Here is a 936,917-nt window from a genome sequence, read left to right on the forward strand (position 1 = left end):
TACTAGGTTGATGCAAGCTCCTAATCCATCTCCCTGATCCAAAAATCAATTTAATATATCATCCCTAGATAAGGAACATATCAGATATTAAACTGATAAGAACAGATACTACACTTGATCTTAGCCAAAAGGCTGAGAAGCAATACTGCAGTCTACTCAGTACCCAGCAGCCCTCTGTTCCTCTTCTCTTTCTAACTCAGGGAGAGTACTCAAGGCACTAGAGCCCAGTAACGACTCGAAACAAGGGCTTTAATCCTATCGCTTTCTTCCACAAAATGCCACAAGCTTTCTGGTCTATAAGCCTAGTAGTTTTTTGTTGTTGTTTTTTTCAAACAAGTCCTCTAAGAGAGCTGGCTTTAATCTATTTCCAGATCGATTTTTCTTGTTCCTGTTGTTTCTCCGAGAGTCAGGTGACTCATTGATATTTGCATTGGCCTGCCCACTTCTCTGACGTTTCCGCTTTGGCTGAGTTGCTCTCTTCTCTTCCACTGCACTGCAACAAGGGGGTCGGAACTGCTGAAATCTCCATCAAAACCTACTCCAGCCCATCTACACCCTCCCAGCCATTGAAGCCCTCTCCAGCCCATCCTCCCCCAAACAGCCATATACAGACCATGCAAGTCTGCCCAGTACTGGCCTTAGTTCAATATTTAATATTATTTTCTGATTCTAGATCCTCTGTGATCATCCCATGCTTCTTTGAACTCCGTCACCGTTTCTTCACCACCTCTCTTGGGAGCGCATTCCAGGCATCCATCACCTTCTCTGTAAAGTAGAATTTCCTAACATTGCGCTTGAATCTACCACCCCTCAACCTCAAATTATGTCCTCTGGTTTTACCATTTTCCTTTCTCTGGAAAATATTTTGTTCTACGTTAATACCCTTCAAGTATTTGAATGTGTGAATCATATCCCCCCTGTTCCTCCTTTCCTATAGGGTATACATATTCAGGGCTTCCAGTCTCTTCTCATACATCTTCTGGCGCAAGCTTCCTATCATTTTCGTCACTGTCCTCTGGACCACTTCAGGTCTTCTGACGTCCTTTGCCAGATACGGTCTCCAAAACGGAACACAATACTCCAAGTGGGGCCTCACCAATGACCTATACAGGTCTTTGTATGACTTTGTACCTGTACAACTTTGTACCTGTACGACTTCTTCCTTCTACTGGCTACGCCTCTCTTTATACAGCCCAGCATCCTTCTGGCAGCAGCCACCGCCTTGTCACACTGTTTTTTTTGCCTTTAGATCTTCGGACACTATCACCCAAGGTCCCTCTCCCCGCCTGTGCATATCAGCTTCTCACCTCCCAGCATATACAGTTCCTTCCAATTATTAATCCCCAAATGCATTACTCTGCATTGAATTTTACTTGAGAGGTATTAGACCATTCCTCTAACTTTTGCAGATCCTTTTTCATATTTTCCACTCCCTCTTCAGTGTCTACTCTGTTACAAATCTTTGTATCATCAGCAAAAAGGCACACTTTTCCTTCTAACCCTTCAGCAATGTCACTCACAAACACCTGGTACGCCAGAAGGAGTCGGACATGACTTGGAAGCTGAACTGAGACAGGAATGCAGGACTGGAAGTGTAACAGTGATGGGGGACTTCAACTACCCGGGGATAGACTGGAGTACGGGTCACTCCAACTGCACTAGGGAAACAGGATTTGTAGAAGCCGTGAGGGACTGCTTCATGGAGCAACTAGTCAGGGAACCGACGCGAGGGGGTGCAACTCTTGACCTCATCCTAAACGGATTAGGGGGGCCTGCAAGAGGGGTAGAAGTGGGAGGACCACTAGGCAACAGTGACCACAACGCGATCAGATTCAAATTAGAAAGGGAGACTCCCATAGTAAGGAGGACCGCAACAACTGCGCTCAACTTCAGGAAAGGAAACTATGTTGCTATGAGGGAAATGGTGGGGAGGAAGCTCAGAAACATCTTTAGGATGGAGACTGTAGGAAGCGCCTGGACCCTATTCAGGGACACCCTGCAGAAAGCACAAAGAATGTACGTCCCCAGTTTCAGGAAAGGCTGCAAGAACAAGCGGTCAAAGGACCCGGCTTGGATGTCAACTGAAGTAAAGAAGGCAATAAATGACAAAAAAGTATCCTTCCAGAGATGGAAAAAGGACCCAATGGAAGAAAATCACCAGGCGCACAGGAAATGCCAAAAGGAATGCCACCGAGAGGTTAGAAAAGCAAAAGGGAAATACGAAGAGGGGCTGGCCAGGGAGGCGAAAAACTTCAAGGCATTCTTCAGTTACGTAAAGGGGAAGCGACCAGCGAGAGAGGAGGTGGGGCCGTTGGACGATGGGGATAGGAAGGGAATGATTAAAGAGGATAAAGAGGTAGCTGAGAGGTTGAACACGTTCTTCTCGTCGGTTTTCACGAGAGAAGACACATCTAATATACCGGACTCAGAGGAGCTCATGAGTGGGGAACAGGCCGAAAAATTGGAGCACATAGAGGTAAGTAAGGAGGATGTCCTCAAACAGATAGACAGGTTAAAATGCGGCAAATCACCGGGCCCAGACGGGATCCACCCAAGGGTTCTAAAGGAACTAAGACAAGAAATAGCGGGCACAATCCAGCATGTTTGCAACCTATCCTTGAAAACTGGAGAGGTACCAGAGGACTGGAAATTGGCGAATGTCACATCTATCTTCAAGAAGGGATCGAGGGGTGACCCCGGGAACTACAGGCCGGTGAGCCTGACTTCAATTATAGGGAAGATGGTGGAAGCTATGATCAAAGACGGCATTTGCGAACACATTGAGAGAAATGGCCTACTGAGAACAAGCCAGCACGGATTCTGTAAGAGAAGGTCATGCTTAATGAACCTTCTGTACTTCTTTGAGGGAATAAGCAGTCGGGTGGACAATGGGGAACCCATAGACATCATTTACTTCGATTTTCAAAAGGCTTTCGACAAGGTGCCACATGAAAGGCTGCTTAGGAAGCTGTGGAACCACGGGGTGGGAGGGGATGTGCACAGATGGATCAAGCACTGGTTGTCGGGTAGACTGCAGAGGGTCGGAGTGAAGGGCCAATATTCTGACTGGCGGGGAGTCACGAGCGGTGTGCCACAGTGATTGGTGCTGGGGCCGTTACTCTTCAACATATTTATCAATGACCTGGAAAAGGAGGCAAAGTGCGAGGTTATAAAATTTGCAGACGATACCAAACTGTGCGGTAGAGTTAGGTCCAGGGAGGAGTGTGAGGACCTGCAAAGGGACCTGGACAAGCTAGAAGACTGGGCAAACAAATGGCAAATGCGCTTTAACGTGGAAAAATGCAAGGTCATGCATATAGGGAAAAAGAACCCGTTGTTCAACTACAAATTGGGGGGGCATTGTTGGGAGACAGCAGACTTGAGAGAGACTTGGGTGTGCTGGTGGATGCATCACTGAAGCCATCTGCACAGTGCGCAGCAGCCTCGAAAAAAGCCAACAGGATGCTGGGCATCATAAAGAAGGGCATAACAACCAGGACGCAGGAAGTCATCATGCCATTGTATCGAGCGATGGTGCGTCCACATCTGGAATGCTGCGTTCAGTATTGGTCGCCACACCTCAAGAAGGACATGGCGGTACTTGAGAGAGTCCAAAGGAGAGCAACGAAACTGGTAAAAGGGCTGGAACACTGCCCATACGCCGAGAGGTTGGATAGGCTGGGGCTCTTCTCTCTGGAAAAGAGGAGGCTCAGGGGAGATATGATAGAGACCTTCAAGATCATGAGGGGCATAGAGAGGGTGGATAGGGACAGATTCTTCAGACTGAAGGGGACAACAGGTACGAGGGGGCATTCGGAGAAACTGAAGGGAGATAGGTTCAAAACAAATGCAAGGAAGTTTTTTTTCACCCAAAGGGTCGTGGACACTTGGAATGCGCTACCGGAGGAAGTGATCAGGCAGAGTACAGTACAGGGATTCAAACAGGGATTGGACGGATTCCTGAGGGATAAAGGGATCGTGGGATACTGAGAGAGGTGCTGGGATATAATACAAGTATAGAAAACTAACCAGGTAATAAGTATGGAAACCCAACCAAGTCGTGAATGTGCAAGACCGGAGGATTAGGACTTCGATGGGAAGATAGGACTTCAATGGGAAACCAAGGTGGCAAGGGGGCCCCTTCTGGTTATTCAGACAGGTCGTGACCTGTTTGGGCCGCCACGAGAGCGGACTGCTGGGCAGGATGGACCTATGGTCTGACCCGGCGGAGGCACTGCTTATGTTCTTATTGAACAGGATCGGCCCCAGCACTGAACCCTGAGGGACTCCACTACTCACCTTTCCTTCCTCCGAGCGATTTCCATTAACCACCACCCTCTGGCATCTGTCCGACAACCAGTTTCTAACCCAGTTCATCACTTTGGGTCCTAACTTCAGCCCTTCAAGTTTGTTCAACAGCCTCCTGTGAGGAACCGTGTCAAAGGCTTTGCTGAAATCTAAGTAAATTACATCTAGCATATATCCTCGATTCAGCTCTCCAGTCACCCAATCAAAAAATTCAATCAGGTTCGTTTGGCACGATTTATCTTTTGTAAAGCCATGTAGCCTCGGATCCTGTAAACCATTAGATTCAAGGAAGTACACTGTCCTTTCTTTCAGCAACACTTCCATTATTTTTCCAACAACCGAAGTGAGGCTCACCGGCCTATAGTTTCCCACTTCATCTCTGTGACCACTTTTGTGAATAGGGACCACATCCGCTCTCCTCCAATCCCCATGAGTTACTCCTGTCTCCAGAGATTTGTTGAACAAGTCTTTAATAGGGCTCGCCAGAACCTCTCTGAGCTCTCTTAGTATCCTGGGATGGATCCCGTCTGGTCTCATCGCTTTGTCCACCTTTAGTTTTTCAAGTTGCTCATAAACACTCTCCTCTGTAAATGGCACAGAATCTACTCCATTTTCTCGTGTAACTTTGCCAGACAATCTCGGTCCTTCTCCAGGATTTTCTTCTGTGAACACAGAATAGAAGTATTTGTTTAGCACAGTGGTTCCCAAACCTGTCCTGGAGGACCCCCTAGGCCAGTCGGGTTTTCAAGATAGCCCTAATGAATATGCATGACAGAGATTTGCATATAATGGAGATGCCAGGAATGCAGATCTGCTCCATGCATATTCATTAGGGCTATCTTGAAAATCCGACTGGCCTGGGGGTCATCCAGGACAGGTTTGGGAACCACTGGTTTAGCACATTTGCTTTTTCCTCATCACTCGCCACATATCCAGGGTAGGATTAATTCTTTGAGGGCCCTTAGACACACAAGTATACTGGGCCCCCCTGCCCCACCCCACCCAACCATGCATCCAGGCGGAAACAGGAAGCTGTGTCAGAGGGAAGCTTTGCGCAAGCAGCTCCGCTTGCACAATTAAAATTCCCGTTGCCTTTCTTACCCGCGTTGTTTGCTTGTCTTACTTTCCATCGATGGGGGGGCCCGCGTTGCCGATTGGGGGGGCCTGCATTGCCGATCGATGCTGGAGGGGTCCATTGCCGTTTGGAAAAAACAATGTTGATGGAAACAATGTTGATGGAAACTCTAATCAAGGGCTAGGCAAATCATGGGTTGTATCCGTAGAAGTTTTGTCAGCCATAAGCCCCAAGTTATTATGCCATTGTACAGATCCATGGTGAGACCCCATCTGGAATACTGTGTGCAATTCTGGAGGCCGCATTATCAAAAAGATGTGCTGAGACTGGAGTCGGTCCAGCGAATGGCCACCCGGATGGTCTCAGGACTCAAGGACCTCCCATACGAGGAACGGCTGGATAAGTTGCGGCTATACTCACTCGAGGAACGCAGAGAGAGGGGAGACATGATCGAGACGTTCAAATATCTCACAGGCCACATCAAGGTGGAAGAAGATATCTTCTTTTTCAAAGGTCCCACGGCTACAAGAGGGCATCCGTGGAAAATCAGGGGAGGGAAGCTGCACGGTGACACCAGAAAATACTCTTTCACCGAGAGAGTGGTAGATCGCTGGAATGGTCTTTGATTGAGGCCAGCAGCGTGCCCGATTTTAAGACAAAATGGGATCGTTACGTGGGTTCTCTTCACAGAGAAAGGTAGGGGTGGGTCATTAAGGTGGGCAGACTAGATGGGCCGTGGCCCTTATCTGCCGTCTATTTCTATGTTTCTATGATGCCCTCCTTCATCGGGCCCCCCTGACCATTTCGGGCCCTAGGCACGTGCCTACTTGGCCTATTGGTTAATCCTGCCCTGCACATATCGGTTCCCAGAATCTTTTAATTTAGCAATTCCATTTTTCATCTAATTCCTTTCACTAATATATCTGAAATAATTTTTGTCTCCCTTTTTTACATTTTTAGCCATTTGTTCTTCCGCCTGTGGTTTTGCCAGATGTATCTATCTCTTGGCTTCTTACAGTTTCACCCTGTAGTCCAGGGGTGCCCACACTTTTTGGGCTTGCGAGCTACTTTTAAAATGACCAAGTCAAAATGATCTACCAACAATAAAATTTAAAAAACACAAAGCACACTGTACACTGAGAAAATGTTAATTATCATTCCTATTCCGGGGTTGTTTCAAAGAGGTCAAGGCAGATGACTATGCACTGTCACATCAGTAACAACTATACAAAAATAGACAAATATACCCCCTCCCTTTTTACTAAACCACAATAGCAGTTTTTAACGCAGGGAGCTGCGCTGAATGCCCAGCGCTGTTCTCGACGCTCATAGGCTCCCTGCGCTAAAAAACGCTATTGTGGTTTAGTAAAAGGGGGGGCCATAGTTCAAAATATAGACAGCAGATATAAATTCAGACACATTTTGATCACTAAATTGAAAATAAAATCATTTTTCCTACCTTTGTTGTCTGGTGATTTCATGAGAATCTGGTTGCACTTTCTTCTTCTGACTGTGCATTAGAGAATGACACGGTGGCGGTTTACCTGCGGCCACCGCATTTTAGCCGCGGGTCACCGCCGAAAACGGGGAAGAAAACTAGCAGTCGCTGCGGCGACGGGGACAAGGCCATTCACCGCCCGCGGGGCGGTGAATGGGTCTTGTCCCCGCAGTGAGGCATGAAGGATCGCGCGGTCCCCGCAGCTCACACCCGCCTGCCCAATCGATTCTAGTGTTTAGCCAGCTCTCTCCCTTCTCCTCACCTTAGTTTGTAGATTTTCTTTTTCGGCGACCCGCACGCTACCAAAGAGCCGCTGCTGCTCAGTTTCGATCTTCTGCTCTGACGCAACCGGAAACAGGAAGTTGCAGCAGAGCAGAAGATTGAACACTGAGCAGCCGCGCGTGTGCGGCTCTTTGGGAAAGCGTGCAGGTCGCTGAAAAAGAAAGCCTGCAAATTAAGGTGAGGAGAAGGGAGAGAGCTGGCTAAACACTAGGATCGATTGGGCAGGCGGGTGGTGGCTGCGAGGACCGTGCGATCACCCGTGTTTCCGGCTCAGACTGTAAGGAGGGAGTGAAAGGGAAAAGGATTCTGGGCCAAGGGGATGAAAACGGAAAGAAAAACCCACAGCAGGAAAGAAAGGGAAGGACAGGCAGGTGAGCCAGATGCTAGAAGCAGGGGGGGGGGAAGAAAGAGGGAAAAAAGCTAGATGGGGTTGAAAAGAAGAGACACACTGGTATGGAAGAGGAAGATAGGGGAAATCTGGACACAGGAAGGTAACAGAAAGAGGGGAAATTATGTGCATGGGGCATAGGGACAGAGACAAAAAGGGGACATGCCATGGGGATGGTATATGGACACAGGGGGGGGGGGCAATGGCAGATACATAGGGGAGATATTAGAAATGGGGAAAAGTATATAAAATCGTACCCGTTTGAGGCTTTTATGTATGCAGCGGTGACGGTGACGGGGCGGTGAATGGGGTTGCAGTGGCGGTGACGGGGCGGTGAATGGGGTGGCAGTGGCGGTGACGGGGCGGTGAAGGGAATGACGGTGACGGGGCGGTGCAGAGGATGGTGAGACGGGGACGGGGCGGTGACGGGGACCAATTTTTTCACCGTGTCATTCTCTACTGTGCATCCAATCTTTCTTCCCTTCTTTCAGCCTGTATGCTTCCTCTCCTCCAGATCTCATTCCCTCCCCAACTTTTTTTTCCTCTCTCCCTGCCCTTTCTTTCTCCCTGCCTCCCTTTCTTATTTTCTCTCTTCATGCCCCCTTTCTTTTTTTCTGTTTCCCTTCTTTCCTTTTGTCTCCCTGCCTGCCCCCTTTCTTTCTTTCTCCCTGCCCTCCACCAATCCACTGCTGCTACAATCGGGGAACAGGCCCGCAAGCCGCCACCGCCATCGGGTAACAGGCCCCAAAGCCGCCGACGCCCCAAGCTCTCCCTGCTTCCTTGCGTTGGGTCAACCAACATTCCTCTCCCCGACATCAATTCTGCCGTCGGAGAGGACGTTCTGGCCCAGCCAGGCAGCGATTGGCTGGCCCGAACTTTCTCTCCGACAGCAGAATTGACGTTGGGGAGAGGAAGGCTGATTGCCCCGGTAGATCGCCAAGGCAAAGTGAGTCTATCACAGAGCCCGGGATGGGCTCCGCGATCGACTCACTTTGCCTTGGCGATCTACCGGTCGATTGCGATCGACCTATTGGGCACACTTGCTGTATTCCTTTCTTCACTCCTCTTCGTGGGTTTTTTTTATATTTCACGAACGCCAACTCTTTTGCCTTTATTTTCTCTGCCACTAGTTTGGAGAACAATATCGGCTTCCTTTTTCTCTTGTTTTTATTTATTTTCTTCACATAAAGGTCTGTAGCTATTGTTATCGCTCCTTTCAGCTTAGACCACTGTCTTTCCACTTCTCTTATGTCCTCCCATCCTAACAGCTCTTTCTTCAGGTACTCTCCCATTTCATTAAAGTCCGTACGTTTGAAATCTAGGACTTTAAATATTGTGCGGCCGCTCTCCACTTTCTCTGCATGGCAGTTCCTCCAATCCCTTAACCATCTTAGTCACTCTTCTCTAGACCCTTTCGAGTAGTCCTTCTTCATGTACAGTGACCAGTGCTGGACGCAGTACTCCAGGTGAGGGCGCACCATGGCCCAGTACAGCAGCATGATCCGATCTGTTCGTGATCCCCCTTTTTATCATTCCTAGCATTCTGTTCACCCTTTTTGCCGCCGCCGCACATTGTGTGGACGGCATCATCGATTTGTCGATCAGAACTCCCAAGTCTCTTTCCTGGGAGGTCTCTCCAAGTACTGCCCCGGACATCCTGTATTCGTGCATGAGGTTTTTGTTACCAACATGCATCACTTTACACTTGTCCACGTTGAACCTCATCTGCCTTGTCAATGCCCATTCCTCGAGCCTGATTATGTCACGTTGCAGTTCTTCGCAGTCCCCCAGCGTCTTCACTACTCTGAATAAGTTCGTATTGTCGGCAAATTTAATCACCTCGCTCATCGTACCTATGTCCAGATTGTTTATAAAGATGTTGAAAAGCACGGGTCCAAGCACCGAACCCTGCGGCACCCCACTGGTGACGCTCTTCCAATCTGAGTATTGTCCATTTACCCCCACTCTCTGTTTCCTATGCTCCAGCCAGTTTCTAATCCATGTGAGTATTTCACCCTCGATTCCATGGCTCACAATTTTCCGAAGTAATGGTTCAAGTGGAACCTTGTCGAACGCCTTCTCAAAACAGTGCCTTTAGCGGTGTCCACCTAAAAAGGTAGCGCTGATTGCATGTCAGTCAGGCAATGGTGGCCATTTTGAAAATTGTGACCACGGCCAAAATAGGTGCCAGAAATGTAGGCCAGAATTTTAAAGGCCTATGTTTCCAGCGCCTATCTTTGATGTTAATCACACCATGGAGGGGCCTAAGGGTGGTTAAGGTCATTTCCAGCAGTAGCTAGGCCTTCTGTGACCTTTGGCATCCTTAGGCACTTCCTCAGTTTTGATAGAGGAGCCTCCATTTTTTAAAATGAGAAAATAATTGATTTAAAAAGACACGATCAGTTACCACGCCAATTAAAATAAATTAATCTAATTAATCTCCCCCCCCCTGTTATTAAGTCACAGTAGAGGTTTCCACTTCAGCCTGGAGCACTAAGTGCTCCAACACTGCTCCGACTTAGTTTATTAAGCGGAATAGAAATATTTTAAATAAATCCCACAGAGCAGAAAACACACTTTAGAGGACCACCGATTCAGCAGCCCAGTTTTGAATTCTTTCTAAAGCTTAACAGCAAAATATAAGTTGGGTAAAATTTTCATTTGGCACAATTTACTCACAGAATCATGGCTTTCAGTCTCAAGATAACTGTAACAGCAGTATAAGTCGCTCACTCCGCAGTCTGTGAAATTCACACTAACCTTTTCTTTTTTGACAGACTAATCATGTCAAATAAGCCCAGCATCAGCACAACTACTCATACTTTCTACAGACACTGCAATTCAACAGAGCATACTGAACTATAATTGCAAGTTTTTTGACAACTCCCAGCCTACACAATTTCTGCATTAGACAATGACTTGATGGCATTATGTGGCAACTGCAGCGGTGTCAGCATGGATATGAAGACATCCCCACCATCAGTTGGAACCTTTTAGCACAGCTTTGGCTTTTTTTTTCCTTTGTTCAACTATCCTCTATAATAAAACCCTAAGCACGCATGCGCACTTAGGAGGCCGTCATCCCTGCCACTGTGATGTGTGCCTCCGTGCCGAATTCCATTTGCGGCGCGTGGGGTGGCTTGCAGCACGTGTGCGGGCTTGGGGCGGCTTGCAGCACGTGCAGTGGATTGAGCGGCGGTTTGTCTCAGCAACGGCAAGAGTTTGTCGTGTGGGTGCTGCGAGGTGTCCCATGCTGGTAAGAAGTGGAGGGGGAGAGGGAAAGGGGGCTGCTTTGGGGGAGGGGTGTGCTGGAGGGCAGACAGCAATCATGCTTTGCTCTAAGAGGGGGGAAACAAAAGGGGGCCACAGAGAGACAGGCAAGCATGGCGCAACAGAGAAATACAGGGAGGGAGGTAAAACAAAGGGAGAAGGGCTGCTGCTGGACAGGGGGAGCAGTGAAGGGGTGCTGCTGGACGGGGGGAGGTAGAACGAAGGGAGAAGGGCTGATGCTGGACAGGGAGAGCAGTGAAGGGGTGCTGCTGGACAGGGGGAGGTAAAATGAAGTGCAGCAAGTTCGTCAAACAAGATGTGCCTTTGCTGAAACTGTGCTGGCTGGTCCTCATCAGACCGTATCTGTCAAGGTTATCAGTGATGCGGTCCTTTATCAGCGCCTCTTATATCTTTCCCGGTCTGTAGTTTCCCAGGTCTCCCCTCGAACCTTTTTTGAAGATCAGTGTAACATTTGCCACCTTCCAGTCCTCTGCAATCTTTCCCGTTTTATCGACAGATTGGCTATTAGTTGAAGCAGTTTAGCTATGGTCCCTTTCAGTTCCTTGATGACCCTTGGATGGATGCCATCCGGTCCCGGGGATTTATCGCTCTTAAGCCTATCAATCTGCTTGCATACCTCTTCTAAACTGACCGTTAACCCTGTCAGTTTCCCGTTTTCACTTCCAGCATATAGCCTGGTGGGTTCTGGTATGCTGTGTATATCCTCTTCGGTAAATACAGACACAAAAAAGTGTGTTCAGTCTGTCTGCGATTGCTTTGTCCTCCTTTAACGCTCCCTTTGTTCCTTGGTCGTCCAGTGGTCCCACTGCTTCCTTCGTGGGTCGTTTCCCTTTAATATATCTAAAGAATGGCTTGAAGTTTTTTGCCATTCCTCGTAGTTTTTTGCTATTCCTCGTAGTCTCTTTTGGCCCCTTTTACCGCCTTATGGCACCTGCGTTGATGTTTGTGCTTATTCCAGTTTTCGTCCGTTTTTGATCTTAAATGAGGTTTTGTCTCTGTTCGCTTCCTTAACCTCTACAGTGAGCCACGCCGGTTCTTTATTCTTATTCCTTTTTGATCCCTTGTTGATACGCGGTATATATAGATTTTGTGCCTCGGTGACCGTATCCTTAAAAAGAGACCAAGCTTGTTCTAGCGTTTTTACAGTGTTTATCCTCTGCTTAATCTTCTTCCCCATCATGAGTCTCATCACTTCGTAATTCCCTTTTTGGAAGTTCAGTGCCTTGGCTGTCGCTCTGGACCGATGTTTCGCCCCTGCATCCAGGTCGAAGCGGATCATGTTGTGATCACTGTTTCCCAGCGTCCCTTCTACTTCTACACCTTGTGCCATTCCTCGCAGTCCATTTAGAATTAAGTCCAGAAATGCATTTCCTCTTGTATTTTCCTTGACAAGTTGATCTAGGAAGCAATCGTCTACAGCAGTGGTCTCAAACTCACAGCCCAGGGGCCACATGCGGCCCACCAGGTACTATTTTGAGGCCCTCGGTATGTTTAGCATAATCACAAAAGTAAAATAAAACAGTTTCTTCATCATAGTTATAAATGACAATATTATTATTGACTTAGCCAAAAGGAAAGATTTATAAACTATAAAGAGTTTTACCTCATGCAAAATTGACATTTCTTTAATAAGACATTAACTATTTTTTCTGAGGCCCTCCAAGTACCTACAAATCCAAAATGTGGCCCTGCAAAGAGTTTGAGTTTGAGACCACTGGTCTACAGCATCCAGGAACTTGGTCTCCCTAGCGCAGCCGGAGGTGCCTAGGTTCCAGGCTATCCCTGGATAATTGAAGTCACCCATGATAATAATAATAATAATAACTTTATTCTTCTATACCGCCACAATCTTGCGACTTCTAGGCGGTTTACAGTAAGGAGAGCTGGATACACAGCGACAAACAGGAGAGCTGGATATACAGCGAAATACCATATGCAGATATTCAGAGGAAATACAGAGAGCAGAGACCTTAAGAGGCAATAGTACAGAAATGCAATTTGCTGAACAAAATATAAGATATATATTTTGGTAGGTAATTTCCGACAGGACCTGTTTGGAATAAATGGCAACGTAAAATTACGACAAGATGAAGATAACATATTATATTTATGACAGTGCAGTAAATTTAGGTGGATTATGGAGGGGGAGAGGGGGGAGATCGGGTCAATTGTTTAGGTATTTCTGGAACAGGTATGTTTTTAGGCTTTTTCTAAATTTTCCGTAAGTGGTGGGCGAGAGTAGTTGGTCTAGGTCTTTGCCCCATAGGTCTGCTTAGTGAGAGAGAAGGTGTTCATGGTGTTTTTTCATTTTGCAGCCTCTGACTGGAGGGGAAATGAGTTTTGAGTGTGTGTTTCTCTTGAGTTTGTTATTAGAAAATGAGAAAAGGTCCGTTATGTTCTTGGGGGTAAGGCCGTATAGTGCTTTGTAGCAGAGGCAGGCAAATTTAAACCTTACTCGGGCTTCCATTGGTAGCCAGTGCAGTTGCTGATAGTAGGGTGTCACTTGGTCGAATTTCTTCAGCCCGAAGATAAGTCTGACCGCAGCATTTTGCATTATTTGGAGACGTCTCATATTCTTTGTTGAGATTGCTAGGTAGGTGATGTTGCAATAGTCAAGTTGACTCAATATGAGGGATTGCACTAGGATTCTGAATGTTGACATATCGAAGTATGATTTAATGGTTCTGAGCTTCCAGAGAGTGAGAAAACCCTTTCTGAATAGGGAATTCACTTGTTCCTTCATTGTTAGGCATTGGTCTAGAGTAATGCCTAATATCTTCATGGTGGGCTGGATAGGGTAGTTGAGTTTAGTGATGCATAATGGGGAAGTATTGTCAAGCGGGTGAGGGGAGGCAGCGAAGAATTTTGTTTTTTCTGGGTTGAGTTTGAGCTTGAAATCTGTCATCCATTGTTCCATTTCATTTATGGCATCAGATGGTTTCTGATGGTTTCAGATGGGAATGGTTTCTGAGATAGAGTTGGCGAATGGGATGATGATCGTGAAGTCTGCGTTGCCTCACTTGCCGTTGCGTTTAATCTCATCCGTCATTTCTCCATCAATTTCTTCGGACTGCTATGGGGGTCGGTAGTAGATGCCGATCTTTGTTTCCAGTCCATTTGTTTCCAGAATTTTGACCCATAGAGACTTAACTTATTCGTCTGTTGTGGCATGGAATATAATTTAGTGCGTGCCGAAGATTCCTCGCGGGGACATGTGGGATTTCTGTCCCCGCGCAACTCTCTACTCCGGATGCCGGCTGATCGTGGCTCTGGAGCTGGCAGGAGAAGCAGCGAATTAGCTGAGCTGGCAACTGCCTTTTTCCCCTCTCTCTGCTCTCAGCTGATGACAGCTTTAGGGAGCCTCATCTGAGCATGTGCAGGTAGCCCTAATCCAGTGATTCCCCTAGCTTGAGTCTTATTGCAGTGTCACCCATAGGGGAGGAGGGAGGGTCAGTGTGGCTGACTTATCCTGCTGTCCATGGAGAACTCCCGTTACAGGTAAGTAACTTCGCTTTCTCCATGGACAAGCAGTATATAAGTCAGCCCCACTTTTAGTGACTCTCCAGCTGCGGGGTGCAGAGGGTGTAAGAGGAAGGGGTCCCCGTCGGGGATGGTCCCCTCTGCGTCCCCGCTACTTCGCTGCGGTAGGGTGAAGCTGCATAAATGTCAGGTGAGGGACAGAGACAAAGCCCCAGTTACTGAGACCAGTCAGAGGTTATGCGTTGTAAACAATAGGAACTTTACGTTGGTCCTTAGAACTGGACCAACACTCCCTTTCCTTTTTTTTTTTTAAATCTACCAGCATGGTAGAGTATGTATCTCAATAACAGATAGCGATTATAACAAATATATATCACCATTGTGGTGTTTGAGTAACAGCTTTTTTTTTTTTTTTGGATTGTGCAAATTGTGCCAACATGGCAGAATATAAGCTGTCTAACAATCTCTTCTGTCTGATTCAGACAGATCAGATAGTCCTGTTCAGCTAGTCCAGGTATTGGTGTCTTTTGCTGTGTCCGTTTTGGTCACCATTCGTAGTATGTTGAGACCAAAGTCATTGGAGGTCTGTTTTCGGGCGATCCAGGCAATAGTGTCTGGTGAAGGTGTTTGGGGTAGACCATGTGGCTGCTCTGCAAATGTCCTGAAGTGGCGTGTTGCTGAGGTTTGCCAATGTTGCGGCCATGGCTCTTAGTTGGTGTGCTGTGGTCTTTCCCTCGAGGGACACTCCCTCCTGCTCGTAGCAGGAGGCAGTGCAGTTTGAGATCCATTTGGATATAGTGCGTTTCCCCACTGGTGTTCCTGGCTTGTTGGGGTCAAAGGAGACAAATAGTTGTACTGCCTTTCGCCAGGGTTGCGTTCGTTGAATGTATAGGCGAAGTGCACGGGTGCAGTCCAAGGTGTATAGGAGTTGTTCCGTGCTGTTGATATGTGGTCCCGGGCAAAAGGAGAGGAGCACTATCGATTGGTTTACATGGAAAGGTGAGATTACCTTAGGTAGGAACTTTGGGTGAGTTCTCAGCACTGCGTGATCATGAAGGATCTGTGTCTGGTGGGTATGTCACCAGGGCTTGTAGCTCACTGATGCGCCTTGCTGATGTGATGGCAATGAGCAAGACTACTTTCCAGGTGATGAATTTGATTGGCACATCCTCCAATGGCTCGAAGGGGTGCACTGTTACCCTGCGGAGGATGATGCCCAAGTCCCATGCTGGTGGTGGGTGGGGGGGTGCAGGTTTATAAGCCATTTCATGAATTTGGACACTAGTGGATGTGTGGCTAGGGTCCTGTCCTCGATGCGGTTGTGGAACGCTAATATAGCGCTCAAGTGGACCCTTATGGGGGATGTTTTCAGGCCTGCTGTGGATAAGTATTGGAGTACTGTTGGGACCTGACATGTGAGTGGATATTCTCCTTTCGAGACACACCTTTTCCACTTGAGCCTGTATGATTTCCTAGTTGCCAGGCGTCTGGCTGCTAGCAGTACCTCAGTCACCCCGGTTAACATGTGGAAAAGGTCCAGGATTAGCTTTTTAACATCCATGCTGTCAGTGTTAGTGCTTTCAATCTGGGATGCAGAGTTTGTCCCTGGTCCTGGGTGATGAGATCCGGTCGCAGCAGTAGACTGATTGGCGGCTGTGCCGACATCTGGTATAGGCAGGGGAATCACACCTGTCTCAGCCAGTAGGGCGCAATGAAGATCACTGTGGCTGCCTCCTGCCTGATCTTCTGTAGCACTCTGTGGATGAGTGGTATGGGGGGAAAAGCGTAGAGCAGGCGTTCCCCCCAATGTATGGAGAAAGCATCCCTGGTTTGACTGTATTGTGTCGGTCTTTTGGAGCGGAATTGAGGGCACTTCTTGTCCTCTGCGGCGAGGAGGTCCCTTGTTGGGAGGCCCCATTTGTGGAAGAGATCCTGGGCTACCTCCGGATGGAGGGACCATTCATAGGGGTCCAGCTTTCTGCTGAGGCTGTCCGCCAGGGCGTTGTTCAGGTTCGAGAGGTAGGTGGCATGGATGAGAGTATTGGTTGATAAAGCAAATGTCCAGATTTTTTGGGGTTCCCTGCAGAGGGTGAGTGAGCCCATGCCTCCCTGTTTGTTGATATAGAACATTGCCACCTGATTGTCTGTCTGGATCAGTAAGGTCTTGTTGGAGATCCAGGGAGCAAAGGCTTGTAGGGCATTCCCAATTGCCCTGAGTTCTAGCAGGTTGATGTGTTGTTTGGCCTCGGAAGGTGACCAGAGGCCCTTGGTTCTCAGATGGAGGAGGTGGGCTCCCCACCCCTGTTTTGAGGCATCTGTGGTGAGTGTCAGTTGGTGTTGTGGCTGCTGGAAAAGCTTGTCCATGTACAAATTCTGTTGTTGTGTCCACCACTTGAGGTTGTTGCGGATTTTCTGATCCATTGGGACTCTGTGAGACAGAGGCTGTGTGTGTTGGTTCCAATTCTTTCTGAGGAACCACTGAAGGGGTCACATGTGGAGTTTGGCGTGTGGGACAACATGCATGCGTGTTGTTCTTGCTGTGACTGTGTGTGTCTCTGATATTTGCTGAACCAGTTTTTGTATTGCTTGTCCCCTTGAGTGGGGCAGAAAAGCTGCATTCAGGGGTGTGCAGATCCTTGCCCCAATGAATTCTATTGATTATGTTGGTTGTAGCCCGGATTTTTTGGTGTTTACGAGGAACCCCAGGGATTGCAGGAGTGACATTGTTGTATTGACTGCTGTTGTCATTTTCCAGGCTGATGGACCCACCAGCAGCCAGTCGTCCAGGTAAGGGAACACACATATGGCGCTCTTGTGGAGGTGTGCCGCTGCTACCGCGACACATTTTGTGAAGACTCTCGGTGCAGAGGAGAGTCCAAAGGGGCAGGACCCTGTATTGGAAGTACTGGGTTAGGGTCCTGAACCGCAGAAACATTCTTTGGGGGGCGGTGCATAAGGATGTGTGAATACGCATCTTGGAGGTCGAGTGAAGCCAGCCTGTCGTCCTTTTGAATTAGTGGTAGGATTGTTCCTAAGGAGTGCATACAAAATTTCTCCTTGGTTACATACTTGTTTAGGCCTCGTAGGTCTAGGATGGGTCTGAACCCTCCTGTCTTTTGGGGGATGAGAAAATAGTGGGAGTAGAACCCTTGGTTGTGCTGTGACTTGGATACTGGTTCTATTGCTCTTGCTTGAAGGAGAGCTTTGATTTCTCTGAGGATGAGTTCTTTGGTGGGTTGGCTGGCGGGTGTGTAGCACCCATTTTTCTGTTGTTATCTTCTCCCAGGCTTTGTTGAATGCGGAGAGGCGGCCCCCAACAGGGGTGGAGGGCCTTGTTGATGAGTCAAAAGCTAGGCCCGGCTTTTGCGGTGGTGGAAGTAGCTGGCTTCTGTTTTCCCTCCCTCTGGCGCTGCCTTTGCTAGTAAGGGGCGCTGCAGGGTTGTGCTTTCTGTCTGTGGGACGGCCCTCTTGTCTGGTTGTCGAAACGTCTTACGGTGTTATTTTGTCGGCAATAGTGGTTGGTGCTATGCCGCCTTGGTGCCAGGGTTTTTACGAAGCCATCTGAGGAGAGGGTTTGGAGAGTTGTGCAATTGGTTTTCTGTTTCCGTGACTTTGTCTCCGAATAAGTTCTCCCCTGAGCAGGGTGCATCTGCGATATGCTCATGGGTGTCCTTGCATAGGCCCGATGCCTGCAGCCATGCCAGGTGTCTGGATGCTATGGCCACTCCGGCCGTGCGGGCAGATGTTTCAAATGCGTCAAAAATCGCTTTTATCATGTGTTTTCCGCATTCCTCCATTTCCTGTAATATGGGGGCTATGCAGGCTTTTCCCTCGGGGTGTAGCATGTCTAGGGTTTCCTCTATTTTCCTCCAGAGGGCATCATTGTACAGGGTAAGGTGGAACAGGTGAGAGTCATTTTTGGAATTCAGTATGGAGCCATGGTGATCCTTTTTGGCGGTAGCGTCCAGGGTCCTGTGTTCTTTGCCCGGAGGGTCGTTGGCCTGCAGGTGGTTGCTCTTAGCTTTCTTAAGGGCACTTTTACTATGATGGACTGGTGAGGGAGCTGTGGTTTGTCAAAGCCCAGTGCCTCGCTGATCTAGTATTTTTTGGTCTAGCCTCCTGGACACAGCCGGGCCTGATCGTGGGGTTTTCCAGATCTGGTCCTGGCAATCTAGTAGCATTCTGTGAGCTGATAGTGCGGCTATGGCCTTTTGCAACATTAGGTATTTCAGCAGTCCCGGTGCTTCTTCTGTCGCCTCTAGCTCCTGTACTGGGGTGAGTGCCAGCTTGGAAACTACCTTCTGGAGGAACTTTGGATAAGTGAGGTCCTCCACCGGCATGTCGGACTGTGTTGTCCCAGCCGCGGGCTCTGTGTCTGGGGTGTCTTGGGTTGTTGATGTGTGTGGGCTGCCCCGTGTTGAAGCATAGCTTTGCTGGTAGTGCCCACTGCATTTGGAGGCATAGCCGTCTGTGGCTGGAGAGTGTGATGCGGCTGTCTCTGCTCCCTGCCTCCATGTTGCCGGTGGTTGCAGTGTCTGCTCTGCATTCGGTGCTGAGCTCTTGCTCTGCGCCCTTTGCCCGGAGAGTTGCTGTGCGATGAATCTGTTGAAAAGTCGAACAATTGTCCGTGAGTGGTAGGAGTGGTCAGTTGGCGTGGCTGGATGTTGGGATCTGCAGCCGATGCACATGGGTGGTCAGCCAGCTGATGGGGTCTGCCCCTGCATCTGGTCCCGCGATCTTTCGACCTTCTGCGCCTCCGCCGTCTTGGTGAGGCTGCTGCTGATGATGATGAAGAGGAGGGGGAGGGGGAGGAAGATGTTCTGTCTCCTTCATGTTCCCTCCTTGCAGGTTCTGGTGTGTTGGCTCCTGTGAGGCACATTGTCCTGTCCCTTTAGGTGTGCAGAGGTTTGTTTTTTTTTCCATGCTTGCAAAGGCACTGTCTGTATCCAGGCTTGCCTTTTGCTGTGTCTAAGCCTTTAAAGGGGTGGGGCCCAGTGCACTGATATCATCCTGGGATGAGATCGAGGCAGTTTGAATCTCGGAGCTGCAGGCAGCATGCCTTCGAATGCAGCATGGCTTCGATTTGAAATCGGAGCAGTCCCGAGTTGGTGCAGCTGGGATGGCCAGCGGAGGGGATAGGAGACCCTAGGCCGTTTTTGCCACTGTCTGCACTTCTATGCTATACCCTAGGCCATGGAGCAGCCATTGGGGAGCTATCCTGTAGTTGGAAAGTTTCAGGAGCAGTCTACTCTGTTTTTGCTGGGCTTCCTGAGGCAGCAGGTAAGCAGGGGCTGCTATTTGGCTGCATTTTTTTTTTTTTTCTCTTCTTCCTTCGCTGGTCTTCCCCCATGGTGTGCAGCTTTTGGAGCCGATTTCTTCTAGCCCTCAGAGACATTTTTTAGGCACTGAGGGCAGGCTGCCATGAGGTGTGCTTCTCCTAGGCAATGGACACACACCTCATGGGGGTCCAAGGAGCTCATTTTTCGTTTGCAGTCCGGGCACTTCTTGAAACCTGGTTTTCCTGCAGGCTTTTCGTTTTTTTTTTGTTTTTTGCCATTCTTCTTCTTTTCTTTCTTTCTGGGGGTTGTTTTTTTTGTATGGAGAGCTGTGATCCGTCAGCACATGCTCAGATGAGGCTCCCTAAAGCCTCATCTGAGCTCTGGGAGAGCAATTCCGAATTGGGAACATAGATGACATCACCAAAAGTGGGGCTGACTTATACTGCTTGTCCATGGAGAACAGAAGCCGCAGACTTCTTTTTTTCTTCTGTGGAGTGCAGCTGTTTTGTGTGGTGCGTGCTTGCACAACACACCCATAACAGCTTCCCTTTTACGCATCAAAAGGAGAGCTAATTAAAATACTAACACAGCTCTTTGTAATGCATTTGCATAGGGTTTTTTTTAGCTGCATTGAGGGTTGGTAACAGACCCCCCCCCCCTTGAGAATCCTTTTGAACTTAGGGAGACAAGCTTCCTTGCCAGTAAGACTGCTTTAACAAGTCTTACCTGCCAGCATGGAATGCTTTTGAGCATGGGGGCCAGAGAAATCTGTTTTTGGGAGCCCCTCAGCTCTGCAGACAGCCACAATTCTGGTACAAGCATTCAGGAAATCTTACTGCCTATGTTTATTTTTTCCCTACCTGCATGCAAGCATACTCACGAGGACATGCAGGCAGATCTGGCTCTGATGTTGATTTTATTCACTGCAAGAATTTTCATCATGATCACTTACAAGCAGAGAGGGGGAATAAACAGTGGCTGCAAGAGTTCCTACAAGTTATGCATGACCGTGAACACTTGCAACAGTCATACCATCACAAGAGAAGGCCTTCACTGCGGGCTTTCTGCACAGGTAAGAGAGACAGAGAAAACATTTTCTTGGGTTGGGGAGTGAGTGAAAGAGGAGGCGAGACATGCAGCGTATGGCTAGGAGCAGGGATTAGAGCGGATGAGGAGGAGCTGCGGGCGGGGAGGTGTGGGCGTAATTCTTTCTCCTCCCGGGTGTGCACTGTGCGGTTGAGGGCGAGGATAGGATTGAATTGGGGGGAACCGAGTGAAGAGCGGAAAATGGAAGCTACTTTTCGTGCTGCAGAGCAGAGCGGGGCTCAGCGTGGCCTCGGTTAGTCTCGTGGAGGATCTGTTGGCTCGAATCCGGGAACGGGAGGAAAAATTGAGCAGCGAGAAGACTACGGAGCGGTCGGGACAGCACCTCATTCAGAAAATGAGCGCTGAGATAATTTGATAATACCTAACTAGAAAGCGACAACATGTAATTGAGCATGCTCTATGCCTCTCTTTTGTAACTTTTTTTTTATACACGAGAATTCAAGGTGGAAATACAAGGCACGAGAATTACAAAAATAAATTTCTCAATCTATTTCCAAGAGACGAGCAATATAAACAGAATACAGTAATGCTTTTATTTATTTGGCTGCTTTTCCGGCTCTCAACAGCTTTGGATTGCCCAGTGAAATCACTTAATAAGCAGAGCTGCTTATATTTGCATACCCATAATGCCATTCAACATGGTGCTGTATTTTTTCTGAATGCTTCTGGTGATTATTTCCTAATCTCTTCGATTTTCATTTAATTAGATAGTCTTAATATGGATTGTTTTCTATATTGTATTAAACGATTAATATTTTCCATCTAAGCATATTTTACTCTCTTTAATACCTTTAGGAGCTGCTTTGTATGACATGCATAGTGTGAAGCAAATAAGGGTAATTTCTCTTTTTTTCTAGGGGCCTTGGCAAACACATAGGGAGTCACTCGATTAAATTTTTAATTTTTGGAAAGTCTTACTAATGGTAAGACTGATACTTGTTGAAAGAGTAGATAATATGTAAGAATTCTTGGTTATATGGTTGTGGAAAAAATGGTTTTTCAAAAAAATTATAGTTATGGAAACGCAATAAGTACATTCAGAAACTTTAACCAATCTATCAACATAGAAACATAGAAAAAGACGGCAGATAAGGGCTGCGGCCCATCTAGTCTACCCACCCTAATAACCCTCCCCTATTTAACTCTGCAGAGATCCCACGTGACAATCCCATTTCTTCTTAAAATCAGGCACGCTGCTTGCCTCGATCACCTGAAGTGGCAGTCTATTCCAGCAATCAACCACTCTTTCGGTGAAAAAGTATTTCCTGGTGTCGCCATGCAATTTCCCCCCCCTGATTTTCCATGGATGTCCTCTTGTTGCCGTCGGACCCCTGAAGAAGAAGATATCTTCTTCTACCTCGATACGGCCCGTGAGGTATTTGAACGTCTCGATCATGTCTCCCCTCTGCGTTCCTCGAGTGAGTATAGCCGTAATTTGTCCAGCCGTTCCTCGTACGGGAGATCCTTGAGTCCGGAGACCATCCGGGTGGCCATTCACTGGACCGACTCAAGCCTCAGTACATCCTTGCGATAATGAGGCCTCCAGAATTGCACACAATATTCCAGATATACAACGGCATAATGACTTCAGGCTTACGGCTGACGAAACTCCTACGTATACATCCTAAGATCTGCCTAGCCTTAGATGAAGCCCGTTCCACTTGATTGGCAGTCTTCATGTCTTCGCTGATGATCACCCCTAGGTCCCGTTCTGCAACCGTCCTTGCTAGGATCTCGCCATTTAGGGTGTAAGTCTCGCATGGATTTTGATTGCCAAGGTGCATGACTTTGCATTTCTTGGCATTAAAACTCAGTTGCCAGGTCTTTGACCATTGCTCCAATAGGAGTAGGTCATGTTTCATATTGACCGTTGTGCTCTTGCTTGTTATATTACACAGTTTGGCGTCATCGGCGAATAACGTTATTTTACCACGAAGCCCCTCAGCCAGGTCCCTTATAAAGATATTGAAAAGGATCGGGCCTAAGACCGAGCCCTGTGGCATCCCGCTGATCACTGCCGTCATTACGGGGGTGCGTCATTACGGGGGTGCCGTTCACCACCACCCTCTGAAGCCTACCACCAAGCCAGTCCCCAACCCATTTTGTCAAAGTGTTACCTAATCCCATAGAACTCATTTTGCACAACAACCTGCGGTGTGGGACACTATCAAATGCTTTGCTGAAATCCAAGTATACAATGTCCAAGGACTCTCCAATATCAAGCTTCCCCGTCACCCAGTCAAAGAAGCTGATCAAGTTGGATTGGCAGGATTTCCCCTTGGTAAATCCATGTTGACGGGGATCCCGTAGATTCTCCTCATCCAGGATCTTATCTAATTGGTGTTTGATTAGGGTTTCCATTAGTTTGCTCACTATAGATGTGAGACTCACTGGTCTGTAGTTCTCAGCCTCTGTTCTGCAACCTTTTTTGTGGAGTGGGATGACGTTAGTCGTTTTCCAATCCAACGGGACTCTACCATCAAGCACGCTTCAGGAGTCATCAAATAACAAAACAATTATTTCTAAAGTTCTACCTGATGTACACAGTGGAATGCTGTACCTTAAACATGCAAGAGATGGTCCCTGCTTGTAAGAGCTTCAATCTAAATTATGGCAGACACACAGGACACAGGTTGGCTCAATATATGATGCTCATGAAAGGACATACAATGGGATGAAGAGGTAGAGAAGGTAGGAGCTACAAGAGGGAATGAGAAACAGATATACCCCCTCTTCTATTAAACTGTGCTAGCAGTTTTTAGTGTGGTGAGCCACACTGAATGGCCCGTGCTGCTCCTGACGCTCATAGAGTTCCTATGAGCGTCAGGAGCAGCGCGGGCCATTCAGCGCGGCTCTCTGCATTAAAAACTGCTAGCGCAGTTTAATAGAAGAGGGGGATAGTGTATTACAAGTCTGAAGGTTAGAAGGACCTAAACACAGCTTCAAAAAAAGTGGGCTTTGAGACTGGATTTTAATACCGCCAGAGATGGAGCCTGGCATACTGATTCAGGCAGGTTGTTCCAGGCGTATGGTGCAGCAATACAGAAGGGACGGAGTCAGGAGTTGGCAGTAGAGGAGAGGGGTACAAACAAGAGACTTATTAGGGAGTGTGTAGCACCCTGAGGTTGTGGGTTCAAATCCTAAGCTGCTCCTTGTGACTCTGGGCAAGTCACTTAATCCCTCATTGCCCCAGGTACATTAGACAGAGTGTGAGCTACCAGGACAGATAGGGAAAAATGCTTAAGTACCTGAATGTAAACCATTTAGGCCATAATTAATAAATAAATAAATATATTGATCTCAAGGCACTTTCAAGGACTCGACTCCTTGAACAGAGAGGTCAGGCTGGTTTCCCTTATATTTATCAACTTAAGGTATAGGGAGGGGGGGAAGTTCATTATTATATGTTTTATATGATAATGGAATATATGGGAGGGAGGGATGGGGAAGGGATAAGAATTTATGAAATATATCAATGATTGTTTGTAAGTGATGTATTTATTGTTAATATGAATGAATATATTTAACACTTAATGTATTTTTGAAAATGAATAAAGAATTAATAAAAAAAAAGAGTGGTCAGGTTGGGCTCGAGGCACTGTCAAGGACTTGACTCCTTGTAATACTGCCGAGTACTCAGGCTGGACTGCAGAAAGCAGGGTCGAGTCAGGAGTCAATTTGGCAAGCATGTTACCAAACTCCTGATGCAGAATAGTTTCCAACATATTCTGCAAAGCTGGCACCAAGACCACTGGAGCTGGTACAATTGGTGTGGCTATGGACTCCGAGGTAGACGACCTCGAGGAAGAATGTTGCCTTGATTTTGAGACATGCTTCTTGGGTCTCAAAATGACTGGGCTCACTAAAGTCGCTGTTGAAATGGCCTGTGACTTCTGAAGGGTTGGCTTGGATAGCTTACCTGATGGAGACACTGAGGAGAGCTGCCCCTCTGGAGAGGATTTAGCTGACTTCTCTGAGGATGAGGACTTCCCCATCAAGAGAGGCTTGAGCTAGGTCGAGGTCAAGTTTGAAGGCTTAGGCCCCACAGAAGACTTCGACGGAGTTGAGGTCACAGTCGGGGTTGAGGCTTTAGTTGAAGAAAGATCCATGCCCCCGAAGATTTTTTCAATTTGAACTTGACGTTTAAGGGCTCGATTTTGAAATGTAGCACAGCGAGCGCACGACTCCGGACACTGGTCAGGTCTTAAACACTGAACACACCACTTATGTGGGTCAGTGAGAGAGATCGCGCGTTGACATCGGCTACACTTCTTGAACCCTGCAACCGGCTGGGACATGGAATGGAAAACGGCCGTGTCTAAATCGAAGCCCACAGGCTGAGGCCGCGGAACAGGCCCCGCTGTGACACGGCCGGGAAAAAATGGAAAACTGTCTTTTTTTTTTAACATGCACACCGCAGCGACTTGTGAAAAAAGAAAAACCAAACATGAGCTGCGGCGATGAAAAGGAATGAACTAATTGTCACGCAGAGCATCGAAACAGGGCTTCTCAGCTCCGTGGAAAATTTAGAACTGAGGAGGTGCTGAGGAGACGCGTGCCATATGTTAGGTGGGAAGGCACTCGTGCATGCATGGTGCAGCAGTCGTGAACTTTCCAAAAGTTCTTCAAGCAAGTCTGCTTATGAAGCTGTCCGCATTGGGGCTCTGTGGTTGACGTCACCCATATGTTGAGAATATGCTGCCTGCTTGTCCTGGGATAATGCAAGTATTCCTTCTCAATATTGAAAAAGATGAGGCCGTAAGAAGGACTTGATAGTGCAAACTGTGCTAGGTGACTGAAAAATGCAAGCACATAAGGGAAGCCAGAAGGAATGACAGAAAATAACAGGCTTCCTTGAAACCCAGAGAGCTGAGACTCGGGAAGAGTAAAAATACTGCACCTGAGTGCAAAAACAACAGTATAACCGAAAGGTGTGAAAACCAATTAAGTGGGAAGGAGAAAAAAAATCCAGATCCTTGGAACTCAAAGATGTTAATAGCTGGATGGTGGCGGAAAGATGAAACGTCCCAAGGCCAAAAGGCTAAGGGGCCCAAACTGAAAAGAGAGCAATGGAAGCAAAAAAATACAGAAATATCCCTCAAACTAGTAAAAAGAAGGAAAATGTTGCAGTCAAAAACAAGCAAAGAAAAAATATCCTAAAAAGAATTGAGCGGCCTTCTCCTCCCCTACAGCCACTCCCAAACCTCCAGCATGAAGTATAAAGGGATGTAGAAAACTATGGGATAGTCTAGATGCTCCCAAGCAGACACCCTCCAACATTAGTGGAACAGTGGAAGAGCATTGAGGAACAAAAACACCTGTTTGATTCTGTATCGCAGGAAAACAAGGGAATAGCTATAGTGATGGGAAGACTAATTGATAGGCTCTCCACCCTTGTTAGGTCCCGCCAGCCAGAAAAAGGTCAATATTCATTGATGCTTCTCGTAGTAGTAATATGGAAGTACTGAGAAGGCAGAGTCAAGCAGCAGAAGACGACACTGTGTACAAAATCAATTCGATGTACAGTAGGAATATCGGCTTTCCTTCCTTAGCAACATCGAAAAGAAAGTCTCAGTTTTGAGAATATGCTCTGAAGGAACACGTCAAGAAAGCTGAAAGACTGATGGCAAACAGCTTGAAGCAATGAGTTGAATGCTGCCTTCACCACCTAGAATGAGAAGGAGCAGGTGTATAGACACTAGTGCCTGAAGACTGCTTCAAGGTATATTGTCACTAGAGATTCATAAAGAAGTTGAGGCGTATCAAACACAGAAAAAGGTATCACTCTGTAGAAAACAAGCTTCTTAGGAGCTCCTGAAAAAGGGAAAAAACAGACTCAAATCCATATAGAAAGTCTCTCAAAAAGGGAAGAAGTAAAAAATTTTAATATTTCCCTAAAAAATTTGGTTAAGACTGAAGAAGCAGAAGACGATGCTGTGAGCAGCTGAAGCTAAAGCTGAAGAAATAGCATCATCATGCAGAAAGAAATAGTTCCTGTTCAGAGTCTCCAACCAAGTCAAGATTTTGGATAAAATGAGGCCAGTGGCGGAGAATTGGTGTCGAAGACTCAAGATTGTGTTCGGTGCCGTGACAGATTCAGACTAGACAGACACTGAGAGAGTTGGGATCGACACAGATATAGTGAAATCACACACCAAGTTCCTCCCATAGCAAGTTATCAATATTTAGCTTAAGGGAGAGCACCGGTACCTCTAGTTTATTCTTCCATACCATTGGTGTCACATTCCAGTCCCATAAGGATGAGGTTGGGACCGGGTGCTTATGAAACTTCATCAAAGTCAGTATGGTGAAGTTGAGTCCCAGTTGTTTGAAGTGAAGGAGAAACACTGGTACTGTTGGGTTGTTTATCAGTATCATTGGTACCGCCTACTGGTTCCATAAGGATGAGGTTGATGTCGAGCCACAGATTGGGACCAGGCACTTACGGGACTGCATAGAAGTTAGCATGATTTGAACTTTGAGTTGAACTCAAGCTTTTGGGACTGAAGGAAAAAACACCGGTATCATTTGCTTTTTCTCCGGTACCATCTGTGTCGAGCTCCGATGCCGTGATGACCAATGTCGAGGCACTTCACAAGATCGGGTGGGCATGTACGGGACATATATGAACACCAGTACTATTGGCGTTATCACCGGTACCAATGGTACTGTGCTCCAGTCCCATGAGAATGAGGCCTATATCAAGCCATTCCTCAAGATCGGGATTGGGTGCTTAGCTCAGCGAAAATGAAAAAAACTGAGGAGACGTGTGCCCTGTGCCAGGTGGGAAGGCACTCGAGCATGCACGGTGCGGGCTATTGTGAACTTTCTAAAGATTTAAGTGGCGATACATTTTTAAAGTGGTCCGTACCGGGGCTCCGTCGGTGACGTCACCCATGTGTGAGAATATGCTGCCTGCTTGTCCTGGGATAATCACTTGACCCCAGTGTGTCTTGATTTTTCTTAGAAGACAGCTTGTCATTGGCAACAGAGGGAAGACCCACCTGGGACCATGGCTGCACCAGGGCATCCAACCCCTCGCTTCCTAGTTTGTGACGGTGGCTGAAGAACCAAGCTGCCTTCATGTTGGATGCCAATGCCATTGGATCGAACAGGGGGTGTCCCTATCTCTCTACATTGGAACGCTCTCTTTCCTTTGGGTTTAGAGTTTGGTGGCTGAGATATTCTATCTGTACATTGTCTACTCCTATGATGTGAGCTGCGGGGAGCGCCAGAAGATGCTTCTCTGCCCAGCGAAAGAGCAGTTGAGCCTCCCGCTATAGGGGTGTGCTTCTGGTGTCCACTTGATGATATACATAGGCTACTGCCGTGGCATTCTGCAAGAAGACTTGAACTACCTTCCTCTGCAAAGTACTCTCGAAGTGTAGGAGAGCCAGCTAGATTGCATGAAGCTTCAAGGAATTGATTGACCACTTTTTCTCAGAAGGAGACCATCTTCCCTGGACCAAACTGTCTGTGTAAAGTGCACCCCGGCCGTAAAGACTAGCATCTGTCATCAAGATCACACAGGTTTAGATCTAGAGGGGAACTTCCTTGGAAAAAGAAAAAGGATTTAGCCACAGGCTAGACTGCTTCTAGCCTCCAATGTCCAGGGAAGTTTCATATGAAGTGGATCCCTTTGCAGAATCCAATGGGAGATATAAATACATGCTGGAGTGGGTGCAAGTGAGCACTCGCCAAGGGGACTACATCTATGGTGGTGACCATCGACCCTAGAACCTGCTGTTAGTTTCAGGCTGTCGGAGCAGGAGTTACCAGAAAGCCCCGTATCAACTGGCAAAGCTTCTGCTAGCGGAACTCCAGAAGAAACACTCTGTTTCTTCCTGTGGTGAAATGCACTGCACTGATGAGAACTGATTAGCATCCAATTTTAACTCCTGAAAGGAATCAGAAATCATCCCTATAAGCACAGAAGGTTTGAAAAGTCTCATAGTGGGATCCATCCCCAAGATCTGGGGCATCTCCCAGATCCAGGTCTGTAACATCTGCGACAGCAGCAAAACCCCCCACTATGGAAGAGCTTGTCTGAGAAAGTAAAGACATGAGAACATTATCTGGATCATCCAAATCATCTGCAGGCAGACTAACCCTGACTGCACATGACTCAGCTGTTGGGGACCAGCATTCTTGGGGGAGGGGACTCCTGGCACTAACAGGGATGCCATGTTAGGTGGATTTGGCAAATTTTTTATTGGCTAAATAAGCCTAAAAGAGCATATTAATAAAATCTAGGGGAAAACCTTGCCCTTGAGGGGCAGATGCCCCCTCTGAACACTGCTTAGAGCTCCTGGATCTTTTGCAGGCTTTTGGCACTGAATCATGGCTGTGTTTTGCCGGAGATACACTTGCGCTGCCTGTAGATTGAACTTTTTAGATGATCCACGGATGGACTGAGTATCAGAAACCCCTCAAGGGGCAGGGGGGACTAAAGCCAAGGCCACCTCCCACTGCACATGGAACATGGATGCTCGCCCTCTAGCTATCTGCCACAAACTGGACATGAATCTTAAGTATCCTGAACTATGGAGTCTGTTCTGTTTTGTTGCAGAAATAGAGTTATGTGTGCTCTTTTAATTCAGTATCTGAACACCAAGTTTCCAAACTGTATGAAAAGTTGAGAAAGTGTAAATGTTCATTGGATTCTTTTCCATCATATCTTTCTCTTAATATTCCTTCTCAGGCTATAACGTGGTTGACCATTTTACTAAATTACTCATTGGAAAATGGATACTTTTCGCAATCTATGGGGGCAAATAACACTCCTTCCTCTTCTGAAAAAAATCAGATTTAGATCCTACTATCCCCTCTCATTATCGACCAATTGCCAATATACCTTTGTTGACAAAGATGTTTGAATCAATTATAGCTGGTCAACTTACCAATTACCTGGAGAAATTTTCACTTCAATTTTTTCAATATGGATTTCGTTCTAATTTATTAAACATTATTGATTTCTCTTCTTTCTAAAATCCAACAATTACGACTACAAAATAAATGTTCAATTTTGCTTCAATTCGATTTGTCTGCGGCATTTGATGTAGTGTAGAGGTGTCAAAGTCCCTCCTCAAGGGCCACAATCCAGTCGGGTTTTCAGGATTTCCCCAATGAATATGCATGAGATCTATTTGCATGCACTGCTTTCATTGTATGTTAATAGATCTCATGCATGTTCATTGGGGAAATTCTGAAAACCTGACTGGATTGCGGCCCTCAAGGAGGGATTTTGACTCCCCTGATGTAGTGCATCATGAAATTCTGCTTCAATTACTTTCAGATATCGGACTTAATTAGGTTGTTCTTGACTGGTTTTCTAAATTTTTACTGTCTTGTTCTTATTCAGTCAATATTGAAGGAGATATTTCTAATTCCTGGCAGCCTCCTTGTGGGGTTCACCAGGGCTCTCCGCTTTCCCCAATCTTGTTCAATCTTTATATGACTACTTTGAACACTTATGAGTTGTCAGCTTGGGAAACAGTTTTTACCTATGCAGATGATATCTTTATACTGATTGAGATTGATTCAAATATTACCAATTTAGTTTTTAAAATAAACCACTGTATTTTCAAACTTGGGCTATGTCTGTCCAGATGAAGTTAAATGCAGCCAAAACTAAACTTTTGTGGTTAGGCCCAAAACTGGATTGTCTTCCTTCCACTGTACTTCTGGATTCTGGGGCCTCCCTGCAAATTGAGTTCTCCTCCAAGATTTTAGGAATACTTTTCGACTCTTCCCTTACCTTTAAAGATCAAATAAATTCCCTGGTTAAGAAATGCTTTTTCAGTTTCCGAATGCTGAGGAAGGTTAGATTTCTTTTCAATCAACGTCATTTTTCTGTCTTGGTCCAATCAATTATACTATCTTGGCTAGATTACCAAAGGTTGTACTTGATTCAAAATACCGCTGCGAAATTGATTTATTGAAAAAGCAAATTTGACCATGTAACTCCTTTGCTTTTGAGCCTCCATTGGCTCCCGGTTCATCTCAGAATTCAATTTAAATGTATAGGCATTCTTTTCAAAATTTTATATGGTATTTTATTCCTCTTGTTCCTCTGCTATGGAACGTTTACAGATTTTCCTATGCAAGAGGCACTCAACAATTTAAACTCTCATTTGCCAGTGCAGTTGTGTACCATTCCATCGGTACAGGCAGTCCCGCAGCTACCCGAGCCCCAGCCAGCTGAGAAGATCCTTGCCGGACTCTTTAAATTGCCAGACGGACACAGAGGAGATCTGCCGCCAGTGCAGTTGTGCACCATTTCATTGGGATAGGCAGTCCCACAGCTACCCGAGCCCCAGCCAGCTGAGAAGGTCCTTGCCAGGCTCTTTAAATCGCTGGACAGCCGCAAGCCTCGACGCGCCCCTTTTGAGCCCAGGAGGAGCAGGGAGCAGGTATATCAAATCCTACCAATATGGGCAAGAGGAAGGCCAAAGTAATTCCACCTACTGCGATGACGGGTCCGATGGATCGTCACCTTATGGCTCCTGTTGTGCCACATGTGGAAGAGCAGATAACTTTAGATAGTCAAGCTGCCTCATTATCCTCTGGAGAACCCTCACCACCTGCTCAACCATTATATTCTGCTGGGACAGTAGAGTAGAGAGCTGCACGGGAACGGGGATGACGGGAATCCCGCGGGGATCCCGCGGGTTCCCCCTTTGGGTCACGGGGATCCCGTGGGGACGCCCCCTAGGGTCGCGGGGATCCCGTGGGGACGCCCCCTAGGGTCGCGGGGATCCCGTGGGGACGCCTCCGAGGGTAGCGGGGTTCCTGCGGGGTTGGATCGCAGCGGGGTTGGTCGAGCCGCGAGGGTAGTCTCCTTCTCCTTACCTGCCCTGTCGCAGCACACATCCGAACGGAAATCTTCCCGATGTCAGCGCTGACGTCGGAGGGAGGGCTTAAGCAAAGCCCTCCCTTCCTCCGACGTCAGCGCTGACATCAGGAAGACTTCCGGTCGGCTGTGTGCGGCTGCGGCAGGGCAGGTAGGAAGAAGGCAATGGCGAACGAAAGAGGGGGGAGGGGGCGGTTCGCCCCGAAGAATGTGCACAGCCGGTCAGGTCCCCCGATCGACCGACAACAGGCCCGGCCGACAAACCTCCCTGCCCTGTAGCCGCGAATCTAAATTACCTCTTACAGCAGCTTCACTACTCCAGCTGCTGTAAGAAGGTAATTTAGATTCGCGGCTACAGGACAGGGAGATTTGTCCGACCGGGCCTGTTCTGTTGTCGGTCGGGTGCAAAAGCGCCACAAAGGTGGAGGCAGGGAGGGAGGAAAGGTGGAGTGGAGAAGAAAAGACGCTTAAGGGGGGAGAAGGCCGCTGAAAGTACTGGGGAAGACAAAGGGGTGGAAAAGAACGCTGAAAGGACATGGGGTAAACGGGAGAAAGGGGGGGGAAGGACCCTGAAAGCACTGGGGAAGACAAAGGGGTGGAGAATGCCACTGAAAGGACATGGGGAAGACAGAGGGGGGAGAAGGCCGCTGAAAGGACATGGGGAAGGCAGAGAGGGGAGAAGGATGCTGCCTGACAGGACATGGGAAAGATGGTGGGGGAGAAGGACACTGAAAGGAAATGGGGAAGAGGGAATGGGAAGAAGACGCTGGCAGGGAAGAAGACAGAGGTGCCAGACTATGGGGGGAGCGGAGGGAAAAAGATGGGTGCCAGACCAATTTGGGAGGGGGGAGAAAGGGAGAGGCACAGTAACAGAGCAAATGGAAGACGCAGAAGGAAGAGAGACAGTGGATGGAAGGAACTGAATGAGAACATGAGGAAAGCAGAAACCAGGTAATAAAGGTAGGAAAAAAATTTTTTATTTTTTTATTTTTTGCTTCAGGATAAAGTAGTATATTAGTTGTGTTGATAAAAATTTATAAACATTAGAGGCTCTGGTAGAAACCCGTTTACAAAGTATGTATTCTTCCCAATTAATATTTCCAAATTAATAAAGTCTTTTTGCTTATTTTTAAATGGGTTTCTACCAGAGCCTTTAATTCAGTAGCATAATTAAATGAAATAACTATTTCTGTAGTTTATAGTGACGGGCGGGGACGTAGGGGATTCCTCGCGGGGACATAGGGGATTCCTCGCGGGGACGGGCGGGGACGGAGGGGATTCCTCGCGGGGACGGGTGGGGACGGAGGGGATTCCTGGTGGGGACGGAGGGATTCCTCGTGGGGACGGGTGGGGACGGAGGGATTCCTCACGGGGACGGGTGGGGACGGGTGGGACTTTGGCGGGGACGGGTGGGATTTCTGTCCCCGCGCAACTCTCTACAGTAGAGTCTCCCTTGTTTGTTTCTGTGTTTCTGGAGAGGACAGTCTTCCTTTTGAAAATCTGTGCTGGAATAGAGTTTCATTGGCACTTGAGCACATACTAAATGAAAGGGAAGTTTTCAGCCAATGAAAAAAGCCTGACTGTTACATTACTCAGGCAAATTCCTTGAACACTGTCCTAATACTGCATTCATGCTGGCCATATCCTTTCAGAAGCATTAAAAAATAAACAGCTAATTTTATTTGCTTTTCCCATTTGAGAACTATTTTTCACTTGTAAACCTTTGTAACTTTATATAGTGTACATACTGTATTGCCCTTAAATTTCACTCTTTTGGAGGGGAAGTGACATTACCGACTTTCCCGGTGCTTCCGCCAAGTGTTTCGCTCCTGAAGTGCCGTCATTGGACCCTGCAAGCAGTGCTAACTGATTCAAAATACCACAATTAAACTCATCTATAAAGCCAAAAAATACAACCATGTCACCCTGCTTCTTCGAGAATCACATTGGTTGCCAGTCTCACATAGAACAACTTACAAAATACTCCTACTTGTTTTCAAAATTAAGTTCTCCCACTCACCTGCCTTCTTAGATAAATATCTTTTCTCACATGATTCTTCCAGGGCCCTCAGATCTTCCTTTCGGAACTTACTGATGGTTCCCTCAATCAAAGACCTCTATTATACCAGAAACACTATCTTTTCCACTAAAGCCCCTTCCCTCTGGAATGCAATGCCACCACATCTCCGCAGTGAAAACTCTCTAACCAAATTTAAAACTAACCTCAAAACATTTCTGTTCAAAGACGCATACCAAAACTGCAGTTAAGAATCCTTTTCAAGGAAAAAAAAGAGAACCACTTTTAAAAAGCAATTTCCCATTCCTCCTGTATTCTCCTCCCCTCTTTCCTTCCTCTTATTTTTATTTTTCGATGTAATCAAAATTTCCTTAGCAACGGCAGCAGATGAATTCACAGACTAGTGGGATAGCACACATCTACCAGCAGGTGGAGATAGAGAAACTGATTAACAGGTGGTCCTATTGGCTGGCACTCCTCCTGTATGCTCTGTCTCCCAGCAGGTGATGGTCTCTATTCAACTAGCTCCTGGATTCTGGCTGTGACTGGAGCTTTATTTTCTCCTGTTGAGGTTTTCTCTTCAGTGAGCTGATCATTCTGTTTCTCCTGTTGAGGTTTTCTCTTCAGTGAGACTGGGGTGTCTGGCTGAACAGTTCCAGCTTTAGGGGTTACACCTGGGCCCCCCCAGGTCCCTGCCTCACCCTCCCTCCATTGATAGAGGGTCTGAATGGGTCTCCAATTTTTTTCTTCTTTCCCTTCACTGTTTTAAGTTTCTACTTTTCGCCTAAGGGGGGTCTTCACTTTAAGAGCAGTTGGTATTTGGATGATGCTTATGTGTAGTTGGTTTATCTCCTCGCTGTCCCAGCCCTATTGTCGAAATTCCTGGCTGTATGGTCCAGGTTGGCCATTTTCTTCTTCTCCTCTTTCTTACACCACGAAACTGGAGTTTTCTCAGGATAGTTCTTTTCTTTCTTCCAGACCTTTCACTCTTATCCGGCTCGTTTCCTGACCTCCCGTGTGTCCTTCGCAAGGTATATGACGACTCCTTAGATTTTTAAAGGAGGAGGGGAGTACAGGGAATGTCTGTTCACCTTGGCATCCTCTTCTCCTTTTCCTGATTCTTCCTATGACTTGAGGTATATTGAGCTCACTGTATGTTGAGTGGCCAATGGTGATATGGGTGCAAGGTCCTCTTCAAGGCTTTGTGGATCTCGAGACAGTTGTTCCAGGTCCTCCTGAACAAGAAGCAACGGAAGTTTTACAGTTTTCTTCAGGTGTCCCTGAAGGGGGAATTGGTCAGTCAGGTGATGACTCTCATAGGGGTCTATTAGTTTCTCTGAGTTGGATTTTTCTGAATGCAATGGTGAGATACAGCGGGTCAACGGTGAGGGTTCTTTCCGGTGCTCGGTCTCACAGGCGTCTACTTACATATATCCCCCATATGTCCTTCACATCACTGGTGTATTCGCTGTGACATCCTTGGCAGGTGCTGTCGGTTTCAGCAGATGCCATTTGTACTGCCATGGCTCCAAGGGCATTTTCCAAAGTGGTGAATTTCCTTGTACCGCTTGCTCTAGAAGAAGATTGATTACAGATTGGCATATGGCCACTGCATCTGCGGTAGCTTCTCTATGCTGTCCTCGGGCAGCGCTGCCACTTTGGGCGGATACCATTTGACTTCAACATGTCTACATGTACTTTTTCAAAGGTGTTGATGGTAGTGGTGCCATTTCATCGCACAGAGGGGTTTCAGGTACATCCTTCCTTGGACGGCTGGTTGATTTGAGAGTTTTACGGGCAGTTTTACCTTGGCACTGATGGGTGTCGTCTTTTCACTCTTTGGGGTGGATCTTCATTCCAGGGCGACAGGAACCCAGATAAACAAAGACAAGTGCTATTCATTGTGGCTGAGCGGGTAGGGTTGGGTTCTAAGCAGGAACAGCAGGTTTCCCCCTCCAGAGGAACGGATTAAAATCCTTGGGATCACATTTCACGGGACCTCGGAGGAGTACATCCGTTCCAACTGGGAAGAGCAGTTGAGCAAGGGACGGGCTAAGGTGGCAATGTGGAAGAGATGGAAGTTGTCATTCAGAGAGAAGGTGCGACTGATCAAGGCGTTCCTAGTTTCTCTCTTTCTATTTGTGGGTTCAGTGGGCTTGTTGCCCCCATATTTGTATGCTTCTCTCTGCAGCGTCTTCTTCCAATGCCTCTGGGGTAATCACCTCTGGGGTGACTTATCTGTCCAGGGAGCAGGGGGGTCTGGGGATGATCAATCCCATTCTAGTTTTTTCATCACTTTATATGCAATTTCACTTGAAGGGAGTGGTTGGGAATCTGGGGTAGGAATGGGTAGAGAGCTTGAGGGATCGTGGTTGGCAGGTGGGACAATACTGAAGAGGGTGGTATGGGTCTCTCGGGGAGTTTCTCACTTTGTAGGGTTAGTAAGGCTGGTCAAAAGGTGGGGGATGACTCCAGGGGAGGTTAGGGAGGGCCATTCTACCTGGGTAACAAGGGTGTTGCAGCAATTGTTCATCGTGGCTTCAAGCTTAAGGGATTGTCCTGGCACCTTGTGGCAGCAGGCGCTCCGGTGTCTCTCCATGCTATGTCTTCCCCCCAAATTTTTCAACATCATCTGGTTGGCTTTTCAGGGTAGGCTGTATGTGCGCGCTAATTTGAAGTACAGATCGTTGTCAGATAGGAACTGCTTAGGGGGAGAATGCCAAGGAAAACTGGAAACCATGGATCATTTTCTATGTTCTTGTCCGTTCACTTTGGAAGTGGGGAGGAGGGTGGCTCGCAGGCTGGGGTTTGGGTACGGGTGCTTTGGATCTATGGAGAGAGGTCTTTTAGGGGGGTTCATGTGGACACCTTTTTCTTGAATTTGGCTGTCATGAAGTTTTATTTATGGATGGCACGTTGCCAAGTATCCATTTGACAGCAGTTCCTGATGCCTAAGACTGTTTGCAGTGACATTATTGAGGGTATTTACAAAGTTGCAGAGAATGAGCAAGCTAGGTGTGCTGATGCTCAGTGGCGGACTCTATAGAAGGGGGTGCACCTTCGGTCCCCATGAATAAGGTGCTAGATTGATGCTTGGACTAACCAGATTCAGGTTGTCAGTTTGTTCTCTCGAGATTAGTTACAGTTTGGTTTTCATTAGTTAGTTTTCCTTTGTATTAGATATACTGAGGTGGGATTGTTAGCAGTCAAAAAGTTGGGGATAGAATAGGTTATGGTTTTCTGTATATGTATTTCTGACTGATTTTATTTTTGTACTACTGTGATTTGTATTTTGTTATGAGTTTGTTTGGTTTTTTATAAATAAAAAAACAATCCAGTCTGTTCAACCTGATTCAATTTAATTTTTTTTTCTTCTTAGCTATTTCTGGGCAAAAATCCAAAGCTCCGCCCGGTACTGTGCTTAGGTTCCAACTACTGAAATCTTCGTCAAAGCTCACTCTAGCCCAGGGATTTCAAAGTCCCTTCTTGAGGGCCGCGATCCAGTCGAGTTTTCAGGATTTCCCCAATGAATATGCATTGAAAGCAGTGCATGCACATAGATCTCATGCATATTCATTGGGGAAATCCTGAAAATCCGACTGGATTACGGCCCTCAAGGAGGGACTTTGAGATTCCTGCTCTAGCCCATCTACACCCTCCCAGCCATTGAAGCCCTCCGCAGTCCATCATCAACCAAACGGCCATGTACCGACACAGACCGTGCAAGTCTGCCTGGTACTGGCCTAAGTGCTTCAATATTTACTATTATTTTCTGATTCTAGTTCAGGGGTGGGCAACTCCGGTCCTCGAGGGCTGGAATCCAATCGGGTTTGCAGGATTTCCCCAATGAATATGCATGAGATCTATTTGCATGCACTGCTTTCAAAGCATGTTCATTGAAATGAATCCTGAAAACTCGACCGGATTCCAGCCCTTGAGGACTGGAGTTACCCAGGGCCAGATTAAACAATAGGCTCAATATGCACGTGCCTAGGGCCCAAATTTGTGAAGGGGGACCCGCTGAAGGAGGATGACTCACCTTGCCATTTTTTTAAACAGCAATGGCCCTCTCTCGGCATCAATGGCAACGCCCTCCCCCCCCCACACAGCAGTGGCAATGGATGGCCCCCCCCACCGCAGCAATGGCAATGCGGCCGGATCTGTTACAGGAAGGTCCTGCGATGAATGCTGCCAGTCCATCCCCCTCTGACGTTACTTCTTCCAGAGCAAGTAAATGACGTCGGATGGGGATGGACCAGCAGAAGCAATCATCGCGGGACCTTCCTGTAACAGATTCGTCCGCGTTGCCATTGCTGCAGGGGGGGACCATTACCATTGCTGTGGGGGGGGCCCGTTGCTGTTGCTGCGGGAGGGGGGCACGTTGCTGTTGCTGCGGGGGGGGTAACCCATTGCCATCAGCTGTTCTAATGCTGCTTTCGGGCAAAGGAGCTCAGTGGGCAGAGCCGGCAGCTGCAATGTTTGGAGGGGGAGAGAGAAAGGGGGCAGGGTGGTATGAAGGGTTGTGAGAAGGATGGTATGGAAGGGTGGTGGAGGAAGAGAAAGGGAACAGGGTGGTATGGAAGGGTGGTGAAAGGGGAGAAAGGGGCTGATGGAATTGGTGTGCAAGGGAAGGGGAGAGATATAAGGGGAAGGATACTGGATGGAATTGGGTTGAAGGGAAAGAAAGGGGGCAGAGGCTGATGGAATTGGGGTGCAAGGAAAGGGGAGAGAGACACAAGGCAGAAGAATCCTGGATGGAATTGGGTTGGAGGGAGAGAAAGGGTGCAGATGCTGATGGAAGTGGGAGGAAGGGAGAGGAGAGAGTGAAATGCCCAACCATGGGAGTGTGGGAGAGGGAAGGGGAGGAGAGGAGACAAATGCCAGACCATTGGAGGAGGGAAGGGAAGATGATGGATGCCACACCAATGGGGGGGGAAAGAAGAGATGGAAGGGAGAGGCAGACAATTTCTGAAAGAGGCACAGAAGGACAGAAGATGAAAGGAAGAGAGTGACAAGAAGATGAGGAGAGCAGAAACCAGAGAAGGGAAAGGTAGAAAAAAAATTTCTATTTATTTATTTTTTTGCTTTAGGGGACATGCATCACTGTTTCTGTGGTGTTGCATTGTATGCAGAGTCCAGCTTCTTGGTGGTTTTATTTAACCTTTGTCTACGTATTTCTATTTTATCCCCCCTTTTACAAAACTGTAGAGCATTTTTTAGCGCTGGCCATGGCTAAAAACCTTACTACAGTTTTGTAAAAGGGGGAGAGGTTAGTTTGTGATTACATATTCCATACTAGGCGAAGGTGTTTCTTTGTTCTGTTTGTATGAAATACATGTTTTTTTGTTAGTGTTGACTAGCCTTGTTTGCGAAATGCATCAGGCATGGTTCTTGGGAGCACCTTGAATTAACCTGATTTGAATCTTCTTTTGTTTCTTGTTGAATTCTTTGGTGGACTGCTTGCCTTGTTGTTTCGTTGCAAGTTAACATAGGGGTGGGGCATGGGTGAGGTGGGGCGGGGAAGGGCCAGGGGGGCCCAGTATACTTGTGTGCTTAGGGGCCCTCGAATAATTAATCCTGCCCTGGAGTTACCCACCCCTGTTCTAGATCCTCTGTGTTCATCCCATGCCTTTTTGAACTCCGTCACCATTTTCCTCTCCACCACCTCTCTCGGGAGCACATTCCAATATCCTTTCCGAAAATGAGCAATCTGGCCATGTTTGAGATATGGTGGTATGCCTAGCTGCCCAAAATAAAATGAGAGCAATATACTGCAATCTAACAAACCTTTCAGAATTATCTCCTTGCTCAGCATCAGGGAGGGGATGGGGAAGAAGTAGGGGGAGGGGGGAAGTGGATTGGGGTAGAAAGTGGATATGGGGGGAGTTTGGTGCTTGTTTGACTGTTTGGGTGGGGCAGTGGCGTACCAAGGGGGGGGGCGTGGGGGGCGGTCCGCCCCGGGTGCCAAGCCCTGAGGGGGTGCTCCCGGTCCGGTCCAGTTCCCCCCCCCTGCGCCGGGTGTCGCGTCTGGAAACAGCCTGCAGCAAGATCGCGATGCCAGCGATCTTTGCCTGCTTCGGCTGTTTCCTCCGCCACGGTCCCGCCCCTCCTCTGATGTCAGAGGAGGGGCGGGACCGCGGCGGAGAAACAGCCGAAGCAGGCAAAGATCACTGGCATTGCGCGATCTTGCTGCAGGCTGTTTCCCCAGAGAAATGAAGTGGGGAGGCCGGGGGGAATGAGCAGTGCTTCGTGGTGATGGTGGTGGAGCCGAGTGGTCCTTCGAGGTAGTGGGGGGGGGGCAGCAGGCCTTCAGAGTGGGGCGGGCAGGCAGACCTTGTGGAGGGGGGGGGGACAGGCCTTAATGGAGAACAGGCAGGCAAGCCTTCAAAGGGGGGACAAGCCTTCGGGGGGGGTGCAGGCCTTCGGGAGGACGACAGGCCTTGAAGGGGGACAGGCAGGCCTTCGGGGGGGGGGGGGTGACAGGCCGTCGGGGGGGTGCAGGCCTTTGGGGGGGACAGGCCTTCAAGGGGGGGGCAGGCCTTCAAGGGGAACAGGCAGGCAGGCCTTCAAGGGGGGGGGACAGGCCTTCAAGGAGAGCAGGCAGGCAGGCCTTCAAGGGGGTACAGGCCTTCAGGGGTGGGATGCAGACCTTTAAGGGGGGGGACAAGCCTTCAGGGGAGGGGGGCCATGGTGTAGAAGTACACGGAGGGAAGGGGGAGGGGTTCAAAGAGACGTGCATATGCCGGACTTTGGGTGGGAAGAAATAATGGGTCTGAAAATAGAGGAGAGAGAGAGAGATGATGGACATGGGTTTTAGGGAGGGAAGGAACAGAAAGGGAGAGAAGTTGGACACAAGGGATGTGTGGAGGGGGGGATAGATATACTGGTTAGGAGGGTAGTTGGGAAAAGAAAGGGAGAGATGGTGGACCCTGGGGTGGTGGGGAAGGAGGGAGAGCTGCTGGATGAAAGGGTTGTTAAGAAAAGGTGGATCTGTGGAGGGAGACAAAAAAAAGGAAAGATGCCAGACATCCGGGGGAGGGAAGGGAAACGGAAAGGGAGGACAGAGATGGCAGATGGATGGTTAGCACGGAGAAAGAAGAAAGAAGGAGACCCTAGCAAGCAAGTTATCAGAAGACAACCAGAGCCTTGGACCAACAAGATTTGAAAAATAACCAGACAACAAAAGGTAGAAAATCTAATTTTATTTTCTGTTTTGTGATTACAATATGTCAGATTTGAAATGTGTATCCTGCCAGAGCTGGTGTTAGACTGCAAACGTGAGCTAGGATTTAACAGAGAGAGGAAAAGTCCTTTTTGTTTCTTTATTTTATTTACACCACAGCGCCAGTGTGGTTAGGAGAAGCCAAAGGGGGGTGAAAAAGCTATAAAATAAACCCACCATGATGTTTGAAAAAAACACCCAATTGGGCAGGAAAATCGAATCGATAAACCAATTCAATAGGCTGAATCGAATCGAAATTTTTTTCCCTGAATCTGGCAGCACTAGTTTGCGCTACTGTCTTAGACTTTAGGACCTGGGATTGGGGAGAGATGGCATCCTCAGTACTTTATAATGCAAGTGAAACGAGGATTTGGTCAGATTTTTGAAGGGTCTGCAGAAGAAAAATATTGTATAGGCCAGGGACATGAGACAGCAGGAAATGGGAACTTTTCTTCCTTCTATTTTTGTGTATGGAAAGGCTGAGGATGTCAGAGAATTCAGTTAAAATATGTGCTTTATAAGAAAATATAATAATGTGTTTTATAAAGTTTATAGCATTGCTGGGCTACCCGGTGAGGTGTTCCTAGTGGTGGTGGTGGTGGTGGCAGCACGTCAATGTGTTGAGAGGAAGAGGTGATCTGGGAAATTCTGCTGAGCAAACTCCGGGCCCATTTCCACCCCCCAGTTAGTCCACTCCACTCAACTGGTTCACACACTGAGTGGGTCTTTGGGTATTGCGCCTAGGTAATTGTTTTGGGATCTCTTCCAGTGGTTTGCCAGTATCTCCTTCTGGTCCAAGGAAGGAAACTTTGTTAACCTTAGCACTGACTTACAGAATATGTTTGTAACAGCGCTGCTTCTGTGGCATTAGTCTATGTAGTGATCGAAAGAAAAAAACAGACCTTTGCACATTTTTGCACTATATGGTGGGTGTATGAGGAGATTCACATTTCCTGCACAGCTAAGTCCATGTGAAGTTACCTTGTGCTGTATTTGACATCTAGCAAAGTCTCTGTTTGGAAGGAAAGATCTCAGCTTAAAAATGAAGTGGCCAGAAGTTATGGTAAAAGCAGATAGCGTAGCTGGTTTTAAGAAAGGTTTGGACAAATTCCTGGAGGAAAAGTCCATAGTCTGTTATTAAGACATGGGGGAAACATCTGCTTGCCCTGGATCGGTAGCATGGAATGTTGCTACTCTTTGGGTTTTGACCAGGTACTAGTGACCTGGATTGGCTTCCATGAGAATGGGTTACTGGGTATGATGGACCATTGGTCTGACCCAGTTAGGCTATTCTTATGTTATGTTCTCATCTGTAGGGGCCTTTGTTTTCACTTCTTATTTTAATGTATTTTTTTCCTGAGAACTTATCAGTGTTTTTTATAATGGGAACAATAATGGAAGAGAATTAATGTGTGTGGAATGGGGGGGTAACTAATTTCTTCAGCTAAATAATTCAATCCACCTCAACCAGACATAGGAGAACTCACGCACCATTCACACACCCTCCAACCAAAAACGTCAAAAGAAAAAAACAGTTTGACAACCTCCTAGTCATTCGAGCTGCAACACTCGACCCCCAACTCTACAACCTATTGACCTCGACCACAAACTACAAAACCTTCAAAAAAGAAATAAAAACCCATCTATTCAAAAAACATATAAAACCGAACTAATACAATCAGAACTGTCCCAAGCATCACCTGCAACTACTCCATATGTGCTTCTGATGTCATGACAATTCAGACATAATTTATGTTATATTATGGTATGTTTGGAATAATGGTTACATATATGAGGTTCAATAAAATAAAATTTTCACTGCCTGTTTCTATTATGACCATTTATTCAGTTTCATGGTTATTACAAAAAATATTTTTTTACATGGGGGGGGTGTCAAAAAATGATGGGCCACATACCCTAGGTACGCCACTGGGGTGGGGGCCTTATGATAGAATGTATGCAGTTCGGGCCAGGAGATCAGCTCGAAGGGAGGTATTGCAGTCTGGGACTAGTTGTCTGTGCTAGACCTAAATGCAATGTATGATGATCCTATTGCTTGTTAACTTATGGTTGTGTTTTGCTTTAAATTGCTACTCACTCTGTATGCTTCCTGGAAACCACATTTAAGATGGTATTTGGATTCTGTGTTTAAATTTCTTGGTCTCTATCTGCATTTGAAAATAGAGTAAAAAAACAAAATGGAATCATTTTGCAGAACTTCTGCTTCCAGGTTGTTGCCTGGATACAAGGATGTATAGTCCTGCGCCGGGATCCCCGCTGTCCCCGTTCCCGTGTAGCTCTCTAATTTACAGGATCTAGGTGAAACCAAGCCTCCAGTTCTCATCCCTCCTCAACCCCCAAGAAAGCACAATGATGCCAGCAGACTGTGAAGCTAGAGGATCTGGGTGGTCTAATTTTCACAATTCTAGAGGCTCAGGAGGAGCTTCATTTCAGATCATAAGATATTTACTGGACCTAGGTGAAGCCAAGCCTCCAGTTCTCATCCTTCATCAACCCCCAAGAAAGCACAATGATGCCAGGGCTCTTAGGGTGGTATGAGGGGGTCATCACCACAGGGGGAGGGGTTCATGTCTTTTAAATCCTCCAGTGGCCTTCTTGTCAGTTTGGGCACCTTTGTGGAACTTAGACGCAATTCAAACAAGTCTAACTTTCAGCATCTAAGTTCCTTCTAGGAAAGCTTTGATTATGGCTGGGGTTTGTCCAGGTTGAAGCCCACCGAATTCCCGTCCATAACACACCTCCCAACACGCCCCTTTGAGCTCTGGACGCACAGCAGCTTATAAGTACTGCTGCACATCCAGAAAATTGGTTTTGATTTGGATGTCCCTGCTATTAGGATGTCCAAGTGCTGACTTAATAATAATAATAACTTTATTCTTATATACCGCCATACCCAGCGAGTTCTAGGTGGTTTACATCAATTAGCAAATGACCTGCATTGACAAGCAGATTTACAACAAATTACAAGCAGATTTACAACAAATTATAAGCAGATTTACGATAAATTACAACAATTTACAGCAGTCAGCAATGAAATTACAGCGATTTACAACAGTCTGCAATGAGGGGAAGATTTACAACAATTTAACAGAAATTGCAGCTTTGATCGAACTAGACAAGGGAAGTAGAGAGTGGGAAAAAGGGAGGGTCTGGTGAAGGCGGAAGGGGGCAGGGGGCAGGGGTGGGGTAAGTGTTATGTGGGGTGAAGGGGATATTAAGGGTCGTGTTTGCTGAATAGGTAAGTTTTTAGTAGTTTTCTGAAGGCAAGGTAAGTGGGGGCCTCGAATATCATCTGGGCTAGCCATGGGTTCGACTTGGCTGCTTGGAAGGCGAAAGTTCTATCGAGGAATCTTTTGAGAGGACAGTGTTTTGGCGAAGGGAAGGCGAACAGTTGAATTCTGCGTGATGTCCTGTTGTTGCAATAAAGGTTAAAGTGGGTATTTATGTAACTTGGAGAAGAGCCATTAACCGATTTGTAGCAGAAGCATGCGAATTTAAAAAGAACTCTAGATTCAAATGGCAGCCAATGTAGTTGGTGGTAGAAAGGGGTGACATGTTCCCATTTCTTTAGGCCAAAGATGAGGCGCACTGCGGTATTTTGGATTATTTTTAGTCTCCTGGTAGTTTTCTTTGTGGCGTTAAGGAAGATGATGTTGCAGTAGTCGAGAATGCTGAGGATGGAGGATTGTACAAGTAGGCGGAATGCATTGTCATTGAAGTATTTTTTTATGGTGCGAAGTTTCCAAAGTACCGAGAAGCTTTTCCTAACGATGAGGTCGGTATGGTTTTCTAGGGATAGGTTTTTGTCCAGCGTGATTCCCAGAATTTTTATGGTCGGATCGAGGGGGAAGGTCATTCCTTTTAGTTGAATTGTGGTTTCCTTGATTTTATCTTTGGGGGAGGCTAGGAAAAATTTTGATTTGTCGGGGTTTAATTTCAGTCTGAATGAAAGCATCCAGAGTTCTATCTGGTTGAGAATGTTTGTGATGTGGTCGAGTAGTTCTTGTGAAAAGTTGGTTAGTGGGATGGCTATTGTGATATCGTCTGCATAAATAAAGAATTTGAGATTTAGGTTGTGTAAGAGTTTACCTAGGGAGGCTAGGTATATGTTGAATAGGATGGGGGATAGGGGGGAGCCCTGCGGGACCCCACAGGTGTTGTCCCAGCAGTAAGAGAAAGAGTTATTCTTGAATACCTCGTATGATCTATTTTGTAGGAACCCCTGAAACCAGTTGAGGACCTGGTCTGAGATGCCAATGTGAGCTAGACATTCAAGGAGAATGGTGTGGTTGACCAGGTCAAAAGCACTTCTCAGGTCGAGTTGTATGATCAGGGCACTTGAGCTGGTTTATGAATGTTTTGAAGTTTTGATTATGAGCCCCATAGTATTGTGCTGGAAATCACTGCACAACAAAGTTTTTGCTTCCTGAACACTGCTGGGTGTTTCTTATAGAATTTTGGGTGCTGATCATGAATATTACATCAAAAATTACCCATCACGTACCATTTCAGAGAAATCTTCAATTTTGTCGTGATTTTTTCTTATATTTGGATGCAAACAATTTTTTCTCCCATAAGTGTCTTATCAACAACGGTTTGTGCCGCCTGGGTATGTCCATGCATAAAATCTAGCCAGGTTGGAAGCTGTTTTATGGAAGATGACATCCTGGGCATGTCTGGGCAGGTCTGAACGAGCTTGCGCTGTCTCACCATGCTATAATGGTGGCTTCCATACACCGATCCTGCTCATTTGGTTAATATAGATAGTCCGTGTGTGTATATAGTATCAGTATAGTAAAGTATAGTAGTATAGTAGCTGTAGCAATATAACAGTAAGTAAGCTTGATGCTATAGACGTTTTGGTGTCGGGCAATATGTCTCGTCGGTGTCGTAACAGCCGCGACACATTCTGCTATATCTGTGGGGAATATACACTTACGCCTCAGAGACGTTCGATGTCTGCCCTTGTAAAGAAAGCCTATCATCTGTATTTTGGCTGCAAAATAGGTGATCAAGACAAGCAATGGGCGCCTCACATTTGCTGTGCGACATGTGCTGTTAGTCTGAGAGCCTGGCTCAGAGGTACTCGAAAGACGATGCCATTTGCTGTTCCGATGATATGGCGAGAACAGAAAGACCATGTGACGGACTGTTATTTCTGTTTGACTAATGTGTCTGGTTTCTCTGCCAAAAACAAGAAGTCAATTGAATATCCTAATCTGCCTTCAGCAATGAGACCCATGCAACATGATGACAGTCTTCCAGTTCCGAAACCACCAGAGGATTGGACCTTAGACGAACCAGATGAAGAAACTGCAGTGCAGGGTTCTAACAGTGACATTGACCCGGATTTTGAACCATCCTCATCAGGCGATCCACATCTGATAACACAGTCCGAATTGAACGATTTGGTCAGAGATTTGGGTCTGTCAAAAGCAAAAGCTGAGCTGCTAGGTTCGAGACTGCAGGAATGGTGTTTGCTATCACCAGGTACGAAAATTTCTGTGTTTCGAGACCGGCATCATGATATAACCAAATTTTTTGCACAAGTCGACAGTCTCTGTTTCTGTTGTGACATTGAAGGATTGTTCTCGGTCTTTGGTTGTGATCACAACCCGGAAGAGTGGCGTCTTTTCATTGATTCGTCAATGTTAAGCCTGAAAGCTGTTCTGTTGCACAATGGCAACGTTTATCCTTCAGTACCTGTTGGCTATGCAGCACATATGAAAGAAACATATGAGAATATGGAAATGTTACTAAAGTATGTCCAGTATACCAGGTATAACTGGAATATCTGTGGAGACCTCAAAGTCGTTGCTCTGTTACAAGGACTGCAGCTTGGCTATACAAAGTACTGCTGTTTCATCTGCGAATGGGACAGCCGAGACAGAGAGTCGCACTATTCTAGAAAGAACTGGCCACTCCGTAAAAAGTTAGTTCCAGGACAGAAAAATGTAGCACATGAATCGCTTGTTGACCCGACAAAGATATTTTTGCCTCCTCTTCACATTAAACTGGGACTCATGAAGAATTTTGTGAAAGCAATGAACAAGGAAGGGGAAGGTTTTCGTTATTTAAGACAGATGTTCCCAAGAATAACTGATGCCAAGATCAAAGAGGGTATTTTTGTTGGCCCCCAGATCAGACATGTTATGAGTGACAAGCGATTTGAAGATCTGTTAGTTGGGCCGGAAAAAATTGGCTGGAAAGCCTTGAAAGACGTTGTTGACAATTTTCTGGGCAATTACAGAGCCCCAAACTACATTCAGCTGGTAGACAAACTTCTCAAAGCATACAAGAGAATGAAGTGCAATATGTCACTCAAGATTCATTTCCTCCATTCACACTTGGACTTCTTCCCCGCAAATCTCGGTGCTGTGAGTGACGAGCACGGTGAAAGGTTTCATCAAGACATAGCTACGATGGAGAAACGATACCAGGGCAATTGGAATCCGTCAATGCTTGCCGACTATTGTTGGATGCTACAACGTGATGCACCAGACACTGAATATAAAAGAAACTCGGGAGCAAAACACTTTTAATTCTGTTTCATTTAGTCGCTTGTGCGAAACGTAAACTTGACTATATATTTTATTGTCAGTAAACATAAAAATGTCTATTTCTCATAGTTCTTACGTGATGCAGTAAAACCAAAACCATATTTGAGCATACCAAGTTGGTACCTGTCATAATCACCAAAAACTTTTCAGGAATCAAGACTTAACCAAAAAATTGTTGTGCAGTGAAATCAGTCTAAATGGCTCAATACAATTAGTATAATAAAGAGTAAGAAGAAGGGCAGAGCAAAAACAGGACACAAAAATGATCTAGGTAGTGACAATTTGTAGTCATCTTCTGCAGAAGGCTAGGTCTAGGGGAAGTGAGAAGCACAGCAGGCTAAAAATTTGTAGGAAATGGAGCAGACAAAGAGCAGTTAAAGTCCCAAGCTCTCCCTCAATTCCTGTTCTTCTATGTTCTGTTTAAGTGTTGAATCTTTGTAGTTTCTTTTAGAGAATGACATGGGGACTAAAAGCCGGATTCTCAACTCACTAGTAAAATCCAGCGAGTCAATGTAGTGCCTGTAGTGGGAGCGACTTTTATTTTACGGGCAATTCTCAGCATAATAATATGCAAATTAAATGCATGCTATTTGTGCAGAGAATTGCCGGTACAGAGCAGGAGGAACTTTGCCTGGCGCTTGCTCAGAAGAGCAATTGCTAAGTACTGTCCCTGCTTTCTGTCAACGCTAGATAGCCAAAGTACAAAAAAACAAGTGTGGATTACTTTTCTGTGTTCTTAATCCTTCCAAGGCATCTATTTCGTTCTTCCCTGCATCTATGAATTCTATCGAGTTGAAACAAGAATGGCCATGTCTGCCGTTCAATCAGAAATAAGTGTTTAGTTTCTATTTGGATTTTCCAAAATAAATTAAAGACTGCATAATGCAGGATTTGAGTAAATATGGAAGAAGTATTTCATTTTCTGTATAAAGTTAAGAGAGTCTAAAATCTTTTCATATTTTTGTTTGTAGACAGGTAAAATATTAAAATATGTGCTTTTTGGCAGCATTTTCAACTCTTGCTTTTATTGTAGCTTCATTCATGTCTATCTCATCTTCTCCGGTTCTGACCAAGGATTTCGTAACAATCGGAGTGAATGCCATCTTCCGTTATCGAATCATCAATCCACTTGCGGCTCTTAGGCTGAATGATCTAGCCCTGGCACTTCGGTTGCTCGCCAGATCTACACTCGGGAAGACACTGGGGGGCAAAAACCCTCTTAGAGGTTGTCACTGAACGGGAGCAAGTGGCAATCGACATAGAAGTATGACTTCTATTTTGTAATGTTTATTTCTATTTTGTTTTGTCTCTTTTTTCTGTTTTTCTTTCTAAGCCACCTTTCCAACACAAGAAGTTTACGTTTCTGTTGATTTTACTGGCAGGAGCTGGAAGGCAGCAGGCCAGTGGAAGTGGTAATGAGTAAGCAGGAAAGAGGGAAAGGTGGTTGTTGGGTTTCCAAACCTATTATACAGGGTGCTTATGACCTTAAGTGGTGGTCATGTCCATTGTTTTTTTTTCCCCTCTAGAATTATATTTCTGTTGCATAAACATAGGAGTCTGTACTCTAGGTGAATATCCTCTGGTTACAAACTGTTGCAGAAAGACGTCAATCACATCTTTCAGCTTCTCCTCGTTCACCAGTGGAGTATAGTGCCGGGTCTCTTCAGTTTTCCTTCTGAAAGCAAACTGAGAAGCTGTTTTCTGAACTGCTCTGTTCAGTTTTATTATTTTGGGATATATTTTTATCCATTTTGTGAGGCTTTTGTGCCTAGAAGTTCCCAATTTGGGGCTGCCTGGGAGAGGATGCAGATTCTTTGCAGGCAGTCTGCAGCTAATGGGGCAACCCCCAGGTGTACCTGCTAAGCCAGCCTGCTCTGTGTATTTTAGAGCTCGGGGCCCATTCCCCTGGAATCTAGCTCACCTTCACTGTGGGGCCCCTATCTTAGTCCCTTTGGGCTTCAGGCTGTGTTTCTCACTCCCCCTATTGCAGTGCGAGGATTAGTGGGGGTTAAGTTCACAGTCTGAACTGGTATGACTGGCAGCCCAAAGATCTCTAGTTTTGGATCACTTTTGACAGAAATTGAGGCAGAAAGTCTTTGCCATTCAGTCAGGCTGCATGAAAAGCTGACACAAACAGACAGTGAGTACAGCCCTTTATTCCCTAAGGGAAAAATGGGGGGAGGGGAGGGGGTTGGCAGCTGAAAATGTGATTTTTAAAGGTTTCTGGGGCCAGAGATAGGGGCCTCCATTTTCAAAACTTCTTTCCTTGACTTTATAATTTTATGGGAACCCCCACGGGCTGTTTTTGATGCGAATTTACTGGTGGCGACCATCTGGATTTTAAACAATCTTTTTTTCTAAATCCTCCATCTGCCTCAAAACCCCTCGATTTGACTCAAAATCGATTGGGGTGGACTCCTCATCCTGTTATACCCTCATATCATGCCGGTTTTGTGCTAGATGGCTGGCCAAGGAGTGTCCATGTGCCATGGGGCACTCGAGAGAGGGGCAGGAGCCTCGGGTTTAGCCTCCTCTGAGTTCTATAGTGCTGGGGAACCACAGGGGATCTGGATGACTGGAAAGAAATCCTTCCCTGAGACCCTGAACAGTGATTACGCAAAACACAAGTGTGTGGAAACAGCAGAGACAAAGAGAAATCAGTCAGGTACTGCAGGGGTCTATGGGGCCTCCTGTTCAGGGGTTTACCCTGGACTTTATGAATCTCCTGTGGAAAGTTTATTTGATGGATCCAGGATGTTCTGCACTGCCTGCAGATGCTCCAGCATTGGACTGGGGAGAGATTCCTCCCCAAGAGACCTCCCTGCCGCTTAGGAATCCAGCATCCAGCCTTTGTGATCATGCGGACCAGGACTGGGAGGACTGGATATCATACTCCTTGCCTTTACTTTCCCAGAGCACACTTCCTTGCCTGGAGGACTCCAGTTCTCTTTCAGGGACCGTAAGCCAGAGGCAGCAGCTTTTCAGGTCAGCTACAGTGCCTCATGTTATTACAGGGAATTGAAACTGGAACCTCAACAGCTGTTGACCTCCCAGTGCATGGTCATGAGCAGCACATATCTTCAGACTACATTTTTTCCTGCACACTTAGACATCACCTTGCTGGTCACTGAGCAATGGGAGTCTCTGGAAGGCTCCTTAAGGGTAGCCAAGACTATGTCCACGCTTTACCCTTTGGCTCCAAAATTTCAGCTGCTGTTTACTCAGCAGAAAGTGGATTCCACAGTGGTTCAAGTGTCAAAGCATACCTCCCTCCCTAGTGAGGGAGGTGTGATGTTAAAGAATGTGCAGTACCGTAAAGTAGACGTAGTGCTTAGAAAACAATTTGAAGCACTAGCTTTGGGGATCAAAGCATGAACAGCAGCAGCCTCGTTTGTGGTACGTGCCTGCCACACCAGATTGCAACAGAGTTCTGCAGCAGAGGAGGACATATGCCCCCAGCTGGTGCTGTAGAGGGTAGATTATGTTGTGGATGGTCTCTGACATCATCAGAGTCATGAGCAAGGTGTAGCATATGCCGATTCCACCCGCAGGATGCTCTGGATCAGGCAATGGGCGGGTGATTCAGCCTCCAAGACCACCTTAAGCAGACTGCCTTTTAAAGGGCATAAGAATATTCTTACTGAATCAGACTAATGGTCTATCTAGCTCAGTATCCTATCTTCATGGTGGCAAGTCCAGGTCACAAGTAAATGACCAAAACCCAGATGCTATTTGGTAAGGGCTTAAATGACCTCATGGCCATTGTGGTGGATAGCCATCCTGAGGCTCTGCCAGACAGCAGACGTCACTGATATGTTGGGGGAGGGAGGGGCAATTTTCATTCCTCAAGACATTCCCGCCAGTATTACACAGGTGCTTCTACTCAGATCTTATCAGGGATCCAGACAGAGATTTGGTAGCTCTATACATCAGTAAACCTCAGGGTCTCTCATCAGCTCTGCCTCCAAGAAGACACAATGACGCCAATGCGATAGCTACAGTCCTTCACATTGGTGGGATGCTGTTGACATTCTGGAGGACAAGGGAGCAAATTTTCTCAGACCACTGGGTTCTAGATATTATTCATGGGGTCATAAAATCGAGTTCTATTATTCTCCCCTAAGTCTGTTTATGGATTCTCCTGCTAGACGGATGGAAAATGAGGCCAGGGTCCGAGTGACGATGCAAAGGCTACTAGATATTCAAGCCATAGAACTAGTTCCCAATGATGAATCAGGCTCTGGCAAATACTCCATGTACTTCATAGTGTCTAAGAAAGGCTCAGAAGATCGGAGAACCATTCTGGCCTTAAATCTGTGAATGCAGACCTGAAAGTGCTGCATTTCCACATGGAGATGGTCTAGTCAATAATTGCAGCTGTGGCACCAGGCAAATTCCTAGCCTCCCTCCTTCATATTCACATCTTTCCGGCCCACAGGAGATAATTGAGGTTCCATGTTCTGTGAAGGCATTTCCAGTTTGCAGCTCTAATCTTCGGGTTAGCAACAACGTCACCAAGGTAATGGTGATGGCTGCAGCTTATCTCCGCAGGAGGGGAATTCAGGTGCACCCTTACTTGGATGATTGGCTGGTCAAAGCCCTGTCAAAGGTGGAGACTGAGCAAACGGTGCGGCAAATTGTAGATCTGGACGTGGATACTCACGATTAATGCTGATTCTCCTTCCATATGATTTTCGAACAGCAGTATAGGAATTGATCCTGACACAGTTAGATTACTGTAATGCACTCTACCTGGGATTGTTGAAGATCAAATGTAAAGCCTTGCAGCAATTGATGAACTCTGCGGCAAGGTTGATTTTGGGAATCCCACTATAAAGCATATTACTCCAGTGTTGAAGCAGTTGCACTGGCTCCCAGTGGCACAAAGGATCTGCTTCAAGGTTCTATCAGTGGTGCATCAGAGTTTGTATGGTTTTGTTCTTCTGAATTATCAAACTCTATGGGAGGTATACCAACTGAGGAGATGCTTAAGGTCTGAAGGCACAGCGAGATTAATTTTGAAGAAAGAGAATACTGTCCGATATGAAAAATCAAGAATAGCAGTGATGTCCGTGGCAGGAGTAAAACAATGGAATCTCCTCCCTGGCATCCTGAGGATCTGTTCAGATCGATTACAGTTTAAGTGTATGCTAAAAACTCAATTGTATGTAGATGCCTCCCTCTGATGCTATGTGGAAGGGAGATGTTTAAAGAGGAATATGAACTATGAATAATGCTCTTGATTCATTAACAATTAGTGATATATAATCCTACTATAGTTCTCTGCTATTTTTAGTGGGTTAAATGTGTGCACTGAAAGAATTGTCATATGTTGCTGTTTGAATCATTGTGAATGTTTTATGCTGTAAACTGCTTAATTATAGGCAGTTAAAAATTTTTAGAAATAAATACAAAATAAATAAATCTTCAGGATCTGGGCTGGAGAGTCAACTTCAAGAAGAGTCATCTAGAGTCAGCCCAATGCTTGGAGTACTTGGGAGTCTGCTTCGATACGACAAAGGGCCATCTCTTCCTTCCTAAGCCATGCACACAGAAGCTCAGAAAGCAGATTGCAGATCTAGTGATGCAAAGCCCCACTGCCTGGCATTACCTTCAGGTCCTGGGCTCAATGGCAGCCACCCTGGAAGTGGTTCCCTGGGCAAGAGCGCACATGTCCCCTAAAGTTAGTCCCTCTTCTCCAGGTGGTCCCCCTTAAAGTCATTCCTCTAGATGCAGCTTCCCTGATCTGTGAAAGTGAGGAACAGCTTGGACTGGTGGCTCTGAATATACTCCTTATCAAGAGGAATTCCACTCCGAATCACCTTATGGATGATTCTAACAACCGATGCCAACCTGTCAGGCTGGGGTATCGGGTGTCCAGTACAGGGCCAATGGTCTCTCCATTGGAGAAAATAATCCAAAAATCATATGGAACTGTGAGTCATTTGACTAGCCTTAAGGTCGTTGGAGAAAGATCGGGAAGGCAAGACATTCAGAGTGATCTCGGACAATGCCATTGCAGTAGCATATGTGAACAAATAAAGAGGCAACAAGTGTGTTTTGTTACATTTGGAGACTCAGATGTTGTTCAGGTGGGCAAAAGCTCAGCTTCAAGTGTTCTCCTCAACATTCAGGCCAACTTTCTCAGCAGATACAGACCCGGGACCTGGGAGAATGGTTGCTATCTCGAAGAGTGTTTGATCTCATTGTGCAATGATGGACTTGATAGCTTCAGTCAAAAATACGAAGGTGATTCACTTCTACAGCCGAAGAGACGAAGCACAGGGTTGCCTCGTCGGGCATGGTATGTGGATCTAGTATGGTTTCAACAAGATACATGCATCAAGCTACTGATTCATACGGGACTACACAGTCAGGGTCCAATCCACATGGAGAACCTAGATTGCTTTAGTCTTACAGCATGGCTATTGAGCACTTTGCCTTAATACGCAGAGGATATTCGGAGGTAGTCATTTCTACTCTCCAAGGTGAAAAGCCTTCGACTGTTGAAGCCTATGCTAAAGCCTGGAAGGCTTTTCAGCTCTGGTGCACCAAATATGATGTGGAGCCTTTCAAGGCTCCAGTTTTGATGATTCTTGACTTTCTGTAGGCTGGACTAGAGAAAGCCCTGGCAGTTGCATCTCTCAAGGTGAAGGTGGCAGGTCTCTCGTGCTTTCAAGCCTGAGTAGGAAAGGTTTCACTGGCATCTCATCCAGATGTGACCCGATTTTTGAAGGGGGCACTCATATTGTGGCCTCCGTTATGCCGTTTTCGAAGTGGAATCTTAACATCGTCCTGAAGGGACTTTGTAAGCCTCTATATGAGCCCACTCAAGAGGCTGGATCTCAAGTGAAGACAGTGTTTCTGGTGGTACTCAGCAAGAAGGGTCTTGGAATTGCAGGTTGTTTCGGCCTTTCACATCAACCAAGATGTCCGTCTACCTGTGTTTCAGTCTACAGGTTCGGCTAAAGAAACTAAAGTATTGCAGAGACTGGATGCACAGAGAGCTTTGCTCCACTATTTGGAATGGACAATTGGCATTTCATCTTTCTGACTGTCTTCTGTTCTAACCAGTAAGTCAAGATGAGGCAGATCAGCTTCCAAGGCATCTATTGCCAGATGGATTCGTATGACAATCTCATTGACATACGTTGCCTGTGGCAAACAGCCACCTATTTCTCTCAAAGCTCATTCAACTAGAAGTATGGCGGCTTCTTGGGTGTAAACCAGGACAGTGCCACCCGAAGAGATCTGTAGAGCAGCTACTAGTCTACTCTCCATATCTTTACCAGATTCTACAGACTGGACATGGTGGTTCGGGAGGACATGACTTTTGGGTCCTTGGTTTAGCGGGCAGGCTCATCTGTCCCACCCAAGGCATCTGCAACTACGTTGGTATATCATCTAAAGTACAGATTCCTATGTTTATGTAGCAAAATGGAAGATTAGGTTCTTACCTGGATAATCTTCTTTCTGTTAATAGATACAAGAGTCTGTACTACCTGTCCTGTCAGTTTTCAATGTGCCTGCTTTCTGCTTCGGAGAAATCTATAATCCAGAACTGGAGTTTTTCTTCTATTAGTTGGAAGTACAATAATCATATATGACTAATAAAGCAATATGTTTGTTGAGTTCTTGAGCTCCATATGTGTTTGTGTTTGTTGCACAGAACAGGGTGGTTCATTGGTATATCTATCTTATTAGTTCATGCTAACTATTGTTATTTTTCACGAGTTACAGAGCAGAACAGAAATATACTATTATTTTGGGGAAGTTCCCTGTGTCCCTCCTTCTTCATTCTTCTGTTACAGTGGATATCAATTGCTTTTGTAAAAAATGAAGAGGGCACTAAACTCCACTGGTAAAGGAGGAGGAGCCGAGAGATGTGATTAACATCATTCTGCAACAGTTCATGACCAGAGGTTATTTAACTAGGGTATAGACTTCTATGTGTATTAACAGAAAGAAGAGCCTAATCTTCAAGTATTATGTTAAACCACCTTGTTTGATATTTTGAAAGATGATTAATCAAATAGATAAAATGTGAAACATTTAAAGCATCCTGCAGGGTCTGATGCTTCTGGCTGGATTGGTTCAAAAAGTTGGTAAAAGGCAAGAAGGGGAAGCAAGGAAACCTTTAAGATGGAAAAGATGCAAGTAGTTTGATATGTAGTTTTATTTTACTACTTTAACAAATGGTCAAATGGAAGATGCCTCTGTTGGAAATGGACAACAAAAGAACAGGTTACAACACTTCCTTTATGCAAAAAGGTGAGGGGAATTGTCATTGAGATGTTACATAAAAATAGCCATACTGGGTCGGACCAGTGGTCCATCTAGCCCAGTATCCTGTTTCCACAATGGCCAATCCAGGTCACAGGTAGCTGGCAAAAACCCAAATAGTAGCAACATTCCATGTTACCAATCCCAGGGCAAGCAGTGGCTTCCCCTATGTCTATCTCAATAGCAGACTGTGGACTTTTCCTCTTAGAACTTGTACAAAACTTTTTTAAAACCAGCTATGTTAACCGCTCTTACCACATACTCTGGCAATGTGTTTTAGAGCTTAACTGTTCTCTGAGTGAAAAATTCTATTGGTTTTAAAAGTATTACCCTGGTTAAAGACAAACTCCTGGCGCTGTACCGCAGATCCAGATCCCTGGAACATGAGGGTGCCGATCTTGTGCTGTTTAATGATTACTCCAGCACCATTGCTGGGCATCACAAGGCATTGGCCCCATATTGCTCTGAGCTGCGTAACCGGGGTATCCGATTTGTGGTCCTGTTTCCAGCATGAGTACAGATCCATACTGAGGCTGGTACCCATTTGTGCGCTATGCTGGAATATCTGAAATCGTTTCTGGCCAAACAGTGGGGTGCACCAGCACCCTGAGATCATCGGCCTTTGGGATCTCCCGTGGAGTTCATTATGCCTGTAACAAGTTGGCATGATTTTATCTTGCACCAGGAACCTTTTGAGACCTTATCCGACTTTTCCTATGTTGATCGGCTTGCTGATTGCAGTGTGTTAAGTGCTCCTTTTACACAGCTGCGCTACTGTTTAGTAGTGTTCTGAATGTGAAGAAGAAACCAACAAAACTGCAGACTGTGTACAAGATGCAGGCAAATTTATTGTATCAAAATTAAAATGCAAAAAATAATATAAATAAAACCCTTTTACCAATCAAGGGACCCGACACGGTCCGTGTTTCGGACAAACCTTCGTCAGGGGTCCATGGTAAATAAGGTCTAAAACAACAAAATGCCTTTATGTTATGTTTGCCTAGAATTGCTGACACTTGAGATGCTTTACTTCTGTCAGCAATTCTCGGCAAACATAACATAAAGGCATTTTGTTGTTATCTTCAATTTTTCTGTGGTATGTTTTAGACTTTATTTACCATGGACCCCTGACGAAGGTTTGTCCGAAACACGGACCGTGTCGGGTCCCTTGATTGGTAAAAGGGTTTTATTTATATTATTTTTTTGCATTTTAATTTTGATACAATAAATTTGCCTGCATCTTGTACACAGTCTGCAGTTTTGTTGGTTTCTCCTGGTTGGTGTTTTTTCTGCAGACCAAGTTGGACTTTCTTCTTGTTTCTGTTGCTCTGAATGTGAAGAAGCCCATGGGAATAGAATGGGCTTCTTCACATTCAGCCTGCTTGTAATCCATAGCACCGCTTTGTAAAAGGAGCACTTAAAACACTGCAATCAGCATTTAAAACCCGCCATTGACCTCGGCATTTGAATATTGACACATCAGTGTCCAAAATTTAGATGTGCAGGGTCATGGGATAGGAGGCAAAGTTCAGTTGTGGATTAGGAATTGGTTATCGGATAGAAAACAAAGGGTAGGGTTAAATGGTCATTTTTCTCAATGGAGGAGAGTAAACAGTGTAGTGCCGCAGGGATCTGTACTGGGACTGGTGCTATTTAACTTATTTATAAATGATCTGGAAATTGGAACGACGAGTGAGGTGATTAAAATTGCAGTGTTCAAAGTTGTTAAAACGCATACGGATTGTGAAACATTGCAGGCAGAAATTAGGAAATTGGAAGACTGGGCATCCAAGTGGCAGATGAAATTTAATGTGGACAAATGCAAAGTGATACATATTGGGAAGAATAACCCAAATCACAGTTACTGGATGCTTGGGTCCACCTTGGGGGTTAGCGCCCAAGTAAGGGATCTGAGTGTCATTGTAGACTATACAATGAAAACTTCCGCCCAATGTTTGGCGGCAGCCAAAAAAGCAAACAAGATGCTAGAAATTATTAAAAAAGGGATGGTTAACAAGACTACAGATATTATAATGCCACTCCATGATGCGATCTCACCTGGAGTATTGCATTCAATTCTGGTCTCCTTATCGCAAGAAAGATATAGCGGCACTAGAAAAGGTTCAAAGAAGAGCGACCAAGATGATAAAGGGGATGGAACTCCTCTCATATGAGGAAAGACTAAAAAAATTAGGGCTATTCAGCTTGGAAAAGAGAAGGCTGAGGGGAGATATGATTGAAGTCTACAAAATCGTGAGTGGAGTACAACAGATACAAGTGGATCGAATTTTTACTCCATCAAAAATTACAAAGACTAGGGAACACTCAATGAAACTGCAGGGAAATACTTTTAGAACTGATAGGAGGAAATATTTTTTCACTCAGAGAATAGATAAGCTCTGGAACATGTTGCCAGAGGTTGTGGTAAAAGCAGATAGCATAGCTGGTTTTAACAAAGGTTTGGACAAATTCCTGTAGGAAAAGTCCATAGTCTGCTATTAAGACTTGGGGGAAGCCTCTGCTTGCCCTGGATCAGTAGCATGGAATGTTGTTACTCTTTGGGTTTTGGCCAGGTACTAGTGACCTAGATTGGCCATCATGAGAATGGGCTTCTGGGCTTGATGGACCATTGGTCTGACCCAGTAAGGCTATTCTTATGTTCTTATGAAAAAAATCCAGATCTCAGTATTTGCAGAAACATAATATTTTGTAGTAAGTTAACATGTTCCACCCTTTCTTCTGTATTTTGTTACGCATTTTGTGGGAACCAGAAACCTGCCAAGTAAAAGTTTGTTTGCATTCAGCTCTTTATCATGGAAATGATTTTTGCTCTTTCATTTTCCTCTGTTACCCTCAGCTTAATATGCGTGATACCACACAGTTAAAGTGGAAGCCGCATGGCAACTGAAATGAAGGCGGCAATGGAAGCCAAAGCTAAGGTAAAAACAGTCTGTTGATGGGAAACATCTGGACATATACAAGGGAAAACATTCTTAAGCCCTAAGTAAAAAAACACTTACCTGAGTTAAAGTACTCCAAGCTGGTCCATAGCAATAAATTTCTGTCCTATAAGCTTATATGGAGACAATAACACCAAAATAACAGTACATTTTTTTAAAACGTACTGTACTTTTTCAAGTGTGGCAAAAATGACCAGAAGCAGGTTGCACCTTATAAACCAGGGATAGATTATTCCAATCCTTGAGTGCCACAGTAGGTCAGCTTTTCAGAATATCCATAATGAATATGCATGAAATAAATTTGCATGCACAATCTCATGCATATTCATTGTGGTTATCCTGAAATGCTGACCTACCTGTGGCACTCGAGGAATAGAATTGCTTATCCATGTTATAGATTAACCAATTTATTGATGCATGAGCTCTTAAGGAGCAGTCACCTTGTCAACTGTTTGTTTAGTTGGTATTTTTTTTTTCTTGATTGCAAGCACAATTGTCTTATACAGTATTTCCACTTTTACAAGAACCTCTGATAATGATCACATGCTGAGGCAGCCACAACAGCTATTCTAGTACAAATAGGTATGTCATTCTGGACGAGCTGGTTATATCCCAGTGCTCATGAGCCTTGCAGAAGGAATCCATTCCAGATTTTCTCTGAACCCTCCTACTTCATAGAGGTACTTGCTATCCCCTACAGTTATTTCCTTCTTGGAGGCTTGGTGGTGGCTGGATGACAGTTGAGCTCCCTCCTCTGAACATCAACTATTAAGCTTTTAAGCAACAATTCTTCATCTATTTAATTATAAAATCCTCTAAAATGACATCAACCAAGCAAAAGATGCATTTGGTATATGCGTTATGAGAAAAGACCAGCTGTAAATTCTAAACATCAGCAGATACTATGAGCCGTTCGCCTGCTCCTGCCTTTTGCCTGCTAGCACCGTAACTGACATCTCCAGGGCTCCCAGGCCACCTCTCTTCCTCCGGGGCTCGGCGTGTGAGCGAGCTCCGCCCCCAGAAGCAGCCGGGAATCCTCCTGAACTGCGGCAGTTGAGCCGTTCGCCTGCTCCTGCCTTTTGCCTGCTCGCACCGCAACTGACACCTCCAGGGCTCCCAGGCCACCTCTCTTCCTCCAGGGCTCGGCGTGTGAGCAAGCTCCGCCCCCAGTAACAGCCGGGAGCACTCCTGAACTGCGGCAGTTGAGCCGTTCGCCTGCTCCTGCCTTTTGCCTGCTCGCACCGCAACTGACACCTCCAGGGCTCTCAGGCCACCTCTCTTCCTCCAGGGCTCGGCATGTGAGCAAGCTCCGCCCCCAGTAACAGCCGGGAGCACTCCTGAACTGCGGCAGTTGAGCCGTTTGCCTGCTCCTGCCTTTTGCCTGCTCGCACCGCAACTAACATCTCCAGGGCTCCCAGGCCACCTCTCTTTCTCCGGGGCTCGGCGTGTGAGCGAGCTCCGCCCCCCAGAAGCAGCCGGGAACCCTCCTGAACTGCGGCAGTTGAGCCGTTCGCCTGCTCCTGCCTTTTGCCTGCTCGCACCGCAACTGACATCTCCAGGGCTCCCAGGCCACATCTCTTCCTCCGGGGCTTGGCGTGTGAGCGAGCTCCGCCCCCCAGAAGCAGCCGGGAACCCTCCTGAACTGCGGCAGTTGAACCGTTCGCCTACTCCTGCCTTTTGCCTACTCCCACCGATACCGGCGAATCGCGCCACAACCGACTCATCTGGTACCAGCAGAGTAACTTTTAACTTTTACAGTTACTACCCCAGCCGATTCAAGCTGAACAAACCCTTCGGGCAACCTGATTAGTACTCGCATGGTTATTCATTGCATGGTTAATTCATTGCATGGTTACTCTTTACATGGTCATTCTATTACCTACTGTACCCAAGTCTAACCTTCCTACTCTCTGAAAATCTCCATCATTGCAGGATGGCTTCCCTTCACAATCACTTTATCCCATTTCTCATGTTCTACTGGACCTATAGCAAATGCTGGTTAACTGAGGCCCTTCATGTCTCACAGATTCCAATCCTCACAAGACCTCGCATCTTAAACCTAGACCCCTTTAGGCCAACCCAACGATTCTTTCTTAACTGCTCTGATCATGGCCCGTTCCAAATCCCAATCATCCCCCCCTCAAACAAAACAAAGAAACCTTGCAGCATAAAACACCGGTTGTTAAAGAAAATCTCCCTCCCTTCCCCTATTAACACCACGCCGCATAAAAAAGTACAAGGTTTCTACTTAAACATCCGATCTATCAGAAACAAAACCGAGCTAGTTAAAGATTGGCTAGCAGAGACTAAACCCGACTTTGTCCTCCTAACTGAAATGTGGTTGACCTCTGACACCGATATCTTAATTCGTGAGTGTCTCCCACCCGGATTTAAAATCACATCACTACCTAGATCCTGGGGAAGAGGAGGAGGATTAGCCATCATAGTATGAGATCCTTTCAAGACCACCATCCTAGCCTCGAAAACCTCCTCAGACCTCGAAATTCTCTCTTGCAAACTCCATTCTGATCAACTAGAAGATTGCCTAATTCTCACCCTATTCTACATTCCCCCCAAGAAATGGCCCACTGCTAAAGACAACTTCTCAGAATTCCTCCTCACCAACTCAATTACAGGTCCCTACAATCTTCTGATCAGGGATCTCAACATCCACCTAGATCAGATTGAACAGAATGACACAAAAGACCTACTATCCCTCATCTCCTCTCTAGACTTTTTCACTCCGACTCCGGTAAAAACCCACCACAAAGGTCACCATCTAGATCTAGTAATCTTTTCCTCCAAAGAACAATATCATTCCAAGATTCTTTGGGAGCAAGCTACCTGGACAGATTCACTATGGTCAGACCACAGACTATGCAACTTCCACCTCAACTGGCAAACAAGACGCCACCAACCCTATCCTAAGACAGCAAAAAGGCCTATAAAGGTAATATCCTCAAGAGGTTTTATCAACCCAGTGGAATTCTGGTCCCTCTATGACATCTCTTCCAACCCTGACCCTGACTCCTTTACTGTCGATGAATGGACAAACGATAGCACACAGATCCTAAATTCAATGGCCCCCTTGAAAACAAAGAAAATGAGAAACAAAACTCTGGACGGCTGGTTTGATGCCGAACTTGGAGCAGTAAAACGGGAACTTCGAAAATTGGAAAGACTTTGGCTTAAATCCAATGACAACAAAGACAGATCCAACTGGAGAACAAAACTAAAAGACTACAAACATCTGATAACCACCAAACGCACTAACTTCTACGCCCAAAAAATCGGATCCCCTAACCTCGATATCAAAAACCTATTCAAAATAGTCAACCACCTCTACGATACTCAATCCCTTACCCGACCTTCCTCAGACGCACCCCCACCGGCCAATGACCTGGCCGCATTCTTCAACAACAAAATCTCCAATCTCAGAACCACCCTACCTATTTCCTCCAACAACCATCTGAACTATCTGGACATTCAGTCCCATGATGACGAAACCAGGGCTGATTTTTACTGGAACAACTTCACCACCCCCACCTGACAACAATTCTGCAAATTCTACTCAAACTACACCAAATCCCACTGCAAACTAAATAGCTGTCCACCAAATGTAATGCAAGCTGCCCCGATCTCTTTCAAAATCAAATTATATACTTGGCTCTCCTCCCAACTACAATTAGGCTCATTCCCTGTGGACCTAGGCCAGATTCTGATTACACCTATCGTCAAAAAGCCCAAAGATCCCATCTCCCTCATATCCAATTACAGACCCATTGCGAACATACCCTTCTTTACAAAGTTGATGGAAGGTCTGGTCAACCAAGATTTAACAACTTACTTGGACAAATTCAACATCCTAAACGACAACCAGTCAGGTTTCCGCCCTGGACACAGCACTGAAACCGTCATCGCTTCTTTGGTAGATTACCTTCACAACCTGTTCAGCCAAGGCTCAAGTGCACTAGTCCTACAATTAGATCTTAGTAGCGCCTTTGACTTGGTTGATCATGCCATTCTTCTGGATTGTTTGGATTCTATCGGCCTCTCAGGAAATGTGTTAAAATGGTTCAATGGTTTCCTAGGTCAACGCTCCTACCAAGTCTACAGTGACAACTCCCATTCCGCCAGCTGGGCCAACACCTGCAGAGTCCCACAGGGCTACCCCCTGTCCCCCACGCTTTTCAATATCTACCTGGTCGCCCTAGGGAATCTACTGCTAAACTTAAAGATCAAATTCTACATCTATGCTGATGACATCACCTTAGTCTTCCCCATCTCTAACATAACCCCCGAGATAAACAACCTCCTAGCTTCAATCCTAAAGCAAATCGAACTATGGATGACCGACTTCAAACTGAGGCTCAACTCAGATAAAACCAAGTTCTTCCTGGCAAGCCCAAACGACAAAATCAAAGATACCTCAATCTCCCTGAATGGCCAAGTCTTTCCTTTAACAAACTCCTTAAAAATACTCGGAGTGACTCTCGACCGCAACCTTACCTTTGAAGCTCACACCGACCTTCTGGTCAAAAAAGGCTTCGCCACCTTATGGAAGCTACGATCCATCAGAAAATACTTTGACGCCCCCTCATTCCGCCTACTTGTGCAATCCTCCATCTTAAGTCTAGTCGACTACTGCAACATTATCTACCTGGAATCTTTCAAAAAAACCACACAAAGATTGCGAATTATTCAAAACACGGCAATCCGACTGATCTTCAGACTAAAAAAATGGGAACACATAACTCCCTATTACCACAAACTTCAATGGCTACCCCTAGAAGCAAGAGTGCTATTCAAGTTCACCTGTTTCTGCTATAAATCCATCCTTGGCTCAGCCCCCCTTTACTTAGTACCCCATTTTATCCTAGACCGCCCATCCAAACTCACACGTAGAACCCACCTGTTTAACTACCCTACCCTAAGGACCTGCCGTTACAAAAGATATCTAAATAGAACTCTTGCCTTCCAAGCAGGTCATCACAATAACTGGCTGGCCCACATCATCTCACACACTTCATCCTACTTAAACTTCAGGAAACTACTAAAAACTAATCTTTTCACCCGATTCATACCCTAAGACCCTATGCCCACCCTGGCCCCTTCTATCTCACTATGTCCATTACGCAGATTGTCTTGACCTTCTTCCCTGTACCATTTCATTGCCATAATTGTACCCATCTTTCTTTCTGTTTGTACCATTTTTTCTCTCTGTTGTACCATTTTTTCTCTGCCACCTATTTTTCTCTGATTGTAACATTGTACCATTTTAGCTGATTGTCCAGCCCTTCTTCGTTGTAAACCGCCTCGAACTACTATGGCTTTGGCGGTATATAAGAAATAAAATTATTTATTATTATTATTACATGAGTCTGAAGGAGTGTTTCTGATTGCTCTGGTAATTTTGTTCCACATAATTTGGTGCTGAGAGCTCCCTTAGTTGAGGGTCCAGCTCTGCCTGCATGGAAGAGAAGCAGACCTTATGGTACCTGTTAGCCAGCCTGCAGAAGCCTTTTTGGAGCTCGGGGCTGTCCCCTGATAGCATTGCTCACCTACTGCAGGGGTTTGAGCGCAGGCTATTAAGCATCCGTAGGGAGCTTAGTGGTATCTTGCAGGGTGCCAGCTGCATTTCACCTCTTTCCTCCCCTCCATTTTTGTGCATCCTTGGGGGTTGAAGACTGTCAGACACCGGTCAGACCCAAAGATTCAACACTGGAAGGATGGTTTTTTTGAGATAGTGATTTCTTTTCCCAGCTACCCTAAACTGAGGCAGGCTGCAGCACATTGCCAGCACAGTAAGGCTGTTATAGCCTATGAGGAGAATCGGGGGGGGGGGGTTGTCTGCAAATGGTGTTTTTGAAGTTTGCTGGATGTTCCCTCCTCCTCTAAAATCCTAAAATCACTAGTTGTTTAATTTTGTTTTTACGAGTTTGAGGTGTTTTTTTGGCACCAAAACCGCAGCAACCATCTTAGATTTCCCAAATTTTTTTAGAGTTGCCCAGAAGCTTCAGATCACCTTGTTTTGCCTCAAAACTGACAGAGATGGAATTCTCAGGCTCTTGACCCTAATTCATGTCAGTTTTGCACTAAATGAGCACCTTGCCATGCATCACATGAAGGGTGGTGGGAGTAGCTGGATTTTCTCCTCTTTACTCTCTAGGGCCAAATAATGAGTAGGAAGCCCATTGGTTGGGGCAATTTTCCTTTCTGGGCCCTGGAATGTCAGTTGACCTAAGCGCAGGGGCATGGAGGCCATGGAGTCCAAGAGACGCAAGCTGGAGTCCATTTTCTCTGGAATTTACCTGGCCCTTAATGGACTGTTTTGTGAGCTCCCCAGCAGGGCAACCAGAAAAAGCGGACAGGGTGGAGGCCACAGTGAGAAGGTTGTTGGAGATTCAGGCCATAGAACCTGTGCTTCCTAAGACTCGGGCTTGGGCAGATATTCCATATACTTCATTATGCCAAAGAAAGGCTGAGACAATTGGAGACCCATTCTGGATCTTACTGATGTCAATGCAGTGCTCAAGGTTCTGTGCTTTTGCATGGAGACAGTTTATTCTAGTGGCGGTGGCTCCGGGGGAATTCCTGGCCTCTCTGAATCTGACAGAGGCATATTTGCATATTCCCTTATTAACCATATTATCTGGTTCTCGGCCTTTCCCTTTGGAAGGTGATGGTGGTAATAGTGGCCCACCTGCAAAAGATGGGCTTTCAAGTTCATCCGGATGACTGGCTGATCAGGGCTTCATCATTTGACGAAGGACAGCTTGGGTTGGATAGTAAATTTCCAAAAGAGCCAGTTGACTCTGACTCAGTCTCTAGAATTTCTGGGTGTCATGTATGACATGGTGTACAACCGTGTCCATCTTGCAGAGGCATGTAGACATAAGCTTTGCTCTCAAATAATAAGCTTGCTAGCCAAACCAGCTCCATCAGCGTGACACTATTTCCAAGTGCTGGGTTCCATGGTGGCCACAATAGATGTGGTTCCCTGGATGAAAGATCACATGTGTCCTCTCCAAAGCACGTTGCTATCACATTGGTCTCCTCAGATGGGCTTTCTGCAGAGATCCTGGCCCTGGACACCGGAAGCCTGGGCCACTATGAACTGGTGTTTCCACCTCAGCCATTAACCAAGAGCGTACCCCTATACATAGCTTCCTGGGTAATTGTGACAACAGATGCCAGTCACTTCGGCTGTGGAACTTACTCAAACCAACAGCCAATTTAAGATCATTGGTTGACTACCCAGAGAAAGTGATTGATCAAAAGGCTAGAACTTTGAGCCATTTGTTTGGTTTTACATAAGCCCTATGTCAATCGTCAGGGAGACTCCAAGAGTGCCCAGCTGTGTATGGAAGCCCGCTTGCTATTCAGATGGGCAGAACTTCATCTTCAGGCATTCTCAGTGGCGCATGTAACGAGGAAGGTCAATGTTCAAGCCAGTTTCCTCAGCAGATACTGGATCCAGGCAAGTGGACGCTGTCTGTGTCAGCCTTCCAAACCATTGTTCACTGCTGGGGTCACCTGATGTTTGACCTCATGGCAATAGCACAAAACAGGTAGGCAGACAGATTCTTCAGTCGAAGATCCAAGCCCAAAAGCGCGAGTCTGGACGCTCTGGTCCAGCCATGGCTGCAGAGCGAGCTATTGTATGTGTTCCCTCTGTAGCCCATGATAGGAAGGATCCTCCACAGGATCGCAAGCCATCAGGGGAAGGTTATTCTCATGGTACCAGAATGACTGTGCAGACCATGGCATGCAGATCTGGTGCAGACTGAACTCTGGGGATTTTTAAGAGAGATCAGACTCCACAGGTGACCCTTAAGGTTAATTCCCATCCGCCCACCTCAAGGCAGAGCTTTTTTGTTCAGCCAACCAGGAATAGGGCATCGCTTTGGTAGGATTTTTCTATTTGTCTTTCTTTTTTCTTCCAGGTGTGAGTACTTCTACCTAAATGAAAGGTACATCAATGAAATGGTTCATGAGGTGTCAAAAGATTTCTAGCAGTGGGGAAGAAGAGGTTGTGCTGAGGGAATACAGCTGAACTCAGATTACGGAATCCTGCAAGATTGGTACTGTTACGCTACCTGCCCTTGAACTAAGGAGCCGGTATGCTGCCTTGGAAGTGGAGGAGATGAGAGCACCCCAGGGAGAGGAAGGACTAAAGCTTGAAATCCCTAAAATTGCTGGATCCATGACCACTAGGCAGTATAAAGTAGTGGTGGTTGGCAATTCCCTTCTGAGGGGTACAGAAACGTCTATCTGTAGACCAAACATGATGTCCCTGGAGGTATGCTGTCTAACTGGTGCTGAAATCCAAGATGTTACAGAGAGATTGCCAAGACTCATCTAGATTGGCACTAATGATACTGCCAGATACCCCTGCGAATATATCAAAAGTGACTTTGTGGCTCTGGGAGAGAATCCATCCTCCCTGTCAAGGATAATGGCCAGGGCAGAGAAACTCACATCCTGGAGATGAATACGTGGCAATATGGATGGTGTCGTTTAGAGCATTTTGGCATCCTGGACCTTGGGATGATTTTCCAAGGGCTGCTTAGCAGGGATGGTATACATCTATCAAAGAAGAGATGAAGTGTCTTCGGATGCAGACTGGCTAATCTACTGAAGAGAGCTTTAAACTAAAAGTGATGGGGTAAAGTGATCTAAGGCACTGGGTGAGTATAAGCCCTCAGGTAAGTAAATCACTGAATATCTCTACATGGATAGGAAAAGGGGACAATGTCTTCAAAACAGTATATACTAATGCTCAAAGTATAGGAAACAAAATTCTGGATCTGGAACAGGGGTCTCAAAGTCCCTCCTTGAGGGCCACAATCCAGTCGGGTTTTCAGGATTTCCCCAATGAATATGCATGAGATCTATGTGCATGCACTGCTTTCAATGCATATTCATTGGGGAAATCCTGAAAGCCCGACTGGATTGTGGCCCTCAAGGAGGGACTTTGACACCCCTGATCTAGAAGCAGTGATGGAAGAAGATGAGTTGAATATAATGGCGATCACAGACACATGGTTCATGGAGAACCATGACTAGGATGTAGTTATATTGGGCTATAATCTGTTCAGGAAAGACAGGGTAGGAAGAAAAGGAAGGGTAGTAGCGTTATATGTGAAAGAACATATTAAAGCTGCACAATTGCAGGATCTGCAGGGCAAGGGAGATCAATTTGGAAAGAGGGAATGGTAAATATATGTACATTGGTGTGATATACAGGCCTCCTTCACAGATGGAAGAAGTGGAGAGAAATTTAATAGTAGACATTCAGAATATATCTAAAAAAGGGGAAGTTTTATTAATAGGTGATTTTAACATGCCGGATGTTTATTGGGGTCTTCTAGAAGTAGGGAGATCCTGGATTCTCTACAAGGAGAACTGTTCCAGCAGTTGGTAATGGAACCCATGTGGGATGGGGTCATACTGGACTTAGTGCTTACAAATGGGGAAAATATTTCTGATGTTACAGTGGGTGATCATCTGGCATCCAATGATCACTGCATGGTACGGTTTAATATTAAGACGGGTATAGAGAGGGCTCATTCAAAGTAAAGGTTTTTACAGTAACGTTCCTTACAATCTAAGTAGTAGGATTGTCTTGTTTAGGGCTCGAGACCACAGATCTATGCTGGCATCTCTTCCAGACATAGCCAGATTTCTAAAAGGAGACTTGCATATCAGACCTCCGGTAAAACCTCCATTCCATTCTTGGGATCTTAATGTTGTTTTGCAGGTCTTCAGCCAGGCTCCATTTGAGCCTCTGAGGGAAGCATCCTTGATGAACCTGATGTTCAAAACGGTTTTTCTGGTGGCTATTACCTCAGCGAAACAGGTCTCGGCATTGCAGGCTGTTTTCTTACAGAGTGCCTTTCCTTAAATTCACTGAAGCTGGCGTCTCTTTGCGCCCCATTCCTTCCTTCCTACCGAAGGTGGTTTTGGCATTCAATGTCAATCAGGAAGTCAGATTGCCAGTGTTTCAATCCACAGGTTCCAAGAGAAAGGACCAGATTCTGAAGAAGTTGGATGTTATGAGGGTGCTTCTCCGATATCTCAAGATCATTGAGTTCAGGCTATCTGATCATCTTTTTGTGCTCACAAATCCAACTAGGTGCAGTGCACTGGCTTCCAAGGACACAATTTCCAGATTAATTCATAGGGCCATTTTGTCAGCATACATTGTTTATAGGAAATAGTCCCCTGTTTCCGTAAAGATGCATTCGACTAGAAGTGTGGGCACTTTCACCTGAGGAAATTTGTGAGACACTGACTTGGTTCACTCTACATATATCTGTCAAGTTTTACAGAATGGATGTGGCAGCAAGGGAGGACTCTGTCTTTGGGTCCTCAGTGTTACATGCTAACACAGTGGTCCCACCCTAGATTTCTGAGACTGCTTTTGCACATCCCGCTTGTCCAGAATGACACACCTATTGCACTAGAAAAAATGATTAGGTTCTTATTTTGCTAATATCTTTTCTAGTAGATAGGTGTGTCATTCTGGACCCCCACCCTGTCATTTATTTCCTGCGCCTGCCTACTGACTCACTCAGAATGCTCTTATTCAAACCCGCAAGTTGGATGCCAGTCAGACCATAAGTGTATGAAGAGTAGTCTATTGCTGAGATACTTTGGGGGTATTGTCTGAGCTCCATTAATGTTTCTATTTGGCATGATTGTTTCGCTGTTTTGATTGTTCAATGGTTAACATGTTTGTTAATATTTCAGAGCAGAACAGACTTGTCAGGGAGTTTCCCTGTACCCCTGCTTCACATCTGTTCTAGAAAAGATGCTTGCCTGCTTTGGAACTAACTGTAGGAGGCAGCAGAACAATCAGTGGACAAAATAGCTCTCTGGGCAAAAGTTGCTTGCCCATAGACTGGCTGAAAAAGGGTGCTGTGATGCACTTCCCTCTAACCGTGATTGGCACCTCAGCTATTTTTCCTACTTGCTCACTTCTTTCAATAGCCAAGAAAAGATTAGTTTATCAGCTCTTAACTAAAGGAAACTACTTAAGTTGGTTGACTTCCATACAGAGAAAAAAGAAGGTGGTTGAGGAGAATATTCTTGCCAATCCTTTTCTGGCATTAGCTCCAAACATTTCAAGCCATGTTAAAATTTACAATGAAGATAGTCTCCCCCAAATTCTATAAATGACGTTCAAAATTGCATGCACAAATTTTGGGTGCAAACCCAATTTGCACATGCAATTTAACTGAATATCAAGCCAGTTAGCGCCAATAATTCTATAATACTGAAAGCGTTTGAAGCAAATGCCCTTGACCCTTCCATGGTTTTGCCCCTTTTCAGATGTGCTATTAAATATTTATGCATGCATCTTTATAGAATACTGACTATTTTATATATCACATATAGCATTCTATTTATTTTATATACTACTTATACCATTTTTCCTATTTGTCCCGGCAGACTAACACTCTATTTAATGTACCTGAGGCAATGGGGTATTAAGTGACTTGCCCAGAGTCACAAGGAGCAGTGTGGGATTTGAACCCACAATCTTAGGGTGCTCTAACCACTGCACCACATACTCCCACTTGGCTAGAAAAATGTGCACGTAAATTCAAATTGCCTATTAGCACCAATAATATTTAGCAACCAATTATTGGCCTATCCTAACCACTTAAACTGCCTTGAATATTGAGTCCCATCCTGTTTGTGAGGAGGATTGTTTGTTCTATAAACAATAGCCCCTGATGTAGCCTGTTAATGAAACATGTCGGGTAGTGTGATCACTTCAAGAGAATAAAGATCCTTTACACACAGAGCTCACTTTGAGGTTTTTTCAAGTGTGCACTATTTTTTTGTATCTTATTCTTGTGGTGCACTTGCCTCTCTCTTGTCAGTAAAATAGCAGGCCTAACTTGTGCCTGGTCAGCAAAACTGTGACCACTCACAATACCACTTAAATGACCAGCGCCACTGAATATAAATCTAAAATTAAGTGTTGGTGCTTAATTTTGTGCAACCAGTATCAAAATACAATCTTGGATTCTAACTTGGCGACTTCTTGTACTACAAAAAGAGCTGGACTAACAAGACTGCGAATAACTCACCAAAAACTTAATAATTTATCCCTTTGTGTACATTACTTTTTATATTCCAGTCTCTAATTCTGAAAATCATAAATTTTAAATTGTGTGCAAACTGTTTTATTGCAAGAAATTTACCAGACAGAACCAACATAATTTGTTTTCACAATTCATTTTCAAAATAGCAACCCACCTCAATCAAACTCCTATGCTACACTTACAGGACGTCCCTTAAGTAACTCTATATAATCGTCATAAACAGCTTACACAACAATGGATCAGGATTCTGATAACCCTTTGGTTCTAAAATGTAACACTCTAGACAAAATACTGACTAAGGAGCTGCCCACAAAATATTTCCTATTCCCCTCCTCCACACTCCCTTCAAGGGACAAAGTAGATAAGACAAAGTGAAAGATCACTGATTTGAAACAAGGTTCTTGCCCTTGGAGGCAGAGATTGCACATAGGGACCCCAGCTTGAGAAAAAAAAACTTTCCCCATATGGGCACGGAGTGAGTCAGAGGAGCTTTCCAAAGCAGAAGGGTGTGCAATTTGTTCCTCTATTCCCAATAATGGGAAGGTTTTGCCAATACCCAATGTTGCAAAATACAGTTCCTCCCAACTAGAAAAGCCTTACTAACAAAGAGTTTCTCCCCCTGCACCTTAGAAACATAAAAGCAATATAGCAGATAAAGGCCAAATGGCCCATATAGTCTGCCCATCCACAGCATGCAATATCTCCTCCGCTTCGTAAGAGGCCTATCTGCTTGTCCCACTCTGTCTTGAATTCAGACACAGTCTTTGTCTCCACCAGGAGACTATTCCACACATCTCCCACCTTTCCTGTAAAAAGGAATTTCCTTGTATAGTATAAGCATCTATTATATTCAGGAGGAGATAGTGGATGGGCAGACTGGTTGGGCCAGTTGGCCTTTATCTGCCTTCATGTTTCTATGATTCTAAGTAAATAGGTCTTCTAGTGCAGTGGTCCCCAACTCTGTCCTGGAGGACCACCAGGCCAACCGGGTTTTCAGGCTAGCCCTAATGAATATGCATGGAGCAGATTTGTATGCCTCTCACTTCCATTATATGCAAATTTCTCTCATGCATATTCATTAGGGCTAGCCTGAAAACCCGATTGGCCTGATGGTCCTCCAGGACAGGGTTGGGAACCAATGTTCTAGTGCAATAGGTGTGTCATTCAGCACAAGTGAGTTATATCCCAGTGCCTGCAAGTCATGCAGAAATTATCCACTATGGTTTTTTGTATCCCTCCTACTTCACAGAGGGTTCTACTGCCCCCTACAGTTTTTACCTTCTGCATACAAGCAGGAAGGAGTGTTTCTGATCTGCTCTGCTTATTTCTTTATTTTTGTCAGGTTTTTTGGCTTGATTTCAGTGCTAAGAGGGGTCCAGCTCTGTCTGCAGAGGAGAATCAGACTGAGGTCTGCAGGTGACAGGCCAATCCCTTGTAGTACCTGTTGGCCAGTCCTCAAAAGCCTTTTTGGAGCTCGGGGTCCGTTCCCCTTGTACCATTGCTCGCCTACTGCAATACAGTGAAACATAGAAACATGACATTAGATAAAGGCCAAATGGCACATCTAGTCTGCCCATCTGCAGTAACCATTATCTCTTTCTCTCTCTGAAAGATCCCACGTGCCTATCTCAGACTTTCTTGAATTCAGACACAATCTCTGTTTCCATCACCTCTTCCAGGAGACTGTTCCACACATCTACCACCCTTTCCATTAAAAGTATTTCCTCAGATTACTCCGGAGCCTATCATCTCTTAACTTTATCATATGCCCTCTCATTGCAGAGTTTTCTTTCAAATGAAAGAGACTTGACTCATGCACATTTATATTACGTAGGTATTTAAACATCTCTATCGTATCTATCCTCTCCCACATTTCCTCCAAAATATACAGATTGAGATCTTTAAGTCTGTCCCCATAATCCTTATCGCGAAGACCACACACCATTTTAGAAGCCTTTCTCTGGACTGACTCCATCCTTTTTATATCTTATTGAAGGTGCAACCTCTAGTATTGTACACAATATTCTAAATGAGGTCTCACCAGAGTCTTATACAGAGGCATCAATACCTCCTTTTTCCTACTGGCCATACCTCTCCCTATGCAACCTAGCATCCTTAAGATCATCGCATACAATCACACCCAAGTCCTGATCTTCCATTGTGCACATAAGTTCTTCACCCCCTAAAACTATACCGTTCCCTCAGGTTTTTGCAGCCCAAATGCATTACCTTGCATTTCTTAACATTAAATTTTACCTGCCAAATTTCAGGTCTTTCTTCATGTTATTCACACCATCCGGCATGTCTCCTGTATTGAAGATTTTGGTATCATCCGCAAATAGGCAAATCTTACCCAACAACCCTTCAGCAATATCATTTATAAAAATGTTAAAAAGAACAGGTCCAAAAACACCTTGAGGCATACCACTGTTAACATCCCTTTTCTGCCAGTGCCATTTTCTACCTTAGATTTGGAGAGCAGAGTTGTCCATTAATCATTACGACCCCTGAAGAAGCCGAAAGTTCAGCGAAACGGGTCCCGTTGGGCTTGGACAGCGTTTTGAGATAAGTGCTGTCTGTTACATTTAGATATTTATTTAGATATTTATTTATACACTAAGAGCACCTTATAAAATGAAAGTGCAATAATAATAATTAAGCACCTTAAAAACAGCAGAACCCGATGAATGATACTCATTACCTGTATATGCTGCTATAAGAATCTTTGATGGTATAACAGCTCAGGTATCTGAGGGTAATGCTAATCAATATAAACCTTGCTATTTTTACAAGTCTTTCCTGTTGATAAAATCTAAATACATCAAATCTAGCATACATCCTGTATCCAATTCTCTGGTCACCCAGACAAAGAAATTGATCAGATTTGTCTGACATGACCTACCTCTAGTGAATCCATGTTGCCTCTGGTCCTGTAATCCACAGGATTCCAGAAACTTGACCATTCTCTGTTTTAAAAGTGTTTCCATTAATTTGCTTACCACAGAAGTCAGACTTTCCGGCCTGTAATTCCCTATTTCTTCCTTACTTCTACTTTTGTGGAGAGGGACCACATCCGTCCTTTTCCAGTCCTCTGGTACCACTCCCAACTCAAAAGACTCATTGAAAAGGGCAGTCAGCGGAGCTACCAGAACTTCCCTAAGTTCCTTCAGCACCTTCGGATGTACACCAACCAGCCCCATCGCTTTGTCTACCTTTATTTTAGCTAGCTCCTCATGAATACCCTCTGAAAATCAATCAGGGCCTATTACTCCTCCATCCTTATTCACGTGACTGTCCCGCTCCCAGTGCTTCAGCAGTGAACACAGAACAGAAATATTTGTTAAGCAATTTGGCCTTTTATTTATCAGCTTCTACATATTCTTCCCCTTCCCCTTTGAGTCTCACAATGCCACTTTTGCACGTCTTCCTAATATATTCAAAAAATGTTTTGTCTCCCCGTTTTACCGTGTCTACTTTCTTTTCTTCCATTTGCATCTTTGCTTTCCTGACTACACAACCAGCCTCTCTTAACTTTTCCAAATATTTATGCCTGTTTTCCTCTTTCTGCAATCACTTGTCTAGAATTACACACCTATCTACTAGAGAAGATATTAGTAAGGTAAGAACCTAGGCCCAGATGCACTAAAGCCAGCGATCATCACTAAACCTGTTTTAACAGCTTTAGTGACAATCACATTTGCCGACCTGATGTAGAAAATGGCTCACTGCCTGGTTTTCTGCATGATCACTCATTCTTCGATCTGACCATGCAAATAAGCTAATTAATATTAAAATGCCATGTAAACTAATAGAGCAATTAATGCTCTGACATGGCTTCCTAATGCAGTAAAAAAAAAAAAATGATCGATTTTAGTGATCCAAAAAAAGCAACTGGTCAAGACCATTCGCTTACCTCTCTAACCTTTTTTTTTTTTTTTAAATAGATACAGATGGTGTGCATACAAATGCTTGAATACGAACAGGAGAATCTGCCTTCAAAACTGTGAATAGCAAATAACAACGACATATAAAACCTGCATATGCAGCTGAACTGCTAGCCTGAAGAACCAACGTGTGCTTCCGTCCGTGCCACATCATAGCACCATCCCTCCCTAACCAATCACAGAGGTAGGGGAACCAATTAAAGGCAGAAATCAGCTCAAAAAATATGAAAAAATAACTTCTCAATAAAGATGTAATAGATGTTTGCAAACTTTCGTTCCATTTGAACAGTACTGCCAGATGACAATGAAGAATGATGTAGCTGAGCCTGGTTAACACTCCCCAAGTGCAAAAATCAGTGAAATATATGCTAAAACTCAAAAAGTCCAAAACCATAAATTTCCTCATCCTTAACACAATATGTGTTACACGCGTTGCTTCTTCAGGAGGAGAGATCTTCTCAAAGGAAAAACCACAGGTTCCACGGTTGACACGCCCCCAACTGACGATTTGGATCACAGCGTGATCCAATGTGATCCACAGCATGATCCACAGGCTGTTTCTCCTGTCCCCTGTCAGGGCTCTAGCAATCCGTGCAGTCGGTTGGGGGCGTGCTTCCGATCACCATCATTTGCATGCAGATGGTTGGGGAATCGGTCGGCCTGCCTCTAATCGCACACGGATCGGAGGGTTAATGAATCTAGCCTTATGTGGAGCACTGCCAGGGCACATCTATGCTATATTTATTTATGCTTGTGCCCTTATCACGTTACCTGCAGAGGCAGATAGCAAGGGCTCTTGTACTGTCTGGCACTTCATATAACACAGTTTAGTAAGGTGTCTATCCTGTGTGGTAAATGCAGGGCAGATGATGGATACGTCTCCTGCATTTACTGCATAGACTTTGTACTTACCATATGTTAGTTTTTGCAACTAATGCAGCATTTCAGTAAAATAACTCCTTAAGACATACAAGTGCAAAGTAATGCACATAGAGAAAAAAATTAGGTGTCATCACCCAAGAAAAAGGTATTTGAACCATTATGGGTACTACCTGTAGCATAAAATTTTCAGTCCAGATTGCCACAGTTGCCTCAAAAACAATATTAGAAATGATCAAAAATAAAAAAAACAAACTTAACAAACAAAAAAATAGGACAACCAAACTAAGAATATCTTCATGCTTCTATATACACTGTAGGTCAGTGTTGCAACCAGATCATGAGTATTACGTTCAGTTCTGGGCATTCCATTTCAAAAGGGATGCAGTTGCTCTAGAAAAAGTTCAGAGAAGGGTGACAAAATGATAAAGGAGATGGAATGTCTCTCTTATGAAGAGAGGCCAAACAGGTTAGGGCTTTTCAGCTTGGGAAACAGATGACCAGAAAGAGATATTTATTTCTTTACTAGGATTTATTTGCCCCAGAACAAATTGTGTCAGCCCCAAGCTTCCCTCTGCTCTGAAAATTTGCTAATTGTTTTCTCTTTCAGAAGTTCAAGCATACATTTAGACTCCAGACCCTTTGATTATGCCTTTTTTGATTATTGTGCCATGTGTTCTCAGGAAATTTACTTTGCTCATGTGTGCACACAAATATGCCTGGTTCTATGATGCTGTTTTTCGTCTTCCTTTTGTATAATTGTGTTTATTTGTAGATTTAAGTTCAGCCCTGACTCTGTGACGGATGAAAGCAAGTTTAAGGCCTACTGGAGCTCTATGTTTGTTTGTGCCATGTAATATCTGTGTTGTCTGTCTGTTTGGTTTGTGGGGTACCCCGGAAAACATACCATTGGCCATTTTTTTTGGAGTTTTTTATCCTCATTTTTTTGCATTTTTGTTTTTTTCCTATCTAAATTGCACAATATCTTTTTTAGTTTTTGTTTTCATGGCCTGAGCGCTGCTTAGTTAAGGGTTATATTATTAAGACAAAGGTTCTATACAGTGTTGATTCCATGGTGCCCATTGGATATGCTCAATTCACACTTTCTGACATGTTTTTTTTTTTCTTTTTTGTGTGCCCTACACTGAGTATATCCTTATGGTTTTTCTTGAATGCCTTACTAATTGTGCGCAACCCACACCAACTTATCACCCTGTCCTCTTATGAACATTGTGTATCTGTCTATTATCTCTCATTTCCGTACTTATACCAAGTCATTGTCCTCCTTTGACTCACCTCCCTGGACTTTAGCTGCTGGATGATACCTGAACTCCTTTCAAGCTGGTGGTGTGTCTCTCCCTGTCTGTGCAGACACCTTTCTCTCTGAGTATGGACCTTACCAGTTTAAAGAGACTGATACCCCTGCAACACCTTTTAACCTTTTAATTTCTTGGACTGGAACTGTTTACAAGTGTTTGAGTGTAACTGGCAGCTTGTGGTTTATCGCAACCCCCACCTGGTGCCTTTAGCAGGTGCTCAGGGCCCCCCTCATTACCCTCCTCGCCCAGTGCCTTTGTATTTTGATGCATGCATGTTATTTGATGTTGCTTACGGTCATGGTACTGCCCCTCATACTGCTCCTCGATTGGCAGCATTATTATCTCAAATGTGTTCTATAGCTTAATGCATTTTAAGCAATGCCCCTATGAGGACGCCTTCACTCATGGAGGAGCCTGTCCTTTATGGGAACGTGTCTCGTGTGCTATTTTCTGTTATGTTTCCCCCGTTTTTCTGCACATATGAAAGTAGATTTTGTTTTTCCTGTCACAACTAGGACAGTTTGCTGAATCTATAGACCAGACTCTTAATGTCAGCAATTGTTTTGTCTGTGGTGGGACCGGTATGGGAGAACAGTGGCCATGAACACAGCTGGATATGCTAGACCTGCCTTCACAGAACCTCTCTTTCACGTCAGCCCCACGACTTCCACTGTGGGCCTTGCATCTTCAATTTACCAGGACCTCCTCTTCAATACCTGCTCCATGGAACTTCCTACACCCGATGACCAGCTCCTGATGGTTGATATTGGCTCTGTGGCCTGTTTGCTTACCCTTGGCTGCCTGCTCACCGGACTGTTACATGTGTACTTGGATCCATCCCAGCTCCTTTCTGCTACTGCTGGCCGACAGCGAACACCTGGGAGCCCCTGTGTTCGACACTAGGGGTCGCCAAAAGTGGTTAGTACTCTCCACCCCATACAGATTGGAAAATGGGATGACAACTGGCCTACTGAACGGATCATTGCTGCTTATGGACCTGCTACGTGGGCCAAAGATGGCTCCTGGGGTTGTCGGACCCCAATCTACCTGCTCAACTACATACTTCACTTGCAGGCTGTTCTTGAACTTTTGCACTGCCATGTACTAGAATCGCCTGTCTCTAGATTACTTGCTGGCTTCGGAAGGTGGCGTCTGTGGCAAGTTTCACCTCTCTAACTACTGCCTTGACCTTGATGATGATGGTACCCCTTGACCTTGATGATGATGGTACCGTGCTCGAGGAACATGTGGACCGCATCACCACACTGGCTCATGTTCCTCTCCGAACCTGGTGTGACCTCCCTGCTGACTGACTCTTTCGCTCTTGGATGCCTGCCTTGCCTGGTTCCTGTGATTCCATGATATTGTCAACTCTGCTGTTCATCGCTCTAGTGTAGCCCTAGCTAGTACCTACCGGTCCCTACCACAGACCCCCGCCCTTCCTGGAAGCTTTGACCCCCATGTCTATATTGTTGTTCTTTGTGTCCCAAGAGGGGTTAAACACCTTCTTATTGAAATATATATCAGGACATATCTGGAATATCTCTCCCTCCAAGCTCATGCTGTGCACTTATGATGTCATTTTCATGACGTAAGAGGGGATTGAAGGGGCATATATTCTTTGTAAGTTTTTCTATTCTTGCTTATGTAAAAGGAACTGCTGAAATAGTTAACATTTTGCCAAGGAAAAAAACCACAAGGCCTTTTCTTTTTGTGTTCTGAGCTCTGTGTCTCCATTGTGTTCTGTAGTTCTTGTTTTGATAAGAAACATTTGTTACAAGAAACATTGCTAGACCTTAGACAGGACAGTATTATATGCCATAATGGAAACTTCCCACTATTTCCCCTTTCCCTTATGTTTGCTACCCTTTTCTCGTTGCTTTTATGTATCCTGTTACCATATATGGTCTTTCCTACAGTCATATGCTAAAAAAACTGACCCATGTGTATGCAGTACTCTGAATAAAGAAGAAGAAGAAGAGAGAGAGATATCTTTTTGCCTATTTGCATGTGTGTTTGTGTGTGTGTGTTTTTCTTTCTAAAGAGGTGTCCCCGGATGCATCTGTAGTCAGGACAGCAGAACGAGGCTAATACAAATTGGGACCTGGTCGTTTCAGAGATTTTAATATAACCTTCGCAGATGACGTATGGTCTGATATCTGGTTGTCCATAGCTAGGTCCCTCCATTCTTCTTCCATGATACAAACTTCTTACTTTGTTATGCATAGAGCCTATTGGATGCCCCATTGACATGCTAAGCTCAGTCCTAAACACCAGGACACAGGCTGGTCTTGTAACACTGCAGGGGCTATACTTAGACACATTTTTTTGATTGCCCTATGCTACAGGATTTTGGGGGTCAAATATGGAAGATGATGCAAGCTGTCCTAGATATTCCACAACCATTTGCTATTATTGTTTTGGGGGCAGCTGCACTTCCATGCACTGTTTCCACAACTCAGGCTCTGCTATTATGTGGATTGCTTATTTTGGCTCTCTAATTGGAAAACTCTAACATCTGTTACATACTCTGCTTGGTGGGCCAATAATACTATTGTTAACAAATATGAATGAATTCATGCAGAAAAATTTGGCTCTTTATCTAAATTTCATGAGATCTGGGATCTCATACTAGACTATTGCACTTGATATAAACCTGTTCTATTATGTCAATGTTCTTAGTTCCTTAACCTCTTCTATGTTGACATTATTCACTTGCTGAGACTCCCTCTTATTCTATTGGAGGGGTTTGAACATTATATTATTTCTGTAGGTCTGTTTATTATTTTTCTTGATTCTTGCTATTATACCAAGCTTCACTGATTCTATTTAATGTTATCGCATGTTAACTCTTGCTCAGACATTGGATACTAACGTGTATTCCTGCTGTTGAGATATTTTATGTTAGTTCTTTTTATCTGATATTTTGTTCTGTATTGCCAATAAAACTTTTGAACTTAAAAAAAAGAAGCTCATTGTACTACATTTGCATGGCAGAGTTGGAGACTTCTAGGAAACTCAGAAAAGACCTCAGTGAGCCATTCTGATAATCGGCCGGTAAAATACTGGCATGCTAAATCAGTTGGAACCAGTTTAGAGACCATTGTTAAGGGCATGGTAAATTTTAAGAATCCGGCCCTAAGCATTTATATTTTGAAAGAAATGTGAGATGAGGTGAGATAGAAATATTTATATACCTCCAAGGTATAAATGCACAAGAGGCACGCCTCTTTCAGATAAAAAGAAGCTCTGGAATAAAAGATCACAGAATGAAGGTGTAACGGGGTAGACTCAGCAGTAATCTAAAGATATGTGAAACAGCCTGCAGGTGGAGATGGTGGATTAAAAAAAGTATGACAACCACAGAGGATCTCTGAGACGTAATATTCATGTTATGATGATATTTTAATTATTGATTGTTTTTTAATTTTTCCATAGATTTTACAGCCTCTTTGTAAATTGCCTTGAACTTCTTTGGTATAGTGTGATTAATAAATTGTGAATTAGATTAGATTAGATTAGCGTAAGGAAGAGATTATAGAGTATAGTAGTTTATATGGATGGGCAGATTGAATAGGCTATATGGTTTTTATTTGCTGTTATTTTTCTATCTTTCTGTAGACCTGATCTCATTTGGGTGAATTAGAAGAAAGGATGGAGCGTGCAAGTGCCAGCTCATAAACATCCATCAATCACAGAGCCACAAACTAAGTTGTCCTCCACTCACCCCAGAAAGATTCAGAAGACAAGTAGTCTCTTCACATTTTGCCTTTGGATGCATCCCATAATCAAGGTACCTGAGGAGTCAACATTATAGACAAATGTTTAGAAAGCATGTCTTAATATTGCAGAAGAGTCAATTGACCTATAATTTGTCATCTCCATCTGCTCCCCTACAAATTAAGAAATACATTTTTCCCCTCGTCTCCTCCCCAGCTATAGCACTACCCTTGTAACTAAATGCACACATGTAAACATAGAATTGTAATCCATTACTTGCAACCTTATTTGTCTTACCTGCAATACTGGGATTTTGAATTATGAAATGGTAGAGTCTCAACTGTGGACTGGTACAACACTGAAGTGCTATGGCTTCTCTAATTTATTTTTGTGTGTTCAATATGGTTCTAACGAGGAATTCTGCATAAAAAAATTCAAAATTCTACGCACAAAATTAGCAGATTCTAAACCTTTTGTTTGCCGGTTAAATTTCATTCTTTTTCTCCTGAGGCAGCTTTTTTTTTAGCGGAACAAGGCTCTTGTTGAGAGAAAGATATATCAAGTGGCTCCCTAGCCAGAAGTTGGATTACAAATTATGCTTGGGACTGTGTGGTCTGGAAGCCCATTTGAATCCCAGCCTGTGAACGTGATTTCTCCTATCTGAGCTAAGTACTTGCGGAGCCTTTTTGCTTGATTGTCTTTACTACTTTCAGTTTTTTCAGCATGTGTCACCTGAAACTTTCTGAACTTTTGTTTGTTTGATTGACTGGCTGGTGTGGTTGAGACCCAGGTTTTTCTCAATAGGATTAGTTCCTTTGAGTTTTTTTATTGCGTCTCCACCCACACACACACAGATAAAGGAGCCTGTGATTTAACTCTTATGAAGCCCTGCTCTCATTACTGAGGCTCATTTATTTAACATTTGGATGTGTTCAGCTTCTAGGTGGCCACTCTGTTTAAACTTTTACTTGCCAAGTGTTATTTTTTTTTTTTTTTTTAATTCTTTATTTATATTTTGAATATATTATCAAGAATAAACTTCTTGTACAGAATATGATTAAGTCAACATAACATAAAACAAATGAAGTAACATTTATATAACGAAATTACTATTTACTCAATCAAAATTAAAGTCCCAAAATTTGAGATCCAAGATGTTCCTGAGTGAGAAACTATTTAAAAGAAAAAGAAAAATTTCAAATTACAAATTAGGCGGTCAGATGAGAATGGACCAAGAGTAAATTTATGCATTGAGATTTTCTTAATCCCCTTCAAGGCCCCTCCTGGAGAGAAATCCTGTCAGCTGCGAGGGTTCAAAGAAAATATAATTGCAAGATTTATACTTTACAATGCATTTACAAGGATATCGTAAAAGAAATGATGCCCCCATTGCAGCAACCCCAGGCTTAAGAAGCAAAAATTCCTTCCTTCGTTTCTGAGATTCCCTTGTCACATTTTTTTTATTTTTTTTATCATATTGGTTCCAGCTTCTCTTTTCTGCTTTCCTGTTGCCTGCTAATTGAAGCGGCTGCTATCCATTTGTCTTTTCTCCTCTCTCCTGTCGTTCCCTCATTGCACCTGCCTCTGACATATTGATCATTCCTTTATAGCTCTTTTCTGCCTCTTATCCTTCTCCTCTTTTTCACCTACCTGTTAAAATTTCCATCTTCTCTCCCATTCACCATCTCATTCCTTGCTCAGTCCTCTATTCCCTTTCATTTTTAACATACCCTCATTACCCTATTTCTACCGTCTATAATATATATCCTCTCCTCCCCCTCAGGGCTCTACTATTCTCAGCGTTTTCCTTCCTCCATCCTTATAGCTCCACATTTGCTCCCTCTTCCTTCCCTCCCCACCCTTATAGACAGACATCTTCCTTTTTCTTCTCTCTTCCCTCTTTTACTCTCCTCTGTGGTCCAACATTTCTCCCACTATCTTCCCTTAATCATATTGCCAGATATCTCTTCATCACTCTATTCTGCTCCTAGATCCAACATCTCCCTCCTTCCCCATTCCACCTCCTATGTATTTTTCCCTCTCATCTACTCCCATGTTCAATACCTCTCTCTCTCCCTCCCTTGCGTCCCTTCCCCGTGCAGCATTCTCTCATTTTCTCTGCAATATCCAACATTTATGTTTCTTTCCCGCTATCCACTATCTATATGTCTCCCCTACCTTGTGCCCTGGGACAAACCTCTCTATCCCCCTCCATGCACCATCTCTCCCTTTCTCCCCTCCATTATCATGTGCTCCACTCACCATGCATATCTCCCTCCCCTCCCCCTGTGCCAGCATCTTTCCTTCCTCTCACCCCTACCTCCCCGTACCAGCAACTTTCCTTCCTCTCACTCTTCCTCTCCCCAGGCCAGTATCATTCCTTCCTTTCATCGCTCCCCTCCCTGTGCCAGCATCTTTCTTTCCTCCCCTTCCCCTGTACTCTCTTCTCCCTAGTAAAGCTTGCTTCATCAAGGCAGCTTCTGTTTCTGAGCCTCGGGCAGGTAAACTCGGCCCACTGCCGTATCGAAAAGAACTTCAAGGTATTCCAGTGACTGTGTGGGCATCAAATGGCTCTTCTTGAAGATGACAATCCAGCCCAGGTCCTCCAGAATATGGAGCAGTGTCACCACCGTAGTGCAACCCTTTTCCAATGAAGGTGCTCTGATCAACCAGTTGTCCAGATAAGGATAAACCTGCAACTCCATCTTCCTCAGATGAACCACTACTACCACCATCACTTTGGTGAAAGTCCCGGGCGCTATCGCCAGCCCAAAGGGCAGGGGTGAAAACTGATTATGCTGATTCAGCACATGAAACAGCAGGAATTTGTGGTGATCTGGAAAAATGGAAATATGCAAATTCACCTCCGTAAGATCAAGGGAGGCCAGAAACTCCACTGGAACCATTGCTGCAATGACCGACTGCACGGTCTCCATCCGGAACTGATGAATCTTGAGAGCCACATGGATGTGCTGTAAACCCAGAAATGATCTCCAATCTTCCGATCCTTTCTTTGGTATGATAAAGTAAACAGAGTATCTGCCTGAGCCCGAAAAGTCACTTGGCACCGGCTCTATCGCTCGAATATCCAGCAAGCACTGAGCAGCAGCCTGGACTTTGTGTGCTTCATCCATTCTCCCGACAGGAGAAGATACGAACCAGTCTGACAGGGGCTGGGCAAATTCCAGCTTGTAGCCTGACATAATAATATCCAAGACCCGGGATGGGGGTGGGTGGGTGGGATCATGTGATGCAGCTTGCTTGAGAGGACACAGGAGAGAAGAGCTCCGCTCCCACCCCAGCTATATCAGCTATATTTCTCTGCTTACACATCTTTTTTGTACCCCTTCTTACCTCTGCTGCGGTGGTAGGTTGCCCGTGTCTTTTTGGAGGCGTCTGAGTGGTGCGGCAGTGCAGGGTATGCCCATCCGAGCAGCCAGGTCAGCCCAGGAAAAAATCCAGTCACCTACAGCCAAGATGGCGGCGGAGCCCGTGTCTTTCACAATCCCAGAGGGTGACTGGATTCAGGAGATTACTCGCTTTGTCTCGGCAGCACTGGCGGACCGCTTCAACAAGCTCCAGTTGGCAGTAGAGAAGGTCAATGAAAAATTTGACTCCCAAAAACGCCGGATTGTGGAAGTGGAGCAGTGAGTCTGTACCGCTGAGGACACACATGCCGTACTGGAAACGTAGGTTTTGGAGCTGAAACAGCGGAGCACCGAGATGCAGGACCAATTGGAGGAATTCAAGAACCAGAGCTGGCGGAATAATCTGTGCCTGGTTGGCCTCCCCGATGCTGATTTATATGACATTTTCAGTAAACAGCTGCCAGGGCCCTCATTTTGAGTGTGAGAGGACTCACTGCATCGGAACTAAGGCTCTGGATGGAAAAGGGGGGCACACTGCAATTGCCCAGTATAGCAATTGGAGGGATAAAGAACTGCTTCTTAAGGCCTTCAGACAATCTGGAGCCCTGGACTATGAAGGCTCTAAAGTGCTTCTTTTCAACGACTATTCGGTGCGAGTGGCAGCCCAGCGCAAGATGATGTCGCCATTCTGCACTAATCTCCACAACAGAGGAGTTCAATTCGCTTTGGTCTTTCCTGCATGTCTTCGCGTTTGGCAGAATGGAAAGTCTGTGACCCTAAACACCGTGGATGAGGCAAGAGCCTACATGGACAAGCTACCGGCCTGAGGCTTTTTTTCGTGCACCAAAACTGAGGAGCCTATGGACCGCGTCCTGGATTTGCTTCGGGGGGGGGGGGGCCCTTTGGGATCTGCAAGGAGCTCAGATCTGCCGCTATGGACTGATGCTCTCTATGCTGAATTTGGGTGCCCCCAGGCTGGTTTTCTCGATCACTAGTTGATTTCGGGCCTGATAGCCTAATGGAGGGCTTCATCTCCTGGTTCTGTGATGTTTTGCCTGGTTTTGGTGTGGTTCCCAGCGCACTTGGCAGCAGCATCGCCCTGGTTGAGTGGACTTGCCACACACTTTGTATACCTGCTGGGCCTGCAGGCATGGGATCTTGTTCCTGGGAGACCCCTTGTATGGGCTCTAGGCCTGCTGCATGGCTTTGTTCTTTGCCTGACTGCATTGGAGACGCTCCACTTTGGCAGACCTTCTCTTGCCATGCTCTTCCTGGGACTGCCTATCCCAGCTGATGCCTGCTACACTGGGGCATCTTTTCTTGCTTTAGTTCTGTTCAATGTGTTGGGGTTTTCTGCTTGTTAACAGTGCTTTTTCAGTTTGTGGGGTTCTGTGTTTGGGGTGTCAGATGGTTCTCTATACTGTTCTGATTTTTGGGGAGGTGGGATGGAGGGGTGGTGGGAGTGAGGGTGTTCTCTGGGCATACTGCGGGGAAGGAATCTGGGATGTGTGTGGGGTACACGAGGAAGGTTTGGGGAGAAGGGTGGGGAGAGGGGGGATGGGTATTTTGGGGGTATGCATGGGGGTTTGTTTGGAGGTATGAATGTGGGGGGGATGATGCTCGGAGTGCATGTGGGGGGGACTTCATGCTTACACAGTGGGGGTTGGATTCCTCTGAACAGCCACGGGGTTCAGCTGGGAGGCCCTGGAGAGTTTGGTGTTGGTACTTTTCTGCTTGATTTCTCTTTTTTCCAGGGTGAATATGGCTGAACTAAAGGTAACCACATTCAATGTGGATGGTATTAAATCCCCGGTAAAGAGATCCAGAGTTTTGTCCAGTCTTCGTAAAGTAGGCACTGACATTGCTTACCTACAAGAAACCCATCTCTCTCGGCTGAAACACACCAAACTTAAATGCAGCTGAGTGGGGGAGGTGTTCTCTTCAGCTTTTGGGGGCCGGCGGAGGGGGGTTGCCATCCTTCTACATAAGAGCCTTCCTTTCCATCTCCATAAAAAAATTCAAGATAAAGAGGGCCGTTTTGTGATTGTTCTGGGAGAGCTGTGGGGGTCTTAAGCTACTGCTGTGTAATTTGTACGCTCCCAATGTTTTTTGTCATAACTTTTTTTCATCTGTTCTGGCCCACATCTCTCAGCACACTGAATATCATTTGGTTTTGGGCGGGGACCTCAATATCACTGCGAACCCGGGGGTGGATTGTAAACCACCCAGGGCGCGAGCCAGGGATCATAACAATCAGGAGGTGGGCTTTCTTGCCCAGCATTCAGAATAGGTAGATGTCTGGCACACTTTGCACCCTTATGACACTGACTTCATCTTTTTCTCACATGCCCATAAGGTGTATGCCAGGTTGGATTATATTCTCCTGGATAAGTGTCTATTCTCTATAGCCACTCATTCTGAAATATATGAGAGCACAATTTCTGACCATGCACCGGTAGAACACTGGTTGAGTATAGCTCCTGTGTCTCGGACTTCCTCCTGGAAACTGCCCCCTCACTTGTATCATGACCCAGACTTCCGCACTGTTTTGCGAGCACGCTGGGTAGATTACCAATTTACGAATGCCACGCCTGAAGTGGGTCCTGTCACCTTCTGATATGCCTCTAAGGCGGTACTCCGTAGGCATATTATTGCTTACATTGCTGGTCAATGGAAAAATGGGAGGGGGAGCTCTTGCGTCTGTCTGGGAGGCTCCACGACCTTCGGAGGTCCCACATTAGTACGTTGTCAGAAGCAGATAGTGTAGAGCTTCGGGAGGTTCGGCATCAATTTGAGGAGCTCCTTAATAAATGCACGGAACGTTCTCTGTATTATCAGCAGTATCAGCTTTACAGATGGGGTAGCTATTGGCCAACTTGATTTGCCCGCACAAAAAAAAACAGATTATTAGTACTATCAAAGATGCCATGGATGTCTGTCACATGGGGGAGTGTAACATAGCTTTGCAATTTGTCCAGTACTATCAGTCTCTGTATGGGCGTCAGCCTCTGGATAGGGCTGCCTTGACCATCTTTTTTACAGATTTGGGACTGCCCCAGTTGTCTGATGAACAAGTGGCGGCCTTGAATGCGCCAATAACAGCGGACGAGATGTCTATTACAATAGGCTCCCTTATTTTGGCCAAGGCTACGGGCCCGGACGGTTTTGATCTGGAATATTATCGGATGTTACGGGACTTAGTGGCTAGTCCGCTTAATCAGATGTGTAACGTAGTAACGGGAGCTGCAGGTCACTTTCCTGAGAACTTAGCACATATCGTGCTGCTGCCGAAGCTGGGGAAGGACCCCGAAATGGTGGGCTCCTTCTGACCCATATCACTATTGGACCAGGATATCAAATTGCTAGCTATGACTTTGGTGCAGCATCTCAACTGTTTTTTGCCAGACTTGATCCACCTGGATCAAGTGGGCTTTGTGCCCGGCCGCTATGTGTCAATGAATTTGATGAAAGTATTGGGGGCCATTCACGAGCATAAGGGTAAAGAGGGGACAGTCGGCGGGATTAGGTATGGAGAAAGCATTTGATAGTGTTTCTTGGGAGTATTGATTTGGGGTTTTGGTTTTACAGGGCTTTTTTTGGATTGGATCAAGGCATTGTACACTCATCCCCGTGCTTGGTTGCTCATTAATGGGGTCTGACAGATGCATTTGGGCTGCAGCAAGGGACTAGGTGGGACTGTCCGCTCTCCCCTTTACTGTTTCTTTTGGCTATTGAGCCTTTGGCCCTCAAGATATGACATGTCCCAAGTGTTCGTGGAATTTGGCTGGGGGGGTGGGAATGCAAAATTAGTTTGTTTGCAGACGATATTTTACTATATTTGGACCAGGCTCCAACCCATTTGGACGAGGCGTTGGTGATCGTGTGGGACTTTGGGGCATTGTCGGGTCTGCAGGCTAATTGCAGTAAGTCCGAGCTATTGTTACTGGCTGTAGGCCCCGTGGAACCATGGCATGCCTTGTTCCCTATTCCGCCTTTGGCTACTCCTATACGCTATCTGGGTATATATTTGAGTACTAATCCTGCTACATTTTACTCCAAGAACATCCTCCGTCATCTTGATACCATTGGAAAATTGTGTCAAGTGTGGCAGGATCTTCCTTTGGGCCTGCTGAGATGCGTGGCCTTGGTAAAAATGGTCCTGCTTCCTAAATTACTCTATCCCCTCCAAACGGTGCTGATTTGGCTTCGCTGCCAGGATGAACTTCATTTTAAATCCCTAATCTCACAATTTCTTTGAAGGTCTAAGACTCCTTGTGTGGCCTTGGCTAAATTGACCTTGACTAAGGGGGCTGGCAGGCTGAATGTTCCAGATATACGGTTGTATAATGTTGCTGCCCTTTTGCGGTGGATTCACGAGGGCTACACGGGGCATGTTTGTTTCATTCCTCCGGGGTGAGTTGAAGATTAGAGCCAACCCTTTCAGTTCTTTAATTTACTTCATTCTCTGCCGGACCAAGCTGCTCGCTCCGGAGGCCACTCTAGGTTTCTGTTGCTCTTTAAGCAGGCCTGGCAGTTGAGGTGGTGTCGTCAAGGCTTACCGTCCATGGTTTCTCCTTATTTGCTGTTTGAGGGTAACTCGGGGTTCTTGCCTGGTTGGGGGCAGTCGGTATTTCGGGAGTGGACAAAACGAGGCTGCCATCGTATGGCACAGTTGCTGGAGCTTTCGGAGGCTCCTTTTCCCTCCTTTCAGCAGGGCCAGGCAGCATGGGCAATTTCCTATAAGTATCTGTTTTCCTTTCTTCAGCTTCGACATTACTGGACCTCTGTCTGCTAGTAATGCAGGGATGGGTGGGGTTGGGACTCTGGGTCTTTGGATCAGATCTTTGTGACTACCCTGCCTGTTCTCAACCAGTTGTCCCACTGGTATGGTGTTTTGCAGCTCTCTTCTCGGTTTCCTGGAATGTGCAAATTGCAGGAGAGATTGGAGGGGGATTTGGGTGAGAGCATTCCCGATTCCCAGTTATTGGATTGTTTCCGGACCCTCTATCTCTTCTGTAAGGCAGCAGATTATCAGGAAATGCAATATAAAATATTACACAGAGCCTATATCACCAGGCAGAGGGAGGCACAGCTTAGGTTGTGGAGCAGTGGATCTTTGTGTCAAGTGTAAATGTAAGCCTGGCACCTATCTCCACTCGTTTCTTGAGTGCACTGAGCTCTACCTTTGGCAGGAGCTCTTGGGCCTTCTTGATTCCATTCTTCATAGATCTATAGAGTGGGACTATGGCACCCTCCTTTTGGGCTTCCAGGGCTGTTTGCCATTCTAAATAAAAAATATATAAAAAAAAAAAAAAAAAATATCCAAGACCCACTGGTCAGTCACAATGCGCATCCAGGCAGGCTGAAACTCCGAGAGCTGACCCCTTATCCACAGAGGGGCCATCATCTCCCTGACATCATTGGGTCTTACAGGCAGGTCAGGTAGAATGGGCGTCGTCAGGCTGAGCGCACCTGTAGCCAGCATACCAACCCCTGGAACCCTGAGAAAATCTCTGCGATGAGGAAGGAGCATCTTTCTTGCCTGTAGTCATGAAAATTTTGTTGGGAGCCATGAAAAGCAGACGCCCATAACCCTTGGACCATGCTCTACTATCAGGCAAGTTCTTTGGGCGAAAGTCCATTACCCAATTCATGAGGTCATCCAGACCCTTGCCAAACAACTGCCCCTTAAAAGGCAGTCGTGCTAGAGTTGCCTTGTAGGTGGAATCACCAGCCCACTGCCGAACTCAGAGCATTTGGTGGGCCGAAATAGAATATGCTGACACCCTTGCCAGCACTTTCAAAAGATCATAAAACCATCCGTCATGTAGTCCATCCCAGCCAACAGAAGCTGAGGAGGAGGCTCCACCGCATCCGATTCCAGCGTTTCGTAGCTGAGCTAGATAGGCGCATGCCAGAAAGGACATAGCCTCAGCAATTTTAATGCTTAAATTAGCCAGTTCAAAACTTTCTGGAGAACCACATCCACCCGACTATCCTGCATAGCTTTCAATACAACTCCCCCAGCATTATGGAAAGAGGTGCGCCGGGTCACCTGAGCCACCAGAGAATTCACCAGGGGCTGCCCCAAAAGCTGCTGACACTCCTGCACCAGAGGATACAAGCGGGACATAGCCCTAGCAGTTCACATAGGACCCTCCGGAGAGTCAAACTGCTCCATGACCATGAAACTCATATCCGGATGCCAGGAAAGGTCGCAGATTGCGAACGAACGCTACAGAGCCAGGGAGAAGTTGAAGAAATGGAAGTAGCGGGCTGGGTATCCAAGCTCAGCTCCTGCAGAGATTCAGCAATCAGATCCGGCAGCACCTCAAACTTAAACAAGCGCCTGACAATCGGATCATCTCCAGGATCCGGAGCCCCAAAGAGATCCACGGATCCAGCACCCAAGTCCGCAGCAATGTCCAAGAAAGGATCAGGAAGGTCCGGATCAGCTGCTGGAACCCCTGAAACAATCTGGGAAGGAGGAACAGATGGCAAAGGTGGAGGCACAGAGAACCCAAGGATACCCCACCACTGAGATACATAACAGGGGGAACAGAAGAGCACCCAGCAGCCAGACCCCTGGATTAAAAGTCAGACTACAAAAATCTCCTGAACCTCTGAGAAGGTATCTGGATCTTGGGGCATAGCCATAGAGTCATCCTTAGGTGACTTAGACTTGCACTTCTTAGTTTGCGGATGGTCTGTCTCGCGTCTGACAGACGAAGCCTCAGAACCAAGCCCCGAAAGCAAAGATATCCACCCCGATGGGCTAGCTGAGCATGCAATCGCCTGCTTCTGTGAAGGGGAAGCTGAACTAGTAGTTCAGCCCCCCCCCCCAACTACGCCACGCAGCACGTGACACAAGGATGCTTGAAAAGCAGAAAATATGCACAAACTTTACATGAACCCACAAGAGGAGACCCTGAGGACTCCATCCCAGCAGTTTTTCTGGCAAAAATTGGAATTTTGAAGAATCAGGGAGAAGTTGAAAATACATATTGCTAAAAATCCAAGATGGCTGCCAGCACCAAATTTGTACCAAACATATGCTAAAAACACTCTTCCTGAAAATAAAAAATGGCGATTTTAGGATTTTTCAGGAGGGGGGAAGACAGAGGAACACTTGAAACCACAGAAAACCCCTCAAAATTAACTTTTGAAAATCATTGTTGGAGCCTGTCAGCTCCTCTGTACTCACTGATACCAAAGACACAGCTGCTCCACCTGTTTTTAGCTTTTTGAATGGCTAGTTCAGAATTCACTGCCACACTGCTGGAAATGCATTCTTCAAGCTGATCTTTGGGCTGCCAGTCAGACTCTACTGGCTGACTATGCTCCACCTCTGTGGACCACCATATGTGCACCTGGATGGGCGGAGACACAAAAACATAGCCAGCACGCTGCAAAACACCGCTGAGCTTCCTAAATGTGCTACACAGTTTGCGCTCGAACCCCTGCTCAACAGGGAGTGAGAGTAGGTCAAGGATGTCCCTGAGCTCCAAGGAAGACTAAGCAGACTGGCTAACAGGTACCCCAAAAGGATCGGCCTGTCAGCTACAGACCAAAGTCTAGGGATTCTCAAGCAGGCAGAGCTTCAAATCTACTTCAAACACAAAAATACCTGCAAAAGGGACGAAACTTTGTCGAATTAAAAATAATAAAATGGGGAGAGCAGAACCCACACAGCTACAGTCATGCGTGGAGAAGAAAAGACTGCTAGAGGGCGCTAAACTAGCCTGTGAAGTACACTGGAGGCAGAGTGAAAAAGCTGGAATGGATTTCTTCTGCAGCTCATGCGAGTAAGGGGAAATAACCCTATGGTCTAGAACAGTGTTTCTCAACTCGGTTCTGGAGTACCCCCCTTGCCACTCAGGTTTTCAATGAGTATGCATGAAAGAAATTTGCATATAACGGAAGAAGTGTATGCAAATCAAGTTTATGCAAATTCAATGTGGATATCCTGAAAACCTGGTCTAGAATGTCTCACCTATTACACTGGAAATGCTATTAAAATACTAATATCAGTTTAAAACTTTCAATAAGTTATAAAGTACTAATTAAAGTGCTAATGCATGAGTAACTGGATCCAGTGTATTTACACACTAATTTGTATCACTGTTCTCTATTTACCATAAATTTTCCTACTATAGCTCTTCAATGTCATACACAGATAAGTAATTTACAAAATAAATGTTTTCTAAATTTTTGGAACTATTTTTTAAAGATCAATCTATAACTAAAAGTTTTCTTTCTCTGTCCTTCAATGTCACCAATGACTGGAATTTCACTTCAGATAAGTGTTAGAGCCTTTCAGATTTTATTAAAGTGTCTTTCTTTTCTTTGGATGACCTTACTTATCTTTTTTCTTTTCTTCAGGTACCTCTGGTCTTCTTCAGTATCTTCTTCCTACACCTCTAAACCAAATGAAAATAAGAGGAAAGACCACCCTGCCTGAGTGTGTGTGAATCTTGTTTGCCTGTCAGCTCAGGATGCCTGAACACTGTTCAATTAGCTACAATCAAAAGAAATAAAAGTTTTACTCCTGTAACTAAAATCCTGTCCTGATTTACTTTTCTCCCTATTCTGGCTATTAGAGAGCTGGTTCCTCTTCAATTTTCTGTTCTTCATAGTAACATAGTAGATGACGGCAGATAAAGAACCGAATGGTCCATTCACCTGCCCAACCTTACTCACTCTTTAAAAAATTACTGATTTAATTTAATTTCCCTTCTCCTTAGCTATTTCTGGGCCAGAACCCAAAGCTGTGCCCAGTACTATGCTTAGGTTCCATCTACTGAGGTCTCCATCAAAGCTCACTCCAGCCCATCTAAACTATCCCAACCATTCTTCAGTTCTTCATGTGAAGATATATGCACATGCATCAATTTCACTCACATCACACTTCTATTAAACATTCCTACTTTATTCCCTGATAGACCCCCCTCCCCCTCTTTTTCTAAACTGCGATAGTGGTTCTTAGCACAGGGAGCCGTGCTGAATGCTCCACACTGGTCCTGACATTCATAGGAACTCTATGAGCCTTGGGAGCAGCGCAGGGCATTCAGCACGGCTCCCTGCGCTAAAAAAAACGCGGTTTAGTAAAAGAGGGAGAAACAATTAACCTTTACAGGGAATAATAACTGGTACAAATTACTATTTTAGAGCTTCAAATTTTCCTGCTCAGTCCTAACTGCAGCCTCACTGAAGATTTATTTTCCCCTGTCAAACAAATCAAAAAACACCTGTAAATTGGTGCTCAAACTTTATCAATACTCAATGTTTTATTAAAGGTTTTACTAAAATAATTCATTTTTTTCCCTCAGAAACTCTTTCTCACACACAAAGCATAACCAAAAACGTTTCTCTTCTTTCCTAATCTTCTACAACTCTCCCAACTGCCACAAGTCAGTAAAGGTTCTTACAGGATAGTGCAGCCAATCAGGGAGCCCTTTCATAAGTACAGGATCTTATGCATTCTAACTACAGTTCTGAATTTGCTTTAACCCTTAAAACTTTCATTTTTGAAATAAAATCACTGAATTCAACTCCCCAGGCCTGCCCAGTTCTACCCATCCCTGCCCCATCATGCCCCAGCCCCGCTCCCAATCCCGCCTCAGCCCCCCTCCCCCCTTCTGCCTGCCCTTGTTGGGCAGGACATCCTTGCATGTGCAGACGTCCTCCTGCCCGACGCGATGTGGAAGAAAGCTTTTCAAAACCCAAAGTGCAGGGTTTTGAAAAGCCGTCCAGACCCCTGGACATGTCCTCAAAAGGAGGACATGGCTGGGGAAATCCAGATGTCTAGTAACCCTACATTAAAGTAACATTCTGACAAAATATTTTGGTACTAAACTTGCAGGAATTATATTTAATTTTCTAAACAAGTGACAACAACATTTTAAGCAGTGCAGCCAACATTCAGCACTGTTCAAGAAAACTACTTAAAGTACCCCTGCTGGACACTTAAAACATATCCTTAAACTTTGATTTTGTGTTTTTGAGAATGGACATTTCCCTGCTGCCTACTTTGGGCGCCTGGGGCCTTAGGCCAAAAGGGGACTTAGATGTTTGGCTTGTTTTTTTCTAATTATGCCCCTCTATGTGTATGTATGCTATGTGTGTGGAAAATCACCAGTAAAGGGAGGAATGAATTATGCCTGGCGCTTGCTCAGAAGAGCAATCGCTAGGGCAAAAGAAGCCCCTGCTCTCCCTGCCTAAACCAGCAAGCAGGAAGAACAGAGGCTGCTTTTTTTAATGGGCACAACACACACACAAGAGCTGCACCTATATAAAAAAAGCAACCCCTGAATCTGGAACCACCACCTCCCCTGACACTGGAACTCTCACACACACACTCCTGACATCAGTGTACATTTTTGGTGATTGGCAGGAGGGATGCCCACTCCCTCTTGTCGCAGGGTCAGGAACCCACCCAACAGCCCCCCACCACACAAGCCTACCACTGACCATCTCTCGTACCTGTAGACTGGCAGGAGGGATATTTACTCCCTCCCGTTGGCAAGCTCGCCTCTTCAAAATGGCGGGCCTTCCTCTTCCTGGTACATCCTGGGAATGTTCTTTTATTTATAAAAAAAAAATCACAAGAAAATACAAATCAAAGGAGTACAAAAATAAAATCAATCAGAAATACATACACAGAAGAACATAACCTATCCCATCCCCAACCTTTTCACTACTAACAATCCCTCCCTGGCAAAGTTAATACAAAGGAAAACTAACCAATGAAAACCAAACTGCAACTAATCTCAAGATAACAAGCTGACTAATCTAAATCTGGTTAGTCCAAGCATCAATCTAGCACCTTATTCGTGGGGGCCGAAGGTGCACCCCTTTCCATAGAGTCCGCCACTGAGCATCAGCATACCTGGCTCACTTATTCTCTGCAACTTTGTAGATACCCTCAAGAATGTCACAGCAAACAGTCTCTGACATCAGGAACTGCTGTCGAATATATACTTGGCAACGTGCCATCCATAAATAAAACTTCATGACAGCCAAGATCAAGAAAAAAGTGTCCACATGAACCCCAGGGGCCTACAGAGCTCCCTCCATAAACCCAATCAGCATAAAACAGTTGCCCGAAGCACCCGTACCCGAACTCCAACCTGCAAGCCACCCTCCTCCCCATCTCCAAAGTGAATGAACAAAAACACAGAAAATGATCCATGGTTTCCAATTTCCCTTAACACTCTTCCCTTGGGCAGTTCCTATCTGATAGCGACCTGTACTTCAAGTTAGAATGCCCATACAGCCTACCCTGAAAGGCCAACCAAATGATGTCAAAATTTTTTGGGGAAGACAAAGCATGGAGAGAAGCCAAAGTGCCTGCTTGCCTCAAGGTCCCCGGACAAACCCTCAGACTTGAAGCCACGATGAAGAATTGCTCCAGCACCCTTGTTACCCAGGCAGAATGGCCCTCCCTAACCTCCCCTGGAGTCACCCCCACCTCTTGACCAACCTTACTAACCCTACAAAGTGAGAAACTCCCTGAGAGACTCCTACCACCCTCTTACGTATTGTCCCACCTGCCAACCATGCCTTCCACAAAGCTGGACCCCGATCCCTCAAGTTGTCTACCCATTCCTCCCCCTGATTCCCGATCACTCCCTTCAAGTGAAAATACAGCGATGAAGAAGCTAGAATGGGCTTGATCATCTCTAAACTCCACTGCTCCCTGGACAGGTAAGTCATCCCCCCCCCTCTTTACCGGATTGAGGTGATTACCCCAGAGACATTGGAAGAAGATGCTGCAGAGCATACTGACATGGGGGCAATAAGCACACTGAACCCACAAACAAAAGAGGGGAACTAGGAACGTCTTGATCAGGTGCACCTTCTCCCTGAATGACAACTTCCATCTCTTCCACACTGTCAGCTTAGCCCGTCCCATGCTCAACTGCTTTTCCCAGTTGGAACAGATGTACTCCTCCGAGGTCCTGTGAAATGTGATCCCAAGGATTTTAATTGGTTCCTCTGGAGGAGGAAACCCGCTGTCCCATGACAAATTACATTTATCCTTATTTATCTGGGCTCCTGTCACCCTGGAATAATGACTGAGCTGACGATGGGCCCACCGGACTTCCCCTGCCGAGGACATGGTCAAGGTCACATCGTTGGGCTGCCCCCCCCCCACGTACACATCTGTATCCCTCTCAATCTGCCCCCAAGCTGAAAATACTGCAATAAAGGATCGATGGCGAAGAAGTAGAGCAAGGGGCTAAGAGGGCACCCCTTCCTCACCTCGATCTTAATGGGAAACTCTGCCCCTCTCCAGCCATCCACCAAATGGTGGAGTAGTTTTAAAAGGTCTCTGAAGTCCATTTTCCCGTCTACATTATGCTTAAGTGGGGTGCAATTGTTTTTGATCAGCTTCACTTAGTTTGCACTCAAAGTTGCCTTCACGATTGGTGTATCTTTAAGTCTGTCCCCATACGCCTTATGATGAAGACCACATACCATTTTAGTAGCCTTCCTCTGGACCAACTCCATCCTTTTTATGTCTTTTTGAAGGTGTGGCCTCCAGAATTGTACACAATATTCTAAATGAGGTCTCACCAGAGTATTATACAGGGGCATCAATACTTCCTTTTTCCTACTGGCTAGGAACCTTTTCTCTGACGTCAAAATTGATGTCAGGGGGAAGGCTTGTGGGTTGGCCACTTGCAGTTGATGCATGCGCCTGGCCCATCTCTGTTGTTGTGGTGGCGGCGAGGGGAGGGGTGTGGGAATGGAGCATGTCAAGTGGCAGGGTCAGCTTCAGGGGTGGGGCAGGGAGGAATCAGTGGTGGCAGTGGCTTCAGCCGGGGGGGGAGGCTGGCAGAAAGAGATCCCAAGCGGTAGCCAGCCTGCCTATCCCCAACAGATGGTACACATGCCACAGGTTGAAAAACACTGGTGTAAATAACATGAAGAAAGACCTAGTGAAACTTGAAGAATGGTCTGAAATTTGGCAGCTAAAATATAATGCTAAGAAATGCAAGGTCATGCATTTGGGCTGCATAAACTTGATGGAACGGTACAGTTTAGGGGGTGAAGCACTTATGTGCACGACAGAAGAGTGGGACTTGGGTGTGTTCTATGTGATGATCTTAAGGTGGCCAAATAGGTTGAAAAGGTGACGGCGAAAGCTAGAAAGAATGCTAGGGTGCATAGAGAAAAGTATGGCCAGTAGGAAAAAGGAGGTATTGATGCCCCTGTATAAGACTTTGGTGAGACCTCATTTAAAATATTGTGTACAATTCTGGAGGCTGCACCTTCAAAAAGATATAAAAAGGATAGAGTCAATCTAGAGGAAGGCTACTAAAATGAGCATGGTCTTCATCATAAGGCGTATGGGGACAGACTTAAGGATCTCAATCTTTATACTTTGAAGAAAAGGCAGGAGAGGGGAGATATGATATGATGGGGTGGGGTAGGAATGGAGCATGTTGGGTGGCAGGGTCGGCTTTGGGGGTGGGACAGGGAGGAATCGGCAGTGGTGGCGGCTTCAGCAGGGGGGGAATACAGGGAGAGAGAGGAAGAAAATTTGGGGGGAGGGGAATGGAGTGTGTCAGGTGGTAGGGTTGGCTTTGGAGGTGGGGTGGTGAGAAATCGGCGGCGGTAGCTTCCATGGGGGGCAAGCAGGGAGAGAGGAAGAAAATTTAGACTTATGAAGGGACAGAGAGAGATGGTTGGGGAATGGAATGAGGTCTGGAGGAGAGGAAGCATGCAGGAGGCAGAAATAAATAAATAAATATTGGATGCACAGTCAGAAGAAAGTGCAACCAGAGACTCATGAAATCACCAGACAACAAAGGTAGGAAAATGATTTTATTTTCAATTTAGTGATCAAAATGTGTCAGTTTTGAGAATTTATATCTACTGTATATTTTGTACTATATTTGTCTATTTTTCTATAGTTGTTACTGAGGTGACATTGCATATTTTAAAGTCATCTGCCTTGACCTCTTTTGAAAAAACCCAAATATGTGCTTTGTGTTTTTATAATTTTGTGGTTACCATTATGTATTAATAAGATTATATTGTGTGTATATGAAAAATGGATGGAAGAAATTGCATTACAATTAGTACTATTACTATGGGGGTGGAGTCGAGGTGGAGTCAGGGGCAGAGTTTGGGCAGGTCTGGGGTGGAGCTTGGGTGGGAGTACTCGATTATTAGGCTTAGGGCAGTGGTCTCAAACTCATGGCCCACCAGGTACTATTTTGAGGCCCTCGGTATTATAAAGAATGATTCTTTATGGAAAACTTGTGCCTTAAGTGTCTGGCGGTCGTGTCCAGCGGTCGCGTTCTGGAACGTTGCCCGCCTCACTGCTGTAACCTCAAGCAAACGCTTTCCTGCGTCTGTACACGATTGTCCACTAAACTCCACCTCACAATCGCTTACAGATGCAGGAAAGCACTTGCGTGAAATTACAGTAACGAGGCAGGCAACGTTCCAGAATGTAAGATAATCATTGGAGGCAGTGCATCTTGTGCGTATGCCCGGTGCTGGAGGAGGTGAGAGCTGAAGGCTGTTGCGGACGCGACCACCGGACAATTAAGGCACAAGTTTTCCATAAAAAAATCATTCCTTATAATAACGAGGGCCTCAAAATAGTTGGTTCAAAATCTTGTCTCTTGCAGTTGATACTTTGATAGTTTTTCACTTTCTGCATGTTGCACTGCTTTCAGCTGTGTATACCTGAAATTATCAGAAGCAATTAAGGACAGATTTATAAACTAGTTTATAAATATTTTCTTAATTGCTTTTGATAATTTCAGATAATCCACATTTTGATTTGTAGGTACTTACCTCATACAAAGTTGTCATTTCTTTAATAAGAAATTAACTATTTTTTTTCTGCAGCCCTTCAAGTACCTTCAAATCCAAAATGTGGCCCTGCAAAGGGTTTGTTTGATACCACTGGCTTAGGGGGTACTTGGCTTGAAAAGGTTGAGAAACACTGATTTACACCATCCTGGGTGTCTACTCTATTTTTTTTTTTAATTCTTTATTTATAATTTCCAACAATTTTACAAGAAAATAAACATCTTGTCAAAGAAATACAGCACAAATTTTGCTACTTATACAAGCAAAATAAGAGTGGTATAATTGATTATCCCTCCTTAGACCACAACTACAGGGGGAGTTAAGCAGAAAAAAAACAAGAGGAAAATATGCCAAAGAAAGACTATAACGCAACACTTTACTTGCTATCTCTTTTAACACTGGGTAGACTTCAGGCCATCTTTTTCAGCTCCAGGAAGGATTTTAACTGATCAGGAAGAAAGAATACATATTTAAGTTGTGCATATTTTATAATGCACTTACAGGGGTATGCTAATAAGAAGGAGGCACCCAAAGCTATTGTTTCCTGCCTCAAAGACAAAAACTGTTTCCTTCTCTCCTGGGTGATCTTCGTGACATCCATATATGCCCATATTCTTTTCCCATAAAACAAAGATTTTGAGAACCTAAAATATAACTTCATAAATGAGTCCAAGTCCTGTTGAAAAACAAAGGAAATCAGTAGCGTAGTTCTCTCCGCCACATCTAAAATAGATTCTTCTAGAATTGCAGATATGTTGGGGGCGCGGCTTGGCTGCAGGACTAGATGGAAGCATAATCACTGAGCTCCTCTCCCAGATGCCTATATTCAGACTTAAATGAAGGTTTTTCCTAATCCAAAGTATTATACTAGCAGAAATATTGGATCTTTTCCAGATAAGCCCCGCCACTAGTGCGCCAAAAGTTAAGCCCCGCCACTTTTTGCCAGCGCACGCAACCTTAACCAGTGAAGTTCTCAGCGCAACGCCCCCACAACGCGGCGCGTTGTGTATAAAGTAAAGTGGGGGGGTCCCCCCTCGCCCCCCCCCCCCGTCAGAGCACCCAAAAAAGATTATAAAAAAGAGGATATGAAACTTAACATTATAAAAAATAGGATAAACTGTCGACCAATTTTTAAAGGGCTCTGACAGGGTGCGTGGGGGGAACCCCCCACTTTACTTTATACAGATCGCGCCTCTTTTTTATAATCTTTTTTGGGTGGCGGGGGTTAACTTTTTGGCTGGGCTTATCTGGAAAAGATCCGAAATGTTCAACTTAAATACTAAGGAATAGCCTGGCAAAAAGCAATCTGCTTATATTTTCCTAGTAAATTCAGTGCGGGAGTGGGGGGGGGGGGGGGGGGGAAGGGGAAGGGGTCAGTGCTGAACAGAGAGATCAGATTACCTCTGGTGCCTGTTACCGGCATAAAACTAAACTTTTTCTAATAAGTCTAATAAAGTTTCCAGGTGTCCTGTGCTGACTTTGAAGGATTTGATGATCTAAGTTGACTTAAAGGAAAAGAACAAGAAAGGAAAAAAGGGAAAATTTTGTCACTCTTCAGGCTTGCTGACAGTTGGAAACGGCTGTTATGACAGTTTGAAGAAGCAGGAGAGAAATCAGCTGGATTATCAGTGTGAAATAGTGTTGCAATTCTAAGTTAATGAGGTGGTAAATCTTGTCGGAGTCAAGATAAATGGTATCACTAAATGGTAGACAGATTGCTGGAGAGAAACATTAAGACAGGGGAATTTAAAGATAACAGAAGAAAGTTCGCTGACATTCCCTGAGGCATTTGCTGCAGTGAGCCCTTGTGAATACAAAAATGAAGAGGAATAAATGACACTGCTAGTTTAGGTGAAGGGTAGCAGCAGCTGTTGGGGAGTTTTAAGTAATAAAATACTGATTGCTAAGAATTACGTTTTCAGCCTGCCTTAATTATTCTGACAGTGGGAAAAGAATCGGGCAGAAGACAAAATAAGTTGTCAGTTTTACATAACAGCTGAGAACAAAGAGAAAGTTTTGTCTGATGTATACTGGGAAGCATACAGCAGTGACAGTGAAAAATCAGATAGACAGGCAGGAAAATCTTAATTGTTTCCATATTGAGAAGTAATTTAGCACATGTATACAGTTTTTGCTGAGCACTTCCTTTGCTGCCTTTTCAGTCCCTAAAACTCAGCCAGGGGGAAGTGATTTGTTTTCTAACAGAGAATGGATGGAAAGCTGTGAAGCAAATGTGGTCAGATGAAGCTGCTCTGCCTGCATATATATACAGGATTGCTTTGGAGGTACTGTGTTCACATTTTCACAATTACAGTAATTACAAAAAAGGTTGAAAGGCTTAACATCTCTCCTGAAAGATATTGACAGAAGAGGAAAAAGGAAGTAGCTAATAGTGGTAATCTTAGAAAACTTACAATAAGCGAGTGTGAGGAATTAAATAAATGATCTAGCCTGCCTAATGAGTGGATAAAAAAAAAAACGGAGGAGTGAAATAATGTAAGGCTAAATTAGAGCAGCATAGCTCCTTAGGGGGCGGAGATTGACTCGCTAAAAACTGAAATAATACAACTGCTTTCCCTGTCTATGCTTGTTTTCTTCATTATTTGATTTAAAATTAATATACTGAAAGTTCTTATTTGAAAAACATGTGGATTACTGCTTCTATCTGATAAAAATGTCTTCGGGGAAACAAAATCGTTCAGAAGCCTCAAGTTCATCAAAAAGAGTGAAACAGGATATTATTCCACCTTCTATAATTCCATTGCCTAGAGATCCGAATGAACTGACTGAACAAGTGTGTGAAGATTTTAACACAATTAAAGAGCTAATAAAAGGAGTAACAGACCAGATTAGTGGAGTAAAAGAGGAACTGGCAGAATTAAAACAAATGGTTGGCTTCAATGCACGAATGGATCAAATGGAAAACCGTTTATCAGAGGCTGAAGATACAATACTACAATATAAAATGGATCAAAGCAAAATAAATCAGCTAATGCAGACAATTGAGGATCCATAGAAATAATATTAGAATTCTTGGTTTATCAGAGGGATTGGAAGGGGGAAATATGATTGAATTTTTAACGAAGTTAATCCCGGAGGTTCTTTCACTAAAGTTTAAAAACTCTTTTGAAATTGAAAGAGCTCACCACCTTCCTTCCAAAGCTTCCTAGTCAAGTCCAAGACCAATAATTATAAAAGTGCTACGGTTTCAAAAGGTATTAGAAATTTTATCTACAGCAAAACAACATAAGCGGGTACAATGGAAAAACTCTTGTCTGACATTTCTTCCTGACTTTGCTAAACACACGGCCATTGTGAGAAAGCAGTTTTTACAATTGAGGCCAAAGCTAAGGGAATTAGGAGTAAGATATGGTTTCATGTACCCAGCTGTAATGAAAATTACTTATATGAACAAAATGCAACACCATCAAGATCCTGTTAAACTGGAGCAATTTATTGAAAAAGAATTGAATAAAATGACTTAATTCATGATTTGGAAAACAAGGAGTTAATTTCGAATATCAATGATTTTTATGTTAAGATGACTTTTTATATGCTTCAAAATAAACTTTCCTGGAAGGGCAGTTGGATATGACAAATATAACTAATTCAGATGACAGTTTATGAGAGGAAAATAGAAGGACTTTTTAAATGAGGACCCATAAAAATTTACAAAAATTTACATTACTAATGCTCGTAGAATGAAGTGGGGCACACTTGCGAGGTAACGTCTTGCATGAACGGATCGATCTATTATTGAATTGATGACATTTTTCTTTTACAGTATAAACTGATCTTTTGCAGTAGGGAAAATTCTTAAAATGTAATATTAAATTATAAATATTAAGCTAGGATTTGGATTCTATTTGGGGAAAAGAATTGAAATAAATTTTAGAATAATAGATTTTCACAATGGAGAGGAAAAATGTTTTATATGCATTAGGTTTATAGAGGGCATAGGGGGAGGGGATAGGTTGTGGGTCCATTGTCTCGTACCAAGTTCACCGTATCAAATTGTCTTTGTGAGGTGGGGGCAGTAGCGTACTAAGGGGAGGCGGTCCGCCCCAGGTACCAGCCCTGAGGGGGTGCTCCCGGCCTTGCCGTTCAGTCCCCCCACCCCCGAAGGACCGCTCACCCCACTGACCTTCCTGCACCACCTATGAAGCAGCCCGCAGCAGGATCGCAATGTCAGCGATCCCTGAGCTGCTTGGGCGCTGCTTCCTGCACCGCGGTCCCACCCCTCCTCTGACGTCAGAGGAGGGGCGGGGCCGCGGTGCAGGAAGCAGCGCCGAAGCAGCGCAGGGATCGCTGACATCGCAATCCTGCTGCGGGCTGCTTCATAGGTGGTGCGGGGAGGCCAGGGGGGCGAGCGCTCCTTCGGGGTGGGTCGGGGCATCAGGCCTTCAGGGTGGGGCGAGTGGGCAGGCAGGCAGGCTTTCAAGGGGGAGGGGGGTGACAAGCAGGCAGGCAGGCCTTCAAGGGGGGACAGGCCTTCAAGAGGGGGGGACAGGCCTTCAAGGGGGAACAGGCAGGCCTTCAAGGGGGTAGGTAGGCCTTCAAGGTGGGGACAGGCCTTCGGGGGGTGTGCAGACCTTCAAGGGGGTGCAGGCCTTCAAGGGGGAGGGACAAGCCTTCAAGGGGGGACAGGTCTACAAGGGGGTGGGACAGGCCTTCAAGGGGGGGGACAGGCCTTCGGGGGGTGCAGGCCTTCGGGGGGGGGTGCAGACCTTCAATGGGTGCAGGCCTTCAAGGGGGGGACAGGCCTTCAAGGGGGAGACAGGCAGGCAGGCCTTCAAGGGTGGACAGGCCTTCGGGGGGGGTGCAGACCTTCAAGGGGGTGCAGGCCTTCAAGGGGGACAGGCCTTCAAGGGGGGGACAGGCAGGCAGGCCTTCAAGGGGGAGACAGGCCTACAAGGTGGTGGGACAGGCCTTCAAGGGGGGTGCAGGCCTTCAAGGGGGAACAGGTAGACCTTTAAGGGGGGGACAGGCCTTTTGGGGGGACCTTGATTTAGAAGTACACGGAGGGAAGGGGGTGTTCAAAGAGACGTGCTGAAAATAGAGGAGAGGGAGAGAGATGATGGACCATGGGATTTAGGGAGGGAAGGAACAGAAAGGGAGAGAATTTGGACATAAGGGATGGTGTGGAGGAGGGTTAGAGATACTGGATAGGAGGGTAATTGGGAAAAGAAAGGGAGAGATGGTGGACTCTGGGGTGGTGGGGAAGGAGGGGGAGATACCGGATGAAAGGGTAGTTAAGAAAAGGTGGATCTGTGGAGGGAGATGAAAAAAAGGAAAGATACCAGACTTCCTGGGGAGGGAAGGGAAATGGAAAGGGAGGACAGAGTTGGCAGATGGATGGTTAGCATGCAGAAAGAAGAAAGAAGGAGACCCTGGCAAGCAAGTTATCAGAAGAAAACCAGAGCCTTGGACCAACAAGATTTGAAATATAACCAGACAACAAAAGGTAGAAAAATTAATTTTATTTTCTGTTTTGTGATTACAATATGTCAGATTTGAAATGTGTATCCTGCCAGAGCTGGTGTTGGACTGCAAACGTGAGCTAGCATTTAACAGAGAGAGGAAAAGTCCTTTTTGTTTCTTTATTTTATTTACACCACAGCGCCAGTGTGGTTAGGAGAAGCCAAAGGGGATGAAAAAGCTATAAAACCCACCAGGAGTTTAAAAAAAAATCACCCAACTGGGCAGGAAAATCGAATTGAAAAACCAATTCAATAGGCTGAATCGAATCAAAAAATTTTTTCCTGAATCTGGCAGCATTAGTTTGCGCTACTGTCTTAGACTTTAGGCCCTGGGATTGGGGAGAGATGGCATCCTCAGTACTTTATAATGCAAGTGAAACGAGGATTTGGTCAGACTTTTGAAGGGTCTGCAGAAAAAAAATATTGTATAGGCCGGGGACATGAGACAGCAGGAAATGGGAACTTTTCTTCCTTCTATTTTTGTGAATGGAAAGGCTGAGGATGTCAGAGAGTTCAGTTAAAATATGTGCTTTTTAAGAAAATATAATAATGTGTTTTATAAAGTTTATAGCATAGCTGGCCTACCCAGTGAGGTGTTCCTAGTGGTGGTGGTGGCAGCGTGTCAATGTGTTGAGAGGAAGAGGTGGTCTGGGAAATTCTGCTGAGCAAACTCCGGGCCCATTTCCACCCCCCAGTTAATCCACTCCACTCAACTGGTTCACACACTGAGTGGGTCTTTGGGTGTTGTTTGGGATCTCATCCAGTGGTTTATCAGTATCTCCTTCTGGTCCAAGGAAGGAAACTTTGTTATCCTTAGCATTGACCTACATAATATGTTTGTAACAGCGCTGCTTGTGTGGCATTAGGCTATGTAGTGATCGAAAGAAAAAAACAGACCTTTGCACATTTTTGCACTATATGGTGGGTGTATGAGGAGATTCACATTTTCTGCACAGCTAAGTCCATGTGAAGTTACCTTGTGCTGTATTTGACATCTAGCAAGGTCTCTGTTTGAAAGGAAAGATCTAAACTTAAAAATGAAGTGGCCAGAAGTTATGGTAAAAGCAGATAGTGTAGCTGGTTTTAAGAAAGATTTGGACAAATTCCTGGAGGAAAAGTCCATAATCTGTTATTAAGACATGGGGGAAGTGTCTGCTTGCCCTGGATCGGTAGCATGGAATGTTGCTACTTTTTGGGTTTTGACCAGGTATTAGTGTCCTGGATTGGCTACCATGAGAATGGGCTACTGGGCATGATGGACCATTGGTCTGACCCAGTTAGGCTATTCTTATGTTATGTTCTCATCTGTAGGGGCCTTTGTTTTCACTTCTTATTTTAATGTATTTTTTTTCTGGGAACTTATCAGTGTTTTTTTATAATGGGAACAAAAATGGAAGAGAATTAATGTGTGTAGGATGAGGGGGTAACTAATTTCTTCAGCTAAATAATTCAATCTACCTCAAACAGACATAGAACTCACATACCATTCACACACCCTCCAACCAAAAACGTCAAAAGAAAAAAACTGTTCGACAACCTCCTAGCCATTCGAGCTGCAACACTCGACCCCCAACTCTACAACCGACAACAACTCGACCACAGACTACAAAACCTTCAAAAATAAATAAAAACCCTTCTATTCAAAAAACACAAAAAATCGAACTAACTCAATCAGAATTGTCCCAAGCATCACCTGCAACTACTCCATATGTACTTCTGATGTCATGACAATTCAGACATAATTTATGTTATGTTATGTTTGGAATATAAGAAAATTTTCACTGCCTGTTTCTATTCTGACCATTTATTCCGTTTCATGGTCATTACAAAAAATATTTTTTACATGGGGGGGGTGTCAAAAAAATGATGGGCCCCGGGTGCCACATACCCTAGGTACGCCACTGGGTGGGGGATATGGGAGGGATAGGAATATGGGCTCGGGAGGGCAAGGGATGGGGAAGGGTTCTGAATGTGTATGGAAATTTATTTTTTGGAGACTTTGATAGGAAAGATTATGATTGGAATGTTTGGTATATTTATTTAGAATGTCTTTAAAAATATTCTCATTAAATGTTAATGGTCTCAATAATCCGATTATACGCCCCTAATTCGCATCAGGATTAATTTTTTAAGACTCTTCAACAGTTGATACTACCACTGGCAGCTTCTAATGTAGTTGTGGAAGGGGACTTTAATGCTGTGATGGATCCATTATTGGATAAAAAGCCTAGTAGAATAATAAAGTCATTAGGATTAGATAATCTGGTGCATTCATGTGCACTCAAGGACATTTGGAGTATTCTCCATTTTAATGATCGGGAATTTTCTTTTTGCACCCAGGTTCATAAATCCTTTTCACGAATTGATTATGTTTTTGTATCAGATATTTTAGTACAGCAGGTAATAAAGGCCGCCATAGATCCAATTATTTTGTCTGATCATGGTGGTGTTTGGATTGAATTTAAATTTGCAGATAAATATTCTAGTAGACCTGTATGGAGATTTAATAATACATTGCTTACAGATTCAAAATTTCTTGAAGAATTTCAATTAAAAATGAATGAATATTTACAAATTAATGCCTCAGAGGAAATCTCATTGGAGACCTTATAGGATGCCTTTAAAGCTACCATGAAGAGACAAATAATCTCTTATTCGGTTCATATTAGGAAACAACTTATAAAGGATTTTTCTGATCTTGAACAAAACATTAAAGAATTAGAATCACAACTGGCTTTAAAATGGGAACAATCAATTTTACAAGCTCTTTTAAAAGCTAAATATAAATACAATGGCTAGAAAAGAATTGTTTTCTCAGCAAGCTTTATATTATGGAAACTTGAATAAGGCGGGAAGAATTTTAGCTAATTATCTCAAAGCTAAAAAAGAAAAGTAAAAATTGTTGCAATTAAAGATGAAAAAGACTCACCCTCAAATTACAAGCATTTTAAAACAGATTTTGGAGTTATATATAGCTTTGTATTCTGAGTCTTTTTCAAATAATGAAAATGAAGGTTTAGAATTTTTGAATTTAATTAAGGGACCAAAAATTCCTGATCATATAAGAGAAAGTCTTGAGGCACCTATATCAATGAAAGAATTACAAACAACGTTGAAATCCCTTAGAGTTGGATCCACTCCAGGTGGTGATGGTTTCACTGTAAAGTTTTACAAGTCATTCCAAATTACCCTATTACCTTATCTTTTAAATTTATATCAGGCTCAACTAACTAAAGGTTGTATATCAGGTGCTATGGCAGAATCGTTAACTGTTTTACCAAAGCCAAATAAAGATCCCAAGTTGGTTTCAAATTGCAGGCCTATTTCTTTGATAAATGTGGATGGAAAACTTTTGGCTAAGTTATTGGCTTTACGCTTGGCTAAGGCTCTCCCTTACATCATTGGCTTTTCATATGTTGAATTTAACAAAAGCCATGGATGATCCGGCTTTCTCTGTTTCTTTGGATACATAGAAGGCCTTTAATCGTGTGGAATGGACCTTTATGTATCAAGCTATGGATTGGTTTGGTATTGGTTCTAGATTTATACAAATGATTCAAACCCCCTTTGCCAGATTTCGTCTGGAGAGGGGAGTTAGACAGGGATGCCCATTATCTCCTCTGCTGTTTGATATTGTTTTGGAACCCTTGTTATTGGCTATTCAACAGGCAGAAGAGATTCAGGGTATTCCTTATGCAGGTCGGGAATACAAAATCTCTGCTTATGCAGATGATATTTTGCTTCATTTGAGGAATCCTGAAACAACCATTCCACATTTACTTAATATGATTGATAGATTTGAGAAATTAGGATATAAGATAAACTGGAGTAAATCAGAGGTTCTTCCTTTAAATAATTATTGTTCCAAAGGATTATTTGATAAATTCACTTTCCTATGGAAGGAAGAGGGCATAAAATATTTAGGTATTTGGATTCAGAAAACATTGGAAGAAACGATAAAAGTAAATGAAAAATCCTTATTGTTGAAGGTCACTGAAATATGTGAGCAATGGAACCCATTACATTTGTCTTGGTGGGGGAGAGTTTAAACAGTAAAAATGATGATTTTGCCTGTGGTTTGCTTTCAAATGGGTATGATACCAGTTTATTTTCAGGGGTCCTTTTATAAGAAACTAAATAGTATTCTTACAAAATTTATTTAGCTGGAGAAAAATGCAAGAATTGCTTTAGTATCTTTGCAAAAACCAATTGTGGAGGGTGGGGTAAATTTTCCTAACTTTTATAAGTATCATCAGGCCTATATAATGCGCCAGGGAATGTATTGGATCCTCCCCGAGCTCATGGAACATCATCCAGATTGGCTATATCTAGAATGGAAAATTATGTCTCCCATGAGATTATCTCATGTATTAAGTATCAGTATACCTAGATATGCTAAAGACAACATAATAATATTGGACACATGGAAAACAATTTAATTTTTATTGATAAATTAACAGATATTCCTATAATAAAATCTACTTTTCATTCCTTATGGTTAAACTGCAAGATACAAGTGGGCAGTGCTGGGATCTCCTAGAAGAAATGGATGCAGGCAGGTATTTGAACATTGGATAATATTATTTCTAATGGAAAACTGCTTGATTTTATACAATTACATCAATTATTTGGCATTCTGAGGTCTCAACAATATAGGTGGTTGCAGTTGAAGCAGGCCATTCGGAGTGGGTTCCCTGTAAGGAAAATTTTTAAAAATTATTACAGCTTGTAGATCCTTTGCTACCAGACAGATTTAGTAGGATATCAGGCTGCCCAGTGGTATAAATTAATTTCTAAATTTTTTAATAAAAAGCCAAAAAATAGTCTTAGAGATATTTGGAGCATTGAGATAAAACAGTATATTTCTGTATCTCGTTGGCCACAAATTTGGTCTTGGAGGTTGAAGTGTACAAGGTCAGCATCTATGAGACAAACTTGGTTATTTTTATTGCATAGGATTTTTTGGACCCCAGTTCATTTACAAAAGTTAGATAATCCCAGGTCTAATAGATGTTGGCATTGTCATAATGATATAGGGACTTTGGATCATCTGTTATATTATTGTCCCTTGATACTTAATTTCTGGAAATCAATTTGGAGACAAATTAATCTTATTCTTGATTCAGCAATTCCCCTAACATATGAAGCCATAACCTGTGGTACTCTTTTACATGTCAAGCCTTCTTTGGATAAATATAAAAGTCAACTTTTTATGTTAATGACGGGAATAGCTATCCAATTGATTACACATAATTGGAAGAGGTATGACAGACTAAATTACACGTTTTGGTGGACAAATGTTTGTACCACGTATAAATATGAAAAAATGAATGCAGAGTGTTTGGGGTTTAGCAGTTCATTTAATAGAGTGTGGAGTCCATTGACTAAATTTGTAACATAATAATTGTAATGTTGGGGGGGGGTTGTTTGTTTTTTTGAGGTTGGTAGAATTCCTTACACATCCAAGGGAGGGAGGGGTGGGAAAGATATTTTGTTTATTAAAATACTTAATTATAATATTATAATTACATAATTTTTCTTATTGTAGTAATTTGGTAAGGGGGGAGAAAATTATTGTTCTAAGTATATATTGTATGTTTAATAATGTGTTATATGAAATATTTATGTTAAGATAATTGTATTGCATTGTCAAAGTTTAAAAATCAATAAAGATTTATTAAAAACAAAAAAATTGCAGATATGTTGTTTAAATCTGTCTGAGGAACCTATATCTCCTCTCCTTCCATAACCTCCTGGGCAGACTTTTTAGGCAATGGAAGATAATACATTTTATTCAATGGTGGAATATGTTCAGAAGAATAGGACAAAATTTCCACTGCATTTTTTAAAAAATAATTCTTTATTTATAACACTGCTCAAAACAAATAGAAAGCACAGCACATTGGTGCGCACACACAGGAGCACCTCACACCCCAGAGCTACAGCCTCACTCAAAACAGTGTGAAACATAGGTTACAAAAATCCCCCCAGTAACTCCCCTCCTAACCCTACCTCAAACCCCAACCCCCCCCCCCCCACACACACACACACACTCTGCCCTCTACCCCCTCCCGGACCCCCCACCCCCCAAGAGACAGCTGAGAATCCCCAAGCTCATGCACCCCACACCCTTAACCTGAGGAAAGTAAGAGATGCGCATGCCCCCTGCCACAGTCACCGATACACATGTCAGACACCCCCCCTCCCTGGTCCACCTAATCCGTACCCATCACCTCTACAAATCATCCACAAATATCCTCAAATTGTTGTCTGCGCCTTGTCAAGGATGGCGATAGCCTATACTTCTCACAAACCCAGCCCAATTTTTCCTTCATCATCAGCAAGGTGGGCACCACAGAGCTCTTCTAATAAAAGGCTACTACCAACCTAGCTGCCGTGAAATCCAGACGAGCCAATTTGTCCTGAGTATCCTCCACTACCACCCCTCCCCCCCGGTAGTACCCCCAATAAGACCGTTTCAGGGCATATAGCTACCGGGTATTGAAGAAGGCCACCAATAAAATAAAAAACTTGGGCCCAATAACCCGAAATGTTTGGGCACCCCCACCACATATGAAAAAATGTTAAAGAACATAAGATTTGCCGCTGCTGGGTCAAACCAGTGGTCCATCGTGCCCAGCAGTCCACTCACACGGCGGCCCTTAGGTCAAAGACCTAAGTGTCCTACTAGAGTCTAGCCTTACCTGCGTATGTTCTGGTCCAGCAGGAACTTATCTAACCCTTTCTTGAATCCCTGTAGGGTGCTTTCCCCAATAACAGCCTCTGGAAGAGCGTTCTAGATTTCTACCACTCTCTGGGTGAAGAAGAACTTCCATATGTTTGTAGAGAATCTATTCCCTTATAACTTTAGCAAGTACCTTCTTGCTCTCTTCACCTTGCTCACACCCTCTCCAACACTGGTTCGTATATGATGTATACATTTTGCTAAGTAATGCTGGTGTAACATACCATCGCACCAGGAGCTTAATAGCATTCTTCCCCAGCTGCGGTGCCACCGCCACATGGTGGGTTCTCCACTGCATATTTTTTAAACATTTCTTATGAAGAAATGCCCGGAATTTTAGGAAAGTTCAAAATCCTCACATTTAACCGTTGGTTGAAATTTTCTATGTTCTCTATTTTCCGGTGTAGCAAAACACTATCTTTTATTGCAGCAGTTTTGTAAGTTAGCAAGGATTGTACTTCATTTTGTATTTTAGTTAAAGTATTCTTAGTTTCAGTGTTAGTTTGTTCAGATATTTTTATAAAGTTATCTAGCTTCATCCCCAAAGCTTTACCTCTGAAGTCTTCCTGGTCGCAACATCCAGTCTCTGGAGTGTCTTCAGGATTGCTGCCAAAGTATCCTCTCTGTCGGGGAATAGCTCCCCAGAGCTAGTAAACATGGCAGAAGCTCATGCTTCTGCCATGCTTCCTCCGCAGAAACCTCAGGTGCATCTCCAGCCACAGTGTTTACCGCTTCCAGGGCAGCAGCAGCAGCCGGACAGGGAGGTGGGACATCCGGTGTGGGTGAGAGCGAGATCTCCGGCCCCAGTAGGATCGATCGCCCTCAGAGGGGCTAAGCTCACCCATTCTATGATCAAGTGTCGTTAGGCACTGCTCAATCATTCGCTGATTATGGGCAGCTGCAGGTGTTGAGGAGGTAGGCACCCTAATGCTGCCTTTTCTTTTAGTATGCGGCATAGCAAAGAAGAAAATAGATGTCTACTCTATTGCATATTCTGGTATCATCTGTAAAGAGGCAAATCTTACCCGATAGCCCTTCAGCAATATCGTTTATAAAAATGTTAAAAAGAATAGGCCCAAGAACAGAACCTTGAGGCACACCACTGGTAACATTCCTTTCCTCAGCGCGATCTCCATATTGTTTGTTCTCTTGAATCCTAATTTACTAATGACTTGAAATAGTTGGTTAGTACATTTATTTCCTTTGTCTTTTACTTAATGTCTATCTTAATGTATATGTTTGAATAATTACAATTAATATAAAATTTAATAACATTTCTTATTTGGCCTTAAGCTTAAAACTCTGCTTTTGGGTTTGGTATCCCAATAAAACCTAAAGACCCTTTCACAAAGCGACGGTACCAAGTCCCAGCATGGAAAATGCAATGCAGCCCATAGGAATTGAATGGACAGTGCCAGATTTGCTGGGAATCGCTACTGCGATTTTGTAAAAGGGGCCCTAAATTTGCACTCATTCACATCTACCACTGAGCTTTTGTTTGAGTCACATTATGTTTAGCCTGGGAAATAAACCCTGACTACTTACAGCTAGTGGCAGAGTGAGGGTGTGAAGTGCTGGCCCCCCCCCCCCCCCCCCCCCGCTGTATATGTGCTCCTGCCCCCTTCCTTTCCCTCATACTTCTTTTGACTTCCCTGGCATGAGCAGTGCACCATCACCAACATGCTGCCTGCGTCAGCGTTGGCTGTCTCTCTGACATCACAGGACCCAGAAGTGTTGTAAGGAAAGCCTGCATCGATGCAAGCAGCATGTTGGTGATGCTGCTTGCGCTGGGAAAGTCAGAAGAGTTATGGGGGAAGGAAAGAGGGCACTAGTGAAGAGCTAGAGGTATGGTGGAGGGAAGTGAAAGGTGTGCACATGGCAGGAGAGGAGTAGGAAAGAGCGGGGGTGGAGGCAGAGAGGAGGACAGGTGCCATCGCCCCCAAGACAGCACCTGGGACAAACCGTCCCCCTTACTATGCCACTGCTTACAGCACTACTTTTCCTTCATTTAATAGTAGCTCAGCTGAAATTTGAGCCAATTAAATGCTCTTTGAATTACCATGAACCACAGTGCTCTGTAAAAATCACAGTTAATACTAGAATATATTTTTATTTACTTCAATTTAACTAATATTGGTGGGTTTTTACAAAACTGGTCTACTCAGGAGTACAACTTTGTAAAAGGACTCCATCGTGTCTACTTTTCACCATTCATACCAGATACCATAACCTCCATTTGAGATTTAAACTTCAAACCACTAATAGCTTCCACACAAATTCGAAGAAATACTTTTGCCTCAGTCTGGTATCACTGAACACTACCACACTAAACTCAAATCTCTTATGTTTGTTCATAAAGAGAAGATCACAGGAGCTTTCTACTCAAAATTGATAGCCCAATCAGAAAAAAAAAAAAGCTCTGTGGTGTGCTGGTGATTAGGACAGTCAATCAGAATCTTCCATTTTTCTTTCACTTAAATTTCCTCTAAAATAAAACCCTTGTTTGTTTTCTTTCTTTTAATGCTACTTCATGTGGTTTATGCATGATCAATCACTTGTTTTAATTACTGCTGCCTAGGTATTTAATAATTCTCTCTAACTGTTAAGTTATCCAAGACCTAATCTCAATGGGCTAGATTCACAAAGCAAACCGATCGTGTACCGATCGGTTTGCGACCCCTTTACTATTAAATTTCCATCCTACCTGATTCACTTACCTCTCCTGCGATCCGTTTCGAATCCGTGCATGCAAATAAGGTGAAATGCATGCAAATTGGACATCCGACTGGGCTGGACACTCAACCCAAGAAGCGACTGCTGGAGACCAGTCGAAAACGTCTTTTCGACTCTCCAGGTCCACAGAAGCCCTGCTCTGCTCCGCGCCTCGATCTTCCAGCCCTGAGCTCCTACTCTGCCGCCTTCCCTGCAATGCGAGCCCATGGGTTTAAAGCGGTTCTGCATGCCGCAGGGAAGCCCCGCTTTAAACCCGCGGGCTCGCATTGCATGGAAAGCGGCAGAGAGCAGGAGAGTCTTGGCGGCAAGATTGCTTGGAAGGGGGGAGCAGGAGAGCCAGCCCACGCAAAGGAAAAATTTTTTTTTAAAAAAGTCACGGCTGCCTACCCCAACACCGCCCCCCCCCCCTCCGGTATATAAAAGTTGGGAGCAGAAGGGGTCCTCAGTCCCTCCTGCTCCTTAGGCCTCCCTCTTGCTGGCACAACCCACCCCAGACTGGGCCACCGCACCCGACCGGTCCACCCATGGTCGGGCTGGGCTGGCCAGACCCACCCCCCTCCCTCCCCATACCTTAAAAAATGTTGGGAGCAGGAGGGGTGTCCAGTCCCTCCTGCTCCATATGCTGATTTTCAGAGGCATAGGAGCAGGAGGAGGGTCCAGGCACCCCTCCTGCTCCCGAAGATGGGAGCCTGCCTCGAAGGAGCAGGAGGGACCGGGCACTCCTCCTGCTCCCAACAATTGTAAAGGTACCAGGGTGGGTCGGGCCCGACCGCCTGGGCCGACCAGGGGTGGGCCGGTGGGATGGGAGGCCTAGGAGCAGGAGGGACCGAGCACCCCTCCTGCTCCCAACTTTGATATTTTAACTGATGGCAGGAGGGAGTTGGCATCCCTCCTACTTTTTTCTCCGGGGGGGGGGGGGGGGGGGGGGGGCGGGGGGCACCAGAGCAGAGCAGGGCAGGCAGGAGAGATTGTGGCCTGGGGAGGTGACAGGCAGATCTCTCCTGCTTCTCTGCAGGAGAGTGAATAGTGCGTGTGTTAGTACTAACAATTGTCTCCATTTGCATGCAGATCTTCACTGAATCAGACAGCTGCATACAATAAAAAATGGATCATGCACAATGTGGAATCCTAATCAATGTTTTACTTTTGCTTATCCTTTCAATCTTTATTTATAAACAAAATATTAGTCCTACTAATAATAGTAGGACCTTCAAAAATTCAATGAAACTCATTAATGTTCCTCTCCACGGAAATCTTTAGTAAAAGGCGAAAGATTTATTCGATCTGAAGAGAAACCAGAGATTATAAATCGTAAAGGCCTTGTACTACACATGACACAAAAAGTAGTTCCTAAAAATATTAAAGAGAGCAAAATATGCTCAGATGGAAACTGTAATAATTTCATACAGGGTACAACCAAAACATATCAACACTGTCTAGTTAAAAAAGAATTTGAAGAGATTAGTCACCAGAAATATTCAGCAAAAAATGCAGCACCACTTTGCACAGCATTATGGGTATGCAAATATAAGCAGTCCTGCAGTTAAGTGACATCTGAGCTGTTTAGAACGAGAACGGAACTAGAAAAAAATAATGGCATTATTTTGTCTTTACTGCTCTCATACTTTGTATATCCCACCTTGAAATTTCATGTATAAAAAACTGCATATCAAACAGGAAAGATGTTTTCTCTCAGTGCTGCACAGAGCCCCCGGAGACCACAGACCAACAGGACAGTAGTAGGACTAATTTTGGTGAAATCTGCTTAGATTGCAGAATTCAAGTTGTGGATCTTTTCCTTTCTGATTGTCCATTGATATAGTATGATACACAATTGCAATTTCTGGTGCAACAGGTCTTGGAGTCCTGAACAATAGGGTTACTTCCTTGAAACTGCGAGTATGCTGCAGAAGGATTTCATCTACATCTTTCAACTCCGCCTAACTTCCTCAGTGAACTGACTCATGCCTCCCCAGTTTGTCTCGTGTGCAAGCAAGTTGAGAAGTTGTCTTTCTAATCTGATCTGCTCTGATGGTTTCTTCTTTTCAGGGTTTTAATCAAAATCCCGAGGGTTTCGGTGCCAACAAGGTCCCTGCTAATCTGGGGCAGCCACTACTACTATTTATTATTTCTATAGCGCTGAAAGGTGTATGCAGCGCTGTACATTCTAACACACAGTAGACAGTCCCTGCTCAGAAGAGCTTACAATCTAATTTAGACAGGCAAGAGGGGCTTGCTCGATGAGCGGAGATCACGGGGGCAGCATAGGGGGAGATATCGGGGGGGGGGGGTTCAGAGCAAATGCACTTGTAAGTCAACAAGAGGAGTTTAAACTGTATTCGGAAATGGACAGGGAGCCAATGAAGTGACTTGAGGAGAGGGGTAATGTGAGAATAGCGGCTCTCAGAATTTGAGTCGCACAGAAGCATTTTTAACGGATTGAAGAGACGAGAGACAGGCGCGCGGGAGGCCCAAGAGAAGTACATTGCAGTAGTCTAAGCGTGAGGTGACAAGAGTGTGGACAAGGGTTTTGGTCGTGTGTTCTGAGAGAAGAGGTTGGATTTTGGTAATATTATAGAGAAGGAAGCGACAGGATTTGGCAGTCTATTGGATTTGAGCAGAGGAGAGAGAAGAGTCAAAGATCATTCCAAGGTTGCGAGCCAACGAGACCAGGGAGGAGGATAGCGTTATCCACAGAAATAGAGAACAGTGAGAGGGAGGAGGCGGGTTTAGGCTGAAAGATAAGGAGTTCAATTTTAGCCATATTCAGTTTGAGATGGTGGCGAGACATCCAAGTGGCAATGTTGGACAGGCAGGCTGAAATTTGGGCCTGAACTCCTGCAAAGGTAGATATGGGAGTAATCAGCATAGATGTGATATTGAAAACTGAGAGGAGTTCAGCGTATCAAGAGAGCGGATATACAGTAGAACCTTGGTTTACAAGCATAATTCGTTCCAGAAGTATGCTCGTAAACCAAATTGCTCATATATCATACTAACATAGTAGATGACGGCAGATACAGACCCGAATGGTCCATCCAGTCTGCCCAACCTGATTCAATTTAAATTTTTTTTTTTTTTTCTTCTTAGCTATTTCTGTGCAAGAATCCAAAGCTTTACCCGGTACTGTGCTTGGGTTCCAACTGCCGAAATCTCCGTTAAGACTTACTCCAGCCCATCTACACCCTCCCAGCCATTGAAGCCCTCCCCTGCCCATCCTCCACCAAACGGCCATACACAGACACAGACCATGCAAGTCTGCCCAGTAACTGGCCTAGTTCAATATTTAATATTATTTTCTGATTCTAAATCTTCTGTGTTCATCCCACGCTTCTTTGAACTCAGTCACAGTTTTACTCTCCACCACCTCTCTCGGGAGCGCATTCCAGGCATCCACTACCCTCTCCGTTAAGTAGAATTTCCTAACATTGCCCCTGAATCTACCACCCCTCAACCTCAAATTATGTCCTCTGGTTTTACCATTTTCCTTTCTCTGGAAAAGATTTTGTTCTACGTTAATACCCTTCAAGTATTTGAACGTCTGAATCATATCTCCCCTGTCTCTCCTTTCCTCTAGGCTAGGGTATACATATTCAGGGCTTCCAGTCTCTCCTCATACATCTTCTGGCGCAAGCCTCCTATCATTTTCGTCACCCTCCTCTGGACCGCCTCAAGTCTTCTTACGTCTTTCGCCAGATACGGTCTCCAAAACTGAACACAATACTCCAAGTGGGGCCTCACCAATGACCTGTACAGGGGCATCAACACCTTCTTCCTTCTACTGACTACGCCTCTCTTTATACAGCCCAGCATCCTTCTGGCAGCAGCCACTGCCTTGTCATACTGTTTTTTTCGCCTTTAGATCTTCGGACACTATAACCCCAAGGTCCCTCTCCCCGTCCGTGCATATCAGTTTCTCTCCTCCCAGCATATACGGTTCCTTCCTATTATTAATCCCCAAATGCATTACTCTGCAATTCTTTGCATTGAATTTTAGTTGCCAGGCATTAGACCATTCCTCTAACTTTTGCAGATCCTTTTTCATATTTTCCACTCCCTCTTCGGTGTCTACTCTGTTACAAATCTTGGTATCATCTGCAAAAAAGCACACTTTTCCTTCTAACCCTTCAGCAATGTCACTCACAAACATATTAAACAGGATTGGCCCCAGCACCGAACCCTGAGGGACTCCACTAGTCACCTTTCCTTCCTTCGAGTGACTTCCATTAACCACCACCCTCTGGCGTCTGTCCGACAGCCAGTTTCTGACCCAGTTCACCACTTTGGGTCCTAACTTCAGCCCTTCAGGTTTGTTCAACAGCCTCCTATGAGGAACTGTATCAAAGGCTTTGCTGAAATCCAAGTAAATTATATATAGCATATGTCCTCGATTCAGCTCTCTGGTCACCCAAACAAAAAATTCAATCAGGTTCGTTTGGCATGATTTACCTTTTGTAAAGCCATGTTGCCTCAGATCCTGTAACCCATTAGATTCAAGGAAGTACACTATCCTTTCTTTCAGCAACACTTCCATTCTTTTTCCAACAACTGAAATGAGGCTCACCGGCCTGTAGTTTCCTGCTTCATCCCTGTGACCACTTTTATGAATAGAGACCACATCCGCTCTCCTCCAATCCCCAGGAATCACTCCCGTCTCCAGAGATTTGTTGAACAAGTCTTTAATAGGACTCGACAGAACCTCTCTGAGCTCCCTTAGTATCCTGGGATGGATCCCGTCTGGTCCCATCGCTTTGTCCACCTTCAGTTTTTCAAGTTGCTCATAAACACCCTCCTCCGTGAACGGCACAGAATCTACTCCATTTTCTCGTGTAACTTTGCCAGACAATCTCGGTCCTTCTCCAGGATTTTCTTCTGTGAACACAGAACAGAAGTATTTGTTTAGCACATTTGCTTTCTCCTCATCACTCTCCACATATTTGTTCCCAGCATCTTTTAGCCTAGCAATTCCATTTTTTATCTTCCTCCTTTCACTAATATATCTGAAAAAATTTTTATCTCCCTTTTTTACATTTTTAGCCATTTGTTCTTCCGCCTGTGCCTTCGCCAAACGTATCTCTCTCTTGGCTTCTTTCAGTTTCACCCTGTAGTCCTTTCTGCTCTCCTCTTCTTGGGTTTTTTTATATTTCATGAACGCCAACTCTTTCGCCTTTATTTTCTCAGCCACTAGGTTGGAGAACCATATCGGCTTCCTTTTTCTCTTGTTTTTATTGATTTTCTTCACATAAAGGTTCGTAGCCATTTTTATCGTTCCTTTCAGCTTAGACCACTGTCTTTCCACTTCTCTTATGTCCTCCCATCCTAACAGCTCTTTCTTCAGGTACTTTCCCATTGCATTAAAGTCCATACGTTTGAAATCTAGGACTTTAAGTATCGTGCGGCCGCTCTCCACTTTAGCCGTTATATCAAACCAAACTGTTTGATGATCGCTACTTTCCAGGTGAGCACCCACTCGAACATTAGAGATACTCTCTCCATTTGTGAGGACCAGATCCAATATCGCTTTTTCCCTTGTGGGTTCCGTCACCATTTGTCTGAGCAGAGCCTCTTGAAAGGCATCCACAATCTCCCTACTTCTTTCCGATTCCGCAGACGGAACATTCCAGTCCGCATCCAGCAGGTTGAAATCTCCTCTTTCCTTCAAAACTTTTGGATATCCACAATCAGATCCTTATCAATTTGCTGCGATTGAGTCGGAGGTCTGTATACACCCACGTAGATAGAAGTTCCATCTTCTCTTTTCAGAGCAATCCATATTGCTTCTTCCTCTCCCCAGGTCCCTTGCATTTCGGTCGCTTGGATATTGATCTTTATATAGAGAGCTACTCCTCCACCTTTATGACCATCTCTGTCCTTCCTAAAAAGATTATATCCCGGTATGTTTGCATCCCATCCATGTGATTCACTGAACCATGTCTCTGTGATAGCAACAATATCTAGATCTGCCTCTAACATCAGGGCTTGCAGATCATGAACTTTGTTGCTTAGACTGCGAGCATTTGTGATCATCGCTTTCCAGCTATTTTTCAGCGATAATCTCCTTTTTCGTATGGATTTTTGTGTCGTTTCACTTTCTGTTGCAATACTAAGAAATGAGTTGCTGATATTGCTTATGTTGCAGCCTTTACTACTATCACATCTTTTCTTTTGCCGGGGGTGGTCTCTATAATTGTCCTTCGTACATACACCACCCCCACCTTCTAGTTTAAATGCCTAGAAAAATATTGTCTAAATTTCTCTGCAAGGTTTCTTTTTCCTGCTGTAGTAATATGTAGCCCATCAGTGCAATATAGCTTCTTGTCCTTCCATGTATTTCCCCATCCTCCTATGTACCTGAAGCCTTCTTGATGACACCAGGCTCTGAGCCATCTATTAAAGTCCTCTGTGTTTTTCACTCTTTGCTCTCCCTTTCCAAATGCAGGCAGTATTTCAGAAAAAGCTACAGTCTTTACAAAAGGTTTCACGCCCTCACCAAGCTCCCGAAAAGCTTTTTGTGCTGCAAGTGTGGAGTTCTTGGCCAGGTCATTTGTTCCCAGATGGATAACAACATCAGTGTTAAAATCCTTAGTTTCTTCCTTAATTATAGTCAGTATTTGCCTGGAACTCCTGGTAGCTGAGGATCCTGGAATACATTTCACTATTTTGGTCTCCTCGCCCTGTGTTCCAAGGTTAATGCCTCTGATGATGGAATCCCCCAACAGTAATAGTTTTCTGTTTTTGGCTTTTTTATTTGTACTTAGGGTGCGCTTGTTCTCTTGAGTTACCTTCATTGGTTCCAGTCCCACCTCCCTTCTGTTTTCTTGAGTATCGCAGTGCACTAGTGGAGCGAAGGAATTCCCATAGGAATGAATGGAAACTCGCTTGATTCGTTACCCTCGCCCCGAGACCACCGGTGCTGCTCCATACCCCCCAAGAACCGGCATCGCAAACATCCCCGCCAGCGAACGCCCCCCTCCCGTCCCCCCCCCCCCCACGATCCAGCATCCCTTACCCTGATTTGGCACCAGCACGAGCACCAACGCACAGGACATGCTTGTGCCGGTGCCGGAAGATCCTCCCTCTTGGCTGGGCTGGGCTAGGCCTTGAGCATCTGCGCATGCTCAAGGCCTTCTGGTCTCGCTCTCTCCGAGATTCTCAGAGATCTCCGGGAATCTCGGAGAGAGCAAGACCAGAAGGCCTTGAGCATGCACAGATGCTCAAGGCCCAGCACAGCCCAGCCAAGAGGGAGGATCTTCCGGCACCAGCATGTCCTGTACGTTGGTGCTGGTGCTGGTGCCAAATCAGGGTAAGGGATGCTGTTTGGGTGCTCGGCGGAGGGGGGGGCGACACGAGCGGGGGGATGCCGGATCGTGGGGGGGCACTCTCAAATTGAGTCAACGCCCGGTTTGCGAGGCATGATTTGCGGGAATGTTTTGCTTGTCTTGCAAAACACTCGCAAACCAGTGCACTCGCAAACCAAGGTTTGACTGTATATGGAAAAGAGGAGAGGGCCCAGGACAGAGCCATGGGGTACGCCAATAGACAGCGGGATGGCGGCGGAGGAGGCTCCACCATAACATACGCTGAAGGTACGACGAGAAAGATAGGAAGAAAACCAAGAGAAAGCAGAACCCTGGAATCCCAGGGGACAACATGTCGAGAAGGAGGTGGTGATCAACAGTGTCGAAGGCAGCAGACAGATGGAGAAGAATGAGGATAGAGTAGTAGAGTCCATTGGATTTGGCCAAGAACAGGTGGTTAGAGACCTTAGTAAGGGCAGTTTCCGTAGAGTGGAGAGGGCGAAAGCCCAATTGAAGTGGGTCAAGAGTATTATGAGAAGAAAGGAAGTCCAAGCAACGGTGGTGAACAGCACGTTTGAGTAGTTTGGATAGGAAGGGGAGGAGGGAGATAGGACGGTAGTTGGAGGGGGGACATAGATTCTAGCAAGGACTTTTTAAGGAGGGGCATAACTACAGCATGTTTGAATACATCAGGAACCGTAGCAGTGGAGAGCGAAAGGTTGAGGATGTAACAGATGGGAGGCATTACAGCGGGAGAGATGGATCTGAGTAGGCAGGTAGGAATCGGATCAGAGGAACAGGTGGTGGGTTTGGAGGAGGAGAGAAGGTGCGCAGATTCCTCTTCCGTAATTTCAGAAAAGGAAGAAAGGGTCATAAGAGTTGTCGAAGGGAGGTTGACAGAGTTGACAGTCAGAAGAGGTGTAGGGGGAGGCAACATTGTTAATAATTCAAGGTGCCTCTTGTGAATCTTGTAACGGAAGAACTCTGCCATCATCTTGGGGGGAGAGCAAAGAAGAAATGGGAGGCGGCGGCACTTTGAGAAGAGAGTTGAATGTGGCAAAGAGACGGCAAGGGTTGGCATTAAGAGAGTTAGTTAAACTCTTCTAGTTGTCCTGTTTGGCAAGCGAGAGGGTAGATTGGAAGGAAGTCAGCATGAATTTGTAATGGATGAAGTCAGCAAGAGTGTGGGATTTAAGCCAAAGATATTCAGCAGCTTGGACACAGGAGTGTAGATAATGGATTTTGGGAGTCAACCAGGGCTGGGGTTTGACACGTCATACAGGATGGGAAACGGGAGAGGCAAGGGTATCGATAGAAGATAAGAGAATGGAGGTTTAGGAGAGGACATCTTCATCAGTAGACTTCTTTGACATAGTAATAGAAAGGAGAGGTGAGACAGTGGTAGAGAGCGTGTCAGGGTCAATAGCCTGAAGATTCCTAAACGTACGAATAGTGATCAGTCGGGGTTGGGGAGGAGGGTGATGAGTCGTGAAAGTTAACAGCTGATGGTCAGAGATGGTAAGATCTGAGGTGCAGAATTTGGTGATAGAGCAGTTGGAGGAGTGGACGAGGTCAAGGCAGTGGCCTTTCTGGTGAGTAGGAGCAGTGGAGCACAGCTGGAGGTCATACAAGGATGTTAGAGTGAGAAACCTGGACGTATAGGAGTCAGAAGGGTCATTGGCATAGATGCTGAAGTCGTCAAGGATGAGGAAGGGAGATGAGGGTTCAAGTACATTACAGAGTGTAAGCCTGCTGGGACAGATAGGGAAAAATGGTTGAGTATCTGATTGTAAACCACTTAGACTATAAGTGGTATATAAATGCTTAAATAAATAAATAAGAAAGAAGGAGAGCCAGGAGTCAAACTCAGTGAAGAAGGAGGAGAAGGATTTGTCAGGGGGTTGGTAAATAACTGCTACTCTGAAAGACGGGGGTGAAAAGACGGATGGAGTTAACTTCAAAGGAAGGAGAATAGTGAGATTGAGGCAGGAGAAGAGGTTGATATTTATAAGACGGTGAGAGTAAGAGTCCAACACCACCTCCATGACCATCCGGGTGAGGCATGTGTGAGAAAAGGTACCCTCCATGACACAGGGCGGCAGCTGAAGCAGAGTCTTCAGGGCAAATCCAGGTTTCAGTTAGTGCTAGCAGGTGGAGCTTTTAGAGAAAAAGAGGCCATGGATTAATGTAAGTTTGTTGGATATGGAGCGGGCATTCCACAGGGCACATGAGAAGGGCATGGAGGAACAAGGGAGGAGAGGAATAAAAATAAGATTTGTCTGAATGCGGTGTGATCCCCACGAGTAGGCTGAGGGATGATTGGGAGGACCAGGATTAGGGTCGATGAACCCAGCAGAAAGCAAGAGAAGGAGTAGGAGGATATGAGAGAGTGTGGGAGAGGCATGGGGTGGTGGAGATGTATATAAATAGAGTGGGGATCTGTGTATGACAGGGAGAGAGTGTAGTAGCTGAAAAGACGGGGAGAAGAGAGAGGGTGAGGTGGTAAAGCTCCCAGCTCTGCCTGGGAAAAGATGCAGACAATCTGAGCAGAGGGCAGGGCAACCCTTTGAGGGTGTCTGTCTAGCTGACCTGCATTAACAGTTGTGGAGCTTTATGGATCCATGACAGTCCGTTTGGGCTTTAGCTGGCTGCATTCTCTTGTTGCAGTGTGAGGATCTGTGGGGATCTGAAGTCTCAGTCTAGCTTCATCCCAACTGGCAGTCTGAAGATCGCAATGTATAGACCTATGCAATCCTGGTTTGACGCAGAAGTCTTCTCCACTGTTCCAGCTGCAGGGTACGCTGAAGCAGGCAGGCATCAGCATAGCACTATGAGTAAAGGCTATTACAACCTATGGGGAAAATCAGCAGGGGGAGGGGGAGGATCATAATTTTCAAAGGCTTCTGGGGCCAGAGACAGGGTCCCCCTCCTCCAAAAACCCCTTCCCACATGTTTTTTTTAAGTTTCAGGAAACTCCTCTGGGCTGTTTTTTGGTGCAAAATTGCTGCTGCGGCAGCCATATTAGAATTCCAATTTTATTTAAAAAGCCTCTATCTGCCTCATAACCCCTCAATTATGGTTAAAATCATTTGGGATAGACCCTTCAACTTATTCTATCTTTATATCATGCCAGATTTATGCTGGATTGCCAACTAAGGAACATCCATATACCATGTGCCATGGGGCACATGAGGGGTGCGGGAGCCATATGCTTAGTGCCCTTTAATACCTCTACTGCTGAGGAACTGCAGGAGGCTCATATTCCAGGGAATAAATCCCTTTCAGAGCCTGTGGATGACAATTGGATGAAACACAAATGTGTGGATGCTGCAGAGCCCAAGAGAAGACAAAGTGAGTCCCTTCAGGAATCCTCTGGGCCTCCAGGCTTTACCCATGACTTCATGAGTCTGATATGGAAGACATATATAAATTGTCAGGGTCCTCCTGCGCCATCTGCAGGCACGACAGTGACTGTGCAGAGGAGTATTCCCTCTCAGAGCACACTCCCCCAGAAAAGGGCCCTGATTAGGACTAAGACCAGTCAGAAAAGGAATGGGAGTTAATGCATTTACCAGGGTGAAGCTTCGCTCCTGGGAGATTTGGGTTCTCAGACAGAGGTGGTTGCCCTTGATTAGGGTGAGGACCCCACAGTACACCTTCTTTTTAAGTTGACATATCTACTGGAAATTATTACTGATTCACTGTGGGAATTAAATTTGGCTGTACAGTGCTCAGTTATAAGCAGCTCCAAGACTCAGACCATGTTTTTCCCTCATATCCAGACATCACAGTATTAATCATAGAGTTTTGGGAGGCCCTTAGGGCTCATTATAGGTGGCTAAGACTGGCAAAGCTTCACCCCATAGCACCTGAATTTCAACAAATGTTTGTTCAGCCTAAAGTGTATTCACTGGTCGCTCAGGTTACCAATCGTACTTCCCTTCCTAGTGAAGGAGATGTGATTTTAAAGGATGCATTGGATCACAGGGTAGATGTCCTCAAAAGGTAATTTGAGGCCTTGGCTCTGGGAATTAAGGCCGCTGTGGTTGCATCATTCATGGCACGCCCATGCCATACATAATTACGTGTGATTGCAGTGATGGATGATGATGTCTCCCCCAGTTGGTACTGGTAGGGTTTGATTATTCACAGATGCTCTTTTTGACATAATTAGAGTCATGAGTAAGGTTTCAGCTTATTCTGTCTCCGCCCATAGAAGCCTCTGAATCAAGCAATGGGTGGGCGATTTAACCTCTGAAGCTATATTAAGCAGGCTTCCCTTTAACCTTTTCCTATCGTAATAAATTTTACATTACGCTGGTTCCAATCATAATTAGTTTAGCAAAGTTTTGTATTATTCACCGTTATCATTTACGGCTATTGTAAACATAATGTAAATAAGTCATAAGTCTGTAAATTCAAATATTTTGTGTTCCTGGCTCTTTATTAGTCCAAATCACACAATATATATTACACACCACTTATTCTGAAAAGTGCAATTAGTGTCTTTCAGCCATTTTTTTCTTCCAAACATTTCTCTATAGGTCTCAGAATTGGAGCCTACGCACAGTTGTAATATCACAAACTGAACTAGTCGGTGTAGTATTCCTGCTCCTTGCTCCAGTCATCGGCCAAGAAAATGGGTGATATTTATCTGTTTACTTTTTTAACAGTTTTTAAATTTTTTATCTGAATTTTCTCTTAAATAATTTATAAATATTTCTCATTACTTCTTAGACAGCAGTGTTTTCTCACTCTGTATCCATATCAGTTCATCAATTTTCTAGCATGCACTTATCCATCATATTGAAAAAAATTGACAAAAAAAAAGAACTTATCTCAAGCAGTCTTCATTTTTTTTTTTTTAACTTGAAAATCTTTATTAAAAGTTTTATGATATAAAAGCAAAATGTGGATATCAAAGCTCAATCACCCCATAGTATGTAACAAAACAGAAAACATTAAAATCAGAAATCACAATAAAGCAAGAAGAAAACATCATTGACAAACAGATATCCCCTGCATTGAGTTGCAAATCCCCCCACCCCACCCAAATAAACTGAAATATTCAAAGTGGACAACTCCCTGTTGTTCCTTCAGGCAGTTATCCCCACAGCAACAATCCCCCCAATTCCCCCAGCCCCAGTAAACTTAAACCAAAGTATCAATCTTGTCCATAATAACAGTCCAAGTTCGAATAGATGAAAAATAGTGCCCAAGTCGTTTAGCAATGGAAAGTTCCATGGTACACAATTGATGAAATTTCAGAGACCATTCTAACATAACAGGTGCCTCAGATCTTTTCCAGTGATTAGCAATTAAACATTTAGCTGCAGCCAATCCCCACCGTCGGAGTTTAGTTTGCCAAGTGTGTTCACACACATTATGGAAGCCCAGTAAACATTCTACTGGCACTAACGGTAGCACAAGTTGTAACAATTGGGATAAACAGCCAACAACATGTTTCCAAAAAATTTGTAAAGGAAGACAATCCCACCATATATGCAAAAATGTGCTCACAGCCCCCCCACACTTCCAACACATTGCAGAGGATCCCGGAAACATTTTATGTAACCTAGCTGGGGTATAGTACCACCGTGTAAACACCTTGTAGGCATTCTCCTGTATAAGAACACAAGAGGATGCCTTTCCCACCTCAAGACAAAATTGGGTCCACTCCCTCTCCGAAAAAGAACACCCCAAGTCCCGTTCCCAAAGGCCTTTATATGTAGGGTGAAAAACAACCGAGCCCCTAAAATATTGATAGAGAACTGAAATGGGCTTGGGCAGACTACGAAGCGTAAGCCACAGATGTTCCAAGGGAGCCCTCATCTTGATCGATTCTCCAGTCCAGCCCTGTGCTTGAATAAAATGCCGGGTTTGGGAGTAAGCTAAAAAATCCCCCTTAGGCAAAGCTGTACTCTTCTGAAAAGCCTCAAAGGACACCAGGATCCCCTTATGAAGGACATCAGAAAACGTCCGGAGCCCTAGACGCTCCCAGCGCTGAAAGACCGAACTCTCTCTACCCACCGGGAAGAAAGGTTCATCACTCAACGCCCCCAAAAGCGAAGGCACCATCCCTGCTCCCCATTTCTTCCGCGTCTCACACCATATCCGCAAAAGGTGAGTCAAATTTTTGATCAGCTATATCCCAATCCAACAAAATTCGCAACTGCGCTGCCCTATAATACCAGAACAAATTGGGAAGCGCTCGCCCCCCAGATTCACGAGGCAACCACATACACTGACGAGATATCCGAGGCGGTTTTCCCTTCCAAATAAACCGAAAGAAGAGAGCATGAAGTTCTTTTAACACTGCAGACGGGAGCGGTATAGGTAATGTTTGAAAAAGAAATAATAAACGAGGCAAAATATTCATTTTAATAACCGCTATCCGTCCCCACCAAGACAACCACAGCCCAGACCACCGCTGCAAATCCGCCCTAATCTGCCTAATTATGGGGGTATAATTTAAAGTGTATAGTTGAGAAAGATCCCGAGAAATATAAATCCCCAAGTATTTCAGCGCCCCAGAAGCCCAACGAAACGGAAATCTCCCTGACAATCCCCTTTCATCATCAGCAGTCAAGGTGATTCCCAACAATTCCGACTTATCCAGATTGACAGTAAAACCGGACACCAGACCAAATTCAGCAAATATGTCTAACAAGATAGGAAGAGAAAATTCAGGGTCACGCACATATAACAAAATGTCGTCAGCAAATAACGCAAGCCGATGTTCCTGAGCCCCAATCCATACTCCTCTCAAATCTGGATGCTCACGTATGCGGATAGCTAAAGGCTCAATAGACAACGCAAACAAGAGCGGAGAGAGAGGGCACCTCTGACGTGTACCCCGTTCAATTGAAAAAAACTCTGTGTAGCCCCCATTCACCCTAATAGTCGCCCTCGGAGATCGGTAGAACGCCCACACCCAAGCCAGAAAGAAATCCCCACACCCCGTCCGCTCCATGACCTGCCATATAAAGTCCCAACCCACCTGATCAAAAGCTTTCTCCGCATCAACTGCTAAAAGAGCTACTTTATCCAAAGTTTTCTGCGCCTCCCAGATAAGATGCAACGTTCTTCGAATATTGTCACTAACTTGACGTCGTTGAATAAATCCCGATTGATCCATATGAATCAGGCTAGGCAAGCACCTCCCCAGCCGGAGGGCCAAAACTTTTGCCAAAATTTTTGCATCGGTGTTCAATAATGAAATGGGCCGGTACGCACCACAACTATCAGAATCTCTCCCCGGTTTAAGCAGTATCGAAATACCCGCATTTCCCATCGATGGCGGTAGGGAATTCCCTCCCCTCACCCCATTAATAACCCGTACCAATAGAGGAGCTAGAACGACCCGATACTGTTTGTAAAAACTATTAGTGTACCCATCTAAACCTGGGGACTTTCCCAATTTCAATCTAGCAATAACCCCCAGTACCTCCCCCAAGGAAACAGGACTATTAAGATATGCTCTATCAGAGTCTCCCAGGTGTGGCAACGTTACTTTATCTAAATACGCCGTGATAGAGTCCAAGTGTACCCCCCCCCCACTTTCCCATATAATTTGGTGTAAAAGGAAAGAAAAACCTTCTTAATAGCCCCATCAGTACACTGCAATTTCCCCTCCATATCCCTAATCCGGGTGATCAAGTTTCAAGTTTATTAGGATTTTATATACCGCCTATCAAGGTTATCTAAGCGGTTTTACAATCAGGTACTCAAGCATTTTCCCTCTCTGTCCCGGTGGGCTCACAATCTAGATAACGTACCTGGGGCTATGGAGGATTAAGTGACTTGCCCAGGATCACAAGGAGCAGCACGGGGTTTGAACCCACAACCCCAGGGTGCTGAGGCTGTAGATCCAACCACTGCGCCACACACTCCTCCTTGATAGCGGTTCGGGCCTGTTTCAATTTAATGTATCGAGCAAGTCGCGAGCCAGCTTTATTGCTATATTCATATATCGTCTGGCGCAATCTTAGTCTATAATAGTCAATCTCCTCCATCTGTAGAAGAGAAAGCTCATGTCGCGCTCTCAAAAGCTGTGCAAACACTGGTGTTGCCTCCCCAGAGAAATCAAAGTCTCCCGAAGGGATATAGCTCTGCGCTCCCGCTGTCGCTTAAGGCGTGCCCCCCATTTAATAAAGACCCCACGGATCACAGCCTTAAGAGCATCCCACAATATGGAGTCACCAACCATGCCATTATCATTTTCATGTAGATAATTAGTAATAGCCTCCCCCACCTCCCTGCCCACCTCCGTATGCTTTAACAGTGATTCATTAAGCCTCCAAAAGGCCCGATGATGCCCCACATCCCAATAGCCTTCACAAGCTATCCAGACAGGCGCATGATCAGAGATATGTATAGCTTCAATTTCAGCAGCTCTGATTCCCCCCCCCACTGATTACGATGAGTCCAAATACTATCAATCCTGGCATAAGAACAATGAACAGAAGAATAATGTGTATACGTCCTCCGAGAAGAGTGGTGCAAGTGCCAACCGTCAATCAAGCCCAAGGAGGACATCAGGGCAAGAAAAGCCTTGCGAGAAGCTCGGGAAGATGGTCGAAGTCCTCCCTGAGAGTGATCAAGCAGCACATCAGGAGTGACATTAAAATCCCCCCCCCCCAAATATACGGACCCCCCAACAAAGTTGACTAATTCTTCTTTAAGAGAGACATAAAAGGCCGCCTGACCCCCGTTAGGACCATAGATATTAATCACAGTGATAAGACGGCCCTGCAATGTACCCTGCAGTGCCAGACACCTTCCCCCAGAATCTCTATATACCTTCAGAAAAGTAAAACCCAAACCCTTGCAGATAAGAATTGCCAGTCCTCCCACCTTTTTAGCAGACTGAACACTTTGATGCGTCCATACATGCTCAAAGTGAGAGGACCGCAAGACTCCCACATGTCTGGGTCTCAAATGGGTTTCCTGAAGCATACAAATATCCCATTTTAATCTATTCAATTCACGATATACTATACTACGTTTACCCGGACTGTTCAAACCGTTTACATTCCATGATCCAATAGTTAGAAGTTTACTCTTACTCCCTCCCAAACCCCCCCACCCCACCCCCATACCCGAAGCTGACCCCCTCAGTGAAGGTCTAGCCAGCCCTTAGAAAGTGAAAAGTACCCCAGGTGACTAGCCCAAGCAGCTCCCCATGACAGCAACACAGAACCAAAAACTGCAGCAAAACAAGCCGCCAGTAAAGCTAAAGAGAAACATCAGAAAGTGCAGAGTCTCTGTCCAAGAGCCAGACCGGAGATAGCACACCACTCAGTACCTCTCCCAGTCCATGCCAATCAAGGTGGCCCTGGTAAAGAACAGTCGAAATAATAAGTCTTCTTCATCATCAGGTCCCCTGTTTAGCTGCTCACTTGCCAGAGCGCAGAACTGTAGACCAAACGCCAGGTACTCCCGAAGTGCTAGCTGTAGCAGGCACTGGCACCGTCTCTGGAACATTCACACAATCCAGCTCTTTCATAGCTAACCAGGCTTCCGTGACCGTAGCCACCTTTCGAGACCTCCCATTGACGGTAAGCCAGACCCCAAAGGGGAACAGCCAGCGGTACTTGTGGCCACCATCCCTCAGCACTTGCGTGACCTCCTTGAACGCCCTGCGCTTCTGTAGTGTAGACCAAGCCAGGTCTTGATAGACGCCCACTTCCAACTCATTCCAGCGAAAACGGGCCGTGCCAGCTGCAAAATCTTCTCTTAAAGGGAATAATCCGCAAAACAGGCGATGATATCTTTAAAGCCAGGACCTCTCACAGGACCCAAGCTCCGATGCGCTCTCTGCAGCTTAATCTCCTCAGGCATCTCAGCTCCATCCACACCTAGTAGGCTCCGACAGAACTCTCGCACCACACTCTTGCAATCACGATATGCCTCCCCCTCCGGGATTCCCTTAAAGCGCAGGTTACACCGGCGTGACCTATTCTCAAGATCTTCCACCTGCGCCTGTAACTCCTGCAGCTCAGATGATAAATGGGCTGTGGATTCCTTAACCCCGGTAACTGTGGCAGACAAGACCTCCACGTGCTCCTCAGAGGCTGACACTCGGGCTCCCAGCTCCCCGACATCCGCACGGAGCTCCGCCAGAGCAGCTTTCACATCCACTCTCACTCCTACCATTTCATCTTTCAGGTCCTGGAACCACGTTTGGAAGGATTTGTGCACCGTCTCACTGAGCTCCCCTGAGAGCGCCACAGTCCCAGCTTCAAGCAGCTCTGCCGGCGCCAACGGCCCCGCGGCCATTTTGAGCGAGTCTCCTGCACTCCCCTGTGCCTCACTCGCTGTTTTCTCCCCTCCGTCGCCGAAATATTTGAATTTGTCCAACTTTTTCCGCGTCGCCATAGCTTCACCCATGAAATGCGATCCTGTTAATAAGCGCGATTTAGCGCTAGAAGCTTGAAAAGCACTTTTTCGCAACGGCCCCTACGGAGCTCCCGATTCAGGCAGCCATGCGCTGGGATGACGTCACTTCCCCCCCGCAGTCTTCATTTTTATAAATGCTTTCAATCTTAAGTCATCTTTGTTCTTACACATGCCTTTGTTCTCAAAACAGCTAATGCCGATGCGGCCAGCGTTTCGCGGAATCAATTCTCGTCCGCTGTGTCAGGGCCAATATCAAGGCATCCACTTGCAAACAGCGCGTTTACTACCTCCCTGTTGCTGCCATTCCGCTCCCAGTTTGCTTGAGCAGCGCGGTGCGAGAAGTTCAGGCAGGTCTCGCGGTTTAGAATCAGGGGCTGATGTTTTTCACTCTCCTTCTATTTTGCATTAAAATATAGACTGCATTATTGATTTATATTAAGTACAAATCCCAACAAACCTAATTCATATCATCTGATTATAACATATATTTATTGATTATATTATTTCATGACTAAATAACTTACTATGAAAATACACATTCTTAATTGATCAGTTTAAAAATCATCATGTGTTATTATTTCATTGAAGTGAATATTAAATGTATACTACTATTACAAATCATTAAAAACTTATTAACTGACATAAATCTAAAAACTGTATTATATTGCCTGCCATATATGACTATTGTAATGGATTTTACAATTGCTGTGGCAATAGATTTTTTTAACAGAATAATTTCCCTACATTGATTAACATGAAATTTAAAATGTTTTAAAGTACATGAAAATCATAACCACAATGAATTGGCTTACTGATAAATATCTTTGAAACTCAATTCTTATATAGATAGAAGGGATGTTGTCGGCTGAATGCAGATTTGCTCATACCGAGGGAGAACTAGACATTTAAGAGAGATACAAGATCAAGTACTATCGCCCTCTACCGGACCTATTTGTGGATTGATCGGCTTGGCAGCCAGAAAAAGCAGACAATGTCTGAGCAATGGTGGAAAGGCTCTTAGATATCCAAGCCATAGAGTCTGTTCCTGGTGAAAAATCTGGTTTGGGCAGATACTCCTAATACTTCAGAGTGCCCAAGAAAGGCTCAGACGACTGGAGACCAATCCTGGATCTAAAGTTTGTAAATGCAGCACTAAAAGTGCCTTGATTCTGCATGGAGACCGTTTGTTCAATTATTGTAGCAGCGGTATCAGTGAATTCCTACCTTCGCATTCCCATATTTCTGACTGACAGGAAGTACAGTGGTACCTTGGATTACGAGCATAATCCGTTCCAGGAGCATGCTTGTAATCCAAAATGCTCGTTTATCAAAGCGAGTTTCCCCATAGGAAATAATGGAAACTCGCTTTGATACATTCCCCCCCCCATGAGAACCGGCATTGCTCCCCCCAAAGGCCCCCCCTGCGATGCGGCACCTTCCCCCGCGATGCAGCACACACCCCCCGTGATTCGGCACCCCATCGCCGCGATTGGGCATCCCCTTGCCGCGATCTGGCACCCCCCCGATGCGATCGGGCACCCCCCCGACCCTCTGAATGTGAACTCGCAGGCCTTGAGTATGCGCAGATGCTCAAGGCCCAGCAGAAGAGGAGGCCGATCTTCAGGCACCGGCACCAAGCACAGGACATGCCGGTGCCGGTGCCCAGATGACAGTATGAAGCAGCGGGGGGTGCCCGATCGCGGCGGGGGGTGCCCGATCGCGGCGGAGGGTGCCCGATCGCATCGGTGGGGGTGTCCGATAGCGTGGGGAGAATGCTGGATCGCGGGGGGGAGGGGTGCTCGAAAATCAAGCCACGCTCGGTTTCCGAGGCACCGATTATGCAAATGTTTTGCTCGTCTTGCAAAACATTCACAAACCGGTGCACTCGTAAACCAAGGTACCACTGTACTTCAGATTCCATGTCCTGGAGAGACATTTCCAGTTTTCAGCACTGCCCTTCAGTCTGTTAATGACGCCTCGCAGCTTCACCATGGCAGTGGTTGTGGTAGCAGCACATCTCTGTAAGGTGGAGATCCAAGTGCACCCATACTTTGATGGTTAGCTGATCAGAGCCCTGTCCAAATTGCATTGCAAAAAAGCAGTGGCACAAGTCCACCTTTTGCAGGATAAGGGTTAGATAGTCAACTTCATGAAAAGTCACTTGCAACTGACCCAGTGCCTGGAGTATCTAGGAGTCTGTTTCAACATGGCAGAGTCATGTCTTTCTTCCTGAGCCATGCAAACAGAAGCTGATGAAACAAATAATGGACCTCCTAATGAGGCCAGCTCCTATGTCTTAGCAGTAACTCTCGGTACTAGGGTCGATAGTGGCAACCATAGAGGTGGTTCCTGGGGGGAAGGTTCATAAGCACTCCTTCCAGAACTTTCTATTTTCTCGCTGGTCTGTACAGATGGATTTACTCCAGCTGCCGCTTCCCTGGATGGTGGAAAAGTTTGCATTGGTGGCTCCAAATAGACTCACAGAAAAGGGGCATGCCACTTCACATATGCTCTTTGGTGATCCTGACAACCAATGCCAGCATTTACGGATAGGACGGTCACTGTAGCAGTCATCCAGTTCAAGGCCATTGGTCCCTTTCTGAAAGGAACTTGTCCATAAACTGGTTGAAGTTGCAATTACAAAAGATCGCAGAAAGAGGAAATCAGGCAAAAATATCTGGAGAAGTTAAGAGAAGCTGGTCATGTAATCCGGAAAGCAAAGATGCAATTGAAGAAAAAATAGCTAACATGGTAAAAGTGGGAGACAAGACATTTTTTAGATATATTAGTAATAGGAAGAAGTGCAAAAGTGGTGTTGTGAGACTCAAAGGTGAAGGGGGGAATATGTAGAAGCTGATAAAGAAAGGGCCGAATTGCTTAACAAACATTTCTGTTCTGTGTTCATGGCTGAAGCACTGGGAGCAGGAGCGCAGAAGACAAATGTGAATAGGGTTGGAGGAATAATAGACCCTGATCAATTTTCAGAGGGTTGTGTTCATGAGAAGCTAGCTAAAATAAAGTTAGACAATGGCGATGGGGCTAGATGGTGTACATCCGAGGGTGCTGAAGGAAATTAGAGAAGTTCTGGTGGCTTTTATTCAATGAGTCTCTAGAGTCGGGAGTGATACCAGAGGACTGTAGAAGGGAGGATGTGGTTCCTCTTCACAAAAGTGGAAGGAATAAGTAGGGAATTACAGGCCGATAAGTCTGACTTCTGTGGTAAGCAAATTAATAGAAAAGCATTTAAAACAGAGAATGGTGAAGTTTTTGGAATCCTGTGGATTACAGGACCGGAGGCAACATGGATTCACTAGAAGTAGGTCTTGTCAGACAAATCGGATCAATTTCTTTCACTGGGTGACCAGAGAATTGGATAAAGGGTGTTCGCTAGATGTGGTGTATCTTGATTTTAGCAAAGCCTTCAACAGTGTTCCACACAGACGTCTAATATATAAACTGAGTGCCCGCGGGATGGATCCCAAAGTGACAGGCTGGATCAAGAACTGGTTGAGTGGAAGGTGATAGACGGTAGTGATCAATTGAGATCGCTCTGAGGAAAGGGATGTTACCAGTGGTGTGCCTCAAGCTTCTGTCTTGGGTCTGTTCTTTTTAACAGTTTTATAAACGATATTTCTGAAGGGTTGTTGGGTAAGATTTGCCTCTTTGCGGATGATACCAAAATCTGCACTAGAGTAGTCATGCTGGATGGTGTGAATAACATGAAGAAAGACCTGGCAAAGCTTGAAGAATGGTTTGAAATTTGGCAGCTATAATTTGATGCTAAGAAATGCAAGGTCATGCATTAAGGCTGCAAAAACCCAAGGGTGGGGTACAGTTTAGGGGGTGAAGAACTTAAGTGCATGACAGAAGAGCGGGACTTGAGTGTGATTGTATGTGATGATCTTAAGGTGGCCAAACAGGTTGAAAAGGTGACGGTGAAAGCTAGAAGGATGTTAGGTTGCCTCTGTATAAGACTTAGGTGAGACCTCATTTAACATATTGTGTACAATTCTGGAGGCCACACCTTCACAAAGATATATAAAGGATTTAGTCGGTCCAGAGGAAGGTCCCAAAATGGTGCATAGTTTTCATCATAAGGAGTATGGGGACAGACTTATAGATCTCAATCTGTATACTTTGGAGGAAAGGCAGGAGAGGGGAGATATGATAGAGACGTTTAAATACTTACATAATGTAAATGTGCATGAGTCGAGTCTCTTTCATTTGAAAGGAAGCTCTGGAATGAGAAGGCATAGGGTGAAGTTAAGAGGTGATAGGCTCCGGAATAATCTAAGGAAATACTTTTTTACAAAAAGGGTGGTAGATGTGTGGAACAGTCTCCCGGAAGAGGTAGTGGAGACAGAGACTGTGTCTGAATTCAAGAGGACCTGGGATCTCTCTGAGAAAGAAAGAGATAATGGTTACTGCGTGTAACCAGTTAAAAAATTTATTATTTTAAAAACTGAAAAAGTTTATTGAGGCTTGAATAGGTCATGGAACACTGAGAGAGTGCCTGTGAGAATTCCAGGAGATAATGTGCATGTGAGCATTCCGAGAAAGTGCCAGTTAGGCACGTGCACGCTAGTGTGCACATGCATGGAATCTGGTATAGGAGCAGGAGAGAGTTCTGAAGCTCATGGCAGGGAAAATGGAGTGTTTTGATTGGTTGTTTCCATCCATTACTTCTGGCATGAGACAGGAAAGCAAGCAGGTGGAAAGCTGTTTAATTACTTAAAATCAGGTTACTTGCAAAATGAAATACATTTTTGGTGTTTAAATAATTAAAATGTGGGTAAATGTGGGTAAATATGCATGTAGTTAGTGCAGAGTATGCATGTGTATGAGAGATGAATGGCTATTCCATGGAATATTACCTTAATAAGTTCTAAGTAAATGTTGGTTTTTGAAAAGAAGTCAGTTGTCAGAAGGCAGTTGCAGTAGCCAGTTGGAGATTGGAGCTAGTTGAAGCAGGTTATTGACTGGAGAAGTATGAGGGTGCCTGAAAAGGTTAGTCATTCCTCAGAGTGTGTTAGGAAATAGTTAAAAGAAGCAGTGGCGTACCTAGGGTATGTGGCACCCGGGGCCCATCATTTTTTGACACCCCCCCCATGTAAAAAAATATTTTTGTAATGACCATGAAACGGAATAAATGGTCAGAATAGAAACAGGCAGTGAAAATTTTCTTATATTCCAAACATAACATAACATAAATTATGTCTGAATTGTCATGACATCAGAAGTACATATGGAGTAGTTGCAGGTGATGCTTGGGACAGTTCTGATTATGTTAGTTCAGTTTTATGTGTTTTTTGAATAGAAGGGTTTTTATTTCTTTTTGAAGGTTTTGCAGTCTGTGGTCGATGTCAATTGGTTGTAGAGTTGGGGGTCGAGTGTTGCAGCTCGAATGGCTAGGAGGTTATCGAACAGTTTTTTTCTTTTGATGTTTTTGGTTGGAGGGTGTGTGAATGGTGCGTGAGTTCTCCTATGTCTGTTTGAGGTGGATTGAATTATTTAGCTGAAGAAATTAGTTACCCCCTCATCCCACACACATTAATTCTCTTCCATTTTTGTTCCCATTATAAAAAACACTGATAAGTTCCCAGAAAAAAAATACATTAAAATAAAAAGTGAAAACAAAGGCCCCTACAGATGAGAACATAACATAAGAATAGCCTAACTGGGTCAGACCAATGGTCCATCATGCCCAGTAGCCCATTCTCATGGAAGCCAATCCAGGTCACTAGTACCTGGTCAAAACCCAAAGAGTAGCAACATTCCAGGGCAAGCAGATGTTTCCCCCATGTCTTAATAACAGACTATGGACTTTTCCTCCAGGAATTTGTCCAAATCTTTCTTAAAACCAGCTACACTATCTGCTTTTACCATAACTTCTGGCCACTTCATTTTTAAGTTTAGATCTTTCCTTTCAAACAGAGACCTTGCTAGATGTCAAATACAGCACAAGGTAACTTCACATGGACTTAGCTGTGCAGGAAATGTGAATCTCCTCATACACCCACCATATAGTACAAAAATGTTTTTTTCTTTCGATCACTACATAGCCTAATGCCACACAAGCAGCGCTGTTACAAACATATTCTGTAGGTCAATGCTAAGGATAACAAAGTTTCCTTCCTTGGACCAGAAGGAGATACTGATAAACCACTGGACGAGATCCCAAACAACACCCAAAGACCCACTCAGTGTGTGAACCAGTTGAGTGGAGTGGACTAACTGGGGGGTGGAAATGGGCTCGGAGTTTGCTCAGCAGAATTTCCCAGACCACCTCTTCCTCTCAACACATTGACACGCTGCCACCACCACCACTAGGAACACCTCACTGGGTAGGCCAGCTATGCTATAAACTTTATAAAACACATTATTATATTTTCTTATAAAGCACATATTTTAACTGAACTCTCTGACATCCTCAGCCTTTCCATTCACAAAAATAGAAGGAAGAAAAGTTCCCATTTCCTGCTGTCTCATGTCCCCGGCCTATACAATATTTTTTTTCTGCAGACCCTTCAAAAGTCTGACCAAATCCTCATTTCACTTGCATTATAAAGTACTGAGGATGCCATCTCTCCCCAATCCCAGGTCCTAAAGTCTAAGACAGTAGCACAAAATAATGCTGCCAGATTCAGGAAAAAAAATTTTGATTCGATTCAGCCTATTGAATTGGTTTTTCAATTCGATTTTCCTGCCCAGTTGGGTGATTTTTTTCAAAACTCCTGGTGGGTTTTATAGCTTTTTCATCCCCTTTGGCTTCTCCTAACCACACTGGCGCTGTGGTGTAAATAAAATAAAGAAACAAAAAGGACTTTTCCTCTCTCTGTTAAATCCTAGCTCACGTTTGCAGTCCAACACCAGCTCTGGCAGGATACACATTTCAAATCTGACATATTGTAATCACAAAATAGAAAATAAAATTAATTTTTCTACCTTTTGTTGTCTGGTTATATTTCAAATCTTGTTGGTCCAAGGCTCTGGTTTTCTTCTGATAACTTGCTTGCCAGGGTCTCCTTCTTTCTTCTTTCTGCATGCTAACCATCCATCTGCCAACTCTGTCCTCCCTTTCCATTTCCCTTCCCTCCCCAGGAAGTCTGGTATCTTTCCTTTTTTTCATCTCCCTCCACAGATCCACCTTTTCTTAACTACCCTTTCATCCGGCATCTCTCCCTCCTTCCCCACCACCCCAGAGTCCACCATCTCTCCCTTTCTTTTCCCAATTACCTTCCTATCCAGTATCTCTATCCCTCCTCCACACCATCCCTTGTGTCCAATTTCTCTCCCTTTCTGTTCCTTCCCTCCCTCCCTAAACCCCATGGTCCATCATCTCTCTCCCTCTCCTCTATTTTCAGACCCATTATTTCTTTCCCCCCCCCCAAAGTTTGGCATATGCACGTCTCTTTGAACACCCCCTTCCCTCCGTATACTTCTAAACCAGGGTCCCCCCCCCAAAGGCCTGTCCCCCCTTAAAGGTCTGCCTGTCCCCCCTTGAAGGCCTGCACCCCCCTTGAAGGCCTGTCCCATCCCCTTGTATGCCTGTCCCCCCCTTGAAGGTCTGCACCCCCCCCCCCGAAGGCCTGCACCCACCCCGAAGGCCTATCCCCCCTTGAAGGCCTGTCCCACCCCCTTGTAGACCTGTCCCACCCTTGAAGGCCTGCCTGCCTGTCCCCCCCCTGAAGGCTTGTCCCCCCCTTGAAGGCCTGCACCCCCTTTAAGGCCTGCACCCCCCGAAGGCCTGTCCTCCCCTTGAAGGCCTGTCCCACCCCCTTGTAGGCCTGTCCCCCCCCTTGAAGGCCTGCCTGCCTGTACCCCCCTTGAAGGCCTGTCCCCCTTAAAGGTCTACACCCCCCCAAAGGCCTGCACTCCCCCGAAGGCCTGTCCCCCCTTGAAGGCCTGTCCCACCCCCTTGTAGGCCTGCCCCCCCCCTTGAAGGCCTGCACCCCCTTGAAGGTCTGCACCCCCCCAAAGGCCTGTCCCCCCCCTTGAAGGCCTGTCCCATCCCCTTGTAGGCCTGTCCCCCCCTTGAAGATCTGCACCCCCCCCGAAGGCCTGCACCCACCCCGAAGGCCTATCCCCCCTTGAAGGCCTGTCCCACCCCCTTGTAGACCTGTCTCACCCTTGAAGGCCTGCCTGCCTGTCCCCCCCCTGAAGGCTTGTCCCCCCCTTGAAGGCCTGCACCCCCTTTAAGGCCTGCACCCCCCGAAGGCCTGTCCTCCCCTTGAAGGCCTGTCCCACCCCCTTGTAGGCCTGTCCCCCCCCTTGAAGGCCTGCCTGCCTGTACCCCCCTTGAAGGCCTGTCCCCCTTAAAGGTCTACACCCCCCCAAAGGCCTGCACTCCCCCGAAGGCCTGTCCCCCCTTGAAGGCCTGTCCCACCCCCTTGTAGGCCTGTCCCCCCCCTTGAAGGCCTGCACCCCCTTGAAGGTCTGCACCCCCCCAAAGGCCTGTCCCCCCCCTTGAAGGCCTGTCTCCTCCCTTGAAGGCCTGTCCCACCCCCTTGTAGGCCTGTCCCCCCCCTTGTAGGCCTGTCCCCCCCTTGAAGGCCTGCCTGCCTGTCCCCCCCTTAAAGGCCTGCACCCCCCCGAAGGCCTGTCCCCCCCTTGAAGGCCTGTCCCACCCCCTTGTAGGCCTGTCCCACCCCCTTGTAGGCCTGTCCCCCCCTTGAAGGCCTGCCTGCCTCCCCCTTGAAGGCCTGTCCCTCCCCCTTGAAGGTCTGCAACCCCCCCCGAAGGCCTGTCCCCCCCTTGAAGGCCTGCCTGCCTGCCTGTCACCCCCCTCCCCCTTGAAAGCCAGCCTGCCTGCCTGCCTGCCCACCCGCCCCAACCTGAAGGCCTGATGCCCCGACCCACCCCGAAGGACCGCTCGCCCCCCTGGCCTCCCCGCACCACCTATGAAGCAGCCGCAGCAGGATCGTGACGTCAGCGATCCCTGCGCTGCTTAGGCGCTGCTTCCTGCGCCGCGGTCCCACCCCCTCCTCTGACGTCAGAGGAGGGGCGGGACCATGGCGCAGGAAGCAGCGCCCAAGCAGCTTAGGGATCGCTGACGTCGCGATCCTGCTGCGGGCTGCTTCATAGGTGGTGCAGGAAGGTCAGTGGGGCGAGCGGTCCTTCGGGGGTGGGGGGGACTGAACGGCAAGGCCTGGAGCACCCCCTCAGGGCTGGCACCCAGGGCGGACCGCCCCTCCCGCCCCCCCCCCCCCTTGGTATGCCACTGAAGAGAAGACAATTTGTTAATGTTTTGTCTGGAGAAGTATGAAGAGGTTTATGAAGCTTCAGAGTGTGTGAATGTCTGTTTTAAAAGTCAGATTGCTTGAGAAAAGGATAGAATCTGAATACCAAAGGATAGTTTAATGTGTGGTATTAAAAGTGATTTTATAAGTATCTGAGAAGATAAAAAGATAAAATGGAAATATAATTGAAATAACTTTGAGTTAAAGAAAAGTTATTTTAGCTGGTTTTTAAAAGGGAATTTGAGAAAATAATTACTTTTGAGTATATATGGGTAAGATTGGAAAGAATTTCCCTGATTTGAGTTTTTTAAAACGGAATTTCTAGAGTTACAGATAAAATCTTTTTAGGAAGGACAGAGATGGTCAAAAAGGTGGAGGAGTAGCTCTCTATGTAAAGATTGATATCCAAGCAACCGAAATGCAAGGGATCTGGGGAGAGGAAGAAGCGATATGGATCGCTCTGAAAAGAGAAGATGGAACTTCTATCTACGTGGGTGTAGTCTACAGACCTCCGACTCAATCGCAACAAATTAATAAGGATCTGATTGTGGATATCCAAAAGTTTGGAAGGAAAGAGGAGATGCTGCTGTTGGGAGATTTCAACCTGCCGCATGCGGACTGGAATATTCCGTCTGCGGAATCGGAAAGAATAATAATAATAATAATAACTTTATTTTTGTATACCGCCATACCCCGAAGAGTTCTAAGTAGGGAGCTTGTGGATGCCTTTCAAAAGGCTCTGCTCAGACAAATGGTGATGGAACCCATGAGGGAAAAAGCGATATTGGATCTGGTCCTCACAAATGGAGAGTATCTCTAATGTTCGAATGGGAGCTCACCTGGGAAGTAGTGATCATCAAACGGTTTGGTTTGATATAATGGCAAAAGTGGAGAGTGGCCGCACGATACTTAAAGTCCTAGATTTCAAATGTACGGACTTTAATAAAATGGGAGAGTACCTGAAGAAAGAGCTGTTAGGATGGGAGGACATAAGAGAAGTGGAAAAACAGTGGTCTAAGCTGAAAGGAGCGATAAAAATGGCTACAGACTTTTATGTGAAGAAAATAAATAAAAAAGAGAAAAAGGAAACTGACAAATTTTTTTCAGATATATTAGTGAAAGGAGGAAGATGAAAAATGGAATTGCTAAACTAAAAGATGCTGGAGAGTGATGAGGAAAAAGCAAATGTGCTAAAGAAATACTTCTGTTCTGTGTTCACGGAAGAAAATCCTGGAGAAGGGCCGAGATTGCCTGGCAAAGTAACACGAGAAAATGGAGTAGATTCTGTGCCGTTCACAGAGGAGAGTGCTTATGAGCAACTTGAAAAACTGAAGGTGGACAAAGCGATGGGACCGGACGGGATCCATCCCAGGATACTAAGGGAGCTCAGAGAGGTTCTGGCGGGTCCTATTAAAGACTTGTTCAACAAATCTCTGGAGACGGGAGTGGTTCCTGGGGATTGGAAGAGAGCGGATGTGGTCCCTATTCACAAAAGTGGTCACAGGGATGAAGCGGGAAACTACAGGCCGGTGAGCCTCACTTCGGTTGTTGGAAAAATAATGGAAGTGTTGCTGAAAGAAAGAATAGTGTACTTCCTTGAATCTAATGGGCTACAGCATCTGAGGCAACATGGCTTTACAAAAGGTAAATCGTGCCAAATGAACCTGATTGAATTTTTTGATTGGGTGACCCTGAGAGCTGGATCGAGGACATATGCTATATATAATTTACTTAGATTTCAGCAAAGCCTTTGACACGGTTCCTCATAGGAGGCTGTTGAACAAACTTGAAGGGCTGAAGTTAGGATTAGATAATGACACGGTGGTTGTTACCCGGCTAGCCGCGGGTAACAACCACCGTGTCATTCTCTAATTCAGACGTTCAAATACAAAATCTTTTCCAGAGAAAGGAAAATGGTAAAACCAGAGAACATAATTTGAGGTTGAGGGGTGGTAAATTCAAGAGCAATGTTAGAAAATTCTACTTTACGGAGAGGGTGGTGGATGCCTGGAATGCGCTCCCGAGAGAAGTGGTGGAGAGGAAAACGGTAATGGAGTTCAAAGAAGCGTGGGATGAACATAGAGGATATAGAATCAGAAAATAATATTAAATATTGAACTAAGGCCAGTACTGGGCAGACCTGCACGGTCTGTGTCTGTATATGGCCGTTTGAGGAGGATGGGCTAGGGAGGGCTTCAATGGCTGGGAGGATTTAGATGGGCTGGAGTAGGTTTTGACGGAGATTTTGGCAGTTGGAACCCAAGCACAGTACCAGGTAGAGCTTTGGATTCTTGCCCAGAAACAGCTAAGAAGAAAAAATGTAAATTGAATCAGGTTGGGCAGACTGGATGGACCATTTGTGTCTTTATCTGCTGTCATCTACTATGGTACTATACAATAGAATTCTGCAGTATTGTGGCAGAAGTAAAAACTGGTGAAGATTCTGAATGCAGCTGGTTCTTTTAAAATCTCTTAAACAGACAGTTTTTATTAATTTAAGACTGAATGCAAGTGGAAAAAGTGAGTGGCACACTTGTTACTGGAAAAGTTAAGGAATAATTTAAATTAAAGTTATTTTTCTAGAAATAGCTAGCAAACACCAAAAAGTCAAAGAATAACATAAAGATACATCACTGAGGAAGTTAAGTTTTTGCCTTATTGATTTATTTTGAGTCAGGCAGTAGGTATGACAAAGCAGTTCCAGTACTAGATTTTGTACAGTTGTTCCAGTACTAGATTTTGATCAGAAGTTCCAGGGATTCCAGAAGTTCCAGTTCGTGATTTTAGTCAGAAATTACAAAGAAGATGGGAGATCTCCTGCATCGGAGTGTTTCATCGGAGGGGATTGTGCCTCTCTCCCTGGCTTCCTGCAGCAGCGGTTCTGCTTCTAACTACTTGTTCCTGGCAGGCATCTTCAGAGACGGACCCCTGACGTCACCGGGTCCGTCTCCAACAATTTAAAACCAGAACGCCGCCGCGGGAGACTCGGGAGATCTCCTGCATCGGAGTGTTTCATCGGAGGGGATTGTGCCTCTCTCCCTGGCTTCCTGCAGCAGCGGTTCTGCTTCTAACTACTTGTTCCTGGCAGGCATCTTCAGAGACGGACCCCTGACGTCACCGGGTCCGTCTCCAACAATTTAAAACCAGAACGCCGCCGCGGGAGACTCGGGAGATCTCCTGCATCGGAGTGTTTCATCGGAGGGGATTGTGCCTCTCTCCCTGGCTTCCTGCAGCAGCGGTTCTGCTTCTAACTACTTGTTCCTGGCAGGCATCTTCAGAGACGGACCCCTGACGTCACCGGGTCCGTCTCCAACAATTTAAAACCAGAACGCCGCCGCGGTTGCGGCCGCAGCCGCGCGGCCGCAGGGCGTGGCCGAAGGGGCGTGCCCTAAGGGGCTCGCCAGGCCCCTTGGGAGCCCCTTGGAGCCACGAGGAGCCAGGGAGTTGGAGATTATTTATTTGCCTATTGGAATATAGGTACGAATACAGGAGATCTCCAGATCCAGGATATATGATTTGACTTGTATCAGTGCCTGGTGAGACGCTGAGGGTACGATTGGTTATATTTCAACAGCGATTAGACTATTTGTTAGTCGCGATGCCGAAGAGACGGGGTAAAAGCGCCGCTGCAGCCTCGCGACGTCTTGAACACCCCCCTCTCGCTTCAATTGAACATTTTCTTCAGCGACTTCAGAGGGAGTCAGTAGGTTCGGGGAATCGCCCGCTGGACTCTGCGACGTGGAGTGACGCCGGATCGGAAGTCCTTGGGCTGGATACCACGCTGAGCCCCGACCAGAGGAGTCCACCTCCACCACCGCTGAGTGCGAGCTCCCCATGTGAAAGGAGTGGGCCAGGAGTAGCAGCACTCTCTGATCATGAGGCTGTAACATCAGGGAGCCAGCAAGGTGAAGTCTCTATGGCTTTGTTAAGTCCAGAGACGGTTCCAGCGGATAGAGAGGAAGGAGGAAAAAAAAAAAAAATCCAGACCAACAGACAGAAGGCAGCCAAGGTGAGTCTTCCCCAACTTTACATGAGACTTTCTTTAAATATCAGAAACCAGCTGAAGTGACTCTTGATTCAATTTGGGACCTAGTTTCCAAACTGGGAGACTCACTAACTAAACAAATTAAAGAAGGTGAAAAGAATATAAAAATTCAAAAACAGACAATAGAGGAAAATAAACAGGAAATTTCCAATGTCAAAGAAAAATTGGGAGGTATCGAAAATGAAGTGAAAATGATTAAACAAGTTCAATCTACAATAATAAATGATAATCAAAGTATTAGAAAAAAATTGGAAATTATGGAAAACAACTATCGGACTAATAATCTACGACTGTTGAATTTTCCCAAAATCTTATCAGTAAACCCGAGAGAGATGATAAAAAGGTACTTCATGGAGATATTTAATATTCCTGAGGAATCATTGCCTCCTCTCACTCGAGTATATTATTTGCCTATGAACGCAAGGGGTCAACATTCGGAGGATAAGAGACAGGAAATACAAGACCTTCAACAAAATTTGACAGCAATTTTGGAAACATCAGATAAAGATTTGGTTAAACCAGCAACTCTTATACTATCTGTGGCATTGCTGCCGGATAAAGATTGGATTTTGAAAATGTTCTTTAGGAACAAGAGTAAGGAGTTTCTGGGTTTGAAAATTCAAATGTTTCCAGACGTTAGTAGAGAAACTCAGAATCGTAGACGTCAGTTTCTTTTGTTGAAAGCAGGAGTTACACAGCTGGGTGGCATTTTCTTTTTACGTTTCCCATGTAAATGTATAGTAAGATATCGAGATAATAAGTATGTGTTTTTTGAGCCATCTCAACTTACAGCTTTTCTGACACTGAAACGTCTGGAAAAAGAGGGTATAACAACAACTACCACAATAACAACTAAGTAATTGTTGGACTTGGTATAAAATAATTCCTCAAGTCAGACACATGATACTGTTCTTTATTATATAGAATTTACAATTGATTTCCTTAAAAGTTCACTCTTTTATATATATCTTGGATCACATAATTATTGAGGACTTGAGATTGTCCGATTTGAATTTTGTTCTTATTATGTTAATGATTTACTTATTATTTGTGTTCGATCTGACAATCTTTCAGTACAAAATGTTTTGATTTTGTTAAAATTTTTAAAATGATAAATAAAGGAAGAAAAAAAAAAAAAAAAAAAAGAAATTACAAAGATTGTCCAAGCATTTCCAGTGTCAATGGTGAGTTCCAATGCAAGAAAGCCGTGGTGGGCCTGAAGACAAAGGTTCTTTTTCCTTTATTAGTGTGCACACTACTAGTGTTATTTTTATTTAGGACACGATAAGAAAATGAATATTTGCCTGCTTTAACGTGAAATCCTGTAAAGATAGAGAAGTACCTGAGTAGTTGTTGGGAAAGAAAATAGAAAAACAGTTAATAAATATATTTTGAAAGTTTGTGTAATAAAATTGAATTTTTCTTACAAACACAGTTGTATGTTTGGGGGTCTCTTGTAAAACTCACTTCCTTTCTCCAGAACAATCATTCCTCCACATTCTAAAAGAATCCAGTTAAAAAAAAATAATTATTTGCAAACACAAGACCTGCTATGAGGATTAGGAGTACGCGGCACGGCCTCAGGGGAAATTCGACCTACCACTCGCACCATGAACACAGCAGTCCCTTTGGGCTGTTGCGACTGAAGTCCATGTGAGGCTGATCCTGAGTGTGCACAGTAGTGTTCTTGTGTGGCGTGGGAAATAATTATATAATAATAATTCTTGTGAGAGGTAGTAATAAGATCGTCATCGCCCTGCCCTTGAGCCCCCACTTGCATGCAGATTGGCAGACTAGATGGGCCATTTGGCCTTTATCTGCCATCATGTTTCTATGTCATTCATCTAGCGCTATAGACGATAGGAAAATCCCTGGAAAGCAAGGCAGTCAAAACTACAATAGTGGTGTACATCAACCGGCAAAGAGGCATCAGAAGTGCTCAGTTACATATTCTGAGAAGTCGCTGCTTAGCTCCTTTGTGAGTTCCCTCTATGAGAAATGACCAAACCAATGCTCAGAGTGTAGCCAAAACGAATCACTCAGTTTATTAGTAAAAAATCAGAAATGAAACAGTCAGCATTATATGTATAAAAAGGTAAATTAGTAAATCAGAGCAATAAGTGTAGCCACACCCAGGAGAGAAGGATACAGACAGAATGCTAGAAGGTTCTGTATGTATGTTAAAGTCTCGCTGATCACACCTTACACAAAAACTGGGTTATATACACAAGTTTCTTTATTCTGCAAGACCCTCCTATTGCTCTGTCCATGTACTCTCCTATAGGAGCAAATGTGCTGTCTATCAACCTTCCCCTAGTCCACACCTCCATTCTTCCCTGGGGGCCCTGGACAGGATTAGCTTCTGGAACTTCTCAAATCTTCTTTCCTTCATACGGGTACATTCAATACATCAGCTAGCCCCGAGCTGGCCCCAACCTGTGTGCCTAGCATGGCTTGGCCTTGTTGTTTGGTTCCTGGAGCCTGTATGCCCATATTTTGAGTGCACTGCCGTCTGGGCACAAGATGTAGCAACTTCTGTCTTCAACGCCTCTATTGTCCAGGGTGTCCTTGAGAAAGCAGGCTTTTCATCAGGAAAATGAAACCAACACACTCACATTTAGGCCACAAAGGAGCATCTGTACTTTACAAGTCTGTTCATGCCCGTGACTTCATCAACTTCAGCAAAATGCAGAAATTAGGCCTTTACAAGTCTGTTCATGCCCGTGACTTCATCAACTTCAGCAAAATGCAGAAATTAGGCCTTCCAACCCCAATAGTTTCCCATCAGCAAAATGCAGGAAACTAGGTCTTCCACTCCAAAAGTCTCCCATCTGTTCAATTCAGGTGGGCAGAATCCCACCTGAAGGTGCTGTCCGCAGCTCATGTAGTGAGAGTGGACAATATTCAAGCTGACTACCTCAGCTGGCAGATTTTGGACCCAGGAGAGTGGTCATTGTCCTGAAAGGTGTTCAACCACATTGTCTGCCATTAGGGGCAATCTACAATAGATCTGATGGCCTCAGCCATGAACAAAAAAGGTGTACCACAGCTGAAGATTCGAGCTCGGAAGTGTCGGATTAGATGCGTTGGTTCAACCGTGGCCGGAGAATGGGCTATTGTAAATGTTTCTTTTGTGACCCATGATAGGTCGAATCACCCGGGGTTGGTAGTCCTAGTGACCTTGGATTGGCCCCACAGGCTGTAGTATGTTGACCTGGTCCAGCTGTAGAGGGACAAGAATCTCAGATGTCGGGTCATCTGTATCTACTGTCTCATGTACTGATTCCCATGCAGAATCCAGAACACATTGGGCTTACAGCACGGCTCTTGAGTGAGTAGCATTAGTGAGAAAAGGATACTTGGAAGTGGTCATTATCACTCTCCTTTTAGCTAAGAGGCCCGTTGAAGAGACCGCTGCTAGCCCCTCCAATGTATTTAAATGACCTCAGCCGACAACCCAATTGCTGTATTAAATATATATTTAATAGTAATAAACAAAAGACAGCTTATATTGATGCATCCAAATAGGATATAGCAAACAGCATTTAGGCTAACGGAAGAATAACAGAGTACCGGTATGTCATGTGCCATCCAGTCCGTTCTACCTTGTAAGGAACTAAGCTGGTCCTTTTATAGCCAAGCTTAGTAGCCTGGGGTTAAGTGATACCTAGTTACTAAATACATACTTAATTTCTATTGGATTGTCACACTTGTCACATTTTTTAATGATTGGATGGTAGTGTATACATAATGGCAGTTGAATCATAATGAAGCATGGTGTCACTTGGTGTCAAATATGACTTCTCTATTTTCCCTGACAATGCATTCTTCATTTCATTTTTAATTTTTTTTTTTTAATTGAATTTTTAAAAAATCCATACAAACAATAAAAAGGGATAACAGGTCATGAGATAGATACATATTTGAATGTAATTGATAATTGTGACCAAAGAGAAACTGACATGTAGAGGCATGAGTCGAAACATAAGTCATTCCTTCTAACATGTGCAGAAAAACAGGGAACAGAGCACTAGGAAGGTAAAGTCTTGTATTTGTAGAACATATCTCTGCAGCCTCATTATGACTGATAACAAAATCATACCTGCTTATGTTAATAATACATGAAACCAAAAAAATAGCATTAATCATAGAAATAATTGACCAGAAATCATTCAGAAAATTCTTACATTGATTATAATTTGAATATATATATATATTTTATGGCTTCATCCTGTCATGAGTATACCACATCTAAAGGGATAAATTAACAAAACTCTTCACTGCAAGCTAGATTCTTTCCATGCCTTTCCAAAAGAGCTGAGATCAGTGCAGACTCGGTTGATTCCAGATATTATCAAGTCATGCTCGCAGGTCAAGGTGGAAGTCCGGGTAAACACATTAAATCCTCTTACGCTATCATATTCTGCATTGCACTTCTCAATTCAGAAGCCTCCACTCCTGGATCACAAAAAGTGGTTGGGTTAAAGTCATGAAGCCATATCACAGCAGTGGTAGTATCGTTATTCTTCCATCACTGCACTTCACTTCAGCCTAGCAGCAAGAAAGGGGTGGAAAGAATCTGTTGAATTGGGAAATAATTAGGGTGCAGTTACGGGAGTCAAAACAGGATCTCAATTCTAGCCAGTTCATTCTGTGGACTCATCCCTGTAAAGGGGCTACCTCGGTAGATACCTAGTATTGATGCAAAAGTAATGTACAGAAACTGCCTGTACCATGAAGAAATCCCCAATCTTGCCCACCCTTCTTGATTCCCCAAGAGAAACTTGGGATAATCCCAGGGAATGGATCTTTGTATAGTTTGTTGAAGAATAGATAAAGTCCGGCTCCACAATGTGATCTGTGGACATTCCAGGAAGGAATGAATGAAAGTGCTCAGGGCTGGATTAACCATTAGTCCAAGTAGGCACTTGCCTGGGGCCTGATGAAAAAGAGGACTCGGGGTTTTTTACCCCCCCTTGGCAACGCGGGCCCCCCGGGAGAGATCGGCATCGCTGCCCCCTCCCCAGGAAAGATCGGCAGTGTTGGGCCCCCCTGAAAGATCGGCAGCACTGGTCGTCCCCCCCGGGAGATCAACAACACTGCCCTCCCCCGGCATCGTCATCAACCAACCTGAATAAGTGACGTTGGAGGGGGTGGACTGGCAGATGCAAAGAGTTGCTGCAAGGTTCCGTGATGACTGCGTCTGCCGGTCCAACCCCTCCGACGTCACTTATTCAGGTTGGTTGATGGCGATGCCGGGGGAGGGTGGTATTATCGATCTCCTGGGGGAAGGATACTGGATGGAATTGGGTTGAAGGAAAAGAAAGAGGGCAGATGCTAATGGAATTGGGGTGCAGGGAAAGGGGGAAGGATACTGGATGGAATTGGGTTGGAGGGAAAGAAAGGGGGCTGATGCTGATGGAAGTGGGGGGAAGGGAGAGAAGAGAGTGAAATTCCAGACTGTAGGAGTGTGGGTGTGGGAGAGGGAAGGGAAGGGAAGAAGAGGAGAGGAGAGAGATGCCAAGGAGAGGGAATGGAAGAAGATGGATTCCAGATCAATGGGAGTGAAGGGAAAGATAGAAGGGGGAGGCATACAGTTTCTGGAAGTGGCACAGAAGGACAGAAGATGAAAGGAAGAGAGTGACAAGAAGATGAGGAGAGCTGAAACCAGACAAGACAAAGGTAGAAAAAAATGTTCTATTTATTTATTTTTTTGCTTTAGGGGACATGCATTGTTGTTTCTGTGGTGTTGCATTGTATGCAGAGTCCAGTGTCTTGGTGGGTTTTTTTTATCCTTTATCTACGTATTTCTATTTTATCCCCCCTTTTACAAAACTGTAGAGCATTTTTTTAGCGCTGGCTGTGGCTAAAAAACATACTACAGTTTTGTAAAAGGGGGGAGAGGCAGTGGCGTACCTAGCATATGTGACACCCGGGGCCCATCATTTTTTGACACCCCCTCCCCATCTATATGAAAAATATGATTTTTAGTAACAATCCACATATCGCACAACAAGAGTGTACCTAGGACAAGGCAGCATCTTAAACACTGCAGTGAGCACTAGAACACCAACACATACATTGTAAAACTAAACAAGCCAGATCCCACAGTCAATTGATCCTGCAGTCAATGCCAACTGAAAACTATGTTCTTTTCATACACACAGAACAGAGATACACCCTCGCCCAATATGGAATAATCACAAACTAAAAATAGAAATATGTAGACAAAAGTTAAACTGAACCGCCAAGAAACTAGACCCTGGATACAATGCAACACCACAAAAACAGTAACACATGTCCTCTAATACAGTGCAAAATATAAAGACAGTAGATGTAAATTTGAAAAAACTGATACATAACAATCACCACTTTACAAATTAACAAATAAAAATAAAACAAATAATGAGAAATAAAAAAATACCATTTTATTGGAGTAAGCCCGTAAGCCCATCTCCGCAAACCACCTGATTCCATCCACACAAGCCTTGAATTGTTTTATATTGAACTTATTTTATTAAAGTATAAAAAGAAACAATATTCTGTACAATTGTCAATTTATAAATCAGCGTCTTCTCCCCATTCTCTCTTCCCCATTTTCCTTCAGCATCCTCAGCCCACTCTCTCTCCACTTTCCTTCAGCGCACGCACATAAAAACAAGCAAGTCATTTTATATCATTTTCATTCTATTCATTCATAGAAATTAAAGTCTAAATAATGCCAGTCACATAACAAATCATGATTTTACAAAAATAATTCCCAGCACAGTCAAGCCTGCAAGGATTACTAGATGTCTTTCAGCAGCTCCCTTCCCTCTCCCTCCCTTACCTTTGATTGTCCAAGTCAAAATGATCTACCAACAATAAAATTTTAAAAACACAAAGCACACTGTACGCATAGAAAATATTAATTATCATTTATATTCCGTGGGTTTTCAAAGAGGTCAAGGCAAATGACTTTATGCAATGTCACCTCAGTAACAACTATACAAAAATAGACAAATATACCCCCTCCCTTTTTACTAAACCGCGATAGTGGTTTTTAACGCAGGGAACTGCACTGAATGCCCTGCTCTCGACGCTCATAGGCTCCCTGCACTAAAAACTGTTATTGTGGTTTAGTAAAAGGGGGCCATAATGCAAAATATAGACAGCATATATAAATTCTCAAAACGGACACATTTTGATCACTAAATTGAAAATAAAATAATTTTTCCTGCCTTTGGTAATTTCATCAGTCTCTGGTTGCACTTTATTCTTCTGACTGTGCATCCAATATTTCTTCCCTTCTTTCAGCCTTCTGTAGCTTTCTCTCCTCCAGACCTCATTTCCTCCCCAAACTTTTCTTTATTTCACCCTGCCCCCTTCTTTCTTTTTCTCTCTCTCCATACCCCCTTTCTTTCTGTATGTCTGTCTTTCTCTTTCTCTCCGTGCCCCATTTCTTTCTTTGTTTCACCCTGCCCCCTTCTTTCTTTCTCTCTCCATGCCCTCTTTCATTCTGTATGTTTGTCTTTCTCTCTCTCTCTCTCTCTCCGTGCCCCATTTTTCTTTGTTTCACCCTGCCCCATTTCTTTATTTCTGGCTCCCTGACCCCCCCTTTCTTTCTTTCTCCCTGCCCTCCCCTCCCCCATGTCACCACCATTGGGAAAATGCTGCCACAGCTGCTGGGAAATAGGCTGCCACTGCCGCCATCGGGAAAAGTCCGGCACCGAGTTCGCCCTACTTCTCTTTGCCGCGGGGTCAACCAACTCTCGCCGCCCGACGTCAATTCTAACGTCAGAGAGGACGTTCTGGGCCAGCCAGGCAGCGATTGGCTGGCCCAGAACGTCCTCTCTGACGTCAGAATTGATGCGGGCAGCGAGAGTTGGTTGGCCCCACAGGGAAAAGCAGGGAGAACTCGGCGCTGGCCTGTTCCAGATGGCGGCGGTGGCACTCAAGTGGCTAAAGAGCCGCAGTTTGCCGGCCTAAGGAGAACACTGGAGGGTGGCCAGCTGTGCACCCCCTTGGGGCGTAAACCCAGGGCGGACTGCCCCCACCCCACCCCCACCTTGGTATGCCACTGTCTGTACCTCACTCCCTCCCTATGACCAAAAATTCTCCTTTCTTCCATTCCCCGTGCACACAACCATCTCTTTCCCTCCCTTCCTCTCTCCCAAGTCCATGCCTTCTGTGTCCAAAAACACATTCCCTCCCCCACCTCAGCATCTCTTTCCCTCCCTCTCTCCCAAGTCCATGCCTTCTGTGTCCAAAAACCCACTCCTCTTTCCCTCCCTCCATCCTCTCTCCCAAGTTCATGCCTTGTGTCCAAAAATGCACTCCCTCCCCCCTTTTGTGTTCCGCGTTTGCCTCCTAGCCCTCATCTTAGCAACTTTCTCAGCCAAATACAACTCAAGCCGCAAGGCTCGTCTTCTGTTCCTACTTGTCCTGCTTAAGCAAAGCCTGCCCTCTGACGTCAGCGCTGACATTAGGGAAGACTTCCGGTCAGCTCTGTGTGCGCGGCAGGGCAGGTAGGAACAGAAGACGAGCCTCGTGGCTCGAGTTGTATTTAACCCCGCGGGTCCCCCGTCGTTCCCGTTCAGCTCTCTCCTGTGTACCCCCTTGGGGTGTGCACCCGGGGCGGACCAACCTCCCCCGCCCCCCCCTAGGTACGCCACTGGGGAGAGGTTAGTTTGTGATTACTTATTCCATACTAGGCAAAGGTGTTTTCTGTCTTCTGTTTGTATGAAATACATGGTTTTTTGGTAGTGTTGACTAGCCTTGTTTGGCAAAATGCATCAGGCATGGTTCTTGGGAGCACCTTGAATTAACCTGATTTCAATCTCCTTATTTTCTGCCAATCTTCTTTTGTTTCACGTCGGATTCTTTGGTGGACTGCTTACCTTGTTATTTCACTGCAAATTAACATACATGGAGTGGAACGTACTAGAGGAGTTACAGATTTGGTTGTTTATACATATGGGTTACAGTTGGTTGATGTAGACTAGAGTGAGGCAGTTGAGAGGTGTTGTAAACTTGGTTATTAATATAGACTTATATTTCGGATAGTATTACTGCTTTACAAATATTTGAACACTTTCATATATGCATGGAAAGTGTTCAAAGTTAAATTCCTGAGTAAGTAGGTGGGAAGGGAAAGAAGGGGGATTTGTTCAGAGATGTTTGGGAGCTGATAGAAGAAAAACTGTGCACTGGTATCTTTGTTTTGAATTTAAAAAAAAAATACAAGTGGAAATAAAGAAGTAAATAAGAAAACAGATAAATGGGGCGGGACATGGGAAGGGTAAGAGCAGGGCATGGGCGGGGTGGGGGCAGGGCCAGGGGGGCCCAGTGTACTTGTGTGCCTAGGGGCCCTCGAAGAATTAATCCTGCCCTGAAAGTGCTCACTGCTATCTTACATTTTGGGGAGTATCCTCTTCTCAAAGTCCCATCTGTGCACCCCGTTCTCTAGTTATATAGGCTCTGTGGAGAATTTGGAATTTGGTTTCTTTAAGATGCACAGAGCGACCCATAGTATGAAGATTCTAAAAGAGCTCCAAAAATTGTTAGGTTTCATTGTGAGTCCCCAAATCCCCATTTCAAACTTGGATGAGGTTAATAATGGAGTCCAGTGGGATATCTATTTTCAACAGTTTATACCACATGGAATTTTCACTATCTTAGTGTCTAAAGTTCCATAATCCAGTGCTTCTCCCCATCTGGTACATAAAGATTAGTAATAATGTTGAACCTGGAGATAAGCCCAAAACTGGGAACTGTGTATCTGCCATTTAGTCTGAATCTGGCTAAATGTTGGGAAGGGTTTCTCCCCCCCATCTAGTAACTGTCCCAGTGAATAGCAACCCTTCTGTGCCCAATCCTGAAACTGAGACTTCCCAACTCCCAGGGAAAAGTTCCCATCCCCCACCAAATAAAGGAACGGAGAGACTTCTGGGGATTTATGTTACCATCTCCTCCACCACCTCCAAGCAGTTCTGATTGGCATCAAGAAACGGAGTTTATGTGGAGCATCCCCCACGTCATATGTATCAAATTTATAAAGAAGTAGGGGCTCTCCATCCACCCAGCAAGCAAAAATTTAGCTTGACCAGATGGGAAGATTAGATTCTTACCTTGATAATCTTCTTTCGGGTAGATGGGTCTAGGAGTCCTGATGCCCTGCACTGTCAGAATTCACCTGCTTCCCTCCCTATTGTTTTCCCCTTATATGGTTCTCCTATGTACTTTAAAACACTGAAATGTAGTTCTGTTCACCCTTACCTTGTGTATTAGTCGGTCTGTAAGTCTATTTGTCTAACCCAGGGCTGCCCAAGTCCGGTCCTCGAGATTTTCTGGATATCCGCAATGAATATGTATGAGAGAGATTTGCCTGCACTGCCTTCTTGGTATGCAAATCTCTCTCATGCATGTTCATTTTGGATATCCAGAAAACCTGGCCTGCCAGTAGATCTTGAGGACTGGACTTGGGCAGCCTTGATCTAACCCATTATTTTAAATTTCAAATTGTATGTCTAATTATATGTTTATATTATTATCAATTTTGTACCTCGCTTAGTAAAATTAAATAAGCAATTCATCAACTTAAAGTAAAATAAAACTTGAAACTTGCTTACTACCTTGGACTGAGTGCATGTCCACATCTAGAGATCTCCTGCTAGTCAGTGAAGATCATTCCCTTGATAAAAGAATAACATTACTTGTAAGCAATCTTGCAAGCAGTGTCATTCCAGTGTAGTTCTGTTCACCCTTACCTTGTGTATTAGTCGGTCTGTAAGTCTATTTGTCTAACCCAGGGCTGCCCAAGTTCGGTCCTCGAGATTTTCTGGATATCCGCAATGAATATGTATGAGAGAGATTTGCCTGCACTGCCTTCTTGGTATGCAAATCTCTCTCATGCATGTTCATTTTGGATATCCAGAAAACCTGGCCTGCCAGTAGATCTTGAGGACTGGACTTGGGCAGCCTTGATCTAACCCATTATTTTAAATTTCAAATTGTATGTCTAATTATATGTTTATATTATTATCAATTTTGTACCTCGCTTAGTAAAATTAAATAAGCAATTCATCAACTTAAAATAAAATAAAACTTGAAACTTGCTTACTGCCTTGGACTGAGTGCATGTCCACATCTAGAGATCTCCTGCTAGTCAGTGAAGATCATTCCCTTGATAAATGAATAACATTACTTGTAAGCAATCTTGCAAGCAGTGTCATTCCAGAGCCTGGGAGCATTGAGTCTCAAACCCACGGCCCGATGCTTCCAAGGCACATCTTAAAAGGGGCCATAGGTGCTATCAGGCAACTGATGATCCCCTGAATGCCCTCTCCCCACTAAACAATCCAGGCTCCCCAACTCCCTCCCCCTGCTTAAGAGCCAGACCATCTCGATCCTCCCCTGAACCCCTCATTCACTCAACAATCAACACACCCCTCACCTGATCTAAAGCCCCCCTCTCAATCATCCAAAACCCCCAAATGACCTCCTTGGACATGCTTAGGCCTTCCGTTCAAAATCCATTGTGGTCTAGGGTGCTCCAGGGCAGGAACTAGGAAGTAAGCCTATTTCTGGTTCAGACAGAACCAGTGCTGGTATGCACATGCTGACGCTGACACAGCAGCCACTTTCAGACCTTGAGAAGCAGCAGGTCCAACACAAGAGTAGGAGATTAGGTATTCACATTAATTGCTGGACTCAGAGGGGCAAGGAGGTAGAGAGTTGCAACATTATTGGGCCATGCTGAGCTGTTGAGAACGGAGAAACCAACTAGCATTATTCTGTCTTTACTACTCCTCACATGGAAACAGAAGATCATCTGAAATTTTCTCCTGCAACTCTCATGCTTTGTATATCCAGTTTGAATTTGCTTGTATAAAAACTTGAGAAAGATGGGCATAGATCATGCTCGGTTAGATGTTGTTGCTTTACAGAAGTAGCCATTTATAAAGGCAACAGACATACAGTACTCAGTAGCTGCATATAGCAAACATAGGGTTACCATATGTCTGGATTTATCCTGATATGTCTTCTTGGGTGTCTGGACGGTTTACTAAAACCCAGCAGTTTGTCAGGGTTTTGGACAGCTTGATTATTTTTTTTTTTATGTCTTCAGGCTGACAATGGGGTCACCCATGGTGGGAGTTGCATCAATGATGGTCCCACCTTGGGTACCAGAGGTCCAGGAGTAGGAGCTCCTGTTGCGAGCCACTGTAGGCTCATTTGGTGCTGGCTGGAAGTGGCAGGAAAGGCCCCAACTCTGCCTGAGCTTGGGGCTGCATCTGGAGGGCCTATCACATATCCACACATATGCGGATGCCCTCCAGACGTGGCCCCGACCTGAGGCAGAGCCGGGGCCTTTGCTGCCACTTCCAGACTGAAGATTAGAAGGGGGAGTCTGGATTAGGGGTCTGCACGGGAATGGGGATTGTGGGAATCCCACTCAGGTCTACCACAGGGATCCCCTAGGTCCACAGGACTCCCATAGGAATGGACACAAGACCTACCTAAGTTCGATCCCTCAAGCAACCTGTTGCTGATTTTGTCATACATCCACCAATCAGGGAGACAGAGCTGGAGCCTGTTGGCCAATCAGGAGCACGTCCTTGTAGAAGTGCTCCTGATTGGCCATCAAGCTCCAGCTCTTTCTTTCAGATTGGTGGATGTATGGCAATCAGATTGGTGGAGAGCTCTCCCAGTAATGAGCCTTGGCGACATGTGAGACCTCACCTCAAGGATCATGACTCAAGGCAGCCCGCCACCACTCACTGCAGCTGTGCAGCAGAGGAGCGTGGGAGAGACTGGGTAGCGTACAGTGTGCTCCAGAGCAGGTACCATCTTAAAAAATAAAAATTCTGAAATACCAGTGGCGTACTACCAACAGGGTGGGGTGTTTGGGGGGGTGGCGGTCGGCATGGTACAGTAATGCTCCATGATGCAAATTTCTCGATGGCTGGCATCGGCATCAGCTGTGTTCACTTCACACTGCTGGGTCACAACTGCTGCCTAAATTCTATTTCTTTTTTTAATAATGTACTTCAGAGCTATTGACAACACAGAAGCATTTGTGTACAAAAATATATCAGATCAGATATAACCAAACCATCCACAAAGGCAAGAGAGAAATGAGAATAAACAACACATAGTCAAATCAACTGAAGAAACAGTGAGAACAAACATACTGTAAACCTTAGCATGTTTCCATCTTTTTATTTTATCCCCTGGATACAATCTTAAATGTCCAATACACCACTCTTACCAACATTCACTCTCCCAGCATACAACAATCTGCCATCAAACTCCCCTCAGATCCCCAGGTACAGGAGAATAAAAAATGACTGGTAAGAAAAGGACAGAAATAAGAAAGAAGGTAGTAGCAATGAAAATAGTGAGTTGCATCAGAGGTTGTTCCCTGAAGCAGTGAGAAAATTCAACAGCCTTAAATTCTATTTCTTTAAGCATACATATTATAATCATAAAAACCTTTCTATGAACAACCTTTTGATATATGTCTAAGAAGAAAGCATTATGTACACACCTCTGCAATTTTTATAAGGGGGGGGGATCAGTCAGGGATGGAGGAGATTCATCGCAGGGACGGGTGGGACATAGGGGATGGGCGGAATTCTGGTGGAGACGGGCAGGATTTCTGTCCCCGCGCAATTCTCTAGTCTGGATGCACAGAGGAAGGATACTGGATGTGAGGAGTGAATGGAAAAGAAAAAAAACAAGAGACACACTGGCCTGGATGCAAGAAAAGGAAATGGGAGAATAGGTTGTAGGTGAAAGAGTTTTAAACACAGCGTATTTTAATGTGTTTTGTGACCCATTACAATTGGAACAATTTCTAAACTTACCTGAAAAGAGAAAGATAACTGATTTAATAATAGAGTTGTATTTAATTAAGCACTGTTAATTACATGGACTTTTTAAATTAAATTTGGTTAAATTGTTTTATAAATATATATCATTTTATATAAACATTTGTACATTTGGAACACAAAAATAACCAAGAAAAAATATGAATAGATTATTTTAAACCACTTATATTCTGCTTTTAAAAACAAACATCAGTCCTACCATTAGTAAGACCTTCAAAAATTCTTCTACACGACTCGCTAGGATAATAACCCGTTGGTCCAGAATGACACACCCTGTATTAAAGAAAGAGAGAAATATGAATTGTTTCTTTTACAGTACACATGGCACAAAAAGCTACTCCTAAAAGTATTACAGAGAATAACATATGCTTAGATGTAAAATGTTACTCATTTAAAACAGAATGCAAGCAAAACCATATTGACACTATTTAGTTACATGAAAGTCAGAAGAAATTAGAAATAATCACCAGAAGCATTCAGCAAAAATGGAGCACCATTTTGCACAGCATTATGGGTATGCAAATATAAGCAGCTCTGCAACTAAGCGACCTCAGTGGGCAATCTAGAGCTGAGAAAGCAATTAGAGAAATAATAGTACTGTTCTCGTTTAATTGCTTCTCACTTGGAGCCGGATTATCTGAAATTTGTTATAACTCTTCTGTCTTGTAGTTTTCGTGTATTAAAGCTTGAAAAAGTGGGCATAGAGCATGCTCAGTTAGATGTTGTTGCTTTACAGTAGCCATTTTTAAAGGCAATACACATGTTCCGTAATTACTTATAGCAAACAGGAAGGAGAGGTTTTCTTAGCGCTGCACAGGGGTCCTGAAGAGACCATTGACCTGTATTATCAGCAGGAGAACAATAGGATTCAATTTATGGACCTCTTTTTTTCTGATTTGTGTTCAATGATTTAGTAAGAAACACAATTGTGATACTGTATCTGTTTTAATCTGCATACATTGTGATTCTGTATAGATGAACTTGTGACATGTTAGTGTTTAATTTGTAGGGGGGAAAAATGAAGCGGAACTGAGGGCCAGATTCTCAAAACTTGCCGGTAAAATCCTGCGAATCGATGTAGTGGGCCACAGTGGGAGCGATTTTTATTTCCACAAGTCTTCCACAAGGTTCGCCGTTGTCTCCATCATTATTTAACATCTACTTTATATGTCATCTTTGGGTTACAGATTAACGAATTTAGGAATGCATTTGCATATATATGCTGATGATATTACAATTCTATTATCACCTACTAACAAAGAACCATCTGATCAAGTTATGCTAATTATCCAGTTTATGACTAGAGTTGGAAACCGGACAAAGGAATTTAAATTGGTTCTTAATCCTAAGAAAACTAAGCTGTAATAGAGAGTTTATTACTGAATGGTGAATTGTATCGGATACTTCCTACCAGTGTATAGTGCCGTAGTTAGACCTACAGTACCAGCATCCTGGGGTTGTGGGTTAAAATCCCACACTGCTTCTTGTGACCATGGGCAAGTCACTTAATTCCCCAGTGCCCCATCTACATTAACTAGAGTGTGAGCCCACCAGGACAGATAGGGAAAACTGCTTGAGTACCTGAATAATTTGTAATCCACATAGAATTGTAGGATGCAGAATATATATAAAAACCATTAAAATTATTGGGTTGGTTTTAGACAGAAATTTATGGGAGATCAAGTAGAATCAGTGGTTTGAAAGAGCTTTTTTGTTCTTTGGGGAAGTTACATTACATTTCTCTATCTATGTTACATTACATTAGTGATTTCTATTCCGCCATTACCTTGCGGTTCAAGGCGGATTACAAAAGAATTGTCATGAAGTTACAAGATATATAGGCAGATTACATAAGAATTGTCGAGAAATTAAGGTAATACATGGGTATTTTGAACATTTTAGATTTGATAGGAATAGACACTGTGATAGGTGGAGCTTGGAAAGGAACTGGTCGTGTTAAATAGGTTTTATGTATTTTTTGAAGAGTAGAGTTTTTGTTTCTTTTTTGAAGGTTTTGTAGTCAGTGGTTGAAGACAGCAGATTGGTGATTTGTCTGTCTAGTTTTGCTGCTCTGGTGACCATTAGGTTGTCATATAGTTTTCTTTGTTTGACATTTTTGGTTGGCGGGTGTGTGAATAGTGAGTGGGTTCTTCTGTGTCTGGTTGAGGTGGCTTGAATTAGTCGGTTGTTCCAGTAGGTTGGGATGTCTCCGTTGATAGCTTTGAATAGTAAGCAATAGAATTTGAAGTGTACAATTGCTTGTATTGGGAGCCGGTGTGAGTCGTGGTATGCCTCTGTGATGTGGTCATATTTTTTCAATGAGTAGATGAGTCGTAGGGCTGTATTTTGTATTGTTTGTAGTTGCTTTATCATGGCCGCTGGGCAGGGGAGGTATAATATGTTGCCGTAGTCTATTAGTCCAAGGATAAGAGATTGTATCAAAAGTTGGAATTGTTTCCTGTCGAAGAATTTTTGAATTTGTCTTAGGTTTCTCATAGTTGCGAGTGATGCTTTTATTATTTTGTTGATTTGTGGTTGCATGGTACAGCCTCTGTCAATCCAAAAAGTTTTAGTGTGGGTTGAATGGGGTATGAGATCGAGTTTATTACTAGGTTTGTTAAGGTTGGAGTTTTGCTGTTTTCTAGGAGGATGAAGTTTGTTTTGTCAGAGTTAAGTTTTAGTTTGTGTTCTGTCATCCATGTTGCTACTGTTTCAAGTGTTCTGTGTATTGTGCCTGTCATGGTGGGCTCTGGATGGTCGAAGGGGAGGAGAATAGTGATGTCATCTGCATAGCTGTGTGAGGTTATGCTGTGTTTGTCTAGGCAGGAGCTGAGGGAAGCTATGTATAAGTTGAATAGTGTGGGAGCCAGAGGTGATCCCTGGGGAACTCCACAGGGGTTGGACCATGTTTCTGATTTTTCTTTCTTTGTTTTAACCCTGTAGGTTCTGGATTGTAGGAAGCCTTTAAACCATGTGAGTACCTTGCCTGAGATTCCTATGGCGAGATCCTAGCAAGGACTGTAGCAGAACGCGACTTGGGCGTGATCATTAGCGAAGATATGAAGACTGCCAATCAAGTGGAGAAAGCTTCCTCCAGGGCTAGGCAAATCATGGGTTGTATCCGTAGAAGTTTTGTCAGCCATAAGCCCCAAGTTATTATGCCTTTGTACAGATCCATGGTGAGACCCCATCTGGAATACTGTGTGCAATTCTGGAGGCCGCATTATCAAAAAGATGTGCGGAGAGTTGAGTCGGTTCAGCAAATGGCCACCAGAATGGTTTCAGGACTCAAGGATCTCCCGTATGAGGAATGGCTGGATAAGTTGCAGCTATACTCATTCGAAGAACGCAGAGAGAGGGGAGACATGATCGAGATGTTCAAATATGTCACGGGCCGTATCGAGGTGGAAGAAGATCTCTTTTTTCTTAAAGGACCCACGGCGACAAGAGGGCATCCGTGGAAAATCAGGGGTGGGAAATTTCATGGCGATACCAGAAAATATTTCTTCACCAAAAGGGTGGTTGATCGCTGGAATAATCTTCCACAACAGGTAATTGAGGCCAGTAGCGTGCCAGATTTTAAGAAAAGATGGGATTGTCATGTCAGATCTCTTCATGGAGGTAGATAGGGGGGTGGGTCTTTGGTGTGGGCAGACTGAACATAAGAACATAAAAATATAAGAAGTTGCCCCCGCTGAGTCAGACCAGAGGTCCATCTTGCTCAGCGGTCCGCTCCCGCGGCGGCCCATCAGGCCTAGTGCCTGAACAGTGGTCCCTGATTAATTTTGTAACTTACCTCTAATCCCATCCCTATAATCTACTTTTACTCTTATCTGTACCCCTCAATCCCTTTGTCTTCCAAGTACCTATCCAAAGCTTCTTGAACCCCTGGATGGGCCGTGGTCCTTTTCTGCCATCATTTTCTATGTTTCTTTGTTTCTAGTGTTTGTAGGAGGATGTCATGGTCTACCAGGTCGAAGGCTGAGGAGAGGTCTAGTTGTATGATCAGGATTTTCTTGCCTGTACTGAGATGTTGTCTAGCTGTGTCCATTAGTGTTCCTAGTAGGGTCTCAGTGTTGTAGTTGGTTCTGAAGCCAGACTGTGTGGGGTGGAGTAAGTTGTGGTTTTCTAGGTATGAGGTTAGGGTTTTAGCTACGAGGCCTTCCATCAGCTTGACGTACAGTGGGATTGAGGCTATGGATCTGTAGTTGGATGGTTGGTCCGTTGTTGCTTTGGGGTCTTTTAGTATCAGAGTTATGATGATTTCGCTGAGGTCTTTAGGGAAAAGTACATCTGTGAGTAAAGATTGTATCCAATGTAGGAGCAGGGAGCGGAATAGTGTGCACTTGAGGTTTTCAATAGGTATGGGGGGCAATGGTTAAGGTCACAGGCTTCGTGGCTGTATTTATTATAGTTTGTTGAAGTCTGACCATTGTATGGTTGAGAAGTTGGACCAGGTTCTGTCTGCTGCAACTGATTCTTTCTCTGTGGGGGGATTTGAGATCTCTTCTATGTGTGTGGGAATTCCAATGAACGTGGCTCTGATGTTTGCGATCTTGTTTTTGAAGTATGTGGCTAAGAGGGTGGTTGAGGGGGGTGGTTGTTGTTGACTAGGTAGGGAGTGGTGTCTGTGAGATCTTTTAGTAGCTAGAATAGCTTTTTGTGTCTTGGGGTCCTTCTCCTATTTGCTTTGTGTAGTATGTATTTCTTTTTTCTTTCAGTTTTTGTTTGTATTTTTGGTTCATTATTCTCCATGCTGTTTTTGTGGATTCCTGGCTGCTTTTTCTCCATTTTCTTTCTAGTTGTCTGCATTGCCTTTTGAGTAGGAGTAGTTCGTTGTCAAACCACTTGTCTGATTTTCTGTGGATTCTGGTTTTGGGTTGTTCTGGGGCTAGTACATCCAAGGTTGCTGTACTTAGATGGCTCCATTGTGAGATGAAGTCTTTGGGGGTGTAGTCTTGGATTATGGTATCTGCTTTTGTCCAGAATATGGTGGGATCAATATGTTTGCATGAGTAGTAAGTTAGTTTTTTGAGTAATTGGAGTGCTTTTGTTGTTGGTCCAGTTGATTTTGAAGGAGTAAGTGTAGTGATCTGACCAGAGGGAACGGTTCCATTTTCTGTTTGACGTTTGGATCTTTGGTTGTGTGGGTTGTTGGGACATGTCGGCTGCGATGTCGAGTTGGTGTCCTTTTTCATGTGTGGTTTGAGGGTCTAGTATTTTGTATGCTAAGGCCTTGAGGTATGATAGTAAGGTTTCTACTTGTTTGCAGGATTGGTTTTCAAGGTGGAGGTTGAGGTCTCCTAGGATTAGGCTGTAGGTTGTCGTTAGTGAGTTTCAATATATAAATTCTTCAAATATTGGTTTTGTTGTGTTCCAGTTACCTGGGGTTATGTAGCAGAGCATGCATGTTAGTGTTCCTCTGAGTGAAGTGCTTGAAAGTTGACAGGCTAGTAGATCCATGTATGGGTTGGTTGTTTTGTCTCGTATTTTTAGGTTTATGATGTTTCTGGCTATGATGGCAATTCCTCCTCCTCTTTTATTTTCTCTGCATACTATTGTTATCTTGTGGCTCATTGGGCAAACTTCAGTTGTTCTGGGGTCCGAGTCAGAAGTAAGCCAGGTCTCTGTGAGGAAAAGGCAGTCCAGGTAATCCTAAAACATATTTTGTAGAGCCGGCTTTTTGAATTCTGGTTCAGTCTTTGATTTTTCCATTGTTAAATTATTGTAATATTATATATCTAAATGGCCAGTGTAAAATTGTTAACAAAGATTAAGACTGATTCAAAATACGGCTATGTTCAAATATATTTTATTGAGCTCAACAGGAAAAACAAGCCAATACACAGGGTGAAACACAAACAAGCTCAAATTTTTTGTTTTTAACAGACCCCCCCCTTTATGCAACCACCCCTCCCCCCAAACAGTCCCCCCCTACCTCCTCCCCCCCCCCGGGTCCTCCTTCCAAGTTCAACACCTAAAATAGGCTATAGTATAGTATAAAAATAGGCAGGCATACAGAAATTAACAGAAGAATACCGAAGAACAAAGTCTCAACTGTTAAGTGAGCCAAGGGAGTCATGGTAGTCCAAAAAGGTTCCCAAGTGCGCTGAAAAGAGCACCCTGGGAGAGAGGAAAAGTCCTGCACATCCCATCTTTCCCACATCAGGAGGGTAATCATCCGGCATCGCCAGAGAGAGTAGTCCGGCGCTTCATCCTCAAGCCATTTAAGTAAGAAACATTTCAAGGTGAGAAGGACAATCCACTTGAGGAAAGCAGCAGCTCCCCTTTTACGAGGGAAATAGTGGGGAACAGCTCCAAATAAAAACAAGGGAGAGCGTTGAATAGTAATGTTCCAAATGTGCTCCACAAAAAGAAAGATGGCATTCCAAAAGGAGCGAATATTAGGGCAAGTCCAGAACATATGTCCCAAGCCTACTTCAGGGGCTTGACATCTAAGACATGCAGCTGATTCACAAAACCCCGAAAGATAAGCCCTCTTAGGAGAAATGTACAAATGGAGGACTAACTTATAATGTTGTTCCCCAAAAGTGGTATATTACCTGCGGACATCCTGTAAAATCACATCTTCAGGTAATTCTACAGCAAGGTCACGAGTCAAAATTCGGCTATAAGATTGATTTTTAATTTATGAAAGTTTGATCATGTAACTTCTTATTATGTTGAATGAACTTCATTGGCTAGGCTAGGATAATTTTTAAACTAGGATGTTTTTGTTATAAATTTCTTAATGGTCTTTTGGCTAGTTATTTGGCAGAACATGTTAGATTTTAATTCAGCAACCTGGAGTTTGAGAAGGACCACTTGTTTTTCTTTTGCCTCAGTAAAAAGTAGTACATATAATAAATTTTTGAGTTGTATGCTTTCAATGGGAGTCTGTGTTTCTCCCTCTGGTAAACAGTGTGTTTTATTTAAATTTTAGGTGCATGTTAAAAAAGTTTTATTTACTAAATTTCTGGGGAATCAGTGATTGTATATTGATGTAGTACTCAATGATGTCAGATCTATATTTTCACTGTTTTTTGAATGACTTGACTCTTTTGTAAACCACTGTGAACTGTAAGGCTCAGCAGGCTATAAATAAAGTTTTATGTTATGTTATATAATATTTGTGAAGAGAATCGCCGGTAAAGAGTGAGAGGAGCTGTGCTTGTATGACAGTTCAGACCCTGCTGGAAAATTTTGCTCGCAAATGTAGTTCAACAAGGTTTGAGAATTACCCAGGGATGATAGAGAATCGCCCGGAGTGGTTATTTAAATATTAATGAGCCAATTTTACTACCATTTTAATATTAATGACCTTTTTGTACTACATGGCAGAGTCAAGAGTCTGCTAGGAAGCTTGGAAAATACCTTGGTGAGCTGTTCTGATTATCAGCTGGTAAAATACTGGCACACTAAACTGGCTGGAACCGGTTTAGTGACCATCGTTAAAGGCGCAGTAAGGTTTGAGTAGCTTGGTGGGAGGGATGGAGGCAGACTGGATATAGATGCAACATGAAAAGAGGGTCTGGATTATAGAGTAGAGTGATTGCTTTGCCTGCCTTAGAGGGGATATGATAGAGACTTACAAGATCATGAAGAGCATAGAGAGAGTAGAGAGGGACAGATTCTTCAAACTTTCAAATAATAAAAGAACAAGAGGGCATTCAGAAAAGTTGAAAGGGGACAGATTCAAAACAAATGCTAGGAAGTTCTTCTTTACTCAACGTGTGATGGACACCTGGAATGCGCTTCCAGAGGGCGTAATAGGACAGAGTTAGGTACTGGGGTTCAAGAAAGGATTGGACAATTTCCTGCTGGAAAATGTGATAGAGGGGTATAGATAGAGGATTACTGCACAGGTCCTGGACCTGTTGGGCAGCCGCGTGTGCAGACTGCTGGGCGCGATGGACCTCAGGTCTGACCCAGCGAAGGCATTGCTTATGTTCTTATGCTCAGAAGAGCAAAGCGCTAGGTACAGCTCTTCCTCCTTCCTGCAGCCACCGTTCTCTGCCTCTACCCATTTGATGGCAGCTCTAGAACCGCAGAACGCTCCTTCAGCAGACCTAACGAATACCTACTGCAGACAAGCTCTGCAGTCTTTCTAATTAATCATTAATGTTCAGCTGGCCACCATGTAGTCTATATTTTGCTGAATCCACTCCTTCACAGGTCACTTTTTTTTTCCCTTCTATCCCATTCATCCTCTTAGGACATTTCAATTTTGGCGACAGAGCAGCAAGGTATCAGCTGTGAAAAAAAATAGGCAAAGCGGGGGTCACGTGATGTCATGCTGGTGAGCGGACGTCTGTGGTGTTTGCTCCCGCACTCTCCCCTCCTCTTGCATAGTTTTTCATGCTAAAATACCTCTTACTTACTACAAAACTTTCCTGTGAAGTGCCGGAGATTGCTTTTCAGCTACTTTGGGATGAAATACCTCATGTCCACAAAATCTACCCATAAAGGCGGCGACTGGGTGCGCGGCACAGAATCTAAGATGGCGGAGGGCAACCACTCTCCTGCAACAACGATCGGTCTGGAATGGCTAGCGGAGGTAGTGCAGGAAGTGAAACTGCTTCAGGAAGACTCCCTTACTACCAAATTGCAGCTGCTGGTAAATAAATTAGATGTGGTGAATACTCGCCTAGAGACTCTACAAACGGAGTTTTCTACTTACCAACAGCGTTTGTCTACCATTGAAGATGCTGTGCAGCGCAGAGAAGAGGATCAACGTCGGCTCCAAGAACAAGTCTCAGCTCTCGAAGCAAAGATTGACGATCTGGAGAACAGGTCTCATAGGGGGAATCTGCATCTCATTGGTTTGTCTGAGGCCATCAAAGATGGAGAGCTTCGCTCCTTTTTGGAAACTTGGCTCACGCAGTCCCTGCATCTTCAACTTCCTCATGGCCCCTTACAAATTGAGCGGGTTCATAGGGTGGGCCCATTGGTAGCGCCGGGCTCAAGGGCCCGTACAGTTATTTATAAGCTCCTTAATTCGGCCCATAAACAAGATATTTTGCGGGCTCTTCTGACTTCCGGCCCTCTAGTTTATGAAAACAATAAAATCCTATGTTTTCAGGACTATTCTAAAGCGGTTTTGGTGAAGCGGAAGGAGTTTTTGCAGGCTTGTTCCATGCTTTTCCACAAAAAGGTTCAATTTGCCTTATTATATCCCGCGAGGCTTTGGATAATCTATGAGGGTACCACATGCTTTTTGACTTCGGCTGCAGAAGCCTTGCTCTTTGCTCAGCGACTTCCTGAGGCAGCAGCGGCTGGCTGATCGCCATATGTGGTATTGGGTTTTTCTTTTCCCATCTACCTGTATTGCCTTCTTTGATGCCGGCTGCTGCATCTGCCGCTGTGGATGTTTTGGTCTTGGTTTCCTTCCCGTGCCACCATCTTGGGACTTATTGTCCGGGCTGCCGAGCTTGCTGGACCTACTCTTCAGCTATACCTCGGTGCTATGGGGGTCATCACGGGACTTAGTGACTCGGTCAGCCCGAGTGGAAGAGCAGCCCTAGTTGGACCCAATTATAGTTTGTTTTTTGTTTTTGTGTTGATCCAGGAGGGGTTTTTTAATTACTGTTGAAAATATTATTGGATTGCTGCCGCTATTGGGATCTTGGGGAGGCAGCCTGTTTGGGTGTTTGTGGGTATGGCTGGGGCGAGTGGGCATCTGGATGATTGTTGTGTGAATGGGGATGGTGAGATTAACATGTAATTGTGATTGTGTTCTTATACTGGTGGGTGATGCCCATTCTTGTTTGTTATTGTGCATTGCCCCTTACGGTGTGGGTAGGTGGTATGGTTTGCACTAACCTTGCTTTTTTATTTTTTTTTATTTTTCTCTTTCTGGATACCACTCAGATTTGACGTTCAGAATCGGTCATTTCTCTTTTCTGGTGTTTTTCTTATTATAAATATGGTGAGTGCAGGGGGGAGGGTGGGGGGAGCTCTCCGCAGGACCTCTGGACTTCATTGAGGGCCTCAAGGATGGTATACTGGAGGGCATTTTGGGGGACTGGGTGGGAAGGGGGAGGGAGGGAGAGGGGGTTTTGGTTAGGTTTTTGGTGGGGGTTTTTTTGCTTTTTCTTTTTCCTCTTTTCGTCTTCATTTGTTCTTTTAGATTTTTTTCTGTTTGATTATTTACTTTTGTTTCTCTATGCAGCAGATGCCCCTGTGACTGTCCGTTTTGCATTGTTAACACCTGGACCTGTCTCTTGGGTGGGTTGGGAGAGCGGACCGCTGACTGGGACGACTTCGCTCAACCTATATTTGCTCCTGTTTTTTTCTGAGACACTTTTGTATCCCAGCATGACATGGCCTTACGTTGTTTTTCTTGGAATATTAATGGAGTTACATCTCCTATTAAACACCAGAAGATATTAGCAATATTGAACCGCAATAAAGCAGATGTTGCATTTTTGCAGGAGACCCACCTGTCAGCTAGTGAGCATGCCAAATTTGGTAAGTGGTGGGTGGGACAGTTAATAGGAGTGCCTGCTGATCACCAACAGGCTGGAGTATTAATTTTGATACGCAAAAAGTATTTCCTGTGTGGTGCTTCAACAATGGACCGATCCGCAAGGTCGCTATGTTATAGCCAAAGTGTCCCTGGACCATCGGACGCTGCTCCTGTGTAATATATATGCTCTTAACCATTATGATAAAAAAAATTTTGCCCAACTTTTGTCCCTGTTGCTTAAACATCAGGATGTTCCTGTTATCCTGGGAGGTGACTTTAATTGTGTTTCTGATCCTTCTTTGGATAGATCGCATCAATCTTCCTTGCAGGCTTCCCAGGGGTCTAGGGGCATCCCATTGCTTGTTCAGCCTTGGACGTTATTGATGTTTGGCGTACCCTCCATCCTGGGGACCGCGATTACACGCATCTCTCCAGGGCACATGTGTCATTGTCCCGCATAGACTATTGGGCTCTGATTCTGTATAGGACGCCCGGGAGAGGTGTCCTATTCAGAATCGGGCCTACACTAAACCCCGATTCTGTAACCGGTGTCCATGTTACAGACGCTGGTTAGAGAATCGGGTTAGATTAGACACGGCCCGCTACACTTATCGCAGCAAGGGATCTCTCTGCCGCTATAAGTATAGCGGGCCGTGGCCGCCTGTCTGATTGCCGGCAGGAGGGTGCCCAAAGCCTCCTGCCAGAAGATGCCCCCCCCCCCCGACACTACCAATCGCTGGCAGGAGGGTGCCTAAACCCTCCTGCCAGAAGATGCCCCCCCCGACACTACCGATCGCTGGCAGGAGGGTGCCCAAACCCTCCTGCCAGAAGATGCCCCCCCGACACTACCGACCGCCCCCCCCCGACATTACCGATCACTTGCAGGAGGGTGCCCAAACCCTCCTACCAGAAGATGCCCCCCCCCGACACTACTGATCGCTGGCAGGAGGGTGCCCAACCCCTCCTGCCCGAAGACGCACCCCCTCCGTACCCTCCCCCCCGCGCTAACAGCCCCCAAACCTCCACCCCACCAAACTAACCTTTTCTTTTGGCCAGACGGGTCTTGCCCGTCCAGCCGGCAGGCCCGCCTCGTCGAAATGAGGCGGGCCCGCCCCTTTCTGGCCCATCTCACCGAAGCCTAAGGCCTGATTGGCCCAGGCTCTAGAAGCCTGGACCAATCAGGCCTTAGGCATATTGGGTCCGCCCATCCCCACTTAATCTAAGGCCTGATTGGCCCAGGCTCTAGGCGCCTGGGCCAATCAGGCCTTAGACTTAGTGGGGATGGGCGGACCGGCTATGCCTTAGGCCTGATTGGTCCAGGCTTCTAGAGCCTGGGCCAATCAGGCCTTAGGCTTCAGCGGGATGGGCCGGGAAGGGGCGGGCCCGCCTCATTTCGATGAGGCGGGCCTGCCAGCTGGACAGGCAAGACCCGTCTGGCCAAAAGAAAAGGTTAGTTTGGTGGGGTGGAGGTTTGGGGGCTGTTAGCGCGGGGGGGAGGGTGCGGAGGGGGTGCGTCTTCGGGCAGGAGGGATTGGGCACCCTCCTGCCAGCGATCAGTAGTGTCGGGGGGGGGGGGCATCTTCTGGTAGGAGGGTTTGGGCACCCTCCTGCAAGCGACCTTTCATCTTTATCACAGTCAGACGTTTCGGGCTTATCTGGGACAGAAATGGACTGAGTATCAACAGCATAATGCAGAACACCTTTCTGATCCTGTCTTGTTTTGGGAGGTTGCTAAGGCTGTTCTCCGAGGGGAGATCCTGGCATATACTAGTCACCAGAAGAAGGTTAGAGATCGGGAGATTCTGCATCTGGAGCGTCGGGTTTGTTCTCTTCGGAGACAATATGGGGCCCACCCTTCAGATCTGGAACTCCTATATACAGGTTTTGCCACCTTGTCCACGTAGTGAGATTTTGAATTCCTTCTGATTTTACGGAGACATTTGTTTTCCCCTTTTGGGGGCTCAAGGGTGTCGGCCTGCCTTTTTTCCCTTTCTTTCTCTTTTATTCTTTTGTTTTGTCTGTATACCCTTGGGGGGGGGGTTCGGAGGGGTGGGCAGGGTTTTCGTCCAGTGCTGCACGCTGCTAGTTGTGTGCAGTGGGTACTGTTTGTTTTCCTTTTTGGGGGAGGAGGAGGGTCTGTGTGCTGTGATTACCCATACTGCTTCCTCCTTCTTATTTCCTTACTATACTGTTTTGGGGGAAGTTCAGGGGGAGGGAGGGGGTTTCTTACATTCTTCGCTTTTCTCTGTTACTACACAGGAATATTTTGATGACTTGCAGTATATGCTTACTTTGCTGGATTATTTTTGTATTTTGGATATCTTGTATATTGGATTGTATATTGGATTGTTGTCATCAATAAAAAATTGTTTCAACATAAAAAAATAAGCAAAGCACAGCCAGACCATTTTCCTGCAGGCGGCATTGCTCTGCCAGTCCCAGTTCCTCTGACATCAACCACAATAGTCCACTGTAAAGGTTAATAAACAAAAATGGAAAGTTATGTGATACTTTTTTATTGGACCAACTTAATACATTTTTTGATGAGCTTTCAAAGGCCAAAGCCAGCTTCCTCGGGACAGGAATATCATAAAAGCATTATCCTAGGACAGGGGTAGGCAATTCCGGTCCTCGAGAGCCGGAGCCAGGTCAGGTTTTCAGGATATCCACAATAAATATGTATGAGATAGATTTGCATCTCAAGGAGGCAGTGCATGCAAATCCATCTCATACATATTCATTGTGGATATCCTGAAAACCTGACCTGGCTCTGGCTCTCTAGGACCAGAATTGCCTACCCCTGTCCTAGGACAAGCAGTCAGCATATTCTCACATTTGAGTGACATCATCCATGGAGCTCGGTACAGACAGTTTTAAAAGTGAACTGTCACTTTAAGTTTTAAGAAACTTTGCGACTGCCCGCACTGCGCATGCATGAGTATGTTCCTGCCCCATGTAGGCTCGCGGTACCTCAGTTCTTCGTTCTCTGTGGAGCGAAGTTGTGGGCTTCGTCTGGTTTGCGTTCCTTCAACCCGCTGTATTCTCGGCTTTCTGCCGTTCTTTGATTTATTTATTTTTATTTATCAAGTTTTAATGATCTTATCAAGCATAAATCTTGTACAGAAAAGATTGATACAGTTCAATATATTTCAGGAAAACAAAAATATATAAAGAAACATTATTGACTAATCATTCTCAAGTCCACAATTTATAGATCCAAGATTACATAGAGCAGAAATATAAATGTACTACTAGATTAAACTAGAAAAACAAAAAGGAAATTATATCATCTGACGTCTGACATCTTTTAAGAGCTCAAACTTCATATTCCCTCAAGGCGTTTCATGGATAGAAAAGCAGTTAGATGAGAAGGTTAAAAATATATATATTTTAAAGATTGATATCTCACTATGCATTTGCATGGGTACCTCAAAAAGAAAATCCCTCCTATAAGAGTAACTCCTGGTTTCAAAAGCAAAAACTGACGCCTTCGCTTTTGTATATCCCGAGAAACATCTGGGAATATCTGGATCTTAAAGCCCAGAAATTCTTTATGTCTGTTTTTGAAGAACATTTTCAAAATCCACATTTTATCTGGCAAAAGTGCCACCGAAGCCACTAATGTTGAAGATTTAGCTACATCTTTATCAGAGGTCTCTAAATAGTTGAAATATCTAACTGTTCTTCATTTTGATTTTAATTAGGCATTTGCTGATCTTGTGATCTTCTAATTGGTAGATAATAGATCTGGGAAAAAGGAGGATTTGATTCCTCTCGGGGAACTAACAGTATTTCCAAAAAAATATCTTTTCAATATCTCCCTTGGCATCACTGTGAACACCTGAGGAAAGTTCAGGGAATGTAATTTATTATTCCGAGAACTATTTTCCAATATTTCTATTTTTCTTCTCAAGTTCATATTCTCTTTAACTTATTATAACATCCTGAGTTTGACGTATCTCACTTAAATCCTTATCATATTTATCAAACCAAGATTCTGAAGAACCAATTTCAACTTTTAATAAACAATCAAGGAACCATTTACAACTTTGCAAAAAAGACAGGACCCCTAAGGAAGGCTTACATCGCAGAAACACAGCCTGTGTTGAGTCTAGGTTCCAGTGCCTATTTATTTTTACATATTTGAAACAAAGTATTTTGTATTTCAACTCCTGGTTCCAAGGACTGGCTCCACTTGGTGTGTTTTGTGGACTTTCCTGTTTCTTTTGAGGAAGCCTGGTCTTTTACTTCTGACTTTGGGATTATTCCCTTTATTACAACATTATGGGATTGATGGGGTCTATCTGCAGGTGATACAGACATTATATGCTAACCCTACGGCTTTAGTCTCGGTCAATGGCATCTCTTCCTCGCTATTTTCCTTGAGGGGGACCCTTGAGGGGTGCCCTCTTTTGCCTTTATTATATATTCTATTTCTGAAGCCTTTACTGGTACAAATTAAGCAACATTCCTTCATAACTGGAGTAGAAGTAGGTGGATCTTCTTTGAGATGTATGGCCTTTACAGACATCCAAAATATCAAAAAGCCTGAGAATGTCTATATATAAGGAGGGGTCAGTCTCATGTACAAATCAGTCCCAATGACATGCTCCTGGTCCTTTGTATTCTATCTTTGCACATGCAAGTCTACTCTTCACAAAGAGAAAATTGATATAAATTTAATTTAATGTGGTTTGCACAGGGTGACTAATCAGTTCATGAGAGCTTCCTAAAAAATGTTTTTTAATAAGGAATTCACCTGGGTATATCCTCAGCACATAAGCGCAGAAAGCGCACTACATGGTTTTACCCACAGACATCACCTTCTGTCACCCCAGGAACCTTTTAAGTGCAAAAGTGCCTTTTTTATATGTGAAGAAATAAATAATAAAGTGCCATGTGCAAGTTTAGAATCAAAGAAATCATCAGTGTGTCAATAAAAATGTTCAAATCAAACAGTTCTTGATGATAGCAGTTTCCTCCACTACATCAAATATGAAGGAAAACTTAACTTTCATGAGTCCGCAAGGAGTCCAAGCTCTTTCTTTTAGGGGGTGCCTCAGCTGAATTCCCTACAGAATCCCTTGTTTCATTCTCTTCCTCAGGGGCAATGTCAGAGGCACATCCCACTGCGTATGAAAATATCCTTGTCTTCTCTTCACGGCTGCTACAAGACTGAAGTCAAATGTGCATTTATAATCAAGAGGCAGCCATCCAAAGCTCCACCCCCCTCACTCCAACGAATGAGCACCTGAAGCGTGAAAACTGAGGGAGAAACAATGCTCTACCTTCTTATCTGCAATTGGCTGCTGTTAACCATTCAACAGCTTCATTCATACCATACAGTGTGCTGAGGCTGTAGCTTTAACCACTATGCCACACTCTTGCTACATACAAAAAACTAAGCCACACAGATTGGGAAAGCCTGTAACCAAAAGGACTATTTCTACATGGCTGGCGGCCTGTATTTATTTTTGCTATGCTCAGGCTGGGCTGCAGCTCTAGGGAAGTGTAAAAGCACACAAAGTCCGAGCTATGGCAGCATCAGTAGCTTTCTTATGTTCCACTCCCATTGATAAAATTTGCAAAGCAGCAACTTGGTCCTCAATCCATACTTTCACATCTCACTACTGCCTAGAATCCTATTTCAGATGAGATGGTCATTTTGGCCAAGCAGTATTACAGAATTTTTTTCTTCTTAATGGCCAACTCTCCCTCCATCCCATTATGTGCAGCTAAGAAGTTCCACATGTGAGAATATGCTGCCTGCTTGTCCTAGGAAAAAACACAGTACACTTACTGTAACAGGTGTTATCCAGAGACAGCAGGCAGATATTCTCACATCCCTCCCACCTCCCTGGGTTGGCTTCTTATCTTGCTTACCGAACTGAGGTACTGCAAACCTACGTCAGACGGGAAAGCACTCACGCATGCGCAGTGCGGGCAGTCGCAAAGTTTCTTAAAACTTAAAGTGACAGTTCACTTTTAAAACTGTCCATACCGGGCTCCATGGATGACATCACCCACATGTAAGAATATCTGTTTGCTGTTTCCGGATAATACTTGTTATGGTAAGTAACTGTGCTTTATATAATCTTGGCATGAGCAAAGATGCTATGTCTTTGAAAGCTAATGAAAAATGTATTAGGTTAGAGCAGTAACTGTGTTTTGGTTTTGGTTTTTTAAATTTCTAATGTAGTGATTGGAATATATCAGGTTTTCAAATTTGCAGCTGCTATCTTGGTTTTGCACAGTATGGAGATACACATTCATTGTTTCTTGTTGGTTTTGCAATGTATGCAGAGTTTGGCTTCTTGGGAGTTCAGATTATTTTTTGTGTGAAAAAGGCTATGTATTCTGTTAAATATTGAGGGGCTGATTCTGTAAGTGGCACCTGCTGCGTGTCTGTGTAGGATCAATCTAGAAACATAGAAACATGACGGCATATAAAGGCCAAATGGCCCATTCATTCTGCCCTTCCGCTGCATCCACTATCTCCTCTCTCTAAGAGATCCCATGTAATTGTCCCACGCTTTCTTGAATTCAGACACAGTCTTTGTCTCCACCACCTCTACTGGGAGACTTTTCCACGTATCTACCATCCTTTCTGTAAAAAAAGTATTTCCTGAGCCTATCACCTCTTAACCTCATTCTATGCCCTCTCACTCTGAAGTTTCCTTTCAGTTGAAAGAAACTCACCTCATTCCTTGTTTACCTTGTGCACAGTGGTGGGTGTTATGCCCGTGTTGGAAATTGCATTTCGAGCAGTGGAATTTTTTTGTCTGTGATAAGTAGTTGAACGGATAGAAATCCATTGGGATTGCCATCTTTCATTCAAATTGATTGAGGCTTTTTTCTCCACTTATTTGTTAAGTGTGGCTTTCTTGGGGCAGCAGCACCGCTAGCTAATAACATTTTTTCTATTTTGATTGAATTTAAATATCTCTATCATATCTCCCCTCTCCTACCCTTCCTCAAAGTATACATACATATTGAGATCTTTAGGTCTGTCCCCATATGCCTTATGACATAGACCATTAACCATTTTAGTAGCCTTCCTCTGGACCCTCCTGTTTGTATCTTTTTGAAAGTGGTATCTCCATAATTGTACACAATATTCTAAATGAGGTCTCAACAGAGTCTTATACAGGGACATCAATACCTCCTTTTTCCTACTGGCAATACCTCTTCCTATACACCTTAGCATCCTTCTAGCTTCTGTCGTCAACTTTTCAACCTGTTTGGCACATTTTCTCAAAAATCCAGCATAGTACCAAAAGAGTGAAGGGTGGCAAATGTTACACCAATTTTTAAAAAGGGCATTAGAGGTGATCCGACCCATGGTAAGAAGCTCTTTCGCAGTTTAGTAAAAAGAGTCCATAAAGCACTGGTATCACTGCCAAGGAGGCAGATTTTACCTGACAGCCCTTCAGCAATATCTTTTATAAAACTTAAAAAGAATAGGCCCATGAACAGAAACTTGTGGTATACCACTAGTAACATCCCTTTCCTCAGAGTGACCTCCATTGACCACTACCCTCTATCGTCTTCCACTAAACCAGTTCCTGACCCAGCCCATCACTTTGGGGCCCATCCAGAGGGCACTCAGTTTATTTGACATCTGTGTGGAACACTGTCAAATATTTTACTAAAATCTAAATACACCACATCTAGCGCACTCCCTCTATCCAATTCTCTGGTCACTCACTCAAAGAAATTGATCAGATTTATCTGACAAGACCTACCTCTAGTAAATCCATGTTGCCTCTGGTTCTGTAATCCACAGGATTCCAGTCACTTGACCATTCTCTGTTTTAAATGCTTTTCCATTAATTTGCTTACCACAGAAGTCAGACTTACTGGCTTGTAACTCCCTACTTCTTCCTTAATTCAACTTTTGTGTAGAGAGACCACATCTTCCCTTCTCCTGTTCTCCAGTACCACTCCTGACTCTAGAGAAGCATTGAAAAGGTCAGTCAGCAGAGCCACCAGAACTTCCCTAAATTCCTTCAGCACCCTCAGATGTACACCATCTGGCCCCATTGCATTGCCTACCTTTAATTTAGTAGCTCCTCACGAACACAATCCTCTGAAAATCGATCAGGGTCTACTACTAGTACATCCCTATTCGCATTTGTCTTCTGTGGGCCCGGAGCTTCAGCCATAACCACAGAACAGAAATATTTGTTAAGCAATTCAGCCTTTTCTTTATCAGCTTCTACATATTTCTCCCCTTCACTTTTGAGTCTCAAAATGCCACTTTTGTACTTCTTATCTAAAAAATGTCTTGTCTCCCCATTTTACCGTGTCAGCTATTTTTTCTTCCATTTGCATCTTTGCTTTCCTGACTACAAGACCAGCCTCTCTTAACTTTTCCAGATATTTTTGCCTGTCTTCCTCTTTCTGCAATTTTTTGTAGTTTATGAATGCTAACCTCTTATTCCTTACCTTCTCAGCTACTACTTTTGATAACCAAAGCAGCCTTCATTTCCTCTTACTTATTTGCCTCACAAAAATATTTGTCACCCTTACAATAACTCCTTTCAGTTTTGCTCACTCCATTTCTACTCCTTACACACGATCCCATCCAGCCAACAGTTCCTTAACATAATCCCCCATACAAACAAAAATTTTTTTTCTAAAGTCTAGAGCCTTTACTTTTGAATGAGCCCTCTCTATACCTGTCTTAATATTAAACGATACCGTGCAGTGATCACTGAATGCCAGATGATCACCCACTGTAACAACAGAAACACTTTCCCCATTTGTAAGTACTAAGTCCAATATGACCCCATCCTGTATGAGTTCCATTACCAACTGCTGGAGCAGTTATTGTAGAGCACCCCTGCTCTACAATAACTGCTCCAGCAGTTGGTAATGGAACCCATACAGGATGTGGTCATATTGGACTTAGTGCTTACAAATGGGGAAAGTGTTTCTGTCAAATTCAATTATATTAAGGGGCCGAAATCCAAAACAAAGGCTAAGTCACGGGTCAGACCCCCGCCCCATAATAATACTAATTATAACACCATTTTTTTCCATTCATTTTTTCCATTCATATAATCTTATTAACACATAATGGTAATGGTTAACCACAAAATTAAACCACACAAAACACACTGTATGCTTCTCAACATTCATTCCTACCAGAACACAGATAACCCCTATGCATACCCCGGGACCAAAACCTAAAAGTACTAATATATTAAAAAAAAAAAAAAAAAAAACACACCTTAAGATTCAAGATTATGCATGCAGTACAATCTCCAGAGAAAAAGAAACAAATGTATTTCTTCCTGAGCAGAGAAAAAGATAGACAGCAGATTAAAATGCTCAAAATTGACACAATTCAAACACTAACTTGAAAATAAAACCATTCCCTCTACCTTTGTTGTCTCCCTCCCTCCATGCTGTGCCTCCCTCTGGTGGGTGTCTAACCTTCTGACTGGCTCCAACCTAGCCGTTTTATGTGGCCCACAGTCCGATGCCCCCCCTGTGTCACATTGTGGCTGGTTCCCTCCTCCTCACAGCTGTAGTGTGCATGGAGCCGCGTGCAGCGGCTCCTCGTGCGTCCTGCACCTGAACCGTAAGCCTTTTCTCTGACATCACAATGTCAGAGGGAATGCTTCTGGATGAGATGTAGTATGCGCGAGGCTCCATGCACATTACAGCTGTGAGGAGGAGGGAGCCAGCCACAAGGTAAAACTGGGGGCATTGGACTGCGGGCCACATAAAACGACCAGGTGGGCCGGATTTGGCCTGCAGGCCTTCAGTTTGACACCTGTGTTGTAGAGAATCCAGGATCTCCCTACTTCTAGAAGACCCCACAATAGGGTTATCTATAGGGTCATCTATTAGTAAAACTTTCCCTTTTTTAGATATTCTGAATGTCTACTATTAAATCTCTGTCCACTTCTTCCATCTGTGAAGGAAGCCTGTATATCACACCAATGTAAATATATTTACCATTCCCTCTTTCCAAATTGATACAAAGTGCCTCTTCCTTGCCCTTCAGATCCTACACTTGTGTGGCTTTAATATGATCTTTTTTTTTTTTCAATCATGTAAGAATACATATGCAAGAACCACAAGGTAAAACAAAAGAAAAATTACCATATACAAGTAGAAGTAAAACAGTGTCACAAATCTAACAAATGCAGTAACTAGCCATCTCTACACCCAACCCCACCCCGGGAATGTAATGAAAGAACAGCAAAGAAAACAGATGGTACCGCATTTAGCTCATTCATGTAACCTGCGCAGCCAACATGTTTTCCTTATGTATGGGGGTAGGACGACGGATATAGGTCTTCTTGGCACACTGAAACTGGCCTTCCAAAGAAATTATTTTAGCAAAAATACGGTGATTCCGTGCCGCATAACAATAATAAGCAACATAAGCAATAATAAGCACATAAGCAATAATGTCCCCATGGATGACAGCCTTAGAGGCTTCCGTATAAAGAATCAGATCATCAGCATGCGCAGCATTAAAATGCACATAATATGCCCACGTTCCACTAGATATTGTTGAAAATGTGATTCGTCATACAGATATCCAAGTTTCCAAGTTTATTGTATAGTTTTATTAATCGCCTATTCAAAGTTCTAGGTGATGTACAAATTGTTAAAAATATCTAAAATATGGGTAACATATTACACAAACATACAATATATCATATTAAATAAAAAAAATAAAAAAAGGAACATTCTTATACAGAGATTAAATCATTTGAGTTAAATAATTTATACATACAATATCGAGACAAAAGGAAAATTATTTAGTGGTTACAATCAATATTAAATTCAATATATTAAGGTAAAAACATTGGGAGGGGAGACAAAAAATGATTAAAGAAGAAATATTAGAAAAAAAGAGTTAAGAGAATTATTACAAAGCTAAAAAATACGATCACGTTACCCCACTACTCATCAAATCTCACTGGCTTCCAATTTCTCACCGAATCACTTTTAAAACCTTATTTCTAGTTTTCAAAACATTAATCTCAAATGAACCCCTATTCATATCAAAAATGATAGTCCCATATAATCCTCCGCGATCCTTAAGATCATCTTTATCTAATCAGCTTTCAGTTCCTTCATTAAGAATAATCGGCACTAGACGCAAAGATATGTTTTCAGTGGTCGCTCCATCCTTATGGAACTCCCTACCAAATTTTATTAAAAATGAAAAAGATCTTATCTCTTTTAAAAAATTGTTAAAAACTTACCTATTTCAAGATGCATTTGATTTATGAAATGATTTATTTTATACTCTTATTTGTCTCTAATATTCTTTTCTTTTGCTTCATGCCAATCATACCTATTGTATTACCCACTCTATGTAAATTCTAACAAATAATGCAATTGTAACTTTCCCCTTCCTTCCTACCCAATCATGTGCGTCCACATTGTTTTGTCAATTGTCTAACTTAGTGAAATTATATGTATTACCACAATCTGCTGGTTTTTAAATTGTACATCGCTTAGATATTTTTTATAAGCGATACATCAAATGTAAATAAACTTGAAACTTGAACTTAAACTTGAAACTTTATTCACTAAAAGCATCTTTAAAGAGAAAACTGCAGGAAAGTGTCAACCACCTCTGTGGTGGCTCCCCACCTCCATATCCATTAGCATTATTGCATTATCAGAAATCACCTGGACCAAAAACTGAAGAAAGTACCTGTCAGCCTAGAGGCCTATGGGAAATTATATCAATCTGACCCTGGCATGGGAACGCAGATAGACCCTTAGTGCAGGGAAACTGTTTTAAGTAGCCCTGATTGATATATTTTAAGTTTCAAGTAGCCCTGATTGAATCATGGCTAGCTAAAAGGTGTTAATGTCTGATTAAGAGGGTGCTTAGGACAATGGTGCACAGATCAAGCCAGAGACTTAATCCCATCAGGTTTCTCACCCTCCTTTGTTAATTAAATTAACCATTGTCTCAAACAGTTTACAAATTCTAAACAGAAAGATACTGGGAGATACAATATTTTCTCTATTCAGAATAAGATTCCAAGGTATAAAAGCCTGCTCTCTGCTCTATGAAGGGAGCTCTCTCTTTTCCTATCAAGCTATCATGGGAGGGGTCTTGGCTCTCCCTCTCTCTGTCTATACTTCCCTTTATCTACGGAACACGAAGCTTCCTAGAACTGCAAGCTTCTATGTCCCTCTCTGCCTCTGACCTCTGTAAGGCAGTGAGACTGCTTGCTCTCTGCTTAAGTGTAATGCTCTCTGCTTAATTGTAATGCTTATGAATATTACTTTTCTGTAAGCCTATTTCTATAATATATTCTTTATGCAATCACCTCTGGTTGTGTCTATTATTCTACTTCCTGGTGAGTCATCTGTGAGGGAACTGAACCTGGGACCTGGCGTTTGTCAGTACGCCTTTCACTTAACCCCTACCACGTAATATTGTGGGGGCCACTTTCAAACTGACAGTACCTGCGAGAATAATGACTGAGATACAAGAACATAATCTATAAAGGACCAAGTAGAATGAGAGCGAGAAAGATGTGTATAATCTCTGTCTGTGGGGTGTAGCAAACGCCAAGGGTCAACTAAATCCAAAGTAGCACATAAATACGGGATACCCTTATGAGATTGGGAAGGCTGCTGACCTGGAGAAGCCCTGTCCAGGGAAGGATCGAGCACTTGATTAAATCCCCTGCGAAGATCAAAGGGAACTGCATTTGATCCCAAAGCATACACTACTAGGAGCATACACTACTAGAAGATTAAAACTAAAAGCACTCAAAGTCACCTGCAGAAGCACAAAATGACCATAGTTATCTTTAGCCAATACAGTGGTGCCTCACACAACGAACTTAATTCGTTCCAGGAGCAAGTTTGTTATGCGAAAAGTTCGTTATGTGAAACGCGTTTTCCCATAACAATACATGTTAAAAAAAATAATTCGTTCTGCAGCATAAAATATGCTAAGATGACATAAAAAAAGATAAATTTGTCAAAATGGTGAAAATGGTGGTCTTGCTGAGGCCAAACTCTTTGACGAGGTCACACTGTTTTACCCCACATTCACTCCTTCTAATTATTTCCCGTTTCATTTCAACAGAAATCACCTTCCTGCTTTTTTTAGAAGCCATGATATATAAAAAATATTGAGTTTATCTTAAAAGGACGACTGTATACAGTGAGAGAGGGCAGTTAAGCGCAGTGACTAACGACTGCCTGCAGTGCCTGCGCGGAAGGATGCAATACATCGGCAGCTCGGGCGACTTCGTTGTGTGAAACGAAGTTCGTTGTGTGAAACGCGTTGTGTGAAACGAAGTTCGTTGTGTGAAACGAAGTTCGTTGTGTGAAACGCGTTGTGTGAAACGAAGTTCGTTGTATGAATCAAGACATGAAGTTCGTTGTGTGCAGCGTTCGCTGTGCGAGGCGTTCGTTATGCGAGGCACCACTGTAGTTTAGTTTGGGACTCTAGTTTGCTAACCAATATGGCAATTCCACCTTTCTTACAGGTAGTAGAACAGTAGACCTTCCCTACCCAACCAGTTTTTAATTTCAAGTGTTCCATATCAGATAATTTGGTTTCTTGTAAACATGCAATATCCACCTCCTGGCGGTGCAAATAAGACAACAATTTTGCCTGTTTAATAGGAGAATTCACCCCAGACACATTTCAAGTCACAACCCGCAGCAATGAGAAAGATTTAACCCCAATCATCCCAGGTATAGAAGAAAAGAGAAAAAAATCAGAAAAGTGACAACTGGGTGCCCAGCCTTCACCATGGGCGTCTGCCTGCCTATATTTGCATACCGTTCCCCCTCATTTGCATGCACGGATCAGATTGGATGCGGATCAGATCTGGAGTAAGGTTAGTGAATTGGATCAGGGTTGCTAAGTGATCGCAAAGTGGTCGGGACATGATCGGTGTCCTTAGTGAATCTAGCCCTTAGACGTTTAAGACTTAGATATGTCTAAGTGCAAAAAAAGGTGCCAAACTGACCAGATGAACACTGGAGGGATTAACTACTGCCCCCCCCCCCATACACACATATAAACACACACACACACACACTCTCTCCCGGTGGTCACAGATCTCCTTCCATGGTAGCATCTCCTGTGGGAAAGCCTACTAGAGCATCACACAGGTGTCTTAAGTAGGCTAGTGAACCACAGAAAGGAGGACCCAGACCCATAAGCCACTCTACCCACATTTATGGTGGAAAGTTTTAGCCCACCAAAATCCTACTCTACTGCCATATAGGTACCACTTATAGCCATAAGGGCTATTGGGGTGGAAGCCAGGTGGGTATAGTGTATTTGGGGGAAGTTTGGGTGGGGGCTCACTACAACTTTTAAGGGGGTTTTGGTGAGATGTACATCTGGCACTCTTTATATGAAGTTCACAGCAGTACTCTCTAAGGTGCCTCACTGATCTGTTGGCATATCTGTGAGGCTAGTCTAACACAATGTTGACCCCTCCCACATCCAAATGCAGTTCATTTGGATATTTCCAACTTAGACAATATTTTGGTCAAAAATGGGGTATAATTTTGAACATTCTAGCAGTCTAGACGTCCCATTGACCTAGATGTCTAAGTAGATGATTTTAAAAAAATAGATATATTTGGACATCTAATGCTTCAGGCTTCAAAACTGATCTTTTATTGTGTTTCCGATGTGGACATTTTTCTTAAAACATCCAAATTGGATTTAGATGTTTGTTTTGAAAATGCCCTTCCATGAAGATCTTTGACTATGAATTGACTATGAGTTGTGTCAGAGGAGAAGCTTCTGCCCACAGATGCACGCGACTGAACGCAGGCTCTGATGGCTTTGAACAAGTTACTCAATCTTTAAAACACGCCGCAAAGGTAAGAGGGAGGGAGATAGATAGATTCGGGTAGGTAGGAAGGAGGGACGGGGCCGCACGTGATTGGTGACCGCGCGCATTCCCTCCCTTAACTGCGGGGACAAGATCATTCACCACTCCACAGGGTGGTGGATGGCCTTGTCCCCGTACCCATAGTGAGCACTTCCTCCCCCCCTACTGTTTCGGCAGGTTACCTGTGGCTAGCCGCGGGTAACACCCACCATGTCATTCTCTAGCTTGAAGTAGTTGAGAAACATTGCTATTGGCAATCAGCCAGCATCAGCATCTCTCCTCTACAGCCCTCTTCCCTGCTGGCACCCCTTACTGGCATGCGCAGATGTCGACATGATGATGTCATGCGCGTGATGTGATCTTGGCGACATCCATGCACTTCCGGGTGCCTCGAGCCGTGGCCACTACCTTTAATGTGCCCCGGCTTGAGAAAATTTGAGAGACTCTACACTACAGATATCCAGGGAATGTGTTGGGTGTATAATCCATGAGCAGCTGGGTATGCAATAGCGCTGCCCAATTTAGGGGAAAAAATTTTTGATTCGATTTGGCCTATTGAATCGATTTTTCGATTTGATTCTCCCACCCAATTTGGTGTTTTAGTTTTTTCAAACGTCCTGGCGAGTTTATTTTGTAGCCTCTCCCTTGCTTTTCCATCTCCAACCCCACACTGACGCTGTGGTGTAAACAAATAAGTTCTAGCTCACGCTCACAGGATGCACGTTTCAAATCTGACATATTGCAATTCCAGAATGAAAATAAAATTATTTTTTCTACCAACATTTGTTTCTTTCACACTGTCTACTATCTCTCTCTCCCTCCCTGCATTGTGCCCTGGGTCAAATCTCTCTATTCTCCTCCTCATGCAGCATCTCTCCCTTCCTCCCCTCCATTATCATGTGTAACATTTCTTTCTCCCTATGCACCATCTCTCCCTGCCCTCCACCCTATATCCAACATTTCTCCCTCCCTCCTCTCTACCTACCATATGCAGGATTTCTTCATCTCAGTCCTTTCTACCTCTTTGTTGCACCTCTCTCTTCCTCTCCTCCAGCCCATGTCCAACAATTCTTCCTCTCTCCCCCTTGTGCAGCAGCTTTCCATTCCTCCCTCCAATCCCCCTGTATAGCAGTTTTCCAAACATCCTTCCTATTCCCCTCTAGACCCAACAGCCCCCCCCTAAGATGTGACATTCCTTCGGGCTTCCAAGGGCAGCAGCAGTGGCTGATCGTTAGAAGCAGTGCCAAATGGGCTGTTTGCAGTCTGCTCCGCTAGGGCTTCTCTCTGTCGCATCATAACATCAGCAGTGACTCAGAGGGAAGGCCACAGCAACAATCTCCTGCTGGTGATAGGGCAGCCATTCAAAAGCTTCCATTTTCCTTTCACTATTCTTTGCAATTCAAACATATTTAATTATGCCCTAAAATAAAATTCTTGTGTTTTGCTTTTAATGCTACTTCATGTTAGTAGCAAAATCATTGTGATTTTCATGCATAATCAACCACTTTTTAAGCTAATTTTAATTAGTTTAACCACATTTTTCTCTTCAAAACTGCAGTTTTTAACAAGCCCTTTCTAATAAACAATTAATTTGGGACCAAATTGATTTCCAAAAGGCCATGATAAAGGGACAATCCTATATAATAAAAGGCTAACCGCACATGCGCACTCCTATTTGCGTGCTTTTGTGATCAGTAGGTCTGTGGTCACAGGAGTGCGCATGCGCGCTTATACGTCACCAGCCGCCCGATCGCCTCCACAAGCCGGGACCGCAGCCAGCAGCCGATCTCCGTTCCTCCAGTGGGGGGGGGGGGGTGTCTCGGAGGAGAGGGATCGCGGCCGCTCAGTGCCCCCACTGAGGAGCCCAGCAACTTTCCGCTGCCCGGGACCCTAATCATTTGCCGCCCCCTCTTCCATTCCCGCGGGCCTGACTACAAACCTGGCGATTTAAGCAGCATGTGCAGCAGTCTTCACACGCTGCTTTGGGCCCTTCTACTGCCCTGATTTGCTCTGCCGCGTCTCTGAGGATGTCATCAGGGACGTGCCAGAGTACATCAGGGCAGTAGAAGGACCCAAAGCAGCGTGTGAAGACTGCTGCACATGCTGCTTGAATCGCCAGGTTTGTAGTCGGGCCAGCGGGAAGGGAAGGGGGGGCGGCAAAGGACTCGGGACCGCGTTTGTAGTCGGGACCGCGGGAAGGGAAAAGGGGGTAGAGGAAACGCTAATGCTGCTGCACAGGGAACTGGTGTGGGGTGAGGGAAATGGAGGGGGCGGGAACGCTGCTTTGGACAGACAGACAGAGGGAGGAAGGGAGACAGAAAGAAAAGAAGAAATACACAGGGGCAGGTGCACAGGGAACTGGTGTGGGGTGAGGGAAATGGAGGGGGCGGGAATGCTGCTTCGAACAGATAGACAGAGGGAGGAAGGGAGACAGAAAGAAAAGAAGAAAGACACAGGGGCAGGGAGATACACAGAAAGACAGACAGACAAAGGGGGCCTGGGACAGAGCCAGACAGAAAGAAAGACAGCGGGAGTCGCGTCAGGAGGGGTGCGGGATGCGGCAGAGGGAACTTTTCCAATGGGTGCAACTGGGCGGCTGTCAGGAACCTCTCATCAGGGGCAGAGCAAGGTAAGTGTATCATAGGAATAAGAAGGGGGGGGAGAAAAAGGAAGGGACGCCTACTGCTGGACAGGGGGAGAAGGAAAGAGGTGCTGATGGACAGGGGGGTGAAGAAAAAGGAACGGAGGCCTAATGTTGGACAGGGGGAGAAGGAAAGAGGTGCTGCTGGACAGCGGGGAGGTAAAACAAAGGGAGAAGGGCTGCTGCTGCATAAGGAGAGCAGTGAAGGGGTGGTGGTGGACACAGGGGAGGTAAAAGGAAGGGACAATGGACAGGGGGGAGCAGGCAAGGGGTGGTGATGGACAGCCAAGGAAAAAGAAAGACAGAAAGAAAGAAAGCGGCTAAGGATAGAGAGAAAGAAATAAAGACAGACACACCCGTTAATGTAACACCCGTTAATGTAACGGGCTATAAGACTAGTAGTATAATAAATGATCTAGAGTCCCTGCTTCAAGTTTACAATGCCAGCATCTATTAGACTTAGAGCTGTCTAACTTTTGTAATCGAACTGGGGTCCAAAATGCTCTATGTAACAAAAAGAGCCAGTTTGTATCATAGATGCAGACAATGTACATCTCATCCTCCAAGACCAAATTCGTGGCCATTGAGACACAGAAATTTGATGCTTAATCTCAATGCTCCAAATGTCTCTGAGGCCAGTTTTTGTTTTTTTATTTATAAATCCTGTTATCAATTTATACCACTGTGCGGCTTGATGCCCCAAGAAGGCTGCCTGAAAGCATAAGAATTCCAGACTATATTGATTATTAAGATTCTTCCATTCAGGGAACCCCTCCTGAATAGCCTGCTTCAGTTGCAACCATTTAAAACTTTGTGTTTTATTAAGACCATATTTTTTCCTGCAACTGTGAAAAATCAAGCAGTTTACCATTTGAAATAACATAATCTAAAACCCATATACCTGCAATAATCCAATGCTTCCAGACGACTTTAAATCCTCCAATTTGAATCTTGGAGTTAAGCCATATAGATTGATTTGTTGACTTATGTATTGGGTTAGGTGTTATATTACCGACATAACGCAATGTTTTCCACGTATCCATTAATATTCTATTATCTTTATATTTTCTAGGCATCTTAATACTGAGAACATGACATAAATGTAAAGGAAACATTCCAAATATAACAAATCTGGGGTATTTTCCATGAGCTCTGGGAGGACCCAATACATACCCTGACGTAAAATATTGGATTGATGATACCTATAAAAATTCGGGAAATTTACCCCACCCTCCATAATTGATTTTTGAAGAGATACTAAAGCAATTTTAGGTCTTTTACCCAGCCAAACAAATTTTGTGAGAATACTATTTAATTTTTTATAAAAGGACCCTTGAAAAAAAAACTGGTATCATACTCATTTGGTAACAAACCACAGGCAATATCATCATTTTAATAGTTTGAACTCTCCCCCACCAAGAAAGATGTAAAGGATTCCATTGCTCACACATTTCTGTTACTTTCTTTAATAAAAGTTTTTCATTCTCTTTTATTGTGTCTTCAAGTGTATTTTTAATCCAAATACCTAAATACTTTAATCCATCTTCCTTCCATATAAAGGAAAATGAGTAAAATAGTCCTTTAAGTGGCAGAATTTCTGATTTACTCCAATTTATCTTATATCCTGAAAATTTTCCAAATTTCTCTATCAATTCAAGCAAGCATGGAATGGAAGTTTCTGGATTCCTCAAATAAAGCAGTATATCATCTGCATATGCAGAGACTTTATATTCCCAGTCTGTACGAAGAATACCCTGTATCCCCTTTGCTTGTTGAATAGCTAATAACAAGGGTTCTAATACAATATCAAAGAGCAAAGGAGATAATGGACAGCCTTGTCTAACCCCCCTCCGCAAGTTAAAATGCTCTGATAAATTATTATTAATATACAGTCTTGCAGTTGGGGAGCTATACAATGTTTGAATCATTTGTATAAATCTAGAACCTATACCAAACCATTCTAATGCTTAATACATAAAGGTCCATTCTACCCGATCAAAAGCTTTCTCTGTATCCAAAGACACAGAGAAAGCTGGTTCATTCATGGCTTTTGTTAAATTTAACAAATGAAAAGCCAACCTGGTATTATTAGATGAATGTCTCTTAGCAACAAATCCAGTTTGGTGCATATCAATAATAAAAGGGAGAGCCTTAGCCAAACGTAAAGCCAATGTTTTAGCTAAAAGTTTTCCATCAACATTAATTAATGAAATTTATCTGTAGTTTGAAACCAAAGTTGAATCTCTATTTGGCTTTGGCAAAACGATTGTTAATTATTCTGCCATAATACCTTTTGATGCAACCCTTAGTTAGTTGATACTGATATAAATGTAATAAATGGGGTAATAGGGTAATTTGAAATGATTTGTAAAATTCTACCGTGAAGCCATCACCACCTGGAGCGGATCCAAATCTAAGAGATTTCAATGCTGTTTCTATTTCTTTTAATGATATAGGCTCTTCTAAACTTTTTTTATATGCTCAGGAATTTTCGGCCCAATAACTAGATTCAAAAATTCTAAACCATCTTTTTTCCTATCTTCATAAGGCTCAGAAGAATATAGGTCTTTATAAAATTTTAGAAATTGATTTAAAATATTTCCAATTTTAGTATGTATATCTCCTTTCTCATCCTTTATAGCAATAATTTTTGTTTTTCTTTTCTTCGCTTTAAGATAATTTGCCAATAATTTTCCTGCCTTATTAGAGCTTCCATAATACAAAGTTTGATGAGAAAAACAAATCCTTCCTTGCCAATTTTGAAGATATCTCATTATATTTACCTTTTGCTTTTAATAAAGCCTGTAGGGTACTTTGTTCTAGAAAATTGTTTTTTAATTTGTTTTCTTATGTATGCCGAATATGAAATAATATTACTTCTCATGGTAGCCTTAAATGCATCCCATAATGTTTCTATGGTAATATCCTCCGATTTAATTTGAAAAAATTCAATCATTTTTAATTTAAATTCTTCCATGAAATTTGAATCCGCAATCAATGTATTATCGATTCTCCATACAGACCTGCTATAACCTTGCTCATCAAACTGAAATTCAATCCATACACCATACGATATGATTCTATTCGGTATGTCGATGTGAACAAGGAGTCCGATTTCATCAAACAACAATAAACTTTTATTGATTATGACAGGAGTCGCCATTCAACATATCACAAGTAATTGGAAAAACTGCAGTAGATTAAATTATACCTTCTGGTGGAATTCATTGTGTCACATTTATAAAATGGAAAGCATAATTGCTATTCAAAAAGGGAATTATAATAAATTTAAAAAGATTTGGGGGCCATTGACAACTTACTGTAATGAATAGATACCATTTTCTATTGAAAGTATATTTGCAAATGGGGGGAGGAGGGTTTAAAGTTTACTGTAGGTTTAATCAATAGAAAATAATATTTATATTTGTATATTTTTGATTAAATGCTAAAGGAAAGGGTGGGTGGGAAGGGAATAAATGTATATATTTGATGTTATACTAGAAATAAATTCAAGTGATGTATTTAATTTCTAAATGTTTTATTATTTGTACACTTGATGTAAGATTAAAAAATGAATAAAGAATTAAAAAAAACAAAAAACAAGCCCTTTCTATAATTTTTCTTTCACTATTCTTTGCAACTCAAACATATTTAATTATGCCCTAAAATAAAATCCTTGTTTCGCTTTTAATGCTACTTCATGTTAGTAACAAAATCATTTTTAAATTCATTTTAATTAGTTTAACCACGTTTTTCTCTACAAAGCCACAATTTTTAACAAGCCCTTTCTATTAACTAATAACAATGTTTAACATCCTATATAATAAAACCATAGCCGCGCATGCGCACTCAAATCTACGTGCTTCCATGATCTCTGATCTGTGAGATGTAGGTCCGTGGCTGCAGGAGTGCGCATGCGCGAGTCCCCAGCCTTACTGCTTCCCAGCACCTACCTACAAAGGACTTGCCGCCAGCGTTGGACTCTCTGCTCTCCAGATCGCGGTGTTGGCTCCTCTCATGAGCCGCACCAGCGTCGGAGAAGGCTTCCGATGCTGGCGGGGATCGAGAGGAGCCACTGCAACACTCAACCGGAGCAGGCCAGACCGGGGGCTGGGCAGGGAAGCGCTGACAAAAAGAGACTCCAGCCACGAGGTAATGTGCAGGGAGAAGCTGGGCCTGCCTGTGGGAAACGCAATAAGGGAAGGGGGGGCCCTTGGAGCTGGCTAGACCATGGGAGGGATGGGGGAGGGGCCAAAAGGAGCAGGCCACATCGTGGTAAGAGTAGGGCAGGGAGTGGGGGAAATGCTGCTACTGCTGCACAGGGAAGTGGAGGGGGAAGGAAATGCTGTTGCAGCTGCACAGGGAAATGCAGGGAAAGCATGACAGACAGACAGCAGGAGGCAAGGAGACAGAAAGGGGGCCAGAGAGAGACAGTGGGAGAAAGAAGCATGCGCTACTGTCAACGTAATAGGTTTAATAATTAGTCTTATTATAATTAATTAAAACAAAAATTTTATTGTATGCATTTTTCATCTTATATTTGTAAACAAAACATTAGTCCCACTAATAAATAGTAGGACCTTCAAAAATTCAATGAAACTCATTAATGTTCCTCTCCACGGAAATCTTTAGTAAAAGGCGAAAGATTTATTCGATCTGAAGAGAAACCAGAGATTATGAACTTAGTTGACTTACAATACACATGACACAAAAAGTAGCTCCTAAATTTATTAAAGAGAGTAATTTCCAGATGGAAAATGTAATAATCTAATAAAAGATACAACAACAACAAAAAAAAAACATATTAACACTGTCTAGTTAAATAAGAATTTGAAGAGATTATAATCACCAGAAACATTAGCAAAAACTCAGCACCATTTTGCACAGCATTATGGGTATGCAAATATAAGCGCCTTGCAATTAAGTGACACCACTGGGTCGTTCTGAGCAGTTGAGAACGAGAAAGTAATTACTAGAAAAATAATGGCATTATTTCGTCTTTACTGCTCCTCAATTGGAAGAAGATCATCTGAAATTTGCTCATGCAGCTATCGTGTTTTGTATATCCACTTTGAATTTTCATGTATAAAAACTTGAGATGGGCAAAGAGCATGCTCAGTTAGATGTTGTTACTTACATCAACCATTTCTAAAGGCAACACACATGCTCATTAGTTGGATATCAGTGCTGCATAGTAGTGGTGCCCAATTCAGGAAAAAAATTGATTAAATTAGGCCTATTGAATCAATTTTTCAATTTGATTCAATTTGCTTTTGACATCCTGGTGGGTTTATTTTGTAGCCTCTTCACTCACACCACCTCCTTTTGCTCTCTCCAACCCCATGCCAGTGCTGTGGTGTAAACAAAACAAACAAAAAAAAAAGTATTTTCCTCTCGCTTTTATGACTTAGCTCATGCTTGCTGTTTTAACACCAGCTCTGGCAGGATATACATTTTAAATGTGACATATTATAATCACAAATTAGGAAATAAAATTATGTTTTCTATCTTTTGTTGTCTGGTCATTTAATTATTCAGATCATGTTGGTCCCAGGTTCTAGTTTTTATTTGATTTCTGTTAACTCGCATGGTCTCCTGCCTGTGTCCTGTCAGCTATCCCTCTGATGTCACTTCCTAAGTGAGGGGCCCGGAAGTGACATCAGAGAAAGGCGACACCGACACGGGCAGTATGTTCATAATGCTACTCATGCAGAGAAAATTAAAGAGGTACGAGAGAAGGGAAGGGGCGCATGTGCCGGGAGGGGGAGATGTTGGAAAGGAGCGGGGGACAGAGAGGAGGATGGTTGCCTGCACCCCTATCAAGACCGCACCCTGGGCGGACTGCTCCTCCATACCCCACCTTATTACGTCACTGCTTCCCAGCTAACAGTGCTTTGCCTTACATGCTAACAGTACAAGCTGGCTGACTGGCCAATTCATCTCATCTCTATGGCAGCCTGCCATAGAGAGGAGACTCAAACTGTCCAGCCAACCAGCTGAAAGTGCTAGCATGTAAGGCAAAGCATTACCGGCTAGGAAGGTAGGAGTGTGGAAGGAAGGCCAAGGGGGAGGGAAAGAGGAGAAACCTAAGGACACAATTTTGGGAGAGCCATGGTTCCCGTGTCTCTCTGTTCCAACAACTATGCCTGCAGCTGCCAGCCCCCAGGTGCTGTAATTGTGAAGCACTGCCCAGCCCAGAGAGCCTTGCTTTGTAGTGCAGCCCATTGCCGCCCTCCTCAGATTGGTGGGGGATTAGCTGCAGGCCAAGGCTTAGTAAGGGGATAACGCTAAAAAAAAACACAGTAGTTTTTCTTGGGTTTTTTTTTTTAATTCTTTATTCATTTTTTAAATCTTACAACAAGTGTATAAATAATAAAACATTTAAACTTAAATACTTCACTTGAATTTCTTTCTAGTATAAAATATCAATGAATACAACGAGGGAAAAATACCTCAACATCCCCTTTGTCAAAAAACGGAGTTTTTGCAACGACAATCAAGTGGGGTTAGGGTTCTTATCATGGGTCAAAAACCTCGTTGTGACATCGGTGTGTGAAAAAAATATTGCATAGATTAAGACAAATGCTCTGACATTTTCCTTTTTCATCCAATAAAAAGCTTTATTATTGGAAATATAGTTTTGCTTTTGTACTTTCTTTTTTTATTCTTTAATTTGGATTTGTCGTCACAGGTCTGAGGAACCCTAATTAACAAGAGGGGTACTCGAACCTGGTAGATCTAAGCCCAGTCACTATGTTGAGGATTACGCAGCCCAGTTTCAAACAAAAAATAAAAACAATCCAACAAAGTCTGCAGTGAAACAGAAACAGCACAAAACAAAACAAAATGCAGACGAGTGTACATGATGCAGACTATGTTTATTAAAACAATTAGTTTTTGCGGTTATGTTACCACCTTTTTACAAACCAGGGGACCTGACACAGTCTGTGTTTTGGTTAACACGCCTTCATCAGGGGTCCTAACAGATAAAGATAAAAATGACTAAGAGTCAAATATAAATAAAATATAATATGTGAATTCAGGTAAATGGTGTTGATCAACCACAAGTGATTTGATGTATAAAATTGAAACAACAGGACTAAGGGTTCCTTTTACAAAGGTGCATTAGGGCCTTAACGCGTGGAATAATGCGCGCTAAAATGCACACGCTATCCGCTACCGCCTCCTTTTAAACAGGTGGTAATTTTTCGGCTAGCGTGCGCTAATCTTGTGCGTGCGCTAAAAACGCTAGCGCACCTTAGTAAAAGGAGCTCTAAGTGTGGTGCATGTGCATAAATTATGCAAATGTGAACATGAATGTGATGACCAATCGAAAATGGTAAAATGTGAATTTGAGGCCCATTGATATCCTTTGTAGAATCTCTATAGTTATGGTTTGTTATTAGATAATATGCACATCCAGGGAGGGGGGAGGGATGGGAGGTAAATAAGGTTGGAAAAATTGTTGGGAAAAGTATTGGTGGGGGGAGGGGAGGGTATTAATAAGCATGAATATTTGAAAAATTATAAGTGATGTCTATTGTGACAGGGATCTGGCTAGTCCTGCTGAATCCAAGGGGAAAGTCCCTGTAAGCCCCAGTAAAAACCCAGTGACCAGGTCTAGGAAATATCCTGAGCGAGGGGAAAATCCTGTGAATAGCTTTAGGAAAGTGCCTGCCCCTTTAAGAGCATCCAAAGCTCAGGCTGTTACTGAAAGGATAAGGTCCTTTAAGAATTTGGCTAACCCTGCTAGGAGGGGGCGTGGCTTGTTGCCGAGGCTCCCTTTTACAGAGCTTTCCTCGTCAGATAGAGAGGAGAGGCAGCTGGGACAGGAAGCTGAGCAAAAGCTGGGAAGGAAGCCAGTCCTTCCAATTGAATCATGGCCAGCACAAGAAAGTTTCCCTGAAGATTGGGAAATGGAGGAACCAGAAGTCCAGCCTGAGGAACAAGACATGGAATGCCAGGTGGACTATGACCTGCCTAACTGGGAGGAACACTTGATGGAGTGTGAGTAGGCTATTAAACCCAGAGGTTTTCCTTGTTTTTTTTTGAACTTTTGAATTTGTGTTTTGGAGCAGCTTGTGCGCTGCTCTGACTTGTGCTGGGAGCTGCAGAAGTTACACCAGAGCTTGTCTATTGGGAGGGTGGCAACACCTGTGGTGAACAGGCTTCTCTTCTCCCAACCTGTTGGGGATTTGGCTCCACCCAACAGGGACACAGTCAGAGCCAGAGCCAGAGAGAACATTGTACAAGAAAGTGGTGCTTGGACTGTTTTGTTAAGCCATGAGTATGGCCAGAAAACTAAATTAAGGATTTTTGTATTGATAGCCAGGACTAACTCTGAAAGTACGGTTTGTGCTGGAGCGGGACTTATTTGCTTCCTTAAGAAGAGTGAAGGAAATTTTTGAAAGTTTGTTTTTCCACTCGTGCCAAAATTCTGACATATTTTTGTTGTTTGAAACTTTTGGATATTTCATTAAAGTGGTTTTATTTGAACAACCTGGACCTTTTGTGTACAATTTCTGGGATACAATAAGAAACCTGTGTTCCACTATCCTTATTTTAAACTCAGAACTAGGATTCAGCGAAGCCATTTGGCCTAGCCAGGATCCTTGTCCCACACTATATTGTAAAATGATTAATTTAATCTGTATTTCACTTATTGTATATGTTTTAAAAATGAATAAAGAATTAAAAAAAAAGAAAAAAAGAAATGTGAACAGAAAAAAATGGTGAATGAATAAAAGAGACCATGCAAAGTTAAACCATAGACTTGAAATAATAAGAGAATAAAAAATGAACGAATTAGAAAACGAAAGAATGAATTATAAAAACCTTTGAGGACTTACCCTAAGGTATCAAATTAAACCTCAAATGGAAATAAACTGGAAACATAAAAGTAAGCAAAAAATGTCAACATATACAATAAAGCATCATCCATTAAACTGAAAGCTAATAATAACTATTTTATTAAAAGAATGAATCATAAAAACAGGAATAAAAGCAAATATAGGCAAATTGCCAAAACGATAGTGCTAGATTTGGACCATTAGGAGATGAGTGTTCTCCTATAGGCTATAAATATTTATATCTTAAACAATAAAAGACCACAGAATGTGTAAGTGAGACGTGCAAGAGAATTATTTTTTTAAAGCACACGCTAGCGAGAGCAAAATGAGAGACTGTGAATCAAAAATAGAGGGAGCCAACCAAAAAGAAAGGAACCGAGGGGTTAGAAATATAAAAAACAGTATTGGCGTGTCTTCAAATGCTGCTATGGGTATGAGAACAGGTCAACTCATAAAATAACATTGGAGATCTATATTGGTGGAACATCGCTAACAATCTAAAGCGAAACTTCTAAAGCAGGGATCTCAAAGTCCCTCCTTGAGGGCCACAATCCAGTCAGGTTTTCAGGATTTCCCCAATGAATATGCATGAGATCTATGTGCATGCACTGCTTTCAATGCATATTCATTGGGGAAATCCTGAAAACCCGACTGGATTGCGGCCCTCAAGGAGAGACTTTGAGATCCCTGTTTTAAAGGTAGAGCGAACAGTGGGGATAGGGAGGATAGAGGACCGGCCTATTACATGCAAGAATAGCAGTTTCTCAACATGGAGTAAAAAATGGAGAATTCACATATGAATGCTGGTAAATGTAAATTTCATACACAAAACCACTGAACAGTATGTCATGGCTACAAAGTGCCTTGCTCTTAATGAGTCTCACAGCGAGGACAGGCGGAGTGCCAACCTGAACCGATACAAGGCAGGGAAGTCAATCACCAAATATTGAGAGTGGAAAGCATGACTGAGCCAGAAATGGCATAATAAAAGCTGAAATGCACAGCGAGACATCAAAGGAGTACTGGCATAGATCAATATATAGTGAACAAATCAAGTGCTGATTGTAAAATCTCAGCACGCAGGGAAACTATCATAGATGTGATCAACAGCAACCTTGGATTAAAAATGGAGCACTAAACCTGTGTAATCCGAAAATAATCGCCAACCAAAGGTCTCTATGTGAACTTGCTAGAAAGCAATGGGGGGAACGCCGCAGAAAATTGAAACTCAAATACACAGTGTCATTGATGTTAGATGGTTGCGATTGGTGAATGGGCGTATCCTAAAATAAGATAGACTGAGAGACAGTAGGGGAAAAAATAGGCGAATACAAAGCTTTGATAGACATAAGGGACTCGAGAGAGATACAAAGGGGAAAATGGGCATCCACTGACCTCAGACAGTTGCAAAGTGTAAAAAATAAAAATCCTGTGGAGGGGCATAATCAAAAGATATATCTAAATCCAGTTTAGGCCTAAGTCACTAGACGCCCAAAGTTGGATATGGAAAAAGTCCATTTTCGAAAAATATGTCCAAAAATTTTTTTTTTAAAAAAATTGTCTAACTGTACATCTAGCTATTTAATCATCCAGATCGCTAAGTCGTCAATATTTATACCCCATTTTCGTCCAAAAATTAATCCAAGTAAAAAACACCTAGAAAAAGACATTTTGGACGTGGGAGGTGCCAGCAAACTGATATACTGGACACCCAGACATGGCAACAGAGTAGTGGGGCATGTTACAGGGTACTGCTGCAAACTTCACAAAAAGGGTGCCACGTAAACATCTCACCAGAACTCCCTTATAGATTATGGTGAGCCCCCAAAATCTACTATACCCACCTTTCTACAACCCCAATAGCCCTTATGGCTGCAGGTGGCACCTATATACCGTGTTTCCCCGTTGGTAAGACACTGTCTTATTTTTTTTGGAAGGCCAAAATATGCTCTAGGGCTTATTTTCGGGGGGATGCCTTATTTACCCTTTCATGTCCCCTCTGTATCTCTATCCTTATTCAGTAGGTCCTGCTTACCCTTTCTCTTCTTTGTGTCACTATCTCCATTTTCAGCTTTCCCCCCCTTTTCCTTTGTTACTGCACCCTGTAGCTAGAATCTTTCCACCCTCCCTCCACTCCGGCCCAGCCCAGTATGAAATATTTCCTTTTGTTTCCCTCCCCTCTCTCTTTCTCTCTCTCTTCTGCTCCCTCACCCACGAGTCCTGCATCTGGCCCTCTCCCTTCTACCTGCACCTGGCAACACCCCCCTGCTCCGCGGTTCTCTTCAGCAACTTGTCAGCAGCGGTGATCAAGACAAGCTACCGACATCGAGGCCTTCCCTCTACGAGTCCCGCCTTTGTGGAAAAAGGAAGTTGAAACAAGCGGGACTCGCAGAGGGTAGGCCCCGACGTCAGAAGCTTGTGTCGATCGCTGCTGCTGAGTTGCCGAAGAGAGCCGCGGAGCAGGGGATATGGCCGGAAGCAGGTAAAAGGGAGAGGGAGATAGAAAGGCTGTAGATCTCCGGAGCATGACACCGACCCCGGCCAGGATGATTTCTTTTTCAGGCGTGCATCTTACAAGTCCGGCGTCGCGGCGGGAAATAGCCATGCTGAGCAGTGAGCTCAGCACTACACAGATGAAAGCCTTGCTTGCTGATTGGTCCGGCGGCACGGCCGCCGGACCAATCAGCAAGCAAGGCTTTCATCTGTGTACGTGCTGAGCTCACTGCTCAGCATGGCTATTTCCCGCCGCAACGCCGGACTTGTAAGTTGCATGCCTGCGTGACACACTACCGGAGCCACGGCAAAGGTGGAAAAGAGCCGCATGCGGCTCTGGAGCCGCGGGTTGCCGACCCCCGCGGTAGACGGAGGGACCACACGGAGTCACCCACCGTACCACCCGATTCGGGTAAGCGCAGGTATCGGTGGGTGGCTTATTTGCGGGGGGGGGTGCCTTATTTTACAATTTTTTCTAAAAAGGGGGGGCTGTCTTATTTGATGGCCCTGCCTTATCATCGGGGAAACACGGTAGCAGTACAATAAGGTTTTGGGAAGTTTTCGGGGGTGCACATGTTTCACCATGAATGCAGTGGTTAGAATGGCTTATGGGCCTGGGTCCTCCTCTCTATAGTTCACTAGCCAATCCCCCAGACTATTTAAGCCACCTCTGTGCTGCTCTACTAGGTTTTCCTATGCAGGTGCTGATGTTCTGCAGGCAGGTATGTACATTTTTATTCCGATTTTTATGGCATTTTGAGGGGGTCGGTGATCACTGGGGCAGCATGTGGGGGGTCTGTACTTTGTCCCTGCAGTGCTTATCTGGTCACTTTAGATACCTTCTGGGCACTTAGACCTGTTTTTACATGGCCTAAGTCACAATGTTCCGTCTAAGCAGTCTCGTTAAACTTTTGGTTATACTTGCAGTACGACTAAGTTTAGATCAGCCCACATCCCGCTCAAATCCCGCCCTCACCACTCCTCGTAAAACGCCCCTTTCAGCTCTGGGCGTACAGCAGCACTGAAAAGGCCTAAGTTGTTTTTAGATACGTCTAAAACCCATTTCGATTATCGGCACTTGGATGACTTGTCTTTTAGGTTGTCCAAGTGCCGATTTAGGCAGGATTTTAGATGTATTTCTGTTTTGATTATGAGTCCCATAGAGTCTAAATTTCTATCTTCCCAAGGAGAGAATGACTAAGAGCAGAACAATATCTAAGGGTGCTGCAGGGACCGAACAATATAAAAGGCTAAAAACAGAATAAGAATGAGAGTGGACAGGGAACTAAGGGGTAAATTCTCTATTACTGCGTTTAACTTAGGCGTGCTTTGGACGTCCGATGCAAGTGAATAATTACGGAGTTAAGGGTCTTAATTAATGTTAATTGGGTAATTAACGACACATAGACGTCCTTATGAGGTACTTGACGAACTGACGTCCACAGAAAGCATAGTCCCGTCTCCAGCTCTGGACGTGGGCGTTCCGTGGGCGTTCTGTGGGCGTGCCAAATGGGGACGCTACCTGAGCGCTACCTGAGCGAGCAACTGCGTCTAAATATTGAGTATTATGTAGACGTAAGAAACCCTGGTCTAACTTGGATTTCAATGCCGTTTCAACTATCGTAATTGCGGCTCTTTGTTACACGCGAGGCAGACGTCTGCTTTGTTTTTTCATCAATAATTCCAATAGTGAGTTTGAATAGGTAATTTTCATCTTTTCTCTGTCCTAATAAATATAATGACACCATAACAATGGAACACATTATATTGCATGGATAACAAACCACATTTCTGCCCAAACAATAATATAATTTACACATGGCTTTTACAACCCCCTTTTTTTTCTCAACAAACAGCACTGCAATCGGCTCTCTTTTGAAAGCAAAGAAAAACCAGCACACATTATCAGCACTTAAAAAGAGAATAAACAGATACACACCTTAACATTCCAGCTTCCCTCATTTCAAAATGGAGGTCTTCAGTTGCACAAAACTGACCTCATTGTGACCTCATCAATCTGCACCTTCAAAGTAGTATGCCACAATTAAAAGATGTGCTGGGTGTAGAACCCACAACCTCTGGATGTTAGGAGCACAGGCTGGCTCCTAACCCATAGAGCTACAGCTGCTTGACTGAGCTGTCTATGCTTCATTAGGTATCATATCAGGATGAACTCAAATAAGTTTAAGCAAAGGAATGCCTAAAGATTTGGAAAGTTTTCAAGTAGAAAACAAATATCAAATATGTATTAAAGAATTGCAGCACAAATAACGCCTAAACGGAACAGATTACTTACAGTCATATATGCATTAGTACAGTGCTTAGAATGAAGATTAGCGTGTGAGAAAAACGGAGCTCCACCTCACATGCATTCAAGCACACTTGGGAATATGGGTTTGGGGCTCAGTGAAAGCAGCGCTTTTAACCATTGAGCTACCACTCTTTTGTCTCAGCCTACTATGACATTATAGCTAAACTCCTTTTCCCTTAGCACTTCACTAAGATATGATATGACAAGGGAGCCAGAGGCATTGGAGCTGTAGGTCAGTGAGGAAAGGCACTCTCTACCAATCTTCCGGCCTTTGAGGGTTCAAATCCCAGCCTGTATTTTACTTGTGGCATATCTACCTTCCAGGTGCACTTTGATGATGCTTTCCACTTCTTATAGGAGTTGAATATAACATTACTGTACAACTTTGCTGTGTAGCAGAAAAATAAACTTTTCCCCCTTCCATGCTAAGAATTTGAGTTCAACTCATCTTATATTTCTCCTTTTAAACATGGCATACTTTGTTAGTTTTTATTCTGATTTTACCATATCATGGTAAAGTATACATTTCTGAAATGGTGAAGAAACAATAATATACAACTGGAGTGTTTTGTCTCACCAAACTGCTATAAGCTCAAGAAAGCATTTGTAGCTCAACACGGTAATGCTCCTGTTCTGAGCTTTGACCTCTGAAACTCCCCAGTTCGACTCCCACCTTTGCTCATTTTAATAAGGTCCTAGTTTTTTCCTATTAGCTCTTATAACAGGGTCTACATGGTGGACTTTGCCATTTGTAAGGTGCACATTTCCCTTTGCAGGCAAACCTATTTTCAACTTACCATGGCTCGGACATCCTAAGCAGTGATGAGAGCACATTAACCAGGCGATCCACAAATGTCATCTTGCTGTCAGAGGAAAGGTTTCCTCTCATCACTGCTTCGTATCAAAGCTTAGAGATGTGAAGGAAATGACTACAAAGTCACTACAGCTGTATATTGCAAAATGACATCCAATGCACATCCAATTAGATTTGAATCCTAACAGTTCCTATGACGTCAGACGCTAATTAGGCGTGCTTTAGTATATAGAAAGCTTTGGCACAGCCATTTTTCCTATGTAAGACCCCCCTCATGTGAGTTGGTGTTTGTGGTGTTCCGTTTCCTCAATGATGAAACTTTGTGCTATGACTTGGCTGTTCTCCTTTATACTCCCTTCTGCCTTTGACACTCCTCCCCACCCCCATTATCTGTATTTCTTTAGTTTATGGATTTTTCTGGGTGTTGGTGTGAGGGAATGTTGAGGACTTAGGTTTTGTGTTAAGTGTGGAGGGGAATCAATTGTTAGGGAAAAGAAGGGGCCAGGTCAGGTTACACACAGATGCCCACACCCACCACTCTCCCTGCTTTCATAATGTCATGGTCTGCCCCACCTCCATTTTCCATATCTGCAACTCTCCATGCAAGAAATTCGATTTCCGTTTTGGAGCCATGCTGTAAGGTGAAGACATCTTTTTAGGCTACTTGTAGAACACGTTCAAACACCCCCCCATAGGACAGCCAATGAGGTGTGATGGGCGTGCCTAGGAAGCGGGCCAAGGAACCGCACCCGAACGGCGCCCAATAGGCATTGAGAAAGTTTTCCCGCCCTACTGACGTCAGACGCTACATAGGCGTGCATGGGTATAAGAAGGTCCAGGTGAGCAGTGTTTCCTTTCTATTCTGTCCTATTGCTTATGCAGATGTTTGAGACTTTACTCTGTCTTAGTCTTTTACATTTTTTTTCCTATCTCTGCCTCCCATTTCTCTCTATTCCACAGAGCCATTAACAAGCTACATGTCATTCTAATATGTTGTTTTATCTTTTCTAGAAGCAGCTCAGATAGTAAGTCCAGGTGAGAATGATATTTTGTAAGCTACTTAGGTGTCCTTATGATAGAACTAAAGAAACCAACCAGCAAAAACTGACTTCTCTTTATGGGCTTTCATTGTGTGCTATTGTTTATAATAGTTATTTTATTTCTGATATCTCTTACTCTCCATTCCACAGGGCTGACAAAAATGACTGAGAAGACTGATAAAGACCATGCTGGTAGATATTTTGCTGGTAGAAATATGGATATGTAAGTAAAATGGATGTGTTCATACATCTGAGAGGGTTTACTCATAGAGCTAAAGTTAATTCTTTGTAGAATCAAATTACAGGCAAGTTAAAATCAGGTGAGGAATGGTTCTGTGTACTAACTCATTGATAAGAAAAGGTTGGGTGTGTTGGGGGGGGGGGGAAACACTGACATTCAGTGAACATCCAATCAGTGTACATGGTTCAGGTGGAAAACTCCTAATGAGTGGCTAATGGCTGCCATTTTTAATAAGGAGTCTAAAGGTATGTTAGCAGCTCTGTTACTTCTAGGTGTGTGTTCTGCCACAACTTCAGTGTTAAATTTGGAGACATAGGTCTTTGTTAACAGTTTATCTCTATTCCTCATTTCAGGTTAACTCTGCTCATCACCTATGTGTTTGCCAGAGAGAGACCAGACGAGCAGCTCAGCACACCAGCTTGCACCTAGCCAAACAGTTGTAGGTGAGAATGATATATGGTAACCTTTATTTGCTTACTCTACTATTCTTCACTTGAGTCACTCTTCTGATGAGTGAAATAAATGTTCACAAAGCTAACATGTTTCACACTTCTATTGTTCTCTTCACACAGGTATCCTTGATGACTTTCAGGAACAATAGTAAATTGATAATGTTGGCCTCATAGAACACCATGGCACGCATTCCTGCTGTTATATGCACACAAACTTTTTGTTTTCAGTTAGTCTATTCCCTCACATGAGTTCTAAACAGTAGCAGTGGAGGATTACAGGTGATATTAACCCACACCATCAGCGAGTTAAGGCTATTGCTTTAACAACTCTACCACGGTGACATCTACATTACATTACATTACATTACGGATTTCTATTCCGCCTATACCTTGCAGTTCAAGGCGGATTACAAAAGATTTGACTGGACATTTTCCAGTGAAGATACAATTTTTTTTTTTTTTTTAAGCATCTAAGCAGCTCAACATAAATGAGGTTAACACATTGCTTCAGGGAAGGGAGGACAGATATGGACCTTGGGGGTTGAACCCCCTGTTTGTGAACCTTGTGTAAACCAGCTTCTCCTCTTTTCTGTTTTCAGGTGTCTTAGACAGGCAACTGCAGTATTGTCAGATGGAGTTTTGTATTACTGAGAGCAGTGCAGCTGTGAGCATCGTTGTGGTTTCCACACCTGCTTAACCAAAATAGTGCAGCTCAAGAACCAGGAGGATAGATTGAGGTATGTGGCCTTTACTTCCATCACCTTCCGTGAAAGGAAGAAAAACCCACATGTCTCATTTGGATTCTCCTGGTGTGGAGCCAACTCTTACTAGCAGTAACCCTATTCCTCAACAACAAATCTACCACAGTGACTTAGATTCTCTTTCTTATGTAGCCATTTACTTTGGAACAGGGACTGGCTTACTTTGCACATCATAGCTGAGATGTCGTCATCTACCTACAGTTGCATATACCCTTGCATTCACTTGCTTCTTTCCTAGATTCTGCAATGATTTGACATCAGAGTGGCTAGCAGGTAATAGAATGAATGACAGACCCCAATAAAGATTGTCAAACTTTCTATATGTCACGTTGTTATATTGAAAAGGGCCCATTCAGCAGTCCCTCCTGAACCCCTATCTACCTTGGACTCTGTCCAATAAACTGCTGATGCTACAAGGTTAAAACCACACAGGAAAGTTTAACTATAAAAAATTTTTTTATTCCAATAGAAAACTTTTTTTAAAATGTAAACTTTAGAAAAAAATAACTATTTACATAACACATAACGCAGGGAAAGAGGGTGGGTGCCCCCCAAGAGCAGCTTGAGCTACCTCAGGCGAGGGGGGCGGAAGAGGTGCAGTTATTGAGAGGGTGTATGGCTGCTGGCACCATGCCCTCTTTCGGCTACCAGCCGCAAGAGGGCATGTTCCATCCTCTCAACACACCCTCTCAATACTGCACCTCTTCCAAGAGGGCAAAGTAGGGCTCTATCTCCCTGACCACCCCCTCCTGAGGCTGGTCGGGCTGCTCCTGGGGGGGAACAGCAAGGAAAGGGGGTGGGATGGGAACAGGAAGGGCAGGAGAGTGAAGGGAAGGGCTATGGGTGGGGGAAGGGGAAGGCCCAACAGGGGATGGTGGTGGTGGTCCTGGAGGTAGTGGTGGGGCAGGCGGTGGGGGTCCAGGGGGCAGTGGTGGGGCAGGCAGTCCAGGGGGCAGTGGTGGGGCAGGCGGTGGAGGTCCAGGGAGCAGTGGTGGAGGTCCAGGGGGCAGTGGTGGGGCAGGCGGTGTGGGTGGTCCTGAGGGCTGCCAGGCCTCTTCCTCCTCCTCCTCCTCCTCCATCTCCTCCGCTGAGGACCAGGGTGGGGCTCCCTCCATTATTTGCGGGGCCTCCTGAGGGGATGCCTGCGCTGCTGCTTGACAAGAGAGAAATAGGATACAGTCAGATATGTCCACAACACTTTTGAACATGACATTCTTTACTACGTTATTTTCTTCAAATGCTAATAACAGGATGCAAAGCACCTACTCCACTGTAAACATCAAAATGTAGCGTAAGTAAATGAGGCAAGTAGAACACCATAACGCCATTGTGACATGATATCACAATAGCAGCTTTACTGCAGATTTTATGATTAAGAATGGTTTACAGCTACTCAAGCATTTTCATCTATTTATTCTGGTAGGCTGATCACAAAGAAACACACGCTGGACTCATTACTCACCGGCTTCAGCGCGCAATTCCTCCCTTACCCCCTCAAGGAAGGCCCGCTCCTGGCGCCTCAGCAGCCGCCCCCTTTTCCTGAGATCCTCAACCTGGATAATAGAGAGAGAGAGAAAGAACAGAGAGGGAGGGATATGATGAGTGCCATCTAGCACTGTGGCATAACATGTTTACTTAAGTATTGACCTCTATAAGCACATAAAAATGGAGTATGCTGCCCTCCAAAAGCCCCTATCCGCTTTGCTGCCTGCCTCCACCCCCTTCTGCCACATGTTTTACATGAATGTATTCACGTACTCCAGCATTTTCCCCTTTCTGTGCTGGAGGCATCGCTATCTCTCTACTGTACCTGGGACAGTGGGGGGGGGGTGTGAGGTGACATGGCCAGCATCACAAGGAGGAGTGTGGGATTGAACTCACAACCCCAGGGTGCTGAGGCTATAGCCTATCAGCACTGCCCCACATTACAGCATGTCCTGGTGAGCTTACAATCATGCAGCAGGGGCAATAAAATAGTTTGGTCAGAAGGAGCAGCGTGGCTTGAAACCCCTGACGTCAGGGTACTGACGCTGTCACTTTAAACGTCATGCCACTATCTCCCTAGACCAGCAGATTGATACAGGAAAGGTGAAGGTATTTGTTTTCCTTTGGCAAAGTTGATTTCAAGATGTTTCTATTATAAATGCGAAGCTTGTGACCCAAAAATTAGTTTTGTGCATGTTGTGAATGGAATAGATGCCTTCTAGGAGCTGAATTTGTCATTTGAAATCCTACTACTGCTCCTTTGGGATGTGCTTTAATTTCAGTATTCAATGTAAAAGATTTATTATGCACAATTGTAGTTTTTAAAAGGAATCAAGATTTACCCACAAAAACATGACAATTTGATTGAGACAGGTTTCCATCATCATTACATTTGACATGATTATTTGTGAGGGCCTGACTTGGAATACTTACTTCCCTGGCACATGAGGCTCTTCGATTGTACCGCCGGGTCAGGCGGGTCCAGGACTCTCTATACTGCAGGTATGACCTGCGGTGGCCAGGAATCACGAAGTAGTGATGCTCCCGGGGGAGAAACAGCCTGGCCAAGAGTCTGGTGTCAGCTGTAGAAAAGTTTGGCTGTCTCCTGGCAGCCATTTTAGGAGAAATAACTGCGTATGAAGAACGGGTGATTCTATGATGTCACAACGCAAAAAAACGCGATGACGTTTTTGTGCCGCTTGGGCGTGCTTGCAGCGGCCGATCCGCGCTACAGCAACACTGTTGATTACATCCTAAACCACGCCGATATCGCTGTTATACAAAAAAGTATAGCAGAACGCTTAGAAGCTTACCATGTAAACCTAATGAAACTTCACCTCCCCCAAACACAATGACAAGTTTAGCTTAGCTATGCATGTTTGGGTGGGTGGAAAAAAAAAATATTTTGTCTTTGGTAACCTTAGTCAGGACTTGAACCCCTGACCTTTGGAAGATACATGCAGTGCTTTTAAGCACTGAGCTCTGTTGGGGATTTGGGAATGGGAGTCTCCAGAAATGACTTTAGGTACAAGCTATGAAATTTCACCTCCCCCCATGTATTTAGGTTCACACTATCTACATTTGAACAAACACAATGACAAGTTATAAATTAAATAAATGAAGATTGGGAAGTGAGGTTCACATAGTTTAGCTTAGCTCTGCATGTTTGGGTGGGTGGAAAAAAAAATATTATGTCTTTAGTAACCTTAGTCAGGACTTGAACCCCTGACCTTTGGAAGATACATGCAGTGCTTTTAAGCACTGAGCTATGTTGGGGATTTGGGAATGGGAGTCTCCAGAAATGGCTTTACGTACAAGCTTTGACAAGGGGTAATCATTGCAAGTATCTACAGGTGATTTTGATCTGAGAACACCCAATGAACGTCCAAAACGATTTCAAAATTCTAACGGCGTGTATGACGTCAGACGCTACTTTATGGTTAGGGTTAGGGCTAGAGTTAAGTAGCTCAGTGAGTAAAACGTGCTGTACCAATCATCCATAGGTTGTGAGTTCAACTCCTGGCTTGTCTTTTACTTGATTATAACATGAGGGGTTTATGCTGCAGGAGTGTGTTGTTGGGGTGTTGCAGGGGTGTCTAGGATGACAGAGAACAGTCACTTGCGTTTTCAACAACGCATTTGAATTTCTTAAGACGAAACCTTAGTGAGCCGGGGGAGGGAGGTCACCGCAGCCTTGCGCCTCAGATGAAACGGTTCATTTTTTAGGGACCGTGTAAGCTGATCTGGGACAGTCTTCAGCGACTCGGAGCCCTCCTCCCGGCTGGGCAGAAGGAGGAGGCTTTGGCGGTGGTGGTTTTGGTGGTGAGTGAGGGCGGGAGGGGGGAGTCGCCTGGCTGCTGCATCTGCACTCCTGCAGGCCACAGACCTACTGATCACAGAGCAGAGATCACAGAAGCACGCAGGTATGTGCGCATGCGCGGCTAGGGTTTTATTATATAGGATATACACCTATCGCATCTCATTTTCATCACAAACACATTAGCGAGACTATACACAATACATTACAAAGTTGAGCTTGGGTTTGATAAAATAAACAGCATAATTTTGACTCTGTATTACATTTATTGAACCATACTTAAGAATATGGGTGTTGCATCCGTGACAACGGTGCTTTACACCATTGAGCTACCAGTCTTTTGCCTCAACTGACTGTGATATGATAGCTAAGTAGAGTATACTTTAGCACATCACTAAGGTATGCTATGACAGGGGAACCAGAGACACAGGTGTAGATCAGTGAGTAAAAGCACTATATCGATCATCTGTAGGTTGTGAGTTCAACTCCCGGCTTGTCTGTTACTTGTGGCATATCTACCTTCCAGGTGCACCTTGATGATGTCACAATGAGATCAGCATTGTGCTGCTTGCTACTTCCTCTTCCTGTGAACTGGAAGCCACATTCAGGTCTAATCTGTGTTTTGATTCTGTTTCTAAATTGGGCCAGTGTAAGTTATGGGATTTACCTTTGTTCTGAAGAATGAGCTGATTGTTGCAATGTTTTAAGACCAGGAGAGTGTTCTTTCGAGCAAGATATCACTTCTAAATATCTTCTCTGAAATAATGTCTCTGGGAAATCGAGAGAAAGCTTATTGGATGACTTAGGGTGCCTTTCCTGCCAGTCTTTGTGGAACTTAAACGAAGTTTATATGGTGTTCAAAGTCCTATCCTTTCCACTTCTAATAGGAGGTGAGTATGACATTTCTGTACAGCTTTCTGTGTAGCATACATCTACCGGTTCCCACCTTCCATACTGATAATGTAAGTTCAACACCCACTTGGTACGTTTCATCTTCTAGTTCTCCTTTGAAACATAACATATTTTTTTTCCTTGTATTAATGGTAAACTGTACAATTCTGATATCCTAGAGGAAAAAGATACAACACAGAAGTGTTCTCTGTCTGCCATTCCCTACCTCACTGATATTGCTAGATTAACTAATATTTAGTTTACAAAATGGTATACTGTGTTTGCTGAATGAGTGATAATAAAGAGTATAAATAAAGTATAATTTAAAAAAAAAACAAAAAAAACAACCCGTACCCACGTCTATCACGGGTCCATTGGAGACGTCTTAATGACGTTTCAGAAACCTGCGTCTATTTTGCGCGAAGAGGTTGTAGGGACGTCTACCGCACGCCTAAGTACCATTTAATTGGCACTTGCGTTTCCCGGACGTCTAAAGCACGCCTAAGTTAGACGTAGTAATAGAGAATTTACCCCTAAATGCCTATTGATTAATGTAAAAGCTAATGAGAGTGGACAAAGAACTAAATGCCTATTGATTAATGTAAAAGCTAACATAAAAATAGAAACATGATGGCACATAAAGGCCAAATGGCCCATTTAAACTGCCCATCTGCAGTAACCATTATCTCTTTCTCTCTCCGAGAGATCCCACGTGCCTATCCGAGGCACTTTTGAATTCAGACACAGTCTCTGTCTCCACCACCTCTTCTGGGAGATTGTTCTACGCATCTACCACCCTTTCTGTAAAAAAGTATTTCCTTAGGTTACTCCGGAGCCTATCACCTCTTAACTTCATCCTATGTCCTCTCATTGAAGAGTTTTCTTTCAAATTAAAGAGACTCAATTCATGCGCATTTACATTACGTAGGTGTTTAAATGTCTCTATCATATCTCCCCTCTTCCATCTTTTCTCCAAAGTATACAGATTGAGATCTTTAAGTCTGTCCCCATACGCTTTATGATGAAGACCACATACCATTTTAGTAGCCTTCCTCTGGACCAACTCCATCCTTTTTATATCTTTTTGAAGGTGCGGCCTTCAGAATTGCACACAATATTCTAAATGAGGTCTCACCAAAGTCTTATACAGGGGCATCAATACCTCTTTTTTCCTACTAGCCATACCTCTCCCTATGCAACCTAGCATCCTTCTAGCTTTTGCTGTCACCTTTTCAACCTGTTTGGCCACCTTAAGATAATCACATACAATCACACCCAAGTCCCGCTCTTCTGTCATGCACATAAGCTCTTCACTCCCTAATCTGTACTGTTCCCTCGGGTTTTTGCAGCCCAAATGCATGACCTTGCATTTCTTAGAATTAAATTTTAGCTGCCAAATTTCAGACCATTCTTCAAGCTTCGCCAGGTCTTTCTTCATATTATTCACACCATCCAGCATGTCTACTCTATTGCAGATTTTGGTATCATCTGCAAAGAGGCAAATCTTACCCGACAACCCTTCAGCGATATCGTTTATAAAAATGTTAAAAAGAACAGACCCAAGAACAGAACCTTGAGGCACACCACTGGTAACAACCCTTTCCTCAAAGTGATCTCCACTCAACCAGTTCTTGACCCACTCCTTTGCTTTGGGACCCATCCCAAGAGTACTCAGTTTATTTATTAGACATCTGTGTGGAACACTGTCAAAGGCTTTGCTAAAATCTAAATACACCACATCTAGTGCACATCTATCCAATTCTCTGGTCATCCAGTCAAAGAAATTGATCAGATTTGTCTGACAAGACCTACTTCTAGTGAATCCATGTTGCTTCCAGTCCTGTAATCCACAGGATTACAGAAACTTGACCATTCTCTGTTTTAAAAGTGTTTCCATTAATTTGCTTACCACAGAAGTCAGACTTACCGGCCTGTAATTACCTACACAAAAGGAAAAGAATGAAAAGTATAACGAACAGTAAAATGAATAAAAGTAAAAATAAATAAAAAGGATAAAGGAAAAGGGAGAAGACTTGTCCTGATACAAGATAAAAAATCCCAATCACAAAAATTACAATATGCAGAGAAATGTGACTAATCAATGTGAGAAAGGAAATATAAGTTAAAAGAATGTGACTTGACAATGTGAGATTTGCCTGAATGGGAATAGTGCAAGTATGAAAAAATATATGTATGAGCTAATGAAATCATGCAGATGGGCGGTGAATAAAACTACTGACCATAGGAACCATGGAAACACAAATATGGAAAACCACATGAAAAGACATTAATTGGATCAAAATGCATAATAAAATTGATGAGTTTAGACATATTAAAAAAATATCTTAAAGCATATATATAAATACAACATTGATAAGCAGAAATATGATGAAAATATATAGGCGTTTGTAAAAAAATACATTAAAGAACATAAAACTGCATTATGAATAAATACAATGCTAAAAACAAATTATGAAATATGAAGGACCGCATGAAATTACATTGAATGACATAAAAATACATTGAATAACATTACAAATATCTGATAAAACCTATCGATATGTGCATCTTAATGTGTCCCTGACCACATATGTAACAAAAAGCAACATTAATAGACCGAAGAGCAATGAAAGTGTACAATAGTCAGCAGAAAAGATACAAATAGATGTAATAACAATATATAGGAAGTCTTTAAGCCCGTTACATTAACGGGTGCTAGAATAGATGAGTCTCTCTGTCTTTCTTTGTCTCTCTCTCTCATTAGCCGCTGTCTTTCTTTTGTTTCCTGTCTCTCTCTCTCTCTCTCTCTTTGGCCGCTGTCTGTCTGTCTTTCTTTCTGTGTCTCTCCTTGACCACTGTCTGTGTGTCTTTCTGTCTCTCTCTCCTTGGCCGCTGTCTGCCTGTCTTTCTATCTCTCCCTCTCTCCTTGGCCGCTGTCTTTCTGTGTGTCTCCCTCTGTCGCTCTCTGTGTGTGTCTGTCTCTTTCTCTCTCTCTCCTTGGCTTCTGCCTGCCTGTCTTTCTATCTCTCCCTCTCTCCTTGGCCATTGTCTGTCTTTCTGTGTGTCTGTCTTTCTGTCTCTCTCTCTCCTTGGTCGCTGTCTGTGTGTCTGTCTTTCTGTCTCTTTCTCGTTAGCAGCTGTGTGTCTGTCTTGGCCGCTATCTGTCTCTCTATCTCCTTGGCCGCTGTCTGTGTGTCTGTCTGTGTTTCTATCCCATTCCCTCCTTGGCTGCTGTCTGTGTATGTTTCTGTCTTTTTCGCTCTCTCTTTCCTTGGCCGCTGTTTATGTGCCTTTCTGTCTCTTTCTCTCTCTCTTTCCTTGGCCGCTGCCTGTGTGTCTTTCTGTCTCTCTCTCTCTTTGGCCGCTGTTTCTATCTCTTTCTCTCTCCTTGACCACTGTCTTGTCTGTCTCTTTCCTTCCCTCTCTCCCATTCACTGCCTGCGCCCCGCTCCCCTTCCTTTGATCGCCCCCCCAGCCCATCCCACCCCCCCTGCGGCAGCGCCACCAGCCTCCAACAAATCCTCATCCTTGACCTGGAAATTCACCCAGAGGAGAGAGTGGAAGCAGAGGAGAAGGCTGTGTGACCACTGAGCGGCAGTAGTTGTGGCCTTCCCTCCCCTAGCTCCATAGCTCGGTCGCCGCCGCCACCTCCACCTCCTTCTCTCCCCGATGTCGGCTCCCAATGTGTGCACGCGCCGCACACGCGCCACACTCTGCAACATTTCTCTGCCAACCACAGAGCGACGGACGCACAGAGCCACAAAAATTGAAGTGCGCATGTGCGCTAAGGGTATTATTATCTTAGATAATCAATACATTATTAAACTGTAATCAATACTTGTGCTCTTGTAAAGGTGTTACAATACACAGCATTTTCTGAGTTGGTTCTCAATGCACCCCTCTTAAACCATAATCAATCCTTTTTATTTCCGCCTATCTAATATAATAAAACCCTAAGCCGCGCATGCGCACTCCTGCCTGTGTGCGTCCGTTTTCCGTGAGATGTAGGGCACCGCAGGTAGGAGTGCGCATGCGCGCGAAGCTCTCTGGCCGGCAGACAATCTGTACACGGGACTTCCTGCTCTTCAGCTCCTCCAGCCAGTGGCAGACCAAACAGGACCCGATCGCGGAACAGTTTTCATCGTCGGCGTCTTCGCTCCTCTTCCCGGCACACCCGAACCCCCGTTTAGCCTCCCATCCGACCCTACCTTCGGCTCCCTTAGTCCCTTGCCGCCACTCCTCTTCCCGCCCCATGGTCCTGACAAACGTCCTTACTCCAGCAAGGGCTGCAGCACTGTAAACACGCTGCTTCGCGGCCTGCTACTGCCCTGATTTGCTCTGCCCAACACGGCAGAGCAAATCAGCTTTGCTTGGGGGAGCGGGAAGACAGAAGGGGGCCAAGGAGAGACAGTCAGGGAGGAACTGGAGGGGGAGAGGGAAAGGGGGCTGCTTTGGGGGAGGGGTGTGCTGGGAGACAGACAGCTTTGCTTGGGGGGTAAGACAGAAGAGGTGCCATGGAGAGACAGTCAGGGAGGAACTGGAGGGAGAGAGGGAAAGGGGGCTGCTTTGGGGGAGGTGTGTGCTGGGAGGCAAACAGCTTTGCTTGGTGGGGAAAGACAGAACGGGGGACACGGAGAGACAGTCAGGGAGGAACTGGAGGCCGAGAGGGAAAGGAGGCTGCTTTGGGGGAAGGGGTGTGTTGGGAGGCAGACAGCTTTGCTTGGGGGAGGGGAGACAGAAGGGGCCCACAGAGAGACAGTCAGGGAGGAACTGGAGGGGGAGAGGGAAAGGGGGCTGCTTTCTAGCACCCGTTAATGTAACTGGCTTTAACACTAGTAATATATAATCAATCTACCTGCTTATACATACCTATATAAAATATATATCTTTTTTTTTTTTTAAATATTTTATTACTTAATGTATAAATTGTTAACTTTTATAGTATTTCATGTTATTTACTATTTTAGTAAATTTTAGTATAAATTGTTAATTTTATAATATTTCATGTTACTTACTACTTTAGTATCATGTTTATTCATACACTGTACTTCGCTTAGATATAATTTTAATTAAGCGATTAATCAAATATAAATAAAACTTGAAACTTGATATCATATATTTATTCATATTATACCTTCTTTTTACATGTTGGTGCTTAACATTGTTTAGTAAATCAGCTCCTTTATTCTGAACCGATCCTTATCAGTCCTTTCTTGGTCCTTGCTCTGTCTTTCTTTCTATTTCCTGTTCAGTTCTCCACTTTTCCCTCCCTCTAGCTGCTTGCGGTCTCTACCCCTTCTTCGAGTTCCTCTTTATCCCATCTCCCTCCTTTCAGGCTACCTCACCCCTTCCGCCTCTGCTATCCTGAGACACCGCTAAAAACCCTGCATGAGCCCTGGCAGAGTGCTGTGAACAACACTGTGTAAGAATACCGAAAGGGTGCAGTCGATCCTAATGGAGAGATCCAATCTGATCCCTGCACCTCATGGCCAGAGAAAGAGGGGTGATTCTCATGTCTACCTGGCTAAAATGAAATGCATTTGATTTCTATAAACTTGTCCAAACCTCTACCACAGCCGTCTTCTAAACTTTCTCTCTTACTGCCACCAGGGAAGGGGGAGGGAGAGGGGAGCAGGGTTGTTGAGGTGGCCCAGACACACTTTATTCTTCACCTCAGCTGCATTGGAGTGGAAGTGCTGGTTCAAGATACCCGTAACTCTCAGCTAAAGCCTTGGTCCTTCGTCTCCGGGTATGTTTGTCGGCTGTGCCTCTGCCCGGGTTGGGGGGGAGAGAAGGGGAGGAGGGGGACCTGAGGAACGGCGCTGTCTCCAGCCGGCAGCCGCCGACAGCTGTGGCGGCCGACATCCGCCTCGGGAAATTCGCGCGCATGCACACTCCTACTTGCGGTGCCGTACAGTGCACGGAAAACGGGCGCACACGTGGAAGTGCGCATTCGCGCGTAGGGCTTTATTATATTAGATATAAAAATCACATTAGGAAACATAAAATTGCATAATGTATGAATTAATACAGCTTAAAAAGCGAAATATGAAAAACCACATGAAATTACATCAAATGACAAAAAAATGCCTAATGGAACCAATCGGTATGGGTATCTAAATATGTCCCTGATAGCATATATAGCAGACATCAACAGACAAAGAAGCAATGTAAATATATGAAAGCAATCACAAAACAGATAAATATGAAGCATGTTAGAAATGTTAAACCTGTAAAAAACACAGTTCCTATATGCATCTGAGATGTGCTATGATCGTAATTGGACATGACATAAAAGGACAACAAAAATCATATATACAGCATAAAAGTGTGGGGCCACCCAATATCTCAATCATGGCCAATGGTGGTAAAAATTTAATAATAGTAAAAAAACCTAGAAAATTGGTAAGATAAAACAAATGGCTCTCAATAAATATGTAATATGATTTCAATATTGTAAATATGTCATCAATACAAATCTCCCAGATTTATTTGCGGTCTACAAAAATGGGCGATAATCAAAATCAAGGTTAAGTCCTGCTGGGGTAATGGTATTAATTTCAAATATTGCTCTCTGTTCAGCTTGCAACCGAATATTGTCTATATTACCTCCTCTCCATCTTAATTTAAAAGTCTTGAAAACGAAAAACCGAAGATCATTAATGGTATGGTCATATTCTTTCCAATGTGCTATTAAAGGCGCTGTTAACACTTCTCTGAGGATGCAGCTCCTGTGGTCAATTATCCTGGTTTTAATCTTCCTTTTGGTTTTGCTAATATAAAGGAGTTGACAAGGGCAAATAATGATGTACACAACTTGTTCTGTGTTGCAATTGCTGCTGAAATTGAGATAGTATTTCTTACCAGTCCTTGAGTGTGTGAAAGTAGTACTACTAACAGAATGTCGACAAACGGAACATGTACAAGGATGGTGTCCTGTATGATTGGCTTGAGTCGTTGTGGTTTGGGGAAGAGCAGAAAGTATTAATTTGTCCCTAAGGTTTGGATTCCATGTTAGCGCTATAGTTGGTCTTGTATTCCTAAAGCATTTATGTAATTCTAAAATATGCCAGTTATTCATAATGACACGTTTGACCTCACTAGAAAGATGTGAGTGTCTTAAAACACAGGTGAATTCTGGTGACTTCCGATTTATTTTCCCAGTATTGAGGAGGTCTTCTCTGTGTTGTAGTTTAGAACGGTTATATCAACTGTAGATGTCTTCCAAGGGATATCCTCTTTTGGCGAATCTATGGGCCGTTATAGTTGCCCATCTTTCGAATTCCTCTGGTGTTGAACATAGCTTTTTAAGTCGTAGAAACTGGCTGTAGGGTAGGTTCCTCTTGAGGGTTTTTGATGGAAGCTTGTGTAATGCAGATAATTATTCTGGTCTGTAGGCTTCTTGTAAATAGTGGTGCGGAAGATGTAATGGTCTTTGGAGATCATTATGTTCAGAAATACAATATGATGATCGTTAAATTCCATTTTGAATATAGGAGTCATGTCACATGAGTTCAACCAATGCAAGAATGAATGTAGCTTAGGAATACTGCCTTTCCACAGAATGAATATATCATCACTATAACGCTTGAATAGTCTTACTTCTTCTTGATATTCAAGTTTATTCAAAAACTTTTTCTCAAACTCTGCCACATAAGGTTTGGCAATGTCAGGGGCCATAGAGACTCCCATAGCTGTGCCCTTGATTTGTAAAAAGAACTGGTCTTCAAAACAAAAATAATTTTGTGTCAGAGCCACTGTGGCTATAGTGATAATAAATCTATTTGGTGTGCGATCATGTGTGTTCCTATTTTGCAATGTTTTCTCAATTACCTGTATTGCCTCCATTTGTGGAATATTAGTATACAGTGATTCGATATCTAAGGTTACTAATATCAAGTCCTCTAGATCCGCATCAAAATCATCCAAGATGGTTATGAGTTGAATCACATACGTAATATGGTATAAGTGGTATGTATTGACTTAGAATAAAGTCTGTGAAATGAGATAAGGGTTCTAGAACTGAGTCATTTGCTGAGATGATAGGTCTTCCTGGCGGATGTACAGCTGATTGGACACCTAGAGTACTGTGTCCAATTTTGGAGGCCACATTATCAAAAGAATGTGAAGAGAATGGAGTCGATACAGAGAATGGCCACTAGGATGGTCTCAGGATTTAAAGACATCCCATATGAAGAACGCCTGATCAGACTGCCTTATATTCTCTCGAGGAGCGCAGAGAAAGGGGGGACATGATAGAAACATTCAAATACATCACGGGTCACATCAAAATGGAGGAGGAAATCTCTTTTCTAATGGTCCCACGGCAACAAAAGGGAATCCACTAAAACTTAAGGGAGGAAGATTTAATGGTGACACCAGGAAATACTTCTTCACCGAATGGGTGATTGATCGATGGAATGATCTTCCATGCCAGGTGGTCGAGGCCAGTAACGTGCTCGACTTCAAGAGTCGATGGGACAAACAGGTGGGTGGGAGTACTACAGAGTTATGCTCAAATGATAGATACTCCAGGGAAGAAGGGTTCTTGAGTAGGCAGACTACTTGGGAGGGAGGGTTCTTGAGTGGGCAGACTTGTTGGGCCGTCGGCCCTTTTCTGCCGTCATACTCTATGTTTCTATATTGTGGGAATCACCAGGTTTTCATTAATGAGGAACTATTTCTCCTTTAAAGTAATATAGCCTACGCTAAACGCAGTATTGACCAATTCCTTAATCTCTTCTAAAAGATCAGGCGTAGGGTCCTTGTCTAAAGGCATATAGAAGGTTACATCATTAATTTGCCTAAAAATCTCTTGTATGTATTTGCCCCTATCCATAATGATGATTCCACGCCTTTGTCTGCAGGCTCGATTACAATATCATTGTTTGTTTTTAAGTCGTTGATTGCTCTAATTTCAAGCGGACTGAGATTCTGTTGGTATTTCATGTATTTTTTTTTCTCCATTTTCTTTATAACCCGGAGGACACACTCATAGAATGTTGTAATTGTGGAATCACATGTACCTAGTGGTACCCATTTTGACTTCCTCTTGAGTATTGACTAAACGGCATGATTGATTGTTGTATCATTATTTTAAAAATGATGGATATGTAACTTGCATTTAAATTTGTTTGAAAGGAATTGTATTTTTTGGTAGGGACAAAGGACAAACCTATCTGAAGCACATTCATCTGTATTTCTGATAATTCAGAGGAAGAGAGGTTAATGGCTGGAATGCCATTCAACAACTCTTCTGATTGTACATGGAGCGTCCCCTGCCTCTGTATGGTCCTCTGTAAGGGTTCATCCCCCTCTGAGTTGAGTGTGATTGTGTTGCTAATTTGGTAGAGTTGAAGAATAGGTCTAAAAAATTATGATCATTATGTGATGGTCTGTCATTTAATGGACTTGTAGTTGTGGGGCTTGTTGGAGGAGAAATATAATCTTCAGAACAATTACGAATTTGTTTACATCCACGATCTCCTGTATGTGTTCTTTGTGGGATGTTGGTCGTTAAGATTGTGCGGGTCGCTTTGGGCCAATTTCGTGGCTGATTTCTTAATGGCAATCGATGTTCAAACAGCTTCCCATGCAAATGAGTTTTGTGAAGGGCAGTCGCAATCTTATCTGATTGCTCGCTTAGAAAACTGCTCTCACACATGCACAAAGCTAGTATGGGAAAGTTTGAACAGCTGAGCAGCAAGATAAGCCCCAAAGCAGCTTCCTGCCACTCAACAGCCGCCGCAACCTCCCCCTCTAATGAGCCAAACCAACCCGCCTTGCCAGGACCCCCCCTCCATGTACTTTAATAAAAAATAGCAGCAGGGCTATCCACTCCCTCCTGCAGCTGCAAGACTCCCCCTTGTTGAACCAACTGACCCCTCCCTGCCAGAACCCCCTCTCCTCCCCTTCCTTGTACTTTACAAAAAATTGGCAGGAGGGATGCCCACTCCCTCCAGCCACCTGATGCTCTCCTGGCCCCCCAAACCACTATCATACCTCTAGTGATGAAGACAGCAGACCTTCCCAGTGCATCGTGCATCCTGGGATGCACGGGGAGGTGTCTAAGACCCTGATCCTCTCTCTGTATCCCAGGATGCACTGGGAAGGCGGGCCTAAGGCCTTGATTGGCTCAGATGCCCCCTGGGAGGGGCCTTAAGCGTCTGAGTCAAACTGGGCTTTAGGCCCCCTGCCTGGTGCATCCTGGGATACAGAGGGAGGGAAGGCATTCGTGCATGCGCAGTGCAGCACTCGGAAGCTCTTACAAAGATCTTCAAGCAAGTCTGCTTTCGAGGCTGTCCGCTGCAGGGCTCCGTTGGTGACGTCACCCACTGTTGAGAATATGCTGCCTGCTTGTCCTAGGATAATAGATGTGTGTGTCTGCCTTTCTTTCTCTCCTTGGCCGCTTTCTGTCTGTCTCTCTCTTTCCTCGGCTGTCCACCACCACCCCTTGCTTGCTCCCCCTGTCCATCAGTACCCCTTCCCTGCTCCCCTTGTCCAGCAGGACCCCTTCTGGCCCACCGGCACAAACCTCATGTCCATATCTCTCCCTCCCCCTTCTGTCCCCTCCTTGAATCTCTCTCCCTCTCCACATCTTGCCTCCTCCACATCCATTTCTCCCTTCCCCCCCTGCTTCCCTCACTCTGTAACGCACCCCTCCCGGCATCTACTCCTCCCCCCCTCCTCGCTCCTGCCTGCTCATCCGCCTGTCGTGTTTAACTTCAAAGAAAAGTGCTGCACCGCGCTGTTGCTGCACTGGGGGGGGGGGGGGGAAGAGAGAAAGAGAGAGGGACAGGCAAGTTTAAGTAGAGAGAAATGGATTCACCCTTCCTCGAGCTGCAGCCGCTGCCTGGACTGCCACTGGCTGCCTGCAGCTCGTGCCCAGCCCTGCTGGCTCGTTGCTCACCCGCCAGAATCTGGCACACCTTGCTGGCGCCTGCTCTCAGGCAGCCCTGGTAATACTCGTCCTTCTGGCTGCAGCGGATGAGCTGGGGCTGGTTGGCTGCCCGCACCGGCATGCTAGCGAAAGCCCGTTAAGGCCCGTCTCCCCTCTTCCTGCCCCAAGCACCAATTCGGCGCACGCGAACGCCACCAGCACCTGCCCGCTTCCCAACGACCGCCTCATGGTCCACTGTGGTCAGCCCTAGTAGAAACAGGAAGTTGTCAGAGGGTAGGCCACAGTGGAGAGAAGACAGCGAGGCCAGTGGCAGCAAGGCGCAGCGCTTTTCTTTGAAGTTAAACGCGGTGGGCAGGTAACGGGGAGAAGTAGATGCCGGCAGGGGCGCCTGTGCCCCCCCCCCGACAATTATGGAGGTTTCTCTGGCGGTGAGTGGGGCGGGAGGTGGGAGTCACTGGCATGTTTCCTGCCTCCGTATTTAAAAATGGAATTCCGCACGGAGGGACGCACTTAGAATTTTATTATAGAGAACTAAATATTGACCTCCCATGATAACAACTGGTTAAATAGTTTTGAATATACTTGCGTTTTTACATAGATACCTTAATAATACAATTATATTTAACACGAAAAAAGTTCTGTTATTAAAACCATATAAAACAAAAACTGTTCTATTCTTTTATGAACAAATACCAGTCCTACCCTCGGTAAGACTTACAAAAATTTCCTACAAAAGACTCGCGGTTAGGATTGACAACCCATGGTTCAGGAATAAGTGTCCTAGAAAAAAACAGAGAGATTACTATTGCTCGTCATACACTACACATGGCACAAAAAGCAGCTCCTAAAGGTATTACAGAGAGTAGTATTTACTTGGATGGAAATATTAATCGTTGTACACAGGATACAACAATAAAACATATTAACTTGTCTAGTTAAATGAAAATCGAAAAGATTAGAAATAATCAGCAGAAGAATTCAGCAAAAATGCAGCACATTTTGCACGGCATTATGGGTATGCAAACATAAGCAGTTCTGCAATTAAAGTGACCTCACTAGGCAATCCAGAGCTGTTGAGAGCCGAGAAAACGAGATAAATAAAAGTGTTATTCTATGTTTATTACTCCTCTTTTAGAGGCAGATCAGTTTTCGTGTCTAAAAACTTGAGAAAGATGGGGCTTAGTTGGATGCTGTTGCTTTTTTGTTAGGTGCCATCACCTCGAGTTCGAATCCTCGCGACTCGATGAACAGCCATTTTTAAAGGCAACACACATGCTCAGTAAACAGGAAGGAGGGGTTTTCTTAGTGCTGCACAAAGTCCTGAAGAGCCCACGGACCTTTATTACCAGCAGAAAAGCAGTAGAATTAAAACTGGTAACACGTGCTTAAATTGCAGTATTCAGTTTGTGGACCTTTTCATTTCTGATTAGTGTTCAATAATTTTGTAAGATGCACACTTGTGGTATCTTAATCTGCATATGTTGTGCTTAGGGTACCAGATTTTCCAGAAGGAAAATCCAGAACCATTGAGAGGCCCGCCCAGTTCCAACTGCATCAGGCCCCGTTACGCCCCCCAGCCCTGCCCCCCGATTGTATCCTTGCATGCGCGGATGTGATGTGATGATGTCACAGGCACGTGTGCATGTGACGTCACTGTGTTGTGTCCGTGCATGCGCGGGTGCCCGCTCCTGACCCGATTTTTACAGGAAGCTTTTCAAAACCCAGACAAAGTGGCGGGTTTTGAAAATCTGTCCAGACACCCAGACATGTCCTCGAAAAGAAGGACATGTTGGGAAATCCGGTCGTCTGGTAACCCTAGTTATGGTTCTATATACAGTGTTCCCTTGTGAATTTGCGATTCGCGAATCACAGACTCGCTCATTTGCAGTCTGCTCCAACCGCCTCTTCCTATAGTAAAGTTAGGCTACACCAATCAGGAGCTGCATGTCAAAACAGCTCCTGATTGGTGTAGCCCGACTTTACTAGAGGAAGAGACAGACGGAGCAGACTGCTAGTGATTTTCTTCACCTGCTGGCGCTCCAGCTGCCCTTTTCCTGCCTCTCCAGCTGCCCTCTCATGCCTCCCCTGCCTTTTGACAGGTGGAAAACTGCATTTGTGGTTTTTCAAAATTCGCAGGAGTTTCTGGAACGGAACCCCCGCGAATTTCCAGGGAGTACTGTATATGAACTTATGTAATTTATACAAGACATTTCAGTGCTTAATTTGTAGAAGAAAAAAAAGAAGTTGAACTGAGTAGCTTGGAGGGAGGGAGGGAGGCAGACCAGATGTAGTAGAGGTTGATGAAAAGTTATATACCCAACCAAGAATTGAATGACATGGAGCCATGAAACTTACAAGTTATTTCACTTATTCACCTTAAATTCAACACACATTGCACATGGTGTCTGAAGTTTCTATAATCCTTCCAAAAAATTACTCTGATGTCTGGTCACTGAAATACTACTCTGTTGCTGCAATTACTTCCAAATCACTCTAAAATTTATCACCCTTCCAAACTTTTTTTTTAAGTTTGGAAAAATAGAATAGTCAGAGCAAGATCTGGTAAGGTGGATGAGCTATGCACGGAAACCCCAACTGTGTCAAAACATTCATCGTTTTGCCAGCCTTGTGAGCAGGCATATTGTCTTGCAGAAAGAGAACTTCTTTCCATAGCTTTCCTCTCCTTTTTTCTTTCAATGCTTCCTTTAATCAGCACAGCAAGTTACAGTAGTATTCTGCATTAACTGTTTGGTCCCTTAGAAGATAGTCAGTCATTGCAACACCTTTCTAATCCCAAAACACTATGACCATGACCTTTCCTGCTGACTTTTGGGTCTTGAATTTCCTTGGCCTTGGAGAACCTGAGTAACACCATGGCATGGACTGTTGTTTTGTCTCAGGATCATAGTGGTATAACCATGTTTCATGAACAGTAAGTAGTCATTCCAAAACGTTGGCACCAGATCACTGAAAATGCTGCAAAATCAACTTGGAAGTGTTCACTCAACATCATTTATTTAATTTATTTATTCAATCAATTTTCTATACTGTTCTCCCAGGGGAGCTCAGAATGGTTTACATGCATTTGTTCAGGTATTCAAGCAGTTTTCCCTGTCTGTCCCGGTGGGCTCACAAACTATCTAATGTACCTGGGGCAATGGGGAGATTAAGTGATGCCCAGGGTCACAAGGAGCAGCATGGGTTTGAACCCACAATCTCAGGGTGCTGAGGCTATAGCTTTAACCACTGCGCCACATTTGGGCACTCACTTGGCTGACAGTTTCTGCCTACCCAGCTGCTTGTGAATAATACACTTAACACGTTCTCTGGATATCTACAGTGTCTCAACAATTGTTTTAGCTGATATTCACCTGTCTGCCAAAATCAGGTAATGGAAATGGTCAACAGTTTCATGAGTTGACACTGAGACCTTCCAGACCTTGCTGCATCTTCAGTCTTAAAATCTCCACACTGAAAATTTGTACACCACTTCTTCAGTATGGAGTTTGACGATCATTTGTTACTCAATATTTGCCTCATACATTCATGGATTTCCTTTGGAGTTTTCTTCGGCAGAAATAGGAAATCCATGACAGCCCGGTGTTCCATTCTTGGAAATTCCATACTTTTTGTTGACATGGTTCAATCAATGTTCTGAAACAATATCAAAACATAGTAATACAAATCTGCAAATTGGCACTTTGCAAAATAAAATAACACTCTTTTCAGCTTCAATGGCAAGATAATGCTCAGAATTTAGGAAGTTGGTTGGGCTGAGAACTTTTCAATACCCCTTGTAGATCTAGGAGGGGGTGCTGGAAAGTTCTCATCCCAGTTTTATTTATTTTAAAAATTTATATACCGTTTAAAACTAAGTGGTTTACAAAATTTACATACACAATATTTAAAATGAACACATAATAAAACCAGATGCATAGTTAAAAAACATATGATAAAATAAACATAAAAACAATCTTCAAGGATAAAAGGATCATGAATAGTTCATCAACTTTGTCAAGAGTACCTAAATTTGGAGTGTTATTTTGCCACTGTAGCTGAATCTCAGTGAGGGCGGGAGCCCGCAGGCGTTAAGTATGTGCAGTTGCTCAACACCCTGCACTGGCCTAAAGGAGGATCACTGGTAGTGTGTTTAAGGGTGTGTGATATCAATCTAGAGATGGGACCCAGTGTATGAGAACAGCACCAGGTGGGGGTGGGGAAGGTTCATTCCTGGTGTATGAGAGCAGTGCTGGTCATCCTGGGGAGAGGAATAGATGGGAGGACAGCAATGTGCTGATGGTCAGAGGGAAGAGAGCAGCATACCGGTCAATTGGGGGGGGGGGGGGGAGGGGGAATTCAAATATAAACCAAGACCCCCATTTTTGGCCCATAAATCTTGGTTTATTTTCAAGTCTATATGGTAGTTGTCCCACCAGTATTAGGAACTTCAGAAATCAAGTGAAACTTATTAATGTTCCTCTAAATGAAAATCTTTAGTAAAAAGCGAAAAATGTATTTGATCTGAAGAGAAGCCAGAAATTATAACTTTACTTTCCCTTATACTACATATGACACAAAAAGCAATTCCTAAATATATTACTTAGAGTAGCAAATGCTTAGGGGGAAGTTAATAAGCTGCAGTAAAAGGTGAATCTTGATTTACCATGGTAGTAACCAATTATTTTTTCTCAATACTACAGGTTGATAACTCAGCTGTTTATCTCTTCTGACTGGCTGCTTCCTCCCAGCCGCACTTTTCTTTGCAAAGCCGTGAGCAGCAGCTCCTGCATGCAGTGCCGGATTAATCACTAGGCCATGTAGGCACATGCCTAGGGCCCGAAACTGTGAGGGGGGCCCGCTGAAGGAGGGCGACTCACCTTGCTATTTTTAAACGGCAATGGGGAGAGACAGCGTGCCTAGGGGCCCTCCAAGAATGAATCCTGCCTTGCCTGCATGCATCTCGCAGCCGACCCAGGAGCCTTCCTTCTGACGTCAGAGGGAAGACTTCCGGGTCAGCTGTAGGCCGTGTGTAAGAACTGCGGCTATGGCTTTGTGAAGAGAAGTGTGGCTGGGAGGAGGGAGCCGCCCAGCAGAGGTAAACATACAGGCAGATCTGACTCTGATGTTGATTTTATTCACTGCAATAAGAATGTTCAGCATGCTCACTTGCAGGCAGACAGGAGGAACAAACAGTGGCTGCAAGAGTTCCTATAAGTTACAAATGGCCGTGAATAGGTGCAACAAACAGCCATACCATCACAAGAGAAGGGCATCACTGCGGGCTTTCTGCAGAAGTAAGGTGTACAGATAACTTTTTTTTCCCCTGCGTTGGGGAGTGAGTAAGCAAGAAAAGGAGGCGCACAGCTGTCTGCTCCCGGAACATGCACGATACGGACAGGAGCAGGGATTAGAGCAGACGAGGAGGAGCTGCGCGTGGGCACGCGTGGACGGATCTCTTCCTCCTCACGGCTAAGGGCGGGGCTAGGAAAGGATTGGGGGAGGCCGAGGGCCGAGCGGAAGACGGAAGTTGATTAGCTTAGCTGCTGCTGCTGCTTTTCGTGCTGCAGTGCAGACGTGGCCTTCGGGGCTCAGCATGGCCTCGGTCAGCCTGGTGGAGGATTTGTCGGCTCGCATCCGGGAGCTGGAGGAAGAATTGAGCCGCGAGAAGGCTAAGGAGCGGTCGGGGCGGCCCCTCATTCAGAAAATGAGCGCTGAGGTGCTGGATACTAACCCTTACAGGTGAGCCGGCCATAAATGCTCTTTGAAGAATTTAGTATGGACCTAACAGCTGCTTCTTGTTTTGCAAGATATTTGATGTTACTGCTGTTAATTATTTCTGTAGCGCTACCAGACGCACGCAACGTTGCATAGAGTCACAAAGAAGAAGAAAACAGTCCCTGCTTGGAAGAGCTTACAATCTAAACAGGCAAGACAGACAAACAAGATGTCATGGATATAGTTAAGGGGAATGGATAATCAGTGGGCTGGGTTGGAGGGCAGAGGAGTAGGATTAAGGATTGAAAGCTATATCAAAAAGGTGGGTTTTCAGTCTGCTTTTAAACAAGGGAAGGGGCTTGACGGACAAACTTGGGTAATTTATCCCAGGCATAGGGGGCAGCTAGATGAAGGGAAAAAAGTCTGGAATTGGCAGTGGAGGAGAAGGGTAACGCTAAGAGTGACTTATTTGAGGAATGGAGTTCTCTGGGAGGTGTATAAGGAGAGAGAAGTGAGGAGAGATATTGAGGGACAGCAGAATGAACACACCTGTAGGTCAGCAATAAGATCTTGAACTGTATGTGATGGCAGATAGGGAGCCAGTGAAGTGACTTAAAGAGAGGGGTGACATGAGCGTAGCGAGGTTGGTAGAAGATTGAGTCGTGCAGCAGAGTTTTGCACAGATTTCAAGGGGGAGAGGAGAGTTTAACTGGGTTTTACAGGCTTACATTTATGGCACCTAGGGTCCTTTCAGAATCATGGCTAGCATCGCCTAGTGATGCAGAAGTTCGGTGCCCACCCTAAATGTACCCATTGCTGGGCTTCGACGTGTTGGAGGAAAGGCCCTTCTGGGGCTGGCAGCAAGCAGTCTGTTTTTTGAGGCTGCCTCCCGCTGACCCGCTGTGCTTCGGATAAAAAAGGAAGGGAGGGAGGGAGCAAAGGGGTTCATGGCTCTGGACCGTCACCTGCTTCTCTAACTTCAGGGCTTGACGGAGAATGGTTTTACGGCTTAGGACCACTGCCGTGCTGTCACTTTGGGGAGGGAGAGGGTGGGGGATTGCAATCTGTGTTCTAACAGCACACTCAATCAACGGAGAAAACAGTTATCCAGCATCCACCAATACTTTAAAAACCAATAGGAGGAAATATTTTTTCACTCGGAGAATAGTTAAGCTCTGGAACGCGTTGCTAGAGGTTGTGTTAAAAGCGGATAGCATAGCTGGTTTTAAGAAAGGTTTGGACAAATTCCTAGAGGAAAAGTCTGTTATTAAGACATTGGGGAAGTTTCTGCTTGCCCTGGATTGGTAGCATGGAATGTTGCTACTCTTTGGGTTTTGGCCAGGTGCTAGTGATCTGGATTGGCCACCATGAGAACGAGCTACTGGACTAGATGGACCATTGGTCTGACCCAGTAAGGCTATTCTTACCTTCTTATTCTTACGTACTTATTCTACTGTATTTGGATGTTTTGGGCATATAATTCTCTGGAGTGCATTCATTATGCATAATACCATCAGTAATAGAGATACTAGGGGGAAATAAACCATTTAGATAATTCTTGATAGACAGTATATCAAAGATATAATAAATTTTGAAACTAAACTTGGAAACTTGCATATGCACCAAAGACACAGTGACAGGATCTTTCCCTGCTGTGTTCAAAAGCGCCCTTACTGCAGACATGTCCCTTTACTGCTGGCATGAGTGTTGCCCCCCACCCCACCTTACCTTAGCCTTTCCCAAACAGCAGAGGCACCTAATCGCATATACCTATGCAGATTTTAACCCTCTCCTCTTTCCTGGTCCTTCAGCCTTGCACTGGTGCCATTTTACAAAAGGCTGCTCCCTGATGTGAAAACCTGGCTATGTCTCCGAGTACACATCCTAAATAATTTCACCAGAAGAGATTTCCAGTTCTGCAGTCATGAGGCCAGAATCCAACCTCTGAACAGCTGAGAACTCAGGATCTCCTTATTAAACTCCATACTGCTACCATCTCCCTTACTATACCAGCATCCTCTGCTGGGATTTGGATCAAGGATTGGATGATCAGCAAGGTCATACTATACTGCCTAGCATCCTGGCTACAGCCACCGCCTTTTTGCACTGTTTAGATGCCTTTAGATCCTTGGACACAATCATCCCAAGGCCTCTCTCTCCGTCAGTGCTTATCAGCCTCTCACCTCCCAGCACATATGGTTCTCTTGGATTTCTACCCCCCAAATGCATCACTCTACACTTCGCATTGAATTTTAGTTGCTAGATGCTAGACCATTCTTCTAACTTTTGCAGATCCTTTTTCATGTTTTCCACTCCCTCCGGGGTGTCCACTCTTACAAATCTTGGTATCATCTGCAAAAAGGCTATCCTTACCTTCTAACCCTTCAGCAATGTTGGACAGAATTGGTCCCAGCACTGATCCTTGAGGCACTCCACTACTCACCTGACCCTCCTCTGAGCAAATTCCATTTACCACTACCCTCTGGCATCTGTCCGTCAATCAGTTTCTCATCCAGTTAACCACTTTGGGCCCTAACTTCAGCCCATGGAGTTTCTTTAAGAGCCTCCTATGAGGAACCGTGTCAAAGGCTTTGCTGAAATCTAAGTAAATTGCATCTAGCGCCTGTCCTTGATCCAGTTCTCTGGTCACCCAGTCAAAGAATTCAATCAGGTTTTTTTGGCACGATTTACCTTTAGTAAACCCATGTTGCCTCAGATCTTGTAATCCATTAGATCAGGGGTGTCAAACTCAATCACATTAAGGGGCTGAAATCCAAAACACAGGCTAAGTCGTGCGCCAGATCCCGCCCAATCTCCACCCAATCTCATACAAGTACCTACATAATGTAAAATACGTGTATAGTATAAAACATGATAACCCCCCCCCTAATAAAACATCCATAAAAAATGAATAAAAGCAAATGTAAAGGATATAAAAAGGAACATCATTAAGTGATACAAATGAAACATATAAACAAAACTTTTAAAAAGGCTAACCTGAAAACAATGAACAACTAAAAGTATATTCTGCAATCTATAAAAACATATGTATCAACAAATGGCAAACAAGTCAGTGTTTAATGATTGAAGCTGTAATTTGAAAAAGCAAATAATATGACAAAAACAGAATCACCCAAGTGAAAACAACTAAAAGCATGGGATGTATACAGGCAAGCTGGCAGATAACGAAACCAACAGTGAGCCAGCAGATTAATGAGGTTGAAAGGCAACGTGTGGCACATATAAAGAAGTCAACTTCAAAACTTCCAGTATATCAGGTTCTTAACATTTATTACAGATCTAAACCAGATCATCATTTTAAATAATTATGATCCTTAGAGGGTTAAACAACCCCACTGGTTCATGTGAAACAGATCACAGAACCCGATCTTCATTGGATCAAGAATAACTTATTTTTGTTTCTTTTTTTCATAAGTTTTTAAAAAAAATTTTATCGGGGGGGGGCATGGCCGTGCGGAGAGCAGGAGAGACGCACTTTCCCTGAGCTCTGCGGTTTCTCTCCTGTCCAACCTCCCTGCACGAAAATCTGCGTCTACATTTCCGCCCGATCTCACCCTCTGAGTCGCTGCCGGCGTATGGACAGGTTTGTCCAGAAAGGCAGCGCGGAGATGGCCTCTAAATCGGGGAAGAAGGAGCGAGGCACTCTAAAATCTGGGCCTGGTGGTGAGGGAAAGATGGCGGGTGCGGCTGAGGCGGCAGACTCTGTGAGCGAGGAGACGCTCGCGCGGCTGACTGAGGCGGTGGTGGCTGCTTTGGGCACCCGCTTGGACAAAGTGCACGACACCCTGGCAACGCTTACCACGACAGTTGCAGAATTTAATGGACGAGTGCAGGAAGTGGAACATCGAGTCAGCTCCGCGGAGGATACCCTGGTTTCGGTTCAGGCGGAGCTTCAACGTCTGCAGAGCAAAGTGACCCATTGTGAGGAAAAGCTGGATGACCTGGAGAATCGCTCCAGGCGGAACAACCTCCGTCTAGTGAGCATCCCAGAATCGGTGCTGGATGCGGACTTATTGGCTACCTTGGAAAAATGGCTGGCGGCGGAGCTGTTTGTGGCACATGGTCTGGGCCCCTTGCGTATTGAGCGTGCACACCGTCTAGGCAAGAAGCAGGATGGCTTGGCCAGGCCACGTGTGGTGATCATCCGGATTCTTAATTTTGCTCTGAAAGATCTGCTGCTGAAAAATTATAGACACAAACAGGATCTTCGGTTCCAAAATCAGCGTGTCTTGTTGTTCCAGGACTATTCTGCTCCAGTGGCTTCCCTTCGTAGGAGCTTTTCCTCAGTCTGCATGCTTCTATCGGAGAAAAAGATGCGATTCACGCTTCAGTTTCCAGCTAAGCTTCGGGTGCTGCATAATGGCCAACCATTCCTGTTCGATAACTGTGAGGCGGCACGGGCGCAAGTATACCTTTGGTTTCCTGATCTGGCGCCCAGCACTTGAAGAGTGATGACATTTCTTGGTGGTTTCCACTCTGCTTGTGAGAGGGTCTCTGCGGCGGGAGGACTACCTGCATGAAGAGACGCCTCGGATTGCTCTTTCTTATTTTCCTTATTGTGCTGGAGCAGGTCCCTGTTTGGGGGCCTCGTTAGCCTTGAGTGCATTCTGATATTTTGCTCTGTGCCATGTGTTAAGTATGCCCTCCTGTTGGAGGGTGCCGGATTTGCTGATTGTGGCTCTGTTATATGATAATATTTCTGTTGGGGGTTGTAGTTTTGCTGGCCCCGTTTCTGTTTATTCATAATATTCTTATCACTATTGCTCATATTACTATTAGTTTTTCACTTATTGATATTGTGGTCTTTCTTTCTTTCATTTTCTTTCTTATTATTATTCTACTAATGGGTGCGGGCTTGCTGTGTGGGAGGTTGGGGAGGGGGGGCTTGGGTCTTTTGGGTCCCTTCTCTGGAGAGGTGGTATTTGGAGTATGGGGGGTCAGGGCGGGGGGAGGTGGGGTTGGGGTGGTGAGGGTAGGGGCGGGGTGGAGGGGTGGGATCCGTGTGGTGGTGGAATGGATGTGGATGTTAGATGGTTGGTTGTTTGGTTGCTGGGGGGAGGGCTGGGACTCCTGGCAACGGTTTACTCCTTTTTTGCTCAGAGGGTCTACTTGGTCATTGTGTGGGATGCCACCTAAACGGGGAGTGCGCTGTGTGACATGGAATGTGTCAGGCATTAATTCCCCTATTAAGAGGACTAAGATTATACAACACCTAGCCCGACACCAGGCGGATATTGTGGGGTTGCAGGAGACCAAGCTTAATGAAAGGGAACATAGCAAACTGAGACGGTCCTGGGTGGGCCAATGTTACTCTGCCTCTTCTCCTAAGGCGAAGGCCGGGGTAGCCTTGTTGATTCATAAATCGGTGCCCTTTGTACAGTCGGGAGTCATTTCCGACCCAGAGGGTCATTACGTAATAGTTCAGGGTATGTTGTCTCAGCGTCCAGTTATTTTGATATCAGTGTATGCTCCTAATAGTGCTCAAAGGGCTTTTTATAAGAAGCTTTTGGGGGTTATAATGTCTTTATCACAGACGCCGGGGGTCCCCATGATCTTTCTGGGGGACTTTAATTCTATTTTGGATCCTGTCCTGGATTCTACTAGGGGGGCCCTACGTTCGTCTGGAAGGTCAGATAATGGGCTACATGCGTGGATGAATGCTTTAGATTTGGTGGATGTCTGGAGAACATTGCAACCTGGTGAAAAGGATTTCACGCATACATCTAGAGCGCATGATTCCTCATCTGGAATTGATTTTATTTTTCTTTCCCGTTCTTACTTTTATGCGGTCCATAAATCTGAGATAGGTGCGCTGGTCATTTCAGATCACACTCCGGTGTGGATGGATGTGAGTCTGGCGGGGGGCACCCAGGGTGGAGGGGGGCGATGGCGGTTTCCGGTGGCCTTGTATTCTGACCCGGATTTTAAAGTGGACCTCGAGCAGCAGTGGCAGGAGTACGTAGAGTTTAATGGTGGGCATGTGGATGAGGGGGGTCTTTTCTGGGAGGCCGCAAAGGCAGTGCTCCGTGGTGCTGTGTTGGCCTATTGCGCTCGCAGGAAGAAACTAATGGCAGCCAAGATCTTGACCCTTGAGCGTAGGGTTCGGGAGTGCAGGCTTTTGGCCCTTCATTCCCCCACGGGGTCTCATAAGCGGGATTTTCAGGTGGCACAGTCAGCGCTCCATGCCCTTTTACATGAACGTGCCCAAAAATCTCTTTTTTATTACAAGTATAGATTGCACCGTTTTGGCAACAGGCCGGGCAGAATGTTGGCTCAGTTGACTAGGGCGCGGAGGGGATCCTCCTCCATTACCTCTCTTAAGGACTCTGGGGGGCGGTTGGTTACAGCTCAATCTCATCTGGAACGGCTTTTTGTCTCCTTTTATAGTTCTCTTTATTCAGCGGAGGTGGTGGATAGGGATGTTCCGATTCAGGTTTATCTAGACTCTCTCCCCTTACCTCGACTCTCAGAGACGGACAGCGCGAGCCTGGCCTCCCCTATCACTCGGGAGGAGGTCTTAGGGGTTATTAAGAATCTCCCCCTTTGTAAATATCCGGGTCCGGACGGCTATAGTGGGGAGTTCTATCGTCTTTTGCAGGGTTATGTGGCTGATCCGTTGAGAAGATACTTTCAGCATTCTGTGGAAGGGGGACATTTTCCTGTTGGGTCCAATTGGGCGCTGATTACGGTCCTGCCTAAAACCAGGTAAGGACCCTCTTTTGGTGGAGTCCTATTTCACTCATTAACATTGACTTGAAAATATTGGCCCGGATTTTGGCTAATCGGTTGGCCCCGTTGGTTCCTTCGTTGGTAGGGGTGGACCAGGTGGGCTTTGTGCAGGGGCAGCAGGCGGGTCACAACGTTCGTAAGCTCTTGATTGCCTTGGCCCATTGTGATTCTAGGAAGCAGCCGGCCCTGGCTATTAGTTTTGATTCCGAAAAGGCCTTTGATCGGGTTGAGTGGGCCTTTCTTTTCCCGTTGTTACACCGATATGGGGTGGATGGGTTCTTTCTGGGGGCTCTCCTTGCCTTGTACTCTAGTCCTGAGGCTGCTGTGCTGGTCAATGGGAAGGCCTCTCCGGTCTTTTCTCTACAACGGGGCACTAGGCAGGGTTGCCCTTTGTCCCCTTTGCTTTATATTTTATTTTTGGAACCCCTATTACTGTGTATTCGTACTCATCCCCTGCTTGCGGGTGTGGAGGTCGGAGGTTCCTCCCTGCGATGCATGGCTTTCGCGGATGATATCATGGTTCTGCTTACGGATCCGGTCTCGCATCTCTCTCTCTTGTTGGAATTGTTTAGTAAATTTGGGGAGCTCTCGGGCCTTAAACTTAATGTGTCCAAATCTGAGGCACTGCCTCTCCACTTACATATTTCTCACCTCTGGTCTGACTTCCCCTTGAAAGAGGCCTCTCTACAGGTGAAATATCTGGGTGTCTTAATACCTTCCTCTTTATCGCGCCTTTATGAGATTAATGTCAGGCCCATGCTTAGGCGGTCTATTGAGAGCCTCCGCCTGTGGGGTGCTCTGCCGGTTTCTATGGCGGGCCGCATCTTTTTATATAATATGATGGTAGTACCCCGGTGGCTATATCTGTTGCAGACTTTACCAATCTGGCTGCGCCGTGCGTACTGGAGGAATTATATCGTGCCCTGAGGCTTTTTCTGTGGCGGGGGCGGAGACCTCGTCTGCCCTTCCGTGTCTTGATGTTACCGGAGGCGCAGGGGGGTTTCGGTCTGTTAGACCTTCGAGCATACAATTTGGCGTGTGGTATGAGATTAGTTCGAGATTGGTGTCTGGAGAGTTCCTCCTTTTTGACTTTTTCGGTGGAAAGGGATTTTTTGTCTCCGGTTTCGGGATTGTTTCTGTTGCATGCACCCTCGGCCCAGTTAGACCCTTCTCAGCGAGGGCATGTGGTCTGGGCTTATATGAGACTCATCTGGAAATTGCTTTGTAAACATCTGGGGGTTAATTATGGGGTCTCTCCTATGTTACCCTTTGTGGGGAATCTCCAGTTTAGCCCGGGCAGTGATAATCGAGTTTTTCGGCTTTGGCATGCACGGGGGAACCGCAGGGTGGGGGATGTTCTTGATGATCGCGGGGTTCCTCTCTCTACTACTGGATTGGCGTCATTATATGGGTTAGACCGAGTGGATGCCTTTAGCTATATGCAACTTCGCCATTATGTGCTTAGTCTTGGAGGAACCTTTCTGCGTGCTTCGGTGGCGAAGAGCCTGGGACAGAGTCTGGCATTGTGGGAGGATCCAGCTCCGCGCCTACGTTATTATGTCACTGCGCTGCAGCTGCCGTTGTCGACTGAGCGGGCTGATTTGCTGGCTGGGGCATGGAGCGCTGACTTAGGTTGCACTATCACGTCCCCATTACTTTCTCATTGTTTTGTTTTCTTGCGCACTCTTTCCTGTAATATGCTCCACAGGGAACAGGATTATAAATTCCTTCAGAGAATGTTTATCTCTCCTCAGAGGGCTTATCGTGCTGGCTTTGCGGAGCATGCGCGCTGTCCTAAATGCCCTGCGAGTCCAGCTACCCTGGGACATATGTTCTGGACTTGCCCTCTGATACAGGCTTTTTGGAGGCGAGTGTGGGCTTTCCTGTCCTTCCTATCTCTCTCATTGCCTGCGTGTACCCCGGATATTGCTCTTTTCTATGCTGGAGAGGCTCTTTCCAGCTGTTCTGGTGGGCAGAGATTATTGGTGTTCAAGGCTCTCCTCCTGGCTAAGAAGGCCATTCTGGTCTCCTGGCGGGTTCCACATGCACCCTCTTTTTCCCAGTGGCAATTGTCCCTTTATGATTTAGCGCTTGTGGAGCGTAGGATGGTGGGGACCCGTGATGAGGGCAGGTGGACTAAATTTCAGGATGTATGGGAGGGGTACTGGTTGTCCCTTTCGCATAGGGAGAGAAGTATGCTGCTGAATTGCTAATCTTTTGGGTTGTTCTGCTACTGTGTGGGGGATCGTATGCTGCTTCCCCTGGCGCAATGTATGATCTGACTTTTGCCATGGTATCTTTTCTTCTGTATCTTTCTTCTTTTCTTTGTCTTTTTCTTTTTTCTCCTTTGGAATGTTTGTACACCATACGGGTTTGGGTTGGGGAAGGGGGGGATGGGGGGAATGGGCTGGGTGGGGTCCTTGATGGGGGGTTGTTGGGGGTTATTGTAAAACACTGTATTGGGCTTGTGTGGACTTATGCTCACCTGCATTTGTGGGTATTCCAGATGTGTCTGTATTTTGGTATTACAGATATGTATATGTTTTGCGTTGTACCGTGTTTTGTTGTCTTTGCCCAATAAAGAAATATTATATTATTTAAAAAAAAAATTTTTATCTACTTATGTTAAATAAACTAAATAATGCTTAGCTTTAGTAATGAAGCCAGTATTAAGGGAGCGCCTCCACCAACATGCTCATATTTCAAATCACTTTCCTCAGGGTTGAGGCTCCCAACGTAAAATTATCATGTGTCTGAGATACCATTCCACTCCTATAAGGATTTCTATAGAAATCCTTATAGAGTAGAACCCAAAAACTTTAATACAAAATACTATACGTACTTGTATTTCAAGACCTCGCTCATTTAGAACAGTCACTACACTCCTGCAGCAGCAGAGAGAAGAACCATTGGCTCAGTTGTGATGATGTGACACGTATATACTGTATGTACTCGTATCGCAAGACTTTGCTTGTTTAGAACAGTCACTATACTCTTGCAGCGTCATAGAGAGAACCATTGACAGTTTTGAGGTGTGTATACTGTATGTACTTGTATTGCAAGACATTGCTTATATATCAAGTTAAAATTTAATAAAATGCTTTGCTTGTCTTGCAAAACACTTGCATACCAAGTTACTTGCAATCCAAGGTTTAACTGTATTTTGGTATCTGTTTTGATCAGCTACTTGAATGTTATAATGTTGATAGATATATTGGTTACAGAGCAGACCAAAATTGTAGCGTCTGGGATTTTTTTCCCCCCGTTTCCCTTGTTCCAGTTATGTCTGTCATTATAGTGCTGCTTGATTTCTTTTGTACAAACTGAGGGTGCAGGAGCAAGTTCCTAGGAAGGAGGTGGAGTTCAGAGATGATTGACAGCATTCTGGAAGCAACTTGCAGATTCAGATGCATAACCCTACAGTTCAGGACTACTAGACACATCTACAACAAATATGATTATTGAGATAAGAACCTAATCTTTCTATATTTTGACCAGTTTTTGACAGTAGTGTGCGTGATGCTGGAATTGATTGCTAGTGTACTATTGAAGGGCTTATTTCCAGTCCAAGGACTGGAATGCAAGTAATATGGACTTACTGGTAGTGGGTTTTGAAAATAAGCTCTTATCTGAATTTTATTATAGAAGCTAAGAGATATGTTTACATTTTTCAGAATTTTTTGTTTCACATAATTGAGACATGCAGAATAATACAGGGTGGGCCATGGAAAAGTAGCCCGCCTCTAATACTGGTGCCATAAAGATGGCGTTCTCCCTGGAACAGCAAATCGTGATTGTGGAAGGCTATGTGCAAAGGTGCATAGACGTGAACGGGAACCACTTTCATCATCTGTTGTAACTTGTGGGTAAATTAATAAAAACAATCCACTTGTTCGCTCATCTTGTCATTCTATCTCCAGAGATGGGCTACTTTTCCGTGGCACACCCTGTACTATAACTGGTATGTTGTTTCTGTATGTAACTTGAACGTGGGCTATTAAGAAAACACATTTTATAGCTAGAAAAGAAAATGTACAGCTACTCAGGCTTTATGCCAAGGTGCAAATTCTGGATTTGTGCCATCAGTTGAGGCTAGTTCCGTCTTAGTATTCGGCTCAGATTCATAACCTTCACCTATATTTTTAACAGTTGAAAAGATTGTTGCCAAATATGAGAGTTAATTTCCTTATGAAATCACTGGGGTAACACTAGTTTAGAGCTAGAGGAAGTCAGAAAATACTAGAATCCAAACAAAACAAACTGACCTCACATTTAAATAAGTGATCCGACCATAGAAGTTTAACCGACAAATTCAGAGTCACTCAGAGATATGAAACTCTTCAAGGGGGGGACCGCACCCCCCTAGTGGTGAACCAGAGTTTACTTTCCAGTCATTGCAACTGTTTCAATGCTGGTTATGCTCCAAGGTTGGTTACACTAAATAAATAAATAAATAAAGCTTGTTATAATTTTGCAAACATTTGTGTGGAGTTTCTTCTTTCTTTTTAAATTTTTCAAGCAAACATCGCTCTAAAATGAGCAAACTGTAGCACAGTAACTGAACTTTATGACAAGTTGGGGGTCTCTACGTGGCCCCGTTTCGGTTTCTTCTTCAGGAGACCCTATCATAAGCATTATAAAAGTCCTTTTAAATGTTGGTAAGATACTTTAAATTCGCGATGCAGCAACATCTGAAAAACAAAATGTGTACAAAAGCCGAGTTTGTAAGGAAAGATTTCACTGTCCTCACTACGGCAACTTTCTAAGTAAGTTTAAAAGCTATAACATGGGGAGAAGCACTGCAAAGTACATACCGTCAAAGAACACTGTCGATTCAGAGAAGTTTTCAACTGCCAAAGGAACCATGACGGCAGCTCTCCAGTTTAAATATACAGAGCAGGGGAGGAGCTACCTACACGTTAGAAATATACCTGACGTCATTTTTATGTATATATACGTGACATGATGTGTATCATCAAAATCTGATGCTGGAAAAGACAATGCCATACAAAAGAGTATACACGGGGTAGCAAGATCACAAAAAAGCTGAAAACCTTTCAAATACAACAAAGTATAAATCGGGGTGTCACCAACAGTCTTTTCACAAAAAGGCAATCCATTCCATTTCACTGTTGAGGCCATTGGGGTGCAACTTATTCAAAGTAAAAATCCACTTCTGTTCTTGTCTCCAAAGGACATGGGCCACATCTCCTCCTCTGATTAACTTGATAGTATTTAGTACTGAGAATTTAAGATCAGTAATCGCGTGCTGATGTTGCAGCCAATGTTGAACCAGAGGGGCTTCTTTCACTTCAGAACGGATCCTACTGATATGTTTTCCAATCCGGATTTTTATGCTACTTATGGTACAACACACATACAATAAGTGGCACGGGCATTGAATCACATACACCACTTGTCTAGACTCACAATCTGTGGCTGGGGATTGGATTTTATTTAGACAACTATTGTACGTGGACATGTGCTGTAAGGTAACACTATGTTTGCACATTTTACAATGTCCACATGGAACATGTTGCCCAACTGTTTTTTCTGAAGGATGTTTTATAAACTGTGACTGTACCAACTGTTGTCTCAAATTACGTGGTTTGGAGAATGCAAAACGAGGTATTTGTTGAAATGTCTTATGATATTGCATGACTCCCCAATGCTTCTTGATGATCCTTTTGATGTCAAAAGCTCGTACTGAATATGGGAGGACACATACTATAGTGTCTTCCTCTTCTTTTGGAATGGGATTCAATAATAGTGATCTGTTGGCATACAGCCCCCTCTTGTATGCTTTTTTGATAACTGATATTGGATACCCCCTTTGTGTGAATCGTGTTTTCATGTCATTGACCTTCTGGACATACTCTTGAATTGTAGTGCAAAGTCTCCTAAGATGTAGGAACTGCCCTGCAGGGATGTTATTTCTCAAGTGTCTAGGGTGAAAGCTACTATATTCCAATAAATTATTTCTATCCGTAGATTTCCGGAAGATGGTAGTAAAAAAACTACCTTAATGCAAACAAATCTGTATATCTAAAAATGGAAGCTGTTTTTCATCAGTACTCATGGTAAATTGTAAATTATTGTCACAAGAGTTTAACCACTCCAAAAATGTTTGAAACACTACAGGAGATCCTATCCATACCGCAAAAATATCATCGATGTACCATTTCCAAAGTAAGAAATCTTTCCAATATGTGGATGTATATAGAAAAGTCTTCTCAAATTTGGATACGTACAGACATGCCACAGATGGGGCCATTTTTGCCCCCATAGCTGTACCCTTAATTTGTTTATAATACAGTGTGTCAAACTGAAAATAATTCATACTTAAAGCAATGTGTGCTAGTTGAGTCACAAATCAACTCTATGATGGGGCAAATCTAGTGCCAATAGTTCTTCTTTAATAATTTCTATTGCATCCTTCTGTGGAACATTGGTGTACAAGGCTGATATATCTAAAGTAATGAGTGTGGCATGAGCTGGTACATTGTGATATTGGTCTAGAATGTTAATCATATTGGCAGAGTCGAGTACATAGGATGGAGCTAAAGGAACTCTATCCCTTAAATACATGTCAAGTATAGTGGATAGGGGTTCTAAAATGGAACCTATTCCAGAAACAATAGGTCTACCTGGAGGGTTGTGGAGTGATTTGTGGATTTTTGGAACAAAATAAATCACAGGGATCCGAGGATGTTTGCATAAAAGGAAATTGAATTCTTTATCTGTTATGATCCCTGCTTCAACAGCTTGTACTAAAAGTGTGGAAATAGCATCCTGTATGTGAGGAGTAGGATCTTCTTGCAAACGGATATAATAATTTTGATCTGATAATTGGCGTTCAGCTTCTGCCACATATTGATCAGAATCCAAAAGTACTATTCCCCCCCCTTTCTTTGACGGTATGTACTTTTCAGTGCTTCTCCCCATGTTATAGCTTTTAAACTTACTTAGAAAGTTGCCGTAGTGAGGACAGTGAAATCTTTCCTTACAAACTCGGCTTTTGTACACATTTTGTTTTTCAGATGTTGCTGCATCGCGAATTTAAAGTATCTTACCAACATTTAAAAGGACTTTTATAATGCTTATGATAGGGTCTCCTGAAGAAGAAACCGAAACGGGGCCACGTAGAGACCCCCAACTTGTCATAAAGTTCAGTTACTGTGCTACAGTTTGCTCATTTTAGAGCGATGTTTGCTTGAAAAATTTAAAAAGAAAGAAGAAACTCCACACAAATGTTTGCAAAATTATAACAAGCTTTATTTATTTATTTATTTAGTGTAACCAACCTTGGAGCATAACCAGCATTGAAACAGTTGCAATGACTGGAAAGTAAACTCTGGTTCACCACTAGGGGGGTGCGGTCCCCCCCTTGAAGAGTTTCATATCTCTGAGTGACTCTGAATTTGTCGGTTAAACTCCTATGGTCGGGTCACTTATTTAAATGTGAGGTCAGTTTGTTTTGTTTGAAATATGAGAGTTAAACAACAAAAAATTGACTGGCATGTGATATTTCCAGATATTTTACTTTCTTGCATTCCCTATTACGGGGCTTCCCAACCTGTGACCCCCACAGTCAGTTGGGTTTTCAGGCTATCCACCAGGAATCTGCAGGAGAGAAATGTACAAGTCATTTATACATACTGAGTCTCTGGTATATCATTCTCCTGCAGATTCCAAGTCCCCTGAAAACCTGACTGTTTGTGGGGTCACAAGAACCAGTACATGGGGCCTGTTAAGAATCTGCATCTGTTTCATACAAAATGGGAATGTCAAAATTTCTCATGCCATTATTTCATTTCATGTTTAATTTGAGACAACAGGGAAAACTGCAAATTTTTCTGTGTTGTCCATAGTGTGCACTGTTCTTATGCAATCCCACTTTATTCCTGGACCAGTGGGTTATTTCTCTCCTCCCTCCAGGAATCTATAGGAAGCCTCAAAACATCAGAGGCTTTTACCCCCCTCCCTCTGAACATGCTCATGTCCACTGCAGTCTTCTTTCCTACAAGCCAGGCTGTAGGATCTTGTCTTTTCTGCTCATGTTTATTTTTGTGATTTTTCAGTAATTTTCATCCTTTCTGGCGTTTTCATCCGTACTCGGGTTTTCCACAGGTCAACAGTCCTCTTCGTCCACCAGACCACACTTCAGCGGGCCCTGCCTTCAGTCTGCGGCAAATCGGTTGGCGGGTTCTGCTTAGAAACAGTTCTGACGCCAGGCCGCTGTCTCCTCTTCCGCACATCGGGGGGCAGTTGTCAGCCTTTCTGGCAGAATGGGAGGCCATCTCCTCTTGACTGCTGGGCTCTAGAGGGTCTCATAGATGACAGCAAATTGGAGTTTCTCTGTCCTCTGACCGAGTATGTTCTGGATTCCCCTGCAGGCCGCCCTGAGAATGTGGTTCGGGTGCAGGCCACAGTCGGCAGATTTTTGGATATTGCGGCTTTTGCCACATGCCAGAACGAGACTTCGGCTCTGGGAGATACTTGATATACTTCATCATTCCAAAGAAAGGATCTGACAGTTGGAGACCAAATCTGGACCTCAAGGTGGTCAATGCAGCCCTGAAGGTCCTCGATTCTGCATGGAGACGGTACGCTCAGTGATAGCATTGGTGGCGCCGGGGGAGTTTCTAGCCTCATTGAATCTGATGGAGGCATATTTCCTCATTCCCATTTTCCCGGACCAACGGAAGAGTCTGTGGTTCCATGTTCTTGGGCAACATTTCAATTTGCAGCACCCCAGTCCTTCACGAAAGTGGTGGTGGTGGCGGCCCATCTTCACACCCTGGGTGTCCTGGTTCGCCAGTCCTTGGCGAGTGGCTGTTCAGAGCTCCCTTGCTGTTCGAGGGGTGTCTGGCTGGTAGTGCAATTGTTACAACGTCTGGACTGGGTGATCAATTTCAGGAAGAGTCACTTCAAGCCTGCCTAGGACTTGGAGTACCTGGGAGTTTGATTTTTGCAAGGGTTAGAATGCAGTGTTTCTACCCATGCCCCATCAGGAGAAGCTACAACAGGTTGTCAGAGGCCTTCTGGCCACTCTGTTCCTGATGGCATTTCCTGGTTCTGGGGACCATGATAATAATGATCAATGTGGTCCTGTGGGTCAGATCCTTTCTGCGTCCGCTGCAGGAGGCTCTGATTTTGCTCTGGAATCCACAGTGAGATTCGTTACATACACTCCTGCCCTGGTTGGCGGTGACGTGTAAAGGTCTAGCGTGGTAGTTGTGTCCAGGGGCCTTCTGCTCTGGATCTCAGATTGGGTGATCTTGTCTTCGGATGTGAATCTAAAAGGCTGGGGAGCAGTGTATATGACTGTCCCAGTTCAGGGCTGGTGGGTGCCAACAGAGCACAAGTGGTCGATCATTCACCTGGAGCTGCGGACGATTCGGCTGGCCCTTCTCCACTTCGAAGGTCGTCTCCATCATTGAGCCGTCAGTGTGTTCTTGGACAATGCCACGGCAGTGGCTTATGTCAATTGTCAGGGAGGCTCGAAGAGTCCCTCTCTAAGCAGGGAGGCTCAGTTGCTCTTTTGGGGGGTGGAGAGACGTCTTATGGCTCTGTCTGCTGCACACGTGGCAGGAATGAACAACGTTCAAGCAGCTTTCTCTGTCGTGAGACTCTCGACTCCGGAGAGTGATCAATCTCTCAAAGAGCACTTGATGGCATAACAGATCAGTGGGGGTTTCCCATGTTCGATCTCTTAGTGACTGCGGCCAACGAAAAAGGTTGATCGGTTCTTCAGTAGCTGTCGAGAGGCAGGCAACGAAGGCCTGGATGCTCTGGTTCAGCCCTGGTGCCGGGAGGGTCTTCTTTATGTCTTCCCTCCCTCTATGGTTCATGATAGGGCGTCTTTTGAGGTGAATAATGGAACATGAGGATTAGGTGAATCTGATGGCACCCAATTGGCAGAGGCGGCTGTGGTATGCTGCCTTGGTTCGGCTCCAGCAGGATCGGGAGCTCCGGTTGCCTTGTCATTCTTGCCTCCTCACACAGGGTCCAATTGTGACACAGGATCCGGACCGCTTCAGTCTTATGGCAGGGTCTTGAGCGCACGGGTCTTGGCTGGCTGGGGCTATTCTTCAGTTATGCTTGCCAAGTTGCTTCACTGCAAATGGAAGCCCATAGTAGCGGACTATGCGAAGGCTTGGAGGTGGACCCTCCTCTTCCAGTGATTCCTCGGGTCCTGGAGTTTCTGTAGGATGTCCTGCAGAAGGGTCTAGCAGTAGCTTTGTTCCAAATTCAGCTTGCTGGGCTTTTGTGTGTGGGCTTTCCTTCCCTAAGGGGCTTCTCGGCAGTTCATCCGAATGTGGTTCGCCTTCCCTGTCCGACCTGGAACCTTGATGTGGTTCTTTGCTCTCTGGCTCATTCCCCCGTATGAGCTTCTGTTGCAGGCATCTCTGATGGACTTCACAATCAAGGCAGGTCTTCCTTGTAGCTATTACTTCAGCCCGGAGAGTCTCAGAGCTTCAGGCTCTTTCCTGCAGGGATCCCTTTTTGTGTTTCTCGAATTCCGCAGTGATGCTGCATACTGTTCTTATTTTCTTCCAAACGTGGTTTCCGCTTTCCATGTGAATCAAGAAGTCTGGCTTCCTGCTTTTGGCTTCCTCTGGTTTGAGGGAGTAGGACCAGGTGTTTGAGGTCCTTAGCCATGCACAATCTTCTGTTGTGGTATCTGGACGCTACCAACAAGTTTGGCCTCTCTGACCACCTCTTTGATCTGCCGTGTTCTGCCCGCACAGGTAGGCCAGCCTCTAAGGCTACCATTTCCAGGTGGCTTCACATGGCCATTTCTGAGATTTACGTAACAGCCGGGAAGAAGCTTTCCCCCTTCCCCCCCTCCCCCGGGTATGGGCTCATTCGACCAGAGGAGTTTCTCCTCTTGGGCAGAGTCATATGCTGTGTCTCTGGATGAGATTTGCATACTTTCACCAAGTTTTGCAGGATCGATGTGGCGGCCAAGCAGGATACTACTGTTGGTTCCTCTGGGTTGGCAGCAGGCTCAACAGCCCTACCCTGACTTTTCGGGACTGCTCTGTTATGTCTCACTGGTCCTGGAATAAAGTGGGATTATACAAGAACGAAAGATTAGGTTCTTACCTTTGCTAATCTTCTTTCTTGTAAATCCTCACTTTATTCTGGGTACCCGCCCTATGCTCGCTGATTCGCTGATTGTCTGCTTTACAAGTACAAGGTCTGCCCAGCCTTTCTAAGAGTGCCATCAGATTGGATTTAGCACTCCATCTGGGGAGGGGTTCCCTAGTTCAGGTGTCCCCCTCTGTCAATGCAGGATGTGTTTCCCTTTAGCATGGTTTTGACGTTCAGGTTTTTAATGTTTTATAATCTATTATTTCATTTTGCATTATTGTTGCATTTGTTTATATGAACAGAATTAGAGAATGACATGGGGAAAAAATCTGTCCCCGTCACTGCACCGTCCCCGGCCCACCATCCTCTGCACCGCCCCGTCACCGCCGTTCCCTTCACCGCCCCGTCACTGTCACCGCCATCCCTTTCACCGCCCTGTCACCACCACTGCCATCCCATTCACCGCCCCGTCACCGTCCCCGTTTAGCACCCATCTTCTTCCCTCTGCTCCCCCATAGTCTGGCATCTGTCTTCTTCCCTTCCAGCGTCTTCTCCCCACTCTGCCTTCCACATTTCCTTTCAGGGTCTGTTCCTCTCTACCCTCTTTCAATGTCTGTTCTATTCCTTTCCACCACCACCCTTCCCTCCCTCCTTTACCATCTGTTCCTTTCTACCACCCTTCTTTCATATCTGTCTATCAGTCCCCCCCACCATCACTAGCAGTCTCTCTTCTCCCTTACCATGAGCAAATAGAACTTCTGAAAATTGTATTGCTGAGGCATTATTTCTAGTATGCCTTTTTTTCCAGATGGATAATGACATCAATTTTATAATTCTTACTGTCTGCTCTGATTTCATTCACAATTTGGTTTGTGTTTTGTACCTGAGGATTCCATGAGGCATTTAACCTTTTCCTGTCTCTTCTGTGATTTCAAGTTGATTCCTTCAATAATGGAGTCTCAAGGCAGTAGCAGTTTTCTATTTTGGGCTCTTTTAACATTGTTTAAGGGATTTCTTGTACATTTGGTGCTGGTCTTCTTTGATGAGGTCACTTCAGAATCTATTTCCAAGGAAGAGAAACTTTTTCCCTTTCACCCCCTCCTTCCTTGTGTGAGCCGGAACACGCGGTCCCCGCAAGCAAGTAATTTTATATCATTTTCATTCTATTCATTCATAGAAATTAAAGTCTAGATCAGTGTTCTTCAACCTTTTTACACCCGTGGACTGGCAGAAAAAAAAGAATTATTTTGTGGACCGGCAAACTACTAGGACTAAAATTAAAAAACCCCATTTCCACCCCATCTCCGCGAGCTCGGTCCCCACAAATCATCTGATCCCATCCACACAAGCCTCAGTTATGATTTTATATTGAATGTATTTTATTAAAGTATAAAAAGAAACAATATTCTGTACAATTGTCATTTTATAAATACAAATAATTCAGAGCAGGATCAACAAAACCCCTGTCTCTCCTCCTCTTCACATATATCCCCTCTACTATCAAGAAAACTGAACAAGCCAAATTATTACAGAATGCTACACAGAAATATCATGCTAACAGAATACTGCAGTCACACATCACAGGAATAGTTTTAGGGGAGTGCAACTAGGGCAACTGCCCCCTGGTCAGAGAGCGCCCTAAGCCAGCTGGAAGCTAAAGAAGCACTGCCTGGGTTTTGCAGTCCCCAGTTATGTCTAACACCAGCTCTAGCAGGATATATATTTCAAATCTGATATATTCTAATCACAAAATAGAAATAAAATTATTTTTTTCTACCTTTTGTCGTCTCTGGTTTCTGCTTTCAATCTTCTTTTCACTCTCTTCCTTCCAGCGTCTGCCCTCTCTGTCTCTTCAATCCAGCATCTGCCCCTTCCATCCACTGTCTGTCCTCTCCCCCTTCCATATGGTATCTGACTTCTTTCTATGCCCCTCTCCCCTTTCCATCCAGCTTGTGCCCCCTCTCTCCTTTTTACATGATTCATTCCAGCTTCACTGCTCTTCATTTTTATCTCTCCTACACCAGATCTATCATCGTTGTCCCTCTCTGCTTATTTTTCTGCTGACCCCTTCCTATCATCAATCTCTCTACTTTCTCATGCCTGTGTCTCCCCTTCCCCTCCTCTAATCTCTCTGCCAGCTGTTTCCTTCCTTTTTTCATTCTCCCTTCCCTCCTCCTCCTGTCCAGCAGTAACTCTCTTCCCTTCCTCCCCTCCCAGCAGCATCTCTCCTTCTCCCTCTCCAGTAGCAGCTGTCCATTTTTTTCCCTTGCTCAGGAGCTTCCCAGATTCCTTTCCCTCCTCCCCTCCCAGAAGCATCTCTCCTTCTCCTTCTCCCTCTCCAGTAGCAGCTGTCCCTTTTTTTCCTTGCCCAGCAGCTTCCCAGATTCCTTTCCCTCCTCCCCTCCCAGAAGCATCTCTCCTTCTCCTTCTCCCTCTGCAGTAGCAGCTGTCCCTTTTTTTCCCTTGCCCAGCAGCTTCCCAGATCTCTTTCCCTCCTCCCTTCCCAGAAGCATCTCTCCTTCTCCCTCTCCAGTAGCAGCTGTCCCTTTTTTTCCTTGCCCAGCAGCTTCCTAGATTCCTTTCCCTCCTCCCCCCCAGAAGCATTTCTCCTTCTCCCTCTCCAGTAGCAGCTGTCCCTTTTTTTTCCCTGCCCAGCAGCTTCCCAGATTCCTTTCCCTCCTCCCCTCCCAGAAGCATCTCTCCTTCTCCCTCTCCAGTAGCAGCTGTCCCTTTTTTCCCCCCTGCCCAGCAGCTTCCCAGACTCTGATAGTGGTTTTCTCCCCTCCCAGCAGCTCTTCTTACTTCCCAGCGCAGCGATTCACGAAGGCAGCCTCGGGTCCTTTGTTGGGTCGCGCCGCCTCTGAGGAAAGAGGAAGTTGCATCATCAGAGGCAGCCGCGACTCAGCAAAAGCCCCGAGGCTGCCTTCGTGAATCGCTGCGCTGGGAAGTAAAGGAGAGCTGCAGAGAGGGGAGAAAGCCACTCTCGGAGGCTCCCCAAGATCTCTCCGTCTCAGCGCAGACTTCAAATGTTGATCTTGCCGGCCCTGCGCGGACCGGCAGGAAGTTGAAGTCAGTCAGTCTTGTCGGCCCTGTGCGGACCGGCAAAAATTTCCTGCGGACCGACACCAGTCCGCGGACCAGCAGTTGAAGAACTGTGGTCTAGATAATGCCAGTCACATAACAAAACATGATTTTACAAAAATAATTCACTGCACAGTCAAGCCTGCAAGGATTACTAGATGTCTTTCAGCAGCTCCCCTCCCTCCCTCCCCCTTACCTTTGTGGCCAAGTCAAAATGATCTACCAACAATAAAATTTTAAAAACACAAAGCACGCTGTACGCAGAGAAAATGTTAATTATCATTTATATTCCGCGGGTTTTCAAAGAGGTCAAGGCAGATGACTTTATGCAATGTCACCTCAGTAACAACTATACAAAAATAGACAAATATTCCCCCTCCCTTTTTTCATTTGAATTTTTTTATTCATTTTCTTATGTTACAACAAGTGAATTACATATTCTTTATATAAACTTATATATACACACTTGATAAGCTTACATATTGATAAATTGATAAAACTTTTTTTTTTTTTTTTTAAATAGATGCAATTAATATATCAGAATTTTAAAGTTATATATTTCTTATTAATTATAATAATAATATCCCATCCCTCCCCCTCCCTTTCAATCAAAATTCCATTAGTTTTTTTTTATATATTTAGATTTTTATTTATTTTATATTATTCAAAAACATGTTTCCCCCTTTCCCTTCTAATCAAATTCTATACCTGGGAAAATTATTGTTCTTTACAAAATTCTGTTAATGGTCTCCATATTTTTTGAAATTTATTAATATATCCTTTTTGTGTTGCTATGGTGAGTTCCATTTTGTATATATGGCAAACAGAATTCCACCAGAAAGTGTAATTTAATCTGTCATGCCTTTTCCAATTAAATGTGATTTGTTGTATTGCTATTCCAGTTAAAATAAATAGAAGTTTGTTATTACTTGATGAAATTTGACTTCTTGCTCTCATTGTTGTTCCAAATAATATAGTATCATATGTCAAGGCTACTGGATTTTCTAACATCCTATTAATTTGGGGCCAGATTGATTTCCAGAATGTTAAGATAAATGGACAAAAGAATAAAAGATGGTCTAATGTCCCAATTTCAACATGACAGTGCCAGCATCTATTAGATTTAGAGCTATCAATTCTATGCAAACGTGTAGGGGTCCATAAAGCTCTATGCAAAAGAAAAAACCAAGTTTGTCTCATAGATGCTGACACAGTACATTTTAACCTCCAAGACCAAAATCGTGGCCATTGAGATGCATTAATATGATGTTTTATCTCAATGCTCCAAATGTCTCTAAGTCCATTTTTTGGTTTTTTATTTATATATCCAGATATTAATTTATACCACTGTGCGGCTTCATGTCCTATTGAATTTATCTGGAAACACAAGAATTCCAAACTGTGATAATTAGTAAGATTTTTCCATTCAGGGAACCCTACCTGAACGGATTGCTTCAATTGCAACCATTTAAAATATTGTGTTTTATTAAGATCAAATTTATGTTGCAATTGTGAAAACTCCAGCATTTTACCATTTTTTATTATATCATCTAAAGTACGAATACCTGCTGTCATCCAGTCTTTCCAGATTATTTTGAAACCACCTATTTTGATCTTGGGGTTTAACCAAATCGTTTGAGTTGTTGATTTACTAATTGGAATAGGAGTTAGATTACTTATATATCTTAAAGTTTTCCATGTATCCATGAATATTTTATGTTCTTTGTATAGCCTTGGCATTTTGATACTAACTACCTGACTGAGACGTAAAGGAAACATGAGTCTCCATTCAAGCCAGAACCAATCTGGAATATTATCAGTGGGCTCTGGGAGGATCCAATACATACCTTGACGTAAAATATAGGCTTGATGATACCTATAGAAGTTGGGAAAATTTACCCCTCCCTCCGCAATTGGTCTTTGTAATGTCACTAAAGCAATTCTGGGATTTTTCCCAAGCCAAATAAATTTTGTCAATACCTTATTTAACTTTGTATAAAAAGAATCTTGAAAGAAAACTGGTATCATTCCCATTTGGTAACAGACTATAGGTAATATCATCATTTTAACAGTTTGTACTCTTCCCCACCAAGATAAGTGTAGAGGGTTCCATTGCTCACACATCTCTGTCACTTTTTGTAATAAACTTTTTTCATTAATTTTCATTGTATCTTCCAAATTTTTTGTAATCCAAATTCCAAGATATTTAATAGCATCTTCCTTCCAAACAAAAGAGAATGAATCAAATAAACCTTTTGTACAATGTATATTTAATGGAAGTATTTCTGATTTGTTCCAGTTTATTTTATATCCTGAAAATTTTCCGAATTTTTCAATCAGTTCAAGTAAATGTGGAATGGTAGATTCTGGATTCCTCAAATATAATAATAAATCATCAGCGTAAGCTGATATTTTGTATTCTTTATCTGAATGAGGTATACCTTGTATCTCCTTTATTTGTTGGATTGCTAATATTAAGGGTTCTAAAACTATATCAAACAGTAAAGGAGACAAAGGACAACCTTGTCTGACTCCTCTTTGTAGATTAAATTTTTCTGAAAACGTATTATTAATGTATAATCTAGCAGAAGGGGAACTATATAATGTTTGTATCATTTGTGTGAATCCAGGACCTATACCAAACCATTCCATTGTCTGATACATAAATGTCCATTCTATTCTATCAAAAGCCTTTTCTGCATCTAAAGAAACAGCAAAAGTAGGCTCATTCATTTTCTTTGTTAAGTATAACATATGGAATGCTAATCTAGTGTTATGAGATGAATGTCTTTGAGCAACAAATCCTGTTTGAGACATACTTATAATATGGGGAAGAGCTTTAGCCAATCTTAACGCAAGTATTTTTGCTAATAATTTTCCATCTACATTTATTAGAGAAATTGGTCTATAGTTCGATACCAAAGTGGGATCTTTATTTGGCTTTGGTAAAACTATTGTTAATGATTCTGCCATAGTGCCATTTGTACAACCTTTATCAAGTTGATATTGAAAAAGATTTAACAAATAGGGTAATAAAAAGTTTTGAAATGTTTTATAAAATTCCACTGTATAACCATCACCACCTGGAGCGGATCCAACTCTAAGGGATTTCAAAGCTGTTTCTAATTCTTTTAGTGATATTGGCTCTTCCATATTTCGTTTTATATGTTCAGGAATTTTTGGACCCTCTAATAGTTTCAAGAATTCTAAACCTTCCTTTTCTTTATTTAAATAAGTCTCGGAAGAATAAAGAGATTTATAGAATTTTAGGAATTGTTTTAAGATTGGTTCAATTTGTGTTAGTGATTCACCATTTTCATCTTTTATAACAATTATTTTTGTTTTCTTTTTTTTCACTTTTAGATAATTTGCCAGTATTCTTCCCGACTTATTTGAGTTTCCATAATACAACGCTTGCTGAGAAAATAAATCTTTCCTTATCATTTTTGATGATATTTCATTGTATTTACCTTTGAGTTTTAACAGTTCTTGTTGTATAGAATATTCCCATTTTCCTATTAGTTTTAATTCTAAATTTTTTATTTCTTTTTCTAAGTTAGAATATTGTTTTCTATTTTGTTTGTTAAGATAAGCCGAATAAGAAATAATTTGTCCTCTTATTGATGCTTTAAATGCATCCCATAATATTTCTCTAGAGATCTCATCTTTATCATTCATTTGAAAAAAATCTTTCATTTTTATTTGAAAATTTTCACAAAATATTGGATCAGCAAGCAATGCATTATCAAACTTCCATATTGGTCTATTTGTATTTTGATCTGTGATCTTAATTTCAATCCATACCCCACCATGATCAGATAAAATAATTGGATCAATGGCAGCTTTTGTTACTTGATGTGCTAGGTGTTTTGATATAAAAATATAATCTATTCTTGAAAAGGAATTGTGAACATGAGAACAGAATGAAAATTCCCGTCCATTAAAATGAAGTATTCGCCAAATATCTATTAAATCACAAGTTTGTATTAAATTATCTAATCCCATTGATTTCATATATCTACTTGGGTTTTTGTCCAATAGAGGATCCATAACAGCATTAAAATCCCCAGCTACTATTAGATTTGAAGTAGCCAATGGTAATATCAATTGTTGAAGAGTTTTAAAAAATTCATTTTGGTTCGAATTAGGGGTGTATATATTAAACAACGTCATGGTAGTATTTCCCATTTTCATTTCCACAATTATCCATCTTCCATTAATATCTGTTGCCTTTAATTTGAATGTAGCAGTACATTTTTTATTTACCAGAATAGCAACACCTGCTTTTTTCCTTGTAGCTGGTGAGAAAAAACAATGTTTGACCCAACCTCCTTGTAGTTTACTAGATTCAATATTTGAGAGGTGGGTCTCTTGTATAAAGCATAAATCCGCATTTTGCCTTTTTAAAAATAATAGTGCTTTTTTCCTTTTTATCATATGATTTAGACCATTAACGTTTAAGGATATTATTTTAAGATTCATTTATACATTTATAATATATTTTCCTTAAAATTATATAATGAATTGTTTTTCTTAATTGTTTTCCCCAGTATTTAAAATATTTTAAGATATCCCCATTTTCTTCTTTACCCCACCCTCCATTATATTTCCCCCTTCCCTTCCCTCCCTTCCCTCCCCATTTTAATATGAACACTTGGATACGCATATTGAGGTTAGGTGTACATAACTCCCACAAGCTGTTACAATATATAACTATATTTACTACCATTAATATTTATCTTTTAAACTATATTTCCCCCTTTAGAGATATTTTAATTTATTTTATTCGGTTATAAATTTCCAATGTATATCTTTATGAGTCTATTTTTATATTTTGGTTTGTATTGTATAATAAAGTAAATGCTTTCTAATAGTAAAATCTAAGTGATGTCAAGAAATGTTTAAAGATTATGAATGAATTACATTTTTCCCCTTGGTCTTTAAGGAAAATATCATATATGACAACAATGTAAACCACAAGTTCAATTAGATATAGAATAATTCAAAAAAATGAATAATTGTATTTAAAATCTTATAATTCAAATTTTTAAGGCTTAGGTATATGTCTGAAGGTATTCAAAGAGGATGAGCAGATATCTCCCCAGTCCAACCTTCAGGAGATTATCTTCAATCTTTTCCTTTCAAAATAGTTATTAGTTGCACTTTTAGAATATCAAATCAACAGAACAGTAAATTATCACATCCAGAAGAGCAACCCTCTCTCTATAAAACCGTAGCGTGGCTTCCAGCGCCAGACGCGGCAATAATATCTTTGATGTTCATGAGCGTCTGCCATTGTCACGGCCGGCGCCAAAAACCGCACCCCGGCCCTGCAAAAAGGGTTAATAAACAAACAACATTCCGGAGGTATCAGACAAGATAAACTTTTGCCATACTAAAAGGAAGGTGCAGGTAGAATTTTTTGTGAATTTAATAACAGTATTTAATTGAAATTCTATGTTTTTTTTTTTTTTTTTTTTTTTTTACTGACATAAGATGTGGAGGGGCCCAATCAAAAGAAACGCAGCAAAGCATTTCTCAGTTTTCACAAACCTCCTTGCCCATCTCGTGTCTCAAGCTGTTCATGTCTATTGCTACCTCAGACAGCATTCAACCTGCAGCCATCTCCTTCCTCTGTCATTGCCACAATCTTCCGCCTGTCCCAAGCTCGCTTAAATCTCGTCTCCTGGCAGTATGACTGGACAGCATGTTGTAATCTTCTGATATGGACTCTTGTCATGTGCGCTTTGAAACGCAAAGTAACCGGAAGTATATTCAATAAAAGGAAATCTCCCTTTTTATCCAATCTAGATTTGTTTTACTCTAGATCTTACATTTGTCAAAGCGATTGGTGTTTTTTTTTTTTAAATTTGACGCCCCTAGCTTTTCTTATTCAATCAGCAGCTCTCTTAATGTAAGGTCATGAGTAAATAAAAGCCCAATACTGCGCAATCTTACAGTCTTATTTTCGGAACTTTTCTTGGCTCAGAGTCTTACATGTAAGTTTTTTTATATATCTTTATATATGTGCTGAAGATTTTTGTTATTCTCTAGTCTCGCTGTTTAGAATGTTCTTGTAGTTCAAATCATAATTCCATGTTCTTCCAATTCTTTTCCGTTGGAGTTGAAAGTTCTATTTCTGTGTCGAAACTCTATATTTGTATTTTATATTCAATCTTTATGTTTTATTAAATTAAATATAAATATAAATATAAACACAAATATAATATTCGATAATAAGTTCTTGTTTAAGAGGTCATTGGTTGTTCATATTGGTCGAGGAAATCTTGAAGTTTTGTAGGATCTGAAAAGTTTTGAGTTTTGTTAGCAATAGTAATTTTCATTACTGCTGGATAAAGAAGGCCATATCTTGCCCCTAGAGCTCGTAGTTGGGGTCTCATGTCCAGGAATTGTTTTCTTCGTGATGCAGTTTCTTTTGCAAAGTCAGGGACAATATGGATTTTTGCATCCTGACATTTGAGGTTTTTGTTTTCTTTTGCAAGTTGGCAGATTTCTACTGCTTGTTGGTGTCTCAGAAGTTTAAATATTAAAGTTCTTGGTCTTGATTGAAGGTTTTTATTTTGTGTTGGTATTCTGTGTGCTCTTTCTATCTCTAATGCAGCTTTGAATTTTAAAGGTAATATTTTAGGTAGAAATTGTTCCAGGAATGTTATCGGGTCATTTTTTTCTACCCCTTCCGGGATCCCGATTATCCTTAAATTATTTCTTCTTTCTCGATTTCGGCTGTCTTCCAGGTCTCGTTTAATTTCTTCAACTTCTTTCCATATTTTTTTAGATTGTCTCATGTCCATGTTCAGTTGCTCTGTATTGTCTTCCAGATCATTTATTCTGTTTTCAACTACATCCACTCTTTTGGTAAGAAGTGCAGCATCTTCAATTGTTTTTTGTAGTTTCTTGTTGCTGTCTAATACTATTTCTTTAATTTGTCTCAATTCTTCCATGACATCGGGGCTTTCATCCGATGGCAACGGAACTTTTGAAGGTGTAGTATTTGGCTCTGGTTTCGATCTTTTATTGCTGCTGCCGATACCGGATCCACTAGCACCTGAATCGCATTTGTTTTGTTTATTAGATGTCATCTTCTGTTATTGTTTTGCTGATTTCTATTTTTTAAAAATTAATATTTTGTAGTAATTTCTGTAAAATAAGCTTGTTTGTACGGAGCTTCTCCTTCACCCAACCGTCAGCATTCGCGTCCAAGCCACGCCCCTTCCCCCTCCCTTTTTACTAAACTGCGATAGCGGTTTTTAGCGCAGGGAGCTGCGCTGAATGCCCCACGCTGCTCATAGGCTCCCTGCGCTAAAAACCGCTATTGCGTTTTAGTAAAAGGGGGCCATAGTGCAAAATATAGACAGCAGATATAAATTCTCAAAACGGACACATTTTGATCACTATTACAGAATCAATTTACTTGTTGGGGAATTCCCTGTTCCTCTCTCTCTCTCTCTCTCTTGTTCTTGTTTTCTACAGGTGTTCCTTGCTGCTTTAAGATTCACTTCAGTGGACAGGAGCATGATTAGTGATGAGGTATGAGAGGGAGGGGGTAAAACCCTCTGAAGCTTTGAGGCTTCTTACAGATCCCTGGTGGGAGGAGGGAAATAACCCACTGGTCCCAGAATAAAGTGAGGATTTACAAGAAAGAAGATTAGCAAAAGGTAAGAACCTAATCTTTCGTTGCTGAAAGAGTGTTTCCTATTTGAGTAGTAAGGTGCACTATTAGCACTATACACCAAAATTTTATTTGGGGGGGAAAGACAAAATTAAAAAGAAAACCTTACAAACAATGTAGGAAACTAAACAAAAATTAACATCTTTGGCTTGTAGACCATTTTAACCTGTTATTGATATCCATTTTAACGTCTTTGAACATATTTGTATATCATTTTTTTCAGCCGCCTGATGGCATTAAAACGAATGGGAATAGTAAAAGACTATGAGGTAAGTATTTTAAGGAGAACAGTTGTACTTGACACTGTAGGAGTGATTCCTAGCTGTAAAATCTGTATTGTGTTTGACCTTTGCAGCAAATCCGCACATTTACCGTTGCTGTTGTAGGTGTTGGTGGCGTTGGTAGTGTAACTGCTGAGATGTTGACAAGATGTGGCATTGGTAAGGTAATACACATTTTTCTTTGATTTAAAGCTAATTACAAATCAGTTTGGTAAAGATTGATTTTCCTGGAATACCCCCCTCATCTCAAAAAAAGGTTTTTTTTAATATATATAGATTTATCTACAAATATTATATAGATAATGTTAAGATTGTTATACTCATCAGTTTTATGGAATTGTTATAACATTTGATTAATAAAAATTAGAAATATTGTTCATGCTATGAAAAAATCAGTGAATATCCATTTTCTTTTGACATGCAGGATTTGTTAGCCACACAAGTGTATGATGTTATCAGATGGTGCTGGGACAGAATGGATCTCCCAGATCTCAGAATTGAGTGTAAATTTCTAAGCATGTATAGAGCTCTTCCTAAACATAACAATCGCTATAACTCCTCAGTTTTGTAAAGCTGAACAGATGTGAAACAAAACTCTTTAAAATCATCTTCTAAAGCAGGGGTGCCCAAAAAGTTGATCGCAATTGACCAGTAGATCGCAAAAGCAATGCGAGTCGAATGCAGAGCCCATCCTGGGCTCCGCGATAGACTCGTGTTGCCTTTGCGTTCTGTTCTCCCTGCTTCCCTGATGCCAGACCAGGCGCATAAAAGCGTTGGGCCCACAGTCTTCTCCATAACATCAAGTCTGACATCGTAGAGGAAGTTCCGGCTGGTCCGGAACTTCCTCTACGATGTCAGAATTGGGGGAGGGGGGTAAGGCTGTGGGCCCGGTGCTTGTAAGCGCCTGGCCTGGCGTTTGGAAAGCAGGGAAAAATCAGCGGTGCTGTCTTGAGGGGGTGGGGGGCAGGGAGAGAGAAAGAAAAAGTTGGCCTCATGGAGGGTCAGAGAGAGAGATGTTGGTTGGGGAATGGAATGAGGTCTGGAGGAGAGGAAGCATGCAGGAGGCAGAAAGAAAGAAATATTGGATTTACAGTCAGAAGAAGGAAGTGCAACCACCAGACAGCAAAGGTAGAAAAAATTATTTTATTTTAAATTTAGTGTTCAAAATGTGTTTATATTTTGCACTATGGCCCCCTTTTACTAAACCGCGATAGCAGTTTTTAGCGTAGGGAGCCTATGAGCATCGGGAGCAGCGCAGGGCATTCAGCGCAGCTCCCTGTGCTAAAAACCACTATCGTGGTTTAGTAAAAGGGAAAGTGGTATATTTGTCTAATTTTGTATAGTTGTTACTGAAGTGACATTGCATATTTTAAAGTCATCTGCCTTGACCTCTTTGAAAACTCCCCTGAATATAAATGATAATTAACATTTTCTCTGTGTACAGTGTGCTTTGTGTTTTTTAAAATTTAATTGTTGTAGATCATTTTGACTTGGGTCATTTTAAAAGTGGCTTGCAAGCCAAGAAAGTGTGGGCACCCCTGTTCTAAAGTATGTTTTCAGTATTTTTTTTGTCTGAATTGGTTTAGAAAGAAAAAGTGGCTATGTTGCTGAAGTCAGGGTTTTTTGAACATGCTCAAGCAGAAGAAACCAGAATTTTGACAGGTGTACCATAGAAACATGAAGGCAGATAAAGGCCAAATGGCCCATCTAGTCTGCCCATCCTCAGTAACCATTATCTTTCTTTCTCTGAGAAATTCCACGTGCCTATCCCAGGCCCTTTTGAATTCAGACACAGTTGCTGTTTACACCATCTCTTCCGGAAGACTGTTCCATGCATCTACCACCCTTTCGGTAAAAAAGTATTTCCTCAGATTACTCCTGAGCCTATCATCTCTTAACTTCATCCTATGCCCTCTCATTGCAGAGTTTCCTTTCAAATGAAAGAGACTCGACTGATGCACATTTATATTATGTAGTTATATAAACGTCTCTATCATATCTCCCCTTTCCTGCCTTTCCTCCAAAGTATACAGATTGAGATCTTCAAGTCTGTCCCCATACACCTTATCACGAAGACTACACACCAATTGGTGCCCATACAGCCTGTACTAGCACTTCTGATCAAGTTAAGGAGTAGCAAATAGTAGGGGAAACCTCTAAGCTCCACAGTTAAGCAGGCTGGCTGAGCAGGTCCCCGCAGAATCCACCTGTCGGCTTCAGACCAAAGCAGACTAGGCAGTCAATGGAGCTGAACAGGAACACAAAATCAATCCCATGAAAAACTGCAATACATGAAAAACAGAAAGAAAATTGAGCAGATCAAAGTTGCTCCTGCTGGATAGCTTGCAGAAGAAATAACTGACTGGAAGCAGCAGGGAGAAGGAGAAGGTACTGAAAACAGTGATCAGTATCTCCTGCAATGGACTCACGGGAACAGATGCAAGAACCTTGGTCCAGCATACCATCACTATTGGACTGGAATAAAGGATTAGAGGAATCCAAATACAGGCAAGTCCCCAGGTTAAGAACAAATTCTGTTTTTTTAACCGTTCTTAAGTTGAATTTGTATGTAACTCGGATCCTAGTACTCGTCCCACCTTCTCGAGACTGCTCTTGCATCCCTTTCCATCCATCCAACTGTTCCCTCTCCACCACCATATTCAACATTGCTCCCTCTCATCTCTCTCTTCCCCATGCATGACTATCTCGCTCCTCTCCTACCACCATGTCAATAATTCTCTCTCTCTCCTTATGCTCAACAATTCTTTTTCTCCATGTGCACATCTCTTTCCCTCTCACCCATACACCCAAATCTCCTTTTCTATTCTCTCCCCCACCTCAGCATCTCTTTCCCTCACTCCTTCCATTCTTCCATCCTATGGCTCATTCCCCCCTCTGTTCTGTGTCCCAAGTTCATGCCCCCTCCTTCCTTCCTTCCATCCTTGTCTGAAGTTTGTGCTCCCTCTCAAGTCCCAATGCGCCCCTCTCTCCCTCCATTCTATGCCCCAAGCACATGCCTCCCTCCATGCCTGAATCCCAACCAGGATAAGAAGGGCTGTAAACACAGTGCTTGAATATTATCGTAAGCATGAAATGATTGTACTAATCTCCTGTGGGAATGTTTTGAAGCTGAAAAGAAACTGTTAAAATTGCTTAAGAACTGCTCCTGCATTAAAGGCAGCTTCTCCTGTTAAGACCAGTCAAGAATCTTCCATTGAGAAGCCATAAAGGGTAATGACCTTAAGAGTCCAGTGTCCAAAAGGCGAGATCCCCTTAGTTATCCAGGCTCACAGCATAGCTACTTCTAGAGCACTTGGAAAAATCTGAGAAGAGACTGTTTGCATCAGCACCAAGCAAAACACAAGTAGTAAGCACTAAATTACTCCAGCTTGTGCAAATACTCTGAGATGCCTAGACTGATTTTTCTGTGCAATGGCAGCATCTCTTCTATGGAGACTTCTGATACTGTGAAAGACATGTTTGGTGCAAACCAACCTGCTTTGTAGACCTTTGTGTAAAGGCTTACACTTTCTATGCTGATTTTGAAGACTCATCTGCCACTGTAACCAAAATCTTTCCAACTCGGAAGTAGTTATTGCTACTCTCCTTCAAGCCAAAAAGCCAACAATGGTTTCAGTGTATGCTAAGGCATGGGAGATGTTTCAGTGCTGGTGCAGCAGAGAAAAGTTAGAATCGAGCAATGCCCTGGCGTTCCTCTAAGAGGACCTTGACAAGGGATTGGCGGTGGCATATCTTAGAGTTCAAGTAGCAGGGCTTTCATGCTTCCGGAGTTGAGAGAAGAGAGCTTCATTTGTGGCTTATCCAGACATAGTCAGGCTCTGAGACTACGGCTCCCAATTTGAGACCTGTTGCCGTCCTCGAATCCTAATATAGTTTTAAAGGGACTCAACATGGCTTCATATGAGCTCTTACAGGAAGTCTCCCTCATGGATCTCTCGGTCAAAGCAGTCTTCATGGTGGCTATTACTTTTCCCAGGAAAGTCTCAGAATTGTTGATCTTGTTGTGCAGAGAGCTGTCCCTCAGGATCATGGAAGCAGGAGTGACCTTGTGTACAGTTCTCTCCTTCCTACCGAAAGTCATTTCGATGTTTCATGTCAACCAAGAGGTTAGGTTGCCAGTATGTAATGCACACGCAATGGAAGGTGCTGGAAGCGTCTTTTCGTTTGGTGTGGTCCAAGGCTCGGCAGTATCCCATTTTCAACGGATGCCCTCTTGTTGCCGTGGATCCTTTAAGGAAAAATAGATCCTCTTCCACCTCGATACGGCCTGTGACCTATTTGAACGTCTCGATCATGTCTCCCCTCTCTCTGCGTTCCTCGAGTGAGTACAGCTGCAACTTACCCAGTCGTTCCTCATACGGGAGATCCTTGAGTCCTGAGACTATCCGGGTGGCCATTCACTGAACCGACTCAACTCTCCGCACATCTTTTTGATAATGCGGCCTCCAGAATTGTACACAGTATTCCAGATGGGGTCTCACCATGGATCTGTACAACGGCATTATGACCTCGGGCTTAAGGCTGACGAAACTTCTACGGCTACAGCCCATGATTTGTCTAGCCCTGGATGAAGCTTTCTCCACTTGATTGGCAGTCTTCATGTCTTTGCTAATGATCACCCCCAAGTCACGTTCTGCTACAGTCCTTGCTAGGATCTCACCATTTAGGGTGTAAGTTCTGCATGGATTTTTGCCGCCAAGGTGTATGACCAAGGTGCATTTTTTGGCATTGAAACTTAGTTGCCAAGTCTTTGACCAATGCACCAGCAGGAGTAGGTCCTGCGTCATACTGTCAGGCATTGAGCTTTTGTCGGGCACTGTGCTTTCATCTGTTGCCTACCATGTTGCATAGTTTGGCGTCATCAGCGAATAATGTAATTTTACCTCGAAGCCCCTCAGCCAAGTCTCTTACGAAGATGTTAAATAGGATCGGGCCCAAGACCGAGCCCTGCGGCACTCCACTGATATCCTCCGTTGTATCGGAGAGGGTACCGTTTACCACTACCCTCTGAAGTCTACCTCTAAGCCAGTCCGTAATCCATGCGGTTAATGTTTCACCCAGTCCCATCGAATCCATCTTGCTCAATAACCTGCGGTGTGGGACTCTATCAAACGCTTTGCTGAAGTCCAAGTACACGACGTCCAGGGACTCGCCTAAATCCAGCTTTCTTGTTACCCAGTCAAAGAAGCGGATCAGATTTGATTGGCAGGACCTTCCCTTCATATCTGATCAGCTTCTTTGACTGGGTAACATGAAAGCTGGATTTAGGGGAGTCCCTGGATGTCGTGTACTTGGACTCTTTTTTATTTATATATATATATATATATAAGAGTCAATACCATTAATACTTACAAAAAGAAAGCAATTACAAAGAAACATCAACTAATAATTGGCATGTTAAAAAGGGATAAATGAGACAGACAGACAGATGGGAGACAAAAGGAAATAGGGTTTGAAATACAATTTGGATAGGAACGAAAAACAAATAAGGAAAAAAACCAAAAGGAAAGGGCTCGTTGCTGCTTAATTCCTTAAGGGAGTTAAAAAGGATACTGTAAAATTTAAATCAAATGTTAAAAGCTTCTTTAAATAAATGACTCTTGAATAGGCTTTTCAAACGTTCGAAATTAGCTTCTTCTCTAACAAGAGCTGGTAGGGTATTCCAGAGTTGAGGGGCTATGACTGAGAAAATGTCATGCCTTTTGGTTCCTATTATATGAAGGGAGGGGACCGTCAGCAATTTCAAACTATTCTATCAAGAAGAATGGACAAAACCTGTATCATCCTATTGTGCAAAGATGGTAGATGCTTATCCCAAAAAATTCATGGTTATTGTGGCTGCAAACGCGCTTCCACAAACTATTGAGTTAATGGGTGCAAAGACTTATGCAATCAAAACTGTTTGGTTGCTTATTCTTAATTTTTGAAATAAATTCCTCATTCTTTGCAGATGTTGGTATCATCTACAATAGGGTAGACACACTGGATGATGTGGTTAAAATGAGAAAGGATATGGGTAAAGCTAGCAAAAATCCAAGGGATCAGTACAATATAGGGGGTGAAGGACTTCTGTACTTGAAAGAAAAGCGAGAATGATCTTATCTCATGATTGTAAGGTGGCCAGACGGAATAGGGAATGGCAAAAGCCAGAAGGATGCTTGGGTGCATAAGGACAGAAATGGCTAACTATAAAAAGGAGGTGATGCCTCTATATAAGCATCTGGTAAGACCTCATTTATATCTTTTTGAAGGTGTGATCTTCAGAATTGTATATAGTACTCTACATAGGATGGAGTCAATCCAGAGAGCAACATTAAAATGGTTGGTGGTCTTCATCATAAAGTAGACGAGGAATAGACTTAAAAATTTCAATATACAGTCAAACCTCGGTTTGCGAGTAACACGGATTGTGAGTGTTTTGCAAGACGAACAAAACATTTTCGCAAATCGTGACTCACAAACCGAGCATTGACTCGATTTGTGAGTCCCCCTGCCCGCGAACCGGCATAACCCCCCTCGTGAATGCCCGCCCCCGCGAACTGGCATTCCCCGCCCGCCCAAACTGAAGGCTTATCCCCATCTGGCACCGGCATGCAGCACCAACCCACAGGAGGTGCCGGTGCCCGAAGATCCTGCCTCTTGCCGGACTGGGCCTGGGGCATCTGCACATGCTCAAGGCCCTCTGGCTCCCGCCTCTCTCCAAGATTCTCGGAGAGAAAGAGAGCCAGAAGGCCTTGAGCATGCGCAGATGCTCAATGCCCAGTCTGTCAAGAAGCAAGATCTTCGGGCACCGGCATCTCCTGTGGGTTGGTGCTGCGTGCCAGTGCCAGATGGGGGTAAGCCTTCAGTTTGGGTGGGCGGGAGATGCCGGTTCGCGGGGGGGGGGGTGATGCCAGTTCACGGGGGGGGGGATGTGGAAGCGCACCAGTGGCCTTGGGGGTGGGGTGGTCTTTTGGGGATGTGGTGGATTGGGATGGGGTGGAGCAGCACCAGTGGCCGAAGGGGAGGGGGAAGTGGATCCAATCAAGTGAGTTTCCCTTACTTCCTGTGGGGAAACTCGCTTTGATATATGAGTAATTTGGTTTACCAGCATGCTTCTGGAACGAATTATGCTCGTAAACCAAGGTTCCACTGTATACACTTAAGAAGAAAGACACGAGAGGGAAAACAGGTTTTTAAATACTTCTGTGGCATAAATTTACAGATATTGACCCTTTTCAACTGAAAAGAAGCTCTGGAATGAGGGGGTCATAGGATGAATGTAAAAGAGAATAGACTCGGGTGTTTTTCTTTGGATTAGATTATTCTTTTACAGAAAAGGTGGTGGATGTGAGGCACGGTTTCCCAGTAGAGGTAGTGGAGATGAAGTCTATCTCCCTCTTAAAAAAAAAGCTTGAGACAAGGATAGAGGATCTCTAAGGGAGAGGAAAGTACAGTAAAGACTAGTAATTTGTATGGATGAGTAGACCAGTAAGCCATATGATCTTTATCTGCCATCATTTTCTCTGTTTCTGTGATAAATATTCAAAATGTATTATTTTTTAAACTGCAGCATATGAAAAATGTACATGTATATGAAAAGTTACAAGGCTACTTGCTATCTGTGACATAATTTTTGACACACCCCTCCACTAGTCAAAATTTAAGGAAAGAGGGTTGCCGGAGCTAGCACTCATGATTTTCCATGGAAGGAAAAAAGTTTAAAAAAAAAAAAAAAAGCCAAAAAAACTTTTTTTTCTATTGGAAAGAATGGAAGCTACTTGAGTATGAGGATGACTGGCTCCTGCTCTGAGCTGCTGTGAATATATTTGAGGTAGAGGCCTCAGGAATGCTGATGAAAGCTATATGTCTAGGTGGGCAAATAGCACTTCTGAGTAAGTTCTGATTGTTTCAGAATAGCATTATTAGGAAACCAAGGTAAAGTGAGCTCATAATTGATAGTAGAGTGTGAATTAGTTCTATGAGGTATCTTTGTGGGTAAGCAGTGACCCTGTTACAGAATTACCTGGCAGAATTTGACCCATGAGCTCATCTGTACTGTTGGTTCCAATCTTAATTTCAGCTGCTGCTGTTTGACTATGACAAGGTGGAACTTGCAAACATGAACAGGCTCTTCTTTCAGCCATACCAGGCTGGGCTCAGCAAAGTACAGGCCGCAGAGCACACCTTAAGGTATGTATTTATTTGGGAAAAAAATTATATAGATACAGGTATATGCTGCCAATCACACAGTTCATCGCAGGTTACCATAAGCACATAAATCTGTCCCTGCACAATTCTAGCATATGTTTTCACCATTAAGTTCAATCAAATATATAAAATAGGCTGATGTTAAACCATCTTCAGTTGAATATTCTAACTCTCAGGTTAAGAGGCACCAAACTTGCAAATATTTCATCCAGATAATAGTAAATGCAAATATGCCTTAATAAGAAAAAACACACACAGTCCATGCCAGGGGTTCTCAAACTTTTCAGATGGACCACACATGGCATTTCAAATTACTGAAACCTTGGGGGGGGGGGGTAGGGAGTAGTGGGAGGAGTCTGTATCAGATCTTGCTGAGCAGGCTTATGGTGTCCTGTCTGGTATACTTCTACCATCATCTTCTTTGGTTGGTGGAGCATGGGAACCCCATCAACATTGCTGCTGCTGTGCAAAAAAGTGCAATTTTCTCTGTGGGCCAGATTCAATTATAGGCAAGACAGCTATAGGAGCCTTGAAAAATGACCACCATTAGCCATAGTTTGGAGATCCTTATGTACAGCTATTTCTTAAGGTGATTCTTGCCTGCTTTTCCATAAATGTATAGATTATTCCAATTCTAATCCTTCAGTTGAAATCTCAGCTAAGGTGGCTTATGTGAAATGAGGTGGTGGCCTTTTGCAGAAGTATTCACATCACGACTCCTGTAAAATTCTCAAGGAGCTTGTCCGTCTTGTAACAAAGGTACAATGAGAATAAGAAAATGTTTTGTATTAAAATGAGCAGGGAATGCCAGACACAAATCAGAATATGAAACTGTTTAGGTTGGGGGCCTCCAACGTGCAGCCCCCAGCAGTCCTTCATTGCGGCCCTCACGTCGCTGCTGTGGACTGCTCAGGGCTCCTCCTCTTAATGTGTTAGTGCAGGGCTTCCCGTTGCAATTTGGCTCTATATGTAAGCTTGAGCCGCGTGATTTGGGAAGCTCGGGAGTCTTGCAGATGGTGTCAGGTCAAAACCGCGGAAGACAAAGGCGCGCGCCGACAACTGAGCGCAGTGTGGAGGCGCGCGTCGAAGAAAATAACTGTTTTTAGGGGCTCCGACGGGGTGGGTGGGTGGGGGAACCCCCCCACTTTACTTTATATAGATCGCGCCACGTTGTGGGGGCTTTGTGGGGGGTTTGGGGAGTTGTAACCCCCCACATTTTACTGAAAACTTCACTTTTTCCCTAAAAACAGGAAAAAAGTTAAGTTTACAGTATAATGAGGGGGGTTACAACTCCCCAAACCACCCACAATGCTGCTGCGATCTGTATTAAGGGGGGGGGCTCCTCAACAAAACCCCCCAAACAAAACTGTCATTTTCTTGGGCACGCGCCTCCGTCTTGTGCTCAGTTGTCAGTGCGCACCTTTGTCTTCCGCGGTTTTGTCTATGAACCCTTGCAGATTTGTGTCTTGCGGTACTTGAAACTGCAAGACCAGTCCAAACTTCCTGTACTGTGCAGTTCAAGATTACATAGAGAGGTAATCGTGGTGCTAGGAAGCATGCAAAGGCAGCTTGCAGGTGACAGATACAGGATATAACTAGTAGTAAGAGCATGGGTGAAGGCTGAAGGGGGGAGTTGAGAGAGAGTGGGTGAAGGTTGGGGAGTTTTTGAGAGAAGGAGCATAAAGGACTAAAGAAGTAGCAAGGAGAGAGCATGGAGGCTGGAAGGGCTAGAGAAGCAACATTTCTAAATTTGTGGAAGGTTTGGAGGACTGAGGCAGGTGGGTGGACAGAGGTGAGACTGTGAGAATGCCAGCTACGTGGGGGTGGGGTGTTTGTGGCCCTTGGAGCTTTCTTATCACTTTGCAGCCCTTAAGGTGAAATAGGTTGGCTATCCCTGATTTAGGTTATATGACTTTACATATGACAGAGTTGTAGCATTTTCTCTGATGGTTTCAGTGTCTTCCTGCCTTGCTAGATGTGATGAGGTTTGTCTTTTTGAGCATCTAGATGAATATAAATCAATTAAAACTAAAGCAGACATCTGAAGAGGGTTGGGAGGGAGGGGGGTATTGAGAGGTTGGGATTAGAGGAGTTTGAAGGACGAGAAATCAAAGTATGACTTTAGTAAATGTAATTTCCAGAGAGTATAATAGCATTTTTTGATTAAAATGTTAGTATGAACGTCAAAAATTGGTCTAGAGCAGGGGTGGGCAAACTTTTTAACCTGTGGGCCACAATGGGTTCTTAAATTTGATTGGGGGGGGGGCTGATGCAGCAGGAGGAAACAGCACTCCCGTGGCTGCCAGCTGCTGAATCCTCATAAATTTCCTTTTTGCGCATTGTACCTCCTTCCTATGCCCCCAGTGTCTCCTTCCAATATCCTTAGTGCCCCCTTCCCCCTGAAGCAGTGCCAAAGCCTGGCTGCCCCCCCAAGCCGACCTGCCACCGATTCTTCCTCCCCCCTCCCACTCCACCACCCGCCTGTCCGTCCCTCGTCTGCTTGGCCGCTACATTTACTTACAGCCCCGCTGGTGCCGCAACGAAGGGAAGAGCCAGGTGCCTACCCACAAGCATTCCCCGATGTTAATTCTGAACTTGGAGAGAAGGTTTGGGATTGGCTGGCCCAGACCTTCTCTCCGAGGTCAGAATTGAATCTCTGAGAATCTCGGAGAGGGTGCGAGCCAGAAGGCCTTGAGCATGCGCAGATGCTCAAGGCCCCACAGCAGCCCAGCGTAGAACATCAGCGGCAGGCACTTTCAGAACCAGCGCTTGTATGGTAAGCACAGTGCCAGTCAGCGGGGGGAGGAGGTGGACTGCAGCACTGATCATCTTGGTCGTGAAGGGAGGGCGCAGCGCCGGTGGCCTCGGGGAAGAGGGAATTTATAGGGGAAGCGAAGCCGGTTACCGGGGTGGGGTGGTGGCAGCTCGCTTATCGAGTCAACGCTTGTTTTGTGAGTTAGTTAGCTCAAGTGTTTTGCTCGTCTTGCAAAACACTTGCAAAACACATTACTCGCAAATTGAGGTCTGACTGTATATTTTTTCTGAGGGGGGCCCTCTTCACTTAGTCTTTATTGGGCTCATCACTCTTGGATATGGCCCTATCCTAAGATCTGAAAATCAGAAGTTAGACAAGTTCCTGCTGAACCAGAACGTACACAGGTAAGGCTAGTCTCAGTTAGGGCACTGGTCTTTGACCTAAGGGTCACCACCTGAGCGGACTGCTGAGCACGATGGACCATTGGTCTGACCCAGCAGCGGCAATTCTTATGTTTTTTTTTGAAAGAAGCAGGAAACTTTTCAATCGGAAATTCTTAATGATGATTTTGCATTAGGGCAGATTTTGGTTCAAGGGTCAATAATTGATGCCAATTCTTATACATTTCTGTATTGTGAATGTTACTGAGTGTTGATTTCTTGTGTATTCTGATTTAAGGGTTTCTGTTTTGATTTTGTGTGTATGTTTGTATTGCATTGTATAATAGATTAGATGTAATGCTATTGTGCTCTGCTTTGAACCAAAATGCTTCAGGTAAAAGCAGATTACAAAAGCCAATTTAAATTAATCAAGATGGTATACATGTGATTAACATTACCATTGCTCCTTTTTTGTTTTCTCTTCAAGGAATATAAATCCTGATGTTCAGTTTGAAGTACATAACTACAATATCACAACCCTGGACAATTTTCAACATTTCATGGACAGAATAAGGTAAATCAATATATTGTGAATGGGTGTTGTCGTATTTTTTTGAGACACTCAGTCGTCTTGCTGCTGCTGCTAAATGTTACCCTGAAAACCTTAAGCTGCTTGGGATAACTTGCTTGAATGACTGGCCATTTTTTGCTTTAGGATAAATACATTTAAGAGAAGCTTTAATTATACTAGATTAACGTCGCTGGAGTCTACAAGAATCTTGCAGACATTTTTTTATATCGGGAGCTACAAATAGAGGCCTTTTCCAGGACTGACTTCACCACCTTCAAAAGAAGGGCTTTTCTTTACTCAGAATGGTGACATTGTAGAGACTCATTATGATAACACTGTTGTTATTTGGTGCCATTGACTCGTGTTCGAGTCCTAGAGACGTGATAAATTGCAGATCTAAAAAGAAATCTGTTTTGTGCTAGTCTGGAAAGGTCCTCAAGCGTCATCCCCAAGGTTGTTTTCAATGTTTCCAGCCATCCGATTGCAGGTCGCCCTTTTCGCACGGTTCCTTTGATCTTCCCAAACATGACATCCTTCTCCAGTGATCTCTCTCCTCAAGACAGTTGTAACTTCATCATTTGGGCTTCGAGTGACATAGCCGATTTGATCTCTTCCAGAATCGATTTGTTAGTTCTTCTGGTGGTCCATGGCACACCTACAAGAATTTAAAAGGACAGGATATTGGTAAACAGGAGCTAAGCAAAGATTCAGGGCTGAATGTTCTATTTGAGTTGGGTTAGATTTTTTTCTTATTGCTAAAGAATTGGCCGCAGGTGTAGAATTGGTGTGTTGTTGTGCCCCCCCCCCAAATCCAGATTACCACATAAGAAAGAGATGTTAGAACATCAGAAGGTACTTGATGGACCTGTAATAGTCTCGTATTCCATCCAAATGATGCAGTTTTCTTAGCTCTTCAGCATTCTCAGCATGTTTAGTGTCACCCAGTGTTCTGATCTTCATCCTTTAATGATACTATAAATGTGCACTTCCCCAGAACAGCAGCATTTAGCTCCCCATTAGCTATCGGTGTTACATACATAAATTATATACTGCAGCTACCTTGCGATTCAGTGTGGTTAACAGCTAAGAGATACTAACCATATGTAGAATAATCATAATAATCAAAATATTTACCAAACAAGTGGAGTTTCAATGATTTTCTAAAGACGAGGTAAGAGGTTTTTTTTTAAAAAAGTTTAAATTTATTAGGTGTTTATATATCGCCTATCAAGGTTATCTAAGCGGTTTACAATCAGGTACTCAAGCATTTTCCCTATCTGTCCTGATGGGCTCACAATCTATCTAACGTACCTGGGGCTATGGAGGACTGAGTGACTTGCCCAGGGTCACAAGGAGCAGCGCAGGGTTTGAACCCACAACCCCAGGATGCTGAGGCTATAGATCCAACCACTGCACCACACACTCCTCCACTCAAGATTGATATATAAGTACTAACTTGTTTGTCCTACATAGCTGCCAAATATGCCAAAGTTTTTCTAAGAAATCGTTTGGAAAAACACATCTCTTTACAGATGGAAAATCAAAAAGTTGTAACACACGCAAGTGTTTTCTAGTAGCAAAATTGAAGCAATCTAAAATATAGCTGGGTAAAAGTCCATTCAAAGCCTTAAAACATACATAACCAAATTTGAAAACTATGTTAGTTTCTATTGTCAACCAATGCAGTTTATAATTATACTGTGACACGTGATCTGATCTTTTCAATCCAAAAATCAGTCGTACAGCAGTTTTTTGAATGATCTGCAGCCTTTTTACATTTTCACTATGGCATTATTGCTGTGTTCAACAATCAAACAAAACCTGAGAGAAATCAAAAAATGCAAAGGAGGTTCAAGATAAACTAATGTCAAAAAAATAAAGAACCTCTACATTATTGCTGTGTTCATCAGGTTTTCATGCTGACTATATTCTTCAAGGTGTATGTGTGTGGTGGTTTTTTTTGGTCTGTATTGGCTCCGCTTTTAAGGGAAAAGTGCTATTTAATATTGGAGGGGTATTTTATTCCTTCACTAATTGCTATAATAAGTGATATTCCTTATCCCTTTGTCGGAGTAGACTTGGTTTGATGTACTACTGAATAAGCCTGCACTAAATGTCTCAAAATGATCAGAGTACATTCCTCTTGAGTGGGTCACCTTTCTTGTAACACAAAATTTTGCCTGTCATTTTGCCTTTATTTGTTTGTGGTTCTTTCTTGTTAATAAAAAAACAGATTTAAACATAAATATCTCAAAATGTAGGGTGCATGGAAGAAGTATATTAGCAGTAAGTATAATCAAAAATTTGTTCTCCCCTTTCATAGTGTGTCATGGCCACACCCCTTATTCTTATGTCTTAACCCTTTCTTTGACATTTCAAAAATTATATATCCATGTCACATTGGTGACGCTGGCATGAAAAAGGATTAGCCAAAAGGGAGGAGGGGCAATAGAATGTGAGAGGTACTCTAAAATTTAAATTGTCTGTTCTTTAAGCTAGTTTCTTTGATTTTTTTATTTTTTTTTTATTTTAAAATGAAAGAAAATTCTTGAACATGCAGAAAATTTTTCTGCACAATTTCTCTGAATTTATTGCACTTGTTAAAATGTGGCATAACAAAGATTTTCTAATAACTGTCTGCACAAATTTTGTAGACTGTATCTTTGAGTATGTTGATTTCTGAGGGGCTACTTAGTCACAGTTTAATATTTTCAGTGGGCATTCACAATCTATGCTGTACAGTTTGTAGTTTAAGTTGGGATTGTATTATCTATTTGTATTGCATTTTAATATCCCAGAACAAAAATCACATTTTTTAATATCCTGAATGACAGGTGGTAAAGTTTTGTGTATCTTTTTAACCATTAACTCTTTTAATTCCATCTTTGTTTGTTAAAGCATAGAGACAGCAACATCCTACTTAGTTTTAATGGTTAAAAAGTGCAGAAGTTCAATGATAATATCTGTTGCCAATGTGTCTCTGCTTTTATGAGATGGCAGTGACACTTCTTGCCTGTTTGTCACTGGTCTTGGCACTGTGAAACAGACTGGCTTAAGCATTAATTTGCTGAGAGGAATTAAATATTTCATTTGTTCTTGTTAATGGTATCCTATTGGTATTTGTTATTAATACCTATCTCCTGTGTCACAGTAATGGAGCACTGGAAGAAGGGAAGCCTGTTGACCTTGTATTGAGCTGTGTTGATAACTTTGAAGCTCGTATGGCAATCAACACCGTAAGTGCTGGGGACATGCAGTTCATTCTGCTTCAGAGCTGGAAAAACAATAAGATTCTACTGTGGCTCATATTACTCCTAGGCCTAGATTCACTAAACTTACCGATCCTGTAACAATGATCGCTGGTTTTGCGATTGTTCATGTTCCCCGACCCGATTCACTAAACTGCTGTCTGATGAATCTCTTCTCCGATCTGATCCACCCATGCAAATTAGTAAAACCCCATGCAAAATAGCCAAGTGATTAATTCACTAACAATTGCTTGGCTATTTTGAATCAGATTTTACTATCCTAAAACCCGACTGCTGCAGACCTGAAGTCTGCTGTTTTTTTGGGTTTTTTTCATTTTTTTTAATGGCACAGATATTTTGCGTGTATTACACAAGCAAAATATTTGCCCATTAAAAAAAATGATCCCCCCCCCACTGCTGCCAACGGCCCCCTGAGACAAACGCAGGCTCCCCCCGAAGAAAAAGGCAGAAGGTATGCCAACTCCCTCCTTCCATTGGACTGGTTTCCCGAAACCCCCCCCAATAAAACCCCCAAAATGGCAGGAGGATGTCCACTCCTTCCTGCCGGCAAATACCTCCCCCGACTCCTGAAGAAACCCAGCAAGAGGGATGCCCACCCCCTCCTGCCATCAGCTTCCCCCTTCCATACCTGCTTTTTGCGCACTGCGGGCCTTAGGTCCCGCCCTGGTGCATCATGTGGCCATTATTTTGGCCAGTCAGTGACTTCCTTAGGCTCCTACTTAAGGAAGTCACTGATTGACTTATGCACCTCGGGCTCCTCCCAAGGTAGGACCCTGAGGTATCTGAGCCAATCAGGGCCTTAGGCCCCTCCCCATGCATTACACGATGCACTAGGGCCTGATGGAAGTGGGCATCCCTCCTACCTGGATTTTTTTCAGGGGTGGGGGGAGGTATTTGCTGGTAAGAGGGAGTGGGCATCCCTGCTGCCTTTTTCTTCGGGGGGGGGGGCATCGCGGGTCAAAATATTTGTGCCATCAAAAAAAAAAAAAAAGAAAAGAAAAAAACCTGGCAGAAGCCCTGATAGCAGTGTCAGGAGGCTGCTTCTCCTGTCACTACTGTCAGGGCTCTACCCTGACTTGATTGAGTCGGGGAATTTGCATGCAAAAATATAGTGAATTAATCGCTGTTTCAAAATTGGCCAGAGAATCGGCCAACAGCAATTGAATCACTATCTTTAGTGAATCTGGCCCTAATTCTGTTTCTGGAATAATTAGTTTAACACTTCATTGCAAATTAGATTTGTTCTACTCCCTTTCTAGTCACATTGCAAAACAATGCATTGCTATTGAGCTAGATTCACTAACCTGCCCGATCATGACCGATCCGTGTCCGATCCGGGCAGGTCTGATGGATTCACAAACCGGCAATATTCAAATGGGGGCGATAGCAGGCATGCCCCCATCTGCCGACACAGATCGCTAGTATACGATCCCGACGCATGCGCAGACCATCTGTAGATGGTCTGCGCATGCGTCTAAGACCCGTCTGAGCCGCAATTATTATTATTTTTTTCAAACTTTTACTTTACTTTTTGTAGTCCAGTGAGCCTGTGGTTTAAACCCGCTTTAAACCTGCGGGTAAAAACCACAGGCTTGCAGTTCATGGAAAGGCAGGAGAGATTCGGGACGGCAAGCAGGAGAGATTTGCGGAAGAGCAGGGTGGTGATTTGGGGCAGAGCAGGCAGGAGAGATTCAGGGTGGCAGACAGGACAGATTCGGGGCAGAGATTCGGGTTAGCAGAGAGCAGGGCAGCAATGGAGCTGGAGAGTCGGAAAGGCTGTTTGCGACTGGTCCCCAGCAGTCGCTTCTTGGGTTGATTGGCCAGCCTAGTCGGATTGCGAAATTTGTTTTGTGAATCGTGTCCCTGCCTACTTTGCATGCCGTTTCCCTCATTTGCATGCGCAGCTCGGCAGAGAGGTAAGTGAATCGGGCCGGAGTAAAATCAGGTCACAAAGGGGTCGCAAACCGATCGGTACACGATTGGTTTGTTTAGTGAATTTAGCTCTTTGTAAGTTAACTCAAATTCACTCCATATACTGAGAAATTTTCAGGAGTAGTTTCCTGTTGTGTTTAAGTTGAATTCAAAATGTTTTTCATGTGAAAGTATCCGTAGCTGGATTAAATGTAACCTGTCTAAGAACAAACCTGTCTTCCTGCATGGGATAAATTATTCCAAGAGTCCCATGGAACTCATGCTCTTAGTGTGAATAAGAGGAGCAGAGCATCTGGGGTGAATGCACGTTCACTGTGGTGGCAGTGGCTTAGTAAGGGGAGGGGGCGGTCTGCCACAGGCGCCATCTTAGTGGGAGCACCGGCACCCATTGTCCTCTCCGTCCCCCACTACCACGGGTGCGCCCCCTTCCCTTGTACTTCTTTAATGTTCCTGGACCCGCTGCAGGATCAGAAAGAAATCTCTTAGTTCTCTTAGGGATAAGCTCCTGTGCTTTGTAACCTCTAGAACAGTCGAATTTTCAGGATATCCTTAATAAATATGCTAATTTTTCTCATGCATATTCATTAGAGATATTCTGAAAACCTGACAGGCCTGTGCACCCATTTGAGTTGCCCTGCTCTAGAATGACATGCATTCATATTTTAAAATTTTCATTTTGTTGCTAGGCCTGTAATGAACTTGGACAGATCTGGATGGAATCTGGTGTGAGTGAAAATGCAGTGTCAGGACACATCCAGCTGATGAAACCTGGGGAGACAGCCTGCTTTGCGGTACATAGTTCCCCCTTCTTGCAAAACAAAGTTCTGAGTTCAGCCCACATAACAGAAAAATTATTTTCTCAGTCATAAATTATGACTGATAAAATTGTAATCATAAAACTGAGAGTGCCTCTCTTGGGAGAATCTCTAGTGTGCTTCAGTCAGAGTTTATTGTTTGCAATGAATTTACAGAACAGGATCCACAAAGATTTAGGCCTCTGTATGCTCTGTTTGTAGGTATTATTGAGATACCATATTTTTCGCTCCATAAGATGCACTTTTTCCCCCCCAAAAATGAGTGGAAAAGTGGGTGCATCTTATGGAGCGAATACAATTTTTAAAACACCTCCCCCCACCCCCAGGTACCTCCTTTCTTGATGCAGAGCGCGCTGCCAGCTGGTCCTGTGCCGCTCACTGAATGGCCACCTTTATGGCAGCCGTCGCACACTGCTTCCTCGCGCTCATTTGTACTTTTTAGCCCAGCCCCTTCCTCAGCAAGATCCACATAGCACCGCCCCTCCCATCTAGTTCCCTACCCCACCTCTTGTTTGTGCACGCTCCCCGCTCTTCCTGCTCCACCTAGTCTCTGGTCCAGGGCCCTGCCCCCCACCTGGGGATTGTTCTGTTGAGTCAGAGCAGCAGCGTCCAAGGGAGGTCCCTAGTACCTGGCAGCATCCGATAGCCCCTCTATAGCCAATTACTATGCGCTTTGGGGATGGTGCAGCTGGCCCCGCTGCCACTAGACGTTTATGTTCCTTATAATTCTACCCCTTCGGACTGCTCTCTACTCTAAGCCCCACCCCCTTGGATATTTAGCTTCCTGGTAGACCCACCCCCCTGCGGTGCATGCCTCCCCTGGCCTTGCTGCTGGAGCAGAGTTCCGCCCCCTGCCATGGGTTAAGATTGCTCCTAGAACCCGGCCCCTGCCTCTCTCCCTGCACGCTCCCGCTCTGTCGCCGACTCATCGCTCTTCCGCCGGCTCTATGGTGTACAGTCGGGACGGAGGGAAGAAGAAGGTCTGCTACTGCTACGACGGTGAGTGACGGGTACGCAGTAGCCTCCCTGGAGCACGGCTGGGACTCCAGGCTCCGCAGCAGCAAGGGGGATGGGCTGCTCCACTGGGCCCGGTGGGGGGGTGTCATGGTGCTCATAGCACATGAGAGGGCAGAGAGAAGTGGGGGAGGAGGTCTGAGGCTCTGAAGCACAGGGACCTTCTTTATAGAGGGAAGCCAGCAGCAAGTAACAAAGGCTGCAGAAAGCCTTTCACTCTCTCGGGATGCTCAGTTCCAGACCCACAAACTTCTGCACTTCCTGTGCTCAAATGCTGCCCTGATGCATGCCCATATGTCCCTAAAGCATCCTCTTACACAGCCCCCTGCATCTGGTATATAAGGAAGTGCATGTGCAGTGATGAAAATCCATATACTAGTTGAGCACAGCTGTAATTTTCTTGACAGAATTGTTCTGAATACAGAAGCAAAATGTAACTTTCCAGTGTCTTGGTGACACCTTTCTCTTTGTCTTGCTTTGTATATACTATACATTGCTGCCTGAGTACCTTCCTGAGTCTCTCATGCAGGGTCCATGCTATGAATTCTGCATTTCAGCTTATCGCCCACCATTTCCTCATTTCATCTACCACCACTATTTCATTTTGATTATATTATACTAAAGGAAAGTACAAATATTTGTTACAGAGATCTGATGATGTGGTGCTTGCTTTAAATAAATTTTTCTGTATGAATCTTCAGAATGTATTACACACAGTTTGCGTTCCCTTTGACAGTTGACCTTTACTGTGAACACAGTGTTGATAACACAAACCTGGTGTATTTTTTTATTTTCTTTATAGAATTTCTTGTCCTGTCCTTATATCTGTAAAAAAAGGTGTGTGGTTTTCTTACAGTGTGCTCCACCCCTGGTTGTTGCTGCAAATATTGATGAACGGACATTGAAGCGGGAAGGTGTGTGCGCTGCAAGCCTCCCCACCACCATGGGGGTTGTGGCAGGGATTTTGGTGCAGAACGTCCTGAAGTGAGTGGGAAAGGAGCCCTGGGGTTGGTGCTGCTGTCCTTCTGTGCCAGGATGACTGCCATGCTACAAACTTTCAAGGCTATGTGAGCAGGCCAGCATGGGGAACCATGGATAGTAGAAGTGTGTGACTGCTTCTGGCACTTTAAATTTAGCTCTATGCAAGAAATAGAATAGACTGAATCTGGTGTTCAGATCTATAACATAGCTGGAGAGGTCAACAGCAGGGTACTGCACAATTGTATTTTTCCTGACTCTTGTTGGGGCAGTCAGGGGCGAGAGAGAGTGAGATACCCGAGAAAGAAAAATCAAACATTTTTATTTAGACTTTGTGTTATAGTGCTATATGAAATAGAGGTATGTCCGATCAAGGATACAGTGAATGAATTGGTAGAAAACATGTAGGTACAGTAGGCGATGTTCTCACTAGGACCTTTTGAATGGGCATGCCACCTGGCTGTTTTTATTGATTACCCAGCTAATTTACAGAAATTAATTCTGTTCAGTAGTCCCAGGCCTCCATCTAACTACTCCTTCATGCCACGTGGCTAGTAAAAAATTCTGGGGTGAACCCGAAGTAGGCCATGAAGAATCCCATTATACAGCTTACAGGCTGAGTGAGAAGAAGTGGAGATCGACAGAAGACACAAGAATGAAATAAGTGCATGAATTGTTTTATGAACGTAATCTGTGCCTCAGGGTTTCTCATTCTACCTCTGGTTGACTTTGGATAAGGTATTGTACAGAATAACTGATAACCAGGGATGTTCCTGTTTGGATCTGCTAATACACAGCTCTTCAGGAGTTAACTCTTACCATGGGGGTCTTGCAACCTTTTAAGAAAAACCTTTTAGTTATGGAACAAGTCTGTAAGCCGCTGTCAAATCTGAGCATATCCTGGAAGTTTCCTTCTGTTTTTATATTGTTCTAACTTGGTCTCAGATTCTGCTAATGTGAACCTTCATTTGCAGCTACCTGGGGACTTCTTCCCCTATAATTACAAGTTATCTGTATATAATATGCAAACCACCTCGATTGTAACCACAGAAAAGTGGCATATCGGATCCCATCACCTTTCTCTTATTGCTCCTCTCCTAGGTTACTTAGTTTAGTCATTTCACAGCCCCCCTAAATGTGGCCACTAGATGTCAGCTTTGAGTGATAACCATAACTCTTCCTCCCTAGGAGCTGTGCATGCTGCAGCATCTCCTTCTGTGACTAACCTGGTGAGCAGAAGACCTTGTTCAGATCTGGGTTTTAATATTAATGCCACATTTTTCTAAAACTTGAGCAACATAGACAAGCCTTGAGTTGAGTAATGCTCTTATAGACAGTGATTGATCCAACAGAGCCAGCCTGAGGAGCATGTAGGAAAGTCTATAATTTTAGATACTTGTGTTACCTGACACTGGGAGTGCTGTGGAGGAGTCCTTAGCAGATGCTGGCTGCTTCTTTGGAGCTCAGGCCAAAAGTTCCTAATGGGATTTTTCAGGAGCATGGAATGAGGAAGATGGTGATGTATTTCAGTTAGGATGTCTTGGAGTTTGGTTTATAGCCTGTATGTACAGAGAAGATTCAGATTAGTAGAGAGTATTATATTTGGTACCTTGTGTGCCTTAAGAGCACACAAGGTTTATGAGGTTTATATGGACTGTAGAATATTCTAGATCAGTGGTCTCCAATTTTTTTCATGTAAAGGGCCACAATGTGAATATGAGAAAGTTGAGGGCCACCAAAATATTTTAAGCTTATACCAATTAAATACACCATTGAAAATTCTCATCATACACTCTTTTGCATTTTAGCAAAACTTTGGCATGGTTTGCACAATTCTGTGAACACATGGTTTCTCTAGCTTTGTCATGTCACTGCAGTACACATGCATCTAAATATGAATCCTGACCAGTAATCTGTCCTGTGGCCATATGCTCATATGGCATAGGTATAGTAAGTCCTATGCATGCCCTATGCTGACCTTCGTCCACACCTGGCCTATGGCATTTAAGACATTTAATGCACTATACAAGCGGTCTGGATTGAACTTAATGAATTTGCAGGATTTGAGGAATATTTCAGCTAAATGTTTGTGGGCCAAAGTGGAGGATTTCAGGGTGGCCTTTGGAGGACCCGGGTGCACTTTGGAGATCACTGTTCTAGATGGAAAAACTATAGAAAATTCATGCTGAATTATTGTGCCTATATGGCAATTTAGTATTGGCCCCCACCATTTGCATATATTGAATATGCATTTCTTCATTTTCCAGATATCTGTTAAACTTTGGCACTGTGAGTTTTTACCTGGGTTATAATGCAATGCAGGATTTCTTTCCTACAATGGCTATGAAACCAAACCCAAACTGTGATGATAAGAATTGCAGGAAACAACAGGAAGAATACAAGGTAGGAACCATTCAGTAAAAAATTACAGAGAGGAAAGTAATGTCTTCACAGCTAAGGTTGGCATTTGCTGATAGGCTGTCTTGTACAGATACTGGGATGCTCGCTATGTATTTGTAGTCAAAGCCCCATTCCTGGTTTTGGGTGGGGCACTGGCTAGGTTTATCATATCAAAAATAATATAGATTGCACAGATTGAGAAATTAGGTCCTCACCTGCTAATTTTCTTTTTTCTTTTTTTTTTAATTCTTTATTCATTTTTAAATCTTGCAACAAGTGTACAATATTCAATCAAATAATTAATACAAAATCACTTGACATTCTTAACAATTATTATTAAATGCATATAAAAGAGACCCCACCCACACCCAACCCATTCATCAGGAACAAACCCATTAAAATACAAGACATACCTCTCCCATCCCATACTAAAAATATTCCTATGTAATAAAAAAGGTGTCCAAGATGTCTAATCATTAGAATAATGTAATCAATGGCCCCCAAATCTTTTTAAAACTATTGTAATTACCTTGCTGTATAGCAAGCATTCTCTCCATTTTATAAATATGACAAACTGAATTCCACCAAAAGGTATAATTAAGTTTTTAGTATAATCCTTCCAATTTCCAGTAATACGTTGAATGGCAACCCCTGTCAGTATAAGCAAAAGCTTTTTGTTATTTGTTAAAATTTGACTCTTGAATCTCATAGATGTACCAAATAAAATAGTATCATATGAAAGGGCAACATGATTTTCTAACATTGAATTAATTTGGGGCCAAATTAACTTCCAAAAGGCATTGACAAAGGGACAGAAAAAAAGTAAATAATCTAGAGTCCCAGCATCTAAATTACAATGCCAGCATCTATTAGACCTAGAACTGTCCAACTTTTGTAAGCGAACTGGGGTCCAAAAAGCTCTATGTAACAAAAAGAACCAAGTTTGTCTCATCGATTCTGACCTTGTAATTTTTAATCTCCAAGACCAAAGTAGTTCTTGAACCTGCTAATTTTCTTTCTTTCAGTCCTTCCAGACCGGCACAGAAACAGATGGGTTTATGCCCTTCTGCCAGCAGGTGGAGACTGAAACACTGACTTTTGGCTTCAGTACAAGTGGGCTGTGCAGTCCCTATTACAATCAGTTTGACAAATAGCCAAGCAGAAATCAACTAGGCTAAACAATAACATACCAACTCTACGCTTACATGGAGAAGACAAAGGAATAGTCCGAATCAGACCAGGAAACACTGTTGGATACTGATTCAAACAAGATCCTTCAAAAACGCCCGACAGTTTGCCAGCTAAACCAGTTGAACCAAATACCGCTGCTCTTATTAAACTCCCCAACAACCAAGACAACCAAACTCCCACAGAAATAACCATATTCCTTTTGTGAAAAACACCAAATAAAATGACAGGGCGGGGTCTGTGCTGTTCTGGAGGGACTAAAAGAAAGAAAATTAGCAGGTAAGGACCTAATTTCTCCTTCTTTATCGTCCCTCCAGACCGACATAGAAATGGATAGGGTGTACCAAAGCAGTACCCATCATGGGTAGGACTCCCGAAAGGCCACCACAAGAATACGCTCACCGAGCACCGTGTCCTGATGTGCCTGAACGTCCACACGATAGTGGCAAACAAAGGAATGAAGAGAAGACCAAACCGCAGCTTTACAGATATCCACTGGAGGCACAATAGAAGACTCAGCCCAAAGAAGCTGCCTGACCCCGAGTGGAATAAGCCTTAAGAAATTCCGGAACAGTCTTCTTTTGAAGAAGATACGCCGAAGCGATAGCCTTCTTGATCCAGCGTGCAATGGTAGCCTTAGAAGTACCAGCCACCCTTACAAGAACCCGCTAACAGAATAAAAAGATGATGCGACTGCCAGAACTCCTGGATCCACTGGACATAACTGCAAAGGACCCTACAATTTGTGTGACTGTCCCTGCTCCAAAGAGCTCTCCTGACAACCTAAGACCGGGAAGACCACAGATTGGTTGTCATGAAAAGGCGAAACCATCTTCAGAAGAAAGACGGGAACCATCCGCAGCATGACCCGCTTCTTAGAGAACTTCAGGAATGGCGGCCTACAAGAGAAGGCCTGCAGTTCGGAAACACATCTCGCAGAAGTAATGGCCACCAGGAAGACCGCCTTAAAAGTAAGGTCCTTTAACGTGCAAGAACTTAGAGGCTCAAAAAGAGGATGAATGAGCATGAAGAAAACCAGATTCAGATACCAGGCAGGAATCGACGGCCGAACTGGTGGCCGGAGCAATTCCACAGCTCTCAAAAATTGAATTACATCCAGAGAAGAGGCCAAATGCCGACCATGCAAGAGACTACGAAAGGAAAACAAAGCTGCAATCTTGGAGGACCAGGCAAGGAACAGGCAAGGCTACGCTCTAGGCCATCCTGCAGAAACTCCAAGATGTGAGGCAAAGCAGCGCAAAGGGGAATCATGCCACATGTGGAACACCACTCCTCAAAGAGGCGCCAAATACGCATATAAGCCCTAGAGGTGGAAAGTCTTCAAGACAGTGGATATCATCTTATCCAAATATTCCTTCTTAAATGAGCCTTTTCAAGAGCCAAGCCATAAGACAAAAGGGACCCGGATCGAACATTGGAATGGGACTCTGAGTCAGAAGATCGGGTCAGAGGGGCAGTGGGATAGGATCTACCACGAGCAGATGAACCATATTTGCATACCGGAGTCATGAGAATCATGAAGCCTGCGTGCCGGGCAATCCAAAGAAGACCTCTGCCCACCAGAGACAATAGTTGAAAGACATATAGCAGGCCAGCCATCGCCCAAGCCTGCACCAGAGCATCCAGCCCCTTGGCTTGGCAATCCCTACGCCGACTGAAGAATCTCAGTGTTTTAGCGTTGAGACTCATGGCCATAAGGTCCATGATTGATGGACCCCAAGACTAAACAATCAACTCAAAGGTTTTCAGCCTGAGACACCGCTTGCTGGGATCCAGTGCATGATTGAGAAAATCCGCCTGGACATTGATCTTACTGGCAATGTGGGAAGCCAAGATATCCTGTAGATGAGGTCTCCAGCGCCACCAGATGACTCTTGGTGCCCCCCTGGCAATTGACATAGGCCAGATGACTCTTGGTGCCCCACTGTGGCATTGTCTGAGAGAATTCGAACTGACTTGCCCTCCAGCAAGGACTGGAATTCCACCAATCTAGCCGAATGGCTCTTGTCTCCAGAACACTGATCGACCAGGACACCTTCACCGGCGACCAGCTGCCCTCAGCTGAGCGACTGAGACATTGAGTCCCCCCCCAAACTCTGAGAAGCACATTCCACTGGGGCTGATCTAGACTCACTCCCTGAACCAGATTGGAAGTCTGGAGCCACCAGCGCAGGCTGCAACGAACTAATCCCTGAAGATGGACAGGAGAGTCCAGATTGTGAAACTGTGGCGAACACCGCTGAAGAAGTACATACTGAAGAGGATGCATGTGAGCCCGAGCCCTCCGGTCCACTTCCAAGGAGGCCACCATGGACCCCAAGACCTGCAGAAAGTCCAATGCCTGTGGACATCGGCCATCCATCAGGGAGTGAATCTGCACCTGCAATTTGCACACCCTGGCATCTGGAAGGGACACACTCCCTAAGCTGGCGTCAAACAGAATGCCGATATACTCCAAGCGCTGAGACCTGCTTTTGGACTGGTTGACCACCCAGCCCAGGAACTGTAGAAACTCCATAACCTGAACCATGATCCGGGAGCTCTTCTGAAACGACTTTGCTCGAATTAACCAGTTGTCCAGATAGTGGTATACTAGAATACCCTCCTTGAACAAGGCTGCTACCACCACCACCATAATCTTGGTGAAGGTCTGCTGCGCTGTTGCTAGACTAAAAGGAAGCGCACAAATCTGATGATGATCCGAAAATCACAAAACAAAGAAATTGTTGATGGGAGGCCCGAATCGGAACATGTATATAGGCCTCTGTCAGTTTGAGAGAAGTCAGAAATTCCCCAGGCTGGACCGCCAGAATTACAGATTTCAGGGTTTCCATACGAAAAGAGGGAGCCCGGAGAGCCCTGTTGACACCTTTGACCCTTCTTTGAACACCATGAAGTAAATGGAGTACCTGCCAGTGCGAATCTCCTGAGGATGCACTGGGACTACCGCTTTGAGGTCCAGCAACCCGAGCAGTGTTTGCCAAAAAGTCCTCATCTTCCAAGTCACCTGACAAGAAGAGAAAAGGAAATGACCTGGCAAAGGTCAGGAAAACTCCCGAGCATAACTGTCCCAAATCACTTCTAGGACCCACTGATCCTTTGTGATCTCGGCCCACCCTCGGTAAAACTCCCGCAACTGGGCTCTGACTGGAAGGACCCCCAATAAGTCATTGGGCCGGACGGGCAGAGGAGGAGCCTCTGGAGGAGTCATGACCTCCCACCCCTCGGCAGGCTCCCCAAAAGGACTGCATGTGCTGAAAGAAGCATGCTTTGGAAGAAAAAGAGGTCGCACCTGAGGAAGAATCAGGGGTAAGACCTTCATGAATATGTAGGTGAAGATTCCTATGAGACCCCAAAAGTTATATTTTTAAGAGAGACATTATGCTTATGAATTCAAGCTTCTGAACAATCAAATCTCTCGCTGTCAGCATAAACAACAAGCCTTTCTATGAGAAGTTCATCTTTGCCCCAGAAAGCTGGCAAGCATCTGCTGACTATTACAACATTGGTTATCTGCTGACGGTAGCAGCCTTGGACATTTTGAGACTTTTCAAGAAGACAAATCCAAACACGAAGATAAACAAGATAAACTCAAGCAACAGTACAAGACAAGATGTCCTACCAAAAATTATCAGAACTGCTGACAGAACAACAATCAAGCTCAGAAAGGAGGGGGGCCTACTCTCAGAAATTATTGAACTTAGTATTAAGAATTCAGTGTCAGGGAAAATAGAGAAAAGTCAGATTTGACACTAGGTGACATCATGCTTCAATATGGCTCCGAAATAAATATGCAGACTATACAATCAATAGATATGTTAGATGTGTCAACCCAATAGAAAGTGAGTATGTAATCTGTAATTAGGTTTTACTCTAGGCTACTAAAGTATATAAGTAGCATACCGTCTGCCTTAGACTTTAGGATGGATTCATGACAGGAGATGGCCACTCTGTGTATGTTATCCATTGGCTCAATGTGCTGTACTTTGTTTTCTTGAAAGCTGACTTTTGTCTATTGCTAATAAACCTATATTATATAAAGCAATTGGGTTGTTGCGAGATCAGTATTATGAAAAGGTCTGCAGCTGCCTTCTCACACCCCGGCCAGGGCAGTATCTACAAAATTCCCACAAATGCCCCTGGGGAGAACCACTTCGCAAAGCCTGGCAAGGTTGGTCCTCTAGTAACTGAGGCACCTTAGAGTCACTCAGGGCCTGAACCAACCTATCTAACTCCTCCCTAAAGAGAAAAGAGCACCAAAAAGGAAACTTACTGAGCTTAGCCTTATATGCATCTGTCGACCATCCCAGAAGCCACATGGTATGGTGGGTTGCTACTCCAAGAGCCATGGACTTGGCCAAGGGACGCAAAAGATCATACATGGTATCAGAAAGATAAGAAGCACCGAGCTCAATCTTAGCTACTTCCTGATCTACTAAGGACCAGTCAGTCGACTCACGGTCAAGAACCTGCTCAGATCACCGGAAATAAACCTGGGCCACAAGACCTCTACAAATCGCTGCCTGGACAGTCAAGGCAGCCACATCAAAACTTTGTTTAAGGAGAGCCTCCATTTTATGGTCCTGAGGGTCTCTCAGGGCCGAACCGCCTTCAACTGGCACAATATGTCTGTGCGCAATAGCTAAGACCTCCATATTGACCACAGAAGACTTAAAAAGTATCTCTATCCCCATCAGGAATGGGGTAGAGTCTGGCCATGGACTGCACCGACTATGCATTACATCCCGAATATCCTGATGCATAGGGAGAAAGCAGGATGCTGACCGGATCCCTTGCAAGAGAGGGTCCACAACATGAGGGGATCCTTAACTTACTCTTCAAAATGTAAAACTGAAGACACCGGAAGAATGAGCTTCTACAGCTCTTCCTGATGAAATATGCACACTACCAACGTATCCTCGCCAACCGGCGCCTCTAAAAAGTCTCCATACAAAACATTAGGCCCCTAAAAGATGTAGGAGATCCTCCCTAAGATCCATGCCTTCATCCGGAGAAAACTTATCAACCATAAAAAGATCCTTGTCCCTAGACATGCTTGGTTGATGGCTGAGAGGGCTGGACAGAGGCATCCATAGCAGGAGACTGAACGGGGGTAGTTGTGGAAGGTTAAAAAAAAACCCTAGATGACCCTGAGACCCCTGGAACTGGAGCAGGATCCCCAGCCACCTGTAAATAAGCCTTGTCCATGGCTAACACAAAATCAGGGCAAAAAAATTCCTTGTGGCAATACAGAATTAATAGAGGAGCAGAAGACACATTTAAGACTTGTTCCTGTCGTTCCAAGACAGGAGGAAGGTTGTTTGAGACTGGGCAAAATGGACACGCTTCCCGCTAAAACTGAGGGAAGGGCCATTGACAAACTGTCTCCTGAAAGACTAAGTGGCACCGAGACCTGACAACCCCACCACTGAAGAGAAAACGCCAGTTGCCACTGCTGCAGCGGAAAGGGAATCACCAGCAGTCCGCATCGTTGAATCTGCCAGACTGCCAGCAGATGATGACCCCCCCTGCCAACGAGCATGTGTGTGCGAAGGGGAGCCCTGCATGCAGACACCCAAAGCTGGGTCCCCTTCGAGGTGATCAGAACATTTTGTGCACACATTGGCCGCATCCACTGCTCGGCGCCCACAAAACCCCCCAACTTTTTCTGCTTTTTAGAAGTGCTCATAATGAACGCGCCAAAACCTACACACAACAATGCTATACAAAAACGGTGGCCTCAGGGCCTTTTTTATGCTTTTATTTCTTGTGCCTTTTTTTTTTTCCCCAAAAACTTCTCACAGCTCACCATATGTATCAAGAGAGCAGACCTCAATGGCACTCTAAACTATAGTCTGTGCCTAACAGGTGGCCAGGCGTACAGTTGAGGAATCTTCATCTGCGCAGAGTTCCGGCTAAGTATTGTTTTCAGTTTTTAATCCACGTGCTCTCATATCAGGACTTTTAGGGACCCCTGAGGAAGACAGCATTGTCAAAACGCGGTCTGTGTTGGGTCCACTGCTCTCAATGGTTTAGGTTCTAGATATACTTTATGTGGATTATCAAATTGTATATTTTTAAATAAAGCCTGCATCTTGAAGATCACCATCTCCACAGAGTGGTCGTTTCATCTAAATTCAGAAAATTTGGGGAGGTGAGGGAAATGGAGGGAGGGACTCGATCCTTCCGAGTGTGGCACACCCAAGGTTGGTAGGACCCTTGAGAGGGTCCCCCAAGCTCTGTCCGGACAGACAATAGGGACAAGAAAGATTCACCAATCAGATTCAACAAGCCCTAACAAACCTCAGCACAGACTGCACAAGCTTACCACTCCACCTGCTGGAGACTGAGGAAAAGACTGATTGTAATAGGGACTGCACAGCTCACTTGCTCATGTGGGTGGTTTGTGCCCTGTGTGAGTCCTCTGGTGTCTCTTTGGAGGTGAATGTTGAGTGAAGCTTTTATTACACTCATACTTGAGGCCACTACATACGCAGACTTTAGAAAATCCCTGAAAACTTGAGTGTTTAACAAATTCTAAATTCCCATACCCAACTCTTCCTCGCCATGACCCTTCCACCAAGGCCCGAAACTAATTATACTTTCCACCTTGAATCTCATGTACTGACATAATGTTTCTTTATTGTAACCCACCTGCAACCCATGTACTGACTAAATGTATCTTTATGGTAACCCACCTATATCCCATACACTGACAAAATGCACCTTGATAGTAAACCACTTGTATTGTAACCCACTTGCATCCCATGTACTGACAAAATATATCTTTACTGTAACCCACTTGTATCCCATGTACTGACAAAATATATCTTTACTGTAACCCACTTGTATCCCATGTACTGACAAAATATATCTTTACTGTAACCCACTTGTATCCCATGTACTGACAAAATGAATCGTTAATGTAAACCGTTTCTATCCCATGTACTGTCAAATGTATCTTTATTGTAAACCGCTTCGAACTTCAGGGTATAGCGGTATATAAGAAATAAATTATTATTATTATTATTAAAGCCAAAGGCCAGTGTCTCAGTTTCCATCTGCTGGCAGAGAAGCATAAACCCATCCATTTCTGTGACGGTCTGGAGGGACGATAAAGAATATGTATTTTCTGCGCTCCTCTTTTCATTCTAGCAAACAGAATTGCTTGGCCTTCTCTCAAGGGAAAATGTCTGCAAATTTCCTAACAGTGCATACAATGCAAGCACCTGGAAGTCAGCATAGCATTCTGGAAAAAAAATTCTCACAAAATACTCCATTTATCTGAGTTTCTGTCCCCAGGCATTCAGATGTAAGTTTTGGAACTTTTGGCTCTTTAGAGCAGATATGGTCACCATGGAACTTTAAAAAAGTAAATTATGATAACGTGAAGAATGGTAAAAAAAAAAAAAAAAAAGACTTTGAGAAGCAGCTGCAAAGGTAAATAATTTACATCATGCATGGATGTTATTCAAAAATACCACCCTGGAAGCCCAGACCAAATATATTTCTTATATTAAAAAAGGGGGAAGGAAGACTAAATAGCAGCCGGCATGGTTGACAAGTAAGATAACGGAAGCTATTAGAGCTAAAAGAAAATCCTTTAGAAAGTGGAAAAAGGATCTAACTGAAAATAATAGGAAACAGCAAAGAGAGACCTTGAAAAGAAGATTGTGTTATAGGCAAAAATCTATAATAAAAACATTTTTTTAGGTACAGTATATTAAAAGCAAGAAGCCAGAAAAAGAATCAGTTGGATTGCTAGACAGACACAGGGAAAAATGCTTGAGTACCTGAATAAATTCATGTAAACTGTTCTGAGTGCCCCTGGGAGAATGGTATAGAAAACTGAATATTTAAATAGATGACTGAGGGGTAATAGGGGTGCTCAGGGAAGACAAGGCCATATCGGAGAGATTACATTCTTTGCTTCGGTCTTCACAAGGAAGATGTGGGAGACATACTGTCCAGAGAATTGATAGAATAGAAAAATGAACTTGCATAAGGAAGTGACATCAACCCGGAGAATGGTTGCTTAGAGTGTGAGCTCCATTGGGGCTTGTGACATTTGTGGAGTTAAGCTTCCAGCGCGTTGTTTTTTTCGCTCTTCTTGAGCTCTTGTGCTTAGTGGAGAATGACGACATGGAAAAGACTTGAGAAATTCAAGTTTGCTGGAGATTCGGGTGAGAAACAATGATCAGAATTGAGCGGTGGGCCTGCTGAGAAAAAAAGATGGTGTCTTCTCAGTTGGAGTCGGAAGACGAGGAAACACAGGACCAATTACTAGATGATGGCGATGTTAAGAAACCCATGCAAATATGGTTTCACGAATTGAATGTGGAGATGGTGGGGGTCCGAGATGATGTCAAAGCGGCTCTTCGGAGCTACGATCAGAGGTCTGCGAGTTGAGTGCCAGAGTTTTTACCTCGGAGGACCATGTGGCGACTCTTACAGCCAATGTAAGGAAATTCTTCTTTACGGAGAGGATGGTGGATGCCTGGAATCCGCTCCTGAGAGAGATGATGGAGAGGAAAACTGTGATGGAGTTCAAAAAAGTGTGGGATAAACACACAGGATCTAGAATCAGAAAATAATAGTAAGCATTGAAGAACTAAGGCTAGTACTGGGCAGACTTGCATGGTCTGTGTCTGTATATGGCCGTTTGGGGGAGGATGGGCTGGGCAGGGTTTCAAGGGCTGGGAGGGTGGAGATCAGGGGTTTCAAAAGTCCCTCCTTGAGGGCCGCAATCCAGTTGGGTTTTCAGGATTTCCCCAATGAATATGCATGAGATCTATGTGCATGCACTGCTTTCAATGCATATTCATTGGGGAAATCCTGAAAACCCAACTGGATTGTGGCCCTCAAGGAGGGACTTTGAGATCCCTGATGTAGATGGACTGGAGTGAGCTTTGACAGAGACTTCAGTAGTTGGAACCTAAGAACAGTACCGGGCTGAGCTTTGGGTTCTTTTCCAGAAATAGGTAAGAAGAAGCAAAAAAAAAAAAACCCCTAACAAATTTTTAGATTGAATCAGGTTGGGCAGACTAGATGGACCATTCGGGTTTTTATCTGCCGTCATCTACTATGTATGTTACTATGGATCTTGGAACATTAATTGGTTGAATAATCCAGGTAAAAGGAGAATAGTATTTTGTGAAATAGCGAAGATGAAATGTGATATTAGTTTGTTTCAGGAGATTCACCTGCGCCCTAGGAATGTGGCTATATTGAGATCTTCTCAATTTGAACAGGTTTGATCATATCAGGGGGATAGAATACACAAGAGAATGGGAGGGCTTGCTATTCTTTCTTGTAAGGAAGGGTTTAGGCTTTGAGGTGACCCAGGTTTATAGGGACAGTGCTGGAAGGTGTTTGGTTCTTCGGGGCTCTTTATTAGGATATAGTATAACAGTCATTAACATCTATAGTCCAAATGTTGGCCAAGCAGTGTTTTTTTATTCTCTCTAAACTGATCTATTAGAGTTTTCTGTGGGTTCTGTTTATCTTGGAGGAATTTTAATGTTACACCTGATGTTAAACTTGATCATTCTAAAGGGGTGAGGGGGGAGGCAGAGCGAAACGTCTAAATCTCATAGGAAAGCCTTGTTGTCTTTGGCATTGCTGGGTTTGTTTGATTGTTGGAAGTTATTATATGGTACACAACAGAACTACACACGTTATTTGCATGCTCATCAATCTTATGCTAGAATCGATGGGCCCATCAGAACTTGTGGGTGGTATACAACAAGTATCGTCTGTGCGTGATATTGGGGAAATAGATGCTTACAATTTTGGAGGCTCAATGAGACTTTGTTAAAGGACCCAAAAGTTGTAACGGAAGTGAGCACAACAATTGCATTGTACCTCCAACATAATGATAATGACACAGTTAGTGATGTCCCTTGCTTACATTAAAAATCATGTTACTCTTTCAAAGGATGTTATATGGTACAGGTATTGTCGATGTATCCTTTTCTGTATCATGGTGTTGAGTACCTACGGCTATTGTTCTGTACTATGTGATGCTCATCTTAATAAAACTTTGAGTGTGTTAGACGGAGAAGCTTCCTGCTCAGGCTTAGTTGGTGACGTCATCTATGATGTGAGACTTACTTCACCGTTGGTCCTTGGAGATGGGCATTTCCTCATTTTGCATACATCAGCTAATGAGACACTTGTCAGTATTCTTATTTTAAAATTTCTCCGTAACACTGTCTGAAGTGACTTGATGAATTCAGATTTAGGCAGCATGTGGCATTACAACCAATATAGACCAATCAGGGATGTTTGAGTGTAACATACATTGACTCTTTCTTAATACAGCTGCTTCCAGCAGCTTATTGAGAAAAACTGCTGAAATAATAATAATAATAATAACTTTATTCTTTTATACCTCCATAACCAAAAGTTCTAGGTGGTTTACACTAAAAAGAGCTGGACAATCAGCAAAATACAATAATACAGTAAAAAATACAAATATTTATAAAATAGAATTTCAATAATAAAACTCACTAAGTAATAAACTTTCAAACAAAGTGGTCTTAATTAATTTCCGAAAACTGCAATAGGATAACATAGCTTGCTGAATACATTTACCTAACCAAGATTATTGCCTACCAGCTTGAAATGCTAGAGTCCTATCTAAGAGGGTCTTATATCTATACCCATTAATTTTTGAGTAAGTAGAAGTTTCTAGTTTCTCTTGATGGTCTATGCAACACAAAATGAAGAAAAAGGTAAGCTGGAGACAATCCCGATATCAGTTTAAAACAGATACAGGAAAATTTGAATAATACTCTTGCCTCCAAAGGCAGCCAATGAAGTAAACGATAATATGGACTAATATGGTCGTTCTTTTTTAAACCAAAAATCAATCGAACAGCTGTATTCTGAATTATCCTTAGAATTTTTTGGGATGCTCCTAAATAGATAATGTTACAATAGTCTAAAATAGATAAAACTAATGCCTGCACCAATAGTCTGAACGATAAAGGATCAAAATATTTTTTTATGGTTCTTAATTGTGGGTTGAGGTGAAATGCCTTTAGTATTGATTCCATAAGGGACTAACAGAAAGAAGATTACCAAAGGTAAGATCCTAATCTTCCATTCTGTTCAGTACAGATGTTTATCAAGGTTAAAATTTTATTTAGAGGAAACTGGAATAAAACAATTATGGTATGAAACCTTTTTAGGGTGAAGAAATTTTGTTTTAATCTATAAGAAACATGAACTAATGTGAATTTATTTCTGTGTTTCTTATTGCTTATGTAGAGAAAAGAAGCAGCACACCCGAAACAGGAGGTTATAGTGGAGGAGGAAGAAATAATACACGAAGACAACGAATGGGGTAAGTTAATAAATCACAAACCAGGAAGTCATTTTAGCATTTGAGCTTCTTTTCATGTTTTTTTGTTATAAATAACTACAGAAGCTTTCAGTAATAGCTTTTCTGTATCAGTTTGAACTTTTTGAACAGTTGCATTTGTTATTTCCTCTGTGAGGACTGGGAAGCAACAGAGTATTCTTACTGTTTCCAGTTAGAGATCTTGAGTTTTTGCAAGATCAAAGGTATTTTCCTTAGAGAATTTCTGGAGTAGACACTGAAACAGTCACTTAGCTGTTGCATAAAAATGTCATGCTCTGAATGTGCATTGTAATAAAGTAGCACTAGCTCTGTGACGGACTTAAAAACAATGGTTTCTTTTGCTGTGCCATGAGTTTAAAACTGAGGTTGCTAGCTATTAGCTTAAAACTAGGGCTGTACATTAATGCATTAATAACGCGATTAATGCATTAAATGTTTAACTGCGTTAAAAATTTTAATGCAATTGTCTCTCCTCCAGCTATCCAGCATTGCTCTCTCCCCTCTTGCCCACATTCTAAATTGTGCCATTTTGTCTCCCTGCCTCCTTCTCCTCCAGCTGGCTCACCCTTTTTCTGCTGGTCTGTTCCTTGTTTACACTGCAGCTGAATTGGCAGGTGCAGGAACATTTCCCTCTGTGCTGCCACTGGGTTTGCCGACACCAAATCAGGAAGTTACATCGGAGCAGTAACATTCTGCGTTTAGGCCCAACAGCCAGTGGCAGCACGCAAAGGGGGCAACAAGTTGTTTCCTTCTGGTGTGTGTGCATGAGAAAGATTTCCGTCTTTGCTGCTGGATGGTCCCCACCCTAAACACTCCAAAAGGAGGAGAGATTGGGCTGATGTGGAGTGAAGGACTGGAATCAGGCCTTAGCGCTCACCCTGCCATAAGACGATACCTCAATCAGAGCTGTTGTTGCCATTGCTTCCCCCCCAGAGAGCTGCTTTGCTGCCGACTGCTGCTTGCCTTCACCTCATCTGCTGCTGCCGCAATCCACTATATCCCCCTTCCTCCCTTTAACCTTTCATAGCCTGCTGACAGTGCTAGCGATTAAAACAGAGCGCTGCTGGCAAGCTAGCTGACTCCAGTCTCTTGATCTCTTCAGTCCCAACTACACCATGGACTGAAGAGATCATAGCCTGCTGACAGTGCTAGCGATTAAAACAGAGCGCTGCTGGCAAGCTAGCTGACTCCAGTCTCTCTTGATCTCTTCAGTCCCAACTACACCATGGACTGAAGAGATCATGAGAGACTGGAGTCAGCTAACTTGTTGGCAGTGCTCTGCTTTAATTGCTAGCACTGCTGGCAGGCTATGAAAGTTTAAGAGGGAAAGAAGTAGAGAGAGTGACCTGACCTTTGGGGGGGGAGGAAGGAAGGAGAGGTATGCCCAGATGGGGAGAGGGATGCCTGACAACGGGTTAGGGGGGGAGAGATACCGGACCGAAGAGGGTAGGAACTCTGAAAGATTTGCTGGGAAAAAGAGGTGCACGGGGGGGGGGGGATGGAGAGGGCAGGGTGATGTTTGAGAGGGCCAGATTCTGTAAATAGGGATGGAAAAAACAAGGGAGATGGTTACAGAGGAGGAAAGGAGAGAAATGGTGAGCATGAAGTGGTAGGTAGAGAGAGGGGAGGGATGAAGGAAGAGAAGGTACCCATGGAATGGAAAGGAAGGGGAGGGAGATGATGGTATCCATGAATGGCAGGGAAAAGAAGAGACAGAAGCTAGACAGATTTGAAAAGGATAATAAATTGAAGAAAAGTTGATAGTGAAAAATGGATATAGGGCAAGAAGTAGAAGAGAAAAAAAGAAAGCGTGAATAGAAAGGGCATAGGGAAGCAGAACCAGAGATGCGGAACAAGATGATTAGAATGATAAAATTGCCAGACAACAAAGATAAGAGAAATTATTTTATTTTTAGTTTAGTAAGGGGATAATGGGATTTAATATACTGCCTCCCTTTGGGACAATTGAATTGAAATGTGCCAGTTCTGAGCATTTACATCTGCTATGTATATATTGCACTATATAAGAAGAAATGTGAGGGGGCACTTTATGCGATTAATCACACAATTAAAAGTTTTAATCACGATTAATTGTACAATTAAAAATTTAAATTGATGTATAGCCCTGCTTATAGCATATATGCAGTTGTTACTTCTCTTGTACTTGGAAGATCATATAAATTTGCTGTGTTTGCTGTAGCTCTTACTGCATTTCTCATTAAAACTCTGACCCAGCTTCAAGAGAATTAGCTGGTGCTTTCAGAGCAGTTTGCTTCCCTGTCAGGCAGTGGAGGAGGTGCCGTTGGAGATTGTTGTGTTACAAAAAGCACAAGCAAGGGGAGTAGTAATCCCACTCAATAGGAATATTTCCCATTGATCTTATTCCTGGTTTACATGACCAAGGTACTGTGACTAGTATGACTTATTTCAAAGTGTGCATGAATGTTAAATGCTTTGGTTCCTCATAGACGAGGACTTTGATATGCTGTGCTGAACAGCCCCCTTTTTCTTCACCATAAAGGCATTGAACTGGTTTCGGAGGTGTCGGAAGAGGAGCTGAAGGCTGCATCTGGTCCCATCCCAGATTTGCCAGAGGGAATCACAGTGGCATACACCATCCCAAGCAAGGTACTTGAACAAAAGGGGTTCTTCAGTGCTTTCCAAGACTGGAAAAGCACCAATAAGTTAATTAAACCTGCCCGCCCAGATGTCTGATAATTTACTTGCCAGTGGATAAGCGTGCACAGGGGAAATATTTTTTTAAATTTCATTTTAATGTTACATTAAAGGAAGTGATAGGCACATACTCCTATCAGCTAACTGATGGGGCTTGAAATGGTGATAAAGGGGAACTATGGGTCTAGGATCTGTGCTATTAAAAATAACCATGATATAGGTAAGGGAGAAATCCCCCCAAAGTAGGTGCTATTAAAAAACCCAGAAAATCACTGAAACAGTAATTATTCTGGACTCATGGCTAGGGATATGACAGCACCTCTTTTGTCCCTGATTCTAGGAATTGTTACCTTATAAAAGAATACTGCCAAGTGGGATTATATAATAAAAGGTCTGAGCAGTCCCGTGTCATGCGTGCAGGAAGCTTGTGTTCCAACAGGCTGGTATGCCCGCCCTGGGAGATGCAAAGGGGCTGACCCAGGAGTCGCACTCGTAGGTTTTTGGGGTGGTGTTTGTTGGGGGTTTTTTTGCCTTCTGCCATTGGGAGGGTGCGAGGGTTGGGGGGCTATTGGACTCGTGAAGGGTGGGGCTGCTTCACCCACGAAGGGGAGAGTAAGAGGTTTGTTTTTTTTGCCATCCGCTATCGGGAGAGAGGGTGCGAGGTTTGGGGGCTGTTGGACTGGCGATAGGGAAGGAGTGGGGCTGCTGGACTCGCGAGGAGGGGCAACTGCTGCTGTATAAATGAAAGGGGAAGGGAGTTGCTTGGGCTGTTGGAAGTGGACCAGCTGGAGCTGAAGAGAAGGGAGACAATAGCTGGATCTATTCTGGGGATTGGGGAGAAAGGAAACAGGTGCCGGGCCCATGTGGTGGGTGGAGTGGAGCTGGAGGGAAGGGAAAAGTGCCAGATCCACACCTGGGTGCTGAAGGGAGGGGATAGAACTTGTGGACCCATGGGAAGGGGACTAGAGGGAAGGGGGAGAGGTGCAGGACCTGCAGGGAGGAAGAGAGAGAAGGAAAGGGAAAGAGAAAAGCAGAACCAAGGGGATGAAGGAAGAGTGAGTGAAATATTGAACATTGCAGAGGGAGGGAGGAAAGAGAGTGTGAGACACATTGGTGTAAGAGGAGAGAAGCTGGACACAGGGAGATATACAAAAAGAGGGAAGATGGTGGGCATGGATGGGAGCATAGGAACAGGGACAAAAAGGGCAATGCTGAATCTGCATGGGGTGGTATATGGACACAGAGGGGTAACGCTAGACATAGGAGGTATATGGACATAGAGAGAAGATGGGCTAGACATGGGCGAGAATAAGAACACAGGGAAGATGCTGGACAGGCAGGGCATAGGGCAGGCAGGGCAAAGGAGTGATACTGTACACAGGAGGAGAGGATCATAGGATGGCGAAATGATGAAGGCAGGGAGATGGGCACAGGGGAAATACTAGAAAGGGGCGTATAGGAGACAGAGAAGGGAGATGCTTGCTGAACTTGGGGGAAAAACATGCACAGAAATGGAAGAAGAATGGTGAGCTTGGAGAAAGAAGACATGTCAAATGGTCAGGAGACCCTGGCAAGTGAGTTAAGAGTAGACAGATAGAAACCAGAGCCTGAAACCAATGTGACGTGAAGAATAAAATGACTAGACAACAAAAGGTAGAAAAAAAATTATTTTCTATTTTGTGATTAGAATATATCAGATTTGAAATATGTATCCTGCTAGAGCTGGTGTTAGACATAACTGGGGACTGCAAAGCCCAGGCTGTGCTGCTTTAGCTTCCAGCTGCCTTAAGGCTCTCTGACCGGGGCTAGTTGCCTTAGTTGCACTCCTCTCACACTAGGTATCCACATTCCCTGTCTGCTAAAATTCCCTCTTCATAATTGTATCCTGATACTCGCTGGTGTCTGACTATTTTCAATGTAAAATAGTTAATTTCTTATAATTCAACCTATGTATAATTTTCCTTTCAACCACCTTGCATTCATCTACTGTAATTCGCTGATTGTACAGCTCTTCTTCTTTGTGAACCGCCTAGAAGTCGCAAGATTATGGCGGTATAGAAAAATAAAGTTATTATTATTACTATCCCTGTCATTTGTGACTGTGGTATTCTGTTAGCCTGATTTTTCTGTGTAGCATTCTGTAATAATTTGATTTACACAGTTTTCTTGATAGTGGAAGGGATATTTGTGAAGGGGAGACAAGGGTTTTGTTGATCCTTGCTCTGTATTATTTGTGTTTATAAAATGACAGTTGTACAGAATATTGTTTCTTTTTATATTTTAATAAAATAAGTTCAATATAAAATCATAACTATTAGAGGCTTGTGCGGATGGGATCAGACTGTTTGCGGGAACGGGGCGGAGACAGGAACAAATTTTTCCCCCATGTCATTCGTTTTCCTTGTAGCATGACACTCTTCTTTGATTTGTGGTCAGATTCATTCGAGTGTCAGTATACCTCGTATATCATCTTTAGTGACTTTTAAGACTCCCGAGGCAGGCCTGTTGGCTGAAACATGCGCATGTCGAGTCAATTTGATGTTTGAACAATAAAGATCATCATTTCACCAGAAGGATTGAAGGACACTTTTTTAGTGCTCTTTTGGACAATTCCACTCTGGTTGTTGCATTCTCTAGTAACAACCAGTGAATAATAAGCTGCAGAATTTTTCTTTGTGCTGGTCTTAGCACATAAAGTCTATAAGCTTTACAGGCTTTACAGACAACTTAGTTCTCTTCACAGAGATGTGCATGTACCAGGAAATATTCTCTTTTTCTTCTTTTCTTCGTTGCTTCTTCTATCCAACAAATCCAAGCGCTCCTGTCTGGTTCCAGTTCTTTTCCATCCTGCCCAGGTGACAACATGGACCAATCAGGACTCACTCAGATTAGGGCCAGGCACCCATAAGGAGGGTGAATAGGTGTATAGATGACTCTCATTATCAGGGTGCAGAATGTCTAGCCAAGATAAGAAAACAGGACAGATGTAATTGCAATGCTTGTTAAACTTGCTGGTGCAGTAGAGGTGACTAACCTTGGTTGTCAGCAAAACAGTTTGCATTCCAAGCAGCAGAGCAGGATCTATGATGTCTTTGTTCAGAGAAAAGATGGTTCACGGCCTAGCAAGCTCCAGGCCTCCAAATGTTAAGGCAGGGATACGCCTACAATGACCCAATTAGGTGGGAATTAGAAAGTGCTCCAAATCTATATAGAGGTTATCGTCACACTTTTTTTATTTTTATGATATAGATTAAATGTTTGGTCGTCAAAGGCTAATGCAAAGGTGTTTTAATGAAATTGGAAGAAAAGATTCTTACCTTGGTACCATATAACTCCATCTTGTACAGGTGCTCCTTTTCTATTTTAAGCAGAAATGACTGGCTGGTGGATACTTCTTTCCCTGTTTGGTCTGTCCCTTGCTGTCTTTTAATTTATCTTGCATAAGTTATTAGGGTGGTCGAAAAAAATCAAGTTTATGGGACATGACCTCCATAAATCTATCTTGTTCTGTGTCTGGCCACTGTTAATTGTGCCAAATTATAAGCCTTTTGGTGAACATTTAGAGGTTGCTCAACGATTTTTAATTTAATACTTAAAATTCAAGTAAAGAATTTCTATTAATTTTCAACCTAAACCTGAACTGTGAGCAAATATACGTGGAAAGCAGTTAAAATACATACTACCGTGTTTCCCCGAAAATAAGACGCTGTCATATATTAATTTTGGGCCCACTGTCATATATTAATTTTGAGTCCAGGGAAGCCAAAAGGTTGTACACCTCTGCTTTAGATGGTCTTCACCATCCACCGTGTATGGTGGAAGGCCCCAGTGCTCAAAATGATGGCTTTACTTTATCTGTATCTGGGCAGCCACAAAGAAAAATTAAACAGAGCTCAAGAAGCTTCATGTAGCATGATGTGTTCAAGACTGTTTTCCAGAAAGTTGCAATTTCTTTCCAAAGGACTGATGTCTGTATTAACACAACATATTATCTGCAGCAACCTCATACGAATCCTGGTCTATGTATGGCCAATTTTGCAGTCTTTTGACATCTGATCCTCCACTAACTCCAAACAGTTGGGTGAAGTTGTTTCCAAGCACCAGTTCTATCATATGATGTTGACAGGCAAGCCATGCTAACTTTTGTCCTACTAGTGTTTCAATGAAGGTGCAAGCACCATTCTTCAGGCTTGTATTACTCTCAGTGGTATCAAACAAACAGTCCCCACACTCATCTCTGAAGACTCCATTCGTCCAATTTTGTGAGACAGGCTTCAGCTTGTTATTTGCCAGTTCCATGGCCAGTTTTTGGAACTCCCCAAGTAACTCCTCTTCTCTGTTGCTGGTGACAAATACTGCAATTCTGTTTACAATTTCTTTACTTCCAGTAATGTCCAAGAGGAGATTTTCTTCCCAATGCAGCAGTAATGGAGTTTCTGTTGTTTCATCAAGGAATTCATCATTCAGAGTGGCTACCTCCTCACGATTCTTACACTGTGAACATCAGAGTGAGCTTCTTGACCATGTAATTTCATTTACATCTTGGCCAAATGCTTTGCAACAGCACCAGTGACAAATATGCATCTCTGTCTGGCAAAGTAACTCAATCTAATGCTCTGGCACCTTCAGGATGTGCAAGGATGTCTACCGTTCGCCATTTTGACCAGCAACTGAATTTGAACAACTGTTAGTCAACTTCAGCGATATTCTTGGAATAAGATAATCCACTAGTCAAGAGGGAAAATAGCAGTTGGCTCTGTAGAACTACTGATGATGACATTTTGTACTTCTACTTTGGCTGCAAACTTACTAAATCATTCTACTCGTGTTCTCTTTCTATCCTCCTCCTTTGCAATTACAATGTTAATACTGGCCTCTAATAGTCTGTCACTTTTGATTTTCATTGTGACTAATGCATCATTGGTAGCAACATCAAAAAGATGGAGATGTTCTTTGAAGGCTTCTTGATTCACCAGATCACATTCGTTGCATGTGTTCCAGTTCTTTCTTAGCTTTTCATATTCATCATAAAGCTTCATCAATATTCAAATCTGAGTTTATTCATTGATATAGTATTCTTGCATGCTGCCAAATTTCCAAGACCTTGAACATGGCCAGATGAGCCTCTTTCAAAGCAGCCATTTTGTCAGTTGAACAGCCCATTTGCTGGAAGATATGAACTGGACCATTCATCAGTGCCCTTTCCTAGCAGCCATAGTTAGCATTGCTTTTAGTCTTTGACATGTGATATAAACTCAGTTTTCAACCACCTACCAGTAACTTTCTGCTTTGCAGCAGTACTAATACTAAGGGCTCCTTTTACAAAGCTGCGTTAGCGGTTTAATGCACGTGATAGCGTGTGCTAAACTGCCAGCCACGCTAGACGCTAACGCCAGCATTGAGCTAGTGTTAGTTCTAGCCACGTAGCGCAGGTTTAGCACGCGCTAAAAAGCTGCGTGCGCTAAAACTGCTAACGCGGCTTTGTAAAAGGAGCCCTAAGTTGTTATTCAGACAACAATAAAACTGTTGTCAATAACAACTTTAAAGAATAGCTATTTAGTATCCAACCAATATTAAGTAACAGTTTCTAACCACATTGATATGAATAGCCTAGCCAGCTGCATTATGAGGCTATTGTAGGACCATGAGCAACCTCTAAATTTGTCCCAAGCTACTTCATATTTTAAGCATATCTTATCTACATGAGGTAGAACATATTCAAACTTGTGGAGGCATGTTCTGATAAGGTTGAATTTATACCATAGTCTTTTGGATCACCCTGAGTATAATGAGAGCAATTCAACTTGAAAATTCAAGCCAACCAATCTAAAATGCCCTGTGTCTTCTTTTTAAAAGATGTACTATTTGACAATGTAGTAATTGTACAAGAGGAAAATAAACTTTTTCTGAATTTTTATTGTGTTAGGATTCTTGCCAGGAGCATAGTAGACAACTTCTTTAACCTCCAGTTGATGAGCCTGCCAGAGAGCTTCTCAGAAATAAAAGTGGCTATAGCATGCATTCAACTTTAACTCTAAATTTATTTTCTGAAGCATTTTTCCTCTAGGGCAGGGGTTCTCAACCCAGTCCTTGAGCCACACCTAGCCAATCTCATTTTCAGCATACCCACAATAAATATGAGATTTGAGAGTGTATGCAAATTTATCTCATGGATTATTCATTGTGGGTATCCTGAAAATCTGACTGGCTGGGTGTGTGCTGAGGACTGGGTTAAGAACCGCTGCTCTAGTGATATATAGTGCTATATTTTAGTAATGCAGGGTTGGAAGTGTTTCATCTTAGGCAAGTCAGTCAAGTAAAAACATGGTCCCTCCCCATCATTGGTCAGAAGCATACATATTAGCAGCCTAAGATGTCAATCTCTCATGTTAGGATTTGTGCAGTGATGCTGTCTGTGGCAGGTGCTAAACTTTGGAATGCATTGCCTGGAATTTTGCAATACTGTGCTGGGAGGATGAATTTTAAGAAAATGCTGAAAACTCAATTGTTTCTTAGCACATTCCTATGTTAGGTTTTTTTTTCCTTTTCTATGAGTGCAGTTTTGCAATTGTGTTTATATGTGGTGTTTAGCAGTCTTTGTAAACTGTATAGTTAATATACAGTATATAAATTTTTAAATAAATAAATCTTATGTGGCATTTTGCACATGTGTACTGTCATATATGCAAAAAAATACTTTCATAAAGTTATCCCCATTGTCATACTTTTGAAAATCCAAATCTCCTATACCACTCATGAGAGCCTCATGGGATGAGAGCAAAGACAGATTAACGCTGTATCAAGCCCTAGGAAAACACACTTTTCATTGAAGATTTCAGCATATTGTCCACGATGACACCGAGATCTTTTTCTTTGCAGATAGCACTAAGGGCAGCAAACTCTGTAAACCCTTGGGATTTGTTAGCTTGTGTAGCATCTTTCTGCTTACTTTGCTGTATTGGTTATTTAAAGCAACCCTTTCATTATCATCATCTTTCCTATAGGAAAATGAATTGCCAGCAGCAGAAACAGTGGAGGACTTGGAGCAAAGTTTAGAGGAACTAATGGCCAAGATGAGGAACATATAAGGTTTATGTGAAGATGACACATACTGTGCCTTTCTAGGGGTTCCATCAGAAGAGAGGTGCTTGTGAAGAACTTTGGCCCGGAAACCTGAACATTCCCATAACACAAGAGCAAAACCTTATGATGGCACTGCTGATATCTTGTTTTTTTTAGATGTAATTTTAATTCAAGTTTTTTCCCTCAAAATTGACCATGCATTTGAGCAATGTTAAGCTTGGAACTTATAGAAAATACATTCTCCAAATCATCACTGGGACCTCTGTGTCTGAAAATATGAAAATCTGTGTTGTATTTCATATGAGACACAGTTCTATTATTTATTTTGTAGTTGGTATGGACAAATTAAAGTATAAAAGCCTGTGAGTTACCTTGCTAAAAAGCTGATAATTTGGAGAGAAGTACCCAAGCATATATTATTTTCCTATGGGTTCTTGATATTCTGCAGCCTTTGTATGAAAAGGCTTCAAGGAACAGAAAAGGAGCAGAGGGGGAGGACAAATGTGACATGAGAAGACAAAGGCTATAAAGAAACCATGTGTTGAACCTAAAGGTAGGTGTTGAGTAGAGATTTGAATTGGTGTAAGATGGTTCTGATCTGAGTGCTAGAGGAAGGGATTTCCAAAGTTGGGGGCCAGTATAACTGAGGGTTGTTTTAATGGGAGTCTCAGACTGTCACAGCTATTCTGTTTATTCAATATGCTGAAATAAATACCTCAACACTTTATTCCATTGTTAGAACTCTTACTTCACTGACAAAATTTTTTTCTAACATGGCTTCTATACACTCAGCACAAGCATTTGCAGTCTTTTTTGAAGATAACCAAGAAATATGTAACACATTCACTACTACAAATAACCTTCAAATTTCAGACTCCCCAATCAAATGTACACATTTGCCCATCAGTAACCTCTCTACTTTACTTTTCCCATACCTACCTTGCCCAACATTTTTCATACTATTCAATCCATGATTAACCAAGACCCCTCATGTCACAATTCCTTCTACAATTCTAAAACATCATCTCACTATATTTAGTCCATACATTCAAACTATGATTACTAACAGTTTATCTACAGGGACTGTACCACCGACCTGGAATTTGCTTCTAGCAATAGTATAGCAAATAATCAAGCAAAACTCCATCGACTCCCTCAGAGGGTACCAAACAGCTAATCATACTATCAATGGAGGTTCAACATTTTTGTAGTCGACCAAATAAACAACAGTGGAACATTGTCCATTCCTAACCCACTGCTGTTTTTTTTAGTAGAATTACAGACCTTCCTGCTATCCTCTCTGAGACAGTTCCATGCTTACCGGGGCATAGCCAACAAACCATACTAAACAGTCATGCCCTCATGTAACCACATGCAAGCCTTCCCACATCCAAATATTCTAACCCCACTTTGCTTTTCAAATTGTAAGAATTATAATATAGAAAATATCTCCTTCTGAAAAATCTTTATATAAATATAACATTCAAGAATTCTCATCTGCTTTTTAACTTATATCGGTTGAGGACTTCGTTTGACATGAGTCATGTTTTGCTTTCTGGTTGTTTCAAGGAAATCTCCCTTACAAGAAATCAGATATCCTGTTATTATTCTCTTTAAAAAAAAAACCAAAAACCTTCAAAAATAAGCCATATAACTTACATCCTACTTAGTAAATTGAACCTGTCACATGGTATCTTTTTCCCTGCAAAGATGGCAGTGGTTTGTCCCTCCTATTGTTTGGTTCAAATAGTCATGTAATTAATCACAACAAAGTCTCCCTGACTCATGTCAGAAGAGGTCCCCAACCGATATAAGTTAAAAAGCAGATGAGTTATCTTGAATGTTATATTACTATAAAGATTTTTCAGAAGGAGATATTTTCTATATTATAATTATTACAATTTGAACAGCTTTTTTGTGGCCCAATGACTATTATGGTGAATAGACTCCCTTAACTGGTTGACTCCGATGAAATCTTATGTTAAATTAATTCAATTTACGGGCCTGCTGATTTGATATTGGTTTGCTATTGAGATACTTCTCTGACCAGTTAAGTGTTTGAAGTTGGACAACACTGTTTTCCATTTATGCCTAACATTATCGGCGGCCTTTGAGCCAGAATCTGGCTGTCCACCCAGAGGCCACTACATCTGGCTTGGCCAACCTAAGGCCTGTGAGCCAGATACCAACCCACCAAGTGTTTGTTTGTTTTTTCTGGTCTTCAGAAGCATTGTACTTCTTGTGGAGCTTACAATAGAACTCTTTCCCCACCACAACTCAGCTCTCTGCAAGTTTGAGCCACACAGTGTCAGAAGTTCAGTTTTATCGTGCAGTTTCCATTTTGTGAGACTTGAAAACTGTGAAATTGACCTGAATTTCTAACACTGCATGGCTTAAAGCTTGCAGAGAGCCAAGTTGTGCTGGGGAAGTAGGAATCCTGCTGTTTGTTCTGCAGCTGAAGAACTGGATTGATGGTGGTAGTGGGGTTCCATGAGCAAGATCCACAATGTAAAGCAGTGTCTCTTAAACTTTGCTGAGCCGGGGCACACTAAAAATAGTGGCCATAGCTTGAGGCACCCAGAAGTGTGTGGACGTCGCTGTGATGACATCATGTGCATGCATGACATCATCACACTGACATCCATGCATGTGCAGAGGCCCTCAAGACAGGGCGTACCAGCAGGGAAGTCTAACAAATTCCAACTTAGTACCACCAATCACAGACCTCCCAAACTCCACCCTAGACCCACCCAAGCTCTTCCCCAGATCCCACCCCCTTTACTAATTGTAATGCAATTTTTTTCCATTCATTTTTCAAATACACACAATATACACAGCAGATATAAATTCTCAAAACTGACACATTTCAATCACTATATTGAAAATAAAATCATTTTCCCTACCTTTGTTGTCTGTTGACTTTATTTTTCTGTGCTTTTAACTATGTTTCCAGGGCCTTCTCTGTCTTCACTTTCTGCCTTGCATCCATCTTTGGCATTAACTTAACATTCAATATTTCCATTTTTCAGCTTTCTTCTCAAAATCTACTTTTCCATGTCTTCCCTTCTCTTCATATCTCTCTCCTCTCCTTCCCATAATCTGGAATCTCTCTCTACTACCACTACTATTATTATTTCTATAGCGCTACCAGACTCCCCTTCTTCCCTGGTCTGGTATCTCCCCCTTCCTTTAGTCATCTCTCCTCCCACCCCCCCAGTATAACATTTCTCTTTCCCTTACTCCTTTCTGCCCCTTGCAGTCCATCTCCCTTTCCTTCCTCCTTTCTGGCCCCCCTCCCAGTCCAACATTTCTCCCTCCTTTCCACCAGTCCAACATTTTTTTCTCTCTTCCTCCTGCATGCTTCACCTCTGGTCCTCGTTCCCTCCCCCAACCAACATCTCTCTCTCCCCCTGTCCCAGAGTGCAACATTTCTCCTTCCCTCCTTTCTGTCCTCCCCATTCATCTCGCCCTCTCCATGAGTCCAACACTTTCTGCCTCCTGCACGCTTTCTCTCTCTGTCCTTGCCTCTTCCCTCAAGTGGCATCCCTCCTTCCCACCCCAACATGCTCTCTCCCCATGCACCATCTCACCCTCAACTCCAGTGCGTAGCACTTTTCCTTTCCCTCCCTTTCTGCCAGGACCAGCAGCACCTCTTCTCCCTTCACCTTCCCCCATCCATCAGTACCCCTTCCTTCCTCCCCCTGTTCAGCATTACCTCTTCTCCCTTCCCTCCTCATCCCCCCATCCAGCATTACCCCTTCTCCCTTCCCTCTTCCTCCCCTGTTCAGCAGTACTACTCCCTTCCCTATCCAGCAATACCTCTCCTGTCTAGACTAGAAGCAGCTCACTTGTGTCCTTTTAACTTTGGCACACAGCTGCCGCTAGCAGTAGTTTACCCCCGGTTTCATCAGGCAGCCTCGGGGCCTTTGCTAGGCCAGCCCGCATCGCTTCATCGAAACGGGCCGGCCTAGCAAAGGCCTAGAGGCTGCCTGATGAAACCAGGGGTAAACTACTGCTAGCTGTAGCTGTGTGCCGAAGTTAAAAGCACACAGAGCTGCTGTTGCTGCTCCGAGGGCACGGAGACGAGGAAGGCAGGAGTCCCAGTAGATACAACTGACGTGACGGTAGGTGAAGTCAGCTGACACAGGCACGGGAGCCTCTTCCTGCCCAGTGAGCCACGGCACAATTAAAATCTCAAAAGGCACAGTAGTGTGCCGCGGTACACAGTTTGCGATACACTGATGTAAAGACTGGTGGGGGACTGTTACATAAGCGAGTACAAGAGTGGGTGAAAAAACTGGGAAGGGGGTGATGCTCCATTGTAACATGCAGCAAAATACGACAGTGCATGTTTTGGCCCTCTGAATGTTACAAAATATAAAATGCGAGACCTTGCATGAAAAATGTTAGACAAGCTTGCACTACGCTATCTGCTGGGGAAGAAAATAAGAAGATAGTTGGTCCACTAGATCCACCGTGTGGCAAAACAAGCAGACCAAACAAAATCCAAATTAAAGGACTTTATTCAAAATATTCCCAGGAAAACAAGAAAGTGGCTGATATGGCCATGTTTTGCCTAGTTGTCTGCGTCACAGGCAAACTAGCTGGTGAAATTCACATTGAAAACACCAGCTGGTGAAATGCACTTTGAAAACACTAAGCTGTAAGTACAAATGTGCAATCTTTAGGGAACCAGGCACATTTGTACTTACAGCTTTGGTGTTTTTAATGTGCATTCCACCAGCTAGTTTGCCCCTGATGCAGCTATATAGGTGAAACAGGGCCAACTTGGGCACTTTATTGTCTTCCTGGCAGTATTTTGAATAAAGTCCTTTCATTTGGATCATATTTGGTCTGCTTCTGTGTTTTGTGACACCATCTGCTTCCAATGCCCACCAGAAAGATTCCTAATCTACACTCTTCTCTATTTTACAAAATCGTTCTGCACCCCTGCAGCTTTCAAAGCCACCACAGCAGTAATGGAGTAAAAGTACTAATCACATTGTGTTGTTTTCCAAATGCACTTTTGGTTTGGGTGTATTGCTTCAAATTTCTTCCAGTCATATTTACTGTAACTCATGCACTCTATTTATCTATCTAGAGTCTAGACTGGGAGCACATTTCACAAAGAGATATAAAGTAATTACCCTAGTACTATTTATACTAAACAAGTGGCTATAAAATTTATATATATATATACACACACACATACAGTATACACTTATTTATTTTAGAGATATGTACATTTCTCAGAACTATTCTAAAAATATACATTAACATTTATGTTGAAATTTCTATTACCAAAGGTGTAACTTTATCATTTTAGTACTGTAACAAAACAGTTACCTTAAAATGCATGAATTTGTATCTACAGGTACAAAATATATAAATATTGGCATAATCAAGGAGACTTAAATATACATTTCCAAAGAGAATAAAATAGAATTAGGTTTTTTAATCCTACCCCTTCATCACTGTGTAAAAAATATTAATACTTGCTTGTTTTCATGATACATAATTTTCAATATTACAGATTTCAATGAAGAAAACGTACAATCATCATCAAAAAATGAACCTTTAATATGGGAGAATCTAAGATGGTGGCACAACTCCATCATAAGCTTGCAGCTTTATTCTTTGCTCTTAGTTATTTCTGGTTTTAGATGGGTTATAAATGGAAAGGCAAGCAGTAGGTCTGTTAATCAGTGGCAAAAGTGTCTTTAATAGGGCTAATGAATGCCTTCTGACATCAGCCTGTAGTGACTGGTACTTATCTGGTAAGCTTCTTTGAACTAATGGACACAGAAGGAGTCATTTATTAGTTGGTAATTCTGCTGTTCTGCAGCTTTGAAACTAAACTGTCCTGTTAAAGATCTCAAGAAACCGGATGCACAGAAAAGAAAACTCTTTGCCCATGAGGTGATTTATAAGAGCTGATATAATAATAATAATAATAGTTTATATACCGCAGGACCGTGAAGTTATCTTTCCTATTCTCTCTCTCCCCCTTCCCCTATCAGTACTGCAGCCATCTCCTTCCTTTCCCTACCCCATCATCAGAGTTCTCTCTTCCATCCTCTCCTGGGCTGGATATTACTAAGTTCATAGTAGCAAGCCCCTCCACTGAAACTGTTGGGTTTTACTACTAGGAGTTACAGAAGCTGTCTCTTTTGGGAGTATGAGGCTCAGATGTCATCTGCTTCCCCTCACAGTAATCTGATTGCTCTTCACATTATTTATGGTGCTGAGGGTTTTAGCAACAGTAGATGATTACCTCACTGCTAAATGAAAACCTCCTCATACATTATTTCCCAGATTGAAGCACTAGAGCCTGATAAACATTTTCTCAGCATGTTTTGTTTTGGTAGACTGGGGAAGGTGGAGCAGTCTGACATCCCTAATTCAGGATTTAGTCAAGAAAATTAAGGGCCCTTTGGAGGTGGTCTCAGGTCTACAACATCTGTATATTATTGTAAACCGACCAGATACTTGTGATGGTCAGTATATCAAAATATTAATAAACTTGAAACAAGAAGTATGGGGGAAGGGGAGGGCAAGTAACTACTTTCAGAAATAGAAGATAACAAAACCTTACAAAGTAGGGAGGAAACCTTTATGCAAAACTCTAGATTTTAGACAGGAAACTGGAAGCTCTTGAAATTGAAGGTGCCTCCAGTATCCGTTCCTCTGGACAAGAGCTTTCTCCTTACCTCATGCTAGGAAGACTGAAGGGGGGAGAAGCCTACTCAGGATGATTGTTAGCTTACCATCAACAATTTGGAACTTACTGATTTTTGAAAGCTGATTCTAGTCAGGTGACCTCTGCCACTTTATTGGTTACTTGTATTTCGGATTTTGATCAAAACTGGTTATTAGGGGTCCTTTTGCCAAGCTGTGGTAAGCACTCCTTTGTGTATACCGTAGCTTAAAATGACTTACCTTGGGGTGAACTCAGGCATCTGCACATACTACCCATATGCTAAAAAATAAACCCAGATATTTTTTTCATGCTGGGTTTGGATAGTAGGCATGTTCTGTGTTAACCGATTAACATGTGAGTCCTTACCACCTAAAAAATAAGTGGCAGTAGGGGCTCATACACTAATGGGGGAAAAAATGACCCTTGTACATAAGAATAGCCTTACTGGGTCAGACCAATGGTCCATCTAGCCCAGTAGCCCGTCCTCACGGTGGCCAATCCAGGTCACTAGTACCTGGCAAAAACCCATAGAGTAGTAATATTCCATGCTACTGATCCAGGGCAAGCACTACTTGTTAAGGCCACTTTTTTTTGCTATAATGACTCCCAAGCTATGGGCCACTGTGAATCTGTTCTCATGTTGCCTAAAATAACCAAAAGGAGGGTTGTTTTGGTATTTCTTAAAGATTTCCTTGTAAATGTTTAAACTTATTTGGGTTAGATATATATTTTTGGGAGTTCCAAAAACTGACCTCTCTTAATGCTAAATTTAGCTGAAGCCAAAGCACCACCTGCTGCAGTCAATCCCATGGTGGAAACTAGCTCTCCCTTATCATAGCAGTATGTTCACAAGACTAAATATCATAATTTTTGCTTTACGAATTGCTTTGGAGAATTTTCTTGTGTATGGACTTCTCCCTCCCTCTAACCTGAGCAATACAGAAAGATCTTAACTGGGTTTTAGTTATATTATTGTTTTCTTCTATGAATTTATTTCTGTAACAAGGTGTATGACTTGTGACGATATATTTAAAAAAAAAATTAGAAAAAAATTGAATACAGACCTTCAGAACTAACAGAAGCTGCAGGAAATTGGAAGAGCTAGATTATATTCTTGAGAAAAAATCAATAAGGAGGGTAGTACAAGCTGAACTTGCCCATATCAGGGTCATACAGGCAGCCCCCGGTTTAAGAACCCTCAACTAAAACTTGTATTTACGAACTGGGGTACTGCCTCTCCCTGTACCAACGCGACCCTTCTTGTCCAAATGCGACCCTCCCCTTCTGTGTCTCAATGCATCCCTCGTCACCCCTCTCCGTTCCGCATCCCAAATTCGTGCCTCCTGTGGGTATTTATCTCCTCCCAGCTGCACGTCTCTTAGCAAAGCTGTGAGCGGTGGCTCCTGTACGCGGTTCACTGACCCAGAAGCCTTCCCTCTGATGTGGGGCATTTTGGGGCATGGAAGGGAGGAGGAGGGTCGTATTGGGACAGGAAGGGAGGAAGAGGGACTACGTTGGCATAGGAAGGAAGAAAGAGGGTCGGGTTAGGACACAAGGAGGGGGGAGGGAAGGGAGCATGAACTTGGGACATAGAATGGAGGAAGTGAGGGAAAGCTAAGTTGCTTACCTGTAACGGGTGTTTGCTGTAGGCAGCAGGGGAATGCAGCCACACTTGTTTGTGAAGTCTCTGACTGAGCCTGTGTGTCGGTGTCCTCCCCTAGCTATAGTAAGCTTTAAGCTTACTGAGCATGTGCAGGATGCCTTAGTCCTCGAGCCCCCCTCCCTTTCTCCTGTCATTTATGTCTCTAGCAATAGAAGTGTAGATGAGGGGATGACGGGTGGGCAAGTGTGGCTGAATTTGGCTGACGGGTGGGCAAGTGTGGCTGAATCTGTTCACCTTCCCTTCCCTAAAACTATGCCACTCCAAAAGATTCCTTGACAAAACCTTCGCCTTCCAGGCTGCCAAGCTGACCCCATGGCTAGCCCAAATGGTCCTCGAGGCCTCCACCTACCTCGGGTTTAGAAAATTACTCAAAACTCACCTATTCCACGGACAGGATCCTTAATGCCCCTCCTCTATGAACTGATACCTCCTCCTACCCCCCTCTTACTGTACTACCCCAACCTACTCCCCCCATGACCTACTCTTTCGTACTCCTTCTAACCTCAACTACTGCGTTGCTTGCAACTTTGATCAATTGGTGTGAACCGCTTGTAACTTTGATTAATAGATGTGAACCGCCTAGAACTCCCTGGGTATGGCGGTATACAAAAATAAAGTTATTATTATTATTATTGAATTCCTCTGCTCTCTATGGAGAACACTTGTTATAAGTAAGCAATTTTACTTTCTCCAGAGACAAGTAGGGGGATATGCAGGCACGCTTGTTGTTGAGTCCCAAGCTGAAAAAGCATATGTGGGGTGCAAACAGTCTATAATGCAAAAAAGTTACATAAAACTGATTGACCAAAATGAACATCTTGAGCTAAACTTTGGTCTAGGCAGTAATGCTTGGTGAAAGTATGTAGAGAAGACCAGGTAGCTGCTTTACAAATACCCTAGATTGGGATAGACTTCAAGTTGGCTATTGAAGCTGCTGTAGCTTGCAGCTTATGTGCCCCAATTGAACTAGGGGGCTGAAGATGAGCTCTTGTGTAGCAAAAATGTATACAGCGTGTAATCCATGAAGAAATGGCTCTTCTTCGCTGGTTGGCCACAGGTAACTGGGTTGTAGGAAATGAATAATTGAGTAGATTTTCAGAGATGAGAAGTTGCCTTGATTTAAAAAAGAACTGCTCCTCTGCCTCAGAGGAGTTTGGAGGTAGAGGTAGAAAAATGATGGCAAGGTGATGATCTGGTTAAGGTGGAAGTCCAAAACTACCTTGGGAAGAAACTTAGGATGAGTCTGTAACAGCACTTTATTTGGAAAAAAAATTGTAAGTAAGGATAAGTGACTAAAGATTGACGCTCACTAACTCTTCTAGCTGACATGAGTGCAATAAGAAAAGCTGTTTTCCAGGAAAGGAAAGTGAGAGATGCAGAACCCAATGGCTCAAAGGGGTATTTCATCAATTGGTCTAAAACTACATTAAGATCCCAGGATGGAGAAGGATCTCGCAGTGGAGGTCTCAGATTGGTAAGGCTTCTCCTAAAACGAGAGATCAAAGGATGCTGGGAAACTGGTTTTGCCATTCACCAATGAGTGGTACGCTGAGATGGCTGACAAATAAAGTCTTACAGAGATTATCTTGAGTCTGACAAGTGTAAGAGACAGGTGAAGATATGGTCTAGTGGGCAATAAATAGGTTGATGACCTTGTGCATATGCCCATAAGGAAAAATGCTCCCATTTAGCTTGATAGGATTTTCTTGTGGAAGGATGTTGTGCGGCATGCAGAATTGTTTTAACTGATTGAGAGAGAGGACGGTTGGTTAGGATGGAACTAAGAGCATAAGAAGTTGCCTCCGCTGGGTCAGACCAGAGGTCCATCGCGCCCAGCAGTCCGCACCCGCGGCGGCCCCTTCAGGTCTATGACCTGTCAGGTTTTCTTGATTTAGCCCTATAGCCCCCTTATTTTTCTATCTATACTCTTTCTATACCCTATCTACCTCTCCCTGTACCCCTCAATCCCCCTATCCTTCAGGAATCTATCCAATCCCTCTTTGAATCCCTGTAGTGTACTCTGCCCGATCACCTCCGGGAGCGCGTTCCATGTGTCCACAACTCTCTGAGTGAAGAAAAACCTCCTGGCATTGGTTCTAAACCTGTCCCCTTCCAGTTTCTCCGAGTGCCCTCTCTATCCTTGTCTACCTTCTCTATGCTCTTCATGATCTTGAAAGTTTCTATCATGTCTCCTCTAAGTCTCCTCTTCTCCAGGGAGAAGAGCCCCAGCTTGTCCAGCCTGTCAGCGTATGAACAGTCTTCCATACCTTTTATCATTTTCGTCGCTCTTCTTTGGACCCTCTCAAGTATCGCCATGTCCTTCTTGAGGTACGGCGACCAATATTGGACACAGTATTCCAGATGCGGGCGCACCATCGCACGATACAGGGGCATGATGACTTCCTTCATCCTGGTTGTGATACCCTTCTTAATGATGCCCAGCATTCTGCTTGCTTTCTTTGAGGCTGCTGCACATTGTGCTGATGATTTCATTGTTGTATCCACCAGCACACCCCAAGTCTTTTTCAAGATTACTTTCCCCCAGCAATGCTCCCCCCATTTTGTAGCTGAACATTGGGTTCCTTTTCCCTATATGCATGACCTTGCATTTCTCTATGTTAAAGCGCATTTGCCATTTATTTGCCCATTCTCAATTTCCAGGCTGTAAGACTGAGACTGAAGATTGGGATGCAGAAGCTGGCCATTGTGCTGAGAGAGAAGAGAAGGATAGTCCCCAAGGGAAATTGGAGGAGCATCCAGAAGATCCAGGAGCAGAGGGTATCATATTTGTCTGGGCCACCTGGGTGCAATGAGTATGAGCTGCGCCCTGTCCATGAGAACTTTCTGAAGCACCTTGGAAATGAGAGGAAATGGAGGGCAGGCACAGAGAAAATTGCGGTCCCACGGAATGGAAAAAACATCCCCTGCCAGCGCTTGTGGCGCTGGGTGAAGTGAGCAAAACAGATGGCATTGTGCATTGACTGGATAAATGAAGAGATCCACCTGAGGAGTCCCCAAGTGCTGGAAAATGTCGCTTAAGACAGAAGGAATGAGGGTCGAGTTTCCTACTGAAGGAGTCTGCCAGGATATTGTGTTCCCTGGAATATACTGTAGACTGCATGAATGTCCACTTGAAGACAGAGCTTAATTCCACAGATGGTAAACTTATCTACAGAGTCTGAGAGATCCGGAACCCCCTGTTTGTTTATATAAAACAAGGTCACTTGATTGTCTGAATGAAAATGTTCTGTTGGGAAAACCATAGACGGAAGGCTTGGAGTGCATAAAAAACTGCTTGGAGCTCTGCATTTTGAGGCTGTCGAGATGCGCCCCCTACCCTTGATTGAAAGTATCGATGGTTATGGTTAGAGAAGGCGGCGGAAGCTGGAACGGACCCCCTCTGTGTAGGCAGGGGAAATGAATTCACCACAGCAGGGAATTCTTGATGTTTAAAGACAGAGAAATCAGCTGTGAAAGCAAATGGAGATGATTCCAGTGGAGCTTGAGGTGCCACTGTAATGGATGCAGGCAGAGTCAGGCATGTTGAACCAGCGAAAGCGAAGCTGTCATGTGGCCTCGTAAGCATAAGATTGTTTGAGTTGGTAGGGAAGCTGATTGTCTTGCTTGGTTTACTAGCATGATGATGGCTTGATGTCTTTCTTGAAGAAGATAGATCCTTGCAGAGGTGGTGTCTAAAAGTGCTCCAATGAATGTGAGGGATCGAACTGGAGTCAACTTGGATTTCTTGAAATTGATGATGAAATCCAATGTTTGCACTGTGGTTTGAATGGTGAGTAAACTGTCCTTACAGTGAGTCACTAGTAGCCAATCGTCAAGTTAAGGAAACACAATATGATGTCTTCACAAATGCACCACAATCACTGCTAGGCATTTCGTAAACACCCTAGGTGCTGACAATAGGCCAAAAGGCAGAACCTTGTACTGGGGAAATGCTTGTTAAGGAATTTGAAGTGTAGAAAACGCTAGTGGGATAGATGAATAGGAACATGAGTGTAGGCATTTTTGAGGTCTAGGGTGGCTAACCAATCGTACTGCTTGAGGAGGGGAAGAATTGCAGAAAGATATTCTGAATTTTTCTCTTTTTAGACAAGAATTGAGAGGTCTGAGGTGCTTTTTGTACTTTGTAGTTCAGCTCAAGACATTTAGAAGCCGTGGAGACTGACAAGGGCTTCTGCCAGTTATCCAGTTGGAGGTCCTTCAAGACCTGATGAACTGGTAAGGGAAATAATTTCTCTGAATGGAGACTTACAGTACTGAAGTATTGAATGAAAATCCTTACTAGCTGTTGGCATGGCATCAGGACTGAGACTTAATAGAGAAGACACCTTTTGCAAAATTTTGGATATGAATGCTCCTCTGGTATAGCTGGCTGTAAACGAGGCAGCCAAGTAAGTCGACATTGATGATATCATCCTGATCTGACCATTCCTTGGGAGTACTGGAGTACTGTGTCCAGTACTGGTCGCCGTACCTCAAGAAGGACATGGCAGTACTTGAGGGGGTCCAGAGAAGAGCGACTAAACTGATAAAGGGTATGGAAAACTTTTCATATGCTGACAGGTTGAAAATGCTGGGGCTGTTCTCCCTGGAGAAGTGGAGACTTAGAGGAGACATGATAGAAACCTTCAAAATCCTGAAGGGCATAGAGAAGGTAGACAGGGACAGATTCTTCAGACTGTGGGGAACCACAAGTACAAGGGGTCACTCGGAGAAATTGAGAGGGGACAAATGCTAGGAAGTTCTTTTTTACCCAGATGATGGTTGACAGATGGAACGCACTTCCGGAGGTTGTGATAGGCCAGAGCACATTACAGGGGTTCAAGGAAGGTTTAGATAGGTTCCTAAAGGATAAGGGGATTGAGGGGTACAGATAGAAGTAGAGGTAGGTTATAGAAATGGTCAGGAACCACTTCTCAGGTCATAGACCTGATGGGCCGCCGCGGGAGCAGACCGCTGGGCACGATGGACCTCTGGTCTGACCCAGTGGAGGCAACTTCTTATGTTCTTATGATGAAAGCCCTTGTGCTAGAAAGGAGCATGTGGGGGTACAATGACCCCCATGCCACATCCTGTGGAATATCCATCAAGTGATCTATGGGATATTGTTCTACACAGGCATGGCACTGCTGGGGTTCTAAAGCAGGTATAGGAGGAGTAAGGTCAGAAGGCTGAAGCAGGGCAGCGCTATCCTGCATAAATCTTTGCAAGAGGCAGAAAAAAATCAGATAAGGACTGGACAGACTGAGATACTTGAGAAGGCGGCTCAGAGATCAAGCGGGTGGGGGATGCGCTTAGAAAGTACCTTTTCCTAAGCTAGTGGTGGTGGTGAGGCAACCCATTTTTGAGCTGGTCTTTGTCTGCTTTGCTGCTCTACATGTCGAAGGAAAATCCTGCAGTGTTTGAAGGGCAGAGGACCGTGAGGCCAAAGCAGGGCCACAGGAACACTCTTAGAAGTTATCAGCACTAATGCTACAGTCCCTGCATCCTTCACCAAGGGACATGCTGTCGAAGCCGTCACTGGAGGAGAAGGGTGTCTGTCCTCTGCAAACTTGGGAGCTGCTGCTTCTTATGCATTGCCGCTGGTGCTGGAGTTTTATTTTCAGCCAGCTGAGGCAGAATGGCACTTCCTTCCCCTGATGGCATCGAAGCAAGGCCCTGAGGGGAGGAAGCCAAAGGTAAAGCATGATGTTTTGCTGATTTTTTTTTACTTGTTCCAGGGCGAAGCTGTGCAGGAGAAGCGCTGGAATCCATATCTGGAAAGAAGTTTTTGCGGTCCTAAAGACTGTCACGTGAGGAAGAAAAAATGAAGCTTTAAAAAAATGACTGGTAAGCCGCACCAAAAAATAAAGCGGCAATATGTGTGAAAAAATGTTCTAGTTAGTTTGCCTCTGTAATTAGGAGAGGTGTCTGACGAGAATTGACCCAGTTTATTTCTGGGTTGTTTTTTGGTTGTTTTTTTTAAAGAAAACAGGAGTTCTGAAGAAAAAGATGTCTTGGAAGTCATTATTATTATAATTGTTATAATATATTTTTTAAAGTCCTAAGGGCTAGAAAGCCATAGGCTTCCCTTTTTAGTTAAAGGTTTTTTCCCCCCTGTGAGAAAAGAGAATGAGAGGGCTACCACTGAACAGGAGTGGGCCAAGAAAAAACTGACAGGAGGAGGGGAGGGGGCTTGAGGACTAGGGCATCCTACATATGCTCAGTAAGCTTAAAGCTTATTATAGCTAGGGGAGGGCACTGACCCACAGGCTCAGTCAGAGACGTCACCAACAAGTGTACCTGCTTATCCTCTGCTTGTCTCCGGAGAAAGATGCTGAGGTGGGGGAGGGAATAGAAAGGGAGAATTGTTGGGCATGGGTGTCTGAGTGAGAGGGGAAAAAGATGGTGCACATGAAGAAATGAAAAAAGCAGGTAAATTGTTGGGCATAGGGAGGGAGAAAGAAATACTGGACCTGGAGGTGGCAGAGGCATACGGTACAGATGCTTGGGGAAGAGATGAGAGGGAGAAATGTTGGATGAGGTGGTGGAGAGGTAGGACTTCAAGGGGGGTGGACAGGCCTTCAGGGGTGAGATGCAGACGTTTAAGGGGGGGTACAGGCCTTTGGGGGGGGGACCCTGGTGTAGAAGTACACGGAGAGAAGGGGGTACTCAAAGAGACATGCATATGCCAGACTTTGGGGGGGAAGAAATAATGGGTCTGAAAATAGAGGAGAGGGAGAGAGATGATGGATCATGGGATTTAGGGAGGGAAGGAACAGAAAGGGAGAGAAATTGGAAACAAGGGATGGTGTGGAGGAGGGATAGAGATACTGGATAGGAGGGTAATTGGGAAAAGAAAGGGAGAGATGGTGGGCCCTGGGGTGGTGGAGAAGGAGGGAGATGGAAAAAAGGAAAGATACCAGACTTCCTGGGGAGGGAAGGGAAATGGAAAGGGAGGACAGAGATGGCAGATGGATGGTTAGCATGAAGAAAGATGGAGACCCTGGCAAGCAAGTTATCAGAAGAAAACCAGAGTCTGGGACCAACAAGATTTGAAAAATAACCAGACAACAAAAGGTAGAAAAATTAATTTTATTTTCTGTTTTGTGATTACAATATATCAGATTTGAAATGTGTATCCTGCCAGAGCTGGTGTTAGACTGCAAATGTGAGCTAGGATTTAACAGAGAGAGGAAAAGTCCTTTTTGTTTCTTTATTTTATTTACACCACAGCGCCAGTGTGGTTAGGAGAAGCCAAAGGGGGTGAAAAAGCTATAAAACCCACCAGGATTTTTTAAAAAATCACTCAACTGGGCAGGAAAATCGAATCGAAAAACCAATTAAATAGGCTGAATCAAAATTTTTCTTCCTGAATCGGGCAGTTTGCGCTACTGTCTCAGACTTTAGAACTTGGGATTGGGGAGAGATGGCATCCTCAGTACTTTATAATGCAAGTGAAATGAGGATTTGGTCAGACTTTTGAAGGGTCTGCAGAAGAAAAATATTGTATAGGCCGGGGACATGAGACAGCAGGAAATGGGAACTTTTCTTCCTTCTATTTTTGTGAATGGAAAGGCTGAGGATGTCAGAGAGTTCAGTTAAAATATGTGCTTTATAAAAAAATATAATAATGTGTTTTATAAAGTTTATAAGCATTGCTGGCCTACCCGGTGAGGTGTTCCTAGTGGTGGTGGTGGTGGTGGTGGCAGTGTGTCAATGTGTTGAGAGGAAGAGGTGGTCTGGGAAATTCTCCTGAGCAAACTTCGGGCCCATTTCCACCCCCCAGTTAGTCCACTCCACTCAACTAGTTCACACACTGAGTGGGTCTTTGGGTATTGTGCCTAGGTAATTGTTTTGGGATCTCTTCCAGTGGTTTGTCAGTATCTCCTTGTAGTCCAAGGAAGGAAACTTTCTTAACCTTAGCATTGACCTTCAGAATATGTTTATAACAGGGCTGCTTGTGTGGCATTAGGCTATGTAGTGATTGAAAGAAAAAAACCAGACCTTTGCACATTTTTGTACTATATGGTGGGTGTATGAGGAGATTCACATTTCCTGCACAGTTACCGGTAAGTCCTTGTGAAATTACCTTGTTCTTTCTGTATTTGACATCTAGCAAGGTCTCTGTTTGGAAGGAAAGATCTAAGCTTAAAAATGAAGTGGCCAGAAGTTATGGTAAAAGCAGATAGCTTAGCTGGTTTTAAGAAAGATTTGGACAAATCCTGGAGGAAAAGTCCATAGTCTGTTATTAAGACATGGGGGAAGTGTCTGCTTGCCCTGAATCGGTAGCATGGAATGTTGCTACTCTTTGGGTTTTGACCAGGTACTAGTGACCTGGATTGGCTACCATGAGAATGGGCTACTGGGCATGATGGACCATTGGTCTGACCCAGTTAGGCTATTCTTATGTTATGTTCTCATCTGTAGGGGCCTTTGTTTTCACTTCTTATTTTAATGTATTTTTTTTCTGGGAACTTATCAGTGTTTTTATTATAATGGGAACAAAAATGGAAGAGAATTAATGTGTGTGGAATGGGGGGGGGGTAACTAATTCCTTCAGCTAAATAATTCAATCCACCTCAACCAGACATAGGAGAACTCGCACACCATTCACACACCCTCCAACCAAAAACGTCAAAAGAAAAAACTGTTCAACAACCTCCTAGCCATTCGAGCTGCAACACTCGACCCCCAACTCTATAACCTATTGACCTCGACCAAAGACTACAAAACCTTCAAAAAAGAAATAAAAACCTTTCTATTCAAAAAACACATAAAACCGAACTAACACAATCAGAACTGTCCCAAGCATCACCTGCAACTACTCCATATGTACTTCTCATGTCATGACAATTCAGACATAATTTATGTTATGTTATATTATGTTATGTTTGGAATAATGGTTACATATATGAGGTTCAATAAAAGAATATTTTCACTCCCTGTTTCTATTCTGACCATTTATACCGTTTCATGGTTATTACAAAAAATATTTTTTACATGGGGGGTGTCAAAAAATGATGGGCCCCGGGTGCCACATACCCTAGGTACTCCACTGGGTGGCTGTTTCCCACAGCTGATGTATGCTGTCGAGATTGCCAATCTTATCTGGAAATAAAGCCTTAGACGCTGTCTTGCCATACTTAGCTTGACTAGGGCTCAAAAGTTATTGGTCGCCTCAAGATAACAGAGAAGAACTCTCCACACATCCAGTAACTTCAGCAATTGGCCTTTTTCTTCAACTTCATGGAATGAAATGCAGGTAACCAGACTTCTTGATTGATGTGGAAGGTTGAATTCATAGAAACATAGAAAATGGTGGCAGAAAAGGGCTATAGCCCACCAAGTCTGCCCATTCCAAGTATCCGCCCCCCCTGAATTCACTTCCTTAAAGATCCCACGTGAGCATCCCATTTACTCTTAAAATCCGTCACGCTGCTGGCCTCAATCACCTGCAGTGGGAGTTCCACTGATCCACCACTCTTTCGGTGAAGAAGTACTTTCTGGAGTCTCCATGAAACTTCCCTCCCCTGATTTTCAGCGGATGCCCTCTGGTGGTCGAGGGTCCCATGAGACAGAAGATATCATCTTTCGACTCGATGCGACCCGTGATGTACTTAAACGTTTCAATCATGTCTCCCCTCTCTCTTCGTTCCTCAAGTGAATACAGCTGCAACTTCTTTAGTCTTTCTTCATACGTGAGATCCTTGAGCCCCAAAGACCATACTGATGGCCATTCGCTGAACCGACTCGATCCTCAGCATGTCCTTACGGTAGTGTGGTCTCCAGAATTGAACACAGTACTCCAAGCGAGGCCTCACCATGGATCAGTACAACGGCATAATGACTTCAGGTCTCCTGCTGACAAAACCTCTACGGATACAACCCATCATTTGTCTTGCCCTGGAGGAAGCCTTCTCCACTTGATTGGCAGCCTTCATGTCCTCACTAATGATCACCCCTAGATCACCATTTAGTGCAAAAGTTCTGCGCGGGTTTCTCTTACCCAGGTGCATTACCTTGCATTTTTTAGCATTGAAGCCTAGCTGCCAAGTCGTTGACCATCGTTCCAGCAGCAGTAGGTCCTGTGTCATATTATCAGGTAACAAGCTTTTGCCTACTATGTTGCAAATTTTGGCGTCGTCGGCAAACAGTGATACCTTTCCCCTAAGTCCTTGCGTCATATCTCTTATGAATAAGTTGAATAGAATTGGGCCCAAGACTGAGCCCTGTGGCCCCTCACTGAGCACGTCCGACGCTTCTGACGGGGTACCGTTCACCACCACCCTCTGTAGTCTACCGCTCAGCCAGTCCCCAACCCATGTAATTAGAGTGTCTCCTAATCCTATCGATTTCAGCTTGTTCAATAACCTTCAGTGTGGGACGCTATCAAATGCTTTACTGAAGTTCAAATATATCACGTCCAGTGACTCTCCGGCATCCAGTTGTCTAGTAACCCAGTCAAAAAAGCTAATAAGATTGGATTGGCAGGATCTACCCTGGGTGAACCTGTGTTGGTGGGGATCACGTAGGTTTTCATCATCTAGGATTGTGTCAAGATTCCGTTTGATCAGTGTTTCCATGAGTTTACACACTATAGACTCTGCCACTCTAAAAGATTCCTCGACAAAACCCTCGCCTTCCAAGCCACTAAGCTAAACCCATGGTTATCCCAAATGGCCCTCAAGGCCCCCAACTACCTCGGCTTTAGAAAACTACTCAAAACCCGCCTCTTCCAAGACCAGGATCCCAACGCCCCTTCTATCTAACACCCACTCTCCCCTCTACATCCTTCCCTCACCCCCCCCTGGCAACTTTGATCAATTTGTTATTGAACCGCTCATAACCCCGCTCAACTGCTGTAAACCACTTGTAACCTTGTTTAATTGATGTGAACCGCCTAGAACTCTTCCGGGTATGGCGGGATACAAAAATAAAGTTATTATTATTATTATAGACGTGAGACTCACTGGTTTGTAGTTTGCTGTCTCTGTCCTGCAGTCCTTTTTGTGGAGTGGAATTACGTTGGTGGTTTTCCAGTCCAAGGGGACTCTTCCTGTGCGTAGGGAAAAATTGAAAAGCACAGATAATGGTTCCGCCAGGACTTCACTTAACTCCCTGAGCACCCTGGGGTGTGGGTTGTCCGGTCCCATGATTTTGTTTACTTTGAGTCTTGATAGTTCGTTGTAGACGCTACTGGGCGTAAATTCAAAATCTTGAAACGGGTCTTTCTGGTTATCTCCCGTCTGAAGCTGTGGACCATCTCCCGGTGCTTCACATGTGAAGACTGAGCAGAAATATTCGTTTAGTAGTTCTGCCTTGGCAGAATCTGATTCTGCAAAGTTACCGTCCGATTGCTTCAGGCGTTCAATCCCATCTTTGTTTCTTTTCCTGTCACTAATATAGCTAAAGAAAGATTTATCCCCTTTCTTAATGTTCCGTGCTAGATCTTCCTCCATTCGAATTTTGGCCTCTCTGACTACTTTTTTGACAGCTCTTAGGGTGCTGAAGAAACTTAGGGCATTTCTGGTGGCTCTGCTGATTGACCTTTTCAATTAGTCTCTAGAGTTGGGCGTGGTACTGGAGGACTGGAGAAGGACAGATATGGTCCTTCTCCACAAAAGTGGAAGTAAGGAAGAAGTGGGGAATTACAGGCCGGTAAGTCTGACTTCTGCTGTAAGCAAATTAATGGAAACACTTTTAAAACAGAGAATGGTGAAGTTTCTTAAATCCTGTGGATTACAGGACTGGAAGCAACATGGATTCACTAGAGGTAGGTATTGTCAGACAAATCTGATAAATTTCTTTGACTGGGTGACCAGAGAATTGGATAGAGGGAGTGCGCTAGATGTGGTGTATTTAGATTTTAGCAAAGCCTTTGACTGTTTCACACAGATGTCTAATAAATATACTTAGCTCCCTTGGGATGGGTCCCAAAGTGATGGGCAGGGTCAAGAACTGTTTGAGTGGAAGGTGACAGAGGTTAGTGATCAATGGAGATTGGTCTGAGGAAAGGCACGTTACCAGTGGTGTGCCTCAAGGTTCTGTTCTTGGATCTGTTCTTTTTAACATTTTTATAAAGTATATTGCTTAAGGGCTGTTAGGTAAGATTTTCCTCTTTGCAGATGATAGCAAAATATGCAACAGAGTAGATACCCAGGATGGTGTGAATATCATGCAGAAAGACCTGGCGAAGCTTGAAGAATGGTCTGAAATCTGGCAGCTAAAATTTAATGCTAAGAAATGCAAGGTTATGCATTTGGGCTGCAAAAACCTGAGGTAATTTAGGGGGTGAAGAACTTATGTGCACGATAGAAGAGTGGAACTTGGGTATGATTCTATGTGATGATCTTAAGGTGGCCAAACACGTTGAAAAGGTGACGGTGGAAGCTAGAAGGATGCTAGGGTGCATAGGGAGAGGTATGGCCAGTAGGAAAAAGGAGTTATTGATGCCCCTGTATAAGACTTTGGTGAGATCTCATTTAGAATATTGTGTACAATTCTGGAGGCCGCACCTTCAAAAAGATATAAAAAGGATGGAGTCAATCCAGAGGAAGGATTCTAAAATGGTCCGTGGTCTTCGTTCAAAGGTGTATGGGGACAGACTTAAAGATCTCAATCTGTATACTTTGGAGGAAAGGCGGGAAGGGAAGATATGATAGAGATGCTTAAATACATACGTGATGTAAATACGCATGAGTCGAGTCTTTCATTTGAAAGGAAGCTCTGGAATGAGAAGGCATAGGACAAAATTAAGAGGTGATAGGCTCAGGAGTAATCTAAGGAAATACTTTTTTTTACAGAATGGGTGGTAGATGTGTGGAACAATCTCCCGGAAGAGGTGGTGGAGACAGAGAATGTCTGAATTCAAGAAAGCCAGGGATAGGCATGAGGGATCTCTTAGAGCAGTGTATCTCAAACTGTGCGCCGAGGCACACTAGTGTGCTTCCTGAGATTCCAAATGTGCCACGGCACACTGAGGAAGAAAAGAGGCGCCTGCCAGCTGACTTCCCTATGTGGGTCAGCGCCAGCGCTGCCCGATTCGCTGAAGGCCTGCATGTTTCCCCCTTCTCTCTAGCATCCTCCGGTCTCACCTTTAAAGCTAATTACAGCAGCCTGCAAAGGATTGCCAGTAGATAAAATGATTTTATTTTCAATATAGTGATTGAAATGTGTCAGTTTTGAGAATTTATATCTGCTGTGTATATTGTGTGTATATGAAAAATGAATGGAAATGAATGGGATCTGGGGCAGGGCTTGGGTGGGCCTAGAGAGGTCTATGGTTTGGGTACTCTGTTGATATTTGTTAGACTTAAGGGGTACTTAGCTTGAAGAAGTTGAGAAACACTGCTATAGGCAATCAGCTGGCACTAGTGCCTCTCCTTCTCTCCGGCCCTCTTCCCTGCTGACACCCCCTACTAGCATCTCAGGTCCCATCGCGGACGTCGACGTGATGATGTCACGCATATGTGTGATGTCATCACAGCAACATCAGCGCACTTCTGGGTGCCTCAGGCCGTGGCCACTACCTTTAGTATGCCCCGGCATAAGAACGTTTGAGAGACACTGTCTTAAAGAGAGGAAGAGATAACGGTTACTGCGGATGGCCCATTTGGCCTTTATCTGCCATTATGCTTCTAATCTAATCTAATCCTTAGGTTTGTATACCGCATCTTCTCCATGTTCGTAGAGCTTGGCACGGTTTACAGGAGATGAGATAGGAAGGAACTACAATAAAAGGTTAGAGGACGAAGTATGAAGAATATTTAGAGGACTTGGGATGCCAGATATGAAGAGTAAAGGTAAAAAGGAAAGAAATATGCACAAGAAAATCCCTGTTTCCATAACTTTGAGGTATGGCTGTCTGCATGATAGCACCTGCAACTCAGACTCTCCTCGCTGAGGTGATTGCCATCAGGAATATTGTCTTGACTGTAAGGTCCAGTAGTGATGCTTGGCTGAGTCCCTGTAGAACAAAGTTAAGATTCTAGGATGGAAAAGGCAGCCTGATTGGAGGGCGCAACCTGAGAGCCCCCTTTAAAAATCTGGCCACATCTGGATGAGAAGCTAAGGAATCCTTTTTCACTTGAACTCGATAGCATGAGAGCCCTGCTATCTGCACTCTGAGGGATTCAACTGCCAGTTCCCTCTCAAGTCCTGTCTGCCAAAATGCCAAGACTACAGCAGTTGAGGCTCTTAAAGGCCCTACATTGTCCTTGGCACCCCAGTGTTGAAACATCTTTCAGGCCTTAGCATAAGCCGCAACTGTCGTAGGTTTCTTGGCTGTAAGGAGATAGGCAATGCCCACCTCAGAGTATCCTTTTCTTGCTAGAGCTGCCTGCACAAGAGCCATGCCGTAAACCCAAAGTGTTCTGGATTCTCCGTGGGAACAGATCCTAGAGATTACAAATCTAGATGGATTAGCAATCTGAGATTGTGGTCCCTCTAGAGATGGACTAAGTCCAAGTACCATGGCCTACGGGGTCAAATCCGAGGTCACTACCAACCCAGGATGAATCATTATTCTGCAAATGACATGGCCTATCTTGGGCCATGGAGAAAACATGTATAACAACTCTTTCTCTAGCCACAGTTGAACCAACGCATCCAATCCAGTGCTTCTGGGCTTGAATCTTCATTTATAGAGGAGATCTACATATTTTATGTTGCTTATCCTAGTAATAAGAAGTGGATTTCCCCAAGCCATCTCAATAATGGCCTATGGACTTATTTTTTAGGAAATTGTCCAAACCTTTCTTAAATCCCACTAAGCTAACTGATTTACCACATTCTCCAGAATGCATTCCAGAGTTTGATTACACATCTGAAGAAATATTTTCTCTGGTTTGTTCTAAATCTACTACTTAGTAGCTTCATTGCATGTCCCCTAGTCCTACTATTTTTTGAAAGAGTAAACAAATGATTCACATCTACCCTTTCCACTCCACTCAGTATTTTATAGATCTCTATCATATCATCCCTAAGCCATCTCTTCTCCAATCTGAAGAGCTCTAGCCACTTTAGCCTTTTCTCATAGGGAAGTCATCCCATCCATGTCTCGTATAATTTTTGTTGTCCTTCTCCGTACCTTTCTAATTCTGCTATATCTTTTTTGAGATACTGTGACCAGAATTACACACAGTTTTCAAGGACTATATTAAATGTGGGGATGGGGAGGTATGTTATGTGATTTAATGGGTTTATTCCTGATGAATGGGATGGGTGGGGGAGGGATTTTTTTATATGCATTTGACAATAATTGTTAGAATGTCAAGTGATTTGTACGAATTATCTGATTGAATATTGTACACTTGTTGCAAGAGTTAAAACTGAATAAAGAATTTAAAAAAAAAAGGTGTGGCTGTACTATAGAGCGATGCAAGGGTGAATCAAAAATTAAAGGCAATTGTTAAATTACATGATAACTGGAACAGAACTTGCAAAATGTAACATATGTACTCGTACACTGTCTGTTGGATAGTTTGTCCACGGACAGTGAAATGCTTAGCCTTTAGTCGTCCAACAGAAACATGACTGCTCCATTGCAAGATTGCACCATCAAAGAAAAATGCATAGTACACTTTGGGCAGAGGGAGTGAAGCCTGTGGAAATTCATTGTCTGATATTGACTTAGTATGGACATAGCACCATGAATCAACAAAAGGTTTATGAGTGGGTAAAAAGGTTTAAAGTGGGAAGAACAGGTGTAAAATGATCCATACAACACTTTGTAGCAAAAACAACAGAAAGATGGACTGAGCCTTGGAACCACTCTTAACTGAGCACTGTGCAACTGAAATCTGCGGGGATTCCAAATTTAATTCCTGCAGTGAATCCGTAATAATTTCCAGAAGAGCTGCCAACTTAAAAAGACGGCGTACAATAGGATCCTTCTCCTGGTCAAGGGCCACCATTGCCTCTGTCTGGGAACCCAAATCTCCCAGGAGTGAAGCCTCACTCTGGGACAGTAAAGGCATGGACTGTGAGTCCTTCTCTGACTGGTCTTCTTGGTCCTGATCAGGGCTTTTTTTTTTTTTGGGGGGGGGGATTGCACTCAAGGGAACACCCCCTCTGTGCAGGCGTCATTTTGCCTACAGATGGTGTGGGAGGACCCCAACAATTTACATAATATTTCCACATCGGACTTGCAAAGTCAGGGGTAAAGCCCTGCACAGAGCCCATGTGACCTCTGTAGGGACTCACTTTGTCATCTCTTGGGCTCTGAAAGAAATTTATTTCCTGGAAAATAAGCCTCTTGCAGATCTATAGCCCTAGAGGTATCAGAGGGGGCTAAGCACATGGTTCCTACCCCCTCATATGCCCTGCAGCAAGTGGCACAAGGACGCTTCTCAGTCAACTATCCAGCGCAAATCTGGCATGAGAAAGGGATAGAACAGCCTGAGGGATCCATCCCTAACAATTTTAACAAAAAGTAAGGGGATTTGAGGCAGATAGAGGTTTTCTAATCCAAATTGAAAAATCCAGCAACAGCAACAATTTTGTACCAAAAGATGGCCTGGGGGAAATTCACCAAATTTATGGGAAATCCCCAAAATTATGGGAAAGATTTTTTGGAGTTAGGGGACCTTATCTCTGGCCCCAGAAACCTTCAAAACATCAAATCTCAGACCCTCCCCCCCAATTTTCCCTATCCTCTATAATAAAACCCTAAGCGCGCATGCACACTTAGGGTTTTGTGATTGCTGCGCCATGCTGTGTCGTTCTGTGCCGAATTCCATTTTGGAACACGGAGGCAGGAAACACGCCAGTGACTCTTCCCTCCCGCCCTCACTCACCAACTGCTGCCGCCACTGCTGCTCCTCTTCAAAGCAGCCTGTTGAGGTTTGCCGGCCGGCTGTAGTGAACCTCGCAGGCCACTCTTCACCTCGGTAGCACGTTCCCTCTGACGCGATTGCATCAGAGGGAATGTGCTACCGAGGTGGAGAGCGGCCTGCAAGGTTCGCTACATCTGGCCGGCGAACCTCAGCAGGCTGCTTTGTTGAAGAGGAGCAGCAGCGGTGGCAGTGGTTCGTGCCGCTGGGCCAGAAGACACCAGGAACCATGGATGGAGGGAGGGTAAGAACGGGAGGGGGGAACAGGAGGGGAGGCACAGAAGGGGGCCACGGAGCAGGCAGGCATGGCACAACAGGGGACCAAGGGGAGAGGGAAAGGGGGCTACTTTGGGGGAGGGGTGTGATGGGGCAGACAGCAATCATGGGGGGGAACAGAAGAGGGTCACGGAGCAGGCAGGCATGGCACAACAGGGGGCCAGGGGGAGAGGGAAAGGGGGCTGCTTTGGGGGGGGGGGTGTGCTGGAGGGCAGATAGCAATCATGCTTTGCTATGGGAGGGGGGGAACAGAAAGGGGCCATGGAGCAGGCAAGCATGGCACAACAGGGGGCATGGGGAGAGGGAAAGGGGCTGCTCTGGGTAGAGAGGTGTGCTGGGGGTAGACAGCAATCATGCTTTGCTCTGGGAGGGGGGGAAACGGGGGCCATGGAGAGACAGGCAGGCATGGAGCAACAGAGAAATAGAGGTAGGCAGGAGGCCAGGGAGACAGACAGAAAGAAAGACAGACAGACAGACACACAGGGGGCCAGGGCGAGACACAGACAAAAAGAATGACAAACAGACAGACAGCCAGCATCCAAGGAGAGAGAGACAAAGAAAAAAACCCAGATAGACATCTACTCTAGCACCCGTTAATGTAGTGGGCTTAAACACTAGTAGGCTACAATAGCCTATGCTCACAATGCTGTGCTAGTGTCTGCCTGCTTCAGCTGGAAAAATTGGAGAAGACTTCTGCCTCACACCAAGATTATAAAGGTCCAAACGCTGCAATCTTTGGGCTGCCAGTCAGGCCAAATTTGGACTGAGACCTCAGACCCCACTGATTATCACACCACAATGGGGGGAGGGGAAAACAGATGACACCTGCCAAAACCCAACCCGACTGCCATGGGGGTCAAATATCCTGTGCTTAAGCTCCCTGATCCAATCAGGGGTGAGCTAGCTTCAAGAGGAGTGCATCCCAAGCTCCACAACTGTTAATGCGGGCCGGCTCAGCAGGTTCCCTCAAAGGGTTGCTCTGCTAGCTGCAGACTTCGTCTCAGAGTGTCTGTATCTTTTCCCCGGCAGGGTTGCCCCAGGTTAGTGGGTACCTCTGTGGTACCGAAAGCTTCGGGATTTGGATTAAAAAATAAAACCACAAAATAATAAACTGTCAGAGCAGATCAGAAAGACACTTTCTCAACTTGCTTGTAGTAAAAAAAAACTGAGGAGGCATGGGTCAACTCATGGGGAAAGAGGTGAGCTAAAAGATGTAGATGATATCCTTCTGCAAAAACTTGCAGTTTCAGGGAGATAGCCCTACCATTCAGGATTCCTAGACCGTTTGTACTAGAACACTGACCATTTTAGTAGCCACCCTTTACATTGTGATTTTGAAATATTTCTCAACATATTAATCATTTGACCTGCTTTTTTTACACTCACACACATCACCTATGGCCTGGGTCCAAAGAGGTATTTGGAGGAGAAGTGTTCTTTACACTGAATGCGTCTGCGCTTGATGAGTGGTGCGAAGGAGCTTTCCCCCCTAGCAGAGAAGGTTCGGCTTCTTTAATTTCCATGGCTCTCTTGTATAGTTCTGCTGCCTTTTCAAAATTTCCTTCTTCATAGCTACAGACAAAATAATTCAACAGCAGACTGAAAATTTATTTTTGGTAGAAGATTTTCAAACCATTATGTCCAATGAGAGAACAGCAACTTGAAAAGCAAGAATCAAATAAATATAACTACATTTTAAAGATTGAGTTCTTGTGGCTTCCTGGGGAGTCCATCTACAAAATACATTGGGTTGGATTCACCCTTGCTCTGAACAGAGAATGACACAGGGACTGGTACCCGTGAATAATCCCAGAATGGGGACAAATTGTGACCCTGGGTCATTCTCTAAGACTAGCCTTAAACAGGCTGTTCTAGCTAGATAGAACAGTATCTATAAAATGCTAGCATGAATATGTAAAAAACATATCTTCGACAATTGGCAATTGAATTCAATGATTTAAAAAACTGTAGAAGTTGCTTTTGGATTTAAATGAACTACTGTTAAATGACATCATTTGTATCTTGTTATGTTTTAAAACCTGAATAGGAATAAGCATGGGGGAGGCAGGATGGCTGTGGGGATTTGCTCCCCAACTTCTTTGAAGATGCTTTCAATTCCAAACTCCAACCCACCTGTTAAGCAGCAATATCTGTATTCACTATGTAATTCCCCCCACCAGATCACTGTGTACTGATGCTCCTTCTTGTCCATTTGTCTGTCTTGACTAGATTGTAGGTTTTTTTGAGCAGGGACTCTGTTCTATGTTTTGATGTACAGCACTGCATATGTCTAGCAGTGCTTTAAAAATGATTAGTAGTAGTAGGTCTGCCTCTGATATGGAAACAAGAGTCCACTGTTAAGACTCCTCCAACCTGCAAAGTCCTTCCATGATGTGCCCAGTTGCTCAAATATCTTATTGTTATTGCAATTTGTGAAAAACTATATGAGAAATTTCACTGCGCCATAAAAGATTTATTAATGATACTGTCTAATTTTTTTATAAGTTAGGAAACAAAAAGAAGGGGATCATAATAAATATAAAGTTGAGTTTAGGGGTAAGTACAATTTAACAGCTTCTATTTTTCCCCATCATGAAAGATATAAAGGAGCCCATTGTTCTAGAATAGATTTTGTTATAGAATGGAGAATATCAGTTTCAAGGTTTGGTCAATGGAATTGCTATACCAGCAGGACTGGATTAATGGGTAGGCCAAGTAGGCACGTGCCTAGGGCCCAAAATTGTCAGGAGGGGCCCGCTGAAGGAGGGTAGACAACTCACCTTACCAATTTTTTCTTTTTTCCAAACGGCAACAGCAACAGCTATGGGCCCCCCCAGGCATCAATGGCAACATGCCCCCCCCCCCGGCATCAACGGCAACGTGGCCGGCTCTGCTCCAAGAAGGTCCCACAATGACTGCGTCTTCCGGCACATTTACCTTCTGACGTTACTTCTGGAGAAGAGCCGGCAGATGCAGTCATCGCGGGACCTTCATGGAGCAGAGCCGGCTGTGTTGCCGTTGATGCTGCCAGCTGTTCTTTTTTTTTAAATTCTTTATTCATTTTCAATCTTACATCAAGTGTACAAACTTTACAACAATACAGTTAACACATCACTTGACATTCTTTCTATTTTATCTTATAATACATAAAATTACCACCCTCCCCTCCCATCATTCCCTCTATAATTTTCCCAACATGAATAATAAAATATGAAGCCTCCCCTTTCCTAACATTAAACAGTGTTCAATAGAAAATGGTATTTACTCATTACAATAAGAAGTTAATGGCTCCCAAATTTTATTAAATTTCTTATAGCTTCCTTGTTGTATAGCTATTGTTCTTCCCATTTTATATATGTGACATAATGAATTCCACCAGAAATTATAATTGAGTCTACTGTAGTTTTTCCAATTACTTGTGATATGCTGAATGGCGACTCCTGTCATCTAATATAATAAAATGGTAGGACGCGCATGCGCACTAAAAAAATCGTGTTCCCTGATCCCGTCGCGGAAACACGAGTGCGCATGCGCGCCTACTACGTCACCTCAGCCTGCTCTCCACCTCGCGCCGCTACAGGCCCCACACTCGCAACTCACACATCCGCTGCAGCCTAGCAACTCCGACCACAACCTTCCCCCCTCAACCGCCTAGGAGCTGCGGCGGGGGGCTTTCAGAACAGAATATGATTACCATGTTTCTTTAGGTAGCCCTGGTTGTTTACTTGGATTCAATGTCAGCATTAGGGTTCGCCGGCCGCCAGCCGTGAGTGCTGGGTGAGGAAGGCCGCCGCAGCCTCGCCGCTAGGTAGGGGGACAACAATCGCGCTTATGCTCAAGCCGCTGCCACAACTCCTCTCTCGAACCGCACCAGGATCGAGAGAGGAGCTGCGGCGGGGGCTTGAGCATAAGAGCCATTGTTGTCCCCCTACCTAGCCGTGAGGCTGCGGCGGCCTTACAAACCCGGCTCACATTGAATCCAAGTAAACAACCGGGGCTGCCTAAAGAAACCGGTGCTTGGCCCACCAAACAATTCCTGCCGTTGCCGAAATTTGCCCCACCGTTCCTTCCCTTCCTCCATCAGGTCAGTTCAGCTCCATCTATGTTAAAAGCAGCTGCTTTGAATTTGGAGCCCTGCCGCCACCGTAACACGTTCCCTCTGCCGCGGTCCCATATGTCAGAGAAGGGGCGGGACCAAGGCAGAGGGGAACGTGCTACGGCAGTGGCAGGCCTCCGATTTCGATGCGGATCCTTTTAACATTGGTGGATTCACTGCACCTGATGGAGGGAGGGAAGGAAAGGTGGTTGGGTGCTGTTGAGCCCCTCTTTGCCCTCAGACCCTTTCCTAACTGCTCCCTCCTGTCTCAGACCACTGGGGGGAGGTGCCTGTCTTCAGCTGCAGGGATGGAGGGAGGGAAGAAGAAAGAAGGGGCCCTGGCAAGTGAGTTATCAAAAGCCAACCATAACCTGGGACCCCTACATGATATGAATAATGACCAGACAACATAAGGTAAGAAAAATAATTTTATTTTCTGTTTTGTGATTACAATATGTCAGAATTTGAAATGTGTTTTGAGGGAGGCTGCCACTGCGGCTTTGGACAGAGGGGTACCATTTTCGTGGGAGCCGGCCTTCGGAGAGGCTTGGGACGCGGGGACGGATGCGGGAGGGGCTGCCACTGCGAAGGGCTTTGGTGGGGGAGCCAGCCAGACCGCGAGTGTGGGGACGTTGTAAGCATGGATTGGTCAATGAGCCGCCGCTTCCGAGGCTTTGAAATTGCTCTCCCACCGTCACTCCCTCCCGCCCCGGCTCTGCCTCTGCCTCTGCCCCTGCCCAGGTTCAAAAGCAGGAGAGGTGATCATCTAGCACCCATTAATCTAACGGGCTTAAACACTAGTTATCAATAAAAGATTATTGTTATTTGATGATATTTGGCTCTTTTTCCTCATAGACATACCAAATATTACTGTATCATCAGATAATGCCACATGCTTTTCCAATAAACAATTTACTTGATATCAAATTGAGTTCCAAAAGGCTAAGATAAAGGGACAATAAAACAAAAGATGATCTAAAGTAGAGAATGACACGGTGACGGTTTACCCGCGGCCACCGCATTTAAGCCGCGGGTCACCGCCGAAAACGGGGAAGAAAACTAGCAGTCGCTGCGGTGACGGGGACAAGGCCATTCACCGACCGCGGAAACGGTGAACAGGTTTGTCCCCGCGGGCCAATGTACCCCCTTCTAGGAACCGCTATTTACCTGTGTTTCACCGTGCTCCTCATTTGTCAGATCAACCCTTCCTGCCAATCGCAGCAGAAGGGTACCCAACCCCTCCTGCCGGTCCTCCCAATGGCCTCCCCTAAGATCGCCGGCAGGAGGGTACCCAACCCCTCCTGCTGGACCCCCCCCCCAACGAACCCTCCCACCCCGGAACCCCCTTAGTCTTACTTTCCAAGTTGGACCGGACAGCTCCTCGCTCGTCTGGCCAGCAGGCCTGCCTCCGTCCAAATGAGGCGGGCCCGCCCCTCCCCTCCCCTGCCTCCCAATGGCCTCCCCTAAGATCGCCGGCAGGAGGGTACCCAACCCCTCCTGCTGGACCCCCCCCCAACGAACCCTCCCACCCCGGAACCCCCTTAGTCTTACTTTCCAAGTTGGACCGGACAGCTCCTCGCTCGTCTGGCCAGCAGGCCTGCCTCCGTCCAAATGAGGCGGGCCCGCCCCTCCCCTCCCCTGCCTAACCCACAGGATCCTAGGGCCTGATTGGCCCAAGCACCTAAGGCCCCTCCTATAGCGGGAGTGGCTTTAGGTGCCTAGACCAATCAGGCCCTAGGATCCTGTGGGTTGGGCAGGGTAGGGGCGGGCCCGCCTCATTTGGACGGAGGCAAGCCTGCTGGCCATACGTGTGAGGAGCCGTCCGGTCCAACTTGGAAAGTAAGACTAAGGGGGTTCCGGGGTGGGAGGGTTCGTTGGGGGGGGGGGGTCCAGCAGGAGGGGTTGGGTACCCTCCTGCCGGCGATCTTAGGGGAGGCCATTGGGAGGACCGGCAGGAGGGGTTGGATACCCTTCTGCTGCGATTGTCGGGAGGGCCGTGGGGGGGGGGTCTACAGGAGGGGTTGGGTGCCCTCCTGCCATGATCGCTGGGGGGAGGGGAGACTTGCAGCCGTAGCCGCGGTCACTATGCTAATCACGGCAGGGAGATCTTTGCCGCGATTAGGTACATTTAAAGTACATGTCGTGTTTGTTTTTGCATTGCTAGCCCCAGGGGTGGTGGAAGATTAGTGATTGAAAAACTGTATGAAAAATAACTATTTTAAATTTAGTGATCAAAATGTGTCAGTTTTGAGAATTTATATTAATTAATTTTTTCTCTGCGTGTTTTGTTTTTGTATAGTTATTAACTAATATTTAACTAAGTTTTAAAGTTTTAAAGAATGTTTCCTTTATACGTAAATAAAGAAAAGTGAATGGGATTGCAGTGGCGGTGACGGGGCGGTGAATGGGTTGGCAGTGGCGGTGACGGGGCGGTGAAGAGGATGGTGAGACGGGGACGGGGCGGTGACGGGGATGGTGAGATGGGGACGGGGCGGTGACGGGGATGGTGAGACGGGGACGGGGCGGTGACGGGGACCAATTTTTTCACCGTGTCATTCTCTAATCTAAAGTCCCTACTTCAAGATTACATTGCCAGCATCTATTAGACTTTGAACTATTTAACTTTTGTAGTCTAACTGGGGTCCAAAATGCTCTATGCAGAAGAAAAAACCAAGTTTGTCCCATAAATCCAGACACTACATCTCATCCTCCAAGACCAAATTTGTGGCCATTGAGATGCTGAAATTTGATGCTTAATCTCAATGCTCCAAATATCTCTAAGACCATTTTTGGGTTTCTTTTTAACAGAATCACTTATAATTTTATACCACTGCGCGGCCTGGTGTCCCAGAAAGTCCGCCTGAAAGCCTAGAAATTCCAGACTATATTGCGTATTCAGATTTTTCCAGTCAGGGAACCCTACCTGAATGGCCTGCTTCAGTTGCAGCCACCTAAAACTTTGTGATTTATTAAGACCATATTTATGCTGCAACTGTGAAAAATCAAGCAGTTTACCATTTAAAATATCATTTAAAGCCCTTATTCCTGCAATCATCCAATGCTTCCAGATGATCTTAAATCTGCCAATTTGAATCTTGGGGTTTAGCCATATGGTTTGATTTGTTGATTTACTAATAGGAATATTTGTTAGATTGCTGACAAATCGTAAGGTTTTCCATGTGTCCAATAAAATTCTATTATCTTTATACAGTCTAGGCATCTTGATACTAAGGACATGACAAAGATGTAAAGGAAACATGAGTCGCCATTCCAAATATAACCAATCTGGGGTGTAATCAATGAGCTCAGGGAGGACCCAATACATACCTTGGCGTAAAATATAGGCTTGATGATACCTATAAAAATTTGGAAAATTTACCCCTCCCTCCTTAATTGGTTTTTGTAAAGATACTAAAGCGATTCTAGGAGTTTTACCCAGCCAAACAAATTTTGTAAGAATAGAATTCAATTTTTTATAAAAAGACCCCTGAAAAAAAACTGGTATCATTCCCATTGGATAACAAACCACAGGCAATATCATCATTTTAACAGTTTGAACTCTTCCCCCACCAAGACAAATGCAAAGGATTCCACTTCTCACACATTTCTATCACCTTTTTTTAATATAAATTTTTCATTTTCTTTCACCGTATCTTCTAGTGTGTTTTTAATCCAAATACCTAAATATTTTAGTCCATCTTCCTTCCATACAAATGAGAATGTATCAAACTCCTTTTACAATGTACATTAAGTGGAAGAATTTCAGATTTACTTAAATCCTGAGAATTTTCCAAATTTTTCTATCAATTCCAACAAACATGGAATGGTTATTCTTGGATTTCTCAAATGAAGTAATATATCATCTGCATATGCAGAGACTTTATATTCCCAATCTTTACGGGGAATACCCTGAATTCCCTTTGCTTGTTGAATAGCTAATAATAAGGGTTCTAAAACAATATCAAAGAGCAAAGGAGATAATGGACAACCCTGCCTAACTCCCCTATACAAATTAAAACGTTGCATCAGAGGAGAAGCGTCCATAGACGCACGTGACTTCAGGCTCCGGCTGCTTGAACAAATTAAATTAAAACGTGCCACGAAGGAAAGGGGAAGGGAGTGAGGGAGATAGATGCGATGGTGATTGGTAGCTAGACAGGAATGAGGGAAATAGATGCGGCTGCGATTGGTAGGTAGGAAGGATGGAGGGGGCTGCACGTGATCGGTGACCGTCCGCGTTCCCTCCCTTAACTGCGGAGACAAGGCCATTCACCGCTCCATGGGGTGGTGGATGGCCTTGTCCCCGTACCCGTGGTGAGCACTTTCTTTTTCCCCACCATTTTGGTGGGTTACCTGAGGCTAGCCACGGGTAACAGCCACCATGTCATTCTCTAGCTGGAGGTGACTAATCTTTTTTTCATAGGTCTGTGGTGGAGCTGTATGCATCACTGAAGAATCTACAGTGGTTTTGCCTCCTGCATGTCCCAAAGCTTTTTGACCAGGATGATACCTTTTGATCAATCAAAATACTTAAAGAGTACCTCACTTATAAAATGGTTATTAATCAGCAAAACATAACTAGTTAGAGAGATTTGTCCTCCAAAGCTAAAAACAAAAAACCTACAGAGGCTGACTCATGCCCATAGTTAGCCTTCAACTTTAAGTTAAGTATAAATACTACCTAGAAAGCCAAATATAAAAGTTATCCTTACCTCAGCAGTGCCGTATTTTTCAGTGTTTCACCCACTCGAGGATGCATGGGACCCAGGCTATCTTCATAAATCCTTAATGCACGCTCATACAAGGGAAAAGCTTCAATATGCCTTTTCTATTAAAAACCAAAACATGGAAGTAAGTTTACTGTGGGCCAAGGGATGAGGCAAGGATGTCCTTTGTCTCTGTTCCTTTTTGTATTGACCTTGGACCCATTGATTCGTGAAATTCTTGCTAATCCAGATATTATCAGAGTGGATATCAGGTCTTCTACTTTTAAAATTGCTGCTTTTGCAGATGATATTTTAGTGCATTTAACAAATCCTACGATATCATTACAGTCCTTAATGGAAAGTTTTGCTAAGTTTGGTGATTTTTCAGGATTTAAATTAAATATGGAAAAATCTGAAGCTATGGCTACAAATGATAGTTTACGCATACATTGGGGTCCTGATTCTTCACTAAGATAGATGGAAGATCAATTTAAATACTTGAGTATTCATATTCTGGTAGATTCTAAATTTTTAAATAAATCTAATATTCCAGATTTACTGAGTCATACAACACCAAGATTGTGAAATGGCAGTCTTTGCCTTTATCCCTAGATGGGCGTATAGCTCTTTTTAAAATGGTTCTTTTCCCCAAATGGTTATATACTTTTCAACTGCTTCCCCTGGAATTGACAAGTAGAGACTGGCGGAAATTAAGAACCGCAATTACTAAATTTTGTTGGGCCGGGAAAAAGCCAAAATTATCTTTTGATATTTTATTAGGATCAGGGAAGAGAGGTGGTATGGGACTTCGTATCTATCGGAGGGTTTGTTTATTAAGACATATTAGGGATTGGGTTCTGGATGATGTTTTATTTACTCCAGTAGTTTATGAAAAAGCCTTTTATCATCCTTTAATTTATTATTTCTTCTTCAGGTACATCAGTCTAAATTACCGGTTCATTTAAGATATAATTCTATTTTAACTCCGTGTTCGAATCCTAGCGACTTGATGCATTTACAGAGCTGAAAAGAAATCTGTTTTGTGCTAGTCTAGTAATGTCCTTCAATGTTATCCCCATGGTTGTTTTCAATGTGTCCAGCCATCTGATTGCACATAACAGTATTTCAAACAATGTAAACCACATTCAGATTGGGTTCAGTGCCAGGAAGAGAAAGTTGAACTTTCAGCTTAAACAGTTAGGAGCCACAGGCCTGATCAAAAAGCCATGTTTTTATGCTGACTTTAAATTTCTTAAAGTAAGTCATACTTTAAGTTTATTCCAAGTCACAGGAGCCAAGAAATAAAAGGCACTATGTTTGGTGATCTTAACATGCGCTTGTTTGTGGCCCAGAAGTGTCAAATGAATCATTCAGGGAACATAGAATGTGTGATGGAGTAAGTGTATGGAATAGTAAAACTAGCCAAATAATCTGGACAGCCTATTTTAAATGCCTTAAAGGTTGTGATTAAGATCTTATAAATAATTCTCTTTTTTTTGATCGGGAGCCAATGTTTACTTTTATATTTTATTATATTTTAAATAATGAAGTAACTTGATCTGATTTCTCAGCATGATGTGAGTAACTTAATTGCTATATTTTGAATTGATTACACATCTCCCTCGTTATTCGCGGGGGATAGGGGCAGAGCTGGACCGCGAATAGGGAAATACCACGAATATCCAGCTCTGACCCACCCCCGCCTCCCTCCCTACCTTGGCATCCCGGCCTTTCCTGGTGGTCTAGCAGGCTTTCGGGGCAGGAGTGATCTTCCTATGCTCCTGCCCCGTGCAGATCGCCAATAGGAAATGACTGCCATGAGTTCCCGTAGTCTCTCGAGACTACGGTGGGAGCTCATGGCAGCCATTTGCTATTGGCGATCTACACGGGGCAGGAGCGTAGGAAGATTGCCCCTGCCCCGAAAGCCCACTAGACCACCAGGTAAGGTTGGGATGACAGGGGGAAGGCAAAAATAGGGGGGGGGGGGAGTTTCCCCCTGCCTCCCCAAAAATCGCGATTATGTGAAATTGCGAGTGCGGAAACCGCGAATGGGGAGGGGGAAGTGTAAAGTTTTTTTAGAACTGAAATGTGGAAGACCTGTACATAACATAATCACACCAATCTACTTGTATCTAACTCAACTGTATTTCAAACTGCTGTACTGTAATTCTAATGATAGCTCAATGTTCCCCTGTATTGAATGATTACTCCATCTCCTGTCTCTGATAACTACCTCACAGTATGCTTACTTTATATTTCATTGCTGTAACTCCTAAACATAATGTAAACTTCTTGTCAAGGTATGTATTGGATCCTCCCAGAGCCCACTGACAATATTCCAGACTGGTTTTGGCTAGAATGGAGACTCATGTTTCCTTTACGTCTTAGTAATGTTATTAGTATCATAATGCCAAGGCTATACAAAGAACATAAAATTTTTATGGATACATGGAAGACTTTAAGATATATAAGTAACCTAACTCCTATTCCAATTAGCAAATCAACAACTCAAACAATTTGGCTTAACCCCAAGATCAAAATCGGCGGCTTCAAAATAATCTGGAAAGATTGGATGTTAGCAGGTATTCGTATTTTAGACGATATAATAAAAAATGATAAGTTGCTGGAGTTTTCACAATTGCAACATAAATTTGATCTTAATTAAACACAATATTTTAGATGGTTGCAATTGAAGCAATCCATTCAGGTAGGGTTCCCTGAATGGAAAAATCTTACTAATTATCATAGTTTGGAATTCTTATGTTTCCAGATAAATTCAACAGGTCATGAAGCTGCACAGTGGTATAAATTAATATCTGGATATATAAATAAAAAACCAAAAAATGGTCTTAGAGACATTTGGAGCATTGAGATAAAACATCAAATTAATGCATCTCAATGGCCACAACTTTGGTCTTGGAGGTTAAAATGTACGGTGTCAGCATCTATGAAACAAACTTGGTTTTTTCTTTTGCATAGAGCTTTATGGACCCCTACACGTTTACATAGAATTGATAGCTCTAAATCTAATAGATGCTGGCACTGTCATGTTGAAATTGGGACATTAGACCATCTTTTATTCTTTTGTCCATTCATCTTAACATTCTGGAAATCAATTTGGCCCCAAATAAATAGGATGTTAGAAAATCCGGTAGCCTTGACATATGATACTATATTATTTGGAACAACAATGAGAGCAAGAAGTCAAATTTCATCAAGTAATAACAAACTTCTATTTATTTTAACTGGAATAGCAATACAACAAATCACTTTCAATTGGAAAAGACATGATAGGTTGAATTACACCTTCTGGTGGAATTCTGTTTGCCATATATACAAAATGGAGCTCACTATAGCAACACAAAAAGGTTATATTAATAAATTTCAAAAAATCTGGAGACCATTAACAGAATTTTGTAAAGAATAATAATTTTCCCATGTTTAGAATTTGATTAAAAGGGAAAGGGGGGGGAACATATTTCTGAATAATATACAATATATTAATACTTGAATGTATAATATGAAATATGGAAAGAATTTGCATTTAAAAATTTATTCATGTATATTTGATTAGAAGGGGGGGAGGGGAGGGGATAATATTTTATTAACTAAGAAGTATATAAATTTAGATTTCTGAAATAATATGAATATTATATTAATTTTTCTAAATGAAATGTTAACTTAAATATTAATATATGAGCTTATCAAGTATGTATATTTAAAATTATTATTAAATTTATGTCATTCACTTGATGTAACATATGAAAATGAATAAAGATTTACAAAACAAAAAAATGTAAACTTCTTGATTTGTAAGTCATCTTGAATCTAGATAGGCAGTAGAAACCTCTACTGCGGCTTAGTAAAAGGGGAGGGGGGGGGGTGCAAACGAGAATGATTTAATTTGAGTGCTTCCTATTTAGCTACTTTGCTACCATTATAGATTAAAATGTAAAGTGCTGTTATATCGATTGTGGTCAAAAATCTGTACAAATATAACCATGCTACATGCAAAATATGACCACAGCATGAAAGAAAGCTAATGTAATCTCAGGAAAAGTTCTGTGTGGTGGTTAGAGGGGAATTTTATAACACTGAATATCTGAGGATCATGCCACCAGCAGCCAAAAACCACCAACTACCACTAATTGCATATTTACTCCAACATAGCAGCTGATGCTCAAAAGTACCACAAGCATTAGCATGCCTAATACATTCCAAGTGATACATTCAAGGGCCATCCCCCCTCAAAATAACTCCGTAATGAAGCCTAAGTAATAACCAACATTGATTGCTGGCAGGGCATCCCAGCCACCATCTTCCCAGCCCACTATGGACATACCTGTTTAGAGGTACAACTTTCAAACTCCTCCCCCCCAATCCACACACATGTACAAGTCATCCATACTAGTAAAACCCCTCCTCCTCCCAATCCCCCAAGCCCCAATCCTTCCTTACTCCCTCCCCCTACACACATGTGCTGTTTTAACCCCCTTGGGGTCACTCTGATCTCAGATTCAATACTCCCTCCCCAAGTTGATGTGAACAACAACCCCCCAAAACCACCACCACCAACAACAACTTCATTCAATCCACCATCCAAAGATCCTGGGAATATACACAGTCAGTGTAGCACTGCAACAAGTCTCTAGGTCTACATATATGTAACAGTAAAGCAAAGTATAGTCTCCCACAAAAAGGCACATGTATGATCCCAAGCTAAAATGGTGTAACCAACAGAGAATATGGAGTCAGTTATGTTTTATTCAGTCCATCCACAAATTGCATTGCCTCAGTAGCTGTTTCAAAGATAAGCGATTGACCATCTAACCAAGTTTTTAGACAGGCTGGATAAATCAGACTGAAACATATCTGCTTGGACACCAGGTGGGCAAATAACAGTGAGAAAACTTTTTGCGCCGCTGAGGCTCTTGTTTAGTAATCCTGAAAACAGAGGATCTGCCTGTTATTGTACTTCAATGACTTTCCCACCCAAAGTGCCTGAAGTATACTTGCTTTGTGGGCATAATTTAAGAGCTTCAAGATGATCACTCTAGGCCTCTCCATAGAACCTCTGTTGGGACCCATTCGATATGCCCTTTCGATCTGCAAAGGGCCCAATGTTAAGAAAAGCTCTAATGATTTCACTAGCCAAGTTTCCAGAAATGTGTGCAACATGGCATCAGTTAAGGATAACGGCAGGCTGATGAGCTGCAGATTATACCTCCTCGACTGATTCTCTAGTCTAGGTCATCCAGTTTATTTTCCAGTGCCATAATCTTCTCCAGAGTCCAAGGTTTCTCATCTGCCAAAGCTTGCACCTCATCTGCTACATTACCCACTCTGCGCTGTACCTCATGAAGATCCAACAGAAAGGCAATAAACTTGCTGCTCCATAGAGCCTAGTTTATCTAGAATCATCTGTAGTTGTCTGCCAATAGTGAGCTCTAGAACCATTTGCATCTTGGCGGTGATCTCTGCTGCTCATGCGGTACATGATGTCGGGGAAAGAGGAAACACCTTTGTCTGCCATTTTGGGCTCCTCCAGTCTGCTTTTTTCCTTCTCTTTTTTGAGGGACTTATGAGGCCATTTGCTGGCAGACATGATGGAAATGTAACCAGATGAAATTTGCTGCTATTTTTGCCACTTTATCTACCTAAAACAAGGTCCTAGTTTGCAGGTAAAATTCAGATTAGTACAGGAGCATCAGGAGATGAAGTTCCTGTGACTTCACTACTCTATACCTGTCATGCTACCTAACTGTGGGCACAGACCAAATCTCTAATAAACCAATCTGCCACTCACTCAAGGATGTGAGCTGAGTTTCCAATATACTTTAAGTAAATGGCCATACACAACCAGTAGTCCTCCCACAAAGGCCTATGCATAAGCAGTAGTCTTCCAAGATAGTCCATGCACAATCCTTACATTTCTCCTTGAACACCCAGGAGACATTGTATTCCTCATCGGAAGACCCCTTCTTGGTCAAGGTGAGCTCCAGGTTCTCACACCTCCCCTCAGGTTCTGGGAGAGAGAGGTCAACCAAGTTGACAGTCTTTCTTGTTTTAGGGCTCAAGTCTGAAGAACTACGCTAGCATCTCATCCAGACATTGCCCAATTTTTGAAGGGTGCACTATGCATCAGACCTCGGTCAAAGCCCTATTCCCTTTGTGGGTCTTAACATGGTTCTCCGTGGCCTCAGCCAAGCTCCTTTTGAGCCGCTGAAGGAAACATCGCTGATGGATTTGACAAGATAGTTTTTCTGGTGGCTGTGACATTGGCAAGACCAGGTGTCAGAATTCCAGGCTCTTTCTTGTAGGGAGCCTTTCCTTAAAATCTTTGACACTGGAGTCTCTTTACACACCATTCTTCCATGACTTGGAATTTGGCTTATGAGTTTCAACAGGACAGCTGTAATCAATCCTGGCTGTATTCGATCAGTTGAATTTAATTATCAATTAAATTGGGTTAGTTGTTTGACAGATAAAAATAGAGATAGGTTAGGAAGAGGGGTACAGATAAAAGTAGAGAAAGGTTAGGAAGAGTATAGATAGAAGAAAAAGGGGGATCATAGGGCTATGTCAAGGAACACCGGACAGGTCATAGACCTGCTGGGCCACCGCGGGTGCGGACTGCTGGGTGCGATGGACCTCTGGTCTGACCCAGCGGAGGCAACTTCTTATGTCTTATGTTCTTATGAGGCATAGAGGGATATAGGTGACTAAAAATTATGCCGTGTGCGGATTGCTGGACTAGATGGACCGAAGGTCTGATCCGGAGATGGCACTTCTTATGTTCTTATCCCCCATGCCCACCCTGCCCCTCAGGGCCTAGCAAATATGGTTCATTCCCTTCCTTTATCCAAGTTTTATTCCCTTGGCCAGGTCTATGTGAATGCTATGCTAATTTATCTATCCTACCTCGTTCAATCAATCTAGTTTTATAACCTCTATTCAAGGAAATTAAATAATAATCTCGAAGGTTTGGCTCTGTCTCCCTGCCACCTCCTGCGCAGCTTTTCCTGCTAAGCTGCAACTCCCATGCAGGGTCTTAGCCTCGCTCTGACCAAACCAATAGACCTAGGGTCTCACTCCCAACTCTTGCTGACACCTGTGCCAGGCAATCTCTGGGGTTTTCTTCCATCAAAGACCCTTACTCCCCATGATGGGACATATAACCCATCACATACCTTCTCTCTTATTTTTTTTTTCAGGACTCCTCCTTCTCAGAGGTCATCTTTCCTCCCTCCTGAGACAGGTAATCAGCATTTATATGATTCTTCACCCTCCCCCCACTAGATTTCACTGTGAAATCATAAGTCTGGAAGGATAGGTACTGCCTCATTTATCTGGCATTGCTTTCTCTCATTAACCCTGCCCACTTCAATGGGGCATGATCCATTACTAGGGTGAAGTGTCAGCCTAGTAGGTAGTAACATAAGGATTTTACTGCCCATTTGACTGCCAGACACATTTTCTCTGTGGTGGAATACTTCTGTTTCTGTTAATTTCTGGCTTAAATACATTAACTGGGTATTCCTCCTTACTAGTCCCCTGACTTTTTCCCTTCTCCTTTTTGAGGGACTTATGAGGCCATTTGTTGGGCAGTCACAAAGCGAATGTAACCAGATAAAGCTCGCTGCTATTTTTGCCACTTTATCTACCTAAAACGAGGTCCTTACAGTTCCCAGTCCTACTCTGGAGGTATTTGTCTGCAAGGTGAACTCCTGTCTGAAATAAATATTCTTAAGTACAGGGCAGGCTCTCAGCACATGGCCTCCTTAAGATTAACCTATTAGGGCGGAAATTTTATTAGTAACTTGGTAAGATCTGTCACTACCTCTGAAAATTGGGAAAATAAACTTGTGATAATATTCCACTAGCCCTAGAAATGCCCTCATTTCCTTCTTTGTCTTTGGGACAGGTGTTTTCTGAATGACTTCCACTTTTGAAATTATGGGTTTTACCCATCCATTTCCCACCCGGTGCCCAAGTACTTGACCTTTTGCTGGCCAAGTGAGTAATTCTTTGACTTAACTGTTAGTCCTGCTTTCCTCAGGGAGTCACATACAGTGGATAAGTGCCTGAGATGACTCTTCCATGAAGATGAGAATATCACTACATCATCCAGGTATGCACTGGCATACCCCTGGTGTGGTCTTAGTACCTGGTTTAAAACCCTTTAAAAGGTTGCAAGAGCCCTATACAATCCAAAAGAAAGGACAGTAAATTGATACCGACTTCCTGGGGTAAGGAGTGTGTCCTTAGGCGCCTCCTTTAACTCCCCATTGGCGCAGCTCAGTCAGCGAGGCCTAATACCTGTCTTTGTGATCTTGTGTCGGAGGATCGTGCCTCTTGAGCTGTCGGTTCCTGGTGGTGTGCTGCCAAGCAGTGCAGTGAGGAGCGGCTCCTTCATGACGACTCAGCTGGGAGGTGCATCTTGGAGAGCGCCACGTTGGGATGATGCTGGCTGATGGATCGATGCCAGCATCGGGGAGGATCTCTTGTGGGCCACCTTCCCTCCTCTCTTTTCGGCAGACTTGAACTTTCAGCTTTGGGAGGTGCCTGCCTTCGGATGCCATGGGTCCTAGAGATTGGCTTCTTCCCCTTGCCTATTGCTGAACCTTCCTCAATCGTCCCACCTCCTGCTACCTTCGACCTTGCCTTAATGACTGATTCCAATTTTCTCCCCTCCTTACATTTGTTTTGGTTATAATTTATTTATTTATATTTTATATTCAGTTATATTAAGACCTGCACTAAAATATGACTGATTTGACCAATTCTTGAGAAGATTTTATTAATATTTAACTTCTTTTAATTTTCCTATGTTTTGATTCTTTTTCTTCTCTCCTTATCTTCTCAGGTACTTTAGTTGGATTGTGAGCCTTTGGGAGAGATAGGGAAGTTCTAAGTACCTAATTTTAATTGTAGCAGCTTAGATCTGTGATTTGCTGGAGCGGGATATCAAATATTAATAAACATAAAGGCTGTCTTCTCTCGGGATGCTGCTTATATTGAGATTTGCCAATATCCTTTTGTCAAATCCAGGGTGGAAATATATTGGGCTCCCCCCAACTGTTCCACCAGGTCTTCTACTTTTGCCATTAGGTGGGCGTCAAAGTGGGAAACTGCATTGAAAAACAGGCTGAGCCATCCAGTTTTGGTATTAATACTATGGGGCTGGATCACTCACTTGTAGACTCCTCATTAACCCTGAGCCATAACATTTCTGCCACTTATCAGTTTCACTTTGAAATTATAGTCTATCTTTTGGTGCCTGAAAGCTGGGGGCTCTGGGGGCACCTGCACTCCATCTTTGGCAAACCCAGCACCGGTCTAGAGCCCTAGGTTACTGTCTGGGCTGGGCTAAACCTCAGGAATGCATACATGGCACAGGTGAATACTCTCCCGGCACTAAAGGGGGCTCTTTATGGCCGATCTCTACACCCAGCAGTGCCACTTCCTTATATTAGCCCCATTGTAATTAATGCCTGGTGGTTTATTAGACAAAACTTGGAGTAAGTGCTTGTCTCTGGCCCCTTCTGGATTGCTTGTAGTTGAGTGAAAAATCACTTCGGCTTGCTTCATACAGTTTCATAGAGAAGGAATTTGGCACTTTTCCTACCAAGCATACAAATGGTGGAATGTTCTTCCATCAAGTATCAGGAAGTTAAATAATTACAAGGCTTTTAGGAAACCATTGAACTCATATCTTTTTAAACTTTATTGTTAAACACTTTAATGTTAATATTCAGTATTTGTTTAAATTGTAATTCCTGGAATATTGTCCAGTCTCTTGACTTGCAACCATATTGAACTCTGCTAGGTATATTAGCACATATAACATAACATCCCAAAAACAGTATAACCTGGCACTTGGATGTCCTAATTGCTGGGAAATGTATATCATATGGAATTAGGAATTTTTTTGATAAAAAAGCATTTTAAAAAGGAAACATGTAGGTGCCTAATATTATCTTAAAACACGGCAAATGCATCGCACCTATGGAGGCGCTTTACGACACCTAACACCACTGTAGGCGTGGCTAACGCTGAAAGTGGCATTAGGCATCTTAAAGCGCTTCCGTAGGCATGATTCACATAAAAGGTAGGCAACAGAAATGTAGGCCTTGAAAACCCTGGCCTACATTTTTGGCACTTACCTTTTCTGAAGCTGCGATTCTATAAATGGCAGCCCTTTTTAAGGCAGCCACTGACAACGGCGCCATTTATAAAATCCGGGCCTGAGTTCTAGGCTGCAGTATAGGCAGCAAGCATTGGCTATTTATTTATTGGTCTCATGCAAACCACCAGAGAGAGGAAAAGTCAGATAACTTAACTCAAAAAGTATAAACATACCATCTGACAGTAAAGCACTGCCAAGTTTACTAAAGCAGTAGCTACACTAGGATGCTTAGGGCCAAACGATTTTTGTCGAATCTCAACAGCCAGCTCATACAAAGGTGCAGCCTTATCCAACTTTCCCTATAAAATAAAATAAAAGAAAGCCTCAATTAGGATGACAGTTAAATCCAACATTCAATTGACTTCTGAGATGTTCACAGGGCTGACACCTACTGAGAAGACTCGGTAAATGTTTTTCTTTCATTCCCATTCCTAGCATGCATACAACTCACATAGTGTTACCATATTTAACGATGGACAAACTCGGATACATAGCCCTGCCCTGTTCCGCCCTCAGCTTCGCCTCATTCCGCCCCCAGCCTCGCCCCAAAAATCCTCATCTCTTTTTACCGACCTTCGGACCACATCTGGAGGGTCTCCAGCATACGCAGGGATGGGTGTGACATCATCCGCGCATGCTTGATGCAGTCAGAGCTCAGGGCTTTCCAAAATCCAAACTGCCATGTTTTGGAAAGTCCATTCCCGAAAAGAGGACATGTCTGGGTTTTCCTGGTTGTCTGGTAACCCTAAACTCATATATACCCACACCACTCATTACTGCACACCTCTCAACTTGTGTTCATTCAGTCATCCTAAATATACACAAATATTTTTTCCAATCACAAATGCTGTTTTGGGACTGTGCAAGGAAACAGCAATAAAAAAACAACAACAACAGGGAGGGGGAGGAAGCCCACACTCACTCCTTATTACTACTGCTTAGGGTGCACTTTTGTAGAAACCTGTGCCATAGCTGCTTATAACACAACCATTTGAGTTTATGATTTATAAGTCTGCAGCTCAAACAATGTCTTGCTATGCATTCTTAGCAGCCATCCTTGGAGAGGTAGCTCTTCTTCCACAACCCAAAACTGCAGAATTACTTTCTTCACCAGTATCAATGCAATTTGGCTCATTTTCAAAGAAGATAGACATCCAAAAGATGACAAAAATTGGTACTTGGACATCTTACTTATGGGCATTTTCGAAACTGACATTTTAGATGTCTTTCAGGTTGTTTTGTCTCCAATGCACCATCTTAAGGGGTGTGTTTTGGGTGGGATTAGGGTGGGCTTAGCACTTGGACATTTTACAGTGATAAACATTTTACAAAACGTCCAGGGTACAGTTTGGACATTTTACAAAACGTCCAGGGTACAGTTTGGACATTTTGGGCTAGACCTGTTTTTAAAATGAGTAAGGACCAAAAGGTACCCAAACTGACCAGGTGACCATTGGAGGGATGAAAATATGGTTTCCATATACTTTCCGAGTGGTCACTGATCTCCTCCCACCCCCAAATATCTGCATGAAACAGTACATTGCAGGTTTCTGGAGTAGCCTGGAAGGTAATGCAGTGGATTGCAGAGAAGGCCCATATGTCACCCTAATACAACTTGGGGTGGAAAAGTGTGAGCCCACCAAAACCTAATGTACTGCCCTATAGATAACACCTCAGGCATAAGGGTTAGTGGAGTGGTAGACAGGTGAGTACAGTAAGTTTTGGGGGAGTTTTGGAGGGCTCACTATATAATGGTGGGATATGTACCTGGCATCCTTAATGTGAAGTTCACAGCAGTGCCCACTAGGGCGCACCATTGCTCTGCTGGTATGTCTGTGTGACCAGTCTATTAAAACTGCTGGCTCTTGTTTTGTTTTGGATGTTTTTAATTTGAGCTTTTTTTTTTTTTTTATAATGACAATATTAGACATCTAGGTGGGTCATTTTCAAAAGAAAAAAAAAAAAAAGATAGACATCTTGGTTTGAAAATGGACATTTTCTCCACCTGAATTTTGGATGCTTTTCTCAAAACATCCAAATCCTATTGAAAATGGCCCCCAATATGTATAAATTTTTGTTTTAGGCACTTTCTGATCCTTGAGTGATTCATTATTTCCCAGAAGCAATATACCTGTACTCTGATTTGCAAAGTCTCTTTCTTCAATAATAGCTACACATTTATTTCAGTGTGAGATTGGGGCATTCAATAAACAAATGTAGCAGTGTCCCTATTTGTGTTTTTTATTTAAAGCACTTGTCCATTTTCCAGGATGGAGTGCAGGTGCCTCCAGGGCCCCCAGCTTCCAGGCACCAAAGATGGACTATAATTTCAAAGCGAATCTGATGAGTGAATGGGAGAAGGTGGAATACCTGTTTGAATAGGAGGGCTCCAAAGTTGGAAAAGGCACTGATGAGCATGTGTACATAGCTAAGAGGAAAAATGGGTGAGAGGCTGAGTTTATAATATTGAATTTAAAAAAATTGTGTTAAACTTTTAATACATTAAGGCCCTGATTCTATAAAGTCCGCCTAAAGTGAGGCTCTAATATCGCCGCCTAATTTAATTAAGCAATAGGCTTAATCAGTGCCAATATTGGCACTCAACACCTCACAATCGGCTTTAATAGGACTTAACTGAAAGTTAGGTGTCTAAATCGAAAACCTTGATTCTATAAAAAGTAGGCGCCTAGCCCAAAGTGCCTACACTAAACGTAGGCATGGGTAGTGGTGGTTTGTGGGCTTGTTTTCAAGTTAGAAGCTTCTTTGTGAATCAGGTACCATTAGGCTCTGATAGCAGCGCCTAACTTTAGGCTTAGAAAATCCTGGTATAAATTGGGGATGCCTAAATGTTAGGATGCTGAGCACCACTTAAATATGCATAGGCGACACTAAGCATGATTCTATAATAGAAACATGATGGCAGATAAAGGCCAAATGGCTCCATCTAGTCTGCCCATCCGTAGTAACTATTATCTCTTTCTCTGTCCGAGAGATACCATGTGCTTATCCCAGGCCCTCTTGAATTCAGACACAGTCTCTGTCTCTATCACCTCTTCCGGGAGACTGTTCCATGCATCTACCACCCTTTCTTTAAAAAAGTAATTCCTTGGATTACTCCGGAGCCTATCACCTCTTAACTTCATCCTATGCCCTCTCATTCCAGAGCTTCTTTTCAAATGAAAGGAACTCAACTCATGTGCATTCATTTTATGCAAGTATTTAAACATCTCTATCATATCTCCCCTCTCCCACCTTTCCTCCAAAGTATCCAGATTGATATCTTTAAGTCTATCCCCATACTCCTTATGATGAAGACCATGCACTATTGTAACAGCCTTCCTCTGGACCGACTCCATCCTTTTTATATCTTTTTGAAAGTGCAGCCTCCAGAATTGTACACAATATTCTAAATGAGGTATCAACAAAGTCTTATACAGGGACATCAATACCTTCTTTTTCTTACTGGCCATACCTCTCTCTATACACCCTAGCATCCTTCTAGCTTTCACGATCACCTTTTCAACCTGTTTGGCCACCTTAAGGTCATCACATATAATCACACCCAAGTCCCACTCTTCTGTTGTGCACATACGTTCGTCACCCCTAAACTGTACCCTTCCCTTGGATTTTTGCAGCCCATTTGCATTTCTTAGCATTAAATTTTAGATGCCAAATTACAGACCATTCTTCAGGCTTTGCCAGGTTTTCATGTTATTCACACCATCTGGTGTATCTACTCTATTGCAGATTTTGGTATCATCCGCAAAGAGCCAAATCTTAAACTAAACTAAACTAAACTAAATCTTAAGTTTGTATACCGCATTATCTCCATAAAGTTAGAGCTCGACACGGTATACAGGTAATTCAATAAATGAGGGAAGGACATAATAAGAAATTAGAAGTTAAGAAGAGGATAGCTAGCTTTACATTTTAAATAGATAGCTTTACATTTTGGAGAAAAGCCAGGTTTTAAGATGCTTTCGGAATAATTGGAATGAGCCTAGGTTCCACAGGGGGACAGGGAGGTTATTTCAAAGCTCAGTGAATTTGAAGAAAAGGGATTTCCCTAATTTACCTGCATACATGACACCTTTTAACGAGGGGAAAGATGGTTTGAGTATGTGGGCAGATCTGGTAGTGTCAGGTCTCGAAGAATTCCAGGATAGTGGGATTAGGGGAGAAAGAATGCCATGTAGGATCTTGAAAATTAGGCAGGTACATTTAAAGTGAATCCTAGAAATCACCGGAAGCCAGTGAAGTTTTACCAGACAACCCTTCAGCAATATCATTTATAAAAATGTTAAAAAGAAGAGGCCTAAGAACAGAACCTTGAGCCACACCACTGGTAACATCACTTTCCTCAGAGCGATCTCCATTGATCACTACCCTCTGTCGCCTTCTACTCAACCAGTTATTGATCCAGCCCGTCACTTTGGGACCCATCCCAAGGGCACTCAGATGTCTGTGTGGAACACTGTCAAACGCTTTGCTAAAATCTAAATACACCACATCTAGCGAACACCCTCTATCCAATTCTCTGGTTACCAAGTCAAAGAAATTGATCCGATTTGTCTGACAAGACCTACCTCTAGTGAATCCATGTTGCCTCCAGTCCTGTAATCCACAGGATTCCAAAAACTTCACCATTCTCTGGTGGTTTTTTTTTTTTTTTTTTGCAATTCTTTATTCTTTTTTAAAACGTACAGTAAATGTAACAGTAAATACAACATTTTATACTCTATATCACACTTAATATTCTAATAATGCCCATATCAGAATTAAACCCCTGTAGGTAGATTTATGGATGACTAATCAGTTACATAAACAAGTTACGTACATATCTTAGTCAGGTGCTAGGGAAAACCATAATACCTCATCCAGTTTCAGCAAGCTTTGCCTACTTACACGACACAGAGACCCAGGCTATGTGAAATACTTAATTGTAGAAATATTTTAAAAAATATATAATTCATAAGCCAGCTGTACATAATCCCTAGGCAAAACAAGGGGTTTAGAGGCAAAGTACTTTGAAAAAAAAATTCCTAAAAATCTAAGATGACTGCAGCCAGAAAATTCACGCCTAAAAAGGTATGAGGGAGCTCCACAAAAAATGTTGTAAAAGGGGTTTTGGAGGAGGGGGAACCTGACTAACTCCAGAAACCCTTGAATTTGATTTTATCAGACCCTCTGATTTTCCCCATAGGGAATAATGGGAGTACTCCCTATGACTTCTGTTGCCTGTCAGCTTGCAGCAGCCTGCCAGGAAAGGATTTCTGCCTCAGAAAATGCTAGTAACAAGCTGGCCATGGTAGATATTCTGGCTGCTGGTAAGGTGGACCCCAATCACAGACTCCCACCTCCACAAATCCACATGATGTGTCGGGGGTGGCGGGATAAACTCTACAGCTGGTTCCCTGATATTCAGAGGGTTGTTATACAGGGGCCCCACAGCCTGCACTCAAGCCTCTGATAAATCAACAGGCAAGCCAGCTCCCAGGGGAACAGACCCCAGCTCCTGATGGGACACAAAGCAAGCTAGCTCCACAGGTACTTCAAGAGATTGGCCTGGGAGCAGCAGTCTGCCCATACAGGACTACATCCTTTCCCCGGTGGAATAAGCTCGAGAAAGGGACCTCTGAGCACTGAGGCCATGCAGGAAAATTGAGAACTGACAACAAAAATATCCAAAAATAAGAAAAGAAAGCAGAGCAGAACACATCTTCTGCATTCACTTTCAGAAGGAAAAACTGAAGAGGGAGCTGTTCTCTCAGGGTTTCCACAGCTGCCATTGTGCTTGTTGCAGATTTCCGGGTCTCACTGCATCTTTGTCAGGTAGAAACTGACATTTCAGCCATCATAGAAACATAGAACATGACGGCAGAAAAGGGCCACGGCCCATATAGTCTGCCACGGCCCATCTGGTCTGTGGCTTTCTTCAGGATATGCTCTGCAGTCTGCAGTGTGACTTTGGACATAGTGGGTTCACTGACCTGATTGGGAACAGGGCAATCCATCAATCTGAATTTTGGCGGGAAAGTCAGTTGGTCAGAAATTTGAATTTTGTTGTGAAAGTCCATAGAATAGAAAAGTCTCTGGTAGGTTTAAAGATGTTCTCCCTGTAGAGCTGAATTTTTGAGTAACACCCTTCTGAAAATTCACGACTAATGGGAAGTAACAGCTTTGGTACAGAATCCTATGTCTTCGCTACAGAACTAGTGGTTAATAAAAAAAATCTAATTCCCTCCTTCATATTCCTATATTCTTAAAACCATTGAAAAGATGACTAGTGTCAACTTGTACTTACTCTACGTTTGTAGAGGACAGTGAGGTGTTTCACAGTGTAAGCCAGAGATGGGTGATCAGGGGCCAGCACTCTCCTCCTGATATCAAGAGCCTTTTCATACAGTTCCTCAGCTTTATCATAGTGCTTTTCATCATTGTACAGTGCTGCAAGGTTGTTCAAGGACTGGGCACAATCAGTGTGATCTGGTCCTAGAACTCGCTCCCTCATTTCCAGGGATCGCTTCAGGAACATTTCTGCAGTCCTACAGTAAAGACATTGAAACAGTTGAATGGTAAATGCTTCAGATTTGGCTATCTATTTAGTGCCTTGTGAAAGAAAAGTTTTCTAACCAACTGAATGCAGCAGAAAAAGTTAAATGAGGTTTTGGATTTTGAAAAGTCTTCATTGCATTCTTTCTAGAATAAGTCATGCAACCTTTTATGATCCATGATGTACTAAGGCAAAAGGTATTTACAGAAGGGGCACTGTCAGGGTGCTATAGAACAAAAAACAAACAAACAGTGATCTTGCTGTTTCATGGGTTTGACTCTCCTTTTCCTTTATGGAGCAGTAAGTAAAGCTGCATAGATAAAAGGATAAACCACATAAGTGGGTGATGTTATATGACAGCACCAGCACAGTCATCTCTTTCATATCTCAGAAAAAACCTATACTTTTCTAAGCATGCACAGGACTTTTTATGCAATTGCTACCTTCTGAGTCCTCTCGGTTTAATGTAGAACTTAGATGTCAACTCTCAGGGAAGGTGGACAGATATCTTTGCCTGATTTATGCTGTCTATGGGTGAATTAACCATGCAATGGAGAATCCCAAGCTGAAGGTAGCCTTTTTTGTGCTTAAATTCTGGTTTTGTAGGGCAGACCAGTAAAAAGATATACTATGGGGAAAGTTAAGGCCTTGGAAAACTGCTTGTTTTGATGAAGTATCTCTTTGAGACATACTCAAAGGGGCATAATCAAAACAAACATCTAAGTCTGATTCAGATCTATGGTGTTAGACGCCCAAAGTTGGCAGTAGGAAAATGCCCATTTTCAAAAAAATACATCTAGAATTTTTTTTAAAATTATCTATCTGGATGTCCAGGCTATTGCACATCCAGACTGCCAGAACGTCCATCTTTATATCATATTTTCGACCAAAATTTTGTCCAAGTCCCAAACGCCCAGAACAAGACCATTTAGACGTGGAAGAGGCCAATCTTGGAATGGACTGGCCACCCAGACATGGCAACAGAGCAGTGGGGCATCTTAGAAGACATTGCTGTGAACTTCACAAAAAGGGCACTACATAAACATAACTCCCTTATAGGTTATGGTGAGCCCCTCAAAACTCACTATACCCACCTGTTTACAACCCCAATAGCCCTTATGGCTGCAGGTGGCACCTATATGGCAGTAGAGTAGGGCTTTGGGGGATTCTGATGGGCACATATGTTCTACCATAAATGTAGTGGGCTTATGGGCCTGGGTCCTCCTCTCTATAGTTCACTAGCTTACTTCCCAGGCTATTTAAGACACTTGTGTGCAGCTCTACTAGGTTTTCCTATATCAGGTGCTGATATTCTGGAGACAGTTATGTACTTTTTTATTCTGATTTTTGTGGGTGTGTGAGGAGGTCAGTGAACACTGGGGGTGTGTGTAGGGGTCTTTATTTGTCTCTGCAGTGGTTATCTGGTCACTTTGGATAACTTTTTGGTACTTATTATATATTTGGTACTATTTATATATTGTTTAACTCACAACGTTTAAGTTTCGTTCAGGATGTCTAGTAAAACATTCAATTATCCCTGCAGGACGACAAAGTCTAGGTCGACCCCCATCCTGCCCACATTCTGCCCTAACCACTCCTCCATATACACCCCTTTTAGCTCTGGGCACACAGCGGGATTCAGAGGCCTAAAAAGTCCTGTGACACATCCAGAAAATCAGTTTGATTATCGGCACTTGAACGACCTGTCTTTAAGGTCGTCCAAGTACTGACTTGGGCGGGTTTTTAGAAGTGTTTAAGTTTTATGAGCCCCTCACTGTTCAGACAGTAGTGACTTGTAAAGATATGATGAGAATACCAAGTTACAGTCTTTACAATACATTTTTTTTCTACAAAAAGTGGGTACAGAAAGGCAAATGATACTGTCATGCCATGGCATTGTATCATTTAAGAGGGAAGTTATCAACATGGACTACTGTTAAGATGGATTATTTTATTTTTAACGCGTTATTAATAACTAAATCTCACTGCATAAAATGAGACCTGTGCTAAAATTGCACAAGTTAATGGTAACATAATATGTCCTAGACACATTGCCTTATCCCCTCTTCTTTTTTTTTTTTATTTATAATTTTTATTCGTTTTCAAATTTTACATAAAGTGTACAAAATATTAAAATACAATTGATGAATACACAATATCACTTTTATATCTAATACATCATATTTTAAATATATTTTTATCCCCTCTCCCTCCCCCCACCCTTCTAGTACTTTCCAATCATACATTACATATTGTATATCATATTATATCATATTATGTAAATATTATTTTCACTACCCTCCCCTTCATGTGTGTCACAAAGAAGATATTGAAAAGAAGAAAAGAAGAAGAGAAATTCTACTATTTATTCATTGCAATATTTTGTCAATGGCCCCCATATTTTTATAAATTTAGTATATGTCCCTCTTTGTATTGCTATTACTCTTTCCATTTTGAATATATGACATATTGTATTCCACCAAAATGTATAATTTAGGTTATTATAATTCTTCCAATTGTTGGTTATATGCTGAATGGCAACCCCTGTCATGATTAATAAAAGCTTGTTATTTTCTGGTGAAATTTGACTTTTTTTTCTCATCATCATTCCAAATAATACTGTATCATATGATATTTCTATATGATTTTCCATCAATTTATTAATTTGTGGCCAAATTGCATTCCAAAAACTTTTAATGTAGGGACAATGATACAGTAAGTGATCTAACGTCCCTGGTTCTAGATTACAGTGCCAGCATTTATTGGACTTAGAGCTATCTAATTTTTGTAAACGTGTAGGGGTCCAAAAAGCTCTATGTAATAAAAAGAACCAAGTTTGTCTCATAGATGCTGACACTGTACATCTCATTCTCCAAGACCAAATTAGTGGCCATTGAGATGCATTAATTTGATGCTTAATCTCAATGCTCCAAATATCTCTTAGACCATTTTTTGGTTTTTTATTCAAATATCCAGATATTAATTTATACCACAATGCAGCTTGATGTCCTAGGAAGTCTGCTTGAAAACATAAGAACTTTAAACTATATTGATTATTCAATGTTTTCCATTCAGGGAACCCAACCTGAATGGCCTGCTTCAATTGCAACCATTTAAAACTTTGTGTTTTACTAAGACCAAATCTATGTTGCAATTGTGAAAACTCCAGCAGTTTACCTTCTGAAATAACATCATCTAGAGATCTAATGCCTGCAATAATCCAGTTCTTCCAAAGGATTTGAGCTCCGCCAATTTTGATCTTGGAGTTTATCCATAGAGATTGATTAGTTGATTTGTTTATTGGGATAGGTGTTAATTTACTTATAAACCTCAACGTTTTCCAAGTATCCATTAATATTTTATTTTCTCTGTATCTTCTAGGTATGTTAATACTTGGAAGATGAACTAAATTTAGGGGAAACATAAGGCGCCATTCCAAATACAACCAATCTGGTGCATTATCTATAAGTTCCTTATCCCCTCTTCTGAAAAACCCCGATCTTGACCCTTCCTCACCATCGAACTATCGCCCCATAGCAAACATCCCTCTTTTAACAAAACTTCTAGAGACCATAGTCGCCACTCAGCTCTCCTCTTACCTAGAGAGATTCTCCATTCTCCAACACTACCAATACGGATTTAGGCCCAATTTCAGCACCGAGTCCCTCCTAGTTTCCCTAATCTCAAAGGTGCAACAACTACACGCCAGAAAAAAAAATTTGCTGTTCTCCTACAGTTTGATCTCTCCGCGGCTTTCGACGTCGTGCATCACGACATACTAATCTACCAACTTTCCGAGATTGGGATAGACTCTTCTGTCCTAAAGTGGTTCTCAAACTTCCTTCGCGATCATTCCTACATTGTCAACACAAACGGCTCCAAATCCGCTTCATGGACACCATCCTGTGGTGTTCCACAGGTCTCTCCCCTATCCCCTATTCTCTTCAACATGTATATGACCTCCCTGAAGCTCCTTAAACTATCCCCCCTTGAAACAATTTACACATATGCAGACGATATCCTCATCCTCCTCGAAACAGATCCAAACCTTACTAACCTCCAAGAGAACATCACATCATGCATAATGAGACTTCACGCCTGGTCCCTCTAAGTACAGATGAAATTAAATGAATCAAAAACAAAATTACTCTGGCTCGGCCCAAAATTAGCTCACCTGCCCGCCCTCTTCACCCTACCCACAGGCCCTGCTCTACACCTTGAGTTCTCAAGCAAGGTCCTTGGCATCACTATCGACTCCTCCCTTTCCCTCAATGATCACCTGAATTCCCTAGCAAAATCTTGTTTTTTCAGCCTCCACATGCTGAGGAAAGTTAGATCCTATTGTCACCAAAAGCATTTTACCGTCCTTGTACAATCCATCATCCTATCCAAACTCGATTATTGTAACGCCATCTACTTAGGCCTAACGAAAAAAAGTCTTCGCAGACTCCAGCTTATCCAGAACACTGCGGCTAAGCTGATTTTTGCTAAACGCAAATATGACCACGTCTCCCCTCTACTTACCAATCTTCACTGGCTCCCAGTACTTTCCAGAATTCATTTCAAATTCTCCTGCCTGGCTTTCAAGATCATTCACGGCATCCTTCCGCCCCTAATCCCTCTATCCTTCCTCGCCCCGACACCAACTACCACCAGATCTGCCCACAGACATAAACTATCCTTCCCCTCTCTACACGGCATCCTCCACGCAGGTAAACTGGGTAGATCCCTCCTCTCCAAAATCACCAGCCTCTGGAACGACCTCACTGTCCCGCTGTGGAACCTAGGCTCCCTCCAACTATTCCGGAAACAACTGAAAACCTGGCTTTTCTCTAGCATATAATAATCTCTTCTCCTGATTACATCCCCTTTTTTTATGCTTTGTAAACTCTTTCTCTTCTCTCTTCCCATATTTTTTAAACTTTGTAAACCATGTCAAGCTCCACTTCAGTGGAGAAAATGCGGTATATAAACCTAAGGCTTAGTTTAGTTTAGTAGTAGCCCACATTGATAACTATGCCCCTTAACTATAATTCTGCTAGATCGTAGTGTTATTTTGCAGTTCTTAATTTGATAACATCAAAGGATACAGGAGGTTGCATGGACTGGGGATGTGTCCCTTTCTTTCACATAATAAACCAGTGCTATCTTACTATCCAGTTTGTGCAAGGCCTATTCAATTTTGTGTGCCTTAGGCTATGGGAAGAATGTGATAAACATCAAGGATTGACCAATGTGAAAAGCTGACATCACCTTCAGCAGAAATATAAGGTGAATTTCAAGGGCTACCCTACTGTGGAAAAATTGCAAATACAGTAAATGAGGGATGAGTATTTAGAGCTTCATTATTCTTCGCACCACAGTTAATGCTACTGAGAAAGCTCTCCTGTCGTCATGGGCCCAAAGGGTTTTTTCATAGGTTAAGCCAGTTACATTAAGGCCCCATGGAACAAGTGGTCTCTTCACCCCCCAATAAACTTGGACACTAATGGACGTAGCAATACAAGGCTACTGCACTTAGATGAACCTTTATTGAGGAGATAGGATGATGAAAAATTGGGAGCATGTTAGTAGGTCAAGCAGTCACTGCACTTAGATGAACCTTTATTGAGGAGATAGGATGATGAAAAGTTGGGAGCATGTTAGTAGGTCAAGCTTCCTTGAACACAACATGTGAAGAACCTCTTCCACTTGATGTATGATTTTCTTGTAGAGCTTAGTAGTTCGTAAGGATGGGCATATTTGAAAGACCAGATACCCAACAAGGTTTTTAAAGGCAGACATTAAAGCAATTATAATGGTGCACTATAGTCACTGAATAGCAGAAGGAGGAGAAAAAAATACTTCTTGATGCTACAATTGAGATAAGTGATTTACTAAATCTGAACTATTGAATGTAAATTATTTAAGATATTTTTTGATGGGATTTTATTAAAAAATATATAAAAAAGGAAAACATTAAAAATGAAAGATGAACAATTTTGAAAGTATTAATAAAGTTTGCAAAAGATAGCACCATTAAATTACACTGAAGGTTTTTTGATCAATGAATGAACACCCCCATCTACATTTAAGCCTATAAGAGATTGCATGATCTTTTGGCGTGGATTTCTGAGATCTTTTTCTTCAAAGAAGTACTTTATCAATTTTTGAAAAACATTGTTGGGTATCTGGTAGTTGCTGGTGGTTTTTCGCTATATTTTGGGTTTTGAGATTTCATACTTGAAAGGCCACATGGTCTTTAATACCATTGTTTCTATTTCTATGCATCCTAGAAGCTATTATGATACCTTCCAGTTCTTGAGAAAGCTGGAGAGATGCTATTACTAAGTGATCAACATTCATGTGATAAATGCTAGACAAAGACATTTGCATGAAGAATTTTTCCTAGATCTTCAGTAATGACAAAAGATTCTACTGGATGAATTGGTGTCTATACTGAAAGCTGATACAGACAAGGAAATCTGATTTGTCAAGGCCAGTATGAGGCTATGTGATTATAGAGATCTTGTGCTGTTCATGAAGTTCTAGTTCTGCTCTTGCTCTAGGGGACTTTAATTTGAACTTATGTCACTGATTTGTGGTTAACACCAGTTGTTGGGGCTGATGGAACAGAAAACCTTGAAATTGGAGAATCCAGTCATTCATTTTTATTAGGCAAATAATGATTGGGACTCACTAGAACTTTAAGAGTCCACTGAAGTCAATCTATGTAGAGGCATACATGAAATGTAGCTGCTGCATGGCCAAACAATACCCTGAAGGAACAAACTAAGGGCCATGTTCTGCTCATGAGATTTTTGGTGACAACTTTCAGAATCTGCTTTCTGATATGAAGGGAAAGATTTTCTCATCTAGGTATCTATCAAGAATCAATATATGAAGTTGTTACAATGGTTGCACGCTTAAATTCAAATAGCTTACAACGAAACCCAGTATTTCTAGGAGACTGAACTTTGAGGACTTTCTTAGACCCTTTCTTAGACAGGTGACCCTTAAGGGGAAGAATGTTGGTCTAATGCCTAGCCCTCAGTAAGCCTGGTTCTAAGAAAGAGGTTGTAGAGGCTCTGCATTAAAGATCATTTTCACAGCACAGTTATCTGCATATATAATTGGCATATATTTACTTGAGAAGAGAGCTGTTGTTGACTAAAAGATTTCTTTGGATCTATTTAGGACCATTTTGAGACTTTGGGGAGTAGTAAGTGAGAGAGAGGCCTGGAAAACTGTTAAGTTAGATCAAGCGCGCTATACTTCATGGCAGTGTAAATCCTCTCACCCTAACTGAAAAGCGCTCCTTGAGGAGAGACCTCTGGCTGATTTCAAACTTGGGAAAGGTAAATTTGGGTTTCAGTAGGTTATTTCATTGTAGTTCTCTTTTTTAGCTCAGCAAAATCAGTTAGGCAATAGTGTAGGCTTTAAAGCCTCTCTTAGGGTTTCATACAAAAAAGTGTTTTAATCTAGATCAGTATTTTAGGTTGCATTACAGGGCATAAGATCAGATTAGGGTACAAATAGCTGCTGAGGAAAGTCTCTGGTGTTAATTCCCTCCCGCTCACCCCAAGCGGAGCTTTTTGATTTATAGGCTCTTCAGCCAACCAGGAACAGGGCATTGGTTTGCTAGGATTTTCTGCTCTTTCTTTTCTCTTCCAGGTGTAAGTACTTCTGCAACCACAGTATGGCTGGGACATATTTGTGCAGACAGAAAATGTTACCCAAGCAGGGAGAGTGATTCCATGTACAAATTGTCTTCAGCTTGAATCCCTCATGAAGGAAGTAAAGGAACTGAAAGAAGATGTGGCAAGACTGAGAAGCATCCGTGAGAATAAGAGGTACATCAATTAAATGGTTCATGAGGTGTCAAAGATTTCAAGCAGTGGGGAAGAAGATGCTATGCTGAGGGAAGAAAGCCGGATTCAGATTACAGAACCCTGCAAGATTGCAGCCCTGGAAGTAGAGGAGATGAGAGCATGCCAGGGAGAAGAAGGACCAAAGCTTGAAATCCCAAAAATTATTGAATCCATGAGCACTAGGAGGCGTAAGGGGTACAGAAGCAACCATCTGCAGACCAGACATGATGTCCTGATTGGTATGCTGTCTGCCTGGTGCCAAAATCCAAGATGTTACGGAGAGCTTGCCGAGACTTATCAAGTCTGATGACTATTATCCAATGCTGCTCATCCACGGCACTAATGATACTGCCAGGTACCCCTGCAAGCGTATCAAAAGTGACTTTGTGGTCTGGTAGAGAAGGTGAAGAAGTCAGGTATGCAGGTGGTATTTTCATCCATCCTCCCTGTTGAAGATAATGGCCAGGACAGAGCTGTGGCTACTTGGATGGTGTCGTCGAGAGCATTTTGGCTTCCAGGGCTATGGGATGATTTTCCAAAGGCTGCTGAATAGGGATGGTATGCATCTATCAAAGTAGGGAAGAAGTGTCTTTGGCAGGAGGCTGGTTAATCTACTGAACAGGGCTTTAAATTTGAAGCTAATGGGCAGGATGATCAAAGCCCCCAGGTCAGTTTAAGCCCTCAGGTAAGTAAATCACTAAATACCTTTACATGGATGGAAAAGGGGACAATGTCTGGAAAACAGTATATACTAATGCTATGGGAAACAAGATTATGGATCTAGAAGCTGTGATGGAAGAAGATGAGTTGGATATAGTAGATATAGTTGGAGATCACGGAGACATGGTTCACAGAGACCCATGACTGGGATGTAGTTATACTTGGCTATAATCTGCTTAAGAAAGACAGGGTTAGAAGAAAAGGAGGGGAAGTAGCATTATATGTTAAAGATCATATTAAAGCCACATAATTGCCAGTTCTGCTGGGCAAGGAAGAGGCACTGTGGATCAATTTGGAAAAAGGGAATGGTAAATATATTTACATTGGGGTGATATACAGGCCTTCTTCACAGATGGAATAAGTGGACAGATTTAATAGTAGACCTTCAAAATATAAAAAAGGGAAGTTTTACTAATAGGTGATTTTAATCTGATGGATGTTGCTTAGGGTATCCCTATTGCGGGGTCTTCTAGAAGTAGGGTGTTCCTGGACTCTCTACAAGGAGAACTGGTCCAGCAGTTGGTAATGGAACCCATGAGGGATGGAGTCATACTGGTCTTAGTGCTTACAAATGGGGAAAATGTTTCTGATGTTACAGTGGATGATCATCTGGCATCCAATGATCACTGCATGGTACGGTTTAGTATTAAGATGGGTATGAAGAGGGCTCATTCAAAAGTAAAGGTTCTATTATTCATGTTGTATATTTCAATAGAATAACTGGTGTTTAATCATCACAAAAAGATGTCAATGGCCCTCATATTTTAGTAAAGGTCTTATAATTTCCATTTTATACAGCTAATGATCTTTCCATTTTGAACATGTGACATAATGAGTTCCACCAAAAGTTGAAATTAAGTCTACTGCAATCCTTCCAATTGTTGGTGATATGTTGAATAGCGACTCCAGTCATGATTAATAAAAATTTATTGTTAAATGATGATATCTGACTCTTTTTTCTCATAGCTATTCCAAATAATACCGTATCATAAAATAGTACTACATGAAGTAAACAATTTACTTGATCCCAGATGGAATTCCAAAAGGCTAAGATATAGGGACAATAAAACAAAAGATGATCTAAAGTCCCTATTTCAAGATTACAATGCCAGCATAATAGAGAGGGGGAAGGGTTCTTATTATATTGTGTATATTAATAATAATAATGGGGAGGGGGGTGGGTTATGGGTTTATATATATACAATCGTTGTTTTTCTTGATAGATTTACAAGTGATGTTTTCAAGACTATGTATAGTTTTAATTTGTACACTTGTTGAAAGATTAAAAAAAAAAAAAAAAAAAGTAAAGGTTCTAGACTTTAAAAAAACCAACTTTATTCAGATGGGAGATTACATCAAGGAATTGTTATCTGGATGGGAGCGTCTGGAAGGAGTAGAAATGCAGTGGGCAAAACTAAAAGGAGTTACTGTAAGGGCGACAGACCTTTTTGTAAAGAAAGTAAGTAAAAGTAAGAGGAAAAGGTTACTTTGGTAGCTGAGAACGTAAGGAATAAGAGGTTAGCTTTCATAAGCTACAAAAGATCGCAGAAAAAGGAAGATAGGCAAAAATATCTGGAAAAGTTAAGAGAGGCTGGTCTGCTCACTCTAATTACCCACCCCCTCGACTTTATCTCTAGAGGGGTAAAGTCGAGGGGATGGGTAATTAGAGTGGGCAGACTTGATGGGCTATGGTCCTTTTCTGCCGTCAATTTTCTATGTTTATATGAGTAGCCAGGAAAGTAATGACGCAAAAGGAAGAAAAAAAGCTGACACGGTAAAACGGGGAGACAAGACATTTTTAGATACTCGCATATCAGTGGAAGGAAAAAGTGCAAAAGTGGCATTGTGAGACTCAAAGGTGAAGGGGAGAAATATGAAGAAGCTGACAAAGGCTGAATTGCTTAACAAATATTTCTGCTCTATGCTCACAGCTGAAGCTCCAGAAGTGGGACTGCAAAAGCCAAATGTGAATAAGGATGGAGGAGGGGTAGACCGTGACCGATTTTCAGAGGGTCGTGTTCATGAGGAGCTAACTAAATTAAAGCTAGGCAAAGCGAAGGAGCCAGATGGAGTACATCTGAGGGTGCTGAAGGAACGTAGGGAAGTTCTGGTGGTTCTGCTGATTGACCTTTTCAATGCTTCTCTAGAGTCGGGAGTTGTATCGGAGGACTGGAGAAGGGCACATGTACGAAGCTTGAAGAATGGTCTGAAATTTAGCAGCTAAACTTTAATGCTAAGAAATGCAAGGTCATGCACTTGGGCTGCAAAAACCTGAGGGAATGGTACAGTTTAGGGGGTGAAGAACTTATGTGCAAGACAGAGGAGCAGGACTTGGGTGTGATTGTATGTGATGATCTTAAGGTGGCCAAACAGATTGAAAAGGTGACAGCGAAAGCTAGAAGGATGCTAGTCTGATTTTTTAAAGAATCAAGAAATATCTGGAGTAGTTCTTGTTAATCTCTACTTCTGGTGCAGACTCCACACCATATGCCTGAAACATAGGCTCCTCCCCCACCCCCCATCTTGCATTGATCATCTAGGTCATTCCCATTGTGATATTCTTCTACATGAGGTGATTTGGAGGTAAATTTGATGAGAATGGAGCCTGCAGTTCTGGCTCACAACTTTGACTTACCCATTTCTTTTATTATCGAATGCAGAGCCTGTTGAAAAACTGAAACCTGCCTGCTATAGGAAGTGAAAGTGAAAAAACTGAATGGCTGGTTATGCTTTTTCTTCAAAAACTGGTCAATAGAATGGGATTTATTGAAGGGCATTGTTTTTAAATTATTTGTTAGTACTGGCAGTCGCGTACCTAGCATATGTGACACCCGGGGCCCATTATTTTTTGACACCCTCCCCCCCTGCCATCTGAATGAAAAACATGATTTTTAGTAACAATCCACATGTCACACAAGAGTGTACCTAGGAAAAGGCAGCATCTTACATACTGCAGTGAGCAGTACCAGCAGTCCTCCTTTCTCTCCCTTCATGCAGCAAAGTCCTGCGATGAGTGCAGCTTCCGGCTCTACTCCGAAAGAAGTAAGTTACGTCAGAGGGGGTGGACCCAGCAGCTGCAGTCATTGCGGGACCTTGTCGCAACTCCCTGAATCTGCCGGTCCACCCCCTCTGACATAACTTACTTCTTCCGGAGCAGAACCGGCAGACGCAGTCATCGCGGGACCTTCCTGCACCTCTGCGCGGATGTCGACTCTACTCCAGAGCAAGTACGTCGGAGGGGGTAGACCGGCAACCGCACTGAGGTGCGGGTCATGTAGGGCATGCATGCGGGATGGTCCAACCCTCCTGTCCCCCCTTAGTACGGCACTGAGTACTGGACAATAATATGATTGATAGTACAATATATTGGTATGAAAATTAATATATAAAATATATGTTGCTTAGCATGTTGTATGTCTCTGATGAGACTTTTGGGGCTCCTGCTACTGTTCTGCCTGGGTGAGGATACTGCCAATAACTATATCATTAGTAGTGATATTGCCTTCTATAGGAAAACTCTGTTACTGTTTTGCTGAAGCTGGATGTTTGGCCAGGCCTTCCTTTCTGTCACAGTGGGGTCTTTATAGATGCAGAACATCTCTTCTATAAGGGATACATACTCAAGATTGTTCTGTAGGTAATAGAGGACTCCCAGCTCATTTAGGGTCCGAGCACTGTCAGGTGTGTCTTTTCCCAGGGTGAGTTCTTCCAGCTGTTGGGCACGTTGTTTCAGCAGAGCAAACCCATACTAAAATAACAAAACAGAACAGCTCATCAGCATCCAATCTTCAGCCTCTCTCTATCTGCAATAAATACCTCTCTTCAGCCTCTCTCTACCTACAATAAATGCAAGCTGACATCCTGTCCCAAATCCAAATAAAACAGCTTGAACACACATGAGTTGTGTAAAGTCACTCGGTGCAATAGTGCTTGCTTTCAGAAAACATGAGGTGAAACTGGAGCAGTGATAAATAAATCTGAGGAGGAAGACTGCTTTTCTTCCAGTTCCCTGTCTCTCTAATAAATACAAGAATTAATAGGCACTAGAGCAACTAATCAGCTCCATTCTTTTGGCAACCAGAAAATGTGGAAATAAAAGTTGACAAACAAGGTGTAGGTGAAACCTTTATATTGGACTAAATAGATGCAATATAGCCCCAGAAAAACCTATCACCTTCAGCTTGTTTGTAGACTCTTATCTTCCACACTGCCATGTCAGTCCACTTAGGAATCACAACTCTATATTGCTGTAGGGCCACTACTTCCCTCAGTTCTAATAACAAATCTTTGACAGCACAGGCTCACTATAAGCTAAGTGATGGTCTGTTATTGAAAAAATGATAGGTTTTATATATATATATATATATATAAAAATACATCACTAAAAAAATGGCACTTAGATAAATAGGAGAGTGATTCATTGAATTAATAAAGGTTGGACCGACGAAGCATTAAGCAACTGGTTATATACCCGATTGCTGCCTGAAGGTCCATACATATGATAGATGCACCCCCAAGGGTAGATGCATTCAATACTTGCTTGTCCTTTAAATTAGTTGTATTAGACAAACCAGTATATGACTTGTCAGACTGAACAACAGTGACAAGTTCTGTGAGCAGACATCAAGTAGGAAGACACTGGCATGTGCAAGGTACAGGTACTGCCTTATAAAATTTAAAGTGACAGTGCACTTGGTAGTGTCCCTAGTGGGTTTCATGGATGACATCACCCACATATGCAAATATAATGCCTGCTTGAATATTTGTGATTAGCTACTAGCTGCTAACTGGCTATATTGTGTGACATAGCTGGCTAGGTGTGGATATTCAGCAGCTAACCAGCTGTATTTAGTGACTAAAATAGGCCACATAAATAGCAGGTTTATCTTTAGCCACAAAGAACTTAACCGGTTATACTAATATTAAGTGCTAACTGGTTAACTTGCTGTGGCTAAAAATAAAATAGGATATTTAATGCTTGTCACTGGAAACAGCCCAGCACTGAATATCTGAGTTGAGCACTAGCATCAGAAGGATAGTGTGCTGGCCAGCGCTGGTTGAAAATTGGCCCCATTGTTATTTGACCATCACTATTCAGTTTTTCTGTTTATTCATACAAAGATTACATACATTTTTTATCTTCACTAATATGGCCTATTTTTTAAATTGTAAATGTATCTTATGATGATGTATAATTTTGTAAAATTATTTGTACTACTGTTTTTTTTTATTAATTTTAGATCTTGTACCCCTGATGCAGGTTATTGCTGAAATGTAGCTGCATTGGATTTTTCCTTGCCAGCAAATTATTTCTGCCACACTGGTTGTTCTTTGTTTTACCTTTATGTCTCCTAGCCAGACTGGATTTCCTCTCTGGTTGTTCTCCCATTCTATTTGGTCAACCTCCTCCACCCCAAAACCCTAAAAAAACTTAATAGACTTTCCACGAGCTTCAGACTTCTCCAGCTAGAAGGCCAAGGTTGTCTTGCAATCCCAAGTGTGCAGCGTGCTTTTACCTTTGTGGGCATGAGGATTAGGAAAAAGGTTGAAAGACTATTGACTGGTTAAGATGGAATTCCAACACAACTTTAGGAAGGAACTTTGAATGGGTGTACAGAATGAGTGATTCTGCACACCCATTCAAAGTTCCTTCCTAAAGTTGTCTTGGAATTCCATCTTAATCAGTCAATAATTTTTCAACCTTTTTCCTAATCCTCATGCCCACAAAGATAAAAGCACGCTGCACACTTGGGATTGCAAGACAACCTTGGCCTTCTAGCTGGAGAAGTCTAAAGCTCGTGGAAAGTCTATCAAGTTTTTTTAGGGTTTTGGGGTGGAGGAGGTTGACCAAATAGAATGGGAGAACAACCAGAGAGGAAATCCAGTCTGGCTAGGAGACATAGAGGTAAAACAAAGAACAACCAGTGTGGCAGAAATAATTTGCTGGCAAGGAAAAATCCAATGCGGCTACATTTCAGCAATAATATTATTAGATATTTGGGACCTAGCTTGGCCACTGTTGGAAACAGGATACTGGGCTTGATGGACCTTCAGTCTGTCCCAGTAAGATAATTCTTATCTTCTTATGTAATAGTGTAAGGTGGACCAGTCACTAGGGCCTGGAGCTCATCAATTTTGCAAGCTGAAGTAAGTGCCACCAAAAATAAGACCTTCCAGGTCAAGTACTTCAATTGGTAGTTATCCAGCAGATCAAAAGTTGCTTCCATCAGCTTGATGGCTTGATAGAAGGCTTCAAAAAACAGAAAGCTCCGCATAAAGTGAACAATTAAAGGCTGTATAGAGATGGATTTACCTTCTACCTTCAATTAGCGTGCACTAAATACTATTAAGGCCCTTTTTATATCTATGGGCTTCTTAGCATGCGCTAAGCTTTATCAAAAAGGCCCTCAAGTGCCTAGTGTTCTTTGCCCTTAGCTGAAATTTTATCGGAACAGGCCAGAACAGGGCACTCATAGTGTATGCAGAAAGATGACTTCCACAGATGCAAGTGCCCATCTTTTCTTTGCCAGTTACTCAGACAGATGATCAAACATTTGTTTTAATGGAAAAAGTAATGAATCAATAGAACGGGAAAAAAAGGCAACCCAAAGTTAAGAAAATAGGGATCTCTATTACTACATTAAGAAAGAAAAACAGGCAGGTGAGATTGGTCTTATGGCCATTGGCTGCCATCTTGTTCTCTTTCTAGCTAAATCTCTATTTGAATAAGTGAGCAGAGATATGCTTTGAATAAAGACTTCAAATTTTGCTAAGAGCACTCATAATAGGAGCAATATAAAAGAATGAGATTGTATAATCTTTTGCCATAGATCTGCCTTTCCTACCATGCTCCCTTTCCGACGGGCAACTCGCTGACGAATTTTCAAGGATCTCTTCCTCAGCTGTTCAGCTTGCTCATATCTTAAGAAAAAAGAAAACAGAAATATGGGAATACACAATAGAATACACAATACACAATAGAATAAGCTAGCCAGAAGAGTAAAAGAACAGTGATGTTTGTCTTATTATCTTCCAAGATGTTTGGCTTTAGCCTTAAATGTATTAAAAATGGCTAAGTTTTATTTCCTCAGCATCCTTACCAGACTATTTCAGAACATGTGTGTTTTATCTGTTGACAAGCAAGCATATGGAGACAGTGAAATAAAGTACCATAGTTCTGTGTGATTTGCCCTTCAAGTGTACCATGCAGCATCAGAATGCTCAGTATTTCTCTATGATGATCAACATGGGGCAGCTCCTGGTCTGGCCTTTAAGATGGCTCATGTGCCACTTGGTACTGGTCATGGTAGAGCTAGACTCTTATCAGAAAATAGAGACTAAAAGAAAGCAGGAAATTAGCGAATACTTGCAGGAGTTCAGGTCCCTTCCCTCTTACTCTCCCTTCTCCCTGTGAGAAACTTATGAAGTTGAGGTGCTCTTAAATGACACCAACAGAATTTCTCTCAGTATTGCTGAAACTGAAGCTGAGATATGGAGATAGGGTGAGGGTGAACCCATGGAGATGTAAAGTAAGATGCTGGATTTTTACAGCTCTACTCTAAACAACTGCTGAGCCTTAGATCAGACATGTAGGTGGTAAGTCATGCTCTAAGGTTTGGTTATACTGAACATGATAAACCAACCTCAGAGTTAATAGGCATGGAGGTGTCCAGCCAATCTCTAAATTTTGTAGCACAACACAAAACAGAATCTGAGCCTCAGAGGTAAGGGCTCCTTTAATCAAGCCGCGCTAGCGGGGTTAATGCAAGTGACTTTTCATCACATGTTAACCCTGCGCCGGCCTAAAAACTACCGCCTGCTCAAGAGGAGGCGGTAGCGGCTAGTGGTTTAGCGTGCGTTAAACCGCTAGCGCGGCTTGATAAAAGGAGCCCTAAGTTTTATACTATGTAATTACCAGATTTTAGGGTTTTTAGCCATTGGTTCTTGCTCTCTAATTTCCTTCTGCTTTTATTGTATTTCAAATGTATTTTAAATTGTGTAAACCGCATAGAACTTCATGGATTTGCGGTATATAAATAAACTGTTATTATTACTATTAAGCTTCAAGTTTTATTAAATTTTTGATTCAATCGCAATATCTTAATTCAAAGCGATGTACAATTAAAAAGGGGAGACCCAACATAATTAAGTATTCCTAAAAACAAAGACACAGACGAACTTACATACGAGGAAAGTGGGAAGAACTACAATGCACATAGAAAAGAAACACAAAGAAGGTCAAAACAAAAGGAGAGGTAAAAGGATTCATTATTTATTTTCTTATGAAGAGTTAGACTAGTAAAGTCTGAAGAATCTTTTTGAAAAACTGCTGGGACAAAGAGATAATATGCACAAAAGTGCTAAGATGTACTCTAAGTTTTGCAGCATTGGATAGAATGGAAAGTGAGGCACCAAACTTATAGGATGAAGGAGTCGAGTCTGAATCTGAATTTTAGAAACATAGAAGATGACGGCAGAAAAGGGCTATAGCCCATCAAGTCTGCCCATTCTAATGACCCACCCCCCTTGATTTTACCCCCTAGAGATCCCACATGTGCATCCCATTTCCTTTTAAAATCTGGCACGCTGCTGGCCTCAATCACCTGAAGTGGAAGTTCATTCCAATGATCAACAACCCTTTCGGTGAAGAAGAACTTCCTGGTGTCGCCATGAAATTTCCCACCCCTGATTTTCAGGGGTGGGACATTTGCAGCAAAACAAGAATTTTTAAGGTACAAGGCAAGGAAATGCCAAGTCAGTCTTTGAATTTGGCAACATTACATAGCTCTGGAGCTAAGGTAACGAGTACAAAAAATCTAAAATTATTTACAAAGTAAGTACTGCTAACCTTTTATTTCCTCAGTTTGGAGCCTTTAGGCCTGATGGGCCACTGATAATATTCTCCATTTCTGGCTTATATTAGTGTCACAGTACTAGTGAGTTCAGCACTTCCTGCTGTAATGGCCTTAGTTGTTTGGGGAGACCGTGATAACCATTTTGTTAAGCCAAAGTATTCAAGTTGGACTGCTGTGTTCTTTAATGTGCTTGTATTACATTCACTTGGTGCTCTTAGTAACAGCAGGAACATATTCATCCAAGGACATTTGGTCTTTTTTGTCTCTGACTTTTCTTGGTATTTCCTTATACTGTTCCTCTATAGGACAGGAAAGTGCATGTTATGTCCTATTTCTAAGGATGTACGAGAACCCACTTTCATCCAGTTGGGTAGTGGTCCTCTTTAGGAGATAATACAACTTATAGTCTTACTGTTCTTTCACATATTCCTTTTAAGGGGATCTGGTGAAACATAACCAGGAGTAATTTGAAGAATTCTATACAGCTTCACATTTGCCCCAGGGATGCGTCTAAGGGAATGTGTTATTTTGGTCAGCCCTTGTGTAGCCAAAATCACAAAATGAGCTGAATAATTCTCAGACCTCTAATACAAGTTGGGTGATCCCTAATATTAGTGGGCATTGGCTTTATTAGGCCTTTTCATAGCTCCCTTCTTACTTGATGATCTCCACAGTTTTATGGTGGTAGCCCTGGCTGGAACAATGAGAACTCCAATTTTATGACAGTGACATCTTATGACAATCAGATTTGTTACTCGGATAAGCTGCCATAATGAGCATAGTTAGAGCCTAGCCTTCCGAGTCTATTAGCTCTCTAAATGAGGCAATCTGGATTTCTTCACTTTTCTTTAGCAGTTCTGAACTTATGGGTAAAAGTGTCCTGTAGATCAAAAGTAGCAATCCTGCATGTCACGTGGTACTGTTCACCTTGCTTAGAAGCAGGTGAAGAAACCAGATTCCAGAGGGGTAAGTTTATACCACTTTCCCTCCTTCTGCTGCCAGTATGGGATACAGGAAAAAAGAAACTACACTGCAAAGAAGTTGGAGAGGCAGCTTATCAACTGAGATAATGAGCTTAGCTTCTGAGCAGGCAACCTAGTAGCAGCCTCTCCCATATTATAAATGTACTTTCAATGGAAAATGGCATCTAATCATTGCAATAAGTTGTCAATGGCCCCCAGATCTTTTTAAAATGATTATAATTTCCTTTTTGTATAGCAATTGTTCTTTCCATTTTGTAAATATGGCACGAGTTCAGGGCAGGCAAGTGAAGTCAAGCAGAGGAGGGAGAGAGGAGAAAATCCACCGAAGAAAGCACGAGGGAGCAGAGAGAAGGCAGAGGGTGAGGGGCTGAGGGAGAGGTAGCTCCGCCCACTCCCTGACATCACCCGAAGCAGACTCGAAGCTCCCCCTTAAAAGGGGAGGAGCCAACCCTGCCCAACTTCTGAAGATCCAGCTTGCTAGCTTGCCTGAGTTCAGGGCAGGCAGGTGAAGTCAAGCAGAGGAGGGAGAGAGGAGAAAATCCACTGAAGAAGGCACGAGGGAGCAGAGAGAAGGCAGAGGGTGAGGGGCTGAGGTGAGAGGTAGCTCCGCCACTCCCTGACATCACCCGAAGCAGACTCAAAGCTCCCCCTTTAAAGGGGAGGAGCCAATGGCGCACAGCCATTCAGCGTGCGGTGAAGGCGAGTGCCTTAGCGAGAGCGCCTTTGTGAAGGGCCTCAAGAAGGGCCAAGTCACTACACCCAAGGACACCAGGGAAGGACAGCAAGCAGGCAGAGAGGGATAGAGAGAGGACACCAGCAGCAGGCCAAGAGAGAGAGAGAGAGAGAGAGAGAGAGAGAGAGAGACGACACCAGCAGCAGGCAGAGAGAGAGAGGACACCAGCAGCAGCAGCAGCAGGCAGAGAGAGAGAGAGAAGACACCAGCAGCAGGCAGAGAGAGAGAGAGGGGACACCAGCAGCAGGCAGAGAGAGAGAGATAGAGAGGACACCAGCAGCAGGCAGAGAGAGAGAGAACATAAGAACATAAGAACATAAGAAATGCCATCTCCGGATCAGACCTTCGGTCCATCAAGTCCGGCGATCCGCACACGCGGAGGCCCTGGCAGGTGTACACCTGTCGTAATTTATAGTCCACCATATCCTTACATGCCTCTCTTAAGGAGATATGCATCTAGTTTGCTCTTGAAGCCTAGGACGGTCGATTCCGCAATAATCTCATCTGGGAGGGCATTCCAGGTGTCAACCACTCTCTGAGTGAAGCAGAACTTCCTGACATTAGTCCTGAACCTGTCCCCCCTTAGCTTCATTTCATGTCCTCTAGTCCGTGTCAAATTGGACAATGTAAATAATCTTCTCTGCTCTATTTTGTCGATTCCTTTCAGTATTTTGAAGGTCTCGATCATATCCCCACGCAGTCTCCTTTTCTCAAGGGAGAACAATCCTAGTGTTATAAGTCTGTCCTCGTATTCCAGTTTCTCCATACCCTTCACCAGTTTTGTTGCTCGTCTCTGCACCCTCTCCAGCAGTTTTATATCCTTCTTTAGGTAGGGAGACCAATGTTGGACGCAGTATTCCAAGTGTGGTCTGACCATTGCCCTATAAAGCGGCATTATAACTTTCTCCGATCTACTCGAGATTCCTTTCTTTATCATGCCCAACATTCTATTTGCCTTCTTTGCCGCTGCCGCGCATTGTGCCGCCGGCTTCAGGGTCCTATCTATCATTACACCCAGGTCCTTTTCTTGTTCACTCTTCCCCAGAGTTGCACCTGACATTGTATACTCGTATTCCTTATTCTTATTGCCTAAATGCATTACCTTGCATTTCTCCACATTGAACTTCATCTGCCATTTCTCCGCCCATGTTTCTAACCGACACAAGTCGCTCTGGAGTTTCTCTCTATCCTCCTGCGATCTGATCGCCCGGCATAGTTTTGTATCGTCTGCAAACTTGATGATCTCACTGGATGTTCCTTCCTCCAGGTCATTGATATAAATATTAAAAAGGATCGGCCCAAGTACCGAGCCCTGGGGTACACCACTAGTCACTTTCTCCCAGTCGGAGAACTTCCCATTTATGCCCACTCTCTGCTTTCGGTTTTCCAGCCATTTGCCTATCCATCTTTGTATATCCCCCTCTATGCCATGGCTTTGTAGTTTCCTGAGAAGTCTTTCGTGTGGAACTTTGTCGAACGCTTTCTGGAAGTCCAAGTATATTATGTCCACCGGCTTCCCACTATCAATTTGCTCGTTCACGGTCTCAAAAAATTGGAGTAAATTCGTCAAACATGATTTCCCTTTCCTGAATCCATGTTGACTGGGTTTCATCAAGTCGTGTGCGTCCAAGTGCCGGACCATGCTATCCTTGATCAGTGCTTCAACCATCTTGCCGGGGACAGACGTAAGACTCACAGGTCTATAGTTGCCCGGTTCCCCTCTCGATCCTTTTTTGAAAATTGGGGTGACGTTCGCTATCCTCCAGTCGTCCGGTATCTGTCCAGTTCTGATTGTCAGGTTTGCAAGTTTTTGCAATAACTCTCCGATTTCAACCTTCAATTCCTTTAAGACTCTCGGGTGAATTCCATCCGGTCCAGGGGATTTGTCACTTTTAAGTTTGTCGATCTGATAGTATATCTGGTCTAAGTCCACTTCAACTGTGGTGAGGCTGTCTTCTATTTCTCCTGCAAACACTTTCTCCGCTTCAGGTATTGTTGAGGTGTCCTCCTTCGTAAAGACGGACGCAAAGAAAGAATTTAGTTTGTCTGCGATTTGTTTATCTTCCTTGATGTACCCTTTTCTTCCCTGGTCGTCCAAGGGTCCGACTGCCTCTTTTGCAGGTTTTTTCCCTTTCACGTATCTAAAGAAGGGCTTGAAGTTTTTGGCCTCCTGGGCTATTTTTTCCTCATATTCCTGTTTTGCATCCCTCACCGCCTTGTGACATTTCTTCTGATCATCTTTATGTTTGTTCCAGGCTTCGGTTGTCTTTATGTATTTCCATTTTTTGAAAGAGTCCTTCTTTTCTTTTATGGCTTCCTTCACCTGTTTGGTAAGCCATGCCGGTTCTCTTTTGCTCTTTGATCTCCGATCTTTGGAAATCCTCGGAATGTAGAGATCTTGTGCTTCTGTGATAGTATTTTTCAGTAGGGACCATGCCTGATCTACCGTTTCAAGTTTGTCCACCTTCTTTTCGAGTCGTTTTTCTACCATGGCTCTCATGTGATCGTATTTACCCTTTTTAAAGTTCAAGGTGGTGGTTAAGGTTTTGGCATGTTTCCCTTTCCCGATGTCAAGTTTAAAGTTAATTACATTGTGATCACTCGTTCCCAGTGGAACCATGACTTCCACTTCTGTTATCGGTCCCGTGAGGCCATTTAGGACCAAGTCCAAGGTGGCGTTGCCTCTTGTCGGCTCTTTTACCATTTGTTCCAGGAAGCAATCCCCTAGCACCTCCAGGAACTTGGCCTCCTTGCCGCAGTTGGAGGTTGCTAGTTTCCAGTCTATCCCTGGGAAATTGAAGTCTCCCAATATAATTATATTGCCTGTCTTGCATTCTTGTTTGATTTCCTCCATCATTTCTGAGTCAGTTTCCTCCGCCTGTCCTGGGGGACGATAGTAAAGGCCAATTTTCGTATCTGCGCCATATTGACCAGGAATCTTGATCCAGAGTGACTCAAGCTTCTCTTTCATTTCTGTTGTAACCATTTCTACAGACTCTATTCCCTCCTTAACATATAGAGCAATACCTCCACCTTTCTGCCCTACTCGATCTCTTCTATACAGCTTGTATCCCTGTAGTACTGTGTCCCATTTGTTTTCTTCATTCCACCATGTTTCTGTTATGCCGATGATATCCAATATGTCATGTCTTGCTATTGTCTCTAGTTCCCCCATTTTGTTACCTAGACTTCTAGCATTCGTATACATACATCTAAGTTCCCTTCGCGTTACCTTTTTGGACCTTCTACTCTTGGCCGTCCCTGTAGTTTCAATTACGGTATCCTTTACTGCTCCTGTGTTATCACCCTTGTTTGCTGTGTGGTCGTCCCCTCCTGTGTCTGAATTGTCCCTTCCTGCTTTTTCTCCCTTATTTGCCATGAGGTCGTCTTCTCTTGTGTAGGAGTAGTTTTCCTTGGCTTCTTCGTCGGGGCATCCTTCTATCCGTGCCATCGACCGGTGGTCGACTGTCGGCTTTCCCCTATCTTTCAGTTTAAAGCCTTCTCGATTGCCTTCTTCATGTTGCCTGCCAAAACTCTTGCTCCTTCTTTGTTGAGGTGTAGTCCGTCCCTTCTGTAGTACTTGCTTTTTCCCCAGAACGCCGTCCAGTTGCGCACGAAGTCGAAGCCTTCTTCTTCGCACCATCGTCTCATCCAGGCGTTGATTACTTGCAATTCCCCTTGTCTCTTTCCATCCGCTCTTGGTACTGGGAGGATCTCAGAGAAGGCCACCTTCACCTCCCTGATCTTCAGTTTTCTTCCGAGTGAGCGGAGCTGGCCCTTCAGCTCTTCCCTGTCATACTTCCGCCCGCTCACATCATTTGTTCCCACGTGGATAAGCACAGCGGTGTCCTCTCCCCGTGCGCCATCTATGATCCTGGAGATCCTGTTGGTCACATCCTTCACTCTTGCTCCAGGCAGACAGGTGACGACTCTGTCCTCTCTTCCTCCTGCGGTGTGGCTGTCCACATGTCGTATAATGGAGAGGAGAGGACACCAGCAGCAGGCATAGAGAGAGAGAGAGAACGACAATGGAAGCAGAGGGAAACCAGAAGATGAGCTTTCCAGTGTTCTGCACAGACTGTCATATGTATGACTACCTCCCCTTGGGAAGACAGTCATACGTATGCGGTTGGTGCCAGGAGCTGAAAAGCTTGAAGAAGGAAGTAAAGCGACTAGAGGACAAGATATAGGAGCTAGAAGGACTTCACACTACAGAGGACCCAATCAGGACAGCTATAGACTTCATGAATTAGAGACACATTGAGGAGGAGGTCAGGGAACTCGAGAAATTCATTGAGGAAGCCTACAGGTGGAGAGTGGAAGAAAGCAAACTTCAAATGAACGATGAAGTTACACCAACACCAACATGGAAGGGAGAACAAGAAGCAGATGACCTCATAGAAGACACCCACAGAGGAACATTGCATGGGAGATTTCGTCCAGCAAACGCTACAGGATCAGGAGGAAACTGATAATGTGGAAGCTATGTGGTCAATTCTGAAACTGACCCTACATGAGGCAACTGTCCGTTACATAAAATCGGTAAATAAACAACAAAGAAACAAGAAACCTCAATGGTTCACGGATGAAATCTCGTATCTCATCAAGGAGAAAAAAAGAGCATTTCTTTCATACAAACGTACGGGGAAAGGAGAAGCTAACAGTGAATACAGGGCCAGGTCTGCAGAGGTCAAAACAGCAGTTAGGGAGGCCAAACTACGAGTGGAAGAAAATCTAGCAAAGAACATTAAAAAAGGGGACAAATTCTTCTTCAGGTATATTAATGATAGGAAAAAGAACACCAGCGGAATAGTACGCCTTAGAACCCCGGATGGGAATTACGCAGAAGCAGACTCTGACAAAGCCAAACTACTGAATGAATACTTCTGCTCAGTCTTTACCTGCGAGGCACCTGGACACGGACCTCAGCTGGTATCAAATTCAAGCGTGGAAGACCCATTTCAGAACTTTGAGTTCACACCGGCTGACGTTTACAGCGAACTGGCAAGGCTCAAGGTGAACAAAGCCATGGGACCAGACAAAGTGCACCCAAGAGTGCTCAGAGAGCTGTGTGGAGTCCTGGCAGAGCCATTAGCCATGCTCTTCAATCTTTCCCTAAGGACGGGGAGAGTCCCACTAGACTGGAAAACAGCTAATGTCGTTCCTCTGCACAAAAAGGGTTGCAGAGCAGAGGCTGCAAATTACAGACCGGTGAGTCTCACATCAATAGTGTGTAAACTCATGGAAACACTACTTAAACGCAAGTTAGACATGATCTTGGAGGATGGGAATCTGAGGGATCCCAATCAACATGGATTCACTAGGGGTAGGTCATGTCAATCTAATCTCATCGGCTTCTTTGATTGGGTAACAACGAAGCTGGACTCCGGGGAGTCTCTGGACATAGTATACTTGGATTTTAGTAAAGCTTTTGACAGTGTCCCACACCGCAGGCTTTTAAGCAAGATGAAATCAATGGGGATAGGTGAGACGCTAACTACTTGGGTCAAAGATTGGCTGAGTGGTAGACTTCAAAGAGTGGTGGTCAATGGCACCTTCTCTGAAACATCGGAAGTGACCAGCGGAGTCCCGCAGGGCTCAGTCCTGGGTCCACTCCTTTTTAACATATTCATAGGGGACTTGACACGAGGGCTTCAGGGTAAAGTAACATTATTCGCCGATGACGCCAAAATATGCAATATAGTAAGGGAAAATGATTTGCAGGATTGTATGACGCAGGACCTGCTTACATTGGAGAACTGGTCCTCAACATGGCAGCTGGGCTTCAACGCCAAGAAATGTAAGGTCATGCACCTCGGTAGCAGGAATCCATGCAAAACCTACACCTTAAATGGAGAAACGTTGACCAGGACGATAGTTGAGCGAGACTTGGGAGTGATCATCAGTGCAGACATGAAGGTTGCAAATCAGGTGGAAAAAGCATCATCCAAGGCAAGACAAATGATGGGATGTATCAATAGAAGTTTCGTAAGCAGGAAACCTGAGGTCATATTGCCACTGTACAGAACCATGGTAAGACCTCACCTGGAGTACTGTGTGCAGTTCTGGAGGCCACATTACCGCAAAGATGTGCTTAGAGTCGAGTCGGTTCAGCGGATGGCCACTAGGAATATTTCGGGGCTCAAGGGTCTCTCGTATGAGGAGAGACTGAACAAACTGCAGCTCTACACTCTGGAGGAACGCAGGGAGAGGGGAGACATGATTGAAACGTTTAAATACATCACTGGTCGAGTCGAGGTAGAAGATGACATCTTTCTACTCAGGGGACCCTCGGCCACAAGAGGGCATCCGCTCAAACTCAGAGGAGGGAAATTTAGGGGTGACATTAGGAAGTATTTCTTCACGGAAAGAGTGATAGGGCACTGGAATAAGCTTCCGGAGCAGGTGGCCAAGGCCAACAGCGTGCTTGACTTTAAGAATAAATGGGACATCTACGTGGGATCCCTACAGAGGCCTAGCAAGACACTCAGACTTGATAGGGCGGGTCAGTAGAGTGGGCAGACTTGGTGGGCTATAGCCCTTTTCTGCCGTCACCTTTCTATGTTTCTATGTTTCTATGTTTCTATGAGGGGGAGAAAATGGCTAGTCGATGCCCAGGAGAGGAAGCAGCGAAGCACATCGAGGACACTGACCTGAGACCGAAGCGAAACCTAAAGAAGGGAAAGTCAGCGATCCTAGTGGGAGACTCGATCCTGAGGCATATGGACAGCCACATAGCAGGAGGGAGAGAGGATCGACTGATGACCTGCCTCCCAGGAGCGAGAATCAAGGACATCATGGACAAAATTGGTAAGATCCTGGAAGGAGCGGAGACAGAAGAGAGAACAGTAATGATCCACATCGGGACGAATGATGTCAGCAGGAGAGACTATAGAAGAAGCACGCTGATAGAACAGTTCAAGATTCTGGGAAGGAAGCTGAAGATGAGGACCCAGAAGAAAGCATTCTCAGAGATCCTACCAGTACCAAGGGCAGATGTGAAAAGGCAGGAGGAACTACAATCAATAAGTGTGTGGATGAGGAGATGGTGTGAGGAAGAAGGATTCCACTTCATGAGGAACTGGACAACGTTCTGGGGCAAGAGCAAGCTCTATAGGAGAGATGGACTGCATCTGAGCTCAGCGGAAACAAGATTTCTAGCAAACAACGTCAGGAGAGGAATAGAACAGGCTTTAAACTAAGAAGGGGAAAGCCGACAGTTGACCAAGCATCGACGATTCGGAAGAAGGTATCCCATGAAGATACCGAGGGGAAAAAAGGCTGGGAAGAAACAATGGACAAATTACAGGAGTCGACTAACCCAGAAGAGGAGGTTAGAAGGAATGTAACAAAAGAGAAGAAACTAAAGACCGAAGCACTGGGAAAGGAAATGAAGACAAGAAAATACCAGGATCTAAATTGCATATATACTAATGCAAGGAGCCTAAGAAACAAAATGGGGGAATTAGAAGCCATGGCCAATGCAGAGGACATAGACATCATTGGAGTCTCTGAAACGTGGTGGAATGAAGAAAACAAATGGGATACAGCACTGCTGGGCTACAAGCTCTATCGCCAGGACAGGTTGGGACAGAAAGGAGGTGGAATAGCCCTATACATAATAGAAAGCATACAATCGACAAAAATGGACACAGCAGAGACGATCAACAAGCTGGAATCACTATGGGTTAAAATAACGGGATGGAAAGGGCCTGAAATAAAGATGGGCCGATACTATCGTCCACCTGGGCAAACCGGAGATATCGAAGAAGAAATGGAAGCAGAGATGAAGCGAGAATGCAAAAGCGGTAACACGGTTATTATGGGAGACTTCAACTACCCCGGGATAGACTGGAGTCTTGGAAGCTCAAGATGCGCTAGGGAGACAGAATTCCTGGAGGCTATACAAGATTGTTTCATGGAGCAGCTTGTTAGAGAACCAACGAGAGGAAATGCCACTCTGGATCTAATCCTAAATGGGTTAAGGGGACCTGCAAAGGAAGTAGAGGTAGTGGGACCGTTGGGAAACAGCGATCATAACATGATCAAGTTCAAGGTTGAGGTAGGAATACCAAAAAGAAAGAGAACCATAGCGACAACTTTCAACTTCAGGAAAGTTAAACTACGAAGCAATGAGGGGAAATGGTAAGGAAGAAACTTAGGAACACTTCCAAAAAATGGCAAACGGTAGAACATGCCTGGTCTTTTCTCAAGAACACGGTGAGCGAGGTGCAAAATCTGTATATCCCCAGATTCAGAAAGGGGTGCAAAAAGAGTTGAACAAAAGACCCGGTGTGGATAACTAAAATAGTGAAAGAAGTGATAGGCAATAAAAAAAATTCATTCAGGAAATGGAAAACTGAGGGGAATTGAGGGGAACTGGAAAGAGCACAGTGCACAGCGGCTGCTAAGAAGGCAAACAGAATGCTAGGCATAATCAAGAAGGGTATTACAACCAGAACGAAAGAAGTTATCCTGCCACTGTATCGGGCGATGGTGCGTCCGCATCTGGAGTACTGCGTCCAATATTGGTCGCCGTACCTTAAGAAGGACATGGCGTTACTCGAGAGGGTTTAGAGGAGAGCGACGCATCTGATAAAGGGGATGGAAAACCTTTCATACACTGAGAGATTGGAGAAATTGGGTCTCTTTTCCCTGGAGAAGAGGAGACTTAGAGAGGATATGATAGAGACTTGGGCATAGAGAGAGTAGAGAGGGACAGATTCTTCAAACTTTTGAATAATAAAAGAACAAGAGGGCATTCAGAAAAGTTGAAAGGGGACATATTCAAAACGAATGCTAGGAAGTTCTTCTTTACCCAACGTGTGGTGGACACCTGGAATGCGCTTCCAGAGAGTGTAATAGGGCAGAGTACGGTACTGGGGTTCAATAAAGGATTGGACAATTTCCTGCTGGAAAAGGGGATAGAGGAGTATAGATAGAGGATTACTGCACAGGTCCTGGACCTGTTGGGCCGCCACGTGAACGGACTGCTGGGCACGATGGACCTCAGGTCTGACCCAGCAGAGGCATTGCTTATGTTCTTATGTATAGTTAAGTCTACTATAATTTTTTCAGGAATGGCCATTTTTCTTAATGGATGAAGGTAAATAGTGGAGTGCCACAGGGATCTGTACTGGGACCAGTGTTATTTCACATATTTATAAATTATATGGAAATTAGAACAAGTGAGGTGATGAAATTTGCAGATGATACAAAACTATTCAGTTGTCCAAACACATGATGATCATGAAAAAATTGCAGGAAGACTGGGCATCCAAATGGCAGATAAAATTTAATGTGGCCAACAACTCCACACTTGCAGCACAGAAAGCTTTTCGGGAGCTTGGTGAGGGCGTGAAACCTTTTGTAAAGACTTCAGCTTTTTCTGAAATACTGCCTGCATATGGAAAAGGAGAGCAAAGAGTGAAAAACACAGAGGACTTTAATAGATGGCTCAGAGCCTGGTGTCATCAAGAAGGCTTCAGGTACATAGGAGGATGGGGAAATACATGGAAGGACAAGAAGCTATATTGCACTGATGGGCTACATATTACTACAGCAGGAAAAAGAAACCTTGCAGAGAAATTTAGACAATATTTTTCTAGGCATTTAAACTAGAAGGTGGGGGTGGTGTATGTACGAAGGACAATTATAGAGACCACCCCCGGCAAAAGAAAAGATGTGATAGTAGTAAAGGCTGCAACATAAGCAATATCAGCAACTCATTTCTTAGTATTGCAACGGAAAGTGAAACGACACAAAAATCCATACGAAAAAGGAGATTATCGCTGAAAAATAGCTGGAAAGCGATGACCACAAATGCTCGCAGTCTAAGCAACAAAGTTCATGACCTGCAAGCCCTGATATTAGAGGCAGATCTAGATATTGTTGCTATCACAGAGACATGGTTCAGTGAATCACATGGATGAGATGCAAACATACCGGGATATAATCTTTTTAGGAAGGACAGAGATGGTCATAAAGGTGGAGGAGTAGCTCGCTATGTAAAGATCAATATCCAAGCGACTGAAATGCAAGGGACCTGGGGAGAGGAAGAAGCGATATGGATTGCTCTGAAAAGAGAAGATGGAACTTCTATCTACGTGGGTGTAGTCTACAGACCTCCGACTCAATCGCAGCAAATTGATAAGGATCTGATTGTGGATATCCAAAAGTTTGGAAGGAAAGAGGAGGTTCTGCTGTTGGGAGATTTCAACCTGCCGGATGTGGACTGGAATGTTCCGTCTGCGGAATCGGAAAGAAGTAGGGAGATTGTGGATGCCTTTCAAGAGGCTCTGCTCAGACAAATGGTGACGGAACCCACAAGGGAAAAAGCGATATTGGATCTGGTCCTCACAAATGGAGAGAGTATCTCTAATGTTCGAGTGGGTGCTCACCTGGGTAGTAGCGATCATCAAACGGTTTGGTTTGATATAACGGCTATAGTGGAGAGCGGCCGCACGATACTTAAAGTCCTAGATTTCAAACGTACGGACTTTAATGCAATGGGAAAGTACCTGAAGAAAGAGCTGTTAGGATGGGAGGACATAAGAGAAGTGGAAAGACAGTGGTCTAAGCTGAAAGGAGCGATAAAAATGGCTACGGACCTTTATGTGAAGAAAATCAATAAAAACAAGAGAAAAAGGAAGCCGATATGGTTCTCCAACCTAGTGGCTGAGAAAATAAAGGCGAAAGAGTTGGCGTTCATGAAATATAAAAAAACTCAAGAAGAGGAGAGCAGAAAGGACTACAGGGTGAAACTGAAAGAAGCCAAGAGAGAGATACGTTTGGCGAAGGCACAGGCGGAAGAACAAATGGCTAAAAATGTAAAAAAGGGAGATAAAAATTTTTTCAGATATATTAGTGAAAGGAGGAAGATAAAAAATGGAATTGCTAGGCTAAAAGATGCTGGGAACAAATATGTAGAGAGTGATGAGGAGAAAGCAAATGTGCTAAACAAATACTTCTGTTCTGTGTTCACAGAAGAAAATCCTGGAGAAGGACCGAGATTGTCTGGCAAAGTTACACGAGAAAATGGAGTAGATTCTGCGCCGTTCACGGAGGAGGGTGTTTATGAGCAACTTGAAAAACTGAAGGTGGACAAAGCGATGGGACCAGACGGGATCCATCCCAGGATACTAAGGGAACTCAGAGAGGTTCTGGCGAGTCCTATTAAAGACTTGTTCAACAAATCTCTGGAGATGGGAGTGATTCCTGGGGATTGGAGGAGAGCGGATGTGGTCCCTATTCATAAAAGTGGTCACAGGGATGAAGCAGGAAACTACAGGCCGGTGAGCCTCACTTCAGTTGTTGGAAAAATAATGGAAGTGTTGCTGAAAGAAAGGATAGTGTATTTCCTTGAATCTAATGGGTTACAGGATCCGAGGCAACATGGCTTTACAAAAGGTAAATCGTGCCAAACGAACCTGATTGAATTTTTTGATTGGGTGACCAGAGAGCTGGATCGAGGACATATGCTAGATGTAATTTACTTGGATTTCAGCAAAGCCTTTGATACAGTTCCTCATAGGAGGCTGTTGAACAAACTTGAAGGGCTGAAGTTAGGACCCAAAGTGGTGAACTGGGTCAGAAACTGGCTGTCGGACAGACGCCAGAGGGTGGTGGTTAATGGAAGTCGCTCGAAGGAAGGAAAGGTGACTAGTGGAGTCCCTCAGGGTTCGGTGCTGGGGCCAATCCTGTTCAATATGTATGTAAGTGACATTGCTGAAGGGTTAGAAGGAAAAGTGTGCCTTTTTGCAGATGATACCAAGATTTGTAACAGAGTAGACACCGAAGAGGGAGTGGAGAATATGAAAAAGGATCTGCAAAAGTTAGAGGAATGGTCTAATGCCTGGCAACTAAAATTCAATGCAAAGAAATGCAGAGTAATGCATTTGGGGATTAATAATAGGAAGGAACCGTATATGCTGGGAGGAGAGAAGCTGATATGCACGGACGGGGAGAGGGACCTTGGGGTGATAGTGTCCGAAGATCTAAAGGCGAAAAAACAGTGTGACAAGGCAGTGGCTGCTGCCAGAAGGATTCTGGGCTGTATAAAGAGAGGCGTAGTCAGTAGAAGGAAGAAGGTGTTGATGCCCCTGTACAGGTCATTGGTGAGGCCCCACTTGGAGTATTGTGTTCAGTTTTGGAGACCGTATCTGGCGAAAGACGTAAGAAGACTTGAGGCGGTCCAGAGGAGGGCGACGAAAATGATAGGAGGCTTGCGCCAGAAGACGTATGAGGAGAGACTGGAAGCCCTGAATATGTATACCCTAGAGGAAAGGAGAGACAGGGGAGATATGATTCAGACGTTCAAATACTTAAAGGGTATTAACGTAGAACAAAATCTTTTCCAGAGAAAGGAAAATGGTAAAACCAGAGGACATAATTTGAGGTTGAGGGGTGGTAGATTCAGGGGCAATGTTAGGAAATTCTACTTTACGGAGAGGGTGGTGGATGCCTGGAATGCGCTCCCGAGAGAGGTGGTGGAGAGTAAAACTGTGACTGAGTTCAAAGAAGCGTGGGATGAACACAGAAGATTTAGAATCAGAAAATAATATTAAAGATTGAACTAGGCCAGTTACTGGGCAGACTTGTACGGTTTGCGTCTGTATATGGCCGTTTGGAGGAGGATGGGCAGGGGAGGGCTTCAATGGCTGGGAGGTTGTAGATGGGCTGGAGTAAGTCTTAACAGAGATTTCGGCAGTTGGAACCCAAGCACAGTACCGGGTAAAGCTTTGGATTCTCGCCCAGAAATAGCTAAAAAGAAAAAAATAAAAATAAAAAATTTAAATTGAATCAGGTTGGGCAGACTGGATGGACCATTCGGGTCTTTATCTGCCGTCATCTACTATGTTACTATGTAAATGTAAAGTGATGCACATTGGGAAGAATAATCCAAAACACTTTGACTGGGTGAAGTTCTTGTCACTGGTCAGCAGAGGGAGTCTGAGCAGTAGAAAGAAGGAACTAATTTGCATAACATTCTGCTAACGCACAGGGGAGCTGTCCACTCACCCTGAGTGAAGTATGGTGCTGAAAAGGGCAAGTCCAGAGCAAAAAAGCAGGGAGAGGTAGGAGCTCCTTTGGGAGCCAGGCAACTATTGAGGGGAGGCATGCTTAAGCCTGATAGACTGGCCTACCCAGTAGAGCTTGGGTTGACCAGGAGGGTACAACCACTCAATGCTCAAAGAGATGGAAATGAAACCCCTGAAAAATATCTGAACAAGCTATGAAAAATCAATGAAAGAAAGCTATCGGACCTAAGTTTATCTTTGGTTTGAATTCCAAGTGGGTGTCTGAGATTCTTTTCTTCCCAGTATGATGAGACTTTTACCCATATGCTGTATTAATGAAGAACCCTTTGTAGCATGACCAGGAGGGTACCCCAGGCTTGACAACCAGCAAGGGGCTGAGTGGAGTTGTGTGTATGACCAGGGGTGTGAGCAACTGGGAAAGTCTTCACGACGAGAGTTGTGGGACAGGAAGTAAGTCTGTAGGAAAAGTCCTCAGAGAAACTGGCTGAGAAGGGCCTGGAAGAAGGAGTAGCCAGAGTGCCTGTTACAGCCTGGAGTCCAGGGAGGGGCTCAAGCTTGACAACTGGCGGAGGGCCTGGTGAAGAGGTATCCAGGATCCATGGGGACCCAAGAGGCTGGGGAGCATTGGGACTGGTAGTGGCCCCACAAGGAGAGCCAGAAGAGTCAAGATCCAAAGCTGAGGGGGTCTGGTGAGTGACTGGTGGTGAGACCGGTGGCGATCGGCAGAGAGACCGGTAATGGCATCAGTAGCTGCCAGAAGACTCCAGGAGGAAGCAGCCTAACATACCCGGGAGACCATTGGCCAACGGTCTAGTGAGAGACTGGTAAATGGCACCAGAAGTTTCCAGAGGGCCAATGAAGGGTCAGGAGAGGACCTGGAAGAACTACGAGTCCAGGGAGGACCCAGAGAGGACCAAGAGGAGCTGGAGAGATCTGGTTACATGTAATATGTTAGCAGAGTGTGTTTGAATAACAATGTTTGTTGTGTTTAAGCAGAACCTAGAGAATTCCAGAAGTACCTGGGGATGGTATGTGATGGGTGTTGACTGCTCAGTCCGATCACATAACCACATTACCTTATGCTAAGGCCTACTTTAGGAGTCAGCACCCAAGAAAATGATCTGGTGTCATTGTAGACACAATGCTGAAATCTTCTGCCCAGTGTGCAGCTTATGGCAACAGGATGCTAAGAATTATTAGGAAAGCGACAGTAAATAAGACCGAGAATATTATAATACCTCTGAATCCCTCCATGATACATTTTTACCTTAAGTATTGCAAACAGTTCTGGTCAAAGAAGAGCGACCAAAATGATAAAAGGGATGGAACTCATCTCATATGAGGAAAGACTAAAGAGATTAGGGCTCTTCAGCTTGTATTACATAGGAATTTTGAGAAACATGGTGGTATCTTTAATTGACAAAGTTTCTGATACACTGTGATAATTGTCAGGAAGGACCGAGACAAGCCCCCAAAATGTAAGGATGGACGGGATTTGTGAGGTGGCCTTACAATCCACCAGGTCCTGAGTTCAATTCCTTCACAGAAGTTTCATTTGGAAGTAAACTCAAATAACAAGCACAGCCTGAAGTGATTAGCATAAAGAATATAATATAGAAATAAACTTAACATTATAGAAAAGCAAGGTTCATAAAGATTAAACATTACAATTAAGCATTACCATTAAGGAATAAGTTTTATAATTACAGAGACTGCTTCTGTGCTCTTGTGAATGAGAGAGAATAGGTGCTGTGAGGACAGAGAGGTAGAGAGAGAAGTAGAGAGAGAAAGTGGGGTGTGTGGGGGGGTGGGGGGGGGTGGTGATGTTCCAAGCTTCAGGTTCCAGAGATAGAGAGCAAAAGAGGGGGTTGTTGCAGAGAGGAGGCTTTTATAGCTTGGAATCTTATTCTGAATATAGAAACTATTGTATTTCCCAGTATCTTTCTGTTTATAATTTGTAAACTGTTTGAAACAATAGTTAGTTTAATTGATAAGGAAGGTATGACACTTGCAGGCATGGTAGATGGGATTAGTCTCTGGCTTCTTTGTCCCATTCAAGCAGCCTATCTTCTTGATACACAATCCAATCTGGCTGGATGCTTAATGTATGTGAATTCTGTGCAGGAGCATTTAGGGTCTAACTGCATCAACATTCCAGAGTCAGATTGATATAATGTCCCATAGGCCTTTGCTGATATTGGTTAGGGCAACCAAAATGCTGATTGCTAGCAATGCTAGGCTGACAATAATGATTTTTGCTGTGGCTAAAAGTGTTTGTACTCAGTATCAGGTACATCTCGTTGCAGTGTCCAACAATAGTCATCCAGCACGGGTGAAACCTTTCGCCATGTTCATCACTGAATGCACCAAGATTTGCAGGGAAGAAGTCCAAGTGTGAATGCAGAAAGTGCATCTTCAGTGACATGTTGCACTTCATCCTTTTGTATGCGCTAAGAAGTTGAATATATTTTGGTGCTCTATATCTGTCAAGAAAATCCTCAATGACATCCTTGAATGCTTGCTAGGCGATTTTCTCTGGCCCAACTAACAGATCTTCAAATCTCTCATCATTGGGTGTCGATGTCTTTGACTGCAGATGCCTTTGATGTTCCAAAAAGTTTTTCAAAATGAAGTTGTCTGGCTTTAAACAACCTCTTTTGCAGTTTAGAGCTGCGTGGGCAAGAATCAGGGCAGTGCTCAGGACCTAGGCACTGGACACACCAATTAGGTGAGTCATAGCCAATATGGTTCTCTTACACCAGGTGCACCGCTTAAAGCAGCTTGGAGCCTTGGACATCAAGGGGAACACTGCCGATACAAGATCAAAGGACTCAATGATCTGGGGCGGTCGAGTAGATGGTAAGCCAAAAAAGACTTGATGTACCCAGCCTGAAATGAGTCCGAAGACCCAAAACAAAAAAATTGATCAAAAATAAAAAATTTGGAACCAAATAAAAGAAAAATCAATAAAATGAAAAATTATGAAGAAAAGAATATGAAAAATGAATGGGAAAGCACTGAAAAACATGAAATGTTTTACGTGTTTGGAGATACTCCAAAACACAGCTTTTCAGCTCCATGGAAAACTTAGAACTGATGTCCTGCGAGCTGACCTCAGGCGGGAAGGCACTGGCGCATGTGCAGTATGGGTGGTCTTGAGACTTTTCAGTCTTTTAAAGTGACAGTACACTTTTGCAATGTCTATACTGGGCTCTGTGAATGATGTCACCTACATGTGAGAATATGCTGCCTGCTTGTCCTAGGATAACTACTTTGTTTCTCTGTCTTCAGCCAGTGGACATAACCCACATGTTTTGGACTGATCTGGTAGAACTAAAGGAAAGAAAATTATTAGGTAAGACATAATTTCTCCATAACTATTCCCAAAGCAAGATCACTTGCCGTGATCACCTTGGTGGCCGCATCTATTTGAAATGTAGTCCACTTTTGAGATGGGCGAGCTTAAATATCCCAGGCGTGTTGCCCTGTACCCGCAACAGACGCCTACAGTGTAGGTGGCCTGTCTTGGTCTGTTTTTTTTTTTAAAAAGAAAACGTGCATCTCGATAAGCTGGTTAGACAGCTGCCTACAATCGGGAAGCCATTTATAGAATTTGCCCTATAGAGTGTATACATCCATTTATCACTTCTTTGGAACATGTGTAAATTTGTGTACTATCGGGCATCATTGTATAAGTCTATTTTATAAAGGCACATACGTTGCTTTTATTTAATATGGTATGAACATTTTCAAATTTACGATCAATGTGCCGGTAACATAAGTAGGATGATTGATTAAGCCATAATTATGCCAGTCTTAATAACTCTGTATTGTAACACTGCTACAGAAGCCCCTGTAACTCTGTATAGGGCCCATGTATTGTAACACCTCGCAGAAGCTCTTTGTAACTCTGTATTGTAACACCTCCATAGAAGCTCAAATATTGTAACACCTTTTATAGAAGCTCATGAAAACTGCTCTGAATTGACTCCCCAGTCATTAGTAGCGGTATAGAAGCTCACAATAAACAATAATCAAACAGAATAGGAAGCAATACTGTCCCACATATGTAATGTCCAATAACTAGTCAGTGAAACTGAATGTAAACAAAGTTGTTGATACATTTGATCACTAAGCAGGAGCAATTGTCATTACTTCTAAAGGGGAATTTCAGTGATTAATATCAAAACATATACTCTCATGGGTAGTAAAGTTCAGATTGCAGTCACAGCAGTTAATCATTAACTCCTTCCCCTAAATTCTTTTTTGAAAACGACTAGAGTCTCATTTTATTTATTTATTCAATTTTCTATACCATTCTCCCAGGAGAGCTCAGAACGGTTTACATGAGTTTATTTAGGTACTCAAGCATTTTCCCTGTCCTGGTGGACTCACAATCTTATGAACCACTTTTACTGAAAACTGCTAAGTGCATCTAACAAATTATTTTTTATCCTGATAGTTGAGGTTCCTATCCCTTTATAATTACAATAGCACACTCAAAAGTCATTCATTAAAGGGTTTCACTGCATATCCCATAAATAAAGACAGAAAGCTTCCTTGGAGTCTGTGACTGCAACCTTAGGATATTCATCTAGAGATGTCATTTCCAAATTTTAAGCCTACTCTTACTATTTTAACTCAGCATTTCATTCATTGTAAATTTTAGAATAGAGCTTGTCACTTCAAACCCCTAACCACCTTGTTCAAATATATTATCTTATTTGATAAATCTTTTGTACTATGTGGCCTTGTGGGCTTAAATGTGTACATTTAAGTTTGTAACATAGGCTTCCTACTGTAACTGTCTATATTTTTTTATTTGATCCCTTTTTAATGGTTTGCAAACTGCTTAGATTTTTTTCTTTGATTGGTGGTATATCAAATAAAGATCCAAATCAAAAAGAATCAAATTGAGGGGAAAATGCAAATTAAAGAACAGGAATTGATATTCATTAGGAATGATAAGAAAAAAAAGTACAGTACTACAAATAAAAGAGATAGAGTTTTGATAACCGACAGGATCACACTTAAAAAAACCATGATTAAATTACTCGTACTTGTTTTGTTTTTGATATAACATAGCGAGTGCATCCAGTTCACGAGCAACTCTTGGATGTTCAGCACCGTAAGCATTTTCATTGATTTCCAGAGCTTGCTTATATAGCTGCTCGGCATTGCCAAACTTCTTAGATTGCACATAAACTCCTGCTAGCTGGTGAAGAGATTGTGCCACACTGGGGTGATCTGGGTCAAGTGCTGTTTCTCGAATTTCTAGAGATCGTTGCAATGGAACCACAGCCTGAAAAAGTCAAATGTCAGGGTCATCATATCAAAAGGCAAGCATATTTTGCCAGTTACCTTAAGCCTTCTTCTGCTACTGCATCCCACAATCCTCTTCCTGCTCTTTTCCTTTGCTAATTTGCTATCCCATCTCATGCTCCTAGCCATGGACCTCACCCTATATTCTTCTCTCCTCTGTTATCCCATCCTATGCATCCTCCTCCTGAGCTTCTCTCCTATTACCTCATCCCACACACCTCTCCCTGCGCCTTTCTCCTACTACATTTCATGTTCTTCTCCCTGCACCTCACCCATGCTTCTCTCTCTAAGCCTTTCCCTTTCTATCCCATCCCACACTCTTCTCCTTGCGCTTCTCTATTGATCTTCCATTCCAAGTTCTTCAACTTGTTTCTCTCTTACTACCAAATTTCATATTCCTCTTCCTGTGTCTCTTTCCTCTACTAATGCATCGCACATATCTCTCCCTATGCCTCTCTCCTGCTGCTGCATTTTACACTTTTCTCTCTTTGCCTCCCCTCTATTATTGTATTGTATGCTCCTTTCCTGCACCTATTCCAATGGTCACTCCCCCCCACCTCTCTACTGCTATTGTATTTCCATACTCCTCTCCTTGATACTCATTCCATGCTCCTCTCTGTGTGCCTCTTTGCTATCCCATCTCAAGCTTCTCTCCCTCTGTCTCTCTGCTAGTATCGACAATGAAAGAAGTGCTTATAATGTGAGGGCTTTAGGATGGAAGGTTTGGGGATGTCTGCTCTGAGCTGGGTTTTGTTTTCATGACCCATTTATAAGTGGAGTGTGAAATTTAATTTTATGATTATATTTGTATTTTGTGCCAGTGGTTTTTTGTAGGGCAGTAGGAATAAAGTTTACAAAACAAGGGCTCATTTTACTAAATGGCGGTAGATGTTTCTATCATGGGTCAGCGAGGTAAATGCTCCAATGCTCATAGAATTCCTATGTGCGTGGGAGCATTTACCTCACCGGCCCGCACTAAAACCCTCTAGTGCCGTTTGTAAATAAATCTGCATCTCATGCTCCTCCCCACTGCATCTTATGCTCCCCTCCCTATTCTCTTCACTAATTCTGTTTTGTACCCAGGCGTAATAAGGAGGCATATCTAAAGAGGTCACACAGCAGGTATTTGAATTTGCCTAAATTGCTCTTTCCACTAAGCCACACACCTCTTTCAGTGTGGCTACCTTTCAGAATTTATTGAGTTCACAAAGATTTTTTTTGAAATACCTGACTGAGAAGACCAAGATCCTTGAGAAATCGCCCTAGTGTCTCATACAGATCAGCTATAGAGGTCATGCTCTCCTTTCCTTCACAGCTCTTTTCATATTGCTTTAGAGAGTCAAAGTATTCTGCTGCCATGGAGGTTTTATCCTTTCCAACAAACTGCCAGTAGCTCAGTAATTCAGCAAAATGCCCCCTAATTTTAAGAAAGAGAACAGGAAATAAGTGAATCCAAGCATAAGAAAATATTTTTGAAACAAAATCAGCACAAACCTTTCCTATGGCTTTTAAACAAGCCCACTCATATACTATTTGTTTTCAGTTTTAAAGTGGTTCAAACAAATAATGCCTGCAAAACACTAACCCCAGAATGCCTTCAGAAATTTTCTAATTTATATTGCCTAGTTTTAGTTGCAGCCTGTATAAAATGACAGGATATCTTGGTCATGATGTGAAACACCACTAACTCCCCAGGCAAATCTGCTTCTCATTATTTGACTATGTCTCAGCCTTAATAAGAAGGCTCACTGCTCTGTGACAGAGGAGAGCCATGTTAGGGAGTAAGATGTGCCTACCTCAGTCTGCCAGAGACAGGGCCTGCTGTGACCCAGACTCAAGTAACCTCCAGAGAGCTGGTAAAGAATTTATCCCCTGGAGTGCTCCTTTTATTTATTGATTGATTGATTCATATCCCATCCTCCCCAAGGAGCCCAGAGCGAGTTACATGGTAACATACATAACAGTTGGCAAACAAGACACATAACAATTAACAACAAGGAACAGAAGACTAAGGGCTCCTTTTACGAAGGTGCACTAGCATTTTTAGTGCACACTAGCTGAAAAACTACCGCCTGCTTAAAAGGAGGGGGTAGTGGCTAGCGCACGCTAAGTGCGTGCTAAAACCTGCACCTTTGTAAAAGGAGCCCTAAGGCAATAAGGTACAGTGAGATGTGTCCAGTTCAGTTGTTCCGGATTAGCAGACACTTGTTTGGAATCTGAAGCATGCACATATACCACCTCCATGCAGCATCACCCCTTAGTGTCCCCGTCCATATGCTCCCCCCTCCATGCCCATCATCTCTCCTCTGTTTTTGTATACCAGCCTATGTTCAGCTTCTCCCCTCCACCAAATGTGTCTCTCCCTCTCTCTTTCCTCCCTCTATTGTGTGTTCAGTATTTCACTCCCTCTTCCATAAGAACATAATAATTGCCATACTGGGAAAGACCGAAGCTTCATCAAGCCCAGTATCCTGTTTCCAACAGTGGCCAACCAAGGTCCCAAGCACCTAGTTAGATCCCAAGTAGCAAAACAGATTTTATGCCGCTTATCCTAGGAATAAGCAGTGGATTTCCTTAAACCATTTCAATAATGGCCTATGGACTTCTCTTTTAGGAAATTATCCAAACCATTTTTAAACCCCGCTAAGCTACCCAATTTTTCACCACATTCTCCGGCAACGAATTCCAGAGTTTAATTACATGTTTTGTGAAGAAATATTTTCTCCGGTTTGTTTTAAATCTACTACTTAGTAACTTCATCGCATATCGTGAACAAGTGATTCACATCTACCCTTTCCACTAAATTCATTATTTTATAGACCTCTATCGTATCAACCCTGCACCGTCTCTTCTCCAAGCTGAAGAGCCCTAGCCACTTTAGCCTCTCCTCATAGGGAAGATGTCCATCCCTTTTTATCATTTTTGTTACCCTTCTCTGTACCTTTTCTAATTCCGCTATATCTTTTGGGAGGGATGGTTAACAAGACTAAGAATGTCATAATGCCCCTGTATCGTTCCATGGTGCGACCTCATTTGGAGTATTGCGTTCAATTCTGGTAAAGGGGATGGAACTCCTTTCATATGAGGAAAGACTAAAACAGTTAAGGCTCTTCTGCTTGGAAAAGAGACAGCTGAGGGGAGATATGATTGAAGTCTACAAAATCCTGAGTGGAGTAGAAGGAGTACAAGTGGATCGATTTTTTGCTCCATCAAAAATTACAAAGACTAGGGGACACTCGAAGTTACACGGAAATACTTTTAAAACCAATAGGAGGAAATTTTTTTTTCACTCAGAAAATAGTTAAGCTCTGGAACGTGTTGCCAGAGGATGTGGCAAGAGTGGATAGCATAGTTGGTTTTAAGAAAGATTTGGACAAATTCCTGGATAAAAAGTCCAGAGTCTGTTATTGAGATAGACAAGGGGGAAGCCACTGCTTGCCCTGTATTTGTAGCATGGAATATTGCTACACCTTGGGTTTTGGCCAGGTACTAGTGACCTGGATTGGCCACCATGGAACGGACCATTGGTCTGACCCAGTAAGGCTATTCTTATGTTCTTATATAGTGATCAGAACTGCACACAGTATTCGAGATGCAGCCGTACCATAGAGCAATACAAGGGCATTATAACATTTTCATTTTTCTTTTCCATTCCTTTCCTGATAATTCCTAACATTCTGTTTGCTTTCTTAGTAGCCCTGCACATTGAGCTGAGAGTTTCAACATATCCTCAACAATGACACCTAGATCCTTTTCCTGGGCAATGACTCCTAATACAGGTTCCTTGTTCCCACATGCATTACTTTGCACTTGCTCACATTAAACGTCATCTGCCATTTTGATGCCCAGTCTTTCAGTTTCACAAGGTCCTCTTGCAATTTTTCACAATCCTCTTGCGATTTAACAAATTTGTGTCATCAGCAAATTTAATTATCTCACTATTTATCCCATCATCTCCTTGGTTTGGCATCTCTCTTTCCCTTCCCTTCTCTCTCCTGCTTCCTTCAGGTCTAGCACCTCTCTCCCTTCCCTGGGGTGTCAGCCATCCCCTCTGCAGGTCCAGCATATTCTCTCTCTCTTTCCTTCTAGCTCCAGCCTCTAACCTCCAGCTCCATGTTCAGTGTCTTTTTCACTTTCATCCACCCCTTCCATGGGTCCAGTGCCTCACTACCTTCCCTCCAGCTCCAACCAGCCTATGGTTCCAGTACCTCTTTCCCTTCCCTCCAGTTCCAGCCTACCCCCACCCCCATGGATCCAGCGCTTCTCTTCCTTCCTTCCAGCTGTGTGACAGTTAGGTGTTTACGTGTACATTTGTCTGTGAAAATGTCATTTGGGCAAGTGGTATTTTACAAATAGGCACTCAAATGGCATACTTATTATTTATTCCAGATCTCTAGCAGGTATAAAATGGAGGCAACTAAAAGTACACTACTATTTGTACAGGGCATCCAAATATATACCAGCATTCAAGTGTCCAAATCAATTAGGCTTTCATCCCACATTACCAGTGGTACCTAAATTGAGGTGCCATGTTCTACAGTTGCCCCAACCATAAATGATAAGTGAAAGACCAACTGATCATTCCAGTCTGCCAAGTTATATACCTACTGGATTTTCTGACTGAGGGTATGCCTCAGCTACTCTCTTACCTTTTGTAAAGATTCTGGGATACAAAGAGGTTCAGCAGGCATTCATGCAACTTCTGCTTTTCTCCGAGCTGCTGAAAGAGCCAGGGGAGTTCATCTGCACTCCTCCAGGTTACACGTTCTTGGCTAGCGAAGAAAGGAATAAAAAAAGATGCATTTAAGAAAATTCTTATACGCAACCTCTTTAAAAATAGAAATGTGAACTAAAGTGAGTGTTTTGCTCTCTTCACAAATTAGTGATTTATATGATTCAGCATAATTCACAAATTCATATGAATGCCACCTCTTACTAGGAATAGCTGGGACTGAATGATCAGGAATGGATTTCCCCATGCAAATCTGCTGGGTACTTCTTTCAAGCAACTTGGAATTTCCATTGTCAGGCAGTACGATGGGCTCCATGGACCACTGATCTAATCCTGTATGGCATTTCTTTGTTCTTTCAAGTAGTTCTTAAAGAACCGTGCAATGTATAGTCAATAACTTATTTTAAATTTTAAGGATGCAAACATAATAATTGCCATACAGTCTCATGCAGCACAGATTCAGCTTACCAAGGTTAAAGGGTCAGTCCATTTTTGCTAACCCAAAATGTTGTTTTTTTTTGTTTTTTTTTAATTATTGCCACATCCCTGACTTGAGTAACACTGGATGATCTGTGTCCACATATTACACACAAACCTGCAGGGTTAACACTATGGCTCAGAAGTGACAGTGTTCAATGGGAGACCAAGATTCATATTCTGATTAAGGATCTCTATCCTGGGATGGCTAGGGTTTGGAGTGCTGTGGAGGCAAGTTCGCTGTGTATGAAGGAGGAATAACTCCATAGCACTCATATAGCATCTGCTAACTAGCAATGCAGAACAAGAAACCTAGCTCAGACTTTTCAGAAACAGTATGTTGCTGTTTGACTACAGGGAGAGAGGAAAGTCAGGTGGTCACAAATAATGGTGTCATGGAGCTACTATCTCAGACTTTCATATCAGAAGATAGCTTCTGCAGAATGATAGATTCTACAACCACACAGTGTAGGAAGTCTAGGGGTGGTAGTGTACATACCTCAGGCTGGATAGTAACAATCAATGAAGGCATAGGAAAGGAAATTATGTTGTTAGGTAAAGAGCATGCATGCATCAGAAAACATATAAAGATGCTTTCTGTGACAATTATGATATTGTTTGACCTACTTCAGCTGCTTAGTGAAATACTGTATTAACGATTTTCTATATCCATAAATAATTGTTTCTCCTTCTTGCATGTATTCCAGGCTCACGGCTTCCCAAGCCTGCAAACAAAACTCAGCATTATGTTTGCCATTTGCTGCTGTCATAGTTAAACACTGATGCCAAAGCCACAAGGCAAATCTTTTCAGTTTTCTCATTTACTTTTAAATCACATTCAACACATAAAGGACCCCAAAGTGACCAATACACGGGTGATGTTTATGTTTAATAAAATTTGAGATATCTACTTTCAAATAAAAATCAAAGCGGTTCACAATTAACAACAAGGTAATAAGAAAGGAACTATAATACAGTAGCTGACAGGAAAGGGTTAGGGAATGTAAAAGCTCTATGATTGTATTTTGTGAGCCGCTTAGGTTTAAGTGGGTAAGAAATTTTTAAAATAAATCAGTTTCCAGAAAAGGAAGAAAACACTCACAAATCTTATCCTGTCTGTCCAGTCAAGCCTGAACCTCTTCATAGACTACTTGAGTATAGAGGTAGGTATTTACTAAAGATCTAAATTAATTTGCAGAGCTACTGTTAGTAATTTTTCACTAAAATCCAGCATAGTACCGGAAGACTGGAGGATGGCCAATGTGATACTGATTTTTGAAAAGGGTTCCATCCAGAGGTGATCTGGGAAATTACAGACTGGTGAGTTTGGCATTAGTGCTGGGCAGAATGGTAGAGACTATTATAAAGAACAAAATGGCAGAACATATAATAATAATAATAATAATTTTATTCTTATATACCGCCATACCCAACTAGTTCTAGGCGGTTCACATTAATTAGGTTAGGATCCGCATTGACATGCAGATTTACAACAATTTATCAGATTTACAACAAATTTAGCCGAACTTGGCAGATGAAGAAAGAAGAGGGGAGAAGAGAGGGGAGAAAAAAGCGATCGTGAAGGAGGAGATGAGCCGAGCGAAGGGCCAGGCGATTGCCGGAAGGGGACGGTTAAGCATAGATTAATGAGAGAAAGCCAACATGGATTTAGTCAAGGGAAATCTTGCCTCACCAATCTATGCATTTCTTTTTTATGTTCAAATCATTTTTATTATTTCAATAAGAATACCAATGCAACACATCACCAAAACAGCATACAAGAACAATCACAAAAAGTCCCCCCCTCCCATCCTACCCACCCTTCCATCCAGGGAACAGTCACCCTACCAAGTCCAAACATGGAGTGATGTGTATCAATTCAGAAGTCTACTTCTGGCACGCGGATTCATTGTAGCAGCAAACGGTAACCAACACTGGAGAAACAAAGTGCCCCATTTAGAGTTTAAATTGGGAAGAGCTTGACGTTCAAATCCAGCTATCTGTATCATCAGCATCCGCCAATGCATCAGGGTAGGAGTCTGGGGCGATAGCCAACATTGTAATATAGACTTAATGCCCATAAGTATCAATTTTTGTACAAATGTCATGCTTCCCCTTCTCACCGGGAACAAGGGCAGTTTCAAAGTAAAGAGAAAGGCCTTTATACCAGGACAGGACCAAAACATGTGTCCCAAAGTAGCTTGGGGCGCCCCATATCAAGGACAACAGTTTGAAGAACAGAGGCGTGCCCGATACGCTTGGGCCGGGGCAAAGAAGGTCCGCAACACAAACTTGTACCTCTCCGATTCTGCTGCAGATTGTAGTACTCAAGGGCCCAGTTTCAGACTATGCTTTACAACCTCCGCTGATATCGGGACCTGCATATCCGTGGTCCACTGAGCTGCCACCACTGTAATCAGCAATGGAAATTATTCCAACCCATGGAAAAACCCGTCGGGCGTGCCTCAAGGCTCCCCCCTATCGCCCACACTATTCAATATCTATATCGCATCCTTAGGTCACCTCCTACAAAAACTAAACTTAAAGCATTACATATACGCAGACGACATATCCATTTTAATCCCCTTAAACGACATCATAAATGAAATTATAGACAACCTCTCAAACATAATGACAGAAATCGATAAATGGACCACCAATTTCAAACTGAAACTAAATGCAGAGAAAACAAAAGTCTTTCTGGCTAGCCCTAATGACAAAATTACGAGAACATCGATAAAAATAAACAATCACGAATACCCAATATCCAAAAACATAAAAATACTCGGTATCACTCTAGATACACACCTAACCATGACTGCCCACACAAACTCACTAGTGAAAAAATGTTTCTTCACGCTATGGAAACTAAGGACCATTAAAAAATACTTCGACCCAACATCCTTCAGGTTGCTGGTGCAGGCGCTGATCCTATCCATTCTTGACTACTGCAACATCATCTACCTGGGTATCCCACAAAAAACATTTAAAAAACTGAGATTAGTACAAAACACCGCCGTTTTTGGACTAAGAAAAAATGACCACATTAGCCCATACTATAAAAAACTGCATTGGCTACCAATAGCAGCGCGAATACTATTCAAATTTGCTTGCACCTGTTTCAAACAAGTCTGGGGACTAGCACCTTCATATCTGCAAACTCACTTCATCCTACACAACCCCACACGAACAACCAGGAGCAAAAACATCTTTGCATACCCAAAGATCACAGGCTGTAGATACAAATCATTCCTGGATAGAACCTTTAAGTTCCAAGCGAACAGACAGCAAGTCTGGCTGAAAAACTACATAAATGAACCCAATCTGACTTACAGTGCATTCCGAAAATCAATTAAAACCGCCCTATACACCAAATTCATTGACTAAAACTGTCCTCTCCCTCACTAGGATTTCCCCCTCTGTAAACGCCTTTTCTTTCTCTCAAGAAGCTCCTTTCATGTATTCATGTATTCTTTACCCATAGAACTCCAATTAGTATGTAAGTTTTCCATTTAGACTTATTGTATTGTATTAAGACTCTTTGTTATTCGCTGAATGTCCAGCCTTCTTTCAATGTGAACCGCCTAGAAGTCGCCTGACTACGGCGGTATAGAAAAATAAAGTTATTATTATTATTATTATAGTCCAGGTCTCCTGCCAATTCTTGCAGAAACCGATGATGAAACTGGAGTGGAATAGTAACCTGGGCAGTCAAACAGAGAGATTCCGAAAATTTCTCCTGTATCTTTTCCAACAATGCAGTACGAGGCAGTGAAAGGACATAGTGTTGTAATTGTCTATAAGAATACCAATCTTAGAGTCCAAAATGAAAGGACTCCCGCAGTTGTTGAAACTCCTGAAGCTTGCAATCGGTCTGTAACACCTGAGACAAATACAGTATTCCTATATGAGTCCAGTTCGAAAAGGACCCCAGACCCATCCCTGGAAGAAAATCACCATTACCCCATAAAGGCAGACACGGAGTCACATACGGGCTATGCTGTAACAATTTACAAAGACATTTCCAAGTTTTTCTTGCTGGGAACAAAAATAAATCTCCAAAAGAAGGAGAACGCTCCGGCAATTTTTTAACATGAAGTAAATAGCTAAAATGATAGGGAAAGAACGCTATACATTCCACAGTCGTTGCAGAGAAATAAGTAGTCATACAAAACCAGTCATTCAGATGTCTAAATTGGCAAGCCAAATTGAACCGGCTCAAATGTAATAGCCCCATAACCCCCTGTTCTCTAGGCAAAAACAATGTGGCCAAGGGAATACGAGAACGTTTACCCCCCCCCCCCCCACAAATAAGTAGTTAAAGACCTCTGCAATAAGAACAGATGACCCTGGCACAACAGCAAGGGTAACATTTGAAGTATATAAATCCATTGGGGAATCACCAGCATATTATAAAGCGTTATTTTACCCAAAAGTGTAAGGGGGTATGCTTGCCATGTCCTCAATCTAGCCCTTGTACGAATCAACAATGGTAGCACATTGATAGAATAAAGTTGTGTCAAATCTTGTGGTATAAAAATACCCAAGTATCTCAGAATGTCAGATGCCCATTCCAGGGGAAAAGGTCCCGTCCAGCCCTCCCGGACAGACCCTTGCAATGGAAGCACTAAAGATTTTTGATGATTCAAAGTCAGGCCAGAATATACATTAAATTCGTCAAACAACGTCAGAGCTCTTGACAACGAACTCTGAGGTTGTGCCAAGGTTAACAGTAAGTCATCAGTGAATGCCAAGACTCGAAGTTTGGAGGAGCCCTCAGGTAGCCCTACCAACTTATCATCCTTCTTAATAGTACGAAGAAGCGGTTTCAAATAAAACAATAAAGGGGACAGTGGGCATCCCTGATGTGTCCCTCTGCCTATCCCAAAGGCTTCTGTTAGACTGCCATTGATCAAAAGTTTAGCTATGGGAGCAGAGTATAAAGCCCTTAAAGCCTTCAAAAACCACCCCCCCCAATTCCAATGTATTCCACTGTTTGAAACAAATAATACCATTGCACTTGATCAAAGGCTTTAGCTGCGTCTAAGCTCATTAATAGGCCCGGTATGTTCATAGATTGGGCTCTAGACATTGCCAGTAAAGCTCTTCATACATTCAATACTGAATGTCAACCCTGTACAAACTCCACCTGTTCTTCAGAAATAAGGATTGGCAACAAAGGGGTCAAACGACTGGCCAGCAAACGGGCTAAAATTTTTAGGTCCACATTTATTAAAGAAATGGGGCAATATGACTCTACCTCTTCCCTCGGTTTATTGCAGTGGTCTCAAACCCGCGGCCCGCCAGGTACTATTTTGAGGCCCTCGGCATGTTTATCATAATCACAAAAGTAAAATAAAATAGTTTCTTGATCATATGTCTTCAGCTATAAATTACAATATTATTATTAAGACTTAGCCAAAAGGAAAGATTTATAAACTATAAAGAGTTTTACTTCATGCAAAATTGTCATTTCTTTAATAAGACATTAACTATTTTCTTCTGAGGCCCTCCAAGTACCAACAAATCCAAAATGTGGCCCTGTAAAGGGTTTGAGTTTGAGACCACTGGTTTATTGGGTTTCAGAATCATTGTAATAGTGGCCTCATTCACATAGGGAGGAAAAATAACATCTTCCAAAGCCCTGATATAATAGCGAAAAAGTGATTCACATAGATGCGGGGATAACATTTTATAAAATTCAGGGGAAAACCCATCAGGGCCCGGAGCAGTACAAGTACATAATTGCTGTATCGCTTTCTGAATCTCTAGGCCCTGGATGGGCTTATTTAAAGCTTCACATTGTTGATCCGTAAACTGAGGCATACCTGCATCTTCTAAATAGTCCAGAATATCTGGACCCTGATAAGGACCCGGGTTAGCGTAAAACTGTGAAAAATGTTGGTGAAAAGCGTCCGCAATGTCATGGGGCCTGGTCGAATAAGAAGTTACCTCCCTCCTAATCTTAGCTATATACCTGTCATCTTGCCAGTTTTTGGTTAAAGCGGTCAGCATTTTCCCAGTCCTATTCCCATAGTGGTAAAATTTATATTTACGGTAAAAAAGGGATCTCTTGGTACGCTCGTGTAACAGGGCATTAAGCGCAACCTGAACCGAGTGAAGCTCCTCCTGCAACAGCGGCGAGGGCTGTCTAAGGTATCTAGCTTTCAAAGTTAAATAGCTTTTCAAGCCTAACAATACCGTTCGCTATTCGTTTGCGAAGCACCGAAATAAAAGCAATAATGTCCCCCCTAAGCATAACTTTAGCTGTTTCCCAAAATAATAAGGGCTCCTCTCTGTATTGATCATTGTTCAACACAGTCTTCCCACCATTGTGAATATTTCAAAAAGTCAGGGTCCTCTTGCAAATAGGACAGAAATCTCCACCGTAAGGGTCCCACGGGGTGAACCCCCAGGGCTACATCAATCCAGATGGGACAATGGTCCAACACCTCAAGGGGGACAATTTTCACGTCCACCACCTGGGAAAAAAAGTTTCAGACACTAACAGGTAGTCTATGCGAGAGAAAGACCCATGTGCACGAGACTGGTGTGTATAGTCCCGCTCAAAAGGATGAAGCATTCGCCAGGGGTCCATTAACCCTAGGGATTTACAAAGAAAAGGTATGCCCTTAGCCACATTGTTAACAAGTGCAGGGGCCACATGAGTTCTATCTAAGGTAACATCAAACACCTGATTAAGGTCACCTGCCACCATAAACCTGTTTAGCTAACTCAGCAGATCAAAGTGGCTTCCAATTCTAAAAGCAGGAAGGAAAAGAAGTACAAAATTTAAACAGGAATTCAAAACCAGTCAAATAAGTGTCTAGTATGACAATAGTAGCGAGAGAGAGAAGGAAGGAGACGGCAAGGAAAACTAGAGATCACAGTATATAGAAAAAACCAACCTAAGCAGAAGCAAAGACTGTCTGAAAACGGCAGGGTTTCAGCTCTGAACTTTCTTCCTCTCTCTCCATCTGGTGGCAGGGGGACATAACCTACTTGTCTTTTATGGACGATAAGGAATAGCATAGTTTATAGTTGTGAATTCCACCCAAGCTCTGCCCAAACTCTTCTCCCTGTACTTGTCTACTGGCAAAGTACTTTTAAAAAAATAGGCTGATGCTAAACCCAAAAGCCCATACACTAGATTCAAATTAAATTGAAATAATGACTTAGGATCTCAAGCGCTCGCGGTTATAAGCTAATAGAACTAGTCTTGGCTCATAACTGTTTTGTGAGCTATCATCGGTCCTTACGTCTTTTTATTATTCAATTTAATATATATACAAATTTTCCATTTCATTTACTTTATGTGCTATTTACGTATTATATCGTTTCTTATGTCATTCTTATATGATTCAACTTCTTAAATTCATATTTATCCTTATTTCAACTTTATAATGTAACCATGATAATACTTAGCTCAGGTATATGTTTTTTGTACCCGGCCCTCTGGACAAAACAGAACTCCGTTTCGCTCTCATTTACAATAAGAGAGCTTCATCAGGACCAGAGTGGTTAATACTTGTTATCACTGTCCAGATTACAAACACCCATACAGGGTTTCAATTTTTCAAAAGATTCCTATAAGATCTTTCCCCGAAGCTTCTTTCTGGGCGTCCTACGTCATTTCCGGAATTAACCGGAAATGTCAGTCAATTCTAAGGATCGCAAAAAGTACTTTTAAACCAGTTTGTATTTTATAAGAGGTCATTTACTCACATAAATGGACCCCATCTAGAGTTTTATAGTCTTTGGATGATTACTATTCATTTTCCATTGGTCCATCATGCCAAACATAACTCTACTAGAAACAGGTGTTGGGTTGTTTTTTTTTAATTGTACTGCCCCTTTGCTCTGGAATGCCCTCCTCTCTGATCTTCACCTTGAATTAGCCTTTCATAGGATCAAGATGGTCTTAAAAAAACTCTGTTCTGTAAAGTCTTTGGTGATGGAGTTGGGAGCAGTTTGTCCTTTTACCCATTTAAGGTTATTTAAGATTTGATACACAGCTCCTGCATTTTACTGACAGTTAGGATGCACCTAACTGATGGGAATACTATAATCTCTGATAGGATTGCTCTACATCTTCTCTCTTTCACTTTCCTGTTCAGAATGGCATTCTTTTCTGCTTTTCATTTGATTTGTAAACCACCTTGTTCTGTATTGGAAAGACAGTATATTAAGCCATATACCACATACATATGAAAATTACTTTACAAAATGACCTTCTAGAAGTATTTACATATATGAAATTATTGACTTTACTAAGTTGCCTTAACATAAGAATGTGTTAATATACATTAATGTGTGTTAGGCACATAGAGAGCACCTATTTTTAGATGCAAATAATGCAGCTATAATATGTGCGAGCACTTATGCCAGTCATAGAGCTGGTCTATATGCTTGTGCATAGACTTGGGAAGTACACACATAAATCATAGTTTCTAACATTTACACACATTAAGTAAGTGTCCTGACCACACTCTACTCAAACTGCCCTTGTGAATGCTTACCTGCAAAATACGTGACATCCAAGATTAGCAGTTACTTACAGAATAGTGTGTAAATGACAATCTGGTTACATATGTATGTTTTTACACATGCCAATGCAAACCCCCCCCACATAAAACCAACCCACTCTCCACTTAAATAAAGTAAGACATTATAGACTAGGGTGATAACTTGGCTGTAATTTCTTACCTTACTTAAGTGGAGAGTGGTTTTTTACATTGTTATAGTTGTTAGTTCTTCTACTCTTTATTTTTGTAATTTTGTTTTTATATATGTACATAAATGACTAGAACACTGGCATTTATATGTATACTTGCCACCTAAATCTATGTGGATCCTTATAAAATTACTTCCATAGCTAGTAAATAAGTCTCACTGAAAATGAAAGGGTTATGTGTTAATACCACTCAGTAAATAGAGCCCTATGTTTGTTACTTAATAAATAATAGAATATTCACTGAGAAGACCAAAAATGCCATGTTTACCTGAAGATGCTGAAACTTAAGCAGCCCACAACCATATGACAACACGCTCATCTTGTGCAGGCTGTGAACCAAGGAGGCTAATATGGGACAGGACAGTTCAGGAACAAGTTCCAGGAGCTCCGATTCACTCACTCCGTTATGGCTGATGCTAATCAGGCAAAGTATCTATGTAACAAACAGCACTCACTCAGTTATATTCCCAGAGACTGTAGTAACTCAGTTATTCAAAGTCAGAGCTGAACTATGTGATAGATTCCAAGACAACCAGATAAATAATCAAACAGGAAAATAAACATTAGCAGAGAAAGATTTGAAATAAAATTCTCAATGAAAAATATGAAACAATATTAAAACCAAAATTACAGAAGAAAATGTTTATTTAACAAAGTAATGTGGTAATATAATAGTTATAATACAAACCCAAGAAGATACACTCAAAAGATAATTTAACTACTTCAGTACATTTCAACTGCATTCAGACCAGTATCTTGCTTCTAACAGTGGCTAATCCAGGTCACAAGTTCTTGGCAAAAACCCAAATAGTAGCAATATTATATGCTACCAATCCCAGGGCAAGTAGTGGCTTCCCCCATGCCTATCTCAATAGCAGACTATGGACTATTCATCTAGGAACTTGCTCAAACCGTTTTTGAACCCAGATATACTAATCGCTGTTACCACATCCTTAGCCAATGAGTTCCAGAGTTTAACTTTTCTTTGAGTGAAAAAAAATTTCCTCCTATTTGTTTAAAAGTATTTCCATGTTTGTTTGTTTTTTTTAATTCTTTATTCATTTTCAAATCAAAACAACAAGTGCACAAAAATACATCATACAAGTACTTCCAATATAGCACTATAATATCTAACACATAAAATCTAATAGCGTAATAACCCCACCCACCCATCCACCCTTCATCACATTTTCAACTAAAATAGAGTATACACATGTTATATACCATATTATAACATATCTTGTAAAATTACCCCCCCAACTCCACCCTCCTCCTTGAGTATGCTAAATACAGCTAAGAAAGAAAAGAAAAGAATTGATGAGACTATTCATTGCAATACTTTGCCAATGGCCCCCATATCTTTACAAAGTTATTATATGTTCCTTTTTGTATCGCTATTGCCCTTTCCATCTTATAAATATGGCATAATGAATACCACCAGAATGTGTGATTAAGATTCTTGTAATTTTTCCAATTATTGGTAATATGTTGAATGGCAACCCCTGTCATGACTAATAAAAGTTTGTTATTTTATTTTATTTTTTTTATATTTTTATTTATTCATTTTTGAATTCTTACAAGTGAATTAAACATATTATAATCAATTATCATATGGCACTTGTATTTACAAACAAATCCTCTTATAATATAGAATAAATCCCCCCCTTTTATCAATATTCCTATTTCCATATGATATACATTCCCCATCCCACCCCTATATATCTACTACCCATGTGCTAAGAAATCTGATCATTAGAATAATTAGTCAATGGTTCCCAAATTTTTTTAAAATTATGAAGATTTCCTTGTTGTAACGCTAACACCTTTTCCATTTTATATATATGACAAACTGAGTTCCACCAAAATGTATAATTTAATTTAGTATAATCCTTTCAATTTTGAGTAATTTGTTGCATGGCGACCCCTGTCAATATTAATAATAACTTTTATTATTTGCAGAAATCGGACTCTGAGTTCTCATTGCTGTACCAAATAATATCGTGTCATATGAGAGTCCTACATGGTTTTCTAATAATTTATTAATTTGGGGCCAAATTAGTTTCCAAAAAGCATTTACACAGGGACAAAAAAAAATTAAATGATCTAACGTCCCAACTTCTATTCTACAATGCCAGCATCTATTGGATCTAGTGCTATCTATCTTTTGTAAACGCGTAGGGGTCCATAAAACTCGATGTAACAAAAACATCCACGTTTGACTCATAGATGCTGACCTTGTAGACCTTAATCTCCAGGACCAAAATCGTGGCCATTGAGACGCAGAAATTGTCTGTCCAATCTCAATACTCCAAATATCCCTAAGTCCAGTTTTCTTTTTTTAATTTAAAAATCCATATAACAATTTATACCATTTTGCGGCTTGGTGTCCCAAAAAAATCCGCCTGGAAACAGAACCTGCAAGCTATATTGAGTATTAAGATCCTTCCATTCAGGGAACCCTGCCTGAATAGCCTGCTTCAATTGCATCCATTTAAAATACTGTGTTTTATTTAAGCCAAATTTATGTTGCAATTGTGAAAAACTAAGCAGTGATCCTTCTGAAATGACATCATTCAATGTCCGTATACCTGCAATTATCCATTGTTTCCAGACAATCTTAAATCCGCCAATCTTGATCCTGGAGTTTACCCAAATAGATTGACTTAGTGATTTAGCAATTGGATCCGGTGATAGATTACTAATATATCTTAAGGTCTTCCAAGTATCCAGTAAAATTCTATTATCCTTGTATTTCCTAGGCAATTTTATACTAACTACATGTTCTAAATGTAATGGGAACAGGAGCCACCATTCTAAATATAACCAATCTGGTACATTCTCCATGAGATCTGGGAGGATCCAATACATACCCTGTCTTAGAATATAGGCTTGATGGTACCTATAAAAATTTGGAAAATTTACCCCTCCCTCCAAAATTGGTCTTTGTAATGATGCTAAAGCAATTCTGAATCTTTTCCCAAACCAAACAAATTTTGTAAGAACGTTGTTTAACTTTTTATAAAATGACCCCAGAAAAAATATTGGTATCATACTCATTTGATAACAAACCACAGGCAATATCATCATTTTAATTGTTTGAACTCTTCCCCACCAAGAGAGATGTAAAGGATTCCATTGCTCACACATTTCTGTTATCTTTCTTAATAAAAGTTTTTCATTCTCTTTCACTGTGTCTTCAATTGTATTTTTGATAGTAATACCTAAGTATTTTAAACCTTCATCTTTCCACATAAATGAATATGAATCAAATAATCCTTTGGTACAATGAACATTAATTAGAAGAACTTCAGATTTACTCCAATTAATTTTATATCCAGAAAATTTTCCAAACTTCTCTAGAAGATTAAGTAAACATGGAACAGTATTCCCCAGTTCTCTTAAATATAGTAAAATATCATCTGCATATGCAGAAAGCACAGTTACTTACCGTAACAGGTGTTATCCAGGGACAGCAGGCAGATATTCTTGACTGATGGGTGACGGCACCGACGGAGCCCCGGTACGGACACTTTTAGAGTGATTGCACTCTAAGAACTTGGAAAGTTCTAGAGACCGCACCGCGCATGCGCGAGTGCCTTCCCGCCCGACCCCGTCGCGCGGTCCCTCAGTTAAGATAAGCCAGCTAAGAAGCCAACCCGGGGAGGTGGGTGGGATGCAAGAATATCTGCCTGCTGTCCCTGGATAACACCTGTTACGGTAAGTAACTGTGCTTTATCCCAGGACAAGCAGGCAGCATATTCTTGACTGATGGGTGACCTCCAAGCTAACAAAAAGAGGGATGGTGGGAAGGTTGGCCATTAGGAAAACAAATTTTGCAAAACAGATTGGCCGAAGTGACCATCCCGTCTGGAGAATGCGTCCAGACAATAGTGAGATGTAAAAGTATGAACTGAGGACCAAGTGGCAGCCTTGCAGATTTCCTCAATAGGAGTGGAACGGAGGAAAGCTACAGATGCTGCCATAGCTCGAACTCTATGGGCCGTGACAGAACCTTCCAGTGTCAGTCCGGACTGAGAATAGCAGAAAGAAATGCATGCCGCAAGCCAATTAGATAGCGTACGCTTAGAAACAGGACGTCCCAATTTATTCGGATCAAAGGACAGAAAAAGTTGGGGCGATGATCTGTGGGGCTTAGTACGGTTCAAATAGTAAGCTAACGCCCGCTTACAGTCCAAAGTATGAAGAGCCTGTTCTCCGGGATGGGAGTGAGGTTTGGGAAAAAAAACAGGCAGTACAATAGATTGGTTGAGATGGAACTCAGAGACAACCTTAGGGAGAAACTTTGGATGTGTACGTAGAACCACCTTGTCATGATGAAAGATTGTGAAAGGTGGGTCAGAAACTAATGCATGGAGCTCACTGACCCTCCTGGCAGAGGTGAGAGCTATAAGGAAAAGTACCTTCCAAGTGAGAAACTTGAAGGTGGTAGTAGCTAAAGGTTCAAATGGAGGCTTCATCAAAGTGGAGAGAACCACATTGAGATCCCAGACAACAGGAGGAGCTTTGAGAGGTGGCTTCACATTGAAAAGACCCCGCATGAATCTGGAGACCAGGGGATGAGCTGAGAGGAGTTTCCCATGGACTGGCTCATGAAAGGCCGTGATGGCACTGAGATGGACTCTGATGGAGGTAGACTTGAGGCCAGAGTTAGATAGAGAAAGCAGATAATCCAATAGGGTCTCCACTGCAAGAGATTTGGGGTCATGATGATGCAGGAGACACCAGGCGGAAAACCTCGTCCACTTTTGATGGTAACATTGTAGAGTGGCCGGTTTCCTGGATGCGTCCAGAATGGAGCGAACAGGCTGAGAAAGGAGAAGATCAGTTGAAGTCAGCCCGAGAGATACCAAGCTGTCAGGTGTAGAGACTGTAGGTTGGGATGCAGGAGGGTTTCCTGATCCTGTGTAAGCAGAGATGGAAACAGTGGAAGCAGAAATGGATCCCTGGAACTGAGTTGAAGTAGAAGGGAGAACCAATGCTGCCTGGGCCACCGTGGGGCAATCAGTATCATGGTGGCTCGTTCCCTCTTTAGTTAGAACAAGGTCCGAAGCATGAGCGGTAGAGGAGGGAAAGCATAGAGGAACAGGTTGGACCAATCCAGAAGAAAAGCATCCGCTGCCAGACGGTGAGGAGAGTAGAGTCTGGAGCAGAATAGGGGCAACTGATGATTGTGGGGAGCTGCAAAGAGGTCCACCTGAGGAGTGCCCCATTGGGCAAAGATGGACTGTAGAGTCGATGGATCGAGAGTCCATTCGTGGGGTTGGAGAACTCTGCTGAGCTTGTCCGCTAAGTAATTCTGTTCTCCCTGAATATAAATCGCCTTCAGGAATAAGTGACGAGTGGTGGCCCAAGACCAGATTCTCTGAGCTTCCTGACATAAGAGGCGAGAGCCTGTCCCACCCTGTTTGTTGATGTAGTACATGGCAACTTGATTGTCTGTGCAGAGCAGAAGGACTTGAGGAAACAGAAGGTGTTGGAAGGCCTTGAGGGCATAGAACATTGCCCTGAGTTCCAGGAAATTGATGTGATGCTTCTTTTCCTGAGGAGTCCAAAGGCCTTGAGTTTGGAACTCGTTCAAATGGGCTCCCCATGCATAAGGGGAGGCGTCGGTGGTGATGACCAGTTGATGAGGAGGCAGATGGAACAGAAGGCCCCTGGAGAGATTTGAGGATATCAACCACCATTGCAGAGACTGACGAAGAGATGATGTCACAGATATGTGTCGTGAGCAAGAGTCTGTCGCTTGAGACCACTGGGAAGCCAGGGTCCATTGAGGAGTACGCAGGTGAAGACGTGCCAGGGGTGTGACATGAACTGTGGAGGCCATGTGACCCAAGAGAATCATCATCTGCTTTGCAGAAATGGATTGCTGAGGCATCACCTGCTGACAGAGCGATTGGAGGTTGTGAAGACGGTTGTCCGGTAAGAAGGCTCTCATCTGGACAGTGTCCAGCACCGCTCCAATGAATTGAAGTCTCTGCGTAGGAAGAAGGTGAGACTTGGGTATATTGATTTCGAACCCTAGGAGTTGTAGAAAAAAGATGGTCTGGTTGGTGGCCAGAAGAACAGTTTGAGATGAAATGGCCTTGATTAACCAGTCGTCCAGGTAGGGAAAAACCTGAAGGTGGTGGGAGCGTAGAAATGCTGCCACCACCACCAGACATTTTGTGAACACCCTTGGAGAGGAGGCAAGACCGAAGGGGAGCACTCTGTATTGGTAATGACAGTGATTGATCATAAAGCGAAGGTACTGTCTGGAGGCCGGGTTGATTGGAATGTGAGTGTAGGCCTCTTTGAGATCGAGAGAGCATAGCCAGTCGTTGTGATCGAGGAGAGGATAAAGTGTAGCTAGAGATAGCATCTTGAATTTTTCTTTGACCAAGCATTTGTTGAGGTCTCGCAGATCTAGAATTGGTCTGAGGTCCCCTGTTTTTTTGGGAACTAGAAAATAACGGGAGTAGAATCCCTGCCCCTTCTGTTCTAGAGGAACTTCCTCTATGGCGTTCAGAAGTAGGAGGGATTGAACCTCCTGAAGAAGGAGGGCAGATTGAGGAGTGTGCAAAGCAGACTCTTTTGGTAGACTTTGGCCCGGAAGGGTGTGAAAGTTGAGAGAGTAGCCGTGGCGGATGATGTTGAGGACCCATTGGTCCGAAGTGATAACTTCCCACCGGCTGAGAAAGAAAGAGAGTCGTCCTCCTATCGGTTGAGGGAGGAGTGGAGATGTTTGAACGCTGGCTATGCCCTCGAGAATTAAGTCAAAAGGGCTGAGTAGATTTTTGCTGCGGAGGCTGCTTGGCTGGTTGTTGCTGCTGGGGTCTAGGCGTTTGCCGCTGCTGTTGGCGCTGCCTCCTAGGCTGTTGAGTGGAAGACTGCAAGGGACGAGCCACAAAACGCCGTTGATAGGCCGATTGCTGTCTGAATGGCCGTGGAGGTGGAGGTTTCTTTTTGGTCTTAAGAAGTGTATCCCAGCGGGTTTCGTGAGCTGAGAGCTTCTGAGTTGTTGAGTCCATCGATTCTCCAAACAGCTCATCCCCTACACATGGGGCATTAGCCAACCGGTCTTGATGATTAACATCAAGCTCGGAGACTCTGAGCCAGGCCAACCGGCGCATGGCTACAGACATGGCTGTTGCCCTGGAGGTAAGCTCAAAGGTGTCGTATATAGACCTTACCATGAATTTCCTGAGCTGGAAAAGAGATGAAGAGCATTGATGGAAAGCCTCACGTTTCCCCACAGGAAGGTACTGCTCAAAGGAAGCCATGGTGGTAAGGAGATGCTTTAAATAAAAAGAAAAGTGAAAAGCATAGTTACCAGATCGATTAGCAAGCATCGCATTCTGGTAAAGTCGCTTACCAAACTTGTCCATGGCTTTACCCTCTCTGCCAGGAGGAACAGAGGCATAGACACTAGCTCCTGTGGACTTCTTGAGGGTGGATTCTACAAGGAGAGACTCATGTGGGAGCTGTGGTTTGTCGAACCCAGGGATAGGGATAACCTTATACAGGGAATCCAATTTGCGGGGGGCTCCCGGTACAGTAAGAGGAGTCTCCAAATTTTTGTAAAAGGTTTCCCTCAGGATATCATGTAAAGGGAGTTTCAAGAATTCCTTTGGAGGCTGGTCAAAATCAAGAGCGTCCAAAAAGGCTTTAGACTTTTTAGACTCAGCCTCCAAAGGAATAGAAAAAGAGTCACACATATCTCTCAAAAAAGAGGAGAAAGATGTGGACTCAGGTTTTGATGAAGTGTCCTGAGGAACAGGCTCGTCTTTCTCTGATGAACACTCCCCTTCTGAGAGAAAAGGCTCTTCAGAATCTCCCCACAGATCAGGGTCCCGAATATGGGCACCACGGTCCCGACTCTCAGGAGTGGATGGTTCTAGGTGCCGGGACTTGCGTATCGATTTACCCGACCTCATCGATGCGGTACCGGGTGATGTTATCGGTTGTATTGGAGCCGAAATCTGCACCGGAGCTGAAGTCTGCACCGATTGGTGATGAGATCTGGACTCCGGCGCGAGGACAGGCATCGATACCGATGAGGCCGAGTGTACCGGTACCGAAAGAGTGGATGCCGACAATATAGGTTGTTCCACAATCGGTACCGGTGGCCCAGTGGGGACCGACACCGGAGGGCTCGGTGCCAGCAGAGCTGGAAGGAGCTTTTGGAGCTGATCCTTAAGCTGTGTTTGTAAGATGGCCGCAATGCGATCATCGAGGGAGGGCACCGGTACCGCCTTTTTCTTCTGCGGTACCTGCGGTGCCGCTCTACGCCCCGGAGATGAGGAGCCCGATGTCGAGGGACTCACCTCAATAGGGGCGGAGCGCTTCCGCTGGCGCCTCACGGTCGGCAGGACTGGACTCTCTGCAATGGAGACCGGAGGACGCTCCAGCGGGGAAGGCTTCTTAGCCGGCTTACCTGTATGCTGCGACGCCGGCACGGTATCGCGCGGCGTCGATGAGGTGGGTGCCGACGAAACAGGTACCGGAACCGGTGTCGAGGACGCGGGGTCGGACATGTCGGTGCCGAAGAGCAGTCTCTGTTGTATTTCACGATTTTTCAGAGTCCGCTTTTTCAAAGTGGCACAGCGGGTGCAGGAGGAGGCCTGATGTTCCGGACCCAGACACTGTAGGCACCAGTTGTGTGGGTCTGAAAGGGAAATAGGCCGTGCACACCGCTGGCACTTCTTGAACCCGGGCTGGGGGGGCATGAACGGAAAAACGGCTTCTGCCAAATCGAAGGCCGAGGCCTCGATGATGGCAGTAGGCCCCGCCGGGGCAAATCAAGAAAAACTCGAAAAAAGAAATATATATATATTTTTTTTTTTACAAATGAAAGAAAACAAAAGGAAGGGCAGAAAAAACCCAAGAAGTTTACGCGAGCGGAAAGGCGAAGGAAAAAATTTTCAACAGCCGTTGAAACATGCGACTTCTTAGCTCCGCGGAAACTAAGAAACTGAGGGACCGCGCGACGGGGTCGGGCGGGAAGGCACTCGCGCATGCGCGGTGCGGTCTCTAGAACTTTCCAAGTTCTTAGAGTGCAATCACTCTAAAAGTGTCCGTACCGGGGCTCCGTCGGTGCCGTCACCCATCAGTCAAGAATATGCTGCCTGCTTGTCCTGGGATAAAGTTCAAATTCCCAGTTAGAGTATGGGATTCCCTTTATCCCCTTAGTTTGATTAATTGCAATTAATAAGGGTTCAAGAACAACATCAAAAAGTAAGGGGGACAAAGGACATCCTTGTCTAACTCCCCTTCGCAAGTTAAATCTATCTGATAAATTATTATTAATATATAATCTTGCACCAGGAGAGCTATACAATGTCTGAATCATTTTATTAAAACCGGGGCCTATACCAAACCATTCTAAAGCTTGATACATAAAACTCCATTCCACTCTATCAAATGCTTTTTCTGCATCTAAAGACACTATAAAAGCTGGATCATTAATATTTTTTGCTAAATTTAAAGAGTGAAATGCTAATCTAGTATTATTTGAAGAATACCTTTTAGCAATAAATCCTGTTTGGTGGACATCAATAATAAAAGGAAGAGCTTTTGAAAATCTTGATGCTAATACTTTAGCAAGCAATTTACCATCTACATTTAATAAAGAGATAGGCCTGTAATTTGAAACCAAAGTAGGATCCCTGTTTGGTTTTGGCAAGACAATAATTACAGAATCAGCCATAGTACCTGATATATTCCCATTGTTCATTTGGTACTGATATAAATTTAATAGATATGGTAAAATAATATTTTGAAATGATTTATAAAATTCAACAGTATATCCATCGCCACCTGGAGCGGATCCAACTCTAAGAGACTTCAATGCTGATTCTACTTCTTTTAAAGATATAGGATCTTCTAAACTTCTTTTTATATGATCCGGAACATTTGGTCCAATGAATGAATTTAAAAAATTTAATCCATCTTGTTCTTTATTTTCATAAGATTCAGAAGAATATAAATCTTTATAAAAAGTTTGTTATTATACGATATTTGACTTTTCTTTCTCATAGCCATTCCGAATAAAACAGTATCATAGGAAAGTGCAACATGGTTTTCCAACAAAGAGTTTACTTGAGACCAGATTGAATTCCAAAATAACTTGATATAGGGACAATAATAAAGTAGATGATCTAATGTCCCTGGTTCCAGATTACAGTGCCAGCATTTATTGGACTTAGAACTATCTAATTTTTGTAAACGAACAGGGGTCCAAAATGCTCTATGTAACAAAAAGAACCAAGTTTGCCTCATAGATGCTGACACTTTACATCTCATCCTCCAAGACCAAATCCGTGGCCATTGAGATGCAGACATCTGCTGCTTAATCTCAATGCTCCAAATGTCTCTAAGACCACATTTTGTTTTTTTATTCAAGAATCCAGATAATAATTTATACCACAATGCGGCTTGATGTCCTAGGAAGTCTGCTTGGAAGCATAGGAACTCCAGACTATATTGTTTATTAAGATTCTTCCATTCAGGGATTCTTCCATTCCCATCTGAATAGCCTGCTTCAACTGCAACCACTTAAAACTTTGTGTTTTATTAAGACCAAATCTATGTTGCAATTGTGAAAATTAAAGCAGTTTACCATCTGAAATAACATCATTCAGAGTTCGAATGCCTGCAATAATCCAGTTCTTTCAAAGAACTTGGGCTCCGCCGATTTTAATCTTGGAGATTATCCATAAGGATTGATTAGTTGATTTATTAATTGGAATAGGTGTTAAGTTACTAATATATCTCAATGTTTTCCATGTATCCATTAAAATTTTATTCTCTTTATATCTCCTGGGCATATTAATACTTGGCACGTGAACTAAATTTAAAGGGAACAAGAGGCGCCATTCTAAATACAACCAATCCGGGGCATTGTCTATGAGTTCTGGGAGGATCCAATACATACCCTGACGTAAAATATAGGCTTCATGGTACCTATAAAAATTTGGAAAATTTACCCTGCCCTCCTCAGTTGGCTTTTGCAAGGATACTAAAGCAATTCTAGGCATTTTACCCAGCCAAAGAAATTTCGTAAGAATACCATTAAGCTTTTAATAAAAGGACCTTTGAAAAAAAATTGGTATCATACTCATTTGATAACAAACCACAGGCAAAATCATCATTTCAATAGTTTGAACTCTCCCCCACCAAGAAAGATGTAAAGGATTCCATTGCTCACATAATTCCGTAACTCTTTATAGTACAAATTTTTCATTTTCTTTTACTGTATCATCAATTGTATTTTTTTTTTTTTTAGATTTAAAAGTATTTCCATGTACTTTCATTGAGTGTCCCCTGGCCTCTGTACTTTTTGAAAGAATGAAAAATCGATTCCCTTTTACCCATTCTACACCACTCAGGATTTTGTAAACTGTAATCATATCATCTCTCAGCCATCTCTTTTTCCAAGCGATACAGAGGCTTTATAATATTCTTTGTCTTATTTACTATTCCTTTTCTAAAAATTCCTAGTATCATACTATGGAGCGATACAGAGGTTTTATAATATTCTTGGTCTTATTTACGATCCCTTTTCTAATAATTCCTAGTATCTTGTTTACTTTTTTTGGTCACCGCTGCAAACTGGACGGAAGGTTTCAGTGTATTGTCTACGATGACACCTAGATCTTTTTCTTGGGTGCTGACTCCTTTTTTTTTTCCCATTATTTTTTATTTTCAAATTTTACATAAAGTGTACAACATATTAAAATACAATTGATAATTGCATAGTATCACTTTTATATCTAATATATTGTATATCTAAATTTGATTTTCCCCCTCACCCTCCCCCCACCCTTTTATTACTTTAATATAATATTTTTAATTTTCAAATTTTACAGAAAGTGTACAACATGTTAGAATACAATTGATGAATATTCAATAACATTTTTATATCTAATACATTATGTTCTAAATAAATTTTATCCCCTCTCCCTCCCCCCACCCTTCTATTACTTTTCATTCATACATTACATATTGTATAATATATTATAACATATTATGTAAGAACATAAGAACATAAGAACATAAGCAGTGCCTCCGCCGGGTCAGACCACAGGTCCATCCTGCCCAGCAGTCCGCTCCCGCGGCGGCCCAAACAGGTCACGACCTGTCAGAATCATCAGAAGGGGCTCCATTGCCACCTTGGCTTCCCATTTAAGTCCTGCCTTCCTATCGAAGCCCTAGCCCTCCGGTCTTTCACATGCACGACCTGGTTGGTTTTTACTCATTACCTGGTTAACTTTCTATACTTGTGTTACATCCCAGCTCCTCCTTCAGTATCCCATGATCCCTTTATCCCTCAGGAATCCGTCCAATCCCTGTTTGAATCCCTGGACCGTACTCTGCCTGATCACTTCCTCCGGTAATGCATTCCAAGTGTCCACGACCCTCTGGGTGAAAAAAAACTTCCTTGCGTTTGTTTTGAACCTATCTCCCTTCAGTTTCTCAGAATGCCCCCTCGTATTAGCTGTCCCCTTCAGTCTGAAGAATCTGTCCCTATCCACCCTCTCTATGCCCCTCATGATCTTGAAGGTTTCTATCATATCTCCCCTGAGCCTCCTTTTCTCCAGAGAGAAGAGCCCCAGCCTATCCAGCCTCTCGGCGTATGGGCAGTGTTCCAGCCCTCTTACCATTCTCGTTGCTCTCCTTTGGACTCTTTCAAGTACCGCCATGTCCTTCTTGAGGTGCGGCGACCAATACTGAACGCAGTATTCCAGATGTGGGCGCACCATCGCTCGATACAGTGGCATGATGACTTCCTGTGTTCTGGTTGTTATGCCCTTCTTTATGATGCCCAGCATCCTGTTGGCTTTTTTCGAGGCTGCCGCGCACTGTGCAGATGGCTTCAGTGATGCATCCACCAGCACACCCAAGTCTCTCTCGAGTCTGCTGTCTCCCAACAATACCCCCCCCAATTTATAGCTGAACAGCGGGTTCTTTTTCCCTATATGCATGACCTTGCATTTGTCCACGTTGAAGCGCATTTGCCATTTGTTTGCCCAGTCTTCCAGCTTGTCCAGGTCCCTTTGCAGGTCTTCACACTCCTCCCTGGTCTTAACTCTGCCGCACAGTTTGGTATCGTCTGCGAATTTTATAACCTCACACTTTACCTCCCTTTCCAGGTCATTGATGAATATATTAAAGAGTATCGGCCCCAGCACCGATCCCTGTGGCACACCGCTCGTGACTCCCCGCCAGTCAGAATATTGACCCTTTACTCCGACCCTCTGCAGTCTACCTGACAACCAGTGCTTGATCCATCTGTGCACATCCCCTCCCACCCCGTGGCTCCACAGCTTCTTAAGTAGCCTTTCATGTGGCACCTTGTCGAAAGCCTTTTGAAAATCGAGGTAAATGATGTCTATGGGCTCCCCATTGTCCACCCGACTGCTTATTCCCTCAAAGAAGTACAGAAGGTTCGTTAGGCATGATCTTCCCTTGCAGAATCCGTGCTGGCTTGTTCTCAGTAGGCCATTCCTCTCGATGTGCTCGCAAATGCCGTCCTTGATCATAGCTTCCACCATCTTCCCTATAATTGAAGTCAGGCTCACCGGCCTGTAGTTCCCGGGGTCACCCCTCGATCCCTTCTTGAAGATAGGTGTGACATTTGCCACTTTCCAGTCCTCTGGTACCTCACCAGTTTTCAAGGATAGGTTGCAAACATGTTGGATTGTGCCCGCTATTTCCTGTCTTAGTTCCTTCAGAACCCTTGGGTGGATCCCATCCGGGCCCGGTGATTTGCCACATTTTAATCTGTCTATCTGTTTGAGGACATCCTCCTTACTTACCTCTATGTGCTCTAATTTTTCAGCCTGTTCCCCTCTATGTGTGTCATAAAAAAAAAAAAAATCCCAAAAGGGTGCTGACTCCTAAGGTGGTTCCTAGCATCTGGTAATTATGATTTGGATTATTCTTCCCAATGTGCTTCACTTTGCATTTGTCCACATTAAATTTCATCTGCCATTTGGATGCATAGTCCTCCAATTTCCTAAGGTCTTCCTGCAATTTTTCAGTCTGCATGCATTTTAATTAGGGTTGCAGGAAGATTAAAAATTTTAGTTGTGTTGTGTGTTAGTGATTAATTGTGACTAAGATTTTTTTTTTTTTTAAAGAAAATACAACAAGCACAAACAAAAAAATTCTTGAAATCAACCATAAACCACTTGATTACCTGTAGTTTCCTCTCTATCTTTGAACTACTATCTAGCCCAGTGGTCTCAAACTCGCGGCCCGGGGGCCACCTGCAGCCCACCAGGTACTATTTTGTGGCCCACGGTCTGTACTAGTGCTGACTGCTCTTTGCAGCGTCCTACGGCTTCCCCCCTCCTGGCCTCCCGCTCTTACCTTCAGATAATTACTGCTGCCTGCAGAGAGGATTGCCAGTTCTGTAGTGATCCTTGCAGGCTGCCGTCATCTCAGCAGCACATTCCCTCTGCTTCGATCTTGCCCCTGATGTCAGAGGAAGGGTGGGACCGCGACAGAGGGAACGTGCTGCTGAGACTGATGGCAGTCTGCAAGGAACGCTACAGCACCGGCAATCCTCTCTGCAGGCTGCGGTAATTAGCTGAACTAAGACTGGGAGGCCGGGGAGGAAGCTGGAGGATGCTGCAAAGAAGGGGGGAACATTCAGGCCTTCGTGGGGGGGGGGGAGAGATTTATAAACTATAAAGAGTTTTACCTCATACAAAATTGTCATTTCTTTAATAAGAAATTAACAATTTTTTCTGCGGCCCTCCAAGTAACGACAAATTGAAAATGTGGCCCTGCAAAGGGTTTGAGTTTGAGACCACTGATCTAGCCCCATTTCCTTTCTCTGTACACACCCTCAGCTCTATCTTGGTCTCTCCTTTCTCTTGCCTTCAGGCCTGTGTATCTCCTCTTTTTTTCCTACTCACCCCTCAAATCTAGTATCTCTCTCCCTATCTCTGTGCATCCAGTTTCCCCATTCCTGTCCTCAATCCAATCTTGCTTTTCCCCCCACCCTCTCCCCAAGTTCAGTATCTCTTTCCTTCCTTGCCCCCATTGCAGCACCTTTGCCCAATTCAATACCTTTTGCCCTCCATGCCTCCCTGAGTTCAGAGCTTCTTTCCTCCTCTGTGCCCCCCATGCAGCACCTCGCTCCCTCCTTTCCCTGAGTCCAGTGCTTCTTTCGCTCTCCTTGCCCCACCATGCATCACCTCTCTCTCTCTCTTCTTGCCTCCCTCAAGGTAGCAACTCTTTCCCTCCTTGCCCCGAGTCCAGCATTTTTCTCTTTCCTTGCCCCCCTCAATGTAGCAACTCCCTCTTTCCATCCAGCATCTGCCCTCTTTCTATGTCCTTCCCTTCCATCTAGCATCTGCCCTCATTCTATGCTCTTCCCTTCCATCCAGTGTCTACCCTCTTTCTTTGCCCTTTCCTTCCATCAAGCATCTACTACTGTTTATAATTTCTATAGCGCAGAAAGGCGTACTTAGCGCTGTACATTCAACATGTAATAGATGGTCCCTGCTCAGAAGAGCTTACAATCTAATTAGGACAGTGAGACAAAACAAATGGGACAGATAGGGGTTGGGAAGATTCTTGCAGAGAGAATGATAGGTATCGTATGGTGATTGGGAGTTAGGAGTTGAAAGCAGCCTCGAAAAAGTGGGCTTTTAGCTTGGATTTGAATACTGCTAGAGATAGAGCTTGACGTCTGTTTCAGGCATACAATGCAGCACGAAAGAAGGGATGGAGTTTGGAGTCGGCAGTGGAGGAGAAACATCTGCCCTTTCTCTCTCTACCCCTTCCATCCAGTGTCTGCCCTTGGTATGCCACTGCCCAACCCCATGGTCTGGCATCTCTGTCTCCTTCCCTTCCATCTCTCTCTCCCCTTCACCTGTGGTTTGACATCTCTCTCCTTTGCTTCCCCTTCCCTCCCTCCCCAATGGTCTGGTATCTCTTTCTCTTCTTTCTTGCTTCCCTTCCCTTTCTTGGTCTTCCTTCCTTTCTCCCTTCTTCCCAATTTGATGACTTTCTTCTTTACCCCTCCCTCCCCCTAATTGGGTGTGACATTTCTCCCCCCTCTCCTCCTGTGGGATGGATACTCCTCTCTCAATTTTTTCTCCTTTGGGCCACCGGCAGTAAGCTGAACATGCTACTTTTAGAGGCCCTGGAAGCTTTCCCTCTGCTTCAACTTCCTGTTCTGCAGAGGGAAAGCTTCTGGGGCTGCTGAAGGCAGCATGTTTATCAAAAATAAAGGTGCACATAAGCATTAATTCAAAGGCTGAATATGCTCAGAGACATAGAAGCAAAAACAAGGCGTATTTAACCCAAGAATATCGCCTCATCACCCAATCACCACATATGCTTAAAGTGCCTTCAAACACCTTTGAGTGTTATATATCACAGTCTAATCTTCAAAAAGTGTTCAATTAGAATGACAAGACACTTAACTTTGTCAGAGGTTCTGACAGGCTAAACCTGTTTCTCTCCTGCGTCAGGGAACCAAAAAGAAATTTAATCGATTTGTAAAGATGGTATAGTCTCTGCCAGGAATTCAAAACAGCTTCATAAGCATACATTTTCTTCAAGCTTCTTCATTGGAGACCTCTAGATATCAAAGAAGTACTCTTCTCACATCCAACTTCTTTAAAATCCGGTCCTGTTTCTTGGAACCTGTGAACTATAATGCTGGCAATCAAACTTCCCAATTGACATGAAATACCAAAACCACTTTTGGCAGGAAAGAAGGAACGGTACGTAAAGAGACTCCAATATCAGAGATCTTAAGGAAAGGCTAAAGAAAGAACCTGGAGTTCCAAGACCCATCTCGGCAAGGTCAGGCCACCAGAAAAACCGTCAGCGTCAAATCCTTCAGCAACGTCTCCTTCAGTGGCTTGAACGGTGCTTGGCTAAGATCCCGTAGAACCACATTAAGATCCCATGAAGGGAACAGCGCTTTGACAGGAGGTCTAATGTGCAGTGCACCCTTCAAAATCTGGCTATGTCTGGATGAGACACCTGTGTAGATCTGTGGTCTCGAGCTCTGAAACAAAAGAGCCAGGCAACTTGACCCGAAGGGAAGCCAACATAAGTCCCTTGTCAAGGCCAGCTTGGATGAAAACCAACATCGTAGATATCAGAGCTGAAAACAGCTCCACCATTTCCTGGGTGCATTAATACGGAAAAGTCTGTCACACCTTAGCATAGGCCGAAACCACTGTTGGCTTCTTAGACTTGAGAAGAGTTGTAATGACCACTTCTGAGTACCCCTTATGTGCTAATGCTTCGTGTTCAAGAGCCAGGCTGTAAGAGCAAAGCAATCTGGATCTTCTAGGCACACTGGACCTTGGGAAAGAAGATCCAGATGCACATGAAGCCTGAAACCGGAACCCGTCTGAAGATGTACCAGAAGCCAGTAGCCAGTCAGAAGCTACGAGAATGACCGTTCCCTGATGACCTACAATCCTTTGAAGGATTCGTCCAAATATGGGCCATGGGAGAAAGACATAAAAAAGCACGCTCTGTGGCCACGGCTGTACCAGAGCATCCAGGCCTGTGCTTACATGCTTGTATCTTTGACTGAAGAACTGGTCCACCTTTTTGTTCTTTGCTGTAGCCATGAGGTCGAATTGTGGTCGACCCCAGTGGCGAACAATGGCTTGGAATGCTGTCTCCGACAGTGCCCACTCGCCTGGTTCCAAGGTCTATCTGTTGAGGAAGTAGGCTTGGATATTGTCCTCTCCCACTACGTGCGCCACCGAGAGTGCTTGCAGATGACGTTCCACCTAGGTGAAAAGTAAGCGAGCCTCCAGACACAAATGGTCTCTCTTGGTGCCCCCTGGCGATTGACATAGGCCACTGCTGTAGCATTGCCTGAGAAGATCTGGACTGCCTTGCCTTCCAGAACCTTCTGTAGCTTCACCAGTCAACCAAATGGCTCGGAGTTCTAGTCATTTGATCAACCATTTCCTCTGAGTAGGCGACCAATACCCCTGAATGGATTAAAGGTTGCAATGAGCTCCCTAGACGAGGCCCTTCGTGTCAGAGGGAATGTGTTACCGAGGTGGAGCGGCCTGCGAGGTTCGCTACAGCCGGCCGGCAAACCTCAGCAGGCTGCTTTGAAGAGTAGTGGCAGTGGTTCGTGCCGGGTGGGCCACAAAAGCTACAGAAATGGCATTCTACTCCACTCTAATGGGGAAATGCAAGGCAGGGAAAAAGATTTTGTCACTAATAGAAGTTAAGGAACCAATGGACATTTACCTATAGGCTATGAAAGTGTTGAAATTATAAACAGGTGCAAATGTGAGTACTGTTTCTTCCTTAGAGGCTTCCCTTTCATCTGGGGGTCATACTCAAGATCTACATTCTGTTTCAAATATGGAGTTGCATTATGCAGGGGCAGGGGGAGAGGGAAAGGGGGCTGCTTTGGGGGGAGGGGTGTGCTGGGGGGCAGACAGCAATCGTGCTTTGCTCTGGGGGGGGGAACAGAAGGGGGCCACGGAGAGACAGGCAGGCATGGCGCAACAGAGAAATACAGGCAGGCAGGGGGCCAGGGAGATAGACAGAAAGACAGCGTCCAAGGAGAGACACAAAGAAAAAAACCCAGACAGACATCTACTCTAGCACCCGTTAATGTAACAGGCTTAAACACTACCGTATTTTCGCGGATATAACGCGCGCGTTATACGTGATTTTACGTACCGCGCATACCCCTCGCGCGTTATATGCCTGAGCGCGGTATACAAAAGTTTTTAAACATAGTTCCCACCCCGCCCGATTCACCCCCCCCAGCAGGACCGCTCGCACCCCCACCCCGAACGACCGCTCGCACGCGCTCCCACCCGCACCCGCATCCACGATCGGAGCAAGAGGGAGCCCAAGCCCTCTTGCCCGGCCGACTCCCCGACGTCCGATACATCCCCCCCCCCCGGCAGGACCACTCGCACCCTCACCCCGAAGGACCGCCGACTCCCCAACAATATCGGGCCAGGAGGGAGCCCAAACCCTCCTGGCCACGGCGACCCCCTAACCCCACCCCGCACTACATTACGGGCAGGAGGGATCCCAGGCCCTCCTGCCCTCGACGCAAACCCTGTCCCCCCAACGACCGCCCCCCCCCAAGAACCTCCGCCCGTCCCCCAGCCGACCCGCGACCCCCCTGGCCGACCCCCACGACACCCCCACCCGCCTTCCCCGTACTTTGTGTAGTTGGCCCAGAAGGGAGCCCAAACCCTCCTGGCCACGGCGACCCCCTAACCCCACCCCGCACTACATTACGGGCAGGAGGGATCCCAGGCCCTCCTGCCCTCGACGCAAACCCCCCTCCCTCCAACGACCGCCCCCCCCCCCAAGAACCTCCGACCGACCCGCGACCCCCCTGGCCGACCCCCCCACCCCCCTTCCCCGTACCTTTGGAAGTTGGCCGGACAGATGGGAGCCAAACCCGCCTGTCCGGCAGGCAGCCAACGAAGGAATGAGGCCGGATTGGCCCATCCGTCCTAAAGCTCCGCCTACTGGTGGGGCCTAAGGCGCGTGGGCCAATCAGAATAGGCCCTGGAGCCTTAGGTCCCACCTGGGGGCGCGGCCTGAGGCACATGGGCCAAACCCGACCATGTGTCTCAGGCCGCGCCCCCAGGTGGGACCTAAGGCTCCAGGGCCTATTCTGATTGGCCCACGCGCCTTAGGCCCCACCAGTAGGCGGAGCTTTAGGACGGATGGGCCAATCCGGCCTCATTCCTTCGTTGGCTGCCTGCCGGACAGGCGGGTTTGGCTCCCGTCTGTCCGGCCAACTTCCAAAGGTACGGGGAAGGGGGGTGGGGGGGTCGGCCAGGGGGGTCGCGGGTCGGTCGGAGGTTCTTGGGGGGGGGGCGGTCGTTGGAGGGAGGGGGGTTTGCGTCGAGGGCAGGAGGGCCTGGGATCCCTCCTGCCCGTAATGTAGTGCGGGGTGGGGTTAGGGGGTCGCCGTGGCCAGGAGGGTTTGGGCTCCCTTCTGGCCCAACTACACAAAGTACGGGGAAGGCGGGTGGGGGTGTCGTGGGGGTCGGCCAGGGGGGTCGCGGGTCGGCTGGGGGACGGGCGGAGGTTCTGGGGGGGGGCGGTCGTTGGGGGGAGGGGGTTTGCGTCGAGGGCAGGAGGGCCTGGGATCCCTCCTGCCCGTAATGTAGTGCGGGGTGGGGTTAGGGGGTCGCCGTGGCCAGGAGGATTTGGGCTCCCTCCTGGCCCAATATTGTCGGGGAGTCGGCGGTCCTTCGGGGTGGGGGTGCGAGTGATCCTGCCGAGGGGGGAGAAGAATCGGACGTCGAGGGGGGGCATCAGGCTTTCAGGATGGGGACAGGACTTCAAGGGGGGACAGGCAGATCTTCAAGGGGGACAGGCAGACCTTCAAGGGGGACAGGACTTCAAGGGGGGACAGGCAGACCTTCAAGGGGGGACAGGCAGACCTTCAAGGGGGGACAGGACTTCAAGGGGGACAGGCACGGAGAGGCGGGGCAGTGCACCGAAAGTCAGGGCGGGTGAACGGTGAGTCGGGGCAACCAGAGGAGAGTCGGGGCAGTGCACCGAAAGTCAGGGTGAGTCGGGGCAACCAGATGAGAGTCGGGGAGGGCGAAAGGAGAGTCGGGGTGGCCAGAGGAGAGTCGGGCAGCATGCGCGTTATATGCCTGAGCGCGGTATAGAAAAGTTTTTGTACATATCATCGTGATTTCTGCGCGCTATACCCCTGTGCGCGTTTTACAATGGTGCGCGTTATATCCGCGAAAATACGGTACTTATATACATAACTGCATATAAAAGATTACATATACTTACACAAGCACTACACATACTGGAAGAAGCAGTTTGGGTGGAGTAGGAAAAGAGTTGAGATGCACATACATATTTTATATAATAGGCAAGTACATGCACACATTTATACTTGCCTTAGAGAAGGAAAAAAATATATGTATCAGCATTTGTGTGCTAGTGTGGTTGGATATGGAAGCCCATATTCTATAAATGGTGCCTTAACTTAGGTGCTAGTAGGTGCCCTACTAATGCCTAAGTACTAAATACCATTTAAAAGCACTCTTAAATTTCAAGGCGCCTCAAAAATGGCACCAGAATTGTGCCTATGGAAGCACTTTATAGTACCTAACACCACTATTGGTGTGGCTAATGCCTCCATAGGTGCAATTCACATAAAAGGTAGGCACTAGAAATGTAGGCCTTGAAAACTCTGGCCTAAAATGTAGTGAAATCCGCTGATGGATGCTTCTGTTACCCATCTTCTCCATGCTCACATGCCTCACAAGCATTGGTGGTTGACTAAAACTAGAGGTCTTTAGCAGGATTATCCCAGTTTTCTTTTACCAAACAATGGGCCTCATTTACTAACCTGCATTAACATTTTAATGTGCATTACAGCAATTTAGATGCGTGGAGAGGCATAATCAAAGGAAACGTCTAAATTCATTTTGGGCCTAAGACGCAAGTTGCCCAAAGTCGGACACGGGAAAAGGTCAATTTTCGAAAAATGATCCAACATATATATATATTTTTTTGAAAATCGTCAAACTGTATGTCCAGCCATCTGACCGCCCAGACCGCTAAGTTGACCATCTTTATACCCCATTTTCATCCATAAATTTGTCTAAATCAAAATGCCTAGAAAAAGACCTTTTGGGCGTGGGAGGGGCCAGAAAAGTGATGGACTGGACACCCAGACATGGCACCAGAGTAGTGTGGTACCTTACAGGGCACTGCTGTAAACTTCACAAAAAGGGTCCCACATAAACATCTCACTACAGCTCCCTTATAGGTCATGGTAAGCCCCCCAAAACACCCCCAGAATCCACTAGATCTACCACCCCAATAGCCCTTATGGCTGCAGGAGCCACTTATATGGCAGTACAAGAGGGTTAGGGTTTTTTGGGGGGATGCACATTTTTCACCATGAATGCAATGATTAGAGTGGCTTATGGGATTGGGTCCACCTCTTCATGGTTCACTAACCCACCCCCAAGACCACTTAAGCCACCTCTGTGCAGCTCTACTAGGCTTTCCTATGCCAGGCTGCCAGGTGATGTTCTGGAGGCAGATATGTAAAGTTGTTATTATGATTTTTATGGGGGTGGGGTCAGTGATCACTGGGGCAGTATGTGGGGGTCTGTACCTTGTGTCTGCAGTGCTTATCTGGTCACTTTGGATACCTTCTTGTGACTTAGACCTGGTTTTAGATGGCCTAAGTCACAATGTCCACATTCCGTCTAGACAGTGTTGTAAAACTTTTGGTTATACATGCAGTACGACGAAGTCTAGGATGGCCCACGTCCCGCTCTCGACACTCCTCCTGACACGCCCCTTTTAGCTCTGGTTGTTCAGCAGCCCCGTGAAGGCCTAAGTCGTTTTTAAATACGTCTAGAACACGGTTCGATTATTGGCATTTGGACGACTTGTCTTTTAGATCGTCCAAGTGCCGATTTAGGCTGGTTTTTAGATGTTTTTCTGTTTCGATTATGAGCCCCCTAGTAAATAGGTTCCACTGAAAATAATAGAGCTTGTGTTAAATAATGTATATTAAATGCAGGTTAAAATGTTTGTATGCATTTAGACAATTGTGATTAAAGATATTTTAGTTCAATTTTTCTACAACTGTAATATTCAAAATACAGTACCAAGTTATAATCTGAAGAAAACACATGTCTGAAGTTTCTTGATACTGCATGCTCACCTCCTTCATGAAATCCTTATTTTCATGACTTGGTATAGTTTTCAGAACAAAGCGCAGGACCAGCTTGTATAATGACATTGTATCTTGGCATTGCAAACACTGCTGTAAAACCTCGTCAGTACTTCCTGTTGCTCCACCACTAGGCAAAATAACACAGGAGTCTGTAATGTCAGAATTTATAACACAATGAACATTGATTCTTTAAAATATCCCAAATCCACCACAAGTTTGCGGCAACATTACCTCTTGAAAGAAAAATGTTACAGATATGTTCAGAGCACTTAGAAAATTTCTTTTATAGGAATGTCTTCTAGTTTTAGCTGACATGTGAAACAGAACTTATTGAAGTGTCAAAAATACAAATTGGTGGATTAAATACATTTGACAGATGCTTTTAGATGCATCTTCCTTGTACTTTTAAGAGCAAATAAAATAAAATATATTAAGAGCAGCAGAAGAATACAGTGATGGGGGCACAGGGCTGTGGTTTTTAGAGATCCAAACTTAAAATCCTGCAATCTGTGCAACATCAGTAAGTCACTTAACATCCTGGTGTATAAAACCTTAGGGCCAAATTCTCTATGGGCGCCTAGTTAGGTGCCTAACTTAATTGGCAAATTCCCCTTAATACATAGCTTCAATAATTGGAAAATAAAATATTTAATTGGGAGATAGGTGCCTACTCGATTCCATAGGTAGGTGTCTAACACATAAGTGGGTATTTTTATAGATGAAGTGTGACATAGGTGCCGCTAAGCATGATTCTCCATAAATTCAGGCACCTGAAATGTAGGCCTTTAAAACCCTGGCCTACATTTCTGGCACCTAAGTTTTTAGAGGTGACGCTACCACAATTCTGTAAACAGCGCTTAAGCGTGATTGACACGAGGCTGGTGCCATTTTTCTAGGCGCTGGCTGGTTTAGACGGCATTTACTGAATCTGGACCTTAGTGCACACATAAATGGAAGCACCTAGGATATAGAATAGGGTGCCCCAAAGAATGCATAATAGACGCATATTTTATAATGAGTACCCGGATTATGTTACAGAATACTAGCGTAACACTCCATTAGGCATACCAAACATTTATGCGTCCACAGTTACGCCATAGACCTAGCATAACTGCAGTTGGGTAAACTCATTAGGAATGCATATAAAACAAAGCTACTTACCTATAGCAGATGTTCTCCGAGGACAGCAGGATAAGTAGTTTTACATGGTAATGATGTCATGCGACTCAACCTACATATACTCTCCAGCTTGTTTACCACAACTTTTTAGAACATTGCACTACATGATTGTTGCAGTTGTCCAGGCCTCGCTGTGTGTGGGTAGGTAGAACCAACATTTCAAACATCATGTTGTGATTTTACAATTTGTCTTTATATATAGTGGGTCCTCAAACCTGATTGGCTGGGGCTTGAGGTAACTGAAGCAGCCCCAGCCAATCAGGTTTGAGCACTCACTATATATAAAGACAAACTGCAGACCTCACAGCACACCCTGAAGAAAAGTAACTGCATATGGCTGAAACGTTGGTTCTACCTACCCAGATGAGGCAAGACCCAGACAACTGCAACAATCATGACACCAGCTGCGGAAGCCTGCCAGTCAAAAATTTAAGTCAATAGAATTCAATTCCAACAGGGAGGAGGGTATGTAAAGCTATTTACCCTGCTGTCCTCGACGAACATCTGCCAAAGGTAAGTAACTTTGTTTTCTCTAAGAATTAGCAGGACATAATAGCCTTACATGTGGGACTCTTTAGCTATAGACTGCCTTCAATAAAAAAGGGAATATGCAGAAGACCCAAAAACAGGCAAGGGTTAAAGAACAGTGATAACAAGTGAAACAAGAACTTATACCATTTTAAAATTTTTGTTTCTTTGGGAAGACAGCTTGGAACAGAAAATGAATTGGACTAGAGGAGAGAGTTGGACTTTAGATGCCAAAGAGATACTGAAGAACTGCATGACCAAATAAATTGTTGCCAGACATTTAGGATGTATTTAGGCCTTAAATATTTGGTCTGGTAAATTTTCATAATTAAATTGTTTGATTTTTTTGTTGTAGCTATTTTTCATGACATATTGCAGAAAAAAGTACCCAGAGTTTTAAAAAGTGTACCAGGTGTAACAGGACCATATCCATCACAGATGCACAGAACTGATGCCAGCAATGCCTTGGACCCAATCATGAGAGAAACAACACAAAAAATTTTGCTGCAAATGAGTCTGGTCTATCAACATTGGCACTTAAAAAAATCAATCTCCATGACTACGGGAGTTGCACTGGACACTGGGGAACTCATCTGCATCAAGAGTGATCAATTACTTTTGACTTCAAGAGTCAATATAACCCACCAGGATAAGTCAACCTCTATCCCTCTCCTGAGGAAGAGGTAAAATTCATTATTCATACCAAAGGACAAAGATGCCAGATGTCAGGAGATGTCAAGGTACACCAGCATCAGTCCCCTTTGAGAGTAGTACTACGTTTGCCAGTGCCCCGAAGTGAGACCATTCATCCTTCTAACATAAGAACATGTCATACTGGGTCAGATCAATGGTCCATCTAGCCCAGTATCCTATATCCCAAGTGGTAACAAAATTCCAAGCTACTAATTTCAGGGCAAGCAGTGGCTTTTCCATGTTTGTCTCAATAGCAGACTATGGATTTTTCCTCCAAGAACTTGTTCCTGACAATGGAGGGGGTTGACAGGATTCAGAGATACAACTTAAGAACATAAGAATAGCCTTACTGGGTCAGACCAATGGTCCATCTAGCCCAGTATCCCATCTTTGCGGAGGCCAATCCAAGGCACAAGTACCTGGCAAAAACCCAAATAGTAGCAGCATTCCATGCTACATTCCCATGTCTGTCTCAAAAGCAGACTATGGACTTTTCCTCCAGGAACTTGTCCAAACCTTTTTTTTTTTAAACCTGCTACTTTAACCACTCTTACCATATCCTCTGGCAATGCATTCCAGAGCTTAACTATTCTCTGAGTGAAAAAGTTTTTCATCCTATTGGTTTTAAAAGTATCTCCTTGTAACTTCATCGAGTGTCCCCTTCACACCAGGCAGGCAAGTGACCAAGTGATCCTCATGCCCACCAGCCACCTAGCTATCTACATGCCTAATGATCAAATCACCAACTACAACAGCTGTCCTCACCCTTCCCTCCTGAGCAGAAGTCCATGGAGACACATCCTTAGTGTGAGAGGATATTGCATCCCCTGGTGACAAGTCCTAGCTACAGGACTATTTCCTACCTCCTTTTAGGAGACCTCCCTTCTCCAAGGCAGCACAGGGGCTGCCAGTCTGGAGCTGGGACTTCTCTACAACGTGCCTGTAGATCTCCTCTATGCACCTCTCTGTCTCTCTCAGCTCCTCTAAATCTGCAACTCAAGGGAATGGACTCATTCTCTGAGAGCTAGGAGCTCTTTGCAGCGAGTACACATACATAACTTCTCACCATGTGGGAGATAATCACATATGTGACACTCAGTGCAAAAGATTGAATAGCACCCCTGTTGCTGCTAGACTATTGTCTGCTGATTATTGAGCTGATTAAATCCTATTAAGGTTCTAGGAATATTACACTAGTATGGATGCCTTAGGAATATATTGTATGCTTTATTTGGTGTTTGATTTTTTTTTTTTATAATTCTTTATTCATTTTAAAACTTTCATCAAGTGTACAAAAATTGCAACACAATAACATAGATTTAACCACTTGTACATCTTATCATTATAACTTATAGTTGTAAATATAACCCTCCCTCTCCCATCCTGAAATCCTTTTAGTAATTTTTATTTTTCATGTAATAGAAACCCTCCCCCCACCCCACCCTTATCTTACATATTAAATATAGAAATATTAGGAAAATGGCATCAATCATGACAAAAGGATTTTGTTTGATTTTTTAGCAAGTAATGAAATATAAGAATATGTAATAAGCAGATCTCCTGTTGTCCCTAATTAGAATAACTGACTATAAGTAAAGAAATGAGCTAGGGATGGGTGGGAGTGGAGAGGGTGGATTACCCTGCTATGCCTACCAGAGACTTTCTCTAGTAAAAAGTTCAAATTTAAAAACTGTAAAACTATAAAAGGCTTTTTACACTATGGAAACTAGCTGAGTAAAGTTTGCTTTTTATGATCTAAACTGTCTATATAAAGGAATTAGCAATTTAGCTTTTATCCCCAAAATTATCAAAGCTTAGCACAACATAATGTACCCAGAGAATTGTCCTCTTCTCCTCACCTCTCAAAAAGAGAAATATCCTCTGTTCTCTTTGTTTTAACAAAGAAATATAGGCACACAATCAAATGCAAGCAAAGGCAGACAAACCTGTGCACTAGAATGTATAAAGCTGCTAACTCATTATCAAACAGCAATAGTTCTTTTCATTTCTTATGCTAATGATTTCATCACTTCTTGCTAGAATGCTTTGAATGCTTCATGTTTACAGAAATTGGTTTATTGAAAGGAAGCACACAAGGGTGTCTTAACTACAACTTACCTTATGATAATTTTAGCCAGCAATGTGACATATAAGGCATTGCAGGTTGCAGCAGAGCGACAGTGTTTCTCCAGCTTTCGCTCCTGCAACAGTGGAAAAGAATAACAGACTTTCAAGTATTCAACAGAGAAGTATTAATTTCAGGTTTGGAATTACAGGATAAATAGAAAGATTTAGTTTGATTTTTTTTCAATTAAACACAGTTACCTGTAATAGGTGTTATCCAGGGACAGCAGGCAGATATTTTCACATGTGGGTGATGCCATCCACAGAGCCCAGTACGGACAGTGCAAAAAGTGTACTGCCACTTTAAAAATATCGAGGACCGCCCACATCATGTATGCGCTGGTTCCTTCCTGCCCAACACTGGCTTGTGGGGCCATCAGTTCAGTTAAAAAGCTAAGAAGCCAACTAGGGGAGGTGGGAAGGTTGTGAGAATGTCTGTCTGCTGTCCCTGGATAACATCTGTTAAAGGTAAGTAAGGAGAAATTAGGTTCTTACCTGCTAATTTACTTTCTTTTAGCTTCTCCAGACCAGTAGAGGTTAATCTTTACGAATGGGTATATATCCAATCATGACCAGCAGGTGGAGACTGAAAACAAAACTGTGGGACAGTTTATAATATACTCCCTTCTCTATTTACATCAGTCTGCCGAATAGCCAAGCAGAACTAAGAACTGGAAAACAGAAAGAAAACAATACTCCGAACAGGAGTAACAAATAACATACCCAAATGCTGTTGGAAAATGCAGAGGAGAAATACCAGAAGGAAAATGTCCCCACAGCTCGCCAGCTAAGCCAGCCGAACCACAGCCGCTGTTCTTTAATTCTCCCCGGCCCTAGAAAAATACTAGAACCCGCAGCAAAAAACAAAAACTGCCCGCGAAACAGCCCCAAGCACAACAACAATAGACAGGGTGGGGACCTCTACTGGTCTGGAGAAGCTAAAAGAAAGTAAATTAGCAGGTAAGAACCTAATTTCTCCTTCTTTAGCACTCTCCAGACCAGTAGAGGTTAATCTTTACGAATGGGATGTACCAAAGCAGTCTCTCACACGGGCGGGACCCCCGAAGGGCCGACACCAGAACACACACACCGAACACCGCGTCCTGACGCGCCAGAACATCTACCCGAAAGAGTCTGACAAAGGAATACAAGGAAGACCAAACCGCAGCCGTACAAATGTCCACTGGAGGCACGAGCGACGACTCAGCCCAAGAAGCCGCCTGACCCCGAGTAGAAGGAGCTTTGAGAAACTCTGGAACGGGCTGCTGCCCCAGAAGAGAAGCGGAAGCAAAAGTCTCCTTGATCTAGCATGCAATAGTAGCCCTAGAAGCACCAGCCCCCCTAAGAGGACCAGTCAGAAGGACAAAGAGATGATTTTATTTCCTGATCTCCTGGGTCCGGTGCACATAATGTAATGTAATTGTAATGTAATTTATTTCTTATATACCGCTACATCCGTTAGGTTCTAAGCGGTTTACAGAAAATATACATTAAGATTAGAAATAGGAAAGGTACTTGAAAAATTCCCTTACTGTCCCGAAGGCTCACAATCTAACTAAAGTACCTGGAGGGTAATAGAGAAGTGAAAAGTAGAGTTAGAGGAAAAATAAAAATAAAATAAACATTTTAACAAGATTTTAGTTTCCAGAAAAAGGGCTTCTTCAGGGAAGAGACTTGGCCGACAGTCCCAGGATGTCTATGTCTCCTCCCCTGCGATGTTCTCCCATCCATGCATTCCCTCCCAGACACACTGCCCGTGCCCCAGCCGCTCCAAGGAGGCTGCCCCAGATGAGGCCCACGATGAATGCAGGATTCTCATAAGAGCGAAGGACCCGACCAACATCCAACATGCTCAGCTGACTTTGCTCAGAAGAGCCCTCCCAACTACCCAAGACCGAGAGGACCACAGATTGATTGCCAAGAAAAGGAAAAAACTACTATTGGCAGAAAAGGAAGGAACAGGCCTCAAGACAACCTGCTCCCTAGAAAACTCCAAGAAGGGAGCCCTACAAGAGAAAGCATGTAGCTCAGAAATACGCCTAGCGGAAGAAATGTCCACCAAAAAGACCGTCTTCAGAGGAAGGTCCTTCAAAGAGCAGCCGCCCAACGGTTTGAAGGGCGGGTGCATCAGAATAGAGAGAACCAGACTGAGATTCCAAGAGGGAATAGAGGACCGCACGGGAGGCCTGAGCACCTTGGCCGCCCGCAAAAAGCGAATCACATCAGGAATGGCTGTCAAACGCTGACCCGTCACAAACCCCCGAAAGGCTGACAAGGCCACAAGCTGAACCCGGAGAGAAGCCGAAGCCAGGCCTCTATCCATGCCATCTTGCAAGAACTCTAAGAAGTTAGGCACAGAAACGCGAAGAGAGACCACTCCCCGCACCTGGCACCACCCCTCAAAGAAGTGCCAAATCCACACAGAAGCCTGAGAGGTAGAAAGCCTCCAGGACCCCAAGAGTGTAGAAATCACCCTATCTGAATACCCCTTCTTACCAAGGCGACCCCTTTCAAAAGCCAAGCCGTAAGACAGAAGGGAGACGGGTCGAACATGGGAATGGGACCCTGCATCAGAAGGTCGTCCAAGGGAGACAGAGGAAGAGGATCCACCACCAGAGTGTCACCAGATCTGCGTATCACGGATGTCAAGGCCAATCTGGAGCCACCAGAACCCCCAGACCCGGATGGCGAACAATGCGGAGAAGAACTCTGCCCACTAATGGCCACGGAGGGAACCTGCACAACAGCCCCTCTGTTGGCCATGGTTGAACCAGAGCATCCAGACCCTCGGCCAGTCCATCCCTGCGACGACTGAAGAAGCGGAACACCTTGGCCTTGCCACTCGAGGCCGACAGGTCCATCAGGGACTGACCCCAAGCCGGCATTATCAACTGAAGAGCCACAGGGCTGAGACACCACTCTCTGTGATCTAAGATGTGACTGAGGAAGTTCGCCTGAACAACCTCTACCCCGGCCATGTGAGAGGCCGAGAGGTCCAGAAGGCGTGACTCCGCCCCAAAGCATGAGCCGAGCCGCCTCCTCCGCCATCTGAGCGCTCTTGGTGCCTCAACGATTGGCATAAGCTACCGCTGTGGCATTGTCAGACCGGACTCTGACCGACTTGCCCCTCAAGCGGGAGCGGAAGGCTAATAGCGCCAGAGGGACGGCTCTGGTCTCCAACATGTTGATTGACCAGGATGCCTCCTCCATGGACCAGGTGCCCCTAGACACTGAGCCCCCCCAACCGAGGAGATTGGCATCCGAGAGAAACACCGTCCACTGCGATAGGTCCAGACTCATCCTCTGGACCAGATGAGAGGTCTGGAGCCACCAAAGAAGACTGCAGCGCGTCAAGCCTCACAGAGGGACAGGGACCTCCAAACTGAGCCACTGGGGTGACCATCTACGGAGCCGAGCATACTGAAGAGACATGTGGGCCCACCACACAACATCCAGGAACGCTGCCATCGACCCCAAGACTTGGAGGAAATCCTGCGCCCGAGGACACCGGGACGCCAAAAGAAGGCGAATCTGAGATTGCAATTTGCTTACCCGGGCCTCTGGAAGGAAGACCTTCCCCAAGGAGGTGTCAAACAGAACTCCAAGGTACTCCAGACACTGAGCGGGGACCAACCGACTCTTGGAAAGGTTGACCACCCAGCCCAGCGACCGGAGAAACTCAACCACCCGAGCTGTAACTCGGGCGCTCTCCTGCAACGACTTCGCCCGAAACAACCAGTCATCCCAGAAGGGGTGCACCAGAATGCCCTCTGACTGCAATGCCACCGTGACGACCACCATCAACTTGGCGAACGTCCGGGGAGTCGTGGCCAGGCCCAAGGGAAGCACCCAGAACTGATAGTGCAGACCCAATATCGCCAAGCAAAGAAAGAGCTGAGGAGCGGCCCGAATGAAACAGGCAAGTAGGCCTCCGCCAGAGCGAGAGAAGTCAGGAACTCCCCCGGCTGAACCGCCAGAAGGACAGACTGCAGTGTGTCCATGCGAATAAAAGGGAATTCTGAGAGTCCTGTTGACCTCAGTTTAAACCAAGGATGGGCCGAAAGGTCCCCTCCCTTTAGGGCCCCATAAAGGAAATGGCGTACCAGCCGATACCGAACTCCTGAGGGGACACTGGACAACTGCTTAGAGATCTAGCAAGCACTGAAGGGCCTGGCAAAAGGCTAGCGTCTCCCATGCCACCTGACATGGAAAGGCTAGATATGATCCGGCAGAGAGCGAATAAAATTCAAGTACATAACCGTCCCGCACTACCACCAGGACCCACTGATCGAACGTGATCTTGGCCCACTTTGGAAACAAGTTGCGAAGCCGGGCGCCCCCGGGAACCAAAGGGGGTGCCGGCAAAGAGACATCGCGCAGGACGGGCAGCAGGGGAACCGGGGGGGAAACTCCCAGCCCCCTGACGGGCCCCCTGAAAAAGACTGCATGCCCTAAGCCAACCGTCCCCGGGGAAAAACCAGAAGCCTGGAAAGAAGCAGTCCCATGCCCCAGGCGAAACTTGCGAAATTCCCGCAGACGCCCCCGGGCATTGCCAACCCGAGAAGCCGGGCGGGCACGGTCCTCAGGCAGACGGGGCACCTGCAGGTCCGTCAGAGTCTGAAGTACCGGATCTAAGTCCTCTCTAAACAAAAAACAACCCCCGAAAGGGAAATTTTGGGAAGTTCAGTTTTGGACGCGGCAACCGCCGACCAAGCGCGAAGCCACAAGGTACAGCGTGCGGCCACCAAAAGACCCAGACTTAGCAGCACCAAGTCACAAAGAACAACCGAGAGGAACGAGGCAGTCATCTCAAACTTCACCACCTCCAGATCCACTAAGGACCAGTCATCAGACTCACGATCCAGGACATGCTCAGACCACCGAAACACGGTGCGAGCCACCAGCCCCACACAAATAGCTGCCGGGACCCCCAAGGCAGGGACATCAAAAATATACTTAAGAAGTGTCTCTAACGTACGCTCCTCAGAGACCCTAAGAGCAGAACCGTCCATAACAGACACGGTATGCTGCTTAGGAAGTGCTGAGACCACCGCGTCCCCCATTGGCGTAATTAAGGTAGCCCTATCCCCCTCCGAGATGGGATAACCATGAGCCAAGGCGCACACCAAACGAAACGGCGCCCGTAGGCCACTACGCCAACACAAAATCCCGAAAATCCTGATGCACAGGAAAAGAGCGGGAAACAGGACAGACCCCCTGAAGCAGAGGGGCCCCCATACGCGGGGTCTCCGGTGGCGCAACTTCGAAAAATGCAGCACCAAGGAGACCTGCTACATCAGGTCTAAAAGCTCATCCCTCTGAATAAAAAGCGCACCACGGACGCATCTGCTCTGGAAGACGGGAAAACCCGCCGCCCCGCTGCCAGCGGGCGTCCCCTCTAGAGGATCCTGGAAGCCCGCCAAAGCAGCCAGGTCCTCAACCATGCCAACACGCTCCTCCGACCACCAATTCGCAATCCAAGCCCCCCCGCGGGCGCTTGGATGAGGGAGGAGGAAGAGGGGACGCCAAACGAAAAGAGGGAGGCAAGCCATAGGGGGCGCGGAGGGAAAACCACCCCCGAAACCCCCCAGGTGCACGTGGGACCCCCAATTGTCTGCGCAAAGAAAGAAATTAAATTGGGGACAAAAAACCCCTGGGGGTCCCCAGGGACTCCCTGCCCCAGCAGGGGTCCCTGCTGAAACCTGCCCCTGTGTTTGCAATACAGGGGGAAGGTCACCTGAGGTTGCAGACAAAATGGAGGGGTCAGACAGAGAAAATGGCGAAGTTCCCGCCAAAAATGCTCCCTCCATGGCCTGTAGCGGCTGAGAAGGCTGAACAGTCCCAGCCGCTAAAACAGGCAAGTCAGCATCAGCTGTCAAAAAATCAGCTGAGAGGGAATCCTTCGGCGAATCCCTCCGTGGGCGGTTGGGGAAGACCGGGCTTCCCCACTGCTCCCAGCCGACTCGCGAGGCACCATCGGCGGGGAGCTCTGGGCGCCTGCAGCCGCTGCCGACGAAGCTCCACCACCTCACCGACCCAAACCGCCGAGTTCAGGCCGGCCGCGAGTGCCTCGCGGCTGGACCTAATTGTGTCCCACTCCCCCGGAGAAGGGCACAATTGCTCCATACGCGACCTAGCTAGAAAAAAAGTGCCGGTTAGATGAAAAAATACAGTAAAATACAGTTTTCTTAAAGGGAAACAACCCTTCAGACCGGCACTACCTCAGGATTTATTTTTTTTTTTTTTTACAGAACAGACTCCACAGGCTCTCGAAGCAATATGCCTTGCTTGATTTAGGGGGCAAGGCTTACTGCTGAGGCTCCTCTAAAAAAATGTGGGGAGGTGGAGGAAGTGGGGGGAGGGACCCCGCTCGAGACCCGCCGGGTTTGACACCCCCGAGGTCGGACGGACCCCCAAACAGGGCCCGCCCAAGCTCTGTCCGGCCAAAAACAGGGACTAGAAACCCCCTAAACAAAGTCCAACAGCCCTACCAAGGGAGATGGGTACAGATCACTCAACACCTGCTGGAGACTGAAAGAAGACTGATGTAAATAGAGAAGGGAGTATATTATATACTGTCCCACAGTTTTGTTTTCAGTCTCCACCTGCTGGTCATGATTGGATATATACCCATTCGTAAAGATTAACCTCTACTGGTCTGGAGAGTGCTAAAGAACTGTGTTTTATCTTAATACAAGCAGGCAGCCAATTCTCACTTGTGGGACTCCCTAGCTGTCAGGATCATGAGTGAGGTTATACATTTTGACATTAACACGAGTCTGGCAAATTTAGCAGGGTTGGAGGGAAATTTACATCTAAATGGAGAATACATTTTGGAGAACATAAGAACATAAGAACATAAGAAGCGCCATCTCCGGATCAGACCTTCGGTCCATCAAGTCCGGCGATCCGCACACGCGGAGGCCCTGCTAGGTATTCACCTGGCTTATTTTATAGCCAACCATATCTTTATATGCCTATCTCAAGGAGATATGCATCTAGTTTGCTTTTGAAACCTAGGACTGTCGATTCCGCAATAATCTCCCCTGGGAGAGTATTCCAGATGTCAACCACTCTCTGTGTGAAGCAGAACTTCCTGACATTAGTCCTGAACTTGCCCCCCCTTAGCTTCATTTCATGTCCTCTTGTCCGTGTCAAATTGGACATTGTAAATAATCTTCTCTGCTCTATTTTGTCAATTCCTTTCAGTATTTTGAAGGTCTCGATCATATCCCCACGCAGTCTCCTTTTCTCAAGGGAGAACAATCCCAGTGTTTTAAGTCGATCCTCATATTCCAGTTTCTCCATACCCTTCACTAGTTTAGTTGCTCGTCTCTGCACCCTCTCCAGCAGTTTTATATCCTTCTTTAGGTAGGGAGACCAATGTTGGACGCAGTATTCCAAGTGGGGTCTGACCATTGCCCTATAAAGCGGCATTATAACTTTCTCCGATCTACTCGAGATTCCTTTCTTTATCATGCCCAACATTCTATTTGCCTTATTTGCCGCTGCCACGCATTGTGCCGACGGCTTCAGGGTCCTATCTATCAGTACACCCAGATCTCTTTCTTGTTCACTTTTCCCCAGAGTTGCACCTGACATTCTGTACTCGTATTCCTTATTTTTACTGCCTAAATGCATTACCTTGCATTTCTCCACGTTGAACTTCATCTGCCATTTCTCCGCCCATTTTTCTAACCGACACAAATCGCTCTGGAGTTCCTCACTGTCCTCCTGCGATCTGATTGCCCGGCAGAGTTTTGTGTCGTCTGCAAACTTGATGATCTCACTGGATGTTCCGTTTTCCAGGTCATTGATATAAATATTAAAAAGGATCGGCCCAAGTACCGAGCCCTGGGGCACACCACTAGTCACTCTCTCCCAGTCGGAGAACTTCCCATTTATGCCCACTCTCTGCTTTCGGTTTTCCAGCCATTTGCCTATCCATCTTTGTATATCTCCCTCTATGCCATGGCTTTGTAGCTTCCTGAGAAGTCTTTCGTGTGGAACTTTGTCAAATGCTTTCTGGAAAGATTCTCCAGGCAATAGTGGGATGAAAAGGTATGAACTGAAGACCAGGTGACTGCTCAACAGATGTCCTGAATGGGACTGCAGCGCAGATGGGCTACTGAAGTTGCCATTGCTCTAACTTTATGTGGAGTGGTACGCAGTGGCGTACCTAGGGTATGTGGCACCCGGGGCCCATCATTTTTTGACCCCCCCCCCATGTAAAAAAATTTTTTTTTTTTTTTTGCAATAACCATGAAATGGAATAAATGGTCAGAATAGAAACAGGCAGTGAAAATTTTCTTTTATTGAACCTCATATATGTAACCATTATTCCAAACATAACATAACATAAATTATGTCTAAATTGTCATGACATTAGAAGTACATATGGAGTAGTTGCAGGTGATGCTTGGCACAGTTCTGATTGTGTTAGTTCGGTTTTATGTGTTTTTTGAATAGAAGGGTTTTTATTTCTTTTTGAAGGTTTTGCAGTCTGTGGTTGATATCAATTGGTTGTAGAGTTGGGGGTCGAGTGTTGCAGCTCGAATGGCTAGGAGGTTGTCGAACAGTTTTTTTCTTTTGACGTTTTTGGTTGGAGGGTGTGTGAATGGTGCACAAGTTCTCCTATGTCTGTTTGAAGTGGATTGAATTATTTAGCTGAAGAAATTAGTTACCCCCCCATTCCACACACATTAATTCTCTTCCATTTTTGTTCCCATTATAAAAAACACTGATAAGTTCCCAGAAAAAAAATACATTAAAATAAGAAGTGAAAACAAAGGCCCCTACAGATGAGAACATAACATAAGAATAGCCTAACTGGGTCAGACCAATGGTCCATCATGCCCAGTAGCCCATTCTCATGGTAGCCAATCCAGGACACTAATACCTGGTCAAAACCCAAAGAGTAGCAACATTCCATGCTACCGATCCAGGGCAAGCAGACACTTCCCCCATGTCTTAATAACAGATTATGGACTTTTCCTCCAGGAATTTGTCCAAATCTTTCTTAAAACCAGCTACACTATCTGCTTTTACCATAACTTCTGGCCACTTCATTTTTAAGTTTAGATCTTTCCTTTCAAACAGAGACCTTGCTAGATGTCAAATACAGCACAAGGTAACTTCACATGGACTTAGCTGTGCAGGAAATGTGAATCTCCTCATACACCCACCATATAGTGCAAAAATGTGCAAAGGTCTGTTTTTTTCTTTCAATCACTACATAGCCTAATGCCACACAAGCAGCGCTGTTACAAACATATTCTGTAGGTCAATGCTAAGGATAACAAAGTTTCCTTCCTTGGACCAGAAGGAGATAAACCACTGGAAGAGATCCCAAAACAACACCCAAAGACCCACTCAGTGTGTGAATCAGTTGAGTGGAGTGGACTAACTGGGGGGTGGAAATGGGCCCGGAGTTTGCTCAGCAGAATTTCCCAGACCACCTCTTCCTCTCAACACATTGACATGCTGCCACCATCACCACTAGGAACACCTCACTGGGTAGGCCAGCTATGCTATAAACTTTATAAAACACATTATTATATTTTCTTATAAAGCACATATTTTAACTGACCTCTCTGACATCCTCAGCCTTTCCATTCACAAAAATAGAAGGAAGAAAAGTTCCCATTTCCTGCTTTCTCATGTCCCCGGCCTATACAATATTTTTTTTCTGCAGACCCTTCAAAAGTCTGACCAAATCCTCGTTTCACTTGCATTATAAAGTACTGAGGATGCCATCTCTCCCCAATCCCAGGTCCTAAAGTCTAAGACAGTAGCGCAAACTAATGCTGCCAGATACAGGAAAAAAAATTTTGATTCGATTCAGCCCTATTGAATTGGTTTTTCAATTCGATTTTCCTGCCCAGTTGGGTGATTTTTTTCAAAACTCCTGGTGGGTTTTATAGCTTTTTCACCCCCTTTGGCTTCTCCTAACCACACTGGCGCTGTGGTGTAAATAAAATAAAGAAACAAAAAGGACTTTTCCTCTTTCTGTTAAATCCTAGCTCACGTTTGCAGTCCAACACCAGCTCTGGCAGGATACACATTTCAAATCTGACATGTTATAATCACAAAACAGAAAATAAAATTAATTTTTCTACCTTTTGTTGTCTGGTTATATTTCAAATCTTGTTGGTCCAAGGCTCTGGTTTTCTTCTGATAACTTGCTTGCCAGGGTCTCCTTCTTTCTGCATGCTAACCATCCATCTGCCAACTCTGTCCTCCCTTTCCATTTCCCTTCCCTTCCCAGGAAGTCTGGTATCTTTCCTTTTTTTCATCTCCCTCCACAGATCCACCTTTTCTTAAATACCCTTTCATCCGGCATCTCTCCCTCCTTCCCCACCATCCCAGAGTCCACCATCTCTCCCTTTCTTTTCCTAATTACCCTCCTATCCAGTATCTCTATCCCTCCTCCACACCATCCCTTGTGTCCAATTTCTCTCACTTTCTGTTCCTTCCCTCCCTAAATCCCATGGTCCATCATCTCTCTCCCTCTCCTCTATTTTCAGACCCATTATTTCTTCCCCCCCCCCAAAGTTTGGCATATGCATGTCTCTTTGAACACCCCCTTCCCTCCGTGTACTTCTAAATCATGGTCCCCCCCAAAGGCCTGTCCCCCCTTAAAGGTCTGCCTGTCCCACCTTGAAGGCCTGTACCCCCCTTGAAGGCCTGTCCCTTCCCCTTGTAGGCCTGTCCCTCTCTTGAAGGCCTGCCTGCCTGTCCCCCCCTTGAAGGTCTGCACCCCCCGAAGGCCTGCACCCCCCCGAAGGCCTGTCCCCCACTTGAAGGCCTGTCCCACCCCCTTGTAGCTTCTCCCCCCCCTTGTAGGCCTGTCCCCCCTTGAAGGCCTGCCTGCCTGCCTTTCCCCCCTTGAAGGCCTGTCCCCCCTTGAAGGCCTGCACCCCCTTGAAGGCCTGCACCACCCCCCTCGAAGGCCTGCACTCCCTTGAAGGTCTGCACCCCCCCCGAAGGCCTGTCCCCCACTTGAAGGCTTGTACCACCCCCTTGTAGCTTCTCCCCCCCTTGTAGGCCTGTCCCCCCCTTGAAGGCCTGCCTGCCTGCCTTTCCCCCCCCCGAAGGCCTGCACCCCCCTGAAGGCCTGCCTGCCCCCCTTGAAGGCCTGCACCCCTTGAAGGTCTGCACCCCCCCCCGAAGGCCTGTCCCCCCTTGAAGGCCTGCCTGCCTGCCTGTCACCCCCTCCCCCTTGAAAGCCTACTTGCCTGCCCGCCCGCCCCACCCTGAAGGCCTGATGCCCCGACCCACCCCGAAGGATCGCTCGCCCCCCTGGCCTCCCCGCACCACCTATGAAGCAGCCGCAGCAGGATCGCGAAGTCAGCGTCAGCGATCCCTGCGCTGCTTCCTGCGCCACGGTCCCGCCCCTCCTCTGACGTCAGAGGAGGGGCGGGATCGCGGCGCAGGAAGCAGCGCAGGGATGCTGACGCTGACTTCGCGATCCTGCTGCGGGCTGCTTCACAGGTGGTGCAGGAAGGTCAGTGGGGCGAGCGGTCCTTCGGGGGTGGCGGGGGACTGAACGGCAAGGCCGGGAACACCCCCTTAGGGCTGGCACCCGGGGCGGCCCGCCCCCCCTGCCCCCCCCTAGGTACGCCACTGGTGGTACGGCTTTTCAGTGTCAGCCCAGCCCAAGCATAACAAAAGGATATACAGTCTGCAAGCCATATGGAGATTGTTCTTTCGGTGACAGGAGCTCCCAGTCTGTTTGGATCAAATAAAAGGCTGAGTGGAAGTTCTAATAAGCTAGTGCACGTTTACAGTCCAATGTGTGGAGTGCAGCTTCACCAGGGTATGAGTGCGGTTGTGGGAAGAAGACTAGAAGCACTATGGATTGGTTTAGGTGGAAATCCAAGACTATTTTTGGGAGGAACTTTGGATGAGTTCAGAGAACCATTCTATCACAGTAGAATGTTGCAAAAGCTGGATCTGACATAAGCACTTGAAGTTCACTTACTCAGTGTGCAGATGTAATAGATATGAGGAATACTACCTTCCAAGTGAGATGCTTAAGAGATGAGGTCAAGATTGGCTCAAATGGAGGTTTCATCAGAGTGGAACGGATAAAATTAAGGTCCCAGGCCAATGGAAGTTTGAGAGGTAGTTTTGTGTGATTAAGGCCTTTCATGAATCTGTCCACCAAATATGAATCTGTCTAACAGACAGTGTTATTTTATCCAGTAGGGTGTGGAAGGCACTAAGAGCATTAAGATGAACCCTAACTGAAGTAGTTTTGAGGCCTGAGTCGGAGAGGTATAGAAGGTAATCCAAAATCGATAGACGAGGGCAAGAGTTTGGGTCTAGAGAATGCAAATTACATTATAATGCAAAGCGAGTCCACTTGAAATGGTAGCAGGTTTTCTAGAAGCTTCAATAATAGCCACAACTGGATCAGATAACATGTAAGTCTCTACTGGCTGGGAGAGAGCTACCAAGCTGTGGGAGCTAAAGAATGCAGATTGGGATGAAGGAGAGAACCACGTTGGAAAGATTTGCAGTGTGATGGGTTTCCATACACTGAGCTGTAGTAGAGGAAACCACGGTTGATGTGGCTACTGTGGTGCTATGAAAATCACGGTGGCATACTCTTGGTGAAGTTTGAGTAGAGTTTTCCTTACTAATGGTAGTTGAGGGAAAGCATAAAGAAATCTGTCTGTCCAGTCGAAAAAAGAGGACATCTGATTCCAGTCGATCTGGAGTGTAGATCCTGGAAAAGAAGGTTGGTAGTTTGTTGTTGTAAGGGGTTGCAAAGAGGTACATTTGTGGAGTTCCCTAATCCAAGAATATCTGATGTAATATGTTTGAATTGAGTGACCTTTCCTGAGGTTGTAAAATTCTGCTCAACCTTTTCGCTAAGGCGTTTTGCTTCCCTGCTAAGTAAACTGCTATTAAGAATATGTTGCGAGGAATCACCCAGGATCAGGATTTGGATTGCTTCTTGGAAAGTGGGTGAGATCCCGTGCCCCCTTGTTTGTTCATATAGTACATGGTTACTTGGTTGTCTGTTCAAATGAGTACTATATGATTGAGGAGGCAATCTTGAAATGTGCAGAGCACTGTGAGTTGCTCAAAGTTCAAGGAGATTGAATTGGAGGTATTTTTCTTGAGGGGACCAGATGCCTTGAATATGGGGAGGCCATTGAGATGGGCTCCCCATCTAAGCATCTGTTGTAAGTACTTTCTGGTGTGGTGGAACATGGAATAGTAGGCCTTTGGAAAGACTGGCCAAGGAGAACCACCATTGTAGAGAGCATTGAAGATCTGATGTCACCTGTAGTTTTTGGGACAGAGGTGCAGTAGCTCGAGACTAATGAGATGAAAGTTTTCACTGAGGAATCCTTAGGTGCAATTGGGCAAATGGTGTCATATGCATAGTAGATGCCATGTAGCTTAGAAGATGCATCATTTGGCGGGCAGTGATCCAGTGAAGTGATAAGACTTTGCGATACATTTGGATTAGACTGCTGAGTATGTGTTGTGGGAGAAAAGCACAAACTTGGACAGTGTCCAGGAATGCTCCAGTGCTGAATTCCAGTGTTGAATGGGTTGGGGATGGATTTGTTGTAATTGACTGCAAATCCATGAAGTTCTAGGAGGCGTATTATTACCATCATCATTTGTTGTGCTTGTAGAGGTGTTGGTGCGTTGATTAACCAGTTGTCTATGTACAGGAATACATTAAAACTGTGAAGTACAGCTATTGCTATAAAACGCTTTGTGAATACTCTGTGTGCTGATGCTAGTTTGAATGGGAGCACTTTGTACTGAAAGTGATGTGCTTCTAATCGAAAGTGAAGGTATTTTCTGTGAGCAGGTAGAATGGATATGTGAGTGTATGCTTCTTTGAGATCTAGAACACAGAGCCAGTTGTTCTTTTCTATAAGTAATAATAAAATTCCCAGTTCCCAGAGAGATCATTCAGAATTTCTCCTTCATTTGTTGATGGCGTGGAGGTCCAGAATTGGATGAAGACTTCCGGTCTTTTTCGATATGAGGAAATATTTTGAGTAGAACCTTTGGCCTCTCTCCTGCAGAGGTACCTATTCAATGACATTGACCTGGAGGAAGGCTGAGAGCTCCTGGTGAAGGAGGGTCTTTGTGTTAGGAATTGAAAAGCGACTCTCTTGGAGGATGGTCTGGAGGTTTTTTCTGAAAATGAAGGGTATAGTCCTGTCTCACTACTTGGCGGTCCTAGTGGTCTGTTTTATAAGGGACCATCATTGGTAAAAATGAGTGAGATAGCCCCCTATAGGGAGAGTCTGAGGTATGAGTTGTGGAAAACTGGATGAAGTAAAAAAATGGTTGAGATTTTTGTTGAGACTGAGTTTGTGATTTTTGAGGTCTCTGCTGCCTGAGACACTTCTGTTGTGGAGCTCGAAAGGAGGTGGAACTAAACTAAACTAAACTAAACTAAACCTTAAGTTTATATACCGTATCATCTCCACAGATGTTGTGGAGCTTGGCACGGTTTACAAGAACTTAAAATTTAGGAAGAGAAGAAAAAAAAAAAAAGGTTTATATGAACTTATATATAGAAGAGAAGAGTAAGGGGGGATAGAATTACATTTTAGTGAAAAGCCAGGTTTTCAGTTGCTTGCGGAATAATTGGAGGGAGCCCAGGTTCCGCAGCGGGGTAGTAAGGTCATTCCAAAGACCTGTGATTCTGAAGAGAAGGGATTTTCCCAGTTTGCCTGCATAGCGAATACCGTGTAGAGAGGGGAAGGTGGAATATACATCTGTTGGAGTAATAGGAAGATTGTTTAGGGTTGTAAAACCGCTTAGTTGTTTGAGGTTTAGAAGCTTTTGAGGATGATAGTGTTGTCATAGAGTTGCTTCTTCAATTTTATCCCCAAACAAATCATCTCCTAGACAAGGAATGTTGGCTAAACGTTCTTGGCTGTTAGCATCCAGGTCAGAAACTCGAAGCCATGCTTACCTCCTCTTGGCAATAGAAACTGCTGAGATCTGTGAAGTGATATTGAAGTATCAAATACAGGGGGGCATGGCTTAACGCGAACACAGATGGACGTGTGATCGCGACGCTCCTCATCAACTAGGCAAAAGATTATTGAAAAATATATCTTCTTCTTACCAATTTTTATTGAAAATAACTATCAGCTGTTATTAAACCTGTAACAGATGGATATTTCCTTCCTACGATAAAGTTGAGGCAGAGCTTAAGAGTGAGAGCCAGGAGAAAATTGAGAGCGCCTTTTTCCTCTGTGATAGAGAGAAACGATATTGAGATCAGTCAGGAAAAAGATAAAAGAAACTTAAGATCACCGAAAAAAGAGAAAAGGGTGCTGCCGATACTAAAGTGGAGACCTAGAGAAAGAAAGTTGGGAGGTTAGTCTCCCTTTTGACGGTCTTTTCACGACACTGACTGTTTGAAGTTTTTTTTTCCTTTGATACGGCGAGAAAAGGTCAGTAAATTGCTTACAAGATAAATAATAACAACTTGTTATTTACTAAGAGTGGGGCATTGAAAGAGAGAGTCTGAAAGTGAAGGAAGTTGAGAGGAATCTAGATGTGAAACCGCTGTCAACGGATTTTTAGTTCCGTGGCGGTTTGAAGTTGCCCTTTCTGACCGACGCTAAACTGGGACCCTGAGGGTGAAAAGTGAGTGACTTTTTTAAAGATTAAATACAAGCTGCAGTGAAAGGTGGAGTTGTCCCCTTGTAGCCGATTCCTTCAACATTAAATTCTGACAGATATTGCCCTCTTCTACAGAGACTGAGAAGGAAATCTGAGAGAGAAAGTGCCAATAAGAAAGAGCGCCATTTTTATATTATTGGCCGAAGTGAAGCACTGCAGAGGGATAGGTGGCAGACGAGTTTGAGGGAACTTGAGGACACTGAGCTGCCTAGAGACATAGAAAGGGAAAGAAGAATTTCCCCTTTTTGGACTTTGATTTTTTTCTTCTCAGCGAGACACTGAAACAGATAACTGACAGGGAAGAACTGTTGAGAAATTTTCTGCTGCAAAAGATAAAACGAAATCCTGAGAGAGAAGGGTTTAAAAAAAAAAATATATATATCAATTTCTCTTTTATTGATACAAAACCTAAGAAAGGAGGAAAAAAGGAAAAAATTTCTCTTAGGAATTCAGGTCTCACAACCTTTGTATCTAATTGACTGCAATCATACACACATTTAACTTGGTTACAGAGAAACTGAGGTGTGGAACTTAAGCAGAAGGAAACGTATAAATATGACAAAGTACATCAGTAACAGAGCTGTCAGAATATAACGAAATCCTGAGAGAGAAAGGCTTAAAAACCTGGTAAATTAAAACTAAACCTAGGAGACAAAGCCTAAGAGGGGAGAATTGAAAAATTTTGATGTTTCCTCATTGATTTTTCCTCTAAACTGATATAGCAAGATATCAAGACAAAACTACTGGAATAGTGACTTAAAGAGATTTTTGTGTCACCTAACATCTGTGAAGAAGGTGAACTCCACGGAAAAGAAAACAACAACATGGCAACTACCAGACAAAATAAAAATGAAGCCAGTATGTCAGCAAAAAGATTAAAACAGGATCAAGTTACACCAAGTAAGATCCCACTTCCTGTTGAAGAACCTGATATATTGAGTAAAGCAGAAGTTATGGAAGAATTAAGGCAAATTAAACAAATGCTAAAGGAAACTGTAACCAATATGTCTGAAATGAAGGAAGAAATATTGAACATTCACAGACAAATGGAAGTTAATAATAAAAGAACAACTGTATTAGAATCTAAAATGGAGGCCATAGAAGGTGAAGCAAACAGATGCAAAAATGACAGTCTGGAATTGAATAAATTGAAAGATCAACTGGAAGACTATGAGAATCGAGGAAGAAGGAAAAACATTAAACTTTTTGGAATACAAGAAAACTTGGAAGGAAAAAATACTATACATTTTCTAGAAAACTTAATTCCAAAAATACTACAACTGGATTTAAAACAACCACTGGAAATAGAAAGGGCTCATAGGATTCCAGTAAAAAATGTAGAAAATCAAGGCAGGCCAAGACCAATAATATTCAAAATGCTTAGGTACCAACAAGCATTAGAAATATTAAATGCTGCCAAGAAAGACAAAAATCTTAATTATAAAGGATCCAGAATTTGGTTTTTGCCGGACTTTGCTAAAAATACAGCAAATAAAAGAAAGAGACTATTAGACATGAGACCACTACTAAAGGAAAAAGGTTTTAAATATGGATTATATTATCCGGCAAAGATGAGAGTATCGTCTGGAGATAAATCCTTGTATTTCGAAGATTCAGAAAAATTAAAAGCCTTTCTTTCTAAATCAGAACCTATGATATTTTAAAATAAAATATCAAGATTGGTTTTGATGATATTATAGAAAACTATAAAAATATGAGATATTGAAATACTGAAGAAAGAAAAATATGATCTAAAGAAAAGACAATAAAAATATAAAGATAGGAAGAATAGATATAGAAAAAATATTAATACCATATTAAATATATGTTTAAGATAAAATTTTATGATGTAATTTATAATACTATGGAATATAAATTAAAAATTGATAATTGGATAAAGATACATTAATGAAATGTTAGAAGCAAAAAATGACTAAAGATATTAAAGGTTAATACAGATAGATAGAAGAGGAAGTTGATTGAATATTGATTGCCTAGAGGGGAGGAGAATGTTTGGGTTGCAATTCCAATGTGTATCCTTAAGCAGTCATTATATTGGGTGGGTAAGGAAGGGAAAAATATGGGAATTATTAGAATGATTAAAGAAAAGATTAATAAGGGATTGGATACTTCAGGGGTAAATATGTGTGTCATAGAGAATAATTTTTGGATTTTAAATATGAAGGAAGAAAGGAAAAAGATTATAATGATAAGTATTAGAATATATAATGTCTTTTAAGATATACTCTATTAATGTCAATGGCCTGAATCATGTAATCAAAAGAAAAAAAGTATTAACATTTTTAAAAAAGCAAAATGCGGATATTTATTGTCTGCAAGAGACCCATCTTAATATAAAGGAATCACAGAAACTAACGGGTGGGTGGGTAAAAGAATGTTTTTTTGCTCCAGCAGAGGGTAAAAAAGCAGGGGTAGCAATTCTTTTAAATAAAAAATGTATGGCTAAGATCAAGGTAATAAATTCAGATCCACATGGAAGATGGATACATACAGATATAAGTATGGGAAATAATGCCCTGACGTTGTTTAATATATATGCCCCTAATTTGAATCAATCAGAATTTTTTAAAAAATTACAGAATATGTTATTACCACTGGCTGCTTCTAATTTAGTGGTGGCTGGAGATTTTAATGCTGTAATGGATCCATTATTGGATAAAAAACCAGGTAAAAGTATAAAATCTTTAGGTTTAGATAATTTGGCTCAATCATGTGATTTGAAGGATATATGGCGTATTCTCCATTTTAATGATCAGGAATTTTCATTTTGTTCACAGGTTCATAAATCATTTTCAAGAATAGATTATATTTTTGTTTCATCAAATAAAGTGCAACAGGTGATTAAAGCTTCCATAGATCCTATTATTATATCGGATCATGCGGGAGTATGGATAGAATTACAATTAGATCAAGTAGAGAATGATAGACCTCTTTGGAGATTTGATAATGCATTGCTTGTGGATGACAAATTTTTGGAAAATTTTAAAATACAAATTAACGATTTCTTTCAAATAAATTTAATAGAGGATACATCTATTGAGAATGTATGGGATGCATTTAAAGCAACTATGAGGGGTAATATAATATCATATTCAGCTTTTATTAGGAAACAGATCAAAATACAATATATAGAATTAGAAAAAGAAATAAAAATATTAGAAGCTAAATTGGTAAGTAAATGGGAATATGAAGTTTTACAAGCTCTTTTGAAAGCAAAAGGTAAATATAATGAATTAACTTCAAAAATGATAAGAAGAGATTTGTTTTCCAAGCAAACAATGTATTATGGAAATTCTAATAAGGCGGGAAGATTATTGGCAAATTATCTTAAAGCAAAAAAAAGAAGAACTAATATAAATGGGATAAAAGAAGATAATGGTATAATAACAAATCAAACAAATATAATTTTAAAACAATTTCTAAAATTTTATAAGGACCTGTATTCTTCCGAGCCTTATTTGGAGAGACAAAAAGATGGTAAAAATTTTTTAGATTCTATTAATGGACCTAAGATCCCTGATCATATAAAACGGAGTTTAGATGAACCTATATCATTAAAAGAATTAGAAACAGCATTGAGATCTCTTAGAGTTGGATCCGCTCCAGGTGGTGATGGATATACAGTAGAATTTTATAAAACATTTCAAAATGTCCTTTCCCCATATTTACTAAATTTATATCAGACACAACTTATAAAAGGTAATATTAAAGGTACTATGGCTGAATCAATAATAATTGTTTTACCTAAGCCAAATAAAGATCCTACTTTGGTTTCAAACTACAGGCCTATATCTTTGATAAATGTGGATAATAAACTTTTGGCGAAAATTTTGGCTTTGAGATTAGCCAAAGCTCTCCCACATATTATAGATATGCATCAAACGGGTTTCGTTGCTAAAAGACATTCCTCTAATAACTCTAGATTATTGTTTCATATGTTAAATTTATCAAAAAAAATGGATGAACCGACTTTTACAGTTTCATTGGATGCAGAAAAAGCGTTTGATAGGGTAGAATGGAATTTTATGTATCAGGCTTTAGAATGGTTTGGTATAGGTTCTGGATTTATACAAATGGTAAAAACTTTGTATAGCTTCCCGATTGCAAGACTAAATATTAATAATAAGATATCTGATGGTTTTCAATTGCAGAGGGGAGTTAGACAGGGTTGTCCTTTATCTCCTTTGTTATTTGATGTTGTATTAGAACCCTTATTGCTAGCAATACAGCAAACGAGGGAGATACAAGGTATTCCATATTCAGATATGGAATATAAAATTTCGGCTTATGCTGACGATATTTTACTTTATTTGAGAAATCCAGAGTCTACCTTATCTTCTTTATTGAAATTAATTGATAAGTTTGGCAAATTTTCAGGTTATAAAATTAATTGGAATAAATCTGAAATTATACCTTTAAATATTCATTGTGTAAAAGGATTATTTGACACTTTTCCGTTCATATGGAAAGAAGAAGGTTTTAAATATCTTGGCATTCAAGTTAAAAATACAATTGAAGATACTGTAAAAGAGAATGAAAAATATGTATTAAAAAAAGTTACGGAGTTATGTGAGCAATGGAACCCATTACATATTTCTTGGTGGGGAAGAGTTCAAACTATTAAAATGATGATGTTACCTGTAGTGTGCTACCAAATGAGTATGATACCTACTTATTTTCAGGGGTCCTTTTATAAAAAGCTTAATAGCATTTTAACAAAATTTCTTTGGCTTGGTAAAACACCTAGAATAGCTTTAGTAACTTTGCAAAAATCAATTAAGGAGGGAGGGGTAAATTTTCCAAATTTCTATAGGTACCATCAAGCCTATATTCTACGTCAGGGTATGTATTGGATCCTCCCAGAACTTATAGATAATACACCAGATTGGTTATATTTGGAATGGCGCCTTATGTTTCCCCTAAATTTAGTTCACCTTCCAAGTATTAATATGCCTAGAAGATATAGAGAAAATAAAATATTAATGGATACTTGGAAAACGTTGAGATTTATTGATAAATTAACACCTATCCCAATAAATAAATCAACTAATCAATCTCTATGGATAAACTCCAAGATCAAAATTGGCGGAGCTCAAATCCTTTGGAAGAACTGGATTATTGCAGGCATTAGATCTCTAGATGATGTTATTTCAGAAGGTAAACTGCTGGAATTTTCACAATTGCAACATAGATTTGGTCTAAGTAAAACACAGAGTTTTAAATGGTTGCAATTGAAGCAGGCCATTCAGGTTGGGTTCCCTGAATGGAAAACATTGAATAATCAATATAGTTTAAAGTTCTTATGTTTTCAAGCAGACTTCCTAGGACATCAAGCCGCATTGTGGTATAAATTAATATCTGGATATTTGAATAAAAAACCAAAAAATGGTCTAAGAGACATTTGGAGCATTGAGATTAAGCATCAAATTAATGCATCTCAATGGCCACTAATTTGGTCTTGGAGAATGAGATGTACAGTGTCAGCATCTATGAGATAAACTTGGTTCTTTTTATTACATAGAGCTTTTTGGACCCCTACACGTTTGCAAAAATTAGACAGTTCTAAGTCAAATAAATGCTGGCACTGTAATCTGGAACCAGGGACGATAGACCACTTACTGTATCATTGTCCCTACATTAAAAGTTTTTGGAATTCAATTTGGCCACAAATTAATAAATTGATGGAAAATCATATATCAATATCATATGATACAATATTATTTGGAATGATGATGAGAAAAAAAAGTCAAATTTCACCAGAAAATAATAAGCTTTTATTAATTATGACAGGGGTTGCCATTCAACATATAACTAACAACTGGAAGAATTATAAAAACCTAAATTATACATTTTGGTGGAATACAATTTGTCATATATACAAAATGGAAAGAGCAATAGCAATACAAAGAGGGACATATACTAAATTTATAAAAATATGGGAGCCATTGACAAAATATTGCAATGAATAAACAATAGAATATTTCTTCTTCTTTTCTTCTTTTTAATAATTTTTGAGTGACACACATAGAGGGGAGGTAATGAAAATAATCTTTACATAATATGATATAATATGATATATAATATGCAATGTATGATTGAAAAGTAATAGAAGGGTTGGGGGAGGGAGAGGGAGAAAATATATTTAGAACATGATGTATTAGATATAAAAGTGATATTGTGTATTTATCAATTGTATTTAATATGTTGTACACTTTATGTAAAATTTGAAAATAAAAAATAATGGGAAAAAAAAAAAAGAGATAAAAAAAAAAGAAGTATCAAATACAGAACATGCCATATATTTTCTTATTTTTCACTCATGATATAATGAATAAATCCAACAAATTTTGCTCTCCTTATTTCTAGAGTTAAAGCAGACATACCTGCTGTTTAGTCAGTTTGATATTGGAACAGCTACATTCTGCATTAATGAGAGACTTCACATCCTTAGGACTCAGTGGATCAAGGTGAAGAGTTGGCCACAACCTTAAAGTAGGCAAAGACAACAAGCTAAAGAATATGAATAGTGTGACCAGATGAAAAAGTCCAGCATATCACATCCACTATTCTGAATGCCACAGACTCACCACAGCAGATGTTAGAAATCTAAAGCAGAGCTTCTACAAACTATAGCTTACAAATCATATCTAGCTGTACAGTGTTCATCTGTCCTACTAGGTTTTGCTCAGACTTCAACAAAAAAATAATGAAACTGCAGTATCCATCACTAGAAGAAGAGAGAAACCAGTGGCCTATAGGACCACTGGATTTAGAGAGGGCTTAGTGCACTGGAAGAATATTAACAGCAAAGCTAGTACATCAGAAGTGCACTGATGGCAGAGGAGAGGAATTAGCAGCCTGGAAGTACACTGTAAGAATAGAGTGGTGAAGAAGAGTCATCGGTAGAATGGAACCAGATCCTCACTGACAGAGTAGAGGCACCAGAGCCTCAGACTTTACTGGCAGTCAGAGCAGCAAAATGCAGGCCAGAGATGCAGCAAAATGATGACAAATGCCTATCAGAAGTAATGGAGACAGGGATTTGGGGCCTGGTTTTTTTTTTTTTTTTTTTGGGGGGGGGTGAAAGAATGAGCAGAGAAAGGAAGATGCTGCTAGGGATAGGGAAGAAGCAAAAGAGAGAGAGAGAGAGAGAGAGAGAGAGATATTGTTGCGAAGAAGAGAGGAGATACTGGAAAGGAAGAAAGTGCAAGATGGGGTGAGAAGATGAAAGAATAAGAGTTACAGGAGTGAGGTGAAAGATGAAGAGGAAAGAAAAAACAGAAGAAGGGTTGATATATAAAAGACAGAAAGGCAGATGAAAAAATAGGCATAAAATTGCACTGAAAAGATAGGGGTAGCATTCAGATATCAGAGACAGATTAAGAGGAGGAAGAAATGAAGAACAGAAAGAATGGACAGAAGGAAAGACCCAGGAATGGAACACATATAAATTTTTTAACATTAGGATATTAAGATTTTAATCCCGCCATCTTAATGATTTCACATATTTTATATGGCTCTTCTCATAAAAAGGTTGGGAGAGCTCCACTTGGAAGGATAGTATGAAAAAATACTATGACCTACCTCCATGCCTGTGGACAAGTTTCTACATTCACAGAGACAACCACCCTCACATTTACTGGCAAAGGATCAATTAACCATTTTAGGTGTTTTTCAGCTTGCTAGAGAGAAAAAAGAAGGAAGAGTTGAAACATCAAGTGATTCAATCATTTTTCATATACCACCAACTGATTTGACATCAAGATGCTCACTGAAAATGTTATTTATGCACTGAAGTACTGTGACAGAGCTAGGGTTGCTAGTTTTTCCATGGACCAAACTGGATATGTACTAAACTTAAGGACATGGAGTTAGAGCAGTGTATCACAAACTGTGTGCCACCCGAGATTCCAGGTATGTCGCGACACGCCGGGGAGGAGGAGAGGCACCAGCTGACTGCCTACAGGACATGCCTCTCTCGCAGTGAGTGCATGTGACATCATCACATTGACATCCGCACACTTCCGTGTGCTGTGGCTTTGCAACATTTGCGAGATGCTGAATTAGAGGTTATGAGAATATTAGCCTCCGAGAAAGGGCTGCTGTCATTTGTCAATAATTCATCCTACATCACTTGGGCTCCAAATACTTCCCTCCTACACACTTGGTTTTAGACAAAGGTATTATTTCAATCATTCGTGCACACCCTAACCACAGTCTCTCTGACACAGTTTTGCTTTTAATCAGAACTAAAGACCCTCTAATACAGTGTTCTTCAACTGCAGGTCCACGGACTGGTGTCGGTCCGCAGAAATTTCCTGCCGGTCTGCAGCCGGAACGTGCCTCGGGCCTGAGGAGATCAGTGCACAAAGCTGCGGGTGGTGGCAGCTCCTACGCGTGTCCTGCGCCTGAACTGGCAGCCTTCTCTCTGTCGTAATGTCAGAGGAAAAGCTTCCAGATGATGCGCGGGATGCGCGAGGAGCCGCCGCACGTGGCTTTGTGCACTGATCTCCTCAGGCCCGAGGCCGCAGGCCGTCAGTGAGGAAGAGGGAGCCAGCCACAGGCAGTGAGGAAGAGGGAGCCGGCTGCGGGCAGCATAAAACAGCCAAGTGGGAGTGCTGGTATGTTTCTTGAAGAGGAGGAAGAAGACAAGAGAGACAGCTGGCTTTCTCAAGGCATTGTTTGTAAACAAGAGAGGGCAGGACACCCAGCCTCACCCAACTGCCTTGATGAAGGGATGGCACAAGGAAGGAGACACAAAGGTAGGGGGACTGATTTCATTTTAAATTTAGTGATTGAATTGTGTCAATTTTGAGAATTTTCATATGCTGTCTATATTTTGCACTGTTCAGGAAGAAATGTATTTGTTTCTTTTTTCTCTGGGGTCTTGAATCTTAGGGTTTGGTTTGAATATATTAGAAATTTTAGTTTGTGGTCCCGTATTTGCATAGGGGTAATCTGTTCTGATAGGAATGAATGTTGAGAAGCATACAGCGTGCTTTGTGTAGTTTAATTTTGTGGTTAGCCATTATGTGTTGTTAATAAGATTATATTGTGTGTATATATGAAAAATGAATGGAAAAAATAGTGTTACAATTAGTACTATTATGGGGGCGGGGTTTGGCCCATGACTTAGCCCAATGCTCTTCAACCGCCGGTCCGCAGACTGGTGCCAGTCCACAAAATAATTATTTTATTTTCGCCGGTCCATAGGTGTAAAAAGGTTGAAGAACACTGCTCTAATACACATATATAAACCTCTGAACATACAACCTCCTTCACACAAACCCATATAATGTTCTCAAACACACAAACTCCTTTGTTATACATGTACATGTCCAACATGCTTCTCTCTCTCCCTCCCTCATAAAAGGTCTTCTCTCCCTCTTCCCTGTCTTCCTCTACGTTCAAAAATCCCCCTGCCACAGATATCCCAAGGTTGGTTTCTAGACTTCAGGGAGGCAATGTTGAGGGGAACAGGGGAGAGAAGCAAATATTACAGTGTGTGCACTGCAAAACTCCTCATACCAAATTTAATTTTAATTTAATTATATTTCTGAGTTACCTAATCAAAATCATGTACTAGTTAATATCACATTTGCATAAAATGATATAAGTGAATTAAACTAATATGACAGTCTCATAAAACAAATCATAAATCACAGGACAGAGATGAAAACAGTACCGTATTTTCGCGGATATAACGCGCGCGTTATACACGTTTTTACCTACCGCGCATACCCCTCGTGCGTTATATGCCTGAGCGCGGTATACAAAAGTTTTTACACATAGTTCCCACCCCGCCCGACGCCCGATTCACCCCCCCAGCAGGACCGCTCGCACCCCCACCCCGAACGACCGCTCGCACGCGCTTTCCACCCGCACCCGCATCCACGATCGGAGCAAGAGGGAGCCCAAGCCCTCTTGCCCGGCCGACTCCCCGACGTCCGATACATCCCCCCCCCCCGGCAGGACCACTCGCACCCCCACCCCGAAGGACCGCCGACTTCCCGACAATATCGGGCCAGAAGGGAGCCCAAACCCTCCTGGCCACGGCGACCCCCTAACCCCACCCCGCACTACATTACGGGCAGGAGGGATCCCAGGCCCTCCTGCCCTCGACGCAAACCCCCCTCCCCCCCCAACGACCGCCCCCCCCAAGAACCTCTGACCGCCCCCCCCAGCCGACCCGCGACCCCCCTGGCCGACCCCCACGACCCCCCCACCCCCCTTCCCCGTACCTTTGGTAGTTGGCCGGACAGACGGGAGCCAAACCCGCCTGTCCGGCAGGCAGCCAACGAAGGAATGAGGCCGGATTGGCCCATCCGTCCTAAAGGTCCGCCTACTGGTGGGGCCTAAGGCGCGTGGGCCAATCAGAATAGGCCCTGGAGCCTTAGGTCCCACCTGGGGGCGCAGCCTGAGGCACATGGGCCCAACCCGACCATGTGTCTCAGGCCGCGCCCCCAGGTGGGACCTAAGGCTCCAGGGCCTATTCTGATTGGCCCACGCGCCTTAGGCCCCACCAGTAGGCGGAGCTTTAGGACGGATGGGCCAATCCGGCCTCATTCCTTCGTTGGCTGCCTGCCGGACAGGCGGGTTTGGCTCCCGTCTGTCCGGCCAACTACCAAAGGTACGGGGAAGGGGGGTGGGGGGGTCGTGGGGGTCGGCCAGGGGGGTCGCGGGTCGGCTGGGGGGGCGGGCGGAGGTTCTTGGGGGGGGCGGTCGTTGGGGGGGGGGGGGGTTTGCGTCGAGGGCAGGAGGGCCTGGGATCCCTCCTGCCCTTAATGTAGTGCGGGGTGGGGTTAGGGGGTCGCCGTGGCCAGGAGGGTTTGGGCTCCCTTCTGGCCCAACTACACAAAGGTACGGGGAAGGCGGGTGGGGGTGTCGTGGGGGTCGGCCAGGGGGGTCGCGGGTCGGCTGGGGGACGGGCGGAGGTTCTTGGGGGGGGGCGGTCGTTGGGGGGAGGGGGTTTGCGTCGAGGGCAGGAGGGCCTGGGATCCCTCCTGCCCGTAATGTAGTGCGGGGTGGGGTTAGGGGGTCGCCGTGGCCAGGAGGGTTTGGGCTCCCTCCTGGCCCGATATTGTTGGGGAGTCGGCGGTCCTTCGGGGTGAGGGTGCGAGTGGTCCTGCCGGGGGGGGGGATGTTTCGGACGTCGGGGGGGGCATCAGGCTTTCAGGATGGGGACAGACCTTCAAGGGGGGACAGGACTTCAAGGGAGGACAGTGCACGGAAAGTCAGGGGGGGGTGAACGGAGAGTCGGGACAGCGCACGGAAAGTCAGGGCGGGCGAAAGGAGCGTCGGGCATCATGCGCGGTATACCCGTGAGCGCGGTATACAAAAGTTTTTGTACATGTCATCGTGATTTCTGCGCGCTATACCCGTGTGCGCGTTTTACACGGGTGCGCGTTATATCCGCGAAAATACGGTAGATCTCTGCTAACAATAGGGGTTAGGTATTATGATAAAATAATTAAAAATCTTCCAAAAACAAATAATAATCATATATTTAAATTGAAATTAAGGGGCACTTATATTTTCCCCTGTATCATGCTGTTAATGCTACTCTATTTTCATCTGGCATTTCTAGATTGCTTTCCTGTTTCTTTTTGCGCTTTACTTTTCCCTTCTCCAGCTCTCCCCTACTTCCATGCCATTTCTTCCCAACTCTCTTCTCTGCTTTTCTTTCATTCATCACATCAAACTTCTTATTCTATTGTGTTTCATCTATTTTGTTTACAAATACCCCATTTTTTTAAACTTTATATTTACTGATTTTAAATTGTATATTTAGCAAAACAACAGAGATGAAATGATAAGAACATAAGAATAGCCTTACTGGGTCAGAATAATGGTCTATCTATCCCAGTATCCTGTCTTCACGGTGGCCAATCCAGGTCACAAAGTACCTGGCAAAACCCCAAATAGTAGCAACATTCCATGCTCCCAATCCAAGAGTAAGTAGTGGCTTCCCCTATGTCTATCTCAATAGCAGACTGTGAACTTTTCTTTCAGGACCTTGTGCAAACCTTTTTCAAAACCAGCTACGTTAACTGCTCTTAACACATCCTCTGGCAATGTGTTCCAGAGCTTTTCTCTGAGTTAAAAAAATATTTCTTCCTATTGGTTTTAAAAGTATTTCCCTGTAACTTAATTGAGTATCTCCTAGTCATTGTCATTTTTATGTCTCCTGCGGTATTTTCAATTCAGGCATGTTACATTAATGTAATGCATGTTATTACCCTTTAATGTGAATTTTTGTGACAAATATGAATTATGGCCATATTGCACCTTATTAAGGTGATAAATTAAGTATTCAGAATACATCTCATTAGCACATAAATGCTCATGCACAATTTATACCTGCTCTGAAGACATAAATATGTATATATATTCTACACGTGTTATGTGTACATAAATTACAACTACACCCTAAGAAATGCCTTCATATGCAATCTCTTCAGCATGTATACTTATAGATGTGTATATAGATACACAATTTTCTAAATGCTTCAACACAAGGAAAAACCTTTATAAATTACCTTCATAATGCAAGACATCCTCAACAATATTTCAGATTCACATCAAATGTCTGCTGGTACCTGTATTTGGTCTACAGAGTCAATGATGATGAGGATGTTGCCATGATGACGAGCCGACAGCTTTTCCAGCCAGTGAGGAAATTCTTCCAAAAACTTGGCAGGATCCAAAGATAAAGCTGACACCGACCACGAATGCTGCATTAGCTGGAAGACAGTAACACAAAAAACTGAACTCCCAACACTGGAGGAAAAATAATTTCAACAATGCAAAATGTTCATTCTTGCCATACTGAATGATTACTGGGAACAGTAAAAGTGTATGGAGGTTTTCATCTTATATTGTTTCAACCTAGTCAACCCCCAAACCACTTGGGAAGCCAGAAAGTAGCCAGATCTGGCACCAGCATCCAGAAAAAGGTGACAAAATTATTCAGAACCCTTTACCACTGTTACAACAGTAATAACAAGAACTGACTGCTATATTCAGTAGCAGTTAACAGGGTAGCAACACCAGATTCATACCCAACTTTTTTGTTAATTTTTTTATTTATCCAAATGAACATTGACATGTGGAGGGCCATAATAAAAAAATAAGTCCGATTTGGACGTAGGGTGCTAGTCACCCAAAGTCGGCAGCGGCAAAATGTCCATTCTCGAAAAGTACGTCTAAAATATAGAACTCCTTGGTGGGTCAGATATGAAACTGTCGTGAAAAGGGCATGTTTAGAAAACTACTTAAGCAGACTGAGTCGAAAATAATAGGGAGTGAGGAAAATGCTCTCGAAAATATACAGAAGTGAGAGATCAAAGTCAATGAAAAATATAACTAGAAACAAGACTTCTCAATATATAAATCAAATAATAAGACTTGAATATAAGTGTTGAAAATATAATGCAATTTTTCACATACACTCAGATTTGTGTAATCCGACCAAGAGCCGTAGCTCCTAAAGTCGAACCCACCGTTCCATCACTGTGTATGACTTTGATGTGAAAGATAGTAAGTGAGGCTACATGCTCTACTGATTAATAACTTTGTTCTCACTGGCAATGAGAGGAGAAAACAACCCCTCCACTTAGCTTTAAGATGAATTAGCAGGTCCCGACATGGACCATGTTTTGAGGGTCTGTTTCAAGGAACCCAAAGGAGAAATATTAGACTTCAAATGCCAGAGAAATGGGTGAACAATTAGAAGAGATCGTTTCAACTTATGAACACAAGTTGTCGTCCGATTCACATAAGCACCCATTTCTCTGGCGTTTAATAATCATTCTCAAGAGGCAAATCCTTATTTCCCAAGAGGTAACAGCTGTGCCGGCTTGTATAAATTAGTCCACAATATAAGAGGCTAGAACTGCCAATTTAACTGAAATGTTCCTGTGGTAATTATTCAAAGGAAACCTTAACCACGACCTTAAAATTTAAAAAGGGAAGATACGATAGCATGAGAGCCATGGTGAAACAACAGCTCAAGAAAAAGATGGCATGGTCCCTACTGAAAAATGCTATCACAAAAGCACAAAATCTCTACATTCCGCGGATTTCCAAAGAAAGGAAAACTAAAGGCAAAGGAGAACCGGCATGGCTTACTAGAGAGGTGAAGGAAGCCATAAAAGAAAAGAAGGACTCCTTTAAAAAATGGAAATGCACGAAAACAACCGAAGCTTGGAACAAACACAAAGATGATCAGAAGAAATGTCACAAGGCGGTGAGGGATGCCATAAGGGACTATAAGGAGAAAATAGCGCAAGAGGCCAAAAATTTCAAGCCCTTCTTTATATATGTAAAAGGGAAAAAACCTGCAAAAGAGGCGGTGGGACCACTGGATGACCAGGGAAGAAAAGGGTACATCAAGGAAGACAAACAAATTGCAGACAGACTAAACTCCTTCTTTGCGTCTGTCTTTATGAAGGAGGACACTGCAACAATACCAGAAGCAGTGAAAGTGTTCAAAGGAGTAATAGAGGACAGCCTCACCACAGTAGAAGTGGACTTGGACCAGATATACTGCCAGATTGACAATCTTAAAAGCGACAAATCCCCTGGAACTGATGGAATTCACTCGAGAGTCTTAAAAGAACTGAAGGTTGAAATCGGAGAGCTTTTGCAAAAACTTGCCAACCTGTCAATTAGAACTGGATAGATACCGAACGATTGGAAGATAGCGAACATCACGCCAATTTTCAAAAAGGATCAAGAGGAGAACTGGGCAACTACAGACCTGTGAATCTTACGTCTGTCCCTGGAAAGATGGTTGAAGCACTGATTAAAGATAGCATAGTCCGGCCCTTGGATACATACGACCTGATGAGAGCCAGTCAACATGGCTTCAGGAAAGGGAAATCATGTTTGACGAATTTACTTCAATTTTTTGAGACCGTGAACAAACAAATTGATAGTGGAGAACCGGTGGACATAAAATACTTGGACTTCCAGAAAGCGTTTGACAAGGTTCCACATGAAAGACTTCTCAGGAAACTACAAAGCCATGGAATAGAGGGAGATATACTAAGATGGATAGGCAAATGGCTGGAGAACAGAAAGCAGAGAGTGGGCATAAATGGGAAGTTCTCAGACTGGGAGAAAGTGACTAGCGGTGTTCCCCAGGGCTCGGTACTTGGACCCATCTTATTTAATATTTTTATCAATGACCTAGAAGAAGGAACATCCAGTGAGATCATCAAGTTTGCAGACGACACAAAGCTATGCCGGGCAATCAGATTGCAGAAGGATAGCAAGGAACTCCAGAGTGACTTGTGTCAGTTAGAGAAATGGGCAGAGAAATGGCAGATGAAGTTTAATGTGGAAAAGTACAAAGTAATGCATTTAGGCAGAAAGAACAAGGAACACGAGTATAGAGTGTCAGGTGCAACTCTGGCTAAGAGCGAACAAGAAAAGGACCTGGATGTACTGATAGATAGGACTCTGAAACAGTCGGCACAATGTGCAGCAGCAGCAAAGAAAGCAAATAGAATGTTAGACATGATAAAGAAAGGAATCACGAGTAGATCGGAGAAAGTTATAATGCCGCTTTATAGTGCAATGGTCGGACCACACTTGGAATACTGTGTCCAACATTGGTCTCCCAACCTAAAGAAGGATATAAAAATGCTGGAGAGAGTGCAGAGACGAGCAACAAAGCTAATAAAAGGTATGAAGAACTTGGAATACGAGGAAAGACTTAAGAGACTGGGATTGTTCTCCCTTGAGAAAAGGAGACTGCGAGGGGATATGATCGAGACTTTCAAAATACTGAAAGGAATCGACAAAATAGAGCAGGAAAAAAAATTATTTACAATGTCCAATGTGACACGGACAAGAGGACATGGACTGAAGCTAAGGGGGGACAAGTCCAGGACAAATATCAGGAAGTTCTGCTTCACGCAACGAGTGGTGGACACCTGGAATGCTCTCCCAGAGGAGGTTATTGCAGAATCCACCGTTCTAGGATTTAAAAGCAAACTAGCTGCACATCTCCTTACGAAAGGCATAGAGGGATATGGGTGACTAAAATTACGCCAGGTATACACTTGGCTGGGCCTCTGCATGTGCGGATCACCGGACTTGATGGACCAAAGGTCTGATCTGGAGATGGCAGTTCTTATGTTCTTAAAGATGTGACTAGATGGGCTCTGAACTTATTTCATTGAGCTAATACACAAGTAGCATATTTCACGTGTTATCTACAATTTGCCCTTTGGTGGAAATAAATTTTGACAGCTGGTGAGGTTCAAAAAATACATATCTACTTCCTTGATAGTGCATAACACATTTACAGGGGTATCTCAAAACAAATGTTGCACCCAACTGCATAACCTGGGACCTCAAAATAAGAAACTGCTTTCTTCTCCTCTGAGTTGAATGTGACACGTCTGGATACATTCTCACTACTTTTCACATAAATGGAACATCTTCATATTTGAAAAAAAGCTTAAGCATCCATTCCCTGTTAGAATCAATGGCAAATTGTACAAGCAGGGTAGCAGTAACGGTAACTGGTGTCTCGCTATCCGATCTCTCAAGGAAATTTGTTAAATCCAAGCTATCAGCAGATAAATTCTGCTGGTTTGGATTTAAAGCCTTATCCCTATTAGGTAAATAATAAATTTTTGAGAGAGGTGGATAGGAAGATTCAGGTACTTTCAAAATTTCAGTTAAGTATTTCTTAAACATATCAAGTGGTGACATAAGTGGTAACTTTGGAAAATTTATCACCCGAAGATTACATCTCCTTGACACATTCTTTAGCATTTCTACTTTGAAATGAAGATTCCCACTGTCCTTAACCCAGGTTAAGGTTTGAGATTCAATAATTTTTAGTTTAGTCTCATCTCTGTCCATCTTATTTTCCAAGCTTGATACTCTATTTTTTAAGTCCAAATTTTCTGAAACAACTATCGTGTAACGTGCTGTAAGATTCTGCATTTGAGTCACTAGGGAGAGCTGTAAATTAGCTATTGCTTCCCACAAAGTTTCCATATTGAAGACCCTGGTTCTTTGCATGGATGCAAAATCTATTCCAAGACCCTCTGGTTGAATCAATGTACCTGAAACCTCAACAGCAGTCACTTTCAACTTGAGGAAATCTTCAGGTATATGCTGCTTCTCACTCTCCGAGTGCTTGGATCTCAATGGCTTCAGAGACCCCCCTCCAGAGATGACTTCCGAGCTCTTTTGGGAAGGTAAGAGAACACTCTGGGCAATTCCTTCCTCCAACTTCTCCTCAAACGCCATAGGGTGACTAAGAGGAGTCCGCTCCTCCGGAGATAGGGTGATGCCCTCAAAGGAGAGGAACGATGCTTCAGCCTGCTTGCCTCCCACAGCTAAGGTAATCTCTGGACCCTGAGTTCGAGCACCGTGCTCAATAAAGAGATCCATCGGGCCAACTGATGCGGTAGATTCCTCCGGAAAAACCCGGGGTTTAGATTTTCTTTTTACCATCATAAAAACAGATAGTAAGGCAACGATTTCTTCCAGGAGCCCCACAGCGTCTCAAAATGAACCGTCAGCTGCCATCTTAGTTAAGCTCTGCCTCCCGCTTTGCGCAAAATCTTAATGCCGGGCCATCTTTTTATTTACTGTTAAGCCTATTCCTTTGAAATTTTTCTATATTTGAGTTGCTCCTCACTCTTAGGGCTCCTTTTAATAAGGTGCACTAGCGTTAGCGCACACAGGTTATTACCGCACGCTAAGCTGCTAGAACTAACGCCATATGGCATTAAGGTCTAGCGCGCGCTATTCTGTGAGTTGATGCCCTAACGCACCTTAGTAAAAGGAGCTCATAGTATTCTCCTCCTCTTTAATTGTGGTCTAAGAAAGACGTTTTTTTTCTCTTATAAATGGTTTTGTTAAAAAATTTCTATCTTATTTTCTTGAACAAGAGAGGTCTTGTGAAGTTATATTAAAATTGCAATAAAGAAAAAAAAAAAAAAAAAAAAAGCAAGAAGCGGGAAAAGAATCAGTTGGACCGCTAGACGACCGAGGGGTAAAAGGGGTTCTCAGAGACGACAAGGCCATAGTGGAGAGATTAAATTAATTCTTTACTTTGATCTTCACTGAGGAAGATGTGGGGGAGATACCAGTGCCCGAAATGGTATGCAATGCTGATGAACCAGAGAAACTCAAACAAATCTCTGTTACAGAGATTTGTAACACTGGAAGATGTAATGGATCGATTTGACAAACTGAACAGTAGCAAATCACCTGGACCGGACGATATACATCCCACAGTACTGATAGAATTGAAAAATGAACTTGCAGAGCTATTGTTAGTAATTAGTAATTTATCTTTAAAATCCAACCTAGTACCTGAAGATTGGAGGTTGGCCACTGTGATGACAATTTTTAAAAAGGGTTCCAGAGGTGATCTGGGAAATTATAGACTGGCAAGTCTGACGTTGGTGCCAGATAAAATGGTAGAGACTAATATAAAGAACAAAATGATAGAACATAGAAATAGAAACACAGAAACAAACAAACATGAAGGCCCATCCAGTTTGCCAATCCGCAGTAACCGTTATCTCTTTCTGTCTCTACGAGATCCCACATGCCTATCCCATGCTTTCTTGAATTCAGACACAGTTTTTGTCTACCCCATCTCTTCCGGGAGAATGTTCCACGCATCTACCAGTCTTTATGTAAAAAAGTATTTCCTTAGATTACTCCTGAGCCTATCACCTCTTAACTTCAGCCTATGCCCTCTCATTTTAGAGCTTCCTTTCAAACGAAAGAGACTCAATTCATGCGCATTTACTCATGCGTATTTAAACGTTTCTATCATATCTCCCCTCTCCCACCTTTCCTCCAAAGTATATGTATGAGGAAGATCATGAATCATTTTAGTAACCTTCCTCTGGACCGACTCCATCCTTTTTATATCTTTTTGAAAGTGTAGTCTCCAGAATTGTACACAATATTCTAAATGAGGTCTCACCAGAGTCTTATACAGGGACATCAATGCCTCCTTTTTCCTATTGGCCATACCTCTCCCTATGCATCCTAGCTTTTAAAAGTTTTCTGAATCTGAGGTAGTGATCACAAGATCATAGTGTAAATGGTAATGGGTTCCATCATTTTGCTAGTTGATATTGGATGGATAAGGTAAGTTGCCTGGTAGACTTTATATTGTTGCATGCTGGGAATTTTAAGTGGAAAAGATTTCTGGTGGAATATCTGTTCAAGGCACCCTGGAGTAGGACTGTCAATTCTGTTAGGTAGTCGGGGGCATTCCCTCTCGGGCTCTTAAAGGCAGTAATTCCTAATTTAAACTTGTTCCTCGTGGTTATGGGCAGCCAATGTAGTTTCATATAGTAGGGCTGTAGGTGTTCCAATTTCCATAGTCCATATATATCTTACTGCTGCATTTTGAGCTAGTTGTAGACGTGCTAATAATGTTTTAGAGCAGAGAATTAGAGTTACAGTATGTTACAGTAGTCTAGTCGAGATAGGATAAGGGATTGTACTAAAATTCGGAAAGCTTCTGTTTGGAAGTATTTTCTGATGGATCTTAGCTTTCTTATCACAAGGAAACATTGTTTTATTATTGACTGCACGTGGCTATTGATTGTACGTGGTTATTTGAACCAGAATCTGACTGTTAGAAGTTGCAGGTTAACCTTGTGAGATTGTAGAATTGGGCATCTAAATGGAAGACAGAATTGAATGCAGAAAAGTACAAAGGGATGCACAAAGGGAAAAGTAATCGTTACAGATACACAATGTTCCACCTTAAGACTTACCACTCAGAAAAAATACTTTGGAGTTACTGTAGATAATATATTGAACTCCTCAGCACTGTGTGGAGCAGTAATCAAAAAAGGAAATAGAATGTTAGTCTCAATTTTATTTCATTTTCCTTTTGAAATAATAATATTAAAACGTCTCTGTATAGATCTAGAGTGTAACCACCTTTGAGTATTGTAAGAATTCCATCTCTAAAAACACAGTAGAAAAGATACAGATAAAAGCAACAAAAACAAAAAAAGAGATGGAGTGGCTTTGTTATGATGAAAAGATAAAAAGATTAAGACTTTCTACCAGGGGAAAACAGGAGATATGAACAGGTATAAACTGTTATTTACCATTTCCTGTTTAGATTGTAAGCTCTTTCGAGCAGGGACAGTTTTCTTACTCTTTGTGACTTTGTACAATGCTGTGTGCGTCTAGTAGCGCTATAGAAATAATTAATAATTGTAGATGTACAGTGTCAGCATCTATGAGACAAACTTGGTTCTTTTTATTACATAGAGCTTTTTGGACCCCTACACGTTTGCAAAAATTAGACAGTTCCAAGTCCAATAAATGCTGGCACTGTAATCTAGAACCAGGGACTTTGGATCACTTATTATATCATTGTCCCTATATTAAAAGTTTTTGGAATTCAATTTGGCCACAAATTAATAAATTGATGGAAAATCATATAGCTATATCATATGATACAGTATTATTTGGAATGATGATGAGGAAAAAAAGTCAAATTTCACCAGAAAATAACAAGCTTTTATTAATTATGACAGGGGTTGCCATTCAGCATATAACTAATAATTGGAAAAATTATAACAACCTAAATTATACATTTTGGTGGAATACAATATGTCATATATTTTTTTTTTTTTTTAAATTTTTATTTATAAATTTTCCATTCTTACAATATTTGAATCATACAAAATATTATTAATTATTACATATCCAAAATATTATCATTAATATTTCATAGTATTTAAAATATAATATGACAAAGATTATACAATATCATATAAAATATAAATCCCTCCCCCTTTTTATATAATATGTTTCCACTAATTAATCAAATCCCACCCCATTCATATATAATTTTTATCATTGTGCTAAGAAACTAATCATTAGAATAATTTGTCAATGGTTGCCAAATTTTCTTGAAATTAAGAAGACTTCCCTGTTGTAACGCTAATATTTTTTCCATTTTATAAATATGACAGACAGAATTCCACCAGAACGTATAATTTAATTTGGTATAATCTTTCCAATTTTGAGTAATTTGTTGCATGGCGACTCCTGTTAGTATTAGTAATAGCTTATTATTATTTGCTGAAATCGGACTCTTAGTTCTCATTGCAGTGCCAAATAATATGGTGTCATATGAGAGTCCTACATGATTTTCTAGTAACTTATTAATTTGGGGCCAAATTGAATTCCAAAATGCGTTTACACAGGGACAGAAAAAGATTAAATGATCTAACGTCCCTATTTCCAATTTACAATGCCAGCATCTATTAGATCTAGTACTATCTATTTTTTGCAGGCGCGTTGGGGTCCAGAACACTCTATGTAATAAAAACAACCATGTTTGATTCATAGATGCTGATTTTGTAGATCTTAATCTCCAGGACCAAAATCGTGGCCATTGAGATTCAGAAATTGTCTGACCAATCTCAATACTCAAAATATCCCTAAGACCTGTTTTCTTTTTTTTATTTAAAAATCCATATATCAATTTGTACCATTTTGCGGCTTGGTGACCCAAAAAATCCGTCTGGAAACATAGAACCTGTAGACTATATTGATTATTTAGATTTTTCCATTCAGGGAACCCTACCTGAATGGCCTGCTTCAATTGCATCCATTTAAAATATTGTGTTTTATTTAATCCAAATTTATTTTGCAATTGTGAAAAACTAAGCAGTGATCCTTCTGATATAACATCATTCAATGTTCTTATTCCTGCATTTATCCATTGTTTCCAGACGATTTTAAATCCGCCAATTCTGATCCTGGAGTTTATCCATATTGATTGATTTAGAGATTTAGCAATAGGTTCTGGTGATAGATTACTGATATATCTCAATGTTTTCCAAGTGTCAAATAAAATTCTGTGGTCTTTGTATCTTTTAGGCATTGTTATAGTTATTAATTGTTCTGGATATAAAGGGAACAGGAGCCGCCATTCTAAATACAGCCAATCTGGTACATTTTCTAAAAGGTCTGGGAGGATCCAATACATACCCTGTCTTAAAATATAGGCTTGATGATACCTATAAAAATTTGGAAAATTTACCCCCCCTTCCATAATTGGTCTTTGTAATGATACTAAAGCGATTCTTGGTCTTTTCCCACACCAAACAAATTTTGTAAGAACATTGTTAAGTTTTTTATAAAATGACCCCTGAAAAAATATTGGAATCATACTCATTTGGTAACAAACCACAGGCAATATCATCATTTTAATTGTTTGAATTCTTCCCCACCAAGAAAGATGTAGTGGATTCCATTGCTCACACATTTCTTTTATTTTTTTCAATAAAAGTTTTTCATTCTCTTTGACTGTATCTTCAATTGTATTTTTGATCATAATTCCTAAGTATTTTATTCCATCCTCTTTCCAAATAAATGAATATGGGTCAAATAATCCTTTGGTACAATGAACATTTATTGGGAGAATTTCAGATTTGTTCCAATTAATTTTATATCCAGAAAAAGTACCATATTTTTCTATTAAATTAAGTATACATGGAATAGTAGTTTCCGGTTCTCTTAAATATAATAATATATCATCTGCATATGCAGATAATTTAAATTCAAAACTGGTAAATGATATTCCCTTTATCTCCTTAGTTTTGTTTATTGCAATTAATAAAGGTTCTAGGACAATATCAAAAAGTAAAGGAGACAAAGGGCATCCTTGTCTAACTCCCCTATGCAAGTTAAATCTATTTGATAAATTATTGTTAATATATAATCTTGCTCCAGGAGAGCTATACAATGTCTGAATCATTTTAATAAAACCGGATCCTATACCAAACCATTGTAAAGCTTGGTATATAAAATTCCATTCCACTCTATCAAAGGCTTTTTCTGCATCTAAAGATATTAAAAAAGCTGGATCATTTATATTTTTTGCTAAATTTAATGAGTGGAATGCTAATCTAGTATTATTTGAAGAATGTCTTTTAGCAATAAATCCTGTTTGATGTACATCAATAATGAAAGGAAGGGCTTTTGCCAATCTTAATGCTAATACTTTAGCCATTAATTTGTTATCCACATTCAATAATGAAATAGGCCTGTAATTTGATACAAGAGTAGGATCTTTGTTTGGTTTTGGTAAGACTATAATTATCGATTCTGCCATAGTACCAGAAATATTTTCATTCTTTATTTGATATTGATACAAATTTAACAGATGTGGTAATATGATATTTTGGAAAAATTTATAGAATTCAACAGTATACCCATCTCCACCTGGAGCGGATCCAACTCTAAGAGACTTCAATGCTGTTTCTAACTCTTTTAAAGATATAGGTTCTTCTAAACTTCCTTTTATATGATCTGGAATATTTGGTCCAATATATGAATTTAAAAAAGTTAATCCATCTTGTTCTTTATTTTTATAAGAATTGGAAGTATATAATTCTTTATAAAAATCAAGAAATTGTGTTATAATATCTTTTGTGTTGGTATGTGTGTTACCTTGTGTATCTTTGATTGCAATAATCTTAGATTTTCTTTTCTTTACTTTAAGAAAATTTGCTAATAATTTCCCCGCTTTATTTGAATTTCCATAATATTGTACTTGTTTATTGAAAATGTCTTTTCTCACAATTTGAGAAGAAATCTCATTATATTTAACTTTTAATTTTAATATTTCTTGTAATGTTTTATTTTCCCATTTCTCAATTAATTTATTTTCTAATAATTTAATTTGTTTTCCTATTTCAAGAAATTGTTTTTTTTTTTTGTTTATTAATAAATGTTGAGTATGAAATAATATTTCCTCTCATAGTTGCTTTAAAAGCATCCCATAAGATCTCAGCATTAATAGTATCTGATTCATTAAATTGAAAGAATTCTTGCATTTTTATTTTAAAATCTTCAAGAAATTTTGAATCCGCTAGTAAATCATTATTAAATTTCCATATTGAATCAAAGTTTTCATCATCATAATTTTGAAGATTAATCCACACACCAGCATGATCTGAAATTATAATGGGATCAATTATTGCTTTTAGTACACGCTGCGCTATATTATTAGAAACAAATATATAATCAATTCGTGAAAAAGATTTATGGACCTGAGAACAAAAAGAAAATTCCTGATCATTAAAATGAAGAATTCTCCATATATCTACTAAATTACAAGATAGTATCAAATTATCTAATCCTAATGATTTCATAACTTTACTTGGTTTTTTATCCAATATCGGATCCATTACAGCATTGAAATCCCCTGCTACTATTAAATTAGATGTAGCCAGTGGTAAAAGTAATTGTTGAATTTGTTTAAAAAACTCCATTTGATTCGTATTAGGAGCATATAAATTGAATAAATTCAGGGTTGTATTTCCCAGAACCATTTCGATATGTACCCATCTTCCTAAGGGATCATAATTAATTAATTTAAAATCTGCATTACATTTTTTGTTTATTAGAACAGCCACTCCAGCTTTTTTCTTTAAAGCCGGTGCAAATAAACATTTAGAAATCCAACCTCCAGATAATTTTTTTGATTCAATTTCTGAAAGATGGGTCTCTTGAATGAAGTAAATGTCCGCATTTTGATTTTTAAGGAACGATAATAATTTCTTCTTCTTAATAGGATGATTTAAACCATTGACATTCAGGGAATACATTTTTATATCCATCTAATTAATAATTATGTTGTGACCAATATTCTATGATAATTTACAAGATTAGTTCCTAGCACATTCAATAAAAATTTATTTCCTATCCCACCCATTATTTTCCCTCCCTCCCCACCCATTATCATATTCTGATTTGGAACACGCATTGGTCATGCAAAACCTAAATCTCCATCCCCAGGCAACTAATAATTCATTATATTATTTAAAAACATATTTCTAAATTCAATACATTCTTTATACTTCCACCCTTATATAATTGTATATTATGTCCATTTAATCTATAAAATTTTTTTTTTTTTTTTTTTAATTTACTGAGAATTTTATATATTTGATTCATAAAATTAAATTCAATATCATGCATACATGTAATATAATACTCTGAATAAATTCACATATTACAAATATAGCTCTTATTCTCTATATATCTGTTATTCATCATGTAAATTAAATATATCCATTTTTATAAAAATATTAATATTAATAATAATGCATTTCTATCATTTTCTTAGATCATCTTCATAATAAATTAATTTGAATGAATAATTGAATAAAATATACATTTTATATCTATAAGTTTTATAATAAATTCATATTTTATTAATTATCTACCAATCAATTACTTAATTTCTTATTTTTCATAATAAGTTAATATGACAGAATAATTGAATTAAATAAAAATCTCATAGTAGACATCTATTTTATTAATTGATCCTGTCAATAATCAAATTATTTTCTTGTATATATTTCATAAAATTATAATTTTCTTACACAGAATTAAAATATTGTTTTTATAATAAATTAATATATTTCATTTTTATATCTTATTCTCAATATAGCAATAATAAATTTTCCTTTCAATATTTTTAATGATAATTTCATTGTAAATCATTTCATTATTCATTAATCATAATAAGTTAATATGCTATATAATTGAATAAATTCTCTATTTTGATTAAAATAATTTATTTATTTATATTTTAATAATTAAAAAAAATTTTTTTTTTATATTTTATTTTATTTATTTTTTTTTTTTTCAGTAATATTAATGATTGTGGATGCTAATATTTTATTAATAATTAATTTAATAAAATAATATTATATTATTGCATCCACTATATCAATAAATTATATTTCCAGTTAGTAACATTTCTTATGTCTTAATTTTTTTTTTTTAATAATCTTCTTTATTTTCCCTTTTTTCCATCTTCTTTCTTCTTTCTTCTTCAGCTGAATTATTCTGTTTTTTATGTAAACCTAGGTTCTTTTTGTGTCAAAAATTCTTTCAGTTTTTCAGGGTCTTGAAAATATATGGATTTATTTCCACTGGATACTCTCATAGTGGATGGATAATATATTCCATATATGTATCCTTTTTCTTTCAGCTGCTGTCTGTATGTGAGGAATTGTTTTCTTATGTTTGCTGTATATTTAGCAAAATCCGGTACTAAAATCAGTTTTGATCCTTTATAATTCAAGTTTTTATTTGCTTTTGCCATTTTTAATATTTCTTGAGCTTGTTGATACCTTAAGACCTTGAATATCAAAGGTCTTGGAGCAGTCTGGTTTACTGGCTTTCTTGTGGGGATTCTGTGGGCTCTTTCAATTTCTAACGGCCATTTTGAATTGAGCTGAAGCAGTTTAGGTAAAAGATTTTCCAAGAATTGTACAGGATCTCCCCCTTCAATATTTTCAGCCAGCCCCAAAATTCTGATGTTCTTTCTTTTTCCTCGGTTTTCCATGTCCACCAATTGATTTTTTAAAGCTGCTACTTCTTTTTTATCTTTGTCATATTCTTGTGTGAAGGATTCAAATTTCTCCATTTTTTCTTCCATCACTGTCATTCTCAGTCTTTCCGTTTGGATCTCTTGTTTCATGTTAAGAAGTTCTTCTTTAACTTCAGATATTTTATTGGCATTTTCAGTCAGCATCAGTTTTATTTTGAACAGTTCAGTCATTATATCAGACTTTTCAGTGAGTTCTTCAGTCTCCATCGGGAACGGCACACTCGATGGTGACAGGGGAGTTATTTTTGTTCTTTTTGCAGATATACCCGATGTTGAAGGTTTTTCAGCTTTCCCCTGCTTCATACTCGCCATTTCCGACGTTGTTTTATGTATTTTTAATAGCGATTTGAGAAAGTAGAAGTTTTATTTTTATTCCGTTTGTTGCCTGGATACGGGAGCGCTGCGGTTAGGCTGCCATATCGTGCGCGCTCCAAGCCACGCCCCCAATATGTCATATATTTAAAATGGAAAGAACGATAGCAATACAAAGAGGGACATATACTAAATTTATAAAAATATGGGGGCCATTGACAAAATACTGCAATCAATAAATAGTAGGATTTTTCTTCTTCTTTTAAATATCTTTTTTATGACACACATAGAGGGGGGGTAATGAAAATAATTTCTACATAATATGTTATAATATGTTATACAATACGTAATGTATGAATGAAAAGTAATAGAAGGGTGGAGGGAGGGAGAGGTGATAAAAATATATTTAGAATATGATATATTAGATATAAAATGATATTGTGTATTTATCAATTTTTTTTTAATATTTTGTACATTTTATGTAAAATTTGAAAAGTAATAGAAGGGTGGGGGGAGGGAGAGGGGGAAAAATATATTTAGAAATATGATGTATTAGATATAAAAGTGATATTCTGTATTCATCAATTGTATTTTAGTATTTTGTACACTTTATGTAAAATTTGAAAATAAAAAATAATAAGGAAAAAAAAAAAAAAATAATTGTAGTATAAGGATCTAGAGAACATGTCATAAAATTGATAGCAGATTTAAAAAGTTTTTTCAGTCACCACCCAAACAAGCTATAAAATTTTCTGTCAGAAGATGCAGCCAAGGCTAGTAATAGAACTGGGCTGAAGAAAAGTTTGGCTAAGATTCTGGAGGACAAAGCTAATAAGTTTTAAGACAGGCTTAGTGGACACATCCTCTTATTTAGGACCTGATTCTCAAAATGTGCATTGCGATTGCAAGCAGCAGTAGGTGTCCTACCACCGTCTGGCGGCCGATTGGGAAGCACATTTTTTTTTTTAAAAGGTGCCAAGGCAGGATGCCTACATTTTAGGCCTCTGTAGCACATCTACGGAGACGCATACCCATATTTAAGCATGCCCAAGGGGTGTGTGGGTGTGGTTTCACCTGTAAGTGGCCTTGAGCGGACTCTCCATAGATGCGAGGCAGATACCTTAAATATAAGCCTGCAAAATGCTGGCTTACATTTAAAGTGTCTGTCTGGGAGTGTAGACACAATTCTGAATAGGACACTGATGCGCGACTGACATGCGATCAGTGGCCGCTTCTTAGGATCAGGCCCTTAAAGCATGTATATACCGCTTATCCACATATTTAGGCATTTTATAATAAACCATTCACAAGCCACTTAAGAACTGTTTGATATGTCTTTCAAATACCCTGACTGACCACTATTGGAGACAGGCAGTATGCATTTCTTATGCTTTTGCTCAGGGCCCGATACCTGATGGCCAGACTTAGGGTTCATGGTTCAGAGTTCACAGGTTCTGGAAGGAGTTATGATTTGTGATTTTTGTCTGAAGACTCTCATTGTAATGACAGGGCTGAGATGGGAGGGGGATACAGAAATAGGGAGATCCTTCTCCTGGGTAGTTTTGAATAAAAACTCACAGTGCTGTAGCCATGAAGGGCTGATTTTGATTGAGCTAGAACCAAAAGGGAAAAGAGGAAACTGTCAGGCCAAGAAATTTAGGGGTCTTTTATCAAACCATAGTAGAGCTTTTTACTGTGGACTGGTGAGGTAAATGCTCCGATGCTCATTCAATTCCTATGAGCACTGGAGCATTTACCTCGCCGACTGTGGTAAAAAGCTCTACCGTAGTTTGATAAAAACCAGCATTAATAACTGAAAACAATTCTGTGCCAGGGTGAGGACGTATATACCATTTAGTTCAAATTATCTCATTCAGTAGGTCTAATTGGTCCATACTGGCAGTCACAAATAACACTACAGGGAACCAGGTTTGAGTACATAATAAGTAAAGAGATATCATGAAGCAATCAGTATACTGAAAAGAACATTTTGTAACAGTATGTTAAATACGGTTGCTCTCAAAGTTTAGGAGAAGTGAAGAGTATTCATTTAGAGAACTTCAGTTAAACCAATAAGAAAATAACACAAAAAAGTGATAAAGGAGAGGGCATTTCTACTTGCCACAGAGATATCTGAAAATTCACAAAGTTTTTACTGAAAAGCTTTAAATGTTGGGCTTACAAGTACAAAAAGTACCTTTAAAGTCAGTCTTTTCATGACTAGTGCTGGCTCTGAACTGATGGACTTAGGTCTTCCAACAAAGTGATACAGAATCAGTGTGTTTGGAGAATGCTTCTGCTGCAGCTGAATCCTACAGCAAAACAAGTAATTTCATTAATCAACCTAGGTCTGAACAATGACCCCTCATTTTTCAAGGAATGTTTGCAATTTGTGCTATACTGAAGTCCACCATTTAAATGAAAAAAAGAAAATTATTCCAGAAAAAAATACCATTTGGATAAAAGCAGGGATTTTCCTGAGCCAGGACCTCCAGAAACAAGTAGGGGTGGACTTGGTGCAGGTGCTGCTGCCAAATCATTCAGACGGCCATAGTACTACAAATAGAAATAAGAAAGTCATAAACAATGCAAAAATAAGATTTAACATTGGTGGCATAAATCTTAGACTGGCTTGAGGGCCTAGTGATGGCCATGCATACTACCAACAGATGAGACACAATGTTGAATCTGTTTTAGAGGGAATGTATTCAGGTCTTGGACACACACAGTATGAGTAACCTTCGCTAGTGGGAAGCATACTGCAGACATGAGACTCTAGACCAGGGTTGCCCACACTTTTTGGGCTTGCGAGCTACTTTTAAAATGACCAAGTCAAAATGATCTACCAACAATAAAATTTTTAAAAAACACAACGCACACTGTATGCATAGAAAATGTTAATTCTCTACCCAGCAATAATGAAGGTAACATTAGGAAATAAAACACAAAATTTTACAGATCCTAAAAAATTAGCAGAATACCTCGACACATACGAACAACCAATGACTTCTTAAAAGAAAATTGGAATTATTTTAAAATATTTCAATGAGAAAATGTTAATTATCATTCCTATTCCAGGGTTTTTCAAAGAGGTCAAAGCAGATGACTCTATGTACTATCACCTCAGTAACAACCATACAAAAATAGACAAATATACCCCCCTCCCTTTTTACTAAACCATGATAGCAGTTTTTAGCGCAGGGAGCTGCGCTGAATGCCCAGCGCTGCTCTTGACGCTCATAGGCTCCCTGCGCTAAAAAACTCTATTGCGGTTTAGTAAAAGGGGACCTTAGTGTAAAATATAGACAGCAGATATAAATTCAGACACATTTTGATCACTAAATTTAAAATAAAATCATTTTTCCTACCTTGTCTGGTGATTTCATGAGTCTCTGGTTGCACTTTCTTCTTCTGATTGTGCATCCAATCTTTCTTCCCTTCTTTTAGCCTGTATGCTTCCTCTCCTCCAGACCTCATTCCCTCCCACAACTTTTCCTTCCTCTCTCCTTGCCCTTTCTTTCTCTCTGCCTCCCTTTCTTTTTTTTCTGTTTCTCTTCTTTCCTTCTGTCTCCCTGCCTGCCCTTTTTCTTTCTTTCTCCCTGCCCTCCCCCAAGCCACTGCCACTCCATCGGGGACCAGGACCCAAACTGCCATCGGGACCAAGACCCAAACCGCCACCAATAACAGGCCCGAAAGCCGCCGCCGCCCCAAGCTCCTCTCCCTGCTTCAGCCGACCAGCATCGCGATCGACCTATTGGGGGAAATGCTGCTGGGTCCTGCCTTCGTGGAAACAGAAAGTAGGCAGGACCCGGCAGCAAGAAGAGGAAATGCTTCATTAATCTGTCTCCCGCCTTAGCCCGTAGCGAATGCTTGCTTCAGGGCTCTCAACATGTGCGTGCCGGCTTCCCTTCTCCCCCCCCCCCCCAGACATAACTTCCGGTTTCGGAGGGAAGAGAAGAGAAGCTGGCACGCACACGTTAGAGCCCAGAGCATAAGTTCGCTACGGGCTGAAATCTCCAAGCCGTTTTTTTTTTTATTTTCAGCAGCGGCGGCAGCAGCAGATGACAGCTGGGCCCTAGGGAGAATACAAAAGAAGGCTGATTGGCCCGGTAGATCAGGACGGCAACACGAGTCTAGCGATCGACTCACGTTGCCTTCCTGAGCTACTGGTCGATCGTGATCGACGTATTGGGCACCCCTGCTCTAGACCTTGACCAATAAAGAAATCACAGGTTGACTAATTAGACAATGAATGGGAAGGGAGCAAGAAAAAAAAAAAAAAAGAGTGGGCTTTAACAGGGTAATTTTGTAAACCATTTTCAACTGTACGTGCTGATTTGCACATGTAAATAGGCTCTTACATAAAATATTGACTATAAAAGCACACACCATGTCATGATAGTGTGTAGTTTGCTGGTAGGTGTGTATGGGTCACAGTTTGGGTGTAGCATGGGTAGAGTTCACAAGTACATACGTACATTACATTACATTAATGATTTCTATTCCGCCATTACCTTGCGGTTCAAGGTGGATTACACAAGAGTTGTCAGGAGGTTACAGGAGGTGTAACCTTACATAAGAATTGTTGTAAGCATTACATAAGAATTACATAAGAATTGTCGAGAACTTAAGGCGCAACATGTTGGAGTTAGGGAAGGAACTTATTGTGTTAAACAGGTTTTATGTGTTTTTTGAAGAGTAGGGTTTTAGTTTCTTTTTTGAAGGTTTTGTAGTCTGTGGTCATAGATAGCAGATTGGTGATTTGTCTGTCTAGTTTAGCTGCTTTGGTGGCCATTAGGTTGTCATATAGTTTTCCTCTTTTGACATTTTTGATTGGTGGGTGTGTGAATAGTGAGTGAGTTCTCCTGTGCCTGGTTGAGGTGGATTGGGTTAGTCGATTGTTCCAGTAGGTTGGGCTTTCTCCATTAATAGCTTTGTATAGTAGGCAGTAGAATTTGAAGTGTATTCTTGCTTGTATTGGGAGCCAGTGTGAGTCGTGGTATGCTTCTGTGATGTGATCATATTTTTTCAATGAGTAGATGAGTCTTAGGGCTGTGTTTTGTATTGTTTGTAATTGCTTTATCATGGTTGCTGGGCAGGGGAGGTATAGTATGTTGCAGTAGTCTATTAGTCCAAGGATAAGAGATTGTACCAAAAGTTGGAATTGTTTCCTGTCGAAGAATTTTTGGATTTGTCTTAGGTTTCTCATAGTCACGAATGATGTTTTTATTACTTTGTTGATTTGTGGTTGCATGGTACAGCCTTTGTCGATCAGTACTCCAAGAAGTTTTAGTGTGGGTTGAATGGGGTATGATATTGAGTTTATTACTAGGTTTGTTAAGGTTGAGTTTTGCTGTTTTCTAGGAGGATGCATTTTGTTTTGTCAGAGTTAAGTTTTAGTTTGCGATTTGTCATCCATGTTGCTACTGTTTCGAGAGTTCTGTGTATTGTGCCTGTCATGGTGGATTCTGGGTGGTCAAAGGGGAGGAGATGGTGATGTCATCTGCATAGCTGTATGAGTTTATGCCATGTTTGTCTAGGTAGTAGCTGAGAGAGGCTATGTATATATTGAATAGTGTGGGAGAAAGAGGTGATCCCTGAGGAACTCCTCAGGGGTTGGACCATGGTTCTGATTTTTCTTTATTTGTTTTAACCCTGTAAGTTCTGGATTGTAGGAAGCCTTTAAACCATGCGTGTACCTTGCCTGAGATTCCTATGGAGTCTAGTGCTTGTAGGAGGATGTCATGGTCTACCAGGTCGAAGGCTGTAGAGAGGTCTAGTTGAATGAGCAGGATTTTTTTGCCTGTACAGAGATGCTGTCTAGCTGTGTCCATTAGTGTTCCTAGTAGGGTCTCAGTGCTGTAGTTGGGGTAGAGTAAGTTGTAGTTTTCTAGGTATGAGGTTAAGGTTTTGGCTACGAGGCTTTCCATCAGTTTGACGTACAGTGGGATTGAGGCTATGGATCTGTAGTTGGATGGTTGGTCTGTTGTTCCTTTGGGGTCTTTTAGTATCGGAATTATGATGATTTCGCTGAGGTCTTGTGGGAAATGTCCATCTAAGAGTAGAGATTGTATCCATTGTAGGAGCAGGGAGCGGACTAGTATACTTGAGGCTTTCAGTAGGTATGGGGGGGCAGTGGTTAAGGTCACAGGCTGCGTGGCTGTATTTATTATATAGTTTGTTGAAGTCTGACCACAGTATGGGTGTGTAGTGGGACCAGGTTCTGTCTGCTGCAACTGATTCTTTTTCTGTGGGGGGAAATGAGGTCTCTTCTGTGTGAGTGGGAATTCCGTAGAACGTGGCTCTTATGTTTGTGATCTTGCTTTTGAAGTATGTGGCTAAGAGGGTGGCTGAGGGGGGGAGTTACTGTTGGCAAGGTAAGGTGTGGTATCTGTGAGATTTTTTAGTAGCTGGAATAGCTTTTTTGTGTCTTGGGGTCCTTCTATTTGCTTTGAGTAGTTTGTTTTTCTATTTTCTTTCAGTTTTTGCTTGTATTTTTGGTTCATTATTTTCAATGCTGTTTTTGTGGGTTCTTGGCTGTTTTTCCTCCATTTTCTTTCTAGTTGTCTGCATTGCCTTTTGAGTTGGAGTAGTTCGTTGTTGAGCCACTTGTCTGATTTTCTGTGGATTTTGGTTTTGGGTTTTTCTGGGGCTAGTTTGTCCAGGGTTGCAGTACTTAGACGGTTCCATTGTGGGATGAAGTCTTTGGGTGTGTAGTATTGGATTATGGTGTCTGCTTTTGCCCAGAATATGGTGGAGTCGATATGTTTGCGTGAGTTGAAAGTTATTTTTTGATTAATTGGAATGCTTTTGTTATTGGTCCAATTGATTTCGAAGGAGTATGTGTAGTGATCAGACCATATGGAATGGTTCCATTTTCCATTTGATGTTTGGATCTCTGGTTGTATGGGTTGTTGGGACATGTAGGCTACAATGTTGAGTTGGTGTCCTTTTTTGTGTGTGGTTTGAGGATCTAGGATTTTATATGTTAAGGCCTCGAGGAATGATAGTAAGGTTTCTACATGCTTGCAGGATTGGTTCTCGAGGTGCAGGTTAAGGTCTTGTAGGATTAGGTTGTAGGTTGTCGTTAGTGAGTTTCGATATATGAATTCTTCAAATATTGGTTTTGCTGTGTTCCAGTTATTTGGGGTTATGTAGCAGAGTATGCATGTTAGTGTTCCTTTGAGTGATGTGCTTGAAAGTTGACAGGCTAGTAGATCCATGTATGGGTTGGTTGCTTTGTCTTGTATTTTTAGGTTTATGGTATTTCTGGCTATGATGACAATTCCTCCTCCTCTTTTATTTTCTCTGGAGACTATTGTTAACTTGTGGCTCTTTGGGCAAACTTCAGTTATTCTGGAGTCCGAGTCAGAGGTAAGCCAGGTCTCTGTGAGGAAAAGGCAGTCTAGGTTGTCTTCTTCTATCCAGTTTTTTATGCGTTCTGTTTTGGGGCCTATGGCTCTGATGTTCACATATGCACATTTGAGGATGGTGTAGTCTGTTGGTGGGTTGTGAGTTGTTTTCGGGTATATGAGTGATCTTTGGTGGGGTTGTTTTTTGGTCTTGTATGGGTTTGTCTGTTTTCTTCTTGTTGATTGTGGGGCGGGTTGGTGTGTGTGAGTCTAATAGTTTGAGTTTCTGTCTGTTGTGAGATGCCAAGTTGATTGGGTAATTCCCTTGGAATTTGCTATAGTTGGTATTGGAGAGATTTTGTTTGCAGTTGCTTTCCAGGTGGTTAGGAGCAGTGTTAGTAGTAGGAATGCTTGTGGGTATTTTGGTGGTGTTGTTGTCATGGTGGTGCTAAGTGTGGCTACCATTGTATTGGTGGGTAGAGGTGGAGTGACCTCCTGTGCCCGAGCCCCGTCTCAGTCCGTCGATGGTAGGGGGTTGCAGGGTTTGGAGAAGGCTCAGCGATTAGCAGCGGTGGGGAGGGGCCGACTACATTCCCACTCTCGAGTCTCTTCTCGGTCTGTCGATGGAATAGGGTTCAAACTGGCTTGGCAACTGACAGTGGTGGGGGGAGGGTCAGAGTGCTCTTCCACGCCCGCGTCCTGTTTTGGTCAGCCGATGGGAGGAGGTGGCTGGGTCAGGAGAGGTAGGAAGGATCAGAATTGAGTTTCTGAGCCTTCCAACTGAAATTAAATGAAGTAATTAAACTGATATTGAATGAAGTATTTAAGTTAAAATTAAATGTAGTAATTAAATTGAGATTAAATGAAATTAAATGAAATTGAGATTAAATGAGATTGAATGAAGTAAATTGAAATGAATTAGATTGAAATTAAATGAGTTAAATTGAAATTAAATGAGTTAAATTGAAATTAAATAAATAAGGTAGAGTTGAAATTGAATAAAGTAAATTGAATTTAGTAGATTAGATACAGTGAATTAAATACAGTAAATTAAAGTAAAAAATTCGAGATGGAGATGATAGAAAAGAAAAAAAATAACTAAATAAATCGGTAAATAAGAGAATAAAATAAAGTACAGATTCGAGTTTGGTCAGGTAGATGGTGGATGCACTGTTGAGACGTTTCGATGCTGCTCCTGCAGCTTCAATTGGGCTTTCAGCGGGTTTTGACCCCGAGGTGATGGGCAGGGGCCGCTACCTCAGTCTTCTTCCTCTCTTCCGTGGTGGCTCTTCAATGAAGGTCGTTGCCGCCGAAGGTAAGTAGATTATAAAAACACTTATCTACGTACCTACTTGCATAATGCAGGCATGAACATTTATACCTACTTGAAGGATGATTAAGTGTCTGCTCCTGCAAGGTAGGCTCAATTTCTGCTGCTTACATTAATTATATATTTATTTTTAAAAATTTATGAATCGCTTAAGCGATGTACAAAAACTTTTACATTCACAATTTCAAACACAAACACTATAAAATGCAGTAAACAAATGTCAGTCTCCCCTACACAATTTCCTTAATACAGAATTCCAGAGATTCTTACTGGCATTTGAGAAAATAGATATTCTAGATTTTACATAGCGAATCCCATTTTCTTTTAAAGTGATGAGCAACATCCCCCCTTAGATCTCAAACATCTTGCAGGTTGATAGACTTCCCACAAGTTTTGAAAGCAAGTAGGAGAAGAGGAGTACAATATTTGATGAACAACTGACAGAGCTTTATAGCAAATTCTCTGTTGAACAGGTAACCAGTGTAGAACTTTTAAGATCGGAGTAATATGGGCAATCCTAGGAATACCCATTATCAATCTAGCCACCGAATTCATGAGAAGTTGCACAGGTTTACATGTTTTCTTTGACAATCCAAGATACAGAAGATTGTAGTAATCAATTCGAGATAGCAATAACACTTGAAAAACAGCGAAAATCCACAGGCAAGAGCATCATTTTTAATCTAAATAAGATGTGAAGTTGGGCATATCCTACTTGTACCACTTTAGCTATGTGTTGTTTCATAGAGAGCCAAGATTCTAACCATACCCCAAGAACTAACATCTCAATCTTTACCAGTAATTGTGTGGAGAGGGACAGATTCTTCAAACTTACAAGAACGAGAGAGCATTCGGAAAAATTAAGAGGGGACAGATTCAGAACCAATGCTAGGAAGTTCTTCTTCACCCAAAGAGTGGTGGATGCCTGGAATACGCTTTCAGAGGGTGTGATAGGACAGAGTACGGTATTGGGGTTCAAGAAGGAATTAGATGATTTCCTGAAGGAAAAGGGGATAGAAGGGTATACATAGAGGATTACTATACAGGTCCTGGACCTGATGGGCCGCCGCGTGAACGGACTGCTGGGCATGATGAACCTCTGGTCTGACCCAGCGGAGGCACTGCTTATGTTCTTACTAACTACAATACCAATATCCCCCACAATCAAAACCACAGTTTTTTTCATATTTAACTGTAGGCCATGCTGCCCCATCCACATTGCTATTTCATGCATATAGCTATTCAAATTTATCTTTGTTTCCAGCAAATTCCCTTTGGGGAAAAGGAACAAGATGTCATCTGCATAAAGGCGGTATTCTACTCCTAAGGAACGAAACAACTTTCCCAAAGTAATCATGTATATATTAAACAACAATGAAGACAGCGCAGAACCCTGAGGTACCCCTTTCTTTATTATTTTCTCTGTGGACAGTTCCTGACCATGCTGAATAATGAAAGAACGCCCATGTAAATAAGAAGCAAACCAAGAATAAACTTCCCCTCTCAAACTAAGATTGAATAGTTTCAACAGTAACAAATCTACATTAATATTCATAAAGCCAAATAGAGGGGAATTTTTGAATGGGCGTCCACATCAGAACGTCCCAAATGGACATCCATTTCACATGTGTTTTTGAACATACATGAGAAGGATATCCATGTGCTGGAGACATCCAGCATGAGACATTTTATAAACTAGAACAACCAAAGTATTTGATTATTGTAATGTGATGTATCTTGGCCTACCGAAGTGTGTGGTCCAGGCTTTACAGGTTGCTCAGAACACTGCTACATGTATTATCATGTGAGCATTGAAATTTGACCTTGTCACCCCTATATTACACGATCAGCATTGTGTCCCTATTAGTGTGCGTATTCAATTTAAGGTTCTGTGCATAATTTTTAAGCTTATGCATGACGATGGCCTGTTGGTTGTGAAATTTTTATTGCACTTCTATTGACCTTCACGAGTGTTAAGGTCGATGGATGTGTTTGGATGTGCCATTTTTGAGTAAGGTGAAAATTTCTGGCCATCGCAAAACTATGTTGGCGATACAGGGGCCAATGTTGTGGAATGCGTTGCCCTTTGAGATAAGGCAAGCGTCTGCCATTTTGCAGTTCAGGAAAATGGTTAAAACTAGGTTATTTGAGCAAATGTTTTGCTAAATGTTAGACATGTTCCTACTAAACCGGAACGTACGCAGGTAGGGCTAGTCTCAGTTAGGGCACTAGTCTTTGACCTAGGGACTGCCGCGTGAGCGGACTGCTGGGCATGATGGACCGCTGGTCTGACCCAGCAGCGGCAATTCTTATGTTCATAATCTGGTATCCAGTATTATAGTTTTAAGTTCTGAACAGACTGTAGAATTAGTTCATGTGATACATGATTACTGCTATTTTGTAATGTTGTTTTTAGATTTATTTTTTAATGTTTTTAATGATTTTATGTTGTAGGCTTGGTAAGTTATTTTATTATGTATGTTATGTTGTTACCCGCTTAGAATTGTAGGATATGCAGGCTATAAATTTTTAAATAAATAATGAATGGGGAAAAACAAGGGACATGGACATCTGTATGGTAGCATTCTTATCTTGAAACAATTTTATTGAAAATCACACAACTACACTGTGTGGCAGAATTCCTAGAAAATGGCCATAGAGACATCCATGCAAAGCATAGGGGGCTGCCTAGTGGTTTCAAGTTTAGTTCGTATTTGATAAAATCACTTTTTTCAAAGATTATAAAGCGATGAACAATAAAAATTAAAATAGGGGAGACAAAGTTTTTGGGAATCACAGACGTACATTCAACAAGAGGGAATACAGGGAATAATTACAATTTGGTATAGGAAAGAGAACAAAGAAGGGTTCATTAGGATTTATTTACAGCAGTGTATCATAAACTATGTGCTGCAGCAAGATTATGGGTGTTCCATGAAAGATAGGCATCTGTCACTGCTGGCGCCTTTCCTTCTCTCTGCCCCCCAGCATACCAGAATTTTAGGGTTACCAGATGGAGGGATTTACAAAACCCAGCAGTTTATCTGGGTTTTGGAAGGCCCCTGAGCTCAGGCCCGTGTCTGGAGGGCTAGGCACCTACTTTTTTATAGATTCGAGTTTTATGATATTAGGTGTCTAACTTTCAATTAAGTTCAATTGTATTGCAGGGACTCCTCAAAATGGCCAAGCACTATTGAACTCACTGAGTTAGATTGGCATTTGTATGAGGCTCCCATTCAGTTAACCATTACTTCTGTAACCTTACTGTTATCAGCCAGACTCTGTAGTTTTTTTGAACAACTTTCTTTAATAACTTGAAGTAAAGAATAAACACTCACAATTTGATAATTTCAAGGCAGTCCAACATTGTTAGAGAATCTTCTCACTCTACCAGCACATCCTATCCAAGGGGAAGCTGGGAGTGTGTCCATACATCTTGTAGAGAATAACACTGTGCTCCAAACTTAGATACTGAACCTAAGCTGTATTAGGCTAGCGGAAATAAAGGGTGAAAACTAGAGAGCTGCACGGGAACGACGGGAATCCCGCGGGTTCCCCCTTCGGGTCACGGGGATCCCATGGGGACGCCCCCTAGGGTCATGGGGATCCCGTGGGGACGCCCCCTAGGGTCACGGGGATCCCGTGGGGATGCCTCCGAGGGTCAGGGAGTTCCTGCGGGGCTAGATGTATTCAGCCGCAAGGCTCGTCTCCCTACCTGCCCACAGCCGAACGGAAGTCTTCCTGATGTCAGCGCTGACGTCGGAGGGAAGGCTTAAGCAAAGCCCTCCCTCCCTCCGACGTCAGCGCTGACATCGTGAAGACTTCTGTTCGGCTGTGTGCTGCGACAGGGCAGGCAGGGAAAAGGCAGTGGTACAAGGTGGGGGGCGGTCTGCCCCGGGTGCAGCACAGCCAGCCAGGTCCCCCGACCGACCGACAACAGGCCCAGTACATCAAACCTCCCTGCCCTGTAGCCGCAAATTTAAATTACTTTCTTACAGCAGCTTCAATACTCCAGCTGCTGTAAGAAGGTAATTTAGATTCGAGGCTACAGGGCAGGAAGGTTTGTTGGACCGGGCCTGTTCTGTTGTCAGTCGTGCGGGTAAGCGCCACAAAGGTAAGGGGCAGGGAGGGAGAAAGGGAGGAAAGGTGGAGTGGAGAGGAAAAGGTGCTTAAGGTAAAACTGAGGGGGGAGAAAGACGCTGAAAGCACTGGGGAAGACAAAGGGGTGGAGAAGGACGCTGAAAGCACATGGGGAAGACAAAGGGGTGGAGAAGGACGCTGAAAGGATATGGGGAAGACGGGGGGGGGGAGAAGGATGCTGAAAGGACATGGGGAAGACAGAGGGGGGAGAAGGACACTGAAAGCACATGGGGAAGATAGAGGGAAGAAGACAGAGATGCCAGACTATGGGGGGAGCGGAGGGAAGAAGATGGGTGCCAGACCAATTTGGAAGGGGGAGAAAGGGAGGCACAGTAACAGAGCAAATGGAAGACGCAGAGAGAAGAGAGACAGTGGATGGAAGGAACTGAATGAGAACATGAGGAAAGCAGAAACCAGGCAACAAAGGTAGGAAAAAAAATTATATTTCTTTTTTTTGCTTTAGGATAAAGTAGTATATTAGTTGTGTTGATAAAAATTTATAAACATTAGAGGCTCTGGTAGAAACCCGTTTACAAAGTATGTATTCTTCCCAATTAATATTTCCAAATTAATAAAGTCTTTTTGCTTATTTGTAAATGGGTTTCTATCAGAGCCTTTAATTCAGTAGCATAATTAAATGAAATAACTATTTCTGTAGTTTATAGGGACGGGTGGGGACGGAGGGGATTCATCACGGGGACGGGTGGGGACGGAGGGGATTCCTCACGGGGACGGGTGGGACTTTGGCGGGGACGGGTGGGATTTCTATGTTTCTATGTTTCTAGTGAAAACCTGGTGAGAGAACAATGCTTGATCCAAGTTTTCATGCAGCCATGTGGTCTCACAAAATGGATATTGTTCTCTCCCAAAAGCTAAAGAAGGATGGGCAATAGCTCTCTGGTTGCAGCCTTGCTCTCTGGGAGAAGCAAAGCATTCTGTGGATTTGAGTCCACAGAGCACACTTTGTTTACATATTTAAGAACAAACACATATACTTGTTTTTATACAAGAAACTGTCCTCATGAAATGGGGGCATAACACCAATTAAAGCTGATTGTGAAGTAATGAGTGCCAATATCGGCACAGATTAAGCCTATTGATTAATTACGTTAGGTGCTAATATCAGCTAACTTTAGGTGGACTTCATAGAATCAGGGCCTGAATGTTCATCACAGACATAAAACTAGCATCAAAATAGCATTAGAAAATGTTTTAAATAATAGGAGCTGGATCATTTACTTTCACATCACTCATAAAAAATTCCATTTAAGCAGCTAAAATGTTTATGCCACATCTTATATAAAGTTAAGTTATGCTGAGGTTGGTCCTTCTTACAATATAAGTGCATTATCACAAGAAAGAGAGTATATAAGCTTACATAACAGCAACAAAGAAATAGGTTCTATTAAAGCAAACCTATAAAGTACACCCTTTTACATTAAGGGGTCCTTTTATCAAGCTGCGGTAGGGGTTTAACACGCGTAATACCGCGCGTTAAACCGCCTGCCGTGCATTGAGCAGGCGTTAGTTTTTTAGCCTGCCGCGGGGGTTAGCACGTGATGAAATGTCCGACGCGCTAACCCCGCTAGCACGGCTTGATAAAAGGACCCCTAAGTGTACATCTAGTACTAGGAATTTCATATTTACAGTGTTCTGAAAATAAATTACTGTATTTAGTTTTTAAAAATGTGCCACAGAGAAAAAGATCCTTTTCAAAGGGGTTTGAAAACACCATAAAGTTTTCCCAATACACAAAGCAGTAGGTTGCCTATCATCATCTGCCTGCTTTGTTTTACTTTTTGGGGGGGAAGGAGGGGGGAAGCAAACCATCTCTGTCCCCACGAATAACCACAGGAAACCATCCTCATGTTATTCTTTAAAGAGAGAGGCAAGAATCAGAGTATGAATGGGCACAGCCACTGACCTTCAAGCCTTGCATTGAAGAATGCTGGTGTAGAAGGACTGAGGCTGAGATAGACACTAAAGAATGACACAGCATGGCTTCACATGGTTATCCGTGGAGTCGGAGACAAATTCCCTCACCGTGTCATTCTCTAGTAGGGAATTCAGATTTGTGGTGGGGTGGGCTTCCCAACCTCTCCCTTCTCCTTTCCTCTCATCTTGGCAACTGTTAGCCTTTCTCTCTTCTTCCCCTCCAACACTCACCTTCTCTTTAACACACTTACACACTCGCATACAAATTCATATTCTCCTCCCAGGTCTGCTGTTACCAGCTTCAACCTTCCCACCTATTCACTTATAGCAGTAGCACTTTACAACTTTTTTCACACTGACCCCTCTCTCCGGTTTATGAACTTATTTCAGGAATTCCTCAAGGCTCTAGTCTGTTGCCCACTCTCTTTAATATCTTTTGCTTCCACTTTAGAGGCAAAAGACCTTTAAAGAAGTCAAGCAAATTGGTGAGGCAAGACCTCCCTTGGCTGAACCCATACTGGACATTAAGGTATAATCATGTTTGTATCGTTTCCTCATATTTCTATGGAACTATAAACTATATATTATATACTATAAACTGCTTTGTTGCTTTTTGAAGAAATGGTATTTATCTATATCACAGGTGTCAAAGTCGGTCCTCAAGGACCGCAATCCAGTCAGGTTTTTAGGATTTTCCCAATGAATATGCATGAGATCTATTAGCAAATAGATCTTATGCATATTCATTGGGGAAATCCTGAAACCCAACTGGATTGTGGCCCTCAAGGTCCGACTTTAACACCCTTGATCTATATACACGAAGCGCCTCTGAATAATTCTCAGCCCAACAAAATTTGGAAAAAAAAGTGGAAGATCACTGGATTAAGTGTACAGCTCTTGATGGAGACTGCCCCACCTTTGTTGATTTGGCTAAGAACTTTTCAGCGGTCCCTCATATATATATCAAATATTGGTTCCATTAGCTTCCAGAGCAGGTGTTTGAAGGCTGCACGAACACCTTGATCTTCTACAGCTGCCAGTGCCTAGGTTAGCAGATTGATGACAGAAAAGGAAAGGCCTTTTCAGTATGAGCAGTGATCTGGCTTTCCTCCATCCAGACCTTTTTTATGCACTTACTTTCTCAAATCCTAGCTCACATGTTGATGTGGAAGCCTGCTGAAAAGCCTCCACCTGCTCTTGTTCATTATGTACATCCCATAATACATCTCCAAAGTCTTCCTCTTCAGGACCCGCTGGATCTTCATCACTGCCAAACTCCTGGGTTTCAAGATTAGTACTTTCACAGCCCAAAAGGTCCTGTACAAGGAAATAAAATGTGGAAAAAATCCTTCACAGAAAGAAAGCAGAATATTGCAAAAAGGCTGGATGGCTTAGAACAGTGGTCTCAAACTCAAACCCTTTGCAGGGCCACATTTTGGATTTGTGGGTACTTGGAGGGCCTCAGAAAAAATAGTTACTGTCTTATTAAAGAAATGACAATTTTGCATGTGGTAAAACTCTTTATAGTTTATAAATCTTTCCTTTTGGCTAAGTCTTAATAATAATATTGTCATTTATAGCTAAAGAGACACATGATCCAGAAACTGTTTTATTTTACTTTTGTGGTTATGATAAACATACCGAGGGCCTCAAAATAGTACCTGACGGGCTGCATGTGGCCCCCGGGCCGCAAGTTTGAGACCTCTGGCTTAGAAGTAATGACAGCTCTAAACAAGAGGCTAGCCAGGGCACAAAATGCAAGCTAAATATCCTCCTTCTGGTGCCTCTTCAGAGTAGCTCTGCTCCTGCCCTCTTTATGATTTTGTCACACATGGTTGATACCTGGGAAAGGATATAGAAGATGGCAGTGGTTAGCCATAAGAGCTACCTAATGAAAGAGCTAAATGGTAAAGGAATAAGGAGAGATGTTATAAAAACAGAAGGGTGCAGAGGAAAATGAAACCAACCACTGTAAAAAGCTAGGAATTTTATAACACTGAAATTTTATCTCCTAGTAGCCAATGAAATGCTGGTCAGAAATGCCTGTTCTATAATTTGGTTTCAAACAGAGGTGTTTATGGTCAGAAGGTTCATCCCTCGTTGTCTTGAGTCGCTGTCTCATCAGAATGTGAAACACTTAGGGCAGGGAGGAACAGCTGAATTTCCAGATTCTTGGGAGAAAGCACTCTTACCAGAATAAAGCCTCTTGCTCACTAGAGTTGTGCAGGCAGAATATTTTCATTTTGTTTGTTGTTGTTTTTTAAATTCCATTTAATTTTAATTTTATTTTCTGTTGTGCCATTTTATGATAATGCGTGGAGGGGCATAATCGAAAGGGACGTCTAAGTCCGTTTACATCCATCTCGCAAGTCGTCCAAAGTAAAAAAACAGCTTTAGACACATTTTCGAAAGATACGTCCAACTTATTTTTTTGTTTTGAAAATCATCTAATTATACGTCCTGCCGATCTGATCGTCCAAGCCACTAAATCATCTATCTTTATACCACATTTCTGTCTAACTCCAAAATGCCTAGAACAAGCCCTGCTGGACGTGGGAGGGGTCTGCAAAGTGATGGACTGCACACCCAGACATGCCACCTAAATAGTAGGGTACCTTACAGGGCACTGCTGTGAACTTCACAAAAAGGGTGCCATGTCTTCTCCTCCCTACAGCTCCCTTATAGGTCACGGTGAGCTCTCCAAACCACCTCCAGAATCCCCTAGATCCACTTTTCTACCACCCAATAGCCCTTATCGCTACAGGAGCCACTTATATGCCAGTACAAAAGGGTTTTGAGGGTGTATAGGGGAGTGCACATGTTTAAGGATCAATGCAGTGATTACAGGGGCTTATGGGCATGGTCCTCCTCTCCATGAGTCCCTAACCCACCCCCAAGATGACTTAAGCTGCCTCTGGACTGGACGACTAGGCTTTCCTATGCCAGGTGGCCAGGTGATGATGGTCTGGAGGCTGAATTTTAAAGTAATGATTAAAATTTTTATGGGGGTGGAGGGGGGTTGTTGATCACTGGGATAGTGTGTGGGGGTCTGTTTTATGTGTTTGCAGTGCTTATCTGCTGACTTTAGGTGGGTTTTTGTGACTTAGACCATGTTTTACTTGGTCTAAGTCATAACGTCCAAGTTCCGTCTAGGCTCTGTTGTAAGACTTTCGGTTATAAATGCTGTACGACTAAGTCTAAGCTGGCCCACGTCCTGTCCAACTCCCGCCCTTGACACGCCTCCCAAAACGCCCCATTTAGCTTTGGTCGTTCAGCGGCACTATGAAGGCCTAGGTCATTTAGAAATACGTCCATAACCCATTTTTATTATTGGCACTTGGACGTTTTTGAGAAATGTTCGTCCAAGTGCCAACTTAGGCCGGTTTTTGGATGGTTTTCTTTTTCGATTATGAGCCCCATACTGTTTAGTGCACATTAAATGAAACAGTGAGCATTATTACAAAACAAAAACATATATCCCTACTACTCCCTATATTAACTTTACTGCAAGATAATAGAAAAACTATATAAGAAGCACCATGCATAAAAATAAACAAATATTGAGTGTTGCCGTTGTCCGGGTATCACTGTGCTGGGGTAGATAGAACCAACATTTCAGCCATCATGCTGAGTCCACCATCAATGAAACTTCTTCCAAGCCCTGTCATAAGAGGTTAGCTATGACCACCTCTGAGAAGCCCTTCTGCACTAGAGCTGTGCACTGAAAAGCTCTGCCGGAAGACCAAGCATTCCGGACTCTCCAAAGCAATTGAACCCTGTGAGAGAAGAGCTGGATGAAAGGGCAGTTAAAGACACTTGTCCCTCTGCAGGCGAATGAGATCAGGGAAGCACAGTCAGGGCCACTCTAGTTCAACTTTGGCCAGAAACAGGGCTGTTGGATAACATGTGACACTACTTTCTCGCTGTTGGCCTTAAATTGGCCAAGTATGGATGCACCTGGCCGCTGATGCCTTGGATAAAGGTGCGTGGTGCCACTGCGAGATTGAAGGGGAGCACTGAAAATAAGAAATGTCTCCCCAAGACATGGACTCTCAAGAACTTTCTGTGACCTGGAAAAATGGGAATATGCAAGTAAGCCTCCGTCAATCCAGAGAGGCTAGGAATTTCCCCTGAACCACCGATGCTATGACTGAACGAACTGTCTCTATCTGGAATCAGGGCACTTTCAGCACTGCATTAATCGACTTCAGATCCAGGATGGGTCTCCGGTCATCAGAGTCTTTTTTGGGTACGATAAAGTATATACAGTATTTGCTCAAGCCCGATTCTTTGGCCAGTATGGTTTCTACAGCTTGAATGTCCATGAGCCGTTTCACCATTGCTCGGACCACTTGCTCCAGGAGACCTGCCGAGGAGACCACAAATAAGTCCATTAGCGGATGAGAGAACTCAAGCTGTTATCCCTCTTGAATGATATCCAGTACTCAGTGGTCCAAGTAGATCTCCATATTTCGGACACAGGAGTCTTTCTCTGTACTGTACCTTCTTTCTTGCCAAAAGTGGTCTCAACTTTTTTATGTCAACCAGGAGGTTAGGTTGCCTGCATTTCAACCAATAGGTTCAGAATGTAAAGATCAGACCTTATTCAAATTGGATGTCAGGAGAATCTTACTCCATTATTTGGAAAGGACTAAAGAGTTCAGGCTGTCTGAACACCTTTTTGTTCTCACTGCTGCGCCTTGCTATGGTAGGCTGGCGTCCAAGTCCTCGATCACTCAATGGATTCGAATGGCCATTTCCGCAACTTACATCACCCATGGCAAGCAGCTGCCAATCTCGCTTAAAACCTGAGGGCCAAAAAAAATTAGATAATTTCAAAGGTGGACTAAAGTGTTTCCTTTTCAAAGACGCTTTTGAGTAATAACATTTTCCTCTCCACTCCTATTTTTTCTGCATACTCTTCAGTTTCAGCCTCTTTCAAAGAGGACCTTCTCCCTCCCCCTCCTTGTGTCCTTCCCTTTATATGTTTGCTTTTCTTGTAATTATTGTATTTCATCAATACTTACCCATTGTTTTCGTTTCCAGTCCCTAATCTGTCTTGTTGATATGCCCTTGTAAGTCTCCCCCTTGTTTTTAACATTGTAAAATGCTTAGAATTTATGATAGGCGTTTCAACAAATTTTAATAAAACTTGGAAACTTTAATAATCCCTGTCCAAGCCTCCCAGTAAGCCAACAAACTCCCTCCCATCGACGTGAGTTCATCTACTGTCCTGGAGTCATTATGACTTCTTGGAGGCAGCTGTGAGATGAGATCCAAAGGGTTGAGCTAGAATGGAGTCTCCAAACCTCTACCAAGAGCCTTGGTACGAACTGTGAGCAGAGGACCCCAATGAAGACTGACGAAACCATTAAGAACCACAAAAGGAACTATGCCCTCACCCATCCAGGGACTCATGGTCTACTGTCTGGCAAAGACTTAGGCCTATAATCTACCCCACTGGCCATAAAACCATCTAATCCCTTGCCAAAGAGGATTTGGACCTTGAAAGGAAGCCTGGAAGCTGAATCTCCCACCCACTGAGATTCAGAACATTCTACAGTCGGAGACTGAATAAGCAGACACCTGGCTCATGACCCTGAATATGTCATATAGAGCATCTGCTACATAATCCACCCCTGAAATTAGCAACTAGGGCTAAGCGTAACCCTCCATTGATGGGCTCAATGCAATACATTATGACAGGCGCGGGCAACAATGAAGACGCGGCCATTGCCTTGAGACTCAAAAGCCAAGGCCTCAAACTTTCCCTTAAGCACTGTTCACCCTGCAGTCTTGTGCATCCTTTAAAATCACTCCACTTTCACTAGGCAGAGAAGTACATTTAGTAACATGTGCCCCCCACCCATCCTAGGTGGAGCAAACAGCTGTTAAAAATCAGGAGCCATCCGTTACAACTTGTCCATAGCCCTGGCAACCCACAGGAGGCCCTCTGGTGCCTCCCAATGCTCCGTTAGCATCTTAGTGATGCCAGGATGCAAAGGGAAAAATTTGGTCTGAGCCTTAGAGCTGCATTTAACAGAAAGCTGAGCAGCAGAGGTCTACAGGATTCAAACTTCAACACCTACAAGGATTTGGTAATGACCTTCAACCAAACTGCCATTTCAAAAATGAAGCACACAGTTGGGTCTTCCCCCTGGTCAAGTGCTGCCACAGACTCTAGGCTGGTGGCCCCAGTCTAAGACCTATCTCCTCAAAAACTGAAGCTTCACTGTGAGGAAGTAAAGGCATGGATACAGATCTCCAGTCATCTCATTCCTTTTTATACTGGACTTCTGATCCTTGTAAGGGAATCTTCATCTGGAGAACTTTTGCTCTGTGATGGTAAACCAATCTGCGTTGAATCCGCAGACGGTACAGAACGACCCCTATAATGCAGATAGGTCTGAAACATGAGACTTGCAAAATTGGGGGTAAGGATCTGAACATGGTGCCCTTAGGACCCCTGCAGGGACTCTTCCGGTCTCCATGTGGATCCACAGGCATCTGCGCATTTGCGCTTGCAGAAGATGCCAAGACACTATCTGAGGGCTGTAATGGGGATTTTTGAACCCAAAACTGAGCCACCTCATTGCCCTAGAGAAAAGAGATGGGGCTAAGTCCGTCCCTCTCATGTGCCCTGAGGCAAGTAGAATATGTATGCTCTTCAGCCGGCCATCCAGCGCAAATCTGGCATGAATTAGAGGTAACACAGCCTGAGAAGTCCATCTATAATGATTTTAATCAAAATCAAGGTGTTTTGAGGCAGATACAGGCTTTTAAAGCAAAATTGGGAAATCCAAGATGGCTGCTGCAGCAGCATTTTAGCACCAAAAAATGGCCCAGGAGAGCTATATAAACACACAAAAATTTCAGAAAAGGGATTTTTAGAGGTAGGGGACCCAAATTATGGCCACAGAAACCTCTCAAATTGCAAATAGAGAATCCCCCCCCTCCCGATGTTTCCCATAGACTCCAATGGAGTGTACTTACAGTACTATTGGTGCTGTGCCTGCTTCAGCTGAAGACAGCAGTTGCGGAATGGAGAAGACTTCTGCCTCAGATAAGCAGTAAAAGGGATCCAGATTATTGTATCTTCGGCTGCCTGTCAGACCCTAAGAGAGCCTGAGACACCAGACCCCCACAGCTCTATATGCATCATCAGGGGGTGAGGGGGGGGGAACACAACCGGCACCCGATAGAGCCCTCAGGACTGACACGGGGTTACATAGCCTATGCTCAAGCGAAGCGAGCCTTGCTCCCAGGAAAACAGTCCCCAAGCCACCAAAAGACTCCATGCAGGCTGGTTAGGTAGGTGTTCTGTAAAAGAGTTGGCTGCAGACCTCAGCCAAGAAAGTCTGTGTCTTCTCCCAGGCAGTGCTGCCCCAGTCAAACTGGGAACCTCTGGAGCACTGAGAAGTCTCAAAATCTGGATAAAAACCCCAAAATAATAAACCAACATCCAGAGCAGAGCAGAAAGATCCCGCCATGTAGAAAGAAAAAACTAAGAAGCTACAGCACAGACCACTGAGGCAGGAAGTGGAGCTGAGGAAAAAATATCGATGATTCCTTCTATAAAACTCGCAACTAAGGTGAATAAACCACTGGTTTAAGACTCGAATGCCTTTTGTACTAGAAATGTCCTTTAAACATAAAACTGCAATCTGTAGTAAACATATCAGAATACAAAACACATCTGAACCCCACCACCCCACACTGATATGTTTTGTAACAGGTTGCAGTTTTAAGTTTAAAAGATATTAATAGCACTGTGAACCCGGCAAGATAAAAATTTAAAAATGTCACAAAATTTCCAATGATCGGGATGGTGTGGAGCTAAAGCAAAAGGGGGGACTTTTTCTTGATACAGCCTTCGGGCGAAACATGTCAGAATGACAGGTCCCTTCCCGATAACTATTGACAAAGGGAAAACTCAGAAAATGCAGAAAAAAGATAAGTTGAAATTTACTCAAGCACTGAAGTATAGAAGCACTAATGCACTAAAGCACTTTATATAAAACATAACGGTCTGATGAGGAGGCTAGGGCCACAATTTGGCCACTCAAACCAATTGGCTAATACTGGCACTTCTGAAGACCAATGAATAAGTAAAAATTATAAATGAATATGCTATGAAGTACTGTTTGTGGAGAACACAAGTGATAGCATAACAGTACAAAGGTCTGCTGTATACATTACTTATTCATTTTTCTTTGAGTCACGCCAAAAAGACCACCCATAGAGTGCAATTGTTTTCATATCCCTCCATAAAATCCTGTCATTATAAGAAGTTCCTTGAGAGAACCCTCTCATTTCAAGCCGCTAAATTGATTGTATGGTTTGGAAAAATTATGTTAGAGGTCTCTTCCTATCTTGATTTTAGAAAATTGTTAAAGACTCAACTCTTTGATAGGCTGGTATCTTAATGCATTCTGCTTCATTTTTTCAATCAATTTCCTTATATTCAACTTGATGTATTTTAACTGTTCTATGTATTACTTCTTTCTCTGCCAAGCCGGTATTTTCTGCATTATATTGTAAATGCTTTCTGTCTTTATCTGTTTTTAAGTCCATTATTCTAATTTGTATTTTATCTGTATCCCATGTATTAGCTCACCTTGTTGTGAACCGCCTAGAACTTTTTCAGTATGGCGGTATATAAGAATAAAATAATAATTATTATTTTCCCAACAATCGAGATCAGGTTACATGGTAATACTTTTAAAACAAATAAGAGGAAATATTTTTTCACTCAACGAATAGTTAAGCTCTGGAACTTTTTACCAGAGGATGTGGTAACAGTGGATAACGTATCTGAGTTTAAAAACAGGTTTGGACAAGTTCCTAGAGGAAAAGTCCATAGTTTGCTCTTGAGTTAGACATGGGGAAACCATTGCTTCCCTGGGATTAGTAGCACAGAATCTGGCAACTATTTGGGATTCTGCCAAGCACTTGTGACCTGGATTGGTCACTGTTTGAAGCAGGATACTGGGTTAGATGGACCATTAGTCTGACCAAGCATGGCTATTCTCATGTGGTTTTCTGGGTTGCAATGAAACTTAATTTCTAATGGCATTTTCATTCTTTTCTGGTACAGCTTGGTTTTGCTTCATTAGATGCACGTTTATTAGCTAAGACAAACAGTAAGTAAGGGTAATAGTTGGCAAACTACCAGGCACATTAGTTGTCAGGGAGTTACTGTCATGAAAGTGAAAGGAAAGGAAAGATTGCGTGAAGGCTGGAGAGGATGGCAGCATGAAGCAAGAGAGAGACTGGGCGAAGGCTAGGGGCAGAAATGCTGAGAGAGTGAGAGATTAGGTGAAGGCTAAGGGATATGAGCAAGAGGAGAGATGCTAGGGGGTGGGGGGGGATGCATGTCTGGTTGAGAGAGACACTGGTGTGGACTGCAAAGGAAGCAATGCCCTTGTCTTGCAATTTGATTTAAGTTGCGCCTTTGATCTAGTGGACCACACCAAATTGTTAGAAGTTTTGGACTCGATCGGAATACGTGACAAGGTCCAAGAATGGTTTCGGGGATTTCTTCTGTCACGTTCTTATCAAGTACATGTGGAGAATGTGACCTCAGAGAAATAGAAAAATCCATGTGGTGTTCCACAGGGTTCGTCACTTTCTCTTCTCATCTTTAATGTTTATCTTTCCTCACTTGGAACTAGGTTGGAAAATTTGGGGTTGGAAAATTTTCTAGTTATGCAGATGATATCACAATCATCATACCATGTGCATCAATTATCTCAAATATCATTCATATCATAGAAAAAATATTTAGTGTGATGGAAGATTGGATGTTAGAATTTAGACTTAAAGTTAATTCTGATAAAACAAAATTTTTTTTTCGTGTCTCCATTATCCTATTCAATCAACAATAAAAATTTTAGGGGTTACTTTGGATCAGAATCTTACCATGTGGAGCCAGTTAGATATAGCAGTCTGTAAGGGCTTCATTCAGTATGTTGTGGAAAGTCCGTACACTCAGAAATTATTTTGATTTTCAGCTTTTAGGATTCTTGGTTCTCAGTCATTTGGATTATTGTAATACTAAGAAAAATCTAATGACATTACGAATAATCCAAAACACTGCAGTTAGGCTCATTTATTGACTAAGGAAATATGACCACATCATACATTGCTATCGTGAACTGCACTGGTTGCCTGTGGAGGCATGAATTTTTTTTAAATTGGGATGACTTTATTATAAAGTACTGATGGGTCTGGCCCCTTCCTACATGATAAGACTTGTTTTGTTATTCCTCTACATACTATTCACGTACTACTAAAGCTTTCTTTGTTCTTCCACCATTCAAGGGCTGTAGGTATAAAAGATATCATGATAAAACTCTCTCTTTTCAGATTGCATTATGGGACAAAAATTTTAAGCGGCTCTTATCTTCATCTATTTCTTATCTTCACTATAGGAAACAACTTAAGACTTTCTTGTTCTCTAAGTTTCTTGATTCTTAATATTAATATATTCATCTTTTTGAATTATGTCTTGTAGCTAATCTTTTGTAAACCATATTGAACTTTACGGTAACTGCGGTTTAGAAATAAATTCTTATGTTATGATATGATATGTGAGGCAATTGCATTTTTGCTTCACCAATCAAGGGGGTGCTGTCACACAGGTGACAGCATGCTTTGGGAAAGAGTTTGCTGGCTTCTGCCAGTGATTTGCAAAGGGACTGATTTAGTAAAGTTTCTTTGCCCATAGATACAGAATGGAAAAACAGCCTTAATAAATCACTTTAAAAAAAGCTACTGCTGATCTGTTAGAGGATATCCTCCCCCCATTTTTTTTTTAAATTGAGGACAATGTTGGAGAGGTGGGGAAAGAGATACAATGGAGGCTTCATTTACTGGCTCCTAAACTTTTCAGCTGTTTCCTAGAATTAATGAAAATTTGTCGAGGTCTGCCCAGTTACAGAAGTTGCTGACCAGCTTCAAAAGCAGAACAAACAGCCTTTTCAGCCACTGTTTTGATGCTGGCCACATCCCTGATCTCTGTTCCCAACTGATAACTATTTTCATAATGATAAAATACCTGAACCCCCCTCCCTTAAATTGTGAACACACTGGGGCATAAAAAACACCTGCATGTTGTATAATAAATGTAAGCGGCTTTGGTTGTCCTACCGAACGGTGGTAAATCAAATCCATAACTCTTTACCCTTTACCTGTTTAATGATCTTTTCCACATGGCTGTAGGTTTTAAATGCTCCTTCCTCAGGTTCTCCATCATGGTCTATGATCTAAAATGGAAGTGTCAGCAAAACATTCATTCATTAAACAATCCTAACAACTCTTAGATGTATAAGGTACAAGGCTAATTTTCAAAACAATTTGTGCAGATAAAAAGTATTTTATCTGTGTAAATTAGCTATCTGAAAACTGGCTACCCTTAATGCAAAGAAGAGTACACTGTCCGGGTTCATAAACAGATATCTTATCCCTTACACCTCTTCCAGATCACTCCAATCAGCTTCACAACATCTCCTATGTATTCCATCTATAAATCATATCAACACAATGTGCACATCTATATTTTCTGTAACATCACCCTCCCTATGGAACGCCAGCCCTTTAATTAAGGGAAGAAACGTCCTTGACTCGATTTAAATCAAAATTAAAGACATTCTTATTCAACGACACCTTCAGCAAATAATCATCCTATTAATAATAATAATAATTTTTATTCTTATATACCGCCAAAGCCATGGTAGTTTGAGGCGGTTTACAACAAGAAGAGCTGGAAAATCAGCGAAGAATAATTACAGTGGTATCATCACGTACAAGTGGAGAGGGAGGATACAAGTTGAGTGGGAGTAAGACAGAGTGAAAGACACAGAGGTGTCATGTACGGTAAATGTAGGAAATTTACATGGTACGGCATTAAGAGATCTTGGTTAAGGACGCCCTGTGAGCTTCTCTCATTTTTATCCCTTACCTTCTATTTTTTACCTTATTTGCTACTTTTCTCTTCTCTAATGTAGTTCTGTCCTTTACCTATTGTACCCGTCTTGTTTGTCTGAGTGTTATTTAAATCCTATGAAAATTGTATATGTCTAAACCAAAATTTTATTTACACCGCTTAGAAACTTTGTATAGGCGGTTTAACAAATTTTTAAATAAACTTGGAAACATACTGTTCCACACACTGGAGGAGCCAAACAAACCATTCTCTAGTCCCACCTTGAAGCCCTCTACTTGCTGATGCTTTGTTGAGAAAAATATTGCTGGCCTACCCCATTCTGCTGCCTATGGCATGTGCATTTTTCACCATATGGAGAAAGGCATTTCCAGGGCCATGTAAGTTGAGGAAGGAAAAGTATGCATGTACACGATATGCTCAATCTTCAGATATAACTTTCCAGCAAACTTCTACCTACACAAAATATTAATTTCTACCAGTAACAATTTTTAAAATGAAAGTATGTGCATACCTTCCATTTGAAAACTGATGCAAAGCCCACAAATTAAAAGTATTTGCGTTCTTTTCCCTAGTACGGACAGTTTGAAAATTGCTCCAAAAATCTGCATCCCTCATGCCAGAGTTGTTCTATACTAGTCAAGAAGAGCATCAGTCATATAAGTCTGCTATTGGCATGTACAATTGTACATCAAACTGCTCTCAATAATCAACCTTCCCCCACAACAGGGGATAAATATCTCCGACTCCAACCCCAGCTGGCTTAGAAAACATGCCAAGCCTGCAAAGTTGCAACTGAGCCATGACATCTGTTCAGTGGTGTTCTTTTTATGGCAAGAGGTGTAAAGGTCCAGTCAAGAGCAGAAAAGAAATCTGGTTTTCAGGATATCCCTAATCAATATGCATCTCTTAATAATAAGGAAGCTACTACTGCACAAATACTTTCACATTTAAAATTACAAATCATATAATCATTATAAGTTAATATTGAAATAATTTTTTTTAATATTACAAATATGAATATAAACACTTCATATCACATTTAGTACCAACAAATCCCCCACCCCTCTCTTCACTTTCCCATGCAAGTCTCGATTCACAGTCCTCCAAATACCAGTTCGTAAACACCCTTTGTGTTTTTTGGATGGTTTTCCAGCAGCTGTCTCTCTTCCTAGATAGATTGATAAGGCTGGGTTGACCATGACCCACTGTCTCGAGTCCACTGCTGAATATTATATTCTCGCTGCATGGCAGTCTGTTATTCCAGCTCTACATAGAACTGTGTTTCGCAATAAAAGCATCGCCAGAGGCTTCTAGCTGGACGGGGCTCCAATTCCACTTTACACATTATAATTGCACATTTTTATCATAATGCAGTAACATGGGAGAAGTTACTGAACGGAGCTCCAGACCTAACTTCGATATTCACCTCCTTGCACAGGAACTGACAGAATCAAAAAGCATGATTTTTATTTGCATGCACTGCTCAATTGCATTCAAATTCCTCTCACACATATTCTTGAAGGGTTACTTGAAAACTAGTGCTGTTTGCAGTCCTCATGGACTGACTTTGGACACCCCTGCGCTATGATGAAGTGAAATCCTTGTGGCAGAGAATTCTGCTGCTAGAGAACAGCCCGCAACACAGATCAGATATCCTCTGCACAAGATCAGAGGATCTACTGAAGCTGACAACTACTCTAGCAACAATGTCCTTTACTTAAGGGGCCATTGCTTTTGGAACATGGAATCTGAGTAAAAATAAACATAACTTCTAGTCATTTTTCAATCTTTTTCTTGGTTGCCATGCTGCCTGTTTAGATAAAACAGATGCCAAGTCCAGGCAGCAGTTTAACACAGATATTCTATTTTCTACACACATTAGTCATAAAACAGCTTCTACCTGTAGCTGACCTTAGTTTTGTTGGTTTTATTCATGTCCCATTCCAATAGCTGCTGCACAAGATCTGAGCTGGGTTCTCCATCCTTCATTCTGTGATAAATTAGTCGGGGTTTTGCTTCAATGTTTTTAAAGAAAGCTTCCCTGTAGTCCTCCACCAAACAGCTAAATCAGAAATTCTTATTTAGATTGTCAGAATGCGATTGTTACAGTAGTTAGTCTCCCCTCTGCTAGCAACATGTAGTAACATTCCCCTCACGGCCCACACCTCCTTGCAATATTCCAGCTACCCCAAACTTTTATTGTTAAGCACTATCCCCCTGCTATTCAGTGTTATTTAATCAGTCAGGAGCCATTTCTGGCCATTGAAATAGCATTTGGCCAGCTAACTGCTAATATTCATGAGGAGATAGCCGGTTATTTCCTGTGAATATTCACAGTTAGAAGCTAGCCAACTATGTCAGGAATATTTAAGCACTGGCTAGCTAAGTTTAGCAGCTAAATCAGGCTGCAAAAATATCAAGCCTTTCTTTGGCCACTATTAACGTAACCAGCCAACACTGAATATAGACTTAGCTGGTTAACATTGGCCAAAAAACCCTCAGACAAGGGTCTGCAAAGACAAATTGGCCTTCATACCATGAGTGTTTTTAAACAGTTGACTGTATTTAATAAACTCTACTTTATCCCAGGTTGATGTGTTTGGTTCCTTCCCCACTTTCTCTCTACTGTGTATGTGACATGGAGTTGTCTAATATTCTCCTCCAAATAATAAGTTATAGACCAACAACCCTACTGTATATGGATTGGTGCAGGATTGAGCTGATCGGCACAACTCAGTTTTGCATTCTATATTATTTTATTTTAATGCAATGCTGGGTATTTTCTATGAAGGAAAAAATACCTCAAGCGTCCACAGCTTGTTATTAGAACTTGTCTTGGCAAGTCAACTTAATGCGGGCTATCACTTGTCTAAACCCTCTTTTTTAGCTATTTTTAAAGTTTAATATTTGTATACTTCTTTATTATCTTATTTTGTATTCGTCTATATGCATTTGTGTTCATATATATATATCCCTTATAGGAACCTTTAACCTTTAATGAAAAATTGTACTTAGCTTGGGATTTTACTTAGGTAGATAATAAAGCAAGAAAATATATACATGAAAAAATATATAAAAGGAAAAAAACATATAAATGTAAGAAAGATAGTGACAAGCAATGGTTCCTTACAAGATGTCTAGGTGCTAACATTAAAAACATGGAGTTGTCTGCCTTGTTGTTGGGTTTTTTTTGGTCTTTTTAAAGGCTACATATTTCTATGCTTTTTTGTCATGTCTTTGGAAGAACTATTTCTAGTTGGTGGTTTATGAAGTATAAAATCAGTTTTGCCTTGAGTTTGCTTTAGGAGTAAATGCAGAACTACTATCAGTTGGTGTATTGCCTGTGTATTACTGTTATATAATTGTTTTACATTCATAAACCACCAATGACTGTTATATTATATAGACCTTGCATAAGTCATTCAATAATCACCAAATGTATTCCAATACAGCATTGTGTTTACTTTTAAGTCAGGCAGTTAGCATACATTCAGCATAGAGTATCCCAGGGATCCTCAGACTACCACCCAAGTAGCATAACTCAATGTGGTTTCATTCCTCATCGAGCCCGGTAGAATTGATACTCATCACTTATTAATATTTTTATTGTTAAGACATTTGTATCCGTTTTGTCTTTGCGAGCTCTATTCGCAATGCAATATGGGAATGACGTCAATAGGGGTTCCCTATTTCAAAGCATTGTGAGAACACCACTGTCATATTTGGCTATACAGCGGCAGTTTTGATAGGCAGAGCAGTTATGCTATTGCGGTAAGAGTACATGGTATGTTATACATTTTTTACATATTTTGTGACAGGCTTTTGGGAGTAACTATAGGTATCTCTCTTTGACTTTAGTATCACCGACTCTGAGGAAGAATTATGAAACGCATTGGTGAGGGGACGAACTAATATAAAAGCTAAGCCATAAAGAAGTTTGTTTACACTTGTTTCACTTTTCCGCATCAAGTTAAGAAACATGCTATAGAGCAGTGGTCTCAAACTCAAATCCTTTGCAGGGCCACATTTTGGATTTGTAGGTACTTGGAGGGCCTCAGAAAAAAATAGTTAATGTCTTATTAAAGAAATGACAATTTTGCATGAAGTAAAACTCTTTATAGTTTATAAATCTTTCCTTTTGGCTAAGTCTTAATAATAATATTGTAATTAATAGCTAAAGAGGCATATGATCAAGAAACTGTTTTATTTTACTTTTGTGATTATGATAAACATACCGAGGGCCTCAAAATAGTACCTGATGGGCCGCATGTGGCCCCCAGGCCGCGAGTTTGAGACAACTGCTATAGAGAAATAATAAGAATAACAATAAGTACATTAATAAGTGATAAGAGTATCATTTCTACCGGGATTGATGAGTAATGAAACCACATTGAGTTACCTTGATAAAGACATTTCAAAACATGGCCATGTCAGGTATTTGACTTATGGATCAATAAAGACCATCTAGCATTGATAGCATTATAGTCTGCAAAACTGTCCTGAAATCTTCAGGAAGAAGCAAAGGTTTGACTCCATAAATGGCTATAAAGAAACTACTGCTGCAGTAAGCAAATAAACAGCTAAAAATTGACCTACAAAGTTTGGATATTAAGATATCCCTGGTAAAATAAAAAGAGGGCCACATGATAACAAATGATGCTTTTGTGCACTCATACAATTGTACTGGTCAAAGGTGATTTCCTGAATTCAGGAGATAACTGGTATGCATAAAAGTTTACCTGTAATAGGTTTCTCTTTGTAGACAGCAGGATTAATCAGGCAAGTGGGTGACAGCTTTTATTGGCACCAGGATAGTACAGTTCTCCCAGTGCTGAGAACTTGCATAACTTTCTGAGCAAGAGCAGCCCTTCTTATACATAGTAGTCTGCTCAGTTCTTTTAGTTAGTTACCTAGCTCAAGAAGGAATGATAATTCTAATAGAGTAGGGAGGGACTGTGTAGTATCTTTGATTTCTATAGCTCAGGAGAGATAGGAAGAAGGATAAGGAGTGCTGAAGTGTGCCAAGGGAGAGGCTGATTAGGAATGGGGGGAGGGGCATCGGTGAGGCCGAAACAGGTTAAGAGACAGAAGCAAAGACTGTGGAAGGGAAAGAGGTCTCCCAGCACTGGGGATAGGGACAGTGGCTGGTACCTGCCTTTCCATGCATGGAAAGATTGGCTAGGAGAGTGAGCAGAGAAGAATTAGCTACAGCAGGCTGAAAATCTCCATTTTAAAATTGCTCCCCATTGGCAGATCTGATTTCTTGGCCTTATTTCATGCAGTTACTATGCTTCCCTTATCTCTTTGACATAATACCAGGGAAACTTATCTCTACCAATGTATCAAAAACCAGCATACAGTAAAGGTTTTTCATAAATAAAACAGTTATCCTATAGGAAGATATGTGCAGTAACTCAAAAATGACTAGCCTGTTATCACTAGTGAATATCATAGCTTTCAAAACCTACCTGGGCAATAATACATTGATGAATAAAATGACCAAGGAACTTTTTTCAATTTCCCATTTCCGAACAGATTCATAATGGTTTATATCCTCCAATGGAAAATGAACAGTCTGAAAGAAGTAACCCATCGCCTCACACATTATTTGAAGCTTTGGAGAGTAATTCTGAAAGAAAAGTATATTCAGAAGGTATTTTCCCATGAAACTGAATTGCTTTTATGGTCATCTCATTTTCAGCTGAGCTGAGAAAAACTGGATAATGTAGAGTGCTTTTCTTGTAAGCTACAATACCGCACCAGAGTCTCTTAACATTTGAAACCACTGTTGAAAGCATAAGCATAAAATATGTTTGAGGAGTTAGTTGTGATTGTTGACTGCCTGGTGGGCAGATTGTGCTTGTATTTATGATATGTTTTTAGTTTCTACTCTGTTGTAACCTTTTATAACCCAATAAAGCTTTTCAATTAAAAAAAAAATGTTTGAGGGACCTTGTATAAGGTTAAGATATTGGAAATGTTAATAGTGACCCACCAAGGTCAGAAGAACATGGACAATCTAGCAACATATCTGTAAAACAGTGGCGCAGCCATGGGGGCAGGGCGCCCTACTTTAGGCTCAGGCCCACTCCAGAACTTCAGCACCCCTTTACCTTTGCTGGTGGGGATGCTGAGGCCCCACCAGCCAAATACTGTAAATACAGCGTCACCATTCCCCTCCTCCTTGCACTACTTCATTAAAGCACAAGTCAGTGCATGCCTTCAGCTGCCGACGCTGGGACTTCTCATGCATGAAGTCTGACACATTGGGGGGGGGGGGGGGGGTAGGGAGGGAGAGGAGGAAAGAGCAATGTATTCCCCCACCTCAGTCCACCCCTGGGTGCCCCCGCTCTAAAAGTGGATCTTTCTCATTCTAGTCTACAACACGAACCACACTTACAGCAAAAAACAAACATCATCTCATTTTAGTGTCATCTATTAGAAGAACCAAAGAACCACACACAGTTGATAATTTAAGCATTATTACCAATTGTATGAGCACTGGTATCTATAAAATGGTCATAAGAACGTAAAAATAGCCATACTGGATCAGACCAATAGTCCATTTAGTCCAGCATCCTGTTTCCAAAGTAGCCAATTCAGGTCACAAATACCTGGCAGAAACCAAATAGTATCAAAAGTCTATACTACCAATCCCAGGGCAAGCAGTGGCTTCCCCATGTCTCTCAATAGCAAACTGTGGACTTTTCCTCCAGGAATGTGTCCAAACCTTTTTTAAACCCAGCTACGCTAACTGTTGTTACCCCATCTGATCTAAGCTGATATTATGAAGCCCTTGAAACTATCAGATTCCGCATCTCAACTTCATATATACAGTTTTGCTCTATATTCCCTTTCTCTTTCTACCTTCGCCACTCTTGAAAAGGTGAGCAGGCATTACAGAGGAGAACCAGGAGAAACATTACTCTATTCATGGGACTATAAATGAGTGCATATTCACTGTCCCCTATGGCAGCCCTGCCCCCTCCCCCATGGTTTCCCTTTCAAAACACAGTTCTGTAGTGGGGAATGTGAGCAGGGTCTGCCTCACCATCCCAACTTTTCTTAGCACTCCATCCATGTATGTCTCACATTGATAAAACTAAGAACATAAGAATTGTCCTACTGGGTCAGACCAAGGGTTCCTCTAGAGCCCAATATCCTGCTTCCAACAGTGGACATGCCAGGTCACAAATACAGTATCTGGCAGAATCCCAAAAGGTAACAAGATTCTATGCTGCTTAACCTCAGGGATAGGGCAAAAAGAAATGCAGGGGTAACTTGTTCAAATGAAAATTACTATCGAGTGACTAAAGAGGTCAATAGAACAAAAAATAAAGTCACCACTGATTCATCAATACACTTAGAAAACTTATTTTATGTTTAGAACTCTGCTCAGAGACATGAAGGCTGATTACTCGGCCTCACCTACCAATCATTGCAGTGTTCAAAAAAAGATTATTAATTTAAAGTACTTATTAATGCGCTAGCCAAAAAGCTATGCTGAACATATAAATGCTTTCATGAGGTTTATAATGATGAAAGAAAACTTAACTTTGAATAGTGACTGGTTCCGACGTGCACGTTTCGTGGCTGCGTCAGGGAACCGACAATACAGCTGGATTTAGAGCTGGTAGTGAAGTCACATGCAATTGAAAAGCTAGGTCTCTCAGAAAAATATTTCTTCTCAAATGTCTCAAATATCTCAAATGTCTCAAATGAGACATTTGAGAAGAAATATTTTTCTGAGAGACCTAGCTTTTCAATTGCATGTGACTTCACTACCAGCTCTAAATCCAGCTGTATTGTCGGTTCCCTGACGCAGCCACGAAACGTGCACGTCGGAACCAGTCACTATTCAAAGTTAAGTTTTCTTTCATCATTATAAACCTCATGAAAGCATTTATATGTTCAGCATAGCTTTTTGGCTAGCGCATTAATAAGTACTTTAAATTAATAATCTTTTTTTGAACACTGCAATGATTGGTAGGTGAGGCCGAGTAATCAGCCTTCATGTCTCTGAGCAGAGTTCTAAACATAAAATAAGTTTTCTAAGTGTATTGATGAATCAGTGGTGACTTTATTTTTTGTTCTATTAACCTCAGGGATAAGCTTGACAATGGTTTCCTTGAGGGTTGTGTAAAGTGGCTACAAAATAAGTAACCCAAATACTAATGCCACTTGAATTTTTATTTTGTTTTTATATCTGCTCTGTGCAATCTATCACTTTTACCCTGTACATGCATTAAATAAATGTGAGTGTAAAGTGCTCAGTTACCATTGCTAATACAGTTCTGACCAGGATAGTTTAGGAACCATAGAAACATAGAAGATGACGGCAGAAAAGGGCTACAGCCCATCAAGTCTGCCCACTCTGCTTACCCACCCCCTGTCTATGCCCTAATGACCCAATTTCCTTATCTTGACCCTCGTAGGGATCCCACATGGGTATCCCATTTATTCTTAAAGTCTGGCACGCTGTCTGCCTCGATCACCTGCACTGGAAGCTTGTTCCAATGATCAACCACTCTCTCTGTGAAGAAATATTTTCTGGTGTCGCCATGAAATTTTCCGCCCCTGAGTTTGAGCGGGTGCCCTCTTGTGGCCGAGGGTCCCTTGAGAAAGAAAATATCATCTTCCACTTCGACACGTCCCGTGAGGTACTTAAATGTTTCCTCAAGAGTGTAGAGCTGCAATTTGTTCAGTCTCTCTTCGTACGCGAGACCCTTGAGCCCCGAGATCATCCTGGTGGCCGTCCGTTGAACCGATTCAATTCTGCGCACATCTTTACTGTAATGTGGCCTCCAGAATTGCACACAGTACTCCAGATGAGGTCTCACCATGGCCCTGTACAATGGCATTATGACTTCAGGCTTTCGGCTGACGAAACTTCTATTGATACAACCCAATATCTGCCTTGCCTTAGATGAAGCCTTCTCCACTTGATTGGCAGTTTTCATTGCACTTTACCATTCCTTTCCTTCCATTCATTTATACGCTGAAAAATCTATACGCAAAAGTCTATGGCTCAGTGCTATTGGTATCCTACAAATCAGTTTCACACACTGTTCAAACAAGTTAATGCTGGAACTTGTCTTGCAGATCTACTGACGCACCAAGATTGGAGTCCCTGGAGTGGCTTCTGGCCAAAGAATAATTCCTCCCAGGCATTGCTCTCCCTGATGACGATTATGAAACCCAGCTTGGGTCGGAGGGCAGTAACAAATTAAACTTGATTTATGAAGGTTTATTGCAACAACGGCAATTGCAAGTTATTTTAAATTAGCACTGGATTGACACCTAAAAGATTATTTATCTAAATAAGAAAACAATTCATAAAAAAATTAAAGAATATTGGTGTAGAAGCCAGAGTCCATCACAAGTGAAATTCCTGTAGTTGTGGCATCCATTACACACATCTGGCAAACATAGGAGCACTCAAAGCAGATATCAAGGGATGAACTAAGAATAAGACAGCTTGCCACACAATCCCACCCTCAAGGTTCAGTTAGGAAAGCTCTACCTCAAGGTCAAGTATATTTAGTAGTACCAAAATAATGGATTAACTGAGCCTCTCTGCCACAGATGTATAACTAAAGATAACCGTATAGCACATGAACCATTCATCAAAGAGTAACCAACATAAGCAATGTGAAAAGCTATTCATACAATCAGGAAGAGAAGATCAACTTGTAGTCAATATACCAAAGTACAAGATCTATCGTGCCACATTCAGTAAATGGTGGCCAAATATATTTATTTATTCATTCATTCCGCCCATCCTCCTAAAAGAGCCCAGAACAGGTTATAAATCAACATACACAATATGAGACAGTAGTAGGATAATATAAACACACAGTTTTACATAGATTCAGATTGGTTTTCATAGTTGCAGAATTGAACATCCTTTCAAGAATCAGTCTAAAACAGTTACATCCACATTTGAAGACATTATTTATATAAAAAGATAAGATTTTACTTATAGGCGCTAACTCATATTCTAAAAAGGGCACTCTGTGCCAAGAGTCCATTATAAAATAGTGCTTAGCACTGATTACCGTGCCCAGCGTTTGGCACAAGGACTTTTGCCTTCTGAAACCTGGTATAAATCATGATGCCGAAGTTGGGTGTGTAGCCAAGGAATTCTTTAACACTGTGTTTATATATTTGGAATGCCCTAACCCACCCATGCCCTTCCCATGGGCATACCCCCTTTTGGTTAGTGTGCAAGATACTTTGGGCGCTCAACATTATAGACTATTGCATAGGCAGATACACATTTAAATCCAAATTAATAGTAATTAATGTCAATAACTGATTGTTAATGGCTTCTTAACTAATTAATTTGCTTGTGTATCTGCCCTACACACCCAAATTTGGGTGACCTTTATAGCATTCGAGAGTAATATATTCAGCTGCATTTGAGGGCATCTGTAATGTAGACAGGTGATTACTGCTCACCTGGAGGAAAATGTCCACTTCTGATTGGGTTTCGCAAGTATTCATCAGGTAACACCGTATTGTGTTACTCCACAGAGATGGTGAAAACAATGGTGTGACCTGTAGCAGGCTGGCAACAGCGGTATCCCAGTCATCTGCAAAGAACAGAGCAAAATTACAAAAGATTAGGTTCTTTCCTTTGCTAATCTTCTTTCTTGTAAATCCACTCTATTCCTGGACAAGTGGGTAGTCAGCATCTGTGCTTACACAATGAGTTTGACTAGTGACTGGTTATGTGTTTTGGAGGGGTCTGTGCCCCTCCAGGATCCCTGTGGCTATACTTTGATCAAGGTGGTGTTCCTCCCTCTTGCATCCATTTCAATCTGTCCCACTGTTCCCTTTCCACCACAATATTTCTCCCTCTCATCTGTACCTCACTCTCCCTATGACCAAAAATTCTCCTTTCTTCCATTCCCTTGTACACAACCATCTCTTTCCCTCCCTTCCTCTCTCCCAAGTCCATGCCTTCTGTGTCCAAAAACGCATTCCCTCCCCACCTCAGCATCTCTTTCTCTCCCTTCCTCTCTCCCAAGTTCATGCCTTCTGTATCCAAAAACGCATTCCCTCCCTCACCTCAACATCTCTTTTCCTCCCTTCCTCTATCCTCTTTCCCAAGTTCATGCTCTGTGTCCAAAAAATGCACTCCCTCTCCCACCTCAGCATCTCTTTCCCTCCCTTCCTCCATCCTCTTTCCCAAGTTCATGCCTTGTGTCCAAAAACGCACTCCCTCCACCCACCTCAGCATCTCTTTCCCTCCCCTTCTCCATCCTCTTTCCCAAGTTCATGCCTTGTGTCCAAAAACGCACTCCCTCCCCCCCTTTTGTGTTCCACCTCCCAGCCCTCATCTGCAAGCAAATTACCAGCAAAATGGAGCTCGAGCCGCGAGGCTCATCTTCTATTTCCTGCCTGCACTGCCCCAGCACACATAGCCGACTGGAAGTCTTCCCCGATGTCCGCGCTGACATCAGGGAAGACTTCTGGTCGGCTGTGTGCTGCAGCAGAGCAGGTAGGAAAAAGAAGACGAGCCTCGTGGCTTGAGTTGCATCAAATCCCGCAGGATCCTCGTGACCCTACGAGGCATCCCCACAGGTTCCCCGCGACCCTAGGGGGCATCCCCATAGGATTTCCGTCATCCCCGTTCCCGTGCAGCTTTCTAATTCAGAGGGCAGTCCTGAGGTAAGAGGGGAGGGTCAAAAATATGTAAATGAAGCTTCCCACATGAGATCTTGCAAGATGGGATTGACTACCCACTTGTCTAGAAATAGAGTGGGATTGTATAAGAACAAACCAATTCTTCCTTCTTTATTCCTGATAGCATAATATTTTCATTTAAATTAGATTTACCATAATTTACCGTCTTTCAAAACAATATTGTTGCTACCTCTACAGTCTGCTTTCAACACCACCTTGATAAAAGTATAGCCACAGGGATCCTGGAGGGGCACAGACCCCTCCAAAACACAGAACCAGTCACTAGCCAAACTCATTGTGTAAGCATAGATGCTAAAACAACTTACTAGAATCACCAAATACAATTTTACATCTTAGTTGATTATAAGACAAGTGGCATGCTTGGCATGTTATTATTTAAAATCTATTTTTGCATGCAATTTTTAGCGTCTTTTACAGAATTAGGCTGTAAGTTCCCCTACCAAGTGAAAACACAGTAAAGTTAGTTGCCTTTTCTCTCTCGCTCTCTTCCCCATAAATGATAAATCCTCAGACTTAAAAGAACAAGCAGTTAACACCCTTGCTTAGGCATTCTGATTTTCACTCACTGTCCTCTTCTTCAAATCAACTCAGCCTATTAAGTACACAAAACTGTTTGAATTCTGAACTTAGTAGTGGGCTTAATTCACTTGTTTAAAAACTGCATAAATTTGTCAATGAATATATGAATGTTTTTGAATGATGACTTAATTATGAGTGTTCATGAAAGATGAGCAATTTAATGTCCCTGACAACTATTAATAGTGTGTATAAATTTCAAAACTGCTAATTTCATCAATTTCCCATCAGCACTTCCGATGAAAGGTAATAAAAAATCAGTGCACAGATACTGTGTGCTTTTTTCTGACATCAGAGATTACAATATCTTCCACGTTACCAAGTATGCTGTCTGTAACAGATAAACATTGGTTTTTCACCTCTGTTAACATTTGCAAATGGTCCTTCTACGTCTATAGAGCTTTGGGCAAATTCGGGCCCTTTGAAGGACTGTTGTAATTGCATCATGCTGCCCATAGATGGCTCACTTCTAAGCGCTCCACCAGTCCAGTATTCACACTGAGTGCCTGGAACTTAAGACACAAGAGAACAATAAACAGAAAAGCATTTATCTGGAACAAAATATCAGACAAAATGAAATATCAACATACAATCAAAGTAGATTTATGTTCCTAAATTGGCTTCTTTGAAAATTTATTCGAGCAGAGTACCTAAATTTATGCTCAAAATTTCACTAAGTAAAAAAATACACGCTGCCAGGGGCTCTCACTTATAATATGATCGAGATTTTAAAAAATTGATAATAATATGCAAAAATGATCTCTGATTGGACTTCCTATATTTTTTTTAAAGAAGGAATTCCATTCAATAATCAATATTTATATTAAACATATGCTCAGTAATGTGTAGCACTGCCAAGGACTGAAATCCCTATAGCGAGACCCACCACCCAATCATTGTATATGCGCTGAAAATTTCATTACCACATCTCGCTCCCTCCCAGTACATTAATAACCTGTTCTCGATCTGGGGTATAATATTAGTGTACCAGCATTTAAGGGCATTTTCTAAAATCTGAGTGCATAAGATATCTTATGGGCTCTTTTTTTTTTTTTTTATAATTCTTTATTCATTTTTAAACTTTCAACAAGTGCACAATATAAGTAATACATAGATTTACTAACATCACTTGATAAATCTATCAAGATCATAACAAAGGTATATATATCTAAACCCTTCTTCCCCCCTCCCTTTCCATACAATTATTTAATTGAATCAATCTTTGTCATATTTCTTTTTTACATTTTTTTTTTTTTTCATTTATATAAACCCTCCCCTTTCCCTTCCATTCATAAATAATGTTAAGAAAATGGTGTTTATTCATTACAAAACAATGTCAATGGCCCCCATATTTCATTAAACTTTTTATAATTTCCATTTTGTATTGCTATTGAACGTTCCATTCTATATATCTTATGGGCTCTGAGACGTTCCCATTCTTCTGCATTAAGATTCCTACTTATACCCTTCTCTCAAGCTTTACTTCTAGCTCTCTACCAAACCTCACTGGTCAGTTTTTCTTCTCCATGGCAGAGAAATACTATATCAACTCATAGCAGCAGCCTCTTTTCTCAGTGGCAAGGGCTTTCAGCTGACTGGTGCTGACATCTTGTTACGTTATGTTATGTTATATGTGATCTTATATCCCACCAAATCCTCTGAGGTGCAGTTCGAGGCAGGTTACAGACAGTATTTACATTACATAAAGGTATATACAGGGTAAAACAAAATTGGGTTATACTTCTAACAATGATCTTCCCATTTACTAATTCATAAATGCTGCTCCTAATTAGCAAGCTTGCAAACTAGATACTGAAAGGTTGGGAAACTTATATCTTATTGCCTGCTACCACTTCACTTCTTAGTTTATATCACTATATGGGATAGATTCAATAAATAGCACCCAAAGTTAGGTGCCGGGATGATCTGTGTTAAGCTAGTATTCTGTAAAGAGTGCTTTGCATGGAATGGCCTTCATAGAAAGCTAGCTTAGCATGCATTTCATGCCTAATTTTGGGTGCAAGCATTTACATCTACGAAAGGCTGATGTAAATGCAGGCACTCAATGGTAATTAGGCGCTTAAATGCAGGTATTCCATAACATTGCACCTGACTCCTGGGAAGGCCCCGACCTGATAACAACAAAGAAGTGGGAGAAGAAACACTAGAGAATGACAAGGAGACAGAATTTGTCCCCATTCCCGTCTCTGCGGATAATCGTGGGAAATCATCCCATGTCATTCTTTAGTGTTTATCTCAACCTCAGTCCTTCTACACCAGCATTCTTCAATGCAAGACTTAAGGGTCAGTGGCTATGCCCATTCATACTCTGATTCTTCCCTCTCTCCTTATAGAATGACACAGGGATGGTTTCCCATGGTTAACCGCGGGAACACTAGTCTCCATCAGTAGTCTAAAGATGGTGATCCTTTATTGAAAAATACATGGAAACCTGCCCATGACCACACCCCCTTTGGGAGTTGCATGACATGAAATTTATGGGTACAAGTTAGAGAATACGTTGAAGGGCAAGTACGCACTTAACTCTTAATTACTGCCAATTAAGTGCTTGCTAATACCAATTATTATTATAATTTCTGGTGGAATTCCTTATGTCATGTTTATAAAATGGAGAGATTTATTGCAATACAGCGGGGATGTTTCAGGAAATTTCAAGATGTTTGGGAGCCATTAACAAAGTAATGTACTGATTAGATGACTTTTTTTCCCTTAAATTTACAAGTTCAATTGTGAGGGGGGGGTAATTTTATTGTTACATATTGTATAAGGTATTGATTATATGATAGGAAAGGGTGGGAAGGGTGGGAGATAAGAGCATATCATTTGTACTACTGATGAGTATTAAGTGATATATTTATTGTTAACTTGTTTGGACATATTATCACACTTATTGTAAGTTTGAAAATGAATAAAGAATTATTAAAAAAAAAAATACCAATTATTAATTGTTAGTGCCAAGTTAGACAATTCCTTTGTGTGCAGATCTGCGATTCATGCCCAAAACTGAGGGCTAGATGCACTAACATGGTCACTAAGACTGTGAGAGTCACTGTTGGACGATTTTTTGACTGACTGTGGAACAGCGATCGATGTTCCAACAAGTTTCCATGCAAATAATTTGCACAGATAATCCCGAGTGACTTCAACACATGCACAGAGTCGGTTTGGGGAAGCCCAAACAGTTGAGTGGCAGGGGAAGCCCCAGTGCAGCCTCTTGCAACTCAGCTTTTGGGGCTTTTGTCTTTTTTTTTTTTAATGGCACAGATGTTGTGCGTGTTACATATGCACAATATCTGCCCCATTAAGAAAAAATGCCAGTGAAATTCAGTGGTATATAAAATAGAGCTTTCAAGTCAACAAAGTTTGAAGTTTTGCTTTAAAACTAGCCCAGATGTCTTATCACATACCTTGAAGAGAAAAGTAGACATCTGGTGGTAGTGTGCATATGATGCTTACCAGTGACATCTGTACAGTTGTCATCAGAGTCCGATTCTCCTGGGTCCAGCACTGGGATGCCTTGTGCCTGTAGCCTTTGAAACCTGGACTCCAACTCTCGCTTCGCTCTTAGCAAGTCTTGAATCTCTTTTTCCTTCGTCTCCCTGAAAATCTTTAAGAAAAAGGGAACAGACGTACATGTTTTGCAGCAAAAGAGTACATCAGAAAGCTTAACCAGGATTCTATCATTGTTGAGAATAAAATTTAAACTTAGCTGCATTAATCAGTCTGTAACAGCACCTATAGGACACCTTTTTCAATGATCTTCAAGCACCATCTGTGATACCAGGAACCTCAATATTTGCTGCAAAGGCTGGCAACTGTTCCCATAAGATTAAAAACACATTAAATTTCCTCTAAATGAGGAGGGTAATTTTTAGAACACTTTACATGGTTAAGCTAGTTTTTATTGTGCTCCCCACATATGCTCAATAAAAATTTAAATGGAAAAATAAAGTAATAAACAATTTAGTTGTGTTGATAAACATTTATAAACAAAGCCCTGCCAGCTGAACATCTCTTTCTCCCATAGACATCATTTACCTCGATTTTCAAAAGGCTTTCGACAAGGTGCCACATGAAAGGCTGCTTAAGAAGCTGTGGAACCATGGGGTGGGAGGGGATGTGCACAGATGGATCAAGCACTGGTTGTCGGGCAGACTGCAGAGGGTCGGAGTAAAGGGTCAATATTCTGACTGGCGGGGAGTCACAAGCGGTGTACCACAGGGGTCGGTGCTGGGGCCATTACTCTTTAACATATTTATCAATGACCTGGAAAAGGAGGCAAAGTGCGAGGTTATAAAATTTGCAGACGATACCAAACTGTGCGGCAGAGTTAGGACCAGGGAGGAGTGTGAGGACCTACAAAGAGACCTGGACAAGCTAGAAGACTGGGCAAACAAATGGCAAATGCGCTTTAACGTGGACAAATGCAAGGTCATGCATATAGGGAAAAAGAACCCGTTGTTCAACTACAAATTGGGGGGGGTACTGTTGGGAGACAGCAGACTTGAGAGAGACTTGGGTGTGCTGGTGGATGCATCACTGAAGCCATCTGCACAGTGCGCAGCAGCCTCGAAAAAAGCCAACAGGATGCTTGGCATCATAAAGAAGGGCATAACAACCAGAACGCGGGAAGTCATCATGCCATTGTATCGAGCGATGGTGCGTCCACATCTGGAATACTGCGTTCAGTATTGGTCGCCGCACCTCAAGAAGGACATGGCGGTACTTGAGAGAGTCCAAAGGAGAGCAACGAAAATGGTAAAAGGGCTAGAACACTGCCCATATGCCGAGAGGTTGGATAGGCTGGGGCTCTTCTCTCTGGAAAAGAGGAGGCTCAGGGGAGATATGATAGAGACCTTCAAGATCATGAGGGGCATGGAGAGGGTGGATAGGGACAGATTCTTCAGACTGAAGGGGACAACAAGTACAAGGGGGCATTCGGAGAAACTGAAGGGAGATAGGTTCAAAACAAACGCAAGGAAGTTTTTTTTCACCCAAAGGGTCGTGGGCACTTGGAATGCGCTACCAAAGGAAGTGATCAGGCAGAGTACGGTACAGGGATTCAAACAGGGATTGGACGGATTCCTGAAGGATAAAGGGATCATGGGATACTGAGGGAGGAGCTGGGATGTAACACAAGTATAGAAAGCTAATCAGGTAATGAGTATAGAAACCAAACCAGGTCGTGCATGTGCAAGACCGGAGGGTTAGGACTTCGATAGGAAGACAGGACTTAAATGAGAAACCAAGGTGGCAAGGGAGCCCCTTCTGGTGATACAGACAGGTCGTGACCTGTTTGGGCCGCCGCGGGAGCGGACTGCTAGGCAGGATGGACCTGTGGTCTGACCCGGCAGAGGCACTGCTTATGTTCTTATGTTCTTATGTTCTAGTTCAGCAACCAGAACTTTGCTTTATAAAATGACAATTGTACAGAATATAATTAATTTTTATATTTTAATAAAATAAGTTCAGTATAAAACTATTCGAGGCTTGTGTGGATGGGATCAGATGGTTTGCGGGACAGGGCAGGGAAAGGGACGAGCTCATGGGGACGTGGCAGAGGCGGGGACAAATTTTTTCCCCATGTCATTCTCTAGCTGCTATGACTTTTTCTTTTAAAATATCTGGTTTTTCTTCGGCATCAGTTTCCAGTTCAATTTCCAGTTATATATCTAGGTGGCCCAAATAAATAGCAAGTATAATCTCAAACGTCTAACTCAGATATACTTTTAAGCTATACGTGAACATTCAGCAACAGTACCTAAACAGATTGCACCACTTAATATATGTATGATTTGAAAATGTCTCGTTAGATGTTTCAAATACATTCACCATACATGAATATTGGTTTCTAAGAACTTAAGTAACACTGGGCCTGATTCTATAAAAGGCGCCTACATTAGGTGATGCTAGGCATCCTAATTGCTTCCGCCTAGTGATGACTAAGTTCGGGATCGGCACCTATCTTTTTTTAGATTAGCTTAATAAGCATGGTAATTGACCACACCAGTTTTCACTCAATAAAAAAATATAAAATTAAGAAATTTAAGAGTTTGGCGCCAAACTCTTAGGACAGCTAGGAACACCTAAGTGGAGGCACCTTCCAAAACCTAAGGACACCTATGTTAAACAGTAGCCAAGGTTAGGGGTGCAGAATAAGCATGGTTGACTTAGGTGTCATTAGGCATCTAATAAAGGTAGCTATAAATTAGGAGAGTAAAAAGCTGACCTAATGGCGTGGCGCCTACCTTTAGGACACCTAGCGATGCCTAAGTCTGCTTAGGCGCTGCTAGGTGTGATTCTATAAATGGCGCCTAGCGGTTGATTGACAACTGCACTGAGAAGCACCTACATTGTAAGCGCTGTTAGGCGCCATTTATAGAATCAGGCCCATTGGACCTACTGCCATACTACCCTTTATCAGAACCCTTCTTCCAGTAGGAATTACACTGCTACAAAGTACAGTGGTACCTCGGTTTACGAGTGCACCGGTTTGCGAGTGTTTTGCAAGATGAGCAAAACATTCGCAAAATCGGCGCCTCGGAAACCGAGGTTGCCTCGATTAGCGAGCGGCACCCCCCTACGATCCGGCACCCTCCCCCCTGCAATCTGGCACCCTCCCCCCCGCATCGCACCCCCCGCCACGATCTGGCATCCCCCAGCACCCACCCGAATACGCTGCTTACCCCCATCTGGCTCCGGCACCAACGCATAGGACATGACGGTGCCCGAAGATATGCGTCGTCTTGTTTGCTGGGCCTTGAGCATCTGTGCATGCTCAAGGCCTTCGAGTTCACGCTCTTGGAGAGGGGGGGAGGGTGCCGGATTGCGGGGGAGGGGGGGAATGGCGGATCACGTGGGGGGGGGGTAAGCGATGCCAGTTCTTGGGGGGGGTAGAGCAGTGCCGCTGGCCTCGGGGGATGGGGGTGGGTGGGAACATATCAAGCGAGTTTCCCTTAGTTCCTATGGGGAAACTCGCTTTGATATACGAGTATTTTGGTTTACGAGCATGCTTCTGGAATGAATTATACTCGTAAACCAAGGTACCACTGTATACTTATTGCATTAACAAGCTTCTTATCTCCAAAATGAGCAAAAGCATAATAGATAAACCAAGATAGAAAAAAAGAATATATGATATATGTACTCATGTATGTAATTGTAAGGTTGGGAGGGAGGGTTTTAATATTACTAATTTAAATGGCAGATAATCAAGTGATATAGCATAAGTTCAATTGTTATTTTCTGAAGCACTTGTAAAAATGAATAAAGAATTAAAAAAAAAAAGAAAAAAAAGGAGCACTAGAAACAAAAATCAGATGGAGAAAAGGGTTTCAAATCAAGAAATAGATAAAAATTAAGGTAATACTGCTGCCTTAAGATAAACCCAGACAATGCACAATGCCTCTTGACTGTTCAGTACAGCATCACACCTTGAACTGTCTTTTGACTTTGTCTCTGTCGTGTTCAAATGAGGCAGCTCTTTCCATAGCTTGGTATTTGGCTTCTACTGCACTTTCTTTTTCTCGAAGTATCTTCTGATAGGTTTTTTGAAGTGCCTGAAAAAGTCAAAAAAACTGTCAGCCAATCAAATAGCTATGAAAAGGGCTTTACAACTCTAGTTGAGGGATGGAGGAATCAGAAAACTTCCCAATCTCATCTGTCCTCTGTACAGACACCATACATCTAGCAGATTGTCCATGTTTTTGTGGCAACTAAACTAGGTGCTGAAAAACGAGCATCAACGTGCAAAATACACAAGGATATATTTTTGTGACTTTTTTTGATATTATTTATTTTTACAATTTTGCCTAACATCCCTGGTTTCTCATGACAGCCAATGGGTAAATTTTGTGGCAGATGTTAAATGACAATTTTGCAGCACAATATTTGACTCTAAGACTAACACGTGTGCAATGATGCAAGAGACCAAAGGTCCATCAAATTCAGCATCCTATCTCTGGCAGTGACTAATCCAAGTTGCAAGTACCTGGCAGGATTTCAAAGAGTAGATTTAGTCCATTTTGCTCACCCTCAGAGATAAGAGGTAGCTTTCCTATGTACCTGATTAATATAGACTTCTCCTCCAGGAACTTGTCTAAACACCTTTTAAAATCAGCTATCTTAGGTGCCTGGACCATATTCTCAGGTACCAAATAAGACAGCATGATTGTGTGTTTAGTGAATAAACACTTATTCTGATTTTTTTAATGCATTACCTATTAGCTTCATGGAGCATTCCCTAGTCTTACTATTAAAAAGAGTAAACAACCATTTCTTATTTAGCTGTTCCACTCTACCCACAGTTTTATAGATCTTAGCTTGATATTCACAGAGAGGCTCCAGCCCAATTAAATCACGCTCAGCATCCCAGCCACTGATATTCTGTGGCTCTTAACTAAACAATGCTGCTGAATATCAGCTCTGACACTACCAGGGTGGAGTCAGGGAGGAGACAAGAGTTATACAGTCATTAGTCAAATTCACTGGCAGTGTCTGCATAAGAAAGTGAGAGGATAGGACTGCACAAAAGGCGGTCCTACTTTGCCCACTTAGCTATATGAGGGACCAACACCGAATATTGGTCAGCACCCCATTAATTCATCCTGGACATACAACGTTGGTGCTTGGACATAGCCCGGCATTGAATATCCAGGCTTCATTCTTCCCACTCCAATTTGATATCTCTGCAGCTTTCGACTCAGTGGACCAGCAATTACTCCTAACCAAACTCTTGGAAATTGGCATAACAGGAACTGTACTGAATTGGTTCGCAAACTTCCTACAAAATCATGAATACGTAGTCAAAAGACAAGAATCAACCCTTGGAAGGCGTTCTGTGGCGTCCCACAAGACTCCCCATTATCCCCAATCCTATTCAATTTATTCATGAGCTCGCTGGGTCACATCAAAATGGAAGATGAAACGGTATAATGATATGCCAACGACATCCTCCTCCTCATTCCCATAACCAATAACCATCCTAATATTGCCCCTAAAAATCTCAAACAATATAGATAAAATTCAAACCTGGGCAACGAAAACAAGCTGAAACTGAACACCACTAAGACCAAAGCCATTGGTTTCTGCACCGCACAACAGAATGTCATACCTAACCTCACTCTTCCATCAGGCATTACTCTCATAATAGAAAAATCCACCAAGGTTCTAGGCTGCATCTTAGACGACACTCTCACAATGGAACCACAAATATCTAACCTTCGGAAAAAGACTATCTACACTATGCGTCAACTGCAACTCACAAGATCATACTTCCACCCACACCACTTTGCTCTGATCGTTCAGATGATGGTCCTACCCCAACTGGACTATTGCAACTCTGCCTACCTTAGCATCAACACTTCTCTCATCCACAAACTATAACTCATCCAGAACACAGCAGTTAGACTAATCTACAAATTAAAGAAATTTGACTCATTCACAACCTTCATCAGGCAATTACACTGGCTCCCAATATCATCCCGAATAATTTTCAAATCATCTTGTATCCTATACCAGATCCTATATGGAAGCTCAGCAGCCTCTCTCATCCAATTATTCTCTAATGTTTGGTCGACATCAAAAAGAATCCTTAACAGAATCCAACTAAATCTACCATCCACAAAAAACCTCCACTACAAGTGAATTTTCCACTCTATGCTAATTTATCTGGGTATAAAAACATGGAATGACCTACCAGAAGTTATCAGAACAGAGACGAACTACACTACATTCAGAAAAAACTTGAAGACTCACCTCTTTGACAATTAACAGTCTTAGTTTCTGTATAACTCCCCCTATTTCTGGGTCCCCTCTCTTATTTCTCCATACCCCTTCCCTACTACTTTCCCCCTTCCTCCTTGATCTGTCGCCTTGAGCCTGTATAGGTATGTGTGACGCACAAATGGAAGATTAGATTAGATATCTATAGGTATCATTATTTCCTGCATAAGCATCACTTCAGACTTGTCCATATTAAATCAGAGAATGACACAGGAACAAATTTTTCCCCATCCTGGCGGAAACTCTTTTTCCCGTCCCGGCGAGTTATTTTTCTGTTCCTGTCCCATCCCTGCAAGCTCTGTTCTCATCTGCACAAGCCTCAAACATTTTAAAATCATAAGTGTTCAAGGCTTGTGCAGTTAAGACAGAGCTTACAGGAATAGGGAAGGGACAGGGACAGCAACAAAACTTGTGGGGATGGGGCAGGGAAACTGAGTTCCTGTGGGGATGGGGATAAATTTGTTCCCATGTCATTCTCTACATTAAATTTCATCTGTCATTTATATGTTCAGTATCCCAGGGTCAAAGTCTTCTTCAGCTCCTTACAAATCTGCCCACAGTTTTAACAGAATAAGGCTGCTAAATTGATTTTTGGAAAGAGTAGATATGATCACGTTACTCCATTACTGAGAACATTGCATTGGCTCCCGGTATATTGGAGGGTTTAGTTCAAATGTGCTAGTGTTGTATTTAAAAGTTTATATGGGATTTTTTCCCCCACTGCTCACTCTTTGCTTTAACTCTCAACAACCTCTTTCAACCAGAGGAATACATAAATTTAAATTAATATTTCCTTTAATTAGAGGTACTCAAGCTTTGGGCAGGCTTTCACACTCTATGGCATTTGCCTTGGTAAAAATTTGGAATGACCTCCCTTCAGATATTAGACTTCTTTCCTCTTTGACATGTTTTAGAAAAACTCTGAAGACGTATTTGTTTGATACATTTTTTTTTTTTTCATAATTCTTTATTCATTTTAAAACTTTCATCAAGTGTACAAAAATTGCAACACAATAACATAGATTTAACCACTTGTACATCTTATCATTATAACTTATAGTTGTAAATATAACCCTCCCTCTCCCATCCTGAAATCCTTTTAGTAATTTTTATTTTTCATATAATAGAAACCCTCCCCCCACCCCACCCTTATCTTCCATATTAAATATAGAAATATTAGGAAAATGGCATCAATCATGACAAAAGGACGTTAATGGTTCCCAAATTTTAATGAAGTTTTTATAATTTCCATTTTGCACCGCTATTGATCTTTCCATTCTGTATATGTGGCAAACTGAATTCCACCAAAATTTAAAATTGAGCCTACTATGGTCTTTCCAGTTATTAGTAATATGTTGAATGGCTACTCCGGTCAAAATCAATAAAAGTTTGTTATTACACATTGATATCTGACTCTTTTTTCTCATAGACATACCAAAAAGTACAGTATCATAAGTTAATGCTATGTGATTTTCCAATAAACAATTTACTTGATCCCAGATTGAGTTCCAAAAGGCTAAGATATGGGGACAATAGAACAAAAGATGATCTAAAGTCCCTATATCCAGATTACAATGCCAGCATCTATTAGACAAAGAACTATTTAACTTTTGCAATCTAACTGGGATACATTTTTAGCTAACAAATAAGAAATTGCAGTATATGTTCTTCTTGTCTAATTATTGTTTCCCTATGTACTTTTGAGATAACTTTGTTAACCAGTTTGAGTCCCATCTGGGAATGACCTGGTATATAAGATTAAGGATAGGATTGGAATAACAAAGGAGTCTTTTAACTATTAGTGCATGTTATTTGCATCAGAGCTCATAGGAAAAAAAAAAGGGCCCTGTGGCCGTAACATGCACTAATTATAAGTAAAGCCCCTTTTAGTGTCTTCTGTAGATTTAGGGCTCCTTTTACAAAGCTGCGCTAGGGCCTTAATGCACGCTAGATTGCTACACGTGCTAGCCGCCTCCGTTTGAGCAGGCGGTAGATTTCTGGCTAGCACGCACTGTAGCGCGCACTAATCTGGTGCATGCGATAAAACCTTTGTAAAAGGACCCCTTAATGACTTCACATAGTGTTCCCTTTTTCAGATCATTTCAAATATGTAAAAAAAATAAATAAATCATTAGTCCCATGTTTATCCACTCTTACTCTAGCTAAGATAATTTTCAAGCGCCATTCTGATCTCATGTGCAACTTTCTTTAAATTAGCTCCTTGATTTTCTCCTATCTGCATGTTCCATCTTTGCTTACACCCTATGGTGTCTATTAAAATGTTTTATTGTTTATTGCATTGACTTTTGAATGTGGCATAATATGTTATACCTTATACTTTTATTTGGATAGTTACTATTGTTATTGTCTATTGCTTATGTTTGACTTATTCTTGCTGTACACCGCCTTGAGTGAATTCCTTCAGAAAGGCGGTAAATGAATTTAATAAATAAATATAGATCCACTAAGAAAAAAAAAGACCATTTAGTCCTATTCTCTACTTCCTTTCTTTAGCTAGTTCCCAGGCCCCGGTAGGACATACACTCCTATCCTGTTTCTTTTTAATTTCCCGAAAAGTCTGTAATAAGGGACTTTGTCAAATGCTTCCTGAAAATTCAGAAACAATATTATCAACTAGCTCACATTTATTAGAGTTAACATATTTCTCGAGTTAAAAAAGAGGACATGTGGCTCCACCCTCCAGATCCACCCTGTCCCACCCCAGCCTCACCCCCACACAAACTGAGCCACCTCGTCTCAGAAGGAAAGTATGGTATAGTGGTTAGAGCTACAGACTCAGCACCCTGTAGTTGTGGGTTCAAACCCCGTGCTGCTCCTTGCAACCCAGGACAAATCACTTAATCCTTCCCTGCCCCAGGTACATTGGTTATATTGTGAGCCCACTGGGACAGATAGGGAAAATGCCTGAAGTACCTAGATGTAAACCGCTTTGGAGTGTGGTTGTAAAACTATAAAAAGGCGGTACACTTCCTTTCCTCCCCTCCCCCCCTTGTAGGATGGGTACCTCTAGTGGCAGCGGGGGCCACACAAGGGTGGAAGCTGCGTCAATCATAGGTACCGGTGGTCCAGAGGTAGGTTGTAAGTTGCTGGAGGCTCATTTAGCACTGGCTGGAGGTGGTAGGAAAGGCCCTGGCTCTCTGCCTGAGCTCAGGGCTGTGTCTAAAGGGCCTCTGAGCATGCATACCATTTCAGGCCTCTGAGCTAGTGTTCCATCTCAGGCTATATTCCAGTCTCAGGATGATCTATGGCTCTTTGGATTATAGCCTATAGTCCAGCTGCAGTTATGTGCCCCTTATTTAAGTTTTAGAGACTCTCCCTGTCATGATATTCAGCTATGTTTTAATTATGCTGCTTTTGAAATAGGCTCTAACTATAGTGTGTGAAGTTTTAGGGAGAAGAAGGATTTTGCTTAGGACATGATTCAGTCAGGTGCCCATAAGATTTTCTGCATTTTACTTTATGGTTAACCTCCCACTTACTGAACTGTTTTTATGCTCTTTTTCCCACAGGTAGATAATGCTTAAGTATGGACAAAATGGTGAATCACTGTTTTTGGTGAATGATTTTACAATGCCTATTCTATAATCAAAAATACACTTCCCACAGGAGGATGTTGCTTAAGAAACAGCCTGCCACTGTTCCAGTTCTTACCTGCTGCCTACTTCACTCACCTGCAGCTCTGCCCTTAGCCTTTTGTTTTCTTTGTCAAGCTTGGCTTCTTTTTTCTGCATTGAGGCAATCTCGTTATTTTTGCTGACCCGGAAGATCTCATACTCCTTTTTCAGACGCTCATACTCTGCGGCATATTCCAGGTCCACAGAAGCTGTAGACTTGAAGCTAGCTCCAATAACACGAGGACCTCGTCTAAAGGAACTGCGTAGGAGCCGTGCCTTGGGTTTCACCTCCACAGGAATCTCACAGGCTTCTCCACCACCTCCTCCATATGTGTCTTCAATAACTTCCCCAGGATTCACTAGGGATGATGCTGTCCCCATAGTGCCGCCTGCCTAATCCCGGCTACTGACATCCTTGTCCAGTCACTCAGCTCTGCATCAGTCTCATCTCTGTGAGGCAAAATGAAACAGGTCATTTGGTGTGTGTGTGTGTGTGTATGTGTTGCAAACTGCAAATTATATTATTTAAATTTATCCCACTGCAAAATCAGAGCATCTCATTGCAAGCCTGGCTGAACAATAAGATTTAGAGTAGACCATTACAGCTCATGAAATTGTTTACAAGAAAATAAAGACAAGGCTCTCTACTTTTGGAGATTACTATAAACCCAGGCAGAAGTATGGAGTAGACTATTTAGGCCATAGCCCAATCAATATTTTGCCCAACATAGCAGCAGCAAGTAGACAGCTTGGGTGTAGAGCCGAAGATTGAAGGGGCCAAAAACCCCCAATCAAAAAGGTGTTTGACTGGTCCTGCTTATAATACAGGCAAGTGTGCAAAATACCGGACTATCAGTTGCATGGGCTTCCTTCCACTTCTATAAGAAACACAAATCCAGCAGTTTAAAATGAGAAATTCTGAAGAAATCCTCTCTTGAAAACCTTCAGTGCCACCCTTGAGCTGGTGGTAAGTTTCAAGTATTAAGACAGCATTTGTTTATGTGCTGTTTTCTCTATTCCTACCCAGTGTTCAAATATAATTTGTAGTCATCTCTGGCTTCCTGAGGATGGGAGACAATGTGTAAGGAGAATTTCCCAAAACTGACCCTTTATTTCAAGTGTGAAGAGGTATACAGACCAATGATTCCATATATCAGGTGTATGATTTATTGGCACTCATTGATCCTGTAGCCAAAATAAATTTAAATGATAGTGCAGAAGGGAAAGGAGAAAGATCAGTGGCTGAATATGTATAAATAAATCCCTTGAAGTAACTACAGATCTTTAGTTCAGGTTTGCTCTTTTTCCCAGGACCACAGAAGCTCTCACATAATGGCTCCCTCCTTCCCATGCTCAGGTTGAACTCGATAGAGCCTCTGGTTCTCTGCAGTACATATCCCTGATGTATCCATAAATTTGCTACAGAACCATATCTCTAGTTGATCTTTACTTCTCAGACCCTACTTCCACAATATTCTGTCTCTCTCAGTGTAGCAAAAGTGTAAGTTATGCCACCATGGTTCATTTTTAAGGCTGCAGAATAATGCAGTGTTTTCCCACCATCTCTTTAAATATTGCCTCAAATTTTCTGCATCTTGCTGTCATTCTCACAGAATAATCTTTTATGGTATAGTTGCATCATGGCAGTTTTGTGGGTGAAGTTTAATATTTTCTCTATGACTACCCAAGCTTATCCAAATATGTAGTGCATTCTCTTGATTCTCACACTCTCTGCTAACTTCATTTGCATGAGTTGTATATCAGAGATGCCAAGGGTGAACCGCCCCAAAGAGCGAGCGAGATTGAAGGCCAAATAGTGAGATTTTTCAGACATGAAAGCAGTGAGTAAGATCAGTGCACTGGTACTGAGCTCTGATGAATGAGAAATAGGGTTGAAAGAGTGTGAGTGAGAAAGTTTTCAAATGAGAGTGGCATACTCTTGGCACCTATGCTATATTTAAAAATGTATTTCTATTACTGAGAGGTGGTTACTGCAAGATGCTGTATAAACTGGAATGATCCTTGTTTTCATAATGCTGTAATTCAGGAAGTGACCACTGAAATCCATTTTTTGTAAAATAGCATTTAGTGAAGAAGATAAAGGAGAAATTAGGTTCTTACCTGCTAATTTACTTTCTTTTAGCTTCTCCAGACCAGTAGAGGTTAACTTTACGAATGGGTATATATCTAATCATGACCAGCAGGTGGAGACTGAAAACAAAACTTTGGGACAGTATATACTATCCTCCCTTCTCTATTTCCCTCAGTCTGCCGAATAGCCAAGCAGAACCAAGAACTGGAAAACAGGAAGAAAACAATACTCCGAACAGGAGTAACAAATAACATACCCAAATGCTGTTGGAAAATGCAGAGGAGAAATACCCGAAGGAAAATGTCCCCACAGCTCGCCAGCTAAGCCAGCCGAGCCACAGCCGCTGTTCTTTAATTCTCCCCGGCCCTAGAAAAATACTAGAACCCGCAGCAAAAAACAAAAACTGCCCGCGAAAACAGCCCCAACAACAACAACAACAACAGACAGGGTGGGGACCTCTACTGGTCTGGAGAAGCTAAAAGAAAGTAAATTAGCAGGTAAGAACCTAATTTCTCCTTCTTTAGCACTCTCCAGACCAGTAGAGGTTAACTTTACGAATGGGACGTACCAAAGCAGTCCCTCTCACGGGCGGGACCCCCGAAGGGCCGATACCAGAACACGCTCACCGAACACCGCGTCCCGACGCGCCTGAACATCTACCCGATAATGTCTAACAAAAGAATACAAGGAGGACCAAACCGCAGCCTTACAAATATCCACCGGAGGCACGAGCGACGACTCAGCCCAAGAAGCCGCCTGACCCCGAGTGGAATGAGCCTTGAGAAACTCCGGAACAGGCTGCTGTTTCAGAAGATAAGCGGAAGCAATCGTCTCCTTGATCCAGCGCGCAATAGTAGCCTTAGAAGCGCCAGCTCCCCGACGAGGACCAGCCAGGAGGACAAAGAGATGATCGGACTTCCGGAATTCCTGGGTCCGCTGCACATCAGAGCGAAGGACCCGACCGACATCCAACTTGCGCAGCTGCCGTTGCTCAGAAGAGCCCTCCCGACCACCCAAGACCGGGAGAACCACCGATTGATTGACATGAAAAGGAGAAACAACCTTCGGCAGAAAGGAAGGAACAGGCCGCAAGACGACCCGCTCCCTAGACAACTCCAAGAAGGGAGCCCTACAAGAGAAAGCCTGCAGCTCAGAAATACGCCTAGCAGAAGTAATGGCCACCAAAAAGACCGCCTTCAAAGTAAGGTCCTTCAAAGAACAGTCGTCCAAGGGCTCGAAAGGCGGGCGCACCAAAACAGAGAGAACCAGATTAAGATCCCAAGAGGGAACCGAGGGCCGTAGGGGAGGCCTAAGCAACTTGGCCGCCCGCAGAAACCGAATCACATCAGGAAGAGCCGATAAACGCTGACCTGACACCAACCCTCGAAAGGTCGACAGGGCCGCAAGATGAACCCGGAGAGAAGACCAAGCCAGGCCTCTATCCAGGCCATCCTGCAAGAACTCTAGAATGTTAGGCAGAGAAGCGCGAAAAGAGGTCACTCCCCGCGCCCGACACCATTCCTCAAAGAGACGCCAAACCCGCACATAAGCCCGAGAGGTAGAAAGCCTCCGGGACCCCAACAGTGTAGCGATCACCTTGTCTGAATATCCCTTCTTGCTAAGGCGACCCCTTTCAAGAGCCACGCCGTAAGACAGAAGAGAGACGGGTCGAACAAGGGAATGGGACCCTGCATCAGAAGGTCGTCCGAGAGAGGCAGAGGAAGAGGAACCGCCACCAGGTGCCTCACCAGATCCGCATACCACGGACGTCGAGGCCAATCCGGAGCCACCAGCACCACCAAACCCGGATGGTGAACAATGCGAAGAAGCACTCTGCCCACCAGCGGCCAAGGAGGGAACACATACAACAGCCCCTCCGTTGGCCACGGCTGGACCAGAGCATCCAGACCCTCGGCCAGCCCTTCCCTGCGACGACTGAAGAAGCGGGGCACTTTGGCGTTGCCACTCGTGGCCATCAGGTCCATCAGGGGCTGCCCCCAATCTTGCACTATCAACCGAAACGCTCCGGCGCCGAGAAACCACTCTCCTGGATCCAGGAAGTGACGACTGAGGAAGTCTGCCTGAACATTTTCTACCCCGGCTATATGAGAAGCCGAGAGGTCCAGAAGATGGGACTCCGCCCAAACCATGAGCCGAGCCGCCTCCTGCGCCACAGGAGTGCTCTTGGTGCCCCCCTGACGATTGACATAAGCCACCGCCGTGGCATTGTCCGGCAGGACTCTGACCGACTTGCCCAGCAAAAGGGAGTGGAAAGCTAACAGCGCCAGCCTGACCGCTCTGGTCTCCAACTCGTTGATCGACCAGGAGGCCTCCTCCGCGGACCAGGTGCCCCGAGCTGAGTGGCCCATAAACTGAGCCCCCCAACCGAGGAGACTCGCATCCGTAAGGAGCACCGTCCACTGCGGGAGATCCAGACCCACCCCCTGAACCAGGTGAGGGGTCCGGAGCCACCAGCGCAGACTGCAGCGCGCCAAGCCTCGCAGGGGAACCGGAACATCCAAATCTTGCCTCCGGGGAGACCACCTCCGGAGCAGAGCATACTGAAGAGGACGCATGTGGGCCCGCGCCCACCTCACCACGTCCAGGGACGCCGCCATTGACCCCAGGACTTGGAGGAAATCTCGCGCCCGAGGACCCCGGGACGCCAAAAGCAGGCGAATCTGAGATTGCAATTTGCTCACCCGGGCCTCTGGAAGGAAGACCTTCCCCAAGGAGATGTCGAACATAACCCCAAGGCACTCCAGACGCTGAGCCGGGACCAACCGACTCTTGGAAAGGTTGACCACCCAGCCCAGCGACCGGAGAAACTCCACCACCCGAGCCGTAACCCGGGAGCTCTCCTGCAACGACTTTGCCCGAATCAACCAGTCGTCCAGGTAGGGGTGAACCAGGATGCCCACCGACCGCAAGGCTGCCGCGACGACCACCATTACCGTGGTGAACGTCCGAGGAGCCGTGGCCAGACCAAAGGGAAGCGCACAGAACTGAAAGTGCCGCCCCAAGATCGCAAAGCGAAGGAAGTGCTGATGAGAGGCCCGAATTGGAACCTGCAAGTAGGCCTCCGTCAGATCGAGAGACGTAAGAAACTCCCCCGGCTGAACCGCCAGAATGACCGACCGCAGCGTTTCCATGCGGAAAGACGGAATCTTGAGAGCTCTGTTGACCCCTTTCAAATCCAGGATGGGCCGAAAGGTCCCCTCCTTTATGGCCACCACAAAGTAAATGGAGTACCTGCCGGTGCCCCACTCCGTAGGGGACACCGGCACCACTGCCTCGAGATCTAGCAAACGCTGAAGGGTCTGACGAAAAGCCTGCGTCTTCCATGGAGTCTGACATGGAGAAGCGAGGAAAAGGTCCGGCAGAGAGCGGGTAAACTCCAGAGCGTAACCGTCCCGCACCACCTCAAGGACCCACTGATCGGACGCGATCTCGGCCCATTTGGGGAAAAATTTGCGCAGCCGGGCCCCCACCGGAACCAAAGGGGGCGCCGGCAAGGAGTCATTGCGCAGGACGGGAAGCGGGGGAACCGGCGGAGGGATTCCCTGCCCCCCGACGGGCCCCCCGAAAGGGCTGCATGCGCTGGAAGAACCGACCCCGGGAAAAACCCTGAGCCGGGAAAGAAGCAGCCCCACGCCCCGGGCGATACTTGCGAAATTCCCGCAAACGCCCCCGGGCAGCCCCACACCTAGACGCAGGGCGGGCACGGTCCTCAGTCAGACGGGGCACCTTCGAGTCCGTCAGAGTCTGAATCAACTCATCTAATTCCTCTCCAAACAAAAAGACCCCCTAAAGGGAACTTTAGTAAACTTAGCTTTGGACGCAGAATCCGCCGCCCAAGCGCGCAGCCACAAAATACGCCGCGCGGCCATGCCATAGACTTAGCCGAAATCCGCACCAAGTCATAAAGAGCATCTGAGAGGAACGAGGCAGCCATCGCAATCTTCGCTACCTCCTGATCCACTAGAGACCAGTCATCAGACTCCCGATCCAGGACACGCTCAGCCCACCGAAACACGGCGCGAGCGACTAGCTCCCCACAAACAGCCGCCTGGACCCCAAAGGCAGAGACATCAAAATCATACTTAAGAAGAGTCTCTAACGCACGCGCCTCCGAGACCCTAAGAGCAGAACCGTCCATAACAGGCACGGTATGCCGCTTAGGAAGTGCCGAGACCACCGCGTTCCCCATTGGCGAAATTAAGGTAGCCCTACCTCCCTCCGGGATGGGATACCCAAGAGCCAAGGCGCACACCAAACGAAACTGCGCCCATAGGCCACTGCGCCAACACAAAATCCCGCAAATCCTGACGCACAGGAAAAGAGCGGGAACCAGGACAGACCCCCTGAAGCAGAGGGGCCCCCATACGCGGGGTCTCCGGCGGCGCCACTGCAAAAATGCAGCACCAAGGAGACCTGCTACACAGGTCTAAAAGCTCATCCCTCTGAATAAAAAAGCGCACCACGGACGCATCTGCTCTGGAAGACGGGAAACCCGCCGCCCCGCTGCCAACAGGCGTCCCCTCTAGAGGATCCTGGAAGCCCGCCAAAGCAGCCAGGTCCTCAACCAGGCCAACACGCTCCTCCGCCCACCAATTCGCAATCCAAGCCCCCCCGCGGGCGCTTGGATGAGGGAGGAGGAAGAGGGGACGCCAAACGAAAAGAGGGAGGCAAAGCCATAGGGGGCGCGGAGGGAAACCCCCCCCGAAACCCCCCAGGCGCACGTGGGACCCCCAAAAGTCCGCACAAAGAAAGAAAATAAATTGGGGGCAAAAAACCCCTGGGGGTCCCCAGGGACTCCCTGCCCCAGCAGGGGTCCATGCTGAAACCTGCCCCTGTGTTCGCCATACAGGGGGAAGGTCACCTGAGGTTGCAGACAAAATGGAGGGGCCAGACAAAGAAAATGGCGAAGTTCCCGCCAAAAATGCTCCCTCCATGGCCTGTAGCGGCTGAGAAGACTGAACAGTCCCAGCCGCTAAGACAGGCAAGTCGGCATCAGCTGTCAAAAAATCAGCTGAGAGGGAATCCTTCGGGGAATCCCTCCGTGGGCGGTTGTGGAAGACCGGGCTTCCCCACTGCTCCAAGCCGACTCGCGAGGCACCATCGGCGGGGAGCTCTGGGCGCCTGCAGCCGCTGCCGACGGAGCTCCACCACCTCACCGACCCAAACCGCCGAGTTCAGGCCGGCCGCGAGTGCCTCGCGGCTGGACTAAAATTGTGGCCTACTCCCCCGGAGAAGGGCACAATTGCTCCAGACGCGACCTAGCTATAAAAAAGTGCTGGTTACATGAAAAAATACAGTAAAATACAGTTTTCTTAAAGGGAAACAACCCTTCAGACCAGCACTACCTCAGGATTTTTTATTTTTTTTTACAGAACAGACTCCACAGGCTCTCGAAGCAATATGCCTTGCTTGACTTAGGGGGCAAGGCTTACTGCTGAGGCTCCTCTAAAAAAATGTGGGGAGGTGGAGGAAGTGGGGGGAGGGACCCCGCTCGTGACCCGCCGGGTTTGACACCCCCGAGGTCGGACGGACCCCCAAACAGGGCCCGACCAAGCTCCGTCCGGCCAAAAACAGGGACAAAAAACCCCTAAACAAATTCCAACAGCCCTACCAAGAGAGATGGGTACAGATCACTCAACACCTGCTGGAGACTGAAAGAAGACTGAGGGAAATAGAGAAGGGAGGATAGTATATACTGTCCCAAAGTTTTGTTTTCAGTCTCCACCTGCTGGTCATGATTAGATATATACCCATTCGTAAAGTTAACCTCTACTGGTCTGGAGAGTGCTAAAGAAGTTGTAATTAACTCCCCTTTTACAAAACTGTGCAAGAGGTTTTTAGCCCCAGTTGGCATTCAGCACGCTGGCAGACACCAAAAACCTCTTGTACAGTTTTGTAGAAGGAGGGGGGGGGGTTAATTTTTGTGAAAAAGTAAGGCCTACAGTGCAAAGCATTTGCTAATGAAGTTTCCTAATAAAGAGCAAAAGAACATAAGAATTTGCCGCTACTGGGTCAGACCAGTGGTCCATTGTGCCCAGCAGTCCACTCCCACGGTGGCCCCCAGGTCAAAGACCAGCCCTACCTGCTTATGTATTGGTTCAACAGGCTCCCTTTCAGCAAGTTGCAATAGAGTGTTTTAGCGTTGACTGGCGAGGTAAATGCTCCGACACTCATTCAATTCCCATGAGCATAGGAGCATTTAATTCACCGTTCAGTGCCAAAATGCTCTACCACGGCTTGATGAATGGGGGGCCAAAGTTTAAAAATAGAAATATATGTAATCATCTTTTTTTTGTTTGAACTAATGTATTTTTAAATGTCATGCCAAAAGTTTAAACGATAGCAAAGTACAGTTTATTTATTTATTTAAAAAATTTCTATACCGTTTACAACTAAACGGTTTACAAAATTTACATACATATTTTTTAAAACATAATAAAATGAACACTCCAACACTCCAACAAATTGAAGGGAAAATTAAGGAACATGATAAAGAATTGAAGGATTTAAGGAAAGAAATGAATATTTCTAATTTATCTGTTCAAAAAATGGAAAAAGAAATTGTATCATTGAAACAAGTTCAAGAGGCTTTAGTTAAAGATAATATTAACCTGAGGAAGAAGACTGAAATGCTCGAGAACAATTCACGCAGTAATAATTTAAGGTTAATTAACTTTCCAAGACTCGAGTTAGTAACACCTAGAGAAATGCTTAAGAGATATCTAGTAGAGAACTTAGAGATACCCGAAGATTCATTACCACCATTTTCACAGGTTTATTATTTGCCTGATAAAGAACAAAATCAACAACTAAAAGAAAAACCTTCAGATCAAGAACTTCCAAATATATCACAGATCTTAGAAACATCTGAGAAGGATTTAGCATCACCAGCCACCATGATTATTACTTTAGCTTTGCCAATTGATAAAACATGGTTGTTAAAACTTTTCTTTAAAAATAGACAAAAAAGCTTTCTTGGTTATAAAATACAAATGTTCCCAGATTTGGCACGGGAGACGCAAAGGCGTCGCCGTGAATTTCTTCTTTTGAAACCTTTGGGAGCAACTTTTTATTTGAGACATCCGTGTAAATGTATTGTATATCACCGTACTCTTAAATATGTGTTTTTTGAACCATCACAATTGACAAACTTTGTGGCTATGTCTCGCCTGAATGTTAACAATCTTTGAGCCCTATATTTAGGATATTGTGACCTCATCTCAGTGCTATAGTTCTCAGCTTCTTTTACAATTTTCTTTTTAGTTAATTTCGCCAATTTTCAATAATTCTTGGATCCTAATTGTGGACTTGAGCATAAATAGTATATTTGTTTAATTTAAGATTTATATTGCTTTGTATTTGATATCTATCCTATTATTGCTTTCTGTACAAGTGTAATACTTGAAATTTAAGTTGAAAATAATAAATAAATAATAATAATAAAATGAACATAAAAACCAACCTTAAAAATCATGGCTAGAAAATAGTGGCATAACTTTGCATAATAAGGTAATGGCATGACTTTGCATAATAATGTAATGTTAATTCAAGATAGCTGCCTGAACCAGAACGAGTGGCTGCCATGACAACAGGTCCATACAAAACTTGGCCGCTAACTCATCCAACTCCCTGTTACCTAGCTACCAAGACACTACCCAAGAAGCCCGAGGCCAGTGATGTCATTTTAAAGTGGCCACCTGCCTCAAAGCACGCTCGGGTAATCAGCCGTCGCACAAATCATTGCAATCAAAGTGGCACTATAACGGATTCGAGGCATAGGTACCAGCTCTGTGGTGGGTGCTTGATCAATATTAGAGGTGCTCTTTCGAAGTATCCAATAAGGGGCAATCGTCTTGAATTTAGCACGCATCATTTTTGGGAAAAATAGGTTCCTATCATTCGAGGCACTGGGGTTAACGCGAATCAATGCGTCGAGGGTATTAGGGAGCATAGTTTCTTTACTTCCTCCATGCGAGGTCACTTCTCGAATCGGACCCTCTCCTCAGCCTGACAACAGAGGAAGAAGCCCCGGAAGTCCTTAAAGGCACGGGGGGAAGTGTAGCAAATCTGCTAATGCTAGCCTTAGCTTCTTGCAGTGGCAGTAATGTTTTCAGATCCCTAAGTGGATGCTGGAGGAAGGAGAGAGACCCCTGATCGACTACTCACTTTAAGAACCCTGAAACTGCACAAACCCGATACCAATGACGATCTGGTTACACATATCTTGCAATATTTTATACCTTTCGGGACGTTATTTAAAAAAAATCCCTCCAAAAGTGAGACTGAAACCCAGATGTTAAAAAAAACAAACAAACATACAAACCGGACAGCCGCTTCCCAGGGACATTTACAGCTGAATTAAACCACCATATACAAAGAGAAAAAAAGCAGTCCACCCAGCCTCTCTGACGTCACCGCGTGCTAACCTGGGGGTCGGGGTCGCGAGCCGACAACTTCCGCTCTGTTGCCAGGCGAAGCCAAGGAAGCGAGCGGATGTTGATGGAGTGTGGGAGGCGCTTGCCAGAGGTAGCCCCGACTTTCTGTGGGCGCTGCTCCAAGCAGCCTTGACATGGCCTCCCTTCAGATCAAAGACGGAGAGTACACGGCGGTGGTGTACAGGCTGGTGAGTGAGGAAGTGGTGCACGGAGTGCTCCTGACCTCACGTACCTCGCGGATCTAAACCCGTACGGCCTTAAAAATCCGAGGTCCGTGTCGGTCCGTGTCCGTGGCGCTTGTAGTTTCTGTCGCTGACAGACCTTGATGAGATTTTAGCGCTGACGGATCCGTCTCAGCATAGGGAGGGAAAAGTGTTAGGATCCGTCAGCGCTAAAAATCTCTTCGAGGTCTGTCAGAGCCAGAGACTAGTGCTGGAGTTTGGAGACTTCTTTTCCATAACGCACGTCCAAAACCTATGTCCCCGCTCTCTTGGCTTCTGCTCTGCCGCTCCAGCACTAGTCTCTGGCTCTGACAGACCTCGAAGAGATTTTAGCGCTGACGGATCCTAACACTTTTCCCTCCCTATGCTGAGACGGATCCGTCAGCGCTAAAATCTCATCAAGGTCTGTCAGCGACAGAAACTGCAAGCGCCACGGACACGGACCGACACGGACCTCGGATTTTTAAGGCCGTACGGGTTTAGGTCCGTGAGGTCCGCGTTTTACCCCTTCCCGGCGGGTACGTCTGGTAGCCCTGTAGAAATAATAGTAGTACAGGTAGTAGTAATAATAATAATAGCTTTATTTGTATCCCGTCGTACCTTTTCAAGACGGTATACAGTGTTGAAGCAAACAGCGTGATTGCATGGTATTGGCTCAGTTACAGGTTTGTGGAGAGTACAGGCGTATCGCGACAATCCAACATGGGTTTGGGGTGTGGATAGATGGAGGGCATCAAGGTAAAGAAAGTAAGAGTTGGGGGTTTAGTCATTGGGAGGAAGTTGGAAATTCAGACGAATTTGTCGAATAGGTGGGTTTTCTTTTTTTCTTTATATTTTATTGACTTTTCAAAATTATATTCCAAGCTTTACATCTTGTACAGAAAGCATAATCGAAGACATAACAAATTAAACAGAATTCATCAAATAGAACTAATAATACATTCCTTAGTTACACTCAAGTCCTCATATGTGATCCAAGAAGTAGAAAAAAAAAAGAGTGATTACTGAAGTATAATAAAGATATGTATAACTGCTGCTGAAACAAATGACTTATTCATTCTATACAGAAGTTGTTGTTGTTACACCATCCTTTTCCAAGCATTTTAGGGAGAGAAAACTAACTAAACTAGAAGGATCTACAAACACATTTAAAAAGAATGGTACACTTGCAAGAGTACCGTAAAAAGAAGATACCCCCTAATTGGGTCACCCCTGGTTTCAACATTAGAAATTCTCGTCTCATCTTCTGCATTTCTCTCGAAACGTCGGGGAAAATTTGTATTTTAAACCCCAGAAAGTCCTTAATCCTATTTTTAAAGATCAATTTAAAAATCCAATCTTTATCTGGAGATAACGCTACAGTCAACAATAAAGTAGCTCAGTGTGTTGTTCCAGATGCCTGCTTGGAAGGATAGAGTTCTATCCAGAAATCGTTTGAATTGGCATCCCTTGGGGTTTGGGAAAGCAAATAGTAATGGTTTGCGAGAGAGGCGGGGTTTTAACCTGTAGGGCAAAGTGTCTCAGGAGGTAGGTTGGTGAGGTGCCGAAGAGTGTCTTAGCTGTAGTATGCGTCCCATGTATTGGTTGTCACTTGTCAGGAAGGAGGCGAGTGGATTCCTCTCTGACACTGCTAGGGACTGTGAGAGATCAGAGGTCGCTGTATTGCTAACTACCTGGGCTGACCTGAGGTGGAGCAGCTGTTCTAGGGAAACTGAACCACAGAGGACTTTAGACAGTGCAAGCTAACATAAGATTTTTGTTGCTTGGTAAAGTTATTTTCTAGTGAAATGTGTCTAGTGGTTCTGAAACAAGGGTTACCATATTTTTACTTCAAACAAAAGAGGACCTGTAGCCCTATTCCATTCCTCTCACAGCTTCACCCTATTTCACCTTCCCCAACCCCACTCAAATTTCATCTCTTCAGGGCTACGTTAGGAGGGCATCCGTGCATGCATGCAAGATCAATGATGTCATGCATGCATGTTTGTGACATCATCGCGTCACATCCATGAAAACTTGACCCCAAGCCCAACGGTTTTCAAAACCCAGACAAACTACCAGGTTTTGAAAATCCTTCTGGACACCTGGACAATCCTATAAAAAGAGAACATGTCTGGGTAAATCTGGACATCTGGTAACCCTACCTGAAACAATAGGGTTCTGTATCTCAACTTGCAAGTTGTTTGCAGAAAACTGTCAATCATGTTTTCAACTTCGCCTCGTTCCCAGGCAGCTGCTCCTATTGTTTTTTGCAAGCAAGTTGCTCAGAAGTGCCTCTGATCTGCTCTATGGTTTTATTATGTTCTGGTATTTTTTTTTTCAGTGTTCATTTGGAGGCTCAGTTCTCCCACTTGTTTGTTTGGAGGCGTGGTGCTCACACTTGTTGAGTCCCCTGCCTGAGAGAAGACACAGATTAGTGCAGTGGTAGTCTGCTGCTTGCAGGATCAGCTCTTGGGGACACCTTGCTAGCCAGCCTGCTTTTATATTTGTTTTTGAGCTCATATCCCTGATTTACTCAGAAGCGTGAGTGCAAGCTGTTGGGCTTCTTCCCGGCTTTACCGTGACTAAAAGTGGGCAGGCTGCATGGTCCTCCCCCCTTTTGTGGCACAGTCTTTTAGGGGCTGTGGCTCAGGCTGACTGGCAGCCAGAAGACCAGGTTCGGTCAGCGAATCTGTTAGTTTTTTTTCTCCATTCAATTCAGCTGAAATCCTATGCTGAAGCAAGCAGGAACCACATAGCACCATGAGTTAGGCCATTATAGCCTATGGAGAAATTGGAGGGGGGGAGTTGAATTTAAAGGTTTCTGTCCACAGAGCCTAGGTCCCTCACCTCAAAAGCCCCTTTCTCCATGAGCCATTTTTGGTGTGATTTTTTTTATTTTTTATTTTATTTTTTACAGGGGCCATCTTATATTTTAAACAATTTTAACCCCTCAATTTTGCTTAAAATTGACAGAGATGGACCCTCCAGGCCTTTTTACCCCTATATCAAGGCATGTTTGCACTGGATAGCTGTATGAGGAGCGTACATGTCCCGTGTGCAGGGGAGGGGTGGGAGCCTTGGGCTCAGCCTCCTCTTCCAGGGCTGGGGATCTGCAGGAGGTGCGTTCCCAGGGGAAGAGGCCCTTTCCAGGACCCTCCAAATATGTATTGGCCAAGAGCAGTTGCATGGGGTCCCTGCCAGGGTCTTTAAGACCTCCAGTACAAGACTTCTTACTGGATTTTGTGAGCCTTATGTGGAATGCCTATTTGGACTGCTGAGGGTCCTCAGCATCTGTTAGCAGTGTACCAGTGGTGGTGGCACAGGGGTCCTTCCCTCAGCATGTGCCCCAACTAGATGAGGTCGCAGACCTGGACCAGGAGGTCAGTCCATTGACTGAGAGGATGGAATGTCTGATTCCATGCCACTTTTATCCCAGGATGAAGTTTCTCTGGCAGAGTCTGCTTCCTTGCAGAAGGACAGCAGTCAAGAGGTTGTAGTGACACTGGAACAGGGGGAAGACCCCATAGTGCACCAGCTGATCAAGGCTCTGTGCTTTTGAGTATTATTTCCACCTCGCTGCAAGAATTAAAGCTGGAAGCTTCTCAAATCTCAGTTATGAGCAGTTCTGTGGATCTGACTGTTTTTTTTCCCTCGCCTCCAGAGTGACATCACTAAGCTGGTCACTGACCACTGGGGGTTACCAGAGGGATGTTTATATTTATTTCAGACTTGATACCCCACTGATTGTTAAAAGTCACAGCGACTTACAATTCCATAAAACTTAAGTAAAAGAAAAGAACACCAAAATTAAAAAGATAAAAGCACAGAACATTCACACAATAAATTTCACAATTCAAAATCTAAAATAATATAAATAAAATAACTGTGTCAAAAATTACAATTGCAGTTGTCCAGCAGTGCCTACAAAACTGAAGCTATGACAGTAATTAATCAGTAGAAGTATAAAGGGGAAAATTCTATAAATAAAGGGGAAAATTCTATAAATGGCATTCCGATTGTAGGTGACCTACTATCTAACCAGTCAATCAGGATGTGCGTTTACTAAAAAACAGCCCGAGGTAGGCCGCCTACATTTTAGGTGCATGCGGGAGCCTAGGGAGGTGTGTAGGTCTGCCTAAGCTCGGCTAAGGCTAGACATGGGCATGGCTTTGCTCGGCATCCCGTCCCCCCGCCCCCGTAAAGACTACTGGAAGGAGGGATGCCCGGACCCCCCCCCCATCGAACGTTGCTGGCAGGAGGATGCACAGTCCCTCCTGCCAGAACCCCAGAATACCCCTCCCGAACATCGCTGGCATGAGGAATGCCTAGTCCTTTCTGCCAGAACCCCCCTCGGACTCCCTCCCCAGCTTATGTTGATGGCCAGCCGGAGGCATCCTTCCTGCCTCCATCTGGCTGGCCCACCTTCACTTGAATGGCAGGCCTGCCCCTTCCCGACTGTGTGATGCATCAGGGAGGGGCCAACCGGAAACTTAGGCCCCTCTTGCAGTGCATTCTGGGATGCACTGGGAGTGGCCTAACATTCCAATTGGCCAGATACATTAAGCCACCCCCATAGGATGATGCGGCAGAGGGAAGTTCCCAGCAGGGAAAGCCACATAGCAGCCCATTCAGAGGTTTTGAGGCTTCGGAGGTATGTAAGGCGGTCAGTGGTAGTGCGGTGCACAAAGGGATGGGAGGGAGGGATAGGTATAACATGACAAGTGTCAAGGGTAGATACCGTGTTTCCTCAAAAATAAGACATTCCCCCCAAATTAGACCTAGTGCATTTTTGGAGCACAAATTAATATAAGAACATAAGAAGTTGCCCCCACTGAGTCAGACCAGAGGTCTATCTTGCTCAGCGGTCCGCTCCCGCGGCGGTCCATCAGGCCTAGTGCCTGAACAGTGGTCCCTGATTAATTTTGTAACTTACCTCTAATCCCATCCCTATAATCTACCTTTACTCTTATCTGTACCCCTCAATCCCTTTGTCTTCCAAGTACCTATCCAAAGCTTCTTTGAACCCCTGTAGCGTGCTCCTGTTTATCACATCCTCTGGTAGCGCGTTCCATGTATCCACCACCCTCTGTGTGAAAAAGAACTTCCTGGCGTTTGTTCTAAACCTCTCCCCTTTCAAGTTCTCTGAGTGCCCCCTTGTACTTATTGATCCCCTTAATTTGAAAAATCTGTCCTTTTCTATGCCCTTCATGATCTTGAAGGTCTCTATCATGTCTCCTCTAAGTCTCCGCTTTTCCAGGGAGAAAAGCCCTAGCTTTTTCAGTCTGTCAGTATATGAGAGGTCCTCCATGCCCTTTATTAGCTTAGTTGCTCTTCTCTGGACCCTCTCAAGTACCTCCATGTCCTTCTTGAGGTACGGCGACCAGAACTGAACACAGTACTCCAGGTGCGGGCGCACCATAGCACAATACAGTGGCAGGATGACTTCCTTTGTCCTGGTCGTGATACCCTTCTTAATGATACCCAACATTCTGTTTGCTTTCCTTGAGGCCGTGGCACACTGCGCCGACGCCTTCAATGTTGTGTCTACCATCACTCCCAGGTCTCTTTCAAGGTCGCTCACCCCTAGCGCTGTCTTATTTTCGGAGAAACACGGTAGCAGTATATTTTGCAAATGTTTATAGAAGGAGCTATCATAAACATTAGGAGCATAGGGAGTGGCCAAGATGGCGGCGCTAAGATAGGTACGTTGAGAATGCTCTTGTCAACGGGGAAATTTTCTTATTACTATTATGCTGCATAATAAAAGAAAAGGCATCAAAAAGTTGCCTACCTCCTCAACGCCTGCGGCTGCCCAAAACTAGCGCACGATTGACAAGTGCCTAACAACACTTGCTCGGAGAACGGGTGAGCTAAGCCCTGCAGTGGGAGAGACACAGGGGTGATCGAACCTGCTGGGGCATGAGATCTCACTCTCACCTGCACCGGATGTCCCGCCTCCCTGCCCGGCTGACGCTGCTGCCCTGGAAGGGGTGATCACAGTGGCTGGAGATGCACCCGAAGTTCCCGCAGACGCAGGATCCATGGCAGATGAGCTTTTGCAGATATTTGCTAGCTCTGGGGAGTTGTTCCCTGACAGAGAGGACACTTTGGCAGCCATTCTGAAGAAGCTCCAAAGAGTGGATGTTGCGACCAGGAAGACTTTAGAGGAGGTAAAAGCTTTGGGGACAAAGTTAGATAACTTTATAAAAATATCTGAACAAACGAATATTGAAGCTAAGGGCCTCTTCTGTCAAACTGCGCCAGCAGTTTTTAGTGCAGAGAGCTGCACTGAATGGCCTGCACTGCTCCCGACGCTCATAGGAACTCTGGAGTACAAAGTGGGGAAGGGTATGGATAGCAGAGACTTGCCTGGTGAATGGAGTTCACGGGTGGGACCATAGGGGGAGAGAAGTGTGGAGAGATATTGAGGGGCTGCAGAATGAGTGCACTTTTGTGGTTCAGTAGAAGGAGCTTGAACTGTATTCAGAAATGGATGGGGAACCAGTAAAGTGATTTGAGGATAGGGGTAATGAGTGTGGCAGCTCTCATGAAATAAGTCGTGCAGCAGAATTTTACATGGATTGAACCCCCTTTCTCTGCTCGGATCCAACAAACTGCTAAAGCCTATCACTTCTTCCTCTATAATATTACCAAAATCTGATCTCTTCTTTCTGAACACTCTATCAAAACCCTTATCCACACTCTTATCACCTCTCGCTTACATTACTGCACTTGCTTCTCTCAGGTCTTCTACTCAACCATCTCTCAAATCCATCAAAATTATTGATGTTGTTCTTCAATGGTTCCAATCTTATTTTTCAGATAGATCATCAAAGGTACTCTAGACTTTGTTCTTTCTATCTTTCTGTGCCATATGCATGGAATAAATTGCCTGAGTCTTTGTCAGGCTCCATTTCTAGCAGTATTCAAATCCAAGCTAAAAGCCCACTTTTTTGATGCTGCTTTCAACTCCTAACTCCCACTCACAGTAAATTACCTATCATTCTATCATCCTATCATTCTCTGCAAGAAACTCCCCAATCCTCCCTTTATGTCATGTCTGTCAAAATTAGATTGTTCCATGTTTAATGTACAGCACTGTGTATGCTTTTCAGCACTATTGAAATGATAAATAGTAATAGTAGTATTTGCCTATGATACATTCATTTTATTTATTTATTTAAAACACTTATAGCCTGCATATCAACCATCTATGTGGATAACAAAAAATACATTCATAATTAAAACAAAATATTATAACATGAACTTATTCCCATATCTTTAAAACCAGACAACTACAAAATTACAAAGTGGGCAGAACTGAAAAGGCAATTAGAAAAAATAGGCTTTCAAACTCTTGAAATGCCAACAAAATCAGTGAGCAGGGAAATAGAGTCTGGCACTGAATTCCAAAGTAGACGATCAGCTACCTGGAACATACATGAACGATTTGTAACCTTAGTGATAGACTGAATTGTCAGAACAGCCAATAAGACTCTGTCTTGAGATCTCAGAGAACAGGAGGGTACATAAATTTTTGGCAAGAAGTCGCAAACAGATTTAAGCACCAAAGTTAGGAGCTTAAATTGTATTCTCCATTTAACCGGCAACCAATGAAGTTCGGCTGGCACGAATAATGGGGCAATCCAACTATTATTCTTGCAGTGGCATTCTTAGCCATTTGAAGCGCTCTAAGTGACAACTTCTGCAAACCACAGAAGAGGGAATTACAGTAGTCTAAATGCGGAAGGATGTAACTTTTTGCATAACCAACTTGATGGACCGAAGGTCTGAACCGGAGATGGCAGCTCTTATGTTCTTAAAGTGTTTTAATGGTGTTTTCGGGTTTTTCCCCCCAAACATTGCAACTCAGTCATTGCACGCGGAGACATGAAATGCAGTTCTGGCAGCATTTGTGCCACGACTCCATCTCTGGATGGGGAATGCCGCTCCGGCGGCATTTGTGCTGAATCTCCATTGTAGCATGAGGAGCATAGCTCTGGCTGCTTTTGAGCTTGTTCTATTGCTGGATGGAGAGCACAGCTCTGGCAGCTTTTGTGCTTGTGCCGTAGCTCCATTGTTGGATGTGGAGGGTGGTTATAGCTGCCTTTGTGCCAAGGCTCTATCGAGCCCTGCGTTTGGGCCCAGGCTTTATCTCTGGATGTATTGCATTGTCTCCTCTACTGGGTTGACGTCGGTCCCCCCGGTCTCAGCTTGGCTTTATCTCTGGATATAAGGTGCAGCATCATCTAGTCTTGACTCAGCTTTATCTCTAGATATACAGAGCAGCTTCACCTACACAGCTCTATCACTGCTTCATCTCTGGCTGTACAGGGCGGCTTTGGCTGCTGGTCTGGCACTTCTCCATCTCTGATGTACATAGCAGCTTTGGCTTTCTGGCGGGCGCTGCAGAGTGGCTTTGGCTGCTGGGCTGGCTCTGTTTCATCTCTGATGCACAATGTGGCTTTGGCTGAATGTCTGGTGCTGCTCCTTCTCTGGATATACAGAGCAGCTTTGGTCATCTGTCGGGCACTATTCCATCTTTGGACGTATAGAACTGCTTCGGCTTCCTTTTGGTCACTGCTCCATCTCAGGACTTAAGGAATGGCTTTGGCTGCCTGTTGGGCACTGCTCCATCTCTGGTCATATGGTATGGCTTCGGCCACTCATCGGGCACTGCTTCATCTCTGGACGTGCGGGGTTGGCTTTGGTTGTACAGAGCAGCTTTGGATGTCTGTTGGGCACTGCTCCTTCTCTGGCTATGCAGAGCAACTTTGGTTGCCTGATTCACACTCCTCCATCTCTGTATGTTCAGAATGCAGCTTTGGCTGCAAGTCTGATGCTGCTCCATCTCTGAATGTGCAGGGTGCATTCGGCTGCGGCCATCTGACACTGCTCCATCTTTGGCTGCAGTGCGCCTTTAGCTACCTGTCTGGTGCTGCTCCCTCTCTGGATCTACGGAGTAGCTTTTAGCTCCCTGTCTGTAGAGTGGCTTCAGCTCCCTGACAATGTGGTTTTGAGAGACTGCAGTGAGTCTCTCTCTGGGATTGTTGAGCAGCTTCACCTCCAGAGAGATGTCCCCACTTTCGATTTGGGCCTTTGGCTATGAAGTGTTCCCATTTTCCTTCAGGGTTTTCCATTATGCTGCCCTTTGAGGCTGGAGCTGCTTTCCATCAGGGCTTTTGACTAGGCTGCCCTTTGTAGCTGGGAGCTGCCATATACTGCGCTCCGCAGCTGGGTGCTGCCGCTTGTTTGGAACCCTGGGTTCCTTTGCTCACCGCCTCTCTGGAGTCCACTTCTTCCCTTGCAAGGTTTGCTAGTTATTGGTTTCTTTGAGTCAGCCGTGACCCTTCATAATCCCTTTTGGGTTTGGGGTTCCTCATGCGTTGGCATTTGTCTATTGGTTTCTGTCCTATCCTACTTCGCTGCATCTGCTGCTGATGACAAGGAAAATAACATTGTTTCATACTTGATAATGTTCATTCCTTTAGTCACAGCAGATGAATCTAGAGCCCCCTCTCTTTCAGTTACCTTTTTGTTCCTTTCTGTGTTGCCTTTGTTTCATAGGACTTGGGCATGCTGGCCAGCCTGGATGTTGATTCAACTGCTGTGAGAAGGGAGTTCGGTAGGACCTATTTGTTTGTGCCTACTGCTTGTTATGAGAAATACTGGATTACCAGTGAGCATACCATCCAATATTTGGCAGAACTCAACTTTGTGCTCTCAATCTCCGCCTGCTGGTGAATGGACACAACCCACTCATCTGGATTCATCTGCTGTGACTAAAGGAATGGACATTATCAGGAATGAAACAATGTTGCTATCTGACAGAGGAGGCAGCTCTGTTGGTAGTGTGAAATCATTGAAAAATGTTTATCAACTGCTGGAGCAGTTGCTCCCTTTGAGCTCCTTTTCCTCTTTCTCATAAAAGTGGAGGAGAGTACCACGCTCCTTAGGGATTCCTAAGGGGTGTGCCCCTTAGGACATGTCCCTTCAGGCAGGCGATCGCATTCCTCAGAGCAAACTCCAAGATATGGCAGGTGGTCAGGGCATCCTCTTATATCACTGGGGGTTCGGATAACTTCACAGGTGCCTGCTCGCTTTACTCTCACATCCTGGCTGCTCCCCAGGAAGAACTAAATAAATGATTATTGACCTCAGTTTTTCATTTGAATATTATTGTTTATATAGTTTTGTACATTGCTTTAAGTGCCCTTGGATGAGGTAGGGAAGGTGGTCTAAAAGTTGTTGTTTAGGCTTTGCTAGAAGTTAGAATGTGGAAATATATACTGTATTTCTTAATTTTGTATTATCTAGGTAAAAGATGGAAGATACGGAGAAGCCATTCAGATTCTCAGCAGTGAACTTCAGAAGCAATCCAGGGTAAAACAGATTTCCTTTGTATACAGTTACCTGTCTTTGCTGCTATTTGATAGGAAGTTTGGGATTGTGGTGGACTTGGCAAACAGTGGTTTTATCCAAAATAGTCCTGTACTCTTAACATTTGTTATAGTGTTAACAGACCAAAACAAATTGCAACGCTTGGGAGATATTTCAACAACTGTGTCACACGTTTTTCCCATGGCATCATAGGGGCTAATATTCATCTGGCTTTAAAGGGCAAATTCTATAAACGGCATCCCGATGGTAGGTAGTGATAGATGTCCTACCACAGTCTAACAAGCTAATCGGGATGCACGTTTTCTTAAAAAAACAAACCAAAAAACCTCAGAGGCAGGTAGGTGTCTGTTGTGGATGTAGGGAGAGGCACTGGGACATTTAAGCTTGCCCAAAGCTGAGCGGAGCTTCGCCCAGAAGTGGCCTTGGGCAAGCTTAAGGCATCTCTCTAGAGCTGCGATAGATACTGAAATGTAGACCAGCAAAATACTGGCCTGCATTTCAAATAGACGTGGTCACTGAGCTGATTGTGGCAAGGAAATCTCCTTGCCGCAATCAGCTGAACAGCTACAGCAAGGACCCCTCCCCCCACTGCGAATTTGGCCGGTAGGAGTGATGCCCATTCCCTCCCGCCGCCACCCCCGAATCCCCCGCAAATGTCTGTGGCAGCCAATTTGGATACTGCTTTCACCAAGCTCATCTGTCCCAACCTAGATTCTAGGGGATTTCTTTGATATATTTGTGGCCCGGGTACAGAATAGTGTCTGGCTACAAGGGGATGCCTTGCCTCTCCTCTGGCATTCTTCTTGACTTTGGTCAGCAGTTTGCCTCCTGTGGGAGCCCTGTGGACTTTGTGCTTTGAGAGGACTTCAGTTAGATGGGGAGTCATCACTTGACACGTTTCCAGGCTTGATGCCCTAGAATAGTAGTTCTCAACCTTCCTAATGCCATGACCCTTTAATACAGTTCCTCATGTTGTGGTGACCCCCAACCATAAAATTATTTATCCCAGGACAAGCAGGCATGATATTCTCACATGTGGGTGACGTCATCTACGGAGCCTCGACGCGGACAGCTTTTCAAGCAAACTTGATTGAAGATTCAAGTTTGCTGTGCTGCACTACGCATGTGTGCCTTCCTGCTCCACTAGAGGGTGCATCCCCTCCTCGTGGTCTCCAGTTCTTTCGTTTCCACGGAGCCAAGAAGTCATATTTCTTGCCTCTGCCCGAAAGTGCCTTCTAGAACTGCGATTTTCTTATTTTCTTTAATTTGAAGTTGCTGTGCGCGTTTTTGTTTATTTTCCCTGCTTTGTCGCGAAGTTGCGGTTCCTTTTGCTCAACCCGGGAGCTCCCGGGTTGTCGTGGCCTCATTGGCCGCGGCCTGTATATTTTTCTATGTCCCGGTCTTTGACCGGCTTCAAAAAGTGCACCAGGTGCGATCGTCTTTTGTCCATCACAGACCCGCATCGTTGGTGCATTCTCTGCCTGGGGGCCGACCATCCGACCGAGTCCTGTCCCCGGTGCGTGACTTTTCAACACCGGGCCCTCCGTCGAAGAAAGGCCCGCATGGCGGATCTTTTTGCCGCCGACCAGCCCTCGACCTCGGCTTCGGCCCCGGCCTTGACCTCGGCCTCGGATTCCTCGGCTCCGCCTCAAGACTCGACCCCGAAGACCTCGGGTTCGCAGAAGTCCTGGGCTCCGGGTAAGTCCCCTCTTCCTTCCTCAGGTTCCACGCTGGCGAAGAAGCCAGCCTCGGGGACGCCGGCCGGGCATGGTGGGATTTCCTTGCTGCCGGTCCCGGCGAAGTCCTCCAAGTCCTCGGGACGTGCCTCCACCACAAGGGAATACTCTAAATCGAGGTCGCCCTCGGTGGAGTGCACTGCGGCCTCGGACATGCCGTCGATGTTGTCCATGCCGGTCTTCCAGGACATGCTCCGGGCAATGATATCGTTGGAGCTGTCCGCTGCGCTGGCCCACCTTCAACCGGCCCCGACCTCGATCTCGCGTGCGCCGGACCAGCCTGAGCCTCGTGTTGAGGCCCCTCAGGGCAAGGTGCGCCGGTCTCGCCGCCTCTCGTCCTCCTCGGATTCCTCGCCGAGGCACTCGAGGCGTTCTTCCCCACGGAGCTCCGCGGGGCGAAGCGTCGATCGAAGCGGGTCGAGTCCTCGGGCCGCAAGACTTCCAAGAAGGCCCGGAGTTCTCCTCCGCTGCAGGGTCGCTCCCCGATGCCTCGTACTGGAGGACCGCTGAGGGTAATTGAGTTGTCACTTACTAACCCACGGCTTTTGTTAACTCCCCCTCGGTCCGGGGCTCCGGTCTGAGGCTCCAGGCTTTCGCCGAGGGAGTTCGGGGCCAGGTCACCGGCCCGACGTCGGTCGGTGCCCCGTACCCCGGCGTCGTCCCCGAGGGGCTCCTCGAGGCGACGCAGGTCCTCGACCCCGGAGCGCTTCCTGAGTGTCTCCCCGGTGTCGGAACGCGGGTCAGAGCGGGTGCCTCATTATTCGAGGGAGGCTTCCCCTTCCTTTTCTGCGAGGCAGAGGTCACGTTCGCCGTCCCCTCACGGGGCTCCGGGAGCGTCTCGCCCTTCTTTCACTCGATTCGTCCAGGACATGGGTCGCGCACTGGATTTGGACCTCCAGTCGGACTCGAGGTATTCCAAAAAATATCTGGCGGAGCTGGATATGCAGTCTCCGCCTAGGGAGTCCCTCAGGCTGCCATTGAACCCTGTACTCCGGCAGACCTTTATCAGAAACCTGGAGACTCCTTATATGGTGACAGCTGTCCCCTCTAAGATGGAGTTGAAGTACCGTACGGTGCCTTGTCCGGGGTTTGAGCAACCGCAGCTCTCTCACCAGTCGCTGCTGGTGGAAACCTCTTTGAAAAAAGCTCACCCCTCCCGGGTCTCGGTGGCGGTTCCTTCGGGTCGTGAGGACTGGACCCTGGACAAGTTCGGCCGACGGCTCTATCAAAACTCTATGATGGCCTCTAGGGTGCTGAACTACTCTTTTACATTTACGTCCTATCTGAAACATCTGATTGGACTACTGGGGGCTTTCACGGTGGATTTGCCGGCCTCCTGGCAAGGGGCGTTTGGCCTGCTCCTGGAGGATTTCTCCAATCTGCGGCTCCATCTGTTCCATGCGGCCTATGATGGCTTCAAACTTTCATCCAGGGTCTCCGCCTTTGCTGTGGCCATGCGTCGGCTGGCTTGGTTGCGCCTGGTCGACATGGACCCTAATTTACAGGATCGGTTAGCGAACCTCCCCTGTGTTGGCACGGAGCTATTTGATGACACCATCGAGGCGGCTACGAAGCGTCTCTCGGAGCTTGAGAGGTCATTTGCTTCTCTTGTTCAGCCGAAGCCTAAGCCGCCCGCCTCCAGACCTTTCCGGGCCCTCCCGCGCCGCTATCCACAGAAGTTCACTCCGGCCTTTTCCCGGCCTCCGCCCCGGCGTCAGCAGGCTCATCCTCGGGCTTTGCCCAAGTCCCAGCCTCTTGCGGCTGCCAAGCCATCTCCGTCTTTTTGACGGGATGCGCAGATGGGGGCTGGCCCCCTCCGCACCGCTGTCAGGCCTTCTTCCCATCGGGGGCCGCCTCAGAGCCTTTTACCCTCGTTGGGAGACGATCACGTCGGACGCATGGGTCCTTGGCGTGATCTCATCCGGGTACTCTCTCAACTTTCGAGAAACTCCTCCCGACAGCCCTCCAAGTACGTGTCCTCCCAATCGGGCGCAGTTGTCTCTCCTTCTCTCGGAGGCGCGAGACCTTCTTCGCCTGCGGGCAGTGGAAGTGGTCCCTCCCAGTCAATGAGGGCGGGGGTTTTACTCCCGTTACTTCTTGGTACCAAAGAAGACGGAGGACCTGTACCCGATTCTGGACTTGAGACGCCTCAACAAATATCTTGTGCGGGAAAAGTTTCGGATGCTTTCCCTTCCGATTCTTTACCCTTTGCTGGACGAGGGCGATTGGCTCTGCTCCCTCGATCAGAAGGAGGCCTACACGCATGTCCCGGTGCATCCTGCTTACCGCCGGTTTCTGTGCTTTCAGGTGGGAGACCACCATCTGTAATATCGGGTCCTCCTCTTCGGTCTGGCCTCGTCCCCTCGAGTCTTCACAAAGTGTCTCGTGGTGGTCGCGGTGGCCTTGCGGTCCCAGGGTCTTCAGGCGTTCCCCTACCTAGGCGACTGGTTGATCAAGGCTCCATCTAGGGAGGGGGTTATCTCAGCGACCCGACAGACTATTATCTTCCTTCAGGGTCTGGGGTTCGAGGTAAACTTCCCAAAATCCCAGCTGTGCCCCTCTCAGTCCTTGCAGTTCATCGGGGCCGTGCTGGACACAGTTCACCTTTGTTCCTTCCTTCCTCCTCCTCGTTTGGAGGCGTTGGTCAATCTGAGTCGACGGATTTCACTACAGGCCTCAGTCTCAGCGCGCCAGATGATGACTCTGCTGGGCCACATGGCCTCTACCGTCCATGTCACACCGTTCGCCCGACTACATCTGCGGATTCCGCAATGGACCTTGGCCTCTCAGTGGCGTCAGGACCGGGACTCGATCGCCCATCCCGTGACGGTGACTCCTTCTTTGAAACAGTCGCTCTGTTGGTGGGCCAACTCTTCCAATCTTTCCAAGGGTTTGCTTTTTCTCACCCCTCTGCACCACAAGGTCCTCACCTTGGACTCCTCGGAGTATGCTTGGGGGGCTCATCTGGACGGCCTCCGCATTCAGGGGATGTGGTCATCGGAGGATCAACGCTGTCACATCAATGTCTTAGAGCTTCGAGCCATTTATCTGGCGGCTGTGGCCTTCCGTCACCTGCTTCACAACCGGGTGGTTCTGGTGCGTACGGACAATCAGGTGGCGATGTATTATGTAAACAAGCAATGGGGAACGGGGTCCTGGTCCCTGTGTCAAGAAGCTCTTCGTCTCTGGGAGTGGGCGGTTTCCCAAAACATCTTCCTTCGAGCGGTTTACATCCAGGGGTAGCGGAATTGTCTGGCGGACAAGCTCAGCCGACTTCTCCAGCCGCACGAGTGGTCCCTGCATTCTCAAGTCTTGCGACAGGTGTTCGACCGGTGGGGGACTCCTCAGATAGATCTGTTCGCTTCCCCCCTCAATCACAAACTGCCTCTTTTCTGTTCCCGGATGTACTCCCTGGATCGTCTCGAGGCCGACGCCTTCCTCCTCGATAGGGAGGGTCGGTTCCTCTATGCGTTTCCGCCTTTTCCTCTGATTCTGCGAACGCTAGTACATCTCAAGTTGGTGCAAGCCACTCTAATCTTGGTTGCTCCTCGGTGGCCTCATCAGCCCTGGTTCTCCCTGCTGCTTCAACTCAGCGTCTGGGAGCCTCTGCTTCTGCCTGTGTTTCCCTCTCTGCTATCTCAGAGTCGGGGTTCACTTTTGCAGCCTAATCTTCAGTCTCTTCATCTGACTGCTTGGTTTCTTTCCCCCTGACTTCTTTCCCTGTGTCTCAGTTGGACAGGGAGGTGTTGGAGGCTTCTCGTAAAGTGTCCACTAGGCTTTGCTACACTCAGAAGTGGACGCGGTTCTCGTCCTGGTGTTCCTCTCATCATCTGGAACCTGTGTCAGTTCCTGTGTCTTAGGTTCTGGAGTATTTGCTTCATTTGTCTCAGTCAGGTCTGAAGACAACTTCTATCCGAGTGCATCTTAGTGCGATTGCAGCATTCCATCAGCACCTTGACGGGAAGTCTCTTTCATTTCACCCCTTGGTTTCTCCTTTCTCGAGGGGTCTTTTGAATGTTCATCTTCCTCTCAAACCTCCGCCGGTGGTTTGGGATCTCAATGTGGTTCTGGCTCAACTTATGAAACCTCCGTTTGAGCCATTGGCTTCATGTCCTCTCAAGTTTCTCACTTGGAAGGTGATCTTTCTGATAGCTCTCACTTCTGCTAGACGAGTTAGTGAGTTGCAGGCTTGGTGGCGGACCCGCCTTTCACTGTTTTCCATTATGACAAGGTGGTTCTCCGCACGCATCCTAAGTTTTTGCCTAAAGTGGTGTCTGATTTTCATCTCAATCAGTCCATTGTTTTGCCAGTGTTTTTTCCGAAGCCCCACTCTCATCCTGGCGAGGTGGCGCTTCACACGCTTGACTGTAAGAGAGCGTTGGCCTTTTACCTTCAACACACTCAGTCTCATCGGACGGTTCCACAATTGTTTTTGTCCTTCGACCCTAATCGGTTGGGACGCCCAGTTTCCAAGCGCACCTTGTCTAACTGGTTGGCTGCTTGTATTTCTTTTTGCTACGCTCAGGCTGGTCTCGCGCTGCATGGTCGAGTGACGGGACATAGGGTCCGAGCGATGGCAGCTTCCGTTGCTTTCCTCAGGTCCACGCCTTGAGGATATTGAGGATATTTGCAGAGCTGCCACGTGGTCTTCGGTTCATACTTTCTCCTCCCATTACTGTCTGGATACTCTGTCCAGGAGCGATGGCTGGTTTGGCCAGTCAGTTTTGCGTAATCTGTTTTCTTAAATTGCCAACTTTCCCTCCGTCCCTTTTTGGTTAGCTTGGAGGTCACCCACATGTGAGAATATCATTACTGCTTGTCCTGGGATAAAGCACAGTTACTTACCGTAACAGGTGTTATCCAGGGACAGCAGGCATATATTCTCACAACCCGCCCTCCTCCCCGAGGTTGGCTTCTTAGCTGGTTATGTGAACTGGAGATCACGAGGAGGGGATGCGCCCTCTAGTGGAGCAGGAAGGCACACATGCGTGGTGCAGCACAGCAAACTTGAATCTTCAATCAAGTTTGCTTGAAAAGCTGTCCGCGTCGGGGCTCCGTAGATGACGTCACCCACATGTGAGAATATATGCCTGCTGTCCCTGGATAACACCTGTTACGTTAAGTAACTGTGCTGCATAGGAAAACTGCTAAAGAAAAATAACATCAAAACAGCCTACAAGTGCACCACAGAAACTTGCTTCCACATTCACATATGTGAAAGACCGGTTGCCTCTGCTTCAAACTCCTGGAGTGTATGAAATCCCATGCACTTTTGGCCAGTTTTACATTGGTGAAACTGGTTGCACTGTAGAGGAAAGACTGCAAGAGCATAAGTGGCATAGTAACATAGAAAAATAAGTGGCATAAGTAACATAGAAAAATAAGCTGCAGTCCTCCATGCCAAGGAAACTGGTCATACGATTAGATTTGAGAACACAAAAGTCTTGGAGAAAGAAGACCGCTGGTGGCCGAGAAGAATTAAAGAGGCAATAGAGATAGCAAGGCACCCCAATAAACAAAGGATGACAACTGATCATCCAAAAGAAATTTAGCACAAAAAGAACTGGGGGTCGAGAACAAATGCCTTCTTTCTCCCTCTCAAAGTTTCCAGCCCTTTCCTGCTAGAATTTTAAAATGGTGCTAATGGACTTTCCTGCCAGAATTTAAAATTGTGACCAATGTTCTTTCCTTCCACAATTCAAATTTGTGACCAACTCACTTTCACGCCAAAATTCAAATTCAGGACCAACGGATTTTCCTGCCTCAATCACCTCAAGCCCCAGCCACTCAGGTTAGAGGACCCACTATATATAAAGAGAAACTGCAGACCTTATAGCACACCCTGAAGAAAGCCACGACATGGTAGCTGAAATGTTGGTTCTACCTATCCAGATGTGACGAGACCCAGACAACTTCAACAATTATGACACTAGCCACTGAAGCCTAAGAGAACATATAATGAATAAAATCTTTAGAACCAAAAAAAAATTGAATAAATAAAATGTTTAGAAAGTTCAAAAAAATTATGTGGATGTAGTTACTTAAAATCTTTTTTTTTTTCTTTGTTCCTCTATGAAGTCAAGGGCTGGTCTTTCCCTCCTGGGCTATTGCTATTATCAGATGCAAGACTTTGTCAATGCCGCAGACTGTTATGATCAATTGATTCAGATCAACCCAGAAGTTGAAGAGTATAAACTATACCATGCTCAATCCCTCTACAAGGCCTGCCTGTATCCAGAGGCAATGAAAGCAACGTTTCTTTTGGACAGTCCTGCATTTCAAAGTAAAGTGAGTATAAAAGGAGGCATATAACATAGCGTCTATTGCAGGGGTGTCCAATGTCGGTCCTCGAGGGCCGCAGTCCAGTCGGGTTTTCAGGATTTCCCCAATGAATATGCATGAGATCTATTTGCATGCACTGCTTTCAATGCATATTCATTGGGGAAATCCTGAAAACCCGACTGGACTGCGGCCCTCGAGGACCGACATTGGACACCCCTGGTCTATTGGCACAACCATTATCATTACTGAATTCGGTGTTCTTAAATCAATGAGCCAAATATCTCAGTGCAGCTGGGACCCTTCAAAGCAGTGGCAAATGAGGAGATGCTGATAAGTTTGTTTTTTTCTATTTCACCTACTTTTAGAATATTAATACTTTAATCACATCAAAGTTTATTGTTTCATATGTTTCTGACCTAAATTTCATAATTGTAGTCTGATTATTTTATTTTTTTTGTAGATCTGAAGTGAAAATGGTGTAAAACAATGGAAATTTCACTACAAATGCATGTCGAGCCAAACTCAGCCAAACAAATTTACGATGATATGTCATTCATTCATTCAATTTTCTATACCGTTCTCCCAGGGAAGCTCAGAACGGTTTACATGCATTTATTCAGATATTCAAGCATTTTCCCTTGTCTGTCCCAGTGGGCTCACAATCTATCTAATGTACCTGGGGCAATGAGGGGATTAAGTGACTTGCCCATTGTCACAAGGAGCAGCTTGGATTTGAACCTACAACCTCAGGATGCTGAGGCTGTAACTTTAACCACTGTGCCCTTCCTACTCCACAATCAAGAACTGGGTTGCTGTGTTTAGAACTGGAGCATGGAAAATGAAGAACATTCTGGGAGACCAACTCATGACAATTCCTGAAAATGTAGACACCATTTATTCCATGATCCTGGTTGATTGAAGAATATCCACTAAAAAGATAGCAGAGACCCTGGAGATATCCCAAGAATGTGTAATCTTTATTAGTCCTGAGATTTTAGACATGAGAAAGCTCTGTCAATTGGGATCCCAAATGTCTCAATGCTGACCAGAAGCATGATCAAGTGGTTGCCTCACAATCCATTTTGTACCAATTTCGGTGGGATCCTATGAGATTTTTGAACCATTACTTAAGCAGGAAAACTGGCTTTACCATATCTGTTTGGATCGCCTACAAAATCCATTCCATTCCATTCCTCTCATGCCTGCTTATACCATATGCTCCAGCTTGTATTTTACCTTCAACTCAACAATATCGCTTTGTAAAACCCTTATGCAGACAGATTTCTATAAATCCACACAGTATTCCATCTTCAGTATTATAGGACCACTGTTTTAGAGCATCTTTCATTCTCTCTGTGAGCAGACGCCTTCTCAAGCATTTAAATCAAACCTGATGACACCTTTTTAGGAATATTGATAGCTCAGCCTAATTGTAGTATTGTAGCTCTGGCGACATGATGTAGTTGGCATCATGTGAGTCACTGAGAACATTTTGCACTCTCTAACTTTGTAAATTTCTTTTCATACTTATTTGCTGTACTCTGTTTAGATAGTTTCTCAATTTGTGATATAGAAAACCAAATCTTGGAGCTTTCAGAGGAGGCTTTATCTCTCACCAAGAACCATGGAGGCACTCCAGTCATGGATTTGATGGCAACAAAGCAGAATTTAAAAATTTTTAATTTTTTCAGTCAACAGAGAGATTAAAGAACAGTAGACCTGGATGCCCTGCATCAGTAGTTTGTAAGAGTACTCCTTGGCCCTTCCTCCTTAGCTACTTCTGGGTCAGGTTTTGTAAAGGGTGGCTTATAGCATGGCCCTTGAAGAATTGCACTTGAGGCAAAGAGGATACTTATAATAGGACATAATGACTCTACTACAGGCTCAAAAGAGGTCTATTTCTTTAGCATAGTGATTCTTAATCATGGTGTGAGCAACACACTGGTGTGTCACAAACATATGGGAGATGTTCTGGTGCCAGCGCACACAGGACAGCAGTTCTTTGGGGATGGCAGCAGCAGGAGACATAGACACACAAGTGCCAACAATCTCCCCTAATTAATGTAAGCCATGCTCCTTCCCTGGGTCTCAACAGCATGGGGCACATTTGGATTTGAACAGCAGAAGTGAAAACATATTGTGCAGCTCTGTGATGCAACCCCAGGGAAGGTGTGCAGCTTACAATAAATTAATGAAGAACGCTGATGTGACCTCATCTATTGCTAAACCATGCTTCCTGCTTCTATCCTCTAACAACTGCTGCCACAGTGGAAGAGGAAGGGCTGTAGTGTTGCAGAGAAGGAGATAAGGGAGCTGCATTGAGAGAAGGTTAGAGAAAATGTTTAATTTTTGAGAAGAACTGTTGGGGAGAAAGGGGAGATGTACTGTTAAGAGATCAGGGGACAGAGAGATGCTGGACCATAAGAGTAGAAGGGAAGGGTGAAAGTAGAGATGCTGGACTAAGGTTATGAGAGTTTGTCAAAAAGATGAATGAGAAGAGAACTGTGAATAGAGTAGAAATATGGTACTAGGGAATGGGTGAAAGATAGAAATAAATCTTGGAAAATGTGAGACAGGAGAAATGGGAGTGCTAGGAATGAGAGAAGGAGATGGAAAGTTGATAGCTAAAGAGTAAAAAGAAAGAGAGGGCTGGAGAATGTGAAAGAGGATGAAATTTGGACAGACAGGCAGAAAGGGAGGAAAGGTTTAAAAGGGAAAGATCAATATGTCAGAGACAGATCTAGTGAGGGAATGGAAGCAGACAAGATGAATAGTCAGCGGCTCCTGGAAAGAAAGTTAGCAGAAAACAGGAAAGTAGAAAAGATATACTAGGACCAATACAACAGGCGTTAAATAATTTATCTACCTCAGTAGAAAAGAAAAGAATTTTCAACAAATTTTTGTTTTATTTTTCAATATAATCCTTTGATAGCTCCATACACTTCATCCACTTGTCCTGCAATGACTTTTAACCCCTTTGAAAAGAATTCTTTTGTTTGACCTTCAAACCAGGACGTCGCAGCTTCCTTGACGTCTTCTTCACTTGAAAACTGCTGTCCACTGAGAGATTTCTTCAAAACTCAGAACAGGAAATAATCTGAGGGAGCCAGGTCAGGACTGTAGGGTGGATGTTTCAGCTGCTGAAGCTCACATTCTCAGACATCAGCCTATGATTGTTGTGAAGAAGCGGCACACCTGCTATGAGTTTTCCTCATTGTTTCTCCTTGATTGACTCCCACAGAGCGATCATTGTCTTTGCGTAACTCTCCCTGGTCATGGTTGTCTTGTATGGCATGAACTCCAGAAGCAAAAGTCCATCACCCTAGAAGACAGTTACCATTACTTTTCCTGCAGATTTTTCTGTCTTGAACTTTTTTGGAATGGGGGATGGCTTTTGCTTTCACTGCATTGACTCCATTTTGGACTTAGAATCTCTGTGATAGACCAAAGTCTCATCTCCAGTCACCAAACGATTAAAAAAATTCACTTGGTCTTTACGGAGCACCTCCAAGTTCTCCTGACAGCACTGGAGCCTCGTGGCCTTCTGACACAGCATCAGCATTCTTGGAACCCATCTTGTACTAACCTTGGACATACCCAGCTTTTCATGAATTATTTTCCAAACTGTATCTGCTGAGATGCTCATTTTCTCAGCTATTCGGGAAACCTTAATTCATCTGATAAAATTAAATCTTCAGCTTTCTTGCACATCTTCAATGGACTCTCTACCCCACTTAAACTGCTTGCTCCAAAATTTTACTTTGTAGGATGATGGGGCAGATTCGCCATAAACTGCAGTCTTATGTTCATGGATCTCCTCTGGCTTTTTCCCCTCTTTTGTGAGAAATTTTGTCACTGAACAGTGCTCCAAATCTAGCAGTTTCTTACTTGATTCACATGAGGACTCTCCTGACATCCTGTCTCTTGGAATGTTAGACACGCACTGAGCCGCAACTATACATGAGTAACCTTGAAAAATGTCACAACATGCACAGACTTGTTTCAACACACTTGCTACTTTCTTTCATACTCAGGTATATAAATTATTGAACTCACCTTGTATGAATGGAAAAATAAAATGTTTTTGCTAATTTGTGGTCCAAAGACGGATGAAGTGGCTACAAAGTTCACCTATATGTACTGTGGGTCAAGGACACAGTCTCTTCAGCTTATGGTCTCAAAAGTTGGGTGTCTTCTATGGCCCTTAGGGTGCATTCGATCAAGAGGCTTGGAATCTCATGGGCAGAGTCTCATGATTTCTTCTGTAGAGATTTATAACAGTCTCTATGCAATTGTTCTTGCATTCATTCTCTAAGCACTATAGACTGGATGTGCTCACCAGAGAGGAGTCCACTTTTGGTTCCAGAATGTTTGGAGCAGTGGTTTCAAAATCCCACCCGTTGTAAGGGGTGCTTTGATCTCTGCTGTGGTTAGCGTGTAAAATACAACACCGCAACACTGATCTACAGCCCTGACGCAGCCTGAGGGCGAAATGACAGCTAGCTTAACGTTGGCAAGAGGATTAGCAGAGACAACAGGAATGATTGTGTGATAACGATCCTGACCTCGAAATTTTCAATACATCCTGCCCGGGATTTGAAGCTAAGTCCTTATTTTTTTCTAAGAACTTTGTGCAAATATTATGGTTTAACAACAGTTAAGAGAAGGGCAGGAGGAGGAGCATGAGCCAGTGAGGTTAATTCCCTTTATCCCAGGACAAACAGGCAGCATATTCTCTACATGTGGGTGGCATCATCCACGGAGCCCCGTTGCGGACAGCTTTTCAAGCAAACTTGATTGAAGATCTTAAAGTTTGCTAGTGCTGCACCGCGCATGCGTGTGCCTTCCCGCTCAGCTAGAGGGCACGTCTCCTCAACGTGGTCCTCAGTTCTTAATTTTCCGCGGAGCCAGAAAGCCCTGTCTCTCTTCTCTACGTTGAATCTAAGTGCCTTTCTTGCACTGCGGCTTCTTTTCTTGTTTTGTACGATCGGAAGTCGCTGTGCCCTGCGTCTTTACAACTTTGTTATTTTTTCTCGATCGCGACCGGGGGACCCCAGTTTTTCCTTTGGCTGCCTGACCTCGCATGGCCGCGGCCTCCTTTCCTCCTTATGTCCCGGCCTGTTACCTGGTTTAAAAAGTGCACGCAGTGCGGTCGGGTGATCTCGATCACTGACCCACACCGTTGGTGTATCCTTTGTTTAGGTGTTGATCACCCTACTGCCTCTTGCCCACGTTGTGCCACTCTCTAACCTCAAGCCCTTCGTCGGTGACGGGCCAAGATTGCGGAGCTCTTCGACATGGACCCACAGGCGGATAAGACCTCAACCCCGGGCTCAGCCTCTACCTCAACCTCGGCCTCGGTCTCGACATCGACCTCGAAGGCCTTGGCCCCGTGCAAGTCTCCCTCAACTTCGAAGGCCTCAGCAGCTCCAGCTGCAAAGACCTCGGCCTCGGGTAAGTCTCCTCTTCCTCCTTCAGGTTCAGCTCAGCTACTGAAGAAGTCTTCCTCAGAGTCTCTGGCTACCCAGGCAGTGAGTGCAGTCCTGCCGGCCTCTACGAGACCACCTTCAAAGTGTGCCTCCATATTAAGGGAATACTCTACATCAAGGTCACCTTCGTTGGAGCACACTGCTGCACCCGTCAATCCAAATCCTTTGGTCTCAGTGCCGATGTTCGAGGACATGCTTAAGGCTATCTTAACCTCGCAGATCTCCTCTGCTTTGACTAAGCTTGCCCCGGCCTCGACCCCGCTAATTGTTGACCAGCCTGAGCGTCATGCCGAGGGCTCCCGAGAAAAGGTATGGCGGTCTCGACACTTTTCCTTGAGTGATTCCTCACCTGCTCCCTTGAGGCGGGCTTCTCCCATCGCCTGACCTCGTTCAAAGCACTGGTCTAAGCGTGCCTCTCCTTCGAGGAAGCGGTCCGCAAAATGACCCAGAGACTCTCCCTCTAGGCGAGGTAGGTCTCCGGGACCTCGCACCTTGAGGTCCATCGAGGCGTCAGACCTCGTGCTGTCTGACCCTCGTCCTTGACGGCCTCCCGTGCCTTCTCGGTCTCCGAGCCGAGGAGCTTCGAGGTCAAGGACTGCCTCCCCACTGCCTCGTTGGAAGTTCTCTTCTTCCCTGGGCTCGCCTGGGCTAGCCTCCCGGGTCTCCATCCCTCGGACCCCGGGTTCCTCGCCTGCCAGGCAGTCTAAATGCAAGCTGTCGTCGACTCCCCCTCGATCTCTCAGCGGGGCTTCCTTGATGTCTCTGCTTGTGGACATTGATGTGCCAGCTCAGTACTAGAGGGAAGCTTCTCCCTTGTTCTCTGCTGCCCCGAAGTCCCGCTCGGCTTTGCCTCTCGAAAGGCATTCTGTGGGCAAGACTTCCTCCTTCACCTGGTTCGTAGTGGACATGGGTAAGGCGCTTCAACTGGACCTCCAGTCTGAATCCAGGTATACCCAGGAATATTTGGAGGAAATGAAGCTTCCTCATCCACCGAGGGAATCCCTTCGCCTTCCCTTGAATCCGATCTTGAAGCAGACTTTCTTCCGGAATTTGGAGACGCCGTACGCAATCCCTGCCATTCCGTCTAAGATGGAATCCCGCTATCGGACAGTCCCGTGTAAGGGATTTGAAAAGGCTCAACTCTCCCACCAGTCCTTGGTTGTGGAGCCTTCCTTGAAGAAATCTAATTCTTCCAAGGTCTACGCGGCTGTCCCGCCAGGCCGGGAGGGCAGGTCTATGGACAAGTTTGGCAGGCGCCTGTACCAAAATTTGATGATGTCAAACAGGGTTCTGAATTACAATTTCAATTTTACATCCTATCTCAAGCACTGCAACAAATCCATGCCATTTTTTTCAGGATGATTTGGCTATCCATCGCTGGTCCGAATTTCGCCGGCTTCAGGATACGCTGTTGCAGATTCGCCTTTATATGCTTCAGGCTACTTATGATGCCTTTGAACTGTACTCGCGGGTCACCGCTTTTGCGATAGCCATGCGCCGCCTGGTCTGGCTCCGCATCATTGACATGGACCATAATCTGCAGGACCATCTGGCGAATCTTCCATGCATGGGCAACGAGCTCTTCGATGACTCCTTCGAGGCGGCCACCAAATGCCTCTCTGAACATGAACGCTTCTTCGCCTCCTTGGTCAGACCCAAGGCGAAGCCCGATCCTCCTAAGTGATACAAGTTACCACCCCGACGCTATCCCCAGAAGTCCACGTCGGCCTTTGCCTGGCCGCCACCCAGGCGTCCGCAACAGCAGAGGGCTCCACAAAAACCTCAGCCCCCTGCGGCGGCTAAGCCTACGCCGTCTTTTTGACTATCCCGGTTCGAGCATAGAAACATAGAAACATAGAAGATGACGGCAGAAAAGGGCTACAGCCCATCAAGTCTGCCCACTCTGCTTACCCACCCCCTGTCTATGCCCTAATGACCCAATTTCCTTATCTTGACACTCCCATTTATTCTTAAAGTCTGGCACGCTGTCTGCCTCGATCACCTGCACTGGAAGCTTGTTCCAATGATCAACCACTCTCTCTGTGTGAAGAAATACTTTCTGGTGTCGCCATGAAATTTTCCGCCCCTGAGTTTGAGCGGGTGCCCTCTTGTGGCCGAGGGTCCCTTGAGAAAGAAAATATCATCTTCCACTTCGACACATCCCGTGAGGTACTTAAATGTTTCGATCATGTCTCCCCTCTCCCTATGTTACTCGAGAGTGTAGAGCTGCAATTTGTTCAGTCTCTCTTCGTACGAGAGACCCTTGAGCCCCGAGATCATCCTGGTGGCCGTCCGCTGAACCGATTCAATTCTGCGCACATCTTTACTGTAATGTGGCCTCCAGAATTGCACACAGTACTCCAGATGAGGTCTCACCATGGCCCTGTACAACGGCATTATGACTTCAGGCTTTCGGCTGATGAAACTTCTATTGATACAACCCAATATCTGCCTTGCCTTAGATGAAGCCTTCTCCACTTGATTGGCAGTTTTCATGTCTGCACTGATGATTACTCCTAAATCTCGTTCTGCTGAAGTCCTAGTTAAAGTTTCTCCGTTCAAGAAGTACGTCCTGCATGGATTTCCGCTTCCGAGGTGCATGACCTTACATTTCTTAGCATTGAAGCCTAGCTGCCAGGTTGAGGACCAACTTTCCAATGTAAGCAGGTCCTGCGCCATATAATTCTGTAAACTGCATTCACTTACTATATTACATAGTTTGGCGTCATCGGCGAATAGTGTTATTTTACCTTGAAGCCCTTGAGTCAGATCCCCTAAGAATATGTTGAAAAGGAGTGGACCCAGGACCGAGCCCTGCGGCACTCCACTGGTCACCTCCGATGTTTTAGAGAGGGTACCATTAACCACCACCCTCTGAAGTCTGCCACTCAGCCAATCATTGACCCCTGCAGTTAGTGTCTCTCCTAACCCCATCGATTCCATCTTGCTTAGCAGCCTGCGGTGTGGGACACTGTCAAAAGCTTTACTGAAGTCCAGGTACACGATGTCCAAAGACTCTCCCAAGTCCAACTTTCTTGTTACCCAGTCAAAGAAGCTGATGAGATTGGATTGGCAGGACCACCCCCTTTCGTCTTCGAGCCTTCTCCTCTACCCATCAGAGGCCATCTCAGTTATTTTTGTCGCCGCTGGAAGCTGATTACATCGGACAACTGGGTCCTCTCTGTCATCAGGGAGGGGTATTCCCTTCATTCCCGGATGGCGCCTCCGGACCTGCCCCCAAGAGAGTATCTTTCCAACAGGTCGCAACTTCCCCTTCAGTGTTCTCCCCAGAAATTTTTTCCAGCCGGGTGGCATGAAAAAGTAGCCGGGTGGGGTGGGGCAGGGCGGGGAAATTTGGTAGTGGGGAAAATTAAATGTATACTATTTTTATTAGTTAATTATTATTATTTTCCAATGCTCGATATGACTTCCTTTTTTAAGGTTTGACACTTGTGCCAGAATATTTTTACTAAATTTAAGAAGTATCCAATTCTAGAAGTGAATAATTAGATATTCACCCTCTTTCAAATAGTATAGAGGTTTAAAAAAGGGAAATGCGTTAATGAAGTCATTAGGTTCAATCTAACCATTTATTTCTGCATGAATTTAAACAACATTAAAAAAAAGATAAATATAGCTCATCCAGTCATACAAGAAATGGCTGTACAACACCTCTAATAATGTTTTGATCACTAGGTTCCTTCCTGAGGTCTCACTGAGGATATGAAATAGATGCTATCCCCACTTCCAGACCTCTTCCACATAATTTATGGAGAGGTGTTACTGAGCCTTGAAGGGCACCTGTGTGATTGATCTTTATCTGCTTCTTTTTTATTTTGCTATAGTGCAAAGTAAGAGCTAGGGCAAATAAGTATAGGTAAAGATGCAGGTAATAATTAGCAATGTATTAAAAATATTTTATTTTTATTTGCTTATAATGTCATTTGAAAGCTACTTGATGATAATACAACTTTAATTTAATTCTTTATAATGTGTGTCTGTGTGTTGGGGGGGACAACACCTACGTCAACAGTAAAGTTAGAATAGAGTCATTAAATCCAGTGGTGTACCTAGTATATATGACAGCCAGTGCTAATCATTTTTTTAACAACCCCCTCCTCTATATAAAAAAATATATTTTTAGTAATAATCCATGAGTCACACAATAAGGGTGCATCTAGGAAAAGGCAGGATCTTAAACACTGCAGTGAGCACTAGAACACCAACACACGCATTGTAAAACTAAACAAACCAGATCCTACACAGTCAATTGATCCTGTAGTCGATGCTAACAGAAAGCCATGTCCTTTTCATACACACAGAACACAGATACACCCTCGCCCAATATGGAATAATCACAAACTAAAATTAGAAATATGTAGTCAAAAGTTAAACTGAACCAAGAAACCAGACTCTGCATACAATGCAACACCACAGAAACAGTGACACATGTCCCCTAATACTGTGCAAAATATAAAGACAGTAGATGTAAATTTGAAAAAATCTTCTACATAACAGTCACCACTTTACAAATTAACAAATAGAAATAAAATAATGAGAAATATGAAAATACCATTTTATTGGACTAATCCATTTTTCAATTAGCTTTCAGAGGCCAAATCTTTCTTCAAGACAGTACAGTATACAGCTGTTATGTTATCCTGTCCTGACCTGAGGAAAGGGGTTTATTCCCTCCCAAAATTGCCTTATTTCCATTTCCTATCGATAAATTTTAATCAATACAGTTACAATACTACTTGATTCTACGTAAAGCAACAAAAATATTTTTTTTCTACCTTTTGTCGTTTCTGCTTTAGTCATCTCTTCACTCTTCTTTCTATCCAGCATTTGTCCTCGCTCCCTTCCATGCAACATCTGTCCTCTCTCTTTGTCCCTTCCACCCAGCCTCTACCCTCTCTCTACCCCTTCCATCTACTGTCCACCCTATCTGCCCCTTGCATCCACTGTCCACCCTTTCTGCCTTTTCCATCCAGTGTCTTCCCTCTCTCTGTTCCATATGGTATCTTCCTTCTTTCTATGTCCCTTCAATAAACTCTATATCCTGTGCCCTTTCTCTCCTTTGTATATGATTTATTTCAGCTTCAACCCCTCTCCATTTTTTGTCTCTACCCATATGCTCTGGCATCTCTCTCTTCTCCTTTCCTTCCTTCCCACTCCACCCCATGGTCTGACATCTCTATCTCCTTCCCTTCTCTCCCCCCCCTCTCCAGTATCTGCCTCCTGTCTTTCCCCTTTGGTCTAGGCCTCTCTCTTTCTCTCCGTCTTTCTTCTGTGAGGAGATCATGTTGATCTTGAACACTGAATAATTCTTCCACATTCTCCATATCACTATACTGTAGTCTGGTCCAGCAGACTGCTTTGGCACTATTACATGGGTAATAGTACCGTATTTTCGCGGATATAACGCGCACCTGTGTAAAACGCGCACAGGGGTATAGCGCGCAGAAATCACGATGATATGTACCAAAACTTTTCTATACCGCGCTCAGGCATATAACGCGCATGATGCCCGACGCTCCTTTCGCCCGCCCTGACTTTCCGTGCGCTGTCCCGACTCTCCGTTCACCCCCCTGACTTCCGTGCACTGCCCTGACTTTCCGTGCGCTGTCCCGACTCTCCGTTCACCCCCCCTGACTTTCCGTGCACTGTCCCCCCTTGAAGTCCTGTCCCCCCTTGAAGGTCTGTCCCCATCCTGAAAGCCTGATGCCCCCCCCCCGACGTCCGATACATCCCCCCCCCCGGCAGGACCACTCGCACCCTCACCCCGAAGAACCGCCGACTCCCCAACAATATCGGGCCAGGAGGGAGCCCAAACCCTCCTGGCCACGGCGACCCCCTAACCCCACCCCGCACTACATTACGGGCAGGAGGGATCCCAGGCCCTCCTGCCCTCGACGCAAACCCCCTCCCCCCCACGACCGCCCCCCCCCAAGAACCTCCGCCCGTCCCCCAGCCGACCCGCGACCCCCCTGGCCGACCCCCACGACACCCCCACCCCCCTTCCCCGTACCTTTGTGTAGTTGGGCCAGAAGGGAGCCCAAACCCTCCTGGCCACGGCGACCCCCTAACCCCACCCCGCACTACATTACGGGCAGGAGGGATCCCAGGCCCTCCTGCCCTCGACGCAAACCCCCTCCCCCCAACGACCGCCCCCCCCAAGTACCTCCGCCCGTCCCCCAGCCGACCCGCGACCCCCCTGGCCGACCCCCACGACCCCCCCACCCCCCTTCCCCGTACCTTTGGAAGTTGGCCGGACAGACGGGAGCCAAACCCGCCTGTCCGGCAGGCAGCCAACGAAGGAATGAGGCCGGATTGGCCCATCCGTCCTAAAGCTCCGCCTACTGGTGGGGCCTAAGGCGCGTGGGCCAATCAGAATAGGCCCTGGAGCCTTAGGTCCCACCTGGGGGCGCGGCCTGAGGCACATGGGCCAAACCCGACCATGTGTCTCAGGCCGCGCCCCCAGGTGGGACCTAAGGCTCCAGGGCCTATTCTGATTGGCCCACGCGCCTTAGGCCCCACCAGTAGGCGGAGCTTTAGGACGGATGGGCCAATCCGGCCTCATTTCTTCGTTGGCTGCCTGCCGGACAGGCGGGTTTGGCTCCCGTCTGTCCGGCCAACTTCCAAAGGTACGGGGAAGGGGGGTGGGGGGTCGTGGGGGTCGGCCAGGGGGGTCGCGGGTCGGCTGGGGGGGCGGTCGGAGGTTCTTGGGGGGGGCGGTCGTTGGAGGGAGGGGGGTTTGCGTCGAGGGCAGGAGGGCCTGGGATCCCTCCTGCCCGTAATGTAGTGCGGGGTGGGGTTAGGGGGTCGCCGTGGCCAGGAGGGTTTGGGCTCCCTTCTGGCCCAACTACACAAAGGTACGGGGAAGGCGGGTGGGGGTGTCGTGGGGGTCGGCCAGGGGGGTCGCGGGTCGGCTGGGGGACGGGCGGAGGTTCTTGGGGGGGGCGGTCGTTGGAGGGAGGGGGGTTTGCGTCGAGGGCAGGAGGGCCTGGGATCCCTCCTGCCCGTAATGTAGTGCGGGGTGGGGGTAGGGGGTCGCCGTGGCCAGGAGGGTTTGGGCTCCCTCCTGGCCCGATATTGTCGGGAAGTCGGCGGTCCTTCGGGGTGGGGGTGCGAGTGGTCCTGCCGGGGGGGGGATGTATCGGACGTCGGGGAGTCGGCCGGGCAAGAGGGCTTGGGCTCCCTCTTGCTCCGATCGTGGATGCGGGTGGGAGCGCGTGCGAGCGGTCGTTCGGGGTGGGGGTGCGAGCGGTCCTGCTGGGGGGGTGAATCGGGCGTCGGGCGGGGTGGGAACTATGTTTAAAAACTTTTCTATACCGCGCTCAGGCATATAACGCGCGAGGGGTATGCGCGGTACGTAAAATCACGTATAACGCGCGCGTTATATCCGCGAAAATACGGTAAATTCATTATGCATCAGCTTTCTACACAGAATGCCACAAGTCTCTATTTCTTGTGCTGTGCTTACATCTGCCAGCGTCAGAAACTTGTGAGACAGATCCCTTGGCAATCCTACACTTCGAAGCCCTTTGACCATCTGGTTCTGTATGGTTGCAGGCTTTAAAGCTCTGTTTACTGGAGGAGACTGTCCAGCATATATAGTTGCATCACTCTTAAGGATCTGATCAGAGATTGCATTAGACAAGGTGGTATTTTTAGGCATGGAAAAACAGGACGTGTTCTCCTCAATCTGCTCAGATGCCTTCAAATGCCCTTTAATATTCGCCTGATCTCGGGCTAAATCTTGCCTCCTGAGCTGATCTTCAAAGGAGAGCGGAGTGAGAGCCATATCGGCAGTGAGATCCGTTTTGGGCCGCATGTTGTGCAGGGCTGGACTAAGGCAAGTTGTAAGCTTCCTTCCATCGCTGACCTATCTTCCATAAGTCAGCAACAGAAGGAAGCTTACAACTCGCTGCTCTTGCTTGCTTCGGGCCTTCCTCGTTGCCGGGTCCTGCCTACTTTCGGAAACAGAAAGTAGGCAGGATCCGGCAGCGAAGAAAGCCCGAAGCAAGCAAGAGCAAGTTGTAAGCTGACCTGTCTCCTATAGCGAACCCATGCTCCGGGGTGTGTGCATGCCGACTTCCCTTCTCTTCCTCCCTCAGGACGTGACTTCCGGTTTCGGAGAGAAGCGGCATGCACATGTTAGAGCCCCGGAGCATGGGTTCAAGTCGCTTGCTGGCGTTAAAAACTTTAAAAAAAAAAAAAAAGTCAGGCTCCTGCGATTCAGGCTGTGCCGAGTCAGCCCGGTAAATCTCCAAGCCGGTGGGAAGGGTTTTTTAAAAAATGTTGAGCAGAAGGCAGCAGCAGCATCAGCAGGATTGCGATCGAGATTACAGACGGGCGCTCATCTAAATTAGCTGGGCAGAACGCCCGGCTGAAAGGCCCTGGGGAGAACACTGCCCTTCTTCTCCAGGAGGCTCAAGCCCTCCTTCGCCTCCGGGCGGTGGAGGAGGTCCCTTTGTGCCAGCGGGGCACCGGATTCTACTCCCGGTACTTTCTAGTCCCGAAAAAGACAGGGGACCTTGCCCTATCCTGGATCTCAGAGTGTTGAACAAATTCCTGGTCAGGGAGAAGTTCCGCATGCTCTCTCTTCCCACGTTGGACGAGGGGGACTGGTTATGCTCGCTGGATCTCAAAGAGGCCTACACTCACATCCCGATTCATCCGGCCTCTCGCAGATTTCTTCGTTTTCAGCTGGGAAATCTTCATCTGCAGTATCGGGTCCTCCTGTTCGGGCTCGCATCCTCCCTGCAGGTCTTCACGAAGTGCCTCGTGGTCTTGGTGGTGGCCCTGCGATCACAGGGTCTTCAAGTGTTCCCGACGACTGGCTCATCAAAGCACCGTCCAGGCAGGGGGTTATTGCAGCGACCCAACGGACTATTATTTTTCTTCAGTGTCTGGGCTTCGAGGTCAACTTCCCCAAGTCCCAGTTGTGTCCCTCTCAGTCTCTCCAGTTCATCGGAGCGGTGCTGGACACTGTTCGTCTCCGCTCATTTCTGCCTCAGTCTCGGCAGGCCGCCCTCATTCACCTATGCCAGAGGGTCTCCCTTCTGTCGATGGTTTCGGCCAAGCATATGATGATTCTGCTGGGACACATGGCCTCCACCGTTCATGTTACTCCTTTTGTCAGACTTCATCTCCGAGTTCCTCAGTGGATCCTTGCGTCCCAGTGGAGACAGGAACAGGATCCCGCCTCTCAACACATTGCGGTGACTCCCTCCTTGAAGCAATCGCTCCACTGGTGGATGCTCTCTTCCAATCTTTCCAGAAGTTTTCTCTTTCACGCGCCCCCGTCGCAGAAGGTCCTCACGACGGACTCCTCCAAGTATGCCTGGGGAGCTCACCTCGATGACCTCCGTACTTGGGGTCTTTGGTCCAGCGCCGACCGTCGCTGCCACATCAACCTGCTGGAGCTATGGGCAATTTTCAAGGCTTTGGTAGCCTTTCAGCATTTGCTTCAGGATTGTGTGGTCCTGGTGTGAACGGACAACCAGGTGGCGATGTACTATGTGAACAAGCATGGGGATACAGGATCCCTGTCTCTTTGCCGGGAAGCTCTTCGGCTCTGGAAGTGGGCGATACGTCACAACATCTTCCTTCGAGCAGTCTACGTCCAGGGCCGGCAGAACTGCCTGGCGGATAACTTGAGCCGCCTTCTCCAACCTCATGAGTGGTCGCTCCATTCCTCCACTCTGCATCAGGTGTTTGCTCGATGGGGGACCCCGAAGATAGATCTGTTCACCTCCCCCTCAACCACAAGTTGCCTCGCTTCTGCTCCAGGATTTACTCCCCAGATCGTCTCGAGGCGGATGCTTTCCTTCTGGATTGGACGGACTGGTTTCTCTACGCGTTCCCTCCGTTTCCTCTGATTCTGAAGACTCTCGTCCAGCTCAAGTCAGTCCACGCCACCATGATTTTGATAGCTCCTCGGTGGCCCAGACAGCCGTGGTTCTCCCTTCTCCTCCCAACTCAGTGTCAGGGAGCCTCTGCTTCTGCCTGTGTTCCCTTATCTGCTGTCTCAGAGTCAGGGTTTGCTGCTGCATCCCAATCTGCAGTCTCTTCACTTAACTGCTTGGTTCCTCTCCACATGACTCCCCCCCCTTCAGTTTTTCTCAGTCGGTGAGGGATGTTCTCGAGGCCTCTCAGAAGTGTTCCACTCGACAATGCTACTCCCAGAAATGGACTAGATTTGCTGCATGGTGTGGTGTGCTTCGCATCGCATGGAGCCACTGTCTGCCTCCTTGTCTTCCATGCTGGATTATCTGTTACACTTGTCTCGGTCTGGTCTCAAATCGACATCTATTCGAGTCCACCTCAGTGCGATTGCTGCCTTTCATCAGCCGCTTGATGGGAAACCACTCTCGGTCCATCCGGTGATTTCCCGGTTTATGAAGGCCTCTTCAATGTCCATCCTCCACTCAAGCCTCCTCCGGTGGTTTGGGATCTTAATGTGGTTCTGGCTCAATTGATGAAACCTCCATTTGAACCCATTGATAAGGCTCATCTGAAGTGTCTCACTTGGAAGGTCATGTTCCTGATTGCCCTCACGTCTGCTCGCAGAATCAGTGAGCTGCAAGCTCTGGTTGCGGATGCGCCTTTTACTATTTTTAATCATGACAAGGTGGTCCTTCGTACTCATCCTAAGTTCTTGCCTAAGGTTGTTTCGGATTTCCACCTCAACCAGTCCATTGTTTTTCCGGTGTTTTTTCCTAAGCCCCATTCTCATCCTGGAGAGGTGGCGCTTCACACTCTTGACTGCAAGAGGGCATTGGTTTATTACCTCCAACGCACCCAATCTCATCGGACGGCTCCTCAACTCTTCATATCTTTTGATCCAAATCGATTGGGGCATCCTGTTTCCAAGTGCACTTTGTCCAACTGGTTAGCTGCTTGTATTTCCTTCTGCTACGCTCAGGCTGGACTCCCGCTGCAGGGTCGGGTCACGGGGCATAAATTCCGAGCGATGGCTGCATCTGTCGCTTTCCTCAGGTCCACGCCTATTGAGGAGATCTGCAAGGCCGCCACTTGGTCCTCGATTCATACATTCACCTCTCACTACTGTCTGGATACTTTTTCCAGACGCGACGGCCAGTTCAGCCAGTCGGTTTTACGTAATCTGTTCTCCTAAATTGCCAACTCTCCCACCGTCCCATCCTGGTTAGCTTGGAGGTCACCCACATGTAGAGAATATGCTGCCTGCTTGTCCTGGGATAAAGCACAGTTACTTACCATAACAGGTGTTATCCAGGGACAGCAGGCATATATTCTCACAACCATCCCTCCTCCCCGGGTTGGCTTCTTTGCTAGCTATCTGAACTGAGGACCACGTTGAGGAGACGCACCCTCTAGTTGAGTGGGAAGGCACTAGCAAACTTTAAGATCTTCAATCAAGTTTGCTTGTAAAGCTGTCCGCGTAGGGGCTCCGTAGATGACGTCACCCACATGCAGAGAATATCTGCCTGCTGTCCCTGGATAACACCTGTTACGGTAAGTAACTGTGCTTTCTAGTGTGATTGTTAAACTTTTACAACACACGGGGATCTGAGGCTCTGCCTTTGATAATAATTGAAAGCGAAGAAGGTGTTTAGGAGCTTTTCACAGTAGAATAACACCTCAGAATAATTTTGATTAAGATTTTTGAAATTTTTTTGAGAAGGGTATTTTCAAAGAAGTATATGCTCTTTCTCATCCTGTATACAATTTTGGTGCTTTGTTATATCCCATTCACTTTGGACTGGTCTAATGGATGATGAGGAAAAATTTGGTCACCTGCTAATTTTCCTTCCTTGAATCTACCAGACTAATCCAGAGTTCTTCCTTCCTGTTTGGTTAGAGAATTTAGTGGGGGATGCAGTAAAGTCAGCTATCATCGCTAAACCTGTTTTCACAGCTTTAGCGGTGATCGTTGTTACCAACCCGATGCACAAAATGGTCCATTTTTCGATCCAGCCATGCAAATTAGCTAAAAACCCTTGCAAAATAGCCAAGTTACTGATGCACTAATATTGCTTGGCTATTCAAAAAAAAAAAAAAAGGGGGTTTAGCTATTGTAAAAAACAATTTGTCTAGACCTGTTAGTAACTCTTACTACAACCTTTGGCAATGCGTTCCAGATCTTAACTATTCTCTGAGTGAAAAAATATTTCCTCCCATTGGTTTTAAAAGTATTTCCCTGTAACTTCATCCAGTGTCTCCTAGTCTTTGTAATTTTTGACAGCGTGAAAAATCGTTCCACTTGTACCCGTTCTACTCCACTCAGAATTTTGTAGACTTCAATCATATCTCCCCTCAGCCTTCTCTTTTCCAGGCTGTTTCACCTGGTAAAATCTGTAGAGCAGCTACTTGAGCTACTCTTTACACCTTTACAAAGTTCTATAGAGTGGATGTGGTGGATTGAGAGGATGCCACCTTTTGTTTTTTGTTCTGCGGGCAGGCTCATCTTTTCCTCCCTAGACACATGGCACTACTTTGGTACATCAGCTCAAGTATAGATTTCTGAGTATCCACAACAGAATGACAGATTAGGTTCTTACCTTGATAATCTGGGTTCTCTTAGGATACACAGGAATGTGTTCTACCCTCCCTGTGCGGATTTGTTTTGATTCATCTGATTTTTGCTTCAGACATTATTGGTGTCCATTTTGGGACCTCGTCTGCTGTATCTAAGATTAAGAAAAGAGGTGTTTCAGGTACTGGGAATTTCCTTTCTCTTTCCTTTTGGGAGGGTCCTATAGCCCTTGCTTGTTTTGGGGGAGATGCTCTGTCCATGATGACATCAAAATTGCATTTGTTAATGTCAAAGTGCATGGCTAAGCACATTCCTCTCAACACTCCAAATTCAGAATATAATTGTCTCTTAATCACTGTTTTGTACTTAACATTGTATTTGATGAGGGTAGTTGGGAAATTGTTAAAGTTTGGATATTTCTTGGTAGGGGCTTTTATATGTGTATTTTTGTTTTAGGTATTGAAGTTACAAGCTGCTGTTAAATATGGAGAAGAAGACCTTTCTGGAGCAAAGGTACAAAGAAATTGAGGGGAGTTTAGGTGTTTTTTTGGTTCTTGTTTCCTGCATTATTTATTTATTATACATACTATTTGGACCAAAGTAAAAGGATCAAGGGTTACTATTTCTTTACTTTCCATTCTTATAGCAGGTCACATGAAAAAGAGCTGGGAATATCCCAGGAGATACAGCTTGATTATATAAAAAAATTAATAAAATTGATAATTAACCATCAATCCAATATTCTCTAAACAAAAATGTTTTAACTGCTTTTCTAAATAAATAATTTGTTAAATATCTAATTTCACTAGGAAAGGAATTTAAAATTATTTGCTACACAAAAGAGGAGTTAGCATATCTAGGAGGCCTCCTGAAGACTTAACCTCATCTGGTTCCTAAAGATACCATGAGATGTTAAAACAGAACCAGCTAAATAGCTGGGGGTGTACCATATAATATTTTATTTATTTATTTAAAAATTTATATAACGCATAAAAATTATGCGGTTTACAAAATTACATGCATACATATGTAAGAAATGCTAAACATGTTTCAACAAGACAAACACAAAAGACATTAACTAATGGTATCATTATTAAAATCTTCTTTTAAATTCATCCTATAAGATGGAAACACAATATCCCATAAAATCATTTACAGGACAGGAAGGCATTAACAGAAAATAGCGTTGGCACAGGAAGGCATCAATAATAATAAAACCCTTAGCGTGCATGCGCACTTGAAACTCCATGCCTCTGCGCCTTTGTGCCTCTGCATGTGCAGTACACTGCCATGCCTTCTGAGAGTGAAGGGTGAAGGAAGGGAGAGATGGACATGGTCAGTAGGTGGGAGTGACCGTCTGGAAGGAGAACCGATGAAGAGAGTTGGTTATGTTCTGAGGGAACAGATTGCCTCTGTTTGGGAGTGACAGAGGGGTCAGAACGGTCCATGAGCAGAGGCGAATGAGACCAGCCAGGTGAGGGTGAAGTTGACAGAAACTGTCACAGTTTGAGTGAGAAAGCGTGCCGGGGGGGGGGGGGTGGAAGAGAATCCCGGTGTGAAGGAGCGGAAAGCCAGATGGGGTCGGACTGGGTATTGTAACTGGGTTCACTAGCCAAGGAGCCAGAGGTAAAAGGGAAGAGAGCTGCGATCGGACATCTTGCCTGCATCTCGGGGATGCATCCTATCTACCTCCGCAATTGCCCTAGCTGGAAAAAGCAAAAAAGCCGAATCCTCCCTCCCAACCGACTGGAAAGGAAATGAAATCCTTGCAGAGTAGGGGAGACAGAAAGAAAGAAAGACAGGGGGCCAGGGAGAGAGACAGAAAGAAAGAAAGACAGACAGTGGGCAGGGATAGACAGAAAGAAAGACATACTGGGAGCCAGGGAGAGAGACAGAAACAAAGAAAGACAGACAGCTGGCTGGGAGAGAGACAGACAGAAAGAAAGACAGACAGAGTCAGGGAAGGACCAGGAAAAGAGACATACACACATACAGACAGCTGACTGGGAGAGAAACAGAAAGAAAGAAAGACAGACAGCGGGCAGGGAGAGAGACAGAAAGAAAGAAAGACAGACAGACAGGGGGGTAGGGAGAGAGACAGAAAGAAAGAAAGATGGGGGACAGGGAGAGAGAAAGAAAGACAGGGCGTCAGGGAAGCAGAAAGAAAGACAGACAGTGGGGCAGGGAGAAAGACAGAGAGAGAGAGAAAAACAGAGGGAGAGAGGGAGAAAAAAAGAAAGACAGACAGAAAGAAAGAGGGCAGGGAAAGAGAAAGAAAGACAGAAAGAAAGAGAGAAAGAAACGCCTCAGTGCCCCATTGTGATAAAAGTCTACACATCTATTCAAGCACCTGTTAATGTAACGGGCTTAAACACTAGTTGACAAATAATTTTGAAAGGAAGCATACAGATCTTAAATTTTATATGAGCCTCAGTGGGAGACAATGAATAGAACAAAGAAAGGAGTTACTCTATATCAAATCTGTTAGCAGAAAAGATAATACTACTAATAATTTATTTTCTTGTATACCGCACTACCAACAGTTCTAGGCATTTCACCCTAACAACTGTAATTGCCTGAAGTTATTTTAAGCATATCTTTTGCACAGTCAACATAAACACTATTATTGTAATCCATTTGAGATAGTAGTGCTTGAACTATCAATGCAAATCTAGGTAAATCAAAATATTTCCTAATGGAACACAATTTTTTCATTAGAAGATAAGATAACCAAAATATTTAATGTTCCATATATACCAGGTTATCTAATTGGACACCCAAAATATGTGTGTTAAAAGAACATAGCCAAAAACACCACAAATGGAATGGAAAATAATGAGCAGAAGTGAGCCTTATAGACAGAGTCACAGAAACATGCAGAACAATTGAATTCAGAATGCAAGAGAATGAGTTTATTTTATTTTGACCTTTGTTTCATGGTATTCAATTAGGCGCATGGAAGATGACCAGTCTAGAGTCTGATCAAGTCTATATTTTGAATGGGGAGGTTACTTCCCACATTTCTCAGCCTTTACTAAGGGAGATTCTGCCCCCCACCTCCATCCCCAATGGCTCACATTTACCAGCCAAGAGGCAATACAAAATTTAACAAATGCAGAAAATTCAAGGAAAAGATAGTTTCCAGATTTGCCATTTTATTGCACCTTTACTTTTTACTGTCACTTCACTTTAATTTCAAGTAGCACATAGTGGACTTTACTGCATCCAGGAGCACGGATGTGAGAATGTTTTTTTTTCCTTCTCACTAGAGTTTAGTGGAACAACTACCTGTTGATGATCCAGACAGTGAGATTAATATGGGATGCTTATTGTACAAGGAAGGGCAGTATGAAGAGGCCTGCAAAAAATTTATTACCACTATGCAGGTGGTAGGCTACAAACCAGGTATACTTTTGTCATCAGCCTAGTTTTCTATATAATGCATTCATTTTGATCTCATGCATTCTTTCATCATTAAAGAATTTCCAAGGGGATAAAAAAATGTAGCAATCTAAGTCTAAGATTTTACCTGCCTTCATACTGAGGTTTTATTATATGCAGACTATTGGTCTATGAGCTTGAACAGTTAAGGGTTTTTTTGATAAGTGAAGGGTTGATAATACATCAGGTGTGGACTGACCTTATAAATATAACCATATTTTAAAGTAGGAAGGTGAGGGTTCACGTGATAATGCATAGCGGATGTCCCAAGAAGCAGCTCTGAGCCAGGGCCTAATATATTTCTAAATAAAAGCATCCAAATAAAGATGATTGGATTATTTTTTATGCAAGCTAAGATAAAATGGTGGAGAGATGATGGTTCATGGTTGCAAATGAATTATGATATGGAAAGGGATGAAAACACCTAAAGAGCCCTCCTGGTCAAAGCAACCTAAGATGGCATTGGAGGCTAAAGTCCTAATATTTACGCTGCATGAAGCGGCCATCAAGGAACTCGCCCTGTACCTAACAGTGTTCATAGAAGACAAGCTTTCACAAGTCCAGGAAATCAAATAAGGCTTTCAAGCACAAGGTGTGCAATTACAGCAGGCAGAGGAATGCTTAAGCCTTCAGGAGGATCAGTTGACTGGCCTGGAAATGTGTTCAGGCACTGGGGAAGAGCAACCAACAGTTACTTGAGTGGTTAGATAATCAAGAGAATTGCAGTAGTAGAAATAACCTGTGAATCATTGGGCTGCCATAGACAGTAACAGGTCAAGAAATCTGCTCTAAAATGGAACAATGGTTCCTCGGGCATTCAGTGTTCCTCCTGGTCATTTTGACTACAAAGTGGAGAGGTGCTATTGCTGGGTAATTTCAACCTGCCATATGGGAATTGGAAAGTTCTGTCTGCAGAATCAGAAAGAAGTAGGGAGATAGTGGATGTCCTTCAAGGGGCTCTACTCAGACAAATGGTGATGGAACCAACAAGGGAAAAAGCAATACTGGATAGAGTGCTCACAAATTGGAAAAGTGTCTTTAATATCCAACTGGGTGTCCACATGGGCAGTAGTGATCATCAAACGGTTTGATCTGATATATCACACAAAACTCAAAGTCGTGGTTAGTAGCGTAAAGAGCTAAAAGGATGGGAGGACATAAGGGAAGTGGAAAAACAATGGTCCAAGCTGAAAGGAGAAATAAAAATACCTTTATGTGAGGAAAATAAAAATGAGAAAAAAGAAACTAATATGGTTCTCCAAACTACTGGCAGAGAAAACAAAGGCAAAAGAGTTGGTAGTCATGAAATATAAAAATACTCAAGAAGAGGAGCACCAAAAAAGGAATACTGGATGAAAATAAAAGAAGCCAAGAGAGAGATATGTCTGGCGAAAGTACAGGCCGAAGAGCAAATGGCTAGAAATATAAAAAAGGGAGACAACATTTTTTTACTGGTATATTAGTGAAAGAAGAAAAATGAGAAATGGAATTGCAAGACTTAAGAAGCTATGAACTACTATTTGGAGAGTGAGGAGGAAAAAGCAAATGTGCTAAATAAATACATCTGTGTTCACGGAAGAAAATCTTGGAGAAGGACCGTGATTAGCTGGCAAAATTACATGTGAGAATGGCATGGATATTGCGCTGTTTATGGAAGAAAGTGCTTATGAACAACTTGAAAAATTGAAGGTAGACAAAGCCATGGGAACGGACGGCATCCATCCAAGGATATTGAGGGAGCTCAGAGAGGTTCTGGCCACTTCACTTAAAGATTTGTTCAGTAAGTCCCTGGAGATAGGAGTGGTTCTGTTGAAGTGATTTATATGTCACACTATAGTTGTTGTTATGCTGATATGCGAGACATTGTCACAAATCGAATTTAAATTAATTTAAATTGACACTTTATTTTGTGTTTAGTTAACAAGTGATGTTTTTTGAAGAATCTATGATAGAGATCTGGAACCAGTCAAACTCAGATTTATTCCTTGTTCAGTACAGTTCCAAGCAAGTTTCTGAGCTTCTTTTTCCTTTCTTTTAAATATAATTTATATTACATCATTTACTTATTGTATATTGGCCAAAGACTCTTCTGGCTTTCAAACTCGACTCAGTTGGCTTCCTTAGAGATAAACCTCTATTTGGGGAAGACCTTGAGAAGTTAGTAAGGATTTGGGAGATATGAAGCTACAGAGTCTAAAAGAAAATCTCTTCTTTAGTTAAGTATAGGGATGTCTGGCCACTTGCATTGACTATCTAGGTCTGACCATGCTGTCCCTGGCCACCCTTACTGATGTGGATCCCAGGACCTACATAAGACACGTATGTGGGTCTCATCTGAATATTGGCTTGAGATCTGCATAAGGTGAAGTGTTGGTCAAATTTGCCTATCTGACCTCTCCTACTTGAGCTCTGAAGCAGGTCCTCCTTTTGATCCTCAACCCTTCTTCAAAACAGGCCCCTCTGATTCTCTATCCTTTCTCAGTCCAATACCCCGATCCCATATGATAATTGAAGTCCTGCCCACTATCCACCCCTTGCACCTGTCTAGACCCCAGGAACTTATTCAGGGGAAATCAGTGTAAGTGAAACTGGATTGGAGCAGTCCCCTTTCTATTCCTGTTCTGAGTGGCAAAATGGTGACAGTGATCCCCAAGCAGCAGTCTCAAGATACTTCTGCTAGAGGTCAGCCTTCTATATAAGGGTGACAGCATGCTCTTGGTCTTAGCCTCCACTCTCTGGTACTATAGTTGACAAGAACATAAGAATAGCCATACTGGGTTAGACCAATGATCCATCTAGTCCAGTATCCTGTTACCAACAGTGGCCAATCCAGGTCACAAGTACCTGGCAGAAACCCAAATAGTAGCAACATTCCAAGCTACCAATCCCAGGTAAAGCAGTTGCTTTCCTCATGTCTGTTTCAATAGCAGACTATGAATTTTTCCTCCAAGTACTTGTCCAAACCTGGGCATCTGTGGTCAATTGAAAGTTAACTATGCACCAGCTGATATTCAGACCAGTGCCCAGTTAACTCAGCAGATAAAGTTAGGACAGCTTTTTCTACTGTCCTGAAATTATCTGCTTACTTAGCTCCACCCAAACTCTGACCCGTGGCCACCCTAAGCTAGCCAGTTATCACATGACCAGTAAGAGCCAATATTATACACCACAACTCAGTTAAGTGCCACTGAGCAGGGGTTAACAGAGTAGAAGCTCAGCAGGGGTTAACAGGGTAGAAGCCTCCCCTGACTAATTAAATCCCTTTGAACAGTGACACCATAGATCCCTCTTTTAGAAGTTCTATTTGGTGTTTTGGAGGTCTGAAAAATCAGCATTTAGACTGCTTTTTGTATTTTTTCAATACTCAATAAAAATATTGAACTTAAAAGAAAAAGAAATCCCTATTGTATGGACATGCAAACCCAATTTCCTGGGCTATAGAGTATTGTTTATTGAAAGCTTCTATACCACTACTAATGACTGAGTAGTCAATTCAGAGAGGTTTACATGTGCTTCTACAATGGTGTTACTATACATGAGCTTCAGAATGGTATTACTATACATGAAATTTATAAGCTACTATAATGATGCTACAACACATGAGCTTTAGAGTTTGTTATGATGTTACAATATAATCTTATGATTTAAGAGTTTTTATAAAGATGTTACGATACATGAGCTTCAGTAATGGTATTACAGTACATAATGGTGCTATGATACTGTATATGAGCTTTAGTACTGAGTCTTGATTTTTCTATGATGGTTACCAAAGCTTAATTTATGGTGTTACAATACATGAACTATGATTTATGAGTTTTATAACGATAATGATGTTACAATACACAAGCTACAGTAATGGTGTTACAATACATGAGCTACGATATATGAGTTTTAGTACAGAGTTAAGATGTTTCTGTGATGGTTTCAGAAGTGTTGTGGTGCTTTTGGGCATCCTTGTGTGGTGCGTTTGCTTATACTTGATGAGTGTACAGTATTTACCGTATTTTCACGTAGATAACGCGCACCCGTGTAAAACGCGCACACGGGTATAGTGTGCGGAAATCGAAATATATGTAAAAAAAATTTTGTATACCGCGCACACCCGTATACCGCGCATGCTGCCCGACTCTCCTTTCGCCCGCCCCGACTCTCCTCTAGCCACCCCGACTCTCCTTTTGCCCGCCCCGACTCTCCTCTCCCCCTTGAAGTCCTGTCCCCACCCTGAAAGCCTGATGCCCCCCCTGACGTCCGATTCACCCCCCCGCAGGACCGCTCGCACCCCCACCCCGAAGGACCGCTCGCACGCACCCGCACCCCCACCCCGAATGACCGCTCACACGCACCCCCACCCTGAAGGACCGCTCGCACCCCCACAGCCTCCCAATCCCCTCCCCCATCATGTAGAAGCTCCTACCGGTGTCCTGCTGCTTCCTCTTGGCGGTCCCGGCCCTTCTGTGAGCCCTGCGATGCTTCCCCTTTCTCTGACGTCAAGCCCTCTTGCCCCGCCGACTCCCCGACACGATCGGGGCAAGAGGGAACTCAAGCCCTCTTGCCCCCCCCAACTCCCCGACAATATCGGGCCAGGAGGGAGCCCAAGCCCTCCTGGCTCTGGCGACACCCCCCCCCCCCCCCGCTAGTTGTTCCGGCCAGGAGGGAGCCCAAACCCACCTGGCCACGGCGACCCCCTACCCCCACCCTGCACTACATTACGGGCAGGAGGGATCCCAGGCCCTCCTGCCCTCGACGCAAACCCCCCTCCCCCCAACGATCGCCCCCCCCAAGAACCTCCGACCGCCCCCCCAGCCGACCCGCGACCCGCCTGGCCGACCCCCACGACACCCCCACCCCCCTTCCCCGTACCTTTGTGTAGTTGGCCGGACAGACGGGAGCCAAACCCGCCTGTCCGGCAGGCAGCCAACGACGGAATGAGGCCGGATTGGCCCATCCGTCCCAAAGCTCCGCCTACTGGTGGGGCCTAAGGCGCCTGGGCCAATCAGAATAGGCCTGGGAGCCTTAGGTCCCTCCTGGGGGCGGGGCCTTGGGCACATGGTCGGGTTGGGCCCATGTGCCTCAGGCCCCTCCACTAGGAGGGACCTAAGGCTCCTGGGCCTATTCTGATTGGCCCAGGCGCCTTAGGCCCCACCAGTAGGCGGAGCTTTGGGACGGATGGGCCAATCCGGCCTCATTCCGTCGTTGGCTGCCTGCCGGACAGGCGGGTTTGGCTCTCGTCTGTCCGGCCAACTACACAAAGATACGGGGGTGGGGGTGTCGTGGGGGTCAGCCAGGGGGGTCGCGGGTCAGCTGGGGGGGCGGTCGGAGGTTCTTGGGGGGGGGCGGTCGTTGGTGGAAGGGGGGTTTGCATCGAGGGCAGGAGGGCCTGGGATCCCTCCTGCCCGTAATGTAGTGCGGTGTGGGGGTAGGGGGTCGCCGTGGCCAGGAGGGTTTGGGCTCCCTCCTGGCCCGAACAACTAGCGGGGGGGGGGGGGGTCGCCAGGGCCAGGAGGACTTGGGCTCCCTCTTGGCCCGAACAACTAGCGGGGGTGGGGTCGCCAGAGCCAGGAGGGCTTGGGCTCCCTCCTGGCCCGATATTGTCTGGGAGTTGGGGAGTCGGCGGGGCAAGAGGGCTTGGGCTCCCTTTTGCCCCGATTGTGTCGGGGAGTCGGGGGGGGGGGGTAAGAGGGCTTGAGCTCCCTCTTGCCCCGATCGTGTCGGGGAGTCGGCGGGGCAAGAGGGCTTGACGTCAGAGAAAGGGGAAGCAGTGCAGGGCTCACAGAAGGGCCAGGACCGCCAAGAGGAAGCAGCAGGACACCGGTAGGAGCTTCTACATGATGGGGGGGGGGGGTTCGGGAGGCTGTGGGGATGCGAGCGGTCCTGCGGGGGGGTGAATCGGACGTCGGGGGGGGGGAACTATGTAAAAAAAATTTTGTACAACGCGCTCACGCGTATAACGCGCAAGGTTATGCACGGTTTGTAAAATCGTGTATAACGCGTGCGTTATATGCGTGAAAATACGGTACATGCTATCTTCACCCTATATGTGCATTTTAGATTACTGTATTTACCCTTTATCTACATTTATCTCACATATTTGTACCATACTATATTCATTTTAAGTATATATATTATAATTCTATTATCAGTGTATTTATCATACAGTATATTCTACTTTTTTGTGAATTTTTCCAGTGTTTGTCCTGTCGTGTATCAGGTGGGGGTTAGGCTGTTATTTTCTCCTCATTGCTACTCCCCCTGAATGTTTGTTAGCTAAAGTGGTCTGTGAAAAAGCTTGGTCTTTATTCTTTTCTTGAACTTTCTGGTGTCTTTTTCTAGTTTTAATTGCTTTGGAAGGGAGTTTCCACCATATTAAAGCCATCATTGAGAACATTCTTGTCCTGATGCTTTTGTATTTGATGTCTTTGAAGGAGGGTATTTCCAGCAGGCATTCTGGCTTGATCGCAAGGTGCGTGTTGGTGTATGGTTGTGTAGTATGAGGCTATAGGCTGGATGTCAGTTTGGTCATCACTGCTCTTTTGATCACGCATCAGAAGTAAGATGTAGGGGGACCAGGGTGATGGTGCCTGGAAATACAGTTTGCATAGGGGCCTGTCTTCTACCCAGTGGGGCCCTTAAAGCTTGGTAAGTCCTACTCATCTGGGCTGGTCTAACAGAATGATAAGGAAGATGACATTTGTACTTTCCCTGCTAATTTCCTTTTATTGAGTCTAGAGCTCTCCTAGGAGGACTAAGTATTAAAGTTGCCCTCAGATTTTCCTGTGGTTCAGCTGGATCTCCAGCTTAGACCTTGAGGGACCCTCTCAACTCTGTGGAGGTTGAGTTTTTTATGATTTGTTTATTATATGCTCAACTAGTTCAGCTCTCTTTTGGCAGTGGTATACTGACAAGTTCCATAGCTGCACCAGTCCATATGGTGGTGATGATGCCTCCAAAAGCTGATAACCCACTGATCTAACAGAACTGAAGGGAAGGAAATTAGCAGATAAGAATACATTTCACCATAATTCCTATCACGCTAACTTTGATTAAGGTCTGCCTTATGAAGCAGAATACCGTTTAAGGTAGTAAATTTAACTTTGTTTTCATTGATAACTGGTGTGCTGAGATTTATTTTTAAGAATCTTTTTTTCTCATTATTCGGGAATGTCCTTTTGCCACTAATGATTTTGTTAAAAGCAGGAAGAATAACAGGCTGGTATTTTTTAAAATCAATTTCTCTTCTAGAAAGAGCACTGAAAACCAAATACCACTAGTTATTGGAGGCAGACCATTCTTACTGAGTCATCTGCTGCCCAATGAGAGACTAGATTTGGGAACAGACAACAGAGACATGACCGTAAAAGCCACTTTAAAGAAAGAACACACCAGTATTTTAGAGTTGACACAATACTGCAGTCATTGCTAATAACAGAATCATGAACCTAACCGGTCCCCAATTCCTCTGCTGAACATCTGCCTTCTAACCAGTACCTTTTCTTTCTGAATAGTTAAAAAAAAAATGTATTTTTTTTTTTTCTCTTTGGCTTTTTCTAACAGACTTATCTTACAACATCGCCCTCTGTTACTACAGCATGAAACAATATGCACCTGCTCTAAAGCACATTGCAGATATAATTGAGCGTGGAATTCGGGAGCACCCAGGTACGTTGTCCAAAGGTGCTATCTACAAATATATTTAACTTCTTATGTGTTTTTTAGTTGCAAAAGGAGATGGCTTGTATTCCTCAAAAGAGAAATATTCAGAGCATTTCAGAAACCTTCATGCCATTTTTCATGCTCTGCTGTGTAAATGATACAATTCAAAACACGTTAAAGTAGGAGTTTATTTTACTGATTTGCACAGCATAGTTTGCACTTTCAATTTGAAGGAATAATTTCTAGACATATTAAAAAAAAAAGTATTTAAGAAGAAACCAAAGAGCCTTGATTACATACTGTAGGCTTTGATCCCCCTTTCCCAATATTTGATGGGAGCTCCTTTTGCAGCAGTAAGAGCATTGAGTCTTCTGTTATAAGCATCTATCAACTTTGCAAAGTGGGTGGTCATTTTTCCCCCTGTTTTTTCCTGTCAAATTAGGTCAGGGTCTTTCAAGTTGGTTGGAATTTTTTGTGAACTTGAGTCAAGTCTCCCCATGGATTTTCTATCAGTCTAGACTTGGACTAGGTCACTCAAGAGCATTCATTTTTCTCTTGATGAGCCATTCCATTGTTGCTTTTCCTTTGTGCCTAGGAAGATTGTCCTTTTGAAAGGTGAATCTTCTCCCTGGTCCTAGATCAGTAGCCGACTGAAACAAGTTTTCCTAAGAGATTTTCTTGTATTTTGTACTATCCATTTTCCCTCCATCTTCTCAAGCCTCTCAGTCCTAGTTGCTGCAAAGCATCATTTCCATAACTCTTAACTCTTCCCCCCCCCCCGCCCCAAATATATGGGACAATTTTTCATAAAATGTCTTGGGAAAAAATTGGAAATATTTAATCTAGATGTTTCAAATTATTCCTATATTCAACACATTTCAAGAGGGTGTGTTGAAGGCATATTTTGGATGGGCTCAGGACCTGGACGTTTTGCAGCGATAATCAAACATTTAACAGAATGTCCAGGGCAGCATTTAGATGTTTGGGGCTAGATCTGTTATAAAAACAAATAAGGGCCAAAATGGTGCCCAAACTGACCGTATGACCACTGGAGGAATTAAGGCATTACTCCCCTGCTCCCCCAGTGGCCACCTACCTAGTGACAGGCAGAAGAACACAAACGGGATAGTACGTCTTAGAACAGCAGATGGGATTTATGTGGAAACAGATTCCGAAAAAGCCAAACTACTGAACGATTACTTCTGCTCAGTCTTTACCTGCGAGGCACCTGGACACGGGCCACAGCTGGAAGCAAAGCCAAGCAAGGAAGACCCATTTCAGAATTTTGGGTTCTCACCAGCTGATGTTTACAGCGAACTGTCAAGACTCAAGGTGAGCAAAGCCATGGGACCAGACAAATTGCACCCACGAGTACTCAGGGAGCTGTGCGATGTCCTGGCGGAACCATTAACCATGCTCTTCAATCTCTCCCTAAGTACAGGGAGAGTCCCCCTGGACTGGAAAACAGCTAACGTCGTTCCTCTGCACAAAAAGGGTTGCAGAGCGGAGGCTGCAAATTACAGACCAGTGAGTCTCACATCAATAGTGTGTAAACTCATGGAAACATTACTTAAATGTAAATTAGACACGATTTTGGATGAGGGGAATCTAAGGGATCCTAGTCAACATGGATTCACTAGGGGTAGGTCATGCCAATCCAATCTTATCGGCTTCTTTGATTGGGTAACAGGAAAGCTGGACTCGGGAGAGTCTCTGGACATAGTGTACTTAGATTTCAGTAAAGCTTTCGACAGCGTCCCACACCGTAGACTATTAAACAAGATGAAATCTATGGGGTTAGGTGAGACACTAATTGCATGGGTCAAAGATTGGCTGAGTGGAAGACGTCAGAGGGTGGTGGTCAACGGCACCCTCTCTGAGACATCGGAGGTGACCAGCGGAGTGCCACAAGGCTCGGTCCTGGGTCCACTCCTTTTTAACATATTCATAAGAGACTTGACCCAAGGGCTTCAGGGTAAAGTAACTCTATTCGCTGATGACGCCAAACTATGTAATATAGTAAGTGAAAGCAATCTGCAGGATAGTATGACGCAGGATCTGCTTACGTTGGAAAACTGGTCCTCGACATGGCAGCTGGGCTTCAACGCTAAGAAATGTAAGGTTATGCATCTCGGTAGCAGAAATCCATGCAAACCTTACACCTTAAATGGAGAAACACTAGCTAGGACTTCAGAAGAAAGAGACTTGGGAGTAATCATCAGTGCAGACATGAAGGCCGCCAAACAAGTAGAGAAGGCCTCATCCAAAGCAAGGCAACTTATGGGATGTATCAATAGAAGCTTCGTTAGCCGCAAATCTGAAGTCATAATGCCACTGTACAGAACCATGGTGAGACCTCATCTGGAGTACTGTGTGCAATTCTGGAGGCCACATTACCGTAAAGACGTGCTTAGAGTTGAGTCGGTTCAGCGGATGGCCACTAGGATGATCTCGGGGCTCAAGGGTCTCTCGTACGAAGAAAGACTAAACAAATTGCAGCTCTACACTCTAGAGGAGCGCAGGGAGAGGGGGGACATGATTGAGACATTTAAATACATCACGGGACGTGTCGAGGTGGAAGAAGACATCTTCTTTCTCAGGGGACCCTCGGTCACAAGGGGGCATCCATTCAAACTCAGAGGAGGGAAATTCGATAGTGACATAAGGAAGTATTTCTTCACAAAAAGGGTTGTAGATCACTGGAACAAGCTTCCAGAGCAGGTGATCAAGGCCACCAGCGTTATTGACTTTAAGAATAAATGGGTGCTACAGCCATTCATAGCAGGTTACTCATTTTCAGTTACAGGCCCTACATGCTCTTTAGATTCTATAAATCCTATCAATTGTTTAGGCTCAAAAAATAAGTAATTCTTATTCTGATATGAAACAAAACATTTTACAGGAAATTTCAACATAAAATTTGCTCCCAAGGCTAGGACTCTTGGCCGTAATGCCAAGAATTCCTTCCTACGCCTCTGAGATCTCAATGACATGTCAGGAAATATTCGAACATTAGAGCCTAAAAATTGATCATTAATATGACGAAAGAACAAACGTAGTATATATTCTCTATCACTTTCTAAAGCAAGAGTTATTAACAGGGTTTTCCTTTCCGTTATAACCTCTAAAGAGTTCTCCAGAAACGTCGTTAAATTCATGTTGTCATTATCTGTCCCTTGAATCTCATTAGGAGTGGAAACTTCTACAGGTTTCTTTAGTTGCAGATAATTAGCTCTAACAATTGGTGGCAAACTTTCTGTGGGAATTAGCAAAATTTCCTTAAAGTATTTTCTTGCCATCTCCATTGGTGAAATTAAGGGACATTTAGGAAAATTTAGGAGTCTCAGATTATTTTTCCTTAGTTGGTTCTCAAAACTTTCCATTTTCCTGGCAGTAAATGATCTTTCTTTTACCAATTCCAAATCCAAAGTTTTCATTTCGGATATTCTTGACTCCTGTTTTTCTAATTTCTCACTTAAATCTTTAAGGACCAAGCCCTGTTGCTCCACTTTAGAGTGAATGGTCCCATAATCAATTTTTAAAGTGGAAAAAGATAGTTTGAGGTTAGCGTCCATAACTGATATGGCCTGCCATAAAGCCTCCATATTTATTACCTTAGGCTTCTCCAACACCCCAAAGTTGATGTTACTTCCTCCCGAAGCTCCTCTCAACTCCTCTGCAGAGTGGGAAAGCTGCTGCTGTTCTCTAGCTTCTTCAGCTCCCGATAGAATTGGAGCTGGCTGTCCTCCTTCTCTGGGGATCGATGTACCTTCCGGGGTCATGATTTCCTCAGGAACTCCCGACTCTGCACTGCTTCCGGGTTGTGGTGGTGGCTGCCTCTGCTCCGGGCTCAACAACGCCCGAATGTGCTGGCTGAGTTCGCCCGACGTATTCGGGCTTACCCCTGAAGTAGCCCCCGAAGATTCACTCGAGCGGGCTAACGCTCCCTCGATTGTAGTTTGCACCAGACGCGGTGCCGCTATCGCAGCCGGAGGATTGCTGCGAAGGGCTCCTTTCCTCTTCCCCATATCGAGGTAAGAGGGTTGTTAGGTCACTTCAGCAAAACGCCTGCCGACTGCAAGAGAGGGAGCCTCCTACTCAGGCGTCCGCTCTCGTCGCCATCTTGTCTGGTCTCCCTCTCGTCGCCATCTTTCTATGTTGGATAAGATTCGTCTTATTTCTTATTTTTATTTTTTCTTAAGTCTCTCTCCAAAAGTTGTGGACTAAATAATTTGAATTATTATTGAGTAACCAAAACACTGTGTTAAGTGGAATTGGGGTTATAGTTTTGGTTTTTTTTTTCTCTTATAATATTTTGTGTAATCTGTGTACAAGTATGTTTATTGCTTGTTTGTATTAATCAAATTGAATAAATAAATAATAATAAAAAAAAAAAGAATAAATGGGATGCCCTAGTAGGATCCTTACGAGGGTCGAGTTAAGGAACTAGGTCATTAGTACTCAGACTTAATGGGGTGGGTCAGTAGAGTGGGCAGACTTGATGGGCTATAGCCCTTTTCTGCCGTCATCTTTCTATGTTTCTATGTTTCCCACCACCCAAAGATGTAAAAGAAATAGTTCATACTAGCCTGTATTACAGCTTCAATTGGTCATCTCCAAATTTACTTCTCTGATTGCATTTATGCTTGTATTTGGTCATTTTACTATTATGCAGTTTTGTCACACTATACCTGCTGTACACCATTGTGGGTGAATCTCTTCATAAAGGCAGTTAAAACTCAAGACTGTGCAGGGTTGTTTGTTTGTTTGTTTTTTTGCATAAAGAATCATTTCATGTTTTATGAATGTTTTTCTTTGCAGAGCTGAGTGTTGGCATGACCACAGAAGGCATTGATGTGCGAAGTGTTGGAAATACTTTAGTACTACATGAAACAGCACTTATTGAGGCCTTTAACCTGAAAGCAGCTATTGAATATCAGCTGAAAAATTGTGAGTTTGACACACTGTTTGAGTCGGCAGAGATGAGTCAAAGGGTTGTAAAAGATTTGAAATTATTCTTGTAGTTTAAAGATCATTCTGGTGAATGTCCCTTTTCAGATACAAAGCAATTTCAAGAGTCTTTAGTTATCCAGTTATAACTTAATGGAGCAATTTCTAAAATATTACAGGTACAGTCATGTGAAAAGAAAATATTAAGACACCCCCATGAAATATTCAATTCTTTCTAAAGAAATGTTCACATATTGATGTCAAATTTTTTATTTATTTATTTATCTCTGGAAAAGAAAGTGATGTAATTGCAAGTAAACAACAAATATTTTCCTTGATCATGCCCAGAACATTCACCAAGGTGATGGTCATGGTAGCTGCCCATCTGCGCTCCCTGGGTGTCCTTGTCCACTTGTATTTCGATGATGCTTCGTCAGTGCTCCGTCGACAGCCAAGGGGCATCCGGCAGTTCAGCAGGTTGTTCAGCTGCTACAGCAGCTAGGCTGGGTGATCAACTTCTGAAAGAGTCATATCGAGCCGATGCAGGACCTAGAGTATTTAGGTGTTCACTTCAGTATGGGAGTGAACAAGGTGTTCCTTCCTTTGGCATGCTAGGTGAAGCTTCAGGGTGTCAACAGGGAGTTGCTGACTGCTCCAGCTCCCACAGCATGGCAATATTTTCAGGTCCTGTGGTCTATGGTATCAACGATAGATGTGATTCCTGGTGCCAGGGGACACATGCACCTGTTGTAGAACATGGTCATTTCACACTGGAGTCCACAGAGGGACCTACTACACATGTGCTTCATCTGGGCAGCGGAGGCTCGGGTCAGCATGGCATGGTGATTGTGTCTCCAGATGCTGGCCCGGGGCCTTTCCCTGCAGATCTTTGACTGGGTGATCCTGACGACAGATGCTAACCTTTTTGGTTGGGGAGCGGTTTGTCACCACAGTCTGTTGCAGGGGCAGTAGTCTCAGACCAAGTGGAGATGGTTCATCAATCATCTGGAGCTGCAGGCGATTCACCTGGTTCTGCTTTGCTTCGTGCAATGTCTTCAGGGGTAAGCAGTGTGGGTCTTCTCTGACAATGCCAGGGCAGTGGCTTACATCAATTGACAGGGGGACACCAAAAGTGCCTCCTGAGCGTGGAGGCCCAACTGCTGTTTCACTGGGTGGTGTGCCATATTCTGGCAATCTCCGAGGCTCACGTAGCCAGCATGGACAATGTCCAGGTGGACTATCTCACAGACTCTGGATCCCTGTAGTACAGTACTTAGCATAGGGCCTATATGCTATATAGGATAGCTTTGCATAGTGTTATAAGCTGCATAGTTTCACAGACAGCCATAGTCAGTTGGCCATTGTGTTTGCTGACTCGACTATGGCTAGCTGATTATTAGTAGAAGCTTTTCAGTGCCTGTTAGAACTTGATGAGAACTGAGGACCAGATTCTCAAAACTTTAACACAGTCGCTAAACTGGTTTCCGAGGTTTGGCCTGCACGCATTTTAGCGGTGGAATATCAAAACGGCTTATCTCTGTCTTTAGCAAGTTTTCTAGCAGTCTCCGACACTGCCATGCAAATGGACAAACAACCCCCTCCTCAGCAGCGGTAGAGATGCCTACTCTCTCCTGCTGCCAAGCGACCCCCCCCCCCCCCAGCAGCAGGAGAGATGCCTACTCTCTCCTGCTGCCAAGTGATCCCTCCGAGCAACGGGAGAGATGCCCATTCTCTCCCACTGCCACACAACACCCCCCCTGCCTCCGAGCCCTTTTCCTCTTACCTTGAATTAGTTGGCTGACTGGAGGGATGCCTAATCCCTCCAGCCATCTGGCTCATCTCTTCAAAATGGGTCTTCCCCTCCCCTGAGGGGCTCCTTGGCTTCTCATCCGGATGTCGGCCATTTTCTGAGAGGCACCCTCCAGCTAAAGCTTCCTCTTCAGACACCTTTTCTGATGTGAAATCTTAATCTGGTTCTCTGGTCTCCTCTGGAGTGTGCTTCTCTTATGGATCTGAGCATCAAGACGGTTTTCCTGGTAGCCATTACTTTGGCCCGTAGTTTTCTGAGATTCAGGCTTTGTCTTGCCTGGATCCATTTCTGCAGATTATGGACTCTGGTGTTTCCTTCCACACGTTTTCATCCTTCTTGCCTAAGGTAGTTTCGGCATTTCACGTTAACCAAGAGGTTAGACTCCAAACTTTTGCCTAGAGGTCATAAACGAGTTCTGGGTTTTTGACCATCTGTTCATCCTGGTGGGTCCTGTCCACTGGGTCTGGCCGGCCTCCAAAGCTACCACCTCCAGATGGGTTTGCATGGCAATTTCGTATGCCTACATTTCAACGGAGAAGAAGCCTCATTTCTCGATGAGGGCTCATTCAACCAGAGGCGTTTCCTCTTCTTGGGCGGAGTCATTGGCGATCTCTTTGGAAGAGATTTGTAGGGCGTCTACCTAGTCCTTTTTGCATACCTTCACCAGGTTTAACCAGATTGATGTGGTGATCAAGCAGGATTCTGCTTTTAGTTCTTCCGATTTGGTGGCTGACTCATCAGCCCCACCCTAGTTTTTGGGACTTCTCTGTTATGTCCCACTTGTCCAGGAATAGAGTGGGATTGTACAAAAATGAAAGATTAGGTTCTTACCTCTGCTAATCTTTTTTTCTTGTAAATCCATACTCTTTTCCTGGAACCCACCTGGAACCTGCTTATTCACCAATCGTCTGCCTTGACAAGTCCTGGTAAGCTGAATTGCTGTCCTTTGAAGATTACAACCTGAATGTGTTTTGTACTTTCCTTGGGGTTTCTAGTCCTAGTGGCCCCTTTCGTAGGTTCTGGCTGTGTCTCCTATTGGCGCTGTTTTGTTTGGATTCTACTGTTGTTTTTGCCTGTTTGTGTTAGTTCATGATCGTTTAATGTTCATGTATTGAGCAGAATAGGCTAATGTGCCGGGGAGTTTTCCTGTTCTCGTCCTTTTGTTCTTTTTCTTCCAGATGTTGCTGTCTGCTTTTCTACTAAACTGATTCTCTGGGAGTAAGGGCTGAGATAAGAGGGGAGGTGCTGAAGACTCTTAAAATTTATGTCTCCCTATAAGCCTGTCTGGTGAGAATAGGTTCACAACCCGCTTGTCCAGGAATAGAGTGTGGATTTACAAGAAAGAAGATTAGCAGAGGTAAGAACCTAATCTTTTGTTCATCATGAAAATCAGTTAGAAACCTCTGTGAGTGTTTAATCCCTGTCTGCCTTTTTGTAAGTAGGTAGGTTGTTGCTTACCCTGACTTACGTTCTTCCTCTCCACCCCAGGGAATGCCTCCACTTAGTGTGTGTAAAATTATATACATTGTGGACTAAGCATGTAAAAGTCTATACATTGTGGACTAAGCATGTGCTTTTACTTACAGAAAGTAGGGTATGTTTCAAACAGCTAATTTACATGCATAATAATCATTTGATCAAATGAACAAATAATTATGCCATGCTCTTTGGGTTTAACTATTCAAGTCTTAATAATCTCACATACTATTTTTTAAATGATACTTGAAGATACAATATTAGGAATGTGAAAACTAAACTCATAATAATAATTTCCTGTTACTAGACGAATCTGCCCAGGAAGCTTTGACAGATATGCCGCCCAGATCTGAAGAGGTAAGAGCATGTCTGTTCAGATAATGCGCTCTCTGCATGGTGAAACATTATAGAGTGAGCACATATGGAGCAAGCAGCCAACATAACAACATACACAGGGAATACCCCTTAGGATTCTAGAAAATTCTTTACATTTGCAAAAAAATTTTGCCTGTAGAAAGTGGAACTTGTTTATCACCACACCCTCCCTGCCAGGAAGTCTGGACCTCCAGTAGGTTAATAGCAGCTAAATATCTGTAAAAAGATATTCAGATATTTGTGCAGTTTTGAAATACTTCAAAAATTTATTTGCAAGGGTCTAGACAAGATATTCAGAGCACAGAAGAAGCAGAACCATTTTGTATTGTCCATTATTGGAGCCCATTCTGCCCAGGCCTGATTAAGGCATAGACAAACTAGGCATATACCTAGGGCAAGTGCTTTTTTTTCTATGAAAAACAATGGCATACAGGACCAACTTATTGGATGGGGCGACTCTGATTCTGCCTCCACAATTGCCCCACCACTTGCAGCTATCCACAGCACAGAGCACATAAAAAAGCAGCATTGCAAAAGTTGCTCAAGACCTTGAACAAATCTACTATGTCAATACTTCTAAAACAAGAGCATTACTATGGAAAGACAGCAACATAACCATTACAGTGGTCCCTAAACCATCAATATAACTCTTGGGAAAAATGAAGAAACCAGATCACTACAGATCACTACATTTAAAAAAATTTGTGCTAACAGAATACCTGGCCCAGTGACTGTCTGACACACACATACAAACACACACAAAATATGTAGAAAAAAAATTAAAATGAAACCTTAAGAAGCCAGACTGGCATGTAGTTCAACAGTAGAAAAATGGAAAGATGCATTTCTTTAGCGTCCCTCCAGACGGGCACAGATGGATGGGTTTACGCTCCTCTGCCAGCAGGTGAATACTGAGAGCAACTGAGTTCTGTCAATACTATTAGTGGGCTGTGCAGTTCCCTTAGAGTCAGTCTGTTCTTAGTCTCCAGCAGGTGGAGGTGGTAAGTCTGTGTAGTCTCTTTTTCGGTTCAGATGTATTTTTAATTTTAATTTTGTTGGTGTTTGGAGGAAACAGGGGATTAGTTCCAAACTTCTCTCCTAGCCTACTCTTTCTCAGACTGAGTAAGGGTGCTTCAGGGGTACCTTTTTAGCTTCGGAGGTGTTACACTCGGGCAGCAAAATGCTGGTCTACATTGTAAGTAGACGCAGCCGCTATACTTATCGCGGCAAGGGATCTCTCTGCCGCTATAAGTATAGCGGCCGCAGCCAGAAGATGCCCCCCCCCCCGACACTACCAATCACTGGCAGGAGGGTGCCCAATCCCTCCTGCCGGAAGATGCCCCCCCTTCGCACCCCCCCCACGCTAACAGCCCCAAACCTCCCCCCCACCTAACTAACCTTTAATTGTTGGCCAGACGGGTCTTGCCCGTCCAGCCAGCAGGCCCGCCTCGTCGAAATGAGGCGGGCCCGCCCCTTCCCGGCCCATCCTGCAAAGCCTAAGGCCTGATTGGCCCAGGCTCTAGAAGCCTGGACCAATCAGGCCTTAGGCATAGCAGGTCCGCCCATCCCCACTAAGCCTAAGGGAATTCCATTCCAAATCATTGTAAAAGTTTATGAGAAAGATCGAGTAATATTACCAATAGATTTTATTCCTTTTAAAAATGGAAAGGACAGTTTAAATTTCTGAGAATTTCTTGAATCAGAAGATCTCTGATTATTCAAAGATAGAGGATTGAAAAACGTAAATAACCCATGTATGAATTTTTTTTTTTTTAATTCTTTATTCATTTTAAAACTTTCATCAAGTGTACAAATAATCATAATAAACACAATTAATCTGAGCACTTGAATAACTTATCATTATAATCCCCATGTATGATTTTAAAAACTATAGAAGCACATTTAAACTGTACTCTTAAAATTGACATGGAGCCAGTAAAGATTTCTCAAGAGGAGACACATGATCAAATTTCTCTTACCAAATATTAGCTTTACTGCCATATTTTGGATTAGTTGTAACTGTTTTAGATTCCCCCTTACAGTAATCTAATTGTGCTAGGATAATAGCTTGCACCAGTACCGCAAAATGTTGCTGGTGAAACAGATGTGGAACTTTCCTTAACATTCCTAATCTGAAAAAACATTTCTTTGAAAAGTGATTAACGTAACATTGAAATGATAAAGAGGAGCCCAGTATTATTCCCAGAACTCTACATGAAAATTCAATTTTCAAAAATTCTCCAGAATTCAAAGTTACAGAGAGAGGTAACTTTTCAATTTTTGAGCCAAACTATAATAATTTTGTCTTGACTGCATTAACCCCCACTTCTATTAAACTGCACTAGCAGTTTGTAGCTTAGAGAGCTGCGCTGAATGGCCTGGTCTGCTCCCGATGCTCATAGGAACTCTATGAGCATCGGGAACAACGTGGGCCATTCAGCTTAGCTCACCGCGCTAAAAACTGCTGTCGCAGTTTTGTAGAAGAGAGGGTAAGTTTCATTTGAACAGAAGTAGCTCACATTTGAAATCTGGAAATACAAGAATTTATATTTAGATCAAAGTAGGTCAGTTTTGGATCTACTTCTAATAGAATAAAAATATTGTCCACATATGTAAAAATTGTTTCAGAAGCGGCTAAATTGAGGTTCTTTAATGTCATTATATAAATGTTAAAAAGTAAAGGAGACAATGGGGAGCCCTGTGGAACTCCACAGACAGACTTCATGGGGTAGATGTTTCATCATCAATATATACCTCATAGGTGTTTTCCCATTTGGTTTGGTCATGGCTCCCCGTACCTTTTCAAAGATCATGGTTGTAGTAGTGTCAGCTCTACACAAGGAAGGAATTTTGGTTCATCCCTACCTGGGCGACTGGTTAATTTGAGCAAAGACCTTCCAGGAGAGTGTGCAGGCCACTGACAGAATTGTGCAGTTGTTGCAGTCCTTGGGTGGGTGGTAAATCTAGCCAAGAGTCGGGTTACTCTCTCCCAGCACTTGGAATATCTTGGGGTCCTGTTCAATATGAGGCTAGGGATCTGCAGTCCCAGATCCGCAGTCTGATGAGCTACAGATGTCCACAAGCACAGGAATTTCTTCAAGTATTGGGCTCCATGAAGATCTCTTTGGAGTGGTTCGGTGGGCACCCCTTCAGTATGCGCTTCTTCTCAGGTGGTCACCATAGTCCCACTCCTTAGACTAGCTGATCCCTCTTCCAGGGTTAGCTTATTTCAGTTTACAGTGGTAGTTGCAGAGCAGCAGTCTGGTCAAGGGAGTGAGTCTCAATCAGCCCAACTGGATGGTCCTTCTCATGGATGCTAGTCTCAGGGAGCTCAGTGTCTTGGGTGCTCGGCTCAGGGTTCTTGGACTCTGAAAGAAGCCCGTTGACCACTCAGTTTGCTGGAGACCAGAGCTATTCATCTGGCTTTATTGACCTTTCAATCTCTTTTAGTGGGCAAAGCAGTTTGAGTTCTTTTAGACAATGCTATGGCGGTAGCGTATGTCAGCCGTCAAGGAGGAAACAAGAGTCATCTTGTGGCTCAAGAAATGGTGCTGCTGATGGAATGGGTGTAAGCTTATCTCTTGGACATTTCAGTGGCCCACATAGCGGGAGTGGAGTATGTCCAAGCGAACTTTCTCAGTCATCATGTGTTGGACCCAGGTGAGTGGTACCTGGGGATGAATGCCTTCGACTTGATAGTCCAATTGTGATGTCGGCCACTGATGGATCTCATGGCCAAAAGCTCCAATGAACCAAATAGACAAGAAAAGGAAGAAGACTTGCCTCAATATATGTCAAACAGACAAGCGAGATGTCATAAAACAACCAAAGGGTACGTTTATTAACACAAACAGTCCTAGTACATTTACTTGAATCTTGGTGCGTATACTTGATGAAAGCACTAGGACTCAAGTAAACATAGTAGGACTGTTTGTGTTAATAAACGTACCCTTTGGTTGTTTTATGACATCTCACTTGCATGTTTTTGTTTGTTTCACAAGCTCCAATGTCAAGGCGGAGCATTTCTTCAGTTGTCTCAGGGATCATCAAACAGAGGGGCTAGATGCTCTGGTGCAGTGTTGGCTGCTGTTTACCCCATGGCTGCTAGCAGGTCGAGTCCTCCTTCATATTGTACATCACATGGGCTGTATGGTTCTGATAGCGCTAGATTGACCTTGCCCGTGGTATGGGGATCTGATTAATCTCATTGCGGAGCCCATTTCTTCTGCCCTGTTGGATGCTCTCCTGAAGCAGGGAGCAACTAAATAGGAAAGGTTTTTGGATAGAACTCTTTACGCTGTTAGGGTCGTAGAGGCTCTCTACTTCGTGAGCCTATGTGTGCATATGGCGTTTGAGCATTAGTGTTCCACTGACTCTATAGGTTCTCTTTGCACTTCCTTGCCCTGCATCTGGAGTTTTTGCAAGATGGTTTGGAGAAGGGCCTTGCCTGGTCTTCCTTGGGGGTGCATGTTGCAGCCTTGGCAATCTTTTGGGAGCCAGTTCAAAATCAGCGGTTGGCATCCCACCCGAATGTAATTCGTTTCTTGTAGACGATGAGATTGATTTGTCTTCCGGTGCATTCATCAGTTCTGACTTGGAATCTTAATCTAGTATTGTCGGTATTAATTTGACTGCTGTTTGCACCTTTGGGTTCTTGTATGCTGAAGGACCTTACTCTGAAGTTTGCATTTTTGGTGGCCATCACGTTGGCACAACAAGTGTTGGAGCTGCAGGCTTTCTTGGAATTTTCTAGGGAATATGTTATGCTTCAACCTGTCCCTTTCTTCCTAAGAGTCTTTCTCCGTTTCATGTCAATCAAACGGTCTCTTTTGATTTGAGTTGAGAGGGGTCCTTGGAGCAGAAGCAGTTGCACAAGTTGGATGTTCGCAGGGTCCTCCACACTTATGTAAACAGGACTCAAGAGTTCCAGCATACAGATCGTCTTTTTGTGTTGCTGGGAGGCAGGCGAAAAGGTGAAGGAGCGTCAATTGCGCGCTGGATCAAAGAAGCGATTGCCTCAGCTTATCTTCTTCAAAAGAAATCAGTTTCTAATTTTCTCAAGGCTCATTCCATCAGAGGACATGCTGCCTCCTGGGTGAAATGTTCTCTTGTGCACCTGGTGGATATCTGTAAAGCAGCAGTTTGGTCTCTTCTGCATTCTTTTGTGCATCATTACTAGTGCTGCCTGATTTGCGATTCGAATCGATTCACCGATTCATTTCGGGTGAATCGGTTCGAATTGATTCATTTGCACAAAAAATCGAACTCATCAATTCAAGGTCAGACCCGTTCGTGTTTGAGCTTTCCCTCTCCCGACTGCTGCAGCCGCTGGAGTCCTTCATCTAATGTAAGTTCTGGTTTTGCGAAACCGGAAGTTACATCAGAAGAAAGGACATTGGCATGCGCCTGTACGAGTGTGTGATCCGCACCGCCAGCAACAACTTGCAAGCACGTTGATTTTTTTTATAGTTGTTGGCTCTTGGCTGGCTCGTTCCTTTCTCAATTCTTTATTATTTTCAAACTTACAGTAAGTGTTACAATAAATACAACATTTTATACTTCAATATCACACTTAATATATCATTAATATCCATTTTGGAATTAGTCCCCCCTCCCTCCTAATCAATCATAATGGCCAACATATAAAATTTATATAATAAACCTCAGTACATTATATTTAAATTCATTATCCTAACAGATTTCCACCCTCCCCCCTCCTGGATGTGCTTATTTATAGGAGAAAATAGTATTTAGACGCTACAATACTTTGCTAATGGCTCCCAAGTCTCTTGAAATTTCTTAAAATTCCCTTTCTGGATGGCAAGTTCATGAAAGCAATTCTCCTCTCCTCGCGAGTCCCCGCATCTAACTTTCAGTGTAAGTAAAGGATCTCTCTGCTGCAGTGCTCTCTTCTTTTCCTGAGGCCATGGAATTTTTTTTTGTGGGGGAAAGCTAAGGCCCTTTCTTTAGGAAAGCTGAGAGTCAGGGAGGGGGGCTGGGGAGGGGGGAAAAGGGGGCCTATTTCTTTGGGGATGCTCTGGGCCTGGGGAAGCTGAGAATCAGGGGGCTGGGGAGGGGGAATATGGGGACTCTTTCTTTGGGGATGTTTTGGGGAAACTGAGAATCCTCTCTGTAGGCTGAGAAGGGGATGCTTTCTTTGGAGATGCTCTGGTGAAGCTGAGAATCAGGGAGGGGGGATATGGTAGTATTGCCCAATTTCCTTAATATTGCCTTGTTTAAATAAAATGTTTAAACTTAAAAAGCTGTGTCATTGAAAGTGAATCAAATCGAAAAATAAATTCAGCAGGGTAAATCGAATCAAAATATTTTTCACTGAATCGGGCAGCACTAGTCATTACCAGGTGGACATTCAGGTGTGTCAGGATGCTGTGTTTGGTGCACGGGTTCTAGTGCTGGGATTTCAAGGATCCCACCCATGATGGGTTCTGCTTTGGGACATCCCTTCCATCTGTGCTGGTCTGGAGGGACGCTAAAGAAAGAGAAATTAGGTCTTTTTTTCTCATTTTCTTTCTTTTAGTCCCTCCAGACCAGCACAAAACCCACCCATATTTGTAATCTGTGTATTTAGTGGTTTGGTGGGGGAGTACTGGTATTCTATGCAGTGCAGCGGCATCTGGTTCAGCTGAGTTAGCTGGGGAACTGTGGGTTAGGATTTGGTAGGCTACTCTTCTTTTTCCTTCATCAATGTGTTTTTAAAAAAATAGAAAAACAAAGAAGGACAACAGGAGTGTTCTGTTGCTCTCTAGTTTTCTGTGCCTTGGTGAACAAAGAAGGACAACAGGAGTGTTCTGTTGCTCTCTAGTTTTCTGTGCCTTGGTGTACTGCTTGGCTGTTTGTAAACTAATTCTAGGGCAGTGGTCTCAAACTCGTGGCCCGCCAGGTACTATTTTGAGGCCCTCGGTATGTTTATCATAATCACAAAAGTAATATAAAACAGTTTCTTGATCATATGTCTCTTTAGCTATAAATTAAAATATTATTATCAAGACTTAGCCAAAAGGAAAGATTTATAAACTATAAAGAGTTTTATCTCGTGCAAAATTGTCATTTCTTTAATAAGACATTAACTATTTTTTCTGAGACCCTCCAAGTACCTACAAATCCAAAATGTGGCCCTGCAAAGGGTTTGAGTTTGAGACCACTGTTCTAGGGGGACTGCACAGCCCACTTATACTATTGCCAGAAGTCAGTTGTTCTCAGTCTCCACCTGCTGGCAGAGGAGCATAAACCCATCTGTCTGTGCCAGTATAGACAGATTTAAAAAAAGAAAATTAGCAGGTTAGACCTAATTTCTCCTTCCTTCCCATACTGTGCACAAGAGATCAGATGTCAGGGATAGTGTTAAGAGAGTGCAACCAGGGTAATTACCCTTGGCCCCTGGCCAAAGAGGGCCCCAAGCCTGCCTGAAGTTAAAGAAGGCGCACAGCATAGTAGTGGGCTTTGGTCACTCATTGGTAAGTCCCCCACACTGGTTTGTTTTCCTCTTGTTTTAACTGTCATGACAAGGTCTTGTGTACATTTGACATTTCTTCTTTCTCTGTGTCTACCATTTATCTTCCTTTAGTATCCTTGTTTCTCTCTGTCCCTATCTCTGTCTAGAGACTGACTGAGTTTTGGTTTCAGTTACAGTGCTGAAACTGGCCCCAAATCTTTTTTCTGCCCAGTTTCAGTTTTGGCCGAAAGGCTAAGGCCAGCATGTGTTTTCAGTGGAAGCTGAAAATTTGTGCTTTGTCCTGTTTGTTCCCTTCCCCCTTCCCCTCTGTAGATGCCTCCCTTGGGCCTATTTTACAAACTCTGATGTTCTAGGCAGGAGTGATCCCTAGTCTCCTGTCTGTGCTTGCTCTTCTCTGAAAATGACTGCCATGACCTCTAGTGGCAATTTCACAGGACTGCTGCAAAAGATCTGGCAGCCATTTTGAGAATAGAGCTAATGTGGACAACAGTGATTGGGGATCACTTCTGCCCTGACTACACCATTAGATCACCAGGGATTGTACGGTAGTCTTGATTGTGGTGGTGGGGTGTGTGTGGCTACCCTTTGCATTCTTCTTTTTATGCAATGTGATTGAAAGTAATGAAGTTATGATTTTGCATAGCAGTTTATATGGTAAATAAAATGCTCCAAATAAATGCTTTTGATACAAAATTTTAGCAGGAACTTAAGTCTGTAAATGTAGGATGATATGCTCCTTAGGAATTAGATATGACATCTGTTGTCACTCCAATGTGAAGCTGTCAGCCATTGTAAAATCACTGTGGCTTTTAGTTTTAGTTTTCATTAGTTGAGGTCCATGAGTGCAGAGGCTGTTCTTGGAGGTGAAATACAATCTTTCATTATATAAAATATTCTGGATTGGATACTATTTGGGTGATTCTAAAGAATTTTCAGGCTTTGCTGAGTATAATGAATGCAAGAGCACTTTTTTCACAACCTGAATTGATCTCATTTTACAGGAACTTGATCCAGTTACTCTTCATAATCAAGCCTTGATGAATATGGATTCCAAACCCACTGAAGGGTTTGAGAAGCTACAGTTTTTATTACAACAGAACCCCTTTCCTCCAGAAACCTTTGGCAATTTGCTGCTCCTCTACTGTAAATATGAGGTATGGTTTCTGCCATTTTTATACCAGAAGGTGATGACCCATGAGAGTAGAATATGGAAGACTGTGCTATTTTCTTTTCTGGATAGCAATATATTGAGACAAATTATAGATCAACTATTATAGATCAAAATGCATCTGAAAGTGACCCCACATTTAGATTTTTACCATCATTATAGAAAGGCAAGGGTGCTAGTGTAAGGTCCATTGAAAGTCAAATATCATCACCAGTAGGAATACACTGTATGTGCAAAGTGTTGGCTGCATGCAGGGAGAAGATCAATTTTATAAACATAAATGTGTGGGGAAAACATTGGGTCTTATACATGTGTGTGCCTCCACTTAGGTATTATTATTGTACAAAGACAAAATCACAAAATAAAACACCGTCAGGTTTATTAATGGCATAAAATAAACTACATAAAGCAATGAAAACCAATAAAAACAAATACATCTGGCAATAAAGGCAAATAGTCCCAGGTTTATACCAGTCTGTAAAGAGAAGTAATCGTATGTGTGCAGATGATTTCACCTTGGCATATGCAGTTGAAGCAGACAATAAATTCCCCAAACACAGTATGGGCCCTGATGGGCCACCACGTGAGCGGTCGGTATTGGATTTCAAGAAGGGATTGGACAATTTTCTGAAGGAAAAGGGGATAGAAGGATATAGATAGAGGGCTAGTATACAGGTCCTGGACCTGATGGGCCGCCGCGTGAGCGGACTGCTGGGCATTATGGACCTCAGGTCTGACCCAGCAGAGGCACGGCTTATGTTCTTATGTTCTTAAATCAGTTGGCAAATGGTGTAGCAAATTGGAAACTAAGTGGATGAATTGAACCCTACACGGGCTGTGTTTTAGCATGTAAAAATTCCTTCATCAGGGATCCTGTGGAAGTACTGTATAAATAATGGAGAAATTAAAATCATAAACAAGAATGCTAAAAGTGGAAAGTGAATGTTTGATTGTGAAAAATGAATATAATAACATATATTGGTTGTGAGGGAATCCACGTGTCAACCTTTGTGATTGCAGGCATAAGCAGCAGAACACTTTTTTGTTTTGGAGGGTTCTGAAAGCTGTGCCCCAGACCCTGCCCAATCTCCGCCCCAGACCCCACCCCCATAATAGTTCTAATTGTAATACCATTTTTCCATTCATTTTTCATATATACATACAATATAATCTTATTAACAATACGTAATGGTTAACCACAAAATCAAACTACACAAAGCACACTGTATGCTTCTCAACATTCATTCCTACCAAAACACATGGCCTTGGTCACACATGCAGAACACAGATAACCCCTATGAAAATACAGGACCACAAATGAAAAGTACTAATATATAAAAATGAAACCATAAGATGCAAGACTCTGCATACAATGCAACACCACAGAAACAGTGACACTTGTCCCCTAATACTGTGCAAAATATGAAGACAGTAGATATAAATTTGAAAAAACTGATACATAACAATCACCACTTTACAAATTAACAAATAGAATATAAACAAATAATGAGAAATAAGAAAATACCATTTTATTAGACTAATCCATTTTTCAATTAGCTTTCAGAGACCAAATCTTTCTTCAGGACAGTACAGTATACTGCTGTTATGGTATCCTGTTCTGACCTGAGGAAAGGGGTTTAGTCCCCCCAAAATTGCCTTATTTCCATTTCCATTTCCTATTTATAAACTTTTATCAATACAGTTACAATACTACTTGATTCTAAATAAAGCAACAAAAAAAATTTCTTTCTACCTTTTGCCATTTCTGCTTTAATCATCTCTTCTTTCTATACAGCGTTTTCCTTTCTCCCTTCCATGCAACATCTGCCCTCTCTTTGCCCCTTTCACCCAGCCTCTACCCTCTCTCTCTCCCCCTTCCATCCACTGTCCACCCTCTCTGCCCTTTCCATCTAGTGTCTGCCCTCTCTCTCTTCCATATGGCATCTTCTTTCTTTCTATGTCTCTTCAATAAACGGTATATCCTTCTCTCCTTTGTACATGATTCATTTCAGCTTTACCCCCTCTCCATTTTTCTGTCTCCACCTCCTCCCCTATGCTCTGGAATCTCTTTTCTCCTTTCCTTCCTTCCTTCTGATTCCACCCCATGGTCTGGAATCTCTGTTTCCTTCCCTTCCCTCCCCCCATGCCCTGGTATCTCTCTCCTCTCCGCTTCTATCTCTCCCTCCATGCTCTGCCACCTCCTCTCCTTCCTTTCCCTCTGGTCTGGCATTTGTCTCCTTAGTTTCCCTTCCCTCCCCCCATACCCTGGCATCTCTCTCCTCTCCTTCAATCTCCCCCTCCATTATCTGGCATGTCTTCTCCTTCCTTTCTCTCCTTCCCTCCTTCCTCCCATGCTCTTCATTTCCTTCTTTCCTTTCCCTCCCTCCCAACGGGCTTGGCATCTCTCATTCCACTTCTCTCCCTTCCCTGGTCTTCCTTCTCCCTCTTTCCCTCTCTCTTCCCAATTGGATGCAGCAGCATTTCTCTTCCCCCTTCCCTGTCTCAGCTGTCGGCAGCGCAGCATTCACAACTCACTGCCCCTGCTTGCTTCGGGCCTTCCTCGCTGCTGGGTCCAACCTACTTTCTGTTTCCGTGAAGGCAGGACCCGGCAGCGAGGAAGGCCCGAAACAAGCAGGAGCAATGAGTTATAAGCTTCCCTCCCTCCCTTCAATTCCCTTGCTGCCCTGCAAGCGACTTCACCCATGCTCTGAAGCTCTAACACTGTGCTTACCGGCTTCCCTTCTCCTCCCTCTCCCCTCATGACGTAATTTCCGGTTTCGGAGGAGAAGAGTCGGGAAGCTGGCAAGCATAGTGTTAGAGCCCTGGAGCATGGGTGAAGTTGCTTGCAGACTATGGCGGGAGATAGGGCAGCGAGAGAGTCGAAGGGAAGGATGGAAGCTTAGAACTCGCTGCTCCTGTAGGCTACAGTGGGAGATAGTGTTTGCTCCCCCCTAACGCCGGCCCTGGAGCTACGGGCAATTTTTGGAGCGGTCATGGTCTCTGTGGCCCCCCCCACCCCCCGTTCCGACGCCTATGACTGCAGGTATATGAAACCATGAGGAATGCCCATAGAAAGTGAAAAAATGTGGTGATGGACATAGCAAAAAATGCATATAAATGTCTATAACCGTAAAATGAGGCAGAAAGAAGTAGGAGAAATAAAGTGAAAAGTAAGTGTGTATAAAAATGAAGAAGGGAAGAAACAAATAGAAGGATGGCTACATACCATATTGAAAACTCCGAGCTGATCTAAAGAAAAACCAAATTCATAAAACTGTAATAAAAGACATAGAATAAAATTGAAAACCAAAACGTAAAATATGTCAACTCAATAATATAAATATGGACTGGAAGCATATATATTGTAAAGGCATTGAAATTCATGTGTGAGAACATGACCTGGCAAAGCCTGTGTAATGTGAAAACCAGATAGTGCACTGGACCATAAGTGTTGTGTCAAAAAACTAGTATAATTGTAATGCTAAAAAGAAACATAATCAATATATGAAACCCAGAAGCTATAGAGGACAAGATGTATAAGCAGATAACTGTGGTCTAAAACATAGAAAAATAAGTGTCCTAAAGGTGAACCAAAGCATAAAAAATAATTAATAGAAAATGATGATAATGCTGATCTCCTGACATTGGGCCCAAAAATAGAACATTCCTGTTAGGTTTTCTTTGGTTTATTCATATTTATTTCTTTCAGGAGCACCAAAAAGGTGATAGCAATAACAATGAGCTGTATGAAAAGTAAATGAAGCCAAACCATGCATGTCAAATCTTGCTAAGTCCAATACTGATATAAAAAATAAAAGCACAAAAGTGTGCCAATAAAAAGCTAGGATTAGAAAAAAAGATAATCAATGATTAAACGTAGGACAGTTGTGACAAATCAATAATCTATGATTAAACATAAGACAATTTATGATGAGTTCCAGACATGGATTATAACAATCAAATGAAACCAAAACCATGCCATGATACCAAATTAAACAAATGGAGAGGAGTCAAATCTGGGAAGCTTTTGAAACTCTGAGAAAAACATAATATCCACCAAAAATAAAAGACCGAAGAACCATAAAAACATTGTGAAACAATGTGAATAAAAAACAAGGTCTTACCGTAGGTTGTAGAGAAAGTCTCCAAATGCCAACGCTCAGCACAAAAGCTAAGCAGTATGGCGCGCACTGTGAGTTGAAGTGATTAGGAAGATCGCCAGCCACAGTAAGTGAACCATGTGATGATGTGAGAAGGACATGACTGTGATGACATTGCTAGCGAACAATAAAAGCGGGAAGATGAAGTAGAGGACTTAAAGGGAAAAAAAATGATTTAAGAAACAGTGGGGTTCTTTTATTAAGGTGTGCTAACCGATTTAGCGCATGCTAAAGATTAGTGTGCACTAAATGCGAAGACATCCATTATATTCTATGGGCATCTTAGCATTTAGCGCGCGCTAAATCAGGTAATGCATCTTTATAAAAGGACCCCAGTGCTTGTAAAATTGAATGTAAAAAATGATGAAAACCAAAACGTGATAAAATAGACCAGTACCCAAGTGTTAAACCAGATGTGTGATTGAAATAAATATAGTGCATTTAGCAAGTGAAACAAAATAAAGGTGATTTTGCCAAGAGACTAAAAAAGGGGGGCATGTATATGGACTACCTTGTGTTGACATGTTGAAAAGGAAGTAGATATAGTGATAATAATGATAATTAACTATGGTGTGCATGAAAATGAAAATATTAATGGGGGGCGTGGCTTGGCGCGCGCACAAGATGGAGGGCTGATCGAGACACTCCTCTAACCTGGGCAATGGTTTGAAAATTTGAAAGTGTCTTAAGGCTTTCTTTCTTCCCCGAAATAGTAATACTTGATTTAGGAACATGGCGTGTATGCGTCAAGCGAAAATTGACGCGGCTTTCGCGGTTGCAGGGACAGCGAAACGCGTCAAGCATGATCAGGTGATGCCGTCTAAAGTGCCGCTTCCTGAGGAAGTAACGGAAGCTTTAGATAAAAATGAGGTAATGGCAGAATTGCGGAACATACAAAAAATGCTTCAGGACAACGCAACTAAAATTTGTGAAGTAAAAGAAGAAATCTTGAATATAAATAGACAGTTGGAAGTAGCTAACCAAAGAATGTCTCTGTTGGAGAATAAATTGGATCAAATGGAATTGAACACAACCCAATGTAAAGCTGATAGCCAAACTATTAAAGAAATGCAAAGACAGCTAGAAGACTGCGAAAACAAAGGAAAAAGGAAGAATGTGAAAATTATTGACTTAGCTGAAGGTTTAGAAGGGGGGAGTGTTATTCAATATTTGGAAAACCTGTTATCTAAATTATTACAATTAAATTTGAAACAGCCCTTAGAAATAGAACGAGCACACAGGATTCCATATAAACGGTCAGCTCGTCAAGTAAGACTAAGGCCTTTAATTTTCAAACTCTTACGTTTTCAGCAGGCAATTGAGATATTAAACTTGGCCAAAGCGGACAAAAACTTGAATTATAAGGGCTCCAAGTTATTATTTGTGCCTGATTTCGCAAAAAATATGGCGAACACAAGAAAGCAGTTCCTCATGTTAAGACCTCAATTGAGAGAAAAAGGGCTTACTTATGGATTATACTATCCTGCAAAAATGAGAGTGACCAGTGGAAATAAGTCCTTATTTTTTTGAAGATTCTGAAAAATTAAAAGATTTCTTGTCAAATAATGAACCAATGTCTATGTAAAGGAATTTGATTTAATAATCTGGACAGAGTGATGTCTTTTGGTTTCTGGACATGTGATTAGAACTGGAAGAGAGACTTGAAGAGATTATAAAGGAAAAAAGGAAAAGAATATGATTTTTGGATGTAACACAAAATAAAAATACTGTTTCTCAGAGTGATGTCATAAGATACAAGGGTTTGATATTGAGGATGGAATGGAGCTAACAGAGAATTCAAACCCTACTATTTCAAGAGGAGTTCAAAGAAGAAGAAGCATTCTAAGAGGAATGTTAGATCTTGACATAACCTTTTATTTTCTGTTAGTAGAAATATTCTGGCATTGCAAGATAAAGTGTAAGATAAGCTTCTGCAATATGCTTGAGGACTCTGAGATGAAAGCCAGACTAGTAGAAATAGAGATGTAACAAGGTGATCTAAACCACAGTTCTTCAACCGCCGGTCCGTGGACTGGTGCCGATCCGCAAAAAAATCTTGCTGGTCCGTGAAGGATTCGGGTCCCCGCCGCAGCAAAAGGTGCCGGCATCAGCTGACAAGCAAATTCCTGTTGCCGTCACTATGCCGGCACTCCTGCCTTCCACCACCGACTCCTGTCGCGTATGTTTCCTGCTCCAGCTTTGTCTCCGCACCTCCAGACAAGCAGTGGCAGCTCTGTGTGCTTTTAACTTCGGCAAACAGCTGCCCCTAAGCAGTATTTTAGCGCGGTATCATGAGGCAGACTCGAGGCCTTTGGTAGGCCGGCCCACATTGTATCATCGAAGCGGGCCAGCCTACCAAAGGCCCCGAGGCTGCCTCATGAAACCGCAGCTAAAATATTGCTTAGGGGCAGCTGTGTGCCAAAGTTAAAAGCACACAGAGCTGCCGCTAGCCTACATAGAGGAAACATTTGCTGGAGAGGGAAGGGAGAAGGGGTACTCCTGGACAAGGGAGGGGAAGGGGGTACTGCTGACAGGGGAGAAGGAAAAGGGAAGGGGCGAGAGTTACTGTTGGATAAGGGGAGGAGGAAAGGGAGAAGGGGTACTCCTGGACAAGGGAGGGGAAGGGGATACTGCTGACAGGGGAGAAGGGGAAGGGAAGACAGTTACTGTTGGATAAGGGGAGGAAGAAAGGGAGAAGGTACTGCTGGCAGGGAGATTAGAGGAGGGGAATTTGTCAGGCTGGAATGGAGAGATCAGATGAGGGAAAGGGGAGAGACAGAGGAATGACAAAGTAGAGAGAGATTGATGCTGGGAAGAGGGGTCAGATGAGAAATAAGGAAAGAGGGACAAAGATGCTAGATCTGATGTAGGAGAGAGGGGCAGAAAGAACGCAGATACCTTATGGGAGGGGGAGAGGGCAAACAGTGGATGGAAGGGGCAGATGCTGGATTAAAGAGACAGAGGGCAGACGCTGGATGGAAGAGAGTGAAAAGACGATGAAAGCAGAAACCAGAGACGACAAAAGGTAGAAAAAATAATTTTATTTCTATCTTGTGATTAGAATATATCAGATTTAAAATATGTATCCTGCTAGAGCTGGTGTTAGACATAACTGGGGAGTGTAAAGCCCAGGCAGTGCGTCTTTAGCTTCCAGCTGGCTTAGGGCTCTCTCTGACCAAGAGGCAGTTGCCCTAGTTGCACTCCCACTAACACCATTCCTCCATGTGTGACTGCGGTATTCTGTTAGCATGATATTTGTATAGCATTTTGTAATAATTTGTCTTATTCAATTTCTTGATAGTAGAGGTATATGTGAAGAGGAGGGGAGACGGAGGTTTTGTTGATCCTTGCCCTGTATTATTTATATTTATAAAATGACAATTGTACAGAATATTGTTTCTTTTTATACTTTAATAAAATATGTTTAATATAAAATCATAACTATTTGAGGCTTGTGCGGATGGGATCAGATGGTTAACGGGACCGAGCTCGCGGGGACAGGGCGGCAATGGAGTTTTTAAAAATTTCAGTCTTATTAGTTTGCCGGTCCACGAAATAATTATTTTATTTCCACCGGTCCATAGGTGTAAAAAGGTTGAAGAACATTGATCTAAACTATCCATAAGACCAGGATTGAGGATATCTTAGTCAATCTCAAAGGTTGTAAAAGATTCCACATGAAACACATTATCACCTTTTACAAGAATCTATTTTATAGATGATTCTTGACACCTGTAATCTCAATGGCACGATTATATTCTGACAGGACTAAGAGAGCTGGCCAGACCACGGGAAGGGTAGGGGGGGGCAGCAAGGGACTAAGGGAGCAGGCCAGACTGCAGGAAGGGAAGAGGGGGTAGGGGAAAATGATGCTGCTGTACAGAGAAGTGGAGGGGGAGGGAAATACTGCTGCTGCTGCACAGGGAAGTGGGGCGGGGAAGAGAAATGCTGCTTTATAAGGGAAATGGAGGGAGAGGGAATGCTGCTTCAGCTTCTGCACAGGGTAGTGAGGGGGAGGAAATGCTGCTGCTGTTGCTGCACAGAGAAGTGGAGGGGCAGGAAAATACTGCTGCTGCTGTTGCACAGGGAAGTGGGGTTGGGGGAGGGAAATGCTGCTGCACAGGTTAATGGAGAGGGAAAGAATGCTGCGGCTGCTGCACAGGGAAATGGAAGGGAAGGGAATGCTGCTGATGTACAGAGAAGTGGTGTGAGGGAGGGAAATGCTGCTGCTGCACAGGGAAGTGGGTTGGGGGAAATGCTGCACAGGAAAATGGAGGGGAAGGAAATGCTGCTGCATAGGGAAGTGGGTTGGGGGAAATGCTGCTGCAAAGGGAAATGGAGGGGGAGGGAATGCTGCTGTGGCTGCTGCACAGGGAAGTGGGGGAGGAGAGAAATGCTGCTGCATAGGGGCAGGGAGAGAGACAGATAGAAAGAAAGACAGACAGCGGGAGGGAGGGAGAAAGAAAGAAAGCTACAGGGGTAGGGAGAGAGACAGAAAGACAGACAGACAAAGGGGGACAGGGAGAGAGACAGACAGAAAGAAAGACAGACAGAAAGAAAGACAGACAGCGGGAGGGAGAGAGACAAAAAAGAAAGACAGACAGCAGGAGGGAGAGAGACAGAAAGAAAGACAGACAGACATATATTCTAGCACCCGTTAATGTAACGGGCTAAAAGACTAATATTGTGGTTAGACATATCAATATATGATGATCTGAAATTACAAACATGATGAAACAAAAGAATATAAAATGCATCAAATTAAGTGATAAAGTAATAATCAATCTCATTGAAATAAATAGATAAAAGAAATGTTGTATACTAAAGTGTTGAAATGCAATTAAATGACATATTTATTTATTTTTATAGCCCGCCCTCCCCATAAGCTCAAAATGGGTTACAATAAAATAAAATAAAAATTAGGTACTTGGGAAATTCCCTAACTGTCCCGAAAGCTCACAATCTACTTAAAGTACCTGAGAAAACAATTATTAAATAGTAAATATATAATAATTCAAATAATAAAAATAAAATCCATTAAACATATTCAGATAGGAAAGATAGAGATAGAGACAAGAGATGTACATTCCAACAAGTATTCAATGAGTAAATTAAATTAAAATTAAAATTAAAAAATTAGATTTAAAAAATAAAATATAGAAAATAATAAAGTAAATTCCAGTCAGACAATAGAATCTGATGTTAGAAGTTTGAATGAAGGCTAGACATTTGGATCAGAGTCAAGGCACAAACAGAGAAAGGACAAAATTAGGCCACCCCACCAAAGAAAGATATAATAAAACAAATCCCATTCAGTCTCCACAGTCTCTTCTTCCACCCCTCCCCCACTCCTGTCCCAGTAGTTGACAGATGCATCCAAATTGGCTGTCCGATGCTAGCACGATAAAAATGGCATATGATTAAAAATGTAATGAAAATAACTTAATGAATTACATATTGTAATTGGCCTACCGGTGAATTACATTTTGGCCTGCTGGTGTTTTGTTTTGAAAGTTGCAACCTACACCTGTATATGGCAAAAGGCAGCTATTTAGCAAGCCTACATATGTATCTACTGCAAACACAAAGCCATTTTAACCCCTCTTTCCCCCATGGACCAGACATATACTTCAGAACACAATCTCCCAAATCTTCTATTTAAGTTCTTCCACCAATGGGAAACCCCTCTTTGCAGTCCCAAGGCCACTCCCCTGCTCCTGGGGCCTACCCAAAAGGGAAAGTATTTATATGGAAGGTTGACCCTTAGTGGTAGTACTATGTGACTACTGCTGAAACCGGATGGGGCTGGAGCAGAGGGGAACTGCTTTTAACTTCTGCCCTTGCCTCTAAACTACCAGGAGTCTATTTGGGTAGGCCCGAGGAATGGATGGGGGGTTGGACCTGGGGCTGCCCGGGGAGGGTTCAGGACTGCTGGGTGGGGCTTCAAGAGAGAATTTGAGAATTCTGTTGTGGGGGAAGGGGGGTTGTTCCGAAGTGGGGATCTTATCAACAGAGTGGCAGGGTGCTAGGTTGGGTATGTTTGTCTGTGCCAATATAAAGGACAACTGGACCTGGTTATGTGCCTGAAATTATTATTGTCAACTGCTGCTTCTAAGAATAATTTTGGTATAGTATTTGCAATCTACTGTAAAAAGACTTGAATAAATCCATTCTGGTACATTAATAGTCATTTTCTGTTGCCATATAGATACAATCTTGGCCTCCCTCATCTAAATAGGTAAAGAGAATACTCTTGCACTCTAGTAATAAAACGAAAATCCACACAATTATTTAGTTGTGTTCTGTTAACCTCCCTGAGTGATTTTTAATTTCAGAATTAACATATGTGCATCTTACGTAAGTATGCATCTTACATAGGTATGCTAAATTCTGTAACCACAAAGCATTGGATATACATTGCAATGGATTTGTTGTTTGCCAGCAAGTTTCTGGTCCATTCTAACACTTCAGTTGATACAAACTGGAGCCCAGTTATTCTGTATCGGGCAAATTGCCATGAAGTTAATAAATCCAGTAACAGAATCATGCCTAAGAATTAGTCTCTATACAGCAGGTGTGAGGCATAGTGGGCTTGTACAACTGCTGCTTGAACTGTTATCTCTTTTATGATACAATGTAGGGCTTTTAAATGAGAAAACACCAATAATTTGCACATAAATGGTTAGATTTCTTAGCATCTTTTTTGTTTTATTTTCAGTAGGAAATCTGTTTATATTTTATCTAAAGAGGTGTATTTCTGAAATATTTGCATTTCTAGTACAACAGGAGCATCAGTCTTGAACCTGTGGGTTTTGTATTTCTGATCACATTTATATTTTTCTGTTCTACCTCCCATCACTCTGGGCTGTCCAGCAATTTCTCAGTTTTACTGCCTACCCACGATATGGTAGGAACCTGTCTGTTCTGCTTGTGTTTATTTTCTCTCTAATTTTGGGGTTTTTATCCAGCTTTGAGGCTTTTTGGTGTTTGGTGCTACAGAGGATCCCAATTGCAGGACATCTCTGGCTTCGAGCAGACATAGACTCTGAGTGCAGAAGTCTATAGCCAAGAGGTAGTCTGCATTGCAGGGCACCGACTTGGCCAGCCTGCACTAACAGCTCGGGAGCTTAGAGACTGTTCCCTTGGGAGCAAGACTCGCTCCAGCTTTTATCCACAGAGAGCTTGAGCACTGGTTAAGTGGCACCATGGCAGTTTTTCATTAGGATCGGATGCTGACTCCATTTCCTCCCTCCAACTTTGCGTGCAAGTTCCGGTAGAGGTTTGAGGTCTAAGTCTGGCCGGTAGGACTGAGGTGCATTCTGAAGAAGCAAGCTGTCCTGTTTTCCAGGCTTATCTGAGGCAAAAGTCTATTCTTTTTTTCTGGCTGCAGTTTCACCCGCTCCCCAGCACCGGCATGGTACAATGAGTAAGACTGTGAGAAAAATCAATGGGTGAGGAGGATTCTCCAAAAGTGTTTTCTGGGGTTAGGGATGGGGTCTCCCACCTCTAAAATCCTATTCCCTGATTTTATTTTTACCCTTTATTTAGCTCTCACGGACTGTTTTTGGCACCAAAATCACTGCCGCAGTGGCCATCTTGGATTTCCAGATTTTAGCATGAAAGCCTCTGTCTGCTCAAAACAACTCAATTTGGCTCAAAATTAGGCTAGTTGGATTCCTCAGGCCAGGATACCCTGGATTCATTCCAGATTTGCTCTGGTTGGCCAAGGACTGTCCATGTCCTGCATACCATGTGGCACTTAAGAGGGAGGCGGGAACCACTGGCTTAGCCCTCTAGTCCCTCTGGAGGTACGGGATCACAGATGACTTGAGTTCAGGACAAAAATCCAGGTTGGAGGTGAGAAATGATGACAGTTTGTCCCTGGTGAAGTGCAGCCGCGCATCTGCTGTTAAACCCTAGAAGGGAACTTAGGAGCACCTGCAAGGGCCCTTTGGGCGTCCTGGTTAGGGTTTTGCTCCATAATTTGTTAATATGATGTACGAAGTATACTTGAATTATAGTGACCATATGGACTCCTCAGGGGTAGCACCAGGGATTCCCCATCATGAGTGCAGTTTCCCTACAGCAGAGCCATATGCAGGATATGGGAGTTCAGTCAGAAGATGATGTGGATTCAGTACCACTGCCTTTACTTTCTCAGTCTTGGTCCTCAGTAGTAGGAAACTCTGTATCGTGCCTGGGAGGTTCAGGTCTTAACCAAGTAGCATCCATGGATCTCGGAGAAGACACGACTATGTGCAGGCTGTTTATGACCCCATCCATTGTGGGCTCCATTACCAACTGATGGAACAGTTCTCCTTATAGAGAATCCAGGATCTCTCTACTTCTAAAAGACCCTGCAATAGGGATTCCCCAATCAACATCCGGCATGCTAAAATCACTTATTAGTAAAACTTCCCTTTTTTTAGATATATTCTGAATGTCTATTATTAAATTTCTGTCCACTTCTTCTGTCTGTGAAGGAGGCCAGTATATCACACCAGTGTAAATATATTTATCATTCCCTCTTTCTAAAGTGATCCACAGTACCTCTTCCTTGCCCTGCAGATCCTGCAATTGTGTGGCTTTAATATGATCTTTGACATATAACGCTACTCTCCCTCCTTTTCTTCCTACCCTTTCTTTCCTGAACAGATTATAGCCCTTTATAACTGCATCCCAGTCATGGTTCTCCGTGAACCATATCTCTGTGATTGCCACTATATCTACCTCATCTTCTTCCATCACGGAAAGTAAAGAACTTTGAAGGCAAAAAACAAAAACCCTCAAAATCTATTACATTATAAGGAAAAATAGAATAGTTAGACTAACATTCTAAAATTTATGAATATCAATAACAGGAAACGAGAAAGATTAAAAATTAAACTAAAGTAAACTCTAGACAGTTTATAGTTCTGAGTTTCATTCCAGCCCAGTAGACAGAACAAACGCCTCATTTTATCATCCAAGAAAGGCTAGCACAGGACCGCAGGCTGGATTTTGTCCTTAAGAGAGGCAATTTAAGGCTGCGGCGTTGGGGTTGAAGGCAGCGTTGGCATATATTGCACGTGCTTGCCACTCAATGTTGCATAGAGCTCCAGGAGCGGATACTGACACTGATCACAAGTTTCTTATGTTGGGAGTAGATTATGTGGCAGATGCTCTATATCAGGGGTGTTCAACATGCGGCCCGGTGAATTATTTTGTGTGGCCTCAGTCAAGGGCGATGTAGTGTTTTCCTCTGCTGCCCCCGGTGTTTACTGTCTTGCCAGCTCCCTCTTCTGTCTTGCTGCCCCAGAAACATTTTTTTCGGCCAATGCAGCCCAGGGAAGCCAAAAGGTTGGACACCCCTTCTCTATATGATCAGTTCAGGGTCCTGAGCAAGGTCTCTGCATATGCTGTTTTCACCCATAGAATGCTTTGGAGCAGACAGTGGACGGGAGATTCATCCTCTAAGGTTATTATGAGCAAATTGCCTTTTAAAGGTCAATTGCTCTTTGGTAAGGGTCTTGATGATCTCATGGCCAGTGTACAGGATCGTAAACCGACGTCTTTACCAGACAGCAAGCCAAGGGCCCCTAGGGGGTCAGGTCAAGGTAGTTTTTGTGGCTCTTGGTGCTTTTACCAGTACTCAGGAGGACCTTCAGTCAAGACATAATTTCAAGGATCGAAATATAGATTTGGGGTACCAAGCATCAAAGAAAAAGCAAAAATTATACTTGACACAATAATGATCACTCCACTGACAACAACAAGCAGGGTGAAAATACAGATAAGTTTTTTTGCTTTGTTTCAACAGTGCCTGGTGTTAGTACACTGTAGCGTTTGCTTTTTAATTTTGATGCTGACTGATCCTTTGAATGAAACACTATATGGACATTATGATAGAACAGCAGTAAATACTGCTGTGGAGTTTTTTTGAGCCCATGAAGCATTAACTGAGGCTTTTCTCTCCACATATTTATATGCTGTGTTTAGCTTAGTGCAAAATACTGCGTTTCTCTCTCACCCTATATTGTACTACATAGTGATCAGTGGAGTGATCATTACTATGTCAAGCATAATTTTTGCTTTTTCTTTGATGGTTGAATTATGCTCTATTGAATTATATAGTAATATTGCACAATGGTACCAGGCATCTCCAGTCAACAGGATCCCACACTACAGTGGCCTCCAAAAAACTGTTATGACACCAGGTCAGCAGCCATACCTCCAAGGATAGGATGGAGGTTGTTGGCTTATTGAGAAACGTGGATGAGGATCATCTTAGACCTCTGGATACAGGAAATTATTCAGGAGAGGCACAAACTCAAGTTCTTTCATCCCCTTCCAGACATCTTTGTGGATTCTTTAACAGGAAAACCACAAAAGCAGTCAGAGTTCAAGTGCCAGTAAGGAGGCTACTAGAACAAGTAGCCATAGAAGCCATCCTAGATGCAGAGTCAGGCTTAGGCAGATACTCCATATACTTTATCGTGCCCAAAAGAGATTCAGATGTTGGCAGACCATTCGGAGGTCCTGGAGGATCTGATTCTGGATCTGAAGTCGCTCAACAATGCTCTCAAGATACCTTGCTTCCATATAGAAAGGGTAAAGTTAGTCATTGCCTCCATGGTGCCAGGGGAATTTCTCGCCTCTCTGGATTTGACAGAGGCCTATCTGCATAGCCCTGTTTTTGCAGATCACAGGAAGTTCTTGATGTTCCACGTTCTGGAGCAGCACTTCCAGTTCTCGGCCCTTCTGTTTGGACTGGCCATGGCACCACATACCTTCACCAAGGTGATGGTCAAAGCAACAGCACACCTCCACAAAGAGGGGATGGATACAAGTGCATTCATGCCTGGTCAATTGGCTGATATGAGCTCCATCAGAATCTGAAGGAAGGACAGCAGTGGAGCGTGTGATTCAGTTTCTGCAGAGCCTGGGCTGGGCTTAACCTTCTAAAAAAGCCATCTGGAGCCGACACTGTTTCTGGAGTATCTGGATGTCCATTTCAACACAAAAGACAACAAAGTTTTTCTCCTGGAAGCCCGCAGAGTGAAGCTCACGCATCAGATCGGGGAGTTTCAGGACAGGACAGCACCAACTGTTTGGCATTACTTCCAGGTGCCGGGGGTCAATGGTGGCAACTATAGACATTGTTCCTTGGACAAGGGCACATTTACCCCCCTCTCCAAGATGCACTCTTATCCCATTGGTCCCCACAAATAGATGTGTTGCAGATGCCCCTACTCTTGTAAATGGAAGCACATTGCAGTCTGAATTGGTGGCTGAAGCCAAAGGCTATATCCCAGGGAGTGCCACTTCTCGTTTCCACGTGGGTGATTCTGATGACAGATAATAATAATAACTTTATTTTTCTATACCGCCACAATCTTGCGACTTCTAGGCGGTTTACATTCAAGACAGCTGGACATTCAGCGAATTACAATATGCATATAGTCCGAGGAGATACAGAGTACATCAAACTAAGAGTGCGAAAGTATACAGTATATAGTGTACAGTGCGCTAAGACATCTTTATGATTGGGGAGCGCATTGCGAGGGGCTTCCGTTGCACACAGAGGAAGTGGTTGATTAACCAGTTGGAGCTGAGAGCCATCCATTTGGTACTGCAGGTGCTCAGAAGTTCACTGCAGGACAAAGGGTATGAGTTTTCTCAGAAAATGCAATAGCAGTATCCTATGTCAATCGGTAGGGAAGCCACTACACTTGAAAGCCCAAAGGTTCCATCTGTTGGCCCTCTCAGTGGCATATGTAGTGGGAGTTGACAACGTGCAAGTGAATTTTCTCAGCTGTCAAACTAGATCCCGGAGAGTGGGCTGTATCTCAGGTGGTGTTTGACAGCATTGTGAGTTGTTGGGGACGCGGACAGGAGCGCAGATGGTTTTCTCATCGATCCTCCCAGTTAGAGGCAAGGGAAAAGCCAGAGATGAACGTATCCTGAGGACGAACGAGTGGCTACAGGGATTGTACCGGGATACGAACTTCGGATTCCTAAACCATGGGGAAGCGCTACAAGGACTTCAGGGACCAGACGGACTCCATCTGACCAGTAGGGGTAAGAACGTCTTCAGACACCGACTAACCCGCCTGCTTTACAGGGCTTTAAACTAGGTAAGTCGGGGGAGGGTACCTATTCACATATTAGTGCAGAAAGGAATTATCCTGATGAGGTGAGTCGAAACTCCGCTTCCATGTCCAAGGTAAGTACCCACATTGCAAACAGTTCTTTAGGAGTCACACCGACTCGGGTAGGATACGCCTCAAAGGGACTTAGCAAACACAAGATATGGAGGGCCATGTATGTCAATGCACACAGTTTAGGTAACAAAATTCTAGAATTGGAGGCTGAAATAAGGAATGCCGACCTAGATGTGGTGGCAATATCTGAAACTTGGTTCACGGACTCACATGGGTGGGATATGGCTATACCGAGCTACAATCTACTTCCTCAGGACAGAGAGGGCAGGTTAGGAGGGGGGGGTAGCTCTATACATTAAAGAGGACATCAAAACCACCAGGATCATAGATGTCAAGTACACCGGGGAGTCCCTCTGGGTAAACCTGGCAAGAGGCAGAGAAAAATGCCTGTATCTAGGTGTGGTATACAGACCCCCAAGACAACTGGAAGACATGGACGCAGAATTAATTGAAGACATAGAGAATATCACTCTACGAGGAGAAGCTGTACTGCTAGGGGACTTCAATATGCCTGATGCAGACTGGAACTCATTTTCAGCGACAACCAGCGGTAGCAGGAGGCTCTTAACCTCCATAAAGGGAGCACATCTCAAACAAATGGTAACGGAGCCCACTAGGGCCCAGGCGATCCTCGACCTGGTACTCACCAACGGGGAAAGCATCTCAGAGGTCTCAGTAGGAGATACGCTAGCCTCCAGCGACCACAACATAGTATGGTTCAACCTTAGGAAAGGCTTCCCTAGATCAAACACGAAAACAAAGGTACTCAATTTCCGGGGCACAGACTTCACACGCATGGGAGATTTCATCCATCGGACGCTGCAGGATCAAGCGGAGACCGATGATGAAGCTAAGTGGTTAACACTGAAATCAACCATACATGAAGCAACTAGCCGCTTCATAAAATCAGTAAATAAACGACAAAGAAACAATAAACCCCAATGGTTCACCGCGGAGATCTCGCACCTCATTAAGGAGAAGAAAAAAGCGTTTCTCTCCTACAAGCGCACGGAGAAAAGAGAGGCAAAGGTAGAATATAGGACCAGGTCTACAGCGGTCAAAATGGCAGTTAGGGAGGCAAAACTTCGAGTGGAAGAAATTCTGGCAAAAAACATTAAAAAGGGGGATAAATCCTTCTTCAGGTATATTAGTGACAGAAAAAGGAACACAGGCGGGATAGTACGCCTTAGACGACCGGACGGAAGTTACGTGGAAGCAGATTCCGATAAAGCCGAACTACTGAATGAATACTTCTGCTCAGTCTTCACATGTGAGGCACCGGGACACGGTCTGCAGTTGAAGGCAACACAAAGCACAGAAGACCCGTTTCAGAATTTTGAGTTCACACCAGGTGAAGTTTACAGTGAATTGGCAAGACTCAAGGTGAACAAAGCCATGGGACCAGACAATTTGCACCCAAGAGTGCTCAGAGAATTGAGCGATGTCCTGGCGAAACCGTTGGCTGAACTATTCAATCTCTCCCTAAGTAAGGGGAAAGTTCCCCTGGACTGGAAATTAGCTAATGTCTGCATTAAAAGGGTTGCAGGGCAGAGGCTGCGAATTATAGACCGGTGAGTCTCACATCAATAGTGTGCAAACTCATGGAAACACTAATTAAAAGCAAATTGGACACGATCTTGAATGAAGGGAATCTTCGGGATCCCAGTCAGCATGGATTCACCAAGGATAGGTCCTGCCAATCCAATCTCATCAGCTTCTTTGACTGGGTAACAAGAAAGTTGGACTTGGGAGAGTCTTTGGACGTCGTGTACCTGGACTTCAGTAAAGCTTTTGACAGTGTCCCACACCGCAGGCTGCTAAGCAAGATGGAATCGATGGGGTTAGGAGAGACACTAACTGCATGGGTCAATGATTGGCTGAGTGGCAGACTTCAGAGGGTGGTGGTTAATGGTACCCTCTCTAAAACATCGGAGGTGATCAGTGGAGTGCCGCAGGGCTCGGTCCTGGGTCCACTCCTTTTCAACATGTTCATAGGGGATAATAATAATAGCTTATATTCCGCAATACCGTGAAGTTCTATGCGGTTTACAAAAGATTAAGCAAAGGTACAAATTGACTGACTTCAAGAGGGGAAGAAGAAAGAGGGATCTGACTCAAGGGCTTCAAGGTAAAATAACACTATTCGCCGATGACGCCAAACTATGTAATATAGTAAGTGAATGCAGTTTACAGAATTATATGGCGCAGGACCTGCTTACATTGGAAAGTTGGTCCTCAACCTGGCAGCTAGGCTTCAGTGCTAAGAAATGTAAGGTCATGCACCTCGGAAGCAGAAATCCATGCAGGACGTACTTCTTGAACGGAGAAACTTTAACTAGGACTTCAGCAGAACGAGATTTAGGAGTAATCATCAGTGCAGACATGAAAACTGCCAATCAAGTGGAGAAGGCTTCATCTAAGGCAAGGCAGATATTGGGTTGTATAAATAGAAGTTTCGTCAGCCGAAAGCCTGAAGTCATAATGCCATTGTACAGGGCCATGGTGAGAACTCATCTGGAGTACTGTGTGCAATTCTGGAGGCCACATTACTGTAAAGACGTGCGCAGAATTGAATCGGTTCAGCGGACGGCCACCAGGATGATCTCGGGGCTCAAGGGTCTCTCGTATGAAGAGAGACTGAACAAATTGCAGCTCTACACTCTCGAGGAACGTAGGGAGAGGGGAGACATGATCGAAACATTTAAGTACCTCACGGGACGTGTCGAAGTGGAAGATGATATTTTCTTTCTCAAGGAACCCTCGGCCACAAGAGGGCACCCGCTCAAACTCAGGGGCGGAAAATTTCATGGTGACACCAGAAAGTATTTCTTCACAGAGAGAGTGGTTGATCATTGGAACAAGCTTCCAGTGCAGGTGATCGAGGCAGACAGCGTGCCAGACTTTAAGAATAAATGGGATACCCATGTGGGATCCCTAAGAGGGTCAAGATAAGAAAATTGGGTCATTAGGGCATAGACAGGGGGTGGGTAAGCAGAGTGGGCAGACTTGATGGGCTGTAGCCCTTTTCTGCCGTCATCTATGTTTCTATGTTTCTATGATCTGATGGTGTCATCGGTCAACAAGAAAATAACATATATTTTCAGTTGAAGATACGAGATAGGAAGCACTGGATTGGACTAGAGAATGACATAGGGACAAATTTGTCCTTGTCCCCAAAGGAACTCAATTTCCCTGTCCCGTCCCTGTGATTTTTGTTGCTGTCCCTGTCCCATTCCTTTAAGCTCTGCCTTAACTGCACATGCCTCGAACACTTATGGTTTTAAAGTGTTTGAGGCTTGTGCAGATAAGAATGGAGCTTCCAGAAACGGGGCAGGGACAGGAAAATAACTTGTGGGGCGGGATGGGAAAATGAGTTATCACGGGGGTGGGGAAACATTTGTCCCCGTGTCATTCTCTAGCTTGGACGCCCTGGTGCAGTCATTGCCACAGGCAGGGTTTCTATATGTGTTTCCTCCATATCCAATGATAGGCAGAGTCCTGCGGAGAATAATGTTGCACCCGGGGCTAGTAGTCCTTGTCACACCGGACTAACCGAGGTGTCTGTGGTATGCATATCTAGTCCTTCTAAAGAGGGACTAGAGACTCGGACTACCCTGTCATCTGGGGTTACTCTCACAGGACTCAATTACTCTAAAGGATCCGGAGTGCTTTGGTCTTGCAGCATGGCTCTTGAGTGTGCAACCTTAGCTTTTAAAGGATATTTGGAAGTGGTTATTGCCACTCTCCTAAGGTCCAAGAAGCAGTCAATTTTGGCCACCTATGCGAAGGCCTGGAAGTGCTTCCAGGGTTGGAGTACACAGAAGAGTGAGAACCTGGTCACAGCTCCTATTTCTTTGGCTCTAGCATTCCTTCAAGAGGAGCTTGAAAAAGGCCTGGCAGTGGGCTCCCTCAAAGTACAGATAGCAGGTCTTTCATGCTTCAGATCTCAGACTAATAAAAGGACATTAGCTGCTCACCCAGATGTGTCCAGATTTTTGAAGGGATCGTTATGTCTGCATCCCAATGTGTTGTCTTAATCTCGTTCTGTGGGCTCTCACTAGAGCTCTGTATGAGCCTTTAGAGAAGGAGTCAATGATGGACCTGACAGTTTAAACAGAGATCTTAATGGTGGTCACATCAGCACAATGGATGTCTGAACTGCAAGCCTTATCCTGTAGAGAACCCTTTCTCAGAATTTCAGAGACGAGGTATTATTGCATACAGTCCCTCTTTCTTACCAAAAGTGGTTTCGAGTTTTCACGTCAACCAGGGAGTATGGTTGCCTACCTTCACACTCTTGGGGTCCAAGAAGAGTGACAAAGTTCTGAAATTGCTGGATGTGCACAGAGTGTTGCTTTATTATCTGGAAGTGATGAATGCGTTTTGGCTGCTAGATCATTTCTTTGTGCTGCTGGGGACTAGCCGCCAGGGCCAGCTGGCTACAAAAGCGACCATTTCTAGATGGATTTGTGTGACCATTTCTTCAGTTTATATTGGAAGTGGAAATCGACTTCCTGTATCCTTAAAGGTGCATTCCACTAGAAGCGTAGCATCCTCCTGGGTAGAGTCTAGAACAGTTTCCCTTGATGAAATCTGTAGAGCATCCACTTGGTCTTCCCTCCACACTTTTACAAAGTTCTAAAGGGTGAATATAGTGGCCAAATTGGATACCACATTTGGATCTTCAGTACTTTCAGCAGGCTCATCTGTCCCGCCCTAGATTCTGGGGCTTGCTTTGATATGTCCCATAAGTTCAAGACTGATGTTCTTATTGCGCTAGAAGGGAAGATTAGATACTTACCTTGATAATCTTCTTTTTAGTAGATAAGAACATCAGTCTTGAAGCTTGCTCTGTCAGATGTTCATTAGCCTTCTTGCTGTCTCAGACATGTTAGTATTTCTGGATATCTTGTTTCTTTCCTCTGTCAGCAAGGTAAAGGATACAGAGCCTCTGCTATTTGGAGAGACCAGGGGGTATCTTTCAGAACTCTAAGGTTGTTAGTGCAGGTTGCACTCAGGTAGGCTTGTTCATTCCACCTCATTATATGTTATATAAATGGTTCATGATTGTTTTGTGTTCAATGTTGTGATATGAATAGAACAGACTTGTTTCTCAGGGAGACTCCCTATATCCCTCTCTGCTATGTTTCTTCCCTAGGGCTGACCATTTGCTTTGATACAAACTGTGGAATTACAGACCAGCCCAGAGGGATGGGATGCGGAGCAGAAAAATGTAAATAAGACTCTCTACACCAGATCTCACCATCAGAGGTACACAACCCACAGGTTCAAGACTGATGTTCCTATCTACTAGAAAGAAGATAATCAAGGTAAGTGCCTAATCTTCCCTTTGAAACTGTGGGTAGATTGAAGATATGGAAATTTTTTTTAACTTTGCATAAATGAAAAACATAAGAAGCTTAAAAATCTAATTATATAATTTTTCTCTTCAGTATTTTGATCTTGCTGCAGATGTTCTAGCAGAAAATGCACAACTCACATACAAATTCCTAACTCCGGTAAGAATATGTTTTTTGTGTTTTTTTTTAACCCCCAAACAAACATTTATACTGCATCCCTGGGCAAAAGACTGCCCATCCAAAGCAGTTTAAAGCCATATAAAACAGCATTCTGAATAATATAAATCAATCCAACCTACTTCAAAACTATTCCTGTCTAACCATCAGGAAACCAAAAGTTCTTTAAGCTTTTCTTGAAGGTAAATAAACTGTCTTATCATAGCTTATATGGGAGTTTGTTCCAGAGTTCAGGTACAGTCTTCAAGAATGCTCTCCCTGTCCAATAATGTTTCTGTATATCCTAAGATCGAATTAGCCAGAACCAAAAACTTAACTGTATTTGTTCTTCAACTGAGACCCAGTGGAGTTTGACCAACAAAGGTTTTGCAGTTCTCCTGAGGTGAAAAATCACTTGTACTGCTATATTTTGGGTTATCTGCACTTTTTTTTTTTTCCAATTCTTTATTATTTTCAAAACTTACAATAAGTGTAACAGTAAATACAACATTTTATACTCAAATACCACACTTAATATTCTATTAATATCCATTTCAGAATTAATCCCCCCCCACTTAATATTCTATTAATATCCATTTCAGAATTAATCCCCCCTCCCCCTAAACAATCACAATGTCCAACACATAAAATATCTATCGTGAACCCCATATCAATATACTAAAATTCATTATCATACCAGACCCCCCGTCCTCGCCCCTCCCGGATATGCATTTTTAAAGGGGAAAACAATAATTAGACATTACAATATTTTGCTAATGGCTCCTGTCATTATAAGTAAAAGCCTGTTATTCTTAGATGATATTTGGCTTTTAGCCCTCAATGACATGCCAAATAACACAGTATCATAGGACAATGCCACTGGATTTTCCAACAAACAATTGATTTGGCCCATATTGATTTCCAAAAAGCCAAAATAAATGGACAATAGAACAATAAATGATCTAAAGTCCCTGCTTCGAGATGACAATGTCAACATCTATTTGACTTAGAGCTATCCAACTTTTGTAAACGAACTGGGGTACAGAATGCTCTATGTAACAGAAAAAAACATGTTTGTCTTTTAGATGCCGACATTGTACATCTCATCCTCCAAGTCCAAATTCGTGGCCATTGAGACGCAGAAATTTGGTGCGTCTCAATGTCCCTAAGACCAGTTTTTGGTTTCTTATTTATAAATCCAGCTATCAATTTATATCACTGTGCAGCCTGGTGTCCTAGGAAGTCCACCTGAAAGCATAAGAATTCCAAACTATATTGGTTATTTAAATCTTTCCATTCAGGGAACCCCACTTGCTTCAATTGCAACCATCGAAAACTTTGTGATTTATTAAGTCCAAATTTATGTTGCAACTGTGAAAATTCACCATTAGATATAACATCATCTAAAATACGTATTCCTGCTATCATCCAGTGCTTCCAGATGACCTTAAATCTGCCAATTTGAATCTTGGAGTTTAGCCATATAGTCTAATTTGTTGATTTATATGTTGGAATAGGTGTTAGATTATTGACATATCGTAAGGTTTTCCATGTATCTACTAATATTCTGTTTTCTTTATATAATCTAGGCATTTTGATATTGAGAACATGGCATAGTCGCAGAGGAAACATGAGTCGCCATTCCAACCACAACCAATCTGGGATATTTTCAGTGAGCTCTGGGAGGACCCAATACATACCCTGGTGCAAAATATAGGATTGATGGTACCTATAAAAATTAATTGGCTTTTGTAGAGATACTAATGCAATTCTAGCAATTTTACCCAGCCAAATACATTTTATAAGAATACTATTTAACTTTTTATAAAAGGACCCTTGAAAAAAAAACTGATAACATACCCATTTGATAACAAACTGCAGGCAAGATCATCATTTTAATAGTTTGGACTCTCCCCCACCAAGAAAGATGTAAAGGATTCCATTGCTCACACATTTCTGTTACCTTCTGTAATAAAAATTTTTCATTCATTTTCATTGTTTCATCCAACGTGTTTTTTATCCAAATGCCTAAATATTTTATTCCATCCTCTTTCCATAAAAGGGGAATGTTTCAACTAAATCTTTTGTGCAATGGACATTAAGTGGAAGCACTTCTGATTTACTCCAATTTATCTTGTATCCTGAAAATTTTCCAAATTTCTCTATTAAGTCAAGTAAGCATGGAATGGTTGTTTCAGGACTTCTCAAATGAAGCTGTATATCATCTGCATAAGCAGAGACCTTATATTCACGATCTGAATAAGGAATACCCTGTATCTCCTTCGCTTGCTGAATAGCTAATAACAAGGGTTCTAATACAGTATCAAAAAGCAAAGGAGACAAGGGACATCCTTGCCTGACTCCCTTCCGAAAACTAAAACACTCTGAGAGATTATTATTAATATACAGTCTAGCAATAGGGGAACCATACAAGGATTGGATTATTTGTATAAATCCTGAACCCATTCCAAACCAATCCATTGCTTGATACATGAAGATCCATTCCACTCGATCAAAGGCTTTTTCTGCATCTAAGGATACTGAAAAGGCTGGATCTTTCATGGCTTTTGTTAAATTTAACATATGAAAAGCCAATCTGGTGTTATTAGAGGAATATCTCTGAGCAACAAATCCTGTTTGGTGCATTCCAATGATAAAAGGGAGAGCCTTAGCCAAGCATAAAGCCAATGTCTTAGCTAGAAGTTTTCCATCTACATTAATTAAAGAAATAGGCCTGTAATTTGAAACCAATGTGGGATCTTTATTTGGCTTCAGCAAAACTATAGTAACAGATTCCGCTATAGTACTTGTGATGCAACCATTAGTTAATTGGACCTAATATAAATTTAATATATGAACTAAAAGGGTGCTTTGAAATGATTTATAAAACTCTACCATGAAACCATCTCCACCTGGAGCTGATCCAGCTCTAAGGGACTTCAACGCTGATTGCAACTCTTTTAATGATATAGGGGCATCTAAACTTCCTTTTATATGTTCAGGAATTTTTGGACCATTAATTCATTTAAAAAAACTCTAAACCATCTTTTTCTTTATCTGAATAAGGCTCGGAAGAGCTTTATAAAAATTTAAGCATTGCTTTAAAATAGGTCCAATTTGAGAATGAGTATCACCTTTTTCATCTTTTACTGCAATAATTTTTGTCCTTTTTTTCTTTCCTTTGAGATAATTTGCCAATAATCTTCCCGCCTTATTTGAGCTTCCATAATACATGGTCTGTTGAGAAAACAAATCTTTCCTTACAAATTGTGAAGAAATCTCATTATATTTACATTTTACTTTTAAAAGAGCCTGTAGAGTCGTTTGTTCCCATTTTTCAATCAATTTTGACTCCAAAACCTTAATTTCCTGTTCCAAATTAGAAAATTGTTTTTTAAGTTGCTTCCTAACTTATGCTGAATATAAAATAATTTGACCTCTCATGGTAGCCTTAAAAGCATCCCATAAGGTTTCCACTGAGATTTCATTTGAAGTATTAATTTGGAAAAATTTGTTCATTTTTAACTGAAATTCTTCAAGAAAATTTGAATCCGCTAACAATGTATTATCGAATCTCCATAAAGATCTGCCATTATCCTGCTCAGCAAGTTTAAATTCAATCCACACACACCCCATGATCAGACAAAATAATTGGATTTATGGAGGCTTGTGTAACCTGCTGACTTAATTGATTTGAAATGAAAATATAATCTATTCTTGAAAAGGATTTGTGAACCTGGGAACAAAAGGAAAATTCCCGCTCATCAAAATGAAGTATCCGCCATATATCTTTCAAATCACAAGAATGTACAAAATTATCTAATCCTAATGATTTCATAATTTTATTAGGTTTTTTTATCCATCAATGGATCCATAACAGCGTTAAAATCCCCTGCCACCACTAAATTAGAAGCGGCCAGTGGTAGTATTAATTGTTGCAGAGTTTTGAAAAATTAACTTTGCTTTGGGGCATATACATGAAAAAGCGCCAATGTAGTATTTCCCAGGCTCATTTCCACATATACCCATCTTCCTAAAGGATCTGAATCCATCATTTTAAAAGTAGCTGAACATTTTTTATTCACCAAAATGGCTACACCTGCCTTTTTCCCAACAGCCGGGGCAAAAAAACAATGCTTTACCCAACCATCTTCCAGTTTCTTAGCTTCTATGGCCGACAAATGTGTCTCTTGAATATAGTATATATCAGCATTTTGTTGTTTCAGAAAGGAAAGTATTTTCTTTTTTTTTGATTGGATGATTGAGGCCATTAACATTTAATGAAAAAAATTTTAACTCCACTTTAATATTGTAATAAAAAGGGACCATAAGAGATATCACAACTATCAAATACCTCAATAGATTCATATTTTCCCTGCACATCCATACCCTAATTGAAAAACCCCCTTCCCCACCCCTATCCCCTTCCCCCCAATAAAATGACTGTCTTGGAGCACCCATAGGATTAGCAATCACAATACCCCTTCCCCAGGCAACTTTATCTCTTTCCCCCCGAAACAAGCTTTCCAAAAATAAATCCATATTTTAATTATCATAAGAGATTTTCCATCATCTTTATCTATATATTTATCACATTAATGAAAATACTATTTCTTTACTATCCCCAAATACCAGTAATACAGTTAATAAATTTATCCTTAATCATTAAATTAATCTCATTATCATTTTATATGTCTTCTTTCTTTTCCCCAAATATGACTATTTCCTATTAATTCAAAGAAGAATAATTATTTAAATATCATGTCTTAGGAGCAAAATAGCTAAGAATTCATCGAAGCCCTAAATTAATACCCAATATTTCATGCATATCTTCAATAAACTATTGATTAATTGATTGATTAACATTAATAGCATTTTATATTAGATAATCATTAAAAACATATAGCATATCCTTACTTCTACATCATTTTTTTTAACCCCTCTATTTTTTTTTCCTTGAATTTAGCCCCCTCAATGCTACTTTATATAAATCTTTCTTTATTCCCTACCATCTATAAACTTTTTTTTTCTTTTTATATTTTTCCCTCCTCCCCACAGAAGTAATATCCACACCTTTTAAAATATTTGCACACATATTAAGTTTATATAGTCACACCACCCAAATCATTACCCATTAAGAAAGAACATAAAAGACCATTTTATAAAACATTTTTCAACCAAATCCTCTCAAATAATACTCCCTTGACTTTTATCTGAAACTTCAAATATATTTTATATTTCATATTTTAATATAATTATTACATATTTAATGTATTTACTTCCCATATATACTTATGTAATTAAGACCCCCAACTCAATAAATTTGATAACTTCATACATTCTCATCTCCCAAATCATTACCCATTGAAAAAGAACAATAAAGATCTGTCAATGAACAACAAATCAGACAATCCATATCATATAATGTACATGACCCATAAACATCTAAAATATATATAAAGATTAGTTTCCTCTCATTGCTCTCATTGAATAAAAAAACAACTTTGTTTAAATCTTCCCGAATTCTAAAAACTTTTCTTCCAGCAACTGCATTTGTATTAACTAAGTTTAGACAATATGTTCTCCTTTTCCTTCTTCATCAGTATAAATAAAAGTTTTCTTAAAAGAAAGTCTCCAAGCATAATATACTGACAGAAGATATTCCATGTCTATGAAAATTTTATAAAAGTTCAAACATCCAGAATTTAATCTTCCTTATGTATAAACAACCATATCAAAATAAGAACCTTGAACTTTTTCATCCATAAAGCATTGAAGAATCATCTTCCCCATGATCCCAGATCCTTGTTCCCTCTGCTTTCTCTTTTCTATGCTTTCACCCCCTCATTCTGAGCTATAATTGGTGTTAATTGACAGACACACACATAATTCTCTTAGTTGGTACAAATTGCATGCCCAACTCCAAGGGGAGCATGGACCTAGAAGGGTCATGAGTCAGGGTTCGGTGCTGGGGCCTTGTCATTGATTTTTTTCCTTATAGTAATATGCTGCCCCCTTGTACATCATTGAAATTTACTAAATAAATGAATGTTTCTATCTTATTTCTCTTTCTGCTTTTCCAGTAAATATACTTAGAATTTTTCTAAAGCATATCAAAGAGTGAGTAATATAAAGGTTTCAATGTGTGTCTGGTTAAGAGAACCATTTAATCACTGTGCTTGGTCTTTGTGTTTCAGTACTTGTATGATTTTCTGGATGCCTTGATAACTTGCCAAACAGCACCAGAAGAGGTAAGAGTATCTGATTTCTCATTGCAAGCATGTGCATGGGGTTATCCTGCATGTTTCTTTTGTCATTACTTTCCTGCACTTAAAATGTCCACAGTAAAATCATTAATGTGTTTAAAAGGTTAATTAAAATATTTAAAAGCTTCTGGTATTGTGGGACAAGCGAATGAATTGTTCTGTGTTAATTTACAAATATTGTGGGTAAGTTATCTGTGAATTTTCCTGAATGTTTGACTTCCCTCGTTACTTGCAGGCTTTCCTAAAATTGGATGAATTAGCAGGAATGTTGACTGAGCAGTTAAGAAAATTAACAAAACAGGTACCTTTCTGCTGATCTTCATTGTGTATGGTAGTTTTTCAGCTGTATACTGTTAATGTAAAAAGTTACCCTTGTTTATAAACTACATAAATGAATGCAATATTAAAAGAATCATGTCTCAAAACACACGGAAAGAATCTGAATATAATGGGAATTTTTTTTTTCAAGCCAAAAAAAAGATTTGTGTTCTAAACAGTGAGATTTCAGTGTTGTTATATTAGGCATTTGTTTTGTCTTGACCTGAGGAGGAAGTGTGTCCATCAAGCACAACAACGACTTTTCAACTGTGCTCAGGAAAGAAATGTTTGTTCTTCGAGAGTGTAGTTATATGTTCCATATGGTCACTGTGCTGTGAACCAGGTCGAGAGTGTAGTTATAATGCTCTTTGAGAGAGCCACCCTAGGGAGCTAAGGAAAGACCTCATGTAATCCCAAGTTGAGCCAGTGTTTTTACTATCACAGAATTTTAGAGGAAAAGTTATATTCCTTAGTATCTCTTGAGACCAGTCCATATGTTTGGGTTTATGCACTTCTACCAACAGATGGATACTTAGAACTATTGATTTCAGTGTGACCTATAAGAGTCCTCTGCATCTCACATCTAGCCAGTATTTTTCAGTTATCAGCAGAGGGTAGTGGTGGGTAAGCCTGTGCAGCCCAGGTCTAGTGGAGGTGGTATTAGCTATTTATCCCAGGACAAGCAGGCAGCTATTCTTGACTGATGGGTGACGGCACCGACGGAGCCCCGGTACGGACAATTTTAGAGTGATTGCACTCTAAGAACTTGGAAAGTTCTGGCATGCCGCACCGCGCACGCGCGAGTGCCTTCCCGCCCGACAGAGGCGCGCGGTCCCCAGTTTCTTAGTTTCCGCGGAGCTAAGAAGACGCGTTTTTTCAACGGCTGTTGAAAATTTTTTGAATTGCCTTCCCGCTCGCGTAAACCTTTTTGGCTTTTGCCTCTTTCTTTTTCTTTCATTATTTGTAAAAAAAAAAAAAAAAAATCTTTTGTTTTTTCATTCAATTTGGCTTTTCCCCTGCGGGGCCTTCTGCCACCATCGAAGCCTCGGCCTTCGATTTGGCTGAAGCGGTTTTCACGTTCATGCCCCCTCAGCCAGGTTTTAAAAAGTGCCAGCGGTGTGCTCGGCCCATATCTCTCACGGACCCACACAACTGGTGCTTACAGTGTTTGGGTCCTGAGCATCAGGCCTCCTCCTGCACCCGCTGTGCCACACTGAAAAAAAGAACATTAAAAAATCGCCAAATACAACAGCGATTACTTTTCGGCGCCGAGATGTCCGATCCCGTTCCATCGACTCCGACTTCGGCACCGGTTCAGTCGGCACCCTCTTCTTCGACGCCGCGAGATTCCGCGCCGGCGTCCCAACATGCAGGTAAGCCGGCTAAGAAGCCTTCCCCGCTGGAACGTCCTCCGGTCTCAAGTGCAGTGAGTCCAATCCTGCCGACTGTGAGGCGCCAGCAGAAGCGCTCCGCCCCTATTGAGGTGAGTCCCTCGACATCGGGCTCCTCATCTCCGGGGCGTCGAGCGGCACCGCAGGTACCGCAGAAGAAAAAAGCGGTACCGGTGCCATCCCTTGATGACCGTATTACGGCCATTCTCCAGGCACAGCTCAAGCAGCAATTGCAACAGCTCCTTCCAACTATCCTGGCACCAAACCTTCCGGAGCCGGTACCGATAGTGGAGCAACCTGTATTGTCGGTATCCACTCCCTCGGTACCGATTCACTCCACTTCATCGACATCGATGCCAGTCCTTGCGCCGGAGCCGAGAGCTCAGCATCAATCGGTGCAGACTTCGGCTCCGGTACAACCGATTACATCGCCTGGGTCGATGTCGATGAGATCGGGTAAGTCGGTGCGCAAGACCCGGCATGTAGACCCAACTACCCCTGAGTCTCGGGATCGTTCTCCCCATGTCAGGGATCCTGATCTGTGGGGAGATTCAGAAGAGCCTTTTCTCTCTGAAGGAGAATGTTCCTCAGATGAGGAGGAGTCTGCTGTACATGACCCGTCCTCTAAGCATGACACTTCATCTTTCTCCAGTTTCCTGAAAGATATGTGTGATTCTCTGTCTATTCCTTTGGAGGCTGAATCCAAAAAGTCTAAAGCTTTTTTGGACGCCCTAGACTTTGACCAACCTCCAAAGGAATATTTGAAGCTCCCTCTTCACGACATCTTGAGGGAGACTTTTTACAAGAATTTAGAGACTCCCTTAACGGTTCCAGGGGCCCCGCGTAAGTTAGACTCTCTGTACAAAGTAATTCCCATTCCTGGGTTCGACAAACCACAACTTCCTCATGAATCTTTACTTGTCGAATCCACCCTTAAAAAATCTGCAGGAGCCAGTGTATATGCTTCTGTTCCTCCTGGCAGAGAGGGTAAAGCCATGGATAAATTTGGTAAGAGGCTCTACCAAAATGCAATGTTGGCAAATAGAGCTGGAAATTATGGCTTTCATTTTTCTTTCTATCTGAAACATCTCCTTACCACCATGGCTTCCTTTGAGAAATACCTTCCTCAACGGAAACAACAATCTTTCCACCATTGCTTGTCTTCTCTGTTTCAGTTGCGTAAGTTCATGGTTAGATCCATTTATGACACCTTCGAACTTACATCCAGAGCGACAGCAATGTCTGTGGCAATGCGTTGCCTGGCCTGGCTTCGGGTATCTGAACTTGATGTTAATCATCAAGATCGGTTAGCCAACACCCCATGCCTAGGGGATGAGCTTTTTGGGGAATCCATGGATTCAACTACTCAAAAGCTGTCGGCTCATGAAACACGTTGGGATACCCTTCTTAAAAATAAGAAAAAGCCTCCCCCAACAAGGCCTTTTAGACAACAGTCAGCCTATCAACGCCGTTTCACAGCTCGGCCATTGCCAACAACTGCTCAGCAACCCAGGCGTCAACGGCAGCAACAGCGTCAGCCTCCCAGGCAACAACCGCAACAGCAGCCTGTAAAGCCAACTCCACAGCAGAAGACACAGCCCTTTTGACTTACTTCTCCAAAGTATAGCCAGTACTCCTATATCTGCTCTCCTGCCTCAACCTATAGGAGGTCGTGTCTCTCTATTCCTCAGCCGGTGGGAAGTTATCACTTCGGACCAATGGGTCCTCAACATCATCCGCCACGGCTACTCTCTCAACTTTCAGACTCTTCCATCCCAAAACCTGCCAAAAGAGTCTGCTTTGAACAGTCCTCAATCTGCCCTCCTCATTCAGGAAGTTCAATCCCTCCTTCTTCTAAACGCTATAGAAGAAGTTCCTCTAGATCAAAAGGGTCAGGGATTCTACTCCCGTTATTTTCTAGTCCCCAAAAAAACAGGAGATCTCAGACCAATTCTAGATCTTCGCGATCTCAACAAACATCTGGTAAAGGAAAAATTCAAGATGCTTTCCTTAGCCATTCTTTATCCTCTTCTCAACCAAGACGACTGGCTATGCTCCCTCGATCTCAAAGAAGCATACACTCACATTCCAATCAATATAACCTCCAGACAGTATCTCCGTTTCATGATCAATCAGTGTCATTACCAGTACAAGGTGCTGCCCTTCGGTCTTGCTTCCTCTCCAAGGGTGTTCACCAAATGTCTCATCGTGGTAGCTGCTTTTCTGCGCTCTCACCACCTTCAGGTATTTCCTTACCTGGACGACTGGTTAATCAAGGCCACATCCGCTCCAGCAGTTCTCCTGGCCACCAACCAAACCATCCAATTTCTACAAATATTGGGATTCGAGATCAATCTACCCAAGTCTCATCTCATTCCCACTCAAAGACTCCAATTCATTGGAGCGATATTGGACACACTCCTCATGAGAGCATTTCTACCATCCAACCGTCTTCAGACTCTTCAGTCTCTATGTCAGCAGGTACTTCCACAACATTCCATCTCTGCCAAACAAATGATGATACTCTTGGGTCACATGGCATCCACAGTTCATGTCGCACCCCTCGTACGTCTTCACCTGCGAACTCCTCAATGGACCCTTGCTTCTCAGTGGTCCCAAGCGACGGATCCTTGCTCACGACACATCTCTGTGACATCATCGCTTCGTCAATCTCTACAATGGTGGTTGGTATCCTCAAATCTATCCAGAGGTCTTCTGTTCCATCAGCCTCCTCATCAACTAGTCATCACCACCGACGCCTCTCCTTATGCATGGGGAGCTCATTTGAACGAGTTCCAGACTCAAGGTCTTTGGACAGCCCAGGAAAAGAAGCATCACATCAATTTCCTGGAACTCAGAGCGATGTTTTATGCCCTCAAGGCCTTCCAACATCTTCTCTTTCCTCAGGTCCTTCTGCTGTGCACAGACAATCAAGTGGCCATGTACTACATCAACAAGCAAGGGGGGACAGGCTCTCGCCTCTTGTGCCAGGAAGCACAGAAGATCTGGACTTGGGCCATAGATCACCATCTCTTCCTGAAAGCTATCTACATTCAGGGAGAACAGAATTCCTTAGCGGACAAGCTCAGCAGAATTCTCCAGCCTCACGAGTGGACACTCGATCCTGTAACTCTACAGTCTATCTTCGCTCAATGGGGCACTCCTCAGATAGACCTCTTTGCAGCTCCTCACAATCACCAGCTGCCCCTATTCTGCTCCAGACTCTACTCCCCTCTCCGTCTGGCAGCGGATGCATTTCTCCTCGATTGGTCAAATCTGTTCCTGTACGCTTTCCCTCCTCTGCCTCTCATGTTGAGAACCTTATTCAAGCTCAAGAGGGAACGAGCCACCATGATTCTGATTGCTCCGAGGTGGCCCAGGCAACATTGGTTCTCCCTTCTACTTCAACTCAGTTCCAGGGAACCTTTTCTTCTTCCACTGTATCCTTCTCTGCTTACACAGCATCAGGAGACCCTTCTACATCCCAACCTCCAGTCTCTGCACCTGACGGCTTGGTATCTCTCGGGCTGACTTCTCATGATACGCTTTTGTCTCAGCCTGTTCGTTCCATTCTAGATGCCTCCAGGAAGCCAGCCACTCTGCAATGTTACCATCAGAAGTGGACGAGATTTTCTTCCTGGTGTCTTCTTCATCATCTTGATCCAACTTCCCTGGCAGTGGAGACGTTGTTGGATTATTTGCTTTCTTTGTCTGACTCTGGCCTTAAGTCTTCTTCCATCAGAGTCCACCTCAGTGCCATTGCTGCTTTTCATGAGCCGATCCATGGAAAACTTCTATCAGCTCATCCCCTGGTGTCCAGGTTCATGCGGGGTCTTTTCAATGTGAAACCACCTCTTAAAGCCCCTCCTGTTATCTGGGATCTCAATGTGGTTCTTTCCGCCTTGATGAAGCCTCCATTTGAACCTTTGGCTACCGCTTCTTTCAAGTTTCTCACTTGGAAGGTACTTTTCCTTATTGCTCTTACCTCTGCCAGGAGGGTCAGTGAGCTTCATGCACTGGTTGCAGATCCACCTTTTACGGTCTTTCACCATGACAAGGTGGTTCTGCGTACGCATCCAAAGTTTCTCCCTAAGGTTGTCTCTGAATTCCATCTCAACCAATCCATTGTTTTGCCTGTTTTCTTTCCAAAACCTCATTCTCATTCTGGGGAACAAGCTCTGCATACTTTGGATTGTAAGAGGGCTCTAGCTTACTATCTAGAGCGTACGAAACCCCACAGATCAGTTCCCCAACTCTTTCTGTCCTTTGATCCGAATAAATTGGGACGTCCTGTTTCTAAACGTACGTTGTCTAATTGGCTGGCAGCGTGCATTTCATTTTGTTATGCTCAGACCGGACTGACACTGGAAGGTTCTGTCACGGCCCATAAAGTCAGAGCTATGGCAGCATCTGTAGCTTTCCTCCGTTCCACTCCTATTGAGGAAATCTGCAAGGCTGCTACTTGGTCCTCAGTTCATACTTTTACATCTCATTATTGTCTGGATGCTTTCTCCAGACGGGATGGACACTTCGGCCAATCTGTTTTGCAAAATTTGTTTTCATAATGGCCAACCTTCCCTCCATCCCTCTTTTTGTTAGCTTGGAGGTCACCCATCAGTCAAGAATAGCTGCCTGCTTGTCCTGGGATAAAGCACAGTTACTTACCGTAACAGGTGTTATCCAGGGACAGCAGGCAGATATTCTTGCGTCCCTCCCACCTCCCCGGGTTGGCTTCTTAGCTGGCTTATCTTAACTGGGGACCGCGCGCCTCTGTCGGGCGGGAAGGCACTCGCGCGTGCGCGGTGCGGCATGCCAGAACTTTCCAAGTTCTTAGAGTGCAATCACTCTAAAATTGTCCGTACCGGGGCTCCGTCGGTGCCGTCACCCATCAGTCAAGAATATCTGCCTGCTGTCCCTGGATAACACCTGTTACGGTAAGTAACTGTGCTTTAGGCCCTTGAGGGGTGTTTTTGACCACTGTAGCAAAAAGAAGAGTGATCAGGGGGATATCTGGTGTTAAGATTATGGTCAGTTGGGCCCGTTGTGTGCTCAAGGGTGTCACCTCACACCCAAACCTCAACCCAACCTGAGTAGTGCTTGATACAGAGGGTCCTTCTGCCTTGATTTCTCCTCCTGATATTGGAGGGAAGACCTTGAGGACCTGATTGGGAAATTGGGCAGCTACAAAAATAAAAGAAAGCATAAACACATCTGGTTTATTATCTCAATTTTGGAAACAGGGAAGTAGTAGGGCTCCAGTGCTGTCTGTCCTTAGGGGGCCTAGTCAGTGAAGGCCAGAGGAGAGAAGTGCATAAGGTAGGAGAAGGCAGAAAGGATCTTCAGCTGGTCCCACTGTGATAGCTGAAGTCAAGGAACTGCCAGAGTGGCAGACCATACAGAGAAGCCATGACATTGCCATGTTTGCAACCCCCGGGGCTTTGAGTCAGCAGGTATCTGTAAATTTTGTTGGCTTCAGTCAGGCGGTAGTGCCAGGACTGAGCTTGGCTAAGGCTGACAGATCAAGCCTGAAGACTTGAGCACCTCAGGCAGTAACAATGCAGGAGAAGGCAGCAGTCCTGTGTTTGGCCAGAACTGCTGCAATTTTTATCACAATGTGTGATGCTGGTGAAATCCATGGCAAGGATGAAGGCTTCTTACATGGGTAGAGGAGTCCCTCTCAGAATTCATTTTGGCCATGTATTAGACCTTTTGTTTAAGGCAGATTGGGCAAAGTTGGGCAGTACCAGGACAGCTCTGGAGAGGTAGTCAACGAAAAGCAGCACAGCCAAAAACATTTGTAGAAATCAAGTTCAGTTTAATTGTATAGACATCAGATAAAACTCATCACATAAAATCCAAAACCCACATTAAGGGCTGCATCAGGAGTTAATAAAACTAGAAAACAATAACAAAACAGAACATTATCATGATAAAACAGATATGTTAAAACAAATCATATAATCATCAATATAGAAGCTAATTGTCTTATAAAGGACATAGGGACTAAAAGAATAACCTATGGGTAAAAAATGCACATTAATACAGATGATTGCAATGCTAACAAATGTAAGAATCCATATTATAGGGAGCAAACATGAAACCAGCTATTGAAAAAATGCAAGGGCAAACCAGCCATGGAAAAATGAGAGGGTACATACCTAAATAAAAAAACAGCACATTAAATAATTACAGAGTTAGACTATCCGTAGAAAAATGAAATGCCAACAGGTGAAAGCTGGAAAGAAATGAATCTAAAACAGCAGTAAAACCTTTAAAATAAGAAACAAAATAACACCATTAGATAATACCACTCAAAAATGTGTTTCTGTGAGAACTAACAGCATAAGTCCCTGCTAACAGTTGTATCAAATGCCATAAGGAAGAGTCTCTCAGGCTTCCCAAGGTGGATGTGTCAGTGGCAATGGTGATCAAGAAGACCATCATTCCCATTGATACATTTATTTGATATATCGCAATTAATTAACAAAACAAGTTAAACCAAAGCGGTTTACAATTAAAACGAAAACGATAAAAAAAGAATAGATAAAAACTGCTAAAAGAAACTGACATAACAAGATACTGAGTGGGAAGACACAAATGGCACACAACAGGAGCTGAAAAAACAAGGGAACAGGATGAAACAAGAGGAGGATAGGAGGAATGTACTACAAGGGGAAGTCAAAATGGAGCAAGACGAAGGGAAGGAACAAAAGGAGGATAATAAGAACGTACCACAAGGGGAAGACAAAAGGGACAAAAATCAGGAGTCGGCAGGTCAGGAAGGGGACAGAAAGAAGAATGAAACGCAAGGGAAAATAACAAGGTAGAAAAAATACTAGGACTTGAACTGCATGTACACTAATGCAAGGAGCCTAAAGAACAAAATGTAGGAATTAGAAGTCATGGCCAAAAATGAGAACCTAGACATCATAGCAATCACAGAAACATGGTGGAACAAGGAAAACAAATGGGACATAGTACTGCCAGTGTACAAGCTCTACCGAAGAGACAGGACATATCAGAAAGGAGGAGGAATAACACTATACATAAAGGACACCATTCACTCGACCAGAGTAGATGCAGCAGCGACAAACGACCAACCGGAATCACTATGGGTTAAAATACCGGGAAGAAATGGAGCCAAGATAAAGATGGGACTGTACTACTGCCTACCTGGGCAAATTGAAGCAAAGGATACAGAACTGGGAGTCGAGTTGAGGCAGGAATGTAAAAACGCAAACACCATAGTTATGGGAGATTTCAACTATCCTGGGATAGACAGGCGTCTTGGAATTTCAAAATGTACAAAGGAAACGGAGTTCCTGGAGGCTGTAAGGGACTGCTTCATGGAACAGCTTGTCAAGGAACCAATGAGAAGGACTGCTATTCTGGATCTAATCCTCAACAGGCTGAAAGGACCTGCAAAGGAAGTGGAAGTAGTGGGACCATTAGGAAACATTGATCACAACATGATCCAATTCAAAGTGGAAGTAGGAATGCCAAAGGGGAAGAGAACTATTGCAACAATGTTTAACTTCAAGAAAGGGAACTATGATGCCATGAGACTAATGGTGAGAAGGAAACTCAGAAGCAGCTCCAGGAAAGCACAGACTGTGGAGCAAGCCTGATCCTTATTCAAGGCTTAAATGAGGCGCAAAACCTGTATATACCCAGATTTAGAAAAGGGTGCAAAAAGAATCGAACAAAAGACTCGACGTGGATAACCAATGAAGTTAAGATAACGATAGGAGACAAGAAAAAATCATTCCGGAAGTGGAAAAAGGATAAAACCGAGGACAATTGGAAAGAGCACAGGAAGCATCAAAAAGAATGTCATCACGTGGTCAGAAAAGCAAAAAAATAATATGAAGAGAGACTTGCCAGGGAAGCACGAAATTTTAAACCATTCTTCCGATATGTGAAAGGAAAGCAGCTGGCGAGGGAGGAGGTGGGACCTCTAGATGGGGGAGACAGGAAGGGAGTGGTGAAGGAGGAAGAAGAGGTGGCAGACAGACTAAACACGTTCTTCTCGTCAGTCTTTACAAGAGAGGACACATCCAACGTGCTGGAACCAGAAAAATCTTCAAGGAGGATCAAGAGGAAAAATTATCATACATGGAGGTAAGCCGCGAAGACGTATTCAAACAGATAGATAGATTAAAAACTGACAAATCTCCGGGCCCAGACGGAATCCACCCGAGAATACTGAAAGAGCTCAGAAACGAAACAGCGGAGTTACTGCAGCAGATTTGTAACCTATCCTTGAAAACAGGAGTAATCCCGGAGGACTGGAGAATAGCAAATGTTACACCTATCTTCAAAAAAGGATCGAGAGGCGACCCGGGGAACTACAGACCAGTGAGCTTGACCTCAGTTCTAAGGAAGATGGTCAAAGCATTGATCAAGGACAGTATCAACTAGCATATAGAAAAAAAATAAACTGATGAGAACAATCCAGTATGGTTTCTGTAAAGGAAGATCATGTCAAATGAACCTACTGCACTTCTTTGAGGGGATAAGCGAACAATTGGACAAAGGTGACCCCATAGACATCGTATATCTGGACCTCCAAAAAGCCTTCTACAAGGTACCCCATGAGCGCCTACTAAGGAAACTGGAGCCATGGGGTGGAAGGGGACGTGCAGAGATGGATCAAAAATTGGCTGGTGGACAGGAAACAGAGGATAAGAGTAAAGGGGCACTACTCTGACTGGAAAGGGATCACGAGTGGCCAGTGCTGGGACCACTGCTGTTCAACATATTCATTAATGACCTGGAATCAGAAACGAAGTGCGAGGTTATAAAATTTGCGGACGACACAAAGCTCTCTAGTAGGGTTAGAACTGTTGAGGAATGTAAAGAACTACAAAGGGACCTGAACAAATAAATGGCAAATAAATGGCAGACAAGCTTCAATGTAGAGAAATGTAAAGTCTTGCACATAGGGAAAGGGAACCCGATGTATAATGATACGATGGGAGGGATGATACTGGGGGAAGGCAACCTAGAAAAGGACTTGGGGATTTTGGTGGATAAAACAATGAAGCCGGCGGCACAATGCGCAGTGGCCTCAAGAAGGCGAAAAGAAAGTTGGGCATTATCAAAAAAGGTATTACTACCAGAACGAAGGAAGTTATCCTGCCATTGTATCGGGCGATGGTGCGCCCGCATCTGGAGTACAGCGTCCAGTACTGGTCACCGTACCTTAAGAAGGATATGGCGATGCTCGAGAGGGTACAGAAAAGAGCAACAAGGATGATTAAAGGCATGGAAAACCTTTTATATAGAGAATGACACGGGGAAAAAATCTGTCCCCGTCCACGGCCCACCATCCTCTGCACCGCCCCGTCACCGCCGTTCCCTTCACCGCCCCGTCACTGTCACCGCCATCCCTTTCACCGCCCTGTCACCGTCCCCGCTGCATCCATATAAGCCTTAGTACTGTAATATTTAGCTTATTCCTTTCTTGTAAATCAAAGTTCCTGCTCCTGAACTAGAGAAACAGATGTTCAGCTGGCAGGGCTTTGTTTATAAATTTTTATCAACACAACTAATATACTACTTTATCCTAAAGCAAAAAATAAATAAATAGAATTTTTTTTCTACCTTTGTTTTCTGGTTTCTGCTTTCCACATCTTCTCATTCAATTCCTTCAATCCACTGTGTGTCTTCTCTCTGCGTCTTCCATTTGCTGTTACTGTGCCTCTCCCTTCACCTCCCCCCCAATTGGTCTAGCACCCATCTTCTTCCCTCCGCTCCCCCATAGTCTGGCATCTGTCTTCTTCCCATTCTGTCTTCCACATTTCCCTTCAGGGTCTGTTCCTCTCCACCCTCCTTCAATGTCTGTCCTATTCCTTTCCACCACCACCCTTCCCTCCCTCCTTTACCATCTGTTCCTTTCTACCACCCTTCAGCTCCTCTCGCGTGGCCTATCTATCTACCTTCCTCCCTCTTATTTTCATGGCACGTTACAATGTAATTTGTGCAAGCCACTGGAGCCTGCGAGCTCGGTCCCTGTCCCATCCCCACAAACCATCTCGCTTCTGTGCTCCTATTTTCCCCATTTCTAATATCTCCCCTATGTATCTGCCATTGCCCCCCCCCCCCCCGTGTCCATATACCATCCCCATGGCATGTCCCCTTTATGTCTCTGTCCCTATGCCCCATGCACATAATTTCCCCTCTTTCTGTTACCTTCCTGTGTCCATATTTCCCCTATCTTCCTCTTCCATACCAGTGTTTCTCTTCTTTTCAACCCCATCTAGCTTTTTTCCCTCTTTCTTCCCCCCCCCCCTGCTTCTAGCATCTGGCTCACCTGCCTGTCCTTCCCTTTCTTTCCTGCTGTGGGTTTTTCTTTCCGTCTTCATCTCCTTGGCCCAGAATCCTTTTCCCTTTCACTCCCTCCTTCCAGTTTGAGCCGGGAACACGGGCGATCGCATGGTCCCCGCAGCCCCCACCCGCCTGCCTAATCGATCCTAGTGTTTAGCCAGCTCCACGGGGCGGTGAATGGCCTTGTCCCCGTCCCTGCAGCGACTGCTAGTTTTCGTTCCCCGTTTTGGCGGGTTACCCGCGGCTAAACGCGGTGGCCGCGGGTAAACCGCCACCGTGTCATTCTCTACTTTTATATGCTGAAAGGCTAGAGAAGCTAGAGCTCTTTTCCCTGGAAAAGCGGAGACTTAGAGGGGACATGATAGAGACTTATAAGATCATGAAAGGCATAGAGAAGGTGGAGAGAGACAGATTCTTCAGACTAGCGGGGAAAACAAAAACAAGAGGGCATTCAGAAAAATTGAAAGACAGATTCAGAACAAATGCTAGGAAGTTCTTCACTCAGAGGGTGGTGGACACCTGGAATGGGCTTCCAGAGGAGGTGGTAGGACAGAGTACGATATTGGGTTTCAAGAGGGGTTTGAATAATTTCCTGAAGGAGAAGGGGATTGAAGGTTACTATATAGAATATTAAATGATTAGGGAATAAAAGGTTTAGGTAAAGGATCACTTACAAGTCATGGACCTGGGGGGTCACCGTGGGAGCGGACTGCTGGGCACAATGGACCCCTGGTCTGACCCGGCAGAGGCAATGCTTATGTTCTTATGCCATAACTAGGGAAAACATGCAGGACACAATGTGGTAAACTAGGGAGGAAAAGATTTTACAATGTCATGTTGAGAACTGCCCCCCCCAAAAAAAAAAAAAAAAAAAAAAAAGGAAAACAACAAAAGGTGGAAGATAAAAAAAAGATAAAATAACCTAGTTGTTAAAAAAAAAAAAAGCAAGAGATTTACAAAGTAGAGGCATCAAATGCTTTTATAAAATAGTAGACCTTTAACTGTGACTTAAAATTCTTAATAAATGTTCCCAGCCTTAAATATAGTAGTAGGGACTTCCAGAGGGTGGGAGCCATGGATGGAGGTTCTGTGCTGAAGGATCCCGAGGATCATTATATGGAAGCCTTGCTTAAGCAAGTCTTTAATGTCTCGGGTTTGTCATTCCAGTGGCAGTGTATGGAGGTCAAGTAGCAAGAGTGTGTTTTTGGTGGGCTGAGCAGGTGTTGAATAACCCAGGTGGGTCCAGTAAGGGAATCTTCCAGGAGGTAGTAAAATTGACATAGGTTCAGCCTTTGTGGAAGATACCATGTATGATTTTATTAGGGTCTCAGCCAAGGAGATCACATTGGTGATAGCAGCATGATGATATCTTTGTTTGAGGGGCTAGTCAATGGATGTAGTTTTCTTTTTTTTAAGTTTATAAATTTTGTTGAACCTTATAAAACAAAATACAAAGAAGACAATGTTGCACCTTAAAATAACAAATAATCATAAAAGTACAATCAACATAACACCATGGGTTCCATTTACGATGTACTGTCACTCTTCAATACGTGGCTAAACAATGCCTCCTAGAAAGAGTCTATGACCCTAACAAAATAATTCCTAAAGCATCCCCCTTCCACTACCCAAACCCCCCCTCCAGTCCACCTCCTCCTCCCCCCAATAAATTATAACAATCTCAAAATAGCAGTGTGGGTAGTGAAAGCCCCAGTGATAGATGAAAATCCTAAAGTATCACAGGTTGAAATTTCTCACTTCAAGCAAGAAAGGGAGCCCAAATTTTCCAGAAATAAGGGAGCCTGTTTCTACGAAGAGCAGTTAATTTTGACATCAAAGTTATATATATGGTTAACTTTCTCAAGGACACCATCCAAAAGGGGAAGTTCTCGCTTTTCCCAGGCGGCTGCCACTACATGAGCAATCCATTTGCGATGGCAGGTCAGTAATTCTGGAGGGGCAACATTTGGCAAGCAACATTCAATCGATTTGTCTACTGAGAAGCTCAATACCTCAGAGACAAAATCCATAACCTGTTCCCAAAACGCTATAACTTTGGGGTAAGGCCACCATATATGGCAAAAGGAACCTTGGGACCCAGAGGCTCTCCAACATTGTTCGGAGCCTGTTCCAAAGATAGCTTTTAAGCGCACCGGAGTATAATACCACTGGTATAGCATCGTATAGCTGTTCTCAACTATATTGCTGGTGACTGAGACTCATAAGAGAAATCCCAGTTGCCTCTCCCACACCTTAGTCTCATATGTTATGCCAGTGGCATTTTCTCAAGCAATCTGATACAGCCTGGGCACTGGGATGGAGAAGAGTATAGCATTGCAAAGGTGGGTAATAGCATCCCTCCCCTCCCCTCTGAAGGACAGCCTGTTCCAAGAGAGATGGGGGCTGTTGCAAATCTGGAAGTGCTCTCTTTTTTTAAAAAAATCCACCAATTGCCAATAATGAAAGAGATCTCACCCCACCAGTCCATACTCCTCCAAATAAGAGAAGGAGACCAATTCTCCCTCAGAGAAAAGCTGCCCCAAAGTTAGTAATCCCCTTCCCGCCCAGCTTCGAAATGTAATGTAAGTCCCCAGGAGCAAAATGAGAAGCATATGGTATGGCCATCCGAGAAAAATATAATTGTTCACCCAGTAACAGTTTAACCCAGAGATTGAGAATGTGTTGCAGGATAGGGTTCTCAATAGTCGCTAAGTCTCTTATAATGAAGCAGGGCAGCCAAGGAATAACCCACAGAGGGGCCCTGCCCAAAATAACTTGTTCCATGCACACCCAGCCCTTTGGAATCTCCCATTTACAGGCCGCTAGACAGTGTAGTTGGGCTGCCTGATAAGAAAGAAAATGTGGCACCCCCATTCCATCCTGATTCTTCCACTGATAAAGCATTTTACACTGCTTTATTATTTCAAATATATTGAAAGAGCTTTCTTTCCAAACACTTAAAAAAGGAAGCAGACAAAGGTATCGACAGGGCTGAGAATAAGCAAAGCAATTTGGGAAGTACCATCATTTTAATAGCATGGACCTGACCCAACCAGGAGATAGTTAAATGTTTCCAATGCTCCAATTCTTCATTTATTTGCTTTATGATAACGCTGGGATAGTTCGCTGTATAGAGGCCAGCAAGGTTCCTAGTAAGGTTAACTCCCAAATAACTTAACAAACTAGAAGCCCACCAGTAAGAAAAGGAAGCTTGTATATTCCCCCTCTCTACATCTGTAAGGGAGAGCTCCAAAAGCTCCGATTTAGTGACATTGACTTTAAATCCTGACACAGTGCTTAAAGGTCAAGGAGCCTAGCTACTGCCAGTAGGGATTCGCATGGAGCTGAAAAAGTAAAGAGGATATCATCTGCAAACAAAAAACCTTTTTGTTCCACTGTGCCACAGGTCAGACCCCCGAATAGCCGGAGTCTGATACACCAATTGGGCCAAAGGCTCCATTGCCAATGTAAACAGAACCAAGGATAAAGTACAACCTTGTCTCGTCCCATGACCCAACTGGAAACTTTCTGAGTAGGAGTTATTCACCTTCAAGCAGGCCAGAGGAGCTCTATAAAGAGTACAGAGCCACATCAAAAAAGTATTAGGAAGACCCTATTTTTCCAACACTTGGAATAGATAAGGCCAGTAGACCCTATCAAAAGCCTTTTCGGCATCTATACCTAAAATTAGAGCAGAGTCCTCTTCCCGGTAGGTTTGCCAATTCAGATGGCATACCCTGCAAATGTTATCAAAGGTCTGTCAACTATGCACGAATCCTTAACTAATTGGGGCAAATAACGTTGTAATCGATTGTGCAGAATTTTGGTAGTCAACCCCCAGCAATGAAATTGGCCAATAGGAGCTACACTGTTTGGGTCTTTATCTGATTTCAATGATCCCTGCCAGTTCAAGGCTAGTAAGGAAGGCAGCCAATGGTTTGACCAAGTATTGCTTGAAAACTTTATAAAATTTTGTGGAATAGCAATCCAAACTAGGTGGCTTACCCAGCTGAATATCCTTAATTGTCAAAAGAATTTCATCATCACTGATGGATGCAGAGAGTTGATTAGTCTCTGGTGGCATTAGGCTAGGGAGCTGTACTTCATCTAAAAAGGAATGAATTACCTCCATAGGGACATCCTACTCCAGCGAATAAAGGGTTTGATAGTACTGGACAAAAGCTTGTTGAATGTGTGCCAATGTGGTGTAACGCACCCCCTGCACATCTACAGTGGTAGTGCTATAATTGTGAAGCTGACACTTTAATAGGGTATGCGTTAATAACTTCCCAGCCCTGTTCGCCATTTCGAAATATTCTTGTTTGAGAGACTGTAGCCTAACACTAATAGCAGCCAAATCTAAACTTGTAAGTCTAAGCATAATTGTTTAAGAAGAGATTCTGCCTAGTTATCAGCAGAGCCTGCCTTATGTGACAATTCCAATTGATATGATTTGAGAAAGAAGTTTGACCCGCTGCTGTTCGTGGGCTTTATAGATATGAGATTCCAAGGCTATAAGTTTCCCCCTCAAAATGGCTTTAAGTGCTTCCCAAATTGAGGATGGGAAGGTCTCCCTATTATCATTATCGTCCAGATAGTCCTGTAATTCCCGACTAATCTGTTGTACATTCTGTGGATCTAATAGAAGGTTATCATCCAGCCACCAATACTGGACACCCCCCTCCTTGGGCAACAACTGAATAGTAAAAGTAATATGAGCATGGTCAGACCAAACCTGAGCTGCAGTATCAGTTTTTTCCATCCCAAGAAGAACATCCTTTCCCAACATCCACATATCAATTCTCAAATAAGTAGAATAAGGCTCAGAATAGTATGTATAATCTTTATCAAATGGGTGGTGTAATCTCCAAACATCAATTAAGTCCCAAGCCTCCAAAAATTGAAGGAGTTGCTTCTTCTGTCCCCATATGTGACTGAACGGGAGGAATTGTCTAAGTTTGTATTGAGAGTTAAATTGAAGTTTCCTCCCACAATCAATTTCCCTTCCGCCTTATCTCGTAAGAGGACAGACAGTTGTTGGAAAAAGGCTCCCTGATCGGTGTTCGGAGTATAAATGTTTAATAGGATATACACTTGGCCACCCAGCCACACTTTCAAAAGAAGGTAGCACCCCTTCTTATCCCTGAACCACCTACCTCACCTCAGGGGACAGAAAAAGCAAAAACAATAGCCACCCCATTTGTTTTAGATTTTATCCTATTGAAATATCTACCCCACCCCCCGGGGAAGAAGATGTGTTTCTTAACTAAAGCCTATAGCCATCTTGGCTCTCTTTGCTTCCTTAAAATAAAGGCTACATTTTCTAGGAGTGTTCAAGCCCCTTACATTCAGTGAGAGACAAGTCTGACACTTAGGTGACATACCTGTAAAGAAAACAAGGCTCAAGTAGCTACCCTAGACCACACACATACTGACTGCTAGTAAACCCACCACCCATACATATCGCTTCCTTTCCCACCCCGCAGATCCCCACAGGATCTTCCCTCCACAGATCCCCCACTCTTCCCTCTAACCCCACTTACCCAACAACTCTCCCCCCCTACAGATAGAGGAAAAAGGCCCCAAACTTTCAGGGCAAAACTTCAGATAATGTTCCTCGTAGACATGTCTGGTCAGCCCCCGTCACATGCCAGATAGGAGAACCCCACAAGCCTCCATTTCAAGAAAAAGAGGGAAAAGGTCCACATAGTGCTGAACTTAGAAGTCCACTCAAGCTACTCCCTCCAAAGTATCAGATTGTTCAAACTGCTGCTATGTTTGGTGCTGCAAGCACCACTTCTGATCAACTCTGTGTCATCTCTGAACCAAAGCCCCTCGCAATGCCTGTCCCAGGGGGCCCTAGCGCTGTCTCCCCTCCTCCGCAGTCCAAAGCTGTGCTTCCAGCTTATTGTCCACCGTAAAAGAAAGTCCAAAGGGGTAGGTCCATTTATAGTAGATGTTATGCTCCTGTAAGCAACAGGTGACCTCCCTTCCAAGGAGGAACATTACGGAGAATAGGTCAGCAAAGAGCTCCACTTTAGCGCCCTCCAGGGTAATATGACCAACCTTCCGGGCCGCTTGCAATATACATTCTTTTTGTGGAAATCGCAAGAAGCAGGCTGCAGGGGACCCAATGCTCTATGAACTCTTTCAAACTCAAGCACCGGAAGATCCCCTTCTGGATCTGCAGCTTGCAAAAAGTGATGACATACCATTTGCATTAGTTCGATGTTTCTCATTCCATGAGGGATTCAGGCACACCCCGAGCCCTAAGATTGTTGCAATGGGCTTTATTTTCCCTGTCCTCAATTTTCAATAACAAGTCCTCAGTATTGAGTTCAATCTGATCACAGTGTTGTTGCAGCCCTATTATTTCTTGGTCGTCATGCATCATGACCTCTTCAAAATCATTCAAACGTTGCTCCATATCATCCAGCTTTTTATGCAAGCCCTCCATATCGACTTTAAAGTCTTGTTTCATACCAGTCAGAGAAACTTTTAAATCCAGCGATTCAGGTCCTTCTTACCAGCCAAATTGATTTTGAAATCCGAGGAGCCACAAACTGTGCTCTCTTCTGCTGTGCAATTTGGCCACACATTGCAGTTGTACCCAGCCACCATCTTGTGCACTGAAAATCTGCGGGTCTCATCGACATGAAAAGCAAAAGTTTGCAAATCCAGGCGCAGTTTCTTGCCCACTATAAAGCAAGCCCAAACAACAAGCAAAGCTATCAACTGTATTTAGGCAAATGCCGGTGGTAAAGGTTCGCTAATTTTGCCAAATTAACGTGGGCCGAGATGGAGCTCGAGTCTTACCCAACCATGCCACTCAGTGATGTCACTGGAAGTCGGATGTAGTTTTCAAAGCAAAGCTTAACAAGTTAATTTTGGGGGGCAAGTGGTTCATTGGGGAGGACCTGAATCAGCTGGTAAAAAGTTTGGGAGAGTTGAAGGTTTCTAGGCTTCTGGAGGTCATTGGCCAGATAGCGAATTAGAGAAGCCTGCCGATATTCCCCAGGGATAACTATGGATCCCAGAGAGGCAGATATTTTCAAAGAAATTAATCCTTTTGAGGAGACCATAAGTTATTGACACAGTTAAGGCCTCCTCCTCAGTTGTGGCCCAGGAGGGACAGTGAAGGTTTGAGGGCCAGTCTTCTGATTCCAATCAGATGTAGGTTAAAGATTTTCTTTTACGAATGCTAAGTCCAGATTAAGTAGGTCCTAGAGGTTATTTGTGATGTCTACCCTCTGGAGTTTGCTCAAACTTTGTTAAACACCTTTTTGAAGTAATCAAGTCGATTCCACCTAAAGGCGGCAATAATCAGTGAGACACTGCAGAGGCTGATACAGCTCTGCGCAGTAGTTCCCATGTTGTCAAATGTGGTACAGGAAAGTACTTAATTTACTTCCTAGTCCCCAAGAAGGAAGATACATTCTAGCCTATTCTGGATCTTAAGAGAGAAGCAAGTCCTTAAAAGTGCCCAGGTTCCATATGGAAACATTGTGGTACACTATTGTGGCATTCAGGAAGGGAGAGTTTCTAATTGTGCTAGTCTTAAAGGATGCTTTGCACATCCCTATTTGGGAGACTGATCAGAGATTCCTTTATTGTGCAATTTGAGCCAACAGTACCAATAATTTTTTCTAAGATGATGGCACCCATCATGGCACCAGCATTATACAAGGAAAAATTCTAGTGCACCCTTATTTGGATGTTTGGTTGATCTGAGCGAAGTCCTTTCAAGAGAGTGTGTAAATGACAGGGCATTTGGTGCAGTTTGTAGAAGACCTGGGTTGAGTGGTCAACCCAATCAAGAGCAAGTTGGACCCATCCCAGGTTCTGGATTACCTGGGAGTTTGCTTCAATACTTTGCAGGGGAAAGTTTTCCTGACAGAGGAACACTTCAGGAAGTTGAGAGACCAAGAGCTCCCCAGCTTGGGACTATCATCAGGTGTTGGGATCCATAGCAGCCATGCTGGAAGTGGTGCCCTGAGCTGAAGCTCACATGTGACCTCTACCAAGGGCTTTGCTGTTCCAGTGGTCACTGCAGATGTTGGAGTAGGATGAGAAGCTTCCGCTTTGAGAAGAGGTGGGATGGAGCTTAATATGGTAACTGCAGGAGACAATGTTGTTGAAGGGAATCAGTCTAGAGACACCAGACTGGGTCACAGTTGTTACAGATGCCAGCTTCAAGGGTTAGGGGGATACACTGACAGGGTCATGGTGCAGGTCCTCTATTAGTTTCCAGGCAATTCCTTCATGGCAGAGCAGTGTGTCTTGTCCAACGATGCAATGGTGGTGGCCTAGGTGGGCAGGCAGGGAGGCACGAGTAGTGTGTGGTGGCAGAGGCAGCCGCACTCCTGATGCAAAGGGTGGAACAGAATGTCTTGGACTTTCCTACAGCTCACATAGCCAGATTGGACAGTGTTCAAGAAGACTTTTTCAGCAGAAATTAGTTGGACTCGGGGGAATGAAGCCTGTAGCTAGAAGCCTCTGCTGAGATAAAGCAATAGGTCCAACTAGTCATGGACCTGATAGGGTAGGCAGCCATCACCAAGGATTCTTGTTTTTTCAATTGCAACAGAAAACATAGATGTCTTGGACTGACTGTGGCTCCATAACATCCTTATATATAGGTTTCATCTTTGACCTCTAGGTCTCCAGGATCTGGTAGTGTTAGTGGTGCCCAATTGGGGACCTGGTTTGTCTGCCAAAGGGGCATCTTTCAATGTCAGAGAATCTGCTTCAATAGGGGCCCGTGGCAGTGGCAAATTCAGCTTGATTCTGATTTACTGCTTGGTCCTTAAGAGGGCAAGGTTAGGATGTGTATATTTACTTGTCAATAAAATAAAATTAATTATTACTCTTTACAGAATTTAGCCAATGGCTCCCAAACATCCATAAAATTGGGGGGGGAGGGAGTGGTAAGGGAAGGGAGTGAAATTGGAATTGATCTGAGAATTTTATGAATAGTTTCATGTAGGTTTTGATATAATTGTTTAATAGCGGGGGGGGGGGGGAATTTCTTTGTGCAGTAATAATTTGTAAATTTGTTGCGCTTATTATATAATGAACAAAAATGTGAATCATTTATTGCGCCTTTGTAGTTTGAAAATCAATAAAGAATTTATAAAAAAAAAAGAGGGCAAGGTTAGGACAGAGAGGATACATTGATGGAGTAATTTCAACAATGCTGTGATCTACATCATTGAAAATATCAAAAAACTGGACTAGTGCATAACAATTTCAATAACAATGCTTTCAATTTTTCATGAGTATGCCTCAGCCCCACCACTCCACCGCTGTGCTATCTTGTGACTGCGTGGAGATTTATGTGGCACTTCATCATCGGCTGCTCATATATTTTTGATTTTTATAGAATCGTGAAAAATCCTTCATATATACTTGAATACTTAAAAATGTTTTTCTTAATATAAAGAGTGATGTAAATACTTAGCTCTTATCAGCCAATGTCTGGGAGTCTAACCCGACATGTTTCGCGCCAAATGGCGCTGTATCAAGGGTCTCCCTAAATACAAATTTAAAAAGACAAACAGTTATCCATAAGTTTTATGTAACTGTCCCTCAAAACCTACACCTTCAATATCATTTATTACTAGAAAAAATGTGTGCTTACCGAGTACGTGCTAGTCATCCGACTCATAGTATTGCTCAGAGTAAGATGGCCGCGGCGTCTAGCCTCGGGTTATATATAGTAAAAAACTACAGTCATTCATAATCCCTGCACCTCCCCCCAGGGCCTGATTGGATGGAACACTAACCTACCAGAGACATCCACTCTATCTCAGCATTCAAGCCAGAAGGTGCTACAGTATCTAATGAAAAGATAAACCTCTGCTCATTCTCATTAAGATCATAATAAACTTAATGAGAATGAGCAGAGGTTTATCTTTTCATTAGATACTGTAGCACCTTCTGGCTTGAATGCTGAGATAGAGTGGATGTCTCTGGTAGGTTAGTGTTCCATCCAATCAGGCCCTGGGGGGAGGTGCAGGGATTATGAATGACTGTAGTTTTTTACTATATATAACCCGAGGCTAGACGCCGCGGCCATCTTACTCTGAGCAATACTATGAGTCGGATGACTAGCACGTACTCGGTAAGCACACATTTTTTCTAGTAATAAATGATATTGAAGGTGTAGGTTTTGAGGGACAGTTACATAAAACTTATGGATAACTGTTTGTCTTTTTAAATTTGTATTTAGGGAGACCCTTGATACAGCGCCATTTGGTGCGAAACATGTCGGGTTAGACTCCCAGACATTGGCTGATAAGAGCTAAGTATTTACATCACTCTTTATATTAAGAAAAACATTTTTAAGTATTCAAGTATATATGAAGGATTTTTCACGATTCTATAAAAATCAAAAATATATGAGCAGCCGATGATGAAGTGCCACATAAATCTCCACGCAGTCACAAGATAGCACAGCGGTGGAGTGGTGGGGCTGAGGCATACTCATGAAAAATTGAAAGCATTGTTATTGAAATTGTTATGCACTAGTCCAGTTTTTTGATATTTTCATTCATCTTCACATTTTGGGACTGGTACAAGCATTTACTACTTTAGCCATATTTGAGGAAGCTTTATAGTGATCTACATCATTGGCATACATTAGAGTTTGATGGATATTTGGATGTAGTGTGAGGAACCTCAGAAGGCACTTTTACAGTTCTTGATGGTAGACATTTTGGATTTTTTTGCAGGATGGTCTTGATAAGGGTTAGGATATGGCCTTTGCCTCCTTATAGGTCCAGATTGCAGAATTGGTAAGTTTTAAGTGCCTGATTTTCAGTAGGCCTTTGGCATAGACCTGGATATGGTATGATTTATGAAGTGGTTAAGGTGTTGAGGCCTCCAAGATGCTTAGTCATTCCCCCGTAGAATTTAAATGTAGTTTGGTCAGCGCTGGTGAAGTCATCTTTTTGAGCTTCAGAGGGATGCCATGTTGAAGGCAGTGGAGACAGAGCCTTTCCTCTGCATGTTTTATTCTTAGAAAATTGCATAAGTGAGGCAGGACATGCAGAGGAAAGGTACCTCTTTTAGACACACCTTACTTCGATTGTATGAAAGAAATAGTTGTGCTAGTGTGTTCTATGATGTAGTCCTCTTTAGGAATATCTAAGGAATGCGTTTAAAGAATGCATTTAAATCCAGCATATGGAGTCTCTGCTGCTGTAGATCCCTGTTCAGAGATGTTTTGTTTAATCTGGTACTCAGATGCTACCTTTGGTAGAACACATTATCAGAGAGAGAGGCAGCTTTCACTGAGTGCATGGGGTGGGAGTGGAGGAGAGAGAAGGAGAGATGGTATAACTCATGTGGCCCCTATAGTTGGGTGGCCCTGAGCATTTTGCTGGGCTCACCTAATGGTAGTTACACCCCTTATTTACATATTGGTTATTAATCCTTTTTAATTGTTTTTTTTTTTCAAATTTTTATTTATAAATTTCAGATAATACAAACAAGTGAAACCCTTGTACAGAATAGCCATATAGGAAAGCAACTAATAATCAATCATAGGGATAACGCCACATAAATTTTAGGAGAAACACACTTATACAATCATACATACAGTTGTGTATGATCTTGCAATAATGCTCAAGTCCTCTGTTAATTAATTGTGTATTTTATGTATTGTTTATATCATGACAAGCATTCTGAAATTGTGGTAACATAAAAAGAGATTGAAATTGACCTTTGTCTTTGACTAGTGTCTGTTTTCAACACCATTCTCTTTAGGTACAAGAAGCAAGACACAACAGAGATGACGATGCTGTCAAGAAAGCTGTGAATGATTATGATGAAGCCCTTGAGAAGTGAGAACAGTAATTGTGATTTGTTGGTTATTTTCTGATTTTTCAAAAGCATATCACTTCTGTATATTCTGGGTTGAAGTCTTAAGAGTCTACTCAGCAAACTAGTTTTTCACAATTCATAATGACATGCTAACATACATAGTAAATGATGGCAGAAAAAGACCATCCATTCTATACCGTCTGTCTAGTTATTTTGTCCATTCTTCTGAGAATATATCCCAGCTGCTACTAACAAAATGTAATCACTTCCAAAATTCTTCCTTATCCAGAACAGTCTTTTTGTGTGTCTTCTTCCTATCTTGGACAGAAGAACATATAGGATTTCTATGTATTTCTTCCTGTCAGTCACCTTTTCCAAGTCTAACCACAAGGCTTTGTAATAATGTAAACAGACAGCAATAATAGTATGGCAGTTGCCCAAACATCCACTCTTCCTGTCTCCAGTATAGTCTGCCAAACTGACCCAGCTATGTGAATGTTTGTGTCTCTGCTGAGACTTTTAGTTAATTACAGACCATGTAATCTGCCAAGCAAATCCAGCTGCTAGTTAATTCCACCCTGCACATGGATTCCTGTTTTGCCACTATGAGATAACATTCCATATTATTTTCTTTCCCATACATTCTATCCTACTATCTCTTGTTGCATAATGACTTAGATATGTGCTGTTAAGTCATGCTTTCTCCTCTTTTAACAATTAAGAGAATAATGTCTGAATTAATCTATGTGCCAATTGGTGCTTTATGGCCTCTTTGAAAATTGTTCTTCTACAAGCATGAGCACAACAGCCACATGTGTGAGTGATTACCTAACACAGCTGAGCCAAAAATATCTAGAAAAGGCCTGTAAGCATGTGTGAGATTTCCTACCCAGCAGCTCTCCTCAGAGCATCTATTTATTTCCAATCACCACAGTGGTCTGGGTTTTGAGTCCTGTTGTCCATTAAGATCCAACTCCTTCTTGAGATTTTGTAGACTCACAGAGTTCTTAGATGAACCCTTCTCTGGCCAGGAAGACTCCAGGGCCACCACTGTTTTTCAACAAAGCCTCCACCAATATCGGTGTGTCCTGAACTCGCCTCAGGGAACTGGCACTCTGTGGCTGAGGAGAAGGAGCTCTACAGTTGGGGCTCAGCGTGGTGTCTAGCACAGAGAGCTTTGCTGTGCTTCTGCTCCATGCTGGCATCTCCAGCGAGCATCCCTCTGATGTCATCTCAGTCTGTATTCTTTTCAAGAAATTTTTGAGCAAAGCTCGGGGCATTATGAGGTACCAGCTGCACTCCTGCCACGTCACTTCGGCATGAATAAAGTTGCCTTGAAGCCCCAAGAAAACAACAAAGTGAAGAAAAACCAAGAGGAGAACTTCCATATGTCAGGAGAGTGCAGCCATCTTGGATCCTTGCCTGACTATAACATGTTTTAATGCACAAAGTTTCTGGTACGCTGTGATAGTTTGCCGTGGATAAAAGTGTTTTCCTGCTGATTTTCATTTGTACTCAGTGTCTGGTGCTTCTCATTGCAGAATCCAACAATAGTCAGCCAGCATTGATGAATTCCAGTTGCCCTGATATCTTTTTTCCATAGTCGCAATATCCTGGTGAAACCTTTCACCATGTTTGTCACTGATAGCACCAAGATTTGCAGGGAAGAAGTCCAAGTGTGAATGTAGAAAGTGCATCTTCAGTGACATGTTGCACTTCATGGTTTTGTATGCTCTAAGAAGTTTGTCAACCAGTTGAATATAGTTTGGTGTTTTAATGCCGAAACATGGACCTTGTCAGGTCTGCAACAAAGATTGGACTCAATACCTGATGAAAGATAGTTTGATTGACTTTTCAATTAATAAACACTTATCCATTTTATCTCTGGCTGATGTGTACAGTTCCATCCCCACTCTCACCAGACATACATGGTTCAAAATCAGGATCAATGTCACTGTCAGTGCTTGGCTGGTGCATTGCAGATTCTTCATTGGTTTAATTTAAGCTCCTTTTCCCTGGTGACTTTGGTACCGGAAGATTGTCATCATGAGGCATTGGTCTCATAGCTGAAGGAAGATTGGGGTATTCAATTGATTTCTTATTTTTACCAGAGAAACCAGATACATTTGTCAGACAGAAGTAAGAGTCTGTCAAGTGATCCTTCTGCTCTCGCCATATCATTGGGATAGCAAATGGCATTGACTTCTGAGTTCCTCGGAGCCAAGCTGTAAGATCAAGAGTACATCTTGCACAACAAATCTGAGGAGCCCATGGTTTGTCTTGATCACCAATCTTGCAACCGAAGTATAGCTCTCATGTTTTCTTAACAAGTGGAGTCATGGTGTGTCTTTAAATGTAGCAGAATATATTACAGCTGTTGCAACATTGGCGAGACATTTCTGCTGTCATAAATCATCCTGTAGCAATTAATAATTAACTGGCTTACTAATTAAGTTACTTACATAGACAGTACTAAGCTTTGAAGTATCAAAAATACACCCGAACTGACAGACATGTAATGAAGATTATCCCTGTATGCGAACTGCTTTTATATAGCCTTTTCAGGCAGCATACATCAAACCCATGTGCAAGCAAGTTTCAAGTTTATTGATTTTTAATATACCGACCATCAACGAGTTTCTAGCCTGTTTACAATAAAATGCTAAAATAGAGATAAAAATGATACTTAAAAGTAATGTCTATGAAGAGAAAGGGAAGTGAACATTGAAGACATTGACAAGACGAACTTGAAAGTGGTGATTAAAAGAGAAGGGTGGGGTAAAGTTACATTGTTAGAGATAAGAAGAAGAAAAAAAAAAAAGGAAGGGGGTGGAAAGAAAGGGAAAAAACATTAGGGATAGGATCGCTTCTTGAAAGCGGTTGGTTGGTTGATTTAAAAAGAGATATTCAAACCCATGTGCAAGCATGCCCAGACTGCATCATTTCCATGGACATTATGCAGCCTGCCCTGAATGTAAGCCCACACTATATCCAGCAAGGTATAACGTGAGCAATATGTCTATTAAGAAACTAGTCTTTAAGCCCGTTACATTAACGGGTGCTAGAACATATGTGTGTGTGTCTGTCTTTATTTCTTTCTCTCTCTCTCCTTAACTGCTTTTTTTCTTTCTGCCTTTCTTTTTCCTTGGCTGTCCATCACCACCCCTTGCCTGCTCCCCCTGTCCATTTTCCCTTCCTTTTACCTCCCCTGTGTCCACCACCACCCCTTCACTGCTCTCCTTATGCAGCAGCAGCCCTTCTCCCTTTGTTTTACCTCCCCCCTGTCCAGCAGCACCTCTTTCGTTCTCCCCCTGTCCAACAGGTGCTAGAGTAGACGACTGGGATTTTTTTCCTTTCTCTCTCTGTGCTTGGATGCTGTCTGTCTGTCTGTCATTCTTTCTGTCTGTGTCTCTGCCTTGCACCCTGCCTGCCTGTATTTCTCCATTGCGCCATGCCTGCCTATCTCTCTGTGGCCCCCTTCTCTTCCCCGCCATGATTGGTGTGTGCCCCCAGCACACCCTTCCCCCCAAAGCAGCCCCGTTTTCCAATGCCCCTGCCCCCTTTTGTGCCATGCCTGCCTGCTCCCTGTGCATCAGCATTTCCCTCCCCCTCACCTTTTCCTTTGTAGCAGCATGCAGATAAAACGGCTCCCTTAGTTCTTTGCTGGATTTTTTTTTTAAGTTTAAAGATGCCGACGCGGCTCCTCTCACGATCCCGCCTGCGTCGGAAGCCTTCTCTGACACAGGCCGAGATCGTGAGAGGAGCCACGGCGGCAGCCTTAAACTTAAAAAAAAAATCCAGCGAAGAACTAAGGGAGCCGTTTTCAAAGCCGCCGCCGCAGCTCCTCTCATGAGCTGCACTTATATTATGTCGGAAGATGAGAGAAGAGCCGCGGCGGCGGCGGCAGATTTCAAATTAAAATAACTTAGGCGGCCAGGGAGTTTAAGGGACAGGATTGTACAGCTGGACTTGCTCCTGGGCCCGCGTCTGGCCTCCGCCGACAGCCGGCTCCCTCGAAGCTCTCCCCCCCCCCTTTTCCCTTCCCTTCCCGCAGTCCGTCTGGCTGCGGTCCGGCCTGTGGAGGCGATCGGTTGGTGACATATTAGCACGCATGCGCACTCCTTCGGCCACAGACCTACACGCACGGAACACGCAAATAGGAGTGCGCATGCGCGACTAGCTCTTTATTATATTAGATAGGCTAAGAATTAATTGTATTAGCCTGAAAGTATAACAAGAAAATGGAAAAATGTACTTTTTGTTAAAAAGGTACTTGATACATAATTTTAAATGTGATTTTAACAATCAGCAGCCAAAAATCTGTAAGATACACCCGAAAGTGTTGAAGAAGCAAAGTTTGTTATCCATTGTAATATTTGTTACAGAGCAGAACAAAATTGTACTGTCAGAGATTCTTCCCCGTTTCTCTTCTTCCGATTTATGTCTTTCATTACAGTGCTACTTGATTGCTTTTGTACAAACTGAAGGGGCAGGAGCAGCTCCCTGGGAAGAAGGTGGAGTTGAAAAGATAATTGACAGTTTACTGCAAGTAATTTGCGGGTTCAAATGCAAAATCCTACAGTTCAGGACTACTAGACACATCTACAAGAAAGAAGATTATCTAGGTAAGAACCTAATCTTTCTCTTTTTTCAGCCAGGGCATCACACAAGAGTCGCAGAAAGTCATTCCTCTTATTCCCATGGAGTTTGTCTGCCTTGAAAATAAAACCATAGTTAAATTGCAGCCTTGCTACATAATTGGTGGTAATTACGTAAAATGGGTCAGTCCAAAATATTTCATACCACAGTGTAACTAATTTGTTAAAATTAATATTTTTAAAACATTTTTTATTATTAAAATACCAATATTTAAATAAATGGAGAAAAAGTACCTGAGACACCCTTTGTGACCTACAGATTTCAAATATTGTAATTCATACATTAGTGATTTAGAATTTAAGCAATAACCAAATCTTTCAGTCCAAATACCTCAAAATAAATTCTATAACCAGTAAAATGTGATAAGTAAACACTTAACGTAGACCCCTTCAGGGGTATTTCCACTCAGTGTTTCAACACAATACATGAAAAACCAAGATCAACTGCTGTGAACATCATTCCTTCTATATTAATATTCAAATGTTGCCATATTCTGAAAAATGTCAAAGTTTAAAATTATCCTTCATTCCTGGGAGGCTGGTCCACTTGTGACCACCCCTTAATTACCCCCTCTAATAATACTAATCTTCAGACCCTCAGAAATGCCACCAGCCACTCAAATATGTTTCATAGTGGTTAGATTTATACATTGAATCCTCACCGGGATCTCAATGGCCATGGATTTGGTCTTGGAGAATGAGATGTACAGTGTCTGCATCTATGAGACAAACTTGGTTCTTTTTATTACATAGAGCATTTTGGACCCCATTTAGATTACAAAAGTTGGATAGCTGTAAGTCTAATAGATGCTGGCATTGTAATTTGGAAGCAGGGACTCTAGATCATTTAATATTCTTTTGTCCCTGCATTATGGCCTTTTGGAAATCAATTTGGTCTCAAATTAATTGTTTATTTGAGAACCATGTAGCTCTATCTTATGATACAATTCTATTTGGGACGTCAATGAGAATAAAAAGTCAAATTTCATCAAGCAATAATAAACTTTTATTGATAATGACAGGAGTTACCATTCAACATATCACCAGGAATTGGAAAAATTACACTAGACTTAATTACACCTTCTGGTGGAATTCGTTATGCCATATATACAAAATGAAAAGAACAATTGCCATACAAAAAGGGAATTATACTAATTTTAAAAAGATTTGGGTGACATTGATGACTTATTGTAATGATTAGACACTATTTTACACTGAAAGTTCAGTCATGATTATGGGAAGGGGGTTAGTATATAGTTATATGAAAGATATAATCAATAATTATGAATGTTATATTTGTATGAAATTTTTGATTACAATATTTGTGGAAAGGGTGGGTGGTGGAGGGAGGTAATTTATGTATTTAAGATGATAATAGAAAGAATTTCAAGTGAAATGTATAATTCAATTAATGTAATATTGTGTACTTGATGTAAGATGAAAAATGAATAAAGAATTGAGAAAAAATAGAAAAGTAAACCCTCTGGCAGATCTTGATCTCCAGTTTATTGTTTATGTATTTTTCAAGGTGTTTTATGTCCAGAATATTAATATGTGCAAACGTTTTCAGGTATATTCCAGTGTTGATGGCACAAGCCAAAATCTATTGGAACTTGGAGAATTATCAGATGGTGGAAAAAATCTTCCGCAAGTCTGTAGAATTCTGCAATGAACATGATGTGTGGAAACTGAATGTAGCTCATGTTCTTTTCATGCAAGAGAACAAATATAAAGAAGCAATTGGCTTTTATGAGCCAATTGTTAAAAAGAATTTTGATAACGTGAGTATATATTCTACAGTATTGTGTTAAGAACATTTCAGTATAATTGTGGACTGTGCTTTAAATTTTGTCTTTATGGGATGAAACAGAAACATGATGGCAGATAGAGGCCAAATAGCCCATCCAGTCTGCCCATCCGCAGTAACCATTATCTCTTTCTCTCTCTGAGAGATCCCACGTGCCTATCCCAGGCCCTCTTGAATTCAGACACAATCTCTGTCTCCACCACCTCTTCCGGGAGATTATTCCATGCATCTACCACCCTTTCTGTAAAATAGTATTTCCTTAGATTATACCGGAGCCTATCACCACTTAACTTCATCCTAAGCCCTCTTATATAGTGAAATATCTTACATGTTATAAGGGAGTCTATAGGATGATGCCACTTTTCCTTAAGAACACTCCCTCATACTGTCAGGACCACCTTAAAATTCATAGTCCCGCCCAAGGGGAAAGTGACTCTGCTTCTGCTATTAATAAAGCGCTACTAGACGCATACAGTGCTGTACAACAAACATGAAAGAGACAGTCCCTGCTTGAAACACAGGAGGGTGGGACTAGGAAGACAGGAACTAGGAAATATAAAAGCTCAGGGCACAGCTGGGCTAGGGAGGCCCCAGGGCGAAGGTCTATAGCATATGCTTCTACCACATAACAGTTAGGCCAAGTTTAACTGGGACATTTTAGTTTGCATATTAGATCCAGTCTTTGGTAGGCTGGCTGGTGAAGTGCTAAGATTTTTACTGATAAATCTGGAAATCCAAAGAGCCAAGCGAAGGTATTGCCTCATCAAGAGACTGTAGTGCCTGCAGCTCTCCTGCAAGAGCAGACCACAGAGAATGTTCCAGTATTCAAGGACTAATTCTGCATTTGATTTCTCCTTCACCTGTGAACCAAACAGGACCTTCCTTCCTAACAGCCTTAATTAATGTTAATTTTGTTCACCTTAGCCTGATGTGTGGTGTCCTTTTGTCCAGGCCCCAAGCCTGCCCTTGCTCACAGCATCACATTCATGTAGTGCAAAAAAGAAGCATCTTTCACAAAGAGAATTTAATATGGAAATCTACATATGTAGGTTAAGGCATAAAGTCTTGCATAGGCATACAGTGGAACCTTGGTTTACGAGCATAATTCGTTCCAGAAGCATGCTCGTAAACCAAAATACTCGTATATCAAAGCGAGTTTCCCCATAGAAATAATGAAAACTCGCTTGAAATGTTCCAACCCCCCCTCCCGAAGCCAGCGGCGCTGCTCCCCCCTCCCCCCCCCCCCCGCTCAAACCGGCATCCCCCACCCGAACAACTTGAAACTTACCCCCCCGTCTGGCACTGGCATGCAGCCCACAGGACATGCCGGTGCCACTTGAAGAACTTCCTGCCTCTGCCGGGCTTTGAGCATGCATCTGCGCATGCTCAAGGCCTTCTAATTCTCCCTCTCGCCGAGAATCTCGGAGATCTCCGAGAATCTCGGTGAGAGGGAGAATACAACTTCTGCTTACTGATGGTTAATATTTCTGATGTTCCTCTTTCAAAAAATATTTATTTACTATTAAGCCTTCTACATTACATGTACGTGACACCTTTTATCTGTGCACAAAATAAAGCATGCTAAAGAGCAGGTTAAATTTGTATAAATACTTGTCCCAGGACAAACAGGCATCATATTCTCATAAATGGGTGACATCATCCTTGGAGCCCAGTACAGACAGTGCTAAAGTGTACTGTCACTTTGCTGTCCATAATGCACATGCATGAGTGCCTTACCGCCCAACATTGGCTCACAGGACCATCAGTTCTTATTTTTCCGTGGAGCTAAGAGATGTGTGTCGTTGGAGTCTTTCCAGTTGTGCTATTTTATTGAAGTTTTGTGACTTCTTGTTTTATTTTTCATTTCATTTATTTTATTTTCCTTGGTAATACTTGTGATGGATTTTGGTGTACAAAATTTGAGCTGCCTTGTTGATCCTTGTTCTTGTTTCGGATTGTTGTTTCTATTTGGTGCTCAATAAAATATATTTGGCGATAAATCTCTTTGTTCGGGATTTTTTTCTAAGAATTTTTCTTTCATGTGTTTTCAGATCTTTGGTCCTCTATCAAGCCATATTTGCAGCCAAAGGCATCGAATCTTTCAGTCACAAGATCAATTAACTGAGAAAAAATTGACTCCTTTGATCTTGCATTGGCAGTTTATTTTTCAATGCCAAAGCCTTCTAGCAGCTTCAAGAGATGTTCTTGATGCAACAAGGCCATAACAGCACTGATCCACACAATTGGTGTCTTCAGTGCCTTAGTCCTGAGCACCAAGTGGACTCTTGTTGCTCAAACCTACAAAAACTTTCTTTGAAGGCTTGATGTTTACAATAGTAAAAAATCTTTTCAGACCTTAAGATCCATCTACAATGTCTGCCACATCTGATGTGAAAAAAGCCGCAACGATGCTGACACAAACATTGGTGCATTGTTCGATGTCTTCTTCATCGGTACCAGTGCCAGCATGATCTGGTAAACAGGCTAAGAAGCATTCCCATGTCTCACCATACATCACTGGCATCTCCAGCATCGAGTAAGTCAATGCATGCCAAACAAAGTTAGAAACAGAAACATGATGGCAGATAAAAGCCAAATGGCCTATCTAATTTGCCCATCAATTATCTCTTCCTCTTTCTAAGAGATCCCATAGGACTATCCCAGGCTTTCTTGAAATCAGACACAGTCTCTGTCTTCACCACCTGTTCTGGGAGACTGTTCCATGCATCTACCACCCTTTCTGTAAAAAAGTATTTCCTTAGATTATTCCGGAGCCTATCACATTTTAATTTCATCCTATGCCCTCTCATTCCAGAGCTTCCTTTCAAATGAAAGAGACTCGACTCATGCACATTTACATCACGTACATATTTAAATGTCTCTATTGTATCTCTCCTCTCCTGCCTTTCTTCCAAAATATACAGATTGAGATCTTTAAGTCTGTCCCCATATGCCTAAGACCACGCACCATTTTAGTAGCCTTCCTCTGGACCGACTCCATCCTTTTTATATCTTTTTGAAGTTGCGGCCTCCAGAATTGTACATAATATTCTAAATGAGGTCTAAACTAAACTAAACCTTAGGTTTGTATACCGCATCATCTCCACATTCGTAGAGCTCGGCACGGTTTACAGGAGATGGGCTAGAAAGGAACTACAATGAAGGGTTAGAGGTCCAAGTATGAAGAGTTTTTAGAGGGCTTAGAATGACAGAGATGGAATAAGTATCAGATTTTTGAGAATAGCCAGGTCTTCAGATGTTTGCGGAAAAGTTGGAGAGAGCTCAGGTTCCGAAGAGGGGAGGAAAGTTTGTTCCAGAACTTGGTGATTATGAAGGGGAGGGAGGTCCATAGTTTTCCTGTATGGGAAATGCCTCTTAATGAGGGGAAGGATGGTTTTAATTTGTGAGTGGATCGGGTGGTATTAGGGTTTGAGGAGTTCCAAGAAAGAGGGATACAGGGAGGGAGGATGCCGTGTAGGATTTTGAAAGCTAGACAGGCGCATTTGAAGTGGACCCTGGCGATTATCGGTAGCCAGTGAAGCTTGGACAGAAGTGAAGAGACATGGTCAAATTTACTTTTTGCGAAGATAAGCTTGGCCGTGGCATTCTGAATCTGCTGGAGTCTATGAAGGTTTTTCTTAGTTAGGCTTAAGTAGATAGAGTTGCAATAGTCCAATCTGGAAAGGATGATGGATTGGACAAGGACGGTAAAGTGATTTTGATGGAAACAGGATCTAACTATCGTCAGCATGTGAAGGCTGAAAAAGCATTTTTTTTACCAAGGAATTGAGGTGGTCGTTGAAGGACAATGTAGAATCAATAATGATACCCAGAACCTTGCTTGAGAACTCAAGCTGCAGAGTGGAGCCAGAGGGTAGTGAGATGGAGGAGGGTAGTTGGTCTAGTTTCGGACCAAGCCAAAGGAGTCTTGTTTTGGACTCATTTAGTTTCATTTGAACAGTGCGGGCCCAGGATTGGAGGTTCATTATGCAGGAGGCTATGTTCTCAGAAAGGTTGGTGAGGTTCGAATCAGTCTCGAGGAGGACGAGGATGTCATTAGCATAAGTGTAAATTGTTTCAAGGGGGGATAGGTGGAGGGGTTTTAGGGAGGTCATATAAATGTTGAAAAGAATGGGAGATAGAGGTGAACCTTGCGGGACTCCACATATCGGTTTCCAGGGGGAGGATGAGGTGCCATTCATGTTGACAGCGTAAGAACGAGAATGTAGGAATTTTGAGAACCAGTCTAGGACTGTGGAGTTAATGCCTATCTCAGAGAGTTGGTAAACGAGAATATCATGATGGACAACGTCGAAAGCGGCGGACAGGTCGAATTGTTGGAGGACGGCAAACTTATTTTGAGAATAAAGTTGTTGAACCTTTGAGATCAAAGAGGTCAATAGGGATTCGGTGCTGAAGTTGGGACGAAAGCCATATTGGTAAGAAAGAATAGAGAATCTCTCTAAGTATGATGAGAGTTAGGTAGATATGATGGACTCTAGCATCTTGATTAAGAGAGGGATATTTGCTATTGGGCGATAGCTGGATGGTGTGGAAGGGTCTAGGTCAGATTTTTTTCAGTAGTGGGGGTCAAGGCAATATGACCCATTTCTGGGGAAAAAAGGCCCGAATATAGGGCGTAGTTTATGAGTTTGGTAATAGAAGAGATGGCCAGTGCGGGAATTTTCTCGTATAGGTAGAAGGGGAATGGGTCCAAGGAACAGTTGCAGGATTTCAGTTTGAGGCAGAGTTTGAAAACCAGGGATTCAGAAACGTGCTCAAAGGTAGTCCAGGATCTGTCAACTGGGATAGGGTTGGAGACCGTTTGGGTAGAATTGGAGTCGGTGGGTATCAGGGAGTTGTAGGAGACTGAAGGTGGAAAGGAACATCACCTTTTCGTTGAAGAATTTTGCCAGAACATCGGCTGAGGGAGAGGAGGGGAGCGAGATGGGGTCTTTTTTGGAGGTTAAGGAGCGCCAGATATTGAATAGTGTACCACTCTGGTTGTTGGATCTGGAGATTTTGTCGCTGTAGAAGTTCTTCCTTGCTTTTTTTAGCACTGTATTGTACAGCTTAATATTGACTCTCCAGGACTGTCTATCTATAGGGGATTTAGATTTTTTCCATTTGCGCTCCAGGGCTCGACATTTCTGCTTTAGTTCTCTGTGATATGGGAGGTACCAAGGGGCTTTGCGGGGGTAGGAGATGGATTTAGTGGAGAGAGGGGCGAGGGAGTGGTAGGTGGACTCAGAGAGAGCAACCCAGTTATGCCAATTAGCTTCTGAGTCTGCAGGCTTAGGAGCAGAGGAGAATAGGTTGAGAAATTTAGACCAGAACAGATCGCTCGTAATTTTTTTGCGGTAGGTAATGGAATTGGAAATGTGGGGTGGAGCCCCAAAGTGCGACATGAAGTTGTGGAGACAGAAAGCCCCTAAGAAGTGGTCGGACCAGGGGACATGATCCCAGCGGATGTCATCGGCTGAAGTTTTGTAAGCGGAGTCTTATACAGAGTCTTATACAGAGGCATCGATACCTCCTTTTTCCTACTGGCCATACCTCTCTCTATGCAACCTAGCATCTTTCTAGCTTTCACTGTCTCTTTTTCAACCTGTTTGGCCACCTTAAGATCATCACATACAATCACACCCAAGTCGCGCTCTTCCGTCTTGCACATAAGTTCTTCACCCCCTAAACTGTACCGTTCCCTCTGTTTTTTTTGCAGCCCAAATGCATGACCTTGCATTTCTTAGCATTAAATTGTAGCTGCCAAATTTCAGACCATTCTTCAAGTTTCGCCATGTCTTTCTTCATGTTATTCACACCATCCGGTGTGTCAACTCTATTGCAAATTTTGGTATCATCTGCAAATAGGCAAATTCTGCAGCAATCTAACTATATATATATATAAAATCGGATGTGTGTATGTATATTCCAGCATAACTCTGAAACGCATGGACAGATTTCAACCAAACTTGTTATACATATCACTTACTATCTGGGAACAAACACTGTGGGGGTAGGAAGAGGGTGACTTTGAAAATGACAGATATTAGTTTTCGGCCTCACTAAGATAAATACTGACACCCCTGATGCTGTTTAAATCCAAGTTTAGCCCCTTAGAGAAGGACATTCCTGTGGGACATGTGGGTGTGGGATGGGACACTTTGGGATTAATAAATATCCGGGCAATGTCGGGTGATCAGCTAGTATCATTTATAAAAATGTTAAAAAAAAATAGGCCTAAGAACAGAACCTTGAGGCACACCACTGGTAACATCCCTTTCCTCAGAGCGATCTCCATTGATCACTACTCTCTGTCGGCTTCCATTCAACCCAGTTCTTGACCCAGCCCATCAATTTAGGATCCATCCCGAGGGCACTCAGTTTATTTATTAGACGTCTGTGTGGAACACTATCAAAGGCTTTGTTAAAATCTAAATACACCAGTTATGTCTGCTGAAGGCTGGTTACTTTTTCACATGGGTGACATGGGTGTTGAATAACATTGTTTCTTAAGTCAATAAAGTAATAATTTAAAAATTTTTGTTAAAGTGTTTGCTCAAGTTCTCTTTGTCTAATACTACATTTTGTTTAAAGATCAAAAAACATTTAGTGTGACATATATGCAATAACAGGAGAAATCAGGAGGGGAAAAACTCTCTCACATCACTGCAGATGCTTTGGAAACATTTTATTCATGCTTTTTTTTGGTAACTTGCACGAATAGATACAGAATTTCAGAATACAGTGAAATATACTGTTTCTCACAGCTGTCCTATCATGCTATAACAAACGTGAAAGAAGGTTGTCAGGCTGAATGTTGCATAAATTTTCTGGATGCCCTTACTCAAGCAGCATGTTATATTCCCCTGAATTCTGTGTATAGAATTTTAAGTTGTGCAAGCACATTTGAGTGCACTGCCCAATTTGCATAATCAACTTAATCGATTAGTGAACCAGTGCTGATAATTGGCCACTAAAAAGCAATTATTGATACTAATTAGAATTTATGCATACATCTTTTTAGGTGTATTCTATAGAGGTGTACATAAATTCTAATGTGTAGAACGAAAAAGGCGGGGTGGCCATGGGAGGAGCCTGGGCATTCTGAAAATTTACATGCACTGTTATAGAATACATCCAATCTGTGCTTAAGTTAGGCATTAAGATTTACACCAGTTCTAGTTGGTGTAAACAGTCATGCCTAAATTTAGTCATGAGTTCTGGTGCTAAAGAGTTATTCTATAAACCGCATATAATTTTTGGCACAGTTTATAGAATAGCAATAAGTGAGGGGGTTTTCCATGCTGATTTTTTTGGGGTGCCATATATAGAATTTACCCCTTTATGGTTCTATTAGCTGGTGATGCTGGTATGGAAACTCTAAGGATGGCAGCTATCTTTGCTTTATGTAAATGTATATGCCTATTATCTCATTATTTTCTGTTTCAAAATGCAAACTTAAAAGTAATGTAAAGAGCCCAAGTCACCAGTGATTTTATAAAATTATTTAATAAGAACAATAAGATTGAGACTATACAGCCATAACATTCATAATTTAGAAAATGCCTTTGCTAATTATTAACAGTTACAAAACCCTTTCTATTATATGATTCCATTGTATTTGTGATTTTGTAACCCATTTGTACAGTATAGTAATTAAAAACAGGCTTTTCTCTCTTTTTTCTTTCTTGATATTCTAGATCTTAAATGTCAGTGCCATCATCTTGGCAAACCTCTGTGTTTCCTATATCATGACTAGTCAAAATGAAGAGGTAAGTGCTGTCACTAGTAGAAGGTGTTTTCATAGTGCAGTCAGCAGAAAGGATATATATGAGTTATAAGCCTTATATTCTCCATGATGCACTTGTTCTTTCTCCTTCAGATGCAAGCCTCTTTATGTATTTATGTTCATTTCCCTTTATATAAGTACAGCTAAGTAAAGTTATATTTAGGAGCAACTAGTTCCTTCATTCTTGCTTGTTCCAGACTCAAACCTCTGAGTTAGATCACCGATAGTAAGTTCTGCTCTGTGGTAGGCCAGCATTAACTTAGCAATCCTCCTTCAAAAAGAAGATTTCTTCTATCCTTTCCCTTTACCACTTTTCTTTTTAGTCTTGGAGCTCCAGTATTCCTTTTTCCATTACTCGCTTCTCAAAAAACCAAAAAAGAACCATATTTTGAAAAGCTGTCCTATTTAGTTGGCCTGGGAAGTCCTTTTTTCATTCATCTCTGATCATCTAAGGCAGTTTAATATTTATAAAGTGTTCAGTACTCTTTCTATTGGGCCCTCTCCCTACAGGGAAAAAGAAACAAACAAAACTCTCCCAGCTTTCATATTTTCAGAAATTTGATGTAGATCTCTTATCAACATGAGCTGAAATGTACCTTTGTCTTCCTCTACTCACCAGGAGAAGACAAAGTTGGAGGCCTCTCCATCCACTGCAACAGACACTGTAAACTGCAACAAAGCCTCACATTACTTTGTTCAATACACTCTATCTCTTCCTCTACTTTTTCCTGTTGAGGAAAACCACCTTCAGCCTCCTCAGTATTTCAGACTGTGAAAAACTGCAGGAAGACTTTAGGAAATTGGAAGACTGGGCATCCAAATGGCAGATGAAATTTAATGTGGACAAATGCAAAGTGATGCACATTGGGAAGAATAATCCAAATCATAGTTATCTGATGCTAAGGACCACCTTGGGGGTCAGCACTCAAGAAAAGGATCTGGGTGTCATTGTAGGACAATATTCTGAAGCCTTCCGTCCAATGTGCGGCGGCCAAGAAGGCAAATAGGATGCTAGGAATTATTAGAAAAGGGATGGTTAACAAGACTAAGTATGTTATAATGCTCTATCGCTCAATGGTGCAACCTCACCTTGAGTATTGTATTCAGTTTTGGTCTCCTTATCCAAGAAAGATATAGCGGCACTAGAAAAAAATTCAAAGAAAAGCGACCAAGATGATAAAGGGGATGGAATTCCTCTCATATGAGGAACGACTAAAAAAGTTAGGATTCATCATCTTGGAAAAAAAGATGGCTGAGGGAAGTCTACAAAATCCTGAGTGGTGCAGAACGGGTACAAGTGGATCAATTTTTTACTGCATCAAGATTTACAAAGACTATGGGATGCTTGATGAAGTTACAGAGTGATACTTTTAAAACCAATGGGAGAAAATAATTTTTCACTCATAATAGTTAAGCTCTGGAATTCGTTGCCAGAGGATGTGGTGAGAGCAGTTAGAGAAGTTAAAAAAGTTAAAGAAGTTAAAAAAGGTTTGGATAAGTTCCCGGAGGAAAAGTCCATTGTCTGCTGTTGAGACAGACATGGGTCAGTTGCATGGAATGCTGCTACTATTTGGGGTTTTGCCAGGTACTTGTGATTTGGATTGGCCTCTGTGAAGAGGGGATGCTGGGCTTGATGGATGATTAGTCTGACCCATTAAGGCTATTCTTATGTTCTTACTATTATTTATCATTTCTATAGCACTGAAAGGCGTACTCAGTGCTGTACATTCAACATGTAATAGACGGTCCATGCTCATAAGAGTTTATAATTAATTAGGACAGACAGAACAAATGGAACAGATAGGGGTTGGGAAGTTTCTTGCAGAAAGAATGATAGATATCATACGGTGAGTGGGAGTTAGGAGTTGATAGCAGCCTGAAAGCTTGGATTTAAATACTGCTAGAGATCGAGCTTGATGTATTGACTCAGGCACTCTGTTCTAGGCATATGGTGCAGCAAGATAGAAAGAATGGAGTTTGGAGTTGACAGTGGAGAAGAAGAATCTGCCCTTTTGCTCTCTGCTAACTAAACTAAACTAAATCTTGGACTCGTATACTGAGTCATCCCTGAGAAACAAGGCTCAATTCAGTTAACAATAGTTGTGGTTAATAGAAAGAAATGATCAAGGAAACTTATATGCTAGAAAACACGGAAATAAAGTAGTTTTCAGAATTTTTCAAAAAACTTGAAGGGATAGACAGGATCTTATTTGAGAAGGTAGATCGTTCCAAATTGCCGTTAGTAAATAGGGGAAAGAATGAATAATTTTACTGCTACCATGTTTCCCTGAAAATAAGACCTACCCTGAAAATAAGCCCTAGCATGATTTTCGGGGTAGGTCTTAACATAAGCCCTACCCCTGAAAATAAGCCCTAGTCATAGGCAGCTGTGCTGCCCCCTGCCGCCGAGCCACCGAACCCCCACTGACCATCCTTCCCTCCCAATCGATCCCTGCCGACCGTAACCATAAATACCTTGCTGCAGAGGCGCGTCGGGCCAGCAGCACTCACAGGCTGTTTCGTGGCCTTCTCGCTGGGGCCATCTGTGTACTGATAACGTCATCAGTACAAAGACAATCCCAGCGAGAAGGCCGTGAAGCAGCCTGTGAGTACTGCTGGCCCGACACTCCTCTGCAGCAAGGTATTTATGATCGTGGTCGGCGGGGATTGGTTGGGACGGAAGGATGGAGGGTCAGCAGCGCTTTGGTGCACGGTGGGGGCGGCGGCGGTGGGTGCTCAAGGATTCTGTTGCATGAGGGATGGTAGGGAGGGAAGGATGGAACTGGGCAAGGGTTCTGCTGCACAGGGGGATGGGAGGATGGAGGGATAGAAAGATGCTGCCGAGGGGAAGGCACAGGGGAATGTGTGAGAGAGGATGAAAGATGTTGCACATGTAGGGACAAGTAAGGAGGAAGAATTGGGGTGAAGGAAAGGAAGGGAGAGATGATCATGTAAATTTAAAAAAATAAGCCCTAGTGTCTTTTTTAGGCCCCAAATGAATATAAGACACTGTCTTATTTTCGGGGAAACAAGGTAGATCTGGCACCTTTTACAGTGGGGAAAGAAAGTTTAAATACATGGATAGTTCTGCAACTTGAAGATCTCGAAGAATTTAAAGCTAGAGGTACCAACGAATCAAAGATACCATGTAAGATTTTTTTAAACTATGCAGGCACATTTAAACTGAACTCTCAATTGAAAAGAAATCCAATGCAAACTCCTTAACAGAGGTGACACATAGTTATACTTTGTTTTACCAAAGATCAATCTTGCAGCGTTTTTTTGTTGTTGTTTTTTAATTAACTGGAGTCTTTTTTCATTTCCCTTGCTCAAACCCATGTAAATGACATTACAATAGTCCAGTTGTTCAAAAATGATGGATTGGACCAAAATAGCAAAATGATATTGATAAAATAGGTGACAGACACTTTTCAGTGTACGCAAACTGAAGAAACATTTCTTAATCAGATGGTTTACCTGACAGTGGAGAAAGAGAGGGAGGAGTCTAAAAAGATTCCCAACACTCTAGATCAGTGGTTCCCAACCCTGTCCTGGAGGACCACCAGCCAGTCAAGTTTTTGGGATAACCCTAATGAATATGCATGAGAGAGATTTGCATATAGTGGAGGTGACAGGCATGCAAATCTGCCCCATATTAGAGCTATCCCTAAAACCTGACTGGCTGGTGGTCCTCTAGGACAGGGTTGGGAACCACTGCTCTAAATAAAGATTCAATTAGCAGAACATCACCGGAATTAAGGGTAATTGACCTAGGAAGGTTTGCGATATCTGGACCAATCCAAGGTAGTTTTGTTTTTATTGTGTTTAATTTTATTTGAATCAGAGATGACCATGACTGTAATTTTGATAAGAAAAGACCAAAAAAAATTAAATGGTTGTTTATTAATTAAATATACATACACAAAACCATTTAGAAAAGTCAAAATGGACAGTAGAGTATATCCCAATTAGTATTTTATTGAATTTTATATTTATCCCAGGACAAGCAGGCAGCATATTCTTGACTGATGGGTGACGGCACCGACGGAGCCCCGGTACGGACAATTTTAGAGTGATTGCACTCTAAGAACTTTTAGAAAGTTCTAGCTAGGCCGCACCGCGCGTGCGCGAGTGCCTTCCCGCCCGACAGAGGCGCGCGGTCCCCAGTTTTCTTAATTCCGCGGAGCTAAGAAGACGCGTGTTTCCAACGGCTGTTGGAAGTTTTTTTCTATTTCACTTGCCTTCCCGCTCGCGCGTATTTTTCTCTTCATATTTTATTTCTTTCCTTCTTTTTTACCTTTTGTGTAAAAAAAAAAAAAAAAAAATTCTTATTTTTCATATTTTTTATCGAATCTGACCCGGCGGGGCCTGTTGGCACCATCGAAGCCTCGGGCTTCGATTTTGCTACAGCAGTATTTCCCTTCATGCCCCCGTCACCGGGTTTCAAAAAGTGTCAACGGTGTGTACGCCCTATCTCCCTTTCCGACCCACACAAGTGGTGCCTCCAGTGTCTGGGTCCGGATCATAGGGCTGAAACCTGCACCCGCTGTAGTTCTTTACAAAAAAGAACTTTAAAAAATCGACAAATTCAGCAGCGGATCCTTTTCGGTACCGCTATGGAAGTTGCACCGGTATCGACGTCGACGACTTCTTCCAAATCGACTCCGACTACCTCGGCACCGCCAGATCCATCGGCGGTGTCGACTCCTGTAGGTAAGCCGGCTAAGAAGCCTTCCCCTACTGTTCTAGGCCAGCCAGTCGAGCATGCAGTGAGCCAAGTCCTGCAGACTGAGCGCCGGCCCCATAAACGCTCCGCTCCCATTGAAGTCTCGGCCTCTTCATCGGCATCGACTTCACCCGAGCGTCGAGCGGCACCGAAGGTACCGAGCAAGAAAAAACCGGTACCGGTGCCATCGGGACCAACGTTGGATGAGCGCATTGCCTCTATCCTCCAGGTCCAGCTTCAGCAGCAACTTCAACAGTTGCTCCCGGCTCTATTGTCTCCGAACCTTCCAGTGTCGGTACCGACTGAGCCTTCGGTGCCGTCTGTCGAACAGCCTCTGTTATTGGCATCGACTGTTTCGGCACCGCATAAATCTTTGTCCATGCCTGTTCTGTCAGCAGAACCAAAACGGCGTGCTATTCCTACGGGGTCGGAACCGGTACCGTTCTCTGAACCCCGTACCGTACTACATTCCCCTGGTACCGTCTCCACTCGGTCTGGTAAATCGGTACGCAAGACTAAACATGCTGATACATCGACTCCACTTTCCCAGGGCCGTTTACAATCGGTACGGGACCCTGATTTGTGGGACGATTCGGATGATCCCCTCGGTACCGAGGAGGATTACACATCTGATGAGGAGGATCCATCAGTGCAGGATACTACTGCTAAGCCAGAGCACTCCTCCTTCACAAAATTTTTAAAGGAGATGTCAGACATCCTGTCTATTCCTTTAGAGTCTGACTCTAAAAAATCCAAGGCATTTTTGGATGCCTTGGATTTTGACCAACCTCCTAAAGAGTTTTTAAAGTTACCCCTCCATGACATCTTGAGGGAAACTTTTTATAAGAATCTTGAAACTCCTTTGACAATCCCAGGAGCCCCAAGAAAACTAGAATCTCTATATAAAGTGATTCCAATCCCTGGATTTGACAAACCCCAACTTCCCCATGAATCCCTGTTGGTAGAGTCAACCCTAAAGAAGACTGCAGGAGCCAGTATGTATGCCTCTGTCCCTCCTGGTAGGGAAGGAAAGGCCATGGACAAATTTGGAAAGCGTCTTTACCAAAATGCCATGCTGGCCAACCGTTCAAGTAATTACGCTTTCCACTTCTCGTTTTACCTGAAGCACCTCATTCAACAGGTGACCTCTTTTCAAAAGTATATTCCGGACCGGAAACTTCCTGCTTTTCAGCAATGTACCTCTAGTCTTCTGCAACTCAGGAAGTTTATGGTCCGTTCTATTTATGATACTTTTGAACTGACATCTCGTGCTACTGCTATCTCTGTAGCAATGAGAAGGTTGGCATGGCTGCGGGCCTCAGAATTGGATGTAAACCATCAGGACCGGCTGGCCAATGCGCCTTGCCTAGGGGATGAGCTGTTTGGGGAGTCCATGGATACCACCACACAAAAGCTCTCCGCCCATGAAACTAGGTGGGACACCTTGTTGAAAAACAAGAAGAAACTTCCTCCTCCTCGTCCATTCAGGCAACAATCTTCATATCAAAGGAGGTTTTCTGCTCGGCCGGCCCAGCCTCATCCTCCTCAACCTCGCAGACAGCGTCAGCAGCAGCAACAGGCTCGTCAACAACAGCAGCCTACTATCAAACCGGCTACTCAACCTAAGTCGACACAGCCCTTTTGACTCCTTTCTCCAGAACATTGCCAGTCTTCCTCCCTCATGTCCTCTGCCTCAGCCCATAGGAGGTCGACTACAAGTTTTTCTATCTCGCTGGGAAGCAATCACCTCCGACCAGTGGGTACTTGCTATAATCGCCCACGGCTACTCTCTAAACTTTCAGACTCCTCCACCATTAAGTCTGCCAAAAGAGTCTGCTTCCAACAAGGCTCAGTCCCTCCTCCTCGCTCAGGAGGTTCAATCCCTCCTTCTTCTCAATGCCATCGAACCAGTTCCTCTGGACCAGCAAGGCCTGGGATTTTACTCCCGGTACTTTCTTGTACCCAAAAAGACCGGAGATCTCAGACCAATATTAGATCTCAGGGAGCTCAACAAATGTCTGGTCAAGGAGAAGTTCAAGATGTTATCTCTTGCCACCCTATATCCTCTTCTCTCTCAGGAAGACTGGCTATGTTCCCTCGATCTCAAGGAGGCGTATACTCACATTCCAATTCATCTGATGTCCAGACAATATCTTCGCTTTCTTGTAAACCAACATAATTACCAATACAAGGTGCTACCCTTCGGCCTAGCCTCCTCGCCCAGGGTATTCACCAAATGTCTGATTGTGGTCGCAGCTTATCTCCGCTCCCACAACTTTCAAGTCTTCCCTTACCTGGACGACTGGCTCATCAAGGCTCCTTCTCCTCAGTCCGTTCACAAAGCCACGGATCAGACCATTTACTTCCTTCGACTGTTGGGGTTCGAAATCAATCTACCCAAGTCGCACCTCATTCCAACTCAGCGACTTCAATTCATTGGAGCCATTCTGGATACTGTTCAGATGAGGGCTTTTCTTCCTCCAAACCGCCTTCACACCATCCTTCATCTCTGTCAGCAGGTGTTCCAACAACCTTCCATCTCTGCGAATCACATGATGGTGCTCTTGGGACACATGGCCTCCACAGTACATGTCACTCCCTTCGCACGTCTCCACCTGCGTACTCCTCAATGGACCCTAGCGACTCAGTGGTCACAAGCGACGGATCCTTGTTCACAACACATATCTGTGACCTCGTCTCTTCGACAGTCGCTTCTTTGGTGGTTGAAATCATCAAATCTATCCAGAGGTCTACTGTTCCATCTACCTCCTCATCAACTGGTCATTACCACGGATTCCTCCCCCTATGCATGGGGAGCTCACTTGAACGAGTTCCAAACTCAGGGATTTTGGACCACACAGGAAAAGAAACACCACATCAATTTCCTGGAACTCAGGGCGATGTTTTACGCCCTCAAAGCTTTCCAACATCTCCTGTTTCCTCAGGTTCTTCTCATTTGCACAGACAACCAAGTTGCAATGTACTATATCAACAAACAGGGAGGGACGGGATCCCATCCCTTATGTCAGGAAGCTCTAAGGATTTGGACCTGGGCGACTGCTCGTCACTTATTCCTGAAGGCAGTCTACATCCAAGGGGAACAGAATTGCTTAGCAGACAATCTCAGCAGAATTCTTCAACCTCACGAATGGACTCTCGACTCCTCGACTCTCCAGTCCATTTTCTCCCAATGGGGCACACCTCAAGTGGATCTTTTTGCAGCTCCCCACAACCATCAACTGCCCCTGTTTTGCTCCAGACTTTACTCTCCTCACCGTCTGGAACCCGATGCATTTCTCCTGGATTGGACCAATCTCTTCCTTTATGCATTCCCTCCTCTTCCGCTCATGCTGCGCACCTTATTCAAGCTCAAGAGGGAACAAGCCACCATGATTCTCATAGCTCCACGGTGGCCCAGACAGCATTGGTTTTCCCTTCTACTTCAACTCAGTTCCAGGGAACCCATACCTCTTCCTCTGTTTCCTTCACTGCTTACACAGAATCAGCAAACACTACTTCATCCCAACTTACAGTCTCTGCACCTGACAGCTTGGTATCTCTCGGGCTAACTCCAGCTCATGCTCTCCTGTCTCAGCCTGTCCGTTCTATTATTGATGCCTCCAGGAAGCCGTCTACTCTTCAATGTTACCAACAAAAGTGGTCTCGCTTTTCTTCCTGGTGCCTGTTACATCACCATAATCCCATATCTACAGCAGTGGGACTGGTGTTGGACTATTTATTGTCCTTATCTGACTCTGGTCTTAAATCCTCTTCGATAAGGGTCCACCTTAGTGCTATTGCAGCTTTTCATGAGCCGATTCATGGAAAACCCCTCTCAGCTCATCCCTTAGTTTCAAGGTTCATGAAGGGCCTTTTCAATGTGAAGCCACCTCTTAAGGCTCCTCCTGTTGTATGGGATCTTAATGTGGTTCTTTCTGCGTTAATGAAGCCTCCTTTCGAGCCTTTGGCCACAACGCATTTTAAATTTCTAACTTGGAAAGTGGTTTTTCTTATAGCTCTCACTTCTGCCAGGAGGGTCAGTGAGCTCCATGCACTGGTGGCTGATCCACCTTTCACTGTTTTTCACCATGATAAGGTCGTTCTCCGTACACATCCAAAATTCCTTCCTAAGGTTGTGTCTGAGTTTCATCTTAACCAATCCATCGTTCTACCTGTTTTTTTCCCAAAGCCTCATTCTAATCCAGGTGAACAGGCTTTGCATACCTTGGATTGTAAACGTGCTCTGGCTTACTATCTTGATCGCACCAAACCTCACAGATCATCTCCTCAACTGTTTTTGTCCTTTGATCCTAACAAGTTGGGTCATCCTGTATCTAAACGCACCCTGTCTAATTGGCTTGCCGCTTGCGTTTCCTTCTGTTATGCTCAGTCGGGCCTGACACTGGAAGGTTCTGTCACAGGCCACAAGATTAGAGCTATGGCAGCGTCTGTAGCTTTCCTCCGTTCCACTCCTATTGAGGAAATCTGCAAGGCTGCTACTTGGTCCTCAGTTCATACTTTTACATCTCACTATTGTCTGGATGCATTCTCCAGACGGGATGGACACTTCGGCCAATCTGTTTTACAAAATTTGTTTTCCTAATGGCCAACCTTCCCTCCATCCCTCTTTTTGTTAGCTTGGAGGTCACCCATCAGTCAAGAATATGCTGCCTGCTTGTCCTGGGATAAAGCACAGTTACTTACCGTAACAGGTGTTATCCAGGGACAGCAGGCAGATATTCTTGCGTCCCACCCACCTCCCCGGGTTGGCTTCTTAGCTGGCTTATCCTAACTGGGGACCGCGCGCCTCTGTCGGGCGGGAAGGCACTCGCGCACGCGCGGTGCGGCCTGCTAGAACTTTCCAAGTTCTTAGAGTGCAATCACTCTAAAATTGTCCGTACCGGGGCTCCGTCGGTGCCGTCACCCATCAGTCAAGAATATCTGCCTGCTGTCCCTGGATAACACCTGTTACGGTAAGTAACTGTGCTATAGGGACAAGCCTAAGATTATGGAGCAGATTTCCCCATAATGGGGTTTCTTCAAGAGAAAGAAAACCAATCTTCTCTTGCTCCTTGCAAGGAATTTAATGAACTAAATGAATTGAGAATAGCTGAAATATTTATGGTATAAAAGCATTTTAATTCAGCAATACGTTTTAAAATTTATAAGGTCAGTATTGAGTGGGTTTTGAGTGCCGTTTTGGTATGTGGACTTTTTTAGAATCCCCTATCATGATAAATAATTGAATTGATAAATTTTATATAGTAGATTTATGATTGGAAGAAGAATGAAATAAATGAAATAAAGTGAGATAAATAAATGAAAATAAAGTTAGATAGTAATTAAATAGTTTTTAAGTGTAGGTAATAGATTATAATATTAAACATTAATTAATTTGGTAGGGAGGTTGGGACAAAGCCGGTGATGTTACGAGGAGCAAGAGAAGATTGGTTTTCTTTCTCTTGAAGAAACCTCATTATGGGGAGATCTGCCTATATTCTAAGACAGGGTATGTATTGGATCCTCCCAGATCTCATGGAGAATGTACCAGATTGGCTATATTTAGAATGGCGGCTCCTGTTCCCATTACATTTAGATCATTTAATTAGTATAACAATGCCTAGAAGATACAAAGATAACAGAATATTATTAGACACTTGGAAAACATTAAGATATATAAGTAACCTATCACCAGACCCAATTTGTAAATCACTAAATCAATCTATTTGGGTAAACTCCAGGATCAAAATTGGCGGATTTAAGATCGTCTGGAAACAATGGATAAGTGCAGGTATACGAACATTAAATGATGTCATTTCAGAAGGTTCACTGCTTAGTTTTTCACAATTGCAAAATAAATTTGGCTTAAATAAATCACAATATTTTAAATGGATGCAATTGAAGCAGGCCATTCAGGTAGGGTTCCCTGAATGGAAAAATCTTAATACTCAATATAGTCTGCAGGTTTTATGTTTCCAGGCGGATTTCTTGGGTCACCAAGCCGCAAAATGGTACAAATTGATATATGGATTTTTAAATAAAAAAAAGAAAACTGGTCTTAGGGATATTTGGAGTATTGAGATTGGACAGACAATTTCTGCGTCTCAATGGCCACGATTCTGGTCCTGGAGATTAAGATCTACAAAGTCAGCATCTATGAGTCAAACATGGATGTTTTTATTACATAGAGTGTTATGGACCCCTACGCGCCTGCAAAAGATAGATAATACTAGATCCAATAGATGCTGGCATTGTAAAATAGAAATAGGGACGTTAGATCACTTAATTTTTTTTTGTCCCTGTGTAAATGCCTTTTGGAATCTGATTTGGCCCCAAATTAATAAATTACTAGAAAATCATGTAGGACTCTCATATGATACCATACTATTTGGCACTGCAATGAGAACTCAGAGTCCGATCTCAGCAAATAATAACAAGCTACTATTAATATTGACAGGAGTCGCCATACAACAAATCACTCAAAATTGGAAAGACTATACCAAATTAAATTATACGTTCTGGTGGAACTCTGTCTGTTATATATACAAAATGGAAAAAATACTAGCATTACAAAATGGGAATCTTCATAATTTCAAGAAAATTTGGCAACCATTGACTAATTATTCTAATGATTAGACTTCTTAGCACAATTGCAGTACTTATATAGGAATGGGGTGGGTTATGTATAATTTCTGGAAATAATATTTGTAAAAATGGGGAGGGATTTATATCTTCTGATTATATATAATTTATAATATATACTGTTTATAAATTAAGTTTTATTAATGATAGATACAATGATATATAGCAATTAATTATATTACTTGTGAATCAATTATTGTAAAAATGAAAATTAATAAATAAAAATTTTAAAAAAATAAAATAAATAAAATCAAGCATGATGCCAGAAGAAAAAAATAAAAAATAAAAATAAATGGTTTTGTGTATGTAATTTGGATAAGCAAGAAAATTATGTTGGCTGTAAGATTAATCAAATTAGGGTCAACTTCAAGCAAAATTAAAATATCATCCACATAAGTGAATAGTGATTTTAGCAGGGCTTAGTTTTTAAAATTTTAATGTAGTCGTGTAGATATTAAAGAGGAAGGAGATAGTGGGGAACCCTGGGAAACATCACAATCCGGTGACCATACAGAAGATGTTGTGCCTCCAAAGTTCACTACATAGGACCGTAATGAAAGAAATTCCTTTGAACCAGGTCAAAACTTTATCCTCCATGCCCATATCTGAAAGCAGTTTAACTAGAACATGATGGATTACTACATCAAAGGCTGCTGAAAGATCAAATTTTAATAGTATGGCATAATGATTCTGGGTTAATAGGCTTTGAATCTTAGAAACCAGTGATAGTAATAAGGTTTCTGTGCTAAAATTAGAACAGAATCCATGTTGAAAAGGCAACAGAATGGAAAATTTATCTAGATAGCTTGAAAGTTGTTTAGAAACGATTGACTCAATCAGCTTAGTTACTAGAAGAATGCTGGCAGTAGGACGATAATTTGTCTGTGCAGCAGGATTTAGATCAGTACCTTTCAGTAGTGGAGTAAGAACTATATGGCCAATAGATGCAGAAAAAAGCCGTTATCTAAAAAATAGTTTATCATAATGGTTAACCAGGAAACAGCTTGATTAGAGATTTCTCGAAAGATAGAAATGGGTCCAAGGAACATTTGCTTCATCCTAGTCTATTGCATAATGTTCTAACCTGAAGTTCAGTAGCAGGTACACATTCTCTACATTATCTATTTACTGGGATATCAGTTGTTATTTCCAAATTAAATGATATGTCCTTCTGATCTACATTAAGGAAGGGGGCTCTGCACCTTCCATCCAGTGTCTGCCCATGGTCTGTCACTGCCATACCCCATTGTCTGTCATCTCTGTTTCCTTCCCTTCCATCGAGCACAGCCCTGAGTGAGAGGAAGAGGAGCTGAAGAACATGTAAATGAGGCTCTTTACAAACTTTGCAGTAAGGATAATAAATACTCGGTCAAGACTGATTAGCAAAGGTAAGAACGTTTAGCAGAAAGGGAATGGTAAAAAGCCAACCCAAACAGTGACAAATCTAACTAGAAAAAAATTCACGAAGAATACAAACAAGCAATCCTCAGCATCAAAAAGGCCTACTACTCCCAACAGCTACTAAAAAGAAACCCAACAGATCAAAGAACCTATTTACACTAACAAAAAAAGATATTCACATTATTGCAAGGAGATAACCAAAACCTGAGCACTAACCTCAACAGCAAATCACTCTTTGACTTCATTGCGACAAGATAGAATATGCTCTCGCTTTTACTTGACTAGACAACTGACACCAATACCCCCTTCAAACAGAACTCTCAAACCCACAACTGAAAAATTAACCCACTTCAAGAATATCTCATTCAATGACCTCACCAAGATTGTTGATTCACTTCACCCATCTGGCTCCCTGCCCATCACACCTCCTTCTAGCAGCAAAAGATGTTATCAATGCCTCCTTACAAACAGGCTAGGTACCTACCATCTGGAAATAAGCAATCATCAGACCACTCCTAAAGAAACCCACACTCAAACCAGACACACCCAGCAACTTTCAGCCCATCTCTAACCTACCATTTACTTCAAAGATCCTGGAAAAAATTGTACTCCACCCAACTACATTCCTTCATTGACAATCAAAAAGCCCTTTGCACTTTCCAGTCTGGATTCTGGAAATTTCACAGTATGAAAATGGCCCTCCTTGATATCATTGATGACTGCTGGAAACTCATGGATAAGGGAAACAATGTCCTATTGGTGCTATTAGACCTCAGCGCAGCCTTTGACACCATTGCTCATTCTCTCCTCACCAGACTCACAAAACTTGACCTCCAAGAAAAGACACTGCGCTGGTTCACATCCTTCTTAAGCAACAGATCCCAATGCATACTACTCTATTCTACCCTATCAAAGTCAAAGCAGTCAAATATGGCGTGCCACAAGGGCACTACTGTCCCCTTCTTGCTCAGCCTCTACATTACACCTGTCCTGGATATAGCCCACAAACACCAAATCCAAATCTTCGATGACATCCAACTATATCTTCCACTTGGGAAGAACAGCATCTCCCAGATTGCAAAACTTCATAACTATCTCTCAGAAATAAAAACCTGGATGTCTACAAACAAACTGCAACTGAACGCCTCAAAAACTGAACTCCTTTGGATCCACAAAGAGCACTGAATCTACAACCGACCTTCTCTCCTCTGGGAATCATCTACCATAACTACAAAAGACCAAGTACGCAGCCTAGGAGTACTTCTCGACTCAAACTTATCACTCACTAGTCATATCTCTCAAGTGGTCTCCTCTTCTTTTTACTATCTCTGACAACTCCAAAAAATAAGAAACTATTCCAAACCTGATTTTGCCCAACTTCTCTATGCCTTTGTCCTCTCCCACATTGCCTGCTGAAATGCACTATTCAACAGATTGACATCAAAAACTCTATAAGCATCTACAACATGTTCAAAATGCAGCAATTAGACTTCTAAAGTATCCCAAGTATGATCAAGTATCCCAAGCACTAGCACCAGGCCACTGGCTACCCATAGCCAAATGCTGCATCTTCAAAGGCTTAGTGCTTGCATTTAAGTCTTTACACAACATGGCACCTTACTACATATCAGCCAAACTCCTGCTGTACGTCCCAAACAGACCCCTCCGCTCCCAGGAGGAAACATGTCTACAATTGCCCCTTGGTTGGAGCCTCTGACTAGAAATTGCCAAATTCAGGTCTTACTCCCACTTCTTACCAAAGTACTGGAATCAACTGTCTCCTCACATCAAATCCCTCAAAAGACTTGTGAGCTTTAGGAAAGCAATAAAAACCTCCCTCTTCTCCTAAGCCTAGTATCCATACATTATAGCTCTTAGACTCCAACTTCCTCCGCTCATCAGCATTGTTAAATGCCAGAGCATTCATCCCCTTTCCTCCTCCTCCTACCATACAATCTGTAACCTACAAATCTATATCCCATCTGTTAATGTACAAAATGATCAGTCTGGTTTTTGATCAGGATTTAGTACAGAGACAGTACTGGCCTCATTAATTGATCACATTCATACCTTGTTTAAAGCGGATTCAAGTACAATAATCTTACAACTGGACTTGAGCAGTGCTTTCGACTTGGTTGACCATGACATTTGATTATCATGTTTAGATTTTATTGGAATCTCAGGAAAGGTATGGAATTGGTTCCAAGGTTTCCTAAAAAATAGGTCTTATCAGGTTGTTAGTGCTGGTCAGCTGTCCGCTTGGTGGGTAAATTAAAGTGGGGTTCCTCAGGGATCACCACTTTCGCCAACTCTATTTAATATTTACTTAGTACCACTGGGTCATTTTCTTTATAGTTTACAAGTAAAATTTTTCATTTACGCAGATGATATTTCAGTATTGATCCCTTTAACTGCATTTACACCAGAAATTTTAAATCAGATTTCTTTCATTCTTACACAAGTGGAATTCTGGACTTCTAGTTTCAAATTGAAATTGAATCCAGATAAATCAAAGTTTTTTTTTGGCTAGCCCTAATGATAAGCTTATTGAAACGAAGTTGACGGTAAATGGTCAAATCTATCCAATAGTCCCTACTTTAAAAATATTAGGAGTTACATTAGATCGTACTTTATCATTTAAGGCTCATACAGATTTATTGGTCAAAAGATGTTTTATTACTCTTTGGAAGTTGCATACCATCAGAAAATATTTTGATTTTATATCATTTAAAATATTGGTTCAATCATCAGTTCTTTCAATATTAGATTATTGTAACGTTATTTATCTGGGTGCTCATAAAAAAACAACTAGTCGATTAAGATTAATTCAAAACACAGCTATTCGTTTGATTTTTAATTAAAAAAAACATGATCACATCAGCTCATATTATCAAAAACTTCACTGGTTGCCATTCGAGGCTAGAGTGTTGTTTAAATTTGGATGTATTTACTATAAAGTTTTATTTGAGTTAGCTCCATCTTATCTTGTTGCTCATTTTAGATTTGTTAAATGTAAAAAAAAAAATACATAGAACTGGTTGGTTTTATTTTCCTTCAGCAAAAGCGTGCCGTTTTAAGAAATTTTTAGATAGGACACTGGCTTTTCAAGCAGGAGTAATGAATTCATGTTTGAATGCTCTTATTACTCCAGCCCTCACTTACCATCAATTTCAGAAAGATTTTAAAACTTATCTATTTAAACAATACAATATTTAATAGATTTCAAAATTATGATAGGCGGATTTTTATTATTTTATGGAGTAAGGTTTATTATCCCAGGACAAGCAGGCAGCATATTCTTAACACATGGGTGACGTCACCGACGGAGCCCTCGGTACGGACCTTTTAACTAGAAGTTTCTAGTTGGCCGCACCGCGCGTGCGCGAGTGCCTTCCCGCCCGACGGAGGAGTGCGTGGTCCCCAGTTTCTTCGTTTCCGCGGAGCGAAGAAGACGCGTGTATTTTTTCAACGGCCGTTGAAATCACTTTTTGCCTTCCCGCTCGCGCTTTTGTTCTAAATTTTTCTTCCTCTACCTTCGGGTTTCCTTTTTCTTTGAATTGCAAAAAAAAAAAAAAAAAACTTTGATTTTTCTTGTTTCTTTCGTTTTTGCCCCGGCGGGGCCTGTTGCCATTATACAGGCCTCGGACTTCGATTTTGCGGAGGCTATCTTCCCCTTCATGCCCCCGCAGGTCGGTTTTAAGAAGTGCCAGCGGTGTGCACGCCCGATCTCCGTTTCTGACCCACACAATTGGTGTTTGCAGTGCCTGGGTCCGGAGCATCGGGCAGATTCCTGCACCCGCTGTGCCACTTTACAAAAACGTACTCTTAAAAACCGAAGAATCCAGCAAACCCTTCTCTTCGGCTCCGAGTCGGCGATGGATTCATCACCTTCAACGGCGGTACCGCAGAAATCGGCACCGTCAAGCTCGACACCGACCGATCCCGCATCGGCGCCACTGGCGCCAGGTAAGCCGGCTAAGAAGCCTTCCTCTTCCCTCGAGCGCCCTCCAGCTACGGTGACGACACCGTCCATACCGGCATCGCACCGGTCCCGTAAACGCTCCGCCCCGATAACGGTGAGTGCCTCGTCATCGGCCTCCTCATCGCCGGGGCGTGGAGCGGCATCCAAGGAACCGAAGAAAAAGAAAGCGGTTCCGATGCCACCCCTAGATGACCGTATCTCGGCCATTCTACAAACTCAGCTTCAGGAGCAGTTGAAGAAACAACTTGAACAACTGCTACCCTCTATCCTGGCACCGCTCCTTCCGGTACCAGACCGGCCCGAGCCCCGCACCGAGCCCCCGGTGTCCACTCCTTCGGTACCGGTAAACACCTCGATGCCGATCCTTTCGGCCCAACAACTTCCTGATGATCCTGTGGTTCATTCTCAACCCACAGTGGATCCTACTCGGCACCAGGCGGTACGGCACTCTTCTCGGGACCGAGAACGACGCCGATCGTCCTCCCCTGGTACCGTTTCGGTGCGCTCTGGTAAATCTTTGTCCAAGACTCGCCACACCGCACCCTCCACCCCGGTGTCCCGACATGCACCAGAGGTCAGGGATCCTGATTTATGGGAGGAGACTCCTCTCGGTACCGAGGAGGATCCCTCCTCATCTGATGAGGAACCATCGGCACCTGATGCCACCTCTAAACCTGAGCAATCCTCTTTTTCTAAATTTCTGAGGGAAATGTCTGCTGCTCTGTCACTTCCCCTTGAATCTGACTCCAAAAAGTCCCAAGCCTTTTTAGAAGCCTTAGACTTTGAGCAACCTCCTAAAGAGTTCCTCAAGCTTCCCGTACATGACATCTTACGGGAGACATTTTACAAAAACTTGGAAAATCCCCTCACGGTACCGGGAGCTCCCCGTAAACTGGACAACCTTTACCGTGTCATCCCTATTCCAGGATTCGACAAATCTCAATTGCCCCATGAGTCCCTTCTGGTGGAATCCACCTTAAAAAAGACTCAGGGCTCCAGTGTCTATGCCTCTACCCCTCCTGGCAGAGAAGGTAAGACCATGGACAAGTTTGGCAAGAGACTTTACCAAAATGCCATGCTTGCCAACAGGGCAAACAACTATTCCTTCCATTTTTCCTTTTATCTCAAACACTTGGTCCAACAGCTGTCTGCCCTCCAGAAGTACCTACCTGAGCGCAAGGTCCCGCTATTCCAGCAGCACATATCTGGCCTTCTCCAAATGCGCAAGTATATGGTCCGCTCGATATACGACTCCTTCGAGCTCACCTCTCGGGCCTCTGCCATGGCTGTAGCCATGCGTCGCTTGGCCTGGCTCAGAGTCTCCGACCTGGACATCAACCACCAGGACCGCCTGGCCAACGCCCCCTGTCTCGGGGATGAGCTTTTTGGAGAGTCACTGGATTCCACCACCCAGAAACTCTCTGCCCATGAGACCAGGTGGGACACCCTGATCAAGCCGAAAAAGAAGGCTCCGCCTGCTCGACCCTATCGGCCTCAATCATCTTACCAGCGGAGGTTCTCAGCCAGGCCACTCAATCCGCCTCCCCAACAATCTCGGCGACCCCGTCAACAGCAGCACCATGCCCAGGCTCGGTCTCAGGCCACTCAACCCTCCAAGCCTCCTCAGCCTGCTAAACAATCTCAGCCCTTTTGACTCTTCTCTCCAGGGCATAGCCAGTCATCCACCCTCGCTGCCTCTTCCACAGCCTATCGGGGGTCGTCTCACCATTTTCTCAAGCCGTTGGGAAGTCATCACGTCGGACCAGTGGGTCCTCAACATCATCCGCCACGGCTACTCTCTCAACTTCCAGACTCTGCCTCCGGACAACCTTCCCGTAGAGTCTGCTTCAAACTCATCTCAAACCCCCCTCCTCCTGAGGGAGGTTCAATCCCTCCTCCTTCTCAATGCCATCGAAGAAGTACCTCCAGATCAAAGGGGGCAGGGATTCTACTCCCGCTACTTCCTGGTACCCAAAAAGACGGGAGACCTCCGTCCCATTCTCGATCTCAGGGACCTCAACAAGTGTCTGGTCAAGGAGAAGTTCAGAATGCTCTCCCTTGCCACGCTCTACCCTCTTCTTTCTCAACACGACTGGCTATGTTCCCTGGACCTCAAAGAGGCCTACACTCACATCTCCACCAATCAACATTCTCGCCGCTACCTGCGGTTCCAGGTACTGCACCACCACTATCAGTACAAGGTGCTACCGTTCGGCCTCGCCTCCTCACCCAGGGTCTTCACCAAGTGCCTTATAGTGGTAGCGGCCTTCCTCAGGTCTCACAACCTCCAGGTGTTCCCCTATTTGGACGATTGGTTGGTGAAAGCACCTACGTCTCCACTTGTGCTACAGGCTACTCATCACACCATCTCTCTCCTCCACCTCCTGGGGTTCGAGATCAACTACCCCAAGTCGCATCTGCTTCCCACCCAGCGACTTCAATTCATTGGAGCAGTTCTGGACACCACGCTAATGAGGGCTTTTCTCCCCTCCGATCGCAAGCAGACCCTGCTCCATCTCTGCCGTCAGGTACTCATGCATCCCTCCATTCCTGCTCGACAGATGATGGTCCTCCTGGGTCACATGGCCTCGACAGTGCATGTCCTTCCTCTGGCTCGTCTCCACCTTCGTACACCTCAGTGGACGCTCGCCAACCAGTGGTCACAGACTACGGATCTTCTTTCTCATCCCATCTCTGTGACATCATCTCTTCAGCAATCTCTCCAATGGTGGTTGAACTCCTCAAATCTTTCCAGGGGTCTTCTTTTCCATCTGCCCCCCCACTCTATGATCATCACCACAGATGCGTCCCCCTACGCGTGGGGAGCTCACCTGGGAGATCTACGCACCCAGGGACTTTGGACCCCACAGGAGCGTCGTCATCACATCAATTTCCTGGAACTCAGAGCCATGTTCTACGCCCTCAAGGCTTTCCAACATCTTCTCTGTCCTCAAGTCCTCCTCCTATGCACAGACAATCAAGTCGCCATGTACTACATAAACAAGCAAGGCGGCACCGGATCTCGCCCCCTTTGTCTGGAGGCTCTGCGCATCTGGACCTGGGCCACGGACCGCAATCTCTTTCTCAGGGCGGTCTATATCCAGGGCGAACAGAACTCTCTGGCCGACAATCTCAGCCGCATCCTTCAACCTCACGAGTGGACGTTGGACCCTCCGACTCTACTCTCCATCTTTGCTCGATGGGGCACTCCGCAGGTGGACCTCTTTGCAGCACCTCACAACCATCAGCTGCCCCAATTCTGTTCCAGACTCTTCTCTCCTCACCGTCTGGCCCCGGATGCATTCCTGCTCAACTGGAGGGATCGGTTCCTCTATGCCTTCCCTCCACTTCCTTTGATGTTGCGGACCTTGTCCAAACTCCGCAAGGACAATGCCACCATGATCCTCATCGCCCCTCGGTGGCCTCGTCAACACTGGTTCTCCCTTCTGCTTCAACTCAGCTCCAGGGAGCCCATTCCTCTTCCTGTGTTTCCTACTCTACTTACACAGCAGAATCAGTCTCTACTACATCCCAACCTGTCTTCCCTCCACCTGACAGCTTGGTTTCTCTCGGGCTGACCTCTCCGGAGAATCTATCTCAACCGGTCCGCCTCATTTTGGACGCCTCCAGGAAACCGGCCACTCTCCAATGTTACCATCAGAAGTGGACCAGATTCTCCTCGTGGTGTCTCCGGCATCATCAAGAACCCACCTCTTTGGCGGTGGAAACTGTCTTGGAATATTTGCTCTCGCTGTCCAACGCTGGCCTCAAAACCACCTCCATCAGAGTCCACCTCAGTGCCATCACTGCGTTTCACGAGCCTATTCTCGGAAAACCCCTCACGGCTCATCCTCTGGTTTCAAGATTTATGAGAGGGCTCTTCAACATCAAACCGCCTCTCAAGCCTCCTCCCGTCGTCTGGGACCTGAATGTGGTTCTCTCTGCTCTCATGAAACCTCCGTTTGAGCCTCTTGCCACAGCTTCATTCAGGCTTCTTACCTGGAAGGTGCTTTTCCTAATTGCCATCACCTCTGCCAGGAGGGTTAGCGAACTGCATGCACTGGTTGCCGACCCACCGTTCACTGTTTTTCACCATGACAAGGTTGTTCTGCGTACCCACCCTAAATTCCTTCCCAAGGTGGTCTCAGCTTTTCACCTCAACCAGTCCATTGTGCTTCCCGTCTTCTTCCCTAAGCCTCACTCGCATCCTGGAGAACAGGCGTTGCACACGCTGGATTGTAAGCGTGCCCTTGCTTACTACCTTGATCGTACCAGAGCTCACCGAACATCCCCTCAGCTCTTTTTGTCTTTCGATCCCAACCGTTTGGGCCGTCCTGTCTCCAAACGGACACTTTCAAATTGGCTTGCTGCCTGTATTGCCTTCTGTTATGCTCGGGCCGGTCTCTCACTGGAAGGATCTGTCACGGCCCACAGAGTCCGAGCTATGGCTGCTTCTGTGGCTTTCCTCCGTTCCACGCCCATCGAGGAAATCTGCAAGGCGGCCACTTGGTCCTCAGTTCACACGTTCACTACTCACTACTGTCTGGATGCGTTCTCCAGACGGGATGGACACTTCGGCCAATCTGTGTTACAGAATTTATTTTCCTAATGGCCAACCATCCCTCCTCCCTCTTTGTTAGCTTGGAGGTCACCCATGTGTTAAGAATATGCTGCCTGCTTGTCCTGGGATAAAGCACAGTTACTTACCGTAACAGGTGTTATCCAGGGACAGCAGGCAGATATTCTTAAGTCCCACCCACCTCCCCGGGTTGGCTTCTTAGCTGGCTTATCCTAACTGGGGACCACGCACTCCTCCGTCGGGCGGGAAGGCACTCGCGCACGCGCGGTGCGGCCAACTAGAAACTTCTAGTTAAAAGGTCCGTACCGAGGGCTCCGTCGGTGACGTCACCCATGTGTTAAGAATATCTGCCTGCTGTCCCTGGATAACACCTGTTACGGTAAGTAACTGTGCTAAATGGCTATCTATATAAATAATCTGTATAGTGCATATTTTATTTTCATTAAGTTAGGGTTGTACTTTGTTAGTCAGTATCTTTTTTTGAATTTTATTATTTCCTTTTACAAGACATTGTTATTTGGATCTGTATTTTAATTACTTGATGTAATTACTATTGTGTAAACTGCCAAGAACTGATGGTTTGGCGGTATATAAAAATAAACTATTATTATTATAGTCCTAATTGTCTGTATTTTTTTGTTGTAATTATTATATATGTTATATTGTAAACCATTCTGAGCTTTCTGGGGAGGACGGGATTTAAAATGAATTAATAAACCTAATCTTCCATTTCTCCGCTTGGAGTTTGAAAACAAAACAAGTGCAGTCAAACCTTTGTCTTTAGAAGCACACAGACATTTTGCATTGCTGCCGATTTGTTTTTCTGTGTTGCTTTTTAGTTTTGACATAAATGCTGACATTGTTTTAGCTTCTTGATATACCACCTTTCAGAGGACCCCATCTAAGCAGTTGCAGCTATGCAAATATTTGCCCCATTATCAGCAAGTAACCACAGCATGTGAAGCCAATTGTGAAAACTAAGATGTTTTTATTGGTTTATTTCAGCAGAAATGGGATTATGATTGCAGAAGATGCTATAAACATGAGATATTGATGTACTAGCACTCTGTGCTGGGCCTTATTGGGTTTCTGCAAACTGCATAACAAGTCTTAAAGTAGCTGATTCCCCATTTTATGCCATGCCAGAAGTAGACAATTATTGAGTCATAGTTGCAGAACTCTACTCTCATAGTTAATTGGAATTCACATTAAGAGCTTTTTTACTCAGACACAAATGCCTGTAGTAATTCTGGTTCATAATCTTAAATGGATTGTGAAGTGCTCTAGCTTTCAAAATGTCCCCATTATTGGATTTATAGTATGGCTGCTGTTTGATTTTATAGCCCTTTAGTGTTTAGATAAAACTGTTTGGTGAATAAAATGAATGTTGGACCCCCTACTTCTGGCCCATATGGCATTCATTGGGCTCTATGCCAGAAGCAGACAGTTTTCATGCCATTTACCATATAGTCTGCAAGCAGAATTGTTTCATATACTGATCCCACTAATAATGGCTGTTGCCATGTTTTATCTGTGCTACATTTGATTCACTTTGATTGAGAACATTTACAGTTGAAAGAAAGTTCTTTTTAGAACTTCACTAGCAGTGGCATTCTTTTTTATAATTCCATTCAATCTGCCTTTTCCCACCCTTTGCTTATAGGCAGAGGAACTGATGAGAAAGATTGAAAAGGAAGAGGAACAACTGGCTTATGATGATCCTGATAAAAAAACTTACCATCTTTGCATTGTGAACCTAGTCATCGGGTAAGTCATTATATCAAAATCAGAGGAGAGAAATGTACCTGTCAGTGCACAGAGCACCATGCATAGTTTGTACTAAGAGAGTTCAATTTCAAAATTAATCTGAAGAGGGCAATTTTGGGAAAACAAAAAACATTTATATAGTCAAAAATGCTTTCCAAAAAGTGCCCAACTTTCAAGTGTTTTTATCTGTATTGAGAAGTTGTGTTCTAGGAGCAAGGTTAGGGGATGGAAATCTTACAGTCTACTTCATTTTTAAAGTTACTCACATTTTTTTCCATGGATATAATACCTACAGAAAAAGGAGTGGCATGTGTAACCTGGGTACTTTCACTTTCAAAAGGGAAAGGGGATGGGATTTGATATACCACTTTTCTGTGGTTATAATCAAAGCAATTTATGTATTTATATATAGGTACTTTTTTGTATCTGAGGTAATGGAAGGTTAAGTGACTTACCCATAGTCATAAGGACCTACAGTGGGAATCAAACTAGATTCCCCAGGTTCTCAGACTGGCTCTTTCAGTGTCATCACCTCATATGTGAAGATTTAAATTCTTTGAGAATATGTGCAGCAGGTAAGTAACTTTGGTTTTTGTCTCACTGTAAAAGATTTTTCATTGAGTTTTATAACTTCCTTTCCTCTTTTGAATTTTCCCTCACATTCTCTCTTGCTCCCTATAAGCTACCTCGCCCTCTTCTGTCCTCCAGTCTCAGTTCTTTTTTCCAATCCCACTCAATCATTATAGGAATACTTTTACAAAATGTGGCTGAACATGTGCATTGTTGAATTCCTCAGATACTTGTAGATATATTAAGGAAGGGTGATTTTCAGATACCTAATTTATGCTCATCTGTCTTGACTAGATTGTTTGCTCTAAGGAACAGGAACTCTTTCATAAAGGTCTCTGTACAGCCCTATGTGCATGTGATAGTACTACAGAAATCATTGCTGCTAATAAATAATTGTTGTTTACCAGTATGAGTGGCTTTGAAAATAATGCTTATAATATCAAACAGTTACGGTATATTGGCTAATGAGGTCTAGTGGCACCTTCTGACATTAGAAAGTTGCTTGAACTTCGCAGCTGAAATGGTAGCTTAGAGGCAAAGGGTCAATATTCAGCCTGCAGCAGTAAACAGCTGGTAAGTCAATTCCAGCTGTGGGCTGGCCTTAGCCCAATTATTCAGTGCTGGGGCATGTGAGGATCACAGCATTGAATATCCAGGTATGTTAACCAACTTTGAAGTTAACTGAGAACCATCCAATATTCAGACTGGTGCCCGGTTAACTTGCCATTTAAAATTAGAATACTGTAGCTGTTTTGCTGTTCTAACTTTATAAGGTTGGTTAATGGACAAAAAATCACTGCTAATCTTTTAAGTTGTGGCTCCACCCAAACTCGACCCCTGGCCTCCCCTTAGCCTAGCCAATTAGGGGAAGTGCCACTGAAAATCAAGTGTTGGCTCACTCATGGCAACCTGATGGAAAACGCCAGGTTGGGAGTGATTTTCATTTGCCAAGTGATGAAAATTCTATGCATTCTATTGGTGCTAAGTACCAAAGTGAAAGGGGAAGAACTATGCCTATCACCTGCGCACAAGCACTGAGCGTTAGGAAAAGTGCTTGTGCACAGGCCTAGTATAGGGCAGGGCTGTGATCGCAGAGCTCCGGTAAACAGCAACTAGGGCAACAACAACAAAAAAAAACAAATGTTTCAGCTGCAGCTGAAGCCTCTTGTGCTGCGGCAAATTTGGAAGTCTTTTTTTTTTTTAGTTATATGTCAGTTTTAGACATGGTTGATAGGTGCAGGACACACACACACACAACACAGGCACATCAGATTAAAAATTCAAACAAACTGCTCAAATTAAAGCAAACCACTCCAAACAGTGAAGTCACTGGCCGCTGCAGACCTGCCGGAAAAGTTTGCACAGTAAGAGGTTGGCATTCCTTGCTGTACGTCACACAGAGTGCTCATTTTAATTTTTAATACTAATGAGCTACTTGTAATACATTTGCATAAGATTCTTGGTGGCTGTTACTATGATTGGTAAAAGCCCCCAAGAACCCTTTTGTGCACTGGAGGCTGAGCTAATTTGTAAGTAAGACTGGCTACAACCAGTCTTAATTGAACAATAAATTTTGAGCATTGGGACCTCAGTGGGGTTTAACCAGGCAGCAATATCAACCTCAGAATAAATATTTGGGTTCCTTACCCCAATCCATTTTATAGATCCTTCTTTCTTTGTTAGACAATTCTGTTACCAGTTTGTACTTTGAAAGTGCCCTGGCCTTTAGTCTGGGACATCTCACATTAGGTAGTTTTCTGGTTATAAAGCACTTCTGTATAGCCCAAAGCTTTGCTATTTATCCGCTCATTTTTTTTCTCATGTTTATTTTAGAACACTTTACTGTGCTAAAGGAAATTATGACTTTGGCATCTCACGAGTGATTAAAAGTTTAGAACCCTATAATAAGAAGGTAAGTTTGGATGCTGTGTATAAATGAAGAAAAAAAATTTAGATGGGGAAAACTGAGACTTTAAGGGATATATTTTTTAAACTAGGCTTACTGGCCATGTGTGTCATTTTTGAAAAGGAAAGTATGAGGATACTTTTTCTCTGAACAATTTTAAAGAGAAAGTACTTATGTGCAGAGAATTAAAAAGATATAAACAGGATGGAGTTGATCCAGAGGAAGGCTACTAAAATGGTCAGTGATCTTCATCATAAAGTTTTTGAGGACAGACTTAAAGATCTCAATATGTATATGTAGCTTTCTGCACTGTATCCCACAAGTTTCTATGTATCCAAATATCATCAATTCTTGTATAAGTCTGTTGAGCATGAGAGAAATAAGTATACAGTCAAACCTCGGTTTGCGAGTAACCCGGTTTTCGAGTGTTTTGCAAGACGAGCAAAACAATCAGCAAACTTTTGACTCGCAAACCGAGTGTTGACTCGATTTGCGAGAACCCCCCCCCCCCCGATAACCGGCATCACTACCCCCCACTCGCAAAGGCCCCCTCGCTCCAACCGCGCAAACCGGCCCCCCCCGCCCGAACAACTTAAACTTAACCTTCCCCCCCGTCTGGCACCGGCATGCAGGCACAGATCGTGCTGGTGCCTAGAAGATCTTCCGGCTTCTGCCTGCCTTGAGCATGCATCTGCGCATGCTCAAGGACTTCTAATTTTCCCTCTTGCCGAGAATCTCGGCAAGAGGGAGAATTAGAAGTCCTTGAGCATGCGCAGATGCATGCTCAAGGCAGGCAGAAGCCGGAAGATCTTCTAGGCACCGGCACGATCTGTGCCTGCATGCCAGTGCCAGATGGGGGGGAGGGTAAGTTTTAAGTATTTCGGGTGGGGGGGGGGCCGGTTCGCGCGGGGGGGGTGCCAGTTGGAGTGAGGGGGCCTTTGCGAGCGGGGGGAACAATGCCGGTTATCGGGGGTAGGGGGGGTGGGAACGTATCAAAGCGAGTTTTTCCATTATTTTCTATGGGGAAACTCGCTTTGATAAACGAGCATTTTGGATTACGAGCATGCTTCTAGAACGGATTATGCTCGTAATCCAAGGAACCACTGTAGTTTCTTTGTATCCCATGGGAAAGTCACCAACAAACTACCAAACCCAAGGTTTGCATCGAAAATAACAGAGTTCTCCTGTGGGTTTTAGATGTACCCCTCCCTCCCTTAGAGTTATCCAAATGCACATCAGGTGATACATTATGTTTTAAATCTTTTTTATTATGAAAGTATCTAAATTCAACAGCAAACAAATACAATATGTGCTTTTCACAAATACAATCTTTCATCAACTTAACAGCAACCAACATTCCCAACTCCCTCCCACCCAGGGAGCAGCAGCAACATCAGGTGGTACATTAAATTTCCCTCCTAATTAAACAGAACCCCTCACAAACCCCAATAAATCTTTCTGGAGCATCTAGTAAAATTCTACCTGAGCAATATTGGGACCATAAATGTTTATAATTGTGATCATATGACCCTGCAAAGTGCCCTGCAAAGCAAGACACCTCCCTGAACTATCCCGGTAAATTTGATCAAGATCTAATCTAAGCCCTCGCCTAACCAGGAAGACAATACCCACCGTTTTCTTATATGGACTTGCCCCTCGATGTGTCCAAATCTGTTCAAAGTGGTTGGATCTCAATAGAGCCGCATCTCGTGGTCGCAGATGTGTCTCTTGTAACAAACTAATATCACATTGCAATCTTTTCAGCTCTCGAGAAACCACACTCCTTTTACCTGGACTATTCATGTTTACATTCCAGGAACCAATCATGAACCTATTATGCTCCCCCGCCTTCTCCTTCTGCTCCTGCAAAGAACTTCCAAACCTCCCACCCATTTTCCCTCCCCCCACCTCCCCTCCCTTCACTTGACATTCTGATTCTTCTCCATCAGGATCAGCGTTTGTCCCCTTCAGCACCCCTCCCTTAAACAAAAGAAAAACATTATAACACAGCAATATTTCCGATATCCAAAACAGCCAACCTTACCCCATTCAACTCTCAATACGCACACAACACTCATAACTTCCCAAACAAACCACATCCTGTATTTTATCAAAGGTCCAGAAAAGACTAACATTTGTTCTTGGTAGACACAATCAAGCTGAACCAGTCTGGCCAAGTCTCATGACACAGTCTTTGTTGATTTTTTAGCCAGCCGTGAAACTGTCTGCCAGGTTCCAGCTGATCCAAGACTCTTAGCGCCAGATGGCTTCTGGGGGAGTTCCGGTAAACTCCCACATCACAATTCTGTCAATGCTAGCCAAACATCAGCCACCGTATCCACTTTACGTGACTTGCCATTCACAGTCATCCAGATGCCAAATGGGAAAAGCCAGTGGTAGTGGTGTCCTGAGCACAAACCCGAAAAGCTCTTCTCTTTTGTAAGGTCACCAAGGTTAGATCCTGAAAAACTCCCACTGAGATGTTATTCAATTGAAAGTTCGGATGGTGCCTTGCCGCCTGAAAAACTTGCTCCTTAACTAGTCCTTAAATAGTCTTCAAAACAGGCTATTATGTCTCAGGGTCCCGTAGCAAGAGCGGGTCCCAAACTGTGATGTGCATGCACAGAATGATGGTCTCGGGAGTCTCTGCGCCATCCACCCCAAGAAGTTGGATGCAAAACTCGCACACAACCTGTTTACAGTCTTTAAATTTTTCAGCGTCAGGAACTCCTTTAAACCGCAGATTACTGCGTGTTGAAATCTATTTTTTAGATCCTCAACTTGCGCTTGTAAATCCAGTAAAGTTGATGCTGCCTGCACTACAACTTCCCTAGTCTCCTGCAGTTCATTCGTTAGAGTGGCCACATGTTCCTCTGATGCAGCAATGTGGCCTCCCAGCTCTCCAACCTCCGCCCGAAGCTTGGCTAATGCTGCTTTTACATTCTCCCATACTCAAACCATTTCCTCTTTCAATTCCTTAAACCAGGACTCCATAGTCTTATGGGTCTGAGAATCGCCACCAGCAAAAAAGTTAGGGGAGTCGGTTCCATCCGGTGCCGATTGTTTCTGCGCCATCTTGTTTTTTTCTGGCAGCATTCCACTCAATTCCAGCTGTTTATCACTCCTGTAAATTTAAATTTCTCCAGTTTCTTTCGGCTCGCCATGCATTCACACTCCCAAAATACTCCAACTGGATATCAATACCGCTCAGGAGAAGCTGTTTAATCAAAGTGCAAGCAAAAGCCCCAACGGAGCTCAGCAACTATGCTGCCATTCCCAGGAGTGACATCGCTTCCTCCCAGGCTATTGTACTGTTAACCTAGTTAAAATAAACTGGGACCTTTGCATAAAATGGGACCTGTGCTAATCTGGTACAAGTTAGTGATAAAATAATGCATCATAACGGTAGACACATTGATAATTATGCTCCTAAGTTGGGCTGATTAACAGGTCTGAGTTAATCTAATAAAGATATCTGATTGACTTTAATCTCAGATGTTTACTGGCACTGACATATGTACACTGAAAATCATCCTCAGAAAGTTCCGTGACTATCACAAGATCATACAGCAATGATTTACTTGTTTTCAAGTTTCATAGTTCTGCATTCTGGCCACTAGGGCTCACTACCGCAACTAATAGATCACATATTTGTATAATGCAAATTGAGAAAGAAGGAAATTAATGTAATTCCTTCTGTATTCTCAATGTTTTCCTCCAATCAATCCAATGGAAACTACTTTGGAAGGAGGGCCTATATAACATCACATTTAAAACTGCTTTTTTTTCCATTCTTTTTTCTTTTGTGTATATCTTACTGCCCCTTTGCTAATAAACTTTTGGGTTCATTAAACCTGCTAATGAAGCTTTCTTTTTAATTTATTATATCAAAGCAGCAGGCAGAACAATAAAAATCTGAAAGAAGCAGACCAGCATGACTTGTTTTTAGACTGGATATATGACACATTGCCTCCAGTTTTTCAAAACACAATATTGTAATATATGTGAAACCTTCCATAGGGGTGGGTTTCTGAAATCTTGAAAAGTGTTTGTGAACAGTGGGCTTAAAATCAACATTTATCTGTCTGTGTTGAATCTGAAAAGTGAGAGGGGTTTCTGTCTGCCACTGCAAGAGAAAAGTATTCAATTTGTGAAAGTCACATGGCTGGTTATGCAGAAAGGTTTGAGTAACTCCATATGCAAATCATGCACTGAGGGATGAACATTCAGACACTTGGGTGAAATGTATGCATTTTAAGAGATTAATTTCATGAGTGGGAATAAAGCTTGTGGGCTCAAATGAATATGGGGATATGGACTGAGCAGAACTGAATCAGAATAGGGGAAGTGGAAATCCACTCCCCATGAGTTCAAAGAAGGGAGAAAATAGTGGGGAGGCAAACCCAGGGAATTAAAAACTGGTTCTGAAGAGTCTAGAATCTATGAGCTTGTACTGCATAGAGTCATATCTGTATTATGCTCATTTGGGAGGTAGTTCCATTGATGGGAAACTCAGTAACTGGCTGACAGAGTTCTTTTTAGAGTTTGTATGCTGTGCACTAGCAGAGGTGTACCACTAGGGGCACTCTTGAAGAAATGGATTGGGAGCAGGGAGCATAGGGCAGAAGACCAGCAGCTCTTGGAAGCTATGCTCAAGGTAAACAGCCTTTGGGAGCAGTTCAGGGCAGAAGAAAAGGGCCTGCAGATGCACTATCTTTGCCTGAGAGCTGAGAAGATCAGAGGCAGCCCTCTAGAGGGAACCCCGTTACTGGTGGTCACTGAGCTCTGTTGAGGGCTGATAACCGGGATCCCAGCAGGGAGCTACCCCAGAGGCTCCTCTCGAAGAAGGGGAAGGCCACCAGAGCCCTGCAGAGACATCAAGCTGCCGGGGTGCAATCAGCAGCCTAACAAGGGAGAAAGCTCCCTGGAGAACAGCGGTGGAGATAGAATGCTCTTAGAAGGGCAAGGGCCCTCAAAGCTAAAAGGATAACCACCAGGGGCAGGCCCACCAGCTGAGAAGGACAGCACCCACCTACCACTAAGAGCTTCTACAGATTGTGTGAGAACTTGGGGACTGGGCGAGAGTGGATTGGGAAGGAAAGAAGGAATCTAGGTACACAGCCAAGTCCACCTAAGCTAAGAAACTTGGAAGGAGCCTACAACTACAATGTGAGCAATCAAAACACAAAACTGAGAGAGGTACAAAGGATTTTTTGGAAACACTAACATAGTAACATAGTAGATGACGGCAGATAAAGACCCGAATGGTCCATCCAGTCTGCCCAACCTGATTCAATTTAAATTTTTAAAATTTTTTTTTTCTTAGCTATTTCTGGGCAAGAATCCAAAGCTTTACCCTGTACTGTGCTTGGGTTCCAACTGCTGAAATCTCTGTTAAGACTTACTCCAGCCCATCTACACCCTCCCAGCCATTGAAGCCCTCCCCAGCCCATCCTCCACCAAACGGCCATATACAGACACAGACCGTGCAAGTCTGCCCAGTATTGGCCTAGTTCAATATTTAATCTTATTTTCTGATTCAGATCCTTTGTGTTCATCCCATGCTTCTTTGAACTCAGTCACAGTTTTACTCTCCACCACCTCTCTCAGGAGCGCATTCCAGGCATCCACCACCCTGTCCGTAAAATAGAATTTCCTAACATTGCCTTGAATCTACCACCCCTCAACCTCAAATTATGTCCTCTGGTTTTACCATTTTCCTTTCTCTGAAAAAGATTTTGTTCTAGGTTAATGCCCTTCAAGTATTTGAACGTCTGAATCATATCTCCCCTGTCTCTCCTTTCCTCTAGGGTATACATATTCAGGGCTTCCAGTCTCTCCTCATACGTCTTCTGGCGCAAGCCTCCTATCATTTTCGTCGCCCTCCTTTGGACTCCTCAAGTCTTCTTACGTCCTTCGCCAAATACGGTCTCCAAAACTGAACACAATACTCCAAGTGGGGCCTTACCAATGACCTATATAGGGGCATCAACACCTTCTTCCTTCTACTGACTAAGCCTCTCTTTATACAGCCCAGCATCCTTCTGGCAGCAGCCACTGCCTTGTCACACTGTTTTTTCACCTTTAGATCTTCGGACACTATCACCACAAGGTCCCTCTCCCCGTCCGTGCATATCAGCTTCTCTCCTCCCAGCATATACGGTTCCTTCCTATTATTAATCCCCAAATGCATTACTCCGCATTTCTTTGCATTGAATTTTAGTTGCCAGGCATTAGACCATTCCTCTAACTTTTGCAGATCCTTTTTCATATTTTCCACTCCCTCTTCAGTGTCTACTCTGTTACAAATCTTGGTATCATCTGCAAAAAGGCACACTTTTCCTTCTAACTCTTCAACAATGTCACTCAAACATATTGAACAGGATTGGCCCCAGCACTGATCCCTGAGGGACTCCACTACTCACCTTTCCTTCCTTCGAGCGACTTCCATTAACCACCACCCTCTGGCATCTGTCCGACAGCCAGTTTCTGACCCAGTTCACCACTTTGGGTCCTAACTTCAGCCCTTCAATCTAATCTAATCTAATCCTTAGGTTTGTATACCGCATCATCTCCACGTTCGTAGAGCTCGACATGGTTTACAGTAGGAGAAATAGGAAGGAACTACAACAGAGGGTTAGAGGTAGAAGTGTGAAGATAATTTAGAGGACTTGGGATGCCAAGATATAAGAGTTTCCTTGATTCCTAAGTTGGAGGGAGACTTACATTTTTTGAGAAAAGCCAGGTTTTCAGATGTTTGCGGAAAACTTGGAGAGAGCTCAAGTTCCGAAGAGGGGAGGTAAGGTTGTTCCAGAGCTCAGTGATTTTGAAGTGGAGGGAGGTCCCTGTGTGGGAAATGCCTTTTAGCGAGGGGAAGGATAGTTTTAATTTGTGGGAGGATCTGGTGGTATTAGGGTTTGAGGAATTCCAAGAAAGAGGATAAAGGGAGGGAGGATACCATATAGGATTTTGAAAGTTAAACAGGCGCATTTATAGTGGACCCTGGCGATTATCGGAAGCCAGTGGAGCTTGGCCAGGAGCGGGGAGACATGGTCAAATTTACTTTTAGCGAAGATGAGCTTGGCCGCGGCATTCTGAATCAGTTGGAGTCTGTGGAGGTTTTTCTTAGTTAGGTTTAAGTAGATAGAGTTGCAATAGTCCAATCTGGAGAGGATGATGGATTGGACAAGGAGGGTAAAATGTTTTTGATGGAAGCAGGATCTAACTTTCCTCAGCATGTGAAGGCTGAAAAAGCATTTTTTTACCAAGGATTGGAGGTGGTCATTGAAGGACAATGTGGAATCAATGATGATGCCCAAGACCTTGCTGGAGAACTCAAGCTGCAGAGAGGAGCCAGAGGGTAGTGGGATGGAGGTGGGTAGGTGATCTAGTTTTGGACCGAGCCAAAGAAGTCTTTTTTTGGACTCATTCAATTTCATTTGCACAGTGTGGGCCCAGGATTGTAGGTTCATTATACAAGAGGATATTTTCTTAGACAGGTCGGTGAGGTTCGAATCGGTCTCGAGGAGGAAGAGGATGTCGTCTGCATAAGTGTAAATTGTTTCAAGGGGGGATAGGTGGAGGAGTTTTAGGGAGGACATATAGATGTTGAAAAGGATAGGGGATAGTGGAGAGCCTTGCGGGACTCCACAATTCAGTTTCCAGGGGGAGGATGAGGTGCCATTCATGTTAACAATGTAAGAACGAGAGCAGAGGAATTTAGAGAACCAACCTAGGACTGTGGAGTTGATACCTATCTCAGAGAGTTGGTAAACAAGAATATCATGGTGAACAACGTCGAAAGCAGCGGAAAGGTCAAATTGTAGGAGGACGGCGAACTTGGTTCGAGAGTGAAGTTGTTGAACCCTTGAAATCAGGGAAGACAGTAGGGATTCGGTGCTGAAGTTTGGACGAAAACCATATTGATAGGGTAAAAGAATAGAGAATCTCTCTAAGTATGATGAGAGTTGGGAAGAAATGATGGACTCTAGCATCTTGGTTAGGAGAGGGATATTTGCAATTGGGCGATAGCTGGATGGTATGGAAGGGTCAAGGTCAGATTTTTTCAGTAGTGGGGTCAAGGCGATATGACCCATTTCTGGGGAGAAATGGCCCGACTGAAGGGCGGAGTTTATGAGAATGGTGATAGAAGAAATAGCCTGAGCGGGAATGTTCTCATATAGGTAGGAGGGGAATGGGTCCAAGGAGCAATTACAGGATTTCAGTTTGAGGCAGAGATTGAGGACCAGGGATTCAGATACGCGCTCAAAGGTGGTCCAGGATCTGTCAACTGGGATAGGGTTGGAGACCATTAGGGTGGGAGTGGAATCGGTGGGCACTAGGGAGTTGTAAGAGACTGAAGGAGGAAAAGAGCATCTCAAGGAAGAAACCTTATTGTTGAAGAATTTTGCTAGAACATCAGCTGAGGGAGAGGAGGGGAGCAAGGTGGGGTCTCTTTTGGAGGTTAGGGAGCGCCAGATGTTGAATAGAGTACTGCTTTGATTGTTGGACCTGGAGATTTTGTCACCATAGAAGTTCTTTCTTGCTTTTTTTAGTGCTGTATTGTACAGCTTTATATTGACTCTCCAGGACTGTCTGTCTATAGGACATTTTGATTTTTTCCATATGCGCTCCAGAGCTCGACATTTCTGTTTTAGCTCTCTGTGATATGGGAGGAACCAAGGGGCCTTGCGGGGATAGGAGATGGATTTAGTGGAAAGGGGCGCGAGGGAAAGATAGGTGGATTTGGAGAGAGCGACCCAGTTATGCCAATTAGTACCTGAATCTGCAGGCTTAGGGGCAGAAGAGAATAGATTGAGAAATTTAGACCAGAACAGGTCGCTTGTGATTTTTTTGCGGAAGGTAATGGGGTTGGAAGTACGGGGTGGAGCCCCAAGGTGCGACATAAAGATGGGGAGACAGAAAGCCCCTAGGAAGTGGTCAGACCAGGGGACATGTTCCCAGCGAGTGTCGTCAATTGACGTCTTGTGAGCAGTAAGGTCGAGGAAGCTAATGAGGTCTAGTGTGTGCCCCTTTTCATGGGTTGGGGATGGTGCAGGGGGGGTGAGGCCAAGGGAGGTGAGGAAGCTAATAAGTTCAATCGTATCCTTGCTGGTGATTCGTCTAGGTGGAGATTGATGTCTACAATGATCAATAATCTTTGGAACTTGAGGAAGGCATTTGTTATAGTCTCAAGGACGAGTTCGGAGGAGTTGTTCCAAGGGGTAGGTGGGCGGTGTAGGAGCAGGATGCCCAGTGGGTGAGGGTGAAGTTCATCATTGACGGAAGCAAGCATGTATTCTAGTGAGGTGTGACAACCCCTTTTGAGGAGCTGAACATCGAAAAAGGATTTGTAGAGAATTGCCAGGCCACCTCCTTTACGGTTAGATCTAGGTGAAAAGAGTCAAGTTTCAAGTTTATTAGTTGACTTGATCAATCGCTTAATCAAATATTCTAAGCAATGTACACTTTAAATTTAACAATTATTAAATATAAAAAAAATAAAACAAACAATACAGTACATACAATTATTTAAATAATGGGTAAGAACTCGTGATTATTAACATTGATAAACATGGGAGAGGAGGGAAGAACTACAATTCACAAAGTAAAGAAGAAACATTGAGGGGAAACACAAAGGGAAATAATTAATACAGGTTTCATATAGGAAAACATGATACTAAAACTAAAATTATGTTATAAAAGCATCTTTAAAAAGGAAGGTTTTAAGTTCAGTTTTAAATTTTCCAAGTTCTTTTTCCTCTCGTAAAAAAATAGGAAGGGCATTCCATGTCTGCGGTGCAGTACATGAAAAAATAAATTGTCTCCTTGTATTGATAATTTTTAACGAAGGGACAGATAGCAGATTTTGTTCACTAGAACAAAGTGATGGCCCCTAAGAGACCTTGGTAGCCATGGGAGCAGAGTTCATTTTGTGTAAATAGGTCATCTTTTTTAATCCATGATTCCGTGATGCATAGGAAACCAGGGTCAGAATCTTCAAGTAGGTCCTTCAGAATTTGAATCTTGTTGCAAGCGGATCTTGCGTTGCAATAAAGCATTGGGACTGGGGTGAGCGAGTCAGAGGCAAGGTTGGGGAGATTGGCAGGGGAAACAGACTTTAAAGAAGCATGGTTGATTCTTCGGGGTTTTTTTTTTGAGAGGATGTGGTCTGGTGCGAATCAGCGAGGGGATTTTGAGGCCAGGGCAGATATTATTGGTATTTGCGGAATTGAGAAGATCGAGAGAAGAAGGTATTACGCAGAGGGTGGAGTTGAGGGAAAAGCAAAGTAGGAGGAGAAAGGGCCACGAGGGTGGCTTCATGGTGAGAGGTTGGTGAGCCTTTGGTGAGCTTTTGGGTTGTGAAAAAAAATAAATAAATATATATATATATATTTTTTTTTTTTTTGGGGGGGGGGAAAAGCTAGGCAACTTGGTATCTAAGCAAGAAGAGGATCTAGACAACTAGGTAGAGAGAGGACTAGACAGACTAAAGCATACCTTAATGGAACTAGTATAGAGGTAAAGGAGAGGGCTTAAATATTGCGCTCGTCCCTTAACATTGAAAGCACTTAGCAACTGGATGGTGTCCTATAAGAAGCTGTGGACAAGGTCAGGCACTTAGCAACTGAATAGTGTCCTATAGGAGAACTTAGAACAGGGTCAGGGTCAGGCGTATATTGGCTATACATGCGGTTTTACATGCGGTAACAGGCTATAGGTGCAGTTTATAACAATCTATGACATGCTGGACATGCAGTTTGTACAAGTTAAATAAGCAGGCTATAAAGGTTATATAGGGACAGGGAAAGCAGTTTTGAATCAACTGATAGAATCCCCAGGAAGAGCAGCAGTTAGGAGAGATGAAAGAAAACACAGTTCCCTCAGAGCCTGGTGTGCTTTTTCACAAGTGACTTGGCACTAGAGGACAGCGTTAGAGTGGCCCCTCTTATGAATAGGGACCACAAAAGTGGTCACAGGGATGAAGCAGGAAACTACAGGCCGGTGAGCCTCACTTCAGTTGTTGGAAAAATAATGGAAGTTTTGCTGACAGAAAGGATAGTGTACTTCCTTGAATCTAATGGGTTACAGGATCCGAGGCAACATGGCTTTACAATAGGTAAATCGTGAACTGAGAGTTAAAGGTCCAAGAGACAATAAAGAAAGGGCTTGAATATCTGAATAGTATATAAATGCTGTTGAATTAACTGCACAAGTATTGGTTTAAGTGTGAAAGTATTGAAATTGTTGAAAGCTATTTCTAACATTTATAAGGCCTATGTATATAGTGTAAATAAATCAGTTTATTTAGCCAACCTTGTTCATAGAAGTTTTTTTTATTTTTCCTGGGGAGAGAAGAGGGTAAACCCACCCACTAACACTTCTTTTCCTCAGTTGGAGGCACTGAGCGCTGAGTGAGGAATCGATGGAGACTGCTTTCAGGGGACTTCAGCCAGGTCAAGCCCCAGACCCATAGCCGCCCTTAAGGAGGCTTTAAATATATAAATAAATACTGTATAATTAAAATATTAATTTAAAAACTACTTATGGTGGTAGCATATGTAATATGTAGTAGTAAAAGAGGATTAATAGCTAATATTTGTTGTTCACAGCTTGGAACAGATACCTGGTATTATGCGAAGCGTTGCTTCCTTTCCTTACTGGAAAACATGTCAAAGCATATGATCATGCTGCGAGATACCGTCATCCACGAATGCATCCAGTTTTTAGAGCACTGTGAGAGTAAGTACATTAAATAGCACTTCTGTTTTCCTCACAGAACCCTTTGCTCATCACCCTGAATGTTTAGTTGTCTATCAGGTGAATAGAGCTCTAATATTGGATTTTCAAGATATCTGCCATCATAAAAGAGGATAAGAGCATAAGAATTGCCTTAGTGGGACAGACCAAAAATCCATCAAGCAGAATATCCTGTTTTCAAAAGTGTCCAACCCAGTCCCAAGTACCTAGCTAGATCCCAAGTAGTAAAACAGATTTTATGCTGCTTATCCTAGGAATGGATTTCCCCAAGCCATCTCAATAATGGCCTATGGACTTCTCTTTTAGGAAATTATCCAAACCTTTTCTAAATCCTGCTAAGCTAACTGATTTCACCACATTGTCTGGTAACAAATTCCAGAGTTTAATTACACTTTGTGTAAAAAAATATTTTCTCTGGTTTGTTACAAATCTACTTCCTAGTAGCTTCATTGCATGCCCCCTGAGTCCTTGTATTTTTGGAAAGAGTAAACAAGCAATTCACATTTACCCTTTCCACTCCATTCAGTATTTTATAGACCTCTTATCATATCACCCCCCGAGCCGTCTCTTCTCTAAGCTGAAGACCGGCAAGGACCCTCTCAGCTGGCTGGGGCAGTTGGCTGCGGGACTGCCTGTCCTGGTGGAACAGTGCTCAACAGCACTGCGGCGAGTCTCCTCCACTGCCGTCTGAAGATTTCAGGAGGCCGGCGTGGACCCTCTCAGCTGGCTGGGGCGGTTAGCTGCAGGACTGCCTGTCCCAGTGAAGCAATAACTTTATTCTTTTATAATCGCCATACCCAGAAGTTCTAGGCGCTTTACACTAAGAAGAGTTGGACAATCATCGAAATACAATCATTCAGTAAAAATACAATTACAAATGATAAAACCCTTATTAAGTAATAAATTTGTCAAACAAAGTGGTCTTAATTAACGTCCGAAAAGAACAATAAGACATAGCTTGGTGAATACATTTACCTATGAAAACAAAAACTGTGGATACAGATGTTCTGGAGATAATTTATTAAACACTGACATATAAAACCATGAAAATTCAATTAAAAAAGTACAATGATAAAAATACAACCGGACCCTGCACAGTCCGTGTTTCAGCGAATACGTCTTCCTCAGGGGTCCAATGGTTTGCAAACTCACATATAAAGAATTGGACTGAAAACAGTCTATTGTCGTTAAACGATGTGAGCAAAGAACACCGTAGACAAGCTGAAGTCGATGTTGTTCTTTTCAGTGCTTTATTTTCGAAGCAGGATCAACCAAGTTTTTCTTGAAACGTGTCTTCCACTGTACTATCAGTGTTTATAGAGTACCTTCCAGAAGATATCCATTTATTGTAACTATTTTTCCTTACACCTGTTCTTTCATGAACATTCTCCACAAGACTTTTTACTCCATCTCCTTTTGATTCTAAAAGGCCCGGAGGTTTGGGAGTGGCTGTAGGGGAGCAGGAGTCTGCTACATCCTTTTTAGAATGTTTTTTTTTCGTTTTGCTCCAGCTTATTTTAGCCATAGTCTCTGGACTGATTGTTTCTTCTATATAGTCTATAATTAGACATTGATGCATTCTGAAATCAGTAAATGCACATTCCAGATATGTTCCTACTGGGGTTTCCATACAGGTCTCTTACATTTCTTTCATTTTTGTTTTTAACACTCAGATAATTTCTGTGCTCAAGCGCACTTCATCTCCACTTCTTGTATGCTGAGCCGCTCAAGTTGCAAAGTGCTCTATACCTCAGCAGGAGAGTCTAGTTCTCTGATTTTCTTTTGAGAGAATGAACAAATTTGGACCTAGGAAATTACTCTACTTTTATTCCTTTTTTCTGTCCTCCTTTAATTACTGATTGCCATTTTGTTCTAGACAATATTCTCATCATCTAGCAATGGCTGCCTCTCTCCTGGATGGATCAGACCAGTCCCTCTGGGCGGTTCCTCTAACGGACTAGGGGGACCCACTAAGGAGGTGGCGGTATAAGGCCCACTAGGGAACAGCGATCACAACATGATCCAGTGCAGATTAGAAATTGCTTCGACAAAGGTGAAAAGGACCACAACGACAACACTCAACTTCAAAAAAGGGGATTACGATGCCTTGAGGAAAATGGTAGGAAAGAAACTCAACAACACGAGGAAGATGGAGTCCGTAGAAAAAGCCTGGACCCTACTCAAGGGCGTGGTGCACGAAGCACAGAACCTGTGCGTCCCCAAGTTCAGGAAAGGGTGCAAGAAAAATAGAACGAAAAACCCAGTGTGGATAACAAATGCAATGAAGAAGGCGATAAGTGGCAAAAAAGCATCGTTCAACAAATGGAAAAAGGATCAATCAAAGGACAACCAAAAGGAGCATAAAGAACACCAGAAAGAGTGTCACCGAGTGGTCAGGAAAGCAAAAAGAGAATATGAAGAGAAACTAGCGGGGGAAGCGAAAAACTTCAAATCATTCTTCAGATACGTTAAGGGGAAGCAACCAGCAAGGGAGGAAGTGGGACCCTTGGACGATGGAGACAGAAAGGGGGTGGTAAAAGAGGAAAGGAGATGGCTGACAAGTTAAATGAGTTCTTCACGTCAGTCTTCACGAGGGAGGACACAACCAACATTCCGGAACCAAAAGAGATTGTAAATGGAGATCAGGACGACAAACTGGCCCAACTAGAGGTAAGCCAAGAGGATGTCCTCAGACAAATAGACAGGCTAAAGAGCGACAAATCACCAGGTCCGGACGGCATTCACCCAAGGGTACTCAAGGAACTAAGGAACGAAATAGCAGAGCCACTTCGACAAATATGCAACCTATCCTTAAAAACTGGAGAGATCCCAGAGGACTGGAAAATAGCAAATGTCACGCCAATCTTCAAGAAGGGTTCAAGGGGTGACCCGGGAAACTACAGGCCGGTGAGCTTGACCTCGGTCCCGGGAAAGATGATGGAAGTCCTGATCAAAGACAGCATCTGTGAACACATCGAAAGAAATGGACAGCTTAAATCGAGTCAGCATGGCTTCTGCAAGGGTAGGTCATGCCTCACTAACTTATTACACTTCTTTGAAGGAGTAAACAGGCAGGTGGATAATGGGGAATCCATAGACATCATTTACCTTGACTTCCAAAAGGCCTTCGATAAGGTACCACACGAAAGACTGCTTAAGAAACTATGGAACCACGGTGTACAAGGGGAGGTCCACCGATGGATCAAAAACTGGCTGGCAGGCAGAAAGCAGAGGGTTGGAGTGAAGGGTCACTACTCAGATTGGAAATCGGTCACGAGCGGGGTGCCACAGGGGTCGGTGTTGGGACCTCTCCTATTCAATATATTTATAAATGACCTGGAGGCGGGAACAAATTGTGAGGTCATTAAATTTGCAGAAGACACCAAACTATTCAGCAGGGTTGAAACAACGGAAGACTGCGAAAATCTCCAAAAGGATCTGACGACACTGGAAGAGTGGGCCAAAAAGTGGCAAATGAGCTTCAACATAGGGAAGTGTAAAGTCATGCATGTAGAAAAAAAGAACCAGATGTTCAGCTACCAAATGGGGGGATCACTGCTAGGGGTGAGTAACCTTGAAAGAGACCTGGGGGTAATGGTGGACACAACACTGAAGGCATCGGCACAGTGCGCCACTACCTCAAGGAAAGCAAACAGAATGCTCGGAATCATTAAGAAGGGCATCACGGCCAGGACGAAGGAAGTCGTCCTGCCTCTTTATCGCGCAATGATGCGCCCACATCTGGAGTACTGTGTCCATTATTGGTCACCGTACCTCAAGAAAGACATGGCAGTACGCGAGTCCAGAGAAGAGCGACTAAACTGATAAAGGGTATGGAAAACCTCTCATATACTGACAGGCTAAAAAAGCTGGGGCTATTCTCCCTTGAGAAGCGGAGACTTAGAGGAGACATGATAGAAACCTTCAAGATCATGAAGGGCATAGAAAAAGTGGACAGGGACAGATTTTTCAGATTATGGGGAAACACAAGTACAAGGGGGCACTCAGAGAAATTAAAAGGGGGCAGGCTTAGAACAAACGCTAGGAAGCACTTCTTCACCCAGAGGGTGGTGGATACGTGGAACGCACTTCCAGAGGAGGTGATAGATCAGAACATGCTACAGGGCTTCAAAGAAGGTTCCTGGAAGACAAGGGAATTGAAGGGTACAGATAAGGACTGAGGTTAGGATATAGGGACAGGAGTAGAGATAGGTTAGAGAAATATCAAGGGCCACTGCTCAAGCAGTGGGACTGATGGGCCGCCGCGGGAGTGGACCGCTGGGCACGATGGACCTCTGGTCTGACTCAGCGGAGGCAACTTCTTATGTTCCTCTCATTATCAATTCGCTAATTCATCTTCAGCAGGAATTGGCCTCCGTGCTTCTTGTAGTCCCTGGGTGGACCAGGCAGCCATGGTTCTTTTTTCTGTTTCAGCCTGGCAAAGATCTTTCTCTCAAGAGTCGAAGGTCTGTTTTACATCTTGGTGCCTTTCGTGGTGACCTCAGCAGACGCTGCTCTTTTTTCACCTTTTAGCTGTGTCCAGACAACCTTCTATACAGCACCACTATAAGGGAAGTGGCAGAGATGGTTCTCTCTGTTCTAAGCTCTTTATCTTTTCTTATCAAGCCTTTATCCAAGTTCATACCTTCTTTCTGGGAGTTTTTCCTACCCACTCAACTCTTCGCCTCACTTAAGTCAGAGTTTGCCCTAAGGTTGTGAGCATTTTCCATGTTCAGGTCAATAATCTGCTCATCCTCTAGTTTCCAGTTTTATAATAGGTCTCCAATGGGTTGGGATCCTCAACTTGTTCTCACCAAATGGTTGGACCCTTCATTTGAACCAATGTTCTCTATACATCTTAAATTTCACTCTTGCACAGTGGTCTTTGTCATCTCCTGCATGTCGACGGACTGTGCTTCCAGAGTGGATGTGAGACCTATCCTGTACAGTATTTTTATCAGGATAAAGTACTTTTCTGTACCCCTCCTTTATTCTGGACAACAATATATATTTCATCGTTGTGCTTCTACCTTTCTCTTAAAGTCTCATTCTCACCCTGGAGGATGGCTCTTCATACCTTGGACTGCAAACAAACCTTTTCTCTTACAAGAAACTCAGTCATGCAAAACCTATTCTCACCTGTTCATCTTCTTCATTCCTCACAGGTTGATTCAGCCTAACCCTAGAGATCTAATCTACATACCTTGCAGCCTTTATTTCTTTTTCCATTTTTCCATTGTACTGCAACTTAGGGAATTTCTGATAGCACATAAGATCTCAGCTATTGTGACTTCAGTTGCATTCTTCCGTCCCGTTTCCATGGGGAATATCTGTAATGCAGCTACTTGGTCCTCAGCTTACATGTTCATGCTCACTCCTGTCTGGAATCTTTGTCCAGAAGAGAGGGTCACTTCGGCCAAGCAGTATTATAAAATTTATTTCCTTCATTGGCCAACTCTCCCTCCATCCCATTGCAGTAAGCTAGAAAGTCTCATATGTGAGAATATGCTGCTTGCTTGTCCTAGGATAAAGCTCAGTTACTTACCATAACAAGTGTTATCCGGAAACCACAGACAGATATTCTCACATCTCACCTACCTCCCCTGGTTGGCCTCTTAGCTTACAGAACTGAGGTACTGCGAGCTGGCATCAGGCGGGGAGGCACTCGTACATGCACGGTATGGGCAGTCACGAAGTTTCTTAATATTAAAGTGACAGTTCACTTTTCATACTGTCTGTATTGGGCTCCGTGGATGACATCACCCATACGTGAGACTATCTGCCTGCTATCTCCAGATAACACCTGTTATGGTAAGTAACTGTGCTCTGTGTTCTTATGACAAGCAAATAGACCAACCATAGAAGTGGGTCGTGTCATTTAATTGCAACAAGCATAAGTAGCTCCCTTACAGGGTCCTTTTACTAAAGCAATGGCAAGAGTGGCCTTAGTGCACTGCTTACTCATGCATTTTACATGCACTAAGTCCACTTGTGATATGGATTAGGCAAACATATTTTAGCTCATGGTGTACACGTGCAGATAGGCAAATTTACCACAGGATGGCAGTGTGTGTCCTGTAGTAAGCCTGTTTAATGTTTAAAGGTAAGCACACAGGAGCACATACCACAGTTGTATAAAAGGACCCCTTAGTGCAGTTTCTCTCAAGCTTTTTCAAGCCGGGGCACACTAAAGGCCAGAAGTGCATGGATATCACCGTGATGACATCATGCGCATGCATGACATCATCACGCTGACATCCACGCATGCGCCGAGGCCTTCAGACAGGCCTAAAATGCCAGTAGGGTGTGCCAGCAGGGAAGTCTAACAAACTGAGTACCCCCAACCAGACCTCCCAAACTCTGCCCTAGACCCACCTAAGCTCTTCCCCAGATCCCACCTCCTTTACTAATTGCAATGTAATTTTTTTCTATTCATTTTTCATATACATACAATATACACAGCAGATATAAATTCTCAAAACTGACACATTTCAATCACTATATATAAAATCATTTTCCGTACCTTTGTTGTCTGGTGACTTTATTTTTCTGTGCTTTTAACTATGTTTTTAGGGCCTTCTTATCCATTGACTGTTTTTATCTCCGTTTTCACTTTCTGCCTTGCATCCATCTTTGGCATTAACTTAACATTCAATATTTCCATTTTTCTGTTTTGTTCTCAAAATCTACTCTCTCTTTCTCCTTCCCTCCTTATTTCCACGGTCTGACATATCTCTCCTTCCCCCCCCCCAGTGGTCCGACGACATCTCTCTCCTTCCTTTCCCCCCTTTCTAGTCTGGCATCTCTCTCCTCTCCTTCCTATAATCTGGCATCTCTCTTTACTACTATTATTATTTCTATAGTGCTACCAGACTCCCCTCCTTCCCTTCTATTCCCTGGTCCTATATTGTTCCGTTCCTTTAGTCATCTCTCCTACCCCCCCCCCACCCAATGTAACATTTTTCTTTCCCGTCCTCATTTCTGGCCCCCTCCCAGTCCAACAGTTTTTCTCTCTTCCTCCTGCATGCTTCTCCTCTGGTTCTCCTTCCTTCCCCCAACCAGCATCTCTCTCTTTCTCTCCACGAGTCCAACTTTTCACTCTCTGCCCTCTCCCTTCCCCAGAGTATAACATTTCTCCTTCCCTCCTTTCTGTCCTCTCCATCCATCTCGCCCTCTCCATGAGTCCAACACTTTTTCCCCTCCTGCAGGCTTTCTCTCTCCTTGCCTCTTCCCTCAGTGGCATCCCTCCTTCCCACCCTCCAACCCAACATGCTCTCTCCTCATGCACCATCTCATCCTCCCCTCCAGTATGTAGCATCTTTCCATTCCTTCCCTTTCTGCCAGGTCCAGCAGTACCCCTTCTCCCTTCCCTTCTCCCCCTCTCCAACAGTACCCCTTCTCCCTTCCCTCCTCCCCTGTCCAGCATTACCACTTCTTCCTTCCCTCCTCCCCCCTGTCCAGAAGTACTATTTCCCTCTTCCCTGCTCCCCATGTTCAGCAGTACCCCCTTCTCCCTTCCCTGTTCAGCAATACCTCTCCTGTCACTGCTAGCGGTAGAAGTCAGCTGACACAGGCGCTGGAGCCTCTCAGCCGCAGCACACAGTTTGCGATACACTGCCTTAGTGCTTAGAAAAACCTAGAATAGTTACAGGATGTTGATAGGTAACCATCACATTACAGATTCTCACAATTTATTTTCATTTGAGCTGCTGTGTGGACCTGTTTTTTTGCTCTCTAGGAATTATTTTTCTCACTATTAAAAAGATTGTTGTTATGGTATGTTTTACTTTCTCTTCCCTGTGAAGTTCCTTTTCTCTCCTTTCCTCCCCCCAAAAAGTAAAATTAAAAAATGGAGTACATGTTTGGGTTTTTTTGCTCTCAAAATTGAGTTAAACCTTGAAAACTGCTTGTTTGACATGTCTGAGGGTTTCAAAAGGTTCTCTTGTGGAGAGATGTCTATTACAAAAACTCACCAGACCAGCATTTTTCTAATTGTGGTCAATGTGCAGAGGTCATAAATCTGATAAATAATTGGATGATGAATGCTCCTTGAGGCTTCGCGTTGGTAGACTGCCTGCACCTTTGGGGATCCATTTGCACCACCTGGAGAGCAGCATAAGTGGGATAAATGCAGATATAGGGTAAATATAGTAATCCAAAGGCACATATAAGTATTTAGGTTGGTTAGCATGTAAATACTATACACTCACTAAGGATATGTAAACACTCTACACCAGAATGCCAAAAAGCACCAATAATAACAACAGAACACTTCTAAAACTCACTTATGGATAACCATCACAGAAACATTCTAACTGTACTAAAGCTCATATATCATAGCTCGTGCATTGTAACACCATTACTGATGCTTGAGTATCGAAACACCCTCATAAAACTCATAAAACATAGCTCATGTATTGTAACATTGTTATAGAAGCTCACAAATTACACTTCTCCCTCCATATTCGCAGGGAATGCGGGCAGAACATAACCGTGAATACCAAAAAACCGCAAATAACTTTTTGTATGTTATTTGCGTTTTTCGGTAAAATAGACCTGAAAAAGATAATAAACCATGAATAACCCAACCTGCGATTTGCTCCGTACAACGCCAGGAGCAGCGATTTCCTCCATGAACCACCAGGAGCAGCGATTTCCAATGTGAAACACTGGGTTCAGTGATGAAAATTAGGGGTGGAGTCAGCAGCCGAAAAATCGCAAATAAGCGAATCCGCAGATACGGAAACCACGGATATGGAGGAAGAAGTGTATACCTCATGTATAATAACACCATTATTGAAGCTCATGTTTAGAAACACCATTATAGAAGCTCATGTAAACTGCTCTGAATAGACTATCCAATCATTAGTAGCGGTATAGAAGCTTTCAATAAACAACAAACATACAGAACCTCTACTGATTTCTTGTGAAACAAATACTTTTCTGTTTTTGTGTAGTCTCCAAGTTTCCTTTTCAGCTCCGGTGTTATCTCCTGGTCAAGGAGTGTTTATGTCTCTGAAACTTGGGAAGAATGTCTATCATGCTCCTAAAGTTACATCAATGAAAATGACTGGAACCTTAAGAGTTCTGAGTGGTTTGCAAAACAAATAAGAAATACAGTATACTTGAATATAAGCTGAGATATTTGGGCCCAAAAATGGGGGTCTCGGCTTATATTTGGGTCAGCGCTCACCCGTCCCCCTCCCAGATCTATTGCAGGCCTCTGTCGGGCGTGCTGTAAGACATAGAAACATAGAAATAGACGGCAGATAAGGGCCACGGCCCATCTAGTCTGCCCACCCCAATGACCCTCCCCTACCTTTCTCTGTGAATAGATCCCACATGTCTATCCCATTTGGCCTTAAAATCAGGCACGCTGCTGGCCTCAATAACCTGAAGTGGAAGACTATTCCAGCGATCAACCACCCTTTCAGTGAAAAAGTATTTCCTGGTGTCCCCTTGCAGTTTCCCGCCCCTGATTTTCCACGGATGCCCCCTTGTTGCCGCGGGACCCTTGAAAAAGAAGATATCTTCTTCCACCTCGATGCGGCCCGTGAGATACTTGAATGTCTCGATCATGTCACCCCTCTCTCTGCGTTCCTCGAGTGAGTACAGCTGCAACTTATCCAGCCGTTCCTCATACGGGAGATCCTTGAGTCCCGAGACCATCCAGGTGGCCATTCTCTGGACCGACTCCAGTCTCAGCACATCCTTACGGTACTGCGGCCTCCAGAATTGCACACTGTATTCCAGGTGGGGCCTCACCATGGATCTATACAATGGCATAATGACTTCAGGCTTACGGCTGACGAAACTCCTGCGTATGCAACCTATGATTTGCCTTGCCTTGGATGAAGCTTGCTCTACTTGATTGGCAGTCTTCATGTTCTCACTGACGATCACCCCTAAGTCTCGTTCTGCTTCAGTTCTTGTTAGGATTTCGCCAATAAGGGTGTAAGTCTTGTATGGATTGTGGCTGCCCAGGTGCATGACTTTGCATTTTTTGGCATTGAAGCTGAGTTGCCAGGACCTAGACCAGCGCTCCAGTAGGAGTAGGTCGTGCATCATGTTGTTGGACATTGAATTTATGTCTGTTGTGCTTTTGCCCACTACATTGCTTAGTTTGGCGTCATCGGCAAATAATGTTATTTTAACTCGCAGCCCTTCTGCCAAGTCTCTTATAAAGATGTTGAATAGGATCAGGCCCAGGACCGAGCCCTGCAGCACTCCACTGATTACCTCCGTCATTTCGGAGGGGGTGCCGTTCACCACTACCCTCTGAAGCCTACCTCCAAGCCAGTTCCCAACCCATTTCTTCAATGTGTCGCCCAATCCTATAGAACTCATCTTGCTCAGCAACCTGCGGTGTGGTACGCTATTGAATGCTTTACTGAAGTCCAGGTATACAATGTCCAGGGACTCCCCAACATCCAGCTTCCTCGTCACCCAATCAAAGAAGCTGATCAGGTTGGATTGGCAGGATCTCCCCTTAGTAAATCCATGTTGACGAGGATCCCGTAGATTCTCCTCGTTCAGGATTGTATCCAATTGGCGTTTGATTAGAGTTTACATTAGTTTGCACACTATTGATGTGAGACTCACTGGTCTGTAGTTTGCTGTCTCCATCTTGGAGCCTTTCTTGTGGAGTGGAATGACGTTAGCCGTCTTCCAGTCCAACGGGACGTTACCCGTGCTAAGGGAGAGATTGAAGAGCGCAGATAGCAGTTCCGCCAAGACATCACACAACTCCCTGAGCACCCTGGGGTGTAGATTGTCAGGCCCCATTGCCTTGTTAACCTTAAGCTTTGACAGCTCGCAGTAGACACCGCTGGGTGTAAATTCGAAATTACTAAATGGGTCATCTGCGTCAACCCTTGTCTGTAGCTGAGGGCCGAGTCCTGGCGCCTCGCGGGTGAAGACTAAGCAGAAGTATTCATTTAACAGTTGGGCTTTTTCCGAGTCCGCTTCTACATAGTCTCCGTCTGGTTTCCTAAGACGTACTATCTCGCCTGAGTTCTTATTTCTGTCACTGATATACCTGAAGAAGGATTTATCTCCTTTCTGGATGTTCTTCGCTAGAGACTCCTCCATGCGGAATTTGGCCTCCCTAACTGCTCTTTTGACGGCTTTTGACATGGCCAGATAGACTTCCCTAGAGTCCTGTTTCCCTGATTGTTTGTAAGAGATGAATGCTTTTTTCTTCTCCTTGATGAGGTCCGAAATCTCCGCAGAGAACCACTGTGGCTTATTGTTCCTTCACCGTTTACTTACTGATTTAACATAGCGGTTTGTTGCTTCTTGTATGGGGCTTTCAAAGTCGACCACATTTCTTCCACGTTATCGGTTTCTGCTTGGCTTTGTAGCGCCTGGTGAACGAAGTCTCCCATTTCTTTGAAGTTTGTGTCCTTGAATTTGAGGACCTTGGTCAGTGTGGTAGATTTAGTGAAACCTTTCCGGAGATTAAAACATACCATGTTGTGGTCACTGGAGGCCAATGTGTCGCCCACCGAGACCTCTGTGACACTTTTTCCATTGGTAAGTATCAGGTCCAGTATTGCCTGATCCCTTGTTGGTTCCAACACCAGTTGCCTGAGTCTTGCTCCCTTCATAGAGTTTAATAGCCTCCTGCTGCTGCCGGAAGCAGAGGAAGGCGTGTCCCAATCCATATCAGGCATGTTGAAGTCACCTAACAATACTGTGTCCCCATGCAAGGTGATATTCTCTATATCTCCGATTAATTCCATGTTTAGGTCATCCTGTTGTCTTGGGGTCTGTATATTACGCCAAGATACAGGCATTTGTCCTTCCCTCTGGCCAAATTTACCCAAAGGGATTCCCCAGTGTAGTGGACATCTGTGATTCTGGTGACCTTAATGTCATATTTAGTATATAATGCTACACCTCCTCCCATTTTGCCTTCCCTGTCCCGGGGAAGAAAGTTGTAACCCGGTATGACCATGTCCCACCCGTGGGAATCCGTGAGCCAGGTCTCAGATATCGCCACCACATCCAGGTCGGCATTCCTCATTTCTGTTTCTAATTCCAGGATCTTGTTTCCCAGACTGTGGGCATTTACGTACATAGCCCTCCATGTTGTATGTTTGTTATGTCTCAGTGGGGATATTCCCGCTTGAGCTACTTGGGCACCTTTAGCATTATTCGCATGTTTTGTACTTTCCCTAGACCCAGAGTTAAAACGTGCACCTATCCCGGACTCCCCAGACCCAGAACTATAGTGTGTTCCTATCCCAGACTCGGAAATGTTTGTACCCTGTGGGGGTATTCCCGCTTGGGCTACTTGAACTCCTTTAGTACAATTTGCAATGTGTGTTCTCTCGCTGGACCCAGAATTACAATGTGTACTCCCTCTAGATCCAGAATTACAATGTGTACTCCCCCTAGACCCAGAATTACAATGTGTACTCCCCCTAGACCCAGAATTACATGTGTACTCCCCTTAGACCCAAAATTACAATGTGACCCAGAATTATAATGTGAGCAGTGTGCATACTCTCCCCTGACCCAGATCGGTGTTTACTTACCTTAGTCTCAAAAAAGTATTGGCAGCTTAGCTCGCCAGGTAGGTTGTTTGTGCTCGTACCCTCCCCCAACTTACCTAGTTTAAAGCCCTGTGTAGTAGGCGGGCTAGACGGTGTCCAAGGACATTCTTCCCTCTTCTGGTCTGGTCCCTGTAGTCCTTGCAATGCCTCTCCATGGTGCAAGAACCCAAAGTTCATCTCCTTGCACCATCCCTGCAGCCAGTCGTTTGCCCTCTGGATGCGATCCTCCCTGGCACTGCCCTTGCCCCTTACTGGGAGGATCGAGGAGAAGACCACCTGCGCATCCATCCTCCTCAGCTTCTCACCCAGGGCTCTGAAGTCTTCAGGTATGCTCTCTGTGGTGCTCCTGGCGGTGTCGTTGGTTCCGACGTGGATGAGAATCATGGGGAAGTGGTCACGGGGCTTGATGAGTCTGTCCAGGCAAGTGGTTACATCCCGGATCCTGGCCCCTGGCAAACAGCAGACCTCTCTTGATTGCAGGTCTGATCTACAAATTGGTGGACCAGGATAGGAGGAATCCCTCCTGCCTTCTGTCCCAGCCAACTGTGACAACTTTTACCTCCCTCTCGCCTCCCCACGTACCTTTCAAATCCCTGGTGGTCCAGCGCTCCTGCCCCTTGCAGAATCAGGGAGGGAGGGAGGGGTGTTGGGTGCAGAGCCTGGCAGGGCAGGGCACTTGAATATTAACCTCCCCCTCCCCCCCCCCCCCGTTTATATTTGAGTCAACCCTTTTCTCTCCTTTTTTGGGGGAAAAGGTTACCTCGGTTTATTTTCAGGTCTTCTTATATTCAAGTATATATGGTAGTGATAAAATACATGAGAAAAGATAAACAAGACTAAGAATGCAGGAGAAAATGATCCAGAAATTGCAAAAGGATAAATAATCAAGGTCATACAGAAGATACCCGAGCAATAAAAAGGTCTTTTGTTTTTAAGAAAAGCAGAAATTCATGTATATAAATGATTTTGAGTTTCTCATTTATTATTTAATACTTAACAATGGAATTTTAAGTTATCATTAGAAAGTTAAATGGAGTCCTAGTTTCAATTATGGCATAGAATAGACTATTCCCTTCAGTCTCTTATAGGACACATGACCAACATTCACATTGCTATCCCAGTTAAAAAGTATATACTGTATATTGTTCATCTTTTAAAAGTATATACTGTATATTCATCTTTTTTTAAATTCTTCTTTAATGATATTCCATACTTCAATAGTGCAATACATGAATACATAACATAATACTCCAATATAAGCACATTCAACTTATAATTATACATAATCATTTCCCCCACCCCAAGTATAAATACTCTAAGGTCAAATTAGGACAGAAATATCCCCCCTCCCACCCTTCCTTGGATGTGTATAAAACTAAACAAAAAACTGACTTATAATCAAAGACATGCTATATTGAAGAATATAGGATGCCAATGGACCCCAAACCAATTTAAAAGAATTACTGTGCCCCAAACTATCTGCATTCATTTTTTCATATCTATAGGTGGAGCACAGATTAGCCCACCAGAAAGGGAAATTTAGACGATCAAAATTCTTCCAGTTTTGGGTTATCATCTGGATGGCTATCCCAGTCATTATAAGGAAAAGACAGCATTTATATCGATCTATGGGAGGCTTAACATGTAGTAATGTTCCGCATATGATCGCCTCGTACATCAGTGGAATTGATGATTCTATTATGTTGTTAATTTTACCCCATATTGACCTCTAAAAGTTAAGTATCAAAGGACAATAGAACAAAAGAGATGACAATGCCAGCATCTTTTAGATTTAGAACTGTCTAACCTGTGTAACATGATCAGCTATTACTACTAGGAAGGCACAGCTCACTTTTTATAATTGCCTCTTTCATAGCTGTTCACACTTGCTGATACTATTACAGATGACTAAAATAGCTTTTACATTTTGAAATATTTTTAATATTAACATTTTTCCTTTCAGTTTATGGTAAAAATATTCCAGCAGTTATTGAACAACCGCTTGAAGAGGAGAAGCTGCACATCGGGAAAAATACAGTTACATATGAGGCCAGGCAAATAAAAGCACTGATATATGAAATTATTGGATGGAATGTGTAAGCCGAACCATGGGGGGGTTGCATTCTGTTTGAATCTTGTTTATTTAATTATACTTGAACATTTATGATATACTGTTATTTTAAATGTAGTTAAAATATTTTAATTAAAAAAATTATTATAGAAAACCTTTGAAATGTGAGTCTTTGTGCAGCTTTTTATTAGCCTTGTTTTGCTAATGTGATGGTGTTCATTGGGGAGAGCCCACAGGTCAGTCTGTATGTATGTACATACAAACAAACAAATCTACATGTATGAATAAAGACAGCAGGCAAAAGGAAATAGAAGTGACTGAGTAAGTATTGTTAAGTGCATCCATATTTTCTGTAATACAGTTAACACATCAAGTAGTATTTGTGTGTTAACTGTATGGAAAGATGCTGGGCCTGCCCTCAACATTAAGTTCTGAGGCGTTGCAGTTAATTGCACAGTGACTTTTGCTATTCAATACTTAATGCACAATTTTACCTGCACTGTGTGTATGACCCACCTATCACATAAGTGTCCTGTTCTAAAATTACCACCTTTATGTACTACTGTGACAACATGTACAAATTTTATCATGCCAATAAAGGGGTCAATTTTCTGAAAGTTTAAGCATTTAAAGGATAGGCTTCTAAATTGGCCTCTGAAAATTTGCTAGGACTGAATTCCTAAATTTATGCTCAGAATTTCACTAAACTCCTAAATTTAGGAGCCTAAGAAGTGGGTGGCAGCAGGGATGGATTTAGAACAGGTGAAGGGAGGTTAGGAGCTTAGCACTGATTTTCAGCACTAGGCCCCTGATTTAGTGTTTTAAACCTAGGCAAGTGAATAGTAGGGCTATATTTATAAGCATAACTTGAACTCCTAAATTTAAGTGAATTTTCAGCTGAAAACAGGCTCCTAAATTTGGATGAAAATAGCAGATAAATGTAGGCTCCTAAATATAAGAGTGCAGCTTTTTTTGAGAAAAGCACATACAGGCAGGGAGACATAGGTACCCTGTATAAGAGGCTTGGGGAGGCTAAGACTCCCTAGTCTGAAGCACAATCTACTCTAGCTACTGTCCACAATCCACTCTAACTACTCTTCCCGTAGTCCATTTTCTTAATGTCCCTCAATTGCTGCCAGTACCAACACTACAGCGATTAAAACAGGCTACTTTGGTGCTTTCTCTGTGATGTGTGCTGCTTCCTCCTATGCCAATTCCTGTTTCTGCATAGGTGGGGTGCATCAAAGGGAAGGCCCCAAAGCAGCCTGTTTTAATCTCTGTGGTGATGGTACCAGCAGTGATTGTGATACATTAAGAGGGGGAGAATGATAGGGAGAGACAGGCACTAAATTGGAGGGGGGGGGCAAGGAACAGATGAGAGGTGCTGCTGGACATGGGGATGGAAGTGGAAGGGATGGACAGAGAGAACATAAGAATTTCCGCTGCTAAGTCAGACCAGTGGTCCATCATGCCCAGCAGTCCGCTCACGCGGCGGCCCTCTGGTCAAAGATAAGCGCCCTAGCTGAGACTAGCCCTCTCAGCGTACATCCTTGTTCAGCAGGAACTTGTCTAACTTTGTCTTGAATCCATGGAAGGTGTCTTCCCCTATGGCAGACTCCGGAAGAGCGTTCCAGTTTTCTACCACTCTCTGGGTGAAGAAGAACTTCCTTATGTTTGTACAGAATCTATCCCTTTCAACTTTAGAGAGTGCCCTCTCGTTCTCCCTACCTTGGAGAGGGTGAACAACCTGTCCTTATCTAATAAGTCTATCCCCTTCAGTATCTTGAATGGTTCAATCATGTCCCATAACATAAGAACATAAGCAGTGCCTCCGCCGGGTCAGACCATAGGTCCATCCTGCCCAGCAGTCCGCTCCCGCGGCGGCCCAAACAGGTCACAACCTGTCTGAATCACCAGAAGGGGCCCCCTTGCCACCTTGGTTTCCCATTTAAGTCCTATCTTCCCATCGAAGTCCTAACCCTCCGGTCTTGCACATGCACGACCTGGTTGGGTTTCTATACTTATTATCTGGTTAGCTTTCTATACTTGTGTTACATCCCCGCACCTCTCTCAGTATCCCACGATCCCTTTATCCCTCAGGAATCCGTCCAATCCCTGTTTGAATCCCTGTACCGTACTTTGCCTGATCACTTCCTCCGGTAGTGCATTCCAAGTGTCTACGACCCTTTGGGTGAAAAAAAACTTCCTTGCATTTGTTTTGAACCTATCTCCCTTCAGTTTCTCTGAATGCCCCCTCGTACCTGTTGTCCCCTTCAGTCTGAAGAATCTGTCCCTATCCACCCTCTCTATGCCCCTCATGATCTTGAAGGTCTCTATCATATCTCCCCTGAGCCTCCTTTTTTCCAGAGAGAAGAGCCCCAGCCTATCCAACCTCTCGGCGTATGGGCAGTGTTCCAGCCCTCTTACCAGTTTCGTTGCTCTCCTTTGGACTCTCTAAAGTACCGCCATGTCCTTCTTGAGGTATGGGGACCAATACTGGACGCAGTATTCCAGATGTGGACGCACCATCGCTCGATACAATGGCATGATGACTTCCCGCGTCCTGGTTGTTATGCCCCTCTTTATGATGCCCAGCATCCTGTTGGCTTTTTTCGAGGCTGCTGCGCACTGGGCCGATGGCTTCAGTGATGCATCCACCAGCACACCCAAGTTTCTCTCAAGTCTGCTGTCTCCCAACAATGCCCCCCCCCCAATTTGTAGTTGAACAACGGGTTCTTTTTCCCAATATGCATGACCTTGCATTTTTCCACGTTAAAGCACATTTGCCATTTGTTTGCCCAGTCTTCCAGCTTGTCCAGGTCCCTTTGCAGGTCCTCACACTCCTCCCTGGACCTAACTCTGCCGCACAGTTTGGTATCGTCTGCAAATTTTATAACCTCACACTTTGCCTCCTTTTCCAGGTCATTGATAAATATGTTGAAGAGTAACGGCCCCAGCACCGATCCCTGTGGCACACCGCTCGTGACTCCCCGCCAGTCAGAATATTGGCCCTTTACTCCGACCCTATGCAGTCTACCCGACAACCAGTGCTTGATCCATCTGTGCACATCCCCTCCCACCCCGTGGTTCCACAGCTTCCTAAGCAGCCTTTCATGTGGCCTTGTCGAAAGCCTTTTGAAAATCGATGTAAATGATGTCTATGGGTTCCCCATTGTCCACCCAACTGCTTATTCCCTCAAAGAAGTACAGAAGGTTTGTTAGGCACGACCTTCCCTTACAGAATCCGTGCTGGCTTGTTCTCAGTAGGCCATTTCTCTCGATGTGGTCGCAAATGCCGTCCTTGATCATAGCTTCCACCATCTTCCCTATAATTGAAGTCAGGCTCACCGGCCTGTAGTTCCCGGGGTCACCCCTCGATCCCTTCTTGAAGATAGGTGTGACATTCGCCAATTTCCAGTCCTCTGGTACCTCTCCAGTTTTCAAGGATAGGTTGCAAACATGCTGGATTGTGCCCGCTATTTCTTGTCTTAGTTCCTTCAGAACCCTTGGGTGGATCCCGTCTGGGCCCGGTGATTTGCCGCATTTTAACCTGTCTATCTGTTTGAGGACATCCTCCTTACATACCTCTATGTGCTCCAATTTTTCGGCCTGTTCCCCACTCATGAGCTCCTCTGAGTCCGGTATATTAGATGTGTCTTCTCTCGTGAAAACCGACGAGAAGAACGTGTTCAACCTCTCAGCTACCTCTTTATCCTCCTTAATCACTCCCTTCCTATCCCCATCGTCCAACGGCCCCACCTCCTCTCTCGCTGGTCGCTTCCCCTTTACGTAACTGAGATGTATCTGTTGGACCCGGAAGGGAGGAATGGACAGGAAGAGATGCAGCTGGACACAGGGAAAGGAAGAAGAGACACACAGAGGAGCTGCTGTAACCAAAGGGAGGTAGAGGAAGGGTGAAGGAGATGGAGAGATGTTGGACCTGTGGGGGTGGAGGATAGGAGTGGAGAAGAGACATCAGGCTGGGAAGGGGGATAGATGCTGGATGGCAGAGAAGGAGATGCTAGTTTTAGGGAGGGGGGAAGGCAGAGTTCCTCGGGAAGAGATACTGGCCCGGGGAAGGGGGGTGAGAAGAAGGAAAGATGAACAGGAAAAGGGAAACGATATGCTTGGCATGGAGGGAACTTAGGGACAGGAACAGAGGGGCAGTGCTGGACAGAGATGGAATAAGGATACAAGAACAATGCTGGATGTAGGGGGGGGGGTCAAAGATAAAGGCACAGAGGGGCAATGATCATAGGAGGAGACAGACAGACAGACAGAAAATGCTGAATATAGGAGGAAGGGACAGACAGAAAATGCTGAATATAGGAGGAAGAGAGAGGGTGTACAAGACGAAAGAAGAAAAGCCAAATAGACAGGAGACCCTGGAAAATGGAGAACCCCCTCTCCCAAGAGAAAAGCTAAAAAGAGACAGATGCTAAAGCCAATGATAAAATAAATTTTCAGATTGCAAAGATAGAAAAATATTCAAAATTTATTAATTTGGAATATGTCAGCTTTGGGAGGTGTGCATCTCTGATATCTTGCATTTCAGTTTCTATTTATCCAAGTTTATTAAGTATTTTGATTTATCGCCTATTCAAAATTCAAGGCGATGTACAAATAAATAAAAATTTTTGGTAACATACTTACAATTATTAAATTGAACAAATGATAATCTTATATATACATATTACAGTACATTTAGAGGGTATTTCTACAAATTATAATGAAACAAAAGGAAAATTATTTAATGGTTACATTCAGTATTAAAATCATTAATTCAGGGGAAAAACAATAGGAAGGGAGACGAAGACAATTGACCTATTAAATTAAGAATACGAAAAAAATTAATCATTAAAGGCATCTATAAATAGAAAACTTTTAAGTTCAGACTTAAATTTTGAGAGAGAGAGAGAGAGAGAGAGAACTGCGCATGCGCGGCTTATTTCTCTTATTTATAAAATCAATAAAAACTACTTGAACTAAAAAAAAAAAATTTGCGCCCCTTTTATCAAGCTGTACTATAATACACGTTTATAGCACGAGCTGGTGCAGTAAATGCTCTGACGCTCATAGAATACCTTACTGACCTGTGCTAGTAAACTTCTAGCACAGTTTGATAAAAGGGGGTGGGGGGAGGGTTTGTTCTTTGTAATCATTTCTACCATTAATGTGATATAACATTTTTTCCACAGCTGAAAAACAACCCCTGAAGAGCAGAAGTAATAAGTACAAAAGAGAACTGATAAAATATGTGACCTGGTATGGGCTAATGCTGATAACAGCTTCTATCTATATATTTAATTTTCTATACCATTCTCCCAAGGGAACTCAGAATTGTTTATGTGAATTTATTCAGTTACTTGAGTATTTTTCCCTGTCTGTCCTTGTGGGCTCACAATCTATCTTATATATTTGGGACAATGGGGGATTAGGTGACTTGCATGGGGGTCAGAGGGAGCAGTGTGGGCAGGGCAGGATTAATTCATTGAGGGCCCCTAGGCACACAAGTTCACTGGGCCCCCTGCCCCGCCCCATCCCACCATGTGCCCAGGCGGAAACAGGAAGCTGCGTCAGAGGGAAGCTTTGGGCAAGCAGCACCGCTTGCACAATTACAGTTCCCATTGCCTTTCTTACCCGCGTTGCTCGATTGTCTTACTTTCCGTCGATCGGGCTGGGGCTCGCGTTGCCGATCGATGCTGGAGGAGCCCATCGCCGTTTGTAAAAAAACAATGTTGATGCCCTCCTTCATCGGGCCCCCCTGACCATTTTGGGCCCTAGGCACATGCCTACTTGGCCTATTGGTTAATCCTGCCCTGGGTGTGGGTTTGAACCCACAACCTCAGTGTGCTGAGGTTGTAGCTTTAACCACTGTGCCACACTTTCCCCCATTATCTACCCTTCGCCACTGAGAAAATCAACCATTTAACCCTACTCTCTGCGAAGCAGCTCTCTAAATTGTCACATAGAACAGCAAAAGCTAAACATATTAGCAAAACCTGGTGCCCAGCATTTCTGATTTTTCAAGTGTGCACTAAGACCTGTAATGATAAAGTCCCCCGTTCAAAGGGTGCATGAATAAAACTACTGCAACACCAAAAATATCTAAAATAACCCACTTTCTTACCTGTGTTCTCGTATTGCAATTATATTTTCTTTTGTCTCTTTAATTTCATTATTATTTTTCATACATGACATGGTTTGATATGCTATGGGGCTAATAAAACTTAATCACATCTAAAATCCCGCCCAAGTCGGCACTTGAATAACCTAAAAGACAGGTTGTCCAAGTGCTGATAATCAAACTGACTTTCTGGGCGTGTCGAGGGACTTTTTATGCTTCTGTGTGCCCAAAGCTGAAAGGGGCATATCTGGAGAAGTGGTTAGGGCAGTATGTGAGTGGGATGTGGGCCGACCTAGACTTAGTCATCCTGCAGGGATAATCAAATGTTTTACTAGGCATCCTGGATGAAACTTAAACATTGTGAGTTAGATAATGTAAAAACAGGTATAAGTGCCAAAAAGGTATCCAAAGTGACCAGATAACCACTGCAGAGACAAAGTAAAGACCCACACATACTCCCCCAGTGTTCACTGACCCCCTCCCCCCCCCCCCCCAAAGATCAGAATAAAAATGTACATACCTGTCTCCAGACCATCATCACCTACTATAGGAAAGACTAGTAGAGCTGCACACAGGTGTCTTAAATAGTCTGGGAGGTGGGCTAGTGAACCATAGATAGGAGGACCCAGGTCCATAAGCCACTCTAACCACTATATTTATGGTGGAACATGTGCGCCCACCAAAACCCCCCAAATCCCTACTCTACTACCAGATAGGGCCCATCTGCAGCCATAAGGGCAATTGGGTTTGTAGACAGGTGAGTATAGTGGGTTTGGGGGTGTTTTGGGTGGCTCACCATAACCTTTAAGGGAGTTCTTGTGAGATGTTTATCTGGCACCCTTTTTGTGAAGTTCACAGCAATACCCTGTAAGAAGCCCCACTGCTCTGTTGCCGTGGCCAGTCCGTTACAAGTTTGGCCCTTCCCATGTCCAAATGATCTTTTTCTGGGCGTTTAGGACTTGGACGAAATTTTGGTCAAAAATATGGTTCTAAAGATAGACACCCTGGCGGTCTGGACAAACAAAAGCCTGGCCGTTCAGATAGATAATTTTCGAGAAAAAAAGGATTCTGGATGTATTTTTCGAAAATGGACATTTTCCCACTGACGACTTTGAGCATCTAGCGCTATATACCCAAATCAGACTTGGACATATGTTTTGATTATGCCCCTCTATGGTTATTAGTTGATAAACTGATTTCTTTCCATTACCTTATATTTCAGCATTGTTCTTAGAGATGTATACAAGTCAATTATTAATATTTAGCTACACTCCATTTCAATCATTGATTGCCTTAGAAACCAGTGCAGAAATGGACAACTGATCACCAGCTGGTGCTGAGAGCCAGATAATGAACCCGGGGGGCCATGGCAGTAACAGCTCCGACACTCATACAATTCCTATGAGCGTCAGAGCTGTTACCGCCACGGCTGGCACTAAAAACTGCGCCAAACCAAAGAGAATTGACCCCAGGGAATCCATAGAGAAGAAAGTCCAAGAGAAACCAAGAAAACACTGTGGAGTGACGATGATCCTGAAATGGCCTTTAATGAAAGAATCAAAGTTCCAAATATGCAATAAAACAATCCACATGAAAATAAAATAATCCACATAAAAATCAAAAGGACCTAGTCTGCTGGTAGCGCAGGACCGAACACATATTCATCATCATAGGACTTTTAGGGACCCCTGAAGAAGACATCTTGTCGAAACGCGGACCGTGTTCGGTCCTGCGCTACCAGCAGACTAGGTCCTTTTGATTTTTATGTGGATTTTTTCATGTGGATTGTTTTATTGTATATTTGGAACTTTGATTCTTTCCTTAAAATTCATTTCAGGATCATCGTCACTCCACACTAAAAACCGTGCTACAGTTTTGTAAAAGGGGGAGGGGATGGGAATTAGGTATTGCATTCAGTAGCACGGAGAAAACCAGAGGCAGCAGACATTGCCTGATATTGAGGACCTCACTGTCTTCATTCCTTAGTCTGTAGGTCTGTTCCAGTTCTGTTTTCTGTTGCCTTTGATACCAATATTGGAAAAGGATGATGGAACACTGATGTCAGCATCCAGACAATAGAATCTGCTAGTGAGTGACAATATTTGGCTGATTTTTGGATAATGTAAGTCCTTCAAAAAGTGATCGCCAGCAGTCACAATTGCCTTTATCTCTTACTTAGGCTTATTTTCTTTATATGCTTTAAGTTTCTCCTTGTACATGAATGCAAACAAATGTTATTGTATACACTTTTGTTTGAAGCTTTTTTTTTTTTCTCCCATGCTCTAAATATTGATTTGAAAATTAGATTGCTCAAAATTCTTTGGGCCGGATGGGTATCAGCTGTGCCAGACAACTACTGTGTTGGGTTATTAACTAGCAGAACATATTGGCAGGAATGAATCCACTTGGCTGCATTCATTTAAACCAAAGCGCTTTGCAGAGTAATTTCAATAACTATAGATATTTTAGCATGACTGGGAAGCATCAGCTTGTAATTTCTTTCTACTTTAAGGGGTCAGTTTACTCCCAGCATTTTTGGATTCAAGCACAACATATAACAATAGCCAAAAATAGATTTATTTTTTTTTTGAATGGCTCCTATTGTGAAAGATGACATTTGGCCAATATTTGTTAAATTTTGAAACTTGTATTCAGACCATGCAGAAGGTAGGTAGAGCCAGCCTCTACTTGCTATTAAGGAGGTACAATTTTATACAATTTTTTGTGTGTGCAAAGCATGTTTTATGTGCATAAAAGGACTTTTCTAAATCATTTTATGAAGCGTTTTCTATGGGTAAACCCTTTTTTACCTATAGCAGAGGGTTGGGTTATTTAAAAAAAAAATATATATATATAAAATTAAATTTCACATAAACACTGAAGAGATAAAAAGGGGCATTTTCGATATGATGTCCAAGTTCTAGTTGGGATGTTTTGTGAAAACTCCTGAATGATGATTAGGTTTTTGTGCAATTGGAAATTGTTGTTTATAACAAGATATATTTCTAAAGGAATATACACAGGGACAGAGTTTGGGTGGGAATAGCAGAGCTCCTACTTAGGTACATAACTTACATAATGCTGTAGTTGCACCTACCACATTTAGGTGCCTATATCAATGCCAGCTCCATTTTAGGCACTTAAATTTTAGGTAAGCCAATACTAGGTTCTTTAATCAGACTCTCATTGTTGAAACAGAGGTAAAGTTAGATGTGACTCTACTTCCATTTGAAATGCTGATGTTAAAAATTAAAATTTACTTTGAATTTAACTTGTTTTAATGCATTACTTGTTATTTTTTTAAAATGTCCTTTTTTATTTATTTATTTATTTAGATTTTTATCCCGTCCTCCCAGTAGCTCAGAACGGTCTACAGATAAACATACACAATGGAGAGTAATTAGACAAATAAGATGTACTATAGGTTAAATGTTTAGACATACAGGACTGTGCAGTAGTTAAATACAGGGAGTATACAGCAAATTAAGAGTAGAGTTTAAGTATAAGTAGTTTAGTTTAGTATAAGTCGTTTAGTTTAATATGAGTAGTTTAGTTTAGTACAAGTTATTTGAGTGTAGATACAATTTATCCGAGTACAGACTAAGAGAGGACTATACTGAAATTTAGGGAGAAGTTAGACAGGGGAGGGAAGAGAGGTGGGGTTTAAGGGGTGTGTGGACTGAGGGTGACCTTTAGTTGAAGAGGAGGGTCTTTACCATTTTACGGAATGTCAATAATGAGTTCTGTTGTCTGAGTTGAGTTTTATTTTGCTGCTTTTTGTGTATAACTAGCTTATTACATCAGAAATGTGAAGAATGTGAAGACCTACAAAGGGACCTAAACAAACTGGAAGAGTGGGCAAATAAATGGCAAATGAACTACAATATAGAGAAATGCAAAGTCATGCATATAGGGAAGAAGAATCCGATATTCAGTTACAAAATGGGGGGATCAGTGCTAGGGGAAAGTAACCTTGAAAAAGACTTGGGTGTGCTGGTGGATGCAACAATGAAATCAACTGCACAATGTGCAGCAGCCTCAAAGAAAGCGAACAGAATGTTGGGTATTATTAAGAGGGGAATTACGACCAGGACGAAGGAAGTCATCATGCCGCTGTATCGCGCGATGGTGCACCCGCATCTGGAGTACTGTGTCCAATTTTGGTCACCATACCTCAAGAAGGACATGGCAATGCTTGAGAGGGTTCAGAGGAGAGCGACAAAAATGGTAAAAGGGATGGAGAACCTTTCTTACGCAGACAGGTTGGAAAGGCTGGGGCTCTTCTCCCTGGAAAAGCGGAGACTCAGAGGAGACATGATAGAGACTTTCAAGATCATGAAAGGTATAGAGAAGGTGGAAAGGGACAGATTCTTCAGCCTATTGGGAACCACAAGAACAAGGGGGCACTCAGAGAAATTGAAAGGGGACAGGTTTAGAACCAATGCTAGGAAATTCTTTTTCACTCAAAGGGTGGTGGACACCTGGAATGCGCTTCCAGATGCTGTAATAGGACAGAGTACCCTACTGGGCTTCAAGGAAAGATTGGATAAATTCCTGAAGGACACGGGGGTTGAGGGATACAGATAGAGGTAGAGATAAGTTATGAAAGGGCTTACAGGGAAGGACAAGGGGATTAAAAGGGCTTAGACACCGGTCACCTTACAGGTCATGGACCTGATGGGCCGCCGCGGGAGCGGACTGCTGGGCGCGATGGACCTCTGGTCTGACCCAGTGGAGGCAACTTCTTATGTTCTTATGTAAATAATGTTAGCTTGGAAGTAAAACCAAACCTGCATTAAAAACTAATCCCCTCTCCCCTTTTACTAAGCTGTGGTAGAGGTTTCTGCCACAGCCTGGAGCGCTATATGCTCTGATGCTTATAGAATTCCTATGAGCATCGGATCAGTGTTACATAGAAACATGACAGCAGATAAAGGCCAAATGACCTATCTATTCTGCCCATCCACAGTAACCATTATTTCTTTCTCTCTCTGAGAGATCCCATGTGCCCATCCCAGGCCCTCTTGAATTCAGACACAGTCTGTTTCCACTACCTCTTCCAGGAGACTGTTCCATGCAACTACCACCCTTTCCATAAAAAAGTATTTCCTCAGATTACTCCGGAGCCTATCACCTCTTAACTTCATCCTATGCCCTCTCATTGTAGTGTTTCCTTTCAAATGAAAGAGACTCAACTCATGCACATTTATATTACGTAGATATTTAAACGTCTCTATCATATCTCCCCTCTCCCGCTTTTCCTCCAAAGTATACAGATTGAGATCTTTAAGTCTGTCCCCATATGCCTTATCACGAAGACCACACACCATTTTAGTAGCCTTCCTCTGGACTGACTCCATCCTTTTTATATCTTTATGAAGGTGCGGCTTCCAGAATTTTACACAATATTCTAAATGAGGTCTCACCAAAGTCTTATACAGAGGCATCAATACCTCCATTTTCCTACTGGCCATACCTCTCCCTATGCAACCTAGCATCCTTCTAGCTTTCGCTGTCATTTTTTCAACCTGTTTGGCCACCTTAAGATCATCACATACAATCACACTCAAGTCCCGCTCTTCCGTCTTGCACATAAGTTCTTCAACCCCTAAACTGTACCATTCCCTCTGGTTTTTACAGCCCAAATGCATGACCTTGCATTTCTTAGCATTAAATTTTAGCTTCCAAATTTCAGACCATTCTTCAAGCTTCGCCAGGTCCTTCTTCATGTTATTCACACCATCCAGCGTGTCAAATCTATTGCAAATTTTGGTATCATCCACAAAGAGGCAAATCTTACCTGACAACCCTTCAGCAATACCATTTATAAAAATGTTAAAAAGAACAGGTCCAAGATCGGAACCTTGAGGCACACCACTGGCACCATCCCTTTCCTCAGAGCGATCTCTATTGATCACTACCCTCTGTCGCCTTCCACTCAACCAGTTCCTGACCTAACCCGTCACTTTGGGACCCATCCCAAGGGCACTCAGTTTATTTATTAGACGTCTGTGTGGAACACTATCAAAAGTTTTGCTAAAATCTAAATACACCACATTTGTCTGACAAGACCTACCTCTAGTGAATCCATGTAATCCACAGGATTCCAGAAATTTGACCATTCTCTGTTTCATTAATTTGCTTACCACATAAATCAGACTTACTGGCCTATAATTCCCTACTTCTTCCTTACTTCCACTTTTGTGAAGAGGGACCACATCTGCCCTTCTACAATCCTCCGGTACCACTCCTGACTCTAGAGACGCATTGTAAAGGCTAGTCAGTGGAGCCATCAGAACTTCCCTAAGTTCCTTCAGCACCCTCAGATAGATGTACACCATCCGGCCCCATCGCTTTGTCTACCTTTATTTTAGCTAGCTCCTCACAAACACAACCCTCTGAAAATCGATCAGGGTCTATTACTCCTCAATCCCTATTCACGTTTGTCTTCTGCAGTCCCGCTCCCGGTGCTTCAGCCGTGAACACAGAACAGAAATATTTGCAATTCGGCCTTTTCTTTATCAGCTTCTACATATTCCTTCCCTTCACCTTTGAGTCTCACAATGCCACTTTTTCACTAATATATCTAAAAAATGTCTTGTCTCAGTAAAAGAGGACCTAAATGCTGATTATAATACAGATTTATTATTTAAAGCTGAATCTAAAACTAATTCTTAGGTATGGCTAGAAATATTTACGACAGTAATTGGTATACGGTTGCAAAATATCTAAAAAAGGGAAGTACTCTACATATAAAAAATTGTTACCAAGAGGACAGGACAGGAGCAACTAAGAATTGTTCCTGCCCAAAAAGTGACTGGACCCTAGAGGTAAAATAGGGAGGGGGACTTCTAACTCCAGGGGGGCTTAAATGAGAGGGGCCAAAGTTTGTGGGGTTCCCTGAGTTAGTGGCCCAGTAGCATCTGGCTGTGGCTTTGTGGCCTAATGCTGCTGAGCCACGGGAATAACATTGCTTGTGAGGTGCCTCACAAGCAGTGTTATTCCTCTATGATGGGATCCGGCAACCTGCAGTACTGGAATCCAACACGTTGCTGAATACCACAGGGCATCAAGATGTGGATTCAGAGCATCAGAGCAAACTTTTACTGTAACTTTGTTATGAACTTGGAACTTCCTATTCTCTTAGACATCTGTGCAAATGGTGGTTGGTTTATAACCAAAACTTAAATGTCTTTTTAATTTGGATCAATTGTTCTTTTTTTTTTTAGTAACATTAAGCTGGTTGATTTAGAGCCTCTGTCTTCCCTTTACTTGGTAGATAAAGTTTTATGCTGAATGTTTAATCTATACATTTAATTAATCTATCAATCTTGCCTTTGCAATCTTGGAGCTCCCGTTTTTTGACAATCATACAGAGATCACAAATTTTGTTACAGGCTAAGTAGCATTTTGTATTATTCCCTTAGGTTTGGGTTTGGGAAGGGAGAGCAGATTATTATCTTGATTCCTTATTTTTGCATTACAGGTTGTGTGTTTATTGATACTAGTTAATAGGGAACATTATTTGTAGTAATGGAGTTTGTAATTATTATTGTTGCTGTTGTCTGGGTCTCACAGCGTCTAGGTAGATAGAACTGACGTTTCAGCCATCTTGCTGTGATTTACTTCATACCCTGAAGAAAGCCACAGCATGATGGCTGAAACGTCAGTTCTACCTACCCAGACCTGGAAAACAGCAACAATCATGAAGCCAGCTATGGAAGCCTAAGAGAACATGGAGTTTGTAATTTGCTACTATATATACTCGAATATAAACTGACTTGAATATAAACCGAGGTAACATTTTTTCCCTCCAAAGAGGAGGAAAAAAGTTGACTCGAATATAACTTGCCCTGCCCTGCCAGGCTCTGCACCCTGTTCCCCCTCCCTGCTATACATCTAGCCCCCTCCCTCATTCCCTCCTCTGCCCTGCCAGTCTCTGCACCCAGCTCCCTTCCCTTCCTACCAGGTTCTGTACCCTTTCCCCCTCCCTCCCGATGCCTTGCAGGCCTCTGCTGGGCCTGCCGTGAGACCTCCTGTCCCAGCCAATTCTAATTATTGTTATCTCCCTCCCACCTCCCCCGCGTACCTTTAGTGTCCTTGGTGGTCCAGTGGTGAATCGCTACCTTTATTTGTAGTGAACTTTCTGTTTAACGTTTCAAAGCTGCGATTAAGACAGGGCTATTTTAGCAGGCATACCCAGGTTAATTTGCATCAGGTTGCTGTTGACTGGACCACTCACCTGTCTCTCTACTAGCCTATATGCTTGCTTTAATATACTTATTGTCTAACTTTTCTATTTTGGATTGTTGCATTCTTATTGATTTTGTAGTTCCTTTCTTTATTGTTTATTGAAGACTTCTTTTGTGCTACAATGACTGGGGAGTCAATTCAGAGTGGTTTACATGAGCCTCTGTAACGGTGTTACAGTACAGAATTAGAGTGTTTCTGTGATGGTTTTCAATATAGTTTCAGATGGTACTTACTGATGATTTTGGTGCATTTAGCCATCATGGAATGGTACATTTACATATCTTTTACATTTAGTATTTTTGACTGAGTAGATAGTATTTACACATTATTTTCACCCTATACGAGTATATACACTCATTTTACATATTTATACCATAACTAGTCTTTACGCCCGTTACATTAACAGGTGCTAGAATAGATGTCTGCCTGTTTTTCTTTCTGTCTCTCTCCTTGGCCACTGTCTGTCTGCCTGTCTTTCTGTCTGTCTCTCTCATTGGCCACTGTCTGTCTTTCTTTCTGTCTGTCTCTCTGGCCCCCTGTCTGTCTGTCATTCTTTCTGTCTGTGTCTCTCCCTGGCCCCCTCTCTGTCTTTCTTTCTTTCTCTCTCCTTGACCGCTGTCTGTCTGTCTTTTTTCTTTGTCTCTCTTTCTTTGATGGCTGTCTCTGTCTGTCTTTCTGTCTGTCTCTGGCCCCTGTCTATCTGTCATTCTTTCTGTCTGTGTCTCTCCTGGGCCCCCTGTCTGTCTGTATTTCTTTCTCTCTCTCTCCTTTGCTGCTGTCTGTCTTTTTTTCTATGTCTCGCTCTCTTTGGCTGCCTATCTGTCTTTTTTTCTTTGTCTCTCTCTCGTTGGCCACTGGCTGTCTTATCTGTCTCTCTGGTCCCCTGTCTGTTTGTCATTCTTTCTGTCTGTGTCTCTCCATGGCCCCCTGCCTGCCTGTCTCTCTCTGTTGCGCCATGCCTGTCTGTCTCTCCGTGGCCCCCTTCTGTGTCCCCCCCAGAGCAAACCAAGATTGCTGCCTGCCCCCCAGCACACCCCTCCCACCCAAAGCAGCCCCCCTTTCCCTCTCCCCCTCCACTTCCCTGTGCAGCAGTAGCAGCCGGACGCCTCGCAGCACCCGCACCCTGTCGGCCTCATCCGGGCCAAAGGACACCCTCCTGCCATTGCTCTCGGCGGTGAACCTTCCTGCCGTTGCTCTCGCCGTCACTGAAACCACTGCACGCGCTGCAAGCCACTGCACGTGCCGCAAATGGAACGCGGACAAGGAAGCATAAATCACGGCAGCAGGGATCATGCCGTTTCAACTGCGCATGCACGGGAAAGGGTTTTATTATATTATATTATATACACTCATAATATCAGTAACGTGTACTATGTTGATCCTAGATTTGCACACATCCTGATAATTCTAGTTATCTGTACTTTAATATATCCTTGGCATTCTGGGTCTATCTACTGTGTTCAGCCTATCGTGTTCCTAGTGGGGAGTTGCCAGCTATTTCCTCTGTGTTGCTACTCCCTCTGTCTGTTGCATTATTAGTTTAAATAGTCTCTGAAAAAGGATGATCTTTATCCCTTTCTTGAACTTTCCAGTGTCCTTTTCTAGTTTTATATCTTTGGGAAGGGAGTTCCATCACATTGGAGCCATCAGTGAAAACATTCTTGTCCTGATGCTCTTGTATTTTATGGCTTTTTATTTTTTATTTTTTTAAGAATGCTAGAAAATATATTCTTTCAAGGAAATATATATACGAGAGGTAAGAAGAGGCAAATGCTGACAAAAAATAATGAAAAAAATGTTTTTTACATCCAAAGTAACTATTATCTCTTCCTCTCTCTCTCTTTTTTTTTTTTTTTTTTTTAAGAATGCACTGCTTTGTGCTGTTCCGACAGCTAATTCTGCAATAAATAGATAAATAACTCTTGACTTCTGATGCTTCTGCAAGCATCAGAGGTACTAATTTTAGAAACCCATAAAGCACTGATATGACATGCCTTTGTGAACTACCACTTTGACAACTGACCTCAATTCCCTTTTAAAAATATTATTAAATAGCCTTGAATTAAATTTGCATGATAAAATGTTTGCAGATGAAACCCGAGGTCACAGCTAATTGATGCAGTGCTTGCATCTGGGATGCCTTCATCTGTCAAAATGTGGCTCTTATTTCTTGGCAAAGTCTCTGTGACTTATATAACTTTTCACTCAGGGACTTCAAAAGCTTAGATGTTAAAATAAGATAATATAAACACATCTATACTAGCCCACTAAACAGGGGACCAAATGAAGAAATAGCTGCTAACTTTATTAATCTGATATAATGCCTGTCACTGATTCATACTAAGGTGGTTTACACATTAAAATATAAGGCAAAGATGGGGGACAGAAGAAAAATAGGAAGAGATTAGGAAAGTTTCAAGCCTCAGATTTATTTGATAAGCTGCAAATACAGTAAAACAAAAATATAAGCATAGGGAAAGGTCCATAAGGTTTTCCAAGATTCAAATCTCAGATCCTGTGTACTAGAAACTGGAAACTTGCAATTGAACTGCAGAGGCCATTTAGCTTTAAAAACAACTCAAGTTCAAGAAAGCATGTGCGTCAATGGTCCACCCCTTCGGAAGAACCTATAGGGCCAGCAAGAAGTACAGGCAGTCCCCGAGTTACAGAATCTATTTTCGAATTCCTGGATAACAGAACAGATTTCTGTCACATACTTCTCGTTCTGAAAAACAAAATTTGGATATTGTCCCAGATGGTCCTACGTATTAGGAAAATGATCAAAAGTATTGTTTGCAAGGTCAGTCATCGTTAGCTTAAATTTGCTCTTGTAGGATGAAACTGTACTTATCAACTTGCCAATGTATTTGTTTTTACCTTGTAGTTTAAGGTTCATATCACTTAGTTTGCCTGTAAAGTCAGCGAGAAACGCCAGATCACATAACTACCCCTCATCTTCCAACACTGTTTGGTCATCGCCCCTCTCCTTCAAAAAACTTATTTCATTCAGCAAATCACAAAATCTTTGCAGAAATTTGTGCCTACTTAGCCACCTTACATCTGTGTGCAAAATGATTTCTGCTGCCCCTTCATCAAGAGTAAGACTGAAAAGCAGTGGCGTACCAAGGGGGGGTGGGGGCGGGGGGGATGGTCCGCCCCGGGTGCAGCCTTAGGGGGGGTGCTCAGCCGGCCAGGTCTGGAAAATGGTCGATTGCCAAGGCAAAGTGAGTCGATCGCGGAAAACATCCCGGGCTCCGTGATACACTCACTTTGCCTTGACGATCTACCGGGCCGATCAGCCTTCCTCTCCCTGACGTCAATTCTGCCGTCGGAGAGGAAGTTCGGGCCAGCCAATCGCTGCCTGACTGGGTGGAACTTCCTCTCCGACGGCAGAATTGATGTCAGGGAGAGGAATGCTGGTCGGCTCGACGCAGGGAAGCATAGAGAGCTTGGGGCGGCGGTGGCGGCGGCAGCTTTGGGGCCTGTTCCTCGATGGTGGCAGCAGTGGCTTGGTGGAGAGCAGGCAAGGAGAAAGAAAGAAAGGGGGCAGGCAGGGAGACAGAAGGGAAACAGAAAAAAAAAAGGGGGCATGAAGAGAGAAAAAAGAAAGGGAGGCAGGGAGAGAGGAAGAAAAAGTTGGGGGAGGGAATGAAGTCTGAAGGAGAGGAAGCATACAGGCTGAAAGAAGGGAAGAAAGATTGGATGTACAGTCAGAAGAAGAAAGTACAACCAGAGACTCATGAAATCACCAGACAAGATAGGAAAAATGATTTTATTTTCAATATAGTGATCAAAATGTGTCTGAATTTATATCTGCTGTCTATATTTTGCACTATGGCCCCCTTTTACTAAACCGCAATAGTGTTTTTTAGTGCAGGGAGCCTATGAGCGTCGAGAGCAGTGCTGGGCATTCAGCGCAGCTCCCTGCGCTAAAAACTGCTATTGTGGTTTAGTAAAAAGGGAGGGGGTATATTTGTCTATTTTTGTATGGTTGTTACTGAGGTGACAGTGCATAGAGTCATCTGCCTTGACCTCTTTGAAAAACCCCCCAGAATAGGAATGATAATTAACATTTTCTCAGCGTACAGCGTGCTTTGTGTTTTTAAAAAATTTTATTGTTGGTAGATCATTTTAAAAGTAGCTCACAAGCCCAAAAAGTGTGGGCACCTCTGAGCTAGAGCGTTGAAGCTGCGTGTGGCGGCCGTAAAAGTCATCTCTGACACAACCGGAAGTTGCATCAGAGGTGACCTTTACGGCAGCCATATGCAACTACAACGGTCCGGCTGCTATAAGAAGGCAGTTTAGACTAGAGGTCTGCACGGGAACAGGGATCGTGGGAATCCCGCAGGTCCCGCGGGGGTCCCGCAGGAATCTCCCCCTAACCCACGGGACTCCCATGGGGACCCCCCTCTCTAGACAACAGGACTCCCGCGGGGATGGAAGGCTTTGGAAGCAGGGTTCGTCAATATAATATAATGGACACGTCAGCCTTAGTAAAAGAGGAGATTTATAAGTTAATTACCTGAACAGAAAATAAAAAAAGGGTTCCACCAAAGAGATTCCACAAGGAAAACAGCAGCGCAAACACAAAAGAAACTGTGGAATTGATGGTCCTGTCAGAAGTAATTGCTGCTTTTTATGGGGATGAGCAGGGATGCAGGTAACTCCTTGCAGGGATGGGTGGGGATGGAGAGGATCCTGACGGGGACGGGTGGGAACGGAGAGGATCCTGACGGGGACGGGTGGGATTTCTGTCTTCGCACAACTCTCTAGTTTAGACATCGCCGGCCACAGGGCAGGGAGGTTTGTCGGACCGGGGGGGGGGGGGGGCGGCGTTGCAGAGCTTGTTGTCAAAATTGGAAAGGTGAGGAAGGGAGAAAGATGGGCCTGTGGTAGATGGAGAGATTGAGAGAAGGGGGCAGATGATGGAAGTGGGTAGAAATGGGGAGAGAGAAGAGGTCAGATGATGGAAGTGGGGAGAAGGGAGAGCAAATGCTGAATGGAAGTGGGGAAAGAGAACACATACTGGATGGAAGGAGGGATAAAGAAAAAGGACATGCTTGATGGGGGAAGAAGATAGAGTTAGTAAGATAGTGGAGGGGTGAAGGAAAGGGGTGACATGCTGTGGGTAGACATAGTAAAAAAAGGGAAACTCAGGACTGCATAGTAAGAAAGAATTTAATTTAGACGGAGGCAGAAAATAAAGAAGGAAGACCAGAGAAGGAAAGGGAAGAGAGAGAGAGGAGAGAGATGCCAGAGAACGGGGAAGGAGACAGAGATATCAGATCTGAGCGGAGGAAATGAGAAGAGACAGATGCTAAAAACCACAGGGGGGAGGGAAAGAGATGAAAGGAGAAAGATGCCAGACCATGAGGGAAGATGATGGATGCCAGACCAAAGGGAGGGGGGGTCGTCTAGAGGAGAGATGGAAGGGGGAGGCATACAGTTTCTGGAAGGGACATAGAAGGAGAGAAGATGCCATATAGGGAGGGGCAGAGAGATGGCAGACAGTGAATGGAAGGAAGACAGTAACAAGAAGATGAGGAAAGCAGAAATCAGAGAAGACAAAGGTAGAACAAAAATTTTCTATTTATTTATTGCTTTGGGAGACATATGTCACTGTTTCTGTGGTGATGCATTTTATGCAGAGTCCAGCTTCTTGCTGGTTCAATTTAACCTTTGTCTATGTATTTCTATTTTATCCCCCCTTAAAACTGTGGAGTGTTTTTTAGCACCAGCCATGGTGGTAGCAGCTCTGATGCTCAGAATTCTATGCGCATCAGAGCTGTTACCACCGTGGCTAAAATCCACACTACAGTTTTGTAAAAGGGGAGGGGTTAGTTTGTGATGACATATTCCATACTAGGCGAAGGCGTTTTCTGTGTTCTGTGTGTTCGAAAGACATGATTTTCTGTTAGGATTGATCTGTACTAGTCTGGCTTGTTTAGTTTTACAATGGGTGTATTGATGTACTGCTCACTGCAATATGTAAGATGCTGCTTTTTCCTAGGTACTCATGTGTGACATGTGGCTTGTTACTAAAAATCATGTTTTTCGTACAGATGGGGGGGGGGGGGCAAAAAATGTTGGGCCCGGGTGTCACATATGCTACGTACGCCACTGCTGAAAAGCCGTCTTTGAAGTGATCTTCCACAAACTGAATTTATAGTTTTGAAAGTGATGTCCATGACAGTCTTTGTATTGAGTCTCTTGCTTTCCAAAACTTATTGGTGAATGATGCAATGGTAAGAAAGGAAATCTGGGAAGCCATCATGCTGTCTACAGAGGGCTAAGAAACCCTTAACCTCACCTGCCATTGCTCTTGCTCCATCAGTAGTGATGGAAACAAGTCTATGCAATCGAAGATTAAACTTTGTCACAAAAGAATGGAAAGAACTGAACCTGACCGGCAGTTCTCCCTTTTATAGAAATCATTCCAAGTAGTTCTTCTTTAACTGAAGTCTTCAAAAACCGTCTGGATAAAGACTAGTAATTGGGTTATGTCTCTTATGTCTGTAGATTCATCCAGTTGGAGTGAGAAAGCAACACAATTTGAAACATCCTCCAAGAATTCTTCAGTTGTGTCTCCACACATGTTTTCTATTTGCCACAAGACAGTGTTTCTTGACAATTGTACATCTTGAATAGCAGCTATGATCTCTTTCTTATTTTTAAATCCTTCAAAAAGATTAACAGCTGCTTCATGAAAAAAATCTTTTACAAATTCCCCTTCAGTGAAAAGTTTGCATTTCTTTGCGATCAGGTTGCTGACCTTGAAGGATGCTACGGTTGCATTGACCGAATGTGACCTTGGCTTCACCAGCAACTGTTGCTGAGTAGCTAATTTCGATTTAAGTTCTTGTATATCCACTCTTCATATTACGTGTATTTTCTCATGCTTAATTAAAATGATTTAAAGTAAGTTCTTTGAGCTTCAGTTTACGAATTTCACTTTTGGGTGGAAAATCAGCATCAAACTTATTGTTATGGAGAGCCTTATAATGACATTCCAGATTACCCTTTTTGGGCAAGGATACTGGGGCGTTACAAATTAGACAACACCACTTGTCTTTCACCATGATGAAGAAGTAGCCCATTTCCCATTCATCATGAAAGTGATAGGTTTTGCTCTTCGTTATACTGGGGTGGCTGGATATAAGAAGGCCAAATCTGCTAAGTTAGTATAAACACTGACTGAATCTGGTCCAAAACTGTCACTGACCCAAAAACTTAAAGATCAACAGGAACTGATGATGTGCGATACATGGACTGGAGATACCAAAACCACACATGTAGTTCTAAAAGTAAAAATAAGAATTCATTACACTGGCACCAATAATCAAATACCACCAATCATAACCCCCCCCCCCTCAAACCCCTCCAGCAAACCAGATAAAATCAAATACCGCCAAACAAGTTCAAATACCACCACATGCATTTTAATAAATTCTGCACACAGTGTAGAATCAACGCAAAGGCAAGGCAAAATAAAACAAAATTGCAGTGCAGAATCAACGCAAAGACAAGGCAAAATAAAATTACAGAGGCAAGCAAAAGTCACAGTGGTTTGAACCAATTCAAAGGCAAGGCATAGGCAAATTAGAACAAAATTGGAAAAGCCTGCCAAAATCACCAAATTTTTGACACTTTGTTGTGTCTGCCCGAAAACATTTAATGAAAGTGAGCTATAAAGCGACCAATGACCAGCACACGACATAACTAATACGGTAAGTATATTCATGAAAAGCCCGGGTATTTGAGGTGGGGGCAGGAATGGGTGATTCTAAGAGGCAGGAGATCAGGTATGATGCTGGGCCTGTGGTATATCGTCACAGGGCGCTGGCGGTGGCCCCCTGGGGTACCCACAAACTATTGGCACAAAAACAACAAGTGCCCCAATACACCCGCAGGCAAGATTCATGCAGGCAGAGAAAAAAGAAAGGCAAAGGATCAGCAGCGGCAGCAAGCTCTCGGCAGATGACCTGCCAGCCTGAGCTCTCTCCTAGTGATGGGGCGAACTGTTGGAGAGATGGAGCCAAGTGGGGCTGGCGATCTACCTCTGACCCCTCCGCAATCTACAGGGTTCACCATCTCTCCCTTTCACTTCCCAACTATCCTACTATCCAGTATCTCTATCCCCCTCCACACCATACCTTGTGTCCAACTTCTCTCCCTTTCTGTTCCTACCCTCCCTCCATTCCATTGTCTACCATCTCTCTCCCTCTCCTGTTTTTAGATCCATTATTTCTTCCCCTCCTTACCTCCTTCCGTGTACTTCTACACCAGCCCTCCCCTCCCCCCGAAGGCCTGCATGTTTTCCCCCTTCTTTCTAGCGTCCTCCCATATCCCGGTCTCACCTTCAAAGCAGCCTGCAGAGGATTGCCAATCGGCTATAGCGATCCTATCAAGCTATCGTCGGCCACTGCAGCACATTTTTTCTGTTGCGATCCCGCCCCTCCTCTGATGTACGGGGCCGCAGCAAAGGGAACATGCTGCGGAGACTACGGCAGCCTGCTAGCATCGCTACAGCGGATCCTGTGCAGGCTGCTTTGAAGATGAGGCCAGGAAGCCGGGAGAGAGATGGTGAATAATGAGATGGAGGGAGGGAAGGAACAGGGTATTTTCTTGTGGGCCATATTTGGCCCGCGGGCCTGAGTTTGACACCCCTACTGTAGTTTGAGCACAGTACCTTACCAAGCAGTGGCGTACCAAGGGGGGCGGGGGAGGGGGCAGTCTGCCCCGGGTGCAAGCCATGAGGGGGGTGCTCCCGGCCTTGGAGTCATGGCCCGTGAACTTCCCTTCTCATGGCCCGACCCCAAGGCTTTCGTGCCTCCCTTTACCTGATTGTGGCAGAGAGCAGCCTGCTGAAAGGATCGCGGGTACTTTAGCAACCCTTGCAGGTTGCCATAGGCCTCCGGAGTTGTCGTCCCTCTGCCGCAATCCTGCCTCTGATGTCAGAGGAGGGACGGGACCACGGCAGAGGTCTGACAGCTCCTGAGGCCTATGGCAACCTGCAAGGATCGCTAAAGTACCCGTGATCCTTTCTGCAGGCTGCTCTCTGCCACAATCAGGTAAAGGGAGACGCGGGAGGCCAGAGGAGAACACACAGGCCTTCTGGGGGGGGAGGGGGGACGTCCTTGGGGGGGGGGGAGGTACAGCCCTTCGGGTGCAGGCCTTCAAGGGTTCAGGGGGGGGGACAGGCCTTCAGGGATGGGGTGTAGGCCTTTGGGGGGACAGACCTTTGGGGGGGATACAGTCCTTCGGGGGTTGCAGGCCTTCAGGGGTGGGGTGTAGGCCTTCAGAGGGGACAGACCTTTGGGGGGAGGTGCAGTCCTTCAGGGGTACAGGCCTTCAGGGGGGACAGACCTTTGGGGAGAGGTACAGTCCTTCGGGGGGATCAGGCCTTCAGGGTGGGGTGCAGGCCTTCAGGGGGGACAGACCTTTGGGGGGAGGTGCAGTCCTTCAGGGGGTGCAGGCTTACAGGGGTGGGGTATAGGCCTTCAGGGGGTGGCATGGTGTAGAAGTACACGGAGTGAGGGAAGGGGGGTTCAAAGATATGTGCATATGCCGGACTTTGGGGGGAAGAAATAATAGGTCTAAAAACAGAGGAGTGGGAGAAAGATGGTGGATAATGGGATTTAGGGAGTGAAGGAACAGAAAGGGAGAGAAGTTGGACACAAGGGATGATGTGGAGGGGGGGATAGAGATACTGGCTAGGAGGATAGTTGGGAAGAGAAAGGGAGAGATGGTAGACCCTGGGGTGGTGGGGAAGGAGGGAGAGATGCAGGATGAAAGGGTAGTTGAGAAAAGGTGAATCTGTGGATGGGAACGAAAATAAAGGAACGATGCCAGACCTCCAGGGGAGGGAAGGGAAATGGAAGGGGAGGACAGAGATGGCAGATGGATGGTTAGCACGGAGAAAGAAGAAAGAAGGAGACTCTGGCAAGCAAGACAACCAGAGCCTGGGACCAACACGATTTGAATATTGACCAGACAACAAAAAGGTAGAAAAAATAATTTTATTTTCTGTTTTGTGATTACAATGTCAGATTTGAAAAGTGTATCCTGCCAGAGCTGGTGTTACACTGCAAACGTGAGCTAGGATTTAACAGAGAGAGGAAAAGTCCTTGTTTCTTTATTTTGTTTACACCACAGCGCCAGTGTGGTTAGGAGAAGCCAAAGGGGGTGAAAAAGATATAAAATAAATCCACCAGGATGTTTGAGAAAAACACTCAATTGGGCAGGAAAATCGAATCGAAAAACCAATTCAATAAGCTGAATCGAATTGAATTTTTTTTCCTGAATCGGGCAGCACTAGTTTGCGCTACTGTCTTAGACTTTAGGACCTGGGAATGGGGAGATATGGCATCCTCAGTATTTTATAATGCAAGTGAAACGAGGATTTGGTCAGACTTTTGAAGGGTCTGCAGAAGAAAAATATTGTATAGGCCGGGGACATGAGACAGCAGGAAACGGGAACTTTTCTTCCTTCTATTTTTGTGAATGGCAAGGCTGAGGATGTCAGAGAGTTCAATTAAAATATGTGCTTTATAAGAAAATATAATAATGTGTTTTATAAAGTTTATAAGCATTGCTGGCCTACCCGTTGAGGTGTTCCTAATGGTGGTGGTGGTGGTGGTGGCGGCAGCATGTCAATGTGTTGAGAGGAAGAGGTGGTCTGGGAAATTCTGCTGAGCAAACTCTGGGCCCGTTTCCACCCCTCAGTTAGTCCACTCCACTCAACTGATTCACACACTGAGTGGGTCTTTGGGTGTTGTGCCTGGGCAGTTGTTTTGGGATCTCTTCCAGTGGTTTGTCAATATCTCCTTGTGGTCCAAGGAAGGAAACTTTGTTAACCTTAGCATTGACCTTCAGAATATGTTTGTAACAGCGCTGCTTGTGTGGCATTAGGCTAAGTAGTGATCGAAAGAAAAAAAACAGACCTTTGCACATTTTTGCACTATATGGTGGGTGTATGAGGAGATTCACATTTCCTGCACAGCTAAGTCCATGTGAAGTTACCTTGTTCTGTATTTGACATCTAGCAAGGTCTCTGTTTGGAAGGAAAGATCTAAGCTTAAAAATGAAGTGGCCAGAAGTTATGGTAAAAGCAGATAGTGTAGCTGGTTTTAAAAAAGGTTTAGACAAATTCCTGGAGGAAAAGTCTATAGTTTGTTATTAAGACATGGGGGAAGCATCTGCTTGCCCTGGATCGGTAGCATGGAATGTTGCTACTCTTTGGGTTTTGACCAGGTACTAGTGACCTGGATTGGCTACCATGAGAATGGGCTACTGGGCATGATGGACCATTGGTCTGACCCACTAAGGCTATTCTTATGTTATGTTCTCATCTGTAGGGGCCTTTGTTTTCAATTCTTATTTTAATGTATTTTTTTCTGGGAACTTATCAGTGTTTTTTTTATAATGGGAACAAAAATGGAAAATAATTAATGTGTGTGGAATGGGGGGGGGGGGGTAACTAATTTCTTCAGCTAAATAAGTTTACTTTGGTGTTCAGAAGCCAGGCCATTAAAAATGGATATACTAACAGTATAGGATCCCTAGAATAGAGGTTCCTAAACTTTTTAATGTCTCCTTTTTTTTTACCTATCTTCCTCTTTCTTTCACCCCTCCCAGTATCCACTTTTCTCACATGTTCTTAAGATAAGCCATGCTATGTCAAGCCAAGTTCCTTGGGCAGTCTGCATCACAAGTAGCTGGCAAATACCAAAGAGTAGATCATATTTTTCACAGTTGATCTGAAACAATGTGATGTCTTTTACTGGTCTTTTCATTCAGCCATCTCCGTTCTGTTCTCCATACTCTCTCTCTTGTTTGTTCTCCTCTGCTTGGGCTATCGGTCCCAATCCTAACTCTTTAAACTCTTATCCCACTGGTTCAAATTGCCACCTTTCCAATCTTATTCTTATTCCTCCTCTCTTTCTTATGTACCTTGTGAAAAGTCTTTTGTCTCCAACAAGTTTGCCTACATTCATCTTCCTCTCTCATACTTACTAACAACTCCCAGAGCAATGAACTACTCCTACTAAAAAGACAATGCAGACAATTAGAATGAAAATGGAGGAAAAACAGTCAAGATTCCACAACCATGATAAAACAACTACAAACAATACAAAACACAGCCCCAAGACTGGTTTACTCACTGAAGAAATTCGACCACATCACAGAGGCTGTCACCAGCGGGGTCAGGGCAATGGGTCCCGAGCCGCTGGGACAAGGAAATTGGCTCTTGTGTGCTGCCATGAGCGACACAAGGATTGATAAGGCAGGTTCAGCAAAAGAAAACACACTGGAATCAGGAAAGTAGAAATCCAAAACCTGGACTGGATTTACTTTGTAGAACAAAACAAAACAGTTGCTTCAAACTTCAGCTTTAAATCAGTCCACAAAAACCAAGAAATCAAAAGATAAACTTTGTCAGGCAATAGTCGCCAATAGGTAAGTCCCTGAACATCCGGTTTAGGTAAACTTAATAGTCCTATTGCTGTATAACATTTCTCAAAAAGAAAGGGGTTTCAAAACTCAAAACCAGAAACCTTAAACCTCAACAAAAAGGATTCTTTTCTGTTGCAAGAGTTCCAAACAATAAGGTTTCTCTGCACATCAAAAATATAGTCCCAGCATAAGTCCTTATTCCGTACCAAAAAGACTTGTGCCTGAACCAGTGCCACAGCACTGATTCCCCCAGCCTCAGTAGTGCTGGACAAGGTGGTGTGCTCCACATGATGGAATTTTGCCAAGATATGGCCCTCTATCCCTCCACTTTTAACGTGGGGCAAACCCCACCACCTTGACTACAAAACAGTTACACTGCAAAAATAGTCCATTCAGCAAACACCCGGATATTTGTAATCCACAGTTTAGAGGTTTTGAACACTTGCCTTGGATTAGCTGACTTCCATGGGCTGCACGCTGGATGGTAACTCTGTGAGTGGCTCCGGCTCCAAATCCAGTTCCATGCCCTGGAACTCTTCCAAAGGGCCTGCAGGTGACTCTGCTCCAGCCTCAACCAGTTCCATAGATTCAGGAACCGAACAGCTTGGCAGAGCTCCCAGCCCTGAGCTTTGCGACTGCCTAGCTTCACTCCAGTTTTCCTTCTCTCTTTCCAGCAGGGCAGACCTCAGGTTTAGGAGCTGAGAACCACGCCCCAAACGCTCAGGTGTGCCGGATATCCTGTTTCTCCTTCCCAGATTAAGTGGGGGAAGGGAAACCTGCAGTCTGGCACTAGGACTCCCTCTGCTGGCTACAGGAGTAATGTCAGGCAAAAGGTTACCCTGGGGTTTTAGCTGAACAGCTTGGGAACCATTTGCTCTGGCAATGGGCTCTATGCTAGGGACAGTCCTAGCAGGCACACCTTGCACATCACAAGGCATACCACGACTCACATTGGCTCCCAATACAAGCGAGAATACACTTCAAATTTTCCTGCCTACTATTTAAAGCAATAAACGGAAACAGCCCAGCCTATTGGAACAATCGACTGGTTTAATCCACCTCAACCAGACATAGGAGAACTCACGCACCATTCACACACCCTCCAACCAAAAACGTCAAAAGAAAAAAACCTGTACGACAAGTCCAGTGTTCCCGCTAAGCTGCGCTGGCGTGCGCTGGCGCACAAAATATTACATCGCAGTGCACAAGTTTCACGTCACAGCGCACACTCGAGCGGAGGTGAGAGGAAGCGGCGGCGGTCTGCCCTGATCGCCTAAGATGCAGCAGCGGCGGCTCCTTTCATGATCCCCGGGATCATGAAAGGAGCCGCCGCTGCTGCATCTTAGGCGATCAGGGCAGACCGCCGCCGCTTCCTCTCACCTCCGCTCGAGTGTGCGCTGTGACGTGAAACTTGTGCGCTGCGATGTAATATTTTGTGCGCCAGCGCACGCCAGCGCAGCTTAGCGGGAACACTGACGACAACCTCCTAGCCACTCGAGCTGCAACACTCGACCCCCAACTCTACAACCTATTGATCTCGACCACAGACTACAAACCTTCAAAAAAGAAATAAAAACCCTTCTATTCAAAAAACACATAAAACCGAACTAACTCAATCAGAAATGTCCCAAGCATCACCTGCAACTACTCCATATGTACCTCTAATGTCATGACAATTCAGACATAATTTGTGTTATGTTGGGAATAATGGTTACATATATGAGGTTCAATAAAAGAAAATTTTCACTGCCTGTTTCTATTTTGACCATTTATTCCATTTCATGGTTATTACAAAAAATATTTTTTTACATGGGGGTGTGTCAAAAAATGATGGGCCCCGGGTGCCACATACCCTAGGTATGCCACTGTTGCCAAGTTATCCACTTAGAGATCATATTACACTGCTGTTTTATGACTTCTGTGCTCCTGTGTTTCTGAAATACAGGTATATTTCAGCAAAATAATCCCTTCAAAATTGTTTATTCCAGCAACATAATCCTTCACCTCACGAGGGGGATTTCACTTACATATGCAATTCATTCTATAGCCTTCAGGAATGGACAGATCATAAATTTGTTAAGTTTCCAAGGGATGTCTAAAAAGACATCAGGTCTGCTCAAAAATGTACTAGAGGGACTGTTTATTCCACCAGCTTAAAGTGAGAATGCAAAAAAATGAGCTGAACAATACTGTATCAACCTGTGAAACAGAGAAACAGAGTCATGTGATGCAAGGCCTTAAAAGCAAAAATATTTCCAAGAAGCAGGATTTGAGTTTCGTTGAAGGGTTGTGTGCATGAGAGCCTACCCTTCGGTACAGCTTCTCCTATTCAGTGACTACAGAGACAAGGGATTTCAAATGGCAGAATGTGTAGGAGACCCTAGGATTAAGGGGAATTAGCTTCTGCATTCCTAAATGTTAAGTACTCATATTCCTCATTCTCAGGATTCTTATTGTGAACTTGTGAATCTAGCTAATGCAAGATAAACATACAATTTCTGAGTTCTTGACATCACGGCATAGAAGCAAACTTTTCAAAATGATTGGGGGTGCTCAACTCACCACAATTTTCCATATCCATATAACAGTTGTGAATACAACTGGCCAGGCTGTCAAGTTAAAGGATAATAATAATTTTATTTTTTATATACCGCCTAACCAAAAATGGTTCTACACGGTTTACAACAAATAAGCACTAGTCATACAGTGAAGAGTACAATTTAAAAGGAAATTACATTACATTACATTACATTAGTGACTTCTATTCTGCCTGTACCTTGCAGTTCTAAGCAGATTACATTAGAAGATGGCTAGACATTTCCAGGAGATTACAAAATGGGTTGGATGCATACTAGAGGCTTTGAGGAGTAATTGAGGAAAGATAGCAAGAGGGGAGGGAGCAAGAGAGATTGCGGGGAAGGGAAGGAGAGCTCTAAAGATAAAGAGAGTAAAGAGGACTAAAGATTTTTTGAATAGCAGAGTTTTGAGATCTTTTCGAAATGATTTAAAGTCTCTTGTTGCTGTCAGCAGGTTGGAGATAGAGGGGTCCAGTTTTGCTGCCAGCGTCGCTAGGAGGGCATTATACATCTTCTTGCGCTGAGTTCCCTTGAGTGGTGGGTAGGAGAATGGGGTCTGGGTTCTCCATAGTCTGGATATGAGGTGTTGGTTTAAGCAGTTATGTAGGTAGATAGGTGCAATTCCGTTTATTGCTTTGAATAGTAGACAGTAGAATTTAAATTGAACTCGGGCTCTTATTGGTAGCCAGTGGGAGTCTAGGTAGGCATTGGCAATATGGTCAAATTTTCCAAGTGAGTAGATCAGTCTGAGGACAGTATTTTGAATGGTCTGTAGTTGTTTTATCAGGTTTATGGGGCATGGTAGGTAGAGGATATTGCAGTAGTCCAATAGTCCCAAGACAAGGGATTGGACTATGATCCTGTATTGCTCTTTGTCGAAGAATTTTCTTATTTTTCGTAGGTTGCGCATGGTGAAAAATGCTTTTTTGGTAGTTATGTTGATTTGGTCCTGCAATGTGCAGCATCTATCTATCGATACTCCAAGGATTTTTTAAAAAAGATTGTATGAGGTATTTGGTGACATTTAATTCTAATTCTGTTATGGATGGGGTTTTGTCTTTTTCAAGAAGTAGAAATTTTGTTTTGTCCGAGTTTAGCTTTAGTTTGTGGTCTAACATCCATTTTTCTACTGCTTCCAGTGTTGTTTTCAGGTTGCCTGTTGAGGTGGGGTCTTGGGTGTCCAAGGTGAGCTGAATGATGTAACGTTTAGAATATCTAGAGTGGTACCGAGGGAGGATATGAAGAGGTTGAAGAGCATGGGTGACAATGGTGAGCCCTGTGGTACAATTCTAAACAATGTACAATAAATAAGGACTAATCCTACAGTGAAGAATATGATTTTTTTTTTTTAAAAGTACAATTTAAAAGAATAGTTCTGAGCAGTTTACAACAAATAAGAACTAAACATACAGAAAAAAACCAATTTAAAAGGTAATACATTACATAATCTATAATAATAAAACGCTAACGCGCGCATGCGCACTCTTAACGCCGTGTTGCCTGATCTGTAGTTCTGTGGCTGGCAGAGTGCGCATGCGTGCTTACCACGCATCTCTCTGTCTCGCAGCGGGCTTGCCAGCTCTGGCCAGACAAAGTTCATTTTTTTGTTCAAAGCCCCCGCCGCAGCTCCTCTATCGAACCTCACCAGAGTCGGAGAAGACTTCCGACTCTGGCGGGGATTGAGAGAGGAGACGCAACGTCGGCTTTGAACTAAAAAATGAACTTTGGCTGGCCAGAGCAGGCAAGCCCGCTGCGAGACAAAGACATGGCTCCCTTACTGCCCCCCCCTTCCCTTCCCGCGGTCCCGACTACAAACTTGCCGATTCCAGCAGCGTGTGCAACACTCTACACATGCTGCTTCGGGGCCTTCTACTGCCCTGATTTGCTCTGCCGCGTCTCTGATGATGTCATTTTCTTAAAGTTCAATCTCCCATATTTATTTATTTAAAAATTTATATACCGCATAATAACTAAATGGTTTACAAAATTACATGCATACATATGTCTACATACATATGTCCACCCATAAAAGGGGGAAATTACTATATAACTGCCAAACTTCAAGGGTAAGAATAATGCCAACAATCAAGAAGCGGTTACTTAAGTTTGGTTGGGGTGAGACAGACCACTTTTCTTTTTGAACCTTTTGGGCAGCTAGCAAAATTACGGACTTTGTGATACAGCTTCAGCAAAATGTGTCAAGCCCAGAGCGTTTTAAAAAAAGTACTTCTAAGCGATGTAAAATCAGAGTATACATCCCAGATAGATGGTGTTTGTGATCATTTTTATTTGCAATATAAAATCTAAAAATATTTTTGAAAAACATGTGCAAAGATTAGAGAACAGCATCTCCAGCAATGTCTGGTGTTCCAGCATTTGGTCTGGCAAATCGAATTGAATCTCTGAGCACTGTTTTTGTATCAGTTAATGAATGTGCAAAGTGTTGAAAACTTAAGTAGCCGCTTCTTGATTGTTGGCATTGCATACATATGTCTATCATTACTCCAAGGAGTTTCAGGGCAGCTTGGAAGGAGTATTTGGTGGAGTTTATTTCTATTTCTGTTATGGTTGGAGATTTGTCCTTTTTGAAAAGTAGGAATTTTGCTTTGATATTCATAGAAATTCTTCCTTCTCAGTAATGACTCCTACTCTTTAGAACTCTCTTCCATTTTATCTACACACAGAAAGATTATTTTCAACATTTCAAGCCCAGTTAAAGACATATTATTACTCTTAGGCATTTTCCTCATTGTTCTTTTTTTTTTTTCCTCCCTCCCAGTCATTGGTTATTAAGGGGGGAGTGGATGCTCTCTGCCCTGGGTGTGGTCTTCCTAAGGGCACAGCAGCACCCCTCCTCCTCTCGTCCCCTGCTCGCTCGCCCAACTGCCTTCTTACTCCCCGTTCCACTCCTTGCTGTGTGCGCCCCTTGTGTTCCCCATACCTTTTTGGCACTCTCTCTGTCACTTCCGGGACTCACGCCTAGGAAGTGACATCAAAGGGAGCCGACACCGACGTGGGCATAAGCTGCTCATGCCAGAGAAGTTTAAAAGGGAAAGGGAAGGGGGCAAGTGCGCGGCAGGGGGGTGGGAAGATGGGAAGGGAGAGATGTCACTGCCCGTCACTGAGTGATTTGGTTTTTTATTTGAATTTTTTTAAAAAATTCATTATTCTTCATATGCTCATTACTAAAAGAGCATGCTACCCTATTCCCCTTTTGTTTTTTACCCAATCTCACTTTCTTCTTTGCTAACAATTTGATTGTATTTCTTTCTTTATTGGGGGGGTTTCCCCCCTAATGCTTTGGTCTTTGTTGCATTATTGTTTGTCCTTAGTTTAACTTTCCCCCATATTTTTTTAAATTATGTTGTAAACTGGGAGAGAGTTTGAGGACAGGAGTTTCTGGAGAGGGTTGGAATTGAGAAAACAGTTTTCCATCTCTGCCTGCAGTGTTTAATAATAATAATAATAATAATAATTTTATTCTTATATACCGCCATACCGAAAAAGTTCTAGGCGGTTCACAACAAGGTGAGCTAATACATGGGATACAGATAAAATACAAATTAGAATAATGGACTTAAAAACGGATAAAGACAGAAAGCATTTACAATATAATGCAGAAAATACCGGCATGGCAGGGAAAGAAGTAATACATAGAACAGATAAAATACGTCAAATGGAATATAAGGAACTTGATTGAAAAAATGAAGCAGAATGCATTAAGATACCAGCCTATCAAAGCGTTGAGTCTTTAACAATTTTCTACAATTTGTTTACATGAATGAAAGTTGAAAACTTCTCTTGCTACTTTTTTTTTCCTCTGTTGCCTTATGTCTTTGGAAAATCCTTCCAAACTAACATTTTGAAGAAGGAAAGATTCTTGGGGGGTGGGGAGCCACGTTTCTTTTCCAAGAGTCCTAGTGTGCCTTGGGAGATACCGGGGGAAGGGAAACCCAGAGTAAGACCATCCTGACCTTGTGACCCTGCGCAGGTACTTCTGTGGCCTATTGCAGGTCCTTGTCACATTTGGAAATGACAGCAGGTTGTGGGTTGCTGCTCGCGCCAGAAAAATTACATAACATACATTTAAAAGAAGAGAAGAACTAATACATATATGCACACAACATTAATAATTTACTAATCAACCTTACTTTGTTCATAAATATTATAAATATATTGAATACACCACCCTCTGACTTATAACAAACACCTATTTCAACAGACAACCCAGGCAAATGCCCTTGTTGCCCCGAAAACCTGGATAATCAGTTCCACATTGTCCAGTGTTTTATTTAAAATGTCCTTGCCAAACTGGTGCTTCATGGATTAAACTCCTGCTTTCATGATAACATCTTGTTCTCTCTTGAATAACAACTGACAAAATGTTCAAGCCAGAGATATGGGGGAGGGAAGTGGTGCACGGCAGGAGGGGGTGGGGAAGGAGCTTGTGGAGGTAGGGGGGGGGCGAGAAGAGGGTGGGGGAGGGGCACCTCTCACCCTCACTACGCCAGTGATCACAAATGATATAGTCAGGACCAGATTAATCAATAGGCTCAATAGGAACGTGCCTAGGGCCCAAAACTGTGAGGGGGCCTGCTGAAGGAGGGCAAAGAGAGAGCCCTTTTTTTTTTTTTTTTCTTTTTTCAAACAGCGATTATCAGCAACGGGCCCCCCTCCGGCACTCAAGATCAGCAACGGCCCCCCCCCCCCATGATGACACTGAAGATCGGCAAGGGCCCCCCCCTTGCAATGACACTCAAGATCGGCAACGGGCCCCTGCCAGCATCAACAGCACTTCAAATCAGCAACGCGATGCTCAGCCCAAAACTCCCTCTGACACAACTTCCTGTTTCCGCCCAGGCAGTTCGAGTCAGAGGGAAGCTTCGGACTAAGCATTGCGTTGCTGATTTGAAGTGCTGCCGATCTTGTTGCCAAAATCGGAAAGCAAGGTGAGAGGAAGGGAGAGAGATGGGCCTGTGGTGGATGGAGAGAAGGGGGCATATGATGGAAGTGGGGAAAAGGGAGAGAGAGAAGAGGGCAGATGATGGAAGTGGGGGGAAAGAGAGAGAAGGGGCAGATGATGGAAGTGGGGAGAAGGGAAGTGGAGAAAAAGAACACATACTGGATGGAAGGAGGGATAAAGAAAAAGGACATATGCTGGATGGGGAAGAAGATAGAATTAGTGAGATAGTGGAGGGAAGGAAAGGGGTGAAGGCATGCTGTGGGTAGACACAGTGGAAAGAGTGAAACTGAGGACTGCATAATAAGAAATAATTTAATTTAGATGGAGGCAGAAAATAAAGAAGGAAGACCAGAGAAGAAAAGGAAAGGGAAGAGAGAGGAGAGAGAGATGCCAGAGAAGGGGGAAGGAGACAGAGATATCAGATCTGAGCGGAGCGGAGGAAATGAGAAGAGAGAGATGCTAAAAACCACAGGGGGGAGGGAAAGAGAGATGAAAGGAGAGAGATGCCAGACCTTGAGGGAACAGAGGGAAGATGATGGATGCCAGACCAAAGGGGGGGTCAAGAGGAGAGATGGTAGGGAGACACAGTTTCTGGAAGGGGCAGACAGTGGATGGAGGAAAGAGAAAGACAAGAAGATGAGGAAAGCAGAAACCACATGACAAAGGTAGAAAAAAATTCTATTTTTTTGCTTTAGGATAAAGTAGTATTGTAGCTGTGTTGATTAATGTTAAGAAATAGAAAATGGAAATACGATGATCATTTTATTGGACTAATTTTAATACATTTTTGACTAACTCTCAGAGACCAAATTATCCTTCCTCAGGTCAGGACAGGATACTGTAACAGTAATATACTTTACTGACCTAAGGAAAGCGGATTTGACCTCTGAAAGCTAATTAAAAAATGTATTAATCCAATAAAATGGTATTATCTTATTTTCCATTTTTTTGTTTCATTTTTAGTGATTTGTTATTTCTCTTTTTTTCAAATTTACATCTGCTATCTTTATATTTTGTTCAGTATTGGGGGGATATGCACCACTATTTCTTCACCCCCCTAAACTGTACCGTTCCTTCAGTTTGTAACACAAGCCAGCATGCTGAATGCTCTGCATCGTTCCGATGATTGTCAGAACAGCGCAGAACATTCAGCCCGCCAGCCAGTGCTAAAAACCTCTTCCATGCTTTTATTAAAAAAAAAAAAAAAAGGGGGGGAGGGTGTTTAGTTTGTGATTACTTATTCCATACTGTGTGAGGGTGGTTTTGTGTGTATGAAAGACATGGTTTTCTGTTAGCATTGTCCAGCCTTGTTTGGCGAAATGCATCAGGCATGGTTTCTTGGAGCACCTTGAATAAACCTGATTTGAATCTCCTTATTGTCTGCCGATCTTCTTTTGTTCCACGTTGGATTCTTTGGTGGACCGCTTGCCTTGTTGTTTTGTTACAAATTAATATACATGTGGAACACACCAGAGGAGATACAGATTTGGTTGTTTATACATACATATGGGTTAAAGTTGGACGACATAGAGTGAGGCAGTTGAGACGAGTTGCAAACTTGGTTATTAATATAGACTTATGCATTTGAACACTTTTATACACGTATGGAAAGGGTTCAGAGTTAAAGTCCTGGGCAATAGGTGAGAAGGAAGGGGGGATTTGTTCAGAGATGTTTGGGGCTTGCATAGAACTAAAACTGTACACTGGCACTGGCATGGTAATCTTTGTTGTTTTGAATTTTATAATAAAAGAAAAAAAGAAATAGAGGTGAAAATAAAGAAGTAAATAAGAAAACAGGTAATTAAATGAGGGCGGGGCAGGGGGCAGAGCAGGGTGGGACGTGGGTGGGGCAAGGCTAGGGGGCCCAGTATACCTAGGGGTCCTCGATGAATTAATCCTGCCCTGGATATAGTATATGTTTTTTTAATGGTATAATCACATGATTAAGGGAAAACAGATTGTTAACCCTACTTAGAGTCATGCCATTTTTTAAATATAGGTTTTTGTAAAAAAGGACTAGAATAAAATGTTTGTACTGTGCTGATATATTAAAACATGTCAGTTTCTAGGTTCCATTTGTATCAGATTGAAATGTCACCAAAACTCCAAGATGAATCCAAATGAAGCTAGAGTTTGGTTTGTTGCCCAGCTAATGTGTTCCAGTAACAGGAAGGCACTTAATGGGCTACACTACATTAATAAATTTCTTGACCTTCCATAGCAATCCCTTGGATGTTGAAAAAGACTGGCTGTACTGACAGAATACAGAAGGCAATTGGATAATTTGGATTATTTTTGTAAGATTGTTCAATTACCTATTACAGCACGAGGAAGCCTCTTTTGTTGAATACTGTGAAGCTTTGCCTTGGTCTTTTGTGCTATGCATTAGTTTTTCTTGAATAAAGTAGTGTGTTGGAAACGTTAGGCTACTTTAAAGATAATTAATAGAAGCAAAACAAAAGGAAGGAAAATTAGGTGATACCTTTTCAATTAGACTAAACTAAACTAAACTAAACTAAACCTTAGGTTTGTATACCGCACCATCTCCGCGTGTGCAGAGCTCGGCACGGTTTACAGAGGTTGAGAGGAAAGGAACTACAAGGAAAGGATATAGGAGAGGGACTGGGGAGATAGAGGGGGACAGGATACTAGAGCACGGGAGGTGATTAGGTTTTTGAAAAGAGCCAAGTTTTCAAGTGTTTGCGGAAGGATTGGAAGGAGCTAGAATTTCTGAGCGGGGATGAAAGGTTGTTCCAGAGTTCTGTGGTTCTAAAGGGGAGGGATGTTCCAAGTTTTCCTGCGCGGGATATACCTTTTATAGAAGGGAAAGATAGTTTCAGTTTTTGGGAGGATCTAGTCGAGAGCGGGTTTGAGGAGTTCCAGAAGAGTGGGATAACAGGAGGGAGGACGCCATGTAGAATCTTGAAGGCTATGCAGGCACATTTATAGAGGACTCTGGAGTAAACTGGGAGCCAGTGAAGCTTGGAGAGGAGTGGGGAAACGTGGTCGAACTTGCCTTTTGCGAAAATAAGCTAACAATAAATTCTAGTGCAATGTGTCTAGTGGTCCTGAATGCTACAGTTTTGCACATGATCCCACAAGTTGCTTGCAGAATGTTGTCAATCATCTTTTGAACTCTTCCTCTTTTGCCAGAGAGCTGCTCCTGCCCCCTCAGTTTTTTTTTTCCTGCAAGCAAGTTGCTCAGAAGTGTTTCTGCTCTGCAATTTTATTATTTTTGGGTATTTTTTTCTAGGTGTTCGGTAAGAGGCTCAGTATCCAGAGGTTCCCACTTGTTGGGACCTCTGCCTGGGAGAAGACACAGACTTGTGCTGCAGAAGTGTGTTGCTAGCAGGATCAGCTCTCGAGGATACCTAGCTAGCCAGCCTGCTTTTGTATTTTTTTGAGCTAAGGGGCCATTCCCTGTGTAGCTCCTTGCATCCCTGATTTATCAGGAGCTTGAACACAGGCTGTTTGACTCCTTCCCGGCTTGGCAGAATTAAAAATGGGTCGGCTGCATAGTCCTCTCCCCCTTCACTGTTAAAGGTTTTCCAGGGATTTAGGCTCAGCCCAACCTCGGTTCAACTGGCAGCCCAAAGATCAAGTTCATCCGGCAAACCTGTGAGGCAAAGTTCTCCATTTATCCCAGCTGCATTCCTGAGCTGTAGCAGGCAGGCATATGGCACAGAGAGTAAGGCTATTATAGGCTATGGGGAAAATTGGGGAGGGTCTCCAAAAGTGAATTTTGAAAGTTTCTGCAGTCAGAGCCAATGTCTCCCACCTCTAAAATCTCTTTCCCTGCATTTTTTGTACTCCAGGAAAGTCCCTACAGGCCGTTTTGGTGCAATTTTTCTGGGGGTGGCCATCTTGGATTTTAAACAATCTTTTCTAAAACTTCCATCTGCTTTAAAACCCTTCAATTTCACTTAAAATGGATAGGGATGGACCCCTTAGATCTTCTAACCCCTATATCATGCCAGGTTTGCCTTGAATGGCCAGCCGAGGAGCAACCATATCACATGTACATCGGAGCACACAGGGGAGAGGCGGGAGCCTTGGGTTCAGCCTCCTCTGATTCCTCCAGGGCTGGGGATCCCCAGGAGGCATGTTCCCATATGAAGAGACCCTTTCTAGAGCCCTCAAAATGTACACTGGCCAAATGCAGACATGCAGTAGCTGCAAAGCCCAGAAGGACCAGTAGGGGGTCCCTGCCAGGGTCCTCAAGAACCCCAATACAATGTTTCACCCCAGATTTTGTAAGCCTTATATGGAATGTCTATGTGAACTGCTGAGGGCCCTCAGCATCTGCGTTCAGTGCGACGGAGGTGGTGGCACATGGTATTTCCCCTCAGCATGCGCCCCAACCAGATGGGGACATACAACTGGACCAGGAGGTTCCGACATAGACTGGGAGCATGAGAGCAGCGGTCAAGAAGTGGTAGTGGCCCTGGACCAGAGTAAGACCCCATGGTGCGCAAGCTATTCAAAGCCTCTGCACTCTCGGGCATTTTATCTACCTCACTGTGAGAATTGAAGTTGGAAGTTCCTCCAGACCTTTCGCTGCAGTGCTCAGTTATGAGTGGCTCAGTTATTCCAACTGCATTCTTTCCCTTGCATCTGGACATTATAAAGCTGGTCATGGACTACCTGGAGACACCAGAAGGTTCCCTGCAAGTGGCTAAGACTATGGCCAAGCTTTAGACTATGGTTCTGGATTTCCAGCAGCTGTTTGTTCAGCCAAAGGCAAATTCGCTGGTGGCACAGGTCACAAAACAAACCTCCTTGCCTAGTGAAGGAGTATGACGTTAAAGGATGCTTAGGACCATAAAGTAGACATGGTCCTCAAGTGGCAATTTGAAGCTTTGGCCCTAATGATTAAGGCAGCTGAAGTGGTTTCCTTTGTGGCATGTGCTTGCCACATTCATCTGTCTCAAATTCCGGCCTCGGAGAATGACGAAGATCCCCAAATGCTCCTATCTGGGATGGATTATATAACAGACACTCTGTATGATATCATCAGAGTTATGAGCAAGGTGTCAGCCTATGCTATTGCTGCCCAGCAGATGCTCTAGATCAGACAGTGGGCAGGAGATTCACCTTCTAAAACTTTTCAAGGGCAGATGCAATTTGGCAAGGGTCTGGATGACCTTATGGCCTGTGTCACAAACTGTTGCCCTAAGGCCTTGCCGAACACCAGACCCTGGGCAACTTGGGGAATGGGACATGGGAATTTTCGAGGCTCGTGAAGATTCTGCCTTTATGCAGGAGGTCAAGCGATGCAGAGGTTTTTTCAGGGGTCAAGGCAGAGGTTCAGTGGGGGTAGTAGACAGCAAACCTCTGGCTCTCATCCTTCCCTAACCAAATGAATGTCAGGTCTAAATTTATGAGCATAACTTTTAAGCTCACAAATTATGATGAAATTTCCACTGAAAAATTATGCTCCTAGGTTTGGCTGAAAATAGGGCACATATTTAGGAGGCTAATTTAGGAGTATAACCCCCCCTCCCTTTTTACTAAGCCGTGGAGGAAGTTTCTACCATCGCCTGGAGCACCAAATGTCCCAACACTCATAGAATTCTATGAACATCAGAGCATTTAGCACCCTGGACCGTGGTAGAAACTTCTACTGTAGCATATTAAAAAAGGGGCCAAATTTAGGTGCTCAGCATGTCTGAATATTGTGCCCTGTGGGTTTGTTGTTGGTTTTTTTTGGCAACAGGGTATTTTATCTGTGTTTATCAGTTAAAATTTAAAATCAGAATTCGTATGTATGACACAAACTGAAGCACAAATCTTGCACTCTCATACCTGGATATCTAGAAATTTTCCTCTTTCTGTCATCAGCTGGATGTGAAAGCAAAACTGCAGTTCATGTAACTAAAAGTAGGAGACTCAACAAAATAAAGCTAAAAGCCCACTTTTTTGAAACTGCTTTCAACTCTTAACTCCCCCTCACTGCTGTCAGATACCTATACCCACTATAACATATCCAAACCTGAAATGTCCTGTCTAAATTAGATTGTAAGCTCTTCTGAGCAGGGACTATCTATTGTATGTTAAAATGTACAGCGCTGCGTATACCTTTCAACGCTACAGAAATAATAAATAGTAGTGGTAGTATACTAGTCCAACGTGTAGCTCTGACTTAAGATCAATGGAAAATCTGTGAAGCCTGAGTTTTGGGCCTCTGAAGTCAAATGATAGGAGACCATGTGATGCTTGAGCAAGTTCAGATTGGGTTTGAGGCTTAGAGGAAAGAAGCAAATGGTGCTCCCTGCAAAATAACTTATTTTGTCTTTGGTATTTTACTTTTCTTCACTTTCCTAAGCAAAGTATGCTTTAGTAGACTGCACAGTGATGACCTCACATCCTGTGAGGTTGATGGCACTTGGTGATTCCATAAGTCTTTGATAACCTCTGGTCTATCAGTACAAGTCAGCAGCCATAAAAGTAATTCAGGGAGATGTAGAAAGCCATTTCATGAAAAACACCTGCATTAATCATTCTCTGCTGGCACGCTGATTGCACAGCTTCAAGGTTTTATTTCTGGTTCATTGTTCCAAACATGTGGTGAGATTGATGCTGTGTGGCTTTCTTTGCAGTGATTAGCTGAGATTTTGTATCCCCCAAGATATTACTGATTGGCACTCACCGTCGATCATGGACATCGTTATCGTCATTTTCCTGGAGAACAATCTAGGGAAAATTCTCCTCTCTGTAATCTTTAGCATTTTGAAAATATGTCCAAGGTAGAAAATATAAGAGCCACAGGCGTTGATGGTGGTTTATCTCAGTCATGTTTACAGTTTGGGTTGTCACTCAACTACAAAACAACCTTTGGGAAACTTGTTATTAATGTTATTAAAAAAGAGGCCTACAGAGTAGTCCAGCAGATAATTGTGCCTTTATTAGGCTAACAAATGTTCTACAAAGAATAAATCTCATTCTTCAAGTAATATGCTACAAATGAATGAGAAATTGTCCTATTTTGCTTAAAGGCTTCAAGGTCTTTATTCAGAACAATTTAACTGGGTAGAAGAGGCTCCTAACTGATTAAACCATTCTAGGGATGATTCTGAAAAGGTTGCCATAATTTAGGCACTAGGATGCTGCTTGTTAAGTGCCAATTCTATATCAGCAATTACGTTAATTGCTGATATAGAATGCTAGTATAAGTGGGCATTTACAGGACAACATATAGATGTGACCACTTATGCCATGTTAAAGGCTGGTGTAAATGACGGCGACTAAATGTTTTCTTAAAAAAACCAAAAACAACAGGCCCACAGATAGGAGAAAGGAAAACTGAGCTACTGTTGTGAAGAACAACTGAACAACAACATAAGGCCATAAGACTTGCCGCTGCTGGGTCAGACCAGTGGTCCATCGTGCCCAGCAGTCCGCTCACGCGGCGGCCCTTAGGCCAAAGACCAGTGCCCTAACTGAGTCTAGCCTTACCCGCTATTCAGGAACATCTCAAGGCTGAAGGATAGCATCATTCTTTATCACTTCAGCAGGAGTTCCTAAAGGGTTCCTGTACATCTAATAGGATCTCAATCAAGGAGACAGGAATTCCACTCTTATTTTGTGAATTAGATTGATAGTAATTTCACTGTACAAGTTCATTTACCGTTGTTATTCACAGGCTCATAACTGAAAAAAATAAAATTTAATTGGGAGATAGACGCCTATCTTAGGCGCGGTTTTACACTAGGCACGATTCTCTAAAGGACTTAGGTGCCTATAAAGTAGGCCTATAAAACCCTGGCCTACATTACAGGTGCCTAAGTTTTTAAGTTAGGCACTGCTAAATTAGGCGCTGCTAGTTAAGTTAGGCGCTGCTAAGTAAAAGAAACATAGAAACATGAATGCAGATAATGGCCAAATGGCCCGTACAGTCTGGCCCTCTGCAGTAACCATTATCTCTTCCTCTCTGTAAGAGATCCCATGTGCTTATCCCAAGCTCTTTTGAATTCAGACACAGTCTCTGTCTCCACCACCTCTTCCGGGAGACTGTTCCATGTATCTACTACCCTTAGATTACTCCGGAGCCTATCACCTCTTAACTTCATCCTATGCCCTCAAATGAAAGAGATTTGCTTCATGTGCATTTATGCCATGTAGTTATTTAAACATCTCTATCATATCTTCCCTCTCCTGCCTTTCCTCCACAGTATACGTATTGAGATATTTAAGTCTGTCCCCATATGCCTTATGACGAACACCACACATTACTTTAGTAGCCTTCCTCTGCACCGACTCCATCCTTTTTATAGCTTTTTGAAGGTGTGGCCTCCAGAATTGCACACAATATTCTAAATAAGGTCTCACCAGAGTCTTATACAGGAACCTAAGTGTGATTGACATTCAATAGGTGTCTAGCTTTAGGAGTCTATCTTTTTTAGGTGCCAATTACAAAATCTGGCCCCAAGGAGCAAATTCTATAAATGGCGTCCTGATTATAGGCAGGGGTAGGTGTCTTACCGCTATCTAACCAGCCAATTGGGATGCATATTTTCTAAAAAAAAAAAACAACAACCCCAAAACAAAAACAACTCCAAGGCAGACCACCTACACTGTAGGCATCTGTTGTGGGTGCAGGGAGATATGTCAGGACACTTAAGCTCTCTTAAGGCTAGGTGTGGGTGTGGTTTCACCTGGGAATGGCCTTGGACATGCTTAAGTGGCCTACATTTCAAATAGATGTGGCTGCTGACTTGATTGCAGCAAAGAAATCTCCCTGCTGCGATCAGCTGAGCATTCGCAGCAGAGAACCTTTCCCACTGTGAACTTGGCCAGCAGGAGGGATGCACACTCCCTCCCGCCAGAACCTCCTAATCTCCCGACAAATGCACCAGCAGGAGGGATGCTACTCCTTCCTGCTGCCACCCTCCAGAACTCCCCCCCCACCTGGCGATACCCCCTCCAGAGCTCCCCCCCAACTGTAGACCTCCCGGCACCCTCTCTAATTGGTAGACCCCCACGGCATCCACAAGCCCCCCCCTGCTCTACTTACCTTTTAAGATGAAAGGCCAGCCAGAGGGATACATACACCCTCTGGTTGGTAGGCCCGCCACTCCAAAATGGCGGGCTTTCTATATAAGGCTCCAATTGGCCCAGGAGTCTAAGGCCCCTTCCATAGGAGGGACCTTAGGCACCTGGGCAACTGGAGTCTTAGGCCTCCTTCCCAGTGCATCCTGTGATGCAGTGGGAGTGGCCTAAGACTTCCATTGGCCAGATACTTAAGGCCCATCCCTGCTGCATATCAGAATGCACTAGGAAGGGAAAGGCCCTCCATTTTGGAGTGGCAGGCCTACCAGCCGGTGGGTGTATGCATCCTTCCAGCTGGACTTTCATCGATGGAGTGTGTGGCGCGGTGGTTGAAGCTACAGCCTCAGCACCCTGGGGTTGTGGGTTCAAATCCCGCACTGCTCCTTGTGACCCTGGGCAAGTCACTTAATCCTCCATAGCCCCAGGTATATTAGATAGATTGTGAGCCCACCGGGACAGATAGGGAAAATGCTTGAGTATCTGATTGTAAAACCGCTTAGATAACCTTGATAGGCGGTATATAAAATCCTAATAAACTTAAAACTTGAAACTTAAAAGGTACGGGTGTATGTGGGATGGTTGGTGGGTGCTGGGGAGGGGGGTCTACCGGTTAAGGAGGGTGCCAGGGGGGTCTACATGGGGGGGCTTTGGAGGGAGGTGTCACCAATTGGGGGAAGTTCTGGAGGGTGGCAGCAGGAGGGAGTGGGCGGGGGGGGGGGGTTGAGGGTTCCCTGCCACAGCTACTCAGATGATCGCGGCAGGGAGATTCCCTTGCCACGATCAGCTGATGACAAGAGATCAGGCACGATTCTCCAACTAGCGTCTGTGACATGGGTGCCGGTTAGAGAATTGGGCCAGTTAGGCGGAGATAGGCGCCTGTCTGTTAGGGTAGATGCAATTCTATATAGGACGGCAGTGTACGATTCTCAGCAGCTGCTTAGGCGGCTGCTGTGACCAGCATCCTATACAGAATTTCCCCCCAAATGCCTACATGTTGGCATTTTTGTACATTCCCAGGTATTTTGTGAGATTTTCATGCTAAGTGCAAATCACTTTCCACTTCAGAAGATAGGATCCATGGAATTGAAGTACAATAAATGACAGAGCATAGAAGTATTGGCCCTGCATCCTGCTGCTTTACACTCTGGGACTGAAACATGTACTTTGTACAGAATTCACTATGTGTGAATTGTTTTCTAGATTGCCTGTGTATTTCAGTCTGTTACAGGTTTCTGCCTTCTTCTTGGCACAACCTTTGCTTTCGTCATTCTCTCTTTGCATTCCAAGTCTTCCATGGTGCCATGTGGTGTTGTAGTTACGGCATGTTCAACAAAGCTTTATGGGAACAGCATGGATTTACTAAGAGAGGCCTTGAGCCAGCAGCATACAGTTGCTTCATCTAGTCAAGCAGCAAAATCTGAAATGAGCAGAGATGAGGCTGATTGCCAACACCATTTTGCTTGATTATACATTATGCCATTATTGGGTTTTCATACTGTTCTTTAGCATGTCGATTGTAGCTTTGTTGAAAACCTCTCAAATTTGGCTGTCCTTGAATATGTTTGGCTCTACTTTTTATTTTGGATAATGTTCAAAATATGTTTGTTTTTGCTCAGTCTTATGTAATTGTGAAGACTTATACCATGCCTTTATTTTCTGCTGCCTTATACTGACAGTAGAGGACATAAGAACATAAGAATTGCCAACTCCGGATCAGACCTTAGGTCCATCAAGTCCGGCGATCTGCACACGCGGAGGTCCCGCCAGGTGTATCCTGGCATAGATTTAGTTCACATATCACTCTATGCTTTTCATAGGGAGATGTGCATCTAGTTTACTCTTAAATCCTAGAATGGTGGATTCCGCAATTACCTCCTCTGGGAGAGCATTCCAGGTGTCCACCACTCGCTGTGTGAAACAGAACTTCCTGATATTTGTCCTTGACTTGTCCCCCCTCAGCTTTAGTCCATGCCCTCATGTCTGTGTCACATTGGACATTTTAAATAACTATTTTTCCTGCTCTATTTTATCGATTCCTTTCAGTATTTTGAAAGTCTCTATCAAATCTGCCCCACACAGCTGCTGGGGAAGGTGGGTGTTTTGGCAGCCAAAACAAAATAAGGGGACATAGTGGGAGAAAAGAGGGGAAATCACAAAGCCTAAAATTGATGTAACCCCTTGTTTACTCAGCTGCTGGCAGAAGAGTCACACAAAATTATTGATTGATTTGGGCCAGAGTCGAGATCAATTTACAAGTTGGAAGCCTGCAACAAGCAAGCACCAGACTGTTCTTTTACTTCCAAAAAAGGAAAACCACAGCAAGGGGCTCATTTTATAAAAAGATAGACATCCATAAGGGAGCATAAACCAGCATTTGGACATCTTACTAGTCAAAATGTCCAAGTGAGCATTCTCTAAACAGACTTTCTAAATGGCTTTCTGGTCATTTTGTCTCCAGTGCATCCAAATCTTATGGGGTGTGTTAGAGGCATGTTTTGGGTGAGCATAGGGTGGACTTAGGACTTGGATGCTTGGCAGGAATAATCAAACCTGTAAAAAAAAAAATGTGCAGGGCTTTTCTTAGACATTTGGAGCTAGACCTGTTAAAAGCATCTAAATGCTAAAAAGGTGCCCAAACTGACAAGATGACCATTGAAGGGATTAAGGGTCTTTTAATGTGGCATTCACTATAGTACATCTTAGAAGTGCCCCTCTGCTATGCTTAGCTGTCTGTGAACAGTTTGTTAAGAATGCAGGCTGCCTGGATGTCGGGAAAGCTTGCTTTTCTGTATTTTCATGTGTATATCTTTATATTTGAGAATAGCCAAAAAAAGATAAGATGTACTAAGGGCCAAAATGTCTAGATAAGTTTAAAAAATAAAAAAAAGACAGACGTCTTGCAGTTTTGAAAATGAACATTTTCTCTGCTGGATTTCTGGATGTCTTTCCCAAAACGTCCAAATATAGACTTAGATGTCCTATCGAAAATGCCCCTCCATGCAATTAAAGTCCAAACCACAACTTACTTTTCCAATTTATGAAATCGTTCAGGTTTGAACAGCAGCAAACTTGTAGTACGGTACAACCATAAACAAGATCTCTTAATTCCACTCTTTCAATCCCCTTCAATGGTCAATTGGTAGGAGATGGCAAGGGTTACCAGACGTCCTGGAAAACCCGGACATGTCCTATTTTTAGAAGAGTGTCAGGGTTCCCAGACAGACTTTCCAAAACCAGGCAGTTTGTCCAGGGTTTGGAAAGCCCTGAACTTTGGCTGCATCTAGAGGGCCTTCAACAAGCATACATGGATGATGTCACGCACATCCGCGTATGCTGGAGGCCCTCCAGATGCGGCTTAGAGGTCAGGAAAGAAGAAATGCATTTGAGGGGAGCAAGGTTGGAGGCGGAATGGGGAGGGGTGCTAGAGGCAGAACGAGGTGGTGCTGGAGGCAGAATGAGGAGGGTTGGAGGCAGAAGAAGGTGGGGCTGGGGAGGGGCAGAATGGGGCAGGGCCGTGCATCCAGGTTTTTCCATCGTCAAATATGGTAACCCTATAGATGGTCCAATGGACAAATTTGGTGCCAGAACTTTATCTTAAAACCCTTCTGTAGGTATAGTCATTATAGACCCCCCTCCTCCCTCCCCAGGAAGTTCAAGAACTGTCCTGGTTTCTTTGACAGGTTACTCAGCTTCTGGAAACTGCCAGAATCCATATACTGGGGCTCTGACAGTTTTCTGGAGCCATGAAGTTTACACCCTGCTTGAACTTTTCACAAGCTGTGTTTCTCCAGCAGGTGCTGATAATTTTAAAACCAACTGACAACATTCAGGCAGCCTTAATGCCTAGGGAAACTACAGCACTAATGATGTTAAACCATTTACAGGTAGGCAGGTAAAGCGTATGCACTATTACTTAATGCATAATACTTCACCACTGCTTTTCTTGTATTGCAAAGTTTCCTTTTTTTAAAAAATTTAGCATCTACCCTTTCAGTAGTAGCTCAAGGTGAGTTACTTTCGGGTACACTAGATATTTCCCTGTCCCCATTCCTTCTTTTGATAATATTCAATCTTCAGAGACAACATTAATGATTGCCTCAATAGCCTGCAAGAACCTCTCTGTGGTTACCTTGAGAAAAACACTGAAAATGCTATACCTGCAACAGACCTTGGACTGACTCTTCCCTGCATGCTCTGAATGATTTCTGGAACTCTGCCAGGTATAATGTATTTTCTTTTTCCATTGGGCCATCCAGAGATATTTCCTTATTTCTTTTCCTCAGAAGCTTTCTTAAATAATGTTGTTTTCCTGCCCCCAGAGAGAATAGTGAATTGAATACCTTTGACGACAGTGATATACCATGTGTGCTTAGTATGCGTCACTAATACACACTGCAGCTGTTTTGCTACACCAGTGCCACGAGTTAATTTGAAAGTTACTCTGGGGAAACGGTGATATATCGTTGATGGAAATCTATGGGAGCTCACGTGTGATGAATTACACTGCACACTAGCACTGTGTTCACTTTGGAAGTGAAAATGTTTAATATGAAGTTGTGTCTACAAAACTATAAGACATTTAGGGCTCCTTTTACGAAGGCGCGTTAGCGGTTCAACACACGTAACAGCGCGCACTAAACTGACGGCCGCGCTAGCCGCTACCGCCTCCTCTTGAGCAGGCAGTAGTTTTTCGGCTAGCGCGGGGGTTAGCACGTGATGAAAAGTCACACGCGTTAAACCCGCTAACGCGTCTTCGTAAAAGGAGCCCTTATTTTTGGTCAGAGCTTTGCACCATATTACAAAACTTTCTGGACATTAGTGCAAATCTTTCCTCTGCTACCAAGTCGTGTCACCCTGGGGTCTGGGCGGAGCTTTTGGACCCCCCCCTAACAAAAAAGCATTCCATGTATACAGTGGTGTGAAAAGTCTGGAACCCCTTGTGAATTTTGTATTCTTTCAACTTACTGACCTTTTATTTTAATTTTTTTTGTTAACTCAATAGATTTGTCTGTGTACAAAATTATAAGGGATTCATCAACCTTTTATTCGAACTTAATAATAATAATAATAATAATAGCTTTATTTATATCTCGTCATACCTTTTCAGTTCAAGACGGTGTACAATAATAGAGGCAGAAAAGTGTACAGTGAGGTTAAAACATTAGTTTTGAGTGGGAACATACAAGCAGTTGAGTAGCGAGATACATAGGTAGTAGGAAGAGGAAGCGTGTAAGAGGTGGACTTGACCTTAAATTTCTGAGTTTGTTTGTAAAAGGTTGCCATGTTAATTGTTTTTCTGTGTAACATAGTAAATGACAGCAGATAAAGACTTGAATGATCCATCCAGTCTGCCCAATATTCACACTTGTTATACATTTATGGTTAAATTGTCTTTTCTTAAATATTTCTGGGCAATAGACCATAGAAGTCCTCCCGGTACTGTCTTTAGGTTCCCACTGGTGTAATTGCCATCGAAGCCCACTCCAGCCTATCCTAACTATCCTGTCACTGGAGTTGCTATCAAAGCCCTTCCCAGCTCAACCTAAACCAAATCACCATATATGGGACACCCAGTACTGGCCTTAGTTTGTTTTATACCATTTATTTTCTAATTATAGATCCTCTGGGTTCGTCCCACACTTTTTAAAATTCCGTCACCATTTTCATCTCTACCACCTCCCTTGGGAGGGCATGCCAGGCATCCACCACCCTTTCCTTGAAAAATAATTTCCTAACATTACTCCTAAGTCTGCCATCCCCCAACCTCAATTCATGCCCTCAAGTTTTACCATTTTTCTTTCTCTGGAAAAGATTTGTTTCTATATTCATACCTTTCAAGTATTTACAGTAAATATCTGTATCATATCTCCCCTGTCCCTCCTCCAGGTAAATTGAGTAATATACTTCACAGGCCAAAAAGTACATATGAGCATCATCTATCCTTCAAATTTATGTAGGGGGCCTTGAAAAATTTTGTGTGTCAGTGATTGTTCAGTATTTGGTGGGCCACCCTCTGTTCTTGATCACCTGTCTGCACCGGGTCAGCATTGAGTGAACCAGTTTGATGAGGTGATCATGGGTGACAACGCAGTTCCAGGCTGAATGAGTGACTCAATCAACTCACATTTTGTTGATGTTGGATGTCTGTTCGATATTTCCCAGGCCATCTTGTGCCACAAGTTCTAGATTAGATTCAGATCCAGAGATTGGGCAGGTCAGTCGTTTGACTCGATGTTCTGATGCTTCCAGCTGATCACTTGTTTGGAGTGATGGCAGGATGCATTGTCATTTTGGAACAGGTACTGAAAACAGCTGCTGAGCTGATGGCACCATGCACTTTTGCAGTATTGTGATGTACTTGGTCCCACTGACCATTCCATCGATGATGTGCAGATGTCTGACGCTACTGGCTGCCATGCAGCGCCAGAACATGACCTTCGAAGGATGCTTCACATTGAGGCTGAGGCACTCAGGCTTGAACTCCACTCCAAGAAACCTCTACACATAAGTGTTACCAAAGTGTAATCACTGCAAAGCACCTGTTCCTACATTTCACATGGGGGCTTTCTGCTGCTGTTGATGCCTGGAATGTTGCTCACTTGGATGAGTGGATGCAGGTGGCTGGCAAAAGCTGCTTTGCCTTGAATAGAAGGAAGGGCACCTCTAGGCATTGGAATATCTTCTGGGCAGCTGAGGCGGGTGAGATCTTGTGGACGGTAAGGTGGTCATGTAATCAGCGTGACACTTGATTCTCTGAGAAGCCTCCTCTATGTGACTCTGTGAGTTGATTGAGTCACTCATTGTCTAGTCTAGTCTAGTCTTTGGTTTATACTGTATACCGGGTCATCTCCTAACAGAGCTCGACTCAGTTCACAAACAATTAAAGACCAGAATACATAAAAAGATGCGAACATGAAAAAGAGAATGTTAAAGTGCTATCAATTTGTCAGTTCAGTAGGTAAGCCATTAAGATATTGTGTAAGCATCAGAGTTTTTAGGGCTTTATGAAATTGTTGTAGCTGACCTATCAATTTAACAGAATCAGGGAGTCTGTTCCAAGCTTCTACCAGTTTGAACGCAAGAGATTGGCTAAGCTTCCCGACGATTTGATTCCTTATCAAACTGGTTCACTCAATGCTGACACGGTGCAGACAGATGATTTCCAAATAAATCTTCCCCCATACAGAATATGTTAGTAAGACGATCCTGGATGTTAGGATCAATATCCGAGATCCGTAGCCTACCGTCACATCGCAATGGAGACTGCAGAGGTCAGAGAGCTGATATCGAATGCATCAAATGCAGAATGTGCCATGTATTTCCTGGTATCCAGGAGATCAGCCACCAGTTGCTGGTCAGAAGGAAGATGTTCCAGTGGGATATACTTACCATAATTGGCCATCTTCTGCACAAAGGACTTCAGATAGAAAGTCATGTAGAAGTTATAATTTAGGATCCTATTCGCCAGCATGGATTCTTGGAAGACTCTGTGTCCAAATTTATCGGAGACATCACCCATATGTGAGAATAACCCTGCCTGCTTGTCCTAGGATAATATGCCTTCATGAACCTAACTTATGAAGATGATTATGTCGTGATTTGAATGAATAAACACTGAATTTTTTGAGGTTTGCAATAACTATTTCAGTTCTCAGTGTGATCCCTTTGTTTTGGTGTTGAGAGTACCAAAGGAATGGACATTGCTTTCATAATTATTCGAGATTTTTGTTCAGTGAGACGTATCTTTACACATCTTTCAGGCAAAAATAAATCCTCAGACATGGATATCTTATGACATGAACTCCCTGTACAAATAAATAAACCCTGGGAAAGTTGAAAAATCAATTATTGACAACAGTTTGCATTTGAACATACCAGGGGCATGGCCAGAAGCTGATTGTGGGATGGGGATGGTGGCTGAGAGTGGACTGGAGGGGCCAAACATTTTCTCTCAGTTCCACCTCCCCCCCTCACTGCTGCTGTTGCCTCAAACCTTTGCTGGAGGGGATGCTCAAACCCAATCGGTCGAAGAGTTCCCCTTCTGGAGCCCAATCCATGTGACCTGAGCAGCAGAAGCCATCAGGCTTTTCACTCGCATCATTTAGCAGCACCTATGTTGGATGCCTAACAATACCTTGCTCAACCATGCCTATTCTCCACCCATAACCACCCCCACTGTTTGAAATAGACATTATTAGGTGTCCTTAAGCACGGGAAGTTGCCTCCATTTAGACGTTGCTAGCAGGGCAGGATTAATTCATCGAGGGCCCCTAGGCACACAAGTACACTGGGTCCCCAGCCCCGTCCCACCCCACCATGCGCCCAGGCGGAAACAGGAAGCTGTGTCAGAGGGAAGCTTTGGGCAAGCAGCACCACTTGCACAATTACAGTTCTCGTTGCCTTTCTTACCCGCGTTGCTTGCTTGTCTTACTTTCCGTCGATGGGGTGGGGCCCACGTTGCTGATCGATGCTGGAGGGGCCCATCGCTATTTGGAAAACACAATGTTGATGCCCTCCTTCATCGGACCCCCTGACCATTTTGGGCCCTAGGCACGTGCCTACTTGGCCTATTGGTTAATCCTGCCCTGGTTGCTAGGCATCCTATGAATTCAGCGCTGAATCTCTTAAATTGGTTTGTTTGGGTTTTTTTTTTTGATTGGCTGAAAATTGGCAAGGTCAATTACCACACCAAGTAAGCTAATTAAAAAATAAAAGTTAGGAATGGATTCCAAACATAGGCGTTGCTAGATGACTGCAATTAGGGCGCTGTACATAGAATCTGGCTGAAAAGTATTTTATTCAAAGTCTTTTTTGCAGTAAGCTTAACACTGGCCTTTTCCCCTCTAGGAATTCAGGGTAACTAGCCTCCAATAGTGAAACATTCACAATATGCCTGATTAGTGCACCAAGATCTGATTTAATTGCTTTGATCATCCAGGGCAAGGATCCAATATATAGACTGTCACGTGAATATTAACAAGGAACTGTAATTCCTCTTCTAAATTAATAAAAGTAGAATGTACTTAGAGAAGGAGTTCCTGGCTGAATATACTGATCCAACACTATACTTAATGAGGAGGATGTTATTCTGAACGTGAAATGTAAACCTCTCACATTCCTCAATAGATGGTTTCACAGATAATAGAGATAATAGAGGGTTAATCAAATTGGATAGTATGTCAAATAGTTCCTTAGTGGAATTTCCTGCTCACATAAATCTAATTTTATTTAATACTATATCCATGCAAATTACATTGGTCATCTATAATTCTTGTTCTGGGAATTTGCTTTACATCATCAAATCCAACCTTGCCATTCAATTCCAAAAGCAGTTTATGATCATCTATGCATGTACTGAGTTTAATTTCTTGCCTGAAAAGGTGTGAAGGACAGACAGATAGCCATCAAATATTGTTTCTTTAGGAACTGCCAAAGTACAAATACTGAAGAAAAGACAAGAGAAGGGTTAAAGATTCTCACTTGTTTTTAATATATTTTTTGTGACCTTATCATTTCATTTGAGGATTTCTTGCAATAATTGTGGTGCTCCTATTGGTTATAAAGGCATTCATTCTTTTCTCTTTTTATATACTTTTGCTGCTACTATTTGGATTTTTAGAAATCAAAAGGGTTTCAAAAAACATCATGCCCATCATTCATCAAGATTCAATGCAGAAACATGGAGCAAATAGATGATTAATTAAAAAAAACTATCTACCTATAAAACACATCACCACATATGACTGAAGAAAATTCAACCCACATAATTTTCAAACAAGATACTAGGAATTATTAGAAAAGGGACGATAAACAAAACTAAGAATGTTATAATGTCTCTGTACGCTGCATGGTGCAACCTCACCTTGAGTATTGCATTCAATTCTAATTACCTTATCTCAAAAAAATATAGCTGAACTAGAAAAAGTTCAAAGAAGAGTGACTAAGATGATAAAGGGGATGGAACTCCTCTTGTATGAGAGAGACTAAAGAGAGAGCTGACATTGGAGGGAAGCCTTCCAGGTCAGTGGGGGGATCACAGCTGCCTCCTTCCAGGTAGGCTGCTCTTTCCTGCAATCAGCGGCACTTGTTGCAAGGACACATGGCTCTTGCATGCTGCACTTGGCTGACCCAGAAGTCTTCTCTCCGATGTCAGAGCTGACATCAGAGAAGGCTTCTGGGTCAGCCATGTGCAGCATGTAAGAGACGCTGTCCATGTTGCTGCAACAAGTGCCGCTGAAGGCAGGAAGGAGCTGTCCAGCTGGGCGGCCCTCTAGGAAGTGAGTGTGGCCTTGGAGCGAGCAAGTAAGGAAGAGAGGGGATATGATCTGGGGCAAAGGGAGAAAAGAGGGGGAGGGGAAGGAACGCGTTGGGACATCGGAGGGGCATGATTTTGGGACACAGGTTGGAAGGCAGGGAGGGCAGCACGAACTCGGGACACAGAAGGAAGGGAAATGGTATGAACTTTGGAAATAGGACGGAAGGAGGGAGGGAATATAAAGGGCGTGAGTGTCTGAATGAGAGGGAAAGAGATGGTGCACATGGAGATAGGAAGAAAGAGAAAGAGAGGAGTGAGATAGAGAAGCATGGGGAAGAGACGGTTGAGAGGGAGAAATGTTGGATATGGTGGTGGAGAGGGAACAGAGGGACAGATTGAAGGGGATGCAGGGAGAGATGTGGCATGGTGCTGAAGGAGAAATGGGTATGGGGCTGGTGAGCAGTGGTGAACAATTCTGCACATGATGAGAGAGGGAGAAATGTTGGATGTGGCATTAGAGGGGATGGGACAGATGCACCCTGGATCTCTCTCTCTTTCCCTACTCCCTTTGTAGCAAGGGAGGGAATGAGAGAAAGACAGATGGACAGTGAGAGAGAGAGGGAGACATGTTGCCAATAGGGGTGGAGGAGAGAGCAGTGGCGTACTAAGGGGGGGCGGTCCGCCCCAGGTGCACGCCTTGGGGGGGTGCACAGCTGGCCCGGTTTTGAAGGCGATGTCGGACGCTTAGCTGTCCTGTTCTCCTTGCGTGTAATGCCGGCCCTGCAGCTCCGGACTTCCCCACACCTGCCCCCCCCTCGAATCGCTATTATTTTAAATGTTATAGCCGCGGCGCTGTATCCATCAGTGGAGACGTCTAACCTCGGCCTGCCCCGGAATTCTTACTGCAACAGTGACTTCCTGTTCCTGCCTAGATGGGCGGCTGCTGCAGTAAGAGTTCCGGGGCAGGCCGAGGTTAGACGTCTCCACTGATGGATACAGCGCCCCGGCTATAACATTTAAAATAATAGCGATCCGGGGGGGGGGAGGTGTGGGGACGTCTGGAGCTGCAGGCCGCTGTTAGATGGAGTAAGAGTTGATGGTGCCGCAGGGTCCTGCGGGGGGAGGGAGGAAGGAAGAAGAGGAACCGAAGCATGGCAATTTTGGGGGAGCAGGTGTGGGGAAGTCCAGAGCTGCAGGGGAGAGTGTTGCTGTACCCAGCTGGAGGGAGAAGGAAGATGAGGGAGGGAATGAAAGGAGATGCCAGGGCTTGGAGGGAAGGAGGAAGGTATGCCAGACTAAGGGAAAAGGAAGGGGGAGATGTGAGAGCATGGAGGGGGAGGGAAAGATGGAAGAAAAGGAAAGGAGAGAGATGCCAGAGAATCAGGGAAGGGAAGATACCAGACTATGGGGTGCGAAGGAAAGAAAGGAGAAGAGAGAGATGCCAGAGCATAGAGGATGGGGTGGTGACAGAGAGAAAAAAATGGAGAGGTGGCAGAGCTGGCTGGCTTTGGGGGTGGGCAAAATCTGGAAGACAGTGGGGGGGGACATAAGAAGGAGGCACTGGGGGCACTAAGGACACGGGAAGGAAGCACTGGGGGCACTATGGACACGGGAAGGAGGCACTGGGGGCACTAAGGACATGGGAAGGAAGGAGGGAGGGAATAGAAAGGGACAATTGTTGGGCCTGAGTGCAGAAAGAAAGAAAGGATACACAGTCAATTAATAGATGTCCCCTTTTGATGGAAAAAAATAAATGGTCACGTTACCACTGAATTACTTTCTCTTCAGCAGAGTCGGCAGCCGCGCTGAGGTGCAGGAAGGTCCCGCGATGACTCATCTGCTGGCTCTGCTCTGGAAGAAGTAAGTTACGTCGGAGAGGGTGGACCCAGCAGATGCAGTCATTGCGGGACTTTGCCGCAACTCCCTGCATCTGCCGGGTCCACCCCCTCCAACGTAACTTACTTCTTCCAGAGCAGAGCCAGCAGACAAGTCATCGCGGGACCTTCCAGTATGCGGCTGCTGAGTACGCTCTAGAGCAAGTACGTCGGAGTGGGGTGGACTGGCAGCAGCAGCTACAGTCATCGCAGGACCTTGCTGCATGAAGGGAGAGAAAGGAGCAGGACTGGAATGGAAGAGTGGTGGAGGGAAAGAAAGGGGGCAGGGTGGTGCTGATGGAAGGGTGGTGCTGATGGAATTGATGTAAAGAGAAAGGGGAGAGACATAAGGGAGAAGGATATTGGAGGGAAAGAAAGGGGGAAGATGCTGATTGAAGAGGGGTGAATTTAGGGAGAAAGGGCAGACATTGGATGTTAGTGGGGAGCCTATGCTGGATGGAAGTGCAGATGGGAGAGATAAGGGAGCAAATTCCAGAAGGAAATGGGAGGAGAGAAAGAGGGGAGCAGATGCTGGATGGAAGTGGACAGAGGAGAAGGTACTAGATGGAAGGGTTGGAGAAAGAGGGTACACGATGGAAGGAGGGGATAAATAAAAGGAGGACACATGATGGGGAGAAAAGGATTGAGTTAGGGAAACACTGGAGGGGTGAGAGAAAGAGGTGGCAAGCTTTAGGTAGACAGTAAAAAAGGACATTGATGAGAGGGTAGTAAGAACATAATCTAGACAGATGCAGAAAATAAATTGAAAAGGGAAATGAGGGAAAGAAGGGAAAGGGATTGCAGAGGAGAGGTGTGGGAGAGGGAAGGAGAGGAGAAAGATGCCAGACCAATGGGGGTGAAAGGAGAGATGGAAGGGGAGGCATAGAGTTTCTGGAAGGGGCATAGAAGGAGAGAAGATGCCAGGGTATTCAAAAATGACTCATCCTCATATAGCTGGGATAACTCCTGCGGTGTCCCGCAGGGCTCCCCCCTGTCCCCCATCCTATTTAACATCTACCTTGCCTCCCTGGGCAACCTCCTTCATAATCTCAAGCTCAAATTCTTCATCTAAGTCACCAAAAAATGGGGTAAATACTTCAAACTACAACGTTGTAAATTGCAGAGTGACCAAAGAGATATAGTGATACTTAAAAAGTCACTACAGTACCATCAAAACAAAAAATATTCAAAGATAAACTTACTAGCAATTTTTCTTTTTTGAACTCTGCTCAGAGACATGAAGGCTGATTACTCCGCCTCACCCACCAATCATTGCAGTGTTCAAGAAAAACTGACTCTGTGAACATTCAATAACTTAAGTGCTAGCCCAAAAACATTGCTATGCTGACACTGTAAAGTGTATAAATATCTTCCAATATAAACTTAGCTTTGAAAAAAATGTGACTGGTTCCGACGTGCCACGTTTCCTTGCTGCGTCAGGGAACCGACAAAACAGCTATCTTAAAGCTGGAGGTGAAGTCACTGAAAATGAAATAAAAAAGTATTAAAATCTATACAGTTAGTTTTACAAATTTCTAAAAGATGAATAAAGTACCTCATAAAGAACTTATGACTATAAACTGGAGGAGTACACTCACCATAATTTTGAAAAACTCTGGTTCGTTAAGTATGTGCTTCTTCTTAAAGTCACGAACCAAGCAAGAACTGTACAAACGCTATTTAATGCTAATGGAATGCCAGTGGGAGACCTACGTAATGACGCAGGACGTCACTGTCCCGTCCCGCTGAATGAGGTGTGTCTACATCATCGTACTTCTTAGTTTACATAAAGCCTATGTCATCATATTACCTCATTTATAAAATGTTTAAAAGCAGGAAAAAACAGAAACCACTGAGCATGCCTAAACTAACATGAACTATCTTCATTGTAATTTGTGATACAACTGAACATTCTCACTGAGACCACCCACACTAAAGAAACACAAAGGGAAAACGATCATACCTGAATGAAAAAGATATTATGTAGTGTGGTGTATGTCATCCAATGCCCTTGCCAGATGCTTTATGTAGGGCACACTACATACGTGTGAGAATTGGAGAACATATCAGCAGGATAGCCAAGGAAGTTTTAGAAGCGCCTCTTACACCCCATTGGCTTATGGCCAAACATCCTGTGTCCTCTCTACGTTTCTCTATTTTGGATGTACCCACGCTCCCCAGGGGGGGAGATATGAAAGCCAAATTGTATGCTCTTGAGCAAAGATGGATTTATAATTTAGGCACTTTGCCCCCTCTGGGGTTGAATAGCGAGGTTGAGTGGAGGGCTTTCTTGTAAACCCTCTTTTTTGTACTAATAATATCTTTTTCATTCAGGTATGATCGTTTTCCCTTTGTGTTTCTTTAGTGTGGGTGGTCTCAGCGAGAATGTTCAGTTGTATCACAAATTACAATGAAGACAGTTCATGTTAGTTTAGGCATGCTCAGTGGTTTCTGTTTTTTCCTGCTTTTAAACAGCAGGATTATCTCACCTCCCCAAAGATGGCTTCCTCTTGGACTAGTGCCCCTTACTGTACAGTGGTATCATTGCCATCCCAGTAAGCTAGCACCCCCTATTGTATACTGGTGCAATTGTAGCATCAGTGAGGAAATACCCCTCACTCTTTCACACTAGGACACAAGTACCTAGCAGAATCCAGCAGCAAATGCATATCAAACCTTCAGAAGTGCCATTTAAGAGTAAATAACACACACTGAGGAATCTACACCAAGATCATTAGTTCAGTAGTAATTTTAAAAAATTATTTCTTAATATGCCATTTTCAATTTTTAATTCATTTTTTATATTATACTATATTTAATAATTAAAAATATACAAATCTTTTTTTATATATAGGTTAACATGGGAACTTATATCCGACATGAAATCATATTGCACAACAGGTTACATCAAGGAAAATCTCTTCTGCTCACTATGACAGGGGTTGCCATACAACAGATTACGAATAATTGGAAAAATTGGGATAGGCTGAATTATAGCTTTTGGTGGAACTCTTTGTGTCACATATTCAAAATAGAAAGGATAATTGCCATGCAGCAAGGAAATTTTAAGAAATTCCGGGTTATCTCACTTTATTCCGTAATTCGCTTCATTCTGCTATTCGCCTTATTGTCCAGCTCTATTTTAAAATTTGCGGATTGTCCAGCTTTATTCCTTGAGTTGCATACAAAAGATTTATACCACATACATAAGATTCATATTTTCCTTTTATCTATTTCTTATGTAATAAGTTGTACCCTCACTTCTTGCATTCTGTAATTCGCTGATTGCCCAGCCTTCTTCGATGTGAACCGCCTAGAAGTCATTTAACTGTGGCAGTATAGAAGAATAAAGTTATTATTATTATTATTTGGGAGCCATTAACAAGATACTGTAAAGATTGAAATTACTGCATAGAATACATATTAATTTTTTCCCTTTTGTTCATACACGTCCAGGGTGGGTGGGAATATTTCATGATTTCTTTTGCTTATGAATAATTGTTGGATATAAGGGAGGGGGAATATTTGATGAGAGTTTGAACTTGATGATATATTAAGTGATGTTAAAGTATATAAATGATTGTATTTTATGTTACACTTATTGTGAGTTTTAAAAATGAATAAAGATTTATAAAAATAAATAAATAAATAAGCTTAATGGAGGGGAAAAAAAAGGAAAATCTCTGTCAGTTCACATCGAACTCAAACTTCACCCCATTCTATAGCAAAGTCTCTGCCCATTTCCTAGTTCATTGTCTCATATTCATTCATAAGGGTGTGCTAAGGTCAGATTTTACCGCAATTTAGTAAAAGTACCTCTTTATGTGGACATCTTGCCAGTAGATATCACAGGCCTGTGGTATCTATATGTTATCCAGATATATTTAACTTGCATATCTTGCTGAATATCTGGCATAAATATAAACAGATAAATCATCTGTGGAACCCATGCCACTGAATAGCGCTCCCTACTTTCAAGATTTTCCCTTATGTATCATAAAGAGCAAAGAAACCTTAGAGAAGGTGAAGGTGAAGGAAATGGGATTTTGATATATCACTTTTCTGTGGTACAGTCACAACAGGTTACATTTATTATATGCATGCACCTTCTCTATCCCTTGTGGACTCACAATCTAAAGTTTTGTTTTGGTTTTTATACCTGGAGCAATAGAGGGTTAAATGACCTGCCCAGAGTCACAAGGAGCTGCAGTGCCCAAAGTGCATGAGCTGTAAACTAGAGGGATAATTTGAGGTTGCAGGGAGGAAGACTCAGGAGCAATGTTATGAAATTCTTTTTCATGGAGAGAATGGTAGATGCCTGGAATGCCCTCCTGAGAGAAGTGGTGGAGAGGAAAACGGTGATGGAATTCAAAAAAGCATGGGATAAACATAGAAGCAGTGGCATACTAACGGGGGGGGGGGTGGAGGGGTGGGGGGGCGGTCCGCCCTGGGTGCAGCCTTAGGGGGGGTGCACAGCCGGCCAGGTCCGGAAAATTATACCGGGCCAACCTGCCTTCCTTTCCCCGACGTCAATTCTGCGTCGCCCTGTCATCTCGCTCCCTCTCCGCCTCCATCCACACGCGCTGTCATGAGCCTTTTGCAGCACGCTGCCCCGCCTCCAATCCTCTGGCACCGCCCCTACCCACGCGATGCTCATTCATAGGCTTCCGTTTCATTATATAGTTTGGGGCGGTTCTGTTCGTTGATTGGCCGTGCGGCGCCTGCGTGTCTCCGCCTCCTCCCCCCCTTCCCCATTGCTCGCGCGCTGCGCAGGCTGCTGCTCCCTGCTCTGAGCTGGTCTCCTAAGTGTCTCTCTCCGGCGCTTTAGAGAATGGAGTAGCCTCCAACGCCATTCCCCACCGGGTACCGGTTGAAGAGGATGGAGTAATGCATTGAGAGGGGGAGGGGTTAAGAGAGAGAACGAGACCCTCACCCGGGGTTGGGAGGGTACCAGAGAGAAGGGGTGGAAAGAAAGACCTTAATTGGGGGAAGGGAGGGAGACCTGAATACCAGAGTAGCCCTATCTAATCCCCTCCCCCTCCCAATCAGAGACTTGATGGGCTGCTAGATAGAGAACAACTAAAACTGCTAGATAAAGAACAACTAGAACTACTGTCTCTGGGTCAAAGGGAGGGCTAACCCCCCTCATCCTCCAATAGACATTCAGGCAGAGAGTGAGGCAGAGACCACCCCCGCCAGAAACAAAGGCCTCTCTATCTAGGGAACTGGTCTCAAGAGAACAAATCCCTGGCTTGGGGAAGGACTATGGTGAAACAGATTCCCCCCCTCTTGGCCACCCTGTTACTGTATGAAGAGACCCTGCTTACATTGAGCCCTAGAACTAGAGAGATGCAAGTCTACTAATTAGTGGGGGAATGGGAGACCCTGCATCAGAGGAAAAGAAATTTAGAACCAACTAAACCGGCCAGCCATCCTACTGGAGAAGGAGCAAGGGCCATAGCTTCTTAACACTAGTATGATCACATGCTCCAGTAGAAAGACTCCAGGGCAAGGAGAAAAAGTGCACTAGAAGAATGGGTGCTGCAGGGTAGGACTGAGGTGCATCGGCAAGAGCCTGGTGGTAGAGTTGCTGCAGGGCAAGATCGAAGTGCATGGGTAGAGCTATATGTATGGATCTAAGTACTGAAATAGAGGTTGATACAGGGCAAGTTTGAGGTGTGTTTATTAAGAGGATGCTATGTATGCTTTGCTTTCGATTCTTCTGAGCCTCTCCTGCTTTCAGCTTCTAATGTTCAATCTCGACAGATCATTGTTGGATGAAGTTGGAGTCATCCTTGTTTGAATTTCACAGGTTAGTGGACAAATAAAAAAATTTTTTTTTTGCATTTTTAAAGTGAGAACATTATGATGGAATCTCCAATGATGATCCCTGTCTTCTTTATTCGGGGGTTCTTAGGAGGTCTCAAGTCTGTATCCATGGTGTAGGACCGGTCTTCTCTCTTCTGTGGTGTATTGAGCCGACCAGCATTCCTCTCCCCGACGTCAATTCTGCCGGCGGAGAGGAAGTTTGGGCCAGCCAATCGCTGCCTAGTTGCGCGGAACTTCCTCTCCGACGGCAGAATTGACGTCGGGGAGAGGAATGCTGGTCGGCCCGATGCAAGGATGACGCTGGGAAGGAGAGCTTGGGGCGGCAGCGGCTTTGGGGAATGTTACCCGATGGCGGTGACTTGGGGGGTTGTTCCCCGATGGCGGCGACAATGGCTTGGGGGAGGGCAGGGAGAAAGAAAGAAAGGGGCAGGGAGACAAGGAAAGAAGGGAAACAGAGAAAAAGAAAGGGGGCATGAAGAGAGAAAAAAAGAAAGGGAGGCAGGGAGAAAGAAAGGGCAGGGAGAGAGGAAGAAAAAGTTGGGGGTGGGAATGAGGTCTGGAGGAGAGGAAGCATACAGGCTGAAAGAAGGGAAGAAAGATTGGATGCACAGTCAGAAGAAGAAAGTGCAACCAGAGACTCATGAAATCACCAGACAACAAGGTAGAAAAAATTATTTTATTTTAAATTTAGTGATCAAAATGTGTCTGAATTTATATCTGCTGTCTATATTTTGTACTATTCCCCCCCCTTTTACTAAACCACAATAGTGGTTTTTAGCGCAGGGAGCCTATGAGCGTCGAGAGCAGCAGTATGTAAGATGCTGCCTTTTCCTAGGTACTCATGTGTGACATGAGGCTTGTTACTAAAAATCATGTTTTTCATACAGATGGGGGAGTGTCAAAAAATGATGGGCCCCGGGTGTCACATATGCTAGGTACGCCACTGCATAGAGGATCTTTAATTAGAAAATGAAGGATGTAAATTAAAGAACTAAGGCCGGTACTGGAAAGACTTGCACGGTCTGTGTCCCATATGTGGTGATTTGGTGTAGGATAGGCTGGGGAGGGCATCAATGGGAACTCCACTAACTTGGAACATGAGGATGTTATTGGCCAGACTTTATGGTAGATATTTTGCAAACAGGATGGTTGGATAGGCTAGAGTGAGCTTGGGTGGCAACTTCAGCATTTGGAACCTAGGACAATACCAGGTGGACTTTACAATCTATGACCCTGAAATATCAAAGAAGAGACAAGTTAATTTAATAATGTATTTGTAATGGGTATAACTAATGGGCAGACAAGATGGACCATTCAGGTCTTTATCTGCCGTCATTTATTATGTTACTATGTTACTAATGCACTTCTCTGTCCTTGCTTATCTCTAATTAAAACAAACCCAGAATTGGCTGGGTAATATTATCATGCACTCCTCATCCTATTTTAATTTTAGAAAATCAGTAAAAACAAAATTGTTTAATCGATTTGTAACCTAAGAATTTTATTATTTTTATTTATTTTATTCTGTATGCATGTATTTGATGATTTTACATTGTGACTATATCTCTGATTGTCCAGCACTTCTTGTTGTAAACCACCTCGAACTATTATGGCTTTGGCGGTATATAAGAATAAATTATTATTATTATTAAAATGAGTCATTCATTTTACCCCATTACATTTTCAGGGGTTCAGATTCTGGAGAGGACGATTGTATTACATCTACAGGCTTCTGAATCTTAGGAATTGAGATTTCTATTCCACTGATCACCTTCAGGTTTTCAATTTACCATCCACTTTTTTCTCTCTCTAGTATTTATGAGTCTAGGAGGAACAAATATGGCAAGTGTATTTTCTCTGACATTTACACAGTATGAATACAGATTAGAGATCTGATTTTCTGTGCTAGCTTTATGGTAAGGATAAAGCTGCTGTCAGAAAATGTTAAGAGCAAGCATAAATACTCTTTTAGTCACCAGTGGCCCATTTGGGGCATGTTAGGAAAATCCGTTCCTATTCATTCTTTGGCATGTGGGATTCCTTGGCAACAGCACAAACCCTAAAGCATCCTATATTTAATGCTTTCAGTATAGGTTGTGCACCACTTAAGATATTTTTATCTTCCTTCCAGGGCTGGCTCAAGTGAATCTGATGCCCTAGACTAGGGGTGGGCAATGAGGGCCGGAATCCAGTCGGGTTTTCAGGATTTCTCAATGAATATGTATGAGAACTATTTGCATACAATGGGAGGCAGTGCATGCAAATAGATCTCATGCATATTCATTGGGGAAATCCCGAAAACCTGACTGGATTCTGGCCCTCATTGCCCACACCTGCCCTAGACAAATCTACAGCAGTGTCCAGAGGTTGCTCAAGTCCTTACTCCCTTCCCATAGTCTAGCATCTTCTCTTTCCTTCTCTAGATCCCCTCCACAAAAATGTCCAGCATATTATCTTCCCTTCCCTTCTCTAATTCCCCTCCCAGGTGTCCAGCATCTTATCTCCTCTTCTCTTGCCTAATTCTCATAGTTCAGCATCTCCTCTTTCCTTCTCTAGACCCCCCTTCCAAAGTGTCCAGGATATTATCTTTTCTTCCCTTCCCTGGTCCTTTCCTCTAGTCCCTCCAGCATCATATCTCCTTTTCCTTTCCCTATACCTCCATACCAAGCATCTCCCTCCCCTCCTTTTCTTCCCTGCCAGGACTGCCACCTTTATCTTACCTTTACTACAGACTCAAAGTCAAAGCCTGCACTGTCCTCCTCCCTGCGACTGAAAGTTTGCTTTGGAGGGGGCAGGGTGGGACAGGCCTTGAGGATGGCCTGTGCTGAAAGGCCCTCTGTTGCACTCATAGAAGCATAGAAACAGAAAAGAAGGTAGATAAAGACCATCTGGCCTATCTTGTCTGCCTAACCATGCCATCTACTATCCCCTCCTCTCCCTTAGAGATCCAAAGCAGTTGCGAGGGTGAGAGGTATCCAGGGTGGTGGTACCCCTCCCCACCCTCTTCTCCGCCCCTCCATTCCTTCCCCGATCCCGCATGCTGCATGTGCCCCAACCTTCCCTTCCCTGCCCTTGCACCTCTAGTTGAAGTTGTTGCTCGTGGCAGTCAACAACATGCTCCTTACGACCCGTCAGCTCTCCCTCTGATGTCACTTCCTATGTGCAGCACCTGGAAGTGACGTCAGCGGGAGAGCCAACAGGGTTGCGAAGAGCACGTTGTTGACCGCTGCAAACAACAATTTCAACTAGAGGTATGGGGGAAGGAAAGGGGGGCACAAACATGGAGGGGAGGAATGGGAAAAGGTGTGGGTGGGGTAGAGAGGAAGAGGAGTGCTGGTGCCCCCACCAACATGGCGCTCAGGGCAGACTGCCCCCTCTTACTATGCCACTGATCCAAAGTACTTGTCCCATGCTTTCTTGAATTCAGATAAAGGCAGTCCTCGGGTTAAGAACGAGTTCCGTTTTTTAAACCTTTCTTAAGTTGAATTTGTATGGAACTTGGATCCTGTATAGTACACAGTCTATAAAAAACATTAAACATTAAAGAAACAGTCCTCAAAACAAAGTACTGAAGTTTAAATAGAAAGAAAAGAAAACACTTACTTTTATTCTTCATCCGTCCAATATTTCTTTCTCTCATCTCTCTCTTCCCCATGCATCTGTACCTCACGCCTCTCCCACCACATGTCCAATATTTATTTCTCCCTCCCTGTGCCCAACAATTCACCTCTTTCTTCATTTTCCCATGTGTACCCTCTCTCTCAGACACCCATACCCAACAGTTCTCCACTTCTATTCCCTCCCTCAACCTCAGCATCTCTTTCCCTCACTCCCTCTATTGTTCTATATTATCTCCCATGTTCATGCTTCCTCCCTCCCTTTCTTCCTTCCTTCCATCCTTTGTCCAAAGTTTGTGCTCCTTCCCTTCCTTCTGTGTCCCAACGCAACCCTTCTTCTACCCTTCCTCTCCAAACATGACCCTCCTCCTCCCTTCTGTGTCCAAACGCGCCACTCATCTTCTTTCCTTCCATTCTGTGCCCCAAATTCATGCCGCCCTTGGGTGTTTACCTCCTCTGGCCAGCTCCCTCCTCCCATCGCAGTTCTCTTTGCAAAGTCGTGGCTCGCATCTGACCCTTTGTGCCTTCTGCAGGTGTTTACTTCCTCTGGCAGGTTCTCTCTTTCCAGGATTTTGAGTCTATTGATGTGAATGTGAACCTTTATAGAATTGAATTTAAAAACATACTTACTCTCCTGATTGCCTGTGTAATTGAAATCACCCATTATTATACTGTTGCACAATTTGTCAGCTTTCCTAATCTCTGAAACATTTCTTCATCTGTCTGCTCATTCTGTCCCAGAGGACGGTAATATAACCCTACCTGTATATTCCTTCCCTTCACATATGGAATTTCTATCCATAGGAATTCCACACTGCTATCTGTGTCGTGCAGAATGTTTATTTTGTTTGATTCAATTCCCTCTTTAACATATAGCACAAACCCCACCCCCAATTTGATCCACTCTATCCTTGCAATATAATTTGTACCCAGGTAACACAGTGTCCCATTGATTGTCCTCCTTCCACCAGTTCTCTGAGATGCCTATTATATCTGTCTCATCATTCAATGCTATGTACTCTAACTCTCCAAATTTATTTTTTAGGCTTCTAGCATTTGTGTACAGACAATTCAATTTGTGCTTTTTCCTTATATCTACAGGTTGCTGAGAAGATGACAGAGATAATCGGAGTCCTTTACTCTGCCTTCCTCTTAAGCACTCCTGGTTTTCTTTCACCATTATTGAAACTTCTCTATTGGAACTTCCTAAATATCCTTCAAGGATACTCCATACCAAACCATCCACTCCTGGGTGACTGTCAATTTCCCGTCCCCACCCCCCATCTCAGTTTAAAAGCTGCTCGTTCTCCTTTTTAAATGTTAGTGCCAGCAGCCTGTTCTGTTCCAGTTAAGGTAGAGTCCATCCTTTCAGAATAGGCTACCCCTTTCAAAGAAGGTTGCTCAGTTCCTAACAAATCCCTCATCCCTACACCATCATCTCAATCACACATTGAGACTTCGGAGCTCTGCCTGCCTCTTGGGTCCTGCGCGTGGAATGGGAAGCATTTCTGAAAATGCTACCCTGGAAGATCTGGATTTCAGCTTTCTACCTAAGAGCCTATATTTAGCTTCCAGAACCTCCCTCCCATATTTTCCTATGCCATTGATACCTCCATGTACCAAGACAGCTGGCTCCTACCCAGCACTATCTAAAATCCTATGTGACATTTGAGGTCTGCCACCTTTGCACCAGGCAGGCAAGAGACTAGGCGATCCTCATGCCTACCAGCCACCCAGATATCTACATACCTAATAATCAAATCACCAACCACAAATGTTCTAACCCCTCCCTCCTGGGCAGAAGCCCTTGGAGACACATCCTCAGTGTGAGAGGATACTGCATTCATTTGTGGGTAGGTCCTGGCTACAGGATTATTTCCTACTTCAGCAGGATGTTGTTCTCCTTTTAGGAGACCTCCCTCCTCCAGGGCAGTACAGAGACTGCCAGACTGGAGGTAGGACTTCTCTGCAACGTCCCTGTAGGTCTCCTCTATGTACCTCTCTGTCTCCTACAGCTCCTCCAAGTCTGCAACTGTAGTCTCAAGGGAATGGACTTGTAGTCTGAGAGCTAGGAGCTCTTTCAGCGAGCACACATGTATAACTTCTCACCAAGTGAGAGACAATCATACATATGACACTCATTGCAAAAGACTGGATAGCACCCCTCTTGCTGCTTGACTACTGTCTGCATCTTATTTTATAAAAGGTTTTAGAATAGTATAGAGAGCCTTAGGATATTGTATGTTTTATTTAGTGTTTGATTCTTAGCAAGTAATTAAATATAATAAGAATAGAGGCAGGGAAGAGAAGAGAGGATATAGAGAATGAGTGAGGCTTTAGGAAGAAGAATGCAGGGAATGAAAGACAGATTGAGTGGTATGGAGGGAAGAGGGAGTGAGAAGCATTTAAAGGCGATGGATATGGAAAGAAAGGGAGAGTGCAAGTTCCAAGTTCAATGTATTTAATATACCGCAAATATAAACCCAAAGGTAAATCTAAGTGGTTTACAATAAAAATTTAAAATAAACAATGTAAAAATTAAATAGGGTAGGAAACAAAAAACCAAATCGTAAAATACAATTGAGAACATGAGGAAAGAGGGCATCAATGGATTACAATAAAAATAAAAAGATAGGGGAAAGGGATAAACAATATGGTAGGAGAGGAAACAGAAAATTTAGTTCTGCCCACACCAATTTCAAGGGGTGGAAAGATTGATAAAGTGCAAGAGGGCAGGGAAGAGTGTATCATGAGAGGGGGAGGGAGAGCTTATTTGTCAAGAAGAGCACCTCCCTACATACCCCATGCCCCCCATATTCCCCCCCACACCTTGCCTCAACTCCTCTACATTCCACTACATACACACACCCCCTTACCTCCACCCCCTACTTTTAGCATCCCCTGCCACAGCCCCATCACCCATCTTCATCTTCCCCCCCCCCAACATACATTTCCACAGATACACAACTATACTATGAACAGAGAGCCTACTATTTCTATCCCAGTGGTCTCAGACTCATGGCCCGGGGACCACATGTGGCTCGCCAGATACTATTTTGAGGCCCTCGGTATGTTTATCATAATCACAAAAGTAAAATAAAACAGTTTCTTGATCATATGTCTCTTTAGCTATAAATTACAATATTATTATTAAGACTTAGCCAAAAGGAAAGATTTATAAACTATAAAGAGTTTTACCTAATGCAAAATTGTCATTTCTTTAATAAGACATTAACTATTTTTTCTGATGCACTCCAAGTACCTACAAATCCAAAATGTGGTCCTGCAAAAGGTTTGAGTTTGAGACCACTGTTCTATCCTTCACATAGCCACGTGGTCCTTGCCTCAGCACACTTTGCCATTTCTCTTCTTTCAGAGACTGACATACCTGAGTCTGCAAATGGATAAAGAGGATATGTGCTATTGAGTCCCACTGCAAACATGCTCTTTTCATCCTGGACGTGTATGTTCAAAGGGAAAAAGTAATATTCATTCTTTACAATATTGTGTTACAAGGATACAAAGGATACAAAGTTCTATATAGTATAATTTCTATATGTTTGAATTAATGTGCTTCTTTATCAGAAACAAAATAGGAAAACCCTTGTAGAACATCTGGCAAATTCTGCTTGTGGGTGATTCCTGACCGAACCTATATAGAGCCCATGTTTTGGTGGCAGTCCATTAGGTCATGCTTTTATGACTTAGTACTTATAGAACTATGGTTGGGGAGATTGTCATCTTGAAATGGTTTGCCTTTTCTCTGGAGAGACAATAGCAAAGTTTACTGTTAGGTAACTCTTTTTTGATGTGAAAGCTACTGATGTATGGAATCCCATAAGGGTCAGTTTTATTGCCTATGCTTTTTAACATTTATGTGAAACCACTGTGCAATATTAGTAATCTGGGATTCATTACCATCTGCACACAAATGATGTTCAATTTTATTTGCCATTAGAGTTGGATTTTACAGGATGAGAAAATAGATTAAATTAGTGTTTATAGGTTGTAGCGGCATGGATAATTAAAAAAAGGGAAAATATAATTTAAACCCAAATCTAAAAACTGTATTTTTAGGGATAGGAAACTTGGATGTACTTAATTTCAATTGTCAATTTATTGATACACTTGTTGTAAGATATAAAATTGAATAAAGATTGGGGAAAAAAAATAGATTTTGATTTATTATTCATCTGATCCAAATCCGAGCTCAAGGACTTACAGTCAAGTGAGTTTATAATCTAAAATACACATGAGGCAGTGGAGGCTGAAATGACTTGCCCAAGGTCAATGAGAGTAGTGGGATACAAGTCCATTATCACATAAATAAAGTATTGTGGTTGGTATGTTTCAACTAGAAAAAAAAAGAAAAATACTTTTTATTGGACTAACAATACATTGTTGACTAGCCTTTCAAGGTCAAAACCTTCTTTCTCATGTCAGGAGAGTATTACCATATGGAGGAATCCAGGTTGAGTTTCCAGCTCAGGCCTTCTGCTCCTTAGGTTGACTGAGGGTGTGGTAGTGTTCACAGCTCTAAAAAGAGGGAGCCACAGTTGTCATGTAATGATGACACCTAGTGGCCACATTTAGAGCCCATGATTGGAAGGTTCTGGGAGAAGTTCTACTCTTGAAATCTTTATTCATATTTTTTTAAACTCACGATAAGTATAACACTCTGGGAGAAGTTCTGATTCAAGGCTCCTGATATACAAATGTTACTGCAATAACTTAGATTAACTTTGAGATAAATTACAAAATAGAGTAAAAGAAAATCTTTGGATAGTTGCAAAGGAAGACTCATGGTATCAAATTCCAACCCTGATTCTGGCCAAGCTGAAAGTGCAAAGGTGAAGGAAGAAACTGCTAGATGATAAACATAAGAACATAAGAATTGCTGCTGCTGGGTCAGACCAGTGGTCCATCGTGCCCAGCAGTCTGCTCATGCGGTGTCCCACAGGTCCCACCAGTGCTCTAAATCACTGTTCTTCAACCGCCGGTCCGCAGGAAATTTCTGCCTGTCCGCGCAGGGCCGGCAAGATTAAGGTGACCGTTTTCAGACCTCCTGTCCCGTTGTCCCCACACACAGCTTCGGGACAGCGTCCCGAAGCTGTGCTCGGGGACAACGGGACAGGCGATCATTTCCTGTCCCTACCTGTTGCGCAAAAAAAAAAAAAGCCTCCCTCCTTCCTTTCCCTTGCTCTTACTGCCCTGCTGCTGCTAAAGCCAACAGGAAGTCTTCTTTCCAATGTCAATTCTGACATCGGAGAGGACATTCTGGGCCAGCCAATTGCTGCCTGGCTGGCCCAGAACGTCCTCTCGAAGTCAGAATTGACGTCAGAAAGAAGACTTCCTGTCGGCTTTAGCAGCAGCAGCAGGGCGGTAAGATCAGGGGAAAGGAAGGAGGGAGGCTTTTTTTTTTTTTTGCGTGGCAAGGAGGGAAGGAGGTAGGCAGGCAAGCAGGTTGGCTTTGGCCAGGGAGGGAGGGAGAGAGGTAGACAGGCAGGCAGGCTGGCTTCGGGGGTGGGGGTGGGACAAAGTGTGGAAGGCAGTGAGAGGGACATAGGAAGGAGGCACTGGGGGCACTAAAGAGAGAGGAAGGAGACACTGGGGGCATTAAGGACAGGAAGGGGCACTAAGGACATGGAAAGGAAGCACTTGGGACACTAAAGACATGGGAAGGAGGCACTGGGGGCACTAAAGACAGGAAGGGGCACTAAAGACATGGGAAGGAGGCACTGGGGGCACTAAAGACAGGAAGGGGCACTAAGGACATGGGAAGGATGCACTGGGAGCACTAAATACAGGAAGGGGCACTAAGGACATGGGAAGGAGGCACTGGGGGCACTAAAGACATGGGAAGGAGGCACTGGGGGCACTAAAGACAGGAATGGACACTAAGGACATGGGAAGGATGCACTGGGGGCACTAAAGACATGGGAAGGATGCACTAGGGGCACTAAAGACAGGAAGGGGCACTAAGGACATGGGAAAGAGGCACTGGGGGGCTGGGTGGGCATGTGCAGACCATCTACAGATGGTCTGCGCATGTGTCCGGATCACACAACAGTGATCCATGCAGGCAGATGGGGGTGCTCCTCCGATCACCCCCATCTGCATATTTTATCTTCTTGAATTCGTCGGACCTGCCCAGACCAGCCCGGATCAGGCCCAATTGGGCAGGTTGATGAATCTAGCCCTTAAATTCTATAAAAAGTGCCCAAAGTTAATAGGGTCAGTTACACGCATAACATAATTAGCTAATTAGCACTTAATTGGAGATAAGTACCAATAATTAGCATTAACAACTCTAATTGACACTAATTAGCAGTTGTGTGCGAAACTGACTTATGCCCCTGTTTTGTAAATTGAGCACCTAACTTCTTTTGTGTGAAATTCCAAAGGGGGTGTGGCCATGGAAGGGGCAAAGGGGGGGGGAGGAGCATTCCCAGTATTTAGATGTGATATTATAGATTAGTGTCATTTATGCCTCTAATTGCTGTTAGCTGAGCGCCAGCATTTATACCAGCTTTTGACAGGCGTAAGTTGTTGCCCCAAATTTATTTTGTAAAGGTTGTTCCATAGAATACCCTTTGCAAAATACTGGCTTTGTGCGGAACTTCCTGGCCCCTAACTTTTGTCACTATTTACTGAATCTACCCCTATAGGGGGATAATTTTAATATGCAAAAAGCATGTAGAACAGCATTTAATGCACTCAAGTAGGCACTTATAAAATTGCCAAGGGTATATGCATATTAAAGTAGGCATCCAGAAAACATAGTGGTCACTTTTATGTGATTCACATGTGAACACTACCAGGATTGGAGAATGGGAGGATCAGGAGTCAAGGCAGGATTCATACGTTTGTTGAGCTCCTGCTATAATATAAATACATTATTAAACCCCAACAAACATCTAAGCACCAAAGCATTAATCTGGGGGTGTCAGGGGGAGGGGGAGGCTAATGAACCATAGAAATGAGGATCCAGACCCATAAGCCACTCTAACCAGTACATTAATGGTGGAAAATGTGAGCCCACCAACCCCCCCCAAACCCTACTGAATTGCCATAAAGGTGCCACCTACAGCCTTAAGGGCTATTGGGGTTGTAGACAGATGGGTATAGTGGGTTTGGGGGGTGTTTGGGGGGGGCTCACCATAACCTATAAGGGAGTTGTGGTGAGATGTTTATGTGGAATCTTTTGTGAAGTTCACAGCAGTGCCTTATAAGGTGCCCTACTTCTCTGTTGCCATGTGTGGGTGCCCAGTCCATCACAATGCTGGCCCCTCCCACAGCCAGAAAGTCTTGCTCTGGCTGTTTGGGACTTTGGACGAATTTTTGGTCGAGAATGTGATATAAAGATAGACGTAGTGGCTGTCTGAATTATCAAACACCTGGACATACAGAGAGACGATTTTACATCCAAGGGGTGCGAGGGAGGGGGGTTTCTTTGACTTTTACAGAAGTCAACTGGGGGAGGTTATTGATGGAATCTATAGTTTGTTAATTGGGTGGGAGGACGGGAATGGTAAAAATGACTGCTTATGGTTATTGAAAATTGAAAGTGTTTTATCTGGATTTATTATATGTCCGTGTAATTGTAAATGCACTGTTGATAGTTTGGAAAAGCAATATATATATATATATATATATATATATATATATATAAAATTTTGGACATACTTTTCAAGAATGGACATTTTGCCGATGCCGACTTTGGGCGACTACCGCCATGCGTCCAAATCGGACTTAGACGTTTCTTTTGATTATGGCCCTCCACATATTCAATCCCACCTCCCCCCTGCAATCTAGAAGCTGCAGAAATCCAAACACCCCCTGAGCACATTGCTGCTCACGGATTCTCTGGCACTGTCCCTCTGCTACAGGCCACCCAAGTAGAAACAGGAATTTGCTTCTGGCAGACAGACCACAGTAGAGAATCAGCACGGGGAAGCTGTGAGCAGCATTAGAGAAATGCTGCTGCACCGGTGATCCCTTTGCATTTAAAAAGATGAGGGAGGCTTCAGAATGGGGTGGGGAGAAGGGAAGGACACCCGACCCACAGAGGCCTCCTGGAACTGTGGGGCCCAGGGCAGCTGCCCTGTTTATTCTCCCCCACCCCCTTAATGACGGCCCTTTGCCTAGGGCAGCTGTTCTGTGGATCTGGTGGGGGTAGAGCACCAAACAGCAGCTGAAGTCAAAGCAAAACAATAGTTTCTGCCTAACTAGGGCAGGGGTAGTCAATTCCGGTCCTCGAGAGCCGGAGCCAGGTCAGGTTTTCAGGATATCCACAATGAATATGTACGAGATGGATTTGCATGCACTGCCTCCATGATATGCAAATCTATCTCATGCATATTTATTGTGGATATCCTGAAAACCTGACCTGGCTCCGGCTCTCGAGGACTGGAATTGTCTGCCCCTGTATTAGGGTTACCATATGGCTGCAGAAAAAGGAGGACGGATTGAGACATCCAGGTTTTACTTTCATTGCTTTCAGTGGAATTGAAACCTGAATATCTGAATCCATCCTCTTTCTTTCTGGAGCCATATGGTAACCCTATGACTAACACCACCACTCAAAGAAACATTAGGGGGCATTTTTAGCAGTAGGAAAGGTGAGCAATTTTCAGGTATCCGTATCCCCTTTATCCAGATTATTCTGGGAAGGTTGGTGTTGAGGTATTCATGATTGTTGGGGGTTGGGGAGTGGCTTGGATCTAAAAGTTAATTGGGGAGGGGAGGCTGAAGGTCTTCCTAATACCCTTGCACTGGCACCTTTCTAAATCTAATAATGTGGTGTTTAAATGTACCTGCAAACCTAGGCAAACATTCTCCTACCTTTCCCACAGACCTCAACAAGCACTCTCTCTTCTTTCCCCCCTGATTCCAACAAGCACTTCTTTCGTTTCCTCCAGAATGAACAATCACTCTTCTCCCCCTTACTCCAGCCTGTAGTATTCCCAGTGTCTGGCTGCACTTTTGGTTCTTTGAATTTACTTTGGAGGTTGAAGACTCCAATGGACTGATAGAGGTTTCAAAACGCCTGTGGGGAGAAGGCCAATGCATGGCAACAGCTAATTGCACCCGTTTTTGGACGCCTCCCTAATGTTTCTAAGAGGCTGCCAATACATGGCGCTGGCTGATAACATGGGCATCTAATGACACTATCTCTTAACCTGTATGGACCAGTGCAGCAGCTATGACTGAGGGCATCATATAATTATTGTGGGAGCCTAGGAAGGGTCAGATTAAGGCATATCTGACAGGGTTCCCTAAACTTGTGGGCCCTAGGCATGGGCTTAGTTTGCAAATGTCTTAGTCCTACCTTTCAGTTTAAAAAAGTGACTTGGAACTAACAAACTCGGCTGCGTAAGGGGAATTTCCTTGGAAAAGCCATGGCGAAACGTAGTTCTATGTCGGAACTTAAATCCCCCGGCCGGGTTGATACATGAGATGAGTATTAACTCTAAACATAATTTATTGAAAACCTAAAGAATAATTTATTGAAGTGTAATTCAAATAAAATGCAAATATGAAGATAAAGAAATAAGACCAGTGACGATCTGGGTGCCAAATTCTGTGCATATAAAACTTGCGTTTTACACTGCGGTACCGCCAAGGTCTTAGAGGATATATTATAGGGTATTGGTTTATAAAGTTTACATTAGTCCTACCCCGGCAGGAGATGGATCAGCACTTATATTTGTGTATGTTATGCATAGGCATCGATTTCTACTGGTACAAACATGAGCAAAGTTATCCTTGCTTTGGAGCAGATGCAACTTTGGGCTCCTTTTACGAAGGCGCGTTAGCGGTTTAATGCGTGTAATAGCGTGTAATGGCCGCGCTAGCCGCTACCGCCTCCTCATGAGCAGGCGGTAGTTTTTCAGCTAGCGCGGGGTTAGCACGTGATTAAAAGTCGCGCACTAAAGCCTCTAACATGGCTTCGTAAAAGGGTGTTGCAACTTTCTGTGGAGTTATCGTACAAAGGCGCATAGGCTATCTTTATAAAATGCACAACAAAGGTAACCTGTGTGCCTTCTCTATCACAAAACTGCCGTCTACGCTTTTTAAGGCACACACAAAGAACAAGAATATGAAAGGAGAGAGAATAATTGTGATCTGCTGGTACTGCTTTTGCTCCCGTGGACAGGCAGAAATTACAGCTCTGAGAGGGTCGAGCAGACTGTGATTTCTTCTGCTCCTCAGATTTGTGATCCTATGCACATGTGGTTATTCTTTTTTTTTTTTTTGTTCAAACAGAAGATCATGTGATGACAGAGATAAGTCAATAATTGGGCAATTAGAGCAAGTAATTATGGGGATTGTCTAGACTATTCTTAAAACCAATCCCCCTCCTCCCCAAAATTCCGTATCGGTAGAAATGAATTGCAAGAAAACTGGGTGACAGTTTCCTCTAACCATAACGCTCTGCTGCTGAGTGCATTAGACCACTGCATGTAACTATTAGTATTATTTCATAAATAAAGTTGTAACATTTTTAACAATGCTAATGCAGCTTTGCTTCCTATATTTCTCTAAAATGCAACTAGCCTGCTGGTGTTCATGGCTGTGTCACAGCGATAATAACTTGCTCTGGAAAACCTGATGTGCTAAACGCTACAGCATCTTGGCACATATGGACTATTGGTTGTCACCATAGTGAAATTAAGCCAATAAGTTGCTTTTTGTATTGCACAGAGCAGCATGTGGGATAGAAGCCCCATTTAAAAAATCTCTTCCTTATTTTTAAGGATTTGGAACAATTTCATACAGTACTTCGCTGATCCTTAGGAAATGTCCCTTTCAGTCCTTGGAAAAAAGCACAAGGAGAAAAGAACAAAACCAGCCTCGATAAAATCAGAACAAAAAAGAGGCAAGTGAGATGTCTAAAAACAACCAAATGAGACACGTTTATTAGTCCAACAGAGAGAAACACTCTCTTCTGTTGTGGTCCCAACTAGGATCCCAGTTTTGGCACAAGCCTTCCTCAGGGAACTAGTGAGATACTTGTTCATAAGGTGTATGCAAATAGCCTTGTCGGTGTGTTGTACTCTTTGGTTTTGCTCCAGAGTACAACACGCCAACAAGGTTATTTGCGTACATCTTATGAACAAGTATCTCACTTGTCCCCTGAGAAAGGCTTGTGCCGAAACTGGGATCCTAGTTGGGACCATAACAGATGAGAGTGTTTCTCTCTGTTGGACTAATAAACATGTCTCATTTGGTTGTTTGTAGAATAAAAAGTCCGAGAGCTAGTCTCGACGGACGGCTCTAACGCGGAGCTGGAAGGCCCGCGGGGCCGTCCGCCGAGTAGGTTTCGGGAAAAAGGGGGGGTTAGGTAGGAAAGGAAATTGGGCGGGCAGAGGCCGTCCCGCCGAGGGACTGGCCTCTGATAAGTCAGTGTCGCGGCCATGGGGGGGGGGGGGGCGGGGGGTGGAGGGATTATTTAAGGAGGGTCTCGGAGGACCTTAAGGGTTTCCGGTCCTCCGAGACAACTTTCCCGCCCTCCCGCCCGTTAGTACCTGGGGTGTGAGTTTGCATTGGTAGGCGGTATCCCGAGCTACTGGTGGCTGGTCTCATCATGGGGATGAGCGGTGGGCCGGTTGGGAGCCGTGCCTGGTTGGTCGGATGACCTTGGACAATGGGGCATGTGGGGACATGCCACCCCTCGGACCCTTGCTTGGATGGCAGGGTCGGGGGCCATTTACATCTGTGTCAGTAGCTCGGGATCTGGGTCACAATGGTGATACCATTGTGAAGGTTTTAATAGATAAACGGTTATTTAAAAGTTGATTGTACTGTTATTTATATTATTTAAATGTTATTTAAGTATGTTAATTTACAATAAACAGGGCTGCGGCCAGGTTTCACCACGCACGTTTACGTGTCTTCTTTGGGGATTTGTTTAAGGGTTTGAAGGGCTGGATGATGTTACCATTAAGAAAGCGGGCCATTCCAGCTTCCGCTGTTAATCTCACTTGCCTCGTTTTTTGTGTTTTGTTTCCTTTCACATGTTTCTTAATTTTAATGGGCTCTGGGGTGTTGAATGATGAGTGAAGAGTTCGTGCTATGATGGAGTTGAGTTTGAATACCATGTTCTGTTTTATTCTGTCCACAGTGCCTCATCTGTAATTAAATACAAAATATTCCTATCCCAACAGACACATTCTTGGGGTGTATTTCACAAAGTAGTGCTCTGCACTTGGATTTAATTTTGTCAGTTTCCAGACTATGGGCCGGATTTTCAAAACTCAAAACTGGCAAGTAATGCAAGTGATTTTTCTTTTATGGGCGATTTTCAACATAATAGCATGCAAATTATATGCACGCTATTTGTGTGGAGAATTGCCAGTAAAGGGGGAGGGCGAGGAACTTTACCTGAACATATACTTCCAATTGATAATAGAATTCCTTTTAAGTATAACGTTCTTTCTTTTCAGATTCAGTCTTTGGGTCTTCCTTCTTATTTGGCCGGTTACTTAGTTCCTTATTCTCCTCAAAGGAATCTATTTGACTGTTCCTTCTGTTAGGCAAATATTTTGGGGTGTTAATTAGGATTGAAACATAATTTAGGAATTTCAAGTCACAATTAAAGGCCTATTACTTTACAATGGCTTTTGAATCATCTCCATAATCTTATTTTTACTTAAATCTGGAGCAAGCTTTAATTTTTTCCATTTACCTTTTGTTGTTTTCCTTTTCCTTTTTACCTATAATATATTGTACTTTCCCTCCCTCCATTTTTCTGTGTCTGTTTATTGTTTTTAGTAATGTTCCCTTTTGCTTTTATATTGTAAACCACTTAGATTTAACTTTTATGTTAATATTTGCCGTATATCAAATAAACTAAATTGCAACTGAAACTAAATTAATCGCTAGGTACAGCTCTTCCCTCCTGTCAAGACAGCTCTCCCTGCCCTGATCAACTGAGCTGCATGTCTCCCCGAGTTCTGCTGGCTCAGCTGATTGACTGGAAAGGAGAGCAGTGGAAGGAAAAGTACCCCCCTTCTGCTGACATCCCCCTTGTCTGTCTCTGCCCGTCCCCCCCCCCCACCCTGTAAGCAGCAGAAGGGGTGTCCACTCCCTCCAGCCTCGGTCACCACTGCCCAGAACCACCCAGACCTGCCACTGGGATCCCCACCCCCTGACAACCCCCCCGATATTCCCCCGTCCCGTACCTTTAAATTTAAGGATAGCAGGAGGGATGTCCATTCCCTCATGCTGGCAGGCCGCCGGGGTCCCCTAACAACCTACCCGCCCCCACCATACCTTTAAGTTGAAGGACGGCCAGAGGGATGCCCACGTTCTCAGGCTAGAAGGCCCACCTTTTCAAAATTGTGGGCCTTCCCCTTCCCGGTGCATCCTGGGATGCACTAGGAGGGGCCTAAGGCCTTGATTGGCTCAGGTACTTAGGCCCCTTCCTATCACAGTATGCACTGGGCAGGGGAGGATGGAAGCATTGTATATGGACAGCGCTGTGGGAGCAGGCGTGTTGGGAATCATATATATTTTGATGTTGCCTGAAGCCTGAAGCCCAACTGTGGAGGCCCTCCCACCAAAGATGGCACAGTTGTGGTTTGAGGGTATGGGTACCTGTCTGTGTGTGGGAGTCATGCTAACTGTTGGCCAGCTGAATGGTGTTTGTGTTGGCAATGTGGCCCCTTACTGAGGAATAATCTTTGGCAGGACATAGGGAGGGGCAGGAACACATATGGATATAGGTGGGGTTCTGTAGGGGTAGAGAAAGGGAGAGAAACAAAGAGCAAAATTGAGAAATAAATGCCCGTTTTATCAGTTAACCACTCTGGATCATTTATAGGTCACACAGGTCTTTCATAGGTCCTAATGCAAAGTCAGGTCTAATCCTTATGAGGGTAATTTTTCAGCTGCCATGGGTAGTTTGTAGGCCTGCAAGTTATTTTTCAAAGAGAAAGTCCCTGCAGTGTTTTCCTTTTAAACTCTCATGGATACCAGCCTCATGGGGATATTTTTTCCCTGCATACTTTTCTGGTACAATGTATGCAGGGTAAAGAGTGTGCCAGGATTTCACAGCAAAATCTTGGGGTGCAGTTCTGCTGGCCTTTCTGTTGCCTCTCCTCTTCCCCAGCACCATTCTCTTCCATGCAGGAAAATGAATGCACATTGTAGAAAGATGGGAAGACATTATTCGCCGATGATGCCAAGCTAAGCAATGTAGTGAACAAGAGCACAACAGACAATAATTCAATGACAGATGATATGATGCATGACCTACTTCTACTGGAGCACTGGTCTAGGTCCTGGCAACTCAGTTTCAATGCCAAAAAATGCAAAGTCATGCACCTGGGAAGCCGAAATCCATGCAAGATTTACACCCTAAATGGCGAGATCTTGACAAAAACTGAAGCAGAAAGAGACTTAGGGGTGATTGTCAAGGAAGACATGAAGTCTGCAAATCAAGTTGAGCAAGCTTCATCCAAAGCAAGGCAAATCATAGGTTGCATACGCAGGAGTTTCGTCAGCCGTAAACCTGAAGTCATTATGCCACTGTATAGATCCATGGTGAGACCGCACCTGGAGTACTGTGTGCAATTTTGGAAGCCACGTTACCGCAAGGATGTACTGAGACTGGAATCGGTCCAGAGAATGGCCACCAGGATGGTCTCGGGACTCAAGGAGCTCCCGTACGAGGAGCGGTTAGGGAAGTTGCAGCTCTACTCACTCGAGGAACGTAGAGAGAGGGGAGATATGATCGAGACATTCAAGTACCTCACGGGTCGCATCGAAGTGGAAGAGGATATCTTCTCTTTCAAGGGTCCCGCGGCAACAAGGGAACATCAGTGGAAAATCAGGGGCGGGAAACTGCACGGTGACACTAGGAAGTTCTTCTTCACCGAAAGGGTGGTTGATCGCTGGAATAGTCTTCCACTTCAGGTTATTGAGGCTAGAAGCGTGCCAGATTTTAAGGCCAAATGGGACAAACATGTGGGATCTATCCACAAAGATAGATAGGGAGGGTCATTGGAGTGGGCAGACTTGATGGGCCGTGGCCCTTATCTGCCGTCTATTTCTATGTTTCTATGACAATTTTGAAAAGGGGGATTTCTGTGGTTGTACACCCATTTAAAAGCAGAAACCCAATTGCTCGCATTTATGTTTATTACAGTCTTGATATACTGCCTTTCTACTATGACTACTACTTATAGCACTTCTAGACTTATGCAGCATTGGACATCACACATGTAAGACAATCCCTACTGAACAGAGCTTACAATCTTTCTGTGTACAATCAAAGTGGCTTACATAGCCAAGATAAAAATTAAAACCACTTAGGGCTCCTTTTACAAAGGTACACTAGCGTTTTTAGCGCATGCAAAGGATTAGCGCATGCTATAGTGTGCGCTAGCCAAAAAATTACCGCCTGCTTAAAAGGAAGCAGTAGCGGCTAGCGCATGCGTCAATTTAGCACACGCTAAGTGCGTGCTAAAACCGCTAGCGCGCCTTTGTAAAAGGAGCCCTTAGAGGGTCATAATCAAAACTTTGAAATGTGCAAAAACCAGCCTAAATCAGCACTTGGACATCCTAATAGTAGGGACGTCCAAGTGCCGATAATCAAAACCAACTTTCTGGACGTGCAGCAGTACTTCTTAGTTGCTGTGCCTCCAGAGCTCAAAGGGGCATATAGGAAGGTGTGTTATGAGTGGGAATCAGGCGAGCTTAAACCTGGACGTACAGCAGCGATAATCAAATCTTACCTAGAGGAAACTTAGACGCCGGCAGTTAGACCTGTTTCAGTTGCGTCTAAGTGCCCCAAAGCTGCCCAAACTGACCAAGGGGTCTTTTTATCAAGCTGCGCTAGCGGGGTTAGCACATCGAATCTCACTTATTGTTTTATCACTTATTTTGTTTTATTTTATCATTCAAATTTCATTTAAATTTCCCCAGAATTCTATTGCTTCAACGGTTCTCCCTCAGCATCTATTCTTATCTCCCCTCTTTTTAACCTTTCAAATTCCTTTAGATCATTGTAATCTTATTAGTATGTTTATTTTCTTATTTTTCTCCTCTATCTCTATTTTCTTTCTTTATTACTCTTCTAATTGTCATTTTTCCTGGTACTTTAGTTAGATTGTGAGCCTTCGGGACAGTAAGGGAATTTCTAAGTACCTATCTTACTTATAATTTTAATGCACCAATATATTCATTGTAACCCGTTCTGGGCTCTTTTGGGAGGACGAGCTAAAAAATCGAAGTCAGACTTACCAGTCTGTAGTTCCCCAGGTCACCTCTCGATCCTTTTTTAAAGATGGGCGTAACATTAGCTATCTTACAATCCTCCGGGATCACGCCTGTTTTCAGGGATACCTGCTGTAGTAGTTCCGCTATTTCCTCCTTTAGTTCTTTCAATACCCTAGGGTGGATTCCATCTGGGCCCGGAGATTTGTCAGTTTTTAATCTATCTATCTGTTTATGTATGTCTTCAAGGCTTACCTCCATGGATGTTAATTTTTCTGCTTGATCTCCTTTGAAGATCTTTTCAGGTTCTGGCACATTGGTGTGTCCTCTTTTGTAAATACTGATAAAAAGAACATGTTTAGTCTATCTGCCACTTCTTTTTCCTCCTTCACCACTTCTTTCCTGTCTCCATCATCCAGCGGTCCCACCTCCTCCTTTGCCGGCTGCTTCCCTTTAACATATCTGAAGAATGGTTTGAAATTTTGTGCTTCCCTGGCTAGCCTCTCTTTATATTCTCTTTTTGCTCTTCTAATCATGCTGTGACATTCTTTTTGATGCTTCCTGTGCTCATTCCAGTTTTCCCCGGTTTTGTCCTTTTTTCACATCCATATGTAATTTATCTACATGATCCCCTATTAAATGCTCCTTTGCTTGAGCTTGCAGTATATTTGTATATAGCACTCAAACATCAAGAGTGACTAAAATGCATGTTTCTGAGATTGATACTTGATTCAACAATTGAATCAAATGACTCGAGTCCTTAATATATGATAATGATTGCTTAACCAGTGGTTGCAAATAAAAATCCAAAAATTGCAACAAGGGGTGAAAAATAGATTCTCGGCTGGATACTATAGGGCAGCCTGGTGGTGAAGTGAGGGATTTGTGAACTTTAGGAATAAAATATATTACTGGTATCTTAGGTTATTCTACATGTAAATATCTATCTATCCTCTATAATAAAACCCTAAGTGCACGTGCGCACTTAGGACGGCGTGGTCCATGGGTCCATGGTGAATTCGATTTTCGAACATGGAGGCAGGGAACACGCCAGTTACTCCTCCCTCCTGCCCTCACTACGTCTAACAGCGGTGTCAAACTCGCGGCCCCACAGGAACTGTTTTGCGGCCCATGGTCTGGCCGGTTCCCCTACCTTGCCAAGCTACCCCTAAGTTCAAAGTCGCCGCTGCAGCTCCCCCCATGAGCCGCACCCGTGCCGGAATCCTCCCTGGCATCATGTCAGAGAGAAGGCTTCCTACGCAAGTGCAGATCGCGAGAGGAGCTGTAGCAGCAGCCCCAAACTCAAAAACAACCTCGGCAAGGCAAGGGAGCCGGTCAGAAATGCTGCTGTACAGGGAAGTGGGGTGGGGAGGGAAATGCTGCTGCTTCTGCTGCACAGGGAAATGGAGGGGGAGGGAATGCTGCTGCTGCACAGGAAATGGGGTGGGGGAGGGAAATGCTTCTGCTGCTGCTGCACAGAGAAATGGGGGAGGGAAATGCTGCTGCAGCACAGGGAAGTGGGTTGAGGGAGTGAAATGCTGCTGCTGCTGCACAGATAAATGGAGGGTGAGGGAATACTGCTGCTGCTGCTGCACAGGGAAGTGGGGTGGGGGAGGGAAATGCTGATGCTGCATAGGGAAATGGAGGGGGAGAGAATGCTGATGATGCTGCTACACAGGGAAGTGGGGGAAGGAAATGCTGCTGCTGCTGCACAGGGAAGGATGGGAGGTAAATGCTGCTGTTGCACATGGAAGTGGGGAGAAGAGGGAAAGGGGGATAGTGAGCGAACTTGCTTTGCTTTGGGGGGAGTCAGAAGGGGGCCACGGAGAAATACAAAGAAAGGCAAGCAGGCAGAGGGCCATGGAGAGAGACAGAAAGACAGGCAGGTAGGGCACGAGAATGAAAGACAGTGGGCAGGGAGAGAGAGAGACAGACAGACAGGGGGCCAGGGAGAGAGACAGACAGAAAGAAAGAAAGAAAGACAGACAAAGGAGGCCAGAGAGAGAGACAGACAGACAGATAGGGGGCAGGGAGAGAGACAGACAAACAGAAAGGCAGACAGCGGGAGGGAGAGAGAGAGAGAGAGAGAGAAAGAAAGAAAGATAGATAGACAGCGGGAGGGAGAGCGACAGAAAGAAAGGAAGAAAGAGACAGGGGCAGGGAGAGAGACAGACAGACAAAGGGGGCCAGGAAGAGAGACAGACAGAAAGAAAGACAAACAGACATCGGGAGGGAGAGAGACAGAAAGATAGGAAGAAAGAGGCAGGGGCAGGGAGAGAGACAGAAAGAAAGAAAGAAAGACAAACAGACATCTATTCTAGCACCCGTTAATGTAACGGGCCTAAACACTAGTATTCTATATTCTTTCCGGAGAGGAAGTTCGAGGCCAGCCAGGCAGCGATTGGCTGGCCCAGAATTTCCTCTCTGACGTCAGAATTGATGTTGGAGGTGAAGTCTTGTGGGTCCGGTGCTTGTACGTGCACGAGAAGTTTGTTGATGAATACGGGTGAATTGCACTGCTTGGTTTTAAATGTTAGCAGAAGTATTTTGTAAGTGATGCGATGAGGAATTGGTAGCCAGTGAGCTTTGCGCAAGAAGGGAGTCACATGGTCAAATTTTTTTAGCTTTGTAGATAAGCTTGACTGCAGCGTTTTGTAATAGTTGAAGCTGGCGAATTTCCTTTTGTGTAATTCCTTGATACAAGGTATTGCAGTAATCAATGTTGGAAATAGCAAGGGAGTAAATTAGGATGTTGATGGAGGGGGGATCTAATAAAGAAAGAGTAGAATGGATGAGTCATAGTTTGTAAAAGCATTTCTGGGTGATGTTGCTGATTTGGTGATGAAAGTTAAGATCTTCATCAATAATAACTCCTAGGAGTTTGATTTTATTGTCAGTTTGGATAGTACATGAATCAGTGCTGATTGGATGGTTCAGAGTGCATTTTGGAGAAGTAGAGAAAAATACGCCCTTGGATTTGGAAATGTTTAAGTAAAGCATGTTTTGCCAAAGCCAAGAGTTGATCAAGTTGAGTTTATTATTGATTTCTTCTATTTCTGCTGGTGTTGTAGAATGTAGGGGGTGAAGTAATTGGATGCGAAGATAGTAAAGCCTATAGACTGTGCCAGGGTAAGAAGAGGGCTCATAAAGATATTGAAAAGAAGGATAGAGAGAATGGATCCTTGTGGAATGCCATAGGTTTGAGTTATTGCTGAAGATGTGGTATTATTAAATTGAACTTTGTAATTACGATTCTGAAAGTATAATGTGAACCATTGTAGTGAGGTCCCTGTGATGCCTATGGATTGTAATCTGTTAAGCAGTAGGGTGTGGAGGGATTAAGGCATGATCCCCTCTACTCCCGCATTGGTCACCGACCCCCACCCACCACCCAGAGATGGGGGGAAAAACAGCACATTGATAGCTTGCCATCAGCTGATCGCAGCAAAGGAATCGCCATCAGCTGAGCCAGCAGGAATCTCTGAAACTGGCTCAGCTGATGGCGATTCTTCTGCTGTGATCATGCTATGGTGTGTTTTTCATGGGGATGTTTTTATTTTTGAAAACAGCCAAAAAAGATAGACGTCCTAAGGACCAAAACTTATACCTAGGTCATTTTCAAAAGCAAAAGATAGACATTCTGGCAGCTTTGAAAATGGACATTTTTTCTCCTGGGTTTGTGGACGTACTGCCCAAAACATCCAACCTCAGACTTATACGCCTATTGAAAATGCCCCTCTTATAGTAAAAATAAACACTAGGGAAAAAAAGTTGTAGAGCTCCCCAACTATACATTCCAACCCCACATTCTTCTATAGCAGTGTATTGCAAACTGTGTGCCAAGGCACAGTAGTGTACCGTGGCGAAATTTCAGGTGTGCCACATGAGGCACGTCATGTAGATGAGTCAGCTGGCGCTGGCCCCTCTCATCCTTGCTGCGCTTCTCCTGCTCTCCGCACTTCCCCACCAGCCTAGTCATTTCAGGGTTAACAAGCACAGGGAATGGCTTGAGTGCCTCCGCATATGTGCAGACGTCCACAAGATGATGTCACACATGCATGTGATATCATCACGTCAACGTCTGTGCATGTGCGAAGACCATCCAGCCGTGGCCCTGAGTTAAGTGTGCCATGGCTTGGAAAAGTTTGTGAGACACTGTTCTATAGTGGGTCCTCAAACACATAAATTTTTTTTTTTTTTAAATAACTTTAAGCCCTTTCTTACATTTTAGCAGACCAGGTTTAAACTTAAGAAAAGCAGGAAGTGAATTCCAGAAAGCAGGAGCTAAAATGTAGCATGCTGAGTGATGTGTCCTCTCATAAGGAGCTAGAGATGGTGTTGGAAGAACCAGCCTATTTTGATTCAGGGATCTCAAGGATTTAGGGCAGGGATTCTCAACCCAGGCCTTGGGACACATCCAGCCAGTCAGGTTTTTAGGATATTCACAACAAACATGCATGAGATAAATTTGCATGCACCATCTGCATTGTATGCCAATCTGTCTCATACATATTCATTGTAGGTATTCTAAAACCCTGACTGGCTTGGCATGTCCTAAGTAGTGCTGGCCCGATTCACAATTCAAATCGATTCACCGATTCAGTGTGGCTGAATTGACTCGAATCAATTTGTTTTGGAAAAAATTCAGATTCAGGCTTTCCCTCTGCTGCGCTGCTTCCTCTGCCACCGCTGTTGGACCCGCAGAGGAGGGGGCAGTGCCACGCTGCTGTTGCTATTGGACCCACACAGAGAGGTTGCTGCTTTCCACCTCTACTACCGCCAGTGGCGTACGAAGGGGGTAGTGCATCCGCCTTGGATCAGACCATAAGGGAGTGCTTCTGGAGATGGCGTGGATAAACAGACCCCTAAAGTGTGTCAAAGAGCAACCATCATAGATCCTGAGATCTGATGACTATCCATGCAATATTATATTATTGATGTGTTTTCTAAAGAAAAGCATTCTGCAGAATTTCATTATAACTGCAGATCAAGGCCAATAAAATAGATTTTGTACATTTTTCATTTGTAACAGAAACATCTAATGGTTATTTTAGTTCAGAGCATGATGTCTCTGATAGAACCCATAATGAAAGGCTTTTTGTCTATGTAATTGAACAGCTGCTATAATATATTGTTTCTGGTCTAGATCTTTTTTAAAAAAATATTACTGTCAACATTAAAATGCCATTGGCCTCTGTTTTCAAAACATTTTCAAGAACTACAGCGGGAAAAAGGGTGTTTCTGAAAATGGGCCTGCTCCTATCCCAGTGCAGTCAGCTGTTCATTGTCCTGAAGCATGGGCTGAATTGACAGCTGGAAATATTGAATATGGGATTAGCTTCCTAATATTGCTTGCAGAAGAAAATAAGAAAAGAGAGCCACAAAAATTAGCATTACTAATTAGTCAATGACTTTGCTTCTAACAAATACATACAGTACTGCATTCTATTTGGATAATTTTGCTAAAAACGACCATTATTTCACAGTGGCTTCATCAGTAACCCATAGGAAATTTCTTTTTAAAATAAAGAATACATGACAGCATATAAATGCTACAGGCAAGCTCAAAACAAAATCATTTAGGTTATTTTTTTTTCTCCTGCAATAAAATGAGGTTGGTTAAAAAAAATGTTAGTTTTTTTTTCTCCAAGCTGAACATTACAGCGCTTGCCCTTGATTCCTGCATAATAACGGTGTAAATCTGTAAAATCCTGGCAACTCATTAAAAGCTTGAGCTTCTGCCAGATGGCCTTTGACTGAGCACTCAACACGAGTGCTTCTGCTTACGCTGTTCTTGCTCATGCTGCCTTGAAAGGAAGAGGTACTTATGCCCTAAAAACATGGCCTCAATAGTGCACAGATGTTCCTAATGTGTATACTAACCCGAAGCGTCGGGAGAGTAATTTTATGAGGTCCCATTTTATGCAGTGGGACCTGCTTGCTATTAATAAGGCTCTTTTACTAGGCTGCGTTCTAAAGCATGCCTAGCATATGCTAGATTTTACCCGTGGAAGAGCTTCTTACCATGGGCTAGCAAGGTAAATGCTCTGACGCTCGTAGGAACTGAATGAGCGTCAGAGCGTTTACCTCGCCAGCCCACAGAAAGAAGCTCTTCCACGATTTAGGGCCTCTTCTATTAAACTGCGCTAGCAGTTTCTAGCACGGGGAGCCGCCCTGAATGGCCTGCGCTGCTCCCGATGCTCATAGAGCTCCTATGAGCATCGGGTGCAGTGCGGGCCATTCAGTGTGGCTCTCTGCGCTAAAAACTGCTAGCGCAGTTTAATAGAAGAGGGAGGGGGGTTAGTAAAAGGAGCCCATAGCTTAAAATGGTATACTTGTAGGATGCCCTCATGTATCCTGTAGTAACTGCCAAATTGGTGCGCACTAATACAGATGCTAAAAATATATATATATTTTTTTTTTTTGTGGAGGGGTGGAGAGTGGGCAAGATTTCTGTGGGAGTCCTTACCACCTACAAAATAAGTCTTGGTAAGTTTTTCTATGAGCTGGGGGTTTCTTCTAAAATACCTCAGAGCTTTCTTTATATTTTTATGGGTATACTTGTGTGCCTAGGGGCCCTCGATGAATTAATCCTGCCCTGACTGCTACTGCTTCTGGATCTTAGGGCTAAGGAAGGAGGAGAGGCTAAAAGGCCAGGGACAGCCTTCCTACTACCTGTGGGATATTCTTGCACCTAGCACACACACACACACACACACACACACACAAAAAGGACTTCTACTCTTTCTTCAGTCACAAAATTCTTTCCAAAAATACCAGGAGTAGGGGGACATGCGTTGAAGCTACTAAGTAGTAGATTTAAAACAAATCGGGGAAAATATTTCTTTACACAACATGTAATTAAACTCTGAACTTTGTTGCTGGAGAATGTTGTGGAATCGGTTAGCTTTGCGGGGTTTCAAAAAGGCATGGATAATTTCCTAAAAGAGAAGTCCATAAGCCATTATTGAGATGGCTTGGGGAAATCCACTGCTTATTCCTAGGATAAGCAGCATAGAATCTGTTTTGCTACTTGGGATTTAGCTAGGTACTTGGAAACTGGGTTGGCCACTTTTAGAAACAGGATACTGGGCTTGATGGACCTTCTGTCTGTCCCAGTACGGCAATTCTTATGTTCTTAATTTTTGATAATTCTGAAATATGTCCCTCATATCAGGATTCACAAGAGTTTGTATCTACCAAAACAAGATTCATACACTTGTCAATAGGGAATGGTGTGTTCCTGTATACTGTTGGTTTTACCTGCTTCTTGTCTCCTGCCCCCCTGTACTGCCTCTGTCTTCTTATGCAGGAGCTGACTCCTGGGGTATTTTTTCACAGGTACACTGGAAGGTGCAGTGGCCGTTATTCTCCTCTTAGAGAATTCTCTCTTTAGCTTGGTTGGTGGACTGCAGAGGGAACATAGTCCCAGCATGCTATCTCTCATGATCGTTTTAGGTGCTTTGTGGCACAGGTCCAGGATGCTTGGTTTACATACAGGTCCTTCAAGCATTTTCCCTATCTGTCCCAGTGGGCTCACACTAATGTACCTGGGGCAGTGGAGGATTAAGCAACTTGCCTTGGGTCACAAGGAGCAGGGTTTGAACTCACCACCTCAGGGTGCCGAGGCTGTAGCTCTAACCAGTACACCACACTCCTCTATAGTTGTGTGTATGTATAGGGCTGTTTTCTATTTTTTTTATGTCCTGCTCCTGGCCTTTCCTGGGCTTCCCTTATTATGCTGAGGGGAAAGTAGTACTTTGCTTGTTTAAAGCATTTTTCTGTTGAAAATATTTCTTTTACTACTGTACCTTTCTGGAACAAGCTATGCTTGCAAATTTGATTGAAAATTCAATTTAAAAAAAAAATTGCAGGCTTATTCTAAACACATGTAAGGTTTGGTACAAGCAAGTCAAAAACACTTAGGAGATAGTTTTATATAACTGCCCACGTTAGCAACAGTACAAGCATTTTGCTAATGCAGAAAGTTAAAAAATGATCTCCTAATGACTTATTTGGAAGGAGATTATGGAACTCATAATCAAAAAAAAAAAAAAAGAGTCTAAAAAGTGGCCTAAATGGGTACTTGGATGATCAAAAAGCCCGATCATCCAAGTACCCATAATCAAAGCTGGTTTTAGACGTATCTAAAACCAGCTTATGCCTTTCCCCTGCCTCTAAACGCATAGAGAGAAAAGAGGCATTTTTAGAGGAGGGGAAAGGGCGGGCAGTGGGCAGGAGGTGGGCCGACCTAGACCTAGGCGTACAACAGGTATAACCAAAACATTTGACAGGTTGCCTAGTCGGCACTTATACGTTTTGACTTAGACCAAGTCAAAACAGGTATAAGTGCCGTAAAAGGGGCCGCTGAGCTGATCGCTGCAGTTCAGCGGCCCCAGCAACCTGCCTATCGCTGCGGGAGAGATGGCTCATCTCTCCTGCCGCGATGATGATCGCCTACACCCCTCTGAACCGTGACACTTCAGTGATGCGGCAGAGGGTAGAACCCGGTGGGAGAAGACCGCGTAGCAGCCTGTTTAAAATGCTACCGAGGCTGCTGTTTAAAGGGAGGTATGTCGGTCTCGTGGCGATGTGGCAGAGAGTAGGACCTCACAGTGGGAGGGTCGGCGGGGTTCGGATGGGAGGGAGAGATAGAAAAATGCTGCTCAGGGGGATGGGTGGGAGGTGGAGCATGGGGACATTCAGGAGGGTCTTTGGAGGCAATCTAACTAGGGCTTATTTTTGGGTTAGGTCTTATTTTGGGGGAAACACGGTAGGACAGGGCAGCTGTTTTGTTAGGGCTCTTCAGCATGGAAAAGAGACGGCTGAGGGGAGATATGATTGAAGACTACAAAATCCTAAGTGGAGTAGAACGGGTACAAGTGGATTGATTTTTCACTCTGTCAAAAATTACAAAGGCTAGGGGACATTTGACAAAATTCTGTAAGGAATGACTGTTGATTTTGCCCTTTGATCATAGGGTGGGTGGGTAGGAAGATACTTTTAATTTGAGTGCAATTTTTGGATATGAAGAAAGGGGGGGGATGATATTTGTATTTGTCATAGAATATAATTTTGATTGAATTTAAGTGCTGTTAAAATGTAAAATGTCTGTATAATATGTTGCACTTATTTTTGGCTTTAAAATGAATAAAGATTTTTTTTTTTTTTAACCAAAAACTAGGGGGACACTTAATGAAGTTACAGGGAAATACTTTTAAAACCAATAGGAGGAAATATTTTTTCACTCAGAGAATAGTTAAGCTCTGGAACGCATTGCCAGAGGTTATGGTAAAAGCGGATAGCGTAGCTGGTTTTAAGAAAGGTTTGGACAAGTTCCTGGAGGAAAAGTCCATAGTCTGTTATTGAGAGAGACATGGGGGAAGCCACTGCTTGCCCTGGATCGGTAGCATGAAATGTTACTACTCTTTGGGTTTTGGCCAGGTACTAGGGACCTGGATTGGCCACCGTGAGAATGGGCTACTGGGCTTGATGGACCATTGGTCTGACCCAGTAAAGCTAGTCTTATGTTCTTATCTGTGTCGATATCATACATTTAGGAATACCCTGAATTGTTGCTCAGCACTAGGGTTATCATATGGCTCCAGAAAAAGGAGGACGGATTGAGACATATGGGATTTTCTTCCATTGCTTTAAATGGAAATAAAACTTATGTCTCTATCTGTCCTCCTTTTTCTGGAGCCATAAAATAACCCAACCCCAGCACTATGGCACAAGTGAAACAGAAGTCAAATATTAACATGACTTATTGTGTTGGCTACTGTATATTTTCTTAATTATGGTATGTCAGGAAAGGGTTAAAAGATTGTCTTTTCTGAAGTGGCTGGCTGCAGGGAAATGAACCGTTAATTGGTAAACTCAAGTGAGGCCAGTTAAAGCTCTGTTTAGAGAGTTAGGTTTCCCTCTGGGTAGAGAGAGCTCCAGACAGGCAAAGCAAGCCACAGACTAAAAGTGAGGTTAATTTTAAGCCATTTCTGTAGGTAACGCAGTGCTTTCTACAAGAAAATTGATTTGCACATCCAAAATGCATGCAAAGTTAGATGCGTTCAGCCTGTAGACACATACTGACACCTAAGTTAATTAAAAATGGCGAGGTTGAAGCGCCTAACAATAATATATGCTGGAATTCAAAAAACTAAACAAAACTTAAAACAAAAACCTAACAAAACAAAAAACATAAATTTATTAAATTATAATGTGCTCAGTCAGAAGAGCCACCCATCCAGCACCAGCAGCAGTGCATTATATGGATGTTATTCAAGCATCACAGCACGCCCTACCTGCCTGCCAATATTATCGCTAGATTAGCACACTCTCAATATTCATTAATTGCAGATCAAAACTTGTTGAAGACTTAGTACTTGGCTCATCTCTGTGCTGTAAGAGTTTCTTCAGGCAGTCAGACGGAATGCTGTCCTTTTAAAGATGACCCACTGCCGGGAAAGCCCACGTGATCAATTAATTAAATCCCTAAAAGTGATAATCCATGTCCCAAAGGAGAAAATATTAAGGATTCCTGTGCAAAAAAACTTCAAACAATCCACGATAGCAGCTTCCTCAATACCGATCATGTTTCCCAAAACCTGCTTCATCAGGGGGAAGACGTGATATCTTTGGGGCTCGAATAGGATTGAAAAAAGACCTATGGGCGCTGTTGAAGCGCCTACTGGCGCCTAAATAAAAGGTGCCAGAATCGCGACTATGCAGGTGCTTTAGGCTGCTGAACATCAAAGTAGGCATAGCCAACGCCGGAAGTGACGTTAGGTGGCCTAGAACACCTACATAGGTGCAATTCAGGCAAAGATGGGTGCTGGAAATGTAGGCCCGGAAAATCCTGCCAGGGGATCCTGAAAATAGTCCACAGCTTGCTATCAACTGATCACAGTAGGAGAATCCCCGATCAGCCGAGCCGGCAGGACTCCCCAAAAGCCGCGGCTTTGGGGAGTCCTGCCAGCTCAGCTGATTGGGGATTCCCCTGCCGTGATTAGCTGAATCATCAGGGAGAACCCCGATTCTACTCTCCCTTCCACCCACCGATCCCCTCCAGCACCCCTCCAAGGAAAGCCACTTCGCGCTGAGCATAATACCTCAGACACATCCCTCCACACCCTCTTTGTACCTTTGGATGAAAACCGCTAAACTGATCGCGGTAGGGAGATTCCCTTGCTGTGATCAGTTCAGTGGCCACGTTTATTTGAAATGTAGGCCAGCATTTTTCTGGCTTACATTTCAGGCGCCTACTGTGGCCCAAGGGAGATGCTTAGGGCTGCCTAAGCTCGCCTAAAGCCACTTCCAGACGAAACCATGCTCACGCCTAGCCCTGGATGAGCTTAGGCGGCCCTATGCATCTCCATAGGCTTGCAAAAATGCCAACAAATGCCTGCCTTGGGTTGTTTATTTTTTTAAACGTGTGTCCCAATTGGCAGGTTAGACAGCAGTTGGACGCCTACAATCAGGACACCATTTATAGAATTTGCTCCTAAATATCAAAGGATAACACCAGTGGTGGTGAAAAAGAAAAAAAAAAACTAAAGTCACTACTGCCAACTGAATATCTACCCCAAAATCTTAAAGGAGGAAATATTCTCCAATTTAGTCCATCTTTAACACATTAATTGAGAGCAAAAATTTACTAGATTCTCTCAACTAGATATGTATAATGTTCATACTGAAACCAGGCAAGGAAGCCCCAGCACCTGGGTTGTATCAACCTATTTTATTCTTAAATTTTGAAGCCAAGCTGTTTTCTAGGGTGAGGCAAACAGATTGGCATACCTTCTTCTGTAAATGATTTCAGAAAAGCAAGCGGGATTTCTTAGGAATCAATAGTCTGTGAAGAATGTACAGTGCATTCTGACCTCCTTGGAACGTGTTCAACGGCTTAGCATTCCTTCTTTAATTGTAAGTTTTGATATGGGAAAAGCCTTTGATCAGGTTAATTGTGCTTAAATATTTCAAGTCCTGAAAAAATTTGGACTCCAAGGGAGGTTTAGTGATGCTTTTCAGGCTGACTTCAGGTAAATGGCATGGTCTTGGACAGTTTTACTAGGCAGCCTGGGACATGGCTGGGATATCTTTTGTCCTCCCTCTTGTTTATCATAACTTTAGATTTATTCCTATGTGTGGTGTTAGCTAATACGGAAATTAAGAGGGTGATGATAAAGGTCCTTTGCAGATGATATTTTGGTACACGTTAAAAGGCGTCATGTATGCAGGTAAATTAGGGAAATCCCTTTTCTTCAAATTCACTGAGCTTTGGAATAACCTCCCTGCCCCGCTGCGGAACCTAGGCTCATTCCAATTATTCCGAAAGCATCTGAAAACCTGGCTTTTCTCCAAAATGTAAATCTATCTATTTAAAATGTAAAGCTAGCTATCCTCTTCATAACCTCTAATTTCTTATTATGTCCTTCCCTCATTTATCGAATTTACCTGTAAACCGTGCCGAGCTCTGTCTTTATGGACATGACGCAGTATACAAACTTAAGTTTTGTTTACATATAGAGGGCCATTTTTTATGATGTCAAAATCCGAGTTGGGATGTTTTGCAGAAGATGCACAAAAATCCAGTACCAAGCATGTCCATTTTCAAAACTGAAAAATGTCTAGACTCTCTTTTTAATTTTAAAAATGTGATGGTGATGTTTTCTCTCATTTGTTCATTTGCAGCATATGTTTTGTAATGAATTTAGAAAGCACTCCCCTGATGAAGCCATAATATGAAACGATTAAGGCCACCTTTGGGAAGAAGATAAATGCTTTATTATATTTTAATTAGCTACATATGATCAGTAGTTCACTTGGTTCAAATCATTATTTGAGAATAAGCATTAATATAAAGCAAATACAAAAACTCATTTACTTTAGGAGGTTTTCTTTAAACCAATGATAAGATTTTATACCTTAATGTGTTAAATTAACATGTGTTCCCGGGACAGTAACTATCATCTATCTTTTTGAACCATTAAAAAAAAAACCCCCAAAAAACACGTGCAAAAGAAACATGCACAAAACAAAACATTGAGATGTAGGAGGGACCGGCATTTTTAGTAAACTGGTCCCAGCAGAGCAGTGGAAAAGAAATGGGTCTTAAGTAATACCTTAAAATGTGTAAATGATTCTTCAGAATGCACAGTGTTTGGGAGGGCATTCCATAGCAAGGAAACTAGAAAGTCAAAAGCCAAATATTTAGTGGAGTCTAAAATAAATCTGCTGCCCACGGATTAGGGAGAAACATTCTACTAGAGTCCAGAGACTGCAATGTACAAGATGGGGGTGTATGGAATAGTTGAAGATGATAGAAGGGGGCACCCAAGTGAAAATCTCATACCTGGATATCGCATAGGAAGAATGTGGATCATCTGTTGAAAGTGACATAGCGGGAGTAGGAGCTGGGAAACACCGCCCTTATCTCTAAGTGGAAGATGACACTATTCCCAAAGTGGCTGTCACCTTAGATATCGAATATTGCAGAGCAGAATAACAGTACATGCTCATAGATTATATCACAAATCTCAAAGTCCAACCAGACAAATAAAGTTCAAATTAATCTTCCAAGTGAGTGGTATAACAATTCATTCATCAAAGATTTGTGAATCAATGAGCCCTCAGAAGCACTCCAACGCTATGCTTCCTCATCGGCTCATGACCACCATATATATCATAATTTATAACTTGTACTGGACTGTTCAATAATGCTGTAGCCAACATGCATGTTTCGTATGCTGTTAACTGCTTCAGGGCGCGGTCATCTATCGGCAAATAAAAGTGAATTAAAACAAACAATACACTTACTTGAGTACTAGTTAATCTTAACATGGTGGGTATCCACGCTTCACTTCAGGTAAACTGTGATGGGGAGTGGCCCGCCTACTCCACATCATAAATGATGTGAAGCTCACTGATTGGCTAATCCAGATCTCAAACTCGAAGGAGGCAAAATTCACGCCCTGTCAAAATTATCAGCCAACCTTACAAAGAATTACACTAGAGACATCCAGTCTAATTTGGCATTAAGTCCATTAGGTTCCAAAGTCTGCAAATCAAAAATCCATCTCTGTTCTTTATAATTAATCAGCCGATGGAGTTCAAGTGGAGAGTTTTAGAAGAAATATTAGTCGGGTGGGAGGGCGGTGACAAAGAATCATTCCCACCATAAGCAATTCCCTAATCCAGTGGTTCTCAAATATGGTGCATGAGGTACCCCAGCCAGTCAGGTTTTCAGGCTATCCACAATTAATGAGGGAGATTTGCATACATTGCCTCCACTATTTCATCCAATATATCCAAAACAACATTGTTCCATTAATTATAACTAATTAGATGAAGGTATTACCAAGTATGATATTAATAGTGACCAAAATTGATCTTTGCAGAATTGACGTCAGGGCTTTTGGTCAGGCCTGTTCCTGTTGCTGCGGCGGTGCAGGGGGTGGGAATGGAGCATGTCGGATGGCTGGGTCAGCTTTGGGGATGGGGCAGGGTTGGCTTTTGCGGCGGTGGCTTCAGCGGGGGGAAGGGGGAGGCAGAGAGAGATCCCAGGTGGTGGCCAGTCCGCGACCCCCTGAGGTATGTGTACCACAGGTTGAGAAACACTGCCATAGAGGTTCTGGATTTCAACTTTATACATAAAAGCCTAAATTTGGCTTTCAGAACCTCCCTCCCACATCCTTCTAGGACTGGTAGCCACATGTACCACAATAGCTAGTTCCTTCCCAAAAGTCTAAAATACTAATCAGGAAACATATGATATTTGTCACTTTTGCACCAGGCAAATTCTTTATCAAACCATGGGCTCCTTTTACTACGCTGTGATAGCGTTTTTAGCGCATGCAGAATTTTAGCACACGCTAAACCCACGCTACGCGGCTAGAACTAACGCCAGCTCAATGCTGGCGTTCGCGTCTAGCGTGCGCAGCAATTTAGCGCATGATACGTGCGCGCTAAAACCACTATCGCAGCTTAGTAAAAGGAGTCCCATGTTTCTGCCAACCAGTTACCCAGTTATCTATACTCCTAACATATTGGTATATAAGCAATACTCTTAGTTGGGGATATATATAATTTAATTTTGGGGTGGGACTCTTCTCTTTCTTGTGGCTAGTTTTATAAAAATCCAATGTACCAAGCTTCTGTTAACATATTTTTTTGAAGATTTTGGTGCTTTCTTTACCTTCAAAAATTTCAAAAGTAAGCTGGTGAAGGTAAATCATTTAAAAAATCTGCATTTCCCTTTTAAGCATTGAATTATTACTTTGATACCAAGAAACATTGGAGGACATCCACACTTTTTAGCTGTGGATGGGAACCTAATTTCCTGTGTGTGTGTGTGTGGCCTCCTTACCTCTCACTGAATACCCATGCCTATTCAATTTAGCATGCCCTCAAATCCAGTGAGCATTTTTATAATAATTTGCATCTGATCTCTTCTTTGCTCCTTTAATCGGTGAGATCTGAATTAAAATGCAGAAAAAGGAAACAGCTGTTATTATTTCATGGTAATGTGGTCAAGTATGCAGGAATAGTCCTGTTTCTGAACCTCATTACAAAGGGTGAATGTGTCTTGAATCTCATCTGGATTCATTGTCAGGTAAACAAGACCTGGGAACCTCACCTTACGTGATCTGTATACTAAGAACCTCTCTAGATGTATTCAGAATCATGAACTTGTAATTTAATGCTCTACATAAACTACGGATGCTACGGATATCTGTGATATACTTTATTTATTATAAAAACAAAAAAACATTTTGGCCCATATTCTATAAATGGTGCCTTAAGATAGGGGCCAGTAAAAAGGCATCTACATCGCGGCTATGGAGGTGCTTTACAACAGTGTTCTTCAACCACCGGTCCATGGACCAGTGCCAGTCCACAGAAATTTCCTGCCAGTCCACAGGGCCAATATGTGCATCAGGCCCAAAACAGTGTTCTTCAACCGCTGGTCCACGGTGCGATCGATACGACATTATCTTCGAGCCAACTTCCTCTTCCTAACTGATTCAGTGCACAAAGCCACGGGCAGTGGCTCCTACGGGCATCCTGCGCCTGAACTGGAAGCCTTCCAGATAAGGCACGGGACGTGCAAGGTGCAATTAGTACTATTATGGGGGCGGTGTCTGGGGTGGAGATTGGATAGAGATGGGCGGGGTCTGGCCCACGACTTAGCCCAGTGTTCTTCAACCACTGGTCCACGGACCGATGCCGGTCCACAGAATAATTCTTTTATTTCTGCCGGTCCATAGGTGTAAAAAGGTTGAAAAACACTGCTTAACAACACCTAATGCCACTGTAGGGGCACGGCTAACGCCAGACGTGGCATTAAACATCATAAAGTGCATCCGTAGCTGCAATTCATGTGAAAGGCACCAGAAATTTAGGCCTTGACAATCCTGGCCTACATTTTCTGTGGTTCTACAAATGGCGTCGGAGTGTGATTGTCACGTGATTGGCGGCCGCTGATACCAGTACCGTTTGTAGAATCCGGCTCTTTAGATTTATTTTTTTCTTATCCGATATTGAAGATTGTTTCAACATTTGATCTAAATATCACATAGATCATCCTTTTTAATGTGGAGATTACCTGCAAAAAGCCTGCTAATGAGTGTATTGTATGCATATAGTAAATATTGATTGATGTACTGTATATCTCATATCATTTGGTTCTGCTAGGAAGAAAAGATATTTTTAAACAGCTTGGTTCCACAAAATCTTTATTACTTCATAATGTCTCTGCCATAAGTAGCAATGCTGATCCCATGACATACAAACAATATTTCTCATATTTTTACTCATTTTGATTTAAGGCTCCCTCTTTCTCCTATTTACCCAGACAATTTCAGGGCACTCCTTTGTTTTATGGAAGCCCATTTCGCTTGCATCTCCAGAACTAAATGCGACCTGGATGTTTTTATCATTTCTCGAGCTTTCAGCTATATCAATAACATCCCCTTAATTTATACCAATTTGTAACAGTAAAACCAAATTCATGCATTCATTATTCTGACAGTATGGATATGTTATTCTCATTATGTTTTCTTAAATTGGTGACAGGGGCATCAGAATAACCCAGGGGAAATGCACCAGCCATATACTGCAAAAGCCTATTTTCTCAGGATGAAAATCCTTGCCAGGTTTTCATAGAGGCTGCATGTGGTTTCTCTAATTATCAGCACCTGTAGCCTGTCACAGGTTCTCTGTGGTCCAAATGGCAGAGGTGGGGGAGAGGTGCTGAGCAGGGAGCTACTGCCATAATCTTTGGGGAGATGTATGTAGCATGGTTACTAAATTTAGAATGAATAGAGGAGTAAGCTGCCTTCTCCCATCGCCTAAGAGAAAGTTTGAGGGCATATAACTCATTTTCAAAAACAAATATTCAGTTTCATCATTAGGAAGAGGAAGCTCCAGGCTAGAGGTTTTAACTGAGCTTTAAATATAATCTGGATTTATCTAAATTCAGGACCGGGAGACAATTATGATCAAATTTAGGTCCCTTTATCGCTGGCCACTGCAGTAAAAGCTCCAACACTCATAGGTAAAATAACTTATTTTATTTCAGTGATATGTACTGAGGGAGTCACTATCCTTATGCTAAGAGATAGGTTATAGAAAGAGTATAGATAGAAGATAAGAGGGATTAAAGGGCTTAGAAAAGGATCACCTTACAGGTCATGGGCCTGATGGGCCGCCGCGGGTGCGGACTGCTGGGCGCGATGGACCTCTGGTCTGACCCAACGGAGGCAACTTCTTATGTTCTTAAGGAGGTACCTTATTGTATGTTCCTAGCTAAATTAATGTAGATAAGATGCCCCATGTCAGGCCCACTATCTTTTAAAGGGGCTCTGATAATAAAAAAATAATAATAGATTTATTACTTGATTTGCATAATAACAAGGTGCTTTCATCCCATTATTTTGCTTCCGTTGCAGTAAACAAATGTGCATTAAATAGCAAAATTATGATGTGTTTATTTTCTTAACATGTAGCAGCAGCTAACTTCTTAGGAGTCCTTTTACTAATGGATTTAGCACATGCTAATGAAATATTGATTGATATACTGTATGTACAGTGCCATGCAGCTGATAGGTAAAAGATAGGATTGATGTTTAGAAACAAATATCTGTATGATCCAGCCTAGTCTGCTTAGACCACTCATCTCTCTGATCTCATTGCATTGATCACATGTTATTTCTAGAATCTACTCCCTTTTAGTATACCAACATCTTCAATCATTTTTCCCAACTTACCAAGAATTAGACCCAAGATCAACATTCTTCTCTTCACAGACAACCTGTAGGAACCAAACCTCTAAAAAAACATCTTGAGAACAATCTTAAAGAAAAAAGCTACAATCAGCCAAAGGTCCTTCTTCAGAGATCTCTTTACTATCAGGATGAGAAATTACTGCTAAGCAAAATGTAGTCTCTTGATCTTTCATATCAGTTCCCAAAGTCTACTTCAGAACTGGTTAAAGTCCCAAAAATTCCCAGGACAGCACAAAAGAGAGCATTTTAGTCAGCAGTTCTCTCCATAGGCAAATATATGCAAATCAGCATTCAAATCAGTTTGACAGATAGAAAACAAATCAGTTGTCTCTCAGGGGATCAATTCAGGTCAGTGTTGAGGGCTTGACCCTTCCTGCTGCCTCCCAGGTAGCCTTCCCTGTCTAACTACATCTTCCTGCTGGCAGGACTCTAGTTACTCACCCTAATATTACAAAAGGAATGCAAAGACCTAACTTTGGAGCAAGGTTATGTTTTTATATGTTTTCTCCCCAAGGGAATTCTTACTGGGATGAAATGTATGTTGTCATATACCTCTTCCCTCTTTTGGTTCCTCCTGATCTATACCACCTCCCTCTTAGGATAAGAAGTCAGCATTTACATGGTATTTTTTCACTCTATATTGTACCTGAAGCTGGTAAGATTGAAGGATAAGGTACTAGTGTATTAACAGATAATACTGTAAGGCTTCAATTAACCACTTGACAGCAAGGCACTCCTTTTCCATAGCTGAATATTGCTGGTCTGTTTTGGACAATTTTTGACTCAAATACATCACTGAATGTTCATGCCCTTAAAGGTTTGACTTACTATAGCCCAACCCCAGAGGCATTTGTCTGCAACAAGAATTCCGAGTCAAAGTTTGCATTTCTGAGAACATGCTCACTACATAAGGCCTTTTAAGATTAGCAAAGGCTTGGTCTACTACCCAATCCCAGTGTAACTGGTTGGGCTGTGTATTTCTCAACAATTCGGTTAGATCAACTGCTATAGTTGCAAAATTAGAAATTGTGAGTTGAGGTATGTCTCTGTGATGTGGTCGTGTTTCCTCAATAAATATATAAGTCTCAGTGCTGTGTTTTGGATTGTTTGTAGTTGTTTTATCATTGTTGCTAAGAGACCTAGGACTACGGATTGTACTAAGAGCCGGAATCATTTGGCGTCTTTTGTGGCTTCGTTATAGTTGTTTTTATTTTTTGTTGTTTAGCTCACACATATCCAGGGGAGGGAGGGAGGGTTTATTTTTGGTTCCCTAATGGAAGAATTGGATGGGAATGGGGGGTTTATTTTTCTGTATTGTTACTGATTGATTATAAGTGCTTATTATGATTATTATTATATGTATGTATATTGTTTTGCACTGTTGTCGGCTTTGAAAAATTAATAAAGATTAATAAATAAAATAGAAAATGAGCCCTCAGTTCAATAGAATGTATAGACAATAGTGAGCAGTACGACCGAGTCTTTATCATATGTTAAAGTGATCATCAGGTCACTGTCATCAAAAGCCGCTCATGATAAATAGACCTAGTGGGAGATTTCAATAAAGACTAATGGCCCCCAACTCCCTACTGTTTCCCTTCCCTCCATCAAAAAGGATTGATATATGTTGGAAATTCAGCTGTAAAGACAAACATAACCAAAATGGATCTTGGTGCTGCTCAGCCTTTCAGTAGCCAGAGCTTATGAAGAATCATGGGGATTTTCTTTCTCCACTGCAAATTGTAGTTGAAATGAAAGATCTGCACAAAGTAGCTTCATATAATATATGTTAATCACTTTGTTTGTACCAGAGAGAGGTTGTATATTAAATCCATGACCCTTTACTCTTTACTTTTATAGGCAGAAAATGTGTACAAAAAATTATGTAATGATGATAGAAACATAGAAAAAGGAAGGCAGATAAAAGACAATGGCCTATTTAGTCTGCCTAACCATGCCATCTACTATCTCCTCCTCTTCCTTAGAAATCCAACATAATTGTTCCAAACTTTCTTGAATTCCGATACACTTTTTGTCTCTGCCACCTCCACCGGGAGGCTGTTCTAGGTATTCACCACCCTTTCCATGAAAAAGTATTTTCGGAGGTTGCTTCTGAATCTATCCCTTTTCATCTTCATCCTATGAACCCTCACTCCAGAGTTTCCTTTCAGTTGAGACTCCCCTTTTAGGAAATTATCCAAAACCCTGCTAAGCTAACCGATTTCACCACATTCTCGGGCAACAAATTCTATAGTTTAATTATACATTGTGTGAAGAAATATTTTCTCTGGTGTGTTTCAAATTTACTACTTAGTAGCTTCATCGCATGCCCCCTAGTCCTAGAATTTTTGGAAAGAGTAAACAAGCAATTCACATCTACCCTTTCCACTCCACTCAACTTATTTACTTATTAGAAAACCTTTGAAAACATATCTTTTTGCAAAACATCTGAGGTGAATTTTTTTATTTCATGGTTTTTTATTAGTATTTATTATTGCTACTTGTGTATATGTATGTATGTATTTATTATTGCTACTTGTGTATATGTATGTATATATATATATATATATATATATATATACTAGTCTTTAAGCCCGTTACATTAACAGGTGCTAGAATAGATGTGTGTCTGTCTTTCTTTCTTTCTCTTTCTCCCCTTGGCTGCTGTCTGTCTGTCTATTTTTCTATTTTTATTTGTTTCTCTCTCCTTGAACGCTGTCTGTTTTTCCGTGGCCCTGTTCTGTCTCCCTGACTGTTTTTCCCCCTTCTGTCTTCCACCCCCCCGAGCAAAACTGTCTGCCCCCAGCACACCCCTCCCTCCAAAGCAACCCTCTTTCCCTCTCCCTGACTGTTTTTACGTGGCCTCCTTGTCTTCCCCCCCTGAGCAAAGCTGTCTGACCCCTAGCACACCCCTCCCTCCGTGTCCCCCTTCTGTCTTCCCCCCCAAGCAAAGCTTTCTGCCCCCCAGCACACCTCTCCAACAAAAGCAGCCCTCTTTCACCTGTAGCACCGGCATGACATCCTCCAGCCATTCCTCTCAGCTACCTGGAGTGAGTGCTTGGAGCGTGAGAGGGAGCGGGGCCTGAGCGTGTTGGGCGCAGAGGGGGATGCCCCGACTGCACCAGCTGCAGCTTCTTCGGCGTCGGTGAAGGTTCCAGCCGCCGCCCGGAACATGTTCAGGTCGGCAGTCCTGTGCGGGGGCAGCGCCTGACTCTCCGCTGGTGTTTTGTGGACAGTCTAAAGCGGCTCGGAGCCCTCCTCCTGGCAGCCGCCGCCAGCGCCGTGAGAGGGAGCGGGGCCTGGGTGGGTTGGGCGCAGCGGGGGAGGCTCCGACTGCCCCAGCTGCAGCTTCTTCAGCGTCGGTGAGGAAGGAGAGGTTGGAGAGGGATTGGACTGGTGATGAGCTTCGAGGGCTGCTGCTGTTCTTCCACCGTGTCGAGCCCTTCGCTTTTCCTGATCTTAAACGCCGAGTTGCCATGTGTGACGTAGTAAGCGCGCATGCGCACTCTTGCCGGCATAGCGCGACAGAACAGGGATCAGGGAAGCATGCGGTGAGAGTGCGCATGCGCACTTAGCGTTTTATTATTATAGATATATATAGCACTTGAAAGAAAAACACATCATGGTATCAATCATAAAACAAGAATAAGGAAATTATATGTGCTACATAGTCCTTGAGTGAAAGGGAGGGGGAGGAGCCAAAGGTAATAACCCCTTGAAACGACAGAGTAAAATATAAAATTGGAAAATACAAAGGGGGAGATATGTCCAAAATTATCTAATCACTCCAATAATTACTCAATTGGCCCGTCAGCTTAAATCTATAGGAGTTGGTCCAATTGTTTAGCTTCTATAAGAAATTGCAGTTGATCTGAGTCAAAGAAACCATATCTAATAGAGGAAATAACAACTACACTTGCAGGGATAGCGGAATTGAAATGTTCCACCCAAAGACTGAATCTGCTGCCTGAAAGTAAAAAAATGTCTTCTTTCTCTCTTGAGCAGATTTAGTTAGTTCTGGGAACATTTTTCTTTTGTTTTACGTAATTTCTCTCGCTGTAAGATGCTTTGGACCTAATTAGGGATTAAGGACTAGGGGCTCCTTTTATCAAGCAGCAGTTGAGCCTTTTACCGTGGGCTGGTGAAGTAAATGTGAATGACACGGGGACTACTTATTTATTTTAAAAATTTCTATACCGTTTAAAACTAAATGGTTTCCATAATTTACATACATAATTTTGTAAAACCATGATAAAACAGACACACAAACAATCATCAGAAATCATATCTACAAACTAATACCCTAGCTTATATAATGAGACCCATGAACTAACTTTTCACATTCTCGTAGGATCTCTCTATCCCCATCCCCGTGAGCTTTGTCCCGGCCCCTGCTCAGTCCTCATTTGCACAAGCCTCGAACACTTTAAAATTATAAGTGTTCGAGGCTTGTGCAGTTAAAACAGAGCTTGCAGGAATGGGACAAGGACAGAACTTGCAGGGACGGGATGGGAATATTGAGATCCCATAGGGATGGGGGACAAATTCTCTACTCTGACACTCATTGGAATTGAATGAGCAGCAGAGCATTTACCTCACTGGCACAAGGTAAAAGGTTCTACCGCTGCTTGATAAAAGGAGCCCTAAATTCAGTACATGCTGCTCAAATTTTGGCACCAAAAGAAATGCGTGCTGAATGCTATTCTGTAAACCAGGGGTGCCCAAATGGTCGATCGCGATCGACCAGTAGATCGCAAAGGCAACACGAGTCGATCGCGTTGCCTTTGTGATCTTTTTCTCCCTGCTGCTTCCCCAAGCCAGGCCTGGCACGTACAAGCGCCGGACTCGCAAGACTTCACCTCCGACGTCAATTCTGACATCGGAGAGGAAGTTCTGGGCCAGCCAATCGCTGCCTGGCTGGCCTTGAACTTCCTCTCCGACGTTAGAATTGACGTCGGAGATGAAGTCTTGTGGGCCTGGCGCTTGTACGCACCAGGTCTGGCTTGGGGAAGCAGCAGGGAGAAATCGGTGTGGTGGCTTGGGGGTGGGGGTAGGGAAAGAATCGAGGAAGTGGAGAAATCGGCACGATGGCTTGGGGGACAGGGGGAGAGAGAAAGAAAAACAGGCAGGCAGGGAGAGAGAGAAAGAAAGGTAGAAAGAAAGAAAGCGGGGGCAGGGGAGAGAGAAAGAAAGGCAAAAAGAAAGAGGGGGGGGGGGGGCAGGGGTAGAGAGAAAGAATGACAGAGAAATATTGGCTTTACAGAAGAAGGAAGTGCAACCAGAGACTCATGAAATCTCCAGACAAAAAGGTAGGAAAAATTTAGTGATCAAAATGTGTCTGTTTTGAGAATTTATATCTGCTGTCTATATTTTGCACTATGGCTCCCTTTTACTAAACCGCAATAGTGGTTTTTAGCGCAGGGAGCCTATGAGCATCGAGAGCAGCGCAGGGCATTCAGCACAGCATCCTGCGCTAAAAAACGCTATCACGGTTTAGTAAAAGGGGAAGGGGTATATTTGTCTATTTTTGTATAGTTGTTATTGAGGTGACATTGCATAAAGTCATCTGCCTTGACCTCTGAAAAAAAACCCTGAATTCAAATGATAATTAACATTTTCTCTACGTACAGTGTGCTTTGTGTTTTTTAAAATTTTATTGTTGGTAGATCATTTTGACTTGGTCATTTTAAAAGTAGCTCGCAAGCCAAAAAAGTGTGGGCACCCCTGCTGTAAAAGTACTCCAAATTGGGCACCATTTAGAGTTGAGGGAATCTTCTGATGCCATTGCTTGCACAGAATTCTGCATTGGGAAGTCATATAGTTTGGACATTTAATAAGGCCTTTAACAAAACTTGGTAAGAGAATATGGATACGGACCTCAATATTGGATTCAGCATTGTCTTGTATGAATCAAACAAGGAAGACAACCAGGTCAGAAATGGCTTATCAGTGGAGGTGGTGGAGGACAGCGCTATGGCAGATTTTGGACATAACTTTGACAGATATGGAAAGCAGTGATGGGAAGGGAGCTGACAGGTCAAGTGGAAGACTTACTACTACTACCATCATCATTTCTATAGTGCTCGTGGGAATCTGCGTGGCAGCCTTATGCACCGCTCTGCCGCTAGAGAGGCAGCCGCGTCCAGCGAGGGAGGGCGCCAGAATTAGAATAAGGTAACCAGGGGTGGGTGGGGGTGGGGTTGGGTATTCGCTCCATAAGATGCACCCTTATTTCCACCCACTTCTGGGGGAAATAAAGTGTGTCTTATGGAGCAAAAAATATGGTATATGCTTTTCTAACTCATTGTGGTAGAAAGGCAGAGGAAGAATCTTATCTAAGTAGATAGTAAAAACCAATTGGTCAGCTCTATGATTTATTGTGTTACTCTGAAGTTCTAGAAATGGACCTAATTGTAGGACAAAAGAAAGAGTTGTGTCTTGGTATCTATAATCAATAATTCATACTTTCATAATTTTTACAGACGAGAAACAGAGGCTATTCAGTTTGTAGCCATCTGAGTTCCCTGGTAAGCATCAGGATTTTTTTTTCGAGGGGGGGGGGGGGAGCAAAGTATTGCAATCTAGAGGGTCTTTAAGAACAGCCTAACACAAATTGATAGGGAAGTGTAGAAAAATATGCTTCAAAGTTTTATATATCAGTTTCAAAGATAGCAAAGTCATTTTACAATAAAGCCCAATTACGGTGAGTCATGAGGTCATTTGTTACTCTGAATAATCTCATGATTCCTCCACGGTATTCAATAGCAACGCCTGACTGGAGTTATCCATTGACTTGGGAAATGTAGCATGACTAAAGACTCCTGGGCATCTTCAGACTATGAAGAGATGGTGATCAGCCTCGCCAGCATTTCATGGAAAAGCTGTTAAATCCTGCCCAAGAACATATCAGGTTAAAAAAAAAAAAATATAGAAAAATCTGTACACCACCTTGGGTGAATCTCTTCATAAAGGCAGTTAGGCTCAGATTCTCTAAAAGATGCTTAAAGTTAAGCACCTAGATCGAAGCGCCTTGCCGATCTAAATGCCTTATACCCCCTTTTATCAAGCTGCGTTAGGGTTTTTAAAAAAATTTCTTTATTCATTTTAAAGCCATAAGTAAGTGCAAAATAAAATACAATCATATAATTCTATAAAAGCACTTGAATACAATTACAATTATAATCTATGACAAAAAAATGATCACCCCCTCCCCCATAATTATATCTAAGAACTACACTGTAATTGCGAATTGAAAAATACATTCCAACCCGCCCTGGACGTGCGTTAGGGTTTTTAAAATCACCGGCCGCAGTAGTTAAGGCTCCAACGCTCATAGCTGGTGATAAAAAAAAAAAACCCCTAACGAGGCTTTTAGTCACTGCTAGGTGCAATTCTATAAATGGCATCTAACTTAAAATTGACATGCACTAAGCACCTATCAAGTTTCAAGTTTATTATTTCTCTTGATTAATCGCTTAATCAAAATTCTAAGCGATGAACATTTTAAAATACATTCAATGAAAGACAAACAATACAAACTTAAATAATAACATCGGGTAATTACTTGATACATGTTCTCATTACATAAGGTAAGATAGGGTTTTGAAATACAATTAATTAAAGAAAAGCAAAACAAAGGAAAAACACAATAGGGATACATATTACATTAAAACATAGAGTAATAAAATCACTGGCCTTAAAATTATTGAATTAAATATTAAAAGCATCGTTAAAAAGAAATGTTTTTAAATTGCTTTTAAATTTTCCTAAATCCTGCTCCATTCTATGGTTTAAGCACCCTGTATAGATTCCAAATCAATCAATATTCTAGTTCACTCACTAATTATCTCAAAATTAGACTATTGTAACTCTCTTTTGATCAACATAACCCAAAAAGAAAAGAGACGGCTTCAAATAATCCAAAACACCGCAATCAAACTAATTCATAAAGCAAAAAAATATGATCATGTAACCCCATTTTTTATTAAATCACACTGGCTCCCTATCTCTCATCGAATCACCTTTAAAGTTATATTCTTGGTTTATAAAACATTAATCTTTAATGAGCCTCAATTCATATCAAAAATGATTGTCCCATATAATTCTTCTCGCTCTCTACGATCGTCTTCATTGAATCTGCTTTCAATCCCGTCTTTGAGGGTTATCGGCACAAGACGAAATGATATGTTCTCAGTAGTGGCACCTTCCTTGTGGAACGCCCTTCCAAATTTTATTAAACTTGAAAAAGATATCACTTCTTTTAAAAAAATTTTAAAAACATATTTATTTCAAGATGCATTTGATTTATGATAAACATATTCCAATTTCCTGCATTCTTATAATAATCAACTAAAATTTTTTATATAACTATTCCATTTTTACCTAATGTGCTTCCCGTTTTATGTAATTTCACTAAATATTACAATTGTAACTTTTTCCCCTCTTACCTACTCATTCATGTATGTCCAAATTCTCTGTCTAATGTCTTGTCCAACCACATTAAATGTATTACCAAAATCTGTTGGTTTTTAATTTGTACATCGCTTAGATATTGTAATAAGCGATCCATCAAATGTAAATAAACTTGAAACTTGAATCGAGCCCCTAATAAATTCCAATAAATAACTAGAAATTATCCATGATTAAGTGGGGAAGTTATCACTATGGGTTCAGATTAGAGCTGCATTATTAAAATTTTTAAACGTGATTAATCACACAATTTAAAAAAAAAAAAAAATCACAATTAATTGCACCTTCTGCTGTAAAGGGAATGCAAAAGATTTAGAAGTCCTTTTATCACGTTGCGGTAGGGTTTTAACGCACGTTAAACCGCCTGCCGCGCTAGCCTAACGCCTGCATTGAGCAGGCGTTAGTTTTTTAGCCGGCCGCGGGGGTTAGCGCGTGATGAAATGCCTGACGCGCTAACCCCGCTAGCGCGGCTTGATAAAAGGACCCCTTAATGAGATTTCATTGGAAACCTGAGAACAGTTCAATCTCGGTAAATTGGTCTAGCACTCAGGAAGGGCAGGGCACTGTGGGAATGCATCAGAAGCCATAAAATATCACCCATGTAGGCTAAAAGTTTTATCTGAGTGTTGCTATAATAAATTCCCATCGCTGCCACCTCTCGTAAAATCAAATGTAATACAGGCTGAAAAAAAAATAAAAAAAGAGGAAGGATGTGGAGAGTGGGCAACCCTGCCTAGTGCTTCTCTGTTCTGATCAGTCTCAATTTCATGTCAAGTGGAAAAGCTCTAGCCGAGTCTTCAAATCTGAAACATGCAGCCTTTTTCTTTCTGGCTCTAAAATTATGGATTGATCTCCCCCCCCCCCCCCCCGAGATCTTTCTTTTCCATGTTTTAAAGCAGGGATCTCAAAGTCCCTCCTCGAGTAGTGCATGCACATAGATCTCATGCATATTCATTGGAGAAATCCTGAAAATCCGACTGGATTGTGGCCCTCAAGGAGGGACTTTGAGACTCCTGTTTTAAGGCACTGTTGAAAACCCATTTCTTTAAGCTAGCTTTCTGCATTTCGCTTAGGGAGATTTAGCAGTGGAAGCTGGCTGCCTCCAGCAATAGTGACAGATTTCATCTGTTCCTGTTGTGTGATTGTTCTTGGATATTCACAATTTAAAAGTTATTTAAACTACATTGGCAACTTTGATTTTTGTTGCAATTTCCATATTATACCCCCAAGGAAGCCATTAATGAGTGATGAAACGGGCCCCGTCGGGTGATTACTTTACGGCATTTTGCACATCGCACGAGAGCTCTTTTCAAGAATATTTAGAGACATTTGGAGCATTGAGATTAAGCATCAAATTTCTGCTTCTCAATGGCCACGTATTTGGTCTTGGAGGATGAGATGTACAATGTCTGCATCTATGAGACAAATAATGGCTCTTCCTCTTGTATAGAGCATTCTGGCCACCTGTTCGTTTAAAAAAATTAGATAGCTCTAAGTCTGATAGATGTTGGCATTGTCATCTTGAAGCAGGGACTTTATACCATTTATTATTCTATTGTCCATTTATTATAGAATTTTGGAAATCAATTTGGAGTCAAATAAATTGTTTATTAGAAAATCATGTGGCATTATCCTATGATACAATATTATTTGGCATGGAAATGAGAGCTGAGTCAAATATCCTCTACAAATAATAAATTATTGCTCATTTTGACAGGAGTTGCCATACAGCAAATAACACTTAATTGGAAAAGTTGGAATAGATTGAACTTTAGTTTTTGGTGGAATTCAGTATGCCATATTTATAAAATGGAAAGAACATTAGCCATTCAAAAAGGGAACTTTAATAAATTTCAGGATGTATGGAGGCCATTATCAGATTATTATAAAGAATGAGTATGTTTTTTTCTTCCCTGATTAGTACAAATGGAAATTGGGTGGGGGGAGGGGGTATTTATTATTTGGAAATGTTTTTATGAAATATATAAAGGATGGGAGGGAAGGGGATACATTTAATTTGTAAAGATTAATTGTAAAATTTCAAGTGATATATCTGTGTTAAAATTTTAATACCAATGTTGATGTACTTGATGTAAGTTATAAAATGAATAAAGAATTTTTAAAAAATGTATTTATTTATTTATTGAAAAAACAAAAAAATTTAAATGATTTAAATTAATGAGTGAGAGGTTTTAGTTAATGAATGAAAATCCAACCTGCATTGGTATCTCAATGATTATTCATTGATTGTAGCAGGATTTCTGAGACCTTTCCTCTCAAAATATGGCATAACTTTTAAGTTGTGGGATAGCAACCTTGCTTGTGACATTGAATGTACATTCCCAGAGGTTCTGGCCTTTAGTTAGTATTTGGATGGATATTTACAGCAATCTAGCATTTAAACTTCACAAGAATGACAAAGACAAGGTAAAGGTATGTGAGAACAAAATGGTGGAGGTATCTCTCAGAGCCCAGTGTAACTTCCCAATTCATTTGTGCCTGAGATCACAGCTGCAGTTGTAAAGGCATTAGACTCTAACGGCGGTTTTTACAAAGCCACGGTTGAGGATTTTACTGCAGGCCAGCAAGGTAAATGCTTCGATGCTCATAAGAATTATATGAGCATCGGAGTATTTTACCTCACCAGTCCATGGTAGAAACCTCTTATCGTGGCTTTGTAAAAGGAGCCCTAAGTTTGAGAAATTATCAGACCATATTTCTAATAAATGACAACTTTTGACGGACCATGTGTGGGAATTTGCAGTCTTTTAAAAAGTTGACATTTTCTTTACCGCCTCCTGCACACTATCTTCCATCCCTGAAACATACTGTTCTAATTCACTGTGTGCTGTTTGGTCTCCATCAAAAGTTGTCACTGAGGCTAATTTTAGTGTGGCTGTAAAGTGGCTGCATTTCTTATTTCCCCCATTAATGACCACGTGCTAATTTCCCAATTAGTGCGGGAGCCCTCACCAATACTTATTTAGTGGGCAATAAATGGTGCCTAAAATATAGGGACCGAGGACCATATGTGCCATTCATAAGAATCATGCCCAGTGGTGCCTAAAGTGGTCCCTGCCCCCGACCTGATTCACTAAACTGCTGCCTGATCAATCTCCGATCTGATCCACCCATGCAAATGAGGGGAAATGGCATGCAAAAGTTCACTAAGCAGAAGAAGATTGGGTTTGCCGATCCGAAAAGAAGCGACTGCTGAGGACCAGTCGCTTACTATCCTTATCGACTCTCCTGCCCTCTTCCGCCCTGAAATATCAGTATCGAGGTTACAACTTCATATAAAACAACCATCAAAATAAAAAATAAAACTGTAAAATATCTTTACATATGCGTAAGAATTCCTTTTTTATATATTCTATAAAAAGTGCATTGCTAGCCCGTGGTTATAACCTGCAGTTTTAACCCATGGGTTTAAATTGTGTTCTGTTCTATAATCTGGCTACACAAAATAATTCACTGCGTCGGTCACAAACCATTTCTTTTTAAAAATGTCCAACTTGTAGGGCCAACAATAGTAAACTGCAGCCACCCCTCCCCATTTTTTGAGCTTACATATGCTTTCCTGCCAATGACGTGCAGGAATAAACCCCGCCCACTAACTACATAGTAAGGGCGAAGTGCTAGCGCATGCATAAATTGCATCAATAAACAACAATGATACTCTGCATGCGTTTCGATCGCTCGTACAGCGATCAGTGGGATCGCTATAGGGCGTACGTCCGATCAGATCATTTGCATGTAGAATCTGTAGTGAATCTGTTGTTCGGCAAAACTCAGACAAGAATCATAAGAACATAAGAAGCGCCATCTCCGGATTAGACCTTCGGTCTATCAAGTCCGGAGATCCGCACACGCGGAGGCCCAGCCAGGTGTACACCTGATGTAATTTTTAGTCGGGAATACTGAGATATATATTGAAGCACAACTTGAAAATTGAATTTGGTTCCTTTCATGGAGCAGCGGAGATCTTATTTAACTGCCTCCCGGGAGATGTATGAAAGATAAGTGCAAGTTTATTTTCACTGTTATTTGCAGTTTAAACTGTGTACTTTAAACTGTGTCACTACAGCTTTCTAATCTTTACTCACGGAGTTTTTTGACCTAGGATGTGTTTTTTATGACAGTATATTACTTGTCATAATAGTTTCTTGGATGTTTCCTTGAAACACTGAGGTATTTTTCTCCGTGTTAACTACTTCCCTTTCAGCCTTTTACCTATTAGCAGTTCTATTCTGAATATTTGCTGTGATATTTTTTATTTTTGATATTCAGCTTGTTTACAGTTTTGGTAATTTTTAGTCACCCATATCCCTCTATGCCTCTCGTAAGAGATGTGCATCTAGTTTGCTTTTAAATCCTAGGACAGTCACTTCCGCTATAACCTCCTCTGGGAGAGCATTCCAGGTGTCAACCACTCTTTGTGTGAAGCAGAACTTCCTGATATTTGTCCTGGACTTGTCCCCCTTTAGCTTCATTCCGTGTCCTCTTGTTCGTGTCAAATTGGACATTGTAAATAAATTTTTTTCCTGCTCTATTTTGTCGATTCCTTTCAGTATTTTGAAGGTCTCGATCATATCCCCTCGCAGTCTCCTTTTCTCAAGGGAGAACAATCCCAGTCTCTTGAGTCGTTCCTCGTATTCCAGTTTCTCCATATCTTTTACTAGCTTCGTTGCTCGTCTCTGCACTCTCTCCAGCAGTTTTATATCCTTCTTTAGGTTGGGAGACCAATGTTGGACACAGTATTCCAAGTGTGGTCTGACCATTGCTCTATAAAGTGGCATTATAACCCTCTCCAATCTACTCATGATCCCATTCTGTTTGCTTTCTTTGCCGCCGCTGCGCATTGTGCCGACGGTTTCAGGGTCCTATCTATCAGTATGCCCAGGTCCTTTTCTTGTTTGCTCTTACCCAGAGTTGCTTCTGACATTCTATACTTGTGTTCCTTGTTCTTTCTGCCTAAATGCATTACTTTGCACTTTTCCACATTAAACTTCATCTGCCATTTCTCTGCCCATTTCTCTAACTGACACAAGTCGCTCTGGAGTTCCTCGATATCCTTCTGCAATCTGATTGCCCGGCATAGCTTTGTGTCGTCTGCAAACTTGATGATCTCACTGGATGTTCCTTCCTCTAGGTCATTGATGAAAATATTAAATAAGATTGGCCCAAGTACCGAGCCCTGGGGCACACCGCTAGTCACTTTCTCCCAGTCTGAGAAATTCCCATTTATGCCCACTGTCTGCTTTAACATAATAAAAACACAGTATACCATCTTTAAAAGGATAATAAAAACACAGCATACTATCTTTAAAAGGATATTTATAATATATTATTTTCAGTGGGAGTTGAACTGGGAACATCAGTGTGAATCTTGAAAAAAATGTGACATACTTACATGCTAACCTTCATTCTAATCCGCTTTGCTACACAATGAGCCATACAATAATAGCAATTCTGGTTCTATTATATTGTTCCATATAGGCATCGTTATGGTAGTTAATTATCCTAGGATAGATGCCAGGAGATAACACAAGGTGGATCTCACTGCTATGTTATATTCTTTTTCTTTATTATTTCAGGATTGTAAACTTTAACATAATAAAAACAAAAAAAGGAACACACTATGCCATCTTTAAAATGATATTTATATTTTATTTTCAGTGAGAGGTAATGACGGGGAGTTGAACTAGGAACATCAGTGTAGAAGGGTATAACTTTAACCTGTGTGCTACAAAGGAAGCTGCATAGTTATTTTATTCTGTGATTCAGCCAGCACATAAACAGGACACATCCATACAAACATATTGAATTTAAAACATACTCATTTCCTGGCTAAAGAAGCAATGTTATTAGCTAATTACAGCACAGTACAACTTTAGGTTTCTTTCTCCAAATAACACTTTCTTTCTCACTAAACATTGCTGCAATCAGCTCATTCTTCAAAGCAAAGAAAGCCTATAACTTCATTTGGCAAAGCTTAAAAACAGAATAAAACACAAAACAGACCTGAATGTGGCTTCTAGTTCATTGCAAATGGAGGTATGCAGCTGTACAATGCTGACCTCATTGTGAGATCATCAAGGTGCATCTGAAAGTTACAATGCCACCTTTACAAGATGGGCTGGGGGTTAAACTCACAACCTCTGCAAGATCAGCTCAGAGCTTTTACACATTGAGCTACACCACCTTCCACTCCAGTTTCTCTGACTCCCCTGTCATATCATAGCTTAGTGATCTGACATCAGTCTTTCCCCTTACACCCTTATGTGGTCTGGCATCTTTCTTCTCTCCCATGGTCTGGCATCTTTCTCCTTTTCTCCCTCTTCCCATGGTCTAACATCTCTCTTCTCTCCTTCCCGCAGTATGATATCTCTTTCTTCTCTCCTTCCTTTATCTGGTCTGGCATCTCTCTTTCCCCTTCCAGTTGTCTGACAACTCTCTCTCTCTCCTTCCATTACCCTTCTCCACAATCTGACATCTCTCACTTCTTTGAATCATCCCTCCCAGTGTAATATTTTTCTTTCCCTCCTCTCCATCACTATCATGTCTAACAATTCTCCCTCTTTTTCCTTTCCCCATCTCTCTCCCTCCCACTCCATGCACTTGTGCACAACAATCTTCTTTTTCTCTTCCCTCCTCCACTGGCAGCATCTCTCTTTCCCTCGCTTCCCAGCATCCTATCCATGCATCATCTGTCCTTCCCAACCTCCTCCCAGCCTGTGCAACCTCTGTCCTTCCCTGTCTCCCCCCAGCCTGTGCAGCATCTGTCCTTCTCAACCCCTTCCCAGCTTGAGCAACATCTGTTCTTCCCTGCCTTCCCACCTGCCCTCCCATGCCATATCTCTCGCCCTTTCCAACTATCCTCCTATTCTATACATCTCTCTCTACATCACCCCCAGGTTCACCATCTCTGCCTTTCTCTTTCCATCTTCCCTTTAAGTATCTCATTTCCCCTTTACTTCACAGCACCCCACATTCAACTATTCTCTTTTTCTATTCCTCCAGACCATTGCCCACTGGTTCCCCATGTTTCTAGCCCTATAACTCCTTCCCCTTCACTCCCCACCTGGCACGTCTTTGCAACCCATTCTACTTAAAAAAAAACCAACCCCCCCCCAAAAAAAACAAACCCCAACAAGTCCTGGGGGCTTCCTGGCCCGGTATGTCCTCCCCCTTCACTTCCACTCATGGTTTTGCTACAGGGGAATGCCGGTTGCCGCAGTAATTCTGAAATGCAGCATATGGCCTCCCTCCCCGCATTCCTTGTGCTGAAAAAGGAAGTTGTGCCATTGGGGGTGGAACGCAGTACAAGGAACATGGGGAGAGAGGCTGCATTTCATTGTCCTTGTTGAAGGCGACAGACCAGCCCTGTTCGTACCACCCCTCCTAACACCGACCCTGCTGCTCCAGACCTCCCCACACCTGCCCCTCCCCCCCCGGTCGCTATTGTTTTAAATGTTATGGCAGCTGTGGTGCTGTATCCACCAGAAGAGACTTCTGCCGTTGGCCTGCCCCGGAACTCTTTATGCATCAGCTGCTCGCCTAGGCAGGAACAGGAAGCCGCTACTGATTGAAGAGTTCCGGGGCAGGATGACAGCAGAAGTCTCCTCTGGTGGATGTTGTGCTGCAGCTGGGACCGCCTTAGGACGGACCTTTAGTTGTGACCACAAAGCTATGCGATTGGGGGTTAGGCTGGAATGGGAAGGTGGGGTGGGAGGGGATCGATTGGGGGGGGGAGTCCACTGCTATTGTATTGTTATTGTATTGCTATTGTTATTGTATTGTTATTGTTAATGAGTAAGAGCTATTGGACGCAAGAGGGTGAACATCTTGAAGTTATTGTAAGATTCTTGCCAGATAAATCACTTAATGTAATGAAGACACTCAGGCAGGTTCTGAGTGTATTATGGCTGTCCTGGGTATGGCTGGGAACCTGGGGTGGTCTCTTTTTCCACATGGTATATTTTTCGTTTTTATTAGTTTTGTTTGAACTTAATAGCTAATAATTTGAGAATAGCCTCATGGAATGTGTCTGGTATTACCTCCCCTATAAAAAGAACAAAAATTTTAACACAATTAAAACGACATAAAGTTGATATTGCTTGTCTGCAGGAAACCCGCTTGACGGAGGTAGAACATCAGAAATTAAGGAGATCCTGGGTGGATGCAGTATATGCAGCCTCATCTACACAAAAGCGAGCGGGGGTAGCGATATTAATCCGTAAGTCCTTACCATACACAGCGAGAGTGGTTGATATGGACCCACAAGGTAGATATGTACTGTTACAAATGACGGTAGGAACATATTCTTTCTTTCTTTTGAATATATATGCACCCAATACTTATGATCATTCCTTTTTTGAGGGAATCATAGCATTGCTTTTAGAGCGACTTACAGATCCGGTATATTTAGCAGGTAATTTTAATCAAGTTTTAGACCCGAGTTATGACCGGTCTGGGCCAGGACAAAACACGAGCTTGTCCCAAACTAGAGGTATACCTTTCCTTTGTGCCACCTTGGATTTAGTTGACCCCTGGAGACTTTTACATACTACAGAACGGGATTATACTCATTGCTCCAGGGCACATAACACACAATCTAGAATAGATTATATTCTTACCATGAGTAGAGCATTTTTAAATGTGGATGGCCCGACAATAATTTCTGATCATGCGATAATCTGGATTGACGTGAACACGGGATTTAGTATTCGGGGATCTGTACGTTGGCGTTTCCCTAGTTATTTATTTTCGGATGATCATTTTAAAACTTATATAATTTCTAAATGGAAAGAATTCCTGTCCTTTAATGATCAACATTGTAATAATCCGACGCTGTTTTGGAACACTGCTAAGGCTGTGCTTAGAGGAGACTGCATAGCTTATGTTATAACACGGAATCGTCGATTATCTCGGGGCATCATTAGGTTGGAGAAGGAATTAGTTAATGCCAAACGACACTATACACAAAACCCTACACGTTCATCTAGGGAACATTTGATTTCGGTGGAGGTGACCCTTAATTCTTATATACATGAACGTATGGTTAAAATGCTTCTGTATCAAAAATATCGCTACCATCGATATGGTAATCGTGCAGGGAAATTACTAGCCCGATTGACAAAACAAGCTCGAGGACATCGTTATATAATGGGATTGAGGGATGTTGCGGGGCATATACAGCATACTACAGCACACATTGCGCAGATTTTTACAGCTCATTTTCAGAAGATATATGGTTGCCAGGACTCAGGAGATGCTCCCCTCATTCGGGATTACTTATCTGGCTCTGGATTATTGCCACTTTCAGAGCCAGATGTTGAGTTCCTAAATGCAGACATTACTTCTAAAGAATTGCTACAAGCTATTAAACATCAAAGAAATTTTTCGGCCCCAGGGCCGGATGGCTTCACGGCAGAATTTTATAAGCTATTATCAGAACAGTTGAGTCCTTTTCTTAGGAATTATTATTCTCAGGTAATACAAGATGAACACTTTCCTGTTGAAGCGAATGAGGCTTTGATTACTTTGATTTTGAAGCCTGGTAAAGACAATACGGCTCCTGAGTCCTATCGTCCTATTTCTTTATTAAATGTGGATATTAAAATTCTCTCTAAAATATTAGCTGAAAGATTAGCAATTCTTCTCCCGAACATCATTGCTTCAACACAGGTGGGCTTTGTAAAGGGCAGACAGGCGGTACTTAATGTCCGCAAGGCGCTCTTATCGTTGGCTCATACACAATTTCACGATACCCCGATGCTATTACTTAGTTTGGACGCCGCGCAGGCCTTTGATCAAGTTGATTGGACGTTTCTATTTGAAGTGTTGAACTTTATTGGAATTTCGGGTTGGTACGCGTCAGCGGTACGTACGTTATACTCAACACCAAAGGCGAGAATACTTGTAAATGACATTATTACTGAACCTATACTAATTGAAAGAGGTACCCGTCAGGGGTGTCCCTTATCCCCTTTATTATTTTTGCTTTACTTGGAACCATTTTTTCGCACAGTGTCTCTGGACTCTGATATTGTAGGGGTGGACTTTGGGGATCACTCTTTAAAAGTGTTAGCCTATGCAGATGACATTTTATTTATGCTCACCAACCCACATCATTCTGTTGAAAAACTTTTGCAGGCGCTTAATGAATATAGATTTTACTCAGGTTTCACTTTGAATTACCAGAAGTCTGTTGCATTAGCCAGTCCAGTGACACTGCAGCAGTCATGGAGGGGACACTTTCCTTTTACATGGGCAGTGGCCTCGATTCGTTACCTGGGTGTTTGGATCCCTAGAGATCTTAAGACTCTTTATGATAGCAATATTTCCTCATTGCTACATGACACCTTACATAGTTTACAAAACTGGTTCACTTTTCCTCTCACAGTAGCGGGAAGGGTAGCTCTTTTCAATATGGTGATATTTCCCAAATGGTTATATCGTTTTCAGGTCCTGCCTCTGCTCTTATCTTATACACATAATGCTCGATTAATTAAAGGTTTACGACGCTTCCTTTGGGCTGGTAAACGATCCCGAATGTCATTCCTTAGGATGTGTTTACCTAAGGATAGGGGGGGTTATGGTTTATTGAATGTGCGTTGGTACTCTATGGCATGCCAGATGAGACATATTAATGATTGGTTTAGGGGGACATCTGATTTCACTGCAACGTCACTGGAGTTGTCTTTGTTGGCTCCATTTCATGTGAGCTATTTCTTACATGTGGCGGATCCACAAATGCGTTCTTTGGTGTCTCACTATCCAATATTTACGCCAGCTCGGCGTGCATGGAAGTGGGTTTGTAAATCTGCAAAATTGTCTTCTGGGGTTTACTTATATTTACCCATCCAGGGCAATGGAGCCTTTCAACCTGGAATGCAAAATACTACCTATCAGAGATGGAGTGCTCGGGGACTTCAATATCTATTTCACTTGTTTTCAGAGGAGGGGAGACTAGCAACTTTTGCAGAATTGCAGCAGACATTTGAATTACAGCCAAAGGATCTGTTTGCATATTACCAAATCCGACATTATGTTCAGTCTCTCCCAATAATTCATCTTACGGAAGATAGAAGGGAGGCTCTTTCGGAACTCTTTAGCCTTTCTGCACAACAGAGCATTCCTCTACGGTTTCACATAGTGGGGATTCGAGATGGTCAATCCGGCCCTAATTTGGACATTTTAGCGGCAGCTTGGGCTGAAGATTTGCAATGCACGATAATGGCCCACCAGCTCCAGCGGGTACTGAAGAATATCCAGAAGGTGTCTCCTAATATCACCCACTGGGAAATGCAGTTGAAAATTGTTTTGAGACTTTATATTTCACCAGAACGAGCAGCCCGGATGGGGATAACTACATCTCATTCTTGTCCGAAATGTGCACAGGCTCATGCTTCATTGGGACATATGTTTTGGACCTGCCCCAAAATTCAACAGTTTTGGAGACATCTTGGTCATTATACTACGATGCTTTGGAGAAGGCGTTGGCTTCCGCAACCGAGAGCACTATTCGGATATTATAATATAGCCACTCCTAAACCTAAGGGAATGACAGCTTTTATCACTAGAGTGCTTTTGATGGGAAAGAAAGCAATTCTTACTAACTGGTTATCCCGAGATCCTCCTTCTAATGCTCAATGGAGAGCCTTGATGATAACTCATGCTACGCTGGAGCGAAGATCGGTGGGAGACTTTGAATATGGGCCGGGTCGTGGATTTCGTCAGACCTGGGAATATTTCTGGCAGGATCTCACACCATATGCTCGAAGTAGACTCTTGAATCAATAGATTTACTTTTCACTCTCAATTTTACTGTGGCATTGGACTCTTGGGGTGGGGAGGGAGGGGAAGGGAGGGAGGGGGAGTGTATACAATATTATTTCCTGACTATGCTATTTGTTTTATTTGTTATTTGTTGAAATAAAAACATTTGAACATAAAATAATAGCGATCCGGGGTGGAGGCAGGAAGGCAGGTGTGGGGAAGTCCAGAGCTCAGGGGGCCGCAGGGGCCCACTGGGGGAAGGGAGGAAGAAAGAAAGAGGAGGAACCGAAGCATCGGCAATTTTTGGAGAGGCCCCCCTCCCCCCTGTTCCGACGCCTATGCTCTCAGGTGATTTAAGAATTCCCCTTCTGGAGTCTCTATTTTTTAATATTCTTGGGAGATAATAAAGGCCTAGATTCAATAACCTGCCTGATTCACTCCGCTCCGTGTCCAATCTGATGCAGGCCGACTGATTCACAACGGGCCTGTATTCAAATGGGAGCGATCAGAGGAACGCCCCCCACCGACTACACAGATTGCTCTCCAACGATCTAGACACATGCGTAGACCATCTACTTTGCCTTTAGATGGTCTGCTCATGTGTTTGATGTCCATTTTCTTTCTAATTTTACTTTTTACTTGCGAGCCCGTGGTTTTAACCCACAAGTTTAAAGCGAGTTACAACCACAGTCTCACGCTGCAGGGAAGGGCGGAGAATCGGGCCAGAGAGCAGGGTTGGAAGATCAGGGCAGTAGAGTCGGGGCAGAGCTCAGGGCAGAGAGCGGGGCTGAAAGATCGAGGCAGAACTCGGGGCAGAGAGCAGGGCTAGAAGTTGGTAGGGATTTCAGGGCGGCAATGGAGCAGGAGAGTCGGCAGGGACGCTTGTTGTGGGATCAGCCAGCCCAGTCAGTGCACAGATCGGAATTGGATCTGGAGGCAGGTTAGTGGTCAGGACTTGATTGATGGGCTTAGTGAATCTAGCCCAAAGAGATTTAACTTCAAAATTTTCAAATACAAGTTGAAGTATATCCTTAAAATACATCTTAATTCCAAAGAGGAAAGATAATGAGTGACTGGAAAGTTAAGAAGTCTAAGATTACAAGCTCTGGAAGCATTTTCCAATGCCTCCATCTGCAAGTGTATTGATAGATTATCTTTAGCTGAAGCAGCCAAAGAAGATTGAGATAATTGAATTTGAGACTCATCTTATACAGCCTCTTTTCAAGCTTAGTCAGTCTAGAATCTTGTTCAGTAAGCTTAATTGACACTTCTTAAAAAAAAGTACCATATAAAGCAAGGTTATCTTTCTGATTTTTATCTATATTTTTCTAAGAGATATTCTGCTTTTCAATTAATGCAATAGAGAGTACAATTTAAGATTCTCTCAATCATACAGCAAATCTTATATCACGTTTCCCCCAAGGGCACTAAAGGAGTTTTTTTGAAATCTATCAACCCAGAAAATGTTTGAGATCTGAAATGGTATGAAGTTGAATTTAGAGAGTAAGACGTTAGTCTCTCATGTTAAGATTGGGGCAAAAATGCTGTCTGTAGCAGGTGCCAAGCTTTGGAATGCGCTGCCTTGTATTCCGCGATTTTGTAATGGGAGACTGAATTTTAAGAAAATGTTGAAAACACAATTATTTATTAATGCCTTCATGTGCTAACGCAATTTGCTGCTGAAGCCTTACCGTCTTGTAAATGTTTGTATGGGAATTTGTCTTTCCATCTTGGATGAATTTAAAAAAGGTTTTAATAATGCTACTGTTAGTTAATGTTTTATTGTGTTTGTTCTGTTGAAACATGTTCTAGTATTTTTAATCTGTATAAATGTAATTTTGTAAGCCGCATAGTTTTTACGCGGTATATAAATTTTTAAATAAATAAATGATGATTCTTTGAAAGACTTATAAGTAGAAACAATAGAAAGAATTACCTTACAGAACTGTAGAGATCCACCATCCATCGAATGGAGAGAAGAGGAATCTTCTCTGGGGGATAATACTTCAGAGATTGTGATGCTCTCCTGATTCAGGGCACCTCCCGACTCTCACTTAGTAGCATAATGAGGGGGGTGGGGTAGGACCCACTGATGAAAGGGAAATATCTGGAAGAGAGGAAGTAGTGATTTGAGATGGATTAAGATTAACTGTAGACACTAGATGAAAATCCATTTGGACCCTTAACCCTTGGAGCTGGAAACTTATTCTTACCTCTCTTTTGATTCCCCATCAGAGCAGAGCAGAGTGCCATGATCCATGCTCCAAAGGGATGGGACCTACTACTTTAATCATGCCTCTTCAGGCACATGTCCACGGCCACAAGTCTGTAGCTGCGTTTCACGGCAGGAACATTCCAAAAAGAAAACTTCCCAAGGGCCTCTCTCTGATATCACAGTCCAGCAGGGCATCTTCTCCAGTGTCTGCAGACACCATCTGTTATTCCAGCAACCTTTGAGGGTTCTGCATCTAGAACACTCTAAAGAGGAAACTCCCCAAGGGCCTCTCTCTGATATCACAGTCCAGCAGGGTGTCTTCTCTAGTGCCTGCAAAGACACTGGCAGCTCTTCCAGCAACTCTCCCCATTCAAATATTTAAATATTTGTATCATTTTTCTTCTTTCCTCTGGGGTATACATATTCAGATATTCGAGTCTCTTCTCATATGTCTCTTGGCGCAATCCCGATGTCATTTTCGTTACCATCCTCTGGACCGCTTCAAGTCTTCTTACATCCGTAGCAAGATACGGCCTCCAGAATTAAACACAATATTTCAAATGGGGCCTTACCAGTGACTTGCACAGGGGCAGTAGTACCTCCGTTTTTCTGCTGGTGATTCCTCTCTTTGTGCAGCCCTGCATCGTTCCGGATATGGCCACTGCTTTGTTACATTGTTTTGCAGCCTTGAGGTCCTCAGAAACTATCACACCAAGGTCCCTCTCCCAGTCTGTGCATATTAGCTTCTCACTCCCAGTCCCTAGCGTATAAAGCACCTTTGGATTTTTACTTCTCAAGTGCATCACTCTGCAATTCTTCACATTAAATTTGAATTGCAAAACATTTGATTAGACCATTCTTCTGAGATTCATAGATCTCTTCTCATGTTTTCAGTTCCCTCCGGGGTGTCCACCCAATCAAAGAAATCAATCAGATTTGTTTAGCACCATTTTCCCTTCGTGAAACCATGTTGTCTCGAATTTTGTAACCCATTTGAATCCAAGTAGTTTACTATTCTTTTTTTTTTTTTTTCCAACAACTGAAGTGAGGCTTACCGGCCCGTTGTTTCCAACTTTTTCTCTCATGCCATTTTTGTAAAGAGGGACCACATTCACTCTTCTCCAATCCCATAGAACCTCTTCCATCTCCAAAGATTTATTAAACAAATATGAAAGAGATCCCACAAGCAGGGCAGGATTAAAGGGTAGGCCAAGTAGGCACATACCTCAGGCCCAAAGAGTTTGGGGGGCCCGAAACGCTGCCTGCTCCAATGATATCAGTGTACCTGCTCTGGGCCCAGCTTCAGATGGCCAAGTACTTCCTCCTCTTGCTTTCCTCATAATTCGGTGCAGACAAACTCGCAGTCTTCAAAAGGCCACAGGCAGAAGTTCCTATATACTGCCTGCAATTGATCTAGGAGACTTTTTTGTGCTGCTGGGATTTTGTATCAGAGGGAAGGCTTCCGGGTCAGCTATAGGCAGCATGTAGGAACCGCTGCTCAAGGCCTTTTGAAGATTGCGAGTTCGGCTGCAATGAATGATAAAGAAGGAAGGAGAAGGTGTTACTTAGACTTCTGGATCTGGGCCCGAAGGTACACTTTTGCAGAAGGGAGAACGTGGGGGGAGTGGGGAGAGGTGGGGAGGGGCAGGGCCATGGAGGGGGTCAGAGCCATGGGGGAGGGGTCCAGGGGGGCCCAGTGTGCTTGGATGCCTAGAGCCCACCAAAGAATTAATTCTGCCCTGCCCGCAAGAACTTCTCTGAGTTCCTTCAATATCCTAATATGGACCTCGTCTAGTTCCATGGCTTTGTCCACTTTTAGTTTTCCCAGTTGTTCATAAACACTTCTTCAGTGAATGGTGTGATATCTACACCATTCCCATATATACCTTTGCCACATAGATCATGTGACCCCACTCCTCAAAACTGAGCACTGGTTGCCCATCTATGCAAAAATAAAAATAAAAATTCTGACTCTTGTATATAAGGAGTGTCTCTCCAAGAACCTGCACACATTACTAACTTACTCACATACTATGTAGTGGGGTAGGGTTACCATATTTTTACTTCAAAAAAGAGGATGTTTGGCCCTGCCCCATTCTGCTCCCAGAGAGAGGTCATACTATAGGGTCCTTCTGTGGAGGAAGAAGAAGAATATATGCTACATGCCATGGCTGGGGGTAGGGGGGTGGGAAGAGAGGGAGGATAAATGCTGCTTGGGCTGAGGGGGGGAGGTTGGAAAGGATAGATGATGCATGAACTGGGGGGTTGGGAAGGACAGATTCTACATGGAAGGGGTGCTGGGAAGGGAGGGAAAGATGCTGCCAGTTGGGGAGAAAAGAGAAAAAGAGAATTGTTGGACATAATTGCATGGAGTAGGAGGAAAAGAGAGATGGTATATATGGTAAAAGGAAGAAAGAGGGAGAATTGTTGGACATGATAGTGGTGGAGAGGAGGAAAAAACAAATGTTACTGGTAGGGAGGAGAAAAAGACAAATGTTACTGGTAGGGAGGAGAGATGACTCAAAGAAGGGAGAGATGTCGGATTCTGGAGAAGGATGATGGAAGGAAAGAGAGAGAGAGAGAGTTGTCAGACCAGGGAAGGGAAGGAGGGGGGAGAGAAAGATACTAGACTGTGGGAAAGAGGGGAGAGAGAGATGCCAGACTGCAGGAAGGAAAGAGAGAGATACCAGAACTTGAGAAGGAGGGAAGAGAAGGAGAGATATATTAGACCATGGGAAGGGAGAGAAGAAGAGAGACATGCCAGACCATGGGAGGAGAGAGATGTCAGACCATAGGAGGCGGAAGGGGAAAGACAGAGATGTAAGACCATGGGAGAGGGAGAGAGAGGAGATGGTGCACAGAAATGGGTGTGGCAGGGAAGAGAGAAGAGGGAATAGGGGTGAAGAAAGAGAGAGAAGATGGTACACATAGATAGATGGGAAGGGAAGACATGGAAAAGTAGATTTTGAGAAGAAAGCAGAAAAATGGAAGAAAGTAGAATGTTATAATTTAATGCCAAAGATGGATGTAGTTTCCTTTAGAAAAAACAGGGAGCAAAGCTTCAATACTGGAAGTCAGAGAACTATTTGAAATACATATGAATGAAACTGACTTCAATAAGTCGAATGTCTGCAGTGAGTGATCAACAAGATTTTATAGTACACTCAGAGATGTGAAATTCCAAGAAGGGAGGGTATGCCCCTCTCTCGGTATGAGTTTACCGTCCAGTCATTGCGAACTTCATAATGTTTGATCACTCTCTGAGACAAATTGTATAGTTTGTATTATTTATGACTTTATTAAACTTCTTTAATAATTTTTTCTTTTCTTTATAATAATAATTTATCTTGATTTGCATGTAGACAGAGATATCACCAAGTGATCAAATAGACTTCACTTATCTTTGAATGATCTGGGGGGTGGCCCCGTTTCGGAATCTGCACAGGAGACCCGACTGTATAGTTCTCAATTGGTGTGAAAGTATAACCAATCTCTGTGATAATATGGTCGTATCTGCAATGCAAAAGATTAATTTGAAAATGGCATCTGCTGTGTGGACAATTGTTCATGCCTACTCCTCAGTGCTGATTACACAATATTATTGGCAAAACATGAGAAAAATGAGAATGGAAAGTACAAAACACCTTACATACCATTGTAGAGTATACAGAATTTTTCAACTGACAAGAACGCTGTCATATCTCTGAGCGTACTATAAAATTTTGTTGATCACTCACTGCAGACATTTGACTTATTGAAGTCAGTTTCATTCATATGTAAAGATGGATGTAGGGCAGAAAAAGAAGGAGAGAAAACAGCAAATGGATAAGAAGGCCCTGGAAACACAGTTAAGAGCACAGGCAGAAGGAAGTGCAACCAGAGACTGGGAAAAGATGGTAGAAAAATAAAATCATCAGACAACAAAGGTAGAGAATATGATTTTATTTTCAATTTAGTGATTGAAATGTGTCAGTTTTAAGAATTTATATCTGCTGTCTATATTTGCACTGTTCAGGAAGAAATTAATTTCTTTCTATTTCTCTGGTGTTATAATGCATGTAGAGTCTTGCTTCTTAGGGTTTTGTTTATGTATATTAATTTAATTTAATTTAATTCTTATATACCGCTAATAACCGTGAGGTTTCTAAGCAGTTTACAAAAATGATGCATTAAAAGATACAATAAATAAAAATAAATAAAATAGGTACTTGGAAATTCCCTAACTGTCCCAAAGGCTCACAATCTAACTAAAGTATCTGAAGAAACAATTTATGAAAAGTAAAGATAAAAATATAAAGACAGAGGAAGAGATAGAGATAGAAATGAATATTCCAACAAGATGGCGGCCAGTTAGGTCATCTTCTGTGCTGTCTCCCTTGTCCTGCTTTTGTTTTTGTTTTATTTTACCTTTGTTGATTTTTCTTTTAAATTTCTTTTTTGTTGGTTTTTTGTTCTGCCTCTGCTGTTTTCATTTGGGACTTCCAGTCTCATTGGTGTTTGCTTCTTTTGAGCTCACCTACCGATTTCCAGTTTGACAATTGCTCCGATCTGGCAGCTGAGGGAGCCATTGCCTAATGCCTGAATGGTTCTATGGTGGCGGTTAAGAGTTGAAGAATTGGGTCCTATTTCTTTTCGTGGTGGATGGCTTTCGGCTCCTTGTGTTCATGTCCAGCCACTAGCGGAGAGGAGTGTGGGAGCACTGCTTCGCCCCCTCCTGAACCAGCATAGGACCAGCTCCGTTGAATTCAAGCTGCAACAACAGCGTGCTGAGGGCAGATGAAGGCGGGAGCCAGCCCACGCCGCCACAGAGGGACTACATTGGACCGGCATGCAGGTCGGTCGAGCCAGCTCGACCTCCTCCCCGTTACCAGCAGAGAGAGGAGATTAAATCTTTTTCTACCTGATAGGTTGTGGGAGAGGCGGAGCAGTGATCGCACTCCTCTCCTGAGCGGGCTGGCGAAAAGATGTCAGCCCGCTGCTTGAAAGCAATCTTTTTTTTTTTTCCCCTGCTGGGTCGTGGGAGAGGCGGAGTGGTGCTCACACGCCACTCCTGAGCTGACACTCTTCAATATTAATATGAAGATCTACATGCGATGGAACTGTGACCAGGTGCCCTGCTGGAGAGGGGCTCCCAATACTGCTGCTGGTCACGGTGAGCAGTTAGCACCACTTCTTTTAAAGTGTTCTCCCCTGCTGGATCGGGGGGGGGGGGGGTAACTGTGATCAGTACTTTTAGTTTCTGGTCCTGTGTTTGCATAGGGGTTATCTGTGTTCTGCATGTGTGACCAAGGCCAGGTGTTCTGGTAGGAATGAATATTGAGAAGCAAACAGTGTAGTTTAGTTTTGTGGTTAACCATTATGTATTGTTAATAAGATAATATTGTGTGTATATATGAAAAATGAATGGAAAAATAGCATTACATTTAATACTATTATTATGGGGGTGGGATCTGGGATGGAGCTTGAGCGGGGACTAGGATGGAGCTTTTGGGCCCTCCCCAAAACAAAAAAGCATTCCACTGCCTATGTGTGAGGTAACAGTGTAGAATAAAAATGGCATATTGCTGTAAGTTCCAGTCTGCCTGTTGGTAGCTCCAGAGATCTGGCAGTGGTCCAAGTCAGGGTTTGCTACAGATCCTGTGACATTCTCTCTTTTGAAATGAAGCAATTTTGGAAAAGTACAAAAAAAGGAGCAAAGGAGAGGCTTTAAATCTCCTCATAATGATCCTGAAGAACCATACTCTGCTTTTATCCAAGCCATCCAGCTCCAGTCTCCAGGCTGCAAAAAAAACCTGCATAACCACCGCAGACTGTGATGGAAGAGTGTGTTTAATGCAATGCGCTTTTATTAATGGTATCAGCTGTGAAAGGACACAAACGTGCCTATTAGCTGACAGTGCCAGAAAGCTGCTGTTTAAATTATCCATAATGAAAGCGGATTTACGCTAGATGATAGAACACTGGAGGTTTACTGAAACCGCTGAGCCTCAGACTATGATTGATTTGATTTACTGCAATGTCCTGAATTCTAAAGATGAGCTGAGAAAGAGTCTTTCTGCAAGAGCTGTCTATAGCTTTGTGGACTTTGTTTCCCAGGGTGTTTCTGGTCAGATTTCATTTTGAATGAGTTGAGCTGGAAACCTTCCAAAAACAAGAATAGCGCAGACATTCTGGTCAATTTTTCCAATCGTTGATTTGATTGTAAGGACCATTTTAATTGTATAATATCCTTGCTTTTGATTTATTTGTGATTGATTTTAAGTGATATTGTTAACTGTAAAATATTCTTGATTTATTTTATTTATACATTTATTGTGTTAAAATCCAATAAAATATTTTAAAATCAAATCAATTTTTCCAATCGTTTAAATAATTATCAACAATAAATTAGAAATTTGCATTTTTCACTAAAGATCAATTCATGGTGATCACTCACAGGTGGAAAATTTCTCATGTTTGAAGATATGAAAGATGCCCTGTGATAGGGTACATTATGGATATACAGATATTCCAATTTAGTCAAGATGTATGAGAAGAAGCTTGAATACATGAATATGTATACCCTAGAGCACATATGTCAAACACAAGGCCCGTGAGCTGAATCCGGCCCACCTAGCTGTTTTATGCGGTCCGCGGTGACTGTGTATCTGACTCTACCACCTCCCTGCTGCTGAAATTTAAAATCTTCAGGCAGCTGATGCGAAGCCAACCACCTGCCATTGACCTGCCCCAGAAGTGATCTTTTTTGCAGTATCCTGCCTATGCAGGAAGAGGAAGTGCTGCAGAAAGAACACTTCCTCTTCCTGCATATGCAGGACGCTACAGAAAGATCACTTCTGGGGCATAAAGAACACTTCCAGGGCAGGCCAACGGTGGGAGGCTGGCTTCGCATTGGCTGCCTGAAGATTTGAAATTTTAGCGGGGGAGGGAGGAGGTAGTAGGTGGGGGAGTCGTGAACTGGGGACAGGTCATACTGTAGGATCCAGCTGAGAGAGGAGGGTTGGGGTTGGGAATAAGTGAAGGACATGCTGCACTAGCTGCAGGGGGAGTGGTTTGGGAATGCAAGAAGTACAGATGCTGTGTTGTCTGGGAGGGGGTTGAGAAAGACAGTGGCTGCATGGGCTGAGGGTTAGGAAGGGAGGGAAAGAAAGATGCTGCCAGTGGGTGAGGGAAGAGAAAAAGAAAATTCTTGGACAAGGGTGTGTGGAGTGGGAGGGAAAGAGAGATGGTATACATGGGGACAAGCAGAAAGAGGGAGAACTGTTGGACATGATAGTGGTGGAGAGGAGGGAGGGAGAGATGTTACACTGGGAGGGAGAAGAGATGACGCAAAGAAGAAAGAGATGTCAGATTCTGGAGAAAGGTGATGGAAAGAAGGAGGAGAAAGATGTCAGATCACTGGAATGGGAAGGAGAGAGATGCTAGACCAGGGAATGGAAGGGAAGGAGAGATGCCAAACTGCAGGAAGGAGAGGAGAGAGATGCCAGATCATGGAAAGGAGAGAAGAGAAGGAGAGAGATGTTAGACCACAGGAAAAGGGAAGGAAGAAGAGAGAAATGCCAGACCATGGGGAGAGGAGAGAGGTTCCAGGCTATGGGAAGGAGAGGAGAAAGATGCCATATGATGGGGGAAGCAGGTGGGTGGAGTTGTCTGACCATGGGAGAGGGATGAGATGGTGCACAGGGATGAAGGGGAAGGGAAGGCAGAGGGAAGATATGGTACACATGTATAGATGGGAAGGAAAGACATGGAAAAGTAGATAGATTTTGAGAAGAAAGCAGAAAGTTGAATGTTAAAAGTTAATGCTAAAGATGAATGTATCAAATTAATTCAGTCCAAAAGTAGACCTATCATTCCTTTTTCTAAATAAATCTTGTAAAAGAAATATAATATACAGTATGTCATTCTTCATACATTCAGTCGAGAATATTTCTTTGATCATGAAGGAGCCATCAGAAGTGGCACTCTATTGTGTATAAAACACCGGGTCTGTAGAGTTTTACTAGCTGCTGCAACTTCCTCATTGGCTCTTCATTCCTATTTTATCACATAACTTATTTTAATATTACTAGATAGTAAATTATAAATAAACTTATCTGCAACTCCAGTATGGCGTATTGCCTAACTTGTACCAGCCATTACTTTTTTACTGAATCCGCCGCCGGATAATACAGCTTATCCTATAGCTAAGGGGGTCAAGTGCAGATATTAAATGGGGACAGGATGGGTGGTACAGAGTGCTTTGGGATAAACAGATGGAAGGCTAAACTCAAGACAACTTGTTTATACAGTTAAACAAGGTGTGAGGAACTGATTTACGCTGGGTTTTAGAAAACGGTACTAGATATTTTTAGCACAGGTTGGCGAGGTAAATGTTCTGATGCACATGGGAATTCTATGAGCGTCGGAGCATTTACCTCGCCAGCCCGCGCTAAAAACCTCTAGCGCTGTTTAGTAAAAGGAGCCCCTTAGTGTGTATGGCAAGCAAGTCCTGGTGCAGAATGAGTGTATAGTCAATCACCCTATGTCAGGGGTGTCCAATGTCGGTCCTCGAGGGCCGCAGTCCAGTCGGATTTTCAGGATTTCCCCAATGAATATACATGAGGTCTATTTGCATGCACTGCTTTCATTGTATGCTAATAGATCTCATGCATATTCATTGGGGAAATCCTGAAAACCCGACTGGATTGCGGCCCTCGAGGACCGACATTGGACACCCCTGCCCTATGTAGTAAAGGCTTGGGTAAAGAGCCAGGCTTTTGCCTGCTTCCTGAGGTAGAGGTAGACTGGAGTTAGATGTAGCCTTTCTGGAGCTACATTCCAGAATGTGGAGGCCACTCCTGAGAAGGCTTGGAGGCAGGTATCACATTGTACAATTTCTTTAGATGAGGGTACTGAGAGTGATGAGACTGACACGGTGACAAAATTCATCACCGTTCCCGTCCCCGCGGATAACCGCGGGAAACCATCTTCATGTCATTCTTTATGGAAAGAGGGAATAATCAGAGTATAATTGGGCACAACCATTGACCCGCAAGCTTTGCTTTGAATAATGCTGGTGTAGAAGGACTAAGTTTGAAATAGACACTAGAAAATGACATGGGTTTATTTTCCGCGGTTATCCGTGGGGACAGGAACGGTGATGAATTTTTGTCACCATGTCATTCTCTAATGCTCTTGAGAGAATCTCAGTGTTCTTGACGGTGTTTCAGCCTAAATTCTGCTTCAGGGGCTTCTTAAACACTTAGGTGATAGAACGGCATCAGGTCAACATGCCTTAATATAACAAATGAAATCAAACTCCCCAAATCCATTGAGTGGACACAAATGTTGAATATATACAAAAACAGCATTTTATCAAGCATTTTGCAGAGCTTTCAACTCAAGTGTCATGCTGGATGTAGAGGACAGGGAAGCCATGTGTCTCTTCCCTTTGTAGTCAGGCTTTCCTGCACTGATTAGTGAAGTTTTGAAGTTCTCAATTGCTTTGGGATGAGGGAATGCAATAAATAAATAAATAAATTCACCGTGGACTTGAATTCCTTAACTTCAGTACTTGCAGAATGACATTTGTTGATCCTATGAAAAGGCAGGTCTGCAAATATTCTAAAATGCCCTGGGTGTACCATTAGACCTCTGTGTCTAGTGGAAATCTTTGCAGGCTTCAAAATAGACACCAATAGTACAGCATATTCTCAGTATGGATTGTTTTATGTTTATTCATAATTTTGGTTTTAGTAGCTTTATCTAGGATTGATAATTTGCATGGTTTCTAAAAAAAAAAAAAATTTATGATCCCCACTATTTTTAAATTGTTAACTTGCTTAGAAACTTGATAAGTGATTGTATCAAATTTTAATAAAAACTTGAAACTTTTTAATAGTTTTATGTAAGTTTTTAACCTTATTTTTAAATTGTCTGAAATTGAAAACAAGAACAGGCAATAATCTGGGTACACTGACAATTGCGCCATGGCGTGTCAGCATGCACTGAGACCCGACAATTTTTTATTTTTGAGGGGTGGGGGGAACTACACCTAAAACATGCATTTGCTATCTAGTGTTAGGGTAAGGTTTACATGATGATTAGGGGACCCCTTCAAGGATTTCAGTGCAGAAACGCTGATGCGCAAATGTCCGGCACATGACTATCGGCGCGCCGTTGTCTTGCATGCATTTGATGGGTCACTGTATTCTCAGTCTTCCTAGTCAAGTTTCAAGTTTATTCAAGTTTTTTGATTAAACGCTTATCCGAAGGTACTAAGCGTTGTACAAAGAATAAAAAATAAAAAGAATATTAACATTTTAAGAGATTAAATGTACATGATTCGTTATGGGACATACTTGGGTAACTGCTTTATTAGTCACAAGAAACAATAGGAAAAAGGGGGAGAACTACAATTTTAAAGAAAAAGTACATAGAAGGAAAATACATAAGGGGGGTGGGAAGAGAAGGATTGCTGGCAAAGATATATATCAAATTGGAAACTGCAAAATTATCAATTTTAGAGACTGCTAAAATTGATATGTATTGTATTTTTAGTTAAAAGCATTGTATTTTCAGTTAAAGGCATCTTTAAAAAGAAAGCACTTTAAACTGCTTTTAAACTTCTGCGGATTTCGTTCCGTTCTTAAATATAGGGGAAGAGAATTCCAAATCATTGGAGCAGTTACAGAAAAAAATAAGAGCACGACTAGTTCCGATTATTTTCAGGGAAGGAACGTTAAGGGTAAACTGTGAAGTAGATCTAAGAGCTAAAGTTAAAGGCCAAAGCAGAGAAGCTCACATCCACATGGCTGCATAAATGATGTTCACAAGAGCCTCTGGCTTGCTGAACCGTAGGATAATATTGAAAAAAACTGCTCAGTAGAGAGGAACTTTCTTATCAAAGAAAGGAAAAAGGGACTCTTATGTTAGTGTTTTTGCAGTAATTTCCAAATTAGTGCACACTTAATTTTTGTGTGTGCTTTTTTTCAGGAGGGCAATATCAACAATAAATCACTCCAAGTTTATATATTAACTGCACAGCTTGTCACAGTCTAAAAATTGCTTTTAATCTCTAACAGGCCAGTTTATATGGTTTTTAGTGATGGGTGTTTGATTGTTTGTAGGGGGATCCTTGAAAAAGCACTTAGCGAAACATGTCGAATCCAAATCCTCCCAGGTCGTAATTAAAAAGAAAAATGAAAAGACAATTGAGATAAGTATATATTTATCATTAATAACAACTAGAATCAAGCTCTATCTTAAATCTTAAGAAGAATGATAATAGATATGGGGTTAAATAAATGAAAGGCCAGTGGCAAATTAACACACAAGATTCCCTGATTTTGAGCGGTGGAGGTGGTGTAACTGAGGCCTGTTAGAGATTAAAAGCAATTTTTAGACTGTGACAAGCTGTGCAGTGAATATATTGATGATAATGTGGTTACTAAAATAACCTTCGAGTAATATACACTTCTCCCTCCATATTCGCGGTTTCGGCACTTGCGGTTTCGCATATTTGCGATTTTTCGTTGGCTGACTCCGCCCCCCAAACGTTATCATTAAACTAAATAGTTTCTCATAGCAGGAACCCTGCAGTGCACCAAGTACCAAGCCACAAATAATAACAGGGAAAGTTGTAAATCGCTTGAGATATTAGTGGCTCATAACAACCCTGCTGGAACTCAAAGCAGACCCGACAGAGATCAATTTAGACTGAAACAAATCAAAGTCATTCAAAGCTTCCGCCGAAGTGGTGAAGTACGGAGAGGCTGGAGAGGGGCCACCATTTCCGCCCCCCCATGGTACCTCATTACCTGGATAAACAACATGAATTTGATCACTTACGTTGGTTTGTAATTGAACAGCTACCTTTGGACTTTAGAGGGGACAAAGCTGCCCGCATCCAATAGCGGCTTGAACAATCTATTGGCTCCCTCAATTTTTTGGACACCTCCCTCACTTGTCTTTCTGATTGGCTCTTTAGGTCTTTGCTCTGCCTTATAGTGTAGTCTGCGCCGCCCGGGCGTTTCCACTCTTCTCCGTACTTCTCAGCTTCGGCGGCAGCTTTGAATGACTTTAATTTGTTTCAATCTAAATTGATCTCTGTCGGGTCTGCTTTGAGTCCCAGCGGGGTTGTTATGAACCACTAACACCTCGAGGGATTTACAGCTTTCCCTGACCAACATTCAAAAGTTAAGTTTGGAGTCTTTTGCTGGGGGGGGGAGGGGTTCATAGCAGGTGTGCAGGTGCGGTGAGCTAATTTAAGCTCCCATACCAGTTCTGTTAGCGCTGGGGATTCTTCTCCTTTAAAATTCATCCGTGTCCCCTTCTCAAATGCATTGACGATATTCGCGGTTTCAATAGCAATAATGATGTCACTTCCCCCAAAACCGCAAATAACATATTGAACAGTTATTCGCGGTTTTTCCATATTCGCGCCTATAGCTGGAACACATCCACCGTGAATACGGAGGGAGAAGTGTAATATCATAATCTATAGACCATTTAAGAAAGAACGGAGTTTTTTTCAGGAGGGGGCATGGCATGGGCTAGGAACGGGCTTGAATTCAGCTAATGCATTCTGATTAGCGCAAACCAACTGGCTACCTTGAACTTACCATGGGAGCACTTAGGAGGTGCTAAGTGCTCCTGCATTTATTTTTTGTAAGCCCCTGCAATAATTAACACAGGACCTGCATAAACCAATTATTTTAAAAGCCCTAAATATTGTCACAGAAAATCTAGGCTTAATGCATCAAAATGTGTTCAGCTCAGATACTAATGCATTTTAGTAAAAGGGCCCCTAAGTGTCTTCCAAAAGAGACAAGCAGATCTACTGAAGAGGACTTTAAATTAGGGTTGTGGGGGATGGGTGGACAAATTTATCATGACAGCCTTCTACAAAAGGCTCAGGGCTAGATCCTCAAAACTTTGTGGAAAAAACCACAAGCTGCTATTGCAGCCATTATTGTAGCGATTTCAAAAAGTCAAGCCAGTCTCCATAAACCGCACATACAAATGAGGTTGGTGGAGAGTAGCGAAGGTTCGCAAAATTTGCATGTGTCCATCGCTGGTGATAGCGATCAGCACATGCGCCAAATATATGCACACAACCCCCCCAATCGAAGATCAGCATGACGGATGCCCACTCCCTCCCACTGCTGAAGTCAAGCAACTTCCACCCCCCCCCCCACAGCAGTAGGCGAGATGCCCACTCCCCCTGCCAAGCAATGCCCTCTGATACCCCAGCAGCAGTGGGAGAGATGCCTACTCCCTCCTACCATCGAAGTCAAGCACCAACCCCCCCCCCACACACACACACACACATACACAGAGCAGCGGGAGAGATGCCAACTCCCTCCCACTGCCAAAGTCAAGCAACATCCCCCCCATGGCAGCGGGAGATATGCCCACTATCTTCTGCTGCCAGGCAATGCACCTGGCCCCACCCCCGGCAGTAGGACGGATTCCCATGTCCTTCCTCTGCCAAGGAACATCTTCCCCAACACCCCTTTCCGGCAGTGCCTTACAAATTACTGAATACAATCCCTAAAAATAGTAAGTCCTTCAGATACCAAAACAAATCAAGTGAAAGCTAAGCGGAATGATAAGCAAGGGCAAGTGAGTAACAGTAGCTGGCTTGTGAAGGCTCCTGAAGAAGCATATAGTGAAAGGGAGCATCTGTTGAACAAGATGAGTACAGAAGACTCTCAGTTAATCGGCACCCATGGGGATTAATAGATGCCAGATAAATGTAGGTTCTTGTTGCTTAAGAGTTACTATTAAAAATAGGCCTAACATACTATACCCCATACTATGCCATACCATAATAAACTGTTCCAGATAAACTACCAGATATATGGAATGGCAAAGTGTGGCCCAATGGACTTTTCTGCCATAATTCAAATTCAAGACCAACAGACTCTCCTGCCTTAGTCACCTCAAGCCCCAACCAATCAGGTTGGCGTACCCACTATATAAAAAGACAAACTGCAGACCTCACAGCACACCCTGAACAAAGCCACTGTGTGATGGCTGAAACATCGGTTTTACCTACCCAGACGCTGCAAGACCCGGACAATTGCAACAATCATGATGCTAGCTGTGGAAGCCTAATAGAATGCTTTAATTTTGTTTAAATTACATTGCAAATTGAATAATTTTTACATAGTAACATAGTAGATGACGGCAGATAAAGACTCGAATGGTCCATCAAGTCTGCCCAACCTGATTCAATTTAAATTTTTAAATTTTTTCTTCTTAGCTATTTCTGGGCAAGAATCCAAAGCTTTTACAATTGCACAATTGTAAAATCCTATAAAAATAAGGGAAGGGTGAAATAACTGGAAGGTTTTTCTGATATTTGATTTTGTGCTAGAAAGTGCGAAGAGTTGATTATGAACAACTCATGCTGTTAAGCACTGCTGAGATCTTTTCTTTCCTTGTGGTAATCCCCCTTCTTGATTCGTTTTGGTATCTGAAGGACTTCATATAAATGGCAGTCTTTCGGTAGCTATAATGTTGAACATTCCCTGCACAGGACAGGGGAGGGGGGGAGGGAGAAAGATGGGAAGGGTGGACAGAATCAGGGAGCAGAGAAGCTGTTCCCTGTATCCTGCAAGTTCCCCCCTGTCCACCTATTCTCTACACTGCATGGGAGGGAAGGGGAAAGGACTGGAGTAGAAATTAGAGGGTTGTTTTCTAACAAGTAGGATTCAATGCACCTGGAAAATAGCTGGATTATCAAACCCAAAATCTTGCCATTGTTGGCACAAGTCTAGAGCATCTATTAGCAAATCCATGTCTGGTTATATGCCAGTATATTGCTCAATCATATTGCAGCTGATTATAGCTCATATTAGAAGCAATCTTTTTCATGGTTTGGATCATGTCTCAAAAGGAATGCAATTGCAGTACAAAAGCCAAGCAGTTTTAAATGATTAATTACTTTTTTATGTGCCCTATTAAACTAGGGATTCATAATCAAAATGAAAATGTCTAGGGTTGTTATATGAGAGAAAGTAAAGTATTATTTCTTTCTAATTACCTGAAATTTGTACAGCTGATGAACATTAAGAAACAGCCACTGGAAGACATATATAACCTTTCTGAATTTGAATAGAGTAATAAGCATGACTAGCTGAAAATTAAATTGAAATAAGTCAATTTTTTGCATTTTAATTTGTAGTTGTGATGAATTCTGCAGCTTATTAGGGTAGAATTTGGTATCTATCCTTGGTAAGTTAGGAGGTAACAATGAAGTATCTAGCTACTAAGAAAATGTTGGACAGAATAAAGTACATGATGGAAATCACAAACATCTTTTTGGTACACGTGAAGAACCCTTTAAGGAACATCCAGAAAAACAGTGACAAGGAGACACTAGGGGAGGGGGTAGTTTTCTGTGCCTTGCGGGGCTCTTTTACTAAGCTGCACTGGGAGCTAATGCACACCTAACACGGCCTAACACAGCTTAAAACGGACGCAGTCAGGCATCCTGCAGTAAACGCCAAATCTGCATGCTAACCATGCACTAAAAAATATTTGGGGGGAGATAGCGTGACAAGGGCCGGAGAGTGGCATTCCTGTGCTAAACAGTTAGTGCAGTTACATTACTGTGCACTAACTGGCTAGAACAAAAAAAGCACGTGAGCCTTTACCGCCTACAAAATAGATGGAGGTAATTTTTTTTACATGGCTACATAGTGATGGCAACTTAATACAAAAAAATTGATAATTGGCCATTCTATTCTATACTCAGTATTTATATGCCACCTATATCAACAAGGATTCCAAATGGGTTACAATAAGGTATGGAATACAAAAACACTTCTTGTGCAACAGAACGGATAGTCTTGACCAACGGGTGCTGTAGAGCGCCCACTGTTTTGTTTTCATGCTCCACCTCCTATCACTCTGGGATGAGCTCACCTCCTCAGTCTTACTCTCTATATGCAAGTAGAGCCTCTCTATTCGGTTCAGGTTTAATCTTTATTATTTGGGGGGTTTTAATTATCTGGTCACAGGCTTTCAGTGCTGCATAGGATCCTGGTCACCCCAGGGCATCTCTGGCTGCGAGAAGATATAGACTGTCAGGGCTGAGGTCTGTAGCCCACAGGCACATGCCGTGCGTGATTCCAATGTGGCCAGTCTACGTCAGCATTTTTCAATGTTGAGAGTCCGTATCCTTGCCCCAGGTTCGTTCGCAGTGGGCTTGAGCGTAGACTGAGCAGTTCCCATGGCAGTTTTATCCAGGACTGGTGCTGACTGCGTTTTAACCCCCAATGTCACACAGCTCTGGTGGGGGGGGGGGGGCCCTGAGGGTCCAGTTCCACTTTAGGGACTGGAAGGCAGTATGAAGAAACAAGATATCTGTTGGACTCCAGGCTTGTCTGAGGCAGAAATCTTCTCTCTGATCACAGGTTTCCCTATACAGCTCCAGCACAAAAGCATGGCACAGTGAGTGAGGCTATTGCAGTCTATGGGGAAAAAGCAGCAGCAGAGACATATTATATTGCCCAGGCATGCCACTCTCAGGTAAGCCAGGCTCTGGATCCGGACAGCAACACTAACCCCCAGTTCCTCTTGGAGAGGGTTGACTATGTTGTGGATGTTCTCTATGATCTTTTCAGGGTCCTCTCTGCCATTGCTGCCTGAAGAATGCTCTGGATTAGTGGGCAGGAGTCTTGGCCTCCAAGGTGACCCTGAGCAAACTCCCCTTTCAAGGACAGTTGCTCTTTGGCAAGGGCCTGGACAATCTCATGGCTAGTGTGGTAGATCATAAGTCGAAATCCCTACCAGATAGCAGACCCCAAAATGCGAGGGGGTATGGCAGGGGAAATTTCCGTTGAAAATTTAGTTGAAAGTGTCCTCCAGCCAGAGTACATTCCAGGGTCAGAAACAAAGTTTTTGGAGCTCTAGGCGTCCCCAAGCATCCAGATCCTGTTCCTTTGTAGCTTTCAAGAAACAGCAATGACACCAGGACAGCAGCCATTCCCCCAAGGGTGGGTGGAGGCTGGCAGAGTACTGGCAGGCTTGGACACAAATCTCTTCAGATCGGTGGGTGCTGGAAGTCATTTAGGAGGGGTACAAACTAGAATTCTAACAGCCCCTCCTGGACCTCCTTCTCATTTCTCCAGCAGGGGAGCCAGAAAAGGTGGCCTGGGTGAGGGTGACGGTTCAAAGGCTCATTGCTCTAGAAGCCATACAGTCCGTATCGAAAAGAGAACGGGGCTTGGGCAGATATTCAATATACTTCATCATGCCCAAAAGGCAGGTGAATTATTCTGGATCTAAAGTCTTGCAATGCAGCCCTCAAAATCCCCTGTTTCTGTATGGAAACGGTGCGGTCAGTTATCGCCTCGTTTGCGCAAGGAGAACACCTTGCCTCTCTGGATCTAACAGAGGCATATTGCTTATTCCCATCTTTGCAGCTCACAGAACTTCTTGAGGTTCCATATTCTGGACAAGCATTTCCAATTCTCTGCTCATCCCTATAGCCTAGCAACAGCACCACGGACCTTGACCAAGGTGATAGTTGTTGCAGCAGTGCATCTACGCATCCTTACCTGGATGATTAGCTCATAAGAGCACCCTTGAAGGACGAGGGAGCGACAGCAGTGGATCGAGTGGTCCAGCCCCTATGGACAATGGTCTGGTTGTCAACTTCAGGAAGAGTCACTTGATCCCAACTCAGTCCCTGGAATACATGGGAGTCTGTTTCGAGATGGCACAGAACAGGGTCTTCATAAGAACATAAGAATAGCCTAACTGAGTCAAACCAATGGTCCATCTAGCCCAGTAGCCTGTCTTTATGGTGGCCAATCCAGGGCACAAGTATCTGGCAAAAACCCAAATAATAGCAACATCTACCAATCCAGGGCAAGCAGTGGCTTCCTCTATGTCTGTCAAAATAGCAGACTATAGACTTTTCTTCCAGGGCTTGTCCAAACCTTTTTTAAAACAGCTACTTTAACCGCTCTTACCACATCCTCTGGCAATGCATTCCAGATCTTAACTATTCGCTGTGTGAAAAAAATATTTCTTCCTATATGTTTTAAAAGTATTTCCCTGTAACTTCATTGAGTGTCCTCTGGTCTTTGTAATTTTTTGGGAAGTAAAAAATCTATTTATTTGTACCCATTCTATACCACTCAGGATTTTGTAGACTTCAACCATATCTCCCCTCAGCTGTCTCTTTTCCAAGCTGAGGAGTTCCTTGTCAGAAGAGCTTACAATCTAATTTGGAGAGACAGACAGGACATCTCAGGGTTGGGGAATTTTTCATAGAAGGAATGATACAGTGGGTATAGGTATCTGAGTGGGAGTTAAGAGTTGAAAGAAGTTTCAAAGCAGTGGGCTTTTAGCTTGGATTTGAATACTGCTAGAAACAGAGCATGGCATATTGACTCTGGCAGCCTGTTCCAGGCATACGGCACATTTATGCCTGATCCAAGGGTCCAGAGAAGAGCGACTAAGATGGTTTAGGGGCTGGAGGAGTTACTGTACAGCGAAAGATTAGAGAAACTGGGCCTCTTCTCCCTCGAGCAGAGGAGATTGAGAGGGGACATGATCGAAACATTCAAGGTACTGAGGGACTTAGTAGATAAGGACAGGTTGTTCACCCTCTCCAAGGTAGGGAGAACGAGAGGGCACTCTCTAAAATTGAAAGGGGATAGATTCCGTACGAACATAAAGAAGTTCTTCTTCACCCAGAGAGTGGTGGAAAACTGGAACACTCTTCCGGAGTCTGTCATAGGGGAAAACATCCTCCAGGGATTCAAAACAAAGTTAGACAAGTTTCTGCTGAGCCAGAATGTACGCAGGTAGGGCTAGTCCTTGTTAGGGCGCTGGTCTTTGACCAGAGGGCCGCCGCATGAGCGGACTGCTGGGTACAAAGGACCACTGGTCTGACCCAGCAGCGGCAATTCTTATGTTCTTATGTTTAACTAACAGCTCATTTTGATCTGGGCTTTTCACTAGTGATTGAAGGGGGCAATTGTGCTTATGGCGCTCATTTTCAAAAAATAAAAACATCCAAAAGATGTCATAAAGTGGCACTTTGACATTTAGATTGCCAAAACGTCCAAATTGCCATTTTCGAAACCTATTTCTAGGCAGTTTTCTCTGCCATTTCTCAGCAGTACATCTAAATTTCATGGGGGCATGTTGGAGGTGTGTTTTGGGCAGGCTTAGAACGTAGATGTTTTGCAGCAATATTCAAAACATTTTACAAAACATCAAGGATACCATATAGATGTTTAGGGTGAGACCTGTTTTAAAAACAAATAAATACCACAAAGGTGCCCAAACTGACCAGATGATCAATGGTGGTCTGGAGGCATGGCCCTCCCACATTCCCCCAGTGGTCACTGCCCCCCCCCCCCACACCCCAAAGAAGTGAAAGAAACAGTACATACCTCTGTCTGTGACAGCTGCAGATATTATAACATATAATATAATTTTATTTTTCTATACCACCTCAATCGAAAGAATTCTAGGCGGTTTACACAAAAGAGAAAAACTGGACAATCAGCAAAATATAAAATATTAGTGGTAAAAATACAGCATACTAACTAAAAAGACAATAAAAATATTTATGTTAATACAGTAAAATTATTATGAATTAGGAGATAAATTTATCAAATAGTACTGTCTTAATTTCTTTTCGGAAGGCGCCGTAAGACAACATGGCTTCGCTAATATAGTTACCCAACCAGTCCTAGTAGAGCAGCAAGCAGGTGTCTAGAGTAGCCTGGTGGTCAGTGTAGTGGACTTCAGAGAAGGGGACCCAGGCCCATATCCCACCCTAACTAGTACACTTGTGATAGAACATGTGAGCTCACCAAAACACTGACATTTAGATGACACTTGCACGCATAAGGGCTATTCAGATGGTATACAATTGGGTACAGTAGGTTTTGGATGAGCTTTGAAGGAAAATACTTGAGTACCTGATTGTAAAAACTGCTTAGATAAACCTTGATAAGCAGTATATAAATACCTAATAAACTTGAAACTTGATTATGGTGAGAGGTGAACTTGGAACCCTTTATGTAAAATTCACTGCACTGCCCCCTAGGGTGCCCCACTGATCTACTGGAATATCTGTGTGGCCAGTCTACTGAAAATACTGGCCCCTACACAGTGGCGTACCTAGCATATGTCGACTGCTATAATGTTAGGACATTAAAAGATAACGTTTTGCTGGAACACAGTGGAGCAGGTGTCACCTCGCTTTTCAATCAAAAAGAAGGAAAAAGCCTCAGAAAAGGCCCTCCCACCGCCACAAAAGTGGATATCAAGGTGGTTAGACGGTAACCTCACAGGCAAAACCTTCAAAAATGAGTTGATGTGAGCAAAGAAACTAATGCTTCACAAGTGTGTTAATGTAGATAGAGGAATAAAGCCACTTATCTTTAACTGATCGGCACACCGACAGAGGCCAGCGTTTCACCGACTAGCTGCATCAGGGTGTGACCCGACCGATCAGTCTTAGAAGAGCGGAAACAACCGCTTCTGCTGAGTCCAAAAAGATGGCTTACATTTGGACTCAGCAGAAGCGGTTGTTTCCGCTCTTCTAAGACTGATCGGTCAGGTCACACCCTGATGCAGCTAGTCGGTGAAACGCTGGCCTCCGTCGGTGTGCCGATCAGTTAAAGATAAGTGGCTTTATTCCTCTATCTACATTAACACACTTGTGAAGCATTAGTTTCTTTGCTCGCATCAACTCATTTTTGAAGGTTTTGCCTGTGAGGTTACCGTCTAACCACCTTGATATCCACTTTTGTGGCGGTGGGAGGGCCTTTTCTGAGGCTTTTTCCTTCTTTTTGATTGAAAAGCGAGGTGACACCTGCTCCACTGTGTTCCAGCAAAACGTTATCTTTTAATGTCCTAACATTATAGCAGTCGACAATTGAAAGTGTTGGTCTACATACATTGGTTTTTCAATATATCTGTGTTTTCATAGCTAGTACCTAGCATATGTGACACCTGGGGCCTATCATTTTTTGGCACCCCCCCATTTGTATGAAAAACATGATTTTTAGTAACAAGCCACACGTCACACATGAGTACCTAGGAAAAGGTAGCATCTTACATACTGCAGTGAGCAGTACAACATCAATACACCCATTGTAAAACTAAACAAGCCAGACCAGCACAGATCAATCCTACACTGTCAATCCTAACAGAAAACCATGTCTTTCGAACACACAGAACACAGAAAACACCTTCGCCTAGTATGGAATATGTCATCACAAACTAACCCCTCTCCCTTTTACAAAACTGTAGTGTGGATTTTAGCCACGGTGGTAACAGCTCTGACATTCCATATTTGTAAAGTTCATATTACCAACTTCTCAGATCCCTGAGGAAGGCATGTTTTGCCGAAACACAGCCCATGTTGTGTCCTTCAATCACAAATGTGGATGCTTGCTGACCCCGCCCACTCCATTAGCTTACCGGTACATGCTCTATTTAGTGCTTCTCCTTGCGGCGCACGCCTTTGTGCGCCTCCTAAGTGCGCCACCTCTCTGTCCTTTTATAATTTCAACCGCTTAATATTTCTACTTTTCCTGTCAACCAAGTTATTCCCCCCCCCCCACACACACAATTTCAAATTCCTGTCTGCTGGGGCCATCGTCCCGGGACAACTCTTAAAAACACACTCAATTCGGCCCCACCACATGCCAATCTCATTTCAATACAGTCAGTCGATACACCTAATCCATCATGCACAAACCTTACGAGAATCGGACTTATTAACTCCAGGTCTCTGAAATCTAAATGTCCGCATGGAATCAATCCATTAGTAATCTGTTAAATTCTATCGCACCATTAGTCACTTTCACGATCTCTCCCAGAAACCAAAAAAATCCATGGTACTCTCCATACTTAAATCTACTAAAAAAACAATTACGTTCTCTCGAACAAAAATGGAGGCACAATAAAACCCTACCCAATTTCAATAAATTCAAGGAACACGCTGCATATTACAGATCTGAAATCAATAGAACAAAAAAAAATTATTATACCAAACAAATCAAGAAGGCAAAAAATTCCTCCATTTTATAAGCAATTGTCAAATTCCTAACAACAAAGAAAATAGAAATGAACAATTCCAATCTTACACCCTCAGCACAAGCCCTTGCCACTTTCTTCATTGATAAAGTTCAGAAAATCATAGACACTTTTCCACCTAACGCTACTTCATGTCCCACTGTGGATTATGTAGGTTCCCATACCTCAAATAATTTGTCCTATTCAAAATGCTCTCATTTCACCCTCCCTAGTTTGGATGAAATACAAAGATGTATCAATTCACTTAATCTAAAAGGGACTAGCACTGAGGTTATACCCCTCTTCCTTTTAAAATGACTTTTTTCCATCTTCGGTCCCTACATTAAAGATCTGATCACTTCAAGTTTATCTGCCGGATCCCTACCTAAGACTTGGAAATAATCAATTATCTATCCATTCATCAAGGATCAAAGCATTAGCACTCAGGTTTTGTCCAACTATCATCCCATAGCAAACATACCATTCATGGCAAAACTCACCAAAAAAATAGTTTTCCAACAAATTTCTGATTTCGTCAAAAAAACTAACATACTTCATCCCAATCAAACAGGTTTCCGTCAGTGTCATTCTACAGAACTTTCCCTGTTAGGTCTATACTATACCACCTCGATCATCATCAATCTGTGCTGCTCATTTCCTTAGATCTTTCCTCTGCTTTTGATACCATAGATCATAGTTTACTACTAACGCGACTCCAAGAAATTGGCATATCTGACCAGGTCATGGACTGGTTTGTCTCTTACTTTACAGACAGATCTTCAAAAGTCATCTTTAATGGCACATCTTCTGAATCTTTTTCCTCTAAACACGGAATACCACAGGGATCCATTCTATCACCATTGCTTTTTAACATTTTCTTATCGCCACTTCTGATGGTTGGTCAATCCATCGGCTTCACCATGTTTGCTTATGCGAATGACGTGCAACTAGTTCATCCCATCGATCTCAATAATATAGAAGTAGCCTCCATCAACCATAAATTAGGAAAAATCAAAACTTGGTTAGATTCGAATAAACTGTCACTTAATATAAACAAATCAAAACTCATGATTTTTCCATTTAAAGAAGGAACATCACTTCAGGCTCCCCTGAAGTTTGATTTACTCCCTATCAAAATTGTCCCAACTTTAAAATTATTAGGAGTTACCTTCGATAGTAAATTTTCCTATCATTCTCATATTAGCACAGTTGTTCAGAAATGCTTTTACCGACTTATAATGATACGTTCTCTTGCTAAGTTGCTTGAACCAGCCTCTCTAAACACACTGATCCACTCTTTAGCAATCTCCTGTATCGACTACTGCAATGCCCTATATAAGGGCATCACAAAAAAGGAAATCAGATGGCTCCAGATTGTGCAAAACACAGCTGTTAAGATTATTTGTGGCGCAAAGAAATACGATCATGTCTCACCTCTTCTGTTCAACGCACATTGGTTACCAGTTAAACACAGAATCAGTTATAAAATTCTACTTCTAACATTCACAACAAAAACAAATAATCAACCTGATTTCATTAAAGACTTTTAATTTCTCACAATACATCAAAATCTCTACGTTCGTCGTTTCAGAATCTCCTTGTTATACCTTCTCTAAAATTGATTAATACATTGCGCTCCAACAACTTTGCTGTCACTACTCTTTGGAATTCGATGCCTAACTATTTGCGTAGCGAACCAGACTTAAAACAATTTAAAGCAAAACTGAAAACATTCTTGTTCCAAGACGCCTTTGGATAACTACTGTCCTTTTAAGGGCATATTTTAATATTTTAATATTCTATCTTTTCAAAGTTTTAATATTATAATACTATAATATTTTAATACTTTAAAATTTTAAAATTTCAAAAACTTAAAATATAAAGTAAATTGTTAATCTTTCACCACAGCCTATCGTACTTTCCTTTTATGTTGTACCTTTTCTATAAAAATTGTAGTTCTTTCCCACTCCCCTATTGTTGGCAGTCGGTCCATACGTCTTGTGTTTTTAATAACTGGATTGTCTTCCAGTACCCCTTGTTTTTATTTGTTCTTATAATGTTATATGTTTTTATGTAATTCTACATTGTAAACCGCTTAGATATTTGATTAAGCCGTCTAAAAATTCTTTTAATAAACTTGATAAAGGCTACAGCAGAGAAGCCTGTATTCTGGAGATAAATGCATGGCTCTATGGATGGTGCTAATTGAATATTTTGGCTTCCTGAATCATGGGATGATTTCCCAAGGATTTCTGAAAAGAGATGGAATCCACCTTTCAAAGAAGGGGTGAAATGGTTTTGGGACAGTGGCATGCGGTCAGGGACTTTAGGGGATTCCCCCCCCCCTAAAAATCCTGAGAGCACTGCTCTAAATTTTATTGGTTGAGCAGGCAATAGGCAGATGCTGCTCAGCCAATCAAATTCAGATCAGTACTGTCAGGGCCTTCAGTGGGGGTTGGAGAATCCCCAGCCCAAGAGCCCTGGTTTTTTTGTTTGTTTACTTTTTGTTTGATGCAGTTTGACTGGTTGAGCAGGCTTGCCTACTCAACAAATCAAACTGTATAAAGCAAAAAGGTAACTAAAAAAATAAAAAGCAGGGCTATAGAGCTGGGGATTAACTGAACCCCCTGAAAGCCCTCATCGTACACCATTGCTTCCAGAGCAGACTGGACAATTTACTGAAAAAGGGCTTAAAACTAGGATAGATGGGGTCGGGTGGATAAAGTCCCCAAGTAAATAAACAATAACCACTTGTATAGAAATGGAAAGAAACATAGAAACATGATGGCAGATAAAGGCCAAATGGCCCATCCGCAGTAACCATTATCTCTTTCTCTCTCCAAGAGATCCCATGTGCCTATCCTAGGCCCTTCTGAATTCAGACACAGTCTCTGTCTCCACCACCTTTTCTGGGAGACTGTTCCATGCATCTACCACCCTTTCTGTAAAAAGTATTTCCTTAGATTACTCAGGAGCCTAACACCTCTTAACTTCATGCTATGCCCTCTCATTGCAGAGTTTTCTTTCAAATTAAAGAGACTCAACTCATGCGCATTTATATTACATAGGTATTTAAACGTCTCTATCATATCTCTCCTTTCCCGCCTTTCCTCCAAAGCATACAGATTGAGATCTTTAAGTCTGTCCCCATATGCCTTATGATGAAGACCACATACCATTTTAGTAGCCTTCCTCTGGACCAACTCCATCCTTTTTATATCTTTTTGAAGGTGCGGCCTCCAGAATTGTTCACAATGTTCTAAATGAGGTCTCAGCAAAGTCTTGTACAGGGCATCAATATCTCCCTTTTTCTTACTAGCCATATCTCTCCCTTTGCAACCTAGAATCCTTCTAGCTTTCGCCGTCACCTTTTCAATCTGTTTGGCCACCTTAAGATCATCACATACAATCATACCCAAGTCCCACTCTTCTGTCGTGTACATAAGCTCTTCACTCCCTAATCTGTACCGTTCCCTCGGGTTTTTGTAGCTCAAATGCATCACGTTGCATTTCTTAGCATTAAATTTTAGCTGCCAGATTTCAGACCATTCTTTAAGCTTCACCAGGTCTTTCTTCATGTTATTCCCACCAACCGGCAGGTCTACTCTATTGCAGATTTTGGTATCATCTGCAAAGAGGCAAATCTTACCCGACAACTCTTCAGCAATATTGTTTATAAAAATTTTTAAAAGAACAGGCCCAAGAACAGAATCTTTAGGCACACCACTGGTAATATCCCTTTTCTCAGAGCGATCTCCATTGATAACTACCCTCTGTCACTTTCCACTCAACCAGTTCTTGACCCAGCCTGTCACTTCGGGACCTATCCCGAGGACACTCTATTTATTAGACGTCTGTGTGGAACACTGTCAAAGGCTTTTCTAAAATCTAAATACACCACATCTAGCACACATCCTCTATCCAATTCTCTGGTCACCCAGTCAGACATTGATCAGGTTTGTCTGACAAGACCTACCTCTAGTGAATCCAAGTTGCCTCCGGTCATGTAATCTACAGGATTCCAGAAACTTGACCAATCTCTGTTTTAAAAGTGTTTTCCATTAATTTGCTTACCACAAAAGTCAAACTTACCACCCTGTAATTCCCTCCGGTCATGAAATCTACAGGATTCCAGAAACTTGACTGTTTTAAAAGTGTTTCCATTAATTTGCTAACCACAGAAGTCAGACTTACCAGCCTGTAATTCCCTACTTCTTCCTTACAATATCTGGAAAGCTTGTACTAAAGTTCATAGTATGGGAGATTTATTTATTAGGATTTATTTACTCGTATCCTTTTTATGAAGAAATTCACTCAGAATAACATACAGCAAGAAGTGGGCATAGGTAATACACAATTAAGGTAGTATATAAGCATTCAAATAACAGTACTTAATATAACATAGCAAGGTACTTCCAATGTCAACACAATATACATTAAAACATCTTAATGGGCAGCAAGGGGGATAAGCATAGGTGGAATATAAAGAGAGAAGATCACATCTAGAGGCTGTAATAAAAGAGGCTGGCTTGGCTTTAGTGGTAGTCACTGTATGTAAAAATTAATATTGAATCAACACAATTGCAGGTCTTATGAGATAAGAAGGAGGTGATACTGTGGATTAGTCTGTAGAGATGAAATACAATATTTATATTAGTGTAACATACAGACCTTCCTCACAGGCAGAAGAAATAGAGATTTGATGGAAAACATTTACAGAATTAGAAAGGGAAATGCTATGACTGTTTACAACTTCAGCAAATGTTTCTGATACCATAATGAATGATCATCTGACATCCAATGATCACTGGATGGTATGATTCAGAATTAAGATACTGGTAGAGATTGTACACTCGAAAGTGAGACTTCAGGAAACTAACTTTGTCAAGATGGGTAAATACTTCAGGAGTCATTGGCTAGATGGGAACATCTTGAGATTATACGTGACCATCTCTGGGAAAAGATCCAAAATGTTGAGAATGGCTTATTTTTCATCTCATGGGTCCATAAGCAATCTGAAAAAGTTACATGCCTGGACTCTGTAACTTTTTTTTTTTTTTTTTTTTAGGGGGGTTTGGGTTCATATAAGGATGGGGTTTGGACTGTTGTATTATAAATTATTTGCTGTAACAGAATTCATTAAACCTCATTTTTTTTTTGTTTCTGGAGACTATAGTCACTTTTTCCAGAAATGTTCACATATGGTAAATTGCATCGATTTGATTGATAAAGTGATATATTAACTGAATAAACTATAAACTATAATTAGAAAAGCAGAGGAAAGAATAAATTTTAAGAGCAGCAAACCTTTCTGTTAGGAAAGTAAAAATAAGAGTTAAAGAAGGCACTATGAATTTTCAAAAAGTAAGAAATAAAAGAGGTTAGCATTCATTAATTATAAGAGATCACAGAAGGAGGAAAATAAGTAACACAGTATCTGGAGAACCTAAGAGAAACTGGTAAAGTCGTCAGGAAAGCAAAGAAGGAAGAATAAAATAACCAATACAATAAAATGAGAGGGGGGGGGACATGGCTTTTCCTAGATATCTTAGTTACAGAGTAATGTAAATTGACATTATAATTTGATTTATTTAATTTGATATACCATTCTCCACAAAAAGGTACCAAAACAGATTACAAGATTCAAGGATGAAGGGGAGGAATGATAAGGGGTTGATGAAGGTAAAGCAGAATTACTTAACAATTATTCCTGTTCTGTATTCAAATTCGAAGGGTCAGGAATTGGACCTCAAAATATAAACACAAATAGAAATGGAACTGAGACAGACCTTGAACAATTCTCAGAAGACTGTATTTGTGAGGAGCTAGCTAAACTATCAATAGGCAAAGCAATGGGCTTGGATGGGATACATTCAAGAGCACTGAAGGAACTTAGGCAAGTTCTGACAGCTCCATTGTCACAGGGATCATTTCTTTTTTGTAAGTGATATTGTAGAAGGGCTGTTGGGAAAGTTTTTTGCTTCTTTGCACATGACACCAAAAATCTGAAACAGGATAGGCACCCAAGAAGGTGTGAGGATGGTGAGGATAGATCTAGCACAACCCAAACAATGGTCTAGAACAGTGTTCTTCAACCGGTGGTCCATAGACCGGTGACGGTCTGCAAAAATTTCCTGCCAGTCCATGAAGAATTTGAAACATGGAGTTTTGCAACTTTACACTGAACCAAAAGATAGTGACTCGGTCGCTGTTGGTCAATTCTTTGGCCGATGCACAGAGGTGCAAATCATTTGCATGCAAACCCACCAGTGAGCAATTGACACATGCACAGAGCCCTAACAGTAGTGACGGGACACAGTCTCCAGTCATTGCTGTTAGGGCTTCTGTATTTATTTTAATGGAACAGAAGTTCTGCGTGAGTTAAACACGCACAATCTGTCCCATTAAAAAAAAGCCATGGCACCATTCCCTCCCACTGTGCACCAGCACCTCAAGCCACTGTCCACCCTCCCACCCCCGACCTGTGGCAAAATGGCAGGAGGGATGCCCGCTCCCTCCTGCCATTGAAGGAACTCTCTCCCCCCATTCCAAAAAAAAGGTAGGAGGGATGCCCAATCCCTCCTGCCACAAAGGTGCCCACTCCCTCTTCAGGCCCCCCTGCCACATACTGAAAACACCTCTTGATTCTCCTCCCTCGATGATGATGGGAGGGCTCAGACGCCTCAGGCTTCTCCCAAGGGATGGGGCTTGAGGCATCTGAGCCAATCAGGGTCTTCCTTAGGAAGGAGCCTAAGGAATTCCCTGATTGGCTGGTATGTACTGTTTCTTTCACATCTTTGGAAGGTGGGTAGAAAGGGGTGAGTGACTACTGGGGGAGTGTGGGAAGGGGGTCAGGCTTCCATGCATCCAGTGGTCAGCTGGACAGTTTGGGCACCTTTTTGGCCTTTATGCATTTTTTAAACAGGTTTAACTCTGAACATTTAAATGACACCCTGGATGGCTTCAAAAAGGTTTGATTATCCCTACAAGATGTCCAAGTCCTGAGGCCATTCTAATCCCGCTCAAAACATCCCTCTAACATAACCCCTTAAGATTTAGATGTCTAAAAAGTCGGTTTCAAAAATTGGCACTTGGACGTTTAATAGCAATTAAAACATTCAAGTACCACTTTATGCCGTTTATTGGACGTCTTTCTGTTATGAAAAAGAGCCCCATAGGATACAAGCACATGTTTATATCATCTATGGAGCAGTGGTTCTGTGAGCATAAGTACCTTTAAAAAAACAGACAAAATAAATACCTTTTTTATACTTTCCACTTAAAATACTCGTACAAGCCTTGAAACAGAGCCTGCCCACCCACAAGTCTAAATTTCCAAAGAGAGGAAGGACAGATGACTGCCCGGATCTACAGATTCCAGGGACTGATTTGGAGGTCCTTGCAGAAGCTTGTGAAAACTCCATCCCTCTCCTTATGGCCTTCTCTGGATTGCTTTCAGCCCAGCCGCCTGCACATTCCCATCAAAATCCACATGCTTTAAACAGTTTGCTTTGTGCATGTTTAGCACTCATGCCATTTAAATAAAAGGAGAGCATTATTAGATGACTGGCAGAAACATTCACGACATCTATTTCTCTTAAACGATCACTCCTGATGTTTATTTTAAAAATCCTGAACCAAGAATGCAGAGACCATTTTCATTACATTACAGTGCATTTATAGACCGCAAAACCTTCCAGATCGATGCGGTTTACATAAGCAAGAGACTGTACAAATCAGCGAATTACAAAATTTGTGACTTAAAATCATTAGACTTCCGGTGGAAGCATTGGGCAGTAGGATGCAAGGAATTGCTGCTCCGTTATCATCCGCCATGATTAAGCAATTTATCTGCCTTTTCGCCCAGTAACCTACTTGAGTTTCGGTGGTCACCCTGCAGCCTAGTGTACTACTCTTGGTATCTTGGTTTGGCGGTTTATAGCAGCAAGGTGATCTCGCAAAGAGCGTGAGACCCTCCGACCGGTGGAAATGAAAAAAATGTCAGAGTGTATTTCACTGGCATTGCCAGGATATCCTAGCCCTTTGTGGGTAGCCAAGGTGTCTGCAGAGGTGCAAGCGGCATTGGAAGGTACCTTAGGGGGCAAATTGCAATGGATCCTTGACAAATTAGATACACTGGACTAGCTTTGCAAATCCCTCTTCCGAACTGAAGGACACACAACAACACATCAGCAATACAGAGGATACCTTGCAGCAGCTCTCCAAGGTACAAACAACCCATTCCACGGCTTTGGCGGACCTTCGGGTGAAGCTGAATGACCTTGAGAACAGGTCGCGGAGAAATAATCTCCATTTTATGGGCCTGCCCGAGTCTGTGGCGGAGAGAGATTTGGGCAGGTTTTTGGAGCACTGGCTGCAGGACTCTCTTCAACTGCCACTAGCGATAGGCCCCATTGCCATCAAGCAAGCGCATCAGCTGGGACAATAGCGGGAGGCCACTGGCAGGCCTCAAGTGGTCATATGTAGGCTGTTGAACTACAAACATAAGGCCGAGATTCTTCATGCGCTAAGTTGACTCCATTTTGTGTTTCCAGGACTACTCCGCAGAAGTCTCACAGGCTCGTCGGCAATTTTCTCCCCTGTGCACCTCTCTTATCCAGCAGCGTATCCCATTTTTGCTGCAGTATCCTGCACGGTTGCAGTTGACGCATCAAGACCAGACACATCACTTCACTTCTCTGGATTCTGCATGGCGTTTTGTGGTGGATAACATGTCTGAGGGAGCGGCCTGAGGGTACCTCGTGAGGACTATGGTCTTGGACTAATTTTGTTTTGATACTATCCCCTGGCCCTGTGTTTTGTTGTTTGGCTCTTGCTCTAGCAGGTTGCAGAGTGTGTTCTGAGTCTGCGGGCCATGGGGATTTGCTCTGGTGGGACCTGTCGGGTGATGGGTCGACCTGTGGTTATTGGTTGGCTTTTGCCTGATTATGTGGGGTCTGGGTGGTGAGCGTGAATGGAGAGTGCTTGTTTGGGTGTTATAGATTTGGGCCTTGGGGGGTTTGCGTGTCTGTGTGCTTGTTATGGGGCCCTTCCTGTGAACTTAGCATTGTTGATGTAGAGACCCTGGGCTGCCTCTAGTTTTTCCAGCCCTCATCTTGGGTCCACAGAGGTGTGGATTTTAGTCCCTTTGAATTCCCCCCCCCCCCCCCCACCACCATTTTCTTTTCTTGTTTGTTTGTTTTTTTTGCTTTTGAGTGTTTCCTATATGCAGATTGGGTCCTGGTCCACAGGGGCCTTTTGCCTCGTGGGCATATGGGGGGTTGATGGCTGCTGGAGGGGGGGTGGAGGGGGTATGACTGTGGTGGGGAAGCGATCTTCTGGAACTTTGCTGGGGGTTCTTGGGTTTGTCGTGGAGCTGGGGCTTGCTTTGGATTTCTCTACCTTTCTATCTTTTGTCTCCTTCCTTTTTTTAAAAATCTGTGGGCGATACTGTGGAGTGATCGCAGCGGGTGTTGGGGCTTCTTGGAAGTAGCACACACCTGTGTGTGGTGAGATTAGATAGGGATGTTGGCGGAGGGGGTGGGATGTGGGGTAAGAGGGCAGGTGGGTGTGCGCTCAGGGTTCTCGGGCCACGGAGGCACCTGGGGGGGTGGATGGCTGGTATGCCCTTTGGGATTATTATTGTAGGTTTACTGTGTGTACCATCATCTTCTTGGAATGTGGGTGGGATTCACTTAATTCCCCCATTGCCTTAGGTACATTAGAGAGATTGTGAGCCCACCGGGACAGACAGGGAAAAATGCTTGAGTACCTTAATAAATTAATGTAAAACCATTCTGAGCTCCCTTGGGAGAATGGTATAGAAAATTTAAAAATAAATTAATTAATTGAATAAATTAAACGGTCCAAGATCCTTCGCTTGTTGAATCGGTTACATATGTCCATAGCTTTCTTACAGGAGATGCAGTTAACCTCGGCGGAGCATGCTAAGTTGTGTACCTGGTGGGTGGGTAGCTATTTGGAGGAGCCGGCTCTCAACAAGAAAGGAATGGGGGTCCTCATTTTGATACAGAAGGGGGTTTGGCTGGAGACACATAAGATTATTCGAGATCTCAATGGTCGCTTTATTATAGCGTCTGTTTCCCTCAACAATAAGCCCCTGCTTTTATGTAATGTCTATGCACCTAACATCCCTCTATCCAATTTTTTCGGTCTCTCTGTAATCAGTTATTACAATTTGGGGATTTACCTCTTATTCTGGGTGGTGATTTTAATGAGGTTCCAGACCCTTTGATGGGCCTTTCTGTGTCGTGTGGGAGGGAATCTGCTCGCTCATGTACTAGAGTGCAGTTACTCTTGTCTTCCTTGGAGCTCCTTAATAGTTGGCGCGTGTTACATCCAGTGGAGCACGACTGTTCTCATTTGTCTTGGGCTCAGGGACTCTCTCTAATATCGACTTGGTATTGATTTCTCGATCCTTGCATCCTGTGGTGACAGGGGTGCGGATGGGTCCCATAGAGATATCAGACCATGCTTGGGTTGAATTGTATTGGGATTGGGGACCTTTGGGGTCTGGAAGTGGTTCATGACATTTTCCTTGCTATCTCTACATGGATAGGCAGTTTCATGATTTCTTGTATCAAAAATGGAGGGATTTTCAGCATACTAACCAGGAACATAGGGAGAATCCCATCTTGTTTTGGGAGACTGCTAAGGTGGTTCTCCGGGAGGAAGTGTTGGCTTTTGTGGCTCATCATAAAAAGGTGCGCACTCGGGCAATTTTTCTTTTGGAACATCAGGTGTCTACTCTGTGTATACAGTATGGTCACCGAGCTTCAGGCTCAATTGTTGGAAGCCCAATCTGAGTTGAACGCACTGCTTCATTTGGGGGAACTGAACTCGATGGCTTATTTTAAATTTCAGCTGTATCACTTCGCAAACAAGAGCAGTCGCCTTATAGAGCACTTCGCACAACTGCATCTGGGACGTTTGAATGTTGCAATGCTGTAGGATTCTGGGGGAACTCTTCATCATACGAATGCCTCTATCCTTCGGGTGTTCCGGGACTTTGTTTGTGGCTCTGTATGCTTCTCCGGGGGCCGATGATTTAGTTGGAGATGTCTATTTGGAGAGCTTGGACCTTCCTAGGTTCTCAGGGGAGGATTTGGCCACTCTGCAGCACCCAATTTCAGTGGATGAAGTAGAATGGGCAATTCGCAGTAGTCCCTTGGGAAAAGCACCGGGAACTGATGGGTATCGTAGGGAATTCTATAAATTATTGGTGGATGAGATCTCCCCATTGTTGGCAGAAGTCTTTAACTTGAGGGTGGCTAAAGGGTTTCTCCCTCGGCACTTGAAACTGGCTACTATTGTTCCACTTCCGAAACCGGGGAGGGACTTGACATTGCCGGAGTCTTATCGAATCGTTTGGCTCGCGTGTTGCCTTCTCTGGTTTTGGAGCAGCAGGTGGACTTTGTTTGGGCACGTCCGGTCTCCAAGAATATTCTTCGTATTTTGATGGCCTTGGAAAAGGGGCAGGTGAATGGTACCCCCTCCATGTTGATCAGTTTTGATGCTGAAAAAGCTTTTGATCACATGCAGTGGGGGTACCTGTTTGTGGTGTTGCGGGCCTATGGGATGGGACCTTTATTTTTAAGTGCTATTTACACTTTATATTGTGATCCGGGGGCGCAGCTTTTGATGAATGGGGACCTTTCGGAGCCCTTTGTGATTCAGAGGGGTACCAGACATGGCTGCCCCCTCTCACCGCTCTTGTTTGTGCTTTCTCTGGACCCCTTGACTCGGGAGATACAACCTAATGTGGATATTGGCGGGATGGTAATGGGCGCTGCACACTTTAAGATAGCTGTGTTTGCTGATGACCTCTTGGTCTATCTCACTAATCTCCAACGCTCTTTGCCATTTTTATTGGAAAGTATCAGAGAATATTGGGACTTCTTGGGGTTCCTGCTGAATTTAGGTAAATCTGAGGCTTTGGCCTCTTTGGCTTCCCTAAGGGCTGCTTGGGGGGGCGGGATTCCCCCTCAAGTGGGCTGACACTTCTTTTTGATACCTGGGTATCTGCCTGTCAATGGATGTTTGCCAGCTTTATCGCTTGAATGTGGATAGTTTGCTTTCGGATACCCGCTCTGTCTTGGCCCATGGTCTGCCATTGTCATTGATGGGGCGGATCAATCTATTTCGTATGGTTTTGTTCCCCTGCTGGCAGTATGCTCTTCAAACGCGCTCTCTCTGTTTATTAAAAAGGATGTTCGGCTTCTCTATTCTCTGTTATTGAGATTTTGTTGGGGTGGGCGCAGGCCAAAATTGCGCTGGGGATATCTTTTAGGGTCTTGGGGGAGGGGGGCTTGGAGTGACTGATGTACTTTTGTGCAATCAGGCAGAATTGTCTCATGCGACACATATGGGATTGGGTGCTGGACTCTGCTTATTTCACTGATGTGGCCTTGGAGCAGGATTATTTTTTTCCTAAAAGTTTAATCTCCCTTTTACATGCTAGGGTGGTGCATTTGCCTAGGTCCTTTTGACAAAGTATATTGCTTCGTCCCCTCTGTAGGGTGTGGTGCACGGTTCTGCCATTATGGCACCAGGATCCCACAGTTACTATCTTTTTGCCCCTGGTTTGAAATTGGTCCTATTTACCTGGGCTGGGGCCCTCAATTTATAATAGGTGGAGGACTGGGAGGGTAAGCCAGTTGCAGCATGTTTTGAGCGAAGATGGCACACTTCTTTCTGCGGACGCCTTGTTACAATGAGGAGTGCCGCCCTTGGAGCTTTCTTTTTCCCGGTGTCAGCTGTGCCTTTACATGGGGTCCCTTCCTCCGGGCTCTTTGTCGGTGACTTTCAGGGATCAGTTCCTCTCTTTTGAGGAGGTAGAGTCGGAAGGGGAGCCCTCGGTGTCTTATTTTTATAAGCAGTTAACTGCTTTGCGGGCACCTCATGATTTTTCTTCTATTATACTGTCGTGGCAGAGGGATCTGGGACGTGTGTTGTTGGCCACTTTGTTTCTTCGTGCCCTTAAGGGGTTTCCTGGGTTGGTGTACAATGCAGAGCTTCGGGAATGTCACTATTGAACCTTGTTGAGAGCCTACACCTCCCAAAGTCAAGCTTTTTACATGGGCTATGTGAATACCCAATTATGCAAAAAATGCTCCGTTGTTGGGAATTCTTATTTCCATGGGCTCTGGTCCTGTACTAGTATTCAGGTCTTTTGGAGTGCTCTAGCCTCCTTTTTGGGGAAACTATTGCAGGCGCCACTTTTGGTGGCTGCCATTCTTATGTTATTTTCTTAATTTTCTGCATGGTATATGTTTGGTTCTTCTGAGCAGAAGTTCCTGGGTAAATGTTTCATATTGGAAAAGAAATATGTTAACCCACTAGACCTCGAGGGAGGCACCCACAGTTTGGTATTGGTGAAACAAATTACATGAGTTGATGGGTTGGGAGGCTCATATGGCATCCTCTTCCTGTCGGAAAAGCTCTAATTTTGTGCAGATTTGGTCTCCCTATTTGCAGGTTTTACCTCCGAGAGCCCGGAGCCACATTTTGAACAAAGTGCAACTGAGTGCACATCCACCTGGGATGGGTTAGCTAGGGATTTGGAGGGGGAGGGGGGTTTCTGTGGAGGGGTGGTTTCTGGGCTTGGGTTTGCCATGGGGTGCTAAGAGTGTAAGGGCTAGATTCACTAAACCTCCTTTGCTTCCCCAATCTGTGGCCAATCCGTGCAGGCCCGACAAATTCAGAAAACAAAAAAATTCAAATGAGGGCGATCGAAGGAACGCCCCCCTCCAACTGCACAGATCGCTAGTGTGCGATCCCGATGCATGTGCAGACCATCTGTAGATGATCTGCGCATGCATCTAAAAGCCGTGACTTATTTTTTTTACATTTTACTAGCCCAGCGAGCTTGTGCTTTTAACCCGCTTTAAACCCGCGGGTTAAAACCACGGGCTCGCAGTGCGGGGAAGGGCAGGAGAGTTGGGGTGGCAGGCAGGAGAGATCCGGGGCAGAGCATGAGATTGGGGCAGGCAGGAGACAGCACGAGATTGGGGCAGGCAGGAGATTGGGGCTGAGACAGGGCTGGAGATCGGGGCAGAGAGCAGATTGGGGAAGGCAGGAGATCGGGGCTGAGACAGGGCAGCAGATTGGGGCCATAGAAGCAGGGCAGAGAGAAAGGCGGCAGAAGGCAGGGCAGTCGGAAAGGTCCTCAGCAGTCACTTCTTGTGTTGATCGGCTAGCCCAGTCGGTTTTCAAGATTTCTGTAGTGAATCGCGTCCCTGCCTACTTTGCAAGCCGTTCCCTTCATTTGCATGCACGGATCGTAATCAGAGCAGAGGAGAGGTAAGTGAATCGGGCCGAAGTAAAATCAGGTCGCAAATGGGTCGCAAACCGATCGCTACACAATCGGTTTGCTTAGTGAATCTAGCCCTAGGTGCCTTATGGCTTCTTTTTTCCTTATCTGGGGACGAGTTACTGTTTGCTTGGGATGGTTGGAGGGGGGGGAATGGTTGAAAGGGGGAGGGGGGCTGGGTGAAAATTTGATGGCTTCTGGTTTGATCATTTTCTCCTGTGTTGTTTCCTGATCTGTATTGATTTGTTATTCTGACTTGGTTGTTTGCTATGTTTGTCATCAATAAAAATTGTTTCAAACTTAAAAAAAAAATCATTAATTTCCCCAAAATATTACAAACAAGGATACTTTCAATAGTTTTCAGAAGTGCAGATAGGAGCCTGAGGTAACAAACAAGATGCATAACTTGGAATCCTGCCTGGCTGCCTGGAATGCAATCGTTCGATGTAAAAATTTATTGTATAGGCAGCCACGCACTGAAGGAAATACAAACATCGAAGTAATCCGCAGCGGACGTTCTACTTTAAAGAGCGCAATTTGAACCAGCGAATAACTGGGAGCTTGACCGCACTGTAAGGCTTTATAACATAAAGTCCCCAATTTAAATAATACCCTGGCCTCAAAAGGCAACCCATGCAGCGCTCTATAATAGGGAATAACGTGATCCGACTTTTTCAAATTAAAGATCAAGCGCATGGCTACATTTTGAGTCTCGTATAATCTATCTAGATTTGAACGTAGACCTGCAAGATGAACAGAGTTACACTAATCCAATGAAGAATAATAATAATAATAACTTTATTTTTGTATACCGCATTACCATGGAAGTTCTATGCGGTTAACAGATGAAGAGACTGTACATTACAGCAAAGTTACACATTTATTTTTTTTTTTTTGGCATAGCTACATTTACATTTTCGGCGACGCTACATTTGTGGTGAAGTTATTTTTCCAGTCGGTTACTATTGCAGAGAAGTTACATTTGTTGTAAGTTGCATATATATAGCGGAGTTCATACAGTAGTGTTACATACGGCTGTGATATATACTGCGGAGTTCGATAAAGCCGAGCAGAGGCATTAAGTAAGGGGGGTAACGAAGAAGGGGTGATTAGTTGGATAGGGTGATCCATTTTGTTAAGCCGTTTGGTGGCTGACAGGATTGGAGGAGTCGAGAGACTGAGGTAAGTCAAGGTCCGAGGAGGAGGCAAGGAAGAGGGGGGGGGAGAAGTTAGAGGAATTTATCAAAAAGGTAGGTTTTGATTGCCTTCCTGAACATTTGGTAGGGGGGGGAATTGGAGATGAGTGCTGTGAGGTATTTGTTCCAGAGAACCAAAGACTGAACCAACATTTTAAATGCAGAGGGACTGAAAAGTAAGACCTAATCATACGCAGCTTTCATATAATAAAGAAGCATTTCAGATGTAAAGGGTGGCCTGTGCCTTGCAGTCGATGCAGGTGCATTCAAGCAGCAGCCGTACTCATTCTTAGCTGACTTTACAGTTTTGCACACTGTTTCATTATGCATGAGACTGCAGTCAGGCGTATGGCTGTATTTTCTCAGGGTTACTATCCTTCACATAATTTGAGGAAGGACTCCTCTCACCTATTCAACTTGCTGTACTGTATATCGATTGTAGACATCCAAGCAGTTCCCATGCAGGGCAATAAGAGAAAATGCCCCGAGCATCCTGACAGATGTTGCTCTCTGTTCTTTGCAAAGGGCATTCATCTTCTCAGGAATGAAATAAATCTTTCACAGTGGCACTTGGGAATGTAATGAAACATAGAAACAAGACTTTCTCTTCTTGTTAAATAAAGATCCTTTAAAGCTTGCCAAAGGCTTGTAACTACATCCACAGTGCATTTTATTTTTTTATGACTTCATGGGAGTAGCAGATTTGCAGAGGCAAAAGCTTAGACGGCAGCTCCTTTTGTGCCCTGATATTTTGTTGTCAGCAATATGAGTTTTTTTTCTTCCATCGGTGGTCACTTTTCAAAAGGTCTAGCTACTTTACTCTTGAGAGTGCAAAGATTAGATCAGCCACTAAAAAGTGATGGCGACCAAGTTACTAAATTTAGCTGCTCATAAGGAGCCTAGTACACTTCTCCCTCCGTATTCGCTGTGATAGGGGATTAACAGACCCACGAATACAGAAAAACCGCAAATAACTTTTTCATATGTTATTCTCTGTTTTATATTAAAAACCGTCGTGAATATTATGAAACTGCGAATAGCATGGTGGGAGGCCTGGCCTGTTCCTGAAGGAGAGGCAAAACACGGTGAAGAAAGTGTAGGGAATCAGCGATTTTCCTATGCAAGCTGATGTAATTTGGGGGGGAGGAGCCAGCAAGCTAAAAACCACGAATAATCGAAACCGCGATTGCTGAAACCGTGAATACAGAGGGAGAAGTGTAATGTTACAAGCTGCTTAACTTCTGTGGCAAGTTACAATTTTCAAAAGGAAAATAGCCACATACTTTCCCCTTGAGGAAATTACTCCACAGAAAGTATGTGCATGCATTCACACCTGCTGTTTAGTACACACTAATCTGCTGACTGGTTTCATGCACGTTTGTGCATATGTTATAAATTATCCTTTCAAAATCCAAAGACTGGTAGAATTAAAAGAAGCTATACTGAAAGATGATTTTTGTTATATATTCAGACTGATGATGATGGCAGTGCTGGGTGCCTAGCTGAAAGTAATATTTAGGAAAACAAAAGTGGGTATGAGCTGGGCTTCCAAATCAAGGAGGACACGGCCGATGACCAAAACAATAGTTTATTGGATCTCACAGACCTGGCATAGCACCGTGTTTTGGCGAAAATACTGCCTGCCTCAAGGGTCAAGTCGACTTTTTTTTTTTTTTGCTCTATAAGGAAATTTTGTGCCTATATGCTATAGGACTTTTAGAAATTCTGTTTTCATTACCTGGTTTATTGGCAATGCAGTGTGTGTTGACCCCTGAGACAGGCAATTATTTTTGCCAAAACATGGTGCTGTGTCAGGTCTGTTATGAATGAGATCCAAATCAAGATTGACAAGGCATATGATCAAAAATGTAGTTCATTGGAAGTTCATTGTTCATCCCCATTTTTGTTTTGCTGTGTGGTTTGCATGGGTGGAGTTCCTTCTACTTTTGGTGGTTTGTTCTTAAAAGTTATATTTACCCCGGCTGTACCTCTAAAGGTGTAACATAATAAAAATTACTATTTTCTGGAGGTGCCAGTTAGAGAATTACACCTGAAGGATCCCTTGCCATCAGCTGATCATAGCAAGGGAATCCCCCTGTTGCGATCAGCTGAGCAAAGTCAGCTGGCAGGAGGGATGCCCACTCCCTCCTACTTGAACCCCCACCCCATAACTTCCCCAAACCCCCAGAAGTACCCCCACAGGAGGGATGCCCACTCCCTCCTGTCCCCAAACCCTGATCTCTGCCCAAAGAGCCAGGCAGGAGGGATACCCACTCCCTCCTGTCCCCGAACCCCCAAACCCCACCCAAAGAGCTGGGCAGGAGGGATGCCCACTCCTTCCAAACCCCCAGAACTTCTCAACCCATAGGAGGGGCCTTAGGCACCTGGGACAATCAGAGTTTTAGGCCTCCTTCCTGGTGCATCCCAGAATGCACTGGGAAGGGGAAGGCCCATTTTAGAGTGGTAGGCCTGCCAGACAGAGGATGTAAGCATCCCTATAGTGCATCCTGGGATGCAGTGGGAATGGCCTAAGACTCTGATTGGCCAGATACCTATGGCCCTTCTCATCTGCACTCCCAGGAGCCTCCACCAGGGCTCTGAGCGCCAATTGTGCCCTCAGAAACCTCTGATGCTGGACCTCAGGCACTGACTGTGCCCCCAATGGCATGGCCCTAAGCTGGTTCTCAAGGGCTGCTCTGCCTCAATCCTGTTCCCAAAGGCCACTCAGTCCCTGGGCCTCGAGCACCAACTATACCCTGAGGCCTTCCACCTAGTCCTGAGAGTACTCCCAAGGGCTTCTCTGTGCTGAGCCTGCTCCTAAGAGCTGCTGTGCTGCTGTATTCAGGAAATGCCTCTAAGAGTCCCTTCCTTGCCAAGTCCATAGTTCTGAGCTCTTTAGAGCAGTGTCAGAGGAGGAGAAGGGAGAAACAGCATGGAAGCATGGAGGGAGGGGATGGAGAAACAGCATGGAGGAAGGGAGGAGGGGTGGCTGGAGAGGCATTATGGAAAGGAATTGCTGGATAAAAGAGCCTAGAGTAGGGTAGTGCTGGATGAGAGGGGAGAGACAGAAACAACAGGAGAGTGAAGCTGAGAGGAGAGAAAAGGGCACTTACGGTGAGGGTGGAAGTTGGAAAGAGAGAAAGAAGGAAACACCCACAGTAGAGAGGGGGTTGGAACGAGAGAGAGAGAGAAGCACCCATGGGGGAGGAGCGTTGGAGGAAGAGAGAGAGAGATATAGAGAAGTACTAAAAGGTTACAGAGGATGGGAAGGTTTATCAAGGAAATGGGTGGAGTGTGGGCGGGGTTATGGGTCCTGTTTTTTTTGTCTTCACAAATATGGTAATGCTACCCAGAATGATCAAAAAAGCTAACACAAACACATTTCTATAGATGAGGATTATAAGAGCAATTTTCAAATGCATTTACATAAAAAATAGATATTAACTAGATTGAAAACTGCAATTCTCAAATGTAGTTAAAGTATGTGCAGATTCCATAGCAGATACTTGTGGCTTGAGTCATTTCTGTGATAATATTTAAATGGGGGAGGGGAGTGGAAGAAAACAGAGCACATGGATTTGCTTTTGAAACATAAATATGCTATTTTGCCATTCCTCACTTCTGAACAAATATTCAGTGTAAACTACACAAGTGGTTTTAATGCTCTTATTGCATTTTCTAACATTCAAAGAGAATGGGTATATACTGCTTTTTCTGTGTGGTTACAATCAAAGTGGTTTACATATTTCAGACAGGTGCTTATTGTGTATCTGGGGCAATACAGTGCTAAGTGACTTGCCCAGGGTCACAAGGAGCTACAGCGGGAATTGAACTCCCAACCTTAGGGTGCCGAGGCAGCTGCTCTAACCACTAGGCCATTCCACTTTAATAAGAAGTAGTTTCTTTTTCTCTTCTTTTTTTCTTGTAACTTTAACTGACAAATAGTAAACCGTTCCAATTGCATAGAACAATAAAATCAGCAGAGTAAACAAAACAGTATAGCCAGTAATTCATTTCAGTTACACCCAAAAGCAACAGAAAATAAACAGAGCCCTCTTAGAATGCCATGAAATAATCTTTCTTGCCCTATTTTCTATCCCAGATCTTAATATGGTTGTCAGTTTTACTGTTAATTGCTTATGGTATTTTTCTCGTTCATTTGCACTTTGAAAGTCACTATGTGGGAAGTTTACTGCATAACTACAAAGGCTATGTTTGGCAGCATAAATACATTGATTACCAAGTTAAGTTATTGATGTCCTTCCTGTGTCCCAGTAGACAAAATATTGGATTCAAGTAGAGTCTAAGTCCTACATATGTCATGAATTGCCTGCTCTCCATCTTTCCAATTGCTAAATCCATCATATATGCAAATGACTCCCAGTCTGTCCACAGCCCTGCTTACTTAACAGGGATAGTTTCAGGGAAAGCCATGCTTAAGAGAGACTTGAGGCCTCCAAAGAACGAAGGCTGTAAGTTGTACTATGCAGAGCCTGTTCAAACATAAGCATTGCCATTATGGAACAGTCCAATCACAGCTGACTTGGATATTTATTTATTTTCAACATTTCTCTTCCTATCTCTGCAATTCAGGTGGATCATAATTTCAAAATCGCATTCTAACATAAAGACATAAAACAACAAAACCAAACAGAAAATAAAATTTAAGGCAACTGACATTTATATCATCTAGTAATAAAAAGTGAGTCCATATTTAGTCTAGATAGTCTTTGTAGTATAATATCAGCACAGAGTTCATTTATCAGTCATACGTCTGTATTTGAAAGCTTTAGACAATATCAGATGGTTAGATTGAAAGCTTTATGGGACAAGAAAATACCATTTATAACCCTGTTACACAAACAATAAGGGGGAGAAAAAAAGCCTCAAACTAACATAATAGCACTTCTGAATCAATCACTTCTGGCTGCTTTCAATATCATAGGCATTTAAAAAAAACTCCCACATGAAGCAGCCGAGTATTGGCAAAATAAGGTTCCTTGTCGGGAATGTGTGAGACCTGTTGCTCAAAAACAGATGCTGGAGTGAAGTCCCATTTGCAAGATAAGTCCCTTTGTGTGCACCTGAATGGCTGGTTTTTCATTATTAAACCTTGTTTGATATACATGTAGGTGGGAAGCTTTTTTTTTTTTGTTTTTTTTTTAAAATATATGTAATGCCTTTCAGTGTCCACGATAACAATTTTTGTGTAGTTATTTAACTTGTTTGTTATCCTTATAGATTTTTCGTATGATACAAGAAAATACCAAAGAAAACTGGTGCAATTCACGACTCTGCTTTATTCACTCAATGACTCGACATGTACATGTTTCGGCCTAGCCAGCCTGCATCAGGAGTCTTATCTTTAATGGAAACCTTTGATAAGGATTATAGCGCACTTTGTGTAATAAGCATATAAGAGCTTAGGTCATACTCCAGTGGTGAAGCTCTGACAGGTCGTGAACAAACTGGTCGTGAATTACACCAGCTCACCTGTTTTCTTTGGGCATCGCCACTGTTTGTTCATTTGTGGTTGACTCGTGGAGGTGGTTCTCCTGTGCTGTTTGCCTACAAGAAAATAACAACCATACCGGAATATAGCTTACAAAAAAGGCATGGGCTTAAACCCCAAAACCTTCCCCTTAACAATACAGTCACATTTATAGCCCCTTGCAGAACTTAATCCTAAGTGGTTCTTTCCAACCATAACGTTTAGAAGACCCTCTCTGACCCATACTGCAGCATGTAGCCTTAATAACACATTCTCAACTTGTGACTCTAATCGACTATTCTCATTGCTGGATTCTGCAGCATATTTCTAGCTTCTGCAATACATAGCAGAGACACAGGTTTATCCCCTATAAGCGCACGTCAATAGCTAGGAGCAGGCTGCAGAATTCTCCTCTTGAAAAATATGAAAGAAAAATTAGGGAGCCCTTCTACCTATGTGGAGGATAATTCTATAAGGGAACATCTAGTATTAGGCACCAAGAACATCTGTGTAAATGGCTACCTGCAAAGTATGCACCGTGGCGTCTATAGTGTTGGCCAAATTATTATGGATTTTGGCAACGCTGAGAGCTTGCTGTACAGTAAAATCAGTGTAAACTAAACTGCTGTTTTTGGCTGATGCTTACAGCAAGGAATTTCTGTGCTAGGAACAGGTGTGCTGCCTCAGGATGAGAACTGAAATGGAAGACTACTGTATTTTTTCATTGGCTGTTCAGGCCAGTTCAATTACCGTATTTGCCAGCATATAGGATGCACTTTTTCCCCCCCTCAAAATATGCTTAAAATATGTGGTGCGTCTTATGTGCCGATAATCAAAATTATGAGCTCTGCACCCTGTCTGTCCTACCTCCTCTGCCACTGGAATCCTTGATAGTTCAGAGGTGCAGTGGGCAGGAGCGAGCTTTCCGCCATTCAGGAAGCTGCTCAACACCGAGCAGCAGCACCAAAGCGTGCCCCTGCTCGGTACCGCTCAGCGACGGAAGAAGCCAGAACTTGGGGCAACCAAGGCAGCGACCGACCGACCAGGTTAGCAGCAGGGCAGGAGTGCGGAAAGCTCGTTCCTGACTACTGTACCTCTGGACCACCAGGGATTTCAGCGGCAAAGGAGATGGATGGACGGACAGGACAGGGCAAGGAGGGGGGACAGGGTGGAAAGCCTGGGAAGGAAGGGGGCTTTGAGCAGTGCCTGGCTGGGAGGAAGCACTATATATGCATATCAGTATTTTTTTTCTTTAAAATGTTTATAAAAAAGGGGTGTGTCTTATACACCGCTGCGTCCTATACACCAGCAAATACTATACATTTCAGCACAGGTGGAAAACTGCAGCATATTATTATATACTTTAGGATGATTAATACTACAGACTGAAACACTTCATGTTTGGGTGTTTTTAGTATTTATTATGGTATTTAACAAACCTTTTCTAGTCATTAGCAAGTGTATTGTATAATAATTATTCTTGATTGTGAGAATCTAGTAATGGGTAAAAACTATGATATCAGTCCAAAGAAGGGTCAGATTCATGTTCTTTTGGATGAAACAACCTTAAAGCAGAAGGAAATTGCTCAGAAGCTGAACGTCTCACTGCAGTTTGTGAGTGTCAAAAAATGTTGGAAAGAGGTAAAAATTTGTGAACAAGAAGAATATCTGCCTGTGGTTGCAAGCCCTGCAAGCTAGTGCCAGGGATGACCAAATATTGGTCAAAATGTGTCTGCAGAACAGGAAAGCAGGCTCACAGTGCTTGTGGCAGGAATGGAGAGAACATTGCGTGGCATCTAGTGTGAGAACTGTTCATTATCAACTTTTTGAGCAGGTTTGAAGGTATGTCATCCCTTGAGAAAGCCGTTGCTTACAGAAGCCATGAAGAAGAAAAGATTATCCTGAGCCAATAAGTATTTATCCTGGACTAGAAGACTGGGCCAAGATAATGTTATAAAAATAAATTTTAAAATCTTTTCACAGCTTCAGAATTGCTTCCTTTTGAATACATACTTCATTTGTAAACTTTTATTATGCATTTCAGCTGCTCAGATCATAGTGAAATCAAGTGGTGCCATTATTATATTTGTACAGGTTGTCTTTTTGGATGAGAGCACAATGAAAATCCTCGATGATCATACTCAACTGGTGTGTAGACACCCTGGAAAGGAGTTCCACAAAGACTGTGTAGTTAAGACAGTCAAGCATCCACTTTCTGTGATGGTGTGTGGAGCAATTAGCGTGCACGTCCTAAGCTGGTTGAACAGTGTTGAGGGGACTATGTGGCAGGACCAGTATCAGAAGGTTCTCAAAACACAGCTACTTCCCCAACCTGGAATAAAGAGGTCCTCTTTCAACATAGCAATGCCCACTACTATGAAAATTAAGAACTTTTTGGCCCATAAACAAGTGAACGTTCTGGACTGGCCAGGAAACAGTGCAAACATGAACCCTAACGAGAACGTCTGGAAGATTCTGAAGGACAAGATGTATGACTGCACTGTCACAGGTAAGCAGTAAATAAAAGGCGAGACTGATAAAATAATGATTCCACAAAAACATAGAAATATAAACATAGAAACATAGAAAGTGACGGCAGATAAGGGCCAAGGCCCATCAAGTCTGCCCACATCAATGACCTTCCCTTACCTCCCTCTGTGAAGAGATCCTACCTGTCGATCCCATTTAGTTTTAAAATCAGGCACACTGCTGGCCTCAATTATCTGTATTGGAAGACCATTCCATCGATCCACCACCCTCTCGGTGAAGAAGTATTTCCTGGTATCGCTATGCAATGTCCCTCCCCTGATTTTCCACGGATGCCCTCGTATTGACGTGGGTTCCTTGAAGAAGAAGATATCCTCCCCCACCTCGATACGGCACGTGAGTTATTTGAATGTTTCGATCATGTCTCCCCTCTCCCTGCATTCCTCTAGTGAGTAGAGCTGCAATTTATTCAGCCGTTCCTCATATGGGAGATCCCTGAGCCCTGTGACCATCCATGTGGCCATTCAAGTCTCAGCACATCTTTGCGGTAATGTGGTCTCCAGAATTGTACACAGTATTCCAGATGGGGTCTCACCATGGACCTATATAATGGCATTATGACTTCGGGCTTACGGCTAACGAAACTCCTGCGTATGCAACCTATGATTTGTCTGGCCTTAGAACATCAAAAAATGTGCAAGCATATGCAAGATCGTCTAAAGTGACAAAGGCTTGTGGTGGATAACAATTGTTATAAGAGTTTCATTTCAATGTATTAAACATGTTTTGTTAAATGTTACATTTCTCTGTATTTTGCAATGATATGTCATTTTCAATAAAAAGAACATGTTATAAAATCCATTATTTGGCCAGCATTGTAGGCATGTACTAGAAAGCAGGAGGGATGGTTTGATGCAGAGTTATTACAGATGAAGAGGGACCTTAGAAAATCGGAAAGAGTATGGCGAAAATCCGAATCCCAGGAACACAGAGATGCCTGGAGACTCAAACTAAAAATCTATAAAAACCTGACCAAAGAAAAACGTAAAAAATTCTATTCACACAAAATTGGTGACTTTACAAATAACAGTAGCAATCTCTTTAAGCTGGTTAATGACCTATACTACATCGAGACACTCACCAACAACCACGAAGATTCCACATGAACCGCAAACACCTTAGCTGATTTCTTCATCTCCAAGACTCAAAAACTAAGATCTACTTTACCTACCTCGACTAATCCCCTTGAGCTTTTTCCCATTCTTACTGATACCGACATATACAAACCAGACCAAGGGTCCAGAGCAGATCTATACTGGAACCAATTCAAAACACTGGACTGGGAAACCTTCAATAAATTCTACAACAAATATTCTAACTCCTTCTGCAAACTAGACACCTGCCCTCCAAACGTCATGAAAACTGCACCCATCCATTTCAAAGCCAACATGCTATCCTGGGTGAACTTCCTACTTTCCTCAGGATACTTTCCACCTGAGCAAGGCCATATTATGTTAACCCCAATCATGAAAAACATGAAAGAACCCCCAAACGCACCTTCTAATTACAGACCTATCGCTAGCATCCCTCTATTTATCAAAATAGCTGAAGGGATAGTAAATGCTGAACTCACCGCATACCTGGATAAATTCAACATACTATGTGACAATCAATCGGGCTTTCGAACAGACCACAGCACTGAAACCATCATTGCAGCCTTATTTGACTACTTGCACACCCTCTTTAGCCTGGGCTCCAGTGCCTTGATCCTTCAACTCGATTTGAGCAGTGCGTTCGACCTAGTAGACCACAACATTCTCCTAGAATGCCTGACCCACATTGGCATCGCTGACCAGGTCTTCAGCTGGTTTCACGGATTCCTACGAAACAGATCCTATAGAGTTCGCAAAAATGATTCCTCCTCAGCTAGCTGGGTTAACTCCTGCGGGGTGCCGCAGGGCTCCCCCCTGTCCCCCACTCTATTTAATATCTACCTCGCCTCCCTGGGTAACTTCCTTCATAACCTCAAACTCAAATCCTTCATCTACGCAGATGACATAACAATAGTCATCCCACTCACCACCTTCTCCCCAGATCTACTAGCCTACATCACAAGCATACTTAATCAGATAGAACTCTGGATGCTATCCTACAGATTAAAACTAAACCTGGACAAAACAAAATTCTTCCTAGCCTCCCCCAATGAAAAAATCAAAGACTCCACAATCCAAGTGAAAGGCTTGGTCTTCCCCCTCGAACAAACATTAAAAATACTGAGAGTCACTCTAGACAAGCATCTATCCCTAGAAAATCACACCGATTTTACTGTCAAGAAATGCTTCTCGGTGCTCTGGAAACTGCGCACCATAAAAAAATACTTTGACGACTCCTCTTTCTGCCTTCTGGTACAGTCCTCCATTCTGAGCGTACTAGACTATTGCAATGTCATTTATCTGAGCTCCACAAAGAAAACCCTTAGGAGACTAAAACTGATCCAGAACACTGCCGTCCGCCTCATATTCGGCCTGAACAAATGGGACCACAACACACCTTTCTAACACCAACTGCATTGGCTCCCTTTCGAATCCAGAGTCCTATTCAAATTCGCCTGCTTCTGCTACAAAGCAGTTTTTGGCCTATTACCTAGATACCTCAATCACCACTTCACTCTGAATCTCACCAACAAGAAATCCCGCAGAATCCAGCTGTTTGTCTTCCCACCCCTAAAATTATGTCATTTCAAAAGATTTCTCGACAAAACCTTTGCTTACTAGGCGGCCAAGCTGAACCCTTGGCTTGCCCAAATGATACTCGAGGCCCCCTCTTACCTTAGTTTCAGAAAACTTCTCAAAACGCACCTCTTCCACGAACAGGCCTCTTAATCCCCCCTGCCCCCTATCTTCTCCCCTTTCCCACACTACCCCGTTCCTTCGGCTCTCCCTCTTCCCCCCCTCCCCCGATTTTTTCTCTCTCTCGCTATATCATACCTTACAACCCTTCCTTTTGTATTACCATTACCTCTCCTTAATCTCTTCAAAGAGTTCCCCCCCACCCCCGCTTCATTGCCTGTAACTTTGTCAAAATTTTGTAAATCCGTGTGTCTTCACGGACCTTAATTAATGGATGTGAACCGCCTAGAACTTTATGGGTATGGCGGTATACAAGAATAAAATTATTATTATTATTATTACAGAATACCGCTAAGCCAGAATAAAGTTACTTACACATGTATGTTCACTTATGCACATAAATGATTAGAATACTAACATTTACACACATGCTTGTTGTCCAAAACTAGGCAGTTCCTTATAGAATTATCCCATTTGTATGCATATATATCATATACACGTGTAATTATGGGTTAAAAAGAATGATATTCAGGAATTCCTTGGATTTTGATTTTAACCCTGAATCCTGCGATAAGTTTCTCCAAGAAAAAATGGCAACAAAAAATAACTTGGAAGCTTGGTGAGGCGGCAGAAGTCCCATAGCAAGATTATAACGCATACTGTATCCTTAAGGAAACACTGGGTAGAATTCATTATCCATTAATGAAAGAAATTTTTTTTTTTATGTATCTTGATGCTAAGTCCTCTGCAAAGAGCACCTCTGAATTTGCAATTTAATTCCAGAGAAGGATATTTACTTTCCATGCCACCTCATGAATAATGTACGTGGTGTGATTTTTGCTTGGGAGCAGGCGTTCTGATTAACGTCAGCAGTTTATATACGAGGAGAAGAAATTTCACTAAACAGATATTTGCAAGTGTTTGCTGTCAGCTTGATTTTTGGTAAGATAATAATTTTCAAAAACCTATTTGATATTTCTGTATGCCCCTATTCCAGGTAGCATACTTCTAGCTCATGTACAGGCTGTGCTTTATTCCTGTGTTGTAGAATGAGGCCAGTAGGTATTTTGCTTTAAATTTTCTAGACCATTCCATTGTAATCCAGTGCTAGAGGATCTTCAGGTTAATATGCTTTTGTACAAGTGAACAAAACAAAACCTGATAGCATAGTAAGGATTTTTAAGAGCACTTAAGCACATGAATGGCAATTATGGCATAACATAGAGAACCTTATCCCAAGGTGATGTTCTAAATCACCCTAAGTTACCTTGTAACAAAGGAGTGACAATAATTTTTCTCAGCCCTCAGAGGTGCCACCAGGGGATCAAACGATCATATCCCCCGGCTTTACGCACCTAATCGTCATCGGGTCGGTGCAAAGTGTGAAACTAGTATGTCGTTTTTTTTAACTCTTATAATGATTTAAAACAATAAATCAATTATAAGTTAAAAAACACAAAAAAACGACATACTAGTTTCACACTTTGCACCGACCCGATGACGATTAGGTGCGTAAAGCCGGGGGATATGATCGTTTGATCCCCTGGTGGCACCTCTGAGGGCCGAGAAAAATTATTGTCACTCCTTTGTTACAAGGTAACTTAGGGTGATTTAGAACATCACCTTGGGATAAGGTTGATATTGTACCTTGTATAATACTATTGTTTAAGCCTATCATCCAATTCCATAACATAGAGAACGACATAGGGACAAATATGTCCCCTTCCATGGGGTCCATCTCCATCCCTGCCCTATCTCTGCAAGCTCTGCCCCTGTTCCTGCCCCTTTCCTGCAAGCTCTGTCCTCATCTGCATAAGCCTCGATCACTTTAAATCATAAGCGTTCGAGGCCTGTGCAGATGAGGACAGATCACACAGGGATGGGACAGGAACAAAGCTCACAGGGATGGGGCAGAGATGGAGGCGGACACCGCGGGGAGAGAGACAAATTTGTCCTCAAGTCACACCAAGATTGCTTAGGGCTAGATTCAGTTAATGGTGTCCATAGTTAGGCACTAAGACGATCTGTGCTACATCGATGGATTACACTTTTCCCTCCATATTCACAGTTTCAGCATCTGCGGTTTCGATTATTCACGATTTTCAGCTTGCTGGCTCCTCCCACCATATTACATCAGCTTGCATAGAGAAATTGCTGATTCCAAGCGTTTACAGAGAAAATCGCCGATTCCCAGCACTTTCTTCACCGTGTTTTGCCTCTCCTTCAGGAACAGGGCAGGTCTCCCACCATGTTATTCGCGGTTTCACCATATTCACAGTGGTTTTTAATAGAAAACAGCGAATAACATATGAAAAGTTATTCACGGTTTTTCTGTATTTGTGGTTTTCTTAATCCCCTATCACAGCGAATACGGAAGGAGAAGTGTACAAAGAAAGGTATATTGGTACTAGATCCTAATATGTATCACGTTAGGAAAAAAACTGGTATTTAAACATCTTCCACTGTAACTATGGCAAATTCAACCTGTAACTGTACATTATGGGGTTCTTTTATCAAGCCGCACTAGCGGGGTTAGCGCGTTGGACATTTCATCACACGTTAACCCCCGCGGTCGGCTAAAAATCTAACGCCTGCTCAATGCAGGCGTTAGCGGCTAGCACGGCAGGCAGTTTAAAAGGCGGTTTATAAAAGGACCCCTATATATATTGGTATTAGATCCCTAATGTGTGTCTAGTTGGGATAGAAAACTTGTATTGAAAAACTTATATTGTTGAGGATAACTATGGCAGACTTTAATCTCTGGACTCTATTTTATGTTTATTGGTATTAGACCCCTAGTATGTATAGAATTAGGACACAACCTTGTATTGTAAAATTGTTCTGTAACTGTCATATTGTAACCTATTAACTGTATTTTATGTATGTTTAACCTGTAACCCGTTTTGAGCTCCCTGGGGAAAGCGGGATAGAAAACGAAATAAATAAATAGTATTCTGGAAAGAGCGTGGCTCTAATGATTAAATGCTGTATGCTGAATTTACACCTGGTGTTAAGCCAGCAACCAACTTAAATATAGATATGACATTATTCTATTACACTGTGCCTAACTTCTGGGAATGCCCCTTGATCTTCTTTTGCTTCTCCAACTCCTACACCACTTTTGAGTTGCATGCCGTATGTATGTATAAGTATTATAAGGATATAATGGGGATTTCATGTATGTTTTAAGGAGTGGAGCTGCAACTAGTGAACCTCCTGAGGATGCCGTTGTGGCAAAACACGGAAGCATGTAGAGCGTGATTATTGTTCATGATTTCCAAATATTGGTGACATTATGGAATGAGTTGGGTGCAAAAATTAGATTCACTGAAGAATATCTGCAATAAGAAACATTAAGTGCAATTTTTGCTGCTAACATATGGACATACGGGTGAACATTTCAATGAACTATAACAAGAGACATTTTAATTGAGTTGAATGAACTGGAGGGCTCCGTCTGTTTGATTATAGTGTGTTTGTAATGTGATGTAAGATGATAAGATATATGATTACATGTTGAATTTTCATTAATAAATGATATATGATATTGTTATATTAGCTTTCCAGGTTTTAGGATATTTATGTAGAACTAATCTTTAAACCTGTTACATTAACGGATGCTAGAATAGATGTGTCTGTCTTTCTTTCTGTCTCTCTGTCTCCTTAGCCGCTGTCTTTCTTTCTTTCTCTCTCTCTCCTTGGCTGCTTTCTGTCTGTCTTTTTTTTCTCTGTCTGTCTCTCTCTTTGGCCACTGGCTATCTGTCTGTCTCTCTGACCCCCTGTCTGTCTATCTGTCTTTCTTTCTTTCTCACTCCTTGGCCGCTGTCTGTCTGTTTGTCTCTCTGGCCCCCTGTCTGTTTGTCATTCTTTCTGTCTGTGTTTCTCCCTGGCCCCTTGTCTGTCTGTCTCTCTGTCTCTATCCCTCGCCCCCTGCCTATCTTTCTCTGGACCCCGAGCAAACCAAGATTGCTGCCTGTCCCCCAGCACACCACTTCCCCCCAAAGCAGCCCCTTTTCCCTCTCCCCCTCCACTTCCCTGTGCAGCAGTAACAGCCGGATGCCTCACAACACCTCAAAGGTCACCCTTCTGCCATTGCTCTCACCACCGCATGCGCCGCAAGCCGCCGCCCGCTGCAGGCACTGCAAGCCGCTGCGTGCCGCAAATGGAACACGGCATGGAAGCATAAATCACAGCAGCAGGGATCACGCTGTTTCAACTGCATATGTGCGGGTAAAGGTTTTATTATAGAGGATAGAGTAGGGTAGATATGCACAAAATTCCTAATTGCCAATTGAGTGCCAATTAACTCCAATATTTGACTGTTACTGTTACGTGTGCGTCTGAGATCTCCAGTGGAAGGTTTTAGGTGATAACTTTTTCCTCTAGGATTCTTTATTATAATTTCTTAAAAATGAGTTGACTTGATTATAGCACTGGACAACAACGTTTTTGCTTCTTCAACACTTTTGGGTGTATCTTACAGATTTTTGGCTGCTGATCACAAAAATCACATTTAAAATGATGTAGCACATATTGTTTTAACAAAAGAGTACATCTTTATAATTTCTTATAATACTTTCAGGCTAAAGCAATTAATAATTAATAACTGTTACCAAGATTAAGGATAAACGGTCCCAATTATACGTTAGTATCCTTACTCAAACTCCTATGTTAGGCCAACGATAGAACTGAGAAGTGAAACTTGCTCATTAATAGAGATAAAGACTTTATTTCTCAAGTGCCCAAAGTCAGCAGCCAGAGCAAATCATGGTTGATGAACATTTACAGCATAAGCAAAAGTGCAATAATAATAAATGAACAACAATATAATATATAAAAAAACATAAAAAGAAGCACCATAGAGAAAATAAGACAATAATTGATGATAGCCCAGTTGTATGTTCAACAACCATGATTTGCTCTGGCTGCTGACTTTGGGCACTTGAGAAATAAAGTCTTTATCTCTATTAATGAGCAAGTTTCACTTCTCATTTCTATCGTTGGCCTAACATAGGAGTTTGAGCCAAGATTAAGGATGCCATTTTTGTCGGTCCACAGATCAGCACAGAGCATTCAGCGCACCAGCCGTTGCAAAAAACTGCTTTTGTAAAAAGGGGTGGGGGGGGTGGGGGTTTAATATCTTTTATAACACGCTTAAAAACTTTTTTGTTTCAGAAATTTAACCTTTGTTGTTAATAATAGGATAATATCTTTACTTAGATGGATTTATTTATTTATTTAATTAATTCGTATTCTATCCCGTTGTACCCAAAGAGCTCAGAATGGGTTACAGGTTGAACATACATAAGACAGTTAACAGGTTATGCTTTGGCATAATTACAGAAACTAAACTAAACTAAACTAAATCTTGGATTTATATACCGCATCATCTCCGCAGATGGAGCTCGACACGGTTTACAAGGTTAGGGAAGAACGGAACTCCAGTGGAATTATATAAGTAAGAGAGGAGAGAGGTTAGGTGTAAGAGTGCCAGGAACGGGACGGGGTTACGTTTTGGAGAAGAGCCAGGTCTTCAGATGCTTACGGAATGGTAGAAGTGGGCTCAAATTGCGGAGAGGGGAAGGGAGACTGTTCCAGAGCTGAGCGATTCTGAAAGGGAGGGAAGAGCCAAGTTTACCAACAAGGGAGATGCCTTTTAAGGAGGGGTAGGAACAATTTATGATACAAGGTTTTTCCTAACTTGTTATATACTAGGGGGCTAATACCAAAATACTTGATATACAGTTTCTCTCAGTCATCCTTACAGTGCAAGTTTTTCAATACAAGTTATTATTCTAGCGTGAAACACACGATGTTACTACATCTACATCCTAGATGTATTAATCTAGCCTCTTTGTACGTCATCCGCTATGAACTAGGGGCTCCTTTTACGAAGGTGCACTAGGGTTTTTTAGCATATGCACAAAATTACCGCGTGTTATAGTGCGCGGTAGCTGAAAATCTGCCGCCTCCTAAAAAGGAGGCGGTAGTGGCTAGCGCACTCAGGAATTTAATGCACTCTATTGCACATGTTAAGACCCTAGAGCACCTTTGTAAAAGGAGCCCTAACTGTTGGCAATAGTAGAATATAAGGCCCCCTTTTATCAAGCTACGTTAGAGGTTTGTATCGCCAACTGTTGCAGTAAAAGCCCTGATGCTCATAGAATTCCTATAAGCATCAGAATTTTTACCAAAGTAGCCGGCGATAAAAAACCCTAACGTGGCTTGATAAAAGGGGGGCCTAAATGATTTAACTATAACTGTAACCTTTTAATATTATTTTTTTAAATAGAAAAGTAATTTTGAGAGGAAACTAATAGCCTTAATTTCAGAAAAGGAAAATGTTCTTGCCTGGTAATCTGAAAATAGATTAAAATGCTTAAATAGGAAGACATCAAATTAATTATTTGCTTGTTTGGGAAGCTGTAATGGGCATAAGTCCATAATTATAACTGTTAAAATTATAATTTTTTGCAGTAAGAATGCTGTGTATTTGAGCATGCTTTTTACAACGTGAATAAGGAGAAAAATAATTAGGTTAACTGGTGAGAGGTAAACACTTCAGCAGTAGATTTGAGATTGCATTTCACTGGGTACAACTCAGTGGAGTACTCTTTACCTCAGTTACCCCCTCCTTTAAAAGCTGTGCTAACATTTTTAGTGCTGGCCATGGTGGTAAGAACTCAGACGCTCGTAGAATTCCTATGAGCATCGGAGTTCTTACCGCCATGGCCGACACTAGAAATGCTAGCACAGCTTTATAAAGGAGGGCCTTAATTAGCTTACTTTATATGGCTAAAAGTACACTTAATGCTCCATAAGATACCTGTCAAACCAATGTTGGGGGCCTATATGTACTTGGCCATCTCTTATAGATGTCCTTAACCAATCTTTCCTACAATCACCAGATACAAGTGGTTGCTTTCATGGCTTGGGCCTAGGGTGTCTGAGCTCCAGCCTTGCTCTTGGATAGTTCCCCTGGGAGTTGTATGAGTGTACCCTGGTACCAGAAATATTTCTTACATGTAGCCCAAAGCTGTTTCCCACTGGTATTCATAGCTGTGCCACATCTTTGAAAATAAGTGCAGCTATTAACAGGATGTTGCTGGCATATGAGGGATTCTGTACTCAGTGGCGTACCTAGGGTATGTGGCACCCGGGGCCCATCATTTTTTGACACCCCCCCATGTAAAAAAATATTTTTTGTAATGACCATGAAACGGAATAAATGGTCAGAATAGAAACAGGCAGTGAAAATTTTCTTATATTCCAAACATAACATAAATTATGTCTGAATTGTCATGACATCAGAAGTACATATGGAGTAGTTGCAGGTGATGCTTGGGACAGTTCTGATTATGTTAGTTCAGTTTTATGTGTTTTTTGAATATAAGGGTTTTTATTTCTTTTTGAAGGTTTTGCAGTCTGTGGTCGATGTCAATTGGTTGTAGAGTTGGGGGTCGAGTGTTGCAGCTCGAATGGCTAGGAGGTTATCGAACAGTTTTTTTCTTTTGATGATTTTGGTTGGAGGGTGTGTGAATGGTGCATGAGTTCTCCTATGTCTGTTTGAGGTGGATTGAATTATTTAGCTGAAGAAATTAGTTACCCCCTCATCCCACACACATTAATTCTCTTCCATTTTTGTTCCCATTATAAAAAACACTGATAAGTTCCCAGAAAAAAAATACATTAAAATAAGAAGTGAAAACAAAGGCCCCTACAGATGAGAACATAAAATAAGAATAGCCTAACTGGGTCAGACCAATGGTCCATCATGCCCAGTAGCCCATTCTCATGGTAGCCAATCCAGGACACTAATACCTGGTCAAAACCCAAAGAGTAGCAACATTCCATGCTACCGATCCAGGGCAAGCAGACACTTCCCCCATGTCTTAATAACAGATTATGGACTTTTCCTCCAGGAATTTGTCCAAATCTTTCTTAAAACCAGCTACACTATCTGCTTTTACCATAACTTCTGGCCACTTCATTTTTAAGTTTAGATCTTTCCTTTCAAACAGAGACCTTGCTAGATGTCAAATACAGCACAAGGTAACGTCACATGGACTTAGCTGTGCAGGAAATGTGAATCTCCTCATACACCCACCATATAGTGCAAAAATGTGCAAAGGTCTGTTTTTTTCTTTCAATCACTACATAGCCTAATGCCACACAAGCAGCGCTGTTACAAACATATTCTGTAGGTCAATGCTAAGGATAACAAAGTTTCCTTCCTTGGACCAGAAGGAGATACTGATAAACCACTGGAAGAGATCCCAACACAACACCCAAAGACCCACTCAGTGTGTGAACCAGTTGAGTGGAGTGGACTAACTGGGGGGTGGAAATGGGCCCGGAGTTTGCTCAGCAGAATTTCCCAGACCACCTCTTCCTCTCAACACATTGACACGCTGCTACCACCACCACTAGAAACACCTCACTGGGTAGGCCAGCTATGCTATAAACTTTATAAAACACATTATTATATTTTCTTATAAAGCACATATTTTAACTGAACTCTCTGACATCCTCAGCCTTTCCATTCACAAAAATAGAAGGAAGAAAAGTTCCCATTTCCTGCTGTTTCATGTCCCCGGCCTATACAATATTTTTTTTCTGCAGACCCTTCAAAAGTCTGACCAAATCCTCGTTTCACTTGCATTATAAAGTACTGAGGATGCCATCTCTCCCCAATCCCAGGTCCTAAAGCCTAAGACAGTAGCGCAAACTAATGCTGCCAGATTCAGGAAAAAAAATTTCGATTCGATTCAGCCTATTGAATTGGTTTTTCAATTCGATTTTCCTGCCCAGTTGGTTGACTTTTTTCAAAACTCCTGGTGGGTTTTATAGCTTTTTCACCCCCTTTGGCTTCTCCTAACCACACTGGCGCTGTGGTGTAAATAAAATAAAGAAACAAAAAGGACTTTTCCTCTCTCTGTTAAATCCTAGCTCACGTTTGCAGTCCAACACCAGCTCTGGCAGGATACACATTTCAAATCTGACATATTGTAATCACAAAACAGAAAATAAAATTAATTTTTCTACCTTTTGTTGTCTGGTTATATTTCAAATCTTGTTGGTCCAAGGCTCTGGTTTTCTTCTAATAACTTGCTTGCCAGGGTCTCCTTCTTTCTTCTTTCTGCGTGCTAACCATCCATCTGCCAACTCTGTCCTCCCTTTCCATTTCCCTTCCCTCTCCAGGAAGTCTGGTATCTTTCCTTTTTTTCATCTCCCTCCACAGATCCACCTTTTCTTAACTACCCTTTCATCCGGCATCTCTCCCTCCTTCCCCACCACCCCAGAGTCCACCATCTCTCCCTTTCTTTTCCCAATTACCCTCCTATCCAGTATCTCTATCCCTCCTCCACACCATCCCTTGTGTCCAATTTCTCTCCCTTTCAGTTCCTTCCCTCCCTAAATCTCATGGTCCATCATTTCTCTCCCTCTCCTCTATTTTCAGACCCATTATTTCTTCATCCCCCCCCCCCCAAAGTTTGGCATATGCACGTCTCTTTGAACACCCCCTTCCCTCTGTGTACTTCTAAACCAGGGTCCCCCCCAAAGGCCTGTCCCCCCTTAAAGGTCTGCCTGTCCCCCCTTGAAGGCCTGCACCCCCCTTGAAGGCATGTCCCACCCCCTTGTAGGCCTGTCCCCCCCCTTGAAGGCCTGTCCCTCCCCCTTGTAGGCCTGTCCCCCCACCTTGAAGACCTGCCTGCCTGTCCCCCCCTTGAAGGCCTGTCCCCCCCTTGAAGGTCTGCACCCCCCCAAAGGCCTGCACCCCCCTGAAGGCCTGTCCCCCCCTTGAAGGCCTGTCCCACCCCCTTGTAGGCCTGTCCCCCCCCCTTGTAGGCCTGTCCCCCGCTTGAAGGCCTGCCTGCCTGTCCCCCCCTTGAAGGCCTGTCCCCCCCTTGAAGGCCTGTCCCCCCTTGAAGGCCTGCACCCCCCCCGAAGTCCTGCACCCCCCCTGAAGGCCTGAACCCCCCCGAAGGCCTGTCCCACCCCCTTGTAGGCCTGCCCACCCCCTTGTAGGCCTGTCCCCCCTTGTAGACCTGTCCCCCCTTGAAGGCCTGCCTGCCCCCCCCTTGAAGGCCTGTCCCTCCCCCTTGAAGGTCTGAACACCCCCCCCCGAAGGCCTGTCCCCCCCCTTGAAGGCCTGCCTGCCTGTCACCCCCCTCCCCCTTGAATGCCTGCCTGCCTGCCCACCCGCCCCACCCCGAAGGACCGCTCGCCCCCCTGGCCTCCCCCGCACCACCTATGAAGCAGCACTACCTATGCTCCCGGCCTTGCCGTTCAGTCCCCACCACCACCACCACCCCTGAAGGACCGCTCGCCCCACTGACCTTCCTGCACCACCTATGAAGCAGCCGCAGCAGGATCGCGACGTCAGCTATCCCTGCGCTGCTTCCTGCGCCGCGTTCCCGCCCCTCCTCTGATGTCAGAGGAGGGGCGGGACCGCGGCGCAGGAAGCAGCGCCCAAGCAGCTTAGGGATAGCTGACCTCGCGATCCTGCTGCTTGCTGCTTCACAGGTGGTGCAGGAAGGTCAGTGGGGCGAGCGGTCCTTCGGGGGTGTGGGGGGACTGAACGGCAAGGCCGGGAGCAAGGCGGGCGGACCGCCCCTCCCGCCCCCCCCCTTGGTACGCCACTGTCTGTACTGTCAGAAAACTGAGGAAGCTGCATATTGCTGCTGGTTGATTCCTGAAAGGAAGTGTCAGAGGTGAAATAGATATCAGACATGGAAGGTTGCAGGCAGCAAGGTTTATTAAAGGATTTGCTTTGGGACTGGAGTAAGGAGGTTACTGCACTTGCACCAGTTTTACTTCTTATGTTGGCTGAAGGCTGAAGAAAAAGCTAATCTGTTTGAACAAGGATGTATATGTAGCCAATGTTTTCCCCACCTATCAGTGGCATCCCTTGAAGGGAATAGACATCTGCACTGGTGGTTTTCAGCTCAGCCCTCAGGGACTACCTGGCCAATCAATTTTCAGGATACCCACAATGAATATGCATGAGATGTTTTAACATGTACTTCCTCCTTTTGCATGCAAATATCTCTCAAGCATATTTGTTGTGGGTTTCTTGAAAACCTGACTAGCTGGGCAGTCCCTGTGAATTGGGTTGAAAACCATTGCTCTATACCAGGGCTGCCCAAGTCCGGTCCTCGAGATCTACTGGCAGGCCACGTTTTCAGGATATCCACAATGAATATGCATGAGAGAGATTTGCCTGCCCTGCCTTCTTGGTATGCAAATCTCTCTCATGCATATTCACTGTGGATTTCCTGAAAACCTTGCCTGCCAGTAGATCTTGAGGATCGGACTTGGGCAGCCCTGCTCTATACCTTCAGAGGTTGCAAATTACTCTGGATCTGAAATCAAGGTTCTGGGATTGGGATGCTCAAATAATAACCCATAGGCCACTGATTTGTTTCAGACCAGGTATAGATAACTTCAGCAGAAAACCCCACAAGAAAACACACCTAACCCACACTCATAAGTTGCTCTATAATGGAAACCTACCACACCTGGTCTTTCTACTGATCCCTTATGTCCCTGTAAGAATGTATAGCTAAGGCATCCACAAGCAATGGTGTTACAGATTATGCAAAATACAGTGGCTTGACTTATTTTAGGCTGCTCTCGCTTCCAATATAATTGTTCTTTTATGAAAGAATTTCATTGTTGCTTGCAGAGAAAAGAGTTGCTTCTAAGCTATCACTGATGATACACAATGCATTGAAACAATTCAGATTTCTTTCTGGGTATGATTTTGAAATTTTATCATCCAAATAGGGCTCAACATAGTCCAAAAGCTAGTCACTTTATGAGTCAGGGGTAGTTGCAACTGCTGATGTTGGATCCAGTGGAGTAGCGAGAGTAGGAGATGCCACCCCGCGTCCTTCTCTCTGCCCCTACCCCCTGCTCCTTCCCTGATCCCCACTCCAAACACATACCCTCCCTTCCCCTCTGTACCTCTTTAAATCTTTCCCAGTGCGAGCAGCTTCTCTGGCCTGTTGCTCGTGCTGGTGTTGGCTTTCCATTTGATGTCACTTCCTGGCCCTATGGCCCAGAAGTGATTTCAGAGGGAGCTAGCAGGCTGAAGAATTTGCTCATGCTAGTGAAGATTTAAAAAGGTATGGGGAGGGAGAAGGGAGGGTGTGAGCATGGCATGGGGGGGCAGAGAAGTGCCGGTGCCCCCACCAAGATGGCGCCCAGGGCGTTCCACCCTTCCCCCATACTATGACACTGGTTGGATCTCTGTTTAATGCAGTCAAAAAATAATCATGCGCTAATGACATTGACTTCAACTGGTTTCACAATTACAACTTTTCATACAATCAATCTTGTAGTCATTGTTGACAGCCAAAAAGCAAAAAAAGATTTGTGCTACAAGCAAATATTTAACAGGGCCATAGGGAAAGTACAGGTTCTTAGTGATGCAGGCAGAGTGTCAAACATGCATTTTATGTTGAAGAGGTGGCTGGTCTTAACATTCCTCAGTGCAACCTGCACAAGGTGGGTTTCAGATTATTTAGCCATGAGTTGACTGGTTACAATTAGAATGGAGAACACAAGAGAATGTCAACAAAAAAAGTCTAGAACTGATGACTGATATTTAGATAGTGCTCCTGAGAAACTACATCAGTATCATAAGAACATAAGAAGTTGCCTCTGCTGGGTCAGACCAGAGGTCATTGCGCCCAGCAGTCCGCACCCGCGGAGGCCCATCAGGCCCATGACCTGTACGGTGATCTTTGTCTGAACCCTTAAATCCCCCTTGGTCTCTATCTATACTCTGTCATATCCCATCTCTACCTCTGTCTGTATCCCTCAATCCCCCTATCTTTCAGGAATTTATCCAATCCTTCTTTAAAACCCCGTAGTGTACTCTGTCCTTTCACATGAAGCCATTATCAACCATAACTTATAAGTTTGTAAGCTAAAAAATGACTGCTATATTGGACAAGTAATCCCCTTGATAATGGAAATGTACTCAAAATTACAGGGATTGACTGATAATAACAATTTGGGTAAGACAATGCAGCCACTAATCACAGCTCTGACAAAAGGAATTACTTCAAGGTTTGGTCCAGAATTTGAAGATGATCAAGTTTTCAAGTTTCAAGTTTTATTTAAAATTTGATCAAACGCTTATAAAAATTTCTAAGCAATATACATCGATTAAAATGGAGGACATCAAATTAAAAAACAAAAAACGTACATGTCTGAACATTCACCAAAACTAGACTGACTAGAGACAAGGTAGAAAAGGGGGAGAGGGGAACTACAATTTTAAAGTAAAGGAGACATTTAAGGAATGAACAAAAGGAGGGTTGAGTAAAAATGAGGAAAAGAATTAGGGTGCCTTGATGGTTAGGCAACAATGCTTGTTCCGAAGTTCAAATTGAGATACCTACCAGAGCAAAAATGGTATGAGAAGACATAGCTATTCATTCATGCTGTGGCTGCAACAGAGCTAATGATGTAATTCCTCTTTCATTTGTGCAGGAGTTACAGTTAGCCTCCAAGAAAAAGACTGCTACCGGAAGTGAAGACTTCTTTGATTTTCTGTTTGCTGCAAAGAAACTCCTTCTAGCAGCCGAATCTGGAACAAAAGAAGAGATTGAGTGTTACCTAGAATGTTCATACACTTCCACAAACAGCTTGCTTGCATTTCCAAAAGCGGCAAAAGCTTTTATCATGTTCAGTGCTGCACTTTCCAACAGTGGAACAGTTATTTAGTTGCTCAGGACAAATTTTAGTGCCACGACAATGCTCTCTTAGTGACGAGAACTTCCAGAAATGGGTTTTTCTGCTGTATAAACAGAAGTCCAACAGCAAAAAAACCTCCCAAACCCCAAGAAAAGGAACTAGACAAGGGAGAGAGACAAAAGCAGAGACGGCTCAACTACATTCACCAACCTATCAATAATGTTTAAGATGTAAGTAGATTGAACGGGAGAGCCCTCAGTAACACAGCCACCCACCGGAAAACCAGTGGAAAAGGCTGTCACATGGCTTACACCCAAACGAGTGTTAACTGTGAAACATCCCCGGGCTCTACTCCGTATTTTTTATAATAAAGTGCACCCAACAGTGCTAAGTGTGAAAAAAGATATACTTTGGCATAGTGGGGGGGGGGGGGGGGGGAGGTGGAATGCTCCGGGTGCAGTCAGTGGGGGTGTTCGTATCTCTTCTCCTCTCCATCCCCATACCTCTTTGGCTCTTTGCCTGCGCAAGCAGCATCTCCATCCTGCTGCTCGCACCAGCCTCAGCTCTCCCTCTGATGTCACTTCCTGTTCATAGAACCAGGAAGTGATGTCGGAAGGACAACCGAGGTCACCAAGAGGCAGTAGGTTAGAGATAGTGCTCATACTGATGAAGAGTTAAAGAGATATGAGGGAAGAGAAGGCACGTACATGCATCAGGGTACCAGGGAAGAAGTGAAAGGTGGAAAGGAGGGTGGAGGAATGCCATCACCCTGGATGCCCTCAACTACTCTACTGCTGCTGGATGCCAAGCTACTTTATATATACACCTGAGCTAATAGCTTGTACAAGAAACAGGTTTTTAAATGGTTTTGTTTTTGGAACACACAATTAGAGTTTTGTTGCCTTTTAAACCATGGTCTGGACATGTTTCTGAAAGCTCCTTCCCTATACTCACTCAGACTATCACATGTGGGTATTTGCAAGATGACACTGGTAGGCACCATGCTAACATTTACTCAAGCAGGCGTGCTTAGGTTATAGAATTGCCCAGTATGCGACTTTAAACATCATACTTTTTCCCCTTGAAGCTCCCTTGAACCCCAGGAAAATAGCAGAGATACTCCCACACACACAAGTTTGAAAATTCACATTCAAATGTCTTTGGGATAATTTCCCATACTTCTAGGGATAATTATCTTACTGTGAAGCTATTCCACTTGTCTCCCTTTCTCTCAGTTCATTGAGAGCTGTTCCCTATTTCACTGGAAGGCTGAATTCCTGTCTAGAAGGACACATGCTGAGTACACCCCCCTTCCCTTAGCTGTCTCTCCTGTTCTTTTGCCTATGTGGTTAACCTATCCAACCAAAGATACACTCTGGTCTCCTACTCTCTTTTACATGTCTAAGGGGGAATCCATAGACATCATTTACCTTAACTTCCAAAAAGCCTTCGACAAGGTACCTCACGAACGGCTACTTAAAAAGCTGTGGAACCACGTGGTGCAAGGGGATATCTACCGATGGATCAAACACTGGTTGGCAGGCAGGAAACAGAGGGTTGGAGTAAAGGGCCAATACTCAGACTGGCAATGGGTCACGAGCGGAGTTCCACAGGGGTCAGTGCTGGGACATCTATTGTTCAATATATTTATTAACGATCTGGAGACGGGGACAAAATGTGAGGTTATCAAATTTGCTGATGACATCAAACTCTGCAGCAGGGTTAGAAACACGGAAGACTGTGAAGACCTCCAAAGGGACCTAACGAGACTGGAAGACTGGGCAAAAAAGTGGCAAATGAGTTTTAACATAGAGAAATGCAAGGTCATGCATGTAGGGAAAAAGAACCCGATGTTCAGCTACAAAATGGGGGGAACACTGCTAGGGGTGAGTAACCTTGAGAGGGACCTGGGGGTGATGGTCGACACATCACTGAAACCATCGGCGCAGTGTGCGACAGCCTCAAAGAAAGCAAACAGAATGCTGGGCATCATCAAAAAAGGTATCACAACCAGGACGAAAGAAGTCATCATGCCGCTGTATCGCGCAATGGTGCGCCCGCACCTGGAGTACTGTGTTCAATACTGGTCGCCGTACCTCAAGAAGGACATGGCGGTACTAGAGGGAGTGCAGAGGAGGGCGACTAAACTGATAAAAGGTATGGAAAATTTTTCATACGCTGACAGGTTAAAAATGCTGGGGCTGTTCTCCCTGGAGAAAAGGAGACTTAGAGGGGACATGATAGAAACCTTCAAAATCCTAAAGGGCATAGAGAAAGTGAATAGGGACAGATTCTTCAAACTGAGGGGAGCCACAAACACTAGGGGTCACTCGGAGAAATTGAAGGGGGACAGGTTTAGAACAAATGCTAGGAAGTTCTTTTTTACCCAGAGGGTGGTGGACACATGGAACGCGCTTCCGGAGGATGTGATAGGCCAGAAATCTGTACAGAGGTTCAAGGAGGGTTTGGATAGGTTCCTGGAGGAAAAGGGGATAGAGGGGTACAGATAGAACTTGAGGTAGGTTATAGAAGTGGTCAGAAACCACTTCACAGGTCGCGGACCTGATGGGCCGCCGCGGGAGCGGACCGCTGGGCGAGATGGACCTCTGGTCTGACCCAGTGGAGGCAACTTCTTATGTTCTTCTTATGTTCTTATGTTCTCTCCCCCAACAAAATAAGATGGACATACCTTCTTTCTCATTACATCCATGCCTACCTCATTCTACTTAATCCCTTCTCCTGACTTAGAAACCTTACTTTAAGTAGAGACATGAGAAGTCTACCCAATGAAATATTATTATTAATAATTTTCCACAGTTTTTCCTAATGTGTCCATTATTTATTCACAATTATTTGAAGCTTATCCTGCAATTTAGTAAGGATCATATTGAAATTATTTTTTCATTTGTTAGCTAGTGAAGGTTTTTAAATTAAGTAGGCAACATTTATACCTTTTTTGAATTATAATGACTTGTATTTTAATCTAAGTTCTGGCTTCAGTTCACAAATCTAATTGTGCACAATATGAGCTAGGCAGTTTCTGCCTTTGAAGAGGAGAGGCCTGCAGGCTCATGAGTTTAGAATCAGATAAAATGAGATGTTCCCAACCGCTGCAAAGACTTCATTATGCATAATCTTACAAGCAAAACTACGAATATTCACACAGATTACTCTGGGAAGAATCACAGATTAAAAATGTTTCTGCATGAGCTACTACTGTATACTGCAAAGTGAGATAACACTGCACAACAATTTTTTGGTTAAGTCTTGATTCCTGAAAAGTTTTTGGTGATTATGACAGGTACCAACTTGGTATGCTCAAATATGGTTTTGGTTTTACTGCATCACGTAAGAACTATGAGAAATAGACATTTTTATGTTTACTGACAATAAAATATATAGTCAAGTTTACGTTTCGCACAAGCGACTAAATGAAACAGAATTAAAAGTGTTTTGCTCCCGAGTTTCTTTTATATTCAGTGTCTGGTGCATCACGTTGTAGCATCCAACAATAGTCGGCAAGCATTGACGGATTCCAATTGCCCTGGTATCGTTTCTCCATCGTAGCTATGTCTTGATGAAACCTTTCACCGTGCTCGTCACTCACAGCACCGAGATTTGCGGGGAAGAAGTCCAAGTGTGAATGGAGGAAATGAATCTTGAGTGACATATTGCACTTCATTCTCTTGTATGCTTTGAGAAGTTTGTCTACCAGCTGAATGTAGTTTGGGGCTCTGTAATTGCCCAGAAAATTGTCAACAACGTCTTTCAAGGCTTTCCAGCCAATTTTTTCCGGCCCAACTAACAGATCTTCAAATCGCTTGTCACTCATAACATGTCTGATCTGGGGGCCAACAAAAATACCCTCTTTGATCTTGGCATCAGTTATTCTTGGGAACATCTGTCTTAAATAACGAAAACCTTCCCCTTCCTTGTTCATTGCTTTCACAAAATTCTTCATGAGTCCCAGTTTAATGTGAAGAGGAGGCAAAAATATCTTTGTCGGGTCAACAAGCGATTCATGTGCTACATTTTTCTGTCCTGGAACTAACTTTTTACGGAGTGGCCAGTTCTTTCTAGAATAGTGCGACTCTCTGTCTCGGCTGTCCCATTCGCAGATGAAACAGCAGTACTTTGTATAGCCAAGCTGCAGTCCTAGTAACAGAGCAACGACTTTGAGGTCTCCACAGATATTCCAGTTATACCTGGTATACTGGACATACTTTAGTAACATTTCCATATTCTCATATGTTTCTTTCATATGTGCTGCATAGCCAACAGGTACTGAAGGATAAACGTTGCCATTGTGCAACAGAACAGCTTTCAGGCTTAACATTGACGAATCAATGAAAAGACGCCACTCTTCCGGGTTGTGATCACAACCAAAGACCGAGAACAATCCTTCAATGTCACAACAGAAACAGAGACTGTCGACTTGTGCAAAAAATTTGGTTATATCATGATGCCGGTCTCGAAACACAGAAATTTTCGTACCTGGTGATAGCAAACACCATTCCTGCAGTCTCGAACCTAGCAGCTCAGCTTTTGCTTTTGACAGACCCAAATCTCTGACCAAATCGTTCAATTCGGACTGTGTTATCAGATGTGGATCGCCTGATGAGGATGGTTCAAAATCCGGGTCAATGTCACTGTTAGAACCCTGCACTGCAGTTTCTTCATCTGGTTCGTCTAAGGTCCAATCCTCTGGTGGTTTCGGAACTGGAAGACTGTCATCATGTGGCATGGGTCTCATTGCTGAAGGCAGATTAGGATATTCAATTGACTTCTTGTTTTTGGCAGAGAAACCAGACACATTAGTCAAACAGAAATAACAGTCCGTCACATGGTCTTTCTGTTCTCGCCATATCATCGGAACAGCAAATGGCATCGTCTTTCGAGTACCTCTGAGCCAGGCTCTCAGACTAACAGCACATGTCGCACAGCAAATGTGAGGCGCCCATTGCTTGTCTTGATCACCTATTTTGCAGCCAAAATACAGATGATAGGCTTTCTTTACAAGGGCAGTCATCGAACGTCTCTGAGGCGTAAGTGTATATTCCCCACAGATATAGCAGAATGTGTCGCGGCTGTTACGACACCGACGAGACATATTGCCCGACACCAAAACGTCTATAGCATCAAGCTTACTTACTGTTATATTGCTACAGCTACTATACTACTATACTTTACTATACTGATACTATATACACACACGGACTATCTATATTAACCAAATGAGCAGGATCGGTGTATGGAAGCCACCATTATAGCATGGTGAGACAGCGCAAGCTCGTTCAGACCTGCCCAGACATGCCCAGGATGTCATCTTCCATAAAACAGCTTCCAACCTGGCTAGATTTTATGCATGGACATACCCAGGCGGCACAAACCGTTGTTGATAAGACACTTATGGGAGAAAAAATTGTTTGCATCCAAATATAAGAAAAAATCACGACAAAATTGAAGATTTCTCTGAAATGGTACGTGATGGGTAATTTTTGATGTAATATTCATGATCAGCACCCAAAATTCTATAAGAAACACCCAGCAGTGTTCAGGAAGCAAAAACTTTGTTGTGCAGTGTAATTAGATAAACAAAAAAAATCATTTTAGTTTATTTATTATTTATTTATAAAATGTATAACCTTCATTTTCTTAAAATTTAAGTGGGTTACAACCAGGGCTGTGGAGTCGGTAGATAAATGTTCCGACTCCGACTCCAACTCCGACTCCTCAGTTTTTTGTACTTCAGACTCCGACTCCGACTCCAGGTACCCGAAATTTCCTCCGACTCCGACTCCTCGACTCCGACTCCGACTCCACAGCACTGGTTAATTTTCAGATCATTAAAATGGAATGTCAAGTTGAGAGAAATGAGCATTTTCAACACCACCTTCTTTTTGCTTTTAATCAAGGTTCTAAGGCCGCAGAAGCTGCTCGTAACATTTGTGCTGTGTATATAGTGGGTGCTATAGCTGAAAGAATCGCTCATGATTGGTATGCCAAGTTCAAAAATGGAGTCGGTAGATAAATGTTCCGACTCCGACTCCTCGGTTTTTTGTACTTCTGACTCCGACTCTGACTCCAGGTACCCGAAATTTCCTCCGACTCCGACTTCTCGACTTCGACTCCACAGCCCTGGTTACAACTTACTGGCATAATCAATTAAAATCAAATAATCAGAATAAAAACATGATCAACTAAAAATAACATAAAATATCCAATAATATCACATTGAGGGCTCCTTTTCCTAAGCTGCGATAGCGTTTTTAGCGCACGCAGGATTGTAGTGCACTCTAAACCCGCACTACGCGGCTAGAACTAACATCGGCTCAATGCTGGCATTAAGGTCTAGTGCGTTTGGCAATTCAGCGTGCGCTAAGCGTGAGCTAAAACTGCTATCGCAGCGGAGTAAAAGGAGCCCTAAATTTATAGAACACAATTAAAAATTATCTACCTGCTGCACAATACAGCCTTTCAAAGAATAATTCTCTTATATCATAAACACCGTTTTAGTAAACTTGAACAATGCTCCATTCCCTCCTATATAAAAGAAAATGCTCTTAAAAGTTAATAAAAGTTACAAAAGCATTGTTGATCCAGAGTTTATAAGAACATAAGAATAGCCCATACTGTAATACATATAGATATGAGAGAGTGAATGCAGAATGTTTAGGATTCAGTGTTTTATTTAACAAAATATGGAGTCCATTGGCTTTATTTGCTGTTTTTGAATTTTTTCATTACACATCTGGGATGGGATGAGGTGATAGAATAAGGAAAGGTATTGAAAAAAATGGATATTAAATCTTCATAATAAAGATGTTTAGTATTGTTAATATTAATAATTGATGGAAGGGGTTGGGTATAGTTATGATTCTATAATATTTGTTTGAAATAGTGTATTCTCTGTAATATTTTGCTATTTTCAATTAAATGTATTACACTATTGTATTTAATAAAATAATAAAAATGTTAAAAAATAAAAGAATAGCCCATACTGGATCAGACCAATGGAATCCTGTTTTCACAGTGGCCAATCCAGGTCACACATACCTGGCAAAGACCCAAATGGTAGAAACATTCCAAGCTGCTAATCCAGGGCAAGCATTGGCTTCCCTCATGTCTGTCTCAATAGCAGGAACTTGTCCAAACCTTTTTTAAACCCATCTATGTTAACCACTGTTACCATATCCTCTGGCTCCACATTCCAGAGCTTAATCGAATCTAATATTTATGAGTCGCTCTATACCTGTCTAGGTTCAAGACGACATACAATCAAACAAAGATTAACACAAAGGAAGAAAGAACTTGGAGATGAAGTTGGCAAGCAGTAAGAAGGGAGGAGGGTTGGTGGGGAGGGGGAAAGGCAGGGGGATAGAGTTTATTATTCAAGTTTATCAAGTATCAAGTTTATTTAAAATATTTGCTATGATTGCAATATCCAAATCCACTGCGATTTACAAAAATTGAAAATAGAAAAAATAAAAGATCGAACAAACAGGACATAAAAACAGTTATGACAAAAAATGCAATTGAGGGGGAGGGGGCTAAAAAAAAATTGGATTAAATACAATTCCAAAGTAAATGAAAGAGGGTGGGAAAGGAGACAAAAGGTTAGGGAACGTTACCCACTTAATTTCTACTTAACAGTGTTCCTTGTCCAGATAAGTTCCAGAATGAGCATCTTTGGAAGAATAGGAATGCTGAGTGGGGTGGATAATTTTCAAGAATTAGAGATTTTTCTAGCCCTTGTCAATTGAGTGAATCGATCCGAAGAGAGAGACTTTTAGTTTCTTTCAAAATCTCTGAGTGAAAAAATATTTCCTCCTATTGGTTTTTAAAAATATTTCCCTATAATTTCATTGAGTGTCCCCCCTGGGGCTCCTTTTACTAAGCTGCGCTAGTGTTTTTAACGCACGCTGCCCCCCGCGCTATACGTAAAAACTAACACCAGCTCAAAAGTGGCATTAGCATCTAGCGCACACGCTAAAACCGCTAGGGCAGCTTAGTAAAAGGAGCCCCTAGTCTTTGTCCAAGTATCTATAAGCGAAATATGACTTTTGTTTAAGAAATCAATGTATCTCTGAATATTTGTAACACTGGACACAACAAAAAAGATATCATAACACCGATGGCCTCTTTTACAAAGCTGCGCTAGCAGCTGCCGCACGGAAACAGCCCCGAAGCCCTTTACATCTCTATGGGCTTCGGGGCCGTTAGCGCAGCGCAGCCGCTAGCATGCCTTTGTAAAAGAGGCCGCTAGGTTTGAAAATGCATCACCCCAAAAGCTAAAATAGATATTTAACAATAATGGCAAGCGTGGTGAGCCCAGTGGAATGGCAAACTCCTTACCTAAAATATTCTTTTCCGCAAGAATTGTTCAAACCAAGACAAAACCACACCAGGTGTTCCCAATTCATAGTCGAAATATCAACAAAGAATGATTAATCACATCAAATGCTGCAGAGATATCAAACCGGAGCAAAACTAGTAGCCAGTGCATCTAAGCTCAGGTGTACCTGCCTCCGGAACATGAGCACCTGGCATAAGAAAGCTTAGAGCTGCACAGAGGTGGCTTAAGTAGTCTGGGGGGTGGGCTAGTGAACTATAGAGAGGAGATTTCAGGCTCATAAGCCACTCTAACCAATACATGTGAGCCCCCCAAAACCCTACTGCACTGCCATATAGGTAGCACTTGCAGCCATAAGGGCTACTGGGGTTGTAGACAGGTGTGTATAGTGGGTTTTGGGGGGCTCACCATGAACTATAAGGAAGTTCTGGTAAGATGTTTATATGGTACCCTTTTTGTGAAGTTCACAACAGTGCCCTGTAAGGTGCCCCATTTCTCTGTTGTCATGTCTGGGTGACCAGTCCGTCATAATGCTGGCCCCTCCCATGTCCAAAAGGTCTTGTTCTGGGTATTTGGGACTTGGACGAAATTTTGGTCAAGAATATAGTATAAAGATAGATGTAGTAGTGCTCTGGATGATCGAACGCATGGACATATAAATAGACGATTTTGTAAAAAAGCATATTTTAGATGCACTTTTCAAGAATGGACATTTTGTCACTGCCGACTTTCGGTGACTTAACACCTTATGTCCAAATCGGACTTAGACATATTTTTTTATTATGGCCCTCCACATGTCAATGTTCGTTTGGATAAATAAAAAAATAAACAAAAAAGTTGGGTATGAATCTGGTGTTGCTACCCTGTTAACTGCTACTGAATATAGCAGTCAGTTCTTGTTATTACTGTTGTAACAGTGATAAATGGTTCTGAATAATTTTGTCATCTTTTTCTGGATGCTGGTTCCAGATCTGGCTACTTTCTGGCTTCCCAAGTGGTTTGGGGTTGATTAGGTTGAAACAATAATCTAAGATCTAAACCTCCATACCTTTTACTGTTCCCAGCAATCATTCAGTATGGCAAGAATGAACATTTTGCATTGTTGAAATTCTTTTTCCTCCAGTGTTGGGAGTTCAGTTTTTTGTGTTACCGTCTTCCAGCTAATACAGCATTCGTGGTCTTTGGATCCTGCCAAGTTTTTTTTGAAGAATTTCCTCACTGGCTGGAAAAGCTGTCGGCTCGTCATCATGGCAACATCCTCATCCTCATTGACTCTGTAGACCAAATACAGGTACCAGCAGACATTTGATGTGAATCTGAAATATTGTTGAGGAAAACAGAATTGTTAAGGATGTCTAGAAAATGAAGAATGTAATTTAAGGAGCTAAGGCCAGAACTGGACAGACTTGCACGGTCTGTGTCCCATTTGTGATGATTTGGTATAGGATTGGGTTGGGGAGGGCATCAATGTGAATTCCACTAACTTGGAACATGAGGATGTTATTGGCCAGACTTTATAGTAGATATCCTGCAAACAGGAAGGTTGGATAGACTGAAGTGAGCTTGGACGGCAACTTCAGCATCTGGAACCAGGACAATACAAGGAGGACTTTACAATCTATGACCCAGAAATACCAAAGAAGAGACAAGTTAATTTAATCATGTATTTTTGATGGGTATAACTAATGGGCAGACTGGATGGACCGTTCAGGTCTTTATCTGCCGTCATTTACTATGTTACTATCTATTTCTTTTGTGTGAATGGAAAGTGACCACTGTGTAAAGAAAGCATCCAATAGATATAGGGCCCTAGAAATAATTTTTCTCTCCAACTCATTACCACTCCCCAAATCCCTGTTCCCATACAGCCCCAGAAGTAAGAACACAGAGACTCTTTACCTGACCTGTTTCTAGATTCTACATAAAGTAGGTTGCAGGGCATTCATTACACTTGCCTGATTTTAATACAAGCTTTTGGGGTCATGTCCATTCTTACTGATTGCAAAGAGCCTCATGCTTTATTCCTTTTTATATTATCAGTCTTCTCTTGCAGCTGCATAATGATATGTTTTCAAGTTTCAAGTTTATTTAAAAATTTGATTTGATCGCAAAATCATAATCCAGTGCGATTTACAAATAATGATAAAATCGGGGTAAAAAAAAAGAAAAACACATTGATTAAATCAGACAGTTAATAAAACTTTTGACCAACCAAACACAATAGGATAAAAAGGATTAAATACAATTTGTAAACAAAATAAAAGGGCATAGGTAATGAAACAAAAGGATGGGAAAAGGTTGCCCGCTCAATTTTCTCTTAACAGCATTATTAGTCCGCTAAAGAGTATCCTGATTATATAGAATTCAAATAACTCAGTTAATGGCATCCTTAAAAAGCCAGCTTTTCAGGAGACCTTTGAACTTTACTAAGTAATTTTTCTTCCCTTCCTGTGGCTACAGATGAACCGGCAGAAGCAGGAGAAAAAGAAGGGTGATAAGGATGCTCTGTTCAAACCCAGCAGACTTGAAAAGGATGCAACATAAACATCATTCCATCAAGTGGCCAGAACGAAAATGTGGGTCCAATGTTTGCGTTGGTTTTTTTTTCTTCCCCTAGCTCTTGTATGTTTTGCTTTATGTTCTGTTGCACATAGATTAGAATCTATCAGGGGTTAACTGTGAATTGAAATCTTTTTTTGTGTGTGTGTGTGTGTGTTTGCTTTGCATGGTGAATGTGATTTATCTCTGCATATGATAATAGCTTGTGGGATGGAGATGTGATTGTATGTAGCACTGCTATAAATTTTCAGTGTGAGTGATTCATGCTCGCTAATATTACATTGGTCTGCAACAACAGTGACTGTATTTTCTGATCTCCCTACATCAAAGTGATCCGTGGTTCCAAGATGCATTTTGCCCATTCAAACTGCTCCCTCAGGCAAGGCACCCACTTGAGAATTAAGGGGATAACTGCCAATAATTAGAATGACATATACACACCCATGTGTATTGTAAACCGCTTTGGGTGACTCTCGTCATTGAAAGGTGGTTAATAAATCCCAATAACTAACTAACTAAATACCCCCTCACCCCTTTTTACAAAGCCGCATTAGGCTTTTTTATCGCCAGCTGCAGCGCTATGAGCCTTGACGCTCATAAGAATTCTATGAGTGTCAGAGCTGATACCGCTGCAGCTCCGTAAAAGGGGGAGTGGAGAGAATAAATAAATATATGTGCACATACACTTATAAATGCTGAACTTCTGCCTATGCACTTTTCTGTAAAATACACACATCTTACATAGTGTTTATTTTACGAGTAGGTGTATGCATGGGCAGAGTCTGGGTAGAGCAAAGGTGGAACATTTTTGCACCTAGCTTAAAGGTCCTTTTGCTAAGCAGCAGTAAGAAGTAATGTACGCTAACCACAGCTTTAAAAGGGTTATTGTGGGATGCACAGGGCCTGATTCTTTATAGGACGCCAATCTCAGCGGATGTCTAAGAGGCGGCTGCAGATTACTGGTCATTCACGTATCGGCATGCAAAAGAGAATCACGTCTACATCATTGAACAGATGCCTTAAATGTAGGCCAGTCACAGTATAATGAATGGCATCAAAGTAGTTAGAACCACAAAACAACCAGATTAGAGCGCTGAAATCTTAAAAACAGCATATCACATTATATGAGCACTCTATCAAGGATCCTCAGAATGCATTTTGCTGGCCTACATTTAACAAAACTAACTCCACTAAGCAAAAAGCTGCACACGATACTAAATAGAAACCACAAACAGCAGCAAAAAAAGGTCTGATGGACCTTCAAAGTAACTAACTTCTGTCTCGATCACTGGACTACCAATCATATGCCATATAAATAATCTAATTGAAAAAAGGAGGGAGTCTCAGTGTGAAGGACCAGCGAAAGGAGAAAAACATCTCCAGCACTCACGTGCTAAGGTGAAGGTCTAATAACCTCCACCTGCACACCATCATCGAATCCCTCCTGCCTACATTTAAGGCATTTGTCTTGCACTTTAGAAGATACATAGAGATGCTTAAGCATGCCCAAGGCCATTTCCGGGCAAAACCATGCCCACGCCCCGCCTTGGGCATGTTTGAGCATCCCTACACATCTTGTAGATGTGCTACAGTTGCCTACAATGTAGGCATCCAACCTCACTTAATTTTTTTCTAAAAACATATATCCCTATTGGCTGCCAGATGGCGGTAGGACACCTACTACCACCTTCAATCGGGACGCACATTTCGAGAATCAGGCACACACTACTCACGAAAAAATATTTGGGGGGAAGGAGGGTAGAGAGTAGACGTGGCAGTACTAATCAGTGTGTGCACAAGGTTAGCATGGGAGACTATAAATATTATACCCTTGGGCAGCAGGAGGTGCTAATCAAATGTGGAACTACAGGTCCCAACATACACTGGGCTAAGGAGCTCAGTGTTGAGTCACAGGGGCGGGACTCATAGGAGAGAGGTATTTCTACCCAGGCTGGGTTTATTCTCCAGAGGTCCCTGAGGAAGAAAGAGGAACCCTCAAGTTTTGCCTAGAGATTGGCAGAGGCAGGCCTTGGGAATACAGACTGGTGCCTATATGTACTTGGCTGAGGTAAGGAAATTCATTCTATTTTGTGTGAGGCAAACAATAAAACAAAGTGTTTTTGTTTCTGTGAAAAGTGTTTTGTGTGCTAATTACACTGTTCCCCCGGTCGTTCGTGGTCGGCGGTTCACGGTCACGGTTATTCACGGTATTTTCCGACCGCGAACCGCCAACAAGGAGAGGGTAGCGGGAGAGGCAGGAGAGAGCAGCCTGAGCGCCGGAGAGTGCAGGAAATCACTCGCTATATGCTCTGACCGCCTCTTCCTGCACTAAGTCGGGCCTTATCCAATCAGGAGCTGCTTTGACACACAGCTTCTGATTGGTAAGGCCCGACTTAGTGCAGGAAGAGGCGGTCAGAGCATACAGCGAGTGATTTCCTGCATTCGCTGGCGCTCCGGCTGCTCTCTCCTGCCTCTCCCGCTGCCCTCTCCAGTCTCCCCCATGAAAAACCGTATTCGCGGTGTTTCAAGATTCGCGGGGGTTCCTGGAACCCCAGCTTTAGTCTACCACAGAGATTTTACTGCCTAGAAAATGGATGTCAGTAAAGGCTCATGCGGTAGTATTGTTAATAGTTGCACCCTAGTTTCACAATTAGCACATGGCCATTAATTCCAGAAACAGGAAAATCCACCCATTTCCGGCCATGTCACAAGTGGCCTTGGTGCAAAAAAGAGACTCGCTGTACACTTTTGCCCTGGCTTTAGTAAAAAGGCCCCTCAGAGTAGGGTTACCAGATGACCGGATTTCCCTGGACATGTCCTCCTTTTGAGGACATGTCTGGGGGTCCAAATGGCTTTTCAAAACCCGGCACTTCGTCCGGGTTTTGAAAAGCCTCCTCAAATTGTGTGGGCTTCCTTCCTGCCCCACAAGAGCAGGCAGCAGGGGCAGGGCTAGGGCGGGACTGTGGGTGGGGGTGGAATTAAGGCATTACAGGGCAGGGATGGGTGGAACTGGGAGGGCCTGGGTGGGGGGTCTTGGAGGTCCGGATTTTCCGATTGGAAAATCTGGCAGCCCTATCTCAGCAAATACTTTAAGTTACGTGTTTACGTTGTGCATTTAGGAGTGAGCACTTATGCCAGCTGATATGACCAGTATAAATACTTATGCTTTAATTATAGGCTTATATTTTTGTTATTACCTACTATTCAATAATGCGCCAGGGTATGTATTGGATCCTTCCTGAGCTTATGGAAAATCTTCCAGATTGGCTGTACTTAGAGTGGCAAATTATGTCCCCATTACGATAGCTTTTAACTCCTCATTATTTGTCCCCCTTATTGTCTCTGAGATCATAGAGCACACTTTTCTCTAGCAAGCTCAGTATTTTTTTTAAATGAATTAATGAAGGAGCGTCATCATAAGAAATTGTACCATGTGATACCCACCAGTGAGCCTTCTGAGGAGTAGCCTGGAATTTACTCCCAGAGGGGCTAGGTCTAACTCCGTACTACCTCTACTTCAGGAAGCAGGTGAAAGCCTGGCTTTTCACCCAAGCCCCCAAGCCTTTAATATATAGGGTGATTGACTATACACTCATTCTGCACCAGGACTAGCTTGCCACACACACTAACTAAACCAGTTCCTTATACCCTGACTGTATAAACAACTTGCCTTGAGTTAAGCCTAAGGTTATTTGTCATTTGATATACCCTTTATCAAATAAAATAATTGAACAGTTTACAGTTAAGAAATATGCATTAAAAGGTAAATAAAAACAAACCAAATAAAGAGAATTGTAAATAAAATTGTGTGTGTGTGTATACTAACTGGAACAGAAAGGAAAAGGGGGAAGAGAGGTTAAAAAAAATATACTGAGATAGAAAATAAGATAAAAGGGAAGAGTAGAAAAGAATACCCCTTTACAGGTCATTGGTGAGGCCCCACTTGGAGTATTGTGTTCAGTTTTGGAGACCGTATTTGGCGAAGGACGTAAGAAGACTTGAGGAGGGTGACAAAAATGATAGGAGGCTTGCGCCAGAAGATGTATGAGGAGAGATTGGAAGCCCTGAATATGTATACCCTAGAGGAAAGGAGGGACAGGGGAGATATGATTCAGACGTTCAAATACTTGAAGGGTATTAACGTAGAACATAATCTTTTCCAGAGAAAGTAAAATGGTAAAACCAGAGGACATAATTTGAGGTTGAGGGGTGGTAGATTCAAGAGCAATGTTAGGAAATTCTACTTTACGGAGAGAGTGGTGGATGCCTGGAATGCGCTCCTGAGAGAGGTGGTGGAGAGGAAAACGGTGACAGAGTTCAAAGAAGTGTGGGATGAGCACAGAGAATCTAGAATCAGAAAATAATATTAAAAATTGAACTAAGGCCAGTAATGGGCAGACTTGCATGGTCTGTGTCTGTATATGGCCATTTGATGGAGGATGGGCTGGGGAGGGCTTCAGTGGCTGGGAGGGTGTAGATGGGCTGGAGTAGGTTTTAACGGAGATTTCAGCAGTAGGAACCCAAGCACAGTACTGGGTAGAGCTTTGGATTCTTGCCCAGAAACAGCTAAGAAGAAAAAATTTAAAAATTTAAATTGAATCAGGTTGGGCAGACTGGATGGACCATTCGGGTCTTTATCTGCCATCATCTACTATGTTACTGTGTTACTATAGGAAAAGGGAAGGGAAGTACGACAGGGGAGGTTCGCTTTTAAGAAAGCATTTGTCAACATCCGCCAGGGATGTTTCATCTGTTTATCTCAAAGCACTCTGTACCACCCATCTTGCCCCATCTAATATCTGCATTTAACCTCTCAGCTATAGGATAAGTTGTATTATAGAAAAGCCAATAATTCTCCTCTCTGGCAGAGTTGATGAACTATTTATGATCTTTATTATACAAGCCATGGTATTAGTTTGCAGATTAGTTTGTAGATATGATTTCTGAGGATTGTCTGAATGTCTATTTTATTAAGATTTTGTTCTATTATCCGTTGATACTTAATTTTTGGAAGTTGATATGGGGACAGATTAATGCAATACTCGAGTCATCATTTCCATTAACATATGAAATAATCATTTGTAGAACATTATTACATATTAAACCCCCTATAGATCGTTATAAGTGTCATCTTTTAATAATTATGACTGGGGTAGCTATGCAGATGATAACACATAACTGGAAAAATTATGATCGCCTTAACTTTTCTTTTTGGTGGCCAAATTTATGCTCCACATATAGGAATGAGAAACTAAATGCAGCATTGTTAGGGTATAGTAATGTATTTAAATTGGTTTGGGGCCCGTTGACATCCTTTATTACTTCAGGTTAATTGATTTTGTCTTTAATTTGGTTAGTTCCATGCACATCCAGGGTGGGGGGTGTGGGATGGGGGGTGGAATATATTACTATTTAATGAGGAAAAGATTTTGGAAGTATATATATATTTTTTTGTGTTTAAACTTGTTTAAGGAAGGGTGGGTGGGATAAAATGTTTCTGTATGGGTAATTATAAGAAGTATGTGCTTTTAAGCTTTGCTATTTGTTTATCAGTTTATACATTGCACTGTTATATTTTTTTAAAATTAATAAAATTTTTTTTACAGATTTTGTTGTACAATTATGTATGTAAATTCTGTAAACCGTTTAGTTTTAAACAGTATAGACATTTTTAAAATAAATAAAGATTAAATAAAAGATTAGTGTCATATCTATGTTATTTGAATGTTCTGATTTGTGCTAATTCCTAATTCTTGCCCAGTCCCCCTCAGCTATCCTCATCCCAATCCCCAATTCTCTTGATTTTAGATTAACTCATCCTTCTTCCCATTTGTAAAGGTATTCCACCCAAATTGTTTTCCCCTGCACCCCAGTCTCTGACTAGATACTTCCTTTTGATTCAAATCATCTTGGTTCTCTTCCATTTGCAATTTGTATCCCAGAAAGTACTTTTTCTGTTCCCCTTACATTTCTAATCTAATCTAATCTAAACCTTAGGTTTGTATACCGTATCATCTCTACATTCGTAAAGCTCGACACGGTTACATTCATTGTATGTATCTCGTTGTAAACATCTCATACTTCTTGTTGTAAACATCTCTTACTTCTTGTTGTAAACATCTCATACTTCTTGTTGTAAACATCTCTTACTTCTTATTGTAAACATCTCATACTTCTTGTTGTAAACATCTCTTACTTCTTGTTGTAAACATCTCATACTTCTTGTTGTAAACATCTCTTACTTCTTGTTGTAAACATCTTTTACTCTCATTGTATGTAACTTGTAAACCGCTTTGAACTTATGGTATAGCGGTATATAAGAAATAAAATTAAAATTATTATTATTATTATTTGCTGCATAAGTATCATGTCACCCTTTTAGTGGGTATTATACCTCTCTCATTTGAATGTCAATGCAGTTAAGTATATTTTTGAAACTGTTTCACGGTAGTCCTATTATTAAGGGCTCCTTTTACAAAGGTGTGCTAGCGTTTTTCGCACGCGCTATAGCGCACGCTACCCGATAAACTACCGCCTGCTCAAGAGGAGGCGGGTAGCGGCTAGCACGCGCGGCATTTTAGCACGCGCTATTCCGCGCGTTAAGGCCCTAACGCACCTTTGTATAAGGAGCCCCAAGTTTCAATGGACTGATTTTAACTTTACCTCTTTTGTTGTATCTATGCATACATTTGGTCTTTTTACTACTGTTATGCTGTTAACAAAGTTGTAAGTTTTAGGTTGAATTATACCTGCTGTACACTGCCTTGGGTGAATCTTTTTATAGACGCAGTTAATAAATCCCAATAAATATTTATTTCAGAGATTTGCTTCATTGCCAGTTGAATTAAAAGCCCATCAAGGTGACTTGCAATCTGAGAGTTTGATAATAACAATAACAGGACAGAACAAAGAGACAAAAGGCCAAACTGGCCTGCAAAAAAAACAATTATATTATTGTAATTTCCAATTATCTGGGGTCCTCTTTACTCACTCTATTGATTTCAAATATAAAACACTGCATTTAAATTAGCATGTGATGCATGGCAAAATAGCTATGCAACTTCTTTCCTTGTTGACCAGTACTGGTTACCTTATTCTGCTGGGCTGCAGTTTAAAATCTTGTCTTTGACTCATAAATGCTGGGTATTTATTTATTTTATTATTATTTTTTTTTTTTTTTACAAAGCTGCATCAGTGGCATACCAAGGGAGGGGGGTGTCCACCCCGGGTGCATGCTCTAATGGGGTGCATAGCTGGCATACCAGGTCCAGAACCTCCCGCCCTGCTCTGCTGCTTTCCTGAACCAGCAGCAGCGTCAATATAACTTTAAATTCAGTCATCGCGGGACCTTCCTGCACCTCCCCACAGCTGCTGGTCCTGTCCCTCTGATGTCACTTCCTTGTCCCAGAGCAGAGCTGGCAACCGCAGGGAGGTGCAGCAAGGTTCCACAATGATTACATTTAAGCTTACAGCCACTGCTGCTAGTTCAAGAAGCATATAGCAGCAGTGGGGAGGTGAGGGGGCAAGATACTGGATGGCATTGGGGTAGAGGGAGAGAGAAGGGAGCAGATGTTGGATGGAAGTGGGGAGGAGAGAAAGAGGGGAGCAGACACTGAATGGAAGAGGAGAGAGGGGGCAGAAGCTGGATGGAAGTAGACAAAGGAGAAGATGCTGGATGGAAGGGGTAGAGAAAGAGGGCACTTGATGGAAAGAGGGGATAAATAAAAAAGGGGATAAATAAAAAAGCCTTTTATACTGGTTTACTTCGGTCATCAAGCCAAAATTTCCTTTCAGTTCCATCTTTGAAAATAATAGGCACGAGACGATCGGACATGTTTTCTGTGATGGGCCCGCAATGGTGGAACTCTTTGCCACAATACATTAGAAATGAGAAAGATCTTACATTTTTCAAAAAATCTTTAAAATCTTATCTTTTTAATGATGCTTTTAATACTTAAATCTTCAATAAAAATCTCAAAAAGTGCCAAAGTTTTAACTACCCCCTTTCCCTTTTGTTTTTTCCTTCTTGTTCTTTCTACTAAGACAATAATTGTAACTATTCCTCTTTCCCTCCCTACTCATGTATGTATTATATGAAAGAATTTTTTTTATTATGTTAGTCCTTTTGTAATATACCCTATTTTCAATTTTGTTCATCGCTTAGTAATTCTAATAAGCGATTCATCAAATACTAATAAACTTGAACTTGAACTTATTCTGCCCTACTTTTCAGACACATCACTGCCTTATCAGCCATCTTGGGTGCTTCATTCTTACCACTCTGATCTTTTAGTTGTTCCATCTTGGAATGGTCCCAAACTAAATTCATCTAATAACACAGAATTTAACTGTTTTGCTCCTTGCTTGCGAAATCGTGTTCCTCAAGAACTCTGTCTGAAATCTTCTCTAAAGAAATTAAATCTATTGCTGGGCAGATAATTTATCCACCCATATTCCTTTGGTGCCCTTCTTTTTGTTTAACAGTCAATAGGTTTCTTTTTATTGTGTAATTATTCCACATCCTTATAAATCCTCCCAATTTTATTTGTGCATTAATGTTATTCAGGTTGATCCTATTATATATTACAGTTATTCACTTAATATATGTAAACCACCATTATGAGTTATTACTGTAAATGTGCAGTAAAACAAATTTCAGGCCTTCTTACTTCTCTCTTGCAAGCCTAGCCTTTCCTCCCTCATCTTTGGCACACATCATCAAGATCTGCGTGAGTGATGCAGCCACACAACCTACAATGGAGGTGAGGATGTCAAATCGCTTCCCTGGCCATTGTCTTTTCTGCTTGGCTGTAGTACAGTGGGTGGAACAGAGAGTCAGGGACCATGTCACACAGGGCATGATTCTGGCTCAGTACAATCCGAAAAAAGGAAGGATGGAAACCTCTATATAGACAATTATTGAACCAGAAAGTAGGGGGTGGACCAATGAGATTCCAGCCAAAAGAATGTGTAGATACTGTTTTTATTCACAAGATACCAAAGCTAAAAATACCAATACAGTCTTGCATCACTGGACATCCAGATCAACTTTGCAGGAAATCATGGGCCCCCAGCCAACAGACAGAAGGAGGAGAGTGTTCAAGTCACCCCCCATTCTTCTCCTCCTGGCTCTATTGAGCAAGACTCAAAATTTTGAAAGCCTGGGGCCCCATGGTTCCCATCCCTTACAACCATTCTTGGAACTTGCCATGGGAAAAAAAGGGAAAATACAGGGGGGGGTGGAGGGATGGAGAGTATCTGAATGGCTGAGCTCAGGGCACGAGAGAGTAGAAATGATAAGCTAGAGCAGCGGTCTCAAACTCAAACCCTTTGCAGGGCCACATTTTGGAGTTGTAGGTACTTGGAGGGCCGCAGAAGAAATAGTTAATGTCTTATTAAAGAAATGACAACTTTGCATGTTTAAAGTTTATAAATCTTTCCTTAATTGCTTCTGATAATTTCAGCTATATACTGTACAGCTGAAAGCAGTGCAACATGCAGAAAGATGCAGGAAAGTGCTTGTGTGAGGTTACAGCAGTGAGGCGGGCAACGTTCCAGAACAATGGTAACATACCGAGGGCCTCAAAATAGTACCTGGCGGGCCGCATGTGGCCTCCGGGCCGCGAGTTTGAGACCACTGAGCTAGAGGGACTGAGTTCATGAATCTCAAGAATGTTAAGTGTATCACATAGTTACTTTTTAAAATGTAGCTATATTTCATTTTCTTTTCATGTATTCATTCATTATTCATCAATATGGCTGATCTCATTGTGAGCTCTCACTTTCCTGCTGGTTTATCCTACCAAAATTGGTATAAATCTAAGCAGGCACAGCACAGCAGATACAATATATTAGGAATTTATAAATGGCAGATGGAGAAAAAAAAAAACTACCAAAAACCAATATTTGCTTTCATACATTATGGAATGTGTCTAAAATAACAAACTAACATTTTTCTAATGTTTATATTTAAATGGAAGATAATGAGTAAAATTCTGGATTACTCATGGTTCTCGTGAGTGAAATCACTTTCATTTTGAATGCTATTTATTGCCAAAATTAAAAAGTAATTAGCAATTAAAAAGGAAACCTGCAGGGATTCTGACTTTCAGAAAGGGGCGAGGTTACTGTAGTTTGCTCAGCAAGAATTACTTTGCAAAGCAGAAGGGAGTTGTAAGTCTCTCTCGTCTGTCTGCTGTCATGGAGACTGACGTTGTCTGATCTCTGGAGAAGACTTTCTTTTAATTCTGAGATTTGCATTGTGACACTAATGTAGTTTATTTAAAAAAAATTAAATGTCGGATTAATTACTTTATTAAGCAACTTAGCCAAAGATATGAGAATAATTGATGTTATATTTATACTGCACTTCAGATTGCTTTAGTAAAAGTAGTTTAAAACCTCTCTTTTCCTCTCCCTTACTTCTGTAGTTTAACCCTTTTTTTACCCTTGCTGGAATGTAGCCTGGGTAGAGATTTTTTTTCTTTTTAAATGCTTTATTCATTTCATATCTTAAATCAAGTACAATAAATAGAAACATCAATTTCACTTTCAAATACACTTGACATCTTATAAATAATCCTTATAAAATATAATAATATCCCCCATCCTTATATAATTATTAAAAATATATCCTTCTATTATAATAATAATAAAAAAAATACCCACACCCCTGCCCCCCTTAATTTCTTAAACTTTTTAATTCAGGGAAGAATAATTTTTAATCTTTACAATAATCCATCAATGGCTTCCACACATCCTTAAATTTGTTATAATTCCCTTTCTGAACAGCTAACACTCTTTCCATTTTATATATACGACAAACAGAATTCCACCAAAAACAATAATTAAGACCATTCCAATTTTTCCAATTGTAAGTAATCTGGGTAGAGATTATGGCAAAGGGGTCCATCTTCAGAATCTTCCAACCAGCATTCCCTCTCCACATTGCTACCCCCACCACCACATTCAGCATCCCCTCTTTCATTCTATTCCTTCCCCCAGCATGCCTCCCTATTTCTTCCTTTACTGGTGGCCCAGCTTGTGTCCTCCAACCTTCCCTCTCCTCCTCACACCCAGTCCAGTATTCCCCTTGGACACCACGTGCCAGCGAAGGCTGATCCCAGCATACCACCCCATGGACTTGTAACTGCTGCAGTAACAAGTATCACAACAAAGAAAAATGGGGAGACCCAATGATCCACAGTGAAAACAATCCACCAATGAAAACAAAAAAACTGTGGATACAGATGTTCTGGAGATAATTTATTAAACACTGACATATAAAACCACAAAAATTCAATTAAAAAAGTACAATGATAAAAAATACTGTGATAAAAATCCAACCGGATCCTAAACAGTCCATGTTTCGGCGAACATGCCTTCCTCAGGGGTCCAATGGTTTTGCAAACTCACATATAAAGAATTGGACTGAAAACAGCCTATTGTCTTTAAATATGTGAGCAAAGAACACCGCTGGCAAGCTGAAGTAGCAAATATGAGATGTTAAGCCCACACCTGCACATACGGGATCATCCATGCTCCTCTCCCTATGTAGTCTTTCTGTTTCTATGAAGATGGGACATGGATGAGCATTCTGTGCAGGTAGGTACTCAAGATCCTGGATGCTACAGGTTAGAGAGGTGATGAGTTGCAATTGGCTTCAGCTGGCCTGTGATGCCACAGACTTTTGATACTAAAGTTGTTTAGGAATGTTGACAACAACAGCCACATATGGTAGAGGTTGGAACCTGCAGTCAGCTATATTATAGCAATATTAGCAGCACAAAATCCAGTATTTACATTAGCTCGTATTCTGTCCTGATGGCTGCCAGCCTCTCAGGTAGAAAACTAACCAAAATGGCCACATGCCAGTTGTTTGACAACTCTAGCAGAGAGACCACTGGCCTTTGGAAGCATTCACTCTGCCATTTGCTCCCTTTCCCACAAACTCACAATCCAGAGTGTCTTTCAGTTGGAATGAGGGGGCACATGCACAATGCCCAGAATAAAACGGGACCTCCATTTTTCCAAAATTATCCAAAAGCAAATGCACTATTATTACAAAAAATTATTACTATTATTAATAGGGGTTACTGCAAGATGCTGTAAAAATAGGATGATCCTTGTTTTCAAAATGACGCCAGTCAGTAAGTGACCGTTAAAATTCATTTTAGCAAAATGGCATCTAGTCAGTGGCATTGAAGACGTTGCCAATGTGTCAGGGTTGAAGGAGGATACTTTGAACACAAATGAATCAACTAAGAAAAAACTCCTCATTACACCAATGTATTTTCAAAGGTCATAGTAACATAACATAGTAGTCCATCCAGTTTGCCCAACCTGATTCAATTTAAATTTTTTTAAATTTTTTCTTCTTAGCTATTTCTGGGCAAGAATCCAAAGCTCTACCCGGTACTGTGCTTGGGTTCCAACTGCCAAATTCTCCATCAAAACCTACTCCAGTCCATCTACACCCTCCCAGCCATTGAAGCCCTCTCCAGTCTATCCTCCCCCAAATGGCCATATACAGACACAGACCATGCAAGTTTGCCCAGTACTGGCCTTAGTTCAATATTTAATATTATTTTCTGATTCTACATATTAACAGAGTCTCCCCCTCCTTGTTCGGGAGCAAAATGCACTGCTTGTGTAGAGTAGATTTCTAAATGAAGAGATAAGTGCTTTTTTGTACTACGGACATGATTGAACTGGTTATCACAATGGAAATTGAATATAACTGTTGACTTTTTTGATGTTCATTTACATTGATAATTGGACTGTGAACCTTTTGACTGTACGTGATGATTTTGAGTTTCACTTTACACTCGCACACCACTTTGGTTTATCACGTTGACAGAGAGGTAAGGGGATGTTTTCACAAGAAATACTCTAGTGGGTTGATTGTCAACCATAACTCCTTTTCAAAATCTGTGTTGTAGGAGTGTGACAACTGAGGACTCTCTCCCTCACAAATATTTTATTAAGATTTATATTGAAGTTACCTTGGTGTAATTTTCCTAAGAAGTTCACAGTCCTGGTTTCTTGAGAGAATTTTTATTTTAGATATATTTTTTCTATTCTTTCTATTTCAGTTTCTTAATTGCCATTGCCATTAATAAACAAGTCAGTCCGCCCCTGGATATGACAATATCCCAAATATATCCCAAATCACTAGCCATGATCATGGATCATAATCTGCTCATCTCTATATGTTGTTGTACGTAGGTGCCATCGACTCGTGCTCGAGACCTAGCGACTTGATGAATTGCAGATCTAAAAGAAATCAGTTTGCATTAGTCCCGAAAGGTTCTCCAGCATCATCCCCATGGTTGATTTCAACGTGTCCAGCCATCTGATTGCAGGTCATCCTCTTCACCTGATTCCTTCAATCTTCCCAAACATGATGTCCTCTAGTGATCTCTTTCTTCTGAGGGTGTGGCCAAAATAAGACAGTTGTAACTTCATCATTTGAGCTTCGAGTAACATAGCCAGTTTGATCTCTTCCAGAATGGATCTATTAGTTCTAGTGCGGTCTATGGCATGCCTAAAATCCTTCTCCAGCACCAAAGCGCAATGGAGTCAATCTTCTTTCTGTCTTGTTTCCGTAGTGTCCAGTTTTCGCATCCATAACTGACCATTGAGAAAATGAGTACTTCATTGAAGAGTGTCCAAGTGCTAGTCTGTTGAGTATTTCCTCCCTGCTAGTTGCTTCTTTGTTTACAAAAGAGCCCAGGAGATTAAAATCCTATTTTGTCACCTTCAAGCTCAAAATCTTCATTTTCAGTGTTCATGATCTTTGTCTTGTTTATGTTCAGTTCTAATCCCATATTATGACTTTCGGCTTTGACCTTTCTCAGTAGATACAGCATGTCTTCTTTGCTTCTGATGATGAGCGTTGTATCATCTGCATAGCGCAGGTTGTTTGTATTTTGGGGCACCAACTTTGAAACCGACACGCTCTTCTTCCAACTATCACACTGATTCTCAAATACCCTTCGTTGCTCCTATCAACTGCGGTACTGCATTCCACTAACTCCCACTCCAGCAAAACACGTCTATCAGCGAAGGTTCCCAAACTGCCAGCAAAACAGTAGAACCACAAATTGATGTCTTCTTTGCTTCTAGAAATGTATAATAAATAAAATAAAAAATTCAAATTGACAGTATGCTGAACCTGACTTCAGACTCTCCTCTGTTCACACACTGTAAACCTTATCTGACCTAACACCTAGTCCAGGAAAGTGAGGGGGTGATCTGGCCATAATCTATAAAATCTTTTTTAATATCACCTTAACTGACCCCTCAACCTCCCCGACCTAGAATATATGGCATGCAAGCTGGATGACACACAAAAAGGAATCTAACAGAACTGCAGTAGACGTAGAGCAACAGAGAACCAAAAAGAAGTACTGCAGAGACAATGTACTTGATACCAAGTCTTTATTATAATCAATAAACGTTGTTTAAATGTGGTCCACCTTTGTGATAAAGGAACAAGGACCCGACACGGGTGAATGCCTTTGAGCACTGATATGCAACGCTCTAAGGCATTCATGCTTCAACACCAGTTTTAGTTCATTTGTACATTTTTTGTGGCAACACATAAGGGACTATTTTGAACCCCTGAGGAAGATGTGTTAATCGAAGCATGGACTTTGTTGGGTCCTTATTCCTTTATTACAAAGGTGGACCACATTTAAACAACATTTATTGATTATAATAAAAACTTGGCATCAAGTACATCATGCAAGCTAGAAGACAAATCTAGCACGTTTTCCAGTTACATTCTATAGTTTTCTGTCCTCCTGGGCCATAGTCAGCCATCACCACTAAGTTACAAGAAATTGTTTCAAACCTAACATGCCAATACACATGGTTAATTATTGTAGGCGACGTAAACATATCACTAGAATTACAGGATAATATCAATGCTTGCAGATTAAAATAATTCCTCAATGACAGCCAATTAGATATAAAGCCCTCAGGCCCTACACACAAAAAGAGCAATCTTGTCTCAGATATTGACTGGTCTCCAGTACCCTGGTCAGACCACTATCTACTTTCCTTCAACCTCTTCTTATATATGGGTAGTGCACCCACCAAAAAGTCTCACCAAAAAAACCTTATCAAGAGGCAAAATTGACCAGAACCAATTTTGGAATGCAATTTCTGAAATGCTAAACACAACTTCAAACAATGCCTTCACAATGCTGACTAACTGGAGCAATGCAATTGACCACACACTGGACACACTAGCCCCTCTATGCTATTGCAAAACAAGAGCTGTAAAAACCTCCCCATGGTTCACGGATAACTTGAAAGCAGAAAAACAAACTTGCCGCAAACTTGAGCGGCAATGGCAAAAAAGTAATTTACCTGAACACAAAATCACATGGAGGGCTGAGATCAACAAATACAAATGCAATATTGCTGAGGCCAAAAACCCCCACTATGCTCATGAAATTGAAAATGACAACTTCAGTATAAAAAACTATTTTACTTACTCTGCACCATGACTATGCCTCCACAACTAGGTCTGTCCGAAAGGATATCTCCACATAATGCTCAGACCCTTGCTAATCACTTCCTTAACAAGATAAAAACTGTACAATTAGAAATTGAGAGTGCTTCCATCACAATAACTCCAATTCATCCCTGTGCTGCTGACCAAATCTGGAGCACATTTATGCTGTTAGAAAATTTTGACACAGCTAAACTCCTAATAAAACTTTCCTCCTGCAGCAGCATCTTTGACAAATGCCCCAACTGGTTGTTAGCCAACGCCCCAGACCACATCATTGCTTGAATCACTCACCTTCTGAACAATTTACTATATCATGGTCAGCTACTACCCCAAATGGGTCAGATTGCCCTCACCCCTATTCCTAAGACCTTAAATGCTGATCTAACAAATCCTACAATCTACTGGCATCCCAGTACTCACCAAACTTCTAGAAACAGCTGTAGGTAAACAGCTCTCGGCCTATATTGAAAAATCCTCTTGCCTTCATCATACGCATTTCGGATTCCGTCCTTAACACAGCATAGAACTGTTTCTGCTAACCTTTACCAAAATCAAGCAAGCACTAAGCAAAGGATCTCAAGCTATCCTACTCCAATTCAGTATTTCAGCTGCATTTGACTCTGTCAATCGCCATCTACTCCCAACCAAGCTCAATAATATAGGCATCATGGGCACAGTATACAACTGGTTCTAAGACTTCCTACAGAACAGGAATTACCCTGTCTGGAAAGATGAGGTATTATAGCAAAGCTGGCAAGCATTCTGCGGTGTTCCCCAAGGATCCCCCCTCTCTCCTATACTCTACAACCTATTCATGAGTTCCCTAGGCACTATCACCTTCAAAAACATACTCCTTTTCATCCCAATTGAGCGTAACTCCAGTGACACCTCCCAGAGAATTGCCAATAGCATAGACAAGATGCAAACGTGGCTCACGCTCAAAAAACTCAAATTGAACACAGCAAAGACCAAAGTACTGTGGTTTCACAATTCCCTGCAAACAGTGCCTACAGCTATCATCCTGCCCTCAGGAACCAAACTAGATATCAACAAAATCTCCCAAATTCTTAGGGTCACTTTGGACTCTAGCCTTTCCTATGAACTCCAAATCTCCATCTTATGGAGAAAAACCTTCTATAGCATGAGACAACTCAGACTGATCAGACCTTTCTTCCATAGTCATCACTTCCCAATATTGACACAAATGCTAGTACAGTGTTCCCTTGCGAATTCGAGGTTCACGGTTTCACTCATTCGCGGGGTTCTCTGACCGTCTCTTCCTGTACTAAAGTCAGGCTACACCACTCAGGAGCTGCGTATCAAAGCAGCTCCTGATTGGTGTAGCCCGACTTTAGTACTCTGGTGCCATGTATGGGTGAGCAGTCCATCACTTTTCCAGCCCCTCCCACGCCCAGAAGGTCTTTTTCTAGGCGTTTGTAACTTGGTTGAATTTTGGGGCAAAAATGGGGTATAAAGATGGACGACTTAGTAGTCTGGGCAATCAGACGGCTGGACAAACAGTTGGACGATTGGTGAAAAAAAAAATGCTGGATGTATTTTTTGAAAATGGACCTTTTCCCATGTCCGACTTGACTTGCGACTTAGGCCCAAAATGGACTTAGACATTTCTTTTGATTATGCCCCACCACATGTTTTTTACATTCAGTGAGCTCAAACTCTTATCTAATGTAACTTGGCCAAGGAAGGGATTAAGTGACATACCCAGGGTCACAAGGAATGATTTGAACCCACAACCTCAGGGTACTGAGGCTTTAGCACTAACCACTGCGCTACACACTCCCAACCACAGCAGAGCATACTTTTACAGTACAGAAGGGCCTGGGAGAGAGTCACTTGGATTTACAACAAATATTTTTTTACTGTATACAGTCAAACCTCGGTTTGCGGGTAACGCAGTTTGTGAGTGTTTTTGCAAGACGAGCAAAACGATCGAGCAAACTGTAACTCACAAACCAAGCATTGACTCAATTTGCGAGCTCCCACCCCACCCCGGGAACCGGCTTTGCTGCTCCCCCGAGGCCACCGGCGCTGCTCCCTCCCTTCGCAACCGAGATTGCCTCTTCCTCCCACTGAACGGCCCTGTCCTTACCCGTGCGCCAGTGCTGAAAGTGCCTGCCGCCAGTTCTCTGCTGGGCTGCTGTGGGGCCTTGAGCATCTCGGAGAGGGTGAGAGCCAGAAGGCCTTGAGCATGCGCAGATGCTCAAGGTCCTGCAGCAGCCCAGCAGAGAACCGGCAGCAGGCACTTTCAGCACTGGCACATGGGTAAGGACAGGGCCGGTCAGTGGGGAGAGGAGGCGATCTTGGTCATAAAGGGAGGGAGCAAGTAGATATCATTGTGACATCATCAATATGCACCTAGATGGCAGATTGTCACAAAAAAAAAAAAAGGAATATGTGCTGGGGTACCTGACCATACTAGGGATTTAAACCCATCACCTTGGGAAGATGAAAGAAGTGCCTTTAACAACTGAGACACAGATGCTTCTTTTTAGGCAGGAGCCGTGCCATGTGAGATGATACCGTAGGAGATCATAGCCATCTTGCCTTAAACCTAATTAGGCACAGAGCGACTCATAAATTGTAGATTAGATTAGAATGCATTTGGAAATGCACACCTTTTTCAGGATACCAGCAATGAAAAGTCTGGCGATGGTCTGAAAGGGATGGATGTCAATGACACGCACTGGTCAACAGAGTCAAGGCCCCTTATAGAAAGAGATTTGGCAGCTCTCCTTTAGCTTATTTGGATCCAGAGTGGTTCTGACTTAAAAATTAGAGAAGACCACGGTAATAAAGGAACATCATAATGATGCTTACTGGTCAGAATCTAATATAATAAAATGCTAGGCCGCACATGCGCACTTCCTATGCGTGCGCCGGTTTTCCGTGAGCTGTAGCGACCCATAGGAAGTGCACATGCGCGGCTTACGGTCTGCCCTCATGCGGCAGCCGGCTGATAGCACCCCCTGCCCTCTCCAAGCCGGGACCGCAGCCAGTCAACGATCGCCTCCACAGCGCGGAATTACTTATCTGCCAAGCCCGCGAGGGGAGGAGGGAAAGGGCTGGGGGCTGTCCCGCTGGCAGCATGGCCCCGATCCCCTTGCGCCGCAGCATTGTCGGTAGGGAACAAGTCGACGACTCCCCCCTCCCGCACCAACCGCTGCCGCTCCTGTTTGAAGCAGTCTGATGAGGTTCGCAGCCGACTGTAGCGAACCTCGCAGGCCGCTCTCCACATGAAGCACGTTCCCTCTGACGCAATCGCGTCAGAAGGAACATGCTACCATATGGAGAGCGGCCTGCGAGGTTCAATACAGCCGCCCATGAACCTAAGCAGGCCGCTTTGAACAGGAACAGGAGCGGCAGCAACCATGGATGGATGGACGGAGGTAAGAACGGGAGGGGAAGCCAAAAAAGAAGGGCTATGAAGCAGGCAGAAAAGGGAGCTGTTTTGGTGGGAGGGTTGTACTGAGTGCACGAAGCAGGCAGCCAGGCATTGCACAACAGGGGGAGAGGCAAAGGGGGCTGCTTTGGGGGGATGGTTGTGCTGGGGGCCGACAGCAATCATGGGGGGAACAGAAGAGGGCCACGGAGCAGGTAGGCATGGCACAACAGGGGGCCAGAGGGAGAGTGAAAGGGGGCTGCTTTGGGGGGAGGAACAGAAGGGGGACCACGAAGCAGGCAGGCATTGCACAACAGGGGGAGAGGCAAAGGGGGCTGATTTGGGGGGATGGTTGTTCTGGGGGCAGAAAGCAATCATGGGGGAGGAGGAATAGAAGGGGGCCATGGAGCAGGCAGGCATTGCACAACAGGGGGATAGGGGGCTGCTTTGGGAGGAGAGTTGTGCTGTGGGTAGACAGCAATTATGGGGGAGAACAGAAGGGGGCCACGGAGCAGGCAGGCATTGCACAACAGGGAGAGAGGGATAGGGGGCTGCTTTGGGAGGATGCTTGTTCTGGGGGCAGAAAGCAATCATGGGGGGGGCATAAGGGGGCCACAGAGCAGGCAGGCATGGCACAACTGGGGGCCAGGGGGGGAGGGAAAGGGGGCTGCTTTGGGGGGATGGTTGTTCTGGGGGCAGACAGCAATCATGGGGGGGAACAGAAGGGGGCCAAGAAGCAGGCAGGCATTGCACAACAGGGGGAGAGGGAAAGGAGGCTGCTTTGGCAAGCAGGGGGGCCAGGGAGACAGACAGAAAGAAAGACGCACAGACAGGGGACCAGGGAGTGACACAGACACAAACAATGACAGACAGACAGCGTCCAGGGAGAGAGAGAGAGAGACAAATAAAAAACAAAAAACAGACATACAGACATCTACTCTAGCACCGTTATTGTAACGGGCTTAAACACTAGTAAAAAAATATTTTACTTCTTTACCACAAAAGCAAATGATAGTAAACTGTAAGCAAAATGATTTTTTTAAGCACTAACGGATTCAATCATGCACTATTTAACCAGAGTTGCGAGTGTGTGTGTGTGTCTCAAACCCTTTCCCTACTACTCACCGACAATCTCTCCCCTTACCCCCAACTTGGTCTATTGTCCCACGCATGCTTCCATCCCCTCTCCAGTCTCTTATCCATTTATACCCTCTTTACCACTCATGCTCTCTTTCCTCCTCTCTTGAGGATCTACCTCTGCTCCCCACTTTATCTAACACTCTCCCTTTTCTTCCCTCTCTGTTTTCCCTCCTCTCACACCTTTTCAACTCTCCATGCTTTCTCCTGTATTTTCATTACTGCTTGCTGCCAGCTTAGCAGACAGTGCAATCAGCAGCTGGAGGAAAGTTAGGTAGAAGTAGCTGTCAGTTGCTGCGAGAAAGACTCCCTCATATGCTCCTTCTTCCATATCTTCAGCTCCTTGTGATCTTGGGTAAGCCATTTAACCCTTTGTTGCCTCATGTACAAAATTAGATCGTGAGCCCTCCAGGGACAGGGAAATACCAGACTGTAACTCATTTTACTACTGAATGTGTGTGAGCAAATCCAAAATCCAGTCACTCTGAGGATCCCTGCTGGCCACCTTTTTTCCACCACAGACTTCTTCATCTCTTTGGTGGAAGGGGCTGAGGATCCTTGCCAACCAAACTTGTTCAATCATCAGCTCCTGCTTCTCTTCAGGACGTCTTCTTTAGCCACTTTTCTTCTTCTGTGGGTTTCTTTCTGTCCTTTCAGACGGAGCTTCTTTTTGCCACTTGTCTGCTTCTGCTGCTGCCTCGTGCCTGTATCAAACATGACAGATATGCAAGCAAAGTAAGACCATTAGTGCTTTTTAGTTCCCCAATTTGCACTTGGCATTCTTAATGTTGGAGCCTTTTCTTCTTTAGTATGACTCTACATGCTTTTAATTACATACATTAGAGAACAACTAAAGAGGCGATTAACTGTTGAGCTATTTACATCTTCTACATTGGAGATGGATTACGTTGCACATAGTCTATGTATAAATTACTGGAAAATAAGGCGTATAATTTAACTAAGAAAGAATTGCATCTGGAGAGAAAAAATAGGGTTACCCTATGGCTCCAGAAAAAGTCGGACAGATTGAGACATCCAGGTTTTACTTCCAGTGAAAGCTATGGAAGCAAGGAGGACAAATAGAGACGTGCATAAGAATTGCCGCTGCTGGGTCAGACCAGTGGTCCATCGTGTCCAGCAATCCGCTCACACTGTGAATCCCAGGCTAAAGACCAGTGCTCTAAATGAGTCCAGCCTCACCTGCGTACGTACCAATTTAGCAGGAACTTGTCCAACTTTGTCTTGAATCCCTGAAGGGTGTTTTCCCCTATAACAAACTCTGGAAGAGCGTTCCAGTTTTTTTACCACTCTCTGGGTGAAGAACTTCCTTACGTTTGTACAGAATCTTTCCCCTTTCAACTTTAGAGAGTGCCCTCTCGTTCTCCTTACCTTGGAGAGGGTGAATAATCTGTCTTTATCTGCTAAGTCTATTCCCTTCAGTATTTTGAATGTTTCGATCATGTCCCATCTTAGTCTCCCCTTTTCAAGGGAGAAGAAGCCCAGTTTCTCCAATCTCTCACTGTACGGTAACCCCTCCAGCCTCTTAACCATTTTAATCGCTCTTCTCTGGACCCTTTCGAGTAGTACTGTGTCTTTCTTCATGTATGGCGACCAGTGCTGGACGCAGTACTCCAGGTGAGGGCGCACCATGGCCCGGTATAGTGGTATGATAACATTCTCCAATCTGTTCGGGATCCCCTTCTTAATCATTCCTAGCATTCTGTCTGGGTTTTATTTTCATTGAAAGCAATGGAAGTAAAACCCAGATGTCTCAATCTGTTCTCCTTTTTCTGGAGCCACATGGTTACCCAAAGTATAATACCATTCCATGACTACTGGTTAGAGTTTTCTTATTTTCAAGGGAAATATTTACAGATTATAGCTCTGGAAATTTCACGCACAACATGTTACAAATTGTCATTAGAATTATTAATGCTGGGTTTGCTTTTTTTTTTTTTTTGGCAAGGGCAGTGTAAGCATGGGAGTGAGGCTAGAGCATGATAATATGGAGTGTGGTGGTCCAAGTTAAAATCCCTTGGGGTGCTATGCTAGATGGAGGGGGGGGGGGGGAGAGAGATAGGGAGCACTGTCTATTTCTCTCCCCCAAAACAGTCCTCTCTCTTTCATCCCATGAGCCCACCCCACACCATCAATCCATCTTTTTCTCTCCCTCCATCCCCTTCCCTCACTGAAACCTTTCTTAAGTCAGTGCCTGCTTAAGTCTGGAGTGACAAGAACAAATAGGAAGAGTGATCTTCCCTTCTCTGCCGCTGTCTCCTTGATTCTGGAAGCTGCAAAAAAATTAAATCATGCACAGGGCCAGAGTCCTGTGCACACCGCTGACAGCTCTGCTTATCTCCCTCCTCCTCCCCTCTCCTTCATGATGTAACTTCCTGTTTCAGGGAGGAGGAAAAGGAAGAGGGAGATGAGTAAAACCAGCAGTGGTACAAGCAGATCAGAACACTCACTTGAACTTATCTGGAAAGGGTGTTTCTCTTAAGGAAACTGCATGCCATTGTTTGAAAGATGGCCCAGAAAAGGGGCTGTCAGGATTAGATCATAAGTTGATCAACCTCAGACAAGCACACTAGTAATAAATATGAAAATAAGGGAGATGTCTCCTACCCAAGCTCCTAGGTAATGACAACATTTGGGAAAACATCATAGATTTCCTGCTGCTTATCTCTTCATCCTTTGGAACTAGATAGATGAAGATGATAGGCTCAGTACTGTTTTTGAAGTTTTTCATCTGGCTTCTGTTTAGGGGAACTCTACATAACATCTTCCACTCTTGAATGATACTTCAAATATACAGCTTTATAACAGCAAAAAGCAGTCCTGAGATGCACATTGATTGGCTGGAGATGATTTTTGCCATATCTTGCACTTGGCGTCTCTTTTATACTTATCCTCCCATCCTACGAGGAACTGGCACAATTTCCAACTGATGCCTGGCACCATTAGTCATATAACCATCCACTTGCCTCATCAGACCTGCTGCTCTCCACTCAAAGCCCCACCTCCACGCAGGCTTTGCATATAATCATTGCTGACCATTCACAATGAGTGCTCCTTTCTTCATCCTGGCCTCAAGTCATAAACCTTGACAGCATGCAAGTTGGTCACAATGTATCTCCAGTATGAAACTTCCAACATATCTTCCAGTCATCCTCCTATGTCTGATAAAACTATCTTTTTAGATATACCTTATGCCTTCAAGCAGAAGTGATTTTATACTTCTTGTATCATGAAGGGTCAAGATTCCATTTCGACTTCTGGCATCAAATTCCACCATTAGTATTGTCTGAGATTCCACATGTTGTCTATGAAGGTATTTTTTAGGGTGGCAAGTCAAATGCACGCAAGACAAATGTGCGAAGACAATTGAGCGCAAGACATGTCAATGCAATCACAATTGAGCGCAAGACATTTCAATGCAGTTGCGCGGCCACCAGAAAATGTTAACACAATCACGCGCACGTTCACGTAAGGATGTAAGGTACGTAATTGTCATTCGTGACTGTGTTTTGCAAGTGCATTTTTATCACTATGGTTACCTAGCCTCTTTGTGCTGAGAATATGAATGCTGTCTGCTATCTGGTAAATTCTTGGGGCGCAAAGAGTTTGTCACAGAACTCAGGGAGCTACTGCTATTTGAAATCAGTCATCCACACTTTAGTAGGCACAAGTGTCAAAGTCCTGAAAACATGAATTGAAATGTTCAGTCACACGAAACTAAACTCCAGAAATCTGAAGGTATACTGGAGCCTCCTACCGGGCAAATAGGGGACCCCAGGGATTACATACGAGAAGCCGCTGAAAAGTTTTCAGCCCAGGCAAGAAGAGAATGATATGGAGCCATGAAAATTACAAGTTATTCCACACTTTTCTTGACATTTCATTTCATATCATTGAAATGAAAAGTGTTAAAAAAAAGTGTGGAATAACTTGTAAGTTTCATGGCTCCATGTCATTCTCCTCTTGGACTGAGAACTTTTCAGCAGCCCTTCGTATGTATATATTGATTTTTTTTTATTTTTTTTTTGCCAAGGCTGGCCTAGTGTCAAGTATTAGATGTCAACAGAGATGCAGAAGTCATCTGTTACTCACCTCTTAAACCATGCTATCAGCTCAGTGCTAGCTAAGCAGTATTAAATGCTGCAGCAGCACAGTTGGAATACTTAAAGAAGGCATTTAAAATTATACATGGAACAAAACAGGCTGAGTTTTAGGTACAAGGCATCCATATAAACCCTGAAATTTTATTTTTCACAATTCTATATTGATGAACATTACAAATCATACAATAAGGCAAAAAATACAAGTCCCAAAGAAAATGAGCACAAAAGAAGGACTAAACCATGCGAAGATTAATCCAAAAGGACACTTTATAGTTTTTGGTGGGAATCTTTGTGCCAAACTTATAAATTTGAATGTATGAGTGCACTACAATTTGGGACCCATTAACAAAATTTTGTAAAGATTTATTAGTTTTGCCCGTTGACTGTACACATCCGGGAAGGGTGGGTGGGTGGGAGGAGGGATATGCACTTCATTTATTTTTGAACTGTAATTTGTTTACTTTGACCATTTGTGTTATTCTTCATTGTTTTTATACTGTATGAAAGGGTGGTTGGGGGGAGGGGTATGTATTTGTTATATCAATTGATGGAATTGAGTGCTGTCTATCTTGTAAACTGTTTGGTAATATGTTGCACTTTGTGTTGGTTCTTAAAATGAATAAAGATTTTTTTTTAAAAACACAAAAGGGGGCACTTAAGCACTTTTCTCATAAAACTTTTAAGAAGGTATCATATGATAAACTACTCTGGCATTCAGCATAGTACATCCCATAGGGCTAGTGCTAAAGCAGCTAAACCAGATGTCTGGCAGCAATGGTCATATGTAATCATACGAAGGGCTGCTGAAAAGTTCTCCGCTCAATCAACAAAGTTGGGCGCAGTCTCCATCAAGAGCTAAACACTTACCCCCCTCTTTTACTAAGGTGCGCTAATCGAATTAGTGCACGCTAAAGGCTAATGCGTCCACAGACTAACATGCACCCGTTAGCGTTTAGCGTGCA

At 43.3% G+C, this 936,917-nt stretch overlaps 3 protein-coding genes, 1 long non-coding RNA gene, 3 other non-coding genes and 1 pseudogene across 17 annotated transcripts; 3 read left to right on the plus strand and 5 right to left on the minus strand.

Moving 5' to 3' along the window:
• Positions 1–144, minus strand: part of LOC117356078 — a 175-nt pseudogene extending 31 nt beyond the window's left edge.
• A 20,152-nt stretch (positions 145–20,296) lies between these two features.
• LOC117353725 lies at positions 20,297–92,519 on the plus strand. Of its 4 annotated transcripts, none has more exons than XR_004538009.1 (6): positions 20,297–20,673; positions 48,414–48,644; positions 58,521–58,602; positions 74,687–74,870; positions 80,506–80,677; positions 92,355–92,519. It is a non-coding gene; the product is annotated as an uncharacterized LOC117353725 (long non-coding RNA). The 4 variants fall into 4 exon arrangements; XR_004538006.1 differs by lacking the exon at positions 20,297–20,673 and adding an exon at positions 20,813–21,376; XR_004538007.1 differs by lacking the exon at positions 20,297–20,673 and adding an exon at positions 20,813–21,090.
• Positions 92,520–114,950: 22,431 nt separating this feature from the next.
• Positions 114,951–115,069, minus strand: LOC117356125. The gene has a single exon (XR_004538561.1). It is a non-coding gene; the product is annotated as a U5 spliceosomal RNA (small nuclear RNA).
• A 76,085-nt stretch (positions 115,070–191,154) lies between these two features.
• Positions 191,155–191,274, minus strand: LOC117356130. Its single transcript, XR_004538566.1, has one exon. It is a non-coding gene; the product is annotated as a U5 spliceosomal RNA (small nuclear RNA).
• A 32,303-nt stretch (positions 191,275–223,577) lies between these two features.
• Positions 223,578–223,693, minus strand: LOC117356131. Its single transcript, XR_004538567.1, has one exon. It is a non-coding gene; the product is annotated as a U5 spliceosomal RNA (small nuclear RNA).
• A 947-nt stretch (positions 223,694–224,640) lies between these two features.
• On the plus strand, positions 224,641–299,157 carry UBA5 (ubiquitin like modifier activating enzyme 5). 3 transcript variants are annotated; one of them, XM_033929977.1, is made up of 12 exons: positions 224,642–224,891; positions 253,712–253,757; positions 253,844–253,933; positions 261,853–261,962; positions 265,603–265,689; positions 268,838–268,922; positions 271,574–271,678; positions 273,573–273,700; positions 275,962–276,097; positions 288,578–288,653; positions 291,193–291,299; positions 298,352–299,157. In XM_033929977.1, the coding sequence occupies exons 1-12, from the start codon at positions 224,746–224,748 to the stop codon at positions 298,433–298,435; spliced, it is 1,200 nt and encodes a 399-aa protein (XP_033785868.1). In that variant the 5' UTR covers positions 224,642–224,745; the 3' UTR covers positions 298,436–299,157. The 3 variants fall into 3 exon arrangements, with proteins under 3 accessions (XP_033785869.1, XP_033785868.1, XP_033785870.1); XM_033929978.1 differs by lacking the exon at positions 253,844–253,933 and having other exon boundaries at positions 224,641–224,891; XM_033929979.1 differs by lacking the exon at positions 224,642–224,891 and having other exon boundaries at positions 253,706–253,757; positions 253,844–253,928.
• On the minus strand, positions 266,293–533,556 carry NPHP3 (nephrocystin 3). 5 transcript variants are annotated; one of them, XR_004538010.1, is made up of 29 exons: positions 533,447–533,538; positions 523,072–523,464; positions 517,030–517,155; positions 513,053–513,203; positions 509,935–510,087; positions 507,749–507,882; positions 502,756–502,916; positions 499,199–499,349; positions 496,533–496,607; positions 486,478–486,657; positions 473,036–473,139; positions 472,781–472,895; positions 456,431–456,574; positions 451,416–451,513; positions 450,215–450,317; positions 428,124–428,206; positions 423,594–423,732; positions 401,160–401,324; positions 392,785–392,882; positions 391,598–391,720; positions 388,176–388,365; positions 386,687–386,928; positions 364,861–364,936; positions 361,636–361,763; positions 349,197–349,437; positions 343,066–343,191; positions 332,710–332,825; positions 275,100–275,253; positions 266,293–266,341 (listed from the first exon to the last, which is right to left on the minus strand). XR_004538010.1 is itself a non-coding variant. In XM_033929971.1 (28 exons), the coding sequence occupies exons 2-28, from the start codon at positions 523,393–523,395 to the stop codon at positions 325,293–325,295; spliced, it is 3,927 nt and encodes a 1,308-aa protein (XP_033785862.1). In that variant the 5' UTR covers positions 523,396–523,464; positions 533,451–533,556; the 3' UTR covers positions 324,474–325,292. The 5 variants fall into 5 exon arrangements, 4 of the variants coding, with proteins under 4 accessions (XP_033785862.1, XP_033785861.1, XP_033785863.1 ...); XM_033929971.1 differs by lacking the exons at positions 266,293–266,341; positions 275,100–275,253 and adding an exon at positions 324,474–325,473 and having other exon boundaries at positions 533,451–533,556; XM_033929970.1 differs by lacking the exons at positions 266,293–266,341; positions 275,100–275,253 and adding an exon at positions 324,474–325,473.
• Positions 533,527–716,923, plus strand: LOC117353728 (tetratricopeptide repeat protein 30A). Of its 2 annotated transcripts, XM_033929974.1 has the most exons (20): positions 533,527–533,750; positions 544,083–544,148; positions 551,981–552,190; positions 570,656–570,712; positions 573,469–573,604; positions 581,192–581,296; positions 586,112–586,240; positions 589,330–589,407; positions 589,834–589,883; positions 598,377–598,529; positions 620,360–620,425; positions 626,620–626,673; positions 626,924–626,989; positions 650,496–650,572; positions 656,781–656,991; positions 664,721–664,792; positions 687,803–687,906; positions 690,310–690,388; positions 701,995–702,124; positions 716,666–716,923. In XM_033929974.1, exons 1-20 carry the CDS (start codon positions 533,697–533,699, stop codon positions 716,800–716,802), a joined length of 2,034 nt encoding a protein of 677 aa, XP_033785865.1. In that variant the 5' UTR covers positions 533,527–533,696; the 3' UTR covers positions 716,803–716,923. The 2 variants fall into 2 exon arrangements, with proteins under 2 accessions (XP_033785865.1, XP_033785867.1); XM_033929976.1 differs by lacking the exon at positions 589,330–589,407 and having other exon boundaries at positions 533,530–533,750.
• The last annotated feature ends 219,994 nt before the right edge of the window (positions 716,924–936,917 follow it).

The sequence above is a fragment of the Geotrypetes seraphini genome, chromosome 2, assembly GCF_902459505.1.
Source record: "Geotrypetes seraphini chromosome 2, aGeoSer1.1, whole genome shotgun sequence".
Taxonomy (NCBI): domain Eukaryota; kingdom Metazoa; phylum Chordata; class Amphibia; order Gymnophiona; family Dermophiidae; genus Geotrypetes; species Geotrypetes seraphini.

Excerpts from the sequence above, each read along its gene's own strand:
- LOC117353728 (XM_033929974.1), top strand. The coding sequence starts at position 533,697 with ATGGCCTCCCTTCAGATCAAAGACGGAGAGTACACGGCGGTGGTGTAC. Across the intron at positions 589,408-589,833 it reads AAGAAAGAAGATTAGCAGAG|ACGAATCTGCCCAGGAAGCT; the intron begins GTAAGAACCTAA and ends TCCTGTTACTAG. Across the intron at positions 664,793-687,802 it reads TGACTAGTCAAAATGAAGAG|GCAGAGGAACTGATGAGAAA; the intron begins GTAAGTGCTGTC and ends CTTTGCTTATAG.
- UBA5 (XM_033929977.1), top strand. The coding sequence starts at position 224,746 with ATGGCCTCGGTCAGCCTGGTGGAGGATTTGTCGGCTCGCATCCGGGAG. Across the intron at positions 253,934-261,852 it reads CAAGATGTGGCATTGGTAAG|CTGCTGCTGTTTGACTATGA; the intron begins GTAATACACATT and ends TCTTAATTTCAG. Across the intron at positions 265,690-268,837 it reads CATTTCATGGACAGAATAAG|TAATGGAGCACTGGAAGAAG; the intron begins GTAAATCAATAT and ends CCTGTGTCACAG.
- NPHP3 (XM_033929971.1), bottom strand. The coding sequence starts at position 523,395 with ATGGGGACAGCATCATCCCTAGTGAATCCTGGGGAAGTTATTGAAGAC. Across the intron at positions 507,883-509,934 it reads ATTTGCAAATGTTAACAGAG|ATGACTGGGATACCGCTGTT; the intron begins GTGAAAAACCAA and ends TGTTCTTTGCAG. Across the intron at positions 472,896-473,035 it reads TCCCTGCTTTTATCCAAATG|GATTCAGCTGCAGCAGAAGC; the intron begins GTATTTTTTTCT and ends GTTTTGCTGTAG.